General features: G+C 40.5%; 2 protein-coding genes and 5 pseudogenes across 7 annotated transcripts; 3 read left to right on the top strand and 4 right to left on the bottom strand.

Moving 5' to 3' along the window:
• Positions 1–140,293: 140,293 nt before the first annotated feature.
• On the top strand, positions 140,294–164,705 carry SH2D1A (SH2 domain containing 1A). The gene is made up of 4 exons (XM_081125351.1): positions 140,294–140,513; positions 157,542–157,605; positions 162,750–162,891; positions 164,329–164,705. Exons 1-4 carry the CDS (start codon positions 140,377–140,379, stop codon positions 164,364–164,366), a joined length of 381 nt encoding a protein of 126 aa, XP_080981477.1. The 5' UTR covers positions 140,294–140,376; the 3' UTR covers positions 164,367–164,705.
• A 7,706-nt stretch (positions 164,706–172,411) lies between these two features.
• TENM1 (teneurin transmembrane protein 1) lies at positions 172,412–883,947 on the bottom strand. The gene is made up of 35 exons (XM_081125839.1): positions 883,374–883,947; positions 866,515–866,581; positions 763,967–763,996; positions 669,907–670,194; positions 610,640–610,897; positions 608,723–608,779; positions 492,700–492,940; positions 463,003–463,241; positions 433,201–433,353; positions 417,037–417,236; positions 415,576–415,786; positions 410,042–410,143; positions 408,240–408,434; positions 405,126–405,326; positions 344,829–345,014; positions 342,996–343,019; positions 340,161–340,307; positions 328,893–329,109; positions 311,785–311,904; positions 305,739–306,000; positions 303,542–303,809; positions 287,641–287,784; positions 280,118–280,367; positions 271,976–271,996; positions 268,545–268,777; positions 238,056–238,210; positions 209,048–209,414; positions 206,834–207,344; positions 195,610–195,782; positions 194,328–194,563; positions 184,511–184,807; positions 178,584–178,971; positions 176,630–177,850; positions 175,516–175,658; positions 172,412–174,137 (listed from the first exon to the last, which is right to left on the bottom strand). The coding sequence occupies exons 4-35, from the start codon at positions 670,121–670,123 to the stop codon at positions 173,379–173,381; spliced, it is 8,196 nt and encodes a 2,731-aa protein (XP_080981965.1). The 5' UTR covers positions 670,124–670,194; positions 763,967–763,996; positions 866,515–866,581; positions 883,374–883,947; the 3' UTR covers positions 172,412–173,378.
• Positions 359,850–360,719, bottom strand: LOC308551626 (small ribosomal subunit protein uS15m pseudogene; annotated as a pseudogene). The gene has a single exon. The product of its transcript is annotated as a small ribosomal subunit protein uS15m pseudogene (transcript).
• LOC308551723 (large ribosomal subunit protein eL21 pseudogene) lies at positions 699,059–712,330 on the top strand (annotated as a pseudogene). Its single transcript has 3 exons — positions 699,059–699,343; positions 700,499–700,639; positions 711,863–712,330. The product of its transcript is annotated as a large ribosomal subunit protein eL21 pseudogene (transcript).
• Positions 775,814–776,435, bottom strand: LOC308551420 (large ribosomal subunit protein mL40 pseudogene; annotated as a pseudogene). Its single transcript has one exon. The product of its transcript is annotated as a large ribosomal subunit protein mL40 pseudogene (transcript).
• A 7,305-nt stretch (positions 883,948–891,252) lies between the features above and the next one.
• LOC308551722 (casein kinase I pseudogene) lies at positions 891,253–892,239 on the bottom strand (annotated as a pseudogene). The gene has a single exon. The product of its transcript is annotated as a casein kinase I pseudogene (transcript).
• A 109,066-nt stretch (positions 892,240–1,001,305) lies between these two features.
• LOC308551281 (ferritin heavy chain pseudogene) lies at positions 1,001,306–1,001,843 on the top strand (annotated as a pseudogene). Its single transcript has one exon. The product of its transcript is annotated as a ferritin heavy chain pseudogene (transcript).
• The last annotated feature ends 84,690 nt before the right edge of the window (positions 1,001,844–1,086,533 follow it).

The following is a 1,086,533-nucleotide window of genomic DNA, read 5'->3' as shown; positions in this document are numbered from 1 at the left end:
AGTCCCCCAGTGTAAACGTGGGTTTCTAACCATGTAGGTGGAAGACTAGTACTGAGAGAAGCAAGAAGTGCTGTGAGCTGTGTGACACCTCCAGGGTTATTATTTGCTATAGGAAATGGTGGTGACCATAGAGGAGAGAAGAAAGAGATTTCATTGTGTGAAACACGTACAAATACACAAATCATGGGATATTGAACATCTTCTTAGAGTTAATTATCCACTGTTGCTTCAATTCCTCAGAAAATATTGCATGAGCATATGTTTGTCTAAGTACTGTGGGCAGAAGTCTTCGATGTGGTCTGTGCCCTCATTTGAGTTAGGGAGATGTGTCTATGAGAAAATAAACCAACAATCAAGGGAATGTAATATTAAATATCAAGTACAGATGGTAAGGTCTACTGAAGGTCATGTTTATAATTAAAACTTTTTGCATATCTTTTCATTGAAGGTGCAGTTTGCTAATGGTGCAAATGTACGTTGGTGTTCATTTTACCTCGTATAGTATGGTGACAGTAGGGGCTATGGAAGGGCATTTGGTTGAAAGTCTAAATGCTGTGTCCTTCCGGGAAGTATTTAAAGAAATCTGTGCAATAGTCATCTAATTAAGCCCAGTGCCCCCAGGGCCTGCCCCACCCATAGGTGAGCTGAAATACACAATCTAGTTTTCCCTAATCATTTTTGAGGACATGGCCCCACAAACTCCTTTCATAAGAGTCTGCGCCTTCTGGGGTACCCTATCGGAGTGCAATTGCTCTTTGGAATGCCATATGATCAGGCATTGATACCTTAGCATAGATTGGTTTATCTTATCGTAGACACTGGTAAACTTTGATAAGAAATCAGAAAAGATCTTGAGTAGAGAATGGGCAATAGCCCCTTCGGGGACTGTGAAAGTGAGTGATGAGGTGGAGAATGAGATGGTGAGAGGCCCCTGGAAATGGCCTCACTTAGTTCAGGTTGTTGCCAAGAGTTCTGAGGGCTCCCCTAGCAACTTCAGTTCCCGGAAAGCTTCTGTAAAAATCTTAATGGCTAAGAACAGATCCTCTGTTTTGTCTTTAAACTCCTATAAAGGCTATACTCATCCTGACCATAATATTCTTATAGAATCCTGTAAACAAATATTCAGTTGACTGAAGGATCAGGATTATGGAATATACTGCAGAAAACAGTAACCTCAAGACACTCCAACTCCATCAGAAGAGTCAGAACAGCCTGTTCCTCCCACCCCTAAATAGCTCTCTGTCTGGCCTGCTGCCAAGGAATTTCCTATTACAGTCCTCGATTATAGGCCTTTTGGGTATTATTAACCAGACCTGGCATGTAGATGTCATTCAGTAGTGTTTGTTGTAAGACATGGTGCTGACATCAGGATTAGCATGAATGTCTCTCAGTTTAATGAGGTCAGTTTACCCACATAAAAGATGTTGGGCGCGGGAAAGCTGGTAAAATAGAAATCATGGTTCAGTTTCTTCTGGGACAGTGTAAACCTAGCACATTTTAAAAGACCAAGATAGAAAGTAAAAAGCAGACTGTGAGCACCGTGCCGTAGAGAGGCTTACCACTAGCACATCACACTGCTTCCCCTCTCTTCCGTGGCATCCTAGCCACTTGCTGACTGATGTCGGTCGGCTGATAGGACCAATGGTGGGGACTGGACAGCTTTGCCAAAGGGAAGTATACAAAGCTACTGCTCATCTTTCCTCAGCTGTTCCAAACAAATCATCAGAGGGTGGAAATAACTCAGTGGCTAGATTTCCTAAGTTGACTTGGTTCAAAGCAATTTATCCAGATAAGTCTTCCTTTTTTCCTCCAGCATTCTGGAAAAATGCCACCAGGAAAATGTATGCAAAGCAAATATACAAGGTTCTAAGGAAATCCCTATATATTCCACTTCTAAGAAATATATTTAAGAAAAACAAAATGAATTATGGAGTTTCATTGCTGGTTTTAACACAAATCGCTCATGTCTTCATCACCTGGCAATAGCCTCACCTTCTTTTGTTTCTATAAAATTAGACAGGAGTTGAAGATGGTGGAAAGTAGGCTGATAAGTCAAGAAGAAAAATTTTAAAGTGAAATATTGAGATTTAAAAATTGCACTGAGAACTTAGAGAAAACTTGACACAATTCAAGCCAACCTGTGTCATTTATAATACAGTTGACTCTAAGAACTGTATATGTAAAACAGATAAAAATGACTAGTCCCTGGAGAAAAGGGATTTGAATGCATAAATACTTTTCTATGTTGGCCAAGTTTTTAGTAAAATTTTGAGACTTTTTAAAGCTCACATTTGCTACTAAAATTCTTATTTTTTAGAAATGTAGTTCATGCAAATAAAGGTTCCTTTGGACCCAAATGAGCATTATTTTATGAGAGAAACGCCAATTTCAATACGATACCGTAGAGTTTAATTATTTTTTAATATTTGTCCAATCAAAGCAGCACCGTATCTGATTTCCATTATTATCATTTCAATACTGTGCTGTTACGGTATTGACATCCTGCTGCTTTTGTGGTATATCTTGTTTTATACAAGCCGTGAATTCAGGAAAATGCATGTGGAAATAGAATCTTACCCTGCAATTGTCTAATATGGTTCTACTGACAAAATCAGTAACATTTGCTCCCTCCTTTGCCCCATCCTCAGCCGTGCCCAGCGTAGTAAAGTACACAAGGCCAGTGGGATAGGGAGGGAAGGAGTGATACATTGGCTGGAGTAAACTTTTTTTCTGAGAAACTACTGAATGCAAACCACCCAGGGTAGTATAAGAACTCCTTTAACAATTAAAACATTGGCATGGTTTGGTTTAGCTTTTTCATTCAGCAGACATTCGCTGAGCATCTCTGTCCTCATGGTCTTAGGCACTGGAAATACAAATATGAATAGGATAGTCCCTGACTCAAAAGAGTTTACTCTTTTTTTAAAAAAACAAACATGTTTGTTTTGATTTCAGAGAGAGAAAGGGAAAGGGAGAGAGAGAGAGAGATAGAAACATCCATGATGAGTCATTGATCGGCTGCCTCCCGCATGCCCCCTGCTGGGGATTGAACCTGCAACCCCGGGCCTGTGCCCTGACCAGGAATCGAACCTCGATCTCCTGGATTCTAGGTCGACGCTCAACCGCTGAGCCATACCAGCCAGGCAAAAGAGTTTACTCTTTTAAAGTGCAAAGAGTGGGGTGGGAGGAGTGACAGGCAATTTCCAGGCATGGCTGAGTTTAAGAGGATTGAATAAGAATTTGCCAGGCGAACAAGGAAGAGAAGGGCTTTTAGGCAGAGGGAACAGCATGTGCACAGCCAGAAGATGTGAAATGACAAAAGGTTTGGGGCATTCCTAAGGAAATGGTAAGGGGAAGAGAGGATGCAAAGTGGCCAGAGATGATGTTGGAAAGGGACAAGAGCACAGTCACAAAGGGCTTTGTATACCACTGATCATTAGAGAGGTGTTCTCTCTTGTTGAGCAGAGATTGTACATATAGCCTGGGTGAGAGATCCCTAAACCATGTAGTTCCTTTGATTCTCATTTCATGCTTACCAAGTTCTTTTCTGGCTTGGTCTTAGAGATACCATATCAGAAAAGCAATACTAGGAGCAGTGAGACAGAAATAAAATGGTAACTGGAAAAATAGAACTGCATTTAAAATTACTAAATTAGACAGGATACAGAGTTCAGAAACAGACCCACATCTCTTTGGAAATTAATTACATGGTAAAAGCAGAATTTCAAACCAAACACTAGAAAGGAGGCACTTTTCAGGAAATGAGGTTAGAATAGTTGGTTAGCCTTTTTGGGGAAAAATAGAGCTTGATCCCTACTTCATTCCTTATACCAAATTTTTTGTATCTCTCCTGAAGGGAAGAAGATGGTAGGGTTTGTTTTTTTGTAATTTAGAAAAATAATAATTTCTAATTACACCCCTCCCCAGGGACCCTACTATAAGAGAGAGCTTCCTGCCAGTTTGATTAGCGTGCGGGGGTTCTGTACAGACTGAGCAAGCCTTGGTGCAGTGACTGAACCTAGTTTCTAGACCTTCAGAAGTGAGGACCTGACCCTGGACTGTTGTGATCCCACCCAGGCCAATAGGCCCATAAGAAAGCAGCAAAACTCATTTATCCATTCCTTTAACAGCCCTGCTGGTGTGGCTCAGCATTTGAGCGTCGACCTAGGATCCAGGGGATCACGGTTCGATTCCCAATCAGGGCACATGCCCCGGGGTTGTGGGCTCAATCCCCAGCAGGGGTGTGCAGGAGGCTGCCGATCAATGACTCTCATCACTGATGTTTCTCTCTTTCTCCCTTTCCTTTTCTCTCTTTGAAATCAATAAAAAAAGAAATATTTATTGTATCTTTAGTATGTGTTAGGCACTGTTATGGGTACTGGGGAATACCGCAGTGAACAAAACAGAACAGAGAAAAATCTCTGCCTGATGGAGATTACAATTCAGCCTGGGTTATTTCTATTTATTCATTTAATCTTTTGAGTATTCCTTCAATAAATGTATATAGGTACCAGACACTATGTCGGATCAGTCATTAAGACTAACATAATCAGAGTTAATGGTCCTAGTGATTTTTTTAAATGGAGATAAAATTCATCACTTGGACCATTTTAAAGTGCACATTTCAGTAGTTTTTACTATATCCACAATGTTGTGCAACCATTCCTATGATCCAATTCCAGAATATCTTCATCACCCCAGAAAGAAACCTCATACCCTCTAACCAGTCATTTTTCATTCCCTCTCCCCTAAGCCAGGGGCAAACACAAATCTAGTTTCTATCCCCTTGTATTTGCCCATTCTAGACATTTCATATAAATGGAATCATATATAACCTTTCGTGTCTGTTTTCAAGGTTCATCCATGTTGTGGCATGTGTCAGTACTTCATACCTTAATATGGTTGAACAATATTTCACTATATGGATGCATCACATTGTGTTTATCCATTCGCCTATCAGTGAGCATTTGGATTGTTTCTACTTTTTGGCTATTATGAATAATGCTACCATGAAGGTTTGTTACAAGTTTTTGTGTGAATATATGTTTTCACTTCTCTGGGGTATAGATCTAGGAGGTGAACTGCTGGGTCATGTGGTATCTCGATGTTTAACTCATTCAGAACCACCAAACTGGTTTCCACAGCAGCTGTACCATTTTGTATTATTAGCAATGTATGAAGGTTCCCATCTCTCTACGTCCTCACTAATACTTGTTACTTTCCGTTTTTTTTAATAACCATCCTAGTGGGCGTGAAGTGGTATTTCATTGTGGCTATATCCCTTTTAATATGCTGCAGAATCTGGTTTGCTGGTATTTTCTTCAGGATTTTTGTATCTATATTCATAAAGGATATTGGTCTATAGTTTTCCTTGTAATGTCTCTGCCGGGTTTTGATATAATGGTGATGCTAGCCTCAAAAATGAGTTAGGAAATGTTCCCTCCACTTCCATTTTTGGGAAGAGTTTGAGAAGGGTTGATGTTAATTATTTTGTAAATGGTTGCTAGAATTAACCAGTACAGACATCTGGTCCTGGGCTTTTCTTTATTAGAAGATGTTTGATTACTGATTCAGTCTCTTAACTTGTTATAGGTCTGTTCAGACTTTCTATTTCTTCTTGAGTCAGTTCTAGTGATTTTTATCTTTATTATTATTTTTAAAAATTGTGTTTTTAAAAATAAGATGAAATCTGCTTTTCATCTATGATCCTGTCTTCTCTATTTCCTGAATAATTTCAGCTAAGGTCAAACAAGGTGATGTTCTGTCTTTCTGTTTCAGCTCTCCTACTGTAAACAAACACCCTTTTTACAGTCTATTTAGTGTCATGCTTTTTGCATTTGTGTGTATTTTGTCGATTTCTCTGTTTAAAATGCAGTATTGATTTTGTTTGTTATTTCTGCTGGTTCTCGATCTTGGAGTCCTTGTATGCTTGGTCATTTTTTTCTGTGTTTTGCTCATTGTATTTAAATTTTTTTGTTAAGAATAATTTGAGCCCAGCCAGGCGGGGCTCAGCGGTTGAGCATCGACCTAGGATCCACGAGGTCATGGTTCGATTCCCGGTCAGGGCACATGCCAGATTGCGGGCTCGATCCCCAGTCGGGGGCGTGCAGGGGGCAGTCGATCAATGACTCTCATCATTGATGTTTCTCTCTCTCTCCCTCCCCGTTCCTCTCTCTGAAATCAATAAAGGTATATATATTTTTTTAAAAAAGAATAATTTGAGATCAAGGGTAAAGGTATCTTCCTCCAAAAATGATGTGTATTTGTTTACATTAGGCTTTTGGGGGCAAAAACAATATGACGCTGCCTTAAGTCTGGTTCAAGTCCTGAGGTTCTCTGAATGACCCATGGACTCAGACTTGGGCTGCAATCCCATGTAAGACTATCCCAATTCTGGTTCACCCTTTCCCTGAGGGGATAGCACTCTGGGGTCCCTCACAAACAGGGGAGGGTCTCCTGTTTCTGTGGGCTCCAGACTTTGGCTTCTGGCCTGCTGCTACTTGTTCTGTGAGTTTTCAAAGGGGAAATTCAACATTTTGAGGATTGTCAGAAACCCTCAGTGAAAGAGTCGGTTTTGTTCTTACTCACCTCTCTGGTGAATATTTTCCCTTTAATTTTGGCTTGGTAATTCTGTACTGTCCTGTCAGGTGTTTTATGCTTTTAAGATGATGATTTTTATCTTTTATTCAGCTATTCCAGTTATTTTCAGTAGGAGGGATGTACAAATAATGTAGTCTTCAAAATTAGGAAGCTAGCATTTAACTCAGCCTCATTTTATTTTCCATCTCTTCTGCTTAAGGTGGAGGCCATTCCTATGTGTTCTTTCAGGCTCAATTCCACATCTTCTGTGTGTAATTACTCAAACAGGAGAAGACATATTTCCATAAGAAGCAACAGTAGTTATAAGACAAAGGACAGTCCACCCAGGGCAGCAAAAAGAATCTAAAGAAACATAAGGTGAACTTTAGTTCAACTACACCCAACAATTTTTGCAGTGATTTATATTATCAAACAGAACTCAGTTCATCAGTCTAAAAACATCTTCATTTGTGTTGCTTCATCATTTCCTTCAAGAACAAAGCATCATGTCCTAGCCAGTGTGGCTCGGTGATTAGAGCATTGGCCCATGCACCGAAAGGTCACAGGTTTGATTCTCGGTCAAGGGCACCTACTTGGGTTGCAGGTTCGATCCTGGCCCCAGTTGGGGTGCGTGCAGGAGGCAACCAATTGGTGTGTCTCTCACACATCAATGTTTCTCTCCACCTCCCTCCCTCCCTTCCACTCTCTCTACAAATCAATGGGAAAATCCTCAGGTGAAAATTAACAACAACAACAAAGGACAAAACATCATTACTTGTTTTGCTTGTTTGGAACTGAAGGGCCCATTCAAAGGTCCTCCCCAAACTTTCCCCCAAAAGGAATAGCTTGAACTAAAGATGAATTCGCATTTCCACTTTTCAAGCTCTCTGCTTGTATATTTTAAATAACAGCTTTCCCAACTTTTACCCACCAACATTTTCAAAAAATTCCTAGGCCTCACAATTCATCCTAGGCACCTTGTTAACTTTCTATCATAACAGACAGATTCCAAGTTATCCTTCCTCCATCTTTCCCCTTCCCAACCTTGGAGAGTTTCACTGGAACAAGAGTTGATGACCCACAATGCTGCCTTTCATAAAAGCTGCCTGCTGCTAAATAGGTCTTGCCAACACATTTGCTTATTAAAAACAGGCACTTCTGTGGCAATATTTTATTTCAATGATGCTTTTTCCATTCTACCAGTACATGCCAGAAATACAATCATTTTGGTTGATGGCCCTTTGTACAGTGGAATCAAGTGTTCAGCTTTACATTTTTGGTCTTGTGTTTTGACTGGCTAAGAGCCCCAAACTGAGGTGTTTTAACACATCAAAGAGACACTGGATCTCTTATATACAAGGAAGAGGGTAATACTTGAAGGGATTCTCTTTTGGTTTTCAAATTTGAAAATCAGTGCTCTCCGTCTGGCAAGTTTTTATTTATTATTTGATAGAAATACAGGGTGTTTCCAAGATGCATCTTAAAATACTGAATTTCAGGACAATTTGTTTGAACTCAAGGAAGTCTGTATTTTGGGTGTAGGATGGGAGGGAGATGGAGTGGTAGTGTCTGTATAATAGAAAGTACACTAGAAAGAATGATGAAGGGAGGGAGGGAGACAGCTGCTTCTTAGGGAGAAGAGATAATGGATAATTTGGTTAAAGCTGGCCACCTGCCTCCTCCTATCCCCCCAAGTTTGCAGGGACAATTAGTTGAGGATATCCTAGGTTATAATACAGTAACAAACAATTCCCAATGTTAGTGCCTTAATGCTAGGAAGATTTATTTGTCCCTCATAGCCAATGTAGTTCTGAGGGACTTTGTAGCACTACTGTACCTACATGTGATAACTATACCATCCAGGCTAATGGGGGCTTCACCATTTAATTGCACATCTTAAACATATGGCGGTTTCAAACCTGACTGATGTAACATGGAAAGAAAGTTTGAGGATCTTGCACAAGCAATTAAATACTCTATTCCAGAAGAGATACATGGTACTCCAGCCCACAACCCCCTGGCCCAACTTGCCACATGGTGCTGACCAACTTCATGATGGATGGAGAAGTGTAATTTCCTATGTGCTTGGAAGGAGAGGAGAACCATACCTTAATGAGCATTAGAAATCTCTAGCCTGAGGTTCTCTCCTTGACTTGCAAGTTATTGTGTCATAAAAAAAATAAGTGAAAATGTACGGTTCTTAGCCACAGAATACAAGCTTGTCAGCTGTATGGCTGTGGCACACTGTGGAGAGGAAGGAGCTAATTTTCTTTAGAAAAACTCACTCCCACTCCTGAAAGAAGGACATGTAGAATAACACTCCATCTTTTTGGGCTTTCACAGGCCACCACGACAACATGTTGAAATGAAAAACAATTTGCCAGTTAATTTTATGTTTCAACTTGGCTAGACTATGGTACCTAAGTGTTTGGTCAAACACGAAGTCTAGATGTTGCTCTACAGTCCTTTTGCAGTTCTTGAACTGAGTCTTTTATTTCTGTGCTTTTGCAGATACTATTCATTCCATCTGGAGCACTCTCATCTGGTCAACTCCTAGCCATCTTTCAGCTTAGATGTCAGCAGAATCTCTCCCCAAGCCACCTAAGTTGTGCTGACTCCCCTCCTCTATCCTCCCACAGCACCATAAGGGCAGGGACCATGTCTGTCTTGTCCGGTGTCCAGCACACAGCTTAGAATGCATGGGTACTCATAAGCGTTTCTGAATGACTACGTAAAGGAATGAATGAGTGGCAGATATTCTGTATCTTCTGGTGTCAGGTTTCTACTGGTGCTTCAGCCTCCAATGAATTTGCAAGTTTTTCCTGGGAAGGAACCGCACCAATCTTGTTTGATTTGCCCCAGGCATACAGTGCAATCTCCCATAAGATGCGCTTAAGAACAAGCAGTCAAATTCAGGGCCTGAGGATGGGGCAATAAGGAGGTGGTGGTGCTCATGTTCCTGGTGGGTTAGTAGTATTGCCTGTGTAGTTGAAACCTTTTTTTTCCCATACTTATAATTTTTCTTAATATCATGTCTCTTTCTCTCAAGTGGAAGGTCAATTCCATGTGTACCGGTGCCAAGTTTTCTACCACTTTTGAAGGCCTCCAACTTTGCTGGCCCCTTGCTTAACACTTGATAAGCAGCAGCCTCAGAGGCTGATTGATTGAAAGTTTGTGTGCAGGGAGATTGAATGTTTTATTTAGCCCCCTTGTGAGAAGTAGCATAGTTTGACTAAGCCTTGATTGTTGATGATTTTGAAGCTCATTGACAAAGATAACCAGACTAGAAGTGTGCTCTTACCCTTGTTTTATAGAGGTTGGGGTGTCCCTTTGAGTGAGGGCATTACCACGTGCTAATATTGGGAATAAAGTCTTCCCAGGTCTTTGTTATTCATTTTAATGTGTAAACATGCCAACTACTGAGTCTCGTGGGAAAATTCCACCAGCAACTTTTTAAAAGAAAAAGGGGCACTTTACATTTGGGGGGAAGAAACTACTCTTGTCCTACCCTTGTAAGTTTCTTATTGTGCATAATTAATGTCACAGTTTTGATTTCACTGTGACTTTTAGTCTTCTCCTTGAGTTTGACTAACTATGGACTCTTTAAAACTCATCTAGAGAACCTGTGGATTAATTTATATGTTATGTCCTAGAAACATGGAGATAGGTAACATATAGTCAAAGTAAAAAGGTGTATGATGCGTTAACCTAAGGTTCAACACAATGGTTGCAGAAATCTTTAGCAAATGAGCTGTAAGTAAGCATTTAGATACATTAAAGAGACTCTAAGCTAACTCTTTTGTACATTATATGAATCATGCAATGTGAATAAGTAACCCATACTTGATCTGGTTTAATAATTTGCATTAACTTTTCATATTGAATTTTTCTAAATCTGGCACAATAATACTGAGAAATCATCTACACATGTCATATTTTTTTTTATAAACCTCAATTGCCCACTCCCCAATCCATACAGTTATAAACCAATGTTGTAGACATTAGTGCTGTTCACCAAGTTTTTCTGGTTCTCCTTGGGCATGTGAGAGCATTTCACTGCCTGGCCTCTTTGGGGTTGGGTGGAGCCATGCGACTTGTGAGTGGTTGCTATGGTACTGAATGTGTTTGTCTCCTCAGAAGTCATATGTGGAAGTTCTAATCCCCATTGTGATGATATTAGGAGGTGGGGCCTTTGGGAGGTAATTAGGTCATGAAGGTAGAGCCCTCATGAATGGGATTAGTGCCCTTGTAAGAAGATATATGAGAACATAAGAAAAAGTAAAGAATAACAGGAGAAGAAGAAAGGGGAGAGGGAAAGGGGGGAGGGGGAGGAGAGGGGGGAGGGGGGAGGAGGGGGAGGAGGGGACGAGGAAACACAAGAGAAATGTTCTCTCTCTGCCACATGAGAACACAACAAGAAGGTGGCCGTCTGCAAACCAGGAAAAGGCTCTCACCAGGAACCAAATCAGCTGGCACCTTGGATCCTGAACTTCCTGGCCTCTAGAACTGTGAGAAATAAATGTCTGTTAAGCCACAGTCTACGGTATTTTGTTTAAGCAGCCCAAGCTGACTAAGACAGTGGTAATGATATGTCACTTCTCAGCCAGAGCACTTAGTTACCAGTGGTAGACTCTCTGGAGCTCTCCTCCCATCAGGCTGGGTCCATGGGCGATCATAATGAGCAGAGACCCCTGATAACTCATGACAGATCTGAAGCATGAGTGAGAAATAAATATTTGTTATTTTAAGCCACTGAGACTTGAGGGTTGTTACCCAAGCAGATCCCAGCCTATCCTGATTGTGTGTGGCATGGGCCGGGTGTAGCATGGGTCTTGGTTCCATACCGAGGAAAAATCAGGAATGTTAATCTTAAAGTCTGTTATGCTAGAGGAACCATCTGTCCATCTGTGGTTTCCCTCTAAGGCTATTTGGTGGCTCCACCTAATAATCTACCTGGGAAAGACTGTTGCCCCTTCAGCCCTGTAACAACTGGGGTGCTGGAAGGTAATTCTCAGCTGGTACCATTCCCTTCCCGAAATCCTCCAATCCTGTCTCTTTCAGACCAAAGGCACATTGAATTACAATGCAGATTTTAGAAAACAAAAATTTGAGGTTATCAGAGTCATGATTCCCTCAGTGACTATTCTTCTACTAACAGATCCTGTACCTTTGGTCAAGGGGTGACCACTTGAGCCAAAGTGGGTTAATAAGAATCCTTTTCCATAATTTTTCATACTAACATCGGATACAAGCTATAAAGATAAGCCCAGATCTGTTTAAAGCCTCCTTCCCTGCCTCGGGTAGAAAATCGGATGGCAGGAGGCACCCAAGTGAACGTTCCAAGAGAAGCAACAATGAGAAATGGAGGACTGGGGAGCTGGAGATAGTGGCAAGAGTGTGCCAGTGCTATTTGCATCCCTTCATCCAGTCATCGCCCAGATCAGCTCCATCCCCGCCATTTATACGTTTTTTGGTTCTTGAGTCAATAAATGCAATCCCCGCTCCACTGCTTATTCAACCCAGACTAGTTCTAGGTGAGCATTTGCCATTTACAACAAAATGAGTCTTAATTAAATAAAGTGGTTTCAGCAACTCTCTTTCTTCTTATTAGTATGTCACTGTGATTTTTTTCTCAGTGTTTCCTAATTCTTTTACATCGTGACACAAATGGAAAGTGGTAACATTTGTATGGCATCTAGGGGTTAACTAGAGGGTTTTTTTTTTTTTTAATTAATTTTTTTTGTTTGTTTAAAGTGTTATAGATGTCCCTTTTCCTCCCCATGACCCGTTCCACCCCGTTCCTTCCCCCTCCCCAGTCCCTCTCCCCACCATTGTCCGTGTCCTTGGGTTGTGCATAGATGCATATAAATTCTTTGGCTACTCTCTCCCCCTCCACCCACCCGCCCTCCTCCATCCCTCTGACATTCGTCAGTCTCAACTATGCTTCCATGTCATTGAATCTATTCTGTTCATCAGTTTATTAAGTTCTTTAGATTCCACATATAAGTGAGATCATGTGATATTTTGACTCACTGACAACATTCATTTCTTTTTTGTATCATATATTTATAAGAAAAATAAATATAAAAATTTAAAGGCATTAAATATTTGTGTCAAACATAAATAAAATATTTTCAAAAAGGTTCAATGAAAAACTTGAGCTTGCTTCCTTCGATAGAACTTTTTATATCGGGTGTTGTGCTCGAAATGATTACACACTGTTTCCTATCAAGATTTTAGCGATGATTCTGAATTTGGCCGACAAAGACAATTTAAACCTTGTTTTACAATCATCCCCAAATTGACAACAGTTGAAATTATATTTAAAGTGTCTAACAGCTGTTCATTTTCTGTTGTTGATAAATACTATGATGAAATAGCTTGTGATGACACAAATGGATTGCAAAGCCAATTGACTTTCTTCATGTCAAGCACGGCACTTCAAAATAATGATGATGCTACAATTTGCAGAACACACATGCAGTCGCCATGTGGCTGACTTGGATGCAACTAAAAAGGCGCATCCAACAGATGTTAAGTATGTGACATATGTGAAGATAGGGATTTGAGTCTGGTGCCTGCAGCCCCCCAGCAGCTCCTCAAGCCCTGTGCCAGCCTCCTGCAAACCGATGTCCTGGTGGTGGGGCTCCTCCTGAGATATGCTCAACATGAGGCAGTGCAGCAGCCGGGCCAGAAGTGCCCTTAGTGCTGGTTGCCCATGAAGACCATAAGGCAAAACTCCAGATTCTGAACTGCAGGGTCTGTCTGCTGGAAAAAAGCCGTCTAGGGTGCTAGCGACTGGTAGCGAGTGGCCTGGGGGCTCTGGCTCCTCCAAGCTCTGCCTGATTGCCCCGAACACCAAGAAGATTAGTAATTCTTGCCCACTTCTAATCCACTGGCAGCACCCCAGTGTGTCAAGGCTCATCAGTTGGGAAGCTCTGCTTTTTGTATTAAATCTTTCACTAGAACCACACAGGGGGCCAGGAGGAAGTCTCACCATTTTAGGCCTTCAGAAGAGGGGAGTCCCACTTATACTCTCACTCTCTCTCAAGCTCTCTCTCTAAAATACCCCCAGTAGCCTGGCCGGCGTGGCTCAGGGGCTGGGCATCGACCTAGGATCCAGGAGATCGCGGTTCGATTCCCAGTGAGGGCACAGGCCCGGTTTCATGCTCGATCCCCAGTAAGGGGTGCGCAGGAGGCAGCCGATCAATGACAACTCTATCATCAATGTTTCTATCGTTTCTCTCTCCCTCTCCCTTCCTCTCTCTGAAATCAATTAAAAAATATATTAAAAAAAATAAAATCCCCCCCAGTATTTGTTCTGCAGCCTCTCCAGCATTCCCACCCTCTTTCTTGGGAAACGACACTCATCTCCTCAAGAGAAAAGAATTCCTGAGTGTTTTGGTTTCTCCATCTGGATACAGATAGAGACCCACAGCAACCCAGGCTCGACAAGCTTTGAGGCTGAGGCCTGTGGGTGACATGACTCAGGAGTGTTGGACTCAGCTATGGGCAGGTCATACCACCTAGAGAAGCTTCTGAGCCAGCTTGAGCCCCCCCCCCCGCCCCGACGGCACCAGGGATGGCGCTGGACGGCTGGACTCCTAGCAATGCCGTGTCATAGCAACAGCAACAACAGCTGAAGAAAACATTTCCTAGGTGGACTGAACAGGCTTCCAGCTTTCTTTCCTCAAAGCAACAGAGGCCAGTACTGACCCTTTGAAATGAGCACATACCCCTGAGATTCACGGATCTCTTGTGAGAGGGAGCACCCTGGAGAGGGAGGAAGCGTATTCTAACAATAGGCAAGTTGAGGGGCTAGGGATAATTTAATTAGAAAAGTAATAGAAATTTAATTGTTTTACTTCAAGCTAAGTAAGTGGTATTTGTTTTTACACTTTTTAATTTTATTATTTTTTTATTTTATTTTATTATTTTATTTTATTTTTTAATTTAATTTAATTTAATTTAATTTATTTTATTTTATTTTATTATTTATTTTATTTTATTTTATTATTTTATTTTATTTTATTTTAAATTTTATCTAATCCTCACTCGAGGATACTTTTTCCATTGCTTTTCAGAGAGTGTGGAAGGGAGAGAGAGAGAAACATCGATGAGAGAGAGATGCATCGATTGGTTGCCTTCCACACGCACCCTGACTGGGGCCGGGGATCTACCTGCAACCGATGTACGTGCCCTTGGCCAGAATTGAACCCGGGACCCTTCAGTCCATAGGCTAATGCTCTAACCACTGAGTCAAACTAGCTAGGGCTTTTTTTTACACTTTAAATTTGTTCTTTGCAACACATAATTGCCCTAAGTTATTATGGGCTCTTGCACAACTGTCCTTAAGAGAGAGATAGTGACAAAGTAGTGACAACGTGGGCTGGCCCTCTCTATTATAATCTTGCCTGCTGTGGACTTCAGGCCTCATTGCAAACTTCGCTTTCTTCAGGAAGCTCATCTCTGCTCCATCATCTTCTTTAATGCTGGTGCCCTTGGAGAAGTAGAACAAAACTTCTGAGATTTTCTCCTATTTGTTCGCCTGTCCAAGTTGATAGGACTTAATCTACCAGTTGACCACTCAACTTATGGAAGTGCCCCTCCGCCTGTCTGCCTGGGAACAGCAAGAAAAGAGCCAAGTCACAGGAATGTGGGAACCAGAGTCAAGGTCCTGGGAGTTGCCTTCTTTTCTTCTCCCTGGAATTATAAATATCATTTAGGTCATGAAACTGCTACCTGGCTTAGCAGCCAAGTCGCTGCCTACCCTCGGCTGGGCTGGCATGTCAGCTTGCCACTGCTGCTCCATATTTCTTCTTAACTCCCATGCTTCCTCCTCTGTGCTCCCCTAAGCCATTTAAGCACTTACCACCCTGCTTCCTTCACTGTCTTTCCCACTGTAACAAAAATTCAATGAATTCAGGGCCTATGTCTGCCTTGTACTTCCAACACTTAGCATAGGGTCTGCTTGGCACAGACTCAGCATTCAATACATATTTGTTGCATGATTGAACCGAATTCTATTTGGCTTGGTGACCTGAACAAAAATTTTCCCTTCTTTAAGCCTCCGTTTCCTGATCTGTTAAATGAAAGCTATGGGCTAGATACTCTCAAGATCCTTTTCAGTTTAGACATTTTATAGTTTACTGTCCTGAAATGTCATTCCCGCTCCCAGTAACATTCCTCACTTATGACTTCACCTTGCGCTTTGGTGATACGGAGATTGTCCAAAGTGAGATCTTGCAATATATTCTATCCATTTCAAAATTATTTTCTATAGCTGCCTCTTCTCCTTTTTATTACTCTTGTTTCAAAGAAGAAAGATGTGTCCATGTATCCAAAGCTCACTTCTCTATTCGTACTCTCTACCCCTCCCTGCTATTCTGCTCTACAATCTTACTTTCATTCATTTATTCAACAAACATTTGTTGAGCATCTACTATGTGCCAGGTGCTATGCTAGGCACTGAGGATAGAACTGTAAGCAAGTACAATCCTCACCTTCAAAGAATTTATACTCTTCATCTATCATATTTCTATAGATGCTCTCAAATCTTTATTCTTTAGCCTAGATACTTTTCCAAAGCTTTAATCTCTACTGCTCCAAGTTTCTTCTGGGTATCTCCATATGGATGTCCCCGTCAACCCTTCTTATCATATGTAATATATCCCAAACTGAACTCTTCTCCTCCAAACCATTTTCTCATTGCTAGTTTTAATTTGATTAATGTTTCTATCATGGTCTGAACTAAACAGACTTGAGGCCCCAGGGTTATAGCTGCCTTCCTTCTTTTTACTATCTGTGATAGGCTGAATAATGGCTCCCCACAAAATATCCAGGTCCTCGTCCCTGGAACCTGTGAATGTTACCTTATACGGCAAAGGGGCTGTGCAGATGTGATTACGAATCTTGAGATGGAAAGATTATCCTGATTTATGTGGGTGAGTCTGATGTAATCACAAGTGTCCTTAAAAGACAGAGGCTGCGAGAGATTTGACGCGAAAGAGAAGGCAAGTGACCATGGTGGCAGAGATAGGAGTGACACAGCCACATGCAAGGAATGCTGGCAGCCACCAAAAGCTGAAAGAAGCACAAACCAGGTTCTCCCCTGGAAACCTCCAGAAAGAACCAGCACTACCAACACATTGATTTTAGCCTGTGAGACTCATTTTGGACTCCTGGTCTCCACAACTGTAAGAGAATAAACTATCGTTTTAAGTCACTAGGTTAGTGGTTTGTTACAGTAGCCATGGGAAAGGAATACACTGTTCTACCTCAAATCAGCCGTGAAGTCCTTCTGAGTCTGTCTCTACCTGTCTTCCAAAACCACTCTCCCCTCACCGTCCCCACCACTGCTGTCCTAGTTCAGGTTTCCCTTAACTTTACCCCACGTTACTAAAATAGCTTTCTAGTCCGTCTCCCTTTCTTCAGTCTCGCCTCCTCCAATTCATCTACCAGAGTGACTGTTCTAAAAATAAAGTGTGGATTATAGCTGATATTTCAAACCTTCCACCGGTCTTAAATATTCCAGATATTTTGGCCGTAAACCTCTGCATGAACACATCCAGACGTGAGGACCTTCCTGACTTCTGATACAGTTAATGCGCTTCCGAGGCAACTCAGCTCGAGTTGTCTGCCAGGCGGATCGATTGACTTACCTCGCTGGTATGAGGCAGAGGCTGGGCTTGCAACTCACCCACCTTCCCCTGGACCTCTCTCCAGCTTCTCACACTCCTGGGACAGGTGTCTGTTTAGCAGGACACCGAAACTACCAAAATCAGGCCCAGTAAGAACTGAGATGGGTTTCGGCCTATCCTTGTGGGCTCCGGCTTGTGCTTGTGGGTTTCAGCTTGTTCTTGCTCTTCTGCGCTTTGCTTCTCTCTTGCCAACTGCCAGCTCTCCTAGTGTCTCTGATTCTTGAATGAAGCCCTGACGGCTGCCCCCCCCCCCATGTTGGGACCATTTACTAGGGGATCATCCATTCCCTTAGCTGCAGTCTCAGCTCTGTCCCAGGCTCTAAGACCTACCCTGGCCACAGGCCATAGGAAAGTCAATGGCTGTAGCCTGTTCCTCTGAGATTCTTCCTCAGGTCACTGTTGCTGCGGGGCCAGCCCCGAGCTCAGGTCCCAGTTCTGATAACTGGGCAGCCGCCTCCTCCTTCAGATCCAGAGCCCTTCAAGGTACAGTTCTGATCACTGGGGCCTGAGTGAGGGTCGCTTTTGCTTTCACCATGTTCTCAGTTGAGCCCCGCATGAGAGGGTAGAAACCAGAGAAGTTCCTGAGCAAAAAGCCATGAACCACCTCTTTAGGCTCTGTCGTTGGACTATACGACTCCCATCTTCTTCAGTCCTTATGCATTTCCACCTGAGTCTGATTCCTAGGAAAGGGAGTCGAATTGGCCTAGCCTGGGTCACTTGCCCACCTTTGCTAGTGACTGGCAGTTCAACAGGATCATGAGAAGTGAAGGGGAGGCAGATGCTGCGTGGACAAAAGTGAGGCATTCACCATGTGCCTGCCAGCTCAGCTTGTCCTCGGCACGCACCTTCAGCTCATTCTAGAAGTTCACCTCTACTCAATCAATTCTTTCTATCCCATCACAGGAGGCCTAGCAAATTCCCCATAATGGCCCTTCCCAGTGCTATTCGTGAACTGGGTTTTCCTTTGTTCTCAAGGTATGAAGTATTCTGGCTTTTGAAATAACGTTCAATAACTCAATTCCTCTTCTACACAACATTCTTTTCAACAGTTTAAAACAAGCTGCAGACTCTGCCTGACCTCTTTCCCTCCCCTCTACCCTGGAGCCATCTCTTTTTTTAGGCTAAATATACTTCTCAGGTCCCTCAGCTGTTCCTTGAGTTCCATGGTCCACTTGAGTGAGTTTTCGAGGGCAGAAACTGTATCGTTAAGGCCTGGCAGCAAAGTGTTTAGTAATTGACTCATTGACATGGTTTCTACACTGATCACTCTCCTAGCCAGTCTTCTGGGTGCAGTCAGATTGGCATTGGGTTCAATTGTGCACACAGACTGGTGCAGAAGAGAGTGGGGGTGATTCCTTCTTAGGCTGGGATGCTACGCTTGTCTAAATGCAGTCTAGTGAGCTCAGACCACATTTGGGAACATGATAGCAATAGCCCCGTGATGACTTTTGGGTTCATTTCTACCCCAAGCTTCACAAACCCCATAAAAAAGCCCAGAAGCTTATTTGACTGGTTTTTCTTTTTCTTTTTTAAAAAATGTTTTTATTGATTTTTTTTAGGGATAGGAAGAGAGAAGGAGAGATAGAAGCATCAATGATGAGAGTCATTGACCGGCTGCCTCCTGCACGCCCCCTGCTGGGGATCGAGCCCGCAACCCAGGCATGTGCCCTGACCGAGAATTGAACTGGTGACCTCCTGGCTCATAGGTTGAGACTTAACCACTGAGCCACACCAGCTGGGCCTTGACTGGGTTTTCTTGAAGCTGCTTCAGGGAGGATGCACTGGCAGCAAACCAATCGTGCCTGTGAAGAAAAATATCATAGCCCCCATTAGCATATCTGCACTGGTATGCTGCCCAGGAATGCTAATTATAGAAGAATAGGAAAAATAGCAAAAAGAAGAGATTAAAACCCCATAATTCCACCATCTAGATTCTAGAGACAACCACTGTTAACACTTTGGGTAAGTCATAGCTTCTATCATTCCAAGTTTAAATTCTGACTCTGCTAGTGTTTTTTGACTTTGGGTGAATTTTTATTTTTTATTTTTTTAAAATATATCTTTATTGACTTCAGAGAGAGGAAAGGAGAGGAAGAGAGAGAGACAGAAACATCAATGATGAGAGAGTCATTGATCGAGCTTGCAACCCGGACATGTGCCCTGACTGGGAATCGAACCCCGATCGCCTGGATCCCAGGTCGATGCTCAACTGCTGAGCCACGCCTGGCCAGACTGGGTGAGTTTTTAACTTTTCCTGGCCTCACTTTCCTCATCTGAAAATCTAAGATAAAATGCCAATCTAGCAGGACCGTTGTGAAGATCTGATGAGATAATTTATGGAAAACACCTAACCCATAATTACTCTTAAAATTGTAACTATTGCCCAGCCAGTGTGGCTCAGCGGTTGAGCACCGACCTAGGATCCAAGAGATCGAGGTTCGATTCCCGGTCAGGGCACAGGCCCGGGTTTCGGGCTTGATCCCCAGCAGGGGGCGTGCAGGAGGCAGCCGATCAATGACTCTCATCATTGATGTTTCTCTCCCTCTCTCCGTCTCCCTTCCTCTCTCTGAAATCAATAAAGATATATATATATATAGTTTTAAAAATTGTAACTATTGTTATTTGATCAGGTCATTACAATTCCAAATAACAGCCTTAACCGCTCTCCTGATCTTTCTTGTGATGTTTTTCTTCCTTCCAAAAAAAAAAAAAAAAAGAGTAGGAACATAGACGGAACAAAATTGGCCATAAGTTGATGATGATTGGGAATGGGGGTTCATTGTATTATTCTCTCTACTTCTGTATGTGTGGGGGAATTTTCCATAATTAAAAGTTATAAAAAGACAAAACACAAAAACAAAAACCAAGAAGCCCTGAATTCAGATATTGCCCCAATCTCCTGTTGCAAACTCGTTTTCTGCCGTTCAGAGAGCCGCAGGAAGGAACCTCGCAAGTTGGAGCTGAGGCCTGTAACTAAGGGTAGTCTGAGATGTAACTGTGTGGCCGTGAGCATTAGCTTTGAATTACATAGTTTGTGGATATTTAGGTGAATAAGTTACTTCTCCCCTGAAGGGCCTAAACCCCACGGCAGATGGTGAAGGTGGCACAGAGGTCCGCGTAGAGAGGCCACCGCAGCGATGACCTGCCAATGCCGCGGAGTGGCTTTGCGGCGGAGACCCCCGGTACCGCCTAGATGCTGACCTTCTGCCTCCCTTCCGTCCAGTGAGCCCCGTCCTATGAGCTCTGAGGGCCCGTTACTCACTTTTCAGGGATTTCGTGAGCCACATGATGTCACACTCATAGCCTGCAATAGGCCATGGAGGGAGACTTTATATGATGGAAATAAGTAAACATTATAAATCAGATTGGTTGTCCTGCAGAGCTGGATGTTAAACATTTACCAGCGCACCGCTGACCAGACCTTTCCAGTAAATTCCTTTTTCACTCAAGTTAGCCAGAGTGGGATTCTGCAACCCCTCCCCTCACTTCCCCAAATAAAACAATTAGTGGGAAAGTATTCCTCGAAGAGAGAGAACAGCCGGTTACTGCTGCTGCTTCTAAATGCTAAACAAGGCATGGGGCTCTTTTAAAGCCAGTGACTCCACTGATACCAATAAAGTGCTTACTTTCCTTTTTATTTTTTTAAATATGTCTTTATTGATTTCAGAGAGAGGAAGGGAGAGGGAGAGAGAAACATCAACGATGAGAGAGTCATTGATCGGCTGCCTCCCGCACGCCCCCTGCTGGGGATCGAGCCCGCAACCCGGGCCTGTGCCCTGACCGGGAATCGAACCATGACCTCCTGGTTCATAGGTGGTTGCTCAACCGCTGAGCCACACTGGCCAGGCTTACTTTCCTTTATTAACGGTCAAACAGCTTTGGGGGGACCAGTACTGGAGGACTCATAGAAAGCAAAACTGCCACAACCTCTGCCTGAGCACCTCCAGCCCAATACATTCCACTGTCTCATAACAAGACCATGGCCTTGTCTCCTTCACTTGTCACTGAGATAAAGGACTGGACGACCTGCACAGACCTCCGACACATTTCTCAGACTTTGTGATTCGCTGATTCTCACTGTCATTTCAAGTTTTCCTTCTGGTTTGGGAATTCAGTTTTCCTATGGCATCAAAAGGACCTGGGTTGCGCACTTAACTCTGTCACCAACTTACTATGTCAACTTGTCTTCAGGTTGTGACCCTTACGTTTACTCTGGGCTCTGGCATTCTCTAACCGTGCATGTTGTTCCTGCAGTAATGGGGCTCCTATGATTCCCCCATCCCAGTTTGCTTTTATGTTTTTTAAAAACTTAAACAAGTTTTTGAATTAGATGATTTTTTTCCTAGTGAGATGAACTCACTCCTGCTCTAAAGGTTCAAATAACACAGTTTCATATAGTAAAAGGGGAGAGTCTTTCATTCCTTCCCCAGTCCCCCCTTTTCTGTTCCTGGAGGTAACTATGGTTATTAGTTTCTGTGTTTCTATTTAGTTCTTTTAAAATGCATTTACACACATGCATAAATATATATACATGTATGCGGCACACACACACACACACACACACACACACACACACTCTCTTAGGTAAATGGAATCATGCTGCACATCTTGGTTTATTACTTGCTTTCATGGGCTGAATCTGAACTAGAAAAATACTGCAGATAAGGGACTCATCTCTAACTCCCCACTCCACTCTATATGGCCGCCTGCAGTTTTGCTACCTAATTTTGCTCTCCTCTCCAAGTCCCAAACTCCCTCACCCCCCAACACTATAAGATAAGAACATTAAGCCCTCCACATCTGAAATTTGGGCATAAGAAGAAGCCGATTGCCAATGATATTAGGTTGGAATTTCGGTTAGCACAGGATTTTGTGGTGCCATAATTTACTTAACTACTCCCACATTGAGCACCCCTCTTTGTCTTCAGATTTTCACTATTACAGTCTTGCAAAAAAAATCCCTGTAAATATATGTTTATGCATTTGTGTGTGTTCATAAGTTAAATTCCTTAAAGTGGAGTTAAATGAGTCAAAAGGAATGCACGCGGGAAAATTTGAGAGACACTACCAATTGCATACTAAAAGTTATTTTTACATGCTTCCAATAGTATGTGAGTGCTCATTTCCTCACACATTATTGTTGATACTACATATTCTCAGGCTTTTTAGTTTTTCGAACTGATTGACCCAGATTATGGACCATAATCTCATTTTAATCAACTTTTAGTAATAACTAGTGAGGTTGAACAACTATTCATGACAACTGATCATCTATTTTTCATCTTAAGAATTGCCTGAAACATTGGTGAAATGACAGAATAAGGAACTCCAAAAGTCCACCCCTCCACAAAAGCTATAAAGAAATTGGCAGGCCCGGCTGGCGTGGCTCAGCGGTTGAGCATCGACCCAGGATCCAGGAGATCGAGGTTCGATTCCCGGTCAGGGCACAGGCTCAGGTTGCGGGCTCGATCCCCAGCAGGGGGCGTGCAGGAGGCAGCCGATCAATGACTCTCTCATCATTGATGTTTCTGTCTCTCTCTCTCCCTCTCCATTCCTCTCTCTGAAATCAATAAAAAAATATATTTTAAAAAAAAGAAACTGGCAAAACTGTCAGAATACAATTTTCAGAACTCTGGAAACTAATCAAATGCTTATGGCAACCAAGGAAATGTTAATCAAATAACTATATCTGATTAATCAAAGAACTTATATGCTTATATGCATAACCTATGGACACACATTGGTATGGGGAAGGCCTGGGGGGGGTGGATGCAGGGTGGAGGGGATCAGTGGAAAAAATGGGACATCTGTAATACTTTCAACAATAAAGATACACTTTTTTAAAAAAAGAAAGAAGAAGAAAAAAAGAAAAATATCTGAATCTCCATAAGTGAGCTTTGTGGTATTTAAAGTCACCCTGATATCAGTCCTCACCCCCAAGCTTGGCAGTGGCCTTGAAGACAACAGCCCACATTCCCGGACAAGCACCTGAAACCAAGGGTCCTTATAACTTGGATTAAATTTAGATTTAAATCCTAGCTCTATAAATCATTTCTCTCTCTCTCTCTCTCTCTCTCTCTCTCTCTCTCTCTCTATATATATATATATATATATATATATATATATATATGCCTCAGAGACCTAGCCTTTCCCTTGGAATAAGCCGCAACCCCCAGGCAGCAGAGGACAGTAGCCCAGACCTGACTAAAGGCCACAAGGCCGGGGCCTCTGGCAGGCTAAAGATAACATCTTGACCTAAGTTATGTTTCAGCTACTGAGCAGAAAGGTGCAATGACCCTCTGGCTATTTTCCCATGAGACAGGAGAGAGGGACGGGAAGAGACCTCAGAACTGTCCTCAAGACCTGAGGAAATGATTTATTACCTTTACCTCACCTGCAACCAGTCAGCTCCCAGCACCACCCCAAACCCTTAACCCACGGTGTCCTGTGGTTTTGCCCTGCATAATCTGGAACTGACACGCCATCGGGGAGTTTGGGCTCTTGACCATTAGCTTTCCATTCTCCTGTGTGTTGCCATTCCTAATAAAATGGCCAATATTTCTCCACTGCAATTCTCGGTGTTTAGTGTTTGGCTCTGCGAGCACTGAGTGGGCAAATTCTTTCTGTTCTGTAACACACCCAGCATTGGAGGGAGTAGAACAGGCCTTATTCTCAAAGAATTGTGGTTAATTTTTTGACTTGTTTGGTATCTCCCTGGAGTATTAGTTCAAAGGGTTTGCTTTTATTTTACTTAACTCCCCCGGGGCTGAGGTGGGGCTGTTTGCTAAAAAGATTGAAAGGCAAATGTTTTAGCTGCTGCTGCCTGGAGCAAGGGATAAAGGTAGTGGCAAACAATAGAAAACGGAAAAGCTTGGGGTAAGGGTGGGGAAAGGGCTTTGAAAAGCTCCTATAAATTCCTGGAAACCTAGAAGGCCACAGATATGCCTGAGGCTGTGCAAGGTGTGGGAAAGCCCTGAGAAGGCCATAAACTCTCACCTCCAAGCTCCCTGCAAGGCTCAGGCAGAGTTGTAAACTGCCTGGCTGTTGATGGGAAACCACAGCACACAGCCCCTCGGCAAAGACTAGGAGAGCGGCTGTTGTCATTGCTGTTCTGTTATATAACAGTAAGAAGCTAGAAAAAGTCCTTAGTAAATGGAATAGGGAAACTGAGACAGATAGTTAAATAGAAGTTTGTGGCCACCTAGTAAGCCCCATCTTCCCTAAACCAAGGACACTTGCGAAGAAATGGTTTGCACTTCTCCCCAGCCTGAGGGTAAATGGCTTAAATCCCCCTAATCAGGGAGACAGATGACAGAAATCCAATTAGTGCCATTTGTGCCAACCCCACCCATGGACAGACAAATTAAGAATAAACTTCATTTTGGTACATCAGCATAAAGCTGATGAATATTCTATTGATCTGCCCCTAAGACCGCCCCTCAAAGCCCAGCCTTTAAAACCCCTGAAAATGAAGATCCCAGCACACATTCCCTTTCCCCTCTCCTTCCCCCCAGGCCGTGTCCCCTAACCTCTAAGAGAACCCATGAGACTTGCAACCAGGGGAGCAATGGGCAGCTCCAGTTTGTTCTGGGCTAACTCCCTGAGCCTGTCTCCAAGGCCCCCTTTTCCCCCTTTCCTTTGACTTCCCAGTGAGCCGAAGCGGCCCAGCCCAGGCTCTCCTGCCGCTTCTTCTATGTCCTTCCTTGTCTCACTGTCCTAAGTATATTTTTGCTGTGGCCAATAAATTCTTCTTTCTTTTTGACATGTTGTCTCTTGATTGAAATCTTTCCCTAAAGAAGACAAGAACTGAGAGGTCCCATCGTTTCACCAGTAACAGTTCCAGGCATTTAAGGAATCTCTGTTAAATCACTGGCTGACCACTAAGTGTATGGAACAAAGAATTCAGTGCCACGTGTGACAGATGCAAAAACCAACGAAATAGTAGCAAAGTGAATCCTGCAGTATATTCAAAAGATTATACAACATGACCAAGTGGGATTTATCCAAGGTATGCAAGGATAGTTTCGGCATATGAAAACTAAACAATGTAATGTACCATATTAGAGAATATTAATATTCTCTAATTAATATTCTCATTAACAAAACGAAGGATAAAACCCCACAAAATTATCTCAATTGATGCAATAAAAGCATTTGACAAAATCTAACACCCTTTCATGAGAAAAACACACAGAAAACTAGGAATAAAAAGGAACTTGCTCAATATGATAAAGGGCATCAATCAAAAAGCCACAGCTAACATCATACTCAAGGGTGAAAGACTAAAAACCCACCCCTAAGACCAGGAAGAAGCCAAGGATGTCTGCTTTCTCCACTGCTGTTCAACATTGCACTAGAAGTTCTAGCCAAGGCTATTAGGCAAGAAAAAAAACAAAAACATCCAAATTGGAAAAGAAATAACCGTCTTCATCTGTAGACACCATGATCTTATATGTGCTAACCCTAAAGAATCCACAAAAGAACTATTACAACTTATAAATTTTAACAAATTTTCAGGGTACAAGATCATCAAACAAATATTTTATTTCTATATGCTGGTAATGAACAAGCTGAAAATGAAATTAGGAAAACAATTCCATTTACAACAGCATCAGAAAGAATAACATACTTTTCAGATCACAGCCACTTGTCTACTCCACATCTCTACTGAGAATGCACATGATGAAGACCATTGTTACCTGTCCACTTTTTTTACGTTATCAAGTCGTCTGAACAAACTAAACCTCCTCTCAGCTCTTTGCATTCCATTAATAGTGAATAGCAAAGACACCCTCTCTTTAATCCCTCCTTGGAAGTAATTTTCCTGTTCTAGAGTCTATGACTTGTCCCCCATGGGGATTCTGAGTAGTCTAAACCTCTAGGACATACTTAAAAATATTACTTAGGCCCTAGCCAGTTTCTCTCAGTGGATAGAGCATCGGCCCTGGGACTGAAAGGCCCCGGGTTCGATTCTGGCCAAGGGCACTTACCTCAGTTGCAGGCTCAGTCCCACCTGAGGGAGACAACCAATCATTGTGTCTCTCACCTCTCTCCCTCTCCCTCTCTCTCTCTCCCTCTCCCTCCCCCTCCCTCCCTCCCTCCCTCCCTCTCTCTCTGAAAAGCAATGGAAAAAAATATCCTTAGGTGAGGATTAAAAAAATAATAATAATGATAAAATGAAATTGTTTTATTTTAAAAAAATCAGTAAGTTTTCTTACTAATTACTTGCCTTCTGAGTACTTTCTTACTTAGCTCTTAGAAAAATACTTGATTCCTTTCCCCTTCCTTTCCTGCATCCATTCTCCCTTCTTTTGGCAATAGCACCCCAATTTCATTTTGGGAAATTCTCTCTATTGGCTAACGTCCGGCAGGAATATTAATTAAAACACCCTGTCCCCTTCTAGTTTAGGAGCAGTGATGTGGCGCCAAGCTGAATCAGTTAGAAGTTTCCTCTTAAATTTGATCCGTGAGTGGAGTAATAAAAATATGGATAAAGTGCTAAGCAGCTCTTGCTCAGCACCTTCTGGAGTTGCCTAGTTTGGGCCCTAGTTTCTAAATAGCCGGGTTCTCCAGCCTTTCTTAAACCTGTTTGCTTCCCAGTATCCTTCAAACAAATTCCTCTTTGTCCCTAAATTAGGCAGAGTTGAATTTTGTTATTCACAACCCAAAACCCCTGACTCAGAAAGGTGATCCATTCAATCACTGGGCAAATATTTATTAAGGATTTACCATTTGTTAACTACTGTGCTAGTCACTGGGGAGGGCCCTCCAAGTGCTTAATAGGCTGATCTCTTTCTGTCAGTAAAAGAGAAAGCTGGGGGTGAACTCCACAAGCCTTCGTTATACGTGCCAGGAAGGAAAGAGACTCTAGGAAACTCTAGGAGAATAATTAACAATAAAAACATGAATATTGAGAAATAATTTTCTCCAATTGAAATAATTTAGGGCTATAATAATTCTCAACTTTGTAACGAATTTCTTTAGAGGTCATACATATTGTTAGACTGTGAAGCACGTTTGATCCCTGTTGCTAACCACTCAGGGACACATTACATAGTGTCGCATATATGAGAAGCAGCTTCATCACAAAACAATGCCCACTATTTGAGGCATCTGTGCTTGTGATGTATTAATAGCCATGGAGGAAAATATACTCATTTGGTATTTCAGGCATTTAAAAGATAAACGGGTGATTTTAAAGGAATGAGTGGTTTGGGAGAATTAAAGACTGATTCCTCTCTACTGCACCCTATGAAATATACAGTTGAAGTGTGGATATTATCTTAAAGATCTTGGAATTCTGATGCAGCTTCATTAATAATGATTTTAGCAACTTGGGAGACTTAGTGATTATCTCCGGCATGACCTTTTCATTGGAACATTTAGGCTCTCCTTTTAGGTTCCAGACATAGAACTGGTGTAGATTCTTTGGCATAATTGATTTGGAGCCCAAATTTAAAAGCACTATTTTTTCTAGCAGAAGCATCTGTACTCATAGCTCACATAGCTCCCGAAACGCAGTCAAATGTCCTTTTGAACTGTGACTTAGGCTTTAACTGCCTGTGAAAGAACATGATTCCCCTGATCTCCCGTCAAGCATTCGTCTCATTGCATCTCTATTTGCCCTTGAAAGAACCCATCTTTCCAACTGGCCATCACACGGGTGTGCCTGTCAAACTGGGTTTCCATCTGTCTAAAAATGCTCGTTTAAAAATGCACTTGGTGCCCTGGCTGGGTAACTCTGTTAGAGCTGGTTTCTTCCCTGACTCCTGCTGCTCATTAGTACCTCCACCAGAGGGCAGGCAGCAAAAGAGAAAAGCAAGGAGAGGAAAGGCTGAGGCCTTCTGCCATGAAGAAGTTACCTAAGCCCACCCCTGAACCCATTCCCAGTGGCCCTGGTGGGTCTGACTTATTTGAATGAAGGTATTATCTCAGATGGGGACACTGGGACCAAATAGCGGTTCAGTCGTTCTGGGCAGTCAAGAGCTATTTATTGAGTGTCTGCTATATGTAAGGCACTGTTCTAGACACTGAGGATACAGCAGTAAACAAGAAAGTCAAAAACATTACCTTGTGGAACTAACGATTTAGTATTATATTTTCATAATTCCCGTAAGCCTCAGTTTCCTGTCTGTAACATGGGAGCAATAATACTAGAATTTCTGTGAGCATTTAAATAAGGTGCTTAAACATCTAATAAAGTTCCTGGATTTATTATAATTTATAATTTGTACATACTTTTGCACAGTGTCTATAAAATCGTGTGTTCTAATTTACATTGTTTCATCAACACTTTCTTCTCTAAAAAGTAAATCTATTGGGGTGACATTTGTTCATAAGATCATATAGGTTTCAGGTGTACATTTCTATGATACTTGATCTGTATATTGCACTGTGTGCCCACCACCTAAAGTCAAATCATCTTCCGTTGCCATATATTTGGTCCCCTTTTTCCTTTATTACTCCCCCACCACCTTCTCTCTGGGAACCACCATGCCGTTGTTTGTGTCTATGAGTTTCAGTTTTATATCCCACATATAAGTGAAATCATATGGTTGAACAGTTTCCTATGACTATTTCTAGTCAGTATTTTAATAGTTATGTAACACTTCCTTGTATCAATGTATCATAATACTTAAACATTACTCTGTTCTATTATATACTTGGTTCATAGGAGGTTCTCAGTAAATATTTGTTCAAAGAATGCATGAATATCACAAATTTATATTCTCCGCATCTTTTCCTTTTTTAAAAAATATATCTTTATTGATTTCAGAGAGAGGAAGGGAGAGGGAGAGAGAGAGATAAACATCAATGATGAGAGAGTTATTGATCGGCTGCCTCCTGCACGCCCCCTGCTGGGGATCGAGCCCACAACCCGGGCCTGTGCCCTGACTGGGAATTGAACCTCGATCTCCTGGATCCTAGGTCGATGCTGAACCGCTGAGTCACACTTGGCCCGGCTCTGCATCTTTTCAATACTGCAAATTAAGGGGCAAAAAAATTTTCTTTCTACCCTTCTAGGTTGTTTGGCTGGTCTAATCAAATTGTCATAAGACAGGTTAACAAGGGAAAAACAAATTTAATTATGTACTGCACAAAATAAAAAGGGAGGTTCTATGGAAAGTAACCTCACAGGGTGATCTGATTATAAATTCCTAACTGGCAGGTTATGGTGGGTAGTCAAGCCAGCCCTGTCCATTGTTCTTGGGCGTCTAGGTTAACACACTTTTGAACTATCAAGTAATACCCCTCGAAGGGGGTAGTAACCCTCAAGACAGCACATAATCTTGTTAACTATCCTGTAATCCAATACCCACCTTGTTTTCTCCCATCTTCCTTACATTCCCTCCTTAACTTCAAATGCATAAAAGATGTAGCAAGAGAAAATGACCAAATTCTATTGCTCCTCAGTGGGGGGCATGTAAGAGGCAGCTGATCTATGTTTCAAGCTCATATCAGTGTTTCTCTCTCTCTCCCTTTCCTTCCTTTTTTCTCTAAAAATAAATTTTTAAAAATCTTTAAAAAAATTAAAATAAATAAAATAAAATTTATGACTACCACGCTGTGGTTTAATATGTATTCTTTAATTATTCATATTGTTTGATTTCTTATTATTTGGAAATTGTTTATTTACTTATTTATTTCTTTTTAATCTTCACCCAAGGATATTTTTCCATTGCTTTTCAGAGAGAGTGGAAGGGAGAGAGACAGATAGAGACAAAGAAACATTGATGTGAGAGAGATACATTGATTAGTTGCCTCCCGCACACGCCCCGACCAGGGCCGGGGGTGGAACCTGCAGTGGAGGTCTGTGCCCTTGGCTGGAATCAAACCCGGGACCCTTCAGTCCGAGGGACGACGCTCTGACCACTGAGACAAACAGGCCAGGGCATGGAAATTGTTTAATTTCTTATTATTTGGATATCCCTGTTGTAAAAATTATGTGTTTGAGGGGCAGGACACTTTGGAAGGAAGTCAGGGGAGGCCCTAGGATTCTAACTGAGGAGGACAAGCCCCAAAACTACCCCTTTAACCATCAGGGCATGAAGAGCAGAGAGAAGCAAAATTTATCACTCCAAAATATGCCTCTTTGGCATAAGGATTATGTTAGAATGATTATTTTTAAGAAACAGAAGACATAGGAGAAGCTCTGAAAATTGTGTAGTTACCCTTTTGTACATGTACAAGGGAAATCTCCATTTGGAGGGCGTCTCCCTGTCTGTACCAGATGCCTAAATCTCTAGAAACTTATCAATGGAGAAGGCACAGACTTAAATCTGCATAATAACCATACCATTGTTTATTGTGCTTTGACTGATAATCTCCCATAACTGATGTCCCCCACCAACATCTTTCTCTTGTCATTAGAAGAAGATGATACGTAAGGTGATGGCTCAGGCCATTTGAGGGAGTTTTTCTGGGTATCTCCCATATATAGAGGAAGTATACATGTTATTAAACTTCTGTTTCTTTTTCTCCTTTTTATTACAGGGAGGAGGACCCTCAGCCAAGAACCTATACGGGTAGAGGGAAAATTATTTTCCCTCCCCAACAAGAGAATGACATGACAAAAGGAAGAACAGTGCAGAAAATAAATTAGAGAGACATTGAAGAGGTATGTTAAAGATTTGCTAAAGACTAACAGATGACAGATAAAGACTATTACCACAAAGCAGTACCTTTTTGTTGCATCACATCAGGGTGGGTCTGTTTTGTGCAATGAGTACCTGCAGCACTGGATGCGAAATCCTAAAACTCTGTTGTCTCGGTCAGGCTCCAGAGAGCTGATGCAGCAATGGGCATAGAAATGTTGATGAATTAGTATGAATCGGTACCTGCTTGGTAATGTGATTTGCATACCTGTGGTTTGGGGTTATGCATAGCATATCTTTACCTCTTTGCTCTGAAGAATAGGACTGGTTGAGTGGTTGAAATTAAGCGATGAGCCTTTGATCTGAAATTGTTTGTTAAAATAACAATTGCATGGTTTTGAAAAATAATGTATTTTCAAATCTACTGAAAAGTCACAAGTGCAGTACAAAGAACTTCCTTGTTCCTTTTGCTTAGCTTCCTAATTAACATTTCACTGCATTTGTGTTGTCTCGCTTTCTTTCTGTTTCTTCAAATTCCAGACCTTATTAAAATTGTGCCAACTGTCTGTGGATGAAAAAAGGGCCACATACTATAAACCTCACAAACTCAGAGGCGCCCTGCATGGCGGCCTTACAAACTCAGAGACCTAAAGTAACCATATAGGATGCTCTGAACATAAAAATTCCTAACTAAAAGCAAGTCATATAAAAAAAAAATCATTGTGTGGTCCTTAGTGACTAATATCTTTCACTTAGCATAATGTTTTCAATGGTCATTTTGTAGAATGTATCAGTAATTTCTATGTGACTTTTTTGGCCTTTTCAATTTCTTGATAACACTCTTTGGAGCACAAAAGTTTTTCATTTTGATGAAGTTCAATTTATCTATTTTTTTTTTCTTTATCTAGAATAGGTAAATCCATGGAGATAGAATGTAATTTAGTGATTGCTTATGGAGGGTTTGTTGAGTGTTATAGCTGAAGAGTATTGGTTTCTATTTGGAGTGATGAAATGTTCTAAAACTGACTGTGGTGATGGTTGCAGAACTCTGAATATACTAAAAACCATTTAATTATACACTCTAAATAAGTGAATTATATGTATGTGTACAGTGCTGTTACCAAAAAAAAAAAAAAAAAGATTGAATTAATAACTTAAGAGTTTGGGAATTTGAATAGAGCCTATTACATAAAGAAATAAAGTATATATCCAAGCTCTAAACTTAATCAATAATACCTGGCTGGCATGGCTCAGCAGTTGAGCATTGACCTATGATCCAGGATATCAAAGTTTGATTCCCAATCAGGGCGCATGCCTGGGTTGCGGGCTCAATCCCCAGTGAGGGGCGTACAGGAGGCAGCTGATCAATTACTCTCTCATTGATGTTTCTCTCTCTCTCCCTCTCCCTTCTTCTCTCTGAAATCAATAAAAATACATTTTAAAAAATAATCAATAAAACCTTTAGAAATCATTAAAAAAAAAAGAGAGTCATGGCATGTAGTCATGTCCTAAGCTTGTAGCTTCCTTGAAAAAGGTCAATCTTTACTTTAAGTGATCTGTCTAATATCTTTTTGCATCTAGGATCCATCTCTGTGTTCTGTAAATGTTAACTATCATGTACCCACCAATAAAAGAAGTAGACTGTTTTACTTTTAATCCAATCTCAAAAGATTTCCCTGCTTTGTTTTCTCTCACCTCCCTAATCTATCACCCATGAATTTCATGTAACCCCCTACTTATATTCTGATGTATAAAAGAAGGTGAAAAACTGCCATTTTCTGGAACATTTTCTCAGTCTGTTGAGATTTTGCCTCCCAGCAATTGTCATCAGTTTGGCTCAAATAAACTCTTATAAGACTTTTTCTTAAGCTAGATGTTCTTTTGTCAACATGTTCCAACAGTGTTTCTTTTTCCTTTCTAGTCTAGGATTATATCCAGGAACATATGTTGCACTTATTTGTCATATCTCTTCAGGCTCTTCCAATCTGAAATAGTTCAGTAGTCCTTTCTTATTGTTGATGTCATCGATAGTTTTAGAAATGACTGGTTTTACATTTTGTAGGACAACCCACATGTTGTCTCAGGACTAGACTCAGGCCCTGTTTTTTTGTTTTAAAGAATATTTTCTTTCTTTTAAATTGATTTTTATTTATTTATTTATTTATTTATTTATTTATTTATTTATTTATTTTAGAGAGAGAGGAAGGGAGAGGGAGAAAGAGAGAGAAACATGGATATGAGTGAAACATCAATCTGCTGCCTCTTGCGCGCCCCCCACCGGGGATTGAGACTGCAACCCGGGCATGTGCCCTGACTAAGAATTGCGCTGGCGACCTTTTGGTGCACAGGACAGTGCCTAACCAACTGAGCCACACCGGATAGGTGTGACCCTGTTTTCTTAACAGGAATACTCCAGAAATGACGTTGTGCTCTTCTCAGTATATCACATCAGAGGGCACATAATGACAAGCTGTCCTGTCATTGGTAATGGTAACCTTGATCACCTGGTCATTTTGGTGTCTGCAGGTGTCTCCACCATAAAGACACAATTTTTTCCCCCTCTTTGTAATTAATCACTATGTTGTGGGGAGATATTCCCAGATTATGCCATCATCTTATTTCTCATTAATCCTCCATTTACCACCCTTAGCCTCCTAAATCAACCACTACTGTAATGGTGGCCAAATATTGATTTTTCCATTTCCATTAATCTTTTTACATTTATTAGTTGGCATTCTAATAAGGAACAGAAGGGATTCTCCCCCGTTCCAGCTGTGTATTGAACTCTTTTCAAACTTAGTGGCTTAAAACAACAATCATTTATCCAGCTCATAAATCTGTATCTGAGCAAGGTGATGCATCAACTGGGGCTGGAGGATCCCCTTTCAAAGTGGCTCACTCACATGGCTGACAAGTCGGTGCTGGCTTTTGGCTGGGACCTCAGCTGGAACTGTCAGTCAGAGCCCCTACAGGAGGCCTATTTATGTGGCTGCTTGATTTCATCCCAGCATGGTGGCTAAGGTTCAACAGCAAGCATCCCATGAAAACAAGGTGAAAGTGCATGGCCTTTTTCTGATACAACTGCAGAATTCACATGGTTTCGCTTTCATTGTACTTTGTTGGTTGAGGCAGTCACACAAATCCTCCTTATCCACCGAGGTTCAGGGGGAGGGGACTTAGCCCTTACCACTCGAGGGGAAGAGTGCTAGCATCACATTGTAAGAACAGCATGTAGGATAGATTATATTGTGGTGGGTATCTTTGCAAAATATAGTCTGTCCTATTCCCCATTTATTTATTCATTTATGCCCTGGCAGGTGTGGCTTTGTTGGTTGAAGGGTCATCCCATGCACCAAAAGGTCACGGGTTTGATTCCTGGTCAGGACACATACCCAGGTTTCGGGTTCAATCCCTGGTCGGGGTTCATTCCGGAGGCAGCCAATCAATGTTTTTCTCTCACATCGATGTTTCTTTCTCTCTCCCTCTCCCTCTCTAAAATCAATAAAAACATTTAAAATATATATATTTATTCATTTATTTGTTTATATAAGTATGAACTCATGCATTTTTATTTTATATAATTGATTGTAATACATTACTATCATTATTTATTTTGATGCTCAAATTTGTTCCAGTTTTGACCATTGAAAGCCCCTTTCATGATAGTATCTGTCCTTTTGGCATGCTCCCATTATTCTTTGGACACTTCACTTAGTAGAGCATGATATATAGAAACCATGATCTGGGCACTTGGTGTGCTCATTGCTAATGGGCTGGCATTGCTTGTAGGCCCCCTTACAAACAGAAGTTAGAAATGTATGTATGTATGTATATACATGCATACACATATATATACACACATACATCTGTAAATATATACCTACATCTCTGAGTATACATGTTTTAAAAGCATGAGTTCATACCAAAACCTCCAATTTCAACTCAGAACCATGAGGGTCAGTCTGGTCTTCCTCTATTTTATGTGTTTTGTATATTCTCCAACAGCGAGAATATTATTGTCAATATAATCCTCATTTTTTGCTCAATTAATGTAACTAGTCTTCCAGTGACACTAGCTTTTCACCCTACCACCAGCGCTCTGCATTCTCACATATCAGCAGGCACATCACCGATGCATTTCCATGTGTCATCCTAAACTGCTTTAGCACCCCATATCTTTGTACACCTCCAACGTATCTCTATGCGGCTCCCCTCCTACTCCCCCTTATCATCCCATGTCCTTGGGTGCCAGTGGGCATGCTATTGACATCTCTTCATATAGCACCTCCTGTCTCCCTCCCTAGCACTCTACATCTTCAGGCACCAGTAGGAATACCACTGATGTGTCTCCATGTGGCAGCCCTCTTCACTGCCACTGACTCCTCCAATCTTCACTTCTGCAAAATGTAAAGGGAAGGTAAGCAATTTTAACATGATTGAAACTGGCGAATACATGATCCAGGTCCAGAGTCCTCTGTGTTTGAACATCCACATTAGCTCCTTTAAAATTTTTTTAAAATGTAAACTTGATCTTTATAAAGTTCCCCTACTTGAAACCTTTGAAGGACTTTCCAGCCCTTAGGCTAAAACCCCAAAACTCTAATATGGCCTACAAGATGCTACATAATTGACACCCTTCATACTTCACCAGTATCATCTCTATTTTATTTCTCTGGGTTCGATCAATTTCCCAGAGCAGGATTTTCTAATCTCCTGCTTGGAGTGTATAAACTTAGCTATCAGTATTTTGGGAACGTAGCCAAGGAAGGGGATTGGAAGTCTCAGTGTTCCAAATGCAGACTTTAACAATCCTGGTTTTCAGCATGGCACTTAGTAGGCCCTCAGCTGTATGCAGTTTAACTGTCCCGTATTTAGCTGGGATGGAGGAAGGGATCTGAGAACTAACTGCTCTTTATAAAAATGTTCAATCAATCATCCTGATTTAAACTCTATACCACCGCCCTAGCCAGTTTTGCTCAGTGGTTAGAGTGTTGGCCCGCAGACTGAAGGGTCTTGGGCTTGATTTCAGTTAAGGGCAAGTGCCTCAGTTTCAGGTTTGATCCCAGGCCCTGGTTGGAGCATGTGTGGGAGGCAACCAACCGATGTGTTTCTCTCACATCAATGTTTCTCTCTCTCTCTCTCTCTCTACCTTCCACTCTCTCTGAAAAGCAATGGAAAAATATCCTTGAGTGAGGATTAAAAAAAAAAAAAGAATTTAAATTAAGGGCCTTGCCTATAAGAGTTATCATCAGGAATAACTTTTTATGACCTATTTATATGGCAGGGAAAACTTCTAATTATTGAACATCTGCTCTTCATGTCATCCTGTTGATGGAGGGGAGCGTGCTTCGTCTCCCCCGGTTGCTGCTGGTAGTGGAGTTCTTGCAATATCTCAAGAAAAGGAATTTTCTGAGACTCGAACTGGAAGATGCGATATGGTAGAAAGCTTTATTTCTGTGGAATTACACCCCGGGTTTTTCAAAGTTCCATTCCCTTAGCCCAGTCATAGAAATGTAGCTGGGGTTTCCGCAGAGCTAAAATCAGAGCCAGTGTTCAGTTTCCTTTCTGTGTTAGCATCAGGCTAGTGGCAGTTCATCAGTCAATTGCATGTGTGGGGTCCACATGGCCGTGGGCCATAAGGGCCAATGCAAAGGAGCCAAGAGAGCGTGCCCCAAACGACAAGAGTCTCAAGGGCCCAAGAGCACAAGAGAGAGAGCTCTTTTGTTCAGGAGATTATGTATTCCAAATCTTCAGGCACTTGCAGTGGGCAAGCCCATTTTGGCCAACCCTTTCTGTCCCCAGGTGTGACTGACAAACAAATATCTTCCCTATGTCACCCCAACTTTCCTGGGAATGTGTCTATCTTCCCTATGTGGTCCCCTACCCCAGTGTTTTGCAGGGAACATGCCCATAGTGGCCTTCCCTTTGCTTCTTTCCTGTTATTAATAACTAGTTAATTACAATGGTATCAATCATACAATGACTTTCCTCCCCTCTGAAGCCCCAATGTGCCTTACTTCCTTTTTAGCTCAGAATGCCAAATAAACCCTATTTCCCTTTCTGTTTGAAACTTTCACGTATGTGTGGTCTCTGATTCTATCGTGGATGTGGAGTTCTCATGCTTACATATAGAATTAAATTTAGACATTGCCTCTTGTTAATCTGTCTCGTGTAGATTTAATTATTAGACCAGCCAAAAGAACCTTGAGAGGAAGGTTTCTTCCTCTCCAGCAGAATCATGAAATGTTATAACTAGAAACATTCATTCATTCCAGCGGTTCCTGTTGTTTGTTTTTAATAGACTTTATTTTTTAGACACATTTTAGGTTTACAACAAAATTGAGAGGAAGGTACAGAAATCCCTGATCTATCCCCTGCCCCCACACGTGCATAGCCTCCCCCTTTATCAACATCCCCTACCAGAGTGGTACATTTGTTACAACTGATGAGCTTATATCGACACATCATCACCCAGAATCCTTGGTGTTGTACATTCTATGGATTTGGGCAAACGTCTAATGACATATATCCATCATTATAATATCACACAGAGGATTTTCGCTGTCTTAAAAACCCCCTGTGCTCCACCTATTCATCCTTATTAGCCCACAGAGGGCTAAACACACTGGGAATCACTGGAGCTTCCTCGGAGCCCCAAGGGAACTATTTGTTTGAAATGTAATAAAGGTTTCTCTACACCAAACATGGAGTAAAAGCAATGCTGGGAACCCTCCAGAGTCAGTGCGGGAGGTCTTGTCTATCTTAGTCAACCAACCAAGCAGCCCCGAGAGATTAGATTTCTACTGTGAGCTCTTCTATGCTAGAAGTTACCGAGGATACATGGGCTTTGCCCAGAAGGGGTTTATGATCAATTTGCTGAGACAAAACATCCAATCCACCAGCTTGTAACCTCTAAAGACATGGCCTTTGTGTTCCTCAGTGCTTGTGGGCCTCGGTGCACCTGGCCTCCTTCTGGATACTGTTAGTTATCTATGGTTTAGATGAAGGCTCCTTTGTTGCAGTATTTCCTCTCCGCGAAGGGGAAATTATGAGTGCTGAGTTGATGCAACCATGTAGCCCCGTTCTCCCAGGTAAAGTGACAAAGTGACTACATACGTTTTGCCTGGAGACCCCACTGCCTTCTGCAGAATTCTTTCACACCGCTAAAGGTTAAATTTTCCTATTCTCCTGGCTCTTTTGAAAATATCTACAAATGAGGAAGCTAACGATAAAACCCCTGCTGTTTGTATAGGCTTTGTAGTTGACTGTGATCTCATTTAATCTCCTATCTTGCTTTTTTTTTATTCAGCGCTTTGTACACAAATGTTATCCACTCTCTCCAGAGGCAGCCCTGTGTGATGGGATAAACAGCGTGAGATTGGAGTTCTAGCACTCACCTCTTCCACTAACTCTCAGAGCCTGGTAGTAGGCAAGTTGCTTCCCCTCCCCGGGCCTTGATTTACCGACAGGCAGAAGGAGAAAAGGGTTTGGATTCCAAAGAATCTGAGGCCACTTCCAGCTTCTAAGCGGAGTGCGGCACCCTTGTGTGGCCTCTGCGGTGGGCCCGTTGTTCCAAACCAAAGGGCAGGAGCAGGATGCCCTCTGAGAATCAGGGACAGGAGAGGAGTGGTTGGGCAGCTTAGCACATTTGTGGGTCCCTCACTCCCTGTCCTTAGATTTCCCAGGCTGTGTAAGTTCATGATCCTGGGGCACTTGGGCCCACCCACCCCCCTGCCACCCCCCTACCCCCCCACCCCTGCTATTCAGGGTTTCTTTCCCAGGGTCTGTTTTAAAGCCAGTGGGAGCTTTTCAAGCGTCTGGAATCTTCTTATTTCTTGCCCTCTTGACATCTGAGGCCTGAAAAGAACTTGGGTTGCTCGCCTCGGCAGGCTTCCGGAGGCCGCAGCCTGCAGCCTCCAGGGGCCGGGGCGCCAGAAGCGAGCGCGGGCCCGCATTGTTTGGGTCTCGGCTCAAAGGAGCTGGAGCCACAATGCACAGGAAAAAGGATGAGCTCATGACGGCTAAATGAAAAGATCCTTATCTTGGAAACAGCGGTTTCTTATGCAAAACAGGGGGCGGCGATGTGACGGTGCCCCACTGAGTACATTCAACAACAGGGATTTCAAACGAAGAGGCTGTTTTGCGTACCTACGGGGAGCAGCAATGGGCCAGATTGTTCATTAATTAAAAAGGGGGGGAAGTGGCTAAGGAACCCACGCTGGCACTTGCTGCTGAACCAAAGTAATTCATTCGTCTTCCTCGCAGTCCCAGTTGATCAGCTGGGAGACAAATGGGTTTTTTTCAACCTTAGCTACCCCTGGAGAAAGGCGGGGAGGGGAGGGGAGGGGAGGGGAGGGGAGGGGAGGGGAGGGGAGGGGAGGGGAGAGAACAAGAAAAGGGATGGGGGAGGGGTGTCACAGGTGACGAGAACAGCAGGGATCTCTCAACCATTTCTATTCGGCTTTCAAATGGATTGTACAGGGGTGGTGGGGTTTTGCTGTCTTTTTTTTTTTTTTGTCTTACCCAGGAGATTTACCTTCCTCGTTCTGTTTGATTTCATGTGTAATAAGTCCGAGCAAATCGCCCCTGATGGGGAGGAGAGGAAAGGAGAGAAATGAAGAGGGTGGGGGAGGGGGAGGCCAGGATTGTATGCCCCCCTATTTCCCCAACTCTGACATGTGGTCCGCTGAGGGGATGGACTAGAAATGTGGCTGTCCTGGAAATTCCAGAATGTAGGTCACCCACTGAATGTGTAATGCCACAAGTGGAGAGAAGAGTTGAATGTGGTTGCAGGTGGGAGGCACCAATGCCTCCCTCCTACGTATCTTTCCTACCAGCCAGACTGCTCTACCCCACATCAACTTTTGATTTAGGAATAAGATTGGTTATCATTTACCGAGCACTTTCATATACATTACTTCCTATGCTACCTACTATCACTATTATACATGCTTTCGCTTATGCTTGCTCAAGTACCCTGGCAGATAACTGGGCACTACTGCTCCTGTCTTAGAAATAAAGAAACTGAGACTCGGAGACATGAAGTGAGTGACTCAAGGTCACACAGCTTGGTGATGGGGCTCAGGACAAGCTGTCCAAATATGCCAATGGGGCCTATTGATTTTCTTTAATGAAAGTTACTTGAGAAACAGTCAGTTGGTGCAAGAAGAACCCTCTGACTCTCCTCCTCTGTCCCCCTAAAAGCAGGAAATAAATCTGTCATATGAAAGGTGCCCTCCCTGCCCGGGGAGTTAAAGGGACATTATCAGGGCCAGAGTGGGAATTCAGGACCCAGAAGTCTATACAAACAAATGTTGCTAATTCTTTTTTTTTTTTTAAAGAACTGATTTTTTTTTTTTTTAATGTCTTTATTGATTTCAGAGAGAGGAAGGGAGAGAGAAACATCAGTGATGAGAGTCATTGATCGGCTGCCTCCCGCATGCCCCCCACTGGGGATCGAGCCTGCAGCCCGGGCCTGTGCCCTGACCGGGAATCAAACGGAGATCTCTTGGATCCTAGGTCGGTGCTCAACTGCTGAGGCGCGCCAGCAGGGCCAAACGTTGTTAATTCTTTACTAATTACTCCCCTAAGCCCAAACCCTGCTTAGATTCTTCACTGAATGAGCACCAAAGACTTTCTTTGTCTTGTCCATTCTTCACAAATACATTTTTTCTTTCTCTAAAAAGTATAAATGCTGCCTGCTTTGGTCATATATTTAGGTCCCATTTCTGTGAGACCTCAGTATGTACAAATTAAATTGTTTCCATCTCCTGTTTAATCTTTCTTCTGTCAACTTAATTATTAGACCAGCCAAAAGGACCAAAGAGGGTTGGAGAGGGAAAATTTCCCCCTAACATTGGAAATAGCAAAGTTAGGATTTGAACCCACATTGGTTTTATGTCAAGAGCCCTAAACTACTGTGGAATACCAACTTTCCTGCCTTTCCCCCACCTTCTCTAAAGCGTATTTGCCCAACTGTTACCCAAATTTCCTGCCTTTCCCCCACCTTCTCCAAAGCGTATTTGCCCAACTGTTACCCAAAAGGGAAACCTCCCAAGGTTGACATTCTGGCAACTAGGGCAAGGATGCAGGTCCTTCTGTTGTCAGTTGAAATCAGGCTCTTCCATGGGATTTCGAGAAAAGCATTTCACACACAGGAGATTGCGTTGTGACAAGATGATTTATTTGTGATGCAAAATAAAAGGAGTTTCCCTCCTGGGTTCCCAAAGTCCCATCTCCATCTGTCCTGCCATGGAAAATGTCCAACGTTGTCATCATCAAGGCCCAAACAAAGGCCAGCGGCCAGAGTTTCTGTTTCATATTAAAGCTTAGTTCTTTGGAGCCTGTGCAATCTGTGGGACCCGGTTGTTGCTAGACCCGCATGGCCGCGTGCTCTGGGGCAAGAGAGCACGTGAAGGAATGGGTGAGTGCTTTACCCGGTGGGAGGTGGGGGTGGGGGTGGGAGAGAGACAGAGCTGTTTGTTCCCTTGGGGTTTTTACCAGAAGCTTTTTCAAAATAACTCATCATGTTCCCAAGCTCTCGCAGGCTTCTGATGGGTCCACCCCCAGCCAATGATCCCTTTCCCAGGTCAGGCTGACAAGCCCCTGTGGTCAAGCCCCTCCCGCTGTGCCATTTTGACTTCTATTGCACTTGCACTTACCTCTCCTGTTTGTCCTACCCCTTCCCACAGCGATCTGCGGGGAACAGACGGGTGGTTCCCTGGATGAGGGGTGTAAAGCTGTAACTTTCTGGTGAGACAAGCAGGCCTCTGCTCCCCAGCTGACCATGTTCAACAATGTCTGATTTCCTTTCCTTTATTAATTACGGTAACGCTTCCTGAGTGTGGGACACTCCCCCAACCATGCATACGTTCAGTATGGAAGACAAGCTAAACAAGACAAGCCTAATAGATCCCTTTTCTTTCCTTCCTTCCTTCCTTCCTTCCTTCCTTCCTTCCTTCCTTCCTTCCTTCCTTCCTTCCTTCCTTCCTTCCTCCCTCCCTCCCTCCCTCCCTCCCTCCCTCCCTTCCTTCTTGATTTCAGAGAGAGGAAAGGAGAGGGAGAGAGAGAGAGAAACATCAATGATGAGTCATTGATCAAGCCCACAACCCGGGCCTGTGCCCTGACTGGGAATCGAACCCCTATCGCCTGGATCCTAGGTGGACGCTCAACCGCTGAGCCACGCCCGGCCGGGCTAGATCCCTTTTCTACTACAGGCTTACTAATATGATTCATGTTTTTTAAAGCCAGGCTTATTGAGGTATAATTTTCATACAGTAAAATTCTCCTTTTTTAAAGTACAGTTCAATGTGTTTTCTAGACATGTACTATTGTGTCACCGCCAACACAATACAAATATGGAATATTTTCATTACCCCAAAAAGTTCTCTCCTGCTCCTTTGCAGTCAATCCCTTTCCCTCATACCCAAACTTTGGCATCCATGGATCTATTTTGTAGTCCTGGAGTTTTGCCTTTCCCAGAATGTTGTATAAATGGAATCATACAATAAATAGGCTTTTGGGTTTGACTTCTTTTATTTATTTGTTTTTTACTGACTTCTTTTATTTAACATAATGCTTTTGAGATTCATCTACGTTTTAGTTCATTTTTTTATTGCCGAGTAATATTCCGTTGTATTGATGTACCATAATTCTTTGTACACTCACCAGTTGATAGATATTTGGTTCATTTCCAGCTCTGAGTGATAATTAATAAAGCTGCTATGAATATTTATATACAGGTTTTTGCATAAACACATATCTTTATTTCTCTCGGGTAAATACTTAGGAATTATATTGTTGGGTCATTGGGTAAGTGTATACCTAACTTTATTTATTTTTAAAAAATCTAACATCTTTTTAAAAAGCTGCCAAACGGTTTCCAAAGTGGCTGTACCATTTTGAATTCTCACCAGCAGTGTATGAAAGTTCTAGTTGCTTTTCATTCTCACTAGCGGTTGCATAAGATTCATATTTTTAATTTTAGTGGTTCTAATAGATGTGTATTTTATCTCGTCGTAGTTTGACTTTGCATTTTCCTAATGACTAATGATGTTGAGTGTCCTTTCGTGTGCTTATTTGCCACCTGCATCTCTTCTTTGGTGAAGTGTCTATTTGAGTCTTTTGCCCATTTTAAAATGGAATTGTTTGTTTTCTTATGATTGGGTTTTGAGTTCTTTATATAGTCTGAATACATGTCCCTTGTCGCATACATGTTTTGCAAATATTTTTGTCCAGTCTGTGGTTCACCTTTCATTTTCTAAGCCTACCTTTTGAAGAGCAGAAGTTTGTAATTTTGGAGAAGCTTGATTTATTGATTTTTTTTTTCTCCTATTGTTAATTTTTCTCTGGTCATATCTAATATATCTTTGTCTATCCAGAGGTCACAAAGAGTTTTTTCTTAGGTTATATTCTTGAAGTTTTATAGTTTCAGCTTTTATATTTATGCTTATGATCTATTTTGAGTTCATTTTTGTATATTATACAAGGTAAGGGCTGAGGTTCATTTTTTTGTGTACATAGTAGTCTCTTCTTATCTGCTATTTTGCTTTTCATGATTTCAGTTACCAGCAGTCAACCATAGTCCAAAAATATTAAATGGAAAATTCCAGAAATAAATAATTCATAAGATTTAAATTGTGCACTGTCCTGAGTAGTGTGATGAAATCTTGCCCTGTCCAACTCCTTCCCACCCGGGACATGAATGGTCCTTTTGTCCAGCAGATCATGCTATAGATGCTCACTGCCCGTTAGTCACTTAGTGACCTTCTGGGTTGTCAAATCGACTGTCTTGATATTGGTATTTCAGTGCTTGTGTTCAAGTCACCCTTACTTTACTTAATAATGGCCCCAAAGCACAAGATTAGTGATGCTGGCAACTCACATATGCCAAAGAGAAGCTGTAAAGTGCTTTCTTTAAATGAAAAGGTGAAAGTTCTCAACTTAATAAGGCAAGAAACAAAACTATGCTGAGGTGCTAAGATCTATGGTAAGAATACGATTTCTATCTGTGAAATTGTGAAGAAAGAAAGAAATTCACGCTAGTTTTGATGTACCTCAAATTGCAAAAGTTATGGCCACAGTGTGTGATAAGTGTAGAAGTAAGGTGAGAAAGTCATTAAATTAGTGGGTGGAAGACATTAACAGGAAATGTATTTCGATCGACAGCAGTGCATTGTGCCAGAAATCATTGAGCCTAAACAAAGACTTCAGCAAGGGATCCCCTGAAGCGAGTGACACCAAGCAGTTTACTGCAAGCAGAGGATGATTATACAGATTCAGGAATAGGCTTGGACTGAAAATATAAAAATTAAAAAAGAGAGACTATATTTACATAAGTTTTATTGTAGTATATTGTTATAATTGTTCTATTTTATTATTAGTTATTGTTGCTAACCTCTTGCTGTGTCTAATTTATAAATTAAACTTTATCATAGGTGTACATGTATAGGAAAAAACGTATATATAGGGTTTGGTATTATCCACAGTTTCAGGCATTTACTGGGGGTCTTGGAATGTATCCTCTGCAGATAAGGGGGGACTACTATAGATATCAAATTGTCCCAGCACCATTTGTTAAAAAGACTATACTTTCTCCGCTGTATTGTCTTTGCACTTGTGTCAAAAATCAACTTACCATACATGTATGGGTTTACTTGTAGACTCTATTCTGGTCTAGCTTGATGTGGATACCATACTGTTGACAGTAGATTAATAGTAAGTCTTGAAATCAAACAGTATAAGTTCTCCAAATTTGTACTTTTAAAAAATCATTTTGGCTCTTTAATACCCTTTGCTCTTCTTAAAAATTTTAGAATCAGCTTATCAATTTTACAAAGAGGCCTGCTGGGATTCTGACTGAGATTGTGTTGACTCTATAGGCCAGTTTGGGGAGAATTGACATCTTAACCCTATTGAATCTTCTGATCCATGAACATGGTATGCTTCTCCATTTATTTAGGTCTTCTTTAATTTATTTCATCGGTGTTTCATAATTTTCAGCACATAAATCTTGCACATATTTTGTTAGATTTATTTCTAAGCATTGCATTCTTATGTTATTGTAAATTGTACTATTTGTTAAGTGTCAATTTCCAGTTAATATACAATTGGTTTTTGTGTATTAACCTTGTTTCTTATGACTTTGCTAAATTCACTTATTAGTTCTAGTAGGTTTTTGGTACACTCTGGGATTCTCTAGGTAGATGACCATAATGTTTGTGAATAAAAACAAGTTATTTCTCCCTTTTCAAACTTTGTGTCTTTCATTTCTTTTTCCTTGCTTAGCTGCTCTGGCTAGAACCTCCAGTATAATGTTAAGTAGAAGTAGCAAATGCGGTCACTCCTTTTACCATTTAGTATGATGTTAGGTGGGGGCTTTTCATAGATGCCCTTTATCAGGCTAAGGATATTCCCTTTTATTCTTAGTTTCCTGAAAATTTTTATCATGAATCAATCTGCATTTTATCAAAAGCTTTTTCTGCATGAATTGAGATCATATGGTTTTTATTTTTTATTCTCTCGATATGGTAAATTACATTGATTTATTTTCAAATCTTTAGCCAGTCTTGCATTCTTGGGATAAACCTTACTTGGTCATGAGCTATTATTCTTTTTATGTATTGTTGAATTCGACTTGCTGATATTTTGTTGAGGATTGTTTGGTCTATGTTCATGAAGGATGTTGGTTTGTAGTCTTTTTCAGGTTTGGTATCAATTAGGTTTTGATTTGGAATTATTATTATTTTTAAATGTGTTTTATTGATTTCAGAGAGAGGAAGAGAGAGAGAGAGAGAGAGAGAGAGAGAGAAACATCAGTGAGAGAGTCATTGATCGGCTGCCTCCTGCACGCCCCCTGCTGGGGATTGAGCCCGCAACTTGGGCATGTGCCCTGACCAGGAATCGAACCTCGATCTCCCAGATCATAGGTTGATGGTCAACCACTGAGCCATGCTGGCTGGGTGGAGTTATTTTTTAAGTAAAGGGGCTGAATTTAGGGCTGGTCTGAAGCAACGGTGTTAAAAGGGGGTCACGGTCCTCAGAAGTACTCACTTTGCCTTCCTCTACCCTGCTAAACCCCAGTATGTACCTTTCTTCCCATAACTGCAGATGGCGCTGGACCCTCAAATAGTCCCTGTGCTGTTCGGCACTCTGGAATTTTCTGTCTCCCTTTTCTGCTTCACTTCCAAACCAACAACAGTTCCAATGCACAATGTATGTAATAGTTACCTAACCAGATACATTAAAACTCAGGGGCCCAAGAGAGCCTGCAGTCATATCTATGCTTAGGGTCAACTTGACTGAGCTCCAGGGGTGCCTGCACACGTGGTCACCAGGGTGCAAAGAATGGCAAGGGGGGATTGCATGCAGTTTGTGAATGAGAGTACTTTCAAATTGTGACCTGTACTTAGCAAAAGTTTGAGAGTTCTCTGTATTAAGAACCCTGAGTATCTAAGAAGCATTCTGATTCAGAGTAATGATTACAGCTGTACATAAAATAGAAAGATTGGAGTCTCAGTTGCCTGCTTAATATGTAAATGTATCCAGTTATGTGTGAGTGCTTTTAATGAAGTAACTTGCACTTCTAGTCCCTACATTGAGAGTGATTGATGAAAAACACACACTCTATAAACCCATTAGAAATCAGCAGCCAGCAGGCCCTTTGAAAGGGTCCTGTGATGCTGCCTGGCCTGGGGCTAGGAGGCAGTAGTACTGGGTTTTAGCCCTGGCTTTAAAATTGATTTCTACTTCCCTGGGCAATAGGAATTAGACTTCCTTATCCCCAGTTGAGCTCAGAGAGTTGTTTGTGATGGGGTTGTGAAGTAACTGCATTTATTTACTTCGGATTGCCTCTCATTCCAACATACAGGATGGATAATAAAAACACCTCTGCCAAGCACTTGCGCTAAGTGCTTTGTTTACATTATTTCCGTCAATCATCTTGACAGATAGTAATTAATATGCCCCCATTTTATATATGGAGAAACTGAGGCTCTGAGAAAGTAAGTCACTTGCCTAACCTGACCTTGTAAGTTGATGGCCACTCCGGGATGCAAGTGCAGATCTCTATGGCTACACCACACTGTCTCTCCCACTGCAGAAGACAGTGACATCTGTCTGCCAGAATACTCTAACTTACCTGTAGCTAGATGAGCTTGAAAATACAAGGAGTGTTCTGTGTGTCTGTGATGAAAAGCTGAATCCAGACTGTGACGAGGGCTGAACATTTCTTCTGCGCCCTAACACACACACACACACACACACACACACACACACACACACACACACACACACAAACACACACACACACTGCTCTCAGCTTTTCACAGGAAGGGGGAGGATTTGAATTGTATCTCTTCTTAAGTCTGGTTTAAAAAGAGTGTAAGATGTCTACCTTCTATCTCTGTAGCAGTGAAGGGCCCCTTTCCCTCTGCAGAAGCCCTGCAGTGGCTGTAGGAATATTGCTCTACTGAGTGTCTCTAACTGGGGAAAAATTGTATATAGCATGTAAGCACCAGACACTTCTCTAACCACTTTATACATATTAACTCATGTAATTCTCACAACAGTTTTGTGAGAACCCTTATTATTCCCATTTCACAAATGAATAAACTGAGGCACAAAGAGGTTACTTAATTTGTCAAAGTCTCCCAAACAAAAAGGGGCAGAGCTGGGCCAGTGTGGCTCAGTTGGTTGAGTGTCATCCCATGCACCAAAAGGTCACCAGTTCAATTCCCAGTCAGGGCACATGCCAAGGTTGTGGGTTTGATCCCGGGTTGGGGTGGGTATGGGAGACAGCTGATTGATGTGTCTCTCTCACATCGATGTTTCTCTCTCCCTTCCCCTTCCTCTCTCTCTGAAATCAATAAAAACATTTTTTTAAAAAAAGAGGCAGAGTTGGGATTTGAACCCAGAGTGTGTTAACTCCACCCCTGTGCTGGTCCATATGGTGGCCACTAACCATACATGGCTATTTAAATTTAAATGAATTAAAATGAAATTAAATTAAAAATCCACTTTCTCAGTCATACCAGCCAATTTCATGTGCTTAATAGGCACATGTGGCTAGTGGTTACTGTACGGGATATTGCCTTTATAGAACACTTTCATCATCACGGAGTTATGCTGTATAGCACTAGGTTAGATTCTGTGCCTTCTGAAGGTTAAAAGGCATTTAGATGGTATAATCTACTCTGAGAAAAATCTGAGTACATCTCCTTACGTAGCTGGACCTTTCTCTCCAATTTTCTGTCCCAGTCCCCCCTTTTAGCTTGATTGATAAAGATAATAGCATTTTCAGCCCTTTTAAAGCCTAGCTCTAAACTCTGACCTAAGCCTCTTCTATTCACTACCCCCTGCCTCCCCACCAGCCCCACCTGACCTCAGGCCTCTACCGATGCTTTGATGTTTGAAGAGCCACAGATTCTGCTCTGGACTTTGTGTTAGGCTCCCAGACCCCTTCTGGAAACCCCACATCACGGCAGGGAAAGAAAAGATGCCAAAGGGGTATTATACGGCTGTTAGCTACTAGCTACTTCTGTCTCCAGACCTTGGCCCTTATCAAATCAGTCGGATGTGTTGCCTACAGAGAAAAAAATAAAGGAGCTTCCAAACAAGAGCCGCAGAATCGAAGTGTGCAGCAGTTTTCCTTGGCTACACTGACTTATAGGCATTGCCACAAAATTCCTGGGGCTGGGGCCAGCAGCCAAGTGATTGACCATGATTACCGAAGGAGATTTGTGTGCGTTTTCAGAGGCCTAACAAAGTAGGGTCCTCCTTACCAGTATGTGGCTATCTAGAGTGAAATTGACAAGGCCCTATGCCCCTCCACCCCTAAAATAAATCTCCCTCTGACCTTGCAGGAAGTTTGCCAAGTCCCTTCCTTTCAGAGTGAGTGTGCTGTTTACTTGGTGGCCAACGGATCACGTCAGTGTTAACGATGTTCCCCGTTCTCCCCTCCCAGGGTCTCGAGAGGAGTGCAGGGTGGGGATGTTTTGATGGGTGGAGAGTTGTTTGCTGAAAAGTTGCAAACATGCCAAACACATTGCAGTTAGTTTTCTCTTGAGCTTGTGACCCTGGCTGCAAGTTCAAATTCAGAAAGGAAGGAAGGTTTGCAAAGACTCTTCATTGGCACTATGCCTCCCATAAATAGATGTTTCTCGGGGCAGGCCAGGACCAGGATTTCGAGAATGGTAATGGCAAGCTTTCAAAAGGAGAGGGGAGGACACTGAGTAGCTGTCTGTGGGTAGGTCTTGGCGTCTGTGCTGGATACAGCAGCGCTCATCAGAATAGTAATAACAAGCCCTCATGCCTGAATGTTTATACAGCACTTTCAAGTCCTTGGTCTCTTTTACTTCCACCTGTTGTCTCCATTTTAATGGTGAGAAGATGAAGGCTCAGAGAGGCCTCAAGGTTTTGGGGGCAAGATAGTGTTTGAGTGGCATCTGATTGGAATCCCAGATATCTGACTATCCTTCTTCTTCTCAAAGCTTCTAGCAGCTCATCCTGCTCTTTGGTTAGGCCTTTGGGAGAAGGTAGAGAAGTTTGGTTGCTGTGAAAGGGAGGCACCACAGCTGGCACGATATGTTCCTTCATGGGGTTGAGGTGGTTACAAGCGCTGACCACACTAGCAGTTTCTCTGGGCTCTCTTCTGACTCACTTTTGTTCTTCAGCTTTACTGGGGCCCCACCATCAGAAAGCCCCTCCGGCTTCTTTATTTTTTTGCCACTGGCCACGATCCAGTGAGGACAGTATGAACACAGAAATCAAGGGAATGCTCTGCATTGCTGTGTCTTCTAACTTAATGAGATAATGCCCAGCATGCCTTGCTGACTGACGATGCTTATGGGGATGAAGCTATTCATTCAGGTCCATGGAGTGCTTGAAATAACAGGTTAACAAGTTTGGGCTTCATCTTGGAGCAGAGGTTAGCCATGGAAAGACAAGCAGGAAGCAGAAGCAGCTCTGCAGGGGTAAGCAAGGTGAAGGCATTACCTCAGAGATGTGATTCAGTGAAGACTTTGTGCCAATTAATTGGCATAACTGGCTCCTCACCTTCCAGCAAATGGTTACAGTAGTAGGATGGTCACATCCCCCTAGTGTGTTGCAATTGTCTGTTTACTTGTCTGCCTTCCCTGCATTTCTATAAGTTTTGAGAGCAAAGGGGCCTAGCCTTATTCCCCAGTTTCTAGCACAGGGCAAGACCTAGAGTAAATGCTTAGGAAATGTTTATTTGAATAATGGGAATTTCCCAGATACTGCTAACAAATTCCAATCAAAGACTGCTAATCCTTAGAGTCTTTCCTGCTTATATATTAGGCATGTGGGTGGAGCCACTGGGGTCCTGTTTAATGGACTGGAGCAGGCCTTGACTAACTAGAAAGTAGTTGGCTAAATGGATCCCTGATGTCTAGCATAGTAGTTTTTCCCCTTAAGGGTCTGCTAAAGAAACATTCTGACACCTGTTAAAATGGTAAAGAAGATTTTCTTCAAGACTATTGCAATAAGGGAGTGAGACTGAACTCAGCTCCTCATGCCACAAGGACAAGTAGGGATTTATAGCCAATGAGCAGAGTGAGGGGGTTGGTGAATGCAAAATTACTAAGGAGAACTTGATTAGATGTCATTATGGGCTGAATATTTGTGTACCTACTCCCCTTTCCATGTGCTGAAGCCCCAACCCCCTATGTGATGATATTTGGAAGTGGGGCCTTTGGGAGGTAATTAAGTTAAATGAGGTCATTAGGGTGGGGACCCCCATGATGGGATTAGTGTCCCTTTTAAAAGAAGAAGAGAGACCAGAGCTAGCTCTAGCTGGCTCCTCCTTCTTCCTTCCCTCTCCCTCCCTTCCCCTTCTCCCCATGTGGACACAGTGAGAAGGTGGCCTTCTGCAAGCCAAAAAGAGGGCTCTCACCAGGAACTGAATCTGCCAGCTTCTTGATCTTGGACTTCCAGCCTCCAGAACTGTGAGAAAGAAATGTTTGAGCCATCCAGTCTATGGTACTTTGTTATAGCAGCCTAAGCTGACTAAGACAGACATCAAAGGTGAGGAAATTCTTACTAAACTGACTTAACAAGATTATTGCTCAAGGCTGGGCAAGGACTTAGAAATCAAAGGTTGGGGGATGAAGAACTTGTTCAGATATCAGGGTGATCAGGTATCTCGAGTGGGAGGATTTTCCGATAAACTGACTTAGCAGGATTCTTTGACAAAGGCAGGCAAAGAACAGGGCCAAAGAGGAGGCCTAGTTAAAATGAGGGCTTAGAGGAGCCTGACCAATCTTTGCTCCAGGAGGGAGTCTTTTTCAGGCCTGCTCTGCTGGACCATAGTTTTGCTCATTATGCCGGGCGTTTGCCACACCACTGAAACCCGCATTGCCTAGGCAATTTTTGCACAGGCAGGCATACCTGGTGGGTATCCTCAGCTGGCATCACTGGTTGCCCAAAGCAGCTGTCCATTAGGATCACCTGGGAGCAGCTTTAACCCTTTGCGGTCGTTTGTCTACTCTCAGCCACCAAAGCTTTTTTTACCGTTCCGGTCGTATGTCTGCTCTCAGCCACCACAGCAAGGAACCGTACGAATCTTAACTCTATTCATTCATGTATCAGTTCATAATTTCTCTGAAATGTCTTAATTCCGACGAGTACGACACCCATGTCCAAATTTAATACGACCGCAAAGGGTTAAAAATACCTATGCATGGGCCCTATCCTGGACCTAGTAAATCTGAATTAATGAGGGAATGAGGCAGTTATATATTTAACAAGCTTTCCTGGTGATTCTCATTATCAGCTAGGTTGGGGACCCCCTGGATTACATGGGTTTACACTATGGACCAAGAGGGTGACAGAAAGGGGATGGGAGCTAGTTGTTGGGGAGGGGCTGGATAGGCAAGAAGCAGGGGAGGTTGGAGGGGGTCTGATATTTACTTTGTTCCCTTTCCCCGTAGACATGGGTTCCCTCTTCCCTTGGAAGGTGCTAGGACTTGTGTACTCAGCAAAATGGCAAACTAAGTGAATATGATTTGTAATATCTGCCACCTTCGCTTCTCAGGCCTTTTTTACCCCTTTAGGGCCTCTGATGGCCCTCGGAGCATTTGGTACTGTCAACATAAGAAACATCCAAACCTGTAAGAATTTTGAATTATTTGAGCCAAACTGACAATTGCTGGGAAGCAAAATCTCAACAGAATGAGAAAGTGTTCTAGAGAGTGGCAGTTTTGCGCCCTATTGTATTGTATACATTAGAATCAAAGGAAGAGTAAGGGGTTACCTGGAATCCACTGGTGATAGATTAGGAAGGTGAGAGAAAGCAAAGTGGGGAAATCTCTGGGATTGGATGAAAAGTAAAAGAAATAAACACATACTTCTTTTGCATAGGTGGGTGCAGGATAGTTAACAATGAATAGGATAACAGATAACAGTAACAATGAGGGGCTCTGTGGTCTCCTGCTCTGGTGGGAGATTGTTCCCAGAGGGGTCTGGAAAAAGGAAATTACCCTGACATGCCAAAGGTATGTTAATGTAGAAGCAAAAAGACAGTTTCACTTAAGGTAAGATTGACCTTTGTCAAGGAAGATTCGGGCCGAGGACGTGACTAGGATGGGCCCTCTATGACTCGCTCTTAGGAAGTTTTCATTTCAGACCATCCTGTTAGGGGCAGCAGGACCGGCACCAGGTGTTAAACTGGTGGGGTTAGACTGGACCTTGGTTCAGCAACCTTGATACTTGATTTCTGGTTAGGAAAGAATTCAGAGCCAAGACTCAAACCAATAAAGAACATTTATTTAGAAACTCACAGAGGTAGAAGATGTAATTCATAGAAAAAATGGACTTAGGAAACAAGTTACAGAGGCAAAGGAAGGGCCCTTGGAGCTTAGAAGTGAGGAAGGTCAAAGTGATGCATTTGTGGGGAGAGGGAGGGGAAAGGCTTAGGCCTGCCCCTGCGAGGCAGAGCTTGATGGGTACTCAGCCTGAAGGGTTTTAAGGGTGGAGATTTTAGGGGAGGTCCTGGGGAAGATTTCAATAGAATATTCAGCAGTTTTCCAGGTGTGTCATTCAAGGTTGTGGTCTCCACTGATTGGCTGCCACTAGAACAGGGGTGTTATTATTCAATGCAGCTGGTCCTGAGGTCAGCCTCTGCGTTGTTTGTCTGGTTTTGCTGCTTTTCTGGGCCTAGAGCTGAAACACAACTGAGGCCTAGATGTTATCTTTAGGGAGGAAAGGTCAGGGGTTCGTGATTAGCAATATGAAAGGTCTAGGGGTCCAAACCGCATGACCAGCAATATGCTAGGGGGGCAAAGGTCACCCTGGGGGTGAGGTTCCACCCTACAATTGTCCGGTGCTAGATACCTGGGACTTTCCACCCTGATGACCTTCTCTACCTGGCCCATCGTCCTTGCTTGGCTCATGTTTATCTTACTCTACCACAATCCTATGTGGTTACTTTAGGTCTCTGAGTTTGTAAGGCCACCACATAGGCCTCCCCTGAGCTTGTCAGGTTTAGTATGTGGCCACTTTTTTGTCTACAGTACCCTCATCTCTCTACTCTCCTCTTTTGGAAAGAGGCTGGTTAAGTACTGTCCACTAAGGTTTATGCTTTTAGTGAGGCAGATTGGAATTTTTAAAAAAGGAACAAATCCAGAAGTTAAAGGACTGGATGTCCCTAAGTAGAAAATTCAGACATTTGAGAGGGGGCAGCAAGGTTTTCTAGGCGTGCATGCAACCAGAGGTGGTGGGGGAAAGGTTCGTTAGTATCCCTACACATTACACAGACATAGGTGCTTTCTTTGTGCCTAAAGTCTGCTCAGATACTTTGTGCCCCAGATTCCTAGGACTTTCTGGGAGATATTAGGTACAGTTCTTTTTCCTAAAAGGACAGAAAAACGAGAGGTTGAAAGCTAAACCCTGACTCTTAGATAAGATGTAACCCTGACTGAAATAGCGCTATGTCAGTAGAACACGGTCTCATTGGCTCATTATCAGGTGAGGTCAGGACATTATTTCTGGCAGCTTCTGAAAGCCACAGCCTGTTAGAAAGAGGTCTTCTTCCTGAAGATTTAATACAGCTTGTCCTTGCTCCTTCTCAAGAGCTCAGTGCTTTCTTGCTCTCTTTTTCTCTTTTCTTAGTCTTCCTTTTATTTGTTTATTTATTTATTTATTAAAAAAAATTTTAAAACATATGTTTTTATTGATTTTTAGAGAGAAGGAAGGGAGAGGGATAGAGAGAAACATCAATGATGAGAGAGAAACATCATCAATCGGCTGCCTCCTGCACATCCCCTGCTGGGGATCAAGCTGCAACTGAGGCATGTGCCCTGACTGGGAATCGAACTGTGACCTCTTGGTTCATGGGTTGATGCTCAACCATTGAGCCACACCGGCCAGGCTCTTAGGCCTCCTCTTAAAATGTTAATTAAATTTGCTTGCTTTCCACTGACGCCCACCCCCAGCTAATTTTGGAGATCTGGAAAGGGAGCTTGATATCTATAAAAGATGTGCCTGTCTTTGCACCTGAGCTACCTTTGTATTTCATTCTGTTTTATTGCAGGAAATTGTGTCAGGGCCCTAAACACTAACATACATAACATTGATTGTATTCTGCATAACAAATTGGATTAGGATAATTACCACACAGATGTTAAAAAACCCTGAATGCAAATCAATGCAATTAGTCATGACTTATATACTAAAATTCACACATTGGAATGTCTTATTGTGATTATACTATTTTAGAACAAAGTGCTTTAACAACAACAACAAAAAAGACAAAGAAAAGAATTCTTTTACTCTGGTGCTGCACGTGCTCTGAACAAGAAATTGTTTTATGCTAATTTGGAATTTCACTACTTAGAATTCTTATTAACTAATCAGATCCTTCAATTTCTCTTGCCCCCTTTTATATAGAGAAAGCTGCTTCTTAGCAAGACAATTTCATGCGCAATTCAACTTGAATGCCACCATTATGAACAAAGGAATTTGCACACGGATGGTTTTGACAAACATGGCTTTAGAAAACCGAGCCTTGTGTGGTGGGGGGCAGAGCCCCCCACTGATGGCCAGGACCCTGAAATAAAGCAGACAGAGTGTAAACAATTGTAATGGGTCTGAGTTAGCTGGCAAATAGGCAGACCTGTCACAAAGAGCAGTAGGTTCAGAACTACTACAAAGGGTTGCGCAGCTTGTGCTTAGCTGAGTGACAAGTGGGGGCTCAACTCTAGCCCAGGATCCATGTTCCAAGTTGGGTACCCAGATGATGCAAGGAAAGGGTGCCTTTTTCTAATTCAAAAGGTACCTTACGGGTACAGGTAAGAGTTTGGTCAGATAAGAGTTTGGTCGGAGAGAGAAAACTACATATAGGTCTTATTGCCAGAAACTACAGCAGCTGGGACCCCTGGGGTCTGAACTGTGAACTCATATCCAATTCCCAAATTCTCTTCTGGTTTATCCTACAGTGCTCTCCCACCACACTCTGTGCTTGCTTAGAATTCCCTGAATTTTCAGTTTTACACTCTCAAGGATGCACTCTTTGTAATGGTCTCTGAGTTATGTCAAAGCTTTGCACACCCATCTGATCTGGAGTGTTGGGGAGGAAAAATAATTCTTCCTGTACCCTTTTAGGTTCTTGGCTGAGATCCCCCCCACCCTCAATCAAAAGACAGAGGAACAAGAGAAAAACAGAGGTTTAATGACATGAATACCTCCTGTATATATGGAGATATCTAGGAAAACTAACTCTGAAGTGGCCCAAGCCATCACAGTAAATACATATCATCTCCAGATGAGGGGGCTGTCATGGGAGGCTATCAAGGAAAACACAGTAAACAAGGGTAAGGTTGTTAGGCAGATTTAGGTTGTTGTCTTCTTCATTGGTAAGAGTCTCTAGTGATTTGGCCATCCTCCTCTTCCTGGTACAGGGAGGGAGACACCCTTACAAATGGAGATTTCCCCGATACATGTAAATGTCTCTTACAAACTTCTGCTTCGTTTTCAGCACTTTCCTTGTGTCTGCTATTTCTTAGCCAAAAAGAATCCTTATGCCAAAAACATATTTGGGGGTGGCAGTCCTGCTCCCCTTGTCTGGAGTCCCCCCACCTAGGGTTGCCAGATTTGGCAAATAATTGAATTGAATTTGAATTCCATGCATACAATGAGTGCTTTTATAAGTATAATAAAATGAATAATAAATATATCCCATGCAAGATTTTGGACCTATGCTAAAATTAGTGTTGTTTATCTGAAATTCAAATTTAACTTAGTGTTCTGTGTTTTATCTGGCAACCCCATTCCTGCCTCCACCCCAGCACAAAGCACAGAGCTTGTTGATTAAAATAGATCTAGGCCAGTGGTTATCACATTTAAGCGGGCATCAGAATCACCTGGAGGTGATAAAGATACAGACTGCTGGTCCCCACCCCCAGAGTTTCTGATTAAGCAAGTCTGGGGACCTGCCCCACAATTTGCATTTCCAACAAGTTCCCAGGTGCTGCGGCTGCTGACCTGGGGAGCACACTTTGGGAGCCACTGCTCTAGCACAACCTCAATAAATAGATCCAATGGGAGTGAAGCTCTTGTTGCCAAGTTGATAATAAACAGGCAGAAAGTTTCGCAGACCTCTTATGGCAGGATCTATGGGCTCTTTCAGGTGTGTATTCACCTATGTCGCCCTCAGCTACCTCCCTGCATAATCACATTGGACTGCTAAATTGGCTATAAGCAAAACTGGTTTGGATTTGTTGATTCCAGTCTTTTTTGTACCTCCATCAACTTAAACTCTTCTGCCTCCCTCCCTTTCTCTAGGTGCCAGTGTTTTTCCATTGCAAACCTACACATTAGGGTTCCCAGTGAAGAGGGACTTCACTTATTTCCTAAGCAGGGGAGCTTCCATTTGGAAGTTACTGGCAGTTTTTAATAAATACATTGATTCTCTTTGAGGCTTTCTTCTTTTCTTTTGAGCAAGTCACCAGAATGACCCTTTAGTTACTATAAAATATAAAGCACTACATACCCATTGACATAGGATACTGATAGTTGTCAGGAGGGAATGGGGGCAATTTGCATAAGGACTACCAGGACTTCTATTTGAGACAGATTGAGATACTGAATTTCTTTTCTTTTTTTGAAGGTATAACTAACTGGCTTTATTAAGCAATTCATGAATTAGCAGCATCCCATCTAGCAACTAGATGGGGGCTGCTGGATACTGAATTTCTGACTGAGATCTTGACCCTTTTTAGCTGAGGTGCAAAGTTATTGTGACCATGTTGGGATGGACTAGGATGGCCCAGGCCCATTCCAGGGGTTGAGAAAGGGCAACAAATCTCCTGAGCTGAAAAGCACTGTGAGAATGGAAGGAGACAGGACTAGGTGCCTGGCCTCTGCACTGGAGGTGCTATGGTGCTCAAGGGGAATGAGAGACATTTCTGCCAAGTCTTGGAAGGTGCTGATGCCAGAATCTGCCTCAACACAGCCCCTCCTGGGAGCAAGTTCAAGCCATAAGCAAAAATCCATGTATATGAAAGAGTTGGAAGAGCCCCAGTCTACTTTATCTTGAAACATTTGTCTGGGGCAAATGTCTGAGATTATGACCTTGTAGGACAGAATCCAGCCCAGCATCCAAGGCTGTATAGTGGTCTCAGGGAGTGTATCTGATACCCTGTGTTCTAAGGGATCCTAAGATAGAGGCTGAATTTCCTGTCAACATGGGCATATAAAAACTCAGTTATAATAATTAGAACATTAAAATAAATGTTAAAAATTTGTATCCTGAGTTGGTAAAGTAGGATGTATTTCTTACCTGTGCTATGTATGGATAAGAAGTACATCTTACCTCCGCCACTCCCTTCTGCTCTCATGGCAGACACTGTTATTTGATCACAGCTTTCTTTCCCATTGAGCCTGGGTGTGCCCCTTATATCCTTCTGTTATTAGTTAAGGTGTTCTTGGTTGCAAGTGACGGAAAACCTTTTAAATAAATCCTTATCTAGCACTTACTATATGTCAGGCAGGGTTCTAAAAGCTTTATAAATTTACAAATTTACACTCTTAAATCAGCCATAGAAGGTAGAGTTATTATCTCAATTTTACAAATTAAATGAAAAGGAGTTTTTTTTTTTTTTAGTATGAATTTCGGGGTGTCTCACAGAACCCAAGTTCTCAAATATAAGTTCTCTTTAGAGATAAATTGGAACCAGGGAATAAATGCTATCTCATTTTTCTCTCTACCACTTGCTTCTGCACCTTGAATCTGTTTTATTCTTTTTTACATTTGACTACCTTTCTCTTTCTAGTCTGTATGGAGGAAAATATAGTGCTGATACCACACAAGTTTTACATGTTATGGATCTGACCATCTAGAGAGAGTACCGGATCTCTCAACTCAAGAATCCCCTCAGAAAAAATTTATTAATTCAGTTTGGGTTAGGTGTCCAGCCCTGGACTCAGTCTCTTAGGGATCAACTTTTGCTAATCAAATGTAACTCATAAAAGAGGGATTTGCCAAACCATGGACAAAGGGCCACACATTGCATTGTAGGAACAGGTGGTTCCCACTGATACCATGTGGATAGAGGAAGGGAAAGGAAAAGTCCTTGAAAAGAAGTATTAGGAAGTCCATAGCTGTCCATGACAGCTTAATTCAACATTCCACCTGGCTTCTAGGAAGTGATCAGAATTGGTATGCGGTACTACTTCCCATCACTGCTCTGACCTCCTCCCTCTTCCAGTGCAGAAAATGGATGTGGTAGCTTCATTTACACTTATTGCATTGGTCAAAAGAGAGGATCCCCATATCTGTTCCAAGTTGTCTCCTGTTGTCTGCCCCTGTAGCCCTTTTCTGCTCATACCTACTGCTGCTCAACCTTGTCCTGTAGGTAAACTCAGTCAACTGAATGTACTTTCAATAAGCTTTTCCTAGTCATGGTGACAGAGCTGTTATAGACAAAGAAATTGCCCTCAAGAGGGATTGTGGCAATTGGAGGAGTGAGGCAGGATGGAGGTGTCATTAAGAAAGTTTCTCTGTCTGGCAATTTACAAAATTTTTTTAATCCTCACCCGAGGATATTTTTTCCATTGCTTTTCAGAGAGAGTGGAAGGCGGTGTGTGTGTGTGTGTGTGTGTGTGTGTGTGTGTGTGTGTGTGTGTGTGTGTGTGGAGAGAGAGAAACATCGATGTGAGAGAGACACATTGACTGGTTACCTCTGGCTTGCACACCAACCAAGGCTGGGGATCTAGCCTGCAACCAAAGTATGTGCCCTTGGTCGGAATCAAACCTGGGACACCTTCAGTCCACGGGCTGACGCTCTAACCACTGAGCCAAACTGGCCAGGGCTGTCTGGTAATTTAAGCAGGACCTTATGGGGTACTAGTTAGGCTTAGAAAAGGAATTTTGTTGGAGATACTTAGAAGTCAGTACAGTAATCTCCTGGAGATGGACTCATGCTAATCAAATCTAAATCACAAGGGATACCCCCATGGAGAACCCAAAGTCTTACTGTATATAACTCCAGGTGATGTTTCTATATTTATAGCAGTGTTTTACACAGAGAACCATTCTCTCTGACCCCTCCCTTCCCCACACAACAAAAGGTTTTCAAAACCCTCCAATTCTGGGGCAGTTCCTGGGGCAGGCGCAACAGGCTCTTGGGTTGTGTAGGCTGCAGCAATGGTTTCAATGAGCAGCTATTGAGGGGGGTGGGTGGAGAAACAATATTTAAAAAATCATTTTAAAAAAAGATTTATAAAACAATTATTTAGGATGTTTGTGATTTGCCGACCTTGCTATAGATGCCATGTTACCAATGATTTCCTGTGGTGGGGGCTTGTTAATATTTACTCTTATTTACCAACTTCTGGCCTAGGCATGACAGTGGGCAGCATCCCCCAGCCAGGCTGGGCCCAGTACCTGTGTTCTGTGTTAGAAAGGTTTTATATCTATATATCTATATGTCTATATCTATATCTATATATATCTATATATATCTGTCTACAAATACATATATATACACATAAATATATGTAATTGAGGGGCCCTGTTCCTTGCACATTTTATAGTTACCTCATTTTCCCCATGTATGTATTTGAGAAAATGCTAATATATAGAGAAAAAAATGGTTCTTAAAGCTTAAAAAAAATTACAAGGGATACAAATACAAAGTCAGAGTTTTTGATTTTTTGGTTTTCAGACAGGAGTTGGCATGTCATCCGGTCGGGCCAGACTTGAAAGGGAAGCTTAATGATAGCAGAGAGTTGTTTGGGGCACAAGGAATTTCAAGAATTAGGGGACCTTCTTGGGTTATCTTAATGGCATCGGCCATATACCTGGGGACAGATCAGAGAGCAGGGACTAAATGCTCATGTAGTTGTATGTCAGAATGAGCTTTCCTGGACAGTTGAGCAGAACATTGAGAGCTTCTTGTTCTTTGACTCACCACCTTCTAGATCTCTACACTAACCTCTCCTTTGGTTAACACATCTACCTTCAGCTTCAGTCAAATTAATGAGCAACGAGTTATCAGCAGCATTACCTCAAACCAAAGTTCTGAGAAAGGAACATTGTTCTGCCGGATGATAATTAAAGGTTGCAGCTAACAGTTTTTCCATGGTCAACACTGAGGTAAACTTAAATAGATTTCTTTTCCATTGGACTTTTCAGGGCCTTTAGTGAACCAATGTGCACTGTGAATTTCCAAAAGAAGACTGGAGACCTCAAATTTATTTGACCACTTGTATTTTTCAAAAGAAGTCATGACTGCAAGTGTATTAGTTTCCTATTGTTGCTGTAACAAATTAGCATACTTAGTGGCTTAAACCAGCACAAATATATTATCTTACAGTTCTGTAGTTCGGCAGTCTTAAATATCAAGGTGTCAGCAGGGTTGTGTTCCTTCTGGAGACTCTAGGGGAGAATCTATTTCCTTGCTTTTTCCAGCTTCTAGAGGCCACTTCATTCCTTCCCATCTTCAAAGCCAGCAGCATAGCATCTTTAAACCGCTTGCCCTCTCCTCCTCTCTACTCTGTCATTACATTTTCTTCTGACTCTGACACTTCTGCATCACTCTTATAAGAACTTCTGTGATTACATTGGACCCACCTGGATAATCCAGGGTAATCTTCTCATCTCAAGATATTTAACTTAATCTCACAGCAAAGTCCTTTTGCCATTTAACATAACACATTCATAGGTTTTGGGGATTAGAATGTGGACATCTTTGGGTGGGTGGGGGTCATTGTTTTACCTACCAACAGGGAACAATGGGAAACATTGGACTATGGTATTAAACATGCTAATATAACCCTATTTTTCTAAGATTATGTCTAGATCAAACTTCATTGGGTTTGGGAAGTTCTTGACATATCTCAGCTGTTCAGACCTTAGAATGGGCTACTACAGATCTCACAGAATACTCAGAGGGTACTTATTACCTTTAAGAGCTAATGCTCTCTACTTGTGGGGCAGTGGCAAAAGTTCCTGGAATGAAAAGGAGGAAGGGCTTGTGCACAGAAGAGGGGGACTTTCCCCAAGACTCCTTCCCAGAAACACAGCATTCTCAGAGACCAAAGTTATATAGAAGAATTCCATCGCGGTGGGTTAAAGTTACTTGTTTAAAGGAAAGAAGAGATAACCTATGATTTGAAATGGAAATTAAGGCTCCAGAATGTCTTAAATGAGAGTGTTACCACCCTGGGAAACCCCCTTTGACTTGTGAGCAAGAAAATAAGTCTGCAAGCAGGTGACCTTTTCATGCTACCTGATGTATTTGTGGCAGGTGCTGTGCTGTGTTTGAAGAAATCGACAGCTGAAATTTTTCACTTTCCTGTGGAGAGTATTTGATCTCTTCTTTCTTCCTCTAATGATATTTTACCATATTTCATGATGATGGTAATAGCTCTTGACTTTGATTTAGTTTCTGTTAAGTATGGGGTCCCCAAAGCTAATGACATCACCAGAAACCAAACTGAAGATGGAGTTATTTTAAAAAAAAAACACATTGATTTTTAGAGAGAGAGAGAGAGAGAGAGAGAAAGAGAAACATTGATTTGTTGTTCCACTTACTGATACACTCGTTGGTTAATTCTTGTTTGTGCGCTGACCGGGGGTTGAACCCCCAACCTTGATGTATCAGACAACGCTCTAACCAACTGAGCTACCCAGCCAGGGCTGAAGATGGAGTTATTGAGATTCCATTAAACACTGCTGCATTGATTAAGAATTGCAATTTCAGCTTAAGCACCAATTATACTGAAGATTTCATTACAGAGGACAAGTAGCTTAGATTGTTGAGAAAAATTTCTCATGAAGTTTTGGGTCGGCTTGTAAAAATGTATACCATAAATTCCCAGGCATCTCTTTCTCACCTTGAATGGCTGGACGAATGTCACCACCCCCACCTCCAAGAACACCTCAATAGCCTTTTCTTTATTCCCATGTTTGTCTCATCCCCACTGACACTGAGTGCCCTAACGTATTCATTTTTTTAAATATTTGGCTTCCATGACCCAGGTCTATGCTAGTTTCCTTTCTATGCCCTTGACCACACCCTTTTCTTTTGTTTCCTGGTTCTCTCTATTCTCTTCCTCATCCTAACTGTGGAATCTCCTGAAGACACAGTGGTCGATACTCTCCTCTTTTCTTTCTTTTTAAAAAATATGTCTTTATTGATTTCAGAGAGAGGAAGGGAGAGGAAGAGAGAGAGAAACATCAATGATGAGAGAGTCATTGATCGGCTGCCTCTGGCACGCCCCCGACCAGGGATCGAGCCCACAACCCGGGCCTGTGCCCTGACCAGGAATCGAACCATGATCTCCTGGATCCTAGGTCGATGCTCAACTGCTAAGCCACGCCTGCCAGGCCTCCCCTCTTTTCTTCATGTCTCTTTCATCCATCCATTAAACATTTTTTTAATGTTTAAATGTTTGTGTTTGGAGACCTTTATTGTGCTCTGGGGATACAGAAATGTATTAGACACAACCCCTGTCTTCTGAGAACTCAGTGAATGCAATATAGTGTAATATTTACTATGAAATATATGGAAGTCCATGGCAGAAGCATCTATATGAGTTTCCAATTGGGATGCTTTCAGCTGCAAGTAATAGAAAACTCAAGATGACTTAAACAATAAGGACAAATATTATTTTTTATAACAAAATATCTAAAGGTATGGAGGCTCCAGAACTGGTCAGTTCAGTAGCTCAAGGTCCTCATTAGGAACCCAGGTGTTTTCCATATTTTCATCTGCTATGTTTAGTGTATCCCTTCCAGAACTGCAAGTGGTAGCAGCAGGTCCATGTATCACATATAGAAATAATGATGTTCATCTAAAAAAAGGTGTTTCCTGCAGTGCATTTAATTTTGAATAAGAAAAACCTATCTTCCATGCCCATGCCCATTGGCTAGGATTACCTACATCAATCACTGACAAGGAGAATGAAGCTACCATGATTGGCTTAGACTAGTGGATCTCAACTTTGAGAACATTTTTAAATGTTTAAGTCCCCAGGTCACTTCCCTGTGCACCCAAGATTGAAAACCACTGGCCTAGACCATTCACTCTGATTTCCTCCTCTGGAGCAGAACTCCCAGCCTCCCTTAAGAACATGAGTGTCTGCTGTAGGACAAAATTGGGATTCTGTTAGCAAGGAAGAAATGCAGAATCACTTTTTGGTAAGCAAACCACAATATCTGCCATAGTAACTAATCAGCATTCATGATTTCAGCTAGCACTTCTGTATGGAGACTGATGTTTCTGGCTCTGACCTCATCTGAGCTCCTGACCTATTTCTTCAACTGTCTCCTGGCATTTCTACTTGGATTTTTGTCCACATTTCAATCTCAATTTGTTCCAAACCAAGTGTGTCCATTTTGCTTCTCCTCCTGATGACATTATTTCTATCGTGTGGTACCAACATTCTTAGGGTATTTCAGGCTCAAAGATTTTTTTCTTATCCTTCTTTTTCCCTATTTTTAAAGTCATCTCACCCTGTTTTTTCTCCCTGAGATATTTCAATTCTAATCCACGATATCCCCTTCTATCTTGGTTTAGGATACCCTACAGCATTTCATGCTTGCATTCTGTAACAGCTACTGAGCTGGTGTCCTAATTCCAGGCTTTCACTCTTTCAGGTCATTCTGCATATCACTGTAAACTCATTCTTGAGATACTGCCTTTATTATGTGACTCTGCACAATGCCTTTTTACGGTTACCAAGTTCCTACCTGTTTTCAATGCGCTTTAAATTTCAAGCCCTTCCCATCTTTTAAGGACTGGTTGGAGCCCTAGGTCCTCCAAGAAGCATTCTTCAGTTACTCCAATCCTCTTGAGTTCAGACAGATCTTAGCTGAACTCCTGACTCACCACTTACTGCCTCTGTTTCTTTGGCAATTTGCATAACCTGAGTTTCAGTTTCCTTATCTGTAAAATGGGGATACTACTAATTTCTACCTCAGAGAGTTATTATTAGGATTAAATGGGCTCCTTTTCTCTCTGCCTCTTTTTTGATCTCTTATATTGCTTACTCTTTACTACATAACTGAGCCTTTTATTATCTAATGCCCTGCACTCTGACCTCATTGTTTCATGGATATAAGCGTCTGTTCTCTCCAACTTGTTAGTAAAGCTCTTTTAAGGGCAGGCACTGTACAGTTGACCCTTGAATAACACGGGGGCTAGAATGCTGATCTCCACCCCCCTACACTTGAAAAATCAGAGTATAATTTAAGTTGGCCCTCAGCATATGTGGATTCCAACCATGAATCGAAAATACTGTTTTCTGACTGGTGGTTGCCAGAAGGGAGGAGGGTTGGGGGACTGGATGAAAAAGGTGAGGGAATTAAGAAGTACAAATTGGTAGTTACAGAGTAGTCACAGGGATGTAAAGTACAGCACAGGGAATATAGTCAATAATATTGTAATAACTGTGTGGTGCCAGGCGGGTACTGGAAATATCAGGGGAACACTTTGTAAAGTATATGATTGTCTAACTACTATGCTGTACACCTGAAACTAATACAAAATAATACTGAATGTAAACTGTAATTGGAAAAGAAAATTTAAAACAAAACAAAAAGAAAATGCTGTTTTCTATCTGCAGTTGTGGATCTGTGGATGTGAAACCCAGGGAAAGGGTGGGCCAACAGTATATTTATTGAAAAAAACAAACAAACGTGTAGAAGTCGACCTGCACAGTTCAAACCTGTGTTCTTCAAGCTCAGCTATGCTCACTACTTCTCTCCTGTGCCCTTCCAAATTCTCCTATTGTGTGCTGAGCCAGCACAGAAGGTTTTCCACACGTGCTTGCTAGTTTTGTAAGTTTTAAGCAGCACAAACTAAAAGTACAATAGGAACTGGGAGGAAAGAACTGTCTCGAGCTTAAGGGGATGGAACACCATGCAGAGTTACTTCCTTTTTTGTTATCCCTTTTCCAGTTAGCAGCTGCCATGCTTGGTTCCTGGCACTGCGTTTCAGGTGATCTTATTTAGATGGAAGAATCTCCATGCTAGTTTCTATTGCTTCCATTCTTGGGGCAAGGTGGAAGCCTGCGTTGCTGTAGCTCTGAGCTTGCATTCGGTGTGGCCTGTTCATCACATTGATAAAGACCAATGGTTTTGGCTTCCGGGTGGTATGATTGCATGGTGTGGTGGTATGACCTTCTCATTTGAATTTCTATTTGTCTGTTGCTTCTAAGTGTTACCAAATTTGTTACAAGGTGATACTGCAAATTATTGTAAAGAAAAGTGTGATTCTTTGTTGGAGAAAGATGTATCATGTATTTTGTACTGTGGCTTCACACGGTTTGGTTTCTTTTGTTTGCTTGGTTATCTCAATTGTGGTGTTTTCCTCTCCCAGGACCTATTTGACCTGAATCTACATAACTAGAAATTGAGTTGAGAAAGTCTTGGGCAGAGAATTAGAAGACTTGATTCTGTGTGTATCTTTTGCCAAGTTACTCCCGTTTATTGTAGCTGTTTTCTCATCTATGAAGTAAGAATGATGTGGAGAGATTAGCAGTGTGACCATGCTTAGGAATGTGAAAAGCCTTAATGAATGTCAGGATGTATTATTTTAAATAGAATTTAAACAATCTGGCTTCAAGGGAACATTCTTTAACCACTGGGAGTTGGTAAATCTCCTTTTGTGATTAAGCATTAGATTTATATAATTTTATAAAGGTATTTGATGGCTCCTCAGTGCTTCTCCTTGCAGTGTTTGTAGTTCTGCATGTGTGGTGGTGGTAGTGGACTTTAGAATCCTGTACTCCATATGATTTTACTTTGTCTGGTCGTACATATTTGGTTTATTTGGAAAGTCTCTTATTTGTACTATAAGTAAATCACTTCTCTCACTTCCCACTGTTCTTGAGTGTCTTAATAAGTCATAATTAAATTCATTTTGAAATACAATAACACTTAACATACTTTGAACACTTACCATGTATTGCAAACTGGCCTTAGTCAATTTTATTTTATCTATATTTATTTATTTGGAGATAATGGTAGCTCTCAAAGAAGTCTGAGTTTGATATGGGTGATGGTTATTTACTTTTTCACCATCTCCCTATGAGGTTATAATGAGAATAAGTCTTGGACTAAATTTTGTCATACATATTAACATTTATTAAATGAACATTCATTAATAACAGTGACAAAACAGTTCATGCAACCCGTTCTGTAAGCTTGATAGTGTCCTAGCAATCTGTCATTTAAAAGGCTTTGAGCACAATGTGCTTAGGAGGGTCACAGGAGGAAGTCACAACCACATTTTAGAAGCAGGATTTAAAAAAATTACTCTTTTGATTGAGGTAAAATTCACATTACATAAAATTAACCATTAATCATTTTAAAGTGTACAATTTGATGGCATTTAGTGCATTCACAATATTGTGTATGCATCATCACTAATTTTAGAACATCTGATCACTCCTAAAGAAAACCCTATACCTATAAAGCAGTCATTCCTCACTCACTTTCTCTCCCCTACCCCCACCATAAATATGTGTATTCTGAAAGAGCATATTTGACAGTTCATTTAAAGTCTTTGTCCAGTAAGTCCAAAGTCTGGGCTTTCTAAGGAACAGTTTCAATTAATTGAAAACTAGATATTTTGAATATTATAATGTGGTAATTCTGGAAATCAGATTCTTTACCCTACCCAGAATTTGTTGTTTTTGCCTTTTTTGGGCTTTTCTAAGCTATTTTCATAAAGTCTGTGTTCTTTTTCATATGTGTCCCCTGAAGTCTCTGTTCTGTTAGCTTAGTGGTTAACTGGTGTTTTGACAGTTATCTTAAATGCCTAGAGCCAATAAAAGAGAAAATAAAGAAGAAAGAAAAGGACTACTCTACACCTGAACGTAGTACAAAATAATATTAAATGTAAGCTACAATTGAAAAATAAAAGTGCCCATCAGTAGATGAATAGATAAAAAAGATGTGGTATATTTACACAATGGAATACTATGCAGCTGTAAAAAAGAAGGATTTCTTACCCTTCCAGATAGCATGGAGGGACCTGGAGAGTATTATGCTAAGTGAAATAAGCCAGTCAGAGAAAGACAAGTACCATATGATCTCACTTATATGTGCAATCTAATGAAAAAAATAAACTGCTGAACAAAATAGATCCAGACACATGGAAGCATGCAACAGACTGACGAATCTCGGAGGGACGGGGGGAGGAAGGAAGAGACTGACCAAATAACTTAATATGCATATATGCATAAGCCATGGACACAGTGCAGCGAAGGCCTGGGGAAGGGGCCTGAGTGAGGTAAAAGGGGTCAGTGGGGGAAATAAGGGGGACATCTGTTATACTTTCAATAGCAGAGATATATGGAAATTTTTAAAATTCTTATTCCCACATGTAGCTCCTTTCTCCAACCCTTCCTTTCCAGGATTCTTGGTCTATTAAAAGATTTTTTTAAATGACAGTTGACATTTAATATTATATTAGCTTCAGGTGTATAGCATAGTGGTTAGACATTTATATAACTTATAAAGTGGTCCCCCCAATAAGTCTAGTACCCCCGACACCATCCATAATTATTTCAATATTATTGACTATATTTCCTGTGCTATACTTTACTCTTGTTCTATTTCTTGTTCCAAGTGTTGTCCCTTTCTTCAGACTGCTTCTTCCAGTACCCATGCCTTTAAGTGTGTTTGTCCAGGAAACTGCCCTACCACTGGATACTCTCTGAGTTGGGCAAAACAAAGGGCAGTCTTTGCTTTGGTGCTTGAGGAAATGCCAGACAGGTCAAGACTCAATTTTTTGAGAATATGGTCTATATCGCTCCCTCTGGTGCCAACAGTCTGCATCAGAGGTGCAGGCTGTGGTTTGCACAGCCACTGCCAATCTGATGTGTGGGAGACGGTTGTGTGGGAGATGGTTGGTGGGGAATTTAAAATAACACTGTGCTCTGTTACCGCATTACAGCCTCTTCCTTCTTCAAGTCTTCCCCTGGTAATTGTCAGTGTTTGATTTTGTATTCAAGAGTTCTTCAAAAGTTGATTCTGACAGTTTTTGCCAGGTTATTAGTTGCTTTTAGGGAGGAGCCCTGTAGTTACCTATTAGTCTATATTCAGTGACATTCCTCCCAGAAGCAGGTTTTTGTGCCTTATAGTAGACATTAGATAATCAAGAAAGAATTTTAAATCAATAGCTGGAACAAGACAGTTAGGTATAAATTTTCAAGGGTACAGACAAGCTACAGAATTCCCTAGATTCTTATACCTTGTTCATGGATAAGTGGGAGTGTCTTTAAAATATTTTTTTAACTGATTAGAGTCCATTTTTTATATTTATCATGTAAGTTAACATTTTTCATTAATGTAACCAATTTTTCACATTTATTATGGTAATTAGCAAAGTATAGGTGGTTCTGTGTCTGATACAGGTAACAGAAGCACTTGTGGTCATCACCTCTGGATTATGGCCCTTTTTAGGCATAACTCTGGCTCCCTGCCCCTCTCTGTGCATCCGGATGTGGGCAACTGACTGACCCAAGAAGTAAAGCCGAAACCCACTGTCACATACTTAATATCACACTGTCTATATTTAAGTATTATAAAAAAAAAAGGCAAACATTTGTCAATGTAAGGAATGTCCAAACTTGTAGAGAATTTTTATAAGTTTATTTGAGTCAAACTGATGACAATTGTCGGGAAGCAAATCTCAATGAATTGAGAAAATGCTCTGGGGAATGGCAGTTCTACAGCTTATCTTGTACATTCGAATCACAGGAGGAAACTTAAGTGGGTTACATGAAATCCATTAGTGGGAGATTAAGGGGGCAGGAGGAAGTAAAGCGGGGGAATCTCTGGGATTGGATAAAATGTAAAGCAAATAAACAAATTTCTTTTACATGGGCCTGAACAGGATAGTTAATAATGAACATTTACAGCCCTGGCTGGTGTGGCTCAGTTGATTGGGTCATTGTCCTGCACACTGGGAGGTTGCAGGTTTGATCCCAGTCTGAGCGCGTACTGGAGGCAAGCAATCAATGTATCTCTCTCACATTGATGTTCCTCTCCCTCTGTCTCTCTCTCTCCCTCTCTGTCTGTCTGTCTCCCTCCCTCCTTCCCTCTATGGGATCAATAAAATAAAATAAAATAAAATAAAATAAAATAAAATAAAATAAAATAAAATAAAATAAAATAAAATAAAATAAAATAAAATAAAATAAAATAAAATAAAAAACATTAACATTTACAGCACATAGAGCTGGTACTTGGGAAATAAGATAACCATGAGGGGTTTGGTAGCTCTGTGCTCTGGTGGGAGGTTGTACCCTGAGGGGTTGGGAAAAAGGGGTCACTTGACATTCCAAGGATATGTTACCTTAGATGAACAAAAGGCAATAGACAGGCTCACTTAAGGGAAAGATTACCCTTTGTCAGGAAAACAACAGGCCTAGGACATGACTACCCACGAATTTTTATGTTTAGAGCATCCTATGTGGTTTTCAGCCTTTGTGTCTGTAATGCCGCCATGCAGGCGCCCCTTGAGCTTGTCAGGTTTAGCATGTGGCCACTTTTTTGTCTACACATTGTAACAGATATATTATGTTGTTTAATACTCAAACAATTGCACAAAGTAGTGGTATAATTTTTTTAAATATATTTTTATTGATTTCAGAGAGAGGAAGGGAAGAGAGAGAGAAACATCAGTGATGATTGATCTGCTGCCTCTTGCACGCGCCCCACTGACAATCGAGCCCACAACCTGGGCATGTGCCCTGACTGGGAATAACCGCGATCTCCTGGATCCTAGGTTGATGCTCAACAGCTGAGCCACGCCAGCCAGGCAGTAGTGGTATAATTATCTCCATGCTATAGATGAAGAAACTGAAATTTAGGGACATTATTTGTTTAGGGGTGCCCAGCTAGTAAGTAGAAGAACTTAGATTCCAACCCAGCTCTCTGAAACTCTATATTTTTTAAGCATTACTTTATGACTAGAAGCATCTATTTTATGGATGTGGGTTTTTTGTTTGTTTGTTTGTTGTTTTTGTTTGTTTGTTTTTGTTTTTGGTCACTTGAAGAATGCTTTTTAAAGACATTTTGGAACACCAAATGTTCTTAATGGTTGGAAGCTGGCCCATAGGTAGAATGTGATTGGCTGGCTTTATTATCTCTGTTTGGTCCTCTTAGAAGCTTGCTGCATAGCAAGTCTCAAGTCCAAAGAGAGATTATGGGAAATGGAAGCAGTGTTATCTGTTAAGGGAGTCTGGGAGGATCTAGTGATGGCGTTAGTACTTATGTGGTCATGGAATGGACTGGGAATTGGACTCTCCCCCTTCCTTCCTTCCTTCCTTCCTTCCTTCCTTCCTTCCTTCCTTCCTTCCTTCCTTCCTTCCTTCCAGAATTTTTAAAAATATATATCTTTTATTAACTTCAGAGAGAGGAAGGGAGCGGGAGAGCTAGAAATATCAATGATGAGAGAGTCATTGATCGGCTGCCTCCTGCACGCCCCCTGCTGGGGATCGAGCCCACAACCCAGGCATGTGCCCTCACCGGGAATAGAACTGCGATCTCCTGGATCATAAGTCTATGCTCAACCACTGAGCCACACCCGGCCAGGCTTTAAAGAATTTTTTATTGATTTTTAGAGAGAGAGGGAGAGAGAAGCATTGATGTGAGAGTGAAACATTGATTGGCTGCCTGCTGCACGCCCCCTACCAAGGAGCAAACCGAGCATGCACCCTGACTGGGAATCGAACTGGCAACCTTTTGGTGCATGGGATTATGCCCAACCAATTAAGCCACACCGGCCAGGGCGCTCTTTTCTTTCTGCCCTGCCACTATTGTACAGCAGTGCCTGCTCGGGTTGTTCCTCTTGCCTGTCACAAGGCCCTAGCAGCATACACAAGATGAGATGCACTTAAGTTTGATAGATGTGGAGAGAGACAGTCTTTTAGGAAAGACTATTAGTGATTGATGACTGGAAATAGATAAAAATATGAATTCAGTTTTACCCTTGAACTATGACAGGTATTTGTTCTCACTTTGATTTTCTGGAAAGTCTTGTTTGGAAAGCATATTCAGCCTTTTAGTAACATCTTCAAGTCAACCCCGACAGAGTTAGCTTTAAGAAGTGGCAGGAGATGTGGTCATCTACAGAATGAGATTTGAGGAAACAGCTGGCAGCGCATGACTCCCCACAAATTCTCCTGCCAGTTATCCCACCATTTCTCAATTTATTTGTGTTTTCAAAACTGTCCTAGCAAACTGCCAAATTTGGTATGGAGTCTATTAACACTTTCTCAAAGTAAACCTCCCTGAAAGTGACTTCTTTTCCTTTTCAACAACTTTTGGAGGGTAGACAACAACGTGGGGACCATCAAGCTTACACTACTTACACTGGGGAAAATGGGGATGTCAAAACTTTTCCAGATGGCTTGGAATGAATGCAGGTGTGCCTGGAATCCTGCCATTGCGCCTCATCCTGAAATGGTAGTCAGTAAATGCACTTTTGGTAAACAATTCCAGTTTTAAATGTGCCAGTGGAATATGCTAGCTAAAGAAACCCAACTATGAATCTGTTTATTCAGCAAATAAGTGTCCCTGCTTCTGAAGTTTGCATTTTTATTGAGGTTCCTTTTCCTTAGATTCTTAAAGTAGTTCGAGAATGTCATGACAAAAGATAGTAAAATAAGTAGAAACGCTTTCTTAGATGGTGTGAATAGTATGTATACATGGACAAAAGAGGAGAGAAGGGGAAAGATTTGTATTGTTGGGCTATGGTGTGGATGTGTGTGTGTGTGTGTGTGTGTGTGTGTGTGTGCGCGCGCCTGGCAGCGAGAGGTAACTAACATGCTTACTATGTGTCAGGCACTGTGCTAAGTGTTTTTCATGTATTATTTTGTTTAATTCTCATGCTAACTTTGAGATATATACTATTATTCTCTTACTGCTTAGAGGGGTCACAGTAGCGATATGATTCTAAGTAAGTGGTAGGAGAACCAGACTTAGATCTAGCTGTGTGACCTTAGGCAAGTTACTTCTCTCTGGGCTTCAGTTTCTTTGCCTGTAAAACGGAAGATTATCTTAAAAGGCCTTTTCGCTGTGATACTCTGTGATTCTATGTGTCTGAGCTTCTTCCTACTGTCCTCTAGGTTTTGTATCATAAGGCCAGAAGTCAACAATAACTGACTTTGAAGTAGGGATATTTTTAAATGTAGCTATAGTTTATAAGGATATTTTAAAAAAATATGTTTTTATTGATTTCAGAGAGAAGAAGGGAGAGGGAAAGAGATAGAAACATCAATGATGAGAGAGCCATTGATCGGCCACCTCCTGCACACCCCCCACTGGGGACCGAGCCCACAACCTGGGCATGTGCCCTGACAGGGAATCGGACTGTGATCTCCGGGATCCTAGGTCGATGCTCAACCGCTGAGCCATGCCGACCAGGCAAGATATTTTTTAATGTAGCTACATATATGAGCTAGTGTAAGAGACAGCAGGTTGCTATGGACAATACTTTTGTTTAGGTTTCTATGTTGTTATTAGTGGTGGTTTTAAGCCTTGGTTTTAAGAGAGCAATAATCAGAACATATACAATAATTATTTCTTGAGTAGATTTGGATTCTTTTAGTGTTTTTATTTATTTATTATTATCCCAAAGTATTATCCCTGTTGACTGGTATGATGTAGTTCCATCATTCAACCAGAATGCTTATTGAGCATCTGCTTTGTGTTATAATTTACAATGCTGCTCCCAGCCTTGTGAACTTGGGCAAATAGTTTTACTTCGTTGAGCCTTGTATCAGTCAGTGTTGAATCAGAGAAGTGGAACCATTTAGGGGTGATAAAAAACCCACCAAAGGGTTTATTATGGGGATTACCTTATGTCATTGCGGGAGCTGATTAAACAGTTTACATCAGGCTCTTGCTTATTCATCCGGTGCTGGGCCTGAAGTCAGCAGGACAGATAGTCATGAAAGATGAATGGGAAATGGAGGAGAGCAAGGTCAAACTAGAACTTATGAGAAACAGCTGGAACCCAAGAGGACATACTGGAATCCATATCAGTCTCTCACAGACTCCAAACCAACTTCAAAGGCTGGGGATGTCCTGCAGGACAAGGTGGTATGCTTAAGGGGCTGACCCTGCACCTGGCCCCTGAGTCAGAGAAGATGAAGAGGGAGATCCCATGGGAACTGGAGGAGGTGTGGCCTATGTGTGTTGCCTCCAAATTCAGAGAAGCTGAAGGAGGAGGTTTAGCAGTTGCTGGGGGCTCAGACACTGCCCCATGCCAAAGACAAGAGTCTGGAGAGAAGACACAACATGTCTAAGCTGCAATAGCACCTGGCACCCTGCACCCACCATCTAGGCATAAGAAGATGAAAGCTGCTACTTCACTTCCACCTCTCAGAGCTCATGCAAAATTTCCCCTGGCTCATGCTAGATCTGAACTATTTCAAATAGGGAAGAAAATTCTAGAAACACTAGTTGTAGCTTAGCTAAGTTGACAGAATACAAATCCACTACAAGTCCCTCCCTCCCTCCCTCCCTCCCTCCCTCCCTCCCTCCCTCCCTCCCTCCCTCCCTCCCTCCCTCCCTCCCTCCCTCCCTCCCTCCCTCCCTCCCTCCCTTCCTGCCTTCCTGCCTTCCTGCCTTCCTGCCTTCCTGCCTTCCTGCCTTCCTGCCTTCCTGCCTTCCCTTTGGAAGAAAATGATAAGACAAATAATCAACAGAAAAAAAATCCCTGGAAGTAAAATATAAATGGCTGCAAAATAATTGAAAACAAGCTCAATATCACTCATCATCAGAGAAATAGAAACCCAAACAATGAAATAGTAGATTTGCCTATCATTCTGGCTAAGATAAAAAAGTTTGACATATAGCATTATCACCAGGTTGTTGAGAAATAGGCATTTTCTTTTTAAAAAGTTAATTAATTTAAATTTTCTTTTTCAATTACAGTTTACGTTCAATATTATTTTGTATTACCTTCAGGTGTACTGCATAGTGGTTATACATTCATATACTTTACAAAGTGTTTCCCCCAATATTTCCAGTACCCACCTGGAACCATACATATTTACTACAATATTATTGACTGTATTTCCTGTGCTGTACTTTACATACCAATGACTATTTTGTAACTGCCAATTTGTACTCCTTAATTCCTTCACCTTTTTTACCCAGCCCCCCCAACTCCCTCCCTTCTGGCAACCACCAGTTTGTTCTCTGCATCTATGAATCTGTCTCAATTTTGTTTGTCAGTTTATTTTGTTCTTTAGCTTCCATATATAAGCAAAAATCATATTTGTCTTTCTCTGACTGACTTATTTCACTTAGCATAATACTCTCCAGGGCTATCCATGTTGTTGCAAAGGGTAAGAGTTCCTTCTTTTTTATAGCTGCATAGTATTCCATGTGGTAAATGTACCACAGGTTTTTTATCCACTCATCTACTGATGGGCACTTGGGTTGCTTCAATATCTTGGCTATTGTAAATAACACTGCAACGAACATAGGGGCGCGTATATTCTTTTGAATTAGTGTTTTGGGTTTCTTCAGATATATACCCAGAAGTAGAATCACTAGGTCATAAGGCAGTTCCATTTTTAATTTTTTGAGGAACCTCCATACTGTTTTCCACAGTGGCTGCACCAACCTGCATTCCCACCAATAGTGCACTAGGGTTCCCTTTTCTCCACACTCTCGCCGATACTTGTTGTTTGTTGATTTGTTGATGGAGCCATTCTGACAGGTATGAGGTGATATCTCATTGTGGTTTTAATTTGCATCTCTTGGATTATTATAGAAGCTGAGCATCTTTTCATAGGTCTATTGGAGAGTATTTATTCAGGTCCTCTGCCCATATTTTAAGTGGATTGTTTGTGTTTTTGGTGTTGAGTTTTATGTGTTCATTATGAATTTTGGATATTAACTCCTTATTGAATATATCATTGACAAATATGTTCTCCTATTCAGTGGGTTATCTTTTCATTTTGTTGATGGTTTCTTATGCTGTGCAAAAACTTTTTAGTTTGATGTAGTCCCATTTGTTTATTTTTTCTTTTGTTTCCCTTGTCTGAGGAGATATGTTAGAAAAAACATTGCTAAGAGAAATGTGAGAGATTTTACTGCCTATGTTTTCTTCTGGGAGTTTTATGGTTTTGAGTCTCATGTTCTTCTTTAATCCATTTTGAGTTTATTGTTATGTAAGGTGTAAGGAGGTGGTCTAGTTTCATTTTTTGCATGTATCTGTCCAATTTTCTTACCACCACTTATTGAATAGACTGTCTTTACTTCATTGTATGTTCTTGCCTCCTTTGTGAATTAATTGACCATAAAGGTGTGGGCTTATTTCTGATCTCTCTATTCTGCTCCATTGATCTATATGTCTATTTTTAGGGAGAACCATGCTGTTTATTTTTGTTTGTTTGTTTATTTGCCTTTGCCAAGATTTTATTTTGAAAGTCATTTGAAAGACACTAAGACTCAACTGATGTAGACTCCAAATTCATTCTGTCCAACCCCCACCAATGGTCTCTGTCATGCCAAAAACTTGCTTTCTTTGGTAATTACTACTTTTAGCTTCCTGGAGAAGAGGTCTTTTTCAATGAACTATCTTCATTTTTCTGTACAGTAGAGCATTGTTTCCACACAACCCAACACCTGCCCATCTGATTCTTGTACAAAAGCCTCCCCTGGAGAAACACTTTGAAAGTCCCAGCTCTGCCTGGCACTCTGAGCTCTGTGTTGGGGATCCCTATGAGGGGTTGAGACCCCACACTTCTAGGTGGAGGGAGTTTTGCAGCTGAGTTATCCCTCCAGCTTCTTAGTCACCACCTGTGGGAGCGGGCCAGCCCTTTTTGTGTCTCCTCCCTTCTTACCAGTTTCTATGTGGTTTCTTCTGTAACTCCTTGGTTATAATATTTCATTTCAGCTGACCTTCAGTTGATCATTCAGTTTGATTGCTCTATAATTTAACTGTAAATCAGGTTTGGCACCAGGAAAGGGGAGTGTAGCTTCCACCTACTCTGCAGCCATCTTGGAATCCAAAATTTCATTCATTAAGTTACAGAGTCAAAGAATGTCACAGCTGGTAAGAAATTAGGAGTTTAATCCAACAACTCATTTTGGGCAAACTTGGGCTCAGGGAGGGGCAGTTAATTTGCTGAAGTCACAACTTGTTTGACCCAGAAGCAGTTTTTTACAGGATATTTTTTAGAACCGTGTAGAACTAGTTAAATATATTACAGGCATATTGTTGAAGACTTCATCCATTCATCCATTTTATTATTCAGTGTCCTCTTTATGACATCCCCACGTGAGAAATTTAGAAACAAGTGCCAGGAAAAATTTGTTTATCCTGAGGAACTAGTATGCTTTTGTTCCTCATGGACAATACAAATCTAGTAAATGATCATGTGGGAACATGATCATTTTGCTTTGGCTGCCAGGATGTTCAGAGCCAAATTTGCAGCTCCAACTTTATTAACCATGTAAGACTTTATGGCTTGAATATCTATGTCCTACTTCCCTCTGGCTTTGTTGTTTTTCTCCACTTGGTCTAGATTTTTAGTTAATATCATTTTCATATGTAATGTATTGATTGTATTATTATAAGTTACCTCAAAACCTTTGTGATATTAGGAAGGATATAGACATATAAATAGAAGAAGCCTATATTATTTGACCTCTGTGGTACAGTAGAAAAACATTGGGTTAGAAGTAGCTTCTAGTCCAAGCTTTGTTGTTTTAATAGACTTCTTAGAACTTCAGTTGCCTTTGATCAGCTTAGATATTGCAACTCTGGCATGATTCAGAAGACAGACTTTATTAAAGAGCAGAGGTATCTGAAACCTATTAATGATTGTCCCTGACTTATAAAAGTTGTTTTGGGGAACTCTAAGAGATTCAGGGTGATTTAAAAGAAACATTTTATTCAATTCTGGATAGGAAACAAAGATTAGAGTAACTTTTAATATTATTGGGAGAAACAGTACTGAAAGTAAAATTTACTCATTTATTTGCTTTGATTTACAATTTTTTTAATTTTTAAAATTATCATACAGTAAAATTTACTTTTGGGGAAGTGCACAGTTCTATGAATTTAACCATCTTCCCAGGAAACTCCCTCATGCTAGGCTTTTATAGTCACACTCTCCTCCCACCCATATGCCTTGATTTTACTTTAAAATGTCCTCCTCAATATTTTAAGAGAATAGATTAAGAAGATTGATTTGATTGAATCATTCACTTTAGAGTTCCTACCGTATACTCATGACTGTGGTAGGTTCTGCAGGCTGTATAAGGAATATCATATGTAGACCAGGGCTTTAAGGATGTTACAGTATGGTTGGCAAGACCAGCCTAATACACCAGAAGCAATTAGAGGACCACAGGAGACACCGTATACAAGCAAGTGCTAAATTAGCACAGATCAGAGGATAAGGAAGCATCTGTCTAGGCTACACTATAGGCTTTTGCAACTGAATGACACACGATTTGTATGTGTCTCTATCTTTCGGTGTGAGGACAGATTGGAATGTATTTAGAAATGTAAAGAGTTAAATTTCACCTCCGAAAGTGATATATTAGTCGAAACAGATGAAAGGGATCACATGCTTGTGAGAATATTTTCAAAAGTCTTCAGGATCTACAATCAAGGAAGTCTACCTAAGTACAAAAAATTATTACTTTACTTTTATAAGACGTGGAGAGATATGACTGCCAAATGGCTTTGCTCTGTGTCTAGAGAAATTGAACTAAGCTGACATCCAGATATCTATTGCAGAAGCTTGACTAGAATTTTCCGTTAAGAATACAGTGCATGTAAATTCTGAACATATGGCTCCCATCAGTGATCTATGAGGAGGTGATGGAATGTAAGCTGGGGAAGACAAGAGGAAGGCCAAGTCTCCGACTCTGAAGTGAGGGGCAGCTGGACACCATATGTGTGTGTTTAGACTTGGAGCCAGCTTTATGTCGAGGGAGTAGGCAGTCACCCAAGGCTTGTGATTTGTAGAGTGTGGGGAAAGGATGTTCCTTTGCCAAATTCTTCCCCTACAGGCAGGCCCCAAGGCCTGAACTTCCCATTAGAGAAAGAAACAAAATATTGCGTGTTCTGGAGCCCCTCTTAAAAATATAGGGGGCTGGATGAGGAGGGACACCAACACATGAACCTGGAAAGACTTATCAGAGGTTTTCTGTGGGTCAGTTTATCTAATTAGCTTAGCAGAACGGGGTGGGGGCGGGGGGCGGGAGGGGAAGACGAGTGTGACCCATGGGATAAGGTAGAGCTGCTGTGTGTGTGTGTATGTGAATGTATATGTATCTGTGTGCATTCTGGGAGTCAGTGTGTTTGCAAAAAGCTGGCTCCATACATGTTAGAATGGTAGCAGTTAGTGCACATGTACATATCTCAGCTCATTGGCCGGCTGTTTGGTGACTGCAATGTTTTACTCTCCAAGGTGTCAGGCAACTCTAGTATCGGTAGGTATACAGGTTAACTGCAGAAATTTGCTAAGAATTGGTCAGGAAGATGGCCCTGTGAGGCATCTTGGCCTGAATGTCTCAAAGAGCTTTCTTAAACACCCTCCAGCCAGCCCCCACAAGAAGTGGGGGCAAAGTCAGGAGTGTGAAGCCCATGACGTAAATGGAGAGATTCTCTGTTACAGAAATGATCACTTCTCTAAAAATAACCTAGATATTTAGCTTAGAAGCTGGACAGTCTGGTGTGTGTGTGATGAGTGTTAGAAGCCCTGCCCTTCTTGAGCAAATGAAGTGCCATGGAAAGCAAAGCTTTCTGATTGTGTCCTCTGTATCTTGCACCCTAGGCCTGCTCCTGCCTGGAATCCTGAAAACTGACCTTACTACCCCCAACAAAACTTCCTCTAGGGTCCTCTTTCCAAGCTATTAAAAAATATATATATATTTATCTTTATCGTTGAACGTATTACAAATGTCCCCTCTTCCCCCCCCCAGTCACCCCTCTCCACCCCTCCCCCACCCACCCAGGCCTTCATCACACTATTGTCTGTGTCCATGGGCTATGCATATATGCATATAAGTTCCTGGGTTAATTTTCCAAGCTATTTTTATCAATCGATGCAACCTCAGTAAGCTGGGAAAAACATATAGCTCCTTTTTCTTTCGAGCTTGAGGGAAAATGTACGCCAAGAAGCTATGAAGATGGGTAGCATGTCATTAAATGTTGGACTCGAGTATTTGTAATATACAAGTAAAATCAGTCCAGAGGCTGTCAAATGCTCAGAATACAGAAGGAGCATTGGACCTACAAAGAAGGAGCTTTATGGAACTTAAAATCTAGGGCCAAACCTAATGCCATATTCATTGACAACTCTTTGACCTAAAATGGTTAATGTATCATCTCACAATCCCACCTCTCTTTGGTAATTCTACAACTGAACTGTTTGTATTCAGAAAGAAATGTACTTTTCAGATTCGTTTGAGGTAAAGAAAATCAACAAAACCCCATGTGGGTGTGGTGTTGGCTTTTCTGAGTTCAGTGTTGGATGGAAAATTCAGATTACTTCTCAGTTTGAGTCATCTGAAAAAATTGGATTTGCTCATTTGCAGGTGGAAATTTTAATGTGCCCATTAATTTCTTCAGATGATGACATTTAAGGTGAAAGTGATAATGGTGCTGGGAAGCCGTAGCTGGGGATCTTTATGGTACTGGGCAGAGAGCTATTGCAGCAGTCGTGTGAATCTGCTTTGTTAAAGGCAGAGGCCAGGGTTCCAGTATGGTTTTCCTGTAGATTGATAATTAAAATTTCTCATTACAGCTTGTGCTCATTTGATGTATGGGAGATTCAGAAATAGAATTCTTGGAACTTGAGACCTTCCTTCTGCCATATGAATGGGTGTTGGTAACTTTTGATGGGAACCGAGGGATGGGGACCCCACCAGCTTTCTCAGTAGCCTCTTCTATTTCCAGGGAAGTCAAGAAACTATTTCCGACCATGTCTCTCCTACTTGAATCTTGCCCCTGTCTCCTTGATCAGTGTTTCATTTACATTGACAATAACTTCTCAGCAATGTCCTCAACAAATCCTTCACAGACTGCTGGGCCATACTCCTCAAGTCTTCTCCAGGCTAAATAACTTTCTTTTTTAAAATATGTTTGTTGTTTTTTTTCTTCAAATTGATTTTTAGAGAGAGAAGAAGGGAGAGGGGGAGAGAGAGAGAAACGTCAGCTGCCTCCCTCACGCCGCCCACTGGGAATAGAGCCTGAAACCCTGGCACGTGCCCCGACAGGGAACTGAATCAGTGACGTCTTGGTGCACGGGACAATGCTCATCCACCTGAGCCACACCGACCAGGGCCTAAATGAGTTCCTGTAGTGACAGCATAGGCTTTTCTTAATTCACTCCAGAAGAAGTGGGTCTTTGGGCTTCCTGCTTTTGTAACAACAACAATAATAATAGTTAATCATCATCATTTTTTTAAAAAAAGAGCTAAAATTTCTTCAGTGCTTATTAATTGCCAGGCAGTGTGCTAAAGATTTTACATGTATTACTTCATTTTATCCCCCCAATAATCCAACAGGGGTAACAATTATTTCATCATTTTATTTATTTATTTATTTATTTATTTATTTATTTATATTTTTATTTATTTTTAAAAAATATATCTTTATTGATTTCCGAGAGAGGAAAGGAGAGGGAGAGAGAGAGACAGAAACATCAATGATGAGAGAGTCATTGATCAAGCCCGCAACCCGGGCCTGTGCCCTGACCGGGAATCGAACCCTGATCGCCTGGATCCTAGGTCGACGCTCAACCGCTGAGCCACGCCCGGCCGGGCTATTTCATCATTTTAAAGATTAGTAAACCAAAGCTGAGAGTTGATTTGCCCAAGTTCACACCGTTAGTTTAACCCATATCTTTCTATGATGCTCTATAGCGTCTCTAAGTATTAAGACTACTCTGGTTTTCTTATATGTTTATTTTTCAAATACATATTCGTGTATAAATGCGTCCAAACATTTCTATGTGTATGTGTATCTATGCCCTGTGTGTATATATATAAATGTATGTATATGTGTACATGTATATTTGCGTGTATATACATATATATGGTTGAGGGTAAACTTGCTAAGTGTGTGCTAGGCCACTTTCTGCCATGCTGAGGTATTAACACTTTTTAAAGCAGAGTGGCTGACCTTCATCTGTACTGAAATTATTCCCTTAGGAATATTCCATTTAGCATTTCCATTAATAAGCTGCCTTGAAGAACAAATTAGTTCTATGAAGGAGGCTACATTAAGTTTCAAAGTGCTAAAGCAAAGGAATTTTAATATTTTCACCTTTATTCCAGCCACACGTGTCGCAGTTGATAAAATTTGACAGTAGTTCTTACTCTGGGCATTGCCTCCCCGTCCTGGGGGCTGTCAGGTGGTAACTAAGAGGAACCCAGTGAATGGACCACAGGCCACTTTGCAGCGTTTTATGGTCTGGTAGGAGGAACAAGCATAAGCCTACGTTGTAGGTGGAAACACACCAGGCTGCATGTGGTATTTGTGCTCTAAGTACATTTCCAGAGTTGCTTTTGGTCCTTGGAGGGCTGAGGCATGCAGACAGCAAAGTGTACACTTTCAGGGGATATACTTATGTCTGGGAAGTCAGGGAACTGGGCTAAGTTAAGGCATTCAGCTTAGAATTTGAAGGCAAGGACCCGAGGAGGAGTGGAGGAGTTCTAAGTGGAATTCATTCATTTTGTATTGGAATTGAGCTGATGGTCCCACACTGGCACTGCTGTGTGCCGTGTTAGGCTGGGGCAGAGGGAAGAGAAGCAACTCTTGGATCCTAAGCCTGGCCTTGCCATTTTGTGGGTTTGCAACCTTGGGCAAGCTAAGTCTTCCCTCTGGGCCTCAGTTTCCTCGCCTATAAAATGGGGATGAGACTGTATATGCCTCTTAGGCTTGTTGTGCTGGTTAAACAGGTTAATAAGTGGGAGACTGCTTTGAGTCTATAGAGAGAATTAGAAATGTTAGTAATTACTAATAATTCTATTTTAGATGTGTTGTACTCTATATGAAATTTCTTTGTTTATTAGCTCTTCTTCCTCAGAAATGCCTATTACTTTCCCAACTATGTCTCACAGTATGGAATCGAAAATATTGTTTTAACACCTGATAGTAGTAAGTTTAGCCACTGATTCTATTTTGTCTTACCTACTCCCTCAGCCCACTTCTGAGCAGACTTAGGATGGCCTTCCCCTGGTTGAGGACACTGTGTGAGCTTCTCCACTCTCTTAATTAAATGCTCTCCCTACCAACCACCTACTCATTTGGCTTCCAAGTTCATGGCTTGCACTTAATCAGTAACCTAGGCCAAAGTGGTGGCTGTATGGACCCCCAGGGGGTGTGCAAGATGGTCTATTTTGGTGTGGGGAAAACATTAAAACTGATATTCACTTTTTATTGAAAAAAGGAAGAAATTAAGCCTTACCATCGTTGAATCTTTGGATTGACACTGCCCATTCACTTGGATCTCTGGGTTCGATGTGTCTCGTGTGTCATCCACGCCCTGAAGGCAGAATGAGTGTTTCACAACTCAAAGTGGTTCTCAGCAGTGGCCTCACTTGTTTTTGCTTTTAGTATATTGCAACATTCTGTGGTTTACCTGGGCAGGGAGAAGTTTATGGCTTCTATAAGCTTAAATAATAGAATCTTTTGAATTCTTAGTTAAGGAGACTGTCCATGGAAAATCTTGTCTACTGCCCAGAGGGTTCACTAATTATCTTGAGGAAAATATTTTAAGAGTTGTTGAACTTAGAGATAAATTTACACTCTTTTCTTTTAAACAAAGGCGGGTATTCCAAATTTGCTGACTTTCACTTACTAATAGTTGGCAATAAGATGATACTCAGATGATATTACTAAAAAAAAGACTTACTCTATCCTTTCAAGGTGAATGTTAACGAGTGAAAAGTAGCTGCTTAAAAGAAATGTGTTTTAAAAACAGATACTGGAAAATGTTTCTACCTTTTATGTGGTTTTGTTGCTTTGTCACCTAAGAAACACCGCTGGTATCTGCATAATTTTTTAAAATTGGAAAATATATTTCTAACCTTTTTAAAACTCTTCCAAATAAAAAATTTTAGTAAAATTTGAACCCATTTGTTCAAAATATTAAGATACCATGCCTGTTGATTAGTTTGCAGGCGTAACTGATTGACATCAGGAAATATAGAAATTAACTGGACAAATTACAACAAAACCTTTGAATAATTGGAGTATGAAATTTTAAAAATGCATTGTGATGCCCAGCCGCGCCTGGCTCAGTGGTTGAGCATCGACCTAGGATCCAGGCGATCGGGGTTCGATTCCCAGTCAGGGCACAGGCCCGGGTTGCGGGCTCGATCAATGACTCTCTCATCATTGATGTTTCTGTCTCTGTCTCTCTCCCTCTCCTTTCCTCTCTCTGAAATCAATAAAGATATATTTTAAAAAAATGCATCGTGATGATGTATTAAGCACAATGATATACTTTTCTTTTGGTAAAGCCACAATTCATTTCTACTTAAAAGTGTTCAAGAGACTTTAAAAAGGCCCAAAAGTGTCCAGGTTTAGTTGAAGATCCTTCTGAGGGGGTGTCTGTTGGTTTCTTCATTACTGAGTCATCAATTTGATCCTTGTTAATAAAATGCCCTGATAATTGTAGTTGGATCGTGGCGATTTCCTCTGACTCCCAGTATCTTTCATATATGGCCGTCAGCTTGGAAAGGTGAGAAAGGTAATACCAGAAATAATCACGAAACGCCTGCAGATTCTACTTGAATATCCTCTCTGCCTCATTCTTCAAAGCCAGGCCCAAGGATTATCAGCTTGAGTAGCAGAGATCATGATGTGTGTCACCTGCAAAGACTAGTATTAAATGCTGCTCTTTCAGAACAGAAACCAGCAAACACCCTTCAAGACGACACACCCACAATGATATACTTCTTAAGAAATATTTTTTATTGATTTTTAGAGAAAGAGGAAGGGAGAAGGGGAGAGAGAAACAGCAATGTGAGGGCAAAACATCAATTGGCTGCCTCCTGCACGCTCCTTACCTGGGATCGAGCCTGAAACCCGGGGCAATCTGGGCTTGAGCCCCGAGCAGAAATTGAACCAACGTTTTGGTGTATGGGACGATGCACAACAAACTGAGCCACACCAGCTAAGGCTACAAGGATATACTTTTGTTTGGATCTATGTATCTGGCGACCACTCTCTTTCAACCAAGATATCTGTTAAAACCTAGTATTGAAATAACCTAAATTTAGAACCAGTCTTTCAAATGGATGTATCATAAGATTTTAAAAATTAAGGAACCATGTTAAGTCATGTTGCTCTCATTTAATAGGTTATGCTGAATAATACTTTTCAGTGAAAACAAAATTTATTTTGTACCATTAATAAAAAAAAATAAAGTCTTGCCCTGGCCGGTGTGGTGCAATTAGTTCAGCATGATCCTGTGCATTCCTGGTCAGAGCATGCGCGAGAGTTGTGGGCTCAATCCCGGTAGGGGGCATGCAGGAGGAAGCCTACTGATGTTTCTCTCTGTCCTTTTCTCTCTAAAGTCAATAAAAACTTAAAAAAATAAAGTCTTATTTTAAATACTGTTGATTTTCTTTTCTTATCCTTTTGAAATTCATGTATTTTTTGTGTTTTTCATAATGTATGCAGTATATTAGTATAGTTTTAGTATGTGTATATAAATTTTTATTTACTTTAACTTGGAATATGCGCTTTTTATTATTTTTATTTTTAATTATTTTTTAAAATGTATCTTTTATTGATTTCAGAGAGAGGAAAGAAGAGGGAGAGAGAGAGATAGAAACATCAATAATGAGAGAGTCATGGATCGGCTGCCTCCTGCATGCCCCCAACTGGGGATCGAGCCCACAACCCGGGCCTATACCCTGACCGGGAATTGAACCCTGATTGCCTGGATCCTAGGTCAATGCTCAACCGCTGAGCCACACTCGGCCGGGCAGAATATGTGATTTTAAAAAATTGATTGCATTAAAATTTTGGAACTGAACCGAACCAGCTACTTGCTCCAGACATTTGTTAGTGAACATAACCTTGAATTGTCTGCTCCAGCTCTTAAAAAGAGTCTGGCTGAGAGAACTGATTTTATTTATTTATTTATTTATTTATTTATTTATTTATTTACGTATTATATTTAGCCTGGGACCAAATTGTATTTATTGAATTGATTTTTTTACACACCTTTCACAAAAGGATTTAAGTTAGTTTATAAAAGATACATACAATAATGGTAATGTACAGAAAGGTAGGATCGGGATCAGAAGGAAGTTAGCAATATACTAGCTGTAAGTTTGCATATGTTTGACACTTTGACACAATTACCATTATGTAATTACTATAGCACTGATATTTAGATAAGGCACATGCCCCCCACTTTGATGGGTGTTGCATGTTCTACCCTTGGCTCAGGTTAGAAGGGCTACATATATCTAGGAGGTCTAAAGTTGGGATGAGGTGAAGAGTAGAGCTGGAAAGCCACTAGAGAAAGAGGAATGAACTATGGTATGGAGAGATTAATATTTTGTACACTCTCCATCTCCAACTCGACCCACTATTAGTCCTCAGAAAATCATCTTAAGATAGCACTCTACAGCGCATTCTGTTCCCCTTATGAACCTGTCTCTAGATACACAAAGCACACAAGACCACAAAGAGGAATGAGAAGTGCTAAGCTGCATTATCTGGTATTGTTCCTTAATTGTTTTATGCATGTAAGCCCTGGCTAATGGGATAGTCGTTAAAAGCAAGAACATCAGACAGATCTTAATTTGAATCCTGGTTTCAATGGTTGCTTGCTGACTCTGTGATTTAACCATTTTTTGTTGTTGTTGTTGTTGTTAATTTAATTTTTTTCAATCTTAGTTTTTTTCACCCACAAAATGAAGATACTAATACCTACCTCTCAGAGTGGTTGGGAGGATTAAAGTAATATAAATTCATGGAAAGCATTTAATAAGGAATCTGGCATATAGCAGGTCACTCAGTAACAAATAGCATTATCCACTAGATTGTCACCTTCTGATGGTTGGGACCATGCTAGATGCTCTATGCTTCTTTATTAAATCCACAGTGTCTGAAACAGAGATAAGCATATACTAGGTACTCAGTTCTTACTGAACTGAATAGAATTAGTGGGAATATTGAAATTACCTAGGTTGATATAGGAATCTTCTACAACTTGACATAAGAGACTTTTGACCAATTTACTTCCCTCTCCCTGTTAAAAATAACTTACTTTAGAAAGACATTCTGAATTTTTCTTATCTTAAATCTGTTGCAATAATTCTTTTTGTATATTTATATGCTTCATACTTCTAGGAGATAAATAAAAATCTTTCCATTTCCATCATCAGTTATCACTTTTCTCTTTATCAGTGGAGTTTGACTCTGTCCTCTCCTTCAACCCTAACAGGACAACGCTAGCAATATAACTATGCTTCTCTCTGCATAAACACTATTCAAAAATGACTCCTCCCTGTCTGCCATTGAAGCCCAAACTCCTGAACCTGGCACTGAAGTTCTGGCATTTAACTTGACCTCATCTGACTTATCCAAATCTGTTTCCTACCATGCCACCTGCTCCAGCCAGATGGGTCTTACCATTGGGCCTAAGCACGATGCACAACTCAAATTCAAAGTCTTAGCTTTTTGTTTTGCTAGGTTAGGATCTCCCATTCCCAAGTGTGAGAATTTACCTAGCTACTAAATGCCCCACTGAGTTCTTCTATGACACCCACTAGCTCTAGTGTTCATTTGTATTCTTAGCTAAGTGTTATATGTGTGTATTTGTCTTCCACAAATGAGATCTGACCCACCTGAAGGCAGAGAGTTTCCCCCATAGTGATGAACTAAGATGAAAGAGCCATGAAAGTACTTTGTAAACCTAACTATAAGGGATTATCAACCTTCATTCATGCATATAACAATAATTTACTGAATACCTGTTGTGCTAGATAACTAAGATGGATCTAAGGAATGTGTATTTTTTAGGGACTCTCAAAAAATTCCTGGGGACGGGAGTTTGTTAAAAGACTAGATTTTCTGCAGTTAAGTGGGATGAATGCTCAGATTTGGTCATTAAAGTGTTGTGTGACTTCACATACCAGAGCAATCAGAGATATTTAGGTTGTAAGTGTTTTAAACTAAAGAAAAAATGAGCCCATCAAAAGGGATTTGTTAATATCCACGTTGGTCACCATTGCATCTCCGTGCCTAGAACACAGAGTTTGGCATACAGAAGGCTCTTCATGATCACTGTTGAATGAATAAAGGTGAAGCTTCTGATGACAAAGTAAGGTTCCTGGGATCGTAAGCTTGAAAGTGAGATAATGCTAAATTCACAGGGTTGCCGTTGCCCCCAAAGGGTTCTTGGAAAACACCTAGCCAAGCTCCCCAAAAGCCCCCAAGCTGTCTTTTGCTTTTGGAAACTTCCTTAAAAGCATCTTTTGACAGCACTAACACCTTTTCCTCTTATCTGAAAGCCGAAGTGACTTCATGCATTTTCCATACATAATTAAAACACTGAATCATTCTTCTTTTCTTGTCCATATCTGGCCTACATTCGCTGTGTTACATTTTATAAATACCACCGCGTGACAGCAACCTACTTTAGTCGGCCTGCAGCTCTTACTTGTGGTATTTGACACTCGACTTTTCAGTTGGCCGCCTTCTACACGTTTTGCATCTTCATAGTAAAACCACACCAGACCCCGAGAAAACAGTTGATCATCCTGTCACTCCAGAAAGCAGGCAATTTGGGAGTCATTTGAAAAGAAATATAAAGAACGCAAGCCCAAGGTGGGCTCAAGCAACTTGAGGACTAATTCCTATTGCTGCTCTTGCTACCCAGTCTAGGGAGGGAGAGGTCCCCAAATGATTTGAGAATCCCTTTTCATTCCACTCTTTAGAGCCAAATCATCTGGTTTGTGTGCCGAGTCCAAACAAGAAAAAAAAACAGTGCTGCATATTTCCCCCAAGGAACAAGCCAAGGAGAGGGAATCTGAAAGATCGCAGTAGGTTTTAGGTGAGAACTTCCAGAACATCCTTGCAAGTGAAGTCTGTACGTGATTGAAAAAAAATACTGCTCTCCAGCCATTGCCTCTGTGTTTTCTCTCTTGTATTAAATGGCAATGGAGGTCAAACGCCGTTTGCCTCTCTTCCTTTAAGACCTCATTTGGGCCCTGTTTCCTTCACTTCAGCCTTCTCAGTTGCTGTCCTTCTGCGGAAAGACTGTGAAAGCCAGCACGGGGTGCAGATTACAGGAGGCATTTACTGGGCCCTCTGGGCATCAGTCCTGTTATTAACCCTGGGGGCAAGCACCGTGGCCTGTGATTTGCCTGGATTGCTCTTCCCTTGGCTCTTGTCACATTGCAGTCCTGGTTCTTCATTCCTCAGCTTATATGTTACTTCTTCCAGGAGGCCTACCCTGCCCATCCCATCTAATGTAGCCAGCATCCCCCCGGCCTGCCCATTCTCTGTATCATATTCCTCTAATTTCTTTCATAGCAATCGACCGTCGTCTGAAATAATCTAGTGTATTTACTGGACTCTTTCCCCCCTTTTTCCCTTCTCACTAGAATGTAACCTCTCTGCAGGCAGGGACCATGCCTGTCTTGTTCAGCTGTTGTATATGCCCAATACTTAGCCTGGTGCCTTCTAGGTGATCAGGGGCTATTTGTTCAATGAATAAACGAAGAAGACAGAGGGCAATAAGGGTAATGCCACAGTGTTCCTTCTTCTTGAAATGTATAGCCACACAACAGAGACCTGCCAAGATTTGTCAAGCTCACTGACCTCTACCCACATCCGCTGATTCATGTGGGTACAAATCATATAATCAAAATAAAATAAGAAATAGACTGAACTGGCTCTTTAGTGATTCTGAAGTTGGATGTGAAATTTGAAGGGCTTTGAGAGTACAGGTTACATTTTTATTTCCTTCACAGGGTGAAAAGGATGACTTTGGCAGAGAATGGAAGACACAGGAAATTAACACTTGACCACGTTCATAATGTTGTAAAGGATCTAATTTTCTGGACTGTGCCTCATGGTAGTAGAACAATGGGTTGTTAGTTAAGGATGAAATTTATCTTGCGAAGACAGACAAAAATGTGCTTGTCAGGAGACTCACGAACCTCATCAGGAGTGGAAGGTTGCCAGATTGGACAAAAACAAACGGACAAAAACCCAGGATGCCTAGTTAAATTTGAATTTCGAATTTCAGGTAAACAATGAATCATTTCTTAATAGAAGTGTGTCCCAGGCAATGTTTGGTGTCCTGAATTTTGTCTGGCAGCCCTACAAGAGTGTTTTCATCTAGTTCTCATTACTCTGTATCATTCACAAGGATTTTATAAGCACTTTATCAGATGGCTTGCTGACTTCTAGAGAGAATGTGCCCGTGGCAACATTTCCCAAACCATGTTCCATGAAACCAAAGGGTCCCACTTGAGGTGAATATACCTTGATAAATGCTCAAATAACGTTTGAAGAGTTTGAGTTTATTGCAGAATAAACTATACCCTTTCTTAGAAAATCACAGAGCTCGTTAGGATAGTAAGGTGCCGAGAAAGACACGCACACACATGCCATCCATCCCCCAAATTTGCTTCACATTTTCTAGTGAATTATCCCTCCTTGGGACTCCCATTCTCACCCCAGGAGACCAGCCTGGCCAAATGTTTTGGTTCTATCATTGGCTGGCTTTCATCTTTCCCTTTGGGGGCAAAGAATACAGAAAGCTGAGATCTAGGCCCCGAAGAAAAATCGCATAGTCTTGCTGAGGGGCTCACTGACATCTTCAGGGAGTGAGCCAGAGCTGTTCAGGAGCCTTCTGAGGTTGGGTGATCTAGCTGACATAAGTGCCCAGCTTAGATGAAACCCCATGGTGGGACACGTTCACTGTTTTAGATATATTTTGTTATCATGGTTTTAAAAGTAGAGTAAAACAATCTTAGCGTGGACAAAACTAGTTTACCATAGGAATTAATGTTATTTGTATGTAATTTTCTAGGTGAAGTCAAGAATGCATCTTCTTTAAAGGTAAACTTAATGACCTCTGTTTCATAAATAACATCATTCCTCACTGTCTGTCCTCTGTGAGGGCTCTAGCCTCTGACATTCAATAGAGCAACAAAGAAATCAAACATGCCTACCTAATCTTTGTGAAAATATTTAATATTAGGATTTAATTTTTAATCTCCCATGGCAACACTCAAATAAATGGTATAAATTTTAACAGGACCAACCACCTGCTTCACAGTAACACTTAAGGTATGACCTAGACAGTCAAAATTTCCTCTTAATCATAAACCGATGTTGCATGCGCTGGGTGAAGGGAGGGTAGTAGATGTTGACATTTTGCATTTCCTGGGGACCCATTTTTGTAACTGTCCTTCACAGTGGGCGGAGAGGAAGCTTTGACATGCCCTGTGTTCAGTTTGGGTTTTCACATTACGCCTTGTTCTTCCTTGCCATTGAATTTCTCCCTTTTTCCATTAAATAAACAAACACCAAGAAACTCAAAACACACAAAACAACCTTTGCAAACAAGAACAAGAAAAGGCAAGAAAAAGCACAGCTTTTAAAACCATTTGAAAAGAAATGAAAGAATCGCTCAGTCTAAAAAGATGGGATTTGAGGTTTATGGAGTCCATTGTGAAATCTTTTACACAATTAGCTAAGGCCTGGGGCCCTAGCCCCAGGAGAGGGAATGGGTAAATTGAGGGATGCCAAATTAAATAAGGTGGTTTATTGTGTTGAAATGATACTAACACAATATACTGTAGATGTAGTAACTGGTTTCTCCGTGTTTCCACAGTTTAAAAAGTTAGCCTCAAAAACCTCACACCCCTAGGAAGAAAATTTCTTAGCTTTATAACATTGCACGTATAATATCTATTAAGTAAATAAATGGTTTTGTACCAAGCCATGGTTGTGAATATTTTGAGTCAGACCAGTGTCTGGCCCCTAAATAAGTGCTCAGTACATGTGTGTTGAATCCATGAATGTGTTATATACACCTTTCATAAGTTTCAAGATAGTCAGCTCATGATAGGAACCTCTGTCAACTCAGTTGATCTCTTTGATTAAATTGATAGGGTTTCTCAACCTTGGCACTACTGACATTTTGGGCCAGATAGTTCTTTATTGTGGGCTCCATCCTTTGTATTATAGAATGTTTAACAGCAATTCTGACCTCTACCCACTACATGCCAGTAGCACACCTCTGGCTGTGACAATCAGAAGTATCTCCAGACATTGCCAATTGTCCCCAGGGGAGGCAGTTTGAAATTGCCCCCACTTGAGAGCCACTGAGTTGGGAGATGGTACAGGTTCAGGTTCAAAATTCCCATAAGTTGGCTCCAATTCTTTACAGACTACAGTTCTGTCACATTTGCTTAGATAGACAGGATCCAAAGCCCTTCATGAAGGTAAGAGGAGGAAGCTCAAGAAGAGAAGCCAGACCGAATGTCCATTAGTGGATGAATGGACAGACAAAATGTGATACATCCACACAAAGGAATAGTATTCATCCTTAACAAGGGATGAGGTACCGATACATGCCACAAACATGTAGCAAACATTGTGCTAAATGAAAGAAGCCAGATACAAAGTCACGTATTATATGATTCCATTTATATGAAACATCCAGAATAGATAAATCTATAGAGACAGAAAGCAGCTTGGTGGTTGCCAGGGGCTGGGGGTGGTGAGGTGGGGAGCACTGCTTAATGGGTATGGGGTCTCCTTTGGGAGTGATGGAAATGTTTTGGAACTACATAGAGGAACTGGTTGTGCAACATTGCAAATGTACTAAATACCACTGAGTTGGTGACCTTGAAATGGTTAATTTTACATAATATGAATTTCAACTCAATAAATTTTAAAAAAGAAGAGAGGCCAAACAGAGCCCAACTAAGGGTGAAAGGAGCACACTGGGGGAAGTGGAATTGCCTAATTTTCTTGCAACAGTGTTTCACAGGGTGCTGAGGGTTCCGAGGGACTTCACTGGGGCCATGAGGCAGGGTGGAAAGCAAACGGGGCTTCAGTCTCCCATCCTTTCCTGTACTAATCAAAGTTAATTATACCTGATGCTGGAGGAATGAATGGGCCAGATCTCCCAGACGCGGGGGCGATATTTTCAGAAAATGAATTTTCTAAGACTCGCACGGGAGGATAGGATGTGAAAGATTTTTTTGGCGTAGTTACATTTCTCGGGTTCCAGAGTCCCCTGCCCCTGAGGCCAGTCCTGGGAAAGGGGCAGTTGGGGGCTCGGCAGAGCCAGAACCAAGGCCAGTGTCCAGAGCTCCCTTTCCACGTGGCGGCCGGGTGTGGCTCAGCACTCAGGCCACTTTAAGGTCCCTTAGTCCAGGTGCAGAGGCCCTCGGGGCTCTGCAGCAGGAGTCCCAAGAGGGCTGGCGTGTGAGAGAGAGCCCTTTCTTTGTTTGGAAGTTTAACTATTTAGGTTTTGAACACTCGCAGTGGCCACGCCCATCCTGGCCACTGCGCTTGCAGGCATGATTGATGGGCAAGCATCTTCCCAAGCACTCAGACCTTACTGGGCATGAATCTCTCTGGTTTTCCCTTTCCTTCTTTCCTGTTAAATAATAACCAGGTTATTACAACAGCATCAGACCTAGTGATCGTTAGAGACTTTTGGAGCTCTTACAGCTAAGCAACAGGTCTGGGAGGAGTGCTCAAAGACTGAGAAGACGTTGTTCTTGACTCACTAAATTAGCTGTGTCTGACCTGAGCAAATTCCTTAATGTTTTGCTTCCTCAGTTTCCTCATCTGTAAAATGGGGGGCTAAAGGCACAACTTCCTTCACAGGATTGTTCTAAAAATAAAATGAGATAATGTTTTCAAAGTTGCTAGCACATAGAAGATGTTCAATAAATGGTAGAAATTATTATTTCATGTCTTCACAGTTAAGATCTTCTTTTCCTCTTCAATTCTCCACCCCTTGGTTTAATTTAGGCTCTTTGCCAACGATGCCTCTCTCCTATCACTGGGTAAGTTCAAATCTATTTTCTTAGTTGTTAGGTTTATATAAAAAACTATTGTACTGGTCACTGTTGCTCAGTGGTTAAGGCATCGGCCCATGGACTGAAGGGTCACAGGTTTGATTCCTAGTCAAGGGCATGTACCTCGGTTGCAGGCTCGATCCCTGGCCCCCAGCTGGGGAGTATGCAGGAGGCAACCAATCGATGAGTCTCTCTCACATCGATGTTTCTCTCTCTCTCTCTCTCTCTCTCTCTCTCTCTCTCTCTCCCTCGCTCCCTTCCTCCCTTCCAGTCTCTCTGAAAAATCAACAGAAAAAATATCTTCGTGTGAGGATTAACAAATAAACAAAACTAAACAAAAAAACTCTTGTGCCTCTGGATATGGTGTGTAAAGAATATTCCCCTTCAAGGTCAGCTGAAGGTCGGACCTGAGTCATTACACCGTGTTGCAGTCACATGGGACTAGCTGGCACAGGGAAGTGACTAGTCAAATGAAGAAGTGATTCAGTGTCCCCAGGCCTGGGAGGCATGTTCAAAGAAATGAGTTGTTCCTCATTTAGTGAGGATTTGGAAAGGACATGGAAGCAAAGGAAAAACCAAAATAATTCAGGGTTAAAACTCAGTCCTCCCTCTCCACTCCTTTAAAGATACAATCTTGATAACTCTTCTCCTTCATGACACGTTTCTTAGAGGGACCTATGACAAATACTGCATGTTATCATTTTTATGTGGAATCTAAAAAGAAAGTCAGACTCAGAAACAGAGTAGAAAAGTGGGAGGGTGGAGGAAATAGAGAGAGGTTGGTTAAAGGATACAAACTTTCAGCTATGAGATGAATTAGGTCTGAGGATCTAATGTGAAACATGTTGACTGTAGTTAATAACACTGTATTATGTAATTAAAACTTATTAAGAGGGCAGACCTTAAATGTTTATATATATAAGTATAGATATATAGAATGATGAATGTGTTAATTAACCAAATGGGAGGAATTCTTTTGCAATGTATACATATATCAAATCATCATGATGTGTACTTTGAATACAATAGTCCCTCCTTATCTGTGGGGGATACATTCTAAGACCCCTAGTGGATGCCTAAAATCTCAGAAAATACCAAACCCTATATATACTACGTTTTTCTTATACATGCACACACTTTACAGCTTTTCTTTGGCATATCTGAATTGCCAGCATCACTACTCTTGTTCTTTGGGGCCATTATTAAGTGAAATAAGTGTTATTTGAACACAAGTGCTGGGATACCATGACAATCTATCTGATAATTGAGACAGCTACGAAATGACTAATGGGTGGGAGCACATACAGAATGAAGACTCTAGACAAAGGGATGGTTCACATCCTGCGTGGGATGGAGCGGGATTGCAAGATTTCATCACGCTACACAGAACAGTGCACAATTTAAAACTTATGCACTGTTTATTTCTGGAATTTTCCATTTAATATTTTCAGACCCCAGTTGACCACAGGTAACTGAAACTGTGGAAAGGGAAACCACGGATAAGGGGGGACTACTGTATCTTCCAATTTTCTTTGTCAATTTTTGTACCTCAAAGCTGGAAAAAAAACCCAATCTTGATAACTTTTCTCTTTTATAACACATTTCTTAATGGGGACTATGAAAATGTATGGTTGTAGAGGAACATGAAAAAATGTGCCTGTGAAGAGAAAAACATCATTGAAGGGCCTTTGAAATATAATATGTTTTGAGTGATCTCAAATTCCCATGCTGGGAATTTAGGTGGCTCTTTCAGCTCTGTGAGGAAAATAGGGCTTTGGAGTACATCTTCTCCATTAGTATTAGATCAAATTATTTCATATAAGTAAGAGAAAGAAAGGCAAATGGTGCTTTATGTTTTGGGGATGGGATTCTATCTTTTTCCTTCTGATGCCGTCTTCCTCGAGATTCAGGAGTTCGAGGGACAGGCGAAGTAGAATTTTAGATACATAGAATCACAAACAAATGCACACTTGATCCACTGCCGCCCCTCAGGCTTCCTCCTTCTTTGTTTTGCCCCAGCAGAATTGAAAAGTATTGACTTCATGTCAGATCCAGAAAGAGTTGGAGGGAGCTGTGCACTGACTAAAAAATAAAAAATAAAAAATCACCTGATGAAAATATAATTCCTTCTATGTTAGGAGATCTAAAATTGAATATAGATAAGCAGCTTTTATTGTTTGCATTGAATGTTATCTTTCATTGGTAAATAGTGTGAGCTTTGCCATTCCAGTGACAGGTGTCTGTTAGGGATGAAGTCCCAGTGATTGGTTTCATCTTCTTTAAATTCTGAGGAGGAGGCCTCAGACAGGTTTCTGGCACATTTCCTGCAGCAAACCACTGGCTCCTTTTGAAAGGACGGTTGGTTCTTTGGGCTGGTCAACCTGGGGGACTCCACCTCGCTGCAGACTGCCTGCCCCAGCCTAGTAGAGACTTCAGCCGGCCGCACAATGTGGCCACCAGAGGATCAAGAAATCAGGCCCTGGGCAAGGTACCTTGTGTTCAAACAAACAGCAGGTATTGTGAGCACAGTAGAAGCATAAGCAAGGTTCTGACAAGGTTTCTTGTCCCCGAGAGAAGAGAAGCGCCCTCTGTTTCCAACACCTTTGTGGTGTCAGAGGCCTTAACCGTCGAGGGGCAGAACCTGGAAGGGAGAAGGCCAGATCTTCCAGCTCTTATCCAGCTCAAGGAAAAGAAATAAGAATGATTGATTTTTTTAGGAAGGGAGCCAGGTGCAAAGAGGGCTCCTGGACCCCAGAAGGAGGCAAGGGGAGGGGGGAAGAAACAGATGTTTGAATAATAACAAAGGGACTCAGGAGGCTGTTATGCTGTGTCAATGATGTAATGCTCAATTGAAATGACTCCTACTAGAGATGTGCGGGCTGGCCTTTGCCCTGGGAGTGAAGACAGTTCCCATGCAGGTGCACGTACCTGAGTTCCAGACAGCAAGTCACAAATAAACTTGTGCTTGCTCCCATCTGGAAGGATCATTTTGGCCCAGTCTGGGCCTTAAGGCCTGGATACTGATTACTCTGGGGATAGGGACTGCAAAACTTTGTAATGTGATTCACGAAGAGCCAACAAACCAGGGCTGGAGAGGGGTAGTGATGGAACTTGAGCAACACGTTGCTAGTGCTCCCAGTGTTGTGCTTTCTTACACTACTTATATTGAAATCCGCCTTTCATAAGACCCCAGAACTTTTCTTATCTGTTGATGTCTCCTGGAAACCCCTGACTGTGCACAGATCCTCCCTCAGGGCTGGATTACACACTCTATTCAACCCCAACTTTATGGTGGGAACTGGCAGATAGGCCATACGGGGAAAAGAGTAGTAGAAAACCCAATCACTTCCTTGCTTTAAGCCTTCCAGTGGTTTCCTCTTTCCAATCTCTATGCTTCATTTTATGCCACTCTACCCCCCACTTATTATGCTCTTGTCTCCCTGGTTTTCTACCAGTTTCTAGAATACTCCTGGCTTTATCTCCCTGCAAGGATTCAGCCTTAGCTCTTTTCTTTGCTTGGAAAGCTCTTCCCTAAGATCCTCAATGGCTGGCTCCTACTTATTCTTCAGTTCCTAGGGCCTAGCCAGGGCCTAGTACATACAGTGGGACCTCGGTTTCCGAAAGTGATCCATTCTGGAAACCCGTTCAAGCTCTGGAACATTCGGAAACCGAGGGATCCAAAGCCGACAGCCAGGCCTTGGGATTTTACCCTCAGCGGAGGCCGCGGGGCACGTTCGACTTCCGAGGCGGGTTCGGGAACCGGAGCATTGCTGTCGGGGTTTTCGGCGCCCGGACCCCAAATGCTCGTCCACGGAAACATTCGGAAACCGAGGCGCCGCTGTACTTAGCACTAAGGAAACACAGAATGGGAACAGATTATAGTATGGTGACTGTACTTTTTATTTATTTATTTGTTTGTTTGTTTATTTATTTATTTATGTATGTATTTATGTATGTATTTATTTATTATTATTGTTATTATTTCAATCCTCACCCGAGGCTGTGTGTGTTTTTTAAAAATTTATTCTAGAGAGAGAAGGGAGAGAGAGAGAGAGAAACTTCGATGTGAGACAGACATTGATCGGCTCCCTCCTGTATGTGCCCCGACCAACTGGGGATCGAACCTGCAACCTAGGTATGTGGCCTGACCGGCAATCAAGCCCGCAGCCTTTTGGTGTAGGGGACAGCACTCCAACCAACCAAGCCACTCGGCCAGGCTGTGGCTGTGTTTATTTTGGCCTGGTGGCAGGAAGGCGCTGCAGAGGGTTGGTGGAGAGGCCAGGTTGGAGGGTGAGATGAAGATGAAGGTGGGGATGGGACACATATCGTAGCTACAGTGAAAAAATGTAGAGCGGAGTGAGCAGGGGAGGAGCAGTGGGTGACCCTTGAGTTTCATCTGTTATCCAAACAGCAGAACTAAGGCCCATGGCTTGGCTCTAGGACTGGGAATTCACTGATAGGTGTTGCTATAACCTGAACCAAGGAGGAAAACCCTTGGTCACACATTTATTGTCATACTCTAAGGAAGCCAGACAGCAGCCCCTGGGATTGCCAAGGAGAATTTCATTTATACTTTTAATTAAAGGGCTGATTAGTGAATGATCATCTCTTCTTGGCTTATCTCCATCTGAGAGAGATGTTTTTCCAAACTCGTTTTCATCCCTGGCTGGAATAGGTGTCCCTCTTCTGCATATTCTCACTACTCTGGGCTTCTTTCCATCGACACTGATGTCAGTGTATTGTGCATGGCAGATATAAGTCTGCCTTCCCCATCCGGTTATAAGCTTTGTGAAGGAAGGATTCATATCACTAGCAGGTGCCTGGCAAGGGCTAGAGGTTTGTTGTTGGATGAATGAATGAAGCATTCTCCGACCCTCAATATAAGTGCCCCTCCTCTTACCATGTTCACCCATTCATTCAACTTTTTTTTTTTTTTTAATTAATGCCTCCGTTACTCTGTTAAGCCTTCTGCTAAATGCTGGGGTTACAAAGGCAGAAAAAACACCCCCTTCTCTTCTCTCACAGAGCTCACTGTCTCGTGGAGGAGGCAGACAACCTAACAGGTTACTGCAGTGCAGTGCGGTAAGTGCTAAGACAGGGAAAGTAAAAGGTGCTCTGGGGGCACACACAGGAGACTGAAGAGCCTTCCAGGCAGAGGAAACAGACTGTGCAAAGGCCAAAGGGACAACCACGTGGAGGAATTTTTAAAAATTTCAGTTTGGCTGGAGCAGATAATGAGGCTTTAGTTTCTAGATCTACCTCCAGCCAGAAATTGTGGACTTGAAAACTACGTCTTTTAGGTCAGCCGTCACCCTGGGAAAGTGAGATAAGTCCTCTGACCACTAGGCCCACAAACCATGTCCTCAAAGAGCCCACAGATACTCAATGTGCCTCTCACCTCGCTTAATAACAACCCCCGAATTACTATAAATAAAGTGAAAAAGCAAGTATTAGAATATAGACTAGATTGAGAGAGAAATCAAGAAGAAAAAGGCAATCAGCTGAAGAGGAAAATGGGCAAAGAAAAGAGAAATCATAGAGTAGAAAACATGAATGGCCAATGAATATGAGAAAAAAGGTTTAATGTCACTAGGGATCAAGGAAAAGAAAACCACGATGAGATGTCATTTTGCACCCATTAGACTGACAAAAATTAAAAGCCTGACAGTACCAGATGTCGGCTAGAATGAGGCACAAAGAAAATTCTTTGCTGAGTAAGAGCATAAATTGTTTCTGTACACTTGAGAGAGGAATTTGACAACATCTAGTAAATGTAACAACATGCACAAAACCCAGCAATTACACTCCTGGGTATAGACCTAGATAAACTTGTGTACATATGGATAAAGATCATTCATTTTAGCATTGTTTCTAATAATGAAAAATTGGAAACATGCTAGATGTCCATTAATGAAACCCTGGATGGATAAAATAAGGCATATTCATCTGACAGACTTCTAAATAGTAGATGAAAGGAATGATCTAGATCCATTTGCAACAAAATGTTGGGCGAAAAAGGCAAGTTGCAGTATATGTACATACAGGGTGTCCCCCCAAAATGTATACACACTTTGAATAATTATTAATTCCAAAGGGTGAAATTTGAAAAGAAAGAAACATCAATTGAGCTATTAGCTATTAAAGTGTATATACATTTTTTGGGGTCACCCTGTATATGTACCCATGAAAACATACCCAAACTATACTCTGTTTGTTTTTCATGGATGCATGTAAGTGCATTGAAAGTACAAGAGACATTCAAGAAAAATGCACACTCAGTTTATTATGATGATTGCCTCTAAGGAAGGAGAAGGGTAATGGGATTGGGAGTGTGGACCCAAGATGACCTAAATTTACCTGTAAGATTTCCTTTCTTTTATACGTGAGCAGTAGTGTGCTGATAAATGTTTTACAACTGGTTCTCCAGGAATAAAAACACACACCCTGATTTACAGCCTTTGTAGATTTCTGTGGTGTTATACTCCCACCATGGCCAATTTTCAAGCTACCAAAATTTAGCAACCAGCTTTCAAAATTCCCCAAAATTTAACAAACAGCTCTCGAGAATAAGTATGATCTGGCTGAAGTGCAACATTCTGTGTGTGTGTGTGTGTGTGTATGTGTACATGTGTGCATGCAAAAACTGGAAGCATTGCCTGGCCGGCATGGCTCAGTGGTTGAGCATCGGCCTAGGATCCAGGAGATCGCAGTTCGATTCCCGGTCAGGGCACAGGCCCGGGTTGCGGGCTCGATCCCCAGTCGGGGGCGTGCAGGAGGCAGCCGATCAATGACTCTCTCATCACTGATGTTTCTATCTCTCTCTCCCTCTCCCTTCCTCTCTCTGAAATCAATAAAGATAAATTAAAAAACAAAAGAACAACAACAAAAAACCCTTGAAGCATTGACAATATTTAGCAATCCTCAGTCTGTATGATGAAAGTACATGCATGCCTGAAGTTTTATGTACATTTTAAATTTTTTGGAAAAGAAAAAGACAATTCTATAAGAATCAGAGTGGGTAAAAAAATACCTGACAGATTAAATTATAAATAAAAGCAGCGAGAGCAGGACTATGTCCTAGGGGTCCTTCTCTATAGCTTCCATTTAAATAACTTGACAATCGTTGAATGTACTGAATCGACACATAGTAAGCCGAGCATCTTCTTCTTTGCCGTTAACATTGTTTTATGAACCAGGAGGAGCCTTTAGAAATAGCAAACTTTTACAATGAAATTTAAAAAAAAAAAAAACAACTTGTAAGAAAATGCCCCAACAAACTGAGCAGAACGGTTTAAATAGTTCCCAAGTGCCTCTCACAGGGCCTGACACTTCGTTGACATGCTGTCCGTCTGACTATGTCCCACTCTGTGGATGCACCATAAAAACAATTGCTATATCATTTGGACAATATCTTTTTTAATGAGTTTCAAAGTCTTAGTGAAGCGATGATGTATTATCCTACTGTGTATATACTGTTACTGCTTTCCGTTACCACAGCGGGAAGCGGTGGAAGGAACAGAGCAGTTAAATGTAATAACAGCTGCCTCGGTTCCCCATTCAGCTGCTGCTTAGTGAGTCCCTAGAATGAATCTAGTTCCTATGGCTTTCAAACAGTTGTGAGCTTATCTGGCAGGCGCTCCACTGAAGCATACACAATGAGGAAGCTATTCTTTCCTTAGTGACTGAACCTTTCCTTTGATTTCTGGAGATCAAAATGGGAAGGAAACCAAGAGTCCAGGAAGAAATGTCTCAAAATGCCTCCTTTCTCCCTCTGCCATCAACCATTTAGAAAAGAATTTATTTTAGAAATTATATTCAGAAATTAATTCTGTCAATAAACTATATGACACCTGTATTATAAAATATATTTATACTTACAGAATTAATATTTTATAAACAAATTCTGCCTAAAATATTACAAATCATGTTTATTAAAATTGCAAAAATGTAAATAGAATAATTAGGAATAAATGTATTTATAAAATATACATTTTGCAAATAATTTATTTGTAGATTCATAGTATGTATATGAATTTTCTGTATTATTTTCTAAACAAATTTATATTTTACACATAAGCAGCACTGGAATAAATTGAATTAATAAAGGACATTTGTGCTTTGGGATTAGATATAAAGAGAATTATTACTTGTGATGACAATTGCATGTAATAAAAAGTCCTATTATATTAAGCATTTGTGTAAAATCAAATACTGTAAGTAAAGCCTGCCCACAGAGAGATGCCACACATACGTTGTATGTTCTTGAGTGTTTCTAGCCTATACAGCATGCTTTTAAAAAATATGTTGTTTAATTGATTTTAGAGAGGAAGGGAGAGTGAGAGGGAGAGAGAGAGAGATAGAAACATTGCTCAGCTGCCTCCTGCATACCCCCTACTGGGGATGGAGCCCACAACCCGGGCACGTGCCCTGACAGGGAATTGAGCCATGACCTCTTGGTTCCTGGGTCAACACTCAACCACTGAGCCACTCCAGCCTGGCTGCACTATAGCTTTTTTATCCCTTTATCTACCGATGGGCACCTGGGCAGCTTCTAAGCCTTGGCTATTGTAAATAAGGCTGCAATGCACATAGGGGCGCATATAGTCTTTTGAATTAGTGTTTCAGGTTTCTGCGGGTGTGTTCCCAGAGGTGGAATCTCTGGGCCATAAGGCAGCTCCATTTTTAATGTTTTGAGGTAACCCCATACTGCTCTCCACAGTGGCTGCACCAGTCTGCATCCCCACCAACGACACTGTTGATGTTTTTTAAATTCTCTCTTTTCTTGGCTTCTGGCACGGTGCACTATCCTTTCTTGCTCGCCCATCTCTAAATAGTGTCTCATGACAGATGATGTAGATAGAATGAAATCTGCCTGGTGTAAGACAATGTCTGGGGGCAGGGGGTAGAGAATGGCAAGTCCATGCTTCGTGTAACAGGGCAGGTGCACCAGAAAATTACTGTCACTCAAAAAATACTGGCCCCAAATTTGCAACCTCTCAAGATTTTTCTGGAGAAGCTGGATATTTTTTGAAACGTTGGTGTCCATTTACAAATATTGGCAACAAATTAGGTTCAAAAAATCGAATCCAAACCAAACGCTTCTGTGGTTCTGTCAGTTAGCGATCTGTGGGCTAGAGGGTTTTTGGATTCATAATGACACTATTTTTCCTACTGGGATTTTCTGAATCAGCTTTACCGATGTGTAATATACATACAGTACAATAAAATGAATATAGTTGAAGTGTATAGGCCAGTGAGGTGGTTTTAGTTGTTGTTTTTAACAAATGTATACACTTCTGTAACTACTTCCCCCATCAAGATGAATAACATTTCCTTGCAGCTGTCTGGTAAATCCTTCCCAATCCATAGCTGCTGTTCTGATTTATGCTACCACAGTTTAGCTTTGCCTGTCATAAAACTTCATTTAAATGGAATCAAACAGTATGTACTTTTCTGTGTCTGGCTCCTTTCACCCAACGTTGTGTTTTTTGAGATTCATTCATGTTCTTGTGCATATCAATAGTTTATTCTTTTAATTGACACGTAGTATTTAATTTTATGAATATATAGCAATTTGTCTATCCAGGTTCTTGTTGATGAATGTTTTGGGGCTGTTTCCTGTAAAAATGTTAAGGACAAGTAGAGTTTAAAAAACTATAAATGTTTAATTATAAACCTAGACATCACTGAGCAAATCCAGCTTTTGATGACAGTTAGCTTTTGTGGCAGAGTGAGTTGCCTTTTGGGTGCATTCTCTTCAGCTTGGATTTCTTTAGCTTGGATTTTCTTTAGCCGTTTTCTTTAGCTTGGATTTCTTCCAAGGATTTTCCCATCCTCATCACCTTTATCATTCATCATCTATTGTTACCATAAACAAACCAGCAGAGTGTAGTGCACACAGAGCAGATGTGCCCCTAGCAACACCCCTCCCCGTTTTAGGTACTAGCTCCTGATGGCAGTGCTCAGTACCTGCTTATAAGCTTTACAGGTCTACATGATGCAAATCATATATCCTAATTAATTCATCGTGTTTGGAAACCTTGCTAGTAGGAGAGGTGCCTGTTTGCCATTCCTGGATAGTCAGGTGAGAAACCTTGTTTCATGTACAAACAGAAGTGAGTGAATTTATTATTGCTCTTATGTTACCCGGCCTTGAATAATTAGCCGTGAAATCTTTGTGAATGTAAACCTTGAGATGAAACCGAGACTATAACATTCATGAATTCAACACACATTTAATTTTGTTTGTTCTGATAGTTTAAAAAATGAACAAGACATTAAAGATAGGGTTGAAATACCTTTTGTATCCTTCTAGTGTCCCATTTCCCTCCCCAGTGATATTCACTATCCTGAACTTGATATTTAACTTTTCCATGCACATGCACATACTTTTAATGCACGTATATCCATAAATAACACTTAGTGTTGTTTCTTTTTCTTTTAAAAACTACATAAGCATCATCATCTTGTATTCATTATTTTGCAACTTGTTTTTTTGTTTAATGTTACGTTTGTGAAATTTTCCATGTTGATACATGTAGTACTAGTTCATTCATAACTGTTCTGTACTGTTTAATTGAACGAATGCACTACAATTTATTCTTCCATTCTCTTGCTGATGGTCATTTAGGTGGCTCCTAAATTTCGTTATTATAAGAAATGCAGCAATGAACATTCTTCTACTAGTCTCCTATGTGCATATGTAAGAGATTCTTGAGGGCTTTTGCCTAGAAGTGGAATTGCTAGGTTGTAGGTTGCGCACCCTTCCCCTCCTGCTCATCAAATGCTTTAGTAGCTTATTAACAGGTATTTACCTTCAGTTTCTCCAAGAATTTATGAGCACCCGTATTAGAGTTTAGACTAAGTCAATATAGCTGGTATAAAACACACTGGCCTAAACAAGATAGAAGAATATTCCTCTCATGTAGCAGGCTTGAGTCCAGTTCAGATGGGTGGCTCTGCTCCACGAGGGATTCCAGAACCCAGGTTTCTCTGCCACCTGCTCTGACATTCCCAAGGGCAGGATCTGCAAACTATAGTTCCAGGCCAAATCCTGTCCACTGCTTTCTTTCTTCCTTTTTTTTTAAGGCCATGAGCTGAGGGTGGTTTTTATATTTTTAAATGATTGAAAACTTTGAAAAACAAAACTTTCAAAAACCAAAAATATTTTTGTGACACATGAAAATGGTCTGCAATTAAAATTTCAGTGTTCTTTTAAAAAGGTTTATTGGAACACAGCCATATCCACATGTTTCCATGTTGTTTGTGGCTGCTTTCTAGCTGCAACAGCAGAGCTGAGTAGTTGGGACAGAGGCTATGTTGCCCACAAAATTATTCAAGCTGAAATATTTATTATCTGGTCCTTAACGGAAAAGGTTTGCTGGCCCTTACCGTAGTGTGCTGTCCATGTCTACACAGTTTGAGCTGGATAATGACCATGATTTTTTCATTCCATGGGAAGAAGGAATGAGGAGTGGAGAGCAGCCAGTTTCTTTTCCAAAGGATATAGTCCACCGCTATCTCATTGGCCAGAATTGAAGGAACAGAACTTTGCCAGCCCCACCCCCCAGAAATCCTGTGTCACTCATCCCAATCCCAAGTCCCTTATTCCCGTCCTAAGAAATCTCTTGTGTTTTAAAAATAGTTTTATCACTAAAATGTACACACACTTTGATACATCTTTTAAGTTTGTTTTAATCGATAGGTTCACCCTTCATTCCTTTCTTTTCTTTGCAGTTTAACTTGAGATGGACTCAGAGAATAAAATCTGGAATTTCCCATAGTCCGGTTTTTGCTGATTTCACACTCATGGCAGAGTCCCACATCCTTCTGTGTCCTCTGTGTTTCTTGCAAATGGGCAGGTGGATCCAGAGGCTGGATCAGACTCAGGTTTGATTCCTTTGACAAAACTATAGGTCGTGTTTGGTAAGACTGCGGGCAGCAGATAGTATCTGGTCATCTCTCATTTTGTGATGTTGGCAGGTATTGATACTTCATGCTTATATCTAGTAAGCCACGTAGGCTGCAAAATGGTGATATTTAATTTTATAATTTCTTTTCAGTTCATTGGTTGGAATAGTTTTATAAAGAGCAATTCCCTCCTTCTATTGGGTTACCCAGTGGTATAGTTCCTATGATTTAAACATATTCAATGGGTTTCAAACCTTTCTAGTTTGTATCAGCTTGGCTAAACTGGAACTACATTTTCTAGAATCCCCTTCCCTCTACAGTACCGGATTAGAGTTGGCCAAAAGAGAAACTTGCGTGAGATTTGGAAACAAGAAGTGACGCAGCTGTTTCATTCTCCGGAGCTGCTGTTAGATGCAGTGAGAGCCAGACGCAGGGCCACCAGCGCGGTCCAGCTTGTCCTTGCTTCCCCCCGGGGCAGCTCTTCCTCCCCGCCGCCGGCCTTGCTGACTAAGGGCCACCCCAGGCTAGCGCTGTGCGTTGCCAGGTCAAATGCAAGACACCAGTTAAACTGAATTCAGAAAAACAATGAATACTTTTTTAGTATAAGTGTGGCCCGTATGTACATACACACACACAAACATACACACATATGGTGTGTACGTAAAATATATGTTTAAAATGTGTGCAAAACACATATATCCACACATGTTCTGCACACACATTTTAGACATACACGTATGTGTTCTCTACATATGTTTTACACACACATACATGAAATACATATCTTACACATGTATTACACACACAGCTTTCCACAGACTCATATACATATTTGTTTTACATATACAGGGTGGAGAAAAAGTAGGTTTACAGTTGTGAGTACGTGAAACAGTTTGTTCTTGTATTATTATTTACTACTTATTGTATTATTTTCCATATGAACAACTGTAAACCTACCTTTGCCCACCCTGTCTGTATGTATATAAGATACATACATACCTTACACATGCATAGTACAGACACAGCTTTCCACAGACTTCTCCATCAGCAGTCCTTTGAATTCCCACTCTGGTAGCAGGACATGCCTGGCTGTTTTGTGATTTTCCTCTGATCTTCTAGCTCTCTTTCTGATCCTTACTTTCCCAGCCTCTGTCACGATTATGTAAGGTTGTACTCCTACAACAAATCTCATTTCATAATACTCATAGTGGGCCAGCTTTTAAAGATATGATTATATATTACTTTTCAATGCCGAGTCACACAATGCTGAGCTAGGAAATACCAAGCCAGTCTGTGGGCTAAAATTACATCACATCCTCTATGGAGCCTAGTATCAAGATGAAATGCATTTTCTGTATGTGTGGCATTTTATGGTATTTTCTTACAATTCATCATTGAATAAAACCTGTACTATTTTAGTTTGCTTGATATTTTAGTTTGGGTTATGAATTTCTTGTACATTTGAAAAAGATGTCCTGGTCTTTTATATTGTTTTTCTTTAAATGATTGAAAACTTTGCAAAACAAAACTTTCAAAAACCAAAAACCAAAAAATACTTTTGTGACACGTGAAAATGATCTGCAATTAAAATTTCAGTGTTCTTTTAAAAAGGTTTATTGGAACACAGCCATATCCACATGTTTCCATATTGTTTGTGGCTGCTTTCTAGCTGCAACAGCAGAGCTGAGTAGTTGGGACAGAGGCTATGTTGCCCACAAAATTATTCAAGCTGAAAATATTCATTATCTGGTCCTTAACGGAAAAGGTTTGCTGGCCCTTACCGTAGTGTGCTGTCCATGTCTACACAGTTTGAGCTGGATAATGACCATGATTTTTTCATTCCATGGGAAGAAGGAATGAGGAGTGGAGAGCAGCCAGTTTCTTTTCCAAAGGATATAGTCCACTGCTATCTCATTGGCCAGAATTGAAGGAACAGAACTTTACCAGCCCCACCCCTCAGAAATCCTATGTCACTCATCCCAATCCCAACTCCCTTATTCCCGTCCTAAGAAACTTCTTGTGTTTTAAAAATAGTTTTATCACTATTTTCTGGATCAGGTTGTGACTAAAACTGCTAGTTGCCCGTCAATTTCCATTCCTCCCTTCTAAAATAGTAATAAGCCCCCTATTTTTAATAAAGGGCAAATAAAGATATTTCCTGGCCTTCCTTGCAGGTAGCTGTGACTATGTAACTAAGTTCTGGCCATGGAATGTGACATCGGGAATTTCTAGAATGTGTCCTTCTTATCTTTTCTTCCTTCCCCTATCCTTACCCTTTCCATCCTATTGGATGTATGCAAGTGGTGCATCAACTTGGAACTTGCATATGACATAAACACCCTGGGAAAGATGAAGCAACAAGATAAAAAAAAGAAAGCCTAGCTGCCCCTCCAGCTCTCTCCCTGATGCCAGACAATTCAGTTTCTTCCCATCTGTCCCTGACTCCTTTCCAGCTGCTATCCCAATGCTGGAGCTCAGAGTGAGTGAGTTGGAGTAAGTCCATGCGCTGGCCCCTTAAGAGGAATGCCTGGGATGCCAGCAGCCTCCGTCTCACTCACCCACAGTCAGAAGTCATGGGGACTTCTCTTCCTGGCACTGGAACCCTGGGCTGGGGGACCTGGTGTGGGGCTCTGACCCCTTGTTCTTCAGGGAGGCTTCCAAAGCTAAAATATTCCTCCCAATTTTTAACTGCCACACGTGGATGTGGGACCAGTCCATTCAGTGTCTTCTCCCCTCCTACCAGTCTCAATGTGGCTTCTTCTTTATATCCTTAGTTATAGGGCTTCTGTTGAGCTAGATTTCAAGTGGTTCTGAATGATGGTGGTTCTGTAGTTTAGTTGTAATTTTGATGTGGTTGTGGGAGAAGACAAGTACCACATTTACCTACTTCATCATCTTGACCAGAAGCACTCTATTCATTTATTTGAAAGGAAAACTTTCTGGGTAGCTGATGTGGGTTTTCCCTTTGCTGTTTTGGAAAGCTGGCCTGTTTTCCAAGTAAAGCAGGTAGTTCTCTCCTCTAATGGCTGACTGGGAATTCTAAGAGGGAAGTCTTTATGAGGTAGGGCAGGAGGGCCTCGTTGCTTGGCAAGCTTTGTTTTAGGGAAGGAAGGCTGGGAATTAGCTATCTGGCTATGAGCCCTCTAAATGCCCAGTGAGAAAGGTATTTCTCTGAGCAGCTGATAGCCAAACTAGAAGTCTTAATTTTCTCCATAGCATTCCATTTTTTCACATAAAAGCTCTCTAGTTTGGGTTTTCTTTTTTCTTTTTCTTTTTGGCAAATGCCATTAACTGGTACTCTGGACAAAGGATTTGGGGTAGAATATGGTGATGGAGACTAATGTAGTTGTTCTGTTTTACAAATCGTCAATTAATTCCTTAGTTTAAATTCCCATTTCTCACTCCTGCTCCCTTCTGTGCTTGCTGACTCAGAGCCCAGAGTATCTCCAGGATCCTGCCAGACAGGCTGGCTCCCCTCTTCTGTTACTTCTTCATAACGTATTCTAAACTGTGGCTTCATCCATCTGTTTCACCTGCCAACTTGCTCACCTCCACTTTCCTCCTCTCAGAGATGTGTTGTGATCTCTGGCGTTGGCAACCCCTCACCTTTGTCCCATTCTTTTTCTTGTTAGAGATTTATTCCTTTATGTACTGATATACTTTTATTTTAATGGACTCTAGGAGGGATTGTGTGCAGTGCTTGTACTTAGTCCAACATCTTGAACTGGAGTCAACAAATAGTTTTGAGTACCTTCCGGAGAATAAAAACGAGTGAAACTTATTTCCTGGTGTCAAGAAGCTCATAGTTGAGTAGTGGCTGCAGCCCTATGCCACAGATATGAAAAGGGTACTTCTCCTGTTTCAGTTTTGGATGAGAATTTGCTAAAGGATGACTTCTAACACATGACCTGGGCCCCATAGCCTATTCCTTACCCTAAAAGTATATAAAGAGAAGGTAGGGGATTGATTGAGAGGAAATTGGTAGAGAGGATGCTTTTGAAGAGTTGTGAGAATGCCTTGGAGATTCTTCTGGTCATGGGGGAACTGAATAGGTATTTCCCACTCACTTAAATGGCATGGGGCTACAAGAGAATCATTCCAAGGGCTTAACATGTATTCCCAGGGGATTGATATTTGCAGAGACTGGCAAGTGATCTACATCTGAAAACAAAGTCTTAAGGTGAGAGAGGCTATGGCTAAAGCAGCTTGGGACAACAGTGGAAGGAGAGAGCTGCATTTACAGGGAGCTGTATTTCCATCAACATGTGAGCAAAGCTGTCTGTTTCCCAGATGTCAGATATAGCCCCCAAAGTAGGACTTTAGAGTTGAGTCATCTTATAAGGGATCTCCCCAAAGAAGATTGCTCAGAGGTGTGAACTGACCTCAACAGAGGGATGGGTTTATAGAAACCAGGGACAGAGGAGTTGTAAGAGGCCAGCCAAAGGAGGTGTTGCCTAGGTCAAGGAAACGGCAGTTGAGAAATCTCACAGGGGAGCTCCAACTAACTCTGTAGAGAAAGTATCAGCTTTGGACATCTGCAACACTTTCCCATGCCAGGTTAAAATTAAGCCAGTAAAGGAAAGTTTGTTTGGGCCCTTCCTTCTAGTTCTTCCGCCTTTCAACACAGGCAGGGTTTGAGGCAGTGCAGTGAGTGTGGGAAGAGAGATAGAAGAAAAAATGAATGAGGGGGGAAGCTAACCACACTCCCTACCCTTCCCCCACTGTGAGTTTCCTGGCTGAGTTAGACCTGAGCTGGGGGAGGGGAGAGGATTGGAAATGGATGACAGATTGAAGCTGTGATATATTAGACTGGACTGAAGTTTTTAATGCCTAAAAAACAAAACTATTTTTAAATATCTGAGAGTGACTGAAAAAGGTATGAGCTCTGTCTGAAATTTCATGCAGGGTGGGGAAAAATGATTCCACGGAGCTTGTGGTGTAAAGCAGTGGTGTGAAAGAATTATATTACATTCTGCTTACACGCTACTTTGTGTAGCTCATTCAGTAAACTAGTTTATATAAGTGCCTATATGGCCTATATGTATAGTCAAGGTTCAGTGAGTGGTGGCACATTGGAGAAAGTAATAAACTCTTTCTAGGGAGGCCAGGCAAGGCCTGACACTTTCTCTAAGAGGAGATAGTGCTTGAGCTGGATTTTTAAAGAACAAGAAGGAATTTTCCAGTTGAGAATGGGTTAGGAGGCCATTCCAGGAAAAGGAAATAGCATCTACAAAAGTAGTTGGTATATATGGCCAGCTGCATGTGGTTTTGTGATTTCAAATCACTGTAGTGTGGGGGAGGTAGAAATTTCCTCCAACCTTCTAGGTTCTTCCCATTGGTGTAATAATTAAGTTGACATGAAACAGATCAACAAGAGAAAATAACTAAATTGAATTATATATGTATGTATGGGAACCCCAAGTACCTGAGAGAGTCGGAGACTCCACATACAAGAGAGGTTCCACGACAAAAAGGTAAAAATGGAGTATTTATGGCATCCTGAACCAAGGAATAAGGTAAGGTGCCTGGAGCTTCAGAGAAGAGGAAGGAAATTTGCAGAACGGTAAGAGCAGATACTTAGTAGTTAGAAGTTTGCCCTGCCCTATAGATAGGTCATAAAAAGTTATACCTGCTAATAACTCTTATTACCGGCAAGACTCCCAATTTAGACTCTTTTAGGTAGTTAAGGGAGAGGCAGAAGTTTCTCCTGAGCCCACAGGGTCTCAATTGTCTTCAGTTCAAAATAATCCACATGCCTAAGTAGTGCATCTTGGGGAGGCCTGTTCTGAACCCCTTCAGTAGTGTAAACTGCTGTTGGATAGGGGAGGGAGATGGGATAACATTTGGGAAACTATTTATGAAATGCCTTTTTTGTTGAAAGGGAGAGAGGGCTAGAAGAGCCAAGTATTTTAAGCATGGGAGTCACATTATCATATTTGCGTTTTAAAACATCACTCTTGTCACAGTGTGGTGGGTGTATTGGTGGAGATTGTGGAGACTATGAAGCAATGCCAGGATAAAACTGATCCCATCAAGGAGATCTCTTGATTATCTAGAAATATCCTAATAATAGATCCATCTATTTTTAAAACCATTTCATCTAAATATAGTAGGGTTCCAACCTTGGCTCTTGGCTGGGATTTGGATTTGTCTGGGCTTATGCAATGGACTGCAGGGATAAGCAGCTATAAGTTTTTTAGCATGAGGCCCTGTAAGGATTCCTAAAGAGAACTCATTCTAAGGCAGTGATTCTTAAGCTGGGGTTCATAAATAGAATTCATGGGATCTGTGACCTTGGAAGGGAAAACAGTTGCATCCTTGAAATTTAGCATTTCCCTTCAATTATGAATATAGGCAACAAAGCACAATGGTAGTAGCAATATCTGTGACTCTGTCATGGATGGAAATCAGAGATATGTTTATATCACATTGCAATTTTTTTCAGATGTCTCCAAATATTATTTACTCATGTACTACTTTGAATTGTTATGGTATTAGACTTGCTGCTACATCATTTATTTACTGTGTTAATAAAAAATATATTCATTACCATATAAAATGGGTTAAAAATAGTTTGATAGCTGTATTTCAATGTAATTGGTTTCCTTTGTAATCTGATATATTTTATTTTATGCATGTAAGAACATTATTCTGCGAAAGGGTCCATAAGACTCACCAGACTGCTAAAAAGGTGCATGGCACACAAAAAGGTGAGGAAGTCCTACTTAGGGAAAGAAGACTCACTCAAATTTGTTCCCGTCCATTTACATGTGAGACGGTACAGTAGGGGGAAAAAATAATTTTACTTCTACCCTTCTAAGTTTTTGTCTGAGACCCCTCCTCCCGCAATAAAAGATTCACAGGAGGAAAACAAACAGAAGTTTAATAACATGTATACCTCCTGTATACATGGGAGAGACCCAGGAAAACTGAGTAACTCTCTGAAATGGCCCAAGCTAACACCTTAATTAATACTTCCAGCTAAAGACAAAATAAGTTTTTTGGGGGGTAGGAGGAGGAGCCAGTTATGAGAGGTTACTAGGAAAAGCACAATAAACAAAGATAAGGTTATTATGTAGATTTAAGTCATTGCCTTCTCCATTGATAAGAGTTTCTAGATATTTGGTCATCCTCTCTTCTTAGTATAGAGAGGGAGACACCCTTACAAATGGAGAGTTCCCTTAAAAATGTAAATTTCCCTCAAAAAAGGGTAACTATAGCTCCATTTTCAGAGCTTCTCCTGTGTCTGCTATTTCTTAAAAATAACCAGCTAAAATAATCCTTATGCCAAAGCAAGTTGGGGATGGCACGTTCATGCTCCCCTTCAGTAGCTTATGATGAAAGTGATATCTGCATTCTACCAATATAAATGATGAGGCTTTATTTCACATATATCACCCAGTCTTCCTCCTTTCACTAAAACAGATAATAGGGCACAACCAACCTTCCCCACTTGTCAGCTGAGCAGCCTGCAGATATGACATCTGTAGACCCCAGTGGGTCAGCTTCGGTGAGACATCCAGTCATCGAGGAGCCTTGTGGTAGATGGCAGGAGAGGCCTAGCAGAGGAGAGTAGTGCCTATCTGATGCCATGATGCTCAGTGACGGGAAGGGACAGGGGAAGTGGAAACAGAAGTGGCAGAAACCACACAGTAGCTGATTAGACAACTGGTTGGGGTCACTTGTGCTCACAGGTGATATCCACTCCTCAGGAACCCCTAGAAACTCCCTTGAGGGCCCTTAATAGGAAAAGCTGAGGTTTGGGGTTCACTGAATGAAAGAACCAGTGCAATTTGGTGATTACTTTTAATAGGACCTCTATAGTATCCACAGGCTAGAGAGGCATGAAGAAATTTGAGTTTCAAAGCTATTTGTTGTGAGAGTGTCAGCCATCATATTGGCTTTTCTTAAAACTTCTTTTTTATAGAAAAGATAAAAAACCAAGTGAGTTCTTTTTGTGTGTGTTCAATATTCTGTTAGTTGAACATCCTCTACATGTGTTTACAGAAATATTTTATGACCTGAGCATAACTTCAGAGGCTGAGAGCATATTTCCCCCAGCATTTGCTTTAGAGCTCACCCAAGTAATCAGCTCCCAGCTTCCAGAACAAATCTTAGTTTCCTTGAACAGCAGTATCATCAGTCATTCATTGATGTATATTTGAACGGAAAAAGTGCCAGGTGTTTCAGTTTCTCCCCCAATAGGTTTACAATCAAGCTGTCAGTAGTTTGCTCTTGGTTTAGAAAGGTTGCCCCCCCCCTTGCTTTGTTTGTTTTATGTAGAGAAAAGGGATTCTGTACTCTCTTTGGTAGAGATGTGCCACTGGAAATGCTGTTACCTGGTGGCAAAAAATGCTGAATTTACCATCAGCTCAGTCCATTGAGATTTATCCACTGTAAATTGAGGATCCTTGTATTACAAACACAAGGCATATATTTTTTGCAGGGTATTCTTTAAATAAAATGATACGTGACAAGTGCTTAGAACAGTGCTTGCTGGCACAGAGGGAGTGCTTGATAAATGTTGGTTATTGTCATCATCGTCACCACCAGCATCATCACCGCACCCAGTCAGTGAAGATCTGACTAGTCCTCCCTAGGTTGCTGTCCTTCTGTACGGAGGATATGTGTGAGCAGGGAGACAGGGGAAGGGAAGAATTAAACAAAAAGTTTTCTCACTTAGCTGCACGCTTGCTTGCATGGTGATATTTCCATGGAAAAGAAGGCACACTAAAAGTTCAGCTTGGTAAGGGCTCAATTTGTTTAGGAGAACATTCCCCTAACCCTTTCCTGTGGAAAATTCGCCCCGCAAGATCCCCAAGAAAAAAGAAGTCCCTTGTCAAATAAATTCATGAAGCACTACATACTTGAGCTCTCCCCTGGAGAGTCAGAATATCCTTTAGCACATTAAGGTAGCTGAGAAGTCCCCCAGAAAAAAAAAGCTATTTAATTTTTAAGACTCAGTTGAACAGAGTTCCTTGGCCACATAATCCTTTCTTGTAATATTTATTAATGCCCCTAGGCACTAGTGTTCTACATGCAGTGAGGTGTCTTATCCGAGAGAATTATATTTTTTCCTCTTAAGAGAAAAGAGCTGCCAGTGACTCTCCATACAGGCAGTCAGAAGGGTATCCTGGAGCAGGTCTTTGAGGGGCCATCTCAGTGATACAGATGTTCACCAGACAGATGTACAGAAAGAAATCTGGAGTGACAGTGGGCTAGTCACCAGGAGAAGACCAGGGAGGGAAGAGACTTCTATGTCCAACCCCTGAGATTGGGAGTTAGAAGGATCTATCAAGGGAGAGAGAGTGGCCCTTTCCAAGGCCTAATGGCATGAAATAAAGTTACCAACAATTTAGAGAGACACCAGTCTGTGTGGCCAGATTGGCTCAGTGGTTAGGGCGCTGGCCCACAGACCGAAGTGCTGTTGGTTCAATTCTTGGTCAAGGGCATGTACCTCGGTTTCAGTTTTCCATCCCCAGCCCCAGTTGGGGCACATGTGGGAGGCAACCAATCCTCTCTCTCTCTCTCTCTCTCTCTTTCTCCCTCCCTTTCACTCTCTGAAAAGTAATGGAAAAAATATCCTCAGGTGAGGATTAAAAAAAAAGTGCTTTCCTGGTAATTTTACCATTCATTGAGATTGCTGCCTTGGCAATTTTTTCTCTTAATTTGACCAGAATTACTTAACCTTTATGAGCCCCAGTTTCTTCACCTGTCCAACAGTATAATAATTGTACATATAACTCAGGGAGCTGTTTCAAAGATTAAATGTGGTAATATCTACATTTTTTTTTTGCATAGTCATCACATAAACACTCCCTAAGTCATAGCTGTTTTTATTACTGGCAAGGCAGTGTCAAAAACATTCATTGAGCTGTGAGTCACTAAGGGCAGATGGAAAATGTGCGCTCCGCAGAGAGATGACACGTGGCAGAGTTCAGAGCAGAAGAGTCTCTGGTGAGGGTACAGTGCTGGGCATGCCCTTGGGCACAGGGAGCTGGGCATTGTGTTGCTCTGTTGGGCACAGCATCTGTCTCCCCTGAAGCATTCGTATGAGTTTGTGTTTACTAGGGTAGTGGGTAATGAGTGTGCTCGTCTGGCATAAAGCACGGTCCAATCTGGGTTCTTCTAAGCTGTAACCTCAGATTTTCAGGATGGCACCTCCGGAGAGTGGTTCACTGTCTTCCCAGCCACTGCCTCGTGAAGAGCAGGGCGATAGTGGGGTGTGGAGCCCGGGCACTGGCAGAGCTGGTGAGGAAGTCACTATCCTCTCTTCTCAGCTTTGAGGCACATCTGGAAGGAGAACTGATCTCTTCTAGCAATGGCTTTATGGGCCTGTCCTTCTCAGGTTAGGATGATTTGATTAAGTCCTGCAGGCTCTTCCTGTCCATTCCTTTCTAATAGAAAAACGCAGTTCACTGAGCAAAGCTGAAAAAAGTTATGGAACAGTCAGGAATACCTTAAGTGGCATCTCAAAAAGAGGCTGTGGGGTGGCATGGGGTTGGGCTTGTCGTTACTACCGTCACCAGAGAAAACAGAAGTTGACTTCACCTCTTCCTGTTTATTTAGTCATCAGCTATAGCCAACTGACCTTTAAGTACCCAGTGCCCTCAAAAGTCTTCTCCTTGCCATAGGATCAAAATCAGAATGGTATTCATTCTACGCTCTGGTACAAATGTATTCCTATTAATAATATAAGTGGATTTTGGAGGTAGCATTATTGGTAAGCTATTTCTAAGAACTTTTAGGGCAAAAGGGCCTGTCAAGTTCCCCCAATGCTAGTCCAGTATGTTTTTCTCAAAGGCTGTGTCCCCAGTCTTTCTGTACCAGTCAGTCTATGCTTGTCCTGAGATGACTAGCTGCTCACAAATCTGCCACCTAGCAGGTTCTTCCTCTCCTGCTTTGGCCCCCTACCTAATGCCCTACCCTTAAGACTCTCAAATCTTGGGGATTGAGAATCCATTCCAGTTTCACACCATAGCACTTGACTCATCTCTCCTTGCCCCCACCCCCCAAGCGTGGTGATCCAAGCATGTCCTGCCAGCCCATTAGTCAGCTGGAGCTCAATGTCCCAGAGGTCCTGTCTCCTTGAGTTCTCCAGGGCACCTTGGTTTGTGAGCATATGTAAGAGATTGTGCGTATGAGTGTGTTTTTGTGGCAGGAATGGGGGTGGGAAGACTTAAAATTGTGAATGGCTTCAGTGAAAATGTTTAAGAGTGATGTTACTTACAGATACTTGAGACCTAACATGGAGAGAGGAAATCCAGTTTGTCTGTATAAACTGAACTTACGAGATCTGTTTACTCTTCATGGCTGATTTGAGCATATGCGAAATGACAACTATGCATGTTGTCAATATGGGTCAGGTGAAATTGCTTGTAAGCTATATTTACAATGTGACATTATGTTCAGCTACGCTCACACTTGCGTTATCTACTATGGTTTCCTACCCATGTATTCTGCTCACATGGGGGAGAAATTAGGGAACATGTCTAGCATTTCTGAGATGAACTGCCCGGGTGCTTCCTCTCTTTTCTTTTGGCATCTGCTGGGCAGCTATATTGCAGAGGTCACTGTGGTTGCAAAGTACAAGAAAAGAAAGCATATGTAATAAAAGGTGTAATTTTCCTAAAGCAGTATAAAACTGTTCCTCAGTACTCAGCACATATAGCTTATATTTACTGTATATGCCTTTTCTCTATTCTATTTACCACCTTTGATTCCTGGGAGATTAAATCTGCACAAGCGTAGATACATACTAATATGATGAACTTTAAAATGTTATTTTCCTTCCTTTATCATCAATGATTATCATTTAAAGCTGTTATGAAAGCTTTGTGACAGAGGTTATACTAAAATTGAAAGTATACGAACTTACTGAAAATCATGTAAAAATTAGCTATGTTTCTAATGTGGTTTCTCAGAGTGATTAATTTATGCAATTGGATTTTTCTACTCTCTTGTAAACATACATTCACACTTTGCAAACTTGCACACCTGCAAAGTAAAGTGTGGTGGTATTTGTGATATTATCATTGTTTCATCAAAAGTGATAACTCAGTCAGGTTACTTTTAAAATCTCACTTTATATAAAGACCATTGTATATCACCTTCCTGTTTCAATACAGTGGAAATTGATTCCATAAAGGTCTTAAAGGTCAAAAGTACCTTAAATTTAATAATAATAATTTTAAACACCTTGGCATTTATGAAGTGTTGTTGCATTAATTTAGAAATAGTTTGAAGTTGTTATAAAGTTTAACATTGTATGAAAGCACTTCCCCAAAAGATACATGTATCAGTTTGGATATGGTAAAACTTTTTCGTTAGGGATGTGTGTGTCTTTTAAAAACTTACTTTTCTTTGTATTGAAACCATGACAAGGATACCCCCCCTAATAGGTTTCAGCCTAAATTTTAACAAGTATCATAGAAATCATGGAATAGTCTCTGTTTCTCCCTCTTTCCCTATCTGTCATTATTCCATTGTACCCTCCCTGTGGCATTCATAAACACTATCATGTTACCGGAACCATGTTAGGTGCTAGGGACCCTGAAATGAAAGGATACAATCAGTTTGCCCTCAAGAGACTGAGTGTAGTTGGTGAGAAAGAAGAATAAAAAACTAGTTACAGTATTGGTTGTGGAGTGGTCAGGGAAGTCTGCCTGGAAGAGGTGCTGGCTGAGTTGGAAAGATGACTTGGAGATGAAATTAATCTTATTTGTAATATTAATAGTTTGGGGCTATGATAGCTTTCTTTATACCAAAAATGACAGAGTAGGGAAACCCAGGGTTTTGTCCCTCCATTAAAACAACGCATGAGCTGGCAAAAATGGTCAGAATCAACTTTGCAGAACGTTGGGATCTAGTTGAAAATGTACAACCACCGGGGGAAAGCTTAATGAAGAAGCTGCCGCATTGCAGCAAGAGAGTTCTCTGGCGTTTTCAATCGTCTACCTGCCCTTCCCCACACACCGGCCTGTGCCCCTGGTGCAGGTTGCCAAGTAGCTGAGGGAGCAAGATAGATCTTATTCTCAAAGAATTGTGGTTGTGTATTTTGATCTGTCTGGTGGTTCCCTGAAGGACTGGAGCGCAAAGGCTGGCCTTTGCTTCGCCCAACTCAGAGCACTCTCAGGTTTAGGATGGCTTCCCAGGTGGCATTTGATAAAAGCAAAAGTATTGGCTAGAGCAGCCTTGGACCACAGACAACGCAAGCAAGACAAATCAAAAGGCCTGGGAAGAAACAGGCTTGGAAAGGAGGTATGTGGGGGAAGGAGGGCTTTTGAAAGCTCCCGTGTAAATCAGGGAATCAAGAAGGCCGTGTCCCAGATGGGGCACATGCTCAGAAAAGGCCTAATCTTCAGAGCAGATCCTAAGCTTTCACCTCTGGCTGACCTTCAGGCTCTGCACAAACAGAAAGTAAAGGTGAAGAGAGTGCTCCAAACAGCTTGGCGAAGCGTTGAAAGGAGTGTCCCAACACAGAGGCAGTCTTCAGAGTGAGAGAGCTTGAAAAATTCTCTTTAAAAAAATATTTTGAGGCTTCGGGTGGTTATAGGTGTATTTTTTTTTTTGAAGGGTATTTTCACTGGATATAGACTTGTAGGCTGAAAACATTTCTTCCCCCCCCCCTACAGTTTTAAAGATGTCATTGCATCGCCTTATGACAATTTCTGATAAAAAGTCAGTGAAAATTCTTATCATTATTCTAGTTGCGTTTAAGACTTTTTTTAACCTTTCATTTTCAGCAATTGCACTATGATATGCTGAGATGTGGTTGTGTGTATTCTGCTGAGATTCTTTGAGTTTTGAGATGCAGACATATTTTTCACTAAATTCTCATACTATTCAGGCACTGTTTCTTCAAATATTTTTTTATGCCCCAGATTCTCCCTCCTTTTCTTCTGGAACTCCAAAATCAAAGACTTGCAGTCCATGAACACAACATGTTCCCAGTATTAGAATCATAACTGTTTTGTTCTGGCCAGTAGGGGTGGGATCGTTAAATTTTATGAGTTTGGACAGGTCTTCTATCATATCTCTGATACTGGCTTCAGAATATAACAATTAGAAATGTTAGGGTTTTTTTAAGACTCTATAACTTTTAATCTCTTCCCCCATTTTGGGGGGAACCTTTGTAGTCTCCTAACTTTTTCCTTTATATGGACTGATGGATGTTTAGAAAAACTCACACTCAGCTGCTATGGGCAAAGCCTTGCACATATTGAATATAGATGTATTCTTAATTCACTAACTGATCGCTAAGCCTATGGAACACATACTTCTGTGGCCACTTACGATATAGAATAAAAACTTTACAAAATCATTTTTAAAAGTAACTAAAACAATAACCCCAAACAAGCAGCAGCAGCAGCAAAACAAAAATTGAGTTAATTTTTTTATACGGGGTGAAGTAATAGTCTACCTTCATTCTTTTACATGTGGATATCCAGTTATCTCAGAACCACTTGTTGAAGAAACTGTTCATTGAACAGTCTTGGCATCCTTTTTAAAAATCAGTTGACCATAGATGTATGGGTTTATTTCTGGACTCTCAATTCTATTCCATTGATCTGCATGCCTATCTTTATGCCAGTACCACTTTATTTTGACACTCTAACCTTGTAGTAAGTGTGAATCTTCCAACTTTATTCTTTTAAAATAGTGTTTTTGGCTATTAGGGTCCCTTGCAATTCCATGTTAATTTTAAGATCACTTTTTACATTTCTGCAACAAAGGGCTGGGGTTTAAGGGGGGTTGCACTGAATCTGTAGATCAGAGAATATTGCCATCTTAACAATATGACATCTTCCAGTTCATGAACAAGAGATGTCTTCCTATATACAGTCAAACCTTGATAATCGAACGTCTCCCATCTTGAACAATTTGGTTCTCGACCAAGTTGTTCATGGAAAAAAATGTCTCCTTTTTCGAACAATACTTCAGTTCTCGACCTGACAACCCTTTCATGCTGACACATCAGCATGACAGCAAGTATCTCTCAGGCCACAAACAAAAGAGAGAATGTGAGTCAGTTTACCTTGCTGTGAATATATTCATGTGTTTTCTTGTTTGTTTGTTTTTTGCTTTTGTTGCTGGTGAAATGGACTATTAGCGTAATTTTAAAACATAAAGAGGCCACCAAGTGTGCTGATGTTGCTAAGGGTATAAAGTGCTCACAAAACAAGGATCACAAGCAATTGAAGAGGTAGAAAAATTGTTGTTGATTTGGATAAACTAAAAGCAGTTAGCCTGAGGCAGTGATATGTGAAAAAGGGAAGATGGCCTGGAAGGGGTACTGAAAGTGATTTGTCTAAAGCTAGTAGGTGGTGGTTCGATGAATTTAAGACAAGAAGTGTTTGTTTATAGATTAAATAGTACATAAGACATGTACTGTATATAAGAAAGGGTCAAACAGGGAATCATTTAGGGGTCTGGAACAGATTAATTCAATTTACATTATTTCTAATGGGAAAAAACGATTCCGTTTTTGAACAAATCCCTTCTTGAACAGCCTTCAGAATGAATTAAGCTTGAGAACTGAGGTTCCACTGTATTTAGGTTTCCTTTAACTACTTTCAGCAATGTTTTGTAGTTTTCAGTATACAAGTCAACTTTGGTTAAATTTATGCCTAAGTATTTTTTCTTTTGATGCTATTGAAAATGGAATTATTTTCTTAATTTCCTGGGAATGAAATTGTTCATTGCTAGTTTACAGAAATACCACTGATTATTGCATGTCAATCCTGGAGCCTGCCACTTTGCTGAATTTATTCATTTTAGTAATTTTCTTGTGGACTCTTTGGGAGTTTCTATATAGAGGATCATGTCCTCTACAAAGAGAGATAGTTTTACTTATTGTTTTCTAATTTGGACGTCTTTTATTTCTTTTTCTTGCCTAATTGCTTTGGCTAGAAGTTCTAGGACCACGTAGAATAGCATTGGTGAAAGCAGCATTCTTGTCTGTTCTTGATCTTAGGAGGGAAACTTTGAGTCTTTCACCATTAAGTATGTTAGCTGTGAGTTTTTCATAAACGCCCTTTATCAGGTTGAGGAAGTTCCTTTCTGGGTTTTGTTTTGTTTTTTTGAGTTTTTTTTTTCTTACAAAAGTGTGTTGCATCTTTTCAAATGCTTTTTTGGTATCTGTTAGATGATCACGTGTGTTTTTTCCTTCAAGCCAGTAATATGGTGTATTACATTGATTGATTTTCACTTACTGAGCCACCTTGCTTCCTGAAATAATTCCCATTTGGTCATGTTTTATAATCCTTTTAATATGCAGCTGGATTCCATTTGCTAGTATTTGGTTGAGACGCTTTATATCTATACTTATAAGGGATGTTGGTTTATAAGTTTTCTATTCTTGTGATGTCTTTGGCTTTGGCAACAAGATAATACTAGCCTCATATAATGAGTTAGAAAGTGTTCCCTTTTATATTTTTAGAAGGGTCTAAGAAATGTTTCTGTTAATACTCTTTGAATATTTGGTAGAATTTACCAGTGAAACTGTTTGGTCTTGGGATTTTCTGTGTTGGCAAGTTTTTGATTACTGGTTCAATCTCTGTACTTCTTATAGGTTTGTTCAGATTTTATATTTCTTTTCAAATCTGTTTTGGTAGTTTGTGTGTTTTTAGGAATTTGTGTTTCCTCTAGGTATCTAATTTGTTGGCATGTAATCATATACAGTATTTTCTTATAACCTTTTTTATTTCTATAAGGTCACTAGTAAAGTCCTCCTTTCATTCCAGATTTTAGTAATTTGAAACTTTTTTTTAAAAAAAACATCTTCTTAAAAATTTGTCAATTTTATGGATCTTTCCAAAGAACTAATTTTTGGATTTATTTAGTTTTCTATATATTTTTCTCTTTCCTATTTTGCTTATCTCCATTCTAATTTTTATCATTTTTTTTTCCTTTTGCTTGCTTCTAATTCCTTAAGGTAGGTAGTTACATTATTAATGTAACAGTTACATGTTTCTTTTTTTAAATGTAGGCATTTGCAGCTGTAAATTTCCCTCTGAGCACTGCGTTCACCGAATTCTATTAGTTTTGGTATATTGTAATTTTGTTTTCATTAATCTCCACTTATTTTCTAATTTCCCATGATTTTTTTCTTTGACCCAGTGGTTATTTAGTAGTGTTGTTTAATTGTCACATATTTGTATATTTTTTCAATTTTTCCTTTTTCATTGATTTCCAATTTCATTCCATTGTGGTCAGAGGACATACTTAGTAAGACTTCAATCTTCATAAATTAACTAAGACTTCTTTGGTGGCCTAACGTACGGTCTATCCTGTAGCATCTTCAATGTGCACTTGAGAAAAATATGTAGTGTGCTGTTTGGAGGTTGACTGTTTTGTAGATGTTTGTTAGGTCTATTTGGTTTACAGTGTTTTTCAAGTCTTGTATTTCCTTATTGGTTTTCTGTCAAGTCTTTCTATCAATTATGGAAAATGGAGCATTGAAGTCTCCAAATATCACGGTAGAACTGCTTCTATCTTCTCTCGACTCTATTTTTTAGGTGCATATGTAAAGTGTATATGTATTTCTAATTGATATATCTTGATGGATTGACATTTTTAGCATTATATAATATCCTTTTTATCTCAATAATTTTTGTCTGAAAATCTACTTTGTCTGACATTCGGAGAGCTACTCCAGCTGTCAGTTGCTTACTGTTTGCGTGGAATAGCTCCGTTTCCCACAATTCTCAGCGGATGGACCAAGGAAGGTGCGTCCCAGAAGGCCTTGCGGCGTGACTCATAGCACGTCTCTGTGACGTGTTCCGCCACTGGCTGGGTCGGAGTTGGTGAGGAGCGGTGGTCAGCTTCGCGTGCTTGTGAGGAAAACGAGGGCGTGGGGTTGGAAGAGGCCGAAGAAGAGGCCAGGACTGGGCTAGGACTGGGCTAAGACTGGACTGAGACTGAACTGGGGGGCGAGGGGCGCGCGGGCCACAGCTTTTATTGGTGGCGGCGGCGGCTGCGGCTGCCGTCGCCTCAGCAACCGCTTGGCCTGTGAGGCGGTGGCGTGACTAGGCCGCAGCGCCATGGCGATGAATTTTAGTGAGTGCGCCAGCGGCTTCCGCCACAACGAGGTGATCAGCTTCATCAACAATGAAGTCCTCATGAATGGGGGTGGCCCTGATTTCTACACGACCTTCCGCTCGCAGTCCTGGAGCGAGATAGAGGACCGGCTTCGGGCGGTCCTGACAGACCCCGACATGCCGCGCACGCGCAAGAGGGCCTGCACCTGGAGCGCGCTCGCCTTGGGCGTCCGCGTAGGCGCGAGGCAGCGCGAGCAGCTGGTGGTCCAGGTCCAGCGGCTGCAGAAGAGGGTGGAGGAGCTTGAGGGAACCGCCTGGGGTCTGGCCCCCGAGCTGCAGCGGCTGCGCGAGGAGCGCGAGGAGATGGCCTTGCAGCTGCATTTCACGCAGGCCGCCCTGCAGCGGGCGCTGAGTGAGCGTGATGTGCTTCAAGGGCGGCTGCTCCTGGTTGCAGGGTCAGTCCAGGTTGCCCTGCTGACCCGTGAAACGGCGCGGGCACCTCAAACCCAGCAGCACGGGGCCACAGCATGGCCCCCGAATGAAGAGCAGCAGAGAAATGTGGGGGCCATAGGGATGCCTGGCAGTTCCTGGGCCCAGGAAACGCAGCCGCCTCTGCCAATGCCAGTGCCATACTCATTTCCATCTCACCCACCATTCTCAATGGCATCGCCATTCTTGCCGCCTCTACCACCACCAGCAGTATTCGTGGGAGCAGAAGGCGCAGCAATGCCAGCTGGGAAGCCGCCTGCGGGGATCTACACCCCTGGCCCGTGGGCTGCAGTGGGGGCCCAGGAGGAGATGGCCCCACTGTGGAGCCAGAGGAGCCGGGGCCAGGAGGAAGGTCCTGAAATTCTCCAGGATAGAGTCCCCTTAGGGGACATCGGAAGCCTTAGACAGGAACAAGATCTAGAGAGACCCCAGGGCATGTTCAACCTGAGCGACAATAAGAATCACAGCCAGGTAAACAGTGCAGTGGGGCCCCAGGGAATAGTCCCATTTAGGGATAGCTGGAGCCACAGCCAAGAACTACATCTAGAGAGGGCCCAGGGCATGGTTACCATGGGCAACAGCGAGAACAACAGCCAGGGGAAAGGCCTAGAGAGACCCCAGAATATAGTACCCCTGGGGGCCAGTGGGAGCCATGGCCAAGAAGAAAGTTCAGAAGGACCCCAGGGGATGGTTCCTCTGGAGGGGAGCAATAGCCACTGCCAGGAAGAAGATCCAGAGAGGCCCCAGGGGAATGTCTCCCTGGGGGGCAGCAGGAGCCAGAGCCAGGAAGGAAATCCAGAGAGGCCCCAGGGGAATGTCTCCCTGGAGGGTAGCAGGAGCCAGAGCCAGGAAGGAGATCCAGAGAGGCTCCAGGAGAATGCCTCCCTGGAGGGCAGTAGGAGTCAGAACCAGGAAGGAGATCCAGAGGAACCCCAGGGGACATCCCTGGAGGGCAGTAAGAACCTTGATGTGAGAGAAAATCCAAGGAAACAGCAGGTCCAGGAGCAGAATGCCTCCCAACCAAAAGTGATAAGAGCCTCACAATCCCAGCACCAAGCTGCCTCACGCTACAATCCACACAATTGGGACTGCCCATGGTGTAAAGCAATTAATTTTTCATGGCGCAAGTTCTGCTATAGATGCAGGAAATTCTGTATGGCAGTTGGGAATGGAGATCTGAACCCAGGACAAACTCATTTCAGGAGGGTAAGCAAGAATCTAAACACTCCAAAGAAAAACCAATTTCCTAAGACACCCTTCTGATAAAAAAAAAAAAAAAAGTAACTCATTTACTTCACAGAAAATTGGAAACCAAAATTATCATAGAAAAAAATTAAATAAAAGAATCCATTATCCCATTACCCAAACTAACAACTTTTTATCATGGTGGGTGCACAGACAAAACACATATGTATTTATATTCCTTTTTCTTTTATTTTAAATTAAATTTATTGGGGTAATATTGGTTAGTAATTTTTTTTTAATTAACTTGAACAAAGGGGATGTTTTTGAGTGTCTTACTCTTTAAATAAGGGATTTCTCCTAATTGCATTGAAGTTCACAGGTGGTGAATTCTGGATGGCTGATGCTGATTGGCTGACACCCTGGAGATGCTGAAATAATAAAGCCTTTTTCCTCCTTTTCCACTCCTTTCTGTTTTCTCTAACCCCCTTTCCCTGAAAATGCCATGTCTTTGGCTGGGAACAGCCATGTGTTTTTTAAGGTTATACGCTATATCGAATTTTAGGAGCATTGCTTTTCCGTGAAAATGCTATTCCTTTGTAACCTACTGCAGTGTTCATGTTTGCTTCTTGCCTTTTTTAAGTTTTACAGGTGAACGCCTGTTTTTCTGTTTCTGAGCCTCATGAATTTGCCTGTTGCTGAAGAAGCTGAACCTGTTCCATTAGAAGATTTCCAAGGAGTCTAAAGAAATCACACCATCCAAGAAGAGAAGTCAGGGGAGAAGAGATGCTTTGAGATGCTTTTGCATTCATCGGGGGGAAAGGAAGAACAAAATAATTTTATTAGAATTTAATTTCTTTGTTGAGACAAGGAATTAATTCATAAGGTTGCATTGTTAAATTCCACAGATGGCAAATTTGATGCATTTCATGAAATCTGTTAAATAAAGTTATTCTCTAATATATGTTTGGAACTAGACTTATGTGTTAAATATCTGGTGCACACGCTCTGGCCGGTGTGGCTTAGTGGTTAGAGCATTGGCCCTTACACCTAAGGGTTGTGGGTTCAATTTCCGGTCACAGGCACAAACCTGGGTTGCAGGTTTGATTCCTGGCCCAGGTCTGGGCACGTGCGGGAGGCACCTAATTGATGGATGTGTCTCTTTCACATCAATGTTTCTCTCTCTCTCTCTCCTTCTCCCTCCCGTCCTTCCACGCTCTCTAAAAGTCAATGGAAAAAATATCCTTGGGTGAGGATTAACAGAAAAAAAATCTGGTGCACACATTATAACCTTATTTAGTGAGTTTGGTTAGATTACAGGAGAGAGCATAATTTGAGATACAAAATAGATCAGAGGTGACTTCTTTGCCTTGCATGTAGTGTGACCCTTGGGTAAACCCGACTGAAATAACATCCAGATATTTTTGCAATTTTGAGAGCAACATCAAAAAGACTTTCATGAAAGGACTTGCGTAACATGACTACTCGTCTCATGGATCCCAGGTGAGACAAATGAGCAGTGGCAAATAATGGAAAAGTGGCCTTGTTATTGGTGAGGTGCTGTGTCCTCACCTGTTGCCAGCTTCTTGGGGTGCTGGAATAATTTTTGAGGCCCCCATAGGAGGATGAGGTGTTGTGGAAAGTTTTATTTCTGTAGAATTAAACCCCTGAGTTTCCAAGGTCCCATCTCCCTCCATCCCACCAAGGAAAAGCCCCGTTTTGCCTTCATCAGAGCTAAGACCAAAGCCATTGCCCAGAATTTCCACTCCATATTTGCACAGTCCAGTCCAGTCCAGTCCAGCTAGGTTAAATTAGCTTGTGTTCCCAGCTGCAGTCCATTTCATGTGGGGTATGCATGGCTATGGGCCATGTGGTTTGTAAGACCACATGGTTATGGAAAGAACAAGGGTGAGTGCAAGGAAGCAGGAACAAAACCAGAGGAACAGGAAAGAGATTTTCTGTGTCTGTGGATTGTGTATTCCCAAATTTTTGTGGGCTTGCAGTGGCTCTACCCCTCTAGCCACTGATCTTTGTTCCCAGGTTAGACTAACAGGCAAGCACCTTCCCCACATCACCACAACTTCACTGTGCATGCTCTATCATTCCCTTTGTTGGAGCCCTTCCCCCAGTGATCTGCAGGGAATGGACTGGTGATTCCCTGTGGAGCATGAAGTTGCGGCTTCCTGGTGAAGCTGCCCAGATGACCATGCTTATAATGTTTGGCTTTCTCTTTTGCTCCTTTCCTATTATTAATATTAATAACTAACTAATTACAACAGTAACAGCTTCACAAGGATGCAAGCTGGAGTTTTCTGGCACTCTGCTGATTTCCTCCCTTGAGAGGGACAGCTGTCCTGGTTGCCTGAAAGACGACTGGGTGACTGTCTTAAAGAAGGACAGTGCTCCAGGAGTGTTGGCGATACACTTGAGCCCTGAGCCTCGGCCACTTTCATCGCAAGTCCCTTTCCAGTCAAGAGTGGATGAAGAGCCAAAGGAATTCCAAGGACAGACATCGTGCTTCTCTTGGGAGGACTAACTGGATTAAACATAGACTGGACTGGGTGGGACAGGCGCTCTTCAGAATGCCCTGGGCTTCTTGTCTTCCACTTGGTATATTCTCTGTGGGCTCTCCAGAGGCAGGTGGAGCCTGGGTGTGAGAAGTCAGATCAGCCTCTTGTTTGAACAAAAGATGTCCTAGAGTTTCCCCCTTGAGGTCTCAGCTCACCAAGCTCAACCTTTGTCAGGATTTTTTTATTCTAACTAGAAATAAAGCGTGTGCACTTCCCTGTGGTGTCTTATGTAGTGTGCATCTCAGGGCAGGTTTACTCAAAGGCTGCAGCTTAAATCTGTATCTTCCCTCCATCCTGCTGAGGTGAAAAGTCAATCTCATGCACTACTGAAGGGCCCCTCCTCTTCCTGAGAGTTACTCAAGGATGGGAGGGGGAGACTGTGGGGCCTTCAATCATTTTGTGATTTTCCCTGTTACCCTCACTGTCCAAGTCCACATGGTCCCTCAAAGATGGGCATCTCTGCTGCTTCTGAGCCCATGGGGCATGAGAGGTGAGGTGGAGAGGGGGCTTCTATCTAGGCTAGGAGACCTAATGCCTGGTGTCCAGCCACCCTATGTGCACCATTTCCCTGAGGCCCGTCCCTCTCGGTAGAAATTTCCCTCCTGCATTTCTGTTTTCCAAGGCACTGTTCCCTCCCTCCTATGCACAATCCCATCAAGGAGCTCAGGATTCTGGAAAGCAGCCAGGCTTAGACAGTCTGCTAATAAGAGAAATGTTCCCTGAGGCAAATGGGGGTGACTGGCTACCTGCTGGGTACAGGGGCAGAGAGGGGGCAGAGCACAGATGTGATCCTGCCCCACCAGCTTTCTCTCTTTCCTCAGAGGCCTGATTACCTGGAGGCCTTGGTTACTTGGGAGATCACTGAGGAGGAAGGGGACCATCAGGGACAGCAAGCCAAAGCTGTTTTCTGGGTTGGGGCTGGCTTTGTGATACTCATGTGTATGTGTGTGCTGATAGCTCCCTGGAATTTTGGGAGGATGGGACACAGATGAGACTTGGGAATTTTTCAGCATTATCCATTTTGATGTACCACCAAGCCATTCTAGATCTCACCACAGTTGCTTCATTGATGGTTTCAAATGGACTCTGCTGTTCATTGGCATGCCTTTGAGTTGGCATGAAGGCAGACTCATCCTGTGCATAGCTTTTATATAGTCTAATATGATTATGGACTTTCAGGGCTGACTTTTTCCAAAGCTACCTGAATCATTGAGGCTGTCAAATCACTGCTTTCTTCTGGGCTGGGTACACACAAGAAAAGGCAGCAGGTCTGAGGCAAGAACCTGGACTTTTGGAGTTAGAGAGACCTGAGTTCAGATACTTGCTCTGCTGTTCACTAGCTGTGTGACCTTGAACAAGTTACTGAAGTTTTCTGATCCTCCCAAAAGTGTTGGCTCCTTTCTACCCTCAGGATTCTGCTCTGTGACAATGGGCTAATGGGTATAAAGGATTGTTAATATGGTAAGAACTCCATTGAGTGCTTACTATGTGCCAGGCACTCCAAGCACATTCTCCTTTTGGTGACTCTAAGGTATAGTAAGCAGCCATACTAACAGTTCTTCAAAAGTGAGCGTTACTACCCCCGGTTTACAGATGTGGTAACTCAATATCCAAATTTGGGGATTGGTGAAGCCTGGCTACAAAGTGCAATTTTACTGGTTCTAATGTCTGTGCTCTTTCTATTATACCATGTTGCCTTAACATTTTACCCTTACTGAGAAATATATTTGTGTGTTACCATAAATCATCAATGCCTAAATCCAATGAAATGACTGTAATGCAGAGACTTTGAGGCATAGTGGCAGTCTGGTGACTATGGAGCTGCTCTTATAGAATCTCTCAAGCTTTGGGATGCGTGACCACCTAGGCTAGGCTGCCAGGACTGTAAAAAAAAAAAAAAAAAAAGAAAGAAAAAAGGGGAACTTTAGGCAGTGGGAGTGACTTGTATTTGATTCAGTAGACTAGCCTTATGAAAAGTTCATAGAGCCGAGTTCAATACTATTAAGACAAAGCCCATCCCTACTGCTTAATCTAAAGTCTGTCTGAATGACTGTTTTTGTTTGAAGTGCCAGTTGTAACAGTCCAATTTATATGCATATATACTTTTCAGAGAGAAAGTAGGGGGAAAGGACACTTCAAAAGCTTCAGACTCATATTGCAAAATGGGGAATGGAATTAATGTGTTTTAAATCATGGTACTAAATCTATGACAGAGTGGCAAAGAAATGCATAATTTCCTTATCGCATGCTTGGTAAAGTCTCAACACCAAATAGTAGCAGATTCTTATTATGTGGTGCAGGCACTGTGCATAGCATTCTTGAGCGGTTTCCTCACTTCTAACACATGATAGAGTGAGTACATCCACTGGCACTAAGCCTCATCTAAGCTTAAGGATACCAAACAGCCCTGGCCTGTGACCTTATGAAGCTGCTATTGACAAGATTTTCTCGTTTACTGTGTTTGCTCTTTGACCAAACTTCGGACAGGTATTCAGGACCACAGTGCAATAGGCATCGGAAGTGCTGTGCACTGGGTATAAATACCCCCTGGGGATCTAATACAATTAATTCCTTGAGTACCACTCCCTTTTTGGTTCTCTGTTGGAAACACTCTATTCAATGGGCCTAATAATCCCTCCAGTAGGTCAGATCCTGGTACACCTAGCCCAACTTCTCTGGGGCATAAAGAAATTGTAGAAAAGCATTATATCTTCATTAGTGTCAATTTTAGAAGAAATGTCAATAAGAATCTCTAGCTTTATTATTATTATTATTATTATTATTATTATTATTATTATACAGATCAAGCAAACAGCATGCATGCAGAGAAGGCTTCCTATGTGCTGGGCACTGTGTTAGACTCTGTGGAAGTGATCATTACTGCTTTTGATGATCTCCTGTTCTATTAGAAGAAATAAGACCAATATACATCAAACACTAGTTATCAGCCTTTTCATCAATTGTCCTATCATATTTTCTGGTCTGTAGATATCAGTTTCTAAAAGATCCTGTGTATCAAACAGCATTAGTTAATAAATGATTATTTTCTCATTTAAAATTAAGAAAGCCAGTATGTCTATAAAGTCTGCTCCCACAAAATTGATATAATTTCAACTAAAAGTGGTCACTTGCCATTTAAGTTTAAGTTTTTTTGTGAGGATTCAATGACTATTATTATTACTATTATATTATTATTACATGCCACCTAATCACAGGCAAATGGACCGTTTTACTAGGCTCTTTGTAATACTGCCAATACTTCAGAATCCATCAGTGCTACCTTCTTTAACTTCTATGAGCTTTGGGAAGACAAGTTAGGAATAATTTCTGTAGAAAGCTAGGAGTGTTAATACATGCAAAGTACCAGTAAGTGTTAAAGGATTTTAGTGGAGTCCAAGTTCAGTATGTACCATTTTGGGTTGCAAAGCTTCCATAGTAGCCAGATGGTTTCACATTTTGCCCCTAGTCAATGAAAAAGTTGCTGGAAAAGTTGACTTTGTTTTTCTTTGAAATAATATGCAGTATTACAGCTTCACTTGTGACATTCTCCAGCTTTGTTTTTTATGTTTATATCTACTATTTTAGGTTTTATTCTTCATTCTGCACTACATTACAAAAATAATTGCACACAAGGCAGAAACTTGTGATTACTTTTGTGGTAGGCAGCATTAAACCATACCCCAGTGTTTATAAAATGATGACAAAGAGCTCTCTGAGGGTTTTGTCTGTAAGTAAAAGTTTTAGGATATTTAATCTCATTTATTCTTTAGCTTGACATATATTTACTTTGATCATTCAGTGAGCCATATTGGTTCCAGGAAAGAAAAGGATTGAGTGAGTATTGAAAAAATTTCATGCTTTTACCACTACAATTCCTGATATTGTCTAGATAGTTTTGAAACTTCAGAACATATATGACCTGCTTTGTAAAAGAGTCATACTATTGAGCTCCCTGTTAGTCAATGTTTCTAGCATTTTTTCATGAAGTATTTATTACTGAGAAGAAAAAGAAAAAGAATGTCAATGTTGCATCTGTAACTACAAAATGCATTTAGAAATCCACCATTAGCTGTTTTGTTTGCTGGATTATAATATTTCATTGGTACAAAGCTGCTCAGGGGAAACATTGATACAGTTCATTTCTTTCCATTACTTTGCCAAATTTCGGTGTATGCGGTATATAGATCAAAGTGGTTATCCATGGTTTAAAATAGAGGTTTCTTTAAAAATGTTCAGGCAAAAAAAATAGAGAGATGAAATAACAGTGTCTTGGACCTTAATCTTTTAGTTTAAGCTCCAGTGGTGGAACTTTATTTTTGAGCATCCAAGAAAGAGAACAGATCTTTAGAAGGAAAGCTGGAGCCTTTCTTTTTTCTACAAAGAAGTGATACTTCCTTGTTCTGGTGTCATATCCCAAGTGCCTGCACCAGGATGAAGGGAGGTAGAAGATTCCGTCACGGTCCAAAGGTGACCGGGTTGATGAGACCAAAAAGACTATGTGATGATTTATTTGTGTCAGGTGCCAAGGTGTGAGATGTGCAAAGTTGTTTCTATAAACCAAAGTGAGGCAGACCACATGATAGACACTGGGAAACGATGAACGTGAAAGAAGTCCATGTCAGAAATGATATACTCCTTGAGGCAAATAAGAAGCCACACTCTCTGCACAGAGTTCTCTCTACAAAGGGAAAGAAGAGGGGGAAAGCAAGAGAGCTAATTCGGTGCCGGTATTGTGTTACGATCTGGGTGTGCAAAGATTACGATAACAGCATCATCCCTCTTTGAGGAGTTCAAGGACTAGTGGGAAAAAGAAACTTCGAGGGTCTCTTAGATTCCAGGTGCATCACATACGTCATTTCATTTCATCTTCACAGGGAAAGATAAGTAAAAACTGGCTAAGAGTGTCCTTCATTTGGCCTAGAAAACAGAGAAAAAGGAGGATTGTATACTGTATATCCAGGTCTTCCCAGGATAGAAGATGACCATTTAAAAAAATAATCTACTCAGTGTTCCATTACTTTGGATAGAGAAGCTGATGATCCAGATTCCAGACCTATAAACCTAAGCGAATAGACCTTGACTCTATAAGAGCCTTCCAATGCGTACTAACCAACCAGGTTCACACAGTGTATCTGATCTCATAAGGCATGTAGATAGATATAGACATACTACAAGCCGGGTCATGGGAACAGTTGACACTTGAGAAGTGTGGAAAAATATTCTAGAAGTCAAAATTACAGTCTCTAGATGGGCGACTGAAGCCTGACCAATCTAGTGCAGTGACCTCAGAATTCATGTTGGGAGGCAGAAGAGGATAGTGCTGAAATGCAAAGGCTTTGAAGTCAGCAGCCTGTGTTCAAGTCCTGGGCCTGACACTGACCAGTTGTGGCACCTTGAGCAGGCCACCTCTGAGTTTTGGCTTTCCCATTGGTAAAATGGGAATCATGACAGTATACGTTTCATAGGGTTGTTGATGTAAATAAATAAATAAGAAAGATAAAATACATGCAAAGTGCTTAGCAAGAATGTCTGAAATGTAGTACGCAGTTAACAAATATTAGCTGTTATTCCCAGAATAAAACCTCAGAAGCAGGCAGAGTTTCAGCTAGAGTTAGGGAGCACCCTCTGAGTCATGAAGGAAGTAAAATTAGGACAAGTTAAAGGAACTGTACGTAGGAGACAGAAAGATAAAGAACTCGCTGTCTTGAGTAGGTTGTGTAGGTTCAGAATATAAATTGAGTTAGATGTCCTTAGAGCCCTAGAGCCCAGTCTCTGTGCCCCCAGAGCCCCATCCTTTACTCTAGCACAGCTCTTACTAAGTGAATTCTAATTGTCTGTTACTTGTCTGTCTCCTTTGCTAGACTGTGAGCTACTTGAGTGCACATATGTGCTTTCTTTCTCTCTAACCTAAGTACCTATTACAGTGTCTGTCACACAAGAGATGCTTATAAGTGTTGCTTCAAAGAGTAAACATATTTAAAATAGGCTTAAATTGACACACACGACAACCCTGTCTCTGGCTTTTCATGTACAAAAGGGTGTTAAAAAAAATAGCCTCATAGATAAACTCAAATACTATCAAAATGAGGTGCTCTTTTTTAAAAAGACATTCAATTTTTTTCTTTTCTCATTTTTGTAAAGGAAGTGAATTTTAGTGTCAAGATAATGTGTAAACTCACCACAAGTGGCAATATCAGAACACTGTCACAGGAGAATTCACACCTATATATGAGCTAGTTGAAGAACAAAGTTAGTTTTCGAAGGTTAGAGAAAAATATTCTGAAATGTCACATCCACTCTGTAAAACTGACTACCCTTGGCATCATCCTTTTAATCTACCTGGGTTTGAGAATAGCCTAGGGCATTTGAAATGTAGACAATTAGCACCTCAGACAGGGCATCCACATGCAAAATTCTGTCACCTCTCAGAGGCTCAGGAGGTGACAAGTTTAGATAAGAAGACACTTTCAACCTTGGCTGACAGTTAGTCAATGCTTTTATATTTGATTTAAATGGTGCAGTTTGCTTTCAGCTGTGAACCGCTCTTCCTCCACCTCATGGTTTTTATTTCTCAAGCCATTTAAAAACAACAGGAAAAAAATCTTTTCTCTATGGGGTGAGAATGGAGGAAACGGCTTTTGCTTCTTGTATACAAATGAGTTTAGTTCATCTCTCCTCTGTTTCTCACTAAAGTAAGCTTGATTTTCCTTTAAAACATGGAATGTTAAAGCTGGAAGTAGCCTTAGGGGTCATCTGGTTCAACTCTATTTGATGGATGGAGAAAATGAAGCTGAGAGAGAGAAAGTGATTTAGCAGCAAAACATGGAACATAGAGATTAAAGATGGCGGCAGACTGAGTGGAAGCTACACTGACACCCTCCCAGGAACAAACTGGAATTACAACTAAAACACAGAAAAACCACCCTGAATAATCAACTGCAACTGAAGACGAGCTGGAGAGCACCCTCATAACCAAGGAGGAAAAGTGGAGACCACGTAGAGACTGGTAGGAAGGGTGGAGGTGCGAGAGGGCTGGCTGGGCTCCCACAGGCAGCACCTGAAGGTCCGGAGGGAGATCTCAGCCATGGGGGGTTCCCACTGAGGACTCTGGGGCCTAAACCACAAGCTGGACTTCCCAGCCAAGAACATCAGAACTGAGAAAGGTGCCCACATAACATCTGGCTGTGAAAAGCAGCCGGGTTTCTGTCTGCCAGGGAGAGGTGGCTAGAAATGCAGGCACCTTCCTAAAGAGCCAATGCAAAAAGTTTTCTGTGCAGCCACTCACCTTGGGCTCCAGCAGAGAGAGGGAAGAGTCGGCTGGAGCTGTGTGGGGAGAGTCTGGGGTTGTGGGCTCTGGAGAGTGAGATCCGGGGATGCCCGTCTGGATTCCTGTGCGAGTCATTCCCCCAGACTGTGGAGGACTTCTTTCTCTGGCAGGGAATTTTCAGCTTTTGTCTGAGGGGGGAAGCAATTGCCCCACCCTGCTGGAAAGCCTCTTGCCCTGCCCAGAGGAGTTTCTACAACCTGAGGCTCCTTAAGAGACTGATAACAACCAGCTGCCCCACCCTGTGGAGTTTGTACAGCCTGAGGCTCATTAAGAGAATCAGATTAATCAGCCTGCAGGTAGAGGCAGACCTCATATTGCTTTGAGTCTTTGCCTGATCTGCTTATGGACCCGGGCCTTGGAAAAGCAAACTTTAGTGTACATCTTGGTTCTGTCCAAATGCACCCAGTCCCAGCAGAGGAGACCTAAAGCCGAGGGTTGTTGATGGCTCCAAACAGGGTACTCAGGGCCAGTTATAAACTGTGTCTGGCATTGGCCTGCACCAGAGATCCTCCAAAAAGACTGAAAGTCCTAGCAGATCTACCTAATATATAGAAACAAACCTAAACAGGCAGCCAAAATAGGGAGACAAAAAAACAAGGCCCAAATGAAAGAACAAGAGAAGCCTCCAGAAAAAGAGCTAAATGAGATGGAGATAAGCAATCTATCAGATATAGAGTTCAGAATACTGATTATAAGAATACAGCATAAAAAAAAAGATATGGAAACTATGAAGGAAATTAAGAATGACATAGCAGAAATAAAGGATACATTTGAAGGAATAAACAGCAGATTAGAAGAAGCTGAGGATCAGATCAACAAATTAGAAGACAGGGTAGAAAAAAATCAATCAGAGATCCAAAAAGAAAAACAATTAAAAAAACAGGAGGATAGTCTAAGGGAGCTGTGGGACATCATGAAATGTAACAATATTCGCATCATAGGAGTGCCAGAGGAGGTCAAAAGTAAGCAAGGGTTAGAGAACCTGCTTGAAGAAATAATGGCAGAAAACTTCCCTAACCTGGTCAAGGAAAAGGTCACACAAGTTGAGGAGGCACAGAGAGTCCCAAGCAAGAAGAATCCAAAGAGGCCCATGCCCACACACATCATAGTTAAAATGCCAAGAATTCAAGATAAAGAGAGAATATTAATCGCAGCAAGAGAAAAGCAATCTGTTACCTACAAAGGAGCCCCCATAAGGCTGTCAGATGACTTCTCATCAGAAACTCTACAGGCCAGAGGGAATGGCATGAAGTACTGAAGGTAATGCAAAACAAGGATCTGAAACCAAGACTACTCTATCCAGCAAGGCTATCATTCAAGATGGATGGTGAAATAAAGAGCTTCCCAGACAAAAAAAGGCTAAAGGAGTTTATTACCACCAAATCAGCACTGGAGGAAATGTTAAAGGGACTGCTGCTGTAATTAGAAGTAGAAATAGAGAGAAAGAGAAACATAGGCATAAAGAATTAAAATGGCAATAGGTATGTATCAATAATAACCTTGAATGTAAATGGATTAAATGCTCCAAGAAAAAGACATAGGGTGACTGAATGGATAAGAAAACAAGACCCAAATATATGCTGTCTTTGAGAGACCCACCTCAAAACAAAAGACTCACACAGGATGAGAGTGAAGGAATGAAAATGAAAAAAAAAGCTGGGGTATCAATACTTATATCGGATAAAATAGACTTCAAAATGAAGACCATTACGGGAAATAAGAAAGGTCACTACATAATACTAAAGGGATTGATCCAACAAGAGGATATAACCCTGATAAACATATACGCGCCCAATATAGGAGCACCTAAATTTATAAAAAACTTCTAGAGAACTTTAAGGGAGAGATCGACAGCACGACAGTCATAGTAGGGGACTTTAACACCCCACTGACTTCACTGGATAGGTCTTCCAGACAAAAAATCAACAAGGAAACAGTGACCCTAAATGACGCACTAGATCAGATGGATTTGATTGACATTTACAGAACATTCCAGCCCAAAGCTGCAGAATATACATTCTTCTCAAGTGCACATCAGTAGATGAGTGGATTAAAAAAAAAAAAAAAAAAAAAAGTGGTACATTTACACCATGGAATACTATGCAGCTATAAAAAAGAAGCATCACTTATCCTTCGGGACAGCATGGGGGGAACTGGAGAGTATTATGCTAAGTGAAATAAGCCAGTCAGAGAAAGACAAGTACCATATGATGTCACTCATATGTGGAATCTAATGAGCAAAATAAACTGATGAACAAAATAGATCCAGAGACATAGAAGCATGGAGCAGACTGAGGGATCTCAGAGGGAAGGTGGAGTGTGGGGTGGGGAGAGATTAATCAAAGAACTTCTATGTCTATAAGTATAACCCAAGGACACAGACATTGTTATGGGGAAGGCCTGGGGGTGGGGTGGATTTGAGGTGGAGGGGATCAATGGGGGAACAAAGGGAACATCTGTAATAATTTCAACAATAAATATAAATTTTAAAAAAACACATGGAATATAACTTGAGTCTCGTAATTGCTGGACTACTTACTCCTTCCAATTCATGTGCCCATTTCTAAAGTGGGCCAAAGGCATGTAGAGCCAAATGTGTGTGTGTGTGTGTGTTTTCTCTTATTTTCTTGAGAGCACTGATTTCATTCATTCATTCACTCACTCAACAAATATATTTAGCATCTACTATGCAGCAGACCCTGAGGATACAGTAGTGATGAAGGTACAAAAAATCCCGCTGTCATGGACCCTACATTCTTGTGGAGGAGTCAGACAATAAACAATCAGATAACTCTGGTTTTAAGTGGATTATACGTGTATTTGGGCCGCATTCTTCCTAACTCTCTCCTGGCGCCTGCATTGCCCCCCTCTTTCACTTTTTCCCCTTTCCTGCCTTTCGAGGATGGCGAGAGGGAAGGAAGAGGGCCCTTTCAATCCCTCTTTCTCTACACTTGAAGCTCAGCGTGAAGTTTTGAATTTGCTCAAGTCGGGTTTAGTACGGGTGCAGCACTAGAACGCAGATGTCAGTAGTTTTCATCAGCACGCAGTAGTGGGCTGGCTCAGCTGTCAGCTTGCTTGTGAGGTGACAAGGAGGTACTGGATGTGAGCGTTGTACTATTACCTTATAATTTGTCTGTTCTTTTTTGATACGATTTTACTCGGGCTGCACCCCATTGTGCCCGGCTGCTTTGACAGGTGTGCTATTTCTGCAACAGAGAACAAAACAGAACGAAAAGAAGCGTGCATGCTACGTTTTGCTGTCAGATCCAGGTTACACTGTTCCTAAGTTTGTGGATGATCTGTTCAGGGTTGTTCAGAGACAGAAAAGGTTAGGTTTTGTTTTTCCCTATGAGATACTGAATGTTCTCATGGTTGACCGCACAGGTGGGCTGCTGTCCATATGCATCGGATGAAGGGGTCTCCTTCCCTGTCTTCTGCTTTTGTGTTTCAAATTCCACCATTGTGATTGATTTCTCTGGGCTAATCATTTGCCTGCTCAAAATAGAAAGAGTTCAGGGAGGACTAACCTCTCAAGTCTGTAACATTGGTGTATACAATCACTTATCAGATCAACTTCACCCTTGACCCAGGGTATTTAAAAGGGCGAGAGGTGAAGTTGGCCCTAAACAAATGAGGTAGGAAGCTGATGAGACAATCTTGGCTCAGGTCCCCAGAGCAGCCCCAAGTATCATCTCGAATACTGTTTTGTTTATTTATTTTTATTCTTGGTGGTGCAAATGACTGTAGGAGGCTTATGTTTTTACTTTATCTACTAAAGTTGAGAGATTGTAGCATTGAGCATGCTTCAATCATGGACAGTTACTACTAGCTGTCACTGACATCTTAGAGGATTATTCTCAAGCCTAGTAGGTGTAGAGCAAATATTTCGCTTTGGTACAAGGCAGCTCTGTGCATCTGCTCCATTGGTAGGACATGTGATTATTTATTTATTTATTTATTTGAGAGAGAGGAAGGGAGAGAGAAGGAGAGAGAAACATTGACGTAAGAAAGAAACATCAATCGGCTGCCTTGAACCCGCTACTCAGGTATGCGCCCTGCCTGGGAACGAAACCCACTACCCTTGGGTGTACAGGATGATGCTCTAACCAACGGGACTACACCTGCCAGGGCAACGTGTGAGGATTTAAAAGTTGTTTTCCCTGTAGAGCTCCCAGCCTTGCTATGATCTCAAGGAACTAGGTATTGAAATTGTGGGAGAGATGCCACAGACAACATAACTTCAGCCAATTTAAAAAGTATTTTACATATTCAAAAGGAAAAATGTAGAAGACTGTTCAGCTTCAAGCATTAAACAAAGTCTTATTCTAGTGTAAAAGGAGGAAGTTTGGGGGAACTATTAGTTAACGGCAGTGCTTTATTTCAGAGAAGAAAGTTCAGGTTGAGAGGTTTTAAAAAAAACTAACGATACATAGTTTAGCATCAACTGAAGACAAACATATTTGCTGTTAACAACAGAGGATAAAAGTTACAACACAATCATCAACACTTGCAATGTGATTTGAAACAAGTTTTATGCTCCAAATGCTGAAAGGTGGGTCCTATAGATCAAAGGACACACACGTTAACATAAAGACAGAACAGCAATTAAAGGATTTATTCTCTCATCCAAGACCCATCAGATAGATACATCTGGAACATCTTTGGACATAGACTGATTTTTTTAACCTCAACCAGCACTCTGGGATCTCGGACAAAGAAGTAGAAAAAAATCCGTATTTGCTTAGGATTACGATTGCTCAAGACTGGAAGGAGTAGAAGGCCAGCGGGAGCGGGAGGGAGAGGAGGCACTTGCCTCCAGTCCCTTGTTTACTTACTTCTTCTGATTGCGTAGGGGCCTCCTGTCTACGTTCAGCAGTGATTGCACACTGACATTATGAAGAGTTCCTGTGTTTAGGTCTCAGAGCTTTTGGTCCTTTCATTCTCTCTCCGTGAGTGTCTGCCCCACATAAAGGTCATGTACAACTTGCCTCTATCATCAACCCCTTGGGGAACTAGTTAAGCTCAGTCATCCCTGGTGGCCTGTGGGCAAACTGCAGGAACAGAAGCATTACCACGCATTCGTGTGTGTGTGTGTGTGTGTGTGTGTGTGCGCGCGCGTCGGCAGACAGCCCAAATCTTGCAAGGACCTTCTTCCAATTGTCCTGTGTCGGGTGGGTGGGTGTGGGGTGGGGTAAGGATCGAACCCGGTGGCAATAACCAAGCTACTAAATTGCTGATCTGGTTTTAATTGAAGTGTGAGAAGGAGGTTTTAAGGCAAGTAGACAACATCCTGTTGTTGGGGTGCTCCTCTGTCTTTTTTGCACATCTGGCTGAACTGGGAGCCAGGTGGCTGATTCGTGACTGGCTGCAGCAGCAGCAGCAGCAGCAGCATCTCCTTTCTCTTGGTCCTCACCTCGCCCCACCCAAGGGTCCACCAGGCCATGGATGCGGTGACTGTGTATCATGGCAAAATCAGCCGGCAGACGGGGGAGAAGCTCCTGCTCGAGGCCGGTCTGGACGGCAGCTATTTGCTGAGGGACAGCGAGAGTGTCCCAGGCGCCTACTGCCTGTGTGTGCTGTGAGTATGTCGTGGCTTGCGGGGGGGGGCGGGGGGGGGACACACGGGCAGTGGGCCTGTGTGGCGGGGACAGGCAATGCGCTTCCTCAGGTCCAGCCCAGGGCCGTGGTGGACCACACTTTGGCTTAAGTCCCTCACTGCGGATTTCACTTCCTGGGCCTCCTGATCTCCGTAAAGGCCTCCCCAGGACCTTTGGGGGAGCCGTTTCGAGTGGGGAAACGCGCAGTCTGGTATTTCCCTCTGCTCAGAGAAAGAGCCAGCATCCCGATGGACGCTTTCCCTTCTGACCTCTAGTAGAGGCCGGCAAGGGGGAGCCCTGGGATGGTGGGGTGGCCAGATTTGGGGCCATCAGCTTCTCAGAGCAGGAAAAGCTTCTCTCCAACTTTCTTTAAATGCATTTGGCGGTTTCATTCCAAGAGAAGACCATTACATTCAGGGAGAGGAAGGAGACTAAGAAACGAAATGCATTCCTTTGAGAGAGCAACGGCCAAGAGGGGATGTTTGTGACTAGAACTGCCTCTCTGGATCTGCTTATTCAGCTTCTTTTAGAAGACCTGGGCCTGGGGCAGGACCCCTTCTTGATAAAAGCTAGGACAGACAATAGCTGTAAAGGACCTGGAGGGAAAGCACCCTTGCTATGAATCAGCTTTGCCCTTCACCTAGGCATGTCTCTGTCTAATGCCCCATTTTGAATGAGTTGCAACTTCGTCTTTGCTCCAGGGCTCCAGAGCCTTGCGGATCTGAGACCTAATCTTGTGCTACTCCAGTGCTAGGTTTGTCACTTCAGCAAGTTAATCTCTCAGTCCCTCAGCTCTCTTATCCATAAAATGGGTACAATAATGCTACCTACCGGAGAGAATTGTGAGAATTAAATGCCATAATGCAAGTAAAAAATTGAGCACTAGACCTGAGACATAGTCAATATTTTGTAAACGTAAGCTATTGTTACTATTATATATGTTTTTTTTACTCAATTTCTTTCAGTACCCGTGGGGCATTTCTAAGGAAGTACGTAGCTCAATTACTTTTTGTCAGCAGGATAAAAACACCCATGAAAATGCCAGCTCTGCACAGTAGGTTCTAGACAGAAACAGAATGAGGGAAAATGCTTGGTAGTAATTTCGGTACCTAATGATGCACTGCAAGGTTTTCAAGTACCTCCTGGGTCAGTGCAGAAAGATTATACCAAAGTTAGTGATAGAGGATTTTCATTGTTTGTTGGTTTGTTTATTTGTTTATTTATTGAATGGTCAAACCATGTCTGTGGCAACTCTCAGGCCACGCCAGATGCATTTATTATAAAAGCTTCAAAGGAAATACTCGGAAGCAATTCAATCTCTTGGGCTCAGACCTTTATGTTTTGCTTATATTATTGTTTTTCCCAAGCGGAAACTGGGGAAGGCCAATGAAAGACAAGTAGTATTCTTAGGCCCTGCTCTTATCAAAAGAAGATAGAAGAGTGAGTGGACCAAGAAAGGGACTTCTTTAAGAAGCTGACATAAGGAGCCTCTAACTTAGAGGTAAAAAATAAGGTACAAAGAAAGCCTGGGCAGAGGAGAGAGAGCAGGGGACAGTGTGCGGCAAGATGTGCCAAAGGTTCCAACCACACTGGCCTCTTTGTTGTTTCTTAAGCTTGCCAAGCGTGCTCCCCACCTAGGGTCTTTGCACGTATTGTTACTTCTGCCTCTTGACTACCCAATCTAAAACAAGTGCCTTCTCCTGTCCCTGTTACACTGTATCTCTTTATTTTTCTTCACGGAGCTTTAAACAACCTGGCATTTTTTGTTTACTTATTTATTGTTGGATTCTTCTGCTAAACTAGAAACTTCCATGAAGGTAGGGACATTGTCTCCTGCACAAGGAACACAACCTGGCACGTAAAAGGCATTACGAGGCACATAATAAACATGCAATATATAGTTTTGAATGAATGAATGAACTGTCAAAGCAAATACTGTTCTTTACTGCATAGAACTTCGGCGCCGTATCAGGAGGCCGGCATGTGGAGCTCTGGGGCAGTCGCTCAACTTGCTTGGGTCCTGGTTTCCATATTAGTAAACCAGGAATAGTAATGTTTTCCATGCCTTCTGCATAAGGTTGCTGTTTGTAAAACACACAAGAGACAAGGACAACTTTAGCCTTCTGTCCATGTAGGCCAGGGTCACATAAAGAATTAAGCGAGTAGGGACTTCTCAAACATTTAAATTTTCACCCCAAATGAATCTTGCATAAATACAGTTTTTATGACTTGGTTTTCCATGCAAACCTCCTTACGCAGTAGCAGAAAATAGTAGGCAAATTGGGAGTCCCCCTAGCTTCTTTTGATGGGCACCCTGGGGCCTCCAAGTCTTACAGGGTGACTGCGAGGCTGTGCTGCAGAGGGAAGACACAAGGATACATTGTCTTTTATTAGAGTTTCTCAACTTTTTTGAGCCAAGGGTCCTTTTTGCTAAGCATGAACCTTTCATCCCCCCCATTTTAGTACTATGCTGTAGTAACAAAGTTACATTTCATTTGGAAATAAACCATGTTCTCAACGCGTACGCTTATGATGTGCAGTAGAAATAGCCATGTAAATGGTGTTATATACATATGAACAAGAAAGTATAGCTAACATTCAGTGATTGTAGCGTTTGCTCAGAATAGTTTCTCATTCTGTTTACTCCCATTGTCCAAGAGGGGTTGATTGAGTTTTAGTTTCTCTATTTTTATTGTAGGAATACAACATTGCACATGCCTTCAGACTGTAAACTGTGCTTTAAAACTATGCTTGCTCCTTTCCCCAGTTCAGAACTCCCAGCCATGGCCTTTAGATATGTCCTTTCCCCCTCTTTAGTTTTGGAAAACTGAATCTCATAAAGTACTAAAGAAGTTTTCTATTTATAGGATTGCTCACCTACATTTAAAGTGAGTTGTTCTTTAACTATTTTCAATAAATAAATCTAGATTTTAGTACAGCAAGTCTATTAAAAATAGTTCCTAATATCTATTCATATTACAGAAAATTTGAAAATGGGAATGAGGGAAAAACCATCTATAGTTTTATAACCTAAAGGCAATTATTACTGGAAATTAAGTTGATTTTCTTCTACATTTTAATTTAAAATTGCTTTATAAACACAAATGTGCTCTTATAATAATTGTATTCTGATGAGTTTTCCACTTAATGTGAAAAACACACCCATTCTTATATAATGTTTTTACAAATGATTTTAAAAGATTATTTTTTTGTAAATATATCTTTATTGTTTTCAGAGAGAGGAAGGGAGAGGAGGAGAGAGAGAAACATCAATGATGAGAGAGTCATGGATCGGCTGCCTCCTGCACGCCCCCGACTGGGGTTCGAGCCTGCAACCCGGACCTGTGCTCTGACTAGGAATCGAACTGTGATCTCCTGGATCCTAGGTCAATGCTCAACTGCTGAGTCACGCCTGGGTAGGAAAACATTATTTTTAATGGCTGCATGATAGTCTAGCCAGTGACTGCACTATATTGTCTGTAATCAGTCATCTATTTTTAAACATTAGGATAATTCCATTTTTGCTATTATAAATTCCATTATGATTCTTATTTCAGTCCATAAAGTTTTCTTTGTATTTGTGAATACTTCTGTAGAATAAATTTTAAAGATGTGCAATTTCTAAGTCAGAAAACATGAACAGTTTAGGATTCTTGATGTATACACCATCACCAAATATTTTTTCCTAAATGATTCTTCCAATTCATATAGATGCTCACCAGGAATGCATGAGAGTGTCCATTTCACCACACCTTCCCTAGAAACAGAAATTCTTTTTCTAAAAAAATTCTCCTTGAAATTTGGTGTTTCATTCTTTATTTCATATTTTTTTGATTAGTAACTGAGTGTCTTTTATATGGTTGGTAAGCTACTGTAGTTTCTTGTTCATGAATTGGCTCTTTGTTTACTTGACCCATTTGACCGTTTGAATCTTACTACTTTTCTTAACACATTATGGGCTTTTATATACTTATCCTTGATCTGTTGAAAGTATCTTTTCTCAGTTTGGTGTTTGCCATTAGTTTTCCTTGACACACAAAAAAATTAACATTTTTAGTATCAAATGTGTCACTCATTTTCTTTGTGTTTGATTTCTTTCTTTGCTTCCCAGCTTACATAGTTCTTTCTCTTCCAGAGATGTCATGAAACTACACTTCAATTTTTGTTTTAAATTTGTGGTTTGGTTAGTTTATATTTAACTTTTAAATTCCTTTTAGAATTTTATTTTAATGTGGAGAAAAGATCTAATTTGATTTTGTTTTGAAAAAGCTAACAATTGTCCCAACATAATTTATAAATAGAACTTCCATTCCCCACTGATTTATTAGCCTCATTTACCACATATTAAATTCTTACATATAACAATTACTGTTTGCATCTATCTATTTGGCTCAATTGGTCTACTTATTCCTATCTTACCAGTGCTATAGCTTTGTGGGGGCAGAAAAATAAACTTTCCTTCTACGCTTGTAAGTTCTTCTGCCTGGACTATAATCAAATTAATATGAGAAAGATTAACAGAACAAAATGACCAAATTTATTATATATGTGCATATGAGCTTCCATAAGAGCATGAGACCTGAGGACATGTTGGGCAGTTGAGGCTTACATGCTCCTTCTGGAGGAAGGAGAGGAGGGCAGGGGTCTGGGACTTCAAAAGGAAAGTAGGCGATTCCCAGGTAGATGAGAAAGAGCAAACATGTGGGGAACAATTTCTTGCTGGGCCACCCAGAAATAATATGACATGGAGGGGATTCTAACAGACAGACTTGCTTGGATCCTGCCTGTTGGCTACAGTTAGTTCATATGTACTAAAGTGAATGTGCTAAGGTTCCCTTCTTCTTCTTCTTTTTTTTAATGCTCACCTGAGGATATTTTTTGCATTGCTTTTTTTCAGAGAGTGGAAGGGAGAGAGAGAGAGAGAGAGAGAGAGAGAGAGAGAAACATTGATGTGAGAGAGACATATCAATTGGTTGCCTCCTGCACTTACCCCGACCAGGGCCGGGAATCAAACCTGCAACCAAGGTACATGCCCTTGGCCAGAATTGAACCTGGGACCCTTCAGCCTGCAGGCTGATGCTCTAACCGCTGAGCTGAACTGACTATGGTTAAAGTTCCCTTCTTGAAGCAGTTTTTTCTATCTGAATACCCTTCGGCAGATAAGGGGGAGGTAAAAAGAAAACTAACCTCTTGAGTTTGTTGGGTTTTAGTTTTAGCGCATGGCAGGATGGCACTTTCTGGGGAGACTCCTTTTGGACTCCTATAGTATCATAATGTTTTGGACTCCTACAGTATCATAAAAATTATTTGCTGCTCTTACACCGGCTGGTGTTGCTCAGTGGTTAGAACACGGGCCCACACACCAAAGGGCCATGGGTTTGGCTCCTAGTCAAGAGCATGTGCCTGGGTTGCAGGCTCAACCCCCAATCCTGCGTGCAGGAGGCAACCAATTGATGTGTCTCTTTCACGTCGATGTTTCTTTCTCTCGCCCCCTCCCTCCCTCCCATCCACCCTCTCTAAAAATCAATGAAAAAAATATCCTTGGGTGAGGATCAACAACAACAAAAAATAATTATTTGCTATTCATATCTGTTGTTATTCAAGATGAAACCTAGAATAATCTTGTTAAATTAAAAAAAAAATCCCATTGCGGTTACATTAAACTCATTAATAAATTGAGGAGGAACTATCATCTTTAAAGAATTTAATCTTCCCACCCCAAAACCTGACATTTATTACTTTTTTCATTTACATCTGTCAAAAAAGGTTTGTAGCCTTCTTCCTGTAGGTCTTGCACATTTTTGTTAAGTTTATTTCTAGTTATCACGTGTATGAATGTGTGCGATTCTTTTGCTTCTATTGTAAATGGCATCTTTTCCCACTATGTTTTCTGTTGCATAGGAAAACTATTTATGTGTTTTTCTTTTATTCACCCAGTATACAAAATGCTCTGATTAATGCAGCTTTTCTTTTATTTCATTCTTTTTGGTTTTCAAGGTCAAACAAGTTTATTTTCACTAAGGTGCATATGAGCTCTCCCCTCCCCTCCCCTCCCCTCCCCTCCCCTCCCCTCCCCTCCCCTCCCCTCCCCTCCCCTCCCCTCCCCTCCCCTCCCCTCCCCTCCCCTCCCCTCCCCTCCCCTCCCCTCCCCTCCCCTCCCCTCCCTCTTCTCTCTCTTCTCTTCTCCCACTCAAGGTAGAGAGCCATTGGGAAAGTCCTAACTGCCCACTGGGATGGTCTGATAGTGATAAGGGAAAATCTAATTTAAGCTATTTAAAATACTTAGTTTGAAGAAATAGTTTATTTCCATCATCAGCATCCTTCTGTACATACCTGACTTTGTTTGCTACTTACCTGATAGAAGACTGGAAAGAAGAAACGCTGTTATATTCTTTAGCTTCAAGGACACACAATGAAGCCATTTAACATATATCGTTAGATAAAAAGATAATTATCTTCCTGCCCCTTAAGATTTAAAGGATGCCTGGGAATAATGTGCCTATCAAACAGTTTCACTGGAGAAACTGGGGGGGGGGGAGCAGTGATGAAATAAAATTCCAACGTATCAGTTGTGACAGAGAGGAACAGTGAGGCAAAGAACTCCAAAGAATGAGAAATTAAAACTTACCTTGCAGTGTTTGAATACAGCTGGGTATGTGTTTTGGTGTCACCGCCGGCATTAGTTTGTATTATCTGAGTACAATCCATTAATGGCAGAGCAAGCCTGAAGGCCAACAAGAAACGGACAATTCACAGGCCAGTAAGTCGAGGGCTGACTCTGGTTGACAATCTAAAATTGAAGATGTCATTTAGCTTAAGGAAAGGGGATGTCTGGGTTGACTTCTTTCGGGTTCTCCCCTCCTGGCCTCCTCCCTTCGCCTCCTCCTTCTCCCTCCTCCTCAGTGTATATCTCCAGCCTAAAGCTTAAGCAGACTTTCCCCCTTTCTGAGCACTGTGTTTTTGGATTCACCTAAAGACCAATTTAATTCATTCCCTCTGATATAAGAGAGAGCCCAGATGTTCCAGCCGGATTCTCTGGGTATGCATTCCAACTCTGGCCTTTAAGGAGCTCTTTTTCCTTGGGCAAGTTACTTAAACTTACTCAGTTTCTCAGGTTCCTGATCTGTGAAAAGAGGGATGGTACTTACCTTACAAGGTTGTTTACGAGGATTATTGCATGAGTTAATATCTGTAAAGTTAACATGTAGTGGATATTTGTTACTACAAATAAAAGATCTATAAATAATTGCGATACAAAGTTAGACCATCATAAGAGTACATAAATAAAATGTTATGTGGCAGTTCAAAACAAGAAGAGATTATATTTATTGTGACTCATCAAAACTGGTATTACATAGTTCTACCATCAGACTTGAAGCTGAATGACTTTTGACAGTTCTGAAAATTCAAATTCACTCTCTCTTTTTTCAAAAATCCTCAGCGAAGATATTTTTTCTATTGCTTTTTAGAGAGAGAGAGAGTGGAAGGGGGAGAGACAGAGAAAGAGAGAGAAATATCGATGTGAAGGACACATCACTTGGTTGCTTCCCACACACGCCCTGACCTGGGCCGGGGATCGAGCCTACAACCAAGGTACATGCCCTTGGGCGAAACTGAGCCCGAGACCCTTCCGTCCACGGGCTGATGCTCTAACCACTGAGCAAACCAGCTAGGGCTCGAATTCACTCTTAAAGAATGGTATTGGGCCATAAGAAATTCAGAAACTTCTTGAATCAGAGTGGAGTCTCAATAATGATGCCTATGTATAGGATACCGTTCCTTTGGATATACAAGTTCTGAAAAATTTGTTAAACAATTAGTGACATTTAATTATGTCTTGAACTTTGCACATAGCGTTAGTTTGTATAGACAAAGCATGGATATTAGCTTGCTTTATCTGCAGCGTCATGAAGAAGTCAGATATAGCTAAACTTTTTCTTTTGTGTAGCCCTTGAAGTGGTATAAACAAGGAATTGATGTGGTTTTCTCTGTTCTAAGTCAAGATCTGTCCCCTGAACTGACCCCTTGAGAAAATAAGAAATAAGTCAGGTTGCTTTCTTCTAACCAGACATGTTTTTAAGGGTTGGGGACCCCTTTTGAGGGGGGAGGGAAGGCAAATTTTAATATCAGCAGGGACTGAACCAACATATCCTTTGTAATCATTGACATGCAAAATATTACTTAAGAAAAATAAATGGCAACACAAAAAACTCTGTTTTCCACCAATTATTCCTTTTCTAGATTTTTTTTTTCATGATGAAATTTAAATTCCAAACTTAACAACAAGTCTGAAAGAAGGTTTGATGGAGGAACACGGTGAAGATTACACTACATTCTTGGTTTGTTTGTATTAATGGAGGGAGTCACAGGAAAGATAATCCTAAAAGGGATGTAAAAGCTTTTGAAAATGAATGATGTTTTTCTGATCTGTGATTTGCATAGGATAGATTTGTAAAGCTCCAAATGGTAATTTTGCTTCTTTTTTTTGTTTGTTTCTCTCCACCGAAATCTTTAGTAAAAGGCAAAAGATTTATATGATCTGAAGGAAAACCAGAGTATGCCTCTTTTTTTTAGAAAAAAATCTATCTTTATTGATTTTAGAGAGAGGAAAGGAGAGGAAGAGAGAGAGAGAGAGAAACATCAATGATGGGAGAGTCATTGATCTGCCGCCTCCTGCACGCCCCTGACTGGGGATGGAGCCCGCAACCCGGGCCTGTGCCCTGACCGGGAATCGAACCCCGATCACCTGGATCCTGGGTCGATGCTCAACTGCTGAGCCACGCCCGGCCGGGCTGCCTCTTTTTCTTTAAAAAAAGTTATGTGTTACTTATGTAACTTTATAGAGAAAATTAACACACAAAGATACATTTATATTAGTTTAAATTTACTTCCAGTTTATACACATAGGGGAACAGACAGTTTTGCACTGTTGTGATCAGATGTTGTCTCCTTGTGTCCACTCTTTTTCACGTACTATCATTTTATATCAACATAGTCCATGTGCTTAAAATTTTTTGAAAAATATAGCACTCTAATACCTTTGAATTTCGGTATAATTTTGAACCATTGTTTCTGCTACCATTTCCTTATTTTGAGCAAGGTCATTAGGTCAAAAATACATACAATTGTATAGCTCTTGTTATAATTTGGCCAATTTCTTTGCTAGAACAGTGACTTTTCAGTGCACAGGGAGAGAGTATGTGTAGTTCGAAAACACCATATTCAATATTTTAGTTGAATTTTATATCACAAAGTTAACGTCTCATCATAAAAGCTACGGAAAGCAAAACTATGAAATCTTGCTGGGGAAGAGGGAGTAAATGCCTCAGATACACTGCTCTGTGAGCTGAACCAATTGAAAAAGGCTTCAGTTTATATTGAAATAAAGTTGCATCCTTAATGCGCAGACTGAGGGCCTCTGGGGAGATGACCCAGCAGTGTCCTGGGTGAGTGAAAGAAGCCATCAGTATTCCCAATGAGGTGTGGGTATTCTCTTTGCGTGTTGGTCACTTGAATGTTCTTAGAGAAATCCTGGAAATCTTGTTGACATGCAGATTCTGATTCAGCAGGTCTGGGGTGGGGCCTGAGATTCTGCCTTCCTAACAAGCTCCCAGGTGATGCCGATGGTCTCGCCCTGGGAATGTAATTTGAATCGCGCAGTTTTAGGTCTCTTCCATCCATGACACCTGACATCAAGAGTTGACTATAGGGGATCCCTACTGGGTCAGTTACTTCAGCAACTTGAACGGGGAAGAGATAAACTGCTGGCTTATTGGAAGGGTGAAAGAATTTTGCTCATTCAAAAATTTGAGGGGTTGGGGAGTAGGAAATTGTTAATATTAGATGGGTTAATCATGAGAAGTTTTATGTGTCACTGACATCAGGTTGTTCAGAGACTGAAGGAGGTAGGGACTTTTGAAGTGGTACTCAGGTTCCTGCTGCTTAACTGAAAGTGAGATAAGATCAGATTCGTTAAGAAACAATTTTCAAAACAGACTCATTTATTTTGACTAAAGGAGGCTGAATGAGAGTAGAGAGATTCATTGTATTTTTTAGAGACCCATTGTTTTAGAAAGTGGAAAACCAGTTACTTAGAATTTTGCTTTCATTATTGCTGAGATTTTAAATAATGTCTTTCCATGTCACTTTTAATGGTACTGAATTATTGCTATGAATCGATTCCCAGAGGGAAAATAGAATTAAGGGCCTATTTCCCTGCGTCTATCTCTATTTTGCTGTGTGACTTTAAGAAAACCATTTCAAGCCTTGCGTTTGAGTTCCTTGTTGAGTGCTTACTGAAATCAGTGGGCTTTGAGGTAGATTTCAATTGCTTAAAAAAACAAAGGATTTTAACAATGTAACATTTAATATTTATTTGGCATATTATACATATGTATACAGTATATCGACCTATTTTATATACCATCTAAATATTCTGGCAAACCTTCATAACAAAAATGAAACATTTCCTAAAATCATACCAGCAATTAAATTGATCTTTTTTTGTTTTGTTTTTGGTTGTTGTTGTTTTTACAAATTGAATGAACCTGATTAGAGTGTGTGTTTTTTTGTCCTTTAAGTAATCAATGCTGATGGATATTGATTAAATATATAGTAATTTAATCCACATACTAAAAGACGTAGTTCTAAAGAGGGTTAATGGTTAATGAAGTCAGTTACTCAAGGATGATCCTCTGTGTAGAATGCTTTAGAATCATCTGTTTTTTTAAAGTTTACACAGACTTGTTTTTATCTGAATTCAGCATGTATTCTAACCAAAGGCCTATATTGACCCAAATTTGTGCCTAAGAATAATAATCAGAAGATATATTAAAATAAAACCCTGTTGATCCAGATTCAGATTCATAATTTGAAATAATTCAGCATGAAGTTTACTTTTGTATGAAGTAAAAATTTATTAGCAAATTAAGTAGCATTACTATATATACTAAAATGTAATAAATAAATATGTATCTATTATAGTGTGGGAATTAAGAACTGGCACTCTAGAGTCATATAGGCCTCATTCAAACCTTTCTTTGCTACTTGATCTCTAATGTGGCCTTGGTTACTTAACTTCTTAAAGACTCAGTTTCCTCATCTATAAAATGGATTTCACAATATAAAGCTCATAAGATTGTTGTGGGTTCCAAAAGAGTAATGCATGTACTATGGACTAAATTGTGTCCCCATCAAATCCATATTTTGAAGCCCTACCTTCCAATGTGACTATATTTGGAGATAGGGTATTTAGGAGGTAATTAAGGTTAAATGAAATCATAAGAGTGGGGCCCTGATCCAAGAGGATGGGTGGTTTTATAAGAAGAAGAAGAGAAATCTTCTCTCCAAGCATGCACACAAAGAAGAGGTCACATGAGCACACAGCAAAGTGGCTGCCTACAAGCCAAGAGAAGAAGCTTTAGAATGAAACCTATGTTGCTGGTACTTTCATCTTGGACTTCCAGCTTCCAGAACTTTGAGAAAACAATTTTTTTTTGTTTAAGCAATTTTGCTATGGCAGCCTGAGCAGACTAATGCAGGTTTTGGTACCAAGAAGTGCGGTGCTGCTGTAACAAACACCTAAAAATGTAGAAGTAGCTTTGGAATGGGGCAATTGGTAGAGGCTAGAGCAGTTTGGAGGTACATGCTAAGAAAAGCCTTTACTGCCGTGAACATCATGTTGGTAGAGCTATAAACATGAAAGGTCATTCTGGTGAGGTCTCAGATGGGAATAAGGAACATGTTATTGAAAACTGGAAGAAAGGACATCCTTGTTATAAATGGCAAAGAAGTGTTGAGGAAATGCAAGATGGTGGCGGACTGAGTGGAAGCTACACTGACACTCACCCAGGACCAAACTGGAATTACAACTAAAATGTAGAAAAACCACCTTGAATAATCAACTGCAACTGAAGATGAGCTGGGGAGCACCCGCATAACCAAGGAGGAAAAGTGGAGTCTGCAAAGAGACTGGTAGGAAGTGCAGAGGTGTGAGAGGGCTGGCTGGGCTCCCACAGGCAGCAGCTGAAGGTCCAGAGGGATATCTCAGCTGGGGGAGGGTTCCTACTGAGGATTCTGGGGCCTAAACCCCAGGCTGTGCTCCCCAACCTAGTGCACCAGAACTGAGAAAGGTGCCCACATAATGTCTGCCTGTGAAAAGCAGCAGGGTTTCTGTCTGCCAGGGAGAGGTGGCTGGAAATGCGGGCACCCTCTTAAAGGGCCAAGATACAAAATTTCATGTGCAAAATTTCTCTCACCTTGGGCTCCAACAGAGGGAAGGCAGAGTGGACTAAAACAGTGTGAGGAGAATCCAGGTGGGCTGCCTAGGGGAATAGATCTCAGAGGGTACCCGTCTGGACCCTGGTACTGAGTCATTCCCCAATATAGCAGAGGACATCTTTCTCAGGCAGACATTTACCTTCCAAGCAGCTTTTGCCTGGGGGGGAAACAATTGCCTTACCCTGGTGAAAAACCTCTGGCTCCACCCCGTGGAGTTTCTATAGCCCGAGGATCATTAAGAGACTGAATAACAGCCTCTGGGTGCTTTGAGTCTTTGCCTGATTTGCCTCTGAACCCAGGGCTAGGAAAAGCAGACCTTGGTGCACATCTTGGTCCTGTCCCAACACACCCAGCCCCAGCAGAGGAAACCAGAAGCTGTGGAGTGTGGAAAACTTCAGACAGGGTTCTCAAGGCCAGTCACAACAATGTCTAACATTGACCTGCACCCGAGACCATCCAAAAGACTGGGAGTCCTAGCAGATCTACCTAATGCATAGAAACAAATCCAAACAGGCAGCCAAAATGAGGAGACAAAAAAAACAAGCCCCAAATGAAAGAACAAGAGAAGTCTCCAGAAAAAGAGCTAAATGAAATGGAGATAAGCAATCTATCAGATATAGAGTTCAGAATACTGATCATAAAGATGCTCAACAGCATGAAAAAAGATATAGAAACTATGACGGAAATTAAGAATGACATAGTAGAAATTTAAAAAAAAATCATTGGAAGGAATGAATAGCAGATTAAGGGATGCTGAGGATCGGATCAGCGAATTAGAAGACAGGGTGGAAAAAAATCACTCAATCAGAGACCCAAAAAGAAAAAAACAATTAAAAAATAGGAGGACAATTTAAGAGAGCTGTGGGACAACATGAAATGTAACAATATTCACATCATAAGAGTGCCAGAAGAGGTCAAAAGTAAGCAAGGGTTAGAGAACCTGTTTGAAGAAATAATGGCAGAAAACTTCCCTAACCTGGTCAAGGAAAAAGTCACACAAGTTCAGGAAGCACAGAGAATCCCAAGCAAGAAGAACCCAAAGAGGCCTACAGCCAGACACATCAGAATTAAAATGCCAAAAAGCTAAAACAAAGAGAGAATCTTACAGGCAACAAGAGAAAAGCAGGCTGGTACCTACAAAGGAGCCCCCATAAGGCTGTCAGCTGATTTCTCATCAGAAACTCTACAGGCCAGAAGGGAAAGGCATGAAGTATTCAAGGTAATGCAAAACAAGGATCTGAAACCAAGACTACTCTATCCAGCAAGGCTATCATTCAAAATAGATGGTGAAATAAAGAGCTTTCCTGACAAAAAAAGGCTAAAGGACTTTATCACCACGAAACCAGCATTGCAAGAAATGTTAAAGGGACTGCTGTAATAAGAAGTTGAAATAGAGAGAATGAGAAACATAGGCATAAAGAAATAAACTGGCAATAGATAAGTACCTATCAATAACACCTTAAATATAAATGGATTAAATGCTCCAATCTAAAGACATAGGGTAGCAGAATGGATAAGAAAATAAGACCCAAATGTATGCTGTCTACAAGAGACCCACCTCAGAACAGAAGACTCACACAGGCTGGAAAAAACCCCCACAAAACTTCTGGAGGACTTTAAAGGAGACATCGACAGCAATATAGTCATAGTAGGGGACTTTAACACCCCACTGACTTCACTGGATAGCTCTTTCAGGCAAGAGATCTACAAGGAAACAGTGACTCTAAATGACACACTAGATCATAGGTATTTAATTGACATTTACAGAACATTCCACTCCAAAGCTGTAGAATATACAATCTCCTTAAGTGCACATGGGACATTCTCAAAGATAGACCACATGTTAGGACACAAAACAAGTCTCTACAAGTTCAAGAAGATTGAAATCATATCAAGCATCTTCTTGTACATTTACACCATGGAATACTATGCAGCTGCAAAAAAGAAGGATCCCTCACCCTTTGGGACAGCATGGTGGGACCTAGAGAGTGTTATGCTAAGCGAAATAAGCCAGTCAGAGAAAGACAAGTGTCACATGATCTTACTCATGTGTGGAATCTAATGAACAAAATAAACTGATGAACAAAATAGACCCAGAGGCATAGAAGCATGGAACAGATTGATGAATCTCAAAGGGAAGGTGGTTGTGGGTGGCTGGGGAGAGATTAACCTAAGAACTTATATGCATATATGCATAACCCATGGACACAGACAATAGTGAGGTGAAGGCCTGGGTGGAGGGGCATAGGGTGGAGAGAGGATCAATGGGAGAAAAGGGGGGGGGGCATTTGTAATACTTTCAATAATAAAGAGAAATTTAAAAAAAGAAAATAAATACATGGCAAAGAACTTAGCTGAACTGTGTTCTAGTCTTTTGTGGAAGGTAGAATTTGCAAATTGGGTATTTAGCAGGAGAAATTTCTAAGTGAAATGTTGAAAGAGCGCCTTGGTTCCTCCTGACTGCTTATAGTAAAATGCAAAGGGAGAGAGATGAATTCAAGAAAGAATTAATAAACCAAAAGAAATCAGAACTTAAAGATTTGGAAAATTCTTAGCTTAACCATATGGCAAAACATGAGGAAACTTCTTCTGGAGAGAACACCGAAGGTGTGGCCAGATAAGTACTCCTTAAGGAGATTACCTATGATGTTAACTAGCCAGTTCAGCCAAAGCCAGGAATAGAGTTTGGATCAAAGCCTCAGAAACACTGTCAGTTTGGAACAAAAGGAATAATAGAGGACCACAAAGCAGTTTTGCTGCAAACATGCTTTATCTTTCAAGAAAAGGGAAAAATGGCCATGAGGGGATTCAGAGATCATCAGGAATACCGCTCCCATCACAGACCCAGTGGGGGAGGGGGGGGCAAATCTGCTTCCACCTAGTTTTCAAAGGTGGGATCAGAACCCAACAGAGCTGGGTGGGTAGAGCTATCCCCCCAGAGCTGTGGGGGTGATAGTGCCACCCAGTGTGCCTGGAGGGCAGAGTATTAACCCAAACAACATTATTCTCAAGTATTAAGACCCAATAATGGAATTGGCCTTATGAGGTTTTGGACTTGCTTAGGACCTGTCACCCTTTTTTCCTTCCTCTTTCTTCCTTTTGGAATAGGGATGTCTGCCCTCTGCCTGTCCCACCATTGTATTTTGGAAACACACAACTCATCTGGTTCCACAGGTTCACAGCTGGACAGGAATTTTGCCTCAAGATGACTCATACTCAGAGTCTTACCCATATCTGATTAGATGATATTTAGATAAAACTTAGGACTTTAGACTTTAGAGTTTGATGCTGGAATGAGTTAAGACTTTGGGGGCTGTTGGGATGGAATGAATGTATTTTGCATGTGAAAAGGATGTGACTTTGGGGGCACCAGTGGTGGAATGCTATGAACTGAATCATGTCCTGCACAAATTCACATGATGAAGCCTGCCACCCAATGTGGATATATTTGGCAATAGGTCTTTAGAATGTATTTAAGGTTAAATGAGGTTATAATGGCAGGGCCCTAATCCAATAAGACTGGTGGCTTTATAAGAAGAAAAGGAAAAGAGAGAGATTGTTGTGTGCATGCACACACACAAAGAAGCGGTCACATGAGCAAACAGCAAGAAGGGGGCTGACTACAAGCCAAGAGAAGAGGCCTCAGAATGAAACCTATGTTGCTGGCACCTTGATCTTGGACTTCCAGCCTGAAGAACTGTGAGAAAAGAAATTTCTTTTGTTTAAGCTACCCAGTCTATGATATTTTGCTATGGCAGCCTGAGCAAACTAATATAGCTTATGAGACTCTTGGTATACAGTAGAAATCAAATATATAGATATATAATATGCATACATACTGAGTAATGAGGGGCAATATTTATCCCATCTGAAAGGACAAGCTGCTTTCAAATACTTGATTAGATCTTAATACTTGAGAATAATGTTGTTTGGGTTGATGTTCTGCCCTCCAGGCACACTGGGTGGCAGGATTCCTTTTAAATTCAAACTACTGTTACTGCTATTTTATATTATTTACCTGGCCAGTGTGGCTCGGTGGTTGAGTGGTGACTCATGAACCAAGAGGTCACCGGTTTGATTCCCGGTTAGGGCACATGCCTGGGTTGTGGGCTCAATTCCCAGTAGGGGGTGTGCAAGAGGCAGCCAATTGATATTTCTCTCTCATCATTGATGCTTTTCTCTCTTTCTCCCTTCCTCTCTCTCTAAAAAGTCAATAAAAACATTAAAAATTTAAGTAACATAGTAATAGTAATATAGGATTATAGTGTTATATTTATTATATTTATAATTAATATTATTACCATTATTTTAAGTGGGCCTGATAGTTCCTTATGCCAGTGAAATATTTTCACCTTAAGGCTCTCTATGTACTTAAAAGTAACAAGACTGCACTTAGTTAAATCTATTTAATAATTCATGATTTTTACCAGTTGCAACATAGGTGTCTAGTTTGTTTCTGTCTACACTTTCTCTCAACTAGACAAATCTGTAGGAGTGTGAGCTCGCGCAATTTTTTTAAAGGAAAAGATAAAGAAGGCTTACTGGAAGCTGATTAGCTGGATATAATATGCAAGCCAGTTAGATTCCCCAGGTTTTTCTTCCTATGAATTCATGGTGTCATATATGTGTGTCTCAGTATATGTGATATTTACATGTAATAGTCAAGCTCAAATTGAGAGCATCCACTGTTCTTTTGGAATTTTTCAGTAATGGAGTTTATTCTTTCACAGGTATCAAGGTTACATTTATACATACCGAGTGTCCCAGACAGAAACAGGTTCTTGGAGTGCTGAGGTATAGATCTTTTATTTATTTTTACTTTTGTGGGTATCAGGGAGGTGTTTGAAATCTAGGCTGGGATTATAAAAGAGCTGTCAAATCCTACATTCCCCAAATATTCATCAGATTCAAATCACTAAAGCAGCAAGCCAAAATTGTTCATGGATCATTAAGAAGCCTTTAGAGAATTTTGGTCCCAGTTCTGTTTAACCATCTTTGTATGGAGTGGTCTCACCTTGGGGAAAAGAATTTAAAAAAAAAGTTGAAGGGTTGTGTCAAACTTTTAGTGCCTGTGTGAAATTTTAGAAAGCATATCAAAAATGTGTTAAGTAATTAAATCAGCAATTATTTAGTGACTGGTACTAATATGAGTGTTGGTTCTATGGGGGATTATTTTCTAAAAGCTTATAATACCCTTGGGGAGATACAACATGAATTAAACAGCAATGTGAGAGCCTGGACTTTGCTGTCAGGTGGATCTGGGCTCCCAGTCGGGTCCCCCCTGCTCCCTTATAGGTCTGTGACCTTGGGCAGGTTACTTAAATTTTCTTTCAAGCAGTTTCTTCATCTGTATAATGAGCCTAAAAATAGTCCCTTATTCACAGGGCTCAGTTTAAGATTAAATGAGATAATGCATATAAAGAAAGCTCTTAACCGTAGGACCTAGAACAGAGCCCTCAAAAAGGTGACCTCACCCAAGTTGCTAACAAAACGATTGTACATAATCAAGTGCTACCTTGTTTACCATAGGAATTCAAAGAAGGGAGAGTTTTTCAAGTATTAGGGTAACCAGGGCTGCTGTATGTGTGAAGGCAGGACTCCTAGCTGAGCCAAGTGGGAAGGACATGGAGAGGAGGAATGGAGATAGAGGGGACATTGCAGTGGTTTTAAGCTATGCTCTGCAGAATCCTAATGTTCTTCTACCTGGGGGCCTTGGGGTTGCCTGGGGGTTGGTTGCAGAGGCAGAGAAAGACGTAGGCAGGTAGGCCTTTGGCTCGGCAGTTTGTCTTTAATCTGAGCAGTTCTCTTTTATTTTGCTTATTAACTAAACTAGAGCTCTGAGTAAGATTTCATTAGAAAAATGGGTTCTGACGGCTTTGAAAACACTTGAAAGTCACTGTATCATGGCAAGAACTGTCTGTAGAATGAATCTATTTCCACGCACGAGGGTAGTATGTCATATATTACCAATGCAGGGGTCTCTACAACTGAAACTTTTGACCTCAAATGCTTTCTCTGATAGCTGACTTTATTTTTTTTTAAATTTTTATTTTAAATATATCTTTATTGATTTCAGAGAGAGGAAGGGAGAGAGAGAGAGAAACATCCATAATGAGAGAGTCATTGATCGGCTGCCTCCCGTACGCCCCCTGACTGGGGATCGAGCCCGCAACCCGGGCCTGTGCCCTGACCGGCAATCGAACCCCGATCTCCGGGATCCTAGGTCGACGCTCAACCGCTGAGCCACACCGGCTGGGCTAGCTGACTCTTTAAAACAGGCTGTCTTTATAATGAGAGTATTTCATTGTTAGCTGTTTGAAAACATAAATGCTAATATCAGCCTCTATTAATAACTCAATCATTCTGTGCATTTAAGAAACTCTTAATCTTGCACTTAAAAAATGTGAACACAGTTCTAACTTTTACAAATTCCTCAGTAAACCAGGACTCACAAATTGCAGTCTACAAATGTTTTGAATTACTGAGATGAATTAGGGCAACTTTTCAAACACACTGTTGCTTTATATCAGGATAATTAATATTGCAATATTCATTAGAGGAAAAGCAGTGCCATTTCTAATCAAAGCTATTTATACTTGTTTATTTTTCAAAATTCTCTGCATCACTGTGGAGATGATTAAGTAAGACATTAAATTTCATTTATTATGAAGAATAGTCGTGCACGGTATCTACACATATACAGGGTGTCCCCCCAAAATGTATACACACTTTAACAGCTGATAGCCCAATTTTGAAAATGAAGTGTAGTATAATAAACATGGCCTTTGCCCTGGCCGGTTTGGCTCAGTGGTTAGAGCGTCAGCCTATGGACTGAAGGCTCCCAGGTTTGATTCTGGCCAAAGGCATGTATTTGGGTTGCAGGCTCAATCCCCGGCCCTGGTCAGGGCATGTTTGGGAGGCAGCAAATCGATGTGTCTGTGTATGTGTCTGTCTGTCTGTCTCTCTCTCCCTTCCACTCTCTGTAAATATCTTCAGGTGAGGATTAAAAAAATAATAAAATAAACACTGCCTTTATAATTATTCAAAGTGTGTGTATACATTTTTTGGAACACCCTATATTTGTATGTAATTTGACCTGCAATGATTAGGTTTAGCTAACCTTGTCTTCAAACTTGTTTTCTTTCATTTCAAGTATAACATCATATGCAGATTGTTACATGCTCGTGTTCATGTTGAGGAAGAGAGGACTTATTGAGCATAAATACTGTCTCATATTGTTGTCTGTTTTGACCCTGTTTATATAAAAATATTGTAATTCTCTGCACCAAGTGAGCAGAAGATTGACATGTCTTTCCCAAAGGGAGAACAGTTTTTAAAAACTCTTTGGATTTATTTTTGAAATGCACATTGCATTTTTTTCCCTGTCTGCTCAATTTGCCTTCTCTATTGTGTTCTTGCTAAGGTGAATATTAAACTAGTGTGTATTCCCCGAGCTCGTATCAGCTGACTGGAAGAAATTTCTCTAGAGCATATTGAAGACTAGCTGTGGTCCAAAACGTGTTTCCACGGATAACTTAGAGATGACAGTTCGGGAAATGTGCAAATTTGAATAGCTGGGTTCGGTGACAGGATGGGAGTGGTCAGTAGTACAATTCTTGTGGTAAACATCTTTTCAAAATTGGGTAAATGCCAGATATCTACGCTGCTTTCAGAGCAATGCTCTAGTTCCACACTGCAGGAAAAACCATGGCAGGAGCACTCCATCCTCTGTGCAAAGGTTGTGCAAGAAATCTAGATGGGTCTGAGGTTTGCTTCAAAGAGTGGAATAAAATTGAACCCTGGATCCACTGAATTGTGAAAGACAGCTATTTATGTGAATTTCTAGTTTAAGATAGACTTGCAGGTTTTATTGTTGCCTGGTGTATTAACTTCTGTCATGACTCAGGCTAAAATTTTGCTAAATTGTAAACTCAGAGAGTTCTACATAGTCACCTATCCTTTATGAATATGTGCACTGCCAGCCGTGCATTGTAATAACTGTACTAACCTCCCCCTGCTGACTTCAGTGCCTTTGGGCTTTTCTGGATATTTGATCATCAGTAGATCAGCAGAGGCTAAATAATTTTACTTATTAACCTAAGCAAAGCACTATAAATGAGGTCAACCATTTGCCAACGAAACATTCATCCCAAATTCAAATTGTTTTTATACACCCACTGCTGTTATTCCTTTCTGTTAGTGTGCATAATCAAGTGCTAACTGCATATAAGTCCCCATAAAAAAGTTGATAAATGGTTTTACAAGCCACAAGAACAGCTAAAAAGATGTGTGGTTTGAAATCTTTCCACACTGGGGGAGTATCTAGTTTCTCTTCTGGTTGGTGACTCGAACTTCACTACGATCTGTTTGGTTTGGTCCTGATCTGAAAGGTGAAAGACAAGGTCCTGGGATCTGGTGGCACTTCTGCCTCTGGCCGTCAGTGGGACCTTGGGCAAGCTGAATTATCTCTTTGTATTTTCATTTTTTAAATCTGTCAAATGAGAATAACCAAATCAGCCAATAACTGCCAATCTCTGAGGAACCAGCAGGGACAAGAGATGGGAAAGTGCTTTAAAAATGAAAAAAAAAGTGCTCTAAGGAAGATATAAGGAGGCATTTTGGGCCTATCGCCTGCCTTTGCAATGTGGAGATTCTATCCCCTGTAAGAATGACCGTGTAATTTTGGATGAGGTGGAGTTCTGGGAAGGTGTTTTTACCATAGGGATGGAGCTGAGTGCAAGTGGTGATGCTGCTGGCTGTGTGAGCCTATGAGCAGAAGCTAATTCAAAGCTCCAAAGAACTTTTCCAGTGCTTTCAATGAAAAATTACTTACCCCGATGTAGGAAATGACTGAGCGTTACTCTGGACAGTGTGCTATTTCAGCTTTTAGTCTAGTTGGCAGAAGTCTGCATGCCAGGCCTCATGTTTTCTCATTAAAAGCTAACAAACAGCTCCCACCTCAAAAATCTTCCAGATGGAATAGCTGAAAAAACAGCTTTCTAAAAAAAAAAACACCAAAAAAACCCACCCAGTCATTGTTCAATTGCTTATAGCAATACTGCTTTATTTCATGTAAAATGACAGTTTTGAGCTGATGCCTAAAGCTTGGCTCATAAGGCTTTGCAGGAAATTGTTATTGATTTCAAGCTGTGTCTCTGCAAGAGAATTGATGTCAGGAAAGGAATACATTTTAATAGTCACTTGCAAATAATGATGTCTTCAACAACAAACAAACAAAAAATAAGGGTGACCTTATATAGTCTTACGTTTTCATGTCATAGACAAAACTTTGTCACAGGGAAGTGTTGATGGAGAGAGTAATTTGGGGGAGGAAACGGAAGTTTCCCAAGGAGGCAAAAATTTAATGTGAAGGATGAGGCAGGACATACTGTGAGGTGAGCATATAAGGACCAACTAGCCATGCACTGTGTGTATCATAACAGCCCATTTTAATTTCCTCGTGGCATTTTATATTGTGGAGTGATGATGACAGGGAGGGTAAGTGGTGGCGTTTTTTTGTTTGTTTCTTGTTCTTTAGGCTTTTTATTAATGACCTGTAGGCTCTGTGTTTTTTCTGTGTTTAACTGCATCTTCTAGGTTGGTGAATTCGTTGTGGGTAATGGCCTGTGTACCCTTAGAGGTTCAGGATATATGAGGGGTAGCAGGCAGGAAGGGCAAGGCAATGAACAAGAGCTTGTACAAACTAATCCCACCCCTGGGAGAACTGAAATGACAGCTCATTAGCTCCTCTTGCAGGGAAATTCAGCCAACCAAAGGAAGCTCTTCTGGGATGTTGTTTTTCCTCCTTCCTTATGTTTTCAAATATTTGACCAAGTTACACAAATGTTACCTCTCTAAGCATCCCTCACACAGTTTGTAGGGCTTTTTGTGTCATGATGGGGTAGTTGAATAATTTGCTTGGCCTTTTTATTTTCCAGACAGCACCTGGGGTTCATAAAAGATTTTTCCGGAAAATAAAAAATCTCATTTCAGCATTCCAGAAGCCAGATCAAGGTATTATAATACCCCTGCAGTATCCAGTTGAGAAGTCCTCAGCTAGAAGTACGCAGGGTACCACAGGTATGGTTTATGCTAACTTTTCAAATTTTTATTTTAATTACAGTTGATATACAATATTATATTAGTTTCAGGTGCATGACATAGTGATCCAACATTTATTAACTTATGAAGTCTACTACCCGTGTGACACCATACATAGTTATTCCAATATCTTCGACTGTATTCTCTATGCTGTACTTTTACATCCCCGTAACTTATTTTATAACTGGAACCTTGTACTTCTTAATTCCCTTCCCCTTTTCTTCCCAGACCCCCACCCTACTGTTAACTTTTGTCAGTGAAAGGGGAGGGGACTATTCCTATGCTTTGATTTCAATATGCTGTACTATAAACTTTTATTTTTTAAAAATATGTTTTTATTGTTTCAGAGAGAGCAAGGGAGAGGGAGAGAGAGAGAAACATCAATGATGAGAGTCACTGATGGGCTGCCTCCTGCACGCCCCCTGCTGGGGATCGAGCCCGCAACCCAGGCCTGTGCCCTGACCGGGAATTGAACCCTGATCTCCTGGTTCATAGGTCCATGCTCAACCACTGAGCCACGCCAGCTGGGCTGTACTAGAAAGTTTTAATGAAACTAACACAAAATAATATTAAATGTAAACTGTAATTGAAAAATAAAAAAGAAATTTTATAGTTAAAAAAAATTGTGCAAAAATGTAAAAAATTCTGAGCCCACATTTAACCTCTCTCGTTCCATCTTGTTCTCCCCATTCTCTTTTGTCAATACATAAGTATCATTTCACTTCACTAATTCAGACACAAATAAGGTGCAAGATGGGACAACTCAGAGACTACCTGGGAATTCTTTACCTTTGCTTAGTAAACTATATTTCCCCTTCAGGGAGGGAAAAGCTGATGTTAACCTGGCTCATGTGATTCTGATTTCTGAATTTGTGGTGCCCAAATTAGTGAAATTTTATTGTAGCAAAGGAAATGAAATCAGTAGACTTTATTATCCCACAGGCGCAAATGGTTACATCTCCTGAGCAAAGCTATTTTAGTGCACGTGTCAAGCTAAAGACCAAATGCTAGCCAACGCTGGCAGCCATCAGCTATGTAATTGTTCACTCCTCCATTGAAAGGGGTTAATCATTTGTTTGGAGTAAGAAGATATGCCTGATTGAAAGAATAAATATTTATGATAAAAGAAAATTAGTTGTTACAGCCCTTTTTTTTTTTTGACAGGGACCTGGGCTCAAGCATAAACTGACAATTAGACTCAAATTCAACCAATGAATAGTTGGCTTTTATAATAGAAATGGAAATAGAACTCCAGTTTACAAATTCACTAATTGTTCTTTTCTGCTCAGCAGTCCATTCTTTATAACTCCGTTTTAAATACTAGTTCCTTGAGCTATATCATTGGGTTGTATCTCCATGAGCTTTATGCAGTCAGAAGTTTATCTTTTCTTGATTTTTGTTATTAATTTTCTTTAGGGAGAAGAGATCCTGATGTCTTCCTGAAAGCCCCATGAAGAAAAAGAAAAGGCCTTGTACTTTGTTTTCAATAATTTAAATATATGCTAAGTCTTATATATTGTAGATAATACAGTTCAGCGTGCTACAAATGCATTTCTAAAGCCATTATAGTCCTGTAATGGAAGCATCTAACATGATGTTAAAGCCGAAATGGACTCTGCAGATAACGAGGAGCTTTGAAATGGGGATTGGGAAAAAGTAATTCCACTGGTTATTTTCAGTTATTGTATTTACGTATGAGTGGGAAACAATTTAAAGCGTAATGATAGATACTTTATAAAAGATTAATGTTAATTCTTGCCAAATGTAAATAAAAACAATCCTCCGTTTTTCTCGAAAGCACCATTTCTAGTGAAATATCATTTGATAGCTACTGAGTTCTCAGTGTCTTGCTTGATTACCTGGCAGGCAGCTGGTTCGCGTCCCTCTGCTTTGTCCTGTGTGGTTCTGCATGAGGCATTCTGCTCTCTTCTAGCTCTAGCTATGGTGTTGTAGGCTCTTTGGGGATTCATGAAGCTGTCCACCGTGGGCTAAACCAAGTACTAGATAAAGAATTTCTGTTTAAGTCTGAAAGCCACCTTCTTGCCTAGTATTCTGATGTTGGAGAGTAAAACCCACAGACCAATCTGGAGTTTAAAAATTCCATCACTTAAAATATGCTCTAAATTCAGGGGTGGGGAACATCCGGCCCTCGGGCCATAATCATTTGGCCTGGCCCTGCCAAGGCAACCACAGGCAGGAACCGAAATTCAATAAACCTAGGAGTTTTTTTTCACAGCTAATTTTGAAGCTGATCATTTTGTAAGGCCCTTGAGTGATGTTATAAATATCCAAATGCCCTTGGCAGAAGAAAGGTTCGCCACCCCTGCTCTAAACGTTTATTACAGTTGATGCTACAGGATTGGAGATTGGATTGGGAATCTGATGAAGTGGACTCGACTTCTTTTCCTTTACCTCTGTCTGCCCCAGTTGTTGCTGCTCCAAGTCAAACCTCATTTTGAAGGGGAAGCTTCAGCAGCTGCGGCTCCTCGGCGGTGGCTCAGGCGGAGCAGCTTTCTGAGCAGTCTCTCAGGCAGCCCTACAGACCACTGGAGAGCTTACGGTTGCGTTAACTTTGAACAATTCCGAGTGACTGCAACCTAAGTGAGAGCCAAAGTTTTACGCAGTGATGGAGATCTGTATTTCCTTCTCACATTTTCTGTTTCCATGACTCTTGTGATTTGATTATATGTCAGGCTGCTGCTTCAGGGCTCAGAAAATGTGTTCACTCAACAAACACAATAGGCACTGGGGCAGAGAAGTCAAATTTCACCTGGTCCCTGCGCTCAGGCGCCTCACTGTCTAGTTGGACGAGAAACGGTAACAATAAAAGGCAAAAGAAAGTAACAAGAAAGTAACAAGAAAAGAACAATGAAAGGCGGTAAGTGCATGGGACAGGAGGTCACTGACGTGTTGGTACATCTGTCCTTAGAGGCAGAAGGAGTCGACACAAATGCTCTGGTCCAGAGCTTGGGGGAAAAGGCTAAGTTTCATTGTGAACTAATAAATTGGAATTCTGGGTTGTGCGTGGATGGTGGTGAGCTTGGCTAATAATTAGTGAACTGCCAGGAGACAGCCCTACTCCCCATGTGGGGGCAAGATCTGATTTCTGAGCATTTTCTGTGGATGCTATGGACGTGCAATAATGTACTGTGGGCCATTTACCATTTCTAGAAGTAAAAGCATCACTCTTAACTTGTAAAGGAATTCAGAAAGCTGACTTTCAAAATAAAACGCATATGTTTAGCTATTCTTTAACAGTTTGTAGCTTGGGTTTACATTTTAATAGGTGTAACTATTTTTACTCTAATCTGTTCATTTTGGAATAATCCTAACTATATGAATTATGTGGGCCTGTTCCTTTATCAGAGCCTTTTTTGGTAAAACTTTTTTGAATCATTAATGGTCTTTCATGTGTTAATAAAGTATTTGAAAGCTTTATTTACCTAATTTGTCTTACAATATTCCTTTAAAAAATATTCAGAGATCGGTGCTATTCATTGATTAAATAAAGCATCGATGTAGGTCATCTTACTTATCTTATTGGACAGAGTCCCTGAAAAAGGCGCTTTCCTGATTTTGCTACTGTCAGACCTTCCAGTTGATGTGCTTACCCACTGCCTTCTTTTGCAGGCCTTTTATTCATCAAGTTCTTTTTACTTTTTCTTTCCCAGCATGAGCATCCGTCCTATTTCCCGGCACATAATAGCTTGCACCTTTACAGAAAGGTCATATCCTTGCCATATCTAAAATATTGCCATGCTAACACATACCTTTAAGATGCTGAGTCAAGATAGAAAAATGCTCATATATTTCCAAGTGCACACCTCTCTTCAGAAAAAAAAAAAAAAAAAAAAGTGTGTCAGCAAGCCCACAGGGAACATGACAGTTGATCAAATACTCGTTCGTTTCCTCTGAAATTTGTTCTTAAGAGATAAGGTCAGTAGGGAGACCAGCTTAAGTAATTGTCAGTTGGGCTGTTAACAGGCAGGGAACCTTGGTGATAGCAGCACATAGGTAGAGAGAATCTACAGAGAATGCCTCTGAGTAGGTGTTCTAGTAGAAATAGAGGGCTGGATTTAAGATATTTGTGGTAGAGTGGATAGAGAATTTAAAGTGTGAGAGAAAGCTTTAAAATCTGTTAAAAATGTTTAGACATCAGCTTATGTTTTATTAGATCCACTTCATTGAGTTCAGACTCGAGAGTCTATTAATAATAAAACCCATATTTGCCCTTGAGCGTTTCAAGGTTACAAGATGCCTAATCTTCCTGTTAGTGGACTATAAATTCAACTTTGTTGGCTATGTTTGCCCTTGCAGTAAATGGATACCATTATTTCGCAGTTTGCAGCTAGGGGTGAAGTTAAACGACCCGGTTTAGACACTTTTATAATTTAGGATCATTGGCCAAACTTGTGGTAAAAGGCTGAATTTTCATCGTTAGGTCATTTGACTTTTAAGATGAATATTTTTATGTAGGAAGATATAGCAAGTGTGATCGACTGGGGAGAGCCCATCAACATAACAGATGAGACTTGAATTTTCTTTTCAGATTTACCTTAAGCCGGTCAGTCTGTTACTATCATTGCATCTGCCAGGTAGGAACAATTAAATCTTGCTTACCTTACAGGATTAGTGAGGTGCTAGAATTATTGAAATTTAAGGTAGTACTATTACTATTAAATAACATTGATATTCAAAGATCTCTCAAAGTGAGAGTGAATGGGGAAGTAATATGGAGAAACCTCTTAACGCTCTAACAATTCTCTCAGTGTAGGAGTGCCTGCCTCTTTTTGTACTCTGAGGGTGGGATGCGTATTTGGAAAAAAGAAATCTCCAGGTGATACTGATATCTACCCCCACCTGCACCCCGTGTTGCATTTTTTTTTTTAATCCTCACCTGAGGAAATTGTTTACGTTGATTTTTAGAGAGAGTGGAAGGGAGAGAAACATCAACGTGAGAGACACATCAATTGGTTGCCCCCCGCACCAGTGGGGAGCAAACGTGCAACCAAGGTCCGTGCCTTTGACCTGGAATCGAACCTGAGACCCTTCTGTCCGCAGGCTGGTGCTCTAACCACTGAACCAAACAGGCCAGGGCCCGTGTTGCATTCTGCTGATGGGTTGAGACAATCGGGCTTGTCTTTTGCTTCGCAAATCTTTTCGCTGTATCTGAGTATGTATCAGTGAATGAACGGCAGCAGGGTATTTTAGAGTGCTGTAAATTCCAGGATTCCAAGCCAGTTTCAGGAATAGGCTGTTTGGACTGTAGTGCCCCATTATTATCAAGTTGCATTTTGGAAGATCTGTCGGCCAGCTTTCCCAGAGTCACTTGAAAACGTCTTCCTGCGAAAAGTTAAGGGCCAAATGGCCACTGTAATTGCCCAGGGCCTAGGGCCTCAGAAGAGCTGTCGTTTTTGTCTTTCCTGATTGCCTCTCCCTGCCATTCATTTTTTTGCCAGTGTATTTGGGTGCCCTGCTCTCCTAACTGTCCCCCACCCCCATCTTACAATCCTTGATTCATCAACAGGAGAGAAACCTTTTTATAAGTCACAGCCTAGAGGCATTTAAACTTTCAACAGCTCCTATTCTTTTTTTTTATTAAATGGTCATTTGTGTCAGAGATTCTATTTGTATGAAAAATAAAAATGAAGAGATGCCTGCTTAGGATTAGTGCCTTTTTTATTTCTGCACCTACGTTTTCAAGATAATGCAGGTTTATTGTTCCACTTTTCATATCTTGGGTGACCGGACCGACGGGAGAAGGCCGTTTGGCGCATGAATAAAACGGGACACAGCATTCATTTGCAATTTTATTTTTTAAAAACGAAATATTCAAAGTACTTTTTTCTTTCAAATATCGACACATAATGTTGAACTTGAAATATTTACAGCATGTTGTTGTGATGCTCTTGTAGAAAAATGCATGCTTCTGGCCTGAAAACCAGAGCAAAATGCAAAAGACCATTTAACTGCAGCCAGAGAACATGAACCTGTACAGTATCCAGTCACTTTTCAGCACAGGAGTGAGAGCAGGAATACAAAATTGGAACCTATTGTTTCCTAGCAACATGGCTCAGGCCATTATAACACAATTTTCAGTATGATTAGAACCTCTAACTGCTGTTATATAGAAACTGAAAATCTTGGCATACACTGTAAACATCTTTACTTCTCATGAGAAAGTAAGCAGCTAAAAAGAATATTTTTCTGACGTAAAGGCTATACTTCTCTTTTTCACCTTTTCTCTTACTGATGCTTTTGCCAGAAGAAGAGTAAAGATTTAGACATTGTCATGATTCATACAAGTAAAATATTTTCCAAGGACACAATCTGATATACTAACATTTATTTAAGAGGTTAAAGTCCACCACTAAATCTAAGGAAAGATTTTAACTGCCAAACACATTTCCTTTGACAAATAATGTAAGATGACAACTGCCAAGACAAAATCCACAGCAAGTTTAACTCTAACTATTTTCACTTACTGTTTAGGAAGTATTTTCTTCTTACACACAGTAGTATATTTGGTCCTTAATAGCTTTCACATGAAGGACACACTGACATAACAGTCACTATTTTGTGGTTGAGTTCTTTTTTGTTGCTGTTTGTTGTTTTCTGGGTTTTTTTGTTTTGCTTTTTTGTGTTTTTTTTTTGTGATTTTTTTTTTGGTTTTGTATTTTTTTCGCAGAATAAAGAACCTTACAGAAGGCTGTGGAAGAGCAGTCTGAGATCTAGCACTAGTCAGGTCAGCTATGTGTATGTGAGTTTCTCCAAGAAAACAAGAATGTTCTGCAGCCTTCTGTTTTCCACAAGCTAGAATACACTCCAATCTCTCCAAGTTTCTTTCGGTACTTGATTACTGTACTTTTGCTTCCATTACCACTGAACGCCACTACACTTGCCCTTAGAGGAACATATCTTCATAAACGCAAAAATTTTGCCCTGACTCTCTCAGGTGGTATTACAGTGGGGCCTGGTCTGGTTAAAAATATATTTCTTTTAAAAGAAGAAGAAAAAAGTAGAAATAACATGGTAGAATGCTTGAAACTGTGCCAACAGTGATGAAAAAGAAAAATCTTATGGAAATTATAATTTAATTTTAAACCTCTCTATGTAGTTAGGACATGAATTCCAAATTATACATTGTCAAGTTTTCATACATTTGGCTATGTTGTATATATTATATTATATTATATATATAGTCTATATATTATAGATCTTCTAGATAAATTGACGGTAAAGGACACACTTACTTTATACATTATTTTGCTGGGTTAAAAAATAAAACATATGCCTATTTATATGGCGAGTGGTTTGCTAAAAATTGGGCTTCATTTCCCTTTCTTTCAGGAGTCATGCTTCTAATCAGTAATGATTAGAATGACAACTAAAAAGAAATATTTAAATGTCTGTTAAACTGTGAACTTTTCAGTTCATTTGGATCTCTAGACTGTAGTGCAAGAGTGAAAACAAACAAACAAACGAAAAGCACGAAGAAAATGGACCTAACTAGGGAAAACCACAGGGAATGCCACCACAGAGTATTCCCCATGCCCAGCCCGAGTGTTCTTCAGAGGAGAGCCCACCTTCTGTGCTCCCACTCTTTCTTACTTGCATGGGCTGTGGTTGTGCGGTGCCAGCCACTTGTCTGTTGGGTATGAGATACCCACTACTTCTCTTTAAAATGCTTTTACTTTCATCAGGAAATGCAAACGAATTGTCCTGTCATTAATTTGAACTTCAGAGCTACAAGTCACTGAAGGCATTCTTCGCATTTAGCCAAAATTGGAAGCAACGTACTCAGTATCCCCATGTTCTTATTAAGAAAATGCCAAAATGTTTCTCTTCCATGTACTACTCATTAGTGTGAACCTTTTGGGGTTTTTCTCTTTCCTCCCAAAACCATTGGAAGTGGTAAAGAGAACAAGAATAGTTCAAGGCAGTATTAAAACCACAGCTGTAAGTGATAAAAAGTGCATTTCCTGAATATAATACAAATACAACTTTAAGAAACTAAAGGCACAAACTAAATAAATATGTATTACAAACTAGAAATGCACAGTTCAAGGTAATTACTATTAAGGAAAAGCTTCAAATATTTGTTTCTAATGGATATTTAAAGCAGTTTGAAAACGATACACCACCAGTGAATCGCAAAAAAGTATAACCACTTAAAATATAAGCAAAATAGACTCTAATATCGACATCTTGAATTAACGATAAAATACATCATCACACTTATGAATGCACTCTCTATATACAGGTCACAAATTATTTTTCCATGAATTTAAAAGAACATCAGAGGTTCTAGGAACTTAAGGTCCATTTTTAGGCTGGTGTGGAGGTATTCAAATTTTCAACAAGTTTGTGAGTCATTTTAGAATCCCATCCTGAATAAATACTGTGCCATTAACACAGGCCTGATTCAGGGGAAAAAACAATAATATGATTGTAGTCTGGGTTAGTAATCTCTTAAATTGGTGTGCTTCCAATGAAAAAGAGATGAGTCCATCATGAATCCTTTCTCTCTGTCTTTCAATGCATGTGTACGAATTGGTAATGCCAACCTGAGGGTCATGAAAATGAAATGTTTGGATACACCCCCTCCTGTACTATCTGTGGGCCCTTGTCTTTCCCTCACTCTACATTGGGTAGTGAGGAGCCAGACTCTTTCAAAACCTTGGCCTGAGCCTGGATTCTGACTTTGCATCTTTTGAGAGACACTGTCGTCACAAAGCAAGGCAATGACCCTCACACTGCATTTAGGTAGCAGCTGGAAAGAATTCAAACTGTAACATCCCGTCATAAATTCTCCTTCAGACACAGTAAATGTCCAGACTTGGGAATGAAAGTGCTGAAGCTGGCTTGGGGGGATTTTCTACTTGTCATGAATTTTCCTTCATGGTAACTTCCAATTACACAGCATTTTACAAGCTGTCTCTTTGTCACTGGGCACACATCTCCCAGCTCACCAAGGGCCTTCTTTTACTACAGGATGCATAGAGATTGGGAAACCGCAGTTGATATTAACACTAATCCTGATCTTTTTCCAAATTTTAAATGATTCCAGAACAAAATCACCCTTCCTGGAAAATAGTCATTTTCCTAGGCAGGAGACATGATGAAATCAAATGAATGGGCAAACACAGAGAACTAAAATAACTAACAATAAAAATTATTTTGATAAAAAATAGCCTGCCTCTCTCTAATTAGTTGAAATGTTTTAGGTTGGAAAGGGTACGCTTAATTAAATTTCCTGGCTATGGCTGGGAGATGTTCAATATAGAATTGTACATTTGAAAGATAAATCTGAGCGGAACCAACATAGAGCAACTACTATGATGTTTAGTTCGGTCTCCCCTTTGGTACTTTCCTTTCAACCTTAGGACTCTGTCTAGTTTTTAAAGGTTTCGGCTCTTAAGAATGTCTGCAGTAGTAGTGAATGTAATTGATTGACATCCCAGGCACGTATGCGTGCTAAAGCCTCTCTTTTTTTTTTGGTACCAGAATCATACTTTGTAGTAAATCACCTTTCGTGTGCACAAAACCATTGGATTAGTGTACAAATACTGAATCGCTAATGTGAAGCTATGAGCAAAACACACCCTATATATAAACGAGAAATTCCTACCCAGGTTAAGAAAAGCTATGTCCACATGATGCCAATATAGCTGGACAATTTAGTAAAACAAAATAGAGCCAAACGGGTGGCGCGGGAGAAGTTACACGGGCCAGCTGCCTTGGTATCACGTACACACAAGGAAATAGTGACAATTCACTCCGGGTCCCACACCCACGGGGAAGCATGGTAGGGCGAATCCAGCCACCACACGCCAAAACACAGCACGACAACATCGCATTTACTTGAACAAGCAAGAAGGAATAACCAGGGAGGAAGGGCCTATGGTTCTCGCCTCCAGGAGATCGCGGCCCAGCGCATTTTACACGCCTTTTAGGAGTTTCCTGTAGCGGATCTGGGAAAGGCGAAAGGGCCGGCAGTCTTTCGCAGTGCAAGGCTCAGATACAACTGCACCACCTTTTCTGCCAACAGCTAAGCCTGAACCTTGGTGTCGCAATAGACACATAGAGAGAACCCTGGGTTCTTTCTGTCTATCTGAATGCACACATACGCGTGGCTCGACGAATTGAAAGTGGTGCTTTCTGAAAACGTTTTGCTTTGAGCTGTTTGAGTTCTACTTGTGTTTCTTTTTGAATACTGCCACACGAGAACTAAAAAAAAAAAAAAAAAAAAAAAAAATCGGAAAAAAAAAAAATCTGTCATTTCTCAAAGAGTTTAAACAAACAATATTAAAATACCATCTTCCGTCACATTGAAAGGCAGTTGGATATGTTTTTCCTCCATATTTACATATACAGAGTCCTGATCTAGAAAACCAATACAATAAACCGTTTTGTGTTTTAAAAACAGGCAGTCTTTGGTGACGCAAAGGCAGAGATTTTGTTTGTTACCTCCTGCCTATTTCGCTCTGTCTCATAAAGTGAATGTTGTTGGCACTGTCAGAAAGTTCGAGATACTGCTCAACAGACAAAACAAAATACCCATCGTAGCCTTGTACGCGCCCAGTGCCCAGCAGCTGCTGCTTCTCCCCCTCCGTCCACGCCCGGATGCCCTCTTCCCCTTCTTGCAGTCGCCTCTGCTCCTTAGTCCAGGCCTGGGCCACGGCGCGCTGCCTGGCGATCTCCAGCACGTGATTCTTCTCCTCTTCGACGGTTGTCCCATAGCGGATGTTGAAACACAGGGCCCCGTGCTGGAGCTGGATGTCCGCAAACCGTCTAGTCCTGCCATTCAGCACCGACGTCATCTGGGACACAGTGACGTTGACACCGTTCTCTAGAATCCGCCTCCCGCCAGTGTTACCGATGAGCACCAGGTCTTCCTCCAGGGACCCCAGCTTAATGAAGTAGTGAGTGTCCCTCCCGTCTATAGTAAAGTGCAGGTTTTCCAGGTAATGAGCGTTGTTGAGAATGGCAGCGAGGCGCCTGCTGTCTTCATTGGCGACTCCTATGATATCGGCTGTGACGATGCCATCCTTGATGGCGAATTTTATACCTTTTCCGAAGACAGAAGGAACAGCCGCAAACCTCGGTTGCTTCCCTCCTTCGAGGCACCGTCCGTCACTGTATCGGGGGGTCATGGGGAGCTGGTCCAAGGAAATGAAATTCCTGAGCTGTTTCTGGAGTTCACACTGGATGCCCAAGAGAGTCTGGGAAAGAAGAAAGGCACAGGGCAAATGTGGCCCAGGATTAGACACCTGCCACACGGTCGGTGACCGTGGAAAGCAAAGGCATGCACTTTTGCTGGTTTGCGATTTAGAAACAGGCCCAGTCTGGAATCTCTTCATCAGAGAGTTGGAAAGAAAAGACTAACAGGTGACAGGATTACTTGGCACACATTTCTTGGTATCTTGGTGAGTTAAACATAAGGAAATGTGTTCAAACTTGGTAGCACAGAAATTCAGAGCTAGAAAGCGCTTTAAATTAAGTGGGTCCAGCCCCCCCCCAAACAAAGACATTTCATTTTTGCCAATTTAACTAAAACCCACTCGCTGTTATGACCGTGTTTAGAGTAACGTTAGGCATGAGAAGGTAGAAAGAGATGCAGGGGGCGTCATTCTTGTTTTCAAGCAGCTATGACCTTATAAATAACAACAGCAAACCAGCAAGAAGCTTGCTGACCTTTTTATGTGGACTTAAAATAAAAACCCTTTTTATTATGGAAATTTTCAAACGTGTTGAGAAACAGAGCGATGAGAATAAGGAACCTCTAAGTACCCATTAGAAAGCTTCAGCCCTTTTCAACATTTTGCTAAACTTCTTTAGGACTTTTAATTACGAAAAACATCTACATATTATATGTATTTACAGACAGGGAAAAGCCTATAGAACCTATTTAGAATTTCCTTTCCCTTATAATTTTTTACATGTATTTCAAGCCCTCTCACCCAAATTTCAGTTTTATTTTGTTAAAGCCATTTTTTGCCAACACAGAAATCTTATCTCTGTCAATTGAAAGAGAAAGTTCCTTCTTATTTTCATTTGTACCTCATACTCCTGATGATACCATCTGCTAAAGCTTGACGGTTTTGGTATTCTTATTTTTATAGACTTTATCACTCTGATATTTATTATTTTTGCTTCATTGCTTACATATATATCTATTTCTTTATCCAATAATTCAATTCTGTTATTTCCATGTTCTTCATGCACTATGCCCTAGATTATTTTGCAGTTGGAAATCTGATGTTCTCATGTGTTTTAATGAACAATTTCCTCTATACAGAATCCATAATTGCCCTTGGTAGCCCATTTCAGAATTTCAGAAATTCAGTTACTCTTTCCCGTTGTTTGCCTATCCCAGCGGTCATCAAGTCACATGTTAGTCTTTTCTTTCCCAAAAGCTCCAATCCCTTGATCCTTTTGTGATGAAAGCTTTTTTTCTACCTCGTCCTTAATCATGGGCATTTTAGTGAATATTGAAGACAACTAAAAAATAACTAAGCAAATATACACTAACACCATTTCATGGTGTTGGATGCTCTCTTGTTTTTTCAGCTAAGTAGAGATGGTAAAACTTCTACTAACCTTTCCAGGATCCCACTCTTGAGTTTTTGTCTGAAGCTGTAGAAGCTCATAAGTTAATTCCATATTTTCTAACTCTGGTTTGGGAAATCCAGGTAGTACATTGTGTAACTGGAAACCAAATAGCTCCAACCAAGTTCCAATGTCTGTGAGACACAAAATGAAAGGGAAGACATTTTCAAGCCCTTACTTTACAACCTTTGTGGAAAGCTTTAAAGATGCTTCTCCTGCCTTCAATATGTTTAGCCAACAGGAAGTTAGGAATACAACTCCCCCTTATAGCACCTACTCCAAAATAGGCGATCCTCTCTCTACAGAGATAGGCTCATTTTACTGCACTGTAATTCTTTTTTAAAAAAATTATCTCTTGCCTGGCTGGCATGGCTCAGCGGTTGATCATTGACCTAGGATCCAGGAGATCCAGGTTTGATTCCCGGTCAGGGCACCTGACCGGGTTGCAGGCTCGATCCCTAGTCGGGGGCCTGCAGGAGGCAGCCGATCAATGATTCTCATCATTGATGTTTCTCTCTCTCTCTCCCTTCCTCTCTCTGAAATCAATAAAGATATATTTTTAAAAAGAATTATTTCTTGATTTTAAAGAGAGAGGAAGGGGGAGAGAGAGAAAGAAACATGGATTTGTTGTTCCACTTGTTTATGCATTTGTTGGTTGATTCTTGTATGTGCCCTGATTGGGGATTGGGATGATGCTCCAACCAGCTGAGCTACACAGCCAGGCTCGCCCCTCCCCCTTCTTTTTGTACTGAAATTCTTAACATAGCTGTGGTATTAAGGCCACAAAAATTGTGGTGTTAGATTTATTTGCTACAACAGATCCCGAATTTTTCTTTTATAAAATTAACAGTATAAGTTTTTAAGAGTGAAAACTATAAACAGAAAGCTTAAAAGGGAAGAAAACATATACTTGGATGCAAAAGCATCGAGTTTTATAAACAGTGTTGCTCACTCTAGAAGACTAAGGAAGAGAGTGACTGCACAATAACTTGTGGGCTAACTGGCAGGAAGAGGAAGCATATTTACAAAGGCATTGAGATTATGTGATAAACAGCACTGAGTTATCTTTTTACTTTAGTGTCAAGTTTTAACACTGTTTAAATACCTGTGGTATACTTTGCAACATCTTGAATTTTGCCAACTGGGTAGTTATTTTCAAAGGAGTAGAGGTTGAATGGCTTAGGAAGGAGGTTCAGCTGTTTCCATATGTGATGATTAGGCGTAGTCCATCTACCGGCAACAACATCATAATCCCTTTGCCCCAGGTGCACTAATTTAGTAAGGAAATCATAGAGTCCTCCGTGAAAACCAATGATGACCTGAAAGTCTGGGTAAGTGTCATGATAGATATCTCCATAGGGCGTGTACAACATCTCTTTTATCACCTGACCTCGACTGCTGAACACAGCCAGTGGAGTGCCTGTGTTATCACAGGCTACATAATATTCTTCCCCACTGCTTAGCTCCATGGCAATCAGGTGACCCTGGAGATCATAATACAGGGATGTAATCTCTGAGCTCGTGTGGTTGTACAGATGAGTAACTCTTATGGGGTTGGCAAGGTCTGCATAGAAGAACTGGAGGTGCTGCCCTAGGCTGGACTTACTGGCAACACGTCGCCCAAGCCCATCATAGTAATAGTGCACACTCCAGCCAGAAGCCCTATTGTAGGCTTTCTGCAGCAGACCATTAGAATTATATTCAAAGATGTCATTTCCCCTCTGCCTCAGAAAGCCATCTTCATCCATTTTATACTGAATTTCTCCTAGTCTGGTGATGCGATCGCGGAGGTCATATCGGAGAGGAGTCAGACGAGCACTATTCCCATGGCTTAAAAGGTTGATGTTGCCATTCAGATCATAACTATAACGCCACTGGGTTCTATCATTTACAGAAACAGTTTGAAGTTGCCCATCAGCATCATATTCGTAGAAGTATCTTGTTATATTGGCATCTACTCCTACTCTTATATCGCATATTACCATACGGCCCATATTATCATACTGAATGGTCATCCAGTAGGCGATTGCCTTTAGGATTTCATATTGCACTTCAATCACTTGTCCATTGGCACTGAAGATCTTGGTGTGCTTCATCACTGTAGTAGTTATGACCTGATTTAAGTCGTAATTAATGACACTGAATTTTCCAAACTGCTCTGTTCTACCGGAGACATCAACATATCGGTACAGGTCTATGGGCAAAGGGGTTTCATTGATCACAGCCTGCATGCTGGTGACGCGGAAGTTGTTGTAGCTGTAGTCAAACCGAGCATTCACAAGGCCTTCTTCACTGAATCGGAAAATCTGGCGTCCAATAAGAGGTCCTGGAGGAATCAACATCAACATAATGAGAACAGGGCTAGGTGCTTAATGTTGAGCAATCAGAAAGTCTAGTGTTCTTTTCTTTTGTATTAATGCTTTTCCTTTCAAAATAAAATATAAGAGATTAACCTCTGATATCTACTGTCTGGGCATACCATTTTATAGTCTATATTCTCATACGGTGGTGACCAAATTTGAAAAAAAAATTAAAAGACTGTATATTACAGTTACAGAATAATTGAATTATGGGAAGCCTAGAAGTAATAACCCATTCACTGGCTGAGATACAAACATGCTTTCTTTTTCTAATCACTGACGAAAATACTTGCAATTCATTAACTTGGGTTCCAAAGTCAGAGGGTCAGGTTTTGACAAAAATCCAGCACTCAGGGAACTGGATTGGGGCGTTTTAGAAACTCCAGGGATGAAATAAAAATAAAAAATTTTGACTTCTGAAGATAATTTGCCATCAACTGCGGCTTATAGAGGTTACACAGGGCGGGAGCTAGCTTCAGTGAGACTCGCATCTTGCAGCTGCACCTTTGGGAAGATCTAGTGGTAACTAGGACCGGGTACACAGTTAGACTAGGCGCTTAGATCTCAGCTCTCTTGAGAAGTGAGAGAGGAAAAGAGAAATACCCTGCATGTTTTTAAGGAATCAGCTTTCATGTAGCTTATAATATATTTTGAGTTCTAAAGAGAAGAAACTTTGATAAGTTACAGTTTGTAACAAACCTGTTTGCCTGTATCTGATTGTGCAAATGAAGCCATCGTGCATCAGGTGTATGGTCTTAATCACTCCAGAAGATTCTTCATATGTCAATGTGACCTGAGTGGTGTCATAGAGAATCTCAGACAGCCTTGCTTGCTTGGTGTACTTGTATAAAACTCTGCGCCCTGTCCCCAGGTGCAGGGTCTGCAGCAGTCGGCCATCTCGACTATAGTCTTGGATGAAAGACGTGCTGCTGTCCGGTGGGGTGTAGATGTTCCGGTAGTAGCCCACCGAAAGCATCGTTTGTAAGCTGTGGCGCACCATGCTGGGCATGGTGACTGAGAGCAGGCAATCCGATTGGTCATATTCAAAGATGTAGCGCCGCTGGCTGTGCAAGAGCAGCATCACCGACTGGAACGAGACAAAGGCCAGGTAGCATAATATGTACCACTGAAGTTGAGATGAAAGAAAATACATATTTAGCCATTCAACACAAATTTATCAGGCACCTACTATGTGCTAGGCACTGTGGTGGGCCCTAGTTGATACAACAATGGTCAGTAATGATGTCTATGCTCATAGAACTTATAGTTTAATACAGGAGAGAGACAAGTAGCCAAGCCATTCAATGCAGCGTGAAATGTGCAATGACAGGGGAGGTTCAGGGTGCTTTCTGAAGGCAGAGGAAGAGCAGCCAACCCAGACTTAAGAGGTCAGGGAAAGCTTCCTGGAGAAAAGGGACATCTGGGTTGAGGCCTAAAGGATGGCTAGGGGTTGGCCAGGTAAAGGCAGAGAGGCAGGCGGAGCGGGGTAGGGAGAGAGCAGTCTTGATAGGGGGACAGCATTGTGAGGGTCTGGATAGAAGAGAAAACATGGCTTTTTCAGAGAAAAGGAAGAATTTTGTGTGGCCGGAGCATGGGTATGTTGGGGTGGAGGTGGTGGTGAATGGCAAGGGATGAGGTCATTTAGATAGGCTGGCTGTAGACCATGCTGGGCTTGCTAAGCCACGCTGAGGAGTTTGGACTGAAACATGTTGGCAACAGGGAACCACTGAAAGCAAGTTGAAGGACAGGACATGTGCACAGCTGGGAGAAACAGTCAAGTTTGGATTCCCGAAAGGTTACTGTAGTTTCAATTTGGAGATGGATTGAAAGGAGGTAAATGGAGGGCAGGCTTTGCCACGTATTAAGTTATAGTCACCAAATGGTATTGACTTCATGGACTAGATGTCTTCGTGAAAAGTTGCAGTGTTGTTTTGCAATTCATGTTTTAAACTATATTAGGGGAACATGCCATTAAATGTGGACTATCCTCTCCCCAACCTGGTCTGTATTTCAGGAACAGTTATTTGTTGCGATGTATGTAATGTGTAGCATGTATTAGGTCTTTCAATGATATTGGCTTATCTTACTTTAATATTGAATCTAGATATAAAAGGAGCACTGTTTTAGGGAGGAGCCAACCCTATTTCTACTGGAAAAGCATTTAAATCTCATCTTTTAAGAAAAATAAAAATTGCTCACCCTGGGGAATTCTGACGTAACTCCCCAAGGAAGCTCTACCCCTCTCTTCTGGAGAATTCCCTTATCAAGCAAAAAGACTTAGTTCTAAGAGCTTTATTTTCTGAAGTTTCTGTTATGAAAACAATAGGTACCTTTTCATCTTCTAAATATAAATTCCATGAATATTTATGGATATGAATGACAGAAACGCACATAATGTCCATTTAAATCTTGGGAACTGAATTATTGATTTTGAATCGCATGTCAGTACTGTGAAGTCCAAGTCAGCATTTATTTGCTCATTTGCTCACCCTTTCTTTCTATTCCACCAGAGCTGCGGGTAGAAACTCTGTCACCTCATCACCTGTGGACAACCCACAGTTCCCAAAACCCTACTGAACAGAGGGCAGGAGACCTGACAGTCCTGCGTGGTCATGAGGACACAAAGGGACAACCACTTCCTTGACCAAGCAACACCTTTACGTTACCTTTATGCTGAAAGTCAGATTTCCCAGTTCATTTTCACTCTCTTCTGTCAACTGGCCAGAAACAAATAACATCTGTCACCTGTGACGCAGGCCAGGGACAATCACCATATGGCCTCCACACGTTACCTAGCACCAGCCTGCCAGGGGCCGTGCCTTTTGCAGTCACTGTGCCAGCCTTGCCAAACTGGCAGCACCTCACTGCCGTGCCCTCTCCCCTGTCTGCATCTTCCACCCCGCAGCCAGCCACCGCCTGACCCTGTTCCTAGGGACGCCAGTGCTGTGCCGCCTCCAAAACTCCCTGGCCTATTTTAAAGCTCCCTGCCAATGGCAAGAATGCGGATGACGTGATCAGAAATGTCGTGAATGTAACCGTTGTGTTGCCAGAATACCACTGAGCTCTCACTTGGCCGCTTTTTCACTTTGGGTGGGCGTTATTATCAGTTTGTTCAAAAGCAATCTTTATGGGGCCAGCCAGCGCCCAGCGTGCTGCTACAGGATAGAAGGCCATTGCTTATTAGTCCAAACAATAGAGCGGGAGACTTTTTATTTCGTAAGTTGACTGTGAGGTCCTAAAAGAGGTCATTGTAAAGAAGAAGAGGAAAAGAACAACCATGCCTCTGTACGCGTTTGAACAAGAAGAGAAATGAGATGGTAGGAATCTGAGAAGTTAAAGCATTAGAACGACCACCAGATGGCAGTGTGGCGCCACCTGAAAACTCCGGCCGCAGGCCGCATTCTGTCCCTCCAGGCTGCCTTTGAAAATTTCAGCCCCGAAGAGACAATTTTGTGTAAATGTATCAGGCTAAAGCATCTTATTAAATGATTATAAAATATATGTAAATGCATCTTAAAAATGAAGTTCTTAAGAATGATTTCAGGAAACTGAAAGATTTACATTTACTCTAATACAAAAATTTAGCTCCACGAGTCTTCAAAATATAATTAACTCAGAGGAGTCTCATAAATCAAGATAGAGAATTAATGGCCACACAGAGAAAATTTAAGAAACAATAATTGATTTTTTAATAGAGAAGAGATTATTTAAGCAACTTCAGCTATTACCCAAATAATTATTTTTCTCCTAATGGCTACAAACCATTGTACATAAAAATGATCCGTGTAACTTTCAGTTACTCCAGGGGAAGTCAAATAATTTTTACAAAATTTCTGCACATTGAGGTGAAATATCTGCTGTTGCTGTTTCATATATCAATGGTACAGGGATGGCAAGCAAATTTACAGAGGTAATACCAGAAGTATTTTGAGGTATAAAAAGAAATATACATTTTAAAGTTTGAGAATTCGTACTTTAAAATATAGTACAAGAGCCAGCCTCTTTGTCCTTGCTCTGCCCCAGATATAGTGAAAAAAACGTGCAAGCAAAGGCCATGTTCAAGAGAGGACTGAAATGAGCATAAGAAGACACAGAACCTCATCACCTCACTGAAAAAGTTACATGTAAATTGGATTTTATAAATTCAATATTCTGTCCCTTTTTTCTAGAACCACATTTTCAATGATGCTTTAATTTCCTTCCTTCCTTCCTTCCTTCCTTCCTTCCTTCCTTCCTTCCTTCCTTCCTTCCTTCCTTCCTTCCCTCCTTCCTTCCCCTCTTTCCTCTGTTAATTTACCTTCAAGTAGCAATAAGTGCTAGCATTTAAGTTTTCTACTTGAAAATAAATACTATAATGCAGTATTCAAATAGAAAGACACTAACCTTTATTGAATGATAAGATGTGCTGGGTGCTTTATATTAAATTATTTCATTTGATCACCACATCTATTCAGTGAATTAGTTATTATCACTGGTAATAACAATGTTAATAAAATCAGTGTCATGATAAATGATTTGTAGAAAGTAAGGAAATGTGTTTTGTAGGTTTTGAGCTTTGCATAATAGGATTGCTTAAGTCAGGGGCTAGCTTTTAATTAGAGGACAAATTAAATATGAAATCAGGAAAGGAAAAAATCAACTAAAAGGCAGTGATTTGGCTTGTCTCACTGGTCAGGAAACTAGTCTTTGGAAGGCCCTGGGGCTTTCTTCATACATTATTCTGCGTCAGTAAGATCTTATTTCTGTCCACTGCAGACACTGACAGTCTCACAGAGTTTGTTTTGTTTTGAAAGAATTATTGCCAACTAAGTTTCTGTAGCAAAGAGAAGTGATGGGAAGTTTGCTTCACATGATTCTTCACTCAAGGGAGTTTGATGAAATAATCAGCTAATTCAGAAAAGAGAAACAATAAAATGGCTTCAGAGGCTAATACTGCATGCAGGGCTGCGATGTAAGTTTTCAATAGGCTCTTTTGTTATTCCACAGACAGCCTAAAGGGAAAGTCTTCCGAGAGCCAGATGCAACTGTCCAGAGGAATTAGCTCAGCGGCCAGGATATGGTTGGGGTTAGGAGTTTAAACCCACGCAGGTTCCCTAAAGAGAGCTGCCTATTTCACCAGCCACACGCGGGACCCATGGAAGAAGCAGTGCAAATGCAAACCCACCTCACTCTTGGAAAAGCAAGTCAGCCTGTATTCCTAGTGATCGGTGGCATCTTTTTTATATGAAGGCCATCACGATGTGCCTTGCTTATGTAAACATACCACCAGCTATTTGGATTCCGTTAATTCTGTAAGAGGCCTAGCCCTTTGTAGACATTAGCAATATGATTTTGCCAGTCATTCCTGTCATTGCAATTCAAAAGACGAAAGTCCTCCTTTATAAGATTCAGATGTTCCCAAATCTATAATCTCTATTATAGATTTAATCAATTTCTTCAGCAGAAAAGGACATGGGTGAACAGAGCAGAGGGCTCTCTCATTTATCCCGCCTCCCAAGTGGGGTCAGCTTTATCCCCAGTGACTGACTCTGGGGAACAGTACAATCGTTTTTATAATGACATACAACCCCTGCACGCTTTTGTTTTAAACCTTGGGGGTATATAAAAAAACGTTGGCATTGTCAGGTGCAAATAGCAAAATTTTGCCCCGTGAGCTATGAACTCTTACAACTTTTCTAAGGACTTCTATGGGTTACCTCGTATGCATTACCCTTGACTGGTCAAGAGAAAGCTTTTTTCAATTTTCCCAGAAATTAATTCAGGACTGATAAATTCAGTTGAGTGGATAGATTTGGGAAACAAGAGACACTATCTTAGGGCATTAGGAATTGAGATGGCAGATAGAGATCAATTTCTGTGATTGTCCTCTGCTACTGATCTGGCCAGAAAGTATTTTGCTGTGTGAGGGCTGATGTTTGACAAATGGTTTCGGTGGCGGGATTAAAGTCCTTGTCTGTTCCTACCAAACAGAGGCCACGAGCTTCCATTACGGATGCTACTGGACACTCACTGCACACAAAGGACTATTACCAACGAGTCCCATTGCCACCATTCCCTCCGACAGATTGATTACTTGCGAAAATTAGTCTTCAAATGTACACTGCTAAAATTTCACTGACTATCCTAACACAGTTAGAATTCTTTATCCTCTGTGTAAGAGGCTCTTTTCCAGAGCTGAGATACATTAACACACACTTCTATAATTTTCTACCTATTTTCCTCAGTATGAGCTTTCATAAGAATAAAGATACCTTTTCAAGAGCATGACCAAATATGCTCAAATGAGGAGAAAGCTAAGCTATTATCCTGACTTCAATTTGAAATCCCTGGCAGAGTGTGGGGTTAGGGAAAGTTTTCAGTTGCAAAACAGCTTATTCTTATAGAAGATACATATCCTATATGTAATATATATATACACACACACATATATACACACACACATACACACACACACACATATATACATATATATAATTTTGGTGGGGTTACTTCTACAGAGCAGAACACCCAAAACACAGACTTTTCTCTTGCCAGTCCTCATCAATGTGCCAACGTGGGTAATTAGGACCACTTTCGATATTCTCAATCAGAAACTCAGAGCTAGCTTATTTTTCCTATATACTTACCTTTTCTAAGTAGGTATAGCTCCAGATTTTCCCATCAGCCCAAGTCCTTGAAATTATTTTTCCACTCTGGTCATATTCCATTTTTTCATTCCACGTCCCTCTTTGAATAAACGTCACCAGCCCCGAAGGGGAATATGTGATGTTCACTTCATTATATCTGCTTACAGGAGACCACAGAACAGGTCGTCCGGTGTGGTCATAAAGAATTCGAAGTGTGAATTTCCGATGATCGTCATAGATCTTTCCTGTGCGTGTTATGTGATCAAAATCTATGGAGAGCAGGTTTCTGTTATGGGCCTACAAAAAAGAGACAAAAAGTACATTTGAAGCTCTGCCTTGGTTCCCCCTATCTAGTGCATTCACGATCGCAAAGCTTTTTCTGATTCTCCAACAATGGAGTGTCTCTGGCCTGTGAATCCACATGACTTTCACCTTCCTCAGTTGCCACTGATCTTTACTGTACCCAGATGGTACAATCCCGGAGGAGTGGCTATGTCTTAGCTCTTGGCATGCTCTAGAACCTTGATATAAGGTGGTTGATTGTTTTTTCCCAACCCTCAAAGGTGCTAACACAATTTTCAATAATTGTGTAATCTTATTTTATGTAAGTCAGATGCCTACTAAGGAGTGCTACTTCCTTCTCCTTGTTTACTAGTGAAGTGGCTAGAGCATACAAGGGGGAATTATTTATGTGATTAGAAGTCAGAAAGAAAGAATATATTGAGCCCCATCTTAATTTATACAGACTCCCTTCTTAGGCTTCCATGTTCATCTGGGCTTAGAGTTATATTACTTCATATATATCACAGGGAAATTCAGGTTGCCTCCTAGTGATGGAACCGCACTCAGCAATATTTTCACGGAGGCCAGCAGGTAAATGTGGTAGGTGACGGTAGGTCCCCCAGTATCCGCACAGGTGGTGCCACTAAATGAAGTTAAAGCATAGAATTTAGTTCTGATGCCACATCTAGAACTAGTGTTTGGCTTTTGGTTCTGGTTCTCTGCTTGCCCGACTGCATCCTAGCACTCCTGTGTACCTCACAACCATGACGCGGTCCTAGAGAAAGCCTGATGCAGGGGATCTCAGGTGGATTCCATGAAAGACAGCACTCACCGGTGCCTGATTCCTAGGAAATTCAGCTGGGTCCACAAAAGATGACCTAACAACTAAGCGATTTAGTGAGAAAGTTGAAAAATTGGCAAGAAGGCAGCTTTTACTGGGTTTTCAAAGCAACTGGACAAATGACCTGATTTTTTCTACTCTAACTGAGCTGAAGAGGACTCTGAAAGAGGGGAGCTTTGCAGGAAGGGTAGGTGGAAAGCCAAGGGGAGGGACTTTAAAATGTATTTTATTTATTTTAGTTCAGTTCCGTTTTAGTTTTAGTGAGTTTTTTGCTTTGTTTTATTACCACTTTTTCTTTTGAAAGAGTCGGACTCACAAGAAGTTGCAAAAATGGTACAAAGTCACCATGTACCCTTTGCCCAGCTTTCAGGGAACAGGTTTCTAGTTCGGCTGGAGGGAGTCCAAGGCAAGGAACCAAGGCAAAAATAAAAAAGAAGAGACTTTTAGACGTGTCAACAGCAGTGGCCCAGAGGTCAGGAGACATTGAGTTAGCTGCTTGTCTGTGCACCAGTTGTGTCTTCTATCAGGGCCTTGGTTTCCTTATTTGTGAAATGGGAGTGACATAACCACCTCACACCACGGAGTTGTGCCAAGAATGAAATGAGATTACATAAACAGGTACCTGGTGAGGTGTAAAAATAGTATTAGTAATCATTATTTTTAGAATATAATTACTTTTCTAATTTTAATTGGACTTTTGAATGGGCCCATGTGTCAAATTCCAAGGCGATTGTAGTTTGGTGTACCAGGTTTATATCTGTAGGAACTGTCAACATGATCCCGAACACAATGTTAAATATCAGGTTAATGAGTTAGGGGGGAAAAACCAACATTAGGGTTTGACTGCATTAATCATAGTCAGACTAAACGGATTCATTAGCTATTCAACTAAACTTTTATGATCAAGGATTCCTTTAAATATCTGAAAGCCATGCACCATGTCCCCAGAAAAATGCACATAAGCACATACATGATTTGTAATAAAATCTCAAAGGTCCTCTGAAACCCAAACATGAAACCACAACGAGTCTCAAGAGTCTAATTTCAAAATCCCAGTTCAGAAAGAGTTTAAAAATTATTTTTAAATTGAGATATAATTGATATATAACATTATATTAGCTTCAGGTGTACAATATAATGATTTAATATTTGTATACATTGCAAAATGATCACAATAAGTCTGGTTAACATTTTTTTTGTGTGTGATGAGAATTTTTAAGATCTGCTCTCTTAGCAAGTTTCAAATATACAATATAGTATTGCTAACTATAGTCACCATGCTGTACATTACAACCTTGGGACTTGCATATTTTATAACCTGTAGTTTGTGCCTTTGACCCCCCCTTCACCCACTTTGCCCGCCCCTGACCCCCCTGCCTCTAGCAACTGCCAATCTGTTCTCTGTTTCTATGAGTTCAGCTTTTTGTTTTGTGTTTTTATATTCCACATAAAAGTGAGATCCAGAAAGTGTTTTTATCTTTGTGGCCTGCGTGACTGTAAAGCCAACATTCTCATTTCAGACTCTGGTCTTCCCTTGCTCAGTAATCTTGTGTAGTTTGCTTTTAAAAATAAATTCCTTAACCCCCCACCCCACCCCAGACTATAAAAGTAATACTTTTTCATAGCAGAGGAATTGGAGAATATAGAAATATACAAAGAAAATAATTACCTATAATCCCACCCTCCAATGCGAATCACTGCTAATAGTTTGCTGCATTTCATTCCATTTATCCTACTTTTTCCTTTTGCATAATCTGTGTCCATACATTTAAAGAAGACAACTAGGATTGTACTTAAAGTTTTATGTCCTACTTTTTCAGCTAATGTTTTATCTTGAGCATCCCTTGTGTTATTAAATATTCTTAAAATGTGGATTTTAATGGTTGCATAATATCTTCCTACACAATAAACATTTATTTATTCTTTCTCCTATTCTTGGAAATTAGAGTTTTTGTTTTCCATTTTCCCTTCATATCTCATACTTTGTTGAGCATTTTTGTAAATAAATATTTCCTTAGTAAACCAAAATTACTGGTGCAAATGAAAAGAACATATTAAAGACTCCTGATGCAATTTGAGATATTACTTTATAGTGCACAATAGTTGTGCAAATTTATGCCACCATTCACTAATACTGGGAGGATCCATCTCATTCCATCCTTACCAGCACCAAGTATTGTCATTGTTAGCAAACTCTTCTCAACGTGAGAGTGGGAAAGTGGTATGTTACTGTGGTTTAAATGTGCATTTATTTGATTACTAGTGATGCTGAACCCCTCTTAACGTCTACTGGCCCACATGTATGTCTTCTATGAATTGTCTGCCCATTTTTTTATTAGGGTGTGGCACTTCGCTTTTTAAAACATCTTTTGGTTTCAGTTTCTTCATCAACCAACTCGGGCTAATGATATTTGCCCTTAATTTTGAGCTTCTGCAAAAATAGAACCTCCCACATGTTCCATGCCATGAATTCTATCCAGAAGACTAGTGATTAGACACTCAAATTATTTACTTGGAAGTGCTGTTAGTCTCAGGGGTAAGTCTAATTCAGGGAAAAGAGCCACAGATTGGGAATCGTGACTCTTTAAACCATCTGTAGCCAATGCATACAGAGTCATCGGGCATAAATATTTAGTAACCCACTGTACAACCCAAAAGGTGACAGAGAAGCACATATTTTCTTTCTTTTGATATGCAGGGCTTGGAAACCTACATCAGACCAGGTGTTCTTTCTTCAACTACCTTTCCTGTGGTTTTATAGCCACATATCTCTAACTGTAATACCGTTCATTTACAATAGCTGTAAAATATCCATGTACTCCCAGAGACGGTTGTAACGGTTACAATTTATGTTATAATGATAGTTAAAGAGCCAAAGTAACAAGTGATTTCCAGTTCAACTAAATTTGTGGTTTTATTTGTCTGACAGATTAAGTTTATAACTCAAGAACACATTTCTTAATAAAGTCATTACAGCTACACAGGCAGGGATCACTGTTCAAAATCCACCGTAAAGCAGGCAGAGCAAAACTGGGCCTGATGTTCTTACTCGGCCTGTCAGGACTCCAGCAAGCAAGCTTCTCTTTCTGGAGAATGTACTCTCCTATTCAGATGTTGCTGAAACACTAGTTTCAAAGTCACTTTTGGAAGGTAATGTAAAATTCGGCTAAGACCTAAAAGGGGATGAAAGAATTGAAGATGCCACAGAATTCTCCTTCCCACCCTCTGCCCCAGTGAGCCTCTTGTGGAAACCACATGTGAGGAGGCTGGGAAGAAGGCTTTTCCAGGTGAGCTCTCCCACCCTCCATACTGAGTGCTATGTGCCTCCAGCCTCTACGGCAGGACTCAGAACTAGGCTGATTGCCTCTGACTGCTGGGGTCATGAGCAAGGTTGAGAAAACTCCACGTTCATACAAGCACTTGTTTGCCTGAAAGGCAATAATAGCCCTTGACCTAAGTGTGGACCATCCATCCTCTTTCCACTCTTACTCCAAACAGTTTACATCAATCCTTGCCCTGGAAAACCGAAGGGCAAAGAGAGGGTTGACATTTGGGAGCAGCTCCAAGCTAAAATGGGTCTCTTTGGACAGGTTGCACATTGAACAAGACCTTTGAGTGTGGCAAATAACGAGCTGTACATTGGGGTAAGAAAGCTGGACTTGATAATTTTCTTTAATAGGAGAAGTATCTATGCTTTAATATATCCTTTGGTTTCCTTTGCGTTTTTTTTCAGCTTTGCTAAGGAGAAGTAAGGAGAAGGGCTTGCTTTTGGTTCATACTTAGACCAGAGAGGAAAAAGGGAAGAGGGTGCCCTGGGGTCATGGACTGTGCTGCCAGCAGAAATCAAAGAGCCTGTGAAGTGTTGGTACCGGGTGGAGCTCCGAAGACTGTCCTTTGCTTCCCCTCTGAGCCTTTACTTGCTCTTTCCCAGGAGTTCCTGTTTTAATTGCTTAAGAGAAAGTCCTCTCAGCCCTTCCAATTTGAGACTCATTCAGTGAGTAGGATAAAGATACATCCGGTTGACCTCCAGGCAACTGCTGATATTTGTCTCTTCTTGGCCTATTCCATTGGTTTTCTTCCTGTTAATCTGGTTTTGTGTCAGTTTTATGATTAGTCCGGATGAAAGAACCTAAGAAGGGGAGCGGGAAGAATTCTCCCCCTCTCCAACACAATGCACATAAGCAAGGCCTCAGTGAACGCTGGTTGCTATAATTATGATAATGATAATAATAGTACTGATAGTAGAGATTGCACAGCCCACATCCCTCATTTTATAGATGCAAAATGGTGTAATGGGCGTACCCGTCCTTCCTCAAAAGCTTACTCATTCCTCTGAAGGGGAGCAGAATCTGCCACCCCAAATAATCTCTTTGGCACAAGGATTACTTTCGGATGATGACTGAAGAAACAGCAGACACAGGGAAACCTCTGAAAGTGGAGAAGAAGTGCCCTGGCCCAGCAAAGGCATCTTCTGAGGATGGAGGCAGATGTTGGAATCCTCTTGGCTGCCTCCCCGATTCCCCCTCCTCTGTCAGCCTGAGACCCTCTGTTTCTACTGGGCTTCTTTCCCCTTTCAGAGGTCAGGCCACATATGAACATTCACATGTTGCATTTGAAAGCCAACTTTCCCCACTCTCAGTTATCTGTGAGCAGAAAAAGGGTAAACTGTCAGGGTTTTAGATGGGCCTTTGCTCCATTTTGCTCATAAACACATAATCATCTTAGTTATTTTTATGACTTTGGTTTGAAGTGCTAAGCTTCCTGGAGATTTTATATATATCTATATACATATCTACATATCTACATATCTATCTATCATCTATCTATCTATCTATCTATCTATCTATCTATCATCTATCTATCTATCTATCTATCTATCATCTATCATCTATCTATCTATCATCTATCTATCTATCATCTATCTATCTATCTATCTATCTATCTATCTATCTATCTATCATCTATCTATCTATCTCTATCTCTTTCTCTCTCTCTATATATATATATCTATATCTATATCTATATATAAATATATATAGATATATATATATCTATATATAAATATATATAGATATATATATATATTAAGGAGACTGCAGTTCTAGAGTTTTGCTGTAACCTCACATCTCGGTCTGCAACATTCGTAAAGAGCTCCAGGATCCACTGCTGGGATAAGTCTCACGTAACAGCATTATTACCCACAGACGTGGCAAGGTGCAATCTGGATAAAGTTCCTAAACCAGTTTGCTTTTGGTGAACGTCCAATTCTTTTATGACTGCCTCTACTGTTATCTGTATTCTAATTTCCCTATTGTCCAGGGAAATGTATTTATGGGGACAGACTGATGCAGCAGATGAGGGGAAGCCTGGACTGGATGGAAAAGTACTTTGCAAGGAAGATGATTCCAACACAGCTCAGGTTGGGGAAAATGGATTTTTAAAAGAAATGAAATTTCAGGATGTTAATGTGATTTATCTCAGTGAATGAGGCTGGTGCACCGTGGCCCAGAGTAACAAATCTTTCGCCTGCTCAGGCTGAGCAGGATATCACGTTTCCCAGCAGTGTGCCTCCTTCACCTTGAAAGAGACCCTGATTTTTGTATGAAAAAAATAACCACCGATCACTGGAGAAAAGCAACTCTTGTTGCTTTATCTTCAACAGAGGCCTATCCTTTTCTGATGTTTTTCTTTCCAGCTAGAAGGTCTGCAGTGGATGTGATGGGTAGCTTTCTGGGACATTTGATGTCCAGCATCTTACCAAGTGAGCCTTTCGATGAACCTGGCATTTTGTGCGTGAATCATTAGTGGTTTATGACTTGCTGCCCCAGCGCATTTGCAAATTACAGCCACCCCTTTGTGTGGTTTTTCAAAGAGGAGCCTTATTTCCCCCAGGACAGCAGGGATTTGTATGTTGTGTGACCATCTGAATGTGGTCTTGTGGCTCAAGAGCCCTGCCACCCCGACATGCCCTCACCGTGAAACGGCAGCTCCACCGGGAGAAAGAAATGGTTCAGTCGAAGGTCTCGAGGTACCCGAGGGCATCAGAGAGACTTAGTTTTTACATGTGTGCTTACAGGGGGTCACTGCATACTTGGCCCAGAAAAAAGTTCCGTTTCATGTGTCATCACCTTGCCCCTTGAAAGCTCCCAGAAGTGAAGGGGCACCATTTCTGAAAAACTAGCCAATAGGAAAAGAGGAGTTGCCCTGTCAAAATTGCATCGACACCTACCTTTTGGGAACGTATTCATTCCACTAAATCAGATATACCTAATCTAGGGAAACTGAGGCAGCAGTAGAAATCAAAATACTTGAGGATGGAGAAAGCAGGTAAGAATGAACCGGTTAAACAGCTTCCCTCGTCCTCTTGCCTCCTTCACACTTTGTCTGCCTGGAGGCCAGCCAGTTATCCCGGCACCACCCATGCTTGCCAGTACATTCGAGTAGATTATTTGTCTTTTTTTTGTCAGCATTGAAATGAGGAGTCAGGCCCTGCCAAGGTGGCTCCACGGAGTGGGGCAATGATTTGTAGATGAATTATTTTAAGGAGCAAGGCAGCACGGCATGATGTAGTGGAAAGAGTGTTGTACTAGGCGAACACCTGCATTTTAGTGCTGGCTCTGCTCCTTAATAGCTGTTTGACTTTGGGCAAATCACTTAACCTCTCTGGGCCTTAGTCTCTGTATCTCTATAAATCGGGAATAACAACAATTGATGGTTGTGGTGGTCAAATAAAATCCTGGCTCTGAAAGCATTTTGTTAACTCTAAGGCACTAACCATAAGTAAAAGATTGCTATTGTTAGATTTCTAGGGACACGCACAGTAACACCACTTAGCCAATAAGGGGCTCCAGTCTCCAGTCCCAGGACCTCAGGAAGTACCCTAGAGGTCACATAGAGGAGAAGGCCCCGAATCTGTTGCCCTTATAAGCCATTCCATAAATCCACTCAACTCTCCCACAAGATGGGAAACGGGTCAACTATAAATAGTCTTAACTAAATAACACTTCACTCTACTCGTTAACAGCAAAGAACTCCCAAATGTTTTATGACCATTAGTTTCTCAACAGTAAGAACAATTTGGGATATGAGGTGTAAATTACGGCTTCTAGTCTTTCTCCATTATCTCTATACACGGAGGGGCAAAAACAGGGTCGGTTATCTTAGAATGTGGACAATCCCAAAGTTACACAGTACAGGATGGGTAATCCTAAAGAATGGGAAAGTCCAGTCACATAGTATATGATTTGGTTCACAATGTTTTATCGAGGCTCCAAGCTGGGGGAGGCACTAAGAGATCATTTATTCAATATAATTTTTCTATTTTGAACCCATGAGGTTGATAAGCCATATGTAGATAATTCTTTTCTCTAGTATATTTTCATTTCACAGGTGAAGAAAATAAAGGCATTTCTTAAGTCACTTCTAAAACTGGTAGCAAGGCCAGGTCATCTAACTCCTCCATCCAGGGTTCTTCCCAGGAGCTGCCATTTCTAGAACCCTGATAGAAACCCTCACTGTTACCCCACACAAAGAAGTCCGATTACTTGGACTAGCTTCACTTCTCAGGTCAGTGGCATATCTGGTAAATATTCTGCTAGAGACCGGTTGATAGAATCAAAACATACAGATTGATTTGTGCATGTAGACAACTTTAGTGGCTGTACCAAAAAAACACCAATAGAACTGATTGGAAAGAGAGCATTGTCATAGATGATTTTGTCCACATCAAACCAGGAGACTGGTTTGACTGCTCACTGGAGTGGGGTGGTTACTATTGCATTTCCACAGCCTGAAGGTTACCACAGTTTCACTTGGAGTGAATTCTGGCTGTGAGCGAAGAAAATGCAAGCAGTCCAGGTAGCCCAGGCAAGACACAGGTGCTCAAAGGAGGCCTGGCCTCAGTAGTGAGTGATGATTTCCCTCCGGCTGGCAGTTGCTTTGGGGCTGCTATTGAATGTTACTATATTTGGAAAGTTGGTCACATCATCCGAACATTGGTTAATGTTTCAGAAGGGACAGGCAGACAGTTCTGTGGTGTTTGTAGGCTTTGTGCTGTGCAGAAAGGCAGTTGAGACTGAGAGAGCTCTGGTTAGCAGTGAACTGTGCTTGGTAAGGACCCGAAAACTCCCAAATCTTTAATTAGCCCCAGGCAGTTCTCTCTCAGCCCAACCTCTGCATTAGTCCTTTATCCCTCTGGGCCTTCATACGTCTGTATTCACGGCAACGACATCATTTGCTGACTTTCTCTTTTATCCTGCCTTTGTCCAAATGCCGCCTTGTGTCTCTCATCCTTCTGTGTGTACCTGCCTGGTCTTTCCAAATAAAGTATAAACTACACAAAAATGGGAACGGGGTCAACCTGATGGGCCTGACAACCATCTCCAGGGCATGCCGTGAGGGATTCTGGAGAGCCGCCTGACGGAACACATTTCTCCACCCAGACTTTCTCGGTGCCTGAAATTGCTACTATGAGAGCACTTTAGCCGGCTAATGACAAAGAAAGCTCCTATTAGAATGTTCATTTAAGGATCCTGAAACATTATCAGCCATTAGCACCCCCTCTTGAATCAGTATATCATATAAGTTAGCCACCTAGAAAAGCTTTGGAGAAATGGGACTTCAGATGAGGGGAAGCTCTGCAGTTTTCAAGCATAAAACGACAAGTTCTCTATCTTGCATAAGGTCAAGCCTTACCCTCAGTCTCCTTTCAAAAGCCGAAACATTGCCTTTGTTTTGCTCCTTGCGCTGCCGCCACTCGATGAGGTTTGCATTGTGCTCTCCGGGCAGCGAGATGTTGCATTTGCCCAGGGTGGGGTTGACCGCCCCGGCCAGGATGTGCGGCTCTGAGCTGAGGCTGATCTCCATGCCACTGGCAAAGGTGACACGCAGGGAGCCGTCTGGACTCACCCGATATGTGCTTTGGGTATTTTCTGAAGACAGAGGAGGAAAGGAGGAAGAGGGGCAGGAAAGAAAAGAAAAGGGCAGGAAGCAGAGGAGAGACAAGTTTAGCTTTAGGAGGCAAGTGTGGGAACAGAGGAGCAGGTGGGGCGCTGTGGGCCCGACTGCCTTCTGGGCTAGACAGCCACTCTGACAGGCAGATGCGCCCTCTGTTCATTTAGGTCTTGTTATTTTCACAGCTGGGGTAGCTCGTTCCTTGGATAAAAGACGCCTGGCTAATCCTGCAGGCTGTTTTGGTTTTTCTTCTTTCTCCCTTCTAAAGATTTCCCTCACACACTCCCTTTCTGACTTGGTGGATCGGCCCCCTCAGTTTGATATGCTGGGAGCTACTATGAGAAGGGAATCAAGTTCGACTGGGGGCACCCACGCAGTTGCTGCACCTGACAAAGCAATGACACTGACAGAGGTTGCCACGGATCCTTCGGAGTGGATCTGAACACCGGGCGGTTCTGTGTCTGGCCCCACGACCTAACAGCAGAATGAGTCCTTAATGATCGGACGGAGAGAACTGGTTCATGTATCCAGTTCCCCTTCAGCCTCCAAAACATTCTTTCCAAGTCCAACGCCCTTCCTTCCCTTCTACCCCTCTCCTCTCCTGTTTTACTTCCACGCTCTCTTACTTTCCTCTCTTTAAATAGAATGAGCCCTCCATTCTCTCATTTCTCTTATATTCCTTCTTATTCCCTCACGTCAGCATGGATCTTGACTGCTAATCTCACACGGGGCGCAGGCTCCGTTTCTCCGTTATAACCCCTTCAGTGCCTGAAAGAGCTTTACGCACAGCTGGGTGAGGGTTTGGCAAGGATGGAAACTCATGACTCCCACAGAGCTGTGGCTCAAGGTCGCTGTGTGAACTTGTGCAAGGGGTGATCCTGACTGGGTTTCAGCCTCCAGAGCCGAAAAATAGGGAGAAGAGAGAAGATGCCATCTTCTCACACAGAACTGAAATCTACTTATGCTAAGGGCAGAAGTTAAGATAGGTGCTATTACGGCCAGGCAAAGTTAGAAACAGTCTTACCTTGTTTTAAAATATATATGGTAGTAGTTGCTGTCAAGTTGGTTGACATGAGGACATTTTCACGGTTGGAAGTATCCAGCTCCACTTTTGTCAGCTTCTCCAGGTCACTGTGGAAGCTGCTGACCTCTCCAGTGGGAAATGTTGCATTGGTCAGATGTCCCTCAGGGTCATACCTGAGGAATGGAACCAGTGTCAGCTTTGAAGGCTCTTGGCAGTGATAACAGGCCTTTGCAAAATGAAACTCACTTGGCAGCTAATGCAGTTTAACTCTGAGTGCTAACAAGTATTATTAACCTTGTTCAATAAGAAGGAAAAGGTCAGAGAGATGATTAATCAAACGAAGGTATTTTTTTGCAGCTTCTGAATTCTTGATGACTTCCTTGAGCTGTGCTGTTTTACAGAAAAAAATATATCTGGTAATGAATCACCAGGGTGGAAAACTGATTTATGAATCATGTCCCGCTGCGCGCAATGTTGCAGGGCAGCCTCCCTTTTGCAATTTGGGTTGATCCCATTAGATGTGATGGATGACACAACCCAGCAGAGGGTGCTGTTGGCAAAGGAAACGGAGGCACAAACGAGGGCCCAAAGGCTGAGAAGGCCAATAAACTGACTGCATTGTGATAGGAAAATTATATTTGCTGCCGTTTAAATTGCCAAATTTGAAATGAATGAATCATTCTTCCAACAAAATGAACACGCACAGAAGATAATGGAAGCATGTTCATTAGAACATTCTGGAGCCCCCTGATCTCAGTGTCACTTAATTTTTTTATCTTTTTAGAGTATAGCACATAATGCGTTGTAATTTGCTTATATGGGTAAGAGAAAAAAAATAATTACCTGGGATAATAGGCAATAACCTATATCTAGAAATATAGTCTAGTGAGTTTACTTTAAAAAAAAATCAGAATTATTGGCAATCTCACTGTCCTCCAAATGAAAACTGCTTCCCTGAAGGCTTTTGATGTGGAGCTGTTCTTTTATTGCCAATAGAACCATGAAAAATAAACACTTCATTAAAAGTAAAGGCATGCACTTGGAAACCCATTACTGTTTTCTTTTCAAGCTGCAAATTACAAAATATTTAAGCACTTTTATTTGCTTTTAAAATGTTAAACAATTATATTCTTTTTACCCAAACTGAACAGGATACAGCCTGGACACAATGGTGGAGTTTGGTTCCGCTACCTCCTCCCTCAACAATTATGCAAAAGGATAGTGATTCAGTGTTAATCCACTCAGTTTTCAAGAACTCAGCCTAGATAGTTGCTCATATTTTAAAACCAGGAGATCTCGGTTTGATTCCCAGGCAAGGCATATGCCAGGTTGCGGGCTCGATCCCCAGTGGGGGGCGTGCAGGAGGCAGCCGATCAATGACTCTCTCTCATCATTGATGTTTCTCTCTCTCTCTCTCCCTCTCTCTGAAATAAATAAAGACATATTTCAAAAACTAAAACAGTCATGTATGCAAATAAAAATTAATCAGATAAGTCATCTGACATCATAGATGTGCCAAGCCCTAGTAGTTTAATCGGATGCAACCTTTGTTTAAGTGGATTTCAGACAGAATGGTTGTTGGTGTGTTGCTACTATACAGCTAAGGCCTCATTATCAAGGAGAGGCCAAAAGGTGCTGCTTGCGCCTGGGGTTAATGGCAAAATCCTCCGGCCCGCTCAGCCTGTTTGCCCATGGCCTGCTCTGGGGCTCTGTGGTTACAAGAAGCAGGTCCCTGATGAGAAAGGGGCATGGAAGGGCTAGAACACTTAGCATAGCCAAATCTTGTCTGCCCGATCTTTCTTGTCGGAGAAGAAAATGACATCCAGCCTTGATTCTCCCAAGGTATTGAGCTGCTTTTCCCTGCAGGGAGGAGTTTCGAGGCGGCAGATAGAAGGGAGCTGCTGCAGGCCTGCCTGGCGAGGGAGACTGTGGCCCCACCGCCTGGATTATGCAGGCAGTGTCTCTTTTTCACAATCATGGCTAGCACCTCTGGTGTCCCTTTCCTGATTTCTAAGAGGTTTCCTCACCTTCTGCAAGGTCATTCTTCATCATTTCTCCAGGAAATTTAACCTAAGATGCTATGCATGCACGTTCCCACTGGGCTCTGCAGCTTGGGGCAGTTTCCTTCTTTCCCAGTCACTCAGCCCCTTATTTTAAAGCGAGATTTCATCTAAAGGCGAGGGTCGTGCTTGGGTCCACTCCTCAGGGCAAGAAGACTAAGATCAGGTGCCAACTGCACCATCCAGGAGCAGAGGTACAAGGGCCCTAAATTCCAACAAACCTTAGCAGTGGCCTGTGGATAAATCGGGTTTCCTACCCTCTGCCCCCCACACCTTTTAAACTCAGTCACAGATGCTCTTTGTCTGAGATTATACATTTTAAAGTTTATTCCCAAGAGCACAGTCGTGTTCCCACATATTCTGGTCCCATGCCCACTCCCCAAATGGACGGGAATATGTTGGGAAAGGAAAGCTAAGCACTCCTGGGTAAAACTGTAATTACTTGGATAGATCTAGCTGGGAGGCTGCCGCCTGGCCCTTTTCTGGTGAGGGAGGCAATGGTGTGAGGATCAGGTAGAATTTTTCACAGTCTTGCCCAGTCACTGGGGAGCCAGACAGTTATATTGCCTGATTTCGTTGCTGTGGCTGGATAGGCATCCTTATTTGAAAGTGCACATTTGACTTTAACTCTATCGTAAACAAAGCACTCTACCTGGAGGGCATTATGCTAACTGAAATAAGTCAGACAGAAAAAGACAAATACTGGATGATCTCACTTATATGTGGACTCTAAAACAACAACAACAAAACCCCCAAATAAAAAAATCCTGCGCACACCAAACTCAGAAAAAGAGATTAGATTTATGGTTACTAGAGGCAGGGGCTGGGGCTGGGGGAAATGGAGGAAGGTGGTCAAAAGTACAAACTTCCAGTTATAAGATAAATAAGCCCTGCTCTGGCCGGATGACTCAGTTGGTTGGAGCTTCATTCTATATACCAAAAAGGTGGCTCGTTTGATTCCCAGTCAGGGCACATACCCAGGTTGTGGGTTTGATCGCCAGTCGGGGTAAGTGTAGGAGGCAACTGATAGATATTTCTCTCTCACATTGATGCTTCTTGTCTCTCTCTCCCCCTCTTCCTCTCTCTAAAAAAATCAATAAAGACATATCCTAGGGTAAGGATTAAAAAAAAGATAAGTACATCATGGGGATGTAATACACAACATGATGACAGCAGTTGACACTGCTGTGCGGTACATATATAAAAGTTGCTAAGAGGGTAAATCCTAAAACTTCTCATCAGGAGGGGAAAAACCCCATTTTTTTCTTTTCTTACTTTTTGTATGTATGTAACATGATGAATGTTAGCTAAACTTATTGTGGTAATTGTTTCATAATAAATGTAAGTCAAGAAATGCTGTATGCCTGAAAATTATACAATACTGTATGTTATATCGCAATAAAACTGAAGGAAAATAAACAAACAAACAAACAAAAAACACCCAATGCCGTCTACTCCTCCACACATGCACCCCAATTCTGCTCATCACAGTCAAAGCAATCGCATTTGCTGGTCTCTGCAGTGCGGTGTCTCTCAGGTACTCAATCATTGGTATGACCCTCGGTCAAAACATACAGACTCACCTCTCTTCTGTGGGGTTATTTCCAAAGGAAAAGTGACAGGCAGATCCCACAACTTTGGAAGGATCGCTCAAAAGTAGATAAGAAATAACGGGAGCCTTTGATTTCCTATGGCTTGCTTGAGGTCCCCCGTCCCCCCCCCCCACTCCATCACAGGGGAATGCGTGTTTGCAGGTGGAATATCTAAGAAACAAGTTTAATCAAAGTCTCTTATGCTGTGTGTTTCCCTTTGGGGCCTGCACCCTTTGGTACACAGAGTAAGTACGAGCCAACAGGCCGCCACTGATCCCCTCAGGCCAGGAGTTGCACTTGCTTAACCAGGCCTGCAGGTTCCGGCTGGGAAACTGTGGCATCGGGCAATGACTGCGGCCTTCGTGGGGATCAGAAGTGGGTTTGGCGAGAGGAGATGCCATCAAGTCGTCCCTTCCTGTCCTGATTTTAGAGACTTCCACCGTGTGCATGCACACACACGTCCCTGCGAAGCAAAAGCACCTGTGGAGGAAACTCAGAACTCATTCTTGGCCAGGAGGGGCAGAGAGCTTAGTCAGGGAGATGACATGTATATATTATGGGAAGTGTATTCGGTCTGATATTGTCTCCTAAGGGACAGCTCCTCCTTTCCCTTGAGGACAATTTAAGCCAGGGCTCAACCATGCCGAGTAAAAACTAGAAGCACCTCCACCTTTGCTTTCAGGAAAAAAAATGGAAGATGACAGAAGAAAAAGTCATTACTTATTTTTAAAGATGGAAACAACCCTCCTTACCCTCTCATGCCAGAAACCTGAGCCACCTAATAAACATTCTTTCAGAAACACCAGGTTCCCTTTCCTCACCAGTCACTTCATTGGGCTTCCTATGATTCAGCTCCAAGTCCATAACGCCCTTCTAGCTTCATCTGTTCTGTGTTCAATAAGTATCAGTCTTGCGCCAGGTACAGGGGATACAGTGCCGAATGAAACTCAAAGAATAGTGGGGCAGCTAGTTACATACACGAATCACTCTGATGCCAGAATATTGCCATGTGCTTCTGTAAACGAGGCGCTAGGTCCAGCAGAAGAGGAGAAGGAAGAGGTATGTGAAGCCTGGAAGGGAGGCAGAGATCAAGCCCTGGCTAGGCGGAGACTGGGGAGGGAAGCAGGAGATAAGGCTGGAGATGCAGGTTGGAATGGGAGTAGCAGGCCCCCGAGGAAAGCAGGTAGTCAGCAGACAAAGGAGAGACATAGGAAAATATTTTCAGGGGCAGAACAGGGTGATTCCAGCAGTGCTTTGGTGGCAGTGAATCTTGAAAGGGGAGATACGAAGCAGGAAGCCTGTTGGGAGGCCGCAGCCGCAATCTGCGCGAGAGAAGGCGCTGGATTTCTGCCTTTATTAAATATATTGTGGTTGCCCATCGGTGGGGCTTGTTTTCCTTACTCGGCTGTAAAGGCTCAAATCTTTCGAGGGAGGGCACAGTGCCCCATTCATCTCTGCATTCTCGGGGTCTGGCACAGAGATTGGCACTATGGATACTTGTTGAATGAGCGAAATAAAAGAGGCTGCTAGTGAAAACGGAGAGGATGGGTGGGTATGAGAGCCAGTGTGGTTAGAGAACAGACAGAGCCATCTCCGGTGGTGTCGAGAGGCCGGGTTCAGCTTACACAGATGCGCTGTGCCATGCAGCTAATCTTCCCCACTGGCCTCTGAAAGCTTTTTTGGCCAGCAGCCTCTCTTCCTTCTGTTCGCTCCCTGTCTCTGTTGCAATTCTGCCCATTCTTGATCCTCACCAAGGGCATAAAGCACAAAGGCAGGTAGGTGACTGCACAAAGGTGGTGTCTGTCCCCAGAGGCTCTGTGGAGCAGTTGGCCATTCTGTGTCTGTCTCGCTTAATCGAAATCCTTTGCCCACCAAGAGGCAGGGGCCGGACCACATGGTGCGTCAGTCCCCTCCCTATGCCGAGATTCTAGAAAGCACTGGAAACATGCTGATGTGTTTGGACTGGCCATTCATTTACGTAACCAGTTCTGCATGGGGCTCACATCCTATGCCTGGGCCAGCATCTCACGCAGAGACGTGGTTTGTTTACCTGGTCTCCCACCCCTGCCCCTTTTTAATCTTCTCAGGGAGGAGAGAGAATCCCTCATTAGCCATCTTCCATAAAACTGAGCATCTGTAAAACAGCCTAGAGCGATTTAGAGGGCTTTTCCAAGTTGTCAGTGAATGGCGTTATTTTTTTTGGGGGGGGGTGCAGCGGGGGGGGGTAGATATGCTAACAAAGTTCAGAGATGGAGAGAGTAGAAGAGCAGGGATCAAGAGGTCATGCACATGCACAGCCTCCTTCGAGTGGAGGGCTCCCGCAAAGGGCAAGGGCCTGAGGAGCTGTCAGCTTAGCTGGGCCCTCAGCAGGGCCGCAACTGACACGCTTGTGGCCTTGGTCTGGGACCTTTTCAGATTCGTAGAGCAGAAGCCTTTGCCAAGGAACTGCTTGGGACACAAGCAAGGGCACCCTGGCTACTCTTGCAGCTTCGTGGGCAAAGAAGGCTTGCCTGCCATGTGAGCAGCTGGGCCCCTCCTTCCGACCTCAACCGTGGCAGGGCCATTGCGATTAGGAGCCCGCCAGCCCCTTGGACCAGAACCCCTGTCTCCTTCGGCCAATATTCCTGCCTTGACAGTCACCTCCCTATTAGCCGTTTCTCTGTGGTCAGCTTTTCCCCTGACACTCAGGACATTGAGGGGCAGCCAAGCATCAAGTACTAATACTTGGGGTGTGCAATTTTGATCCTGGTCCAAGTCAAACGGAATTATGAAAATCAATGGACTATTTAAACAACAGCACACAATACAAGCCCACATTCTACCACGGCACAAGATGCATTTTAAAACCCCATGTGGATTGAGCAGCGTTCACGGTCATCTGTGTCATTTCTCCTCTCCGTCGCTGCAGATCGTGGAAAGCTGAATGGATTACTGGTTCAGCTACCTTTCCATAGCAGCCCTCCATCCTGCCGAATTTTGCTTCTGTTCCCCTTTCTCTTTTTCTGTGTCTCATCTCAGAACAGAAATTCTATTTCCACCTTGGCAAACCATTTGTTCCCTTTGGCCACAGAAGGCAGCCTCCCTCTCACCTCAGGGAAATGCTCAAGTTCTTCTAGGAGGGCCTAGTGGCAGTGGCAAGGCCACCCTCTACTATGTCAGCATGGCTCTGACCCTGACTAGAACAGTAGGTCTTATTCTGTGTCCCCTAACTTCAGAAGGACAAGGAAACACTTGAAAGGGTGTTCACATTGGCTAACGCACTGTGGCTAAAACTGAAAGTCAGATTTTGTACAAAGCAGACCTAAGGAAGAATTAGTTACATTATGCAGGTTGAAAACTGCTCATTTCTCTACATGCAGGTAAGAAGGGGCAGAAGGTTGCCCTGGCCAGTGTGGCTCAGTTGGTTGGAGCATCATCCCATACATCGAAAGGTCAGGGGTCCGATTCCAGGTCAGGGCACATGCCCAGGTTGCTGGTTTGATCCTTACTTGGCATGCGTGCGGTTATATTTTCACTCGGATGTCTAACCAAACTGATCAGATCCAAAACCGAACTCCCGATCTCCCACCTGGTATAATGTACTCCCTGCACAGTCCTCCCTAACTTGGTAAATGAAAAGTCCAACTTTCAGTTGCTCAGGTCAAAAAACTTCAAAGTTATCTCTGACCCTTCTTTCTTCCACACCCCACATCCAATCTGTCAGTAAGTCCTGACAGATCTACAGTCAAAATATATTTAGGATTTTATGGCTTCTTACTGTCCCCACTCCCTGATCTAAGTCACCATCTTATGCCTGGATTATTGCAAACCCTCTCCACCATTAGGTTCCCCTGCTTCCAGGATCCAATCTGTTTTCAATACAGAATGATTCTTCAAAAATGTAAGTCAAATGATGTCACTCCTTTAGTCAAAACTCTCCAGTGGTTGTACCTCTTACTCAGAGCAAAAGTCAGAGTCCGTACAGAGGCCTACAAAGCTCTACATGAAGTAGCCCTGTTACTTCATGGATTTCATCTCCCCATTACTTTTACTCCCTCCACTCCAGTCATAGTGCTGCCTTACTGTTCCTTGAACACATCAGGCTTGTTCCTGCTGCAGGGCCTTTGCACCTGCTGTTTGCTCTGCCTGGAATGTTCTCTCTCTTCCTTCCCCCCCGATATTCGTATGGCTCCCTCCCTCACCTCCTACAGTTATTTATGTGTAGTAGGCCCCCCTTTTCCACAGGGGATATGTTCCAAGACCCTCAATGGATGCCTGAAACCGTGGATAGTACCAAACAGTTTTTTCCCTATATATAGTACATACTGATGATAAAGTTTAATTTATAAATCAGGCGCAGTAAGAGATTAACAACAATAGCTAATAATAAAATACAACATATAACATATACTGTAATAAAAGTTCTGTGAATGTGCACTCTCTCTGTTCATGTTTTCCAACCACAAATCAAATGCCTTTTCCATCTTAATTAAGCACTTGCCACACACTGTGGCCATAACTTTTGCAGTGTGAGGTGAGGCAGCAAAGCGAGCACATTTTTCCTTTTTCACAATTTAATGGATAGATATGTTCTTACTGTAGATCTCAGCAACCCCAGCATGTCCCCGCCCCCCCCCTTTCCTTATTAACTCAAGAACTTTCACCTTTTTACTTAAAGGAAGTAAGCACTTGACAGCTTCTCTTTGGCATATGTGAGTTGCCAGCATCACTAATCTTGTGCTTTGGGGCCACTATTAAGTAAAATAAGGGTGACTTGAACGCAAGCACTGAAATATCAGTATTGAGACAGTCGAGCTGATAACTGAGAAGGCTACTAAGTGACCAATGGCGAGGAGTGGCCATAGCATGGATCTGCTGGACAAAGGACGATTCATGTTCCAGGTGGGAAGGAGCGGGAGGGTATGAGATTTCATCATGCTACTCAGAACAGCACACAATTTAAAATCTGTGAATTATTTATGGAATTGTCCGTTTAATATTTTCAGATCATGGTTGACCAGAGGTAACCAAAACTCTGGACAGCAAAACCACGGATAAAGGGAACTAATGTATTCAAACGTTACCTTCTCAGTGAGGCCTTCCCTGACCACCCAACTTGAAATAAAAACACTTCTGCCCCATAGTCTTTCTTGTTGTTGTTTTAAATCCTCAGCTGAGGATAGTTTTTCCATTGATTATAAGAGAGTGGAAGGGGGGGAGGGAGGGGGAGAGAGAGGGAAACACTGATGTGAGGGAGACACATGGATTGGTTGCTTCCCGCATGTGCCCTGACCAGGGCTGGGGATCGAACCTGCAACCAGGTATGTGCCCTTGATGGGGAATAGAATCTGAGACCCTTTGGTGCATGGGCAGACATTCTAACCACTGAGCCACACTAGGGCTAAACTTGTATATATTTAAAGTGTATAATGTGATGATTTGATAGATAAATGAACAATTGACCTGCTTATTTTGAAAACTATTTGGGACTTAGGCAATTTCTTATTGCTTGACTGGATTCGACTATGAGCTTTCAAAATAGTCTGTCTAATTTCAGTTGCAGTGTGATTTCGCATAATTTATAAAAAAAGATATTCTTGCCCTGGCCAGTGTGGCTCAGTTGGTTGGAGTGTTATGCTGTGCACTGAAGGGGTTGCAGGTGTGATTCCCAGTCAGGGCACATGCCTAGGTTGTCGGTTAGATCCCTAGTCAGGGCGTGTATGGAAAGTAGCAGATTGCTGTTTCTCTCTCACATGGATGTTTCTCTCTCTTTCTCTCTCTCTCTCTCCTTTCCCCTCTCTAGAATCAGTAAAACATGTCTATGTATGAGGATTTTAAAAAAAATTTAAAAAGATATTCTCACTAGAAATTTTATCTTTCTTAAGATATTTAAAAATGTGAGCTCTTGAGTCAGACTGTTGGGGGTTCGAATGCTGGACATCTGTGTGAATCAGGACAAGTTAACCAATCCGTACCTCAGTTTCATCATCCATAAACCAGGCATACGAGGAGCACCTATCCCATGATGTTATTTTGGGGAATCATAAAAATAATAATGTATGTAAGCCACTTAGCCCAGTACCTGGCACATAGTAAAGCTTCAGCGAATAGTGGCTTTTATTACTGTTATTAAGATGTAAGAGAAAAATTTCAAAAAATACAGGAAGACTTGCAACAGAAACAACTGAATACTTTTTTCCAAGTGAAACTAAAATAGCTGTCCAGCTCTTTTGTATAAGTGGCAGTTCTTTGGGAAATGAGCCAAAACTTGAAGGCCAATTGTTTTGTGCCTTTCCGTAGGAGGGTTTCCTGGGACTGGGCATATTCTCTATATCCTCGCAGACTAGTCTACTCGGAACCCCTCATACTTTATATCTGCACTTCTCACATTTCTCCCTTTAATGCCATTTCAGGCCCCAACGTTCAGATTCCATGGATGTTCTTCACTCAGGAAACTGGTTAAAAATTCAGCAGTTCCTTTCATGGGAAAGACGCTTTCTGAGTGCTGGCAGACTGGCTTTCTAAATGTGTTGACTTGCAAACAAGGTTGTCCATGCTTTAAAAGGCAAGGACAATGGTCTCTATTTCCGTGTCATGACACCTCCTTGTAGCTCGCTGTCAGACACGTCCTGTGTTAATGCCTGTTAAACAAAGTTATCACAGATGCGGTCTGTGAATGCCTACATGTGCCAGATTCTTTGACTTGTGCAGGGAATGGGGGAAGCCCAACCCTGCACAGGAGTATCTGACTCCACATTTCACAGAAGTAGCCAACGAAGTGCACCCTCTCCCATTCAGCTCTTGCCCCATATTATTTCACACTTGCTTTCCAGGGTCCACTTCTTATACTCTAACTTCTCGCTTACCTCCCACAGCAACTTATACTGAGTTGGGCTGGGCTGGGCTGGGCTGGGCACACATTCATTTAACCCTTTGCGGTCGTTTGTCTGCTCTCAGCCACCAAAGCTTTTTTACCGTTCCGGTCGTATGTCTGCTCTCAGCCACCACAGCAAGGAACCGTACGAACCTTAACTCTATTCATTCATGTATCAGTTCATAATTTCTCTTGTTTATCCTTCATAATCTTGCATGTTATGTATCACTGCTCTTTCAGTGGAAATTAATTCCGACCAGTACGACACCCATGTCCAAATTTAATACGACTACAAAGGGTTATTCAGTCATTAAACCCCATAGGGATCAAGAAATACTAGTTAAACCACACCGCTTCTTTGCTGCTTTCAAACAACTTTCTAGCTTTGTTATTGAAATAAAATTTTATCTTGTTTTCCGAGCCATGCTGTAAATTTCTTGAGTGCATGGACTGCTACATCACTCCCGTCTCCTGCGCTGCCACCCTCGAGTCTCCACTCAGTCTATGTTTTTATTCTTAGGCTCTGCCAAAATGCTCTAGAGAAACGGGTCCAAACCCTAGGAATTGGGTAAAATTTTCTCCTTGACTTCTAATTTTTTTATTGTGGCTGTTGGGAGAAACTAGTATGTAACAACAGACAAGTACTAAACCCTTTTCCTACTATCATATGACTTCAAATGAAAACCTGACAAAGCCGATGTTGAGAATTAGCAACTTACTCATAAACGGTTGTCCATCCATTTTCGTTACTTTTGGTGGCCAGAAGCCCTGTGTTTCCCGGGTAGGTCATCAAGGCCAGGTTATAGCCTTGGGCTGACACTCTTTTCAGGACTCCATTGCTGCTGATGGTCAGCCAGTACACCTGCCCGCCAGGCACCACAAGCCAAAGCGGCATCCCGCCTGCATCCCTGCGAATATGCACAGAGTTGCCGTTGCTGCTGGTAATGGCACCCAAGTCACCGTCGGCATTGTAGGTGAAATTATACACATAGTCCCTTGTTATCAAGTTCAAGGTGTGCAGGTGGGTTCCGTTGACGGTGAACTGGTAGAGCTCTTGATCCGCGGGCGAAGCAATCTCATAAAGGTTCATGTCATTCAGGTGGGCTTGGTTCCTGCTGATGGTTCGAATTCGAACGTTCCCGAGGTCAGCCACATAGAGGGTGCCGTCAGGCGACACTGCTAAGGAGGAAGGGGCTTTCATCTTTGCATCTTTGGCATAGCCACCATCACCTGTGGGAGAAAGATCGCGATTTTAATAGTTGGCATCGTAAGCATTGATAAGAATAAACAGTATACAGAAATCACTGCACATCGCCCGCCGGGCATGGCTCAGGGGTTGAGCATCGGCCTAGGATCCAGGAGATCGGGGTTCGATTCCTGGTCAGGGCACAGGCCCAGGTTGTGGGCTCGATGCCCAGCAGGGGCCGTGCAGGAGGCAGCCGATTGATGATGACTCCCTCACCATTGATGTTTCTCTCTCTCCCCCTCCCTCTTCCTTCCTCTTTCTGAAATCAAGAAAGATATATAAAAAAAATTAAAAGAAAAAGAAATCCCTGTGCATCAAGAGTCATCTGAAAGGGAACAATCAGTTAGCCAGCATTCTCCGCATGTCCTCCTCGACAAATCTGACACCCATTATTCGACATTCTTGAGTCAGCACCACTGAAGATAAACAGTAAGACGCAATTATCTCAGTAACACCAATTTTGTGAAATCCTCAATCCTGCTGTTCAGTATCTACTGTATTGAAAGATACAAAGACCGGCAAATAACAACAGCCAACAAAATTTGGCTGGAAATAGTGAGACTTAATGCCTGTCAATGCTTGTAGGATCTGTCTCAGACTTTTCCAATCCTAGTGTGCCTAGAGGACCTTTCTTCAGTTAATTCCCATCGTCCCACTGTCAAAGTACACTAAGTGTGTAAGTGCAACAATGATTCAGAACATCAAATTTGATAACTGGCATAGATATTAGATTTGTCTCGAATGAAAGATATAAATTAGCACAATAACTATAAAACTAACTGTCCAGGAAAACATCGGAAATATTGATCAAAAGTCATATCGACCAAGTTGCTCACTCTAGACTTCTCTGACCCAAGTGAAAGCAGAGGTTAAAAGAGAACCATTTAGGCCTGGATGAGCAGTTTATTAGGGCTGCAAGCAGCATGGAGGGATTTGCACATCCCAGCAATAAATGTATCTAGTGACATTTTGAGGATTGTTTGTATCTGGAATATCCATTCCATGTTTTAGGGAGAAGGCTCTTTTCTTTCTGTCTTTTTTTTCTTCTATTTCAACTGAAAGTAAAGGGCACTAACGGTTATGGAGAGAGTTTTGGACTTTCTTAAAACAATGGAAGCAGCAGACAAATGTCCTGAGACCCCTCCATTGTAGTAAAGTTTTAATTACTCCCATGTGTCTGTCCCCAAAGCAGTGTGTTGCTAGTCCCTTTGGGTTTCAAATCGCACATGCTGTCAATCTGGAAAGCAGTCACTTAGGGGAAGTGATTTTTTCCTGAGCGAAATTAGTAAATGTAGGTTTTACCTAGTTTCTCTTTCTCCAAAGTATAAATACTGCTATGATCCTACATTTGTATAGTGGTCTTAACTTAGAATTATCAAAATTTGTATTATACTAGTTTATCCTCAAATCAGGAAGATGATATAATTGAGACAAATGATGCCTCTATTTAACAGATGAAGTAAGCAAGTCACAAAGAGATTCTGTGGCTTTCCTGGGGCCACTCTGTGAGTCAGTTGCAGAACAACGACCAGATACTAGGCCACCTGACCCTCAGCGCACTGCTTTCTCCACTAGCTCATATTGATGTTCACAAGCAAGACTTTGGTTTTCCCTTTGACTTTCCTGATGCATGTTTTTCTTTTGAAAACAGAGAGGGGGAGCTGGTGAATTGCTAAAACCGTCATACCTGAAAAACAGTCACAGTTGGGATCAATTTTGCAATCACAGTCAGTGGGGGCACCAGCCATGATGGAGATCTCCCCATTGGTGGTAACTTGCTGAATGCGGTTTACTTTCCTCTCGTCTGTTTCAGCTATGAAGAGCAGTCCGCTGTGGGAGACACTGATGGCCCTGGCCGACTCCAGAGTGGAGTGAATTGCCACCTTGCTGACCAAGAAATGATCGATGCCTGGCACCTGGCAGTGAATGGGGCGCCCTGCAATGATCCGCACACGCCTGCTCTCAGAAATCTGCAGCACAATGTTGTTATCCAAGACATACAATGAATTGTCCATGGGATTGACTGCAAGGTCTGTTGGCCACTCTAATCGCACCTGCAAAAAACAGAACACACACCATTAGGTTATAATATCTTTCCAGGGGCAGTTTTACTTTTTTAAAAAAACTGGCTTATTGGTTGCCCCCATCTCAAGTAGTTCAGCAACTTTGGTGTCTGCAACGTTGCGGGAGGATGGTCGATCCAATGTTCCGGTAAACATATTTATCATTTATACCATTTCCAGCATAATGTACATTTTTTTTTGCAATAATTCCAGAAGGATCCTCTAGAGCAGCGATTTTCAACCTTTTCCATCTCACGGCACACAAGAAATAATTACTAAAATTCTGTGGCACGCCAAAAAATACATTATATATTTTGCCAATCTGACAAAAAAATAGGTATAATTTTGATTGATTTACAAAAAAAAAAAGTAATTACCTACCCTTTTTGCTCCAAAGTGACTTTTTAAAAAGTCAGGTGCCTGTACTTGTGTATATAAAGATTTCTGTTCCCAAGAATTAACCAATCAGATGCAACCTTATTATGCGACGTGACCAGTAAGATGCAAGTCTATGTATATATTTATAGTCATGACGGCATTCACAGCGCACGGCTATTGGGCTGGCTGTTGTCATTTTCTTATTTGACAATCTAAGGGAAAAGAGGCCAGTGCCTCGGACTAAATAGTCAGGTATTGCATGTTTTAAAAATTCTTGAGGCACACCTGAGTGCCTGCTGCAGCACATTGGTTGAAAATTGCTGCTCTAGAGCAGTGTTTTTCAGACTGTGGTCTCTGGACCAGCAGCAACAGCATAACCTAGGAACTTGTCAGAAATGCGGATTCTCAGGCCCCAATCTATTGAATCAGAAACTCTGGGGATGGAGGCCCAGCCAGCTGCAGTTTAACAAGCTTTCCGGGTGATTCTAATGCACTCTCAAGTTTGAGGACCACTGCTTTAGGGCTTCTGTGTCACAATGATACGAAATCTCTCTCACTGTCCTCTAGATGCATGGAAGAGCAAAGTTACAGGGGCTTTTGGAAAACAGAATGCTGGTGAAACCAGATTTTACTCTAAGAGCAACCTTCTGTTAGCATAGACTTAGCATCCATCCTGCGGAATATTCAGGTACAGCACATCAGTTGGTGCTTTGGAATTTTTTTTTAAAAAAAATATATCTTTATTGATTTCAGAGAGAGGAAGGGAGAGGGAGAGAGAGATAGAAAAGCAATGATAAGAGAGTCATTGATCGGCTGCCTCCTGCATGCCCCCTACTGGGGATGGAGCCTGCAACCCGGGCCTGTGCCCTGACCGGGAATCGAACCCCGATCGCCTGGATCCTAGGTCGAAGCTCAACCGCTGAGCCACACCCGGCCGGGTGGTGCTTTGGAATCTTAAGCTGACCTGGTTCAGTACATCTCTCTTTTTCCTCAGCGAAGAAACAGGTTGATTTGTTCTTTCATTGAATGCTTGCTGAGTACCTTCTCTGTAGTAAGCTTGGTGCTAGGCTCTGGGGATCCGGAAGACTGCTCTGATATTAGTGTCCATGTCATGAAGAAGGAGGCAGCAGACAGTGTGAGAGCACTTCCCCGAGACCAGGAGCCGGGAGGCAGGGTGTTACCAGAGAAGGGGCTACCTAAGCAGGGTCTGAAGTGATCAGTGGGAGCGGGATGGGCTGAAAATGCGGGGAGAAGCAGCAGAGCTGGGGGCAATCCAGGCAGAGGGAACAGCATGGGTGAAGGCCCAGGGGTTGGAGACAGTATGGCCCATTCAGGTCACTGCAAACAATTCAGTAAGGCTAATGATACAGGCTGAATGTATGGGAGTGGCGGACAATGCAATCAGGAGGTAGACAGCGGCTAGGCGTTGTGGACTGAATTGTGACCTCCCCTTACCTTTGTATGTTGAAGACCTAACCCCTAATGTGACTGTATTTGGCAACAGGGCCTTTAAAGAGGTCATAAAAGTTAAACAAGGTCATAAGGGTGGGGCTCTAATTCAATAGGACTGGTGTCCTTATAAGAAGAGGAAGAGACACCAGGAGTGTGTGTTCACAGCGAAAACTCCCACGTGAGGGCACAGGAAGGGGGTGGTCTTCTGCAAGCCAAGAAGAGAGGTCTCAGGAGAAACCAAACCTGTTGACCCCTTGATCTTGAACTTCTAGCCTCCAGAACTGTGAGAAAATAAATTTCTTTGGTTCGAGCCACCCAGTCTGTGGTATTTTATTTCGGAAGCCCTAGCAGGCTAATACACAAGGTATTGGAGGGATATACATGCCTAGCTTTATTCTGATGGCTGAGGGAAACTGCTGAAGGGCTTTAAGTGGGGGGGTGCCATAGTCCTATTTGCGTACTAGAGGGATCACACTGGCTGCTGTTGAAACCATAATGGAGGGGGAGGAGAGATGCGAGGCAGGCCGATAGGTAGGAGGCTCCAGCAGCGGCCCAAGTGAGGGATGATAGTGGCCTGAACTGGGACGGCAACAGTGGGGATGGAAAAGTAAATGGATCTGAGACACACTAAGGAGTTAGAAACAAGGATTGGTGTGTGTGTGGGGGGGGGGGGGAAGGGGGTTCATGTCTGGTGTACCTTTTACCGTGTGGTAGGCACTGGGAACCCACAGACCAACCAAACATGGCTCCACTCTAGTTCCTTTCTGGACACAGGAGTTAGGCCAATGCCTTCCCTGACATCCTGTCAATAGCTACTATTTATCACTGGCCACTTCCCAGAGAACTGTATTACACCCCACCACTCACTTATTCTGAACTTTATTTCTCTTCTCCTAGCCTAGACAAAGCCAGAGAAACCTGTCCCTTTCCCGCCCAAGAGACTAACAGTAATGTAGCTACTCTTCGTGCTTCGAGTGAACGCCCAAGGAAAGCTTCGTTTTTCTTAATGAACCTGAATTCTGCAAACAAGATACAGGCTGTCACCGCGTTCGGAGGCGCGCTGTCTCCCTGGGTGGAAGAGGTCTTCCCCTCAGCAACGAAGCAGCTAAAGGCTGCTCTGAGATAAGGCCTTCCCTCTAATCCCGTCTCTTAACGGAGGGCAACTCCTGATGCTGTAAAGGAGACAAAGGGGGTGTCTGACCTCCTCTCCAGCGCCGCTCGGGGCTCTGTGCTCCCCGTCTCCAAGTGTCTGTCCCCGACAACCAGCAACCTCAGTCTGTCTCCAGGTCTTTGCGTGCCCTCAGCCTCCACATGGGCTGCCCTTCTCTGGTTGGCACCATATGCCTCTGGGCAGCTAGGAATTTGAATGCTAATGGAGTATAAAGCCGAGCTTGCGCCGTGCGTGTTCTACAGAGCCTTTCAGACCAAGGCCATTGGATAAACATGAAACAGCAGCTCTCAGAGCTCCCAGAGCAGCTCGCCGTGGTGTGTTCCTCGGCGCGACTGTCGGAGGCCTTTGCGTGTCAGCGCCCCGCCGCCGCGAGAGGGAGCGGCTGCTGCTGCGGGGGGCGCCCCCGCCTGGCACCTGGATATACACCCCCCCCCCCCCCCCCCCCCCCCCCCCCCCGTGCTCGTACACAAGCTGTCTGTGGAAATGAGCTGGGGCTGCCGAGGAAATGTATTTATTTCGCTACAACACTCCTGTTTGGATCGAGTCTGAAGTCAGTGACCCAGAAAAAACAAAGCCGGCAGAAATGACATTCTAATTATCCCGAGTGTGAGAGCCGAGGCCGGGGCAGAGGCCAGGGACAGCACACACCTGGCAGGAGTCACAGAAGGACGTGTTTCGGGCTCTGTTCGCTACCTACTGGCAAGGCCGCCTCTGAGATAAAGGCCGGCCCGTTGGAAGATAAGCTGTTAAATTCTCCAACTTGCCCAACGTGATTTCAGTCGATACTGTTGGTGTCATGTTTATTAGATTTAATATTACCTCAAAAACACACCAGCTATTGTGTCTGTTTGTTTTCTTTCCCATCAAATAAGTCACCCTCTGGCAGTTTCCTGTAACTAAAGTGACCTTTGTGCTTCGGAGACACTTTCTCCACCAGCTGCACGGAATCCCTGTAATTCCCACGTGAGTTGCCCGGGCAGCTTGTCTGTGAAATCCACTCAGATGAAAGATGTGTGGCTACTTAGTCGTCTAGGGCCTGCCTTTTCAGAACCTGGACCTTTTCACCTCTCTCAGGTTGTCAGTGCCTTTTATATCCTTCTCATGTTAAATGCTCCCATTTCCAGGTAAGTGTTCAAGGAACCAGTGCTTTAGATCCACCCAGTGGAAAAACTATATTTCCTACCAGGGCATTTCCTTAACACAACCTAACATGGGATGGGGTCTCTGAGCTGCTGGCCGTCAGAATTAGCATCTACTAGTTGCAGAGACCCAAGAATTTTATATGCTACCGAGGTGGGGCTGAGAGTAACCCCTAAGGGCTGCTGCCATTTATCCAAGTCATTTCTGGGGAGAAATAAACATTTCTTTTCGGGTGACAGGAGCAGAGAGAGATGTAGGCAAAACAGTTAAGCTCTGGAAACTCTGCTAGTGACCCAGCCTACGGGCAAAGCATTTGGCCTAATTTGTGGTGGTTGCCACGCCTTGTAAAAATACATTAATTTGTTTGAAATGTCAAAATGTATTTAAGCTAAACGAGCATGAAAGGTCACCAGGGTAGCCGCAGCTGGTGGGTGTGCCCGTCTCCCGATAACCTTCCCCGAGACACAACTTTGAGCGGAAAGGAGCTCTAGTTCTGGAAATCAGGCCTTGACAGCACTCTGTCTTCCTCTGCTAATCGAAAATTTGCCTTGAAGGGACTTGCCTCTCAGGTCAGCCAGTCCCGCGGTTGGTTTAAAGATCCAGCTAATTTTGACCTAAGTAGCAGTTTATAAAGCGGCAGAGTCCTAGAGGGAAAAATCCATGTGGAAAAGTGGTATCTAAATATGAGCCCTTGATTAGACTGAAGCAGAAAATCCCTCAATTATCAGCTTAATCCCATAATGTAGACACAGACCATAATTTGTACACTTGGGCTCTCTCTAACAGTCTAAAGGCTGGGTCCTTCCTTTGCTAGTGTTTAGCCCTAGGCAAATGAGGTCTCCTCTAGGAATCTGGTTCTCTCATCTGTAACAGGGAAAAGAGGCTAATGATAATCTAGCTAACTTCTGAGAGTTACTACTCTACAGTGGGTTACTCTCTAGTGGGTTAAATCAGATAGTGATATAAGGTGTTCAGCCTAGTGCCTAAGGGATGGTAAATGGTATTAACATTGATAACGGTTTCAAAGTCAGAGACCTTTAGAGCCAGAAGGAATCTAGCTCAGTTCAATAGTTTCCTTTCAGCTCTGTTTCCCAGTCGTCAGTTGTCCACATAGGTCTTTGTGAATTCTGCCTTACCTGTACACCACTTGCACTATTATTGATTTAATATTCTTCTTTAAATTGACCTACTTTTAAAATATAAATAGGCGCCGCCCCTTCCTTTGAACCGTTCCTGATCATTAACTACTATAAAATTACAGGCCCACTCATCTGAGCCTTTAATAAAAGTAACTACTGTTTATTGAGTGCTTCCTAGTGTCAGGCCCTTTACACGGATTAGCACTTAAAGCAATCACTTGAGAAAGAAACTATTAAAATCCCCACGGTCAGATATGTGCTCTTAGCCTCTACGCAATCAGATTCCTCATCTAGAAGAGTGGACACGTTTCTTCACGCTCTCCTCACCAAGTCTGGTCTCCCCTTTACTTTGTTTGAATCAACCTAAACGCTGTGCTCTCTTTGGCTGAGAAGGTCAAAGCTCATTACGAGTTGATCAATTTGTCTTTCTCATCTGTTATCTTTCAGTGTCTTGTGGGCGCCTACTTTGTTCCAGGCACTATTATAAAGGTGCACAAAACAGGTCCCTGCCCTCCATTAGTTCAGTCAAGTCAGGGAAGGAAGATACAGAAACAGGTCATTTCAAAATAATGTGGTTAAATGCATGATAGACATAGGCCCAGGGTGACGTGGGAACACAGAGGAGGCAGTTTGGAGAAATACTCCTAGAAAAGAACTGTGTAACCTCAGTCTTGAAGGATGAAGTGAAGGTATTGAGAAGTAAGGTGGAAAGAGTGATGTCAGCAGAGGGAAAAGAACAAAAGTGCAGAAGCACGAAACTCGACAGGAGGGAACCAACTATGGTCTGGGATTCCTAGAACATAAAGTAGCGTAGGTAGTAGTGGTAAATGAAGTTCAAGTGTTTGCCAGGGACAAGGTTGACATTTCTCCACTGAGGCACTATTGTCACTTGGGGCCAGACGATTCTTTGTCGTGGGGCTGTCCTGTGCACAGTAAAGTATTAGCAGTGTCCCTGGTCTTTTTTTACTGGATGCCCGTAGCACCTCTTCCCGAGTTGCGACAACCAAAAATATGTCTAGATAATGCTAAGTGTCCCCTAAGGGGCAAAACTGTCCCTTGTTGAGGACCACTAGACCAAGCCACGGAGGGCTGTGTATACTAACTTTAGACTTAGAGTGTGGGTGTTGGGGGGTGAATGAAGGTCTTTAAAGTTGGGGGCAGACGTGGTCATATTCATATTTCAGAAAGATCACTTAGGCTGCAGTTTGGGGGGCAGGCTGAGGGGAGACCAGGCTGATGATACAGGAGAACCAACTTGGAGGCCAGCCGTTCACCAGTGCCTACATCCATTAAAACAGTCTTCTGTTCAACCACCTGGCAAACATCTGAGTGCCAATCCAGATAGAAATATTCCTGCCTTCCTGGTGCTGAGAGTCTGGAAAACTGCTTCTCATACTTTATTTATTTATTTATTTATTTATTTATTTATTTACAAAGCCCTTTGAGAATCCAACGAAAGCTATGTACTTTCTCCCTAGGAAAAGGCTCAGGTGTAGTAGAAGAAAGTGGTTAGGAGCTGAGGCTCTGGAGTCAAGACTTCCTGGGTTCAAAATTCTCTGTTATTTGCTAGCTCTATGAGCTTGGAGCAAATCAGGTAACCTCTCTGAGCCTCAGTTTCCTCATCTAGAAATTGGGTATAGTAATAATATCTTCTTAAGAAAAAAATCTACATACAGCACTTAGCACAGTGCCTGGTACACAGAAAGAGCTCTGTAAAGGCAATTGTATTATTATTATTATTATTATTACTATTATTATTATTATTGACCATGCCTATATTTCTTCTGGCCCTTGTCTGGCTATTGCAACACTCTCTTGCTTGCCTAGCACCCGAACTCCTAAACACAATCATATGATTAGTCATGCTCTGTTAATGTTTCCCCTGCTTCCGTCACCAGACATTTCTGCCTGATCATTTATTTCACTCCTTGAGAATCCTTCTAAACTATGTGTCCTCCAAGAAATATTTGGCTTATATTGGGACATATAATTTCACATACATTTTCAAGCCAATTTCATGGCCAGCATTTTAGCTTATTACTTAGATCCCCCACTGTTATCAGTAACAGTGTTCTTGATACAATTCCAAATTCGAAACATGCTACTTTATTCCTTTGTTCTGCCAATGAATGTCTGCTTATCCCATTTTAGGCACTAGGCTGTGCATTAAGGAGCCAGCTCTAACCAAGACAGACTGGATCCTGCCCTTACTGAGTTTATAGTCTTTTGCTGACTTCATTTCCTTTACTTTACAGTATGTACAAGGGGTTGCTACTGACATAGATCAGTAAACTATTTCTATTCCCTTCTGTCCATTTTAAGAAATTAACTTCCATGGAGGAGCCTCAAAAACATATCATGGCTGTTACTATCATCTACAATTGCCACCAAGTGCTATTAACTTTTCTCAAAGTTCAACTGTGCTGAACAAAACCAGTTGTTTGCCAAAAGGCCCTCTCTCCCCATCCCAAACATGACACTTCGATTTTCCCTCCTTTACTACATTTCTAGCTTTACAGCTCATTTGAAAAATAATCATTTGACTTTTATCTCTGAGGCCTCTTCAGTAAGAATTTCCAGGAAGTATACGATTATTTCTTCTGTCGTTCGCCAGCCCTGGAGAAGATACAGTGACAGGCCTGAGTGCTCTCAGCCAGGTGTTCTGCCAGCACCATGTAGATCTCCCCATGCTTCTAAAAGCTGACAACTGCAGACTGTTTGCATCACTTTTTTCAAGTGGCCTTCTCATTTCTTGACACCGATACTGTCTGAGCTTTTATAAAAGGAAAAAGCCGTCTGGAGAAAGTTTGGTTTTCTGCAGCTGGAAAGCGCGATGACACCTTTGAGAGTGACGACCCTTATTGATCTTGCTTTTAAAAAGTGGAAATTATTCAAAGATGAAATACACCAGGACTACGTGGACTTGTCAACCTGCAAATTATTTCCCATTATCTCAGACCCACGCTTTTGTGTACCTCTGAATCATGGCTGGAGAGTTTGAGGAACCTCTCAACCTTTGGTCAAATGCATCAGCATGGCCCGTCTCCATGGCTGCCCAATCAGCATAACTGACACTCTAGTGGAATTATCCATTGCAAATGAAAGCCAGAACCACTCTAACCAAGAGTTGCAACTGGACTGCGCTTTAGAATCACTTTGCTGTACAGACTGTAGATTAAGTTGCATCTAGACCAGGGTTTCTAAAACATTTTGGGAGTGGAGGAAGCAAAGAGAAACTAAGAGAAACAAAGAACCACCCCAAGGTAGTCCCGGTGTATTTCATCTTCTAATAATTTCCACTTTAAAAAGCAAGATCAAGAGGGGTCATCACACTGAACGGTGTCATCATGCTTTCTAACTGCAGAAAATGAAACTTCCTCTAAATGGCTTTTATAAGTTTGAAGAAGCTCAGACAGTTTCAGGGTCAAAACAAAATGCTGAATTTGTGGTCACTAAGATGACTATAGTAGAGACTACTAGTTGCAGGCCTACCCTATCATCCGTTCACTCTTTCCTCTTTACTAGTAAATCCCCAATACTTCAACTGGGCACACTGCTGTCTAGAATAGACATTCCAGCCTTATTTGCAATTATCCGTAGCCATGTGATCAAGTTCAACACAATCACATATAAGAGGAAATGTGTAAACATCCACACTGTTATTTTTTAATTTTTTTAAAGAATAGTTTATTTATTTTTAGAGAGAGAGGAAGGGAGAAGAGAGAAATATCGATGTGAGAGAACACTGATCAGCTGCCTGCTGCGCACCCCCTACCAGGGATCGAGCCTGCAACCCGGGTGTGTGCCCTGACTGGGAATCAAACCAGCAATTTCTCGGTGCATGTGACGATGCCCAACCGAGCCACACTGGGCATGCTTTTACAAATCTTGCTTTGAAAGGCTGCTTAAGGAGAGCTGACCCAACTGGAAGGAGCCTCTTTTCGCCTTTCCTTCCATTCTGCAATGTGGATATACTGGTAAGAATTTTAAGTAGATGTCCTAGACCAAGAGGCGGCCATGAACATGGAAGTTACGTGCTAGGATGACGGGGCAGATATACAGGAGCTTGAGTCCCAGATGACCTCATGGAACTGCCATTCCAGTCCTGGACTTATAGCCTGGCTGCTATCTTATGTCACTCTTACTTTGAGGGGAGGGAGGTTTCTGTTATTCTCAGCTGAATCTAATCACAGTGAAGAAAATGTTCTGTTAGGCTTTGTTCTTGATGGGTGCTACTGACTACACTATTATTATAGTCAAACTGGTTGAACAAAATTCTAGTTTTACATCACTGCATAGATCATCGATGCTTGCAAAATTAAATTAAATTGAAATAAAAATTGAAATTAATGTCTGAGAGTGACTGACAGCTGTGGGAAAGTCCACTAGGGCAGCCCTTTGTTAAGAGGATGAGTAATTGCTTCTACTTAGTGATTAACCTTGAGCATTCTTGACTACCCAGTGCTCCATCTTTGGCTACCTGTTCAAGCTGCTCTTCTAGCTCCATGACTCATTCAGAAACAGTGCTTCTCTGTTGTACTATAAATACTTGTTTGCCTTCCTATATTCTCTATTAGGTCTGTGGGTCTTCAAGGGCAGGGATGAGGTCTCATTCATTTTTGTATTCCCAGTATATGGTGTTCCAGTTGGTAAATGTTCAATGACAGCATTAGTGCTTCATTGACTGTAACATTTTCAGTCCATGAAAGCATTTAAAAATTATAAAACAAATAGACTTTAAGAAAAGCTATTTTTCATCAACATGTTTGACTCAGTAAATCTGGGTTTCCAGAGACCCACTCAGGTTAGTGGGAGTTTCCATACTTCCTCAATTTTAAGACGTACATTTCCTACTCCCTCCATATTTTAACTTTTCTGAAGTGAGGATGTGTCTTATAACCAATGCATACATTTAATGCAGCATTTCTCCCCACCACCCAAAGTTATCAAACTATGTTCTACGATCCATAGTGTCTTAAAATTGAGGAAATACAGAATTTCTATTTTGGTCTGCAGACTTTGGGGATCCCTGAGACTCTTTCAAGAAGGTATGTGAGGTCAAAACTATTATTTATTATTTATTATTATTTATTTATTTATTTATTTTATTAATTATTATTATTATTATTATTTTTAAACCTCACCAGAGGACATGTTTTTATTGGTTTTAGAGAGAAAGGAAGGAAAAGAGACATGGAGAGAGAGAAACATTGATGTGAAAGAGAAACATCGATCGGTTCCCTCCCATATGCACCCCAACCAGGGATCAAACCTCCAACCTGGGCACGCGCCCTGACTGGGAATCGAACCCGTCACCTTTTGGTATATGGGATGACGCTCCAACCAACTGAGCTACAGCGGCCAGGGCAAAACTATTTTTTAAATAGTATTATTTTACTTTTATACTTTCTCATGAAAGTATAGTGGAGTTTTCCAGAAGGTTCCTGAGGCTAGTATATCTTTGTGTTTAAAAAAAAAAAAAAATCCACAATTTTAATTTCTAATAAGGTAAATATTGACAGATAAAACCCACATAAAGAAAAGCTCTTTGGGGTTCCCAATAATTTTTACAAGTGTAAATGGGTCCCGACACCAAAAAGCTTGAGAATGGTTTACCTAGAGGAAAGAAACAGTGAATAAAGCCATCCTGTAATATAAGAGTTTCATCTAAGCTCATTAAGAAAAAAAGCATGTATCCTTTCCAAGATGATTCCTGAGGCCATACGCTCTGTCCAAAAAGCACACTGACAGAATGGCTGAAAATCTTTATTTCCTCTAGAGACCCAAGGCCTGATGGGTGCTATAAAAGTTAGTTCTTACAGGCTCCCTTGGAGCAATCGGCACGTACACACTCTCTGCGAGTCTGCTGTGTAATTGCCACTACCTCATCTTAATAACAGGCATAATTGCTCTGAGTTTCCGTCGACCCTTCCTTGCCTCTCCGTTCCGAAGCCTCAATTTTGGAAATGGCATTTGTGCATACACGGAACGTTTAACCACTTCCAGTTTCCAATTTACAGTCAAAGTCATCTATCAGCAGGAGACGAAGGCCCAGTGTGAAAACTACAGAATGTCCTTCAGACTCCACAGTTAATTTGTTTGTAAATTTGATTGTTATTGTAAGAAGAACATATTGTACATGACGCTACTTGCAGATTTACTAGCTGTATCTCTCTGTATCTTGGATTTTATCATTAGAGACAAAGAACTTAACCCTTTCAGCACTTCCGAGGGTAGGGAAAGGGACATGAAAGCATTAGGTTTTTTTTTCTTTTGAGCCTTTATTTTATTTAATTCTACACGTATTTATTAAATACCTACTGTATATCCAGCACTGTGGGAGATACACATATAGAAGGAGAAACAACTAGGGAATAGTCCAAGGTGATGTGAAACCAAATGTGAGGCCAGGTGATGAGGCCATAAATTCTGAGAGAATTCAAAGTAAGGAGAGGGAGGATCACTGCGGGTCTTCATGCAATAAGAGGTGGGGCTCCTACCCCGCTAAGAATCAAGGATTTGAAGCCAGGAAGTAAGAAGAAGCTCCTGGAATCATTCTGCTGAGTTTCTTCCTGCTGAGAAGTTGCAGAAACTTGTCTGTTGCAGGTTGTTAATATTATAGTATTGGCTCGACAGAATAGACCAAGCTTCCAATTCCCTTTGGCACCTCAAGCAATTTACAGGCCAGAAGTATGACTGCATGGCTTTTATGAAATGGTCTGATTTCATTGATCAGCCACTCCGAGATTATGTTTTCATTTCTGTAGCTACTGCTAACCCTTCTTTCCAGTATAATATTTCAGGCAGGACCTATTACAAATTTCACCATGGAGATATTAAGATATAAATGGGCAAGGTTCTAAATGGAAAGAGCAATATCACAACTCATGATTGCTCTGCTCAAAAGTTCATTTCAAGTTAGACTAGAATTCCACAGATTGTCTCTCTTATCTTAACTCTGTAATGTTTCCAAATGATAAGGACACTAATAAGAGCAGATGGCGTAATGAACATCGAGAGGGAAGATTTAACTGGTCCTATTTTCATTAGGCCTCCAGTGCGCTTGGGGGTTCTGCCCACTGCCTCCCTGTGTGTAATACCAAATAGCATGCACTCAACAGATGGCCCAGCTCAGGCTTCATGCTTCCAGACCTCTGGAGACTGGCCACCTGACCGGTTACCGTGTGCACAGAATCATTTAAGGAAGCAGGCAGGGTATGGACTTAAGCCTGAACAAAAGCAAAAAACGGTGAGATGAATATCGAGTGCCCTGCGCTTCAACAAGAGGGGAGTCAGAGCCACTCTCACAAACACCATGAGCACCTCTACTTGAGGTCCCCCAGTGCCAGCTCCTTGTGGATAAAGCAACGATGAAATCCTCTGTGGCAAACAGTCCACTCTAATTAACGTTACATCCAAACTGTAAGCATATCGGAGTGGCTCCAGTAGCAACAATGACACGGGAATTTAACACCTCATTGCACAGTGTGCTAGTTATTAAGCTATCGTCTCACAGCTCCAAATTCACACTGTTAAAGATGTGGCTTTGCGGCGCTGGGCTTGGGACTCTGTGAACTACATTTCTCTTTTGCCAGCTGGATTTCTGATCGGTCCTGACAACATGGGAAGGAAAGGGGTTTGGGAAGGCTAGAGGTGAAAGAAGGGACTTGCTCCTTCCTGCTTGCTTTCTGTTCCCGTAGCAGCAGCCCCTCATGCCAGCCAGCTACCAGCTCCTTTCCGTACTCCGAGAATCAGTCTCATCCTGACCCCCCGAGAGGGACCCGAAGCAGCTGGCTAGCACCCTCTTCTCAGAGGAGTAGTAGGTCCCATCTCGATGGGTTAAATAAATCTTCCATCTTTCTAGGTTCTGACAATTCCAACCTCTTTTCTTTGTTTTCCCCACCCTACAGGTGGGGGCTGCTTCCTGAAGATTTTATTTCTCTTTTCTTTTCAACCTTCTAACACCCGTACAGCTCATTCCCTATATTAAATTCTCTGCTAAAATAACTAACGTGGTTTCTGTTTTCGTGACCGGATCTTGACTGAGACCCACAGCATGAACTCATAGACAAGGACAGGGAAAGAACAACACCCACTGTAGGCCAGTGGAACAGAAAGCTAGCAAAGGTGGACACGAACCAGCAAAGACTATCTCGGCCCCAGAGAACGTATCAGCCACCGGCTTCCTCTGCACATCTCCTGGCCTGTGAAGCTGCCACGTGTAGAAAATATGCATGTGAAACAGATTCCCTGTGCTTGGACTCTGTGAAGTTGGTTATGATTGGCTTTATCTACAGTTTCTCTGACTCTCTGAAACAGCCATGTTGATGTCATTATTTTCTAGAAACTTCTTATCTTGTGATTTTTTTTTTTTTTTATCTTGTGATTTTTGAGGATGATTTCATGATGGGTCATGCCATTCTCTCATATACCCTTTGGAGACAGAATTCTGTACTGAATGGTTCAGAAGGTTGGCCCAAGACATTTTCCATAAGCTTAGAATTTCCTTGTAAATAATAATACATTGGGTATTTACTACTAAATATCTTTTGTATTCCCTTATGTCTCCTTGTCAGACATTGGGATTGCTCCTTCGGAATCCCCTTTTTAAAAAATACATCTTTATTGATTTCAGAGAGAGGAAGGGAGAGGGAGAGAGAGCCGGAACACCCATGACGAGTGAGTCATTGATCGGCTGCCTCCTGCACGCCCTCGCTGGGGATCGAGCCCGCAACCCGGGCCTGTGCCTTGACCGGGAATCGAACCCCGATCGCCTGGATCCTAGGTCCATGCTCAACTGCTGAGCCACGCCCGGCCGGGCCGGAATCCTCTTCTTGATTGAAAGGTGGAAGTGTATTTTGAGGTGAACCAAATGAATACCTGCTCTCCTTATGGGTCTCAAGATAAATACCACTCAATAGGTGTAGCCTCTTGGTAAATGTTTTATATGTCCCTGGGCTCACTTTTCCAATTATACTCACTTTTACATGAAAAGATGACATTCCTGAAGACAGCCAACATAACTTTCTCTCTGAATTGTGTTTCCATTTAATAAACACGTGTTGGCATTGATTCACGGATCCCCCCACCCACAGTTAATAGAGAGCAGGGCTATGTTTAAAGGTATACTCTGAAATATAGTTAGGCCAACTGGCTTACATTGGGACTTAGCCCAGGACGTTGGCTGTATAAGCCCTGGATGGTAACCACTGAATTTACCAACCAGATATTTCAGTATCTTAGAGAGTTTCGGGTTTATTTCAGGTCATGGCGCCTGCTGAGCGAAATGTGTGGAAGAATGAGTGCTTCCAAAGTAGTTTGCAAGCTTTGCATCTTGTGACTCTCCCTGAACTTTGAAGACACTTTTCCTCTAGTGCTTAATAGTTTTAATAAGGGCTAACGTGCCATTGTCCTTTGTGTGGAAAGAGGACACTGCTGAGGGAGTTTTATTTATGTGATAAATTATGTTTTCGATATAGCATTGAGCACGGTACTTGACTTTTATTTTAAGGTCCCTGACAACTCTGGCTATTTGCTTGTGTGCAGACATTTCAGCAGCATTTGGGTATGTTGGAGTTGAAGACGTTGGCCTGCTGTTCTCTATTTCTTATATAAACAACCCGAGCTGTCACTTTGGAGGGAGCAATGCTAACATCTCTGATAATAGGTTATTACATCCCAATTGTGATTTTACCTAAGACAGGCAGGCCTGAAAACTGCACTTAAAAAAAGAGTTTAAATGAATTTGGGGAAGGGAAATGATATTTAAAGGAATTCTGTGGATCACCTTATTGCAATGCTTTTCTCAGTGTATCTTTTGTTAGTTACATTTGGGTTCTTATATATTAGAATTTTTTAAAAGATGATTGACATGCTTGAAAGGTCATTGGATAGACAAAGCAACTCATAGACTAAAACTCTTCAAAAATCCTGGGACACTGCTTTTTTTTAATGAATACATCAGCCTCATCTTTCCTTTTGATTTCCCACTTATGTGGGACCCTCTCTGTTTTGTCCTGGGAGTCACATGCTTCATATTGACCTACATAAACTCTGTCTTCTTATTTATCTACTCTCATATTTAATTTTTTGTGAAACTGACACACCTAGGATGGTTGCAGGCCACCCACTAAATAAGCTGCACCTTTACCTCTTGATTTCAAATAGACAGAGGATGATTTAAAATCTATACATCTCAAATCACAGATGTCTGAAACTCTCAATACATTCCAGCCTTAGCTCTATAGTCAGCATGACACTTCTTGAAAGTAAAAAAAAATGAAGGATTTGGGGCACCATTCAATGACTATAGTGAACATCCTTTAAGTGATTTAGATAGAGCTTTGCATCAGCATTAGGCAGATGAAACACTCTGTGAGGTTCACAGCGGGTTAAGACCAGTCTCTGGAGCACGTGTTTGTTACAGCCCATCAAACACATCTATAGGTATACGCGTGTCTCTCTTTCTGCAAAAGGCACACGTACAAAGGACAGAAGGAAAGATTACACAATTTTTATAGCAGTGCCAAATGTCTTGGTGTTTTTTATCTTGGTTCAAACACTACTACAGTTATGAGCCACATAATGACATTTCAGTCAGTGACACGAACTGCATATATGATGGTGGTCCCGTAAGATTACAATCTCACTATAATCTTCTATATCACATTTTTACTGTCTTTTTTATGTTTAGATATGTTTAGATACACAAATGCTTACCATTGTGTTGCAACTGCCTGCAGGATTCGGTACAGTAACATGCCGTACAGGTTTGTAGCCCAGGAGCAACAGGCTAGCCCACATGGCCTAGGTGCGCAGTGAGCTATACCATGTAGGTCTGTAAGTGCGCCCCATGATGCTCGCACAGCGACGAAATTGCCTGGCACTGCATTTCTCAGAATGTATCCCCATCGTTAAGCGATGCATGACTGTGCCAGTGCTGCTGCTGCTGCTGCTACTACTAATTTATTGAGCACTTATGAGCCTGGCATTTTGCTAAGTTATATATAGGTATATATTATCTTATTAATCCTCACAACTTCTCTATAGAGGAAGGTAACGTTATCATCCCATTTACAGATCAAGAATTTTTCCCAGGGTTGCACATCTGCAAGTGGTGGATCCAGGATTCAAACCCAGGTAGTCTGTGTTTCCAACCACTATACTTTACTGACTCTGACTCTCTCTCTCTCTCTTCCTCTCTCTCTCTCTCTGTATATATATTAGAGAGAGAGGAAGGGAGAGAGAGAGAGAAACGTCAATTGGTTGCCTCTTACATGCACACTGGTTGGAAATCAAACATGCATCCTAGGCATGTGTCCTGGCTGGGAATTGAACCAGCTACCCTTTGGTGCACGGGAACGATGCTCAGTCAACTGGGCCTAACTTTTTATATTGATATAACTAGGAAGGACAGTCTACCTAAAGCCTGGTTTTGTCTGTTGTACCCTATATAAAAGGAGTAGAGAAAAGCTTGGCTCTCCTTTGCACTTCCAGAAGGTGTTCTCCTACATTTGACAGCGTGAAGAGAGTAGGTTTTGATTGAATGAGCAATAAATAACATTATCTAGAAATACATTTAAATTAAAGACTGACAGTCACAGATATTACACAATCAGAATAACCACCTTGCAGACTTATTTTGTTCTTGTGTCCTCCTACTTTAGCAAGTGTGTGATGAATCAACAGAAAATATTTCCTGAAGATGCCAATTAAACATCTTACATCATCCCTTATATTGGTAAAGCAGTTCATACTTTCCCAAGTGCTTTCACATTAAAAAAAGGTGAGGACATTTAATCAACAATTGGGTCATTTATTAAATTAGACTCATAAAGAGGAATAATTAACTGGCTCTAAAATTCTAGTGTCTGTTTTCCAAGTGTAGTGCTAAATCTGAAATTACAGAGAAACCTCTTTGGGGTCAAGAAGTAGACAAAAACGATTTAACATTTTTTCTATATTGCCATATTTCAGAAAAGAACAGAATAAATGATTCAAAAATAGATGTTCTTTTTCTAAAATGTAGAAATGGTAACTAAAAGTACTGTTTCTTTAGCATTATTATATAATGTTTAGCTATAAACTTTAACAGATCACTCATTTACAGGCGCTTAGTAATGTGGAGAGCTACTAGGGACTCCTAAAGAAAACTTTTAAAAGTGGTTCTTAGTGCTGCTGTCAAATAAGAGTCTGAACAGCATCTACGACACTATAATTTGATTGCTATAGAGATCAAAGTTTGTGCCACCTTCTTTCCATATGCCACCTACCTAACCGCTGTGGCAAATGAACATGTAAAAGCCAAGGTTCCATGTAAGGCCATATGACCTCTCTCTTCACTTCTGATCAACACCAACAATTTACAGTTGCAAGTACCTTCCCAAAAAACCAAAGTTCTTTCATATTTGCTGTCTTGTTTCACTTTTTCAGTAGCCATAGGAGACAATCTGTGTTTTTATTCCACTTTTTCCTACTGAGGAAGCTGAGACACAGAGTCCCTAAGAAACTTGCCTGAGGTGGCACTGTTAATAAGCAGCAAAATATGGAACCACAGCCAGGATTGTCTATGTTCTTTCTACCGGACATGCTGCCTTGGTCAAAGGGAAATGGGTGATTAGGCATTTGTCCAGATAACTTTGGTAAAATATACCCCAGTACTCCTGAAGAAATTAATACTTGTTCCAACATGATAAGCACATCTTTTAGGAAGTGAGCTCATTTTTATTCAATAGTCATTACTTTCTAATTTAAATACTTTCTCATTTAAGGTTATTGATATATTGAGGTCTTTGAGATGAGAGTGGCTAAATTAGCAGCACTTTCCCACCATGGTTGATGTAGACTGCGCTCCCTCTTTACCTTGTAGAGACTAGCACTTCCCCACTCTCATGTCTCCATTTATGGTATGAGCCTTTGGATGAGCAGGAGGGACTGGCTGGGACTGATGTGTATTGACCCGGTGCATGTGGCTGAAATGAGTAGAGCAGAACATTCCTGATTTAGGATGCTTCTGTTTGGACTGCGGCAACAACAAATTGTGAGCAGTTAGATGTTTGCATTATTGGTGCCCAGGCATGAGAAGAGAGAAAGAAAATGGGAAAATTCATTGGAGGTTTGGTTGGTATGAGTTTATTATTATTATTGGGGAAAAAAAAAACCCACTTAACATTACATTTACCATATGGACCATTTTGAAGAATATAGTTTGGTAATGTTAAGTATATTCATATTGTTGTGCAACAGATTTCTAGACCTTCTTCATTCTGTAACACTGAAACTCTATATCCATTAAACACTAATTCCTTCTTTCCCCTCTCCTTGGGAGCCACCTTTCTATTTTCTGTTTCTATGCTTTTGACCATTTTAGGTAATTCATATGAGCGGAACCCTACAGTATCTGTCTTTTTGTGACTGGTTTACTTCACTTTGCATAATGTCCCAAGGTTAATCCATGGTGTAGGATGTGACAAGATTTCTTTCTTTTTTACGGCTGTATAATATTCCACTATATATATATATGCCAGATTTTCTTTATCCTGGTATAACTTTTAATGCCATCTCACCCATTAGTTAGTGGTCACTATAGAAGTGGTTGACTCAACTGGTTAAACTAACCACGACCAAATAGGACGAAGCAAAGGTTTGGCACAAGGACTACAAAAAACCTTGTTGGTTTCATATTACTAAGCCCTAGGCCTTGCTGATCTGCTGCTTGAGCCATTCTCCATTCCCTAATCTTCTCTTATCCCTTTGTCACCTTTCTTTTACTCGCACCTAGCTGTGCCTGCTGCCGACTGGTATTGCTGGCCCCTGATAGAAGCGTTTGCAGATATCTCAGATAACTTCCTTTCCTCTTCCCATCTTAATGTTTACCTGAAACTTACTCCTTCCTTCTACCACATAGCCCTCCATCTGAATTATCTGGAGTGTGGCACAGACCTTTTCTATGTTTTGACAGTGAGATAGGTTCTGCAGCCATTGAAGCATTGGGAGGATGTGCTGGGGGTGGAGGTGGTGAGATTTTCATCTCTGGTGGCAAGAACTTTTAAAATAAACTTACTTTTTTCCCCCCTGAGAGATCCCTTTATTCAAGCAAACTTATTATAATTCAGATTTTCTTGATTCCCCACAGAGCCTCACAAAATTCAGAAGTCTGTCCCTGCAGGGAATTTCACTTATAATGGCCTTCATTCGAAAGATCTAATTCTGTTCTCTTTCAGTGTGCACATGGGAGAGTGATGGAAGTGCACAAAGAAAGGCAAGCAACCCCTGAAGAACTGGAGTTTCAATATCATCCGTATCACTCAGGGTGATGGAGGACATTCTGCAGACATGAAGCCGTTGGCAGGCGAGAGAGGAAGAGACAATGAGAGACATTAGGCAAGAGTTTTAAGAAGGTGCCTTTTCTGTTCTCAAACTACTGTTTCTTTTCTTTTGTTTTCTCACCTAATTGCTGTAACTTCCTACGCCTGGATGTTATTATATAGATTTTTTTTTTTTTTTCAAAACAACAGAAAATGCTGAATCCACTTGATAAAGTGGAATTGACATGTAGATTTCAAAGAGGAGGCTTTGTATCTCCCCTTCTAGCCAGCTGTGCTTAGTTTATCTGAAGCAAAAAAATTTTAACGACAATAGGTAATGGCTTTTTCAGTTCTGTAGAGAACCGAAGACAACCAGGGAAGGCAGAGGTCTGTTGCTTGGGGCAGGTTAGGTATAATGCTGATGGATGAGAGAGAGGTTGTTGTTGTTTTTTTTTCAGTTTAAGAAGAATGACCACAAAGAACAAGGATTCAAAGTTACCAAAGTCTAAGGTGAGTGAAGGGACTGCAACAGAGCAGCTAACTTCTTCAAACAGGGTTCAAGTTTCCTGGACAGGGGGAATCACCTCTTAGGCAGAACTTGCAAATGGGTTTTTCGAACGCATTCTGGTGATTATTGAGAAATAGTGAGCAGTAGGAGATGTGCTACAAGATTAAAAATGGTTAAATACAGTTCTGACTTCAACAAGGATCAGAAGATGTGCCCCACAAACTGCATGGCAGGAACCTGACATTGATTTGGAAAAGCCCCTCGAGTGCGTTATTAAACTGTTGTTTTTTCGTTGTTAGATGAGGAAGTGGTGTTTATGGACACGATTACTAAAAACAAATGATGTCAAGGGATTCTTATTTCCTTTTCAACAGAATTACCAACCTAGTAAGGTTTCTCATAATACTTTTGTGGATAAGTTGGGAGACATATTGGTGAGGGTAGTGGCTTTCAAACTTGTTTTGACTGTGAACTTCAGTAAGATACATTTTACACCATTAGCCGGGATATACAATTGAAATGAAAGTTTCATGAAACAGTACTTACTTACCCTTACTACACATGATACACTCTGAATTTTTTATTTCATTTTTATAATTAAAGCTGGCCATAGGCTATTAGGTTGATTTCCTGATGCACTATGATCACAACACATAGGTGATAGTTCAAACACATGGGTTCATAATCCAACAGAGAGTCTAGTAGTGCCCTAATTTTATCTGAGTCTATCTAGCCATCAATTTTATCATAGATGAAGACATAGAAGGCATTCATCAAATCCACAGTGACACAAGGTTGGGAAGGACACTGATGATATTTTGTAATAGCAGAAGAATACAAAGATATAGGCTGAATCCAATAAGATGGAATTAAATATAGACTAATGTCAGATCCTGCACTATAATGCAAATCACCAAGTGTGCAAGTACAAGATGAGGAGGTGGGGATGAGAGACCTATGAATTTTTAGTCCTCTATAAGCACATCAAAAGTGTCCAAAAATCCAATTCAACATTAGCTGTGGTTTCTTAACCTGTGCTATTTATTTCCTTAGCATTTTGCAAAAGTACCTTGGGGTTGCTATGCGAACTACCGTTGGTGGGAGTGAGCCTGAATAAAAAGGTTCTGGGATAGTTACTTCTTGTTTGAATCTGCTGTTAGCATCAGTTTTATAAATAGGGACTTATTTTGTTTGAAGTAAACGTTCTTTGGCAAAGTCTTTTTGAAAGCCACCAGGTAAAATGAACAGAGACTAAGAATATACAAAGAGGGTTGTGATAGTTCCCATTCTACCTCTAAGTTCGTCAGAGCACATCTGGATTATTTTATGCATTTCTGGAAGCCTCATTCCCAAAGAGACACAGATGGACCGTGTTTCTAAGAGAGATAATGGGAACATGTTCAGAGAAGAGTGAAGGAACTCAAAGCCATTCCAAATGAGGTACAGTTAGGCGGATCGTGGGCGTGACTTAGGGAGCCTGAGAGAGTTGTTCACATATATCGATAAGGCTGTCATGTGGAGTAGACAGTTTGATCGAGTAGTTTGGTGAAAAAAATGTGGACTTCGGCATCGGGCCGACCAGGTGCAAATTTGGGCCCTGCCACTTACTGGTTGTGTGACCCTGATCAAGTTACTCAACTCCTCTGAACCTTGTTTGTCATATTCATTAAAAATAGGGGAACGTAATACTTACCTTGAAGAACTGTCATGAGGATGAAGTAAGACAGCATACATCTGTCTAGTGCCTGGTTCACTAATGTATTTATTTCATAGAACACAGGTTAATTTCATAACACAGGCCTGAAGAGTGGCAGTGAGGCTAGATGGTGAAGGTTAAAGGAAGGTGAAAGAGCTAAGTGGATCCTGGAAGAGCTTTACATTAGTCAGAGACACTGAAAGGCAGAATGAGCTGCTTGGGGGAGGCAGTGAGTTCCCTGTCCCAAGAGGCATTTGAGGAGAGGTTGGACTGTTAACTACATGAGAATATTCTGGAGGGAAGTCCAGCATCAAACGATTGGGTGGAGGAGTAGGGTTTCCAGTAGACTAACTACTTCAATAGATTAAATGCCTGGGGCCAAAATTTGCCCCTCCAACAACCAGTTACTGTCGTTCTTTCATAACATGGATGATGCCTCCCCCCACCTGTTAGGCCCATCTGACAAATGGGTATTTTGGGGAACCACTGGGGAGTTTACAGATGATCCAGTCAGCATTTAGGGAGGACTGGTTATGTATCAGATACTCTAGACAAACACCTCAAAGTGTGTACCTCAGGAACAGTGGGTGAGCCGGATTATCAGTCATACAAAAGTGTCCATGTTGCTTATATATCAGCTGCTGGGCTGATTTGGTGAAGCACGTTAGGCTGGCTCCAAGGGAAAATCAACTCTCAAATTTGCTATTGCACCAAGAGAGTTGGTCCAATTCCCAATTCCATTCTAGTCAGGCACGAGATGGAAGTGAGTTACCAGAGCAGGATGATTCAAAAGCAGCCCCGGAAATAAAGAGCCCAATCTCTTCATAATCAACTCATCTGCTGAAGTGGAAGGCCTGCTTGTTTATAGAGGTGCTTACAAAGGGAACTTATACTTCAGAGTTTACACCGAGAGTCCAGTTTCGCATTTCAGTAAATCTGCAAAAAGATATTGATTTTGGACAAATGGCTGATTTTATTGTCAAAGCAAATTTTGTTTCTTGAGATGATTAGATTTTATTAAACTATTTTCTAAGTGCCACTGAACACACATTCTGTGAATAAACAGAATATTCCTCAACCAAATGACATTACATTTGTCACCCACTAAATAGAATGCTACTTGGTCATCTCCAATTGGTGTTGAAAAGAGAGGAGTTGGAAAAATGCTAGTTGGGGTCAGAAAGCTTGCGCTCGAACCTTGGCTGTAGCACTTACTAACTCTATGGTCACAGTATAACACAATATCTTCCTACTAGTTTTCCCCTCTGTAGGTGGGGTAATTACACTTCTCAAGGGTGGTTGGGCTGCGGAGATAAAGTGTGAATAACATGCTTAGAATAGTCCCGGGCACATAGTAAGCTCTCAATAAGTGGCAGCAGTTATTATTAGAATTACTACAGTGCAAACATCAGGATATGTTGAAGATTAGGGCAGGCTATTGAAGACTGAGTCTTCCCGGGGCTCAGGTTTGCCTCAGAAAAGTACAGATAAAGAGAGGACTGTTGTTTGCATCACTTCCCAGCTCCCAAAGGTACTCTAGTACGGCTGGGCCTTCCCTGTTGGGGACCTTTTGGTTTTGAAATGCAGGGAAAGTATGACAGAACTGTAGGAACTACATTATATTTATGTAGAGAAACCGTCATGGAGTTGGAAGGGACCTTGAGAAAACAGCCGATCCACGTTCCTGACTCCGGAGAGGCCTGGATTTCAAGCATTCCGAGATGATTATTGCCAGGCAACATTTGCTTTCACCGTTTCAAAAGGTGGGGACGCTGTGAGCTCTTTTGATAACGTATGATTGCTGCCACGTAGCCTCAGAATCAGTAAGCTCTTCATAAGGTCTGATGCGAAGCTTCCTGCTGTAGCAGAGGCCTCTCTTTTCTCTCCTGTCTGTTCCTGTCAGCAGAATCCGGGCGCTCTCATTTAGATATCTGTCTCCGCCTTCACCCATCGGTATATTTTGATTTACTGATACATGAAACGGAGCGCAGCGTAAGCTCCGCTGGATCACAGTAAGTACTACTATAAACAACAGGGGCTTTGTTTGGGGAAGGTGTTAGGAAGCTCCCCACTCGGCTTTCTTCCCTCTAGCTGAAGGCAGCTCGTGTTCTTAAGTACAGTCGCGGGAGACGTGGTCCCCGATCTGGCACAGCTGTCGAAACAGACAAGGGAAGCTCTGGCCACAGAGGCCGAGCATCTGGGAAGGTGTGGCGCACACCGGCCCCCTCCTGGCAGACGCTCTGCCCACTCACCCGTCTGATTTCATTTAGCGTTCTCCAACTTTCGTCCACCTGCGCCGCACATGCGTACTGATTTGCTTCAATGCCCAACCCGCCCCCCCCCCCCTTCCCAGGCAAACATCTCAAAAGAGTGATTTATTTTCACTTTCTCCATTTCCTCACCTCCTACACTAGCACTGCAATCTGACTCCAATTAATTAGCACTCCACCAAAGGCACTCTTATCAGTCACGAATGCTGTCAAACTAAATGGCTTCTTAAAAAACCACCTTATTTATGTGACCTCTAAGCAGCATTTGAGATTAACCATTCCCTTCCTTTTGAAAGCCTGTTTCCCTTGGCTTTTTTGACCACATACATTCCTGATTTCCTTCCCACTTGGCAGGTCTCTTCCTCTCAGTCGCCTCTGCGGACTCCCATTCCCCAGCCTTCTCCTGAATACTGATATTCCTAGGATTTTGGTCTTAAATTTTCTCTCTTTTTTTTTTTAATGCTATGTAGCCTCCCTGGAAGATCTTATCCACTCCACTGTCTGCCATTACCAGGTGTAAACTGATAATCTCAAATCTTATTTCCATTTCAAGCCTTGAGCTTTCTAGGCCTCTATCGAATTGCCTCCCAAATATATTTACCTGGATGCACATGGGCACCTCAAACTCAACACACCCCGAACTGAATCCATTATCCAACCCTCACCCACACCTTCTTCTCCTTCTCTTGTAACCTTTTCAGGGAACGGTACCAGCAGACACATAGTTCTTTTATTATGAAATTAAGTCAGTCAACAAGTTGTTTGATTTTACCTCCAATATTTCACCAATCTGTCTAGCCTTTTTTTCTTTTTTTAAATATATTTTTATTGATTTCAGAGAGAGGAAGGGAGAGAGGGAGAGAGAGAGAGAGAGGAAGGGAGAGGGAGAGAGAGAAACATCAATGATGAGTCATTGATCGGCTGCCTCCTGCACGCCCCCTGCTGGGGATCAAGCCCCCAACCTGGGCCTGTGCCCTGACCAGGAACCGAACCGTGATCTCCTGGATCCTAGGTTGATGCTCAACCCCTGAGCCATGCCCGGCCAGGCCTGTCTAGCCTCCTCACTCCACAGTGCTGATACTTTAGGTTTGGCCGTTGTCATTGCTTCCTACGTAACCTAGGTAAAGCTGAGCAGCTTCATGGTCAGTGTCATCGCAGAGTTGTATTCCAAAGAAATATCATTTGAATATCGCTCCCCCCCAAAAACCCAAAATTAGAAAGCAATCTAATCTGTAGGGAAGGCTCTTGAAAAGGTACTAATCATTTATATATTGATATGTTTTGTCCCTGTCACACTTATATTACTTCCACTGCCTATTAAGTGATCTCCTTGCCTCTAACACTGTTTTCTTCCATTTGATTCTCTATGCTACAGCTAGAATGATCTTTGAAAAATGCATTCCCATGCTTAATATTATTTTAAAAATGCATTTCCCTGATTAATGCTATTATTGGCCTCTTACTGTCCACTGGATAGAACTGAAACTCTATCATGCTTATACGGCCCTTCACCATATGCTCCCCCTTAGCTCTGTAGCTTCATCCATCTCTCACTACTTCTCTGTATTCTTTGAACCATAGTGTCCTTCTGGTATCGGTATATATGGTAACTGTGCCTGCTGAGCACTTATATGCATTTCCAAAGAACATGTGGCCCACCTTGGGAGACTAGTTGGATACACAGTTGGGTAACAGAGAACAGATTACATATTAAACGTGGTGATACTAACTTTCAGTAAGAGAGTGACACAGGAGTGAGGACTAGAGCCATCAGGGAAGGTTCCCATGGAAGAGATGAGGTGTGAGGAGGGTGAGGAGTGGGATCTGGACCAGAAGAGGTAATTCCAGGCTGAGGGAATGGGGCCGTGAGAAGCGAGCACCTACTAAAGGTGCAGGATTATAATCTGGACGCTGAGATAGAGGTCAGTATGGACTCAATGTTCTCTGCCGGCCCAAGAGGAAAAAGTCTAGTTACTCTTTAGGGTGCTTTAAGCGCAGGACAGGAAATGATGGACAGCAGCAGAGATAGCTGCCGGATGATCTGGACATGAAGCTTACTCCTCCCACCCCCCAAATGACTGTTTTTCTAAGTCTTTTATGTAAGGAAAAGGGATGGGGGCATCATGGAAACTGAGGCTTGGAATGAAACGTCACAGGAAAAATGTGATTCTCTTTCCTGGTTACCAGGGTCCCTTTTCAATGGGCTGCACTCTATTATCTCAACCTGAAAGGGACAAGGTCGCTTTCATGGTGGCAGTTTGGCTTGCAAAGTGTCATGTGAAAAAGAACCCTTCTCATGGTGATGAGGATCATATGTTTGCTTTATTTAAGATGAAGAAGTCTCTTTTCAGCATAACTTTTCCACACAGAAACATAAGTTGTTTTGAGTTGACTGATTGCAGTTCTAGGCGTGCTATTCGAAGTTAAAAATATCCCACCAGTGAATCATATACGTGTATCTCCTCTCCTTCATTCCCCTCCTCCATATAAACACATTCACACCCTTCCTTCCTGCCATAAATGATGTTCCTTGTCCTTGCCTTCTGCTGGATTTTGCATTATAGAAAGTTAGATTGCTCTAGGACTCGATAGCCTGATCCACCCAAATCCCTCTTAAGAATGGTTCATTCATTTTGTCTGTTTTCCAGGCCTCCCAATTCCCATTTTATTTTTTTAAAAAATATTTTTATTGATTTCAGAGAGAGGAAGGGAGAGGGGGAGAGAGACAGAAACATCAATGATGAGAGAGTTATTGATCGGCTGCCTCCTGCACGCCCCCTGCTGGGGATCGAGCCCGAAGCCCGGGCCTGTGCCCTGATCAGGAATTGAACCCCGACCTCCTGGATCCTAGGTCGGTGCTCAACCGCTGAGCCACGCCCAGCCGGGCCCTATTTTATTTTTATAGTTGACTCTATTTGACTATTTTCTGAGTTTCTGAATAAGGCTGGGGCACCTAGAGAAGTAACCCCAATAGGCAAATTTCTAGTGTTTTATAGAGCTGTGGATGCCTGGCAACTGGAGAAGGGAGGGGACGTTAGAGCTGATGACTGAAGCAAGGTCTCTGGGTGGTGTGTTCACTTCCTTTTCCTAGTTATGCTAAGTTTCGGGTGGCCTGGGTGACAAAGCAACAGGACTATCCTAACCGTGGAGGCCACAGTGGGCTGCGCACCCAGCAGCAATTCTACATTCCTTGCCAACAGAACCCTGATTCTGGTTCAAGAACTCGGTAGCAATATGCTCAGGAACGGTGACCCAGTTCCAAAGGGCCTGAATCCATTTGGGAAATCTCATTTCCCCTTTGCCAGTGACTGGTGGTGGCATGGGCATGTGACTCAATTCTGGCTATTGTGACACAAGAAGAAAATCTGCCGGCATCTTTGCCTACTTCTGGTCATCTCACTGTGAGATAATGAAACCTTATTGTTTAAACCACTTTTAGATAGGTGTTTTATAATTTGTCATCAAAACCATCCTCTCTGATACACCAACCAATCTTAAAACCCTCAATTTCTATTCTAATTCATTTGAAAAGATTATCCAATAATCTACTTCATTAGAGTCACAGATTCATGGAATATTAGACTTAAAAGGCCCTCTGAGGATGTCTGGTCTATTTTGCTCATTTTATTTTATTTTATTTTTTTGTTAATCCTCACCCGAGGATATTTCTTCCATTGCTTTTCAGAGACAGAGAGAGAGGGAGGGAGGGAGGGAAAGAGAGAAAAATCAATGTGAGAGAGACACATTGTTGGTTGCCTCCTGCACACCCCAGACCAGCAGGGGGAGGGAACCCGAAACCCAGGTACATGCCCTTGACTGGGAATCGAACTCAAGACTCTTCAGTGCATGGGCAGATGCTGTGACCACTGAGCAACACGGGCCAGGGCTGTTTCCCTCATTTTAAATACCAACCTCTTGTGTCTGAAGACTGAGAAGCTCATCCTAGGGTGCTGGGTCTGTGTTGTATGCTCTATAATCTCTCTACATGTCTAATCCTGATTTTGTAGAATTGTGGTAAAATCAGAATTGTGGATTCAGACGAGAGCTACACTAGATTTTCCCATTTAGTCTCACTGGCATAAAGCTTTCCTAAATACACGTAAAATAGATCGCAGAGGGAATGATGCTGTTACTTAAGAAAACTTTCAAGTGCCCTAGAAATAGCTGTTTACAGATACATAAATAACAAGTCATGTTCATATAGTCATTTAAAAATATTTAGTCAGTACTTTCTCAAATGCGAAGTACTGTGTTATTTAAAAATAGTAAAATTATATATCTAGGAAACTAATAAATGAGATTGGCCTTATCCTCTAATTGATTCAAATTTGAGCGACTTTAATTCTTACGCCAACATTCCATCCAGCATTACTCCCATCCTAGCTTGCCATTTTCTCCCAACTGAGTTTTTCTGAGGAGGAAAAAAGTAACTTACATAAAGAGAAACTTCTGCCATCTGATGTTATAACAGATACCCCAGGCTTCCTTTCTACCTAATTTCTGTATGAGAAAATGGTTATTCATTTCCATGATGCCAAATGGAGAGAACGCTTGAAAACCAGTGGCGCCTACCTGAGTGATGTCCATTCCCGAGTCACAGCTCAGTGGCTGTGTGGAAGTCAGACCGTTTGAGCCGATTATAGTGGTGATCACAGCATTCTCATCAATTCTCCGAATCATGGTCCCATCCACAAAGTAAATGAATCCATGCCTATCAACTGTGATGCCTGTTGGGAAAGAGCAAATGAACATTAGGAGGCTAGTGGGCCACATTTGCACCAAGATCAGGAATTTGAAAGAAGCCGTAGAAATGGAAAAGCATTTTAAGGACATATGGATTCAATTTTGCTCAGCACGGCCAGGCCAGTAATGGGAGAGGTCTGTTCGAGCACACATTCGCTTCTTTGTGTATTGAGAAGAAATGATAAAATGTAACATGTAGAGATAAAGCCAGGTCTAATAATTTCCTGTCGTCTAGTTTTACATTTCCACCCCCTTGGCACTTGCTTAACAGAAAAAAGATACCCCTTTAAGATAAATGCAAAAAGACAAGGGAGGCAGTATTTATTACATTTCTTTTAGGGTGCAGATGTGTAGGCTACTTGCTTATTTTCATAGTTGAATTAGAAATAACTGACTTGGAAAGCATGAAAATTACTTTCATTAATTCACCCTCAGTTAACAAGGGGTTTGTAATAATCCTGGTAAACTGAACTGAGTTTTTTCTCTGGAGTATCTATTAAGGGGGGGGGGGGTGACCGGGGTGGAGAGCAAAATTATGGTGTCACAAAGTGAATGGTTAAGCATCTAGAAAAAATAAAAGCCAATAAAATTTTCACAGTTTTTACACACTGTGTTAACTACAGCCTGGTTTCTTGGAAAATAGAATAGCAGTTAGAAGGCTAGGGCTCTAATACTGAATACATCACTTATAACTGATGGGTGACTTTGATGGAGAAACTTGCCCCTCTAAATTTCAACCTCTTCTTTGGGAAAATATGGAGATTATCTGCCTATGATATTGTGATTTGTTATTAAAAATGTGTGTGTATAAATATATATATACACACATATATATGGTTTTCGTCCCTATTTCTAACAAAGAGCACCTAAAACTCTTGGAATTGTCTATGGTGAGAGATAAAGGTATCTTTTGTTATGTTAATGAGCTAACTTGGAACCTTACCTAAATATGGGTAGTTTGCCAGTGGAGCCAACCTTGTGATTAGAGGGTTGGAGATTGAGCTCAATCATAAGGGCCAATGATTTAATCAATTGTGTCTATGTAATGAAGCCTCCACAAAAACCCAACAGGACATGGTTCAGAGAGCTTACGTGTCGTGTGAACATGTGGCAAGTTGGGGAGAATGGCTCACTCTGAGAGGGCCTGGGAGCTCTGTGCCCTTCCCCCGTATCTTGTCTTACGCATCTCGTCCATCTGGCTGTGCCCGAGTTGTATCTTTTTATAATAAACTGATGATGTAATAAGTAAATTTTTTTTCTGAGTTCTGTGAGTCATTCTAGCCAATTAACAGAACCCAAGCTGGGGGTTGTTGGAACCTCTGCTTGATAGCCCAGCTGATCACAAGCACAGGTGACAGACACCCTGGACTTGAGATTGGCATCTGAAGTGGAAGTGGCTGTCTTGTGGGACTGAGCCCTTAACTTGCGGGATCTGACACTATCTCCAGGTAGATAGTATCGAAATTGAGTGAAATTGTAGGACACCCAGCTGGTGTCCAAGAATTGCTTGCTGGTGATATGGAAACCCACTCACCCCTACCCTGTCTGCGCTGGAAATTGGTTTTATGACACCTTTTACTGCCTTAGCCAGGTAAGGTGACCAGCTGTCCTGGTTTGCCTGAGACTGAGGCAGGGTTCAGTTTTAAAACTGGGACAGTCCTAGACAAACTGGGATGAGTTGGTTTCTCAAGCTTGGGTTGTTATAAGCCTCATATGATATAGTACATTTAAAAAGTGTCAGACACATATAAAGAACATATGGTTCAACTCCTGCTTTCCTTGGTGCTTTTAACAGTGCTCTTGAAAATAACCACATGGCATTACTTTAAAAGCAGTGTACAATTTTGGCTTTTCTCATCTCTCTTTATTCAGACCTTGTGAAACTTAGACTGTATGTTAAAAGTCAGGAACATCTGTGATAACAAGCATGTCCTTTTAGCACATACACACATGCACAATAATTTTCCTGGCAAAGAGTGAACTCATCTAAAGACAGTTTATAAACCCAACTTAATAAACTGCTTTTAGATGAGCTAATTCGTTGGCAGGAGGTTAATACTAAGACTGGCCTTTATGGCGTACTTTGATTAATTCTGATGTTCCTCATGAAGTATTAATCCTTAACATCTATAAAAGCTACAGATTCATTTTAACTTTCCCAGAAAGCCTCTAAAGTCATTTATGTTCTGGTGAGTTCTCCAAGGAAAACAGCGTGTCCAAACAAGGAGAATTCCATGCCAATAAGTCCCTTTATCATTTTTAGAGAAATAAGAACTTTGAAAGAGGTTTGTAAAGACTTTTAAGATTGGGTTAGGTCATAGAATGAGGACACATGAATATTCTTTTTATCTCCAGAATATCTGGACTGAGGAGGAACCAAGGAGGTACCTCTACTTTTTATTTTTGTTTGTGTTTTGATAAAAGCAATTTTTTGAATGCTTAGAATTTGGTTTGGCTTGTGGAAGACCTATTATCTGAGATCACCTTCTGTGACCTCTGTGTTGAACATCACTGCGTGTGAAATGTCATAAGAAGCTGCACTGAAAGATCAAGACTCCAGGCTGGAGAGAGAAAGGCTGAGAGTAGATGGGCTTGAAGTGTGTGAAATCATGAATTCTTTACCAAACACACACTGAACGTCACTGTGTCAAGTTCTGTGAGGGCCAAAAGACAAAGAATCCAAGTACATGGAAAGCAAAACTAAGAATACTTTGAAAGCGTTGCTCTAAGTGGGAGGTGGTGCACTTAGAAAATCGAATCCCCTGAAAATTGGAGCAGATTCACAAAAGGTATAGAGAAAGAAATGGATCCCCGCCAAAACTAGTATATCTGGGGAGGTCCGACATCGCTATGCTGACCCCAGGGAGGACAAGTCTGTTCCTTGATCACCACACTCATCAACCCCATCAGGGCGAAGTCTGCATTGACCCAGAGATGAAAATCCTGGAGTTCACCTGGTTTCCGCACTTTTCATTTCTGTGAACTTCTAAACACTGGGAACTCCCTCTCTTCATGTCAGCTGAATTCCACAGATGAGGTTTATCAAATACTCACTACCGGCCTCCAGGGCTTATTTGGCTCACAGTTTGTAGGATGCTCTCCTTTTATTTCTTTGTGTAGCAGTTTCTTTTACTGTGGTCCAAATTCTAAAGTAGTCCTTTTTCCTTGAGACTCTAATTAATTTTGATTGGGTTATACTTACATTGGGAGTCGAAAAGTAAAGAGCAACAAGGGCTTTCGTGGGCCTGTGTGTTAGGTACCTATTAAGGCACTGGCGTATCTTATCCCTTTGCGGTCGTTTGTCTGCTCTCAGCCACCAAAGCTTTTTTACCGTTCCGGTCGTATGTCTGCTCTCAGCCACCACAGCAAGGAACCGTACGAATCTTAACTCTATTCATTCATGTATCAGTTCATAATTTCTCTGAAATGTCTTAATTCCGACCAGTACGACACCCATGTCCAAATTTAATACGACCGCAAAGGGTTATATGTATGTATTTTCGCTTCCTTCACCAACTGGCCAGCAAGCCAGCCAAGCAACCAGCTGGCCAGCCAAGCAACACGTGAACCAACACACACACACACACACACTCACACACTCCCTAAACAACTCGTTTTATAAACCCTTCACTGGGGAGGTTTAAGGGGTATTTAATTTTCACTGAGATTAAAAGCTAAATTTAAAATACCGGGCCGGAAAAAGAATTCCTCTTGCCATTAGTTGCGGGGCGTGGTTTTGCTCCCATAAGGAGTGTTGGTAGAGTGCGGGGATGCTGATGAGGCCCATCTTCTATTACTGTCTGTGAGACTGACAAGGAGGTGGCACATGTCCAGCCTATTTTAAGCTTTATTCTTCAGAGATAGGGATGTGAGTGATTTCAGATCACATAAAGCCATCCGGGGCTGGCAAGATCTGCAGATTCAATTGACTTTTATTTGCGGGGGAAGGAGGAAGAGGAATATTGTTGTACCCAGATTTCCAAAATTCGGTACCCAAAGTTGTGGCCATAATTTGTTCCAATGGCCACATCTATTGATGTGCTTACTGACAGCATTTTCATTAGCACTTAAAACACAATTGAAGGCACAGTTTTTGGGTAAAAAAAGAAATGAAACTGGATCGAGAAAGCCACGTCCAGGGTTTAAAATTTTCACCAGTATTCCTTTTTAGAGCAAGCAAAAAATATACACAATAATATATCTATAGCTATATCTATATATATATCTGATATATATCTGATAAGGTTAGGCAGCGATGCAGGGTGGGTGGGGGTGGAGGTGGGAAGAACAACACATGACAGCTCGAGTCCCCATGCCACCACCTCCATCAGGGAAACACTGGGCTCAGGCACCCAGACAGCATGTTTAGCTTGGAGCCCATTTTTACATTTGTGATAAAATAAACAAATCCCTGGAAATTAGTGCATATAATGAAAGCAGTGACAGACCATAACTTGAAAGTGTGAATGGTGCTGTCTCCATTTATCAGCATTAAGCCCTAACAAGCTCTTTCTATGGAGGGACCTGCTCGGAAGTAAAGTGCATCTTGTAAAAAAAAATTATTCACAATGTCTTATGCAAAGTAGGGGACATTATATAATATCTGAACTGCAGGCTCTTTTCTCCGTGAAGCACAGCTCTGTATGAAACAGCTGCAAATTACAGGCCAAACTATTTGACTTCGTCCCTTGTCTTATTATCTGCCAATGAATAAATGCTATAATCCTTAAGGAGACAATCACCTGAAGCTGGGGCAGCCGGGGTGGTTACTAATAAATTTATCACCTGTTGGGGGAGAGGACGCCGCTGATCAATACTGAAGCAGCAGTGGCATCCTGATGTGGGGTCACTGGGAGTCCAGATGTGTAGGTTAATAGCCTGGAAATAGTAGCTAAAATGCCAAATTAGATAACAGCGACAATAAGAGTTTTTTGGCTGTGCAGAATGCCAATTTCAGATGTTGGCAGAAGGCATCTCTGTAATTTATAAAAATTATAGCTGCTGAGGCCACCTACATTTTTATTATTTCTATATTACAAATGAACCTTCTTTCAGAATATAAGCTTTGGGAAGTAGTCATAAAATTCTCTCCATCAATAGCCTTAGCAATCAGAAAACTGAAATAGTGTTTTACTTTTCTTTTTTGCCACAATCTGTTCTTTAATTTTATGAGACAGAGATAAATCGTTAAAATAAACTTTCAGGGAATGTCCTAGGCACAGTACGGCGCCAGCTCAATCTCTGATAACTGGGAATGCTGAACTGTATAACTGACATTAGCCGTTGATCATGAGGTGCCCATTAAATCCGAGAGAGATGAAAATATTTTGCTTTGTTTATGTGCATTTCAATTCTCTGAAAATTGGTATCATATGTGTGATCTATATGGAAATTCTCCACTAGGCAGAAAAGTCCATTCTCCAACCGATCTGACGACTGTCTACTTAATTACCCACTGGGATCAGAAGGGGCCAAGTTACTTCTGCACAATGAGCCTGTTAAGTTCTCTTGCTAGGTAGCCAGTAAATGGAGCTCGTAGAACTTGGAAGGATTACAAGTATCCGTGTGTCACTAGGGTTGCAAGGAGGCAGAGCTTAATGACCAGCCGAGATGATTTCACTGTGTGCTTAACAATGAGAACAGAATTTCTTTAATAAGAGATGAATAAACTCACTGTAACATTACACGACTAGTGAATAGTGTGAGTCATTTCATCAGCTATTGTTTAATAAAAGCGTATATTCTAAACAGTACAGGTCAATTTCCTAAGAATTTAAATACAAATTAAAAACGATTAAACATTCAAACTTATATTCTATTGACTGTAGTGTTCTTTTTTTCATGACTCAGAAGGTACTTTTTAAAAAGGGTTTCAGAGACATCATAAGGAACAATAGATTTATGGGCTAGTTAACCAAGAATTCTGATTGAGAGAAAGACAGATAAGGCCAGTTTTTCACATTTGACTTCTCTCAGCTCCTTCTGCTGTCTCAAGGCTTTAGCCTTCAGGGTAGGCAGAGTGACTGACGAACACTCCTCCTTTCACCAACCACTATTTTCCTAAAAGCTTACTGGGAAGCTGTTTTTCTCCTTCCTTATTAATTTATTCCAGATTTATTTTGCACCTATTATGTGCTAGGCACTGAAAGTAGAACAGAGTACAAAACTGACATGGCACTGCCCTGGAGGAGCTCAGAATCCGGTAGGGGTAGGAGAGATGGACAAACAACCGGGCAACTACAATGCCTTGAGATAAGCACTATTTTGGGGCAAGTCCAGGGTGTCATGGTGTAGCCTTGGGGTCTGGGCTGGGGAGAGAAGGTCACAATTGATTTCCCAGACTAAGTGACATGTAAGCAGAAATCTAAATCATGTTGAATTCCTGATGAAATCCAGGGAAGCACCACTGAACACCTATGAAGGATGACTAATATCGTTTCATAATAACCATTTTCATTTGCTGAGAATACTATATGATATTCCAGGCACTGTGCTAGATTCGTTACATCCATTTTCTCATTTAATCATTACAGTAGTGTTGTGGAGTAGGTATTATTAATGTCATTTTTTAGATGAGGAAACAGAGGCTCAGAGGTCGAATGACTAACTCCACATTACTTACCTAGAAAATGCTAGATTTAGATCATGATCGTCTGAGTTCATTGTCCATTCTCTTAATTACTATCCCATGTCGCCTAAATGGGGCTATCAGTCACTTGACGACAGGAGTGGTGTACAGACTGGTTTCAGAAGCTCCATGAAATGATCTGCAGAATGTTTTGTGTATGGGCACTGCCATGGAGAGATGGTCCACTGCATTTGTTAGTGTCAAAGTGATCCATGATAGCTTCTAACATGTTAAGAATTCTTATATTCCTGTAGATTTCTTGGACCCCTTCAGAATTATTCTTCAAAAATATTCTGTGGCTTCATCCCCACAAAGCTGGTGAGTTTTGAGAAAGGGCTCAGTTTCCATGGGATGGGGATTTTGGTAACTTGATTATTACCATATGATTTACCACATAAAAAGGAAGGCCCAGAAATAAGGGTCACAAATTCATATGTCACCAGGGGTTAGGCAGGTGACATAAATTTGTAAGTTAGACTATATAGATTCTGGGGGGAAACTAAGGTTAACGAAAGAGGTCATGTCCCATCTAAATGCATTCAATCTCTTTTTAAAAATAAAGGCATAGTACAGGCCAAATGAATTATATATTTGAACTGGATTTATTCCCGGAGTTGCCAATTAATGATGTTTACTGGAGGACAATCAGGAGGAATATATCGTCAGTGAAGAGCTTGCTGTGAGCAGAGACCCATGAACTTAGAGTAAACCTAATAACCAGTGTAGTACTGCCATTAAAAGTTATGTCTCGGTGCAGAGACATCCCATTTATCCCGTCTCCTCACATCCATAACCCCCGCCCCCCATCAACATCCCCCACCAGAGTGGTACATTTTTTAAAAAGGATGAACTTACATTGATGTATCATTATCACCCAAAGTCCATAGTTTACCTTAGAGTTCACTCTTGGTGTTGTACATTCATTTTAAACTAATGCATCATGACATATACCCACCATTAAAGTATCATACAGAGTAGTTTCGGTGTACGAAGATTCTGCTCAATTTTTCTGTGAACTTAAAACTGCTCTAAAAAAAAAATCAAATGTATTTTTAAAAAGTTATGTCTTGCTACACACACTGTGAAACCAAAGATAATTAAATCTAGTTGTGATTCTCATCACTGGAAAATGAAATACCTGGATGGCTGATGATACAATACTTGCTAAGAATGCAGCCTCTTTCGTTCCCACCAAGACTGAAGCTCAGAATTTGTGACAAGTTCATAAAATTTAGTCAAATCAGCTTGGCCTGCGTGGCTCAGGGACTGAGCATCAACCTAGGATCCAGGAGATCCCGGTTCGATTCCCGGTCAGGGCACAGGCCCGGGTTGCGGGCTCGATCCCCAGCAGGGGGCGTGCAGGAGGCAGCCGATCAATGACTCTCTCATCATTGATGTTTCTCTCTCTCTCTCCCTCTCTCTCTCTCTCTGAAATCAACAAAAATATATTTTAAAAAATTTAGTCAAATCAAACCAGAAATTTAGGTGTCCAAGCTGAACTCAACTTTGCTTTTGCTCTGCCACCCTTCCCTTCCTCATCCTTCCTTCAGAAAGCCCTCCCTCTCTAGTATGGCGGAGACAATGTTATATATTCAAGTCATTCTATTTATTTTCTTTCTGAGAATAGAGCTAGATTAAATTTCCTAGCCTTCTCTATGGTTAGATGTGGGCCGAAGTGATGTATGCTATTTCTAGGCCTGGCCCCTAATGAAACCTTCCTTGAGCTCCTCTATGGATCACCTGCTTTCCCTGGAGGTTGGCTGGCTGCAGAGCATCCAGTCGAGGACCCCAAGGCTTAATGAAATAAGGAGCCACTAGATGGAAGGAGCCAGGTTCCCTGAATCACTGCTTGGAGCAGAGATTCCTCCTACCCCACAAACAATCCATATTGGGACTGTGATGTGAGCAAGAAATAAACTACTATTCTGTTAAGCCATTGACATCATGTGTGGGTTTTTTTTTTCCATACAATTGTTAGCTTGGCCTATTACATTCACCAACTCAAACCCTATTCATCTTTCAAGGCTTCTACAAGATGTTTCTCTTCCATGAAGCCTCCCTGCAAACTCCAGTTCATTCTGCTCTCTGTTTTTTAACCTACAGAAGCTGTTTTTTGTTGTTTGTTTGTTTTTAATGTGAATTCTCCAATCATGCTCTGTCCAGGCAATAAGCTCCTTGAGGGCAAAAACTGGATTTTAGGCCTTCCTTTTATACTGCAACAAACCCAGTAGACCAGGGCACAAATGTTTAATAAACTTTGTTGAATTATAGGCTTAACCGCCACATTTATATTGAAGCACATCTAACTTAAATCAAGCAAAGCATGCTATGAGGTGAGGAGCGACAGGTGAATGTCTCTAAAAATTAGTTTAGAATGGAGGCAATGGCAATCTCTCTAAAGACCTTTAAGAGGAATACAGTCCCTTATCAATTAGTGATGATTAGAGAATGGGGGAAAAGGGAGTTAACCAAGAGCAAATAAAGTAAAAACCAGGGATCAAATTAACTGTAAATGAATTTCACCCATGTAGTCATTGCTATCATTCTTCCTGAAAGTGATTTTCTAAAGCCAGAATCATAGACAAAGATTTCCACATGACCCCTGCTTCAACATTTTAGTTTTTTCTGCATTGGACAGCCATAGTATGAGGTTTAAGTCCACAAAGCATTATGTAACGCTTGTCAGTACTAGAGGGCCCTATGTTCGATTCACCATAGAAACAAGGCAGTGGGTGAAACAATTTTGTTAGCTTAGGGGAAATACTGTACTATTGAACTACTGGTGTAGAAAGCCTTCGAGCTTTTCTGAGATGGCTTAAGTTTTCATCCAGAGAACCAAATACACGAAGCTCTATGCTGTACAACTTGCTCGGGGAGATCCTGGGCCGGGGGTGGTGTCTGAACATTTAACAGTGACACCAGACACTAAATGGTTTGAGTTGTTTTTCCTTGCTTTATAGAGGTGGGGGGGGTGTAAGAGAGACTGGGGGAAGTAGATGGTTCGAGTTCAGTTGAAATGCACATCTCTTGTTTTGCTTTTGTGCTAGAGTTCTTGCTCAAGAGATGCCTGCAGGATGAGATTTAAGGGGACTCTGTACGTATGGGCTAAGACAAATGAGGTTTACCAAATACAAGCTGAATATTTTATATTCATTCCCCTTAAACAATTCTTCAAACATCAAGCAACTACACCTGGGACACCACTAGGATACATTTTGAAGAAATGCCTCTGTCATCCTAAGGAAACCAACTGCCTCACAAGAGCCTTATGTGAACAATTAGCCGAGGAGGTCAAGTTCATTTATTGCCCATGGACCAGTGAAAAACTAATTGCACTTGCTCCACTCTAGGGAGAATGAGTCTCTGGCAAGGTGTGTGACTGACCAAGAGATTCTAATAGAAAAGCAACCTAAGTGGAATGCTTGGGCCTGAATGCTCAACAAAAGCAGGACCTGAGGGATTAAGCCTCACAGTGCTTACTATTCCCAAAGTGGCCTAACTCAAGGAGAATGAAAATTTCTGCAGGATACTTATTCAGATGTAACGCCCATTCGAAACCAACACAGAGGGCCCATTTAAAATTCTTCCGACAGCTGTACATCTTGACTAATAAAGCTAATGCTGGAAGAGAGGCTCGAAGTCAGAAGCGGTAGACAGTCATTTGCAAAAGGCAGGGCAGGGTAGCAAATACTGCATGAAAGCAATTTTTAAACCCTTTCCATGGAAATTTAAGAGATATTTAGGTGGACCAATTTGGGCTCAATCAAGAATATATGATTACAACAATCTCCTCCCCCCCAACCCTCTCTCTGTCTCTCTCTCTCACACACACACACACACACACACACACACACACACACACACACGACAGCTGAGGAAAAGAAAAAAATTAGCCAGAACAGTTGTCTGATGACACAAACAATTCCTCTGACTTTCTGTTTTCCACTCTCTGACCTGCAGGTTTGACAATCTGTGGGCACTAGAAGGTGACATTGAAAGGTACTGAAAAAAACTGGGATGCCCTGTTCAAAGGGAGCTGGTGACTTCCCTAGCCTTGTCTTGATTGAGATTGGGTTTCCAAGGCCATTCCTCCAGCTTTCTTCTCTAAATTCAATCGCCCAGACATGTTCAGGAGAGATATGAGAGAAGGAAGAAAGAGTCTGGGGTGGAAGCTGGGAGAGCCTATTGTGAGACTGACTGTGACTTTGGGAAATTTACATAATCTCCCAGTCCTCAGGTTTTTGCCTTTGTCTAGTGGCGAAAATAAAAGCTGAGCTGCCCATGTCAACGGATTACTGTAAAGACGAAATAAAAGAACATCTATTGTATCTGTGAAATCTTTCTGAAAGGTTAACCCAAGTGATGTTAATATTTATGATTTTGGTTAACTGCTAGTTTTGGGGTGTTGTGCTGCGGTTTATCTGTTACACAATTCCCTGCTTCAGCGCTGCTTGACTTAGTGACAGGAACCCTGTGTGCGATTCTGTCAGCATCTCCTCCATGTGGATGGTAGTGATGGGTCTCATAGGATCCTGTGTTGCTTCAAACAGGTCTACACACTGGGTCTGAAACACATCCCTCACTTTCCCATCACCACATCTTTGTCTGCACTATTCTCTGCCTGGAATACCCTTTCTTCTAGTATCCAAAGGGTTGCACTTGATTGTAAGACACAGTGCAAGTCTCGCCTCAATAATTACAATATACAAAGTGACTTAAAGACCTGCACATATCTTGATGGAGGTAGTTCCCTGTCAATTGTATCAAACAGCTTCATTGGTATCGTTTGATGGTAGACATTTCTGAGTCTATGAGGAGAAATGTGTCATGCCAATCCAAGTGGGTAGGAATGAGGATCACAATAGCTATAATGTGTCACTAGGTTGCACATCTAAAGCCTAGCTTGTGACTAAGAGCACAGGGTGTTTCAACTGGACTCAAGAATGAAGTTTGCATACTGAGGGGAGGCCATTTTAACAAACCCATTTCAGGACCACCCCGACCTTCCTAAGAAGGGCTGTCATTCATTCCCCACTTAACCCTGCCTCTTTGCTGTCCACCGTCCCATCTCTTCTTTGCCCTCTTCTTGGATCTATTATCCTTTTTTTGAGTTAATTTAAACGAACTTATCAGAAATAGAGGTTAGAATTCAGTTCCCAGTTTTTCTTCACCCCTGTGTCCAGTCATTTTCCAGATTTTTTCCCTTTCCTCCAATCTTCCCCCTTATGCTCATTTCTTTCTCTCTCTTTCTCCAAATCCCAATCAGCTCTCTATTCTCTGAGCCCCTGGAGTGTTTACAATTTGTGTCACACCACCTAATGCTGGAGTACAGTCTCCTCTAGGGATTCCTCTCGTCTCCCTAAGTCGATCAGATCCCATCATGGGCAAGGATCACGGTCTTTTAACTCCACTTACAATTTCCCAGTGCAGACCAGATTGGTTGCTGCTTAGAAAGTTTAACAAAAGAGTAGAGCTCAGTGAACATGGTTCTTTTCTAAAAAGATATACTGGGAGCATGAGTGGGTCTGATAGAGTAGATAAAACCAGTGGGAGTGGGTCACTGACAACCAATGTCTTCTTGATACCAGTTAAATACATTGAAAGCATTAATTAAGAAGATGGCATCTCAGGATGCTTGTTTGATAACAGGAGGTTTTTTCTGTAGCAAGGGATGTCAGCAGTGTTTGACAATAGCATTTAGCATAGTTCTTGCCATACAAGAGTGCTTTATATGATTATAGAATAAATAACTAAAGTCTATATTAGGAACAGAATGCTTGGAGCAATTAGACAAAAACTATTAATAACAGCCAGTGAGTCTGATAAAGGAGGTAAAATAAAGGGAAACTGAAGCATATTAGAATACTGTCAATTCCATTTTGCAACTGCAATGGTTTCTTATTTTAACTGTTCAAACATCTCTGGCGTTTCCAGGAACTAGGAAGGTATCAATTTAGGGCCAATTCAGAAGGCAGTGGTTTTGGTCACTTGCTAATTGACTGATTTGTTTTTAACATTCAAATAAGTTATTTGAATACAGTCCTGCTGATAAAACTAGATCACATAGACGTGGGAAATAACACAGTGCCCAGCATTAGTAAAAAGAAATAACAACAAAATGAAAGGTTTTGAGGGTGCTAAGTGCTGCTCTGTGGTTTCTCAAAAACTTCAAGTCTAACAAGCTAAAATCAGAAGATTTAAAAGTAGTTCTTCAGCCCACTCTCTCTAGAAACGCCCCCAGTTTTACCACTCTCAGAAAGGTGGGAAGGCGCCTTTTGAGGGACCCCAAATCCTAAAGCAGAACTGGGGCAGCAGCCTGCCTGTAGCTCTGATTTTAGTTTGTTTAAGAGAACACTGTGAGCTGGGCTGGCTTGGCTCAGAGGTTGAGCATCAACCTAGGATCCAGGAGATCGCGGTTCGATTCCTGGTCAGGGCACAGGCCTGGGTTGTGGGCTCGATCCCCAGCAGGGGGCGTGCAGGAGGCAGCTGATCAATGACTCTCTCATCATTGATGTTTCTAACTCTCTCCCTCTCCCTTCCTCTCTCTGAAATCAATAAAGATATATATATATATATATATATATTTTTTTTTTTTAAAAAGAACACTGTGAAAAGAGTATAGAAACCAAAGTAGGTGGTAGTCTTGGCAAAAGCCATTCTGATGGGTTTTGGCCGGGGAGGACAAAGCAGACCTATCAATCTATTACTATGTCTTCAGTTTCTTTGCCTTAGAGATGCCTTCCAAAATGAGGAAGGATTCTGGCCCTCTAAGGGAAATTATGCTGTAATCAGCTTTCTTTCCTGAGTAAATACTGGTAAAATGGGGCACTTACCCGCCTTCCTTTCTGCTCAAACCTATTACACAGTCTAACAAGCTTTGTGAATAACCAAGTGGAATAGCTAGTAAATGAAACTGGAAGGGAAAGCAGAGGAAATAACATTGGGTCTTCCTGGCTAGGCCTTGGTATTTGGGGCTTGAAGATAACTTCACATTTGAGTTATTAAGCCTTTGATTCCTCAGGGAGAAACATTAAATGGGCCAGGGCTCATTCCCAAGTAAACAGTGACTCTCTTTGGTCAACGCTAAAGCTGACTCATTACATTGAGGCTCTTCAATATCGAGGAATTTTACTGTCAGCCATTTAGGGGACTCCACATATGAACGCATACTAGAGGTCTTGGTGAACTCTGCAGGTAATGGAAGAGCCTCAAATCCAATCAGTTCAAAAAAGAATGGATTACTGTTGGCCACTGCAGGCAGCCTTAAAGACTCTACTCCAGGACCAAAGCTGGTGTGGATTGTGACATCTTGATATCTGTGCCTTAGAGGTTGTTAACTATTTTGAGTATCATCTCGGTATGAGTGAAAGCCTTATTTAAAACAAAAACAAAACAAATCACTTTTAAAAATGGAATTGTCGAGTATAAATTTGCAAGATGCTTTCCTAACCCTACGTCTGACTTATTTTTTTAAATTATGAAATATTTCAAATGGTAGACAAGTCAGAAAATAATATTATATGCTGCCATGCATCTACCACCCACACTTACCAGATATTAACATTTGCTTCACATGTCCCTTTTGAAAAAATGTTATGGATACAGGCAAAGGCCCTTGTCCTTATCCTATTCCTTTGATCCTTCCCTCCCCAGAGGTAACCATTATCTACAGCTAGTGTGAATCATTGCCATTCATGTTTTTACACATTTTCTGCACACACACACACACACACATATACAGGGTGTCCCAAAAAATGTATACACATTTTAATAGCTGATAGCTCAATTTTGAAAATGAAATGCATTTTAATAAACCTTGTCTTTATAATTATTCAAAGGGTGTGTATATATTTTTGGGGCCACAATATATATATATATATATATCCAGAAATAGTATATAGTATTTTTCTTTGTGTTTCAAAAATTTATGTAGGAAATGGATGGTGGTGATGGCTGAACAACAAATGTGAATGTACTTAATGACCTAGAATTGTACACTAAAAAATAGTTGAAATGGTAAATTTTATATTTTGTATATTTTATCACAATAAAAAATATGCTAATGATATCACACCATATATATTCTTTTGTAATTTTCTCGTTTACTCCTGCAACCTTATGCTTCATCACTATTAATGCTTTTATATGTAGATCTAGTTAATTCATTTTTACTGTTGTATAATATATCATCATTTGACTAAACCCCTATTGATGAATTATTAGTTTGGCTCCATTAAAAAAAATTTTTTTTTATGACAGAGAGAGAGAAACATCGATTTGTTGTTCCACTTATTTGTGCATTCATTGGTGGATTCTTGTATGTTCCCTTACTGGGGATTGAACCCACAACCTTGGTGTATTAGAACAATGTTGTAACTGCACCACCTGGCCAGTGCCATTTTTTTTTTTACTGTAATGACATCCTACCGCATGTCTCCTAATGCACGTGTACTTGTGACTTTCTACACATTTTCTATAGCCAAGCTCTCACTAGTATCTCTCTCCACGTATTTTAAATACATGGTTGAAACAGAATTAAATCAGGGCTGTGTATATATAACCAAAGAAGTTTGGCAGAAGAGAATTTGAATACTGTCAAAAAACCTTAAAAACAAAATGTTTGGAGATCCAAGATGGCAATGGACTGAGTGGAAGCTACACTGACACTCTCCCGGGACCAATCTGGATTTAAACTAAAACATGGAAAAACCATCCTGAAAACCAACTGAAGATGAGCTGCAGAGCACCCTCATAACCAAGGAGGAAAAGTGGAGACCCCATAGAGACTGGTAGGAAGTGCGGATGCGATAAAGGTCCGGAAGGATAGCTCAGCTGTGGGGGGTTCCCACTGAGGACTCTGGGGCCTAAACCCCAGGTGGGCTCCCCAGCCAAGAGCACCAGAACTGAGAAAGGTGCCCACATAACATCTGGCTGTGAAAGCAGCCGGCTTTCTGTCTGCCAGGGAGAAATGGCTAGAAATGCACGCACCCTCTTACAGAGTCAAAGCACAAAGTTTCCTGTGTAGCCACTCACCTTGGGCTCCAGCAGAGGGGGACTGGAGTAGACTGGAGCTGTGTGGGGAGAGTCTGGGGATGTGGGCTCTGGAGAGTGAGGTCAGGGGACACCCATCTGGATTCCTGTGCGAGTCATTTCCCCACACTGTGGAGGACTTCTTTCTCTGGCAGCGAAGTTTTGGCTTTTGCCTGAGGGGGAAAGCAATTGCCCCACCCTGCTGGAAAGCCTCTCGCCCTGCCCAGAGGAGGTTCTACAGCCTGAGGCTTGTTAAGAGACTGATAACAACCAGCAGCCAGCTCTGTGGAGCTCCTACAGCCTGAGGCTCATTAAGAGAATCAGATTAATCAGTCTGCGGGCAGAGGCAGTTCTCAGGGTGCTTTGAGTCTTTGCCTGATGTGCTTCGGGACCCCGGCCTTAGAAAAGCAGACTTTGGTGTGCATCTTGGTCCTGTCCAAATGCACTCAGGCCCAGCAGAGGAGACCTCAAGCCTAGGGTTGTTGATGGCTCCAACAGGGTACTCAGGGCCAGTCACAAACTGTGTCTGACATTGGCCTGTACCATAGACCCTCCAAAGAGACTGACAGTCCCAGGAGATCTACCTAACACTTAAAAACAAACCAAAATAGGGAGACCAAAAAACAAGCCCCATATGAAAGAACAAGAGAAGTCTCCAGAAAAAGAGTTAAATGAAATGGAGATAAGCAATCTCTCAGATATAGAGTTCAGAATACTGATTGTAAAGGTGCTCAACAGCATGAAAAAAGATATGGAAACTATGATAAAATGACCAGTCAGAAATGAAAAATGACATAGCAGAAATAAAGAATATATTGGAAGGAATAAACATCAGATTAGACGATCCTGAGGATCAGATCAGTGAATTAGAAGACAGGGTAGGGAAAAATCACTCAATCAGAGATCCAAAAACAAAAAACAATTGAAAAACAGGAGGACAGTCTAAGGGAGTTGTGGGACAGCATAAAACATAACAATATTCATATTATAGGAGTGCCAGAGGAGGTCGAAAGTAAGCAGGGGTTAGAGAACCTGTTTGATGAAATAATGGCAGAAAACTTCCCTAACCTGGTCAAGGAAAAAGTCACACAAGTTCAGGAGGCACAGAGAGTTCCAAGCAAGAAGAACCCAAAGATGCCCATGCCCAGACACATCATAATTAAAATGTCAAGAATTCAAGACAAAGAGAGAATCTTAAAGGAAGCTAGAGAAAAGCAATCTGTTACCTACAAAGGAGCCCCCATAAGGCTGTCAGGTGACTTCTCATCAGAAACTCTACAGGCCAGAAGGGAATAGCATGAAGTATTCAAGGTAATGCAAAACAAGGATCTGAAACCAAGACTACTCTATCCAGCAAGATTATCAATCAAGCTGGATGGTGAAATAAAGAGCTTCCCAGACAAAAAAATGGGTAAAAGACTTTATCACTACAAAACAAGCATTACAGGAAATGTTAAAGGGACCGCTATAATTAGAAGTAGAAATAAAGAGAATGAGAAACATAAGCATAAAGAAACAAAATGGCAGTAGATAAGTATCCTTCAATAATAACCTTAAAAGTAAATGGAATAAATGCCCCAAGAAAAAGATAGAGGGTGGCTGAATGGATAAGAAAATATGACCCAAATATATGCTGTCTACAAGAGACCCACCTCAGAACAAAAGACTCACACAGGATGAGAGTGAAAGGATGGAAAAAATTTTTCCATGCAAATGGAAATGAAAAAAAAAAAGCTGGGGTAGCAATACTCATATTGGACAAAATAGACTTTAAAATGAAGACCATAACGAAAGACAGGAAAGGTCATTACATAATACTAAAGGGATCAATCCAACAAGAGGATATAATCCTGATAAACATATATGCACCCAATATAGGAGCACCTAAATTTATACAAAAAACTTCTAGAGGACTTTAAGGGAGAGATTGACAGCAATGGAGTAAAGATGGTCTCTTCAATAAATGCTGCTGGAAAAATTGGACAGGTACATGCAAAAAAATGAAACTAAGACCACCAACTTACACCATAGACAAAAGTAAATTCAAAATGGATAAAAGACTTAAATATAAAACATGAAACCATAAAAATCCTAGAGGAAAACATAGGCAGCAAAATCTCAGACATCTCTCCGAGTAATGTTTGCTGATACATTTCCTAGGGCAAGAGAAACTAAGGAGAATATAAACAAATGGGACTGCATCAAAATAAAAAGCTTCTGCACAGCAAAAGAAACCATCAACAAAATGAAAAGGGAGCCCACTGTATGGGAGAACATATTTGCCAACGACACATAGGATATGGGTTAATATCCAAAATGTATAAGAAACTCATACAACTTAACAAAAGGAAGACAAACAATCCAATTAAAAAATGGGCAAAGGACCTATAAAGACACTTCTCCAGAGAGGACATACAAAAGGCTAAGAGACATATGAAAAAATGTTCAACGTTGCTAATCATCAGAGAGATGCAAATTAAAAACACAATGAGGTATCACTTCACACCTGTCAGAATGGCTACCACCAACAAATCAACGCACTACAAGTGCTGACGAGGGTGTGGAGAAAAGGGAACCCTAGTGCACTGCTGGTGGGAAAGCAGACTGGTGCAGCCACTATGGAAAGCAGTATGCAGTCTCCTCAAAAGATTAAAAATTGACCTGCCATTTGACCCAGGTATCCCACTTCTAGGAATATATCCTAAGGAACCCAAAACGCAAATCACAAAGAACTTATGCACCCCTATGTTCATAGCAGCACAACTTACAATATCTAAGATCTGGAAGCAGCCCAAGTGCCCATCAGTAGACGAGTGGATCAAAAAGCTGTGGCACATTTACACCATGGAATACTATGCAGCTATAAAAAAGGAGGATCTTTTATCCTTTGGCACAGCATGGAGAGAACTAGAAAGTATTATGCTAAGTGAAATAAGCCAGTCAGAGAAAGACAAATACCACATGATCTCGCTTATATGTGGAATATAATAAACTGATGAACAGAATGGATCCAGAGACATAGAAGCATGGAACAGACTGAGGGATCTCAAGAAACGTGGGAAGTGGGTGTGGAGAGATTAATCAAAGAACTTCTGTGTTTATAAGCATAACCCATGGACACAGACATTGGTATGGGGAAAGCCAGGGTGCAGGATGGATCCGGGCTGGAGGGGATCAATGGGGATAAAAAGGGGACATCTGTAATATTTTCAACAATAAAGATAGAAGAAAAAAAAGGAAAAAAAAATTTAAAAAATGTTTGGTACTAGTCTCCAAACCAATCCAGTTAATAACAGTTATTAGTTTTAAAACTTATTTACTTATGTTCATCTCATCATCACACTTTATTCAGTATTTCATCTGTGCCAGGAACTGACTTAACCCATAATGTGTCATTTCATCCTCTATGACCCTAGAAGGAAGGCAGATGCACAGTCTCCATTTTACAGATGAGAAAACAGAGGCTTGGAGATGTTAATAATAAATTTGAACTCAGTTTTATCTGCATGATTCCCAAGTCTCTAGGTTTAATTACTCTAAACACTTCCTAAGTTTTCCAAATTTCATGAGGCCCAAGTGGGAAAGACACATAATATGATTTAAGGGTAATTGAAAGCCCTGCCCATTTGCCTTAAAAATACTTTTACTACAGGAAGGTCTTTCTAGGAGGACACAACCTTTAGAGACCTTAAGAAGATATATTGCTAAACCCGACCATATAAAGTCAGGAAATGTCTATATAGTTTAAAAAAAAAAAAAAAAGAAAAAAAAAGGAAATGACAGAGTTGGAAAATATTTGCCACACATATGAGAGACAAAGGGATGGTTTTCTTAATTTACAAGACAGAAAGATCAACAGCTCTGTAGGAAAATTGGCAGAGGATATGAAAGTGAGTTTACTGAAAAAGAACTACAAATGATCACAACAGACATAATATGACACTCAACTTCATTTATAATTAAAGAAACTCAAATTAAAGCTACCAGCTACCATTTCCCACTGATCAGATGGGCATATATTAGAAGATTTAATGACACTCGGAACTTCTGAGGTAATGGTAAAATGGGCACTCATACACTATTGGTGTGAATATGTTCAATCTTTTGGGAGGACAGTTTGGTTATATCTACTACAGCTAAAAATTAACCTTATGTATATACTAACAAAAGTGATTCAAAACATACAAACTATGTGTTCAACGCAGCACCGTAGTGATAAAAGATTTAAAAACAACCCATGTCCATCAAGAAGCAAAGGGCCTAATAAATTATGGCATATCCATGTTATAACATCAGAAAGTTTCTTCAAAACAAAGTAGATATATACATGCTTTTATGGAAATATCTTCAGGATATATCATCAACTGAAAGAAGCAGGGTAAAGAGTAGTTTATATGGTATGATTCCTTTTATGTAAGGGAAAAATACATATAAAGGAATTGCAGGAAACTGGATACCTTTTAAGAGAGACTGGGGTGTGCCTGGAATTTTCTTTCTGCACCTTTCTATAAAGTTCAAGCTTTCAAACCATAGACAAATATTACAATTTATTATTATAGTAATTTTGTATTTCAATATCAACAGGGCTTATCTAGATGGTGAGGTTATTGGCCATTTTAATTTATATTCTTTATACTTCTCTTTCTTAGAAAACAATAAATGTAATGAAAGTATCTTTTACTACTGGCCTGCTGGGATGGCTTCACGGTCTTCCATTTAGATCTTTTCTTGATTTATGGTGCTGCCTCTTCAGCAGGTCTTCAGTAACATGCTCAGATGAGCGTAACCCATTGTCACCCATCTGCACTATGACACACCTTCGGGAGAGCTCTCATTTATGAAAGCAAAGACACCTGAGTCCGCAGAGATTGGCCATAGGACAGCACAGAGGGCGCATGTGTGTGTGTGTGTGTGTTTAAAAATAACGTATTTTGTCTTTTGTTGAATTATAAAAATAATAAATGCTCAGAAAATTAAAGACAAGAGCCCGGCCAGCGTGGCTCAGGAGTTAAGCGTTGACATATGAACCAGGAGGTCACGGTTTGATTCCCAGTCAGGGCACATGCCCCGGTTGCAGGCTCGATCCCCAGTGGGGGTCATGCACGAGGCAGCTGATCAATGACTCTGTCATTATTGATGTTTTTGTCTTTCACTCCTTCTCCCTTCCTCTCTCTGAAATCAATAAACAATATATACAAAAAAATTAAAGAGAAGAAAATAAAATCTCTCAAAATTCCTTATGGAGCAATTATCATTACTAATGCAGAACTTTAGATAAACTTCCTTTCCAACTTTTTCCTCTGTGTGTACACACCACCCTTACAGACGTAGCAGCATACAGTCCATACAGTTTTGTATCCTGAACCTTCCTCTGAATATTATTTTGTGAGTGTTTTCCTTATACCTGCAGAATGGTGCCAAGGTTTGAGGGTGGTAAGAGCAGTACATCCTGGGTGCAGACAGTAAGGGGAGTGCATTTTCGGTACAAATATTAAAAACAATAATAAAACTGATGAATAGCAAGCCTATGTTTACTATCGCCAATCACTGGAAATTCTAAACAATGTCAGTGATAAAATATTCCTCCCACTGTCCCATCCCCCTTTAGTATAGCACTGTATGATTAGGGAGAGGGAAGAGGAAAGGCTGGATTTCTATCTGGGAATGACAGACAGGGCTGGAGTAAGGGGCTCAGAGGTAGCCATGGGAATCCCTGAAAGAGAGAATGGAGAGGAGACATTTCAAACATCCTGAACTCGACCAACTTGCTGCTTAGGTAACTTTAGAGAATCTCTTTGATTTAAAGAAAAACAAACCTAACAGTTTTCTTACACGTTTAAGGTAACTTCAGTTGCCTTTAAAATGCTGGTCTAAATGCCCTGTGTGGAGCTCTCTATAATCCTTGGTCTGAAGTGGCCCCTAAATGCAATCAATTGATTAATGATAAAATAAAAATGGGCTCTCTGGCTCCATTTCCAGCTGTGTTTTAGCCCATGATGATGTTAAAATCATGGATTTCCAAAGACATCTGGGTTTGCTGCATGTTGTGTGAGTTTCACACTCTATATCTGCTATAGAACCAGTATTGCTGGAAGATCAATGAAGGTAAAAACATCTTTTGATGACCCCTCTGTTGTGCAGTGAATATTCTGAATTATCTGGGAAGTCAACACACTGTAGATTTCAGATTCCTTCAAGAATCAGCAAAGCATGCTAGACTCACCAGGAAATGACTTCCTCATTTCTTAGATTTTATAGTCAGCTCCAAGCATTTGGTAAACTTGAAATTACCTGGGCATCTTGTATTGATGGTGGAGCAATATGGGGCCGTGATCAAAGGTTTAGCTCTACTACACTTTCATGTTTTAGAACCTTAAAAACAAACATTTTGCATTGCAAGAAATCTCCTAATTAACTTCTGAAGAATTTGTACATTAAAACTTCTTACCCTGCTGGAGAAGACTGATAAAGCAAACGTACTACCTTCTGTTGAACAGAAACTGTATTTAGAAGGAACTTGCTATTCTCATAAAACTTTTAATAGGGAGAAGTGAATCAAATTCCTTAATTACCATTTTATGGTTGGTAAAAGGGCAAATTACATGCCATCCATTTCTAAACTTCGAAATGTCTCTGGTGCTTTTAATTAAAGCTGCCATCTAGAAACTACTAAAGCAATTTTATGCAATTAGTTATTTATAGGTTACCATAACACACCACTCAAAATATGACTGGAGTGATTTGCAGTCTGTTAGTGTGTGATCTCTGTCATTTTGGTTTGGTGGGAAAGGAGTTCTTCTTATTGTCAGCTGAGGTGATTCTTAAGCGGACAGACAAGAAAGACGTGACACTAAGGAGCTGTGCTAAGGAAGCAGTTATTTTGGCTGGTGATCTTAAATAAAAAGAGTAAGAATCATAATCCCATACTGTTTGTCTTGATATGTAGGAGTCTAAGTTTCACTCTGGAAAGCACTGCAGAGGAGCATATCACTGTTATTCCCCCATCTCTCCCCACTTTGCTGCCATTCTGTCAGATACCTAGCACCCCACCTCCTCATGCTACCTGGAGTAGCTCCCACCTTGGCTTGTCTGCTCAGGTGATCTCATCTATCCGAACACATCCAGCCTGTGCTCCATGTCCCCAAGCCCCCCGTCAAGTGTGTTAATGAGGAATTAATATGTTGCTCTCCCAGGCCATACCCTGCATTAAATACTGATGTTCACATCTGAAGAAAACCCTTCCGGAATGAATTTAATGGTGAAACGGTAGTGTGCTAAGGGAATTACTTTGGTTAGGTGGGCCTTGGGTAGGGGACTCCTCAAAACACATATGCAAGGAACCAGCACTAGAATTACTGCATCACCAGGTTGGGAAGGATGAACTAGTCAAATCACAATACCTGAATCCCACCCTACCTTGACTGTTGCTTTCTTTAGTGGCACTATTCCTCCCTAGAAATAATCAAGTCTCAGGTTGACTTACGAGGACACGGGAACTTGCCTCCTTCCAAAGTAACTTATTCCATGCATGGGTCACTATTTTAAGCAATACTATTATTAGCAACAAAACAGCAAGCCTGGGCACGGCAATAGGCACTTTACATGCATTACTCAACACTCTGCTGCACAGGCATTATTACTAGCATGCTGACTTCACAGATGTGGAAGCTAAAGCTCAGGGAAGTCAGGTGACTAACCCAAGGTCACACATTTATGGAGCGGTGGATTTGGGATTTGTATACAGTTTTGTTTGACTCCAGAACTTGGGAACTTATCTCTCATGGCCTTTGGCCTCTACAATATTATCTCTGTGTTGGCTAGAATCTCATGCATACATGACAATGAAAATAAATGCAGAAAGAAAAGTCATTTAATAATGTATCTGTAGCTTTATAAAACTTGAATGAACTTAATGCAGGTTTCTCTGTGTTAACCATGGATATTACCTAGACCAATTAGCCAAGACTAGATACAAGTATTTTTCCTTTTGTTGACAGGCACAGCTTCTGGCTTTAGGACTATAACAGAACAGACAGAAAGGTTCTCAAGTTCCAGCTGCTGACATCATATAAGGTCAAAATCTTTTGACCACCATAAGTAGATGAATTAGACCGACTGCAAATCACACGCTCATTTCTCACGCTGGTTGCATACCAGGCACTTAGTCCTATGGTGTAGCTACTGTAAACTGAGCAACCAATAACATAGTTTAGGGGGGAAAAAATCTCCAGAAGTGGAAACAGCATGGGATCGCTGAGCAATAAATAGCAAATATTTTGCCTCAATTTTAAGGTTTTCTCAAACATATTTTTCTCAAGATGCCTCTGATTCTAAGACAAGCGTGTGGGAGGAAAGTTGTTACAGGAAATGCCTTGAAGTTGAGCTGGGAATCTGGCCATGGGTGGGAGAATGTCTTTACCCCAAAACCCTACTTCACTAAGGGCCCTTCCAGACCTTTCCCATATGCCTCAGGGCCTAGCCACACTTCCTCATCTTTAGCAGAATACAACCCCTTCCTTGAGAAGACTGAGGCTGTTATAACAGAGCGATGTACCATCACCTTCTAGCCCCTTCTACCTACAAACGTATCTTGGTCCTTACATCTACATCCTTACATCCAGGATGGTCTCTTCAGTCTCCCCTCCAGTTGAAGGCCTATTCCCTTCCGGTTCCCTCCAGACCTTGCTTCATCATTTATTTTTGTCTTCTGTGCCTTTCCATTTACCTATAACCGCTGCCCCATCTCTCCTATAGAGAAAACCTCCCCCTCACTTCTTACCACTCTTTCATTTCTACCCAAGCTTCTCATTAGAGTGACGGCAGTAGCGTTTATTTTCTCACCTCTCCTTGGCTCATCAAATGACCGAAATCCGGCTTCCACCTGTACCACCACTCAAACCACCAATGGCAGAGTCACCAATGAGCTCCTCATTGCCTAATCCGATGCCTACAAATGTGTTACATTTGATACTGTTTTTGAACCTTCTTTAAACAAACTGTTACATTGGCTTCTTGGATACCAAACTCTCTTTGCTGACTCTTTTTTTGCCTGAAGATTTCTTCTCTCTTTCATGAGATACCCTCCTATTGCCTACACTTTACTCCCTATGATTTCTTTGCCCCATCCCATCCTTACTCCAGTGCATTTTCTGCCCTGCCACCAAAAAGCTATCAAAAATGCATGCACTGAGTGATCACATCACTCTGCTGCTTTGAATTCTTTGCCTATAAGATAAAACCCAAACTTCCTATTCCCGCCCCTTTTCCTATTATTTTCAAATATTTTTACTTTAACAGTACTGATTTATTTGTAGTTTACTAAATATACCATTCATTTACTCATGTTGTAGCTTGCCTGTAATTTCATTGAGGGCTGGCCCTAGTGTCAATCCAAATGGTTATGTCCCCACAATGGATCATGTACTAAAGGAATTCAGGGAGAACCTTACCTAGCTCCCCATTGCAGAGAACCAGAAGGATATTCTTGTACCTGTTTGTATACTGTACAGTCTCCCTCACAGACACCAGTGATATCAGCAAGATGTTACTGATCAGAGTTACAGCATCTTTCTGATAACCTCAAATTTAGCCTTTCAGAATAGAATGCACCTTCGATAGTTTTTTGTCTTAACTCTACACTATCCAGATTTCTTAATGCCAATAAAGGTAAAGTAACTCTAATATGATTAGGATCGTGAGTACCCTAAAAAAGCTTTTGGAAGCTGTCAAGATTTAAGGATCATTTTCCTCCTAGGGAACAGCTCAGGGGCTGTTTGCACTCGTTTGGATATTGCCTAAGACCTGCTGAGTGCTGAGGTCAGTTTGCTTAAAGATGCACATGGAAATAGAGATATAATCCTTGGTGAGGTCCAAGGGAACCAAATTAAGTCATTGATTAATTTCATCCTGTCCAGTCACTCCTTCACCCTCTGTATCTACTTAAAAAAATAAATGTATTCAGCTTGTCACAAATTTTATTTTATATCCCCACCTAGTACCATTTCACATTCTGCTTAAGTACTTGGTCATCTATTACATGACTCATTAGTTTGAGTTCTCTGTAGAATTAAAGAAAGTTGCAGTAAAAATAATAAATGGAACCTAAGTTTCAACTACATCATCCATGCATGTTTTAAAAGCATCTTTCAAAGTCAATTCAAACTCATATACAATGCCAGGAATTAGCGCACCATCAAGCTCTTTGCTAAACTTTTTTCCTTGCCCCGTTACATTGAAGTATTGATGAGTAAAATGGCAAGTGTTTCCCTTTATTGGGGCTCAAATCAAAGTGTGTAAAACTGGATCAGATAAAGATTTCTCTCCAGAAAAGTACCCAGGGGCTATCCTATATGAAATTCTGTTCAGGGACACTTCCATTTATTCCTTTAACAAAATTTGTAGCTACCAGCTGTAGTCAAGAAATTTAATAAGGTTAAGGTTTCCTGCCTCCATCCCTTAAGAAAATGTTGCTGAAGTTCGTAATTGCAGACTCTTCCAAAAAGATGTGACAAGCTTTCCTGGAGATTTATTTGAATAATTACATTTACAGGCTATGTAAATGCTATGTAGTGCACTATGGGTACACTACCAGGTTAGAAAAATCAGAGGAAGAGTTGTAATAAGAAAAGGAAACTAGACTTAAAATTCATTTATCTTGCAAATAAAAATATTTTGTTTGCATTGAATACATATTATTAGATCGAAAAGCATTTTCCAATATTTCCTACCCTCTTGGGGAAGTCAACAGAGTCCATGGATTTTAGCTGCAGGCAGTGTGGGATAGTGGTGGCCTCCCGAGCTCCCCCTCAGGCCAACTTGGTTTGAATTCTAGTGTTATCTGTACACTGTGTGACCCTGGTAAATTTCTTAACCTATTTGAGTCTCTGTTTCCTCATCTATATATGAGGATAACACTATTGACCTCGTGTATTGTAAAAATTAGAGATACTGTGTGTAAAATACCTAGCACAGTGTATGGCACACAGTAGACAGTAAGTTATAGCTATGGTTATTTTAATAAATTAAAGCTGGGAGGGAGATCATCCCAAGCCCTTCAGTTTACAACTGAGGAATTTCAGGACCCAGGGTTTAAATGACTAGCCCAATGTAACAAAACTAGTCAATGGCATCATTAAGTCTATTTTAGTGTTCAGGGAAATGAAAGCACAGTGAGGTACAGTGACTTACACAGGGTCATTCAAAGAAACACTCATTACATGGATTGAACAAGAAAGTCTAGGCTCCCTAACCCCACATTCATCACAATTTGCTGCCGTTTCTACACACACACACACACACACACACACACACACACACATCTCATGGCTTCTGACCTTTTACCTTTTGCTGACTTTTAAAATCCCATTTGATAATATATTCCAACTTCAGGACAAATGATCTCAAAAGTAAATTTTACTTCATCCTATTTTTAGAATAGATTCAGAAAATAAATTAGCTGTCCTGCAGATTAACATTTATTTGACTTACCTTGCATAATTAAGGACATGGTGGAGAGCCTGCCTGTAATTGCAATATGTTGCTTGTTAAAGTCTTAGGGCAAGCTCTCTTTCCTAACCTCAAAATGGTACTCCCTAGATGTACATTTCCATTCTCTACTGATCTACAGCTTTTCAGCTTTTCTTTATTGGCTTCTAGGTAGAGAGGAGAAAAAAATCAAACCTCTCCTTAAAGAAATCCATTATACATTTGCTGTCTCCTAAGGGGGAAGGAGGAAGGGGGAAGGAGGAAGGGGGAAAGGGGAAGGGGGAAGGGGGAAGGAACTGATGTGCATTGTAGTTGTTAAACAAAAACAAACACATTGGGCTTTCTTGAGCGATAAAGAACCTGCAGGAGAACCTCAAAGACATAATTAGCAATTAGCAAGAATCTCCTCTCAGTTTGCACACTGTGTTTTAATGACTTCTGGCATGGTTTTTCCTTCTATGAGATTCTATGAAATTGCCCTGCAGCATCCTATGTAATGAGAATCTCACTTCTGATTCAGTGTCAAGGGTGAGTGCCGTCTACATTCGGCACGGAGATAGGTGCCTTGGCTAAGCACCTACGTGTTCTGACCAGCGTTTTCAAGAGCGACTGATATCTTGACATAGGTCCTGCTTTCTGAGTGACTTTGAAGATCACTAACAGGGTTTTCAAGCACCGTTAACAGAGTTGAAGGCGTTATGGTGGACACTTCGTGTGAGTCACACATTCCCTTCCTTTAAACACCTTCGTTCACGCACTGGATCAGAGCAGATGTTGCAAACATCAGCTCAGTACATTATGTGAAAGCTGTCTTAGATGGATTAGACATTTAGCTGTTTGAAGCCTGGGCCAGATGTTCGTAGGGTCCCTGACTGCTTTGGGAGGAAATCAAGGGTACCAGATTGTTGTAAAGGCCACTCTTGGGTAGAAACATGAGTAAATCAAGCCAAAGGAAAATGCACTACTAGCTACGACAAGAAAACCTTAGTTTAATGTTAACTTTGATAGATACATAAATTTTGGCACTCTCATTACCGATGCTTCAGGAGTTCATGTAAATCTTCTTCATCAGAATTCTATTACTGCTACTTTTCAAGGGGGGAAAAAAAGCTGTAGTGAAGCAATTATTTGCTTTATTTGGAAAAGCCGATATATTCATCGTTCATGTGGCAGGTTGAATGTGGTAGGTGAGATGAGTGGTTTTCATACTAGTGGCAACTCAGGAGGATGTTTATTTCAGGTATAATACAAGCTAGATTCCTCCCTGTTTCTTCTGCGGAAAACCTTAAAATACTCATAAGAGTTTTAAGCCGGTGTGAAGGTAGGACCCAGCCTGATGTATTTCCCTGAAAGATGAGCTGATTATATGTTGCCCCTGAGTTCTGCATTCAATCTTCAAATATTTATTGTGGACCTACTCTGTGTAAGGCAGGAGAGCTGGCACCAGTGAAGAAAAAAACCCCCCCACAACGTTTCAAAACACTTGAACGTGATACTTGGGGGACCTATGTTCCCTTAGGGAACAAAGTTTATCCTCTTTAAGCACCAGTGAAATTCTTCTTAGGAATACTTAGTGTAGGTAAAAGTTACCTAACTGCTCAATTACACAAAACACATGTGTAGTGCATCCCACACTGAGCAAGATATTGCTGGGGAGGGGGGGAAGATTCAAAAGAAGTATTAGATGCAGTTTCTCATCTCCAGCAGCTTACTTCAGTAATAAAAACCCTCCCATTCATGAAAGAACTGCAAAGTAAAAGAAGGGAAAATATAATCAAGTGTTAATTGGGTAGTGTAGATACTGCTAAAGAAATTTGCATTTAATTGGCTGTGATTAGCCAGAGGGGCTTTTATGAAAGACACAGATAGAACTTGAATATGGCCTTGAAGAGAGCGAAAGCTTTAAACTTTGATTGTGATTGGAATTTAATCCCCATATGGCAAATGTCAAATGGCTAAAGAGTAACCTCTTAATATTTGAAATAATAAGTGATCATCTAACAAATTAAACACATTGACCTCACTATGTCTTTTTGGCATGGAAAGATGTTCATAATAAATTAAGTGTGAAAAGCAGATTTTAGAACAGCATTCTATAATATGATTCCATTAGTAGAGAACAAAATATATGATAGGCAAAGAAAAAAGCCTAGATAGATATACACTAAAATGTTAACAGTTGTTTTCTCTATGTGGTAGGATTAGGGGTGACTTTATTTAAAAATATTTTGCATTCTCTTTTTTTCATGTGCAACAATTGTGTTCTAATTGTGTAATAGTTAAAAAAAGACCACATTGGCTTCTTAAAACCCACTAAAATGAATACTTCATAAAAACAACTAAAATAAAATTGCACACACACACCATCTTGGAGAACGAATAGAGAAGAGTGATTAAATAATTCAGGAAATAGAGTGGATGATATATGATGACAGACTTAAAAGTTAATCCTTCAGCTTATGGAGTAAGATGGGAGTATGACCCAAGTCTATAAAATCATGGAGCTCATTGGAAGAACACAGGTTTATTCACAAATCCCAGGCAATAGAACTGAATGTTGGCCCTTAAAGACTGAGAAGCACATTTAGGACAAAGAAGAAAGGCCAAGCTCGCACAGAAGGCAAAAAGAATTGGAATTTGTTATCCTACGGCTGATATAAGTTGAAAATATAAATAGCTTCAAGAATGATTTAGATAAATTAATGGAGGAAAGGTTCATTAAAGGCTGGTTGTTAAGCAAAAGCCAGAAATGTCTAGAGTCTGCGAGATATTCAACATACTCAACATATTTAAATGTTAACAGTGGTAGAAGAAGTCTCCATTCCTGAGGCTCTCTGCCAGCTGGGAATGAACCATTTAGTTGTTGGACTGTTGGGAGTTTCCAGGAAGTAATCTTTGGAGAGAGGTTGGGGTGTCAGGGAGGCACTCAGAGGGCTCTGGACAATAATTATCAACTAGAAAAGTAGCATGTCAATATTTTAATAACAGTTATGCCTATAGTAAAGCATTTTGCCTAAAATCTAGTCCTGACTGCCTGTCTTCTGGGCTAGGCTTCAGAGATGATGTTGTCAGACGGCATGTTAAGATAGACTATAGCATGGCAACACAGTCTTAAGATTCGGAGAAGTCACATGAAATATTTAGATGACCAAATGATTTTTTTTTTTTTTTTTTACCTCGAGGGCTGTTCAGTGAAGCTTCCGATGCTCTCCCGCCATCTCCACAGTGACTCTGGTCAAAGGGAAGGCACTGATCACCGGTTCCAGCCACCACCTCAAAATTCTTGGACAGATCTTTTGTTTCCACAAGAGATTTCAACTTGTAGACTTTTCGAGTATTGGTGTCTGATAGATAAAGTGATTCAGACATAGGGTCCATAGCCAGATAGTATTTGTGAGCAGGACTTGTGCTAAGGAAGAGAAAAGTCAAGTTATTCAAAACCATTTGTTCAGTATGCACCGCTGGGGTCTGCCTTTCGTCACAAATGGAATATTCTCGTAACAGACAAAAGAATTCAAGTACCTTCCTTCTTATGTACTGAGAAGATGGATACGTCTTTGTTTTTCTAGTAATGGGTCTGGGTATAAAAAAATTCACTGTGTACTGCTAACCTGTAGTGACACTGATATTTCAGTACCATCCATTGCCCATAGAGGAAGCAGCAGGAGACAGTGTGTCCCAGGGGGTCATCTGTCCCATACATACCGTTCATACAGTTCTCTAAATACCCACCAGATAACTGTCTGGATGTCTCCGTCACCTCAAACTCAACAAATCCCAAACATTAAATTATTCTCTTTTCCTGCCTCCTCAAGTTCTTGTACTATTGACATTATCCAAGCCCCAAATCTGGAATTCTTCTGCATGAAAGCTTTATCTCTTCTCTTTCATTTATGTATGAATTCAGCCATTTATAGCACTATGGACTCATAGATATTTGTTTTATACTTCGCATTGAAATTCAATGATACTTTATTTTGTTGCTCAAATTGTTTCAGCTTTAGCCTCTGGGAGCAGAACTTCTATCGGGTTGTGTGCCCCTCTGACATACCCCCATCAATGTGGGGTGTGTTTTTATTTTTATTTTTTGAGTACATACTTACTTTCTGGAACTACGAGATGCTCCAGGCTCATCTTATATAATCCCTGCCCCACTACTTGAATGAGTCTAAGGACCCCTGGTTCCTTTTATCAGAGAATGGTATTAGAAACCGAGATCTGCATGCTGGGCTTTAAGCACTGTTATTTTCACATCTCTCTCTGCAAACACACTGTGAGCTCTTTGCAGGCAGGAACCACGTTCATCTCTCTATCCTCAGTGTCAACAGAATGTCTGACAGGGTCAATGTTCAGTAAGTGCTGAACTAAACTGAACTGAAGGACACGAAACTAAGACATGAAAGAGTTCAGGCCTTGGCTACTTGCCAAGCAAAATGGAGGGGAGAGGTCATCAGAATAATTAAGATATCCTTAAGGACTGGCCTGTTCCTGACTCTACTTGTAATTGTGTCTGCCCTCTAAGCATATTTATATACGTGAAGGATAGCAAAGGCTGGCAAATACTGATTGGAGACCGAGTTTAGTTTTAATAGGAAAAAAATCAGATCCAGTTGGAATACTTGATTTTTTTCTACTTACCTTCATCAAATAAGAGAATCCGGTAGATTCCAGGGACATCTTCAACCCTGGAACCACCATGACAGATGCTGTAAATACACTGTAAAGGGCCCCAACAGACTCCAGTATTGATTTGGCAGTCATACCAGACAAAGCATCTCTGTAGCAAAGACTGCTTAAATAGGGCTTTGAGTAAAAGTGTCTACATATTTGGTTGAATTTTCACCTTCAGAATGACATTTCTCCAGTGCCCTTATATCTTGCTAGAATAAAGAAGGGGTCACAGCCCTTCGTTGAAACAACCTTCAATACTTCGGTAGCCCGTTTATGGAAGTCTCACCTAAGCCAGGTGAATCAGGTTTTGTTTAGGACAAGTCCATGGGCTGTTTCTCCAAGAGAAATGGTATTTGTGCAAAAGCACTTTGGAATGTGTTCCATTCATTTATTATTGAACACCCCCGATGCGCCTGTGAGGGAAGTTAGAATTGGCATGCTCCTCAGATCTCAGCTGGGAAACCCAGACACACAGAGGGCTTGCCCAGGGTCACTAACAAGCCTGTGCCCGCACTACAAGTAGATTAGATCATATGTGACTGAGAGTACGAAATACCTTCAGAATATTTTTGTTCTGAAGGTGGCAAGGAGAAAACAATATCAGTGTGCTCTTGCCTTCTTCTAACTGAGCAGCATGTCCTGTTTTGCTCAGCGAGGCTGCTCTTAAACTTTGTGCACTGGCCTTTAGAAAATGGAATAGCCCAACAAACCAGATTCCAATCTGATTAATGTTATTTTCCTGACAGCCAGCAGTCAGGAAGGTCTCCTGCACCGATATGCAATTTCTTGCTATTTCATGCCATTTCCCAAGCGTACTTCAGCTCTTCTGAGATTGGTTTCTTTCTACTTTCTGAAAACATGCCATACCTGAGAAAGAAAAAAACCCTAAATTCCAATCTGTTCTAATCCCTCGTGTCTAAATGCATATTGCAGTTTGGAGTATGTGAAGATTTCTTTTATAACTTTCTTGTTAGACCTACTGTCACCTTCTGGTTAGTTTTATATTCGGGTAACACCCTTCAACTTAGCAAAAATCACTTCACTCATGCTACTTAAAAATCACCTAGATTGTAAAATGGGCAATTAATGCTTCTAATTAATACTGTGCAACACTTTACCAGTAAGCAATTTGACAACCAACCTAATTTGCTTAAGAAATTAGTTATGCCAAAGTAACAAGGCTGAGCGTGTGCACTGGCATTTAGGAAGTGGCATCTTCCCAAACCGAATCCAAATTAAAAATCCTATCGGTGCCATTGTGATGACAATTGGCATTCGGAAGCGAACAAATTCAATTTTCTCCTTGGTAATTTCAGGTAATTTAGAACGGTTTTGACAAGTGTAATGCATAAACAAATTGAACAGGAATACTCATTATGATTAATTTCAGAGCTTTGTGCCATTGTCGGTAAATGGTCAGTTTAAAGCTTTCCAATTATTTCTTTTTTGGTGGGAAGAACTAAAAACCATGAGGACACATAAAAGAAAAAAGGAAACATCTTATTCAAGCAGGTCATTGTAGTCACTGTCTCTTAATATTCTCATCGACTATGTTTCTGGATCTAGGAAGCCTGCTGCATTCTCTCTCTCTACCTGCAACCTAAAAACATTGAAGCCATTTGAACTTACGGTCTCAGCTGTGATACCACCTAAGGAAAACATGAAGAGACGTAAGGCCTTGCTTTCCCCTAAAGTACTGAACTGCCAGCTTCCATTTTTCTTGTGTTCTTTCTGGTGCATTCTGATCTTCCAGCAAATTCCCATTTAACGGAGTTCTCTTCTTTTGGAAGACACTTACCTGAGTTGTAACTTGCAAGTTCACTTTCACATTATTCTTTTGACTTTAAGAAGTAAAATTTCCCTGTTAGCACATTATTAGCAAGTGACCTCTTAAGCAAGAAGGGGCATTTGGCAGCTGCCCGTGTGATTTGCTTACCTATGTCTGGTATCTCTGTTTCTAGGGTGCACAAGGTATCCACGAGTAGCAAGTAAAAGCAAACAGAGATGCATCAGTATCATTCGAAACAAGCCAAATCTCACCAGACACACCTATTCCTAACTCAGCTTGTGGCTGTCAGAGAGACTCCACAGGGACCATTTAGTCAGATGTGCAAGCCAGAGCGGACCCAATCCCTCCTCGCTTCTCCTCTTAAGATGGTATCAAGGTGATTGAGCAGCCTGTTTGGTGGGTGGGCAAAGCTCTTGGGCAGTTTTTTCAAAAACCCCTCTCTGGACCATTTTTATCAGAATCACTCGGGCTCTTGCCATACGTGCAGTTTCCTGGGGCTCTCCCGGTCATACTGAATCAGAACCTTGAGGTGGGAGGGGAACCTGGGCATTTTATTTTTAACAAACTCAGCTAGTGACTCTGACACTGAGTAAGGTTTAAAACCCACTGGGCCGGAGTTTGAGGAAGTAGCCACTGCAAAGGGCCTGAGCATTTTACACTCTGCTTTGAAAGCCACCTTATCAAAATGCAAAATCCCCATTTTATTACCGAGTCTTGAGTGCCAACAGGTATCCCAAACCAATCCTAAGACACTTACGTGATCTCAGAGATAAGATAAGGACATCTTTTGTGCACATTAGTATATTACTCAGCAATATTAAAAAAAAACTTAACAAATTTCAAGTATAAAGGCTTTCTCTTGGACCATAACAGAATGTCCCTGGCATCAAAAGAGCTTCAATAAAACATCATGTACATCAACTGCTAGGGCTTTGTGTCTTCCAGCTATCCACACTCCAAGGGGGCAACTGCAGTGGGAGAAACAGGACTGTCAGGTCGAAAGAAGCAGGAAATGTTGGGGGACCTGATCTGTAAGCCATTAGGCGCAGGGCATGGCCTGGGGTCTTTTACTCTGGGACCTGCTATGAGGCTTCTCACACAGGAGTACAGTCTGACAAGCCTGACTTTGGGTCAAATCTGCCTAGAATTAAAAGGCTATAATCATCTGTGAAATACAGTCATGTTAATTTTTAAATCCTTTTAAACCCAGCCCTTTATGTCATTTGGGAAAAAAAATCCCATGAAGACAACAAATCTTTTTATCTAAACTAGAAAATGTTCTTATTCTTTGGAATGTCAGGAAAAGAGAAAAGACACAACATGATTTCATTTGAAGCCATCTGCTACTACTGAGTCAACGCTCTTCAGAGACAATATTCCTGGGATTTTACTGGTTAGGCCACAGGTCACGATCCACCGAGTTTTCCATTTCCCTGGCCTGCCTCAAAAGGGTAGGTACCTTGTGGGCTCACACAAGAGGTCAAAAGGTAAGAAAGGGGAGCTCTGATTAGAAAGCTGGCCTCAGGCATTTGAACCTTTTTGAGTTTCTTTGTCTCTGGACACTTGCTTGTTTTTGTGGCCTCTATATTGCAGGCTGAGTCTGCTGGAGGCTGGCTCTAATCACTGTTACATGGTTGATCCTCTTGAAGGAAGCTGAATTGTGAAAGTACTAGAAGGACCTTATTAAAATACGATTTCACCCGCAACAGATGTTCATGGTGCAGAACCATTCCGGTGGCTACACAGGGTTTTGAAATTCTTACGTGATGGCAAGGAGAAGGGAGAGTGATGGCTTGACTCTCCTGCAGCTGCTTCTGATCCTGCCAATAATGTCACTCTGAATTTGGAAAGATGTCCCATATTATGCAGAGCAGCTTCTCTCATTAACATCTCAGAGGGAGGAAGTGAAAATGACGGAATTTATTTCCAGTGTGTGACCTTGTTCTGTCTCAGAATTACTTTTAGTTAAGGATTTAGGATTGAGCCACTACCAAAGTCAGTCTGCTCTCTAGCTAGCAACTGACTGCATGCTGAGGTGCCACTGTGTGAGCTCTTCACAAGGGCCTCGGCCCATCGGTGGCAGTGCCGCCTGGCAACTGACTGACTTGGAGCTTGCCATGGGTTAGGAGGAGAAAGGAGTGGACCTGCAAATCCTTTTAGAGCAAGGAGTGCTCCTGACGGTAGGATCCTGAAGTTGATCTTTGATTTTGCTCAGGGTCTGTATGGTTAAAGGGACTATATCTTCCTTTTTTAATTAAAACATCTGATTGAGCTATAATTCACACACCATAAAATTTACCCTTCTAAAAAATACAATTCAGTAGTTTCTAGTACATTCATAGAATGGCGCAACCATTGCCATCATCCAATTCCACAATATTTTCATCCATCTCTGGAAGAAACTGTACCCATTAACTATGACTCCCCATTCCCCACCTCCCTCAGCCCCAGACAACCACTAATCTGCTTTCTGTCTCTCTGGATCTGCCCATTCTGGATAGTTCATATAAATGGAATCATAGAATACATATCCTTTTGTGTCTGGCTTCTTTCACTTAGCATGATGTTCGACCTACTCTTCTCATATTTTTGTGACACGGGGAATGGAGAAAGAGAGACTCGGAAGTTGCTGTCTAGTGACCTGACATCCTGAGGGTTTGCCTGGTCTGCTCTGTGGCAGCTGTAACACTTTACTTGCTCTTCATGCTGTTCACAGTTTCTTTCCTTAATACTTAGCCAGAAACATGTGATGTCAAAGAACGGACTTTCCTCTCTGCTCATCTTTCCACAGTATTCTTCCTCTGAAGACCAAGTTCTCACTCTTGCCGTTCACTGACTTCTCAGCACTGCCAAAGCCAGCAATGCTTATCTAAGACCCTTCTCCCCTCATGCTCCAGTTCTGTCCCTTGCCCTTATCACAACTTACCTGTCTTGTGTTTTAGGGCCCTGCTTTCAGCTAGCAGTTCCTTTGAAAAATCAATCTGACAAAGGAATCCATGCCCTGGGACTACCGAGGAGTTTAGCTTGGTGGGTCATTCTAACAGAGGTTCTCGCAGTGAGAACTCTTAGTGATGAAATGTCTCAGCTCAAACACATTTCTTAGAGTAGAAATTGGGGCACTGTGCAAGGCCAGAAGATGTTTTTGTGTAAGGTGGAGGGAACCTTTGAATGCCACTGCTAAGACATGAGATCGCACTGGGGAGGTAACCACCTAGTTCATTTACATGTCATGGTTCTCTCTTTGTAGCTCCAGTGCTGCTGACAAGAGGATGATCCTAGGTCATTTCTCAGATACTATCAGAGCTCTCGAAGTTGGGGTTCCATTTATTCCTTCAGCAGAGCGCTCCATAAGGTCTATGGCCCCTCAGCATGCTAACTGCCCCCAAGTGGGTGCTATTCCACTTCTACTTAACCCCCAGTCAACGACAGGAGTTGAGCCCTGAGAACAGTGTAGTAAATATCAACCAGTCACTGTAAAGGAAACAGTAAACTCAAGAGCAATTTTCATGTTACACTGACATTTTTCAGGACCAAGTTACTCAAGGTACCTAGAAGCATTTGCCAGGCTCTTATTTTCTTCTTTCTTTCATTTTAAAGGGAAGGACACGATAAATATCTGGAGATTAACAGCATCTTGAACAATAACAGCATGAAGTTTTTATAAAGAATAAATCATTTCTAGTCATGCTTAATAGGTTTTTTAATAGATTTTTGAAATGAGAAGATTTGGGGAGAGCAAGACGGGTATTCATATTTGAACTCTTGCAGAGTATTTGATAGATGTCTCCTATTTTTACTTATATAATTATCACTGTTAGTTGTAGAAAACCGAAAAGTGGCCTGAAGGCCATAATCAAAGGAAAAAAGAAATAAAGTCATAATCGATGAGAAATAATTGAAGGACTTGGGGATATTTAGACTGATGAAGAAGAAAGCTCAGGAACCTGTGATATCTGTTTTCACACTTGTGGAAGTTTATCAGGTAAAGAGGGACATGGCTCCTGGGCTGCTTCAGATGTTAACATTTGCCACTACTGAGTGGATGTTCCATGAAGGCAGATTTTGGTTCAGTAGAAGGAACCATTTTCTAACAGAGCACTCCAAAGATGCAATGTGCTGTCTAGAGAGGTATTTAAGTTTCTTGTTATTGAAAGAGATTGAAGTAGAGGTGATTCTGTCAGAGATGCAGCGGGCACTATGTTGCACCAGATACAACTATGGACATTTTGTAACACTAAGCTCACAAATCTGTGATGTTCCCTTTGTGTTACAGGAATGTGCATACGCGCTTGCGCTCGTGCGCACGTGTGTGTGTGTGTGTGTGTGTGTGTGTGTATAAAACCTTAACAGGAGAAGCAAATTGCTAGAGATGTCTAGACTTAAACTAGAAATGACTATTTTTAAAAAAAATCTTCAGAGAATGTATTTTTGATACTCTTTTAGGTTTAATTGCATGGTATTATAAGCTCTCCTTTTTTTATTATCTTATGTCAATGTCCGGAAGGAAGCACTAAGATGTGTACATGTGGATGAAATCTGCAGTGAACAGGCAAAGGGTACTTGTACTTAAATAACAAGAAATAATATTGTTGCTCTTGGCACATTACTACTAATGATAATGCCATAACTGACTTTCCCCTAGCTTCAACCAGGTGGAGGACCAGCTAGATGAAATAAATGATTGGCAACCAATGAAAATGAAATTATTTTTGAGATCAGATGAAAGAAACTCAATTTGGGACAGTTTAGGTCAGCAGAGCTGAGTTAGGAAAAAAAATCTATAGTCTTCCAATCTTTGAAATGTCAAGGATCATCTGGAATTGTTCAATGGGGACCACTACGGAACCGAGGATGGAAGAGAAGCTAATCTAGAAGGACATGCAGTAGGAGCAGGCCTTATGTCCTTCCAAAACGTCATCAAACTTTGGGCTGAGAACTACACATCTGTGGCTCTTAAAAAAGAGAAATGTATAAAATATGTGAGAGGATGCTAAAATATTAACTTGAAGTCAATTTTCTAGATAGGGAAGTAGAGAGCAGGGTGGTTAAGTTATATAATGAATAACCTGACAGAGAGTGAAGACAGAATGTTCTCTGTCCCTTTCTGTAATAACCTATTGACAATATTGCTCTTCTAGTCACAGTTTTAAATGCATCAAATAACATAATGACTATATTAGCTGTGTTTCTAAGGAAACAGATGAGTCAAGCAAGTAAAATGAATTATATGCACGTGAGGGGGCAATTAACTGATTTAAAAAAAAACGGGTACAGAATGAAGTTTCTATCTACATACAGAATTCAATAAACATTATGGTTCTTAAGATAGCAAAGCCTTATTTTATAACTTATTTCTCTCTAGGAAGTTTAAATCTGGAAAAGTTATAAAGCAAATGTAGAAACTCACCAATTACATGTGAAAGATGCAATGTACACAGTATAGGCTACTGATCAGGACAGATACTGCAAAAAAACTGAATCTAATAAGAACTCTATTAGTTTCTGAGTAAACATGACAGATAATGTTTGCTGACATAAAGTGGTTTGATAGTTTTGACTACAGTCACACAGTTAAGGAGTTGCCTGTCAATTAGGTCAAAATGATGATGCCTATTCAATCAGTTCATTTCTCTCATGGCCAATCACAGGAGTAATGGAGTAGAGAAGAGAGAACTATTTTTTCTCCTAGAAGGTAATGCACAGAATCTTACCTAGGGGTCTATGAAAGGGCTTCATCCATGGGGATAGGTCGCTGGGGGGGGGGGGAGAGGATGCAGGGAGAGGGAAAATATGTGACCCCCTGAAATTACATGTATAATTTTGTGTGAATCTGTTTTTTTTTATGGGGAAGGGGCCCAAACATAGTCTTCAATACAGGGTGAACAAAAGTAGGTTTACAGTTGTAAGTACACAAAACACAGAGCTTGTTCCTGTATTATTACTTACTCTGTGTTATATATTTTTCCATATGAACAACTGTAAGCCTACTTTTGCCCACCCCTGTAGATTCTCAAAGGGGTCTGAGAATTTAAAAAAAAATGTTAAGAAGAGCTGATCTAGAGGATGTTAGCTCAGAAGAGTCAGCTAGGGGGACTCACACTAAGTGTGAGCTCATGGTGTGTGCACGCCTATGTGTTTGAAGAGCTGTGACAATGAGAGAAAACAGTGTTGTGGTGTGAGACTAAATAAAGGGATTGGCCAATACTTCACACTGTCAGAAACTAATTTTTCTTTATACTGAAAAAATCACTTTGAAATTAGGGTCCAAGTTATTCTATTTTATTCTTCAAATGACTTTGTGTTGAAGGTCATAAGGTGCTCTGGACAAAAATGCAAATTTGTGAACTGTTTAGGATCCCTGACCAAGGAGAATCTCATCAATGAATGACAATTGCTCCACCTTAGGTAAATTTGCATTTAAATTACAATAAAAAGGACTAAACTTAGCGGGGCTTTCTTTATAGTAATACTTTGTTTTTATAGGTAATCCTAAGGGTTTTTTATTTGAGAAGTTGGCTATATAAGATTAGCTTTATAGGGTTCCATATATAAGCTCAGCAAGACCAGATCTCTATCTACCTGACAGCCCTTATTTGCATGACTAGAAATTTTCAGATGTTCCATCCACGTTTGGCATCACGTAGACAGAACATCCTTAGCACTTTGAAAACAATCGAGAATGTTGTATAAATCATTTCCAAATCCAGGCATACAACCATCTTGGCCTTCTTCATTGACTTTCCAGTAAGTAGTTGCCCAAAGAGATATACTGCTGGAAGTGACAAGTCCCTGTGAGGTGTGACATCCTGAGGTATGCGAACATTTGATTAGGGCAGGGTGGTATGAATTAGTACTTCTCTAGATTCTCTAGATGAGCTTTATCTTTATAAAATCTTAATTTTACAGTCTATTTTTTTTATTAGCCAAGGGATTTAACAGCTTTCTTCTCTATGACAGCGTTTGCAATTATAATTAAGGAATGTATTAAAACTGGAGTGAATTAATGTGAAAACTAGATGGGGGCATGGGACTAGAAGATTTCCCTTGCCAGGTGTGAAGGACTAACTCAGTCTGAGAAAAGGGAAGTAGATTCCAAAGCAAGCATAAGAATATTGAAAATTTCGAGGTGTGTCCATATGTAGTCAAGTTTCCATGCTTGTAAGTGTTGAATGAAAATGACCCAAGACTTTTCATGTGTCTTGACTAGCCTTGATGGCGCTCTGTATGTACAAGTCGCTCCATCAGTGTCTCTGTTCCCCCAGTTACTATTTTTCCAGTCAATGAGGTAATGTCTGAGGCAACAATTGTTTTATGCACTGCTTTATAGGATCAAAATATATTATAGCATCAAAATCTTCCGGGACCTAGAAAAACTTTAAGCCTATTGTTCTAAAGGCATTTGTCAAAGTTAAAGCTGCCACAACCAACTAGAAGGAAGGCTCTACCAATTTACCCATGGGAGAGGAAACAGGTCTGTCTATCTCTGTTGGGATGGAGGTAGGTTTTTTCCTTTTCTAGGACTCCAGAGGGTATATATTTGTGTCTTACAGCCCCAAAAGGGATAAATAAAGCTGATTAAACCATGGTTTACTTAGTTGTCATCTTTGTGTAACTTCAGAATATTAAATACCAAAAGGTATGAATTCCTTTCAAGGTGTATCAAAATACTTTGTACTCTCAAGAAGATTCCTAGAACAGGGTAAGAAAGTCTAAGGATGACTGCCCCTTTTTTTTTTTTTTTAAGATGACTGCTTTAATCATTTTTTCCCCCCAGTGGGATAGAGCTTTTTAGGGTAAAAAACTCACTCTTCTTTCTTTATTATGCCACGCAAACACAGACTTCCATTTTCTTAATATGAAGTGACCACTTCAAAAGATTGGCCCTGAAGAGCTTAGTAAGTTTGGATCTGGCAACACCTCTATGTGCTAGAATGGAATAGATACTTTCGATCAGTCTCTGTGGTGGCCAGAGGGGTTGGGTGACTTACCTGAGCACCTGGAAGTATTGAGACCCATGTCAGTGATGGCCACATTGGCACGCAACAAAAGCCACACACACAGGGATGTCAACACTTCCCGGTTCGTCAAAGCAGTGCTCAAAGTGTCCTTGGAGTCGGAGGAGCGGGCATGCTGACCTATGTCCTTCGCCCCTAATTCCTGCATCTTAGTTCAGTGCTACAACACGGGCGACTGCATGTTCTGCTCCTCCTGGCAATGCCTTGTCTCTTCGTGTTATCTCATCCTTGCTTCCCCTTTATCCGCTAAGCGTGAAGATTAGAAGAGACTTACCTTAATTCCAAAATACTAACAGAGTTTCCCGAGGGAGATATTCGCCTTACGAAATTGAAGTCGCCAACATACACACTGCCATCAGGGCCAGCAGCTAAGGCAACGGGAGCAAAGAGCTTGTTGTTGTGGGCTGGGCCATTGCAGTTGGTGCAGGCTACGCTCCGTTGGTGCCCGTTACCCATCAGGGTCGCTATGACAGGGGGCTGCTGGGAAATAAACATATTTTCTCCGTTCCCTTTATGTATGATTCCTAGATCCAAGAAAGAAAAAAAAAAGAGGGAGAATAAAACAAAAACAATTACCACGTAATCTCCTCGGCAACATTTTCATCTTTTTCTCATTGTTCAAAGCAAGAAGGAGCTTCGGCACTGGCACAAAAGAACTTGAGAATGCAACACGCCGCCCTTGGTTTTGTTTAACTGTAGAGCCACCGCAAATGGTACCATAATGCTTTGCCTCAGTTTGCGCATCTGTGAAATGGGTTAACACGCCTAGTCCCTTTAATGCTGACTCTAACTGCCTCCATAAAGAATTTGATGACCGACTTGCAGTGGTGTCCTACTCGCTGTGGGCTCTGCCAACCACCTGTGGCTTAGTTTTCAGCCCTGGCTGATTGTCTCCTGATGCCAGGCACACAGATGCCTGACTTCAAATTACCCTCACTATCAACTGGTTCCTGAAAAGGGAGTCTCAGTCAATTTTAATATTAACCTTAGCAAAACAATCAGGGAGGTAATCTACTTCTGTGAAGGGAAATCACACCACTAGAATGCACTTGAAAGATACAAGAAAGGGACTTGAATTTTCCACTCTTTTGGACCGTATCTCACTATCATCGGTGCATGGGATAGAGATACTGACCTAGGAAAATGCTGGAAGATCCTGTGCAATCTCTCTTTTGGCAATCTCATCCATCCCCACAGCTTTAACACCCATCTCTACATGCTGACATTTTCTCCTGCCCAGAGTTCTCACCTGATGTGCAATTGCCTACTACAGTGTATCATTTCACTTGGATCCCCACAGGTGCCTCAAACTCAACAAGTTTAAGACAAAGCTCATCAGTTTTTGCACCCCTTACCAAACCCTGCTCTTCCACTTGTGTTCCCTAATCATCTTGTAAGTGGTATCACCATGTGTGTGTTTACCTAAGTTGGAAATGTGGGCATCACCGTGGCTCTTGTTTTCCTCACTTTCTAATCCTAATCATTAACCTCTCCCCTTTGGGTTCATCTCTTGAAATATGTTGAACCAGTTTTGTCATCTCGATCCGTAGCACTGTGCTTTAGTTCAGTTTTCCTTCACGTCTTGGTCTCCTGGTCTCCATGTACGCCTATCTCCAAACCACCTTCTACACACCTGCCGCAGAGGTTATTTCAGCCTGTGGCTTAAAACCGTTCAATAGCTCCATATCCTCTCTAGGATCAAGGGCACATGCCTTATTATTAAGGCATGCAAAGCCCTCCGTGATTCGGCCCTTGTCAGCTTGTTCAGCCTCTCCTCTCATCGCCGTCTCATTTGTATGCTGAGTTTTAGCTACAGTGGACTCTGCAATTATTCTCACCTAGTCCCATGCCTCTCCGCTTTTGTACGTGCCATTCCCTCTATTCCAAATGCCCTCCTTGTCTTGTCTGCTTGGGCAACGCTTACCTATCCTTCAGAGCTCAGGCCGGTTCTCCCCCAGTGTCCCGTCCAGGCGGAATTAGCTGCTCCCTCCCGTGTGCGCCCACGTTTGCTTTGCACAGCTCTAGCCTTACACTTACCACACTGCAGGATTCCTTTTTCATTACTGCTCTGTCTTCCCCATGAGAGCGTGAGCTCCTTGAAGGCAGACACCCTGTCTTACTCCTTTCTGCACTTTAGTGCCAATGCCTGTGGCCAAGTCATTAGAAGTGCTCAGCAAATGCTGACAAGAGGCTTTGAGTCTCTCGTAGTCTCCTTGTCCAAATCCCAGTGATTTTACAAACCTATTAAGCCTGGGCAGATAATCCAAGGAGCAGATGCTGCTGTGCTAAATAAATTGCTCAGATAGGCTCAGAAAGAGCCAGGGCAGGTAAAGCATCCACACTGTGAGAGGCATACCAGTGGGTCAGACTGAAGTAACTGACAGCAAATGAATGAATGCACTCATCTTGTACAGTCTTATTTTTTCTCCCATGACCGCTGCTATCTATCTCCTCGGACTGCCTGTAACTCTCCCTAAACATTTCCTAAAATGTCTTCCTCAGTTTTCTTCCAACATTTGGTCCCACAGTCCTACAATGAAAACTACTGATCTCTCTGAAATAGAAACATTGTTGGTAAAAATAAGTAAGGGGTAAAACACGCACAACACCATGGCACCAAATATGTGCCTGGAAGGGGCCTTCCAGAAAACGGAAATCCCATACGTCATAGAGCCTTTGGATTTCATAGCTAAGTACCTTTACTTTCCCTCCCAAAGTGATTCCTGGCTATCTTTTTCAACATATGACCTGCAGGAGCAGTTATGAGTTTATGCCCCAACAAATTGGTCTTTTATTGCAGAACTATGAGATATCGTGAAGATCATGACTTTATTAATTTTATTGATAACTTTATTAGGCAGTAAAAAAATTTTCTCAAGATTTAGAATAGTTAATTAATTAAGATTAATAGGACTGAATCTCATTTCCCCAAAACACGTAACTGCAGTGTGATCGATACTGTAATTTAAATGAATTGGGAGGAAGTGAATGAGAACTGGAAAGACAGTTCTCATTCACTGTACAACATCAGTGAAAAGAAATCTCCTGATGATCACTAACTGGATATCCTACCAATGAGACTGTGATATGTGCTCTAGTAAGTGAAGAAACCAATCGTTTAGCGTGCCAGTATTTCAGCCATGCACTATAGGATATATCACTCAAAAATATTTCCAATTATTGCCTTGGAAATATCAGATTTGCTATTAACATCTATTTTCCCAGGTAGATCTCCTTTTTTTTTTTTTTTATATCACTGTAACGGTATAGTTAACAATTACCTTCAAAATGACATGTTATTACCAGGCTCCTGGCAATTTAAAAACGAAAGATGGCTATTTTAAAGCATTCTTCTAAGCCTGCAATTCTAAACCTCCCCTTTTCTATTAGAAAGCCCAGTACTCCATCAAAGCAGAAGAATGATTAAAGGAAATAAAACATAAGGCAATGTACTTTCTGATTACATCTCAACAATTGATGTCTTGCTTTCATGCAAGGTACTAAAGTGCCCGTGTACTGAAATTACCATTCCTGTTTAAAGCTGAAGCAATCAAAACAAAAATGGGCAAACCCCTTTTGCACTGCCCTGGAAAAATAGATCATTTTGAAGGGTGTTTTTGTTGTTTTGAGAATCTGTTTAACCTTCCATTACATAGAACCAAGGCATACCATCTAGCAACAATGATTTAACACCAATTCTTCTGCAAAAGGTTGCTTTGAAAATATTTGGTTTATGTTCCTGGAAATCTTGATCAATTACGGCTGCCTCCCTTCCAGTTTATTCTGCCATACGTGCTCGTTTTGGAAACAGAATCAAATGATCCCAGGACAACACGCATTATTCACAGGAAGGCCGACTTTCTGCTAAGGATTCGGTGTCTTGTTTGTGGTCAACAAAGAAACCCCACTGGATGGAGCCAACTGCTCATTTTCTCTCCTAAGTTTCTCTTTTCTCTGCCCCCAAAAGCAAACTCTGTTATGTAATAAGTGAAGCATACTTTTAAACACACTACTCATATCCTCTTGCTACCTTGCTCAGAACTTCTTTTGAAGCTTATGAATAAGTTTGAAATAAAAATTCCCCCTGGAAGCCAGTGGGTGGTGCTTTACACTGATTTCAAAGAAGGAACCATTTTTCAGACTTATGAACAACAAGGGACACAATACATATTTCTCTTAGGACTTGACTGAGAGGATATAAACACAAACTGGGAGATATGCCAGTGTGATCAATGGAAATTTACTTCCTCTCCCAGTAAAACCATTTGTTGACACACTGGTGGCCTATCTTGGAGGCCAAGTTAAAGAAAATCCTTCATCTATTTCAGAGAGATGACAAGACCCAATTAGCACTCTGGATTGTTCTCTGGAATAATTTTAACACTCAATTGCAGGAAACATTAGGGGATATGTTTGATGTAAAGATAGACTACAACAAATAGCTCAGCTCTGTAATAGATGGATTCATGTACACATTTTTATTTCACACAATTTTAAAGAACTGATTTATCTTAAAAGGAATGAATATGCAATCTCTGTAATCACTGAGAAGATGTATTTTGAAGGAATAATATTTAAAAACACAAGTTCCTGGTATTTATCTCAGTGAAAGTAGGAACCATCTCTTTATATATATATATATATATATATATATATATATATATATGTATCAGGCACAATATTTGGAAATAGTTCTCCACAACCAGTGGTTAATTGTCAGGTAAATATAATTGCTGCAAGTGAAATGACAAATGGTCTGAAAACACTGCCTACTAGGAACTACTCACTGCATAATGATTGAGGAGCCAAAGCAAAACTGAAGAATTGAATGGCAGCAGACATCCAATCTAATTACAGGTGTCTTTTTAACCAGTGAGAGGAAACTGGGGGAAGCTAGATTCTTGTTTCTAATCTGCTATCTGTCTCAGATCAAAAAAGCAGGGTGCCTAAAGAGTCACATTTTTTTCCAGAAAGAAGTGGAGTGAGGTAATTTGAAGAGAGGACGCTCTTGCCTTAATCAGTCAGAAAAGACTGTCTGACCTGAGGGGGAAAGAGCATTGCTTTCTAAATTGGTCTTCCCAAAGCTGCTCCCTCACTCACACTTATCATCCCTGCTTTTAAAACTGTCCTTGTGGGTGGGATTTAGACTTTGAAAACATCCCAAGGGAGGTCAGGCTGAAAGGCAATGGCAGAGCTGGCTTCAGATCTGTTCCTGGCAAGTGTGACCAGTTTTTGGTTAGAAATAAAATGTGCCTACAAATGAGATGATAAAATGAACAAATGATCCTTTAAAAAAACTCTCCAAAGTAAAGTTTCTTTCTCAGAATAAAATTCTCAGAAAGAGCCGGGTCAGTGTGGCTCAGTGGTTGAGCACTGACCTAGGATCCAGGAGGTCGCGGTTCGATTCCCGGTCAGGGCACAGGCCTGGGTTGTGGGCTCCATCCCCAGTCAGGGGCATGCAGGAGGCAGCTGATCAATGAATCTCTCATCATTGATGTTTCTCTCTCTCTCTCCCTCTCCCTTCCTCTCTCTGAAATCAATAAAATCATAAAAAAATTTAAAAATTCTCAGAAAGAGATAGGAAGCAGATTTAGTGAGGCTGGGTCGTGAGCACAGGGATCTTTTTGGGGTGATAAAAATATTCTGAAACTGGGTTGTGATGAATGTACAACTTCATGATTTACTAAAAGTCACTGGAGTGTACGCCTAAAATGGGTGAAGTTTATGGTGTCTAAATTATACTTCAATAAATCTGTTAAAAAGATTCTCAGAAGTAAATTGGTACCTGTGCCTAAAAACTAATTATTGGTGAATAAGAAGTGTGGAGAATACATTTGTGAAAATGGGAGGAGGAGCCCAAAGCCAACTTTCTGAATGGCTCCCCTCTGTTCTGAATGTCTAAGCCCGCATGAAGCAAATGGTAAGAGGACAGAGGACTGGGAGCACACAGCTGGGGGCTGGCTCCATTGAGGTCATTTCCCATTTTGTGTTTAATGTCAATGACAGGCATTTGAAGGAGACAATCCATACAAGCCAATAAAAGTGAGTGGGAAAGAAAGGGCTGCTTAAAATGTCAAACTCTTTCAAATCAAAACAAAAAAATCTAATAATTTAAGAAGTGGCATCTGCCCTTTCGTTTTTGTACTTTTAAAACTGTGATTCTCCTTTTGACAACGAAAAAGAAGTTGACATTTTATATCTGTGCCTGAGTCTTTGCTCTTACAAAAAATAAACAAATTGAAATAGAATTTAGAATCTTCCTTGAAAAGGGGGAAGGAGGTACAGCGGGAGCACACAGCAATGGACTCCTTCACCTTCAAGATCCCACATTGGGACTGTGGTGGGTGGTTTCATTCTACAGTTGGAGCGAACCTGGTTAGCTTTGCCAACCCAAATTTCCCAGCCTACGTGGTGGCTGTTTGGCTTGGCTGATCCAACTATGGTGGAAACGAAGTAAGAACATAGGTTTGATTATTAAATGAATCTCTTAGCCTCAGTCAATTCATGACCTTATAAGATAACTGGACGTTAGCCAGCTGATCCATAAAGGCAAGATGGATACAAGGATGGCCAAATGCAAGAGTGTAGCTGCCTCAATACATTTGCACCCCGATCTTGGACAAATGACCCAGAGTACATGTTCTACTGAAGGCTGCTCAGAATCTGCCCCTTTGGATGAAAAGGAATGTGATTTCCCAGTGAAAACTTACCAGCAGATGTTCAAATGAAAGCTGGCCGGAAACAACAATGACTGGTTTCCCAGTAAGATACAAATGAAGGTGGAGGAACTGGGGTGAAGCATTTATGACCAGGATAGCAAAATCAGTTTGTGTGAGAGACACCTGGGTGGAAGGGCCACCCTCGGTCCCTTCTGATTTATTTAATGTTGATATTACAAACTAGGAGAAAGTGACAGCAGGAAATATGGTTCAAAGAAGGTAAATACTGAAAATGAGAGACTGTTGTTCTCATTGCTTTTTCCTCTTTTCCTAAGTCCAGGAGTTAAGGAGCCTTAAAGCTGTGAAGTCCAGGACAGTACTGTTTCCCTCCTACCTCTTCTCTTTCTTTACCCATTGCTGTCCCTTTATTCCTAGCTTCTTACTGGATATACTGACATTTGTGTAGATAAACAGCTACAGTATAGGAGAGAGAGCACATGACTCTAGCCACGGACTGACTGCAACGTTGGGGAAAGTCACATGACCCATCTAAGTCTCAGACTCTTGACCTTTCAAATGCGGTTAATGTGACTTTGCAGGGCTGCTGTGTTCAAAATGGGACAGAGTTCACAAAAGCCTTTGAAACTATTATATATGTGACTACTTAATTCTCAGGTACACATTTTGCTTCACATGTAAACATCTCTGAAATAAGTATGCATCTTACAACCAGCATGTCATAGCAGCAGTTTCCATAAAATAATGGTGCACTTATAATTGACGGCATCTCAGATTAGATGAAATCTGCCAATTATTATTCTACTTTTCAGAAGTCGGTTACAATGTCAGATAAACTTGTTAATCACTTGGGATAGAGCAATAACGATAGTAAAACCCAGTTTCATGTAACTGTGATGAAGAGGTCTCACTGTGCTAGCAGTAATTGGAAATCAGATTATTGTATCTGAAAGGAAATAAACTAATGTGGTCCATCTCCAGGTGATGAACTTACAGGTAATTTCCCCCTTGTAATTTACCAAATTTTCTGCACTGAATATGTATTACATATGCATATGTGTGTGTGTGTGTGTATGGCATTAGGAAAACAGTATTAAGCAATATTTTAAAAGCTGCTTACCACTTTGAGGATTGAAAATATGATGCTTATTTAATGACCAGCCTCCTAGGTTAGAAGCATCCATCTCAAAACCTTGTAAGACGACTGTCCTTTTCTCCCAGAGAATAAAGTCAGGGCAGATTTCATATTCATATCCCACAGACACTGCAAACAAAGAGTTAATAACATATTAGAAAAACTGAAAAAATTTCTTTCATTTTTCCTGTTAATCACTCTGTGGATGTTGCATTTGCTACTGAATTTTGACTTGGGTTGAAATTTGACAGCAAATGCCTTTCACTTAGCACAGTGCAGCCCAGCGCCCAGCATAGCACTGGGCATCCCCAAGTGATCAGTCAGTGTGTATTGGCTAAATGAATGAGGGAGTGGATGGCTGCTGTCATTAGGCATCTGACACATGTTTACAGGCATTTAGCTTTGATAGGGGCTTTTGGGCTGGAGGTTGTGTTGTAAAACTGGAGAAATAAGCTCTCTGAAAGCTTAAGCTGTGGTGACATGATTTCTTTCTCTACCTTTGTAGAAAAGGTGCAAAGGGAGGGCTGGTTTCTTCTCTCCCTACAGTGCAAAATGCACTTAGGAAGCTGACTTTGGGGTACTGGGTCCCTTATACAACAACAGACTACACGAGACTAATAAAAATTGATTTACCCAATTTATACTCTCTCCTGTGCTAACTGGCCTCTAGTTTGTCGAGGAGTCTGAGTTTCCCTAGAGTGTTGCAAGCGCTTCCAGTGTAAACTTCACATTGTGAACATTATATTTTGATTTCTGCACATGGCTAACCAATGGGACATCACCCAGCATTTGGCTTCCAGTCTTATGAAGCACAGATGTTGTGCATTAAACTTGGAACCCTGGTATGCCACTAAAATGAGAAGTGTGGAATGTAGGAGCTTGGGTGACTACTCTACTGAAGTCTGCAGAGCTCAAGTACACCAAGTCCTAGCCATTGTCTCACTTGGTAAACCTGCTTAGCTGTTAGAACCTCAGGTTTCTGATTCTTAAATTTAAAATGCTTTTTTGTCCTCATAATGTTCAAAAACCGAGACTATTGGCTCATTACACTTCATACCCAGAAGCTTCTTTCCCCCTTTCTGGCAGCTTAAAATATCCCTAGCTGGTCGTCTGCCATTGCTTTCGAGTACCTGCTTCTACCGGACTCTCTAGATGCCCCTGGAGAATTCATTCCTTCTTTTACCGTTTGGTGATGGGAACTGGTGATAAAAATGTGTGCACAGTAGACCCACAGATGAAAAATTAAAGCGAGCCAGTTTTGGCTTTTGGCATTAGATGCAGGGAAAAGATGGTATTTTTAGTCAAACTGATGTATGTGTGCATTTGCATGTGCATGTGTGAGAGCATGCACAGATAAGCCAAAAAGTCCCTGTGATGAGGAATACAGAACTCTCATTTTGTGGATCATCTGTGGCCAATTTTATTTTTTTATTTTAATTTTTTTAAATATATCTTTATTGATTTCAGAGAGAGGAAGGGAGAAGGAGAGCGAGAGATAGAAACATGACTGATGAGAGTCATTGATCGGCTGCCTCCTGCACACTCTCTACTGGGGATCAAGCTCAAAACCTGGGCATGTGCCCTGATGGGGACTCGAACTGTGACCTCCTGGTTCATAGGTTGACGCTCAACCACTGAGCCAGGCTGGTCGGGCTGTGGCCAATTTTAAATCAGAACTGGCTTCTCTTTGTCCTTGGTTCCACCAAAGCTTCAGTAGGGATCAGGGCCATCTCCATGGGTGTGTGACCTCTGCGGTCTCACAGGGCTTCATGCTTAGAAGGGCCCCACACTTGGTTTAATTCTGTCACTGTCTTGAAATCCTTAATAATTTTTTAACAGGAGGCTCTGTGTTTTCATCTAAAACTGGGCCTGGAAAATTATGTAGCTGTTCCTCATGGCGATGCACTCCTACCCTGCCATCAGCTGGTGAGGCTCATGGAACTCACACAAACTCATTTCATGATTAGCCCCTAACGAAGCATTATTAGCAACTGAGCTCAATGGCGAGTGGGAAAGACTAATCATGAAATGGAAGTAATTTCTAAGTGGAAATTAATTTGGGATCATCTGTGTCAGTGCTGTTCTCTATTAAGGTGGATGGAAACACAGAATTTCAGTGAAGAAAAGGATCTCAAAGGTACCCTAGCTTAGGTTACACTTGTGGCACAAATCATTGCTGTCTGAAATCTCCATCTCTGGGAGTTGTGTCCTTCACTGGTGCTTGTGCGTGCGCGCGTGTGTGTGCGTGGGAGGAGAACAGAGTATGGGCTAGAATTAGTGGTTCTTATACCTTTCTGGGTCAGGGAATCTTTTATTAGGAATTTGATAAAAGCTATGGAACTTCTTCCTAGAAAAATGCTTCTGCACACAAAATTTTATATATAATTCTAGGGGGTGTTCCTGAAATGAAGATGGCAGATTAAGGACCTCTGTACTAGATCACTTTTATAATCCCCCTTTAGCACTAACTCTACGGTTCTAAAGTGCATTCTTTCAAGATTGCATTTGACTAGTGCAAGTTGGCAATCCAACCAGAAAGTCAATGACAGCACTGTATCTCATGTTGGAAAAATCAGGTGGTGAGAAAGCACACTTAGAGCCATGCTGGTGTGCACAATAACAGAGTTTCTGGTTCTCTTGACAACATTTATATGGCTTGATTAATAACTAATCACAATGGCAATAATTATAAGTTCCCTTAAAGCCATCAACTCCTTCCCTACCATTGCCAGGATCTGCCTTTTGTAAGTTGTAAGCCTGGCGAGCTCCCCTACAATCCCTTCTCCGGGAGGTGATTGTGCAGCTTTGTGAATACGTAGTATGCCCTGGTGACCTCCAATGGTGGTCTGGAGCCTGCTTTTCCCCTCTTAGTAACAGCTAAAGATCTTCCCAACTCTGTGGCAGGAAATGCTTACATAAAGTATCAATTAAACAGTCCTCCATGCAATGATAATGAGACATACTCTTTTCACCTCCTTGTATCTGCTCTCTGAATTACTCTCTAGTCCACACGAAAAAAGTGCATTGGCTGCAAACCCCACAATTACATTATTCCACCCCTCCCACGAAGTCATAGCAAATAGGAACAAGGCAGCCACTTAATAAGTTCCCTCTAATTTTTATTAGATTTACTTTCTCGTGAGAAAGCTCTATGAGCTAATAAAGTTATAATTTATACTTAAGACTTGTCCAAAATTCCAACTGACTTTAATGAGAGTGGCTGTGTGTTGGGATATTTTTGTATGTGGCTCCTTGCTCAGAGTAACAAGGCAAGGTTTCTTTCTGACAGCAGCCCACTTAAGCATAATGCTGGAACTTGCAATCGGCTTATGAGAAGGCAGACATTTCACCCTATGGAGTTGAGCTGCTTTCCAAATACAGTAGCAACCAATCCTAGACTTTCTCTCATAGAAGCAGACTGTAATGCACTGAATGCTTACTCTTTTTCACATAATTAAATATGGAGGGTAAGGGGCTACTCAAGGGATGGCACTGAAAATGCTGAGCCCTGACATTACACTCGGCCTGGCACTGTGACAGCCGAGTCTGTTAAATAAGCAGGGTGGACCACTATCATTTCCCAGGCAGCCTGTTGCCTCTCACATTTGATCACCAACACAGCAGGGTATAGGCCACAGATTCAGCCTCTGGCACTCTGAAGTGGGGACTAGGAAGAATAGTGTCATAGGAAGGAAAAAATAATTATTCATCAACATTTCAGAGGCGCTAGAGACTACAGACTAGTCTGACAGTGAGTAGAGATAGGTGGGAAAGGGGGTCGTGGACTACACTTCGCAGAGGCAGGCACAGTAGGTCCCATGCTGGTGTGTATATATGCGGAAGGCAGCTGAGAAAAAGCCATTAATAAGGCACAATACTTTCCCTGAACCATGTGACCGCTTCCCTGGTGACACCCTTTAATTTCATCTGGATTTCTGTCTTCCTGTATCCTCTCCCTCACCTCCACCCAGAGATATTAATGAAATGTTCCTTAACCAAGAGTCATTGATTGTCAACATAGGCTTGTCACTTTTGCAGAGGACTCTGTCCTCTGGTCACAGGACTGCATCTCTGACTTCACTGTTAGTCATGCAAATATGACACTGGCTTACAAAGAGAGACTGCAGCTTGCTTGCTCCCCCAAAGTCATTTGACATTGGAAAAAATAACTGACTGCTCATTGTTCTGATCATAGCAGCAGCATTTGTATGATGTGGGGACTGTAAGAAAGCTGAGGGCCACGGTGCCCCTGACACCCAATTTAGTGGCTGTGACATTCACCTATAAGGGCTAGGAGATTGACATTAAGTAGCCGGGGAAAGACGCCATGCAATGAAGCTGATGTGTGAAATATGACAAGATTAAGCAGATGATTTTCAACAGCTTCAGGCTAAGCCTTTAGAATTCATAATGGTTGCATTTATGAAGGCAATATATAATTAAAAGTAGTCTGATAGTCAGTGTGAAAAATTTACATGTTACCTTCATGAACTCAAGGAACGTCTAAAAATAATTTCATGACATTTAAATGGTAGATCAAAACCTTCTTACCCCAAAAGAATCATTAAATAGAACAATAAATATGCCCCATTCATTTAAAATACTGGATTAATGTGAAACAGCAACAACACAAAAAAAACAAGCAAAAGATCTAAAGCAAATGCAGGCCATGGAAACAATAGACCAAAACTATGTCGATAAAATGCTATCTACTGAGAACAGGTACCTGCTCCCAGAACTTCTTCTACCTTTTCTTATTCTCTAGTGATTTATCATAGGCTAGGATGACCCCAGGGGCTCCTCAGTTTGACACATTGCCCAGTGGCCTGAAATGCTTTGTTTACCATCTATTATTCCTGGCTTACCAAGAGTGTCAAAATCCGGTGATGAATTTCGATCAAGTGCCTTTTCGGCACTTGGAAATAGGCACATAGTTTTCTAATCTCTTAAAGGCGGCGAATTATAGCTATAGATTTGCTCACGTTGAACCATCTTTGTTGATCCTAAAATAAACTCTACTTGGTTATGATCTTTTGAATGAATCACTGGATTTGATGCGGTGATAGTTTACTTAGGATCTGTATCCTACCTGTTCACAAAAATAAGGTTTGAACATGATAGTGCTAAAAATGAGATAGCTGGACAAAGAGAAAGTGTAAGTAGGAAAAGTAAAGAGCATCCACGAGTGAGGTAATTACACAACACTTTTGTCAAGAGGTTCCTTTACTCTGAAATAGATTTTTTTTTTCTGGCTGCTTTGTCTGAGCCTAGCTGCAAAAAAGCGATCCTGGGCCCAGCCGGCATGGCTCAGTGGTTGAGAGTTGACCCAAGCACCAAGAGATCATGGGATCGATTCCTGGTCAGGGCACATGCCTGGGTTGTGGGCTTGATCCCCTGTGGGAGGTGTGCAGAGGGCAGCCGATCGATGATTCTCTCTCATTGATGTTTCTCTCTCTCTCTCTCATCAATTAAAAAGATAAAAACATATTTTAAAAAAGCGAGCTTGGAACCTGGATGACCCAAGTGCTACCGAAGGCAGAGTGATGCACTGGCCTGGCTCACATCCACATTTGCGAGCACCTTTGTGCACCTAGGCAACATCCTCCTCTCCCTTGGCAAGCCCACCATCCCATTACACAGCTGACCCTTCAACAACACGGTGGCTAGGGGTGACAAACCCCTGCACGGTAGAAAATCCGTGTATAACATTTGATTCCTCCAAAACTTTACTAATAGCCTACTGTTGTCCAGAAGCCTTACCAATAACATAAAGTCAATCAACATATTTTGTATGTTATGTGTATAATATACATACTGTAGTCTTACAATAAAGTAAGCTAGAGAAAAGAAAACATTATTAAGAAAATCATAAGGAAGAGAAAATACATTTACAGTATTTATTGAAAAAATACACCTATCAGTGGACCTGCACAACTGAAAACTGTGTTGTTCAAGGGCCAAATGTATAGGCAAGGGGTCAAATTTAGCTTCTGTCATTCATTTGTCTGTTCAGTCATCCAAAAAATATGCAATATTTATTGGGGATTGGGGATGAACAAGACAGAGCAACACTGCACCCCTCAGTGGAGCTCACATTCTAGTGACAGACAGAAATAAAAAACAGAATCAAATAAGACACACACACGTTGTGATAAATGTTGTGATGGGCTGTCATTCCAAAGTAACTGGCTATACTCAAAGCTGCACCTCCCTGCGACATTGTGAAAGAGAAAATAGATTTCACTAAAGGAATTCAGCCAGTCAATAAACAAATAAGGAAGCAAATAAGTCATAAAGGTGGGGGGGGTGTGTGTGTGTCAAAAAATGTTATGATGGGAAAATGCAGGGTATTAAGAGAGCGTAACAAGAGAGTTGAAGTTGGAATGGAGAGGCAAGGACAAGCCTCTTTATGCCGAAGGGGTTTATCTCATGAGGTGCAGGGAAGAGCATTCTAGGCAGAGAGAACAGTATGAGTGCAAGGCCTTGAGGCTTGGTCTCTTTGGGAGATTTAAAGGTCAGGGTGGCTAGAGAGTAGGTTTCTGTCTAGTACATCAAGAACAAATGAAGAACCCTCCCTCCTCCCCCCAGTACAAAATAAAACAAAAGATTCCTGTTCCCTGGTAGTATTTAGGCATTTTTCTTTGGGGAGGTTTTAGGAAATACATTCACATTGAAAAAGGACTGTTTATCCTTTGAACCAATGTGATTGATTAAAAGGATGCAATATTGTAATGGAAAGAAAGGGGTTGTCCTCTAATGATTCAGCAAAGCTTCAGTGAGCCACTCTATGTGCAGGGCAGGTAGGTGATCTGCTAAGCACTGCAGATACAGTGGATATTACACAGGACAGGATAATCTGTCATGTGAGAGAGGCCATACCCGGAAGGGTTAACTACCTTCTGGAACTTTCATCCATGGCCTCCTTAAAATAATATCACCTCACATTTGCATAACACCTAGCATTCAAATACATTTTTGTGTATATTACCTCATTTGATGACTCACAAAAACTCATGAGGAAGATATATTTACTACCATTTGATAGATGAGATGATAGACTCAGGGAAGTGAAGTGACTAGTCCAAGGTCATCTGGATAGTAAACGCCAGAACCCAAGCTCAAACCCAGTGGCTCTTTAGTAAATGCCTTTTCCCACTCTGCTAAATCACAGTTGTTAAGAGAAGGAGCCACAATTCTGAAATACTAAAGAGCTAACCTTTAATTTGTTCCGAATTAAAAAGAAAAGACTGGAAGCTAGGGATAGCCTTGAGGCAGAAGTACCATGTATCCTGGAACAGTGCGTGGTTATGTTGTTGTTTTGATGTCATTATGAACAGCATCTCCTTTTACTCTCAAAAGTACCTTGGTTTGAATGCTGAATCTTGAAGCGATTATTTCCATAATGCCCTGACATGAGTTGGTAGAGGGAACTGCGAGGCAAAAACAGCCATAAATGCTGACTTAGCAAATAAGTCACGTGGTTTGTTTGGTAAACCATTTAATTTTTCTGTCTCTTGAGTGCCTCATCTTACCAATAGCTTTCAGATTCTTATGTCCTAAAACCATTTCATTGTGACCCAGCATTCACACAGGGAGACACACATGGAAAGATACACACACAAACACATGTGTATAATTGAAACAAATTTTTCCAAAATAATACTCTCTTAATAGTGTTACATTCTGCTAGTTTCGTTTCTGCTCATTGTTGCCCTATTACATTCCATTTCATTACTTTTTACTTTGTTTAAAAAAATACTTGACTCACCAGATGGATTTCACAATTTACTAATGGGAGTGACCAGCAGTTTGGAATGGGCACAGGGTGCTTACCAAAGAGAGTACTTATGAGGGTCATTAAAAAAAAAAATCCTCATAGGCCCTGCCAGTGTGGCTCAGTGGTTGAGCATTGAACCCATGAACCAAGAGGTCATCGTTCAATTATCTACTGGTCAGGACACATGCCTGGGCTGTGGGCTCGATCCCCAGTAGGGGGCGTGCAGGAGGCAGCCAATTAATGACTCATCATGGATGCTTCTCTCTCTCCCTCTCCCTTTCTCTCTCTCTAAAAAATCAATAAAAACATATTTTTTTAAAAAGTCCTGGTAGGCTCTCTGCACTTTTACTTTGTGAGATGTTATCTCACATCTTCAGACATATGAAAAGGGGTAAAACCCACAACCCATATCCAATATTACACATATTTCATGTGCAAGTGTGAAAACCGAGTTGCAGTTGGCCAGCTGACACATAATGCTCCATTTTGCAGACATTTATTTAAACATTTATTAGTATTGATTTTTCTGGGTTTCTTTTCATATTTTGGGGCCAATAAACTTATTTTTCAGGTGGCAAACATTTTTGTAGGTCCTTGAAAAACTCATATCCTTGGTGCTGTGCCTACAAAGCTGAATGGATAAAACAGCCCTGCTCTCAGTTAACGACTATGAATTCATGAGTGGAGAGAAATGATGAAAGATTATTATCTCTGCTAGCTTCTTTGACAGAAAGCCACTGGGGCGTTGAATTGGGTACCCAGTAAGGGGGGTTGTTCTAAAACTTCAGTGACGAGAGGCAGCAATGAAAAGCATACAGGACTCAGGACCGGGAGACCCAAGTTTGAAGCCCCTCTCTGAACAGGACTCTAGGCAAGCCACTCCCTCTTTCTGAACCTCAGTTTCCCCCCCTGTAAAATGAAGATCATATTAATCCTGCCATGCCTACCAGGCAGGAATGTTGTAAAGATTAAAACGAGATAATGTATGTGAAAGTACTCTGCAAATTGTAAAGCTCTGCCCATTTATTATTAAAATATTCAGTGGATGCTATTTTCGTGGCTTCCCGGCCAGCTTAGGTTTTACTGAAGGGAAATTTATGAACACTAAAGCATCGTTCTCAGGGATGTTTTGTGTGCACAAAGCAACCATAGCTTAGCACCTATTACTATTAATGTTCCCCTGTTTCTCTCTAACACAATTCAGACAGACTCATATGCACCGTGAGCCTTTAGGAAGTCTAGTTCACCCCGAAACACCACTCTTTCTTGCCAAACTACTGTACTAAATAATTATGCATTTGTTGTTGCCAATAACCTTGAAGAAAAATAGGATTGTTTATAGCAGTGCTATTAAAGGCGGATGGCTGATTTCCTGAACTTCCAGGACTCCAAACCGCTGCAATTTAATTTAATTAAAATGAAGACCAGGCAGAATGCATTATTGCATATTGATAATGTACGCGGTCGCAGGTGTACATAGGGAGTTCTTTCGACAACATTCATATCAGGGATGCACATCAGAGCCCCCGAACAAGCCAGTTTGTCAAATTAAATAAGCCGTCTCTGGAATTTTAACGGCACTGTGAACTTAACAATAATGATGTTTTCACATTGTTTTGCAAGCAGCAGAGTTTGGGGAAGAAACTAAATAATACGCAATGATTTCCAGGCATCGCACCTTCCTTAGAGCTAGAAAATAAAGTACTAAGGCCAGCTCATTTCACATGCTCGCATGGAGTTTTTAGTAGGAGAGCCTTGTCTGTGTATCAGACAACAAAATCTTTAAGCCGGATGAGCTAGTGAAGGCGGTTTTTGTACTGCAACCCTGGGGGCGATTTTACTCTTCTTGTGCTTGATCAATATTGTACTTGGATTAATCAATCTTATCAGCTGCCATTGATACTTCTCCAAGGAAGTCATTCACAGAACCTCTGCTGCTAATTTATTCACTCTGGTATTAGCCCTCCAGGTGCAAAGTCTGTTTCACTGGAAATAATGGTGAGATATCCGAGGATCTCAAGTGCTCCTTTTCTCATTTTGGGCTGTCCCTCAGCAATCTATTCTTCTTTTGTGACACTCTGGCTCTTAGAGATCCTACCAATTTTCCCCACAGCTAAGCTGTGTGGGGAACAAGTCCCTCCACATTTCAAACTAAGTGGACCTTGCAACTTAGAGATCTGCCGTCACTTCTAATCCAGCTTCTTAAACTCGAACCTTCTCTTTCTCCATCACCCAGAAATGTGTGGGACAGAGGTTCATATTTAATTGGCATGGGAAGGATGAAGAGTGGGAGACTTTTCTAGACATAGTTTCAACCAGAACCCTTGCTATAACTGGGACTGTGGGGAGAGTGGTCAAGGTTTGTTTCCTATTGCTGTTGTAACAAATTACCATAAACTTAAAGGCTTCAAGTAAGACAGATTTATCATCTTATAGGTAAGGGGGTCAGAAGTCTGAAATGGGTCTCAATGAGCTAAAATCAAGGTCTCAGCAGGCTGAGTTCATTCTGGAGGCTCTAGGGAGAAACTATGTCCTTGCCTTTTCCATCTTCTAGAGGCCACCCACATTCCTAGGCTCATGGCTCCCTTCCACGATCTTCAAAGTCAGCAACGTTGTACCTTGCAGTGACTTTTTTCTATAGTTATGTTCTCCTCTAACTCTGACCTCCCCTTCTGCCTCCCTCTTCCACATTTAAGGACCCTTGTGATGACATTGGGCCTACCCGGATAAATCAGGATAATCATCTCAAGGTAAGCTGATTAGTAATCTTAATTCTCTCTCTCTTTTTTTAAATATATCTTTACTGATTTCAGAGAGAGGAAAGGAGAGGGAGAGAGAGAGATAGAAACATCAATGAGAGAGAGTCATTGATCGGCTGCCTCCCGCATGCCCCCTGCTGGGGATCGAGCCCGCAACCCGGGCCTGTGCCCTGCCCGGGAATCGAACCGCGATCTCCTGGATCCTAGGTCGATGCTCAACCCCTGAGCCACGCCCGGCTGGGCAACCCTAATTCTCTTTTGACATGTAACATAATATGCTCACAGATCTCAGCAATGGACATATCTGTGGGGTGATGGCTATTCTTCCACCTACCAAAAGGATTTCTGAATCGGAAACAAATCTGAGTGTTTTATATATAGCACAACAGTTAATATCTGCTGCAAAATCGAGTCTGTTTCTTCTCGCATCAGTTAAGTGATTATAAAATATGGCCAGAAATGCAACTAAATGTTTTCTTCCTTGTTTGTTTAGATTTGATCATATTTATTAAGGTATGAGCTAAATGGTAATATTCATGATCCCTTTGTTTCCATCCATTTATCACTTGAGCTATTTCTTGTCTGTTGCATTCTTAAGGTGCTCACAATCCACCTTCAGAGAAGTAGATTCTCCAACTTCATTCTATCACTTGTTCTAATGCTTTTCTACTGTTGAGAATATTCTTAGTCTCCATGGAGATGGACATGGAGGCTAGGTAGTAAATAAAGCCCCTTTAACCATGATTAAGTTATCAGGACATTTCCTCTTTTAGGTACCACACTTGAAACCATTTTGGCTCTTTTCCTTGGGATCCTTGCCAGTTTTCTTTCTCTACCCTAAAAAATTGTGTCCCTTAAGTGCACATAAAACACCACGAGGAACATTTTTCCCCTCTCTCTTTGGATATTTCTAAGTGGGTCAACCGACTATTGCTTTTATTACTGTTATTGGCCTTAAAAAGGAACAACATATATTTTAGCATTTTAATTAAGGCCATTTTAAAGTCAGAATGTTTGAGGAAGTTTAAGCCAGGAACATAATTGCAGAAATAGAAGGTAAACCAACACTCATAGGCAAACAATAGGAATGGAGGCTCCATCACTGGTGTGCATACTACAAAGTCTGCTTTTTTAGTTGTTTACTCAGTCATCCACGGACATATTAGAAGCTAAGTCAGCAAGAGTACTTAATTACAACAAGGAGGAACAATTTTGAATCTTTAGCATCAGAAGTATTTAAAAGGAGGAGATGTAAGACATTTTATTCATTAAGTGAGGTTGATAAAATGGCGCAGACACTGTGGAAAACAATTTGGCTGACCCTCAACAAGTCAAACATAGAATTACTGTATGAGCCAATCATTCTGCTCAGGTATACTTCCCTAAGAACTGAAAACAGCTAGTTAAACAAATACTTGTACATAAATGTTCATAGCAGCACTATTCATAATAGCCAGAAGGTGAAAACAACCTATATGTCCATCTGTTGATGAACGGACAAATAAAAACAGGTGGCACATCCATACAATGGAGTATTATTTGGTCATAAAAGGAGCAAAGTACTGACACATGCTATCACATGGACGAGATTTGGAAACATTATGCCAAGTGAAGGAAGCCATACAAAAGGCCACATATTGTATGATTCTAACTGTCTGAAATATCAAGAATAGGTAAATGCACAGAGAGAGAAAGGAGATTGGTGGTTGCCAGGGCCTCCAGGGGAGGCAGGAGTAGAGAGTGACTAGCAGTGTGTACGGGGTTACTTTGTGGGGTGGTGATGAAAATGTTCTGGAGTTAGATATTGGAGAGGGTAGTACAACCTTGTGAAAATACTAAAAACTGCTGAATTGTATACTCTAGGTGGGTGAACTTTGTGGTATGTGAATTATATCTCAATATAGCTATTATTTTAAAAAGTAAGGCTGAACTGCATTTACGTGAACCCTAGCAAAAATGACTGCTGGGCACTGTCCTGGTAAGCTCTTCACGACTGTACTGGGTAAACTGCTGAGTGTCACAACTTAAGAAAAAAATTAAAAAACAAAACAAAACAAAACAAAAAACCCTGACAACCCAGTAGGCATTCTGAGGAGGGTCCCGAGGAATTGGAGAGCAAAGCCCTGTGGAGAAAAGTTAGGGGACTGTTGGGTTATTCTCACGGAGCAAAAGCCTTTTGGAGAATATCCTGGAGCAGAGACTGTGAGCCTTGTGCACTGTGCAACAGTCCAGGCCCCGGCAGGAATCAGATTTCCTGCTCATAGGTGTTCACCGCAGAGAGCTGAATGAAGGGATTACTTACAGAGGTGCGAGCAGAGCCAAGGGAATCGGCAAGGGATGGTGACTCATCCAGGGACTCACAACACTCAGAACCCCTCTGGGGAAGGAGGGAGAGGGAATGATGACACAAGACCAGAGAGAGCATGAGGATTTGGAGGAGAAGCTACTGGACAGGAGGTGCCATCTTCTAATGTAGTTACTGCCAGGACTGCAGTGAAGCAGAGAGAGAGATAAGTACCCCCACCTCTTTCTTCTACCCTGCAGTCTCCGGATGGAGCCACCCATGGACTAGATCAAAAGGGAAGCCAGAGAGCAAAGGAGTCCAGGCCATGCAGTCCATAGAATCCAATCTCTCAGAGCACAGAGAAGGGCAGAGAAGATACTGAGACTGTGTGTGTGTGTGTGTGTGTGTGTGTGTGTGTACACAGGTGCACATGCATATGTGTTTGGCTGGGAGGGCAAATGGACAATAGCTAACACAGTGCTTACCTGTTATACCCACAGCTCCCTTCTTAGACAAGGTGAGGTAACAAAAACCCACGTGGGCTCCATGCTTTATACCTGGGACCCCAACGTGCTGGCCACAGCCAAAGTGAAAAAAACCACACCTGTGACTAACATTTGTTGTGTGCTTACCATGTGCAAAGCATTTTACATTACTCACCTCATTTAACCTGCATATCATAATGACCTAGAAATAACATTCTTTTTATGATTCCCATTTTATAGATGGAGAAACGGTGGCATGGGGAGACTAAGTAATTTACCTAATGTTGACTAGTTAGTAAGTAGATAAGGGATGATTTAAACTCAGGGAGGGGCCTGGTCAGGCGTGGCTCAGCGGCTGAGCATCGACCTAGGATTCAGGAGATTGAGGTTCGATTCCTGGTCAGGGCACATGCCCAGGTTGTGGGTTCAATCTCCAGTAGGGGGCGTGCAGGAGGCAGCCGGTCAATGACTCTCATCATTGATGTTTCTATCTCTCTCTCCCCCTCTCCCTTCCTCTCTCTGAAATCAATAAAGACATATTTAATAAATAAATAAATATATCCAGGGAGGGAGTCTGGCTCTAGAATTGTTCTCTTAACCACTACACTCACTGGAATAGGGATTCAGCAGGACTCTAGGCTGGCCAGCAACCTTGGCCTAATGGTAGAGCTGTGCCTTACAGGGGTGCTTGCTACTACTATATAGTACCTGGCTACCACAATCAGACCTGAATGCAGGAGACAGAGCAAGTGACTGGACCATGGGGTTCAAAGAGCTGAGAGAAAAGGAGGGTAGTTAATATGGCAGGAGAAGTAATGAGCTATGGGAAATAGTGGACTTTTGCTGTAGAAACAGTAGACAGGACTAGAGCTGTCCCTAGGTTGACAGAACAGATGTCAGCCTTCTCGAACTGTAATGTATCCTGAGCAAGGCTGCAGTCTTGTGAGGCCAGCCCCTGATGCTTTTTCCTGTTCTTTCTTAGTTTCCTTTGGGTCTTTACAATAATTCCCCACCAAATGAGGAAATCTGAACACAGTATACTAACACAGTCCTCGCATGCTGATACAATCCTCACATACTAATACAGTCCTCACATACTAATACAGTCCTTACATACTACTACAGTCCTTACATACTACCTCACATACTAATACAGTCCTCACATACTAATACAGCCCTCACATACTCATACAGTCCTCACATACTAATACAGTCCTTACATATTATTACAGTCCTTACATACCACCTTACATACTAATACGGTCCTCACATACTAATAGAGTCCTCACATACTAATAGAGTCCTCACATACTAATAGAGTCCTCACATACTAATACAGTCCAACACAGATGGATTAATTATTTCAATATATGAGGGTCTCTTGGGCAAAGAAGAGTCACCGGTCGTTTTGTTTTCTCTCTCTCTATTTTCCTCTGAAAGAAAGAGAGGAAATTGACACAAGGTAGTCTAAAAAATGTAGGTCAGTTACATGGGAGCTGTACCATGATAGACACTTCCAAGGGACAGTATGAAAACATCTATTCCAGAGAACTTTAAAAATAGTCTTCTCATCTATCCAGGGGTGGTTTCCATGAGATACCGCCTGAAGGCACAATGGCTCCCAGCTGCGGTTCCATAGACCTGTCAGGTCCCTTAGGAAGTTTTCACTGTTGTCTACAGAGTGAGGGAGGGAAATAAAGACATTGGTCTCTCTCTCTCCCCTACTTCTCTCTGTCTCTCTCTCTCATTTTCTCTCTCTCTCTCTGAGCATCAGTATTAGATTGCTTGCTGTCATTTCTTAAGATAGGCTATTCCTTTTGTTGGTATTCAAGTATCCCTCCTTTACAAAATTATGGTAATGATAGGTTATAGTAGATAGCAGTGTTTTTTTCTTTTTTAAAATAGCCTTACTTGCCAAAATAAAAAGCTGGCAAATCTTTCTCAGTCTCATTTTTTTTTTTTTTAATGTCATTTGAGAGAACTAAATATCTGAAAATCGTCAGCCCAGAGGACCTCTTAAGGTACCTGCTAGCTGTTAGATTGTAGGCTTTAAAGTCTTGAGATAACAGAAAATCAAAAGGACTAGGAAGGCAGGATGATTTTTTATTTAACCTACCAAAGTAACAATTTAATGGAGTCTAACCATCTTGGACATAAAACGTAATAGTGGAGATGCCCATGAGTTAAAATTATGCAGTTTCTAAGTGGAAAAGACAGTCTAAATGTCAAATTCAAAAACATGGCCTAAAGAACGCCACGCCAAAGGTCACAGTTAGAAGGCAATGTTCAGCTCTGGAGACAGTTACAACTCAGAGCATGTGAGATTCCACGGTGCGCAGCCATCCTGAAAAGAGAACTAAAACCCTCTGAAGCAAGAATGTATCAAAAGAGAACTCTAAACAGGCCCAAAGGAAGTGTTTAAATGAAAAAACAAAAACAAAAAACACACACAAAAAACAAAACCACCTTAGATCTTTTAGTTAGAAGAAAGCCCATAATTATTCCAAATACAAATTAATATATAACTAGCACTTTCTGTTTTGTGAGCATCATACTACTATTTACATAGATTTCAACATACCCAAGGCCTCTGTCAGGCCCCAAACCTTCTGTCCATAGATGTCGGTCTTGTTCCAAGCAAATGTGTAGACGAGATTAACTGCGGCAGGAAACCACTTCTGGGTGAGTCGCCCCTCCACGGCTACTGTGAGGTGTACTTTAACCATCCCCACCGGAATGGTTGAATGTGTCAGAAGGATCCGTAGCAGCGTTTTATACCCAGGGGTGCGGCTGCTCAGGTAACTCAGCCTCACGAAGCTGGAAGGAATGGGGATCTCCTCCTGTACAACCTGAAAGAAGAAAGCCCAATGGCTCTTATCAATGCTTACAGGTAGACCACAATACCACATGCTTTGTTGGCTTAGAAACAGGCAAAGGAGAGAGCTTAAAGGGAGCTAGGGATGTCAAGCCACTTGTTTTGGAATCTGTGTGAGGCTGTGTGACCACAGGTTTTGAATTCTGCACTGAATCTGTATAGGGACAAGACAGCCAGCCAACCCTGAGGACTGTCCTATTTCCCTCTGCCAGGAATGACTGTGAAAAGCACAGTTTCAGCTTTTCAACAGTGTTCCAAAAATTGCTTAGTAGGAGTAGGAGATCATACCACTGAATGTCAAGCAATTCAGTGACATGGGCTCCATTAAGTGGTCTTTTTCTTATATACACCCATATACAAAATCTTGTTCGCTGTGTTAAGTCATATATCACAAAACTATTGCTGTGATCGTTATTCAGGCTACATTCTCTATGAGGAAGGTCTCCAGAAGCAGGCCCAGCAAGCGATATTTTATGACAGAGATTATGGATTCCCTAGAATTAATCTTTACTGATGCCATCAAACTCGTCTTCTTGGGAGCTTTGGAATGACCCCGAGGCCAAATTTTTAATCAAATTTTGCTTACATATTTCTCTGTGCCTGAATGTACCAATAGCTGGGAAGTAGTTTTTCCAAGTTGGCACCTGTGACTGAAAAGCAAATAACTCCCAATAGCTCTTCTGAAAATTTCATACTAAACGTTGGTCCCAGGGTGAAAATACCGCTTGGCTTCTTTAATTAATTGCTATGACTTACTTGTTTATTAGCACAGATGGAGTTGAACAACCAAGAGTGGTCACTAAAACTAGATTTTGTGTTTTGTGACTCTCAGCTTTCAAAATACAGCCTGTCCCATTCAAGACATTTAAGGTGACGTGCAGTGAGGTTATTTCTGTGCCCACATTCATGTTAAGCTCAGAAACCTGTCCATTCTTCTTTCCAAACTAGTGCACATAGTAGAACCAATTGGTAAACACATGATATCACACACTGTCCAGCATTTCTGGTCTTTCTTTTCTTTGAGGGCGCATATCCCTTTTGTCTAGTCATTGTCCAGTGTTTTTTTGCTCTACATTAACTATTTGATACCAAAGCTGCCCCTTGGCTCTATCTTCTTAAGTAGTGGCAGACGCATAACAGAAAAAAATAGCCTGACACCACCTTAGTATTTCATTTCCCCAAGGAAACATGCAATCCTAGATCAGTTTGAAAACTTTTGTGCTGAAAAAGGAGACTCTCTCATCGTTGATGTTTCTCTCTCTCTCTCCCTCTCTTTTCCTCTCTCTGAAATCAATAAAGATATATTTTAAAAAAAAATGAATGCTCAATAAAGAAAAATTTTCAGAAGTCCTAAAATATCAAGGTTCATAAACATGTTCCTCTGATTATAAAGCTTGAACACTCAAAAGCAAAGCTTTAAACATCAAAACCCACAGCCTTGAAAACTACTCTCACTAAACACAGCCAAACAAGAAGAATTGTCAAGACTTCTAAGAACAATGACAATGGATGTAAACAACAATGAAAGCAAACTAGATTTTTTAAAGAGCTTTCATTTTATAAGCGCAAGTGGCCCCACCTTATTGATTATACGGTCACAACTGAGCAAGCTGGCTTTGTTCCTTAGAGCACGGTGCTCATTAGGTCAAGGTTTGGGGTTTAATTCTCACGACAGCTAGTTCATCTTGCCTTGTTCCATGGCTATGGAGAGCACCCTACAGGCCTGGCCAATCACTTAGCAAGTGTGTGCCAGAGAGATTACATTTGAAGGCTTCTTTTGAAGAACGAAGGGCAGCACATTATAGTACTGGCAGGAGTGCCAGGAAAAGAACTCTCGCTATTGTACATTGCTGAGCACCCCATGCTGCTACGATTTTATACATTCAAAGGCCAATCTACTCACCTGCAGCTCAGGAACAACAGTTCCCCTCTCTGGACAGGACCCTCCAAATGACGTGAGTGGTGAAGGAAGCACAATAGGGTTCGGGCTGATAAAGTTGGAGATATCGCAGGATGGTGGGTCTGATACAACTCTCCGCATAGTTACTTTCTCCACCACAATAAACTGATTCCAAGGCAACCAGAGTGTCCTCTTCTCAGACAGGAAAGGTGAGCGATCAAAGATTAAGATGACAGAGATACCACCGACGGCGACGAGGTCAAAGCTGAGAAGGAAAATTATAGGGCAGTTTTAACCAAATGAACCACCAAAATAAAGTTAAAAAATAGGTAAGTTTAGTGCAGTTTCCTTCTTTTGGGACTCAATACATCCATTCATATTCTCTATTTTATAAATTCCCTCTAACTCAGTATTCATTCCATGGATGACTTCTTTTCACTGTCTAGTAGACTTCTGAGAAAAAATTTCCTGTCACCAGTTGATACCCACCCTGAATTTGTACGCCAATTTAATACTATCTTAAACAAAACTTCTACGTGCATTTCTGCAAAGTCAAACCTGACATCACTGCTACCCTTTGTGCTACAGATAACTGAAAGATGACCATTTCACATTCAGCAGCATCTTTAATCTAATGCATTATTCATCCTCAAAAAAAATATTCAAGAAAAGTAAGGAGCCAAAAGGTTAAATATCTTGTTCAGTATCACAAACACAGTGTCAGAAACATGATGGTGTCTTTGAGATGGCATTTGGGGAAAGATGCCAGCAGAGGGAAATTGTTCAGTGAAATCTGCTTGAACAATACCCATGCCTGAACCCCCTGCATCTGGCTATCCCCTTTGGCTCCTGATTCTACTTGAACTCTAGATTCAGGACTTCTGGTTCCCACTAGAAAGCCTCTTGGTCTTCTTTTGCAGGACAGCCTGTAATGGACCCTGTCCATCTTCACTGATAACTCCTTCTGTATCTCTGACAAAGCAAGACCACCTTTCCTGCAAGCACATCTCTCACATGCCTCTTGCACTGAAGCATAACAGATTCAGGTTTCAGTTTATTCTGCCCTGGATGGTTCTACCTTAATTTTCTTTAAAGTATAATGATAATGTACTTGAAAGCATTCAAAAAGTATAAAATACTACATAAAAGTAAGATAATGATAAATTATCATTGTATCTTAGAAATGGATAAAGGGCAATCTGGTGCTCCTTAATATTCGAAGCAACTTGAATCCACATGAGATGCAAGCAATTCCCTGTATTCAAAAAGATTTTTCTGTGAAAACACTTTTTCAATGATAAGATGCCCTGATAGGCAATCAGACTTAATTATGGATAGCTCGCCACTCCCTTCCTGTGCCATTTATTGTATTTATCATAGTATTATGAATCGTGTCTCGTTGCAGAAATCTTCCAGATTTAAAGATAAATGGACAGTAACAGAGGACGGCTAATACTGTACAGTTTATTGTTGCTTTTTCAGTCAAGTGGCTGTAATATTCAGGCAGTTTTCAAAGAGAGGATCTGAAGAACTGCATTAGCTATAGAAAATAACCTAGGTTTGAACTAAAAAAAGAAAACCCAAACCGCTTCCGGTTTAAGACAGAGAGGCTGAATTCCTGATAACACAGGAGCAGTTTAAGGCAAGTAGAGTGGGGAAGATCCAACAGGACTAGTCAAGAGACCTTTCCTCTAGTTCCCAGTCTACATTCATTTTACTCTGTGCCCTTGGGCAAGTTTGTTTGCTTCACCCAAACCTTAGCTCTTGACTCCTTAAAATTGAAGTGCTTATTTATTTAAAAACAAACACAAACAACAACAAAAACCCAAAATAAACTATTCAAACAAAAACATATGTACCAGGGAATTTTATCCTCTACTTCTAAGAGGATTAGGCAGACAGGGGAGGCTTCTTGTTTTGCAGAAAGAATGTGGTTTTGGTTTCATACGCACTTGGGTTCAAATCTCAGCTCTGCCATGTTAACTTTGGGCTAGTTATTTAACATCCACGAGTGTTAGTTTCCTCATTAGTAAAATGGGCTAATACGACCTATCACTCAGCTACTATTGTAAATAAATAAATGACATAAAGACTTAAGAGTGAAGCCCTGGCTGGTGGGGCTCGGTTGGGCATCAGTCACTGAAAGTTTGTGGGTTTGATTCCCGGTCAGGGCACATGCCTGGGTTTCAGGCTTGATTCCCAGTTGGGGGCATGCAGGAGGCAGCTGATCGCATTGATGTTTCTCTCTCTCCCTCCTCTTCTCCCTTCTTCTCTCTCTCAAAATCGATAAAAAAATCTCATACAAAAGACTTAAGAGTCAAGCATATATAGGGACTTAACAAATGTTAACTTTCCTCTCAAATCAGACGTATTGATCTATTAAATTTACGGATGTTTTCTCTTGTAGTTCAAATGAACTCTAGGCCAGATTTGATTACCTCCACAAGCAGACACTGATTTTTAAGCTTTCCTGGGAACTTCCCCTAGGCTTCCTGTGATGGCTAGTTTTCTGTGCCAACTTGACTGGGCAACAGTACCCAGTTATTCAATGAAACACTAATCTAGGTGTTGCTGCAGAGGTATTTTGTAGATGTGGTTAATATCTACAATTAGCTACCTTTTAGGAAAGGAGATTACCCTTGATAATGTGGGAGGGCCTTATTCAATCAGTTAAAACTGAAGTTTGTAGCATCAATTCTTTTCAATGAGATGCCAGTCGGCCAACTTCTCCTAGTTTTTGGATTTGCCAATCCTCACAATCACATAAGCCAATTCCTTGAGACTGTCCTCTCTCTCCTCTCCCTCTCTCTTACCAGTTTTGTTTCTCTGGAGAACGCTGACTGATTTCTCATGGCGTGGAGCTGGAAGTTGGATCTGTGGCCAAACCCCCATCTGAACCATTCCAATGCCAAATAAAATGCTCTCTGAATAATCAGTTCTTTGGGATTTCCCCCATCACAAATGATCTTTATTGGAATGGATCATTAAGAAGATGCTATAAAGTCATATGAGAGAGTATAAAAGACCCCAGGGAGAAGACCTATTAGTTTGGACATAATAGGTCAGACCAGTCCTATGGGTAGATGGGAGACTACTGAAGCCCGCGCAAATGCTCACCTCTGCCTTGTGGTATCCATAAGTGAACAAACCCTTCCTTGAGGAGAAGCAGAGGGAACCCTCTCTTCGTCTTATAAAGTCTTCCCAACAAAGTTCTTGAGACCTTTAATGCTTCTCAAGAATCGCCTATTTGGCTTATTGCCGGCTAAAATATTTATAAAGAGTTTTCTTTCAACACTTTAACTGAGCACCTGCTCTCTAAGTTGAAGGTGGTAACTCATAGAAGACAAGAACCAGATTACTTGGGCTCAACTTTTTGGCTCTCTCTTTATTTGCTGTGTTAATTTGAATAAGTCTTCTCACCTGCCAAATGGGAAGGACGGTAATAATGATTCCTAGCTCATAAAGTTGCGAGGATGAAACAGAATGACATTCATGTAAATGCCTGGCAAAAGTAGATACTCATACATATTTGCTTTTCCTTTAGAATTGCCTTTCCCTCCCCATTTTCTGATACTTTGGCCCTTCCCAATCTATTCTTACTTTTAGAGGGCCATATATCTACTCCCATCCTTCCCTCTGCTTTTTATCCATCACTTTGGTTCCATGACCTAGACTTTCTCTGGTTCTCTAGGGAAAGTTGTCAATTAATTTGCGCAAATGGATGCTAATGGGGGTAATTATTTCCATATCCCACATAACATATTGGCATTTAACAGGGACTTTGAGACAGTCAATAGTGTAACCCAAAGAAGTGATCCTTCTGATGGGAGCTACAGGCACAGTGGCAGACCAGTGGGATTGAGTATTAGAGACAGGGGGTCTTTCGTATCTGATAGCACCTTGCATATCACACTCTGACCTAATAGGTATCTAAATGCTAATCTCAGTCTTTTTTGACCTAATAGGTATCTAAATGCTAATCTCAGTCTTTCTATAATCTGTTTGCCCTCAAGTCTAGCTTCCTTATGATAGGCTACTTCTGAAATGTACTTACTCGATCTGAGGTAGCAACAAGCAGAGACATATAAATGGAAACTCTCATCACACTGTCACTTTATGTCCAAGAGATGACAACGGGACAGTCTGGTTGGCATTTGGAGAACATATTTTGAATGCTGACACCCTTTCTGGAGCCTGAGGGAAGAGTTATTGCCAGAGGGGACTCTGGCTGTCATCTACAGAAACCCAGTTCTCACAGTGAGCTCAGGGAAGAGGGTCTTGGCATTCTACTTAAAACTAAAAACAGAAAAAAGGTCCCTCTTTAATGTTTCCTATAAACTGGAAACGAATTTTTAGACTTTTCAAACACTGAGTTTCTTTTACGTTCTCTTGTGAATATCAAATAATTCACTGAAAACTTTGTACACAAGCTAAAAAAACTGAGGACCCATCAGTTCTCCATGAGAAGGCAAACGTCCCTGAGGATATAGTCTTTTTAAAGAAATAATCCATTTCCCACTTTCTGGAACAAGGTACAACATGCTGGCAAGGCAGAGGCCACTTTTGTGTACCAGTTACTGGTGAGCGAACTACTGAAATTCCATCATTCAATCTAATTGGGAGAAAGGTCTATTTGAGTTACTAATAAGCTGATTATGGAATATTTGAAAGGAAGTGTAGTTTGTATTGCTCACATATACATGTATAAGCAATATAATGTGTGTGTGTATAGTGTGTGTGTGTATATATTGATGTCCCCAAAATGTATACACACGTTGAATTATAAAGGCAGTGTTTATTAAAATACATTTCATTTTCAAAATGTAATAGAATCTACAGACAAAGTGTGTACAATTTTTTAGAACACCCTGTATATATATTTTTTCAGATTACCTGCATCTAGAGTAGCTCTGCTGAGTTTGTTATAATGAATAGATGGCTAGTTAATAAGTAATATAATTTATATTAAAAAATCCATGATTTACTAAAGTCTTAAAAACAGTTTGTTTTCTTGTGTAGGTTAAAACTCTTCCTTATGTTCTTTAGCTACTTTTTATAAGCATTTTCTTGACAAGCAGTTGAAAAAATAAATTCAGCATAGCCCAAGTTGAACAATTAACAATTCTGAAGTGGTTTGGAATTGATTGTAGGTTCTTGAAATGAGATGGTTTCTCACACTGTGATAAAGCTCCAGGCCAACTGGTCTCTTTATGTGAGTATTGAAGCAGCTTGTTATGAGTATGTCATTTTAAGGGTAGCTACCTGGAGACTAGGGCACCTCAAAGCCATTATTACAACGTTCCTGAGAGTCATAAATAGATACTTTTAAGCTGGACACATGGGCCTACTGACTCAAATATTCTGAACAATGTCTGTCTAAATGACAGCAGCAAAAATGTTTTTGTGAGCAAATTCATTTCCAGGAGGAAAAGATTTTCCCTAGTGGTCGTGCATCGTGCTTCCCAGGTCTCAGAGAACCTTGAGAAGCCCTTAGAGAGCAGCCTGTGGTTGGTGTTTAAGGTTAAATCACTATGGTTCTATAGACAACAAGGGCAATTAGTTAGGTTGACAGTGCTTGTCAACCAGTTACAGCCACTAGTGAAACAGGTGATCTAGGAAGGATGCACTTTCAAAAAATGTCTTAATGTTGTTGAATTCTATACTTTTGGAGGAAACATTTTGGACATGTGCATTTCTAAAGTAGTTTGAAGCTGTCATGGAAGAACAGCCTGAGTGGTCCATGGCTCCTCTTTACTCCCTGAATCGTCTCACTGAATGTTGGCTTTATTCATGGAGTGAGATGAAGGCTAGAAAACTTTCCTTATGGTTAAGGTTTCAAGAAGACTTCAGAGTGTGAGTATAGGGTTAGAAGAGAAATTTGGTTTGACTTAGGTGGGAAATCTCAGAAATAAATATCACTAATTACTTTTTGAGATACCCCTAGAAGAAAGACGGGCTTACAAGCATTATATCCCCCAATGTCTGGTGTTACTCATGTCTAGAAGTCAGTATTTGGCCCCCACAATGATCAGAAGCAATATTGACCTACCTTCCATCTTGCCGGCTGATGGTAAACCCATAATCACTGTGGTGCAAGAAACTGACATTCACCCCTACTAGCGGGGTCCCATCTACTGCCACCACTTGGCCTCGAATCACACAAGCACGCCTGCAACACAAGATCAAAGACAAATATAAAAGCATGTTGAAACTAGAGTCTAGAATCCAAGTTGGAAAACACAGTCAAGTATAACAAAGAAAACAATTTCACCAACCAGTAGTAACTACTAATGACATGTAGGGGAGGGTGAGTGTATCTTTTTTACCCATCAAAATTGAGCTTATACTCGGTATAGTTCTGTATACAGATATTTTTAAGGTAACATTATATTATTAACACTGTCTAATGTAATTAGAAATTACTTAATACAGCTTTTGGTTATTATTTAAAATAGTATTCATTAACTTGTTTAAGCCATTCCTTATTTTAGGAGGTTTCATTGTTTCTTGATTTTTTCTGCATTGAATTTATTATTTCCTTGGGAGACAGTCTTAGTTGTGGGAGGGTATTTTTCTGTTATTAAAATTAATTATATTACTTAATACATAAATACATTGTACATATGACTAAAATCCCTGCTGACCACCCCCTTCTCAGTTCCTGCTCCTCTCCCCAGAAGTAATCAGCAGTATCATTTTGTTACGTGCATTTTCTATGCATTTACATACATAGGTGAGAACATTTTTACGGTTCTTGGCACATATTGCCAAATTGCTTTACTGGAATAACATTTTTCTGTAATAACTAAGCAGACTTAGTTGAGTGAATTTTAAGAGTTAAAGTCTACAAAAGAGACATGGTCCCTGACTTTAGTACCCTATTTCTCTTGCCTAATTGACATAAAATATTTCAGGAGGTTTTTCCTTTAAACAAATGAGTTTCATCCTTACTAAAGAATGGGATTCCATTAAACTAGGTCTTAAACCAGGACTGTCTCCCAGGGACACAGTCCACTAGACCATGTATACTTTCAGCTCTAGCCTGGCCAGAAAGTTGTAACCAATTTCAGGAGCTTGGCAGTTAGGAGGGCCCAGAGGCAAATCCCAACAAAGATTTTTTACTGCTCCACTGTTACTGGGGGATGATGGGATGGGGGAGTTTTTCACTGGAGTCCAGTCCTAGTCTTGGCAGCCCTGAGCTCTAGAATGTTCATTTTTATAGCTGGAGCTGGTAGGGTTGAGGAAGATTGGGCAAGGTCAATGGTTTTTCCTAGGGCATCAGTGTCAGGTTTTTTACCAAGTGGGATTCAGGGTATCCAGGGAAGCTACATCTTGGATTAAAAGGAGCTGTGCTGTCCTGGCCAGTGTGGCTCAGTTGGTTGGAACTTTGTTCCATATACCAGGAGATGGCGGGCTTGATTCTCAGTCAGGGATTGTGCAGGAGGCAACCAATCGATCTTTCTCTCTCACACTGATGTTTCTCTCTCTCTCTTTCTCCCTCTCCTTTCCTTCTGAGATCAATAAAAAACGGGGGGGGGGGGGGGAGGGCATGATATTTGGGCAAACACAGCTTTCCAAAGTAACCATAATTTCACCCTGGCATAAGACATTATTGGAACAGAATCAGCAATTCAAGGTCATGCATCTAAAGACTCATGGGACTAATGGCCACAAAGGTCATCTGAGTGAGAGAGGAAAAAGCTCTGAAAAAGCAAAAGACAGTTACCAGCCAGACCTTGTTTCACGTGCTATAGCTAATAAGCCTCACTACCAAATTATATTGCAATCAGAGGAATTGGATATGTTATACTAGTATGATTTATCCTTCATTACCTAAGGTCTCCCCACAACACAAACTACAAACCCTTAAGTATAACACAAAGTAAGCTAGTATAATTGTTGCTATTAGTGTTTTTGTATATTGAGCTCGCACCAACATTCCTAGTTCTGATGTAGATGAGTGGCTTTCTGTCCAATGAGCTGTCCACTTAATGAATTCTTTACATCATAGTTCTGAATGGCATGGAAATGGCACATTGGCACTTGCTTTCCCTGGTCTGATCCCCCCATATCTTTTGGGGAGATTTTGAAATATCATTTGTTTTAATAGAGAAGACAGCTGAAAGTCACTGAGTACTGGATTTTGAACTAATCCTGACAGATCTGGTCCCAGGTTCTAAGACCTGTGTAACAAGCAATGAAAATAAAAGGAAGGCTCTAGTTATAGACAGTAACATTTTGAAGGTCTTTACAAAGCAAAATTTGACAAGCTGGGTATATATTAAGTATAAACAAGCTGAGAAAATTTCCTGCAAACTATATAAGGATGGAACCAGAGGGGCTGAGAAGAGACTGTTAATTAGGCCAAACCAGTTGAAAAACAGTTAAACACTGCTTCCTGAGCCCCAAGTGCTGACGGCTTTTTGGGGGGTGTGGCGGGAGGTAATCGTGAACTTGCCAAGGCTCTACCAGTTAACAAGGTGGCCTTTGCAACAATAATATATACTAGAGGGTCCCCGATTCCCTACTGGCAAGACAATTCTACCTTTGCTCATTTTATTTGTTCACATTAATCTAGACATTGTGTCTTCCCACAGCTGTACTAGGCTCAATTATTTTTGTTTTTATTTTGTCAAGCCTAGTTGGCATTATTTGCTCATATTTTATGACAGACACAGACCTGTCTCTTCTCTTTGCTGCTCTTTTATTTTCTATACAGCTTATATTTATGAAGGACCAGGCTGGTGAGTGAAAGTCTCATAAAAGTCATCATTAGTCTGTGCATTTCTCTTGTATCCCTCTCTTCTTTCATTCAGTGTCTCATTCTGAGTAGACTTGTCTTTCAACTCTTCTGCTCTTTAATATTGCTCATATTTTATGAAGCGCACAGATGTGTGATAACAACTCATCAAAGTCATCATTATTCAAGACACTGTCTACCTGTTCTCCTCATTCATTTCGCTCTTCATCAGTCATAAATAATGTGCAGACTTGTCTTTGAACTCCCCTACTTTTTTATTCCTCATATATTACGATCCACACCAACTCACAGCATATGATAAAGCCCCATAAAAACGTATTATTCTACATTGATCAGCACGGAACTCTCTTTGTAATGCACTACATTTTAAATGTCCTAAGATTCCCTGTATCTTGCTGTATTTGCTCCCATTATTTACACACTCCACGCTGTCATTTTTCACAAGAATAACTCCTAGCTCCTTTTATTTCTGGATCACTAGTACTTACTACAATCTTTGACCAGCATCAGTCATCCTGTGCCCGTGTAAATTGTCTAAATTTCAGTATAGTATTAAACTATTCTTTTGAAATTTGCACTAATCTTGATTGGCACTGCATGTAGAAACCTGGGGGGAAATTCTTCTCAGGCAAACTGTCCATTTCAAGAAGAAAGCTCGAGTCCACTTGTTCCCCCAGGCTACTCCAGCCTCAGATGGCCTTCCAAGAACCTTCAGACATATTCTTGGCAACTATGGTGTATTGTGCTCAACTGCCATTTTGTGAACTCCCGGCCTCTGAACTCAATTTTCTTCAAAATTGTGGATGGTAGCTTTGCATTTACTTTATTTTCCCTGATTCATACAACCACTAAAATGTAGCCCCCCCCCCCCCATTTGTATCTGTTCGGATTATGCTTCTCATATTCAAGGCAGCCTGTAGAGTTCAACATTTTCCTAGGTTAGATCCTTGCTGAAGTCCTGTGGTGTGCATGGCAGGGGTCTGGCTCTGGTAGTACCACAATCCTGCTTTTTATCATTCCCACTGTGGCACCTCCTTGTCACCTCTCCCAGAGAGTCTCCAGCTTCTTCAAATTGCCATCTAAACGAAGCAGCCATTCTTGGCATGTCCTTGGTCTTGGAGGAACATCTTGAGCTCTTAAAGTTTGGTCACATCAAACTACCCTCAACATGTGTCTGAATCCTTCAAGGAGCTGTCCCCCCCCCCCCAAAACAACAACAACAACAACCCTTTTCCAATGAAATAATATACAGAACCCTACTGAACTTTTCAAAGCAGATGATAGAAGCTGCTGCCTGGGCTGCTAGGGAGTGGGCCCTGCACGTGTATACAACAGGTAAGTGCCCAGAGACTGCATTTTGTGTTCCATCTTTGCCTGGGGCTCTCCTTCTTTGATTCAGACATGGGTGAGATGTTTTGCTTTCTTGGATCTTTAAAAACCAGAACCTCTCCTTGCTGCTGTGGGTTACAGCACGAGAACTTGAACTTAAATGGACATGTCCAATGTGATTTTAAAAACATGCATGGGGGGAAATCACCCCTCACAAGTGTCTCTTTTCCTGTTCTCTGGAGAATACAGGCTGCTGCCAAGCTGTCTACTTGCTGTCATTATGCTAAAGCAGCAACCCCAAAGGAATCACTTCTCCCTTTACTTAAATGCTGAATCCTCTTGGTGTTTGGAGCTTGGTCTGGAGAACAGGGCGTCATGGGAAATGCAAGTCAGAATACACTTTACCAGGAGCCTTATTTAACTAACAAGCTGCTTGTTAGACAGTTCTGATGCAAAAGGTCTAATTCATTCTGTATTTGCTATTTTCATGGCACAGTCAGATTACCCCCAGCCTTCAATAAACTCTTGGTGCCATTCCCCTCTCCCCTTATTTGTTGTCTTTTGTCTTCCTTTGTCAAATTTCCAATATTCATTCAACACTTCAGGCAAAAACATTAACCTCAAACACAAAAGTTGGTTTGAAAAACAGGGCTGAAAACAAAATTGCTGAAAGAAGATGTAATTTACTGCATTGTGTTTCTGATTAAAATCTTTCTTAAGGAAATGAGGCCCAGGGCTGGGGAAGTTATAGCTATTTGCTTTTGTTGCTAACAGGAGCATGGGCAACTTTTGAAGGGTAACATTTAAAATCGAGGACCTGGCCAGCAGGGCTCTAGCATTAGGCGGGCAGGTGAGGTGATTTTCTCCATAGGAACAGAAACCTGCTGGAGAGGGGTGTGGTTTGATGGTTCTCCTGACATCTCCTTCTGGCTTTTTAGAGCCAAATTTGTAGATTGTGTCATTTGGACTAAAACAGTGCTGCTCTAGGGCCCTATTGGGATGCAAATACCTGGGTGGTTGGCACAAAGGGTTTAAGAAGTTCTCCTATCCCTTGCCACAAAGCAATGAATCAAGACTATTCTCTTTAGAGAGTAATTTTGGGACTGTGGTGCTGGTCCTCAGTCCTTTCAGGTCATCTTTCTCTCATATGGACCACTGGTTGTCAAACTTGACCATGCACCAGATCACCTGGAGGGCTTGATAAAACAGACTGTTGCTCCCACCCCCACCCTGAGTTTCTAAATTTGGGAACCACTGCTTTAGGGAAAGCAAGACCAGTACATCATCAGTCAATTAAACTGTATGAACTGAGGAGGGAGGCAGGGGGCATAAACCATATAAAGGTAGGCAAATCACCAACTGGTTCACAGTCTTAGCGATATGAAATCTGTGAATTAGAACTCTTTTTAACTCTTCCATACAAACCTCTGGGAAATAGTTTGCAAAACTGTAGTTTGGGGAGTCAAGTTGAAACTGTTATGACAAAGTGGCAGTTGGACAACAAGTTGAACTGTAGGGTCCCTTCACATCCAGTGATTATAAAATGGAAATATCTTTTAATCTGATTTGCCTGTCCCAAGTTAGTGTCAATTTCTTCCCCACCCCTAAGTGTCAATTTCTTCCCCACCCTTAAGTGTCAATTTCTTCCCTACCCCTAAGTGTCAATTTCTTCCCCACCGCTATTCTCATCAGACAGTGCTAGTATCTATGCTATTGCACTTGGTGTAGCCTGTCTTGGGTAAGAGTTACGGATCTGTCTGTCCTCCCTATTAGATAATCCCTCTATAGCAAGGGCTGTGTGATTTTCCTCTCTGCATCCTTCCCAGTGTCTGGTGTACACATTGTGTGCTCAAGAAAGCTTCAGAGAATTTCCACTCAAATATTTTTATATGAAGTTGTCAGATACTTGCCACCTACCCTCACGGCACTGCTTCAAGGGTTTCAGAGATTGCTTTGAGGTTCCCATGTGACAGATGCCTTACAGTTCAGTCATTAGAAGCCAGCATTCTGGATTGTGCATTATGACTTCCTCATCACGAGAGTTTTGTTTGATAATTGACTACTCCAGGGAATTAAATAATACCACTGTGACTGGGAGGAATGAATGAACAGTCCTTCTCAGATGCTTAATTTATGAACACTAACTCCATGACTCCTTTATATATCACCACATAATGACGATTTGATATTTCACAATTTATATACGTTTGAGGGTTCTAATATTCAGGTGTTTGGGGGGTTTCCACACAATGGATACTGGGTTTTTGACATACGCTATCTAAGCTAGTACAGCACCGTGAAAACATTTTATGTTATAGCATAAACCTGCTTTCATAGTCTAAAAATGTGAATGCACTGAACATTCACACGCAAACCCAATAAAATCTCCTTAGTTTTTACTTAAATAGAACAGGCTGACTTAATCCTACTCAGTTGGTCACTAGCCCAAATAAATAATACCTACCAAATGGGTAACATTAAAAGCAGCTGGGAGCATTACCCGCCACCATCCTAGCACTCTGGGGCAGGTGGTGCTATTGAAAATGCAGATAGCTTTTTAAGCAGAATTATTTTCCTCATGGCTAGTGATGTTTCAAGTAAAACAAAATGGGGGCACTCACCCCGAGGTAGGGTGGCTATTTTCCCATCTGCCCTGGTAATTGCTTGTCAAAAGTAGGCTCGCTTTGGATGCCTGAGATCCCCAAAGTAATGGGAAAAAGATCAAGTGTTTTGAAGCAATAAGAGAACTGACGATGCAGTCACATTTTCAGGACTAAGTGCCAGTTTGTTTCATTTAGACACATGCTTATTTTTGTCCAGCATTTGAATCCTGAAATAGCCGTCCTGTAAGCCCTTGCCATTCTTAGATAGCCTCAAGCTTTTGTTTTTCCGTTGTTTCTTTCTTTCCTCTTCTTCTTTCTTTCTTTTTGGTTGTTTGTTTTGTTTTTACCACATTCCTCAAATGGTTTATCTTTGTAATAGGCCTTATGGGGATTTATTAACCTCATTAACTTGTCTTGGCACTTCTCTGTGAATCTGCCCCTTGAATAATGGATAGTTATTAAATATAGGGAAAGTCTGTCTTGCTGGCTGTAGGCTGGCCATGGATACCTTGTTAGTAATCACCGTTATGACTTTTCCCAATTAATGGAATTGTTCTTGGTCTCATCTGTTCCTTATGGAAAGTGAAAATAATAGTTCTTCCATGTTTTATCCTCAATCACATCGCAAAGATGCCATAATGATAGTTACCCAATGGGAAGATTGCCTTTTGAGCTCACTTTTCAAATTATATTTGATTATGTGCCCTGAGATCTATTAAGTATATATAATATATATGTATGTATTTGTATAAACATTTATTAAGCACTAATGAATCAGGTGCTATGCCAGGCAATTTCCTTATCTTAGTTCATTTAACAGCAATATCATCCTGAGTAGGTACAGCTATTAGCCCTGTTTTAACAATGAGGAAACAGATTCAGAGAGGTTAAAGAACTGCTCAAGATCACACAGCTAAGTAAGTGGTGGAATGCTGGAGGGCTTTTGACCTGGACTCAAAGGGCCTGAGCTGTACACAGTTCTTCCTTAAGATGTGAAAAATGTGGCCACAAATGAAAAGAAAGTGCTCACCTACAAAGATGCTATCCAGAGGACATCATCTCCTGTAGACATGTACCAACTGCTGAGCACTTTCTATGTGCAGGGTGAGTAGTGGAGATGAGCTACATTTCACTCATTCTTTCTCCCCACACATGCATTAGTTCTGCCCCTCCTAGGGATGCATTTACATGACAGAACAAGCTAGAGACACTGCAAGCAAATGACATGGCTAAGGAGTAGATAATGAAGATCTGAGCCAGAGACTGAAAAAATATTAGACAATCTCTGTTCACACTGAGAAAAGCTGTAGATAGCTACTGGTATTACTAAGCAAAATTATTAAGCATCTCAGAACATCTGAGTTTCAAAAGATCACAAATAACCAATTGAAGAGCTTTTTGAAGATTTGTGCTCTAATTTCTCTTTATTCTTCTTTGCTTAAGAGCATCTGCAAAGAAGTGAAACTCACACATTCTTTCTTTTTGGTGCCTTTAGGTGTTGACTGATGACTTCAGGAGCTAGTCAGCACTATAAATCTTGGAACCTTCAGCACTTTGTAATTTTTCAAATGTGTCCTGAACACATGTTTCCTGAACTTTAGCATTAGACAAAATAGTTGTCTGAAAATCAGGAGATCCTGGCTTCACACACGTAGCCCCTTTCGCATAAAAGAGATCAAAGTGCTTTACAAGCAAGTAGCAACCACCTCCCTTCCCACTTAGGACGACAACTGCAGAAGTTGCAGTTGCTCAGGCAAAGCAACATGGGAAGACAAACAGAATCACAAGGAGTCATGGCTGAGCCAAGCCACACTTGAATTCCTTTTCCAAATGTGGGCAGGTCATGTGCAGTGCATCCCTTTAGAAAGAAAGGTGAACACGGGATAGATTTGAGGACGCTTGATGCCTTCCCCCAGTCCTTAGTTTATTCAATTTATTCAGCAATTGTTGCCATGTGTGTTGCCATGTGCCCTCGTTGTGTACCTGGTATAATGTATTCCACATTCCTGGATGAAAAATACACAAAAAACTGCCACTAGCAAATAGACTTGGAGGTCCTTAACTAACAGGAAAAAGTTAAACACAGAGCATACAGATTCACATTGGTACCTCAGCAAAATTACAAAGATCATGTTATGGACCTTCTGGGGATTACCTGTACATAGATGAAACTGGCAATTCCACGAGAGCTTGAATACTGTACTAACACTGTGTTTCCTTGTCAATATTCTACAATATAAGCTGTTCTGGCCCGTTCTTTTTCATCACTCCAAATCACTGAGTGGTTTCTATATATTTGATCTCTTTTGGGTTTGACACTAATTGATGAAGATACGCTATTTTTCTTTTTCTTTCCATGACTAAGGGTCTAGGGTTGATGCTGATTTTTTTTTTTAGAGGCTACTCAGGTTGTCTGAGGTATTCAAATTTTTTCAATGCAGTCCTGGATGACAGGCACCCCATCCATTCATCAGTAAAATCTAGTACAGTAACCAGTATGTATGATTCCTCGAAGGGTTTGTGTCACCTTCCGTTTCACACAATGCTGTGGAGTCTTAATTCACTGGGCACCGAAAAGTCACTGCCAGGCTGCACTTCGTGTGACAATCTATTGCATAAGTCCAGGTGGCAGTCATGCCAAGATCATCTAACATGTAGATGAATGCTATGAGGTGTCTGCTCTTGTGTCAGCCTCCCAGAGAGGCTTCCCAGGACCACTTTATCTAAAATGGTCCCTCTTTGTCCCTAAGTGTTCTTTATCTCCCTTGACAGTACTACCTGCCATTTGCCTTTTTCATTATCGTCAGTCTTCCTCAGCAGACTGTATGGGGAAGGCACTTTGTCGGCGGGAGCCCAGAGCCTAGGGCAGTGCCTGTCGCTGACTGAATAAATGAACCAAGTAAACACTGTGATGTTCATCAGTCTAAAGAGAGAAATGATTAATCTTCCCCAATGTGCATTATCTTGAAAGAAACTGTCGAATCTATCATTATAAATGATGCCAAAGCATCGTTAATAGGAATTTTTTCATTGTGGTAAATGGGAATTTTTTAAATGACCGTGTTCTTTTCCCTCGAATTAATCTGTTTAATAAAAAACATTTTAAATTGTAGAAAAAATTATTTATAGCCCCAAATGTCAAAGGGTGAAACATCCTTGTAAACAGTTATGCTCCTCGCTGTCTAAATAAGCTTTGTATTTATTCTCGAAAGTCATCAATAGTCTCCTGTGTCAACTTCAGCAGCTCTCCATGCTCACGTGAGTCAATTAGTCCCACCTCTGAGTTACTGCTGAGAACGTCCAGGTCAGCCTCACTGCTGTAATTGTTCAATGACTCTGTCTCATTTGCTAGAATACCTCTTGTCTTATAGCCATTTAGGTTGCCTGTCTGCCCTCATCACAGCAGCTGAACTTGAGACCCCCTTAGTTGATTAACTCTAAGCTTCCTTAGAAACCTGAATTTCTATAATCCACAGAATTTATTGCAATTTCTAATTAATTTAGTTATTTATGTATTTACTTGATGTTTTCACTTTCTCTGCCATTAGATGTAAGGGGAGTTCTGTGAATGCTCGGACTCTGTTTCTTTTGGTTACTCCCATCTGCACAGATCCTGGCACAGAATGGGTACTCAAGAACTACTGGTTGAATAAATGAGGGAATACGTATCCTCACCGCTTTATAAAAAATGAGTTGACATCAGGATGTTATATTACATTAGGGGTAGCAAAGGACTTTGGTATCTCTTCTAGAGGGAGTTCAAGTCCTCAGTTACTGTGAAAACACTAACATTTCAATAAAATACATATTTTTAAAAAACTGTAATTAGTATCTGTCTAGTATGGTTATTCTAAAGTGCTAATCTCTATACTGAAGATCAGCAGCGGGGGTCAGTGGGGGCGGGCCAAGGGGGGTAGACGGGGACATCTCTAAGAGTGTCAGCAATAAAAATAAACTTAAAAAAAAGATCAGCAGCTTCTGCAGCAAGAACCATCTTCTTGCAACCTTCCCCATAACCCCAGTCTTGATTCAATAACTCGTTTTGCTGTTCACAAGATTTAAAATAGTATAAATTCCCAGCTCAACTAAGTGCAGAAAAGCATGTTTTATTAAACAAGTTATGATAAGTAATTACGGCTGTTACCAGGTATCATGAACAATCAGGAGACTGAATCAAGATTTTATTATTGAGTGGGGTGTAATAAAGGAGGGAGAAGGTTTGGGTAAGTAAAGAGTTTGCCAAGAATTCCATGCTCAGGCGTTCGCAGTGCCTCAATTTGTTTGGGGGTGGTTGTTTTTGGTTTTCTCATGAGACAGAGTAATGACACATACCAAAGTGAGCCAGTTAACAGCAGTCTTCCCACTGACTTCCTGATACTGCTCTTTATTTTCTAATTTTTTTCTGTTCTAAATTTTGATTATCTAGCCCACTGAAGGCAAAGAGGATTATTGATGCTTATACAAAGTTATAAATGATGTCAATTATGGGCAGGCTCTGACAGTGCTGACATGCCTCATAAGTTAAAAAAAAAGAATACTTTCCTAATACTATATAATCACTTCATCTCTTAGGAATTTGTTCCTGCACTATTTGGAGAACAGTAATCTTACCTTTAGTCTGGTTGTACATTTCAAAATGGACATATTTGAGGTCCTAATAGCATCTTTGTGTTCTAGGCCACCAAAAGGATTCTTTTCTTAGCAAATATGAGAAGAGCACTTCAGTTTCACTACAACTAAGCCACTCATTCATTCACTTCTTTTTTAAAATCCTCAGTTCAAGTCCTTAGTTTTAACCTACTCCTTTTTTAACCTACTTTTTGCCAGGTACTACACTTTAGGATCTGGGGATACAGTGGTATGGTAGATTAAAGATGGCCACAAAGCCTTTAGTACTTCTGTCATCAAGAGGTGGGATTTATGGCACTTCTTTTTAATCTGGACAAGCTCTGTGACTGCTTTGACTAACAGTATATAGAGCAACTATGACTGTTAAAACTACTGGACCCAGGCCTTAAGAGACTTGCATCTTCCATTTCCTGTCTCCTGGAACACTCCCTCTTGGAGCCCCGATCCGCAGTGTAAAAGCCCTGACAAACCAAAGGCTAGCTGCCGTGCCAGTATGAAGCCCGAGTAAGGAGGCTGTGTGTAGAAAGAGAGATTGCTGGCTGCTGTCCATCTGGTCCAGCGGCCCGCTATTATGAGTTATCTCAGCCAAGAGCCCAGAAGTCATGGAGCAAAGACAAGCCATCTTGTCTAGACCCTGTCTGACTTTCTGACCCACAGAATCACAAAATATAATAATAAAAATGGTTTTATCCCATTATGTTTTAGTTTGCTACACAGCGATAGATAATCAAAACAAGGAGAGACTCAATCAGACTGGGTCCTTGTCCTCACAGAACTTGAGATTTCACAGTTAAAACAATTCAGTGCTAATATTGTACATCCAAGTGTGGTATAAGAAACTGAAACACAGCAGCTTAATAGAAACTAAGTCGAAGAAAACTATCATCTTGTTTCTCCTCTTTGCTGTGTAGCCTGTTAACACTACTGTTATGTTTAGTGCTATACTGAGTGGGGTCCCAACTCCAGAACTTTTCAACTACACGTAGGTCTTCCACCAGGAGTCGGTGGAGGAAGCTGTCATGATTGCACTCAGCAGTATTGCTGCAAATTTTCAGATCTTTAAATTCTTCTTAAAACTTATTCTAAGTCATAAACATAATTGTCGAATGTTTCTCAACATACACATCCTTCTCATAGAAAGTGAAAATTTTGTTTTTATTATGGTGGGACCTGGATTATATGAAGTCATGACTGATGGGATGGAAGATGCTATAGGTTGAAATCCACTGCCCTGGGACAGTGTATTAGTCTAAGGTGTGAGGCAGAGCGTACACTAACTTATTCACGAGGTGTGCACAGGTATTCCAGTAAACTAAGGGTGGAAATACGGTTTCATTGATGTGATTTCTAGTTCATGTTCAGTGAGAACATTTTTCTCTTTTTAAACCAACATGGAAAAACTTCAAAAATTCAGTAAAAAGTTCAGATTAGATTTTTAACGACTCTCAGGGAAATAGATCAGAAAGGAAAAAGACAAACAAACGCTAGAGTTCCTTCCCAGGAATGCTATAGAAGCTGTGTAGTCCAGAGGTTGAGAACTCAAATGCCATCAGGAGTGGCACTGATGGTAAAGGAAGTGAGCCAGGTGTTGGGGACACAGTGAATGGTGAGCTGGAGGAAAAGCACATCCCATCCGGAGGGGCAGCTGGCTCTCAGCTCCAGAGGACCTATGCCATGCCCATGGGCCCAGAGATGCCAAACTCTAAATTTTCTACAGAAGGAAGACATCCTAATTTTTCTATTAGATCTCTTAATTTCTAAATGTTGGGCCAAATGAAATACATCTGTGGGCTGATGTCAAGCAATCTCTGATGTAGACACTTGACGTGGATTGATGTGGAGATCAGCTTCTCATGGCTACAAAACACAAATGAGCATGGCCAGACCTTGCTGTCCGCGGTTGCACTAACCCTGGTAGGATTTGTTTTTGAAATGCACTTCTCCGTTAGTGATGGCAAGTGAAATGTCTGGCTTTGCAAATTACTGCTGTCATTTAGTTTAATGTACTCTTGTTTTTACATATTTATAAAACCCTTTTACATTATTAATAGTGATTAAATGCTTAGACACTGAAGATCAATAATGCTTCTGTTCACCTATTTACATTATTAAAAAGTAATAAGTCATACAGAGCACGCAGAATATGTGGTTTACTTGATAGTCATGTTTGGACGAGATTGAAAAAAAAGAAAAAAAGAAAGAAAGGCTACAGGGCAAAATGTATTTAGCAAAAAACTATAATTGAGTTGGGCTCGTTAGAGACTCTACCGTGGGCAGGGTGCATGCTCACAGTGACAATACACCATCATGGGGCAAGGAGTACACATTCCATGTGCTTCACAAGCCAACGCAGCCAATTCAGAACAAGAAAGACTAGTCTCACTTGGATGCACAAGGATGAACACTTACTTAACCTTTGTGTGTCCTTGCAACAGTTAGTTACCTGCATGCCACTGTGTTTAGCTCCAAAGCCTTTTGATGATGGCAATGCTCAGCAGCGAGTCATCTGTGTGGGTCATGTTTTGCCAGTAGGCAAATGAGCCCCTTGGCAATGTTTTCTTCATCTGCTTACCAGGCTATCTCTCAATTACATGGCAAAAGCAAAAACGCAGAGTGGGTCACCTGATTTGCATATTAAGTGGTCTAGGTCTGTTTGAGGAGAGCCACCCCGCAGTCAGGGGTGCATAAGGGCCACACATCGTTTCAAGGTCAGCTAGCCTAGCCTTCTAAGTAGCCAAGGTGGCTCAGCCTCATGGGTTAGAGTCAGCACTCAGTATCAGCCTTGGATTCAAATGTTGACTGTGACATTCATTGGTTGTAACCTGGGACAAAAGACATCATCGACATCTCAGTTCTTGTTTTCTCACCTGGAATGTGGGGATAATCATAGTGTCTACCATATAGGGTTTTTGTACAATTCAGTGAGATAACACACGTTAAAACCTTAGTATGAGGCCCAACACACAGTAAGTGCTCAATAAAAATTGACACGTAGCAAAAGGCCCATTTTACCAGTTATTCAATTGTGTTCTTCTACCAAGAGGAGGTTCATTGGCACGGGTTTGAAGTTTGTAAATAATGTCACTGAAATGTATTAGATTGAATTAGATTTTTAAACATCACTTGGTTGCTAAGTTTCTTGTGTTGACCCAGATAGCGTTTGTCTAGTATACATTAGATCCAAGTCACCAGGCTCACTTAAGGACAAGTTGAAGTTGGACAGCTGTGGTAGAACAGAAAGGTTGCAAGAGTTGTTCCAGTGCAAACTTGCTGGCTGTGTGGTATTGGGCAAGTTATTTATTCTCTCCAGACCTCAGTTCCCTCCTATGTAAAATACACCAATACAGATACCCACTTCACAGAAATATTGTGAGGTTAAAAGAAAATAAATGCATGTTTGAGTGTTCTGCAAACTATACATACTATGGAGATGTAAGAGCTTGGGGCTATGATTATGTATATATGTGATCAGAGTTAGATTTATTATTTTACCCAGAGTAACACCACATGTGTTGATCTCTTATTTATTTTTTAACCCTAACCGGAGGATATTTTTTCCATTGCCTTTCAGAGACAGTGGGAGGGAGAGAGAAAGAGAGAAAATCATTGATGTGAGAGAGACACATCGATTGGTTGCCTCCCACATGTGCCCTGACCGGGGCCGGGGATCAAGCCTAAAACTGAGGTAGGTGCCCTTAGGTGGAATCGAACTTGGGACCTTTCAGTCCGCAGGCCGGTGCTCTAACCACTGAGCCAAACCAACCAGGGATAGATGTGTTGATTTTGAGAAGAAATATACTTAGATTGCTGGCCCTCCACTATTCCCCTTGGCAGAGGCCCGCACCTTTTCTGACGGATTAGGTATGTCTGTAATAGCCGAGACCTCTGGATGGAGCAGACCTGCTGCTGTGAGTACACATGCGACTTGCAGAGCCAACGAGAGCTTGGACCATCTCACAGGAGAATGAGGAAAACCCATGGAGCCGGGAGGAGGCGGAGGGCATGAGCCACCACAAGTAACAGGTTTGCTCCCTCCGAGGGGCGGGCCAGCGCCACTGAAGCAGGAAGCCCAACGGCGGGGCTTCGAGTTTCTTCTCACTTCTCGAAGCTTCTTGCTCAGATGCCCTGCTCTGGGCCATGATGGTTTGTCTCCTGTCTCTCTCAGGTACTGACTTTCCCATTTACTTGAGCTCAGTGAGTCTTTTATACAGCTCCACGCCGTGGAGGCTGGTATTTCTTCCACTGTTTTTTCCTTTGTGGAGTGACTGCTTCCTAAGCGTGGTGAAGGCTAGAGCTGGTGACTTATACAGGAAAGTGGGAATAATTGCTGGGTTTTGTTCCCTTTGTCCCTCTGGTAAAATAAAGAAGCCTCCACCATCTAAATAACTGCTTTGACTGTAGCCCACTCCAAAGTGACCCCAGAGTTGCTGTCGAGTTGCGAGGCATGTTTCACAATGGGAATGACCGAGTCCCTTGGAAGAAGGGCGGTTTTGACTAGATGCCCTGGAAGAAAAGGCCTTTATTGTGACGCCCTGGCACGTGGGTTTGGGTTCTACCAGAGACCTCAAAGGTCAGAGCTGCACAGTAATAAAAAGAACGCGTGAGGTTCCAGTCTCAGTAACACTTCCAGCACAGCCTGGGGGAGGGGTAGAGTCTCCCACATCCGCACGCACATCTTGGTCTTCCCCTTTTCTTCTGCTTCGCTCAAAAGTGAGTTTTCAGTTTCTTGGATTGTCCCTGATACCAATCTAACCTCTTGCCTGGGTCTTTCTTGGGGACTGATTCTACCCACTGGGATGCGAGTGAGTGGGTGAGGTGTACACAGAAGCTCCAGGACCAATAGTTTCCATGTTTCTCTTTTAAGCTCCTGTTTGCAATAATCTAGAAGCTGGTGAAATATCAGCTTGCGGGATGAACAAAGGAGGGCAAATCTAAGAGCAAAAATGCGAACTTCAGTGACTTCCTTACACCTAGTGCTAATGAGTAAAATATGCCATCGCCAAAGATGAAGCAGAAGATAACAATGAGCAAAGTCACGTGACTACACTTCAAGTAAGTAAGCAATTTAAAAACCACTTTTCACCTAACGGGTTGGACTTTGGTCTCAGATCTTTAGTGACATCTCATGCCTTTCAGCTTTCATAGAAGACAGATTTTCACAAGTCCTGCATTTCACGTTAGGCAGTCCAATTCACCCAGTTCTTTCATATGGAAAAATTTACATCATGGAATAAAGCGTGAAGTTGAGCTCTTGAAATTCAAGGAGCTTTCAAGGAATCAATCCGGAAGCTAAACAATTAAATTTGCAAATTATACTTCCATCTGTTTTTGTCGTTAAAAGACCCATCTAGCCCGGCTGGGCGTGGCTCAGTGGTTGAGCATCAACGTAGGATCCAGGAGATCGCGGTTCAATTCCCGGTCAGGGCACATGCCTGGGTTTCGGGCTCTGTCCCCAGCAGGGGGCGTACAGGAGGCAGCCAATCAATGACTCTCTCATCATTGATGTTTCTATCTCTCTCTCTTCCTCTCCTTGCCTCTCTGAAATCAATAAAGATATATTTTTAAAAAAATCTATACTTCACTACAAATAATACACATCATAAGTGTGTGTGTGTGTGTGTGTGTGTGTGTGTCTTTTATGATACAGAGCCTCTAGAAAGGAGTTCTCCCCCTTAAGTAATGAGCAAGGGCTTGAGCATTCCAGGTAAGCCTAAAAAAAGATCAATGCAGACTGGGTGGAATGGAAAGTAACCTGATCTTTAGAAGATATCTTCCTTTCACACTGCAGGAAAAACATGAGCACTGTTCATTAAAGAATAAAATAAATACACATACCTGCTGTCAAATGAAATCTCTGGAGCAATGACATGAGTACTGTCCTTGCCAATGAGGAATTTGATTCGATCATAGAAGAGTCGTGAAGTGTGCTGAGAGAAGAGGGGGTGGCTTTGCTGAATGAGGTCAAGAGGGTCCGGCGAGCCCTGACAGAGAGGACTTACATAACAGTTGCTTTGTTGACAACAATCGGGGTCCACACAGTCGGTCAAACCATCTGGGAAAAAAAAGCGTTGAAATTTAGCTTCAAAAGAAGCAACATAGTTTAAAATAGGCACATGGAGAAAAATCTAGAATACAAAGATAACTGTCTATATTTGAGTTTGGAATCTATTAAGTCCACGTTCCTCATGAATTATCACTCATTCTGAGTTTATATGGCACATCAGTAAAATTCAAATTATTATGTTCATATATCTTTCTTTCCTGAATTCTCTAGCATTTGTGGGCTGTATTACATTGTTTAGCATTTGGATAGAGTATTCTGTAAGATGGCACTCTTTAGAAGTTTCCCTTTTCCTCAGCAAGACCATCATCCAAGCTAGCAACTCTCTCTTCTATTTATCCTGAATTTTTCACACCATGTACAAGTATGAGCATACAATTAACAAGTGGTTGCCAACCTGAATTTTTTTTTTAGAGAGAGAGGAAGAGAGAGGGAGAGAGCGAAACATCGATGCGAGAGACAAACATCAATCAGCTGCCTCCTACATGGCCCCTACTGGGGATCGAGCCTGCAACCTGGGCATGTGCCCTGACCGGGAATCAAACCAGTGATCTTTTGGTGCACGGGATGATGCTCCAACCAACTGAGCCACACTGGCCAGGGCAATTTATTGGTCTTTTAAAAAAATTCTCCCAATATTTTTATCAACTGGTAATTTAAAATAGAGATCGGTATTCTCACGGTGACAAAGTATCTAGAGCAGGGCAGTGATTTTCAAATGTGTAGTCAATTACCTGGGGAGTTTATTAAAGATGCATATTCTGGAGCCTCATCTACTGAATCAGAATTCCTTCAGGATTATGCATACTTAATCTGGGGGATTATGGAGCACACTAAACTTTCAGAAGCACTTTTTAAGGAACTTGTAGATGTAACTAGAACTTACTTGTTCCTAATGCAGTTATGTATTTGATGCAAATACCAGAAAACCTCAGGTATGTAATGTGATGAGTCACTCTCTTTCATTTCCTAGGCCTTCACCATCTACTCTAGATTCCTGAATCCACAGTTAACCCAAGGAAAATCACATAAAGGCTTCGCTCTGTGGTACAGGAATGATATGGGGCACAAGGGTTACAGGAGACCATGGAGACTCTAATAGGTGCAAAACACTGTATCAGGTGCTTGGGGAAGCAAAGAGTTTTATAAAACGCCTCTTTTCCTGTTTTCAGGAGCTCAGAGCTTAGTAGGAGAAACAGGTGTCTAACACAGCCGACTTATACTAGTTAAAAATGCAGCAAGTGTTGTAAGAGAGTTTACACACAAAGGGAAAGGGTTAGAGCGGTTAACAGCATTATGGACACTTCATTCCACACCCAATAAGCAAAAAAAAATATTAAAGTCCTTCCCAGGCCCTTAAAGCAGACAAGTGGCCCTAATTTAGATGTTTAACAAGGGTAAATATAGAGATGCTAATCTTCTTGGCTTGCGGTGCAATAGGGAGGCTCAGAAGAAGCAGCGGCTCCTCGGGCTGATGATGAAAGTTACTGGCACCGGTTGCACGCAGCTCTCGTGCTCGCTCTCTCCCTGACAGGGCCTCTCCCGCCGAGCTCGAGGGGGATGTACCACAGCTGGGGGCAATGAAAGCCGAGAACACCGGGAGAGTAGGCGTTTGCAACGGTAGCCTTAGGGCACCCAGCAAATATTTTTCCCCACATGAGGTCCTTTCAGATTCCCTGTACCGTAGACACTACTTTGATTTAAAATGCAGTCTGCTTCTTTCTTGCTTTCCCTGTTTGTTCAGTGTATTTCTGCCCCGATTTCCACTTGTCTGCATACATATTTCCTTTTCACTGATGACTACTGTGGATTCATTTCAATAAGCCCCCTTCTGCTCGCCTTTCTCCCCTCATTCAGCAAATAATATTAACAGGTTTCCTATAGATTTCAGATGCCACTACCACCTCTCTCGCCAATCCCTTGTTCTCAGACTCCTATTAGCACGTTACCTCTGAACTCTGCTAATTAAACATCTGGATGCATTGAAAAGCTGGCAAAAATATCAGGCTGATTCAAAGAACTCTTGGTGTTTGCAGTCGGTGCACAATATACTACACAACAAAAAACGGCCCTTCCAATGGGCAGTCACTTTTATCTTTCAATTTGTAACAAATGCCCTAGTAATAATCAGATTGGCCATTCAGAGGTTTCAACCTGTCAACCACACAATTCTAACTTATTTTGGAAAAGAAATAAGATTTGAAATAAATAGCAATGCCCCAATGATTTTCAAAACTGGATTCTAAACTAAACACAGCGCCAATTCAAAATCGGGACTCACATTCTCATCTAGTTATGTGCTATAAATTCCAAGCAAATGTTTCAGATTTAATCATTGCCTATTACACAGGGCCAACCCTCTAAGACCCCTGTTTTCTGAGAGAACAGCAAGACTTCTGTTGAATGCGGGAAGGCCACAAGCAAGCAGACCAATCATGGCATGCAATCCCCAAATAATAATTCATAGGTAAGCCCAGTACACGGGCAAAGGCCTACTTGCCAATTATCACATTGGATAACAGCCCATACAGTATGTCTAGACTGTTATAGAGAAGTGCGAATGACAGTCACACTGCATGTGTGGGTTTCTTTTTTTCTTCGGGCTATTAACGGTTCCTTTATTGTTCTGAAATGGAAGCTGTGGCACCCTCCTGACAGCTGGGCTCGGGGTGTCAGATATGGGCATATCAAATGTTCACTTATTTTTATTTTTAGGGCCTGTTCCTTTTAAAAGAATAAAAATAAAAGCTAGCAAAAAAGAGGGTGGTTAAATTGTCTTGAAGGACTAAATGTGGCATTCACTGAAGCTAGCTTTGCCAACCAGTTAGGGACCATGCCATTTGGCTCAATTGGGGCTGATGAATATCAAGGACATTGGTTTCTTCCGGATGTGACCAAGTCATTCACTATTAAATGTTCACCTGCTAGATGTATGCCCTTGCTTGAAAGGAGGCTTGGACAAAGGCATATACATGACATGTGGAAAACCCATATTTTCCTGATCCTTAAAATGAATTTTAAAAGCTACAGCTTTTCAGGGACAGCATGCACATTAACGCCTTGATAAACATGGACAGCTAGTTCATGGTATGCTCTCCAAAAGGAATTGGAAACATGTAGAAATTAGTTAATATTTGCCAGGTATGACACTAGGTACTTCCCCATGTATCATTTCAACTAATCCTTGCAAAAACCCTGGTAGGTAGACATGGCATTCTCATTTCCATTTTATAGATAAAGAAGGGGAGACTGAATGTGGTTGCACAGTTGGGAGAAATATGGGAGTCATATCACACCCAGTGTATTGACTACAAATCACATGTTCATCATCATCATCATCATCATCATCATCTAAGTACTATTACTAGTACCGAGCCAGGCTCTAAGACTTCCAATCGCCTGACTAATTAATGCAGGTATTTAGAACATATGAAATGGTTGAGATCAAAGAACCAGACTATTCTGATTCTATCTAATCTTTTTAAAAAAATGTTTTTATTGATTTCAGAGCGAGGCAGGGAGAGGGAGAGATAGAAACGTCAATTATGAGAGAGTCATTGATCGGCTGCCTCCTGCACACCCCTTGCTGGGGATCAAGCCACAACCTGGGCATGTGCCCTGACCAGGAATCAAACCTCGATCTCCTGGTTCATGGGTTGACACTCACCCACTGAGACATGCCGGCTGGGCGGATTCTATCTAATCTTGACTTTGCCACTTACAATCTATAGGATCCTGGACAAATCAGTTCAACTCTTGGATTCGCTTGTAGAGGAGTTTCCTCACCAACAAGATGGGGATAATTAAATACCTACCCTATGAGTTGTTGTAAGGATCACAGGCTATAATAATCATAAAGGCCTTAGCACAGTGTTTAGTATGTAGCTAGCACTCTTGATAAACGTTAGCTATTGTCATTCACCAAATTCTAGACTGTGCAGACTAAAAAAGAGTCTAGGCATAGTGTCCTAGGGGTAGATGCCAATGGTCTGCAGTGACAGCTTAAAATGTTCAGACTCACTTCTATTGTTTCTGTTGAAGTTGTTTTATCACTGGCCAGACGGCAATTAACTTCTGTGGAGCATATTCAATTCGCTGGAATGTGTTCATTTTGTGAACTCTGCTTGGATAGGTTGTCAGATAGGTAGGATCCTAAGTGGCTCTAAATAGACACTAATGCCACAGTGAATCATCTTTGATTAAATTTTACAAATTCTGAATTCCTTATCATTTGGACAGGGGCTGGATTGAAGCTTAACCTTTTCAGCATCTATAGAATATAGGGTCTGCCAAGCAAGTTAATAGTGAGAAAGAAATTGAAGGGCTGCTCATTCCAATGACTCAGTTAAACAAAATCGTGGGCATTTTAGAAATCCATAAACAATGGACTAATAATAAATCAGATAAATCCTTCATAAACTTTTATTAAAGCAGGCCCCCTACCAGGCATTAGCTTAATGGTTGCTGTTATATGCATTGAAGATAATGTGATTGTAATTCCGTTGGGAATAGCCTGTAATTCATTTTTCCCCCCATTTATTCAGACTGGCTTTCACCCCAGCATTTTGCTGTATTAGTAAAAAGAAAGTGGGGAGAGGCTCAAGTGCATTCAGAATTTGACCTGCTCAAAACATTGTTATTGCTATAACCACATGCAAATTACTTTTTTTGTGAGGAAAGTACATTGTTTATGTGCCACTAATATTTAGGTTTTCCCAGTCCTCACTTGTTATCAGTGGCTTCCCATATCACTCATAGTAAAAGCTCATGTCCTGACAATGACTTACTTCCTCACAGTTTGGTTCTTCACGGTCTCTCTCTTACCTCTCTGATCTTACCTCCTATTATCCTGCAGCCCCCTTCCCACTATTCCTGTGTCTGGAATGTTCTTTCCAATAGCAACATAGCTCACCGCTCACCTCCTTTAAGTCTTTACTCAAATACCACCTTTCTGGTGAGGCTTTCTCTGACCACCTTATTTAAAATTTCACCCCTCTCCTACACTCCTTATTTTCTCTCCACCCCTGCTTCCCCCTGCTTTTAAAAAACTTTCTTCATCACACTGTCTTTTATCATACTATTTTTAAAATATTGGTTTATTGCTCCCCTGGCATGGCTCAGTGGTTGAGCGTCGACCTAGCATCCAAGATATAGAGGTTCGATTCCCGGTCAGGGCACATGCCCAGGTTGCAGGCTCAATGCCCAGTAGGGGGCGTGCAGGAGGCAGCTGATCAATGACTGTCATCATTGATGTTTCTCTCTCTCTCTCCCCCTCTCTTCCTCTCTCTCTGAAATAAATAAAAATACATTTAAAAAAATTGGTTTACTGTCTGCCTCTCACAACTAAAATGTAAGCTCCATGGAAGGGTGGATTTAGTTTTTTTTATTCATTGCTATTTCCTCAATGACTAGAATAGTACCTGGCTCAAAATAAGCATTCAATACATATTTATAGCATGTCCTAAAAGTCTCTTTCTCTGACATTTGTAAATTTACCTAGAGACAAGAAACATTCAACCAATGCTTCAAAATATGTTATAGATTCTTCACTGATATCACACCTTTATTACTTTAAAGGTAGTTGTCACATGGTTATCCTGTGACTTTAAATCGCTGTGCTTCAAACATTATCTCATTTCTTTACACCATTGCCAAGTAGGCAGACATCAAGTGTTACCAGCCTTAGTTGATAGATAATGTGACAGATCCAGTCGGGGTGGTTAACTGAGTTACACAGTTTAGATTTTCCAACTTCCACTTGTATCACTTGGCAGTTTAGGCTCTTATAACTAAGTGATGGTCCTTTTATAAATGGATTGCTTGAAAACGAGGGGGGGCGGTATGGTTAGAAGACAATACTTAGAAATGTGCTTTCTGATGTTAGGCTTTCTATCCCAGCCAAATCTTAAAAGTAAATGTACAACGGGTGTCTGGTCCTTAAACAGAACAAATGTTATTAATTCACTGTTCCCTCTATTTCCCTTTCCTTTTTATTAAACACTGCAGCATGCTGGTGACATTCAAAACATGAAGCTTATTGATCCATGAGCTTATATGTGTTCATAATTCACCCATGGTGCTGATTTCCAGATCTAGAAACAGTACATCATAAACCAGGCTTGCAAATTGCTATTGTTCTTAATGAATGGTGACTTGTTACGAAGAATGATCCCTGGAACATCATTCTCTTTTAGGCAATTAACTTACTGATTTTACCAGTGAATAGGAATATGGACCACAGGAAGACTCTGTACCAGGGACGCGTGGATAACCATGTGACAACTACTTAAAAGATCAGGGGGAAAGGCTGTTTTGATTAAACACTCATATCTTTTTAAAAAAAATATATATCTTTATTGATTTCAGAGAGAGGAAGGGAGAGGGAGAGAGAGAAACATCAATGATGAGTGTCACTGATCGGCTGCCTCCTGTACGCCCCCTGCTGGGGATCGAACCCCCCAACCTGGGCCTGGGCCCTGACCGGGAATCAAATCGCGATCTCCTGGATCCTAGGTCGATGCTCAACCGCTGAGCCACATCAGCCAGGCTATTCTGTATCTTTTTAATCTCCTTGACAATCTTTGCATAGTATCACGGCCAGTTTCCTTCCTCTATGACTGGAGTGCATAAAATGTAATCTTTGTTTGATAGATGAACATCTTACGAAATTCACACTGTTCTGTATGATCTAGTCAGTGTCCACCTTTATATGCTCATCTCCCACCAGTCTCTCCCTGACTCACTGTATCCCACCCACAATGACTTGCTTTTCCCTCCTAGGGGAGACTGGTACATTTCCACCTCTGGGCACTTGTACATGCTAAATACTTGGCACAAAGTAGTAATGAATAAATAGAACACTGGGTACCCAATATGGTACGTTTGCCTGAAAGGTAAGCATTTGAGTCAAACAGTTGGATCAGCGCTGTCCAGTAGAACTTCCTTCGATGATGGGAATGCTCTAGATATGCACTAATAGAGTAGTCACTAGCCTCATGTGATCGCTGAGCACTTGAGATGTGACTAGTGCAACTGAGAAACCGAACTTTTCATCTTATTTAAGTTAAATTTAAAGTCACATGTGACTAGTGGTCACATATCAGATAGTGCACATTTTTGTATCTCCAAATAGTTAGATATCGGATGGTCTATAAACTTAGCTAAACAACATTAAGAAATTTGAAATTTTTATGAAGTCCGATTTATCATTTCTTTTCCTATTGCAGTCTCGTCCCTTGCTTTTATAGTTAAAATCCCTTCCCATCTTGAAATCTGTCACTGATATTTTCTTTTAATTGCGTTTGAGTTTTCTTTTACTTTTAACTCATTCATCAGCTGGAGTGTTTTTATTTATCTTACTTTTTGGAATATAGTATGAATTGAAAATCTAAGTTTTTTCCTTAATATTTGTCTCAGCACCATTTATTTCATAACGCTTCTTTTCCCCACTAATTTTTGATGCTGGCTTTATAGCATACTAAATTTATATTTGTGCTAGGTTGTGTTCCAGAGTTTTTATTCAGTTATATTAATTTGTCTACTCTTACATCCATACCACTTTGTTTTAATTATCATAGCTTTAAAATACTCTTTAACGTCTGATAGTTCTAGCTTGCTCTTGCTAGTCTTTGTTTTAGCTACTCTGATTCAGTTAATATAATGTCTAAACTTTTTTCCTCATGTCATTTCAGATGTGCGTGTAATGTAAGGTTATCATATCTTCCAAACCCCAAATCAGGACACATGACTGACACGTGAAAATGTGGTCACCATAATATTAAGTCACCTTTTCCAAGCACAGTGTGATGCACATGATACGTAAACGAGGTCAAGGCATTTGATAGTTTGTGATTTCTATAGTAATTCATTTTCCTATATACAATGCCTAAGATTCTTTTCCTTTTCCTGCATATTAATTTTTTAAAAATCCAAGGTTATTCGTTCTCTCTTGTTTTTACTGTTCAAGGAGCTCTTAGGTAGCTCCTAGACCAGCTGTGTCACCCACATATTCAATGCAGCCCAATTAGTTACTAAGAGTCAGAATGCATTGAATCAGAGTGTAACTAAAGTCAAAGCTGCAGGAAATAGCAGCAATACTAATGAGTTATTCAAAGCTGATTAGAATGCAAAAACCTCAGCCACTCTTTAAGTATCAGCTATAATGTGGAGTAATCAGGTAGCAGGTACTTGAAGCAATTGCTTGAAAATGTTTGGTTTGTTTTTGTTTTTTTTTTGATTGAGAAGATTTTTGAAGAATTACATTTAAAAAATCAGGACCATGTTTTTCTAAAAGGTTCAATTGGCACTTTCTGATTTAATTAAAGTGCACACATACATGCACAAACAAGTATGCAAATATTAATCATTAGTCATAGTCAGCTAAATGAATCCTGAAACTATCGAATGAAGGACACTTAATGTATTCTTTGGGATACAATTTAAATAGTATAAAAATGGAATTATTGTCCAAAATCTTAGTCATGTGGCTTTCAGAGGTTATTTAATCTACCTTCCCATCTCAAGATAGAATCAAATCTATATTTAAAATCCATACCATCTTAATCTTACTAAGGGAAGAAATATGGTAATTAAAACTCTCAAGGAGCTTCCCCTTCATACTCCCTAAAGAAATGATCATAAAAATACACTGAACCCATATGGGATGTTTGATTCCCACACAAATATACAATTTTAAAGAAATATTCGGAGGTCAATACACATTCAGCAAAATCTTCTATACCTTTTGTGCCTATCTATACCACAGATATTGAGAATTAATAATCCATTAATCTATTAATATTTAACTGATTTATTCATTAAACATTTTGGCTACCTAGAGGTGACCTTGAGGCCATAAAATGCTTGATAATTAAATATTCAATTATTTTTATCAAGCTGTACTTTATTAAGGCAGGAAATGTATTTTGGCTCAACCCTAATTGAGCCAGAAATTATAATCACAGAGAGTGTTAATGTATTTTCTGAGCAGAAACCTTTTAATCAATATATCAACTGAGAAATCTCTATTACTACCTCAAATCGTGTATGGAATGAGGCAGACCACCTAGGCTTACACCCTGGCTCTATCATTTTCTTGCTATAGATTCTTATTTCACTTCACTGTGCCTCGGTTTCCTAATTTGTAAAGCAGTGTTAATAGTAGTTCTGCCTCAGGGGGTTAAATGAAATGATTCACGAAAGGACTCAGCACAGTGCCTTGTACAGAGCAAAGCCCCAATACAAGCAAGCTAATGTCATTCGTGATTATATTGAGCATGTAACTATGGACTCTGGGTCATGCTTCCCATGCTGCAAGAAAATCATATAGGCAGAATATAATTAAGTGCTTGGCTGTATGGTACATGTGCTAAGCACCAGGGGAGACTGGGGTGGTGGATGTCTGAGGTTTCCTGAGAGATATGGCCTGAGTTGGGGCTTCAATGATGGACAGAGGATGATGGGTGTACAGGAGAGGGCCCAGCAGGTAAAGAGGCGTATAATGCAAAGGAAGTAAAGGAAGGAAAAGGTAAGTCTTGGAGGGCCATAAAAGTCAAGTAAATAATTGATTAGTGTAACATTTAATTGAAAATCTCACTCTAGCTTCTCAAATGAGAACTTCAATTTAGACAGGTAGTAATCTTGTCGGAAAATGGTCTGTTATCCTAAGCTTATAGTATCTGTATGTGTGTGGGTGGGGGTGAGGGGAGTGGTGTAGTCTGTCACCTTTTCTTTTTGTTTTCCTTTTTTAAAATTTATCTTTACTGTTGAAAGAATTACAGATGTCCCCCTTTCTTCCCATTGACCCCTTCTCCCCACCCCCCCAAGCCTTCATCACGGTTTTTCATCTTCTAAGTAGTTCACATGAATGAGCTTTTCCCAAATCGTAGAGCCAGCAATACACAGCAGAGCTCGTTTTTGAGGCCAGAAAGTCTAACTTCGAAGCCCTGTGCTCTTAACCGCAAAATTTCTTCCACATAAAATTCCTAAGGTCTTACATCACTTTAAGGTTAAACTGCTAGCCAGGACGAGAAAAGGAGGAAATGCACACTCAGTTCGGTGCTTAAATGAAGATTGCTGCCTTACTGATTTCAACCCCACGTTTGGATTTAAACGACAACGTGTATGTACAAGCGGTGCAGAAAACTGAGGAGCCAAACTGCAAAATCTACTTCACTGTAAGCAAGCGCACGGAAGTTAGGGAGGAAGCTTTCTGTTAATTTTACGTTTCCTTGAGTCGAAAGTTACTATAGGAAAGTGAGCTTTTGTTGTTTTAGGCTCATTCAGAGGTGATTTGTGCTGTTTTGAGGCCTGATTGCACAAAGTATTAGGCGATTTTGTTGGCTTGGACTAAAACACAAGTGGTTACCCTGAGGCCTTGGAGCCACATAGGGCTTATAAAACATCATGTGCAGCTCTTGAGTCACGTATAAACGTGTCTACTGTGAATCGTCTTGATGCTGTGTCTTTTGAAAGGTATAAAGTGTTACTAAAAGGTAGAGACACAAGAGAGAGCTCTACCGAACTAAGAACAAAGAAAACAGTTTCACATTCCGCACAGTGCAAGCTACACTAGCACCTGACAGTTTGGACATGGGCACACTGATTTAATTTGGTATACAGCAAATGCCATAGGTATGGGAGGCAACATGGTTGTACTAGTTAAGAAAATCGAGTCTGAAGTCATATCTCCCTGAATTGGAATCTTGGTTCTGTTACTTTCTAGCTGTGTGACCTTGGAAAAGTCACTTACCATCCCCGCTCCAAGCATTAGTTTTCCCATTTATAAATAGGGAAAATAGTACCTGTACCTCATAGTGTTGGTATGGGGATTAAAAGATATATAATGAACGCAAAGAGCTCCGAGTATTTCCTGACCACAGTAAATTTTCAATGAACTGAGATTTAAAAAACAGTATGACCTCATCGAACTCAATATTGTTTATATTAAGGATTCGTAATTTTCACTCTTGGCCAGATTGGTTGTCACTGTGCTAGAGGTTGGGCTATTCCTTTCTTATATGAACATTTTATAAATGACTCACCTCCATCATTGTCCAAGTTATCTCCACAAAGCATTTCCATGACAACATTGCAGCCTGTCCCACTCCAACCCACCTGACACACACAGTGCCAACCATTTTGATCCAGAGTACATCGTCCATTTCCAAAGCAGAGCCCCGGGCAGCCATCTGAAAAGACAGCAGAGAGTAACAATCACGGAGACATCAGAATGGCACTGGCCAACAACGCTGCATCTCCCTATAGGGAAGCGGCTAATCATCTGTGCTCCATTCAGATGCGGTGGTGAATAAATGGAATAGGAGCTCACTTGCTTACCCAAACTTCCCAGGGAACCTGCTATCCCTCACTCCGCCGTGCTTTGCCTTGGGGAGCCAATTAAGCATTATCAATGCAAGCCCCAATTCCCAACCTCTGGGTCAGACACGAGGAAAACTATGATGGGGACAAAAAATGTTTTCTGTTTCTTTTTGAAAAATGTATCTCCTCATCTCAATCCAAACTGGATGGATGATACCGTATGTAGTTATGGCCAAAACGCTGGGAAAAGGCAGCAGTTTCTAAGAAGAGAAACATCCCCTAACTACTACTAGCCTGTGTGGGTTTTTTCCTTGGGGTGCATGGCTTTAGGACTTAGGCATGTTGGTATGTAGTTCAGACCTTACCATTAAGTCTTTGCCCATATGGTGCCATAAAAAATGCTGCAGCTGCTTTACATCTAATTCAGTTTTTCTCTTCAAGATTGTGATGAATCTGAAGGCTAAAGAGTGATTTTCTTACTTAGCTGTATGTCTCTCAGGAGCTAGCACAATATTGTGCCTGTAGTGTAAGTGCTCAGCTTACTACAGGCACAAATTTAGACTGCTAAATTTAGACTTTAGGAATTCTAGAGAATAGCTGGATAAATTTAGTTAAGAGAAAATTGTTATGTTTAAATGACTTCTATCCATTGATGAACTACAAACACTGGCGATGCTCTCTAGTTAGACTTTTGATTTCTCAGGGATCCCTTACTCTTCCTACCAGTAGTTCAGAGGTAGGTTATTCCAAAGGGCAACTGTGCATGTGCCAAGTGTTCAGTGGGCAGACAAACAGAGGCAGCAATAAAGGTACAGAGCTTCTAGAAATGTTTCCAGTAGCCATACAGGACCAGACCTGGGTTTTACTGGAGACAGTCCAATCAATATTCTTTTCATTTTCTGTCTTTGTAAGAAAATTCCATAAGTATAAAGGGCAAAAGAAAATGTTTTGTTTTTAAAAAAATCTGCAGATGCAACAGTGTTCCTTCCAAATGTTTTTCCAAGCGACTATCAACAGACCAGAGGAAGGAAAAACTTTAAAATGAAGTGATAAGTGGCTGCTAGAAAATATGAAAATATTACATATATAGTTGTCCCTTGGTATCTGTGGGTAATTGGTTCCAGGATCCCAGGGGTACCAAAATCCAAGGATGTTCAAGTCCCTTATGTAAAATGGTGTTGTATTTGCATATAACCTATGCACATCTTCCCATATATTTTAAATCATCTCTACATTACTTATAATACCAAATACAATGTAAATGCCATGTAAATGTTGTTATACTATATTGTTTAGGAATCAAGTTTCAGGAATTTTTGTTTTCTAATACAGGGTGGAGCAAAAGTAGCTATACAGTTGTGAGTACACAAAACACAGAGTTTATTCTTTTATTATTATTTATCAATTATTGTATTATTTTCTGCAGGGACAACTGTAAACCTACTTTTACCCCACCCTGTATTTTCGATGTGTGGTTAGTTGAATCTGCAGATGTGGAACCCACAGATACGGAGGACCAACTGCTGTGTGTGTGTGTGTGTGTGTGTGTGTGTGTGTATACACATAGTCACCCACTGCTTAATAACAGGAATATGTTCTGAGAAATGTGCCATGAGGCAGTTTTGTTGTAGAACATCCTTGAGCATACTTACACAAGCTTAGATGGCATAGCCTACTGCTGCAGTGGTATGTGCTCTACTTTTATATGACTTGCAGGGCAAGCTTTTACACCAGCATCACCACAAACGCGTGAGTAATACTTGCGCTATCACATCATGCTGGCTATGTCGTCACTAGGCAACAGGAATGTTTCATCTCCATTATAATCTTATGGGACCACTGTTATATATGTGGTCTGTCATTGACTGAAACATCATAATGAGGCACAAGGTTCTGTGTGTGTTTGTGCGTGTGTGTGTATACATATATATTCCTCAAGAAGTGGTATAGAATGAATATATATAGGTTTAAGAAAGGAATTTATCTAGCTCCATTTTCATGGATATACAAAGAATAAGAGAATTTCGAAATAATTTTCAATGTATTCACCCTTCTGAGGCTGAGGTAATGAAAGGCACCAGGATATCCGACAGAAAAACCCTTACTATCTCTATCAAAGGCAGATCGGGGGGGGGGGTGGGATGATGGAGTGCTTCTAGGGGATCATTCCTCTCACCTGGTAAGGACACTGCACGTGGACTTAGAGCTCTATTGTTATGAGGAAGAAAAAGTTCAAGTGTCTGCCTAAGCCTACTTAATTTAATAATCATCTGTATGTGTTACACACACAGACACACACACACAACACCTCAAAGACAAGGAAAACAAGCTCTTAAAACTGCTTATCATTCCATTACACAATATGGCAAAAAATGGACGTTGTGAAAAGAAAATACTTTCTAGTCCAGCTATAATAGCATGAACCTGACAATATTATACTTAGAATTGTCAAAAGTGAAAGGAAAAAACAAAACAGAACAGCAACCCTTCCTTTCCCACATGCACATTTTCCATTTAAAATATTTTTTCTGTTATAAAACCAGTGAGAAAAATCTTACCTCGAACAGCATCTAAGTAGTGAGCTAAAAGGGGGTGGGGGGGAGAGAGAGTGATTAAATGAGTTTCTGGGAGACCAAAGCTATACAACATGTCCTAATGGTTTACCATCTGTTGCCTGGAAGGAGAACAGCAAACTGTGAACTGCTGACTGCCTGCAGCTCAGAAGTTGGTACACTGGCCTGTGTAGTTTGGGAATCATATTTTCTGTGGGAAAGATATTAATGGCTTTTCTGCAAGAAACTCTATTAGGCTTCCTAAAAAAGTGTCATATTTCATTAAAAGTATAACAACTGCATTTTTACGTTTCAGTAATAACTTTTGTAAAAGAGCACCAGCCAGAACTTCTTATTAGCAGTATCTTTAAGAGGAAGTTCTGGAGTAACCACCTTTAGTAACAATCACAATATATTTTTAAAAATATATCTTTATTGATCTCAGAGAGAGGAAGGGAGAGAAAGAGAGAGAAACATCAATGGTGAGAGTCATTGATCGGCTGCCTCCTGCACGCCCCCTGCTGGGGATCGAGCCCAAAACCTGGGCATGTGCCGTGACCGGCAATCGAACAGCGATCTCCCGGATCCTAGGTCCATGCTCAACCACTGAGCCACACCAGCCTGGCAATCATAACAATGTTCAAATCCTCTTATGTGGAGGCAATAAACTTACTGTAGTGCAGGAATGCAATTACTTAAGCTGCATCTGAGTCTCACCCCTCACCACCTTTTTAATGAATCTTAAATATTCTCCACAGTCACAGAACAGGACTTGCTGCGCCTTTACTACAGTGGTAATGCAGTTTATTAAGATTATGTTATATATATATTATCTGTATTACACATTACATTGGCAGGTTCCAACCATTATAACAAAATACCTTGCCCTAGAAATGGAAGCTGTAGTGCAATCTAGTGGGGGCGGAGCCCACAAACAACAAATTGGGTATCCAGACCCCATGCTTGCCTTTACTCTGCATGAATTTTCTGCGTGTTCATGGATTGCCACTGGAGCTCTGCTGTGACCCACTTTCCGTAGCTGAACAATGGAAATCATCTTTGTCCCTCTGTATATGCAGGAAACTTTTGTGCCAGATATGTGTCTGTGTCAAGGGCTTTGATATTTTTTCCAGGAAAAGGATGTATTTTAAAATGGAAACCTTCATTATTATTAGTGGTTTTCCTAGGGTGAAGACCATGTGACAGGTTAATTATGATTATATAAGCTTTCTCACACCCACAGGCTCTTCTCCCAGGCAACATCCTGAAAATGAGCGAAATTGGTGACAAGGGATGACAGAGGGTGGATGCCTCAGTACAACCCCCCTATGCTATCCAATAAACAATTCAAAACAGATGTTCTACTGATGGCAGGTCAGGAGTGTCTTCCTCATGTACATTAAAGACAGCACCTAATGACCCAGTGGCCCCTGCTAAAGTCGTCCTATTTAATGAAATTGCTTCTAAGTGCTTTCAACTGACACAACCTGTACTTTTCAAAAGGAAAAGTGGGCAGCAGATGTTAACCTTCACAACAAAAGCACTTCTCTTATTAACTGATGACCCTTTATTCCATTGTATCACCTTTCATTTGAGTATCTCAAAGTACTCGAAAGCAGAAAATAAAAGGAATACTGAAGTAACAAGAAAGGAAATGACACAAGAACTAAGTAAGATACTCTCAGCCTTCCAGTTAACGACACTTTCAAACTATAGCTAAACCTCCTCTTCCATGTCTCCTTCAACTTCAAATTTTATGACAAGCCTGGTGATTGACTCACTAGACTGCTTTTCTCCAATTAATTCAATTTCCTTTACTCAAAGTATGGTGGTACTTACCAATTGTGCAGTGGTCGCCCTCCCATCCGGGGCTGCACTCACACTTTCCGTCTTTGCATTGACCATGCTCAGCACAGTGAGAATGACAGGAGCGTTCTTCACATGTTGGGCCTACCCAGCCTTCTTCACACTGACAAATTCCCCTTGAGCAGACTCCATGGCTACCACACTCCATGGTACAGAGCTCTGTGGGAATTCAAAGAAGATATACTCACATATGCTACTAAAACTAAAATTTACTATGTCCAAAGACATTAGAACTACCCAAATGTCACAAAGACCTCCAGCACTTGAGTGAACGTACAAGGAATTTCATAAAAAAGATAGTTAAGTCTCTAAGTATAAAATAAACTCTAAGTCAAATTGATTTTGAGAAGTTCATAAAATGATAATGGCATTCAAGGCTTAGAAATGAAGTTAATGCCAAAAAAATGTCAAGTGGGTTTCACTAAACATTCATTAAGATTGCAAATAATGTTGCTGGGATTTTACGGCACTAGAAGCAGTCATTGGGGGGAAACACACACATGATACAGTAGTGCCCTAACTTCATTAAGGAAGAGACGTTCTAAAATTGCAAAGATAACTAATTAATTTCATCATCTACAAAAGGTAAAGCTGCCAATGGTGATAAATCAACTGTTGTCCTTGAACTTACTAACAATATTTGCATTTATTTCAAGCACTTAAAATGACTCTTAGTTGTTTAAAATACAGTCTTCTTATCTGAAAATGCCACCCAATATTTAGTTTGTATCATCAAGGTGTATAATGGCTCTGCCGAGGTTCTCTCCTCTGTCCCCTTGACTTTTTGTTGAGAAATGTTTTTGTTGATTATTTATAAAGTTATGACAGTAGAGAAGCTAACATAAAAGCTCGGCAAGCCCTTTTCTTGATTGGATACCCTTGCTGGAGGGGGAGAAAGGGGGTTAAAGCAACAGGTTTTGGGTATAATTGGCCGTATATCCTTGAAGGATGCAAAGGGAGTTCTGGAAGCCAAGTTGTCTACCTTCCATAGTCTTAAATTCTTAAACTGGTTTTATATATTAAGAGGTATTGCCATGTGATGATGTCACATTACCCTATGTTACATGTAACTAAGCTTTTTCTATGTAACAAAGGTTCCTATTCTATACATAGCAGAGTTATTTTTCAGTAGGAGAGATTATTCTTCTGGTAAAGCCAAGGTTATGGATTTCATTACTATCTAGATCAATTTGTTCACTAATTTATTCCCAAGTATTCTTTGAGAGCGAAGTTCTCATTGGAAGAATAATGGATTCCTCTACATAAAAGCCATGTACACTTAGGCGAGTTACTAATATGCTCTCTTAATCTCTGCTTGTGCAACTACACAATGAAAGTAATATTTACACCTACTAGGGCCATTAGACAGATGTGAAATATATTTGGAGGTAGATCCAACAGGATTTCCTCCTCATGACTGGATATGGGGAATGAAAGAAAGGGAAAAGTAAAAGTTTTGCCTTAAGCAAGTGGGTGGGTAATGCTGCCATTAAGAATAAGGGTGGCCTTGGCTGGTTTGGCTCAGTGGTTAGAGTGTTGGCCTGCAGACAGAAGGGTCCCAGATTCGGTTCCAGCCAAGGGCACGTACCTCGGTTGCAGGCTCTCCCCTCGGCCCTGGTTGGGGTGTGTGAGGGAGGCAACCAATCGATGTGTGTGTGTGTTTCTCTCTCTCCCTTCCACTCTCTCTGAAAAGCAATGGAAAAAAATATCCTCAGGTGAGGATTAAAAAATAAATAAATAAGGGTGGAAGATGAAACAGATTAACTCTCAGATAACATATGGATAGCCAAGTGAAGATGTCAATTAAGAAGTGGGATATCTGTAAGGATCCTGAAACACTAATCAGAAAGAATATATGCACCCCTATGTTCATAGCAGCGCAGTTTACAACAGTTAAGATCTGGAAACAGCCCAAGTGCCCATCAGTAGATGAGTGGATAAAAAGGCTGTGGGACATTCATACCGTGGAATACTACGCAGCTGTAAAGAAGGATCTCGTAACCTTTGGGACAGTATGGATGGACCTGGAGAGTATTGTGCTAAGTGAAATAAGCCAGGCAGAGAAAGACAAACATCACATGATCTCACTTTTATGTGGAATCTAAAGAACTTAATAAACTGATGAACAGAATAGATTCAATGACATGGAAGCATAGATCAGACTGAGGAATGTAAGAGGGATGGAGGAGGGTGGGTGGGTAAAGCCGGAGAGAGTAACCAAAGAATTTATATGCATATATGCACAACCCAAGGACATGGACAATGGTGGGGAGAGGGACTGGGGTGGGGGATGGGACGGGGTGGAATGGGTCATTGGGGAGAAAAAGAGACATCTGTAATATTTTAAACAACAACAACAAAATAATAAAAATAAATAAATTTTTTAAAAAAGAAGTAGGATATATGAATTTGACGGACTAAGTTGGAAATAGGAAATTGGCAATCGTTGGCATCTAGGTGATATTAAAGGCACGAGACCGGATGATACCCTAAAGAACAAACAATAGAAGAGCCTCAAAAGTGAGCTCTGAGGTTCCATGATTTAAAAATAAGGTAGCAAAGGTGGAACCATCAAAGGAGAGTGGGAGGGAGAGGGCAGTGAGTGATAGGAGGAAATCCAGGAGACCATAGTGTAACTAAAGGCAAACGGGGACACTTTTACAAGGATAAGGGAGTAGTTACCTGTATAATACTGGAAATAGTGAGTGACTTTAGGAAAAGCTATATTGATTAAGCGGTCTTTGTAAAGCAAGATTGGAAGGGGTGAATGAAAACGGTGACTGGAAACGTGGGTGCGTGATCACCAAATTGTAAGAAAAGTCCAGGTCCCGGAAAATACAAAAAAGGAGGGGTTGGCCTAATAATAAATGGTAGATCAAGTAGGTTAATCTTGAAATAGCACCTCCTTTCTATACCTTGGTTCTGAATCTCTGATTGATAATCTGGATTTGACATTTCAATTCTTGTAGTGAACTTGAGATTGTAACTATGTTCTCCTTAGTGGCTTCCCCAAGACACTGAAAGCTAAACTGAAAGGGCCTTTCTAAGATTAGAAAGTTAAATTGGTCACAGCCGATCAGGTCAGAGCAAACTGAAACAATTCGAAGCAAACATTTTGCATTATTGCTTTATACAACTAAAAATGTTAGGTCTAAAGGAGTGTATCATTTTGGTGATTTCCTATAAAGTATTAAGACTAGATGAACAGTATCAGCAAAATGGCAGACTAGACTATCCTTAATCCATCTCAATATAACCCTTAGAAAATGTTGAATATAATGCAAATGCAATAATTTTAAAAGCAGCATGTCTTAGCTTACAAGACAGAAATTCTCAAGTGCCAGAAGCAAAAAATGTTGCTAACAGCCAAAGAAGTAAACATGTCAGTTAACCCTCTGGCAGCCTTGGGGTGTTAATATAGCCAGTAATAACCAGGGACTGGGCTATTTACACCCACAAAGGGAAAAGAGATGGGGTCTTTGGACCATTTAAGATGGGAAGTTGGACTGAAACTCCTGCAGAAAGCAAGGACCCTTAAAAGGCTGAAATATTAGTGAGATGGAGACTAATAAACTATCTACTATCCCAGAGAGATAAGAAGGAAGCATTGACTAAATTAATGATGACGAAATCTTTCTAAAGCCTGCTTTATTCAGGACTAAGAGATACTTTGTCAAGTATGCGTATCAAAGTTTAAAGGGAGACTTCTGTTTCTAGTACCTGTGACCTAAGAAATTTTTACTATTCTCTTCTGATGAATGTATCTAGACAAAGTATATTTTAAAATCTGTTAGATGTTACTGCAGTTCACAAAAAAGGAAAGAATATTGGGCCAAGTTCCAGGAGGAAAAGAAAATGCAGAGAGGTGAGTCTGACATTTACGGATGCTTTTCCTCTAGCAGTGTCTGTCAATTCTGGTAGAGACAGCTGGAAGACTCAGAGACTTGGGAGAGCTTTTGTCAGTGTCATAGGTGCAGAAAAAATATTTGCCTAGATAATGGCTAAGAAATTTTCAACACTGAAAACATCAAGCCAAATATATGAAGCAGAACTGAAGGGACAAAAGAGAGAAAAGGATACATTTGCAGTCATAGAGACCTCAATGTCCTCCCCATACTGCTTTTCATTCAATGATAGAGCAAGAAGACGAATCAGAAAATATATGGATTTTGAGGAACATGATTAACAACTTTGATTTAATTGACACATAAACAGCAATTTAATAGATAACTACAAAATACACATAATTTTAAAGTGCACATAGATCATTTACAAATATTGACCATATGCTGGGCTATAAAGAAAGTGTCAACATATTTCAAAGTATTAAAATTATTTATAGCATGTTTTCTGCCCACTGTGGAATTAAACTTGAAATCAGTAACAAAAGATGACTATAAAATCCACATCAGTTTGGAAATTAAGCATTATAGTCCTGAATAAACTATAGAACAAAGAAGAAATCATCATGAAAATTAGAAGATATTTTGAAATGAATAAGAATGAAGTTGCCACGTGTCAAAATTCGTGTAATATCATTCAGTCCATGTGTATAGGAAAATTTCAAAGGTAGAAAGAAAAATCAACTGGAAAACAATGACCCAAGCATTTATTCTAAGAAAGGAGAAGAGCAAAGTAAACTCAAAGAAAAGGAAGAAAATAATAATTATGAGAGCTGAAATCAATTAAACAGGAACACACATTCAATAGGAAGCAATAACTGATTATTTGTATAGGCTAATAAAATCGATAAGCCCCTGATGGGGACTGATCAAGAAGAAAATACAGAAGACCTGAATAACCAATATCAAGGATGAAAAAGATGACATCGCTACAGTTCCTACAGACATAAAACATCATAAGAGGATATTACAAACAATTCTGTCAATACATTTGAAAATTTCAATGAAATTGACAAATTCATAGAACTTACAATAATAAACCCAAGGAAAAATAGAAACTAAATAGTTTCTAAAGAACCCTATTGCACAATAAAAATTATTCCCACAAAGAAGATCAGTCTCAGATGACTTGCCTTGTAAATATACCAATCATTTAAGGAAGAAAAACTGCCAGTCTTGAATCAACTTTTCCAGAGAACAGAAAAAGAGGAAACACTTAACAACGTGTTTAATGAGGCCAGCAAAACCTTGATATAAAATTCTGACAAGGATATTATTAAAAAAACAAAACAGGCCAATCTCACTCATGACCATGGATGCAAAAATCCTAAGCAAAATACAACAAATCTAGCATCGCATGACATAAAGTAATATACTGACCAATTTGTGTGTATTTTAGGAATGTAAAATTGTTTTAACATTTGCACATCAATCAATGTAATCATGACATATATATGGAATAAAAGAGAAAAAGCATATGATCATCTCAATAGATAAATAAGTATTTAATGAAATACTAAGCATCTATTCATGATAAAAATTTATAGCAAACTAAGACTAGAAGGTACTTTAATCTGATAAACATTAGCTATAAAGACCCACAACAAACATCATCATCATTATTATTTTTGCAAACATCATTGTTAATAGACATGTTGAAATCGTTTTCTGTTATTGAAACCGAGAAAAGATGACTAAGATAATTTCTATACAACATTCTACAGGTCCTAGCCAGTGCAATAATATAAGAAAAAGGAAAAAAATGTATAAAATTGACAAGGAATGAATAAAAACCATCATGTTCAGACAGTACGATTGAGCATGTACAAACAGCAAAAGAAAGATTATTAGAATATGTGAATTTAGCAAGATCTCTAGATATTAAGCAAATATATATTTAAAAAGTTATGGCTTCTGGTCAAGATGATGGAGTAGTTAAATGTGGTACACACATCCTCCCATGACCACATCAAAATTACAATTGAACTACAGGACAGCCATCATTCAGAACTGCCTGAAACTTAGCTGAAGGTAACTCCTAGAACTAAGACTATAAAGGAGAGAAGCCTCGTTGAGTTAGGTAGGAGGGCTGGAGATGAGGAAAGGGCAGGTCCCACACTTATTTGTGGCAGATAAAAATCTGGAGGGATATCTCAGCTGCGGAGGTTACCCCTGAAAAGCAAGGGGTCCAGGCCCCACACCAGGTTCCTCAGCCTAGGGTTCCAGTGTTAGGAAGAGATGTCCCCATAACTTCTGCCTGTGAAAACCAGCAGGGACTGTATAGCTGAGTGAATCGGAGGCTGCTGGAGTCACAGGTGTTCCCCTTAAAGGGTTTGCACAAAGGCGCCAGCACTGGGGCAGCAGCTCAAGAGGCACCAGGGACATATAGGGAGGAACTGAACTGTCTGGCTTTTGGGTAAGGGCTGGAGGGGCAGCTTCCTTCCAAATAGAAGTGCTGACAGAAGCCATTGCTTCTTTGCTGAACCTTCCCACTGCAGGCACAGGAGGGTGCCGTATCGGAGTCTTCATCAACCTGGCTAACACTGTTCTGTCTACCCTGGTGATTCCCTGAAAGCCCCACCCACCCAACTTGTGGGCCCACTCAAGTTGCTTCCAGTGGCTTTTCCATACAGCCAGTATTGGCTCATGCTTTGGACTCTCCTAAAATCTCTCAAAGGCTCACAAATCCTAAACAAGCAGCATCTGGCCTCGGCATGCCCAGTACCTCTTGCTAAGTGGCCCCAGGCCCAGCACTAGTGGCAGCCAGCCTGAGTTCACAGCTTGGCTTTTTGCTGGCACCTCCAAGCCAAGTACAAGTAGCAGCCACCTGCAGATAGCTTTGCAGCTCATGCCGGGAGGCCCCCGGCAGGACACAGGTGGCAGCAGACCGTGGCCTGCACCTCCCGAGAGTCTCCAGAGCCAGAGCACCTGGTGGAGAGTTTCAGACCACACCGGTCTACAAGAGTTACACTGAAAAACTGAACAGTTACGAGGGAAATTAGAGAAGACCTGGATCAATGGAAAGCTATACCAAGTTCATGAACTGAAAAATTCAACATTAAAGATGTCAATTGTTCTCAAATTGTTCTGCAGATCAATGCAACCTCAATCAACATCTCAGCAGGTGTCATGTGTGTATGTTTGTACATGTGTGTAAATATTGATCAGTTAAAGAAAGAAGCAGAATAAGTGGGAAGATGTACTCTAGCTAACAGCAAGGCTTACTGTGAAGCTATGTTAACTTAGACACTGGGTATTGGCACATGGGCAATAGACCAATGAGGATAAATAAGCCCCTAAACCATATAAGGATGCTTGATTTATGGAAAAGGTGGCACTGCAGGCAAGTGGCGAGTGACTGCTGTTTGAAATTAAATGGTTATGGGCAACCAAATATCCATTAGAAAAAACTTCCTCTCTACCTCACCCCCTATACCACATATACCTACAAAACTTCTAAAATGCAACAGAAGAAAACTTTTTCTGATCTTAGAGTAGGAGAACACTTCTTAAGCCATACATGAAAATGTTAACCATAAAGGCAAAAAATAATAAATTGGACTACATCATAATTAAGAGCTTCTTATCAAAAGACAAAGAAAAAACATGCTATAAGTGGTAGGATATGCTCCCAGCACATATAACTGAAAAATAGTTTGTATCCAGAATACACAAAGAACTTCCTCAGACCAAGAAGAAAAAGACACCTGACCTAACAGAAAAATGGGCAAGAGACCAGAAGAGATACTTTAAAAGCAGGATATCCAAATGCACAAAAACATAAGAAAACATGCTTAACACCATTACTTATGAGGAAGATATAAAATAAAGTAACAATAAAATACCACTCTGCACCTGCAAGAATGGCTAACATCTAAAATATTGACAGTAATAAGTTTTGGTGAACACGTGCAGTAACAGAAAATCTCATACACTATAGGTTGACTGTGTAAATCGGTACAACCACTTTTGAAAATTCTTGAGCATTTTCTGCTAAAGTTTGCTCTATGTATATACCCTGCAGCTCAGTGATTCCACTTCTCAGTATTTATTCAACAGAAGTACAAGCAAGCAAATGTTCACGTAAAGCTCTGTGTAAAAGTGTTCATAGCAGAATTAGATGCAATAGCTAAAAAATGGAAACACCTCCAATACCATCAACAGTAGAATAGATAATTAATTGTGGTAATGTTGCAAAGAAATAGCATATCACAATGTAAATTGATGGTCTATAGTAACATGCCATAATATGGAAAAATCCTTCACCCCCAAAATAATGTTGAGTGAAAGAATTCAGATGGAAAATTATACATATGGTAAGATTCCATTATTAAAATTTTCAGAAAGCAGGCAAGTATTAGAAGTTAGGATAATTACCTGGGGAGGAAAGATGGAGGAAGTAATAATTAGGGAGGGGCACAAAGGAGGATTTTGTGGGTTAGTAGCCTATATTTTGACTTCAGTGGTGGTTAACAGGTGTTTCATACTTGGATAATTCACTGAACCATGAATTCACTTATGACTTTTGTGCTTTTCTGAATATGTTGTATTTTAATAAAATGTTAAGAAATTAAACATAATGACCAAAAGAACAGAAACAGAATATATAATTTCCTAATCAGAAGAGGGGAAGAAAAATGATTGAATACAGCTCAGTAAATCAAAGAAAAAGCAGAAAGGGGAAAAAAGTCAAAGAAAACACCCCACAAATGATGATTATAAGATATAAATCCAACATGTCAGTAATCCCAGTGAATAAAAACAAATTGAATTTGCAATTTAAAAGAGAGAGACTCTGCAATGGAGTGAAAAAGAAAATCTAGATACATTCCTTTTTCTTTCTTTCTTTTAATCCTCACCTGAAGATATATTTTCCATTGCTTTTCAGAGAGTGGAAGGGGGAGAGAGAGAGAGAGGGAGAGAAATATTGATGTGAAAGAGACACATCAATTGGCTGCCATCCCCACGTGCCCCTCCAGGGCTGGGAATCAAACCTGCAACTGAGGTATGAGCCCTTGGCTGGAATTGAACCCGGGACCCTTCCGTCGGAGGGCCAATGCTCTGCCCACTGAGTCAAATCAGCCAGGGCAATCTAGTCACATTCTTTGTGTTAATGAGATTTGCTGAAACATACCGAAAAGTTAGTAGTAAAAGGAAAAGGGCATTCTAGAAAACTACTAACCCACAGGAACTTGGTGTAGCTATAACATTATCAGACAAAATAGTTTTCAAGGCATAAAGCATTATTATGGATAAAAAGTCATTATATAATGATAAGAGGAATAATTCACCAGGAAGATGTAACAGTTCAGACCCTGTAAGAAAATGGAGCTTCAATATATCTAAAGCAAAAACTGACAGACTGGTACTAAGACAAATTATAAATTTCACAGTTATAAGAAGATAAAAAAATTAGGGAGGATATAGAAAATCTGAATGGTAGAATTAACAACTTTAATATAATGGATATATAAAGAACCCCAAAGCTATGACTATACAATATATATATTTTTTTAAATTTTAATTTTTTCAATTATAGTTTACATTCAATATTATTTTGTATTAGTTTTAGGTGTACATGGAATACATATTCTTTAAAAAATTTTTTATTTTATTTATTTTTTTAAATTTTAATTTTAAAAAATTTTTATTTATTTATTTTTAAAAATATTACAAATGTCCCTTTTTCTCCCCAATGACCCATTCCACCCTGTCCCACCCCCCTCCCCAGTCCCTCTCCCCACCATTGTCCATGTCTTTGGGTTGTGCATATATGCATATACATTCTTTGGTAGAATATATATTCTTTTAAAACACACACAATACCCACAAAATTGACGAACAATAGATCACAAGGCAAGGCTCAACAAATGGCAAAGATTCTGCATCATACAGATTACGCTCTTTCAGCAAAATGCACTAAAATCAGAAATCATAAACAAAGAGCCAAAGGAAAACATGCAGAGAAGTGTTCTTAAAAATAATTCATGTGTTACAAAATCAACATCCGGAAATCAATGGCATTCTTATACACCAACAATGAACTTTCGGAAAGATAAACTAAAAAATCAATACCATTTACCACTGCAACTAAAAAAATAAGATACCAAGGAATAAACTTAACCAAGGGTGTAAAAGACCTGTACTTGGAAAACTACGTGACACTGAAAAAAGAAACAGAGGAAGATTTAAACAAGTGGAAGAATATACCATGCTCATGGATTAGAAAAATTAGTATCATTAAAATGTCCATACTACCCAAAGCAATTTATAAATTCAATGCAATTCCTATTAAAATACCAACAGCATATTTCACAGACTTAGAACAAACATTTTAAAAATTTATATAGAACCAAAAGAACCCCAAATAGCTGCAGCCATCTTGAGAAAAAAGAACAGAGTGGGAGGGATCACATTACGGGATTTCAAACTGTACTACAAAGCCATTGTAATCAAAACGGCCTGCTATTGGCACAACAACAGGCATATAGATCAATGGAACAGAACAGAGACCCAAGACATTATGGTCAGTTAATATTTGACAAAGGAGGCAAGAACATACAATGGAGTAAAGACAGTCTCTTCAATAAGTGGTGCTGGGAAAATTGGACAGGTACATGCAAAGGAATGAAACTAGAGCACCAACTTTCACCACACACAAAAATAAACTCAAAATGGATAAAAGACTTGAATGTAAGTCACGAAATCATAAAAATCCTGGAAGAAAACATAGGCAGTAAAGTGACAGACATCCCACGTAGTGGACTTTTCACTGATACATCTCCTAGGGCAAGAGAAACAAAAGAAAAAATAAACATATGGGACTACATCAAACTGAAAAGCTTCTTGCACAGCAAAAGAAAACAGCCTCAAAACACAAAGGAACCCCATGGTCTGGGAAAACATATTTGCCAAGGATGAATCTGATAAGGGGCTAATTTCCAAAGTGTACAAAGAACTCATACTACTCAGCAAGAGGAAGACAAACAACCCAATTGAGAAATGGGCAACGGACCTGAATAGACACTTCGCCAAAGAGGACATATGAATGGCCAAGAGACACATGAGAAAATGCTCAATGTTGCTAATCATCAGAGAGATGGAAATTAAAACCACAATGAGGTGTCACCTCACACCTGTCAGAATGGCTCCATCAACAAATCAACAAACAACTCCTGCTGGTGAGGGTGTGGAGAAAGGGGATCCCTAGTACACTGCTGGTGGGAATGCAGACTGGTGCAGCCACTATGGAAAACAGTACGGAGCGCCCTCAAAAAGTTAAAAATGGAGCAGTCTTTTGATCCAGTGATTCCACTCCTAGGAATGTATCCTAAGAATCCTGAAACACTAATCAGAAAGAATATATGTACCCCGATGCTCATAGCAGCGCAGTTTACAATAGCTAAGATCTGGAAACAGCCCAAGTGCCCATCAGCAGATGATGGATGAAAAGCTGTGGGACATTCACACCATGGAATACTACACAGCTGTATAAAAGAGGATCTCGTACCCTTTAGGACAGTATGGATGGACCTGGAGAATATTATGGTGAGTGAAATAAGCCAGGCAGCGAAAGACAAACATCACATGATCTCACTTATATGTGGAATCTAAAGAACTTAATAAACTGATGAACAGAATAGATTCAATGACATGGAAGCATAGATGAGACTGATGAATGTCAGAGGGAGGGAGGAGGGCGGGTGGGTGGAGGGGGAGAGAGTAACCAAAGAATTTATATGCATCTATGCACAACCCAAGGACACGGACAATGGTGGGGAGAGGGACTGGGGAGGGGGTGGGACAGGGTGGAACAGGTCATTGGGGAGAAAAAGGGACATCTGTAATATTTTAAACAAAAATAAAATTAAAAAAAAATAATTCATATGTTACATAACACTTATATTGGAAATTAGGAACTGAATAACAATGAAAATACTATTTATAAAAACTTGTGGGTACAGTCTTAAACACAGTCAGTAGAAAAGAACAAAAATTGAAATTTAATGAACAAAGTATCCAACTCAAGGAGTTAGAAAAAGACTGCATATAATTAGGAGGAAGGAAACAATAGGGTAAGAGCAGAAGTTAATGAAGTCAGAAACAGAGAAACAATAGAGAAGATCAAGACAACCAAGCTTCGTGTCTTTGACACGAATAATAAAATAGAGAAACCTCTGGCAAGGTAGAACAAGAAAAAAAGAAAGGAAACAATACAAATAAACATTAAAGATTAAAATATAAAAATAAATGAGAGTACTATGGACAACTTTATGCCAGTAAGTTTGAAACCTTAGAAAAAGTATACAGTTTTCAAGGGGGGAAAAAATGGACTTGAGAAGAAATAGCCTGAGCACACACTGAAGACATGGCATGGCCCAGATGATTTTATGGATGTATTTTGCCAAATTTCCAAGAAACAGGTAATCTTTATTTTAAGCTATAGCAGAGTTTAGGAAAAGAGAGAGGTCTTCCTGAATCATTTTATGAGACTACTATAATTTACTTCCAAAATGGGGTAAGAAAAGGAAAAGGGACTCTATTTTAGGCCAATATCATTTATAGAGATGGCTGCAAAAATCTCCAATAAATATCTGGAAATCAAATTAGCAATGTACACACACACAAATACAGAAATTACAACTATGTAGGCATGAATGCTAGGATTTTTTAACGTTGGAAAATCTATTATTGTAATTCACCATTGAATACTAATCCACTTCACTTTAATCTCATTTCATAATGGATTAAAGACTAATTATCATCTTATGTACCAAAAGAATAGTATATAAAATTTAGTTCCTATTTATGATAGAGCCTCTTAGCAAAATAGGACTAGAAGAGAACTTACTGAATATGTTAAAGGTGATTTATCAAAATCCTAAAGTAAGCATCATACTTAGTAATAATATAATAGAGACAATCCCCTTAAAGACAGAAGTACTTCAATGAACTACTGCTTCTAATACAATGTTGTACTGGAGATCTTAGCTATGGCAATAAAACAACCAAAAGCATAAAATACGTAATACCTGGTAAGAAAGAGGCAAAATAGAATATACTGGTAAACCATGAAAACTAGAAGAGAGGAGAGCAAGGTTGGTGGTTACAAGATCAACAGAAAAAAAAAAAAATCAATAGTGTGCTTATATATATATCAGGGACAGCTAAATAAGAACATGTAATTTAACCAAAATCTCATTCACAAGAATAAATCTAGCAAAAGAAGTTCAACATTCTTTCATATAAGATTTTAAAAACCTTTTTAATGGAAGAAGACCTACAAAGAATCAATGGAGAGATATACTGTGTTCATGCTCACAAGCCTCAATATCATTAGAATGTCAATTTTCCTCTACTAGTTCTGTAAATTCAATGTAGCTCTTGTCGATATCTCAGCATTTTTCATAGAGCTTGAAAACCTGATCCTAATATCCATATGGATCAGAAAAGACTAAGAATAGCCAGAAACGTTTTAAAGAAGCATATTCATTGGTGTGGGTGGGTGTGGGTGTGTGTCCTAACTTAAATGTGCAATGTTCATCAAAATGCACATATATACATGTTTTATGTTTTTGGTTGTTTTATTGCGATAGTTAAGATCTCCAATACAACATTGAATTAGAAGCAGTAGTTCATTGAAGTACTTCTGTCTTTAAGGGGATTGTCTCTATTATATTATTACTAAGTATGATGCTTACTTTAGGAAAATGAATATATAAATTTTGTTGTATTCATACGGTATAAAAAAAAAATGGATGTCAACTTGCATAAAGTAGCCACACATGCCTCAGTATGTATAAACCTTAGAAACATGATGATTAAGGAAGAAAGTAAATTATTCATATGAAATTTAAACACATGCAGAATATATTTTTACAGGTATACACTTATTTATAAAAGTCTAACAATATGTACACGAATGATTAAATTTAGGATAGTTTCTGCTGCAGGGAAGGGAGGGGAATGGGACCACAGGGACTTCATTTGTATTTGTTAATTTCTGAAGCTAGGTTGTGGGTTTCTAGTTGTTCATTATGTTATTTTATATGCCTGAAATATTTAATAATAACTTACAAGAGAAAAGAAATGAAAGAATCAGTATGAAACAACTGTCTCTAGAGACAGCTCTACTGAATAAATAAGTGGAGATATGGCTTAACCTACCTCTTGCTCTCCTCAACTCAAAGCCCTCCCCAGATACAAGCCACAACCACTCATCTGATATACAGATTCAGCACCGCAAGTATCCAGGTGGGAAGCAATATTCTCATGAGTAAGAGAACCTTTGAAGAAATAAATTACTACCCATGGAGAAGCAGATCTTACACAATAAGCATTCCTCATTGTGAAATGCATCAATTGTATCCAGTTCCAAATGGAGTGTTTGGACTGATGCTAAGATGGGTGTGGGGGAAGGACTAACAGAAAGCAGGTGCTGGCAATGGTATAATTTATAAACATGATAGAAAGGATATTTGCTCTAATATATTGGTGTCACGAATAGCTCTATTCTATGTGTAATGTTTTCTATCAGGTTGAAAATATATTAACATTACAGGCTATACAATATGACAAAAGAATTCTAAAATACAAACATTTCTCCTGTGCAAATGTATTGGAAAAGAACATGAAAAATATAGTCAGACACTTTAAAGTTCTATTGAGACATTTCATTTTTAATAAGTTTCTTTATGCGTGTCAACAGTGAACAACACTTGTATAAATTGAACTAGGATACAACTGAACACTTCTTTGTTGCATGCTGACAAAGAACAATTTGATTAAACAGTAAATCCTTCAGAGCCTCCCCGAGAGCCATTTCTCTGAGATATACTTTTTAGACAAAAGTTCCCAGTAAACTCTGTTATTCTTGGCATTTGGGCTGTGCCCAATATTCCACATTGGTAATAATGGGCACCCAAAATCTGAAATCGGGATATCGCTTAGTTTCCAAAACGTACATTTATGTAAAATTTTCAATAATGCAATATGACATTCTAAACAAGGAAAGGACATCTTCAATGTAAAAATTCATTAAAAAATTGAGAAATCATTACAGGTCCACTTGTCCGGCAGCTAGCAGAATCAGTTAAAAATCAAAGGGAAGCGGGCTGCGAGCATGAAGATAATGAACTGGCAATGAATGAACCTTAATGGAGACCTTCTGTTTGTTAGATTGTAACACACATTTTTTCAACTTTAACAAAATGTATTGATTTTCCTCCACTGTCTCTGGCCCAGCTTTGGACGAGCTTTCTGGGTTCGCCTGGCCTTGATTCTGGGCTGCTGCCTCCTTTCTGCCTCTTCAGCTTTCGAGCCTCCTGGAAAATCCTAATGCACAGAGCCTTCTGGGTCCCCCAGCAACGAAGGGCTTTTCAGCAGCGCAGGGAGGAAAAGGTGGACTCAATCCCCAGCTCCTTGTACATCTTCTCAAAGACATTGCAGTTGGTCTTAGGGACGCTTTTGAGCATCTGTATCCTCTGGTCAGTGCTCATCAGCAGACAGCGCTTGTGGGCTCTGTCTTTTCAATGTTTCTGCATGTGTTCTTCATAGCTGCAGATCTGACAGTCAAGGCAACACTTCAAGCCTCCAGGGAGCTGGTGTCCTCAAGGGTTTGCCACGACCTTGTTAGTCGACTGCTCTTGCTTGATTTTTAGCTCCCCTTTCTGGTTGGCTCTTTCCAAAGACAAGAGTCTTCTCATGACATCATCAACCTTCTCAATTCCAGGGATGTCCTGGTAATCTTTGAGCAGGGTGGAAGGGGGAGGGTCATGATCTTGGCTGGGCAGGATTGGTCTCTGGATGGCATATCTGCATTCGGCCAAGGGGATGAGACCTTGAGGAGGTGAGGGAAGGATCTGGTTGTCCGAGGGAAACCAGGCACACCCTTCGCAGGTAGCCCAAGCACTGGGGCCTGGGTCTGAATGGAACTCAGTGCCCTCAATGCCGCTCTCAGCATGGTGACTTCTATAAACACAATTTTTGTTCGGGAAACTATGAGAATTTTAAAATTGTTTTGTGTAATTAATGTGGGAAATAAGAGTAAAGAAAAAAAGTAAGTTGATTTGGCAATATGGGCAGTGTCAACTTCCCAGCACTGCTTAAGGGCTGGAAAAGTTTTTACAGTGTATACCAGACTCTTCACCAAAGTCAAGCAATGAATCAACTAAGAGTAATAAGCATTATTAAGAACAAAAGCCTGTTTGTCAGTATTGGTTTTTCATATATTTGAATCATTTTTATTTTACTACTTTAAGCTCCTTCCATTGCTCAGTGGTAGGCATTCTACTTCAGAGTGGGACTATTATAAATAACTGTTCACTGTATAGAACATATGCTCATGCAAGCATGTGTGCAAACAGGCACGTGCATACATGCACGCATATGTGCTTTTCTGTCTCTATTTCTCTGAAAAGCAGCTAGAAAAATATTAGTTAATAATGTACCTATTTTATTGCATAGAATTAACTTCAATACCACCTCCACCCAATTTTTACAAGTATCTTGCTGTGACAAAGATTTGGTTTTACTGTGGCTGTATATCACATTTTCTTTGTTTGACGTGTATTAGTGTCTTCCTCATTTTAACATAGGAAATTTATGATGTCAGGTAGCTCAGTTGGTTAGAGTGTCATCCTGATAGGCCAATGTTGTAGGTTCAATCCCTGGTCAAGGCACATACAACAAGCAACCAATGAGTGCATAAGTCAGTGGAACAACAAATTGATTCCTCTCTCTCTCTCAAATCAATAAAGTAAAATAAAATTCTTTAAAAAATGAAGACCTATCACATAAGCATAACACTTGTCCCCTCAGTGACATAAGCATAACAACTTATTCCCTCAGCCCCAGCGTTGCCATGGGCTTCAATATATTTTAGTTCTCTTAACATAATACATTGGAACAACAATTGGGTTGAAGAGATTACAAAATGTCAGCTACTTCTTTCTGTACAAATGGCAACACACAAGCAGCAGCAACAATAGCAAGAACAACATGCTCCATCCTATAAAGATCATGAGATGAGTCTCAAATTACTGATGGATAAGAGGAAAAATCTGAAGGAATCTAGTATTTGAAGATCAGGAGTTGAACTGACTTTCAGCTTAATGTTTCATGAATCATGCTTATCACATGGCCTTGGATTTTCTTTGTAAAATGGTGAACTGTTCTTTGGTGAATTTGAACAACCTGACAAGACAGAAAATACCATGTCTGGCTTACAACCTTTGAATCTGATAAAATAGTCAGCTGGCTTTTTTTTTTTTTTTCCAATATCTTGAACCTTCCCTTTTGAATAAATCCTTTTTCTTTTCTGGTCAAATAAAATATTCTCCCATAACACCAGAGGTCATATTTTGCTTATTTAGCTCGGTGATCAGAAGCTGGAAGCATTGAGGCTTAGGTGGTCCTCTACTCATTTATGGCTCCAGAATTCAAGACTGTGTCTCAAGTCTTTGATCATGAACCCAACACACTCGCCTATCCGATAGTATCCCCACTTGCCAAAGAATGCTGAAATCCAGATACTTGTCTCACAGATCCTTTTCACTTGATCCAATAGGTACCAGATTATAAGGGTAAAACCATCACCATAAGGGAGAAAATATTAACTTTGTAAACTCCTGACCTTCCATTTGTGGTAGGCCATGTGCTCTGGACTAATTGTTTAGTTGTGAGAAAGTTTATATTGGTGTATCCACAGCTTTTTACTTAGATTTTCTTATTACCATTGCTATCTATTTAGTCTGTGACCACATAAAAAGGCAAGCCTAACTGGCTCATCAAGGTATCAAACTCATGTCCTTGACCTGAAACAGTGTTCTCATTTTAAAAACTATATACAACTACTACTGGAACAATTATTACTACATTCTGGCTCAGAGGGGCTACTTAAGAGATATTTATTGGTAAGTTGGGAAGCTGTTCTTTATATACAAAAAGTTTAGCATTCTTTTTGGTATGATTTGGCATAATGTTTTACCAGGAAGAACTTTCTCTCTTTTCTCTGACTGATATTAGACTTGTTTTCCCTCCTTGAAAAAATTCTGACATTACCTCTCTTCTCCCCCAAATGAATTTCGTTAATCCCCCTGATGTACATCTAAAACTCCTGCACAGTGTTTTTCTAAGGCATTACACCTCCAAGTTTAGCACATGAAGGTCTGTGTGCCCCGAAGCACGACAAATGACGGATTAAGAGATCTTCAAAGATACATTCAAGCTCCAAAGCACATCTGATAGCATACTTCAGTGGCGAAGTCAAAGTTGTTTGTTGGAAGGACACTTCATGCAGACTGAAAAATTTATTGTGAATGAAAAGGAGCTTACAGATATGTTTCTCCCTCATTCAGCGCTCTTACTAAGGCCTCTCCAGCTTTAGAAAATGAAGTCAAATTGGAGTCTGTGTGACACACAATGCTGGCAGGCATCAGGCAGCCCTCTGCTTCTGTGGTTGGCTCCTGCATCCTTAATGCAGAAGGTGTGCTCCAGGCATTCCAGAGGCCTGGAAAGCAGCTCACAGGGAGCTGCTCGCATATCTACAAAGCTGCCATCACTGCCCAGCGGACCATGCACCTACGGTTTATTTTTGCCCCTATAAATAAATATGCCAAGGAGAAAAGAAATGTAAAGAATCCGGAGTCGACAAAATCCTCTGCATGATGAAGACAAAGGCATACACATGGCCTTACATATCATCTGCATGCACAAGTCAGTGCCATTTAATATTCAGTTTATTTAATTTATAATTTTACTCTACGGCAATCACAAAATTGTTTAAAAGGCTGTATGGGTATTAGTGTCATCTGAACTTTAAGAGACATATTTTATATGTTCCCCCAAAGCTGCCATATGCACTGTTCTGAGGACAAATAATGGAATAAAGAATTTGACTCCATGCCTATCCCTGTCCGCAGTGTCAACACTCCAGTGAGGTCGCATGGCACTGCAGGAAAGCCAGAGGTAGGCGGTGTATTAATCTAGACATATTCAGACAAAGTTGAAGTACTTGACTTACTTTCGGTTTCACAAATATCGTATTTCAACTCAGCTAGGTCACCAGCACCTTAAACTTAACATACTTATAACCTACCTTTTAGTCTCCCTATATAATCTTTTCTTTTTTACCCTGTTTCACTATTTTTGTTGCTACCACAATAACGTTCCTGGTTTCTACAGCTAGGAACCTTGGCCTTGTGTTTTCATTTCCTTTTTCCCCATATGCACCTGTATAGCCAGTTCTTTCAATTTTTCTGCTTTCAATTCCACCTCTGTCTCTCTCCCTTCCTCTCCCTCCTTCCCTCTCTGTCCCTCCCTCCATCCACCCATCCCTCCCTCTCTCACTTCTTTACTCTCTCACAGTATAGTAGTTAAGAGCCTGGACTCTGAAGCCCAGTACCCTGGGCTGGAATAGTAACTCAGCCATCGACCTTGGGCAAGTCACGAAAACTTTCTGTGCTTTGGCTTCCCATCTATAAAATGGGGTTGTTGTATGGATCAAATGAGTAACTATATGCAAAGTGCTTATAACAGTGCTAGTTACATAAAAGTGTGATATAAGTGTTAGCTGTTATGATCATCTTTCCAATATGCTTACCAAGGCCTTCATCTTCAGTCTCTCAAAAGCCTCCTTATTGCTTTTTTAAAAAAATCCTCACCAAAGGATATGTTTTCCATTGCCTTTGAGAGACAGTAGAAGGGAGAGAGAGAGAGAGGGAAAGAAACATCGATGTGAGAGAGACACATCAATTGGTTGTCTCCCGCACGTGCCCCAACCGGGGCCAGGAATAAAGCCTGCAACGAAGGTAAGTGCTCTTGGCTGGAATCGAACCCAAGACCCTCCAGTCTGCGGGCCGATGCTCTAACCACTGGGCCAAACAGGCTGAGGCTCCTTATTGCTTTCTCAAATGCTCTGTTCTCTCTTTCACCTTATAAACAACTAGGAGCTAGGATAATAGAATCTTAGGGCACGATAGAGTTTGTCTTCATCACGTGGAGGATTTTGTCAACTCTGGATTCTTTACATTTCTTTTCTCCTTGGCTTGAGAGAGCAGAAAAATTCATCTAGTTCAACGTCTCACTTTGACATACAAGCCCCCTACCTTTTTGATATTTTCCCCAGAGATTAGCTATTGCTTCACAAAACCAGTCAATTCTAATTCTATTTTTAGGTAACCATATGAGAAAGTAATTTGTTGATTTGAACTGAAATCTGCTCTGATCACACATTATGTGTAAAAATACTTCATAGTTTATTACAGTACATTATTGTCCACTCTTAGCCTGTCAAAATTCACACTTAGAAGAAAATATCCCTGAGTTCGAATAACCCACAATGTATATTTATCTTTTGGTTTACAGCATTAATACATAAACAATACTATCGTGTTTTATTGGTTCAATAATTGTGTTGTGGTTGTATTGCCAATAATAACCCTTCTTTTTTTTAAAAAAAAATATGTCCTTATTGATTTCAGAGAGAGGAAGGGTGAGGGAGAGAGAGAGATAGAAACATCCATGATGAGAGAGTCATTGATCTGCTGCCTCCTGCACGCCCCCTGCTGGGGATCGAGCCCGCAACCCGGGCCTGTGCCCTGACTGGGAATCGAACCGCGATCTCCTGGATCCTAGGGTGATGCTCAACTGCTGAGCCACACCCGGCCGGGCAACATTACACTCTTCTGACTTTAGCTTTCATTATTCCCCTATTTGCACCTTTGCTACCCTCAAATTTGACTACTAGCCCTGTCCTGGAATCAACCTTTTTTTCATGCATCTGGAACTCTATCATGCTTTCCCTTCCTTCTTCAATGCCCTTCCCACAGTCTGTCTCTATCTGTCCAAACGTTCCCTCAACTTACAGCTTGGATGACACCTTCTTCAGGCAACAGTCATGGGCCATGATGCTCCAAGGCAGGGATGACATCAGGCTCTTCTGTACGCTTACAGAGCTCTGTTTACAGGTCTCTTATGGCTGTTACTATGTATAACCTGTTACTGTAGCTTTTTCTATATGTGCATTTTTCTCCCTGTTATATTATAAGCTGATGAAGGCAGTAGTTGGGTCTCAATCATTTTTCTGTCTCTTACATTTCCTAACACATGATAAGCACTCAATAAAAACGTGAAATTATTTCACTAATTTGTTCAGTAAATATTTACTGAGTACCCCATGTAGCTCGGGGTATAAAAGGACCTTAGTACATGTTTAAGAAATAAATAACTGGTCGACATAAAAGCGTCTGACTGCAATTTTCAGTCTGGGTCTATATAGAAATATGTTGGCACCACTGAGGGAAATTGGGAGGCCCGGAAAAGGCAGTGATTGATTGGGATCAGAGCTGTGTTGGTTTTGGATGTATTGAATTTAAAATGCTGGCACAAGATGCAGAATGATAGATGTTTACGAAGCTGGCACATTGCAAGCTCCATGCAAGGTGCTGTTGTAGATACCAAAAGAAGGCAGGAAAGGGGATAGTGTTAATTCTTAGGCACTTGGCTGAGATGAACACTAAGTCAAGGGACAAGATCAAACTAGTGAAAGGGTTACCTTTTCTCATGTGTGCTTGGTAAACTCTTTTCCAAATTTTTCTGGTAGATACTAAAAAGTAAACACTTGGACTTCTATTTTCATTCTTATCTTCATTTAGCGAGGACTTCGTTCTATACAATCATTGGTTTAAAGGCCCAGAATGTGAGGATAGTTAGCTCTTGCTGAGACTTCAAAATCAGTTTTCACGAGTTACAACCTCCCAGCCACTTGCAAACTACCAATAAACACACTAGACAAAAACTCTTGCTCTTTTGGAGGAGAAAGTATTGGATTTCTTTGAGGTTTGGATTCCAGTTTTCAAGAACACCAAGAACAATCCAAAGCCAAAAGGGAGAGGCAGCTTCCTCCTACTCTATTGTCAGCCATCTCCAGAGGAAAACAATGTTCTCACACACCTTTGATTCAATCATTCCAAGAAACCAGTGTCCTTAAATCGAAAGAATATGAAATATAAATGATCAACTAGTAAGTCACAATTATGTGAAATAGTCTTTTAGAAAGTAGAAAATATCAGCTAACTTGAAAATTATAGAATGTATTCTCATATAAAAAATAAATATTTTGATCACATACATTATAAGTGAACATATTCTTTTAATCTTTTTCATTTGAACATCTAAGTCCAGGCCGATATTTACTTGGTTGGCTCTTATAAAAAAAGAACTGAAAGGCAAAACTCTTTAGTTTTTAATATATTCAACCACATTTCATTTTCCTTAATAAGCCTAAATATTAAAACAGCTTTTAAAAATGAGCATCTCAAATAAACAAATCATCTTTATCATGAAAGCTCTCTGATTTTACTTTACCTGCAGATTTAAATGATGACCCTTTTAGAGTTATCCAAACCCTGTAACTGTCAAATTCTTAACTTCCCACTTTTTAATAAAAATGATTTCCATAAAGATTAGAAATTAATCTAACCTGACTCTCAAATCTAATATATTTTAGTGCTGGAAGCTGTAAAAATTCACCTATCTAGGTTTAATAAAGAAAGTTTTTTTTTTCAATTTAAATATACATTGCATTTAATAAGCTTGCGTGATAATTTCAACAATGTTCATGGGTTCTTTAAATTACCTTCCTGCTGTGTCCAGGATACAATCCAATTTCATTTTTGAGCAACTGAGTTAAGGAAAAATTTCAAAACCACAACCTAATTTCTGAATGACAATGTAAAATTATTGGAAGTCAGCCTATCAGAATGGTTCCTATGCCTGACTTAAGAGACAAAAATAGTTTGCTTATATTTATGTAAAACTACAATATATAACTATTTGGATATATCTAAATTTTTGACTCAAATGTTTACCTTTTAGCCAAATATTTGCCATTGTGAAGATCAGCATTCCTTCCTTTTTTACTTCCTTTCAACTTTGCATCCATTCATCTACCTCACAAAACCCCTTATTTTTAGGAAATACATACTAAAGGATTTGGTGGGAAATAGGCTTGCAACTTATTCTTAAATGTTCTAGGGGAAAAATCTTTATACTGTACTTACACTTTTCTGCAAGCTTGTGATTATTTCAAAATGAAAAGATAAATGAAAGGTAAGGAGGTAGAGATGTGAAGTTGAATCAGTAACGGGAGCCAAGAGATGATTAGCAAGCTAGAAGGGAAGGTGGGATTCAAAAAGGAAACTTTTTTTCAAGTGGGAGAGACAAGATGATGTTTAAAAGCTCTTAAGAAAGATCTGGCAGAAACTTTGGAGTTACAGTGACACGTGACAGAAAGTGGGAAGAGGGGTAGGATGTAGAACACAAGTGGAGGAACTGAGCGTTGACAGGACACCTCCTCCATTGCAGCAGGAGGAAGAAAGAGAGCAAGGGTGCAGGCACCATCTGATTTTAGATTTGATGGCAGGAAATTGACAGAGTTCTCACGGGATGATTGTTTTCTCTGCGAAGCAGGAGGCAAGGTCATCCATTGAGAATGAATGGACAGTGGTGAAGTTGGGAGCTTGAGAAAAGTAGAGAAATTCTGAAAAAGTAATTGTAGAAGATGACAGAATGAGGTAACCTGAGAAATGCAGTAATAATGCTGGACAGTGTTTGAGGGCCCAGATGAGGTTGGTGACCATGAATCTGTCTTAGTACCAATCCACCCAAACTGTGATTTCCCCCCCCCCAGAAGACTTTGGTTGTTGGGTACATGCAGGGAAAAGGCTGAGTTGACATCATTCATTTGTGGAGTTTTGCCAGGGAGGCCCGATGGGGCAGGGGATTTTACGGCATTTGTAGGAGAAATTGGAATGATAGACCATTTGTATTGGAACTAGGGAGAAATATATTTTTCTGTATTTTCCCTTCAAAGAACTGGGATGTGTATATAGAAATTCTATAACCTTTTACTGATGGGGGGGAAAGCACTGAAACTATAACTTAGAAAATGTCTGAGGTGTCAACATAAATATACAGTTGAATACTCTCCAAGCTGAAAATCTTACTCTTTTCAATAAATTACAATACTGTTCTTTCGTCAGTTTATCACTTGGAATCATTAATCAGAACTTTAAAGTGCTAGAACATAATTACAGATTTCAGGTTGAGAAGGTCCAAGCTGTTAAACATCATTCGATGCTAGAGTCAAAGGACAGCTAGCTCGCAGCGCCTGAAATCTCAACAACTAGCGTATTATCCTATTACAATTCAGATACTTCCATGTCCACATGAGCAGCTCTACTTCTGTTTTATTTATTTGGGTTTTGAAGATTTAACTAGAAGTTTCTGTTACCAAAAAATATAGTTCATATACCACTGACTGGTCTAGTGAAAAGAACCCTTAGCCAGTGTGTCAGTTTCTTTCACAAATTTTAATTATAATGCTTATATTATTTTCCTCTCTAGACTTTTGGAAGAATGTGGTAATAAAGCACTAATAAAATAAATGATAAGATTACTGGAAAGCTGAAAGGAGAAACATAAGTTCAGAGTTTGAGGTACTGAGATGCTCAGGGTAAGGAAAACCTGCTTGAGGTGGCAGATGGAGGTCCTGGGCAGAATGAGGGTGCTACATGTAGAGGAGAGGAACAAGGACAGAAAAGGCCACATAGGGGAAGGCAGGGGCCTCAGAGGAGGTTATGGGTCAGTGAAGATAAACTTTGCTATTTTCATAATTTGGATGGCATCATGTCTTTGACATGGTAAAATCTAAGATGAAATAACACAACTCTGATATAGATTACATGGTTGAGCCTCCCCCCGCCCAATTCATATGTTGAAATCCTAATCCTGAATGTGATGGTATTCGGGAGCCTTTGGGAGGTGATTAGATTGTGAAAGTGGAGTCCCCATGAATTGAGATCAGTGACCTTCTCAGAAAGGCTCCAGAGAGTTCCTTCTACCTTTTTGCCATGTGAGGACAGCAAGAAGTCGGCCATCTCTGAACCAGAAAGTGGGCCCTCACCAGACACTGAATCTGCCGGTGCCTTGATCTTGGACTTCCAGCCTCCAGAACTGTGAGAAATAAATTTCTGTTGCTGGTAAGCTCCCTTTCCTGTGGGATTTTGTTATAGCAGCCCAAACAAAATAAGACAAACCCTTCCCTTGGACGTATCGCTCTAATGGGTAATAAAGATACAAGAAATGAAACTAAAGATGTTTTGCCGAGTATAGCGGTTTGAATAATATGTCCTTGTCATAACCCCTAGAACATGTGAATGTGACCTTATTTAGATAAAGGGTCTCTGCAGATGTAATTAAGTTAAGGATCTGGAGATAAGATCATACTGGATTAACCTGGTGCCCTTAAATCCAATGATAAGTGTCCTTATAAGAGACAGAAAAGGAGAGAGGCCATGTAGAGATGAAGGCATAGATTGGAGCTATGTAGTCATAAACCAAGGAATGCTGACAGCCACTAGAAGCTGGGGGAAGCAAGAAAGATTTCTCCTCTAGAGCCTCCACTGTGCTGTACACCTAAAACCAATACAAAATAATAGTGAATGTAAACTAATTGAAAAAAATAAAAAATAAAAATATGGTGTAAATATGTGGAAACACTGAAAACATAAACAATAAACCAAAGTAATCTTGATATACAGGAATAGCATGAGTTTTCACGATGGACAGACATGGCCTTGAATTCTGGATCTGCCATCTACTAGCCATGCAGCCTTGTGGAAATACTTTAATTTAACCTTAGTTTTCTAATCTGTCAAATGAGATAAGATCTCCTTAAAGGGGTTATTTTCAATAAGTGGTAAGAAAGCCTTTAGTGCACCGTTTGGCAGGTATTATTTCCCTTCCTTATCCCTTCCCTCTATGCCCTCCCTATTTCTGAAGAACACCTCTAGACTCAGGACAAATCTCATACTCACTTAGGAGCAATGGTAGGTTTCCCCCCACATAGAGCTCATAGAAAAACACCCTGAGAACAGAGCCTGAAGGAACTACTATAAAGTATGAGTGTCAGGCTCCAAATTTTCTTGGAAAAATCAATTTGAGTTCAACCCAAAAAGAAGCCTGCACTTTGGAAAATTGGCCTTTAATTTCTAGAGTATGAGTTTTCAAAGTGTTATCTGAAATTCAATAGCACTTGCACCATACTAGATGGGCTTTTTTTCAGTAAAGATAATAAAAGGGGTGAATTCTACTACTTTTGACTAGGTGGCTTTACATGTACAAGAATAGTTTTGTTTTTTTCTTAGGTCCAACAGAAAGTTTTACCTTCAAAATCACAAATAAAACAACTTTTTATTTCCTTTTGTTCTATTCTTCAAAGAACTCCGGGTGTGATCTATGGGCCCTTCTGTTATGTATGGAGTCAAGGGGCAAGAGAATTGCTGGCCAGCTTTGGGAGCAAATTCCATTTTCTAATCTCCAGTATCTTTTCCCAATATTGGAAGGACGGCTACCTAACATTTACAAATACCCTTCTGGTTTTGCTCTGCCAATTTTGTCCTTGGTAGTGTTTGCTTTTCTCGGTGGTGTCTGTATTGTCAGCCTCCGAGGACTGACGCCACATGTCCAGTAACCTAACAATGATTTTAAACCCGATTTTCTCATAATGAAACACTATTAATCTTTGGGGTATTTACTGTAATACAACACGTTGGATAATATGGAACATGATCTGCTGTTCCACTGGAATGCCAAAGCCATGCATCATTAATAAATCCACAGCTCCCATTAAGTGAGAGGCTTTTAATTAGCATACATATTTTTGTCAACATATATCAAACCAAACAGACTTTTTCCTCATCTTGTGTTACTTTTGCTGACTTGAGAGGTTGAACTATTATTGTGGTGATGTATGTTAAAGCCTGAAATGGATAAACCACTCCGAGGCATTTTCAGTATTGAAATGACAATTAGGTTTTCATCGAGCTTTCTAAGTGAAGCAATGCGATGGATGTTTATGCTCTGAAAAATAATTTCTATGACACCTTTGCACCAAGACCATAGACTGTCACCCCAGACCTGGTGTGTTTGAATTATATGGGTTTAGCTCACAGGCTACCTACTGGGGATCTAGTTGAATGTATAGATTCTTGGGCCTCATTCCAGACCTACGGAGTAAAAGTGTGAAGCTGGCACTTGGTAAGTTGCCTTCCGACAACAGCCCGGGTGATTTTCATGTGTTCACTGTGAGCCGCGGGTTCCCTGAGGATGGAGTAAGCGCTGCCCCACCCCTCTCTTCTTTCCCTGAAACCTTCGTCATCCCCTTAGTGAGAATTCCTCTCAGGGACCTCATGCCATCCTGCTGGCTGTTAAAAGATGTACAGGTGTTCCAGTGAGACTGCAAGAGTGGGAATAGGAAGGTTCTAGTCTTCATTCTGCCACTTAACTATCCATGGGACCTTTGGACAAGTTCTAATAATTCTGAGTCTTAATTTCGCCAACTGCACAGTGGTGGAAAGTAGAAAAGGGAGGGGAGGAGACAAGATTGTTGGATGAGTTCATGTCTAAGATTTCTGTCTGGATCCAACATTCTTAGATTTTATGAATGTTCCAGCTGTGAGACGAAGAGTAGCAGAGGGAAAGAGGAAAGGAAAATAAGTGGAAGTTGCTAGGTTTGCAGGCAGACCGGGGTTTAGGTCATAGCTCTGATATACTGTTTGCATCATCTTTTTAAAAAAAAAAAAAAAATCTATTGATTTCAGAGAGAGGAAGGGAGAGGGGGAGAGAGAGAGAGAGAGAGAAACATCAGTGAAAGAGTCATTGATCGGCTGCCTTCTGCACGCCCCCTGCTGGGGATTGAGCCCGCAACCCGGGCATGTGCCCTGACCGGGAATCAAACCCCGATCTCCTGGGTGAGTGTTCAACCACTGAGCCACACCGGCCGGACTATTTGCATCATCTTAAGCAAATTACATTACACTTTGGGGTTTAATTTCCAAGTTTATTAACCTTATAGAGTTGTTGTCATGATTAAAAGAGATAAAACGATATCTGTCACAGCAGCTGGCAACAGGTCCTGAATGAGTAATAGGTGTAATGAAAGAGAGAAGGGAAAGGGGAGGAGGAGATGGGCGAGGGAAGCAATAGGGAAAGGGGCAAAATGGTGGGAGCCTGTGATGGAGCAGGTACTGCTCCAGGCAGTGGAGATACAGCAGGGGACAGATAACTACTACTCTGGTGGAGCTTATATTTGGACACGGATGTGTGTGGGGAAGGGGTGTGGGTGCGGCAGACAATAAATAAATGAATACAAGATTATTTCAGGGTGTTGATAACTGCTATGATGAAAATTAAAGCAGGGTAAGGGGGATACAGAGTGATAGAGGGTGGGGGTGGCTATTTGACATAGAGCAGTCTCTCTAATAATGTATCAATTATTAATAATGTATCAATAGAACAGACACCTGGAGAGAGAGAGAGAGGGACGGGGGAGAGGGAGAGCCTTGCAGCTATGGGGGGGGGGGCAGAAAGAACAGCACACAGAAAGGTCCTGAGGTGGGACCATACCCAGAGTGCTGAGGAGTAACAAGGAGGCGAGAGTCTAGAATATGCAGCTGGAGCAGAATGAACGAAGGGAAGAGAGGGCAGGAGGAGATGGTGTGAGAGAGCTATGGGAGTGCGAAGGAACAGATTGGTAGGGCCTGGTAGGCCACAGGAGGAAGTCAGCTTTTGCTCTGGGCGAAACAGGAAGACAAAGGAAGGTTCTGAGCAGAGTAGCAGCATGATCTGACTTACAAAGGATCCCTTTCGCTGCCTCGTTGAGAGCAGATGCTAAGAGGACATGGTGGAAACAGGGACACCAGTTAGGAGGCTACTGCAATCCAGGCAAGAGATGATGGTGGCCTGCAGTGTAGGTGGTGGAAAGTGATGTGATTCTGGATGTATGTGGAGGATCAGTCGACTGGATGATGATGTGAGAGATAACGGTGACTCCAAAGTTTTGGGCCTAAGCAACTGGAAGAATGGAGTTACATTCCTGAGATGGGGAAGCAGGCATGGGGAAGATAAAACAGATGTGGGAATCATCTGGCACAGTGAGAAGAGTCTGGCAGCTAACATCTCATGGGCACTCCCTGTGCGAGGAGCCCAGGCACAGGCACTCCGGGAGTTTATTAGTCAAGTGTTCTTGTTAGAATTATAAAGGAACCAGGGAACACTGTCTTTAGTTTTAGTTGAGTGCGTGTGAAATTATCTCAGGAATAAGCTGCAGTCTTCCTCACGCATGGGAAGTCCACGTTCAGAGTTAATATACATCACTTTTCAGCTTTCCAAAACCATATTCATTATCTCTCAACTTCAGCCTTAACCAAATCAAATGAAAACTCATACAAGTTGAAGGGCTGCAACTTTGCTATTTGCTTACTCATAGTGATGCCTTACCATCGCTCCAGTAACTGCCTTAATTGCTTTCTGGAAATAATCCTACCCCATCTGGTGGGATGTTTCTGAAGCATTAAGTGCTCCAAGAAAAAGAGCTTCTGCGCTTTACAGTAAGCGCACTGCCATCAGGAGCCTCCCTGGATGTTTGTGCTTCAGTTTGTGCTGCTTCCCGGAGAGCTGAATGAACCGCTATTGTGTCATTTAAATCTAAAGGAGGCATTTGCACGCTGATGATGTTATCTCGTCTTAATTTGTGCAAACACTGATCTGCTTTGAGCAGAAAAGAAATCTCCACTCAGACAGCGAGGACTGAGCTCAGATTAATAGTCAGAGGAAAGGAGTAAAGCACCAGGAAGGGGAAACTTTTTTTTTTTTTCATTTTAGGATCCTTTATCAGATTTTCTTTCCAGATTTATTTCTGCCCCAACGAAGAATATTCTTTTTGAGCTAAATCCAATTTGTATAAAAAAAATACACACCCATATTGATTTCACTCTGGTTTAAAATGGTATTTTTGCAGTGCAAAAATCTAATCAATACAATCTTATGAGTTGGACTGGTAATAGTAAACATACTAACAGATATTTCATTTCATGGGGCCAAAGCTCTGGAAATTGATGCTACTGAAAAGGATTACTCATTCACCATTGGGTATAAGTTTGTTTACCCAACCATGATATAGGTGTAAAGCAGAAATACAATTATGCTGTGGCCAACACACAAGGGGTTTTTGAATAGTAGAACTTGCCTTTCTCATTCCCCCTTAAGGCCCATAGATCGTATAAGTTGGCAGATCAAATAAGGATATTGTGGGAAATCGTTTACTATAAATGAAAAAAAGCTTAATCTGGTAGGATAGAAAATTAGACTGACAGAGTCATTGAAGAAATAAAAGTCTCCCAAGCCAAGATCAACTTTCTAAAAATTAAGCTTTTAAAGGAGATGGATTTGCAGATCCTTGAACCAATGCTGTTAATTCTACTCTCACATGTATCTAAAGCATTGGGTTTTGAGCTAGGCATGCTACAAATGAAATTGTAAGACAGTTGTTGCCAGGGGTTCAAATGGCAGCCAACGGGCCTTTTAACATGCTTAATCAAAACAGTGGCAATACCAGCGGAACTGTATTAAATCATTTCCAGTGGACTTGGGGTGGGGAAATGAAATTCATCAGAAGATATAACCCAGAATTACCTCTATATCATGTTCATGTAACCCTTGGTTGCCCTCACTGGAGTTAAGTGTAGTGATAATCTTCAGTGCAGGAGCACATAGTGGGTTGAGACTGAGAGAAATAATTCAGTTAGAGGGCAGGAAAAAGCAACGCTATCCCTAAGGATTATGACCCTTGAATATAAGATCGATGCTTAAAGCCAAGGAAACATGAAGGTAAAAAAAAAATGTATGGCTGTGGCTATCAATATACAGTCCCCATATGAAGTGGATATTCAAAATTCAGATACAGATTTTACCCTGGAAACACCCAAGGGCAGTCTAGGCAATAAAGATAAGCACCACGTTGTGATCACTGTGGGTGATCAGAAGATAATGATAGATATTTCCTATAATCAATTTCTGTGTCAGGGCTTTCTCACAATAGCTCACAATGCTTTCTAATCCACTAGCCCAATTTAACAGAGGCATATAATCATCCCATTAGAGAAGTGAAGGATAGCTATTTTTGTTTTGATGATTGGGAAACAGAGGCCCAGAATAATTTGTGCAAAATCCTACAGCAGTTTGACTGCATTGCTTTAAGCCCTTAAGAAAGTTGACAATATATAAGCTCAAAATCTTACCTGATTCTGCCTGTAGTGCAGTAATAGGAGCCAATACTTCAGAAATGAATAGGGGAAAAGATTGGCTTCCATGACATACAAATTGATACAGTTTGGAGAGTAGGAATATGTTCTTTACTTCTGAACATATGAAATCACTATATGAGAAACATAAATTTCAAATATTAAAATTTCCCTTCCCTTGTCATCTATTGTGTAGTAATTAACAAGCTTTGTGAAGTTTATTGCCCTCTAAATTGTTTGACTATAGCCCTGGCTGGTTTGGCTCAGTGGTTAGAGCATCGGCCCATGGACTAAAGGGTCCTGGGTTTGATTCTGACCAAGGGCACATACCTCAGTTGCAGGTTTGATCCCCGGCTCCGGTTGGGGTGCACGTGGGAGGCAACCATTCAATGTGTCTCTCTCACATCAATGTTTCTCTCTCTCCCTTCCACTCTCTCTGAAAAGCAGGGGGGGAAATAAGTAAATAGTTTGATTACAACACATCTTGCATTTCTTCCTAATTGTGTATAGTCAAATCTGAGCAGGAAATACTGTACTTTGCTGGATGTTGGGTAAATGTATCAGGCAGATTTAGGTACACTAGTGGCTTGGAAGAGGGATGATATCTCCTTTACTCGTGATCTTTTCTACCAGGGAAGTGCTTACTCACTTGGGAGAAAACACTTAGGAATTTGGTCTTTCACCCTCCAGTTTCTAGAAAATTTCAGCATTATACTTTCTTGCAAACACTATAATGGATATAAATATATTTTATTTATAAGTAATTATAAACTATTATCATTAATTACTCTTTCATATCTAATAATCATTTGATTTCTTAAACATGCTTTTTAAAACAAGAGGAAACTGAGGCTCAAAGAAATGAATGACTTAACTAAAGTCACAGAGCTGGTCAGTAGCAGAGCTGGAACTAGATCAAGGGCTCCTGATATGTAGCTCTTTCTGTTATCGCAGTGGCTTTGAAAGGACATGTGTATGAGTCAGTACAGGTTAGATTAGGTAACAGCTGAGCCCCCATTTCTAGTGGTTTGAAACAACAGAAGCTTATTTCTCATTCGTGCTGCATATCAGAAGGTGATGCTCTGATCACTATTTAGAGCTCCGACATTATAACATGAGACCTTTAGGGTCCTTCAAGGCAGGATAAAAGAACATGAAGAATTGTGCAGGGGCACTTAAATAATTCCACTTAGAAATATCATACAGCCCAGGCAGTGTGGCTCAGTAGTTGAGCATCGACCTATGAACCAGGAGGTCATGGTTCGATTCTCAGTCAGGGCACATGCTTGGGTTGAGGGCTCGATCCCTAGTAGGGGATGTGCAGAAGGCAGCTGATTGATGATTTTTCCTTATCATCGATGCTTCCATCTCTTTTTCCCTCTCCCTTCCTCTCTCTGAAATAAAAAACAACAACACACAACACCATGTAAAAAGATGCTCACATTTCATAAGCCAAAGAAGTCATATGGTCACACCTAACTACAAAGGGGCCTTGTGACCCATAGGAGAAAACGGTTGGAATCTTGGTGAACATTAATGTTTACCACAATACCTTTATTCAAATGAGATTTTATTTAAAACCCATGATTATATAAAACAGATCCAAAGTAGTGAAGAGATCCAAACCTACATAATTCCCCTTTGCTCACCTTCAAGAAACTTCAGGATTTAGTGAACACAATTCAAAATCACTGCCCCAACATACATAGAAAGCAGACATACAGAGTAAGTATCTTTATATTAAAGATAAGGAGACCAATAATCTCTTTCAGGACCATGAAACAAAACAGAAGCTAGAATGGGAACAGATCACAGTGATCCATTCTTTGTCTCTTGTTCTACTCATGAGACTTTTGCTCTCCCACTGTGATACAGAAAATCCTCAAGAATATTGTGACTTTTCATGTCACAATGTATTAGGTGCACTTAATGTTACCCATAATGAATGCGAAATATCAAGTGCACAGCATGGTTTAGAAACTGTCTAAAGGAGGTATACATTTTTAGATTCATTTTAAGCTCCACAGCTGTCTCTTACCACTAAGCAACTTGCCTTGCATGCAAGAATAAATGTTTTAATATAATATGCCCATAACGTTTCATCCTTGCTGAATTTTAAAATATGATTTGTTCAGAAAACAAAAATTCTTTTATTGGATTGTGACTGGAAGGAAAATGATGGTTTTGAATGTGAGAAAGGTCTTTCCATGTCAGTAGTTTTTACGAAGAACAGTTTCAATCAAGACAGAAAAATCAAAGTGTATGTATATTTCAGGGATGCTTGTTTAGGCATAGGATAAACATGGTTAGAACACTGATGTCAAGGTGTGTGTGTATGCATTTGGAGGGGAGTATCAAAATGATCTGGGGGGAGCTTTTTCAAACTGCACACATTCTACTACACCCATTCTGATAACTACACCCATTGTGATAACTACCCCCAATCAAAAATCTATACGGCAAAAAGTCACCCTTCCTGAGAGGAGCCTGTGATAGCCCTAAAGCAGGTTAGGTAGAATAAAAAGGTTGAAATCAACTAAGTTGAAACAATATTCTGTCCTGGGAACATATGTGATGTTTTTCCTAGGAATTAAACCCAGAATTGTCTTCCTTCCAGCAATGTTGTCCATTCCCAACAGTAGTGATAAAAAGCCTGCGAACTTTTATCACCCAACAACAAATTCTCAAGAGAGAAGAGGTTTCTTACTGTTATACATTTGAAATGACAACTGATTATATAACTTATACACAGAATAAGGATATTTTTATTCAAAGCCTATACTTTCCAAGTTGGGGAGGTGGAGGGAAGAGGAAGGCCTATTAATCTGAATGTTCTTCCTTCCTTCCATTTATCCCTTCCTGCTTGTCTGTCCCCCTCCCATCCATCCATCTTAATCATCTACTCCCCTCCCTCCCTCCTTCCCTCCCTCCTTCCCTCCCTCCTTCCCTCCCTCCTTCCCTCCCTCCTTCCCTCCCTCCCTCCCTCCCTCCCTCTCTTCTTTCTCACTTTCTTCCCCTCTCTCTTTTTCTTGGCTGGTATGTCCAGGTATATCTGTATCAAGTTCCTCAGGGTGTGGAAAAGTCAGGACTGGGAGGAGAAGGGTGTCAGGAAATGGGCAGGTATCCTTGCTCTGGGCTCCACAAACATTAGTGCAAACATTACGAGAGGCCATTTCTCCCCTATTACACATGTAAAGAATGAAGTCCTCACTTAAGAGTCTCTTTTGACAGCGCAGTATGTGGAATCTCAAGGTAATCTAGAAAATTAGCTATGGTACAGATCATTGCACCCAAGAAGTTAGTATAACTACCTCCCAAGAAGCTCCATGCTATGCTTGCTGGCTCATGAAAACAATCTCCAATTCTTCTATTTCTAGGTCATGCATATAAAATAAAACTAGACTGAAACAAGACGGTTGCACATGGGATGGAATGCAAGGCAGAAGGAGTCAGAGTTTATTCAAGCCAGAAGGGAGGCTACCCCGATAGCATTATTGAAGTACTGAACAGTAACTAGAAGGCAGGACCAAGGATAGAGTCTAGGAGGAATTGAACACACTGGAGGGGATTTAGTTGAAGGTATAAAGGTAGAAAAGGTTTAAATATCATAATGAAGAAGCTGAAAGAAAAAACAAACAAAGAAGAATTGAGGTCGGAGATGGTTGAAGGCAAATGGTTTAATATCTAAATCTATAAAATATGGGCACAGAGTGGGCAATTTCTTTTGTGTGTGTCCTGGTTTGTTCGGTGCATTGGGCCAAATGCTCCTATCTAGGAAACTATGATAAAAGTATTTCCAAAAGCAAAATGGGGTCACTTTGAAAGGAAAAGGCCTTAGATAATACTGTAGCAGGATAGTAAGAAGCTAGGAAAATCCCTGGGCAGGTGGAATGGGGAAACTGAGACAAGAATATTAAACAAGGCCAAACACTCTGGGCAGCTTGCAGCCAGCTTGTGAACTGCAAGACCTTCTCTTCCCCAACCAAGGACATTTGAGAAGAAATGGCTTATACCCTCTTCCTTTACCAGAGAATACATAGCTCAAATCACCCTGGCTTGGGAAATAGAGAACAAAGATCCAATTAATGCCTTTTGTGCCAGTTAAACACAAGGACAGATGAAGTCTGGGGAACAAATAAAAACTCCATGGAAGCCAGACAGACCTAAGATAAAAGTAAAACAGTAAAACAGACCAAAGAATAATCCCAAACTCTGCTATACACTCATTTTAATGCATCAGGATATTAAAAATGCACCTGAAAAGCTAATGAATATTCCACTGAAACCCTCCTCTAAGATTTTTGCCTGCAGAAAAAAAAATGAATAAAAAGCCCTCAGGACAAAGACTCAATTCAGGCTCACTCCAGAGCATGCCCATGCCCCTTCCTGGGCATGAAATCTTTATTTTTAAGGGTCCCCATGAGACTTGCAACCAGGGACGCAGTTAGCAGCCACAGCTTGACCTGGGCTCACCCTCTGATCCTGTCCCCAAGGCTCCCTTTTTCTCTGACTTCCCAGGGAGCTCAAGCAGGCCCGCCTTGGCTCATTTCTTTCCTGTAACATTTCTAGAGAGCCAAAGCAGAGCACCGCCTAGGCTTTCCCGTTCTTTCTTCTACCTTTAGTTCCTGTTTGTTTCAGCGTCCCTAGCTTTAATAAACATATGCTCAAACCCATCTGGACTCGTTTGTGAAATCTTTCTTACATGAAGTCAAGGACCCACGCACTACAGGCTGGCCTGAGGAAAACCTGCTCTGGTAGGCCCCTGTCCAGTAACAATACCAGGCCAGTAAGTATAAACTATCTGATTCTATGCCTACAAGCCATCTTCTCCACAGCATTCTTAATTCCTGTTTCTTCCACAAAAGGAAGAAGAAAGCAATGTGTCTTGATGATAATACAAAGGTTTACACTGACCTTTTAAAGAAACTGTGTAGCTTTGGGTATAGAGGGACAAGCAAAGCAGCTGAGTAAATGTTGGCTGCAGTAGCGTTTCATGCCTAGATCAGAGAGGCATTTCTGCATGAAAAGGTCTTGGCTTCAAACTCTGAATTGAAAGGCTGTTGAAATTCAAACACACTTTAATGACACTCAAGCATGCTCTCAGTTATTAAATAGCTTGTAGAAGGAGAGCTGCACTCACTCATAAACTGGGTGGATGGGAGTAGATCACTTATCAGAGGGCCTTGGTTTCCTCATCTACCTAATGGTAATGATAGCATTTCCTCCCAGGGTTGTTGTATCAAATGTAATGATGATTGGGAAAGAGCTTAGAAAAATACAATGCCATGCAAAGGTAAGGTAGCATTATTTTTAGCCAAAACTTCTTAAAAAAAATAACTTCCAAGAAATAACATGGAAAAAAAAAATAATTCATTAATTACTTAAGTGTTTTTTCTTAGTCTTTCTTTTTACTTGGGTTTTTAGTAGTGTCATATATACATCTATCACAACCACTTTGTCTTTTTTAAAATCCTCATCTGAGGATATGTTTATTGATTTGAGAGAGAGAGGGAGAGGGAGAGGGAGAGAGAGACATCGATGTGAGAAAGAAACTGTGATCGGTTGCCTCCCATACGTGCCCTAACCGGGGATCAAACTCGCAACCTGGGTATGTACCCTGACCAGGAATCGAATTTGCAACCTTTTGGTGTATGGGATGATGCTCCAACCAACTGAGCCACACCTGCCAGGGCGTAATGACTTTTTTATATAGGTTAACTTCTTTGAAGTCTGGATCATTGTGTAGAAAAAAGGTATTTACTGAGCACCTACAAGAGCCATTGTAATAAGCATTTTTACATGTTATATCATTTAATCCTCAAGTAAGTTGGTGTTATGTTTCTTTAAGAAAGAAGACCTAGCCTGGTCGGGCATGGCTCAGCAGTTGAGTGTCGACCTGGGATCCAGGCGATCAGGGTTCGATTCCCAGTCAGGGCACATGCCCAGGTTGCGGGCTCGATCCCCAGTCAGGGGCATGCAGGAGGCAGCCGATCAATGACTCTCTCATCATTCATGTTTCTGTCTCTCTCTCTCCCTCTCCTTTCCTCTCTGTGAAATCAATAAAGATATATTTTTAAAATTTTTTTTAAAAAAAGAAAGAAGACCTAAATACTCTTTGCAGTCATTAGTTGCCAATACTCATATCTGAACCAGTCATTGGTAGATCATAAAATTAAACCGTATCAATGGAAGTTACATATTCTTTGAGCTTTGTCACCATGATTAAAGAATTAAAAAATTGTTTTTGCTGTGACTTGCAGACCTTGGACATATCTATATGTTAGCATGGCACCCTCAGCTCAGTTATTCTGTTGGCCATCTTAATGGCTGAATTGACCACATATCTATTCTGATTGATTGCACAGCAACTGGCTATTAATATGGCCAAAAGCCCCAAATCAACCACACAATGGTCAGTTCCGGGCTGTGTCTAGACTACTTATACAAAGAAGATACTGAGCATCTGCTTTCTGTGTCCAGAGGAGACAACAAAAATTAATTGCTTTCAATTAGAGCACATGAAATACTAGTAAGCTGTAAGCAAGGATGGAGGCAGCGTTCTCAATGAGTTGTCCTTGTGTCACTTGCATCACAGTGATCAGGGAGGGTTGTTAAACAGGCTGATACCTGGTCCTCATTCCAGACTGCCCACATTCGAATCTCTGTGTGAAGAGGTGGGGGTTGGCGGATGGGCAGAAATGTGCCTGTTCAATAAACACCTAAGATATTTCTTAGGCACACTCAAGTTTAAGAAATGCTGTAGACTCTGTCCCTTTGTCAAGCCTTGTTGAAACATTCAACAAGGGAGCGAGTCCTTATGCTTTGGGAGGGCACTATAATAGAAACAGAACACATGGTCTCTATGTACCAGACCACCTTGAGTGTGAGTTTGGCTTTTTCACCATTGTATCTGCATCATGTAAGCACAGTGCCCAGCCCAGAGTATTTGGTAAATATCTATAGAATGAATCAGTGGAAGATCAAAGAAGAGAAAAGAAAACTCTGAAGGAGAGAGATGCTACCATATCAAGAGTCCTCCCCTACTGTGGTTCTGGTGCTAAGAAACCATCTCACAGGAAAAAGTAGTCTTTAGAAGAGTCCTCAGAGACTCCCCAATAGAGGAAGTTTCCTTAGTCCTAGGCAATTCTTATAATTTTTAGACTTCTTTTTAGTCACGCAAAGCTTTGTGTCATTACTACTAAGGCTTTAAATTAGCTTTCCTTTTTTTAAGTAGAAATTAAAGTCCTTAGAATCTTTCCATATACCCTAAGAGTGTCACTGAATAAGTGTCACTAAATAGGAATGACAAGGGTGGCTTGAGACAAAAAAAAAAAAAAAAAATGCTAAGGGATTTCTAATCGTCCCTCCTCAATTTTCCCACCTGACTATATTGAGCAGTGCCAAGTATGAGGAAAGCGATGTATGTATAATAAAGGCAGGCTTTCCGGAGAAGGTTTCTTTTTGAGGTAAGTGGAGCTGAAGCAGAAGGGAACTGAGAATTGACTAGATATAACACAAAGAGGAAAGGGGTCAGGGAAGAGGTAATATTTCTGACCCTCCTGCCAGTAATATCAAGCAGCAAATGATCAAGGAAACATTGGCAGGCTAGCCTCTGCCTTGTAGGTTGCCTCGTTGTAACTCTAATACCTTTGACATATCCTATCTCTCAAATCAATGAATGACTGCATTAGGCCCTTCTGGTTCAGCTTGGACTGCTTCCAAAAACCTAGGGGTTTCCATATAGCTGCCCTATGATTTTTACTTTAAATTCCCCAAGGACTTGAAATAAGCTATTCTTCCTGTTATGATGATGATGATTTTATTTTTTCCCAGAAAGGAAACTAGTTCACCAGTTAGTCACCCCTCACCCCCCACCCCCGAGTTCTTTTAGAGGCCACAAGAGAAACACTGAGATTCCTGGACAAGATGACCTTCTTTATAACTTCACCAGAAAAGGCAAAAGGTATTAATGAAATGAAAGTGAGGGGTCAATGTTAAGGGAAAATAGTATCTGAACTCCATTCACAAACATACTGGTCCTTAAGAACTGCCCCTCTCCCCTCCCGGGTCATCACAGGAAAATGAAATCTTTAAGTAAAAGTATAGAACCTAAGAACCATAAAAAATCAGTAGCATGCAAACTTTACCCTGTGGAGTTGTTTCCATTCTGGGGATTTCTGAGCTTTGCCCATTCTGCCTGTCATTTTCCTGCTCATTCCGAGAGATTGGTCAGACCTTCATGCTGCTTGGGCTGAGATAAAACTCTCTGGAATATATCGGTTTACCCATCCCATCCTTACTGATTTATCAAACTCCAAACCTTTATGTGTAATCAGTTGTTTTCTAGAGTTTCTATCTTAATCCATGATGTGGCTATTCAGGCAGTGATGCCAACGTGTTTTATTTACTGAAGTTTTTTTTGTGTTTTTTTTTTAAATATGTCTTTATTGATTTCAGAGAGGAAGGGAGAGGGAAATAGAGACAGAAACATCAATGATGAGAGTCATTGATCGGCTGCCTCCTTCACACCCCCTGCTGGGGATCGAGCCTGCAACCCGGGCATGTGCCCTGACTGGGAAATGAACCAGTGACCTCCTGGATCCTAGGTCGATGCTCAACTGCTGAACCATGCCCGGCCGGGCTTTACTGAAGTTTTTAAACATATTTTCCCAAGTGGTAGGGCAAGTCCTCATTCACTACCTAGTAGGGTGTTACAGTTTTCTTCACAGCTCTGAACATTTTGTTATTTAATCTTAAGAATGTTTTTTGCTTTTGTAAGTATGATTTATTCCATTCTATTTTCTGTCTCCCCCTGTAACCCCTATTGCACCATCCTTTGTAGCTTTACCCTAAGCTTCCTAGTCTTTTTCGCTGTCAAATGTCACCAACATCTATTTTCAATTCTTGCCTGCATTTCTGTATTATGTACCTGTTTCCTGATTTTTGTCTTTAATTACATGTTATTCCAAGTAATTAAAAAATACATTCTCACTGAAAAATTTCTGACTACAAATGAAACAATAATCTTTTGACTACGGGTAAAACAATAATCCATCTTGAGTTGTCAATCATAGACCCTTCCTAACACGGTAACCACCAATAACTCTTTGATAAAAATTTCTCTCTGACATCTTTCTATGCATTAAATTAATGTATGTACATAGAGATATGTCACAGTTTTGTAGGTATACTTTAAAGTAAATGATATATATTTTTCTAGAACTGGGAAATATTTCAGAGACACACTGTTAAGTCTGTTTAGAACTAACTCCTTTTTTGCGATATAACGTACCATAGTTGGGATGTTCTATAGTTTAATCCTTCACAAATGGACATTTAGAGAGTTCTAAACTTGTCTCTGTTATAAACAACATCTCACTGTGCACATGTGTTGGCATTTCTCTAGGCTATTTCTTAGAAATGGAATTACTGGGCACGGCCAGCATTGCTCAGTGGTTGAGCATCAACCCATGAACCAGAAGGTTGCAGTTTGATTCCTGGTTAGGGCACAGGCCCGGGTTGTGGGCTCGGTCCCCAGTGGGGGGCGTGCAGGAGGCAGCCGATCAATGACTCTCTCATCATTGATGTTTCTCTCTCTCTCCCTCTCCTTTCCTTTCTCTGAAATCAATTAAAAGAGCAGATATAGAAAAAGAAATGGAATTACTAGGAAAAAGACTGCATTTTAAATTTTGATCAATACTGACAAAAGCCTATACTGATGAATATCCCCACAAGCAGAGTGAGAGCGTACTTGTTTCCCAACACTCTTGACCAATACGTTGAGGAGTGAACAAGCAGCCTCTTTTGGATTTGTGCCTCCCTGATTGCTAGTGAACTGAGCATCTTTTCCAGTCGCTTTCCTAGAGAACGTCACGGTGGGCTGGAGCAGATTTCAGAACGGCCCATTGTAAAGCGGATAAATGTTCAGAAGCCAGAGTGGCACCACATGTTCTGAGGGCACAGAACAAATGATACAATCCAAGGATGTGAGATAATTTCAAGAGTGCAGTTAAGCCTTCTGCCTTCAGGAGACTGCCAGGATCGTTCCTGAACCTTCATTGGCAGATGAAAAAGATTGCTATAAAAACCTCCTGCAAAGGAAATGCCACGGATTGCCATCATAAGCAATTCTGATTTTTAAAGTATCCCCTCCCCCAATGAAATTCTCGCATATAGCCAAGCTTGACTTTTCTTGCTGTATTTTACCTATACCTTTTTATCTATATCTATAAATATCCATATGTATCTATATAGATGTCTATCTATAAAATATATATATCTATAAATATCCATATGTGTCTATATAGATATATATCTATAAAAATACATATATCTATAAATATCCATATGTGTCTATATAGATATATATCTATAAAACATATATATATTATGGGGTTTGATAAGACTTGGTCACAATGCTGGTATTCATCTGAAAGCTTTTCAGGTACTTGAGGGCTATTACTAAGTCTCTTGTGACCTCTCTTTCATCTGAGTGAATAAAGGCCTTAACCTGTCCTGAAGAATCTTTTGCCCAGGATTTTAAACTATGTTGCTTCCTGTATTACTAAACTCTCTGAGTCTCTAATACAGAAAGAGTAAAGAAGAAAAAAGCACCATCAATCCAACAAAAAACAAAAAAACCCCACAACCAAACCCGCTGTCAATATTTTGGCATCTTCTACTCTGTACTTTTTGCATTTTGTTGATATCAGACACACATTTTTTAAAGCCTATTTGGGAATTCCTTTATCTTAACTTTCTGATATAAACTAAAAATTCTTTGTAAGTATTGTAATGGCCACGTAATATTTCAAAATGTATCCTAATTTACCTAGCCTTTCTGATACTACTGCATATTTAAGTTGTAGCTGATTTCTTTCTATTTTGGATAATTGCTGTGAATAGCCTTGCACTTTGGCCAAATTGCTATCTAGAAATACTGTTTGAATTATGTTGCTGTTTGTACATCCCATTCCTGCAATACACAGGAGTCGGTGCATAGTAGGTGCTTATTATATGCCTGTTGCCTTACACAGAGCCTGAGTAAAGTTCTTTCCAGAGCTAACATCATTCTTGTTAACAATTACTATAAGTGATTAAGGTCACAGCCAAACAAAGTGCGAAATATCACCAGCATGTCTCTGAAGAATAAAGAATAGATGGAGTTACCTAGAAGGAGGGGCAGGTCATGTCTTGTCACTCCGTTTGACAGGAAGTTGCCAGAGGCCCATGGAGATAGGCGAAGAATACAATAGAACAAAACCACAGGCGCCTGTATTAACACACACTGGGTTCAGTCCGAGTAAGAGAGAGGCCCAGATAATGTCAAAAGACACCACAGATCCCGCTCACGCAGGGGTAGCCGAAGATGAATGTTTTCAGAATGGAGATATTTCAAATTGTTAAGTCTTTGGCCCTGATACTACAAATGGAGAAACCTTTTGTGCAAGCGAGCTTACACCTGAGAATAGTCTGAATAAATGAAAGGTCCGGGCAGGCAAGAACGCCCTTAAATGTACATGTATTGCAATTTGGAATAGTTGAAAACACGCTGCTATTTAATTTTATCATCCTAACTTTTGTGTTATGGGCGGTAGGTTGGTATTATTCCCGTTTTAAATGCATGAACTAATAGCAATTAAGGAACTAGCTGCGTGTCTCAGAAAGGATTTTGAGACCATTTCTTTTCAGTATACTGCTGGGATCAGAACAAGGCCACTTCTCAGATAATTACAACTCCCTTTCCCCCCAAATCTAGTTATGTTGAAAGATTAGGCTGAAGCAAAGGAAAACATCCCATTTATAGGTCAAATATCAGCAATTCAATACAGTTCAATCTAATGTGTGGGGTGGGAAAGGGGGTGATGAATAGCCTGAGCATCTCCTGCAGTCTGGTGTCACCAGCTTCCTCCGCAAAAGGTTCACAGTGTCAAGTCTTCCACTGAGAAAAGGTTTGCAAGTCTTTGGCTGAATGAAGTTCTCACACCAGATATGCAATACAAGCAAAACAAAACAAAACAAAACAAATACTCCACGCCAGAAACCAAAACAGAGCAGCAAACCTCAGGCACAGTTCCGTATTCAAGAATATTTTAAGCAGCATATGTTTTCTTTCCATTGGCAATCCTTGCCCTTGCCAAATCAGGATGACTGACACCCTTAATTTGCAATTTCCTAAATTTCAAGAGTCGTTTTTCTTTTTGATCACTATATAATGGTTTACCTAATTATTTTTTTTCAAGTTGTAGTTTTTGATGTTTAATTTCAAAATCAATTTAAGATATCTCAAGCTCCATTAATAAACTGCAATATCGCTTTACCCATTTTCTTGTGAAGCACTTACTTTAAAAAATGCATCATTCTAATGATTTTAAATTACTCTGCAGTGCACATACCAATTTATGACCATTACAAAATTTTATCTTTTCCCCCCAAAGCACTTCAATTTTAGAGATGTTCTGTATTTGGAGATAGAATAAGAGTTAAAAGTTATTTTATTTTTTTAATGTTTTTTATTGATTTTAGAGAGAGGGAGAGAGAGAGAGAAACATCAATGAGAGAGAAACATCAATCAGTTGCCTCCTGCACGCCCCCTACTGGGGATCAAGCCCTCAACCCCGGGCATGTGCCTTGACTGGGACTATGTGCAGCCGAGTCACACTGACTAGGGCAAAAAAAAAAAAGTTATTTTAAAAGGGTGTGAATACAATTTATAGCCTTTAAAATTCTCTACCCTCTCTGCTGTAGAGTGTAACCTAAGTAAATAAAATCTTAAGTGTTCAATGGTCAAGAAAATAAGCTTAGGATGAAGATATTATTATAAAATAATTTTCTTTTTATTCAAACTAATGACAGTATTCTTTAGAAATAAACACAGACTCATAATGTGTAAGCACAGCAATGTGTGAATGTGTACAAGTATGCATGGGTGTGTATGAGTGAGCAAGCATGTGTTTGAGTGCATGCGTGTGTGTACAACAGTGTATTCACATATCCAGTATATGTGATGATGCGAGCATACCTTAATGTGTGAATGTGCTAGACTGAGTATGTGTGCAGTGTGAGCACTGTTTGTGTATGTGCATGAGTGTGTTTGAGTGTGTGCATGAGTAAGTACCTGCACATTTGTGCATTTGTGTGACTGAACATACAGAAATGTGTTTGTGTGAGTGTGCCACTATGTGACTTTCTGGCTTAAGTACATGCTTGGAGATTAAATGCTACATGCACTTTTATTTAGGCAGCCCTTAGAGCATGCTCTAGAAATAATTTATAAGCCTTAGCACAGAAGGGAGGAAATGTTCCCCACCCCCAACGGTATCTATAACACATCTATAGGATATTTGCATAAACACGCACACAATTTATACCTTGCTTGGAATTTGCAGGGGGGAAAAATAGCAATATTCAAATTTTACCCCAGGATTTTGCACCTGGTTCTATCAGTTTAATAGATGTAAATCAGCTGCTAAAGCTGGGAATTCTTCCTTCCCCTTGCTTAAAAAAAATTTTTTTTTATGTCTTTATTCTCTCAGGATTCCTCATTCACAGTGACACATGTCACTATCACAGTGATTGAGGATACTTTGGGATTACTATTTAAGAGACTAATTAACATCCATTTCCACACCCAAGACCACCCTTAATGTTGTAGAGGGCACCAGGCACATTTCTGGGCCCTGCCAATGCCTGTTCACTGATACATTTCTCTGTTATTGGTTAAAGCATGCTGCTCTAGAAGGTAGAAGACAAAGCCCTAGGGGCCTCGCTAGCAGGTAATGAGTGCCAGGTTCAGTGCCAGAACCTTTACATACAGTATCTCATTTAATCTTTACTGCAATCTTGCAAGGTGGTGTGCATTCCATTTTTCGGATGAGATGCCATGGCTCAGAGAGGTGAAGTGAGTTGCTTAAGGTCATATGGCTAATTAGAGGTGAGGCTGGCATCACATTCAGGTCCATCTAACTCTAAACTGTGTTCTTTGCACTACACTGTGCTGAGCCTTTTTGATTGAATCTGAAAGTATGACCTTTACAGAATTTATATCTTCCCTCACTGAGCACAGGGTTTATTTGGCTGCCTGCTACTCTCTGGCCCTCAATTGCCTTCTCTAATGATGCCTAAAAACTTGATTGATAGCAAGTTCATATCTACCTTAGAGGCAATGAATAAATTCATGAACCATACTTCCAATGTTAAGCCTCACTATATATTTATTTTAAAGTATACTGGCTTGGTTAAACTTGTTACTGCCTGTGGAATAGAAACTATTTACAGAATAACTACTAGGTGCCAGAGGTATTACACCCATTTTACAGAAATGGGCACCAAAGCTTCAACAAGTTAGGTAACTAGCTTAAGTCTACATAACCAGAACCAACCAACTCTACAGCCCTGCTAACAGGCCCGGCTGGATAAGCTTCTTTGTTTGACAAGGCCACTGGCTCTAATCAAGCCACATTGTCTTCATTTATCAAATGGAATAACAGTGCTCTCACTGCAGGTCTGTGGCAAGGATGAGATACAATATACATTATGCAATATACAATATAAAATATACAATATACATAAAGCACTTTGAACATAATAAACCATTACTACATCATAGCGATGATCTGAGTTATTACAGTTAAAGATGAGTATGAGCTTTGGCAGTAAATAAACTTAGCTTCAAAAGTGCTGCCTCCTACTGGCTACGTGATCCAAGGCACGCTGCTGAATTTCTCTAAGTTTTCCTTTCCTCATCTATAAAATGACGATAGCATTTTATAACACCTTTACCCAAAGTGTGTTCCAAAGAACACAGATATGAAGAAATGTTCAGCAAAGCCCGGTTGCCTGTTCAAAGATTTGTGGAAAGCTCTGCTCCACAGTTTCCTTCTTGTAGGGATTTTTAAAAATCTGGAATATGAAAATGTGGTTTGTGAATTTCCAAGTGGGAGTTAGCACATGCAGTATTTCTGCTTTTATTTTATAACCACAGAATCTTTTTTGTTTGTCTATAAAATCTTGCAGAAAATGGTTGTAAAGAAAGTACTCTGGAAATACTGACTTGTGATGAAGATTTAATGGATATTTGTAAAGTACGTACATAGTAAGAACTCAATAAGTGCAACATTATCACCATCATCATCATTACTACTGTTACCATAATCATCATTATGGTCATTAATAAGCCCTACCATGGAACAGATTATCTGGGCCACAAAAGGTATGTCTCATATAGTCCTAGAAATAGGGGAGTGCAAACTTTTCAGCTAGAGGTTTTTGTCAGCCAGATTAGGGTGAGCTAGTCCAATGACGGTAATGACATTGGGTATATTTATTTATATAAAATAGATTCCTTAGACTCACCAAAGTGTTCTTTGAGGACTAAGATTTTTCTGGAGCATCCCAGGCTAGAATTTCACAGGTAGATGCCCTGTTGTTGCATTGCCCTTTCTGATTGTTTTTAACACGTTCGTGAGCCCTTGTTTTTAACACAGCTATCTTCCCATATATGAGAGTTTTGCCCAAAACAGCAACAACTACAAAACTTGGCAGAGGTAAGGTGCACTGCTATTGAATGCCTGACTTATATAACTAGACTATCTTTCTTTGGGTCCTGATTCAATTCCCTGGCAATCTGGAAATGATTTGCCGTTGCCCTTGTATATCTCCTGTCAAGGTGCACACAGTTTGCTTAGATATATGGTCCTTTTAAAATCATCTTTAAACTTTTATCCATTCTCTGCTCCTTATGGTAGAGTTAATCACATCTTAGGAGCTGAATTCTAGGATGGTGGTGGATCCTTTTGCTTTCTACCAGAAGTCTTCAGGGACTATGTGGGTTGCTTCCCCATGAACCAATCTTTTAGAGAGATATATTTTTAGAGAGAGATGTAGTACCCACAAGGAAATTTCCTCACACATAAAAAATGTATTTATGGACCAAAGCTGCTGGTACTGAAGGGTAGGATGTGGAATAAATCTACAAGAAACTTTGTATCTAGCATGGAGGCCAACATTATAGATTTTATTTGTTATATAAGATTATTGACTAGGATTAGCTTCTCCTTTCTCACTACCATGCTTAAGAAAGATATTATGAAAAAGGGAGAAATTAATCACTTCTTCACTATTTCCACCCTTGGTATACAGTTCCAGGGCTTGTTTGCATTTATGTTTGGACTAATGATGCAAAGAGGCTGAGAGGAATGAGCCGGATTGAGGCTGTTACACTGTTGGCAATCTACTGATGCCCAAGGACTGCCTCCGCACATGTGCCTCAAGTGAGGGACATCTCCCATTATGAATGGACCAATGATGATTACAATGGATATACTCTCTGTCTCTACTCTCCTAGAATCTGGCTTGACAAGAATATTGGACAGAGAAAAACAAATAAAAACTTCTGGCCAGGTTAATGTGGTGACATTCATATCAATAAAAAGAGGCCATTGGGATATTTATCAAAGTCAAGTTCTGTTTATGAAAAGCTGATTGCTAAGTAAAAACTTAGATTTAATAACCTTGGGGGAGATCTGAATTGGCTGTCCCAGCCCACAACGTGGCCAGGCCCTGTGGAAGCTACACAGGGCAAGAGACTGAAGGTCAAGGTCAAGGCAGCGCAGATGCTGCCTGACAACTCAGTGGTCTCGAGCCTCCGCCTACATCCTACTCATTCCCCCTCGTATAGCACATGATTTTAAAAAACATTCAAGCTAAATAAAGCATCTGAGGGTGATTTTATGGCCTAAGAACCACCCAAGGACCACTCTGAATGACAAGCTGTAATCCTTGCCAATTTGTTTATTATCTTTATAGGTTTCCTAGCTGAACCCAGAGGGTTCTAACTCATTTTGTCACATAAAAACACCTCACTCCATCCAGGTTATAAACTTATTACTTTATTAGACTTTGTGTCTAAAATATATGCTGGTTTCCTTCTTGAGACATCGAAAGCCTGCCTGTTCAGGCCTATGTTCTATACAAGACATAGGTTTTCGTTAGGAATTTAATTATTCTACTATGGGCCCACATTTGTTTTCTTTATCATATTTTGCACAGCTCTTGAGTATGAACGACTTGATGCTTCCCCAGTCTTAAGAAATATAAGTATAAGCATTCTTTTTTTTGTATTTTTAAAAAATTTTTTATTCAAAATATTACAGATGTCCCTTTTTTCCTCCAATGACCTGTTCCACCCCTTCCCACCCCCCTCCCCAGTCCCTCTCCCCATCATTGTCCGTGTCCTTGGGTTGTGCATAGATGCACATAAGTTCTTTTGTTACTCTCTCCCCCTCCACCCACCCGCCCTCCTCCATCCCTCTGACATTCCTCAGTCTGATCTATGCTTCCATGTCATTGAATCTATTCTGTTCATCAGTTTATTTTGTTCATTAGATTCCACATATAAGCGAGATCATGTGATGTTTGTCTTTCTCTGCCTGGCTTATTTCGCTTAGCGTAATATTCCCCAGGTCCCTCCATACTGTCCCAAAGGGTATGAGACCCTTTTTCTTTATAGCTGCGTAGTATTCCATGGTGTGAATGTCCCACAGCTTTTTATCCACTCATCTATCAATGGGCACTTGGGCTGTTTCCAGACCTTAGCTGTTGTAAACTGTGCTGTTACGAACATAGGGGTGCATATATTCTTTCTGATTAGTGTTTCAAGATTCTTAAGATATATTCCTAGAAGTGGGATCACTGGGTCAAAAGGCAGCTCCATTTTTAATTGTTATGGTTTTATTCTCATAAATTAAAAGTAGGTTTAATAATCACTACCCTTGTTGTCTTATTATTGTTGAAAATAATTGTTGGGTCAATTTTACTAAAATTCAAACTATTTCTGGTAGACCTTCTCCACTTAAAACTGACTTGGTTAGTAACCCTATACTACAAGTTTACTTGTTCATTTACTTTCTGTCACCACAGAATTAGTTGAATTTGGAAGAAACATTTGGTTATAGTCTCCAGGCTAGATTTAATACTGCCAGATAATAGAGCAATGCTATGCAGAACAAATATAATGTGAGATTCAAATGTAAGCCACACAAGTAATTTAAATTGTTTTTAGTAGCTACATTAAAAAATTTAAAAATATAGGTGAAATTAATTTTAATAATATACTTTATTTAACATAATATATGCAAAATGTACCATTTCAACATGTGACCAATATATAAACTAATGAGATACTTTAATTTGTTTTCCACATCAATTTTTTTTTTTAAATCCTCATTTGAGGATACTTTTTCCATTGCTTTTCAGAGACAGTGGAAGGAAGGGGGAGAGAGAGAAACATCAATGTGAGAGAGACACATCGATTAGTTGCCTCCCGCATGAAGCCCTGGGATCAAGCCTGTAACCGAGGTAGGTGCCCTTGGCTGGAATCGAACCTGAGACCCTTCAGTCCATAGGCCAACACTTTAACCACTCAGCCAAAGCTGCTAGGGCTCCACACCAAAATTTGAAGAGGATCCACAGGTGAAGTGTGTCACTGGTCTCAATATACAGAAATGTTTTATTTCCATTGAGCTATGGTTTTGTCTTTATGTTGAGAACACAGGAGATCACAAAACTGGTCATGGTGCCCTGTTGTGTTGGTTGGGAGCTAGAAAACTACAGTGAAATTCAATGTTATTTAGCTGCGCACATGTCTTCCTTAAATAAAGATTACATTTCTCAGCTTCCTTTGCTTCCATGTGTGGCCAAATGACTTAGTTATTGGTCAATTAGATATAAGCAAATGTTTCCAGCAGTAGCTTCAATGAAGTCTCATTAAAAGAGAGGGGACAGGTCCTTCCCCCCACCCAATTCCTTCATCTTGCCTGGAAATAAAGACGTGGTGGCTGGAGCAGTGGCTGCCCTTCATACTATAAGAATAAGGGTATCACCTTAGGGATAGTAGAGATATGAGCTAGATGAAGTTTTCTTTCTAGGTCAACATACAAGCCTTGGACTGTGTACCCCTAGATTTCCTTTGTGACAGAGAAATTCACACTTGGATCTTATTTAAGCCACTCTTATTTTTTTCCTTGCAGAAGGGATTTCCTCTTACTGACTCTAATCTTAGCTGACACACCAGGAATATAAATTTTCATTGAATATGATTTTATAAATAAATAGCATGACTTAAAGAGAGTAAAGAGAAAGAACAACTACTTTTTAGCCAACTTTTCAGTAAAACATCTATTCTACAAACATAGGAAAAACACCAAATGGGTAAGGACAAAAGAAGGTAATGACTTTGGAGTAGAAAGAATTTCATACTCTTTTAAATTAATTCAGCTTTACAATGTCTAAAAATGAATTTCTTTAAGACAGCTACTAATTTGTCTTCTCCTTACAAAAGATGTCTTTGAAATTAGTCTTTACAATGAGAAATGAAATGTAATGACAATAATAGCTACCACTTATTATTATAATTTAATGTCTACTATGGGGGAAGCACTATGCTAGCTGTTTTACATATATTATTATCTCATTTAACCCTTACAATTACCCTACCTAGTAAGAATTATTTTCCTATTTTATAGGACAGGCTCAGAGAAACCAAGTAACTTATTCAAGGTCACACAGTAACTTAGAGGCAGAGAGGGGATTTCAGTTCATTTCTGCCTGAATTTTCCTATGTCGAATCTGACAGTTTTCATAACATTCTGTTAGTCAAGTTAGAGATGCTGAGATCCTGCCCTGTATATATGCAATGCCAATATTTTAGAGAGTCACTGGAAAGTTAACATCTGTTAAATTTGAACAAGGCTCTCTGAATGGTATATTGAACAAAAGGTCAAAACCAGAGATCATGATACTTGCTTTCCATATTAACTATGTGCCTAATAATCTGCATGATCTTACACAAGTCATTCAACCTTCTGGGCCTCAGTTTTCTCAGCTATAGAAGGAGGGGGAAGAACAAAGTGATCTGTAAGATCTATTGTAGCCACTATTCCATGGTTACACCAACAAATATGTCAAAGAAGAAATGAACAAAGGGAAGTAGGCAATAGCATTTAGAGTGTTTTGACTCTCATTGCTTGACATGCAGAATTCAATTTAAAAATTGAATGGACCTAGCAGGAAGTGTGGGAAGCTTTTTTGATTGTTGAAACTGTTTATTCTTGATTAAATCGTTAATTTTGACTGCTATGGTTTCAGAAATATGTTTTCAACAGTAAATCTCAGACACTCCTCCAATGAACATGAACTGGATCATTTTCCTGGCATGGAAGAACTCTTCTAAGTTTGCTGGATTGTATTGTGCCTACCCATACCTTAGTCAAAAAGAATTCTTGATTTAACTGGAACTTAAAATTTTTTCTCCACTTAAGAGTGAAAAAATGTTAATTACTAAAAATAAATTTAAATGTAAGTTTGGCTGAAATGCACATTCTGCAGATGTGGAAATTGAGACCCATAGTGGTTGATTTGCCCAAGATTACGCGGAGAGTCAGTTCTAGCAGGATACCAAAAGCATCTGAGGATATGGGTGACCTAGAGTTTTGGTGAAAGTTCAGAGTGGGAAACAGATTATTAGCTAAACCTTGGGCCTGCATGGGATAAGGGATCAATATTCAAAACCAATCTAGAAGAAACTGTGCCTTACAAAGACAGACTAGAAGAAAATGATCTGTTTCAGCCTTGGGTCTATGAAGATATTAAACAACAAGCCTCCTCTGAAACTTTATGGCCACTAACCAAGTTCCTTGTGGACTTGGGGCCTCAATTTATACTATTTGTATGGTCCAAAAAAGCACAACCTGAGGTTTTTAATTAAAAATTTTCCCTAATCTGTAGTGCAGATAGGCTACTGACAGAAGCAAATGTAAATGCTCCCCAGAGGAATACTTTCATATAGGAGTTAGAACTTCAACATATTTGAACTTACAATAAAAAATAACAGAAACAAGAAGAAAAGGCATCATATGTTGCAGACGACGAAAATAACAAACCACAGACCTACACCCACAAAGATTTAACATGCTAGATTTATCAGATACAACATATAAAATAAGTTTAATATGTTTAAAGAAAAGAGAGTAACAAAAAGCACAATAAGGAACAAGAAATTACCAAAAACTAATGAAGCATATTTGAAAAAACAAACAAACAACAAAATAAAATTTTAGAATTAAAAAGTAATTACTGAAATTAAAAATTGACTAGAAGGATTAAACATCATAATAAGCACAGTTGAAGAGATATTTAGTGAGTCAGAAGGCAGATTTGAGGAAATTACCTACAATATAACAGAGAAACAAAGAAATGGAAAATAGGAAAAAGAAATAAAAGACAGAGTCCACAGTGGCTCCATCAGTCTAATATAACTTCCACAAAGAGATAATAGAGAAGACCAGAAAATCATGTCAATGAGATAATGACTAAACATTTTCAATGAATTATGAAAGACACGGGTCCTTACATCAGAGAAGCTCAGCACGTTACCAACAGGACAAAAATAAAATTTATCCACACTGCTCTGTAGGACAGGACATTGGCTGTGAATTCTATTGCCAGCCTCAACTCTGACACATACACAATGAAGTAAGTTGTCCTGTGTCACACAGGAAATTAGTTCCTTCAACGATAAAATGAGGAAGCTATTACCTACCTTACTTGCACCTATGGACGTTATGATAGTAACAGAAACGTTTTGCTAGGTTACTAGGAATGTGAAAGCCTGAGTATAAACCAAATTCTTTACAGCAGATGCAAATACCCATTCAGAATTTCTATGAGCTCCAACTTAGGAGTGAACGTGTACTATCCGGGTGAAAGTGTACTATCCTTATTTTTTAACAAAAGACTAATCTCTGTCCTATCCCTCTTTGTATTCTCTCCAATGACTGAAAATATATATAAATCAAATATCTGAAACAGTTCTACAGGTATTTTGTACCATCCAAGCTCAATATGTAATCCAAATTCTAATAATGATAACAGATTATAGCCATAATGATGAAATGAAGAATATGGATATGGGAGCATTTGGAGAAAAAAATTAAAACCATCAGATAGCCCTGGCGAAGTGGCTCAGTTGGTTGGAGTGCTGTACTATAAAACAAAAGGTTGTGGGTTCAATTTCCAGTCAGGGCACATGCCTGGGTTGCAGGTTCGATCACTGATCAGGGCGCATATGGGAGGCAACCGATCAACGTATCTCTGTCACATCAATGTTTCTCTTTCTCTCTCTCTCTCTCTCTCTCTCTCTCGCTCTCTCTCCCCCCACCCCCAATAAAAATCAATGAACATATCTGGTGATGATTTAAAAAAACCCATAGGATATATGTAGGATATATTTTTTAAAATATATCTTTATTGATTTCAGAGAGAGAAAGGGAGAGGGAGAGAGCGATAGAGACATCAATGATGAGAGTCATTGATTAGCTGCCTCCTGCATGCCCCCTACTGGGGATCGAGCCCACAACCCCAGTGTGGGAATCAAACCCCGATCTCCTGGATCATAGGCTGATGCTCAACCACTGAGCCTTGCCGGCTGGGCAAATGCAAGGTATTTTTATTACAGGAATGAAAGTATCATTCAATTTACTTGGGGGAGGTATATGGTGTGCTCTTCAATATCTCCAATCACTTGATTTTGGCACACAGGATTGGGATGATTTATTCTGATCCATCTCCATGTCTTGGCTACCAATTTTGCAAAATTATAGTCTGGCTTCCTTCAACCTCTCTATTTCTCAGCCATCTCCACATACAGCCCTTCTACCTTTGCCTCCTCTGTCAGGTGACTACCATGGCAGTAAGTCACACTGTAGAAGTCAGCACCCAGGTGGCCACTTTCCCTACAGGATCTCACCTACAGGGCCAGATACATGTTTTCAATGCACTCTTTTCTGGGTCTGTTTTCATTTCATGTAGCTAAACATGGAATTGAGAAAAATATGAAACAGGAAAAAAACCTGGGATTCAGAATAAGAGGCTGAGTAAAGAAGAGTGCCTTTAACAGAGACACATAAAATTTGCCTGTTTACTTTGGGTGCTCTAATTGGTTTGTCCAAATGCATTCCTTATTGTTAACTGTACTTTAAGCGTGTAAATGATCACACATCCTCACACTCATGTTTACTTACATTTTCTTGCTAGATAAATTGCCACCTTTTAAAAATATATGTCCCTGGTTTGAAAAACAATTTTAAAGCTTTAATGTCCTGAAACAGTCAGTAGACGTAGCTCAGATTTACAGAGGAGGCAGCTGCAAATTTTCCTGTTAGTTCAAACTTGTCAAATTGTCAAAAGTTTCACTGGATTTTTGCATTGCTGCCTGCTAATGATGGCATAACAGGTGTGGGTTTTATTGTCTCAGAACAAAATGTAAAAGATGTAATATGAAAACACTTGATATTTGATGTACTTTGAATCACCTCGCTTTGCACATAATCTTAGGGCCATTAAATGAACTCTCTTCTATAAAGATAAGGGATTTTCAAATCTGAGAATATTTGGGGATTTAATATCTCCTTTCACTTGAGACAAAAAAAAAAAAAAAAAAGGCTTAGGGGATGACAAACCATCTCTGAGTAGGATGTGTTGCTAGGAAATCATGATAATAGTGTGACCTTTTTTTCTCATTTTATATCTACTTCTCAAAGATATTTCTGTGGATTCAGTCTTACACACTTAATTTGACTTGGGATTCTGCTAAGGATGCTGTGGGTTGTATTTCTAATGCCACCAATGAACTTCACTTACCGATTCAATAATCTAGAGTTAATGTTGTCAATGGCGTGCCACTATGTTTTAAGCAGGACTTTATTTTATCAAATCTGTATCATCTGAAAGCTTATCTTTTATTTTCTACTGAGTAGGAAAAAGAATGACTTTAGAATAAACCTGATCAGAAGTTGTCATACTTCCAACAGCAAATTAAAGATAAATAAGCCTACACAGAATTTAGTCATAAGCCTTTTGTCCCTGTGCGCTGAAGAGCACTGTGAAAACCTCCCAGCACGTTTCAATAACTGATTGTCTATATCTGAGCTTTTCTTTAAGTCCAGGCAATTTGTAGCACTGCAATGTGTTAACACTGTTTGCTGACTAACAGAAATACTTCAGAGAACTCTTCTGTTTCTATGAAATCCAGGCGTGTCTTCAGAATTCAATATGGAAAAGTGCCTGCCATCTTCAGTTCCTAATCTGGCTACATTCTCTCTTTTTTACTGAAGATGTTAAATTTTAGTTACTTTATACATGCGTACACTTTTATCTTCAGTGATATGATGAATACCTACATAGTTGTGTCAGTAGCAAGCGCATTATATTTTGAACAAAGCTTCTTTACCAAGTGGCATGTATGATCCTGCTGTTAGTGTAACGTCTGCAGAAAAAATACAGTGTACACACTAATCATTTCATATGGCCTAATCAATACCTGGAAATTGCAGGAGAAATGATGTATTGTATGTGATAGACATGTAGAGTCAGATAACAGTCTTTTGATTATTGGCACTTTCAATAAAGGGGAAAACTAATAATGTCTTTAAAGCATATGGTATTTGTATAATCAAGGAAAATTTCCCCAGCAACAATAATTATATGAGCCCGTTACAAGTTCCTCTCCTAATTATCTGTTTTATTAGTAGATCATATCACCTTTCATTAGGGGACGCTTAAAAACATAACGAGACATTGCTTTAATGAAGATATACACATATATGCACACACACATTTCTGTGTCTGTGTTCATGTGTATCGCTATAAAGAGTGGTATATTCTCAAACGGCATGGGCTATATATCAAAGTGTGAATGTCCTTATAACGAAAACAAAATGTATTTATAATGAATAATCTCTCACCATAAACAATATGGAGTTAAGAGGGTTTATGGACTGTATCCACAAACCATTCATAATCAGTGTCAACAGCTCAATATACAGGATTAAGAATCATAGATCTCAGTGTTGGAAGGGGCCTCAAGGGCCATCTGGCTAATCTTCTACCGTTTCAGAAATGAGCCAGCGGAGACTCAGGATAGTTAAGTGAGTTACTACTCAAGGTCACTGTGCTGTGAACACACACACACACACACACACACACACACACACACACACAGAGTCATTTCTCTAATGAACAAACAAGGTGGCCACATGTCATAGGATGGCCTGAGAACAGATATCTTTATAACAAAGCCTTATGGGCGTTTCAGGAACTAACCCTGCTTAGATGGGCTATATGCTGAGAGTACCTCATGGTTTCTGTTGTATTGCAAATACTGACTTCAGAAATACACCTAGGTCTAATGTTTCCTATCTCTCTAACTGACTAATCCATTTCTAAGAAAGAGTATAATAAGAGGGGATCACAGTAGACAAGGGCAAGTGTCCTCCTCTCTATGTGAAAGCTTCCTTTCTATGAATTTCGCTGTCAGTCATCTGACAATAACAGTAGATGTGAGAGGAAGTTTAACCAAGAAGAAAGGAGTACAAAGCTCTAAACTCTGCTTTTATGCTTCCCCTCCAAGACTATGTGACCAAGAGAAGCCAGATTTTATGAAAGAAATACAGTAGATGCATTTTACAATGCTGATATTAGAGGTCAGGGCCAATATCCTTAGTACAGGCTAAATGCATTGCTGAGATTTCAGGGCAAGGAGGTACATTTTAAGGGAGCATGATCTGACCTGTAGTATATCCAAATCTAAGCCATGTTATAACAAGCTTCTATTGTGTTCCTCTTGAGGTAGTTTTAAAGACTAATGAGTTAACCTTTGTGAAGTACCATGAGACCTTCAGATTAAGGAAGCCTGTATCAAGTATCAATTCAGTGCCGCTAACAATACTTAATGTACCTAGAAAACAGACTGAAAATCATCAGGAAACCATTCACTGCCGTCCCCTTAGTATCAGAGAAACATGGTTAACATGCTAACAGTAAGCTTCATGAGCTGAGAGGAAGAAAATGACCAATGGCAAAGAGCATATCCCCCTTTGAAATGACATGATCCATTATAAGAATCTAATGTTAACTTGCTTCCTGTACTGAGCACACTCAATTAAAAGACTGCACAGTGAGATCATCTTGATGGTTAAATATGCTCTGTGGGAACAACCTCTGAGGAGCTTAAAAATCACAAGACTATTTCTACCATGACAATGGACGTTTGGAAGGCATTTCCTCCCCTTATTTTTCAAGTTGGTAGTTTTATTAGGAAGCCTTTAGCCTAAGAGGCTGTTCAGTTTTGGGTAATACCTATGCACCCTTACACTTCTTTGAGCAAGAGATGCTTCTAGTGTTCTTTTTCTATTGGGTCCAGAACAGATGAATGTGGCTTCAGTGCAGGATCTCTGCAAAAATGTGTCATTCATGTGCTTGATATTTGATGCCCTTCATCTCCTTGAACTTTCCTGTTTCAGTAAACTAATCTGTCCACATTAGTCCCAGTTCCCTGTCTAACTCTTCCTTCTTCCTTTGGTGGGGCTCAGGGTGGAAGGGCTGAAAAGAAAGCTGGACATGAAAAAAATCATCAGGTTGAGTTTCTACTTTCAGGTTTGCAACTGGTCAGGTCTATGGCCTTGGACAGGTTATTTAAGCTCTCAGGCCCTCCGTTTCCTTGTTTCAGAAGGTTGTACATTTCTTGTTCATTGCTTACTGTCTGTCTCTCCCTGACAGACTAAGCACCACTAGTGAGGAATCTTTGTTTTCCTCACTGATGTAGCCCAAGAGCCCAGCATGGTAGGTGCTGAAGAAAATTTGTTTAACAGATGAGTATTTCATATCTCAGTTAGCGATGTTGCCATTCAGCCAGTCTAGCAATGTAGAAATCATGGAATTGGTGAATATTTCTGCCTCTACTTACACTTACATGGCAACCACCTCCTATATCCTAACCTCTCTCATGTCTGTCCATTCCTCTCCATCTGCACTTTAATTCCCTTATATTGAGTAGTCATCATTTTTTACTATATTCTTCGAACCATTTTCAGAGTGATATTTCTAAAATGCAAACATGGTCACAATGCTAACCTTCTTAAACCCCTTCAATGGCTTTCCCATTGTCCTCAGAATAAACCCCAAGCTCCTAGGAAAGGCATACAGGGCCTTTCACAATCTGTAAAGTCTTTTGTGGCCACTTCCTAGACCTTCAGATATTGTTAAATCTGCCCTGCATACTGCATCTCTCTCCCTTTTATAGCACTTAGTGAAAGATGTTCTAAATAGTTACTCACACTTGTCTCCTCAAAAATAGATTGGTTTCATCTTAAAGTATCCCATTGCCTGACATGCCGACGGAGATATAACAGGGGTTCCATAAATGTTTGGCAAATAAACAATTCAATGAGGAGGTAGACTATATTCAAAGAAACCCAAAACACTAGTGTTCATTCAAGAGTTAAGACTTCTCCAAAGTCTTGCCTGACTGTAGGGCCTCTTCTCAGAGAAATAACCTACTGCTCCCTCTTTGTGCTCTCCAGCACATGGCCCTGGACATAATCTAAAAAGATTTTTTTATCCATGGTGAATTAGATGATGGGCTCCTAGAGGACAGTATAGGATAGTGGTTAAGTGCACAGAATGGGCTAAGGTATTCTGAAGCCAGAATACCTTAGTCCAAGTTCTAACTCTGACACTTGTTGTATGGCTAACTTTGGGCAAGTGATTTAACCTCTTTGTGCTTCACTTTCCTCATCTGTAAGGTAAGTATAATTACAGTACTTATCTCTTAGGTTGCTGTGAAGATTAAATGAATACATGTACGACACTTAGCCTGATGCCTAATACATAATAACTGTTATGTAAATGTGTGCTCTAATAATAATACTAATGCTATTATTATTTTAAACATGAAGCTCTAGGCCAAACTATATCTGACCCATGGAAGGATGGAATGTGTTCAATAACATTTAGTAAATAAATTGATCATCAGATTAGAGCCATACTCTACAACCTTATAATGCCCAGTAACTTCCCTTTTGTAACCTTCTTCTAACTTGTTCAATGTGCCTCCCCCACTATACAATAAGCCCCTTTCATGCAAGGACCATGACAGTCCCATTCACCACTGTATCTCCAGCACCAAGCACAGGACTGGAGACTTTTCTGTTCAGTGGCACCAAAGGTCCCACAGAGCACCTCTGGCTCCTACTTATCACATATCATTTTACATCCTTAACATCCTTAACAAAAATAGGCAGAGGCTTCATAGGAGTTATCATTTAGTAATTCTACTCATTTAATGAGTGCATGGTCTGTTGCTAAGAAGAAAAGTTAAAGAATTACTCCTTATTTTTAGCTTAGGTGGAAAAACAAGTCCTGTACACAATTACCTACACCATGATGCCCTTTTTACTCTCTAGCACGCAAACTGTCAGGAATATAGTCAATAACATTGTGATAACTATGGATGGTGTCACATGGGTACTGGAAATATCGGGGGACCACTCTGTAAAGTATAAGATTGTCTAACCACTATGCTCTACATTGGAAACTAATACAGAACAATATTGAATATAAACTGTAATTTAAAAATTAAAACAGAAGTTCTTTGAAAAAAATTGTAGTTGGTCTTGGTGGGTAGGTTGGATTTTCATAAGTGGAAAGGTAACAGCATTCCTTGCTGAGGAAAAGGCATAGAGAACAGTGTGACGTATTGGGGGTAAAGCAAACACAGATTACTTTAGCAGAAAGAAGGATTTATGCAGAAAGCAGAAGTAGAAGACAGTCTGGAGATAGAGATTTGAAATGGTTTGTAATAAGAGGCCAGGATATTTGAAGTTTATCTATGGACAATGGAGAACTGTGGATGATGTTAGGGTGGGGAATAGGAAAATGAAATCACAGTTGTGGGAATAGAAATTGGGCAACAATATGGCAACATATAAATAAGCAGAGTTCCTGGGCTAAGTTGGGTTTTTAAGTGATGGGGCACCCAGTGGAAACATGTAGCAGATGGCTGGAAATGAAGGATTATTTGAGTTTGGGGAAATATAGATTTGAAATAATCTGTATAGATCTGATAGTGGGGGGCTTGGGAATGGAGGAAATAACTGCAGAATACAAAATGAGGACAGAGGTTCTAGCACAGACCTACGACGATGAAAACTACAATAAAAAACCCCAGCAGCATGTTGTATATAAAAACCCAGTAACATACTAGCCTAAGAAGTACTTGGAAACCCCTTACGACCCATGAAAGGCATACAGATGAGACTTTAAGGAGTACTGCCTTCAGGCAAAGACCAGTGAGGACCTCAGAGGAGGAAAGAGAGACAAGTCCAATGTACCTGTTGAGCAGTCAGATCCTGTCCATTTGGGGTCACAGCTGCACATTCCAGTGTCCAGAAGAAAAGTGCCATGTCCTGAGCACTGCTCCTGACATATAGGAAGTGGAGTTTCACAGTTGATCCCTCCCCAGCCAGTAGAACAGTGACATTCTCCTTTCACACAGATGCCGTGGCTGGAACACAGCGGGTCCAAGCAGTCCTCTGAAGGGCCAAAAAACAGGGGAGTTTTAAAATGAACATGAATGGCCACCACATGACACTGAGATACACTGATTTCCTAACAGTACGTCATTTCTGCTGCTTTCATTAGGCAATAACATGACTGAGGTCAGCACGGTGTTCAAACCAGAAAATTATTAACACTTAAGAATGTGGTGAGATATCATGAAGATTGCATCCTAAGTTTAGAAACAGGAAAGCACAGACATGTTGCGGGAAATTGTTAGTCATGTGCAGCACCCCCACAAGAATGGCTGGGTGGACCAGTGTGGGCCTTTGATAGGAATTCTTCGGCTTGGAAAGAAGCCCGAGGAGTTCTGGGGTCATTCCCTGCCTTTTCTGAGGCTGGAATCATAGCTCCCAGAAATGCCTTGTACTTAATGCGTCCAGAGGAGCTGATACATTTCAAAGTTTGAATTATTCAAGATATTGACAAAATGACCGCTGTTGCATGGAATTCACACAATGCAACCAGTCTACTGTACTCTCTCATTTATTCCTTAGAAGCACTGAAAATGCAACATGTTAAACCCAATTTCAAAAGTCCTTTCTTGTGGCTCCTCCTTCCATCAGGACTCAGTGATAGTTTCTAACGTTTAGGATATCACTGCTTCAATTCTTTTTGCCCCCGATTCTGTGAGTCTGGGAATTTTTGAACACATGTATAGTATGTGAACACACACATATATTTATATGTGTGAACTGTATTAGAAGTAGATTCCTACGCTTGCCTGGGGGAGCATTGTTTTATGCTTTTCACTGAGTGACCATGGAAAATGGGAAAGTTGATTTCCAAACTTCTAGTCTTCCCATACAAATAAGATGAGACAAAATAATTGACGACGATGCGGATGCACGCTTTGAATTGCCTTTCCAGCAATGGAAAAAAGCTGATACAATCTGCCATCATTTGCAAGGCTGGCCTAGTTTTAGGCTGTGGGGTGGCCATGGAACAGAGGGATTTTTAACAAGCATTATCATATTTCGTGTGATTGCCTTTATAATTAGCCCATGATCTCAGGATCATCAGCACAATGCTTTAATACCTGAGCTAATCAGCAATTAAATATCAGAAGGTTCGTCTAATTTTATTCATTCATTATTTTAGAAGAAGGCCATTTGATTATATTAAAATACAATAAAAATCTGAATAAATAATATTTAACTTAATATAACTCATTTTATTAAAAATGCCACCTTCAACGAATAGGTAAGATATACTTAAACCAGAGGCATAAAGTTATATGGCTGAAGGGGCCAGGCAGGTGGCAAACCGGAATGAATGAGGTGGGCTGGATGTAAGGTAACGGAGTGTGCTGGGAGCGAACTGAGAGCAGTTTGAAGGAAACTGCTGCCTCTTGGCTCCAGCCGATTGCTACCACGTAGGAATGTGAGCCCAGGGTTATCAGATTTTCGAGTTGTTCATGAGAGGCTAGAAATAGAGATTTTTATATGACACTTCTATTTCATTTTGGCAAATAAGTCACATTAAACAACAAAAACACCACCACCACCACCACCATGTGAACCAAACAAGGCCCATCCATAAGTCCAGTTGAACCTGTGGGTTCATGGTCTGTGATGTCAGACTTACAGCAGTTTTTTCTATTGTATATGAAAAGCTTAGACCACTAAATATGGCGCTCCATGCTAACTTGGCTATTTTACAATTTTTTCTATTGATGCCTGGAATGCTATGTCCTTCTTCAGCTGTTTACATAATTTAAATAAAAGGGTCTAAATTCATTAGGTTAGTTTTCATGGCAAATTGTAGATGTTGGGATGCCACCATTTTTTGGGGGGTGGGGGTGAATGTGTGTGTGCGCATAGCATCTGAATTTACAAATTCATTATCATGATTGCAGTTGGATCACCATACAAACAATTTCCAAAAGATTGCAGTTGGATCACCCTACAATTTCCAAAAGTATCTCAGGAACTTGGTGCTTTGTCTAGGTCCCATGCTATTTATTGGAACAGATACAATCTTCGCACCAAAATTCTACTACTGTTAATGGGAGGTGAAAAGCTAAACTCTTGCTTGCTCATGGAGCGGAATGAGATTAAACCCTTTAGAATGCTGTGTAATAGTCTTAATGAGCCATCTTTAAAAAGCAATTATAGTGCATTTTCAGCAGCCTCTTTCCTGAACAATAGTTGTGATGAGACCCTCTCCCATGGTAATGGTTTCATATTATTTCTGAAATCAGTCTCACTTGAGGAACGTGGCACAAAAAGGTCTGATTACTAGTAAATTTATTTTCCAATGTGTCTCTTTAAATGATAAAACTCTTGCCATTTCAAAATAGGTTTTGTGTGTGTAAAGGCTCCTTTGGGGTGAATTTGAATATAAAGGTACTGCCTTGAAACTCATTAGTGGTTAAGTCTTCTTCCTTAGGCACGGAGGTCAAGTTTAGCATGAGGTAGGTAAAAATAAATAATAGGAAACAATAATAATGTTAATTACAAATCACTCCCAAAGAAAACATTCATGAAATGGTTCCAAATGTGCATATATTATTATCTTTATTATGTGCTTTAAAGGAAGATGCAGCCTAGTGCACTCTGTAATAATGAAAGCATGCGAATTAACACCTAAAATCATCAATATGGAAATTCTCAAGTTATAAAACAGTGTTAAAATGAGGAGGGAAATGCCATTTTTCATGACTGCTCTGCAAGGGTCACAGATACAGCCTCATGTTGGTATTAGAGACTGTCAGGAGAGGCATGAGCTCCCCTGACTCCAGCTCCCTGCTCCATGCACAAAGCAGACGTGTTGAGCACTTATGGGTTGCTAAGACCACTTATATCTCTACTAGAAGCATAGAATGATGCCTTGGACAATCCAGTGGGAGAAAAGCTTGAAGTGAGAGATGGAAATGGGGCTCTGACCTTCCTCGCATATCTCTCCTTTGTAGCCTGGCACGCAGATGCAGACGCCCATGATGCAGGTGCCGTGGCCAAAGCACGTCGGGTCAATGCACTGTTCTTCTGGCACGTCGCACTCTGGCCCCTTCCAGCCGTTTCGGCAGACGCAGTGGCCTTTCTCGTACTCGCCATTCCCACCACACAGCACGGGGCACGAATCTGAAGGTCGGCAAATGAACTCAGTAATGTTCTCAGAATGCTTTTAAAATCTCCAATGAGCAATTCTCTATTGATTCTTGTATAATATATCAGGAAAAAAAATGGTACTAATTCTGTCTTAGCCTTTATTAAATAGGCATAAACAGAATTTGACTCTATGATTACAAACAGAATTTTCCTTTTCCGGGAGTGGGATAAAGGTAAATTATAAAACTATCCTGAATGGAGAAATTATTTCGAGTATTTGATTTTTAGTCCATCAGACACTTAAATAATAGTTACTATCATCATTAATATAAGGTAGGGGTTTTCTCTCTTATGGCTTTTCTTTCTCAAGAAGAAATATGCTACTTTTAGCAGGGAGAATGGAAAATTTGAAAAACTAATACATAGGGAGTTATTCATTTTACAGAATGTTATCTTTAAAAGGTTGTGCCTTTGCTTGGCTGGGAGTGGCTCAGTGGTTGAGCAGCGACCTAGGATCCAGGAGATAGTGGTTCGATTCCTGGTCAGGGCACATGCCCGGGTTGCGGGCTTGATCCCCAGTAGGGGGTATGGAGGCAGCAGATCAATGACGGTTCTCTCATCATTGATATTGATGTTTCTCTCTCTCTCTCCCTCTCCCTTCCTCTATCCGAAATCAATAAAGATATATTTAAAAAAATAAAAATTAAAAAAATAAAAGGTCATGCATTTAAAGAGGTCTATGCTGGACAGACGTCTACTCCCATAATACACTTTCAGTAGAGCAGACTTTCAGTAGAGCACTTATTCTGCTGTCACTGTTCGTCTCCCTATTGAAACTGTGGGCTCCTTGAGGGCAGGGCCTGTATCTTCTGTCTTATTTTTTTAATACCAGCACCTCCACTGCTGCCCCCACCTCCTCAAGACCTATCATGGTACTGGGAATCTAGCAAGTGCTATAGAATTCTCTATTGAATAGAATTTAACCTAAAGAAATCAAGTGGCTGAGAAACCGGAGATGATAGTATTAGCAAACTGAGAACTTTAAGAACACATAAAAAAATGGGCAGAAAACATCTCTAAAGTCATAACTGTAAGCCTATTAAACTGTGGGCAAGTCTAGGAAGCAGTAAAGTTGGCTAAGTTTAACTTCTGACATTCTAGTCTTCACTTTCTAGGCTACTTGCCCATTAGGTGATTGCCCACTCCATCCAGTTTACATGGGTGTGCATAAGCAATCATCTGCCTTGCCCAACTCTTAAAGTCCATCCATTATGAATCAGTTTATGCAGGACATCAAAGTATCATGTAGTGGTGGGGTCAGACGATCGAGGTACAAATCCCAGCTGTTAGGTAACCCTGGTTAAGTTATTTTACCTCCATGAGGTTGTTTCTTTGTCCATAAAACTGAGATAATAGCAGATCTACCTCACAGGACTGTGCTGGGAAGCAGGAATTAAATGACATAACACAGAGTGTTTACAACAGTTCCTGGCGGAATAAGTGCTCAACTTTCGGTAGTGGCAGTGGGCAGTGTTGCTGCTATTGCTGCTGCTACTATGACCACTACTGTCACTCCTCCTCTCGAGTTCTCAACTGGAGTACATTTTCCTAAGTCAATCAGAATGACAGAACAACATTACCTCTAGCACAGTCAGGCCCAAGGAATCCTGGGAAACAATGACAATGGCCAGAGATACACTCTCCATTTCCATTGCAATTAGTTGAACAGTCATCCATTATTTCTATTAAGAGAGAGAAAAAGAAAAAGAAAATGAAGAAATCTACAGCCTACAGAGTCCTTAATTTTTTTAAATTGCAAAAACTCTGGGCCCATAACATTCCTGCCCTCTGCTGTTTATGGAGCACTTACTATTTAAAACCAGATGCCAGAGATTTCTGTAAGATGTCACATGCAGTTCCAAATTATTAAAAGCACCCTAGAGCTGCTGAATTGGCTATTCAAGAGTGGAACTAAAAACCAACTTCATCTCTAAAGTGCATAAAGGGTCTAGATGAATTGTATTCTCATGAGACATTCATGAGAAAGTAAAAAATGTACTAGGATTATAGGACATTTCTTAAAAGCAAAATGGGCTTAAAAATGCAACAAGAAGACTAAACCTACTGTTTATTTTTAAAGTTTAGGTTGCAGCAAATAAAATTGTCTTCTCTAGCACCTTCAAATGTTTAATCTACTATCTCTACAGCTTAAATATAATAATCAGTATTTCATTTTCATTAATAAGTGACAATGGAAGGCTTTTAAAGTAAGTGTTCATATTAAATTCACCACCACTAAAAGCTTTGGAACCTAAGTATTTTGTTGAGAAATGCTTTCTTGACTGTAAATGCTTATCATTCCTCTGCCACTAATTTCCCTTCAATCCATTCTTAGAAAAAAATAGGTTTTAGGGGAATTGAAACGGTTTTAAAGGTGCCCATAGGTAGTTCTGGTGCCATAAAGATGTGCACTGTAAAGAACTTGAGTAAGTCTTCTGGTGTTTTGACTGAAAAGGTATAAAGTTATATGAAAGCCAGTCTGACAATGACTTTAAAAATTATGTTGCCTTAGCTGGTTTGGCTCAGTGGCTGGAGCATTGGCCCGCAGACTGAAGGGTCTCAGGTTGAATTCTGGCCAAGGGCATGTACCTCAGTTGTGGGCTCGATCCCTGGCCCTGGTTGGGGAGAATGCGGGAGGCAACCAGTCAATGTGTCTCTCTCACATCGATGTCTGTCTGTCTGTCTGTCTGTCTGTCTGTCTGTCTCTCTCTCTCTCTCCCCACCTCCCTTCCACTCTCTCTGAAAAGCAATGGAAAACATATCCTCAGGTGAGGATTTAAAAAAAAATTATAATGTTGTACATGTGAAATGTATGTAATGTTATTAATCAATGTTACCTCAATAAAAATTAATTAAAAATTTAAAAAGTGTTTCTAATTTAAAATTGTATTCATGTATATAATAGCATCAAATTCCAAGTCCATGAACTATGATGATATGTATGTTTTACTCTCGTGTATGTTTTTTAAAAATCATCTTCTCATTACTCTTTTCTGTAAGTTTTCTATACTTAGCAGTCTTGGATTCTGAGTTTTATGTTTTGGTTTATTAAACTCATACTGCTCATATGCACCAGTTTTTCCTTTTCAATCCAAATTATCTACTTCATCTAGTTCCACTTGGATAAGCTATTTCCAATTAGAAGGAGATGTTCTAGGAAGTAGCCTGGGCATCTTCCTCTGCACTACGAGAATTTATAATGAGGGTGAAGAAATAGCATTTCTTCAGTTGAGGCCTTTCGACCACCTGTGTCAGTAGGATCACTTGAGGCTCTTACAATGCAGATGCCTGGGCTTCACTCCAGCTCTACGGAATCTGTCTGTGAGGACTGTGGCCCAGTAATCTAAATACTAACAAATACAGCAGGTGATCCTGCAGGTACCCAAGTCATCAAAGCACTGAGAACCAATGCTTCAAATAAACTTCCATAGATAGAGAGCTTCTGATCTACACTTGGAGTTCTGCCCTGGAGCAGAACAAATGCAAGAGGAAGAAAATGGTATCTAGTCCAATTGGGGGATTCTTAGAAAGCTGAGAATGAATCCAGTGGCTTTGTAGACAGCCAGCCTATTATCAATGAGAGGGCATCTTTCTTCTCCACCACATGTGAATACATCGGATAGCCTTTTGTAGCTTTATGACGATCTGTTCTCTTATCCCTGTCTTAGAAAACTGAAACAGATAAGAAATTGACAATTGGCATTTCTGAACTACAACTGGGCTGGTAAGAATGTTAATATTTGACAAAGAGCTAACCATTTTTAACTCATAAAAACATTTGTTATTTTCAGAAAATTATCAATTTATAGAAAAGGTCATTATGAAAAAGCACAGTCTTTTTTTTTTTTTTTCATTCTAAGATGGAACAATTATTTCTTTATTTTCTACTTATCTAGCTTTCTTGTACTAAGTAGCAGCAGCAGTTTTTAAATCTACATTTGGGTTTCCCCTGCCCTGGATGGTTAATAGGAGGCCGTGGAGGAAGTTTTTCAAAGTAAATACAGTTGAATTTAATTTCTCACCAGTTCCTATTGACAACTTTAGGGAAGTAGTCTTGTGGGAATGTGGCTATTGTAAAAAAAAAAAAATTAATAAAGTTTGCTATCAAAATAAATAAAAATCCCTACATCTTATTGACTTATCTAAAAGCTGTCTCTGGGCCCACACTGCAGCACAGAGCTTAACACCAGCAATGCAAATGAGAAGAAAAGGCAATATAGGAGGTTTTGGAAGCTGCCATCTCTACAGGGTATAAAAGAGACATTGGGATGGTCTAGGGACTCCAGGAGGAGGACGGCTACAGCAGGATCACATAAACAGCCAGTAATGGAAAAAAAAAAAAAAAAGTATTTATCTATTTATGTTGGCCTCCAGGAAACTTTGCCTTCTATGTTTTTAATCTTACTGCAGAATCACTTCTTAAACACCAGTTCATTAGAGTAGAGAATCATCTTAAAGTTCTATGCTTATAACTCTGTTCTTACACGAGAGTCTAAAGCCCCTTCATATCTGCGTCTGCACTGAGAATGAGTTTTGCTTCTGGCAGGTTTTCTCATAAGAGAAACTGAAGGTAATGAATAATCTATGGACTGAGTATGGTCTAAAGGGCATGGTTTAGGAATCAGACATACTGGGTGTCTCAAATCTCAATGTTGCCACTTGCTCACTGTGAGAGTTTAACAAATTATGCACTGATTCCAAGCCTTTGTTCCCTTATTTGTAATATAACTGTCACTATACCTATGCTATCAGGGTTGTGATGGGAATCAAACCAGATAACTGAATGTAAAGCATCTAGTATAGTGCTCGGGGCAGAGTTGCCCTCCACAGATGATGATAATCCAGAGCAGATGGGCTGAGGTTAGCAGATACTGACAACTCTGCCCATACTACTGGAAAATTGTGTGTGTTAATATAGAGCAGGGGCTAACCTATGTTAGTCATTCAGTAAATGTTGCTTATTAATACTGTCTTGAGCCTTATTAGTAGCAGGCCAAATAGGGTTAAGATTAATCAACTGATTCTAGTGTTATGAATAGAGTGAGAATAAGCAGCATTTAGAATAGTTAAACTCACACAAACCTTTATTTAAGCAAACATTTTAGCCTCTTTTTACTGAAATTGAGATAAATTATAAAAACATTACAAATTAATGGGGAGAATTTAGAGTAAGTAACATACGCTTTTCATTTTTTTAGAAATTTACTTGGATTCTCTCTAAGTAGAATTACAGGAAAAATGTTTCTCTCCTAATTTTGAAAGACAACAGAAAAGTAAACAAACTGACTTGCATAAGGAAAAAACAAGTATGCTGTTGCATAGAAAAGTGACAACTTAGTATCTGGATAATAACACTTGTATTTCAAAGGTCAGGTTCTTTTTGGGAGGAAGTAAGGGACAGGAGAAAAAAAAACTCCAAGCATGTTTCTGGATCTACTGATTTTTTCAAAGGTTAATAGTTTGGTTAGTGTTGTAACTTAAGCTTAGAGGTAAGGATAACTGGAAGAGAGAAAAATCTCCACAGGTATTTTAGATCTTCTAATTGCTCGATTTCTTAGGAGAAACACATCCTCTCATAACTCACTGGCATTTGCCTTATTAAAATTGGGCCTTGATAGGAAAATATCGTGAAAGGTCTGCTTCCGTTGAATCTACCCTAACAAGTCTGTGCACAGCAAAAGTGCCCTGACTTAAAATAGTTTTTTTTTTTCCAATTTAAAAAACATTTTCTCTTTTGAAGATATAAAATCAGTAAAGTATTTCTCTAGGGGGAAAAATCATCAGTGCACTTTTACTACCTTTCTGACTACTTTAGAAGAAAGTTTTTGATAATCTTATGGCTGGAATACCATTCTCTACTGACTCAAGGTCTTCAGCATCAAGTAAAAATAGAACAGAATTGTTATAAAGAGCAGATGGTATATCTATTAACAGTCAATACATGTTCGTAAACATATGGTTGAACAGGTTAACTAAGAGGGTAAAGTGGCGAGAGCTGTATAGAAAACTGACAGCTGTAAAACATTTCCTTTTCTTTGAAAAGACAAGTGGTTTTAAGAACATTCACACAATAAACTACTGTGTCAATGAGTTGTTTACCCTCAGGGCTCTAAAATTGCTAAAAAGCTCAGCTTTATTCACACAAAGGGTCAAGGGGAATGAATTCACCCAAAAAATGACAAGAGTGAGATGTCTGTGAGTAACTAGGGTGAACTGTGAATAAGAGTGCTGAAGACACTGTATGAAAAAGAACATGTTTTAAAAGACCCTGAGAACACTGAAAGAGCCATTGTGATGATTTTTCAACTCAAACATTCTAAAAGAAAGGGCTCTGAACGACCCAAGTTATTCTTTCAGACTCTTCTCCGTATATTCTCGGTTGTATTTTGAAACCTTAAAGGTTGGTTCTAGAATCTGGAATTGTAAAGAAGAACTGGACTGATGCTAGGTTTTCCATTGTAAAAGGTGCTTATTTGCTTTTTTTTTTTTTTTTTTTTTTTGATTGTCTAAACAAATTTTATTGAGTTTTGCAGGTTTTAGTGCTTTATATGAACAGAATCACACACTATATATATGTTTCTGTGACTTCCCCTTTTAACTTTCTTTTTTAAACTTATCTTTATTGTTGAAAGTATTACAGATGTCCCCCTTCCTTCCCCTCATTGATCCCCTTCACCCTGCATCCACCCCCCCCAGGCCCTCTCCACACTATTATCTGTGTCCATAGGTCATGCATATGAGCTTATTTGCTTTTTGTTTTTAATAGACCATGAATTAACAGAGCTTCCCCTGCTTAGACCTTTCTTCACTGAAGTTGTTCTATGTAGACAGAGTAGTTATTTCTACTGAAAACATACAACACAGTGCATGGCAAGTATTCTAAAATAGCAGCAAATAATAGAGCTTTTAAAAAATCTTCATCAGCATTTAAACCACATTAATGACAACAATATAAGCCTTTCTCATCGTGACCTATCCTGAATAATGAGTTTCAGGCAGAATGAGCAATAAGCTTAAATAACATCTGTATTACTTTAACCATTGACTGTGTCTTTCTAGAGTTATACTGTCAATAATATAACTATCAAAATAATACCCAAGACAGCTAGCTTACCAATTGCTGTAGTTAACACAAATACTTGTTCCATCTTTTTCCCATCGTTGTAAAATGCCAGATACCAAGGCCCTTGGTCCATGTACTCTATGAAACCTGTCTCCTGCAGTGAGGTTAAGATCAGGTTCCGAGGGGAGTGGTGGGTATCATCAGAGCCCTTGGAGTCATGCTTCACCAGTTGCTTTCCATCCATTAGTTTTACGAAATCAAACTGGAACAAATACAAACACAAATATGAGCCTCTACTTTTACTTCTCGACTGACAAACATCTCTAACTACAATTGCTCTATTTCATACCCTTATGCTTTGGAGGCAGGCAAAGAGGAAGAAGAAGTTATATACTTTTAAGTAAATTTAAACCCAAAAGTATATTATTAATTCTGAAAAAAAAAAAACAAAAAACCCACCATACTTATAAATGTTATAAGCCTTTCAGTTTTGGAGTATTCAAAACAGTGATTTAAAAAGAAATAAACCAAGACATAGAAAAATATCCTGTTTGGTATTATGCTAGAGAATCTTGATATTTTACTAAAGTATCTTATAGAAGATAATTAAAACCACACATTCTCCTCAGAAATGTTACTGTGACCTTCCTTACAAATTAAAAAGTTTTATGTATTTAAAAACAGATGAATAAATAGGCAAAATCTGAGAACATTCATCATAATTTACTATTTTTGTGGTAGCATATTTAGATAGTCAAAGGACACCCTCCCTTTTATTCCTAATCAGTGGACAAGCACATGTGTCCTTGAACATTTTTTCAACAGTCACATTTGAATGGCATTCTAATCCCCTGCCTAGTCTGACCCAGAAGGTACGGTTTGGGCTGCAGTTATATCTGCTGAAAACAAAGCAAGCCCCAGATGGCTGTGATTCCTTCTGCTACTTCTTAGATGGAGCAGGGCCCCAAATGGGATCATGAAAGACAGAGATAAGGAAAAGAAAATGAGAGAAATTAGGTAGCTAAGATTTACAGAAGGGCGTTGTAAACCATAGAGGTGTTACACGTTTGAGTTATTAACAATAACATGGAAATTTTTCTACCTATAAGACAAAACCTGCCTTTTTTACTTATTTCCATTATTGATATGCATTCCTTAATTGGGACAAGGGGTCACAGATGTATGGAACCAGCAAAGGGGGTGTGGGCACCATAGTAAGTGAGATGAGGGGGTTGGAAAGGCTCATGATCATCCTGTTCCAGGAAACAGAATTCAAGTTTGAAGACTATTTTCTTCAACTCCCTTTTCTGAATCTGCTTTGATGAATATGGTTCCTGATTTCTTAATGGCATTTTTTTCCATTCGCTTCAGTGTGATTATTCTGGATATTTGCTCATTGCAAAGATGTCTGCCTTCACCTTTGACTCCCATGCATGTTGCAAGTCACAAACCCTGAACTAGTCATCCCACCACCTTTGGAAAGGGTCAAGAAGTACCTGTAATATCAAATACCTGAGTGTGTGTAGGTGGAATGTTTCTTCTGCCATAAATCCCCAGCAGAGAGTCCTTGGCTAAAGAAATATTGAATTTCAGATATATTGGATGGTGGATAGTAATCTGGAAACGCCAGAATAAGCCAGGTGGAATGGTCTGCATGACCTGGGCACCAATGTCAACTTCTCCGGTGTCTATCGCTCGTCCCTTCTGAAATACTGATTTTAAAAATAAACAAAATTAAACATAACATTAATCTTAGCTTATAACGCAACAGTTTTTAGTTTTTCAAGAACAGATACATCAAAATGACTTACTTAAGCTCTTTCTTCCTCCCCACACCACCCATCTTTCAGAGCTTAACCCAAATTAAATATTTTCCAAGGAGCCCTCCCTAACCAACCACTATATCAGTCTCTCCCTTCTATTAAACTACTATTGCATTTATTTTCATCATTTGATTCATTTTACCCATTATTTACTGAATGCTGCCTCAGAAGCTGCAAGAGATACAAAGATGAGTCAGATGCAGTTCTTGCTCTCAAGGAGCTTTGAATATAAGAGATGAAATAGGACAAGTACACAAATAACCATGTTGTAAAAGAAAGTAAATACTCTGGTTATTCAAAGGGGGGAAGGTATTTGGTTGGAGGGTACTTCTCACCCTTAGCTGTCCCTATGCTATTTATCTTCCTTTATGTTCCTCCTTAGCACTTACCATCACCTAACATATAACCTGTTTTGCTTATTTACTGTCTGTTGCCTGGTTTCTCTCAATCCAATATAAGCCCCATGAGGCTGTGGCTGTTTTGTTCATTGCTTTATGCCCAGTAACTAGGAGAACGTGGATAAATAGTATGTGATAAGTACATATTTATTCAATAACTGAATGAATCAGAAAAGGGTCTTTATGGGATGTGGTATTGAATATGGGCCTTAAAAGAGGGAAAGGATTTCAACAGAGCTGTTGGGAAAGTTGTTGCACATGGAAGGAACACCTCGAACCAAAACAAAGAGGAGAGGTTACAGTAAAGCTAAGGTGTATATATAGAAGAGCAGTTGGAGATCGGGTGGGAGGGAAAGGATGGCATCATATTCTATAAGGCTTCGAGTGTCAGTCCTAAAGGGTTTATTTAAGAAAGAATGGAAAGCCACTGAAGGTTTTTAAGAAGAGTGGAGAGGTCTGGATACATTGGAAAGGCTAACCTTAAGGCAGAAGATAAGATGATTTAAACAGGGAAACACAAGAAGGATAGAGGAATTATGGGGCAATAATTCAGGTGAAATGACATGAAGGTGTAAATTTAGGGTGGGCCCAACAGTTCATGTGTAAAAAGTACATTCTAGCCAACTGTAACATAAGTCGGACTCTATCAAACAAACATTATGCTAAGTGAAATAAGCCAGTTAGAGAAAGACAAGTGCCATACGATCTCATTCATATGTGGAATTTAATGAACAAACTAAATTAACAAGCAAAACAGACGCAGACTCATAGAGACCAGGCAGACAGCTCTGGTGGGGTGGGAGTGGTGGGGGAAGGGGGTAAGGACTGAGGAAAAAAAAAAAAAAGAGAAAGAACTCATGGACATGGATAACAGTATGGTGATTGCCGGAGGCGGGGGGGTGGGGGTGAAGGTGGAAGAGTGTATAAAGGGGATAAATGGTGATGCAAAAAATAAAATAAAGAAAAAATAAATTTAAAAAAGAGTATGCACAACAAAGGGGAAAAAAATCAATAAATTGAAAAGGCAACCTACAGAATGGGACAAAATGTTATCAAGCTATATATCTGAAAAGAGGTTAATATCCAAAATATATAAAGACTCATACAACTCAATTACAAAAAAGCAAATAATTCAAATAAAAAATGAGTAAAAGACCTGAATAGACAGTTTTCCAAAGAACACACGAATGACCAATAGGTATATGAAAAGGTGCTCAACATCACTAATCATTGCAAAAATACAAATCAAAACTACAATGAGATATCAACTCACACCTTTTAGGTTGGTTATTATCAAAAAGGCAAGAGATAATAAATGTTATTGAGGATGTAGAGGAAAGGGAAGCCTTATACTCTGTTGGTGGGAAGGTAAAATGGTAGAGTCATTTTGGAAAAAAATAATGGTTCCACAAAAAAATTAAAAATTGAACTACTGTATGATCCAGCAATCCCACTCCTGGTTATATATTGGAAGAAACAGAAATAAGGATCCCAAAGAGATATGTGCACACCCAAGTTCATTGCTGCATTATTCCCAATAGCCAAGATATAGAAATAACCTAAAAGACCTTCAATGGATGAATGGATAAAAAAATGTGATACATACACACACACACACACACACACACACACACACACGTACACAAAATAGAATAAAAGGGAAGGAAATTCTGACATTTGCAACAAAATGGATGAGCCTAGAGGGCATTGTGCTAAGTGAAATAAGCCTAAGCCTAACAAAGACCGGTATTGAATGGTATCACTTATATGTGGAATCTAAAAAAAAAACCAAAATGATTTTCATCGAAACAGAGAATAGAATGGTGGCTGCCAGGGCTGGAAGGAGGGGCAAATGGGGTGATATAGGTGAAAGGGTTCATTCCCAGTAATAAGAAGTTCTGAGAATCTAATGTACAGCATGGCAACTACAGCTTGAAAGTCAAGCTTAAACATTCTCACCATGCACAAAGGGAGTTGACTGTGTTAACCATGTGAGGTGATGGATGTATTAATTACCTTGATCTTGGTAATTATTTTACAATGTATGTGTTCCTCACATTATCATGTTGTGCGCTTTAAATATAATACAACTATAGTTGTCAGTTATTCTTCAATAAAGTGAAAAACAATCACATAGTATCTGGGAAGTGTAAGAGTGGGTGATCCTGAAGAATGGTACAAATATTAATTAATGTACTATATATTTAAAAATCTGATTGCAATTTTAAGTATAAATATCAAAAAGCAAAGCAATCATTTTCTGAACTAGCATAGAGAAAATAATACTGAGATAAAAATAGTTTAAACAAAAGCAAGAAAGGGAAGGCCCAGACTAAAATGGTTAATTAAAAAACATGAAAGTAAGAAGATAGCTTTCATATATCTATACTTACAATTAAAACAAAGAGCAAGGAACAAAACATGTGTTAAAACAAAAGAACCATCATTCAGAATCAAAAAGTAAAATCGAATTACATGTGTTTTTTTAAAACAAAAAATGTATCTAAAACAGAATTATAACAATAAAAAGTTATTTCCCCAGGAAGAAAAGGGAAGAAAAAGGAAAGAAGAAAGACAATGTAAAGGAAGATCCTATAGCAGAGCGGCGCGGCTCAAACCTGAGTGGGCATAAGAGGGGGTCTTGTTAAAATGCAAATTATGATTCAGTTGGTCTGAGATTTGATACCTCTAACAAGTTCCCACTAATGCCCATGTTGAGTGGTCCACAGCCCACAGACAAAGAGGCGAAGTTCTTCGGACACCGGGACACTAGGTGTGGGGGCTAAGGGAAGGTTGGAATTGACCCCATAATTGTGAGTTTCGGTGACTCAGTGTTGGTAGTAAAAACAAGAATGCTAGAAGGAGATGGTTTGTGTGAGAGGAGGGTCAGTTTGGATAATCAGGTCTTTGTAATTTATTGCCATCTTCTTTAGTGATTTCTGATGTGCTAATTTAATATATATTTCTGTGGCATTCTTTGTTATGTGGTGGTTGGGTTGAAAAGGGATACCGGATACAAGAGGATTGCCTTGATCTTGAGCAAAGAGGATTAGCCTCAGGAGGAAAAGTTCAATTTGGCCTCACTCCACACCGCCTTTATATTTTTCAGCCATCATCTCCTTCTCCATGCCAAACACAGTTTAAAAACACACATGGTCTCTGTCCTTTGTGTTCATTCGCTGGAAAATTAACTCCCCATTAAGAAACACACCTGCAGTGGCTTTATTCAGAGGCCAATACCTTATAGCTTTTAGCTCCCTGAAATACCTCCATTACTGCTTTTTGTGTTAAGGCCAAGAGTAATAACTATTTTAAGAATGTTCACTGTTAACTGTTAATAATACATTTCAAATGCAATTCTGAACATAATTATGTATTACAGGACACATAATTTTGTGGAATTGACATTTATAATAAAATATGCCCTTTGAGATGATGAATGACCAACTGAGGACCTTATTTTTCACTGAAAGTTACTTTTTCCCATGTCAGAAAGAACAGGTTGGTCCCCAAAGGGTTGATTACACATTAACTCTTAAAGTCCTGAAGTTGACAAATGTCTTCAATGAGCAGGCAATTAAGAGGCCGTGTTTATGTGGACATTTACTTCTGTTCTCAATTTAATGTCCAGTTTGTCCAACTGCTTTCCTCATTGGGGGCTTTTATTGCTTCATAACATGCATCATTCGGTCATGCAAACAATATTACAAATATCAAACAATTTTAAATGATTTAAATTTAGCAAACACTATTTTAAAGGTGCTGCAAACAGCCTTTAATGAATACAGACACTGTCATTTCTAAAAAATCAAGGCGAAACTGGCTGATGGACATTAACCTTTATATACGAGCCTTACCAAATGCTATACCATCTCTTCTGTCTGCACTTTATAGCACCATATATTGCATAATGAGGCTACTTAAATGTTATTCACTAAATCAAAAGAAACTTGTGAAGTTATGTTGCTGGAGTTTCCTGGTTATTAGCATTGCTAAATATCTGAAGCATAGAATCGTAAGACATTTATAAAAATAATTTTAACAGAAGATGGTCTTACCCTTTGAGAGTTTGCATCATAGCTAAGGCAAGGTAGGCGAAGAGAAATGACAACATGAATGAACATGTGGACTGTAATTTAAATACAAATAACAAAGCAAGCTAGTTGCAGTGAGTTGGTATTAGAGAAGAGGGATTCTCACAGCTTACAGATGGAAAATTTCACAGCCTCTAACCTTTTAGAGCTCAGTGCATCAGAAAGGAAAGTATCACCCTGTTAGTAGTTTAGATCACTAAATAGCCGGCCCCATTTTAAATAGCCGGCCCCATTTTATTTTCTCTCTAAATTAGTTATGAATTACAATGTAGTGATTATTAGTTTCTTTATTATTTCATTATTTTCTTAATGTAACTCAAAGTGGGAAACTAAAAAGGAAAAAGTTTCGTGCAGAAAAACAGCATGGGCAAGGCCAGTGTGGCTCAGTGGTTGAGCATCGACCCATGAACCAGGAGGTCAAGGTTAGATTCCGGTCAGGGCACATGTCCGGGTTGTGGGCTTGATCCCCAGAGGGCCTTATGAGAGGCAGCTGATCCATGATTTTCTCTCATCATTGATGTTTCTATCCCTCTCTCCCTCTCCCTTCCTCTCTCTGAAATCAATCAAGACATATTTTAAAAAGAAAAAAAAAAAAAAGAAAAACAGCATGTAATGTGATTTTAGGAAGAAATTCTGCATCAATATGGGTAAGTGGAATAATTTTGGCCAAACTTAACATTAACTTTGATTCCTCATTTGCAAATTGGCAGCAGCAAAGTTAAAATGTGTATAGCACTAAGGTACGGTTTTCGTAATATTCATGTTTTGATTTTCATTTGATCACTTGTTTTACTGAAGTATATCAGAAGGCTCAGGAACACTGTATTTCCTAGTAACTTCCTTTCACAAATCCAAGATGGACTGCAGGGAGCCACGGATTATACAATACTTTGTGGTACTGTAGTTATCACAGTCTCACCAATATCCACAAATTTAGTTTGAGCTAAGCACTCTCTTTTTTGGTTATAACACAAGCACCAGTTGCTGAGTGGGAAAAAACAACGCAGACAGGCTGTGCTGAAGGATGGCAAACTAACTGATGGGTGTTAAGTTCAAGAAGACAAGGTCAAGCCACCTGAAGGTAAACACAGAGGCGTGGAATTGATGACAGACACTGCATGCAATGGCTGTATTGGCTAAATCAAGGCTTCATTATATCTAGACGTAGACACATACCTAAAATACTAATAATATGATTATTAATAACATGGTCTTTACCAGATAGTGGGGAAATAACTACATTCTGGACATATACACTTATTTTTCCTACTTAATATAGCCAGGCATGCTGTATTCAGTGATTCTGTATACAACTCAGTGGAACGCTAGCAGAAGATACTGACACATGGTCATGAAAGAGATTTCACTGTCAGGTCCTTATATAAAAATGACTAGGGCTAAAGGCTGTGGTATTCTCCATGACAGTAATCTTAGCAGCCTTCTAAAGACATTTTCAAATTCCATGAAAATTATCTAAGCTAAGAAGATACTGCTTTAAAAATAAAGGAAATGTTGTTCAAAGAAATACACCTTAAGATCATATTTGCCCTTCATGTCACCCTATGGCACATTCCAAATCTTCAAAAGGCATAATCAAATTACTTTGGCATGGCCTTTCACCTGAATTAGTCCTAGTGTGTTTCATGATTTATGTACCATCCTCTTTGTGTTCCTTCAAATATAATAATTGTTTCCCAGTAACAAGCCTTTGTGAAATTTAGAATATCAGTGCTTGAAACAAAATGGGGAAGTGAAATCAACCTCTTCTCCCTGTGATCAAAAGCAGTGAAGAGATGAAAAAAGGACAGTGTAAACCTATCCCTTCCATTTATGTGGCCTTGTATCATTTTCCTTCTATGAACTGTTGAAGAGAAATGTGTATTCAACTCTCAATTCTTCAGGGACACATATTCCAGATTGTGTATGACACATGGCTTTTCATACCCATTATATAACCCAGGAGTAGGCGGGAGAAAGAAAAGGAAGAATAAACCTTGTGCATAATAGGCACTTGATAAATATTGTTTGTATGAATTAATAAAATAGTAAGCTTGATCATTTATTTAGTAATGTTGATAAGTTATTCTGACATTTCAGTACAAGGATACAGTGGGAGTAGAATTGAAACCATCTGCACACAAAGACCTTTGGGAATTAACTGTAAATAAAATATGTTTAGAAATAAATCCCTCTGTCTTACTGACATTGACAATAGATAGCTGATTGTGTACAAAAGTCCATTAACTAATCTTACACTTGAGAAATACATTATTGTGTAAGTGTAAAGAGTTAGGTACAGACACTGAAAGACTTCAAATTCCAGGACAGTAGCTTATTTAGTACTGTATACATCTTCTCAGTCAGAAGTGAAGTGGAACTGTTAAAATCTTACCCTTAATTATAGGACGAATTTTTAATTGCATATTGACTCTGTATATCTATTTGTTGAACATATAATTTAAAATACATAATTCTCCTGTGAGAAGGATTTCTTTAAATTTCATTGCAATAACTTCTACTTTCGTAAAAAAATTTAAAGTTTCCCAGTTCCTCTGGTGTGGTCTATTGACCATTAAGTAATACAGTATTCACAAAAATTAGTTTCCAAATTTTAGGCTCTCTTGACTTGACATATAATCTCACACAGTAAAATATAAATTATGTTTGCAGAATCTCAGTATACTGATTACCAATGGTACAGGAAGTAGCCTATCTCTTTGAATTTAATTGGTGAAACAAGAATTGATATAAAACTCAAATTTATCATCACATTGTTACATGTTCAAACATATACTCAGAGTCATGGGTCAACATGGAATAAAATACCTTCTTAAAAATAATATTGCCATTTGCAAAAATAATATTCAAAACTTAATGAATAGGAATACATGCAATGAAAAATCCAAAAATGAAATTAAAGAAAATTTTTCATTTATAATATCATCAAAAAGAATGAAAAACTTAGGGACAGAGCCCTGGCCAGGTGGCTCAGTTGGTTAGAGTGTTGTCCTGTACACCAAAAAGTGGTCGGTTCGATTCCTGGTCAGGGCACATATCTAGGTTGCAGGTTTGATCCCCAGTTGAGGTGTGCCTGGGAACCAATCGAAATTTCTCTCGTTTATTGATGTTTATTTCTCTCTTTCTCTCTCCTTACTCTCTCTCTCTCTAAAAAAAAAAAAAAAAAAAAAAAATCAATGAAAACATTTCCTTGAGTAAGAATTAAAAAGCAAAACCAAAAACCACTTAGGGACACATTTAACAAAAGAAGTTACAAGACTTACACTGAGAAATATGAAACATCATTGAAAGAAATTAAAGAAGACCTAAATAAATGGAAAGACATCCATGTTCATGGATCAACAAATTTCACTATTGTTAAGATGGCAGTATTTCCTACACTGATCTATATATTGAATATAATCCCAATCAAAATTCCAACTCTCACTTTTGCAGGAATGCACAAGTTGAGCTAAAATTTATATGGAAATGCAAGAGACCTAGAAAAACTAAAAGAATTGTAAAAAAATGCTGAAGGTCTCACACTTTCTGATTTCAAAACTTATTACAAAGCTACAGTAATTCAGACAGGTGCTACTGACGTTAGGATATATACATATATAGAGAGAGAGAGATCAGTGGAACAGAATTGAGAGTCAAGGAATAAAACATCACATTTATGATCAATTGATTTTCCTAACAAGGGCACCAAGACAATTCAATGGAGGAAAGAATAGTCTTTTCAACAAGCGGCACTGGACAACTGGATATCCACAAGCAAAAAAGTGAAATTGAATCACTCCCTCACACTATGCACAAAAATTAACTCAAAATAGACCAAATATCTAAATTTAAGGAGTAAACCTATAAAATTGTCAGGTGAAAACGTAGGCATAATCTTTGTGACACTGGATGTGGCAATAGTTTCGTAGATATGACATCAAAAGCATATATGACAAAGAAAAAAATAGATAAATATGACTTCATCAAAATTAAAAACTTTTGTGCTTGAAAGGACACCATCAAGAAAATGAGAGACCGCCTTTTTTCTCCCACACAATGGGAGAACATTTTTGTAAATCATACATCAGATAAGAGACTTGTATACTTTAAGAAGCCAAACCTATTGAAAAATGGGCAAAGAATCTGCATAGCCATTTCTCCAAAGAAGACATACAAATGGCCAACAAGTACAGAAAAATAAACTTAATATCATTAGTTGTCAAGGGCATGCAAATTAAATGCACTATGAGATACCACTTCACACCCACTAGGCTAAAATAAAAACCAAAGACAATAAGAAGTGTTGACAAGGATGTACAGAAACGGTCACCTTCATTCACTACTAGTGGGAACATAGAATGTTGCAACTTCTTTGGAAAACAGTTTGGCAGTTCTTTAAAAAATTAAACATAGAATTACCATATGACCTAGCCATTCCACACTTCAGTATATACTGAAGATAACTGAAAACAGATGTTCCAACAAAAACTTTTAAATAAGTATTCATAGCAGCATTATTCATAATACATCAAAAAAGTGAAAATTCACAAAAGATCTATCAACTGATGAATGGAGAAACAAAAGGTGGTATACCCATACAATGAAATAGGATGCAGTCATAAAAAGGAATGAAGTACTGACACATGCTACAACATGGACAAACCTTGAAAACATGCATAGTGAAAGAATCCAGACACAAATGGCTACACATTGTATGAAATATACAAATTAGCAAATATACAGAAACATAAAGGAGACTGGTGGTTGCCAGGGGCTGGGGAGAGGTGAGGATATGGAATGACTGCCAAAGACTATGAGGTTTCTTTCTGGTATGATGAAAATGTTCCAGAATTAAATAATGGTGATAGCTACACAACTCTGAATATACTAAGAATCAATGAATCATACACTTTAAATTGGTGAATTATATGGTATGTAAAATTACATCTCAACAAAGATGTTACAAAAAATATGGTTAGAAGTTATAAATTGGCATGTAGAGCCCACACACATATACACACACACACTTTCATACACTGTCACAAGAGTGCCGGTGTGTTTCCAAGTGTTTTCAGAAGGTCACTTGTTACCCAGAAGCTGAACTGTGTCCTGGCCAGTCTTTTTAGAACGTGTAATTGGTAGTACACAGCAGTGATGCTTATTTTCTATATTTTTATACAATGTTAGATATTTGTTTTATGTAAGTTATTATAATCAAATCATTCTGGACTTTGGGATGGTGGCAGGACAACTGGTCATAGATCAATAGATCATTTTACCTAGCTCCTTCTTTTGTATCTTAGAATGGGTCCCCAGAGGACAGGGCAGTCACATCTGTCTAAACTCTTGCCATTGACTTACTAGATATTTAATAAAGATAATATATTATGACCCACTTATACTGGAGTTGAGAGTAATGAAAAGGTTGTATATCATCTTGTGCCTGGGAAAGAGAGGTAGTCAGTTCTCATGGGTTGTCATATTGCTACAGCCTTTGAATTCTACCTTTTTGGAACCCAGAAAATCTTCAATAATATCAAATTAAAACTTCTCACAAACAAAATTCATTACAGACAGTAATAATAATAAGAGTAACAATAATCATAATAGATCATAGCACTTATTGAACCCTAATTGTGCCCTCTCTTGGAACCCCTACCTTCTGATTTTCAAAATATCAAAATGCCAGTTTCATACTCAGCATGCCATACAATTTAGTGTCCAAGTTTATGTCTGAGGCTCCTCCCTCCATTTCTCTCCTACCCAGGGACTCTGGTCCCTTCTTATGTCCTTTCTTACTGGCATCCTCAATGTCTCCCTTTCTATAGTTTTCTTATTCATTGTCTTCAAACAAGCACAAACCTCTCTTCTTTAAGAAAAATGGAAGGAAGGAAGGAAGGAAGGAAGGAAGGAAGGAAGGAAGGAAGGAAGGAAGGAAGGAAGGAAGGAAGGAAGGAAGGAAGGGAGGGAGGGAGGGAGGGAGGGAGGGAGGGAGGGAGGGAGGGAGGGAGGGGAAGGCCATTACCATCTGCACTTCACCCTTATACTCTATTATTCCATTCTCCTAAATATGTACTCTTTAAGGTCAGCTGGGGTGGGTTTTTCTTGTTTCCCAAGGCCCAGCTCAAACTACTTCTATGATAACAGTCATTTTTTCATCTTCTTTCCTTTAAGCCTCTTAGTCACCTAGCTATTTTATTTCTCTTTCTGTATGACAGTTACACAATATTTTGCATTGTGTGTGCACATACAGGCATGTTTCTTCCAGCTCTCCTATTTAATGGGAACTTTCTCAAGGGCAAAATCTATGTCTTCTGCTTCATTTGTTAACCTTCCAAAGTACTCAGTCCAGTAAAAATAGCTCCTTGACTAGTATAGCATTAAAAAGAATGGGCTTCTATGTTTCTGAATATTAAGATTCCCCCCCCCCCTTGATATTATTTTAATGAAGGGTCTGAGGTGAGGTGGTCAAAAATTATTTCTCTTATGATCCAAATTTTTACTTTTCTCTCTCTAAACCACTGGCTATGGGATGATGGTATCTGTGTATGGTTCTGGTCAGGATGCCTTCAGTAAGATATATAATAATGGAGACAGGAAAAGGCAACTACAATGACAAAGGGAAAATAGGAGTTACAAGGAGAGTACAGAAGGAAAACCAAAGGCTCTTAATATTAGAAAGGTGAAGGCAGAGAAAGAATGTGTGATTATTTTCTATGGGATTGTCAAAGCTGTACAAGGGGAAAATGCAGGCCTGGGCATTCAATCCTGGAACTGAAGGACTTTATTCTCAAATGTATAGTTTACATAGCGCAATCACCTTTGACTTCATGAAAAAGCTACTAAATGTTTGAAATTCCTCCAAAAGTAATCGAGGCTGAAAGATATAAATGGATACTCAACAGAACTAGACATATGAATGGCTGATAAATTTCTACAATGGCCTGGTTCTTCCAAAAAACTAAGATGTTATAAAGATGTTATGGTAAGCTCCCCCAGCTTCTGAAGGACTAATCCAGCAGGATAAATATGCCATTCTGCAGCGTGCCCCTTAGCGCCCTGTCAGATGCAGGCTACTGGGCTAGAGGGGCCACAGGACAGACACATTCCTTATGGCATCGCAGAAAAGGTGTGTATTAGTTAAAAAAATAAAAAGTAAAATGAGGATTAAAATGAAACAAGAATGAAACATTAAACATATATGACCAGGAACATTTAACATGAATTTTTTATACCGTAAATAAGTTTGCCTTTTAGCATAGTGAACCCTTTCCATAAATCTGTTTTAGAAGCAAGGTCTCCAGCATGCTTTAGAAAAGCTTTTGTTAAAACTGAAGTATATTGATAAAGTGATTTAATATAGTTGAAAACAAGCTGCAGTACTCTAGCTGGGCCCCCTGAAACCTTGTGTTAGGAAAACATCTATATAGCATTATAGGAGACATTTACTGTAATTTGCCATCAATGTTTAACAATAATAATGTTACACTCCCAACATTGTTGTCTTTGTTAGTGCTCTACTACTATTTTATTCATGTGGTTTGTTGTGCTTATATGAATTATTCCCAATTCTACCACAATGTCCTGGGCTCTAATATCCTTTAAGTAAAAGATACTGAAACTCTGGGTTGACTCGAAGGGTAGCTGAGTGCATTTTAATATCCACATCTCCTATGAGCCAATATTGGAGAACCACAGAATTAGACTGCAAGACATTGTTCTATCCAAGCTCACCATGATTAGCTGGGTGGGGCTGGTGCGGCTCTTGGTTTGTGGTGCAGTGCCATGAAACAAATGAATCTTTATCTACTGACTGGGTCTGTGAACTAAATATGAGTGAAACTAAGTAAGTTTAGAATTCAACCTCTTATTCAAGGTCCACAACTGTCATTGCATACATTGCTTGCACTGTAACTAGTTTGCAAGTTAAAAAAAAAAAAAGCCAAAAATTAAGCAACACGTGTGCACGCACCCCTCCTGTGATGAAAGGAGGTAATAAAAGGTACATTTTGTACGGTTGTTTAACTTTCAGTTCCTAAGGGTACTTGCATGTGTGTGTGCATGCATACGTGTGTGTGTGTGTGTGTGTGTGTGTTCTGCGTTAAGGAGGAGGAGGGTGCTTGCTGAACCTAGACCTTTGGTTTTGCAAATCAAAGATTTGCAAATACTCTTAGGGTAGGGATATGCATTTGGCTATATGCATTGAGATCTTTAATCAAGACAGCTGTTACTAAAACAATTGGCTTTGAGGAAAAAATGTTTTTCAAAAGAAAAGGCCCAAAGATGTGTGCTGAGCTAATAGTAAGAAGAGACTGGCTCCTAATCTAAGCTCTGCCTATAGTTAAGTCTATTATGCCAGGCAAGTCACTTAACCTTCTTATGTTTTCCTTTTCAACTGTAAAACAAGGCTAACAATTAGCTGCTACAGCATAAAACTGTTATGTGGATAAAAGCCATTAAAGTATTTTGAAATTGTAAATGCTCTCTAAGTACAGACTGTTATTGTTACATACATGTCAAAATCCAAATTTATAAGGCAGGAAACTGGGAATTAATTATTTGAATTACAACAGAATTCTCCACAAGTACTTTAAATGGCAAGTGTGGTTTACAAATTCTACAGACATGCAGTTCAAGCACTTTCCAGGAGTATACATACCCCTTTTGCAAAAATATGTCTACTTTTACTCAGAATAGCTAATTGTCCTTCCTTAACAGCAGATTTCGAATTCACTGACTCAATGCATACACTTTAGCAATGAGCTAGTCCTACTGAGTTTCACCCAGCATTTGTCAAAGCCTTAGCAACTGAGAAGAGAATGGAGAACAAAGAAATAAAAGGGGGCAGGGAGGGAAAAGTGTGGCAGGAATCTGCCCCTCCCCCCATTTCATCAAGAGAAATGTGGCTCTTATCTGTTTTATATTTGTAATTTCCCGGTAAGATGTAATTTGCAAAGTGTTTCATTGTCCCTCTATGCTGTCTCTTTTCAGCTCATGATAATCCTTATAACACAGAGGCAAATTTGGGGGTGACAAATTCTGCTCCCCTTCAGAGTGTCAGCCTGCAGACTGAAGGGTCCCAGGTTCTATTCTGGCCAGGGGCACATGCTTCAGTTGCAGGCTTGGCCCTGGTTGGGGCGCATGCAGGAGGTAGCCAGTAGATGTGTCTCTCTCACATCGATGTCTCCCTCCCTCTCTCTCTCTCTCCCTCCCTCCTTTCCTCCCTTCTACTCGCTCTGAAAAGCAATGGAAAAATATATCCTCAGGTGAGAATTAAAAAAAAAAAAAAAAGAATTATTTAGATCTGAGCTAAAATACAGAACTGAATATGCTCTAATGACAACTGTTGGGGGAGGAAGAAATTTTTCCTGACCCTTCTAGGTTCTTTTGGCTGGTCTAATAATTAAGTCTACATGAGACAAATTAACAAGAGAAAATAAAGAGATTTAATTAATTTGGTATGTATGGGAACCTACATGAGAGGTTCAGAGACAGAAGACAAAACAAGGTATATGACATTCCTTGCTAAGGGAGAGGTAGGATGCCCTGAAGCTTCAGAGGGGAGGAGGGTAATTTGCAGGATGACAAGAAGAGCAGATGTTCAGTAATTAGAAGTTTGCCCTGCCCTACAGATAGGTCATAAAAAGTTATTTCTGGTGATAACTCTTATTATGAGCAAGGCCCCAAATTTAAATTCTCTAAGGGAGAGGTAAAAGTTTCTCTTGAGGCTGCAGGGTCTCAATTGTCTTCAGCTCAAAATGATCCACATGTCCAACTGGCAGCTCTTGGGAAGGCCTGTCTGAAGCCCTTCACAACTATGTGATGACCTTCTGCTGTCTTGCACATTTAATTTTCCTCAAACAGCTAATTCATGATTTTCAGTGTGAATGGCAAGAAGCCCCCAGGCATATGATACGAAGTGGTGGTTCTTGTACTTGCAGATGATATAAAGGAATTGAATAGTAGGAGAGAAGGGAGAAAAAGTCCAAGACCAAGAGTACTGAGAACCCTTTCCTCTGCCACCTGTGACCCTTATACTACCCTCAAACCCTTTCAGCAGCAACAGTAAAATTGCTAGGAAAGGTCAGTCTGGGCTAGAAACAATATTTCTAAATAAAGCAAACTGCATCGTGAATTGAAAACTGAAACAAACCATAATGTTTTCCTAATCCCTATCATTAATTTTAACTAAGGCATAGACAAAAGCAAAGTTACTTTTTTAAAAGCAAACAAAAACAGAACAATACCCACGAATGATCACCCAAAGAAACTAAAAACACAAGTAATGAGTAGCAAACCCAAACAACTAGAAAATGAAATATTTTATTTGCAACTAGTGAACCAAAATAAAATTTTCTTACCACCCCTATAAAATTGTAAGCTTTCTGAGGGTAGGTTTTGGATCATTCATTCACTCATATGTTTATACAGGGTGTCCCCCCAAAATGTGTACACACTTTGAATAATAATAAAGGCAGTGTTATTAAAATCATGAAATTAAAATACATTTCATTTTCAGAATTGAGCTATTGGCTGTTAAACTGTGTATACATTTTCTTGGGACACCCTGTATATGATCTAAAAATATTTAGCATAGTGCTAGCTATACATTTTGTTTTCAATTTTTACTTTTTGAATTGAACGTGGCCCAAGTCCCTCTGTACTGAACCCTATTTCAAGAGAAATTATAATACAAACTTCCATCTATTTTCAATGCTTATATATTAATACTAAGATCATTCAACGTGAATAAGGTGTTGGGAGAGCTGGTACTGTGGCATTTATTGTAAATGAGTCAGGCAGTTCAAGCTTATGTGGTTTAAATTTAACAATTCAGTACTCAAAGTGCTCTTTTCTTTTCTTCAACCAGGAAGAATTCATGTCCCCTAACTAGAAAAAATTCATGTTTTCACACTTTGACATAAACATTCACCCTTATATTAAGCATAAGAGGCTTTTTCTTATTATAAACAGAAGAAATTTCCATATACCCTTTGTAAAATGTTATATATAAATGCTGGGCTTGGACACCGAGAACTTAATCAAAATCCCATGTTGCTTCAGGGTAGTTATATGTGAAATGCAATTTCCATTGTATTGAAATCTCCATCCAGTAAATATTTATCTATTTTCAAAATTGCCAACATATTTGAAAAGTTTAATTGGTTTATACTCAAGGCACTAGAGAAAGGAAAATCCGCTTTCAGAAGCCATTTACATGTATTTATTCTGTTCACGTGGAAGACTTCTTTCAAGTGATCAAGAATTTTAATGTGAAGTGAGCCTGTCCCAGATTTGGCTCTAATGACCAAATTAAAAGAGAAGTAATCAATAATCAATGCATCACTTTGATCACTGTACCTTTTTTCTCTGATTTATCGGAAACTTTTCCTCCAATTGGAGAGTAAGTGGTATCCACGGATTCGGTCCCTCTGTTCCCTTTGCTAACTCCGTTTTCATAGAGCTGTCCTTCAACCGGTTGCAACTGCCAAGTCAGGCCGAACAAATGCACTGCTGCAAGAAAACAAGCCATATGTGAATTTACTCCAGACTCGCTGCACAGGTCTCTAAACCGACTGTCCCTTTGCACCCAAAAACATTGTGATCAGTGTTCTTATAGTTAGTCCAAGCAACTTGGATTACGTAACTGCATCATACCTGTAGCCACTTTTCTAAGTAGCTGTTAAGATTTTTGAGGATTAGAACTTGGAGTACGAATTAAACAACTACAATGGGATTGGACCCCGCTACTCAGTGCAGTGACCCCTTCCTTTTACATTTCCCTTAGTGGCATGCCTCTGGTTTGCATATGGAAACTGCAGAGTGATGGTGGACAGGCTATTGCGAGAATATGGGAGACCTGCACTATGCCTCGGATTCAATTTAGTTCACCTAATACTTCCTGAGTGCCTAGAAACACAAGGTCTTATGATAGCTGCTGCAGATGTTAAAATCTAGATGCCTATTAAGGTAGGAGTTGGAAGCAATACAAGTATAAAAGAGCTATAATATAATGCGAAATAACTGACATGATACAAGTTCAAATTGCTATCAGAGGATTTAAAAATACTCAGTGTTGATCAGTGTGCAGGAAAAGGGTACTCTCATACACTCTTGATGAGAGCATTTTATTTTTTTATTTTTTGGTTAATCTCCACCCAAGGATATTTTTCCAATGTTAGAGAGAGTGGAAGGGAGAGAGGGAGGGGAGGGGAAAGAGAGAGAGAGAGAGAGGGAGAGAGAGAGGGAGAGAGAGAGAGAGGCTTCGATGTGAGAGAGACACGACTGGTTGCCTCTCACACGCACCCCAACTGGGTCCAGGGATAGAACCTGCAACCCAGATCCATGTCCTTGATCGGGAATTGAACTCACAACCCTTCAGTGTGTGGGGCCATGCTCTAACCACTGAGCAACAATGGCCAAGTCTTGATGAGAGTATTTTTTAAAAACCACCTTCTGGGAAGGCAATGTGGTACCAGTTTAAAAAAAAAATCTTAAAAACTTGGCTTACTCTTCTACCCAACAATTCAATTTCTATGAATTAACTATGAGTGTGTATCAAACTACAAAGCTATTCATTGTACTATTTAAAACTAATACCAAGTTTGATCAATCTAAATATTCATAAAAAAGAGATTAATTAAATAACTGGTGATGTTATAAATAATACAAGATTACATGGCTAGTAAATCATGTTGCAAAAGACTACATATTGGCATGGTAAATATTTATAATGCATCAAATGAAATCATCAGGCTACTAAACAGTATGAATAGTACAATCTATATCGTGTATGTGTGTGTGTGTGTGTGTGTAAATGTGTTGATGTCTGGAAGAAAGGGCTGGGAGGTTGTACTGCATCATGATAACAGCATGGAGGGCTGATGGAGGGTTTTAATTTTCTTCTTTATGATTTCTGTATTGTCTGTTTTTTTTTTTCTTCAGTGAATATGTGTGATGTTTGCCATATGGGGGAAAAGAAATTTTTGTTTTTAAAAGAAATGGATTAAAAGAACAATAGATTAAAATTGGCTGTGCCAATCAGAGATGATATAATGATGGACCTTGAAGGATGTGTAGGTGACAGCAGCGGGTGGGGCAAAGGGGCAGTTTGTACACAAAATGATTTTGTAAAGCACCACATGTCTTTGAGGCAAAGGAAGTTGCTGCGGTTTGGTCCAAGTTAGCTATGTGTAGTTGGTAGTGGAAGTTAAGGCTGGAAGGGTAGGTTAGGGCTGAATTGTGGAGGGCACTGAATGCCACACTTAGATACTAGGATTCGATTTACTAGGAAACGGGCAGGCATTGCTATTTGAACAGATGAGTGATATAATCAGTTTACGTTAGGAAGATTAATTTGATAGCAATGGGGAGCACTGATGGTTTCTAGGCAAATAAATGATATCATCAGAGCACCATTTGTAGAAAGATAAATCCCGTAGTAGTGGGGAGAAGAATGAATGGGAGGCCTAAAGATTTGATAAGAACACAAATTGGGAAGGCATTACAATAATCTAGGTGAGAAATGAGTGTCTCAAGTAGAGCAACAGCCGTGCGAATGCAAAGAAGGAGATTCCTTAAGGAGAAATTGCATGAATGTTATCTCAGCATTTGGCAACAAGCTCTGCGTCCGTGTTTGTATGTGGATGTTCCTGCATGCTCATGCTTATGTGTAGGTGTGGGAGGGGGCATAGGAAAACGTGAGGGGAAGGGAGAAATTCGAACTGGTTAAGGCTTTGAGCCTGAGTAACTGAAAGTACGGTGGAAGCATTCATAGATTTAGGATGGGGTGATGGGAGGAATACAATGAATTCATCTTTGGAGATGCTGGGTTCCAGGGATTGATGGTCAACACAGGTTTGGAGGTCTGAAGTTCTGGAGAAATATTAAGGCTAGAAGAAGACTGCAGATTCATATACACACAGAGGGAGCAGCTGAAGTTGCTGGAGTGAATGAAGTAGCTGAGGGAAGAGAGGCCTAGGAGGCAATAGTGCCTAGGATGGAAGTTGGGGAAATCTTTCTATCTGTTTTCTCATTGCAATTTTCAACATCAACCAAATCTTACCAAAAGGGGGAAAAAAAAGTGCATCTGTTCATAAGCCATCTCATATTTTTCTTTATGTGCTTAGGCAGAATGAAAGGTGCTAATTTGTATGTCTACCACTCATCTATGATACATGAATTAGCGACTGAGAACAGGAAAGCCAGCCAGAAAGCCTATTTAAAAATCATTCATCCACTTGGAGTTGGAGCTAAAGATATTTCTAATACCCACCTTCTAATTTATCTTTTAAAATTTAAGCATTTAATTGGTTTATACTCTTTTCTTTGGATGAAGGCCAGTGCTGCCTGATGAATTTCTGCTGCAATTACTGGAAACAAGTGAAACTCAAATCATAGTGGTTCTAAGTGAGGCACAGTACGGCATGCTAATAAAGCTGTGTTAGTGACATCTCAGATTATCTTGCCAAAAGATGCAAAGTATGGTTGGTTTAACATACCTGCTCCATTTAAAGCTGTTTATCAGTTTTATAGAAAATCTGGTCTATTCTGCCCCACAAATACTTTCAATACGATGTATATTAAACACGATAGTGAGAATGTGTTTGGTTCCTTTGGTTCAGTTGCTTTTGTGAATTAGATGAGCCATGAGGAACAAAAGGCACAGCAGTTCTCATTCTGAAGATCAAGGGGGCTATTTTATATACTTTACTTAAGTAAAGCCAGTTTCCTGAGGGCTCTCAAAAGTGAGACAGAAAATGCATGGCTGAGAATCACTTCAAAATAATAAGGTAAAGATTAATTTTTCACCATCAAATGAAATGAACTGCTTCCAGCCAATCAAGGCACAGAGGTACGGGCACATTGAGCAGAGCACCCTTTGAGGGTGCTGAAGCTTTGTCATTTTTCGAGTTTACTATGTCTTTTTCAGACAACAAGCTGCCTGTAATGTCTATTTGTATGCCTAAAGAAGGTTACCTTACTTGCTGCAGGCTATGGCTATGACGGCAGGCTACTGGACTTTTCTCTCCTCCTAACTGAACTTGTGACAGGAAGGAAAACGCTGCACTTCTGTGCAGGGTAAACCGAGCGAACTAAACAACTCGTGTTTGAGCCCTATAAGAAGAACATAATATTTTGCTCACACGGAGACCAATGAATAAAACTATGTTGACATATGTGACATACCGACACACCACTAGAAAGATATGGCGGGGTCCCGGAGTCGCGGGGTGGCGGGCCGTGCGGGGCCGCGGGCCGGCGTGAGGCGCTGCGGGGCGGCGGGAGGCCCGCGCGGAGGCCTCGGTGTCGTCGGCCTCGGGGCGGCCCTGCGGAGCGCGGGGCCCGAGCCACCGGCCGCCTCGGACTTTCCCGTCACGGCGCTTCGCGGGGCTCCCACCGCTGCGGGCCCGGGGTGGGCCAGCGGAGGGGCGGAGGAGGCAGAGAGAAGATGGCGCGGGTCTGGGAGACGCAGCGCGCGTCTCTGGAGGGCAGAGCGCCCTGTGGGGCCACGCGCGCGGGGGACGTGCCCGGAGCTCTGCGTGGCTGAGAGAAGTGAGCGCGGGGCGGGCGGGGAGAGCGAGGGGTGGGGGCGGGGAGGACGGGGCGCGGAGGATGAGAGCGAGGGTTGGGGGCGGGGAGGACAGGGCGCATTGGGGGCGGGGAGGATGAGAGCGAGGGTTGGGGGCGGGGAGGACGGGGCGCATTAGGGGCGGGGAGGATGAGAGCGAGGGTTGGGGGCGGGGAGGACGGGGCGCATTGGGGGCGGGGAGGATGAGAGCGAGGGTTGGGGGCGGGGAGGACGGGGCGCATTAGGGGCGGGGAGGATGAGAGGTGGGGGCGGGGAGGATGAGAGAGGTAGGGGGCGGGGAGGATGAGGAGAGCAAGGAGGCCGGATAAGAGCAAGGGGGCGGGGAGGATGAGGGGTGGGGGCAGGGAGGATGAGGAGAGCGAGGAGGCCGGGAGGATGAGAGCAAGGGGGCGGGGAGGATGAGAGCGAGGGTTGGGGGCGGGGAGGACGGGGCGCATTGGGGGCGGGGAGGATGAGAGCGAGGGTTGGGGGCAGGGAGGACGCGGCGCATTGGGGGCGGGGAGGATGAGAGAGGTGCGGGGCAGGGAGGATGAGACGTGGGGGCGGGGAGGACGAGAGAGGTAGGGGGCGGGGAGGATGAGAGAGGTGGAGGCAGGGAGGATGAGAGGTGGGGGGCAGGGAGGATGAGGAGAGCAAGGAGGCCGGATGAGAGCAAGGGGGCGGGGAGGATGAGGGGTGGGGGCAGGGAGCACAGGGCGCATTGGGGGCGGGGAGGATGAGAGAGGTAGGGGGCGGGGAGGATGAGGAGAGCGAGGAGGCCGGGAGGATGAGAGCAAGGGGGCGGGGAGGATGAGGGGTGGGGGTAGGGAGCACGGGGTGCATTGGGGCGGGGAGGATGAGAGAGGTAGGGGGCGGGGAGCACAGGGCGCATTGGGGGCGGGGTGGATGAGAGGGGTGGGGGGCAGGGAGCACGGGGCTCATTGGGGGGCGGGGAGGAGGACAGGGATGGGGGCAGGGAGCACAGAGCGCATTGGGGGCGGGGAGCACGGAGCACATTGGGGGCGGGAAGGATGAGAGGGATGGGGAAGGGACCACGGGGCGCATTGGGGGCGGGGAGGATGAGAGGGGTGGGGGGCAGGGAGCACGGGGCTCATTGGGAGCGGGGAGGATGAGAGGGGTGGGGGGCAGGGAGCATGGGGCGCATTGGGGGCAGGGAGGAGGAGAGGGATGGGGGGCAGGGAGCTCGGAGCGCATTGGGGCGGGGCGGGTGGCCGGGGGACCTGTGGGCCTTGGGGAGGACGCCCGCCTTCCCCGAGCGCAGGGAAACCTTGGGGAGTCTTGCAGCCGAGGCGAGACCTCACCTGAAGCTGCACCTGACCTGTGCTGTGAACGGGCGGGCGGGGCTCGTGAATGAGGCTGGGTCGGGACACGCGGGCCGGCGGGCCGGGCCCTGCCCTGCCTTTAGGTGACAGCTGGGTATTTCTGGCAGCCTTTCATTTTCTCAGGCTGGCATTTCTGAGGGGCATTAGGGCCATCCTGGGGATGAGCTGGGCCAGGACAGGATCTCTGTGGTTGGCACGTGTGAGGAGAACAACAACAACAACAAAAAAGATATGGTAGTAATTCCACTATGAGATGTATTTATTGATTCATTAAGTAAGTATTTTCAAAACATATCTGGGCATACTGGGAATGTTGAGAATACAAGAAAAGGTAATAAAAATACTTAACAGCCAGAACGGCAAAGGAACTGGTTGGCCAATATGGATATTGGACATAAACAACCAATATAGCCTAACAAGGACACACGCTGGTTGTGTATCAACCTTGGCTAGAGAATGAAGAAGACACAGAGTCCACAGTTTCCGGTGGATTCCTATCCAGATCCTTGCTGTGTGTTTATAGCCACACTCTTTAGGCAAGTCCCCCAAATCGAAGTATAAATATTATGACCCAACTGGCTAGAATTAAGGGTATACCAGTAATGAACAAATAGGGCTGTGTTAAATTCATATATTGATTCAACAAACAGTTTTTGAGTACCTACTTTGTACCAGATGGTCTTTTTCTCTAAGTTTACAGCAGGGAATAAATTTTTAAAAAATCTCCAGCCTTTCAGAAGTCATATGAGAGGGTGGTGGGTTAAGTAGGCAGACAACAAATATGATGTAATTAACATAACAGAGATGTACGGGAAGAAAGAAACACATACATAAAATAATGTCAGGCGGTTATAAATGCTATGAAGAAAAAATAAGAGTGGATAGGGAAGGCCTCGGGGAGGGGTTATATTTGCCTGGCCGGGCGTGGCTCAGCGGTTGAGCATCGCCCTAGGATCCAGGCGATCGGGGTTCGATTCCCGGTCAGGGCACAGGCCTGGGTTGCGGGCTCCATCCCCAGTTGGGGGACTGCAGGAGGCAGCCCATCAATGACTCTCTCATCACTGATGTTTCTCTCTCTCTCTCCCTTCCTCTCTCTGAAATCAATAAAGACATATATATATATATATATGTTTTAAAAGGAGGTAATATTTGAATCAAGATTTAAATGAGTATCTAGTTGAAGTACCTTCCTGGAGGAACAGCAGTTACTTAAAACACTGTCTTATATGGATTGTGTGAGGAACACTAAGGAGCCCAGTGCAACCGCAGCTCAGCCAAGAAGAAGAGTGTTAGGAAAACTCAGACACAGAAAGATTGGACCCAGAATCCTGTCATCTCTGTGCTTTAAGCAACTTCACAAACTGGTCACCAATAAACCACAAACAGAAAGAAAGTAATACAACTAAAATCACAAATACCAAGACATGTACCTAAAAATAAGGATGGCTGGTAATAGTGGATCTAATATAAGTGCTCCTGGCCCCAAACAAAATCAAAGGTCTTTTTCTTACAGACACACATAAAAATATACATCCTCAATGAGTAGAGATGGGCACTATCGAGATGTCTCAGGGAGGGCTGTACCGAAACTCAACGGCTGGGAAGAAGTGTATGCCTGTGTAGGTATTCCAGGAGTAGCAGCTTTCCAGCTGAAAAAGAACGGCAGCCCCTACAGCTCTCCCAACACAGGTGCCTGAGTGCCGAGCCCTGTACATTTTATAATTTTATCTTTTTTGTTTTATCCAAGTGCAAAGAGCTATGCTCTGAAATTATAAATTGATTACAAAGTTAAGGTAACAAATGGATTATCTCACTGTCCCCTTGCCAAGCTTAATCAAATACCTTGAATCTCAAGGCTGCCTGACTCCAGGGGCAGCTTTTTTTTTTTTTTTTTTTTAAATATATCTTTATTGATTTCAGAGAGAGGAAAGGAGAGGGAGAGAGAGAGAGAAACATCAATGATGAGAGAGTCGTTGATCAAGCCCGCAACCAGGCATGTGCCCTGACCGGGAATCGAACCCCGATCGCCTGGATCCCAGGTTGATGCTCAACCGCTGAGCCACGCCCGGCCGGGCCAGGGGCAGCTCTTAAATCGCACGTTTCTATAGGCTGCACCTCCAGCAGTCATTGCCCTGCGCCCACTGTTAGGATGCTGGACTTCGCTTCTCTTAAGTAGGACTGATGGTCTCTAGTCATATTCACGATTGATAATGCCTCCCCTTTCCATGCCCCTTCAAAAGGCAAACATTCACTTAACAGGGAGAGACCGTAGGAATGTTTCAGAGGTAAATATGGAAAATATGTGCTCAACGACTTAGGTCCATACTGTCCAGTGTGGTAGCCACCTGCCACGTGTGTCTATCAAGCATGTAAAATATGGCCAGAGTCGGGGACTTAGCATGAAAGAAAGAATGTAAAACATCCAATTAATCATTTTTATATGGATTATATGTTGAAACAATCATGTTTTGAATATATGTTCAATGAAGTAAAATTTCTATTTAAAGTAATTTCACTTTTCTTTTTACTTTGGTGATGTGACTAGTACAATAGTTTTAATTACGTATGTGGTTTAAACTGTATTTCTATTGGACAGTGCTGACCTCGACGATCCAGAACATTTCATGGGGATGTGATGTTCTCTTTTAGTGCCCCATCAAAGAACCTACCATGTTATTATGCAGATATTTGTTTCCATGTTGGGCTTATCATTATTAAGCACCCAAAGAGCAGGGACCATGTTTTCTTCATTTTTCTATCCCTGGTACATATAGCTCAGCGCCTGGCAGCGAGGGAATGGGAGAGCCCCGCTGATCTAATGCTCATAAGACTGTGAAGTGGTAAAGTGTGTTTGCAAAGCAATTTTGTGGTATCTAGAAAATTTAAATTTGGAAAAATCCTTGAGCAAGGGATTCTAGGAATCTGTACTAAAATTATAACACTATATGCATAAAGGGACGTGCGTGAGCAAATTCATTATAGCCTTGTTAATACAATGACTGTTAATAGAGCGAAACAAAAAAAGAACCACCAATATATCCATCTCTGGGATACTATAAAATCCTATGTGAGAATCTAAAGGACAGATGCTGAGAAACTGTCAGTTTGGAGAAAGCTAAAGAGACATGACAACTAAATGCAGTGTGGGATCCCAAAGACAATCATGGAACCGAAAAAAAGGTAATGGAAAAACTGGAGAAATCAGAATTAAAGTCTCAGCTGAGTTAACAGCATCAGACCACTGTCAATTTCTTACTTTTCATAATTGTACTCTGGTTATACAAGATGTTAACACTGGCAGAAGCTGAGTGACAGGTGTACAGGAATTCTGTGCAGCTTTGCAACTGTTCTGTAAATCTAAATTTATTTCAAAATAAAAAGCCAAAAAGGGAAAAAAAGAACTGACCCAGCGTAGTGCTGAAGCCGGCTGCACGCATCTCTCACCAATTCCACCTTCGGTGACTTTACATTGGGAGTAGAAATCTCCCGTGGTAGGTGTATTAGCACTCCAGAAATCAGCAAAAGCTGCAAATCAAGGCCTTTTTTTTTTTTTTCTTTTTTCTTTTTTTTGCCCAAGGAGCTGGCTATTAAACATTTATCAGCACACCACTGGATAACTTATCTGTACTGACAAGGAAAGAGCTCTAAGATTTGTATGAAAATCATTGTAGAACTATACATATCTGATGATCCCATTTAAGCAAAGAAAATGTGTGTTTCCATATATCCAAACCCTAGAAAGACAACTGGAAAAATTAATACCAAAACACTGGTCTTTAGAGGGGGAAGCTGGGGGCACTTCAACATTTTCACAGCATTGTTAGAATCGTTTGCAATGATAACGTATTCGTGCACTGTTATATAATAAATACTAGGTGCTCGACAAACCTCTTTTCAAGCTGAATGAAGAGATGTGTTGTTTTATTCCATCTCTTTTATTACCATTTTCGGTCTAAAGTAGAGCTTTCCAAAACATTTAAAGCAGTGGAACAATTCAGAAATTAAACATGAATAACTCCAAACACATAAAAGCAGATGAAACAGAGCTCTTCTTATCGAAAGGAACTGGGTGGTGGGGAGGGGGGGGGGGTATGTCCAAAAGCCTTGTCCAAAGGTATACTTTGAAATCTACTGGCCCCCAAAATTATCCTCAAAATATCTGAATAAGGAAAATCTGGGTATTGGGGAAAATTCTTTCCAGGCAGTTAAATTTATTGGAATATCTTTATGACGCTTGGTCAGGAGATATGAAACTGCCCGTGTTATTCTGTATCATTTGGTGTTTTGTGTTCTCTCTCTTACAGTTAATATTTGAATCCACTTAATAATAAAGTCAATAGGGCTTTGATAATAAACACACAGGTAAAGCTTGAAACTGTACACTTATAAGGCAAATACAGCTTTGTTTTCAAGGAATTCATCTTGCATCTCAAAATGCAAACATATTCTGCTAAGGATGCTATATTTATTTGTTGCAAGGATTTTTTGGTGTCATTGCCTACTTCTAATAAATAAACCTATTCAGAAAGTTGGAAATCTGTCTCGCAAATAAAGTCCTGACCATTATGGGTAGTGTCCTATGTTTCAAATCATACCAAGAAAAAAGCATGTAATAGTTTTTTTCGAGATAATTCACTTTTTTCTTTTTTTTCAGCAATTTCACCCCCACACCCCCAGTTCCCTCACATATCTTGCTTCAGTTTCCTTCAAGCTAAGGAACACAACTGCTTTTGTATTTTACTTCCAGAGCTTGTTAAAGCTGCAGATCTGCTCGTACGTTGGACGGTTCCCTTCCTGAAAAATAAACCGAGCACATTACCCAGCTGGTGACCCCTGATGACTTCAGGCTTTCACGTTACCTCCTATGGGAAGCAATCTCACCAGAGCGATACTTCAGCGGCCACCGTGTGAAGCTAGATGCTTTCACAATAAGACACATCACTGCGAACATAAGTGCTACTTGAATTAAATGCAGTGACTGCTAATGTGACAGAAACCGGGTTATCTTTCCATCGTAAAATGAATCCCATTCTCATTACATTAAACCATCAAATTGGTATATGAGTGAACTATGGCCTTTTGATAAATTACCTTCAGATCTTGGTTTTATCCCGGTAATGACCAGATTAACATGCAGGACTGAAAACCATTGGTTTCCAGAAAAGCATTTTTCAAGAACTAAATAAAGAAAGTGATGCACGTTTATTTATGGCCCCTTACTTTTGCCTCAGCAGTTTCATTCACGTTTCTTCTTTTTTTCCTAGGCTTATACATATACATTTGCTCCTAAAATATTATCTGTGCTTGCACTACACCCTGAGCATAAATTAAACATACTTAAATGATCCTTTTCAAAGCAACCTGAATGGAGTCAACACGGCCTTGAGATCCCTTTCGAACATTTTTAAAAGCCCGAAAGGCTGCTCTGTCAGGTATGGGTAGAACTTCCTTTGGGAAAAAGGATTTCACTAATTAAAAAAAAAAAAAAAAAAGCAAAAAAAGGGCATTTTAACTTGAACAGTTTTACAGAACACACTTTGCAAGTCTGCCACAGTGAAACGGTAAAATCAAATGCCGATTAAAGAGAAGATGGAGATAGTAAAACAGAGGGAACAGGACGTCTCGTTGCACGTGTTTGAAACTCCATGGCCTCTTCTAAATGAGATGAATTCTCTATTGCAGCATACTTTGTTGTTCTTGTTGCCTGAGCACGGTCCTAGTTTTATCCGAGGCTAGAAAAGATTCTATCAAGGCAATAAATCATTTTAATACCCCAGTTCTATATTATATTATCTTAAAACTTTCATTTACTATGTATTTTATATTTCCCCTTCCGAGGCTGCAGCAATATTTATAAATAACGTGTCTATTTGGGTGCCTTATCCCAGGTTTAATACATGATCTCCATTTGCAGTTGCGTAACAGGCCCATCTGTGTAGTCCTTATCAGACAGACGCAATTATTTAGTGTTTTCATCTCAAGTTACAGCACCAGTAGGCGCTCTCCATAACTCAAATCTTATTTATGTTTGTATTATTATTTGCTTTGTGGAGTCAGGAGGAATAAGCAGTATAGTGATGGGATAATTATTTTTCCCCCAAAAACCCAACTTAATGAATAATGCAGCAGAAATATCAATTTAGCCAGGGATCAGCACTTTTGAGTCTCCTTTAAAATTTTCTTTTTCTTTCCTATTTTCCTTCGTTTTCTGCTCAATGAATTCTCCCTTTTGTTGTGGTCCAAATCGCTGCCTATTGCTTTATCATTATTGATGATGGACGTCTCTTAGATTCCTAAATACTCTCTCACCCTCTTTCCTGGTGGAAGTGTTTATGACATCCAGATACTTTTTAAAAGGTCCAAATAAAACTGGTGACTGTGGAGAGCGAGAAACAGACCTACATGTAAGCTCTCGCCTCCTCTCGCCCGTCTGCCCTTTTATGCATTTAAATTTCTTAAACGGGGATGTATTCATTGATTATGTCCTTGACCCCTGGTAGCTGACACTTTGAAACTCACTTTTTGGATGTCGTCGTGGCCTTAGATTCATATGTATTCTTCTGCACACTTTTAGATTTTGAGATTTAAAAACCCCATTCCATTACCTGATTATTCAAGGTTGGCATAAAAGAATGGGGCTTATATGAGGTTGGAGAGTCAGGAGATATATTAGAGAAGGCAGAAAATGAGTGAGTGGTAGAAAACTATGGCTCAGTATGTACTTAGCCTTCTTGGCTGACTCATCAAATTTGATCACATGGGGAGATACAGAGAATGGAGTGGAGATTATATGACCCAGATTGTTCTGTGTTCTCTGAGGTGGCATCCTGACAATGATCTTCTGGAACAGTCGCCAATGTTTGGGCTTGATCCATGATCAGGATCCTCAAGCCTTCTCCTCCTTTCATGCAATAATTATTTGTTGGCCGATTACTATGTATTAGACACTGTCCTTGGTGCTGAGGATGCAACTTGAACTAGTTGACTACAAAAACCCTTGCCCTCCTGGAACTCACACTCCAGCTAAAGGGAGGCAGTTGTCATGTGAGAGTTAAGTGCAGGGATCTTGGAGACAAGGTGTCTTGCTTCTAATCTCAACTCTGCTACAGTTAGTAGCAGAGTGACCTTGGTCAAGTTCATCTCAGATTCAGTATTCTCACCATAAAACATGCGTCATATGGCACCTTCCCCATAGGCTTCTTGTGAGGACCTTGTAGATGAGTGCAAATAAGGTACCTGGAACAATGCTTGGCATATAATAAATGCTTAACAAATATTAGCCATTTTTATTAAGCCTGGTTAATTCTCCCCTTAAGCTAGCCTTTGCAAAACCATCTTGGAAGCGAAGAAAGGCAGAAAGTCATTTGCGCGTTGCATCTTCTGTTTTCCTGCCCTAGGAGAGGTTTGTGTACTCATGTTTTTCTGGAGAGAGCAATGTAGAGGGACTCAAGTGTCTGCGATAACTGCATCTGCATCTGCACACAGCTGTACAGCCCAATAAAACAGAGAACAACCAAGAAAGCTCACCTAATGTCCTAATTCCAAATCCTTGACTTAATTTAGCTCAGACATTCATTTCTCTCCTCACTCCCACCGACATCCCCCAAAGCTGCTCAATTTCTTTTTTTTAATTAAATTTTTTTTCAATTACAGTTTACATTCAGTACTATTCTGTATTAGTTTCAGGTGTACAGCATAGTGGTTAGATAATCATATACTTTACAAAGTGTTCTCCCTGATATTTCCACCTGGCACCATACATAGTTATCACAATATTATTGACTATATTCCCTGTGCTGTACTTTACATGCCCATGACTATTCTATAACTAACCAATCTGTCCTTCTCAGTCCCTTCACCTTTCTCACCCAGTCCCTCAACCCCCCTCCCTTCTCAAAGCTGCTCATTTTCTTTTCTCCATCATCATGATCACTAGGGTTTAGAAGTTCTAGATTCTGGGTTCTCTTAGTCAAAGTTTTCCAGAGGTTAGATCATCCTTAAGATTCCTGAAGTTCTTATTATGTCTTCATAGAGTGTGCTTTCTAGAAATGTTTGCAGAAAGTGATTAGAGCCTCATTCTATGAAACATAACTGAGAATTCTCCCATAGCCATATAGTATGAAATCGGTCCCAGGAAAATGTTCTGCTGAGTTACACACCACAGGTATGCATTCCTGGGTGGTGGGTCCAATGCTCTGTACAGGTAAGGAAACCTGTCTGTACCATAATAAAATCATGGTATGTTAGAGCTCAAAACGACCGCAGACTAACAGAATATACTTTGGAAAATAGGGAGGGAGTAACTTTACAGTGGAGAAACTTGGCAAATACTATCTCAGCTGAGTGGTCAAGGTCAACATCATCAGCGACAGCATGTGCATGATCCCAGGTATCCTTGATGTGATATGATGATAATGGCACCTCTGGGGTTTTCCTCCTCCAAACCCATAACCCCCGTCTAAATATTACAACAACATTGGCAAAGCTCAAGCTGAGGGACATCCTGCAAAAAACCTGACCAGCGCTAATCAAAACTGTCAGGATCATTTAGGAAACTGTCACAGACTAGAGGAGGCTAGGGAGACATGACACTCAATATAATTTCTTATCCTGGATGGGATCCTGGAACAGAAAATAGACACTGGGGGAAATTGGTGAAATCCGAATCAAGGGTCAAGTTCAGTTAATAGTAACTAGCAGTGCTGGTTTCTTAGTTGTGGCAAATGTACCATGATGATATAGGATGTTAATAATAAGAGAAACCAAATGAGGACTGTATGGGAATTCTCTGCACTTATCTTTGCAAGTTTTCTGAAATCTAAAAGTGTTCTAAAATGAAGAGCTTCTTTTAGAAAATGAAAAGGCCACAGACCAACCATTTGGCTCCATGTCCTCATTTTACAGGAGAGGAAACTAAAAGCTAGAGTGAGGAAGTGCTTTGCCCTGAGAAACACAGAGACTAGCTTGTCACTTATTCAGGACGAAGACAGGATGCGGTCTGTTTCTTCTATTCATTGACATTTAGCACTGAGGTAATTTGACTGGAATATTGGGCTAATGAGGCCAATGTTATAGGTCAAATTTTAATGCCAGCCAGTTGCTTTGGCACAAAGGAAAACTCTGCTCTTTGGCCGCAGACTGATTTCCTGGCAAGGCATTTTAGGGAATATTAAGAAAATGTTGGACCCAGCTTTAGTAATTACATGAAGTTCAGCAAACTTCCCACGGCCTACCTTTGCTCTAAAGCAAGACTTGAATCTATTTCAAAAGCAGAAAACAAGCCTTTGGACAGCAAAGTGGTCCATATTAACAGGAGAACAATCATCTTCTGTCACTGCTAAAAGCCTGAAATATCATTTTCCGGTAGAAGTGGCTTGAATTCATAGATGTACAAGAATTTTTTAGGTATGAAAGATTTTAGCATAAACTGCATATTTTCACACTGAACAGAAAAAAAATCAAAAGTTTTCAAGGGCTCAGAGAAATGAGCGCTCTCGCATGCCTCTGGTAGGAAGGTAAATTGCTGCAAAACACTGGGACAATTTGGTAAAACATATCCAAAGTGTTGGAAATGTCCTGACATATTGATGCACCAATTCTGTGTTTAGAAATTTATACTAAGAAAGGGATCTGAATAGATTTACAAACAATGATGTCCACCGCGATGTTGTGTCTAACGGCAGGATATTGTAAAGGGTTTTAATATCCGCAAATTGGGATTAAGTCAATGCCTGTCTCTATGACAGAAGACGCAGCTGCCATTAAAAATTATGTAGGGAAATATTAAATAATAGAGATGTCCACAAGCAGGTTATAAAACTGTATTTATTACGTGGGCTTATTTTCAGGTGCTGTCTGGTGTAATAAGTGAAGGCACGGGCTCTTTTGTGTGTGTGTGTGACAACTTTGTTTTTATTTTATTTGTTTCTTTTTCGGGGGCGCTTATGCATCTGGATGTGACACTGTTATGCTGGGAAGTGATTTTGAAAGATTGCAAATAATCCTAGGAGCTCAACATGGAAATATTCAGGTAGGATGTGTGATGCAACAAGGCAAGGTTTGCAATCTTGGCACAGGCTCTGTTTGAAGCATTAGACAGACCTGAGGGCCGAGGGCTCTTCCACCAGCTCCCTCTGCAGTTTGGGACAATCCTCTTAACCTCCCTGGTTTTCTTTGTCGGTTTTTAAATTTCTCTTGGTATTTAAGAAGGTTTTTTTGCTGTTGTTCTCATGATTACCTTTTGCGTATTACCTTTCATAATGCCCTTAGCCCCCCTACTCTTTGCTTGATCTATTTGGCCGGTCAGCTTGAAACAATATTCTATGAGCCTCCATGTGACAATCAGTGAGTATATTTTACTTTCCCCTTTTGTATTCTCCTCCCAGTTTTAGCTGCTTTATTCCTACTTTATCAAAAACACATAGAAGTTACAAACTATTTTTCCATCCTTGTACCCACCTTGGTTTTCATATTAAATCTACCACTAAGTAGATCTGATGTTCACCAGCAGTCCTTTGGCCAAAGTTGCTCTTATCATCTCTTAGCTGGATGAAGTTTGTTCTCTAAATCCTAAATCAGCAAAACTACAACCCCTGACCAAATCTGGCCCACTGCCTGTCTCTGTATGGCCTGCGAACAAAGAGTGGCTTTTACATTTTGAAATAGTTGAACAAAAAAATCAAATCGAATCAAAAGAAAAACAGTATTTCAGGACACGTGAAAATTTTATGAAATTCAAATTTCAGTGTCCATAAACAAAAATGTATTGGAATAGAGTAATACTCGTTTACATACTGTCTCCGGCTGCTTTTGATTATAAGTTGAACAGTTGGAACAGAGACTGTATGGCCCGCAAAGCTTAAACTATTTGCTATCTGGTCCTTAATGGAAAAAGTTTGCTGACTCCGATTCTAGCAGAGCTTGGGAGTGTAGTATTCCCTGAGTTACTACATGTTTAAAACTGTTTTTCCTATACCCTTCATAATTGAAAGACAACTTGTTTGAATAAGTTCCTTGGCTTGCCCTTCCTTTCTTGAATTATTTGAAAATGTTGCTTTACTCTTTGCTTGCTTTGTCTGCTGTCATGATGTCTGATGCCAGCCAAGCTGATTTTCTTTTCTTTGTAAATGACTTCTCCTGCTCTAAGGCCCAGGGCATTATTATTATTTTTATCATTAAAGTATAATATTTTTCCTAGGATATAACTTGGAGGTGACTATTTTGAATCAGTTTTCCAAGGTACTTCTAGATTTTTTCTTCGATACTTGCAATCAGGCCTTTTATTTCTGGAATTTTCTTTGATCAGTTTGAAATATTAGTGCTATTTCACTGTTTAGTTTTCTTTATTAGGAACTACAATTACATATAGTCTGGATTTCTTTGCTTCTATTTTATATGAACTATTTTCTCTGATCTCTTTTACCTCTTTTTTAAAAATTGATGCGAGAGAGATTTGTTGTTCCACTTATTTGTGATTCTGGTATGTGTCCTGACTGGGGATCAAACCCACAACCTTGGCGTATGGGGTCGATGCTGTAACCAACTGAGCTACCTGGCCAGGGCTCTTCTACTTCTTTCTTTATTTTAACTTCATTATCTTTGCTATTCTAGCGTCCTTAATCCTTGCATCCCATTATATTTTCAACTCTTTCCTCTCTCGGTCACCATTCAGTGAAGTCTTGATTTGAAAGATGGTTTTGTCTTTTTCTTAAATTTATTTCCTGAGTTCAGTCAAGTGTGATTTTCCATCTTCCTTTTGCACATTTTTATTGAGTTTTAAAATTCATCATTTGAATCTCTTTTCATTATCTCCAAATGTTTGTTCAAGGAAACTTAATTAAGATTGAGAGTTTCATTGCAGTTTTCTTCTGCTTTGAGGGTGGTTATTTGGAGATGTTTTCCATCAGCTGAAGTGATGGAACTCTGTGTTAACACTTTTTATGTTTATTCTGAGAGATTTTGTTTTCCTGCATCAGCAAGGAGAGCTGTATGCAGGTAAAAGTCAGAAGTTTGAGTGGCTTACCAGGTTACCAAGTTTCATAGTTGTTATTAAAGTGCAATTTTTACAATCAATGATGCCTTTTAGATAGGGGTTTGGGTATATCAGTTAATCTTATAATTCACATTTATTTCTGCAGGATCCTTTTGCTTCCTTCTTTCTCTTCACCTTCAAGTCTCCACAGGATACTCTTTCCAGGTCAACGCCCTCACACCTCAAAGGTTGTGCCTCCCCAAGACCACCAACTCTAGTTTTGTATACTTTACCATTCTTTTCCATTTCTAGTAGTCCGTGTTCTCAAGTGCCATGTCTGAGACCTGTCCTCAGTAGCTGTTTACCAATGGTGGGGCTCATTTCAATGGGAGTTTTATTTGATCAGTTCTGCCATTGCTGGACCCCAGCTCTCATATCTTTTTATCTATTTAGTCTTCTTCCAACTGTTGGCTCTGGCATGGGCTACAGAGCTAGTTCTGCTTCTTTGGGGTGTTCATTTCTCTATGGACAGATAATTCAAAGTGTGTCGAATTCTGTCTCCTAGTTATGCTATTGAAACGGGTTATATGTGGTTTCATTTGCTCTCCTTGTTGATTTAAATTTCTTTTTGCGGGGATGGTATGGAGAAATTTGGATTGGAGGGGCCAAAGTTATTTGATGGGGACTCAGAATATCTACTTTTACATTTATATAAATATATATGCAGGCACATACATCTGAACACTGTGTACTTGGTAACTATACAGGGCATTCATTTGAAATTAGTTTCTAATGATGGGTTGTGTCATAACTTTACCTGCCCAGTGTTCTTTATGTTCGATTCCATTCATCTCTGAGATAGTTGGCCATGGTTAGGGCTACCATTTGCAACTGTGAACAGGGCCAAATTTACCAAAAAGGTGATTGTGTTGTGTTTTCAGGTGTGTTTTCCAGCCCTTTACATAATTCCTCCTCCTAAACTTCTAATGATAGGAAATTCATAATGAATTCCTCATTTCTTTGGCTTAAAGTAGTGATTGTGGTGGTAAATATATTCCAACTTCTGAGTAAACCCTTTTTGCAGAACCTAGACTGAGGAGGAAAGAATGTTTTGTTGCACTTGATTACTTATATCTTCCATGGGGCTGACCTTAATGTTTGAGATTTGCCATTCTTGGCTTAGGACTCTGTCTTCAGTTAAAATGCAAATGATCTTAGAAAAATATAATACATTTTCTTTGTCACAGCCATTTTTACATTGGTGTGAATATCTTATGACATGGGTTGCAAGCTTCAGTGCCTACTCAGAAGGCAGTGAAGAAGATAGGATGGGTACCCTGGTGGGTCGGAGAGTTCATGGCCCTTTGGGAGCAGCCCCTATTTAGCTCCAGTCGCTGGTTGTCAGATTATTTTTGCCACACAAAAGATGGGCACAGGGGTACTCAATAAATGTGTGGGTGAATGGGTGAATGCAGGCCTAGGTATGCCAGATCTTTATATAGTTTCAAGAGAGACTAGAAATTCTATGTCAAACAGGGATTTTTACATGGAATCTCTAGACAAGTTTGTAAATTAGTTGACAGCATTTAGCAAATTCTATGTGTGCCAAGCAGAACAGGCCCTGGTCAGCAGATTGAAGAGAGTAGGAGGCAGGACTAGGCTCCTGATTTGGGGAACGGATCAAAAAGAGAGACCGAGGCTGTGGACTTTGGCAATGAAAACCAGAGCAGTGGGAAAAGATTAAAACAACAGAGCCCATGATCTTGGCCTCCTTAGCAGGATAGCTTCTGAGATAGTCAGTGAGTAATCTGCGTATGTTTGTTTCTTTCCCATCTACTCAAATTACAAAAAAAGACATGAACTATTCATTTCCTATGAAGGCAGTACTTTATTCATCACTTTGCCGTGTATGCTAGTAATTAATTCTGTTTGTTTGGGGCCAAAAGACGTGCCTACCACTGGCCTCCACAGACTTCTCGTTTTATTGTAAATATATTCATGTATTTAATCTTGATTGCTCATTGAATTTTTTATCTTGAAAACTGAGCTTTTTCCCCTCTCTGTTGATAGGCTTTTGCCTCTACACTTTATATATCACTGATTCAAATGAGTAGACTGGTGCCTACCAGCAAGGAGAGTTACGCCGGCTAATCTAAGGGAAGGATTTGGAAGGGGAAACCAAACTAAAAACAAAACAAAAAAAATATACATAGCAGACAGGAACAGACACCAAAGATACTAATGGTTTGTTTGGGTTTTGTTCTATCTTGGAACAGGCTGTGTTTTAGGCATGAAAAAGAAATGATCTATTTGTACCATCTGGCTTTCAAACACTCCCACAGCCTTCTATGCTGGTAAATCTTAACTAGTGCCATCTCTGCGAGATCCTATGCGCTACTTCTTGGGCATTTGCTATCATAGCCTGGAGTAGCGCTGCGCATGTGCAGAGTTTTACCACATTTTCCCACTGGCATAAAATTGTTCACCCCCCCAAAAGCCAAATCGCTCAACTAGATTCAAAAGTCATTTGACTTTGCAATTATTTATGCACTGACGAGGCTACTTTTACAGGCAAAGTAAAAAATATAAGACTTCTTGGCTCTCCGCTAGGTGGTGGGGAAACTACCAAAGTATTTGATAGGTTCAGCGGATTTGGATTCATCAGGAGGCAGCACATGGTCTTTAACAAAAACAGTCCATTTAAAAAATTTCCGCTTTCTTTTATAGCACAGTCTACTTGTTCTTAATTTCTTGACAGCTCTCTCTTTCATGCATTGCACAAACACTATTAGTTCGGTTGCTTGTTACGAGTAAAATCCAAAATCTTATGTCTCCTCTCTCTATGTAATATTATTTTCATTTAACTCCATGAGTTTATTAGTTAATTCTGCAAAGTATTTGGAGATACAGTGTGCACAAAATACACTATGTAGTGTTTGCTCTATTTAATATGTATATGTAATAAAAATTAAAGTTTAAGACCAAAGGAATCTAGGTTCTTCCTTCACTGAACAAAGGTCAAAACTGAATTAAGACCCATATCTGAAACATAAGTGACAGGCCCAGTTGAAACCTATGAATATCAAAAGGCAAGATCTGCCTCTTCTGTACCAGGCGGTAGAACAGCACGGATTGCTTGTCCAAATCACATTTGTGTTCATTTTTGGCCACAGCCACAACTAGTTTATCTGAGAGCTCAACGACCCCCTCTCATGTTCTATGTGCATATGCTGGCCTTCAGCTGTCTGAGCGGGGCACAAAGCTCATTTAATTGAAAGGAAATGAAGTGGTATCAAGAGTTCTTTATAAAGCACTGGGTGTCTTTTCTTCCAGTTAAGGATTTCCTGTTGCAGTTCCCTGGCAAGCAGACATTTGGGACCCTCGTGGTCAGCGACTCCTCTGGAAGTTCTACACTATGTTATGTAAGGTCTGCATTAAGTAGATTGGCAATGCTATGATGAGGTTGTGATCAGCAGAAGATTACAGTGGGTCATCTTGGACCCTCTTAATTTGTTCACTACTATTCCATAGAGGTCGATCGGAGCCCAGAGGAAGGAGCTCTTGAGAAACCAAACTGGGACCTGGAATTCCACATGCGTCTTTCCCATATGGGAGGATCTACTATAATGTAGTACATACTTTCATCGAAGCACTAACCATACTTTAGTGGGCTTGTGAATCTACCCAGGGATGACCACCTGGCCAAGAATCTAGCCTTCCCTGAGCAAACGACTCATCTGGAAAGACCTCCTCCTTCATGTTCCTTAACTTGGTCTAAGATATATAGGGGACTCGCACTTTTGTTCTCTCAGTTAAATCGAAAATTCTGATCTACTAGCCTCTGACCATCTCAGCCTAGCCATTCAGTTTGCTTGCAGTCATAACCACCCTACAATATCATAGGATCTCCGGACACCTGAACTCATCTTTATCTCGTTTCTCATGCCATTAGCTCCCTCCCCGTATTTTCTTTCACCAGCAACTATAACTCCCTTATTCCTTTTGTCTACGTGTTGCACTTGCCCTGCAAGCCTCCACCTTGGTGCAAACAAAAGAGTCCCTAATTCACTCAAGTGCTCTTCTTGAAACACTCTATGTATTTGGTCTCCCTATTTCAGTCGTTTACAAATATTTTCGTCTCAGAGCCTCTTTACGCTCTTAAAAATTACTGAGGATGTCAAAGAGATTTTGCTGATGTAGGTTAAATCTATCAATGTTTACTGTATTGGAAATTAATATAACTTGTACAAGTATTTATTTATTAATGTCCTGACCGAGAGTAAATCCTTACATTTTAACATAAATAACATATTTTATGATAAATAACTATATTTTACAAAGCCAAAAACGTTAGTGAGAAGAGCTGCATTGTATGTCTTTGAAGATCTCTTTACTATTTTTCTGGCTTAATCAAAAACAGCTGGACTCTCATACCTGCTTTTGCGTGCAATCTCCTGTGACATCACCTAGCATATGACCTCTGGAAAACACCCCTGTACACTCATGAAAGAATCATAGCAAAAAAGATAAATAACGTCTTTGTGGTATTATGAAAAGAGTTTTACTCCGTAGACCCTCCAACAGGTCTTAGGACCCCTGACACCCCGACTGCACACCGAGGAGCACTGTTCTGTCGCCACCGTGAATGGTTCTCCTCCAGCCTCTCTAGCCTGCTTAGCAGCTTTTTAGTCTTCAGCCTCCTTGAATACCAGTATTCTGAGAGCTCCAGCCTCCCACTATTTTTCTTTGATCTACTCCGATTTTGGTGTCCCCAAAGGTAGATGCCACCAAAGCTTCAGTACCAGACACTGGATAAGGTACTTCTTCCTTCCATACTCTGCCTTGGCTGACGACATCACCATCCACCCGGTCTCTAAGCCAGCCAACACCTATTGCCTTGTCGAATCAGTGACTAAGTCAAGTGTGTTTTATCTTCCAGATACTTCATTTTCTTCCCAATGGTATATCACTTCATTCATTAATCTATTTTAAAAATGTTTAAATTAGAGTTGACATTCGATCTTATTTTATACGCGTTTCAGGTGTTCAGCATAGTGGTTAGACGACTACATAATTTACGAAGTGATCCCCCGATATTTCCAGTACCCACCTGGCACCACCCATAGTTATGACAATATTATTGACTGTATTCCCTGTGCCGTACTTTACAGCCCATGATTACTTTTGTAACTCCTTACTCCCTTCAGCTTTTTCACCCTGTCCCCTAAACCCTCTCCATTCCATCTTCTTCGTCTGCATTCCCAGAAGTTTATGCTTTCACTATCGCTCACCGGGATTACTCTTAGAGTCTCTTAATTTGTCTTCATGACTTCGATTTTATAAGCCCCATCATCCTGCCTGCCAATGCCAACTTCCATACTGCCATTAGGGTGATTTTTCTAAATGTAAATCTGAGCAAATAATTTTCTAGCCCTAATGAAAAACCATAAAAAACTCACCATTTGCTCTTGGAATGAATGATAAGCCCCTTACCATAGCTTAAATGCCTTCCATGATCTGTTCCTGCTTACTATCTTAATTTCCTCCCATTCTCCCATATATTCCATTTTTGCTTCCTCAGGTTTTCCAATATATTTGTTTTAAACAAAACATATGCCTTTTCATCTCTCTGTAAAGGGAATTTGGGACTCTCTAAGGCCCAAATGAATGTGTCTCCACCTTGTGAAGTGTCACTTCTTAGTTTGACCGGGATGAACTCTGTTGGTGATACTGGCCCTTCCTACTCTGGCTGTTCTGTGTGAGAATTCAGTCACATTTCTGAAGTTTAAAATGGGTGAACATGCCATCTGTTTCAAAGCTATTGCTCTAATTTAGTTTATTCGTGTTCACTTGAGAGTAACTATAACTTAAAGGCTTATGCAATGTAGGTCTAAAATATTCATAAAACATATATGTAATATTTGTTTGTATCTATATATAATTTAGACCTGAAGAAACTAAGTTAAATAGGAATGAAATTTCCTTTATGCAACAGAATTCAAATTATTCCATTTGAAATCAGCGATTTCTCGAGAGGGAATTTTTTTCTGAATTTGCCAGACTGATTCTTGCTGTTCTCAAATTTCTTAAGTATGTAAAGCTCCAAAATTATTAACATGCTGTCCAGTCCTCTTTTACCGTGCCTTGCAGTTGGTCTTTATCTATTTTAAAGCCTCATTTTAACTTCCCTGCTAAAAAAGTGCTAAATGGGAAGCACATAGTAGGGCGGCTGCTTCTCCTTGAGACAAGAAAATAACCTCTTAGTATCCATTACTCATTCACAAAAGAAATTCTCGCTCTTAGTCAATGTCTTAAATCCACATGGATGCTCGAGTTCCAAGAAAAAAAAAAAAAAAAAGTACAGTATTTGCCTTTCATTAAAATGCCTTCATTTCATTTTTACCAATAGGTGCTAATTACGGTTCTGCAAATTAGTTGCGTGTGACACAGGTTCTTCCTGTCATTTTAGTATGTTTAATTTGGATTGAATTTATGCTTTTAATTATGACAGGTAAAAGTGCCACTTAACATAGCAGGGATAAAACTTATGGAAAGCATTACCCCAAAAGATGATGTCAGATGAAAATATAAATCTCTTTTAAAGAAGAGTTCTGATAAATGCATGGAGGGCAGATTTACAATTAGACTGACATTATCCCACCATTTCCCAGAATTCTGCTTAGGGAGATAGCTAGAAGGTTGGTAGGTGCATGGATAAGAGGCCAAGTCAATGCTGATGCAGAAACTGCCATCATTACCATGAATGGGTCCATCCGAGTGAACTAGAAATAGTCATAAGTATTAAACATGACACCGAAAGGACTGAAAGGGTTGGTAATGGTCCACAGGATAAAGTCAAATGCTTTTTAGCCTTTTATGCTGAGTCACTTCTTCAACGTTATAAGCTATCATGCATTTTAATGAAAATGCGTTTCTACCTAGGTAAGGCCTCCAGATAGAAACACAAAACCATCGTAGAGGTAGAGTCAAAACACCAAGGAAAAGGGAAATTCGTAAAAGAAAGACAAAGTCACAAATATTTGAGACCAGGCAGAGGGAAACAACAAACCCGTTAGAGGATTCTTGTGCAAGGCATTTCAGCTCTGGGGAAACTGTCTTAGATGACTTTGGGAAGGGGAGGAACGAAAGTAGCGCATGTTAGGATAAATTATACGCTCATTATGCTTGTCTTGGCTCAAACTAATAATCCGAATAATAATCCTATTCCACTAATAATAATCATTAATCTTTATTTAGACTGCTAGGCGATGTCCTGGGTGTTTTACATGCCTCATTTCATTTAATTAAAAAGAAAAGCCACGAGAAAGGTGTTGTGAGCATTCCCATTTTGGAGATGAGAAAACTGAGGCACAGCGGCATTAATGAAGTTGCTGGTAAGTGAAAGGGATCGTTTTGGTTAAGTATTATTTATCTACATTTAGTAAACCTAGTGTGAAGGGGCACTGTCTATTTAGGTGAAATGGCAAAAAAAAACCCACAAAAAAACAAAAAAACAAAAAACCCACAACTCCATTTCTAGTCTCTCTGTTAAAAAATCTAAATTCTTGAATTTTTCAAAATCTAAATTTGCCACATTTTGTTTTATTTCTTCCCTGAATGTGTGAGGTATTTGTACTTTCTTTGCGAGGAGTGCAAAATAAACACACTCCATTCCTCTCTTTCGCTCATTTTCAGCACTTTCTCACCCTGCCAGAATGCCAGCCCCGGAAAGGGCAATCTAGGCCACGACGGAGGAGGCAGAAGAAAGCACTAAAATCAGTGTTGCTCAGTTTTGGTGCAGAGAGCAAGGGCTAGTAGGCCCTTTGCCCTCCTGAGCAGTTTTATCCCTACATTTTTTGATTGGAGAATTGGGCTCAATATTCTCTCTCTTAATTCTGTATTAATATCCATTCTGGCCAACTTCCTACATGCGGGCTACACAGCATGTCAGGGCAGGGAGACGTATGGACTGAAGTTATTTCATCCGCAGAATCTGGACACTACCCGCGTTCCCTGAAGGTGGTAGGAATCGCTACTAATTTCGTGGCAGAAGAAAAGGAACGTCGATGTGATTTACTGACGGTACCGGGCTTGAGAGCCCGAAATCCCTACTCCCCAATTCATTCAGCGCAACAGCCCATTTGACCCCAGGCACAATGTATTCCTGTGAGTCTCTATTGCCTCTTATACAAACTGCTGAGTGTAGAGAAACTTGATCAAAACATCAAAGATTACCAGGGAAGCCGTGTGTGTGCCCTTCACAACCGCTGATGAAGTACCTTAACCTCGCCTTCTCCCGATGCCCTGCATATGGTCATCTGTCTTCCTGACTACCACTTCATATGGCTTATTTGTAAATTCAGGCAAATGTGCTTCCAACTGGCACTGATGCATCACCGATGCCAAAATATCAGAGAGGGTGAAGCATCAGGACATATTTTTTGATCCAGATGGAAAATATTACAGATTTATGGGGGAGTGATGACAATAGCCATTCTGTGACATCTTCATATAATCAGTATCTTTCCATGCCTCCCTTCACCAGATTTTATGACCTCCAAACTTATTGGGAGGAATTCTTCTCTGGCTGACCCAAAAGGTACAGTGGGGTGGGTGTGGGGAGGGGGCTGGTTGCCTGAACAACCCGGCTCTGCCTTTTCAAGGCCTGGATTGCCACCGCTTTCCGATGACCACTTACGGAGCCATAATGCACAGCGTGTCTATTGATGTCCCACGGACATCGATGTGATTTTCCCGAGTGGACGGAGGGCAGCCCAGCATACAGCCATTAGGCCCTAAAGGTTATGTATAATGGATGATAGAGGAAAATGAAATCACAGAAAGGAATTTGCACGGGAAACAGAAGCAGTAAATAGTTTCAGTGAAAGATTTTACTTGGGTTTTACAGCAGCTGCAAAGAAGGATCGAAAAGAACAACCAGGACTCTTCCAGATTCAGCAAGAGTTAAGCGCTACATGGTTTCCTATGTCCAAATAGCATCGTTTTCAAAGTTTCGACCACAGAAAGCCATTTGAAAATCATCTTGTACGTTATAATTCTTATGTGAAGTCTTTCACCTGAACGACTATTTATGGATTCTTACTTTACCCTTCTCAGGTGGTCAGCAATACGGCACACACGGGGTAGATCAAGGGTGAGAAATTCGGTGACTTATCCAAAGTCACACAATACCCAGTTCCTGGCAGAACTCGGAACAAAGCTACAGTGTTTGCCATTAACGCCTCCCCATGTTGAGCCCATTCGGCCTACTATGCTGGTATTTAGCCTGATGTTTCTGCATCTAAAATATCTCACAGTAAATGATTTCAACAGATCTCTCTCACCAATCCACAAATCTCAGTTGCATTCACCATCGCAATGGATGACCGGGGAAATCCAGCGTACTTTGTAATTTAATAAGAAAGCAATTGTCTGGTGGATTTGTTTAGAAGACTGAGAAGTAAATGAGCTGCAGAGCTTCCTGCAGTGCTGGAGGGGCCGCAAGGCTTAGCGCTCAAGAGCATGTGACTAGTCAGTCGGCTCTGGCTTAAAGCTCAGGGTCCCCACTTCTTACTGATGTGACCTCTGAATCGCAGTGTGACATCTATGTGATCTCTGACCTTTATTGTGCCTCAGTTTCCTCGTTTATAGAATATATTTAACATTGGTATCCTTAAGGATTGTTGTGAGAATTAATTGAGCTAATACAAGTAAAGTGCAAATTCGTACAATTCTGTTTTTTCAACAAATTTTTACTAACAGGGTCGCTATGTACCAGGCACTGTACTTGATGTCGAGAGACAGCCATAGACAAAATGGTTAATTCTGACAACCAGTGAATTTTCCTAGTAAATAATCATTGTAAAGATGATAATAGTAAAAACAATAATGATTTTTAACGCACTGTATAAACACAGGGTGTCCCCAAAAATGTATATACACACTTTGAATAATTATAAAGGCAGTGTTCATTAAAATGCATTTCATTTTCAAAACGGAGCTATCAGCTGTTAAAGTGGGTATACATTTTTGGGGGGACACCCTGTGTTATGTTTTCGGCACTATGCTGAGTGCTTTGGGTCTTTTTAAAAATTCTATTTGTTTAGTCTTCAAGCTATACCTCCAGTTCGTGGACAAAAATATGCCAACGTAAGTTTTTTAGGGACTGAGTTTCTGTTGATGATGACGGTTGGTCTGTCATATGACAGGGTGTGTGAGAAAAGATCCCTCAGTTGTATTGAAGCCCCTGCCTTAAGGAGGGACTTGGAAGACAGTACAGCGCCTCATAGTGACCTGCAGTGTCCACGGAATGAAGGACTTCTAATATATTCCTAGGGATAAACACATCAAGTGCTTACATTGTATCAATTTATTTAATTCCCTACAGCATGGGTACCGGTTTAGGCCCATTTTACAGGTGATGAAATTGAGGCCTTAAAAGTTTAAATAAATAATTTGCTCCAGGTAACATGCTTAATAAGTGGCAGAAGTCTGAAAAACCCATGATCATAACTATGGCACCGTATTGCCTTACTGTCATGAAAAACTTATATGCTATCGTTTACCCTACAAAAAGGCAGGGCAAAGAAATGAATAAATATATAACCTAGTTAAACAGGTTTCACAGTATATAATACAGTTTTGATGCAACAGTGGCCATTGTGATAAGTTTAAATAGAAACACAGGTTTGGACACAGTATAAAGCTATTAATAAAGAGCCTGATATTACCTGGATTCGTTTATACCAAGGGTTAAGTCTCAGATCTCAAACATGATCTCTCTATATAGTAAAAGTTAATAGAAGATAACTCATAAGATTAAGAGTTTGTCTCACAGTTGACCCAGAACATTTCTAAAGGGCCTCTAATGTATTTAAACTTTTCAAATTGCTCCTCGTATTGAATGATCCCATATTAAAACCATGTCCGTATTACAGCCCTACCTCATTCCCCACCTCCATTCCCTCAGCATTATTTCTCATTACAGGCTATTACAAACCAAATAAACACACACGTTGGATTAGCCTGACTGTCTCAGAGAAAAGACATATTTTTCATATGATAGGGTGATATCATCCACATTTAATAGAAGCATTGTTTAAATAAATTCAGATTGTACGATGAAAATAGGAAAGACCTAATCATGAGCATCGATATAGGCTATGATCCTATACTGTTGACAGTATCAGTGGCTTCTTTACAAAATATATCTGTTTATATACTGACCATCCCCTGTCCTGTGACACCTTTAAAAACTGATTATGTGAACATTTTCACTGTTCACATTTTGAATAAATCAGAATCAAACTTAGTTTACTACTTATAAGTATAGGAAAATCTAAATCCCCTTTTATCTGCCTCTCAGAATCATTTCATTGTATCTTCCTGGGTAATTCTGCTTCAATTAGGAAACCGGGTTAAACCTGAAAAGAAGTTATTAGTGACATACCTGGACAGAATTTTTTTCCTACCATGATAGTCTATTCATTCTAGGCATAGTGCTTCCACAGAATATGTTTCTTAAGTTAATTTACATTTTAGACTGCAGAACCACTGGAGCAAGGAAATTAATGTTCAGTCAAAATAAAATGCCATCCAGAAAAATCAATACCATTTGCTATCAAGTGAGGGTGACTCTAATAAGGGTGACTGAAGAACCACAATTATTTCTCTTAAAAGTAAAAAGAGTGCCTCACGACTGTTTTCTCCTTTACTTTCCCAAACACAATATACACAGTTTTGTGACCATTTACCTTGTAGAAATAAGAATACTTTTTTTTTTTTTTTTTAAGTCCTAGTGCGTAAACTCTGAATTCTTGGAAAGAAATTGTGCACTGGATTTTCTGATAGCTTCCAAATAACTACTACTTGAATGAAATTGCTACCTGAAAATTCAGTAGCACTATGATTGTTTAACTATAATTTAAGAAGCTGCCATAGATTGGTCCTTAGGACTTCTAATGAGAAAACCATGAGAAAACCATAACCACCTTTTAATTGAGGGGGAAATGGTTAACTATAGTAATTGCAATCAATAAGATTGTGTTAGTAGCCTAAATATTTCTTCTCAAAGAGCATTCTATACTCTCCTTAGAGGTATTTAAGGTTTGAAAGTGTAAAAAACAAAACAAAACAAAAAAACTTATTAGAAATCCATCTGTCATTTTTAATTCTAAGCCTTGGTTCAAATTTGTAAGAGCTGAGAGAGAACCCACCCCCCACAAGCCAAACAAGACTTTGATGAAGAAGAAAAGTGAGGCGCGGGGAAAAGGGCTTACCAATCACATAGGCGAGTAACAAGGCCAAGGTCACGGTGATGGCGGTGGCGCTCAAGGCCGTGCACTTCCAGTTGCAGCACCTGTAAGGTTTGTTGAAGGTAAAGGCGGGTCTGGAGAAGGTGCTGCGGGGAAGCGGCCTGGGAGGCGGCGAGTACACGGTGTTGGACGTCAGGGGGTAGTTCTGACTGGCTGCGCTGAAGATAGCGGAGGACCCAGATCCATGCTTGAACAGGAAATGTCTGCAAAAAGGGAACACAACCGTGGGCTTTTGCCAAGGCAGTTGCTACAAAAAAACGAAAATTTCCACCCATTTCAAACCATCAGGCTTCAACAGAGCTCAGGGGAACTGGGAGGGGCTCAATCAAATGTTCATATGCCTAAGATCTAACTGCCAATTGCCCTTGGTGTCTCCCTCTGGTTTTCTCATCTAGGCCTTTGGGAGGAAGAAAGAGGTTCTCTGTTCCCTGCCTTTCTGGCTGGTGAATTTGTCACGCTCTGAGCATTGACCTCCCGCATTCGATGTTATTTTCTATATTCTTCCCTTTCATTAACTAGGATACCCGAGGGTTGATTCCAAAACAGAAGCATCATCAGGCATTTGGTCATTTGAACGGCCTAGAAACCAATGTTTTATTTAGAGGCTAGCTTTCACAGATATATTTTTACTGAATATTTCATTATAAAAATTGTCCAACATATAGACAAGTTGAAAATGTTTTATAACGTACGAACACACCCCCACCAAGTAGATTCTACAGCTAACTTTGACTCTACTCATTTTCTCACGTATTTACCCATCTCTGCATCCCGAGTTTCATCCACAGGTCCGTCTTAGTTTCTAAGCATTTCATAATAAGTTGAGTATATCAGTACGCTTCCTTTGGCATATTTCAACCTGCTATTATTCTCTAAAGGTTAATATTTTTATAGAGTTTTAATGGAGAATTTATACATGATGAATTTGGCTTTTTCAGATTCCACATACAAGTGAGATCATGCAGTGTTTGTCTTTCTCTTTCTAACTTATCTCACTTAGCATAATGACCCCAAGGTCCATCCATGAACTTGAATAACCAGACAGCAGAATGGTTACTGGGGCTGGTGGTGGGAGAATAGGAGGAAGGTTTAAGGGTACAAACTTGCAGCTAGTGGATAAGTGAGCCTTGGACATCTAATGTACAGTCCAGTGATTATAGACAACGACACTGTATAACAAACATCACACTTGTTCAGAGACTAGATCTTAATTATTCTCATCACACACAGAAAAGAAATAATTCTATGAAATAACAGGGGTGTTAGCTAACACTACAAGGGCGACCAGGCTACAATATGTAAATGTAGCAAATCAACGTGTTGCGCACCTCAAACCTATACAATGTTGTTGTTTTTTGTTTTTGTTTTTAAATATATCTTTATTGATTCCAGAGAGAGGAAGGGAGAGGGAGAGAGATAGAAACATCAATGATGAGAGTCATTGATCGAGCCCGCAGCCCAGGCTTGTGCCCTGACCGGGAATCGAACCCTGATCGCCTGGATCCCAGGTCGACGCTCAACCGCTGGGCCACGCCTGGCCGGGCTACACAATGTTATATGTAAATACATTTCAATTAAAAATTATACACGATGAAACGCACAAATTTTAAATGTGCATTTGCTGAGATTTGGCAAATGCAATAACCTGTGCAACCCAAACCCCTGTCAAGATACAGAACATTTCCACCACCCAGGACATTTCTTCCTGCCTTTCTAAGTAAATCCCTATTCTCTCCCCCTGAGGCAGCCACTATTTTGCATTTTTTCTTCCATGCATCAGTTTGCCTGTCCTATAACTTCACATTCTGCTGTCATGTTTTAATTACTACAGGATCATTATTGACTGCTCAGGACTATTGTAACATGGAGATTTCATAAATTTCTTCACATGGAAGGAGTTGCCAAAAACAAATATGTGGAAGTATGCTTCTGGGGCCCATACGCTATACTTAGTGGGTGCTAAGTGCCAAACACTCATTATCTCAGTCTTCACTCGTATGACACGGGCTACATCGCACATTTAAGGAAATGGAGGCCTAAAGAGCTTCACTCACTTCCCTAAATACACCTAGCAAGTGAGTGGCAGAGTCAAAATAGGAACCCAGGTCATTCTGGCTCCAAAGCCCTTAATCTTAACCACTCTACGGGGCCTCCTGGGGCAGTAAAATGCACTGCTAAACAAAGCACATTGCAGGGCCACATTTTAATGTACTACAACACAAAACCCCTGCACTAAGCGGAGAGCCAACATCACCTTGCCCGTGTGACATATGCCCCAAAGCATAAATCATCAGGATTACTTAAAGACTGGTTTCTAGCCTCCATTTTTAAAGAACAAAAGCGTGTGTGTGTATGTGTGTGTGTATTTAAGGAAAAGGGAACTTTCTATATGCCAGTTAATGAAAAATATCTGCATTAGAGAATTTTGCTTTAGAATCACGAAGGTAAAAGTTAGGTAAAGGGCTGGGTTGCTGAGGGGAGCGCAGGGTCACAAGGCTTTCTGCAGAGTAATTTGCCATTACACATCAAAAGACTTCAAATATGCATACTCTTTGGCCCAATAATTAGGCCCATATGAATTTACCCTCAGGAAATGATGTGTATGACAATGCATGTAAGAAGTCACTCATTGCAGTGCCACTTATAATAGCAAAAAATAAAAACACAAATGCTCAGTAACAGGTATGTGGGTCAGGAAATTCTTTCACAAACATAGCAGAATACTATGCAAGCCTTACAAATTGTGTTGTAAAGGAATTTTTAACTAGAAGAATCGTTACAGATATTACCAAGTGGAAAAAGGTAGGCTTCAAGACAATCTGGGCAATAGGATATAATTTTTAAATTTAAAAAAGTATACACACACACACACACACACACACACACATATATATATATTCATGGCAAAATAATAATTTGTGTTCCCCTTGGATAATAAGGATATTTTTAAGGTTTTATGCTTTGAGCTTGTATTGCTTTTGTAACTAGTATCAAAAAGACTGGGGTGGGGTAAGCGAAAAAGTTGCACTGGCTAACACCCATCTTATGTATAGTTGGCTCTATTTATGTGAACACAATTTATTGAGCATCTAGGAAGTCCAGGCACCAAAGTAAGTACTTTATATGCATTATTTTATCCTCATACATCTGTGAGGTTGATAGTATTAGTCTAATCTTACAGATGATGAAATGGAGAACTAACGAGGTTTAGTAGGAGCGGTGATTGTAGTTATCATCATCATCATAAGAGGTAACATTCATTAAATGCTCATTTGTGCCAACCATTGTTCTAAATACTTCACAGAGTATTATATCATTTAATGTTCACAACAACCCTATTACTTAAGTACTGCCAGACAGATGAGAAAACCGATGCACAGAGCGGTTAAGTAACTTGTCCATGGTGCCACAGCTAGTAACTGGTGAAGCTGAGTTTCAAACCCAAGCAGTTTGGCTACAGTGAACACATTAAGATTTGAATCGGGGCCTGTAAAGGCACAGAGGAAGCATGCTTGCTATTGATTTTGGCATGTGGATAATACTGGATTGGGCCGTGCTTTTAGCCTGTTCCTTTGGGACCAATGACAAAAATGTGAGAATCAGAGTTGGAAGGAATCTCAGAAATCACCTAGTAGCCCAGCACCTCGTTTGGCAGTTAGGGAAGCTGAGGCCCAGGGAATAAAAGTGGATTAAGCACAAGTAACACAGGTAGTTTAAAGGCCCGAATGAGCCTGGGATCGGGGGCTTTCCACTGTCGCACGCTCCCTGCCGTCCACAGTCTTGGCTGGGTCAGCACCGGGCTCTAATCTCCTGGGTTAACTGAAGCAGCCTGAACAAACACAACCTGTTCCAGCAGCGCTACATGACACAGATGCACCCTTCCCCATGGCATGCTCTCATAGTAACTTTTAAAGACCATCTGAACTATTTTGGATGAATGGGGGAGCATTACAAAGAAGCTACCCTTTCATTGTTAGGAACCTGAAAGAGTCATTGCTGTTTCTAAAGGCTCTCAAATGCATCCCCAGAATGGAGCAACGTTTAGAGTAGAAATAAGAGTACATATGTTTTATTGAAAAAGTGACATAGCATTATGTTCCTTCCATCTGAATGCACTTTCTTTTTAGGCCCTGAAATAATCACCTCCGTGTCACAAGGAAGTGGATTTCTTCTTTAATGTCTGGTTAGCTCCCCCAGTCTGTGATTTCCCCTTTGGCCATGTCATTGACTAGTGAGCAAAAAGTGTAGCACTTTACAGACAGCATAGTGGAGTTGCCTCCCCATCTTCTCACCCCTGCCCTGTGGTGAGTCTGCAGGTGACAAATGTCACGTTTAAAAGATCCTATACAGCAGCACTCTGATGTGTTCCTATGGGATAAAAGAGAAACCCAGCACATGGAGCTCTTTTATTCAATGTTTGACGATACAATCTTCAATCCTTTGAATATTTAAGAAGGAAAACAATTGGATTTTTGGAGACATCGTCAGTGGCCCAATATGCTGGATATTGATTTGGTTTGGTATATCATTAAGTGGCAGAAGAAAGACAAAAAAAGGCAGCATTGTTGGCTATTATGATGGCAATTACAAGCAATAATCGATATCCCTGAGCACTGTTAATTTCATCCTGATATACACCAAAGGATTTCCAAATGCAGTTTCAGAAGTAAAATATTACAGTATAATGAATAAATTCAACAGTCACAGCAGAGAAGCATTTAAACTAATTCATATTTGAATGGAATCCAAATCACAGTCCTCCGCGAGGGGAGATAATAAAATGACTCCATATACTGAGATTCCTGTTTTCTTATTAACAAGCTCAGATTAAGATTCTATGCTGAAAGAGATCTCTGCTTTCATGTGCATCGTGAAAAACAGCGATGTAAATGCTCTGCATTGTCATAGGCTTTGCAGTCCGTTGTAGGAAAGTGAAGGTGCTGCTTGAATGTGTTTTCACAGTCCCTGAAAAAAGTAGCCGCATAAAGACAAATGCACGGTGCTAGACTTCAGCTATTTGCTCATAAAATCAGATCATCTGTCTAAGCACATTGCTTTTCCCTGGGGACCCGAGGATATACTAAAATGTTGCTATCAATTTCATACAATTGGGTTTTTTCCACAGAGCAAATGATAAAAATGCAGTTCAAGAGTTTATGTGTAAGTAGTACTCTCCTTTGCATCTGTTTTAATATTCAAGTTCAAATTTAAAAAGGAAAAGCAAGATATTGCCAAAGGAAATGGGCATATAAGAAAACTGGAAAAAAAAAAAATCTTCAAGACTGATGAGACCCAGTGGTGGTAAATGGGAATATAATAAATGCTCCTGTAAGGATTTTAAAATCATCTATAAAAAAAGGGAAAATGTACTCTCTCTTTTTAAACCCCTCACACTACATAATTCTGAGGATATCTGTTAGCACTAAATAATGTGATATAATGTGGCACTTAAAATTCTACAGGAAACAGACAGAAACCTACAGCTTTGTAACAAAAGATTCATAAATAACCAATGGATTTTTTTCTTTTACATCCTGTAAACATACTTATGAGACAAATATCTAAACCTGTATTCCTTTAGCTATAAGCTTCTGACTCATTTTTATACCTAGAGGAAGGAATTCAACTTACTTCCAGTTAGAAACTGAGGTTGTTTTTTAAAAAATAAAAAAGAAGACTGCATCGAAAAGGCCTTGAGTCAATTATTAGGCCAAATCACATTCAGATAGGAGAGTGGAATCTAGGCATTTAAATATTCATTTAAAAAAAAAATTATTAAATGAATTTTTATTGTGATAAAAACTCCACAAAAATACAATTTACCATCCTAACCATTTTGAAATGTGCAGTCCAGTAGTGTTACGTATATTTACTCTGTTGTGAAACAGATCTCCAGAGCATTCTCGTTTTGCAAATCTGAAACTCTAGACTCATTAAACAATTTCTCCTTTCCCCTCCCCACAGTTCCTGTTCACCACCAATTCTATTTTCTGCTTTTATGAATTTGACAACTTTAGATACCTCATGTAAATGGAATCATACAGTATTTGTCTGTCTTTTTGTGTCTGGTTTATTTCACTTAACGCATGTCCTAAAGGTTCATCCACATGTAGCATATGACAGGATTTCCTTCCTCTCAAGGAGGAATAATATTCCATTGTCTCTGTAACATTTCGCTGATCCATTCCTTTGTAGGGCATTAGGGCTGCTTTAACTTCTTGGCTATTGTGAATAATGCTGCTGTGAACGCGGGTGAGTAAATATCTCTTTGAGATCCTGCTTTAAATTCTTTTGGATATATATACCCAGAAGTGGGATTGCTGGGTCATACAGAAGCTCAATTCTTAATTTTTGGAGGAAACTTCGTACTGTTTTCCATAGCAGTTGCAGCATTTTACAGTCCTGCCAAAGGTGCACAAGGGTTCCGATTCCTCTATATTCTTGTTCACACTTATTTCCTATTTTTGTGATAGCAGCCATCCTAATGGGTGTGAGGTGAGCATCTTTTTATTTGCTTGATGGCTGTTTTTATATCTTCTCTGGAGAAATGTCTGTTTAGAGGTATTTATTCTTATGCCTCCAAAGACACAAGAAAATAAAACAAAATGCCATGCTAGGTCACCCCATTTTCATCTCTGACAAGACTACCCAGTGTGGTTTGTGAAAAAGCATGGTGTCTGGCCAAGATATCAACCTCATCTCTAGTCTTTCCTTAGTAGCCCATTCTTGAAACTCTCTTCTTGAATTTAAAGGTCATTATCAGCTTGGACAACTTCCTGGGGTACCAAATTGTATTTCTCTACTAAAAGCTGCATAAATATAGGATTTAATTTTATTTGTCCCAGGGTTCTTTCCTCCAAATTTTAAGCCACCCCATCCATACATCCCCGCTAATCCTTATATTCTAAGTGTTTATAAAAAGTCTATACTTGCTCACATGTTCATAAATTTTAACAGTTTTTCAAAAGATTTGCAGGATACCTTTCTAAGCCTTAATTTTTCTAGGCGTAAACTTTAGTTATATAATCTATTCTTAAATGGCAATACTCTATGGTCTACATTGGTAGTCTTGTGATTTTGCAAATGGGATAGTTATAGGAGAGTGCATTTTAAAATCATTCTGTGGCTTTTATTTCCTCTACTGTTTTTAATTTAGTTTTTATTTTATTTTTTAAATTTTTTATTGATTTTTAGAGAGAGAGGAAAGGAGAGGGGGAGAGAGAGAAACACTGATGTGAGAGGGAACATCGATTGGCTGCCTTCTACACACCCCTGCTGGGGATCGAACCCGAAACCCGGGCATGTGTCCTGCTCAGGAATCGAAACAGCAACCTTTTGGTGCACGGGATGGTGGCCAACCAGCTGAATCACACTGGCCAGGGCATCTTCTCCTCTCTTGATCAGAAATAATATCTGCCTTACCTTTTCAACTGCCTCTGGGGTATATATTCCTTGAGGGCAGGGCCCAGGTCTTAATTTCCAAGTATGTTGTCTCATACTCCACAGGTACTCAGTGACTCTATACTGATTTGTATAATGGCTTTGCTGGTTCTTCTCAGAGGCTCTTGACTGACTGTGCAGAATGAATGAGACCCGGGGACTCTAAAATAAGTGTTTCACTTGTGAGCAACTATCTCTTGGTTTATCAAATGTAAAGGGACAACTATATGCTCTCATTTTGTTTTCCAATAATTTAAAAGTAACAAAAGAGTCAAAGAAATAATTAATTTACATTTCATCTCTTCCTGTGAAGCATTTGGGTACTGAAAGAATTGCTGCTATCACTGTTAGCACTCGGCTAAAATACTTTGTTTTTCCCCTCACCCAATCCTCACAATAACCCTATAAGGTGGATGATATTACCCACATTTCACAGTTGAGGAGGCTGAGGATCAGCTATTAAAGTAAAATAAATTTCCCAAGGTCACACAAATGTTAAGGGACAGAGTGGGAAATCTCCTTCTGTTTTGTTGGTTACTAGAGCATAAGCTACATGAGAGTAGAAATGTCTGTCTTATTTACTCCTGTATCCCCAGCAACTACAATGGTGCTTAGCAAATAGCTGGTGCTTGATAAATATTTTTAAATCCATGCATGAGCTATAAAACCCCTTTACTTAGTCACTGTGCACATATAAACTCACAATATCATTGTTATCACTCATAATGTTAATCATTAAGGTAATAAAATCTTAATGTGCATGATCATCTGGCATTTTATCTTTTTAAAATGAATATATATAAGCTTAGCATTCCACTGAATATGTTTTTAAGAAAATATTTCTTTCCGCTCTTAAAATTAAAGAAATAAGGAAGTGATGTTAGGGGGGGTACAGACTTACCATAAACAGGAGCTGATTGTCATGTCTCCCTGTTTAGAATATGGGGACGACAGAACGTTGTTCATGTAACAGTATATCAGGTTTTCCTATATAAATCAAACACTTCTGTGACAGGATAGTCAAAGATAAATTGGAGCTAGGAGTGTAGGCATAGATATATAAATGCTAGAGAAAGAAAATATTCCATATTCCATAATGTTTTGACCAAGTTGCTTTAGTAGGCCCCCTAAATAAATTAAAAGAAACAATTATTTTCTACTTCATAATGATGTCCTTTCATGTCACCTCTCAGTCTCCTCCAAGTTAGATCCTTGCTCTGTAGATATAACTTTAATTTAAACCCTACACCGGTTGAAGGGTAAATATCAAATTAATATTTGCCACTAATGCAAATGTTCTTGCATTAAAAGACTCTGGCCAATATATCAAAATTATTTACTTAGATAAAGTAAGCTTATCATTTTTCATTCTTTTCATTTAATAGTAATTTAGGGCCCAAGATATGGTGTGGAACCTGTAATCTTTTCAAACTAGAAAAAATTAGGAAAGCTATGGGTAGGTGAGATTTTCAATCCTCTTGTGATTTTATACATCTTCTCCAAAAAAGAATTACGGAGTGCCAGCCCATAGTTTTCAGTAGTTCATTTCCCAACAGGGACCCTTTTAAATGGGGATAAACATATAACCTAGGCAAAATTTAAAACTAAACCAGATCCCAAATTTCCTAGGATTTAAAAACATTTCTTCATTTTCTAAAAAAACTCAATTACATTTCCCTTTGCAAAAGCTGAGAGTCCCTTCCTGATTTTACTCAACAAAGCAACCTGCTGGTTTTCCAGAACTGGTTTCACTGGTTATTTGGTTTATTTACTATTTTTTTTTCCTAGAGGGGTGGGTAATGGGCGGAGTATTAAATACCTTGATTGCTTTTTTATTCATCCTCATTTTCTACAGACATGTATTTTCCTCATTTATTTTATGAGGCAGTTGATATGGTATACTTTTCTGTATCACTTGTTTTTATTGACTTGTAATCTGTATTAGCAAGGGCATCTTACTGTAGAGAAAAGAGTGCTTCAGATTAATTACAAAGGAGTGCAATAAGGACAGAACCTAAGAGCTTCCGACTAAACTCTTCAGGTTGAAAATCTAGATTACCATGCTAATGCAACTTTTGAAAGATGATGATCCGCATTGGCCTGACGTTAGCTTTCATCTCTTTGAAAGTCTTAGGCATCCGTACATTAAAGGCAGGAATGCTTTAATGCCATAAAATAAGAAATGCCACTCAAATCACTAGTCTGACCTACCCAGCATAATGTTTCTCTAAGGGACAAACTGGCAAAGGGCAGTGCTGTCCTCTGAAATACCAGCCGCAAAGTCAGATGTGGCCTGAGGCGGACCGTGTCCACTCCTGGCCAACATGTATGTTCTCCTTCCTTCCTGAGCACACAGACCCCACTGCCGCTAGGTATGGTCACGTTGCTGAATTCTAGCTAAAGGAATATGAAGTGTGAGCCCAAGTGGGATTTGACACTTCTAGTATTCACCCCTAAAAACTTCCCACCGGTTACCCTCAACCTTTTCCCTCATTCACTGGTCAAAAGAGAGCAGACTCAAATATGGAAGGAGCTTAGGATATTCGTTCCACGGAATATTATAAAGTCAGGACAAAATATTACAAATTTTTAACATAAGCTTATTAGATGTGCTGATCTTTGTCTCCAAGCCCAATGCTGAAAAAAGCATCCCTGTCCATGACCCTACCAACTCACTCCCCAGTGCATGCAGTGACAGTTAATCAGGCTAGAATTGGACACCCAGCCTCAGGGACAACTGTATTCTCAGTCTTCTAATCACCCGCCCCCTCGGAAATTTAGACACAGAAACCCAGTCAGCTAGGGAAGCCAAGATGCATGGTCACACTGAGCCACAGCTGGAGTTGAAGCATAATAGGGGAACCGATAAAGAAATCCTATCTAGAAGGAAGACTGAGAATGGAGCATATGTGCAGAGAAAAGCAGAAATGAGATCTCATGTGGCCCCAGAAAGAAAGAAAGTGATGAAGAGAGTTCCATCTCTCATTAGGCCTCAGATTGCCCCTTCCTTCCGCTGGGAGCTTATCCTGTGTCACTTTTTATTGTATTTTTAATTTTTATTTATTTATTTTTAAATATACCTTCATTGATTTCAGAGAGAGGGAGGGAGAGAGGGAGAGAGAGAAAGATCACTGATGAGAGAGTCATTGATCGGCTGCCTCCTGCACGCCCCAGACTGGGGATGAACCCGCAACCCAGGCCTGTGCCCTGACCGGGAATCGAACCCCGATCTCCTGGATCCTAGGGCGATGCTCAACCGCTGAGCCATGCCTGGCCGGGCATCCTGTATCATTTTTTAAAACGTCCTTTTTACTTGATTTAATTTTAAAGCATTTCTTTTCCCATTAACCAGATAATTTCTAAGGCAATAAGCAATTTCCCATGTTGGAGGAAATAAACCAGAATTCATATATACAGCACAACTACAATTGTGTGCTGTCTCTCTCACACAAACCCAAAAGCAAGTACAACTCCAAATCATACTGCACAGAGATCTGATCTAGAAGATACAGAATTTTGTATTGATTGATTGATTGATTTGAAATGGGAGGGGGGAAGACAAGCATCTATTTATTTTTCCACTTATGGATGCGCTCATTGGTTGATTCTTGTATGTGCCCTGACCGGGGATTGGACTTTGCAACCTTGCGTATCAGAACGATGCTCTAACCAACTGAGCTACCTGGCCAGGGCCAGATACAGGAATCTTTTTTTTTTTTTTTTAATATATCTTTATTGATTTCAGAGAGAGGAAAGGAGAGAGAGAAACATCAATGATGAGAGAGTCATTGATCGAGCCCGAAACCCGGGCCTATGCCCTGACCGGGAATCGAACCCCGATCGCCTGGATCCCAGGTCGACGCTCAACCGCTGAGCCACGCCCGGCCGGGCCAGATACAGGAATCTTAATCGTAACTATATTTGGGTGATAGAATTTGTAGTTATTTTTCTTTGTGACTTCCTGTGTTTTCCCCCCTGTGTTTGAAATGAAAGTGTACTATTTTTATAAGGTCCTTCACGATCTAGCCTCCCCAGGCCTCTCCAGCTCACTACTGCTATTGTCCCCAAAGCCCTCTAAGCTCTGGTCATCTGATCTCGTGTGCAGTTTCCCAAATGTGCCATTTTCTCTCAGGCTTCTGTGTCCTTGAAAGCATTTTAGCAAAGAACAGTATCAGAAGAGCTGAGAAATGCCCAAGAGTAGTGTAGATCTAAAGTAAAGGCAGGAGAGAGACAATAAAGAATGAACCGAGGGCGAATGAAGAGTGTGCAAGGGAGAAGAACAGAATAAGAAAGGAGAGTTTATAGGTAGGTAGCTGGGGGGTAGACAGACACATATGCAAACGTAGAGAAGCCTTCAGTAGTTGTGTTGGGGTCGCTCTGGCCTCCCTTGCTGTAGGCTGTCTAGATCCGCTGTAAACAGTCAGCAATGATACACTATTTTTACAGCTTTTTGCATTCCCCAAAACAAGCCAAATAAGTATATGTACAAACAGGTACATACTCAGTGTGTCAAAAAGATATTCCTCCTGCTTACGACTGTTACACAGAAATGCAGGGTATAACAAGTTAATTGGGGATAAAATTATATGAGGAATTGAAGCTATATTAAAAAGAAACTAACCGACGGGGCACGGGGAGCTCAGAGATGAATGGATTTAGTTTAGTGGTTGTTTTACTCCATTCAGGAAGCTATAGCAAAATACCACAAACTGGGTGGCTTATAAACAACAGAAATATGTTTTTCATTGTTGTGGAGGCTGCAAGTCCAGGATCAGGGTGCCGCATCATTGGCTCTTCGGGGTTGCAGACTGTCACCAGCTCCCAGTGTCCTTATGCTGTGGAAGGGGCTAGGGAGAATCTGAAGTCTCCACTGGATGGGTATTGATCCCATTGATGAGGGCTCTGCCCTCAGGACCTAATCATCTTCCAAAGGCCCCACCTCATACCATCAACTTGGGCATTAGGTGATCAATATATGAATATGGGGGAGAGACAAACATTCCACCTATAGCAGTGGTTTCCAACCCAAAGTACACTATAGACTGGAGAATTACCCAAACCCTCCAACTAAGGCTCCAGAAGGAAGGAATAGAAAGAGGGGAGATGGGAGGGGAAAACAGAAACTATGAGTGTGAAGAGGGGTTGAATGAAGTGAGCAGGTAAGGAAACAACAGATTTGCCTCGCCGTTAATCTAAAGGAGTGTTACTCAGCTGGGGAGCAGCTGGTCCCCAGGGGATATCTGGCAGTGTCTGGAGACATTTTTGGTTGTCACAACTGGGGGGAGGGAGGTTGCTACTGGCACCTAGTGGGCAGAAGACAGGGATGCTGCTCAACACCCTGTGTGCACAGGACAACCCCACAGCAATGAACTGTGTAGCCTGAAATGCCACAGTGGTGAGGTTCAGAAACCTTGGTCTAAAACTATTCCTCCTATTGGAACATGCAGCTTTGAAGTCTTCAATATCCTTAGGGTAGGGAATCTGTTCCTCTTTATTTTTTCATTTTTATTCTTTTTACAGTTTATTGAATTTATTGGGGTGACATTGTTTAATAAAATTATATAGGTTTCAGGTGTACAATTCTGTAACACATCATCTGTATATTGTACTGTGTGTCTACCACCCCAACTCAAGTCTCTTTCCATCACCATTTATCCCCCCCCTTACCCTCTTCTACCGCCCCCACCCCCTTTCCCTCTGGGTAATCACCCCACTGTTGTCTGTTTCTCTGAGTCTTTCTTTTTCTTTTGCTTAATCCCTTCAACCTTCTCACCCAGCCCCTAACCGCCTTCCCTCTGACAGCTGTCAGTTTGCTCTCTGTATCCATGCCTCTGTTTCTATTTTGTTTGTTAGTTTCTTTTGTTCATTAGATTTCACATATAAGTGAGATCATATGGTCCTTGTCTTTCTCTGACTGGCTTATTTCACTTAGCATAATGTTCTCCAGGTCCAACTTTAAAGACTTCTAGAAAAAGATTGTCTAGCAAGGCACTTAAGGTCTTATCTTTCTCCCCAAGCTCACCGCAGTTCCTCCCCTGAGGCTATTTGCACTTGAGATTGGTGTATTATCCAAACAAATACCCTGAATCCTAGGGCCAGAGAACCTACACAGCTCACTCATAACTGTCTCAAACATTTACCCTTGCAGACCAAACAAGGAAATCTTCATAGGAGATGGAGAATAGAAAACATTTTCTACCTTCAATTTTTAAAATTGCTTTTCAAATTGTCCCCCTCATGAACATGTCATGAGGCATAAAACTAAAACCTGAAGTACTGATTAGAACATGCAGAATATATAATGATCCCAGCAAATGAAACATTAACTCCCCTCAGGTTAGGCCACTTAAGAAACAGTCAAATTCAGCTTTGTGCTGTGCTCTAAAGCTCAGTAACTATAATCCCACTTGAGCACATGAGAATTTGTGAAAACCAGGCCTTCCTTGCACAGAAATGCTCTTTCTCTGGTCCCCTGCTGTGTGGATTCCAGAGCTCAAAGAAAAAACTCATTGGTTCACTTTAATTATTCAGGGACAGCACAGGGAGACAAACAAAGGAAGGTCAACTTCAAGAGTATATAAGGATTTCATGCACTTCTTTGACCTTTTAAAATTACATCTATATTTGGCAAAAATAATATTAAACCTGAAATTATTTTCTTTCTGCATCATTGTCAATACTTGGAAAAAAACAACCCTTCATGGATTCACAGGTTGCAGTACAAAAATGGCTGGTTGGAACTTAAACCCAATTTAGATGGCATTTTTACCTTTGAATAAGAAACATAAAATGAGGTTACATTTATTTCATAATTAGTCAGAGAAAGACAATATGAAAGAAAATATTGAAACTACTGTAGCTTCACAATATGACCCAAAGCAAGGTAGATTTCTAACTAAGTTGTTATATCTTATATCCTGTTTCTATGAAGGGTTTTGTTCTTAAATTCATTTATTTTACAAACTTTAATGGAGCACATATTGTATATCATAGTTTAGTCTTGTACTGGCCTAAGGCTGCCTATTTAACTATACTTGCCTGCCATGATCACTAACCCTTGACGGGAAAGGATATCTGGTGTCTTCCTCATCTCCCCTTGGCTACTGGGAATTCTGAAAGAATCACCACTGCTCAACTTCAATTCATCTGACTTGTTTGGGGACCTTACCTAGAATTAGTAATCTTGCAATTAATCAGAATCCAACTAAGTGGAAAGCTCAATTGAGCAGGATACATTTTTTTAAATCCTCACTTGAGGACATGCTGAGAGAGGGAGAGAGAGAAAGAGACATGTGAGAGAGAAACATCGATTGGTTGCCTTCAGTGTGTGTCCTCTGGTGCTTGGGACAATGCTCCAACCAACCAAGCCGCTCAGGCCAGGCTGAGCAGGACACTTTCAGGGGAGGGGTAAATGACAAGAAGTCAAGCCACAGAATATCAGACACAGTAAAGCCAGAAAGGACCTCAAATATCATTTACCTCTATTCCCTCATTTGACTACTGAGAAAAATGAGGTTGAGAGGAAGAAAGAGTCATTTTCAAGGTCATACAGCTATTTAGTGGCAGAACTGGCCTTGGACTCAAGATTTCTAACTCTAAATCCAGTGCTTTGTCAACTACTCACAAGAGGCCATCCAGAATTTGCAAAGAATATCCTGGGACCACTAGACATTTGTTCACTCTACAGTATCCTTTATACCTAGATTGCTGTACAATAAAAAATCTTGTTAAAAATGACAGCCTTGACATTCGGTAGGATTTTCAATTATAAAAGATTAAATTATGATCATTTGGATTAAAATGGAAAGTAGATTCATATTTAAAAATGATTTTCAACAAGAATGGCAATTTTTAAAAAGTTCTATTTAACCTTAAGCTAACCACCAAATCCAATTAACCAGAACCCCCAGTTTTCTGGGCATTTAGGCTCATCAAGATTTTAATATAAATAGAATAAAACCTAGATTATGTCTCTAGGCAGGAAAATTTAACTGAACTATAAATATTCACCGAAAGACAAAAAGGGATGACTTGCGGTTCTTTATACGGTTCTTTATATTTCAGAGACAAGTTGTTATAGTGCAAAGAATATTGGATTGGTTGAATGAAGATATGCATTTTACCTCTAACTCTTGTTCTAACTGCTGTGTGGACACATTATTAAAATTTCGCAAGACCCAGTTTCTTTATCTTGGGCATAATTTCTATTATGTCTACCTCTCAGGTTTATTTTTTTGGTATTTTTTTAATTGACTTCAGAGACAGGAAGGGAGAGGGAAAGAGAGATAGAAACATCCATGATGAGAGAGTCATTGATCGGCTGCTTCCTGCGCGCCCCCTGCTGGTGATCGAGCCCACAACCCGGGCATGTGCCCTGACTGGGAATCGAACCGCAATCTCCTGGTTCATAGGTAGACGCTCATCCACTGCGCAATGCCAGTTGGGCTTTTTTTTTAGTTTAAAATAAGTTAAAGGACTTTGGACAATCAAAAATTATACATACACTTACATATGCACATATGCCTACATGTGCACACATACATGCATATATATACAATATATTATCTAAAATCTCAGTCTTTTGAATATGACACATGAGAAAAAGTATTTAGCTACATGTGTATCTACTGAAAATCAACCAGCCATGTTGCCATAAATTTATCTAAGTTAATGATACTATTCAGGATAGTAAATCACAAAATTCGAAAGATTAGCCTGTCATAGATAAAACAAAACAATTATTTTAGTTGAAAAGTGGGGGAAATAGGAGATTGTGAATGTTTTTTTCCAGAAGAAAATCAATTTATCTAGGAGGCCAATATTGTGCCACAAAAGGAAAGAATCAATGATATCTTTGGTTTTATGTTGTACTTGATATTTTGAGAGTTAAATTGGAAATAGTCATAAGTTAGCATTTATGTTGTCAATGAAAGCCCTGTGCCTACATGTCACTATTAAATATCTTCATTAGTAACAGGAGAGTGACTAGTGTTTTGTGCATGCCAGATGGAGACAGGAAGTCTAAATTACAATCTTGGGTTGGCCAATGATACCTGCTTGCTCTTAGGAATATGACTTATGTTGGAGATCCAACTTTAAAACTACCTCCCTCTGGTATGAGATTTGCAAAGGCAAACTTCTGGCACCTAAGAGATTTATTATTCCTCGAAGGTGGTGTCATCATCAGCTATATGCCCTTGCGAGATTTGGCAACCCAGGAAGCCTGTACCACTGTGTGGGATCATGCTGTTTTCTTTTCTTTCTTTCTTTTTTTATAATAAGTTTTAATTGATTTTTAGAGAGAGAGGAAGGGAGAAGGAGAGAAACATCGATTTGAGAGAGAAATATCAATAGATCACATCCCGCATGCGCCCTGCCCAAGGACATGGGCATGCACCCCCACTGGGAATCGAACGAGTGACCTTTTGGTGCACAAGGTGACACTCAACCAATTGAGCCACACTTGCCAGAGCAAGTTGCCTTATTCTTTACCATTAAGGAAACTTGATCTCTAAGTTGGTATGTCCCCCCCTTGTGACTACTGTGTACCTCCTCACTAAATGTAGTTACCCCCCTTTTTTCCCTCCTGCCAATTTATATGAAAGTTTGCCCTGACTGAGCTTCCTCTCAATCTGCTATTCCATTTCAAAAGAGTAGTGTCTGAAACCTTCTGTTTCCATTTTCTCACCTCTTAACAAGTCTTCAAACCCATTGCAGTGGAGCTCCAATCTCATGGCTGTACTGAAATTGGCTGCTTAGAATTCAAGTCTGTAATTGAAAGAATCAGCAGCTTCTTCTCGTCCACACCCGGTTTGACCCTCCTGAGACATCTGAAATCATGACCACTATCTCCTTGAAATTTGCTCCTCTCTAGTTCTCTATGATTACACCTCAGTCACTGATGCTGGCTGTTTCTCCTTCGTGGGCTCCTAAGATGTGTTCCCAGGTTCACTCAATAGTCTTCTTGCACTAAACTCTCTGTCTAGGTCTTTCAATATTTCCTCCATCACTCATACAAATCCAATTATTTTGTCCACCTATGAAATTCTGAATGCTCCGTGTCTACTGTGAGCTCTGGAATCAGACAGAAGTAGGTTGGAACTGGGTCCATTACATACTAAATGGTGACTTTGTTGTGTATTGTTCAACTTCTCTAAGCCTCAGTTTTAAAACCTCTAAGTTGGAATGAATGAGATCATAGCTCGGTACAGTGTCTGACACATAGTGAACACTCAATAAGTTGTAGGAGAAAAACTTTTTCTGTTTTTCTTCCTCTCATGGGACCCAGATCCATATTTTCAAATACTTATTGGATATTGGACATTTCAAACTGAGTGTTCCACATAGATGTTTTAGTATTTCCCCAAAAGTGCTCATGGTCTGCTTATACCATCTGTTGTGTCTGCTTCAGAAATCTACTCTATCTGCAGTTCCCTGTTCAGTTACTCTCTCTTTCTGCCTGTGTATCCTACAAATAGTTCATTGAACAGTATGAGCCAGACACTGAGGAATCAAAATGTATAATCCTTTACTCAAGCTGCAACAGAGAATAAAGACAAGGAGATAAAATGTTCAGAGTGCCAATATAAACTGGAATAAGGTCTTTGAAGGCTATGCACAGGGTGCTACGAGACCACATATAAGGGGGAAGCTGCTGTGGGAAAGTGAAGGCAGGTCAAGGAAGACATCGAAGAGGTATCTCTGACCCCTCTCCCCCCGCTCCCACAGCCAGACCACCGGCAATATTAATTAGCCTCAATATGATTAACACTTTAGGGTACAGGCTGTCTCCCCTGCTAGAATGTAAGCTCCATAAAAGCAGAGATTTTGTTTTGTTCTCTGTCGTATCCCAGCAACTAGAACAGTGGCTGGTACACAGTAGGCACTCAATACTGGTAGGCCAAAATTTATTTAATCTTCTCTGTGCCGGACTAATGCATCACAGCAATTATAATGAACCATTTTTCGTTTAAAATATTAGCATTACACACATTCTTATACCCTTAGATATCACACCAAAAAAAAAACAAAAAAAAACGAACAGAATGGAGAAGCAGATGTTACTGTTTATTTGCTTATCTGTTCGCCAAAGGGGGCGATTCTTTTTGAGCTTTCCTGTTCTTTAAACAGAACACTCAGTACTGCACCTTCACAATTCCTGCAGAGATATTTCAAAGACCTCAAAACATAACCTGATCATATCTTTTGCTTATAAAGCTACAAACATTTTTGTGTTGTGAAATTAATAAAGAACCAGCTGGATTTTCCCAAAGGGAGATGTTTAATAGAGTGTCTTTCACACACACACACACACACACACACACACACACACACACACCTCTGTAGAAAATAAGGAGAATTCATTGACAGGAAATACTTTTTTTGCTACTTCAAAAATATTTCATACTTTTAGTGAAATGGAACAGGCAAGTGCTTATTAACTTGCTATTGCAATGAAGTTGTTAAGAATTAGTTTCTCTCTTGATCAAAACCACATATTTCTGGTTTTAAATATTCAACCTAGGAGAGGGAAGAATATACGATGAGGGAGGGCAAAAAGATTGATATAGAGGTTCCCCTAAAATTTAATTTTTGTTTTCTATACTCATATATTTCATCGGTCTTCTCATTTTCAAACATTCTATGAAACATCTGTCTAGAGTCACATTCGGATTGCTAAATAAATCTCCATATTAAAACCAGACTCCATCACACCTATGGTGAAATGTCCTATCCTTGTAAAATGAAACACGTTATGCTTGCCTATGGTTTGTGTTTTGAAATGAAACTGGGGCTAGTCCATTCAGAAGCAGTTTAAAAAATCGTACCACCACCAAAGTGACTAGGGACTGTGTCGCAATCATCTCCAAAATACTGCCTTTCATTGCCCAAACACAATGAACTATTACAGATATATTTTTACTCTCAATATGTAAAATATATTTGTAAGGCTACAGAACTCTCCTTCATGTACATTTCACATATTCCACATCCATCACTTGGTGGAGGCTGAAAAGCCTGGTTCATTCTTGTTCATCTGTAGTAAACGGCAGTTACAGGTGGTAGATTAGTTCTACGAAGTCCTTGCCTGTCTTAAAAAGAATCTTGAAATCTGTGGCTGAAGATCGATTTTGCTAACCCCAGTGCTATTAAAGGATTAAGGCATGAGATACTGTTGAACCTAAGCGCTGAATATGTATATCCTGATCTTCTTTTTCTCCAGTCATTATTGAAGGAAAACATTATGTCTCTAAATCTATTTTCCCATTGCAAGTGTTCTAAGGGGGACTACTTATAAATGTTAGATAGATTTTAGTAGTCCTATATAATAAGGAAGTATAACCACCACTGGGGAGCTTACTTTTATGGGTTAGTATTTAAAGAGTATTAGCCATAGATAAAATCACTGCCATCACCACTTCCAAATGAGTCTTATTTTCCCAAGATGGACACTACCTCTAGGATTCTGGTAATAAGCGTTGGCCATATAAATTTCATTTCTCTTTCCATTTCTTGCCAACATGTCATCTGCCAATGGCCCTGGTTCTTCTTTCATAAAAATAACCTTGTTGACTCCACTTAATTGTCACACTGGCCTAAAGCCAACAAGGGCAGTTGGCATTATACCAAGCTACAGCCATTTGTCAGAATATGCTAAACATCCATGAACACAGTTGCTCCCCACTCTTCCATTCAGACATAACTCCTCTACACAATTCTGACTTGTCTCTGTGAGTTGAAGTGATTGTGTCAATAGCGACTCCAGTTCTCTCTAGTATTGAATATCAAAGCAAAATCTTAAAGTATGATTCATGACTAGATCATGGTTAATGTCCATCTTCATTGATAGCAGGTCAAGCCAAGTTAGTTAGGGGCTAAAGCCAACACTTGGCCAAAAATTCCGAAGGACATCAAGGAAGCTGAGTTAGGAGTTCGAATTGGGGGCCAGCAAAGAGAATACTGAAGGGAAACCAAAAATGGGTGTAACTGCACTTCAAAGTGAATTCGTAGGAAGAGGTGGAGGAGCTAAGAGAACTGTCCAGGGCTCTGCAGGGACCGGTTGCCTTTGACATCCTGATAGGAAAGAGCACTGCTCCACTCCAGCTGGTGTTATAGGCGGAGCAACCCACAGAATGGAGAGATGGACACAGAAAGGAAAGCAGTAAGTCAAGACTCTGAGAAGCTAAAATGGAGCAAACAGCTGTGCCAAGGGGATGGAGATGAAAGATGTGACACGCCCAGTCGGGCATGGCTCAGCGGTTAAGCGTCGACCTAGGATCCAGGCGATCGGGGGTTCGATTCCCGGTCAGGGCACAGGCCCGGGTTGCGGGCTGCAGCCGATCAATGACTCTCTCATCATTGATGTTTCTAGCTCTCTCTCTCCCTCTCCTTTCCTCTCTCTGAAATCAATAAAGATATATTTTTTAAAAAAAGAAAGAAAGATGTGACACAGAGGAAGAACCAAAAAAGGGGAGGAAAATGAAATGAAAGTGCAAATCATGTGTGAGGTGCAAAAAAATAAAAATAAAAATCCTTGTAACTACTTTCTGAAATGAGTCTTATTAACCCATTTTTCAGATCAGAAAACTGGGGGTCAGAAACATTCAATAATTTGTCCAGGCATGCACGACTAATAAGGAGCAGAACTGAACCTCAAACCCGCATCTACTGGTTTCTACAATCCAAACTCTAAGCCACTCTCAAGAGCTTTTCTGAGGAAGGAGCAACAGGGCAGCTTTGGGATTGGGATTTATTTCACAGGGAGGGGAAAGAGACTTTCTGGAAAATCACAGAAAAAGAGGATCTGCGGACTCTAGGATATCCAAGGATGGGTCCCTTGATAAGGAGACTGTGGCAATTTAACAGTAGGAATTTCAGAATGAAATTGAGATTTCTGGCTCTTACCTTAAAAATGATGCGCTTTTGGTTCCAGAATGCTTATCCTTATTAGCATCAGAAGTAACGTATTTGCTCATAGAATAGCCAGCCTAGTAAAAGGGTTTAAATGGAAAATGCAGAAAAGGGGGAGGAAGAACAGGAAGAATAATGCCTAATATTACTGAAATAAATAACTGGCGACTGCATGACTTTGAGTGCAATATGCTCTCCCTAGAATGTCCTTTCTCCCAATATTCGCCTCATACAGCCTCGTGATTTTAGATCAAAGTGACATTTAGGCCATTTTCACAGGGAAATTTCCACTTTCCCTCCTCCGAATCTCTCAACACTCCCTCTGCTAACACTATTCTTGTCTGGGTTAGGTCTTCTACCTCCTAACATGGAATATTCCTACCATGGAATAACTTACATTTCATAAAGCGCTTATGAAGTGGCTGAATGGGAAGACGCTGGACCTACAGCCTGGCTTCGAATCTGACCTGGGTCCACTACTTTATACCTGTAGGATTTTCCCAAGTTCCTTAAGCCTTCTGTATCGCCTGTTTCTTCACCTTTCAGTGACGATGGTGACACTAATAGTCCCTAGTACATGGAGTTATTGTAAGGATGAAAGCAGTAGATGAATCAGTGCTTAGGACAGTGTTTGGCATGCGCTGACACTATATATTTCGCTATCATTACTATTACTAGTACTAGCCCCTAAGTTTCCTGAACACAAGGATGTGGATTCCTCAGAGTAGCTGCAGTACACGTTGAAAAACCAGTAGATGCTTGCTCAGTGCCTCTCTGTGCAGGGCGCGCTCAATAATCCACAGGCTGGGAGGTGTATGTGAATATTGGATGTTATTAGAGCAGATTAAAGCTAATGCGCTCTCTGAACTCTAGTGACTCTAAATCTCAATCCTTGACAGCAGAGCAGTGCCAGGCTCTTATGTTGAAAATAATAATATTTATTGCACATTTTCTATGTGCCCAGCTCTGAGCAGACATTTTACATCTATTATCTCATTCAGTTCTCAAAACAACCCCACAAGGTAGGGTGTGTCATTTTCTTCACAAAGCAGATGGAGAAACAGAGGCCCATGGAAGTTAAATAATGTGTCCAAGTTCACAACCATATAGGTAGCTTAGTCCAAGGCTATTTAAGCATATATGTTTAACACGTCACCCAGGCTCTCCATCTCCATCTTTGGCAACGTGCTCAACTTTCCAGGTTGTGAAAGACATTCCCCTCACTCCACCCTAAAAAAGATAATCCAGACATTGGGAATGCTGAGAGAGAGGTCTTGGAGGAGGAGCTGGAAAGGCTGAACTCTGAGTAAAAAAGGGCTCAGGGCAGGACATGACCCTGAATGTACTAGGTAGTCAGGGCATTGTTTCTATGAATGACAGAAAGCAGGTAACAATCTAAAAGCTGTCCTGGATTATCACAGGGCAATCTTACAAAGCCTCACAGATCTGTGCCATCAAAACCTAGGAGAGGGAATGGTTCTAATAACTGGAATTTGCTGGTTGTTATAAATTGAATATTTGTATCTCCCCCACCCCCATTCATATGAGACCTAATTCCCAGTGAGAAAATATTTGGAGTGTAGCCTTTGGGGGGTGATTAGGTCATGAGGGTGGAGCTTTCATAATTGGGATTAGTGTCCTTATAAAGGAGACTCCTATTCAGCCACGTGAGGACACAGGGAGAAGACAGCTATCTACGAATTAGGAAGCGGGTTCTCAGACACTGAATTTGCCAGCACCTTGATCTTGGACTTCTCAGCCTCCAGAACTGTGAGAAATAAGTGTTTGTTGTTTAAACCACCCAGTAAATGGTATTTTGGTTATAAGGGCCGAAACAGACTAATACATTGGTGAAAGAGAATGTTCCATTTAAAAGCACACTAAGAGAGAAGCAAAATGATGTATGTTTTTACTTGGGGGAAATCATGAACACAAGGGTAGAGACATCTAAAATTAGATGACAATAGAACTAGAAAGGGATAAAAAGTGGAGTTGTTTCTTGTGTATTGTTATTGCTATTATTATCCTAACATCTATCAAGTGCTTACTATGTGCCTGGCTAAACTAAATACACTGCAACCATTAACTCATTTACTTCTCCCAACAGCCTTATGAGTGTTACCAGCACCCTTACATTAAAGATGAGAAAACTGAGGCATGGTGATGTCAAGTAATATGCCCAAGGTCAAACAGCTAACAGATGGTGGATCAGGAAGCCTACAAGAAGCCTTTTGGCAAGATGGAGGAAATGGATGCTCATTTCTAACACAGACCACAAAAGTGTCCTAAGAATAGTGTAGTAAACATGAGTGATTGCAACTACACAGACATCTGCTGGACATATCACTTAACTTAAGGCAAATATATGACAAGTCTCCAACCTCCCTTGTTGACGACTCCATCTCCCAGAAGGTAGAGAAAATGATAAGGAGACGTGTTTCTCTCACTGACTCAAAAAGGAGACACTGGTAAGTTGAAGGCAATAGAAACCTTTAGATAAAACAATCATCTTAGCTTAGAGCCCATAAGTACATTATAAAGCAAAAACCATAGGCTTTAGGAAAGTTCTCTAACACGAAGTAGGTATAATCCCATGTCCTGAGACACTCTAAAAAAAGAGATGAATTAAAAGTTGGGAAGGTTCGTTGCCTATTGAAACCTGTGTGCCTGTACTGGGTGCTCACCATTCAATCTAGGTTTCTAAAGACCATGTACAAACATTTACACAGTGGGATATTACTTGGCCATAAAAAAGAATTGAATCTTATCATTTGCGACAGCATGGATGAACCTAGAGGGTATTATGCTAAGTAAAATAAGTCAGTCCATCAAAGACAAATACCATATGATTTCACTTATATGTGGAATCTAAAGAGCAGTATACATGGGCAAAGAAAACAGAAAACAGACTCAGAGACACAGAGAACAGACTGGGTTGCCCGAGGGGAGGGGGGCTGGGGGACCGGGTGAAAAAGGTGAAGGGATTGAAAAGTACGAATTGGTGGTTACAGGATAGTCGTGGGGATATAAAATTCAGCATAGAGACTACAGTCAATAATATTGTGATAACTATGTATGGGGCAAGGTGAGTGCTAGAAATATCAGGGGGACCACTTTGTAAAGTATGATTGTCTAACCACTACCATGTACACCTGAAACCAATAAAAAATAATACTGAACGTAAACTGTGAAGGCTACTACCCCAGGTGAGCCTGAAGCTTGAAAAAAACTGCTACAAATGACTGAAGAGGTTTTGGTCTGTTTTTATTAAGGCATGTTTAGAGCAAGAAGAGCAAGGATGGGACAGATGTGCAACTCACGCAATGCCATTGGATGCCGGAGATCAGGGAGGCTTTCTCAGTGACCAGCTTGCTTTGTGAAAAAGAATGATCATTGACTTAAAAGGGTCAAAGTAATGATCAATAACCGTAAATTGAAGCCTAAGATAGGCAAAGTGCTCATAAGAAGGCACTCAACTGTTCTAAATGAATTAAAAGTATACCTCAGAGTGGTGATAGGTCTTGTTGATTGGATTACCTAGTCATAGTAGCTAAAGTTTCAAGACTGCGGTACAGCGAAATGCGTCAGGAGAAAGGAGACAGCAAATATTGACTTTGGTTTTCAAAAGGGACAGGAAGCCCATGGGCTCCTTAGACTAGACCGAGAAACATCACGTTGATTGAGTGTAAAATTCGAGACTAGGCTATTAAAAGGATGATTTATAAGCACTTAGGGGGAAAAGAAAAAAAAAAAAAGCAGTAACCATGAGAAGGCAGCATAAATTCTCTAAGAACAAGTCATGTAAGACAAATCTCATTTCATTTCTATTTTTGACATGGTTGGATTGGCAGATCCGTAAAAACGTATGTACGCCGTACCTGGATATCAGCAAGGCATTTGACAAGGTCTCTCATGATATGCCTGTGAACGAGCTGGAAAAATGTGGGTTGTATGTGAGTGAAAGAATGCTGCCCGATGGGAAAATGTCAACCCGCAGGAAGGCTCCAGAGCTCTGACCTTGATCTTGTCCTATGTATCATTTTTGTTAATGACTCACATAAAAATGAAGAAAGCACACCTAACACACCTACTGAAGACACAATTATGATAGCGGTACTATGCAAATACTTTGTGTGGCAGAATTAGAATTCAGTTACGTCTCCACAGGCTAACGAGGCGAAATCAAATGAGGTAAAATCAAGCCTCTAAACACATTCCCACCTGCACTCCCCCCTCATCCCAAACGCACAGTTTAAAATAGCTTCAACTATATAATTATGGATTAAATAAAATGTGGCTTAGCCTCAGAACTTGTTCAAAAGTTTTAAGAGTTCAGTTAAAAGTGTATCTAAAGTGTATTCTCGATGTGTATCAAATGGTGTGCGTGGCCACCAAAAAAAGCTGACACCGAAGTGGACAGCGTTAACAGAAATATTCAGTTAGGACAAGGGACACAACTGATTGCTGGCCATTCCTAAGTCACTTCATCTAAGTCATTCCATCTAAGGCACTTCAGATGTGCTCAAGGGGTGGCCAGAGATGACCATGCTGGTGCTTTTATTAATCCCAGGACCTTTGTGTCCCCTTAGCCTCAGCTGACAGAGGGAATAACGGACAGGGCTTGCCAAGAAACTTAAACGCAGCCTAAAAGAGATGAACTGGGCTCATCCAGCTCCCTCTCCGAGGTTTTTGAAATGAAGGGGAACAGAATTAGCCACCCCAAAATATGCCTCTGGCATATTTATTATTTGGGGCTGATTGTTTTTAAGAAACTGCAGACACGGGAGAAGCTCTGGAAACTGAGTAGGAGTTAGCCTTCGTCAGAGGCGTTTACTTTTATAAAGGAAATCTCCATTTGTAAGGGTGTCTCCCTCTCTGTACCAGGAAGAAGAGGGTGACTCAATCTCTAGAGACTCTTCTTTTAAATTGACATTTTTAGAGAGAGAGAGAGAGAGAGAGAGAGAGAGAGAGAAACATTGATGTGAGAGAGAAACATGGATCAGTTGCCTCCCGCTGGAGCCCTGACTGGACTGAACCAGAAACACAGGTATGTGCCCTGACTGGTGACCGAACCCACACCGTTTCGGTGCAGGGGGTGCCCTTAACAATGGAGAAGGAATAACAAGCTTACTCTTGTTCCCTGTGCTTTTCCTGAAAACCTCCCACAACTTGCTCCCCACCCCCAACATCTCTCTTTTGTCATTATGTAAAGATGGTATTTAAGGTGGCGGCTGGGGCCATTTCAGTTTTGCTGGATCAGCCCTGTTCAGCTTTTATGATAGGGTGGTCTCAGCTGAGAACCTATAAAAGGAAAATCATCTTCCCTTCCCTACAAAACCCAGGCCTAGCAAGAGAATCGGGCAGTTAGCAGAGGAACGTGCAGTTAGTTGAAGGGCTGGAGGGAGGGGTGCCAGGGGGTGCAGATGCAGTGGAAACCGGACGCTGTTATGACAAAGTAGAAACTATGCGGCAGACAAAAGAAATATTAAGCTCAGGATAGACTACTGGACAAAGAAAGAGACCAAGAGGGGCAAAAATGCAAAGGATTGCCGAGTCGTCTTAGTGCCAGAGACCCATAGGCCTTACCTTCCAGCGGGAATTGACCACAGTTTCCCGGGTTCCCAAAAAGCTGTTTGCAAATTTCTCCAGGCATCCTGAATGACCCCTGCTCCTTGCAACCAAAGAGCCTACTAAGAGCCCACACCGACATTCAGCCTTGGCCATGACACTTCAGCAGCAATTTGGACACACTGGAGCGTGAGACCAGCGTGCGGAGAGGCCAGGATGAAGGATCTGAAACCACTTAATGTGAGGAACAGCTGAAGGAACTGGGGAGAAACATTTAGCTCAAAGAAAGGAAGAATCAGGAATACTGAAGGGCCTTCAGGTGTGAGAGGGATTTTATCTATTCTGTGAGACCGTAGAACTAGATCTGGGAGAAATGGGGAAGGTTAAGAGGTGGGAGATTCTGGTTCAATAAGAACATTCCAGCAGCTGTTGAGATGGCATGGAATGCCTTAGGAATGAATCAGTTCCCTACTATGGGGATACTTAAGCAGAGGCTGGTGGCCACTTAGTAGGGGTAGTGATATTTCCTTTGATTTGTCTAGTGTTTTACAACATATGAAGCACTTTCTGCTACACTAGCTTGATCTTCCTAACAACCTGTTGAGACAGGCACTTTTATATTCATTTTTCCAGAGGAGGAAGCTGGGGCTCAGAGAGGTTATGTTACACAGCTCAAGAGTAGGCGTCAGGGGCACCCACAGTTACCTTTGATCGAGTGCACGTGAGAACATCTTAAAGGACACATTTGGAAAACGCTAGCTGATCAGACTGATAGGTTTTCTAGATTGTTTTTTTTTAAATTCATCTTCGTGATGCCGAAGATATTTTCAAATATACTAAAAAGGTACTCTCTGCTCAGTCTCACATGAAAACTTATGTTCTTCTCTGCGTCTTAAACGAAACTGAGAGCAATTAATACATTCCTTGCATAGATACAGAAGGTCCGTGGGTGTAGGTTGTACAAACATGCCTAGATGTACATTTCAAATAAGGATAGTTTTCTCTCTCCATTTGCCTGAGCCCATCCCCCACCCCACCCCCAGATTCCCTGATATTTGGCTTCTTGGAGGAAAGGAGTGTGTTTGCTTGTGAGGGTTACTAGTTAGCCAGATTCCCAGTGCTTCCTTAGCTCTGTCACTAAGCCTTGCAAAGGAATTAAAAGAAGAATGCCTAATCACCACTGTTAGGGAAAACTCCTTGAAGATCTACAGCGGCGCCTCGGTTTCCGAACGTCTCCGTGGACGAGCGTTTCGGGTCCGGGCGCCGAAAACCCCGACGGCAATGCTCCGGTTCCCGAACCCGCCTCGGAAGTGGAACGTGCCCCGCGGCCTCCGCTGAGGGCAAGATCCCGAGGCCTGGCTGCCAGCTGCGGATCCCTCGGTTTTCCAACGTCCCCAAGCTCCAACGGGCTTCCAGAACCGATCACATTCGGAAACCGAGGTCCCACTGTACTGTACGTGAATCGCCGCTTTGCTCACTTCACTCGCCTCCCTGCCTTCAATTAAAAAATAAAAAAGAACTCTCCACAAGCCCTATCACTAGCACGGTTCTAATTGGGTTATCTTCACCCTATGTGCTGACTGCTATATTTTCTCTTGGGAGATAGCAGAAACATCACGTTATGAAACTATGTAATCTAGTAAGTGATGGATGGCATAGAGTTTCCTGGATCTGGGCCAAAGTGCTCTCGGTTTGTTGATGGTGACATATTCTGTGATGCCATGCCTGGCATTTAACTTAATATGCTGCTTAGGGAAAAAATAACCAGCCTCATAATGTGGGTTTATTAGTCCTCTCATTTCCATTCCAATTCCCAGACAGTGCGATAGCAAAGGATCAGGATTGACACCAGAAATTGCTTATGAGGTGACATACCCACTGTTTACATACAAACGTGTTTAGAACAAGCTTTGGTGGTAGATCTAAATAGGGCACATAGAAGACTAGGGGAAGTCCTTGAATTTATAGGATAACAGAATACTGTGTTTTATTAGGTAGTGTTTTTCTCTGTGAGTAGAAAGTTGTAATTTTCGATTTAAGATAGCGACTGGAAATGATGAACAGTTTCTCAGTTAATGGCATCTAGTGCTAAAAATATATTATGATCATGGGACCTAGAGCTGTGGAGGAGTAGAATTTTAATCACATGACAAAGATTTGAGAAGTGAATCTGGAAACCTAAATACATAAAGGGACAGAAAAAACAGAGGCAAACTTCTTTGCTCAAAAGGCCAAACCTTCATTCCCCCTAAAGGCAGAATCAAGTTTTTAAAACTGCACAGGGACTTCCAATTCACGAAGACAATCCCGTCCTAAAATGTTTAAAGGCAACTTTACTCTTTCTTTCAAAGAATCCTATAATAAATAAAATGCTCACTATCGCTGGATTTTCCCGTAACACTGCAGTTTCTCAGAACAAGGGGCGATTGCCTTTTAGCAGCGTTTTTTGGGGGGTGCCTGCCTGCGGGGTACTTAGGCATGTGTGGTTTCATCTTTTCGCGTGGATCTGCTTTGGTTCGCGTTTGCTGCCGCGCCTGGATCTGGATCACGCGCGCCCGTGCGCGCATCTGGGCCTGTGCGCGCATCTGGGCCGTGCGCGCATCTGGGCCCGTGCGGGGCTCTGCAGCTCTGTGGCCCAGCGGGTGTCTCTGCAGCCGCCTGTGGCGAGATGAGTTTCCGCGCTCAGCGGAATCATCCTCTGCTAATCCTGAAGTTTAGTCGGATCAATAACCGTTCAAGTACCTGGTCTCCAATGGTATGTTGCTGTTCAAGACCCAGCTGTTGTGCAGATGAACCGAATCCTGTGTGCTGGTTGGAGGGGCCGGCGCGGCGGGGCTGGGCTGGCTGCGGGTGGTCATGGATCGCCTCTGGAGAGAGTCAGCTGCGGGGGGTGGCTTCCTGGCGCAGGTGCAGGCATGCGGGGGTGGAGGTGGCGGCGGGAGGGGTCTGAAGGTGAACTGGTTGTGCGGGCTGCTCTGCATGTCTAAAAGCGGAGAGAGAAAAAAAAACACACAAAATAGAGACTTACTCTCCCGCTTGGCAGTCAGGAAAACACAGCCTGTCGGACTTCAGATCTCAGAAGCACATAACCCGGGAGGGGCGGGGAGAGTTAAGTTCAGTCTATCCGTAAAAAATGTCACTTGGCTTTCAAAAACACGTGCGCACATGCTCATGAAATGTAAAACGTTCCCAGTTGCATTTACATGTAAATTCTTCAGGGCCGTTGCAGCTCCCAAGGAAATGAGGCCGCCTCGCACAATTTGTCATCGTTTCTGCTCCTGAACAAATAAATCATCAACAAGACGCGAAGTTACAGAACAGAAGTGAGCCGATTTCCATCAGCCGCGCAAGTCTCACTTAGGAAAAGACCCGCGAAAGGCACGGATTTATTGCAGGGGAAATCATTCAGCACTTCCAATAAAACTCTAAGGCCACCTTCTGGCTCACCTCAAAAGGGGGTGCGAGGCTGCCTGCACGGGAGCAAATCCGTACTTCAGAAAAGGGGCTCACAAGTGGGTAACTCAACTGCAGGACACGAATCTCTCGGCCAGCCCCCCCTCATCAGAGCGCTACTTGTAAAAACAGGCCAAAAGGTGTGCTCAGGTTATTATATATATCTCCGTGGTGACGCAAAGCACAGTCTGCACCCCGAGCCCCCTGCCACACCTTTCTAGGAGCTCTGCCTTATTAACAGCAGCACAGGCCGCAGGGACACAGTTGTTTTTCTGCCTATTTGCAGAGGACGCAGCCTGGGACAGCGATCCTCAGACTTCTGTTGTTGCTATTATTTGGTATTTTCCCACTGTTTTCCTGGCAGGCACCCGTAAAGACAGTGAGTTAGAATTTGGCCCATGAGAAATACCCCAATTAAACCCCTTTGAAAAGAAATCGCTACTGTAGCTGATAGCCACCTCTCTTCCACAGGAGAAACCTAATAGATGTCAAATGATTTCTTGTCACGCCAGCACGTTCTGGATAAACTTTGCCGACTGCAATGGCTTTGCCCTACCTCCCAGATGACTGAGAGTTGAAACGCAGAGAAATGCCAGAGGCTTTTGATGCCTAGCAAAGGGCTCAGCTGGTTTGTGGGAGACACACTTTGCAGTGGCTGATCACAGAGGGGGGAAAAATCACTTCTTTCAGTCCTTCCACTTTAAACTTGAATTTTGAACACATTGGCATGGTTTTCATATTTAAAAATACTAGTGCCCCAAGAGCATGACAAATTCTTCACTGTGTTTTCTAGTATAGGTGGCTCTTCCTTTAAATGAACTTGCTAGCTGAAAAATGGAGTTGTACAAAAGATAGATAGAGAAGGGAGTGGAGACGATCCACTTTATAGAAAGAATTGCCTTAGATAGTTAGCTACCCTTGTATATTTAAAAGGAACTAAAATGCTTCATGAATTCTCCAAATCACCTCCATTATTCCAGGCCCAGCCCAAATCCCATATCCACTAAAAAATCATCGCAAGGACTTAACATCTCATTAATTTTTTTAAACCCCTGGGCTTGTCCTCATAACCGTAATCAGAAGCATGCTTTCCATCCTTGGGAATCAAAGCAGCATTGAATGCTGGAACCCAAAGGGCCGTGGACATCCTCTCATTTTGCAGATGAGAAAACTGACACCCAGAGAACTGCTTGTCCAGGGATACTTGGTAAGTGAGTGGTATGGTCTAGATTAGAACTCACACGTCTTGACTCTGACCAGTGCTCTATTTACTATATATTGCAGATCTCCGTAATGATTTCTCTTTTCACCTCAAGATTCGAGACCCAGAATCCTCCACATTTTCTGGATTTTTCACTTATGACACACCACCTTGCTTTGCAGTGATTTGTTTATAAGTGTGCTTACCTCTTAGGTCATAGCTCCTTAAATTTAGGGGCAAAGGCAGTGTGGTGCAACGCTATGCAACACAGCAGAGTAGAAAGAGCACACAATTTCGGGGTGTGGCAAACTTGCTTTTGAGTTCTGCCTCTGCCATAGTGAAACTTTAACCCCTCATTTGTAAAATGGATACGATATTTCCCCCCTAACAATTGAGATTAATTAATGTAAAACGTTATTGAACATAGTATGTCAGTGGCTATTTCTTCACCGAATGTAGTAGAAGCATGACTGGAAATGACCATAAGGGTCACCTGGTTCAGCCCTCCCTCCTCCCTCCTCTATCTTATATATGAGGAACCCAAGGCTCAGAGAAATGAAGTGACTTGTTCGGTCATTCCACGTGTATGAATTTGCCTGCCTATGTCTGATGATTCCCAGCCCAGTACTCTTTCCAATACACTATTCTAGAAAATAAATGACTCTCTTCTCTGAATTTAACGTGTACCGTTCTTATAAATTTGGCTCCACAGCTTGCAATATTACAGCACCCCACTAATATCCCGTTTTTGTCTTAGGTTCCAAAATAGACTCCACGTTTCTTAGAGCAAGATCATCTACTTTCCTGTGTGCCACATAACATTGAGCCCCATGGAGGTACAGAGTAAGGTTCCTAAAAGCTTTTATTGGCAGAAGAGTGTTTGTTTCACTGCTGCGTGGGGCCTAGAGTGCCACCCTCACGGTTCCTTCGGCTTTTTCATTCTGGCGTAGCCATTGGATATCTATTTGATAGTTCACAGAGCAGTAGGCCTCTCCCTTGGAGGTTTCCGTGAAATCTATCCCAGCTCCGTGGGGAAGAACAATGAAGCCCTGGAGAGGGTGCTTAAGATCACGCCCCTCCGAGGCATGAAAGAGCAGCAGTGACACTCTACAGATTTGCCATTTAAATCCGTGCACTTAATGACACAGAGAAGAGAAGCAAAGGGGGGGAGTCCAGAGTTAGAAGAAGCAATCAATTTTAGGTCTCGGGTTCAGAACACATCCTAACGATATATATGCCTTCTATTATTCTAATCAGTCATGTTTCTTCTCTCAGTACAACCGTTCAGAAGAGAGAAAGCTTCTGTTCATTACAATTGTTCAGAACAAAAAAATCGCTCTTTATCATCTGGATTTACCACTTGCTGGATTTCCTCAAAATCTTTGCCACTCACTTATTATGATGAAAAAATAAACATAAGAATTCGACTTCAGCAAAAGGTACATTGGCATTATTATAAGATATTACGCCATTTCTGCCACAGGTAAAACTGCTTTGTAGAGTCATTTTGATTATATATATGTGTGTGTTTTGATTTGTATCTATTTTATTGTGTATTTTTGTTCCCTCATTTGAAATATGCAGAGCTTTCCCTACTTGTTAATATTGTCTTTAAAAGCTCTCACAATATTGGATTGTTGCACCGAGTGGAAAACATCCGGACCTTAAGCCCTTATGAAATGCAAATCATCTCAGCTTCAGACTTTTTTCACCTCAGGAAAAAGATGGAGAATGCACTCGTTCCCTCCCAAATGAAGTAATTTAATCCTTGGGCTCCGTGAAATGGGATTTGCCAGCATTAAACACTGATGAAAAATACATCAGGGTTCGGCGTCGGGAGCTCTAGAACACCCCTGCCAAGGGGAACTGGCAGCCACAGGCTTCGGCGCCGAGAGAGACGCAAAGGGGAAGGGGGTGCGGTGGTTCTGCAAACGTGGGTACCCAGGCCTGGTTATGAAGCTTTCTGAAAGTGAATAAAGTTTTCAGGTGGAAAGGTCCAATTCACATAATATACTTGGATAGGAGCCCGTTTCAGCTTTGAGGTCCTGAAATAACTTGGTACGAAAATCTCTCCTGGGGAGTGGAGGCCGGGGAGGCACAGATATTCCTCCAAATTGTACCTCCAAATCCAAGGCACTGCAGGTGTGGCAGAGCTGCTATGGCTAATCTCTGCTAACTGGATAGTTAGTGCTCAGTGGTCATCAGCTTAGTCTTAAGTGTATCTCGCTATGGACATATCTGTTCTCAACCTTCTAATTCTAACCAGAGGCTCGAATAATACGAATATAAGAAAATTGGTTTTCAGAAGAAATGGGTAAACAAGTATGCCTTTTCATTTTCCTGGCTAAAGTAATACTGCCTGAATGTTAACATACCAATATTACTATATCCCTAATAAAAGTAGATTCACTAGTTAAGTCAACCAGTGTATTGAGAAAGAAAGAAAGTCTATTAAGTGGCTAATGTCGAAGAGATGCTTGTGTGTATGTATGCGCACGTGTGCGAGCAAGACACAGACGACAGAGAAGAGGCAGAGGAGGGAGAAAGAGAGAAGAATTTGCAATGAAAACAGATGACTGCAGAAGAACCACAGAAGCTCTCGGGAAGGCTCACAGTAGATGCCAATGTTTTCCATTTTCCATGGTTTCAATCTGGTTCCGGAGAACTGCACCCTACCCGGCTCCTGAGCCCTGCAATCCCATGCACTGGCTCTGAGGTTGCAAAGTACATCCCTTTGAGGACTCTGAATGGCTCTCTCGCTAAGCCAGCGAGGAAGAGAATATACTCTATTAATTGTTGTCGGTTAGGCTGAGCTTCGTTACAGCCACTCGAAATAAAGGTCAACACCGAAGGCCTATACTCTTTTGACATGTTTGCGCTGAAACTCGTATTTGCACTTCAGTCTCTCCGTAAGCTGATACTTATCTTCAAAGGCTGTGCTAGGCTACACCTCCAGAAAGTCTAAACTTTCTTTTTTCTAGGTCTCATTAATCCTTTTTGTCTCGTTCTCCGGCGGGTCATACAAGCCTAAGAAGGAATCAAGGATTCACAGGACAGCCCTCCCCCAGCCCACTTCTCCCTGTCTCTGCTGCAGGGGGAATCCACCTGTGCTGTACCCTGCGCTGGCTTTTCACAGTGCAATTAGCCGATCGTAGGCATCGGGGTCAGTATCAGTGCCAATAAATGGCTGGTTTGTTAACTCAATCAACCCTCTGACATAGATTAAGACGAGCAAGCTAGGATTTCACAGCCAAGAAAAAAAAAGAGGGGACTGTGGCTAAATACTATTGTGCTTAATTTATTGAAGCAAATGTTCAAACTACCTAGTTGTCTTGGTTGTGAAAATACAGAATGGACACATCTTTGTTTATGTTTTCACAGTGGTTTGGCAATGTTAAAAAGAAGAAGAATGTATCACCTATTCATTTTTGTAAGTAGAATGGCAAAGAGCTCTACTTTACGGCTCCATTTGGAATTCTAAATGTCAAATTCTAAATATTAATGTATGGTATTAATTAACAATTAAAATTAGTGGTTGGCCAAGGCCTTTTTCACTATGGTTTCGAAGGAAACTCTATCACCCATTATGTATCATGAAACATGCAATAGATAATTGCCCTGTTTTATCTTATGCTGACAATGATGCTGTGGCTTCTATTATTAGGCAGTGAAGTATGTCAAAAAGGAAATATAAAAATGTAATGATCCTTAAAAGTTCATATTCAGTTTATACTCAAACTAAAGTAGTGTGTAGGTATTGCAATTATTTTCAATCCCCAAGTTCATTATTTATTTGCAAGTAGGTAATAGATGGTTATAAATTAATTGATAGTGAGTCATTTACTATATTAGCTAATAATAAATATTCTGGAATTTTACAAAGTTTTCATTTTCAGAGCTTCATTTTTATTAGACTATTATAAATGCTTGCCCTATATTTGTTCAAAAGCAATGGACGAAAGTCATTCTAATGCTATTTATGAAAGCGTAGCTCCATGTCTGGAGCACAAATCAAGGGAATATTATGACTGTGCCTAAAGTTCTAAGAAAAATCGTTTTCAAACTACCAGATGTTAAACAATGAGGGCAAGCTATAGAAAGAGGAATAAAAAACAAAAAGCAAACGACAAGAAAGATCCTAGAGGATAAAAGCAAAGCCTGGAGATTTAGGGAAGGCCGGGGAAGGCTTTAGCTGTTCCACCCCAACCTTTTATTGTCAAATAAAGACTGAAGAAAAAGGTACTGATTATTAACACCGCCATCTCACCATCATTGTCTGGCTTTTGGCGAGAAAGTTCCTCTGTACCCAGTAGTTCCTTCCAGTCCCAGCACAACTTTAAAATCAAAGGGGAGCCCAGCCGGTGTGGCTCAGCGGATGAGCGTCTCCCTAGGATCCAGGTGATCGGGGTTCGATTCCCGGGCAGGGCACAGGCCTGGGTTGTGGGCTCGATCCCCAGCAGGGGGCCTGCAGGAGGCAGCCGATCAGTGACTCTCATCATGGATGTTTCTCTCTCTCTCCCTCTCCTTTCCTCTCTCTGAAATCAATAAAGATATATTTAAAAAAATAAAATAAAAAAAAAAATAAATAAAATCAAAGGGGACCCATGGACACCCAGTGGAGAAGGGGAGAGGAGCTCCAGCACGTGTACTTGGGCACCGAACAGGTACCCAGCCCCGATCTGGGACAATGAAAAGAGGTGGCACTGTCACAACAGTATTAACAAGAACAATATGATTCTCAAACGTCACCCATGTGTTGGCCCACTGCTCCCGTTCAGCGGTTCTCAGATACAGGATCCAAACACACCAACGTCTGCGATCACTTGTTACTACGATAGAGGACTGACGTTCACAGATGATTTGTTTTAAAACTGGCGAATGACTGAGGTACCTCTAACAGTGCCGTTCTCACTGAGCTCTGCTCGGATGTGCTTTCCTGGATGGAAGAGACAGGGGTGGGGTTACGGCTCGTGCTGGGAATTGGGGACAATTCTGATTCTATAAACCATCTGAATATCTGATTTCCATACCCACGTGCCTGTCAAATGATTCTATGCATACCATGGGGGTGATGAAAGTTGGGTTATTTCTCCCCAAAATAAAAAGATGGGGGGTTGGGAGAAAAATCTTGGTATTCTCACAGGAGTGTTTTACACATGCACATGTTATTCAAATGTGTTGGGGCCAAAGAAATTGAGAATTGTGATCTCGATGGTTAATGGTAGAACACTACGGGCAGCCATCAGCCTTTCTGCCTGATATCCTCTGGGTCAGTGAGGGAGTCTCCTAAGGGGTATAAGCTGGGAAGTGACAGTTACATACAAATGCAAGAGTAAATTTTATTTCCCCCTTGCATTCAAGCAATGCATCTACTTGCCTTCTATCAAGACCTAGGTCTGAATCATCTTTATATCTCCCTCACGCTTACCCATAGTTTTATTCAATACAAGTTTATAATTTTGTTTATTTGCAACTTTAATTAATTTGAATAAATTCAAAAATTTAAAGTTGGAATTCATTTAAGTTTATTTTATAGAAAAGAAATAATTATAGTGAGTGTGGTGGGGGAGAGTGTTTTATGATGCTAAATATCTTATTGGATTGAATTCCTCACATTCCTACCAGCTGTTTTGGCATTGCGTGGGCACAGCCTGTATCTGAAGCTTTCTGCCTGAAATGTTCCTTGATTAATTCCCTCATTATTACAAATTTTCGTTTTCCTGTTTTTCAACATGTTATTTTAGTGAGATGTTAAATAGAGCTTTTTTTTTTTTTTTTTGGAGAGGTGCCGACATTAAGACCTATTACTAAGTCAGTCTTATAAACTTTGATTATGCTAAGCTATGCATATTTAACTCATTTTATTTTTCCTTCAAAATCTGATTCATTCCCTCAATTACATTACTGCTTATCTCCCTGGCCTCCCTCCAATTTAACTAGGTCTTTATGGTTCCCCAAACAAAATGCACCATTCCAGATGAACATCACCCAGAATACCAAAAAGTTATCTGACAAATTCTTTTGTAACGATGTCTTTTCACATGTAGCCTCAAATTACGTATGGATTGCACTTGAGACTTCATTAACTGGAAGATGGCCAATGAAGTCATGAGAAGGCAGCTCAGTTAGGAAATATACTGATATATTGATATAGGTGTGTCTGCTAGTGGATCAAGCGAAATGTCCATCAAAACAAGTAAATTAGTGGAATCTACTGATAGACTGTTAGAGCAGATTGAACAACTGGTGAATTCAAACAGGTTCCTCCTCACTCCCATCCGCTGAGATTTACTATTTGTATGCCTTAGGAAAACTAAAAAATTAGCTCATCTCAAGGGGAAGAAAGTCAGCCTGCATAAAAAGAAGAAAAAAATCGAGAGTATGTGTTGAGGAAACTATGAATGCATGAGATTGCAGTGATAAATACAAATGGTAATTCTAGAAAGTAAGAGAATATTTCAGAGGTGGTGATGATAACAATTTCCTTGAAGAAAGTCTCTTAAGCAAGTTAATTCTTAGTTAAGGGCATTTAAATAACTTTTTCCAAATGGTACTCGGGAAACATTTTATGTGCGATAGGTGAAATGCTGGGAGGGACCGGGGATTAAACACGCATTGCTTATGTGAAGCAGATTTCCAAGAGGCCTCTCGTAGTCCTTAAAATCAGTGAATGAGTGCATGGATGCTCCTTCCTACGTATTAATAGTAGGGTCTGCGCCAGACCAAACTGCAGAGTGTCATCTGGCTTCATGGATGGTTGCGATGGAAAGCTGGACTTGATCGAAGTTTCCTTTTACTTCGGTTTACTTGCCAACAGCAAGCAAGCACCGCAAAGGATGTAAATAAAATTAGGACACGAGCAGGTGTACAGGGCTCCATGTCGCCTCTTCTGCGCTTCACAAAGGCAAGCCTTGATCGGGTGGCCTTGCTAGTCCGCACAGAGTGAGATGTCTGACGGGGTGAAAGAACACAGTCCCATGAAATTGCTGTCTTTTGTACTCGCAGCCCCATTAGCATTTGGAAACAGCTTATGTAAAGCATAATTCTGTTCCTCAGGAAGTCCTATGCAGGCTTCATACCCAGCTCCCTGAGCTTCAAATTCTTGCTGTGGTGGCACTATGGCAATTTCCCTTTATCTGCATGCACAACACAGGGCCTAGGCGTTTCCCATGTATTCCCACTTAGGAGATTTCCACAGGCGAGTCTGGCTGGAGCCTACCACAGGGCCTTCTAGTGGTAATGAGAAAAGTCAGCTGCAAGTCGAGGTGTAGAAATGTGAGGGGATAAGAGGTGAAGTGTGACCCACTGCTGAAGCATGCTCTTCTTTGAGGCGGGGCTCATATCTTACTAATACGCTATTCCCGCTTGTAACACTCAAAGGAAATGATGACGGAGCCAAAGAAGAGAAGGAATTAAACCTAATTAATTAAGGAACACCTTGTATTCAGGAGGAGAAGACAAAAAGGAATGTGTCTTGGCTTCATTTGTTCGTTTTCAATACGGCGAATCGAGTATAGAAGACTTTCTCTACTACTAATCTACTTATTTAGAGGACTTCGCTGCACATAACATGTTCAGCTTAGTAAGTACAGTGTGACACTCACAAAGAACACAGTGGCTGAGTTAGAGACATTTGGATCAGATCAATTTGGCCTTCAATCACGGTTTGCTTTTGAGCGATCAAACATCTTCAAGCTTCTGTTTCCTCATCTGTAAAATGGGGACGGTGATAAGCATCTCTTAATATTTTGGTGAGAATTAAATGAGGTCATATGTATAAAAACACTTAGTAGAGAGTCTGGCACACGATAACCACTAAATAGGATTATTAAAATGAATGATCGATTATTGAACCCTCCAAAATCTATAAAATTCAGGTGCCCTCTAGTAGGTAACTTAAGAGAAAAGTCGATCTGATTCCAAGATATTCGATTATCTTAAACGTCTCCATTATCGTTAGCAAACATTTTACAATTTTCACAGGTTTCTTGTTTCCTTCCCAACAGTTCTAAGAAGCTATTATTGAAGTCATGAGTCAATCTGAGGACAGTTGACTTCTACCCTTTCCTCTTCCTCCAAGCCACACCAAACACTCCTTATTGATTAGCTCTCATATTATGCTTTCAGTCGCTTTACTTCACACAACAGACGCTGGTTCACAATTTTGAAGCGCTCCGAATGTGTTCGCTTGCATTTCCCCCTCTACGAAACGATTTGGGGGGATGCATGCATTTCTAAAGTACCTATTGCAATAACACCTCAGGACGCTGACATGAGAGCAAAGGGCGTGAAGAAAAACCATTTTCATGAATACAACATGGGTGCTTTGCATTTAGGAAGCAGCTTTCCTCTGCATCTCTCAAAGACCTTCGCAAATATTCACAGGGCCAAGCGGCAAGCCGAACCGCCTTTCGAAGAATTCCCTTGAAGGACATCAAACCCTACGACGGAAGGAGCTGGTTCAAGTGTCAGGAATAGTCAGAGAGATTTTGAAATAATATATATCAAAATACCATGGAACAAACTATGACTGCCACTTAAAAGTATGATCTTCCCCAGGTACAGCTTTCTTTGTTTAATTTTTAATGTATTGATTTTAGGGGTGGGGGGAGAGAGAAACATCGATTCGTTGTACTTGCTTATGCATTCATTGACTGATTCTTGTACATGCCCTGAGTGGGGACTTGAACCTGCAACCCTGGCGTATCGGGATGACACTCTAACCCACTGAACTACCCGGCCAGGGCCTTTTAATTATAGCTTTCATAGTAAATAAAGACACAGGAACTTTGTCAGATTGGCACCAAGACCAATATCCACATTATAAGCTGCTAATATTTGATCAGTTTTGGAACCATGTAGCAACCTGATTTAGGGAAGATGGCTTGCCACATAGTATATTCACATAACATTTATGAAAGCATTGCATATCAGTGATAGCCTATAGTTTATGGCTATATGCTAGAGCAAGGGCGTCAGACCAGGGTTGCAGGCCAAGGACTTAGCCTAGGGCCCGGTAGATGCCGCAAACTCAGTTCATGTTAGTTACCAGTATAATTATTATAATAATTGTTATCACGAATTTAGATTAAGAAAAGTTTTCTTGCAAAGAAGTCAGTGAAAACTAACATATATTCACATCTGCTGCTGCTGTTACCAGTTCTTTCTCTCTTGCCTCTTAAGATAAGTATCTGTGAGGTAAGAAGAAAGGGAAAACACATCCATTTGCTCTTTGGGAGCAGCAGCTCAGGATGGGGAGAGGCATCGCCACTCGGCTGTTAAGGCCTCTTTCAGCCTTCTCACTGATTCATTTACAGTGTCTTGTTGTTATGGAGACTGTGGCTGTGGATACATCATTAAAACACACGGTTAATTTGGGGGCTGGCCTAGCTGATTAGGGATTTTTAAAAAAATATGTTTTGGTTTTTTATTGATTTTAGAGAGAGAGGAAAGAAGAGAGAGAGAGAGAAAACACCCCTGAAGGGGGATCGAACCGCAAGCCGGGTATGTGCCCTGACTGGGGACTCGAACAGACCTTCATGTGCACAGTATGATACTTAACCGGCTGAACCACACCGGCCAGGGCTAGGGAATTCTGATAATGCAAACGACACAAATGACTTAAAAGAGTTTTCATCAATTGTATCGGTGCCCTGAAAACACAACATTATTCTACGCACACTCGCTGTGGAGATAGAGTATGTCACCGGCTTCATTTGCTGTTTCTTATTAATGTTATTAATTTTGGCCTTCTCTACTCCATTACTGTTCCTTCTTGCTTACGTGACTTCTATGCTGTAAAACTGGACTTGAAAGAAAATCTGTTGTTATTGCTAAGAATGTGGAATGTTAAAAGTCTTCTGAGGGGGATGAATAATTTCCACTTCCTTGAAGAAAATGCATTACAGTATTTTAAAGTCATATATAATGCCCATTTTAGAGATGGAGAAGATGAGGCTTAGAGAAGTCCAAGGCCTTGGGTTCTATAGCACTGACTGACTCTGGTTGCTGCCACTCAGCCATCTCTCCTGGGATTCTAAGCTAGCTACACCAACCGTGCTTCTATCACACTGGCCACTCACATTTACTGCAACCAATGAAGATAGAATCCTGTCACTAAATTACTGATTTAACAACTACTTATAATAAACAATGGGTTACTTTATTTGTAAACTCAATTAAATAAACTCATGCATACATCATTCAATGCTTCCTTTTAACGGGCAGTAACAAAAATCCTCATTTCAGTAGTACCTATATAATTTATATGACCCTTGTTAACAGTCTTTAACTTAGTTGGTATATCATTTTATCCCACGTTGATTCTGAAAATATCAGTAGAGATTGCTTAGTGGGCTTGCTTTAAAAAGACAACTCAGTGATTTATTTATGCTATTTTTCTTTTTGCACATTGAAGCGTAGCCATATTTACTAATGAAATGCTACGGCTCTAAAATATTATTTTATACGACAACTGGCATTCTGGTTACCATGTCTCTACTTATGGTGAGTACCAAATTGGGTTCAAATAAATGCTATTAAAATAAAAGGGATTTCCTTAAACTATGAATCATGTGTAGGGATTTTCCTTTTCTAATACAGGTTAGAGTTACAATGGAGAATGATGAGAATGGCACTAATCCTAGAATGAGGTTCCCCACCCTCACGACTTCATCTAAATCTAATTATCTCTCAAAGGCCCCATCTCCAAATACCTCCCGCTAAGGGTTATGGCTTCAACATATGAATCTTGAAGGGATGCAATTCATTCCATAGCATTCTGTCCCTGGCCCCTAAAATTCATGTCCTTCTCACATGCAAAATACCTTCATTCCATCCTAAGAGCCTCAAAAGTCTTTATACATTCCATCATCAACTCTAAAGTTTAAATTCTCATCTAAATGACATATAAATCAGATTTGGGTGAGACTATAGGTACAATTCATCCTGAGGCCAAAGTCCTCTCTAGCTGGGAACCCTACAATTATGTGCTTCCAAAATACAGCAGTGGGACAGGCAGAGGGTCAACATTCCCAATCTAAAGAAGAGACATCAGAAGGAAGGAAAGGGTGATGGGTCCTCAACAAGTCCAAAACCTAGCAAGGCAATTTTCATTAGATTTTAAGGGTTGAAAATAATCCTCTTTGGCTTGATGTCCCACCTCCCAGGACCACTGCAGTGGCACTGTCACTCCCATGGCTCTGCCAGGTGGTCCCACCCAGAAGGCTCCTGTCAGAGGCCATCTAGCCTGTAGAAACCAAGGAGGTGGCCCTGATGATCTCCGAACTGCCTTCAGAGTCATTTTCCCCTCTTTTTCAAGAGCAGCTGAACTGTATATCATCCTGTTCTTTCAAATTCAAGTTTGACAGCCTTCCTTCATTTCATTCCATCTCCATCCCCTTTTGGTTCAAGCTGGCAGTGTTTCTGCTTGTAGAATCCCATAAGCCCTCTATTGAATGGTTGTTAAGCCACACCTGTAGTGCTCTCTTTAGAACAAGCTTTCTGATTTTTTACAGTATGAATAGCCCGAGAATTTCCTACATCTTCAGAAGTTCAGGTTCCTTTTTGCTGAACAATTATCCTTCAGTTCATTTCTCTCCTTTTGCATTTTACTATAAGCAGCCAGGAGGAACCAAACTTCTCCTTCAATACTTTGCTTAGAAATATCCTCAGCTAAATATCTAATTTCATTACTTCCAAGTTCTACTTTCTACAAAACACTAGAGCACAGTTCAGTCAAGTTTTTACCGGATTGCTTTTCCTACGGTTTCCAAGAATATATTCTTCATTTCCATCCGAGACCTCATCTGAATTGCCCTTAACATCCATATTTCTAGCATGCACCTCAAAACTCTCCCAGCCTCTACCCATTACCCAGTTCCAGAATGTTTACCCATTACCCTGCTGTATTTGTTACAACAGCAGCACCCCATTCTCAGTACCCAAATCTGTCTTAGTTAGCTCAGGCTGCCATAACAAAATACTATAGACTGTGTAGCTTAAATAACAGAAATTTTCTCAGAGTTCTGGGGGCTAGAAGTTCAAGATCAAGGTTCCAGCATGTTTAGTTTCTGGCAGGGACTCTCTTCTTGGCTTACAGATGACTACCTTCTTGTTTTCTCACATGGCAGGGGACAGAAAAGGTGCTAGCTCTCTGGTGCCTCTTCATATAAGGGCACTAATCCCATCATAAGGGCCGTGACCTTATGACCGTTTCTAAACCTAAGTACCTCCCAAAGACACCATCTCCAAATACCATCACATTAGGGGTCAGAGCTTCAACATATGAATTTGGGGGTGTGGGGGACACAATTCAGTCTATAGTACCAACTTATTCTTCAATTGATCTGGATGATACAGGCTGGGGCAAAAGTAGGTCTACAGTTGTGAATACACAAAACGGTGTATTCTTGTATTATTATTAATTTGTGTATTATTTTCTATACAAGCAACTGTAAACCTACTTTTGCCCCACCCTGTAACTAACACTAAATAAACATTTTCTAAGACTCATGTTTTTAAAACTTGTTCATTTTCTACCATGTCTTACATTCCATATTACATCATACTTTCTAGGATGCAGATGATTTTAAAAGTTACTTCTGGCTATATTTTACATCCCACACTATATGGCATAATTTATGAGCTGACAGTCCTTTCAAAATTGTTATGCTCATTTGGAATTGCGATATCTAAAAACTGATATAATTAATCTAGAACAGATCAGGTCTCAGGCATTCTGAGTAAATGGTTTTCTACTGCATTTAATTATTCTTGGTTCTCTGACACAGAGAGAGGTATAAATATCATTCAGTTTATATACCATTCCCATTATAAGATGTGGTAAGTTATTGTGATTCTACAGTTGCTGGTACAGGTCATAAACACATTTAAATTTAAGATGAGGAACATGAAGCATGGGGAATTTGTTATTTGCCCAAGATCACATGGTCAACCAGGGGTGGCGTTTCTGATGAACATGCCTTTACCCAAGGTCAGAATCACTTTCCACCTTTACACCAAGTGGTCAGCATCATATGTCTTTCACAAAATACACTATAGGTTGGACTAACAAGAGCAAAAAGATTCATTTATCTACTTTTTATTGACTAAACTCATTCCAAAGGTTACTGACATCGATCTGCCATTCAACCCTTTCTACCTTTCCCCTAACATATGTGTTGGTGTAAAAAATTACCACAAGGAATGGTGGATGGTCATCAGAGAAGAAGGTCATAGAGCTGACATGGGGGGGGGGCGGTTAATCACTTACACATGCAACTGACTGAAAGAACAGGGAACAGTAAACAATGGCAGACTTAAAACAGAGGAAACAGACTAGTCTGTAAGGTTTCACAGAAAAGCTGAAAGATACAGAGGGAAAGGAAATGGCCCCACTGAAAGGGATCAGAGTTCATTGCTGGCTTAGTGAATGGTATCTGAGAAAGGCTACGGGACAGAAGCAAATACTAAAATAAGAAATGGAACCAAAAACAATAGACATGCTAGTGCTGATTTAATACCTTCCCTGCCTCAAACTGCTTATTTAAGCCTCTAAAAAAAAAACATTTATAGACTGTTTATTAAGTATTAGGCATGTTTTGTACCCAAGGTATAATGTGAAAGTTAATGTCATTGTTCTCAAAGGCTCACAGTTGGGTGGGCTGTAGGTCAGGGCATGGGGGGACTAGCCATGCATACAGTTAAAGCGTATCACATGAGATGAGTTTAGTCACATTTTTCAGGTGCCAGGTCCATTCATTTTAGAATTATTTTCTTATTCTTGTACATTATTTGCCATCATGAATTTATTATAATCTTTTCTACTGAACTAGCGGTATCTGGTGTCTTGTTTTCTCCCTTGTAAATATTCTTAATTCAAGATTCTAGACAGTTCAATGAAACAGGATTACATGTTAAAATTTCAGATTACATAAGAAAGCTTAATTCTGTTATCATGCAAACACACACACAACACACACACACACACACACACACTCTGAAAAGCTTAGGTTCAGTTGGAAAAAATGTTGACACATGAAGTTCTCTGTCTCCAAAGGTGCCTGTTAGCTTCCACTACTGACTGCCACCTCGTTAATCTATATATAATCACTCCACAAATGGTCTAGGTTTCATGAGAGGATGACTTTATTTCTTTTTAGAGGCATCTGTATGTGTGCTTTACAAGGTGGTCAGAGCTATGGCAGCAGTTGCATTAGGTAACAGGCACAGATATATCTCTTGGACTTGAAATTAATTTGGAATATTCTTGGATGTGGCCTTCTTTACCTGGAGGGTATAAAAAGATGCAAGAAGATCCTTTCCATCCTGAAACAGGATATCTTACCCTACCCTACCCTACCCTACCCTACCCTACCCTACCCTACCCTATCCTATCTTATCCTATCCTATCAGACCCAATCCAATCCAGTCTATCCAGACTGAGATTTTGTTGAATCCCTTTGTAACCATGTCACCATGGATCAGTTAGCTTCTATATCCTAGAGAATTGTAAGAAGAAATAAAAAGACTTCTGCTGGTGCATCTTGACTATTTAACACATAACTGCTATTTTCAGGGTTTGGTTGAACTTCAAAACAACATTTAACAACATTTATTAAGGAATGTATGTACTAAGACCTTCTGTTCCTTTATCAAAGGCAATCACATTTTCAGTGATTCACTGTTTGCTCTTCTGTCTTCTATTAAGACTCTGAGATCCTCAAAAAGACAATATTTTCCAATGACAGTACGTTTGCCTCTCTGGAGAGGAGAGCATGTCTAGGTAGAAATGGGAACTGAACACAGTCAGATGAGCCTAGGGAGGTGGCAGCAATTGGGAGTTGGCCTTTAAACTCAAGACTAGGAATTTCAATTCGAGAACCAATTCGGTGGCTCTCTGTGCTGCTGTGGTTGGGGATCATGCAGGCACTTGCTGACAGCTGTATGCAGGAAAGTGAAGGAGGGAGGCTGCGTGCAGTGTACAGTGTTGGGGTCATGCACGCATTTGCTGACAGCTGTATACAAGAAAGTGAAGGAGGGAGGCTGGGTGCAGTGTACAGTGTTGGGGTCATGCACGCACTTGCTGACAGCTGTATGCAAGTATCCACCTCCAGCGTGTTTGTGCTTTGTGCTTGTTTGTCTTTTCCCTCAACTAAACGGTGACTTCTACAGACAGGGGATTTCTTATTTTATCAGTCCACCCTCCGCCTAGCGCCATGCCTCACTAGAGAAGCCTGTCGATGGAGTGACAAACGTGCTCCAGGTTCTGAAAATAAACGAAAGCCAACGCCGGCGGAAGGCGTATTTAAAGTATTCTCTGTTTAAACGGTTCCCTAAAGGGGAAGACTGCTTACAAGCATATACAGGCGCCCGCATGATATACACTATCTATGGTATTACAGACACACAGTGGCTGTTATACTGTTAGTGTACAGTCAATATGGCACACGGATTGATTGCATGCAGACTAAATTGGAACGCTTAAAGAATACCCAGGAGGGGAAAAAGGCACGGTGTAGGCCCGGTCTGCCTTGCCATGCCGCCCTGTCCCCACCACACGGTGACGTCGCCATGCAACAGACACAGTGGCTGCTTCCCATCTCTGAACCTTTCTGTTCCTACTTGACTTTCTTCTTTGAATGGCCTTTCATGCCACATTCTGTCTGCGCCCTGCTCCTCCTCAAGGCCCAACACCAAAGTAATGGTAATGAAATACTATTCCTTCCATTAAGCCTTCCTTGTAATCTAAATAGAGGGGCAATAGGTTTCTCTTCTGGCCTCCTGCAGTACTGTGTTTCTTTTTTCGTTTCGTTTTTTAATATGTCTTTATTGATTCCAGAGACAGAAAGGGAGAGGGGGAGAGAGATAGAAACATCAATGATGAGAGTCATTGATCGGCTGCAGCCCGCAACCCGGGCCTGTGCCCTGACCGGGAATCGAACCCTGATCGCCCGGATCCTAGGTCGACGCTCAACCGCCGAGCCACACCGGCTGGGCCTATATTTCTCTTATGCTTGCACCATATCCTAAGATACATGGCTCTAGGTGGTAGCAGGAAGAGAAGCAGGTGGTCACAGAAAAAGCCAGACATGGGGCTGGTCCCTTTGTCATATGAACAACACAACCCTAGGCCGCAGAGTCACAAACGTGTGCAGCTGAGGTTTCAAGAGCTGGATTCATTTTCAATCTTTGGACACACACACACCTCCAATAAATCCTTATCACCTGAGCTAGTGTGGTTAAGTCTTTGTCTCATGCAACCAAAATGGCCTAATCCCGTGCCTTGCATTTAAATATTTGTCTTAGCTTCCCTGACAGCATGGGTTCTATGAAAAGCAGTGGCTCCTTTATGGCTCCCATCGCTCCTGGAGTGTGGCACACGGTCAGCGCTCAACAAATGCTTCTGGAAGAATGAACGGAGGAAGCCGGACAACTGATCATCGTGTCATATTGAATTTCAAGTCATTTTTAGCATGGCTAGAACTGAGCACAGGTAGTTCATAATAATATTTTACTAAACATTGCTTTTCCAAATGAATAGCTTGCTTGTCTCCCTCTTTACTGTTATAGATTTCTTCCTATTAGAGTTCTGCAAACGTCTTCATGACATATCTTTGCTGAAGGCTAACTTTAGCAGCACCACCATGTATCATAAAAGATGTGTCATATAAGCAAATCACATAATATGGAGCCAGGCATGCTTCCCATTATTTTAACAAGCATTTTCTTAATTTAAAGGGTGGTGATCTGTATCAGGTTGCCTTCTGAGAGGCCAAAAATGTAAACTGTATTTGAACTAATGTCACCGTTGTCTCTGATTCAGAATGGGAAGCACTCTGTCAGGCTCATTTTCAGATATATCTGGTGTGACTAGCTCCTCTCAAGGAAATTATTTCTCAAGGATGAATATGAAGGATTAAAAGGTTCACCAAAGTCACATAAAATATATAACAATGAAGTATAGCCTCATTTTATGGATATCCCCTCTTTATACCTACATAGTGTTTTATGGTTTGCAAAGCACTTTCAAATATATGATCTCATTTGCTCCTTACAATAGGAGTCTGTGAGACAGACAAGGAGGACACACTCCTGGCTCTGGATATCAAAACAGAGAAGTTAACTGACTTTACCAAGATCACAGAGATAGTAAGTAGTGAAGAGAAACTCGGAAAAGAAACCAAGCCTTTCAACCTCTAATCCAGTATTTTTTGGACTTCTGACCCAGTCTTCTTTTAACCATTTTACTTATAACAATGTTTTTCAAGCTTCTGGTTATGATCAATTGATGGGTTAGGAAACTGATTTTGACCAGTGTTAAAAAAAAAAAAAAAAGAAGAAGAAGAAACAGAATACATCATAGAGCACCAGCTCTATGATTTCATCCTTTTAGTAAAGTTAAGAATTTATTTAGTAAAGGTAAAAATTGTTTCATGAAATTTTTGTTTCAGTTTTGTCTATTAGGATGTAAAATATATTTCTAACTGTGGGAAGTGGTGAGAAAAATTAATTCAAAATCACTGGTCTATACTATGTGGCCTATTAAATCATTAGGATACTCAAAAGTAATTTATGATGCCAAAGTTCTACAAGTTAACATTAAGATCATTTCAAATAATAAAGAAAAATATACTTTGTGGCAACCCTTGAGTTAGGTGTTATGCAGGGTCATTTCATTTTTTGACCTCTTTTTAAGAGTTCTACTTGAACATGATGTTTAAAAATGTAGGGTTTCTATACAGGCATGATACTAGCTGCATTCCTGCTTTTATGGGGGGGCAAATGCTCATCATGCGTCATAAAGAAATCACCTTAGAAAAATCTTTACCTGACCTAAATATACTCAGGGAAACAGGAAATACTGACTGTAGGTAATATCCTAAAATTCAAGTATTTGATTTTTTTTAATAAAAACAAGGATATCTAATATCTCTGGAATTTGTTAACAATTTAATTACGTGTTATCAATGAATAATCAAAGGAATGAAATCCACAGCTATGTTCTTAATTACAATGAATATGGCATCTCTTTATTGCCTATGAGATATAGTACAAAATCCTTAGTAGGCTATACAAGCACTGAGAGCTTCAGGCCCTGTCCCTCCTTTGCTTGCATGAGGCCATGAGCTCCCCTCCTTTGCTTGCATGAGACCAGGAGCTTCCTTCCTTTCCTTGCATGCCATTGTCTCCCACCTTCGTCAACGAGGCGTTAAAGGATCGACAGGAGTCCTCGGCAAGGCCTTCATCCATTCCTCCCTCCCAGTTCTCACAGTTTTTTCCTTGGTATCAGAGGCCTCACAACATTGTTACAATTGTTTCTTCCTGTGAGTTTCCTCAGCTGGGCAGAGAGGTATTGGAGTGTGTAGTCTGCACCTTACTCAGCTTTGCATCCTTGGTGCTCAGTACAGCGCTTAGGCCATAACAGGCACCCGATTGTTGGCAAAGTATGTGAGATACATGATTTAGTTTGAATGGTTATTGGCGAACACAAGACATACAAACAGCAACGTTGACGAGGTCATAAGAATCTTTATGTATCTATTATCTGCCTATTACCCATCTATTCTTTCATGCACCGAAGCCTTCATTGTTCTTTTCTAAATGCCCGAATGGTAAAATATTTAGAGGTAGAAAATCATATTTATATCTATTATTCTGTGGTCCGTGCATTGGCAAAAGAGCTGGCCGATTTGGCGTGTACAAGCCAGCACTTAAACTGCTGACATCATTTCACATGATCATGTGCATGATATAGACCAAGGCATTCGTGTTTTCCCACAGCCTGAGATGGAGCTTTGCAGATGCAGCGTGCAGGTTAGAATTTTCTCTCCATAGTTTAGCCATCACTGTATTAAGAAGAAAAAAAAAGATAAGCAATTTTGTATGGATAGTTGGGTCATTTAATATTTTGTAATATGGTGTCATTAAAGTTTCATTTATATTCCTATAGGGTTTTCTCTTCACTGTTTCAGCTAATAGAGTTTGACGTCCCGATGTGTCTATCACTCTTCCGAGCAGATTTTCTTTTATCCTTGGGCTGCAAACACACCACTAACTTGCTCAACAGGGAAAACAGAGAAGCCGCAGCTGGAGAAGTGTGAACGCCAATGCACCCTTCAGAGCACGTGAAATTGCACTGGGATTGCCGAGGCAGGCGGTGTCTCACTGGCAGGGCCTGCGACGGAAACGCATTCGGGCACCGTCTGGCTGAGGGCTCTGCGGTGGAGTCCCCGCGGCAGAAGGCCTCAGAGAGCGCGCGGAAGGCTACGGAACCCTGCTCCCTGCGCAAGCGGCTCTGGGGGACAAGCACGTGGATTTCCCGCACGTGGATTTCCCGCACGTGGGTTTCCCGCACGTCGATTTCCCGCACGTGGATTTCCCGCACGTGGATTTCCCACACATCGATTTCCCGCACGTGGATTTCCCACACATCGATTTCCCGCACGTGGATTTCCCGCTTGTGGATTTCCCGCACATCAATTTCCCACACGTGGATTTCCCGCATGTCAATTTCCTGCATGTCGATTTCCCACATGTCGATTTCTTGCATGTCGATTTCCCGGATTTGAATTCTTCCCACGCTCCCCCCTGTGCTGCCGCTGGCGGGTCGCACGTTTAACCCTCGACCGACCGGGAGCTGAGGGTGGCCCCCAGACCTCGCTCCTCCCCGCATCCCCCCAGCGGCCCGCACTGTGTCGCCACACAGCAAGCGCGCAGCAGACGTTTACTGGAAAAGTAAACGAACGCGCTCCTGAAGCCCGGATGCGTTACCCATTTCCCCCAGGAGCCATTGGATGTTTTCTCCTGTGTCACAAAGATAAAAACCTCCCAATTTCTTTCTCTGCTATTGAAAAACACGGCAACGATGACAGAGGGGAAGTGAGGTTACTCATAACGTACAACAGGATGGTTTCTGATGCGATCTAACGCTCTGGCCTCAGTGTGAAACACCTGAGCCGAAGGCGAGAGGTTCAGGAAAATATCTGCTTTTGCATCTGCCACTGAAATCAAACTGCTTGGAAGTAGGAGACGCCCGGGCGGCCAGTGCGCCCACACGCTCAGGCCTGACCGCCCCGAGCCTCAGAGGGGGCGTCCGCTGCGGCTCGGGGGCTGCTGGGTGCAGATCCCAGCCGGCTGCCCTGGCTTCTCATTCCAACTTCAGCGGGACTCAGGAGCCACTATTGTTTCATAGTCTCAGTTATTAGCAGGTCATATTGTATATTTTTCTTACTCCTTTCTGCAAAACCTTGTTTTCGAGGTTATTAAAATGCTTTTTAAATAACTTTTTCGGAGAAGAACGGAAATTCTACCCACCTAATATTAAATAAAACCATTACTATAACACATATAAGAAAGTGCTCAGGGAAATATACTTTGTCATCCGATTCTAACCAACGAAATATTTTTAATGAGTGCGCATCTATTAAAAGAATCCTCAAGATGCTGTAATTATTATTCATTTTCTAGAATTGTTTCACCATGAAGCTTTATGCTTCTATGGGGACTTTAATGTTTATGTTTTATGACGGCTGCATTGACTATTAAAAAGCAATTTGGCTGACATTTTAGGTCTTTTGTTGCCAGTTTTAATTGGATTGTTCATCAAGCATCAACTCCCCCGTTAACTGCAAAAATTTCAGGCCAACGTCAGTTTACAGTAATGACTCTTTAATGATTTTATCCTGTCAGTATGCACGCTTCGTATGGATATATGCATGATTAGTTTCATATCAAGACCTGTAATTAAATAATTGAAGCTTAAACAGAATGGATATCAAACACAAACACATATTTAATAAAGACTCAGAAGCTTATCAAAATGCTGATTAGCAATTAAAGTCAATGTTTTGAGTTCATCTGTGTTAATACACATATTATATCTTAAGAAATATTTGTATAAAGTTTTTTTGGCCCAAAGTTAAAAGAAATCCTCTTTAGCATAGCAGTACATTTGGGTTTTTAAAACATAATTTATATTCAGTGTGCACCTTATCTGCCTGAGTAAGAAAATTCCTTTTAACTGTTATTTTATTGGGAGAAAAAATTAGGCAAAACAGAAAACCCTGGAGTGGCAATAAATATTTTTATCAATTAGACACAATTCCAGTTGTTAAGAAGTAGACATATATACCCATATATGCTGTCACCATTTGCATGTCATAGAATGCTAGAGCTGGAAGGGACCTTGGAAACCATCTATTCTAAGTTCCTTACTTTACAATACTGCAGTCCAGCTGAGTTACGTGATTTGCTTATAGTCATATAGCTAATTAGGGGCTGAGTCAAGAAAAAAATCTGGGTCCAAGATGTAAACGTATGTACTCCTGGGGAACTAGAGGGTAAAAGGGCCTTTTATGTGCTGGCAAGTTCCTTTTCTCCCTGCTTCAGTAAGTGAATATGTTTCAAAACTTAAAATCAAAACACAAAAACAAAAAAACCCCAAACCTATATATAGAGATACACACGAAGTTTCATTTTTCCTTTCTTTCTTCCTTTCTTTCTCTTTCTTTCTTTCTTTCTTTCTTTCTTTCTTTCTTTCTTTCTTTCTTCCTTCCTTCCTTCCTTCCTTCCTTCCTTCCTTCCTTCCTTCCTTCCTTCCTTCCTTCCTTCCTTCCTTCCTTCCTTCCTTCCTTCCTTCCTTCCTTCCTTCCTTCCTTCCTTCCTCTCTCTCTCTCTCTCTCTCTCTCTCTCTCTCTCTCTCTCTCTCTCTTTCTTTCTTCTTTCTTTCTTTCTTTCTTTTTCCCTCCCTCCCTCCCTCCCTCCCTCCCTCCCTCCCTCCCTCCCTCCCTCCCTCCCTCCCTCCCTCCCTTCCTTCCTTCCTTCCTTCCTTCCTTCCTTCCTTCCTTCCTTCCTTCCTTCCTTCCTTCCTTCCTTCCTCTCTCTCTCTCTCTGTCTCTTTCTCTCTCTCTCTTCCTTTAATATATCTTTATTGATTTCAGAGAGAGGAAGGGAGAGGGAGAGGAGAGATAGAAACATCAATGATGAGAGAGACACTGATCGGCTGCCTCCTGCACGCCCCCTGCTGGGCATCAAGCCTATAACCCAGGCCTGTGCCCTGACCAGGAATCGAACCCTGATCTGGATCCTAGGTCGGTGCTCAACCGCCGAGCCACACCGGCCAGGCTCCTTTTCTCTTCTTTCCCCCTCTATCCCGTTCCCCTTCCGACCCCTGTAAGGGAACCCTTTTTACTAGTTTCTTATTCATCTTTCCAGTATTCTTCATGCCCGTGTGCAACATATGAATACATATGATTTCCTCCTTTCCATATGTCAAATACAGTGCACACATACACGTTTTCACACCTCCCACTTTTTTCATTTAAAAATACATCTTGAGATTGCTCCTTCAGCACATAGAAATCTTTCTTGTTATTTTTCTGTCTTAGGTTGCACAGTATTCCCTTGCATGGACACTAGAGTTTATTCAGTGCGCTGGCAAATTATTAACAACTCATCGGAAAGGTTGTAAGGGCTACAATTCCTTTCACTCTACCTATAAGAAATACTTTATCTGCATAACAGGAATGTAGAAAATGCAGATCTTAAGAAAAAGGCTAAAATCAAGCGCAGGGCGCGTGGCACTGAAGGACACCTAGAAAAGCCATTACCTCCCCCGTGGTTTAAAACCCTGGTCCTACCGCGCGTTGCATAATTCAGATATTTTCCAGGGTTTACTCACAGGGGTCAGTGAAAATACGTTACAATGAAAATGTTTAGAACGCAGTCCCTACAAATGTTTACCTTGATGCGATGCTCAGCAAACCTGATAGATGGTACTAGTTGCCTTGTGCTCGTGGTAACCCACATACACCTTGAATTTTCAGTTTCATTTCACCCTGGAATGGAAGGCCGGCCTGCCTGCGCTGCTGTTGTGCCGTGAAAGACATGAGGGAGCCAGACCAATTAAAGGGAGGCAGAGTTCCTCTTAAACGGCGGGGCTTAGATTCCCAGCTCATGGAACATGGACTCCTGCCCGCCACATGCCAAATTCCCATTAACTTCAAAAAGGAGTTATGCAGGGAAGAAAGACGTAGGCCGAAGAGGGCAGGATAAATTAGTCCAGAGCGATCCTTAAATGTCAGCTTAAAATGCAGTGAATGCTTTAAATTATGTGTAGTCATGTTGTTTGGATTGAATGTCATCTACTCACCCCGTGTTCCCGACCACATCTTAAACTGAACGGGACAAAGAATTGCTCGCAAAAGACAAGAGACACGAACAGCTCGACTTGCAATTGTAAGTAAAAGCGGAATCCCAAGGTGGGAGTGATGAAAACGGAATGATTCCTTAAGAAAACACCTTAAGAAAAAGAAACCGTGCTTTCCCTCAGCACGTAAAATATTTACATTTCCGAAAATGGATAGAAATGCTTTTAAACTCTATTAATTCATCCTAATTCAGAGTCAAGTTTTATTCATTGTGAAGTCCAGATCATTTAAAATATGTTTGTGATATTTACTTTCAAGAGCATTGCCTCCATGTCACTACTCCTGATGTTCTGCAGAGGTCCTTGGGGTTACTGATTTAAACAAAAACAACAAAAATGTCAACTGTATTCTTATTATTGCTTTTAACGTGCTTTAAATAGTTTATGCTCTTAATTAGGTGAAACAAACTCTCTATAATCTTCATTAGCACCCTTCTCATGGGATATTTCAGGGTAAGTTTCAGCTCAGCCCCATCAATATGATAAGTTTTAAAGTTATGACACTTTGCTGTATTAAGTTAACCAAAAATCTGTCCCTTCAACGGTATATAAAAGGTGTAAACATTTTAAAAAGCCAGCCCTTAATTTAGAATAGTTAATTGGTAGATAACAATTTGAAATCTCCTTTACATGAACTCTAAGACAATATGACAACATACTATAAAGGAAATTTTTATTAAAAAGCTGATGAGCCCTGGCCAGTGTGGCTCAGTTGGTTGGGCTCATCCTCTGCACAGAGGTTGCCGGTTTGACTCCGGTCAGGGCACATCCCTGGGTTGCGAGTTCAATCCCCGGTAGGGGGTGTGCAGGAGGCAGCCGATCAATGTTATCAATGTTGCCCTCTCAGATCGATGTTTCTCTCTCTCCCTCTTCCTTCCTCTCTCTCTCAAAATTGAATAAAAAATCTTTTTTGAAAACCTGATGTTGAAAGGCTGATATATGTCATTCTCTGTTAATTACATTTTTAAAAAACTATTTTTATTTTCGAGAATTGCATGGACCTGAGTTTGCATGAACATTTGCCACTAGATGGGACCTTGCATCTGTGGTAATAACCTAGCAGCCGACTTCTTTTTATCCAGTTTTCACAGGACTCGGGAACACAAGCCTTCTTAAGAAAAGTAAAGCTTTCTAACTTACGCCACTAGCCAGCTGGGTCCAGCAGGCTTACTTCTTCACTGTTCCTTAGCAGATGATAGAAAACAGGTAACATTTAGAGCAATCTCCTTGAAGTTATGACCTATGCTAAAAAAGGAGCAGTGTGCCTTTCCAGTATGCTCTCTAATAAACATCTCTGCCTTACTTTCAGTAGTACAGTGGTAAGCTTGTTGCAAACATTTTCCAGCATCTCTCTGCCTAGCATGTCTGTCACCTCTTCTAGTAGCCCTGGGAAACCTACCTTTTCCTCTGAAGTCAGAGACATCAAGATTTTTTTCTAACACCATGATTTCTTAAACTATAAAAAGAAGATGTATTGATGGCAATCAAATGGATCAGACTGACGAATCTCAGAGGGAAGGGGTGGGTGGGGGGAGATTAACCGAAGGATTTATATGCATATATGCATAACCCATGGGCACAGACAATGGTGTGGGGAAGGCCTGGGGAGGGAGGTGGGGGGGGTGGAAGGGGTCAATGGGGAGAAAAAGGGACATCTGTAATATTTGGAACAATAAAAAAAAGAAAAAAATGTTTGCTGCTTGGAAATGAAACTACAGGGAGACAGTGTTGAGTAGGAATTAAGGATTCAGCTTCAGGAAATAATAGTAGACTTTCACACTACAAACACCTTAGAAACGCTGGAGGAAATGAGGCTTTGGATCTTCACCAGGCAGGGAGCTGCAACTGAGACCTGCCTATGTTGCCCATTTATGAACCTTCAAAATGCTACACTTCAAAAAAGGATACACTGGAAAAACATCTGCTCACTGCCACAAGGGGACAAGGAGGAGTCTTGTTTTTCTTAGACTGGGCTCTGGGTGAAAACATTCCTGAGAATTCAGAAGCATGGGTCTATATCCTGTATGGATTTAGAGTTGTTTATACTTTCTGTGGGGTCGAGCAACTGCCACTGAGACATTAGTACAGAAGTTTCTGGAAGCCCTGGCAAAGGCAGCCACAAATGAGATCACACTCAAAAGTCAGAAATTATGTGAGAAAACAGTCCACCTTAGACAAAGGAAGCAGACTCAAATTATGAGGCTAGGGTAAAGTATGTTCAAAACGGCAAAGGAAGGATTAGAAACATAAGAACAGAGCATTATTTGTGTGTGCGTGTGTGTGTGTGTGTGTGTGTGTGTATAATGCAGACTTTAAAAAGAACAAATAGACATTCTAAAGTTGAAAAATATATCAAAATGTAAAACTCAATAGAAAAGAAACACAAAGGGCAAGTTAAATAGCAAGTAAGACGCAAATAAAGCAAGAATTAGTAAACTTGTATGTATACCTGAGGAAATCACACAGAATGCAGTACAGACAGATAAAGAGATGAAAACTCTAAGAGAAAGATTAAGGGGCCTGGAAGCTAGAAGGACATGATACAATACAGATCTAATTAGACATTCTAGAAGCAGAGAATACAGAAAATGGAAAGAAACAATGATGGCTGAGAATTTCTCAAGACTGATTAAAATCAGATTCTGGGGAAATTCTCAGATTCGGGAAGCACAACCCCCAAGTGGGATAAATAGAAATAAATGCACACCTTGAGGACATCCGAGGCAGCCATGAAAATGCCCCCCTCAGATGTGCTGTGAGAGCATATTTGACCAACAGCCCCAGTTGCCTCCTTTCTGGATCCAGTACTAGGTTCATGCTGAGGCCAGACTTCCTCTAGGCTACTCCTAGCCAATGACTGATCATGTTTGGATACTGATACAGGCCATTCCTGCAGGATAGGGGAGGGGGGCTCCATTAATGGTAATTTTGGTGCTAGGAGTCTCCATCAGCGTGGACAAGACTTTCTTGGATCCTTAATATAGTCTGAAACTCTTCCTATTCAATTTTCCCTCCCCCACAGGTGTCATGTCAGGCCCTGCATCCTGTTCTGAAGATTCTCCCTGTCTTCTGCTCCTCCTCTGTCATCTTTCAAAAGCTCTTCCAAAAAATTCTTGCCCATCTCTTCCCATCTTGGCATCTGCTTCTTGAATGATGTGTATTAATTAGCACACCATCAAACGAAGAGAAAACCTTAACTAGATAGATTGCATACAATGGAACTATAATTAGACTGGCAGCACATTTCTCAATCACACCCTAGGAGTGTAAGGTAAGCACGGTTTGCTTACCCAATAGCCATGAATACCCTTTGCATTGCTAAACAACCCTTAGTTGTTCAGGTACAAAAGAAGTGCCCCACTCTGAGCTTCGTCACTGGTTTAAGCAAATCAGAGTAGTTCAATCTCCTTTTACCAGGGACTAGATTAGAGGGTGGACATGTCAACCCAGGTCTGGCTGAGTGGAAGCCTGAAAGTGGTTTCTAGGAAAGATTATCCTGGCTATTGGAGAGAGACACACAAAGAGAAATCTGTTCCTCCTTCCAGCCTCTGGACATTGTCATTGTGAGTACATGATGTTTGGAGTTATTAGCTATTTAGCAACTATAACAAAAGAGCCGAAAGAGTCAGAGAAACTGATCCAGAGCTCTGATATATGGAGGTATTAATTTAATCAACCATAACACTGCCCAGTAGACTGCTTGTTATGAGAGGAAAAGGCCTATCTTTTTTGTTAAAGCCAGTATTTTGGGATAGTGCATTACTTGCACCAAGAAGGGTCTTAACTGATAGTACAGGAAGCAATATTGTCAAAATGCTTAGATAAAACAATTGTCAATATTGAATACAGTACTCTTGTATACCTAGCAAATGTGTTAGTCAGGACTGAGGGTGAAATGAAGTCAACTTCCTACAAGAAAAGAACATTTAACACCAACAAAGAACTATGAGAGGATGCACTTCAGGAAGCATAAAATTGAATCTAGAAAGGAGTGAGATGCGCAAGGAGGAGTGTTGAGTCAAGTAAATGGTAAACACATGGGTAAATCTAAATGAGGGCCGAATATGGAAAATATTATAACACATAATTTTGGTGTGTTAAGATCAAGTGAGACTAAAACACTGGGTAATAATTACATATGAGTCAAGAGTAAGGATACAACTTAAAGCATTCTAAGATCCACCTATTTAGGAAAACAGGATAGAAATTCATTAATTTCAGACCTCAAGCCAAATAAGGCTGATAAAAATTAAAGGGATCTACTAAAATAGCAGGCTGAAATTCAATAATTACTGGCGGAGGGAGAAAAAGAATAAAATGAAATAAATCCAAGTGGGAAATGAAAAATAAAAATAAAAAATTTGCCCGGCCGGGCATGGCTCAGTGATTGAGCATCGACCTAGGATCCAGGCGTTCGATTCCTGATCAGGATACATGCCCGGGTTGCGGGCTCGATCCCCAGCAGGGGCGTGTGGGAGGCAGCCGATCAATGACTGTCTCATTGATGTTTCTCTCTCTCTCTCTCTGAAATCAATAAAGACATATTTTTAAAAAATTAGTGATTATGAAAGAATGAATTCAAAGCCCTAATCCCAGTTCTGCCAGACACTAGCTAGTACCTTTAGTAAGCTAAATAACTACTCTGTGCTTCAGTTTCTTCAGTTTACAATGAAGATAATAGTAGATTCTACATCATAGGGATTCTATAAATATAAGTGAATTAATCTACATAAAGTATTAGGAATAAGGTCTGGTACATAGTTAGTACTCAATAACTTATATTTCCACTAATCATCAGAGCGATGCAAATTAAAACCATACTGAGATATCATGCCTGTCAGAATGGCTATCATCAATAAATCAATAAACAAGTGTTTGATGAGGGTGTGGAGAAAAGGGAACCCTCGTGCACTGTTGTTGGGAATGCAGACTGGTGCAGCCACTGTGGAAAGCAGTATGGAGTTACCTCAAAAAATGAAAAATGGAACTGCCTTATGCCCCAGCAATTCCACTTCTGGGAATACATCCTAAGAAACTGGAAATACTAATTCAAAAGAATATATGCGCCCCTATGTTCATTGTAGCATTTTTTACAATAGCCAAACTATGGAAACAACCCAAGTTTTCATCAGTAGATGAATGGATAAAAAAAGCTGTGGTACATTTATACAGTGGAATACTACTTGGCCATAAAAAAGAAGGCAATCTTACCTTTTGTGACAGTATGGATGGACCTGGAGAGCATTATGCTAAGTGAAATAAGCCAGGCAGAGAAAGAAAAACACCACATGGTCTCACTCATATGTGGAATCTAATGAACAAAATAAACTAACAAACAAAATAGAAACAGACTCATAGACACAGAGAACAGAATGACAGCTGTCAGAGGAAAGAGGGTTAGGGGGCTCGGTAAAAAAGGTGAAGGGACTAAGCAAAAAAACCCAACAACAACCAGCAACTCAGACACAAGCAACCGTATGGTGATGACTAGAGTGAAAGGGGGTGGGGAGAGGAAGACGAAGGTAAAGGGGGGATAAATGGTGATGGAAAGAGACTTGATTTGGGGGAAAAATAAAATTATAATTCTGTAAAGGAAAATAATAAAATTAAATTAAAAGAGAAAAAATAAAAAACAACTTATATTCATTATTGTTACTAGTATTCACTGTTGTCAGAGTACAGGTTTAACCAACAAAACACAGATAAACACACTCATATCATGAATGGAATGGAGAAAATATGCTACTTCTTTCAAGGAGGTAACAAATTTTGCCATGAATACTGACTGAAAAACATACCAAATATATTTTTATGCACAAATTTATTAGGCTTCGAGTTTGACAGAATGTCATGAGCAAATATCCAATGCAACTTTGTTCAGCATGTCGCCAATATTTTATAACAGAAATAAAAAAAATAAAATAAAGTGGGAGAGCACATCAGAGAGTAAGAAACGTATCAGGCCCCGGCAGAAGTTAGATGGGCTGAACTCTATGTCCCACCTCCGTGAGTAAGGAGGTGGAGAGAAGGGCAGGAGCCAAGCAAGCGGCCCTTGGACACTCATCCCCTCCAGCTTCATCATCATCTTCCCTTTTTTTTTTGATGAATTTTTAAAAATATATATGTTTATTGATCTCAGAGAGAGGAAGGGAGAGGGAGAGAGAGTTGAAACATCCATGATGAGAGAGTCATTGATCGGCTGCCTCCTGCACGCCCCCTACTGGGGATGGAGCCCACAGCCCGGGCCTGTGCCCTGACCCAGAATCGAACCGCAATCTCCCGGATCCTAGGTTGGTGCTCAACCCCTGAGCCACACCGGCTGGGCTTCCCTTTTTCAATGTTCATATCTTGGGCTTCCCCTTGAAATTTTCTTTAAAGAAAGAGTTTTGTAAGTAGTCTGAGCACCATTCATCCTAATCGTGTTTTCCCCAGTCTTCCTGATGCTGAACAAATATTATCCACAACTGACTTTCTGCTTCTACCTGATTTCTGTTACAGCTTCTCCCTCTGTGGGATGGTTTGGTATCAGTGTTGGTGTTTGTTTGTTGCCATTTAGTGATCTTATGCCTGGGTGCCTGAGGACAATGACCTTTAGAGTAAAGTGGTATGGAATATTCTTACCTAGATTTATAAATTTGCTCACGCAACCATAATATTTAATATTAAAATATTTCAATATTAAGTTATAGTATAAAACTTAACAGAAATAGTTTCATATTCTATGAGTCAGCAACCTTTTTCTGTGAAGGACCAGGTAGTAAATAGGCTTTGTAGGTCACGTGGTCTCTGTCCAAGTATTCAACTCTACCACTGGAGCGCCAAAGCAACCATAGAAAATATGTGAGTCTGGCTGCATTCTTATTAAACTTCACTTACAATAATGGGCGTTGGGCCCGATCCGGCCCACGGGCCATACTTTGCTGATCCTAGTTGTACTGGCTTGGTTTTTATTACCCAGTGGGTTCATTTCACAAAATGGAGTTCACTACCAGGATTACTTAATCATTCTCTTAAACTGCAAACTACTTTTGTTCCAATGAGTGTAACTTTTGTTAAAAATTTGCTTTTGAAGACTGAAAGAGATGTTGCCTTGGTTTTTCAATATTCTAAAAGTAATTCAGTGTAAGAGTCGAGGGAATGCATTGATATTTCCAAAATAAGCCATAAGAAAGTAAAGGAGGGAGTTTCGCCTGTCAATGTGAGTGAATTATATTTAACTCAATCACATCCAGGAAGATTATTAGATATTTTACATTCAAATTTATAGATAGCATGTAATATGTTTATAATTTTGTTGACAGCTACATTTTCGCTCTTTTATATAATCACAGAGAAGCCCTTGAAATTCAAGAACTTATGTGGTTTCACTGCTTTATTTGAACCCAATTACTGAAGATTCTGTGAAAAAATTTAAGTAAAAATTATATTTTTAATTAGTTGCATTTTTAATTACCCAAGCAATTCATCTTCATTAAAAAATACGGTTACTGGCAGGGTCATCGTATAATGGTATGCAGATTGCACACTACACAAGAGTTCTTCATCTCCGGGTGTGCCATTCACATTGGGGACACTGTTCATTAAACCGGTTTTCTGGAAGATGTCTGTATAGTCTTATTTGAAACCTGCATTACAGAGTAACTTTCTGATGGATTGTAATGAAGCATCTTGAGGAAGCACTGTCATTCCTATTCGCAGTTTTAAAAAAGTCATTTGGTCTAGTAGTGGCCTTGCATTATCTAAGGAAATTAGTCCCTTCCTCTAATAATTGAAGGCGCAGGTTGTAGCTAAGCCTCCTTAGCAAGACTGCAGGAAAGATAGGAAATCATGAAAAGTTTATATTTCTCTATCCAAAGGACATCCATTTTTCATTTGTTTCTTGGTGACATGACAGGTCAGTAGGCATAGTGCACAATTTTCTCGTAGGTCTCCACTGCAGTGATTTTATGATGCTGATGATAGAATCACTATTTAGATCATATAGGGATCTACCAGAGCCTCACAGTGTTTCTTAATCATCCTGGTATTCTGTTCTTTTTTTAAAATTTTAATTTATTGATTGATTTTAAGGAGAGAGATGAAGGGAGGGAGGGAGAGAGACATCAATTTGTTGTTCCACTTATGCATTCATTGGTTGATTCTTGTATGTGCCCTGACCAGGGATTGAACCCACAACCTTGGCATATGAGGACTACACTCCAACCAACTGAGCTACCCAGCCAGGGCCCTCGCTATTGTTTTCAACATCATGTTTTAAGATTCCCAGTCTTTTAGATGTGTTCCACTGAAAGAATGGTTTCCAGATTGTGTTTCAGGAACATGTCTCGAAGACTAGGATGGGGGTTGGAGCTTTGGAGTCCTTGCTTTCAATTTCACATATTATCTACATTGAAGTTGACCATAATAACTTGGTGCACAGGGGAAAAGTTTAAAAATTACTATATGCAGGGGGCAGTTACCAACACACTCTATCCTCCAGAAAGTATGACTTTCATTGGAAGATGCAAACAACACTGGTGGCAGTAGAAGTTTCCAATCTTTAAAGACTTCATACTTGGTAATTCCCACTATATAATCTCTAATTCTTGCAAAAATCTTGCAAGAGTGTAGTTATTACTATTCCCATTTTTATGGATTGCTATAGGTGAAATGTTTGTGTCCTCACCAAATTCATATGTTAAGACTTAAACCCCAAGTGATGATATGTGGAGGTGGGGGGGCCTTTGGGAGGTAATTAGGTCATAAGAATGGAGCTCTCATGAATGGGATTAGTGCCCTGAGCAAAGGACCCCAGAGAATGACCTCATCCTGTCCATTTTAGGACACAGTGAAAAGACAGCAGTCTATGAGCCAGGAAGTGGGTCCTCCCCAGACACTGAATCTGGGGGCACCTTGATCTTAGACTTCCCAGCCTCCAAAACTGTGAGAAATAAGTTATGACCTACCTAGTCTATGGTATTGTATTATAGCAGCACAGATAAAGACATTGAGGCTCAGAAAGGCCACCCTGTTAGTAAATGGCAAACCTGGGAATTGAATATTCCCAGGCCTCAAATCTGGCCTCAAATACCCACCTTACCCAAGTTTTATTTTAATATAAGGTATTTATTATCAGGAAAAAAACAAGAAGATTTTAGATATCCCTCATTTTTAAAAAGAGTATCATAATGCCCAGTGTGGATTAAGGATCAAGTTCATGGAAAATTAAAACATAGTCTAAATTATTATACTTATTATATGCATAAATACAAATGAGGATAGATTTTTAAAATTTCAATGAAATAAATTTGCATTTTCAAACTCCTTGCCCAAGTGCTCATTTCTTAATTATTATTTCATTCTGAAATATTTCAGGTTAATATTATTACCCTTCAAAAACCAAAGTGTACTTACACACTTCAAACAGTAAATTTTGCTAAGAAAATATGGTTGTTAGCTTTTAAGAAATATAGTTCTGCTACAGTAAGAGAAATCCAAACCGTGGGTGATTCACATCACATAAAAACTTTATTTGTTGCCTCAACCTAATTTTGAATTCAAGATGGTATTTGGTGATAGTATTGTTTTAGTTAGGCGGTTCACTTTGAACAGAAATTGGGACTCTGATGGCTTCTATCGGTGATGGTTTGCAACTGTGATTTAAAGCAACCACATACACCTGCAAATGACTTTGTAGCCCTAGGGGAATGCAAAGTGAGGTCACCATCAGGAACAAGCAGAGCCTTCAACTACTGATGGAAAAATCATTATTTTACCACCTCTGTTAATTAGTTAGATGTATGAAGTGGAAAGAAGTAAACTAGACACACTAGCAAGGACTGTGAGAATGTATACAAGGGTAGAATCCAACATTTGTGAGCATCTGCAAAGGGCTTAGTACCATGGTAGGGAAGAGGGTACAGACATTAACACAACCTGGTCCCTACCTTCAGGGAACAACACACTTCCATTCCTGACTACTCTTCATTGCCTACTCTTCACCTCTGCATTAGAAAGGCCTTTCTTCCCTCGTCTTTCATCTTTGGTTTGTATGATCACCTGCACTCTTATTCCAAGACAAGCTCAAGGGCTTCCTCCTTTACAAACATTATCCTGAACCCTCCTTCCTTTGTGCCCCAACCTTTTAATTTTCTCCCACCCTTTTGACGTGGAATCACTAAGAGCAAAAGTTGCCCCTTTTCTCCTGAAGCCCTGCAAACTGAATATGAAAGACTTGATATAAACTTCAAAGAAATCAAAATAGCTCATGTTTAGACAATCTTCTTCATGCCTGTTGTGTGGCGACTCAGAAAGTTTGCCATTACAGCCAATGGCATCATCGGAGACATTCAAACTACAAATCAGGAAAATCTGTCAGGTTGCCACTGTCTGCCCTCAGTCCATCTTTGAGCCTAGCACCTTGAAATCTTCCTGACTGGAAGCTCTTAGGACTCAGACACTTGGTTTATAATTTGCTCCAACCATTAACCTTTGTTTTTGTTTTGTTCCCAAAGAAATTCCTCTTACTAAATATCTGATCACTAACACCATTTAGGTATACCTTTGGGGGCCCATCTGCAAGAGACTAGTTCAATGAGATGGAACAACTCAGCTTCTGAACTGTGAACAAGAGCAAAATATACCACCTCATTAGCATACTGACTATGTTGGTTATTTTTAAGGAACAGAAGACACAGGTGAAGCTCAGAAACCTGTTACCCTTTTGTAAGGAAAATTTATATTTATAAGGAAAATCTCTATTTGTAAGTGTGTCTCCCTTTTTTTGCCAGGAATTGAAGGATGGTTCAATATCTTCAAACTCTTATCAAATGGAGAAGGAAAGGACATAATTCTGCGTAACAAATATAGCCTTGTTTACTGTGCTTTTCCCGGTAATCTCCCATAACCGGACTCCCCCACCCTCTAACACCTTCTTTTGTCTTTGGCTAGAGATGGTATTTCAGATGATGCCATGGGCCATTTTGGGGAGTTACGCAGTTTTCCTGGGTCTCTCCCATGTATACAGGAGGTATGCATGTTATTAAACCTTTGTTTTTCTCAGATTTACAAATCTGTCTTATTACAGGGGGTCTCAGCAAAGAACCTAGAAGGATAGCGTTAAAATTATTTTCTTCCCCCCCAGAGGGACATTAAAGACTATTTTTTTCTATTAGATGACCCCAATTAAATACAACCTAACTTGGTGGAATAAAGACAAGTTTACTTTGTCATGCAACAAAGAAAAATACAAAAGCAAAAATATAGAACTAACAGTTTTGTTTGAAAGAGTCCTATATTTTACTATTAAACTATGTATTATTTATATCATATTTATTTATAAACATAATCGTGACAGCCAAAGACCAAACAGTCGGTAATGCTCATAACAGAAATAATAAGTAAAATGAATGAATCAGCTTTTAATGTGGTGAATACTAATTTGTTAATGTGCAAGTCTCTGCATTAAAGTGCTAAATTAGCCTTGGCCCTTGTGAAATTTAGGCAAGCAGGAAAGTTCAAATACATTATCATATATTAATTGCCAATAATGACTTGCATCAAAGTAACTTGTGTTATTGAAAATAAATTAACAGATACAGAATGAATCCTAATGAATGAATTTATCAATCATCCATCTTTCTGTAAATGTGAGTTTGTGTTCTGTCTTTAGTCCTATCCTATCCACATATGCCTATGCATTCTACTTATAATGATTTCTGAAAATGCAAAGGTTGGCCACCCTTTCTATCTGTCCTATCTGTGACCATCATTTAACTCAGTATTTTGTGACAGAATAAAAGCATCAAAGAAAAAATAGTCTATATATACAAAATATTTCATTAGAAAACAAATTCTTTTTTAAAAAAGTAACTTCAACCCTGGCTGGTTTTGCTCAGTGGTTAGATCATTGGCCCACAGATCAAAGTGTCTCGGGTTCAATTTCGGGTCAAGGGCATGTGCCTGGGTGGCAAGTTTGATCCCCAGACCGGGGCTGCATGCGGAAGGCAACCAATCAATGTGTCTCTCTCACATTGATGTTTCTCTCGCTCTCTCCCTCTCCCTCCCTCTCTCCCTTCCACTCTCTAAAGATCAATGGAAAAAATAAAAAATATCTTCAGGTGAGGATTAACCAAAAAAAGGAACTTCATAAGGCACTCAAACAATACCACACATAAAACAGAAATAATTCAAGTGGGGCACTGTATGATGAGACTTAATTTTCTCCCATTCTCTTAATATGCATGGACCAAAAAAAAGCTTTTTTCCCATTACTTCATCTTAAGTAATTTTTCAAATCAAACCTGTACTCACACTCATGCTGTCACTGATAATGGATCTTGTGTCAAAAAAAAAAAAAAAAGGCATAAAGGAGCCAATAATAAGTGCAATTATCAAACATCAAAAATGTAGATCAAAGTGGATTTCCCGACTCTTCCATATGCAGTCACTTCACAGCACTTCACTATTCACATCATGTGGCCCTGACAGGATGTATTAATTTTCTCCATTATGAGAGCAATGGGATTGGCGTACTTCTGTCAGAAGCTGGCAATAAGTAGAGTCATTATTTCTCAGTCTTATTTTAGTGGTTTCTGTGTGTAAGAAGGAGAAAGTGGTTGTGTGTGTGTGTGTGTGTGTGCGCGCGCGCTCGTGCTTGTAAAATATACTCCCTAGACACACCACACTGTCTCCAGAGGTGACAGAGAGCATTCAGGAAGATGTTAACCTCCCTATGAAGGATGGATCCGGGCAAGGATTTTATTTCTTTCAGGTAGGACAATATTTCCTCTCTCTGGGAAACACCTGATGGATCTTTGGGAGGACTACTGAATTATCTCAGAAGGAAAGTAGGAGTACTCCTAGAAACTTGCCAGGCTGAATCATTTCAAGAACTCAAGTAGCCCGGCCGGTGTGGCTCAGCAGTTGGGCATCGGCCTAGGATCCAGGAGATCGCGGTTCGATTCCCGGTCAGGGCACAGGCCCGGGTTTCGGCCTCGATCCCCAGCAGGGGGCGTGCGGGAGGCAGCCGGTCAATGACTCTCATCATGTTTCTCTCTCTCTCCCTCTCCCTTCCTCTCTCTGAAATCAATAAAGATATATATATATTTTAAAAAAGAACTCAAGTAATCTAATTTCCCCTTCCCCCAATCGCATACTCCCTCCTTCTCCAACATGTTTCCTCATACATTTTTTTCTTTGAAAAATGTTGCATTTTCTTTTGCAACTAAGTGCTGAATAAAATTTGTGCTAGGCATCCTGTAGGTGGATTTTCAGAGTCTTTATAGCCTGCAAACTTCCAGTAACTGCAGGCCATTTTGTTTTTACATTGTGTCTATTACTTGGTTGGTGCATTAGAAAAACATGCCAGGGCCCGGCCGGGAGTGGCTCAGAGGTTGAGCGTCGACCTAGGATCCAGGCGATCGGGGTTCGATTCCCGGTCAGGGCACAGGCCCAGGTTGCGGGCTCGATCCATGACTCTCTCATCATTGATTTTCTATCTCTCTCTCTCCCTCTCCTTCCCTCTGTCTGAAATCAATAAAGATATATTTTTTATAAAAAGAAAAAAGAAAAGCATGCCAGGGACACGGGAATTACCTCTAAAACCACCTTCAAGTGAAGTATTATTGATGATCAGAAGAGAGAAATTTTTCTGGATCTTTTTGTAAACATCTGTCTATAACTCCAAGGGACATACTTTCTCAGTAACAAACTATTTAGAGTCCTAAGTTAATGCCATTTCTCAGCTACAGGATAAGTGCAGACATTGTTCCATATTTGCTATGGAAATTGGGAACATGTTTGTTCAAAGGAGAAGGGTCCATGTGCACAGTGACAGATGGGACCTCGTCATTAGGGTTTCTTCAGACTGTTAAACAATCATTTTAAAAAAGCAAAACACTTTCAAATTAGTAAACTGGAGAAGCAATTGATTATGACAAAGTTTCAATGAGTTTCAAATATTTTAGGTTAAAATGAGCAACCATTAACGTATTTTTAACTCAATAAAAGATCCTTTTTTTGGTTGTTTTACAAATTTCAGTCTGTCAGACTTAGCTCTACACTTGGGCAGTTCTTAAATATTAGTTTGAAAATAGACTGGTTTCTAAAAATGGTCGTAAACTATATCGCTACACTAACTTAAAACTCTAGCATTAAATAAATACTATAACACATAGATTAGCCAATTAGCATACTTTCTTTTGTTTTCTGTGGGGTAAGAAACGGCTCAGAATCTGGCACAGCTGCTGAAGTCATTCACCAGAGTTGTAGCTTGACACAAGTTTCTAAAATTAAATGTGCCAAGCAAGAAAATAATTTTATAGTCTACTCCCTATGGGAGGAAATATAGATAAGAGTTTGAGATGGCAGACTTCATCAGTGTAATATGGTCACTATAACAGGGTTGCAGAATTGGGTAGTGGTTTCTATAAATACTGCTCCTGTCACTGTTCTCAAAGGGCAAAGAGCTAAGAAATAAGAGAAGAAAATAAAAAGAAAATAAAAATCACAGAATATGCAGACCGGGAACCATCAAAACAATTCTTTTCTGTGCCAGAAAACATGCGGAGCTTAACGAATAAAAAATAATGCTTATTAATATGTCAATGGCATTCATGTTAAAGACCTACTTACTAGAGACAAAAAGCCATTTCCTATCATATTTTATATTACATGCAAGCATAAATGTACAGTGTGGTGGTAAGACCAGGGGTTCTGTGAACTACCAAGGCTCAAATACCAGCACACCATGGAAGTATCTCTTGTTAACTTGAGCTCTAGGGTATTCTTTAAAGAACAAAATTGGCTACTCCCTTTCCCTGCTTAAATGCCCTTCATGGCTCCCTATTGCGTTTAGGAAGACATTCAACCCATCATCATGGCTTCCAGTCTTGTGTGAGTTGGCCGCTGCTGAGCTTCCAGTTTCTCGTTGAGCCTTTCGCCCCCAGTCGACCACATTGTTGACACACTGGTCTCCTCGCAGTCCATAAGCGGGGTCACCTTTTTCCAACCCAAGTCCTTTGCGCATGCTTCAAAGATTATCCCCACCCCCAACCCCCTTGCTTCATCACATCTTCTATATATTTTCTTCCTACTGCTTACATCTTTAACCCAACATTTTCCCTTTGTTTATTTGCTGTTCCTCTCTTTTGCCCACTGGGATATAAACTCCTTAAGCAGTACTGTTCAATGTAGTGTCTCCATCACCTTCCCATAGTAGGTGCTCAACGAACAGATATTGAATGCATGAAAAAATAGTAGGGTTCAATACTTGAATGAAAGACTGGAGAGGAATGCTTCTGATCTCCTCTAAAATGTAAAGCCATAGGTAGCTTCTCATTGCCACAGTGTAAAAGACTTAACCCCTCACCTGAAAACAGTTACCTCAACACAACATCCAAGTGGCATTTCGATCATACAAAAGCTGACCATCCTTCAAAGGAGCTAACCTTTTAGAGTTAAACATGACAGTCAGTAAGGGTAATACTACTTACTGCCTGTTTTTCTTTGTCATACAATGTGTCCCAGTTAATACCTATAATACCTGCCTCCAAAAATGTCTTTACTTTAAACCCCCTATTGAAGTTGTAGCTTCAGTCATTTCTTGCCCAGATAATTTTTTAAAAAATACACCCCAGGAAATGAAATGTCACTTTAACCTAAGGTGGTAGTTTCTGAGTACTCAGTATGTCATGGGATACTAAAATCTTTCACGGGCCAAAACTTAGAACAAAACTGAGATTAAAATGAAAGGCATAACCCATGGACACAGACAATAGTGTGGTGAAAGCCTGGGGGTGGCGGTGGGAGGACGGTGGATGTCATCTGTAATGCTTTCAACAATAAAGATACATTTTTAAAAATGAAAGGCATAAGATGGCTCTGGGTTCAAACTTATTGTGGAGATTTGTTCTAAAGATGGCCACAGAAAGCAACAGGAAAACACTAAAACGATAACTTGATTGTAGGCATTTCTTTTTAAAGATTAATAAGAGTCACTTGTTTCTATTTTCTAATAATATTCTAATGAAGTCAATTAAGTCACTCTCATCTACTCTCAAGGACTGAGATAGCCTCTCAATCAAAGTCACTTTATTAGTTTGAGTTTTGTCCCATGCCATGATATTAAAAAAAAGAATTCTTCTTCTAAGGAGTATTTAGAAAATTCAAAAAAGAGCCAACAATGTTCTGTACTTTCACCTCCAGACTTCCTATTGCAGTCTAAGGAGAATATGACAATCTTATTTGTGTTATCTGGTGGTACCATAATTGCTCTCTGTGAGAAAGTCATTTCTTACGAGGAACTCATATCCCTAACTCCTTTAAGTGCTCTGGGTATCAGATTAAATATTAATTTGAAGCACATCTGTGCTTATTCAGTTCAGCAGGTCCTGCTTATGAATGGCGGTATAACACATTTTCATTTTGCAGCACATGGCAATATGCACTGCATTGCTTTTCCACCAGGGATCACTATTTTGGAACAGATAACAGACCCTTATGACCTCTGCATTTTATTTTATGCACTTTTCTATCCAAGTCAATTTATAAAATCAGGACTTCTCAACTTTAGAGCACAGGATCATCTTTCTGTTTTCTTCTTTCAAAAACAAGTACCTTGAGTACCACTATCTTGGGACCAGAGTCAAACATTAGATTTCTAGAATACTGTGCTCTGCTGGGGAAAGCTCATTTTTATACTAAATATAGACAATACAGTTTATCAGGCAGAATAAAATTTTTATGCAACATACCAACCTATGTCTCCTGGAGTGCCAAACACCACCTTAGTTATTTAAGCAATGACTGTAAGATTTACTTGTTTCTAATTGGACATTTTATGAAAAACGTTTAACTGGATTATGAAAGATAATTATATATAACGAACATCACTTTGGTATTTAAAACAGCCATTTAATTACAATGAATATTTCTATATTTCTACTAGATTGTCTTGCACACGCATGTGATAAGAGAATAAGGGGTATCCATTAAATTTGAATCAATTTTCTAGGAGTTGAAAGAAATAGTCATTCTATATAACCCATTCCCTGACCACCGTACTATGTCCCCCACTCCCATTCCTACTCCTACTCTGAAATGCATTCGAATTTATATTTCATGTCCACAAGGAGACTGTAAACTCCTTGTGTGTTCAGGTTGTCTCTTACCCAACTTCGTAGCCCATGAAGTGACTCCAATACGGTGATGACTCCAATATTTGTTGAACTGAAATTTAGCGCTAATGTAACTGGACTGGATGGGTCTGGCTCCCCGTCTTCAGTAAGGAGACACCTAACCAGGGGTGACCTCCAGGTGATCACTCTCTGAGTGGTTTTCCATATCTCATCATTTTTAGGGTCTGCCCAAGATGATTTATAGGATTCTTTTCTCTCTGGCTTTTCAGTCACTAGGTATTCCTAGAGATTGGACAACCCAGGTATAAAATTACCTTGATAAGGCAGAGGGTTTAAAATACTACAATTCAAGAACACCCTTTCGCAGGCTCCCTAGTTACCTGATTGCAGTTTTCAGACAGGGTGGGGTGACTTATTTTTCCCTGGAAACATTATTAAAGTGTTAACGTTATAGCTGAGCCAGCTTGGTGATCATAGCACCTGATGCAGGATGAGCTTATTGACTTGTTCTTAATAAAGAGGTTCGCTTACTTGAAAAACTTAGCTACGGGGGCCCCTCGGTTTCCGAACATCTCCATGGACGAGCATTTGGGGTCACTCATGCCACCAACCCCGACGGCAATGCTCCGGTTCCCGAACCCGCCTCGGAAGCCGGAGGGCAAGACCCCGGGGCCTGGCTGCCGGCCGGGGGTCCCTCGGTTTTCCAACGTTTCAGAGCTCGAATGGGCTTCTGGAACGGATCACATTCGGAAACCGAGGTCCCACTGGATATTGGTATCTTTTTAAGTCCCTCTGTTTTAGCCCCAAGAGGCCTTATTAGTGGAAAAACAAATGATTGCGCCTCCAAGTAGGGTGAAGCAAAAAGATGCCCTTGTGGTCATGTTCCATCTATTGATAGCACAGAATTTATGTCATCAACAGATAATAGGGTTTGCTACTGTCAGTAGCAGCGAAGGATTTTGAATACTCTCAAGTGAAATAAAGAGTAGTTTTCCAAAGCCCAGAGTTAAGCAAAAATAGATTAAAAGTTTTAACTCTATCTTATAATGATACCATTGTAATTAATTATTAATAACAGGAAAGGCGCAAAGGGCAGGCCAGACATCAGAGGCATGTTCCCTGCAAAACCCTGGGGGAGGGATCCGACAAAGGGAAGGCGGATGCATGTCCAGTAAAGTTGGGGTGACATAGGGAAGGTCCTTGCCTGTCAATCACACCTAGGGACAGAGATGGTTGGCCAGCCTGGGTGTGGCCACTACAAGTGCAGGGAGATTTGGAATACATAACCCCTGAGCAAAGGAGCTTGCTCTTTTGTGTTTTCGGGACACTTGGGACTCCTAGGACTCCTGTTGCTTGGGGTGCACTCTCTTGGTTCCCTGGCAGTCACCGTGTGGCCCACGGCCATGCGGACCCCACACACAATGGACGGATGGGCCGCCACTAGCCTGATGCTGAGCTGGACCCGGCTCCACCGTGGAGAGGAAGCTCTGGGCACTGGCTCTGCTTTAGCTGCACTGAGACCCCAGCTACATGCCTATGACTGGCCAAGGGAAATGGGGCTTTGGGAACACAGGGGTGTAATTCCACGGAAATAAAGCTTTCTATTATATCAAATTCTCCCGTCTGAGTCTCAGAAAATTCCTTTTCTCAGGACATCATAAGCGCCCCACCCCCAGCAGCAACGGGGATGGGGGGACAAGGCACATCCCCCTCCATTAGCAATAAAGAATTAAGCCCAGTTTATGCTACTGAAAAAAATGTTCAACTCCACGGTCTCACTTCTCATTCGCTTTTTTCCTTCCAGGATCAAATATTTTAATCACATTAAAAGGCACTGAGTAATACAGCAAACATCAATAAGCCCTCCTTAAGAAGTTAACAAATGTAAATCGTTGATGATATTTCCTTCATATCGCTCATTAAAGAACCAAAACCTTTCAGTTCCTCTTGAAGTCCCGTTCTTCCTTCTTGTTAATCCTATTCCGCTCCCTTTCTCCCAAGGCACCTGCCACCTCGCAGCGGGGATGTGTGCTTTTTATCAGTTCTTTGGAGACCTCGAGCTCTTTGCTGCTTCCAGGCTTTCCTGCTCAGGGCCCTCTCCTGCAGGTCTGCTGCCCCCCTTCATTAGGCTATCACCCCCTCATCTTCTGTGTTGCAGCTGAAATGTTGCTTAGTCATAGATCACTTCCTAACTCTACCCAAATTGTGACTACCCCATCCCATCATGTTTTCTGTGGCACCCTCTCATTTCACACGAGTGCTCCTAACAATATTCGTGCATGTCCTTGTGAAGCCCAACTTACAGTCTAGTTGCTCCCTGCAGCAGAGGCCAAGTCTTCCTTGTTCAGAGCTAAACACTTTCCACCTCAAACAATTGCTGACACACAGTAGGAAGTTAAAAAAATATGTCTGAAGGACAAATCACTGTAACCTGATAATCTATATAACCCATAACAAAATCTCAATTTTTAGCTATATTCGTTGGCCCAACTAACATACTTTTTACTTTCCATTCTAACCACATCTGTGACAGCCTGCAAAGGAATCGCTACTTGACGCCCCGTGTAATTAAGAGTACAAGTTATATTATACGCCTTGTAGGAACCTAAAACACTAAGATGCATATATTTTAAAAATTTTTATAGGTGATATAATTGTGTTCCCATAGACTTTAATGTTTTAAAAAATCTTAATTGGCAGTAATTGCACTATTTACATGTTAATGAACAACACCTGGCCCCAGCTGGGTATAAAGAGCCTGACAATGTTTTTCTCTCACCTCCCTGGCAAAGAACTAAGCATATACAATTTTAAAAGGATCTGCTTGCCAGAAATAACGCATTCATAATTGGTAGGACAATATGAAATTAGTTTACGCGTTTCACCATTCTCAAACAAATGCAAAATATTTTTCATGTTTAAAAGCTTTATGATTCAAAGAGGACCTTATTTCCTACGCTTGGTAATTATTTGCAATCATTAAATTAGTCCCGCCAATGAATGTGCCAGAAACTGGCTAAATGGAAGCCCAAGTGGCCTCCTATAATAGGGGCCCAGTTCCTGCCTTAATCCCTTGAAAAAAACTGAGTTTCCTTTGAAATCATTCAAAATCTATAATTAAATATGCTAATGTCCTGGTTCCTCTATCCTATGATATTTTAAATCACTACAGGTTTTATTCCATTTCCCCCTACAATCCTAAAATCAATACAGATGTATTGAAAAGTGACTTCTAATAGCAGACTTTGCATGTCATAAAATGGCTCTTGCTAATTTTTTATCTCCAATCATCTTTAAGCCAATAGACATTAGCCCGAACTACAAGAGCAAAAAAGAAGTACCAGGTCTTCAAATTACATGTGTTCTTAGAATTATATTTTACCAACAGAAGATTGACACTGCAATCCTATTTTTAAACATACACAAACCAACCACCAAGTATTTCTTGAATGCCTGGTATCCTCAGCATTGTAGCAGGTGCTTTGGGGAGGGGGGTAATGGGCACACAAGGAGAAGTCTTACTTAAAGATGTTTATAATGTGGTTATTAGGGAGAAAAAAATTACGAACAACGTTATTGAAAGATAACATTGGTTTGTGTGACATAGGAGTATTTGGAGATGAGAGGAGAGAGATTGGTTCAGAGGAGAGAGTGAATTCAGGAAAGTCTAACCACATTTGTGGAAAACCCTGTGGAGTGAGGGTGGGAAGAAAACACTGTAGTGTCTTCTATGTGCTTGGAAATCTGCTAGTTCTTTTGCCTCATTCAACTTGCTCAAGGTCACATGACTATTCAGAGGTAGTAGGATCTGGGACAGGAACGTGCTCATTTGTCCCTTGGCTATGTGCTGGCCTGGAAGGATGGGGAGAGCAGGTAAGGTGAGGAACACATGAGTAATGGGAAGAGCGATTCTGAAGTGTGCTGTGCTGGCATGATTTCAACAGCAAATATGTTGAGGGGTCACAGAAAACAACATGGAAGAGATACAAAGGGAAGCGACAGCTGATAGAGGAGTCCCCCGTTATCCACGGTGTTAGTTATCCACGGTCAGCATCAGTTTGAAAGTATTAAATGGAAAATTCCAGAAAGAAGCAATCCATACATTTTAAAGTGTGCTCCATTCTCAGAAGCGTGATGAAGCAAGATGTGACCCGTCCCTTTGTCCAGCTAACTCAGGCTGTATATGCTCCCTGCCTATTGGGAACCTAGGAGCCATCGTGGTTATCAGGTCCACTGCTGTGACATCACAGTGCTTGTGTTCAAGTGACCCTTGTTTTACTTAATAAGGGCCCCAAGCCATTCATAATTTTTATTACAGTACAGTTATAATCATCCTATTTTATTATTACTGTTGTTAATCTTTTACCATGCCTAGTTTATAAGTTAAACTTTATCATAGGCCTTTATGTATAGGAAAAAACAGGATACACAGGGTTCAGTACTATCTGTGGTTTCAGGCATCCACTGGGGATCTTGGAACGTATTCCCTGTGGATAAGGGGGGACTCCTGTATTTCTTTTTTCTTTAATATTTCACAGAGAAGGAGAGGGAGAGAGAAACATCAATGATGAGAGTCATGGATCGGTTGCCTCCTGCACGCCCCCTGCTGGGGATCGAGCCCGAAACTTGGGCATGTGCCCTGCCCGGGAATCGCAGGTTGATGTTCAACCACTGAACCACCCCACCCAGGCAGAAATTCTGTATTTCTAAACTTCAAAACCTGAAAGAAGAGTTTGGACTTGATGAGGTATAAATTAAAATCAAATGAGTTACATGGTGAAATGGAACATACTAGATTTTCAGACGTTGATAGGGTAAAAAGAGGCAGAGAAGACTGCAGTCAGTATTATATAGTGGAAGTGCAATGTGATGGCGCTAAAAAAGGCAATCTGACTAAAGAAGCCAGAACATAAGCTCCTCAATGGAGCTGTCTCTAGCCCTTAGCACAGTACCTCTATATTAAGTGCTAAATAAAATCATGTTGATTAGCAGAATGAATGAATAAAGGAATGAATGATTATAGGAGATATATGTGACACCATGGACATTAGCCGGACTGAAATTTAGCTTAAATTTTTTTCTTGAAATTTTCTTGAAAATTAACTAAGAAAATGCTTTGGGATGCAAATGAAATTATTTTTACTAATAACTAATGAACATTTAAATCATTTCTTAACAGTTATTAAATAAGCTTAGTATGCAATAATGAGTAGTCAAAATAACATTTCAAAAATTAAAAGCAGCTAAAATAAGATAGTACTTAATGCATCAGGTTGACGGAATTCAAGAAGTTTGATAACACCCTGTGTTTTCAGGTGTTTGAGGAAACGGACACTCTCATACATTGCTGATAGGAATTCAAATGGCTTCAATTTCTATTGATGGCAATTTGACAATGTTTGGCAAATACTGTCAATATTTATCAAAATTAAAAATGCAGATACTTTGGAACAAAAATTCTATGTCTAGCCTGGCCGGGCGTGGCTCAGCAGTTGAGCATCGACCTAGGATCCAGGCGATCGGGGTTCGATTCCCGGTAAGGGCACATGCCCGGGTTGCGGGCTCGATCAATGACTCTTTCATCATTGATGTTTCTATCTCTCTCTCTCTCCCTCTCCTTTCCTCTCTCTGAAATCAATAAAGATATATTAAAAAAAAAAAATTCTATGTCTAGTAATTTACATATGTAAAAATCACACACATAAAATATTAACTATAGCCTGGCCGGGCATGGCTCAGCAGTTGAGCATCGACCTAGGATCCAGGTGATTGGGGTTCGATTCCTGGTCAGGGCACAGGCCCAGGTTGTGGGCTCTATCCCCAGTCGGAGGTGCGCAGGAGGCAGCCGATTAATGACTCTCTCATCATTGATGTTTTTCTCTCTCTCTCCCTCTCTTTTCCTCTCTCTGAAATCAATAAAGATGTATTTTAAAACATATATTAACTATATTATGTTTTTATAATAGCAAATGAATGATGGTAACCTAAATGAACTAACTTAAAGCAGTATTGGTAAATACATTTTAGTACATTTGTGCAACTGGAAGCTCAGTAGCTGTTTAAAATAATGATCTTTCAGATGTTCTCTTAAATGATAAAACACAAGATGTGGTACAGTGAATCTGCATATATAATTGTATATTTACATAATATTCTTGAAAAGAAACCTAAGAAACTGGTAGGAGTGATTGATTTCTGAGAAACTGGTGGGGGTGGAATGGGTGGGAGGGAGATATTTATCTTTACTGGATACGTTCTGCATTGGGTTGTATAAGAAATTGCCAATACTGAACAGTTTTTGATATACAAAAACAACAATTTCATATGGTTTTAAAAATACCATTACACACGCTTTCTCTCTCTCCTTTTCTCCCTCTCTAAAATCAATCAATCAATTAATAAAAATATATATTTTTTTAAAGTTGAAAAAAAACCCTGGCCAGGTAGCTCAGTTGGAGCACTGCTCCAATACACCAGGGTGGTGGGTTTGATCCCCTGTCAGGGCACAGGCAAGAGTTAACCAATGAATGCCTGGATGGGTGGAGCAACAAATTATTGATTTTTTTTTCTCTCTCTCTCCAATCAATCAATCAATAATTAATTTAAAAATATCATTATAATTTTTACTACATGCATGTGTAAAAAGAAGGTAAAGGGGGTCAAATACATGGCGATGGAAGGAGCCTAGGCTTTGGGTGGTGAGCACACAATGCAATATACAGACTACATATTATAGACTTGAACACTTGAAACTTACATAATGTTATTAACCAATGTTACCCTAATAAATACAATTTTTTTAAAAAAGAAGTGTTTTGGATAAAGCTGCATTGCATGCAAAAGGTTTTGTTATTTCTTACTAGAATTAGAATAATGCCATCCAATGAACTTTAGGACCTGCTAGTTGCGTAGCTAGATGGCAGGAGAATGGAATGGCCAAGAGGGAAACAGCATAGTTTTCCTTCGTGAGGTAGTTGTAAGTGAGAGGTTAAGAGTCCCAATTGCTGAAGTCAGACTGCCTAGGTCTGAATCTTGCTTATGTGGCCTTGGGCAAGCTAAATGACCTTCCTGGACCCCAGTTTCATCTTTATAATAGAGATAATAATAATGCCTAACTTATCAGCTTATGGTTGGATAAAACAATGTGCTTGGAACAATGCACCACCACCACCACCACCATTACTGTTATTATTATCATTATTATTAACATGGCTAAGTCACTTTTGCAGAGCTTCAAACTCACTTTCTTCTTTTTGTTGTCTCATTTTCCTTCCAAAAGCCCACCTCAGCTGTGCTCGCGTTGGGCCTGTTTACCCTCAGGTTATTTAAGCTCCCCTCCCTCTGCTTCGTATCCCTGTTCCTCCTTCCTAGGTCTCCACGTCAGCTGACCCTTCCCTTGTCTCTTCACCCTAGAGGGAGCAGTGGCTCCCTGCTGTTGCTTATAGTTGGGTGGCTTCAATGTCCCACATTCAGCTTTTCACTTCCTCCATGACCTGTGTGACCAAGTTCCAATATTAACCCTTTGCAGTCGTTTGTCTGCTCTCAGCCACCAAAGCTTTTTTACCGTTCCGGTCGTATGTCTGCTCTCAGCCACCACAGCAAGGAACCGTACGAATCTTAACTCTATGCATTCATGTATCAGTTCATAATTTCTCTGAAAGCTCTTAATTCTGACCAGTACGACACCCATGTCCAAATTTAATACGACCGCAAAGGGTTAAATGTCTCTGTTTTGATTTCTCTTTCCCTTTTCCTGATTAGACAGTGACTGATACAGAGGGGCCAATGCAAAGAGGAGTGACAAAGGGTGGGGAATCAGCAGGATGCGATTGGTGCTGGTGGCCAGGAATGATTCCAGCTCCTGGCCAGTCTCATTTAACTGAATCCTATGGGTAAGAGTGCTCACTGAAAGCAACCCCCAACGCTAGCATTGCAGTAACCAAGTCTTAACAGGACTTAACGTTTTCACTAAATCAAGCAAAGATCTTTTGACTTGATGGGATACATCTAATGGTTTCCATCATCGAGTGTGTTGACTATTAATTAAAACTCTAGAGTAGGCCTAACCACTACTGAAAGGGAATGCAAGCATCAGTAGTAGTGATAAATCAATTAAATATATTTATGACTGTTTCGTCATTATTTCCTAATGAGGCTATGCATGACTGTAGATGGCTGCTAGGCTACTACCTCAATACCTTTGGTCTTTCAGAGTCAGACCAGAGTATAAGAAATGCTTCTTTTGCCCAGCTGGTGTGGTTCAGTGATTGAGTGTCAACCTATGAACCTGGAGGTCGTGGTTCGAATCCTAGTCAGGGCACATGCCTGGGTTTTGGGCTCGATCCCCAGTAGGGGGCGTGCAGGACGCAGCTGATCGATGATTTTCTCTCATCATTGATGTTTCTACCTCTCTCTCTTTTTCTCCCTCTCCCTTCCTCTCTCTGAAATCAATAAAAATATATTTTAAAAAAGAAATGCTTATTTATACACCCCAAAGAGCCCACTTGCATAAAATAAAAGGTCTTTTATTGTCCATCAAATCATACGCTGTAGGCCAGTTGTAGATAAATAAATAAAACCAAACAATGTAACTTATAGTGTTCTTCAATGTTTGTAAAGACAATTTTCAGTTTGGTGGCATGAAACAATGCATTAAAGAAACTTTCCTAAAAGCAAGACACAACCGAGTTACTCTGTGAAAGCCAGGGATTTTTATTCCAACACGGATTTCATTATATGGTAAATTATAATGTTCTAATTGGGAATTTGCAAAACACCAGACAATATTAAATTTTAAATGACTATTTCCTCTGAAATAGTTCCCAGAAAAATTATGGGCAGAAGCTAAATAGATTCAATTTTTTTCTTTCCAATATGTACATAGCACTTTATAGTTTAGAGATAATTCTCAATAATAAAAAAGATTCTCTGTTAATTAAAAAAGAAGTAGTTTAGGTGAATAAAGACAATTTTATATAAACACTGTACTCGGGGAAATAAAACTGATTTAAGACATTATGAATTGTTCAAAGAAACAGAATCCTTCAATGAAACAATCTGAAGAGACTTGGCAAATAGTTATTTGGATATTAGGTAGAACAGAAACACTTGTATGAAACAAAAGGGAAGTTGAAAGGAAACAAAGGGCTGCCGCTCTAAAGCTGTCTTTGGAATATTAATTTTAAGGTGGTTGTTAAGAAACAAGACTCAGAAAGAACTTTTGACCCTTTCTCCTTATCTTGCCTAAGATTCAAAGGGGAAGACCTACTCCAGGCAGGAAATCTTTGGATGTTTGCCTTAGCAGCCTAATTTGACTTGAGCATGGTGGATGGGAGGGTATCCAGTAGGGGCATGTTCACTAGATTGCCCCCCCTCCATCTCATTGTTTTTGAGTGGTCAAGGAAGAGTTTACCTGCCATGTGTGTTCTGCTCATCCTCAGTTACCTGTAAGTTGCCAGTTTTTCACTTTTTTAAATCTTTTTTTTTAAAATATGTTTTTATTGATTTCAGAGAGAGGAAGGGAGAGGGAGAGAGAGAGAAGCATCCATAATGAGAGAGTCATTGATCGGCTGTCTCCTGCACACCCCCTGCTGGGGATCGAGCCCACAACTGGGGCATGTGTCCTGACCGGGAATCGAACTGTGACCTCCTGGTTCATGGATCAATGCTCAACCGCTGAGCCATGCCGGCTCGGTCAATTTTTCACTTTTAAAATCTAAGACCCTGTTCACCGCTTTTCTCCTTTGCCCAAAATGTGATAAATACCCTATGTTGCCTCACTGTCTTTGGAATTTTCATGCGTATGTGAATTCCCCATGTGCACCTATTGAAATGTAATTTTCTCCCCTTAATCTGTCTCTGTTAATTTTATTATTAGCCCAGCCAGAACAGCTTAGAAAGTGGGAGGAAAACTATTATTATTTTTAGCCCTCGCAAAGTAAAATAAATAATTCTCTGTACGAAAAATAGTATCTGCTTCAAATTTTAAGCAATTTTAAAGACAATTAGTTTACTTAAGGGTTAAATATATTTCAAATTAAGTAGGAGTATTTTAAAATATAAAATTGCACTAATAAAAAGGAACTGGATCTGACATGTGAAAATAAACAGAACTTGTTTTTGTTTTTGACTACTTTGGAAATTATTCTATGCATGACTATATCAAGAGGTGACTAAAAGATGAAAGTCATGCAGCTGTCATGAAGACCAAATTAGTCATCGGGCAGAAAGCGGTAATTACATCAGCATCACTGGAAAGGAGATGATAAAGTAGGTGTTGATAAAATAAACTGCAAAAATTACCTTTCTTTCAGACTAATTTTCAAAAAAACTCCATAAGAATTATGCTTAATGTATGTATGTATGCTATATGTATGTATGCATGCATGCATTTATTTGTACACAAGCCATACTTAATATATACTTACCATATTTAATGTATACACAATAGTTCATCAGAGGCTAAGGAAATATCCTTAAACACTTGTTTTTGGAAATAGAGAAGAATAACTCACAATTTGCACGTTGGTTATTTATATGTAAATGAGTGCTTATAAAGTGTTTGAAAAAACTTGGTTTTCTCTCAAGTATTGTATGCCCTTTGCCACCTTACTTCAAGTCTGAATTTGCTTAACAAATCCACAGCTTAAATAGAGCAATAGGATGTGCCCTAGCCACTGCGCTCAGAATCATAAATAATGAAGAGTTTCAGGGTTACCATACAGAATTTATAAAATGGACCATTTGCTGTAAAACTTTTTATTTTATTTTTTAAAAATATGTCTTCATTGATTTCAGAGAGAGGAAGGGAGAGGGAGAGAGAGAGAAACATCAATGATGAGAGAGTCATTGATCGGCTGCCTCCTGCACGCCCCCTGCTGGGGATTGAGCCAGAAACCCAGGCATGTGCCCTGACTGGGAATCGAACCGAGATCTCTTGGTTCATGGGTCAATGCTCAACCACTGAGCCATACCGGATGGGCCATAAAACTTTTTTTTCTATTACCTCACTTATTTTGGGTTAGCATTTTATCACTGTCATTTGTTACTAACAGAACAAAGTGACTTTTTAATCAAACATTTGTATACATTCCATACAAAATTCGCCAATTGTCAAAAAACACATCCTACTTCATGTGTTTCTAATGCAAATTATATATGTTTTTAAGTTGCTTTCAGATCTCATGAGATTCTCACAGCAGAAGGAGAAGCTATGAGAGGAACTTTACGTACATTACCTCATGCAACCTCCACAACAAACCTCATGCTTACTGGGATTCTTTCCATTTCACAGAAGAGAAAACTAAGGCTCCAAGATGTTAAGAAACTTGCTTAAATTAGACAGCAGTTAAAATGACAGGACTAGGATTCTGATGTAGTCTTTTCACACTCCAAAACCAGTGCTTTCTCTCCTGTGCTGTATTGTCTCTCCATTAAATGTGTAAGAGTCAATGAGAGAACTGGCAGAGGAAAACAGATTACAGTTGACCCTTGAAGAGCATGGGTTTGTACTGTGCAGGTCCACTTGTTCATGGATATTTTTCAAAAATTACCTGTACTATTTCCGATCAGCAGTTGGGAGTCCCCTGATGCAGAGGGCTCAATGCATGCATTGATTTATGCCACTATATATAGGAGACTTGAGCATCCTCGGGTTTTGATATCCACAGTGAGTCCTGGAACCACTTTCCCTTGGATACCAAGAGACAACTTAAGTGTTTGAGGAGTCAAAATTATAAGCAGATTTTCAACTGCCTGGGGGGGTACCCCCAAACCTCGAGTTGTTCAAGGGTCAACTCTATGTTAAAGCTTTAACACCATAACCTCACCTATATCCTCAAGAAAGAAGAAGAAAAAAACCCAACTTCTAGAGAATGCTATGAGATTATTATACATTTAATCTAATGTATTACACCTTCTCTATTTATGGTTCTGCACAAAACAACTGATGCTTGGAGTTTTTCCTGGGGCCCTAAGAAAATGTTTAATTAGCTAACCAACATCTCAAGAATGTCCTCTAAATTCTATTTACTAAGTCAGGAATATCACTGATTTTTTTTTTTGATTTTTTTTTTACAATTAAATGGGCTAAAATTAAAAATGAAATGTAATGCTCTGTTAACTAGAAAATTCAATTATTCATTATACTTCATTTCCTGAACATCTGTATTAGTGAAAGCTTTACTCTATTTAGCTTCCCTTTCTCATAGGTTTATAAGGTAAATAAATGTGATAACGCATGGAAAGAGCTTAGCACAGTGTCTGACCAATCAGTTGCTCAAATTGTTTGTTGTTACTATTGTTGATTGGCTCATGCAACTCAAGCTTACTAAGTGCCCTGTATGTTCCAGGCACAATTCTAGATGCTAGATATAGAGTGGTAAATAAAACACAATTCCCCCACTATTGAAATGTACCTTTTGGAGACATGAATGTGATGGGATTATGTGCTTGCTACTTTTATAGTTATGTTTTTTATCATTGTCATCATCATCATCTCTCAGTCAACTAACTAACCACGAAGGATACACCATCTCTGAACTTAATACCATGTTAAAGGTACTTATTACAGGACATGAACTCTTTTAGCTATTTCTTGGGGAAGTTGTCTCTCTGAATCTCTAGAGCACCCGAAAGGATAGTGAACTGGGAATGAACTGTTTTATATGTTGAATTGCTAACAGCTGTTTAAATAACAAATGTGTGTACAGCAGGATTTGGTTTGCTATTTGCTTTTATTATAACCCGATAGTGAGGTTTTGGAGCGAGTAAGCCTTGATCAACTCGCGACTTCTTCAGAGGCTACTGTTATTTATAAAAATAACCTAGGAGTTCTGCATGATCAGACTGGCTCAGGTCAGTGCACGGCAAAAAGCTGTCAGGTTGTGTAAGAATACTTGAAACATTAAAGAAGCATCCAACGATTTGCTTACGAGCAAATTCATTTATCCCAGAGTAAGGTTATTGCAAGGGTATGCACCCCAGGACAGTTTTGCACAAAATAAGATAAGGATGACGTGATCCTGGGGAGACTGTATATTTAACATAATCCAACACATTTTAAGCAATCCAACCACAAATTTAAGTGCCTGCTCTTAGATTAATCAGGCTATGAATTATTCTTATTATTGATAGCAAAATCAATAAGGGTTTGCATGAAAATAATTTCAGAAATTCACCTGAATTTCAAAACTTACAGGTGCTTCAAACAATCCCCAATTTTAAAATATTTTTATTGTACAGTCTTATGAACCAAGTCACTTAAAAAATAGGAAAGCGAAGAAAAGATGCAGGTCATCAGTGCATGTTTATAGCATCTTAAAAATCTCAAAGTGATTTACCCCCTATTTAATTCTTGTGATATTCAACCCCACGAGGTGGCAGTCCCCATTGGTTATATGAAAACAGATAGCTAGGTTTAGTGACTTGGCTAAAGTCACTGACCTGTCACTGATGTCATTGGAAGAGTGTAGACCAGAATCTGGATTGACCCTAGATCATGTGGTCTCAATGGCTCGACACCTAGAGTCTGAAGCTCTAATTCTTTCTTCATTACAGAGCGGTATAACTGAAACTTTACCAATATAGGCTCTTCTTCAGGTGACAGGCAAGAGGACATAATGCCCGAGAGAGCAGGAGAAAATGTTTCCGGACTACGTAATTTAAAGCAATTTCTTCCCCTTCTTTAATTACTGCTAACCTTAGCCCTCTCTCATGCTCAGGCACCATGCAAGTCTCAAGCTCCAGGTTTTTAAATTAATCTGAGTGATATTGGGCCATATGAATTTAAAATGTTCTAGCCCCATTCCTTTCTCATGTTTCAGTCAATGGATCTTTCTCCTCGTGTTCTGCCCTGCTTTCCCTTTTCTCACAGGCAGCCCATCATTTTTATTCCAGTTCTTCACTGTATCAGACTATTCATTTCTCTTTCTGCTTGCCTTTTACTTAGACTTTTTAGTAAGTCATTTTCATGTCTTCCCTTATACTGATTTTGTAAATTAAAGGTTTTTTTTCTATCTTACCCAAAGTCAAAGACACCCCCCCCACACACACACACACAAACACACACACACACACACACACACACACAGACCTTCATTTTTCATTCATTCCATTTGAGTTCTCTCAAATTCATCTGATGTGTACAGATACAGATGTGAAAATAGCATCCAATGTAGATCTTCTAGGGGATTTAGAGAGGACACGAGAGATCTTACTTTTTCCCAGCAATAGTCTTAAGGTCCCTGAGTTAGAAGGGTCCTTGCAAGTCACTGAAGTCAATCACTTGAAAATCTTAGGTAATCTTTGTCCATCAAATCTCATCATTACTGGGAATGTGAACGTCTCACGCTTATGTTTTCCCTCAGTGCTCGGCATCCTTTCAATATAAATAGGTAGTTTACATTATGTGTTTGGCTACATAATTCACATAATCACATAATTTCTTTGGGATCATTGTCCCTTTAACGCAACACCCTCATATTGCAGGTGGGAACCTAAGGCCTAAGAGTAAAGGAGAAACCTGCTCAGGGTCACATATCAAGGTGGTGGGTGTCCTGAAAGCCACATCCCTTGCCTTACAGCCTAGCTCTTGTCTTCTGATGAAACCTATACTTAACGTATTGCCTTGCCAGGATTGCTTCCCCTTTTGAGTATGTTTTCTCCCACTCAGTTAAAGGCAAAAATCAACCAAAGGACAAGTCCACTCTTCCGTCTTTATATAACCCTCCACAACATCTAGAACAATATTTGGGACACAGCAGTTAACTCATAAAATTTCATAAGTATGCTCTTATTTTCGTCTCCTAATTTTCAAATTTCTCAACACATTAAGATAAAACAGATTTTCCAATGACTTACTAAATACTTCCCTTATTTGTCACTTATCAGTATCTTGTACTTATCAGTTGACTGTCTCACTAGCTTCAAGACTAAATTAGCATTGCAATTAAGATTTCAGAAGACAAGTGATCACTACAGACAGGTGGCCTGTCCTTCCATTTCTGAGTAACGAATAAATCATTGTGTTAACAGGACACAAAAAAAGTTGCTTAAAATCAGGCACTTCTGCACAGCACTGAAAATCCCTAATTGGTATAATTCTCAAGCTTGGATACGCTGATGTGCCACTTCTCTAATATGACCGTGAACAACTAAAACAACTGAAAAAGTACATATTATGAAAGCTATAAACGTCCCATGACATCATGTATTAACTACTTAATTTACTACAAAATATTTCTCAAAAGGAGAACCGTTATTTAAAATTTCAAAATGGACCTGTTGGAATTTTTTTTTTCAGTAAATGATTTTTAAAGGGCAAAAGAGAAAAAAAATAGTATAGAATAAAACATTTCAACCAATCTTCCCTTGCCGCTCTATTGTGAAATGTATTAATTAGAACAGGGAATTCAGTGTAGGTAGACGCACTGGTTTTGTAATTCACTCTTTTATAACCCATTTCTTCACAGCCTGGGATACCAAGGGACAAAGATTTGAGCTTTAAGCAGTTAAGGAAGTTTACATAGTGATAGCTTGAGCTAGTCCTTAGGAATGTTTTGGTTTCCATTCCATAGTAATAGTGACAAAAATATCTTGGGCTTGCCCTGGCCAGTGTCGCTCAGTTGGCTGGGTGTCATCCTGCGCATGGAAAGGTTGCTGGTATATTCCCTGTCAGGACATGTGCCCATGTTTTGGGCTCGATCCACAGTAGGGGGCATGCAGAAGATCTTTCTCTCTCTTGCCCTCTCCCTTCCTGTCTCTCCAAAAATCAATTTAAAATATTTTTAAAAATTAATATCTTGGGCTTAAGCCACTTGTGTAGTGGAAAATTCACTGCTAAAAGGAGATGGGCCCTGGCTAGTGTGGCTCAGTTGTTGAACGTCCTCCCAAGCACTTAAGGTCACAGGTTTGATTCCCGGTCAGGGCACATGCCCGGGTTGCAGGTTTGATCCCCAGTAGGGGGTGTGTAGGAAGCAGCCGATCAATGTTTCTCTCTTATGGATGTTTCTATCTGTTTCTCTCCCTCTCCTTCCTCACTCCCTAAAATCAATAAAAACTTATTTGTTTAAAACTTAAAAGGAGATGGACTACCCATCTAAAATTACTAGGGTACCTTTACGGCATGGTGATAATAATGCATTCTGCTGGGGCAGAGACTACTAGCTATTCACCGAAATCTGTTCTCCCTTCTTCCTTAGTAACAGAGTTACCCCCTGGCCAGACAACACATTCCCCAGCCCTGTTTCAGCTAGGTGACAATACGGCCACCAATGGAAGCCTTAAGGAATCGCAAGTATATTCTCCCACTCTCCCTTTCCTACCTGCTGGAATTAGGATGTGAAAGGAGCAGTTTCGACCACCCAGATGATAACGGTGGCCTTAGGGGACGATGAAATAACATGAAGAGACAAATCTGGGTCCCCACATGACTGGGTGCAGCAGAGGTGTCTGCTCACCCACCTTGAGCTGTTACATGGGGATGCAATAATTTTCTGTACTGGGTCATTTTGTTTCAGTGACTAAGCCTTTAACCCTGATAAATGTAACTAATATTTAACATATACCAGAAACTCTTTAAAAAGCTTATGATCATGCCCAGCCAGGCGTGGCTCAGCGGTTGGGCATCGACCTAGGATCCAGGAGATTGCGGTTCGATTCCCGGTCAGGGCACAGGCCCGGGCTGCGGGCTCGATCCCCAGCAGGGGGCGCGCAGGAGGCAGCTGATCAATGACTCATCATTGATGTTTCTATCTCTCTCCCTCTCCCTCTCCCTCCTTCTCTCTGAGATCAATAAAGACATTTAAAAAAAAAAAAAAAAAAAAGCTTATGATCACTGGTGCCCATTGCAATCATCCATTTGTGCCAAAGCGCTCCCCATACTTTAGGTCATAACTGAAATGCGACTTGTCCACAAATCCTTTGGCAATTTACCTGCAAGCTTCCCCCAGCTGAACATAACCTCGCTTGTTCCTTTCTCACTGGACTACTCATTCTCTAACCTCATAAAGTAAGTTCTGTCTGCCTATGATTTCTGTCTTCTACCGCAGCACACTTCATGAGAGCCAGTTCCCACCTTACTCTCCTGGGGAACCTCTGCAATGCCAGTGCTGCACCTTTCTCAAGAAGTGCTTATGGACTGACTGAAGGCCCGAAACGTCTGTGCTTCGTGCTGTTTGTCTAGAATCTACTCTTGTAGCTGAATGAGCCTGGAGGAAGAACACATTTGTCGTCATGGGCAACAGAAGCAAAAAAAAAAAAAAAAAAGAATCTAGGTCCCAGAATTGATAACAAGTTAACCCCAGAACAACTTTTACCTATAACCCTGCTAGCTTATGTCTTTTTTTTTTTTGCTTTTATTATTATTATTACTGTTGTTGTTGAAAGTATTACAGATGTCCTCTTCCTCCCCCCACCCCCCCGTTGATCCCCTCCACCTAGCATCCAGCCCTCCCCCCCAGGTCTTATCTACACCATCGTCTGTGCCCATAGGTCATGTATATGCTGTGGGACATTCACACCACGGAATACTACGCAGCTGTAAAGAAGGATCTCGTACCCTTTGGGACAGCATGGAGGGATCTGGAGAGGATAATGTTAAATGAAATAGTTTATGTCTTATGCTGCCTTCTGTTTCCAGCATTATCCCAAAAAAGATAAAGGAAAGTAATGCACAGTAGTTAACCTTAAAGAGTTTACACTCATGACCAAGACCTAACTAGATTTTGGAAAAGTGCTTCTTGGTAACAACTTTTGGCTTCTTACAAAGGGTTAGTAGAGTCAAGTACTGAGTAAGCCGAGAATCACTTTCAATCTAAAACCTATACCGTTACATTAAGTTGTTTTTCTTTAACCTGTTTTCACATCTCACCATCATTTTTACAATATTGCAGAGACCTATGTGCTACATTTGGTACTGAAGAGCAACAGGTATTGGTAAAAATGGAAATTTAGCTGAAGTTTTCAAATAAATGATTTAGAAACAAATCAGCATGCTTGCCAATTTGCACATGAGATTTTGCAATGAAATTTATTATTTTTTTCCTACCGTTCTAAATCAATGTAAAACAGAAAGTTTGAGCAAAGTAGCTCAATAAACATGTTTTTCTTCTTTGTACTTTGAAATATCATTATTCAATAACACTTATTAATTCCTTGTGCCAGACAAAGGGGAAAATTAAAAGACAAAAGTGTGAAACAGTAAAAATTAATTTATTTTGGATGAGCCTCAAAGACTACGATGTGAACATATTATGCATATAGATTTTCTTTTTCTTCCATTCCCTAAAAATAATATTTTATATTTATAATGCAATGTAGGTTTCATACACTCATCACCCAGAGATAACCATCATAAACAATTCAGTGGACAATCTTCTGGTTGATTTAAAACATATATAATTATGTCTTCCAAGAAATTTGTGATCATCACATAGAGAATGTTTTATGACCAGCTTTTTTCCACTTAACATATCATGAAAAGTGCCTCATGTCATTAGTCTTCTATGGCATTACGGTTAATGCTGAATAATGTTCTACTTTATAGATATGTCCTCATATATTTAACCAGACCTCCAGGATAGGATATCCTTCCTCTCTTTGGATCTCTTAATTCCTTCACATTTATTTCATTTATCCCTAATTGCACAAAATATAGGGGTAAAAATAGTTATCAATTATTTAATAAGATATTTTATGAGAAATTTGTCTTTTTGTCAATTTTTTCCTTAAAATTTCTTTAAAAAGAATATTGCTGCTGCTTTAGCTCAGCTGATTCAAGGTAAATTAGACAAATGTCCTGCACATATGGTTCTCAGTACCTGTCAGCATCTCCTTTGCTTAGCCGCTGTATCCAATTTAGACTTTTTTTCATGCACTTCACTGAGGGCCACAAAAGAAACACAACATGAAGTGTGGTTAGTAGCCACACATGATGGAAGCAAGAAACAAACAGGTAAATAGGAGATGGAGTGCCACATACATGCCCACATGGGCGGCCTGCAATAAAAAGTGTGTGAGCCTAATTCCAAATAATCATATCATTTTCAAATGCGGCCTTAGAGGTATTATTATTTCCATTTTACAAATAAGAAAACTACGTTTCCAAGAAGTGAAACTGTCTAAGATCACACAGCTGGTAAGGGGCAGCACGAAATGTGAAACTCTGAGTATGTTTGGCTTCAAAGTCCATGCTCCTAACTGCGGCCCGGTTGCCCCATTCTGTCCACATAAAGCGATATAGCAGGATGAGCTCTGGAAATTAAAAACACAATCCATTTAACGTGCAATAGCACTGATGTGCAGTATTACTTTTTATCTTTTATACTCTAAGGTCAGAGTAATGCTCTTCTTAAGGCCAGAATTTTTCCAACTAGAAGATTTCAAGAAAGAAAGTAACTTCGCATCTCATCTTTGCCTTACCAAAAATAAAATTTAAGAAAGGACAGAGATTCCTTTTCATGACACACGTTACTTCCCCAGAAGTAAAAATGATGACGTGGGAAGGTGATGAGATGCAGGAAAGTAAGGAGAATATTATTGGAGCTAGTTTTACCACATTATTGTTGTTATCTTTGTAGCATATGCAGTTAGTGTCTTCACTCTCTAGTCGTGATTCCAGGTCTGGGCTGAATGAAAACATGGATCATATAACCAGGCTCGACCACAAAATCACACCAAACCAAAACCAGAACACTCCACGATGGGAAAGACTCTAATTAACCCTTTTATTCTCTCAAGCTCTTCCCAGGGAGGTGATAATGGAAGATTTGGCAAATATTATCATACTACAGAGTGATTTTGGATTGAATGAATGATATCCTGCAAGCGCAAAATGCTGAGTTCCTCTTTTGTCCATGAGTCAACTTCCTTTATCCCCTTTTAGATGGAAAAGTGGGCAGGAACTACCAATCCAACAAGATCTAAACAATTCAAGTTTACTACTTCTACACATTTTAATTTTTAAGTCAATGGGTTGTAACGTCCATGATTAAAAATAAAAGAATCAAGCATTAATTATGCAAGTTTTTTCCTTTTGAGCCTTTCTGATCCCTAATTAACCATTCCTTGCATTTCACTAATATAATATGTGTGAATGATATACTTTTTATATCATTTCAAATATGCATCAATACTTAATACAATTCTTACTGTCGGTAAAGCTTCCCCTCCCCCAAAGAAGAGCGTGTGGTGCAGGATCTGGCCTTCAGGTCTGTCAACAAGTTTGAATTATTTTTTAAATTAATCAAAGGGAGAAATAGTAATTAAAACACAAAACCACACTTTACCAACACAATTAATAAAGATTTAAAAATATTAAAACTCAGTGCTGGGGAAAGTAAGAAATGAGAGAGGTGTTCTCATACATTGTTGGTTGTAATATAACTTAGTGAAGTTTTTCTGTAAATTAATTGGAAACCATAATAGCAGAAATTTTAAATGTGTGCATTCTGTTTGATCTATTCTTTTATTGCTGGAAACCCTCCTAGGGAGATAATCTAAAGTGTAGGTGAAGCTTCATGCAAAAAGGTAGCCAATGTAGAATTATTTCAAATGTTAACTAATTGAAGGCAACCTAAGCATCCAGTATCAGGCAAATATTTAAGTAAACTATGGGAAATGATACAGCCATTAAAATAATTCCCCAAAAGCTGTGAACTGGTGTTATAACTTACACGTGCCTAGTGTTAAACAAAAGGCAAGCTGTAACATTACGTATATAATAGGATCCACATTAAATAAAAAACAAAAAAACCTGCAGAAAAATAGGCCAAAATGCTGACAGTTATTCCTTCTAGATTGTAAGAGAATAAACAGTTTCCCCCCCTTGCATTTTTATACTTTTCTGTATTTTCGAAATGTACTGCTCTGTGCTCTCTAAATTTTCTACAATAATCATCTGTCTCCTTAAAAATAAAAAATAAATTTAATTCGCCTGACATCAAGAGATTGGACTCTAAGTTTTTTGCCAGGACCAATATTTGTGAAGGTCACACATGCTGCCCACTGCCACATCCCTTGGTTCTTTCTTACACCAGCGGTGTTTCAAAAAATATAAACGCAGAGACAGCAAATGTTTCCAACAGCAAAAATGTGTCACTTCTCTTCAAATTGCAGATTCTTTATAAGGGTACAGCAAGACTAAGTGAAATAAGTCAGACAAAGACAAATACTATATGATTTCACTTACATGTGGAATCTAAAGAACAAACTCAACAAAACAGGGGGAAAAACCAGATCTAGAGAAGAGACTGGTGGTTGCCAGAGGGGTGGGGAGCTGGGGGGCTGGGTGGAAAAGGTGAAGGGACTGAGACGTACAGGTTGGAAGTTACAAAATAGCCACTGGGATGTAAATACAGCACAGGAAATACAGTCAATAATATTGTAATAACTATGGATGGGGAAAGGTGGGTACTGGAAATATCGGGGGACCACTTTGTAAAGTATATGATTGTCTAACCACTATGCTGTACACCTGAAACCGATACAAAATGAAAACAATTGTTTTCAGTTTAAACAGTGAGTTATCTTTTCCTAGGGTACCCAGGTATTTCTGCTTTTACAATAAAATCTAACGGCTAAAGGATACATTAGAGCACCATCCTTTGGAAACACATTTTTCATAATTCTCAGGCCTCCTAGAAGCAAGCATGGGATACTCCTAGGATACTTGCTATTGTATTGTTTCAGCCACAGCTAAATAAGACATAAATTTAATTCCTGGCAAGCATTTGCAATTTATGACTCCAAGAACTCCCAGAATTTGATGTACTTTCCACCTGCCCTTTTATCAACATTAAACAAGCAGGATGTTTTACTACAACTCACTTCTGACATTTATCAGTTGCTTTTATTTGTTTTTCTGCCAACCTCAGCCTTGTCAGCAGGGCTTCGGCATGTCAGCAATGGTAGTTCATGCCAATTAGGCGCTTTTTAAATAAACTGTTCTTTTTGGAACTGTACACATTTGAATACACCTAAAAAATGTAAAGAATGATTATCATAGAGGCCAAGGGGAAGGAGCCAACCCATTCTATATGCATCCATTCCTCTCCTTGTTAAACCAACCCCAACTCCCAACAGGAAGGAAGGAGGGAAGGAGAAAGGGACGGAGGGAGGGAGGGAGGGGGGAGGGGGGGGGAGGGAGGGAGGAAGGAAGCCATAGAATGTATCATGAGTATAAGTTGTTTGGTGGTTTGCAACACCACAATATATTTATGTTGTTTGGAAACAATATTGATGATTAGAGTATATTTCCAGGGTTTGAATTAATAAGCGACAGAACTCCATTTTTTTAATGAATTATTATAAAAGTGGTAGATGGGAAATTTTTGTCCTGAGGATTCTACCCACGCTCTTCCCACACACATATGCACAAATCCTCTGGGGGGAAAAAAAAAATGGCTTGAAGAAAGTCTCACCTCTCTTTTATTTAACGAGGCGGCTATGCAGCCTGCCATCCCGGGCTAACAGCCAGAAGAAGATTAGGGCAAAAATAATCACCTTTGCAACATTAAGGAAAACATGAAACTGGCACTATGATTCAGAGGCTTATTTCTTTCCCTCTAAATATGAGACCATGTTTTTGTATTTTACTTAGGAAATGGTTTTCTGCAAGATGTATCTGGGAAAAAAAAGAGTTGTTTTCTTTTCAACAAATAGCTAGAGGTGCTGAGAGATTTCCCGTTAAAACTGTGTAAGGCATTCCACTACTTAAAAGGGAATTTAGGGCTGATGAAAGATGCCAGTTTGACAGGCGTGGAAAATGAAGGAAGCATTCTTTATTCCCAGGACACATCATCTCAAAACGAGGAATCATCTCTTATGGTTAAGAGGGTCACACCGTGTTGTTTAATATTCATTGAGGGTACACGCATGCCAGATGATGGAAAGGTACACACGAGACACGGGCTGTGTCCCCTAAGACGACGTCACATTCCTCACACCGGCCTAGTCCTAGCCTCAGGGGCATGCCATGCAACACTAGTGGCCCCCCCCTTGAAAAAGGTGCACGGCAACAAAAGCCAGGGGCCAAGGCATTCAAAACGAAGGGTAGCCCGGCCGGGCGTGGCTCAGCAGCTGAGCATGGACCCAGGATCCAGGAGATCGGGGTTTGATTCCGGGTCAGGGCACATGCCCAGGTTGCGGGCTGCAGCCGATCAATGACTCGCCCATCATTGATGTTTCTCTCTCTCTCCCTCTCCTTTCCTCTCTCTGAAGTCAATAAAGATATATTTTTTAAAAAAAATTTTTGTAAAAAAAAAAAGGAAGGGTAAAAGTCACTCAGTTCGGGCATGTTGACTGTTTCCTATAAGTGTGGCCCCTCTGCAAAGCTAAGCGTTGGCACTGCTAGGGCCCAGGGCTGCACCGTAGCTGCTCCCCAGTTTACGTTGTCACCTGTGGGCAATATTCGTCACAAGCCCTAGCCACCTCTACCCCACTTCCAGTATTGTTTTTTCTTTTTTTCTTTTTTTTAACTCTCACCCGAGGGTATTTTCTCCATTGCTTTTCAGAGAGAGAGAGAGAGAGAGAGAGGGAGGGAGGGAGGGAGAGAGAGAGAGAGGGAGAGAAACATCGATCAGTTGCCTCCTGCACGCACCTGGACCAGGGCCAGGGATGGAGCCTGCAACCAAGGTACATGCCCTTGACCAGAATCGAACCCAGGACCCTTCAGTCCATGGGCTGACGCTCTAACCACTGAGCCAAACCGGCCAGGCAAGCTCTTTTTATTTCTTAAATACTCATTCCTTGTGCTGCTTCAGACAGCATATAAAACTTGGGGGAAATCATTTGGCTCCAACACCTCGAGCATAGTAAGTATCCGTGGCACCAGGTGGCCCCCATTCGGGAGTCGGTGGCCCTCATTTGGCAGGAACCGAGAGTGAGCGTGGGGAGCACGGCACTCCCCTGGCAGGGGGTTTGCACTAGCTAACCGAGCAGGGGCAAGGAGGCACTGGCCTTTGAGTATACGCGCTGTAAGGAAATTTCTGGTGACGGATATCTGGGGGCTAGAGATGGAGAACTGAGGGTAGCCTGACAATACATTTTCTCTGCCTGGCTCTGGGAGTCCCTATGCTAATGAGGCCTGCGACAGAAGCTGGAGGAGCTCTGAGCACGAAGGACTGAAAATAAGTGGTGCTGCTTCGGGGAACAGTGACAAACAATGACACAGATTAGGGGAGAGAGGCGGTTGGCCCATTTCTGCATGGAGAATAGTGTGGTGCTGGCAACGCGCTGGGGGCTGAGAAGCGGTTGGTCCATTGAAGGGGGGTAACACTGGGAGCCCCGAAGGGGAAACAGTCCACGTCGAGAGTGGGCCATTTGTTGCGGCAACGGCAATGGAAAGGCCGGGCAGAAAACCATGGGAGACTTGGCACTGAGCATGTGAGGTGCTGGCTGATCCCAGGAATAACTGGAGAGGCTCCGGTAGTGGGAAGCTGTGACCACACTAGCTGCAAGGAACACCTGCGGGTGTTTATTGGGGTGCTAGAAGGCTGAGGACTGCCATTCATGCAATCTCACTTGTTCCCAGATTGAGGAAGGCCTATGGTCCTTGAATACTGAAGAAAACATTCCAGACATTTTTCTAAACAGGCCATTGAGCCTCTCCATGACCACTCCCACCTCTTATACACACAAGGCTGGGAACAAAGTTAGGGTACTGAACTCCCAGGCCCTCTCGGGGGACCACAGGGGCATCACATTTGTGTCAAAGGCACTGGAGTTCCACGATGGCTTTGTTTCAGTTCCAAGTGTGGAGGTCCTGGGGGCAATAGGCTGTGATGATTTAGCTTGAGGCCAGTCCACAGTTGTCTGCCTTAGTGAAAGAAAATTCCTGAAGGCCTGTGTGTCCCTTGCCCTTTCTGCTTGTTTCCAGCACAACATTTTCACAACTTTACTCTCTGCCCCCTGAGTGCTCTATCTCTATAGATTGTGTCTTTAGTTTTCACAACCCACTGGCGCCTTCCTCCCTTCAATTCTTCTCAGGGCCCGGGACGGAGAGCTTCCCCAGAGAGCCTCTCTTTCCTAATGGCTCACTCCAAAGTCCTGAACAAAAACCTAGAGCATCTGGAAGTTCCAGCTGACTTAAGGCAGCTCACTGAATATCGAAGGGTCCATGTGTGTGATGAGAAATGGCACTCAATGACTCTTGAAAATGTGGAAGCTGCTTCCTCTTCATTATCATATTTTATTCATCAGGAACCAGAAGGCTGGGACTTTAACAAAGTTTGTAGCAACAAAAACGTGTTATGTAAGGAACTCCACTCACTGTTTATCCAACAGTCCAGAGGAAAACCGTTTCTAATCTACTGAGGCATGATGAAAAAGAACTTTGCAATTTTCTTTTAAAAGGTGCTATTTCAAGGATTTTAAACCTTGGAAGTCTGTTAATATAGGGGCTGCTGCTGTTTGAAAACAATGAAACGCAAAGTTGCCATGCTGCCAGCTAGTAATACATGTTAGCATCAAGCTTCAAATGGACTGGTATTTATTGCATTATTAAAATTGTGCCCTCCATGAAGTTATCTAAGCATAGCATGGGGGGAAAAGAAACATTAAAACAGGCCATGGTGTAGCAGCCGTGGATGACTTTCCACCCTCTCCAAATACATGTTTGTTTCAAAGAAATATTTCACTGACTAGCACTTTGTCACACTGCTCACTTCTCATTACCATTTCAAATGTACTTTCCGTGCTGAGGTACCTCTCTGCTGCCCCAGGGCTTTGCCAAGACACTAAAAAGTTTAGTTGCCATGCATAATATACAACACAAGTTACCAGTATGAATTTTAAACAGTGTTTTCCCTGATCACATCCCAGAGCCCCTCCAGGTCCAAGAAGTGGGGAGAGGCCTTATTTATTTATTTATTTATTCATTTATTTATTGCCCCTCCTTTTTTAAAAAAAAAATGTAACCCTTGCTATTACTCTGGACATACATTCATAATTAAAAACTTAAAATTAGAACAAAGGAAAACATATTCATCTTAAGGCGATTGTCAAAACAGAAATAAATGCCTGGATGAAGACTTTAGCAGAGGTAAAAGGAGAGAAATAAATATTATTAAGGAAGTTATAATTATAACAGAATAGATCAGTGTGTGTAATGTTTAATACAGTGTCTGTTTCTTAGACAGCAAAATATATTGGTCAGAATGATGAGGGGTTAGAGCTGGGCTCTGGCGTCAGGCTGCCATTGCCTACGTTTAGATACAGGCTCTGCAATTTACTAGCTGTGTGACCTTGGACAATCTACTTAAATTTTCTGGCTTGGCTTCCTATTTTGAAAAATGGGAATGATGAGAGTGTCTATCTTGTATGAGGATTATGAGAGTTCATATATGTAAAGCACTTAAAAAAATGTCTGGCAGATGGTAAGTATGTAATAAACACATTGTTTATTTCTGTTATTATATTGTTATTATTATTCCTCACTCTTAGCTGTAATAGGGAAAAATACTTTGGTTCCATGGGTTTTGGCCATTAAAGGAAATCTTCTTTTATGGAAAATAGTAAAAAATAAAATAGCTGAAAGAAAGTTCAATGGAAATTATACGTCCTGTACTGATAGGTGGAAATTAGCAGGAGCCAACAGCTGAAAGGTAGGTTCACACTATTGGTTACATGGGTGGGTTTGTAAGAGAGAAGGAGGAACTTCTGAACATTGGCTGGATCAGTTCAAGAGGTTTTTAATCAACATTTTACAAAAAATGTTTTTATTGATTTCAGAGAGAGGAAGGGGGAGGGAGAGAGGGAGAAACATCAATGAGAGAGGCATTGATCGGCTGTCTCTTGCACACCCCCTGCTGGGGATCGAGCTCCAACCCAATGGGGAATCGAACCGTGACCTCCTGGTTCATAGGCCAATGCTCAACTGCTGAGCCACGCTGGCTGGGCTATCAACACTTTTAAATATTAGACCTCTGAGTGGTTATCAAACAATCTCTCTAGGTCTAATGAAGCATTTTATAAGAAATCACCACCATGCTTTCCAAAACAACTCCGTCCAGGAAGATACTGAGTTGAATGAACCACAGGTAGCTTTTGTCAAGAAATGCTTATGTGCTTAGAGGTTCTTGGAGTCCTAGATTTGGCAATTGAAGAGATGGAATCTACAGTTCATTTCAGCTTTAGAATTCTGTGATTCCAACCTACAATATTTCACATATTTTTATTATGCTACTTGCGTCCTTAAGACTGTCCATTAGCTTTCAGTTAAAGCCTATGAAGAGTAACTCCTTACCTCTAGATGTCTCATCTTAACTTTTCCTTTTATCCCCAGTTCTCTACCCCACAGTCACTAGCCACTGTTCCTATTTTTAAACCATATCCCTCAAATATAAATGTACAAATAGGATAGCACATTTCTTATCGAAAAATAACCATTTATACCACTTTTCAACTTCTCACAGGCTTTGCCTGCCACTGTCAATTTTGTCTGAGGAAAAAATTTGGCAGTCTTTGTAGATTATGGTCTTTCTCTCAGCATCTACATAGAATTGGGCACCAGTCCATAAATTACACCATCCAAATAATAAAATAATATTAACCACTCATTGAGCACTCACACCAGGCACTGTGCAACATCACTGTAGGCTCAAAGAAATGAACAGCTTCCCAAAAGCCACAGAGATAGCAAATGGTATTGCTGGAATCCAACGTTATTCCTCCCAGACTCCAAAGCCCATGCTCACACCATGCTGCTTCTTCTGTCGCTTTGCTTCATCTCCCACGGCTTTGCTCCAAACCACTATTTCTCATTTGTATCAATGAAGTAACCTCTTAATTGGCTTCCTTGACTTCACATTTAACCATCCATCACTCAATCTTCATTTCAAGCTGCTGCTAGATTTAGCTCCCTGAAATGCAAATGTGATCATGTCACTTGCATGCTCCCCACGGCCTTTAGAATGGAATTCAAATTCCATAGATGACATAGAAGGCCCTTGGTAAAGTGACCCCTGCCCACCTCTCTGGCCTCACCTTCCCACAAGCACCTTTTGCTCTGGGTGAACTAAGCTAGCCTTGGCTTCTCCAGTAATTCCATGCATTTATGCCTCTGAGTTTTTGCACATGTGATTTCCGCTGCCTGAAAAGGTCAACCCCATTTTGAGACCCAGCAAACTCCTGTATGTTCTTTCTCTTCAGCATATAGGAGGAGGTGCTCAGTATACATCTTTTGACTAAAACAACATTAATACAGGCTACTTCCTTTTTTAAATTAAAGGATAGAGATGAACATGCGCAAATACAGAATCTGATTTGCTAAAATGCTATAAAAAGTGCATTTGGGGCTTATGCTTCCAGAAATTGTTTTCCCAGCCATGACCTCTCATCTGTGAAATGTTGCCCAGTGAGCAGATCATAATTATGAAATATAATGTTTGCACATTAGGCACTAGAATCTTTGCTATGTTCATTAAATATACATTAGTTGATATTTACAAATGTTTTATATGTATTACGAAATGTTAAAATACATTTCTGCTCTATGAATAAATTCATTACAACATCTGACTCAAGTTTTTATTAACCTCTTACCCTAAGTGTTAATATTTCCCATCCTATTGGGAGCAATAGGACACATTCCCCACATTAGCTTCTAAGAGGTCACTGATTTGTTTCCAGTTTGTCTGGTCACTAAGAGTTGGCAGAGTTACCTTCATAAATGATTCAAGGTAATGGGAAATATTAAAATTAAAGAAATAACAGTAAAAATGTGGCTCCACAAGTGAGAAATGATCACTGGAATATCACTTCTCAGGGGAATCATCCTACTTAGCCATTCATTAAAAGTTGCTTCAAGGGCATTCTCATAGGAAAGAAGCAGAGCTGTTGCATGCACTATTGGGATGATTTTTTGAAGGGGTAAACTTGGGTTTAAATATATATAGCGTGGAATCTGGAAAAGCTCAGGATGACTTTGCCAATAACAAGATTTTCCATAGACCTCAGGTGGCTTAGTGATACTGGTTTAAGGCATAAGCAGGTACATATATTTTAATTACATTTCCATATCATACCATTAAAACATGTTCAACATAATTTGATATTAAGAATTGTTGTCTAAAATGTTATATCACTTCTTATATCCACATCAGTACTTTCTATAAAGAGTACATATATGCATGGATGATAAATATATTTATGATTATGCAGGAAAACACATCCCCTTCCTTTTTGTTTTTTAAATTTCTCTTTATTTATTGATTTTTAATTTTATTTTTTTATAGAGAGAGGAAGGGAAATAGAAACATCTATTTTTTGTACCACTCATTTATGCATTCATGGGTTGATTCTTGTATGTGCCCTGACCGGGAATCGAACCTGCAACCTTGGTGTACTGGGAAGATGCTCTAATCAACTGAGCTACCCGGCCAGGGCAAGCCCCCCTCCTTTTTAATGTACCATCTATTTTTGTCTCTGAATCCTACACAATCCTCTTTCTGAATACTACACAAAACCCTCTTTCTAAATCTACACAACCCTCTTTCTGAATCCTACACAACCCTATTTCTGAACATCTCAGCTCCCTAAAGAATCTTACTTCAAAAACTTTCAGTCTTCTTCCTCTTTCTCTTACCTATTCCCTCCTTCTCCCACTCATCACTAGAGTCTTACCACTACCCTTTATCTTTACATAAGAATAAGTCTTTATCCTTTTGCGAAGGTAAATAATTTCCTGGTACTTTTCTACCTCTTGTATATCCAAGCTCTAGAAAATTTATAAACGTTCAAAATGCAGAACTACCACTTAAATTTTCTACACCACTTTCTTATTTGTCTATTGATCTGCCCCTCTCATAAAAGTAGACAGTTTCCTGATATCTGGATTTAGCATGAGTCGTCTTTGATGTCTTACATCCTAGAATCAGAATTAAAACAAGTTAAAACTGGAAGAGCCCTTTGTCGATAATCCAATCCTTACATGTAAAGATTATTAAATTGAGGTTCAGAAAGATGAAATGGCTTACTTAAGGAAACAAAGAGTCTCCATTCTGTCTCTTGGTTTGCTATTACTTTATCTTTGCTTTTCTCCTTCTGCTGTGGCTTTCTGAGTTTGGTTCCTTGTCACTCAAACAGTATTTGTTTTGGATCCTTGCTCCCTATCTGGATTTGGACTGTTACTCTACTGATTACAGTATGTTAATCTCTTGACTCGGGATGTCAATCACGTTGTGTTCCTGGGCTGCTCACCAGCCCCAACCTTGTACAATCTAGATTCTAGCTTGAGCCTTAGGTTTTGTCATCCATCTATGACATACAAATCTTATTTTCTCTATCATGCCATGATCAGTTAGTTCAGTGACACAGACTTCTATAAAACAGAGTTAAAAAAATTACTTGCTTCCTTTGAAGGCAATTATGTCTAAAGAGGTGAATATGGAACCATCAGCTTGGAAAACAAAGACATAAATGTTCTCTGCTTGGTGAAAATCACTGAACTGTAACATGGTTTATGTTCAAACCATATAAATGCCATCTCTAAACATATCATATTATCATCAATCAAGGAACCCTAAACAATTACATTTGAGTGAATGTGACATGGCTTCTTCCATATCTAAACTTTCTACTGGACCTATGGGATAACAAAAAAAAATTACTGAAACAAGCATGATGACAATGGAACAACATTTTAAACACAGCATTATTTTAATTATAGGTTACAAAGGCCGGGGAAAGGTAGAAAGACTTTTGTATTACTGCAAAGATGGATATTAACTGCTGCCAAGTTAGGGGTAAAAAAAACCAAAAATGTAGCCCTGACTGAGTAGCTCAGTTGGTTAGAGTGTCGTCTCAATACTTGGACAGCTTCAGAATATGTCGAAGGACCACCCAACCACCTACACAAGCGATACATTCAAGTTTTCGGATTTGATCCCAGGTCAGGGCACATACAAGAATCAACCAATGAATGCATAAATAAGTCAAATAATAAATCGATGTCTCTCTCTCTCTCTCTCAAAAATCCCCCAAAAAACAAAAATGCATTGCCAAACGTTTTTATTTTACAGATGTGTATTGAAAAAGTATGTTCGCGAGTCTTATTCACAAACAGAAAATACATTGCTCACACTTAAAGAAAATAAAATCAAACAGGATAAAACATGAGCAGAGAGACTTCAGACATATCCCCCAGGCATACTGGCTCGTCAAACTCGTGAGAAGAGCAGTTCTCTAGCTAGAGAGATTCTTCCTTCAACTGGGCAGATGGGCCTGGTAAATGCATAAGCAATTAGCTATGTGCTGAAGCAGAAAGACTGAAAGGAAAAGAGATAAATGCACTCCACATCAATACAATGCAAAAGTAATCTTATTTTGCTTTGTAATCATAGAGATCCAATGATCATTTTAGAATCTGGGCTGGATTTTGAATAAATTTGGAAGTTATATGGGAGAAAGAAAGAAAAGCAAGTGTCTTCACAACAGGTAGCTGACTCTGTCTATTAACAGGATTTGAAGTGAAGGTGTCCATCATTCATTCTCCATTTGGAAAATAAAGTTAGCTCTGGGGCAAGATGGTGGCATAGGTCACCGCAGTACCCACCACCTCCCACAACCACATCCAAATTACAACTCAACTACAGAACCACCATCATTCAGAACTGCTTGAAATCTAGAAAATGGAAGTCTTACAACTAAGGATATATAGAAGAAGCCACATCGAGAACAGGTTAGTCCCACACCCACTAGTGGCAGATAAAAATCAGGAGGGATGTCTCGGCTGCAGAGGCCCCCCCTGTGGAGCAAGGGGTCTCAGCCACACACATGAGGCCCCAGCCCAGGGTTCCAGTGCCAGGAAGAGAAGTCCCCATAACTTCTGACTGTGGGTGAGTGAGACAGAGGCTGCTGGCATCCCAGGCATTCCTCTTAAAGGGCCCATGCATGGACTTACTCAGACTCACTCCCTCTGAGCTCCAGCACTGAGGCAGCAGCTCAAAAGGCTCTAGGGACATATAGGGAGGAAATGAATAGTCTGGCATCCGGGGGAGAGCTGGAGGGGCAACTTTCTCCCAGACAGAAGTGAGGGCAGAGGCCATTGTTCCTTTCATGAGCCCTTCTCCCCGAAGAGCTGACAGGCAGGTGCTACATCTGCAACTCCATCAAACCAGCTAACACTGTTCACCCCACCCTGGCGATTCCCTTAGGCCCCGGCCCACCCAAATTGTTGGGCCACACAAGTTGTTTTCAGTGGCTTTTCCATATGAATGGCCTGTCTTGGCTCATTCTTCAGACTTTCCTGAAATATCTCAGACAAGGAGCATCTAGCCTCAGCATGCCCTGTACCTCTTGCTAAGTGGCCCCAGGCCAGGCACCAGTAGCAGCTGTCCTTGGTTTGCAACTTGGCCTCTCCTGGGCACTTTCAAGCCCAACACAAGTAGCAGCCATCTGCATATTGCTTTATAGTTCATGCCGGGAGACCCCAGGCAGAACACAGGCAATGACTGACCTTGACCTGTACCTCCCAGGAGGCTCCAGAGCCATCGAACCCACCCAAAGGACAGCTTCAGGACATTTCGAAGCACCACCCAAACACCTGTATAAGTGACACATTCAGTACACACCAGAGCCTCACTAAAGTAACCCCTGCTCCATGAGGTGGACCCTTGCATAGCTGATCCTGCACAGTGGTCACAGCCAGTCCTTACAGCTAATCAGCCAGGGCGTAAATCCCTCTCATTGACATGCCAGCAGCAATCAAAGCTCAACTACAACAAGAGGGTGTACACAGATCACAAGAGTGGGTATGACAAGCACACACCTGGAGTTCCCAGTTCAGGTAAACTGGGAGGCTGCACCACTGGACCCTCTAGGACACCTACTATATTAGGCCACTCTACAAAGCCCTGGAGGCTTAGCAGATCTACCAAATACATAGAAACAAACACAAGGTGGCTGCCAAAATGAGGAGACCAAGAAACATATCTCAAATGAAAGATCAGAACAAAACTCCAGAAAAAGAACTAAACAATGTGGAGACAAGCAATCTACTAGAGGCAGAATTCAAAACACTGGTTATAACGATGCTCAATGAACTCAGTGAGAACTCCCAGAGCATAAAAAGGGACATGAAAACCATAAAAAAGAACCAGTCAAAAATGAAGGATACACTAACTGAAATGAAGAATAATTTATAGGGAATAAACAGTAGATTAGATGAAACCAAGAATAAAATCAGCAATTTGGAATATAAGAAAGTAAAAAACACCCAATCAGAACGGCAAAAAGAAAAAAAGAATTAAAAACAATGAGGATAGTGCCAGCATCCTCTGGGACAAACTTCAAGTGTACCAACATTTGCATCATGTGGGTGCTGGAAGGAGAAGAGAGAGCAAGCAATTGAAAAGCTATGTGAAAAAATGACAGAAAACTTTCCCAACCTGGTAAAGGAAGTAAACATACAAGTCCAGGAAGCGCAGAGTATCCCAAACAAGAGGAACCCAAAGAGGCCCACACCAAGACACATCATAATTAAAATTCCAAAGGTTAAAGACAAAGAGAGAATTTTAAAAGTAGCAGGAGAAAATTAGTTACCTACAAGGGAGCTCTCATAGGACGTCAGCTGATTTCTCAACAGAAACATTTTAGGCCAGAAGGGAGTGGCAAGAAACATTCAAAGTGGTGAAAAGCAAGGACCTACAACCAAGATTACTCTACCCAGCAAAGCTATCATTTAGAATCAAAGGATATATAAAGAGCTTCACAGACAAGAAAAAGCTAGGAGTTCCTTACCACCAAACCAGTATTACATAAAATGTTAAAGGGTCTGCTTTAAGAAGAAGAAGAAAAAGATAAAAAAATGAATAATAAAATTGCAATAAATACATACCTATCGACAACTGAATCTAAAAAACAAAATCAACAAGAAGAATAGAAACAGACTCATAGATACAGAGAACATTTTGGATGTAAAGTACAGCACAGGAAATATAGTCAATAATATTCTAATAACTATGGATGGTGTCAAATGGATATGAGATGTAGCTGGATGATCACTTAGTAACTTACATAGTGTCTAAACATTGGGGTGTGTACCTGAAACTAATATAATATTGTATGTCAACTGTAATTGCAAAATAAAAATTATTTTTAAAAATAAATTTTTTAAAAAAAGATTGGAAAAGGTTGGAAAGTCACAAATAAAGTGAAAAGACAAGAGATATTTTCAATGTATATAACTGACAAAAGATCAGTATCCAGAGTATATAAAGAATTCCTACAAATCAATTAGAAAAACATAGCCCGGCCGGGTGTGGCTCAGCGTTTGAGAGTCGACCTAGGATCCAGGACATCGCGGTTCGATTCCCGGTCAGGGCACATGCCCGGGTTGTGGGCTCGATCCCCAGCAGGAGGCGTGCAGGAGGCAGCTGATCAATGACTCTCTCATCATGGATGTTTCTCTCTCTCCCTCTCCCTTCCTTTCTCTGAAATCAATAAAGATGTATTAAAAAAAAAAAGAAAAACATAAACTGTTCAAAGGAAAAATTGGCAAAGGACAAAGCAAGGCAATTCACAAATGAAGAAACTCCAATGATCAATAACTATGAAAAGATATTGAACCCCACCAGTAATAAGATTCTCTATTATCTATTACACTAGAAAACTTAGTAAGTCTAATAACACCAAATGTTGATCAGAATATAAGGAAATAGGAACAGCTATATATTTCTGATAGGAGTGAAAGCAGATTCTATTTCTTTGGAAAGTAACCTGGAATATCTACTAAATTTGAAGATGAAAACCCAATCTTTCTGGGTATTTAGCACAAAAAACTTGCATATGAATTCCATGCTATAAGCATAAGGAAGTTTATCGAAGCCTTGTTTATGGTGGTAAAAAAAAAAAAAAAAAAAATTATTTAATTTCAATTTCCATCAGCAGAGGAAACGGATAGTTAAACTTCGGTTTATTTAAGTAATGGAATATTCCACAGCAACAAATTGTCTAGATCTGTCTGTATCAACATGGACAAATCTAAAAATAATGCTGCTTGAAAAAAATTAATTTACAAAACATGTGCAATACTTACGCAAATTTTAAGGACAAAACCAGTTTTAGTAAGTTTTAGAGATGGGTACTTACTACGTATAGTAAAATTATGAAACTGTACACGAAAGGCTACAAACCAAATCCAGTTTCGGAAGAGTGGTTAACTCTGGGAAGAAAAAGAGAGGGTGGAGCTTTACACAGGTCTTTAACATTTTGTTTTTCTAAAAAGAAAGAGCTCTATGAAACAAATGTGGCAAGATGTTAATAGAGGTGTTTGTGGGCACATAAATGTTTTCTTTTCTACTCTTTTTGTGTGTTAAAACGGTTTCATACAGAAAAGCAAAGTCGGTGTTTGCGCATGTTTCTCTGTGTGTGTTCAGAAAAGACTGGGGACAGAAAATGGAGTGTCTCAGTGTACAAGGGTAATGGAGAGTGGCTGATTAGATGGAAGTGACATCATCAGCTCTGTTTATCCAATGAAAACATTTACCAGCTAGACATGAAAAGGGTACACAATTCAGAAAAGGGAAATTAATGAAACATCATCTTTACAGTGTTTTGTTTTGTTTTTCCAAGTGAAGGGCTTCATGGTCATTTTAGGCATGGACAAAAAAAATCCTTTTAAATCATCTAGCCCACGTCCTTCAGATGCAATCAGCCTCAATCCATTCTGTCAAGTGATTGGACCTTATCTCTCTGATGCATCACAAGTGAAGGAGGTCCTGCTGTTTTAGTTCTGCTTATACTAAATCTTGATGTCTTCACAGCTGAGTGACAAGAGTGGATAGAGTACAGGACTGGAGCCTTGAGAATTCAATCTGTAGCAAGACTTCTTATAAGTTAGACATGTGGCTTGACCTCTCCGGCCCTCTGTTTTTCCACCTTTCAAATGAAGATAGTAATATCGACCACCAAACACTATTTCAAAATATACTTCTTTTCCTGTATGTCTACCATTAGATTAGTGTAAGGCGCCACACAATAACCTTGTGATAATAATGTCACTGAAACTTATGGCATGAGATTCCCTTACAGGAAAAAGCCACTTCTAGCAATTCTTTCAGTACCCCCATCAACTAAACTCTCTTGGGAGAGCCTCCAGACTATCTGCTTCATTACAAATATCTCAAGAGCATAATAGGATTATAAAGCATTTATTAAATTTCCAGGTTAACCAGCACACAACGCTGGCTATTAACTATTCATTTTGCAATGAGACTTAGCAATAGCAATAGCATGGCAGGAATACAGAAAATATTCAGACATTTATGAAGACTAGCTTCTTCTTGAGTACACATCTGCAGGTCAATGAGCAAAAGATAAAGAAGAGGGGTTTAAACACCACGCCAAGTTGCCAATGGACACGGCACAACATCTCTGAAATACTGTACATTCCGAAAAGCTGTTGATCTCTTCTCCTTAGGTTAATCGGATCATGCTTAGAATATGTGCTAATCAGTAGCCAACTGCCTACTTCACCACCTCAAGTGAAGCTCCTAGGTGCTTAATACTAACGGAGTTTGCTTTTAAAAAGAGCTAAAAAATACCTGAAGATACACACACACTATAATTTTACCTAGGCATTAACACGTTATAGCAAAGTTAATATGCCATTTTATACTTATAAATTTCAGTTCAATTTGTCTAAGCAGAAAAGGAATGACATTAGATTAAGATTTGGTGTGTTTATTTCAAGGTGATTTACACAGTTTTTTGTTGATCAAAATAGGGACATAGTCACCATGGATAAAATATTTCTATGCCTAAAATTACTTCTAGAGAGTTTGTACTTGAGGACTCAGAAGAGTACAACCTTTCCATGTAACTAGATACTTTTGGTAAAATGACAAGACAACACAAAATAGTCAGATAATAGGTGTCTCTAAACATGACTCAGTTGGGTGGAGAAAGTATTTTTCCCCAGGCCTTTCTGCCTCAATGGAAAGCGCACACTTTTGTCCTTTTGGTTAAAGAAAGCAAAGGAAACAGGGGAGCACATAGATAAGCTATAGAATTTACACTAAAACTAAACCCAGCTACAATATTTGGGGAGCTTGTATTCGGCAAATGAAAGCAAGAACTCCCGCAAAGGCAAAAAGACTTGCTCGGTACGCAACATGTGTTCCCTGTTATTAGGAAAGAGTGGACAGAACTCAGCCCAGGAGTACCAATCTTGTACAATTGCTTCTGCAGCATGACCGCTAACCTGGGGCTTCTCAAAAGCTCTGCATGCCTAGCATAGGTTGTGACCCATCTTGGCTAGCAGGGGAGTAACCTGGCTGCCTCTTTCTGAGGATGACAAAAAAAAAAAAAAAAAAAAAGAATGAATTTGGAGACGATTTGATAGACAAGGAGTCAACATGCCACCTACTGGTCCCTTGACCTGTGGTCAGACCTACTATGTCTTTATCGCCTCAGATGCTCTGAAACCATGGCCCACTTGCCGAACAGGAAGGTAATGTGATGCCAGCAACATCTAGATGGAAACAGAGGCCCTGCTGGGGATTATATAAACTCCCGAAGGTCTGTAAACAAAGTCTCCAGGACATATCAGAAACCTGCTGAATAACTCTGCCTCCTATGCATAATTACTGTCAGCTGGCTTATTTGTGGTCTGTTTTCCAACAGCCAGTATATCTGTCATTGAACAGTCGGCCTATGGGAAGTCATTTTGGTTCCTTAGAAGTATTCTAAAATTTGCAGCATTTAATCTCACACTTATAGTATTATCAGAGCTGGGCGTAGACAAAAATGAAATCGGTGTTTTCCTTTACTTCCCCTTAAGTTTCCATGTCTCTTTCTGATATTTCTTCATCACCCCTTGGGATTTCCAAGTTCCCAGTCTACTGCCCAGAACTCCACAGTACCATGACCCAATGCCTCATGTATCTTCTGATGCAAAGTTTGTGTTTAATAAATATTTGGAAATCAATAAACGAATGAATGCAAATCCCAGAGACCTGAGAGAATTCCCCGGGCTTCTGCTACGTGACTGGAAAAATGGAATAAGCTCATGAGTTTGAAATAATTAAGGTCGATATGCAAACATCACCAATTCTTTACTCACAAGCAGCAGGTTCCTTTACTGATGCTCTATTTTTGAAAAGGAAACCAAGTTGGAAGTTGAAAGACAACTACGCTGTGTGTTAGTCAACTCAGGCTGTGGTAATAAGATGCCATAGACGGGGTGTCTTAAACTAGAGGAGTTTATTTTCTCACAGTTCTGCAAGTTGGAGATCTGAGATAAGGGTGTCACCATGGTTGAGTTCCGGTGAGGGCTCTCTTCGTGACTTATGGATGACCACTTTCTAGCTATGTCCTCACGTGACAGAGAGAGGGAGAATAAGTTGTCTGGTGTCTTGTCTTAGAAAGGCACTGATACCATTATGAGGGTCCCACTATCATGACCTCATCTAAACCTAAGTACCTCCAAAAGGCTCCATCCTCAAATACCATTGCACGGGGGTAAGAGCTTCAACATAGAATTTTAGGGTACACAATTCAGTCCACAGCCCACTGGTTTCATTTTCAGGCTAAATACCAAGGATTTCTACTCTGAAGGTCAGAATACAAGGAAATTATATTCCTGAAAGAAAAAAAAACACCCCATATAGTTGTTTTCCTTCAGCTCAGCCAACTACACAGAATTCCTCAACACTTTATGACTGCCAGTCATTCTCTTCAGGTTCCCCTGGATCAAATGATGCCATGGCCCGCACAGTCCTGCCTCTTCTTCCAAACCGCAGGTCCTTTCATCACGCATGAACATGCCTCTAGTAGCGGAAGCCGCAGATGCTGTCATTCAGGGGGTCAGTTTTGCCTTATGCAAGGTCAGATGCAAGCAGTAACCAGAAGCGATCATGCACTAGGTATTGCCGTTGGCACACCAGCCATAAGAGAATTAGACAGCAAACAGTGTTTCCATTACCCGCAATAAATTAAACTTGCTCCCATTACCCATTATTTCACTCTCAAAATGAGATAGTGTTTTTATCCAAGATGGGTTCTGCTGCACTCTTCTAGACCTATTCCAAGTTCATTAAGTCCCTGGGCAGCTTTGGCCAGCATTCTATTCACCTGGAGCCCCTTGTTCTTGCCGCTATTTGCGACGCCTTCAGTACCAGGGAGTCTAATGAATGTGCTGCCTGTCATTTCATTCCGAGCCTAGGAGAATATTAACCACCGACACTCTCCTGTTGCCTCTCCACTCCTCCTACCACCCTCACAGCCTCCCCCATCTCAGAAATCTTCTCCTCCCCTCCCCACTCCTCCTCCGTGGTTCTTCAGCTAATTGGAACAACGCATGAACCTCAGTGGAAGCTACCAATTTATTTTTGCCGTATTTCATAAAACCCTGCAGCGGCCTGCTGGAGGAAAATCAGATAACGGTTGGCATTTTTTTCCTTCAGCAAAAACTGGCTTTGTTTTAAAGGAGGGGCTCCAAAGTTGGGCCTGTTTGGTCTTTATAAATCCATACATGTCACGGTGCAGACCCCAGGGGGTTTGCCCACTCCTCGGCAGCGCCCCCTCGGTGCCCGCGGCTCCCGTCACGGAGGCGGCCTGCTTGCCTTCCTGGGCTTTCTGCATTTTGTGTTCTTGTTTAACTTCGCCGAGGCCCCCGTTTCCCATTCCTCTCCTCCTGGGATGCCAGAGGGATGCAAGGGACAGATGCACTCAACGATTCCTTACCGTTTGCAGCCGGGGTGGAATCGAGAGCTTGAGCAGCTTCCTGGCTTCCCGGGCCTGTCCACAGGGGAGCCACAGTAAGCACGAGTGGCTTCCTTCACCTTTCTCTCGAGGTGCAGGTCATGTAACAGGCTTTCTTTCTCCAGTTCAGTGCTCTGCGGAATCTTTACTTAGACATAGGCAAAGCCTCTCCTTTACTGCTGCACCTAGAGATTATGGCACTGGGTCTTCCAGCCAAGTAGAAAGACATTCCCGAGGATGTACAGATAGAAATACTTAGCCGTTTCTAGCACAGAAACTACTGTGAAAGTGTAGTCCAGGTTAGCATATCCAGTGTATCTAATGACTCAATTCTGTTTTGAATTGACAACCTGCCTCCAGGCAAATGGACACATCCCGACCTAACTTATTCTCGAGTTTTTATAAATGCGCGGCCTACAGCCTACAGACCTCCGTTGGATTATTAAGAGAAAGCTGCCCTCCTACAGCATTCGCTTTGGTGCTTCCAGCAGCAGGCTCTCGGCCTTGATGGACTGTGTGGTTGGATCAGGGGACAGTGGCAGAGGGAAAGGGTGATCACTCTGTACTCTGTTTTGAGTGCTTCCAGTAAAAGACTATATATGCTCCAATAGCTAGTGACAGCTAAGGCTTCTAACCACAGGCCCTTCTGCAGAACTAGTATTTCATGTTGAAAAATGATATGTCACGGACTGGGGAACTTTGGTAAACACGAATAAAAAACATGTTTATTCACCTGGTCCTTCAAAACAAACCATCTGCATATGGTGTTGGATTTTTAGCAAAGTATCTACAAGTGGTCCGGTGCAGGTAGTGTTTATTTTAATAGATTTATACTGCATTCTTTCTGCGTATCACTCCCGACATCCCACTGTTTTTAAAAATGAGGTCCGCAGACCACCTGCATCAGACTCACCAATATAGTTTGTTAAAAGTGCAGCTACATGAACCCATCCCAGGCCACATAATAACGAATCTCTCTGGGGCTGTGGTCTAGAAATCTGCATGTATCATAATCACTCCAGGAGACTAGTAGGTCCATTAGAGCTGCGGACCCATTGAATCCTTTGGGGTGCAGGGGGTTAAAAAGAAAATAAACACCTTTAATTATTCTAAAAATTAAATCTTACATTTTGTCTTATTTCAAAAAAATAAAACACAGGGACATACACTTTTTGAAAATAATGACCAGGTGAAAACATTACCGAGTGTGATTGGGTGTGAATGGGAGGGGAAGAGAAGTGTCCTAGAGAGAGTGGCATTTAGATTTAGATCTAAAGGGTGCATAGGGGTCTGGTGGGTTGGGAAGGAGATGGGTGAGTGGATGGGGGAGGAGAGAGGGAAGGACAATGCTCCAGACACAGAACAGATATACAGACTTAGAAACTTTGCACAAATAAGCACTTGGCCAAAAGGTAGCCTTCAAAGAAAATATATTTAGTTTATTCAGACCCAGAGGAGAAGATAATATGGAATTTCAGGCCTTGCAACAACTGTATAAATACTTTTTTTCCTCTTGGGTGGAATGGGGTAGTTGGAGGGAGGTTAGGAAGATATATGCCCCAAATCGTACTAGTTGTAAGCATTGCCCATGATATAGTGCAGGGAAAAAAGTAACCTTTGGTGCTTTCATCCTGCCAGGAAATTGCTGACCTGATTCTTTTGATTGGGAAGAAAAACAACATCTGTGGGTGTCAAGTGGCAGGTGGTGACCACTGTTTCTTTAAAGACAATATATGAAACACTGAAAATTTATTTTCCAATAAACTTGACTTTCTGAGCTGAACCACCAAAAAAAGGGCCATATAATAAAAGCATAAGGAACAAGGATATTTCCAATTGCCATTAAATATAATCCAAGTGAAGCGATTCACCATGGCTCAGGTGCAGGTTCCCCGTCAATACAATTTATAAGGGTCCAGCTTCCAAAGCTACAATTCCATCCGACAGTAATTTCCTTTTTTATTTTGTTTTGTTTAAAGTTGACCACCATTTTCAATCACAGTTATCAGTTCATCACTTGGATGAAGGTGACCCAGCAGTCCTTCTTTATCTAATTCCCGAGGTGGCCTTAGATTATCTTTCACAAGCAAAGTCTACAATGATAACAGGAAAAACAAATTAATGTAAAGATGAGGGTTTATCAAATGCCATCTTCTGAGGGTTGCATTTTTTTTACTGAACATGAATAAAATAATCTTTTAAAATGAGGGGTGTGGTTATAATCATCTTCTGCCCCATTGCCTGGCTAATTCAACAACCTTAATACACCTTTTATGACGAGTTTTATATAACAAAAGCAGCCATCAATATGCCAGCCAAATAAGTCATCTTAATCTTCTGAGACATATTTGTATTTTTAAAAGGAATTGAAACTAAAAATAAATAAATAAATAAAAAATAAAAGGAATTGAAATTGTCATCAAATTAATCAAAAGAAATGACATACATCTAGCATGGTATGTGTTGAAATAAATATTTTCCAGGTAAATCATGCCAATCCTAGTAATAGTATCTCTTAAATCAGTATTTCCTACTGTGTGGAACTGTTAGTGTTTTAAGAAAAAAAGAATTCTCAATACAAATACATTTGGAGAACTTTGTGTCAAACACATCAGGACAGGTTTCTTTATTATAGGCCTTCCCAGAGCCTCTAATATGCTGACGTGCACCCTGGATCACCAAGAGCTGGATATGGCAGGCAGCCCTTCCTAAACACATTGACTGTTTTTCTTTTTCAGTGCATAGTACAAAACTAGGGCTTCACTACAACATAGAGTAGGAAATTAGAATATATTTAGAGTAATCATTAATTTCTAAACTTGAGAAATAGCATACATCTTGGCGCTGGCCCGTGTGGCTCAGTTGGTTGGGCACCATCCTGTGTACTGAACGGTTGCCAGTTCAATTCCCAGTCAGAGCACAGGCCCGAGTTGCAGGCTCGATCCCTGGTGCGGGGCATGTAGGAGGCAGCCGATCAATGTTTCTCTCTCTCTCCCCCTCTCTCTTTAAAAATCGATTAAAAAAAAGAAACAGTATACATCCTGTTTAGTCATTTGTTTAAAAATTGGTTATGTAAAAAAAATCTTCAAAATGTTCAAAACATTATTCCCCAATGCTGTCCTGCATTCAGCAACTTTCAGCCTTGGCAGCGTAGTGTGTCCATAACTTCTGTATTGGACATGTAATTCAGGGTGATTAAGCCAATTGGACTAAGCCAAGATTACCACTTTACATGATCGATCCACAAATTGTAGACATAAGTCATTGAAATGTGTGTGCGCAAAACAGAAAGCGTGGAGAAAGAAGGTTTATTTGCTTGTTGCAATCCTCTTACATAATCTCTTTCAAAACAGAAGAACTAACTGGGAGTAGTTATCGGAATGTAACTGTCAGAAATGGAATACAATTGAGTATTTCTGCAGCATTCATAATTACTTTCAGAAGACTGAACAAGAAATGCAGGTCTCAAAAACCACAATGAGCCTTGAGATTCCAAGTAGGCTGTGTAATCAGCAAATTGAAAAATCTCCATGCAGCTCCAGCAATACTACCCTACAATATATCTCTTGGCATTACTATAGAGATTATCAAGGGAATTGTACTTCTTTGGGGGGGTACACATTGTGACACTTTTACATGATAGCTCTCAGCAGGCTTTTTAGTACTCTGACAGATAACCTAGTTTACAGAACGATTTTACTTGTTTTAAGAGGCCTCTAATCATGTAATCATAGGTGATTTGGAAATGGCTTTGAAGAAGGACTCTTAGAGCTGTTGAGTTAATAACATGCATTATCAACATTCTATGATATTTCTTATGCTCCCCAAATGTTCACTCTCTAAATGAGTCCATTTCATACTCTGTCCCTCCCCGTATATGTAGGTATGTGAATGTAATGTGGGCTAAATTAGAATGAGTACTCTAATTTTATATATCACAAGAGACAGCGTTCTTGGTGTAGTACAGTCTTAAAAGTCATTTTCTAAAACTACTAGTGTTCCTAAATTTTCCGTGTCCAGCCAAATGAGCACTCCCCTGCCCATGGTTTCCAGTGCTCTCCCACTCCTTTTCATCCCCATGCTCACCAACTTCTATTGCTCCCCTTGTTGAGTTGCTAAAAGTAATACACCACTGATTTTACAAAAGACTGTTCTGTGAAAAAGAATGTACATTTTCATGGACATTCGTTGGTACAACTGTAAATATATGTAGTCTTTTGGAGGACATTTTAGCAGTAAATATATGTCAGATGCCTCTCATTTATTTTCCTATCAAAATAGTACATGTGTATACCCTTTAACTCATCAATTCCACTTCTAGGGGATCTATTCCCATCTGTTTCTAAAGACTAATTCCACAGGTGCACAAACATGTATGTACATGAAATTCATTGAGGTGTTACTCATAAAAGATAAATATTGGAAACTGCCTAATTGTCCACACATATAAAGGGACATCAAGCTGCAGAGGCAGATCTGCATATACCGTCGTAGAGAGATCTCCAAGGTGCATTGTTAGGAAAGGGAAAAGGCAAGGCAGAGAATAGCACATATAGCATGATCCTTAAATACAGATTTTAAAAATATAACAGGATAGCTGCTAAATATTATCGTTGAGTACCTCTAGATAGGGGGATGGGATGGGACAGGTTGGGGGCAAAGAATACTGAACTTTTCAGATTTATACTTTTGTATGGTTTGTTTCATTTTTACGATAAGCGTATAATCGTGTGTTATTTGTATAACTAATATTTTTAAATTAAAAGGCTACTGCAGTAATTTCCAAAATATGGGTTTCAAAAGTCATACACTCAGGAAAATCAAATGAGAAATATTTGATATTACGTCTCATCAGGGAGATTAAAGTATTGTTAAGGGACACACGTATTATTTCTCATAGGTTTGGGCCAGTAAATTATCCATTATTTCTTTGAGTACTGTGGCCCACAGACTTTCCAGTGTACCTCATGATCATGCCCTTTTATAACCCACTCCCTTTGAGTGTAGGCATGGCCGGTGACTTGCTTCTAACTAATAGACTATGGCAAAGGCGATGGACTATCACTATCCTAATTACATTTATACATATAGGACTCTTTTTCTCTTCTCCCCCTCCCTCTCCCTCTGATGCTGATTTTGAAGAAGATGCCATGGCTGTGAGTGGGCCTATGGTGGTGGCCATGTGCCAAGGGCCGGAGAGTAACCTGTAGTAGTCGAGAGTGACAACCAGCAAGAAAATGGGAAACTCAGTCCTACAACTACAGGAATTGAATTCTGCCAACAACCACATGGGCTCAAACGGGGATTCTCAGGTGAGACCTCAGTCCCAACTATCATCATGATTTCAGGCTGGTGAGACCCGAGCAGAGAATCCAGCTGGCTGTGCCCATACTCCTGATCATAGTATCTGTGAGATAATAAATGTATGTTGTTTTAAGTCCTTAAGTTTGTGCTCATTTGTTATATAGCAATAAAAAACTAATACAACTGCTTTGTTCTACAATTTGACTGATACCATACCAACGAGTAGAAGACGAGAGAATACACTCAATCAGTTCTCCTGGCTACCAACTCCCTCCTGCTGAGCCTCTCACAAATGCATACACTTACACTTTATAAATCACTTTCTGTATGGTAAGCACTGCCCTATGCATTTACATCCCTGAATCTACAAAATCCTCACATTACTCCTGTGAAGTGGCCTTAGGTAGGGACGTTGCTGCGGCTTTAAGAGGTTACAAAATTGGCCCGAGGGTAGCTAAGCCGAGAACCACACTAAAAACTGCTGTTTAACAGGACATTAAAAAAAATGAAAAATCAACCAATGATCCAAAATTTAAAAACCCACTTCGCTTCCATCAAATACTTTAAAAATCAGTGATGAAAAGAAGTTGGTCGTCTGGCTATCCACCCAAAGGTAGTAGATACAATCCTACTTATTTTCCCCCAAATCTATTACATTTTCCAGCGCTCATTTGCAGTGACTTCAAAAACAATTTCAGTAAGAGCTGTTATAGTGGAATGTGACTGCAGTGTGGCTCATTACCGCACAGCTTCAGATACTGGGCCATTCACAGAATTTCCCCTCCGAGTTACACCAGATACAGTGGCTGATGACCCATGTCAGGGGTATCAGTACCAGGAGTATCAGTACCAGGGGCATCAGCACCAGGGGTATTAGTACCAGGAATATCAGCACCAGGGGTATCAGTACCAGGGGCATCAGCACCAGGGGCATCAGCACCAGGGGTATCAGTACCAGGAGTATCAGCACCAGGGGTATCAGTACCAGGGGCATCAGCACCAGGGGCATCAGTACCAGGAGTATCAGTACCAGGGGTATCAGCACCAGGGGCATCAGCACCAGGGGCATCAGCACCAGGGGCATCAGCACCAGGGGTATCAGTTCTGCTCCTCAGTACCAGGAGCCCTGTGCCTTGTAAGTTCACACGGGCCTCCACTTGCAGGAAGTGAAGCCCCGCAAAACTAAACGGCCAGAAGCGCAGAGCCGCACACTAGAATACGACACAATCCGTGTACTCATCAAAGGGCAAGCGGGGACAAACAGCATACCGACAGGACATGCGGCTGGTGAAGGGGGAGGAAGAATGGCTCGATTTTCTTTTTCCCATGGGCGGAGGCAGAAAGAGTGTCCTCATGAACAAATGAAAGTCCTGCCACGGAGCGCTTGCGCAGTGGGCCATGCCAAGAAGCAAAGGGCAAACCACTCATCTCAACAGATGCTAATTACAAAAAACAGTCTAGGAATAAGCGGGAATACTAGAATGAAAGGACAGGAGGAAATATCACTATGGGTTGTGACGACTCTTCTAGAACGTGCATCTTGATGGATTTTATAGGTTGTGATTTTCTCGCCCCGGGCATTTAGCGTTGGCATTCAAACACTAGGAGAGCCAAGTTTAATGAACTTAGGCTCGTGACTAAAGGGACAGCTAGAGAGCGGAAGGGGCGGCCAATAACACGGCCACAATTTGCTGTCCAAGCTGCAGAACCACAGGCACTGCTGCTTTTATTGCCTCTTCGTCTTATCAGCCGAAGGTGGTTATTGCATCAGAAAAATGATCTCTGGGATCCACGTTTTAGCCCATTTATGACCTTCCCTTTTCTTTCTGCTTTCCCTTCAGAGTCAGTACAAAGTATGATTGTACTGCGATCAGAGGCTGAGGTCAAAGTGAACGGAGGGACTGCTCTGAATAGCACAGCATCGGGCAAGGGGAGATCACCCGGATTCCCTGAGGACTTCAGAAAGCTTCTGGTTCCAAACTGGTCACTTGAGGTTGAGAATGGGTAGGAAAGAGGAGGTGACAGATCAAAACTTGTCTCGTATCTAAATGGCACGCACAGGCCCATGCACATACATACACAACACAAAAATAAATGCATGATATTCAGGCAACCCACAATCAAGTTCAAATACCCCTGTCCCAAAGCACATCTCACCACTCTTCCATCTGGCCTTTTGTTCCAGTCCAGTTTTCCATATTGGCTCAGAGCATAATCCTTAAGTGAAATGCTGGGTCCTTGCCTCTTGATTTACCCAAAACCCTTTCAATCTTCAAAACCCGCTTACTCTGCACCCTTGCTGACCATCCAACCTTTGCCTCATTGTTTCCATTTTTCTTTCCTTAGTCTATTTCCCTTACATGATAATCCCTGGACTGATGGAGTGATCGAAGTTTCTCTCTTGCATCGATGTTTCTTTCTCTCTCTCTCTCTCAAATCAATAAACATGTCCTCAGGTGAGAATTTTTTTAAAGGGGGGGGATCATGAATTGGTATTGGTTGCACTGAGTTTGAAGAACATGTGGGCCGTCCTATAGATGCCCAACGAAAGTTAGAAATAGCTCTTACGAAAGTGGGGACTAGAGATCTAGACTAGGAAGCCATTGGCAGTGTTTAAAATCATGAATATTTCTTTTTTTAAAAAAAAGTATAAAAAAATAAATTAAAAGGCCCAAGGTCAGATCTCTGAAGAACACTGATAACTTTAAAAGGCAGAGTGATGAAGAGACATTAGTGAAAGAGTCTGAAATTTTTGGAGAAACTAGAGAAATCATTTTTCCCAAGGGAACAATTGGAAAACAGCAATAACTTCTACTAACGTTCGAGTAGGATACAAACTAAAGTGAGGATTTAGCTAAAATGTCAGTGCTAATCGTCATGACTGTACCAGATCAGTGAAAACAGAAGTCAATTTGCAGCTCATTTATTCATTTCCTTCAATAAATACTTCTGCTTCTACTACTTGCCAGACATAGTTACAGCTGATGAGAATTCAACATAAACGTCTGCCCCATGGAGTTTATATTCTAGTGGGGAAAGCTGATAAATAACACGACAAATAAATTAAGGTACATTAGATGGCAACGAGGGCCAAAAGGAAAATTGAAGCCAAAGAGGGGGTGGGGATTACATGTGTGGGTAAAGCGTCTGAAGCTATAATTTTAGACAATGTGATTTCAGTAAAGACCTGAAATGATTAAAGGGTAATGTGTGAAGACTGAGAACTGAATCCTAAAGGGAATATTTACAAGACCCTGGAGAAGTGAACAATGCAAGTGAGAGAAAACTAAAGGCTTAGGCCTCAAACAAGGCGAAGAGTATATGGGACCAAAAGCACAAAATGAGCGTGGACACCAAAAGGGGGAAAGGCTACTTCTGACTGTGGGAAATTTGGTGAGACTAAGTATAAATACAGGTGTGTTGAAGGTGGGCGATAGGAAGTTGACAGAATTCCATCACTGATGGCCTCAGTGTTCTCTATGAGGCGGTAAGCAACATTTTCTGCTGTCTCTGAGAGTCTGGGTAAGGTTCAAAGAAAATGGTGTTAGAGCAGTAAGAACGGGGTGCTCTGAAAGGGAGCTGGCCCAGGGGGAAAATTAAAGGAGAAGGGCTGGCCTGAAAGGCTTGGCTAAGATTGGACATTACGAACTTGCAGTGACACCAATCTGTCAGGTCTATGATATTCTTTGGCAACATTTAGCATAATGGGAGGAAGAAGAAAGGTAACGCCAAGTGAAAATGATCCAAAGTTCAGGATTGGCAAGATAGCGCAACACAAGGGTGGCAGTGAGTTCATGGTATAAAAAGCATTAGTCAGCCCTGGCCGGTGTGGCTCAGTGGTTAGAGCGTCAGCCTGCACACTGAAGGGTCAGGAGTTCAATTCCCAGGCACGGACCTCGGTTGCAAGTGTGCGTGTGGGAGGCAACCAATGGGTGTGTTTCTGTCACATCGATGTTTCTCTCTCTACCCCTCCCTCCCTTCCATTCTCTCTAAAAAAAAAAAAAAAAATTAATGGAAAAATAACCCTCAGGTGAGGATTTAAAAAAAGTGTTAGGATTAGTAAGAAAGAAAGCGTGAAAAGGTCTGAATGGTAGGTAGCTGGAGAGTTGTGAGGACCTCCAGTTCTTGATGGTACCAGAGGTGATTTACTGGGAGGGAAGGAGAGGAAGGAGTGGAAGGAGTGGAAGTGACTTGCTGAAGTGGAGTGGAGCCAATGATTGTTGGCCTAAAGGTCAAGGAACTCTGAAGTTAGGCTTTCAGACGAGTTATCTGTCCTAAAACAGAGGCAGACTATTTCAGGTAGATATATTTTCTTCTATCACAAATTAGATTTATCAGCCCAAACAAAAAATGAGGAGCATAAATCTATAGTACATGTAGTTCAGGTTGCAAAAAAAATGATAAAATGCCAATTATCAAAAACTTACTGCAACAGGACAATAGAAAATATGTTTTGTAAACACTATTTGGTGAGAGAATCGCACAATCTAAAGACATACTTTGGCTAAATAGATACTCTAAACTAATGATATGCAAAGCAGTGGAAAACACATTTAAGTTTTAAGAATGACTTTCAAAGTAGTAAAATATGTTAACTCTGGGCAAGTAGGATAATCTTATTCAATTAAAGATAACACAAGTCCAGCTACACTGCATTAAACTCTGCCTGGTACGAGGATAGAAAAAGGAAAAATTGAATTGTGTTAAAAGTGATTCTTTTTGCAAATGGTCATGTAAAGAATATTTTATACTTGAAGACTGAACATTAGCCAACATCCCTCAGGGAAAAAAACCCATTAATTCAAGTCTACTTTATAGTCTTCTAACTTATATAAATTTCGTTATTGCTATTTTGAGAGGTTCTGGCTTAATTAAAGCCACAAATAAATGAAAGTGTATTTGCTATTTCACAGGTCTGTGACACTTCCATATATTTTACATTTGACAACTGGTATACAAAGTTTCCTCTGTTGACCTTTATAAGTCATAGATTTTAATTGAAGTCAGGTTATGCCTCAACTACAGAAGCATATACATTTTATCTATAATTTTTCTGTATTTTCTTACCTGATTTGGGCATTATCTGCATTTAGGAAATATATATACAGAACCATTTTCCTAGCCATTGTTGGGCATGACTTAAGTGCAGTGCTTCGTGTGAAATTCTCCACTTATGAAATAATAACTCCATACAAAAAATGACTAAAATGAAATGTTTGATGGAGCTGCTATGTTGAATCATGCTGGAAATATAGATTTTAAAAAAGATAGAGTAGCCTGGCCGGCAGTGGCTCAGCAGCTGAGCATTGACCTAGGATCCAGGAGATTGGGGTTCGATTCCCGGTCAGGGCACAGGCCCGGGCTTCAGGCTCGATCCCCAGCAGGGGGCACGCAGGAGGCAGCCGATCAATGACTCACTCTCATCATTGATGTTTCTCTCTCTCTCTCTCCCTCTCTTTTCCTCTCTCTGAAATCAATAAAGATATATTTTGGGGGGAAAAGAAAAGGGATGTGTAACAGGCTGGAGGGTTCTAATATCTTTACTTTCTTCCTTGTTAGGATTCATTTAGCCCTTCATTGTGTGTGGTTACCTCTCAATTTTAATTTTGCAATAAAAAATTAAGTTCTCCAAAAGATCAGGTTGACAGATGAAGAGGGGAAAAAAGAAGTTGAAATTTCTGCCCTTCCCTCTAATCCAGGTTGTATTATCTGTCAGTCTTACACTTTGGATTCTTAGAAACAGCAGTCACAAGTACAAGAGGGAAAAAAAGACTTTTGTTGGGAGAGTGGTGGTGGAATAAAGATAAGGAGAAAGGAAAATTTGTACATAGGATGTAGGGAGGTACTTGGGAAGGAATTTTCCCAGCTTCAGCTTATATGTGTTTGGGGAGAGGTGTGGGAATGGATCAGGAGTAAAATCAGCAATAAAGGCCTCACAGGAAGGGAATAACAGTGTTCCATTGAGGAACTATGATGGGGCATCTTATGTAAGGTGCTGGGACTTGTAGATTTAAAAAAATAGGTCGCTATTAAAATATTATCATATTGTGTCCTAGAGACACATTTTACTCACTCCCATTTCAATTACGACTGGCCATTATCCTTCCTTCTAGAACTTAAGATGTTAAAGTCAAATTTAGTAAAGCAGGTCATATGAGAAAGGAGTGAATATTCTTTCAGGTTACTCTAGTTTCCATAGGGAACATTTTGCTTATGTTTCCTTGGGACCTGTCACTCCAGAGAAGCTTTATCACTTTAAGGCATCCCTTCAAATACAGACGGGAAGGCCCATAAAGAGCTGGTCATTCTAACAACATTTAAATGGTAAATATTAGATTCCTGGTACAAAATAAATATTATGGGTGGCAACAGGGAAGTGAATTCCCAAGAGACAAGGATAATACTCACAGCACAGTTACTCTAGGTGTTCCCAACATGATAAATGATGCCAGTAATTACTCTTTTGCTTCCCAATGTTAGTAGGTTGAGAACAGAGTTGTCAACATAGGGGCTTTCTATTATCCACCAATATGTGATGGGTATCACACAATAAAAGATAAGATCATTCTTAAGCCATCACCTTGGAAAGAAAAGATCTGGATAGTGTTTTGAAACTTCAGGTGGGTTGTGAAATCAGTGCATGGGGTCAAAAAAAGCACATTTAAAACAATAGAAAAATAACCAGGTAGGGTAAGGTACAGTAGGGTAGAATAGAATAGAAGAATAGAATAGAATAGAATAGAATAGAATGGAATGGAATGGAATGGAATGGAATGGAATGGAATGGAATGGAATGGAATGGAATGGAATGGAATGGAATGGAATGGAATGGAATGGAATGGAATGGAATGGAAGGGTAGGGTAGGGTTGGGTAGGGTAGGGTAGGGTAGGGTAGGGTAGAACAGAATAGCTTAGAATATCACAATGCATTGCATGTAGTATTTTGTGAAACTTTTGTCTAATATATACACACATGACTTTACTATGTTGCAATGGGAAATATGTCTTATTTTGGATCACTGCCAACAAAGTTTGAAAGTTCCTGTTTTAGGAGCTGCCTTAACATCTCACAGAGAGTAGAAAAAAGCTTTACTCATGACCACAGATATGACAGAAGATTATTTTTATCTGAGGGAAAAACCACATTTATCTCATTCTCAGGAGAACAAATAATTCTCAACCAGGAAAAATGATATATAGATGCATATGAATCTTGAAGATGATAAAAAAAAATAAGCAAGATGGAACAATACAAACATAAAAGACAAAAAGAGAAAACTCTTGGTGAAACAGAAGGGCAAAAGGAGAAACCACCAAAATATCCAGCAACTGATGCATGGATAAACAAAATGCCTTGTAGCCATACAATGGGCCATTATTTGACAATTAAAAGGAATGAAATGGTAATGGACGTTATACCATGGACAAATCTTGAAAGCATGCTAAGTGAAAGAAGCCTAACACAATGCCACATATTGTATGATTCCATTTGTATAAAATGCCCAGAATATGCAAATGTATAGAGACAGCAAGTAGATTAGTAGTTTCTTAGGGCCGGGGTGGGTGGAGATAGCTAAAGGGTAGGGGGTCCCTTTTTTTCTCTTTATTTTTTAAAAAATATATATCTTTATTGATTTCAGAGAGAGGAAGGGAGAGGGAGAGAGAGAGAGAGAAACATCCATGATGAGAGTCATTGATCAGCTGCCTCCTGCGCGCCCCCTGCTGGGGATCGAGCCCGAAACCCGGGCCTGTGCCCTGACCGGGAATCGAACCGCAATCTCCTGGATCACAGGTCGATGCTCAACCGCTGAGCCACGCCCGGCAGGGCTAGGGGGTTTCTTTTTGAGGTGATGAAAATGTTCTAAAATTGACCGTGGTTATGGCTGCATATAACTGTGAATGTACTGAAAACCACTGAATTGTATATATGGTTTATGAACTATCGCGCAGTGAAGCTGTTTAAAAGAACAGAAGAAGAATCTTCCAAAAACAAGGGGTTCAGAAGTAATCTGAGTATTAAGCACAGATCAGGAAAAACCACCACCAAGTCAAACTGGTGGAGAGCTGTTGTTTTTGCTAGTTAGTGTTTTCAACCTTCTTTTTGTAAAACTGTACCTGAAATTTTGTTAACTGCCCCTCTCCACCTCATGTTTTGAGGTAAGGTGACCCCATTCTCAGCTCCACAGGGGAGCCTTTATAATAATCAGCAAATCTTATTCCTTTGGCCATGGCGAATGGGCAGATGAGTAACCCAAAGGGCATCAGATGCACTTGGACATTTTCTAGAGTTTCTGGGGAAAAGGAAGGTTTTCTTCCCCCACTGGTAGACTTACTGCCATCCCTACACAGCCTGACAATGTAGCTAACACCCAGAGAGTAGACCTGAGCCAACAGACAGAGACAAACTGGATACTGGCAACATAAATTGAGCCTTGATCAAGCCATTCATTAAGATAAATAGACACCTGGAGCCAAACATTCACCTTGTCCTTAGGCCAGATTGAATTGTGTAATCTCTTACTCTCAAATTAAAGGATACTGACTGATATACATACTAAAGCACATGTGTGTCCACATACACACACTTACACAAGCAAACACATACCAAGATGCTTGCTGTGAGAATGAAACTTGCTAAAAAAAACCCCACAAGAAAAAGCATAATTTTCTTGAAAAGTATATCCATCCTGCTATAGCAGCCTTCATGAACTATCGCTTTATCAACTCAGTTCAAGAGCAAAACCACCACCAACTAATAAGCACAGCAAATAGAATTCTTGCAGAAATGCATCAAAAATTAACTCAGCAAAATCTAAAGTACCACCCTCCGTTTCCAATCAGCTCGATATGGAAACAAGTGGGGAAGAGGGAAAAAGAAAAACAAAACATGGACCTAAGGGCATGGCTTATCCAATGGGTTTAGGTTAGTAACAGTTCATTAAAAATATGTATTTACAGAACAGGCAGATATGGCAGCTATTGTCTAAATTGAAGAGGCGTCAATAAGGGCCCTTTTAACTAACAAATACATTACCGAGTACACTCACTGCCTGAAATCAATGAATAACGATTTATGCTGCTTATCAACATCAGGGAAAGCACTGAGATAAGTAGTGTGGGACTGTCAAAGGAGTGCAAGGCATTCTTCTTGTTCTCAAGGAACTTACAGACTAGATGGGGAGATAGCAAAATACACGCACACACATGCACATAAAAGGAACAGTGACAGGTAGTATAGACACCAGGAGTTAAGAAAAGGTCAGTGTGGGCTGGCATGCACAGCAAGCAGACTCCTGATGACCCCATGTGTGAGATACACTTGGAAAATGGGACAGGGTATGACTAAGTAGAGAAAAGACTCGAGCCTATTCTCAGCAGAACAACCTAAGTGAAGTCAAGAAGAGACAGAACTGGCTATAACAGAATCTACACATTGGAGAAATTCAATTTCGCACATTAAGAGAAGTCAGATTATGGCCTGACTAGCATGGCTCAGTGGTTGAGCGTCGACCTAGGATCCAGGAGATCAGGGTTCGATTCCTGGTCAGGGCACAGGCCCGGGTTGAGGGCTCGATCCCCATCGGGGGTGTGCAAGAGGCAGCCAATCAATGACTCTCATCATTGATGTTTCTCTCTCTCCCCCCCTCTTCTTTCTTCTCTGAAATCAATAAAGATATAAAAATTTTTTTAAAAGAGGAGTCAGATTATGGATTGCTTAATTTTTAATTTTTATTGAAATTATTGGGGTGATATTGGTCAATACAACCATCCAGGTTTCAAGTGTATAACTCAATAAAACATCATCTGCACACTGCATCATGCGCTTATCACCCAAAGTCAAGTCTCTTTCCATCCCCGTTTGTCCCTCCATTGCCTACTTCCACCTCCTCCCACCCCCCTTTCCCTCTGGCTCTCACCATACTTACACTGCACCATAATTAATTCTTTTTTTTAATATATCTTTATTGACTTCAGAGAGAGGAAAGGAGAGGGAGAGAGAGAGAGAGAAATATCAGTGATGAGAGAGTCATTGATCGGCTGCAGCCCGCAACCCGGGCCTGTGCCCTGACTGGGAATCGAACCCTGATCGCCTGGATCCCAGGCGGACACTCAACCGCTGAGCCACGCCCGGCCGGGCACCATAATTAATTCTTCACATGTCTACTCTTCAACCCTGGCCACGGATTGCGAACATCTCAAGGTCAGGGGAAATGTCTGATCATTTCCAGGCGCCCACTATTTAGCACACCGTAAGTCCTTTACAAATACTTATCGAATAAATAAATCCTAATATTGAAACAGTCTTTAACAAATGGTAACATATGTTTTCACTTTAAATTTTAAGAAGGCATCCTTTCCACTTATATCTTTCAGACCCTTCAAATGACTTTACTCATTGAATCAACTCTGGACATAAATAAGGACCTGCAGAAGTCGTTTGATGAGCTTGCTCTGCCGGAGCTGTTCCCCTACTTGGCACTTGCCTACTAACTTGCACTTGAGTTTCTCCAAGCATGGTTTATTCAGGAATCTTAACTAATGATTGGGACCGACCACACAGTGATCCAATCGTACCCGTGGTGATTGGCTGCCTTGACAAGTGGGGGGAAATATTGATCTGATCCTGGTCAATTGGCCTAGTTGTATAGCAATAGGCTAACAACGCCACCAGAATTACTTCTCTCAGCACCATCAGATCGAAGTCAGCAAGCTGCTCGCAGAAGGCCTCTGACCACATTTGCTTTCATTCTTCCCTCCCCCCCACAATGCCCCATATCTCTTCTACATCAGTGCCTTGCTCCCAAAGGGAATTTAAAAATGTTTAATAACTTTAAAAGGTCTCACAAATTGCTATTAATGTTCCATACAATATCTGAAGTAAAGCAAATTCATACATTGTAGTTAATTATGTTTAAAGCATCAAATTGATTTTTTTTTCTTCTCGTTTTAACTCGCTGGCATATGCAGTGTGTTGCTAATTATGTAGGGAAATCTTGTCACAATGGCTTGGGCTATAGTAGATTAAGACTGCAACATTTATATTTAATAGTCCAATCATATACCCATAATGCATTTTTCTATTTTAGAAAAATGTTTTCCAGATGAACTTTATTTCCCTTTTGAACCAATAAAACGAAATTTGACTGAGTTTCTTACTAAAACCCCCGCTTTTGTAAATATGTTCACCATTTTATTTTTAAGTCTTTTGGCTCAAGGTATCTAAAAATTTAAATAATACTGCAGTCCAGATGAGCAATTAAACATATTAAGGCTACGATTTGGTATTTGGGGTACATCATGTAGGAAGACATTTAGTACCATCCGATATGTTTTTTCTCCAAAATGTGCAAAAAGTTTGAGGCTTATTTCTTTATTACTATAATAATAACTGTTGAAGTGTAATGTTAATATAATATGACTTCAAATTTTGCGAACTATGTGAGATAAATATAACCAGTAATTTAAATGTTGTTCATAATGTGCTATCTTGAGATATGACCCTGCCTGGAGCTGGTATTTGGTTCTCTTACGTCCATCTCCCTCTTGGGTTAATTAAGAATTTTTTTTATCATATCCATGTTGGAAAATGTGACATTTAACACAATTAATTTATTTAACAAAAAAAGATGAATCGCTGACCTAATTTTTCTGCCACACATTTCACATTATTTGTACTTCACATCAGTCACATCGAATAAGAGTTAGGTGATGAAACAATTAAAAATCTTAAGAAATTAGAAAGAACCCACACTAAATATTTTTTTTCCTTCAAAAACCACAATTTCCCCTTTTCATGTAAAGGGGTAACATGTTTTCAATGCACTAGAAATAAGCACACCTTAAAATAAACCCAACAAGCAAAAATCACAAGTTAAGAAAATCATTAATTTGGGGGCAGGGTAATTATTCGCATTATAAGGTGGCCAGACTTTCTAAAACATTGCTTTGTATACTGATCTCATGCAGCAGGTAAAACGGAAATGATCTGCATAAAAAGCTTCAGGAACATACTTCATGCATGTAATAAGAGACACATGAGTCTCAACAGAGCACTTTAAAATCTACATTCTTTTTGTTTTAAATGTTTTTATTGATTTCAGAGAGAAGAATGGAGAGGGAGAGAGAGAGAGAGAGAGATAGAAACACCAATGATGAGAAAGCCATTGATCGGCTGCCTCCTGCGCGCCCCCTACTGGGGACCGAGCCCGCAGCCCGGGGCCTGTGCCCTGCCCGGGAATCGAACCGCGATCTCCTGGATCCTAGGTCGATGCTCAACTGCTGAGCCACACCGGCCGGGCTAAAATCTCCAGTCTTAACCAAGCTATCAAGTACTTAGATGGACCATGCTAAGGCAGCAGTGCTATGCACTGAAGTTACAAGACTTATAAAATGTATTATTGGAAGATGATTTTCTGGAGCAAAACAAAAATTGAACTGGCATGGGGAGGGAAAGAGCCAGAACACTGAAGAACGAGCAGCCGTCTTCTCTCATTCGTATCAGGCCTGTGTAATAAATTACCCTCTTCTCTCTCACACTGTCAGGAGAAAACGATGTTTAGATTAAACCTCGCTAAAGCCTAAAAGGATAATTTGTCAGTATTTTCCAGTTTACTACCAATGCAGTATTGATTTGCTAGGGCCCTTCTTTCTATTTTATTTACACTAATTCAATCTGGAACAACTGAAACCTAACTTGTTGGAAAGCAAGATATTTCTTTATTTTAAGTCTCACAGGCCCATGGTTTAAGGTACAAGAAAATATGTCCAAATTATTCTTTCTAGTTCATGTGGGTAAAGGCCAACCTCTTCGTTGGAGGCAAACGATTATCCAAGAAAACCACTTTTCTGCTGAGATTTACCTTGGGCTAATTTCTTTAGGAAACATTATGGTCCTTAAGTGAACGTGATAGAAAATAGTTCCAAATGACTGCCCAATTTAGCAGGCTCGTGACTGTAGTTCTAGGCAGCTGCTTAGAAACAAGAAGTAAAACAGAAACATCTTGATAAGCCTTCTTGTGGCTGAAGCTAAAATGACAGTAATGGCTTGATGTACAAATGACAGAGCTGAGGGACAAAACTGCACTTGAGGAAAAAGATAAAATTACATTCCAAATCCTTGCTGCTCCCTTATACGCAAGTTATACAAATTAACAGAAGGTAAAACGAAAGCAGGCAAAAGTTAAAATAATGTATGCACATATGCTGAGGGCAAGTAAAAATATATATACCAAGTACTTAACCCATAGAGCTACTATTGTCTGTTTCCTTTCTTTCCCTTTCTCTCTTGTGGTTGCTCTGCTTTGTTCTGCTTGGTCTTGTTTTTCCTTCCTGAGGTACCTCAATGTCAGCTGTGGCATTGTTTTGACACTAGTTAAGAATGGGAGGACTGGTGAAAATGTCAAGTGTTGATGGGTCTATGACTCGTTCAAGGCTGAAATGTTAAACTTTCATTTCCTACTCTCTTTTCAACTTTAACAGACATTTTCTCAAACTCTGACATGGCTCAGAATTAGGAAAATCTCACTTGAACGTCTCCTTATGCTTTCCTCTCCTCGTTTTCCTTTAGACTTGACTGGCCTGTAGACTCACATGTCTTGACAAATTTTGATTGAACCGATTGATCGATTCTAATTTTAAGAATTAAAATAAAAATCAATTGATGAGTTATTCGATACAATACGGTTGTCTTTATAAACAGAAAGTTCAACAGTTTCCACTGGAATGACTGGGCAATTCAGTCAGACAACATATCAATGCAGGCGATGTTTTAAATAAAACAACCTATTTGACAATTTTGATTGACTTGCTTATTTTCATAAATCACTCTAAAAGATACATGTATGTGTTCATTTATTTATTTATTTATAGACCCTCAATCAATTGGTACTTGCTATTTCTTAGCCTTAAAACGAACTATGTTGACTATAAAGTTCTCCTACAATATTCATTTGACTTGTAGCCTAACTGTGATTGAGTATGGTTATGTCTACATGTATTGATTTGGCATATCAATCGTGGCTGTTTTTCCATGCACAAATTAGATTGAATATTTTACCTATAAAAGCCAGTATAGTCATTACAGACTGAAAGTAAACAAATCCAGGGAACCAGAAAATGAGTCTGACTTTTCAACTGTTAAAGTAAGAGTTTAAAAACTACCGACTCTATGCTCTGCCCATGTAGTTCAGGGGTTGAGCATCAACCTAGGATCTAGGAGATCACGGTTCGATTCCCAGTCAGGGCACAGGCCCGGGTTGTGGGCTCGATCCCCAGCAGGGGGCGTGCAGAAGGCAGCCGATCAATGACTTTCTCATTATGGATGCTTCTCTCTCTCTCTCTCTCTCCCTCTCTCCCTCTCCCCTCCTCTCTCTGAAATCAATAAAGACATATGTAAAGAAAAATAAAATAATAACTACTGACTCTATTGAGCTGATTGACCAAGTCATTCAAATACCAAACTGGTTTATACATATAGAGAAAGCCTTAAAAAATCAATTGTGCAAGAAATAATACTTCAAATCAATAAAAACAATTATTCAGTCTGTGTAAAGGCACAGCCATATATATATCTATAGATATATAGATATATATACACATTAAGAATTAGATATCTATATTGATTTACTCATTCAAAAATATTTGTTGAATAACCACTAAGTGAAAGTATTCTAGGAGATTTAACCACCTCAGGGAATGGATCTCAGCCCTTGTGGAATTTATAATTCTGATGGGGGAAAAGACAATAAAGAGTAATCATAGTATATAAGTAAATTATAAGATGATACGTGCCATGGAATAAGAGAAAAGGTACAACAGGGTAAAGGGTATTGGGAGGATGGGGTTAGGGGTGAAAGCTACAGCATTATATAGCATGGGTCTCAGTAGGCCTCGCTGAGAATGAGACATCTGAACAAGACACGAGGAGGTGTGAGAGTTAAACATGCAATGTCGGGAGGAAGGGCAAAATAGAGCCAAGTCCCTAAGGCAGAAGTGCACTGAAGTTTTTTTATTTTTTATCTTTTGAAGTTTTTTTAAGAGATTGAAAAACATGCCAGTGTGGTTGGAACAGAGATAACAAGGGGAAATGTAGAAGGAGGTGAGGACACAGAGGTATCAAATAGCTAGATCTTAGAGGGCATTTTAGACCAAAGTAAGTATTTTTACTCAGTGAAATGAGAAGCCCTTGCGGTATTCGCATCACAATAGGCTCACATTCTAAAAGGATCATTCTGGGAAGCAGGGAGACCAGTTAGAAGAAAATGTTCCAGGTGAGAGATGATGGTGGCTTGGACAAGGGTGGCAGTAGTGGAACTGGTAGTACAGCAACAGTGTTTGCTGATGAGAGCAAGAGTGCTTTCAGGGTGACTCCAAGGTTTCTGGCTTGAGCAAGTGGTAGGATTGTGTTTCCATCAACTAACATGGGCAAGTCCGCAAGTGAAGAAAGCTTGGGGTAGACCAAGAGTTTAGTTTTGGACAAGGGAAATTTAAGTTACCCATTAGACATCCAGGTGAAGTTGTCAAGTAATACGTTGAAAATGGTTGTTGGAAAAGAGGTCTTGGCTGAGATAAATTTGGGACTTATCAGTATATTAGTGTTTTAAGCCTCAAGACCATGTAAGAGGATTAAGTGAGCAAGTGTAATTGGAGAAAACTCTAGGACAAAGACACTGGGGCACTTCCACATTAAAAGGTCAGAGAGAAGAGGGAGCAACAGGGAAGAAGACAGAGAAGTAACCACTGAAATAAGAGAAGGAAGAATGTGGTAACCCTAAAGCCATGCAAAGAAAGTGTAGAGAGCTCACAAATTAGGCAGGGAATGGGATATACCCTTAGTTTTATTTTCTTTTTCTGGGTGCTTGTTCAAGACTAGTAACCTAGGATTATAAAAGAATGGAGAAGGGAAATTTTTGGATGATTTCACAAAGCTGCCAGTGTCCTCATAGTAAAAGTTATGAAATCGTTGTACAAGACTTTGCGATCTCTAGCTGCAGAAGTATTTCAACAAATATAAACATTATTAAGAAACAATGAAAATAAAAAATACATTATCCCAAAAAGCAAGTCTTACCCTTGCAAACATCAAAATAAATGAAAATTATTTAAGTAACAAATATCCAGATGATAGTGACCTTAAAATTGAAAACAAAAACTTAAAAATATGGACTTTGGTGAATAAGAAAATGCTATTTAAAATCAACAACTTAGTGTAATAGTCATCAGTTCATGAAAACACAATTATGTGTACACTGCTGAGATTGTTAAATGACAAATACATGTTTTTGGTTTCAAAGGAAAATAGCATGGTATATATGACATAGAAGGTTTGAAATTCACAGCTGTCTTTTTGTTTTACAACTGTTAATTTTAGCAGACGACTTTGAAACATAAAACTGCTGGTCCACTGGATAACAATACTTTCATGCCTTGTTCCTTCTGTAAGACAGAAACTTGATCTCCAAACACAGCTTTTTCAAGTAAACAAGACTATGTCTCTTCCACATATGGGGCTCTAAAGCCACTATGACAGTCAGAAAGAGAAAGTGACTTAACAGTAACGTAAAAAACAAAATATTACCCTGGGTCTAACAGATTTGTTTCTCACTTTATTTTTAGAAGGAGCACACACCAAAGAAGCTGTGTTAAAGAAATAAATCAAGAGCTAAACTTGGGGATTTCCATAAAGGTCCCTGGCTGGGTGGCTCAGTTGGCTGGCGTCATCCCCTGCACCAAAAGGTTGCAGGTTCGATTCCGAGTCAGGATGTCAGCATAGGTAGCTAGTTATTAATATAAGTAACTCATTTTTCAGCGGCAACAAGGGCACATACCTAGGTTGCAGGTTCAATTCCAGACGGGGTGTGTATGGGAGGCAACCGATCAATGTTTCTCTCATGTTGATGTTTCTCTCTCTCTCTCTCTCCACCATTCCTCTCTCTCTAAAATCAATAAAAAAACTTATCCTTGGGTGAAGATTAAAAAATGATAATAAAAATTAAAAATAAAATATAATCTTGTGCTCTTACTTTTTTCAGAAAAGTATTTTTTTCCCATTTCTTTTAAAACATTAGAAAGAGCTCTGTAAGCAGCAAATATTGGCAATTTTAAAAAGTGGTCTAGAAAACAAGTGTGTTGGATTCATTCCTCTGTGATATCATTTTCCTTTTATTTACATTTTAATTATGTTCAGTTAAAATTTTAATAACACATGGTACAAAATTCTAACGGTACAAAGAAACACACAGAAAAACATCTCTTCAAACCCTGTATCACAGTCATCTAGCTCCCTTCCACAAATGCAATCAGAATTATCCATTGATTATGAATACTTCCAGAGAAACTCTATGTATATACAAGCATATATATATATATATATGCTAATATATAGCTCAATTAAAATCACACATCAAGTATAGGGTACTGGACATCACGGTTGTGAAACTGCAGGTTGTGACCTATTAGAGGTTTATGAAATAAATTTACTGGATCACAATTAACATTACAAAAACATGAAACAAAATAGAACAGGCAATGTCAGAATGTGTTATTCATAGTTAGAGTATGTATTGTCTTGTGAAATTTTTGTTTCTAGTTTTTATTTTTATTTATAGATTCATTGTGAACTGGGTCCCAATGTAAAATGTATTCCTTACTCTGGATTACAGACAAAAAAGCTACTGTTGGATACAATGGCTTTTGTTTACTGATGCATGTTGAAAACTCTTGTACTTTGATACCTACAGAGTTGCCTCATTTTGATTAAGTTGATTAAAAAAATATTTCAGACAACCATAAAAGGACATAAAGAGCAATATTTTAAATACCCATGTACCAACCACCTAGTTTAAGAAATAAATATTATAAATAAATATTATAGATATAGTGTGAATAGAGTGAAAATCCTGCTGCGCGATTCTCCCTGTATCACCCCACCTCTCACCCTACCACGTGTATCTCATTCTTTGTAAGGGTGCAGAGTATTCCACTGCATGATGGGACCGTAAGCCATTCAAATAGCCTGCTAGTGATGAACACACCGGTTGACATCCCTGATTTTTTTATATTTCAAACGATGCTGCTGTGAACATCCCCATACATGTCACTGCATGCTCATTCAATAGCTGTGGGACAAATTCCGAGAAGCGAAACTACAGAGTCAAAGAAGGTGCCCCCTTTTTTGCTAGCTATTGCCAAATTTCCTTTCATAGAGACTGTATCTATTTGTACTCCTATAACCAGCATTTCACACATAATTGTCAACAAAGTAAATTGGCAATTTTTTGGTTTCCAAGGTGATAGGTGATGATAGGTGTAACAGAACTTAGAGTTCTATTATGCATTTTTCTTAGGAGTCAGGTTAACATTTTTCAGACGTTCAATAATCGTTCTCATTTCTTTTTCTATGACCTACCTCCATTTTTCCCCATTTTATTGTTGGGACTTTTTTCTTATTGACTGTAAGTACTCTTTACATAAGAGGAAATTAAGCCTCTGTTTCTGAATGCTTCAAATATTGTAGGACAGCCTTTTTGTTTGTGACTTCTATAGTTTTGTGCTATATTTAGAAAACCTTTTCCTACTTTAAGAAAAAGTTAGGAAAACATTTCTCCCATATTTCCTTCTAGGAGGTGTTTTCCCATTTAAATTTTGATTCATCAAAAATTTATTTTGGTGCAGGGAGTGAGGTAGAGAACCAAATTTTTGTTTCCCAGATGACTATGTCATTGTCTCAATAACTTTCTAAAGCAACTCGTGTTTCTCCTATTAATCTGAAATGCCATCACTATAATACACTATATTCCTATTTGTATTTGAGCCTATTTTCAGGCTTCCTCTGCCATTCTGTCACAGTTTATTCATATATTAGCACGGCACTGATTTCATTTAAATGAACTTAAATACATTTTCATATCTGCCAAACTTACTCTCACTCCATTACATTTTTTCTAAATATTTTTAGGTGTTCTTGCATGTTCGCTTTTTATCCGTTTGAACATGATAGCCAGGAAGTCAGGATTTTTACAAGTCCAATTGATATTTTATTGGAGGCATGTTAAAATAACAGACTAATTTAAGTATAATTTTATGATAGTGAGACTTATCATCTAAGAACAGGACATGGCTTTCCAATGACTTTTCTTCTATGTTTTTGTGTGTGCGCGTGTGTCTATAAGTACCTTTCTTTTTTTTGCTAGTTTCTTCCTAGGCATTTTGATTGTTGTTCCTATTACAAAATTAATAACTTATCCAAGTATATATATTTTAAATGTATCTCTGTTGTTGAAAGTATTACATATCTCCTCTTTTTCTGACCCCTTCTACCTACCCCCCCCATCCCAGGCCTTCACCACACTATTGTCTGTATATTTTCTATTTGGTTGTAGTTTGTACGTAGGGAAATTAATTTGGTGTGCCTTCCACTTTTCATACAGTGTATCTATATTTATCTATTCATATAATAATTAGGGGAACAGGATTCCTAACGTTTAACCACCTGGCACTCCTAGTATAAACCGTGCTTTATTCTTTTACTATATTGCTGGACCTTATTTGCCAATGTTTTATTTAAGAATTTTTGTATCACTACCCACACGTACAATTGGTTTGTAGATGCATTTTTGTGGATTATTTTCCTGCTTTAGATCTCACGGCTTTTCTTGCGTCCAAAAAATTAAAAAGGATTTGGAAGCTGTCACTTTTGTTATGCTCCAGAAGCATTTAAGCAGCATGAAAGTGATGTGCTCCTTAAAGGTTTCGCAGACTTTTCCTAGGAAACTGTCTAATTCTGCCACTGTTTTTTGTTTGTTTGTTTTGTTTTGTTTTGTTTTTTTGGTTTAGGCAGTTCTTTGGCAATTTTATTTCTATTATATAAATTGGAAAGTTGAGATTTTTCTCTATCTTCTGAGACCAGTTTTGATCATATATATTTTTCCTATAAAATCATCCATTCCACCCAGGTTTTCAAGTGTATCTAAAAAGAGGAGCACACAGTGGTCTCTTATGAGTCATTCAATTTCCTTTTTATCTTTATCTGTAGTTATTTTGATATGCTTACTTCCCGTCGTCTCCTCTTCTCTTGATTGTGTTATCTATTTTATTACACTGCCCCATTGGATCTTGGATTAATTTATTCTAGATATTGGATTATTAGTTCCAGATATTCTATAATATAATTTTTTTTTAAATCAATTCACAAATGAGGAAATGTCATTAGAAGAAATACGATAAAACGTTAAATTCAAGAATCAGTAAATTACATGTAATTTTAAAGTTTTTTTTACATTTAATTGAAAAATTTAGCAAAAAGATATTTAAAGTAAATTATCTAGTACCAACACCAGTGAGGGAACACTGAAATGGCTACTCTCATGCTTTACTAATGGGGGAGTGTAATCAGAAATAATCTGATGATGTCTATCTTGTGTCTTAATGTAAACATTATTGAGCCCAGTAATTTTATTTGTAGGCATCTGTTCTAAAGAAGAAATCAGAAAACGGCCAAAGCTTTGACCACAAAGATGTCGGTTGTAGCATTTTTATATTAGTGAAATATTGGAAATGTTAATAGCTAAAAATCATTAACTAATATATTTAAAATACTATTTAATTAAGATCTAGTAACATGCCTTATGTTTATTTCAAGTAAAATTTCAGGTTATATGGATCCTCAAAAAGTATGGGGAAAGAAAGGAATATTAATTCACAAGAAAATGTGAATGATATTTTATTGAGGGGGTATCTTGAGCTTTTCTTTTTCTTACTTTTCAGTAATTTCCCAATTTCTTTTATCAATGGGGGGGAGGGGGAAGGGAGGACATCTGTAACACTTTCAACAATAAAGATAAATTTTTAAAAAGTATTACTTTTATAACAAGAAAACTCACTAAAAGACAGTCAACTTGCTTCTGAAATAGTCAGTGTGATTTCCTTTTTCTCTAAAGTTATTATTCCAAATAGTAGTCACCTGGGATATATACACTAAAAGAAATCAACTGCATGCATATAAATTGTGGGCTATTCTGCATTCTCCTTCACACATGCACACAGAAGAATTAACAGCAAGCTCAGGAATATCTATCAACATTTAAAAGATGGACAGTGCCAGGAAACATGAGTGGCTTAACGCAACCTATTCCCAAACCCAGGAAAGAACAAACAAAAGCATATGTCTTCACTATGACAACTGAAGCATGATTTTCAAATTCAGATGACAGTACTGTCATTTTATTTCCAGTAAATGTAGGCTCAGCCATTTTCTGTTGCATTTTCTAAACTCTTTTTTAAAAAAATAAGTCTGTTGGTAAGTAATCTCTCTAAGTATATAAACTCGTTTAGACTATTTAATGTCTAAAGAAGTAAATGGTTAAACAATATATCAAGATCAATGATAAAGACTAACAAATAATTCTAATTTATTTTAAGGTTTATATTATTTATTCTGTATTTACCTTTTCTACATGCAAGTTTGTTTGCATACTACATGCATGCATACCATACATTTAGATTATTTATATTTAGACATTTATATTCTGATTTAAAAGTATAAACAAATTTTCAAATAGTTTCCTTTATAATTGTGGACATTATAATACTGTTAACAATTATATCTATATCTACATCTACCTATCTACCTAACATCCATCCATCCATCCATCCATCCATCCATCCATCCATCCATCCATCATCTCCATATATTTCAATAAGCCAAAAAGTATGGATGGTTGAATCTGACCACTTTAAAAAAAAAAAAAGCTCTCTATATACACATATAGACACATCCTATGAGCCTATTTCAAACGGCCTATGACAAACTAGGAAAAATGCATAATACATGACCAAGGATTTTTTACCCTTAAGACATGAAGTGTACTTGAAAATTAGTAAGAAATGTGAAAATTCAAATAGAAAAATTGATGAAGGATATCAACAGTCAATTCCGAGAAAAAGGCATGCAAATGGCCCATTAACATATAAAAAGATGCCCAAGCTCAGTCATAAATAATAAGCGAAACAGCACAAAATGATACCACATCTCAACTAGCAGATTAGGTCTTACAAACCTTTCTCAACATTACCAGTGTTGATAAAGATATGGGAAAATGGGGCATTAGTAGCAAAGCATTAGGGAGATAAATTGGTTGGTTAAGGGGGAAATTTGGTAACACCTATAAAAAATGTTAAATGTACATGTTCTTGGCCCATCAGCTCTACTTCTAAGAAATTACCCAAGTGGTGTGCAAAAAGATGTATATGCCTGGCAGGCATGGCTCAGCGATGAGTGTTGACCTAGGATCCAGGAGATCGGGGTTTGATCCCAGGTGGGGGCACAGGCCCGGGTTGCAGGTTCGATCCCCAGCAGGGGGCGTGCAGGAGGCAGCCAATCAATGACTCTCTCATCATGGATGGTTCTCTCTCTCTCCCTCTCCCTTCCTCTCTCTGAAATCAATAAAAACATAATTAAAAAAAAAAAGATGTGTACAAGAGTGTTAAGTGCTGCAGTGTTTTTAACATCAAAGTACTGGAAATGTGGATGTCCATATATAAAAAGTGAAACAAGAGAAACAGAGCACTATACAGTCACTGAAAAGAATGAGACAGAGCTATACTACAAATATGGGCAACTATCCAAGATATAATATTAATTTTAAAGGTTAATGGGCTTTCTATAGCCTGTTATCCTATTGGTACACGTAGAGAACACCTGAGGAACAGCATAGGGCGCACTGTTAATGCTGGCTGCCTCTCAGAGTGGCACCTGAAGCGTAAAGAGACAGAAGGATGTGACACTTTTAACCTATTTTGACTGTTAATTTTTAAACCACCAGCTGATGTCCCTTTCATACTAAAAATTAAAAAAAAAAAGTTAAAATTACCTACTAATAAAAAAACAACAATAGGAGCTTGTTACACCTAACTTTATAATGGTTTGAATTTCAGTATCATCAGAATTGTTTGATTGTAAGCGGATGGGTCCCAGTCACCACAGAAGTGTCTCACCCACACATAAAGTAATCCCAGTGACTTACACAGTTCTCTGATCGTGTAACGTCTCCAAAGGAGCCATTACGAAGCCAACTGCGCTGTCTTATACATGCCTGATGGGTCCCACAGAGCCATTCGGGTGTCAGTTACATGGCAGGGCCCCTGCTACAGCTATTACCAAGTCATTGCCTTGTTCCACACGCTTCCGTCGGCATCCAGATGGCTCCTGAGGAACTGTTACCGTCGCCATGGAAGTGTCCTGCACAGCTTACACTACCAGGGGAAAACAAAAGAGCAGAGGAAAGAAGTGGAAAGCAAACAAACCAATTCCTCCATTAAATACACGTGAATGGCCCCGCGTGGTCAGATAGCAGAAGGCCTAACTCCTCATTTGGGTACAGCTATTGTAAGTCATTCAAGAAGCCCAGGTGTTGGACTAGCTATGTTTTCACAACTCCTGCTGTTCCGATGAAGCGATCTGGGGGTCTAAGAGCAGCATCCGTGTGGCTGACAGTGTGGCATTTATGGGTAGCGCGTGACACATGACCAGGGCTCTGTGCTATGAAGCACACAAGCAATGGGGAGCAGTGCTAGGGGATGTGTGGGCTATGATGGGATTGTAGCAGACAATCCCTTACCTGTTAAGTTCCTGAGTAGCACAACAATCACAGAAATCAACAGGGCTTCTGAGTCATTGAAACAGCAGCTCTACCTTAGGGGTTACCCCAATGGCAACAGGAAATACACTAGTACAAGCTAAGCCTCAGCCGGGTCTGACGTGCTCCAAAGAATTTCCTCTCCCGGTTTTCTATACTTAGCAGCACAAGAGAGATGGCTGCTGAAATGATGTATTATTTTAACTCAAGACAAATGCAAGGGATTTTATAGTTTCCAATGAGGTGGAAAGTTGAACAGACTCTGCTGGGCTAGAGAGCTTCCTAGGACACCAGATGTTTCAGAAGCCACATGGCATGTCAGGCTAATCCTTGATAAGAGAGACTTCACCCTGTAGCACCTATCTCATAACATACACGTAACAAATTCCTGCTAACAAATTCTAGATAACAACCACGACTACATCTATTGACTAATATATAGCAGGCACACGGTGGAAGTATATATCCATTTTCTCATTCAGTCCTCACACATAGAAACCTGAAATAGTAAGGTCTACAACTGACAGACAAGGAAACTGAGGCCTACAGAGCTGCAGGCACCTGTCCGAGGAAACATAGTAGGTAAGTGGCAGAACCAGAGCACAAACTTGTCTATCTTATATCATAGTCCGTGTTCTTTACCGCTCACTGTGCAGGGACCTTTCCTTATGTAGATCGCATGATTATGACCATTTTTACTTCAATAAATGGTTTCACATTGCCTTGTGCTCTCATGGCAAGCTGCACAAATCTTTATCATGGCACTAACTAAATGGCATTAAAATCAGCTCTTTAGCCTCTCTACTTGACCTCTGTGGGTGCAGATGCCCACCTGACTCTGCCCTGCATTGAGAGCTGCTCCAAACCTCCAACGGGTGGCTTCCCAGAAAGTAACGTTTGCATGACTGACCTTACTCCTCGCTTACAGCCGATGAGACCAGTGGTAGACCCCTGACTCAAGATGATTGGGAAAATTATTCTGCCTCCTTGGAATTTAGACATGGCATTGAAAAATATCCACTGAATCTCAACTTCTTTCCTAAATAGAAGAGATATATGCTGGGAAACTTTATGAGGCTTTATGCCTGTCTTGGGGATGGAGATTTAGAGAAAGTCAATCTGCAGACACAGGGCTGAAGGAAATGAATTCAAAAGCAAGAGGCAAAGTCTGGGCAATTATTCTAATCTAGTCCCTTCTTGTAGTCTAGCCACACTTCTGTGGTCCTATGAAACATTCTCATGTCCTTTTAATAAAGTTGGTTTCCGTTACCTGCAGTAACGATAATAAATAAAATAAACAAACCTAACTAATAGGGCATCAACCTCCCACTGGACTGTAAATTCCTTGAGGTTGGTTACTGTGTACTGGTCATCTTTTATATATCCCCAGTCTCCAATATAGAGCCTGGTTAAGGGTAGGTACTCAATAAACACTATTTGCACAGAAACATCATTATCCAGAAGATACAGCTATAAATAATTTCTTTGCAAATTAGCCTTTATTAGTTAAAGATTACAAAGGTTTTTTCTCTAAATAGTTCCCCCCATTTAGCTTGGTAATCAGCAATTTCATTTTCACTTTTTATAATCCAACTGTTTCATTTAGGCAATATATGAAAAATGCATTGTTGGAAATTGATTATTTAAGTTTAGCTGCTGATACAGTTTTTTCCTCCAGTCCAATATATAGTCAAATGCGATTATTAAAGACTATCCTAATCACTGAGGTGGACGCTCAGGTAGGACTGTCAGATACTTCTAAGAAGCACTAAGTGGACCACCTCTCAGAGGCAGAGTTGTGGGTTAGATGACCAGAGGTTTGACCCATTGCAGCATTTCTATCTTTGGAAGATCAGAGGAGAGCTACAAAAATATATTATCTCTTGCTTTTAATTTTTCCCCTCAGAGTAATGCACATTTCTCATTTATTTAGTGCCTACTGTGCTCCAGATCCAATGACTAAGTCCTGAAGCTAAAACAGTGAATAGACCAGGCCCTATCTTCACGTAGCTTGCTGTCTAGTATTTATTAAAAACTCTTGTGAGGCCTGGTTGACATGGCTCAGAGGCTAAGCATCAACCTAGGATCCAGGAGATCGGGGTTCGATTTCCGGTGAGGGCACAGGCCCGGGTTGCGGGCTCGATCCCCAGCAGGGGGCGTGCAGGAGGCAGCCGATCAATGACTCTCATCACTGATGTTTCAACTCTCCCTCTCCCTTCCTCTCTCTGAAATCAATAAAGATATATATATATATATATTTAAACTGTCATGAGGACACAAAACACACAACTCAAGTACTAGCTTATAATTAGTAGTAACCTTGGCAGTAAGGTGAAATGAGAGGGGAAACCGGTTAAAGTAAAAAAAGCATCACGACTGATATCAAAGTTTCCTGCTCACAGGCCTCAGGATGAAGGTAGGTGCAGTGTGTCTGCACTTTTCCTAACAGGCCATTAAGCATCGACAGCAAAGGGTTTACTTAGGACAAACGGGAGGGAATGGAAACAAAGTTCCTAAGTGTTCTGATGCCCTTGTGAAAGCCAGGAAATCCAGGTGCCCTGTTCCCTGAGGCTCTCCCTTCCCTGTGCCTTTGGTGCTGGAACGAAGGGTTATTTATTTTAATTCTTCATAGGTTATAGCATGTCGCAGACTTAAATTCAATTACGGGTTACCGAAGAGAGCTTAAGTAAATGAGAAAAAGTCAGTATTTTGAAAGGCTTGACCAATTAATGAAATGAAAGAAAGAAGTCCTTCATAGCCACAGTTTGGGAAATGTAAGTAGAAAATCATAACATAATCTCCCAGACGGAGAGAACTGAAAGTGTCTTTGAAATCCTGTCTGAATCTTTCTTAGTTGAACGATTCGCCCAAATTAACAATTCTCCCACCTTCACATTTCTCCCACGGGAGCGAGGCTTACATCATCCTAAGCTGGGCCATGATATTGTGCCCACTGCCTCATCAACGATCTGAAAATCGGAATGTACAGGCAGACAGAAACTAAATAAAATGTCCTTGACACTGACTGAGGCACAGGGATGGGGTGGCGTGGAGTCTTGGCAGTGAAATGTATAAACACTGAAAATTTCAAGCTTTTTCACTCTTCTCAAAAATAGTCTATATAAGCCCAAATTAATGTGATACACATGCCGCTGGGCTCGCTTTCATGAATGGATGAGATGGATGGGAAACAAATAGCCACATTTCCACATAAACATCAAGTTCAATTAATTGCAAAGAACTTATTCCCTGCGATTAACATGCTTTCCGAAAAACCATTTACACTCTCATCCCAACTCCAAGGTCCTCTGCAGGAATCTATGAAAATGTGGAAGGCGGGTCATATCTGCTCATCACTGATTAAAAATTTATGAAATCCAAACTGCTGAAACCTTACTCTAGGTCATAAGTAAGATTCCCAGTTGTACACTCCTCTTGGAAACTTGGTAGCAGGAGTCAGAGTAAGACCTACAGGGCTGTAGCTGAGCCAGAAAAGTCGTTCAAGTTCATGTCTTCCATTCACATGTAATCCAAGGGAGAAAAAAGATGGCTATTTGGAAAACAATTGCATTTAGCTAACTGGTATCTGAATTGCTCTCTTAACTCTTCCTCCTACGCAAAATGCAGCTAACAATAGAATCGATTTCACAGAGTGGTCATGAGGATAAAACGAGATAAAAACAGTAAAAAAAGCGTTTGGCAATTGTGAAGTGCTGATCAGTAATATTAGTGAACATTCATATTGCACGGATATGTTGCAAATAGTATTCTACACCTTTATATGCATTAATTCATTCAATCATCACGAAATCCTAGGGGCAGATACTATTACCGCTATGTTACAGATGATGAAATTCAGGCACAGAAACTTCATATAACTTCCCCGAGGCCACACAGCTGGGATTTAAACCTAGGCTGCCTGGCTCCACGGTGCAAACTTTTAAACTTTTACTCACTGTGCTTGCTCTACTGTCCCTTATGAGTTGAAATCATTCTTGAAGGTACACATTGGGCCAGCAGAAGCTTGCAGGTAAGGACTAGTTTTTAGCAGACGGGATCATGGGTTTTACCCTGGCGGCCCAGGCCAATTCTGTGCCACCCTAACCAATACCAAAAATAAACCATACGGAAAATAAACCTATAAGGGAAAGAATGCGTGGCCTTTACTCCTGAGTCTTCCAACTCTGTGACAGTAGAAACGGTTACATGATCGAGGTTGATGGTTGATTAGACTGAAGGCCCAATGAAACTGAACAGCCCCAAAGATTCCTGACAGTCCCTAAAGCCATCTAAGAGAGATGGCACATTAACAAAGGACAGTGGCTCACCAGGATGAGCAGTTCTGATGGGGGGCTGGGGGAGGGTAATGCACCTTTAGATAGAGCTGATTCTGATAGATCTTCCCCTGACCCCTTTCCCCCAGCCCCCTGCCAATCTGAAACTCTGCCCTGTGGTCAGATGTGAGGATCTCCCCAAAGAGTTGATTTTTCTCAAAGTCATTTATAAATCTTGCTTTCGGTATCCCTCCGCAAAAGGGCAAAGCTCAATCAATAAGCACAATGAAGGCAAAGGGGAAAGGGCATCAATGTCCCCACACTAGCGAATGACAGTGTAAATAAATGCATGTTCGCAGCAAAGAACGAACAGCATTTCTTTCACTTGAAGGCGCTCTTTGTAATTAATGACACGGCTATAGAGAGTGCGATTGCAAAGCCGAGCCGAAGCAGCCCAAGGGAAACACCGAGGCCGTTTGGTAGGAGGCACTGTCAAGTTATGACACTAGATGGAACTATAATAAATTCATGGCTGGGGCCCTGCAACAAGTCGTAGGTAACATAGGAAGTCACGAGGCCAAACCCAGGCCCGCCTGACTGAAATTTCTGCCCCCCTGCAAAATCTATGTTTCCCTCTCCCACCTTCAATCTCGCTTGTCCTGCTCCCCAGCACCCCGTCACCTCGTCTTTGTCACCAATAAATACACACACATGAAGTTTTCCAGAAGAAAGCAAACCGGTAAGCTGCCAAGGAACGTTCATTAGCCAGGCCTGTGTGGTGTCTGTCAGAGGGACAGAGTTCAGCTTTGCGGGGTGGGTGTCAGGGATGGGGTGAGATGGAAAGAACTGGTGGTCAAACATTTGGAAACACTTGCCTTGAGTAGACCCAGCTTGAGCCTCCATGTCACAACAAACAGGAGAGAATTTGAAACCTGTAATAGCAGAAATTTTACTAATTAATCTTTGTTCAAGTCACCTGGGATTCCTCAATCTTCTACCCTTATGTCCAGTGCTATTTTTTTAATTAACAGAGTCAATGAAATATGATTCACATACCATAATGTTCACCCCTCTTCAACTGTACGATTCAGTGGTTTTTAGTATTTTCACAGAGTTGGACAACCATCATCACTATCTATTTCCAGAATAGTTTCATCACCCCCCAAAAAACCCCATACTTAGGGTCTTGCGGGAATAGGATGGTGGAGCCCCAGGGGGAAACGTCTTTCGATTTTAATGTTTCAAGCCAGCGAACTGGCCATAACTTCAGATGTCAGGAGCGAGATGAGGCAGAATGAGAAGTTTTGGGCGGTAAGGAGATCCCCCGCCACCTCATTTCACATAAATTTGGTCACTATTTTTCCTGTTTGACAGTTGAAGCCCAGAAAGTGTTAAGGGCCATTCTGGGCCTTCCTAACTTGCACCCTAATGCTCTTTCACTTGCATGGATATGCATATATACATTAATAAGTTCCCTTTGCATTTCTATACTTCACTTCCTACCCTCTTCACCCAAGTCAGCAATGCCTACATATATACATGAAAATAAATAAAGAAAATCAAGACCCAAGGACACTTGGTGATATTTCAGAGTGTACGGCTTATCATATAGGAAATGAAATTCTAACTAATGGGCAAATGGTCATTCCAAATTATATCCTGTGGCCAGTGTCCCTGAAAGAGGTCAGGATGACAGAATAGAAAAATCGGTACCTACAGGGGTGTTGGCTCCCTATCTCCCACCTGGGAAAACACGAACGAGCCATGGCCAGCCACCAAGCCTCATGGCCATGGTGATGGGGGCCTAGCCCATTACACAAACACAATGAGGAAGAGACTAGATTAATGTGTTTAATAAGCATTAACGTGCTTTTTTATGAAAGGATTCTGCTCTTTGGTAGGGACAGAGAGCAGAAATAAAACTAATCAACCTCTTCCCGACAAACCAACGAAACAAAACTTTTTCCATTTCTAAAAGTTGTAAGAAAATAATATATAATTACAACTTAATGATTCTGCCGTTATTACTCATTGTCTGGCAAATGGCTGATGTTCATTTACCTCCTTCTTGTAAAAAATGATTTCAGTCTAAGCTGATTAATTTGAATCTGCCTGTGCACTTGACAGGTTAATCTGAATCAAATAGGAAGCACGTCCAGCATATGCTTGCTATATAATTGTTCATCTCGTTGTTCATATATTGGTATCAAAGCCAACATACAGGAAATGACTGCTTTCCATAATAAACATCATTAGTACTGCATGGGAAAAGACAGATGAAAAGAAAAGGGAAGTAATAAATAAGACATGCACAATATCACTGACTGCGTGAGATTATTTCCCTTGGCGGATCACCGGAAAGAAATAGTATTTTGTCTCTCATCGTAAATAAAGAAAGAAATGTGCCTGTTTGCCAGATGCTTAGGTGTGTGCCTTGTCCACCTGACCCTGCCGGCTTGCGTGTCCCTTGTGCATATTAAAGAAAGGACAGGCCGCCCGGCCGGGCGTGGCTCAGCGATTGAGCATCGACCTAGGATCCAGGCGATCGGGGTTCGATTCCCGGTGGGGCACATGCCTGGGTTGTGGGCTCGATCAATGACTCTCTCATCATTGATGTTTCTCTCTCTCTCTCCCTCCCCTTTCCTCTCTGTGAAATCAATAAAGATATATTTTTTAAAAAAAGAAAAAAAAGAAAGGACAGGCCGACACAGGAAAAAGGAAGGCAGATGAAAGGCGAAAAAACCCTGCATTTTCTCTGGTTTTCCTTAAGACGGTATGGAAAGGCCCGTTACCGTTGTCTCCATCGGACTTCCTTTCGTGGTCAGTGTCAGTCAAGGACAAGGCGGAGTTGGCCCGGCTGGACAAGCAGGAGCTGTGCTCGGATTTCATGCCCCGAATCCACATTCGCAGGGCGTGGTCCGGGGAGGCGGCGCCCTCGGTCTCGGTGTCCCCGTCGGAGCCCACGTCGAGCGGGTAGCCGCGCCCCGCGCCGCGCAGGTCGGCCTGGTAGCCGGAGCAGAGGCTGCGGGCAGGTTCGCAGAACTCCAGCTCTGCGGAGAAAGAAAGCGGGGGGCCGGGCAGAAGTTGAGCACGGTGAGAAAGCACCTGAGAAAATTCTTTCCATCTTCACATCCCCCCCACCCCAGCCCAGCCCACCCCACCCCACCCCCACCCCGCCTTCTCTTATTGCAAGTGATTGTGCGTTTTTTGCAAAATTCGAATTCTGGCCCACTTTATTTAGGGTAGCGGGCCTTCTGTGCTTATTTTTGCACTTCTGTAGCTTAGAATTATGCTCCTGTTGATTCGTACGAGGTGCTGGAAAAAGCATGCCCAAAATAGCTTCATAGCTACAATTTTAGGTTGCACGAAATGTAATGAAATAAGTGAGTGCAGAGGAGTATACAGTGTAGAAAGCTGTCCTTTAAGAGAGATTTCTCTTCCGAGAAGAAAAAATATGATCTGTAGAGCACACTTAGGCTGAAACTATTAAAATTACCCGCTTTTCTAAGCATTTCATACACTTTAGAGTTAAGAATAAATAATTAATTGTGAAAACTCTGAAGGAAAAAAATATTAAGTATAAATATACTTTTCTAAAGTGTTTTTCCTAAAATACACCCATCTAATCTCTAAAATTGTAAGGACTTACTATCATTACTTCCCATTGTCTCCAAAGGAGTTTGAGGCCTACTGTATGCTAATTACTCTGTTTCATTCATTCTGTCAACAGACACATAAAAAGTACTCAATTGTACACCGCACCTCAGCAGCGCTTCATGGTTTGGATTTTACCCCCTTCCCCCCCACTCAATCTTAAAATCGTAAAATGTTTAAGATCTTAGAAAGCTGCCACTAATCACCTCCTTTTATGGTTGAGGAAAGTGAAATCCAGAGGGTAGATGTAGCCACGTCCATAGCCCATGCGAGACAGCAACAGAGCTCTTTTTGCTAAACACCCATCTGGGCATGGTTTCTGCCAGACACCCGTGAGCCCCATCAGCTTCCTCTCTGACTGTCAGGCATTCCATCTCACAGGCGGTTTTGCATTGAGTTATGGCTAGGTGTCAGAAAGGGGAAAAGATGCTTTAACAGCCCCTAATAAGTTAATGAAAAATGACCACATGCCAAGACATATCATCTGAAATGTCCACGTAATACTTAGAGACGGTAATCCGGGGCATGTTGTACACTGTATAGGATTTTCTCAGACTGACACCAGAGACAGGGTATGTTCGTCTGGCCAAGAAGCAGCTTAACTGAGCGCATCTAATCCTTGGCACAGATCAATAAAATGCAAACCCTAAAACGAATTTAATTCTTTGAATACAAAAAGTGCTAAAATTTAGACAGACCATATTCTAGAACAAGAAGTGCAGAATATGAACGTGTTTTTAAACAGCTATTTTTGTGCCATATAATTGCCAAACAAGGTTTTAACAAATCAAATCTTTTTTTAATTGTTGGCTCTATTACAGATGTCCTCCAATTTCTACCCCTTAATGCTTATTTAATAGCCATTAGGTGCTGGGCACTGTGCTCCGTGAAACAGAGATGGTAGGCAAATAAAACTACTATTATGTATTGGGAAAATTCAATTATAATTCTTTCAGGGTTATAACTCACTGCTGAGAATGTTATTTATATTTCTATGATGAATGTCTTTAAGAGTAATTCTACTTTTCTACAAAAACTTGTCTAGATTCAAGAGGAGTGATTTTCAAAAAAACAGGCATGAGTTCCAGTTGTCAAGCACAAAACCTTATGAAAGTGTGTTTCTCCTCGACATAAAGCTAAAAAAGGACAATTCCATTTTGCGCCCTATAAATCTTAGTGATCTGGAATATTGTGATCGGTTAATATTTGTGCCTCTGAATTTCACAATGTTTCGTCATCCAGGCCTACTGCGCAGTTGTTGCTACAGCAACTTGATAATGAACCTGTAAGCTTGAAGCTATAGGAAAGGAGTTTCACACAGGCCTGCATGCCCAGCTTCCTTCATTCCCCTAGATCAGTGGTCCCCAAACTTCAGCATGCTTCAGAATCACCTGGAAGGCTTCTTAAACACAGATTGCTGTGCACACCTTCTGTTTCAATTTCTGATTCAACAGGAGGGCCAACGATTCTACATTTCTAACAAGTTCCCAGGCAAGGCCTATGCAACCAGTCCTGGGACCACACTTTGAAAACTCCTTCCTTACAGACTTCTGAAGTCAGTCAGTGGGTGCCAGGAAAAGGGGAGAGAAAGAAAGAGAACAACTTTTGTGGGATTACCAATATTTTGCAGCAATCAGCTCTAAATCTATATGGAGACACTGGAAAGAAAGCATTTGAGCTGAATTGCTGCGAAGGGTTCCCATTTATTTTCCACGGATTCGGGGCACTAATTAGGAAATTCACTTTCAAAAGCACAGACTTGCATTTATTTTCACTCATACAATGGCATTTGAGATGTGACTTTGCAAAGATTTTAATATAAGCATCTGAGTCATAGTCCAGACGTTCATTGGAAAAAGTGAAGCAAATGAAAATACACAGCCAATTTGTCATTCCATATCACAAAATACTCGATAAGGTTAAAAAAAGTTACCAGATGCAACCTTCTTTGTTAAAGAGATTTTATTCCCTTTCAAAAAACAATCTGAGCATGGGTTTGTTCCCTTCTAAGGGAATGTAGTGTAACATAATCAAAAACTGCATAAGATATTTATTGGAACTATACTCTGATTTGAATGCAAAGGCTAAAACACAAATTCTCTAATTAAATAGTCAGATACAAGTACACATCCTTGTCAATATTTAGTCAGGAAAAAAAGAAGGAAAGAAAGAAAAGAAAAGGTTTCAGTTATTCAGGGTACGTGGTGCTCAATGAACTGCCTCACTTCCCTTTCTTGAAATCGATCTTATCATTGTAAATTATTTCCTTAAATACACAAAAGTCTTGGTGGTGTTCAAAATTCCCATAGGATGCATTTTTCTAGAAAGCACTTACAATGCACCTTAAGTGGTTGTTTTTAGCCTTATACATATAACCTTGTTACCTAAAATACTGTATATTCCCTAGAGAAGATAAAAGTTCAATTGGATTTATTATAGATCTATTCTTACCAAAAAAGCTAGCCACAGGAGAAATGTAAGTACAATCTTAAGATATCTATGATTTAAACGGATAGACTAGTCCCATGAGAAACTACACTTCAAAAATAAACAGATACAGACGTTGCCAAGTGAATGACATTATTTGACACTTCACAGACATGTATTTAATTTTTACTTTAAGGAAAACCTACCTACTTTCCAGCTTTGTAAAAGACAAAACCTGAGCAAATTAATAGAGTTGAAATCCAATTTTTAAAATGGGCGCAAGATTTGAAGAGACACTTTACAAAAAAAAGATCGACCAATAACCAATAAGCAAATGAAAAGATGCTCAATATCGCTTGTTATTAGGAAAACGCAAACTAAAACCACAATGAGACACCACTGCACACCTACCAGACTGGCTTAAAAAACTCTGACCACACCAAGTGTTGGCAGGAATATAGAACAACTATACACTCTGCTTGTAAGAAAGTAAAAAGGTACAACCACTTTGGAGAACAGTCAGCGGGGTCCCAAAAAGGTGAAGCTGTACTAAACACGGGAGCGATGCATTTATCCCAAAGAAAAGAAAACGTCTGCCTACACAGAGATCTGTACTAGGTGGTTCACAAGCTTTATTCATAATAGCAAAAAATGTAGAAACAACCTAAGTGCCTACGAATAGCTGAAAGGATATACCTGTGGGATACCCACACAATGGAATACTACTCAGCCCTAAATATGAATGACCTACTGATATACAACAAGGTGCATGGCAGTCAGAATAATTATGCTGAGTGAAAGAAGACTGACAGAATGTCTATACACTGTGTGCTTCCATTTAAATAAAATTCAAGAAAATGCAAACCAATCTATAGTGACAGAAATTAGATCGGGCGGTTGCCTGAGGAAGAGAGTGAAGGGGAAATGGAGAACAGGGGTTACAAGGAAACTTTTGGGGTGATCTAAATGGCTGTTATCTTGACTGTGGCAACAGTTTAACATGTGCATATGTGCCAAAGTTTGTCATACTATACATTTTAAGTATGTGTAGTTTACTGTACTTCAATTATACTCTATAATTTCTTTTTAGTGGACTATACACCACCAGTTAGTAAGACAGTGAGGAGACTGAGGAATCAAGCAATTTTTTTTAGGTGGAACCAAGGGTCCCCCAGCTAGCAGGAGGCCCTGTTCTTTCCCTCCCAGCAGGAGAAAGTACATATAACATGAATAAAAAAATAGTCAAAATGCTATCTTGCTTGTAACTAAGCCATGAGGCAATCAAGGCTAACGGATGCACGGTGATCCACTAGGGAACATATTCTTCCTAGGAACGTAACAGTTGAAAGCCAAATTTAAGGGGAAACTAAGGAGCTTTGAGCAGTCAAAGGAACATCCTATAGTTGGAGATCATGAGACTAAGTTGAGTGGATCTGGCACATAGGCTCAATTTAACCCTCTATTGATGCTAATAAACTAATAATTTTTCAAAAATGATAGGAAGTGCTGAATAAAATGAACTGCTGTGTTTTCTCTCAATCTACGGCTTGATCTGCAAGTGTTCAGCCTGGAGAAGCCATTTATGAAAAACTTAAAAGGGAAAGTAAGAGTCATCTATATCAGTGTTTTCCTGCAAGCGCAGTTTCTGAGTGTCTGCTAAGCTCAAGACATTAGTTTTCTTAAATTTGAATCCATCCACACCTCCTCTCAAAAGGGAGCTTTGAGGCATCACACTGCAAATAAATAATTGGAAATCAAAAACCATGCTTAATCTGAGCCATGGCCTGAGTGATTTGGGAGGTAATTTCCAAATGGATTCCATTTTGAAACCAAGGAAGAGGGAGGGGGACCCAATACAACTCTGAGCTGTAAGTGCTGTGGCTCATAAGAACCCTCATGGGTTACACGCGAAGGCAGGTGTTCTTAAGCAGCCATGTGGGTTTTAGATAAGTCAGTTAACATTTGGGGGCCTCAGGTTCCTCATTTATAATATGTTTAGGCCCAACTTGAAAGAAATATCTAGATAATTATTGGGTTCTAAAATTCTGTAATGATAACTTGAACCTGTTATGGCAAAATGTGAAAAGGTTAACATTTCCAAATGGGAAGAAAGGTTAGTGGTTTTATGAATCCAAGTGCTAGTCACACTTCTATTGTGAAGGATAATCACACATTACCTAAGTAAGATCTTGTGTCATGGGTACAAGTCTTGCTAAATTAAAGTACTGATATAACCTAGGCATATATTGTGAACTGTGAGATCAGTGATAGAGTATATAATATATATATATAAAATGTAAAAAAGCAACTGAGCAAATAGTTATTCATCAAACATAAAATTATCAGTTTATAAACATGGCTATTGCAAACAGTACTTTACAGTATAATGCATAAAAATTCACACAATTAAAAAATATTACTGACCCCACTAATATTTCATCATCGGCTCCAGGAAAAATGTAATAGATTATTGCAGTCTTAAGCAACAAACACAAAAGAAATAAAGAAATGAGCAACACCAGACAGGAGACAAATAATTTTCACTACTGGGTACCAGTTTGTATTTCTCAGTTTGGGGGCTTTGAAAAGCAAATGATATCAGATTGCCAAACAGGCAGGTTCACTTAAACACAGCTCTGCTGCACGCCCACTCAGATTCGAGTCAAGAAAACAAAACAAAATAGACTTCTTTGATTTCTCCCAGTCTTCCCGATTTAATTCCCTCTTCTTTTACTTTGTGCAAAAGCTTTATCCAGTGCACAGTGCTGAACTGGGCATTAAGCAGCGAGTTCACGGGACGATGTCGTGGCCTTTGGCAAGTTCCACGGAGAGCCTATTTAAAGGCCAAAAGGCCACCGAAGTAATAAAGGCGCCACCCAGATGTGGCCTTTATTTTTCTGCTGAGGACTCATCAGCCTTTTCTGGGGCACGGGGCTGAGAGATGGAGTGCTCCCGCATGCAAAACTGGAGCCCGTGGTTATCAGAGGACTTAAAGGAAATAACTAAGCTCCCCGCGGCCTAAGCTCCCCCTCGCAGTTCCAAATGCACCCATTATCTCGGCACTCAGGGCCTACCGATTACGCCTTATTTAATTTTTGAGATCTCGCCATCTGTCAGTACAGTGAAAAGCGTGGCAACAAACCCGGGCAGAGTTAAAGCCTGCAGGAGAAACACCCGCGCTTTGTGGCCGATATTGGCTAAACTGGAACCATCTCAGAACACAGTTAAAAGGCCATGCTCGTGTCCAAACGGATGCTCTCGGAAGTGCAATGGGTCGCAGGTCCGTAAAAAGGGCTCGAACCAGAGAGTGATGCAGAGTCACAGCCTGAAGTCAAAGGGAAGGCAGAAGAGGCAGGGGCCTTGAACAACTCAAAAGGGCCTCAAGCCCTGTGTCGAGAGAGATGGAAATATCCTGCATCAACCTAAGGAGGAAGGAAACTCATCATGGGCAAAGCAACTTCTCCTTCCTTGCACGAATGCCCACGTGAGTACAGGGCCCACTGCCACTCGCAGGACAGGACAGGACAGGACAGGACAGGACAGGACAGGGCTTAGGCTGCAGCTGATTCAGGCAGCAGTCACCCCTGCGGCGGAAAAGGTGATTCCTGCCCTTCAGCCTCCATAACGAGGGTCTGGAAAAAGAATTGGGGGGCTAGGAAAGATGGCAGGGGGTCTGGGACCTCAACAGAAACTCAGATGGCCGAGAACCTAAGCGTGTTCCCTTTTATTTCAACATTTCGAATGAGACAGAGACTTCCTGGCCTAAATGAGAAATTTTCAGGGCTACTGAGCACCGCGAATGCATGGTGCTCAATGGCCCTCAAAATTTCTCATTTGTTACCTTTGTTGGTCCAATTTTCCGGCTGTTCATAGCGCTTTGGCGCCTGAATCCTTATTGACCACTGTGGTCTTCCAGGCGCACTTCTCCATTTGCAGCATGTTCACTGAGCACGCGAAGCTGCGCGCGGGGTGTGTGTCTTGTGTGTTCATTTGAAAGTACGTTGATCTGTCACACAATCCCATAAAGAGGAGGGAGGCCAGGGAGCTCAAGGGCTGGATGAATACTATAAGCACCTGCCGGTGCTTCCAGCGCAGAGCCATCCAGGCGACCAGTGTGGCTTCTGTCACATTCTGCAGTAATCTGCAAGCACTTACTTTGTGCTGAATGAGCCAAGGTGCCCAGAGAGGCCTGTGCGCCAGTGTCCACGAACAGCTACTGACTGGCTGTCTTCTCACCATCTTTCGAAGGTGCCCTTTTCAGCTCTGCCTCCGTGTCCCTGGACATATTTTTCCAGCCACCTGGAATTCTGTGCCTCCCTGCGATTTTGCACTAATCTAATTCCTAATCCGAGGCCGGGTGGGTAAGTTCACAGAGTATGCTCCACCTTTCCACCCTCCCCTCCCGTTAACCTTCCCCCTCCCTATAGCGCTTCGAATCTTTACTGCATAATTTTATACCAGGCTGTACATATTTTTTGCAATATTTCTATTTTCTGTAATACCTCCCGAATTACACCTCCAAATCTGATAGTGTTTCCTAAACTTTGGGTAGCTCTCAAAATCCAATGAGATCATTTCTGCGAAGCGTTCTACGCTGTAGGAAGGGCTATGGAAGTATAAGGTAGTATTTCTGTCCCCTCAGGCCCTAGAATAATTCTAGACAAAGAATGATCATGAAGTCCCAAAGTTTTAAAGTCAGTAAATTAATATGAAATCACTCTCAAAAGAGTTAAATTCTTCAATCCAATTTTGACATACATGAGATGGTTTTGCTTAACATAAAACAATGCCTACCAACACAAATTGAAAGGTCGTTATTTTGGTAAATGAGCTATGCATTTCAAATAGTAGAGGCTCTACAAATTTGGCAAGGGAAAGATAGCGGCTCACTGGGGTGGATTCAGGAAAAAAATATACAATTTATAGCAATATTAGACTAATGGAAAACAAGCTCTCTACATCATCTTTGACTGAAATGGTCTCACAAAGGAAGCTTTCCTCACTATACTTTTTGGCTTAAAGAAATGGGAAATGACTCTCTGTAAAAATTCTTAAAATATACCCTAGGGTATAGAACTGGGGGGCTTTTACTAAAACCAGTCACAAAGCCTTGGTGAAAGGCACTTTCAGCTGGCTTGAGTCAAAATCTCTTTTGTCCGTCTCACTAGCCACTTTCATCCCATATACCAGGTAGAAATGAGCATCCTGGTAAGTTGGTAGTGTCCTGGAGTGAGCTGGTGGGTCGTCTCTTTTCATGAACCCAGAGGGGTTTTTTTTTTAGAGATAGAAAGAAGAAACCCTCTCAGATGAAAGTAGTTTAAAATTCACACACACACACACACACACACACACACACACACACCCCCAAACAGCTTCACATGCTTAGCGAACATAATGAAAATACAGGCTGTGGAAAGAACTCTTTGGACACTCATCCAGGACTTTTGAGTTGGAATTCTATTTATAGAAAAACATGAAATTCTGGAGAAGACTTCCACTTCCAATCAAGATGGGGTGACACCGACCAAATTGATTCTCCTGCCTGAAACAACAACGACGACAGCCACAAAACAAAATATGAGAAGCAATGCTTTTCAGATACTAGGCAATGCAGCACGGGGATCCCTGAGGTATGGGAAGCAAATGAGATGAGGCTTCTGACTGCCCCAGCTCACTGCCTGCCAAGAGTTTCCAGATCTTACCACAGGAAGGGAAACCATAGGTGGAGCTTGTCCATCTCTCTGAGTTGAGATGAACCCCAAAGGATGGGAAGGCCAAGACAGCTAGAGTTAGCAGGCCAGAGTGCCAAAGAGGAGAGAGCTGCGCAGGAAGAGAACTCCAGAGATCTGCAGAGGGTCCCCCCGGATAGTCACCAAGCTCCTGAACAGCACATGCACACGAGGACACCCCCTGTGACTGGAGACAGAACCACCTGAAAGGATTAAAGGAAACAACTGAATCCGAAACGGGGCTGCAAATAGTCCCTGTTCCCAAGAGCCGGTGTGAAAAATCTTCTAATTCATGGGCACTGAGTGGAGTACCCCTAAAGGTTTCTGTATGACTATATGTTATTGAAACTTGTTCTGGCGTGTGGTCAATACTTGGCAATAGTTTTATCCTTTCGCATCTTGCTATTAAGCTTTGTTAGGTGGGTTGAGAGCAAGATTTGCTCTAGGGCTAATTAGGGCTAATTAGAACTTCATGTCTTATAAAGTTAAACGAACACCAACCACATTATCTGACTATTGCAACTCTCGACGTTTAGCCAAGTAAAATGAAATCACAGGTCCCTACAAAGATTTGTACATGAATGTTCATAGCAGCTTTATTTGTAATAGACAAAAGTTGGAAACAACATCAATATCCATCAACAGGCGAATAAATGCAAACTCTAGTATGTCCATACAAGGGAATACTATTGAGGCGTAAAAAGGAATGAAGTTTTTATACATACAATATCATGGATAAATATCAAACTAAGTTGAGTTTTAAGAAAACAGTCAAAAAGGTCTACATACCGTATGCCTTTTCCATTTATGCACAACTCTAGAAAATATAAACTAATTTATATTGTCAGAAAGCAGATCAGTGTGTCCCTGGGAGTAGGGTAGGTGGGGAGTGGGAGAGGAAAAGGCATTGCAAAGAGGCAAAATGAAAGTTTTGGGGCTGATATATATGTTCACTATGATGATTGCGGTGATGTTTTCATGGCTATATACATTTGTCAACATTTACCAAATTGTACACTATGAATATATACAGTCGATTGTGTATTCATTGTACCTTAATAAACAAGTTTTTAGAAAATAGACAGGAAGGCTTCTGCTTGCTTACTTGAAATAAATGTCCCAGGTGAACAATGGGAACAACGAAACATTGTACCACAGTTGATAAGACTGAAAAATTAATCTGTGTTCACAAACTGCCACGAGCGAGGGAAACGACAAGACGAATTTCTCTTGACTCATGTGCCATTTTGCCTTCACTCTACTGGAATCAGAAGGGCTTCATTTCTGGAAGCCGAGATTCCTGAATGTTTCGATAGTTACAGATGGATGCAAACGTGACCAACAGATTAGGTGTGATTCTAATGTGGCAGGAAGGACGCATGGGCCAATCTGGGCTGAAGCACAAAGTACTGTGACAGATTAGGTGGACCCAATCCCAGCAACACGCATTTGCTATTCCCACCTTAACAAGCGAGCTGTCTTTGTTTTATTTCACAGCTGAAGACTTTTCTCATAATCCTGCCCCATCATCCTAGCAGAATGGATGTCATGTGTTTCAAAGGCGCCTAGATGAGAGGATACGGTTGGCTCAGTGCAAATACAGCCCTGTTGCTTAAACAACCCTCAACACCTACCTCTCAGCAATGAGAGGTTAGTGATGTTCCCTTTGTTTACCACTAATTTCTACAAGGGCTTTTTAGTAGCATAATGTATGTACAGTAAATGAAAGAAGGGATTATTAGAGAAACAGAAGCATGCCAGGCAGACACTCTAGTAATTAGGATCAGTCATGACCACTTTCTGAAGTATAGTTGATCTGAACGGGTGGAATTATTTTTGAGAGTTGTGTTTGTAGTACAGTCCTATCAGTAGAAACACTTAAAAGAAAGGCCATTCTCCATTTGCTGTGGAAATCGGTAAACTAATCTACTTCATTTACCGGGAAATTCACTTGTGAGTGACGAAGCACAGGGTTTTAGACTGACGCACGGTGCCTGGTAGTTCTGATTTCAAAGCGCACATTCTCTAGCTCTAGCACAAGTGGATGGAGGTCAAGCTACTGAGGAATATGCAGTTTTACATATTTTTTAAAAAGCACGTGAAAATGTGAATTTCGGCCCGGCCGGGCGTGGCTCAGCGGTTGAGCGTCGACCTGGGATCCAGGCGATCGGGGTTCGATTCCCGGTCAGAGCACAGGCCCGGGTTGTGGGCTCGATCAATGACTCTCTCATCATTGATGTTTCTGTCTCTCTCTCTCTCCCTCGCCTTTCCTCTCTCTGAAATCAATGAAGATATTTTTTTTTAAAAAATGTGAATTTCGTTCCTTCTATGTGCCAAGGCCCGAAACACACATTATTCTATTTAATCCTCACAGTATGCCCTGCGAGAAAGGTTATTATTATCCCTATTTTTCAAATAAAGCAACTGAGGCTCAAAGAGAGATTGGGCAAATTGTCCAAGGCCACACAGGTACCAAGCGGCAAAACTAACTGGGAACCGTCTGAATGGCCCCGTCACCTTACGCAGCACACGAAGCTGTAGGTGGCACGTTCAAGTTCAAGTTCACAGCCTGGATTCCTCCTGCCCCTCGCCTCCTAGGTTTCCCTCAGCTCTCTTGGCCTCTGTCTGGATTTTCACAGCCAGCCACCAAAACCCTTTGAGGGATATGGCAGCTGGGAGACAATGGGCACTCACCGTATCAAAAAGAGACCCTAAAACTATGCACATATTAGCTCACTGCTCTTATGGGCGTTTAATGTATTTTTGTGCCCTATTTGAAGGAACGTCGCCCTTTGTAATCATTCTTATGGATTCACCAGCGCCATGCCGCTTTGACTCACTGAAAATCACAGTGATATTTTAGAGCATATTCTCTAATTGCAGGCAACACAAACAACATCTGTGTCTACAGGCGGACAAATAAAAGAAAACGTTGGCCTCTCCTGTGTTTAGCTCCCAAGCTCACAGCAGCTGCCTTGAGGAAAGTTTGGAAATTATTTAACGACATTAACAAAGATGAGAGGAATATTATTCATTGGGAGATGCGTGTTGGGGTATTGCTTCAGCATAGTGTCACCCAGCCAGGGGACACAATCAGATCAAAATCGGGAGCATGCACTGTTCACAAGGTAGCAGGGTATCATCTCAGGCCACGTAGATGGAACCTAAACCTGCGACCTGCATTGAGGATTTTACATGGATCACAGCATTCAGGGAAAGGCTCTGGGTTGAAAATAATCTACAATTTCTGATTAAATGTTGAGGAATGTTTTTCTTTTTCTTTTTTTAATTTATCAAGGAGGTCTGAAATTAGATAAAGGCATGCTTCTCTTTAGCTATAACCAAGTGCTAACACTGCAGGCAATTTCTACAAAATGTGTTTTCCCAAACCAAGCTCCAAGGCAAATACGAAGAGCAACAATAACATTGGTGCTTTCGAATTGGAAACTTACCGGGGCTGATTCCTTCCTTATTAACACCGCCCTGAACATTTAACCCGAACGAGCAAATGAACGTTTCAGGCACTTAAGAAGCAATGGACAATCTAGATGCACGAATGCAATTGTGTTCATTTCACAGAATCTGGAAAGACGTGCAGGTCAAACAATCTATGAGGACTGCCCAAGGGCATTAATGGTATCCAAGGACATTAATAATACCCAAGACATTAATGATAACAGTCTACACAATGCCTGAGCGGTTGACTCCATTCAGTCCTCGAATCATCACCTTGGGGGGGAAAAAAACACCAAGTAAACCCAAATAGGGATTTGATGTTATGTTCACAAAACATCGGCTTGGCTGAATAGTCCCTTTTTTTTTTTTTTTTAATATCTGTCTTTATTGATTTCAGAGAGAGGAAGGGAGAGGGAGAGAGAGAGAAACATCCATAATGAGAGGGTCATTGATCGGCTGCCTCCTGCACCCCCCTGCTGGGGATCGAGCCCGCAACCCAGGCCTGTGCCCTGACCGGGAATCGAACCGCGATCTCCTGGATCCATGCTCAACCGCTGAGCCACACCGGCCAGACGGAATTTTCACTTTTGACAGTTACTTGGCTCTGTTACTGGTTCCAACGTTTGTCCAACGCATGATTCTAAGGCCGGTGTGTCCCTTTTCTCCATCCACTTGTCCTTTAGTTTGTCCCATCCCATACCTGGTGCATTTTTACGGTGTCTCATCCTTGTCTAGAACCCTTCCTCCATTTCTTTATTCTCATTTTCTTATTCAAATCCTCCTTTTTGGGGCCAATTATCTCAACTCCCAGCACTGTGCCATCAAAATGCAAGCTGGCTTTAGTATACTTGTTCTTCCCCAGCTCATGCCAAATTATATATCATTGTTAATAGAGCCCTTCCACCCTTAGTTTTCAGGCACTCAATCCCTAAGTCATTCAACAAGCACTTATAAAGCACCTACTGTGTGATATGCACTGTAGTAGGATCCAAGCAGACCAGAAGGAAGCATAAGATATATTCTCTGCCCTTGAAGGGCTGACAATCTAGTGCAGGCACAGAAATGACAGGAAAGGGAGATAAGTACCATGACAAATTTATACATACAGGGCTGTGGAGGCCGAGGCAGGACTCGTCCTGTCTGGAAGACTGAGAATGGGTTCAGAGGAGAGATGATGCTTTGAGTTTCATCTGGAAGGATGAATATGCCTCTGGCAGGTTAAAAGGTGGAAAAAGCATTTGTAGCGGAGAGAAGCACGTGTTCAACAGCAAAGATGTGTGCAAGGGAATGGTGAATTCAAAGAATAGCAAATAATTTTCTGTGTCTATACTACAGTTAGATGGATAGAGGAGCCAGTTTGCAATGTGCCTGATTGGTTTCTATTTACATCCAGTGCTGCTTACTCTTCTATATGTAAGAGTTCCAGAATCATTAATCTACAAACAAATAATTGAATTTTAAGAATTTATCAGAAATCTACAAAGCAGCCCAGAAATCTAGAGCTCTGAGTTTTAATCCAGAATATAAAGAAAGTCATTTTTTGAGCAAATATTTACTAACCGTATAGTGGGGCAGACACTGTTCCATGTACTACAGAAAAAGCAACAAACAAAACATACAAAACTGCCTGACATCATGGAGCTCATATTCTAGTTGGAATAAATTTGTAACAGCAGCGTTCAGACCAAGCTCAGTGGAGGAATCACACACATTTTCATATGTATATTAATCTGTAAATTAATGTCTGTGTATTTTATCTGGGTAGTAATTCAAGGTCCTTCCAGAGGTCTTGTTAAACACTGAGTATAGGAAAGCAATGACACATAAGAATTTAGTTTCTTGTGACAGCTGAAATCTACTATGTGGAAACAATGTCTTCTGTGGAGGACCCTGGGAAGCTATGCTGAGATACACTGCATTTGGCCCTGCTCTATGTGTTCCCATTGCTTCCCAAAAGATTTTTGACTAAAAACTTGGGAGCTTAAAATAATCTTTTTTTGTGGGAAGGGGAAGGGGGAGAGCAGACTTCAGCGATTGGGACTTGGTTGGGGGAGGAAGAGAAAAACTGAATTACTTTACAGTTTATAAAATTATAAGCATATCACTGTTCTACTCTATGATATATAATCAATAAATAAAAGTCCATTCTGGATAAGGTGCCCTATATAAATGCCAAATAATATTTGCTCTAATAATTTCAAGTCTGGGCAGGGTTATTTGAAACAGTCCATTTGTGAACAGTTTAATTTTAGCATTAGGTTAAAATTATAGAACGATAACTTTCATTCATCTAGGAAATCAGTTTGATTTCTTAATCTACATAAAATTTAAATGGGCCTTTGGAGAGGTGTGAAAAGAAAACTAACGAAAGGCCATTTCGAATTCAAATTATTCATATCTGAAAGTGAAATATGTATATATTATCTACGGGTATATTAAAAATACCACTAGATTCCAAAGCCACATTTCCATAAATAAGCCCTTTAAAATGAGAATCAATAGAATAAGTATAAAATTGGACTCATTGGTATGTGAAAGTAGGAAAACATTTATCATAATTTTTTTCTTACTACTATACTTCACTTAAAAGAGATACTGAATTTTCATAAACAGAAGTAGTACCTTATATCTACTATACACTTATATACCTTCCCAGTGTGATTTCATAAATATCTCATTCATATAAATAAAGAAAAATTCCATACCCCCTCCCAAGGCTCTTCATGAAAAAAGAAATATCTTGCTTTTCTTGGTGAGGTGACAGAAAACTACTTAGTGTTCAGACATAAATTAGTGTCGGGTGACTAGGGCCCCATTAAAGCAACTGGAAGAAATGATTTACTAAAAGCACCCCCTACTGGCTTGAAGGGTTAATGTGCCTCCTCTAAAATGAGTGACTGATTTTTACTTGTTGGCCACATAATGACAAATACATGGCACACACCATGAGCAATGGGTCTTCTTTTTATTAAGAAGGATTAGTAGGTACATATGTATGTACATATACCCATATGTGCACACATTGTGATTTTCGGCCAAAGCTTAATTTATGCTTTGTGAAACGCAAGAGACCAGCTCCACCAGAAGGTTCCCTAAAACCAGGGCCTAGCTCCAGCCAGGGACAAAGTGGAGAAATTGGTGGCCGATCTCTGCAGTAGAGGATGATGGGAAATTCCACTATACACAAAAGCGTGGACAAGCAGGCGCGTGCTCAAGACTAAGCTAGGGTTTAAGGAATGGGTAAGGCTGGAGCGAACAGAGGGAAGAGCCGAGACCCTGAGACCCAAGAGTTGGGGCTCCCGATCTCTATATCCAGCTGTTCACCTGTCATCTAGTTCAGATCTTTGAAAGGAACCTTAAATAAAGAAAAAAAAATGCCCTGAGCTGAGATGACTATCAGTGCCTCCAAAACTGTTTCTCTTCTCAGCGCAGCCTTTCGGTGAATGAAGCCACCTGTCCCCTCATTCGCACAAGCCAGAGACCCAGGAGACATCCACCCACATTCAACACAACAGCAACGCCTGCCACTTTTATCTCCTGATTACACCTTGAACTGACCCCCATTCTTTCCTTTTCTACTGTCACTAACCTCTGGCCTATAGAACTTCAATAACCCAACAGGTCTCCTTGCTTCAGCTCTTGTCACCCTCTAATCCATTCTCTGCATAGCAATAAAAGGTGCGATAAAACTAATCACATACATCATCCCCTTTCAATATTCTCCTGTCATAGTTAGGATAAATACCAAGAATCTTAATAGAGGGAAGGCCTCCCTATATGGTCTGGTCCCGGTCTACTTCTCAGGCCTCTTAAGCTCTTGCTCCAGCAACACTGTACTTCTTCCAGTTTCTCAAGTGTGCCAACCTCCTTCTGACCTCAGGACGTTTGCACATACCCTCTCCTGCTCCCTCCCCCCGCTTTGCTCCTCACTGGGTTAACTGTTCCTACCTTTCAGGCTTCGCCTCACTCCCTTGGCCCTCCAGAACAGACTGGGTCCTTCCTTCTCCACGGCACTTATGCCAATTATAATTTTAGGATTTTTAACAGCTGGCCTCTGTATCAGCAGATTTCACATCCGCAGGTTCCACCGACCGGCAATCAAAAAATATTCGAGAAAAATGTCGACGTTATCTGTATGTCTTTAGCTTTATTTTTTCATTTGAATGTCTTTCCAGTGATTCTTAGTAACATGTACTTCTTTCATTTGGATAAGGGATGTGCTATCCCGTTGCATTTTGTATGTACCAAAAATCATTTCTCAGCCTACTGCTCCCCCCTTACCGTTGCTCATGGGTGTTCAAATTTGATGTTGTCAAATCTGTACATTTTTTTTCCTTTTTGGGTTCTAGGTTTGATGCTTCACTTCGGGAGGCCTTCTATATAACGGGATTATTTTTTAAAATATCTCACCTGGATTTTTTTTTAATCCCACATCCCATTATTAATAACTTAACAGTGCTATCGACTCAGGCTTTGTCTGACTCCGTCAACAGAGATCAAGTCCTTTCCACTCACCAAGAGCGACTGCTGTTTCACTCTCTTTCTTTCTCGGTCTCATTTATTCTATAGAAGATGTTTTACCCCCCAAAATTCCTCACTATCACAATTCAAACAATAGATGTTCATAAAGACAAAACGAATTAGTAACTCCATCTCTGCCTCCTCCAATCCCATCACAAGGCAACTGATATCCCTTGGAGAGTGAGTGGAAATATAGGGCCATAAAAATATATATAGATCTATATACAATATAAAGAGACTTCCCTCTTATTTTATGAAAATGGGATATTTTATGCCTATACTAACTTGTTTAGTTTACTTAATGATATAACATGGATGGTCACCTGGGATAAGATATGCTCCAGATATGAATTCTTTTGCATTAGGGTATATAATTCTACGTATTTGTCAAATTATAAGGTCAAGCTTCTTAATTATATTATTCAAGGCCATTGTATTGTTCCTTTTGCCTACTTATTTCTCAAAGTTTGAGAGTATGCCCCACAACCATCATTACAGTTTTAGTAAATGCTTTGACATAGAATAAATATTTGTTGAATGAATGAATACATGTAGGTTCTATTTTAATGCTTTTGGCCTTAAAAGCCACTTTATCTGATCCTGGCATTCTTAATCTACCCTCTACTGAACATTTACTTACACTTTTTGTCCATTCCTCTACTTTGAAACATTTGCATCATGATGTTTAGTGTTTCTCTCTTACACGTGTATTTAGCTCAACTTTGTAAATCTGTGTGTTTTTGTCTGGGAATAACAGGTGTCCACCCATTTATATTATTGTGCCAAACACAATGTCTTAATCGTAGTGGAAGAATTTCTGTTTACGATATTGGTGGGAAGCAGGATAATGGCCCCAACTGATGTCAGTGTCCTAATCCCCAGAACGTCGCCAAGGGGAATTAAGACAGCTCACGGAATTAAGGTTGCTAATTAACTGACTGAGATGGGGAGAGGGCCTGAGCTTATCTGAGTGCACCAAATATATTCACGAGGATCCTTAAAAGTAGAGAAGTGAAGCAGAGAGGAATCCGAGGGAGAGAGATGTGGGAATAAAGGTCAGAGACATGTAATATGATTGGCTTTGAAGATGGAGGGAGAGAAGCCACGAGCCACAAAATGGGGACAGTCACTAGGCACTGAAAAGGCCGGGGAAACAGAGGCTCCCCCTAGGGGCTTCAGAAAGCAACCCAGTCTCGATTTTTAGCCCAGGGAGACTCATTTCTAACTTCTGCCTTCCAGAACCCTAAGACGATGAATTTGTGTGGTTTTCAACCACTAAGTCTGTGGTAATTCCAGCAGCAATGGAAAACTATACAATATTATAAAATGCAGATAACAGCGTGATTCTAAATTACTGGGGGCCAGTGGGGTGGGCGGGTAATGAGGAAAAGTCGATTCAAAAATTAAATAGGGACATTAATATTCTTCTGTGTTATTTATTCTTCTTTCTGTTTCCTTATTTAATTTTCAAATTGGCTCTTTCCCCCTTATCTGCTCCTTCGCAGCAATTTTCAACTTCACTGCTATCTTTATTTTATAGTATATTTCCATCTACACTAACAAAAGCTTTCGGTCGTGCTGCCCCATTCTTCAAGGACTCATTCTAACTGAAGGGTGACTGGCCTTTCAATTGACAACCAGTAGATAACAGGAGGCTTAGCCCCAGGGAGGGGGTGACAGGATGTCCGTAAAATGCAACCTTGTTTCACTTTTACCTCCTCAGTTTTATGGTCCTTCCCTTTTTTAAAAAAAAGTATGTCTTTATTGATTCAGAGAGGGGAAGGGAGAGGGAGAGAGAGAGAAACATCAATGATGAGAGTCACTGACAGGCCAGCCCCCTGCTGGGGATCCAGCCCGCAACCCGGGCCTGTGCCCTGACAGGGAATCGAACCCCGATCACCTGGATCCTAGGCCAATGCTCAACCCCTGAGCCACGTCTGGCTGGGCTGTCCTTTCCTTTAATCGCCAACCAAGTACTTACTTACTGTTCAAGGCCCTTCACCTAGGAGCACCACCCCAGGCATGGCTCTCCTGGCCATGGAAGGCACCCTGGCACGAATTTAAATTTGGCCCCAATTATTTTCTCTTCTCCCTTAACAGTCAACTGCTCTGTTTCATGATCTCCCAGGGACCTACCCTGTGCTCCATGACACTTTGGCATGCACACCAATGAAGAGTCCCATGCTCTTAATGAAGCCAAAACTCCTTCCAGGTGGGACAATGGCTTAACCTTTTCTAAGTGGTTTTACTTTGCAGAAAGGGGTAATCACTTTACTCAAAGAAATGACTCTCCAAGGCTGGGAAGCCCGGGCACTGTGGCAGGCTATACAGGGAGGCGTCTGTGGTTGGGATGAGGGGAGGGGACTCCATCCCAGACTTCCCCTTGCCCTGGATAAGTGGGATCCTACTCCTCCTGCATGAAATCAAACAAGTCAGTACAGAGCATGAAGCACCCAGCGAGCTGACTGTCCTGGCCTTACAGGCTATTGTGCCTCAGGGCAGCCCGAGGGCAACCGCACAGACAGATAATTGGGCCTGAAGCTGACAAAACAACTTGTAGCCACACCATTAAACAACTGCAACTCACTCTAGGTCTAGCAGAGATCCCACTGTTTACTGCTATAAAACAGGTGCTATAAAACATCCATATGGAGGGAGAAAATTTACCATAATGCTGCAATAAGGCACCTAATATCTAATAAAAATTTGCATCCTATAGAAATACATTTTGATAATGCTGTGCTTCAAAATAATGACCCTTTGAATGATTTTTCATGAAAGAGATCTTTTCCCACACCTCCTTCAACATTGTCACTGGATTTTCTCTTCTAACCCGTATTAGCATAATAAATTATTTGGATTTCAAAGGCTATGGTGAATTATAGGCTTAACTAAGACACGGATTTCTAAACCGGCTTGCATGCTTCCACACAGTTTATCTTTTATATGCATACTTCAGACTTTTACAGTGTTTAGCATATTTCACTTTTTTTTTCCTCAAGAAAGACTCACTGGATCATACTTTAAAATGGAAAAATGTAAGAGTTAGTGTGCAGTTTTGATCGTTTACATGGTTGCTAAAGCATAAAAAATAAGCAAAGTAAGGAACAAAGGGAAAAATCCCACTGAAATCTAGCTAAGGCTGCCCGATGAATAGTTAAGAACTAAAAGGAAGAGATATAACACTGATAACTGAATCTTCTGCATTGGATCATAACTTTGGAACTGGAAGGGGCTTTTCATTTTCTGTGGTCTAGGGAATCATGATTTTAAAGATCTGTATGGGCCTGGTAAGTAATATAAGTGAGGGCAGTGGGTCGGGTATGACCATCTGGATTAGCAGGGGCTGTGGAGAACCGGAGAGTACATTCTCTGTCTAAAAGAGGTACTACTGCCCGGCCGGTGTGGCTCAGGGGTTGAGCGTTGACTCCTGAACCAAGAGGTCACTGGTTCGATTCTGGGCCAGGGCACATGTCTGGGTTGTGGGCTTGATACCAGCAGAAGGTGTGCAGGAGGCAGCTGATCAATGTTGATGTTTCTCTCTCTCTCTCCCCCTCCCCCTCTCTCAAAACCAATCAATAATAAATACATAAATAAATAAATAAAATAAAAAAGGCACTACTGCTCAGCTTCAGCTGGTATTGACATGTAGGAATGCAGGCTCAGGGTTGACAGGGTTTCTACTATTTTAAGACAAGTTAAAAAGACATAATTTTAGATGAAATCTCTTGCTTTTAAATTCTGATAACAAATTCAATTTTAAAATGTTATTATCTACATTATAGAATTGTACACCTGAAACCTATATAATTTCATCGGCCAATGTCATCCCAATGAATTCAATAAAAATTTAAAAATAAAATAAAACCCAGACTTTGTACAAAATAAAATAAAATAAAATAAAATAATAAAATAAAATAAAATAAAATAAAATAAAATAAAATAAAATAAAATAAAATAAAATAAAATAAAATGTTACTACCTAAAACACATGTCTGAAAGACATATAGGGTGCGTGGCATGTGAGATTTAAATTTCCGATCAAGTCCAACATTTTTGTTTTGCAGAAAGAAATATGGAAACATGGACAGGCTAAGTCACATAAGTCCTAGACACATACAGTAGAAAGAACATGGGACTGGAACTCAGGCAATCTGAGTTCCAGTGCTAACTTCGTTATATACCCACTATATTGCCTTGGGCAACATTTTCTAAACTCTCTGAGCCTTAGCTTCCCTCTCCTTAAAAGATACTAATCCCTGTTGCCTAGGTTACTTATAAAGATTAAATAAAAATAATATATAGGAAGTTCCTATAGTGGATCTTGATACATAGAAAACACCACTCTCCTGTGTTCTTATCTTGCTTTTTATTTTTTTCCCAAGAGCAATTCTCTGTACCTGGAATTACATGGTGCCCTGCCTCTTACTAGAAAGAAAATTTCACGAGGGTAGGGGGTAGGTTTATTTTTTCACTGCTCTACTCCAAGCTCTAAAAGTACTGCCTGACACACAATAGGTGTTCAATAAATATATGCTAAATAGATTAATTAATGATATCAACAAATGATAAGGCCTTGACTGAACAGATGCAAGTACTTATATGTGTATGTTGCCCAAGCTCGTAAAGCCAGTTAATAATGTACTAGGAAGCTGATTCCTATCAAGTTCCTTCTTTAGGATTATTTCCATTGCACTGTCGAAGTCGGCCATAATTATGCAATGTCCAACATGTAATTCTCTTTCAGGTTTATAGAGGATGCAATGTTTGAAGGGAAAAAGCCTTTCAAAGGCAGTCTATTCCTCACATTCCTACTGAATTTGATGGTTAAAGGCACTTATATTGCTCTATTGATTCTTCTAGTCTTTTCATCCCGACAAAAAGTCTATTCACTAGCTTTATGAATCATAATAACAACAATTTTACATATGTCTAGCATATTGTACTTAAAAATACTGTCAAATGAACACTCATAACTATAAATTTCAGTTGAATCTCATATCAACCCTGTGAAGTAGATGGGGCAGGAACTATTTTCCTCATTTTACAAAGATCAAAGACATCCAGTAGCAAGCAACTTACCTAAAGTCACAGTGTGAGTAACTAAAATTCTAACAATAGACTACAGTTCTAAAGTGGTATTTTATATCCACAGGAACTATCTAAGACTTTCCTGCTATAGCCACCACTACTGTATCTTACAATCCAGATGTTCCTGCCCCTCACTCCTTACATAAAAACTCACCTGTCCTCGGACCTATTTCCAATCCCATTTACCACTTACACTTCCACTTAATATTAATTTAACAAATTTTACTGACCAAAGCCCAGCGAGTGATATAAAAATGGATAAAACAAGGATCTTCCCTCAAAAGCTTTCAGTAATGAGGGTAATATTAGTTTTTAGCCCAATTAAAATATGTGTCACAAGCCCGGCTGGTGTGCCTCAGTGGTTGAGAATGACCTAGGATCCAGGAGATTGGGGTTCGATTCCCGGTTAGGGCACAGGCCTGGGTTGCGGGTTAGGCAGCCGATCAATGACTCTCTCATCATTGATGATTCTCTCTCTCTCTCCCTCTCCCTTCCTCTCTCTGAAGTCAATAAAGATATATACTAAAAAAATATATGTGCAACATGTGAGATAGCACCTCACACGTGTTTCAATGGCTATGATCAAAAACCAGCAAATAATAAGTGTTGGCGAGAATGTGGAGAAAAGGTAACCCTTGTGCACTGTTGGTGGGATTGTAAACAGGTACAGCAGAAAACAGTATGGAGGTTCCTCAAAAAATTAAAAATAGGACTACTATATGGCCCAGCAATCCCACCTCTGGGAATATATCCAAAGGAAACAAAAACAATCATTCAAAAAGATACACGCTCCCCCCACCTCTGTTCATTGCAGCATTGCTTACAAAGGCCAAGGTATAGAAGCACCCTAGGTGTCTATCAAGAGAACAACAAATGAAGCGGTGGAGCATGTACACAGTAGAATGTTACTCGGCCATAAAAAGATTGAAATGTCACCACTTGCAACGCCATAGATGGACCTAGAATGTATTATGCTCAGTGAAAGAAGTTAGACAGAGAAAGACAAGTACCCTATGATTTCACTTAGATGTGGTATTTCAAAAACAAAACAATTGATCAAACAGAACAGAAGCAAACTTATAGATACAGACAACAAACTGATGGTTGCCAGAGGGGAGGGGGTGGGGATTAAGAAGTACAAACTGCCAATTATAAAATAAGTCATGGGGATGTAAAGTACAGCATAGGGGATAGAGTCATTAATATCGTCATAACTTCATATGGCGACAGATGGTTACTAGATGTATTGTGGTGATCACTTTTTAAGGTATATAAACGTTGAATTACTATATTGTACACCTGAAACTATTAAATATTTTATGCATTAAAGGGTTATATAATTATGATAAAGGGAATGATTCTGGTGCTAATTGAATATAGCATTTCTCAACTCTGGTTACCTATTAGAATCCTCCAGGGAGCTTTGAAAAATACCAAACCCTGAATTAATCTAGGATGGAGTCTGGGCCGTGGACGTTTTGAAAGTTCCCAGAGAGATCCTAATGCACAGTCAAAGTTGAGAACCGATGGTCTAAAAGAAAGAAATCATGCCATAGGGAAGAACTGAGGAATGCAAAGGACTAATAAGAGACTGGACCTGCTTTTCCCTTACAGTGTCATTTAATTAACCGCTCTCAGTATCAATTATCTTTAAAAGGTTTTCATTGAAAAAGTCGCTTTCCTGAGCCTTCATCTTTAATTTCTCTAAAGAAAAAGATTTCCTTCCCTTAAATCTAGCGATCAGTTTTCTTTTGATGATGATATAAATCTGACCAAGTTTACACTTACAAAGTCTGACAGGGAAATCCCCAAGTGTATGAATCAAAACTGAAGTAACTAATTGCCTCAATGTTTATTTATAAATCTGGTGAAATTCGGTTTATGTCCTGAGTTCTCTGTATTGCCCGTCTTTTATTCTAGGTTGTCTTTAGTTGGGACAGCACTTGTCTGTCCTTCTATTTTCAGCTACATCCTAGGTTTTGAGTCATCCACCTAAATTGTTTTAATTTGCTTACATTTTCCTCGTAAAACATATTGTTTCTCCTAAAAAATACTCCATGTTTTTTGTTTCACTTAGTCTATAATAGGAGTTGCCAAGGCATTCCATCAGCATTAGATGGAGAAAACTTGAGGTCACTCTAATAAAAAAAATGGTAATTGCGAAAAGAACATCTGTTAGAAACCTAATAAAAATTGAAATAAAGAGCCCAACCGGCCTGGCTCAGCAGTTGAGCGTTGACCTATGAACCAGGAGATCGCGGTTCGATTCCCGGTCAGGACGCAGGCCCAGGTTGCGGGCTCGATCCCCAGCAGGGGGCGTGCAGGAGGCAGCTGATCCATGACTCTCATCATTGACGTTTCTCTCTCTCTTCCTCTCCCTTCCTCTCTCTAAAATCAATAAAAAATATTTTTAAAAAAAATTGAGCCCAGCCAAGTGTGGCTCAGCGGTTGAGCATCGACCTAGGATCCAGGAGATCGGGGTTCAATTCCCGGTCAGGGTTGCAGGCTGCAGCCGAACAATGACTCTCTCATCATTGATGTTTCTCTCTCTCTCTCTCCCTCTCCCTTCTTCTCTCTGAAATCAATAAAGATATATTTTAAAAAATTAAAATAAAGATATTTTCTCCTCTGAAGCAAGTGAATGATCCTTCTGACAATGGAATCTAGGATTTCCTTGGGAATGGGAATGGCTTGCATGACTTCTTTAAAGGTGACATTGAAATCAAATATGTACTTGTTCTTTAGCTATGGTAATATCTGTATACCTTTCTCTCCCCTCTCTAATCTAGCCTGTATGTATATCAGTATCCTGTTCTTAGAATGCTCTCTTAATGATTATGCTATACTCCTATCTTGCAACTATCAATGATCCTCCATTTCTCAATACAATGAATCCAAAATAGTTGACCTGATTGTCAAGGTCCTTTGGTGATCATAATTTATTTTCTTTGATTGTCAAGGTCCTTTGGTGATCATGATTTATTTTCCTTGATTGTCAAGGTCCTTTGATGATCATAATTTATTTTCTATTGATCTCAAACATGTCTTCCATGCCAGTCCAGCTGGTCTCCTTGTTGCACTGTAAAAGTACCAGTGTTCTTCTTTGCCTTCCTCTGAATTATTCTCAGTGTAAATGGATTTCCTTTCTCCCTCTGCCTCTTCAAATTCTACCTATTTTTTATTTATAGGACAAGATCCAATTCCTTCATGAAGACTTTCCCAATCTATTGTTCTCATTGATCTCTTTCTCTCTTTTCTAAAATACCCCACCACATGGCATTTGATTAAGTATAGCCTTGTCACTATTTTAACTACTCTAAGTATGTCAGTTCTGTTGCTCAAACTAGAATGTCAAGTATTTGGGGGGGGGGGGTGTATGCTGCTTCTTTTATATCCCGCTTGTTTCTAGCTCGATGCTAGGCACATGGTCAAGACATAATATTTGCTGACTGCTAACTGATTGCCGGTATTGTTTAGTAGCCTCTGCCTATATACACTGTCAGTCCTGTCAACAGAGGCTGTGAAATTTCTGCCAGAGATTATGTCTGCATAAAAATAAGCCTCTGGCATAAATTGAGATAACAGCCACTAGAGAATTCACCTGCAGGAAAGGGACCTCAGGCATATTACTTGGTGCTCTAGGAGGCGCTTCTGCCAGGTTTTCTACTGTCATAATCCAGCTAAGCCATGTTCTAATGTGATGATGATGTGAGTCTCTTAAATAATTCACTGTAAATCTCTACCTCCTTACTTTTCTGACATGGCTTTGGCATTCTAATTTCCAATAGGCTATGCCTAGAATGATGGACTACAAATATGTGGGAAAATTAGACATACTCTTGAAGTCAAGAATTTAGCATTTTAAGGAAATGCTTTCTTTTCCATGAAAACCCTATTTTCAAATTTAAATGTTCTATTTTATTATGCATGAGCAAAATAAGCCCAAGGTTTCACTGAAAAATCCATTTAGAAGGTAAAGAATTTAATTCCAAGATCTAGAACTATGAATCCTTGTCTTTGAACACAGCGTCTCTTTTTTAAAATATGTTTTTACTGATTTTAGAGAGAGAGGAGGGGAGAGGGAGAGAGAGAGAGAGAAACATCCATAATGAGAGAGAGTCATTGACCGGATGCCCCTTGCACGCCCCCCACTGGGGATCGAACCTGCGACCCGGGCTTGTGCCCCGACCAGGAATCGAACCGGGGAACTCCTGGTTCATGGGTAGATTCTCAACCACTGAGCCACACCAGCTGGACCAGCCTCTCTTTTTTTGTAGTCCCTCCCTCACTTAACTTACTATTCACCTACACAGTAAACACTAATTGCCAGACCCTGCCCCATTCTCCAAATGTCTCTCTGCCTCTCTCTGTGCCTGTCCGTCTCTGTCCCTTTCCATTGCTGTCTCTGTCACGCACACGTCTCTGCACCGACAATCGCTCCCACGCACACACTTACCCCTCTCCCTAGCTGGACTGCAACCCACACACTTGACGTTACAAGAATGTACTACTTTAAAGCTTCTATTTTCTTGCTCATTTCTTCTTCCATTCATTTGACGTTGGCATGGAGTGAAAATTCAATGGATGGTTCCAGTTAGGACTATTGCCGTAACTCTCGCGCTGACATCATTCCCTCCTCTGAAGCTCTCACTGAAGAGGCCTTCCTCCTTCCAACTGGCATCGCACCTTCACTCTGTGGCCTCCTCAAGTAAACAGTTGGTGCCCATGTCGCACTTATTCACTGGATGCCTTCCGAATGCACCTAAATCTTTAATCCGTGTGCATCTTGTCTCCCTCGGGTCATCTTAAGTCCCAGGTCACTTGCCCCCCGGGGGTTAGAATGGTGTGCCTGTTGTTGTTGTTGTTTTTTGTATCTTATCAGGGGACCACTGCATGGGTCCTGCACTCTGTGGGGGCTCGGTAAATGCTGTATATTGAGAGCCAAACACATGCCTGACTGTATCCTTTTAAAGCTAACGCGAAAATGCCTACAAAGTGTCCAAGGGAGCCCAGCTGAGCGCTAGGTCAGAGTGAGCCGCGGAGCTTATTAAAAACGATCCAGGCCTGTGATACAATTTCCTCTGCACTGGATTTTTCCTTAGGCTTCGGACACGTGCTAATTCTCTCGGCTGCTTTAATCATGTAGCTATTAAACAACGTGGGGGCATCAAACAGTCCTTGGGAGTTATGAGAAGTAGCCGCTATGAATAGAAACGGGGGGGGGGGGGAGCCAAGCGTGCGGTGACTGGCAGTCCCAGCAGCACGTGTCTTGACTGGGGCCAGATCCCGAGATCTGCTGCAAATGCAAAAAACGGAGACACCCAAAGCTCTCACAGAGAGAAGGCTCCCAAACTCTGTCCGAATCAAAGAGGGCTGCCGATTTTCATGGAGGCTTTAGAAAGAAAAACGTTAAGTTTGTCCGAATGGGAAATAGGATCCATTTCAATACGTATCATCCCTTTTTCAAAACATAACCCAAAAGCAAAAAAAAAAAAAAAAAAAAATAGATTTCAACAGAATCTATGGTCCGATGAAGGAGGGTTGACAGCCAAACCTTTTTTCCAAGTAATGGGAGCCAGGAAAGAAGATGATGGGTCGTACGAGTCCACCACCTGGAAAAGGGGTTACCTGGGGAGTGACAGCTGCCGTAGGAAAAGTAGAACAAACACACCTGCTGTCAGGCACACCTGCTCTTTTCAGGGAGAGGAACCCTGAGGCTGAACCAGCAGAAAACGCCCAGGAGCAGAACAGGATGCCTCTTGTGACCCTTAAATATTGTCCCTGATTCCTCCGGAGTTATTTCCTCGGCAGGAATGGCTGCAGAGTAGCCACATAAGGTTTCATGCAGTCTTCCAGATTTTCATAGTCTCTTAGGTAGAATTTCTGATAGATAGAAGGAAATTCTTTTAAAGACCTGAACAGAGAAGGGAGGCAAACATTTTCTATGGCCTATGCTGAAGAAATAACATAAATTAGTATGTGCTGTATTAAAATATTAGATAAAGGTTTTGTATCTCAGGTGGCATGAGCCTGCTGGGACTGGTAGGGTAGTTGGGGGGGGAGAGAAGATACCAGCACCATCGCCCCCAACCCACTTGCCAAAAGTCCCTTTATCACCCCAGGAAGTGCTTGCCCTTCAAGTGTAGATGGTCACTTGTGAGCCTGGCCTAATTTCTGGTCACACAGTTACTACTTGGTCATTGATGCTTGCAAAAGTCAAATTCGGAGCTTCCACACTAACCCATAGAATATCGTGGCCCCATGAAAATAAATCAGACCAAAAGGGCAAGATAGCTCTGTAACAGATTAGCTATACTAGCTTTGGAAGTGCTCACAATGCCCTATAGGAAAGCCTGCTGCCAGCAGATAAGCCAAACTAGAGTTCGATATCGGTGGCAATATTTTGTCCTGCCTTGTAAAAAAAAAAAAGAAAAGAAAGAAAGAAAAAAAAGATGTCGTAAGGAATGGAACTAATTGAGGCAGTGGAAATAGTGAGATAGAATTTTAAATGTAACTCATGTACAGCCCAAAAATGGACTTGAAAAAGTCAATATTTCTGAGCACATACTAGGTACTCTATGTTGAGTACTGTGAAGCATTCAAGAGACCTCCCTGTCATTATAATTAGAAGTACCTGCAGTCCCCGCCCTTAAGGAATCGACCATTTCATTGGAGAGACAAGCTGTACAACCAACGCTTAAGCCAGTAAATAGTCAACCGCAAGACTGTGAATGCCAGACAGGAAAAGCCATAGGAGTTCACAGAAGGCAGCAGGCAATGTATGCAGAAGTTGGGAAGGAAGACTTTATCAAAGAGGAGAAACTTAGGCCTTGAGGGATGGATCGGATTTGTAAATGCAAGAAAGAATTCCAGAAAGAATATTTGTAACTGAAACTCAAGGGAAATATGAGATTCCAAATATGACCTTCAGCATGAGTCAACAGTTACCATGCTTACTCCTGAGTATAAGAATCGGAAGAGATATTCATATTAATATGGAAATTCAAGTCCCTAGAGATTAAAGTGAAATATATCACCACAATTCATGCAGGGTTTTTCTAAACTGGCATATAAAAAGCAAACAGAAAAATACATTTGAAATTTTTACTTTAATTAAATTTCAGGCATCTCTGCATACTTGGGCTTAAGATCACAATCAGTGTGAGAGTAAAAAAAATCCCAAGAGGGGCCTCTGAAACCGTTCCACAATAAAGTCACTATACTTGGTGAATTCACATTCAAATCAATCATAAATTCTATTTAAAAATAACCCCAGGAGTAATCTTAAAACCAAATCCTCCAACTCTATAGTTCCAACTCTTGCTTATCCATGCCTTAGTAGTAGAGAAAATTAACCTCTGGTTTTCATGGAGTCCCCTTCCCAGATTCTGGTCCTGGAGGCAGGAGGATTAACCACTTTGTATTTCACCTTTCCTTCCAGTTGCCCGCACGCTCATGAAGGTGTAATTGGCAGTGAGCAGCAAAAATGGCCAAAGGCCAGCGGACAAAGGAGAGAATAATATACTGCGTATATCATTTTGCACAAGATATTTTCCGCAGAAATATTTTCACATGTTATCTCATACTAATTTATTATAAAAAAGAATACTTGCACACGGTAAACATTCCAAAAGTATAAAAAGATAGGATGAAAAGTGACACTTCCTTCTATTCCTGCTCCTAAGTGCTGCCCCCTGGAGGTAACAATTAAGAATATTTGCGTATCTTTTATGCATATACACACATATATGTGTTTGTGTGCATGTGCATGCGTTTGTATATTTGGATCAAAGTGGAATGTATGTGCATGTGTGTATATGGGTGTAAAATACATTTTAAATAAAATATGAAAACTTTTGACATAGACTATTCTGTATATATGTCTATATCCTTTTTAATGGCTGCATAGTATTCCATTGGGAAAATAATTAATTTGCTTTTTAATCAGATTTAAGCTGATTCCTTTGGGGGGATCAGATATGCCCATAATCATGCCACAAAGAGACTGCATGGACTTGCATTACATGAGCGCGCCTGATTCTCTGTATTTCAGAGCGACAAAACTGCATTTTTACTAATATATTCAAACATTCAGATAAGCTTCTTCTCTACTGATCTGCATTAGTGAGGACCTGCGATATGGTTCTTTCCTTTGAGTTTGAAGACATTGCAATTATTGTCGTGGCAGAATTTGCCCCCTTTGCTAAAGCCCTCACTTCATTCACTGCACCTGGCACTGCAGGGAAGGGAAAATGGTCCTCCCTGCTTGTGTATTCTTTTTGCTTACAGCCTGTGTGGTTTGTGAGGAGCTGCTTTTCCTGGAGTGTACACTGGGAACGATGATAGAACAGGAAACAAATAAATGGGGCGGATAAACAGAAAGCCAGTCTGGCGAAGGCCAGGAGCGGTAGAGACAAAGGGCTAGGGGACACCCGAATTTAACTGAATTTTGAGGGGTCTGCTCTTCCATCCTTCTCCAAACTCTGATACGTTCAGGGGGAGAAAATGGAGACTTACAAATGTTTTAGGAGGAAAAGGAAACGTGACCACAATCATTCTTTTGAAAGACATATATTCATTGTCTCCCTATAATGTTAAACAGGCTGTTTAATTGCAGATACCACTTATTGAAGGACTGCCTCACATAATTCCATTGTGAATTAAGGGGGAAATAATAACTGAGCAGAATCAGGGTGCAGCCCAATCTCTCTGGGAATAAAATACTCTCTCATAATAGGTGGGCCATTCGGAGGGTGAAATTCATGCTCTGGAGCACCATTTAGGCTGCACAGTCACAGTATACTTAGTATATTTGAAAACGAAAAAGCAACAGTGGAACTGATTATTCGGACAGGTCGCTTCTCCCTGTGTCGAATTCCCCATCTGTAAAACCAGGTGACTGTACCAGATGATTTCTAACAGCTCTTTCACTTCTACGATTCTAATATCATGGACATATTTAATAGTCGTATTGTACAGTCAGAAAAATATTCTGTGGCCAGAAAAATATTAAAATGTTCCGTTGTAAACTTGTCTTAAGTGCATTATCGATACAATCATTTTCTGATAAAGATAATCTGGGATGCCTTTGGCTCTTCTGTGCCTGGCTAGATGTTACTTTTGAATTTGACTCATATCCTAACTTCCAGGAATCCTTCCCTGACCCATCGAACTCTCTATTGGAGTTAGATGCTCCTCCTACTATTCTTATCACACTGGATTTGAAATTATCCGTGTTCACTCAGTCTCCTCAGTAGGTCATAATAAGTTCTTTACAGGCAGTGACTATGACTTCGTATTCCAGTGCTTAGCACAATACCTGCCACACAGCAGAGACCCAATAAATGTTTGTCGGATCCATCACAGCATGGCTATCAAACCATCCTTGTAGGTCATCTTTAGAACTTGCTACATCATTGCCTAGCGAATGAAACTACTTATTTACATTCTTAGATACATCGTGGGTGCCTCAAAGTGAAAATGCCTGCAACAGAATGCTTGGTTTGAGGCCTGAAACCCATTCATTTCTCAGTCTTCCCCTCGTCAGTGGCTCCGGCCAGAAAGCAGACTCTTTCTTTATTCTCCCCTCTCCCTCTCCACTCAAACAGAAAGCCCTATAGTTGTACCTCCAAAATCGATCTCAACTTACTCCACTTCTGTCTAGCCCCACCTCTCGCATAGGCTGTTCTTCTTTGTATTTCCCAGTCATTATCCAAGCAACAGCCAAAGGAGTCTTTTCAATATGCAAACCCCGCTCGACCCCTGATTAAAACCCATTGATATCTTCCCATTACCCTTAAGAGCAAGACTAAAACCTTTAGTGGGGCCGACAGAGCCCTACGTCTGGTCTCTTCCGTTCTCCCCAGCTTCATCAGTGGTCTCCCTAAAGTCACTGAAACAGTTTATAGAATATTCTTTAAATGCCCCTTCCCTGAGCGCAGGAAGTAGGCCCCTACATTTATCCTGTCGTCTTCTGACACTACACCTCTGTTGGTTACCCTCACGGCACCGTCTACTGTCTGTCTGTCTGTCTCCCCTAGGAGACCATAAGCTTAAGGAAGGCAGAGTCTGTATTTGTTTCATTTACCATAACCCTCAGCTGCCTGGCACAGAATAGGTGCTCTGCCTTTCTATTTTTGAATGGAATACTAAGCATATGCATAATAGGCACTGGCTGAGATAAATAATAATGAAGCTGTGTTCAGCGCAAAACCAAAGTACAGTTAATCGGGGGAGGAGTGCACGCTTAATTAATAGATCTCTAGTGGCTAGTCATGATTCTCAAAATGCAGTGTAAGGACCTGGCACTTATCCACCACACTCCGTCCATAAATATTGACAGAAACCATTAAAAAACATTCATCTATTTACTCATTCATTCAACAAAAGATGCAGTAATATAAAATCAGTAATAACTATGATCATCTATATGGAGAAACAATGCCCTCGTAAATGGGTAGGTCCAATTAAAAATAGAACTATCAGTTTATTTTTATTTTTTGGTTAAGTTCTATTTAAGGGCCTCTAAACTCCTCCATAGACTCTATACGTGGAAGGTGGTGTCCATAGATTTTAATTTACTTCCCTTGCTCCAAGAGTGCCTACTGCAATGCTCAGCAAATAAATGATGCTCATGTCAGTGCTTCGCCTATTTTAGCAGACGTAGGCCATGAGCTTTTCCACTATGAAACCCAGTGAGATTCAAACGGAGAAATTCCCCGAGGAAGGACAGAGACAATGTAGAAAAGAAAGGAAAACCCTGATGAGAACTGGAAAGTTAGCCAACGATGATGGTCGCAGTCACCTTAGAGGTGACACTAGCACGGGGCATCGAATGCATATTCCCACTTAACTTGGGGGTGGGACTAAGCTCAGCACCCTACGGACCAAGCTTGCTCACCCCTCTAGCAGCTCACCATCCGGGATGCTGATTGCACTTCAAGGCACGTAAATGACTTGAAGGCCTATTATTCATGTCGCCTCACATAGCGACTCGATGGGCTATGTCATTGCGGCGCATTATTTGTTATCGAACTTCCTCATTTTCATTTGCTGTGCTGATTTTTATCAATACTATTACCGCTTCTTTTTATTTATAGCTACTATTAATCTTGACTGTGTATTGTTTGCATTAAAGAGTGGTCCGCAGTGTTCCTATTAAAATGATTAACTTTTTTTTCCCCGTGAAATTTAGCCAAAATATTAAAGGAAATACATTGCAATATAACTCCATATACGTTGGTACAAAGAAAAACGTAATTCAATTTCAGTGGTAAACCAGAACAACCCATTCTCCGTAATATTATAAAACGCATATACAATGTAAACCCATAAATGTTTGGACGTGGGTGCCATCTCCAAAAGATCATAGCAATGAGGTACTATTGGGCCAGAGAGAAAAAGAAAGATTTAAAAATTACCCTCTTAAAGGTAATAATATCTTTACAATTTCAACTGAAGTTCCAATTATAAGGACAAACTGATCGTTCAATCTTTTCAATGAGAAGAAACTCAGCAGTGCCCTCGCTGTTTTCCTGCCTTCGAGATGTCAAGGATCTGGCCTATGGAAACCGTGCAACTTTCAATCGGTTGTTTCAGCACCACTTAAACATGGGCTCAGAAAAGATCTTTACAGTGGGCAAGCCCCTGATCTGTGCAGATGAACTACCACAATTTTCACTTTCACAGTAACCACAGGGAATGATTTGCCTCGAGCAACTCCGTCTATTTACAAGTCAGGAGAGGACCATGGCTTAATAAATTTGAATTGGTTCTGAAGCGGGAATCGCACGGGCATGACAATAGTGAGAAATATGGTAAAATGGAAGAACTATTTTTTGAAATCTCTTTTCTTTAAGCAGAAGACTGCACACTGAGAGTCTGTAGAATTACTGAAAAGGACAGGAAGTAACATTTGTAGATTTTTGTGGTGAACACAATCTCTCCCCAGATTCTTGGCTAAAGTGTAAAATTGCAGCATTCTGCCAGGTGATCGCATATACATCAATGCTCAGATGAAGGCATTCTGTGGGAGTCGTATGCACAATAAATCACCATCTGTACTTGGCCCTTGGAGTCTATTTGAATGCCCACTCGGTCCAAGGCGGCTGGCTAGATATGTCATTGATTTTCTTCTTCAGTGCCATCCCTGGGAAAAAAGCCAATGTTTAACAATGGAAAGGATCGCCATGTAAAAAAGGGAGGGGGGGAAAGAGAGGGTATTTTGAACACACACTTAGCAAGTTCCTGGAAACTAGATATACTAACACTGCATTCATGGACCTACATTGGATATATGTAAATACATCAAAATAATTATTCATCTGAACAAGAAAGGGCATTACAACAACTTTGGCTGGGACATCCCACTCTGACAATGATATTCCACCCTTGTACCTATGGACCTTCTCATGGCCATAAAATCTACCCTTCAACCTTGACAAAGACCGACAAGGCTGATGACCTCTTTCGAGTCTCCCAGCCTATCAGTCCCACCCTAACTTCAGCTCTTTTCTCTGGCAGTCTTTAATCCAGGAGCACTCACTCCAACTAGTCTCTCAGCAACACCGCCTTTCCTTTCTCCTTCATCTTTCCACTCGACCTTCCCTGTCCATCCTGGAAGACGTTCTATGTAGGTTTCCACTGTTCCTGCATCTGGACTGATAAACCTCTTATTACTGTACTTAATATCTCTTTCCTAGGAATATCACCCTCCATCCAAATGGTTCCTACAGGAACAGCCATTTGGTTTAAGTGGACCAACCCAACAGGACATTTCTTTTTTTCTTCTTTTTTTTTTTAATATATCTATTGATTTCAGAGAGAGGAAGGGAGTAGGAGAGAGAGAGATAGAAACATCAATGATGAGAGAGTCATTGATCGGCTGCCTCCTGCACGCCCCCAACCGGGGATCCAGCCCGCAACCAGGGCATGTGTCCTGACTGGAAATTGAACCGCGATCTCCTGGATCCTAGGGTGATGCTCAACCGCTGAGCCACGCCTGACCGGGGCACCAACAGGACATTCCTTATTGTGGCCTACAAGGTCCTGTAGTGATCTGGCTCCTGCCCACTTACTTCCTTGACATCATTTCACACAACTCTACTCATTAACGTTCAACCACAGAAATTCACAGAAAGTCTTGCACGCTGTTCATTAAATATGCCAAGCTCATTCCCCGCTCAGGACTTTTCCATTTGTTCTTCCTTCTGCCTAATGATCTTCACCCAATTCTTCAAGTAGCTGCCTTCTTCTTGTGATCTCGGTGTCAACTCTTCAGATTTCCCTGACCATCCAGTCTGAAGTAGACACCACCAGTAGTTACTCTCTATTATAAACCTGTTTTACTTTCTTTAGAGAATATACCACTAGCCAGAAATATATTCTTTATTTATTACCAATCTCCCTTTAGTAGAGCGTCAGCTCCCCGAAGTAGGGACCAGATCTGTGTTTTTCACCACTATGTCACCAACACCTAGAGCAAGACCTGGCGCACTGTATGCACCCAATAAATATCTGTTGAATGATGTAATAAATTGTCACAGATGGTCAGTTCTTGTGTGAGCACCTGGCCCGAGCTTTATCAATCAAGGTATATTTCATAGACCCCACTCCTGGTCAAGGCTGATGGATCCAGGAGTAGGCAGCTGAACCAAGCAGGAATAATCAGTCCTTGCTTGCTTAGTATTTTAGGACGTGGGGCTCAGAGAACAGAATCTTGCTCTCTCAGGGGCCTAGAACTTTATGAGAAGCTCACAAGCCCTTACCAGCCATATTTCTCACTCTGCAGAGAAAGCCTTTCATATAAGAAAATGAAGCTTAAATATAAAGACCACTAGCAAGATTTAAACTATGCTGATAGTATTCGATTCACTAGCTCTAGTTGATTCTGATGTCAGTCATATCTTTGCCCTCTCTGAAGTTTGCATTCAAAACATTTTTTTCTAAAATTCCCTGAACCAATAATTTCCCCCTTTTTGCTTAAGTTGGAGTTAACTGTCTATCACTTACAACCAAGATCCAAATTTACATGTTAACCTTCCTTGCAACCCTAATACCACTTAGCGTATTTGTTCCTAGTCTGATCTATGTCTTAATTGATCACTCTGCTAATTTTCTTACTCTACTCACAGCCTTCTCTCACTGAATCTTGGCAAATGACATGTCTCCCACTTATAGAAAACAGATGTTATGAGACATCATGAACTACTTCAATTATCCCTCCTTTTCTCATGTTTCAGAGACTAAACCTTTCAACTGTATTCTGGATCTCATCCATTTAAGCTTTCTCCAGGACTTTGCTCCATCACAAATTACCTCTCTTTCCTATCACCTAAAATTTTATTTCTTCATTAGTCTTTTTCCCTCATTCAATATGCAACACGCATTCATTCATTCAGACTTGAAAGATTTATTTATTGCCACTGACAGAGGTACAGACCCGTCTACATGCTCAAGTTGTTTGTTCTTTTAAATCCATAAAACAAACAAGACAACAAAAATTCCTTCCTGGAACCTGTGTTCTCCTTCAGCTATTGCCCCTTCCCTGGACCATTCTTTCCCTTCCCAGCCAAGCATATCAAAAGAGAGTGACCAAAGAATTTATAGGCGTATATGCACAACCCAAGGACACGGACAATGGTAGGGAGAGGGACTGGGGAGGGGGGTGGGGCGGGGTGGAACGGGTCATTGGGGAGAAAAAGGGACATCTGTAAGATTTTAAACAAAAATTAAATAAATAAATAAATAAATAATAAATAAATAAATAAATAAAATAAAATAAAATTTACTCCTGTAGAACCTCAAAAAAAAAAAAAAAAAAAAAAGCCTATGCTTAATGTCCCCAATTGTTTCCTTTCCACTCATTCCTCAACCCACTGGAATCTGCCTTCTGCTTGGACTACCACATTACAAACCCTCTTGGTTAAAGTCAGCAATGAACTCCTAATTGCCAAATCTGGTAAAGATTTCAGAGTCTTTCCTAGAGCTCCTCTCTAGATGACACTGTTATCCCTTCTTTCTAGATTCTTTGTTCTTTCTTGACTTCTGTAATACTACCTTGTCTTGATTTTCCATCTAGTTCTCTAACCATTCAGCATTTTTCCTGGGCTTCTCTTCCTGCCAGTCCTTTAAATGTTAGTATGCACCATGATTCTGTCCATTCCTTCCTTTTTCCTGCGTTCTCCTCACCCTATGTGTTCTTTCTGTGTGATCACTAATATCATGTATTAGTTACACAGCAACATCTCCCAAATTCATCTGCTAGCACCACTGCTCCAAGTACATATATCTAACTTCATACTAGATATTTCTACCTGGAAAACCTTCAGTCCCTACAAAGTCATGTTTAAAAGAGAACTTGTTTTTTAATCTAAAACTCTGCCTTTCTTACTCTCCTACCTTGATTGCTAACACCCCTTTTCACTGACTTACTAGAGATGAAAATGTTCATTCCTTTTTCCCTTTCATCATCTACATCCAGCCAGCCCCTAAATCCTGCCAATTCTGAATTCTTTCCTATGTGTGTCTCCTTTCCTTCAATCAGACGGTCAATGGTGAGTTAAGCCCCTCAGCATCTCCGTCTGTAGATCACTGCAGTGTCTTTCTAACTGGTTACCTTCAATGTGCCCTTCACGCCTCCAATATGCCCACATGTTGCCAACAGAAACCACACGTTATAAAATCCTTCCCAATGTAAAGGAATTACTTAAAAGCGCACCAAAGTCCACCTTGAAGATTTTTCCTCTACTGGGCTCACTATGAATAGGTAAAAAATGTACCTTTGGATTTTTCAAAGTCATTTTGACAAAGCTGTAATTAACTAAGTAGCAGTCTATTAATGGCAACAGGAAGTCACTAAATACTTGCAATCATATTGGACAGAGGGGTAAAAGCAGAGGAGAAAAAGAGATGGCAATGTAATTTAGAGGAAAATTAAATTCTCACCTGACGTCTCGTAACCATTGGGATATTGCCAGAGTCCAATGACTTCTTCTGAGCCGCATCTGCACGCAGACCAAGCCTGCTGCTGTGTGGTTAGCATGTGTTAGAGGCCATTTCTGGACTCTTCCCGGGCAACATACAGAAATATCACCGGCTTATTGCTTTCCTTTCACATAGATGTCAGTCTTGCCCCTTTCTGAGGTCTGCTCTTCATATGAGGGATTATAAAGAATCATCTCGGAAATTAGCCGAGTATGTCTGTTTTAGGAGGCTAAGGAAGATCATACAGGCCAGCGCCCCAAAGGAAATCATCACACAGAGGTATTGTTGATTATCTTAGCAAATCTCCCTTTCCATTTTACTTTTCTTCTTTGGTTCAAAGATTCTCTCTAGAGGCAGAGGGAGGGCTGCCCATTTCAAATTATTTTTAGGACTTTGATTAACTGTGCCATAAGACCCCAGGTGACTATTAATACTCTAGTAAAGACAGTTAAAAGAAGACCTAAGGTCATTCAGCGAGTGAAGGAAGAAAAATTGAAAGCATGTGTCTTGACCCAGTGATGCGATCTTTCTGGTAGACAATATAGTCGAGGCCATCCAAAGGGGGGCGAATGGGAATAAGGGACACTCTCTGCACAAAAGGTTAGACGACAAGGCTTCTCAGCGTGGAATTCAGTATTAAAATGAAAGAACTTAACAAGTGAACTTTCAATGCAACCATTCTACCTCAATAAAGCGCAAGCCTGTTATAACACAGCCCACAATTATAAGGCTACAGATGTATTGTAGAGAAATTCCTGTGACTTCAACTATAAAGGCTCGGTAAGACAAAGCCAAAATTCAAAGGCCACCACTTATGCTTCGAAACACCAGCTTTACAAAGGAATGCTGCTGTATTTCATCTGTGCCTGTGACCAAAAGGAAATTCTTTGAATAGTCAATGCTCTACAAATGCTTGTCCAATTGAATTATCTAATTGGCTAATGTCAATTTTGTAACGTTTAAGGAGCATTTGGAATTAGACACTGATTAGCTAACAAGTTACTTCTCATCCAAAGAAAACCGCAAGCTCATGCCATAGCTTATGAGGATTTTCGCAAGAGGAGGCAGACATTCATAAGATTGCTGTTAATTATGCTTCCCCTTCCTACGAATTGTTTACGTTTATTATTTACCTATGCCTTGAATGGGACTGAAGCAAGCCTTGTGAGTCCCTTTGTCAACTGCCAGAAGTATTATTCCCCACAATTACTCAGTAAAAAGAGAATTAAGCGTTGCTTCTTTACAATCAGGAAAAAACCTGCAGCTGATAAATTGAATGCATTAAGAAATTAACATACCAGTAAATGATTGATCATTACAATTATCTAAATTTGCATTTCTAGAATTCTACTTAAAGAACTCAAAATCGCTCTTCTAAGATATTTGTGGGCCACATTCTCCAACTGGATCAAGCGTACAGGAGATATGCTACTTGTTAGTAGAAGGAGAAGGTTTAAGCATTGTTTCAAAAATGTTCACAGCTGGACTTGCATTGAGTCAATCCAATGTATTAAAATACCAACTTCAAGACTGCACCAGCTAATATTTTAATCTGTCCTGGTGTGCAAAGAACAATTCATTAAGATGTCATAAATCACAAAAGATTGCAAGTCATTCAACTATTAGGCATCTTGATTAAAAAACTGGAGGAGCGAGCAGACCATTTCAGTAAAAATTACTTGGCAATCGCAAGCATCTCTCTGCAGGTAGCCCATAAAATATTACTAAGGAATTAGTAAAATAGAGCAAAGCCACCCCAAGACACACCATTCTGAGTCAGAGCTAAATCAATCGCTGTTTGATGATAAATAATATTAATAAGCATTAATAACAATAACTAATATTCACTGAGCGCTACTTATGTGCCAGACACTATTCTAGTGCATTTACGTTAATTCCATAAATAGTTGTGAGCTGCTTAAAGTGTTCCAGGCACTGTTCTAAGTACTGGGACTAGGCAGAGAATAAAACAGGCAATAATCCCTATTCTCATAATATGTACAAATAAATATATATTACAGAATGGTAAGTATATATTACATACATGGTAATTATAAGTAAATTTATGAAGTATAAATAAAAATAAGTAATAGAGTCAGATGGCAGAGGAAGCGTAATGTCTCAGACAGTCCTGGTTTATACCTGTGGTCCTAGTGTGATTACTCCTAGTGCACACTTTTACTCTAAAAAATGTCGTACTTTAGACAGTAAGTTTTACCTAAGTCGCCTAAGTGATAAGAATTATGGAGTAAAAAAGGCAGAGGGATTGTGTGTGGGGGGAAGGATTGTAATTTTCAATAGCTTAGCCAGGGAATGGCTCACTGAAAAGATGACATTTGACTAAGAACCTGTATCAGGTGAGAGACCAAGCCTGGTAGCTATGAAAACGAGAAACATTCCAGGCAGAGACAATAGTAATTGCAAAGGCCCTGGGGCAGAACTGTGCCTGTATTGTTTGAGAAACAATGTGGTTTTAGCAGGACAAAAGGAGTTCAAAGTAGGAGATGGGGTCACAGTGTAAAGCAGGACACATTATGTAGATTCCTGTGTTCTGAATGTGATGGGAAGCCAATGCAGGCTCTGACTGGGGGGGAAGATGATTTGCCTTAGGTTTCAAAAGTATCACTCTGCTATTGTATTGAGAATACACTGCTGGAGTACAAGGGCAGAAGCAGGAAGACAGGTTTAGGAGGCTCCTGCAAAAATCAATGAGAAATGATAGTGGCCTGGACCAGGGTAGTAGCAGACAACGTGGGAAGAATTAATCAGATTTTGAATATATTTTAAAGGTAAAGATGACAAGGATTGCTGATAAAGTGGATAAGGTTATGGATTACACCAAGATTTTTGATAAGAGGACCTGGACAGAAGAGTTGCCATAATCTGCGATGGAGAAGGTTGAAAGAGGGGCCAGTTTTGGAGTGAGGATCAGGAGTTGAAAATTGTCTCAATTCGGTTTCCCAAAAAGCAGAACCTGAGACAAGGGACTATGGACGGGGGAGTGAAGTTTGGGACGTGATTCCAAAAATAGGACTGGAGGACCAGTAAAAGTTAAATAGAGAAGTAAGGAAAGTGAATCCAAGGGTGAATTTTTTTAGTTGTCACGGGTATGGGCAACTGAAGCTTAATCTTACTGGGAACCCTCTGGGGAGCTTGGAAAATGCCTGGAGGATTGTCTGCTTGAACTCAGAAGAGGGAGGCCTTCATGACTGGCTTTCCACCTCTTACAGGTCAAGAGTTGTCCCATGGTGTGCTAACTCTCTCGCACGTCCAGGTTTGCACATGCCTCAGGATGGTTGAGTGAGTTGCTACAGGCGTTCCACATAAAGGTAGAAGAAAAGGCAGAAAATAAGAGATACCTGGTGCAGCTGAGAAGAAGTGTTATGCATATGCCAATAGCTAGTAATTGCAGCAACAGCTGGAATAAAAAGGTAACATGAGAGAATGTGAGCTAGGGCACAAGAGGTGTCTGATACCGATACGTTCCATTTGATTTTCATCAGCCATCTGAGGGGAGATAAAAAATAGCCAGTTGGATATATAAATCTGAATTTGAGGAGATAGGTCAAAGGTAGAGCTGTAAATTTTTTTTCAGCATGTAAATGGTATTAACATCATGAGACAAGATCATATGACCAGGGGATGAAGTTTGTCAAAGATAAGAGAAGTCCTCAGGCTGGGTCCTCAGGCCGGGCCCTCAGGCCCTCCCATGTTTCATGGTTGGGAAGATAAGATCCAACAAAGAATCAGAGAGTGTCTCAAAAGGAATGGTCAATGGGATAGGAGGAGACGTTGAAGAACATACTATCTGGAATATGAAGTGCAGCAGAAGAAGCGATCAACGGTGTCAAAAGCTGCTAGAAGGTCAACATGACAACTAAGAATTGACCATGGAATTTAGCAAAGTGGAGGCCTTGGTGATCTTGGTTGGAGCATTTGTTAAGAACGTCAAGGCACTGTAAGGCTTAGATGTTAGAAAAAAATGTTAATCTAAATGTTGGGTTCTCTGTAGATATTAGTAGAGAATGAAATGAAGACCGTGATGCAACAATCAGACACTGAAAAATACCTGCTAATAGTTGAATATTGACAGACCACTTTAATGAAGCAGAAGGAAGGAAAAAACAGAAGTCAGATGGTATGAATTACGAAGGAAGAAAGGCTGTTCAACTGAAGGCCTTGGAATAAATTGGTTATCAATGAGTGCATTACCTCTGGCTCGGTTAATTTAGGTAGTGAGTGAATTACATTAGAAAGAATAAGGTCAAGATTTTGACCTTCACCCTAATAGCTGTCCTGATAAAGAAAAAAGCACTGCCCCACGACCATGGCATACACTTTAGTCTTGTACAGCCATCTTGGAAAAGATACTTGCCTGGTGTTAATCAAAGCGGGTTCCAACAAAGAAGTGCAGAAGGCTCAGGGTATTTCCCTACATCTAGGAAAACCATACAGATATTTCTAATAGCAGGTCAGGAGCAACATCTACCATTTAAGACCCATTTGAACGTTGAACATCAACTACTATGTCTGATGAGTATTATATATTGAGTAAGTCTCAACTTGGAAGTCTCAACTTGAAAGTCATGAAAAAGTCTCAACTGGGCCACTTACTAGATGTGTTTCTTGGGAAAATTAACCTCCCTCTCTAAGTCTCAATTTTATCACCTGTAAACTGGGGATTATAAGTGTGTCTAATTGTCACAGGGTGTTTTTAAAGGTTAAAAGAGATCGTGCTCAGCACAGTGAGTGTCTGATACGTAATAAATATTAGCTCTTATTATTCTTCAAAATGGAAAGCATAGGATGTATTTGCTGAAATCTAATTGTTTACAAGGTCCCACCCTGTTGTATTTGTTAGTCTAGAAGCATTCTTCTGCACCAGCTTTCAACCTTGTTTTAAATCTGGGAACTCACCAGAGACTGACTTCTGTTTTGTTTCAGCTGTTCAGAAGTCACCTATGAAGTTAAGCTTCTTATGTGGATAAAGTCAATGGCAATATTGATTTGGGCTTTTTATGTGCTACCAAATCTAGTTATCATAACCTTTCAAGGGAGAAAAAAAATCCCCCAGAAGATTAGAAACTCTCCCATTCTCACTCTGAGTAGACTAAATTGTAAAAATAATCCAGTGGATGCTTAGTTACAAGATAATGAAGAGAATAAACTAAAGAGCAATATTTCCATTGCTTCAAACTACAACATCAATACAATGTGCTTCCTAGATACGACCAATAAAGGACAGCGTTCAGGTTAATTTGCTCAATTTTTAACAGTTCCTGAGCATTCCCAGCATAACAGACCCATGAGGAGGTAGAGAAATTTGAATAAATATGGGTGTGCAATGATAGTAACTGAAATGAGATTGGATCATAAAACCTTTCCAATGGGTTTGTGGCACGAAGGCAACAGTAGGTGATGAAGAATCCAAAAGAATAAGTTCCCCCCTGCCGGTGTGGCTCAGCGGTTGAGCGTCGACCTAGGATCCAGGCGATCGGGGTTTGATTCCCGGTCAGGGCACAGGCCCAGGTTGTGGGCTTGATCAATGACTCTCTCATCATTGATGTTTCTGTCTCTCTCTCTCCCTCTCCTTTCCTCTCTCTGAGATCAATAAAGATATATTTAAAAAAAAAAAAAGAATAAGTTTCATCTGCTATTGAAGGGTCACTAAAACCCCACCCTTGAGGTCAATGCCATCAGCCGGCCTTACTGGGAGTACATGTTCTGATGCTGAAAACCACTTTGGACAGAGTTTTCAAAGACCTACAATATAACAAAAGCCAACCTGCTTTTGGCAGAATACAGAATAGTAAAACTCTTCTAATCCAACTGGTTAATGCGCATGACTGCTATACCGAAAATGGTGGGTGTGAGGAATTTGATTTTTATCAATACTCTTTTAGGATTTAAAACTTTTATTATCTGGCATTAATCATGTCAAATTCAGGAGAGCCATCCTTGAGAAGATTTGAACTTAAAACCATTCTCTGGTGTTATTCAGCAGATTAATTGAAGGTCTTGTACTCTGTTCGCTTTGACAGGGCTACAAAGTTTGTTAAGCCCGTTTCCACTATTGCTCATCCATATAGCTAATCATAGAGCAAGTGCATGGAAACTTACACTCTTCAATGAGATCAGCTTGGCTCTGGACATGGGAAGCTCCTTTATCCCCAAGCATCAAGTTCTCCTTCATTCATTTTCATGTTATTTCCAGTGACACCGTTTCCTAGATCCTACGGATGAGCAGGAAATCACTCTCTGAAAACGGCTGTAATTGGCATTCTGTGAGCTGAAGTCACTGTGAAAGGATTTGACAACTGGGAATAATATTTGTATCCCAGCAGTTTTCAGAATGATTTATGTATACAATCTCACTTGATCCTCAGTTGATCCCCGGTAAGGAAATAGAATCTTCGCTTTACATAAGAGGAAACAAAACCTTGCCAAAGTTATCTTATTGAAAGAAAAAATATATATATATTTTTGAGCACTTACTGTGTGATAGGATTTTAAGAGTGAAAAAGAAAGACAGTCTCTGCCCTCAGGAAGTTTACAGTTCAGTTGGAGAAACAAAAGAGTTAAGGGTCAGTTACAATTAAGGGTGATTGGTACTGTGGTGGGAATATCTCCAGAGCATTGAAGGAGCACATAGTAGGGCAGCCAGGCAGGACTGCACAGGATCAAGGCAGGCTTTCCAGAGTGGGGGGTGCCTAGATGGAGATCCACAGCTGAATAGTGCACCCCACAGAGGAGCAGGGGTTCTTTTGTTCTGTTTTTGTTTTATTGATGTTTGTTGTTTTTTAACATAAAAGTAAAGAGTTTTAGCGCTGTAGTGGGGACTGAGGTTTGTGGCACAGTGAAGCGTAGGCTCCGTCAGAGGCTGATGGAGAAACAGCGGCTTCAGAGAGTCCTGTTCGAGGCAGGTTGGAAGGTGAGAGAAATCCCTGAGAGAGTTAGAGGGGAGAGGGTGCCCAAGGCTTCATCCAATTCCATTCCATTCAACTCCATTCATTCACTCATTCATTCATTCATTCGTTCGTTCAGGAAGTATTTACTAAGCACTTACTTGGTGATGGCACTGTGCTAGGCTATTAAGTAAAAGAGCAATTTGAACTCACTGCTGCTAGTTCAGTACTCTTTCTATTATACCACCCAGAATAATTCGCCAACAAATACATCAATACAAAGATACGCAACTTTTTCATTCAATTTATTAATATCTGTTAAGTGCCTGGCACACAGTGTGCAAAATACTGCACTATATAAAAGTGCCCAGATACTGGTTAATGGTGTCTTGCTATACTCCAGGATCTTCAAGGGCAGGACAAGGGGTGAGGGGCTTGAAGTGCTACTTGTGGGATTTTGGTAAAATACATTTAGCAGTAAGCACTGGCAAACACTAGAAAATGGTAGAAATGTCTTGATGCCTTCAAAATAAATGACCAACAATACGTATTGCATGCTTCCTCTGGAAAATGGTGATTACTGGGCTGAACTCTGGGAAACTTAAGGGTATGTAGGATGAAAACTTAGAATTGCTCTACTAAGGTAGGGAGGGCAAAGTGAACACATCCTGCTACCACCAAAGCTTGGTGATGGGAGTGAATAGAATCAAATTTCATCTAATTCGCAGAGGGGTAGGTTTGGTGTGGTCCTGCCTCAAGGCATGTTCTCTGATGGTTCTAGGCAGCCTTGCAATTCAATTTTAAGTGTTTTGACCTTTGGTTTGGAACCTGAGACACTGCTAATTGTGCTCCTTTTGAAAGCTTTTTCGGAAAGTGTTATTTTAGCAAACGCTCAAGAGTTTTATCAAGAGAATGACTTATGAGGGTCTGTTCAGTCTGTTAAGATGGTAACTTTGGGTGGCACTCTTGCTGAATCCGATCACAGGTCCGACCTTCACAGTATTCATACGAAGGCACGATTCTAGTAGCAGAAGCTCCAAACTTTATGTTGGAATATAAATTTCAACCCCACAATGCCAAATCCGTGCAAACAAAGGTTGTGAATATGCATTTCAGATCATCTTACTGGTATACCATAACCGCCGTTAACAAAACTCTAAATAATAGGGAGCCTCATTGGATTGGAACAGCTCCCTTTCCGCTCACCACTGGCAGCTGGTATTGGTAAGAAGGAGCCAACTATTTAACAATATAAAGCCACCTCCAAGCTTTCAGGTTCTCTATTTCTACGCCGAGTCTGTTCTTCGATGGCTTCTATAGCTATAGTCTAATACAGTAAAAGTGGAAGTGAATGGTCGGAATAAACACCTCCTGCATAACCCATAAAGGCCTAAACCAATTCCACAGCCAAATCCAACTCTCCACACGAAGGCATGGAATGAAAGGGGGCATACATTTTAAAAAGCTTTTCGTCAATGAATTTTAGGCTAACTGTTGTTAACTGCAAAAGGGTTTGAACTTACACTTAATTGCATCATCATTTTATTTAGACTTGTTTTTTATGGTGTGGTAAAGAGTATGAACCATTCAAACGAAGCCTCATACACAAAAACTATCAAATACTTTTCTATAAAAAGTATAAAAGTTGACCCTTGAACAACGTGGGGGTTAGGTGTGCTGACCCCTTACACAGTAGCGAATCCATGTAACCAAAGAATTTATATGCCCATATGTTAACCCATGGAAACAGACAATAGTGCTGTAGGCCTGAGGGGGTGGGGGCGGGGTGGAGGGGTCAATAGGGGAAAAGGGGACATCTGTAATACTTTCAACATTAAAGATCTTTTTTTTTTTTAAATAAAGAAAATCTATAACTTTTGACTCCCCCAATAGCCTACTATTGACAGGAAGCCCTACTGAAGCCATAAACAGTCCATTAACACATATTTTATATGCTATATGTATTATATACTGTATTCTTATAATAAAGTTAGCTACAGAACAGAAAATGCTACGAAAACCAACCATAAGGAAGAGAAAATACATTTACATTATTTGCTGAAAAAAAATCCGTGTGTAAGTGGACCCACACAGTTTAAACCTGTGTTGTTAAAGGGCCAATTGTATAGCATCAAGGTGGCCAGTGTTCAAATCTGAGCCTCTTATAAATTTAATTTATGAGAAGAGAATGTTAAGTGCTATACATTCAATAAATTCATTTGTTCAATGAATATTCATTGAACACCTATTATGTGCCAAATACTGTTCCAGGCTCTGAAGTTATTTCCAAAAGCATGAAAGCTGGCACAGCCAGCTCAATTGTATTTTAAGTCAAATTGATTAGATATGTTCCATGGTCCATTGACCAGATACACCGGCCTTGCCAGTCATAGCGAGGATTGGAAAGAATATGCTGACTGATGGCCTTGGCTGTGTGTTAGTTATGATGCTTCAGAAGTCAGTTGAATTGCTATCTATGCAAGTGTCTGGGGGAAATAATTGAAAAACACATAGCTTGCCAGCCACTAACACTTGCTGAGCATGTGCGGGGCTTAGGGCATGTGGGGTGGGAACCTACAGGGGAAACAGGAGGCAGGAGCATCCCTGTATGAATTTTAGATGTTGCTCCATATAGCTTCTCTTCTGAAGTGGTTCTCCATTATTACATACAAGTATGTCTTGTTTAAGAAAATACAATCAATAGAAAAAAAATTTACAGAGCAATTCCATTAAAAATTGATCCACCTCATGTTTCTTTAAATTATATAGATAAATATACATATGTATAAATTATAAATACAAAATTATAAAATAAAAATTATATATATAAATGATGTTGGGCACAAAATATATGAAATAAATGTGTATATGTATATATATAAACATACAGTAAAATTCTGCCTTTCTTGTGACTGTCCCATTTTACAAAACCATAGATTACTTATTTTCCAATTTGCACAGGTGATCTGGGGCCATATTTACTGATTAATTTGAACCACGTTAGCATTCAGCCTGGTTGTATGTCAGTGTGATAATTTTTTTAAATTGTTCTTCAAACTCTGGACTTGAACCATTAATGAGGAGACATAATTGGACTTTAGTAGGGGAGCCTTGTAAATGTCTCAGCTGAAGACAGAGAAATGAATCTTAACTCGAACCTTTAAATTCTATAAAAGGTTTGGTCATGTCCTGATTAATTTTTCTTTTTTGCCTTTGAGCTCCTTTCTAACCGCTTTCTTACATGACATAAAAGACACTAGAGGTCATTTGCTCAAACAGTTAAAACCCAAGAGTAATAAAATTAAATACTTCATGTGTTACAGGAATGACTGGCATCAAAATAGCACTGCATATGGTTCAGTTTATACTGACAAGATGGCAGGATTCTCAGCTTTTGGTATAAAGGCTTCAAATGAGAATGTTTCCAAGGTTCCAGGGGATTCAAGATTTATCTTCTGTCACCTCTAGACCTTTGCAGAATTATAATGAGAAAGAAGAGTGCTGAAAATAAATAGATCCTATTTGTATATGGAACTAGCTCTGCATCGCAGGTGAGCAGAACAGCAGAACAGTTTCCTGACAGGACGGTTTCCTGACAGGACATGTTGGCAATAGCTCACAGTCATGCCTTTGCAGATATTTAAAACTGCTTTTGACTGCTCACATGAATAGAAAGCTACATTTTGAAAGGCCAATTCTGACTCTTGCTCAAATCTTGGTAATAAAACCGAATCAACATGTAACATGGAGGCACTCTCAGTCACCTCTATGAACTAAAACACTTCAACATGCCACAGAGAACCTGTTGAACCGAATCCATGCCCCTTCACTAGACTTCTTAGGTTTAACATCTGCTTTCTTCTCTATTTCACCAGCCTCCCTTTTTTATCCATCTGCAATAGTTGCTCCGCTTAAGCCTCGTTAGCCACTGTGTTTGTCATTCCAATCATCTGACTTAGGCCTTGCCTGGCTTTTGTGTTAACCATATAATAAATGGGCCCTAAAGAGTTAAAAGGAAAAGAATGATGCTCTTTTCCCCCTAGTCTTCCTAATCCCAGGCCCATATACCCCCTTGATCCTGCCCTGGAGCTGAAGCAATTCAAAGAGAGAAATCAAATCATGTACCCAACAGAGAAGAGCTGTTTTGTTTCCCAGGGCATAGTCATCTCTGTGAAACTTAGCCAGGAGCCAGTCTCTTCATTCCTCAAAGGAAAATACGCAACTCCACTGAGTAAAGGGTTATTTAAGAAGAGAACATCAGCCCGGCCAGCGTGGCTCAGTAGTTGAGTGTTGGTCTAGCATCCAGGAGATCGCGGTTCGATTCCCGGTCAGGGCACAGGCCCGGGTTGCGGGCTTGATCCCCAGCAGGGGGCGTGCGAGAGGCAGCCGATCCATGACTCTCTCATCAGTGGTGTCTCTCTCTCTCTCTCTCTCTCTCTCTCTCTCTCTCTCTCTCTCCCTTTTCCTTCCTCTCTCTGAAATCAATGAAGATATATCTTTTTTTAAAAGGAGAGAACACTAGAATTGTTCCCCATACTATGGTGTAGGTTTTAATCTAGATTTAGGATGAAGCATGAAAGTGCTAAACACAGTATGAAGCAAAGTGAACTCAGGGATAGACAGTAGAAATGGAATGAGTTCCAGAGGCAAGAGATAGTTTCAGACTGAGAGCAGAAGGCCATGTCGCCTAAGCAGCAGCGCAGGCAAAGAACTGAGAAAGTGACCTAGCTATTCCCGGATGAAGAATATCATCAGCAAGAAGAGAGCTGGTTCAAGGGTAAAACCACACTTTTGTAATATGTCTACAATTAGTGGCAACCAGGTATTTTTTCACAAAGTTAGTTTTAAGAATCTATTTCCTAAATTATTTCCACCAAATTTTAGTGAATCCCATCATTTGATATTGAATAGATATTTAACAAGTGACAACTTGTGACGGTCACTAACTGAAGAAGAGGAAAAGGGAAGTTTTCTAGAAATGATGACATTGAAAAGGATGCTTGGAGGTGCAACTTCTGGACGGCATCACTGAAAATACCTTCCCTCCATTTTCCCACCTATATGGCTCCCTTCCTTTCTCCAAAACTGGGTTCCTAATTTATGCTCACATCAGCATGACTTGAAAACATCATTTGTATGTAGGGGTGTGTTGTATAAATGTCTATATAAAGAAATATTGCCTCCCTTGTTAGAAACAAAATCCAGACCATCTGTGGATTTAGCACTGTGTGGAAAACCTCCTATTTGATGTGGATAGTAGTAAATCAAGGTGACATAATGCCAAGGCAAGTTGAAATTCAGGGGCTGGGTTTACTATGTGGCAGCCTCTCACCCCCAATGCCTTTTCCTTTTAGTGCTAAATCTTAGAAGACCTAAGTTTCATGGCTAAGAGGAGATGCAATCCCCTTAGTAGAGAAACTTAACCTATGGTCCATGGATGCAGAAGGACTTCAAGGACTTCTTGAATCCCTTGAAATGTATGACAAATATTGTCATATGTGCATTTTTTTTCTGAAAAGAAGATTCAGAGCTTTGATCAGATTCTCAAAGTGTTTAGTAGTGTCCCCTCCTCTGTACCCCACCGCGAAGAACCATTCCTCTCAGCATTAGGAGGCATTGAAAGATTTTCCGAAGAATGGTATGATCTGATTTGTGTTTTAGAATGATCACTGGTCAAAATAAGCAGGAGAGCCCAGAGTCCCTTTTACATTAGAAGAATAAATCTTAACACACAAAGTACACAGCCTATCTCCATTAAATCTGTGACGGAGTGGCACCCCCCAAAAGATCGAATTTCCAATTTCAGTTTGGCATTCAACTGTGATTGGAAACCACATTTTCCAAATGAGAATGAATATTTAAAGCTCGAAGCACAGCGTGGACATTATCCACTGGAGCTGCCCCTGATCATGTAGGGGAAAGAATACAGGCCTTCATCAGGGAGACACGGATTTATATTTTAGCTCTGCTATTTACTCCAGCTGTGTAACTCTACAAAACAGGGGTCATGATGATTACCTCAACACCACCGTTATGATAAGGGCTAAATAAAAACGATCCATAGCCGTCCAGCAGAGTACTTGACACATAATGGTCAATCATATTTACTGTCATTACTATTCCACCTCCATCGTCAGTCCCGCCTCACCTGCGCTCCAGATACATGTACGTGCAACTCTATCTTGGCCCGGTCCAAAACCTCTCTTACTTATCTGAGGCTCTTGACTCGATCCACACTTCCAGAAGGTAACCCTGTGTCTTCTGTATCCAAGAAAATTGAGATCAGCGAGACATGAACGCCGACGCTTGCCATTTCCTTTGGGAACTTGCCTTCTGTCTCAGGGAATGCACTGAACCCTTCAAAGCCTTTCCTTCCACCCGAGATCCTGAAACATTTCCCAGCGGAGCCTCATTCCAGTCACTACGTGCACTTGCATTCATTCTTCAAATCCTCATGACTTGATATCTTTCTCTAAGGCAGCGAATCTCCATCTTTGATGCACACTGGAATCCCCTGAGATCATCTGGAAAACGGCTGGGACCCGCCTTTGGAAATTCTGATCTATTGGCCTGAGGAGCAGTCTCGACACTGGGATTTGTAAAATGCCCAGGTAATTTTAATGTCCAGCCCAGGTGGAGAATCTCTAGTCTAAAGTCAGCAATGACCTTCTAAACTGCTTATTTTACTGCCTTTTATCAATTTTCATTCTACATGTTGATTCTGAAGCGTTTGACAATTTTTTAAAAATATATCTTTATTGATTTCAGAGAGAGGAAAGGAGAGGGAGGGAGAGAGAGATAGAAACATCAATGATGAGAGAGTCATTGATCGGCTGCCTCCTGCATGCCCCCTGCTGGGGACCGAGCCCGCAACCCGGGCATGTGCCCTGACCGGGTGTCAAACCCCAATCGCCTGGATCCTAGGTCCATGCTCAACCGCTGAGCCACACCCAGCCAGGCACATTTGACAGTTTTAGTCACTACTTCCAGCTGGAAAAGTCTCCTCCTTTGGCTTATGTGATAGCCTTTTCTTTTGATTCTTCTGTGCCATCTGGAGACCACCTCTTGTCTTCTACTTACTATTTAAAATTCCGATGTGTCTCAGGGTACTATATTTGGCTCTCTTTATTTCCAATTGTACATATTCTCGCTGGATGATCTCTTTTACTACCTGCTTCAAGCATCATCTATAGAAGAGGCCAACTACACACACACACACACACACACACACACACACACACACACACACACACACACACACCATTTTCTTGAATTCCAGATCTGAATTCAGAGCTGTGTATCTCTGCATAGTAGTTCTGGCAGTGGGCTCTAAAGGCAGACTTCCTCAGTTCCAATCCCACTCCTATTACTTAGTATCTCCGTGCCTCACTTTACTCATCTATAAAATGGGGTTAATAATAACCCCATCATAGCATTAGTAGAAAGATTAAATAACATTATCCATCTAAAGTGCCTAACTCAGTGCTTGTCCTTAATAAATATTAGGTATTTCTCTTATAACCACTATTATTGCTCCCTGAGCAGAGTACCTGATTCTGGCTTCTAGATTCCCATAGTACTTTACAAATATCACTATTATAACACCAATTATATTACACCACTGTTGCTGGTTTAAATCCACCTTCCTAACTGTACTCTGAATTCTTTGAGGGCAAACAGTGCTTCCTATTCCTCTATATATCTTTAGGTTTTAATGCAGAACTTGGCAAAGACAAGCAGGCCACAGAGGGGAAATAGATGCCATCTCTCGCCAACTCTAACTGACTGACAATGCTTGCACGGGATGCTGTGTTGATGAGAGTGAGGCTGAGTTTCACTCAACAAGAAAGAACACCATGATCTGATTAAGGATGTCTACCATGTGACAGGTGAAGGGAGCAGTAGCACAAGTGCCAAAGATATTCCATATCAGTTTTAGATGCTATATAAGTTTTTATGTACAAATGATACCAGCTGAAAGACACAAGTCAATGGGAACTGGTGCTAAATAACTTAGTTTTTTCCCTTATAGTCTAAGTTCTTTCTGGGCAGTCATTATAGATTTTTATTCTCGAGACTTGTGACAACTAGAAGTATAACATGCTCACAGCAGAAAATGCATTATAGATGATGAAATGCTGTTGAAATTTTCACTTTAAAGGCCTTGCTACATTATATTACACCTGCCATCTGTGATCTTTAGCACATAAACACAAACCTTGAGATTAAGAGTTCGTTTTTCAAGATTTTTGTAGGAACTGTTATCCAAGCTGATTAGACATAAGCAAACAATAGTTTATACTACTGCTAAATGCTTGAAATAAGAACCAAGAAATGTACTTTCCAAGTTTGGGCTTCTGTCTACTCCTTGAACCTACAAGTGATAATGCTGTTTGAGCACCGATGGGACGAAGCCTGGGACAAAGGGGGGGACATAATAGTTATGTGCGTTTATTTCAAGATGAATTTCATCCACCTAGCAAAGCATCTCAAACATAGTTGACACTAAATGAATGTTTGATGTATAAATGAGTAAATAAAAAAATGGATGGATGGATGGATGGATGGATGGATGGATGGAGGACAGATAGGCTTTCCTTCCAAGTAATTTTGGTACACACAGATTGGCAATTTTAAATTTCTTCCACCAGATGGCGATAATGTGAGATTTAGGCTTAGGTTGTAATAATGAAAAACCACCAACCAAACAAACAAAACCCATATTAGGAGAAAGAGAAGCACAAAAGAGCAGTTCAAGAAGGGAGAAATGAAATGTTTGTATCAGCTGTAGTATCCTGGGAGTCTATGATCTCGTGGGATTGTAACAGATCCTCACCATACATGCCTTTTATGCATGGGTGAGTTTTCATTCATAATTACTTTTCAGTAAAATAGCTAAGCTCAAAACTAATCTTATCAGCTGTGAAAATGATAAGGCAACTCTCATAACTAAAATTAGCCTTGGTTTATATATCCAGATATTTATATTTTCATTTGTCTTATACTGGTTTCTTAGTTTAATTAATGCCTCCCTTGGAAGTGAGGCTGCTTGGGAACAATTGCTAGCCGGTGTGCCTCCAGGAAATCCCCCCCTGCTATTAGACACCTGCCAAAAATCATGTACAATAAGCTTGCCTAAGGCTCATTCATCCTGTTAGTAAAGAATTGTGAGTAATATTAGATTAGTGCCCATCTCTTAATTTAAAAGCTTTTGAAAAATAAGAAAATCAGTATTAAAATCCAGCACTATGTGTGCACATGGGGGAGGGACGCCTCTTTCTTGGCAAATAATGATAAGAATATGAAGGTACTTTCAGGTGGAATTAAGCAAGTATTTCTTCTCATTAATATTTTCCCCAAACAAGCCCTGAATTGATGACACAGTAACTTCCCCCCAAAGTGGAGAAGAACAACCAGCCCCAGGAATATTTCCTTATAAATTATATAGGATATCATCTGCCCCTTTATAAAGATAACCAGAAAGGAAAGGCTTGCTAGACCTCCCTGTGAACCTTTGGTCACTGGAACATCAGAGGCTGGCAAGGTCGTTGGGGAAGGAAATGAAGGGAAACTAACATTTATTGAGTTCCTAAACACCTTCACACTTATGATCACAATTAAGCCTTATTACATCCTCATGATGTAGGTATGGGAGGCAGTGTAGCACAGCGAACAGTGGGAACTTTGGAGCCATGGACTTGATTTCCAATCCCAACTCTCACCACTTCTTAGCTGCAGAGACTCTGGCAAGTTCTTCCTCCCCAATGTTCAATTACATTGTCTATAACCTGGGGATGATACCCCATACCTCCTAAAGTGTTTACGAAGAACTAATATAAAGCACCTGCAGAGTCCTGGAACAGAGCAGGCACTATGCAAGATTTATTATTATTATTATTACTTTTATTTTTATTATTGTGACTATGGTATTGACAATGATGACGATGATGATGATGTCAATTTTGCAGATGAGATACAGGCCCAGAGAGCTACAGTAACTTGCTCCAGGCTGCACAGCCAGTAAGACTGAAAGGCATCTAGCACAGGGTCTGGCACTATAGTAGGTGCCCAATCAACATGTTTGCTTTCTTCCTTCCTGACTTAAAACTCATTGGTATTCTGAGTCAGGCTCACCCAGCTAGGCTGACTCAGGATGCTACCACTGACACATACTTGTGAAAATTAAGAGCATTTTCTTTTACTCATAGGTAGTAAGTATGTGGAATAAAACAGCAAAGACCTCACAAACAAGATGATCACTGGGTCAAAAGTTTTGCCTGATGTAGGATAATTCACTTCTCTCCAAAAGAGGTACATATTTCTCTCCTAGGTCTCTATAAAAATCAGCACATCACTGGCAGATCAGATTCCGAGTATCCAGACTTTGACCTCCTGGATCTTTATGCTTTAGTCTACCTGCCAGCGCACTGAAGGATGGTGCTAGCTAAAAACTTAAATAGGCTGAAAATGTGTTTATATCAGTACATGGATGATGGATTCAGATTTGTGTCCACGGCTTTTTCCTAGTCTCACTCTGCACATTCTACCTGGGTAATGTCCCCAACCCCCAGGCATCTCCTACTGTAAGACACTGATGAACTCAGGTCTACTTACATCAACAGGCCGCGTCCCTCCCGAACTCTAGCCACACACTTCCAACCGCCTGATGGGAAAACCCACCTGGATGTCACTCACGTATTTTAAACTTAACATGCCCAGAGAAAAACCCGTTCTCTTCCCTTCAAACGCCCTCCCCCATGTCCCTTGTCTTGGTAAAATGATCGCCACCCTCCCAGTTTCCCAAACTTGAAATTTCGAGTCATCCTTCACTCTATTGTCTCTTTCACCCTTGACAAGGAATCAATGACCAAGTCCTATCAATGCCGCCACACTAATATCTCTTGAATATGTTTCTCCACCTCCACTGGTATTGCCAGAGTTCAGACCCCCTTAGCCTGGGCGGATTTGGCAGCTTCACAAATTGTCTCCCTTTGTCAAATTTTCCGTGATTGCGGTCGATCTTCTACACCGCTGCTTACACATCTAAAATTCTTTTCTACACTTCTCATCCTAAACATTATAATTCATCATGAAACTATCACTTAAAAGCTTTTTTTAATGCTTAAAGGAAAAAAGAAACTCTTAAATTGGGGAAACACTAATCAGAAAGAATATATGCACCCCGATGTTCATAGTAGCACAATTTACAACAGCTAAGGTCTGGAAACAGCCCGAGTGCCCATCGGTAGATGAGTGGATAAAAAGCTGTGGGACATTCACACCATGGAATACTACGCAGCTGTAAAAAAGAAGGATCTCGTACTCTTTGGGACAGCATGGATGGACCTGGAGAATATTTCGCTAAGCGAAATAAGCCAGGTAGAGAAAGACAAACATCACATGATCCTGCTTATACGTGGAATCTAAAGAACTTAATAAACTGATGAACAGAATAGATTCAATGACATGGAAGCATGGATGAGACTGACGAATGTCAGAGGGATGGAGGAGGGCGGGTGGGTGGAGGGGGAGAGAGTAACCAAAGAATTTATATGCATATATGCACAATCCAAGGACACGGATAATGGGTGGGGAGAGGGACTGGGGAGGGGGTGGGACGAGGTGGAACAGGTCACTGGGGAGAAAAAGAGACATCTGTAATATTTTAAACAAAAATAAATTTTAAAAAAATTGGGCATGCAAGACTTTCCACCATCTGGCCCAATGTAGCTTACTCTTGCCATATTGAAATTTTCACTGTTCCAGGCCTTCCCACAGCTTTATGCTTCTGCACCGGCAAGTCTACCCTCTTGGAATGTCCTTTTCCTTCTGAGCTCTTCTTCACATTTTAAGACCTAGATCAAATACCACCTTTCTACAGACCCCAGTTCCTATGTTCTTCCATAGCACTTTACTTATGTGTAGAAGTACTTACTGCATTCAATCGCAACCGTTTGCTTGATGTCTATTTTCTTCAGCACATTATGAGTTTCAAGCAGAAACCCTCACAGTCATCTCCATGCCCTGCATCTAACTCAAGGCCTGACACACAGCAAGTGTTAAATGAAAGATAACTGAATAATAGGTTATTTGAAAGGAAGTTGGGATGGCATCATAGAAGATAAACTTCTCTCTTCCCAAAATTCACTTTGATAGCAATGCACAGAAACAAAATCTGAGGCTGGCTAGCTGCTTATACTGACTCAGTACAAAATTGCTTATATTTTTAGAACTGTCACTAGAAGTGTATTCTTACGTTTTGAAAAATTTATCTTTATTGTTAAAAGTATTACAGATGTCCCCTTTTTTCCCCATTGATCCCCTCCATCCTTCACCTGCCCCACCCTCCTCCAGGCCTTCAGCACACTATTGTCTGTGTCCATGGGCTATGCATATACGCATGTAAATTCTTAGGTTAATCTCGCCCTAACCCCCAGCCCCACCCCCTTTCCTCTGAGATCCCTCAGTCTGTTCCATGTTTCTATGTCTCTGGATCTATTTTGTTCATTGGTTTATTCTGCTCATTAGATTCCACATAAACTCAAAACACATTAGCTCAAGCACTCTATACTCCAATCCTATAACCTACAACTCACAACTGTAAGGTCATATTCCTTAAAGACAAACTTATAGGGAAATATTTTAACGGGAACCACACATTTCTTAAAGCACAATAGAGCCAAAGAAAATTCCCATAGGAAAACATTTCCCAACTGCCAGGTAGGCAGAAGAATAAAATTATTTTGTAACAAATTTACACTGTCTATAGCTGAATCGATAGGGAAGATTAAAATGAATTACTTGAAAAAACAGATATAAAACTTTTACCAATTATGTTAAGAACTAAAAATAGTTCATATAAACAACATTTAATGTATATTTAAATACTAGCATGAATGCCTTAAATCTTTAACTCAGTTTAAAGTTTCTCTAATATGAAATCCCAATACTCATTAGGACACAGTAGTTTTCATTTGTAATTACTACCTTTTACATGATCTGGGGTAGTACCTGATAATTTGCATTTCCAACGAGGTTGTGGGTGATGCTGTTGCTGCGGGCCCAGATTACACACTTTGAGAATGACAGATCTAGATGATTAAATCTCTTATTCTATTTTTTTATTTAATCCTCACCTGAGGATATTTTTTCCATTGCTTTTCAGAGAGAGAGAGAAAAACACTGATGTGAGAGAGTCACATCCATTAGTTGCTTCCTGCATGCACCCGACCAGGGCTGGGGATCAAGCCTGCAACCGAGGTATGTGCCCTTAGCTAGAATCAAATCTGGGACCCTTCAGTCTGCAGGCCAGTGCTCTAATCACTGAGCCAAACTGGCCAGGGCTCAAATCTCTTATTCTTTTTTTTTTTTTTAAATGTAACAGCCTGGCTGGGTGTGGCTCAGCAGTTGAGCGTCAACCTAGGATCCAGGAGATCGGGGTTCGATTCCCAGTCAGGGCACAGGCCCCTGTTGTGGGATTGATGCCCAGTAGGGGGCGTGCAGGAGGCATGATCAATGACTCTCATCATTGATGTTCCTCTCTCTCTCCCTCTCCCTTCCTCTCTCTGAAATCAATAAAGATATATTTTAAAAAAAGGTAACGTGTGCCAATGTCAGTATCTTTTTTCTATGTATTTAAAAGAGCATCTAATACTGCTTATCTATCCATTGAAAAGAAATAAGGAACTCATATTTCTATCTAGCTGTTTTCTATTTGCTAGAAACTTTCTGGTCAGTCCATAATGGAAGACCCAAGGCTGTCCAAAGGATCTGCTCCACAGTATGGCTGTGGCAGGAAGCGTTCTGCCAAATTCCTACTTTCCCTTCAGACTGTGCTGCCCAACATTTCAGCGCTCTGGGAACAGACTCTCTGGACACCTGTTTGGTGGTTTCCACAAATCTTTCCAAAGCTATTTTGGAAGCCAAATCTTCATTTGAGAATTTCATCCCATACAGGCAATGGCTTGAAAAGCACTTCGCTGTTAACTTTTCATCTTACTATAAATTATTTATCCTTCAGTCCATAAATGGCTATTTGTGGGATTAGACAAATTTCAAATGCTCTGATAAGAGGATTGCTGTCTCCAAATTCACGCATAATCCGTAAAAAGCACATGTGCCCTACAACCTCAGCTGGGCTGGCATCTGACGGAGATTCCCTGAGCATATGCAAGCAGCTCGGATTCTTAACCGGTTCACATCAGCAAATTCGTTTTGGAAACATAAGTCTGTGCATACAGGCAGGGCCCGGTGAGAAATCATATTGGTTACAGAAATGCAATAAAAACCTACCCTGAGTAGATTTCTCCGCGTCTTTCCTCTTCTTACTCTGGCTGTTGAAATTCCCCCTCAGCTCTTGGTTATACTCCTGCAGAGTCTCTCTGGAGTTGTATGACTGCCTCGGTTTCCTCCCGTCTTCGCTCTCGTCGGAAGAGCTGGTGTAGGCCAGGTCTATCTCATGCTTGACTTTGGGCAGAGGCTGGTAGGGTTTGCAGTCCGTTTGCTCCATGTCTGATTAAGCTAGCTCAGTTTCATGAAAGAAAGCAAACATGGAGAGGAAGTCCTTTAATGTGAGCAGGCCTGAAAGAGAGAGGGGGAAAAACACAAGCTGTCTTAGATTTGTCCTTTCGCGAGGAAATGCATCTGGCAGATTCACAATTGGTCCTGATCATACTATCAAAGGAGGCAAGCAAGAGACAAACTGGATGACATGAAGCTGCCGGAGGCAATAATAACACCGAGTTACATGCCTACATTGTCAAGCATTTAGGATTAGGCTGGAGGTTGCAGCATCAGAAAATACTCAAAGGTAAATGAGAGTCCGACTTCAAAAATATTTGTACTGGAATGCAAATAAAAGGCCAACATTGCTTTATGGTGTGTCTGTGTGTTTCAAGTCAGGGGTTTGATTAAAAAACACACCATTTGAAAGTGGCCAGGAGTACAAATATTTAACCCAGCACAGCCCACAGTTGAAATGAAAGCCTGTAAGAGAACTGCGTTCTGAAAAAAAAACACTTTCTTGCCTCTGGTTTAATATTGCATTTAAGACAGAGGCTCTGAGGAAGGGAAGGATTCTGAGTGAGAGGAGCTCATGAAATAGTGTCCTTGAGGGGCACTGAGCTCTTTGTGTTCATATTGTGGCTTTTGAGCCTCGGGCTCGGAGAGCATTTTTAATGAGTTAGGTGGCGGTAAATTCTTGCTCTTCATGGTTGCAAGAAGATGTAAACAACACTTGTGGTGGGTACCCTGGTATAGGAGCAGCAGGGTGTAAATCGGGTTTAGAAAGACAAATTTTAAACTTCAGGCTAAATCCCTGGAAGAGGCCCCATTCCCCACAGAACGCTGGGCTGGGAGCCACTGAGGTTCGGAGGACAAGTCAAGCCATTATCTGCCTGATGCAGACCTGAGAGCCTCAAGAAGATCAAGTGCCATCTGAGATGTCAAAGTCATCTGAAAAGTGTAAAGCCCTGGAAAAAATGTGCTTACTTTCCATTCTTGACATTATTCGATCATGACATTCATCCACTGCTGCGACTTTGCAACTTGGTCCCTTTATATAATGTTAAAAAAAAAATCTAGGCCCGGCCGGGCGTGGCTCAGAGGTTGAGCATTGACCTAGGATCCAGGAGATTGGGGTTCGATTCCTGGTCAGGGTACAGGCCCCGGTTGTGGGTTCGATCCCCAGCAGGGGGCGTGCAGGAGGCAGCCGGTCAGTGACTCATCAGTGATGTTTCTCCCTCTCTTTCCCTCTCTCTGAAATCAATAAAGATATATTTTAAAGAAGAACAAAACAAAAAAACACCACCACCCCCCTAGGTTGAACACCAATAACTTCATTATTTTATTTTGCAGTGAAATAAACTCCTTTCTTCTTCTTTAGCTTCTTACCAGGTGTATTTTTCAAAGAAATCTATGGACATCTAGATGGTGGCTCCCGTATTATGCGGAGTGCCTCACTTTTTGAAATTCTGACTGCATGTATAGCAAACACACACGGGCAAAAACACTCAATAAAGCTCACGGACTGACCGATATGCACTCAGTGGTACCTAATGCTTTGTAGTATGAACAAAGTTTCATAAGTCAAAGTCTCATTTCCCTAATGTAATATTAAGGTCCTTGAAGGCAGAATTTGAGTCTCATACGTTTTGATGTCCCCCATAGCACTTAGCACTACTCTAGGCACATACACAGTAGAAACTATTTAACTCCTGAATGTACAGATTCTATAAATGGTCTACAGAGAAACCTACTTTGCTTTGAAATGATATCAAAGACGAGCATACTTAGAGAGAAAGCAGGTAACTTACTGCAAATGAATAGATACTGATGACTCAACAGCAATCAAACCTCATGCTAACTCATGGCTCCACATACTGTCTAAATTCTCATTACTCCCGAATTTATAGCTCCAGCATCGGTCTCACCCGTTAGCTGCGGACTTGAACATCCAGCTCAGTATCTCCCCTTGGATATCTCGAAGGCATCTCAAACTTCTTAGGATGCTCAAAACTGAGCTCCCGATCCCCACCCGCTCCCAGACATGCTCCTCTCACAGTCTTCTCCATGTTGTGAATGGCAACTCCATTCTTCTGCTTGTTCAGGCCGCAGAACGTGCAGTCACCCTGGACTCCTGTCTTTCGCATCCCACATGCAGTCCATTAGTAGAGCCCAACGGTGTATCCAGAGTCCAATGACCCCTCTCCACCGCTCTGTTGCTACACCGGTTCAAGCCACCACCTCCCACCCGGAGTAATGCAACAGCCTGCAATCCATCCGCTGTCTATTCCATCTGTCCCTTCTAGCACATTCCCCACACTACAGCCAGGATGAAGCTTTCAAAATCTAAGTCCTGCTTCCTTCAAAACCAAAGCCAAAATCTTACAATGGCCTATCAGGCCCCTACAGGGTCCCCCTCGACCTGAGGTAGCCTGACCTAACCTCTGCAGACGCAGCCCGTGGTCATTTCCCTGCCCCCTGCCCTCCACATGCACTAGGCTTCTTGCTGTTTCGGAAAAGAACAGGCATGTTTCCACCTCAGGGCCTTTGCAACCTCCCGTTGTAAACCAGCAAAAAAATGTCACTTCTTGTCTTCCTCCCCGTCTTTCAGAGCACTTGCCACCAGACGACACCATATATTTTGATTATTTGTTTATTGCAGGCCATCTGTCTCTCCCCACTAAAATGTAAGCTGCAGGGACGGTAGGTGCCTTCCTCTGCCCTGTTCATTGCTGCAGCCCCAGAATAAGCACGGTGCTTGTGTGGCATAGAGGAGGCATTTGAATAATACTTATTGAATGAGTTGAGTACAAATTGCCAGGCACTCAGAGGAGGGGCTAAAGAGAATGTAATAAGGGAGAGGCCACATTCTCTGCCCAAGAAGCTCACAGCTCACGCAAGTGACAGATAATTCGACTGCAAGGACTCTTACAAAGAAAGACAAAGGCCTGTTGGAGCACCAGAGATGAGAGGACTGTCCTTGATTTGCCCATTGGCTCAACACTAACGACACCGCCACAACCACTGAAATTCCACTCAGCACCTACCTTATAGGACCAGTTTTAATAGCTTTGCTTTTAGGATCCCGGTGCATGCTGCTCAGAAGGTACACAGTTACGTGGGCGCCCAGAGCAGGTGTCCCTGAGTTGTGCCACCCTGGCACGCACGTTATTTCCAGCTAAAATCCATTAAGGCCCAACAAGCTCAGGAACAGTTTTTCATTTCTTCTTTCTCTTAAAGAGACTCGGATAGAAAATCCTGCTTTAGAAAGGGAGCCTGGACTTGGCCTCCAAGGCTGTCAGGCTAGAGACCCGGGGCCTGGTGTCCCATCGTTTCTGAGTTGCCATGTGCTCCCTTTCTCCTGGGATACCTGGGAGGCAGCCACCAGCTACCCATAGCAGGCTTCCAGGGATGCATGTTTGCAGCTGAGGGTTGTACTCTCGCCCTTTAAATAATAAGATTCATCTAAGTTCACTTCAGCTAACACATACATAGGGTTCTTTGTTCATGAAAAAATGAAAGTTTACCAAGTAGGAGTGGAGAGCTGTTTTTCCGCATAAGGACATCGGTAATACGAAAATACCAGCCGAGGGCCCTATACTTAAAAATTACTTGAAATGCTTTCTGTTCTAATATAGAGATAAATAGATACCATTTTATTTTCTGAAGCACACTTCCCATCTCTCACCGGCTTTTTCAATCAAACCTTTAGTTTCACTCTGACTGGGATTAACATGGTAAAGTTATAGCCAAAATAACACTCGCTCTTAAGCCTCACTTGATTATGAATTTATTTATACTTATCTAAACTGTACTCAAAACTAACCATTTAAATTTAAAAAGGAAAAACTTCTCACTTCTAATGACTAATGTTGAGTGTTGGCATCTATGATTTATCATGTTCAAATCACCCTTATTTTTTCTGTATGGAAATCTAGAAATTCTCTTTTCCTTCAGTGTGTTTATTTGCAACGAGAGAGAGGGAGATTGATTCCTACGGCCCTTTCAAACCATTCTTGAAGGTCTAAATACAGCTATTCACAGCTATACATCAGCCAGAGGATTGTAAGACCTACTGAAGGTTACTGAGTGTCCTTGGAAGCAACCTTCCTTTAAAATGCAACATTGGTATAAGCCAAGAAAAAATAATCCTTCCTTACACCCTGACCCTCAACCACAACTTCTTGCCTTAAAATTTGTGTCACTTGGACCTAGAAGACAGAGGACTCCTCCCAGGTCTCTTTAGGCACATGATATGAAGGCACAGGCAACTCTGTGTGCCTAGACCTGTGAAGGTAGGGAACTGTGATTATTTGCTGAAGTCTTCAGAGGCAGAGCTTGAAATCATTAAGAAAAATATTAATATTAATAATCTAACAAAGTTTAAGCGCACAATGATTCTGAAAAGATGCTGTTCCAAATACTCTCAGGTAAAAGGCTCATATTGTTTAATTGACTTTTTTGCATTCAGTGCCCAACCTGGCATCCTGGAGGTCCATTGACAGGCAAATGTTATTTAGATATGGTGACGATATGGTCAACTCACAGAAAAGCCATCATTTTTATTTCTCTATATTTTGATAATAATAAGCTTTTTAAAAGTTTTGTTTCATTTTTTATCTTTTTCAACTACAGTTTCTATTCAATATTATTTTGCATTAGTTTCACGTGTACAGCATGGTAGTTAGATCATCATATATTTTACAAAGTGATCTCCCCAATATTCCTAGTGACCCACCTTACACCATACATAGTTATCTCGTTTCCTATGCTGTACTTACATTCCCCTATTTTGTAACTACCAATTTGTAATTCTCAATCCCTTCGCCTTTTTCACCCAGTCCTCCAACTCCCCTCCCCTCTGGCAACCATCAGTCTGTTCTCTGTATCTATGAGTCTGTTCGTTTTGTTTACATTGTTGTTTAGCTTCCACATATAAGTGAAATCATATGGTATTTGTCTTTCTTTGACTGGCTTATTTGACTTAGTATAATGCCCTCCAGGTCCATCCATGCTGTTGCAAATGGTGTAAGATTTTATTCCTTTTTCTGGCAGAGCAATATTAGCAATGGCCCTCTCTTAATGGCCTTAGGTACATCACCTTCCCTCTTTCAGGGCCTCTAATTTCTATAAATGTAATAAAGAGATTAGATTATCTCAAAGAGATCTTCCAGCTCTAAAATCCCACAATTGTATATGAAATTGAAGTATTATTATTATTATTTAAATATATCTTTATTGATTTCAGAAAGAGGAAGGGAGAGGGAGAGAGAGAGAACCATCAATGATGAGAGTCATGGATCGGCTGCCTCCTGCACGCCCCCTGCTGGGGATCGAGCCGCAACCCGGGCCTGTGCCCCGACAGGGAATCGAACCACGATCTCCTGGATCCTAGGTCAATGCTCAACCGCTGAGCCACGTCGGCCAGGGGAAGTATTATTTTTTAATGTCTATTTGAAATAAGTAAATTAAAGGTGTCTTCTTTTAGTCTGAACTTCTTGATTATCAGTGAGGCTGAATATTTTTCCTACACCTATTTGCTAGTTCTATTTCCTTTTCTGTGAACTACATATTGATGGATTTTGTGCATTGAACTACTGGGGATCTTAGTAAGTTCTTAGTAAGTTTTAAAAAAATTAAACCACACTGGTGCAATATATAACAAACAAATCAAGCCTTTATAGTATTTGCTGAAAGTATCTATCATAGTTTGTTGTTTGCCCGTTTTATTTTGGCCCTTTTTAGATGAATGAACATTATACTAAGAGGAAAGCATGATCACTGTCTGGACATAAATCAGTTGCTTTAGAAACATATGACAAACCTGGTAAAATTGAGAATTTTTCTGAAAATAATTTGTTAGCATCTAATTACTCCACAGCTGTTGGATGGACTTCGTTTAAGTTATTCACCAAATAAATTGTAATTTGACTGAATTCTAACGTTTAAAAAAATCAATTTTTGTGTAATGAGAGCCTCAATAGTTACATAAAGCCTAAGGCACTAGTTTGACTTTGTCATGGAAATGGCCAGTTACCTTGGTCTCATGAATACAACCATAGCATTTCAGTAAATGAAAAGAGAAATATATCATCATGTTTCAGGAGAGAGGCTGAGAATTTTATGTAGTGCATATGGAACTTCTTATCTAGGAAATGATGGCTTTCCAAGAAGACTGCTATTGTGGTGCAGGAATATCCTATTATATGGAAGAGATAACACTCAGGAGTTGAAATCCCACTTACCACATTGGTTCACATGTGCTTGTTTAAGCTAATTGTTCTATTAGCATTTTTTCAATCTTGTAATGGGAGGGTGAAAGGTCCCTCCAGGAAAAATAATGCTCCAAAACGGATCTGACTCAGTTGTGAGAAGGGCTTGTAGAGGATGTCCTCCTGGTGCCCAGGCAGGTTCTTGGGCCATTTTGAAAGAGAAACATGAAAGTCACTTAATTTCACAGCCAAATAGTGATGATTAATTAATCTCATGCCTCTTTTTGTAGATGCTCTATTTTTTTCCTGGCTGCTCATGTCTTATTATTATTATTATTATTATTATTATTATTATTATTATTTTTGGATAAAATCTCCAAACATATTTTATAAATACTGATGCTGGAGCACATGAGACAAGTGGAGAGAGAGAAGAAGATGTGAACAGAAAAATTGGTGGTGTCGCCAGACTCCACAAAGAAACTCTAACCTGGAAGGTGTTTTTAAAAGAAAATTCAACAGCCAGAACTCTAGGTCAATCACTTTGGACTTTGACTCTCATTTAGTATTCTCCAGTGCTGCTTAGGGATCTGGACTCCAAAGTCCCTCATTCACCACACAAACACACACACACACACACACACAGGTTTGGACAAAGTTCTTGGGGACTGGAACTATATTTATCATAATTTTCAAGGTGTACTGAGCATTTCCTAATATCCATTAGATGAATGGCAACAGCTTAGTGCATGCCAGAATGAGGGCCCAGAATCTCTGGTTCACATTTCAAATTCATTGAGACAGGAATTTTTTTTTTTAATTGTGTCAGTACCTACAACATCCTTTCCCTTAGTAATTTGAAAATCATAGTACATCTCTGAGTTGCAGTGAATACAACCATAGCATTTCAGCAAGTGAAAAGAGAAACATATCTCCATCACACCATCCCTTCTGGAACTAAAACAACTTCCTAACGTGATGTCAAATTATCTTTCTCTTCTGACTTCTTAGTATCCTTTGTGGCGGATTACATAGATGAGCTACACAGTCACATGGGGAACAGTCTTCAAGAGAACTGAAGGTAGTTCAATGTCTAAAAAGCTCTTATTTCCCCAAGTAAACAATCATATTCAGCTCATTCTTCTTACAATGAATTCCACTGGGGTTTTGTAAATTCACAGTAATTTAAGCATCAACCTACTTACCCACAATGTAGCATCAAATTTAATATACTACCTTGAAGTTACAGGCTTTAACTATGGGATCACTTTGTTCTCGTTTGCAAGTAACAGGTATTAGCCCAGCTCGCTTTTGCCATCCATCTTCTCTTTTAGTTCAGTAAAATCTGCACTTTACCCATAACCCTCTCAAGTTTCGTGTGTAACAGCTGGGAGCGAAATCTATTTACTGCTTACTACTTGAACTTCACTTTCAATTATCTTAAATAGGAGATGGAAAGGAGCTAACCAAATTAACTTAACATATGCTACGAAGAAGGAGACCCTTCGGTGACTTCATTGTAGAGGTGGAATTGGGGGTTCTTAATTGATTGCGGAGGTTTGCACTGAGTGTTTCGCTTCTCTGGGTAAAAGTTAACTAGACGAAAGGCGGCAGGTTATATTATAAAGAGCCCTACGAGAGAATCCTAAAATGTAGGGTCTAGACCCAGCTTTATGACAAAGTAGTGTGCCACCATTTTCTTATCTATGAAGTGTGGGGGGGGATACCTAATATCATTAGCCCTATGAACCTCACATAGGGCTAGCACGTGAAAATAATATGATTGAAAGATTTTAAAAAAAACAAGTACCACAGGAAAGCCCCCAGTATAAGTTCAAGTTTTCAGCTTACTTAAATAATAATAATATTACTATTGTTAGTAATAATAATTATCAAAAACGGAAGGACTAGAAAGAAGGTTCAGGCAGTCTTTTAAGAGCATTACATCCATAATTGCATTTAATCCTCAAAGTTTTCATAATGGGATGTTTTCCTCATCTTACAAATGAAACAAAAACAAAACAAAGGCCCAGAAAAGTTAAGTGATTTCACCCAGATCACACAGCTAATGGAGCTAGCATGCAAATCCAAAAGGTCCAGCTCCAGAGCCTTTACTCGGAAGCTCTTTGCTCTACAAGGGTCACAGATTTCCTGCCATAAGATTCAGAGGGAGCAGATGGAAGCAGAGGGGGAAACTCGGGCGAGATTTTCGGTTGCAGCTTAGGAGGCCAAGTAGCCTCTGGATCCCACCCAGCATCTGGAAGGTACTTTGCTTTGCTTATGTAACAAAGGAAATAAGCTTCTTGGGCAAGGATGGCATAAGGATGCCCAGGGAAGAGGGAATTAAGGCCTGAGCGGAAAGCTCCTAAGATGCCAGGAGTGACACCAATCAAACTATAAAAACACGGCTGCCCTGCAAGGTTAGCAAGCGTCAGCCTGCAACACAATCCGCCCTGCCCGCCACAATTTACATTTACTGGCCACCGCACACGCACAAAGGTTTGAATTGACTTGGTGTCGCCGGGTCAACGTGATCAGTCTGACACGTGTCTCTGTGCCACTCCAGGCCACAAGCAGGACAGTCGCAGCACACATAGCGCTGCAATTTCCACCTTTGCGATTCCCTCTTCTAATATCGAAGTTTCCATACTCACCTCCAGGGAGTAATACGACGTGATTACAACTGGGTCGCCTCCATGGAGAAAAAGGCTGGCACAACGCAGGAGAAAGGGCACTGAACTTGGAGTCGGGACGACTGAGACAGGACCTGTCCCGTGTCACTTACTGGGTGGCATTGACTAACCCAGCTAACCTCTCTTCCTTTGCGGAGTGAAGGCCAAAAGCCCTTCTCTCTCCGAGTGCTGGCAGGTGGCTCCCATGAACTAATACACATAAAACCCCCATGTAAACCAGCAAGGATTCTACAGTTACGGTTGCACATTTGCAAATATAAATGTATCAGTTCTAGGTTATCTATTGTCTTGGAAACATACTCTTCGGGGAGTCAATGTTGCAGGTATTTTTTGTTTTACTCTTGTTGGCTTGTTGGCTGTTTCTTTATGAAACAGCTTTATCGACGGCTGATTTACGTAACACACGATCGGCCCATTTTAAATGTAACATTCAAAGATCTGGGGTACATTTATAGAGTTATGAAACCATGAGCACCATCCAGTTTTAAAACATTTCCTTCACCCTAAAAATAATTCCTACACACATTAAGCAGTCACTGCCAATTTAACCTTCCTCCGGGCCTTGGCAACTACTAATATACTTTCTGTCTCTATGGATTTGCCTCCTCTGGACAGTTTCTGCGAGTGGAATCGTACAGTATGTGGTCCTCTGCATCTGGCTTCTTTCACAACACTTTCCCAACGCCCTTGTTCATGCATGTTTCAGCATGTATCAGTATTTGCTGTCCTTTTTATTTCTGAATAGAATCCTTTTGACAGGTGGCTGTGTGAAATTGGCAAATATTTTTGTTAAGGATGTTCTGCCCTTTCTTTGTCACCTCCCCTTGTGGGATGCCTATTATTATGCATATGCTGATATTCTTTTTTTTTTTTTTAATTAATTTTATTTTTGTTTAAAATATTACTATGCTGGTATTCTTTTTTTTTTCTTTTTTAAATATATATTTATTGATTTCAGAGAAAGGAAAGGAGAGGGGGAGAGAGAGAGAGAGAAACATCAATGATGAGAGAGTCATTGATCGAGCCCACAACCCGGGCCTGTGCCCTGACCGGCAATCGAACCCTGATCGCCTGGATCCCAGGTCGACGCTCAACCGCTGAGCCACGCCCGGCTGGGCTATGCTGGTTGGTATTCTTGATGTTGCCCCGCAGGTCCCTGAGACTCTGTTCATTCTTCTTTGATTTTTTTTTTTTCTCTCTGTTCTTCAGAATGGACCATTTCTGTAGATCAGTCTTCAAGTTGCCAAACTGTTTCTGCCAACCTGAATCTGCTGCTGAGTCCCTGCAGTGAATTTTTCATTTCAATTATTGTGCTTTCCAATCACAAGAGGTTCCAACTGGTTCTTTCTATAATTTCGACTTCCTCCTTAAAAACAATTATTTTTGTTCATTTTTGTCATGCTTTCCATTAAGTCTTCATTCATGGTTTCCCTTCCTTCTTTGAACATAATAATAATAGCTGCTTTGAAGACCTGTTGGCTGATTGCCACATCAAGAGACAGAAACGGTTTATATTGACCATTTTTTAAATTTTTTTTTTTTTTTTACTGAGTTACTGAGTGTATGTCATGCTCTTTTCTTTCTTTGTATAGTTCTCTTTCTTGGTTGAAAATTGGACATTTGAATTATATATCAGGATTTTTGTTATAGTCTTTTATGCCTGGTTTCCTAAGGGTGAACTCTGTGTCCTTGTAGTTTTGTGGTCAATCAAGGATTGTACAGAGGTTGTGCTCAACCACCTCGCCCGTAAGGGCTCTGTCTTCTGCCCATCGATCTGTGTGGGAAAGGAAGCACATGGAAAGATCGTACCATTTTTAATTTTTATTTTCCACTGAGCCTTTTCACATCTCCTCTCTGTGCACTGCCTCAGGGTTGACCAGCAGCGTGCGGCTGGCTTGAGCCCTCTCAAGTCTCCACTGTCTGCTGCACATGTGCACAGCCTGAGATAGGAATGGTTTGCACAACCTCAGGTTAGCAGAACTGTTGGCCTTCCCTGCTGGTGCGACTTCACCACTGGTCACTTCTACCGACAGTGTCACTGGGCGAGGGCATCACGCACCTCTCCACATCAAGGGAACCACGCTCCACCATGCTGGTGCAGCTACAGTTCTTACATCCTGCCCCACCATGGGCATTGGCCAATCTGGGGGGGGGGGGGGCATGAGCAGCTCCAGGCCAAAACACCATAGATTCCCGCTTTTATTACCCAAAGTCCTAGAGTTTATTCAAGTATAACTGATTCTTGGATTGTTGTAGGCCTTTGGTTGATTTCCAGGGTGCCTAAAGGGTTGTTTTTGTCAATTTGTCAAGTTTTCTAGTTGACAGTTGATTTTTAATAAATGGATTTGTAGATACTCACTAGGCCACAGCTAGAAATCCTGCCCAAATCACTGCTCTTTTAATGGCAAAACTTTATAGAAATGTTATACATTAGGAATTGGTGGTTTTTTACTTAGTATTTCAAAGACAATGTAAGAAAAGCAATGTAAAAATTCTCGTTAATTTTATATTGATTATATATTGATAGGACAACATTTTCATATGTTCGGTTAAGTAAAATATATTATTAAAATTAATTTCACCTATTTATTTTTTCTTCTTTAATGTGGCTCCCAGAATTAAAATATACCTATGTGTCCTGCATTATACTTCTATGAAGCAGTAATAGTCTAGATCCAGCATCCAGTTTGTATGAAGTATTAGAACAAAGAAACGTACCAAATAATGCAATAAGGATGCAAACTGTATAGGAAAAAATTATCCAGATTCTTCAACAAATAAAATGCAAAAAGAAAAAATAGTGCGAAGGCAAATAGAGGGACTAAAAGAGGTGTAAGGGATACATCTATAAATTGTAATGTGTACACCCTTTTAGGCTTCTCATTTGAACAAAGAAATGAAAAAACTCCACACACATTTATGAGATAGTCTGGGAAATTTGGAAGTGTAGAGCATATTTGATGAAATTAAAATGTACTGTTTATTTTTGAAGGTATAATATGGTATTATAGTTAGGTTAAAGAAGAGTCTTCATATCTTATAATTAGACACTGAAGTAGTATGAATAAAATTATATGATATCTTGAACTTCAAAAAAATCTAGGGAAGTAGGGGAGGGTTTTGGGTGGGGAGGTAGATAAAGCAAAACTGCCCATGCTTTGAAAATTTATGAAGTTATATGATGGGTGAGTGTTGGTTCATTTCATCATGCTCTCTACTTTCATATGTTTAAAATTTTAGATAATAACAAGTTAAAACAAAACAGTTTTAAAGAACTGTTAATGATTTGGGAAAACACTAGAATACAATATTAAATGAAACAGCAAGACACAAAACTGAAATTAATAATGAAAAATTGGTAAAATTAGTTTCATGGGAAGAAAGGGTGATTACAAAGAACTTCAATTTTCTATTAAATTCTCTTTAATTAACTTCTATTAATTTTTAATCAGAAAAACAGTTCGCCTCATAGATAAAGGTTTATTACCAATTATTTGAACAAAATTTAAAAACTGAAAGGAACTACATCAAAATACAGGGTGGGGCAAAAGTGGGTTTACAGTTGCTCCTATAGAAAATAAAGCAATAATTCATAAATAACAATACAAGAATAAACTCTGTATTTACATACAACTGTAAGCCTACTTTTGCCCCACCCTGTACTAATGGCAATTATCCCCGTGTTTTGTGATTATGAGGTATATTTTTAGCTGTGTGTTTTATAAGTGTGATTTTGATTTCTTTTATATTTTCCCTATTCCCTACACTGAGGATGGATTACGTTTTCATCAGAAAAACAGGAATGACAACTTTTGCATGGAAAACTCCACATTTGGCCTTTGCTTTCTGCTCTTCCTTTCCACGTCCATAGAGATGTGTGGCTATTCAGCCGTTCATTACGTGGTATATATTAACAGTTCACATTTTGCCAAGCACTTGTAGACATTTTCAAGTGTTTAAATTTCACATACAGTAGTAAAGTTTATATGCTTGCACCCCTCTGACATAGCACATCGGGAGGATATTATTACCCCCACTGTCGGAAGAGAAAACAAAGCCCCAAATATTTGCAAAAACAAATCATCATAATAACAAATAATAATACAAGTAACAGATCTCAGACAAGAACCCGGGTTTCACTCCTCCTAATCCAGTGCTCCTTTCACTATACCATGTTGCCCCCCCAGAAAGAGTACCAAGCTCAGAATACAATCAATTTAGTAATAACTCAAATAACAACTACCTCAGGCCCAAATGAATGGAAGTCGTTTACATCAATGGACGGTGCTCCCCACTTTGCTTGCCCGCGACCCAGAGCCCTGTGCAGGAAAGAGGCGCTCGGATGAAAGAACGGGGAGGAAGCGGGAGAATTCCGTGACATATGGCGTGCTTGCTGATGAAACCAAAGGCATGTTGCATGCCAGCTTTTGGTCTGCAAAGTGTCGTTCATTCCACTAAGAGGCCTCCCGCATGCCAGGAAATGCGCAACCTCCGAGCCCTTTCCTTTGCAATCCGAGCCCAGGAGAGGGTGGACTTGGCATGACCTGAAGGCACACTGAACGCAATATGCCTGACCCACTTGTGGGCACCAACTCTCCACATTGCCCGTCGTGGAGAAGGGACTCGAGGCTGTCCTCCGGGTTCCCTGTCGGCTGAGAGAAACTGGACTAAGGGTTTATCATTGCAGAGACTTCAAAACAGTGGCCAGGAAAGAAAAGACAAGTGAGACCATGAAGCGGGTGAAGGATACTAAAAATGTAGGGCAAAAGGAGCTAAGTGTTTTCACGCAGAATAATACCTTTTCCTTTTTTTTTTTTGCCATGGGAGGGAGGTGGTTGTGCCCGTTAGTTTGGTACAAAAGATCTAATCATTGCAAGAAAGGCTGCCTCGACTCCAGCAGGGAAGGGAGATAGATGCTGGGGGGCAGGGGCCCACGGGCGATTTGAAAAAGACAGCTCTGTAGGTTTTTAGGAACAATAGATTTTTGCTCTGCCACAAGACCTTTGCTAACAGTGCAGTGGACCCTAATCAAGGAAAATACCTATTTAGAAAGAAGGCCTTATCTGTAAGTAGAGGGGTTCATTGGATGAGACTGGGGTCTTTACCAGAAATAGCACTGTCACCATGGTTGACTCGGTCCTCTAGCTGGTGTGGCCAGTTTTATTTTCATTTGGTAAACCTTGTCTTACCCGCAGATGATTCCTTACTAGGAAGTTGGTTTGTACAGGGGAAGAAATGAAATACTTGGAGTCCACTCTGAGGACAGACATCCGTGGGCTACAGGGCAGAGTATGTGTCCTAATGAAATACTTGGAGTCCACTCTGAGGACAGACATCCGTGGGCTACAGGGCGGAGTATGTGTCCTTGGTGACCCCTATGAGAGGGCGTTTGAGCCAGACTAGCTCTTCCATTCACTTAACTTCGTGTTCGCTCATCTACAGAACTGCAAGAACAATATCTGCCTACAAAGTTGATGTGAGAATTAACAGGAGCATTTGCTGGATGCACTTTGTAGCAGAAAAAAAAAAGTGTAAAGTATATACAGCTTCAAGGTATCGACAATGGTTAGATGGTTGATTATTAGATGGTGGCACTAAAGGCAAGTTTTTACTGTTTTCTTTTTATTGTCTAATTTTTCTTTTACAATGAACACATTCTAATGGTATCATGAGGAAAAAAATCATCACATACCATTTAAAAATAATATATGCAAAGTTCCTGTTGTGCTGTGGGGCACACAGCGAGCGCTCGCTTTCTCACTGCGTCGTGGCCATTCACTCATCAGCGTCTTATCATTCCGATTATGGGTGTGAGACTAGAGGCCTAAAGAGGTTTAGTAGCTTATTCAACCGCATGTGTCTCGGAAGCAAGTCAAATGCTTAACACGCTGCTTGACATCCACGTCTATAGATACATCTCATTTCATGAGTCATGAGTGAGTAGATTAGGTCGAGAAGGTCACCAACCCAAACTTGAGCGACACGCAATAGCCTCTCCCTGAGTCAGGCTGCTGGAAATGGAGCAACGTTTTGACAAGGGGACAGTGTGCGTAACAAGTGATGAGAAGATTTCACAGAGAGACATGAAATCACGCCAAGGAAAGGAAAGGATTTCCAGTAATAAAAAGTTAAAGATCACAGTGCTCTTGAATAATTTACCAGTTCTCATAGATTACAGTGGATGGGTACAGTTTTTCTCTAACATCGCCACAGTGTCTCTCAATCATGGAGCCAGGCATGCGTGTGTGCGCACACACACACACACACACACACACACTCACACACAGGAAATCTCTTCAGAGCCCCAGTGCCTTTTTGCTGCTTCCAAACTGGATAAAATCCTGCTGTAGCCTCTCCCCTTCATCCCTACCCCTCCACCGAAGGTTACCTGATCTATATATTCCTTTCTCTCACGTCTTTTCCAGATGTCTCCCTGTCAACAACTTATTCAAAATGATTAATGGCTAATCAGAACTAAATGAGTTATTCCTCCCAGAAGAAGTTCCTTTTCCAGAGGTCTTTTGGAAATTCAGCATCTTTGACTAAAGGCGTTACCTTCCAGTGTTGAAACCCAAGGCCCCACAGGAGACCATGAAGGAAGCTGTCCTGCGTGGAGTGGGCTTTCCTTTGACGCTCCAAAGCCAAAGTGCTCCAGCAGCCCCTGGCTTTATGGGGCTGAGTTCAAGCTGGGCCTGATTCTTCAAGCCTCAGGGCAGACACGGGCCTGGCCTCAATCCTCACAGAATGTCTTCAATGGATTTAATATTAAGTAAAGAGAATTGAGCTCATCCCTAGATAGAAACTATCTAGGGATAGTTTCCCCCTCTGCAGCCTCAGAGGGACTCACCGTCACATCACTGGTCCCTTGAACATACAAATTAGCATTGCTACATAGGGTGAGAATTTGGCACTTCTTATGAGTGAACTGTAGCGTTCATGTGCTTATATACAATTAATTCCTCTAGTAGGATTCAGTGACACAAACTAGGGCTCTTTCCCCTCTGCCAATGCTGGAGCAGGCCTGAGACGCTATTGGCTTCAAGTTACTGAAAAGGAATTGGTATTTGTAGCATTTTTCCCCCCACTGAGTCTTATTTGGTGTTTGTTTCAAATATGTACATTAAAAATGGCCACAATAACTGACTCTGACTCTTTTGTCTTCAACAAAGCCTGTGAGTTACAGTCAACACCCTGGGTTCTGGCAAACTGTCAGCAAGAAATGTCTATTGATTGGGGCTTCAGACAGCACCATAACGCACATCTCTCGTGGTGACCTGGAGAACAGCGTAAACTGGAAGTGCCTTCTGAATATTCAAAGAAAGACTATGCTCCGTTCATTAGAGTTTTACATTTAAACAGAGTTGACTGGATTCTCATTCCCTGGAAGTGGTACAAAGCAGATGATTTGATTAAATGGGGCATCTGATTCTTTAATCCTGCTGAATTTATAAAAACACTACCATCAAGGCATGGACCTCTGAATCACCCGCTAGGCCCACTATAACTTTCTTTCATGCAGTGTCACCTTAAAGCATTTACTCATGAGCAAGTGTGACTAACACATGGGTGACAACCACTATGCTTAGAGATAAGTAGTCATTTATATCTCTAAGGTATCTTGACATCAGAATACACACAGGTTGACAAATGTGGCATGAGCGGTAATCATTTACAAACTACTTGTCACAGAAAATGAACTGGGTGTGGGCTATCTTTTGGCAATGCTGTCAGTGTCTCATAGAATATGTAGCCTGGACCTCCAACTGTGTTTAATTAAGAGAATATTATAAACACTAATTAGCTGCATTTAGTTTTTCAAGCAATTTGAAGTTCATAGTTTAAAGGGAGAAAAGCTAAAAACAATAGGCACGGTCTCTGTGCAATGTAATTAATGTTTGGGGAGCAGTCACTGGAGCACAGCGTAATGAGGTTGACAAGTCAGTAGCTCTGACATTTCTATGCAACATCACAACTCAAACATCATTTTAAAAAGCCCTGAAAATTAAACGTGGCACATCAAGTAGACGGAGCTGCAATGCCAGTTGGGAGGGGGAATATGGAAGTTAAGTTTGCAGTCTAATCAACAATCAGGACATAAGTTAGAAAGAACGGTGCGCAAGCTGACACAGGGGAAACCAAAAAGAGGTGATCCCTGTTAATTTTTTACAATAATAATGCTAAAAATAATAGCTTGCCTCACAATCAGGTATATGTGAAATAAGGAGTTCTTTCGTGTTTAGTTCTTCTATTCCCTTCTCCTTGGTCCTTGGAGTCAATGAAGTATTAAGGTGTGCAATTTCTTTGCGAGAGGCGAGTCCAGTGGTATCATAGCACATACTTTGGAATTTTTTCATCAGTCTTTCTAAGCATGATGATCAGGGTGACCTTTTTCCTCTTAATTAAGAAATGAAATGGAGTTGTCACTATCATATACTACCTAAACCTTATGTTGAGGAGAAATTTGAAAGCCTTGATTCTCTCAAGCGTGGAGGCTTCTGTACTAGGATTTCCTTGCTCGTACAACATTCTCTTTGAAGGTGAAGCATTCTCCTGTGAAATACCTGAATGCCTCCCTCTGAATGCAAGCCAACGTAATGCCCAACCACTTTAGAAGCAATCATATTGTTTGCAGCTTTGAATTCTTACAGAGAATATTTAAATGACTTTTCCATGAAACAAGGACCTGCCCAATAGATGTGTCTCAGATCTCTCAGCATTGAAACTTTTTAAAAAAAATGTATCTTTATTGATTTCAGAGAGAGGAAAGGAGGGAGGGAGAGAGAGAAACATCAAAGATGAGAGAGTCACTGATCAGCTGCCTCCTGCAGGCCCCCTGACTGGGGACCGAGCCCGCAACCCGGGCATGTGCCCTGACCGGGAATCAAACCGCGATCTCCTGGATCCTAGGTCGACGCTCAACCGCTGAACCACACTGGCCGGGCAGCAATGAAACTCTTAAGCTGTTACATGCCTTCTCACTCTTCAGTGAAATTAACAGCCCCACCATGCCTTTGCCACATCCTTCCTCTAGACCTGGGTTCCTAATAAATCCATGATCTTGAAAGGTCTAAAATTTGCCTATTTTTCTGTTACACTCTGCTTTATCTGTTGCTCAAGATTTTTTTTTAGTATGCCAAATTGAGATCTCATGATAACGATACTAATCACCATCTTCAACATATAAGAAATTCCAATAGGAAGTTCATGATCACAAAATCTCTGTAGTTAACCAAGTTTTTAAAAAATCCAGTGGCTTTCCTATTAAACATATGATTCATATGTCACCTGTATGAGCCAATCCTATTTAAAAAATACAAAATATTGAGAAAAGTTATGTATATATGAAGACGTTCATCTCAGCCTTGTTTAGAGAATTCTAATACCAGAGAAGAAATCCAATGGGTCAAAGTACGTAAATAGTTCAGTTTTGGTATGGCCACTTGATTTATTATTATGCCACCATTAAAAGTAAAGGCAAACTATGTAAAGAGTTGAAAATATGTTCATGACATGTTAAGTGATGAAAAAATAAATGTACCCTATTGTTTATAACTAAATCAAAACAAATCTGTGCATATAAAACACCAAATAAAAACATCTAAAAAGGACCAGATGAAAATGCATAAAAATGACAGCAGTTAAGATGTTGAAATTATGATTGATATATATTATCCACAAGCTCTCCATTATATGCATATATCTTTTAAATGTAAAAGTTTGGCCCTGGCCAGTGTGGCTCAGTTGATTAGGCATCTTCCTGTGCACTGAAAGGTTTGATCCCCATTTGGGGCTTGTACAACCGATGTTTCTCTCACATAGGTGTTTTTCTCTCTCCCTCTGTCTCTAAAATTCAAAAAAACACAATCATATCCTCAGGTGAGGATTTAAAAAACTTACAGTTAACATCACACTTAATAGTAAAAGACTAAAACCTTTTCTCCTATGATCAGAAACAAGAATAGGATGTCTGGTTTCACCACTTCTTTTTAATATTCTACTAAAGGACCTAGACCACACAATAAGGTAATCAAGAGAAGTAAAAGGGATACAGACTTTAAAGAAGGGAGTAAAACTGCTCTTATTCGCAAATGATATAACTGTATACATAGAGAATCCTAAGGTACTGATAATGTAGCTACTAGAAACTAATAAGTGAATTTAGGAAGGTCACAGGATTCACGATCAGTATATGAAAATAAGCTGTATTTCTGCATACTAGCAACATAACTGCAATATTAAATTTAAAATGCCAATTACTATAGCATCAAGAAACATACAATATTTAAGAAAAAAATTAACAAAAATGTATAAGACCTCTATGCCTAAAGCTATGTAACACTACTGAGAGAAATTAAACAAGATCTAGATAAATGTAAAAATATACTTTGTTCATGGATATATATCAAGATGTTGATTCTCCCCAAATTACCTTCCCGATAAAAATAACAGAAGGCTTTTTTATAGAAACTGATAAGCTGATTCTAAAATTTAGGCAAAAAAAAAAAAAAAGGACTCAGAACTTTCAAAACTTATTACAAAGTGACAGTAATCAAGAAAGTGTGGTATTGGTGTAAGAAAAGATAAATTGAACAGTGGGACTAAATGGAAGCAATTTCTAAAAGTTAAGTCTTCTGCAGGGAAAAAAGTCTGAAACCCCAGATCTGATTTGAGGATATATAAAATTTATCTATCTATCTATCTATCTATCTATCTATCTATCTATCATCTATCTATTAATAATCTACATTCCCATTGTGCCTTTCACAGTTTCTGGTATATAGTTGGTGTTCATCAAGCATTTGTTGAATAAATGAGTATCATAAGCATTCACACTAGAGTAATAAGCCATTTGGCAGAGATTTAATTAATTCTCTGTGGTAAATGACATCATCTTGTTACTTGAAAATAATCTAGTTCCATTAAACTCAAAATAAGTCATTTATATATAAAAGCTGACTATGAATGACTTATAAAGGTGAAGTTACTAAAACTTTTAAAAATCCCATGTAATATACTTCTTATAGACCTCTTAAAGATACAATTAAACAAAACGTAGTATACCATGGTGAGTTAAACCGAAGCCTTCTGGATGAGAGAAAGGTATAGGCTAATATTTTTTCTCCTGAGATGCCCCACTACATGCTCCCCTTCCCAGTATTAAGAGAATTACATTCAATGTGTCATAATGTAGGTGCTGCAAACAAACATTTCATAAGAATACATTGTGGACAAATTTTATCTCCGAAACAACTTCAATTCAAACCTCAGTTAATTAATCTAATTTCACAGCACCATGCATCTCATTAGGCTTAGCCATTCGTCTTAGCCCAAAAGAGCTGGAGGTTTTGCTCTAGAGAATCGACAAAGCTAATATAAAACTAAGGAAAGACAGCTATAGATCATAATTCTGGCTTTTCACAAGTATTCATCAAAGCTGGCACAACACAGAGGTGGAGTAGGCAGCTGTCTGTCTGGTGTCAGTGCTGAGGTGTTTACATCACCACCTTCCTCTCCACTCCCACAACTGCAGATTGCATTGATACAGGCTTTCTCACCCTCAAGATTCATTCCTTGCCTTAAGGGATTATCTCCAGAATTGCTCCATTAAAATGCAAATAAGCTATGTAGGAGGGGTGACACATTAACATACTCACAGTAATTATCTGCTGCTATCATCCTATCACGATTAATTTATCAACTGTCCAGCTAAAAGAAAAGCCCTGAGGATATCAAATGGAGGAAAAATACAATTTAATGTGGGTGGAGCTAAGGACACGCTCAGGTGCCCAAGCCTAGGCCGCACACCATGGTTGGAGCATTTGACCAGCAAAGGAAAAGCATTCACTCGCTCAGCCAGTGGTCTCCCATGGACTGCCCATAACATGACAGCCACTGTGCCTGTCACTAAGGCTAGGAACAGGAATAAATTTATTTTTAACCTTCCTCACAGACACGGAAAAGAATTCAGTGCCTGGAATGAAAATGTGCCTCCCTCGTACAACTGTGTTAAGGACTGAATGTGATAATGCACCTTAAGTGCTTAATATAAGGCCTGGCCCAAAGAAAGAGCTCAACAAATGGCTGCTGCTATGATTGCTATTAAATGGATTCTGGTACCACTTCCAATGTGCATGTGTGTGTGGGGGGGGGGGGTGTCCCACAACAGCAAGCAAATCTCGGGACACCAGCAAGCAGGGATACCAGCTAGGTGTCCTACTATTCAACTCAATTCTCACTCTTTACCTGGAGACAGCACCAAATTCCACAGGCCAGGTGTGAAGTCCTATGAGGCTCCCCTGTCCCTCATATGCCAGCCTCAAGATTAGGTTGTTACCTGTGTTTCAAAGGGACTATCGGGTTCCGAGAACCCCCTCCTCAGGTTCCATTACTTTGCTATGGTGGCTCACAGAACTGAGAGAAATATTCTACTTACTAGATCACCCGTTTATTATTATAAAAGGGGAGGTGGGAGGGAGGCAAAGATCCATTTCACTCCTACGGAGGAATTTTGTGAAGGACTAGCCCTGGATAAAGAGACCTTCCCTACCCCTTCCGTGTCTTCCCTGAAATATCTGGAATATATTTTCCTCAAATCAACTATGCAGCAACCATCTTTTTTCTTCCCAAAGGAATGGCCAGTAGAGGGGTTTCAGGCTAGTCATAGTGGCAGATGACTAGGGCTGGAGGACAGCAAATCCCTCCACTGGGAAAGCTGTGTACGCTTAAGGCCAGCTCGGCTCTCTTCTTGTGGATCCACATTTTTGTGAGAGTGTGAGTGGTGTGTATGTGTGTCCGCACGAGGGGGCGGGGGGAGAAAGAGAGAGAGAGAGAGAGAGGGAGAGAGGGAGAGAGGAAGAAGGAGAGAGGGAGACAGGGAGACAGGGAGAGAGGGAGACAGGGAGACAGGGAGAGAGGGACAGAGACTTCAAATTCATGTAGCAAAATAATTCTCATGATTATTTCTATCATAATTTTCAGATTGTCAGTCAAATGATTGATGGAAAAGGGGGAATTTATTCCACTTATCATCAGGTATCCATCTCCACCCCCATCCCTGAATCTGGGATCAATCATGAACCAGACAAGTGGAATAAAACAAAAGGCTCTTAAACGAGTCAAATGTGTGGCATCAAATTAGCTTTGCTGCTGGACTTGCTCTGACCCTGGGAACTCTAGTATTGCAGCATTGCTCCTTCACAATTCAGCAAGCCCCAGCCCTGATCCTGATCCCAAGAACCTAGTCTCCGCCTCGCCTCCTTGCAACACCACTGCCTAAAACTACAGCTCCCCCAGGGTATGGGTAGGGCCTTCCTCCATCCCTTCTGGGGAATGGAAACCTGGCTCCAAACCTCAGGCCCCATCATCTCCTGGTAGCGCTAGACTGGCATTTAGTGACTATCAGATCACCTAAATATCTGCATTTAGTGACTATCAGATCACCTAAATATCTGCATTTAGTGACTATCAGATCACCTAAATATCTGCCGTCGGCCTTCTCTGATGAATGTTCAACTTGGTCCTTAGGTTTTGTATTTATTGCTCAGCTTCTCTGAGGACAGTTACCTACATGCCTAGACGTCCTCGTATTTACTCCCAACTGCCAAGACCTTCCTGGATCTTAGAAATGTGCTGCCTAGTTCCTCTCCATCTGCCTGGCTTCCAGATTTTGGCCACTGTAGTTTGGCAGAGCTAGTGGTTTTGACTCAATGCTACAGCAAAACTTTTGCTCATGACTGGTGTAAACTAAGACTTGACAAAGCCCCTTCTTTTCCCCCTCCAACCATCTCAGTCTATAGTGTTCAATACATTTAAAAAAAACACAATAATATGGCATGGGAGAGAAAGTATCTCATTAAATAAATCATGGAAATGTCAACCTACCTGTCTCAAATTGAAAGAACTTTATGAAAAATATCTTTGGCTGTAGGCTTGGCTTTCTTACATCCATTCATAACAAGCTGTAAAGAATGGAAATGAACTAGTATTTCATAAGGATAAATTATGGGTATGATTCGATTAAAATTTTTACTTTTTCCTGAGATAGTCAATTATTCACCCAATTGCCATAGTCTATATACTCAGAAGCCTCGTTTTGCATACCTATTACATAGGTCATGTTCAAACATGCTTAACCCTTGATCATCCCTGTTAATGATGAATTGAAAACAAATATTTCACCAATAGTATATCAGCCAAAACCTAGATATCCTGCGCTTTGGGAGTGCATTATTTGAGGCTTGTATCCCACTCCCACACAAACATTTACCGAGTTGTGGCTGTAGACAAAATATATACCAACCTAGGATGAGAAGAAGCTATTTCCGAAAAATTTGAATATAGCAAGGACAAAGTCAAGGAGAATTAAATACAGACAATTCACAAAGGTTGGATAAGCATATTCCCAAGAAAAATAAAATGAACAAATTTCGAAAACACTCATTAAGCAAAAAATCAAATTACAATATAATACCCATCATATAATTTTATTTTCCCATCATATAATACCCATCATATAATTTTATGCAAACACACACACACACACACACACACACACACATCTGCTGCTGGGCTGTCCCACTAGCCACACCTGAGGCTCCAAGACAGAGGCACTACCAACATCCACGACAACAGGAAGGAACAGCAGCAAAAACAGTAACTTCTACTCAGAAGAGTAAGTGCCTAGTACAGCCCTCGTTTCACGGTGATTATTCCGGTTTGCTTTGTTTAGGTTTTGCATTGGTGGGTAATCCATGCCCTCCTGATTGCCACCTCTTAGGCTGGTGGCAGGGTCTGCTATCTTTATAATTCATATAGTTATATCTATTCAAGTCTACTGCGGCAATGAATTTTACTGATCTGACTCATTTACTCGTGACACAATCAGGTTTTCATTGAAATTCACTGATTCTGTCTGGCAATTGACCAAATCAGTTGGCAGGTTTGTGTGGACACGGTGTAAGGACTGTTGTACCTGATAACTGAGGTACAGTGGTTTAATCCAGCTACGAACAGCCGAGTGGAGTAGTTTGCAATGGAGACCACATGTTCTCTCTGGTCCTTTACAGAAGAAATCTGCTGACCTCTAGGCTAGAGACCTCAGCGATTCATGGCCCTTACCTTATAGATTAGGAAACTGAAGCCCAAACAGGTTAAATGACTCAAGCTCAGTACATCTGATCAAAAATGCATAGTCTTTGTCACTCTCCTGGCCCCCTGCAAAACAATCACAGCTCTTCCATAGCCTTACTCATTTTAAGGACCGACGCCATCTCCCTAGTCACACGGGCCTGAAATCTGCGAGTCATCCCTGACAGCCGCCACTCTCCTGCACCACTCGCAGCAACCATCTCCTACAGGGTCTCCCTGCTTCTCCTCTGGCCGCATCCTGATTTTCCCTTCACACTGTAGTCAGAGTGGCCTTTTCAACATGCAAGTCTGAGCACAGCCTATCTCTGCCTAAAGCTCTTCAAAGACCCCTCAATGATCTTAGGATAAACAATGAAGTCTTTAACGTGACCCAAAAGCCCTATACTCTCCAGCCCCTGCTAACCTCTGCGGTCTCACCTTGTCCAACCTGCATTCTCACTCCCTCTGCTCTAGCTGCTCTAACTTGCTTTCAGTCCCTTAAACTTGCCAAATTCCCTCACACCACAGGGCCTTTGCACATGCTTTTCTTCTGTCTGGAAGGATCTGTCTCCCCTTTTGTCTAGCTTGTGCCCTCAGGCATTAATCAACACTTCCTCAGGGAAGCCTGTTCTGACCTTCCTGACTTATTCAAATTCCCCTATTATGTGCTCTTATATATCACTGCATCTTTCCCTCCATGTACTTATTACCACAGCCACAGGTTTACAGTTTATTTTTACCTTTTTTTTTTACATAACAGATTTGTTTTTCCCCCCAATACTTTCAAGTTATTTCTGAATCTCATTTTTCTTTAAACTGCCTAATGTTTTTATAGAAACACCACAAACAACATTCCACAGACTAAATTGTTACTTATTTGGAAGGGGAAAGAAACACAGATCACTGTTCTTCCTTTTAAAAAACATAAGCTAAAACATATACATTTTTATACTTTCAAAGCCATGTGGAATATTAAAGAAAATTTATAAAATGCTATTCTGGAAAAAGTACTTATAGAAGCTTTTTATTTTAAACTAATAAGTCGACTATTAATAGTGAAATCTGAGAATTATGCATATTCTTTAGAAAATGGAAGTTATAATCCTAAAAGTACTATAATCATCTAATAGGTGCCTCGTCTTTCAAATTCTTTAATCCTTCACCATATTAACTTTTTGACCTAGCTTTCTGCAAACATTCTTAAGTCCCTGAAAATATTTTAGTGACATCAAAACCTAATTTATTCAGGCCGCCCTCCGTTAACAACTATCTTACAGATGTAGTTGGGTTCCGAGTAGTCCATATGAGAACATATGTCTAATACGGCACTCGTAAAACAGAAATTCAGTTGAAAGTCCAATTTTATTTTCCGTATTTCAGGATTAGAAATCGAACAGCCGCTTACCAACATATTCCATGTTACATCAGGAGGGGATTTACTGATTCCATTACAGCTAAAAGGCAAATAACATTTTTTTAAAAATCAACTACTTTTATCCTTCCAGAATAATATAACTGCACTTTCAAATGAAACTCAACCCCATATCTCATTCATCATGAAATCCTCACTTTCTCAGAGTCCCTCGATGGTAGTCAATAAATACTCATCAAATAAACTATTTCAAAGTGCCAGCAGGCCAGTCAATCATTTGGTCAGCTTAGCACTGACCATGGCATTTTGGAGGGTATGTAAGTGTATAAGGTGTGGTCCTCACCCAAATATCTGGCCATTATGATCCTGATGAAGAGATCTACTGATGTGAAACATTTATCAACCAGCTTCCAGCATCTAGAACCTAGCCCCAAAGAAACTGAAGGAAACAAAGAGTAGGGGCCTGGCCGGTGTGGCTCAGTGGTTGAGCATGGACCTAGGATCCAGGAGATCGAGGTTTGATTCCCCCAGCAGGGGGCGTGCAGGAGGCAGACGATCAATGACTTTCTCATCAATGATGTTTCTATCTCTCTCTTTTCCTCTCCCTTCTTCACTCTAAAATCAATAAAGATATAGTTAAGAGAGAGAGAGAGAGAAACAAAGAAACAAAGAAACAAAGAAGCAAAGAAAAAAAACAAAGAAAGAAACAAAGAAAGAAAGAATAGAAGAAAACAATACTACAGGGGAAACTTTCAAGAAAGTGTGGGATTTCAGTGGACCTTAAAGGGTAGGTGGTTTGAAAAGCAGAGAAGATTGGAGACACCAGCTTGACTAAAGCACAAGGAGAGCTGCTGAGAAGGGAGAATGACTGATTTATTAAGTAACTACCATATCCAGGAAGCATGGAAGGGATTTTACGACAGGATAAGGCAAACTGGGGCCAGATGATGGAAGGCTTCAAACGCTAGATTAAGGAGTTTGAGTTTGAGCCAACAGCATTTACAACTGTATCCCCAAACCCCCTCCAAAGCACAGATTTAGCTGAGAGTGCCATTTGTCCATGGCCCAGAGATACCGTTAATTCCAACTCTTCAAGGTGAATGAGCTGAATAATGGAGCAGAATATGGGAAGTATAATTAATTAAAGGAAGGAGGCCTTTTCATTTTATGTTGGGACAACTGGACGCTTCAGCTAGCGAAATGAGATCCAAATGGCAGCAGATAAATTGGATCACAGGAAGAGTCCAACCCAGATTAAATAAGGACCCTCCTAAATCTCACTTTAAAACCAAATGTCAAGTATTAACAAACACAGATGTACATAATGATTTGGCTGTTTCATTGCTTTGTGTAATGAGAAATCTCCAAACAGAACATTATTCTGCAGAGACAATGGGCCGCAGTTGAATGTGCGCTAACATTACTGATGCGCTCCCATCAAGAATACTTCCATTAATTTAGGCCAAGTGACCGATAAGGGCTACGGCGACATGCTCTGTCAAATGCCAGAGTCTCACGCTCCTCGGTATATTTAGTGCCGGGTGTGAGGCAGTGGCTGCAGGCACCAAAAGGAGACACAGAGGAGACCTGAGCACAAATTGGGTTGTAATTTTCTACTTTAGAACTGATTACTCCCTTGTCCCATTTTCAACATGGATAGTAAGGTTGGCCAAGTAGAACCACCTCTGACCATTTTTTAAACCACTCTGGAAAACCTCCATCTCCTAAAACACTCTGTTTTCATCTATGTACAAGGTCAAGGCAGCGATCCCTGAGTTTGTTTATTAACCAGTATCAGTTGTCCATGTTCCTTTTAGAAGGGGGTGAGCTTTGCAATTGCTTCTTGTGTGATTCTGAATTACGGCCAATCACCTTGTGACTTCAAACTGGAGAGTTTCATTTTGGGGGGGGGGGGAAGAGAGATTTCCCACAAGTATTTCCCCTAAGTGCCTTTCAGGTTGCCGCTGGTTCTTCAGTGCAGCTCATTATGTTATTATTGTTATTTATTAATGTAATTTACATGATACTAGACACCATAAAAAAGTATAGTCTCCGACTTCAAGGAGTGTAATAGGATATAAACATTGAAACTGGCTTCCAGGGGTTTGAAGTTGGAACAGAATAAAATAGAAAGCCACTAAGAGGCTTCAAGGAATGAACTTGGAAACAGATAAAGATGATTTTAGCAGGAGTGTTCTGCGTAGTCACCTAAATATAAGGCAACTGGGGTCCAAACTATGAAATCTGATCACGGGATTTGCTTAAAGAGGGCAGACATGAACAAGGGTTTCCAAAGAACCAATGATAATAATAACAAGAGCAGCTAATGTTTGTTAAGCATTTCCAGCATGGCAGGCTCAGTGTATAACTCCTTTCCGTGTATTCTCATTTAGTGTTCATAGCATCCTATGAGATGGGCCTTATTATAACCACTTCTCTTATGGAAAAGTGAGGCACAGAGAACTTGGTGCTTAACTTTCCTGAGGTAACTTAACTTTCCTGAGGTTAAACGCCTGGTTGAGGCTATAAGACTTGGATATACCTTTAACATATGCCCCCCGAGAACACGGGAATCATGAATTTCTTTTTAACAATATAGCAAAATTCATACAAACAAATGAGTGTTGTATTATTCAAAGTAGTCACCATAGGGAGCCATACACTTATCACGCTGCTGCAAACATTTCTGTAACTCTTCTTTAGTGATTTTGTTCTAAACCTGAAACACATTTGTGGGGATTCAGAAGAAACCCCAAAAATGTGCCTCAATAGTATGTGGATTACTTTGACCTAAAGGCAACCAAGACCCTGAGGGCTGAAGAGGAACTTCTGCCCCCAACCTTAACTATCTAGATGGATTTAAATGAGGAGTGTGACCCATGATAAGAATTATCACCAGAAATGACTTTTTTAGGAAGAATTTTTAATTGCTTTTTAGAGAGAGAGGAAGAGATACGGGGTGGGGGGAGGAAGAGGGAGAGAGAGAGAAACATCGATGTGAAAGCAAAACATCTATCAGCTGCCTCCTGCACGACCTGGACCAGGGACCGAGCTCACAGCCCGGGCATGGACCCTGACCAGGCCTCCAACCAGGAGCCTTTTGGTGCACGGGGTGATGCTCAACCAACTGAGCCACACCAGCCAGGGCACCAAAAATGACTTTTTACCTATTTACATGGCAAGGCAAAGTACCAATTATGGAACACGTGCTCTCCTTGCAGGACCTGAAGCCCCAGTGTGCCTTACCTCAGCCCTGGCTCAGAGTGGCTTAGGCACCATGTGCCCTTTGTGTCTCCTAACATCTCTTGCATGTGGGGTCCCCATGCATATGTATGTATTAAATTTGGTTATTTCCTCTTGCTAATCTGTCCCATGTCTATCTGATTATCAGATTATTCCACCAAAAGAATCTTGAGAGTACAGGAAATGCTGACCCCCCCCCCATACGCACCCTTCTCTTCTTCACCAGTAGAAATCTTTGAGGTTAAATTTAAATTTTGGAAATACCTAAAAAAATAAGTCGGGATAAAGTCTGTCAAATGAAGTGCGCTATCAAGCTAGATAATTTCATTTGGGATCCAAACTATGATGTGACAGGAAGAAATGAGATGGAGACGCAAAGCGGAGGAGAGGGGAGTGCTGTGAGCGCGCAGCCACCAGCCACCGGCCACCGGCCACCAGCCACCAGGAGCCTCCTCACCAAGCCCAAGAGGGAGATGCCCCCAGGGGAGCTGCAGAAGCGGGAGGAGGAGTTGACACGGGCCCACTGTCCGCGCTCACACAGTCAGTCAAGAACAGCACCCAGGTGCTCATCAACTGTCGAGGCAACAAGCAGCTCCTGGGCCGCGGGCAGGCTTTTTTTTTGACACTACAAAAACACTTTATTTATATTTATTTATTTATTTATTTATTTATTTATTTATTTATTTATTTATTTTCTCTTTTATTTTATTTTTTTAAATTTTATTTTTGTTTGAAATATTACAGATGTCCCTTTTTCTCCCCAATGACCCATTCCACCCTGTCCCACCCCCTCCCCAGTCCCTCTCCCCACCATTGTCCGTGTCCTTGGGTTGTGCATAGATGCATATAAATTCTTTGGTTACTCTGTCCCCCTCCACCCACCCGCCCTCCTCCATCCCTCTGACATTCGTCAGTCTCATCCATGCTTCCATGTCCTTGAATCTATTCTGTTCATCAGTTTATTAAGTTCTTTAGATTCCACATATAAGTGAGATCATGTGATGTTTGTCTTTCTCTGCCTGGCTTATTTCACTCAGCATAATTTTCTCCAGGTCCCTCCATGCTGTCCCAAAGGGTACGAGATCCTTCTTCTTTACAGCTCTGTAGTATTCCATGGTGTGAATGTCCCACAGCTTTTTATCCGCTCATTTACTGATGAGCACTCGGGCTGTTTCCAGATCTTAGCTCTTGTAAACTGTGCTGCTGTGAACATAGGGGCGCATATATTCTTTCTGATCAGTGTTTCAGGATTCGTAGGATACATTCCTAGGAGTGGGGTCAGTGGGTCAAAAGGCAGCTCCATTTCTAATTTTATGAGGAGTCTCCATAGTGGCTGCCCCAGTCTGCATTCCCACCAGCAGTGTACTAGGGTCCCCTTTCCCCACCCCCTCGCCAGCACATGTCGTTTGTTGATTTGTTGATGGAGCCATTCTGGCAGGTGTGAAGTGACACCTCACTGTGGTTTTAATTTGCATCTCTGATGATTAGCCACGTTGAGCATTTTCTCATGTGTCTCTTGGCCATCCTTATGTCCTCTTTGGAGAAGTGTCTATTCAGGTCCTTTGCTCATTTCTTAATTGGGTTATTTATCTTCCTCTTGCTAAGTAGTATGAGTTCTTTGTACACTTTGGAAATTAGCCCCTTATCAGATACATCCTTGGCAAATATGTTTTCCCAGACCGTGGGGTTCCTTTGTATTTTGAGGCTGTTTTCTTAACTAAAAAGCTTCTGTACAGCAAAAGAAAAACAGCGGGCAGGCTTTTGACACGGCCTACAACACGGTGCTGGAGAATGTGAAGGAGATGTGGGCCGAGGTGCCCAAGGGCGGCAAGGAGTCCAAGCCAGTCACCAGGGGCCACCACATCTCCAAGGTGTTGGTGCGCGGGGATGCGGCCGGTGCGGCCTGCGAGCCCGCACATCCCAGAAACTAGGGCCTTGCTCCCTGCCGCCCAGACTCGCCCCCCATCCTGCAAAGACCTGCCCTTCAACGTGAGCACGATAAAATCCTGTGTGTTTTTTTCTAGTGGCAAAAAAAAAAAGGGGGGGGGGAAATGAGATGTAATTTTTCTCTGAAAGCATTCCCTCAAAATTCCCGAACAGTGGCAATATCTGTAAAATCAGTCATAAGTTCCCTGGAAGAAAACTTAACTCTATAAATTCTGCTTCTAGTATGTGCATTCATATTAAAATGTAAATGCTGTTTATATTAGAATTCAGAGGTCATCCAGTTCACATCACACATTTTATGTAAGACCATTAAAGAACAGGATTTCTACATATGAGATATCCAGGCACAGATACATTCATGAAAAGTACGATAGCTACTCAGATATGTGGAGATCAGCAAGGACTAGAGATTAGTTGAAAATGGCTTTCATAAGAAGTAGGGATGGCCTGGGCTTGGAGAATTAGTGAAATTTCAATAATCGAAGGAAAAGATCTTCCGTGTAGGGTAGAGGAATCTTACTTGATTAGCTAATAAAAGTGGACTTGAAAAAGACCCTAATCCATACGAAATAGCAGCCCTCCTAAAACCCGTTTTTAAACCAAACACCAACAAAGGCAGATGTTAATATTAGGGAACAAGGGGAGACGCACACAGATAGCACGGTGGAGCCCAATTGCGGGGGGAGGGCTCCCTCCTGAATGCCAGCTGGGGAGTCGGAACATGATCTAAAGTTAGCCTGTTATCCCTTCCACCTGCGATTTTGTAACCTCGAGAATCTGTCAAGGCCCGCTAATAAATGTCTTGCTCTACAAAGGCAATTTAAGAACAGAAAAGAAAAGTAACATGGATACTTCAAATTCTCTCTCCCTTGAGTAAAGGCCCTCCCACTGACCTTGCTTTAAAGACAGGGCAAGCTGGCAAGAACTGAAAGGGGCCATCAGCAGAGTGCAGATAAGCTTTTAGAGATGCTTTATTGTCTTTCTAAAGAATGAACAGAGTTTCTGGTGGAATTCAGTACATGCAGAGAATTCTTTTTTACCGAGTATGAGCTTTCCGGTTGTTGGATAATTATTTTCTAGACAAAATACAGCCCTAAAAACTCCTCGCTGTTTCATTAATTAAAGTAAATACTTGTTTACACTACTCTACTGCAAATCTTTAAAATGCAAGATAATAATGAATCCCATTTTGCAGTGCATTGTAAATCATATTAGTAACTTCTGGTGCTCTCCAGGTTTAATAGGTGATAGTTTATTATTCATGTTCAGCATAAACTAAGTCATTAAAATTACAAATTTACAAGTAAGCTACAAAAATTATGCTTGTCTTCAAGATTACGGTTTTAATAATTGAAAATACTATCTGACCTAGAGCAAGAAAAATGCTGGAAACTTGAAAGTTCATCGGAAATTCACAGTTGAGAAAGACAAGCCTCTGAACACTGGGGCCATCTTTTTATGTATTTCAGGAGAGAAAAACTGGTAAACAAACAAAGGGAATTTACACTGTTTTGTGGTATTTACATTTCTGGAATTCCTTTGAAAGCATATTTCCAAAGTGCAGATGTTATAAATATGAGAGGAGAGTTCGATTCTGGCATAAACAGAAGGGGTATGACTTAATGTCAAAATAATGTCTTTGGTGGTTTTTTTGCACTAAGTGATCAACTGTATGGAAAATTCTAAACCCCGTTTGAGTCGGCTTTTTCATATAAAATGAGAAATGACCTTGTACATGTTGCATTTGGTACAACCAAATGGTTTTTCGCTGCCCAGCAAGTCCGGCCATTTGAGAGGTATATTCAGAAATAAAATATTTCTCAAACTCATCTTGAGCTGCTGACTCTATGAGGTTGAGGTTCCTGTTTCTAGTTTTTGAGGCTTCTAAAAGGCTCCTAATCACAACCAAAAAGAGACTGGCTCCTCTGGAATTCAATTTACTATAGTTGAATGAGCTCTCTTCGCACCCCCTCCCACTTGTTTCAATTCAAATTAGTGTCTTGATTAAATTCCAGAGGAGACTTTGCTTACAACAAGCCTGCCAAGGGCTCGCCCAGTATCCTAAGAGTGTACTGCAGACATCCCATAAGTACATGTGTGCTTTTATTTTCTTATTTCTGTCTGTCTTCAGTTATTTTCAAATTCTGCTCTAAATTTTATAGGATCCTCAAACATACAAATTGATGGGTTGAGGGAGAGGGTCCCAGCACCAGAAATAATGTGGATTAGCTAAAACACCCTTCCTGGCCTACCTTGCAAGCTAATAGGAAGTGGGGCACACTATAGCTAATTACCTTTTATCATCTCTGGTCCCACAATGTCCTTTTCATAGGAGATGGGGCTTCCACTTGGCTGACTGTGACCAGTGAGATTCACTGAGAGAAATGATAGTCTTAGGACTACATATTTTCAAGATCTCAGTTTCCTCATCTGTCAAATGAGGAAGCTGGGACTAAATGATCTCCAAGTTCTTTTACTGGCTTTAACTGTCTGTGATTCAACTCACTTTGGTTCTGCTCCACTCTTTTAATTAATAATGTACACACATCTAGAAAATTATCTTCAACAAACAAATGATAAGCACTGGGAAAAGAGGTCCAAGAGTCTAAAGGAGGCTAGACATAGGGGAGATAAAATATATTCATACAAGGATACATAACAATATAGGGTAGGAAAAAGCTGTGGTACTAAAATGAGAGGCATGGGTGCAGAGAATGGAATCCTACACTCCGACACCCCCCCCCCCCATTCCACACTGGACTGTGAAGTAAGCAAAAATATAAACTGTCATTGTGTGTTTAGCCACTGTGACTTGAGGGCTCTTTGTTACAGCAGCATTATTTGCCCTGACACTAACTGTGTGTGTCTATATATTTATCGCTACCTCTACCTTGACTTCTACCTCTGTCTGTCTACAGAGATCACACACACACACACACACACACACACACACATACACACACACACACTTCATGTCAGAAGATGAGACTCTACACACCTCCTATCAGGAAGGTTTCTATGACCCCAGAATAACTAAATTTCTCACACTGGGGAATATAGCTGTTGGATTTTCCTCCCTCCTAGACTATATGCCCCAGGAAGGCAGGGGTTGTGTCTTTTAAATTCACCACAGCACCCTAGTGCCTGGAACACAGCAGGCATCTACTAAATATCTGCTCAGTGAATGAATGAGGGCTTAAGGTACACAGCACTTCTCACCTGGGCTCCCACAGCACCTTCCTTACACTATCATTGCATGTATCACTGTATATTGCAGTTGCTATATATTGTCTGTCTCCTTCAGAGAGCAAAGTGCTCAATAAAGATTCCTTTAATCAAGGTCTGAAGTAGGCGGGTTTCTTTTAATACCTTACGTGGAGAATACCAAAGAGTTTGGGGATTGTATCCATACAGGCCCTCAGACATATTCCTGAAGTCACTTTCTTTGCCCCTGAGTGATCGAGAGCCCTTTCCTGCTTAAGCCAAAGCTCAAGTGTCTTGGCACCCCTGAACCTCCTGAACCGTGTCCCTGTTCATCACAAACTTGCCTTTAACCTGACCTAGGCCAAAAGCCTGGTGTCCTGCCCGAATCCCAAATATCCAAAGAATGATAGTGGCCAGGGCCTGGAGGTTAGGGAAAATGGGAGAGATGTTGATCGAAGGGTACAAACTCTAGGTTCTAAGATAAATAAGTCCTGGAGATCTAATGTACAACATGGTGAAGATTGTTAACAATCCTGTATTGTGTACTTGAAATTTGCAGAGAATCTTAAGTGTTCTCACCGTACCAAAAATATGTGAGGTAGTGAATGTGTTAATTAGCTTGATTGTACCCCTTAAATATATACAGTTTTTATTTGTCGATTATAGCTCAATAAAGCTAAAAATAGCCTCAACATTTATTGCTATACATTTGACTCACACAATTAAGCCCTTTCTAAATGGATTTTAGTTATAAAACGTTTCATATAGATTTAGATGAAAATCATGCCAAAGAAAAACAACAACAGATGACTTCCATAACACTGCTCCCTCGTCTTTTCTCCTCACTAGACTCTGCTGCAGCAACTGCCAGATGAAGACCCAGAAAATGAAAATGGTCCTTCCTTTACAAACCCAAGGGATTCTATTAACTAATTAAGGGGCCCTCTGGTTTCTACAACTCACTTCTTCATAAACTGACTTAACTCTCGACTGTTCCAAGACACCTGTTAAATGGGACTGGGAATTTTTCACAGTCCTAATTGCTCAAGAATTGACTACATTAAACACAGGCAGGAAAGGAAACGCTGTGGATGGTAAGATTTATTCCAATACTGACTCCATGTACAAAGTAAGAACATGCCCTCCATTTGCCAGCAGGACAGTGCCAGTCAGACTCACACTACAGCTATCATGATAGAAGCGATCAACGAGATGGCCTCCTTCATTTAAAAAAATGTCAGAATACGGGGCTATGTTGCTTTGCATTTAGAATACATGTATATGGCCAAGTGTAAAATTAGAGAAAGTTCCCAAATTTCCAGTTCCTCATCAATATCTCCCTCTATAAAAATAATTATCCTCTAATTCAACGAGTGAATAGTGGAATGCAAAACTTCATGAGTTCCTCTAAAGAAGCTTGAATTCGGGTTTTATTTGCAAGATATAACACGTTGGCCACCTCTACCCTGAAGCCTCAAGGGGGGGAGTCTGGGCTGCTTTATAACTTTTGGAAGCCTTGGTCTGATGACTGGCTTCCTGTTGCCTTTTACCAAAACCAGGAGGGTTGTGCCCACTTCAGTGACCAGTTCCTAGTTCAATAGCAACTAAATCCCAACTCTGTGATCCAGTCACTTGCGTGCTTTTATATATGCTGCAGGCATAGAGACAGGTTGCCATCCACCATCCACAGAGAAGCAGATCCGGCTAGAGAATATCCCTGTCACAGAAACCAATATAATAAGCCACCAAAGAACTCCAACCCGAATGACATGTCTAAATATACCTGTACCATGAAAGGTTCTCACCGCATCCCATAAGCAGGACGGGACCACTGTGGCATCATTAAACTAACAGGCACCTTCTCAGCTCCTGACTCAATCTGCCCAACATGTCTAAACAGTGCTCTAAAGCTGGAGAAGCAGCCTGCGAGCCAGCCCATGCCACAGTCCCTGGGAGCTTTCTCCCATTACTAAGTTAAGAGAGAATTGACACGATGCTAACGATAGAAACTGCACATTGCAAGCCTGAATCAACACAAAAGACGAGAGCAGTGATTTTTCAAAGCCGAGCCCGCCTCACAATCCCGGGAGGGGGCCTATGCCACAGATTTGCAGCCCCCACCCCCAGAGTTTCTGCTTCAGTCTGGGAGAGGGCCTGTGGGTTTGCCTTTCAAGCAAGTTAACATGGTGAGGTTGATGCGGCTGGTTCAAAAAAAGACACTCTGAGATCACCGCACTCCGGCGTGGTTAGAATGAGGCTGAGGCTCTCAGTTCAAATCGCAGCTCGTTTCGGTCGGTTGTTTTAACGCGGAGGGAAATTCTGCTGTGACCACCCTCGCCAGACTTGACACTGCAACAAACGTCCGCCCTTGGTCACAGAGAGGACAAGAAGACGAAATAAACAGGCATCCTTCTTTGCGATCTCTACCCTGCTCTGTAAAATCATGTAAATATGTCTGAGTTAGTAACGGCAGCTTTACATAGAAAGAGCATATGATAGTTTTGAATTTTAAAAAGGTATCAAAAAACTTCAAACATAAAAATAAAACAGTCTAATAAACACCCACGCACTTATCACCTTGATTAAATAATTATTTATGTTTTGCTAAATTTGCTTAATTTCTTCTTTTAGCCAGAGTATTTTAAAGTAAATCCTAGATGCCGTGATATTCCTCCCCTTAATATTTCTGTACATAAAACAACATAAGCTTTTATACTGTAATTTTACTTTCAAATTCCTGAAAGGTATTAGCTTAGGCCCATATTTGCCAAAGTGTGATATACATAATACTCAGTCTTCAGGTTCCCTAATAGGTATTAGACTTGCCCACAGAAAGTTCTATGGTCAAATAAATTTGAGAAACCCTGGGTTAAAGAAACAGGTTTCATTATTGGAGAACTTTTTCAAAGTCTCTAAAAACTAATATACATTGAGAACCTCCAAGATGATACTATAAGTACACAATATTTCTCTCTTGTATCAAATAATTAACTTTTGATTGTTATTGTTGCTCTGTGTATGTTTTTAAGGACAATCCATAGATAACAAATTTTGATAAATGCATCACTAAGAATATGTAGGGTTTGCTTTACTTTACAGGACTGGAGAAGATTTGACTTTGGGTGGTGGACATACAGTGCAATATACAGATCTTGTAACACAGAAACCCCCACCTGAAACCTATATGATCATATTATCCAATGTCACCCCAATAAATTTAATAAGAAAAAAAGAAAAAAAGAGAAAAACTTCCAAGGAAACATGATATAATAGTCCAGTGAGAGAAACTAAAAACAGATTTCTGTCCATTTTCAAATTATTGAAATGAGACTACTCATGTCCAAGTGAATTGACTCCTTACAAGTTGAACTTATTAAAGTAGATTTTCAAATTAAATGTTTATAACTGCCTTTTAAAATAAAAACATCATATGATTATAATAATTTAAGCATGTCATTATATCCACAGTCATTTTTTAGGCTGTAATAATTTAATGGAAGTATTCTCTATGATATACACCTTGATGATTTCATTACAGTCAATTGGAAGTGATTTAGATATTCACAGAATAGTATAATAACTATATTTGCAAAAACACACTGTAAATCAAGTGAAAACTATATTTAACATGAATTATACTTTGTTGTTCCTAAAATCAATTTAAATGAAGGCCAAAGGAAGGAAACGTGAAAACGGTGAGGTGCCACGAGACCAAAGATGAGTGTGCACGAGATCAGAAGAATTCATGGGTATTAGTTGATGCCCTTTGGTGTCTAGCTTATTGATTAATATGGTATTTTAGCTCTAGGTAAATATATATATAGGATGGTTAGGTTAACAAGGTTGCCAAGCATCTGACTTACAAAAGAAAATAATTGACCAGATATTTTCAAAGTTGGGCATTGTGTAGATTGACTCCCTACTTAACGGGCAATATTTCACCTTGTCTATGAATGGTTTTATCATCAGGAAGACAGAGCCCCAAGATGCTTAATATCTATAATTCTGCTCTAGTGTTAGCTGAGGAAGCAGCTTTGGAAAAGCCCTTTATGAAATTACTTAATCATCCTACACCATCTTGTCTTCCAAAGCAGCTGGCAACCTTTTTAGATGTTTTATGATGATAAACAGAAAAGATGAAACTGATTGTCTCAAACTCAAGGTGTCCAGGCAAGTAGGGGTGAGCAATCACAAATGAGGAGTAACTACGAAATGATTGCTTCAGGTTAGCATTTTAGACTTTTTATCTAAATTTTACTGCTGTAGAAATTTTGTTTCCAGACAGACTATGCATTTTAAAGTGAGCCTGATAAATATCTTAGTATTTAATTTTAATAGTAATCAGTGCTTAATACTTTAGTAATCTGCAATAACCTTAAAATGCATAATTCATATCACAGCAACCACTACAAACCTTGTGTATTCCTTTCTGCCTTTTCTTAAGATGAAGAACTGATACTGGATGTCTAATTAATTAGTAAAATGGTGTTTCCATACCTTTCCACCAAAAAGTTTCACTAGGTAATTTGTGTTTTCCTTTATTTAGGAGGCCAGGATATGCTACCATGATAAATGATGGTCCATGCTTGAGTTATTGTTAAAGGTGGTGTTAGACCTCGGTTCAGCAACCTTGGTTCTTGAGTTCGGCTAAGAAAGAATTCAGAGTCGAGAACTCTAACACAAGAAGTTTATTTAAAAAGTCACAGAAGTAGAGGAAATGACCCAGCTGGGCTGTGTACACTCAGGAAACAAGCTACAGAGGCAGAAGAAGGGTCCTTAGAGCTTAGGAGAAAGAAAGCAAATATAATGTGCCTGAGACAAGAGGGTGAAAGAAGTGGGTGCTGAGAGAGAGATTCTGCTCACCGGGTCCTTTGCCTTAAGGGGTTTTATCTGTTTTCTAATGGCAGGAATTTTAGGCAAGGTCTCAGTGGAGGGTCTCAATAGAATATTCATCAGCTTTCTAGGTGTGTGATTTCAGGGTCTTGGTCTCTACTGATCGGGTCGGGGTTGGGGTGGAGGGTCATTAGCCATTGTAGCTGTTCCTGATGTCAGCCCTGGCCTCACTTCTGGTTTTGCTGCTTTTCTGGGCCTGGAGCTGAAACACAACTGAGGCCTAGATGTTACCTCCAGTTTGACCAAAACTCTGACTCTGTGGTCAACAGACCTGAGGCTATGTTCCTAAGATTATGTGATGCTGATCAGAAAGTCACTGTCTGAGGGCTTAATGCTTAAGGGAGTGGTCATCCAAGGGCTTCTATGGGAGTCGTATGAGGCTATTCTCAGGCCACCTTGTTCGTGCTCTAAGGGGGTCTAAACCACATGACTAGTGAGACATGCTAGGGGAGGAAAGGCCACCCTACGGTAATACATATAGAAAACTTCTCTGTGAAATTAAACTTTTCATGCATACTTCATTCTAATTCCACCGATGTGTCTACATAAGTAAGTATAATAGTTGTTTTCTCTAGTTTTGCCCATTGCTGGCACCTGGGACTTTTTGCTCTGGTGACATTCCCTACCCGGCCTATGGTTCCTGCTCTGCTCATGGCTGTCTAACTGCCTCCTCTATCAATATTATGTGATGAACTCAGCAATCAGTTTAAGTTTGGTATTTATTTTAGGTTGATTAAATCAGGGGTAAAGATTTCTGAGCCTCACTGCTCTCCAACTTGAAAAGAAATCAATAAATCCTAGTTAATCGGCAGGCAACAGCCTAACCAGATTAAGTGTGTGAACTCTGGGCTGCTACAGCAGCTCAGTAAGCTTAATCCACAAGTGAACAATACAATAGAAACCTGGCTATTCCGTATTTCTTTGCATGATGCTAAACCTATCATTTGGGTGAAAATAAAACAAATATCTATAAGAAGAGTTAATGCATATCTCTAAGCTTCTTTCCTGGGGCTATAATTGCCTAGATATTAATCTTCTCATGAAAATGTCCTCCTTTAAATCTAATTGTTTATATATCAATAGACACTTGAAGCACAGAAATGTGCAATAATGTAATTTTAAACTAATCCAATAGAAATAAAAACAAGTGATGGTTTATAATAAAGATTATATCTAATCCTCAATAGTTTAACCAGGCATCCCTTCACTCTGAATTTTAGATTCGTCATCTGCAAAATGGGAACAATATAATCGCATCCCTGTGTCGAAAAGATAAATGAGAATAAATAAGATATTACACTGCTACAGTTGTTAACAATAAAGGCATTTCAGCCTGGCTGGTGTGGCTTAACGGTTGAGCATCGACCTAGGATCCAGGAGATTGAGGTTTGGTTCCCGGTCAGGGCACAGGCCCGGGTTGCGGGTTTGATCCCCAGTCGGGGGCGTGCAGGAGGCAGCCGATCAATGACTCTCATCATTGATGTTTCTCTCTCTCTCTCCTTCTCCCTTCCTCTCTCTGAAATCAATAAAAATATATTAAAAAAAAAAAAAAAAAGGCATTTTAGATTTGTATGGAGCCTGCCATCTTTAAAGGCAGCAGTCTTCTGCTTACCTACAAAAGACCCAAGCAGCAGGTCAACTTAGGGGGGAAAGTGATAGGTAATAGAATTTTTTAAAAGGTGAGGGGGGGCAAAGTTTTGCCACCTGAAAATATGCCTTTAGGGATACTGATTTTAAGCTGGCTTTTAAGAAACAAAAGACTCTGGGAAAAGCTTTCACCTTCCCTACTTCCTGCCTAAAAGAATTCAGATAGAAAAACCCATTTCAGGAAGAGAACCTTAGCATATTCACCTTAGCAAATACAGTAAACCCTCAATTTTGTGGGCCTCGATTTGACAGATTTCAGGTTTAATGAACAAAATTTCCGGTCCCTATGTCATAATGTGAAAATTAACACTCTGTTAATTTTAAAATGCTTTTAACCAAGATTTGCTTATAATTCAATTAACAGGTTATTTTTTGTTATTAATTCACTGTTATTTTTTTAAGAAATTTTAGCAAATAGGCCATATGTTGGAAAAAAACACTGTAGTAATTTCTCCGACATAAATATTACATATCGGCAACTATATATATTTCAATCCAAGAGTCATTGCTCATAAACAATGTGAATGCGCGCATCTACTAAACCTATTCAGTATAAATTTAAAATTACTGTAATACATATAGAAAGCTTTTCTGTGAAATTAAGCTTTTTATATACATTTCATTTTAATTACACAAACGTGTCTATATAAGTAAAAACGGGTAAACTAACTAATTTGTCAACTTTTTAACATACACATTGGGAAAACCTGTTTTATTATGTAACAGACTTTCGGCTTTAACGGACATCTCCTTGCCCAAATTAGTGCATCATCTCGAGGTTTTACTGTATGAAATAAGAGTGGCAGACAGAGAGGATCCAAGCAAAGCCTGTGTGCTAGACTCTCCTCAGTGTCCCATTGCTCCTGGGTGGCCCTGCAGGGCTTTGATTACCCTGTTTGTTCTTTCTCACCAACCTGGGAACTGCCTTTTCCCTCTAAACCCCCAGGCCCCTGCTCCCCTTTTCTCCTTTGCCCAGAAAGGCGCATAACCCTAAACTGCCTAATGCGCTTCTGGTCTCATAGCTTACGGCACCCTGAATGCACATCTGCAATAAATCTTAGACATTTTCTCCGAGTCATCTGTCTCATGTTAATCTGGTTTTTAGTCCAATTAGAAGAACTCAGAAGGTGGGAGGAAAGTTACTTTTTTCAGCTCCCACAGAGGCAAACTATTTCTTAGCTTTTATTCGGACCACTGGTTTCCAACCTGAAGCTTTCTATCTCAACAACAGAATGGAAAACCTTGCTTGCTAACACACACTAAAATAACTATATAACTATTGTTTAACCTCTGTTGAAGTTACTCGTTGAGAAACACTGATTTAGCAATAAATAAAAATGAAAATTTAGCTTTTCAGCCAGAACTGCCATCTCCCACTAATTCGCTCAAATGAGCAACACAAATGAAAGAGAGGCACCCACTGTATGTTCTCTAGATCTTTTAGAAAACATGGAGTTGTCCCTTTGGCCACATACATGTGCATCTACAAGAAAGGTGACATCAAGGGAATGGGCACTGTTCAAAAAGGAATGCCCCACAAATGTTCCCATGGCAAAACTGGAAGAGTCTACAATGTCCCCCAGCATGCGGTGGGCACTGTTGTGAACAAACAAGTTAAGGGCAAGATTCTTGCCAAGAGAATTAATGTGTGTAGTGACCATATTACGCGCTTTAAGAGCCGAGATAGCGTAATGAAATGTGTGAAAGAAAATGAACAGAAAAAGAAAGAAGCCAAAGAGAAAGGTGCCTGGGTTCAACTGAAGCATCAGCCTGCTCCACCCAGGGAAGCACACTTTGTGAGAACCCATGGAAAGGAGCCTGAGCTGCTGGAACCCATTCCCCATGAATTCATGGCATGACAAGTGTAAAAAGTAAAAGACCTCTGTACTGTTTTTTAAAAAAAGGAAAAGAAAAATTTAAATGGGGAGCTTGATTCAATACTTGACGTTTCACTGATTGGTTTTGGCATCTCACGGACCACCGATTCTCAGTTGGGGACCTTGCTCTCTAGGGGTGGATTTCAAAATCTCTAGAGCCACGTCCTATGGAGTGTAACTTTAAAAAGGCATGCTCACTATCATAATATATTTCATATTGATAAGATGGAAAAGATAAAATCTTTTCGTGAAAGCATCTATAGAAAAGAACACTCTCGATGGAGTTCAGGGACATAAGTTTTTATGTTTCTTAAAAGGAAATGTGTGCTGGGATAGGTTAAACTAGAGCTTTGGGTGTTTAGCGGCAGCCCCCCAAATGCTCTGGGGAAAGGTTTCCCTTAGGCCTGAGTAACTGATCCGTGAGCAGGCCACGCAAACTGCCAGCATTAGCATGTGGCCCACAGTTAGCGCGCAGGGGATCCACCAGCACAGCAAGAGATGGTGAGCAAAGCGGTCGCCGCGACTGTCCGAGCCACGCAGCGAAGAGCAGCCCGGCCGGGGTGGCTCAGCGGTTGAGCGTCGACCTAGGATCCAGGCGATCGGGGTTCGATTCCCGGTCAGGGCACAGGCCCGGGTTGCGGGCTCCATCCCAAGTCAGGGGCGTGCAGGAGGCAGCCAATCCATGACTCTCATCATGGATGTTTCTCTCTCTCTCTCCTTCTCCTTTCCTCTCTCTGAAATCAATAAAGACATATTTAAAAAAAAAAAAAAAAAAGCAAATCAAGAGAGCCCTGGGTGTCCTGTCTGAAAGATAACCTAGGATCCCCAGAGTGAGCAAGTCATTCTCATCTGGGTCACACTTATGCTAAAAACAAATATTAATTTCCTACCTGACGTTAACGTTTAACTGGGCAGCTTATGTTTCATCTGGCAACGCTTAGTGAAAGCTTCCCTCCAGCACATCGATAAGATAACACTTCCCCAAGAATTATGCAATATATCAGAGGAGCACATATGTAATATATCAGAGCCAGCAATTCCACGTGATCATTTATTCAGAAAAATGTTCCTGCTCCCAGTGTGGCCCAATAGCCCCTTAATGAGAAAACGCTGTGCTAGCACCTTGGCCAGAGTGGCTTCGCTGGTTGGGGGTGTCCCCCCCACACACATCAAAAAGTGGCGCAGGTTCAATTGCCCGTGAGGGCACATACCCAGGTTGCAGGTTCGATCCCTGGGAGGCAACTGATTGATCGATGTTTCCCAGCCCCCTTCCTCTCTCCCCCACCCCCTAAAAAAGCTGCATTAGCTGCCACTGCTCAGGTTCAACCTCTGGTAGGAACAGCAAATAAAAACTGACCCCTTTATGGAGAAAATGTTACTAACTTTTGAGGGGAAGCAGAGTTTCCCACCTCAAAGTATGGTATATCAATTATTTTAAGGTGATTATTTTTAAGAAATGAAGGACTCAGAAAGAGCCTTTGACCTACCACTCCCCTTACCTGCCTAAAGGAAATGAGAGAGGAAATCATGAAGGGAGCTATCACCTTCGCATAATATGAACTAAGAATGGCGACAGGGGAAGCCTGCAAAGTCTGTTAGACTCCCCATTGTTTCTGGGTGGACCTGCAAGAATTTGATTGTCAAATTTTTGTTCTTTCTCACCTACCTAAGAATTGCCTCCTTTCCTTTTAAAGTCCCAGAGCCATGCCTCCCATTCCTTAGCAAAAATGCTCTATAAATCTCAACTGCCTAATATGTCATGATCTTATGACACCCCACATGGTCATTTTCTTTTGTTAATTTGTCTCATGTTAATTTTACTAGCCCAGCCACAAGAACTTGGAAGGGAAGAAAGGAAATTATTTTTATCTGCCCCACACCTTTGAAGCTGGATATATATGCTTTGATATAGTATCTATACTTTCCTCATTTTGAGAGTTCAGCCTTCTATTGGGGCATAGCTTAAAGAGCCATCCATCTACTCAACCCAAGTCACTGGAAGTTAGGATCGTGGAAACAAGGTAAATACCTTAGAGGAAACATGGTACCGCACAGGAAAGGGCAGTGAGCGGACTGGCATTCAAGGGACCAGAGCTCTCTTTCCTTTTCTGCCATGAACTTACTATGTGACCATGTAAAAGTCATTGCACCTCTTTGGGCATCAGGATCCAAAAGGGTAAAATTAAGTTTGACTGGTGATTGACTCATCAATTGTTTACTGAGCACCTTTTATACACTAGAGCCAGAGCTAAGGAGTTGAGACACTCCTATCAAGGGGCTCACGGGCCACTACGCTTCTATATTTGAATTCTACCATCTGCATTTTGAAATGATGTTTCGGGTCTTATTTAGAGAGAAAAAAGTCTCTAAAATTCACCATGTTATCTACCCAAACTTCCCCAAAGTCTTTGTAAAAGTCTGAGTAATTTAAAAATTAAAAGCATACTGTTTTCAGTGGTAAATTTCATGACTCCTTCCTCAAAGTTAATATGAACCCATCAAAAATAAACTAAGTTACAAACCTTAAAGATGATGAAACTGGGGTCTTTAAGTTTACAACCTATTCTTTAGGGTGTGTCACCAAAGGAACTGTAGAGTGTAGATAACCTTTTGAATATCGGTGGAGTAAGAATTCCTTGAGTTATAGGTCACATGTAAAGCAGCTTAAAGGACATATTGACAAACACGTCCCTACAGACTAATATGAGTGAACAGGTCTTCGCCTGTCAGTTCAGCTTGGCTGAAAACATACAATTAACAGACTGAACAAGCAATATAGATGTTTCCCATCAACCTTTGACAAATGAAAGGTAAGCAGAGCCGCGCGCCTCTCATAAATTGCTGACTTTGTTAGGCTCAGGGTGGCGTTACACTGAAAATGCTTTACAACTGTGAATGGAAAATGAAAATCCTGTCAACCGGGGCCAAATGCACTCTGCACATAAGACAACGTGCCCTACTTGACTACGGACCCCAGGCCGATGAATATGTCACCAGCCCAGGCCTGCGCAGGCGGCCGTTAGCCTGAGTGCCAGGGCAGCTCAGAAACAGAATCGGAGCGGAAAAGACACGAGGCGAACCTCTCCCGAATCGCACATCTACACTCGGATGAATGTTATGTTCAAAGAACAATCCTCCTTTTAAAAAATCAACCAATAACAAGGTTCGTATTTACACACATGGGTAATCGTGTGTGACAGCGCGTGAAATCAATCATAACCTCTTCGGATCCTAAACCGTGGTGACATTTCGGATGGCAAACTTCACGTTGATCACTGAAGCAGCACATAGGAGCGATCCTACTTAATCAGACAGAAATACGGAGTCTGCTGTTGATACTAATTAGTATTCAGGCTCGTATAATTCCAGGGATAGCTCAAGGTGGAACGGTGTAATAAAGTGAGCAATTTGGAAATCTGCAACACGAAGTGTGGCTTCAAGGCCCTAACTCCACAACTACTAGACTGTTCTATGAGGGGCCTTGAGCGATCTGCTTGAGCTCCCTGAGCCACAAGTCTTCGTTGCCATGAAATGGGGATATATCAGTACCCACACCACGTGAGGTTCAAATGCAATGATATGGGTGAAAGCATCTCTTCACTTCTGAGTGCTCTAAAATGTTAATTATAACAACGATTATGATAGTAGTAAATCCATGTGATAATCGTCCCTCACAGGCGTTTCTGAGTATTGACTGGAAGACACTGGTTGGGTTTTGATGTTGAGCAAAACCAAATAAGCTCTGGAATAAAATCTGCCTCCATACCTAAGGTTAATTTCACAGATTTGGGTATATCTTCTCCAACAACCGCCCATGAGCAACTCCTTCTCACCATTCAGGTCACAGCTCAAAAGCCACCTCCTCAGGGAGGTCCTCTTTGAACACAGTAGCTAGAGTTGTGCCTCTTATTTCAGTCTCTATAGAACTGTTTTATTACATGGAACGTGTGGCTACCTGAAATTATTTCTTAATGCAATTGTCATCTATCTCCCCCTATAAGAATTTGAGCTCCAAGGAGACAGAATTTATTGGTCGTGTCTCTGTGTTTACCTCTGCATTCCCAGTGGTTACACAAGAACTTGGCACATAAAAGAATTTCATAAATATTTACTAAATAAACAAGAGAATGGATTTGCTAACTCCACAAAGCAATAGAATTGATTTTTTTTTTTTTTTTGGATCAAGAAAGGAGGCTTCTGGTCTGTCATTTACTAGGTTCAAATTTTTCCAAGCTTGTTCCCTAGAGGTTTTTTTCCTAAACGCAATGCCCAGGTTTGTTGTTTCCTAGTCAAATGCTTCAAAATTCTAGTTAATTCTCCAGGTGAGTAATTAGGATAAAACTTAATTCTTCTGATGAATTCTAAAGAATTGATTATTTCTCCAGAGGCCATTGGCCTGCATTTAAATCACCATTTCACTTTGGACTCTGAATGATCCAATTTATAAATCCCCATGAATCAAATTAACTAGATAACTGCCAAAATGTAATCCCACTCAGAGAGTGAAATACCTGGTTTTATTGTCTACATTAGTTAAATGAACTCTATTAGTTAAACTTCACTTCCATTTGTGCTGTTTTAAGATAGCCTGTGTTGTAAGCTTTTAGCCCTAAAAAATAGATGTAATCCTAAAATTGGCTCAATTTTCCTTAGATTATTCAAAATGTGAAATGTCCTTCTTTCTCCCCTTCTGCCATCAAATTAACACTCTACACACTTACCCCACAGGAACAGAAACATCTCACCAAGGCTTTATACTACCATTGTAAAAAAGTGCCAACATTTTCTATATGATTCATTGTTAATAAAATAAAATGTAACTCTGACTTAAAGTGGTTAATGTTATATCAATTTTAAGGTAATTAAAGTTTTGCCTTAGAAAACTAGTTATGGTCTTGTAAAATTTCTTCAGCTATTTGTAAGGCTGTCTATTAAAAACCCCCTCCCAGGGGATTATACACATGAATTAAAGACAAATCATTCTTTTGCCTGGGTTTCTTACCAGGTTTTAGGTACAACTCCTATATCATTTATCTTTTTTTTCCAGTGAAGACTTTTACATTTTCATTTTTGTTCCCATTCTTTAAACATCTGGTTACAGCTATACCTGCAGTTTCCTATGAATGTGGACAATTACGGCAGGAATTATTGTTCTATTCTTGTGCATTAGCACCTGTTACCATTATAAGGCCTGCAAGCAAATAGCTCAGAAATAATAGCTACAGATTTAGAAATGAAAGCCACAACGCTTCTGTGCTTATATAGCACCGTTTCCCCCCTAGTAGGTTTCTTTATGAAAATCATTTCATCAGTCCTTTAAGTAAAGGGTTGGCAAATTTTCTGGAAGAAGCCAGATAGTAAAATTTTACACCTTGCAGGTCAGACAGAATCTGTTGTAACTGCACAGCTCTTCCCTTAGATGGCAAAAGGCAAGATCTAAGTAAATGGACACGGCTGTTTTCAATAAAGCTTGGTCTCTGGGCACAGAAATTGGAATTTCATATCATTTTCACATGTCACAAAATACTATCCTTCCTTTGGCTTTTTGTTTCAACCGTTCGGAACAGTAAAAATCATTCTTAGCTCATGAGCCGTACATAAGCAGGAGGCAGGCTGCATTTGGCTGTGGGTCACACTTTGCCAACCCCTGATCTAAGCTGTCCCATGACACTGTCCATGGCACAAGTCCCTTTTTCCCTTTTTCCTCCCATGATGAGAGATACAGCACTAAAAAGTTCAGGAAGTTGTAGCCAGTTCAAAAGGGTTTAAGGCCACTCATTCAGTCAGCAGATTAGTTCCTCAGTGTCTATTTGGCTAGAAATGAATGTTGGTCAATCCTTGTGTTAACATGTCCTCCCAAAATTCCAATATTAATTATGTGCCTCATGCCTGCTGGTCCAATCATTTTCTCCACTCAGTGGCTACAAGACCCATAGCGATTTTTCAAAGAAACTAAAACTATAGGAGAAATAAAGCCCGATCCTTACACATTTCGATCCTATTCATACTGACCTGACCTGGCGCCCGTGTGCAAAGTGAGAAGCAAAAACTAAACAAAAAGCTCCAGAAACAACAAAAAACAAGCAGAAGTGGTGTTCGGGGTTCAGTAAAATTAGGCTGCAAACAACATGGAAACTTCCAGGTTAAATGTATAATACATATAATGTAGTTTTAGGTTAATTCCTCAGAGAATTGGGTGGCATTATGATATGGGGGCCAAGTAGCAAAATTATTACTCTAAATAGTTGTTTGGTCCTTGGTTTTAGAAACTTCAATAATAGCCCAGTGCTCTAAAAGCTCCAGCCTCAAACATGATACATAATGGGCCTTTTAAAAAGCATTTCACGACTACAACATTACTTTTAAAATATCATATTTAGCACCTCAAACATCAAGGGGGCTAGTTAATTTAGAGCAAGGCCGTTCCTACTAAAACAGACCACTTATCCCTCTGAGGTATGAGTTAAAGTACAACTGATTATATATTTAAGAAACTTAGATCTACATTAAATGTGTGTATATTCTCTATGGATCCCCAAGAAATATAATTTTTTTTTCTTTTTTTTTTATCATTTCAAATGAGTTGGTTTTGGTTTTTTGTTGTTGCTGGGGTTTGGGGGGGGGGTTGTTTTTATTTTTTTATTTTTGTTTAAAATATTACAGATGCCCCCTTTTCTCCCCAGTGACCCATTCCACCCTGCCCCACCCCCCTCCCCAGTCCCTCTCCCCACCATTGTCCGTGTCCTTGGGTTGTGCATAGATGCATATAAATTCTTTGGTTACTCTCTCCCCCTCCACCCACCCGCCCTCCTCCATCCCTCTGACATTTGTCAGTCTGATCCTTGCTTCCATGTCATTGAATCTATTCTGTTCATCAGTTTATTACGTTCTTTAGATTCCACGTATAAGTGAGATCATGTGATGTTTGTCTTTCCTAAGAATCCTGAAGCACTAATTGGAAAGAACTTATGCACCCCAATGTTCATAGCAGCACAGTTCACAATAGCTAAGATCTGGAAACAGCCAAGTGCCCATCAGTAGATGAGTGGATAAAAAGCTGTGGGACATTCACCCCACGGAATACTACGCAGCTGTAAAGAAGAAGGATCTCATACCCTTTGGGACAGTATGGATGGACCTGGAGAATATTACGCTAAGCGAAATAAGCCAGGCAGAGAAAGAAAGACAAATGACTTGGTTTAATTCCAGGTGGTACAGGATTCTGTACAGAACATAGACTGAAGAACACAGTTTGACAGGATTCGGGGCTGGGTTTCCTCTGACCCCACAGCTCAGGTTGAAATGGCAGAGTGAGAAAAACTGAAGAGATGAGACACTGCGTGATGATGATGATGATGATGATGATGATGACAAAATTATTCTTAAATGTACAACAGGCTCCAAGACAACACTTCATTCTAGCTTTAGGGGGCAAGAGATGTTATGACGGGGAATCCAGATGTTGAAACAAACGGAATTAAGGCTCACCATGGCCCCAGGCACAAGGAGCAGCTCACTTTTTGCCAGCTTCCTTCATTCCACCTATGGCCAGGAGCCCTTCCCTGAGGCCTTCGCTTTTAGCCCCTCCAGTTTCTTCTGCTTCTCTCTTTTTTTAAAAAAATGTTTTTATTGATTTCAGAGAGAGGAAGGCAGAGAGAGAGAAACATCCATGATGAGAGAGTCATTGATCGGTTGCCTCCCGCACGCCCCCTGCTGGGGATCGAGCCCGCAACCCGGGCCTGTGCGCTGACCGGGAATTGAACCGCAACCTCCTGGTTCACAGGTAGACGCTCAACCGCTGAGCCACACTGGCCAGGCTGGGCGCCTTCTGCTTCTCTCTCTGCTTCTGCTTGAAAGCCTCGCTGGGGAGCAGCAGGGCAGGGTCACCCTAGGCAGGTCCCCAGGCCCTCTTCACCCACTCACGCCTCCGCACCACCCTCACCCCGTCTGTCTCCTTGACCTGCCTCCCGGGATGCTTTGGGGGCTTCTTCTTGCCCCCTTCACAGCCAGACATGGCACCTCAAGAAATACCATTTCATTTCATAACCCCTTTTCCTTCATCTTTCTTATGTTAGGTTATTATCCTTCTTAATGTAGATTTATTACAAATCACACATTCTGCATAGTGAATGTGTAGAAATAATACGCCTTAAAGGATTAAAGGAACAAAGTGGCCCACTGAGCTCTGGGCCACATCAGCCCTGAAAGCCACAAGTTTCAAGCTGTGTCATCCAGCATCTGGTTAAGTTTCAGGCGTGGACATGCACTGACGGTACATTTAGAAGACTGGCCACAGTCTCCTGACTCTTCATCAATCAGACAGGTTCAGACTCCGGAGGAAACAATGCTCCAGAAGAGGAACTCTGGCTAATGACAGATGGTGACACACGTACGGTTTTACTGAGGAGCTTACGGCTCATGTACAAGGACAGAAGATCCTAAAAAACATCCGGTGGCCGGGTCAGTGGTGTGAATAACGCGCCTGGAAGGTTTGGTATAAAGCATGTAGCTACCTCTCTCAGTCCTGGATGCATCCTTCAATGCCTCCTCCTTGAGCCAAGACCTCAACTCTTATTATCCACCCCAATATGCTCAGAATAATGCAGTTAGCGAGCTGTATTATTCTCATCTAACTGCCTTCAGTGTGCTTTACCAAATGCAGGGAGGATCTGCACATATTAGCTGTTTCTGCAGCGGGGTGGTGAGCGTTCACTAAATCTCCCGATAAGCCGGCTGCAGGGTCCTGCCAGTTCCCTGCCAATTCTCTTTGGCCTCATGACACGCTGTTACTTGAGTGAGCTCTTTATCAACAGGCAGCGTTGCCTTCAGTTTTATACCGAAACATTGATGTTTTAAAGAGCGATATGGAGACTATTCAGCATAAAGCAGAATGATTTATTTGGGAATAATGATTTCTGAAGAGTCAAAAAAAAAACCAACAAGAAAAACCACCAGAGGACAACGTTCCTGTAAGTATAGTGCCACATGACTATAAAAAGGAATTTTCTAGATTGCATGAAGAAGGTACTCAGTTCAAATGAAAGGTTAATTGAGGCCGCAAGCACATAGAGTGCTGCTGGGGGGCTGCAAAGTGAGGGTGTTGTGTCAGTTCTTCAGTTTTTCCAGGAGTAAATGCTCTCAGCACTATGAACATGACTCATCCCTCTACTAAATACATAGGAATGGGAGGTAATCCATAGAGAGAGAAAAGCAAAATGCAAAAGCTGAATTGAAAGACAGGATTCACATCTCCCCGGATTAGGAACAGGAGAAGCTGACAAGCAGCGTGAAGCCCATGGCCCGCGGGGCCCGGGGTCCAGATGCACGGAGAGCTGCCCAAGGCCACGTGCTCAGAGCAGGCTCGGCGCAGGGACAAAGGCCCTGCGGTCGGGGCTCCTGGGCGGCACTACAGGCTTATAAGAGACTCCTGACCTGGGGAGAAAGGAGAACAGGGAAGGCCCAGGCTCCCCCTCCAGCAATGAGCTAGGCACCCACCGGCTCAGAGACAGGATTAGTAAGAGGCCGAGCACCCACCATGAGCACCAAAAAGTCAACACTAACATGATCATCCTAACCCGCCAGGCACATGACAACTTTAAAAGCACTGCTAAATACCTCTCGAACTAAAGATGACAGAACAGTAAGAAATTTTAAAAGTATATTCAGAACTCAGAGAACAAAAGTACACACTGCACATTAACATTTGCGGGGTACGCCTGAAGGTATATGATGAGGGAAGCAGAGAGCACCCTGTGCCTTTATTAACTAACGAGGAAGGTCGAGAAAGAAGTGAGTCTAATATTCATTTCAAGAAGTTAAAGAAATAACCTCAGACTAAGTGAAAAAGTAAAAGGAAGGGAAAATAAAAAATAAGCAGAGAAATTATTGCAATAGGGAAAAAAGGCAGAGAAAGGAACTATAAAAGTAAAAACTGGTGAATTTTTTAAAATTATAAAATAAACAATCATTGGCATAACTGATAAAAAAAGAGAAAAGGGAAAAAACTAGGACTAAAAAGAGAAAGTAGAGCTACAATTAAAACTATAAGAACAAAAAAAATCACTATAAAAATCTTTATGCAAATAAATACTCCGAATAAAGAAGAAATAAACAATTAAAAATAAACAATAACCATTAAACAAATGTAATGTGTAGTCAAAAGTCTCTGACTTTAAGATACAACAGGTTCACACAATTTCAAATGCAAAATTTATCATACTTTCAAGGAGTTAGATAACCTCTGTCTATATAAACTGTTTCAGAGACTTTAAAAAGAGGGAAGACTATTCAGTTCATTCACTGAGGCTTGTATAACCATGACACAAAAACCTTACAGGGGCAATTTGAGAAAGGAGACTTGCAGACCAATCTTACTCATGCAAAAATCCTTAAAAAAATATTGAACCAAATCCAGGAACGTGTAAACCGATAATAAATCATGGCCAAGCTGAGTTTATTCAAGGAATGAAAGGCTGGTTTAACATTAGAAAAATTAATGTCATTAACCAAATTAACAAACTAAAGAAGCAAAAACATGTTATGTGAATAAATACAGAAATGGCAGTTAACAAAAATTAAGGTTTATGTTTAAAAGCCTTGTTATATACAGCAAATTCTGAACATAGCAGTAGTCTCTTGACTTCTTAAAGGGTATCTATTAAAAACCTGCAGTAAACATAATAATCAATGGTGTAATTTTAGAAGTGTTTCCACTAAAATCAGGACAAAAACACCTACTCTCACCACTTCTATTTAACATTTTAATGGACATCTTAAACAATGCAATAAAACGAAGAAAATAAATCAAGTATAAAAATGGAAAGGATGAGTCAAAACTGTTATTTCTAAAGATGTAACTGTCTACATAGAAAAATCCAAGAGTAAGTACAAACTATCAGAACAAGAAAGTTTAGCAAGGTTGCTAGAAACAAAATCAATATACCAAAATCAATAGCAAAACCCTCTACAAGTAATCACCAATTAGATAACTCAATAGAAAAAAAAAAGTAATATTCAATTTATAGTATTAACAAAAGCCAAAAAGAACCTAAGAATAAATCTAGCAAAAGCTATGCAAAACTTTTATGGAGTAATCTACAGAAATTATTGAAGGGTATAAAAATTATAATGAATGGAGGGATAAAACAAGTTCAGCAATAGGAGGACTATAATCATAAAGGTATGAATTACACTAAAATTAATCTATAAATGTGACGCACTGTCAATCAAAGACACAAGAAACAAACTGAAAACAAGCCACACTTGGAGACGAAAACTGCAGAGATCATAACTACAAAGATTGGTATCCAGGATTCATTTTTTTAAAAAAAACTGCAACTAAACAAAAAGTAGAAAAATGAACAAATGATACCAACAGGCAATTCTCTGACAAGGAAATCTGAATGGACGGTACACATGTGAAAAAGCTCTTTCTCACAAGCAATCCACAGTATACAAACTATGTCAGTGAGGACTTGGAACATGCACACAGACTGACAAGAATGGAACAAGCACAAATATAAATTAGGAATTTCATGCACTGGCGGTGGCAGGCCCATACCAGGCTCTTGGAGAGCAGTTTGGCAGTTCCTTGCGAAGTTGAGGATATTCATCCCCTTTGACTCAGAAATTCCACTTCTAGGTGTATATTCTGAAATGCTCCCTCACACAAACACACACGAAAGTACACATGAGAATGTTTCCTGCAGCACTATCTACAAAATTAAACCTGGGGAACAGCCTAAATGTGCACTCACAGGGTCTATTCATCTAATGGGCCAGTTATATAAATTAAGAGTATGACACAGAGCCTCACATACCAGCACAGTTAAATCACAGAAACAATGTTAAGAGACAAAAGGACACTGAAGAAGAATATGTATTTAAGGAAAACCTATTTGAATGCTGTAAGAAAATAATAATAAAGCATAAATGGGAATGATAAATAACAAACTCAGTACACTGGTTACATCAGAGAGTGAACGTTTGAGAGGAAGGGAAATGGGATGGGGTACATAACTTTCAATTTTGTCTGTAATGTTTTACCACCTGAAAACAAATCTACAGAAAATCTAGTAACATAGATTCGAGCTGAGTACAAGAGTGATGGGTATGTGAGTATTTGCTATGTGAAATCCCTGTATATTTAACATATTTCATCATTAATAGACGAATCTCAGAGGGAAGACAGGGGTGGGTGGGGAGAGATTAACCAAAGAAGTTATATGCGTATATGCATAACCCATGGACACAGACAATAGTGTGGGGAAGGCCTGGGAGGGGTGGGTGGAGGGGTCAATGGGGAAAAGAGGGGACATCTGCAATACTTTGAACAATAAAATGTAAAATAAGATATTTAGAGTAAAATAAAAACTCGTTCACCCAGACTTCCTGAAAATTTCTCTCCAGGTTACGAAGCAGTCCGGCACTGGAAACTCAGGATAAACTCATCCAGAATGAACAGTTTCGTACCCAGGCACTAGTAAAGGTTGGCATTCAGCACCTAATATGCTCACGTCACATGCAGTTGAAAATTTCCAAACATCAACTCCAAATATAAGAAATTCCATATAGTATAAAATGATTTCAATGACCGGCAAAGCTCATTTAAAGACATATTAATGCATCTTAATGCCACTCCTACCCCCCCGCACACAAAAAAACCTGTGAGGGTCAGAAGTGAAGCCAAAGAAACCTACAAATCGTGGCCTGAGCGGATTTTAAAAATTTCTTATTAATTGCTGCTAAGGTAGAGATACCTTTTAATGACATTTGGCTTTAGAAGTCAAGTATCTTACACAGGAATTACCTAAAGCTTCCCATATAGAAGAGAATGGGGGGGAGAGCGGAGGGCAGGAGGGACCATGACCCTGGTGCCCGAGACACTGGAGTGGCCCACCCGGTATCTGGAATCCATTCCCAAGATTTATAAGAGTTTCTGCTCCAAGTACTTACAGCTAACGGTAGACACGATTTCCATGCACACATCCCCAGGTTCGACTGGGTCAAGAGGTAGCTGCTGGTAGGAGATGTGAATGGGGTTTACACTCTGGCTGGGTGCCAGCTGTGTATGTGTGGGGACACCTACAGGTGCCCAGGTGCTCTAAATTTGCACCTGGCCCTCTAGGTCACTAGGAAGGTGCATTTGTCAAGGTAGGAGGAGAGAATGCATTTATTTAAAAGTGTGTCAGTTTAGCCCAGCCGGGTGTGGCTCAGTGGTTGAGCCTCGACCTGGGATCCAGGTGATTGGGGTTCGATTCCAGGTCAGGGCACAGGCCCGGGTTGCGGGCTCCATCCCCAGTCGGGGTCGTGCAGGAGGCAGCGATCAATGACTCTCTCATCATGGATGTTTCTCTCTCTCTCCTTTCCTCTCTCTGAAACCAATAAAGATATATTTTTTAAAAAAATAGCTGTCACACGCATCTCACATGGTTGTGGTGAGAATCAATTGACTTAATGGATGTGAAAGAGCTTTGCAGCCTATGGGCATTAGATAATGGCCATCACTCATGCTTTCCTGGTATAGTCCCCCATTTTATACAAGCTGGTCATGAAATATTCTGAGGTTCTACCCTGCGAATACCTTGGGCACTGCTGATCTTGCACTGATGCACATTGAGTCATGACGACACTTGGCTCCAGGCTGGTCTTCAGGCTGCCCAACACTGAACTAATAGGTAGTTTTTTTACCCTTCTTTGGGAGAGCTTGCTGGCTCCAGTCCCTTGAAGTCTTACTTTCATCCTGATCTATGTCCTATTTGATTTTCCTTAAATTTATTCATAAGCCAGTTGTTCTTATTTATCCTTAGGCTAAATCTCATCAACAGATATTGATCACTCTTTCTTGGAACCAGTCTATATTATATCAAGTCTTTCCAATATCCAGAAGGAGATACCTCATCTCTTCTCAAGTCTTGCAGCATTTTAAAGTCAAAACATCCATACAAGTAGTAGGCACGCTTTTGCCCATTTTGCAGATGGAAAGCCTGGACCCAGAGTGATATAACAACTTGTCTGAGAACACAAGGCAAAGCTTATTTGTCAACCTGGGAATGGAATTTAGGTTGGTCTGATTACAAAGTCTATGTTATTTCTCCTATGCTTAAGATAACTTAATAAATCTCAAAGGTGTATATTTACACTGTTCTGTTCCGTTTAAAATTTGGAACTCAGACAGCCAGTGCTGCAAGAAGAACCAAGAATTCCTCCTGGAGGAAACACAGGCCGAAGTTTACCACAGACCTCTTTTAGAAAGCTAAGAGCTAAACAAGTGGTGCTGCATCTCCCTGTAGTGTGCCTACGTCCTAGGCGAAAGGGTCCTTGCAGTTGACACAAAGTACAACCCAGTTCGCTAGGGTAGGGCACAGATCAGAGTTTAGGACCAAGCAGGGGGACTTTGGCCAAGGTAAATATTTGGAATAAGATTGGAGATCATAATGTAGGCCAACTTACTGGCCCAACTGAAAGAGATTTACAAAACCACAATCAGCTACCGCCTCATATCTGTTAGAACAGCCATTATAAAAAAGACAAGGGATAACAATCGTTGAAGAAGATGCAGAGGAAAAGGAACCCTGGTACACTGCTGGTGGGACTGTAAACAGACAGAGCCACCAGGGAAAGGAGTATGGAGGTTCCTCAAAAAATTAAAAACAGAACTACCATATGATCCAGCAATTTGTGTTCTGGGTATTTATTCAAAGAAAATAGAAACACTAATTCAAAGAGATATATGCACCAATAAGATCATTAGAGTATTATTTACAATAGCCAAGATATGTAAATAACTTAAGTGTCCATCAACAGATGAATGGATAAAGGTAACGTGATACACACACACACACACACACACACACACACACACAGGAATACTACTCAGCCACAGGAAAGATGAAATCTTGCCATTTCTGACAACATGGGTGGGCCTTGAGGGTATCGTGCTAAGCGAAATAAGTCAGATGTAAAAGGAAAAACAAAGTATAATTTCACTCATATGTGGAGTATTAAAGCAAACAAACAAACTAACAAAACAAAAACAAACTCACAGATACAGACAACAGACTGGTGGTTACCAGAGGGAAAGGGGGCTGGGGCAGGAGGGCAAAAATGGGTAAAGGGGGTCAAGGGTATAGTAACAATGGAAGCTACTGCGGTGAGCATGCGATAGAGTATAAACAGAGAGAGTTATAATATTGTACACCTGAAACTTAACGTTATTAACCAATGTTACCTCAATTAAGAAAATAGATTTACTTGAGGAGGCGATCTGTGTCATTTGTATTGTATAAGTGATTGAAGTTGATAAGTGACTATAGCGTATCTGTTACTTTTTAACCAAAATGTATTTCAAGGTATTTAAAATATATTTTAGTGGCATATAATGTGGTTAATCAAATAATGTTCGAAAGAGCTCACAGGCAGTATGAGGCCCTTTTATCCTCTTCAAATCACAGGATCGCAATTGGCTCAACATTATCAAACTTAAATCCTGAAATATTCCAAGAAGGTTGGCCTTTGGGAACCCATAAAGCTAAAATAGACCCTTACTTATGGGAAAAATACATTTCTCATTCGTAACTACATTGTTATCTTTGCTCCATAAATGTATTTACTCTAACTGGTCTTTTGCTGGCTTATCGAAAACACTTTGGTTGAAAAAGATGTCAAAGGAAATTTAATTATCAAGGTAAAAAGCTGTTTTTCTCTAGTTTTGAGCCACAAAAAATGACTACCTACATCATCTAGGATTTTATATTCTATACTTTCTTAGCCAATTGCTCATGAAAATGTCCAATCTTACCCTTTCTTTTCCCCGGGATGCTCTTTGAAACCATGTATGACAGATGCCAAAAGTTCACTTATCTCCACTTAATCAGTATAACAGTTGTTCTGTTTAATGTTATATGTTAGCACATATATTACACAGAGAGTAAAATCTTAGTGATGTGAGAAAATTGTGATTTTTTCCATAGGTCTAAATTTTAAAATATTTTAATTAATGCAATAGCGTCTAATTTACAAGCAATGATTCCCGATAACTGCTAAGTGTTGCAAGTGGTGGTCCCTTGGGATATTTAATGAGTAAATAAAACTAGCCTGAAACTGGTATATTGATTGCTTATATATAAATGTCTGCTCGAGTGAAAATATGTTTGGGAAATACATTCTTTTAAAAGTTTAAATAATCAGCCAAGGAATCTTATATTAGTGTATTAATTTGGATCTTTGTATAAATGAATATAAATTAATGCGTTGTTGGCATGTTACACTGCTATTTTAACTGCAGCACCCCTTTTCTGGTTACCTTAAGTGAGTAACAATTGATCTGAGAAATAAGGATACATTCCTCTTAACCTCCTTCCAACTGAAACTTTTAAATACTGACAAGTGAATAAAAGAACCTACAAGCAGAAACATGAGCTAACACAACCCCTGTTTCTGAAGCTCCTCTGTGAGCATCATCCGTTCATATTTAAGAACCTTCCAACTTAGGGCTCACGGTTTCCTCTCACTCTCCCATTCCTCCTGGAGCGGAGCAGATTGATCACTGAGTTGGTCCTTACTTGCATCATCCAGAGCTTGAAGTTTAAAGGTTTTAAAACCATGACATAAGGTCTAGAAGATAAAACTAAGCTGATTTTTTTTTTCATCATAAAAGTAACAGAATATGTTCCATTGGTATCAGAAGGATGCGGAGAAATAAAATAAAGCATTAATGGGTTTTGGTATCAAAATAATATTTAGCCCGGCCGGGCATGGCTCAGAGGTTGAGCATCGACCTAGGATCCAGGAGATCGCAGTTCGATTCCTGGTCAGGGCACAGGCCCTGGCTGCGGGCTCGATCCCCAGCAGGGGGCGTGCGGGAGGCAGCCGATCAATGACTCTCTCATCATGGATGTTTCTCTCTCTCTCCCCCTCTCCCTCTCCCTTCCTCTCTCTGAAATCAATAAAGATATATTTTTAAAAATTAAATAAAAAAATAATATTTCACCACCTAAGAGAGATGAAGAAACAATAAAAGAAAATGTGGGCAAGAAAACAACCAAAAAAAGAACAGGGATGACATGTTTTCCAATTAAATTAGGGCAATAACTTCCTAACAAGTCACCTGTCTCTAGCATGTGCCTTCGATCTTGTTATAACATTGTACAAAGGCCTTTGGGAGCAAACTGCTGATTACAGGCTCAGGTCCAGACTCTTCAGCTGGCTGGCTCCTACAAATCCAAACATTCCTTATAGTCTCCTCCAGAACAGTCTTCCAGCCCAAACAGCATGGTACTTCCAAAAATTGTCCTTATTTCACTGTGTGACTCTTACTTACAGGGGCTCCTGCTCTCCCTTTCAGTTTTGAAAGCCTACCTATCCTTTCAGGCACAGCCCAAGATAATAATTCATACAGCTTAACATGACATAGTCTCTCTCTTCCCAGAGCCCTAACGTACTAGTTTTCTGTTCTAAAGGTTCTTTTTTAAAAAATATATCTTTATTGACTTCAGAGAGAGGAAAGGAGAGGGAGGGAGAGAGAGAGAGAAACATCAATGATGAGAGTCATGGATCGGCTGCCTCCTGCACGCCCCCCGCTGGGGATCGAGCCCGCAACCCGGGCCTGTGCCCTGACCGGGAATCGAACCCCAATCTCCTGGATCCTAGGTCGATGCTCAACCATTGAGCCACACCAGCCGGGCTGTTCTAAAGATTCTTGCATGCGATGTTATTCTCTGCTGAATTATTCTCCAATGGTTGTTTCATGAATTCATTCCTTCACGAAATATTAACAGAGCTCCTATCATGTGCAAGGTCACATGTATGAGAGTAGAAAATACTGACTCTCGGCTGGGGGGACAGTCGCCCCAAATTTGAAAATGCATACGGGTGCTTTGGTTGAGAGTGACTGCGAGATGCCAGGAGCATTTAGTCAGGGACGGTGGTGATCATGCAGCAGTTCCAGGCTCTCAAGACTTGCCCCTCCCGCACCGTGAGCATGAAAAGACCCTGAGCTGAACCCGACATGACTTGTAGCCTCAATGGGCTTATTGGTTCGAGGGGAATAGGCCTGAGTGCCAGGCATAAAAGTGTTATATGCATGTAAACTACTTGGTGTCACGGCGGTGTGGGTTATTTTCTCTCAGTCCCTCGTGGTACCTAATCCTAGTCAGGATCCGTGTCAGATACTAGGTAAAAACTTACTGACTTGAGAGATATTTTGAAAAACCCTAAAATTCGATGTATATTATGCCCTCCAGGGGAGTGATATTTCTACAGATAACCATGTCACCCTCGCTGCACTTTGAAATCAATGAAGACGACAAAGATGTGACAACAGAGTCTGCTAAACCTCCTGAGGGCCAGCTGTGAGATCCTGGGAGTGGAAAAAGCAGCCTCTGACAATAAGTAGTAGGTGACAGGGAACAAGAAAGCGTTGGCAGAGCACTGGAGCCGCAATCCCTTCTCCTGAACCATGGGTTTATTATAGAGCATTGCCTTATACAGATGGGTGTTGAATACCTGCAGATGTGCTTTCTTTTTTACCCTCTTACCGACTATAACAATCATAAAGTGCATACGTTGCAGAAGAAAACTTTCCTCCGCTCATCTATGCAATAATCTTTCCTCCTTTATAACCAAAGTTTATTCATCTGCGCCTCTTGTTGGGCTGCAACAGTTAAATGAGATGACAAATGGTTTTCATTACACATGTCAACAATGAAACAATACGCATGTGCCTATCCGAGAACACGACTTTGGATGTATATTGTGCCTTTCTTGTGAAGGGAGCTCACTGCTTTGCATTTGTCCTTACAATATGAGACAGACATGGCCCTTCCATTTTATAGCTGTAGAAACCACGGTCCCTAGAGATAAAATAACTTCCTAGAAGTCAGTCTGTGTCAAGGCCCAGACTAGAAGCCAGTGCTCTTGACTCCCTAGGCAATATATTTCTCGGGAGACTTTATTTATCTGCCTTTATTGCTTCACAGATAAGAAGAATCCTCCAGGAAAAGCAACAAATCTACATACCATCCGAGATGCTAGACTTCTACAATCTGTTTGGTTTCACAGCATTTTCTGTTACACCGCTCTTAGTTAACTAGACACCAGAGGAGGCGGGAGTACAAAAATTGTCATTTGCAAAAGTTGGCTAGAATCTGCAATGATCAACAAATTCTCCCTCGGTTAAGTTGAGCTTGCTCTAAAGGAACAAGCTTGGGACCGCCTCATGCCTGCGATTCCCATGGAAAACAATGAAAACTTTGATCTAAGATCACTGGTAGGATTATAGTAGACTCCCAAACGAACACAATCCAACAGGGCTGTAGAATCTACTTTAATGGAAAAGAAATATCCTGTTATATACAATGGGAAGTTTTGGAATAAAAAGCACTAAGGAAGATTGGCCCAAGGAAAATTAAGGTTCTTACCATATCTTCCTATTAATATTCTTGATAAAACCTTAAAACTTAGCTATACAAAGGTTAACATCAGAGCTATCTTCTTAAATTAACAGAAAGCCTAAGTTAGTCAGTTAGTGGGGGAAAAAAGAAAACGTAGTTGACTGGGAAAACTGGATGCTGAACTCCTCGTATATATTTAGGTACAACCCCATAGGCTCTCAGGTCATCCTAAGGAACCAAGCAAATGTCACACTTATGACTTATCATGTCAAATGGATCAGACTTCATAAGGGCAGGGAGAATTCCTCATAGACTCAGCAGTAGGAGTAAAGAGATAGAACATGGAAGGGGGTTACTCAGTCTGACATAAGGTGAGTGAACAAAAAATGAAAGCATCTATATCAACATTTTTATTCCCCACAGAGCCAGGCACAGCGTTTGGATGCAGCAGGTAGTTAATGTTTATACAGAAGACACTTGAATAACGCCAGGGTTAGGGGCAACAACCCCACCCCAGTCAAAAGTCCTCATATAACTTTTGATTCCTCAAAACCTTAACTACTAATAGCCTACTGCTGACAGGAAGCCTTACTGGTCAATATAGTCAATTAACACATATTTTGTACGTTATATGTATCACATACAGCATTCTTATAATAAAGTAAGCTAGCAAAAAGAAAATGTTAAGAAAATCAAAAGAAAGAAGAATACATTTACAGTATTTATTGAAAAAAATCTATGTATAAGTGGCCCAGTGCCGTTCAAACCCATGTTGTTCAAGGGTCAACTGTACATACTGCTATTTAGCATCAATTTCCAGATAAACAAAATGTTCTCTAAATGCTTACTAGTAAAATAAACAAAATTTACTAGAAACGGCATACTACACTTGGGAGTATCAAAAAGTGAGCATGAATAGAAGCATAAAAGCCAGTGTTGGTCTTCGCCACCTATGTTCTAAAACATTTTTCTAGATTTCTTTGTCGCGTTGATAATAGCACCAAGAGCCCATTAAGACTCAGTGATTTTGAAGCTCTGCTATAACCACCAGTGAAATGCAACTTCCAAGCTCATTAAGCTGGTAAATATAGTCGATCCTTGGAATTTATGGATTTAACATTTGCAATTTCAACTATTCATGAAGTGACTCCGTGGGTCCATGACCTACAGTAACTTACAGTGTTGCTGACCCATGAATTTGGATCTTTGGTGCTGAGAAGCTGCGATAGTAAAGTTGATATAACTAGTGAGTAAGCTGGCCAACTGCCCAGCATCCAAAACTCCATGCCCTTCTATATGTGTTGGGCTAAAAATTAACTTTAATTCTATGTGGGAAAAAAAAAAAAAAGGCCCTGAAAAGAAAAACAAGCGCTAGTGCTAAGACTGGCAGTGAAAAGAAAGTGTTCGTTCTTAGCCAGAAAATGGCTTGTAAATGACTTTAGTCTTGTAGTTATAGAATCATTAACGATCTGAAAAGGGTCTGTTAAATTTTTCAGTTATACTTTACTGCGTTTTATGAGGGAAATTGCATGCTAGGGTGATATTTGAGGCTATGGCCTATCCCTTGTGGATGGAGGTGCGCGGTGCTCCCAGGATAGTGCTCCCAGGATGGTGCTCCATCAGAAACAAGAGCCCCCCACTCCCAATGGAGAAAGTGGTATTGAAAAGATTACAGAACTATTTTCCATATTATCTCCCAGGCTACTCTGGAGACTGGGGGCTAGTAGTGGGGTTACTAGGACAATTAAATCATTGTTAAAATTCCATGGAAACAATTAGAATGCACGATCACTCTAACAAAAACTGCGGGTCTTTATTAATTGAAATTTCACAAGCAGAGATGCCTTTCATCTTCACGAAATAAATGCAAATGTATTCTTTAAGCCTTGGTGACATTACGTAGCAGTTGGCACTTTAGTTAAAGTTTTCTTATTTCGACCTGATTAATCTTATGCTTAGTAGTGCTTTTGTTATACTCATTTGAAGGACGCATGTGTTGAAAGCCCAACCACTGTAGCTTTAAAGAGGGGGATTTTTTTTTCCACCCTAAATAAAGCATCATGATTTTGCAACATATTTGTGTTGATTTTTTCACATCTGAGACTTAAAAACACGGTTAAGCTTGAGACGCTCGTGCGTTAAGGTGCCAAAATGTAGGAAGGATTGTAAAAGGAAAACATAAAGACAAAGGCCACTCAGAGTTGCACTTTCACACGGAGTGCTGGAGAGAGGTCAGGGCACAGTACATTTGTGTTCAGGCATATTTCCAGCGCCCACCGCCACTTGGACTGTCTCGGAGACTATTCCGATGGCCAACTTAACGGACACAGGGGCATTCTACTGACAAGAGAAACAAAAGGAGAGGGAAACACTTTGGCAACCTGTGGCATACAATAATCTCAATTTCTTCTACCAAAGCAACATTGTGAAACATGGTCTTTTTTTTCCCCACCTCAGCAGGCACCAGCAGGCTCCCATTCTGTACAGAATGACTTAATTTGGATCCCAAAGCAAATGTTTCAAAAGTGGCTCATTCTGGAGCCCTGACTGCCCCCCAGGAGTTGCAGCACCCTGAGCCCTGCGCACACCCTCCTGGTGAAGCAGGGGCAGGACGCAGTCCAAGGAAAAGCTTCAGCATCACTTTGCGCGAGTTCACCGAGCCACAGGTAACAGCTCCCATTGAATGAGTGCACATTTTTGGTCAGGCTTCCTACACATTAGTTAATTTTCTAAAATTTAGCTAATGGGTATGTACTTCCCGCTGGCCTTCTTTTACAGATCGGGATATTTCCATTCGGTGAGGCCTGTTCATTCATGCAGGGATTCATTCTCTGACTAATAAGCGGACGCATTCTATGTTAATTAAAGTGCCCCGTTTGCAATGTCTAACCGCCTGGGGCCCAGCACCTGGCCTCTGCTTCTAAGGAGACTTCCTCCGGCACGAGAGCAGCTTGGGTTCTCGCTGGCGCCCCCTCTCTTCCTACAGCGACACCTGCCCACAGACCAGGCACAGAAAGCACTGGGCGCGCCACTGGGCGATCAGAAATAAAACATAAAAACCCGAAGCTGTGCCGCACCGCTGTTATGAGCGGGATGGGGAGCGACTGTCCCAAACCTGAGAGAGATCATCCTCCAGGACCAGAGCATTTCGCCTGCACGGCGCCTCCCCATGCGCACCCCTGCACCTGCCCTCCCCCAGGCCCTGCTGCTGGTCTCCAAGGCCACACCGAGCCCTTTTTTCACTCTCTGACCCTACAGTAGAGTAGATATCACCAGTCAACAAGTGTTATGCACGACTGTGCCAAAACGATCCTTTCCAGAGCGTCAACCCGCGTTTCTAGTTTCATCTCCCTGTGCCCAGCTAACCCCTCCTCTCCTTGGTCTATTTGTTCTCCAGACGCTCAGAGGCAGGTCCCGTGTTTCTCACCAGCCGTCCCTTCGCCGAGCTCTATGTCACTAATCCTCTCCACCCTTCCTCATAAACGAGCTGCTCTTGCGATGCCCTCAGGACTGTGTGCCACCCTTGCCCAGGCCTCTCCTACAAGGTGCCCTGTGCCCCACGCCCCGCTGCAGCAGAAGCAAGCGGGAGAGAGCCCGGCCTGCCGGGCGCGGGCCTGGGCGCCGCTGCATTTGCAGATGTGCTTCTGCAGGGGCCGCGATCGGCGCCCCAAAAGGCCAGACAGAGGCAGGAAAACACCAGAGCCCGTGGTGCAGACTCTCACATGCGCCCAGCCACGCTTTTCCCACATGTTCCCTTTTTCTCACACCAGCCCCGCTTGTGGCTTATTGCTCTAGGTAGCTCTTAATAACTACGTGTTCTTTAGGCTATATTGCTCCAGATGTGAGCTAGCTTTGCTCGGCTACTTACGGAGATGTTTCTATGCTCTTTGACTGCGTAGCCTTCCTTTGCTTTCCTACTTTATTCAGGATGACTCTGGAGTTGGAGAGTCCCATCCCTCCACCTGCCACTTGGAGCTCTGTGAGCTTAAGCAGGTTACTTAGCCTCTTCGTGTCTCGATCCTATTGTTTGTAAAATGCAGGCAGTAATGATGCCAAACCTCACGGATGTGCTGTAAATAGTAAATCAGTAAATATACTGAAGCACTCAGAGCAGCACCTGATTCACAGTAAGTGCTACATACATACATTTGCTTTATAAAATCACCGTACTGTTTATAACGGCCATTATAGGTGCATGGGATGCTCTACCATTTAAACTGGGACCTCTATTATAATTTTCTCTGAGGGCCACATCAAACTATATGCAATAGATATCACGGCCACATGGACATTCCCCCCTGTTTCAAATTATGGCATGCATATCTACAGTAGGCAATTCATAAGTTAAAATTTTAAGTCACTCTATAAAGTTCTCATTTTCAATTTCTTTTTCATCTCACAGAATCTCTGTAACTGACCCAGACCTCGACACCAAAAGTCAACAGTAGAAAAGGCAAAGTGAATATGACTTTAGTAGAACACCAGCCAATGGCGACTGCTAGGATCATCAGTAACAAGCTGGATTAATATTCCAGAAGACTAAGCTAAAAAAAAAAAAACACTAAAAAAAAACCACACAAACTAATGCTCAGTAAAATAAACAGACTTTTGTTACTGGGAGAAACCAATTTCTACATGTTACAGAAAGGGATAACTTACAGAATTCAAGTGACTTTGCTGAAATCATACAGTCAGCAAATAACCAAGTCAAGAAGGAGTAGAACTAAGGTCTCTTTCCCAATGAGCCAATTTATCACACCTACATCCCTAAATTCAAGTTGTGCGCCTATGAATACATTCTAATTACATTTGTTATCTTGCTCTTGACTATATACCTTTAACTGGATCTAGAACCAAACTTTTGTCAGTTATATCTTTGGTATGAATAGATATCAAATGAGTTATTTAATTCTAGCAGATTTAATTTTTCTGATGATTGGTGTTTTCAAAAGGCCAACATTTTGAGCCCAAACATGACCAAAAGCAGAATTTCAGGGACTAGTGTAGTTCAGCAGTTCAGACAGGGAGACACCTTGCAAATCTGGGGCCCCTCTAATAGTAGCACCACTCGGGGAGCCAAATGCTTTCCTAATCTATATAGCTGGTCCCTAAAACAGGAGTCAATTGTGTTCATCGACCTTTAGTGATCATCGGTATATATTCCAATTTTCCTGCTAGCAATTACATAGAGAGACCTTAAATTGAGCTTCCGATGAGTTACAAAAACAGACATAGTTGAACCAGAAACTGATAGATAAAGGGAGCACACAATGGTTCTTATGGAGGCTAAGATAACTAGATGTGGTTATTTAGTGAAAACCCAGACAATAGATTTAAACGCCTAAAAGTATAGTGATTCCAGATTAAACTGCAGTTTATATCACAAATTAAAAGATGAATCATTACTTAAATCCTAGATTCCATTTTACACATTACACAAGCCCATCTGTTTAAAAGGACATTTATGAAAACATTGAGCCTTTTCTTATTAACCTTGATCAGATTCAATATATTTCTTGTTAATTCCCATTTCATTGGTATAAAATATACTATCAGTGATTTAAAATAATTGTAACTAAATTCCTCAAGATGTGTAGCATTAAGACAAGCCAGATTGCTACAGCACTATCAAAGTTTAATTGATCTAATTTAGATCTCATCTTATCAAACTGTGCAATAGAATTCTGTCTTTTTTTGGCCAAATGATTGCAATCTTGTCACTTGTACTTATACATGTCATTAACATATCAAACCCTTATAATATCAAAGGGTTGTGGCTTTTGAAAATCTTCCCTCTCCTTCCCTGATCAACTACTGAATTATTTAGTGGTGTGTTCTGCATGCAGAACTGGATTTACCTTGAAGATTAAACCTCAGGGCACCTCACTTGCATAGTCCCTTTCTAAATATTCATTTTCATACCTAATTTTGCATTTGTGATCTTTTATCCCTTTTTTAAAGAGGGGCCCCCAAACTGTATAAACCTCAGACCCCAACAAAACTTGCGTCTTCACCTTCCAGCATGTCTTCCAGAAGAAATGTTTTGAAAGAAAAAACTGTAGAAACTTAGGACAACAAAAATCAAACCATTGGAACTTTATGTAAGTTAGGACCATAAAAATGTCACAATATGATAGTTATTCATCTGCCTCATGGTCAGCACTAAGATTACAGTTTCCACAAAATAGGAAACTGAAAAAGTCCCTCCCTTGCAAAAACCCATTCAAATGCTCAATATAGGCAACTCTCATCAGTTACAATATTTTAAAACTTCACCAGATACATGTTATGACATCAACTGTCCTCTTAATTCATATAGTCAGATTAGTAAGATTCCATTTGGATCCAGTATTTCACTGAACAATAACTGTTCTATCTGGATTCACTGATTACATCTATTTTGCCATATGCAACATCCTTTCCTCTGATGTTCAAAATCTGAGCTGAAGAAAAAAATTGATACTATTCATCATTTGGAGCTTTGCAATAAAATTTAGGCTCATGACCTCAGTAAACTGATTTTCACCAGATATTGCTATTTGTTTTCAGAAAGTAATCTTCTGGAGTTGGGAAAATCTGACCCACAATTCATTTCCCCACCTATTAAAGGCCACTTTACTTGGATATTGCTTTAATGTCAATTGGGGAGTCTTTAAAGCAATAAAAATTACTAATCATACAACACTTTTACCCAATCTTCATAGTCAGCTGACTTTTAGAGATTCTCCCAGAAACTCTGAAAGGAAGGTTTCTGTTCCAGAATCTTCCTTCCTCCTTTCCCTTGGCATTATTTCCCCCCCATGGCTGTTATTTCACTGCTTAATGCTACTGCAGAATATGCAGCATGTTGATAAGAATATTTCCATAGCCTGCCGGGCGTGGCTCAGTGGTTGAGCATCGACCTAGGATCCAGGCGATCGGGGTTCGATTCCCGGTCAGGGCACAGGCCCGGGTTGCGGGCTCGGTCCCCTAGACATGCAGGAGGCAGCCGATCAACGACTCTCATCATTGATGTTTCTCTCTCTCTCTCTCTCCCTCTCCCTTCCTCTCTCTGAAATCAATGAAGATATATTTAAAAAAATAAAATAAAAGAATCAGGATGGGCTTCTTCTAGTAACACTTTCTCCACAAAATAGCTGTGGGACCGTGACTTCATTTTAAAGTCCACGGAACCACTGAGCTTTCACAAAACTTATAATGAGCGGCGAAGGTGAGCCCTAAGGTTTCTCCCTTTCGTCTCTTTTACTCACTGAACCTTTCATATCAAGTCTCACTTAATGAAAGGATTCTAAGACAAACAGAAAAGAAACAAAGGAATCCAACTTTAATTAAAACCTGGAGATGACCTCAAAGATCTTTTCCAACTCTAACACGCTGGGTGACACGCGTTCTAAAGAAATGGAACATTTTCTCTTCTGCCTCTGAAGAATAAATGTGCTTACCTGTCTTGCACTATTGTTAGGGTTTGTTTTCTAAGGCTAGCAATGCTGGGAATTTCGGGTACCCCTGCGTGACAGAAGACAAGACACTCAAGCAGGTGGATCTTGCAGCATCCCTCAAGTGGCATCCCTGGGTGACACGAACTCAGGGGAAAACCGATTCCTTTAGCTTAGCAACGTCAAGAGCAGGCGAAGGGAGCATGTGTGAGCGCTAAAGGGGGGTCAAAGGAAAGGAAAAGCACTGAAGGGGATGTGACCACATGGGTAAATGTTAGCACAGCTCATGTAAACGTGGCCGGTCAAGTTGAATGCGTGTGCTTCAATGACTTTTAAAGATTTTATCATTCGTTGTACCGGATAATAGAGCCTCTCGTATCTGCACATAGCCCACACTTCAATTAATGGGCGCTTTCCATTCAGCAGCTTTAAGTACAGCTCCAGTGCTCTTAGAGGAAAAAAAGGACTTGAAAGCTGAGGTTGTTCATTAATTTCCCTTCATCACAGAATTAGACACAGTGGAAGTTTGAAAGCAACATCATCACTTGAAGTGGATGCCAGGAATGAACTGAGTGACTTCTAGATTTTTCTGACTCAGGTTTGGACAGAGCAGTAAAGCAGGCAACGCTGGTCTTTGGAGATCTGCTTTTCCTTCTAAGTCCTTTCCCTGACTCTGCACCTTCCCCTAGCCTGTCTTAGTAGCTAACACCAGTGGTTTTACCAGTCGAAAATTATGAATCCAGGATTCAGAAAAGTAACATCCCTTTTTTTTAAATCATCACCTGAGGATATTTTTTCCATTGCCTTCAGACGACCTTCAGACTTGCTTCTCTCACTCCGGAGCTAGGCCAAAACTCAACCTACTTCTACACGACGTGCGGGGATGGAGAGCTACCATACTGCCAAAGCTTGTAGCCATAGGAATAATCGCAAATTTGTTAAAAGATACCATAACACTAGTGGTTCCAGGTACTGACTCATTTCTGAATGGTTAGTTCCTTGATTTCTTTCTGAGATATACCTAAAACTAATGATGCTCTACCAAAAGCCCACAGCTGTGGAGTGCTCTCTAGTTTTATTGCTGGTTTGAAAGTAGACTAGATTCTGGATTAAGATCTTTTCCATTCCTATGCGTATTTGTATGTCCATGGAGAAAGCTGGAACCTCGCTGGGGTGGGCTTACCCTTCTTCACTCCTGAGCTTGGCAGCCTGTGGCTATAAGCTGATCAGTGCCAAACATCAGGGAAACTCTAAAATTATGAATTCAGGATTCAGAAAAGTAACATCCTTTTTTTAAAAATCATCACCTGAGGATATTTTTTCCATTGCCTTTCAGAGAGAGTGGGGGAGGGGGGAAGGGGAGGGAGAGAGAGAAACATTGATGTGAGAGAGACACATCGGTTGGTTGCCTCCTGCACGCACTGGGGATGGAGCCTGCACTCCAGGTACGTGCCCTTGGCCAAAATCGAACCCGGGCCCTTCAGTCCTCGGGCCCATGCTCTAACCACTGAGCAACCTGGCCAGGGCAAAAAGTCACATCCTTAATCATTATGCCAGTTACGCGTATGACCCTTTTCAACAGAAACTCTGACCATTGTTGTGACTTCAGGGCAAGCAGAAAATAGTCACTTTCCAACTGTCAAGGTGGTGAATTACCATCACCAGTCAGCTTCAGATTATTTTCTACCATCAAATCCTTCATTCATCAAGGGTTTACAGCGCATGAGTGACTCATTCAGCTTAAGCCAAAATTAATTCACCAGCTTCACCAATTAATTTCAATCAGAAGACCCCCTCCATATGCTTTGTCTACCTTTTTTTTTTTCTTTCCATTTACAAACCCTGGAAACATTTTTTTCCTCGAAGAAACATATTTTCTCTGGAAGAAGCAGAGCAACCAGTTCCTACATTCGCACTCCTGATTTGGAGGTAGCTTGGAAATCAAATACTGGAAGAGTAGTACTAAAACAGAAAAAAAAGCAAATTCTAAATATTGCCAATCTATTTCTGGCGATACACACGAAATGGGAAGGCGTTCTAGTAAGGATCCAGATCTGTTTGCTTTTTACATATGTACTGAAAGATGAAGGCAAAAACCCTCCCCTTTCAGAAGGTATTATTTTTATCTGTATGCATGCATGTAAAAGTCAAGGTTGCTCTTGCACTCACACCAACCGAAAATCTTTTTTTTTTTTTTACATCAGTCAAAAAACCTACAGCTTGAATGCCTTGGTCACCTGACAGATGAGATATATTAAAGGGCTCTCTGAAGAGCTGAAGTGCGAGCCTCCAGACTCATGCCTAATGAAGTCACTGTCCTAGATCCCTACACTTATCTCGGGCACGCAGCTGTGACATTCCTCCTTGCCCTTTTATGTAACCCCACAGCCCTTGGTTAAGGCCCAGCACCCATGAGACCAAGGTGGCGGCTCCATCTTCAAATGGGCCAGGTATCTGTTCTCTGTTCCATGGGTGCAGAAGGAGGCCTAGCCCAGTCAGCTGCTGCAGAAATGTGTGCCCACAGGTGACAAGGGAACCGGCCAGGCCTTCTGCTTTTCTAAACTCACGTGGCATGTCCTGCTCAGTGTGGATCAGTGGGGTCATTTTCATTTCACCCTGAAATCCTTCCATGGCCCCAAATGAAATTCCCTAAAAGCCAGGCAACTGAGAAGGTTAAGACCATGGAAAGCACAGCATAGCTGATCGCTCAAGTAGTCAAATGTGTGTGTGTCTGTGTGTGTGTCTGTGTGTGTGCACGTGCATGCATATGTGTGTGTTTGGGGGATGGGGCAAGAGAAATACGTTTAAATAAGTAAGGGAGGCTCATTACACCCAAGCACCATAGAGAGGGGGCATGTACATCTCTGAGAGCTGTGCGGGTCTGATTACTCCAAAAGAAGCAAGAATAATTTTTAACCTTCCCCAATGTTTCCTGTTCAGCAGACAATTATGCTATTTGCATGCTTCTGCTTCTAGAGCGCACACACTGGCTACCATAAAATGAGATCCTAAATGCTGTTTTAGAGTAAGAACCTTGCTGCTTTTAGAACCAATTTTTAGAATTATTTAAAAATAAACATTGACATATCAGAATTATTAAATATTGTGAGCATCCACCGTGCTCGGAGAATATCAAGCACTAAATGGGTGCTTAATGTTTACCTAATAAGAACAATAACAATATTGTTTCCCACTTTCAGCTCAGTTGACAAGCCACAGGCCTCTGTTATGAGTAACACATATTAGTTCGAATTTACAGCTAAGCTGTTAGAGTTCACAATAAATCATTTCTAGAGAACTCAGTTGTTTTTATTATTCTACCTTTAAAAATAAATCATCAAGAAAATTTCTCCAGGAAATATGGCATTGCCAAATATCTGGTCAGGTTAAATGAGAAAACACGAATTCTTACTTGCAATAATATACCACTCATAAGCATTTTTCAGAAATTAGAGGTAATTAAACCTGAAGGGCATTAGTATGTGCACTGTGAGCAGGAGCACAGAAAAGGACTCCTAGAAAGAATTTTTTTTTTTCTGTTCATTTTTCCTAAATCACTAATTGCCACTAAACTACACCAATATCTTCTCTCCTAAATATAGATAACCTCTCTGAAATACCTAGCATGGTACATAGTCAAGTACGGTCAGTTTCATTAATTCAAAGGTGACTTTCTAAATCCAACTCCAATTCAGAAACTTCCTTTTATGTTTTTGTTATACTTAATGAGGATTTTAAACTCCACCTTTTAATTTTTAGGTTAATTGTAACCCAGGGGACACTAGTTACCTTTTGACACTCCCCCAAATTACTTGTTAACTGGAAGACAGATACTCACACTGAAGTCAAGAGGGTCAGGAGGAAAAGCAGTAGCTTCCAGACAAGGAGGGTAGGAAAGGTTTTCTAGCAAAGTCACTTAGCAAACCCATTTAGCTAGAGGGCATTATGCCAATTTCAAAGTAAAGAAAGTTCCTGACAATTTCTGCTTTCTTTCTCAGGAGCAAAATAGACTTTATACTTTTTTGCAATCAAGATTTCCTTATTTTATTTTATTATTTATTTATTTATTAATATATCTTTATTGATTTCTGAGAGAGGAAGGGAGAGGGAGAGAGAGAGAACCATCAATGATGAGAGTCATTGATCGGCTGCCTCCTGCGCGCCCCCTGCTGGGGATCGAGCCCGCAACCCGGGCCTGTGCCCTGACAGGGAATCGAACCCCGATCGCCCGGCCAGGTTATTTTATTTTTTTAGTGGACCCAGCACCTCAGGGTAAAACAAGGCAGGTCATTCCAGAAACGGAGCAAACCAACACCCGTGATGTCCCTCCTTTGCCTTAAGGAGCACACTTAAATCACACTCAGTTATTCTCTTTTCTCCCTTCCTCTCTCTGAAACTGATTTAAAAAAAATTAAGTGGAATGCTATCCTTTTCAATTACCAAAGTAATCAGATGCAGTGCAGAAACCTAATGCACTTGGTTTTAACCAACAACACTTTATACTGGAGAGAGCCCAGCTCAAGTCACCAAAACCTTGCTTTTCTCCTATAGGAGCAAGCAAGCCCAAGTTCCACCAGGTGCCACTCAAGCAAATATCTTAAAATAAGTAACCAAAGGAAACAACTGTATTTCTCACTTCCTTTAAAGATACAACAAAGATACAATAATAATAATAATAAAGAATTATAAATAATAATAATAAAGAATTATTATTATGTGAAAATAAACATTGTTCGTTTTGCACATGAATATTCATATTGTTAGAATATTTTAAAAAATATAATTCAATGGGCAGATCCCCATTTTTCAGATGAGGAATCAAGAGACAAAGAAGTAACTTGCACAAGTTATTGCAGCTAGTAAATAAGAGATGCAGAATTGGAAGCCAGGTCATCTGGTTCCACCATCCATGCTATTAACCACTATGCTAAGCTGTCTCAAACACAAAAGTTTCTGTTGTTTAAAAAACAAGGTAAAATTTTACACCCATCACCATACATTTGACCTAGACTTTGGGTGGTGAGCATGCTATAATGTATACAGATATTGAATTATATATAACTGAAACTTATATAATGTTATTAACCAATGTTACCTCAAAAATTAATTAAATACATATAAGGTGAAATTTAAACCCCACTAAACTAGATGAGTTCTAAGGGCTTCTTTATCTTAAAAAAATTCCATGGTTCTACAATGACAGTTAAACTAGCATCAGAATTTAGTCACAGGCTGAAGGGGCGACATAAAATCAACTAAACCTCCTATACCATTTCTAGCTACAACTCTGTATAGCGAAAAAGCATTTTCACCAATTAATTTCAATCACAAGGCCCCCTCCATATGCTTTGTCTACCTTTTTTTTTTTTTTTTTTTTTCATTTATAAACCCTGGAAACATTTTTTTTCCTCGAAGAAACATATTTTTCTCTGGAAGAAGCAGAGCAACCAGTTCCTACATTTGCACTCCTGGAAATAAAATACTGGAAGAGTACAACTAAAACAGAAAAAAAGCAAATTCTAAATATTGCCAATCTATTTCTGGTAATATAAATGAAATTGAAAGGCGTTCTAGTAAGGATCCAGATGTGTTCGTTTTTTACATATGCACTGAAAGATGAAGGAAAGTACAAAAACTCTACCCTTTCGGAAGGTATTATTATCTGTAAGCATGTGTGTAAAAGTCAAGGCTGCTCCTGCACTCGCACCAACTAAAAATCCTATCAGCTTCCTCAGTATGTGCCACAATCGCTGGCACATGATAGACATGTAGCTCTTAATATACACATATGCAATGTGTTGTCCGTCTTTTTTGAATTTACTAAGAAAATAAAACTACTCATTGGGTTTTTAACTAGTAAATAAACTAAAAATGAATTCAGGCTTAATATTCAGTTAACCAAAAAATGCGATTAAATTGGCATTCCTGCTCTTCAGCCAATATTATCTCTCATTTGGAAGACACATTTAAGTCTGTGCCAGCATGTCATAAAGTCAAAAGGCTCCAGAAAGTGCAAGCAGTTAAACGAATCTGTCTATAAATCAACTAATTTGGTTGATTTTTTCCCCCAGAGACTGACTATTTCAACATTAGGTAGAGAAAGCAGGAAACCAGTAACATAAAGAACACAGAGAGAAAACCAGCAGACAGAAATTTCTGCCATAGATCAGGTTGAAATGTTTTGTTTCTTTTTTATTTATTTAATATATTTTTATTGATTTCAGAGAGAGGAAGGAAGAGGGAGAGAGAGAGAGAAACATCAATGATGAGAGTCATTGATCGGCTGCCTCCCGCACGCCCCATGCTGGGGATCAAGCCCGCAACCTGGGCCTGGGCCCTGACAGGGAATCAAACCCCGATCTCCCGGATTCTAGGTCGATGCTCAACCTCTGAGCCCCACCAGCTGGGTGAAGTGTTTTGTTTCTTTACTCAATGCTGGCTTTCCATGTTCTACAGTGAGTCTAATTCCAAGGCTTCAATTTGCCAGGAAGGATCAGAGAATAGAAAGGAGACATTTGGAGGAGGGGAGGGTAACCTTTTTCTGCGCACAGCCTTTCTTGGCAGGGCCCTTCCCAAGGGACATATGAAGGGAAAATGTCTGAGACAGAAGCTAAGTGGTAAATGAAATTATTGTGTTCAAGGCCAACATAATATGCATGCTATGCTCGACGGATACAAAATGCAGCGCCATGAAAGCATGTTTGGCGTGATCGACGAGGATGTGTAAGGCTTGGGGAAAACACAGTCATTTTCTTCTCTAATGTCCGTCACCATTCACGCTGTAAAAATCCTGTTTCTGAAAAGAAAAACTCACTCGCACCTCATGCAATCCCTATAGGCAAATTATATATCAATAATCGTGATCCCAGCTGCCATTTATCGACTGTTCAAAAAAGCCTAGTCATACCATATGCATAAATTATAAAGCTCACCCACATCCTGGGAGGGGATTAGTATTAACTCAGTCGTACAAAGAAACAGAGGCTCACAGAGTTTGGAGGACTTGCACCAGGGTTTGCAGCTAGTAAACGGTAGGGCTGGGATTCAAATTCAGATTCGCCTTTTCTTTATTTTCTTAGTGGAAGAGATTGAGAAGGCCTTTAGTATAGTGAGTCCACGCCATACAGACACTTCTTTCCCAGGACCTTTTATACTTAATGGCCCTGGTGATCAGATCTCCCCTACTCCAACCTCCATCAGGCTGTGAGGTCCTCGAGGGCAGAGGCCTCCCCTCCTCCAAATGTCTCCTTTCTATTCTCTGATCCTTCATTCCTCTATCGCCAGGAACTACTGCAGAGTCTGGCACATAGTAGGTATTCAACACATGCTCTTTGAGTTAAGAAAGGACATTTTGTCAACACAAAGTCAACACAACCATTTTAAGACACTTCTATCTGCACTTCACCCATTCAATTACAGTGACAGGCCACATGCCCAAATGGAACGAACCAGCGAGCAGGAGCACGGAAGTCTTGATTTAACAAGAACTGGGGCTGCCCGACAAAAGGCTTCATTGCAGACTCCAACCGCTATATATTTAAAATAGTTAATTAACACAGAGTTGCCTCATCGCAGTGATATAAAAAAATGTTGAAGAAAATATGCGGTGCAGTTAGAACACTGTCCTTCATTTTGAAAGTCAGGGCTCTTGTTAAAAGTCCAAATCACTGGCCACCTCCTGCCTGTCCTGTAATACTTAGAAACCAAGGCTCACTTCTTATAAACAGCTTGTATGGTTACTTCCTTTCACACCCCACACATAGTACCCCAAATCCTCTTTATAATCATAGTGAAATGTTTTTCCTAGTTTTACTGCACCTGGAAGTTGCACATGTTACAGAATTTAAAAAGCACACACAATTGTTATTGTGTGATCATTAATTTAAACTTTAAGCTTCTAGACTGGCCATCAAAGTCAATGAAAATAGAAGCTGTCCTTAAGCAGGAGTTCTTGAACATTAGGACATAATCATGATCTCATCAAGTGGCAGCTCTGGGAAATTTTTTTTTTTAATTTTTTTATTGATTTCAGAGAGAAGAAGGGAGAGGAAGAGAGAGAAACATCAATGATGAGAGAGAAGCATTGATCGGCTGCCTCCTGCACGCCCCCGACTGGGGATCGAGCCTCGATCTCCTGGTTCACGGGTCAACACTCAACCACTGAGCCACGCTGGCCAGGCAGAAAAAAAATTTTTTAAGTATCTTAATGTGAATGATGATAGAGAATGTCATAAGATGTAGATATCCTGCTTCTATGAAGAGATAAATGAATTTAACTGAAGCAATATATCTGTTTGAAAAACAGACTGTAATCAGATATATTTTTTAAGAAAATAGATTAAAAAAATAGAAAGAACCACTGCACAACAGGTTATTAAAGACCACCAAAAAAATCCAGGGGGCTCCTCCTCACCCCTGAGATTGTCATTAGGCCCCTCCCGGCTACTGTCAGAAGCAGAAGCCCAGGCTGGACTGCTAACCTGGATTGAGGCTTCTTAGTCTCTTAAGCAGAGGAACTAAAGCGAATTTTGTAAGCAGAACTCTGACATCCAAAAGCCAGCACAGCAGAATTCATCCATCCAAACGAGCCTTGGCTCCTCCATGGATTCTGCCGCCTTGCGATGCCGTAAACACGCAAACAGTGCTGTCACTACTCAAAGCACTTCAGAATTCCTCCTTCATGATTGTCTTTAGTGTTTGTTTATGAGCTGCTTTAAAAAAAAAAAAAAATTCAGCTTTACCGCTCTGCAGCTTTTGATCAAAGGGCATACCTCATAGTTTAAAAAGCTATATTCAACACACCTGCCCCCAAATCCATCTGCAAAGAAAACAAATTCTGCCATTAAGAACATTGCATGACAATTGCCAAGGTCTAAAATCCATGGCCACCGAGAAAGCCTAAGAACATGTTTAGCAATGAGAGCACTGAAATCAGTGCACAGCCCGAGATCATGATTCTTAAGGGACTCACACTCATTTATGTGCACATATTCTTTTAAGATAATATTACACTGCACATCCCCACCCACATGCCCGTTTGTATTCCCACAGAAAACGTCAAGAAAAATACATAAAGAAAACGTACTTTCTGGGACATGTGAACAAAGAGTCGGGGGGGGGATGGAGTGATGACGGTTTAAATTTACATGCCCTGTGTATAATGACATCTGCATCTTTATATATATATATATATATATATATATATATATATATATATATATATATATATATATATATATATATATTCACAGACAGGGTGGGGGAAAGTAGGCTTACAGTAGTCAGTATGCAAAATAGAGTTTATTCTTGTATTATTAGTTATTAAATACTGTATTATTTTCCATAGGAACAACTCTAAACCTCCTTTTGCCCCTCCTTGTGTATTTTGCTGTAAATATGTGTTGCTTTCATGGTTGGGGGGGAAGGAAGGGGAGAAGGAAGGGAAGAAGGGAGGGAGGGAGGGAGGGAGGGAGGGAGGGAGGGAGGGAGGGAGGGAGGGAGGGAGGGAGGGAGGGAGGGGAAAAAAGGAAAAATGAAAAAACTAAAATAGAAATAAAAAAGGAAAAATGAAAAAACTAAAATAGAAATGAGGGCGAGACGAAGGGAGGGAGGGAGGGAGGAAAAGGAAAGCGGTCCTAACAGCGAATGCACTATTGCCAGGTCTTTCTTGTTTTTTAATTGCATTTTCTACTCTAGACCATTTTATGTGTCTTTTTGTCTCCGTGTGAAGATCGCGTGTGCGGTACATGAACAAGGAGTAATAGAGTTAAATTAGCAAATAATGTGAGCATGTGGCAGCTGTTCCGCCGAGCGCAGTGAGAATGACCTGGCAAAGGGAGAAGATCTGAAATCTGCTCAGCGTTATCACGCTTTTATTGATCAGTCTGTGACCAATTAAAAAGTACACAACAAAAAAAAATACCCTCATCTAGAAGCAAACTTCAAGACGAGATTTAAGGGATATCCCATAGCCATGAGGGCAAGAATCTGTGAAGGTGAGGATTGACACCACTGGTGCTCTGAGGGTTTCTACAGGGCACACTTGGTGGCCTGATTAAAAAGAAAAAGTGACCTAGTTACCTAGCCCCGGCTGGGTGGCTCAGTTGGTGGCAGCATTGTCCTGGGCACCAAAGGCTGGTGGATTCTATCCTGGTCAGGGCACATGCCTAGGTTGTGGGCTCCATCTCCAGTCGGGACTTGTGCAAGAAACAACAGATCAGTGTTTCTCACATCCATGTTTCTCTCTCTCTCTCTCTCTCTCTCTCCCTTCCTCCCTCTAAAAAATAAAATAATAATAATAATTAATAATAATAATCAGTTACATAAAGGTGTGATTTCAGCTTGGACTATATTTTCCATTGTACATTCCAATCTATTTTATTTTTTTTTAAATATATCTTTATTGATTTCAGAGAGAGGAAGGGAGAGAGAGAAACATCAGTGATGAGAGTCATTGATCACTGCCTCCTGCACGCCCCCTGCTGGGGATGGAGCCCGCAACCCGGGCCTGTGCCCTGCCAGGGAATCGAACCCTGATTACCTGGATCCCAGGTCCATGCTCAACTGCTGAGCCATGCCCGGCCAGCCCAATCTATTTTAAAACAACACAACAACCGCTTTTCAAAAACTATCCATCCCAAAAGTACCATAAACACAAGATAAAGACAAATGAAAATGTGGGGAGTCTTAGCAGCAGACAAGAACCCAGAGACAAAGGGCTAATTTCCTTAGTGTCTGAGAGCTCTTACAAATCCATAATAAAAAGACCAATAAGCAACAGAACAGTGAACAAAGCATACTGAAAATTCACAGGAAAACAGACTTCTGACAAAAGACAAGATGTTCAACTTCAGTAACAATTAAAAACCGAAATGAGAAATTTATTTTTAACCGTCACATTGGCAAAGATGCACAAGTCTGAAAATATCTGGTGTTAATTTGGTGAAACGTGCGCTCTTAAGCACTGTCAAGGGCAGGCTCCATCTGTCCCACTCTTGTATTGGGCAGTGCAGGGATCCATAAAAAGCGTGCACACTCTTTTTGACTAGACGATTTCACGTCTAAGAATTTACCCTACAGGTGTATTTTTGCACCACCTTGGGAATAGATATGGAAGCATGTCTGTGCGGCGTTTGCACAAGCACTGGAAAGAACCAAGGCTTCTTCAGGAAGAAAATGCTTCATTGGATTCTGACGGATTCACATAAAGGAGTAACAGACAACTGTTCAAAACAATGTTAAAGGACGTCTATAATATTTTAAACAAAAATAAAATTAAAAAAAACAAAAACAAAACAAAAAAAACAATGTTAAAGGACATCTGTAATATTTTAAACAAAAATAAAATTTAAAAAAATAAAAACAAAACAAAAAAACAATGTTAAAGGTGTGTATCTGCTGCTACAGAGCCTGAAAACCTCAGAGTGAAAAATCAAGGGACAGAACAGTGTTGGGGGTAAAATAAGACCTATTAGTGATCACCGGTAGGGAGTGGGTCAGGGGGTGGGTGCAAATTGAAAGAGAATGAGAGGGAGACCAGCTTTCCAATATATACTAGTGGATGTTGGTGGAATATTCCAGATATATTTTAGATATCATACAGTTCACCTATTATACACAGCTCAATCGTTTTTAGCGTATTCACAAAGTTGTACAAGCATCACAGGTGATTTGAAAACATTTGCAGCACCACAAAAAGAAACCAGGGGTCATTCCCCATTCGCCACTCTGCCCCTCAGCCCCGGTGCCACCACTTGACTTTCTTCTCTATGGATTTACCTCTTCATGAGGCATCATATAAATGGAATCATATGTGGCCTTTTGTGGTCTTATTTCACTTAGCATTGTTTTCGATGGTCATCATTGCTGTAGCATGAACAGAGCTTCATTCACTTTTATGGCTGAATAATACTCTGTTTTGTTTATCCACTGACCAATTGATGGGCATTGGAGCCATTTCCACTTTTTTGCTATTACGAATAGTGCTGCTGTGAGCATTCACGTACATATGCATGCATTACTTTTTAATAAAAACTAGTTCAAACGTTAAAAATTAATATAGCCACCACCACAACTCTTAGTTGCTCAGAGGAAACTTCCATAAGATGCTAAAATGGTGGGAAAATATATAGGGTAGGTTTTCTATGGAGAGTTGTTGTACTTTTAGTTATTTATAAAGAGGATTTTCATTTTATTTTTTTTAGAGAGGGAGAGAGAGACAGAGGCAGAGAGACAGAGAGAGAGAAACGTCAATGTGAAAGAGAAAGATCAGTCAGTTGCGTCCCGTATGTGCCCTGACTGGGCATCGAACCCGCAACCTGGGTTTGTGCCCTGATCAGGAATTGAACCCTCAACCTTTTGGTGTACAAGATGACGCTCCAACCAACTGAGCCACACCAGCCAGGGCTCAGTTATTTATAGAATGGAAATTTGGGGGAAGTGTTCAATAGGAAAGGGGTTTAAATGGGTCATTTTCCTTTTCTGAAAACATATTGCTTAGGCCAAGTTTGTTCCAAATAAAAACATCTACTTTCATATATTATTCACGACAATGTTGAATTCTACCAAAGCTTCGGATCTAAAGTTTCACCTTCCCGATTTACATTCATGCCCCTAAAAGATAACCCACGATCTGGAGGAGCAGACCCTGAACAGTACAAAATCCTCTTGTCATACAGACTTCTGGTGGTTAATGTCATGTGTAAACTTGCCTAGACCATGGTCCTCACTTATTGGTCAAACACCAGTCTGGGTGTTGCTGTGAAAGTATTTTTCGGATGTGATTAACATTTCAATCAGCAGACTTTGACAGCAAAGCAGATTCACTTCCATAATGTGAGTAGGCCTCATCTAATCAGTTGAAGGCCTTCAGAGGAAAGACTGAGGCGCCCCAAGGGAGAGGGAATTCTGCTTCCAGACGGGTTCAGAGCCAAGCTGCAGCATTAACTCTTCCCTGGGTCTCCAGCCTGCCAATCTATCCTGCAGACTTTAGATTTGCTAGCCCAATTCCTTAAAATCAATCCCTCTCCCCTGCCCCCCACGACTGATAGATGATAGATAGATGATAGATAGATAGATAGATAGATAGATAGATAGATAGATAGATAGATAGATAGATAGATAGATAGATAAGTAGGTAGGTAAGTAGATAGATAAGTAGGTAGGTAGGTAGGTAGGTAGGTAGATAGATAGATAGATAGATAGATAGATAGATAGATAGATAGATAGATAGATAGATGATAGATAGATAGATAGATAGATAGATAGATAGATAGATAGATAGATGATAGATAGATAGATGATAGATAGATAGATGATAGATAGATATAGATAGATAGATAGATAGATAGATAGATAGATAGATAGATAGATAGATGATAGATAGATAGATAGATAGATAGATAGATAGATAGATAGATGATAGATAGATGATAGATAGATGATAGATAGATAGATGATATAGATAGATAGATGATAGATAGATAGATAGATAGATAGATAGATAGATAGATAGATAGATAGATAGATAGATAGATGATAGATGATAGATAGATGATAGATGATAGATGATAGATGATAGATGATAGATGATAGATAGATAGAGATAGATAGATGATAGATAGATAGATAGATAGATGATAGATAGATAGATAGATAGATAGATAGATAGATAGATAGAGATAGATGATAGATAGATAGATGATAGATAGATAGATAGATAGATAGATAGATAGATAGATAGATAGATAGATAGATGATAGATAGATAGATAGATAGATAGATAGATAGATAATTGATAGATGATAGATAGATAGATAGATAGATAGATAGATAGATAGATAGATAGATAGATAGATAGATAGATAGATCCCTCCCTCTTACTGGTTCTGCCTCCCTGAAGAACCTTACAAATGCAAGACTCAGTGATCATTAGTGTTAGTGTTAGAAAGTACAGATCACCTAAATCAAATCCTGACACTTTAGAGTTGGGAAAACTGAGGACCTACAGCAGAAGAGAGTAAACTAAGAACTTCCTAGGATGATAATTTATTCTGGAAGTTTTGGAAAGTTCCTGGGAATAAAGTCACAAAAAGCATCCCCATACCTGTGCAATTAGGAAAGGTGAGAGGTAAAGTAAACTGATCAAATTATCATTTAAACACATCCAATGTGTTGAAAAACATCCACTTTCCCAGTTTCCCCAAACTACTTTATAATATAATTATACGGTTCCTGGAGGCTAGTTATAATTGAATTATAGGGTGTCTTGTTCACATTCTAGCTGGTGAAAAAAAACTTGCTCAGCTCTGCTTTGCGGTTCTCTAAACACCAGCTAGAATACTCATGAGGCAGCTTATAATTCAATTATAACTCCCCTCTGGGAACCATATAATTATATATAAAAGACCTAAGCCATCATATGTTCTCCATTTATTTTTTGTTATGAAAGGATTTGTCTAAAGTCTGATATTATATTTGAATAGGTCTCAGTCAATTTGTACCTCCAGATTTAGCCAGATATTCAGATAATAGATAATAAAACTGTATTAACCTAGCTGAAAGGCACTAGGAATTGATCTGTTTATCCAAACAAAACACCGTAATATGTTATGGCCCTTTGGAGATTATATGTATGTGTGTTTGTATGTGTATACGTATATATCCATCACATACCGATCTGCGCTTGTGTTTTTAAATGAACTTGTAATGAAACAGTGCTGTAAACTACGGGTACAGTTACTATGGCTCAGATCTAAATAAAGACTTGAGTGCATTGCATCAGTTAATGGTTCAAAAGAATATATATTTTTCAGAAATAAGGTAGGGAGACAATGGATACTGATCTTAACTCAGGGAAGCTCTCTCTGCCTCTCCGACCCATTCATTCATTCATGTAACAGACAGTCACTGAACACGGCTCTATGCCAGGCATTGAGTGTCCCTCCCTACTCACAGTTCATTGGAGAACGCTCCTGAATGTGCACACATTCCTCTAGAACAAGGGTGGGGAATGCCTGGCCCCTGTAGGCCATATATGGCCCTCGAAACCATCTGGTCTGGCCCCACCAAGGCAACAGCAGGTGGGACTCGAAATGCAATAAATCTAGGAGTTTTCTTCATAGCTCATTTTTAAGTTGATCACTTTGTATGGGCCGCAAATGATGTTATAAATATCTAAATGGCCCTGGACAGAAAAAAGGTTCCCCACCCCTGCTCTAGAAGAACACAGCTGATTAGCATTCTTTAAGCAATGAATTCCAAAGTTTGTCCTTTACTCAGTCCCCCAAGGATTCACATACACCCCATATGGAACAAGTGCTTGGCTGCAGGATGTGTGAAACAGAGGAGTAGCTAGCTATAACCTAAACCGTACACGGACTTTAGAGTTTAGCTGAAGAGCTGAGCATGACTTGCAAGCAGAGGAAACCCAGAGGTTGGCAACAGGAAGCAGCAAGAGGAATTAAATGTGTGGGAGGGGAGACGAGGCATGTAAGCGGATTCTGCATACCCCACAAGTCTGCCTGTGAGGTGTCCTGGGACTGCGTCACGATGCCCCCAACAGTTCAGCCTTTCAGTGTCTGACCTCAGTTCTCAAGCAGTAGAGCAGAGGTTTAGGTCCCAGGCTATAAAATCAGAATGCAGGCCTTCCAGCTCTGAGACTTACTAACCAGGGGATCTAGGGCCCGGTCCTTAACCTCTCTACACCTTCATGTGCCTATGTGTGAGACGGAGACAGTAATCGACTCTGTCTCAGAGGGTTAGGATAAACATGAAGAGATAACACGGGAGCAGCACTTTGGCTAGGTCATGGACTAACTGGTTACGCCCTCCCCAAATCGTGGCTGTGAAATCCTAATCCCCCGCGCGCGACAGTGTTGGAGGTGGCGCCTTTGGGAGGTGATGAGGCCATTGGGATGCAGCCCTCCAGCAGGGATTAGCGTTCTTATAAAAGAGATGCCCTAAAGCTCTCTTGTGCCTTCTGCTGTGGGAGGGCAAAGCGAACAGGAATCTGCTGGGACCTGGATCTTGGGCATCCCAGCCTCCAGGACTGTGAGAAGTCAGTTAGTGTTGTTTGTAGGCAAGTCAGTCTATTGTGCTTCCTTAGAGCAGCTGGAACAGACCGACACAGTACAGTTCCTGACACACAGTAAGGACTTCACTGCTGTTAGCTTTCATAAGACTTCTGTTGTCATTGTCATCTTCATAACCCTCACCATAATTATCCTAGTCACAGTGATGGAAGATGAAGGGGAAATTTCCATAAGATGAAGATGTGGCTACAAGTCATATATTGACGTATTTTTGACAAAGTCATATGTTGTTTTAAAGGTGATATGAAAAGATGAAAATAATAGCCGGTTGCCAAAAAGAGGGTCTAACTAGCTAACACTAATACAATTTGTGAAAGACGTGGAGGCCAGAAAATTCAGGCATGGAGGCTTTTTGAGGTACATCTACTTTTTTAGGTATATCTAGGGCAAGATTAAAAACGAGTGAATCAAAACACTGCTAGATTCAGGATGATACTTGTCAAACAAATCCTGGAATAATAAGTAGATAACCCTTATTTTCCATCTGTCTTTTCTGTCAAAGAGATTTAATTTTTGATGAGAAAGAATAATAAAATGATTAGTAAGAATAAATTGAAGCCCAGGATTCACGAGGAGGTAGTGTTTAAAAACATTTATGTAGCCTGGGAGGCGTGGCTCAGGGGTTGAGCATCGACCTAGGATCCAGGAGATCGCGGTTCGATTCCCGGGCAGGGCACAGGCCCGGGTTGTGGGCTCGATCCCCAGCAGGGGGCGTGCAGGAGGCAGCTGATCAATGACTCATCATTGATGTTTCTCTCTCTCTCTCTCCCTTCCTCTCTCTGAGATCAATAAAGACTTTTTAAAAAAAAAACACAAAAGACATTTATGTCTCTTAGCTCTCAGACAAGGGTTCTGAGAGCACAGAATCAGCTCTGAGCACGGAGGCAGCGCGGACAGTGCTCAGCATGGGCTTGCTCTGAACATGCCTTGGCACATTCACTCCACTTTCCTTTCCAGCACACTGACTACACTGACAGGACAGGGAAACGGGTAGGTATAAGTCATATTCAGTAAGGCATTTTGCAATGTCTTTTGTAATATACTATCACCTAAGTTTAAACAATATATGAGATAAATGACGGTGCAGCTAAGTTGACACATAAGTGAATGAACAACCATAACGAGGTTTCTGTTGGTTAATTTGTCTCCAGTGATCTCCTTTCCCTCATCCTAGTTAACATCTTTATCCATTTCATGGGTTAAGAAACAGTGTTTAGGTGACACAGGATTAGTCTGAAGAGCTAACCTGTTGAATGATACAGTCATGACACTCCGAATCCCGCTAGCATGTAACTATGAGCCAGATATGACATGTTATCATTTCAAAGACAGAGACAGAAAATCCTGTATTTGTACTAAAAATCTCTCTACTACCAGCCCTAGCCAGTTTGGCTCAGGGGTTAGAGTGTCGGCCTGCAGACTGTAGGGTCTCAGGTTCGATTCTGGACAAAGGCACACACCTCAGTTGCAGGCTCGATCCCTGGCCCCGGTCGGGGTGCGTGTGGGAGGCAACCAATCAATCAATATCTCTCTCTCTCTCTCTCCCCCCCCCTTCTGTTCTCTCTGAAAAGCAATGGAAAAAATATCCTCGAGTGAGCATTAAAAAATAAATTAAAAATAAATTAATTAATTAATTTAAATATATATATATATATATATATATATATATATATATAAAACCTAAGTTCTAAGTACACTGTGGGAGAAATTGGCTTTAAATTAGTGTATATAGAGACTATGAAATTTTAGTTGACTGTAAGCACAGTGAGTTGGCAGGATGATGTGGTTGATGTGAGCACGGGCTGTGTGAATGGAAACGTAGGCTCTAGAAAGTAAAAGATGATATTCTTGCTCCAGCTTGGGCACCCAAACTATACCTGGAGTAGTGTATTCAATTATGGGCTCCTCATCTTAAGAATGCTGAATCACTGTACTGCACATCTGAAAAGAACAGAACCGATATAATATTGTATGCCAACTATACTTAAATCAAGAAACAATTTTAGCCCAGCCGGGTGTGGCTCAGCGGTTGAGCATCGACCTAGGATCCAGGCGATCAGGGTTCGATTCCCGGTCAGGGCACAGGCCCCGGTTGCGGGCTGCAGCAGATCGATGACACTCTCATCATTGATGTTTCTATCGCTCTCTCTCCCTCTCTCTTCCTCTCTCTGAAATCAATAAAGATATATTTAAAAAAAAATAAAAAAGAAAGAAAGAAACAATTTTAAAGGCCGTGGAGCAAACAGTGCTGAAAAGAGGATGAGTAGGACAGACGAATGGCATGAAGCTAAGTCACAGCTGCATGTGTGTAACGGCTACTTGTCAAGAAAGTGGTGGCAAAGGCTCCAACAAGCAGAATACATGACGTGTGTATAAGGATTCTTCGAAGTACATGCCTTAAATCTGACGAACCTGCAGGAAGCTGGGAGCTAGGAGTGGGAGCTGCTAGGAAGCTGGGAGGATATCGCACGGGTTAATCTTTGTCTGGGTCACCTTTTCTCTGGAACTGTCTGGTTCCACCTTCCCTAGTTCCATCTACTTCGGGCTTCTGGCCCAGAGCCTCTCCCTCCAATAAGCCTCACTGTGAGCCAGGCTACTTATGCTAATGAAGGGAAGCAGAGAATTAGTGTCAATTTTTAATGTCCTTTATTACTGTTCTCTTCAAGTTACAGTCCCCCAAAGAGTTGACTGCACAGGGGACATCTTCCAGTCCTGCAAAGATCAGGGAGCTGAGAGAAAACTGCAGAGATCAGGGAGCTCAGACAAGGCTGTCTAAGATCCGTATTAGCCCATTTTTCCTGGGCCTCAGTTTTGTCATCTGAGAAAGGGGGCAGTCAGATTAGTCTCTAAGGTAATTTTCAGATTGAAAACATGTTATAATTCGATGGCTAATGGCTTAATTTTTTTTTAATCCTTACCAGAGGATATTTATTCCATTGCTTTTTAGAGAGAGGGGAAGGGAGGGATGGAGGGGGAAGGAGAGAGACAGAGAGAGAGAAACATCGATGTGAGAGAGACACATCCATTGGTTGCCTCCCGTACACACCACGACAGGGGCTGCGGGTCAGACCTGTAACCGAGGTGCATGCCTTTGGCCAGGAATTGAACCCACAACTGACCCTCTAACCACTGAGCCACACTGGCCAGGACACTAATGGGTTAATTTAAAAATATATATTTTATGGTTTTTACATAGCCAATCACAAAGCATGAAAATAAGCCAGCGTTTGATGTTAGTGAATGAAACGGAATGAAGTCTTGCCACGCTACAGCTTCAGTTCCAGAGAACTTTTAAGTTCAGTGATTCATGCAAACAGTTTTATTTCCAATTCTGATCGCTTTAAATGTTCTCTTGGTTGGTGTTTGATTGAACGGCTTAAACGTAGGTCCAGTTTTTAAAACATTATTTCAATTTGGCGGAATTTCACACACGCCTTTAAAGAGCTGCCTCCTCACATAGCAAATCCCACATCAAGCCCAAAGGGAACTTGTGCAAGGCTTGGAAGAGAAGGGTCATAGACCACACGCGGGGAGCGGGCCTGGGAACTCGGGCTGGGAGCTTCCCACGCAGGCTTTCCTCAAGTTAGAACGGCTCCGTCTAGTTTGTGATTCAACTTACATGTCTGGCCTAAGTATGTCATTTATTCAAAAGGAGAAACATCTGGCATAAGGGAAAAGTCAGAGGCCCAAACACATAACATGTAGAAGTGTAGGATCTAAGGCAATAAGCCTTCATTTTTAGTGACTGCCAATAGAGTTTTTCTCAGAAACAGAAATGGGAGCTCAGGAAATCAATGTTTACTTCTCACCATAGCAGTACATTAGTTCAGAGAGATGCACAACAAATGTTAATAGCATATTCTTGCCCTGACACCCCCCAAAGAAAGGGTTCATTTTCCTTAGAATCCAAGGAAAGCGTTACTTTTCCTTAGAAGTCAAGGGGTCTGAGGCAGAATCCAATGTCATAAAAAATCCAGTGACATGAGTAGCATCCCAAGCGCTTGAGGCTATTTATTCCCAAAATAACACTGGTGTACAGACAGATTTCAGGTTAAGTGGGGGCCCTCTGGGTAAGGGTCGTTTCGTCAGAGACTCCAGGGAAAGAATCTGAAATGCTGCTTGCTGACAGGGAGGGGGAGATATACAGTGTATCTAACGAAAGCTTTTCCTATCGCTCCCTCTATTTTGAAAAGCATTCATCTCTGCCTGTGACTTGTGGGTTCCAGTCGAGCTATTGTATCACTCATCTGGGCTTTCAGTCACTCAAGTTCAAGAATGCTTCTTCTAAGACTATTGGTGAGGCAGGCAAATTCTGTCATGTCTGAGCTGCGTAGCAGGCCACAGGTTTCTTAATGCTGCTAAAGTTTGACACGGCTTCTGGAAGTGGTTGTTTTTGTTTTCATTGTAGTTTCAGAAGGGTGTTCTTTTTGTTAGCAAACTTTAACCTAAAGAAGCTAAGTTCAGGCTCCCATTCACCCCTCTATACTCTTCCTCCCCCATCCTTCCTTCCTTTTGGGGGGGTTGGAGAATAGAAGTTGACTTTAAAATATCCCATAATTTTTCATGAATTCCAGTGAAAGCTGATTAAGAATTGACCTGCAATGTTTTGGAAGACATATGATCAGGAGAAGAGTAAGAACTGATATTCTAGTACCATATGCTAAAATGCACATAATTTCAAGTGAAACACTCTAATTTGCATTATTGAGCAAAGAAAAGCAAACTAATAGTAAGCCACTGACTTGGAAATCATCACAATTGCTATGTGATTCAGTGAGAATTAGGAGCTGTCCCGGGGGAAGTAATCTCAAATGCAAAGAAATGGTGACAGCAGGGTGACATGAGGGCTTTGACCTAGGAGGAATGGTGCTCTCAGATGCCGGCAGGCCTCCCTCCCACCACCACCTAATTATTCCTGTTTAGTATTCTGCTCCACGATATATATGGGAAAGATCCAGAAAAACTTCATTAATGGAATGGGGAACAGACAAAAAGTATTAAGTGTCTTCACCTGGAAAGACAAAGGCTGAGAAGAAAGGTGTAAGACGGAAGTCTAACAAATGAAGTTCTGGGTTGGACAAACCACATCTCAGAAGGTAAAATTAGGTGACATCCCATGAAATCGAGAAATGAAGTTTGAGCAATGAACGAAATGAACTACCACTTTATATATCATGTATACATTATTTTTTTTCAAATACATTAAATTTAGGGAAAAGAAACATGAACAGGACACGGTATTTAACTCCATGTGTTCACATTCTAGCTGGGCAAATACACAAAACTTAAACATGTTGTAAATGATTTAAAAGAGGCGTGGGCTATGAGTATAAGAACATATAAGGAATTCGTTTTCTGAGGGAGGGAGATGGTTATGAAGTAGAGTGTAGGAAGATTTGACAAAAGAGAGGGCACTTGACTTGGGCCTTGGAAGTTCACTGGTCTCAGAAGGGAAAGGAGGCTGTTCTAGAAGAGGCCAAGGCGTGATGGAGACAAAACCTGTTAATGAAACAGGGCAAGGTCCAGGGAGGTTGCAGTTAGCTGGCATGGGGTGATCAATGAGAAATTAGGCCACAGGTAGGCAGAGCCCTAAACGAGAGTCTACTTGAAAAGATGCAGGGGAAGGAAAATTAGATCCAATAGGAGGACATGCTTACTGGTCTTTTACATGTGTAAGGGGCTATGGTGTGATGTGTTTGTATGACTCAGACCAGCAGATGGCCAAGTTTGAGCTCAGTATAAACAAGGGCTGATGGCGCAGTCACGGGAGTGACTCAGAAGTTCTCCAGATGTTCTCCTGGTCACCTATGGCAATGCTGTAGAAGGTACTCAAGTATTATGTAAATACGTTGGAGAAGAATTGGACTAGACAACCTCTCAGGTCGCTGCCAAGTGGGATTCTACTCCCTCTGCCATCAGAGAGCTCTTCAAATAGACACAAGATAGATATATCTCCTGCTCTGTTTTTCTTTACCCCAAATACTTTAACTCCCTTTACCATTTCGCATAACGGATCTTAAACTTACACAATGTTTTATGTCAATTAGGTCTCAATAAAGCTGGGTAAAAAAAAAAAATAGTAACTACACCTTTCCGGTTCACCTCGTCTGGATACCATCATATGTGGTCAGCCCATGTTCCTAACCAAATCTGACGCCAAAAACTGAGCATACAGCTTACTTCCCAAGAAAGGAACTACATCCCCATGTTAGTAATTAGGATTTTATGTACAGTAAAACCTTAATTAACTGAAGCCCAACTAATGAAACATTTTATTTCATGTTCTATACTCAACTTTTATGAGAAAAAGAAACTTGGTGACTAAGCAAGCAGATATCTTGAGTTTACCGAAATAAAAACAAACTCATCTCCCAAGAAGCGACCTGGACCGATATAAATCATCACAAGCTGCTACTTTTCCTGTACAATGAGAACTGCTTTCAAAATGATAAACGTGAGACCCTGAAAAAAATTCCAAATACTAAAATAAAACACAATTACGTTTACTAAGCTGGACTTATTAAGGTAGTAAAGTGGACTACAGTTTTATAAAATGTTTCAACTACAAAGACGGAAATAAAAGACAGTTGTGCTAATTTTTTAAATGCCTCAATTAACAACCCCTTCCTCAAGCATGTAGTTAAAAAAGATTTTTCTGTATTACAGATCCATGGCCTTCACTATTACGTGTGAAGGGAAAGGGAATATTCATTTCCACCTCCATACCTACCACTGACCTGGCGCCTAGGTGTTCAATACATATTTGTTGGGTGAATTAATAATATGCAAGTATTAGTGATTATAGTAGCCTGCCTCAGTAGCCACATTCTCTCTTTTCATCCTCAAAAAGTTGCTAGCTCTGTAGTCATACACTGTTGTCAGGTCACACAATTAAGATACACAAATATAAATATGGTGCCTATGGCATTACTGTGCATTCACCATATTAGACTATAAGACAGTAAAGCCAAAAGGGGTCTTGAAGGTCAACTAAGTTAACCATATAATTTTACACAGGTGGAAACTAAGGTGCAGAGAACTTAAGTGACTTGTGAAAGGTCATATAGCTTGTTAGTGACAGAGGCAGGACTAAAGCATTGGTTTTTCTTTCGTCCATCCTGTGATTTTTCTTCTACAACAAATTGGCCCTACATTGTTTTAAAGTAAAGTAGGAAACAGATATACATGTTTTGTGCTGAAACAAGAAGTTGCTCAGAAATGTCACGGACACAGACAATAGTGTGGTGATTCCTGTGGAGGGAGGTGGAGGAGGGTATGGGGGCGATAAATGGTGATGGACGGAGACTTGACTTGGGGTGGCAAACACGCAAAACAACATACAGATGATGTATTGTAGAACTGTGCACCTGAAACCTATATAATTTTGTTAACCAGTGTCACCCCAATAAATTCAATAAAAAACAAACAAACAAGGAACTGTCACTCCATTTCGACAACAGAATTTTCTGGCACAAAAAAGGCTGGTTTTCCTCTTTCATTGTAAAGGTATCTTGTATGTTTATTTTATATCCTTGCTACTCTAAAATCAATCTGATGATGTTTTAAGAGACAATAAAAGCCAGAATAATATGGCATAGATTTATCTATCAGTGGCAGCAATGCAGGAATTGCCATCTCCCATTATTTGTCAGTAATTTATAAGTGTACCCGTTGGGCACCAAGACATGAAGAGTTGCTCTGGGTTATCAAACTAATAACTTCTCACTTCATTTTTAAGGAACTATAATTCTTGGTAAATGAATTGCCCACACAGGGACTGTCATGAAGCAAGGTTTGGGGCACTAGTATTCAAAGGTTTGAGGGACTGTAATGACTAAAAAATCTTTACAAGTCTAGGGAAGAAATTGCAAGGCAGCATTGGTAAACCTTCCAGGTCTGATGAAATCTTCCATGCCACCTTAGTTTTATATTTCCAGTGGTTTTGAATGTTATGAGTATTATGTTCAGAATGTTATGTATGGTTTTTTATGATAAAAAGAGATGCTTTGGGTCATTTGCCTTATGATCACATTGAGAGATTATCTCTAGAAAGAAGCTTCAAAGACTTACAGTCTAGAATGACAAGCTAAAATCCAGCCTGAACAATTAAAGAAAAATTTACTCATGGCAAACAAGCCTCAGTAGGCATTCATGAGTTGCTAGTCTAGAAAAGTATCCAAATAGCCCGGCCAGCGTGGCTCAGCGGTTGAGAGTTGACCTAGGATCTGGGAGATCGGGGTTCGATTCCCGGTCAGGGCACAGGCCCGGGTTTCGGGCTCGATCCTCAGCAGAGGGCATGCAGGAGGCAGCCGATCAATGACTCTCTCATTATGAATGTTTCTCTCTCTCCCACTTTCTCTCCCTAAAATCAATAAAGACATTTTTTTTAAAGAAAGTATCCAAATATTTCAGCTCAAACCTGTGCATCACACTGAGGCACAAAGTAGAGGGCAGGAAAATTAGCATGCTGTGTGCTGTCAATCCTCTAAGCACTCAATAATCTGTGTGGACATGGAGGGAAATTTTAACAGAAAGAATCCTGATAACTTACGAAATTATTAAGAAAAACAATAAACACAAAAATAATCCCATGTCTTCAGTCTGTGAACTGTGGTATCTATCAATGATCTTCGGGGAAATGGGATACATTGATGAAATAGAGATTAAAAGCATTCTAAAACTAAATGGATAATCAACTCAAAAATAGCACATACTTACTTTGCCGTTATGGTCAATCATAAAGTGTACCTGAAAAAATAAAAATGCAATTTCAATTTACTTGATCTTTTATGTTTATATTATCAGAAACGAGAGCACAGTTTTTAAATTTACACATCAGAAAGGGCCATTTGAGGAAAAAATAGGCTTTTACAACTCTAATCCTTTATGGGCACTTTTTTTCACTTTTATAATGGTAATTAATACTCGAAAGAGGAAGTACCTGCAATATTTTTCATTCTGTATCTGGTGATTGTCAACACTGGTTTTTCTGAATCATTGTAGGTATGTGAGCAAGAAAATGAGCAGTCATCATTTTCAAAATAAATGACAGTATGGACCGTGGGCAGGAGGGACTATTGGCTGCCAAGGTTACTGTTCAGTTTATCACTTTCAAGGTCTACCTGGAGCATTTTTACTGTATTAATCAATGATCAAACACTTAATAAGTTCCTTCCGAGTCAAGGAACATCATTCACTGGGCCCATCACTGCAGAGTTGAGTTGCAACCGATTATTGCCACAACAGATTACTGAGATGCTTGACAAACTAGCTGCTAATGTTTCATTCTTACCCTGTCAGGTAAAATTTGGCAGAATGAGGATTGACATCAAAGGCATTTCTGAAAAGGTCGTGATCTTAGCACATCACTTAGATTAAGCACTGTAAGGGTTTGCTTCGAGTTGGCGAGGAAATCTGTAAAATTCTAGACAACTTCCAGAAGACACTCAGAGACGCCTCCCCCAGTGACCTCGCTGAATTTGTGGGCATGACGCTGACAGGGCTGCTTACTGGAATAACTCATAGGACTGGAAGACGGCTTAGCGGGTGCTCACATGCTTCCACGGGCAGCCAGAAGAAAGACAGCCAGCTGGATCCCCCTTTCTGCTTGTGTCTTACCTACATGTCTCCACACACTACCTTTACCTTACCTGTTGTCCTACTAATCACCCCAGGCCTGGCGCCTCAGGCTGGCCCTTCTAGCCTACTTGCTCAGACACAAGACTGATCTTATCTAAGTCACTGCTTAGGCACCTGTCACACCCCATAGTACCACGCCACACTCTGTCACATCCTATCACCTAGGCTCTTCCTCACTCAGCCTCGAAATATTCTGGATCAGCACCACCCGGGCGATAAATTTTCTCCATCACCTGGGACCTCTACCACTCAAATCTCTTTATTTCTACTTACTCACCAGTGGTATTTGTCAGCCAGGCACTTCCAGATCTTTTTCAGTGTCGGGTCTGTTTCCCACAGCTCCTTATCTATCAATAGCCCCTAGTACAGACTCACTACTCTAATCAGCTCTATAGCGACATTAACTACACTAGGACTGTTTCTCACTCCAGGCCCTCATACTAGGTCCCTATTGTTCCTACTTCCCTTCGCCATCATGACCCACACCCTACCCATCACCTATCATTAAAGGCCCCTTTCTTCACAAGGCCTTCCCTTATTGCTTCAACAATGATAGAAGCAACCATGTATTAAGTATATATTACTTGACATTTTGAGTCCATTACAGTTTTACTGAGATATAATTTACATGCCATGAAATACACTCATTTAGAATGTACAGTTCTATGATTTTTTTTTTAGCTAAGTCAAAGGGTTATGCAACCATCACCACAAACCAATTTCAGCATATTTACATCACCTCCAAAACATCCCCTGTGCTCATTTGTAATCACTCTCCGTTCCCACTCCCAGCCCCTGGTAACCACTAATCTATTATGTGTCTCTCTAGACTTGCTTTTTCAGAGCATTACATATGAATGCAATCATACAGTATGGGGTCTTTTGCTTCTAACTTCTTTGACTTATCCTTATCCTAATGTTTTTGAGATTTATCCATGGTGCACCCATGTATCAGAACTTCATTCCTTTTCAGGGCTGAATAATATTCCATTGTATGGATATGCCACATTTTACTCATCCATTCACCAGTTTATAGACATTTGGGTTGTGTCGGATTTTAGGCTATTAGGAACAACACTGTTATGAACATTCAAATATTTTTTGGACATACATTTTTCTTATGCTTGTGTATATATCTAGGAGTAGAATTATTAGATCGTATGGTAAATTTTTTCATATGGTAAATTTATGTTTAGCTTTTCTGTAGATATATATATATATATATATATGTAAATTTATATATATATAAAATCACCTTACAAATCAGCCATTTAAAGTATACAATTCATGGGATTTTAGGATACTCAGAGAGTTGTGCAACTATCACCACAATCAATTTCTGAACATTTTCACTACCCCAAAAAGAAGCCCCATACCCTTGCATCCATTGTTGATAATGTTCACAGGATCCCTAAAGTTAGGTATTACACCCCTAGTTTTACAGGTAAAGAAACAGAGGCTCGGCTAAGCCACACACCTGGTAAGTACCAGAACCTGAATCTGAAGCCAATGTGCACGACAGTATTTCCACATCACCACGCGTTACTAATCCTCAGAGTCCCTCTTCCCTGAGATCATTCCAGAATGCCCGTTTGATTTCCTACTTGCATATCTCCTTTAGCACTCACGAACTCCGTTCTCTATGCCTTACACCTCAAAAACGATACCTGTGTCTACAACTAAACCATCAGCTTACGAAGAGCAGGATGTGTGTACTATATCCTTTGACTTCTCAGTCCCAAAAAGTGCTGTGAAAAGAGCTCAGTCTTTTTTGATTAGGGAGAGGTATTCCTTATTATTAACCTAAACCTCTACTCTTATTAAAAGTCAATTTCCAGGCGTTTCCTTCAGTGTCAACATAGCACCAGCAGCTGAAGCTCCACCATATTTTCAAGTCCCGCACCCCATAACCACCTCCCTCGAACTGGAATTGCTCCAGCAGCACGTGTATAGTCTGCCCCATGGAGTCTTTTAGATCCTTCTGTTTCACCTGAACTTGAATTTATCCTCGATGTGTTCATGTAAATATGTTAGACCTTGTCTTCCTAAATTGATAAAAAGCGTCTCATGGGCAAATGCCCTGTCTTTTTGTTCTGGATCCCCTGCGTTAAGCAACAGTGATAAATAAACAGCATGTGTCTAAAAAATGCTTCTTCCAGTGTTTGAATAGCTTCCTAATGAAGGAGTCTCTCGTGATGATTTGTTTTTTCCTCCGGAGGAGTGGAGTCTGGCGCTCTCCTGTGTGCTGAGCTTGCTGCTCCTGTGCTGTGTGCCTGTGGGAAAAGTGCTGCGCGGCCTTGGCCCCCTGCCTTGCTCTCTGTGGCATGGGCGCTGTGTGAATGAGAAAATCTCACCAGTTTTTCCTACTCCTGAACCATCTTTTCAATACGCTCACTGGAAGTTCTCAGTCATACGTTCAGGAGTTTCAATATTCAATCATTTTTGCCTTGATATTAATGATGTGCTTACTGAAAACTCTTACCACCTTCCTACGCTCATTTTTATTAACCCGGGCAAGTTTTCACCTTTTTATAGCAAATTAATATGTATTATCTTTCCCTCAATTTGAGATAACTCTGTCACCCTTATCACACTCTAAAATTTCAAAAATAAACTGATGAACAAAATAGATCCCAAGGCATGGAAGCATGGGACAGACTGAGGGGTCTCAGAGGGAAGGCGGGGTGGGGGAGTGGGTGGGAAGAGATTAATCAAAGAACTTAGATGTTTATAAGCATAGCCCATGGACACAGACATTGGTATGGGGAAGGCCTGGGGGGAGTGTGGATGCAGGGTGGAGGGATCAATGGGGGAAAAAGGGGACATCTGAAAATAATAATAATAATAAAATAAAATAAAATTTCAAAAATATTTTCTCATGTCTAGAACCCTTCCCATCAAAGGACAATATGCTTTCCTGGATTCATTCCCTTCTTAGGACACATCCTATAGCAACTTTCCTCCTTCATTAAGTTTGTATTTGCATTTTCCTTTACTGCTAGTTTTTTTTTAAAAAAGTGAGACATAAATATGACTCATGAACATTAAATGCTGTCATATTTCAAAAGAAATGAAGCGTTTTCTCATTAACTGATAGAAAAACAAGCATAAAATCTGATAAGGAATAAAATAATTGGAAGGAATGTGAAGTTTTCCATAATTTTTAACCAGGGAAACTACTTAAATGACTGTTTTATTTTTAAACAGCACCTTACCTTATATATAGTCCTGAGAGTACTTAAATCAGCAGGTTAATTTCAAAATGTTATTAGATAGCATTTATACAGTTAATAATAGATCTCGTTACCATGGAACCTAAACTGAATTTTCTAGTTCTGGGAGTTGATTTTTTAGCAATTAAGCCTTTAGCTCTAATGTTTCATTAACAGATTTTTTTTTATATGAATGTAATTATTTGGATGCGGATATTGAAAACATTTCCTAGTTTGCAAATGATACTCAAATTGGAAGAAAAGCGAATGTAATCAAAGCCTTAAAGACACATATTATTCAGGTGGCTGAGTCAATAGAAGGCAAAATACATTCTTATACGAATGACTCTCGGGAGCAAGAAAGGACATTCCCAGGCCTCCCCATTGTCTGGTGTGTCCCCATCTCTCCTCTTACCTTTGGTCACCCCCCCCCCCAGCACACACTCCCCAGGAACAGTGAGCAACAGGAGGGGAGATTCCTGGAAATGCCTGGCCCCAGGCAAAGCAGAAGGGGGAGGTTTTGAGGGGTTTCGTATAATCTGCCCGCGCCGAGACTATCCATCAACCGAAGGAATCCTGTTTATGTCCGAGATACCCATTATCCCACATCTGGACTCAAAGCAGCAGCATCGATCATTCTCTTTGTTCTGGACCATTGCTTCAGAGCAGCGCTTAACTAATGAAAACGCGATCGCCGGCCCGAGTGTTGCAACAGATGGAGAAATACAATGTTTCCGTATTTGGATTCTCCCGGCTGAATGGAAACGTCAGAAAGGCACGATCGGAACCTAGACGAAGGAAAAAGCGCCACAGATCCTGGGGCCCCGATAACAAAATGCACACTCCTGGGCTGGGGACACCGGGGAAGGGGGGGGGGCTGGAGGAAGCGATCGGCTCCTGGGGGTCTGGAGGCAGGGGCCGCAGCCTGGCAGGGAAATAAAAAATAAACGGCAGGCCACCACGTCTTTCAGAAAGACACTTGAGACAGAGACTTCGAGGGTCTTTCTGTACCAACGTGGATGTGGGCTTCCAGGTATCATATGGTTAGTGAGAAGCAGAACCGCGATGTAAGCTCAGCTCAGCTGTTTTAACCAAGAAGGATGCCCCAGGGATTTTAAAACGGGGTGAAGCAGTGAATGAAGCGTTTGCCATGGGAGAGGAGCCGGCTGGAGTCCCAGGTGAGTGTCCTGGAGCTTGTTACTGAGCCTCCCTGCACCCCGGTTCTCTAATTCATAAAGTTATTGTGACAAAGAAGGAAAGGCGGGGTGTCTCACAGTAAAACAGGGCCTTGATAGATGGGGTATCATAATTAGCATTATCAGGGAGAAAATATGTGTTTTCCACTACCCCACCTCATTACCTACTGCTTATTTTTTGAAAAGATGGATCTTTATTGATTTCAGAAAGAGGAAGGGAGAGGGAGAGAGAGATGGAAACATCAGTGATGAGAGAGAAACATCAATCCACTGCCTCCTGCACGCCCCCTGCTGGGGATCAAGCCCGCAACCCGGGCCTGTGCCCTGACCGGGACTCGAACCCCGACCTCCTGGATCCTAGGTCGATGCTCAACCACTGGGCCCTGCCCAGCCGGACACCTACTGCTTACTGAAAGCAGTGTTTCCTCATTGCAGTTTCCAGGTTTATATTTTATAATGCACCTCTTGATGGTTGCATCTGCAAGCCAGATCTATAGTGATCATGGCAAACATGCAGAAATAATAGAGGCATCGAAGGAAATGAACAATTAACAGAAAATAAAAGATACCATCCCCCTACTAAAAATGTTTGTCTGCCTGGCCGGGCGTGGCTCAGCCGTTGAGCATCGACCTAGGATCCAGGCGATCGGGGTTCGATTCCTGGTCAGGGCACATGCCTGGGTTGCGGGCTCGATCAATGACTCTCTCATCATTGATGTTTCTATCTCTCTCTCTCCCTCTCCTTTCCTCTCTCTGAAATCAATAAAGATATATCTAAAAAAATAAAAATAAATAAAATAAAAATGTTTGTCATCTGGCTGGGGAGATAAAACATGAGCGTTGACATGAAATGGTTTACCATGTAACATCATTAGTAAGATTAGTCACAATATTGTGAACACTTAGTAAGTGTTCACAACTACGGCGGTCATAGTTTTGGCTGTTTTACATGTGTTAACTCATTCATTACCCACAACTCTATAAATGAATGACTATTATTATTCCCATTTTACAGATGAAGAAGCTGACACCAGGGGTTTAAGTTAGTTCTCCGCAGTCACACAGGCGGTAAGTGGCAGTGGCAGGATTCGAATCTATCTCTAAAGCCCATGCTCTTAAACGCCCCACTGTACTGCCTCTCGTATCAATCAATCAGCTACAGAAAAAGTAACTGAAGGGCTGTGGATTGAAAGCTAAATGATCTTATGAAGAGATTAAGAAGTACAAAATGGTAGTTACAGAATAGTCATGGGGATGTTAAGTACAGCATAGGGGATATCGTCAATAATACTGTAATTACTAAGTATGGTACCAGATGGGTAGTGGATTTATTATTGGGGTGATCATTTTGTAAGTTATATAAATGCCCAATCACTACGTTGTACACTTGAAACTAATATAATGTTGTACATCAACTGTAATTGAAAAATAAAAAGTTATTTTGAAAAAAAGGAAACTAAATGATCTTAACCCTGAAAGAGTGAATGATACACAAAGATAATAAATGTCTCTAAAATAATGGAATAAAAACTCAGTGTTTCATTTATTAAAAGGGTGGAACACGACGAAAAGGCCAACAAACCAGGAACGCCGCCACCATCAATTTCTGGTTTACCTGCTGAAAAGCAAGATATCTGAGGATATTCAGTAGCATCTAAATATACTGTCTATTTCAATCTCCATTTATCAGAGACCTTTCTTGAGTAAGGACTATTTCTGCAATAAAAAATGCTGGTCATATTGGAACAATATATTTGAAAGCCACATTTTTATCACAATAATCATAATGAAAATCTTTCTGTATATTACAAGTATCTCTGATAAACAATATGCAATTTATATTGAATGATTTTTCATCTTGCCCAAATTTCATTTCTAATGGTTGCTTATGTTCTGCCACAAACATTTCTCAGATAAACTTCTTTTAGTTGTGGGAACACTTCCTTGACTATATGATTTCTCCATTGTCCTATCTATTCAAACAGGCTACAATGAAATCCCATTATGTGATTTTTCATGGGATTGAGTAAAGAAAACATCATAAAGAGGAAAATAATAAAAGTAAGATATATTGCTCCATGGAGACTTTCCTCGGAAGCTCTCTTTGTAGTAGACAGCTGTGCACTCACATCTGTTTCAGGACAACATGGAGGCGGTAAGGGATCATGTACAGCATTCCTGCCTTTCTAACCCTGTCCCTCACCCCAAAATCCTCTCTTTACACTGGGTGTGGGAGAAGGAGCCACTCAAGGCTGTCATGAGAAGCAGGAGTCGGCCATGGCTAGCAGGCCTCACGCATTTGAGACGCAGGTCACCTGCTGCCCCAGCTCCTACAGTTCATGCACGCTTTCTAGACTTTTCCAGCTCAGTTTCCTAGCTCAGTGCTACTCGAACGATGGTGCACAGAGAGCGGCACCAGCATCAGCAACGTCTGGAGCTTGTTCGGAATGCAGGCTCCCCGGCCCCACCCCACACCTACTGCACCCGGGCCTGCACTGTCACAAAATCCCCTGCCGAAACCTGTCCTTATTCCTGTTTGAGAAGCACTGCCCCAGGGGTGACAGGATGCCCGCTTGCTGAACATTTCTTTTTTCTCTCTGAGATATAGGAAAAGATCTTGACCAATAAACAGTGAAAAGCGAAAGGGCAAAATTAACAATAACAACAACAAAAAGCCCCACATAAGCAGATATATTCACCAAGCATCAACAAGCTCACCTGGGAGCCTCATGGACCCCATCTAGTTCCTCAGTTTGTTGGGAGGAAACAGCAGCCTGGAGGAGACACTGGCTAGCTAAGCTGTAGAAAAGTCTCACTTTATCATCATCAGAATCAGTATGATTATAAGCTAACATTTATTTTGTGTTCACTGTATCTCAGGCACCTTGCTAGATACTTTCCATACATCATCCCTTCAATCCTCTTATCGCCCACATGAGATCAGGGCTTTGGTTTCTTGGTTCACGGGAGGGGAAACTGGGACTCAGAAAGGGGAAGACGCCTAAGTCGCACAGCTAAAAGTGGCAAACAGAAGGCCGTGTCTGTGACTTTGGAACCTGAGCTCATGACCGCTTACTGCCTTTCTGATCTTTTCTCTCCTTATGACTCCTGGCTGTCTTTTCTGGCACCACGTGAAGGCACTTCCATTCTATATGGACTCGGGGTGGGAGAGACATTTTCCCAATAGGTGCAATCATTTCCATTCAAAGTTCGTTCGGCTCTGCCTGTATGTTCTCAGAGATATCTAACCTCACTTTTTTAAAAAAATATATCTTTATTGATTTCAGAGAGAGGAAAGGAGAGGGAGAAACATCCATGATGAGTCACTAATCAGCTGCCTCCCGCATGCCCCCTGCTGGGGATCGAGCCCGCAACCCGGGCCTGTGCCCTGACCAGAAATCGAACCGCAATCTCCTGGATCCTAGGTCCATGCTCAACCGCTGAGCCACACCGGCCGGGCTCTAACCTCACTTTTGGAGGTGTCCCTGGCTTGGATGCTCTCGAGCTTCCCCATCCCCCACACATATCCTGAACACTCATTTTTTTCCGTCTTCTGGCTCAACCGAATCAGCCTGACTTAGCAACAATGAGGTTGGTTTGATTCTTTGGAAAGTTCCACATTTTAATCTACCTTTCTGGGGGCGACTTTTGTCCTGATCCTCTTATCAGCCATGTAGCTTTTCATTCTAAGCTCTGGTAAGGGCATTCTTTTTTTGATATATTATTGTTTCATTTTTCAGTTACAGTTCGCATTCAATATTATTCTGTTTTGGTTTCAGGTGTACAGCATACTGATTAGAAGATCACGCACTTTACAGAGTCGTCTCCCTGATATTTCCAGTACCCACCTGGCCCCACACACAGTTATTACAATAATATTATTGACTATGTTCCCCGTGCTATTTACATCCCTGTGACTATTCTGCAACTACCAATTTGTACTTCTTTTTTTTTTTTAATTTATCATTATTATTGAAAATATTACAGATGTCCCTTTTTTTTTTTTTTTTTAGGGCATTCTAAGCTCTACCTGGTTCTTCTCTGTATCCCCGGAGCTTAGGACAGTGTGTAACATATAACATATAATAAGCACTCAGAAATACACTAGTCCCCTTGCAAACCTCCCCCCCCCATATAACGCAGCCTCTACAAATGGCATCACTGCTTACCCAGTCACTCAGCCCAGAAACCTTCGTGACCCCCCCTTTCCCTCTAATCCATCAACAAGGTATATCAGGTTTACCTTCAAAATATCTTCTGAATCTGACCACTGCTCACCATCTCCATGCCCCCCCCCCCGTCCCTATTGCCATCAGCCAGCGCCCCCACTATGGCAACAACCTCCTAACTGGCCTCAGTGTTTTCATTCTTGCCTCCCTAGAATCTCTTTCTACCCAGCTACCAGGGTAATCTTTCTAAAACATTAATCAGATCACCTAACTCTTCTACCCAGAGGCTTCCAAAGGCTTCCCATCAAACTTAAAATAAAAACTACACTCCCACCATGGCCTTCAGGGCCCCACACAAACTGTCCCAGCCGCCCTCATATCACTAACCTCCAACGTTACTGGCTGGCTTTTTGTTCTGCTGACACTCCAAGCTTAATGCTACCCCAGGACACATTCACTTGTTAATCCATCTGTCTAGAATGCTGGCCCCACCCTCCTAAGTTTGCTATGGCTGGACGTGTATTTCATTCATGTCTCTGTTCCAGTGTCACCTCCTCAGAGAGAAGGCCCCTGCCCATCAGAGCTAAACTTATACTCCAACTGCACAACACCATCTTTTATCCCCTTGTCTTGGCTTATTTGTCTCTATAACATGTATCCCTACCTGACCCATTATATGTGCATTTGTTTACTCATTTATTGTTTGTCTTCCCATCAGAATGCAAGTTCCATAAAAGCAGGAACTTGGTAGATCTCGTTTATTGTTGTATCCCTGGTGCCCAGAACACTATCTGGTATGTGGTGAGCACACCAAAAATATTTGCTGACTGAATGAACAAGTGAGGGGTACCACCTTTGTCTTCGAAACCTGCCTCATTCTGTTCTCTTTCCAAGCCAACTGAATATGTGCATTTTCCCTCTTTCATAAAGCCCAACGTCTCTTAGGATCTCTCCACAAAGATTCAGTTTCCCATTGAACAAACGCATCTACTTCTTGGTTTATTTACAAAGCACAAATAGTCATCATACTCGAATCCCAGGAAAAGCATAATCCTCCCTTCTAGTCCTAGTTTTCTTCCTGAATTCCTAGGCTCTTGATTGTATTTTTTACCTTCGTCAGTCAAGTCTATTTAACTCCCCATCCATTGGTCCTCACTCCTCTACTACCTCTGAGGTTGAATGTGCCCCACCTGGGCTTCTGCACCCTGGTCATGACTATGGAAAAACCGAGCAGTCCAAAATCCTCCTGACAGGACCTCCTACAATAAAGAAGAGTGTGTGTGTGTGTGTGTGTGTGTGTGTGTGTGTGATCCAAGAGATTATCAAAGTTTTCAAGACCCACCCAAATCCTTGTATTTTTAAAAGATGCCAAAAACCATGGCAACCATATGCTTCTAACTTTTTGGAACAGCACTAATTTCACAGACTTTCATTTCCAATAATGGCAATTCATTAAAGGAGATATACTGTATATATCTTGTGAGGCTGTCACCATGAATTCATTCACATATTAAGGGGGGAAAATCCTTTGTCAGACCATGCATCCCTACTTAAGGCTCAGATAATAGGTCACTGTGGCCATGGTCTTATTGCCCTACTGGCCTAGACTGTGGATCTCCACAGACTACTCGAGCAGTCTCTGCCTTGTCATTTCCTCACCAATTTTCACTAGGAAGGTGGAAGTCAAGGAGGGGATTCTCACATCCATCAGTGAACCCAAAGGAGTCTACCTTTCTTCCAATATGTTCCCAGCTGTTTTCAGTCGAGTGTGAAAACAACCTAGAGGACAGGAGGACTGGAGCTCAAAAAGTTGGGAGGCATCTTTTCATATCTTTCTATCAGGCTTTGTCTCGCCTGTCCCTTCTCTCTCCCCATACTCATATCCACTCTTCTCCAGACATATTGGCCCTAGATTCCTTCACATTACTCTCCGGCTATCAGGGGCTTTAATGTGTCACACCTCAGCCAGCCAGCCAGCCATTCACCAAATCTTGACTGAGCATTACAACCTGCTGGGAACTGTGCTACTAGGTGCTGGGGATGGCGAGGTGACGAAGCACGATCTTTAAGTGCTACTTGCTTACGGAGTATTTCCTGAGAGCTACTGCCTTCCTTTATACCTTAAATACTTAGACTGACAGCTCACTTGATATTCTGTCCTGGAAGCATCAGCCATTACTACTACTACTAAAGTATCTTTTCATAAAACCATCAGTATTTCTTTTTTGTTTGTTTTTTTATGATTAAACTTACATTTATTCTCAGCATGCCTAACTCTGTGACAAACAGGCTTGAGCTCTGGTGGTTCTGGCTGTCAAGGGTGGCATGTTCAGATAGCTGCCTGCAGCTCTATCTTTTGAACTCCACCTGTGTGTACACCTTGGGGATATCACGGTACCTGCCTTCAGGGGGCTGATAGTTGGAGATCGGTGGTGTGTAATCTGGCCCTTCTCTCTCAAAGGGGAACAGACTGGGGTCCCGCTTGAGAGCCTCCATGTGCAGCTCCTTGGACGTGAGCTGTAGTTCCTGCAGAGCTTCCTGCTGGGCCTCAAGCATGCACTTGATGGCTTCCCTCTCCATCTCATGCTCTCGCTGCTTGTACAGGGCCCACTTCTTCAGAAGCAAAGCTCTCCGCTCAGCCTCCTCAAAGGAGAGCTCTACACGAGGCCGCTGTCTCACTTGATCCAAGAACCTCGCAGGTGTAATAAAATCTTCAGTGGGAATCAGCTCCTGGCTAGCCTTTTCTAGTTTTCCGATCCTCTTTTTTCAAACGGTCCTTTACAGCTTGGTCTTTTTTAGGATCTACCTTCTTCTTCTTTCGCAAACATTCCGCTCTCATGGGAACGAGTTCCGGGAAAGACAACAATAAAGCTCGCTGGCGGGTGTTTCTAATCTGCGTCTGCCAAATTCCCAGAGGCCAGCGCGGCGAACGCAGGGCGCGCGAGATCGCTCTCAGCTCGGTGGCGGCCATGGCTCCAAAGCCAGCCGACCGGCTGCTTCCGGGCGCGCACCTCGGTGGTCCGGCCGGTGGTGCCTTCCGCTCCGGTCCGGCCGTCCCGCCGATTCGCACGCTAGCGTTCCGACCTGGGGCGCGAGCTACGGAGGACTCACCGTCAGTCTTTCTTTAGAAATTCATTCCTGTCCTGCAGCCCCCAATATATACTCGTAATAACAATAAAGACCATTTTAATTGTCTCCTACATTCCAGGCAATGAACTGTTTCAGATACTTTTTATGTCTTAAACCATAACAACTCAAGCTCAGAAAGGCTCAATAATTTGCCCAAAGTCAGTAAATGGTAGCAAAGCTGGGGTCTCTCTGACCACACAGCCCAAGCTTGTAATTCTGCTTCCTGATGGATTATGTGTCCTAACCCAACGCACAGCCGTTCTGAATGGCAGGATTGTTTGAGGGACCTACATGGTACTGGGGTTTCGGAAAAGGAACCGTTGAAATATGAGTGGACAACCAACCAGTAGAGAGTCATGGCCCAGGAGTGAGAAGAGTTGCAGGAAAGTGAATGGTCAACCCTTTGATGTGCCTGCTTGTGAGCAGAAGCCAAGTTCATTACTGGGACAAACTTTCTGAGGTCTTTTCAGGGTTAGGTGACCTAAGCAAGTTGCAAATTTATGCAACATCGATGTAAATGCCTGTGCATTATTCTGTCATAAAAGATGTACCATAATGTCTCTAATGTTTCCATCTTGTTGGCATTTAAGATTTTTTCAGTGTCTCATCATTACTACTACGAATAAAAATTATTGTCCTTGCGTATATTTGTACAAATCTTGATTGGTTTCTAGATACAAGATCTCTGGGTTAAAGCTTAATAGCTTTTGAAGGATCTTTTCACATGCATGTGTTGCCATTTGCATTCCAGAAAGATTAAGCTAATTGACACTCCTCTCGAAGTCTATAAGCCTGTCTCACAGCATCTTCACAGGAACTTATTTCTAATCTCTGTAAATAAGGTCAACAAAAATCTGTTTTCATCCTATATTTGTACTTTCCAAATGTTTACTGCCCATCAACATTCTTGTTCATTCCCTAGTCACATCTTTACCATTTCCTATAGGGGTGTTCAGCCTTTTCTTATTGATTTGTAAGAGATATTTATATATTACAGATATTAGGCCTCTATATATGTGTGTGTGTGTGTGTGTAATATTTTAAGTGTATATTTTCCATGTTTATAATTTGCCTTTTCAGTCTGTTAATGATGTTTTTAAGAAAAAATATTGGTTGTTATAGATTTAAATCGATCATTATCTTCCTCTGATTTCTTCTCATCATAAAATCAGTTAAATAGTGAAGCCTCTTTGCTTCTGTTTTTAAACTTTTGGAAAATTTAACTGTTTCAAAAATTTATTTAAGCATATGGTACGAAGTGTGGCTCTAACCTGAGATTGTATGGTAAATTCCCTTGCCTTCCAAACAGCCAATTTTCCAAGAACTATTTATCAAATTATTCTTTCTCCATTGTTTGTGATGTTTCTTTTATCATAAAAAGTGATATTTTTTCAATACCATCATCTAGTTCATTTTATTCACCTCTTCACTCTTACAACCTTACCATACTAGCAATTATTATAACTGTGTGCATTTTACTATCTCTTATTGATGTTTAAAAAATATTTAATTATTAAAATCTGCTTATTCTTCCAAAATGAACTTCAGAACTATTATCTTAAAAGTAAACAGAAATCTTGTTAAATTCATTTGAAACCTATAAATTAATTTTGAATTTCCAAAACCTATGAACCTATAAATCAATTAAACTGGAAAAACTTATATATTTTAAATACTCAGATCTCCTAGCCAAAAACATGATGGATCTCTCCATCTATTCAAGTTTTACTTTGTTTCTCTAGAAAATTTGATATAGTTCTGAATAAAATACAGGACTTACGTTTTTCTTGTTTAAACTGTTCTTAGAATTTGAAAATGTTTCTTGTCAAATATTACCAGTAAATTCTTTTTTTCATATTTATAATTTGTAACTGGTTATAGCTGGTACATCGACAGAGAAGTATAGCACAACCCCTAGGGACTACATTAATAGACCATCACAAACAAAAAGACGAAACACTGCCATTTAGGAAACATATTCTCTGCTGGAAGGTGCCCGGCGTAGAATCAAAGAGTTATGATATTACATACCACCCATCAAACTCGGAAAATTTAAGGCCATGTTCTCATTCAACAGTCATCATTCTCAGATGAGAGAGAAACCATTTATCAAGACACAGGAAGAAAGGAAGTAGCTATCACACAAGTCAAAGCACTGGGACAAAAACAATGATTCTGATTAAATTTTCAAAAGAAATTTTCACAGTGTGCAATTGTGTTTGGCAAGTTTAAATCCCAAATGAAATTTTAGAGGAGATGTTACATGCCCTTGAAAAGCAGGTTTATAATGAAAATGCTGACAGACCTTAGGAGAGAAGATTACAGTATCGTGAGTACATCTAATATCACTTACATGCAAGTGACAATATCTGTACACATAAGCAGTGTGTATAAACTGATAAGGCTTTATTCTATTTATCATATTCCATGTCCACTGTCTCCCATTAAGCTACTATTAGGATATAACTTTTCAATCAACAATAAATCATATTTTCAATATTTTGTATAGAAAAGCATTCTCTTCCAACTCATTAATTTTAAATAATGCCTATGATATCTGCACACAAACCTATAATAAGCTAGTTTCACCCTTTTAAAAACAAATTATGCATACCCTTTATTATTTTTTAAACTAAAAGAAACAAAAAAGAGTTCACCCATTTCTCTGACTCCCACCCCAGCCCCTGCCTCTTGCAAACACCAATCTGTTCTCTGTATCTAAGACCTTGGGTTTTTGTTTTTTTAGGTTCCACATATAAAAGAGATCATATGGTATTTGTCTTCCTTTATCTAACTTATTTCACTTAGCATAATTACCTTAAGATCTATCCATATTGTAAGAAATGGAAAGATTTCATTCTTTTTATGGCCAAATAATATTCCATTGTGTACCTATACCACAATTTCTTTATCCGCTCATCCATCAATGGACACTGAGGTTATTTCCATGGCTTAGCTATTGTAAATAATGCTGACATGAATGTGGGGGTGCAGGTACCTTTTTACATGCATCAGCTACTTTCTTCTAAAGATGTAGGTTGATTCAGTGAATCTAAAATCCACCAAAGGCTTTGTAAATCTACAAAGACATCATCTCTCTGGTTTTATAATAAAGAAAAGAGTTAAAATTTTGGAGAACTCAATATAAAACATAAGAAGAATTGTTGTTGCTTAGAATCTAAAGTCACAGATAAGAGACTGGTAAAGGCGTGAACGTCACCCTACTTTTCTAAGCCACTAATCAGCTTTTTTCTAGTCATCTGTGATCTCCTAGCAACTTCTATGAAGACCACTGAGATTAAAGCATAGAGGTAAGTAAGCAAAATGAAAGGGAATGAAAAACAAGTACATCCCATTCTTCCAAAAAGTAAGTAAATGCTTAAAACACACATACACACACAAAACAACAACCTACATTGATGGAGTTAGGTCAAACGGACATAGGAACCAAGTGAAATATCTCCTCATGGCCAAAGTGGGAATAATTTGAGTCACAAAATAAAGTACTATCAGATTACAACCCAAAATATGAACTAAATATCCATGAGTACATACTGATACAAATCAATGATTGAATGAATGAATAAATGAATGAATGGGGAGAAGAGGTGAATGTCCTATGCAATATTCTAGATGATTTATGCTGATATTCTGCTTTAAGGAGGTGGAGTCTAGCTCCTACTCAGTCAGTGTGGCTGCACATGACCTCCTTCCAAAGAGTACAGTACAGAAGGGGGGGAGTAACTCCACAGTGGAGAAAACTAACAAACACTATCTGGGTGATCCAAGGCCAACATCAACAATGGTAAGCCGTGCTGATAATATGTGGCCTTGATATTTTGTGAAGAAAATGGCATTTTATTCACCTCTGTGGTCATCTTCCAAACACCCATAACCCCAGTCTAATCATAAGGAAAACATAAGACACATTCCAATAGGGGACCATTCTACAAAATAGCAGACCTAAACTCCTCACAATTGCCAAAGTCATCAAAAACAGAGTCCCAGAAACAGTCACAGCCAAGGGGAGCCCAGGGAGACATGACAGCTAAGTGCAATGTGGTAACCTGGATAGGATCCCGGAGCAGGAAAAGGTCATCAGGCAGAAACTAAGGACATCTGAATAAACTACGGACTTCAGTTAATCATAATGAATCAGTATCAGTTCATTAATTTTAACAAATGTACCATAATAATGAAAGATGTTGATAGTAGGAAAGCTCTAGGCAGGCGGGATATGGCCAACCTCTGTACTACTTGCTTAATTTTTCTCTAAACCTAAAATATTTCTAAAAATAATCTATTAATTTTTCAGTTTATTTTTAAAAACAGCAAAGAGGTCAGGAAAATTAGGGGAGTATAGTGAACGAAGAGGGAAAATTGACCTCTTGGGGGAAAAGAGGTATAAAGCCAACACCAGACAAGCACTTCTTAATATCAAATCCACTTTATCGAAACGTCAGTGTAAAAACCAGAGCTCATTAGAACAGAAAATGATAAATCCGAAGTCAAGCCATAGCTTCAAAACAACCTATAAACAGTAAAATCTTAATATAACAGTTCTTTCCCCATCACCAGTGATGTAAAGAGGACTCGCTGTATTCCAAAATAGCCCAAAGGCTGCTTACTTTAGTTCACTTTCCTAAATGAGATGTCAAGAAATGGATAAAGAGCTGAAGAGAGGTTTGTCCTAGAATCTGTGATATCAAGCACAGATTCCAAGCATGGGATTGTTGAACCATGGGCCACTGGAGATTGATTCAACCCTTGCGGGCCAGGGGCCTGGGGGAGAGGGGCTGAAGGTTCCAACCCTCTCATCTTGGGGTTACCTGCACTGGCAACCAGCCCCCCATCCTTAGGTGCTTTCCACAAGCCACCTCATCAACGTACCAATGACACCACCAGCACCACTCTTAGAGCTTCAGAAATTCCAAAGGTTAAGGAAGCCCTGAGCTAGGAACCCTGGATGACCAAATATATATATATTTTTCATATAAATCACAGTATCGCAGGAACCAAGAGCACCATTCTGAGAGGGCCCAGCTTATGTCTTCTCAGCCCTACGAGAGGACAAGTTCCCTATGAAAGGGTTTTGTCCCTACAAGCTACGGTCAGAGGGAGTAGAACCAAAGGCTGAGTGGAGATCGATCGGCGAGCAGGTCTGTATTATTTTTCAAGCACCTTCGTGCAAAATAGAACAGGACACCCCCTCTAGTTGCAAGAATTACAACAAGGTGCCATCTCCAAGTAGAACAACTACAAAAGGCCCACAGTGAGTAAAGTGCAGGCTATATTTCAGCCCAAGCTCATGTCCCCTCAGTAGGGCATCCTTGTGCAGAAAATTAATTGCACAAGCATCCCTGAGGCCCTGTTGAGTGCCTGATAACATCTATTGGATTTGTTCTCTGGAGCTGTCACTCCAGGGCACTTAGGCTGCTGGCTGGTGTCCTCACTTGAGTCCTTACAGGACTGGTGATCATTGAACCTCACTCTCCCTCTCATATTAAATAGGGGCATACTCCATCCAAAGCCATTTTATATTGTGAGCCATGGTACAACCCGCTGTATTTTCGTAACTTAAGCTGTTGCTAAGAAATGAAAAAATACCCAGACAAAATCTGAATCAAATTAGCCGACTTTGATGGGGGACTAACACATCCAGAACCATGTCCTAAACTCAGGTTATTTTAAAGAAGCCCATTTCTCCTTTGACAAATTCAGAAGAGTCAGATGCCCAATGGAAAAGGACTGTTGTTTTGTTTTGTTTTCCCTACGGGCTGTTTGGACCATGTGTGGCCCACGCAAGGGCAACAGACCCCACTATCCTACTTAGGATGTACATTCGAGGCCACTGTGGTAAGTGCTATGATTGAACTTTTCTGGGGTGCTATGGGGGGTTGCATGACACGGATTGCCTGGGACGGCCTGAATTCCAACTCCCCTGCCATGCGGTATCATGCTAAGTCAGATAATGTGATCCATAGTCATCTTGAATATTGAAGACCTCTGAGAAATACAACCATGTTGATTGGCAGAGCCTCGTGCAAGCAAAAGTTTAACTTATAACATTCCAACTTTTTCTGGACATTTTAAGGGTTTTGCTTATTGATGAAACTTGAGAGATGGACAATCACTCATCTGATTCTCAGAGCGGGGCGATGTGCTAAGGGCTTTATTTGAATACTCATGTAATCTTTAAAGCAGTCCTATAACGTAGGTGTCCATCATCACCCTCAACTCCATTTTACAAACGAGGAACTGAGGTTTAGGCACATTAAACAACTCAGTCGAGGTACCTCGGCTAGAAAATGAGACGGCATCGATTATGAACTCTTGTGTTTTCAGTCTCAGGACTTAAGCTCTCTACTGGTTCTGCCACACTCCTTTCTAAGTTGACCTCAACAATGAAAATTTAACGATGCCCTGATATTGAAACGGAAATTCCAAATCTCAGTAATACTATGCTAGTAATTTGCAAACAAAGCAAAAATGCTTCTCCAGGATTCAATTGGTGGAAATAAATAGCTGAGGCTAAACCTTTGCAAATATACTTTCATAAATATAAATAAACTATGTTGAAAATTGGGTGTTGGGGGCAAGTTTGGGAAATACATTCGATGGGTTTTCTCACTTTGTGCAGATTAATTAACAAAAGACCACCCCCAAACTGCAGTTATATAAAAAATAATTAATACACATCTTTTAAGCAAAACGTTTAAACAGCAATTATATTTAAATGCTGCATTTGAAAGGCTCACCTCCCACGCATTCAAAAGTATCTATTATTTTACAAACAACACTAATTAGTATATACAATTTCAAGAGACTATTCCTTCAGATAGAAAATTGCAATGCAAATATACAGAAATCACACAAATTAAATTTTTTAGGCACCAAAAGACACCACGGGTGTTATAAAACATCCCAAAAATGTGTTCTGCAAAATATAAGGCAGGATTTTAACCAACATTGCTTCTTCAAAGGACGTGGTGTCAGTTTTATGAACAGTTGATGAGCCACTATATTTAGAAAGCAAATTATTACCAGTTTTGCTTTGGAAAAAAAAAAACTAGAGAGCTAAAAATAGTAAAAGATGATTTGCCTTTTGAAGGAAGAGGTTTGCAAACCACAAAAACTGGAGGCATGGGCTATTAGAAATTCTCTTCTGAAGTATTTGTTACTAATTATGGAGATGAGCAGTTGGAACCAGAGGGTGATTGATGGTTTATGAAATGATGCTGTTGGGGAGCAGGAGGAGATAATTCCTCCATTCTACCCTTCTTTAGTTCTTCTGGCTGGACTGCTTCTAAAATAATAAAATTGACACAAGGCTAGATTAACGGGGGGGGGGGGGGATTAATGCAGGCCCACAGGAAACTCACAATATGATGCTCAGATCATAAAGTGGGGCTCAAGGAAGTGACTGGACTAGGCACTTCTTTATACTTTCTAGACAAAGAGCGGGGCTGGCGTGGCTCAGCGGCTGGGCATCGACCTAGGATCCAGGAGATCGCGGTTCAATTCCCGGTCAGGGCACAGGCCCGGGCTGTGGGTTCGATCCCCAGCAGGGGGCGCGCGGGAGGCAGCCAATCAATGACTCTCTCATCATTGATGTTTCTATCTCTCCCTCCCTCTCCCTTCCTCTCTCTGAAATCAATAAAAAAACATATTTAGAAATAAATAAATAGACAAAGATATAGTAAATTTATGAGAAATCGATGGACAAAGAAAGCCAGTGCTCATTCGAAAGGACTCTAAGCAGGTTCAGGTATTTGCTAGTGAGGAACCTTAACAAAGAGTTGGGGCTTGTGCAGTAAATTAGTAAAGGCATTACAAGGTATGTTTATACACACTTTTTGGACTCTGGATTTTATAACTCTTGTGATAAGGTTGTCTCTCAGTTTTTCAGGAGTGGGGAGGACACCTATCATGGAGATTTATTTCCTGCCAACGTGGGGACAGAAGAGAGTCAGAGAGCTCTTCCTGCTCTGGCTACTTCTCAGGCGATTTTAATTCCAATTAATCAATACGCTACCGTGCAACACCTTGAGGCAGCCGGCCTTGGGCCACGACCATACTAACCTCCCCTGGCCTGTTCATCACTCCTAATCTACCAACTGAAGAAAGATGGAGATGCCATGCTCATGACATCATGGGTCGCACAGGTCTCAGACTGCTGGTGAAAGCGCAGGGCGACACAGCTGGAATCCAGAAAGGCAAGCTGGAGAGGTGGGCTGGATCCCACGAGATTCAAGGGGAAAAAGAAGACCAACGCTTGAGTCCAAAAAGCCAAACAGGGAGTAGAGGTGGCCAAACAGCAGGTTGTGCTAGAGAGTAAGCCTCAAGGAGTCAAAGGTCAGCTTGACATGAGTTCAAAAAGTCAATTAAATTTTAAAAGTTGCTTTAACAAATATGTAGTATCTGAAAAATATATATACGGAAGCATTTTCAGTGGGATAAAATATTTAACATGTTATGTGGGAGAAAGGGGTCCAATCAGTTGGGAATTCCTGGTTAGTTTCAACAAGCCTATTTTCTGCAGGAATATTCAGAGCCTAAGTGGTAAGTCTTGCTTCTCAAACTTATTTGACCATGGGACACTTCTTTTTGTAAGGTCCCTCTTTGGGGCCGGTGTTAAAGAGAACACCCCAGAGGGTTCACTGAACAAGGGCTGTCTCAGGAGGCAATGAATGAGTTCCTTGTAAGGGAGACACTTTCTAAAAACAGAAGAAATCCAAACATCAGATGAACGTTGGCCTAAATGACCATAAGGTTTCCTCCTACCCTGGGAGTCTATGATGCTTATGAACTAGGCCTAATAAATAGCCTAATTCCCTATGACACGAGAAGCAGAGTTTCTAGTGAGGCGACTTCTCAGGACAAGAGCACAGTAGCAGAGTGATGGGAACACGGTTCCCTTCAACAAGCACAAGGGCTGTCTCTTCAACTCTTTCCATGTAGAATTTAGGCAGAAGGATTATTAAATCTTTGGTGAGAAGATATTAGAAATGGCAGTGTGCAAACGAGCCTGGTGAGACACAGAGAAGCTGTTTTGTGTGCTCAGCCACCACAGAGCAGTGCAGCCCTGCACCCCAGGGCTGTCCAACCTCCAGGCTCACCCCCCCGGCCCTCCCTATCCTCATGTTAGACGGCTGGCTGCCCATCTGGACCTACCTACTCAAGACCAGGTTTCTGCTGCTGAGTGGGAGCTGTGACCTGATGCCTAAGTTTAACAGGATGTTTTCTGCTCTTTCTTTACTCTTTTCAGGATCATGTAAACTCCCACTGCAGAGCGTTCTGCGGGCCTATCCCCCTTAGCAGTCAGGAAGATACACTTTGAATTAGACAAATGGATTCATTAACTACATTGTGTCAACTAGTTTTGACTAGATCCAACCCTTTTTTCAGTTTCCACTGGGGTGTGTGTGTGTGTGTGTGTGCACGTGTAGAAACAATTACAAAACCCCATTTCTACAAAAACCAAGCAATGTTGCGAAGCAACACTAAGCATTTTCGAAATCTCACCTAAGGTGCAAAGAGCTGTTACCAAAAATTCTAAACAACCTTCTCGCGACCCAAAAGCCCCACTGATTTTTAATTCGTTCAATTTGATTTAGTAAATGTGTTAAAATTGAGGTCGGCGACACAAACACAGTACAGCATTTATTTTCATCTTGAGGTAATGTGCCTTCCCAGAAAAAAAAAAAAGCTTAGCAATGTGAATCACATGATTGCACAGACTGGTCCAGAAAAGGCTGTCGGTGTTTTCTTAAAGGGCTACCGAACGATTTAAATTTCCAAAAGGAGTCATTCTGCAAGTGCGCTGCTCTTTTCACAATTAGTTACTAAGTACCAAAGTTGTGAAAATGCACCATACTTACCGATAAATATCGTCACCAGTTTGGCTGCATTCTGCTAAAAATCATATTGAATTTTGTTTTTTAATTGACTAACTTCAAACTGTAAACTTAAGAAATCGCTTTGCTATGTCCACGGAAGCGTTATAGGGTTTATTCAGCACAAGACTTTGAGCAGTGTCATTATACATAAATATTTGGTGGGTGGCAGAATACCTGAGTGAACGGATAAGCTTCAGTGTTGAAATTTACTTTTAAATTTTTTGTCTGCAGTGGCAGACAAAGCGATGGACTGATTGCAGCTGTACTTGGCATTTGTGTGGGAAGAACAAATAAGTGAACACTGGCTTAAACTGCAACCAAAAAATAGCCTTATTTCTTTTCAGGTCCCTAAGGCAGGTGTTGTCAAGTATAAAGGGAACACGAGGGAAACAAGGGAAGACGAGCATCTTTAACCTGGTATCTTTAAAACAGAGCATGGACAACTTTTTTTTTTAAAATTATTATTTTTTTAATCTTCACATGAGGATATTTTTTCCACTGCTTTAGAGAGAGAGTGGAAGGGGGAGAGAGAGAGAAACATCGATGGGAGAGACACACATCCATTGGTGGCCTCCCGCACATGCTCCGACTGGAGTGGGGTCGAGCCTGCAACTCAGGCACGTGCCCTTAGGCCAGAATCGAACCCGGGACCCTTCAGTCCTCAGGCCGGCCCTCTAAACACTGAGCCAAACAGGCCAGGCCAGGAAAGGGACAACTTTTGCTTAGCAAACTGAAGCCAAGACTTTGCTCTGCAGCTTTGTGGATCAGAGACTGTGATTAAACACTATCTTTTGCCCAGGAAAATAAGCTAATGAAATTTACCATCCAATTCATGTTCGGTATAACAGCAATTGCTGATTAGGGACTAAAAACTAATTGCAACTACATTTTAATTACATTTCAATGCAAGACTATAAATTAATTTATCCAGATGAAATACTGTACTATATTGGTTTACAAATGGCTAATTAACCCATCCAGAACTTAAAGGACACCCAAAGACTATTTATTCCTATTTAATATGTAAAGAAAATAATGAATCAACAACCACCAGAAAATTCTTTCAAGGACATAAACATTTATTTCAGGCCAGAACCAATATTAAAACAGACCTGACTTCAGCCTCAGCCCTTCCTAAGTCACTGCTTAGCAGGAGAAAGGTCAGTATTTAAGAAGGATACTTGTTTTATCTTTTTGAGCTGCATAAAGACCATGGGGTTTAGAAAGGAGTGGGAGAGGTTTTTGTTTTGATGGCTGTCTGTTTGTTTTTTATTGTCCATCCCATTCAATCCCATAAGCTCTGTTGGGCAGAACCCAGATGGTAGCATTAATCTACCCACGGAGTTGCCTTTAGAGAAATGCTTTTGTCAGAGTGGAAGCTCATTTAGGCTATGCACAGATTCCACAGCAATTACCCTCTTTTATATACTGAAACCTTTCTTTAAATAGCGGCATTATTTCTCTTCTATTCTTTACGCTAAAGATATGAATGCACACCTTTCAGAAAGCAGTTATCAGAGAATAAAGCTTGTAATTTGGGGCTCTAACAACAACAACAAAAAACCCTGGGATGTCATCACATCCAAGCCAGTTCTGCCCTCGCCAGAACACCCAGCGCTACACCCCAGAGACCAAGCGGCCGAAGAAAGCAGCTCCCAGTGAACCTGAATGCTATCAGTTCCGTTTGCTCTTTTTTTTTAGGATGTATTCTGTGTGTTTAGAAACCAGAAGTGACAATAGTGCCTAACCATATCAGAAACTTTTTAAAGGTTAATGAATTCTGGCATAAAATAATGTCAGAGCCATAAACAACTCATAAATACAAAATCTAGGAAAACCACAAAAACACTCATCACACTGCTGAGAACGGTAGAACCCTGGATGATAAAAACCACGATGGACTTCTAAATTATTCTTTTAATAAACTTGGTGGGGAATTATACTATATATCAATATTTATGATATCAGCTAATGATAGTTCAGGGATGCTGAATGCAAAATGCAGCCTGCCTCCGTTCGGTTGTGCTCTGCCTTGGTAATTACTTCCAGATTGAAAACGGGATCCAGTTCAACGCAGGTAACAAGGAAATCACCTTCCAGTTTGGCAAGGTAGACACCTAATTAGCAGCCCTTTTCCCCTGTGTCATAAACCCACCTCCACACTTGGGTCAGCATGTAGAATAAATTTAGAGAAACTGCAACTATGTGTTGCATCGTGTGCTATACACATGTCTGTGTAGAATTTACAGGTAGGACAATCTTATAAAGACTCTCAAAAATTAGGGGGGGGCGTATATCTATATCAAAAACCACTCAAAATGAAGCTTGCAAGGGGCCAAGGGGAAATGGGTGTAACTTCACATGGTGAGTCTGACAAGTTGAGACAACGGAGTCCAAAGAATCAGGTAGCATGTGAGGGAACTGGTGGGGTGAGGCAGAGCCACACTCCTTAATGAATGATACAAAAATAAACGGAAGGGACCTCAGCTTCTGGCTTAAAGCCATAGGAGCAAGACCAGCTGCAGTGAAGGATCGAAGCTCCAGGACCTGGTCAGAAGGCATTTCTAGTCTTACCATTTGGCAGCATTACCACTGGGTCCCCCAATGCTCCCTGCGCGGCCTGATTCATCCCGGCCTCTGAGGGCCTGGCCACACCAAACATGCATGGAACTTCCCAACGGAAATGTGCACGTTCTGGTGGGCTCAGGGCAGCTACGACTATTTTTATTTTGGTTTGTTATTGCTGTTAAAGGTCTAGCTCTTGCTCAGCCGGGACTGGCTCAGCGGTTGAGGGTCGACCTAGGATCCAGGCGATCGGGGTTCGATTCCTGGTCTGGGCACAGGCCCCGGTTTCAGGCTGCAGCCGATCAATGACTCTCTCATCATTGATGTTTCTATCTCTCTCTCTCCCTCTCCTTTCTTCTCTCTGAAATCAATAAAGATATATTTAAAAAAAAAAAAAAAGTCTAGTTCTTGGAATTATACGTTAGGAGTGAACACTTTCCTAGGCCTAGTCGATTGTGCCTTCTTCTTTCTCCGATTTTTGTAAAGTACAAACACTACTTAGGTAATGCTTTTTTTTTAATTTTTTTTTTACCAAAACGTGATAATATAAATTCAACTCTTTTCATCTTTTTTTTTTTTTTAAAAAATATATCTTTATTGATTTCAGAGACAGGAAGGGAGAGGGAAAGAGAGAGAGAGAGAAACATCAATGATGAGAGTCATTGATTGGCTGTCTCTCGCACGCCCCCTGCTGGGGATCGAGCCCGCAACCCGGGCCTGTGCCCTGACCGGAAATCGAACCGTGATCTCCTGCATCCTAGGGTGACGCTCAACCACTGAGCAACACCAGCTGGGCTCAACTCCTTTCATCTTCAAAGCACATGATTACTTTAATGTGACTCTTCAAGAAGGAAATTAAGACAAGATTGACTTATTTGTCCAAAATGGTGCTACACAGCTGATTGGTGGTGGAGTCAATATGAGAACTCCCTTGACAAGACTCTGTCACTGTGTGGCCTGAAGCAAATCCCTTAATAAAGCAAAATCTAAGTTGCCCATCTTTAACTATAGATAATGATACCTAATTTAGAGTCTTATTGTGCAAATTCGATAAGCTAATATATACCTGGCACACAGTACTCACTAAACATTATTTCTCTTCCTAAGGTCAAATATGTTTGCTAAATGCCAAGTTAAACAAATGAAACAGATCTTTTTGCTGCAGGACTCCTTGGGAGTCTTTAATATGCTATGTGATCCCCCAAGAGGCAGAGTATGTAACCTTTCTCCAAACAACCAAACAGCCCATTTTTTCCCCAAGAAGCATCTATTCATATGTCATGGAATACTAATATTCCACAGGACACACTTGGAGAACCCTGCTGCAGACCATAAGATATTTAGGAAAACATGTGAAATGAGTCATTTACATGCCATTAATAAATTACTGATTTAAAGAGCCTGATCTGAATGGCCTAGTGACCTTTTTCGAGATCACCCCAAACATCTAATATATAGAAAGTAACAATCACTTGCAAATAGTGCCCCAAGCTTGTTGAGAAAGACACTTGAGTAGGTCAGTTTTATTGCAGGTCTGTGTGAAGGCTGGACACACTGCAGAGTTATTTGTGATTCCACAGTAAAAATACAAGCAGCTTTCAAAAGGAGGAGGGTTCTTAGTGATTCTGCCTATTTCCCCCCATATGCTACATCACTTTTTTGGTGGTTTGCTACTATATGGGTCAAATCTTCAGGAGAGTAAAGAAAAAGGGAAGAACAAGGAAAGCTTTTCCCTTTTTTCCTTTTATCACTGTTAAGGAACTAAAATCCTTTGAGTCACCACGAATGAACTCTGTTCATGGTGACCATTAAAACTGTGCTCCCATGTGTGGGAGCTGTGACCCACATGCGTTATCAAGTCAACAACGGTTATTAAATGTCTGATTTTATGCTAAGTAATTCAGGTTGTAAGAAAACAGAATCCACTTAGAATCCCGTAGTGAGAGGCACGGGGAAAGTATAATATCAAACAGCACATAATGAAGAACTAGATCTTGAAGGGCGAACTGTCATTGTCCTATGAACCCTGAGAAAAAGGAAAGATCACAGGGCCTCATGGCCTGAAGTTGGCACTTGAGCTGGACCTTGAAAGACCGCAAGGGGCTGCCACAGGGCTTCTGTAAGCAAAGCCAGTTCCACGGCCCCCTAATGTGCACCAACTGTCAAGGGAGTGTTGGGGCCGCGCTTCCCCCCCTTTCAGCAACAGTGGAGGGACTGGAGAGCTTTTGCTTCTCTACCTCTCTTCCCCTCTGCAGTGGATGGATGGATCAGCTAAAGAGTCTCAAATCAGTAGCCCTTCCCTCTGGGTCACAGGGAGGATCTGACTGCTTGCTCGCCCAGTAAAGAAATGGGGGGGAAAACAACCACCACGATAACAACTTAAGGGTTAGAGCTTCATAAGAACAATTCAGCAGTAAGAGAATCTACATGGGCTCATATGGAAAGACAAGTGCTATTTTCTGCTTGAGTCTGTGACTGGTAGAGAATCACTCAACCCTATGATTGTATTATTTATACAGAACTCACTAGGGCACCATCTGGTGCTAAGCTAACTGCAAAAACAGGAAAATCAAACCCAAAGCCAATTGTCTTCATTGGAGTTTTCGCTAATGACCTGTTCTTCGCCAATATTCCAACCGATCACATTCTAGTTGAAAACAGGAAAAGACATTTAATGCTTTAAAGGGAAGTCTTAACGGGAATTTAGTTGGACATGCCCTTGAAAAGATTCTGCTCCTATCTAGATCTTCTCAGTTGAGAGGGCATTGCCCCTATTTCAGGTCTTATTACATCTTATTAAGTTGTCAGATCAAGTTCATAATGTCCCATTTCAGTACCCAGGCACCAAGAGATAACGGTGAGAGGTGATCTTCCAAGACTAAGTCCTGGAGATGGAAACTTAAGCCAAGATAGTGAGGAAAATTCTGCTGAAGTGTAAGAAACAAACTAACAAATACCCAGGATGAAAATAATTCTAATCGAAAATGATTTCTAAATCTCACATTTTGACTCTCAATAAATTATTCTCATTGAGGTAGCCAACTTGACATTGCCAATGTATTTTCCTTTGTAATCAAAAATTTTTACAACTATGATACAAAAGGTAGGTGTGTGTGTTGAATTTATACACTCTTAATTTTTTCCTAACCCAATGAAGACGATTTCCCTTTTTAGTTCTTATTGGCTTTTCCTAGATTCTCCCAGCTCTAGTAATTTTCCTTTTGACACAGATATTGTAAAATGGCATGCTAAGTTTGGTTTCAATATTATAAATTCATCATGAAAGCTATAAACACTCCCAGCACCATTTTGTTCTCAGTGGGAGCTAACACTGCAGGTTTAATGGTACCTCGGTACATAATCCGGTGCCTTGCATCCCATGCTGGCTAGTGTCTGAAGTTCTCCTTGGCCCATAGTGTGAATTTTCACATTTTGGGGGCCCTGTTTTCAATATAACCCTTTAAAGATTTTGACAATCCCAAGAAGAAGATTATCAAATAGCCCAAAACTGTGATATTAAGGGGGTCTGCTCTCCTAAACCTGAAAGCGAAATGAAGTATCATATAAAGTGGCCCCATAAAGCATCTTTCCACAACTCATTCATCTCATTTCCAGAATGAAGGAAGTCAGTCTTGCTTGCTTAATGTGAAATTAAGACTTAACTACAGTCAGAAGCTTGGTTATGATGCACATTTAAAAATACAAATAAATCACCCGGCCAGCGTGGCTCAGCGGTTGAGCATCATTTTATAATCCAGGAGATCACTGTTCAATTCCCAGTCAGGACACATGGCTGGTCTGGAGGCTCGATCTCCAGCAGGGGGCGTGCAGGAGCCGATCAATGACTCTCTCGTCATTGATGTTTCTCTCTCTCCCTCTCCCTTCCTCTCTGTGAAACCAATAGAAATATCCTTAAAATATATATTTTTAAAAAAGAACATTTTACATTATTTTTAAAATATTTTTTTGTTTAGAATGTTTAAGATGTCCCTTTTTCTCCCCAATGACCCGTTCCACCCCATCCCACCCCCCTCCCCACCATTGTCCGTGTCCTTGGGTTGTGCATATATACATGTAAGTTCTTTGGCTACTCTCTCCCCCTCCACCCACCCGCCCTCCTCCATCCCTCTGACATTCGTCAGTCTCCTCTATGCTTCCATGTCATTGAATCTATTCTGTTCATCAGTTTATTAAGTTCTTTAGATTCCATGTATAAGCGAGATCATGTGATATTTGTCTTTCTCTGCCTGGCTTATCTCATTCAGCATAATACTCTCCAGGTCCATCCATACTGTCCCAAAGGGTACGAGATCCTTCTTTACAGCTGCGTAGTATTCCATGGTGTAAATGTCCCACAGCTTTTTTGTCCCTTCATCTACTGATGGGCACTTGGGCTGTTTCCAGATCTTGGCTATTGTAAACTGTGCTGCTGTGAACATTGGGGTACATATATTCTTTCTGATCAGTGTTTCAGGATTCTTAGGATATATTCCTAGGCGTGGGGTCACTGGGTCAAAAGGCAGCTCCATTTCTAATTTTTTGAGGAACCTCCATACTGTTTTCCATAGTGGCTGCACCAGTCTGCATTCCCAACATTTTACATTATTAAACAGAGCACTTAATATCAACAAACAGATTATTCACAATTGGATGACTTAATCTAGAACTATCTCAAGGATGAAATAACTAGAAAGAAAGAAAAGAAAAGAAAAAACCTTTCTAAAAGTTTTTATTTTAGTTGTCAGAAACCCAAACACACTGTATGTTGAAGAATTAATAGCTGCTTTCTAGCAACAACTATAGACCAACCTTAAGTAATTCAATTTCTCTGTATGTAGCAATAATGAAGAAGCTCTACTATCCGTCTTCCCCATCTAATCCATAAGAAAATCCTGTTGGCTCTATTTCCAAGATATTCACCACATTTGTTCGTTTCCCCACATTTTATGTAAAGATTGATATTTTCCTGGGGCCACTTTCTATGGACCTTCGTTTCATAATCTTTGACGTAGAATGAAGCCTACCTTGTAGGGTTGGCCTGATGATTACATTAGATTGCAATATGGCAATGCTTGTGAGCGAAGTACACATAGAAGAGATTATTTTTTACAGTAAGAAGGCAGTTTGAGGCACATAGAATCTGAGAAAGGGGAACTAGAAAGTTCTGTAGGCAATATTACCCCCGCTCTGGCAGAATACAAAACATTGTCCGCACTGCACTCTGGAGACGGTCTTTGCCAGGACTCGAAGCCACCACACACAGTCTCAGTGCCTTGGACCCATGGAGAAATCCCAGATCTCTAACTCACCTTTTTCAGAATTCCTTATCAGACATCAACAGCTTCCATCGTCCTGACATCTCCCCATGAGGCACATGTTGAAATTAATGACACTGCCAGGGATCTCCCATGAACTCGCCCTGAGATGGATGCCTTCCTGAGGATAGTTCCCTGTCTGGCACCCCCACCTTAGCAGCTGCACCCAGGGAGGCTGCTGCAAGAAATTGCACTTATCTACTCCAGGGGGCTTCATGTGGCCTTTCATTTCAGGCGGTGTCATTTTAGGACCCAACCCCCAAATTCTGGGTGTGCCCCTTAGTTGAGAACAATGGGGAATTCCGACTCAGAGCCACACGGGGAGAGGTGACATTGGGGAGGGCGGTGACAGCCCAGAATGGATGGTTCTAAACCACTTAAGATCTAATCGGTTCTCTGGGACAGTGAAAACCATTTACTCTGGGACGCAGCAGGGAGTGAAGAAACAGGGAAACTAAGGCAAATGGCAGAAGCCCAAGTGGTAAACCCAACAGGGACTTCCCACTGTCCTTAGAATCAAATCCAAGCTGCGTGTCATGGCCCATGAGGCCCTGAGTGATTAAGACTCTGCCTGCTTCTCCGACCTCATGTCATGGTCTCACTCCCTCCGGGTCACTCCACTCCACCCAGACTGACCTTTCTTGTCCTTAGACCTGCCAGCTCTCGCTCAGCTGGGTGACTTTGCACCTGCTGTTCCTCCTGTCCGGGGCTCTCTTGTCCCATATTTTTGCCTGGCTGAGTCCTTCCCATCACTTGGGTTTCAGCTCAAATGGCACCTCCTCAGGGAAGCCTTCACTGAAGACAATCTTTATGTTTCCCAGCACTCACTACCACAGCCCCCTAATCCCTCGATCCCATTATCCTGTTTAACGTCTACACAGCACGAATCCCTATCTGAAATGATCAAGTTTGCTTATGTCTTTGTTTATATGTTACCTGTCTCTCCTGTTATAGAGCGCACAGAAAGGCTCCCTAACAGTTCTGCAAATCACAACAGCTCCAATGCCTGGTAAACTACTAGACCACCTGACACGGGGCAATTACTCAATACATAATTGCCACATTTGGAATGCTTTAATGAATATTTAGGGATATGCGAAATGGTAATTTGTAAAACTATTTGGAATATTAACAGAGGAAACAACCTTTATGATGACACCAAGTACCACTGAGGATGGGAAGACTGCATGCACGAGCTGTGTTATATAACTGGTAACAGAGATAGGAGGGAGGGAGGGTCAGAGAAATGCCAGCGGGTTAAAATTCTGCTCGCCACAATTCTGCAGCTACTTCAGACAGCGTGATAGCCAGAAAACTGGCCTGGGCATCAGTGCAACCACGCGCTTTACAAATGGGCCCCGCATCAGTTAATTCTCCATGTCTAAATGTCACTGGCGCAGGCTGGGTCACAGTCCTCCAGTTAGTGAATCTGAGGTTAAAGATTTGCATGGCTGGATATACTAATTCAGAGTAATCAAGTATTGATTTTGTCTTTTAGCAACAATGAAATAACAATACTCGGCTTTTATTTGGCGCCTTGTATCTTCTCAAATCCCAGGGTAATCAGTGAATAGTTCATTTGAACAGTTGCCTTGTGATGCCTGGTTAAAATGTGATTCCTAAGTTTTAAGACAAAGAAAAAACTCAGGTGTTATTTCCTATGATCAGAAATTTTCTTCAGAATAAGAGAGGTTAAATGGAAAGACTTCCAAATTCTATCAACCTCCAAGCCTCAGAATATTTACTTAATGAAACACCAAATGTACACTTTGGAACATGACTATATTTCCACCTTTAAATGAGGAAAACAGCCCAGCCCTTGGTAAGACCAGAGCAGTCCACACCTTCTCCTCGCCTCCATTGCTCCAGATGCACAGTGGCCACCCTGGCTCCTAGGTGACAGTCCAAAGCCCCTCATTAACGGTTTCTCAGAGTCTCATCCTTAACACCATCCCAAGCTCCAGGACAATTCAATATAATGAATTCACACTATGCCTAAGGCCCTCTGCTAAATGTTGGTTAGCTTGTAGCCAATCAGAGAGGTTATCTATCCTCAAATAGCTGATAATCCCATAGGTATCAGAAAAGTTGAAAAGAAAGAGGAAGGAAGGAAGGAAGGAAGGAAGGAAGGAAGGAAGGAAGGAAGGAAGGAAGGAAGGAAGGAAGGAAGGAAGGAAGGAAGGAAGGAAGGAAGGAAGGAAGGAAGGAAGGAAGGAAGGAAGGAAGGAAGGAAGGAAGGAAGGAAGGAAAGAAAGAAAGAAAGAAAGAAAGAAAGAAAGAAAGAAAGAAAGAAAGAAAGAAAGAAAGAAAGAAAGAGAAAGAAAGAAGGGGAAGGGGAAGGGAAAGGGAAAGGGAAAGGGAGAAGGAAGAAAGAAAGGAAGGAAAGGAAGGAAAGGAAGGAAGGAAGAAAGAAAGAAGGAAAGAAGGAAAGAAAGGAAACTCTACATACTAGGAAGCTTATTCTATTTAGCAAGGAGAATATTTAAAATTTTTTTCAAAGGAAGGAGCATTCCATCTTTGGCGCGCTTCGCCTTTACCTTTACACAGTCTCCCTGAGTCATTTTATCTATGATTAAACCTCCTACTGTTGCCAATATGCTGATGGTTCCAGATCTGTATGTCCAGTCCAGACCTCTCAACGTATATTTAATAACTGTCTAGTGCCTGCCTTCAGTCCACCGAAAGATCTTGAAATTTATGAAACACCCAAGTCCAAATTCATTCATACCCCACCACTCTTTTCCCTCCTCAATTCCCCATCTCTGCTAATGGATATACCACGTCCCCCAAACCAGATCTCCCAAGCTAGAAAACTTAGAGTCCCCCTCCAGGCCTCGGGCTACTTGATCCCTCAACACATCAGTGATGAAGCCACATTAACACGATTTTTCCAGCTCAGAGAACGGGCCAGAGTCTGCTCCCTCTGCCCTCCAGCCACCTCGCCACGGTCCCTACCTCAGCTCACGCGTGTTCATGGCCTCTGCACTCATACAGGCCTAGGTTCGAGTCTTGGCTCTGTCATTTCCAATTGGTGACCTTGAGCAATTCCATGGAGCTATGGTTGACAGAAATCTTTGGAAAAGGCAATGCATATACAACACTTTACAGAGCACATAGTAAGTGTTCGAGAAATTACAAATGCCATAATACAATCCACAAACCGGCTTCAGGGCCCAGGCAGAGCCGCATTTCTCAGTCTTTTCCGCCCCATCCCCACTCCGTTTCTGTGCTAAAGCCTCCTTAGACAACGTGGGATTCCCTGAGCACACACTCTTTGGCCTGTCCCCCTCTGCATCTCCTATGGCCTCTTTCTCAAATGCCCTCCCGTGTCAACACTGCTCAGCGCTCCGGTTCACCTTGGAACTGCACACGCCTAACGCACACTCAGCTGCTCTCTTCTTAGAGAATGCCTGCCGACGTACATGTCTCACGCCTCCCTCTGTTTCTACAGAATACACACGTACGCACATACGCCCGCACACATGCACACACACCTAGGAGAGCACTGTCACATCAGATTATTATTTGTTTTCATGTCTCTCTTCTCCTATTTGTGATGAACTCATTAAGAAGAAGGCCACTGCAGTCTCCCTTCCTAGGTTAACATCTTACATAGAGTTGGTGCTCCGTAATTGGTCTTTTAAAAATGTCCTGGCTAAGCCCTGGCCGGTGTGGCTCAGTGGTTGAGAGTCATCCCATGCACGGAGAAGTCACCAGTTCGATTCCCCGGGTCAGGGCACATGCCCGGGTTGGGGGCTCAGTCCCCAGTGGGGGGCGTGCAGGAGGCAGCTGATCAATGACTCTCTCATCAATGTTTCTCTCTCTCTCCCTCTCCTCTCTCTCTCAAATCAATAAACAGCAGATTTTTTTAAAAATTCCTGGCTAAGAGAATCTGGCAATACTACTATGGAAAGGTATTTTCATGGCAGGAGGAGTAATAAAGAGAAAGATAATTTTTTTTCTTGGGTCCTGCCCTGTCCAACCTGAAATTTTACCAGCACCTTCACCATCACACCGCCAGCCGGCCCCATAACACCGACCCTCCCTACCCTTAAGCAACAAGCCCACCAACCCATTGGAGGAACACTGCTGTCTACTTGTTTAGCCTGAGTGGGGTGCTCATTTAGACTGCTAGGGAAATTTGGGGTCAGATTATGGAGGAACTTGAACATTGGGCTCAGAAATTTGAATTTTACCCAGAAGATAATAGGGCAACATTGGAGATTGGTTGGCAGGGCAAAGCATGTTCCAAAAGGTGTTTTTAGGAGATTCCCATGGCTGTTGGTTTGGCCTCGGGAAGGACAGGATTTGTAGAAGTCTATTGAAGAATAAAGCTAATTCTTAGGGGGCCAGAAAAGAAGAAGAAAGGGATGGACGTTTGTGAGAACTTTCTGTGTGGCCGTCACTGCTGTAAAAGCATTTCCCATACATTATCTCATTCAAGTCTAGCAATAATCATATCCATAAAGTGCTCTCATTAACTCTGAATTGAGAAAGCAATGATTTACAGTGGTTAAGCAAACTGCCAAAAGTAAGAAGGCTGTAGTAAATGGACGAGCTGGGATCCAAACACAGGGCTGCTTGATGTCAAAGTCCCAACTGGACATTCTCAACTCACGAACCTTGGAGGCACTTGAACACAGAAAAGGCAACTTATGGAACTTTTTTTGGGGAAACATCTATCTGATAAGGGGTTAATATCCTAAATGCATAAGGAACTCATACAACTCTCAATAGGAATAGATAGAGAGATAGATAGATAGAGAGAGAGAGAGAGAGAGAGAGAGAGAGAGAGAGAGAGAGAGAGAGAGAGAGATGATAGATAGATGATAGATAGATAGATAGATAGATAGATAGATAGATAGATAGATAGATAGACAGATAGATAGAGATAAAGATAGAGACATATTCAACTAAAAGTGGGAAAAGGACCTGAATATAAACATTTCTCCAAAAATCACAAATAGACAAAAGGTATATGAAAGGTGCTCTGTGTCACTATCACTAACCATCAGGGAGATGCAAATCAAAACCACAATGAGCTGTCACCTCACACCTGTTAAGAGAAAACAAGTATTGGAGAGGATTTGCAGAAAAGGGAACCCTCGCACACTGTTGGGAATGGAAACTGGTATAACAAGTATGGAAAACAGTATGGAAGTGCCTCAAAATATTAAAAATAGAACTACCTAATGATTCTGCAATTCTACTTCTGGGTATAGAGCCAAAGGGGGAAAAAAATCAGAATCTCAAAGAGATATCTGCAGTCCCATGTCCTCTGCACCATTATCTGCTCTATTCCAAGATATGGAATGTTTGTTAATGGACAAATATGCAAAGAAAATGTCATATATGGATTTCATGCCATTTGCAACAACATGAATGAACCTGGAGGCGAAGTGAAATAAGCCAGAAAATGAAAGACAAATAACACATAATCTCACTTGTAAGGAGAATCTAAAGCACTGTAGCCGAACTCACAGAACCAGAGTAGAAGAGCAGTCATCAGGCCTTGGGGCAAGAAGGTAGAAAGTTTCAGTTATGCAAGGTGACTGAATTTTGGAGATCCAATGTGTAGCAATGTCAACATAGTCAACAACACTGCACTGTCTACTGGAAATTTGTTTAGAGGGTAGATCTTAAGTGTTCTCACCACAAAATAAAACAAAGACAGACTGTGGTATCTATGTGAGCTGATGGATGTGTTAAATAGCACGATTTGATATATACAAATATCAAAACATCATGTTGTACACCTTAAATATATATCACTTTTGTCAATTATACCTCAATAAAGGTAGCAAAAACAAATTAAAGAAAACCCATCATTCTAAGAAAGGAATCATACACAAAAGAGTAAATACTGTGTGAAATTCCACTAATATGAAATCCTACAAAAGTCCAGTTTAACCTATAGTGACAGACAGCAGATCAGTGATGCTCTGAGACTGGGAAGGGGAAAGAGGATCTGTCTTAAGGGGTGATGGGAACATCCTAAGTCTTGAGCAGTGATGAGTGATTCCATGGATACATATTAGTCAAAACTCATCGATGTATGTACTTAAAATGAGTGTATCTTACTGTATGGTAATTATACTTAAATAAAGTGGATTTCAAAAGAAACCCCCCAAAAAAATGTTTTCTAATTCCCTCAAAATTTGTTGCTCAAAATCTCCAATTTAAATTTAGGAGTAAATGAAAAAGAACACCAGGAGAGTTACTTTTAAGTGAAAGAAATTTTTGTAAGAAATATCATAATATTGGTTTAGGAATATTGGTGTTTTCTGAATGCATACTTATTTGGGATCTCACCATCAACAATTCTTGTTATTTACTGCTTTTTCAAAATTGCATGCTAATGGACCTAACACCTTCTATTCACACTTTCTTTTATACTATCCAAAGCAGAACAGAAAGAGCATCTGACCCAAGACAGTTTTTCTCATCTAAATGTCCAATGTGCTTGCTAGGGGTCCTTTGACTTTAAGGTAAGAAATGCAGAAGGCTTTCCAAGTTTGTTAATTAATAGCATCCCTAGACAAATATCTTCTTACTACTGTGCCTGATTATCAACTCTCCCGGCTTCAAGGCAACAGATGGCTTAAGTTCTCCCAGAATTAAAAAGGAAATAATCTAGAATTCCTTGTGATTCGAGGGACTAAATTTAATCAGGTTATCCTATTTTAAAAGCTAAAAATATCCTAGAAAAAAAGGAAGATGATGGAAATGGCAATGAATGGCTGCTATCTCCTAACTGTGTGAGTAGTGTGCGGTCTCTTTATAGTACCAGTTGATTACATATTGTTACCATAAAATCAGCATGTACTAAACCTAGCCAAAGCCTCCATCAGTCTTTCCTCACGCCCTTTTTTCTTATGACAGCACTCTTCCTCTCCAGGTTTAGAAAATAATATAAATTGCAGGATCCCTTGAGTACTCTTTAAAATACCTCTGATTCAAAAATAAGACTGAGTAATAAAACCCTTTCCTAAAAATTTCATCTTAAGGATCACTTGGTTCAGAGGCCTTTTCTCGATTAACCCAGACTGTATCAGTCCTATGCACTAACAGTATTTTTAAATACCTGTCTCAGCGATAGTTTATTTTATTTTTTATTGCACTCCTCACCCAAGGACATGCTTAAAGAGAGGAAGGGAGAGAGAGAGAGAAACATCGATGTGAGAGAGAAGCATCAACCGTACGTACCCTGATAGGGGATCGAACCCAAGACCCAGGTATGTGCCCTGACAGGGAATCAAACAGGCAGCCTCGGTGCACAGAACGACGCCCAACCAACTGAGCAATATTTGAAAAACTCTTCTTTACAATCAGTTGGATACCAGCATGGTATGTGGTCCCCTCTAGACTAAAAGCCATCTAAAGGCAGGAACTAAAATGTCTGCATCCATTACATTATAAAAACACATGGCTCATCGATGTTCAACAGGTGTGTAATCATACCCTTTTTAAAAGATTTTTTAAATTGAGTTTTAGAGAGAAGAAGGGAGAGGGAGAGATAAACATGGGTGTGAGAGCGAAACATTGATCGGCTGCCTCCTGCACACCTCCTCCCCGGGACCGAGTCCACAAACCGGGCATGTGCCCTGACCGGGAATGGAACTGGAGACCTTTCGGTGCAGGGGACGAAATACCTGTCAGGGCAGGGCTGTAATCATATCTTAACATCTGCCTGTTAAATGGGATAAGCCATGATCAACATGGCCTCATAAAGCATATCAGTAGCTTGTTCCACAGTGGTGTTTTCTATTAGCATTCTACTCACTTCAATCTTTGTCTATTACTCTATAACGAAGGCTGCTTGCAAAAACAGGGCCTGTTTTTATTACACAAATACCTCTCCAAATCTATCACATCTTGCCCATAAGAGCACGAGTAAATTGTATCTTTTGTAGATGTTCCAGTCTCTGCAGTGCACTTTCCAGGACATTATCTTTGAATCGGAATTAATTTTCAGTTTGAAAGCACATTTTTAATGTTCTTGATTAATAAGCAATATCTTACAGTTCCTTTATTATAGAATTTTAGACCTTTTACTTGCTCTATGACATAAAAGCAGGAAATGGAAATTAAAAAAAAAAAAATGATGCCCAACCTCTCATACCAATTGCATACGCCACTCTCCACACCACCCACACCCACACCCACCAACAAACACACACACAAACACGAAATGCTGGCCTGCAGCACAACTGCCTGTCACTTAATATTTTGGTAGAGAGAAGAGAAAACTATACAGACGTGAAAGGAAGAGGGTACCCGATAACTTGATAATGTGACAAGGTTTAGGCCACAAAATGATTCAATATCCTGATTATTTTCAATGTAAAGCGATCACCTTCACCCTGTCCTCAAGCCTCCCCCCCCCCCGGTCTAAATCCCAGAAAATATGGGATGCAAGTGGCTTGGAAACGGGGCAAAAGATGAAGTAGGGATTAGGCACCATCTGGAATCCCATCCGATATCAAACTAGGAGTCACACATGTTATCACACACTTTTTTTCACAAGAGAGTATATCGGTCATAGTGCATTTTGCTTGCTAAAAGGCCACCACTTCAAATGGCCCGATCTCTGAAAGCTACAATGGCCATACTTATTTGATCTCTAGTGAAATACAAACTTAGCATCACAACCATGACATTTGTTCTGTTTTCCAGTCCAAAATGGTTTTTTAAGTGGCCCCTTGTTTTGGGTGGGTTTCTCGATTTTGCTAACCCGTTAAGACGCTGGGGATGAGGTAGGGGAATAAGCCCTTTAAGAATTTCCACAGAGGGATGTAAATTATGGGGCAACGCTCTTTTATAATGGTGGTTTTGGGGGGCAAAAAAATCACCCCTCACCTGAAGGTTAATACAACTGCATGCATTTTAAAAATAGTTCTGCTTTTCATAACTTTTCATGCGGGGTGGAGGGAATCAATGGGGATAAAAAGGGGACATCTGTAATAGTCTCAATTAAAAATTTAAAGTAAATAAATAAATAAATAAAACCAAATAAAAGCAGTTCTGCCTTTCATAACTAGTAAACAAATACATTTTCATGAAAAAGAAAAACCAAACAATTCAAATACAGCTAAAGCAGGAAGCAAAAAGAACCATGCAGCCTGGGGGTTGGGTAGTTAGAGCAAGGCCAAGGCTCCCGAGTGCCTGCTCTGCTACACAATCCCTGGAAGAAGAAAAAGGGGGATTTTCCCACTGAACAGAATCCTTGAGATGCGCTGATGCCAATAGGCCCCCATCAGAACATCATGTCAGTGCTCTGCTCTGAGAAGAAACTAGAGAACCACAGAAGGGCGCGTGAGATGAGCAAAGGAGGGGCGCTCTCGGGAGGTCCACGTCATTCTAAGCAGTTCTGGGGACACTCCCAAAGGGATCTGATGAGCAAGTCCATTTGTGCAACAGGGTAGAAGACGCTCCTACGTCCCATTTCCAAGATGCTGAAGTCAATACTAATTTGGTAGCTCCGCACTGCCAGGTGCTGCTCCCCCATTCTTCTGCTCACTGGGTTCTGGAATCATCGCAGTGCCCCAGAGAAGGAGTATCACCCCGCTTCATAGAGAACAAAGCTCTGGGTTCCAAGAGGTTCTAGAACTCCAAGGTCACAGGGCCTTAAAGGGTTACCATAGGTGCTTAGCACTGACTCACTGGGGAAGAAATAGGAACTTATTTTGCTGTACTTTCTAGAAGAGTTACTATTTCTAATAAATGATACAGTCCTTTCTAAGTTTAACTTATCTTTTCCGCAATTCTGCCAAAAAAAAAAAAAAAGGTGTCATTTGGATTGAAAGCGGAAAACAATAAAAAGCCTTAAACGTTCATAAGTGATTAGTAAGAAAAAATAACAGGAATGCAATTATATCGCAAGATTTCTACACAAGCAGAATGCTACAATTGCTTTCCATAGTAACTGGCCTTTTGCTCCAGCAGAAATATGTCAATATTAAATCACAGTGAAATAATTGATCATATTATAACCTAAAGCCAAATGTATGTTATACAACTCAACGTATTTAATTTAAGCTCTCTTTTAAAGAGCAATTTGCACCAGAATATCTTTAAGTCCTCACACCGAGCAACAGATAATTCAAATCTGAAGCAATATCATTTCTCAGTCGTGGTGGTTGGCTTATTTTATGTACAAGGTTGTAGAAAACAAAAATTCCCAGCTTTAAAAGCCACAATTTTATGAATGTGTGGATGCAAATAACTTGACTGAACTTTATTTTATCCATTAAATAATGTAGACTGTTCCTAGATATCAATCATCACTATGATTTATAAAATAGCATTAATATAATAAACACAGTTCTGTAAATTCTGATGTCACTCAGGCATTTAATTTATCTCGGTTTCTTGGATAAAGCGATTTAATAAACGAAAGCATACTTTTACCCTGATGAGCAGTATTACACAGATTTATTCCAATGTACTTCTACTTAGCCACTATCATCAAACATATTCTTCACTTTTATTTAAAAGCTATGCAATGGCCCGGCCGGGCGTGGCTCAGCGGTTGAGCATCGACCTAGGATCCAGGAGATCAGGGTTCGATTCCTGGTCAGGGCGCAGGCCTGGGTTGCGGGCTCGATCCCCAGTAGGGGGCGTGCAGGAGGCAGCCGATCAATGACTCTCTCATCACTGATGTTTCTGTCTCTCTCTCCCTCTCCTTTCCTCTCTCTGAAATCAATAAAGATATATATAAAAAAAAAAAAGAAATAAATTATTAGCCCGGCTGGGAGTGGCTCAGCGGTTGAGTGTCGACCTGGGATCCAGGCGATCGGGGTTCGATTCCCAGTCAGGGCACAGGCCCGGGTTGCGGGCTCGATCAATGACTCTCATCATTGATGTTTCTGTCTCTCTCTCTCCCTCTCCTTTCCTCTCTCTGAGATCAATAAAGATATATTAAAAAAAAAAAATGTTTAAAAAAAAATAAAATTTGTAAAAGCTATGCAATGTAGTAGTTAGAACGAGGCAGATGTATATTTGAATATTGGCTCTGCCACTAAGTAGTTGGTGTGACATTGAAGAAGCTATTTAACATTTTTGAGGTTGGGTTTCTTCCTCCATCAAAAAGAGGAATAAAAATAATTACGGCACAGTGTTGTTGTGAAGTTACTGTTAAATAAGTTTACATATATGACAGTATTTGGCCCAGAGCAGGCACTCAGTGCATGAAAGTATATTTCCTTTCTTAAAATATTACATGACTAACTTGGAATTGGGTGGTTCCAAGTATTCAGTTAAAAGGCTCGTCTATGTGTCTTAATTTAACTACCCACATATAAGCAACCGATCCTCAATGTTGTGTAAAATCACAGTTAGTATAAAAAACACACTCCAACTACTGTTCGTCAGTTGTCACAAAATATGAGAATTTAGTGACATGCTTTTTGATAGGACTTAAAAAAAAATCAGGGTATTCTTTTAAAAATGACTATGAGTATCCATGTAGTTGAAGGATGATTACAATAAAATGAATGCTGGGTCATTAGGTTCATCTTCTTGCTTTTCCATTGTTTAAAAAGATAGATAAAATAATAATTACACAAATCATTTGGGTGCTGTGATGAGAGAATGAGATTAAGGAAGGAGCTTTATTACCAGTCCATAAATGTGTCATAAAAATACAGTCATTTTATTGCTTTTTCTATTTCAAGCAGCTGGCATATTAGTCATGTGTTTCTGCCATCCATGATATGCAAGTATGTATTTTCAGTAATTCTACCCAATTAACAAGTCGGGTAAGTAAGAGGCAGAATTTCCCAAGTCCAAACTCAAAGTTTTTAAGAGGTTAAGGCAATTTTTTAAAGCTCACTTAAATAAGTCACTTAATCCATGTATGTGTCTTTTTGTCTAACCTAAGGAAATACCGACATCTTCGAGTGGAAACAGCTTCTCAGGCTCTTTTGAGAGTTGGGGAATATTTCTGTCTCTGGTCTACCTATTAACCAGTGTCCTGGCATAAAAGTGTGACTTATTTTAAAGAACTAAGTCAAAATAGTCTTTAATTTTTATTTCATGAGGACACTTCAACCCCCTCAGGCTAAGCAGCAGTGGTAATGATGGCCTCTACAAATAGAAACAAATGTCTGAATCATTGGATCATGTCCCTGAAAAGGCTAGTCCAGATATTGTTACAAATAAATGTCAAACTGATTATTAAAGTACAGTGAATGATTGTTGAATTGCATTGACTCATATCTAGATAATTCTAAGTGAGATCGACGTATACACAACCTTAAATAAATGTGGGCCTTTGATCCGGCCAAGACATTAACATATGACCTCAGCAGGTTTGGCTAATAGATTAGTAAAGAAATAACTCTAAACAAATATCCAAAAAGCTCACATGATTGTACACCTATTTCAAATACCATGATTTTTAAAAAATTACTATTTAAAACTCTCTCTGGAAATCCAGTCCTAGAGTTAACTTTTTAATCAAAAATCCCTACAAAAATAACCTCTCTCTTGCAACATCTGACCCAGTACTTCTCTCAATCTGTCCAGTGTTCAAATTTCAAGACAACAAGGGAGTAATAGCTACAGATCTGCAATGACAGTTTGAGGTTCACCTTTCCAAGCCTGGAGATGCCAGCGTGCTTTCACACTGCCCAGCTGTCCCAGTGACCGCCACGTGTCACTTCCCCTTCACTGCGACCTTGCCGAGCCCGCCTAATGGACAGCTGCAGCCTCTTGAGTAGGCAGGTTCCTCCCACAGCACACTTAGTAACTCGGTGGTATAGAATCGATACATCATAAGAGTCGTTTGACTCACTTTGGGAGAAGGCAGTTAAACTTGACATCTGTAGTCACGATTCTTTACTTTCCAACCAACGGGAAGCTTTAAAGCATATCAAAAGATGTCATTCAAATACTCCGGCTACAAATAAACAAGCCCTATCGTGAGCATCTATGCCAGTTCCAAAGCATTGCTTTTTGTCCCATCTTAAACAAAATAAAACCAAAAATAAACTGCGTGTGCGTGTGTGTGTGTGTGTGTGTGTGTGTGTGTTTCAAACTGGCTGTTTCTAAACTTTTGCTTTAATGCACACTAAGCCTTCGGAAATAATTATTCAGAGCAAGCTAATTTATGTGTAATGTGAGTTTAGGAGATTATCACACTTATCTTACCATTTATTTGAAAATACTTTATTCCAGGAAGACTCCTTCTGTGTCACATTTAATTGCCTTTGAAGCTCCTGCCATTTGAATCTGTCTTCTGGAACATGCATTTCATCATTATTTTTTAGCCTTGTTACATCAATCACCACAACTGCTATAGAAGATTTCTGGGCTGTGAAGTGATAATTTGTTCCAGTGGTATTAATGAGGCAAGCAGTGGTCTTGAGGGAGGTGACAGCCCATTGCTTTACAGACAGCACCAGATTAAGGTGCTGGACTGTCTACGAGGTTTTAAGCATATACTCTAGAGCCTCTGGAGCGTTTTATAACTTCCCTTATCAAACTTAACATAGAAGAGCCACCTCCAACACCTTATCTACAATGAGCTAGGCATATCTAATCACCAAGGGGGAGCATTAATAGCGTTGCTTAACTTACCTTGAGTTACAGACGCATAAGAGAAACTTTGTACTGTTCCCCACTTGAAGGCTCCCTGATGCCTTATAAACTCGGAATTGGTCTGTTTCCGTTACCATGGTTGTAACGGCATATCCCTAGCCACGGAGGAGTCCAATTCCCTAAAGCGCAGCCAATGAAAACTTGTATTTCTGGGAATGAAGTCCCAGAACTAGGAATGCCGCTTTTCTGTTGTTGCGATACCGTGCCCGTGAATGCCGCCTCTAGGAAACAGTACATCTGGAAACAACAGATGGTACATGTAGAAATGGGCTGGATGGAGTATTTTAACACCCGCACATCTCCAATTCAGTTCTACAAGTCTGATTTCAATGTTTTCTCCGATTATAGAGCGTTTCAGGATTGGTAAGACAGGCCGATCCCCATTATCGTTACTATCAACAGCGCCAGATGAAAGCCTAACGGCATAATATCGCCTGTGAACCTGCATTTGACCACATGCATGTGCAAGCAACAGCCTTGACTTGGTTTTTAATAACAGACACGCCAGTCCAATGCACTTCCCTACCCCTTCACCAACAACCCCAGAGCACAGATTTATTCGAAGATGAAACCATCCCCGAATGCCACTCTCCTTAATATAGGAAGGAAACATTTCAGCTCTTTCACACTCTGTCTAAACAGTTTATCTCCCTCCACCTTCAAAAGCTACCGGGTCTATTATAGTATTGGAGAAATTTCACTTAATATGGTAAGAGAACAGCTTTGCCAGTGAAATACTTCCTCCTTGTGCTTTAAGGAGGCTGAATTAAATTGTCTCTGGGATATGTTGGCATTTTAAGAAACGTACCATCTGAATGGTAGGAAAATAACTTTTAGAAGCTTGGAATTTCAGATTCTGTAGTTGGTTGGTGCGGCTGAGCTAGAAGGAGGGTAGTGCTGTGCCATCTATGAAAAGAAAATGAACTCTCAACCCTGATAGAAGAATGGAAGACTATAGATGATCGTTGAACCCAGCAAGCCAACCTCTGCGCCCCCTTAATGCGCTGCATGGAAAGGAGGCCCAGGCCCAGGCCCAGGCCCAGGCCCAGGCCCAGAGCGCAGGCTTATTGTGATGTACGGTCAGCACTGAATTCGCTCAGATGAGAGGGAGGGGGGATCTCCTGTCCCTCCTGTCCCTCCTGTCCCTCCTGTCCCTCCTGTCCCTCCTGTCCTGGATCGCTTCAATGGGAAGCAGCGCCTGGCCCTTGCCCTTCCCAACTTGTGCTCAATGTGGACGAATTGATGCAAATTCTGGGAGGAGTTTACATGGTCTCCCTGGACAATACGATCTCCTTTGTGAAGAGGTGGCTATGAGGGGACAGACGAAAGACCCCAAACACTTTGGTACCGCGATCACGCCCTGGACACACTCAGGGCGTCGCTATCATTTATGCCAACGAGGGGACAGGCCCTGACGGTGACTGCGCTAGCACGAACAAGTGCACATGATGCTGAATGTGACGAACAGCGCCCAGCACCTCCCCAAGGAGCCTGTCCTTTCTCCTCCCTCCCTCCCTCCCTCCTGTCCTGCCTTCTTTCCTTTCTCCTTTCCTCCCTTCCTTTAGCAGCAAAACAGGTGAAAGCTAAGCAAAGTAATCTTCTCCTTAGCAGGACATCATGCTTGGCTGAAACATCTTTGAGGGGTGCTTTCGAACATCTGCAGCATTCTGCTCCCTGGCTCAGAGAAGACGGTGCAGTGGTGGAAAGCAACCCTCTGAAGGCGGCTGGGTTCAGAGCCTAAGCACTAGTTGGGCTCCTTTGAGCAAAGTGCTTACGCTCCCTTCACTGGCAGAACAGGGCCAATGATGGGAGCTGCCTCACGGGTGACCCTGAAGGTTCAGTGAGTGTGCTGGAGGCCCCAAAGCCAACCAGCACCCCCATGGCCTCGCCCCCCTCTGCCTGCCCCTCGCGGCTGTCAGCTACAGCTCCGCGATTAAGCTCTTGCTAACAAAAAGTAGCCATGTGCCACTTCCATTCGAGGCCCATAAAAACCTCCCTTCTGCAATCCTCACTCTCCCTAAACATCCACTGAGTAAATGAGAAGAGTCCTGGGGCATAAGAGGAAACCAAGGCCACAAGATGCAAAGAGCCTGGGTCTTAATGACATGGAAAAGACACCCTCTCACTGACCCTCCTGGGATTGTGGTGTGAATGCCAAATAAATATTTATTGTGGTAAGTCGCCAAGAGGGTTGACTCATACAATGAGATCATTCACTTAAACTACCTCTCACGGTACCTGGTACACCCAAAAGAGTGCTCAATAAGAGTTAGTTATAAGAAACATGATCACGGCGATGCTGCTGAGGTTTCCTAAAGATTGAATGTTGGTGTCTGCCAAAATTTCTCTGTTGAAACCCTAACCCCCAGTTTGGCTGCATTCGGAGATGGGGCCTCTAAGGAAGTAATTAAGGTGATGAGGTCATAAGAGTGGGCTCTGATCAGATGGGACTGGTGTCCTTACAAGAAGAAACATCAGAAAGTGAGCCCTCTACCCACAGGTATGAAGAAATGGTCCAGAGAGGACACAGTGACAGGGCAGCCAACTGCAAGCCAGGAAGACAGTTCTTACCAGAAACCGAACTGGCCCGAACCTTGACCTTGGACATCTAGCGTCCAGAACTGTGAGAAAATAAACTTCTCTTGTTTAAGTCACTCAGCCTCTGGGATTTCTCACGGCAGCCCGAGCATACCCAAGGGTATTGGAAAAGAATCTGTGGTAGTCTGTACTAATGAAAAGTTTAAGTACAGTCGATCTATGCTAAATATTCAACAGGAAACTTGAGATATTTTTCAAAGTTTATTGCTATCATGTACACTGGCCTTTGCCATTAGAGAAAATTCCCCATGATCCAGATCAGCAAGTCCCAGGTTTCTTACACCATCAAACCACATAACAAAGTACTTTACATTCACTTGTCGATTTTCACGTTTTCTTTGACCCTCTGAAATTTAGTTTCCAGTGGCACAGTAAGGAAACCAACGGCCTCCCCAAAGACAAGGCTATTGGCTTTTTAGCTCTCACCTTTCTTTATCCCTCTCTGGAGAAGCTGACACTGATGACCACTTTCTTGGCAAAGCATATTGGTCTACAAAGACCTTCTTTGTCCCTGCATTTCTTCTAATACGAGCACACTCCTCAACTCGATTGTATTTCATTCTAAAGAAAGAATCGCATGAGAATATCGCACATTTAAAAACAACAGCAACAAATCCCTCTACCTCTAAAGGCAAAAACCACTTGACAAATGAAATTCTTTACTAGCATCACCTAACTCCTATAGTTGAATAGAGCTCTGCCTTTCATAGAGAATTTCTCATATATCTCAATAACCCTATGAATAGAAAAGGCAGAAATTATAATCCCAAATTTATATATAAGGAAGTTGAAGCTTGAAAATATTCGCTGCTTTGCCAAAGCCATCTAGCTGGTAAGCAGCAAAGCCGAGAGAACTTTTTGTTACCGCCTCACCAACCCAAGCCTTTAAATAAACAGCCTGACTCTCTTGAGAAAGACAAATACCATATGATCTCACTAATATGTGGAATCTAATGAACAAAATAAACTGATGAACAAAATAGAAACAGGGGCATGGACACATGGACCAGACTGACGGCTGCCAGAGGGGAGACACATGGAACAGACTGACAGAGGTCAGAGGGGAGAGGGGAGAGGGGAGAGGAGAAAGAGGGGAGGGGGGAGAGGGGAGAGGAGAGAGGGGAGGGGGGAGAGGAGAGAGGGGAGGGGGAGAGGAGAGAGGGGAGGGGGGAGAGGAGAGAGGAGAAAGAGGGGAGGGGGGAGAGGGGAGAGGAGAAAGAGGGGAGGGGGGAGAGGGGAGAGGAGAGAGGGGAGGGGGGAGAGGAGAGAGGGGAGGGGGAGAGGAGAGAGGGGAGGGGGGAGAGGGGAGAGGAGAAAGAGGGGAGGGGGGAGAGGGGAGAGGAGAAAGAGGGGAGGGGGGAGAGGAGAGAGGGGAGGGGGGAGAGGAGAGAGGGGAGGGGGGAGAGGGGAGAGGGGAGAGGGGAGGGGGAACTGGATGAAAGAAGGAGAAGGGATTAGCTAGACAACATACATGCATAACCCATAGACCCAGACCACAGTGTGGTGAGGGCCAGAGGGAAGGGGGGGCTTGGTGGGGGTGGGCAAAGGGCGGGGGAGTGGGGAACATCTGTAATAGTATCAACAATAAAAGATAAAAAAGTGCCCTGGCTAGTGTGGCTCAGTCGACTGAGCAGTGTCCCATGTACCCACAGGTCGCCAGTTCGATTCCAGGTCAAGGCCACATACCCGGGTCGCAGGCTCAGTCCCCGATGGGAGTAGTGCAGGAGGCAGCTGATCAATGTTGTGCTCTCACGTCAATGTTTCTCTCTCTTCCTCTCCCTCTAAAAATCAATCAACTATTCTTTAGAATTGTTTTAAAATAAAAATGTATGAAAACTTAGCCTGAAAAAAATAACCAGTCCATCGTGACTTAGCCACAAATACGTGTGTGTGTGTGTGTGTGATCTGCAAATAGTGACAGTTTTACTTCTTCCTTTCCAATTTGGATGCTTATTTCCTTTTTTTTGTTTGTTTAATGGCTCTGGCTAAGATTTCCAATACTATATTGACTAAAAGTAAATCATGGTATATGATAATTTTAATGTATTGTTGAAATAAATAAATAAACAGTCTGACTCTTTACCATGCCACAACTAAAACTTTAAAACTATACTTGCAGAGGCACTTTGAATAGTTAAAAAATAATAATAACAGATATTCTCTAAATTCACTTATTCATTTCATCACCGTTTTAATCCTCTTTTTTCTAAAATATTACACAACTGCTCAAAACAGAAATAAAAACTGAAATCAAAGAGCAAAATACTCGTAAATTTGTAGTGTTATCAATGGCAAGTTTTATTATCTTGATTAATGATATGAAAACACTAACAAATTTGGCATAATTACCATCAAGTGTTAACCTGAAGACTAGTGCCCTTAGGTGACAGCATTCTATATTTTTATAATTCTAGAAAAATAAAATGGAAACATGAATCCTATCAAGTGTTTGCTTTGATCATACTTAATGAAAATTATTTTTCTAAAAGAATTATTTTAAATTCAACTTTTAAGTCAGGGTGAATTACATTCATTTGTTTACGGTCACTCATCCCTCCATTAGATAAACATATATTGAGCACCCATTATGTACCAGTCATTGTTCTGAGTGCTGGAAATGCAATAAAACAAAGTCCTTGCCCCAATGGAGCTCTCATTCTAAAGTAGGTAGAGCAGACGCACAATAAATAAATAAGCAAGTAAAATACAAAGTATGTCAGAATGCATTGGGTGTCGCAGAGAAAAACAAAGCAACAGCAGGGAGTTAGGGAGTGCTAGAGGAGTTAAGCCCCCACTAATAAAATAACATTTTAGCAGAGATCGGCAGGAAGTAAACTTTCAACCAGCAAAACGCATAGGACTAATTATTTTATTAATTTCGTGCATTTTGGTTAACTTACCACTGGAATTTCTTCACAATGGCGTCATGGAAAGGGACAATAATCTGTTTCACTATTATTAAATCCTAGGCTGCTGTGCTTCACACAAAGGATTTCCTTCCCCATAGGCTGTTTGAATATTTTATGGACTCACATTTTCATGCACTCTCCTTTCTCCAAGATGACAGCTTTACTGACGCACTGGCCTAAACATGCATGTGTAGACAACCCTCACGTTTACATTAAGGAGCTCCTGCCACCTAGTGAAGGAAGAGGGCCCTGCTTTAGTCAAGGGATCAGCTGCCCACCAGGTCAAAAGTCCAAATCTCAGAATGTGGGCAATTTCTACCCAGAACTCTAGAGTCCCATCTGGGCAGAAAGGGTTAAATCTCTATCAGTTGTTGTCCAATAGTTTTGCATGTTGAGCTTCAACACTCATGAAAGCGACTCAAGCTTGGAACCGGGGATTTCTCAGATGGAAGGCATCCGGCTGGTTCCCCTTGGAGAATGGGGTAGAGACTGAGAACGAACTGGTACAAATGGTGATCAGTTACTAGAGGAACAAGTAAAAAGGATCCTATTTATCCTTATTTGGATATTAGAATGAAGATCAAACCAAGAGTCACAGGGAAGATGAATTCATGAGGCTAATTTAGCTCCAACTGGCTTAAGGAAAGAGCTTTCCTGCACATCTAGGCATGTTAGAGTCATTCCTCTTCCAGGGGCTGCACGGAGTTGGGTACATTGTTCTGTTGAATATCCGTAAGTGACATCAAAGTTCAGGCAAATGATTTAAAACTGAGTTAAAGTGACCCAACATAATGCTTTCCCACAGTTTGAGTAAATTTGACACAGAAAATCCATGGCTTTGGAAGGTCAATAGATTAAATTTATTTATTTATTAATTAAATACTTAATGATCATTCCTTGTATCCCACAGATCATGGAACTGATCTGATTCAGTCATTAAGACATTTAAACATGTCGGGTTGACTGTTACCTTTCGTTGCATGTGCATGGCCTTAGAACTAGTTTTTGAACTTCTTTGAGTTAGGGGCCAGACCAATTATATGAATTTTACACAGTGGCTTCCACAAACACAGCTTAATGAAGGCCTGTTGATCAATCTCATTGATTGATCATGAGGGGGAGCAGAGTTTGCCACTCCAAAATATACCTTTGGGGAATAGTCATTATTTTAAGCTGGTTATTTTCAAGAAACAAAAGACTCAGAAAGAACCTTTCACTCTCCTCCCCTACCAGCCTAAAGAAATTCAGATGGAAAACCCTGCGTCAGGAAGGGAACCTTAGCACATTCACTTTAGCACATATGAGCTAACTGTGGCCAACAGGTGGGTTCCAAGCAAGTCTGTCTGGTAGAGTCCCCTCTGTGTCCCCTTGTTTCTGGTGGCCCAGCAAGAAATTGCTCACATGTTTGCTCTTCCTAATCTACTTATAAGTTGCCCACTTTCCCTTGAAGTCCCAGACCCCTGCCCCTCTCTCCTTACTCCAGAATGGCACATAAGCCTCAACAGCCCACCGTGTCCTCGGGTCTGATGTTCTTATGAAATCCTACACACGCATAATGAATTGGGTCATTTTCTCCTGTTCATCTGGCTCATGTTAATTTATTAGTCCAGCCAGAAGAACTTAGAAAAGCAGGAGAATTATTCCCCACCCTCCACATGGATTTTTTTCTCTACAATCTAGAGCTCTTAGAGGCTCAAAAAGAAAAAGTTCTTCTAGGGTAGGACAAAACGAATGTGGCCTCAGAGACAGCTGCTAGCTGGTAGCCTTCTAGTGACCATATCTCTTAGTATAAAGTGCCCTTCATCCTTCCTTTTCAATGTCTGCCCTTCCTTTTTGTCTTTCACTTACCCTTCCATCTTCTACTTGTGCACACTGACTGCCCGGGCTCTTCTTACCACCGCTTGGGGGCCCTATCGTGTTGTGGAAACCGCAAGAGCTTTGGTATCTGACACATTTGGGTGGTAGCAGTGCCGACTACAAACAGGTGTCCTTATTGAATACTTACTAAGTAGAGAAGAGTGTTAAGTGATCTATACACACGATGTCATTAAATATCCACATTAAGAGGTGCCATTATTGTGTCTGTTTTATAGACGGGTAGGCCAAGGCACAGAAAGCTTAAGCACCTGTCCCAAGGTGATACTGCGAGAGATTAAGGGAAGCCAGAATTCAAACTCAGCTCCTTCTGCCTCCAGAGTCCTAATTCTTAACCACAATGCTTAAACAAGTTACTTAATCTCTTTGAGTCTCGGTTTACTCGACTGTAAAACAAGAATAATAATTTATACCTACTTCATGTTATTATGAGAACCAAATATGCAAGTGGTGGGCACCTCTCTCTCCCATTTCTCCCTCTTCGTTTCTTAGGAACCCAAGAGACTATTCAATTCTTCAGGTATCATTGAGAACTTATTTCTGTCAAACACAAGCAGAACCCTAATTTTTTTTTGCACCGATTGGCCCACAGCTCTTTATAAAAGTTTCTTCAACTACCTTGCTCTGCCCCCAGGGTTCCAAGTTATACTCTCTGGCTCAGTGCTCTGTCTAATGTCAAGATCATCCTTGCCCTGGTTGGATAGCTCGGTGGGTTAGAGCATCTTCCCGATACACCAAGGTTGTGGGTTTGATCCCCGGTCATGGCACATACAAGAATCAACCAATGAATGCACAAATAAGTGAACCAACAAATCAATGTTTTTCTCTCTCTCATCAATAAATTTTTTAAATAGTAAAAGATCATCCTTAATACATAAACACTGGCATAATGCCATTAAGAGTAATTAGAAGCTTGTTAAGCATCCCTTAAGGTCCTTGCCTCCTCCGCTCTCACTCAGCCATGGGCTTCTGTTTGCCTTTATTCTAGAAAGGAATAAAGTATCTCTTTATCAAATCACAGTTCACGTTAAGCAGAAATAAGATCACTGTCCCAGTTGAAATCAATGTAGTGGCCAACGTGCCTCAAACTAAATGATGCCTAGAGGTCCAAGATAAAGTCTTGCGGCTAAAGGGGAGGACTATTTTTCCTAAAGAAAAATTAAAAATAAATAAAAATTGGGAAAAAAAATCAAAAACAGGGACCAAGTTGGTAATTATCACTGAATAGATTTACCCATCACCTGGAATAGACCACAATCTAAAATTCCTTTCTATATCTACCACCCTTAGGGTCTAAGGGATTGAAAAAAAAAACATCTATTCAGATACGATTTGGTTTCTCAGTTCTAAATGTTAAAAGCTGTTTCGATGGGAGTCAGCCTACAGTCTGCATTTCACTGCCAAGAAAAAGAGAATCCTAAGAAAAAGGTCCGGATACACTCAACCCTGAGACGTCAGATATCATCTGACCTTCAAATGGATGTTTATTCACATTAATGTGGTCTCAAAGGTAGGACGACAAGAGCCCACTGCAGGCCCCCAACCTGCATTGCAACACCCGGCATCTGTAACAGCTTGCCTCACCCGAGGAAGCAGCACACACCAATATTCCTAATCCAAACACATCCGAAAGGTTGCTGAAAACCAGGGCCAGGGAAGGCAGACAGATTCCCACCACGGCTGGGTTATTAAGCGGACCTGCCTATCTGTTTTCAATCTGTTTCTTCTGGCCTGACATGAATCCTGGCCAACTGGCTTGCATGTCGAACTCCACTCCTGCCTGTATCCCCTTGCTGCGCTTGATCCTCTGGGCACAGTTTTCCAACCTACAGAAATTAGCCAGGCTCCTATTTGTGTCCCTATCATGGCTGGACTTCTCATATCTCTTCCCAGCTCCCCTGACACTCTCAACTGTGACACAGGTCCTCCGGTGTTGCCTGACACCCTGACCTCAAGTTTGCATGATCTCACCTTCTGCGCGGTCATCCGCAAAACCTGGCACTTGCTCTTCAACTTGAACACTCGGAGGGCAGAAAACGTGTCTCTGGAACTCTCTTGGCATAGCACACATGCAGGTAAGTGCTTTTTGATTATGATAACTGAATGTGCTCAAAAGTTCGGATAATGGAAACAAATTAAGACCCTTCACAATGAAATTTATGAAGGCCTACCAGATTAATCCCACCTCAGAGTGGTAGATGAAAATGCCTTTTCACCACTAGTAGAAATGAATCACTCTCAACTAGCAGGGCAATCTCTTTAAGAACAGGTAGAAGAGGGAACTGCATGGGAGAGGAGAAGCGGGAAAGGCCCATTACAGCAAAAGCCACACAGAGACCTGCAGGATCCAGGCAAGAACCTCGCTAACACCCACTGCCTTCAACGCTCTTTATCTACATTCACTTCAGATAGTACAATTTTATTATTTTTTTGAAAGATCAGAAGAAAAAAAGGCATTGGGTGGGTATTTTATGAACCTGGTTGCACAGCACTTTTTATCATTAAAAAGTTGCTTAGTTCCCTCCTTAATACAACATTTCTCAGACCCAAAATTATATAGTGCTCGGGGTGAAAAGATTATTCCACATTTGCGATCTGTGTTTCTAGCTTCCCTGGGATGCGACCATTTCCAACACAGACTTCTCTGCATTGTTGGCTCTCAAATGTTTTGCAACAAAGATGGAAAGAAATTGGATAGAAAGTTTAAAAATTAAAGTTCTCATTACAATGGTAATTGGTTATACGCAGGCTTTTAGATTAGCTGGACAACTATTAAATGATGTGTCGTGTATTAAACCCTGGGGCTAATTATCTTTTTTCTCCTCTGACTATGGGTCACTTTTACCCACCCCGAAAATTACATAATGCATGTGTTTCTATAAGCTTAGCACTGCATTAATAAGAGTAATATGTGGAATCTAATGGACAAAATAAACTGATGAACGAAATAGATCCAGAGACATAGAAGCATGGAACAGAATGAGGGATCTCAGAGGGAAGGGGGTGGGGTGGGGAGAGATTAACCTAAGAACTTAGACTCTTATAAGCATAACCCATGGACTCAGACAATAGTGTGGGGAAGGCCCGAGGGGGCAGGGGGTGGACGGGGTCAATGGGGAGAAAAGGGGGACATCTGTAATACTTTCAACAATAAAGATACATTTTTTTTAAGAGTAAAGTTATAAAACAGAAATCAAAGAAAACTGTAGGATGAAGTTATTAACATTGTAATAGGTATTAATAAGCTTTACCTTGGTCCTTTTGAAGGATACTCAAGAGGTTGCTGATAGGCTTTTGCTCAAAAGAAAGGTATGCAATAGCACATGTATCTGATCTGTGGGAGAGTCCAGCTTTCCAGAATTCCTGTATTCTTCCCCATAAAAGCGTTTCATACAAATGTAAAACGAAATGCAATCAAATTTTTATGTCTCCATAAATCTTCTCTTATAAATCAGATTACAAATCTTAAAGAAAAGTTCTTTCTCGGGCCATGTGTCCCAATCTTTGGTTTGGAATATGTGAGAATCAAAGGGCCGGGTAAATAGGCATGAATTCTGATATTACAGCACTTTACAGGTGTGAGATAATGGGACACATGAGATTTAATTTGATTGGGGTTAGTATATATTTTTGCGCTTATTCTTTGGATCCTAGGGATGGGAAGGCAGGCTGCTAGAAAAATCTCATTTTGAGAAACATTATCCTTTAGTAACGACAGCCTCCATTCAATAGGTGAACCTAAACGCAAGATGGTAGGAACCATTTTTGGGGCCTGATGAAATAGGAAAGGCTTCTGAGGGAGGCAATCAAGTTCCATACTGAGCAGGGGGAGAGAGGCTGCCAAGATCCAGTAAGTTCAAAAACAATTCCTAGGATAATGGTTATTAATATTTCTTGAACACTTACCATGCACTGTATTATTGTGATATATGCTTTCATTTGCATAATCTCCTTGAATCCTTAAAACAGCTCTATGAGGTTGGCTCTATTATTTGTTCTACTTCACAGAAGAGGAACCTGAAGCTCAGACAGGCTAGGGAACTTGCCACAGGTCACAGAGGTGACAAGTGGAAGGATAAGGCGGGGTTCAAACCTAGGCTTATCTAATTCTAAAAGCCAAACTCAGCAATATGTCAAAAATGACTAGGAAACAATCTGTTGGGAACTAGAAATATAGCCAATCAGAAGTTGTGTTTGTTTCAGAGTCTTATTTTAAATAGGCCAGGATTCTCAAAATATTAGGATAGTATAATATAGAAAGAAAATATGGGCCTTGGAGTCAGACAGACCTGAATTCATAATTCAGTGCTTGAAAGAAAGTAGTTATATAACTGAGGGCTAGTTATCTAACTTGGCCAAGACATACTTCCCCCATTTATAAATGGAGTGGTAATGACACCCGCGCCTTGCCAGATCATTCAGAGAACTAAATGAGATAATATATGTAAAGTGCCTACCAGTTCCTGGCACCTAGTATGCACTCAACAAGTAGCCTAAGTGGTATTATTATTACGTATGGAGCCATAGTAGCCTACAAAGACCTTTCAAGTGGTGTCTGGCATGGTTCAATATGCAGGTCACACAAAATTGTGGGTTTTAAAAGTGTCATTTTGGCCACTTTAAAAAGCAATGAAAACATTTAAAAACGAGGCCCAGTAAATAATAGCTCTTTACCCAAGCGACAGCACGATACTTACTTTCTTTTTTTTTTTTTTTTAATGTGCAGACCTAAGAGTGGAAGCAGTAAAATAAATGGTGTCTTTTGCCTCCAAGTGGTCTCCGGCATAAAGTCTGAAACCGCTTAAGAGAGACACACACACTGAGTGAGCCAAAGGAACACCTTATTTCATTCCTTAAGTTCTCAGGCCCTTTTTTTTTTTTTTAAGGCTTGAAGAACCCTGATCATCAGCAAATGAAAAATGAAAGGGCTGTTTCTTCTAAGATCATGTCAGCCAGCCCCCTGGCTCCAGGCACACTTGCTTGAGAACCAGGCTGAACAGATGGCCGCTGACTCCCCAGCTTCCTCGGCGACATGTGCGTGCCTGGCAAGCTCCTCTGTCAGAGCCTCATTACACAGGACGCCAGGAGACTTACTCTGCACCTTCCATAGATTTTTTCTGACGCCACGTTTCTTTTTTAAAAAGAGATTTTCTAAGGAAAGGTCACAAAAACATAGAACTCATGATTAATAACTCAAAGAGATTTCTTTATTTCATGTTGAATAAAGGCCTTTCCTTGCCAATTTTAAATCACTTACAGTATCCTATTTTTATCTGTCTCTGTATAAAGTCCAGAAACTTAACACAGTATTTCCATCGCTCCTCCACCCATAGGTCTCTCATAAAGTCATGCGTTAACATGGAAAGTATGATGCCCCGAAACTTTGCTTAATAAACACCTTGAGGACATGTGCCTTAAGAAGGAATAATTAAATGGTACTACTGACACATTTCAGGCACAGAGCCTGGGCTCAAAAGATTTTTTTGATTTTTTTGATTTTTTATTTTTGCAGTAGCAGAGGTGGAGTTTCAGTGGATCAGGAAGTATTTTTCTCAAGGGCAGATATTTGTAAGCTACATGTTTGGGATTTGGGAATCAAGGCTAGAGGAAGCAAAGAAGGCAAAATGAGTGTGATAGAAGATGGCTCGCTTCAGCACGTAAATCTCCAATTTTCACTCTGTGTGACTAAGTTCCTTCTCCTATTACCTTGGCCTCTCACTGCGTCTCAGAATTCATTTTCACTTGTTTAAAACCCTTAAGTGTGAACATGCATCAGATGGATGCATCTCACAAACATAATCTCAAAAGACTACAAACTATGACTTTATTTATATAAAGGAAATATGGGCAAAACAAATGTATGCTGTTAGAGGACGAGATGGCACCTAACCTTGAAGGGACAGTGACTGGAAGCAGGCATGAGGTGAGCTTCCAGGGCACTGGGGATATTCAGTCTCTTGATCTGAGTGCTGGCTACATGGCTATGTTCAGTGTATGAAAACTCACCATCCTGCACACTAATATGTATATTAAATTTTGATAAAATAGCATTTTTAAAAGCTAGGTGTGGGGACTTTCCAAGAAGTGTGATTTGCCCCAATGCCTCATTCCTTTCTCTATGGATAACACTAATGCTAACCAAGTGAACACAAGAGACACAGCCAGTGTGCCAACTGATCTATCTGTTTCCTAAGGCGAATCAATGGTTTCTGTGGCTCCTTTGTAATCATGGATGATAGTGTGCTTTGGCTTTCTTCATTTTTCCATCCATCAAATACTTATTGAGCTCCTTTTAGTGCTGGGCACTGTATGATGCACCAGGAATAACAATAGTGATGGACATATATATAGTCTTTGCCTTCTCAGAGCTTTCAGTCTGATGGGGAAGATGCCCAGTGAAGCATAAAATAATTACATATAATAACCACAGGTTGTAATAAGTAAAGTGTAGGAAGAAAGAGTATAAAGTGAGAATGGGGAATGAGGAGGTCTGTTTTAGTTAGGCTGCCTGGGGGGGGCCTCCCTGAAGTGAGAAGTCATCGACCACAAAGTTTAGGGGAATCATCATATATGAAGGGCCTGAGGTAGCAGAGCCTAAGTAGCCACAGGGTGGCCAGCTCTCCCTCCACTACCATTAAATGGGCTGACACTATGGGGAAGGCAAGAGGTGGTATCGAGAAGCAAAGCATTGCCAGGAAAAACTCACCAGCATTTCACAAGCCTCAAAGTGACTGGCTGCCAGGTTTGAAGACTTGTTGAGTATGACCATCATCTTGGCTTCCTTATTGAAATGCTCAGAAGGAAAGATGGCAGAGGGGTACCAAGGAAACCTTTTTAGGCATTTTAGACAATTAAAGAGTTGCAAACTCACAACATGATTCATCAAGACCAGACTCATGCATCCTAGAATTCTCTTAACCAAGCCTTTACATATCACAACTCTTAACATCTACTCGAATCATAACTCCTAGAGCCAAAGTCTGCTATAACCTCAACAGGCTATAATACAAGGATTACTCAGCCTCACACTGCAATTGTCCATCCCCAACACACACACACGCACACGCACACACACACACAGTATGCAAGGGCTGCACTAGTTCCTAGTTTGAGGACATTCTTTGAGGTGACTTTATAATGTATTACCAGGCCTTAAACAGCAGCAGCAGCAGAGATACTTCTCTTCCAAGTACGAATGAATCCATCAGGAATGAAGCATCTCAATTCACAGAAACATTCTCCCTACTATTTGCACAAGTAAGTCAACTTCGAGCAAGGCGGACTATTCTCATGTTTCTCACCCATGTCATGGGAAAAAAAGAGGTCTAGAAAGAAGAAACTACTAAATGCATTGCAAAAGAAAGGAAGAAACACAAACATAGTAGTAAGTGAAGATGGGGTGCATTTGTGATCAAAGGCATCTCTACACAAATTTTTCAGAACTCTCATGTTTACCTTTCGTGATAGCCTTGCCTACTCCTTAGTTCTATTCTTGTAGCATAACACGGGGGAAAGGGTATGGGCATTTAAACCAGCTAGATTAGGGTTCCGAATCCAGATTCTCTCCCTCATAACTCTGCGGCTTTTGGTAAGTTTCTTTATCTGTCCAAGTCGAATTTTCATTATTTGTAAAAGAGGAATAATCTCCATCTCCCAGGGTTGTTGTGAGATTTAAATTAGAGAATGTAATTCACACGGCAGGGTGCCTGGCAGGTAGTAGATGCTCAATAAATATTACTCCCATTCTGTCAGTGTAGCAGATATGGGGTGGGGGGTGGAATATATCTTTCAAATTACATCATTTTTTATGTTGACTTAATTTTTTATTAAGAGGATAAAGATGGACTGGTTTTTAATTCTTCCTGATTCCAGTTTGTACAGGACTATTTTTAAGTGAACTGTTATAACTTTCCTAAATGGTTGACACTCTCATTTTGAAATGTAGAAAACTGGAAAAAAATTCCAAAGTCAATGATCAATGATTTTTTTTTTAACTTTTTATTATTATCCCAGTGGATTTCAATCTCATTTCTCAGAGCTCTAAGGCATCACAGAGGTTATTTAAGGGTCATGGTATGGAGTGACAAAGCAATTTCTCTAATCTGGACAACTCCATTTTCTTAATTATTTTAGATTTGGGGGTTTCACATAAGATTTTACTTATAAAGATGGTTGTACTTCTTTAAGAAAAAAAATAAAACACTGTAAAACCCTACTGCTGTACAACATGGCCACTTGTCCTTGTCATAGACAGTCATGCCTAGACTGCAATTGTACCTGAATCTGATTCGTCTACATTTCTAGTCACTACATCCTAGTACAGTTATAAACATAAAGCTTCAGGTCATCAGGTCATTCTAACATGGATCGGAACTGCCATCAGGAAATATAACTGATCTTAAGTATATCTAAAGTATAGATGTAGGCACTCATACACAGCCATGAGCCAGCTTATCCAAAAGAAATGGCAGTGGAGGTTTGGAGTCACCAGACCAGTGACTATGCGAGAGCCCTTTGGCACTAAGATGTAGGCCCCCAAACTAGCTCACCAAGAAAACATCTGTTAATGATCAGTAATACTTGACAGGATCCACACCAAGGAGAAGAAATGAGATATAAAACTATGAACAACAAAGCATCCTCGTGGGATCCATACGCATGCAAAAGCAAAAATATGTAGAAACATACTTAATAATCTCATAAAGAGACAGAATCAAACTGAGGGTTTTTCAGGCAAGAGAAGCTATCTCAGAGGGTCCTTATGGAACTGAACAAACTGCTTTTCAAGTTGCCCAGAGTGTGTATGACTATTAATAATATGATTAGTCTCAGAGTCAGAGATAAATGGGTTCCCAACAGAGCAAGAGTATATATCTCCACTATACACAGTTTTCCAATATATTTTTTACTCAGCTTCAAACTGATTCCCTCTAATTTTATTTAAAGGAAAGGTTGTTTTTCTTGAATGTATAATGATATCAGAGCATAAAAGATTTCCTGATATAGACTCAGCTGGGATTTTACTTTAATATTATTAACCTAAACGAAAACTTTCTTGAGCAAAGCTGATCTTATTTCTGTATTGTCAAGACTGACAATAACTTATATATCTTCTGCCGTGGAAACTAATGTTAGCTGCTAGGTAAAAGAATTGCAACCATTTGTAACTTTCCTTTAAAGTACCTAGCACCAAAATACAAAATACCTATATGCGAACATAGAGGTATTAGAAATTAGAAATTCTGTCGAAAAGAAATGAACTATTCTCTACACGAAACAAAGGCACGTAGTCTAGATTGTGAAACAAGAATTTTTCTAATACTGTGATGATTGATCCCATAAAGAAAAAAATTCGAACCCTGGCCAGTGTGGCTCAGTTGGTTGCACCAAAAGGTTGACGGTTCGATTTCCGGTCAGACATGGCCAGGATGCAGGCTCGATCCCCGGTAGGGGGCGTGCAGGAGCCAACCAATTGATGTTTCTCTCTCTCTCTTTCTTCCTCTCCCTTCCTCTCTCTCCTTCTAAAAAAAAGATCAATAACAATCTTAAACAAGAAAAAGAAAACAAAATTAGAAAAAAGCTACAAGTCTTATTGGATAAGAGTCTAGCATAGCATTAACTTCCTATCGGTTTATATCATCTAAAAGATCAATTTCAGGTATTGGGGAAAATAGTCAACCTAAAGGTTACTTATGCTAGACCATGAAATCAAACACCAGAATGTTTTAAAAACATCTGGGTAATTTATACATTTTTATTTTTCATAGATATTTCTAATGTGTCATTGACACAAAGTGACTTTGGGTCATAATGCAAATCCTTCTATTTAAGAAAGCCTGAAGGAACTAAATTCCTCAAGACCATGGTCCCTATTGAAGTAGAGAATGGTGTGCTACTAAATCCAAATATGCTCAAGGTCTAAGCATCACTCTGCTGATAACTTTTGATCAAATTCATTAGCACTGACAGTGCTCCCGAGTCCTTTATAAGTATAAGCTAGGAAAACTAACCTTCCAATTAATCCAAAGATGTGACTCAATTTTTACAGTGTTCCTCTCTTACACATTAGTATTCATTCTGAAAACATATACAATTTAAACACTGAATAATACAGTTACACTTGTAATCACAATTTACACCTGAAAAATAAGAAAAGAAAAAAAAGTGGTCTGAAATAAATGTCACCCCTAGCCCCTGTGCTGTCAATACTGGGCTTCTAATCCCTGTCACTTTCCAAAATGATCATGAAAACTTGAAATGGAATCATGTGCTGTCAATAGAAGAAATCACATTTGCTAACCCACTGGGAAAGTTCCGCAGGCAGTCAAGAGGGAAAGGGGTAAGGAGAGAGCAACGAAACTCTCCACAGCAATTTTGTTCAGCTACAACTCTCTCCCTTTCTCTCCACCTCAACCATCTTAATCACCTTTAGTAACTTAGCACTTTGATCAGAAAAACCCAGCCAAATCCCCCAAACCATTAACAGCACCAAAGGAGCAGATGAGCATCAGATCTGAGAAGTAAAGTGATCACTACCCATAAGGGCAAGGACTCTGTCTTATTCATAAGGCCTATCATAGACCTGGCACATAGTAGGTACTCATAAATATTTAGTGATCAAATGAATGAGTGAAAGGAAGACATGCCCAAGGCCTTCCTCTGTCCCATTTTCATTCCCCCCCTAACTAGTAATTTAATCTCTATCTCCCTCAGAAAATCTGGGCCCTAGAAGCATTTCACTGCAGCCAGACATGTGCCTCCCCTACGGAGTTCATACTGACAGGACTGACTTGCAGTAGAGCATGGAGGATTCTGTTTCTCAATTACCAGGTAACTGTATGTTTTGCATTAGTCTTCATTATTGGAAGTACGATTGTAAGTGATTGAGACATCACTACAAATACTGGAAATCATTAAAGCTGTAACCAGATCGCCTCAAAATATTTCAAATAAATCCAAGCGATTCTCCAATCTTCAAAATTTACCAACCATTAAAATGCACCTGAAGATTTTTCTTTGGCCTTAGGCTCTACAATTGCCATAGATTCTTAGTTTGCAAAATTTGCAAAATGTAGCCCTATATTTACTTAGCAAAGCTACATTATGTGCCACATTAATATTAATAAAACAAGCCATCTCATTTATCTTTATTAACAAGACTGTCACTTCATAAATTTTCAACTAACACCCAATGACTTTTTATATTTGAATGCAAAAAAGACAAATTAAAATTCTTCATCCATTTCACTTCAACGGAGGGAAATTAAGCAGAAAAGACAGTGAGAACAAATGCTCTCTTGGAGCTGAGAGTGCAAGTTTAGTTTGATCAAGGTTGGGCTCACTGGCATAGGACAAAGTTGTTTTTACGACTTGCTTTCTACTTTCTTAATCATGGAAACCATACTGAGTCAGGACACTCTGAGAGCAAAACTAGCTAAAACCCTGTCCCTTTTCAGAAGGAGCTTTTATACCCAGTGCATTACCTTTAGTTTCTTTGTTTTGTTTTTAGTTTATCGCCTTTAAATGGGCACAAAGGATGAGCAGAAATTTACCAGGTAACATATGTAAATGCTATGCAAACATAAGGTCAATATGTCAGCATACAGGTATAAAGGTCTGTTCGAGAAGATATTTTTGAGATAGAACCAAATGCGATTAGAAAGCAACTGAATAGGGGATGAGACAGAGAGAGTTAAGGGTAAACAGAGTGAAGGGCAGAGTCAACTGGCAGTTTTTTCCTATTAACAAGGAAAACCTACTCACATGTTGAGTTAATGCAACTCATATTTAGTGAGGCATAAAAAAAGTTAAAGGGTTTCTGATTAGCAAGCCAGGCCGTCCTCACCCATGGTTTTTGTGTCCAGGTACCCCATAACATGCCCTAATTGAATTTGGTTGATGTCTAACCATTTAATCAACATATTAAACTCACTCTGAATTCAAAGCCCAGCTACCAAGAATCTGACCATAGCCCTTAATAATTTCCATTAGTTCCTCTCTGTCCAATCTTTCCCTTTTCACTTAAATACAGACACATCAAATTTTTCAAGCTTATCTTGTTTTAAAAAGGCTGAAGGGAAAACTATATATAAAATATATACTATATATAAATATTAATGTGTATGACAATGTATATACGTGTACACACACACACACACACACACACACACACTCGGAGGCTCTGAGAGAGAGCACGCATTTCATTTCCAGCTTCAATTTTTCTGATCTCACTCCTATAAGCTTTCACAAGTCTAATCACAGGCACACACTTCACGGGAGTTTAAAGAGTCTTTTCATGTTTTACTCAATATTACTTTTTAAGTTATAAAAATTAGTTGAGCCATAATTGACTCTCTGTTTAAATCGGCAGGATTCTAACCTCCTAATTAGACTTTAAAATATACTTCGTCACTCACACTAAATCTATTCCTCAACCGCAATGAAACCTCCAATCACATGCCATTCTCTCAGTTCCTGGTCTATCAGCCTCGCCCTGCCTACCCTGACAGGCGACCTGACCCTCTCAGCCATCACTGGCCCCTTACCTTGTGCCCCTGACCTGTTCCCATACCTACCCCACCAATTCACAACCTAAAGACATCCCTCCTTTGTTGTGCTTTTTCTCTTTCTGCTCACAGGCTGCTGAGAGGAAGAGAAAAGCCCCATCTTCTTGCTGGTTGGTCCCACTGCAGATCTCTGACTGTTTTATACAACAGTTGGTCCTGGAAGGTTTAGCATTAAGGCTTTATCAGCCTGACTTCGCTGGGGCCAACTCGTTGTCTTGGTCACGGACGCCTTTTGCTCTTATTCTTAAGAAAAACCCAAAGTTATCAGGTCTTAACTCTTGACCTTCCTTATCTATACCTTGAAAATGTATTTGCATCTAGTCTTTCTTACTTCTTTCTTTTCTACATAGAGGAAGAAATGGCCTCCTAATCGTCCAAGAATCTTCCCTCCTCTGTGCTTCTAACCCCCCTTTCCCCTGTGGTGCTTCTTTTGAAAATCTTCTGCATCAATCACAGTTGAGCCTGGAACACAGGGGTTAGGGGTACTGAACCCCGGCAGTCAGAAATCTGCATGTAACTTGACTCCTCAAAAACGTGATTAACAGCCTACTATTGATCGGAAGCCTTGCCTATAACATAAACCATTATTCTGTATGTATCATCTACTGTATTCTTACAATAACATAAGCTAGAGAATACATTAAGAAAATCATAAGGGAGAAAAACCATATTTACAGCACTGTACATATTTATTGAAAAACAGTCGCTGTATAAATGGATGCACACAGTTCAAACCCGCGTTGTTCAAGGATCAACTGTATATTCCATCTCAAAATTCTACCTCTAACTCAGTCTATGCATCTCTAGGCCAGGCTCCCTTTCAAACTCTCTCTCTCCGCCTTGCTCATTCCCTTGTTCTCTCTAACACTCAGTCTCTTTCTCCATCTCTGTCTTCCAGTTCCCCTCGCAGCCTCCCTCCCTCTCGTCGCTCCCCTTCTCATTCCTGCTCCTTCCCACCCTCCTCCTTCGGTCCCCAGCAGCCCGGATCCGGGTTCTCCTCTAGCCCAATGACTGCGCCTCTGGCCCAACTTCTTGGTCTCATTGTCTGCTTCTTAAAGCCTGTCTTTCCTCTGGGTTTATGTCCGCTTCCCTGTTCTCTTCTCATTCTACATGATCTCACTGAGCGATTCCACTCTAGTCATGGTTTTAACGATCCCACATATACCGATGATTCTCAAATCCATGTCTCTAGCTCTGAATTCTCTCTTGAACTCCAGTTCCATAGCTCTGAAAGCTCAGTGTAATAAAGATAGGTTGTAACAAACACATCCAATATCACCCTTCCCAATCACACCAGCTCCTCCTCCTGTATTCCCTCAGGTGGGAGCTGAAGCCTTCGGGTCATTTTTCCTTATGGCTCCTCATGCCCCATGTACAATTAGTTACTAAGCTCTGTCTGTCATGCCTACAAAATATTTCTTCTTTTCACTTACACAGCCCATGTCCTAATTCAGGCACTCAACATCTCTCACCTGGACAATTGCAGTTAACTCCTACCTGGTTCCTTTATGTCCCACACCTCCCTTAATCCATCCTCAATACTGCTACTAACATTCTGTCTACAAAATGGAAACCAGATCATGCCAGGCTACTGCTGAAAACACTTTAGAGCTCTCTTTCCTACAGGATAAAGTCCAAGTTCATCAATGGCCATTCGAGGTTCTGTTTATCTTTCTAGTATTAAACATTTTAAGTTGTCTAAATGCAACTTATGCTCCAGCCCTGCTGGAACATGTGACACACATGTCAAACAACTCATGTACTTTCATGCCTTAGCTCATGCTCTTGCAGGAGCTTGGAAAGGATCCCACCCCCGCTGCCAACATAAACTCTTACTCCTTTAACTGGGAAACTCCTATCCACTTTACAAGACCAGCTCAGATGTGTTCTCCCTCTGTAGGCCACTCTGTGTCTCCCTCAACAAAATTATCTTCCTCTGCTTGCCATGGTACATTGCACAGATCTGTGTTATAGCTCTTGTTTCACTAGACCAGTTATTCGTGTCCTCTCCTCTTCCACTACATTGTTAGCTCCTGAGGGCAGGAATGTCATCTCATCCCTTGCCATCCCCTGTGCCTAGCACAGGGCATATATGGTAAATATTTAGGTCTCAATGAAGCTGTAGTAGCAAATGATTTAACAAACATATTTCATTATTAAGGAAAATAACTTCCATGCAACAATGGATACATACTAATACAGTTTAAGTGTGAGTTGAGCCTATTTAAGAGATTGCATTGTAATGCCACAGAAGCATTTTTTGTCCCCACTGGGGAAGAGGAAGTAATCTTGACCAGTGAAGACACTAAAAGTAGAAGAATACAGGATCCTTTTTCACTTCTAATGTAAGGATACCCAAATCAAAGAAAAATATAAAATTAAGTGCCTTCCATATGGGAAGCATTAAATCAGGATGGGAGTCTGCAATGAAGGGCTATAGAACACAATCCAACCACAACTTACATCTTTTAGGTGTTTCACGACCCACCTCCTTTAGGGTCCAACACAGTCAACAGTCTTATTTTTTTAGACTAAACTATTATTTCAGCAATGAACTCATTTGTAGCATGTATAGTGAGGATCACCACCAGCTAAACATTTCTATCAAGGAAGGAAGGAAGGAAGGGAGGGAGGGAGGGAGGGAGGGAGGGAGGGAGGAAGGAAGGAAGGAAGGAAGGAAGGAAGGAAGGAAGGAAGGAAGGAAGGAAGGAAGGAAGGAAGGAAGGAAGATGGGGGGAGGGAAGGGAAGGGAAGGGAAGGGAAGGGAAGGGAAGGGAAGGGAAGGGAAGGGAAGGGAAGGGAAGGGAAGGGAAGGGAAGGGAAGGGAAGGGAAGGGAAGGGAAGGGAAGGGAAGGGAAGGGAAGGGAAGGGAAGGGAAGGGAAGGGAAGGGAAGGAGGAAGGAAGATGGGGGGAGGGAAGAAGGGAGGGAAGGATTGAGGGAGGCAAGGAAAAGTCCAAAATGGCAGCCAGCTGTGAAAAGGGACTTTCCACATTTCACACACTCACACTGTGTTTACATGGAGCCAGAATGTGCACTATGAGTTATTGTTTGGTTTTCATGTTTATTTCCCCTCCTCAGCTGTTCTAAATAGATCTATATGAGTTATAAAAATTAAGACCAAGTCAAACCTCACAGAGAGCATATTGTAGTTGAAAAATACTAAAATAAACAAACCTAGTAGTTTATACTATTTTCTAGGAAATTTTCTATAGTGGTGACTGAGCTCTGCCAAGTCTACATTCCCTTCACAGGGTCTCAGTTGTGAGACAGCTGGCCTGGGTTAGAGGGCACAGACTGGCAGGAAGACAGAGTGAGAATAAGTGGCTCTTTGGGGGGAATTCTGGGGTATTGGCTTCAAAGCAACCTGTCATATACAGCTAAACATGCACGTGGCCATTAGAGCACATCTAGTGAATGCCTAACCTAAACTAAAGTCATAATCTCATTTTGCCTCTAAGCCAATCTATAGATAAAAGTTAAATAAGATAAAAGCTAACGACATATCAAAAGCCTGCTTTTTATTCATAAAAACAGGGGTAAACAAGCTGCAGAGAGCATAGCAATAGATTTTAACCAGACATAATTTCTGGGAAAATTTGAGCAAGGATAAAACTTCTGTGTGATGAAAGTCTTTCTAAGAAAAATTGCTTCTGTGAGATCGTGATTCAATGTTTGACGTTCCCTATTGTTTCCTATTAAAAGGCTTTTAGCAGTTCTCAGCAGAAAGTCAAACCAGTTCATGCACCAATATTTATTACTTAAATGGCACAGTGAGGTTTATACACTATCAAAGTTATCTTTAAATAGGAAATCTGTCTGTATAAAATTCCTGTGAGCATGGGGGGGGGGAATTCTAGTGGGTGGACAGGTCTCAAGCTTGGAGCAGCTGTTATGGTGAAAAGGTAAACTTAACAAATAAATCACCAGAACCTGATACCTTAAACAGTACTGCTGGCTAAAAATTCTTACAAGAAAAGAAATCCCCCCAAATATGAAAATAAAGTATCTTTCATCTTTCCAGCAAAGTTACAAAGCAATGAAAGTATTTATCCCAGATAGTTTAGCATTACTGCTTTAAAAATAATGGCAAGTCAGCATAACACACGGATCAGAGACCAATGCAGAAAACGACACAGATGAACTGTTTGTGGTGTATTATAGATTATTGCTTTGTAAGAGGAAATGCTTGAAAATGGGGCTTGGGTAAGGTTATTATAAATTACTTGGCTAATCATGTCACAATCAAAGAAAATAGATGAGGCTAATTTATGCTCTTCCAATACAGGAAGTACACTGAGGCTCATCAGGGTGGCACGAACTAACAATATAACTGGTAATAGTTGAAAATTGTATATATGCTTTACCTTAAAAAGGGATTGCATCTTTTTAACAAAAGGCCAAGTCCCAGATAATCTAACCCAGTAGTTCTCAACTGGGGTTCACCTTATCCCCAGCCACCCCCACCTGGGGACATTTGACAATGTCTGGAGACATTTTTCATTGTCACAACTGGTGGGGGGGTCTGCTATTGGCACTTACCAGGGAGAAACCAGGGATGCCGCTGAAGGGGAGCAGAGTTTGCCACCCCCAAAATACTTCTATGGGATATTGATTATTCTAAGCTTGTTATTTTTAAGGTCCAGAAGGTTCAGGAAGAATCTTTGACCATTCCCTTAACAGCCTAAAAAAAATCTAAGCTAGAAGGTCTCTTCAAGGAAGGAGTTATCACCATAGATAGCTACAGTGTACTATGAACTAACTAGGTTCATAGTACACTATATATATACATAAAGGGAAAAGCCACACGCTCAAAATGGCATCACTTGTGCTAAAAGCCTGTAATAACAAATGTAGATTTAATACCTGAGCTAATTGCAGTTCCTACCTCTCCCAGAAATGTACCCTTAATCAACCAGTCTGGAATTTTCTGGTGAAGCACCAGTAACGTAGTCTATTTAATGGGCCTTCTCCCTCCCCCATAGAAAGAGGCAATCTGTACGAGAAAAAACTCTTGCCACCACCCCATCCCAGAGGTCCTGGTCCTAAAATGATCCTTTCTTTTCTTTTATTAACAGCTCCCTTGTCTCACCCTTCTTCCTATAAAATCCTTCCTTTTCTATAACCCCTCCAAGCACCCTTCTAGCTGCGAGATGGGATGCTGCCTGATTCATGAATTGCTGAATAAAGCCAATTAGATTTTCAAATTTACTCAGTTGAATTTTGTTTTTTAAATACACACACACACAGACACACATACTGCTAAACATCCTACAACACACAGGACAACTCCCTCACAACAAAGGATTACCCAACCCCAAATGTCAATAGTGCCTTTGTGGGAAATCCTGGCCTAAGTGAACAAATAGTGACACTGAGATCTCACAACCTTAGCTAACATACACTGAAATTTGTCATAAAGAATATAATCTTGGACTCGGCTAGTGTTGCTCAGGGGTTGAGTGTTGACCTATTAACCAAGAGGTCACTGGATTGATTCCCAGTCAAGGCACAGGCCCAGGTTTCTGATTCAATCCCCAGCAGGAGGCGTGCAGGAGGCAGCCGATCAATGATTCTCATCACTGATGTTTCCATCTCTCTCTCTCTCCCTCTCCCTTCCTCCCTCTCTAAAATCAATAAAATCATATTTTTTTTAAAAAAAGGTATAATCTTGGGCTTCATGTCCAAGAACTAGAAAACATATGAAAAGATATTTTTACCTGTGTTTTTGCTTTTAATTTGTGGGTTTTCCTAGAAAGCATTATAATAAAGCTACTTGGTAGTCATTTTGATACTGTTATAATTAATGTAGTTATTAATAACTGGAAAGGAGCAAAAGGGGAGGCCAGCCATTACAGGCCTGTCATTTGGGCCGCTTCACCAGGCAGCTACAACTTCACACTCCCCAGGGGTGCAACAAAGGGGAGACAGATGCATGCCCAGGAAAGTGGGGGGGAGAGGGGGGCTAGCAAGGTGTTGCTATCGCACCTCGGAACTGGGGTCATTGGCCAGAATGGTCATGGTCACTGCAAGCCGGGGAAGATTTGGGATATTGAATGCCCTGAACAATAGAATTTGCTGTCTCATGTGCTTTCGGGGCCCTTGGGACTCCTGTTGCTTGGGGTGCACTCTCTTGGTTCCCTGGCAGTCACTGTGCGGCCCACGGCCATGTGGACCCCACACACGATGGACGGATGGGCCTCCACTAGCCTGATGCTGAGCTGGACCCGGCTCCACCGTGGAGAGGAAGCTCTGGGCACTGGCTCTGTTTTAGCTGCACTGAGACCCCAGCTACACGCCTATGACTGGCCAAGGGAAATGGGGCTTTGGGAACACAGGGGTGTAATTCCACGGAAATAAACTTCCTACCATATCGCATCTTCCCAGGGGGCCCTCTGGAGATGCTTCTTCCAGGGGTACCCCAGGAAGCCCACTCCCTTGGATAACAGTGTGGCAGGGCAGTGTCCCCCCCTGGGGGCAGTGAAGAGTAAGAAGTAGTGTGAATGTGCAGGGGTGTGTGTGAGTGCGTGGGGGTGGAAGAAGGCAAGACGCCACTTGACCAAGGCAGGGGAGCAGAACATGACATGTGGAAACATGCCAATTTCATACAAAGATCATTTTAGGTTGGTTATTTTAAAAAAAAAAAAAAAAACACAGCAGACACAGGAAAAGCTCTGAAAGCTGAGATGTTACCCTTTTCTAAGAGACATTTACACTCATCAGGAAAATCTCCATTTGTAAGGGATCTCCCTCTCTACACCAGGCAGAGGAGCGGACTCAGTCTCTAAAGACTGTCATCCATGGAGAAGGAAAGGACCGAAATCGAGGTAACTACCTTACCCTTGTTTACTGTGCTTTTCCTGACAGTGCCCCCATAACTGGCCAGGCCCCAACCCCAACATCATCTGGTTTTAGCTGGAGATGTTTTTTCAGGTGTTGGCCTGGGCCATTTCAGAGAGTTACTCACTTTTCCTGTCTCTCCAGTGTATACAGGAGGTACACAGCTATTAAGCTTATTTGTTTTTCTACTGTGTCCGTGTCTTTTATCACAGAGCTGTCCCAGCCACACGCTGCCAGGAGCCCACAGGACCGGCTTTGCCTGAATGGTCTGTGCTACCGAGGATACTGTGAAGACCAAGATTATTGACACCCAAAAACACCGTCGGGAGTCAAGATGTGTGACACTCTCAAGAGGCTGGTGGATGGTACTGAAGAGGGCAATCCGACAGGCCTAGTGCAAAGCACACTCGCTGGAAGAGCTGCTTGAGAAAAGGGGGCACAGGGAAGGGAGAGAGAACAGTCAAGTCAGGGATGGTGCAAAGAATGGAGGTGTGTCTTAAAATCCCAAGGAAACTATTCCTTCCTGAGCAAGGAGAGTCGCCAATGAAAGAGCAGCCCCAAGGCCATAGACCCCCAATTCCGTTTCCACACTGGAGGGACTGTCTTAGTAATTCAGCCACTGCTTAGAGAAAGGAACCTGCCAGGGGCCCGAGAAAAGCTGGAGGGAAACTTGTTTTCCCCCAAGAAAGCACTACATCAAGGAAATTTGGTGCTTAAGGAGGACTGCCACCGAGTGTTCCCTTTTGTCACAGAAAAGGCAAAACAGGTTGGGTTCTCTCTCTGAGTTTCACCTGTTGGAATGCACTTGGGAGGAGGGGATTCTATTAAAACGTAATTTCTAGAATATCACTTACCGAACTAATTATAGGCCTTTCTACACTAGTTCAGCCCTTTAAGAAAAAGGCCTTTTCCTCTTTTAGATACAAACTGAATTAATCTCCTTAGTTCACCCTACCCTCAGCACCCAACCCCCCCCAAAAAAAAGCCTAACTGGCTTAAATTCCTCAGGGGATGCTACTAAACCAGGGCTGAAAGTGATTTCTGTCTTTTCCCTTCTTCTTGATGGGTAACTGGAGAAAACTTACTCATCAGCAAAGCAGAGGGTGTTTTCATGCCAAGCATCAACATATAGTCCCATCTAACACTGTAGACCTTTGATTTTCACACAGCCCTAACTCACTGGAGTCCTCTTCCACCAGCTGTACCTACAGAAAGATGGGCTTCTCAGATTAAGCTGTTCTCTGACCCTTGCTCCTGCCCGACTTGGCTACTGTGGCGGCAGAAAGTCAAATTGGGTGTTAAATGTCAGGCACCAATTCACAGCCAGCCATTCAGGGCTACAGAAGGGACACTTATTGGAGAGGATTTGAATGCAGCGCCTTAGCAGAGGTGACTAATGCACACGCACGCCTCCCAGCAGTGACACAGAAACCTTTTGCACAGGACAGCTGTCTCCACACTTAACAGATCGCTACATGTATGTTGTATCGACTAGTGCTTCTTCCATACACTAAAAGCTGCATTTTGTTAATGTTTCAATTTTTAAAATTTTTTTATTGTTGACAGCACTCCAGATGTCCCCCATTTTCCGCTCCTTTGCCCCCCCTCCACCCAGGCCCACCCCACCCCAAGCTTCCACCACCCTGCTGTCCGTGTCCATGGCCTACGGATCTGTGCATTTCTGTTTAAAGCTGCATTTTAATCTCCCCGTCATCTCCTTAAACATTAGTATGCTTAAGACACTGTGTGATGAAACATAACACCATTTTCAAGAACAGCGGCATGGCTTTACAGCTTCATACATAACTCAACTCAATTTGCAAACATGGAATTAATAAAAAGAAAATACAATCAATTAGTTAAATGTTACCTGATTCCCTACCCAACTAGATTTACTATAGGCCAAGGTAATTATCGAGTCCCAGCTTTGCCAGCGTTTGGAGCCAATCTACACTAAAAAAGAAAGGGCATATTGGCATTACGTTAGTTAAATTTACATATTTAAATTGGAGTCATAACCCTGGGGGTTGGGATAAGATTCTAAAGTCATGGAACTATGACAAAGAGTAAGGGAAGGAAAGTCGTTTGCAAATGTTCTGTGTGGGAAAGTTTCTGAGATGCAATTAAGAGTAAGCTGGATCTCAAAGCAGGGAGCTAGAGCAAGAGCATACCCCTGAGGTGTTACTGCGCTAACAGACTTGGAAACTGTCTTGAAAATTCCACAGCGGTGTCTTGCTGTTTACTCAACAGATTTTTTGCTTTCTTCCTCTGCGTAGTTTTTTTGTAGGGAAAAAGCAGCCCCACATGATGGAGTATCCATCCACATTCCTGGAGGGAGCTAAGAGCAAGAAGGAGACCACACAGTAAGGGGAACGTGGGAAGTTAGCAGCCTATAGACTACAAACCCCTTGAGGTCAAGGCCAATGTACTTTTGTTTTTGACACCTGTGTATCTCAGGCAAGACACAGGCATCATTGACCACTAGTTAACCCTTTGCGGTCGTATTAAATTTGGACATGGGTGTCGTACTGGTCGGAAGTAAGAGCTTTCAGAGAAATTATGAACTGATACATGAATGTTGTTAAGGTTCGTATGGTTCCTTGCTGTGGTGGCTGAGAGCAGACATACGACCGGAACGGTAAAAAAGCTTTGGTGGCTGAGAGTAGACAAACGACCGCAAAGGGTTAAGAAACCCCCCCAATGAGTGCTTTTGTAAGAGCATATTCTTTGTAACCATCCTCAGCTCTCTGATGGCAGGCATGCCTCAGAGATCTTGTGGGTTAAAGCAGGTCTAATCTTTTTGCTAGTGGAGGGCCTTGCCTTCAGTTTGTAAAAAACACGACCCCAGTGAGGCACAATAAAGCAAAGAGCAATAAAAACAGGGTACACCTACTCGAAACATTTAGCAGATGTTGCCATGTGACTGCCTGAAAAACCGATTCTAAATGTTCAGCTTTCTACCAACTCTACTGCTGGTAACTTTGCATGAAACAAATATTTATGGGACTGCTATGTGCAGTCAAGGCCGGTAATTCTCAACTTTGATTGCACATTTGAATCACCTGAGGGACTTAAAAAATACTGATGCCTGGGCCCCGCTCCAGACCAATTAAATCAGACTCCATGAGAGCAAAGGCTGGGTGTCATAATTTTTTGTAATGTCCCTAGGCGATCCTAATATGCAGGTAGAGGTGAGAACTGCTGGTCTAGCTTATCTAAATTTTTACTAAATCACTGAGAAAATGGTTCCATAGTCATATGTTTAGGACATAGGCTGTTTGCATTATATTAGATGCTCTGGGGCAATTTTCTGCTTCTGTTTAACTAGCTTGTTGTAGCAATCACCCCAATATGCAATACAGCTTGAAAATATAAATGTCAGCGCCAGGTCACAGTCCAAGTACTCAGCACAAGGCTGCATGCAGATAGACGTTTATACATTACATATGCTTTTGCATCCATCGACTGATACCATGTCTTTGTTGCCGTTATAGATTTTGGAGCACTTTACACCATGCGCATGTAATAAAACTTGATGATGATTGGTTTCTCTGGGAGCAATTTTCAAGAATGGCTGACCTCCCAACAAGTCTATTTGGTGTGAACAAACTAACATGCCGTGATTTCCAAATAACTTTGCATTATGTATTCAACACGGATGGCCGTGTTTGGAATGCATTTCTAAAGTGAAAGGAGTCCAAAACCGAGATATAAAAATACTATCATATGTTATTCAGAGTTTAATTAGGGTACAATTCACAGAACAAAACCTGGAAATGCCTAAATATATTCCCCCGGAAAACTTCCCTTGAACATATATCTGAGCAATAACCTTATAAATCAGGGGGAGACTATCATTTCAACAAACTCACTAGCTGATAAAAGGTAAAAGAGAAGAATATTCAATATGCTTTAGTATTACTAAAACCCATCTTTTAAACCAAATGTATACAGTATATATCGCACCAATGTGAAGAAAATGAACTTCCTGAGGCACACATCCCTAAACCAAAAATAAAGACATGAAATTTATGGAGGGAAAGGAGTATTTTTTTTTTTTGAATGTGTTAAATATATTTTTTAAAATCATGGAACACACCAAACTGAATCAATGACGGTCCCCTCCGGTCAAGATGGTCTTTCTGGAGGTATCAAGGAGCATTTTGGAACACGGATGGTCATAGTGGTCTACGTGGTATCACCCACAAAAAATTTAGGGTTGTACCCAAGCGTAGCCCTCTAAGACATTACCAGCCATACTTCTGAAAGCAATTTGGGGGGAAGTGAGACCAGCCAGCAGCTCTTAGCACTACATGCACATTTTAATCACTCTTGGGAGTTTATAAAGTACCAATTTTGTGTTCTACTCCTAGAGACTCTAATTTAATAGATTCCCAAGAGAGAATAAGGGCCCATAATGGTATTAACAAGCAAAATCACCCACACTGATGCTCCCACTGGTGTCAAGGAACCACTGGATATTTGTGGACATGAGTACTAATAGAGGTTAGTGTTTGAGGCACCAGGCCCAACTGGAAGATATAGGCTTGAATACAGTTCCCAGTTAGGAAATGACAGTTAAATGACCTCTAAGTTCCATTTCACTTATCAAATATCAAATATGATTCTGCCTCCATGATTCTAGGATAGCTGAACGAAATCTGGTATTACGTTAACAACAAAGGAAGACAAAATGGTTGTCGAATAGGCAAGTAACAGCATCTGATCATAAATAAATATGCTTATTTAAATAAGGAGGCTTAGAGCCAGCTTACAGATATCCTAGCTGTGGGGGTGAAAAAAGACAGAAAAGGTCCATGAACACATGAAGAGGTGAGATTTTTGGGTTCCCAAAAAGGTCACAACTAACCAGCAGGAAACTGAGCTCAGTCAAAAAAGAAATTGGGTACAATGACCCACAAATGACCAGGGATGTCCACACAAAGAGCTATGGGCATATGGCTGCTAATCACAAGAAAGAAGCTGTAGACTCTCTTGGTTTGAAGCCCCTTAAGTTCTTACACTAGCCCCCTTGAAACTCTCAGACGGAATTTAGCTTTGTGGCCTGGATTTACCAGCCTCACACACCCATCTCCTGAATAAGTCTCCTTATGCCCATGATGATGCTTCTTAAAAAAATTTTACTCTTTGCCATTCTTTACAAAACTCAACTCCCAGTCCTGGGATAAATGTGCCTGCAGATATTCTGGTCTTCTAAGAATTAATGTTTTAACACTGATCAACGATTGTATCATGAATATCATCTACTGAGGTAATTAATACATCAGCCCAAATGAATTTGAAGGGTTGTATTTTTCATGGCATATTTTAGTTACAGAATTATTCCCAGATATATTTATTTATCATACTGAATTTTTCTTTATTTAATTTTATTTTATTTCTATCACCACTGAATGTTTCTTGAGTCAGTAGCTGAGATATTCTGAGAATTCAAAAACTATCAAATGTAAGTTGAAGTAAAATAAATAAGGTTATCAAATTCATTCAAATCAGAATTTATTCTGTATTTATTTGTGATCAGAATCTGTTCCTGGCCTATAAGAGCCAATTCCCTCTACTTTCTTATTAAAGTGATCCCAGATTTGTTCAGGAATCATTGCTCTTCCACTTGGTCCATATGCTTCAAAGCCACAATGAGGTGCCACTTCACATCCACGAGGATAATTTTAATAACAAAGTCAGGGAATTACAAGTATTATAGAGAATGTGGAGAAATTGTTCACACATTGTGGAAAACAAAAGTTCCACAGTCATATTTCTCTACCACATGTTCATCTCTTACTATCCCCAATGCCACTACTTTCATTTAGACCACCCACCATCTACTCTTTCCTAGGCCATGCTAACAGCCTCTTAAATGGTATTCCTGCCTCTAGTCTCTCTGGACACTGTATTACTGATATAGCTATAAATTGGAAGCTGGAAAGAAATCAGTAGTTGGCAGTGTGTGGTTGTTGGGCAAGACCTGCCACAGAGAAAGTACTTCTTTTCTCAAAGGGATTTTCTTGCCTCATATTGCCCCACTTACCCTTGGGTGGGTGCCATCAGCCAGTGAGTAATGCTTGCCACAGGTTGTCACAACCAGATAACTATGCCATCGTGATAGCTACCTAGAAAGCATCAATAGCTAACATTCAAAAGAGACTGATATAACTATTATATTTAGCTTGGCCAAGAGAAGCAAAAATAATGATATCCCAGAATAGCATTAAGGATACAGCGGTTGGTGTTCCTTTAGGAAAAATAAGCTTAAAACGACAATCAGACCTGAGAAAAAAAGTGTTTAAAAATATGCATGGCCCAGCTGGAGCAGCTCAGCGGTTGAGCATTGACCTACGATCCAGGAGATCGAGGTTCGATTCCTGGTCAGGGCACATGCCTGGGTTGTGGGCTTGATCCCTAGTAGGGGGGGGGGGGGGTGCAGGAGGCAGCTGCTCATCTCCCTCTCCCTTCCTCTCTCTGAAATCAATAAAGATATATTTTAAAAAATATATATGCATGACCTTTGCTTAATGTCTAGCCTGGTACTAACCCTTTGGTGGATGGTTTTGACAAATGAACTCCTCTTCAGAGAAGCCTGTTTCCTCAAAATAGCATATTCTTCAATATGGACAATTTTAAACATGCTATAGAAAATAAAGTGCCTTTTGGTCACTTTTTCTTCTATTCCATTCTCTGTTCTGTAAATTCTAATTTTTAAAGTTAGTAAATTCTAAACTACTACTGAAAATAATTGAATAAGCCTAGCATATGGTACTAGACTTATTGGGGTCATCGCTTCATAAGTTATATAATGTCTGATCACCACTCTGTACGCCGCAACTAATATAATATTGTATGCCAACAGTAATTAAAAAATAACAATTAAAAAAATAACACAAGGATACCATATGGGTTTTTGTCACTTCTCTGCTCAAGGATTTCTTTCGCTATGGGTGATAACTTGTCTGTTTCCTAACACCTAGTAATTCTAACATATCCCAGCGCTGCCTGCCAATATCCGCGCAGCTCTTAAAAGGCTCTATCGACACAGCACTGAAACTTCGAACTGAAAAGCCAAATTTTGAGGTAATCTACAAGCTGGTTTGCCTGTAAGCCATGAAACAACAAGCTTAAGTGATTTTTTTTTCCTGAGCATAATTAACACATAGTGTTTCTATAATAATGAGCTGATTTAGAGAGAAACAAGTGAATTCAATCAAACTAGTTGTTTTCGCAAAAGTCCCAAGTCAGTTGATTTCCAAACAACCAGCCCCTGGACTGGTTTCACTGTTTAAGTGATGCGAAGGCATCGCTCACTGCGATGCTCTTCGAAATGGTGACCCCCCCACCCTCCCAGGCCGCTTTCAATCCCCCCCATAATGTAATAGCGCCCCCCTCGGCTGAGGCTTCCCTTTCTCTGGTTTCACTTACCCGCAGTCAACCTCAGTTGGAAAAGATTGAGTTTCCCCAGCTATCGACATCTTCATGGCTTAAGGATCCAGGATTTGCAAAGCAGATGATCCCCCTGGGGACGAATGTCAGGCCAGCAGCAGCCTGAAGCTACGTCACAGTGCCTGCAACCTTCATGTCGTCCTGTGGCCATTGCATCATCTCACGTCATTGCCAGGAGGGTGCATACAGCCCAATAAAAAATTTTAGAGGCAGAGGCCACATTCAGAGAGCTTTCATTACAGTATATTGTTCTAATTGTTCGATTATACCGTTAGCTATAGATGTTCATCTCTGACTGTGCCTGATCTACAAAATAAACTTCATCATGGGTATGTATGTGTAGTTGGCCCCTGAACAAAATGTGTTTGAAATGAGCGGATCCGCTTATATGCAGGTTTTTTTCAACAAACACTGTAAGTGTATTTTCTCTTTCTTATGATTTCCTTAATAACGTTTTCTTTTCTCTAGCTTACTTTATTGTAAAAATACTTTATTGTATAACCTATATAATGTGTATTAATAGACTGTTTATGTTATCAGTAAGGCTTCCAGTCAGCAGTAAGCTATTAGTAGCTAAGTTTGGAGGGAGTCAAAAGTTATACATGGCCCTGGCCAGTGTGGCTCAGTTGGCAGGAGCATCATTCCACTCACTGAAAGGCTGTAGGATTGATTCCTGGTCAGGGCACGCACCTAGGTTGTAGGTTTGATCCCCGGTTGGGGTGCGTATGGGGAGGACACAGATCAGTGTTTCTCTCTCACATCCATGTCTCTCTCTCTGTGTCTCTCTCCCCCTCCCCCCTCTCTAAAATTAATCAGCATGTCCTCTAGTAAGGATTTTTTTTTTTAAAAAGTTACACACTGATTTTCAGCTGCGTGGGGGTCAGGGCCCCTAAACCCCCATGTTTTTCAAGGGTCAATTGTGTAGGAAAAGACATAGTATCTATACAGTTTGGTACTAGCTGCAGTTTCAGAGATCCATCGGGGATTTTTGAACATATCCCCCGTAGATAAGGGTGGACTACTGCACCACTTTATCATGTCTTAAAATCCTCAAGTAATTTTTTCCTGCCTATGAAATAAAGTCCCAGCCTTTGGTTATGTCATTCTATCCAAATAGACTATTTTCACTCCCTCCAGATTGTGGAGTCTCCTCTAGCCCCAGTGTCTCAGCTCTACAAAAGCATCCATAAATATTACAGTCTGCACTGTTTCCCTTCTCTGAATTTGTATTGCACTTAAGATCTAAAGAACATAATGTTAACACTTGGAATGTCAAAATTATTGTTTTGTGTCTGGCAGAGTACCTAACAAAGTACCTGGCCCATAGCAGACACTCCATGAACACTTGTAAGTCCCAGCGGACTCAATGGCATATAAGACACACCATAGTTACAGACGCTGTCCTGTCACTGAAGATATAGCAGAGTGGAGCCAACCTGCATGGGGCCTAAGTAAAGGAAGTTTCTGGAAAGGGAGTTATGGCTTACTTCCAACACCAACCACCAACTCCATTCGACTTCTACAAATGGTATTCATGATGGGGTATCTTATTTACGACTAGCAAACAAGCTAGATTCAGTAGGACAAGCGTTGCTAAAGCCTGCGCAAAAAGCTGTCAGTGACACAGATGACATTGAATGTCTGTTGTTACAGATTAGTTTACACTGAGAAAGCGATTCTCGTTCACATTACCCAGGCCATCAGGACAAACCTTCTATATTAATTTGCATAACCTCTAGTTAATGAAATTATACCAATTCTTAAAACCGTTATGATGGAAGGGACTCACGAGGAGAAGGCGGGCAGGATCGGGATGGGGAAGGTTTTGCATATTAAACACAAGCGAGGAAGAAGCTGGATTTTCATCATATTCTCTGGCTCTATTAACGGCCAGTACACCCACGGTTCAAAACGAAACTGTTAGGCACTGGCATAGAGAAAGGTGCACGGAGATCGGAGACATTATTTCATTTATAAGATGTCTTCTCCATAGGAAGCCTAAATTGACTTTACTACACTGCATGAGATTTAAAAAAATGGAAACAGAAGAACTTTCGCACCTGCACCATAGAGGCATCACAGTGACAGATAATGTTCCTTGACGTGGGAAGAGTCCCATGGACAGGCAGGGGGGAGGACAGCGGAGCTGCTTGTAATGACAGAGGGAAAACAGAAGCGCTACTTTTGAAAGACTGGTGGCACTGGGCCCACAATTCAGGAAGGGCACTGTGGGGAAACTCCTTCCCCTTTCTTCAACAGACAACTCCAAATTACACGGACATGTCCCTTAGCACTACTGTCACTCATAAAGCAGTCCTGTTTTTAAGCCACCTTGGTTGGCCCTAGTTACTCTCTGGGTGCTCCAAGAGCCCCAGTTCTCAGAGACAAAAATCATTATCATAAAGAATAACTAAGTGATTTGTTGCCAAGGACACTCGAGTTTTGCACATGCGATATAAGGTGAGACGGAGCGTGTTTTAAAAATGCACAGGGATGCGTAAGAGCGCTGCAAGCAGGACAAATCAACAGCTGCTCCCCGTGCACCCTACTTGTTAGGGAGGATTAATAACATACAATGCCTTCTTTTAAGAAACGTATTAGTAGGAATCTTCGGAAAACTTAGCCCTTCTCATTGACACTGTAAAACATCAGAACCTCGTTAGAAAACAACACTGAAGTTCCAGGGAAACGATGCTGATTTAAGAATGTCCGTATAGCCCATCCAGCATGGCTCAGGGTGGAGCGTCGACCTAGGATCCGGGAGATCGAGGTTCGATTCCCGGTCAGGGCACAGGCCCAGGCTGCGCGCTCCATCCCCAGCAGGGGGCGTGCGAGAGACAGCCGATCAATGACTCTCATCATTGATGTTTCTCTCTCTCTCCCTCTCCCTTCCTCTCTCTGAGATCAATAAAGACATACTAAAAACCAAAAGAAAGAATGTCCATATTCACACTAAGGAGTGCACATTATTTACAAAAGTTTTACTATATAATGAATTTAAATGGCAACCCCAACCAAGTTACCAATATTTGCTATATTATTAACTATTCTACCCACTGCACTTCATTTCCTATAAAGTACTATCCTGATTTTTTTGTCACTATAGGCTTGGAAAATAAACTAGAGAACCAAGGCCTCAAGAGGTTATACATGACTTTCTCAGCGTCACACGGCTAGTTAGTAATAAAGTCGGCAATTAAAATTCAAGGACCCACGTTACTAATCTAATGTACTTATAGTGAAAAATGAAAGGTTCATTATGTTTATGCTATAACATATTAAATATTGTGATACTAGAAAAATTTAAATTTAATCTCATAAAGACATTTTTGAAGAAAAGGGCTACCAAAAATGATTGGATGTGAGGTTTGGCATATCTTTAATGTGTCTGTGAAATGAGATACAAATAATTGAAGACAGATAAAATTGCATATCAGATAGTATCTGAACGACTTACGGAATTGTAAATTCCATTTCCCCATAATCAAATCCCCATAACTAGTTTGGTTTGAGACTGTTAGCTTCAGCCGGATATGACACTATTGTTTAATCTTTGAATTTCACCTGCAGAAAACAAACAAATGCTGCAATAGAATCCTGGGCAGGCCTTTACAATGGACTTGTGAGGTCCCTATTTGAAGCAAATGCAAATGCCCGTTCTTCTCAGGATTTAGTGCAACATGCTCTCCCACTAACAGGAGGCAGCAGCTTTAGGTGACCAAGCAGGTATAGGATGTAAAGCCTGGGTGCAGATAGTAAGGCTATAAAATGAAAAACTGACTAAATATTTGTCCTAATGTAGCTTAAATAATAGTAAGAACATAAAATCTGGGGCAAAGTCTGATGAACTGCAAACATCCCAACGTGGACTTGAACAAGCAGACAGCAGTGTCCTGAAATTTATTATCGTAACTGTCAGTTGAGCAACAGCCTATAAGAAATGATTTGGTGATTTCAGTCTCATTCCCAATGGGCAGATGTTCACATCATTACAATCACTGCGAAAAGGGTAAGCTCCTTTGCAGTCTCAGTAGAGAGATCAAGAAATTTAGGGGCATGGAGAACCTAATTGTAGGAAGTGGTCCCTTTAGGTGAGCCCAAGGGCACTTTTTAGGGACAGAGACTTCTATTTTCATAAACTCTTGAGTATAAATACTGACTCCAGACTCCATGATTTGAGGCTTAAAAATATACAAGGTATAAAAAAGGCCCAAACACAGAATAAGAGGGGGAAATCTTATATTACAAGGTAGAACTGGAAAATCAGGATAGTTCTATTTACTATATTATTTTTTCCCTCATCCTACTTTCTTACTGTTAACTCGTAAGTACTGCATAGAAAACTTTGGATTTGGAGTGATAAGACTCAGGATTTAGCGCTTGTATTCTGAGGTCCTGCTCATCTAATTCTGGACAAGGAATTCCTCTGTATAGTGTGAGTGGAGGTTTGCTCTGTGTACATAACAGGGCTATTGTTCAGATCCAATAAGGTAATAATTAGAAGAAAATTTAACTGTGTAAGTAACATGTTAAATGCACTGACTGATCTGAGAAGCTTCTTTGCTCGCCACATGCATTAACTGAATAGACTCACTATTAAGATCACCAAACCTTGGCCTTGAGCATTACAATTGTCCACCTTCCTCACAAAGTAAATAAGAAGCCAGAATAAAGCAATCACAGATCTGTGTCAGGGGACATACTATTTGTGGATTGTTACATTCAGTCAAACTCACGTTGCTTTGTTGACCTGTGTGTGTGTATTTATCTGTCTGTGTCTCTACTGTACTTACACAGCAAGATATAAAAAGCTCATGGTTGTAAGGAAACATATTTACTGTCATCTACTTCTAAATATTTCTTTTTTGGACAAATTCATCTAAAAGGTTTCTATAGACTTTGGGATGTCTTCAAGAGTAACCCAAGGCTCTTGCCATTCAGCATTTACATCAGCCTCAGAACTTAACATAGGACCTCGCACACAGTAAGTGTGCAGTAAACTTGCTGAATAAATGAGCTACCTCCATACAGGGATCACCCCTTTTCTCTGTGTTCTCTCAATCTCTGCATACTTTTCACTTAGATTTGTTGTCTGTACCACGGTACTTGTACTGTCATTACTTGTATTTAGTGTTTGCTGTATGTCACAAACACACGCTAGGGTGACACCCAGTGAGTCACGCCCTATGTAACCCCTCCCCTTGAGTGTATACAGAATCTGTCACTTGCTTCTAATCAATAGGATATAGACAAAGCAGAGATTTTTCAGGTGTAATTAGAAACCCTAACGAGTTGACTTAAGCTTGATCAGAAGAGAGGTCATCCTGGGGGGACCTGCCCTAGTCAGGAGAGCCCTTTAAAAGAAGGTATAGACCCTCTGTGAAGTTAAGAGATTTGAAGCAGCAGAGACTCTCTCCATGGCTGGCTCTGAGGAACCAAGCTGCCATGAATTCTCCAGTTATGAAGAAATTAATTCTGCCAACAAAGTAAGGGAGTGAGAAGTGGATTTTTCCCCAGTCTAGCCTCCAGATGAGAACAAATCCAGCCAACACCTTGACTACCTACCGCCTTGTGAGACTCTGAGCAGAGAAATTTTCTAGGTCATTCCCAGACTTCTGACTTGCAGAAACTGTGAGGTAATAAACTGGTGGTGTTTTAAGCCCCTCAATTTGTGATCATTTGTTACCAGCCATAAAAAAACAACATACCCGGTGTGCGTACAGGTCGGATTTCTCATCCTAGAGGATAAGCACTTTGAGGGAAGAAGACACATCTGCTTTCCCTCTTCTCTCAGTGCCTAGTGCCCAGCCAAGAACACCTCGGACATACTTGCAAGCTCAAATAAATTGTTTCTATTGTGTGTTATGTTGTACCCCCTGCTGATTGTTTTCGACTGGGGAAGTAAAACACAATATACTAACTTCTATTTTGTCACATATTTTTCAGCAGAGTGGCAAAAATTAGATGCACATGAAAAACAGTGGGAGCTGGGTACCTACTTATCAATGCACGAAGCTGAAAAATGACCACATTCCTTTTAAAGATGGCAATAATGTAGGATGAAAAAAAATAATTCAGAAATCCAATTACAATGAACTGACTAACAAACTGGCTATGGTGGCCACACATGGCTGGAATAAATCAGAATTATTTTCCTCTTTCTTAATTTGCTTCTCAGTCAGGGTATGTGCTTTTAAAGTTACTGAGATATCTATTTTACATCTGAACCTCAGATAGTTTTTAATAGATTTCATTTTATCTCAAAACTAAACACCCTGAGCCCAGGATAATTTGCTTATGCAAAACACAGTTCTTTCAGTAGCTAAGTTTCTAATCCAAACCTTAACACTCTTCTTGCCAATCAAAAATCAGTTTCTTCAACTCAGCAACATGTAGAAGCCAAGATTAAGATCTCACAGGAAAAAAACCCAAGACCTAAAAAAATCATTTCGTTACTCAGTCTTTTCTGTTTTGTTTTGTTCTCACTCTCTTTTTCTCTCTAGCTGAAACATTATTTATTCATTACTATAAGGGAAAACAGTCAGTGTGGGAAATAGCACGGAGAATCAAATCCTTCATACTGTTTTTTAATAAAAATCTAGCTATACATTCTCATTTCAGTTGCAAGAAATATCCAACTTCAAGTAGCTTAATATTACTGGACAAGATAAAAGGACATGGAGTGTTATCAATGATTTCCTGTTCATGTTGAGGTAGAAGCTACCAGGAAATTCTAATGTCTGTTATTTAAGTTAAGCGAGTTCCTTATAAAATGCAAAAAGCACTGGGAGACCATCCCACAGAGCAAGTGGCTTAGGGTTCTAAATGACTAAATTTGTCAGCTCCTTTTCTGAGAGTAGGTTTTATGTTTCTCAGGGAGTAGACACAAAGGAGGAGGGTACTGGTAAATGCCTTTGTTGCCTGAGGGAATAGGAGACATCCATGCATAAGAAAGAGGTGCACCTTCCAAACCTGCTGCAGAGGTTTCCTGTATTCAGGCCTGAAGACAATGGAGTGTCAGGCGTCTGCATTGCTGCCTGCTGCTATGAGTTGTAAGACCAGTTTCAGATGCATACTTAGGGATTTTTTTTCTATTTTCATCAGTCAGAAAATGAATTAAGACAATCTCATCATTCTTAATAAACATGCAAGTGAAAAGGTTCCCCCTAAATTACTGTCTTGGACCCATAGGGCAATTGCAAATCTCATGGCAGAAAGGAATACGTTTCAGCAAGTTCCTCTTGTCTCCCATCTCCTCCACCCCATGGCCTTCATTACTTTTAGAAGATACTCAAGATCCTCTAAGGAATTCAGGGAACTTGGAAGTTCTGTGATAAGCTAGGAAGCTGGCCTGCTGCTCCAGCCCTTTCTTCTGAAACGGTTTCCCTAAAACATCCTATAATGGAGCCATGCCAAATAGGCCCTCAGACATACCAGACTGTAGGCCTTTGAAGGGAACCAAAGTTTTGCCACCCTGAAATTGCCTTTTTGGGATGTTGACTTTAAGCTGTTTACTAAGAAACAAAAGACTCAGAGGGAGCCTTTGACCCTCCCAGCTTTCCCGCCCAAGAGGTTCTGCTGGAAAGACCTGCTTCAGGAAGGGAACCTAGGGAAGCTGCCTTAGCCTAATTTGAATTAAGCACCGTAAATAGGAAGGTTTGGGTCAGGAGGCTGTTAGCTAGATATATCCCTGTGTCCCACTGTCTCTGAGTTGCCCAGCAAGAACTTTCCTGCCGTGTGTGTTCTGTTCTGCTCTTCTCAACCCCCTGTAAATCACCCATTCTCACTTCCGAAATCTAACATCCAGCCCCCTCCCTTTCACCTTTGTCCAAAAATGTCATGTGTACCCAATGTAGCCTCACTCTTTTTGGAATTTTCATCTTATGTGAATTCCCCATGCGCAAGTATTAAAATTTTCATTTTCTCCTGTTCATCTGCCTCTGGTAATCTGATTAGCCCAGCTAGAAGAACTTAGATGGTAGGAAGAAAAGTATTATTTTAGCTCCCACGCCTTTTCTAACAGCCAAGTTCCTAGTCACTTTCTAAAGCCCCCCAAAACCTCGCCTTTCTGTAGTATATTCCCAGATACAAAATATGAGACACAGTCAGAAGCTTGCTTGTCTGTGATTCCAAATCACCTCATATATATCTGTCACTGTTCTTTTACATTATAATGTAGGATTTTTTGTTTTATGTTCACTTATACCCCAACTTCTATACCGTGAACCGCTTACGGGCAAAACTTTTGTCCTATCAATCTTTCCACACACCAATCTTCTTCCAGGCCATCATAGTGTCTATCACAGTACATGCCACGTAGTGTGTGCTCAATTTATGTTGGCTGGATTGGATTAGAAAGTTGATATTAGAAATCCAGAAAAGAAAAATACCCCAAATAGCTCTTTCTTGCCAAATAGGGACATGTTCTTCACAAATAGAATCCCCAGGTCTAAAGGCCTAGAAAAAAATCCTTTATGATTGGAATATTTATTACTTCAATTAAAGGGCTCTGGAACAATAATTTCAGAAGAGGCCACTATACCCTTTTATTTTTTTTAGAAAGTCTACATTTAATGCTCCCTTAAAAAGCCACACATCAGTACTATTATTAATATCATTTGACCAAGAAAGAAACTGAAGGTGAGAGATAGCTACCAATGAATCAGCCTTCAATGAAAAACCTCTGTTTATACTCAAAGTTCAATCCAGTGATAACTGATTTGCATCTCATCCAAATCAATAATTTCATGTACTTTATAATGTAACATTTAATGAAGGAAATAGGAATGGTATAAGACATGCTTCTTATATTCAAGACAGCTGCAAATGGTGGGGAGAGGGACTGGGGAGGGGGGTGGGACAGGGTGGAATGGGTCATTGGGGAGAAAAAGGGACATCTGTAATATTTTAAACAAAAATAAAATTTAAATTTTTTTAAAATAAATAAATAAATAAAATTTATAAAAGACTGCTGCAATATAGTTGGGGAAGTAATTTTAATGCATATAAAAGAACTAGAGGCCTGGTTGGTATGGCTCAGTTGGTTGAGCATAGTCCCATGCACCGAGAGGTCACTGGTTCGAATCCCTGTCAGGACAAATACCCAGGTTGCGGGATCGATCCGCATTAAGGGTCATGCAGGAAGCATCCAGTCAATGTTTCTCTCTCATCGATGTTTCTATCTCTGGATCCCTCTCCCTTCCTCTCTCTCGAAAATCAATGAAAACATTTTTAAGAAAGAAGGGATCAAATAAAAAAAGATTAGATGGCAAAATGTGACTATACAAGCATGCAAAATTTTGTACCCTGACTATATAAATGCTGTAGGAATTCAAAAAATGATAAAGTCAAGTTAGTCATGCAGCTTGGGATATTTCATGGGCCTTAAAGGATGGAAAGAATTTAATAATGCAAAGAATGTTGAAATAAAGGCTGTCTAAGACTTTAAAACATCTCAAAGAATTCTAGAGCATGCAAGGAAACTGAGAGATGATTTAGCCTAAACTCCTCCTTTTATATGAGAAGAAATAAACCCAGATGGAGCAACTGACTTCCCCAAGGTCCCACTGTGGATGTGTACAGTGCTAGGAGAGATTCTTCGTTATTCCTATCACTTCAAACTGCCTCCTACAACTTCACTTAAATAAATCAAAGGACTCAGATGCATACTTTCTCATTAGAAAACAAATGCCCTTTAAAACACTGTCTACACCGCTTGGCCAGTGTGGCTCAGTGGTTGAGTATCCACCCAAGAACCAAGAGGTCACAGGTTCAATTCCCGGTGAGGGCACAGGCCCGGGTTGTGGGCTCCATCCCCAATAGGGGGCGTGCAGGAGGCAGCTGATCAATGACTCTCTCATGGATGATTTTATCTCTGTATCCCTCTCCTTTCTTCTCTCTCTAAAATCAATAAAAATGTAATACTTTTAAAAAACATTGTCTACACGAATTTTAAAGGAGAAATTGGAAATGTTGACAGTATAACCATAAAAACTTGAATAAATCTATTGCATTTAAATAACAGAAAACAATTTCGGGGGGGGAGGTGTGAAGCGAGAATAACATTTCTGTTATAAAGATGTATTATGTCACCTAATAGAGAGAGAACAGGATTTCCCAAGAAATATCATTGAACTTGTTTTATGAATGAATTATAATCTAATTTTTTTTTCTCTTTTTCAAAATCAGCCGATGATTTTTTAAAAACTGTCACTGCCCAGCAGACTACACTAAGATTGACCATTTGAAAGAAAGTTTCTGCCTTTTTTACATGCTAATCCCTGACATGCAGAAGCAAGTTTATTTTATGTACTGGCGGCATCTGAGCTGCAAGAAACTGAGGCTACCGACATCTGGCTTGATAAACCACATAGCTGTAAGCAAGCTTATAAATTAAATTATTTAAGCATCCCCATTTAATTTTCACCATCTCGAAGGACAGGATGACAGACTGAACTGTGTCAAAAACAAAGAAACCAGCCTAAACTCATCTCAAACAGGAAACTTAAAGTGACTCAATAATATTCCACATTTTACAAACAGACATGAAAACACATTTCGCCCTATCAATATAATTTGTGGTGCCCAAGTAGAATCATGCCATGGCATCCCATAAGCAGCATGGTTTAGCATGGACATAAATTTTACTTAAAGGTTCAATTATTGCCTTAAATATATAACTGCATGGAAAGATCCCAGGGCTGAGTATAGTCCCCTCAGTCTAATATATTAGCGTGAATGAGGCAAGTTCGTTCTCCTGTTTTGGGACAGCGTAGCTGCCACTACCATTGACATGTATTATTAATTCATCCAACACATATTCGTCAATATCTACTAGATGCTAGGTACCGAGCTAGGGCTGGGGATCTGGCGATGAATAAAGTCTATGTATAGTTTCCATCATCATGGAGCTTATTATCTCCCCCTCAATGGATAAAATGTACTAATTAGCCTCCTAAGGCATCAGAACTCATTAATTCGGCATCAATTTAAGTCTCCTTCCTTGTGGCAGCTCACGAGAGACATATATAATTCGAACCCCGTTTATTTAGATGTATACACCTGGCTACAAAAGAGATATGCACACACGCAGAAGAAGGTAGGCCCCCAAAAATCTGGTTTCAGAAGCGACTTGTTCATTGTTGAGGGAGGTCGGAGGTAACCTGCATCTTGATCAATCACAAAACCAACATCCAGAGTCCCTGCTGGGGGCAGGCAGTATACTAAGCTTCAGCAGGGGATTACTGAGCAAAATGTGAAGCTGTCTACGCCAGAGGTAAAGCTCGTGGCGGTGGTGCAGAAACGAAGGAGGAAAGTGAGAGGCATCATGAAGCACCGACATTATATATGGAAAGCCAAGCACAAGAAGGGTGCCAAGCAAACAAGGTTTCAAGCTGGAAAGTGATGGCACCACGGGCAGACACTGAGAAGGCGGGCAGAGAACCCAACCTTGGAGAGAGGATGTGCTCACCTTTAGAAACACGACCTGTTTCGGGTGTCAGCAGGACATTCAAGTGCACATGTGGGGACAGGTTTTAAAGAATCACTTATATAAGAAACAGCCGTTAGAGTCATAAAGGTAGGTGACATCCCCAAGGAAGAAAAGGTAAAGGAAGAAAAACAAATAACAAACAGTTTAAGTACAGGAAGCAGAAAATAATCCAAGAGGAAATCTCTATTTTCTTTACTCAAGGAGGCTTCGTGGGAAATGAACGATAGACAGCAGACAGAGAGAAGACAGACATTCTTCTCAGGGTGGTGATGAGGGTTAGGCAAAGGATTAGGGGACACCTCAAAGTCAGGTTCCTCTGATTCACTTACATCTACCTACCTACCTACCTACTTACCTATCTACCTACCTACCTACTTATCTATCATCTATCTATCTATCATCTATCTACCTACCTACTTATCTATCTACTTACCTACCTACTTATCTATCTATCTATCTATCTATCTATCTATCTATCTATCTATCTATCTATCTATCTATCATCTATCTACCTACCTACTTATTTATCTACTTACCTACCTACTTATCTATCTATCTGTCTGTCTGTCTGTCTGTCTGTCTATCTATCTATCTATCATCTACCTATCTACCTACTTATCTATCTACTTACCTACCTACTTATCTATCTGTCTATCTATCTATCTATCTATCTATCTATCTATCTATCTATCTATCTATCTATCATCTACTTACCGATCTACCTACTTACCTATCTACCTACCTACCTGCTTACCTACCTATCTATCATCTATCTATCTATCTATCTATCTATCTATCTATCTATCATCTATCATCTATCTATCTATCTATCTATCTATCTATCTATCTATCTATCTATCTATCATCTATCATCTACCTACCTATCTACCTACCTACCTATCTACTTACCTATCTATCTACTTACCTACCTACTTATCTATCTACTTACCTACCTACTTATCTATCTATCTATCTATCTATCTATCTATCTATCTATCTATCTATCTATCTATCTATCTATCTATCATCTATCTATCTATCTATCTATCATCTATCTATCTATCTATCATCTATCTATCTACCTACCTACTTATCTATCTATCTATCATCTATCTATCTACCTACCTACCTACCTACCTACCTATCTACCTATCCACCTACCTATCTATCTACCTACCTACAGACCTACCTACCTACCTACCTACCTATCTATTTTGGCTACTGCAGGACTATATTTCTGAATACACCTACTGGAATCATACTTAAGAGCACTCTCTATGAGGGTGTCTGAAATTAATCTGCCATATCCACCGATCCACTCCAACATTCAGATGTCTTAACTTAGAAATTCCTAAATTTGGGTACCCAACAAGAAAAATTAGTCAGATTTTTAGAAACCAGAACCATCTTGTTAATGGATTTAGTAACAAATGGAGATAGGGAAAAATAGTAGCTGGAACCCTGTTTGAATACTGGCCATACCACTTACTAGTAAACTTAGCCAAATTACTTAACTTCTCTTGGCCTCAGTCTTCCGAACTTTAAAATTGGATGTGATAATATAATAGTACAGGCATGAGAAGGCTATTGTAGGGAATAAATGAGATAACAGGTGTAAAATAAATAGAACAGTTCTTGGCTCTTATAAAGTAATTCTTCACAACTTGCTATATCACATACACACACTTGTCAATAAACAACACATAGAAAAGTCTAGCCCGGCTGGTGTTGCTCAGTGGTTGAGCATCGACCTAGGATCCAGGAGATCGCAGTTCGATTCCCGATCAGGGCTCATGCCCCGGTTGTGGGCTCGATCCCTGGTGGGGGGCATGCAGGAGGCCGCCGATCAATGACTCTCTCTCATCATTGATGTTTCTCTCTTTCCCTCTCCTTTCCTCTCTCTGAAATCAATAGACATATTTTAAAAAAATATTCCAGGCCAATTTTATTTCCCTCCATGATAAAATGACAAGTCACAGAGATGACGGCAAAATGGAAAAGTAATCTATTTTTATTTCTATAAGAAATTTGACTTAAACTCCGTGACATTCTTAAAATCGATGAGGAAAAAAAGACTTACACTAGAGTTCAGTAACCTCATTGCACTGGAGGGCATCAGCAAGCCTGCAACGGTGCTAAGGAAGGCCAATGGCAAAACTAAGGAGAGAGCAGTGGCAAAGGGTAGCAGAAAAGATGTACAGGGGCGGGCGAAGGGGGGCTTGCTGTGCCACTGTGACATTCTTTTGAGTTAATAAAGCTATTGTAATAATCACAACCTACATGTCTTTTTCCATGCAAACAAGTGTAAACCTATTTCTCCCACCCCTGTGTAGAGGAAAATTAAGGGGAAAGAGAAAGAGAGAGGAGAGGGTTGAAATGGTGCCATGACAAGTGTGCCTGGTGAATGTCTGTGAAGCGCTCAGAACAGTGCCTGGCACACCCCCCGCTATGTGTTTGCTAAATAAAGAGCCCTGCATAGCAGGTCCTCAAATAGTGATGTTTCCTTATAGTGCTGATGAGGGAAAACACCAGGGACTCCAGGCAGAACCACCGACTGTGGAGCCTGCGTGTTCTCCCCATGGCCGTGTTGGGTTTTCTCCAGGGACTCCGGTTTCCTCCCACGTCCTAAAGATGTGTCTACGAGGTGAACTGGCACATCTACACTGTCCCCGTCCCAGTCCCAGTGAGTGTGGGTGTGAGTGCACCCTGTGATGGGAGGGCATCCTGTCCAGGGTGGGTCCCGCCTTGCACCCTGAGCTGCCAAGAGTGGGTTGGAAAAAAATGTTGTTTTCTTTTTTTAATTAATCTTAGAGAGAAGAGGGAGAAAGGGAGGAGATCAATGGGAGAGAAACATCTATCAGTTGTCTCCCACACAGGGATCCGACCAGGGATCCAGAACCCAAAACCTGGATATGCGCCCTGACCAGGAATCGAACCGACCACCCTTTGGTGTTAGGACAATGCTCCAACCAACTGAGCCACACGGGCCAGGGCTTGCTTTTCTTAATATTCCTTAAATGTATGTATAGCTCACATTCATCTCAATGTTTAATGCTAGAAATGCTCTGAGTCTTTATTTAGAAGTTTGGTTGGTTTTGTGACCAGAAATACACTGTAGGAACTTAACTCTTGTTTATATCAATTAGCCTACGGTAAAACTGGTTTTGTCATATCATTTTGCTTAAAGTCACCGTTTCCAAGGGCCTACCGATGACATTAAGTGAGGACTTATTGTACAACCTGACCCCCTGACCCTCTGTGTAGAAACTCACACGCTTGAAAGCAGAAGCCTAGAGCAAATGCTTTCTCAAGGTCCTCTGCGGCTCAGGATCCACGGCTCTATGCATGCCAACATTTTAAGAGACTTCACTAGAAGAAAATAACTGATGGTATTGTTAATGCATCAGAATTCTATTCTCTACGTCACCACTTTCCATTTTACCCAAAGGTATAACAGAGCTATTTTTTAAATGTATTAATTTTTTGTACATTTGGGTTTTTTTGTTCATTTGTGTGTGTGTTTTTAGGGGGTGGGGTGGGGTGGAAGGGGTCAACGGGGAGAAAAAGGGGCATCGGTAATAGAGCTATTTTCTTAATAGACAGCACTCATTCGGTAGATTTCTTAGAATTTGGGGGCATGATATACTTCACCTGATACTAAACATATTAACAACTAGTATTCTTGAAACAGCTCATTCATTTATAGGGTAGCCCTGTCAGTAAGCGCTACTGTAAATCACTTGGTACACCGAACTCTGTGTTCCCATCAGTAATGAAATAGGCATTTTTATTCAAATGTAGCAGGATGTTCAGCTCCCAAGATGATTAAGCGAAGATCTTTTTATTCTGCAGACAAAGCAGATACTATACTTATAGTTTAGGCTCTCAGGGACGAAACTCTTAATGGAGGCCAAGATTTCCTCAGACTTTATGGAAATAACCCTTTTAAAGGTTTCCATTTTTCGGTGGTCCCTCTCTACGGCAATTTCGATTTCTTTCTCCTGGGGTCAAAATATTCTTGACAGGCCTCCCCTCCCTTGCCGTTCTTTAATAGTACTGTGATTTCCTCACTTCTCTTTCTAGCGAATATTTCATCTGCCTGAAAGAATAATCACTGTGTGTTTACCAAATGACAAACTGACTTACAAAAATGTACTTAACCAAAAATCAGCCTTTCTTAGAATTACCAAACATTCTTCTTTGAGCTCCTCACTCCGCCTCCGGAAACTATTGTCAGCAATAAGATGAACAGTAACTTCCTGTGCTCGCTTATGATTAAAACCATAAGCTTGATGAAAATTAGTACTCATAGGTAGCACTCACATCATAGAGTATATTAGATGGACACTTAGATGAAGGCGTGCACACAGGAGCATCTTTCATTTTGTGTTCACACACAGTATACAAAATATTCCAGCATCAATCGGGGCGCTTTCGAACAAAGTATGTAAAATTAAAGAATATTAAGAAGGGCACTGACAACTCGTATTGCTTATATTAATTTTTCATGGAAGGTTTACATCATACACTATGAATTGCATCCAACCCATTTAACCAGGTGGGGATTTTGCAAATAAGGGAACAGAATCAGTTTTCTATTACAGAGTGGTAGTCAATGCCACTAAAAGTGTATCTTTTAAAAGTAAAGTTTGCAGGCAGTAGCACAGATGAGTCTGAGAGAAAATAAGCAGGGGATATGTTTTCAGAAAGCAGCCATTTAAAATCACATACGTTGAACAGTTTCATTTGACATTCGTCGGACATCTAGTGAAAGTAGAGCAATATTTGAAGGTCACTGATTCAACATCTATTCTCTAGAAAAGACCCTGACTACTTCAGATTACATTGTCCCTTTGTACTTATTTCAGAATCTTGGTCATTTTTTTCTTTACCTTTAAAAAAAAAAAGACTATATAGCGATTCTCAATACGCTTTGGAAGTGTGTTAGGATGAAGAAATAGTAATTTTAAATTTATTAAGGTGAAATGGAGAACTGGACTTTGCCTCACCCAAAAGACACTTTGCTGCATTCAGCTGTCAGGTTAGCAGTATCATGGGGCTGAAACAACATTCCTACGGAAGATCTTCTGCTCAGAAAGATTTCGCAGAAACCACAAGAACCCTTTTTTTTTTTTTTTTTTTTACAGTATGTATAGGATTTTAATGGCTTCAAATTTTTATCCATAGGTTGGTTACAGGTATGACAAATAACATTTCAGAGAAATACTATGTGTGTGTGTGTGTGTGTGTGTGTGTGTGTGTGTGTGTATGTATCTGTATACACATATTAAATCTTTGTACTTTAAGTTTAATTAAATCAACTCTGATGCCACTTCCTAAACACCCAGTATTGGACTTCTTGTTGGCAAATATGGATGCATTTCTGATTATGGCTTATATATAAATACTTCGCAAAAGGGCAAGGCTTTGTTTTCAGTTTTGTGATTGTTTGATCCTGCGTGTGTGTTTTTCTAGAGTAGAGTAATGCTTCCATTTTCCTTAACAGATCAGTGTTAAATGCTGATGGAGTCTACAAGTTGAGGCTCATCAAGCGCCTCGCCGATGGAAATGTATGAGTGGCTATCCTACCCACAAAACACAAGTATGTAATCAGTCACTAAGACTAGCAGACCTCAGAAGAGACTGCTGGCACAGCTCAGTGTCTTTTCAAGGCTGTTTATGGCAGTGACTGGCTAAAAAGGACCATCTGACCATATTCTTGGCCCTGCATTAAGATGACTGTCACAGGGCTATAAGCTAACAAGTGAGCAAACTGAGAATAGCTCTCTTTCTCTCTCTCTCCTTCTGTATCTATCCAGCTCTGTAAGGATACACCCACCATATGCCAGAAAAGATCCACTTACCTGTACAAGTGCCCCCCTGCAACAAAATCAGGTCTATCAGTTTAATTCTTCTTGCTTGGTACCCACTTGTACTGCTTCTCTGAAGTCTAACAGTCTCTGTTCGATGCCTCACATTAGCATCGCATTTATGTACTTTATCCTGTTTGAAGATCTTTTCTTTGCCTACTCTCAACCTTAGAGAGAGAGAGAGCTTGGAACACTGGGGGGAAATCTGACCGATAATGAAATAGGCCACACACACCCCTCACACACACACACAGACACACACACACAAGAAAAGAAGCCAAGAGGACAACCTACATGACACTGTCTTACTGTCCCCTACTTAACAGCATGGATACTCTGCCACACTTTGATTTCTCTTTCGGCGAGGCGGTAATGTAGAGAAAGCTGGGTCACAGGAGTGTTCAAGGGGGATTTCAAAATGAACATGTTGCGGACTCACTGACCTATACTATAAAAAGGATGACCGTCAGCTATGAGCAAATTTAACACTCGGAAATCCTTATAGGGTTGGCTGCAAATACACGGGAGGTCACCAGGTGAAAGCTCCATCTAACTATATCTGTCCCTGTATCTTGACCATTCCAATTTTACATCATGATCAGACTGAAATAAGGTGATAAACTTTTCTTAAATTAAAAACAAACAAAAAACAAAGCCTAAGGCTTTTTTTTTTTTTTTTTTTTAAAGATTCTCTCATTTAAATGTTCCACTGGCTCCTGAAACTCAACAGGTATAAAATGAAACTCATTGTCTTCCACCCCAGCCCACCTTTACTTTTACTTCCTGAACCTGAATGGCAACAAAGCAGATGAATGGGGTGGGGGTGGGGGTGGGGATGGGGTGGGGGTGGGGGTGGGGATGGGGTGGGGGTGGGGGCGGGGTACGGGTGGGAGAAACTAGCAAAAGAGTACAGGGTCAAGATATCCAGAAGAGGGCCCAGGATCTAATTCCAAGTCATGTTTAAAGATATTTAGCTGACCTTCCTTTGCTAGGGTCAGGAGAAAGATTTTTCAACTCGGTTTAGACTTGATCTCAGTGACTCTGAATGGTACCACAATCTATCCGGTCTTCCAGGCCAGAAACCTTTCCCGTACCCCCGGGGTTTCCTAAGTGTGGCCTGCCTGTGAGTTCTAGATAGTTAGCGTATCTCCAAGTGTAGTGCCTGGGCCAATAGCATAAACACCCCCTGGAAACTTGTTAGTAACGCAAATTATTGGGCCCCACCCCAGACCAACCGCAACAGAAACCCGGGAGTAGGGTCTAGCAGTTTGCAATTTAACAAGAGATTCTGATACACACTGAAGCTTGGTAACCATCTCGTTCAAATCTATGCCCTTTCGGTTACTCCCATTGCTAATTACCACCTAGGCCTCATCATCTCTCATGTGGCCTGCAGCAATCATCTCCTAACTGGTTTCCTTGCCTTCAGTCTCAAGCCCTCCAATCTTTTCTCCACACAATCACCAGAGCGAATCCTCTAGGCCAGCGATTTTCAAACTTTCCCATCTCCCCGCGCACAAAAGCTAGCTACTGAAGCTCTGCGGCACAGCAAAAGCTAGGTATGATTTTGATTGATTTACAAGCAAAATAATAAGAGTAATTACCTACCCTTTTTGCTCCAAAGTGACTTTTAAACAACCACCAGGTGCCTGTACTTGTATATATATAAGGATTTCTGGTCCCAAGAATCAGCCAATCAGATGCAACCTTATTAGGCACCGTGACCAATAAGATGCAAGTTTATTACATGACCTACATATTTACGGGCCTTCATAGCGCAGGGCTATTGCTGTGTTGGCTGCTGTTATTTTTTTATTTGACGATCTAAGGGAAAAGAGGTGAGTGCCCCCAACTAAATAGTCGGGTATTGCATGTTTTACAAATTCTCGTGGCACAACCGGTTGAAAACCGCTGCCGTATGATCACAAATGTAATTAAAGTCCTTCCCTAGTTCCCCCATGCCTATAAAAGCGGCTTTTAAACGGTGTTCTTAGGTGAATTTGTTTCAAGGGTTGCCCTCGGGACACAGGTCAGTGGAGAGTGCACCAAACTTCAAATTTCCCAAGTAGCCTTAGAAAACCACTGGCCTGCAGGAAAAAGGAGATGCTCCCTAGGACAAAGAAGCCCCTCTTCATCAGTCCCCAGCCTATCTCTCCAGCCTCATATCTTCTCATGTCTAAGAGACCAGGCTATTTGGTATTTCTGCGTCACTGCTTCATTTGCCTGGAACATCTGCCTGTCCCTACCATTTATTTGTTCATCAGATAATACCAAGTTGCTATTCCCTACCCCCCACCAGTCCACACTCACAGAATGCCTCTAGCATGCCTTCTCCATGAAGCCTTTCCAAATACTTGCTTACCCCCCACACACACACTTTTTGCCCTCATAGTGGCAATAGTAGTAGTGGGAGTGGTGGTTAATATTTATTGAGCATGTACTAGTTATATGCCAGGCACTGTGAAAGTGCCTTATGTGTCATTTGCATGCCATTCTAAAGCTCCCAAGTCTATGAGGTATGAGGTGTAATTACCATGCCCATTTTTGAGGTGAGGAGACTGAAGTTTAGAAAGATTATACTTAATCTACTTGCCCAAGAGCTGTACAGCCAGTATGTGGCAGAACTGGGTCATCTCACCTACTTAAACCTCAAAGCAAAGCATTTGGGGGGGGGGGGGCGGTTCTGCCTCTCATGACCAGTGATCCCAGTATATTTTCTGAGTAGGGGCTATTTGAGCTTATATATCCCTGGCCTACAGAGGAGGTTCTCATATGTGAATCTTTTTTTTTATTTAGAAAAATAATATGAATGCCATGAACAAATAAATTCATATACATTCCGTACCCACAACACTTGATTATTTTATGTCTCTGTATACAGATCGGTCCTCACCTCTCTGCCATGAGCTTGGGATTAGGGGCCATGTCCCTTATTGATTTTTGTTTCCCTAGCACCCAGCACCATGCCTGGCGCACTGCAGAGACTTATTAATTTGTCACAATAATAAAGAAATTAAAAATGCTTCCTCTGGAAAAGAAGCATCTGTGGAGTTGTATTTGTCACTTAGTTCAGAGCTGTACATATCTTGAAACTGAATCAAGTGCTAAAAAGGCAGGGGGAATCAATGACTCTCATCATTGATGTTTCTATATCTCTCTCTCCATCTCCTTTCCTCTCTCTGAAATCAATAAAGATATATTTAAAATAAATTTAAAATAAATAAATAAATAAACAAAAATAAAAAGGCAGGGGGGAGCCGAACATATACTATACATTTAAAATAGGTGTCAGAGGCATTTTCTTATTATTTGTAAAATGGATCATTCGTCCGTGGAATAAGGCGAAAAGGAAAGGGACCCGTTCCCCTAAAACCATACGAATCCTTACTTATGTTCATTTCAAATCAATAAAGAGAAAGTCACTGCTAAAACACTGTGATTCATTTACCACTCCTTTTTTTGGTTTGATCAGCACAGCCATCTTTACACAGCACTAGAACCATTGATATTTTATTGCATTACCACATCTCATTACTATGTAGTAAATGCTATTATTTATGGCCACTACTTAATCTGACGTGAGACAGAAAAATTATTGAAGGCTTGACACCTCAGGAATAGGCATTTTATAGGGATGAAGGACTGGCTAGGAAGAGTCAATGGTCCTTCAGCTGCCCCTCAGATCATTAACTCCAAGCGGTTATTTGCTCCCAGGCACTGTCCTGAGCCCAGGTTGTTATTGCTGTGATATGTAGATGAAGGAGAATATATTTTATATGCTTTAATATGAACTCGATGCTCATGAAGGATGCCAGATTGAAAGCATTGGAGTCTGAAGTCATCGGCTTATGCACTTGGCTGGTTCCAAGTTACTGAGAGATGCCTGACCTTGAATGACCACCTTGCGAGAGGGAGGAAACACGCAGTTTTGCTGAACTTCAGGAGCCCGGCAGGGGAGCAGCACAGCAGTACCCCGAAGTTCAGCATTTTTATCAGGTAGGAAAATGAGACCACTGACTAAACTACTCGGATCTGCTTGGCATGATGTCAGTACCGGGTGCAGGGGGAAGGGGTGCCGGTGGTAGTTGTCAGGATACACAGTTGCTTTAAGATCAAAGATAATAAATAAATGAATGAATGAATGAATGAATGAATGAATGAATGAATGATTAATTAAATAATTAAATAATTAAATAATTGAATGAATGAATGAATGAATGAATGAATAAATGCCCTTTTACCAAAGCACCAAGCCACTTACACAAGCAGCAGCCTTTTTAACAACTGGTGAGCGTGCATGACCACATAATCCTTAATTTTCTAAAAGTTAAAGGGTGAGCACAAAACAAGCTGGAGCTCTGCATCCCCAACTTTGTATCAGACGCAAAGAAACCGGGGCTGAGCGTGGAGAAGTGACCTGAGGGCCACATCACCTTCCTTAAGGCCGGGAGGGAGTACAGGGCGCCTCGGTTTCCGAACAGGATCCGCTCTGGAGCCCGTTCGAGTTGGGAGACGTTGGAAAACCCGGGGATCCGCAGGCGGCAGCCGGGCCCCGGGGCGCGTTCGATTTCCGAGGCGGGTTCGGGAACCGGAGCATCGCCGCCCGAATGCCCGTCCCCGGGGATGTTCGGGAGCCGAGGAGCCGCTGTCGCTCCTGGTTTACTGATTAACGGGCGAGGGCTTTTCTTCTATGCCGTGGGGTCCCTCTAAGGGACAAAAGGTCACAGCTCTCTGACCCTCCTAAATATCTGGAGCCAAGCATATTCCTAAGGGTGCCCTCTTTGGGCCTCTTAGGCATTTAGCTTCCACTCTGATCTATTCATCCCACATTATGTTAGGCAGAGAAATCATCTTTCACACATTTAACCTTCTTGGTATGAAAAAAATACCTTTCAAGTTAATATTACATCACCGGCAGACTCGCAATTCCCAAGTTAAGAAAGTTATTTCCACAAATGATACAATATGCAAAAACCTCCACTTCCTCGGGAAGTTTCTTTTTTAATCTGTCATTTTCTTTCCTGATCTTACATTTTTTTCCTGTAGTGATCTGAATTTCTTGGCAAGGGTGTCCCCTTAAGAGGCAGCACCTCTAGGAGAATGGCAAAGTTAAAACTGACAAATCCCATTTCAATTCCCATCACAGACTAATTTCGATGAACTGGAACCCAATCTTTCAAAAAACCTTTAATGTATTTGTACTCGTGCTGTATTTTTTGAAGGGCAGTGGGAATTCCAAGATTTTAGGGATTTCATTTTTTTTATGTAATTTTATTTTTGAACCGTACTTAGAGGATGCATCAAGTGATTCCAAGGGCTTACCAAAAACTCAGATCATCCTTTTGACTTTTTTGTAAGTTGGGATTAGAGTTCTTATTTGAATAATTAAGCGTGGCCCTGCCAGACACAGGTATCAAGGAACAGAAGGGGGCAGGGGGATCTCAATGCTTCCTATTCCCTACTTCCTAAGGACTTCACATGGACCAATATTTTTAATTAGAATGAAGATCAATGAGGGAAGTCCTTCAGGTGACTGAGGATTTCAATCACAGTTGACCTTTGAACAGGGACGGTTTCAACCGCTTGGGTCCACTTACCCGCATTTTTTATTTTTTTTCCCCAGTAAATCCAGCGGGCCCTTCATACCCCAGGATTCAGTTTTGCATCTGCAGATTCAGCCAACCACAGATGGGAAAATGATTTTCAAATTCGGAACAGCAGTTTCCCAAGCGTGGAGTCCTGGCCACTGGGTGAAAACACAGTTTTCCCTCTGGGTCAGTTGAATTCGTGGATGCGAAGGCAGGCTGTCCTCAAGTTGGGGGGGGAGTCACAATTTATATTCAGGATTTTTTTCAGGGTTTACTGAAAATGTCAGTTGCTTAAGTAGTCTCTTAATAAATTTCAAAACACCATCCAAAGTTCAAGTTGTAAAAATTCAATAATGGAAACAAGACAATAGGAAAAAATTATTCTAATTATCGTAACTTTTGCCTCGTAGGCCACACAGCTTTGGCCAGCGGCGTCCCAGAGGTAATACAGACCATTAAAATGAGACAATTTTTCCAAAATCAACCTCACTTAGTTTTGGCTCATGTTCAATGAAATGTAAACTTGAAGGAAAAAGGAATAGTATAACTAATAAAACTAATCTTCTCAGGGTCACTACTACAGGGCTCTGACTTAAGTGCTGCTCGGATTTTTGACCGCATGCAGGGGGTTCAGGGGCCAACTGTAATCTGAAAGTCTCCCCCCATCTTGCCACATTTTCTCACATATTCCGTCTAACACAGAGGGCTGAATATAGAAGCAATCACTTTCTCAATATTCCAGGTTCACTGTGTCTACACTGGCACATTTACCAAAAGAAAAGGCACTCAGTAGTTGCTCAGTAAATATTTACTGAGCATATGGGTCGATAAATGAATGCAATACAGTGACAATAAAGATATTTTACTTCAGATTTTCCTTAAAAATTAAAACATTCATTGCAGGAGGCAAATATTTGTTTTGTCAATAAAATCATCTGAGTGGAAATATTTTTGCCATTGATAAGGAGGAATGCCATGTTTATTTTGCAGTCAATGAGAACTACTAAATGGCTTTACACACATTCTCATTGGCTCCTGCTGTTCCCTTGTACCCTGCAGATATTGCTATTAGTCAAGGAGTAGCTGTATGTGGAAAGGTCACAGAATCACTCAAATACATAGCACAGCCTCCATAATTGGTTTTGCCAAGACTAACAATTATGGAGTACAGACACAAGCTTATCTATACAACGGCCAAATAGGTTTTTCAAAGTTTCAAACAATGCAATTTCATTTACATGGCACTCAATAAATATAACAAACTATAGCAGTGCAACAGTCCATTCTTTCCACATTGTACAGCTAAGGGTTCAATTCCCAAAGTAAACGTCATTGTAGAATGTACATACCTGGATAGATCCAGAAGTTGTAGGAATCAAAAAGGAGACAGCTGAATAAAGGCCACCCTTGTAATTCCTGTGAACAAATTAGGTCAAATTATCCTTCAAAAATATGTACAAGCAAGTCCAAAACAGTCCTTATACGAGGGAAAGGAAGAGACACATGTGGGGCGGGGGTGGGAGTTGTGAATACGATCAGACCTCATTTTACCATCCACAAGGGATAAAAGGGTCAGTTTTTTAAAAGGTCTGCTTGAAACTGCAAACGATTATAGTCACTATGCTGCCAATAGAGAATTTCGTAATTATAGGTGAGCGTGCCTGCAAGGCTGTGGAGTTCTCCCCCGCAAAGATTCTCCCAGCTTATTTTCGCTTAATATCCCGCTCATTTTGAGATGAAAAGCCCACAATTTCAGGACGTTTTCAGCAGTGTAAACAATTTGTAGTAGTTGTGATTCCTTAAGATAGTCCTTTACAGGTCACAGAAGTTTTCATATACGCATTTCACTTAATCCTCAAAACAACCCTGTTATAAGATTAGGAGACTGAGGCCCAGAGAGGTAAATGGTTTACACAAAGTCCCATATGTGGTTAGTGGTAGAGCCAGGATTAGAATCCATGTCGCCTTACTTGTGGTTCAGTCATGTTCTTAATATCCCACATGATTTCCTTTATTTAACAGTTATAAAATTAACTATATGTCTCCATATGCAACCCTGGGTATAACAGTTCCATTCTAGGGCAGGAACTGTTCCCTATAATGATACCCACTAATTACTCAACTTGAGAGACACACTTCTCTGATTTGTATAGTGCTATATATATAGTTTTAAATATGTGTGTGTGTGTGTACAGATATATATTGACATACAAATATGTTAACAATATATTGATAAATGAAAAAGTAATTACAGTGTGAGTATTGCTTAGAAAAAATATATATGCAAGATATACAATTTTCTTCTTTCTGTATATTTGTATTTTCTATACTGAAGATGTATTACCCATATATTTAAAAAGCTGTACATTTTAGATCCCTGTACATTTTAGAACCCATGTTAGAAAAGGCACTGTGGTAAATGAAAGTGAAAAAAAAAGGAAATCGAAAACTCACATTCCTATATTTTATGAATGGCACTTAATTAACCTCATGGCCCCAATTTATCAATCAAGTAATCCCCAAACCTATTTTTTTATAGTTGAGGCAAAATCTCAGTAGTAAAGGCAACAATTTAAAATTTCTCCACAGTCAATCAAGACACAAGGTAATCTCTAAATACAATTATTTTAAAAAGTAGGTCAATAACAGCATTGTCACCTTTGACAAAGATCACCATGGTGACCTTGTAATGATGATAGAGCATTACACTATTACTGATGATCTCCATAGCCAGTGCACTATATATAAATCACTCATAATAGACTGAAGTGTACACTTGATTAGTTGCAATCTAATTGCCAATGTGCATTTTCATCACTGCTAATGTTTCTCACAAAAGCCGTAGTTCTGCTCAAGTGTTCAAGCGGTTCGGTGATAGTGCTAAGTCAGAGCCTTTCAAGGGAAAGCATTTCAGAAAGTACTTAGGTCGAGACTACAAAAAAATACTGCTGGCTCTTCTGCCACAGATACCAAAGTCTGGAGGAATTGGCTTCATACCCATCAGTCTGATTCTGTGAGGAGGCTGGCAAAAAAAATGCTTTAAAAAATAAACTGCCCGATATGCAGCATTTTGCTTTGGTGATACACACAGAGGCCTGGGAAGCAAGAGGACTTTAAAATGGCAAAGCTCTTCTCTGCTCACCTCTCAGCGGCCTTCAGACTGAAGCCATTAAGAGGGTGTCTCCCATTTATGATTAGAGAAGGCCAGGACATAGATGGATCTATATAAGATCCCCCAGGTTACTTGCCACCACTTACCAGTTCCAAACATGAACAAATCCCTCACCTTTTACTTCCATTCGACTGGAGAATTCATTTCCGAAAGAGAAACTCTTGTTTTAAAATTACATCTTTATTGATTTCAGAGAGAGGGAGAGAGAGAAACATCAATGATGAGCCTCATTGATCGGCTGCCTCCTGCAGGCCCCCTGCTGGGGATCGAGCCCGAAATCTGGGCCTGTGCCCTGAACCGGGAATCGAACCGCAATCTCCTGGATCCTAGGTCGATGCTCAACCGCTGAGCCACACCGGCCAGGATCAGAGAAACTCTTGACTGTCTTAATACTGCATGTGGACTAGCTACCCTTTAAGGAGAAAAAGTTAGAATGTCTGACAACCATCATCGAACGCAACCGAATAACGCATACTGGAGGCAGAAAGAGCAAATGTTAGAAATGCACCTCACAGCCCGGCCGGGCGTGGCTCAGCGGTTGAGCATCGGCCTAGGATCTAGGAGATCGGGGTTCAATTCCCAGTCAGGGCACAGGCCCCGGTTGCGGGCTCGATCAATGACTCTCATCATTGATGTTTCTCTCTCTCTCTCCCTCTCCTTTCCTCTCTCTGAAATCAATAAAGATATATTTAAAAAAAAAAAAAAAAAAGAAATGCCCCTCACAGAACTGACTGTAGGTTTTGGAGATAGGCTGGAGGCTGAAGCAGAGTCCTGAACCCAAACCTGAGCAGCTCGTTAAGAGATCACCTCACCCAGACTTTCATTAGTCCTGCTGCCTCTTGCTTGGCCCTACAGAGAGAATAATATTCTACATCTTTCAGTCCTCAGCTTCCTAAAATGAAACCATCGTCTGAGCTTGGCTATGGAGATGAAATGCATAATTTGGAGGCGAGTGGAAGAAGGGCCTAAAAGCATTCAAAAGACACATACATATAGGTGAATATGTGTATATGTGTATATGGATACACATCTTTCTCAGAGGGATTTTAAAAGTATAACTTCTGTTTGATTCGAAAATGGGATGTTTTTGTGTGTTTTTCACTAATTATTCAATTATATACTAATTATAACTATAACACCTATATTAACACTATTATTTTGAAGGGACTTTGGGCTGCATATAGGTCACACTTTGTTTTACTAATGAGTATATTGCTACACATGCTTTGAAACCTCTAATGCTATTTTTCTAATGGGACATTTACTCAAAGACCTTGTAGAAAATAATTGTGTTAATAACAGAGACAGTTTCCCCATTACAATGATCAGTGCTCTCAGACAATTAATGCTGCAACACTCTGTATTGTCACTTTCTTCCTCGGGGCCTGAAGAACTTCTAGGTTCACATTATTGGCTGCAGCTTCTTTTTTCTGGCAATATGGGCCTTTCTAATGATGAGACCTGCCAAAACTTGTCAATGCTATTTTTCTTCTTTTCCATTAGAGGTGACTGTGGCTGAATAGCCAAGTAATCTATAGTCTAACTTCACTTAATTGTTTTCACTACATGACATGAAAGAATATAGTGAATAATCACTTCTGTTTTACATGAAGCAAATTGCTAGTGTTTTCCACAGCAATCTGAAGCCTTAACTTACCTAATTCTCCCTTGAACGTGTTCAAATCCTGACAGAATAAACTCAGCCCTCCTAGGTTTTCCGGTGAGTGAAGAGATTGGATTCAGGAAGATGCAAATGAAAACTACAAGGAGGTACCAGCTCACACCGGTCAGAATGGCAACTATCAATACTTCAACAAACAAGTGTGCAGGGTGTGCAGAAAGGGGAGCCCTCGTGCTCTGCTGGTGGGATGCAGACTGGTGCACGCACTGTGGAAAAGAGTATGGAGGGTCCTCAAAAATTAAAAATGGAGCTGCCTTTTGACCCAGGGATCCCACTTCTGAGAATATATATTCTAAGAATTTCAAAACACCAATCAGAAAGAATATATGCGTCCCTATGTTCATAGCAGCGTTATTTACAATAGCCAAGACCTGGAAACAGCCCAAGTGCCCATCAGTAGATGGGTGGATAAAAAAGCTGTGGGACATGTACACTGTGGAATACTACGCAGCTGTAAAAAAGGAGGGCCCCTTACCCTTTGAGACAGCATGGAGGGACCTGGAGCGTATTGTGCTAAGTGAAATAAGCCAGGCAGAGAAAAACAAGTACCATATGATCTCACTCATATGTGGAATCTAATGAACAAAATAAACTGACAAATGAAATGAAACCAGAAACATGAACACATGGAACAGACTGGCCAGTGCCCAAGGGGAGGGGGCTGGGGGGTGACTGGATAAAGAAGGTGAAGGAAATAGCTAAAGAACATATATGTATACCCCATGGATACGGACAATAATTTGGTAAAGGCTAAGGAAGGGGGAGGGTAGATTGGATCAGTGGATCTCAATTATTTGCTCTGTCTGTAGACTTCTTTAGGCAGAGAACCAGTTGGCCCCAGTTACAACTGGCAAATTCCTCTCCTTCCAGCACCATCTTTCAAGAACAATAGGTTTCTCTTAGTTAATTATTACATAAACCTCAGTTCTAAGGTGCAATATTTCTTTCTGCGGGATTTTTGTTTCCTCTTCGTTTGTTTTGCAAATGTATTTTTTTCTGTAATGAAAGTTATACAGACTTATATGAAAGGTACAAAGGGGGGGGGGAATCACCTATTTCTCACCCTACCCCTGAGATAATCATTTTAGCACTTTTGTGCATCTTTTTCCAGTCTTTTTTTCTTTCTTGCATATTGGAAATACGTAATTTTGTATCCTGCTTTGTCACTTGAGAGTATCACATAAACGTTTTCCTTTTATCATACGATAGTTGTAAACGTCATCTTTAATGGCCATAAAATATTACATTATCTAGATGTACCATAAATCACTTAGCAGTTCTCTTGTTGAGCAGTTAGGTTCCTTCATTTCGTCGTCCGTTACAAATAAAGCTTGGTGAACATCTTTGCAAATAAAGCTATTTCTGCACTTCACACTATTTCTTTAGGACAAATTCCCAGAGGTAGAATTACTAGGTCAAATGGTACGAGCATTTTTAAGGCTTTTGCTGCAAGCTGCCAAATCCATACCAACTCACACTTCATCATGTCCTTATTATTCATTCATTTATTCAACCAGCACTTATTAAACACCTACTATGTATGTGCCAGGCACTGTGCTAGGTGATACGGGTGCAGTAATAAACAAAACACACACAAAGTCCACACTCGCATGGAGCTGTAAGTTATAAATAAACAAAACTACAGTGTGATACCAGGTAGTGCTGAGTAATATGAGGAAAAATGAAAGTATATAAGGGCACAGAAAATGAAGACTCATGATAGGACTCCTTACATAGGAGAGCCAGGGAAGGCCTCTATGATGAAGGCATATTTGCTCAAAGATTTGAATGAAGTGAGAAAGGAAGCTTATAGAAAGCTTGCGGAAAATTCATTTCAGGCAGAGGAAACAGCAAGTGCAAAGACCCTGAGAGACAAAAATGCTTGGCATGTTTAAGAGACCAAATAGAAGGCAGTGTGGCTAGAATGTTATAAGCAAGGTTTGGTGGGGAGAATGGTAAGATATGAGGCCCAATAAGTAGTCAGGGACCAAATCGTGTAGGGCTGTGTAGGCCATGGCAAAGGCTTTTAAATTATTTTTTTAATTTTATTTTAAGTGTGATAAGAAGCCAGTCATTGGAGGGCAGAGAGTGGGAAAATGATGAGATCTTATTTATATTTTAAAGGATCACCCTGGCTGCTGTGGAGAAAACCATATGGGGGCAAAAATATATATATGGGCATCAAGGGGAGGCTATTTTGGTAGTCTAGGTGAGGGATGGTGGTGGTTTGGTCTAAGGTATTAATGACAAAGGAGGAGAAAATGATTCAGATAAAGCATATGGTTTGAAGGTAGAGTCAACAACATTTGTTAATTGACTGGATGATAAAATGGGAATCAAGAAAGTGTCCAACGTTTGAGACAAGCAATTGCCCTGAGCATGATCTTACAAAACAAAAAATCCCTTGTCTTTATTATTTCTCATTTGCATTTATTTTGATTATTGAAGATCACGTTTTTTTCCACACTTATTGGCCACTTTTATTTCCTCTTATGAGGCTTTTACAAAATCTTTTCCTCCCTCCGGCCGGGAGTGGCTCAGCGGTTGAGCGTCGACCTAGGATCCAGGCGATCAGGGTTCAATTCCTGGTCGGGGCACAGGCCCGGGTTGTGGGCTTGATCAATGACTCTCTCATCATTGATGTTTCTATCTCTCTCTCCCTCTCCTTTCCTCTCTCTGAAATCAATAAAGATATATTTTTTTTAAAAATTTAAAAAACAAAACAAAACAAAAAAACCAAAATCTTTTCCTCCCTTAGCTTCCATTGCATTGTTTTCTGGTTCGCCTCCCACCTCTCCGACCTTATTCTGCCTTGCTCTTTTGAAGGCCCCTCTTATTCCACCAGCCTCTTGAGTTCAGCATTTCTCAGGATCGCATCTTTGCTTCTCTTACTCTGCGTATACTCCCGAGGTGAGCTCACCTTCCTGTGGCTCCGGTTCCAACTCCCACATTGACTAATGACACACAGATCTCTACCTCCAGACCTGATCTGCAGATCTGCGATTCCATCTGTCACAAGTGCTCTCCATCTGGATGTCTGGACGGTATCTCACATTAAATAAACCCAAACCTGGCCTCCCTGTTCCCACCAAAACAGAGCTTTTTTCTTCTCTGTTCCTTATATGGCTTAATGGCAATACCTAATTCACCGAACCCAAAGCCTCCCTCATCCCTCCCTCTCCCTCACCCTCTAAAAATGGAATCAGCCTCCAAGCCCCACTGATGCTGACTGATGAGTGGCTCTCAAATGCTTCCCTTCCTTGCCATCTGTACTATCACTGCCTTTGGTTCACACCCTCATAATCGCTTACAGCCTCTCAACGTCTAATTGCTCCTACACTTACTCCACTTCAATCCACTCTTCATATAGATGTCATCTTCCTAAAACCCCAAACTGGTGACGCGCCCCCCTCCCCACTTTAAAGCCCCTCATCTAGTTCAGTAGATGCCTACAAAGCAGGACACTGCATGATTTTGGGTCAACAGTAGAAAAACCACCACTCCCCAGTACACTCTCCGCGCAGGAAAACCCTAACACATTCATTCATTTCATGACTATGTTCTAAGCACCTTCTGTGTGTCGGGCACATAGAAGTAAATAAAATAAGACTATCCCTGAACTCTGTTTCCCAGAACTGGACAGGAGATAAAATGAGGCTCTGTGACCCTGGGCCGCCTTTCTCCATCGCTAACTTAGTTTTGTGTCCCTTCCTAGTCCTTCTGCCATGTGGAGTGCGGTTGCCCACATTCTCTAACTAAACCATGCCCAGCCGTAGTTTAATCGGTCTTTAAGGGCCAATTCAAATGACGTGGCTTTTATGCAACCATACCTACCTTTGAGCTTCCAGAGGATTCTAACTGCTCCCCTTCCAGAGCATCTGTACATAAGGATACGTTTATATGTCTGCCTCTTCCACTAAATGGTTAAGTTTTATTTCTAATGTCTTTGTACCCCTGGGTGAACAGGGGAGTTTAAAAAGTTTCGGTGAATGAATGAATGAATGAATGAGTGAGTGAACAGGCTGAATGAACAGGAGAAACTCTTCTTCGTGAAGATTGTTTTATGATGCATAACCAAAAGGCTGCAATCCTGAAGTCTTTAGGGTGGGTAGAAGGCCAGTCCCTGAGACCTGGGGTCTTTGCAGAACAATCTTGAGACCTCACGGCCCCTTGCACCAGAGCTCTGTGTAAACATTGATTCTTCAGCCTCTTCAACCACAAAGCAGCCCCAAGGATTTTGCCAAATGTCTCAGACAACCTTCTCTCACTACCTCTATTGCTGTTTTACACATTTTCGTAAAAACGTGCCTCATTCCATGTTTTATAGAAATCCATTGTTAAAATGTTCTCTATTCCATGTGAAATTACCCTTAAATATATTACATATTTCCCTTGCACGGAATTCTAATTGTTTACATTAAAATTGCCTCGCTTTCACAAGTTGTCCAATGTTTCATCAAGGCAACATCTCAAACAGGGGCAAAGAACCAAACAATGAAAAAAAAATGTAGCACCCTTGTGTTAACACTTCATGGATTCACAACCAAAAACAAATGGTATCACACCTAAGTGTTGACATTTTATTAGGCTAAACATGAAAGATAAATCGCAAATGCACTAACAACATATGGATGTGTGCACAGAGGAAATCTGTAATAAACAGAAGCAACCCAGGAAATAGGTGTGTTATTTTAGCTCCTACCCAAGATCATTGAAAAAAATGTTTGAGCCCCAAACAGTATAAAGAACAATATTTCCAATTACACTTGTAATTATCTAGGATATACATCAAGGATCGGTCAGATTTAGAAAAAGACTAAAAGCCCTCGCCTTGTAGCTCAGTTGGTCAGAGCGCTGTCCCCACACACCAGGCGTGGGTTTGATCTCCGGTCAGGGCACCTACAAGAATCAACTAATAAATGCATACATAAGTGCAACAACTAATCAAATCGATGTTTCTCTCTCTCTTTCCCTTCTTCTCTGTCTAAAATCAATCAATAAATTTTTCTTCATTGTTCAAAACATGACAGATGTCCCCTATTCTTCCCATTGACCCCTCCACCCCACACCCACTCCCTGCCCCAGGCCCTCACCACACCATTGTCTGTGCCCCTGGGTTGTGCATATATGTATATAAGTTCTTTGGTTAATCTCTCCCCACCCACTCACCCCCGCCTTCCCTCTGAGGTTTGTCAATCAATAAATTCTTTTAAAAAGAAAAAGAATATAAAAATTAATCAATCCCAATACTTCAGTGATTGGCCCAGAGCTTCCTTTCTCATAAACCTATGTACTACCTCAACTCTTGGAAATAGGTGAAAGAAAGAGAAGGGAAGGAAGGAAAGGAGGGAGGAGGGGAGTGAGGAAGGAAGAAATGAGAGTTATTTTATTGGTAATTCAAGGTACAAGAATCTTCTTAAGGCTAAGCAATAGGTATCAATTAGCCAATCAACTGCATAGCTTTCTCCTTTAGAGGTCACCAGATCTCATTAGTGAAACGAATACTATCTTTCCAAAAGGAGTTTCTCATTGGACTTGCGTAGCAATTCTGTCAATGCTTCCCTACATTGCTTAAAGCACTAAACATATAATGAGTCAAAACCACAAAAACCTGTTCTTTTCAGGCACAGACTAAGCACACAGGTGATGTACTTTTTACGTTTCCGTAAATGACGCTTGCAAATCCATCTCAAAAATGTACATAGAGTTTTCAATAAATATCCCTTTAGGAAAAAATCCCATCCCCACACACATGAACACAAACATATTCTTGGACTAGTTAATAGAGCAGGAGATCACACATCAATATCACTCAAATGCTTGCAATGAAGTAGAGCAGCTTTAAAAAAAAAAGAAAATCATTAATTAAAAGGGGGGGTAACGCACAAAGTATAAATTTAAGACGTTGATCAGAAACATTTTGTTGATAGGAACTGAGTTAACTGGGAACATTTCAGGTCTAGAAGGTTTCCAGTCACTGTGGTTGTAGTGTATTTATAAACCTCTATATTTAAACGCAGGTGGTAATTAGCAAGATTGAGACACCTTTAATAAGGCATCATCATAGGTGCAAAGGATGTGTAGCATAAGATGAGTTCATTATCAATAACTTTCCTGAATTAATCATCTCTTAGGACATTTAATTTTAAATGTACCTGAAAAAACCTGGATTATTGAGATAGGCCATCTGCAGTATCTTTTTCTAATTTCTCTGAACAACTGAAGAATTTTCTTAAAATGTCTTTATACAGCTGGGGCACCGAGATTGCAATATCTAATAAACCAATTGTCCATCTAATCTGGCACCTTCTCTTTGACAGGTGCCTAAACCAGATAGAGGCATTAGAAGTAATATAAACACTTAAAATCAACCAATTATGCAAAACCATACAACTGGGAAATTTTCTCCTTGACCTCAACTAGTGATCAAATTTTCCCTGAAGTATGCAAACTGATAGCAATGTACTTCTATTTTGGCTGCTTTTAAAACCTTCATTTATCCAGGCAGCTAAAAACACTAAACTGTGATTCTAAACATTAAAATGAAAATGGATTTCCTTAGATACAACCATGTAGGGATTCTACTGAAAGTTACACACACACACACACACACACACCTGCATCAGCCTTCTGAATATTTACAATACCTCTCATCTAAATAGGAAAACAATTGAAAAGTAAATATACAGTAATTTCAAAAGGGAAGCTGAAACTATGAATCCAGAACATCATTTGAATGAACAGTCAAAATTCGCAGATCAGGTATTTGGAACCATGCAAGTGACTGAGTGTTTGTTTGTTTGTTTATTTGTTTTCATTGTACATCCAAATGCCAAGCATCTGCTGAAAGGTTAGAGGAAATTGGCATGACACAGAAGATAAGACACAGATAGATACTAGGAAATCTACATGATTGACTGAATTTTTCATGTTTTACTCAAATATTCTGGTATCACACAGATATAGCTCAAGTAATAAAAATAAGCCAATTAACAAAATATATGCAATCCAATAGCCAAAAGCTGGCTATCGATATCATCAATATTCCCTAAAATGTAAAAATAAAAATATAATTTTCCTAAACTTTTAAGTCACTGCTTCATTCTGTCTTTAATAATTCTGCCTGGGATATTTATATTTTGAAATTCTAGTCACTTTCAAACAGAAAAATACCTGGTGACATAGAATGTAGATGTAGATTTTAGATCTCCATTCTTTTTTCATTACCTAAAATCCTTTTTGGGAATCACTCTTTCTTAGCCATACTGTAGAAATTTGTTCATAACTATAAATTCACAGAAAAAAAATATTCGTTTTTCGGGACCCATAGCTGATAATACTGCAAAGGGTTTAAAATGGACTGCAGTGCAGCTCATATTGAAGTTCGTGATCCCAAAATTCCATTTTGTAAGTTTTCATCAGCCACAGAAATGTTAAGAGTGTGGCTCAGTTGGTTGGAGCTTTGTCCCCTACACCAAAAGGTGGCAGGTTCGATTCCCAGTAGGGGTGCATACTCAAGTTTGGGGTTCGATCCCTGGTCGGGGCATGTGCAGGAGGCAACCAATCCATGTTTCTTTCTCACAGCAATCTCTCTCTCTCTCTCTATTCCTCTCTCTAAAATCAAATAAATAAGTAAATAAATAAATAAATAAATAAAATTTTAAAAGGTTAGAACAGAATCTGAGAAATATTAAAAGGCAATTTCCTCACTGTCAACTATGTATGAGCTGACAACTTTAGTCAATTAAAATCAAAACAATCAGCATGCTTCATAGTGACAAGTAAGATGAGGGTCTTACAGATATTAAATAAAAGTATTCAAATCCATTTGGCCTCTGCAATAAAAAAGAGCGGCATATATAGTTTAAGAAAATTGTTTTTATATTTGAAAAGGCAAAATAACCAACCCTACCCGAAAACTCAAACATCATTTATACTTTATTGTGATCACTAACTGAACTTCTTCAGAGTCTACAGAATCATAATTTGAAAGAACATATTTTTGCGATGAAACAGCTATCATATGAAACTATTTTACAGCTGTGAATATCCTCACAGGGAAAAAAAAAAAAATATGCTCTGTAGCATATATAAATACCAATAGGAATGCACAAACCAAACCTCTATTTCTGTGATTATTTTTAAAGAACTGCTTGAGTGGGGACAAAGAGTGTTGCAGTTAAGAGTCGCAGGAAAAATGACAAAGATAGCAGCGATTTTTTGTTCTGCTTAATCATTTGTTGCTCTCAAATTCAACAGCCCTGCTCTTTACAGTTACTTCTCAGGGACCACGAGGCTGCCATGAAATGAGATTAACCATCAGGTTCCCGTCCCGAATTAGTGACCCCAGCCGCCTGTCCCGTCTAGTTTCCATGGCAGTAGAAGAATCAGTAGAAAACGAGGCGCAGCAAATTGTAAGAAGCCAACATATCAAACTCTTTAAGTTGATTTCTTTAAACTGGTGAATCAGGATGGGGCGCAGGGGGGGCAGAACTGAGGTTTCAGTTTTTAATTTCCTGGCTTGTTGGAAAGGCCAGTGCGGTTTTGTTTTTGTAATTGCTGAGGGATGCAAACAGCATCCCTTCTCCATATCACACAAGGCCGTGGGTTCAGGATGGCATTTGGTTCACTAGGTATTTTTTTTTTTTAGCAACCCAAGAGTGTCTAAGGGCCTCTGCATGTGTTTTTAAAGCGTTTCATTTCATTGTTTTCTTTCTTTTTTTGACAGAGATATTAAAATTCGTCAGCCTATGAAATGACTCCAAACCATCCAGAGACTAAGTAAAAAATTCTCTCAACCAACCAGATGTTTGTTTGCATCAACCCAAACAGCTGGATGGTTGACGGAACTTTTCACTCACGTATTTGGGTGTCACCTAGATACAGCCATAGAGACCTGCCATAAGTGCCCGGAAAAAAACCATATTAACCTTGGCATATACTTACCATAAACAGAGATATGAAGGCCCTGAGTGTGAGCTTCACAGGGGGTGATCCACTGATACGAAAAGAGATTATTTAACACGTTTTCTTGTGTCCACTTCCCAATTAATTTCTCCACTCATACAGCTAGAAGAGGATGGGGGTGGAGAACCCAGTATTTCAGACTCATTACATCACATTGCAAACATCATCCAAGAGGTAGCGGTTAGTTGGCATATATGCGTGTTTCACCATATGCTATTGTTTACCTAAAGTGGAGGCTTGGACAGGAAGTAAAATTCAGAATTTTTTTTTTTTTTTAAGTTGTAAATCATCCAAGATTATACTTCCAGGTCTACAAATGAGTCCTGGTGTTATATAATAATCTAACAGGCTTTATTTATCAGACTCTAAATTATTATTTTCAAAATATTAGGGATCCAACGTCAACTGTGAAAATATTTACTATCTCCAATTAAAACCAGTTTGCTTTGCTTATAGAAATGTTAGCGGTGCGATTGAAATAAATATTATTACATAATAATTTTCAGTTTCTGCCATCAGCATCCCGTTTCCTCAGCCCTATTTTTCATGAGTTCCAAATGTAAGCAATTTTGTTGGTCTGGCTAAACTGTACATTATATCCAGCAAACTACAAAAAGTCTATACTTTCTACAAATCGTCAGAACAGAGTCCTACCTACTGAGGAGACACCTATGGCTGGACCCTCGAGGTTGTTAGGAATAATCAGACACTGTGTGAGACCTTCTACAGCATTCACCTGCTCAGGCTAGCTGGCTCTACTTGATATTTACCTTCTCAGTGCTACAAAAGTCCATGGGCAACAGAAAGGGGTAGAAATAATCCATTAATCCAGATTTCAGAATGTTTCACCTTTTAGGGAAAGGGAAAATAACAGTAACCTCCATTTAAAATAGTGATTTAATCTCCACTTAAGAGAGATTCGGATTTAATACTCAATCTACAGATGATTTAAAGCAGTTACTGTATATGTGAACAGCTATGAAATTTGATTCCATTTTATTTTAATCAGCAGCTAGATTGCCAGCTATGGATGTCTGCTATTGATCAGAATTGCTAAAAACTGTCCCTTATGATAGTCTTCGTAATTGAATGTGCCTGCAGTTGTGCTAGTAATCCAGTTCAAACCTGTTTTCCAAATGGTAAATGATGGGAAACTTCTTTTTTGTTAAGTAGGAACAGGTTACTACTTTTGAGGGTAAATTGACAGGAATTTAAAGAAATCTATAATTTTAATAAAATTATCATGCATGTTTAATATCTGATGCATGGCATTCTCATGAGATTGCTTCTAAGTGTGTGCATGCATTTGTGTGTATATGAGAAAGAGAGAGAGAACAAATATGTGAGTACTAAGAAAATGTGTTTTCATTTTAAAAAATTAATCACCGAGTCAAGTGTTCCAAGTACTGGTCTTCTTTTGACCTCAGGTCAGTAGGTAAGTAAATAAACAAATAAATAAATCACTTCTTTGGGAAACCTCAGGGAATTTACTAACCATAATCTATACCAAGCACTTGATAAATATACTCAAAGCTGAAAATGATGGACTTTCGGAAGAAACAAGCTTCAAGCCAAAATTACATGGATTCCAATGGCTACCTCCATGACATGGAACGGAATAAAAAAAAGTGTTATATTAATTAATATTGACCCTTCTTACCACTTCCAAGTTTTTCAAGCTGTCATGGAAAATAAAGTTCCACACTAAGCCTTCTGTTTTCAGAGGCAACATATCAAAAGAATATTTGCAGTTTGACAATTTAAAGTAATATTGTACAGAATAAACTTGAATGTTTGGCTGTTCGGCGTCAGCACGAATCTTTGTATTAAGGCATCAGAAAGGTACAACGACTGTGAGGGAAAATAGGATCACGTCAGCGTTATTTACACATATGATAGCTGAATTGAAAAGCTGAGGCCTTTAGGGTATTCAGACTTCCAATTAGGCCTCTGAATGAGATGGTAGTTACACATAATGTGATTTTACTTTTTAACACACGTGTTTGAATATTTGCAGTCTCACTTAATAATCACCCAGACAGCACAGTGATTCTACAAAGCATGCTTCCCTTCAGCCCCATTGTATAGTTTGTCAAGTGACATGACTGTTTTTTAATTTATAATTGGGACCTAAACCAACGGCAAATAATTGTATGTGCCTGGCATTGTTCTAGGGACAAGACTGTAAGTTTTATTGTGCAAATGCTAACATTTCTTCTTAGAGTTGTTTTTCAGAAACACCTGTTTTTCAAAAACCATTCTGGGGACAATCTGAAAACTTTTAAATAGCATTTAGAGCATAGATTCATTTTAGAAATTCCATGAACCTTTTTTTAAAATGCATCTTGGACTTTCTTTTGTTATCATTAAAAGGTTCCAACATTACTTTGGCATACTTGAAAGCTCTTAAATACCCTTTAAAAAAAAAAACTTAGCAATAGTAAATTATTCAATACATCACCAAAACAAAGTCTTATGAACTTGAGCAAAAATGGCAAAACTGGGATTCTGCGTCTCCAGTTATTTATTTTAAGGGTCGTACTATGCCTTATGAAAATTCATTTTTCCCCACATTGCAGATATGAAGAGCAAGGGGTGGGGGTGAGCCGGCAAGCCAGTGCTTGGTAATCATGGAGCAGAATGTAAAGCTGTGGATCTCCTTTTAACAAAAATAATAATAATAATCTTTCCTTCTCAGACTGTACTCTTTCTTGGCAGCGCTGGAGTAACCTATGCTCCAAATCGAAAATCTTCGGACTAGGAAGATGAACCAGGATATTTCAGCCAAAACAGAGCAGACATTTGCAATGTCTTCCCCAAACAGGTTAAGAGTATCCACTGATTCTCACAGTCTGGTGTCCCTGGTTTGTTCATTTTCATCCTAGAACAATCACCTAAAATTCAAGGAAGCTGGCTATGACCCTTATCACAGACGCGATCAATTAAATGCTAATCTAACAGTACCTAGGAGAGTCCACTGGGGTGTTTCGTTTCCTTTGGGTTTCTAAAACCCAACGGCTACTAATTCCCCTTGTGTGGCACCAGAAACTTCTTTTTATGTTCCTTCAGGTCACCTCAAATACACCTCCGGATTAACATCCCAAGGGGGAAAGAAGAAAAAAAAAAAAACCCAAAAAACCAAACGGGAAAGTTCAGGGCGTCTCCTGCCCAATCGCTTCGTATTGGAGATGTGGAGTTTTTCGCCACATATTAGCACATGGGCCGCGGCAGTGATGCAGATCAGCTAAACCCAGCCCGGTCCCTGTCCCTCCTGTCCCCTTGGCGAAGTAGCCGTCGAGACGGTACCTGCGAGTGGAGCGAAGCGTCGGTCCCCGCAGCTGTAAACAACCGGCCGCGCTGGGTTGGCTGAAATCTTTAAATCCACCCCTGACTGCAAACGCATCCACTCCCCAAGTCACGCCGCCAGTCTCCCCTTCTCCACCCCTAGGAAAAGCACCCTGAAACTGCATGGGCGACCCGCCGGTGGTGGCGAGCGACAAAGCGAGGTCACATTTCCCCCGGCGCGCGGAGAGGGTCGCGGGCGCCCGGCAGATGTGCTGGCCGCTGCTGGATCCCCGGGAACCCCGCGTTTCAGGGGGAAATGTGAAAACGCACGAACCCGCGCAGCTGGGCACCCGGTGAAAGCCAACACCGACGGCTCCCGGGCCACCAGCTGCTGCGTAACGGCTGCCTCGATCGGCACAGATCGGGGTGTAGGCGGGAGCATCGGGTAGGGCCCCAGACGGCGCGGGGCAGGGGGTCCTGAAGTTCCCCCCCGGCACCTGGGCTCTCCGAGTGAGAATCGGACAGAAATGCAGAAGCAAACAGGTACTAAAGTGCGTCCCAGCCCCTGGGCATCTTCCGAGAGGCGACAGAAGCAGGACCCGGGTGCCCGAGCCCGGGACGGACACAACGGGTGGGAGGGATGCCCGAGGAGAGGCGCCCCCTAGTCTCTTCTGGGACCAAGGCCCCTCTCCCCCGGGTCCAGGTCCACTTGTTAGAGCGCCCGGGCTCCGCGCGAGAGCCCGGCGAGGACACCCCCCCCTTCAGGACCCGAGGAGTTGGTTGGCAAAAGTGTCGTCGGAGAAGCCCGGCGAGCCCTCGAAGGGCAGCGCCCCCAGGGCCCACTTGAACTGCGAACGAGGCCGACCTCCCACCTCCCCGGGGTGGTCCCAAGCCCCGAGCCTGGCGGAGAAAGAAGGGAGACGGAGCAGAGGCTCCGCCACCTCGGGCGGGACTCCCGGAGCGGGCACAGCTCGCGGCTCACAGCCCGGAGTCGCCGTCGGCCGCCCGCAGCCTCGGGGCGAAGTTCGCCCGGAGTCCTTTGGGTTGGGGAGGGGGGGGCAAGGGGGGCGGGGGGGGCGAGTCAGAGGGAGAAACGCACCTACCTAGTCCAGGCGCAAGTTTCGATGTCGTCCCCAGGTGCGGTCCCCCGCCCCCTTGCCAGGTGCTCAGCCCCGCCGGACGCGGTCGGCGCCCCGGACTTCAGGCTCCTCAGCCGGTTCCTGCAGGAAACGGCTGTAAATCCACATTACTGTTCGAGCTGCCGCTCGGGCCCCCGCATCGCTCTCCTCCGGCCGGGGGCAGCGGGGCTGGCAGCCGGCAGCCGCCGAGGGCAGGGACCGAACCTGGCTGCCACGGCGCCGGCGGACGCCCGCTGCCAAGAGGGTGCCTGCGCCCGGGGTCGTCCGTGTGTGCGAGAGTGTGTATACGTGTGTGCGTGTCGGTGAAAGAGAAAGTGTGCGTGTGTGTGCGAGCAGAAGGGGTGAGCTCAGCCCCCGGGGCACTCGGAGGTGAACTCCGGGCAAAGCCGGAGCCTGCGGCGCTCCGGGGTGCGGGGCGTCTGCACCGCCGATGGCTGCGTTGATGTTGCCGTGGCCGCCGCCGCCGCGCTCTAAGGCTGGTCGCGGTGGTGCAAAAAATGTTTCTCCGCTACTCGAGACCAAAAAACCTGCCCTGTCTACTGAGCATGCCCGGTTTGACAGCTCCACAGCCGAGGGTTTTTTTTTTTTTTTTCCTTTTTTTTTTTTTTTTTTTTTCCCTTTTCCCTTTTTTTTTTCCCCAAGACTCCAGGTTTTAGCCGCAGCTGAGATAGGGCGAGGGAGAAAGGAGGAGGGGGGCTGAGGGAGCAGGTAGCGGGCTGAGGAAGGGAAGTCGGAATGGGAAAAATCAGGGTGTCAGGAGGTGCGGAGGGAGGAGGAAGCCGCCGTGAGAGCCGAGGAAGGAACGCCGACCAAGGAGATTTACATTTAGTGTCACAGTGAGCACCTGGCCAGGGGACTCTCGCGACCGGCTTTTGATTGTTTTCCCCAAGGGCTAGGTGGGGTGGGGGGCTCGGAGGAGTGTTTGTCGTCCCCGAGATCAACCTGGGACAGTGTTCCCTAGTCACGCCACGCGCAAACGCGCGTGCATACACAGCACACACAAAGGAGCGCGATCGCCGCTCGATGCGCACAGCCTCGGCACCGACTTGGAAAGAATGCCAAGTCTCTCGCCGGTATAACTTTGGCGAAAAGAAGGAAAAAAAAAAAAAAAAAAAAAAAAGCGAGGGAGAGGAATTGTTGGGGTTCCTCCTTTTCCACTCTCCCCGCCTTCCACAGCCGCCGAGCCCGCGACTGCAGTGCCTAAGTGACCCGCAAGCTCTCCCGTAGGTCTGCGTGACAGCGCCGCCGGCCGCCTCCCGCCGCCGGCGCGACCCCAGCGCGCCGAGGCCGGCCACACGCAGCCCGCCGGCGGCGCGGCAAGTCAGCACTTCCAAGGTCCGTCTGGAGGGTGGCCCGCGGCTGCGGCCGCCGCCTAGCCCGGCCGCCCAGTTCCCGGGGCTCCCCCACCGGCTCCGCCCCTCCCCCAGCCGGCCAGGAGGGCTCGTACCCGGGAAAACCCGGCGCGCTGCCCCCAAAGCCCGGGATCCCTCCCTTTCCACCCTGTTCAGCTTCCTCGAAAAAGCGGAAAAGCGGAATCTGCACGCCCGCCCCTAAACTCGCTTCGGGAGCCTTAGGAGTCCCGTTGGACATGCTCGGGACTTGGGGTGCCAGGCTTGGAGGAGCTCTCCAGCCGCTAACATCTGCACGCCTGGGCCAGATGTGAGCGTGAAGCGCGAGGCGCTGGCGCCCGGTTGGAGTTTGGCTCCGGTTCCAGGAAGGGCGGCGGCGACGCCCACAGTCTCCTTCTCCTTCCCGGCTTCCCAGCGAGAGCCAGACCGTGGGAGATACCAAGTGCTGAGCCAGGGGAGCTGCACCAACTGGAGAAGCCCGGCTCCCGCGTCCGCCCAGGCCCCCTCCCCCCCCGCGCCCCGGCGCCACCCGGGCCACACGCAGGTAGGGGGCGCGCACGGCAGCCAAGAGCCCCGCGTGCGTTCCCGGGGGCGCGTGAACCTCTAGGTAAAGAAAAGAGAGCGCGAAGAGTCGCACCTCCTTGGGGAGAGAGACGTTTACTGATGGTTTTCTCGAGTGAAGAAAGCAGGGCGCGTGTGCGTGTGTATGTGTGCACGCACGTTTGTAATTTTTCTCCGCAAGAGCGGGGACGGGAAAGCGACGGGCTCCGGCCGGGCTGAGAGCCCGCTAGGGGTTGCAATTAGGCACATTGGGAGCCTTGGCTGCGGCTAATTACCGGGCAGAGCGGCTCGCGGCGCGGCGGGGGCGCGCCGAGGCTTCCAGCTGTTCCCACCCTGGGCGGTGGCGGCCGCGCGGGGCCGGCTTCCGGGCTGAATGGTCTCTGCGCTCCCGCGCCGGGGGACCCGATTTCGTTTCCGAAGGAGAGGTGGTAGAGGGTGACGCCAGGGGGAGATCTCGGAACCGTGCGTTCCCATCTTTCTGGCTTTGGGTACAGGTATTTGCAAAGAGGGAGCACTGTGAGCCCAGCACACCACCGGGGGTTGGGAAGAAACCGAGCCGAGCACTCTCCGGGGAAGAATCGGGGAATCGAGGACGTTTATTCCCCTCGTCCGCTTGCCGACACCCCCTTCAGCTCCAGGCAGGAATCGTTTTAGATCCCCGCCGCTCACCATCACCCCACCACCCACCCCACCCCACCCCACCCCACCGCACCCCACCCCACCGCACCGCAACAAAGAAACAAAAGATGACAACCCGACGCTGTAGGGGGAGAGCAACTGCTTCCAAAACCATCTCTCTCTGGGGCTGTCGAAAAAGCAATGGGGAGGGGGGTGGCTATAAAACCTGGGTCTTGTCACCAGTATGTAAACGAACCTTCCCCAAAGCCACTACCCTTATCCAAAACAAAACAAAAACGTGTCTGTTTCTTTTAATCCTAAATAAAAGATCCCTCTTTAAGAACTACCCGAACCCTGAACTGTGGAGGGAAAAGACTTTCAGGATACCTCCTCGAATCCCACAGAAGAGTTTTGAAAGGAGGAAAAGGAAACATCTGGCCAGTCACTTCGCCAGTGACTGGAGAACACTGAAGGCTAAGGAAATTCTGTAAGCAGCTCATCAACGAAATGGGAATTCAGGCAGAATGGCACGTGGACAAACCGTAACAGCCATGGAAATGAAATAGAGGATTTAAAACCATGATCATCTCACTCTCACACTCCCTCTGTTTTTGTTTTTTTTGTTTTTTTGAAGACAGAGAGGAAGGGGCAGTTGGTGCCTAGGGATTTCATGAAAGGAAACTGGGCTTGTTTCTCTCCTGGCAATTCAGCAGTGGGTTTAATCACTTTTTTTTTTTCCCCCCAAACTCTCCTCTACCGCCTCTTTATATTTTCTCTCACCTTCTTCCCTCTCATTTTCCTCACTCGTCTTCCACAACTCCTTGGAGCCCTTAATTCATTTGGTCTGCACCTGTCTCCCTTTAGTTCTTTCAAAAACATTGTTTCCCCTTTTTAATTCCAAAGTATAAAGGGCTCTGGCACTTTTCTCCTTTTCTGAAGAACTTTTCTCCTTCTCGGATTTACAGCTTTCTGGAGGTCCACAGCCTGATACTATTGGTGGGTTTCCTAAAACATTTATTCAACTTCAGAGATTCCCTAGGCACATTTAAGCAACAGGAAATTGAAGAATTCTCAACTCGTTTTGCTCATGAGACCAAGATTTCTATTTCAAAGGTGGATATCAGGAAAAAGGCACACTAAATTGCCAGTTTCAGAATGGCCAATGTAAAGGAAAATATAACCAATTATGATGGAGCATGCAATCTATAGGACAGTTGCCCAGATTATTAAAATAATTTGCTAGGAATTTTTAAAAAAAGAAATGCCTTTTTGTTAACAAAGACCACACACATAAACTCGTATACCCTTATATGTTTATCCCCAGATTAAATGCAATTACAAAAAAATCAATCCAGAAAATGATCATGAAGCATCTACTATGTTCCAGGAACTGTGCCAGCACTGGGAATACATAAAGAAATTGAGCCTTTAAAAAACTAAGAGATGTTCAAGGATTTGTGAACATTTTAATAATCAAACAAGTGCATACTGAGTGGCTGCTACCATGTACCTAGAACAATAGAGCTCCAGAAAACACTGTTTAGATGTTCTGACCTTGGTATTTTTAAACATATTCGTTTAATCCTTAGGTTGTATTCTCAGCAAAAAAATGCATTATGGACAATATCACTTATTTCTATCTTGTTTCTAAGTACTCTCATAAGTAAGAGTGTAAATACAATAATATTAGAAGACTAAAGTCAATAACATTCACATAAAGAAAATCAATGTGAACCATCTGAAATGAAGGAGTTTTGTTTGGTTGTCTGTCTAATGGGAATATGTTTTTCAAAGGCACACTTTCAAAATGTACTTGTTGTGGTAAACCATTATTTCCTATTGCAGTGACCTCCAGAGATCAGCTACCAGAAATTATGAATGGTGCTGGCACCTTACCCTTTGGCTGCAATGATTGGGGGCAGGAAAGGTAGCTTAATGATTTTCTCCCCCAACAGTTTCCATAAACAGAGCTGTAAAAATTTCGGTCACCAGCTTGCTCTGGGGAGTACCCATTTCTGGCCAGCTGTGGGCCCCTCTGGGGAAAGCAGCCACATTAGAGGAAGCTCACTTGAGCCTGGATTTGAACAGTTGGCGGACAGGATTCTGCATCCATCTGTTCAGAACAGAGTCAGACACGTTATCTTTCACACACTCAAGTAAGGCTCAGGAGAACAAGTGACAAGCCAATTAAAGTCTTCTCTCTACCCATTCTTATTTAGTATCCAAATGGATCCTGTGGATGCTTTTCTGGCTCGAGTTCCAAGGAGAAGCAAAAATACATTAAAAAAACAAAAAACTTTGGGCTTTAGCAAGTCACTTCGTATTCCACATAGCAAGCCCTGTTCAGAGAAGTGTACATTCGGACAGAGTATCCCTCATTGGAAAGGCCCCATCAATGCTGCTGCACCTTACTCTTAAAATGAAGTATCTCTAATACAGATTAATCATAACCTTCAGAAACCAAGGCTTCTCAATAGGGTGCAGTGGCAGCTCATTTGTATTTTTGCTGTATAGGTTCAAATAATTGCCTAAATTTAAAACTGTAGAAAGTTAAAAGAATGGAACCTTTGTCTTTTAATTTATATGAAATTCACTTATATTTGATATGCATACACCTAAAAAGATGGCAGTAACAATAATTTGTACCCTCAAATATAACATAGTGCCTCCCCTTGCAGATTTGAAAGCTAGCTTTATGATAGTTTGTCTTTTCATTGCAAATACTTTTTTTTTTTTTTTTAAGAATGTTACTTTTCGGCACTTTTTAACTGCCACAGTTGAAAAGGGGAAATATTTATTTCAAAATGTACCATGATTTCTGTTTGAGAGATGACATTACACTCCAGAAAAAGAATTTGAAAAGAGTGTAGAACAATTAGGATTGTTCTGTTGGCATTTAAATGCACTTGAACTTCTTTGTGACCTGATCATCATAACCTTTTAAGTGAATTATCATGATCGACTTATAGGTAACTATTAATTTGTATTGAAATAACTAAAGCATTTAATGTTTCTAAAACCCATGCTTAATAATGGCCATAAGCAGACTTTTATAATCACATACATTAGCAATTGCTATTAGATGCTAACAATTATTAGGATCGTCTATTATAAACAGATTTTAAATGTGTTTTATATGAAAATTGGGGACTAGGATGTTATCATTTTTCCATGCAACACAATAAACATGAATAATTTCTTCTCAGACTCAGGAAACAGGCTCCCCATATGTCTTCATCCTCTCATTCATATTTTCTTGAAGCAGAGACCTAGATAAAACCCACTAGGTGTCTTCTCAGTGCTAAGTACTGGGAAGAGAGTGATAAACAAAACATACCTGGTCCTGCCTTTGTGGAGATTACAATCCACTGGCAGGAGACCGATGTAACTAATCCCACAATGATATATATAGTTTTAAACTGATGAGCGCTCCGAAGGAAAAGAACACAGTATTAGCAAGGAAACAACAGGGGAGACTCCACTTAGATTGGGGTTGGAGCGGTTAGGTAGCTCCCCGGAGGCACTGGCTACTAACCTGCCAGGAGGATGAGTAGTAGTTAGCATTCTGGGCACACAGAAAAGAAGCTATGGTATTTGCGAGAGAAATAGCTTGGCAACGTCAAGTGCATCTGGAGTGTAGTGAGCATAAGTTGTGTATTTGGGGTAGCAGTGGTGGTGACATAAGATGAGGCAAGAGAGGCAGAAAGGAGCCAAGTCATATAAGGATTTAGGGGCCTTGATAAGGATTTTGGATTTTGTTCTGAGGACAATTCAATTAATTAAACACAAAAGCAGAGATGAGAATTGATGCTTTATTAAGTCAGATGTAAAAGATAACACTACAGTTCTTCTCAACAGCACTTTTTCATGAAGATCTTACTTATGTTAACATGTAATAAGTTTGTTAATGTTATTTTCAGTACATCAATACATACATATTTAATTTCTGCCAGTTTTACCTTCTGATAAATAACCATCACTAGAGATAACCCACAAAGACAATAGCACTTTGAGGTCTTCAAAAATTCTTAAGAGTATAAGGGGTCCAGAGACCAATGCCAACTATTCATTTTCTCCTTTTCTTAATACTGGTTGCAGTTTCCCTCCTATCAGTGTCCTTTACTGTTTCAAAGGCTTAAGTCCTTAGATTCACGATAAGAAATTGATTTTTACATTGCAATCCAGAATGATTACTTACAACTACTATGTGATGAATTTTGAAATTAATCCATTCTGTTCCAACTACATCAATTGCTTTCTTAAGCCAGGAACCCACACTTTTGAGAAAGTGTGGTCTCACCCCATTTGCAGGTTTAAATAATTACTTCTAGTTTATATCTTTGAGACCCTATCTCCTGTCCCAGCATTGCTCCCGGGCTCCATCTCTAACAGCTGCCCAGACATTTCTTCCCTAATACTTCCCGAATATTTCAAAATTACCTCAAACACAACCTGTTTAAAACTGAGCTGATCCCCAATATATTTTTCCGTTTGTTATTTTTCATGAACTTGTAGATGATAAAGCTCCCATTTCAAAATAAAAACAAAGTCCCAGATCATATAGATGTTTACCATTGCTACATTTATCTAAGCAACATACATACATGTTCAGTTTTAAGATGTTAACTAAATTTCTGGGACAAATATGCTTTTTTTTCAAATACCAAGAACACTATAGAGTTAATGCAGAGTTAAGGATAATCTAGTAGTCACTAAATTTTTCTTAAGTTTTCATTTTAGATGTTATTTCTAGCACAAGTAAGCAGACAGAATCTTTCATATACTAAAAACACTGGCATCTTTGGTTGCTACCATATCAGCTGGCTTGCAAACAAGCAGCCAACCATTTTAAGATGGACTTAAGTGAACAAATTACAAACTCCAGGGGTGGATAAGCCCCAAGAATGCACAATTGTGAGCATTTACAACCACAACTGTGGCAGAAGACTGTTCATGCTGCTCTTCTGAAATGGGATCTCAAAGCAATATAGTTCAAAGTACAAGACTGTAACAAAAAATTACAATATGTACCATTTCTCCACCAATTTCTGTATATCAACCATTTAGTTAACTTTTCCACTTGAAAAAATGTAATAAAAAACTGGACATGTTTCACTACCTCAGTTAATATTCACAGTTAAACTGCTACAACTTCTAGCATCACCAATGTTGCTTAGAGCCAGATTATACTGAAATTGAGTTATTTACAAGTAAACAGTTGTCTACAACCACTAACTACTGTACATATGAACTAAAATTTCTAGATTTGGGGAGAAACAAATGCTTCTCCGATCATCTGCACTGCTTCTATTCCGTCATTCATTCTTAGAAGCCTGTGGGTTTTGGGCCTGCTGACCCTGCCCACTTGAAGAGGCCGCCTGCTGGGCTGCTTTTTGCTTTAAAATTGTCCAATCAAATAGGAAATCATATTGGTGGTTCAGGCTCCTGAAAAGAGTGCGGAATAGCTGCTTCAGATACGTGTAATCCGGCGCCTCCTCAAACCGCAGCCCGCGACAATAGTTTAAATACATAGTAAATTCTGCAGGAAAGTCCTTACATAAAACTTCGACGGCAGTGGCCATCTTCTTCTCACAGATCTTTTCATATTTTTGTTTCTTTGTTGCGGCCGTTAGTCCTTGCCACGGCAGGTTGGTTCTATTAAAGTACATCAAAACATACCCTAGCGATTCCATGTCATCTCGGCGACTCTGCTCAATCCCAAGGTGGGCATTGATGCTGGCGTATCGGACAGTGCCCGTGAGGTTCTTATCTTCTCTATACGGTATGTGTTGCCTTGTCCTGTTATCTCTGTACTTTTTGGCCAAACCGAAATCAACAAGGAACAACTTACTGCAGTGACGCCCAACACCCATGACAAAGTTATCTGGTTTAATATCTCGGTGTATAAAGTTCTTTGTGTGTACATATTCAAGCCTACTTATCATCTGGTCAGCTAACATAAGTACAGTTTTCATAGTGAAGGTTCTTGAACAGAAATTGAAGAGGTCTTCCAGGCTAGGCCCAAGAAGATCCATGACTAGCACGTTATAGTCTTTTTCCTGCCCATACCAGCGTATGCGGGGGATGCCAACCCCGCCCTGAAGAATCTTATAGAGCTTGTTCTCATACATCAACTGGGGATGCCTGGCCTTCTGCGATTCTACCTTCACCGCCACTCCCTCGCCATTCGTGATGTTGACCGCCAGATACACGACCCCGAAGGAGCCAGACCCGATCTTTCTTACCAGTTTATACTTCCCTCCGACAATGAACTCAGCCTTAGAGATGTTGCTGGAAGCCATCCTGAAAGACAAAAACAAGGGCTAGAGCCAAGCCCCGGCACCTCTGAGAGGGCCTAGGCCTTTGAGGCTGTGGAGGAGGGCGGCGGGAACCCAAGCCTTACTCTTGGCGTAACGGGGCCCACGGTTCACCACGGATTACCTGATCCACGCCACTCAGTCAGGTTTCTTTGTTGCCCAGGCCGCCGTTTGTGAGGGGTTCTCACGGTTGTTAGGCGACACCACTCGTTCCTAAGCGCGCGGCTGCCTCGCTTTCGCCTCACGCAAGAAAAATGGCGCAGTGAGGAGCACGCAGCGTGATATAGCTCCCGCTTGGCTTCCAGCTTCCGGCTTCCAGCTTCCGGCTTCCGGCTTCCGGCTTCCGCCTGGAGGGATCCTGTCACTCAGCCGCCATCTTGCGTTACTGCGCCCAAGCCGCCATCTTGTTCTTCCAGCTCCAATATATTTTTAAATAGGGAAAATGGAGGATTACTAAAGTATATCATGTCATATCTATAGGAATTGACTAAAACTAAAATATTTACAAGCAGATACATTGAGAAAGGACTAGGAAAAGTAAATCCCAATATTAATAGCGATGCCGGGGGGTTTTAGTGATTTTAATTTTTTAAAATACTTTTCTCGATTTTATTTTCCATAAGTATGTAGTCATAATCAGACAGCGATTGTTAAAAATTAAAAACAGAACCAATCTTCTTCATAAGTCCTACACCTCTTCTTGCCTTTCATTTTAAAGGTAGGATTCTGTTCATATCATAATTTGCTTTTAACATTATTTTTTCCAGTAATCATCATTTAATAATGCAAAATCCTCTAGGACCACTTTGTCTTATCACCAAAGGAACTCCAGTCACAGGATGGGCATAAGCAGGAGTCACCTACCACCACAAAGGATGTTCATCCGTTTTCTAGGATACCTGACGCCATGGTTGAAGTTCTAGATGCCACGGGCTACTGCAGCTCTGTGTTGAAACTGTATGAAGTATGGGCTATCCCACAGGCCATCGAATAGAAACGGTAACAGTGGAGCAGTCTATCCTTTCATTCAAATAGTTATGAATAAAACCTAAAATTCCTTTAGTTTAGATCACTTCTGCATCTGCCCGGGATGCCCTTCCTGCTCCATTTCTAGCTCTCTCTCCATACTCATCAGATTCATATCCATTACTCCCTTTTCCAAGAAGCCCTCCCTGAACTTCCATCCTGAAATGCTCTTTCCTCTGAAATGCTAAAGTACTTTTCCTCTCTTGGCCCTTATCCCAGTCCTTTGTATTATAGTTATTTATTTAGATGCCTGTTTCTCCTATTGTACTTTTATTTCTTTGAGGGCAGGGACATGTCCTTCTGTATATCTTGGTTATACATAATAGACCGTACAGAGATAACTGGGGACAAGTTTTGCATGTAACAACTTTATTTTTAAAACAAAGGATTAAAATGGGAAGAATTCAGAGAAATGTGTTATTTGATCACATTTAATTCAAAGTATCACTTCCTACTTCATATAGGAAACTTGCTTTAAAATCTAATGCTTTGATTTAACACCATCCTTAGTTCATGCCTAAGAGGTAGTCTTGTATTTAAAAGAGATACTATGTATTTAGTAAGTTAGGCTTCTTGGATACGGTGTCAATAATCTACGGCTGCATACAAAAAATATTTTACCATTTTTCATATTATGGCGGGTAAGATGGGAATTTTTCTGCTCATCTTGTCTGGGCTCACTCAAGTAGCTACATTTAATTGGCAGGTCACCTGGGGCTGGATCCATCCCACATGACCTTACATGTCTGGTATCTCTGCTGGAGTGGCTAGAACAACTGAGTTATCTGGGCCTCTGTCTCCATGTGGTCTCTCTCCAAGAGATCTCCTATCTTCTGTATCAGTTAACTATTGTTGCATAACCAATGACCCTAGAATGTAGTGGCTTAAAACAACAGCAATTTATATCTCTCATGATTCTGTCTGTTAACTACACATTTGCTCTGCTGGTTTTTCCTTGACACATTTGTGCAGTTGCATTCAGGAGGGTTAGCTGGCCTGCAAGGTACAAAGTAGCCTCGCTCACATGTTTAGCAACAGGTGCTGAGTGTTGTCTAGATGCCTTAATTGTTCTTCTCCACATGGTCTTTCATTCTTGAATGGGCAACACCAGCTGCCTTAGATGCTGGTGTCAGAGCAGTACCCCAAGATGGTAGAAGCTACAATGCCTGGAAAGGCCTAGGCTCCAGAACATACACAGTGTTACTTCTGCTGTGCTGTATTATTCAAAGAAAATCACAGGACAAGAGAAATAGACTGGGAGCTGCAAAATATTGTGGCTGTGCTTTTTGTTGTTCTATAGGTACTATTTAAGATATGAATTATTGTAAGTTCAATGTTCTACTGGATCGTGGTATAGTTAAAATTCCAGTGTAGGCAATACTTTTTCTTTTCCCTTCTTTCTTATTCAGAAGCACTGTCACATTCTCATTTTAGTTTTCTTTTTTTTGTCTTTGTTACATACGAAATCCATGAATGCATTCTTATTGCAAAATAGTTAAGGAATATAATAATATCCGACTCTTACACAGTAAACTTATACTATGTTCCAGGCTTCATTTTAACTGCTCTACGTGCATTGCCTCATTTAACCCTCACAGCAAGTCTTTGAGGTAAGCAATATTATCACCACCACTTTGTAGATAAAGAAACTGAGGCACAGAGAGGTTAAGAAACTTGCCAAAGTCACATAGCTAGAGCCACTAAGTTTGTGACCTCAGAGACTATGCTTTTAACCATTTGCTATAGCTGTTTTTAGTCTTGCCCCTACTTTTACTCTGTCAAAAATTTGGTATGCATTTCTTTAGCCCTACTTCTACACATTTATGTATAGAAATATGCTCATACGCATTTTTCTTACCTAAATTGGATCACATTATATGCAGGATTCTGAAACTTGCTTTTTCTATTTAAAAATATAGCAAGGTGATATATCAGTACCTATAGACCTACCTGACTTTTTAAACAACTGCATAACGTACCATTTTGTGGAGATACTATAATTTTTTTCTTAACTGGTAATTTTTTAATTACAGAAATATTTAAACATCTCCAAGAGTAGAGAGAATAACTTGAGATACTATAATTTATTTAACTATTTTCTATTCATGAACACTCAAGTAGTTTCCAATTATTTCCTTTTACAGATAATGCTGCAATAAACATTCTTGAATTCATGTTTTTTTCATTATAAATTTTTGTACACTTCTATAAGAATTTCTTCAGAATAGATTCCCAGAGTTGATTTGATAGATTAACAACTGAGCTGTATGCTGCCAAATATCCCTTCAAAAGCAGGCGTATATGAAAGTGTCAGTTTTCCCTGTACTCAACAACAGTGTACATCATCAAACAATTTAAATTTGATGGGCAGAAATATCTCATTGATGTTTTAATATTTATTATTTGCCAGATTGCCAGTAAGGTAGAACTTTTTTCGTATGGTTATTATCTTTAATTTCTTTTGTGAAGTACCTATGTCAATTTCTCATTTTTCTAGTGGATTATTTTTCTTTTTCTCATGGATTTGTTGGAATTCTGATATATTTTAGCCATTACTCGTCTGTTGTATATGTTGCTGATATCTTCTCTCATTTCACTTGATGTTGCCAAATCTGTCAGTTTTTTCTTTCATGGAGTATGAGTTTTGTATTTTGCTTAGGATGACTTTACCACCCACACTTTGTGTGTGTGTGTTTTTTTAAAGAGCTGGAAGCTTTTTAAAATGTTTTTATTGATTTTAGAGACAGAGAGAGAGAAACACTGATCGGCTGCCTCCTGCAGGCCCCTCACTGGGGATGGAGCCCACAACCCTGGCATGTGCCCTGACCAGGAATCTAACCAGTGACCTCTCGGTGCATGGGACCGAAGCTCAACCAACTGAGCCACACTAGCCCGGGCCCAGCCACAATTTTTTAAACTATCCATTCTTTTCTTCTATTATTTTCAATATATTGTTTACAAAAATCATAACTCTAAAGTTTACTTTTGTTAATGGCTTCTGTTAAGTGTACCAACTATTTTTTTCTCTTCATTTGATGGGCTACTTGTCCCCAAACCTTTTCTCAGTAATCTAAAGTTTATTATAAATCAAATTAACCTTCCTTTATACATCTTTTTAAAAAATTCTCAATTCTGTTCCACTGATTTGACTGACTTTCCTGAACTAATACCATACTATATTAACACTGTTTTACATTGTTTTGACATCTCTCCAGCAAGGCATCTACCTTCCTCTCTCATTCCTCTTCATTCTTTTAAAAACTTTTTTTGTGGATAAAAAGATATATTTGTCACATTTTTCACCTATAGGAACTTTCAAGAAGATCTTTCTACTCCCCAGAATCTGTTTATAATAACCCTACTTGTCTATCAGAAATGTTGTGGAAAATTGTGAATTTATGTTATTATATGACAATTAATATTTAAGAATGCATTTCCCACAGGAAAATCATCTGCAACACAAAGGAATAACCTTCCATCAGAGAAGAGAATGCATATGAGAAATTCACAGAGAAATTATGTGGGGAGACCCCATGAGGCAGATGAAGAAGATTAAATTCTTATCTCAAATGAAGAGCCCAAAGGTAGGACACGTAAGGTAAGCTTCTTGCTCTCATTGTCTTACTCAACCTTACCTAATTGAATAAATACATATTTCAAATAAACAACCTTGGAGGGAAGTTATCCACTGGATAGTTTTCACTTTTGCTCTGAGCGGGGATTGACCAGAAGCTCCTAACTACTTGGAACTGTCCTTCCACCTGTGGGAGACTCCTTCCTTTACCAAAGGTCAGGTAAACCAAACAGTAAACAGCTCACAATTTACCCACAACCCTCTGGTCATGGCAGAATCTTCTAGAAAGATGGGGGGGGAAGCTGCTAGTTATATCATTATACAAGGTTGTTGTTTGAACCATTTACATTATGCTTCCATTTGTTATACCTGATAGTACTAGAGGCTATTGGTTAGTAAGTATTTTCAATTCATAATTTTGAACCTCAGAATCTCCTAAAACTCAGGAGTAGCCTATTTAGGTACCGTCTCTAAAACTGTCCCACAAGCAAAGCAAACATCACGAATCAGCTGTTAGTTTTCAATATGCCTGTTTTCTAAGTAATGTAAAGATGTTACACATTGTTCCTTCACAGGAAGACTGCCAAAATTATTAATATAATTTCTTTGGAGGAAAGGAGGAGAAATTGTTTCCCTGATGTCTCCGTAAAATTTAAATGAAAATGAATGAGCTTTGAGTGTTAGTATTCATGGCTGCTAGTTCTTCTCTGTTAATTTACATTTATATTCTTAATGTCTAGGTTGAGCCTAGGGAAATTGAAAACGCAATTTCATTAATTCTATAACTTCCATAGGAATCTCAATATGCACAGAAGTTCCTAGATTGCGGAGTTATTGCATGAGAATAGAGCAGCTAAGCATAATTGCTGAGTGGTTTGGATAGTTAAATATGTACTGTCAATTTTGATTTTCGAAATTCCTCTGGGCCTAAACCCAGTGTCCAAAAAGTTTTAAAAACATGAAGCTAATAGAGTAATGAATTTTAACATCTTTCAAATGGAAACATTACATTTTTGAACCATTGCCCATTGCCGATTAATTATGACTTAAACTAGATCATGTTTCACATTGCAACTGTTGCATTGACACACATGATGTTTGCGATGACTGCATAACTTCAGGTTTGCAAGTTCAGCTCACTAGAGTTAAGGTTTTTTTTTCATTTAGCTGCTCTCATTGCAAAAATAATCACTACTCCCAGTTGGCAAAGGTACTGTGACATAGGAATACATGGTCGAAACAATACTGGTTCCCCCTGCTCTCAGACAGATACCCCTTTTTTTCTTCTTTATAACCTATGTGTAGATGTACTTTAAAAATTTAAGATTTGAAGTTTATGCTTATGAAGTAAGCTTTTTAGGAAGAAAATTCTTTGGACATTCCAGAAAGTTCGAACAGAAATAACACTTTAATCTAACCCTTTTTAAATTCTTACTTTGTTTATTTTGATGAGACCACTCACTAGGTCACCCTGAATTATGTTTTACAATTACATTCACCCCAGAGAAGTTCTGCAGCTCTAAGACATCAGACTTTTGCCTCTTGTAACTCTAGACCATGAGAACTTTGACCAAAAGGCTCATTTATCTTACTGCCCTCTTTCATAATATGCAGCTAAATTTTTTTATATAAGTTTCAATAAACTTGCTACAGTAGTAAGGTAGAAAGAGGGAAAAGAGGAAAGAGGAGGAAAATACTCTACAATTAGAAGGTGGTATCAACTCCCCTGCCTCTGGTCACACTCTTGGCTACACTGGACGCTGCAGCAATGATTCATTGCGAAGGAAACACCCATCCCTAGAGGGCAGTATCATCTGGTGGGGCAGGAAAGGAGGGAAGCAAGAGGGCCTATGTGTTGGGTTTGAAAATGTTTTCCCAGGAATACAGAAAGGAACAAAAAAATTATGACTACATTTTTTCCATATAGAAAGGGTTGTCTGCTTTCTTCTTATTAGAAAAATGGAACAGGAGCCCTAATAGTTTTGTACTCTTTGTTTCTGAAGTTATTTAGAAAATATACCCTTTAACAACTTCCTTTAAATAACAAGTACTCACAAATTTATTTGATTTAAAGCATTATGGTCTTTTCTTAGTGTTTTCATTCTGTATGATATTTTAATTACAGTTGAAAGAATTACTTTGTAAGCAGACTTCAACTAGCTTTATGTTAATATATTTTAATATCACTTTTGCATTAATAATTTTGATATTTTAACAAGAAATAAATGCATGATAGGCATTCAGCTGGGAATCCAGAAACCTGATGTTTTATTGTTATAAATACTACAAATAATAAATGGTACCCTAGCTGATTTTGCTCAGTGGTTAGAGCGTCGGCCCAAGAACTGAAGGGTCCAGGGTGCGATTCCAGCCAAGGGTACGTACCTCGGTTGCAGGCTTGAATCCCGACCCCCAAGTTGGGGCGAGGTCAGGAGGCAACCAATCGATGTGTCTCTCTCCCATCGATGTTTCTCTCTGTCTCTCTCCCTTCCACTCTCTCTGAAAAGCAATGGAAAAAACATTCTCTGGTGAGGATTTTTAAAAAAAACAAACTTTGACATCTTTAGCCTCAGTCTTCAGTCCACTGAACTGGTCACACACTATCCAATGCAAACTCTAGTTAACTTTCTGAGTGGATTCTGCATGCGATTCGTGGCATGCACGTGTCTTATTAATTGAATTGAGTTGCTACTTTGCAATCGTAAATTTTTTATGATCATTGACATTTCCCGCAAAAAAGCAGAATGTTAAAATATTATACAAACATGGAAAGCTAGTCTATGTATAGACAGTATAATATGGTGGTTAATTGTGTAGGTTCTATAGCCAGACGGACCTGCCTATGGTTAAAATCTCAGCTTCATTACTTTCTCGCTCTGTGATCTCAGACTAATTATTTCATTGTTCTGTGCCTTGGTGTTCTCACCTCTATAATGGAATAATAATAGAATCTCTCAATATTTTATTATGAAGAATGAATGAGATAATACAAGTAAAGCCAAAATATTAACTCTCATTATTACTGTGATTTCATAACTGTGAGATTGAGAATATTGTAAACTATATAATAGAACAAAATATTTAATTCAATTTGCAAATAAACATAGAAATATTCTTTAATAAATACATTTTAAAATATATTAATCTGTCTTATTATATATAATTACTCATTCTGTTCTCCCTAAGAAAACAGTGACTAGGTACAGCCATAGCACATTTAATTTAGGTATAGCTAAAACTGTCCTGGAGGTAATAAAATGTAATATAAAACATCATCTGTTCTATCATGTATATAAGAAGAGTTTATTAAAACTAATGAACTGCCCTAGCCAGTTTGGCTCAGTGGTTAGAGCATCGGCCCTCGGACTGAAGGGTTCTGGGTTTGATTCTGGCCAAGGGCATGTACCTGGGTTGCAGGCTCGGTCCTCTGCCCTGGTCCAGGCGCGTGCGGGACGCAACCAATCCATGTGTCTCACATCGATGTTTCTCTCTTACTCTCTCTCCCTCCCACTCTCTCTGAGAAGCAATGGAAAAAATATCCTCAGGTGAGGATTAAAAATAGAAAATAAATAAAATAACAAAATAAACTAATGAACCGAGTTTGTGAAACCAAGTTTACATGTTAGAAAATGTATGGTTGATTTCTTAGTTAAAAAGCAGTGCCTAACAATGTTAGCATTTCCTACTAAGGAAGAAAAAACATACTTTGATTTGCTGTTAGATAACCAATTTGTGATTTCTTTGATTAACATAATCTTTTGTAACACTAAAAATAAAAATGTGTATGGTTTCTCACTCTCCTGGTATTGCCAAAGGAAATGCAGTTCGGCAAACCACAAATGAACTGTGTTAACAATTATGAACCATTTGACAGTAGAACAATGTTATTGCTGCAAAATGTAATTTGGACAAGGTATAAATTGGGTGACATCCAACCAGGTCACATTGAAGCTCTGCGATTTAGTTTAATGTTATCAGTGCTTCTTTTCTCTTACACCCAACCTTTAAAAATTAAAAAAGAAACATACGCAATGGGCTGTGTATTGATTGTTACACGTACAATCTGCAGTGAGATGATATAAAAGAAAACCAGTTTTATCATATTTTAAAAGATCTTGCCCATTATTTTTCTATCAATGAGGTATGGAAGAAATAGACCTCCTTAAAAACATTTTGTTTTTCCCTTTTCAAAGATTACACGATAAAAATGATAGATGCCCAGCCGGCGTGGCTCAGCGGTTGAGCATCGACCTAGGATCCAGGCGATCAGGGTTCGATTCCCGGGCAGGGCACAGGCCCGGGTTGTGGGCTCGATCCCCAGCAGGGGGCGTGCAGGAGGCGGCCGATCAATGACTCTCTCATCATTGATGCTTCTTTCTCTCTCCCCCTCTCCCTTCCTCTCTCTGAAATCAATAAAGATATATTTTTTAAAAATAATAATGATAAAGCTTCAAAAATGGAACACTTATCTAAACTGAAGCAGAAATCCTGTGACTTTTGAAAACCCAAGTGCAATTAAGAAACCTATGTATATATTAGAATTCTTTCCTGAGCTTGTGTACTTTTAAAATTTTATCAGCTGCTGAGATCCAGAGACCTTCTGTATTTTCTATATGCAGGGCTGACTTTTCCATTAGGCATAGTGCCTAGGGCCCGTACATTTTTAGGGGCCCACAAAAATGTTTTCATTTTAATTTCTTTTAACATCAGAAGAAAAAATGAATATGCTAATATTGCCTCTACATTAATAATAACAATGAACGTATAAAATATTCATGTTTATCTCGCTGCAGTCAAAATATAATTTTACATTTCTTTTCAGAGCAAAAGGACTTTTCAGATGTGATCAAGAATCTTGAGGTGAGACTATCCTGAATTATTTGGGTAAACCCTAAATGTAATCAGCCATATCCTTACAAGAGGAGGCAGAGGAGAATTTGATACATACACGAGAAGGCAGTGTGGCCGTGGAGGGAGAGATTGGGCTGATACAGTCACAGGCAAGGGGTACAGTAAGCCACCAGAAGCTGGAAGAAGCTAGTAATGGGTTTTCTTTTTTCTTTGTTTTTAAAAAATTTATCGTTATTGTTGGAAGTATTACAGATGTCCCCCTTTTTCTCCCAGTGACCCCCGCCCCTCCCCCGCCCCTCCGCCCAGGCCTATTGTCTGTGCCCACAGGCTATGCATATATGCATACAAAGTCTTCGCTTAATCTCTGCCCGCCCTCCCCCCTTCCCTCTGGGCCTGTGGACGGAGCACGGGGCTGCCAACACCTTAATTTAGACCCAGTGAAACTCTTTCCCCGAGTCTCCTTTCCCTAAACAGAAGAGAACAAATGCTTGTTGTTCTGAGTTATCAAGTTTGTAGTCATTTGGGACAGCAGCCATAGAAAACGAACGCAAAGGGTGTTGAACTTTCAGTTTGTTTATCCCTTAAATATATTTTTCCATTTGTACTGAAAAACAAAAACAAATGGTACGAAAGATAATGAACATTGATGAAAGAATTATCCATTTATAATACAGGGTGTCCCCCCGAAACGTGTAGACACGATGTCTGTAGATTCTATTACATTTTGAAAATGAAATGTATTTTAATAAGCACTGCTTTTATAATTATTCAAAGTGTGTATACATTTGGGGGACACCTTGTACTTAAATAAAGCAAAAATGTCCTTATGCTTGAAATTAATATGAATTATGGTTAAATGAGTAAACAGCACTTGTATTTCGTTCATGCTAATTAACCAACGATAACATTTTATCTAAAATTAACAGAAACTCAAAAACATGCTGTATATCAACATCAATTATACCTGCAACATATAGCCAAAAACACTTTTTAAAAAGACTTAAGTTGATTAACCGCGGAAACCACTCATAGTCACAAACACTCAATCTTTACCTCATTACCCCTTTCCATGCTTGAAAAAATATATTTCTTTTCATCACAAGAAGAATGGAGGGGTTACAAATTTTCTGAGCTGCTGAAGCTTGTGATTGAAATTAAGGTTTATGACACTGCTTATAGAAATAGGAAGGGCAAATGTCAGTGCACTTTCAAAAGCACAGAGCAAGGAAAGGATTGTTCAATGGGCAGAATGAAGGAGTCTCCTGCAAAGGCACCTACGAACAGTGATATGTCAGAAAAGGGGTCTTAATGCGTTGCTCAGCAGTAGCCTTGCTTTAACATTTAATATCTTTGAATTTCAATGGTTTTCAGTGAGATTGATCTATTTAAATGCTGAATATCTTGGGGAACAAAACCTGTCCTTTGGCTCATCTTTAAATAAAGAGACATGGATGCTAGAGTTCATCAAGTGGGGAGCCCTGGCCGGCTGACACTGAAAGGTGGCAGGTTCGAGTCCCAGTCAGGACACACGCCCAGGTTGTGGGTTTGATCCCCCGATTGGGATGCATATGGGAGGCGACAGATCAATGTTTCTCTTTCACATTGATGTTTCTCTCTCTCTTTCTCCGTCTTCCTTCCTCTCTCTCTCAAATCCATACAAACATGGATAAAAAAGCACTGCCCTTCTTTTTCTAGCACAATCCAGTCAATTTCCCTTTCCAAATTCACAGAACTCAATACACCACATTGATGTGAACATTCTCCAAAGTCGCTCACTCGAAGAGTAATTAATTACAGAAGGATGCTTTCAAATTCATCCTACTTCCTTGTAGGTTTTTATCATTAATCTCTTCACATGAAAACTAAGCATATTTTCAGTGTGACTTAAATCCAGGCTATACGAATACCCTCACCTGTGACATATATGTGGACAGAAATATCTATTGCTGTATGTCCCAAGTAATATCTTAGACTTCAGTATTCATCGTGTGTAATCATTCTATGACCCCGTGGGCAAAGACTGTCATTCTTGTTCACCATTGCATTGCAGTGCCTAGCACAGTGTAGGGCTTTCTAAGTGAATGAATGAAAGAAAAGGGGAGGAAAGAAGGGAGGGAGGGAGGGAAAGAAAGAACTAAATACGGAGGAAGGAAGGAAGGAAGGAAGGAAGGAAGGAAGGAAGGAAGGAAGGAAGGAAGGAAGGAAGGAAGGAAGGAAGGAAGGGAGGAAGGAAGGGAAAGGAAGAGAGAGAGAGAAGAAAGAGAGAGAAAGAAAGAGGGGGGGAGAGAGAGGAAGAATTAAATAACCACTACATCATTCCAGTAGCTGTGGATGTCGTGTGAAAGGTGTGACAGGTTAAAGAACTGGACATCAGCCTCTACACAGGTAGAGAAATTGCCTCCCCAGCCAGTGTGATTTTAGAAGGACAGTGAAAAACCCCATAGGGCCTACCTGGTTCACTTTAGGGCGAGCAATCCCACCATTAGAGAATCACTCCTTTGCGATGAATGGTTTGCATTCTCCGATGCTGTCTTTAGAAATCCAGACATCCTGGGGGGAGGATACCAATTTCCTTGACTCTTAACAAATGACAAGAATTTGTTTATAGACTCAGCATAGCTTAGGTTTAAGGACAGGACTTTGAATTTGGATCTGGGTTGGAGGCCCGTTCTTCCACGCAGAAGCTATGGAATATGGGCTGAATTGGCTTCCCTGAGCCTCAGTTACCTCCTCCGTAAAATGAAGAAGAAAGTATTTTCCCAGGATTGTGAAAATTAAATGAGATATTCTATGCAAATGTTATGCATGGAACTCGATGCTTAGTAAACCATTGTTATTATAATAGTCTCCAACAAATCGTCCCTTTGAAAACAGAGCAGGATGGGGAATTAAAGGCTGCTCTTAGGGAGGGATCCTGGGTCCTGAGAGGCCCAGGTTGGCACCGAGAGGCTGCAGGGCTGGGTTCTGGAAAGAAGAGCAGGGAGGAACCCGAAGCGAGGCCCTCCAGCCGGGCCATGTTGCTTGAAGTCGGCCTTGTCCGCTGAAGGCCATCAGTGAATGGTGATAAGAGTGTTTCTGTTTCCCCATCTGAGGCACGGGTGGTTTGGGAGAGGCTTGTTTTGTTCGGTTTATAGCCTATCCTGTCCACGTAGGCGGTATCTTTACCCAGTAAAGACAATATTATGGGAAGGGAAAAAAAAAGAGTGTGTGGCCAGGAGGCGAAGAGGTTTTGGAAGCTGTTAACAGCGTAAGGAAACGCCTTCTGGCCCAGCTGAGGGCCAAGAGTCATCCTCTGTCACCGGCATTCTCCCTCTCCCTCTCCATTTGTACTGTGTATTCCTGTCGCCTGGTTTTCTATCATGTCTACTGGATTTTGTGGTACTTTAAGATAGGGACCGTGCCTTATCCTTTACCCTCCATGCCTAGCCCACAACAGGGCAGAGAGTGTCATCGTGGGTAGCTAGTTATTGCTGTAAGGAGGACAGCTAGTTATCAATATAAGGAAGGAAGCAAAAGGGACCTAAATCTTAACAAACTGGGGAAGCTGAGCAGGTAGCAAGCAGGACAGCATTCCATCTAGTGTACTGGTAAACAGGCTCATTCACACACTCCGGGGAACTGCCCCTTGGGAGGTTTAATCCTGGGACCGAATGGGAAAATCTCCCCGGGGGTGCTAAAAGCCCAGAGCCAGAGGGAGGGGAGGAAATTCCTCTGCTAGGCACGTGGGCAACAGGAGCCAGATGATGTAATGGATCTTGGGGGCTTACGAAATGGGAGTCAGGGTGATGAAACAGAGGGGCAGGGCCTAGCCTGGGAACCATCAGAAAGGTAATCAGATCGGATAAAAGGGCGTGAAACCCCAGCAGAATTTGCTGGCAGGAGGGCCTGATCCAGGCCCGGGAAAGTGAGAAATTTGGGTTGGAGAGTTTGAATGAGTCTTTGTTCTTTTCCTGAACCGAGAAGATATGTGATTCGCAGGAGCCTTGTGGCAGTGCTTTAGAGCCTGCCCACCCTCCATGTCCCTGTGTGTGTATTAATTCCCCTTAACTCACATTGAAACTGCTCCACAGGTGTGCCTTTGAAATTCACTTCTCGCCACCTCACAAAAGAACTCATTGCTTTGACCAGCAACAATACTAGGTGGTCAATAAACACCTGATAAATTGAAGCAAACATAAAAAGTAATGTTATTCAGCAAAACTTAAAAAAGCCACACAAAGCAGCTTAAGTTCACTCCGTCTTCATGTCCCCTGATTTCAGAGGGTGGAGGGTGGATGTTATATCTGAGAATATGAAAAGAAGCCCTACCTTCATCAAGTCAGGCTCCTGTAACAAATACTACAAACATTTATTTCCTCAGTTTGGGGAGGCTGGGAAGTCCACCATCAGGGCGCCAGGACTATGGGGCTTTGGTGAGAGGTCACTTCCAGCTCGCCCAGGGCACCTCCTTGCTGCGTCCTCACACTGCAGAGATAGAGAAGTCTGGTATTTTAAGCCATTTATGGGGGCTCCATCCTCATAATCTCATCTAAACCCAACAACCTCCAAAGACCATCACGGTGGGGATTAGGGCTTCAATATATGGCCGGATGGGGCCCATTTCAGTCCATAGCAACCCCGCTGTGAGGCCATTTCATTTACCATATGGTCCCATGCCAGGAGCACCAAGGACAGCACCATAGCAAGGTGCTGGCGTCCGCATGGCCATGTGCGCTCACTGCCTGCATTTGCAAGCAGAACACAATCCTTGGTGGAGAGCCTCCTTACTGTGCTTGTTTATGAATCAAGGCCTTCGTTCGCTTAGTAGAATCTAATATTCTTAATGTGCACTTTGATTCTTTAGGCCTTTATCTTTGTTCTGAATTTCAGGGGAGTTTCCTTCTTTGGGGAGCGTCAGCTTTCCAGTGGATACCATTTCTGTTCTGCCTGGGGTATTCTGTTTCATCTTGTTCAAGTGCTGCTTTTGTTCAAATAGTCTTTTTGACTTGGAGATTTTTTTTTTTTTTTAATCAAGCGTTTTGCTCATTTTTTTTAATCCCTTGCAGGGGGTATGGATTAATTTATTCCTTTCCTGTCTCCTTTCTAGTAATTTTGAGTTCATCTTGGTCGCACGTGCTAAGTTCGTGTCTCACTGGTGCTTTTCCAAATTCTCCTTTCATGAGTCTATGGAGTGAAGGTCTTTGATAATGAGAAGGCGGCTGAACATTCACATAGCCTTGTATTTTTGAAGCAGTCACTCTTTTAGTCTATAGAGAACTGAGTGTAATGGGAACGGAGCTATTAGTAAGACCAACTATTTCAGATAATTGAGATGAGCCCAGATAATACATGCATATTATGATCAGACCTCGGTGTTTAACTCTACTGTGTTTCCATGCCAATCTGTCCCATTCTCCTAGTAGAGGGCTCGGACCTGCAAAATAACCCCTATTACTATTACCTGAAAATCTGAACTCTTTGCACTCAGATATTGGAAAAGATACATTTTTTATTAGTTATGTTAGCCCTATATTGCCTTGCTTCTGTGGTGAGTAGCAAACATTATATAAAAGACAGGTCAGAGTGGGAAACAAAATCCTGAATGAGTTTGTTTCATAGGCCCAATATCATTTAAAAATGTATTCAACAGAATGAAAATTTCAGCAACAGACCTTCGAGGAGACTTCAAGGCGTGCCACAGAGTCACAGAATATCAAAGCTGCTTTTACAGGTGAGGAAATTAAGGCACAGAGAAATAAGGTGATTGGACTCACATCAACCAGTGAATAAGTTGCCAACCTAGCATATTTTTTGTGGGCCTTCAGACTTCAAGTCCAGGGTTCCTTTGACCTTGCAGAGCGTGTGGCCTGTGCATTGACACAGGGCCCAGTGTGCAGAGACCCACACTTGGTGTGACGCTCTGCTATCATTGTCTTGAAGTTCTTCTTTTTTTTTTTTTTTAATCTTTATTGTTGGAAGTATTATAGATGTCCCCCCTTCCCCCCTTATTACGTTTTGATAAAGGAATCCCCACATTTTCATGGGTATTACAACATCAAAACTTTATTGCTTAATAAAGTGAGACATTGTGTTCATTGTTGTTTTAATTGTCAAAATTACTTACTACATTTTTTTTAAAGGATATCCAGTTTGTTGCACCCAGAAGTTGGGGTGGCATGTGCCATTTGGAAATCAGTTAGTTCCCTCTGAAATGAATTGGGGGCTTCCTTAAGGAGGGAAATAGGAAAGAGAGGGACATTTGTGGAGAGTCTTTTCCGTGCCAGGCTCTAGGCTAAGCACCTGCCCCACAAGATTTCTTTTATTCCCACAAGAACACTGGTCATAGTAGATCTCCAGCCTGCCCTAGTGAGGGGATCTTGGCCTTGCACAGAGCCCTGTTCATGTCTGTTGCCTTCTTCATGTTGGTTTCCAGGTTCCCACTCTGCTCTATTCTGAGGCAACCTTACAGGTGTCCCCTTGATGCCAGGCGGCACCCAGAGAGGCCAGGGAGACCTCTACCTGATACTGATATTGGGGGCCAGGTTCTTGTCACCGCACAAGAAAGGATTTGGGAGTGAGCCAAAGATTTTAGCAATAAAATAAAAAATTTATTTTAATAAATTTAGATTTATTAAAGTGAAAGTGCACACTCAAGAAGTGAGAGTGGCCGACCTCAGAGAATGAGACGCCCCCCCCCCGATGGGGGCTGGGTGGAAAGATTTTATTAAACGTGGGCCGGTGGGAGGGTGGTCCTCAGCTTCTGAGGCTGGTGGGGTGACTGCCCACGCCACTCATCTTTGCCCCTCCTCTCCAGATAGCAATTTCTTTCTTTCTAAAAAATAGATTTTTGACAGAGAGAAACTGATTTGTTATCCCACTCATTGATGCACTCATTGGTTGATTCTTGTATGTGCCCTGACCAGGAATTGAACCCACAACCTTGGCGTGTGGGGACGATGCTCTATCCACCTGAGCTACCCGGTCAGGGCAGCAGTTTCCTTTTTGGCCCTCCTAGAACTGTCATGGCAATCAGAGGGCAGGATGGTCTAGAAACTGCAATGCAAATTTATTATAAAGATATTACAACGGGCCTGTTGCTCACTTTTAGGTCAACACGGCTGCTGAATCTGGCTGAGGCTGGTTTTGGTGTCAACTGCAGGAAATTGGGAAGAGGGAAGCCAGGGAACAGGGGGTCAGTGAAGTCAAGCCTGAGATGTTCCAGCCAGGACAGAAAAGGGGAGGGGTAGAGCTTGAGGCCTTTGCTCCCTGTTGGACTTTCCTGCCTCACCCTCTCCAGGGGATCACTCCTCCCACCTCTGGGGACCGTCGTAGGAAGATGGCAGGCCCTAGCTTTATGCCATGACAGACCTAATAAGCCAGTATCTTTGTGTGTCCCAGGCTTGTCAGGAATTTCGCAGCAGCTCCCTCTGTTAATTCCGATGTGTCTTCCTGGTTAAGAACCATAGGTAGAGCTTAACTCTTTCATTTTGTAAATGAGGAAAAGGGCTTAAATGAATTACATGATTTACATAAGGCCAACGAGCTTGTCCGTAGAAGAGTTAGAATGTAAACGTTAATTTATTGACTGGCAATCTAGTGCCCTATCCAAAACATTGTGTTATCTTCTTGGATGTCTGGTTTGTCGTCACTTTGATAATATGTATGTCGCATGAAAAGTGTCATCCTACGTATATACAGGGGGTCCCCCCAAAATGTAGACACATGGTAACAGCTGCTGGCTCAGTTTTGAAAATGGGATGTATTTTAATAGACACCGCCTTTATCATCATTCAAAATGTGTGTATACATTTTGGGGGACACCCTACATTAGGGCAGGGCTTCTCAATCTTCAGTGTGTATAGTGATCACCTGGGAATCTTTTTAAACTATAGATTCTGATTCTGTAAGTTTGGAACAGGGTCCAAGAGTCTTCATTTTTCACCAGCTCTTAAGTTGTGCTGACTCTGCTGGCCCATAGGTTATACAGTGGCGCCTCGGTAAATTTCTGATGTGAAAGTGCGAACACGTTGCATTGTTAGTGACGATCATGATGATGATAAAATTGCCCACGGTCATTGAGAAATCTGTTAAAAATTCTATGCACGTTACATAATTTAATACTCCTAAAAATCCTATGAGGTGGCGACTGTATTGACCCTTATTTTACAGACAAGGACACGGAAGCCCAGAAAGGGTTACGGCATTTTCCCAAGGTCACACGCCAGCGACAGCTGAGACGCAGACTGTATTCGCAGAGTTCATTTTGTTCCCACAAAATGGAAAGGTGAAGGGAAGAGGCGACAAAGAAGAGAGCTAGTGTTTGCTAAGGGCCTGGTGTCCCCCATACAGCGCTGGTCCCTTTTCCACATTATCTCATTAACCCTTCAGAACTACCATGGGCACTGAGCATTACACTCTCCCAAGGATGAGAAAGTCAGCAGCCAAAGATGTGAAGTCATCCATCCATCCACCCATCCACCCACCCACCCACCCACCCATCCACCCACCCATCCACCCACCCATCCACCCATCCACCCATCCACCCATCCATCCATCCATCCATCCATCCATCCATCCACCCACCCATCCACCCATCCACCCATCCATCCATCCATCCATCCATCCATCCACCCACCCATCCATCCACCCACCCATCCATCCACCCACCCATCCATCCTCCCACCCATCCATCCATCCACCCACCCACCCGTCCATCCACCCACCCATCCATCCTCCCACCCATCCATCCATCCACCCACCCACCCATCCATTCATCCAAGAACTCACACTCACGGTTAGTAAGTGGTGCTGTTGAGAACTGAACACAAAACTCATGTTAAAGCCATTAAACGATTTTGCTTCCTGCTGGATTGGGTTGAGTGCAAGTTGGATTTATACCTGTTAGAAAGTAAATCAAGAGTCTTTAACTAAAGTAATCAAGAGTCAAAATACCTATGGTGTCTTTGGGCTTCCTTCCTGCTTCTTTGAAGAATATTATTAAGGTATTACTTCATTCTAAGAGAGTTTGCAGTGGTGCAGTAGGCATTATTGCTGCTCACCAATAGCCAGTCCTGTTCTCCTCTGAGGAATTGTAAAACTCTACATCTCAGCTCCCTCAAGCAGTGGAGTCATGCACCTCTTTGTGGTCAGGGCAGATATGGGATGTGTTACTGCTGGGCTGAAACACTTATACCATAGTGCACAATCGCAGCGCTTACTTCTTGTCTTTGACAATTGTCAAACCCTCTGTTAAAATGGTTGAGTCAGCTAGGCCGGGTGTGGCTCAGTGGTTGAGCATGGACCTAGGATCCAGGAGATCGCGGTTTGATTCCCGGGCAGGGCACAGGCCCAGGTTGCAGGCTCGATCCCCAGCAGGGGGCGTGCAGGAGGCAGCCGATCAATGACTCTCTCATTATGGATGCTTCTCTCTCTCTCTCTCTCTCTCTCTCCCTCCCTCTCCCTTCCTCTCTCTGAAATCAATAAAGATATATATTTTTTAAAAATGGTTGAGTCAAATTATTGCAGGAGCCTAGTCTAATTATTGTAGGAATCACCATGATCCAAAGGAAACCTGTCCTGGAGAGTTGCCCCAACCCACACTGGATTCTTTTTAATTGATTCAGAGAGAGAGAGAGAGACCCACCTATCCGTTATTCCACTCATACACACTGATTCCTGCATGTGCCCTGACCAGGGATGGGGACCGAACCCGCAACCTTGGCATACTGGGACGACGCTCCAAACAACTGAGCTACCTGGTCAGGGCCACACTGGGTTTTGTGAAAATGACAAACACACATTTTCTGTGATAAGCTATTAAGACATGGTTATTTGTTCCTGCAACATCGGCCTAGCCTATTCTGAGTAATATAGGTGGCATAGCCTGCTAAACGAGCGCCATCAGTATATGATCCTAATTATTGCCACATTATGACATCTAGAATTACTTCTCTTTTTAGGAATAAAAGAAAGTGCATCCAGCTATTATAAGCATGGAGGATTGCTTTTGCGTACAATGAACCTAGCTTAAGTCAGAAAACTTCCAAAATAAGAAAGCACAACAATCTTTAAGTACACATTGGTTCCCTTTCATTGCTGGATATGACAGAATACCAAAACTATCACACTCCTAATGTGATACAGTTCTAACCAATGAAAACTAAAGGAGCACATCTGGACATTTTTTTAAGTTTTTTGGTGTTTTTTTTTAAGAGAGAGAAAAAAAAAAACCCATGTGAGAGAGAAACATCGATTGGTTGCCTCCCGTATGCATCCCGCCTGGGAATTGAACCCACAACCTGGGAATGTGCCCTGACCAGGAATCGAACCGGCGACCTCTCGGTGCACTGGATGGTGTTCCACCAACTGAGCCACACGGGCCAGAGCAAACGTACTTTATTTTTGATGACACTTTTATCGAAAGGATTCCTCCTCCTCTGAATTTAGAGAGTCTACTGAATATAACTCTGATGTAGGTAATGAATCTATGTCCTCATAGGAACACCCGCCCTCCGTCGTCTCAATTATACAGTCCTGCTCATAGGAGCTAGTAAGCTGTATAGCAGTTATTGTTCACTGTTAACAGGGTTAAAGCGTGTGTGCACACCTATATGTACACATATATGCATGTATAATCATGTGTAAAATACCTAATCTATATAACTTCAATGTTTTCCCCATTACTTTAGAAATTGTGTGAAAAAAATTGTACCCAAATAATCTCATTCAGTGTGATGAAGTATGAAATGTAAATGTGTATCTATAGATGTATCTATAGAAGTGTGCACTTACGTGTGTGTGTGTGTGTGTGTGTATGTGTACATTTTTTCCTGCATTTTGAAAATTGCGTTGAAATATTGTATCCAAATTATGTAATTAACCATGGGGTGGAATGAAATGTCACTATCAGGTAATATTACAATGCTCTGACTTTTCTTAGAATTTTAGGTTGGTTCAAATTAAAGAAAACTTAGTTTAAAAAAAAAAAGATGGATCATTGCTTATATCTGCCCAGGCTTCAGTTGGGAAATGCAAAAATATTAAAATAATGCATTAAAATACTTCAGATATACTTTGGTTTTACTTTCACTGCTGAATGTGATGTGACACAAAGCCATAATGCTGCCTACGTGTCGAAGATGTTGTCAATGGAAACTTGAAGCCAACAGTGTAGATTTTCAAAAGCTAGCTCAATTTGAAAAGACAGGGAAATAACCAAGACTTGAATTTGCCTCAACACAAAAGCTTTTCTAGTATTTTCCTATAAGATTGCTTGTCACTTTGCCAGCCCAAAGAAGCCACATATACTTTGAGGGATTTGGTGCTCTGGAAAAGGCTGAACTGGATTGTGACTTAGAGAAAACAAAGAAAATACAGGCGGCATTTCTGTCAAATCCATTGACTCCATAATTGATGGGTTTTTCCTCATATTTTGAAATGGGGCATGATGAAATAGGCATCGAAAGTATTTGCCTCCAGCAAGAACTGCAACTGGACATATTTCTCAGTGTACACTGCATCTAGTATGTATGTTATATGCATACTAATGCCATGAAAGAATTCCTGTTTTGTGAGCTCCTTTTAAAAACTCAAATGTCGTTGATGTCTTAAAATGAAAGTTATTAGCCAAGCAAAAGTTCAATAGGGACAAAAATCTTGGTAGAATAGGCCCCCCCCTTATCTGTGGGGGATACATTCAAGACCCCAGTGGATGCCTGAAACCACAGGTAGCACTGAACCCTGTGTCTACTAGGTGTTTTCCTATACAGATGATAAAGTTTAACTGACAAATTAGGCACAGCAAGAGATTAACAACAATAACTAACAATAAAATAGAATCATCATAACAATACAGCGTAATAAAATTTGTGTGGATGTGGCCTTTCTGATAACTGAGCTGATAGCCGAGGTAGCTACTAAGTGACTAATGAGCGAGGAGCATATACAGTGTCAAGGAGACGAGTCACATCCCAGGAGGGAAGGAGCGGGACTGCATGGGCTTTCAACATGCTACTCGGAACAGCTTGCAATTTTTTATTTTCTTAAATTTTATTTTTAAAATATTACAGATGTCCCTTTTTCTCCACATGAATATTTTGCTGATGGATGGAGACTTGGGGCGGTGAACGCACGATAGAATGTATAGACGATCTGTTGTAGAATTGCGTACCTGAGACCTGTAAACACAATAAATGTAAAGGAAAAAAATAAAACTTAGGAATTTTTCACTTCTAATATTCTCCCTTTTGTATGTTAAGGCTGAGGTTGGCTGCAGGTGACTGAAACCACAGAAGGTGAAACCACAGGCAAGGGGGACTGCAGTGGTCTTTTATACAGTTGAAGTACCCAGGGCTTGACTGTACATCTACTGTATTCCTTAGCATCACAGACCGGGTGGCTTATAAATGACATTTATTTCTCACAGTTCCAGAGCCTGGGAAGGGCAAGACCAAGGCACCAGCAGATTCTGCTTCTGGTGAGGTTCGCCATCTGGCTGTGCCCTCACCTGGTGGAAGGGCCAAGGACGTTCTCAGAGTTTTTAAGTATTTATAAGAGCACGGATTCCATGCATGAGGGCTCTGTTCTCATGACCAGTCACCTCCCAGTGATCCCACTTCCAAACACCATCACACCAGAGATTAGACTTCAACACAGGACTTTTGGAGAGACCCAAACATTCGCTCTACAGCAAGCCCAATCTCCGTATACAGCAGGAGCAAAGCTAAATTGGCATCTTGTACATTGGCACCAGAAACCTTATCGTCTCTGTCCTTCCTTTGCTAGGCCTATGGTATTGTAGAATTTGTCAACTTCCTGAAAGCCTGGGCCTTGAATCACCCTTTTTAAAAGAGGCTTTGTGAAGAAATGAGAACAGAATTTGAAATTTTTTCTAGACAGGGTTTTGATGTTTTGTTTTTTTAAAAAATCCTAAAGTGCTTGATCAAGATACATGAAGTTAAAATCATTTCTTTATGACTTACAGAATGATGGTTTGGCTTATATGATTATTTTCTAAAATTTATCTTTATTGTTGAAAGTATTACAGATGTCCCCCCTTTTCCCCCATTGACCCCCTCCACCCCGCCCCCGCTTCCCCAGGCCTTCACCACACTATTGTGTGTGTCCATGGGTTGTGCATATAGGCATATAAGTTCTTTGATTAATCTCTCCCCACCCCTCCACCCCCACCTGCCCTCTGAGATCCCTCAGTCTGTTCCCTGCTTCTATGTAACTGGATCCATTTTGTTCATCAGTTTATTTTGTTCTTTAGATTCCACATATGAGTGAGATCGTGTGATGTTTGTCTTTCTCTGCCTGGCTTATTTCCCTCAGCATAACACTCTCCAGGCCCCTCCATGCTGTCTCAAAGGGTAAGAGATTTTTTTCTTTTTCACAGCTGCGTAGTATTCCATGGGTAAATGTCCCACAGCTTTTTTATCCGCTCACCTACTGATGGGCACTTGGGCTGTTTCCAGATCTTAGCTATGGTAAATTTGTGCTGCTCTGAATATAGGGGAACATATATTCTTTCTGATGAGTGTCACAGGATTCTTAGGATATATTCCTAGAAGTGGGACCACTGCGTTAAAAGGCAGCTCCATTTTTAATTTTTTGAGGAACCTCCACAGTGTTTTCCACAGTGGCTGCCCCAGTCGGCATCCCACCAGCAGTGCACCGGGGCTCCCTTTTGAGAAATCTTTTCATTCAAGGTCCTGCGATCACCAGTATGGTTGCCATGGAAACAATTTACAAGTTTTGTTGCTGTTGTTGTTTCAGTTTTCGCCAAGCTTTCTATTCTGGAGTAGGGGATTGGCAGCAGGCAACTCTACAAACTTTGTAAACATGGACAAACTCTTTCTGCTGGTAGAGCCTGATTGCCAAAAGTTGGTCATTCTCTGAGTTGAAATTTGCACCTACCTAAAGCCATTACCAAATTACTTTGAAGATCTTGTTCAGAAGATGTTTAAAGTGAAGCATTGTTTTATAAACACTGCCCTCGGTAAAATGGACAGTATGGACCATGGAAATTCTGACCAAAGATGGCTTTATTTGCTTGAGAACAAAGGACATGTCGGGACATGATTTCAGCTGGAAGAATCTTGCAGAATTCTGAGGCTCATTGACACAAATTGACTCTTATCTGGCAAAACTGCGTGATTCAAATTGTTATTCTATGTAATTTTGTTAGTCAAAGTTTTTAGCACTTGTGGCCATCAAAACTCATTGGGTGATTCAAATGCATGTGTTGTCACCTAAACTGCAAACTCTTATTCCCAACAAAGATATTCGCATTGAAGTGAACTTTTGAGGAAAATTATAATTTGCTTTTTGTCTTATTTTTTTAAATTTGAATATTTTCACGAGTAAGAGAGACATACTTTAAGAAATATGTTTATGTGAAAGACAGAATATAATTGTTAGCATTTTCTGGAAGAGGGCAACATTTCTATCAGGTCCTCAGAGATATCTGCAAACCCAAAGAGATTAGAAATCTCAGCGTTACAATTTCTTGTTTTAAAATATAAATTTTTATCCATTCAATAGTTCCACATCTAAAGATTTATCCTGATCCAGGCTGGTGTGGCTCAGTGGTTGAATGTTGACCCATGATCCAGGGGGTCACGGGTTGGATTCCGGGCCAGGGCACATGCCTGGGTTGTGGGTTTGATTCCCAATAGGGGGCCTGCAGGAGGCCGCTGATCGTGTTTCTCTCTCATTGATGTTTTTCTCTCTCTGGCCCTCTCCTTTCCTCTCTCTTAAATCAATAAAAACATATTTAAAAGAATAAAAAAAATAAAAATTTCTCCTGAGGAAATATTAAGAAAATTGTACAGACATTTAAGTATCAAGATGCTTATTAGAGTGTTACTTATAATAATGGGAAATGAAGAGCAATTTAAATTCTCAATGTGTCAGGCAGCCCAGAGACTCGGGAAAAGGTGTTATGGAACAGGCCCCTTTAAATGAGAGGCTCTGATTGTGCTGTGATGAGCCAATTTATTAAAGCAATTAAAGCAAGCACTTTTATTAAAGAAGCAAGGAGAGCAAATCTACACATGTGGTTTATGAAGCTAATCTGGAAAGCCAGTTGGGTGGGGGTCCGAGGCCTTCTATAGCCCCCTGTCTGTACCTTTCAGAATTCCTCTGAATATTTTGTTGCAGATCAATTCTCCAGGTCCCTTTTACTTTGCTGCGGCCTTCCCAGAACTCATGAGAAGCGCCTGGCAATTGCATCTTGCCAAGCCCCAGACTGCTGGCTTCTCTGCTTAGGGAGTAAAACTGCCCTTTTTTCCCTCCGCCCTTCCCCCTCCTTCCTGCCTTCTCTCCTTAGGGAGGCTTTTAACCATTTGCTCTCAAGTGTCCTCGGCTGGGGAAGATAATAGCTTGTTGTTTGCAGGCCAGCTGCAAATGGCCTACACTGTGTGGCCTTGTGGTAACTTTCCCGTCTCAGTTTCCCTATTCCTCCTGCCCCGGAATTTTCCTAGCCCTGTAACATCAGCGTTAGGGGAATGCTTACAAATTTATGGAATGTCCTTCTGATAAAATATTACATAGCCTTTTACTATTATATGTAACTTTTAAATAACATAAGATACTTATAGTATAATCTTAAATTAAACTGATATAAAATCATGTAATATATTACAACTATATAAAATTTATAGAACTCTTGGGAAGAGATTTGCTGAAATGTTAACAGTGATCGTCTCAAGATGGTAAGTTTGTGAAAAGACCATTTTTTTTCTGTGTACATTTTTACAGAATTTACAAAAGGAGTATACGTGACTTTAAAAATAAATGTGGAAAAGGTTAAAAAGAAAAAAACATAATCCACACGTAACGGGTTTGGCACAGCAATCTTCTTGTAACATACATGTTATTTAAAAAAATCTTCTCAATTCAAGAAATAATGTGCTATAACGAAACAGTAATCCTAAAGATAAATTTTATTCATTCTCCAGTATTAGACAGTCATGCAGACACTGCACCACCAAGCTCTTACGTTTTTCCAGGATTTGGGGGCAGACTCGTATGAAATTCTGGCTTTCGGGTGCTGTACATCAGCAATGAACACACAGCACTCACAGATTTTTGTTTGCTTGTTTTCAATGCAGGTTTAGGATATTTGGGAATTCAGACTCCTCAAATAACCTGCAGTCAGTTGCCACTGAAATATGGAAAGAAAAGTGTGGCAAGTATCTATTTTTAAATCACCGCGATTCTTCCTGGAGCATTTCCACTGAAAGCACAAAGGATATAGAAATCTAAGTTAAGCACGTTTGGGAATACAGAAGAATCTCAAGCAACACAGTCTCTCATCAGCTAGATGTGCTCAGATAGGTCGGTGGAATTTCGCCTGTGGCTATATGAGCTGTTTTGCCCCAGAGACATCAATTTCAATTCTCTCTTTGGGATTCACTGGTGTACAAAGTTCTTCAGAGGATTCTTTTTCTCACTAGAAATACTTTCTCTCCTTTACCCACCCCACCTCTATTCCTCAAAAATCTAAACCACTTACCTGGAATTTTCCTAAAACTTGATAGTGAAAAGAGTGCAAAAACTGTTATGGAAGAAATGATATCACTAAACAATGAAGACATTTATTTTGTTATATAAGCGTTTAGAGCCTGGAGATGTGTCATCTGCTATATAGGGCTCAATTTAAAGAAAAAAATAATTGATGGGGGGCACAATGATATATTAAAATTTAATAAAAGATGAAAAAAATTAAACAAATCTCATGATAGTGTTGTCAGGGATTGACTTCAGCTCTTCACTTTCGGTTTCGATGTTAAAAATAACTTTATTTTACCCTTCAAAAATCCCGAACTTGTGATTCATTTTACATGGTCACAGATGATGACTAGAATTAGCGGGGTGATCGCATTTAAGGTATAATAATGTTGAGTCACTATATTGTACGCCTGAAACTAATATGACCAATACATGATTGTATACCAACTAAAATAAAAATAAAATTTTTAAAAACCCTGATCTTGCCCTAGCCAGTCTGGCTCAGCCGTTAGAGTGTTGGCCTATGGACTGAAGTGTCCTGGGTTAGGTTCCAGCCAAGGGCACGGACCTCGGCTGCAGCCTCGATCCCCAGCCCTGGTCAGGGCACATGCAGGAGGCAACCAGTCGATGCCTCTCTCATGTTCATGTTTCTCTCTCTCCCTCCCTCTCCCCCCCCCACTCTCTCTCTCTGAAAAGCAATGGAAAAAAATATCCTCAGGTGAAGATTAAAAAAATTTTTTTAAAACCCAAAACCCCAAAACAACCCTGATCTTATCATCTTTATGGGTGACCCATAGTTATTATTAGAAACAAACAAACAAACAAAAAACTATAAAGTACATGATTTGTTTGATATTTACACGGAATTCAAAGAAGTGAGGCAGGACAGATCAGGGCCTGCTGACTGGAGTTGAACGCTGCAACAGCCGGCTGTGGCCAGCTCAGGGAAGAGCGGCCCTGTGTCTGTGGGGGGGGGGGGGTTGAGGGGGGGTAGTGGGTAAGGTTCACCAGCCTCTAAGGGAATTCAACTAGACCGTTACCGTCAAATGAAAGCCACTGTATTGTTTCTTAGAAAAGGCTCTCTCCTGCACAAAGAGCTGGGGAGACAGCTCATCGAGTAGTCTAAATACACAGTGAGATTTCCAGAAGTGGTACCTGAAATATGGAGACGAAGGAACCGAGAAGCAGGAATAGAGAGAGAACAGGGTGAAAAGTCAAGTACAATTAAGGTCACTTCATTGACCTTAAGAGTCATGCCAAGGTAAGGGATGCTGCGGAGAGGGGGAGGGCCGAGAACTGAATCCTCAGGACAGAGGTTCAAAGATAGGGCAGAGTCGTAATGGTATGCACTGAATTTTTAAAAATTTTATTTATTGATTTGAGAGAGCCCCGCCAGGTGTGGCTCAGCGGCTGAGCGTCAACCTAGGATCCAGGCGATCGGGGTTTGATTCCCGGTCAGGGCGCAGGCCCGGGTTGCGGGCTCGATCCCCAGTCGGGGGGGTGCAGGAGGCAGCCGATCAATGACTCTCATCATTGATGTTTCTATCTCTCTCTCTCCCTCTCCTTTCCTCTCTCTGAAATCAATAAAGATATATTTTTTAAAAAGACATTGATTTTTGTTGTTCCACTTATTTATGCATTTATTGGTTGCTTCTTGTATGTGCCCTGACCAGGGGTCTAACCTACAAATTGGGCGTATTGGGGCAATGCTCTAACCAGCTGAGCTACCCAGCCAGGGCTGCCCTGAATTTTGTCTCCCCGGAATTCATATATTGAAGCCCTAACCCTTACCATGACTGTATTTGGAGATAAGACTTTAAGGAAGTAATGAGGGCTTAAGGGAGGGGCCCTAATTTGATAGGACTGGTGGCCTTTTAAGAAGAGGAATTAAACACTAAAGACATCTCTGTCTCTCTCCATGCAGAGGAAAGGCCACGTGAGGACTTGATGAGATGTGGCCGCCTGTAAGCCAGGAACTCTCAGCAAGGATCAGCCCTCTGGCACCTTGATCACTGGACTTTCAGCCTCCAGGCTGTGAGAAAATATATATTTCTGCTGTTTAAGGCACCCAGTCTGTGGTATTTTGCTATGGCGGCCTTCACAGGCTGCTCCTGGAACCTGAGCGGCTGGAGAGGAGCCAGGGTGGTCATTTATTCCATGGTGAGTTCATCGGAAGGGCTGAGGTGGGGGCCCTGAAGCTCTGGCTCTTCTGGTTTGTGGGGGCTGAGGTGCCTCAAGGCCATTCGAGGTCACGTTGGCGGGTTCTGTCCTGATGGCTAGTTTCTCAGCAATAGCATTCTTCTAACTCTGGGAACTGAGCGCTTTTAAAATAAGCTTTTATTTATTGGATTTAAAGTGATTCCCTGATAGGCCTAAAGGTAGCAACAGATAAAGGGACAGGGGTTAAAGGAAAAGTGGATATATTTTTGTGGGGAGGGCACAGACATCAAGGTTGTGAAAACGGAGAAGAGAGAGTGGTGTTGGTGACGCAGCTAGAAAGTGGCACTGAGAACCTGCCTAAGGAGCTCCCGAAGAATTGGATATTATACAGAGTGACAGAGATCATTTCCTAAAGAAGAGTTGGAAAATAGTCCTACGAATGAAACTGGCACTCTGAGGAGGAGGAAAGACAATTAGTAAAGTGAAAATTTTCCTTCCCTCCGTAGATACAGAGGCACAAAGAACTCTGTTAGAACAGCAGTTACGGCAACTCTTCCCAGAACATCAGTTTTATGATTTACCAGAACCCATTGTGACCCTCAGAGAGAAGGTGAACACCTACTGTAATTTCAGGAATTGAGAGCTCAAGGCTCAGTGGTTACATACGCTATGCAGGAGAGGGATTGGGGAAAGAATAAACACGGTAAGGGGTCTGGCGACCTCACAGTCACCACCGCCATTCAAAGGCAAGGCGTGCCCTCTTTTGTATATGAAGGTGGCATCGGCGAGAAGTGTTGTTTCTCTCCTAGACGATGGCACACTCTGCTTTCAGCCCTCTACAGTCGCCTAAGTACATGCATTTGCTCGGTGACCGACCAGGGATATAGCCTGTGACAGAGGATGAGAGATCGTCTCTCTCATCACCAAACCGCTTGCAAAAGGAAGAAGTTGCCAGTTCTGCACCGTCGCTCCCTTTAGGCCGCCCAACCAGTCCAGACCCAGACACAGAAAGGCCACTGGCAAGAATAGTTAGCAGTAGAATGTGAAAATGAAACATTATCATCATAGTTCACCATCTCCGCTTTCCCTTCTCAGGCAGGAATTTCGTTTTGTGAGCACAGAAACTACATATTGAATAATTAATATATTTAACTAAAATCTCTTTCATCTGCGCAGTTCGTAATAGTCACGACTTAAATAAATGTGTGTGTTCTATTTTCCGTGCTCCTAAAAGTAAATTGCTACCTTCTGATTAATTAGAAAGAAAAGATGATATTGCTTTGTTTGCCACTTGTACTAGGGACAGTGCCAGCAGGGCATAAAACCCAAACAGGAAGAAATGGGCCATAATATATATGGTTTAAGATTGTATCGCTGTGAAATGATGTATTATTCCAGGAAAGGAGCAAGGAAACACGCAACAGACTGAGGATTCTCAGAGGAGTTTTAAAATAGTCCTACTAAATGAAATTGGCACTCTAAGGAGTGGGGGGTGGGGAGAGATTAAGCAAGTAATTTATATGCGTATATGCAGAACCCCCCCCCCACACACACACAGACAATAGTGTGGGGAAGGCCTGGGGCGGGGGCGGGAGGGGGTCAATGGGAGTAAAAAAGGGGGCATCTGCAACACTTTCAACAATAAAGATAAATTTTAAAAAAAGAAAAAAGAAATCGTTACTTTCATCTCTAGGCTTTTGTCTTGAAATAGGCCAGCTGTTTCTACAATCAACCTAAATGAGAAGATCCATAATAAAAATTATTCTAAACATAAGGATTGTTTAGGATTTAGGGCCAAGCAAATTTCAAACTTGACTTCTCAACATTGTTAGAGAATAGGAAGTGGTGTGCAAGGCAGGGTGTTTCTGACATATACGATAGTGCTCCTTTTAAGGCTAGAGGTTTAAATGGAAGTTCTTTACTCTGCACCCTGCAAACATTTTGCTATTCGTCTTGTATGAGTATATATTGCTTTTGAACTTTACTAATGTTTTACGTGTGTTAAATGCAACATGTAAAAGGATATTCTAGGGCAGAGATTTTTGTTTTACTTACTGGTGTTTCTCAAGTGCTTAGAACAGAGCCTGGCAAATAGAAACTTAATAAATATTTATTAAACAATATCAGTGTATGTTTTTTGTCCCAACTGAAGCATAAACTCTTCTGGGATAGACCCTTGTATGAAAGTAGTTTGATAGATATGCAAAGGCATTGTAAACACTATAATCATCATTATTCTATGCCTTTGTATCTCCAAAGTCAAGTACTAGTCACTGGATATATATGGACACTCAGTCAATGCTGGTTAAGATTTGGGGGTAACGTTCCTTCAGGAATCTGATCAAAGCTATACAATGGTCCCCTCCTTATCCACGGTTTCGCTTTCCCCAGTTTCAGTTACCCATGGTCAACCAGTCTAAAAATATTAAATGAAAAACCCCAGAAATAATCCATACATTTTAAATTGGGCACTATTCGGAGGAGCGTGATGAAATCTCCCGCTGACCTGCTCAGTCCAGCCAGGACACGAATCATCCGTTTGTCCGGCTTGTCCAAGTTGTGTATGCTGCTCCTCCAATTGTCACTCAGTGGCCCTCTCAGTTATCACATGCACTGTTGCGGTAGCGCAGAGCTTTCATTCAAGTAGCCCTTATTTTACTTAGTAATGGCCCCAAAGCGCAAGAGTAGTGATGCTGGCAATTCAGATATGCCACAGAGAAGCCATCGAGGGCTTCCTTTAAGTGAAAGGGTCTGTATGTATAGGAAAAAACAGTATATATAGGGTGCGCTACTATTTGAGGGTTCAGGCATCCACTAGGGGTCTTGGTCATCTGATAAGAAACAAGGCAGAATATTCCCAGAAGGCTAATTGTTTGGGCTCTGGGAAGGTGGCCAGAGAGAGTCTACATTTTCTTCCCTTTTCTCCTGAAAGACACCGTGCCTGGGGTACCTGTAAACTTTGTCTAGTGTCCTACGCTTTCAAGGGTTTATTTGACCTGTTTTATGACAGTCACCTCACCTTAAACAGGATTCTAGTTTTTCCATTCTTTGGCACCTGACATATGCTTGGAAATTGACTAAGTATATATGTGAGACATTTCAGAGTCGATAAGTACAAATAGGACTTGAAAAAACTATTGGAAAAGAATATTGTCTTACTGCTATTGCTCTGTTTCATTCTTAGCAATCTGCCAATTCTGAGCTGGCATGTTCTGCCCCTTCTGCGTGCATTCATCCTTATGGCTCTTTGATAACTACTTTTTCTTTTGAAATTCCATTGTAAAGTCTAGTGCTTTTTCCATCTGCATAGCTGATGCAATATTTCTGATTCGAAAATGTTAAACAATGGAACACGCCGTTTCAGGATGAAAATGTAGCTCCATCTTTTTAAAGGTAATAACTTATTCTTAACTTTCACTTCTCAGTTTCCAGCATTCATAGGTCTCAATGGTTTAGAGTATTGAAATAGACCACGTACAGCCACAATTTAAACAGTCAGTAAAAATAATGAATATTCATCCACCAAATACCATAATCAAAACAAAGGCTGACATCCAGTAATATAAATTAATCGCAACCTTTTCAGTTTTTTTGTTGCTCTGTCACTCATATCTCTCTACCATGTTTCAAATTCTTGTTGTCTTTAAAACAATCTACATATCCAGATGGGAGATAAAGCGTAAGATCAAAAGATCTTTCTGAATTCTGGTCCAAGCCAATCTGTGATTGTCATTATTTTATTAGGAAAATTTGAGACCGAATGCATGACTAAATGAAGCCACACTGTGATTCCTGACCTAAAAGGCATTTTCTCAATGAATTTATGAGTAATTGACATTTCTTTAGTGTTGACCCACTTTCCCTTTTGCCCCCTCTACTAATAGTCTCTTCTACCTGTACTGCACTGAATTTTCTACTTTTAAAAGTATACGAGGAGAAAGAACTTCTGTTCCATGAAGAAGAAAGGAATCTAGCTATGGATGGAACCTAAGTTTATTAAAAGAACACAACTCATATCCCAGTTAACTCTGCCAGTTTTGGAAGAGCCACAGGTAATATTTGCGAGTTGCCTGTGTATCCAGAACCCAGTGCTTAGATTAGAGGCAGAAAATTTAGCCTTTACAGTAATGGTGAAGGATATGTCAAAATGAGGAAGCTATGCTTTCGCTGAAAAACAAACTGCGCTTCGTCTTTTAAGGAAGTTATCAAGAGGGATTTGGAAGGAATCAACAAGTCTGGAAACAACTGCGTTCTCTTCCTAGCTCTGTGTGGCGTGATTCTGGATCTGTCACTCTGACTTCCCATTCCCTCTGCTGCAGAGGTATAGAGTCAAACTAGATGATGCTGAAGGTCAGTAAGCCCTAAAATTCCTTGATTTTAGGAACTAGAATTCCAGATGATTCAAGTATCGGAAAGCTTGTGAGGATTTCTAACTTGTTACATTGATTTAGACAAATTGTATTTCCACAGACTGATTTGGGCAAATTGTAAACCAAACTGTATTCATCAAAATACACCACTAATGGTATAATCTAGCATAGTTAGACTTGTGTCTATTATGCGGTTTGGGTGGGACATTATCATTGGGGAATATATTATAAACTCTCTCTCGGGCACATCTCATCTGATCCAAGTGTCAAGTAAAACTGAATTTCTGAACAAATAGTCCAGTGCTATAAAATGGATGCTGTGATAGAAGGAATTATGGGACTGATTGGATTTCCCTCTTTGCATTGGCTACTAGAAAACTAGAGCCCACCTGTAGTATGCGTGTTTATGGTACTCATTTCTGTATTAACCTCATTCCTAGGTTTCATTTCCTGCCGCTCCCCTTGATTTGGCTCATTCCTCCTCTCTGCCACATTTCATTTACACGGTCTTGTTTTATGGTTTGCATCCTTCTACGCTGCTCTAGCCTTTTAGGAACAAAGCAGGTTATAAATAAACAGCCTGTAAATGTAAACTGGGTTCGTTCTTCACTACTGCTGCTATAATAAATGCCATAACAGGTTGTTTAATGACTTACACAATATAAATTGCTTATTTTATCGTTCTGTGGGTCAGAAATCCAACACAGGTCTCAATGGGATAAACTTGAGGTATCAGAATGGGTTGCACTCCTTTCTAGACACTCAAGGCAAGAATTCATTTCCTTGCCTTTTCCACCTTGCAGAGGCTGCCTGCATTCTTTGGCTCATGGTTCCTTTTCCTGTTTTTAAAGTAAGCGACATCACTAATCCTTGGTGGTTATATTGTGTCCACCCAGATAACCCAGGATTAGCTCTCACTTCAAGGTTCTTACCCTGAATCAAATCTGCAAAGTATCTTGTGCCATGTCAGGTAGCATATATGCAGGTCCCAAGTATTAGGACATGGACATCTTTGGAGGGCATTATGCTTACTGCATTAACCCTGACTAGTTATTAAGAAAAGGAGGGGGGGAAACTGATATGAAACAATTAAATTCTCTGGAAACAGTTAAATTTTTATGCATAGTAATAGTAGTTAAATACTGAAATCTCAGCTTCCCCAGAGTGGCTCAGTTGGTTGTGGTTCTGTGCTCTGAAAGGTTAGCAGTTCAATTCCTGGAGGGCACATACCTGGCTTGGAGGTTCAATCCTAGGTTGGGCACTTACAAAAGGTAACAGATAGATGTTTCTCACATTAAATCTCCCTCTTTCTCCCTCCCTCTCCTCCCCTCCCCCATCTTTAAGCATGTCCTGTGGTGAGGATTAAATAAAAAAAAAAAAATACTGAAATCACACATGATATTTCCTATAGATCAAGAAAGTCGCTGTTAGCCTTACTTACAGTAGCTAAGATCTGGAAACAGCCCAAGTGCCCATCAGCAAGCAAGCAGATAAAAAAGCTGTGGGACATTTACCCTATGGAATACTACGCAGCTGTAAAAAAGGATCTCTTACCCTTTGGGACAGCATGGAGGGACCTAGAGAATATAACGCTAAGTGAAACAAGCCAGGCAGAGAAAGACAAGTATCACATGATCTCACTCATATGTGGAATCTAATAAACAAAATAAACTGATGAACAAAGTGGATCCAGAGACATGGAAGCATGGAACAGATTGACAAATCTCAGAGGGAAGGGGGGATGGGGGGCGGGAAGAAATTAACCAAACAATTTATATGCATATAGGCATAACCCATGGACACAGACAATAGTGTGGGGAAGGCCTAGGGTGGGGTGGGAACTGGGTAGAGGGGGACAATGGGGGAGAAAACAGGGCACATCTGTAATACTCTCAACAATAAAGATTTTTTTTTAAAATGGTGCGAAAGTTCTATCTCAGATGAATACAATTTAAGAGCCAGAGGCTAGACATGCAAACCTCTGTAAATCTTCTCCCCACTCCTTGATTCTGTGCCACTGATTTTTCTCTCTCTCAGGAATTTCTGAGGATCTCTTATTTTGTGCTACTGACACAGTGAAATAGTGTTAGAATTTTTGATTATTGATATATCCAAATGTTATCTGTTTCCATATGCTCTGCTATACACAGGATCTATGAGAATCCTGAGAGTTCACCTTACATTTTGACTTTATAAATGTTTTTATTAGCTGCACTCCCATATACCTGAAACACATTGCAACTTGGAACAGTGTTTTATATGCAACACGATTAACTTCCTCTATCACGCACACATATTTAATTTAAAAAGGATTTGAACAAATGTGTTCCCAGAACTTTCCAAGAGTGTATGAATTTCCTGTAAACCAATATCTGAAATATGAATGCAGTGAGAAATTCTTTGCCAGTAAAAGCCCTGCAAAATACAATGCAGAAGAGTATGGCCTATAACTGAAGAAAGTAGATTGCCGTGCAGATACAGTATTGTCTTAAAACAATGTTTTCAATGTGAGTATCTCAAAAAGGATACTTCATAAGCATAATGCATCCAAAATCTCAAAGATAAGCATATCTAGATACACAAAGTGCTAGCATGTAGCACTTTCCCAGAAAATGCATGCTACTGTAGGTTGTAATTTTATAGATTCTGGTTGTGAGGTTTGGGGAATATCCATGTGGGAAATAGCATGAATGAATAAAGAGAATTATAAAATGCTAAATGGCTGACTCTTTCATTGATTCATTTGAGTTACTTACCTATATAATTTCTCCATGCCTCAGTGGAAGAAAAGGTTCCATAGAATATTTTTTACCTAGTAAATAAAAAATATTAATGCATACATATCGGTGCATACTCAAAATTCTCTTTATAAGACACAAAGCTCTCAAGTATACTTTTTTCTATTGAGCACCAATGCATTAGTTAGTTTTCTACTTTTAATTTAAAATACTGTCATTTTCGCTAAAGATAATTTTTTTCAAATTTTAGTCAGATGCCCTGGTCGTGATGTGTCATGCCTAGTTCTCACAATCTTTTTATGTAGTAAATCAGACAGGGCATATTTTGCCATGGATATATTATTATAAATTGTAAAGAATAAGGATTTTTTATGTTAGAGGTTTCAAAAATGGACTTTTTTTTCTTCCCTCTTTCCCTTTCTCTCTCTCTCTTTCTCCTTCCTTCCTCCTTTTTTGATCAAAAGACTAAATTCTTTAAACATACATGAAATTCTAATTCAAAGGTTAATCCAGGCTGCACACTGAATCCTGACTCTTGCGAAAGACAGTATTATAAGCACTATCACATTTCAGGTGGGATGAGTCTGTCTTAGAAATCACCCATCTATCAATTGATAGAATTTAAAAATCTTTGAATACCAGATTAAACACTCATTCCAGATTAAAAATAACCAGATTAAACACTCATTCCAGATTAAAAATAACCAGATTAAACACTCATTCCAGATTAAAAATAACAGGATGATAAACATATTTTATTAATATTCACTTAAACGTTGATATGACCGGGCCTGTAAAGCTATAGAAGAAGAGTCATTCTTGTACGCGAGGGAGGGATAACATGGAAAATCATTTGGTTTGCTGAGGTAGAAGGAAACGAGTCAATCGAGCGCTCAGCATCAAAACTTGCGCTTTTGACGTAGACTATGTCTAGCTACACTGATGAGTGAGTGGAGGAAACAAAAGGCTACTGGTGGTGCTTCTAGGGGGCAGGATTTGTAGAGTTCTTTATTTTTCTTTTTCCTTAGCTGTTTAGAAAAATAGAAAAAGAGTAGCTATTTCAATAATAAACTAACAAGAGACCACCACCAAAATTCACTCAAAAAGCATAATACTTCCCATTTAAGACCATTAGATGACAATGCTTTAAATATAAAAGAATATAAGAAAAAAAATCAAATATAACAAGGATATCAAATAGTGATCTGGGAGGATCATCCTGTATATATATTCCCCAAAATGTACACACATGCTTGGAATAATGATAAAGGTAGTATTTATTAAAATACATTTTTTGGGACACCCCATATATGTATACACACACACACACCCCACCTAAGGGTGGTTACCCATTAACCATAAGTGCATATGTCCATTTCCCAGATCGGTATTCGGTACCCTTGTTATATCGGATCTTCTTCTCATATAATCACGTGACAGAGCAGTGGAGACCCCCCTTGCTGGGCTATTGAGCAGCCCTTGCTGGGCGGGAAAATAAGCCCATTCACTTATGCCGGGTAGCTCAGCGGTTTCTTCCTTGGGCAGCAGGGCCCACTGCAGTTTCGGGAGCATTTTTTTCCAGCTGGGCTGCAAGTTACGTCCTGTGGACCATACCCCTTCCACACCTAGAATAATGCTTCCCTTGTACCTTAAGCACTCGATCAAGCTTTTTATGTGATTTGGAGGCTAATATTCCCAGTAAGTCTCTCCTTAAGAGTAAGTTAGAGGCTCAGGGAGCCCACTAAGGTACTAACCCCTTGTAGCACTTATGCAATAAGTAACCTAAAAACATTAACGCCCCTCCTTAACCCCCTCCCTCGTTTCCCAGGGAGAGGCTAAGGCACAGGAGAGAATATGGCCAAATATATTTTATTTTATTCATTGGGTTTATAGTGCTTATTACCCTCTGGGCACACATAAATACTGTACAGAAACCTGGTTTGGATGAAGTCAGCTTTGATCAAGAAAATGTTTGCTGATAAGGTTCAGAAACTGCTTCTGCTTTCTTGTTAAGATCTGGCGCCTCTATTTTGAAACCTCCACCGCACAGTCATGAGCTAAGAGATGACAGTGACAGGAGGAGATAAGGTGCTTGTTTTTCAGCAGCTGAAGTGATTTTTTTTAAGGTCCAGTATAAGTCCTTGATTTGAATTGAATGCATTTCTCCCGATGTGCTGCTTCGCACGCTCTCAAGAGGTTTCCTGCTGGGCTGGGAAGCTTGCTCTGTGCCCGAGTAGTGGGTGTCGCTGAAAGTGCCACAGAGCAGACAGAGTCGAAAGGGTCACCTCCCAAAGTCAAAATAATGGCTTTCATTTCTACAGCGTGGTTCTGACATAGGTTCTTTTTCAAAATGCCCCCGTTTCTTCCTGGGTTCTTTTTTTCTTTTTTCTTTTTCGTCGGTAAGCTAATAATATCTTGATGAGGCCAGTATGACCTAACTTTTCAATTTCTTATTTAAAAACATCTTTAACTCTTCTCTTATCCTTCAAGTTTCCATTCCGACTCCTTATAATCTCGTGTGCTCAGTGCGGTGATGACCGTTGGGTTTCTTTTTTGTTAGCTGCCCGTTAATGGGAATCTCTGGAGCGGTTTTGCACAAGATTCTTTGTTTTATGTTTCTATGAAGTAATGTATTAGGGTCTGAACTGCTGTTTATCAGGGAAGATGATTGTCTTTTATCCATCGTATGAATGCCCCAGTGTGGAACTGCTGTGCACTTTGATTTGCAGCTTCGGTGGCTGATTTATCTGCAAGGGGGTTGGACTAAGCAAACTCTTCTGAAAATGACTTGCTCTGGTAAGGTGGCAGCCAGGGAGGGTGGAATTCAGAAAAGAACTCCAATTAAAGACATTTTTTTCTTCGCTTTTTCTTTCCTCTAACAGAGAAAAAAAATCTGTCCCATTTTTGTCACCTTGAATGGGTTTCATAAGGGAAGTATGTGGCGGTGGAGGGAAGAACACTGAGAGATACGAGACTTGGTTTCTGGGATTTGGTTCTATGTCTGTACTAGCTCCAGACAACCTTACATGCAAATGACTTAATATCTAGACCTTAACTTGCACATCTAAAAAAGGGGAAAGCTAATATTATACATTCCTATACCACACAATTCCTCTGAGTGTCCAATAAAATTTAAAAATGCATGCCAGCCCGGCTGTCATGGCTCAGAGGTTGAGCACCAACCTGGGATCCAGGAGATCGGGGTTCGATTCCCAGTCAGGGCACAGGCCCGGGTTGCGGGCTCCATCCCCAGTGGGGGGGGGTGCAGGAGGCAGCCGATCAATGACTCTCTCTAATCATTGATGTTTCCATCTCTCTCCTGCTCTCCCTTCTTCTCTCTGAAATCAATAAAGACATATTTTTTTAAAAATGCATGTGAAGCTTTTTCAAAACCGTAAGGAACCAGATGGAGGTTAGGCATATTTATTAAAAGGTTTCTTGTGTAATTGTTTTTGCATTTCCCTAATTTGAAGGAACTGCTGTTTTTCATAGCATTTCCTTTATCAGTAAAAAGTATCATGGAACTCTTCATTATAATTAAGGTTCATGAGTCTCAGTCCCACCTCTCAATTAGGTGGGAAATAAATATAATCAAAATAGCTTTAAATTTTTAATCCTTTGGTCTTTTTTAAAAAAATTATTGATTTGAGAGAGAGAGAGACAAAGGGGGAGAGAGAGAGAGATTTTTGTTGTTCCACTTATCCATGCATTCATTGGTTGACTCTTATAAAGGCTGGCATGCATTTTTAAATTTTATTGGACACTCAGAGGAATTGTGTGGTACCCTAATAGGATCAAACCCTCAACCTTAGCATATGGGGATGATGCTCTAACCAACTAAGTTACCTGGCCAGGGCTAATCCTTTGGTCTTATGCATATATAAGCTACTCGCAGCAGCTCACTCATATTGACTGTTAATGTTTAATCAAACCACTGTGCCACAGTTTATTTGTTCAGTGCAGTTAGCAGGAATCAGCTATGGAGCACCCATGATCAAGCTTCTACCAGATGTCATAGTGACCGGCGTTTTAATCAATTTCCCAAAAACCAAAAAACACCTGGTTTTCTTCAATGGCAGACTCAGGACCTAGAAAGATGAGCTTCTAGGCAGAGAGGAAAGCCAGCTCAGAATGAAACCTTTGGCCTACCATGTAGTCTAGAAAGGTGGTTTCCAAATGGAGCTGATCATTAAGATTATCTGGAAAGTTTTTTTTTTTGTTTTTTTTTTTAATATATCTTTACTAACTTCAGAGAGAGAGAGGAGAGAGAGAGAAACATCAATGATGAGAGAGTCATTGATCGGCTGCAGCCCGCAACCGGGGCCTGTGCCCTGACCAGGAATCGAACCCCGATCGCCTGGATCCTAGGTCGACGCTCATCTGCTGAGCCACGCCCGGCCGGGCTGGAAAGTTTTCAAAAATTAGATTCCCAGACCCCATCCCCAGAGAGTCTGATTCACCAGGTGTGGTGCAGTCCCTGAGAATTTGTGCTTTTAAAATCTTCCCAGGAAATTCTGAGAATTAACCAGATTTGAGGTGACTAATCTAGGCCAGCGGTTTTCAACTGGGGAGCTGCAAGAATTTTTAAAACATGCAACACCTGACTATTTAGTCAGGGGCACTGACCTCTTTTCCCTTCGACTGTCAAATAAAAATGCCAACAGGCAACACAACAGTAGCCGTCCAGTGTGAATGAATCAAAATTACACTTTTTTTCTTTTTGTCAGATGGGCAAAAATAAATATATTTTGGTGTGCCGCAGAATTTTAGTAATTAGCTCATGTGTGCCACGGGATGGAAAGGGTTGAAAATCACTGGTCTAGGTTACCACGGGAGGCGTTTGGGAGGTGTCTGTCCTCAGCACTGTGTTCCTCAGAGACAGCTGAGTCCTTGCTTTGAGTTTTCCAGTGCACCGGCACACTCCACTATGCTTCTGTACCGTGAATATAAACAGCATCTCATTGCCAGAGACTAAATCTTACCTCTAGGCCTTGGCCGTCGCAGCTCAGTGGGTCTGAGTGTTGTCCCATCCGCTGAAAGGTGGCGGGTTTGATTCCCAGTCAGGCTGTGGTTCAGTCCCAGGTCGGGGTGCACATAGATCGCTGTTTCTCTCTTGCTCCCTCCCTCTCTCTCTAAAATCAATAAAAAACATATAACATTTAAAAAAATCTTACCTCTAGGACAGTGCTGATCAAATTTTATTGTGCTTTAACATCACGTAGGGGGCTTGTTGAATATTCACGTCACATGATCCCCACTCCCCAAGATTTTGATTCAGTTAGTCTGGGAGAGGGATGCACAATTCTGCATTTTTAACAAGAACCATAGATGATTCTGCTACACACGATCTAGGGAATCACACTTTGAGATACACTGGCTGAGACAGCTTTCTGTATCAACTTAAATATGTTGTGTTTACTATATGTGGTTATATTTTCAAATTAATATTTTTAGTGAAAATATACACTCTCATGAAGATATAGGAACCTCTTTCACATTTCTTACAGTCCATGCAAATCCTTCCTTTTCAATATGGATCAGAATTGAATGGGCCTCTTTGGATTTACATAGGACAGAGTTGAGAAGCGCTGTGGGATTCTATTTTTGTCCTTAGCAGTGGATACTTCAGTCTAATTTACAAGAGCAGAAATGGACCAGTAAGGATTATATATATATGATCATTAGGCTCATTAGAACAAAGGAAAATGCTTGGGTTGTCTCTTACACATTTTATTCTGAACTAAATATAGCTCCCAGATCACCAGAATATCATCGGAAACTGGATCAACAATTCTTTTAGTTCAGTCCTTCTGCTTTGGAGCAATAATAGCTAACATAGGACACATTTTTCTACTGGTCAAGTCCATATCCTTTATGTGATTTTTGTTAATATTTTATTGCCAGGCTAAGTTGTTGGTACTACTTGGGTTCAAATGATACAGAGAATATAAAGAAGAAAATAAAAATCGCCTGAAATTCCACTCTCTAGGGAACACTATGAATATTTGGTGAACATCTCTCTCTACGTACATAAATATGCACCTGTATAAAACAGATCCATTATAACACTATATATAGAGTTTAAGTGTTAAATCATTTGCACTTTTCCATGTCATTAAATATTTGTTTTAAACATCATTTTCAGAGTTTCATTTTAATGGTAACACAGAACCATGGCATAAATGAAAGACTAAATCTAAAAGTAGGGTCGGGATATTTATTTGTGTTCGCTAGTCAATAGTTCCTACCTCATAAGGCTATTTTGAGTATTAAATGAGTTAATATATATTTGGCACAAACAACAGTGTCTGGCATATAGCAAGTGCTCAATTAATGTTAGCTATTATTATTCAAAATCATTTTTGGTCTCTTTGCATTAGCAAAATTACTAATGTGTTAGATAAGCAGATGGCATTACATTTATCCTGGTTTTTCTCATTAAAGCAGCAAAGTTGAATATTAATGAGCATAGAGAATTATGTCGTCATGCATGCTAGCCTGAGAAATATAAATTCATCTCATAAAAAGTCAAAGGATCAAAGAAGGTTTCCATGGTTAATTGCAAGCAAAGTGCCACTGGTGTCCTGACTTAAAGGACACTCAATTATGATTAGGTAATAACAAAAGAAAAAATAAATAAAAAACAATAATCAAGGTTAAAGTGAAATTATTAGCGCTTATTTCACTAGAATCTTTCCTTCATAGCCCATGGCACCAAATAAAATAAAATATACAAAGGTTTCATAATTCATGATGACATTCTCAGTGTTAAAGACATTTTAAAATAAAAAATGCATTACTGAAAGCATACTTCAAAATTATTAGATGTAATATTTTTATAGCCAAAAGCATTTAAATTTTAAGAATTGAACAACGGAAGGACTGGATATTATTTATGGATTTAGAAAGATTTAGTCACTTTCATGAGTTAAAATTCTCTCTCTCTCTTTAGAAGTGGTTTTGGTAAAAATAATCTCAAGGTTCTGACTATTTCCTATTTTAAAGAAACCGCATCAAGAGCAAAGCAAAATATTTTTCTTAATTATTGGTGAAGACTTTAGACAAGTTTATGAACACACAGTTCACTAATTTGTTATAGCCTTTCTGATAACATTTGAAAAAAATGGTCTGGAAAGGCTGAGAATAGACACTGCCTAAAATAAAACCAAGCAACTGACCTAAGTTCAGTGAAGTGCTGAGAATATATATTACCTGAAACTTTAGCCTAATGAGTTCCTTAATTAGGGAAGACATTACTTAAGGTGCTAAAAAGTCATGTGGCTGAGTACTTGAATTATTGTATGTTTACATCAATTTAACTAGAAGCTATAATTATCAATTGAGGGAAGTCCAAATTAAAAATCCACTCTGACTTCCAGCACAGCTAAAATGTTGCTGAGAAAGTATCGATGACGTGCTTTCCTTACACACTTTAGACACACTTATCCACAGACGCAGTTATTCATTTCCAAATACGAGAGTTCAAGTAAAATGAACAACACTAAAAAAGATCATTGTTTAAAAATGTAGCATTAGCCGACAAACAGCAAATAATAGTCTCTGGTTACATATATTCTTTCTTGACATATATGTTTAATTTTAAATATGTCTAATATATTTCTAAGTACCGCTGTTTGTTCAGCTCATTATTGTGAGTTACCATTAAAATAAAACTCTGTAAATGATGTTTACAAAGAATTATAAAGCACTTGGGAAAATGCAGAAGATATGCAATGTGTGAGGAAAAAAAGTGGGATACAATGGCAAATAGAGTATTCGCTTTAAATTTCTCTGCTTTCGCAATTTCCCACAATGAGCATATTTTATTTTTACAGTTAGAAAATACATTTACTTAGTGGAACCCTAGTCAGTCACCACAGTTAGGGTACAATTACAACATCCACATATTTCATTTGTCTTGTGACCCCATGAATGCACGATTTATTAGTTTAGCATTTCACGTCATGGAACCCAGCTTAGGAAATACCTTTATTATCTACACTTTTACATTGATGATGATAATCCAGGCAGAGTCCCTTTTATAGAAAACACATTTTTGGCATTTAGCATGGCAGGTTAAACAGAAGCAAGATTTCTTGCTTGTTACTGTTATGAGCTGAAATCATCCATTGCAACATGTTCTTGGCTAAATAAGTCAGCAAAACTTAGTATTATGCCCATTTTGCTGAGATCCTCATGAACCCCAGTATTTTATCACACACAGAACATCGGCCCATGACTGAGGAGACAAGGTTTGCACAGATACACCCTAACCAATCTGCTTCCCACTGACCAACGCATCTTCACTGCATTCCACTTTACGACTTTTAAAGATCCAGTTGGCCAGCTTTTTTCTTACATTATAACACCTAGTTATAATTTTTCCATACATTGCAATATCTTAGAAAAAATAGGGCTCATTTGATTTTTTTATTCCCCCTTCCAGATGAGACCTGCTTGCTTTTTATGATTCTCCCACTAGGGCGCTGCCTAAAATTTCCCTCTTATGTCTGGCAGGTAAAACAAAGGTTCAGTTTCAGAAGACACAGACCGGCTTGCTCAGTTGTGGTAATATTAATAAGAAAGTTTATCTGGGTCTTATCTTGAGAAGTCAGAAGATTTAAAAATATATATATATTTCTATTGATTTGAGAGAGAGAGAGGAAGGGAGAGGGAGAGAGAGAGAAACATCAATGATGAGAGTCATTGATCGGCTGCCTCCTGCGCGCCCCCTGCTGGGGATCGAGCCCGAAACCCGGGCCTGTGCCCTGACCGGGAATCGAACCCCGATCTCCTGGATCCTAGGTCGATGCTCAACCGCTGAGCCATGCCGGCCAGGCAGAAGTCAGAAGTCTGAATATGGATTCAGATGCCCTAAACTCCACTTTCAAGACAACATGGAGGAAACAATCAGTAGAATCAAGTAAATTGTTATGAAAATATAATAATTAGAAAAGTATTATCTGAAAACCTGTACTTGAAACATGGCTTCATAGAGAAGTTAATCTTAGGAAGATGGCATATGCTCTCTTTAATAAACCTTCAAGAACTTTAAGTGAGATCCCATGTAGGTGTGATGAATAAATTAATAAGTTATTTGTTAGACACCTACCATGTTTAATTCTCTCTTGGGACATGAGTGGGGCAAGATGAGAGTTGTGCTTGGATAGCGGCTATTCGTGCTGAAGAAATAATAGGAAGGAGAGATCAATAAAAATTGGAATAATCAGGGAAAATCACTAGTCATTTTTATGGAAAGAAATCAGTTTTATTCTTCAAACACTTGGGTCATCTATGTAGAGAAGCTTTGTTTGTATGTATTTTGCTTTTTCCTTCCACAACATGAAATTTCTTATAACAGGGCAGGAAGTTAGTACTATATTCAGAGTTCTTAAGAATTATTAAGCCTTTCTGAGACCAATCGTATTGTGGTAAATGATTTTGGCTTCCCTGTTGCAGGCATTTTCCATTTATTTGCTAACACAGAACCCTAATTTCATTCCCAACCCCAGGGAATGAATGATGATTGTTCTTAGTGACCTTTGCTTTGCTAGAGATTGACCTATGTTTAGGCATGTTACCTAATTCTGGCAAATAAATATAGAAAGCTGATGGGAATTTCTGGGGAAAATATTTCTCTTAAAAAAAAGTGGTTCCTACTGTATGCTGGGCACTATGCTAGGCACTAAAGATATTCTACAGAGAAAATTTAGTGAAAACATTTAAATGTGAAAATTATTGTAGTACATACCAACATACATAGTTACACCACACAGTCACATGCATCAGGGACAAAATAGTCTGTCATTTCAAAGCTAATTTTGTTGACTCATTTATGATTCCACAGAACCTCATTATGGGAGGCTACATGTCAGTTTCCATTTGGTCATAACAATGATTTAATAATGAGAATAACATTTTTAAATGTTAGATAATTATTGACCAATGTAAGAATAGGAGCACTACAATAATTTGTGAGCTCTCCACAAGGAGTTCATGTCTTAAATACAATTTATTTTATTTGAGAAAGAAAAATACATACACTTGTATATATTTGAGCTTCTGAGGATGTTGGTTTGCAATATGATTAAGATCTTGTAGGGACAGAAATGAAGATAAGTGAAATTTATATTATTCTAGACATTATTGTAATGCAATTAAAATATTAGGTGAAAATGAGAATAGGTGATGAAAGACTCTATGGGCAGATGTGTTTGAATCCACAGTCACCGACTGGGATGACCTAATGACATCCATCTCCCGGTATTCTCACGCTCCTGTGGCCCCTTATCACATGGTACCAGAATTGGCCTGTGTGACCAATAGAATGTGGCATAAACAGTGATTGTAAATTGCTGTGGCTTCCATCTTGGACACGCTCTCTCTCACTTGCTCTCCTTTTCTCTTTCTTGGGTCACTTATTCTTGGGAAAGCCATGTCAGACCAAGCTAAATGGGGCCCCCCATGTGCTGATGATCTGAAGCCTCTTGCTAAAACCTACAGAAGTGAGCTTGGAAATGGATTTTTTCAGCTTCCTGTCAAGTCTTCAGACACTACGGCCCTAGCTGACATCTTTACTACAACCTCATGAGAGAGCCCCTGAGCTCAAATAACCCAACTAACCTGCTCCGGGATCCCCAACTTACAGAAATTATGAGATAATAAATATTTGCTGTTTTCAAGCTCTAAGTTTCATGGTAATCTGTTATCAGTGATAGATAACTAGTTAGCATGCAGACCAAGGAAATATCATTGAATGCAAATGAATAGATTGCTATAAAGTAAGTCTTTGAGGAAAAGTGCAACCTTAAAATTCCTGCAGTTTTCTTAGTCCTAAAAAGGCTACAATTTTCTCCAGCAATGTAGTCAAAACCTACATAAGACAAAATCTCATATTAGTCAATATTTCTTAAAAGGTATATTCTAGTCATAAAGAAACATTATGAATTGCTCAATAACATGAATTCTATGTGGAGTAAAGTCTCCTTTGGTCATACAATGTCTACAATCTTAAATTTTTTTATCACTATTATTTTTAATACCAGTTAACATTTTGATGCTTACTATGAGTAGATATACTTTATAGTTTCATGCCCTTATACTTGTTGCCTATAATATATTCCCATTTAATTCTCATAATAACCCCACAAGAGAGGCACTGTTATCCCTGTTTAAGTTTAAACTACTAGCAAGTGGCAGAGCATAATATAGATTTGAATCTAAATATTTTTCCAGAGCCCAAGATTATTAAAGGGTGTATTGAAATATTTTTATATGAAGCAATCAGTGACAAAGACTCTCTTTTTACCCAAACTTTCATCATGCTCCTCCAAGCTTTTTATCATTGTTATGTCCTTATTTATACCTGAATAACTTTCCTTGATCTAAATTTTGCTCCATCTGAAATTAACATAGCTGCTCCTGCTTTCTTTTGATTAGTGTTAGCATGGTATACATTCTTCTTTCTATTTCCTTTTTTTTTTTTTTTTTGGTTAATCCTCACCCAAGGATATTTTTTCCATTAATTTTTAGAGAGAGTGGAAAAGAGGGAGGGGAAGAAAGAGAGAGAAACATCAATGTGAGAGAGACATATCAATTGGTTGTCTCCCACATGCACCCCATTGGGGCAGGGGATCACACCTGCAATCCAAGTGTGTGCCCTTGACTGGGAATCGAACCCACAACCCTTTGGTGCACAGGCCGACACTCTAACCACTGAGCAACACTAGCCAAGGCTCCTTCCATTTACTTTTAATCTACGTGTGTCTTTACATTTAAAGTTGGTTTCCTGTAGACAATATATAGTTGGGTCTTGTTTTTGATCCACTCTGAAAATCTCTGTTCTTTTAGTTGGTGTATTTAGACCATTGACATTTAAAGTGATTATTGATATAGCTGGATTTATATTTACCATATTTGTTACTGTTTTCTATTTGCTGCCCTTGCTATTTGTTCCTTTTTTGTCTTCCATACTTTTTCTGCCTTTTATGATTTTAACTGAGCATTCTGTTTGATTCCACTTTCTCTCCTTTCTTAGAATATTAATTATACTTCTTCTCTTTCTTTTTTTAGTTGTTGCCCTAGAGTTTGCAATATACCTTTACAACTAATTCAAGTTCAGTTTCAAATAACACTATACTGCTTCATGGGTAGTGTAAGTATCTTATAATAACAAACTCTTCCTAATTCCTTCTCATCCTTTTTATCATTGCTGCCATTTATTTCACTTATACATAAGCATCTGTAATTATACATATATACAAAATTATATGCATTTTTCTTTTATTATTTTGAACAAACTGTTATCTGTTAGATCAATTCAGAATAAGAAAAATGGAAGTTTTTATTTTACCTTCTCGTGTCCTTTTTCCAGCACTCTTCCTTTCTGTATGTAGATCCAAGTTTCTGACCTAGCATTTTCCTTCTTTCTGAAGAACTTCTTTGAACATTTCTTGCAAGGCAGGTTTACTGGCAACAAATTCCCTCAAATTTTGTTTGTCTGAGTAAGTCTTTATTTCTCCTTCAATTTTAAAGGATAATTTCACAGGTACAGAATTCTAAGTTGGTGGTTGTTTCTTTCAACACCTTAAATACTTTATTCCACTCTTTATTGCTTGGGTGGTGTCTGAGAAGTTGGGGATTTGCTCCAACTTCTTTTTCCTTTGGTTCTCTCAAGGTTTTTGTTGTAGCTTTTTCTGAAGTTTGAGTATGATATATCTCTATCTCTATTTCTGTATTTGTTATTGTTGTTATTTATACTGCTTAGTGTTTTCTGAACTTCCTAGATTTGTGGTTTGTCTGATGTTAATTTGAATTTCAGGAAATTCTCACTCACTATTGCTTCAATGATTGCTTCTGTTCTTTCTTTTCCTTCTGGTATTCCCATTACACATATGTTACACCTTTTGTAGTGGTCCCACAGTTTCCAGATTTCCTTGTCTATATTTTTTCAGTCTTTGCTTTTCAGTTTTGGAAGTTTCTATTATCATATTCTCAAGCTCAGAGATTCTTTCTTGAGGTGCCCAGTTTACTAATGAGCCCATCAAAGGCATCTTCATTTTTGTTATGGTGATCTTGATCTCTAGCATTGATTTTTGATTCTGTCTCGGAATTTCTATCTCTCTGCTTACATTATCTATCTGATCTTGCATGTTATCTACTTTTTGCATTAAAGCCCTTAGCATACTAATCACAATCTTTTTATAACCGTTGGTCTGATAATTCCAACATTTCTGCCATATGTGACTCTGGTTCTGATGATTGTTCAGTCTCTTCAAAGTATGCTTTTTGCCTTTTAGTATGCTTGTAATTTTTTTGTTAAAAAAGTGAACATGATATACTGAGTAAAAGGAACTGCAGTAATGTAATGGTAAGATGTTGGGGGAGATGAAGTATTCCATAATCTTGTGATTAGGTCTGAATCTTTTGGTGAGTCTGTGGGCCCTCAACTGCGAACTTCACCAGTGCTTCTCCACCACTCCCCACCCTCTCAGTACTCTCCCCTGTCCCCTGTTTAGTTGGGACAGGATGGCTGGAAAAGGCTGGGGTTGTATATTTCCCTTCCTCCACATAGAAGGCGAGAGAGGCCTGTTATTGGATACTTCTCCCCCAGATAGGTTAGGCTCTGGTAAAACAGTTTCTCCTGATAGCAGGCATTGTTAAGAGGAACAGAATGCTCTGGCATATTTTAAAATGGTTCCTTTTCCACTCATCTTGCCAGAATTATGAGGAGATTTTTCTCTGATATTTACTCTGAGGACCTGGAGACAAAACTCACAGAAGTTTGAGGGGCCCCCCTATGACTGGGTTCTTCTGGATTTTTTAATTTCTCAGGCTTGTCCACACTAAGCCTCTGGTGATTCATCAATTACAGTTTAGGTTTTCCCACCCCCAGTGATTCCCATAGAGGTTTCCGCTCATGAGTTTCTGCCCCTGTAAGTTGTGCTTCTCTGTATCCACCTGTCTGTCTCTTCAGTTTTGGGGACCTCGATTTGACCTGTGACTTCACTTCTCTGATTTTTCTAAGAAGAGTTGTTCATTTTGTTGTTGTTGTTGTTTAGCTTTTTACTTGTTGTTAGGATGGAGTGAAGACTTCTGAGCTCCTTACTTGCAGGACTGGAAACCAGTCTTTAAGACACACTTTTCATGTCTGTGTGGCATTTGCTTTTTAGAGAAAATGTGGTGTATCTCTACCCAGATTGTCTGAAACACAGTGGGTACTTCTTGTTGCAATAGTTCACTTCCATTCCAAATTAAATTTACTTCATGTGTTTCAAGAAAAAAAGCATATGACAAGGAGAACTTGAAAGAACTTATCCTTCTTGTCATCTTGACTGCCCTAGCATGGCTGAAGAGGGGGAAGGGCATATTTGTACGATTGCTGGGACTAAGCAACAATATTTTCTTTAAAAAATTAAATTTACTGGAGTGACATTGGTTAATAGGATCATATAGATTTCAAGTGTACATTTCTATGATCTATGATTTGCATTGTGTGCCCACCACCCAAAGTCAAATCATCTTCTGTCACCAAAGGCAGCAATGCTGCAGAAGGAACTTGAGATTCACCCAATAGAATTTAAATCACAATTTTTTTCTAGCAACAATAGTTTTACTGTATCAAAACTTTCTGTCATGACCTTACATTTTACTTTTCAGACTGTACAAGAAATGGCCACATGGAAAATATTTCTGTTCCTTCTATCAAATCAAAGTAGAGGACATTACCTGTCATATTCCTCCATACCTATCTCATGTTCCTCAAACATTCATGTAATAATTTATTACCAGTAACATCCATCTCTGCAAACAAATACTTTTGGTTCCTTTTACAGTAAATAAGAACTATATAACACCATAATGTTTCTCATTTTATCTTTTTTTTTCAAATTGCAGAAACTTTATCATTTCAAAGAAAAGTAGATGTTTTAGTGTTCACATATAACTATTTTTTCTTTAAAATTTTTCTCTTTTAATTAAAATATAGTTGACATACAATATTATGTTAGTTTCAGATGTACAACATAGTGAGTCAATATTTAAATTCCTTACAATGTGATCACCACAATAAGTCTAATAACCATCTGTCACCACACAAAGTTATTACAAAAATATTGACTATTTTCCCTATGCTGTACACTACCTCCCCATGACTTTTCTAAAAACTAGATATTTATACCTCCTATTCCCCTTTCCCCTTTTCACCCATCCCCACACTCCCTCCACCTCTGCCAATCATCAGTTTGTTCTCTTTACCTATGAGTCTGTTTCTGTTTTGTTTTATTTCTCTCTTTTTTTAACAAGATTCCACATATAAGTGAAATCATATAGTATTTGTCTTTTTCTGCCTGATTGACTTCACTTCACATAATACCCTCTAGGCCCATCCTTATTCTCGCATATGGCAAGATTTCTTTCTTTTTTTGGCTGAGTACCCATTTTATCTTTGAATCCAGAAAGATTAGCACTAAATTTAGCGCTCAGTTGCAACTAAATCAAGCTTAACCTTGCAGCAAAATTTAATTTTTACTAACAAATGGCATTTGATTGTCACATATACTTGAATATTTAAGTCAATTCACTAAATTTAACGGATTATAGTAGTGACTAACATTACAAAAATCAATGTAAAATAGGATAAAATATATAATACCCCTTGAAATAATTTTTAGATTTTTGAGAAAAAATAATATGAAATAAGAATGGAGATAAAATGATTTGAATTTAAAAGAACTAGAAATGGAAATATAAATGTTTCTTTTCAAATGATTTTTATATTAAAAAAATTAAATTAGGAATTTAAAGGTCTCTACTTATTTTAGAGTTATGCCAGAACAATTGGGAATGTCATCACTTTAGTAATTTTGTCTTTTTACTTGTAGGACAAATGTTTCTCAAGAAGGGTTAAGCTTGTTTGTTGGTGTGAAATTATAAATAATGAGTTTATAGTGGAAATAAAAATTTCCATTCTTTGGTGCCCTTTCTTGAAAGCTCTACAGTACCCAGTGGTGTTCTCCTCAAGGTTTATGCCATGTAGCTGTTTTATAGGGGAAAGTACTTTAAAACTATTTGCTTCTGACACAAAACTAGTACCCTTGTGCTAGTATCTTTGTATGCATTCTAATTTTCCATTTGACTGCAAACCAGTTTTATGTCATGTGAGGAACAAATTCAGGGTTATTCTTTTTAGATTTGAGACAATTACCTGTACTATTTAAGTGAAGAGTAAATTGTGAGGGTGCTCTAGAGTGGCTGTCAATATTAACTGCATTGACAGAGCAATTATTCAACTTTATATTTTGTTTGCCTTTATAGACTCAGCCACAAATCAACTGGCTCAGTTAACTTACTCTGAGGAATTCAATTCCTATAAAAAGCTAACTTTTAACATGATACAATTTAATAATAGAGTGGAAATCTTCAGAGTGGGCAAACTTTGAAAGTAAGTATAACATTAAATTTGCTACTAAGATATTTGAGGACAATGACTGTTAGACTCATTTTTAACAATTCCAATGATCCAGGCAAATTTATTTACTCCATAAACGTTCATTGAGACTTCCCATGTGCTTTTCACAGGGCTAGATCTGGGGATACAATTTAGAATGTCAAGTCTCAACCTTCAACAAATTCACGATCCAGTGGGAAAATGAGACAAAGAAAGAGAAAATGATGTGACAATATCATAAGTACTGTAAATGGTAGGGTTGTATAAAGTAGTGTTTCAAGAAAATTAATGTGGCAGCACTTTGTAAAGTGCACTTGAGTTAAGGATATCAAATTAACAATATAAAGTACTAGATACGATTCCTATTCCTATTTCTATTCTATACATAAGGAAATTTCAGCAGTTCAGAGACATTTAGTAATAGCCTGGGATCGATTGGCTTATTCATTAATGTGCTCATTCATTGACGCATTCATTCATCAGAAACTGTTCTAGGAGCCATGCATAGAGCGGTGATCAAGACAGGCTGGACCCTGCGTTAAGGATTTTATAAGAGATCCAGAAGTTCTGTGATCATTCAAAGGAAGAGATAATGTCACTGTATTTTGAAATTCTGGTAGTGGCATTGGGCGTAAATACTCAATTATACATTAAAGGGCAGAGCTGAGAGTCAAGCTGGGTTCATCCCAGTTGTCTATGAAAGGGAGCTCGCCCACACTCTGGCAGCCAGGTTATAGAGAGTGGAGAGGGGTTTTCTGATGTATCTATATCTATATATCTATATATCTACATATCTATATATCTCTATATTTATATCTATATCTAATCTATATCTACATCTATATCATCTATATCTCATCTATATCTATATATCTATATCATCTATATATCTATATTGATAGATCGATCATTCGATCTTTAAGTGTTGCTGAGTTATATTGTCTGAGTGGAAACTTAAAATACTTCAGGACTGTATAAACAGTATGATGAATAAGAGAAAAAAAGTTAATTCTAATTAAAATCCTAGGGGTGAGTATAATTACCATGTGAAGTGTCTTTATACGAAGTAACACTTTGGGGCTCACTAATTAGCAAATGAAGTGTCTTAAATAAAACCATCGCCTTAGGGTTGGCTGATTTGCACAAGAAACGTTAAAAATAATTTTTGATTGCAAAAACTGGCAGTGTTCAGATATGTGATTAGTTAGGAATAGTGCAAAGGGACCAGCCTCCTTTACATGAGTGAGATGTTGGAAATCGGCAAGCCCAGAAGTCTGTATCCTAGGCACAATGCTCCAAGTCTGAAGCTCATTGACCTTGAAACTATTCTTCATTGAAAATCCTACCACTCATATAAAAATTTTTAAAAATTTAAAAACAATAAAATCTTACCACTTGTTGCCTGGCTGGGTGTGGCTCAGTGGTTGAGCATCAACCTAGGATCCAGGAGATCGAGGTTCGATTCCCAGTCAGGGCACATGCTGGGTTGTGGGCTCGATCCCCAATGGGGGGGGTGCAGGAGGCAGCTGATCAATGACTCTCATCACTGATGTTCCTATCTCTCTCCCTCTCCCTTCCTCTCTCTGAAATCAATAAAGATATATTTAAAACCAAAAACCAAAAAATCTTACCACTTGTGGTTATAAGGCTTCCACATTCTGCCATTTAGGGTGGAAGAATGTAATTGCATTTGTTTGAGATTGAGCCTTTCATGCAAGGTGGACAGAAAAAGGGAATTCTTTTATCGATAGAAGGTTGCCAAGAAATATTCATACCTTTGGTGGAATATTTCAGAGAATTGCTTTCTCCTGCTTCTAAGCTTCAGGGTTGAAAGTAGGTAGCCTCCATTTATTTTCCAATCACTGGAGGCTGCTGCTATTTACCAGAAAAACCTGACATTCACAGAATTGCCAAAATAGCTTAGGCCTAATAAGAAGCAATTCATGATCACGATGTCGGGAGTCAATGGGAGGAAATGAATTGATGTTGTTGAGGGATGCTCAGTTGGCTTGCTGGTTTCTACAGGTTCTACCTTCTGGGATAAGTCAGAACAGAGCAACAATACATTGCCTTTGCTCCTGAATGCTTCAAAAAGATAGTGAGGGTTTGTCATGTCACTTCAACTAAGACTTATTCTTCTTTCCTACTTGGCGTATTTGGTCTTAACCTAAACATTATTCAACCCTGATTACATAATGAAATTGAATTCATATGGGCCTGTAACTTCTAATTGGTTATAGATTTTAATAAGGCATTTCACAGCATTGCAAATTTCACTTCGAGTTTTACTGATAGTTTCCAAATCTCTCTCTCCAATCGCTTGTCCTGCAATTTAACCTTTGCTTTCTACATTGCAATTCTGGAAATTGTACAACCCTAAACTTCAAGCTAATGATTAACTATTACATTGTTTAATCTACATATTTATTCTTTCACCTAGGAAGCTAGCTTCCTCCTCAGTCTCTGGGAGAAATAGCCCTTAGAGAGAGGGCTCTAGCACTTCCCTTTTCATTCTTATTATCCTAAATCTCTCAAACCTCTCAATTAGGATCACCCCACCAAGAAATAAGTCATCTCTCATTCCTTGGCTCTGAGACAAGGTAATATCCTGTTTCTCCTACCTTTCTGCAGTCTTCTCTAGCTCATATTTTTCTTCTCACTCCCTGTGAATGCTCTCTCTGGCTGTTTCTGGTCTCGTGCTATGTGACTCTGTTCAACTACTTCCTTCTCAGGATAAACTCATCACCTTTTGGAGAGTTTCATCTGAGAGGTTCATTCATAAAGTAAATAGGTAGCACATGATGACTAGTTGAATATTGGGAGGTACCTCTACCATTCTAAGTTCTTGGCTGAAATCCCCCCTGTAATAAAAGACATGCACAGGAGAAAAACAAGTTTAATAATATGTATACATGGAAGAGACCCAGGAAAACTGAATAACTTCCCTAAATCACCCAAGCCACCACCTTAAATCTCATCTCCAGTGAAAGACAAAGAAAAAATGTTGGGAAATAGGGGAGAACGTTATGGAAGTTTACCAGGAAAAGCACAGTAGGCAAGGGTAAGGTTGTTATGTAGATTGAAGTCCAGAGCCTTCTCCACTGATACGAGTTTCTAGACATTTAGTCATCCTTCCCTACCTGGTACAGAGAGGGAGATATATTTACAAGTGGAGATTCCCCTTATAAATGTAAATGCCTCTTACAAAAGGGCAACTTCTACTCACTTTTTAGAGCTTCTCCTGTGTCTGCTGTTTCTTTAAAATAACCAGCTAAAGATAATTCTTGTAACAAAGAAGCATATTTTGGGGTGGCAAATTTTGCTCCCCTTCAGAGCCATTTTGAAAGGGGAATTAGATAGAGTGCCTAGATTTCTAAACCATACAAGTAACATCAATAAAATGGAAACTGGAAATAGGAGGTATAGTAGGCAGCCAGAGGAAATGGGACTGTGTTTTGTAGATGGTGTGTGAAAGCTGCCGGAATAGAAGTGAGAACAAACCTAGTCATCTAATAGCTCCTTCCTGGAACAAGTCCTTTGTCTAAATTCTTTTAGGCAATAAAGGGTAAAGTCAAAGGTTCTTCCTGAGCCTTTTGTACCTTGATTGTTTTCAGTTTGAAATAATCTGCATATCAGAGTGATGAATCTTGGAGTGATTCATAGAACATGGCCAAGGAGAACATTGAGTTACAGTGAGAGGAAAAAGATGAACTTAGAGAAGACTACAAAAAGGTAGGATAAGTAGAATTTCATCATATATCACAGCCCCAAAATGGGAGAGAACTTCTTTCTTGGTGGGGTGATGATAACTGCCAAGTATGAAAGGTTTAGGATAATAAGGATTAAAAGAAGACTGCTAAAATATTTAAAAGAAGTTTAGGAAACCTCAAATAGAACAGACGGGCATGGAGTGAATATATGGTTATTAGATGTGACCGATGGGTCTATACTAAACCTAATGGAATGTGAGAAAAGAAAGTGAAAATATGCTATTATAGTTGAAAGGAACCCCCAAATAAAATCTGTATTAGTAAAGCTTCCAGTGGAGCGGGGCAGATTCAAGATATTAGAGAAATGATATAATGGTTTGAATGCTTTAGACTAGAGGTCAGCAAACCTTTCCTATAAAGGACCCTCTTGTCTCTGTTACAACGTTGCCATCATAGCCAAGGAAGCAGCCAAAACATAAACGATGGAGCATGGGTGGGTGTGTTCCAAGAAAACTTTACAAAATTAGATTGCAGGCCTATGGGCTGCAGTTTGCAGACACCTATAGGAAATGTTATGAAACAAAAGAAGTCCTTAGCAAGCCAAAATATCCATAATAGTCATCAACATTAAATAAATCCAGTATAGCTGAGCAATGATTCAAAGTGCTCATGAAAATTCCTTAGAATGGCAGCCTCTGAAGGCAGTTTTTTATTTCTCCCCAAAGGAAAATATTATAAGGCTGACACTGATATCTGATCTGCATGCATCTTGATCGCCATACTGGATCATCCTACACTGAAATAAAGAAGTCTTTGTGGGACATATTTTGCATAAAATTTATGCTTCCTAAATTAATAGCCTTCGTCATTTAGAATTTTAATCAATGCATGCTAATTTGCTATTCAAATCTCTTGAAAATTAGAATAAAAAAGTAAAGATAATTACTATAAATTAACAAGATACTTAAATTAATCCATTGAATGCTTCTAGATTCACGTTCAGACTTAAGTAATATTATACCCCAAAAGAAGTTTGATAGTGTTATTTTCAAAAGAGAAGTAAATGGGGGGAAAACAGAGATTATAATGGCTATGCTTTAGCTCAACTATAGAATTAACAATTTACTTTGTAATGCATTTTAACTTTGATAATCTATTAGCCATGCAAGTTTCATAAACTAGGTATTGCAAATAATGTGGTTGTAGTATCAATATCAATGTCAAGGCATAAGTAAATAAAGTTATTTAGTAGTATAGTCATAAAAAGTGATCTTTGTAAGCATTTATTTAGTTAATTATGAAAGTATACTATCATCATAACATTGGGCATACCTTCTATTTATTATTGATCACACTCTTTTGATTATTTAATCACCTGCTGGTACTTCTTATGCTTTATTTTAATTTAGAAATAGGAAAATACAGAAGCAAAATTTAACATGTATTACATTGCAAAATTTAGGCCAAGTGCTTTACATTGCAACGATACATTTAGCCTCCATACCGAATCCTCGACAAATTCGTTTATCAAATCTAGTAGTACTTTGATGGAGTCTTTAGGGTGTTCTATGTACAATATCATGTCATCTGCAAATAATGACAGTTTTACTTCTTCCTTTCCAATTTGGATACCTTTTATGTTTTCTTCCTGTCTGATGGCTATGGCGAGGACTTCCAGTACTATGTTGAATAAGAGTGGTGAAAGTGGACACCCCTGTCTTGTTCCTGTTTTTAATGGAAATGGTTTTAGTATTTGCCCATTGAGTATGATGTTGGCTGTAGGTCTGTCGTATATGGCCTTTATTGTGTTGAGGTATGTTCCCTCTATTCCCACTTTGCTGAGAGGTTTTATCAGAAATGGGTGCTGGATTTTGTCGAATGCTTTTTCTGCGTCTAGTGATATGATCATATGATTTTTGTCCTTCATTTTGTTTATGTGATGTATCACATTTATTGATTTGCGGATATTGTACCAGCCTTGCATCCCTGGAATAAATCCCACTTGGTCGTGGTGTATGATCTTTTCAATGTATTGCTGGTTCCGGTTTGCTAGTATTTTAGTGAGGATTTTAGCATCTATGTTCATCAGGGATATTGGCCTGTAATTTTCTTTCTTTGTAGCATCTTTATCTGGTTTGGGGATTAGGATGATGCTGACCTCATAAAAAGTTTGGGAGTTTCCCTTCTCTTGAATTTTCTGGAATAGTTTGAATAGGTGTTAATTCTTCTCTGAATGTTTGGTAAAACTCGCCTGTAAATCCGTCTGGTCCAGGACTTTTGTTTGCTGGGAGTTTTCTGATTATTGCTTCAATTTCATTAGTTGTTATTGGCCTATTCAGGTTTTCTGCCTCTTCTTGATTCAGCTTTGGGAGGTTGTATGCTTCTAGGAATTTATCCATTTCCCCCATGTTGTCCAATTAGTTGGCATATAGTTGCTCATAGTATTTTCTTACAATCCTTTGTATTTCTGTTGGGTCAGTTGTTATATCGCCTCTTTCATTTCTGATTTTATTTATTTGGGTCCTCTCTTTGTTTCTTAGTGAGTCTGGCTAAAGGTGCATCAATCTTATTTATCTTTTCTAAGAACCAGCTCTTGGTTTCACTGATTTTTTTTTTTTTTTTTAGTTTCTATGTCAGTAATTTCTGCTCCTATATTTATTATTTCCTTTCTTCTACTTCCTTGGGGCTTTTCTTGCTGTTCTCTTTCTAGTTCTTTTAGTTGTTGCGGTAGGTGGTTCATTAGATCTTTTTCTTGTTTCTTGAGATAGGCCTGTAATGCTGAATTTTCCTCTCAGGACTGGTTTTTCTGTGTCCCATAGATTTTGGGTTGTTGTCCATTCATTTTTGTTACTTTCCATGAAGAGTTTGATTTCTTCCTTGATCTCATTGGTAACCCACTCATTATTTAATAACATGCTATTTAGCCTCCATGTGTTTAAATATTTTTGAGTTTTTTTATAGTGGTTGATTTCTAGTTTCATGGCACTGTGATCTGAGAAGATGCTTGATATGATTTCAATCTTCTTATATTTGTAGAGACTTGCCTTGTGCCCTAACATGTGGTCTATTTTTGAGAATGTTCCATGTGCACTTGAGAAGAATGTGTATTTTGCTGCTTTGGGGTGAAATGTTCTATAAATGTCAATTAAATCCATTAGGTCTAGTGAGTCATTTAAGGTCTGTGTTTCCCTGTTGATTTTTTGTCTTGGTGATCTGTCCAATGCTGACAGTGGGGTGTTAAAGTCCCCCACTATGATTGTGTTGCTGTCAGTCTCCCCCTTAAAGTTCCCCAAGAAATTTTTTATATATTTAGGTGCGCCTATATTGGGTGCATAAATGTTTATAAGGGTTATTTCCTCTTGTTGGATTTATCCCTTTAGTATTATGTAGTGACCATCTTTGTCTCTTGTTATGGTCTTTATTTTGAAGCCTATTTTGTCAGAAATAAGAATTGCTGCTCCAACTTTCTTGTCCTTTCCATTTGCATGGAATATTTTACTCCATCCCTTCACTTTTAGCCTGTGTGAGTCTTTTGCTCTCAGGTGGGTCTCTTGTATACAGCATATATTTGGGTCCTGTTTTCTTATCCATTCAGCTACCCTATGTCTTTTGATTGGACCATTTATTCTGTTTACATTTAAGGTTACTATTGATATAAACTTATTTAATGCCATTTTCCCCCTTTATGCTGATGTACCTTTCTCTCACTATTTCTTCTTTTTCTTAGAGCAGTCCTTTTAGCATTTCTTGCAATGCTGGTTTGGTGGTACTGAACTCTTTTAGTCTTTTTTTTTTTTTTTTTTGGTCTGGGAAGCTCTTTATTTCACCTTCAATTTTAAATGATAGCCTTGCTGGATAAAGCAATCTTGGTTGCATGTTCTTGCTTTTCATTACTTTGAGAACTTCATGCCACTCCCTTCTGACCTGAAGAGTTTCTGTTGAGAAATCAGTTCGTAGCCTTCTGGGGGTTCCATTGTAGGTCACTGCTTGTCTCTCTTGCAGCCCCTAATATTTTCTCTTTGTCCTTGACATTTGCCATTCTAATTATGATGTGTCTTGGAGTGGGTCTCTTTGGGTCCCTCTTGTTTGGAACCTTCTGTGCTTCCTGAACTTGTGTGGCTTTCTCCTTCACCAAGTTAGAGAAGTTTTCTGTTATTATTTCTTCCACCAGGTTCTCTATCCCTTGCTGATTTTTCTCCCCCTTTGGCATACCTATGATGCAAATGTTGTTTTGCTTTAAGTTGTCCCAAAGCTCCCTTAGACTGTCCTCATGCTTTTTAAGTGTTTTTTCTTTTTGCTGCTCTGATTTTTTCTACCTTGTCTTCTAAGTCACTTATTCTATCCTGTGCTTCATTGAGCCTGCTTTTAATTCCTTCCAGTGCATTCTTGATATCAGATACAGCATTCTTTATTTCTGTCTGATTTTTCTTTATGTTATGTATCTTTTTTCATGTTTTCCCTAAAGTCCTCGATCTTATCCTCTATTCCCTTGTTTTTATCTATAAATTCCTTGAACATATTCATCATCAATATTCGGAATTCTGTTTCTGATAACTTGCTTAAGTCCATACATCAAACACTTTTTCTGGCGATATTTCCTTTTCTTTAATTTGGGGGTTATTTCTTTGTCTCCCCATTTTGGTAGGTCTTAGTGTTTGTATCTATATTTTAGATATATTTGCTGTCTTCCAGCCTTGTGGGGTGGGATTTTGTCTTGTGGGACCAGTGGAGCCCAGAGGTGTGTTTTCCTTATACTTCTGACCTCTTTGCTCTAGGCGTGTCCCTCTTGTGGGTGTCCCTTGTGTGGTTTCTTTATGTCCTCCTGTTGTGGCTGGGTCTAGATTGTTGTTGACCAGTCCTTGGGAGGACTCTCCTCTCAGATTGGCTGTCTCAGCCCCAACCTCGTCATGTAAGCTGTTGTACGGGTGCTGGCAAAGCAGGACAATACACAACTAAACTTCGAGGAAACAAGGGGTATCTCACAAAATATCTCGACAGTCACAATGAAAACAATCCAAGTAAAAATAGAACTGGGAGAGTGAAGGAAGAAGACACACCAAAAAAGCTTAAAAAAAGAAAGAGAGAAAGAAAAGTAACTCTTAGAGAGAGAGATTTATATTGTTGTTAATAGTGATGAAAATTTAGAAAATAATAATAAACTAAAATGTAAAAAATAGAGAAGCTACTGGGAGATAACCAAGGCAGAGAAAAGATTCTGAAAGAAGGGCCAGCAAAAAATTAAGGGAGAGAATAGGAATAGGGTAATAGTTGAAAATGAGAAAATAAAAATACAATAAAGAGAATAAGAGAAACTAACAATCGAACAAAAAGACAGGAAGACAGAAGGGAGGATAACAAAAGAATGAAAGAAAAGTAGAAAAAGAAGAAAAAAAAAAGTTATGCCAATGGATCAAGAGGAGAGAGAAAGAGAAATAACCCAGACAGGGAGGGAGTCCAGTAAGAGATTTGGGGTAAACTATAAAGGAAAGCTGTGAACTTGGTTATAATGATAAAGTCCCAGTCTTTAAGCGGGGATATCAAGAAAGTCTTGATAGTAGAAGCAAGAATAAAACAAAACAAAGCAAATAAACAAAACAAAACAGAGAAACAAAACTAAAAACAAGCTAAGCATGACAAAATTCTTTTATAAAAAAGAGGGGGGGAAAGAAAAAAAATTAATTAAAAAATGTTTTTAAAAAAAATTTTTTTTAAATCATACAATTTAAGAAAGAAGAAAAAACAAATTTTCCCCCCTTTCTCTTCTTCCTAAGGGAAAATGAGAACAAACAAACAAACAGACACACAAACCAAAAAAACCCCAAAAACAAAACAAAAAACAGAAGAAATAAAGACAGTCAATTAGGTGGGTTTCTTCTGGGCAGCTTATGTTGTCTGAGGGTCACTGTTTTGTATGCTGATTTCAGTTCTCCTGGGAGGTGCTTCTGTATCACCCAATGTGAGGAGCGTCCAGGTTTGGCTCTGCTGTCCTTAGGTAGATAGTTGATCTGAGGCTCTCCGTGGACCACCTCCTCTTGTCAGCTATTTTGCATCCTTGTAGTTGTCTGGTCTTGCTCCAGAGTCTTCTGTAGAGTCTTTAGGGTGCAGGGTGTCTAGTGTAGCCCAGGGTGTCGCTCCCCTTACTTAGAGGTGTCGCTGTCACGAGCTCACTCTGTGGGAGTTAGTCTCTGCTCCACAGCCAGCTCCTCAGTCCCTACCCTGTCCTCTGATTCTAGTCCCCCAGGCTCTGGCCTGCTGCAGCTTCAGATTGATTTCAGCCTGTTGCCTTTTGTGTATGGGCCGTTTCGGCAGCCTGGGCTCAGTGGGTTCGATTAAGAACACATTCTGGTGGGCCCTCTGCCTGCCCAGCCCCCAGCAGGGTTTTCAGCGTTTCCTCCAGGTCCCAAACAACAGTCCCTGAGAGTCTGGTTCTTGCAGAGTCCTCCTGTGAGCTGCTCTCCTTCCCCCTCAGGACTGTGCCCTGTGGGTGTCTGGGGCCTCAGTGAGCTGGATCCACCCCTTTCCTGTTGGGGGCGGGGCTCCCGGCTTTGGGAGAGGCCGGCAGGCTCCGCCCCTCCCTGCTCAGCTCTGGTTGGCTGGTCACACCAGGCCCGCCCCTCAGACCGTCTACTGTGCAGACCCCAATCCCAGCTTCCGCTGGTCTGTCCGCGCAGTGCACCCCGGGAAGGTGGGAGCCAGTTCCGCGATCAAACTCACAAACACACAAAGCGACACACAGGCAGAGTCCACCCTGCAGGGTCCCGCCTCCCTCGCTTCAAGGCCCCCAGCGGGAGGGGACCCAAAGTCAGCTCCATGCAGCTCCCCGCACCACTGATCTCAGCAAAGCTGGGGCGGCTTCATGCGCCACCACGGGGCCCCTCAGGGCTGGTCACAGATCCCGGCCTCTCCCACCGGGAGCTCAGGGCGGGAGGGCACCCTCAGGGCTGGTCACCGATCCCAGCCTCTCCCACCGGGAGCTCAGGGCGGGAGGACACCCTCAGGGCTGGACACAGATCCCAGCCTCTCCCACCGGGAGCTCAGGGCAGGAGGACACCCTCAGGGCTGGTCACCGATCCCAGCCTCTCCCACCGGGAGCTCAGGGCGGGGGTCACCCTCAGGGCTGGTCACAGATCCCAGCCTCTCCCACCGGGAGCTCAGGGCGGGAGGGCACCCTCAGGGCTGGTCATAGATCCCGGCCTCTCCCACCGGGAGCTCAGGGCAGGAGGACACCCTCAGGGCTGGTCATAGATCCCGGCCTCTCCCACCGGGAGCTCAGGGTGGGAGGGCACCCTCAGGGCTGGTCGCTGATCCCGGCCTCTCCCACCGGGAGCTCAGGGCGGGGGGGCACCCTCAGGGCTGGTCTCAGATCCCAGCCTCCCAGCACCAGGAGCTCAGGGCGGGAGGACACCCTCAGGGCTGGTCACCGATCCCAGCCTCTCCCACCGGGAGCTCAGGGCAGGAGGACACCCTCAGGGCTGGTCACCGATCCCAGCCTCTCCCACCGGGAGCTCAGGGCGGGGGTCACCCTCAGGGCTGGTCACAGATCCCAGCCTCTCCCACCGGGAGCTCAGGGCGGGAGGGCACCCTCAGGGCTGGTCATAGATCCCGGCCTCTCCCACCGGGAGCTCAGGGCAGGAGGACACCCTCAGGGCTGGTCATAGATCCCGGCCTCTCCCACCGGGAGCTCAGGGTGGGAGGGCACCCTCAGGGCTGGTCGCTGATCCCGGCCTCTCCCACCGGGAGCTCAGGGCGGGGGGGCACCCTCAGGGCTGGTCGCAGATCCCAGCCTCTCCCACCCGGAGCTCAGGGCGGGAGGGCTCCTCCCCTCCCCCACACCACGCAGACTCAGCGCTTTCTGGGGCTCAACCCAATGCCTTACAGGTAGGCAGAGGGTCCCCGTGTGCGGCTGCTCAGTCCCGACCTCTGGTCCCTTACTACTCGGGTGCCACACACTTTGGGACAGCCTTCCCTATGGTCGGCACCCTGAGCATTAGACGCCGTCCTGTCGGCCATTAGAGGCCCTGTTTCCTAGGATGGCACCGTCCCCTCCTCACGGGCACCCCGCTCTCCTAGGTCCCTCTGTCCTGTGCGCGGGGCGCTCCTTCCCCTCTCATTGCCCCGAGTGTGGGGTCCCCGCTTTTGGATGCCATCCACACTCCCAAGGAGGGGGGAGCTTTGCAGCCTCCAAGCCTCAGGCTCGGCCCAGCACAGGCTTCAGGGGGCCTCCCCCTTCCTGCGCCCCCCTCTCTTACCGGACTCCATGATGTGTCTTCAGTGCTCCCCAGGCACACTCCGTCCACTCAGGTATGTTTCTCTGGTTTTTCCAAGCTGGTTACGTAGGATTTCAGGAGGAAATCGAGTCCGTGGCTGGGAGCAGGGGCGCTCTGCTTCCCACCACAGCGCCGCCACCTTCCCTCGGATCCAAACCAACTCGTTTTGTTACAGGCGGTTAGACGGACAAGAGCAGAACAAAGGCAATAGGCCAGGTGCAGAAGGTCACCAGGGTGGAAAGCCCTGGGTGCCTAGCAAAGGACAACTGTAGGGTGGGACCTCGCCCCCAGGGTGACCTTTCCTCCCCCAGCATATAGCTGGTCATGTGGTTTGCACCCCCTGACCTTTCCTCCCTCCAGGTAACATCTAGGCCTCAGTTGTATTTCAGCTCCAGGCCCAGAAAAGCAGCAAAACCAGGTGACCCCATGGCTGACCTCAGGATCAGCTGCAGTGGATAATGACCCCTTGTTTTGGCTCTGACCAGTCAACCATTGGAGACCTAGACCCTGAAGGGACACACCTGGAAAGGTGCTGAATATTCTATTGAGATCTTCCCCTAGGACCTTCCCTAAAATCTCTACCCTTAAAACCTTTAGGATGGAGAACCCAGTTCTCTCTCCCTCCTGGGAGTACATCCATGCCCCCCCCCCCAAGAGCATTACCATTAATTTCCTCACTCCCAAGCTCCTAGGGCCCTTCTATTTCTTGTTTCCTAAGCCCACTTTCCTAAGGCCATTTCTTCTAGGAATTACTTTTTCTACCTCTGTGATTAACCAAATAAATGTCCTCTTATAGTCTGATAGTTTGTGTCTTGTCTCTGAATTCTTTCCTAGCCAGAACTCAAATACCAAGGTTGTTGAACCCAGGCCCGGTCTGACTCCACTGGTCTAACATGTGGTGCAGTTCCCGCCGCCTACAACAATTTGAAAACAAACAAACAAACAAACAACTATATAATTGCCGGGTAAAGTGAGGATATAGCCCAATCCCCCTCCCAGCCAGTCAGTGGAAAGGTGTCTGCCTGGCCAGCGGCTACAAGGAGCAGAGCAGTGCAGAGGAGACCCAAGTTCTCCCCACGTCCTTGACAGCTAACAAGCCTCACCAGGCTCTCTGTTTGGCCTTGGCCTGTTCACAGGCCTTTCCCACCATGGCTCCCTCTCCTCCTGTTTGCTAGGTAAGTCCCCAGCCTACCCTGGCCTAGGATGGAAACTCACCCCCAATGGCCGCCATCAGATCTTCCCCAGATATAAGTCATAAAGGCTATGTTCCCCCCCCTCCCCTCGTTTTCTGCATGGATTTTTCGGAATAGCAAAGAACACCATGGGGCTCCCTGGGTTGGAGCTCCTACAGTACAATAGGATAACTTTCTGAATCAAGAAAGAGGGAAGGAAGGAAGGAAGGAAGGAAGGAAGGAAGGAAGGAAGGAAGGAAGGAAGGAAGGAAGGGAGGGAGGGAGGGAGGGAGGGAGGGAGGGAGGAAGTCCACAAGGACAGGGCAGCTCTAGGAATCTCATGTATGTAAATTAGGATCTCAGTGTCATGGGTCCCCGTTTTTCCCTCTTTTTTTTTTCCTCCTGCCCCCCTCTCCCATTGGCTTCTTTGAATATTAGATTCCTCCACTCAGGCTTTTCTGTTTGGTGGAGAAAGTAGCCTCTGGCACCCTTAGAGTGATATCTGTATAGTTCTCTGATATCCTTCACAGTTACTTGACTAGAGATAAGAGACACTTCACCACCTCCATCTGAAAAATCCTGAGGAAGGGCTCTGATTGCATGCAAAGGTGACAAGCTCATCCATGGGCCACGCACTGGGGTCATATTGTTGGGTTGTTATGATGGTCTTGGCGGGGGGGGGTGTCACATGCTCACTCATTTTTATAAGAAATGAGGCTGGGCCATGGCCAGTGTGGCTCAGTGGGTTGGGCATTGTCCTGTGCACCTTAAAGTTGCTGGTTTGATTCTGTTCAGGGCACACGTCTGGGTTTCAGGCTCGATCCCAGGTAGGGGGCATGCAGGAGGCAGCCAATCGATGTTCTACTCTCACATCTATATTTCTCCCTCTCCCGTTCTCTTTAAAAATCTATAAAAATATTTTTAAAAAGGAAGAAAGAAATGAGGCTGAGAAAATATCCTGAGCAGACAAAAAGGCAATAATTACTGCAATATCATAGCTTCATTTGCTTAATGCTGTATGTATTAAAAATACTAATTTATTTGTAGAAAGGCTAAGAGTCTCTGCTTCTCTTACTCTGGTAATCCTTGCAACAAGAGTGGACTACATAATTCGCAGGGCCTAGTGCAAAATAAAAATGAGGGGTTCCTTGTTCAAAAAGCAGGAAAAAAAGCATAAAGGTATTAAAACGTAAATTTTTTCTTTAAAATATTTAATTACTTATAAAACATAATGAGGTAATAGCAACACATGATAAATGACAACCTTGCAAATTGCAAAAAATATTTTTGGTGTAATAATTTTATATAATACAGTAAATGATGATCCTTGACTTATGATGGGGCTAAGGTTATGTCCCTACTCCTCATAAATTGAAAATATCATAAGTTGAAAATGTGTTTAATATACTTAACCTACCGAACATCGCAGCTTAGCCTAGCCTACCTTAAATATTCTCAGAATACAATTATCCAAAAATACAGGCAACACAGTACACTGGAGCTATCAGTTGTTTACTCTTATAATTCTGAGACTAACTGGGAGCTGCAGCTCACTGTTGCTGCCCAGCATCATAAAAGAATATTGTACTGCATACTGCTTGCCTGAGAAAAGATCAAAATTTGAAGCATGGTTTTTCCTGAATGCCTATCACTTTCACACCATCATAAAGTTGAAAAATCCTAAATCGAACCATCGTAAGTCGAGGACTGGTTGTACATTATTAATGTGATATCTTGATTCATTGAAAGATTTTTCTCCCTCACTTTTCTGTAAATTCATTTATTAGGTCATCAAAATATATATGTTCAGCCACTTTTTCAATTGCTGTAATTGAAAGTGACATTAGTTGCTCTTGGCAAATGCAAGATTGCAAATAATTTTTGATAATTTTTTAGTTTGACAAGCATCTTTCTGCTGTTGCACCTGTTAAGAGTATTAGAGAGGCCATGACAACATTGGGATAATTTCTGATAAATTAGTTCTAAATACAGATTTTAGTACATCTAACTGACATTTTTTGCAGAATAATTTTTCTAAAAAGATTTAACTCTTTGTACAAATCAGTTTCATGTAAGTCTGAATTTATTTTTAAATGTAAATTTATATAATGACATTTTAATGTTTCCTGTGACATTTTCTGTAACTTGTTATGGTTGTAGAAACAACTGAAAGTGCTTTCATGATTTGTATCTAAGTCAAAATGCCTGCTTATGCATTCTATTGCTTTATCTTGAATTACAAGAAAAATTAATTTAAAATTTTTCTTCCTCATTAATAATTAATTCATGTGACGCTTCAAATAAAAATAGTGTTCTTTAAATTTAATTTCTTTTACCAAGCCTGGAGATATTTTCTTTGCACTGTTGCTGCAATTTTCAAATGCAGAAATTCTAAACACTTTAAAGAATATTAATAATTCCTTGATGTGTTTTATTGCAGTGTCCATGTGTATGCTTTCAGCTTGTAATAATTCACTGACAAAGTTTACTGCCTGAGCTCTTGCAGTCCCTGCTGAGAGATTTCACATTTGTACAGGTGCTGCAGGGATGAGATGCCAGGATGGACAGGTAAGCTGACTTCCCATTGCAGGTCCCAGTGTTGCCCCCATGAAGAACTCCTCCTTTTTCCCATGTCATAGCCACAGTCACCACCACTTCTATTTCTACTGCAACGGCTACCACTATAGCTATCTACTTGCCCCTAATAACTCCCTTAGGGCCCTGTGGAACCCCAGATTTGCCTAAGTTAGGGAGTGGGTCTCAGGCAGCCAAGTTCTGTGCTCAGTGAGCTCATGAGCCTGAGCTTGTCGTATGCATGCTGCCACCAAGGACATCTCCTGTGCTCATACCCACACTCCACAGTGCCTTTGGATTTGATTTACAAAACACAAGTCAAAAGGCAAAAGTATTACGAATTTCATTATGGTGACAACAGAACATTAAAGCAAGTGTGGGGGTCCCTTCTGAGATCAGGGCCTTTTTTTCTAAACAGGTCTTACGCACGTAAAGCCTGTCTTGCTTGCAAGATGTGCTCACTTTGGAAAACAAAGTCCCTGTTTATTCTCTGCACAAGCAGCTGTCAAAATTGCTTAAGAAATGTCGAAGAAAGACATGAAAAAATGCTCTATTTGGGTTTTACTTATACACACACACCACATTCCTAACACCGAAATATCATGAAACAATACTGAACCTCAGTATGTGTGATCCACGCTTCTCTGTTTCAAAACACTGGTCCTGACCCACTAAAGAAATACAATTTTCTTGAAATATGACCAACTAATCCCGATTTGCCTGAGACTTTGTTGGTTTTAGCACAGTAAGTGCTGTATCCCAGGAACCTCCTCAGTTCTGGGAAAAGCAGGGTGAGTGGTCTCTATTGTATGCCTACACCTCCCCTTCCTTGCCTTGACTTCTTTTCAAGCTATAGCTTGAAGGCTTGGCCTAAGCAGTCCATCTTCTCTGTGAAACTTTTTCTGACACTTCCAGGTAAGTGCTCCTTCCTCTCTGCTCCAAAAGAACCCTGGGTATCACTTTTACAGAATTTATCACATTGCTCCCTTGGTTGTTTTTCACATTAGACAAGAGCTCCTTATGGCAGGAAGTGAGGTTTTTATTCATCTCTGTTTTCTTTGTGCTTAACATAGTGCTTGGCACATAATGAGTAATCAGTAAAAATTTATTGAAAAGAGGAGTGAAGCCCATCTGGCATGGCTCAGAAGTTAAGCATCGACCTATGATCCAGGAGGTCATGGTTCGATTCCTGGTCAGGGCACATGCCTAGGTTTTGGGCTTGATCCCCGGTGGGGGGCGTGCAGGAGGCAGCCAATCAATGACTCTCTCATCATTGATGTTTCTCTCTCTCTCTCCCTTCCTCTCTCTGAAATCAATAAAGACATATTAAAAAAAAAAAAAGAAAGAAAGAAAGAAAGAAAAGAGGAGTGAAGCACTGCATCTAAAACTGCTCTTTATCATGAGGATTGGAAAACTGAACTAAGCACCAATGGTCAATAATCCTTCCCTTTGTTAGAAAATCAGATTGGATAGTCTCAGCTTCCTTTAGAAACACTAAACCAATCGACTCACCCTCTAAATGTTGGAGGTGAGTTCAATTAATTCTTTATTTACTAGATTCTTTATTTCACCCCAGTCCTCTTTTACTTAATGGGATATGTTTTATTTAAACTGCATATAGGAAATCCATTACAGCCAGCAAACAAAATGGCTTTTTTTTTTAAATAACAGGTTTCAGTATCACTGGACATAGTTGTAGAACTGAAATGTTGTTGGAAACACAACACTATTATCTGCATATGACACATTAAGACTTTTTTTCTAACCATATTGATGTCACTGTAAGTTGAGTTTAAAGAATAGAGATAGAAGATTAAAGTTTAGATTTAGACTCAGTGAAAGAAAAGTAAGTTTTGTTTGAAAATTACCTGTCTAATGCTGACATAAGGCTGATGGATATAATCAGTTTATTTAGTGTGATGAAAATATCTTGGTTGAAAGGCTTTGATTCTGTTGAAGAAAATGAAATAGTGAATGCCTTGGTTTACACAAAGAAACTCAGCTTTGGGTACTGAAATCTATGATTTCATAGATGATGATTTTGTTTAATGACTGACGATAAAAGTGTTATTTTAGAGTTCAACATTGTTATGATTTATGGTGTTGAAAAAAATTTAAAATATATGATATTAAGAGCTGTTTGTGTAACCTGATGCATTATGGAAATTTGCAGTGGTCAGCTTCTTTAAAATGTTTCTGATGTTATACTCTGAGACAGCTGTTACTGGACTATTGCAATGACTCCTGATGCTAACTACCTGGAGCTAGGCCAAACTTCACAGGTTAAGGGCACAATCTTCCCTAGACTGTCCTCAATTCAGACATCAGCCACCTGCTTGGGGATTCCCAGGCCATGCACACTTCTAACCAACTGGCTGTTAATTTAGGATTTTCCACTACCCTATCAGTTTCAATAATTCACTGGAATAACTCAGAAAACTCAGGAAAGTGCTATACTTGTGAGTACAGTTTTATAAGAGCTAAAAGGGTACACATCGAGACCAGCCAAAAGAAGAGATGCGTATAGCAAGACCTGAGAGGGTCCCATATGAGAAGCTTCCATTGTCCTGTCCCAGTAGAGTCAAGATGTGTCATCTTCCTGGCACATTAATGTGGAACAGTATGCACAGAGTGTGGTTAGCCAGGGCAGCTCACCTAAGCTTCAGTGTCCAGACTTTTTACTGAAATTCCATTATATAAGCATGACTGACTGAATCACCATCTTTCTCTTCTTGGTTTGGAGAGGAAGACACACTTACAAATGGAGATTTCCTTTATAAATGTACATGTCTCTGATAAAAGGGCAACTTCTACTAGGCTTGAGAGCTTCTCCTGTGTCTGCTCTTTCTTAAAAATAACCAGCCTAGCCCAGCCAGTGTGGCTCAGTGGTTGATCGTCAAACCAGCTAATCACAGGTTCAATTCCCAGTCAGGGCACATGCCCGGGTTTGGGGCTTGATCCCCAGTAGAGGGCATGCAGGAGGCAGCCCACTGATGATTCTCTCTCATCATTGATGTTTTCCTATCTCTCTGTCCCTCTCCCTTCCTCTCTCTAAAATCAATAAAATTACATATTAAAAAAAATAACCCGTTTAACATAATTCTTATGCCTGTGGATTAAAAAAGTAACCTCACAGGGTGATCTGATCATAAGTTCCTAACTGAGTAGTGTCAGGCTTGCCGAGGAGGAACACATGAGGCCAGATGAGAAAGTAAAGGCAATTTTATTAGGGCATCTGAATTCAGATGGGCTGAGCTCCAAATGGCATCAGCACAGAGTGGCTGGGGAAGAAGTCTCTTCAAAGGGTATAGGGAGGAACTTTTTGGCTCGAGAGGTTTTTCTGAACGGGAGTAGAAAGTTATTGAATGTAAGGAACAGCTTGTTGCTTGAGATCATCTAAAAGTTATTTTCCCATGTAGGGAGTGAAAGTTACCAAGTGTAACGAACAGGTTATTGTTTGAGTTCACCTGAGTTACTTTCTCATGCAGGGGAGGGGCGAGCCATCAGGAACGACAAGTTTTCGTCCAAACCTAACAAGTAGGTCCTAGGTCATCGTGGGTGGTCAAGCCCCAGGTATACAACTTCTTTATTAAAAGGATTATCTTTGCCTTAAGCATATCTTTGCCTCTGTGCATCTAGTTTAACATACCTTTGAAATGCCTCTTTTCATATCCTTCCAAGATCCTTCCTTCTCTTGACCACCTTCAAGAGAGCAAATAACTTTAACACCCTGTAATGCAAGCCCTGCCTTGATTTCTCCCGCCTTCATGTAATCTTCCTTACACCCCTTCTTAGTTTCAAATGCATAAAGGAAACTGCAAAACTGTCCTTCTTCAGAGCATTTGAGATCTTGCCCCCTGGAAGATGCCATCAGTTTGGCTCTAATAGGCTTTTATCAAAATTCTCTACAGGTTTGGATGCTTCTTAAGGTGATATGCCAAAGAGGCATATTTTGGATTGGCAAATCCTGCTCTCCTTCAATACTTTGGTTAATCTCAGAGCCTCCGAAGTTGGACTACCTAGCTTCAGATCCCTGCTCTTTCACTCATTAGCTGCATGGCATTGGGCAAGTTACTTGGCCTCTCTCAGTCTCAGTTTTTCTATTTATAGAACAGCGATAATAGTAAGATTTACCTCATAGGCTTTTAGTGAGAATCCAAATAAATAATATATGTAAGACATACAAAAATGTTGTTGCATTGCAAGAGTCATTTAATGTTACTAATTATTATTTCAATTTGAGCATAATGCATGTTTTGTATAGTAGCTCAGGACAATTGCTTCTATATAACTAAAGGGTTCCTTTGAGAACAGCTAGTCTAAAATTTATTCTCTTTATGAATGTAGGCAACAGCTCACATATAGAAGTCCAAGGGGGGCAAAAAGACTTGCCTAAGGTCACATAGTAAGTAGCATAATTGTGATTGAAATCCTCATTGCATTTTTCCAAGCCAAGTGCTCTCTATTCGCCACACTGTAATGTATCAAATCGAATGCACTTATAATTGTTACAAAGTAGTACCCCCTCAGAAATGTTGTGAAAGGTTGAAAAGGACTGACAGGCTGAACATAACTCAACCTAGAAGTGCCTTCTCTAGAAATATGCAAAGTTCCGGCCTCAGTTTCTTCAAATGTGAGTTTATGTGGATATATAAGTTCTGTTTGTGGCAGGCAGTTGGACAGACGGTTGGAGCAGAACAAGGACGATGGGCCAGGTACAGAAGGTCACCAGGGCAGAAAGCCCCAGGTGCCTAGGGTGGGACCTCGCCCCCAGGATGACCTTTCCTCCCCCAGCATGTCGCTGGCTGGTCATGCGGTTTGCACCCCCTGACCTTTCCTCCCTAGAGATTATATCTAGGCTTCAGTTGTATTTCAGCTCCTGCTCCAGATAAGCAGCAAAACCAGACAAGTGATCCCACTGATGACCTCAGGACCAGCTGCGTTGGATAATGACCCCCTGCACTGGCACTGACCAATCAATCAGTGACCACAACCCTGAGAAGACATGCCTGGAAAGCTGCTGAATATTTTATTGAGGTCTCCACCTGGGACCTCCCCTAAAATCTCCACCCTTTATAACCCTTAGGATGGAGAATCCAGTTCTCTCCCCCTCCTGGGAGCACACCTCTGCTTTCTCCTTCCCCCGCCCCCTCCCCCCAGGAACATTACCATTATCTTCCTCACTCCCAAACTCCAAGGGCCCTCCCTTCCTTTACTCCTATAACTTGTTTCTTTCTTTCTTTTTTTTTTTTTTTTAAATATGTTTTCATTGATTTCAGAGAGAGGAAGAGAGAGGGAGAGAGAGATGGAACCATCAATGATGAAAGTCATTGATCGGCTGCCTTCTGCACGCCCCCTGCTGGGGATCGAGCCGGAAACCTGGGCTTGTGCCCTGACCAGGAATCAAACCGTCGACCACTGAGCCACACCGGCCAGGCTCTAACTTGTCTCTTTAAGCCCATTTCTTCTACAAATTACTTCTCTACATCTGTAATTTTATAAATAAATGTCCTCTTATAGTCTGGGTCTTAGCTCTGAATTCTTTCCTAACCAGAACTCAAATACCCAGGTCTGGCCTGGCCGCACCACTCTAGCACCAGGTGCCCTTCCCGCTGTCTCCAACATGTTCAGATCCCGTGGTGAGTATCTGTTTCTTTACTTTATTTTGGCTATGTTCCTTTAAATTGATTCTTCTTTTCCTTGGAAGATTTTTATTTATTTTTTTGCTTTAGTTGTTGACAGGTTTATCTTCAATCCAGTACAGCTCAGTGAATCGCAAAGGAAAATAATGAGTGTGAAAATGTTGCAGGACAGCCACGTAGCCCTTCCACCTGGTTGCTTTATGCTTCCGACAGGCACCGCCCCGGAGTGAACCGTGTCACTCAGAGCCCATGATGAAAGGGCGCTAACAGTTTGCTGTAATATCCTACTTCAGCAGTTTCCAACCTTCATCTCATGGCCCACATAAACGAATTACGAAAAGTCTGCGGCACATCAAAAAACATACAGTAAAACCTCGAGATGATGCACTAATTCGGGCGAGGAGGTGTCCGTGAAAGCCCAAAGTCCATTACATGGTAAAATAGGCTTTCCCAATGTGTATGGTAAAAAATTGACATATTAGTTTACCTGTTTTTCCTTATGTAGATACGTTAGTGTAATTAAAATGAAGCATGTATGAAAAGTTTAACTTCACAGAGAAGTTTTCTATATGTATTACTGTAATTTTACGTTTCTCCTGAATAGGTCTAGTAAATGCATGCATTCACCAGTCACCCGGAGTAACCAAATGCACAAGGCTGGGGCAGGGCTTAGCGCACGTGGGAACAGGGCTGGTATGCATTAAAACTGCCGCAGAAGGTCAAGCGACAGGGCGACAGAACAAATTAGCATGCAAGATGCAGTGTGGTCACCTACAAATCATTCCCCGAACATTGTTCACTTGTAGGGACTCTTGGATTTAAGTATGTAGACTATAGTTTTAGATATGTAATATTTATTTATGTCAGCGAAATTACTAGTGTTTTTCCCCAATATATGGCCTACTCACTAAAATTTGTTTAAAATAAATGCATTAATAACAAAAAACCTGTTAATTTAATTCTAAGCAAATCTTGATGAAAAGCATTTTAAAATTAACAGGGTGTTAATTTTCACATATGACACAGGGACTGGCAATTTTGTTGGTTAAATCCAAAGCCCATTAAGTTGAAGTCTGCAAAATATAGGGTTTATTGTAATCTTTTTTTTCTGATCTGACAAAAAAAAAATAGGTATAATTTTGATTCATTCACACTGGACAGCTATTGTGTTGGCTGTTGTTTTTTTATTTGCCAATCTAAGGGAAAAGAGGTCAGTGTCCCTGAGGTAAATAGTCAGGTGTTGCATGTTTTAAAAATTCTTGAAGCTCACCTGAGTGGGCTGTGGCACACCGGTTGAGATTTGCAGTCCTAACTCAAATGCTGTTTTGAATGGTTTTCATGGGCTGTTGTGATAATGGCTGACATGATCCTGTGATGAACAAGGTGGCACCTTCAAAGTGGAGTCTGTGGAATGCAAGTCAATTTGAGATACTAGTAAGTATTCCATAAAAATAAGTTGTGTGTGTTTTTTTTATGGAAAAGTATGCTTGAACAAGTCTGATTTAAAGCTTTATAAGAAATATTTCTTGACTTCCCAGTGCCCTTCATGTGCCATGGAACACATCTTCAAGAACACTTTGGGAAACACTACATCAAGATCTTGATAGTGCGAAGGTTCTTAACTTGGAGTATGAACTTTTTAACTGAAATATTTAAGGTAAATGTAGATACACATGTAGTTGTACAATACGGATGTAATTGTACAATACTTGTATTCCAAGTACAATACTTGGAATATAGGAGAATCACTTTGTAAAGTTTATGATTGTGTAACCAGTATCTGTATACCTGAATCTAACACAAAATAATATTAAATGTAAACTGTAATCGAAAATAGTAACAAACAAACAAAATTGAAGAAAATATGAGACCCAAAGAAGTTGCCAAAACAGGTAGCTTTTATGCCTTTTAGACAAACAGTACCTTTGTAAAGAATGAACAAAACAAATAGGTTTGGGTTGGGTAGTAAATTGGTGAAGTAACAAGTTTGCTTATACAGCCTTCTTAGCTGTAAATTCCATATTTCTGGTGATAAGGATGCCTTCTGTTCTAGCACAGGATGGGTACCTTTCACATGGGAGGTTTAGTTCCTGTTTTTAGGGGGACAAAGGAGGGTCATTGTATCCTTCTTGCTCCAGCTACTTCTTAAGTAACTTTAATTCAAAATGATCAATATGGCGAAGTGGCACATTTGGGGTGGCCTATTCTGCTCTCCCCCAGGCGGTTCCTACTGCTGTCCCCAAATGCAGCCTCGTCGCCTTCCCCTGTTTACTGGCGGGAGCACAGCTCTCACCCCCAAGTTGCTCTGAACACTCCTCGGCATAGACTTCAGGCTTTCCCCGTACTTAGCCTCCCTGAACCTGGGCCCCTACAGCCCCAGATTTCTCCACCTCCACTCCCTCCTCCCCAAGAGTCCTCTGACCTTCTCTGCGTCACCCTTCCTTTTAGACTAGGAGGGCATGTTTGCGGTTGCAAGTCCCACCCCAGTCCCCCCGCCCCCCCCGTCCCCCCGCCCCCCCCGTCCCCCCGCCCCCCCCGCCCCCCCGCCCCCCCCGCCCCCCCGCCCCCCCGTCCCCCCGCCCCCCCCTTTGCCCGTGCGATCGCTATTAGTATCTCCAAGAGCTCCACAGCGGCCCCTAGTGGGCCTCTGGGCGCACTGCAGCCCCCAGCGCATCCGGTCTGTGCGCCCCTAGGGGGCGTTCGGCAAAGGAAGGTGCGTCCCAGAAGGCCTTGCGGCACGACTCATAGCACGTCTCTGTGACGTGTTCCGCACTCGCCGGGTCGGAGTTGGTGTGGAGCGGCGGTGAGCTCGTGTGTCTGTGAGGAAAACGACGGTGTGGGGTAGGAAAGAGGCCGCGGCCGAGGCCGGGACTGGGCTAGGACTGGACTGTGACTGAACTGGGGGCAGAGGGGCGCGCGGTTCGCAGCTTTTACTGTCGCCGCCGCCACTGGCGGCGGCCTAGGCCTCGGTGACCTTTTGGGCTGTGTGGGGGTGGGGCGAGTAGGCCGCAGCGCCATGGCGATGAATTTTAGTGAGTGCGCCAGCGGCTTCCGCCACAACGAGGTGATCAGCTTCATCAACAATGAAGTCCTCGTGAACGGGGGCAGCCCTGACTTCTATACAACCTTCCGCTCGCAGTCCTGGAGCGAGATAGAGGACCGGCTTCGGGCGGTCCTGACAGACCCTGACGTGCCGCGCACGCGCAAGAGGGCCTGCACCTGGAGCGCGCTCGCCTTGGGCGTGCGCCTAGGCGCGAGGCAGAGCGAGCAGCAAGTGCCCCGGGTTAGGTGGCTGCAGGAGCGGGTGGGGGAGCGAGAGGCGGCGTCCTTGGCTCTGGCTTCCCAGCTGCGGCAGCTGCTCACCGAGCGGGACGAGGCGGCCTCCAATCTCCAGTGCGTACTGAGCACTCTGCAGCACACGCGAGATGAACATGCTGTGTTGCGCCAGAGGCTGCTCCAGGTCGACCCGTTGGCTCAGGCTAACCCACTGCCTCAGTCAGCTGAGGCTGTGTGGCGAGACCAGCAGTATGGGGCCGCCCCGTGGCCCATGAATACAGAGGAGCAGGGCAAGATGGTGGCTGCAGGGGCACACAGCATGCCACAGTTGGAAACCCAGATGGCAGCTCTGGGAGTTGAGCTTTACCTGTCAGGACCCCCAAGTGTTAGGGCCCAGGCAGTGGAACCGCCTATGCCATCACCAGCACCACATCCGTTGCCATTCTATGCACCTTTCCCAAAGGGATTTCCACCTCTGCCACCACCACCAGTAGTCATGGGTGCAGAAGGAGCAGTGGCAGGAACGGTGACAGCAGAAGGCATACCCCAGATAGCTTCTCCAGGGCTTTACCCACCTGACCTCTGTGCTGCAGTGGGGGCCCAGGAGGAAATGGCCTCCCTGTCTGAACATAGGGAATACCCATTGATGCCGCAGGAGAAGCATCCCCTGGGAAACAGCCAGAGCCACAGCCAAGGAAAAGGTCCAGCAATGCCCCAGGGAAAGTACCCCTTGGGGAACAGCAAGAGTGACTGTCAAGAAAAAGGTCCAGTGGTGTCCCAGGGGAAGCCCCACCTGGGAAACAGCAAAAGTGACTACAAAGAAAAAGGTCCAGTGGTGCCCCAGGGGAAGTACACCCTGGGGAATAGCAAGAGTGACAGACAAAAAGGTCCAGTGGTGCCCCAGCGGGGGAAGTACACCCTGGGTAACAGCAAGAGCCATGGCCAAGGAAAAGGCCCAGTGATGCCCCAGGGGAACTACTCCTTGGAGAACAGCAAGAGCCACGGCCAAGGAAGAGGCCCAGTGATGCCCCAGGGGAACTACTCTTGGGAGAACAGCAAGAGCCACGGCCAAGGAAGAGGCCCAGTGATGCCCCAGGGGAATTACCCCCTGGGGGCCAGCAGTAGCCACGGCCAAGGCAAAGGGCCAGTGGTGCCCCAGGGGAACTACCCCCTCGGGCCCAGCAGTAGCCACGGCCAAGGCAAAGGGCCAGTGGTGCCCCAGGGGAACTACCCCCTCGGGCCCAGCAGGAACAACGGCCAAGGAAAAGGCCCAGTGGTGCCCCAGGGGAACTACCCCCGAGGGCCCAGCAGGAGCCACGGCCAAGGAAAAGGCCCAGTGGTGCCCCAGGGGAACAACCCCTGCCAGCCCAGCAGGAGCCACGGCCAAGGCAAAGGGCCAGTGGTGCCCCAGGGGAACTACCCCCGAGGGCCCAGCAGGAGCCACGGCCAAGGAAAAGGCCCAGTGGTGCCCCAGGGGAATTACCCCTGCCAGCCCAGCAGGAGCCACGGCCAAGGAAAAGGCCCAGTGGTGCCCCAGGGGAACTACCCCCATGGGCCCAGCAGGAGCCAGGGACAAGGAAAAGGCCCAGTGATGCCCCAGGGGAACTATCCCCTGGGGGCCAGCAGTAGCCACGGCCAAGGCAAAGGGCCAGTGGTGCCCCAGGGGAACTACCCCCTCGGGCCCAGCAGGAACAACGGCCAAGGAAAAGGCCCAGTGGTGCCCCAGGGGAACTACCCCCTGGGGACCAGCAGGAGCCACGGCCAAGGAAAAGGCCCAGTGGTGGCCCAGGGGAACTACCCCCGGGGGCCCAACAGGAGCCGAGGCCAAGGAAAAGGCCCAGTGGTGCCCCAGGGGAACTACCCTCTGGGGACCAGCAAGAGACACGGCCAAGATGAAGGTCCAGAGAGGCCCCAGGGGAACTGCCCCCTGGAGAACAGCAAGAGCCACAGCCAAGATGAGGGTCCAGTGGTGCCCCAGGGGAAGTACCCCCTGGAGAACAGCAAGGGCCACGGCCAAGATAAAGGTCCAGTGGTGCCCCAGGGGAACTACCCTCTGGAGAACAGCAAGAGCCACAGCCAAGATGAAGGTCCTGTGGTGCCCCAGGGGAACTATCCCCTGGGTGCCAGCAAGAGCCACGGCCAAAATGAAGGTCCAGTGGTGCCCCAGGGGAACTATCCCCTGGGTGCCAGCAATAGCCACGGCCAAAATGAAGGTCCTGTGGTGCCCCAGGGGAACTGTCCCCTGGGTGCCAGCAATAGCCACGGCCAAGATGAAGGTCCTGTGGTGCCCCAGGGGAACTGTCCCCTGGGTGACAGCAATAGCCACGGCCAAGATGAAGGTCCTGTGGTGCCCCAGGGGAACTGTCCCCTGGGTGCCAGCAATAGCCACGGCCAAGATGAAGGTCCTGTGGTGCCCCAGGGGAACTGTCCCCTGGGTGCCAGCAATAGCCACGGCCAAGATGAAGGTCCTGTGGTGCCCCAGGGGAACTGTCCCCTGGGTGACAGCAATAGCCACGGCCAAGATGAAGGTCCTGTGGTGCCCCAGGGGAACTGTCCCCTGGGTGACAGCAATAGCCACGGCCAAGATGAAGGTCCTGTGGTGCCCCAGGGGAACTGTCCCCTGGGTGCCAGCAATAGCCACGGCCAAGATGAAGGTCCTGTGGTGCCCCAGGGGAACTGTCCCCTGGGTGACAGCAATAGCCACGGCCAAGATGAAGGTCCTGTGGTGCCCCAGGGGAACTATCCCTTCGGTGCCAGCAATAGCCATGGCCAAGACGAAGGTCCAGTGGTGCCCCAGGGGAACTATCCCCTGGGTGCCAGCAATAGCCACGGCCAAAATGAAGGTCCAGTGGTGCCCCAGGGGAACTATCCCCTGGGTGCCAGCAATAGCCACGGCCAAAATGAAGGTCCTGTGGTGCCCCACTGGATCTATCCCTTCGGTGCCAGTAATAGCCACGGCCAAGACGAAGGTCCAGTGGTGCCCCAGGGGAACTATCTCCTGGGTGCCAGCAATAGCCACGGCCAAGATGAAGGTCCTGTGGTGCCCCAGGGGAACTATCCCCTGGGTGCCAGCAGTAGCCACGGCCAAGATGAAGGTCCTGTGGTGCCCCACTGGAACTATCCCTTCGGTGCCAGCAATAGCCATGGCCAAGACGAAGGTCCAGTGGTGCCCCAGGGGAACTATCTCCTGGGTGCCAGCAATAGCCAAGGCCAAGATGAAGGTCCAGAGGGGCCCCAGGGGATGTTTCCCCTGGGGGAGAGCAGGAGTGATATGGTGAGAAAATGCCCAGAGAAACAACAGCCTCAGAGGGAGACGGCCAAGCAACCAGAAGGGGTAAGAGTCTCAGAATCCAAGCACCAGTGGATGTCTGCCTCATGCTACAGTCCACACAATTGGGAATGCCCATGGTGTAAAACGTTTAATTTTTCATGGCGCAAGGTCTGCTATAGATGCAAGAAAGTCTCTTTGGCAGTTCAGCGTGGAGGCCTGCACCCAGGACAAACTCGTTTCAGGAAGGTAAGTACAAAAACCAATTTCCTAAGACCCTCTTCTGATAAAGTAACTTATTCACAGAAAAGTTGAAAAGCAAAATTATGATAGAAAAAATTACATAAATAACCTACTATCCCATTACCCAAATTAACCACAACAATATATAGGTATTTATATTCTTATTTTGTACACTTATTCTAACAAAGATAGAGTACTTTTGAGTATTATACTTATGTTCCCCCTCCCCATTTAGTCTTTATATAGAGGATTTCTCCTAATTGCATTGAAGTTCGCAGGTGGTGAATTCTGGATGGCTGATGCTGAGTGGTTGACACCCTGGAGATGCTGACATAATGAAGCCTTTTTCCTCCTTTTCCACTCCTTTCTGTTTTCTTTAACCCCCTTTCCCTGAAAATGCCATGTCTTTGGCTGGGAACAGCCATGTGTTTTTTTAGAGTTGTACGCTATATTGAATTTTAGGAGCACTGCTTTTCCTTGAAAATGCTATTCCTTTGTAAACTACTGCAGTGTTCATGTTTGCTTCTTGCCTTTTTTTAAGTTTTACAGGTGAACGCCTGTTTTTCTGTTTCTGAGCCTCATGGAATTTGCTTGTTGCTGAAGAAGCTAAGCCTGTCCCATTAGAAGATTTCCAAGGAGTCTAAAGAATCACACCTTTATGCTGACTGACCCACACCTCAATGAGACACCCCATTGGCTGGAGCAGAGAAGAGTGAAAGGAAGTCAGGGAAGAAGAGATGTGTTTATATGTTATTTTCTTTATGGAAACGTACATTTGTTTTAATTGTCTTTGTTTTTCAATTACAGTCTACCTTATTATTTTATATTGCTTTCACGTGTACAGCACAGTGGTTAGACAGTCATATAGTTTACAAAGTGATCCCCCTGATATTTCCAGTACCCACTTGGCACCATACATAGTTATTACAATATCGTTGATTATATTTCCTATGCTATACTTTACATCCACATGACTATTTTTTAACCACCAATCTGTACCTCTCAGTCTCTTCACCTTTTTGGGTGACTTAAAGAAGGGCAGTGTTTGGGGGAATGTTGGCTATCCATTCGAGCCCTCAGCCTTGGCCACCTCCATCTCAAGTCCCTTTCCAGTCAAGAGTGGATGAAGAGCAAACCCTCTTCGTGCTTCTCTTGGGAAGAGTAATTGGATTAAAAATAGAACTGGACTGGGACAGGTACTCTTGAAAATGCCCCTGGGTCCCTTGTCTTCCACTTGGTGTATTCTGGCTAGGCTCTCCACAACCCTGAGGGAGCTTCAGCAAGCAAGGAGTGAGTTGGCCTGGAGCCCAGGGTGTGGGAAGTTAGATTAGACTCCAGTTTGAACAAATGATGTCCTAGAGTTTCCTCCTTGAGGTCTCAGCTTACCAAGCTCAACATTTGTCAAGGTTTTTCTGATTTTGTTAATAAAGTGTGTGTTCTTACCTGCTCTGTGTTCTGTGTAGTGTGCATTTCATCAGGTTTGCTCAGAGGTAGCAGCTTAAATCTGCATCTTCCTTATGTCCCACTGAGGCAAAGGAAGGTTCAATCTCATTCACTATTGAAGAGCCCCTCCTCTTCCAGAGAATTACCAAAGAATGGGAGGGGGAGGAGCTTTTATTGGGCCTGCAATCCATTGTGATCATTCCTGGTACTCTCCCTGAGTCCACATGGTCACTTGAAGGTAGGCATGTCTACTTCTGTGGGCCAGTGGGAGTTGGAGGTGTCTACCAGTGCTGCAAGCCCTGATGCCCAGGGTCTAGCCTCCCTACATGTACCATGTACCCATTCCATGTTGGGGCCCTGCCAGGGAGTAAGGAGTGCTTAGGTAACAGCAGTTTCCTCCTTCCTTTCTCTCTGTTCCTTAAGTCACTCTTTTCATTAGCATAATTTGGTCAAGATGATTAGGATTATAGAAAACCAGGCAGCATAAACCTCCCTGAGATAAGGGCTAAAGAGCTGGATACCTTCTTGAAATGGGTATGGTGAGATGAGGGGATGGACAACAAAAATGATTGTCATACCAGAAATCTCTCTTCTCTCAGAGGTATGACTAACAGTGGGGGCCTTGGTTAACTGATAGGAATACAGGGAAATAAAAGAGGGCTTTTGGGGGAACAAACAAGTATTTTGAGGGGGCAGAGGGGAGAGACTGGTACTTTTTATAGATTGTAATGTCACCTACACATTTGGAAAGATGGGCATGTGCAGGTGTTTTTCCTGCTGAGTATAAATTTAATGGTGCAATAGAAGAAGAGTACCGGTGGTGGAGGAAGAGGGGATTGAGTCAGGCCTGGCAGCAGCAGCTGCCACTCCTCATGTAGGGTGGGCCTGGTACTGCTGCCTTGCAGACACTTACGAAGGTGGTAGTGATGGAGGAAGGATATGGGTATTGGAGCAGGAGAGTGCAGGGGGGGAGGGAAGAGGTATTTGAGATCCTTTCGGAGCCTCAGCAAGAGCAAAATTCTATGTGGAGGATCATAGCAATTTTCTCCTATACTCCACCTCCTCACCCATTCCTTCACTTTATGCCCACTGCTAGATCCTATGCAGGAGCAGTGCCTTCAAACTCCCATTTCCATTTCCACAATTAATATACCTATCCTTTAACTCCCACTTGCAAAAGCAGAACCAGAAGAAGTGGCTTGAATAAGAATACTACTGTGGGAGCCCCTGCAGCTATTTTATGGGAAAGTGTGGGGAAAAGCTCCTGCGGTAGGCAAGAGGAGGCAGCAGCCTCGGCAGAAGGGACAGGAACGATCTTCCTGAAGATCCCATAGGGATGAAAGAATTGTGCCTGGTAAAGACCAATGGTCTGGAATAGTGAAAGTGGTAAAAAAAATATATATATATATTATTTGTGGGGTAAATCCATAATTCAAATGAAGGAGATGTTTTATCCTGGGCAGCAGCTTTGTCCTCTGATGGGCCAGTCCTCTTTGATTTCAGAAATGTAAGAGAGAACCAGAGATCTGAAACAGAAGAAATCAATTTTCTGAGTATGTCTCTGGTTATACATACAACTGTAAATGTAGTTTAATTTCATTTTAGAAAAAAAATATAAAACAGAAAAAGATTTAACCCTAACCCCACAACTAGAGGTACCACTTTATATTTTTATGTATGGAATTCCATATCACTCCACCTCTTCACCCATTCCTTCACTTTATACCAGCTACTAGATCCTTTTCAGGAGCAGTGCCTTCATGCACAGAGATAGGCATGATGAATTTTTTAAAAACATCTTGTACATAATGTTTTATAGCCTTGTTTATTGTGGCAAAAAGATATAACAAATCTACCCTCAACAAAATTTTAACTATAAAATTTAACTACGTTTTTAACTATTATAAGCACAATGTTATACAGCAAGTCTCTCGAACTTTTTCATCTAGCATAATTGAAACTTTATATCTAAGCTTGCTTTATTTTTAATTAATATATATATTTTTTTCTTTCATGCTTGGGTGCCCCAGGTGCTGGGAGGTCCCTCATCCCAGACTCTTCTGTAAGGAGTCTGGCTCACCACCTATCAAGCAAACCCCAATCGTTGTCAATGCCCCCCCCCCCCCCCCCCCCCCCCCCCCCGCCCAGCATTACAGTGCAGTGGTGCCTCCTCCCAGGGACCTGTTGCCAAGTGTCTGGGACCAGGCTCCCAAACAGATGCTGTGCAGGGCAGGACGGCTGGAGATCAGTCAGCTTGGGGGAGTGAAATACGCACGCACAGGTTGCAAAGTCTATTACCTCCCAGGAGTCCAAAGGCCCAAACGCCCTGGAATAAGTGATCGGGGCCTCTGGATTGGAACCCTGGGGCCCCAATCCCATCAATGCCCAAGTCCAGTGCCGAAGCAACCCGAATACACCTTTTCATTGCACATCCTTGTGGCCACTTCTTACCCCTGAAGCACTTTCCCTCCACCCAAGTCCCTGTATCAGGAAAAGGTCTCTTGTTCTGAAAGCCAAGGGGAATGCCTGCGGGCCAGGGCCTGGCCTGGTCTGGCTGGTGGAGTGTGGGGTTCCCTAGAAAGACAAACGTAGTTGGAGCCCATAGTTGGAGCTTTGTGGCCTCCGGGGCGTGGGGATGTACATTCGGGTACAGATACAGGGGCAGGGGGAGGACGGGCGGGGATGCGCTGAGCAGCTGGGGTGGCTCAGAGGGCGGTGGAATCCGGACAGAGGTGGTTGCCATCGCTACCACTCTTCCGACCGGAAGTCAGGTCAAGATCTCGCGGGATCTCGCGAGTTCTACGGAGGCCGACAGGGGAACGACGGGGTGAGAAGCGCTCGGGTGCCCCGGCGTCCAGAGGCCCCTCGCCGCTCACTTGTCCCTCAGGAGTCCGTCTCACGCCACCTATCAAGCAAACCCCAATCCTCTTCGATGCCTGCCTCCCCCAGGCGTCGAGACTGGGCTTCTGCCCGCAGGCTGCGCAGGGGCGAACAGACGGCTGAGGCCAGAACTGGTGAGTGAACTGCGTGTGCAATATATTAATTAATTAATGCACGGACAGCACCTCCAAAAATAGTAAGTGATAAGATATTCCCCTGAGCCCTAAATACGTGAGGCTGAGGGCAAATTACATCTACAAAACCCGAGCAGTGTGTGAGGGAGCAAGCATAGAAAAACAATGGGTCGCTTGCCTGACATACCAGAAATTAGGAAAACCCTAAATTACTCTACAGACTGTGAGGCAAAAATAAACTTTTATTCTGTTTATGAAACAAAATTCTCTACAAGCCAAAAAACAAACCAGCAGACTCGACAATTCTTTCCTAGAAAACACGGTGGACCAATATGAGGTAAGCAAGTGGAACTAGAATGGGTACAGGTGATAGTGGTAAGATTGAAGGAACTGGACCCTCTGGGAACTCTCAAAACTGCAGCTTTGGGTGGTGAGCACACAGCGCAATACACAGATCTTGTAACAGAAACCTACACCTGAACCTAGATATTCAGATTAACCGTTGTTGCCCCCATAAAGTTAATTAAAACAAAACAAAACCTGTAGTCAAATCTCCCTTCCTGAACAAACCACACAGAGGAGAGTCATTCTGCTCCTTATTTTTTTCCGTTATAATAACTGTGCATTTTTCCTCAATTATTTTCTGTTACTCATTTTTAAAAGAAATTCGTTTTCCTGAACTTTTGTAACATCTCAAAGCTCAATCTATTGTTTTCATGTGGCCTTCAAAAAGCAGTTTGCTTTCTTGCAATTCTGGGGGCTGGAAGTCTAAAATCAAGGTGTTGCCCAGCTGGGCGTAGCTCAGCAGTTGAACATCGACCTAGGATCAGGAAATTTGGGTTCTCTTCCCGGTCAGGGCACAGGCCTGGGTTGCGGGCTGCAGCCGATCAATGACACTCTCATCATTGATGTTTCTCTCTCTCTCCTTCTCCCTTCCTCTCTATGAAATCAGTAAAGATATATATAAAAAAATAAATATGTAAAAAATAAAATAAAATCAAGGTGTTAGTAGAGTTGGGATGTGAGGGAAGAATGTGTTCCAGGCCGGTCCCTTTTGCTTGTAGATGGCCACCTACAAGTGCCTCTTCACATCTCTTCCCTCTCTGTGTCTCTGTCTCTGTGTCCATATTTTCCTGTTTTAAAAGGACCAATCATATTGGATTAGGACCAACCCTAAAGATGTTACCTTACCTACAGGCATACCTGGCTTTATTGTACTTTGCTTTATTGCACTTCACAGATGTCGTGCTGGTTTTTGTTGTTTTTTCCCCCCACAAATTGAAGGCAAGACCCTCCACCAGAAAAAAGATTACCACCTTCTTGATTGCAATATTTGCTTTTTTGTGGTGCCCTGGAGCTGAATCCACAATATCTCTGAGATATGCCTGTAAATGTGCAATGACCCTGTTTCTAAGTAAGGTCACATTCTGAGGTACTGAAGTTTAGGATTTCATTATGTGAATTTTTAGGGGACACAATTCAACCCATAAGACTCCTAAATATAGTTTTTTTCTGCTTAGGAATCTGAATTTAAAATAAAATTATCAAGGCTCTTGGAACTCCTTTCTAGTACAGAGAGCAAACTGTAATCAAATCCTAGCACTGGCAATTGTTAGCTGTGTGATGTTAAGCAAGTTGCTTATCCTTCCTATGCCTCAGTTTTCCCATTTATAGATTGGGAATAATACTGCCTATTGAATATGGATGTGGTAAGGATTAAATGAAGTAATATATGAAAGCACACTGCTAGTTTCAGTTTATAAAATGATTTGTGTGGGTTTTTTTCCTTTACTCAGAAGTAACAATGAAACCCAACTGATTGGTATTAATCAGGCAATCTTTCTGAATAGTTTCAAAATAAAATATATGAAAATGTACAGTTTTTAAAGATATGTTTTTATTGATTTATAGAGAGAGAAAGGGAGTGGAAGAGAGGGAGAGAAACATCAGTGATGAGAGAGTGTCATCTATCAGTTGCCTCCTGCATGCCCCATACTGGGGATCGATCTTGCAACCAGGGTATGTGCCTTCACTGGGAATCGAAGCGTGATCTCCTGGTTCATGGGTAGACCCTCAACCACTGAGCCACATCGGCTGGGCAAAATGTACAATTTTTACTTTCATACTAGTGAGAGACAAATATTCATAGTGGTTTTTAAAAAAGTGTTGGCTGATGGGAAAATCATGCTAAAGAAAGTCTTTTTTTTTTCTTTTAAAATCTTTATTGATTTCAGAGAGAGGAAGGGAGAGAGATAGAAACATCAATGATAAGAGTCATTGATTGGCTGCCTCCTGCACGCCCCCACCGGGGATCCGCCCACAACCTGGGCATGTGCCCTAACCGGGAATTGAACCACGATCTCCTGGATTCTAGGTAGATGTTCAACTGCTGAGCCACGCCAGCTGGGCAAAGTGTACAATTCTTACTTTCACACTAGTGAGAGACAAATATTCATAATGGTTTTTTAAAAAGTGTTTATTTGCCTGATGGGAAAATAGTGCTAAAAAAAAAAAAGTCTTGAGTTCTATCTTGGGCAGTTAGTTTCACTCATGATCTCCATGGTTTAACTAATTGAGTGAATCAGACAGATCAACTGATAGAGATATCACCCATTGAATATACTAAAAGCTTTGAAAAATAAGTCAACTTTTCAGTTTTTATAGTAATTTCATCTCTTGGTTTTCCTTACTTTACAAAGAAGAGAGCATCCTTAATTTCTGAAGAAGAAAAAAAATGTGACTAGAAACACATTAATTTGATTCCAGCAGCTAAAATTTCAGTTGAATACACAATTTCTTTATAATTACAAGCATTGTGATGTAGCTGGTCCACCATGCCTTTTCTTCTGACTGATCATCTTCCTGTAGTGTAATCATATTTTGAGGATCAGTCTGTAGCTAAAAGAAGAGTGATTTGTGTTGTTGATGTAATAGAATTACTGTGTGAGTGTAGCAAATTGGAGCTTTTCATTATAAGCACTATCATAATTGATCATTTTAGCTATTGGTTAGGGTAACTTATATGTAACCTGTAATTTCCACAATTTGAAGTCAATGGAATTCATTTATTTTTAATTAAATGGATGCCAAGATAAAATCTAGGGACAGTGTGCAAATAAAAACAATAATTTAGTTTTAAGTACTGCATTAGTTGCCTATTGCTGTGTAACAAATTACCCAGAATCTAACAGTTGAAAGCAACGTACATTTTTATCTCACAATTTCTGTGGGTCAGGAATCTGGATATGGTTTAGCTGGATCCTCTGCTTCAGGGTCTCTTACAAGGTTGCACTCAAGGTGTCAGTCAGGGTTAGAGGCTGATATAAAAGTGCCACTGTGGAAGGATTCACTTCTAAGCTGCCATTATTGGTTATTGGCAGATGTAGTGGGCAGAATAATGGTTCCCTAAAGAAGTCTATGTTCTAACCCCTAGAACATGTGAATATGCCATGTTACGTGGCAGAGGGGAATTAAAGTTGCAAATGAAATTAAGTTTGCTCATTAGCTGACCTTAAAATAGAGAGATCATCTTGGATTATGTGGGTGAGCCCAATGTAATCACAAGGGACATTAAATGTGGAATTGTGGGGGGGGGGCAGAAGAGGAGTCAGTGTGAGAATGATGTGATGTGAGAAAGACTCAGCTGGCCTTTGCTGGCTTTGAAGATGGAAAGGGTGGGATGTGAGCCAAGGAATGTGGGTAGCCTCTAGAAGCTGGAAAAGGCAAGGAAATGGATTCTTCTCTAGAACCTCCAGAAAGGAATGCAGCCCTGCTGATCCCTTGATTTTAGCTCAGTGAGATTCATTTCAAACTTCTGATTTTCAGAACTGTAGGATTAATGAGTGTTGTTTTAAACTGCTAAGCTTGTGATGATTTGTTACGGTAGCAGTAGGACATGAATGCAGCAGGATCCAGTTATTCCGGGTTATTGGCTTCAGTTCCTTGCTGGTGGTTGGCCACCTTATGGACCTCTCTAGCTTGCTCATCAGAGCAAACACTTAAAGAGTGAGAACGAGAGTGGGGGTTCTAGAAAGATGGAAGTCACAGTGTTTTGTTTTTCTGTTGTTGTTTTTTTAAATTGCTGCCTTTTTTTTTTTTTTTTTAATCTTTATTGATTTCAGAGAGAGGAAAGGAGAGGGAGAGAGAGAGAAATATCAATGATGAGAGAGTTACTGATCAAGCCCACAACCCGGGCATGTGCCCTGACCAGGAATCAAACCCTGATCGCCTGGATCCTAGGTCGACGCTCAACCACTGAGCAACGCCCGGCTGGGCACAGTGTTTTATAACCTAGTTACAGAGGTGACATCTCATCGCTTTTGGTGTATTCCATTTGTTAAAAGCAAGTTACTAGGTCAAGCTCACAATGGAGGAGATGGGATTACACAAGGTTGTGAATTCCAGGAGACAGGGCTCATTGGGGTCCATGTCCGGAGCTACCTACCACAAGTACTTTTACAACACTCACAGCATTTTCCTCATGCTTAAAATCATGAGAACTTCCTGCTAGCTCACTGTTCTTACTTAGTTTTCTTTCTCATCTGCTGTAATTTCTTTTAAAAGATTTAAAAATATGTATTTATGTGGATATAAAGAAATATGAAGAGAAAGTGAACAAAATATTGAATGTTGTAATCTCTGCTGGAAGGATTTTAAGATACTTTCTTTAAATGTTGCTATTTTAAAGTTTTACAATGAACATATTTTACATATATAATCAAAATTAAAATTAATTTTATAAAACTATTTGAAAAATTGAAGATAAAACTTTCCGCTTTTATGACTACCCCCCACTAATATTGATGTTTGCATTGGGTTCTTATTTTTTGTTAAGTACAAGTCATATTCTGTATTCAGTGAACCATGCAATGTTTTTCATTGCAGAGTAACTTGACCATAGGTTTCACTGGAAGAATAATTAAAGGACTTAGAATGAATTAAAAATTTGTTATGAAAATACAGAAACCTAACCTGTTATGAGATACATAGTGACAGGACTTTGAAATGATAAGCTGGTTCTTAAAAACCACACACACAGAGGCCTTACATGAGTCTAAGACCTTCAGCTATTTTTCATGGAGTTTATCATACCCCTGAATAGTTCTATATTTAGACATGTAGAAGCACAAGTCTCAAGTGAAAAAAAGCCACTTTTCCTCTGGCTTGTTATGAGTAAGATCTGTTGTGAGAATACAGAAAGTGAAGGATATGCTCTGAGGTTTCTCTGGAAAACAATGACAACTTGGCAGTGATTCAAATTGGACATTCTTTTGCCTTTGGAAGAAAAAGTGAACATATCGATTTGATTTCCTCATATTAATGAGTTACATGACCAGCTAAAACACTAGCAAAGAATAATTTGCATATAATCACACTCCATTGCTGGGAAAAATTTAGTGCTTTATAAAGCTGCTTTGAGCTAGGACAGTATGGAAAAAACATACTGTTATTTGAAAGAAAAAAAAATATCCACAACATGGCTTTTTGTCACATTCCTCACTGTAAAAATAAAGATATGGTAGCCCAGCCAGCATGGCTCAGTGGTTGAGCATCGACCTAGGATCCAGGAGATCGGGGTTCGATTCCCAGTCAGGGCACATGTCCGGGTTGCGGGCTCGATCCCTGGCAAGGGCATGCAGGAGGCAGCCAGTCATTGACTCTCTCATCATTGATGTTTCTCTCTTTCTCTCTCCCTCTCTTTTCCTCTCTTTGAAATCAATGAAGACATATTTTTAAAAAATAATAAAGATATGTATACATTACTAGATTGAAATAGCTCACCATTTCTTCTGCCTGCAGTTTGGATGTGCACATTGCATGCTTTCTGTTTGATTAAGATAATTACTGTTATGTGGGTGTGATCTCTCATATGTGTAAAATTGATGAGAGACAGATTTTTCTCTGAAGCTTGAAGTCATAGCTTCTGACCAGAAAAAGTGACCAAATAAACAGATGACTTTATCTGCTGTGGCATTTTACAAATGCACACAACATTCATTTTCTCCTGATCCCTCCTGTTTGCATTTGCAGTAATCTGTGCGATATTATGAAGTCGAAATAAAATTCATGCTGCCTGATAGTACTGTTGAGAAAATGACGGAAGGGATATTTGGAAATACGTTTATCCTCTGTGCAGGCGTGGGCAACCTGCCAAGGCCTCACCAAGGAGAAGCAGTTCCAGCCATCACAGCAGGGGTGAGTTAACTAAATGTTTGACCGAATAGAGCAGGCTAATTTTTAACTTAATAATTTTGTATGGCCCGCGAATGATGTTATAAATATCCAAGTGGCCCTTGGTGGAAAAAAGGTTCCCCACCCCTGTCTATAGCATGAGAGACAACATACGATACTATAAGACCACCTTTTATTTTTACCTTTAAAAAAATTAATTAAATGCAGACATGCGTAACATTACTAAGATAAGAGACATATGTATTTGTGGAGTATTTGTGTTCACTCCTTGTTACTATTTTTTGTTAACTTTCGATATTCATAGCTGTGGCTTTAAACTGCACAAAACACATCATTCCTGGAAATCATTATAAATATGTTCACTTGTGTAGATAAAGTTTATATTTTGATCTCCTAATATTTTAAGCATCTATGTTTTATGATGATTGCATGGTGTGATATGCTTTGATACCAAACTGTGTTATGAGATATTAAAGGATCCCTTTCTGCCTAGAGGCTATGGAGTTGCTTTCCCAGAAGCAGTGATAAACGTGGTTAGGAATGTAACAGTGATTGACCATTGATGGCATGATTAGTGGAACCAGTCGTTTTATTTGGGGTGCTTTTTAAAACTCTGTTTTGACAAGTGGCCTGCCAAAACACACAACTGACAAGAAAGAGCCTGTTCTAGGGAATTTGTAAACAAATGATAAAAATTCAGCAGTGCTTTGGTAATCCAACTTTTTGGTGATGTATATATTGTTTCTGTTGTTTTAATAATTGAGTAATCTATAGCCTATTATATTATTATGAATGTTCCTAAGGCTATTTTTCTTTACAATTAAAAAGACCAAAATTGGCAGTATTTGAACTAATTGTGCTCTTTGCCAGCTACCAAATAGAACATCTCTGCAGCCAACTCAGATTTGCTCTGCAATTGAGAATTCAGATTTTATTTATCGAAAACTAAAATAAAAAGTGAAAAAACAATCTGCTATAACTTTAGTGTTTTTTTATATGTGTGAATGCAACTACATATAGGTATTTCAAAAATATTCAGGTGAACTTTTGTCTCTTTTAATCTTTTAGGCATGAGAGAGAGATGTCAATTTCATCTAAGTACTTGATGTTTATCATGGGCTTTATTATACTTATTCCTTTAAAATCTACATTTCTAATACAAATTTCGAGTTTGCTTTATGCCAAAAAAGTGCCATACCTTTCATACCTTGTTTTAATTTATTTTGCTTTATTGTGCTTCACAGATGTTGTGTTTTTGTTTTGTTTTTACAAATTGGAAGGCAAAAGTCTTCACCAGCAAAAAGATTCCAACTCATTTCATTGTGATACTCACTTTATTGTGGTGGTCTGCAGCTGAACCCACACTATCTCCTAGGGGTTTCAGTATGTATCATGTAAAAGGTTTAATGTAAGGATTTGCAATCCTGTGGTGTTTTAATATTCTGTTTTTTATTATTATTGTTGTTTAGGAGCAGTACTAAGGCTACAAAATGAAGTATAACATATAGTATTTATTTTAAAATTATTTACTTTGGAAATTGGAAAGGACCTTAACACTCATTGGACATCAGAACATTTTGATACTTTCATCCTGTTTGCAACATTCCTCAAAGTGATCTTTTGATTTCTAAGTGAATATTTCATGCCACCCAGGAAATATAATCTCCAAAGTCAGTGGCGTTTTTCTTTATACCAAGATGAAATGTGGTAACTTTTACCCAACAGTCCCAATTTCTCCTTTGCGGAGTTTACAAAAATAATTTAGTATCCTTCTGTTGGCTTCTCTTTTTCAGATTAAACATTACTAGTTCTTTTACATATTCTTTTTTAAAAAATATATCTTTATTGATTTCAGAGAGAGGAAGGGAGAGGGGGAGAGAGAGAGATAGAAACATCAATGATGAGTCATTGATCGGCTGCCTCCTGCACTCCCCCTGCTGGGGATCGAGCCTCCAACCCCAGCATGTGCCCTGACTGGGAATTGAACCCCAATCTCCTGGATTCTAGGTCCATGCTCAACAGCCGAGCCACGCCCAGCCAGGCGCTTTTACATATTCTTCATTTAAAATGGTTTCAAGTTCTGTCATCAGTTTGACTGATTTCATGTAAATAAATTCTTAAATTATGGCTCACAGAACACAGATGAACGTCATACTCAAGTGTGGTCTGAGCAAGATTACTGACTCCCTTCTTTAAAATACTATGCTTGTATTAATATAGTCTAAGTTGTAACCACCTTTTGAAGGCTGGCTCATTTTGCATTCATTTTAAACTAAAATGTCTATGTCTTTGTCTTTTCTTTCTTTTTAAAAATATTTGTTGTTGCTAGATGAAGTCTTTCCCATGCTGTGTCTGTATAGTAGGTTTTTTTAATCCAAATCCAGGACTTTACACTTAACACTATACCAATTCATCTTGGTAGATTTCACCTGTCATTTGCCAAACCTGTGATAATTCATAGAGATCCTGATTTTTTTTCACTGAAAGCAGTTTCTCCTTTACCCAGATTTGTGACATCTACAAATTTGCTGGAGATACCACTCATATTTTCAGAGAATTCACTATTTAAATTGTTAAACAGACCAGAGAGCTTCTTTGGCATATTGTTGGAGATCTCCTTTTAGGATAACATTATTCCATTTTAGTGTGGTATTATTCTGTTAAATTGCATCCTTTGTGTTATTCAACTAGTTACATATTTCCTTAACTTTAGTATCATCTGGCCCACACTTCCCTTTCCGGTTAAAATCTGGCAAAAATCTGATATTTAGAGACCCTGTTTTGGCTTGTGTCCTTGGTCTACCAATTATTGACCCTTCCATAAGAGAAAATATATATTAAAATGAAGTTTTCTTTCCCCCAGATTTCATTGAGCTAGCAAAATTTTCTGTTGGATGCTTTATGCCCTGGTTCTGAAAGCATCAGGGTGGTGCTTCACTTGTTATTTCATAGCTTCGTGAGATCAGATCATCTGTTATTTACTGACTGCTTACTCTATTCAGAGTTCTGTGATAGGCAGTAGGAAGCCAACAGATAACTATATAATCCTTTTTACTGAAACAGTTACATTATATTTTCATGGTCACAGACTCCCCGACTCCCGTCTTAGCTAGTAACCTTATACAGTTCTGTGGCCTGATCGCAAGGGGGATTTCTGTGAGAGATTGCGAATGGCGTATTGTGAACACGTCCTAACTGGCAGGTCCAAAAACCAAATCCCAAACTCTAATGTAGTCCTTTTCAGTTTTCTCGTTAACCACAAAAGAAATGCATTTGACATGGAGGCCTACGTAGATACACATATACATACATGAGTATATGTGTGGATATGTGCATATGTATATAATCATATGTGAGTATGCATGTATGCATAGAATGCCAAAACAAATATTTCACAATATGTTTACCCTCATTGCTGGGCGTGTCCTACACTTGTTTAGTTCACACCTTCCTTCGGTGACCACTGAGTCGCTCTTCTGATCCACTGATAGTACGCGGCTGTTCTGCGGTGGACTCACTGATGCTGGCGGGGCCGCCGCACCATCCTTATTCTTGAGATGGGGAGACAGGCACTCAGAGGTAGCGGAGCTGTGTTCTCGGTCTCAGCACAGTGAGGACTGACAGCCCTCCCCGTTGCCTAAGGTAAAGCACTTAGGTGGTACGCCTTGTGCCCATCACCTCCTGGTGATCTAGGATGTGGTTCTTTAGATTAGGCCGCTCCGAGGAGAACATTTATTTGTCTAGTCTCCTTTGGGCAAGGGTAGGTGTGAGCAGAATGTTGGGGACAGTGATGCAACTGAACGTTTATAAAGGGCCTATTATGTACCAAGCACTGTTTATGGTATTTTACAAATGTCCTTAATTTGGCCTTCAGAAAGAAGTGGATCAGAGACTACAGTAATCTGCCCAAGGTCATTCATTAGATTCCTTTATCTGAGAAATCTGAATTTAGGCCCAGAGTCTTTCTGACTTCAAAGCCCATGCGCTTTCCACCATGCTGCATTAGCTTCTACTTTAAAATCTGACTTTTATGCATTTGAAGTGCATCTTTCTTCCCACCCAATTCACAAAACTCCAGTTGCCTTTCTAGCAAGATTTCTCCTTTGGGATACAGATCGTTTCATTCCAAGTCCCTTCTGTATTCCTTATTTGAGACTCAGATGTGTATAACACAGGAACTCGAGACTCTGGAGGCAGATGTCCTGGGTCTGTATCTTGGTCCTTCCACTTTGTCAGCTGTGTAAACTTGAGCAGGTTATGTTGCCTCTCAGTGCCCAAATGTCCTCATCTATAAAAAGAAGATATTAGTGGTTACCTTATAGTTTTTGTGTGAGGATTAAAATGAACGTATGAGATAAAGCGCTTAGATGGTGTGCCATGTACCCAGTGCTGTTATGCCTCATGCTCTTACCTACAGGGTTCATTCTATTTCAGAAGAATAGCTAGCTACCTCCAGGCTATGCTGTGCGAGATACTGAAAGGCCCAATTGGAAAAAAGCTCTCTCTGTAATTCACTTTCACGATGTTCCTTCCTATTTGGATCTGAAATTCTAGCCTCTTAGAGTCAGTAATGGGAAACACAATGAGAAGGAGAGGGCACTATCTGCAGAAGAACTCAGGAACTAACTCAGGTTACCAGGAAACGACTGTCTTGTTCTCTGACATTAAACCTGACTTAAATATATCTGATTAAACTGGGGACTGGTATAAGATGGAGAGTCCTAGCAGGAGGAGTTGGCCCTCAGCCTCTAGCCCTGCTTCAACCACGGGGCTATTTGCCGCCTCTGTTCCTATACTTCTACAGGCAAAATCGGCAGTGCTCCCTCCCCCCTTTGTGTGTACATCCTGGGTCACTCGCTGAGTCCTAATCAAAGTTAATGACCAAATGGTCAGTTTGACCCATATAATTGAGAGTTGACTGTATTATTCCCATTTTAAATATGAGAAAGCTCAAAAAGATTAAATCACTTGCCTTATATCAGAGTTTCACGACCTGGGCATTATTGACATTTAGGCCCAGATAATTCTGTGTTTTAGGGGGTTATCCTGTGTGTTGTAAGATGTTTAACAGCATCCTTAGGCTCTCTCCAGTAGCTGCTCATCGCAGTCGCAAGCTAAAATAACCAAAAATATCTCTAGGCGTTGCCAAATGTCTGCGCTTAGGGATGGAAGGTAGGGTATAAAATTACCTCCTGTTGAGGATCACTGCTTTAGGTCATAACCTTATAAGGTGGGGAGGTAGGATTCAAACTCAGGTCTACCTGATTCAGAATCCCATGATTTTCAACATTATATGAAACTGTCCCTATAGAATGTGATAAAAATAAGCCTTGAATGGCAAGCAGAATAAAAGGGTACATGCTATGGGAAGTCAGGTCTGGATGCCAAATTTTACCTAACTCATAATTATTGGAAAACTCATCATATATGGCTTCTTATATTAGAGCTTCACACTGCTAAGTGGACTGATGATAACAAGTGTGAGGGCTTGAGGCTTTTTCTGAAGTGAATTAAAAGAGCTTCCAGAATGGGGCCATTCTGTGTAGGAGACAGAAAAATTGCTTCAGGACACGAGGTTGTTTAACATTTGCTCCTACTACCCAAAGCATTTGAAGTAATTCTGCTGAGTTTTGACATGGACCAAAATTCCAGGATACACCCAGCCTACTTTATGTTTTACTCACCAGAGTGACAGTACTGGAGGAACTGAGCAGACATCTTTATTTTTATTTTTTTTAATTTTATTTTTTCTATCACCATTTATCCCCTCTATGCCCTCTTCTAGATAGACATCTTTAAACTTATTTGAAAATGGTAGGTATCTGAGATTCTCCATTTAATATGCTTAGTTTCCAGAGATAGTTATATTCTAAAACCCTTTCCAGCCCTTGAGAAATACTAAAAACGAAACGAAAACAAAAAGAAGGCAGATTTTGGAGCCTAGAACTCTGCATCTAGGCATCTTCCACATGATTTACTGCTCTCAGCGCAGGATACAAATAATGGCCATGCCAGCATGTGAAAGCTTAAAATACATTCTAATGAAGATCACATTGTGAGCATTGCCAAGGCAGAATAAAATGTAATCAGGATTCAAATGTGGCTAAAATAATAGCTCCTTGGATTCAAGCACACTGATTAATGCCAGAGACACTTATGAAATGCTGTTGTCTGGTCATCAGTGTGATTTTTCTTGTGGAACACTTTGTACTAAAAGCAATAAAAGAAGACTAATAAACTCAGAAGAGAATAGCTAATTCTAGCCAATTAACATGGCTCAGGTGAAGTGCTTTAGTTAGATGTGATCTATGATCCAAGATTGACATTATCAGCATAACTTATTTTGAAATATGTGTCTTCCAAGTATCTCTGAAATATGCACCTTTCACAGCAGATTCTCTTGCTTTTCTCGTGTCTGTGTGTAAATGTAAATTTTGTGCTTACTGTGTACTCAGCTTTTTTTATTTTTATTTGAGGAGCCAAAATTAGCTTTAAGGATGTCACTCATATCATTTGAAGAGGAAAATGTGCCTAAACTTAAAAGGAGCATTGAAGCAACTTGTAAGCATTCCTGACTTCAGTTTCATAACCTGAGATGGTAATGAAATAAGCACGTCTACGAAGGCCGACATGTTTAAAATACTGGGTCACAAAAGTTCGTAATAAGATCACATGGTAAATGCTGTCTATTACTATACTTTGCAACACAAAACAGTAATGAGCACAGCAAAATAAAGCCCGTTGTGTGCATCCCACATATCTCATGTGAACCCTCTCTTTCTTGTGAGGTTGTTGTTAAGGAGCAGCAGAAACTTGTTTGTACTCACAAAAACACCTATTGGAATGACCACCCATTGCTAAGGAGGAGTTGAAATTGATAAAAGTGTGCACTGTTGCTCTTTTCAAATAACACTTTCATGTAACTGATTTAGTAAGAATAAATGCTGGTCATGATGAAATTTCAGCATAGCAATGCAGCATGAACTGTACCCCTACTAACCAACTATATCCCCATTATTACCGTCGTGTAGCGCAAAGAGGAAGAGCTTGAGAACTGACAGCTAGATGCTAACCTTGGCTTTCTATCTGTTTACACTTTTGCTCTGCTTCCATCAATGTAACATAAGGTTTGATAAAGACAAAAAAGAGGAATGTAGCTAAATTCAGTAAATGGAATATTGTAGGAACAAAACAGTTGGCAGAACCTACATATAAAATTATTAATACAACCAATAGGTTTGGTTTGTTATGGTATAGTAGGAGGACTAGTAGACCAAGAACCAAGACACCTACATTCTAGTCATGGTTTTGTCACTAATTAGCCATGTGGTTGTAAAGAGTTCATTTAGTCTTTTTGTGACTCAACTTCTTCGACTTTTTTTTCTTTAAATATATCTTTGTTGATTTCAGAGAGAGGAAAGGAGAGGGAGAGAGAGATAGAAATATCAATGATGAGAGAGTCATTGATCGGCTGCCTCCTGCCCGCCCCCTGCTGGGGATCGAGCCCGCAACCTGGGCCTGTGCCCTGACCGGGAATCGAACCCCAATTGCCTGGATCCTAGGTCGATGCTCAACCGCTGAGCCACGCCTGGCCGGGTTCAACTTCTTCGACTTTAAAATGAAGCATAGAATCCAGATAATCTAGGTCCAAGTTTCCTTCTCCTCAGACAATCGTACGTTTCAGTGAATTGGGCTCGTATAGGAAGACCAGGTCTTCGCCATGCCGGTTAGGCACCATTCATTGTGAAGTTACTACTAGAGTTTAAGTTAATTCTTTAAGAATTTAGCCCAGTGGATGTGAAATATAAACTATTTTGGCATGATGCTGATTGGTAAAAAGCTAAGCATAGCATTTCTGGCAACACGATATATTGAACTAGTGTGCATATGCCCTTTTTTTAACTTGTTATATAAATGAACCAAAGATTGTATATTGGCCCCTAGGTTGTTTATTCCTACACAGCAGGCTGAGATCCCTTAGCCCAGATGCCCTCTGTCACCAAATTCAAATGTTTATAAGTCCAATTGTTTTAAACATACCCCAAATAAGCAGATAATTAGGCATTTAGAGTCTGCCTGCTTTGCATACCCTGTGGAACTGCAAGGCATCTGTTAGCCGTAGATAAGATAAACACTGGCTATAAAGTCGCCCAGTCACTGCTGCCCTTCAGAGCTCTGACCCAGAGACTCCCTTCAGCGCTGCTGAGGTACATCACCTAGACACATGAGCCCCATCTATGAGTCGCCCCCCTGGAGTTCCCTTGCCCTCATCCCCTCCTGGATGTTAGCCAGTGTACCAGCACCAAAGCCTTGGAGCAGTCCTATGCTGGGAGGAACTTCCCTGCATGCATCCAAATAAAGCTTGCATGTGCAACTGCCATATATGAGAATTATGATGAAGGGAGACATTTCTAAATAAATCATGATCCAAAGAAGAAACCATTACAGATTATTAAGTACTTATAACTGAAGAACAATGAAATCACTATAAATCAAAACTTACAGAATGCAGAAAAAAGCAGTATTTAGAAGGGCATTTATAGCCTAAAATGAAGGTATTTGAAAAGATTGAAAATTGAGGCAAGCATTCACTCTGAAAAGTTACATAAAGAACGTTACTATAAAGCCAAAATAAAATAGAAGAAAATCGTAAATAGAAAAGCAGCTATTAATTCAGAGAGAAAGAAACAATAGAGAATAAAAAATTGAAATACTACATATTTGAAATAATAAGATATAGGAACTTCTGTCTATATTGCTGAACAAATAAAAGTCCCATTAAATAGTATTAGCATGAAAAGGAGGGCATATATTGCTTTGGTAGGAACTTTTGAAGATATAACAATATTATGAATAACTCTTCAACTAAATGAGAAAACCAAGATGAAATGGGAAAATTTCCAGGTACATATATTAACAAAATTAGATCAATTTACTCAAATACTAAGAATAGTCCCTATAAACATTAAATATACAGAATGAATATTACTAATCCACTCCTTCCCCAAAGTACTAGGTCCAGAGGGTGTAAAAAGGCAAACCCTCCAGGAACCAGATAATCCATTTCTTTATTCAGATAGATCCAGAGAATAGAAAAAGAGTGTGTTTTCCCTTATTTTATGAGAATTTTATAACCCTGATATACAATATTAACAAGAATAGTAAAATAAAGTACAATAATAGGCCAATATCAGAAACATAGATACAGAAATACTGAGTAGTATATTAGTAAACATAATCCAGCAACATATTTTTAAAAAGTAACTGAAGTATGTTTTATTCCAGAATTTAAGAATGGTTTAGTATTTAAAAATTAATAAAATCAACAGAAGAGAAATAAAATAGTGTAATCTTACTAGATTCAGAAAAAGTTTTTAATAAAATTAACATGTAATCATAGCAAGCTATAAACATTTTTTACCCCATCAGTAGTATCTACCCAAAACCTGTTTAGACACCATAGTGAAATAATAGGCACATTCTTTAATGTCAGCAAACAGAGATGCCCATTCTCATATCTTCTCACCATTGCAATAGAGGTTCTACCCAGTGCAAAAAGAAAAGGGAAATAAGAACAGGAATCAGAAGGGAAGGAACAAAAATTGTCTTTATTCAAAGATGATTTAAGTATCTAAATATAAAATCTAAGCAAATATTCAGACAAGATATTAAAACTATTTAGCAATATTGCTGAACCTAATGTTAATATATACAAAAACCGTTCTGTGATTCTATTCACTGAGAGCAGCAATTAAAAATGCATTTGAAATGAAAAAGATCATATTCTCAAAAAATTCCTAAGGTAGCTAGTTAGAAGTCTAACAGACGATGTGTAATAACTGTTGCTGCTGGGTCAGTTGGATATTCATATAGAAAATAAAGTAAACTTGGTCCCTCACAACTTATGCAAACTCAGATTCCACATTTAAAAACCAAAGACAAAACTACAATATGTCTGCTGGAGAACAGAAGACTACATGAACTTCAGGCAGGAAAAGATTTATTAAAGAGGACTGAAAAGCACTAATATAAAAGAAAAACGAGACAGATATACAGTATTAATAGAGTGAATAGCCAAGACAAAGTGGGAAAAAATCATTTGTAACACACATAACTGGTAAAAGGTTCATGTCCAGAACATATAAAGAGCTTTTACAAATCAGTATGAAGAACATAGGCAACCTGTTCAATAATAGGTGGGGATTTAAACTGACACTTCACATAAGTCATTCAGATGACCAATAAAAATATGTAAATGGTGCTCTCATTCATTAGTAGTTAGGAAAATGAAAAAGGAACCATGAGATTTTACAACTAGAATGACTAAAATGAAAATGTTGGAAAATACCCAATATTGCCCCACCAGTGTGGCTTGGCGGTTGAGTATTGACCTAGGATCCAGGCGATCGGGGTTCGATTCCCGGTCAGGGCGCAGGCCCGGGTTGCGGGCTCGATCCCCAGCAGGGGGCGTGCAGGAGGCAGCCGATCAATGACTCCCATCATGGATGTTTCTCCCTCTCCCTCTCCCTTCCTCTTTCTGAAATCAATGAAGAAACATTTTTTTTAAAAAAAGTAAAAGAATGTATGTAGCTGGTGAATTTCCACGCCAAATTGTGGGAGAAGCCTGAACTTGCAGGGCTAGATTGATGCTCTTAGCACTAAAACCTCTTTTCCCTTTTGGCATATTTCCCTCTGATTTCCTCACACAATAAGGAAATGTTCCAATATCCCCAACAGCAGCTTCCAATCTAAGTATCCCATTCTCACAAATGATCAAGAGGTTCCTGGATCTGAGGTGGAATTATTAAACAGACCACTTCATTTTCTCCTGAGCCCGCGTTTCCTTTGGTTACTTCAATGTTCTTGTCCAGAGAGCAACGCAGTGCCTGCTACTCTATTCCCATAATAGAATCAATAGAGAAACCGGTATCATAAGGAAACGTTCCAAATTTTATTATGTGGTATGCAGGGTTTGTTTTGTTTTTTTTTACTTGCCAATGTTTTTAGCTTTTCTTCGGTACAAAGAACGCTTTGTGTTTTTCCCTGATGTTGGTAGGACTTTGTGACCAAGCTTACTGATGAATAGCAAAAAATCTTTTGTTGGAATAATTGAAAACAGATACTCATGTCTTCAACGAACTAAAATCCTAATTAGAGTCTTAATTCCTTGTCACATAATGAGAGAGATTTCCATTTATTAATTTTAAGGAAACATGTAATATTTACTGCAACTATATTAGGTGTTTCTCAGAAAGATCCAGAATAAAGAGCATGTACATCTTTATTTCCATATTAGGTAATATATGCATATGTATGTTTACACATACTATAGAGAGTGTTTAATTTCCTCTCCTAAAATGAGTAAGGTACTAACAGTGGATATATAATGCTCTTAGCAAATAATCACACTATTTATAATAATTTCAATAAATGTAATTTAATACCCTTTAGAGTTGACTTTGTAAAATGATGTCATATTTATTCATTACATCAATTTTGTTTCAGTTCATTTCAGAATTCAAGTTAGTTATACCTAAGATGGATAGACTTACTGTTAGCATTTTAACAATTCCTTATTTATTCAAATAAATTAATAGATTAATCCTAAATATATGCCGGTAACAGATTATCTTCATATAAGTCTCGATTTGGTTTCCTCCAGTTTTGACCAACCAGAATGTCTATTAACAAGTGTTCCCATGCTTGATAACTCGTCATGGAATTATGAGCCTGAAAAAATACAAAATATAGGCTTGCCTTTGACCTGTCAAGGAAAAAGTTACCTATGTACCTTTATTTTTAGCATCAAGAATAGTTTATCGGGCCAAAAATCTTTGCAGATTTGTGATCTGTGTATGGTATATATGGCACCATTATATTATCCAAAATGATTAATATGAATATCCTGTTCTTCAGTGATTAAAAAATAGCAGGTAATATTTGTTGTAACCATTTATTTTTTTGTCTGTTTCCCAGCAAAAATATAGAGCGGTGTTATCCATCTTTGGATTCTTAGCCCTTAAGGATAGTTTATAATGTATATTAATAGTGGTAGTAGTTAGTAGTGGCAGCAGCAGTAATGTTAACAGTTGACATTTATTGAGTGCTTACTATATGCCAGGCCCTGTTATAAGTATTTTACTGGTATTAATCTCACAGCAGACATATGGGATCTGTACAATTAGTATTCTTATTTTACAGATGAGGAAAGCCAGGCACAGAGAAATTAAATAACTCTCCTAAGGATACACAGCATTTAAATGGGAGTCAGGATTCAAACCCAGGCAGTGTGGTTCTAGAACTCATGCTCTCTCCATTTTATGATTTCTCTTAAAGAAAGTTCCCTACAGCCCTGGCCAGTGCCAGTGTGGCTCAGTTGAGTGTCACCCCATGTACCGAAAGGTCACCAGTTCCATTCCCGGTCAGGGCACATGCCCGGGTTGCGGACTTGATCCCCGATTGGGGTGCGTACGGGAGGCAGCCGATTTATGTTTCTCTCTCACATCAATGTTTTTCTCTCTGTCTGCCTCTTTTTCCTCTCTTTCTAAAATCAATAAAAACATATGTTTTTAAAAAAGAAAGTTCCCTATAATAATTATGTAAAGCTCTATTAATTTCTTCTAGTGTTACCAGAATGTAGCATATTACTTTAATCTTATTATTTGCCTTTTAAATTCATATTATTCATTCAACAATTACTGAATGCCTACTATGTTGTAGGAATTGTGCTGGCAGACACAGGACAGACATAGTCACAGCTCTCATGAAATTTAAATTCTACTTAGGGAAATAGGCATTAAATATCTCTTTCTGTCCTACAGTATTCAGTTATAAGTATAATCAGATATGACTTATTCTTAAAGCTACCCCAATCCTAAAATGTCTCTGAATCTCTCAGTCAGATGCCCTTTCTTTCTTCTGTGAACTTCTCCAGTACTCGGTAAAACTCAAATGGTAGCTAGTATGTTTTGCCTTATATTGCAGCTGCTGGGACATTTTCTCTTCATCATCTTTTAAAGGTCCAGTTCAGTGACAACCGAGATTGCTATTTACTTTCTATGACCAGTAATGCCCAATACTATACTATATGTTTTACATAGTATACAGAGTAGGTCCTCAATATTTATTTATTGCTTAGATTAAATGTAGGCAAATTAAATCTGCTTGTGTTGTTAGAAGAATGAAAATTATGATTGAGCTACATTAAAAATAAGACAATTTTTTACTTACTCTCATATCAATTGTTAATCACGTTTAATACTCAGATTGGGATCACCTCTTATACTTGCTATCTGAATTATCTGAGCTTAATAAAAGCAGAATAGGCAGTACATTAATTGATTGCCATTGGTAGCCTTTGTTCTCACCATGAAAATCATTGCCAAAGTACACAATCTCTAACAAAGAATTATACTTTTTTAAATAAAAGATGTCCATGGTCAGTTGAATCTACTCTGTTATTTCTTTCGACAAACTAAAGAAATGGGACATTTGGAAGCATCCACTCTTTTTTAAGCAAAAAGATATAAGACAAACATTTTAGTGTAATGGCAAACATTCTGGAAATTTAAATTTGATAAAAAGAGAGCTACTTTATAGCAGCACACAGCTCAGTGTGCCAGTGAAATTACATAAAAGATTTTGTGGTTTAAACCATAAAATATGTTTTAAAATTCACTATTAAAAATGTAATATTCTATGTTTTGAAAATAGGACATACAGACAAATATTGTACAGCAGAGATTGTTAATCATGGCCATACACTTTTAAATGGTGGAACACTTATCTTTCATTTGGAACACAAATTATGTTCTTTTCAATAATAGAGGCAAAATCATTCTATGAGCTAATTATAATATAAATCAAGAGGAGAAGCTGATTAGCTTTGTTAACAAAAGTTGGATATTTATTTATAAATCTGTAATGGTGTATAATTTCTGAGAAATACTGAATTCAGTTTATTTCCCATTTCTAACCAGAGGCCCAGAAAAATGGATAAAAAAACATGTCAAATTATTTCTACTACAGTAGCTGCTAAATAGTATCTTGTTTGGTTCTTGAAATTATCTCTTCTGTTTAAAATAGACACATGGCTGAATGAAAAGCATTTTATTACTCATAAAGATATCGTTACTTAAAATGACTGAATTTTGGAAAATTAAAGAAAGGAGCATGATAACAGCTACAGGAAGATTTTGGAAGGTTCTTAGGTAAAATAATAAAATTGCTGTTATTCAGCAATTCTGCTCCTGGGTATTCAAAAAAGTTGCAATTGGGATCTTAAGGGGACACTTGCAGGCTCGTGTCGATTGCATGAGCCTTCCCAATAACCAGGAGGTGGAAACCTCCGTGTCCGTCAGTGCGCGAATAACTAAAGAAAACATGGTACATATGTGCAACGAAACATTATTCAGCCTTAGAAAGGAAGGAAATCCTGCCATGTCCTACAACATCGATGAAGCTTGAGGACCTTATGCTCAGTGAAATAAGCCAGTCACAGGACAAAGATCCGTGGTTCCATTGTATGGGGTATCTTAAGTAGTTAGAGTCATCAAAGCAGAAAGTAAAACAGTGGTTGTCAGGAGGAGGAAATGGGCGGTTTCTTTTAATGGGCATAAAGTTTCAGTCATGTACAATGAAAAATTCTAGAGGTATACTGTACAACACTGTGCTTTCAGTTACTGATGCTGTATTGTACACTGAAAACTTTAAGAGGGTAGTTCTCAAAGTCATGTTTTTTGTTGTTGTTTTTTGTTGTTTTTTTAATATATCTTTATTGATTTCAGAGAGAGGAAAGGAGAGGGAGAGACAGAAACATCAATGATAAGAGAGTCATTGATCGAGCCCGCAACCCGGGCCTGTGCCCTGACTGGGAATCGAACCCCGATCGCCTGGATCCTAGGTCAACGCTCAACTGCTGAGCCACACCCGGCCGGGCAAGTCATGTTTTTTTGAACACCACCAGCACCAACAGTAATAATAAATAAATGAGGCTCACATGGATTAATTACTGAGATAGAGTATTATTTCTTCTTCCTGATGTTTCTGTCATGTAAGTGTTCTTGGGACATAAACAAGAAATGTTTAAAAAGAGCACATTTCCTGCCCTGGCCTTTTTTGCTCAGTGGTTAGAGGATTGGCCCACAGACCAAAGGGTCGCGGGTCTGAGACTGTACCTCGGTTGCAGGCTCGATCTTCGGCCCCAGTTGGGGCTTGTATGGGAGGCAACCAATCGATGTCTCCCTCTCTCTCCCTTCCACTCTCTCTGAAAAAGCAATGGAAAATATATATCCTCAGGTGAGGATTAAAGAAAAAAAGGAGCACGTTTCCTTTAAAAAAAAAAAAAAAAGTTGATTCCCCTCTCCCCTCCCCTTGACTTCTAGAACCTTTAATTTCTACAATGCAGAGAACAGAGCAGACATCAGGCTTGTCTCTTTTCTAGAGAAACAGAAATCTTTGGAATGCATACTATTTGAAATATGCTATTTAAAATTCCCACAAACGTTTTTTCAATTTTGAAAATCAAACTCACTTGATTATAGAAATGTCACACATCACCATTCAGGATTGCACACATGATAAGCTTGACATTTTAAAACAAAATTGTTTTGAATCATTTAGCAGTGAGAAAAACATATGAATAATTTCTGAGCAACTAGAATATGTATTTTAAGCTAAATTCTCTACAAACAGTGATGCATTTTCCCCCAAATTTTCTAAAATAAATGGACAGTTAGGCTAAGAGCAGCCATGGAAACTTTTACCTTCACAAATCTTTTTGTGAGAAATAAAAGCCTTAAAATTCTGTGCTTATAGTCTACTTGCCTTTTTAGCCTTAATTATAGCATTGATGTTGACACTTTATTTTCTGACAGGACACAGATTTAAATGTGTTTTTATGTTAATTCCCTTTTATAACCAGGCTCTTGAGTTATTAAGAAACAACTGTGATAACAAATGTCCTGAAACTAAGCATTGACAACACAATTTAAGGGAAATGAGAGTGGCAAACCAATACTTGCACTGTTTGGTACTGATCCTCACTTATGCAACTTTTGAGCTATGAGTGTATGCTATGCCCTTTATATTGTTCAGATATGATATCTAATAGCAATGTGTGCATGTTCTTTTGTCACTGGGAGAAATATTTTCATCTGGACGTTTGTTCATTCAGTCAGTAACACTTTACTGTAGGCCTAATGTGTACCAGGTGCAGTATTAGAGCTACAGCGACAAAAAATCAAGTCAGAGCCCTCAAGGCACTCAGTGCAGAGGCATGAGAGTTCATGTATAAGCCAACTGTTCCAAGTGAGAACTGATAATGAAATCTCCAATGGGCTCATGACACTAACATCTAAATAAGAACAGGTGAAACAGAGGAAACAATATAATTGCCATCGAGAACTGACAGGCATTTATTCATCAAAGATTTACGACGCTTAAAGTACTAGAAATGATGGATGAATATCTGAGACTTGGTCTCTGCCATTAGGGAGCATGTAATGTAGAAGGCATTGGAGAGAGGCACTCGCATAAAAAACTATAATACAAGATGGAATAAAGTAAGTTGAGATAAGTTTTATAATGGTGGTACAAAGAGCTGATGTAGAGTGCATCTTTTTGCCACAAAAAGAATGATTAATAACACGTGGAAGGGAAAAGCTTTGCGGATGGGGTGAAATTTCAGTTAAGCCATGAAGAGTGCCTTTTTGATAAAAAGAGAAGGCAGAAGTGGGCATTCTGTACTGGAATCATGACAGAAGCAATGAGGCCTAAAAAGACATGGCTTACCATGGCTAGAGTGTAGGAGGTGTGTTAGTATGCAGTCACTGATGAAGCTAGGAGGTTTATTTCAGGCCAGATGGTGACAGGTCCTCCATGTCATAGGTAGGAATTTTGAATTTCATTCTCTAGGCAAAGTGATGGTGGGTGGGTGAGACAGAAACAGAGCAGTGAAGGTTTTCGAGTAGCTTCTACAAATGCTAAGTCCTTGTTGGTCACTTCAGAGTGATAGTGCTTATGGGCTAAGATTTTTGAATGTTCTAGAACAATTTTATACAACACATGCTTCTGTGATCTCTGTACTTATATCAACATTACATACCTCTATTTTTTAAATATATATCTTTATTGATTTCAGAGAGAGGAAGGGAGAGGGAGAGAGAGACAGAAACATCAATGATGAGAGTCATTGATCAGCTGCCTCCTGCACGCCTCCCACTGGGGACCGAGCTTCCAGACTGTTTTCCAGAGTGACTGCACCTTTTTATGTGGTGCACCAAAACTGCCTCAGGATTTTAATTTTTCTACATTCTTGTCAATACTTGTTTTTTATCTGACTTTTTTATTCTAGCCATCCTAGTGTGTGTGAGGTGATGTTTTATTTTGGTTTTGATTTGCATTTCTGTGATGAATAATGATGTCATTTGTATATCTTCCTTGGAGAAATGTCTATTCAAGACCTTTCCCCATTTTTTAATTGGGTTATTTGTCTTTTATTATTGAATTATAAGTGTTATTTATATATTCAAGACACAAGCCTCATATCAGATATATGATTTGCAAAGAGTTTCTTCCATATTATGGGTTATCGTTTTACTTTCTAGATGGTACCCTTTGAAGAACAAAATTTTTAAAATTTTGATGAAACCAACTCTTTTTGTGGTTACTCATGCTTTTGGTGTCATAACTTAATCTTGATGGGTTTTAATATCCTCATCTGTAAAATTATAATTATGCTGATAGGGTTGTTAGAATGAAATTAATGTAAGCACTTAGAGCAGAGATTTTTAACCTTTGTCATCTCATGGCACACATAAACTAATTACTAAAATTCTTTGGCACGACAAAAATATATATTTTTTGCCATCCTGACAAAAAATAGGTATAATTTTGATTCGTTCACACTGGACATCTACTGTTGTGTTGGCTGTTGTCATTTTTTTATTTGACAGTCTAAGGGAAAAGAGGTCAGTGCCCCTGACTAAATACTATAACAGGTATTGCATGCACAGCCCAAGGACATGGACAATGGTGGGGAGAGCGACTGGGGAGGAGAAGGGACGGGGTGGAATGGGTCATTGGGGAGAAAAAGGGACATCTGTAATATTTTAAACAAACAAACAAAAAATTCTTGTGGTGCACAGGTTGAAAATCACTGACTTAGAATAATACTTGACATATAGTAAGCGCTCATTAAATGCCATCTGTCTCTATTAATCTATTAATGTTATTGTTAGTATTATAAAAAGCAGTTAAAACAGTGCCTGGCACATTATAGGGATTCAGTAATAATGTTAGCTCTTATTTTATAATATCTTTGTATCTGATAAATAAGAAAATATACATTGAGCAGAAAATAAACGTAAGTACTTCTGGAGGAAGGGTTTTAGGGATGAGATCTTAGGGCATTAAAGGCCCACTTTTTCAGTCTTCGCTGAGTCACTGCGGCTTCCTGCTACAGCAGTGCTTAGACGGAACCAGCACTTGTCCTCCATCCCAGCTGGCTGCCCAGATCCCGCCCTCTGCGCCCTCCTCACAGTGCCCTCCGATGCCCCAAGCCCCGCACCGCTGCTGCGGCAGCTCCCACCATGACAACCGAGTCCCCTTCGCAGGTGCGCCAGAGCTGCCACCAGGCCTCGGAAGCCGTCATCCACCGCCAGGTAAACCTGCAGCTCTAGCTTCCTACGACTACCTGTCCATGACTTACTGCTTTAAGCGTGATGATGTGGCTTTGAAGAACTTGGCCAGATGTTTTCTTTACCAATCTCATGAGGAGAGGAAACCTGCTGAGAAACCGGTGGAGCTGCAGGACCAACGAGGTGGCCAAACCCTCCTTCAGTATCTCAAGGAACCAGACCTGACGATGAACTGAATGCAGTGGAGTGTGCATTGCACTTGGAAAAAAGTGTGCATCAGTCACTACCGGAATTGCACAAACTGGCCACTGACAAAAATGACCCCCATTTGTGTGACTTCATTGAGACTCATTACCTGAATGAGCAGGTGAAATCCATGAGAGAACTGGGTGACCCCATAACCAACTTGTGCAAGATGGGGGCACCCGGATCTGGCCTGGCAGAGTATTTCCTTGACAAGCACACCCTGGGAGAGAAGAAAGAGAGCTAAGCCTTAGGCTGGCTTCCCATAGTCACGGGGGCGACGCCCGTGGTCACCAAAGCAGTACCTGCATGTTGGAGTTACCTTCATCTTTTTATAACTTTACCAAGTCATCCACTTATGTCTTTCATTTATACCATTCCTTCAAATAAAGTAATTTGGTTACCCTCCCCCAATAAAGGCCCATTTTATTTAAAAACAGATTACAAGGGTACAATTCTAAATGTTTTGTCTAAAGTTGTTTATATTAAAACAAACTGGGACAATGATTAATAGTTTTAAATTTTCCTTTAATATGGTGCCTTTTATTCTATTCTGTCTTTACTTCTGACTCGGGTGATCATCTGGGATAATTTGGATTTTATGATAATGGAGGAAATTGACAATTCACTAGTGAAATATGATGGCAATAATGGCTTTGTACTAAAGATAAATCCTTTATCTTCTCCAAAGTAATATGATGTGTCAATAAATGTAAAGTAAAAATGACATACATATTTGTTTAGCCAACAACCTTTAGGGAAGCTTGCCATGCATCATCATAAAACTATTTTAATAATTTCTACTATAGACAAAAGAAGTTTGGAAAATGTATCAACATTTCTTTCTGTTTTTCTTCAGTTTTAGTCCTAAGCATGTGTGCTCTATAGATAAACATTCATTCAAATGAAAATATAATTGTGTCAATATGAAAAAAATTTCACAACCGGGAGAAATGTGCATGGAAATTATACACACAGGAGAGAAAGATAGAAATAGGAGATCCAAAGCCAAAGAAGAAATTGGGACTCTTGTTAAAGAGAAAGCACTTGTTAACTCATTAATTGATTATGTTCATATTTATTTTTCTTTTGTCCACTCTAATTCTTGCTCATCACAGGCCTCGTTAATTGCTGTCGGTGACAGACAGTGTTTCTGACGGTTACAACTATGTAAAAATTGCATACTTGCTTTCTCAGTCTGGGCTCTTTTTCTAACCAGACTCATCAGAATGGCCTTGAGGAGACTTCCTGAGCTAAGGAGTGATTATTTTTCTCTTTTCAGTACCGAGTAAAGCTGAATTTGTGAGGCGAGAGAGGGGTCTGCTTGTTATGGGTTTTGATATCGCTGGCTAGACAGGAAAATGGCTGAGGCTGTCCTTACTCATGTGGAAATCTAATATGAAAGCATCTGATTAAGGCTCTGTTGAGAAAAGGACTCTGCTCTTGGCTATTTCACTGGGGAACTTTGAAGAGGTGATTCATTCTCTGACTCTTTTCTTCAAGCCAGAGGATCACAGGGGGAAACAAGCTTTTTTCACCTCAGTTGATAGGACATTTGTGAGTTTTCTATTTTCTTTATAAAAAAAATAAAGATAAAGGCTTTGGCTTAGTTCTTAGTGTCCCTTCTTACCATAGTGCAAATAATGTGACCGTTTAGTTATTATTTGCTTTATTTTATTTTTTCATTTTTTCATTCATTTATAGCAATGTTTTCCGCTCCTTAACTTTCATGCATTTTTGAATGGGGAAGAGGAAGTGCCAGCGTGAGGGGTATAGTGCCAGACTAGGCCCCTTCCCCTTAGGCTGTCTTTACAGTGGCACTTTTATAATATTAAAACGCATCTCTGTTCCCACTTTGAGGTGGACCTCAAGAAAGTTTCTAGCAATATCCCTAAGGTTATATTCCTGGACAAGTTTGTAAAGTTGCAGGCTAAAAGATCCCCATAAATTGACCCCAAAATAACTCAGAAGAACTGCTATCAGATTATTCTTTTTAAAACATTTATTAATTGAGATCTTTTATTTATTCATCAGTGCTACAGAGACAAGTCATCTTCTCTGCCATCAAGGGGCTTGTGCTCTAATGGAGATATTCGTATAAATAAACACAGTAGATGATTGAAGTGCTATGATAGACATATGTGTAGGTAAAGTTGGGCACAAAGAGGTGAGTGGAAAGTATCTTGATGATGTGAAAGGGGCAGGGAAGGATTTTCAAGTAACGTGCTTTCTGCTTCTTTATGGAATGCCACCTTGTTATTATCTGTATGGAAGATTTCCACTACTGCTCTTGTAGTCAACTGAGTTTTCCCTCTTTTAGGAAAATTTCCCTGGCTCCTCCTGCTCCCTCCTCTATGTTCCATGATTCCTTGTGTATACCTCCATTCAAGTAATTATCGTATTGTATTGTATTGCAGTGTTTACCCCTCCCCCATCAACCTAAACTGTAAGCTCACTGAGGGTAAGAAGGATGTTTCAGACCATGTATCACTTAATTCTGACCACTTAGAATGGGCAGTCAGTAAATATGTATTCAATAGTTTAAACAAATACTAAACATTGTTTCAGTTAAAAGGCTTATGCTAAGTTTGGCAGGTTAAAGATAGCTACTAATTATTTGACATTCCTCTTTTTTTTTTTAATCCTCACCTGAGGATATTTTTTCCATTGATTTTTTTTTTTTTTTTCGAGAGTGGAAGGGAGTGGGGAGGGAGAGAGAGAGACAGAGACAGAGACATCGATATGAGAGGTACACATTGATTGGTTGCCTCCTGCATGCACCCTGACTGGGGCCCTGATGGAACTTGCAGCCGAGGTACATGCCCTTGACCGGAATCGAACCCATGACCCTTCAGTCCTCAGGCCAACGCAATAACCACTGAGCCAAACCAGCCAGGGTGACATTCCTCTTTCTATATCTGGGCTGGTTTATGATTGTTTTGACTAACATAATATGATGGCCTAACCATTAAGAGAAACTTCCACAACTGTTTCTCAGAACTGTGAACTGTCATGTAAGAAGTCATGTATAGGTGGAAAGACCAGTGGGAGAGCCCTTGAAACTACATGAGAATAAAGAAGGTCCTGGAAAGACCAGTGGGAGAGCCCTTGAAACTACATGGGAAGAAAGAAGGTCCCAGCTATGCGCAGCCTTCTCGCCAGTCCTGCAAGGTACCAGGCACATGAGTAAAACCATCTTATACTCTCCAGATCAGTTCATATGTTGACTGAAAATTACAAACAGATCCCACTCAACAACTTGTGAGGCAGACTTGTCAAGCTAAGCCCTATCTATATTCCTGACTCCTGAAATTGTGAGGTAAATTAAAATGGTTATGTTAAATTACCGAGTTTTGGGATAGTTTGTTATTTAGAAATAGGTCCTTGAAAGACCAAGTCTCTTCAACTCTCTGTCTATATATATTTTAAATTTATCTTTATTGTTAAAAGTATTACAGATGTTCCCTTTTTTCTATATTTTTTTCAACATTTTATTTGAAAAATTTCAAACATACAGAAAAGTAGAAGGAATTATACAGTGAATACCCATATACCAACATCTAAATTTTACAATAAGAGCCCGGCTGCTGTGGCTCAGCGGTTGAGCATCGACCTATGATCCATGAGATTGCAGTTCGATCCAGGTCAGGGCACATGCCTGGGTTGTGGGCTGCAGCTGATTAATGACTCTCTCATCATTGATGTTTCTCTCTCCCTCTCCCTTCCTCGCTCTGAAATCAATAAAGACATATTTTTTTTTAAATTAATTTTACAATAAGTTTTTTGTCATATTTGCTTTATCACATATTTGTCTATCTTACCATCCCTCTACTGACACATCAAATTATAAGATGACCTTATCCTTGTCCCTGGAGTTCAGTATGTGGTTATATAATTTTTCTTTTGAGAGACAATTGACATACAATGAAATACACAGATCTTAAATGAACATTTGCTGAGTTTTAACAGTGGGTACACTTGTATAACCCTAACCTCCGTGAAGACATAGGATGTTTACATTGCCTCAGAAAATTCCTTCACGTCTCTTCCAAGTTAGTCTCTGCATCTAGCTTCCCAAGAATGCACTTGCCTGGTTTTTTTCTGTCATAAATTTAGTCTGTTCTAGAGCTTCATATAAAAGTTACTGTAGATTTTCTACTCCTTTGTGTGAGGCTTGTTTCATTCAGATTAATGTTTTTGAGATTCATCCATGTCGTATTTATCAGAGGTTTATTCGCTACTATTACGTTACCAAACACAAAGATTTCGTCTACCTAGCACTAGTGAGCCAAATATTAAACACCGAGAATTACAGTGGAGAAATTAGAGTCAATTTATTTGCAGAGTGCCAAGCAAGAACAGGAAAGTTATTGCTCAAAAAAAAAAGTTCCAATTCCTGGATCCAGGGTTCAGGTGGGTTTTGAGGGGTCAGAGGGAACAGTTATGTGGAAGTGCTGGTGGGACAAGTTTAAATTGGAGTGTTATCATTGGGAGTGGAGTTCTTGGGGTGCTGCCAGGAAATGAATTTCCTGAGGCCGCCATGAGAGGATGAGTAATTTTCCTTACATTTCCTCCTTAATTCAAAATGTCTTAAAGAAACTGTACCTAGGTCAGTTGGTTAGAGCGTCATCCCAATACTCCAAGATTTGCAGGTTCGATCCTAGTCAAGGCACATACAAGAATCAACCAATGAATGCATAAATAAGTGGAATGATAAAAATCAATGTCTGTCTGTCTGTTTCTCTCAAATCAATTTTTAAAAAATGAAGCTGCAAAACTGTCATTCTCAGGAGCATTTAAGGCCTTACTTCCTGGCATGTTGTCAGTTTAGCTCAAATAAATTTATAAAAAAATCTCTTCAGGTGTGGACATTTCCAATGTCAACAACAGATATAAAATATTAAATATATTAATATATGAAACTGTGGAGGAATTGCATCTTAAGTATACATTGTCTTTCCAATACATGAGCATAGAATATCTATTTTTAAAGATCTTTAATTTTTCTAAGCAATGAAAAATTAGTTTTCAGCATGTCTTTTGTTAAATACATTCCCAAAATGTTTTATGACACTTTGTGGATGAAATTGCATTTTTTTAAAACAAATTTGATTTTCTAAATGCTACTAGTCTGTAAAAGTGAAATTGATTTTTGTAATTTAGCCTTTTACCTGCAATCATGCTAAATTTACTTTTAGTTTTAATAATCCTTTGTGCTATGGTTGTCACATGTATTGCATCTGTGTATGTTATAAATCCCACAATACAATATTACAATTTTGCTTTAAACAGTAATTAAGAGGAAAAACAGTCTTTTACATTTACTCATATTTCCCTCTCTGGTGCTCTTTACTCCTTTCTGAATATTTAAATTTCTATCTGGTGTCATTTGCCTTCAACCTGAAGAACCTTCTTTAAAATAAATTTGTTTTCTTTTTGTTTATCTCAAAATGTCCTTATATTACCTTCTGCTTTTGATGTCTCTCATAAAAAAACAGCAATAATTTGTGTAAATGTTCCTCTCTATATAATTTACCATTTTTCTTTGGTTGTTTTCAGGACTTTCACTTTATATCTGTTTTTCTAGCAAAATGGCATGATATGCCTGGTATGGTTTTTCTTATATTAACTTGTTTGTGGTTTGCTGATAAAAAGGAGTAGAGTTTGCCACCCCAAAATATGCCTCTTTGGGATATTATTTTAAGAAACTCCAGACCTGAGAGAAGCTTTGAAAACAAAATAGAAGTTACCCTTTGGAAAGGATATTTATATTTCTAAGGGAAATCTCCATCTGTAAGGGTGTTTTCCCTCACTGGAGTAGGCCTGCTTCACTGTCAATGGAGAAGGCTTGGATTTACATCTACATAACAATCTTGCCCTGTTTACTGTGCTTTTTCTGGAAACATCAATTGTCTCCATCCCCAAGGTCTTCTTTGTCTTTAGATGAAGGTGGTATTTTAGGTGATGACTTCCACCATTTTAGAGAGTTAGTCAGTATTCTTGAGTCTTTTTCATACATGTATACATGAGGTATACATGTTATTCAACTTTAATTTGCTTTTCTCCTGCCAATCTGTCTTGCATTAATTTGATTATTAATCTAGCTGGAAGAACCTTGAAGGTAGAGGATGATTTTTTTCTCCCAACACTGAGTTTTGTGAGTCTGAATATTTATGTTTTTCACCAAATTTGAGAAAGTTTTAGTCATTTTTAAAATTATAAATGTTTTGTTTTCCCAACCCATTTTCTCTCTCTCTTCTCCTTCTGGTATTCTATTTACATACACGGTTAACCATTTCCTATTATCCCTCAGGCTATTGAGACTCTACTGAATCATTTTTCTCTCTATTCTTCAGATTAGATAGTTTCTGTTGATCTATCTTTATGTTCACTGAGGTTTTCTTCTGTCATCTCTCATTAGATAGTAAATCTATCCAAGTGGATTTCTTGATCAGAAATTGGACTTTTTTATTGTTGATGTTTCTGTTACAACAAGCAGGTAACTTTGCTGGACTCATACTCCTAACTCTGTTTTCTAGGTAGTGGCCAGGAATTGAAATCTGTTCATTCTTTTAGTCATAGCTGGGATGCTTATACTCTGTCTCACACCTCTGTTATTCAAAGGCCAGCTAGATAGACAGGATGATATTACACACAGAGTTTAGCCCCCACCTCATGACTCTTTTTTTTGAGATACTGCCTTCACTTTCCAGCTGCTGTCATTGCTCCCAAGTCTCTTAACTTGTTTCTTCAAGTCATGGTTTAGGGGTTTCTATTAAAGTTTACCTACCTCTGGTGGGACTGCAAGGGCCTTCCCTTCATGCAAAAAAACTCTAAAATGTGGAAACTCAGCTGTGCCCTTTTCTCTCTTTAAGTGTATCTTCCTGCCTCCGCTTGCCCTCTGGTGCCTTCAGGCACCCCCTCCCACCCCAAATTGTTATCTGTAGGCTGTAGGAGGGTTGATATCGTAAGGGTTAATTCTCCATTATCAGACAGGGAACATACAAACTTTGTGATTTTAGAATATGTAAATAAGATATTGAATGATACTAGATGATTCCCAATCTAACTTCTGTTAACTGTTGTATAAATATAACTTTGCTTCCGACTTAGTATAGCAGGAATTGGACATGTATACCTATATACATATATGTGTTTATTTTAATATCTCCTGATTTCTTGTGTTTACCCCTTTTTTGTTGTGTCTTTTGTAGAAAGAGAAATTAAGTATTGTATTTTAACTTGTATCTTTTTCTTTCAGTGACCTTCATGTTTTAAAATTTGGTTATATTTTTTATTATTGGACAGTTTTTCTACTAAACAAGGATGAGTTTAGATACAGAAAGTTATAATTTTGAGGTAGGCAAACGGGGGAAAATGGGGACATCTGTAATAGTGTCAACAATAAAAATAAAGCAAAAAAAGGAATTATAATTTTAAGTGCAAAAACATATGTGACCAAAGATGACATGTTCACTATAAATGACAAATTTAAATAAAAATTAACAAAATTTATGTCTTAAGAAAGTGAAATGGCAAATCCAAATGGTTTGACTTGACATTTTAAGTGTTGTCAAATCAGTTTTAAAAAACAAAGGTAATATAATTAGCATGACATTTTGCTACAGTTCACATTTGAATTCTCAATTTGTGGAATTGAGAGTATGATTCTTAAAATAACCTCAGATGCAATGTAAATTAGAAATTTCTACTACACTGTAAACAGGATATGTTGTTTACAGCTGTTTAGATCCACTAAATATCTGTAGATTTGCTTCCTCAGCTAGAGCAGGAACTTACTGGCTATAACTCCCTGCCTTGTTCAATAACTTCCAGTAATTATCAGGAAGAAAATGCAATAAATTGATGTACTAGACTGCCCCTTTGCCATAATATACAATCAGAGGCGATCAATGCTTCTTACAATAAGGAGAAGAATTACAACTGTGTTTTATTTTATAGCTTTGGTAATACAGCTTTGCAAACCACCAGAGGGAGTAGAGTTAAACTTCAGTGGTCAAATTCCATTGCGGTAGCACATAGCCTCAGGCTGACATTTTACAAAGTAACAACACAACAAGGGGTTGTGTACTTCTTAGGGACTATTTTATTTGTTCAGCCATCCAGCTAGTGGAAGACCTCCATGTATTGCTGCTCTTTTAGTTCATAGGACTGGAATTATGAGACTCTCTGAATATAATAAATAATAATCAGCTTGAACCTTTGGCCACATCATTTCAAGAAGGGAGAGATAGACATAACTGATAAGGAAGCCTCCAGTGTTGCAACAACCCACAGTGAGTCATTCATTACAAAGTTATATTTGTTATGGTTTTAAAAATATACTTTTATTGTGGTCTAAATCAAAGGGCATTTTTGAGCCCTGTCTAGTTATGCTTAAAGTATAATTACACGCTACATATCTTGGTAAGTAAATGAAAGCCTTTTCTTGGTTATTTGTTATAAATTTTACTTTGCTTGTAGCTAAGTGAAGGCCAGTCCTCTAAAGTGTTTCAAGTATAATGCACAGTGAATATAAAACAGTCCATTAATTGGGATAATAGGTCCCAGCATGTAATTGCATTTCTTAGGTACTATGGATAGCAACTGAGTGAAGTGATATTTATTCAAGGTTGTTAGTCACCCGTGGATAACTTTATTTGTCCACTGACGCTTAAATAAATGTATCATCCATCAGTAAGAATATTTATAAAGAAATTTATGACAAAAATCATTATTGCATCTCAAATTATAAAAGGAAACAGTATATAAAAGTTACTGAAGAATGCCCCAGTCGAGTCTTGCCAGTGCTTCAGGTTACTTGCTTTTATGTTGGTGGACAATAAAATAATGTAGAAACCAAAAGATAAATATGAACTTAGCATAACTTGGCTTTATATTGTTTTACCCAACGAATTATCTGTAAGACGTAGTAAATTCCATCAGCAATTTCTAGCCACATGTACTTGCACAGTTTTTCAAGAAAAAGAGTTCACCAACAATCTATCAGTGTGCTGCAAACTTTTGCAGTCTCTCAAATAGTGTGTGTGAGGTTTTATTTACAGCTGTAAATGTTTCCTTTTGTTTTCATTTAATAGGTTGTTGGCTATTTCTAAGGTGTTAAAAAGCATGCTTGATTTTAACACATGCAGCCATCTACAACTCATTCAGAAAGTCAAGAAGGTGTCCCAGAGCTCCATTAGCTCAGGATAAGATTGCCTTCTTTCCCAGAAATCTTTGGCAGGATGAGGGGAAGGCCAAGAACTTCGACTGATCCACCACCCTTCTGGACCCCTCAGTGTCCCAACTGCCCCCTGCATTTTGTATTCTAAGACTATCTGGATGAAATCCGTGATGTCCTTTGCTCTCTTCACATCGATTCCTGAAAGAAGTCTAGGGTTGCTAGAACCCTTGATCATCTTAGTCCTGACCATATCCCCATGAGGCTCTGGGGCCTGCGAGTCAAATTCTACCTTTTCTACCCCATCTCTTCCTATTTCTTTGCTTTATGCTTCTCCATGCCGTCTGCCAGCTTTTCACTTCTTAAATAATTACTTACCTGTCTATTTTCTATCATAGCAGTTGCATTAAAACTAGTTCTTGAATGGCTGACTGAATGAATCTTTCCCCTTTCTTTGGATTCAAAATAGGCATTTCTAAAATTAAAAGAAGGAAAATGCTTTGTCGAAAGAGGATTTTATGGAGCTCCAGGGGACAGTATAATACCTTCTTTTTTTTTTTTTAAATATATTATTGATTTCAGAGAGAGGAAGGGAGAGGGGGAGAGATAGAAACATCAGATGAGAGTCACTGATCGGCTGCCTCCTGCATGCCCCCTGCTGGGGATCGAGCCCACAGCCCGGGCCTGTGCCCTGACCGGGAATCGAACCGCGATCTCCTGGATCCTAGGTCGATGCTCAACCACTGAGCCCTGCCCGGCCGGACTCTAAGACCTTCTTGTGTTATTGAATAACCCACAGAGAACAGCAATATTTCTGCTACCTGAACCAGGAATTTTTGTACCCATTTATGTTCCTGACCACATCCTCCTCAGTATGAGAAGGGCTTTGTTTATGGACTTGGGAAGTCTTTGCTGCTTCTGGCTTCCTGTTGGACTATAGTACTTAGCACTGCCTGGATTTTCCTCAGCTGTGTTCATGTGTAATCCTTCATATAGGTGTAGATATGTATAATGTATCACACAAGTAAAGACTGTTTGGCTCAGGAACTTTTAAAATTCAGACTGATGGACTGTTATGGCTTGTTCATCCAGACCAACATTTTAAGTTGTCCCCATCTTGTCTGTTGTATTAAACCTTTAGAGTATTGCTAGGAAATCATAAAGATATTTGGTGAAGAGCTGAAAAGTGAGAAAAAGAATGTTGAGGGTTGTATCCATTTCATCGGCAAGTTCCTTCTTACATACACAGGAGCCAGTGTTCTAAGGCTCTTGGCATTTTCCTTTCAGCTACGAAGAAAAATGAGACGCAGATTAATCACTTTATCCTTAAAATCTTGCAGATGTGTTTTGTTTACTTACTCTTCAGGTTTTTCTAGGCGTAAACATTTTTTCTTAATGACAAAGAATGCATAAGCGTTCTACTACAACACTGGGTAGCAGGAAAAAGAAAAGATTTAAAAGGAGAAGACAAATTACTAACTTTGAAATCAGAGCTCACGGATAACCAAGCATAATATCATCATTGACTAACATTGATGGGTGTTTAATATGTTTACTATTTCTGTGCCTTTTCCATAACAAGTCAGGAAGGACAGGCATTAGGTTTCTGTGATGTCCTTTCAACCTCTTGATCAGCAGTGTCATATTTCTGGAAAATACGAGATATGCTGTCTTTTTTGATCTTAATTGGCATGGTCATTAAAATTAGAATGACTGTGTTTTCCAGGGATTCAGTCTGTATGATGTCGTTAATGCCATTTTATGACAAATAGTGGGGTACATTGATGTAAAGTGTTATGATTGAAAAGGGTAATGTATTAAAACTATAAAAGTAAGCCTGGCTGGTGTTGCTCAGTGGTTGAGTGTCAACCCATGAACCGAGAGGTCACCGGTTCCATTCCTGGTCAGAGCACATTCTGGGTTGCAGGCTCAATCCCCAGTGAGGGGCATGCAGGAAGCAGCCAAATGATGTTTCTCTCTCATTGATGTTTCTATTTCTCTATCCCTCTCCCTTCCTCTCTTTCTAAAAAAAAAATCAATAAAAAACATATTAAAACAAACAAACTCTAAAAGTAAGATGCTCTACAGGCTTCTGATTTGGTATACCTAAATAAATTTTCAGCGAGAAGACTGCATCTATTCTGTCCTCAGATTACCCTTGGGGGAAAAAACAGTCAACCAAAAATTGTTGTTAAATAATATATAGATATCTCTCATCTTAGCACAACTTCTCTGCAGAGCTTGCTTCCATGATCAAGTTTCTTTATTTTTCTTTGAAATATAAGTTGACTTAAAATCTACTTTCTTAAGAAGCACCAGTGAAGGGCTTTTAAATGAGATTTCCTTTAATAATGTATACCCCTCTTGATATCTAGGATTCAATTTAAACTTTATATCATAAACGCCTCTTCAGAGTGCTAACTATCTGCATATGGAATAGTGCCAATTATATTAACATGTACCTAATACAGACTAGAAATTCTACTTATGGATGGCTCAGATATGTATCAAAGAAGGACTAGTTGTCAGCAGCTCTAGATAGTGACTCAACTGCAGGTAATTACCCTGTTTGAAGCTCATATCCTTCCAGAGGCAGCCCATAGCCAATAACTGCTTGAGGTGAGGTATAAAGGCCCAATTATTCAGGTCCACCGTGGGACAAGTCTCTAGGGCCATAGATGCTACAGAGCTTCTGGTGGAATTGACCGAAAATTTGTAGGTCTGCATCTTAATTTGACTTCAACCTCTTCCCAATTTCGCTTCCTTTCTCTTCCTTCCAAATGTTAGAAATTGGTTGCAGAAACCTGCAAACTACATTACTTGCTTGCTTCTAAATTCTCTCCCAAATCTGACTAGGCCTCTGATATCTTCTACCTATAGGCTCTCTGGCAAAAACACAGTTTCCTCTTATCCCTTCATTACTAATACTACAAAAACAAAAGATGACTTGGCCTTCAACAATATGAACTATCATGAGAATCACATGTCAGACTTCATTATCTATTCACCATGGTGGGACTGCTTCATATTTGGTAAAACAGTATACAAGCAAAAGTAAGTCGCATCGTCTTTGATCCTTCCATCTCCTTCCCTTCCTGACCCTATCCATGTCATCACCCATCTGCTACTTTGACAAGATGATCAGAGAATGAAAATGCTGGACGCGGAAGCGCAAAGGGCCAATATCTTCAAATAAACACTGAAAAATGAATGAAAACTGTCAAAATCAACTTTTTTTTGGAACTGGTAAATAAGCAAAGGTTTACAGCAATCAGGTAATAACTGAATAAAGAAAAAGGTGACTTAAACATGGATATGGAGCTTTGTGGTGTTTTAATTAGCCTTTCAGCACTCCCCTCCCTAGCATAGCAGTTGTCTTAAAGACAGCACTCACATTCTTGGTGCAGGTTCCTGTTTTCAGAGGGAGCAGAGCAGAGCTTATTCCTAAGAACTTATATGTGTCTACTTTGACCTAACTGAAGATGTCTGACACAAGGGTTTGTTTGTTTTCCTAACTCAGAACTCCATCAGTGTGGAAAAGTCCTAAACACAGGGTGTTTGTCAAAACAAGCAAACAAACACTGTAAGGCAAGTGAACCGGGCTACTGCTGCCTAGGGCAAAATATTACAATTGGAGGAAACAACAGACAACTTGAAAGCCTGAGTAGAAACTCTGGGGAATGAGTTCTTTTGAAGATAAGACAATTGAACCCCCCTCCCCCCCAAGTAATAGGGAATCTGAAAAGCCATGTTTATGGCCAGGGTAGAACACATGCTCACAGAAGACCTGTAAAGGCCTTAAGTTTTCATCTGTGGGTGACCTTTAGCCTCAGCCCAACTAGGAAGTGAAAGCTAAGGTAGTGTTGTTAAGAGAGTGCCTAAGTATTGAGGGAGTGTCCAATACAGATGCAATTTTTCTTTTTTAAAAAATATTTTTTTAATTTTTCAATTACATTTGCTATACAATAGTGTATTAGTTTTGCGTGTGCAGTGCAATGATTTCACATTTATATAACTTATGTAGTGATCACTCTGATAAATCTGTTACCCATCCGACACCATACATAGTTACCACAATATTATTGAGTATATTTCCTATGCTGTACTTTACATCCCCATGACTATTTTGTAACTACCAGTCTGTACGTCTCAATCCCTTCACCTTTTTCAACCAGCCCTCCAAGCCCCCTCCCTTCTGGCAACCATCAATTTCTTCTCTGTATCTATGAGTCTTTTTCAATTTTAAAAAAATTTTTATTTTGTTCTTTAGATTCCACATATAAATGAAATCATATGGCATTAGTCTTTCTCTATCTGACTTATTTCACTCAGGACAATGTTCTCTAGGTCGATCCATGTTGCAGATGGCAAGATTTCATTCTTTTTATGGCTGAGTTATATTCCATTGTATATATGCACCCCTTCTTTATCCACTCACCTATTGATGGGCACTTGGTTTGCTTCTATAGCTTGGCTTTTGTAAATAATGCTGCAATGAACATATGGATGTGTATGTCCTCTGCCCAGTTTTTGATTGGATTGTTTGTTTTTGGGGTTGGAGTTGTCTGAGTTCTCTATAAATTTTGGATATTGCCTCTGCACTGGCAGAGCGATGTCGGTGGGGTTAACTGGGTGGTAGAGGCTGGGCAGGCGGGTCAAGCCTGGGAATGGGCGAAGGCCCTGCAGTCCTAGGGCCACATCTCACAGTGATGGGCCCCTCAGGCCTCCCAGCTGGCCGAAACGGCCTTTTCGGGCTACAGCGCGCTGCATCAGCACAGACTTTACTCCAGGGAAGCAGGGAGGTGGAGAGGGAGTGCCTTTTAGGATCCAGGTAGACACCTTTAAGCAGAATGAAAGTGGAGAACACACAGATCATCTGCACTCAGCTACCTGCCAAATCAAAGTTTTGAAGGCAAAAGGTGCAGACCTGAAACAGAAAACTGACTGAGAGAAGATGGAGAAGAGAACTGCTCACGAAAAGGAAAAGTTTCAGCCATCCTATGATACCGCAGCCTTCACAGAGTGTTCTCCGAGGCCAGATACCCCCACAGCCTGTGTGAATAACAGCCCTCCACAGCGCCCCTTTTACCTCCTCATCGCAGCGCACTTGCAGTGTCCCCGGCTGCAGTTCTCCCCCAAATCATCAGGGAGATGGAGCTTCACAGGCCTCCAGTGAACAACGTCAGCCTTCAGCCACGACCCAGGGAACAGCAGTGGCTGCTCAAAAACAGATTCTCTTCCTACACAAGACTGTTTTCCAATTTTTCGGGTGCCGACTTATTAAAACTGACAAAGGAAGATTTAGTCCAAATTTGTGGTGCGGCCGATGGAATTCGGCTCTATAATTCACGGACGTCAAGGTTGGTTAGGCCCCGCTTAGCCATCTGTGTCCGCCAGGAGCAGCCGGGCAGCAGGTTGCAGGCAGTGGAGCTGAGAATGGCCGCGACACCCTGCGTTTACCACGCAGTCTGCCTGGGAGAAACGGTTGCCCTAGAAGTTGTTGGAAAACTTGCATTGGTGTTCAATCTGCCTTTCTACCCAAACAGGGTGCCACTGGTATTCACATTCTTTTAAAATATATATATATTATTATTGGTTTCAGAGAGAGAGGTATGGAGAGGGAGAGAGAGCGAAACCTCAGTGATGAGAAACATCAATCAGCTGCCTCCTGCACACCCCCTGCTGGGGATCGAACCCGCAGCCGGGCATGTGCCCTGAGTGGGAATCGAACTGGTGACCTCTTGGTTCGATGCTCAACTACTGAGCCACGCCAGCCCGGCTTCAATTCTATTGTAATTATAGCACCTCTGTCCATTTAACCAGGTGTCTTGGTTTCGAATGTAGCATTTGATCCTTACTTTTGTTCAGGCAGAAGGACAAATCAGTCATTTTGAATTTAAAATCTCTCCCGGAAGATAAACTTCTTCAGTGGATAAAAGCTTTGACATTTTGTTTTATTCATAAAGGAGTTTGTCTGATACAAAGAAACACTGTGTCTCAATATTTCTGTCTTTGCTTTAAAATGTCTGTAACTCCTATAGACCTAAAGCAGGAGAGCCTTCCTTTCTGTCATTTTCCCTTCGCTTTTGTATGACCACATGTTTTCTGTACCATTCACTTGGGAAAGAAGGGAGCTTCTATTAACTGTTTTAGTTTTGCTTGTCTATTCAGCATTCCTTTTTGAGTCTCAAGATTTATGGAACAATAAATGCCACGCAATGCTGTGTGCTATTTTGAATTCCTCTTCGGGTTTTAGAAGTGGGGTAAAATAATTAAAAGCTCATCAAACTTTAAATTACACCAAGTGGTGTTGAGCATTATTCTGTCCCAGGGAAACAAGTTAAGTTATGGCACCAACAAATTTGCTACCTTTTTTTAAATCCTTACCCAAGGATATGTTTATTGATTTTAGAGAGCGGAAGGAAGAGAGAGAGAGAGAAGGAGAGAGGGAGAAACATCCATGAGAGAGAGAAACATTGTTGGTTGCTTGTCAAACGTGCCCCAGCAGGGAACCAAACCACAACCTAGATATGTGGCCGGACTGGGAATCGAACCTGCCACCTTTTGGTGTATGGGTGGATGCTCCAACCTGCTGAGCCACACTGGCGAGGGTGCTATTTTGTTTTTTAGTAAGATGTATACATTTCAGTATAAGAAATGTTTTCTGAATGTTTTGCAAAAATTTTTATTATTATTTTTTCCATCACCATTTATCCCCTCTATCCCCGCTTCCACTTCCACCCCCCCAACCCCGCCATCATCATGCTATTGTCCATGTCCCTGAGTTCTCTCTCTCTCTTTTCTTTCTTGCTCAATCCCTCCACCACCATTGCCAAGACCCACCCCCCACCAGAGTTGCCTGCCTGCTCTCTATCTATCAGTCTGTCTCTATTTTGCTTGGTAGTTCAGTTCATTAAATTCCACATATGAGTAAGGATATCAACCCCTTATCGGATGTATCATTGGGGAATATCTTCTTTCATTCGGTGGGTTGTCTTTTCATTTTGTTAATGGCTTCCTTGCTGTGCAAAACCTTTTTACTTTGATGTAGTCCCATTTTTTCTTTTTTCTTTTTTCTTTTGTTTCCCTTGCCCAACAAGATATATCAGAGAAAATATTGCTAAGAGAAATGCCTGAGATTTTACTGTCTCTGTTTTCTTCTAGGATTTTTATGGTTTTGCGTCTAACATTTAAGTCTTTTATTTTAAATTCTTACCCAAGGCTATGTTTTTATTGATTTGAGAGAGAGAGAGAGAGAGAGAGAGAGAGAGAGAGAGAGAGAGAGAATCATCTATGTGAGAGAGAAACATCAGCTGGTTGCCTCCAGTATGTGTCCCAATTAGGGTTCACCGTTGCAGCCTATGTACGTATCCTGACCTGGAATTGGATCTGCAGCCCTTTGTTGCATGGGACAATGCACCAACCAAGCGACCCAGCTGGCCAGAGCTAACATTTAAGTCTTTTATCCATTTTGAGTTTATTCTTGTGTATGGTGTAAGCAGGTGGTCTAGTTTCATTGTTTTCCCAGCACCATTTATTGATTAGACTGTATTTGTCTCATTGTATGTTCTTGCCTCCTTTGTCAATTGTAAATTGATCATAAAGGCGTGAGTTTATTTCTGGGCTCACTGTTCTGTACCATTCATCTGTATGCCTGTTCTTATCCCAGCACCATGCTGCTTTGATTACTATAGCCTTGTAGTATAGTTTGATATTAGGTAGTGTGATACCTCCTACCTCGTTCTTCTTTCTCAAGATTGCGGTGGCTTTTTGTTTTTTTGTGTGGTTTCACATAAATTTTTGGATCTTTTGTTCTACTTCTGTGAAATACATCATTGGTATTTTGATAGGAATTGTGTTGAATCTTCCTCTAATGATGCTATTTTTTTATTCATGAGCACAGTATATGCTTCCATTTATTTGTATCTTCTTCAGTTTTTTGTCAGTGTCTTCTAATTTTCCCCGTACAGATCTTTAACCTCCCTGGTTAAATTTATTCCTAGGTATTTTGTTTTTTTGAGGCAGTTGTAAATGTGATTGTCTTCTTAGTTTCCCTTTCTGATAGTTCATTATTGGTGTATAAAAGTGCAGCCAATTTCTGAATATTATTTTGTATCCTGCTACTTTACTTACTGAATTTATTTATCAGTTCTAGTAGTTTTTTGGTGGGTTCTTTAGGGTTGTCCATATACAGTATCATGTCATCTGCAAATAATGACAGTTTTACTTCTTTTCCAATTTGGTTCCCTTTTATTTCTTCTTCTTGTCTGATTGCTGTGGCTAGGACTTCCAATACTATGCTGAATAAGAGTGGGGAAAGCAGCCCAGACAGTGTGGCTCAGTGGTTGAACTAGGAGATCGGGGTTCGATTCCCGGTCAGGGCAGATGCCCGGGTTATGGGCTCAATCCCCAGTGGGGGGGTGCAGGAGGCAGCTGATCCATGATTCTCTCATCATTGATGTTTCTCTCTCTCCCTCTCCCAAAAGAGTGGTGAAAGCAGACACCCCTGTCTTGTTCCTGATCTTAAGGGAAACGCTTTTAGTTTTGCATCTTGAGTATGATGTTCGCATGGGTTTGTCATATATGATGGCCTTTACTGTGTTGAGGTACATTCTCTCTATTCCCACTTTGCTGAGAGTTGTTTTTTTTTTAAATTATATATTGGTGCTAAATTTTGTGAAATGCTTTTTCTGCATGTATTGAGATGAGCATATGGTTTTTATTATTTTGTTTATGTGGTTTATCATATTTATTGATTTGCAGATATTGTGCTCACCTTGCATCCCAGAAACAAATCCCACTTGATCATGGTGTATGATCTTTTTAATGTATTACTGAATTCAGTTTGTTAGCAGTTTTGCACAGTATTTTCGCATCTATGTTCATTAGGGAAATTGACCTATAATTTTCTTTCTTTGTAGTAACTTTATGTGGTTTTGGAATTAGGATAATGCTGACTTCATAAAATGAACTAAGGAGTCTTTTTTTTCTCGAGTTTTTGTTTTGTTTTTTAGTAGTTTTAGAAGGATACGTTTTAGTTCCTTTTTGAATGTTTGGTAAAATTCACCTGTGAAGCCATCTGGTCTAGGGCTGTTGTTTAAGACATTATTTTAAACTTCCTTGCTCTTCATAAATCTTCTTGTCATGGTTTTCTTGAATTTGGAGATTGTCAGGAATGTCAGTAATCTAGTAACATACCCTTAGTATGAAAACCTGCTAGCTTGGCAGGCACTTTTGGGTCTTGGATGCAAATAGAGTGGCTTAGACAGAAATGATACTCATCAAGTCCTTACTGGAGTCTCCTTCACTTAACCTTTCTTACTCTTTCTTACAGAAGCAGAAGACAAAATACAAATTCGCAGTATGCCAAAACATTCTGGTTACATTAGCTTTCCAGTAGTATTGACTTAGATAACAATATATGAAATAATCCTTGGAGGAAAAGTTAAATATGATTTTTGATAATTAGCCATGGCATAGTATAAAATGTATAAATTCAGAACTGTTTTAGATTTGTAACACCACATTATTATTTTGGTTGATGCCTTGCTTATTACAAAAATTATTTTTGTGTTTGTTTTAGACATTTTCAAAATATAAAATTGTAGAAAGAAGAAAATAGAAATCAGCCATAATTTCACTTTGTTTTCCTGTGTGTGTGTTTCTTTTTAAAGAATTGAGGTTGAACTCTATACACAGTTGTTGTATCTTGTTTCTGCATATGTTCATGTTTTTAAAACTTGACAGAATCAAGGATTTTGTTAACAACACTTAGACTGTTTTGTCCTTAAACTACATGGAATATGGCAAAATCAGGGGTGAGACTCATAGAGCAAGAGCACAGATCAGGAAATATGTCAGAGCTTTGAATTTAAAATTTACTTTTAGAACTTAGAAAACATTTGTTATCTGTTTTATATTTCATTGTCAGTGCTACTATAGGGTTAGAAGAATACCTAAGTGTTTATCTAGACCAGTATGTCTTAACTTTTTTTTATGAAGACCGTTGATTTTTACCTCCCCTTGCCTCCCCTTCTCTCCCCTCCTCTTCAGCTTGCAGAGCAAATGATTATAATTTGCTTCTAGGTCATACACCGGTTACAACAAATAACTTCTTAGTTACCCAAGAGTCTATGATCCATCCACAGGTTTGGAACCAAATTTCTAGGTTACACCCTTTACCAGCAAACAGAACTGATCTTCATCTGACCTAGGAAAAAAAGGAACACAGGAATGGATTGTCAGGGTCTCAGTTCTCCAGCATTGGATTTGGCTTTGAGTACTTTCTGATTAGATATGGATCATGCAAAAAACCACACACTTTATGGATAGGAAGCAATTTATAGAGTCATCTGCTTGCATATTTAGTAGAAAAACAATCGCTGGGAATTTATTGTGTACTTATTATGTGCTTAGAACAGTGCTAGATGCTCACTACGTTAGGAGAAGAAATAACCAAACCGAAGACAGCATTCTTCACTTCTTGACTTTCCTGCTCTGAACTCCTAAATCAATGAAAGTAACACCTCTCGTTTAGCACTAAGTTATATTGGTGCTTTGGGTACATTTACTTTTTCTTTTTTCAAACTTCAAAGACTGCACCAGCCCTGGGTAAAGTGAAAAGTAGAGTGAGTCTATCCCAGGTGCACACAACTGATGGAATCGCGTTCCGGGCCAGCAGGGCAGGAGTGGAATTCCCTGTAATCACAAGGGCACCCAGCCGCTGTCTGACAAGCACTAAGAAACTATTGTAGTTAAATTAGAAGTGCTTCCAGGGAGGGGATCACAGTGCTTTTCATATTTGTTTCTTGCCCCAAGGCTGGTTTTATAAGAAGGATGAAAACCTTGGCTTCCAGGGCTGGAGGTATTCACCTGCCTTAGAAGTCTGATGTTGCCACCTGAAATTCTAGCTAACGCTTGCTTGCAAAAGTTGTGCTGCAACATCCTGAAAACAGTTGTAGAAACTCATCAAACTTGCTAAAGTTTAATTTTCCTCCTATTTTAGGCTGCCAGGTTTCAAGTTGAAAGGGGAGGCCCAGCACTGAATTTCATTTTTAAAAATGCCTAACAGAATCCTAGTTTTCCGAAAGATAATCCATAAAAATATTTATTAAAATGTTAAGCAGAGGTCCTTTCACCTTCAAGGTGGTTAATTATTCCAGGTAAAATAAAAGTAATTGTAATACAGTGGTAGAGAAAAATGACAAAACAATCTTAAATTTATAAACTGAGGTAAGGGGTTAGTAGATTGGATGATCCTTTCTAACATCTATTATTGAGCTCTTCTATTTATTTCATGGTTCTATTCCTCATTTGTCTGTGAGCAAGGTAACATTAAAGCATAGCCCTGGCCAGTTTGGCTCAGTGGTTGGAGCGTCACCCGGGGACTAACGGGTCCCAGGTTCGATTCCGACCAAGGGCACGTACTCCTGTTGCAGGCTTGATCCCTGGTCCCAGTCGGGGTGTGTGTGGGAGGCGACCAATCCATGTGTCTCTCTCAAATTAGTGGGGTTTTTTCTCTCTCTTTTCCTTCCTCCCTCTCTCTCTCTCTCTCCTCCCCCCCCTTCCACTGTCTCTGAAAAGCAGCGGAAAAAAATATCCTTGGTGAGGATTACAAAAAAAAAGTATAAAGAAACGGTTTCTGCCCATGTCTGACAGATTTTTCCTTACTTGCTCTCATTCTTACAAATGCGCATTTGCCTCTGTTTAAATAAAACTCCAATTTCTATTTAAACGTGTGTTTATGCATTATCCACCTGCTATCTTGCTCTTTTAAGTCATTTACCTCCTGTCTCACAGGTTCCTTAGAAACATTTTGGGAAGTGGTATTTAAACTCCCCTACCTTGCTCTCCTTTCACTTGCTACCTTTAATTCTCACGACTCACGCTTTTAGTCTGAGATGAGGAATATCGTGTAGCCTGCATTTCTCTAATTGGACTGGTTTTTATATCATTTCCCCACATGATCCATAGTTACCCTGACACAGCTTGTATTTTTTTCTAAATGAAATTTTGTTTCTTGCCCCCTTCTGTTTTCCATGCCGGGTAGAGGACAGGCATTCCTGAAAGCACAGCTGCTTGGCATTCATCTGTGCTTATGGGTGACCCAAGGAAAGGCTGTGTTTTCATCACTTATTTACCCCTTTAGTGAGGGAGGAATTTCCGCCCTAGGATTGTGAGTCTAGCTAAACACAGGACACCTAATACTGCTCAGATGAGATCGACAGTGGTCAAACGTTACATGTGTCACAGCCCTGGGAGGAGGGCACAGCGTATCACACAGGGCCACACAGGGAGGCAGGCTTTAGAGTATTAAGAGTTGCCTCGCCCCCTGGTTCCCACAGGAGCCTGTGCTTGGCTTGTCTGAAGCATCCTGCCTGCGGGCTGGCCGGGAACTGAAAGCCACTGCTCAGGGATAAGCAGGGACTGTGCCTGGCCTCCTTGATAAGGAGGGCTCTTTGGCCAGGGGGCCTATCTGTGGGAACGTACTGGCGAGGGGAACTTGCAGTTAGACCTTTGGAAGCCCTCCCAGTTTCACCAGACGTCAAGGCAGCACATGATAGCGGGCCTTCGCTTTAAGCCTTGCACCACAGGGTATAAGCAGCCGAAGTGGGCAGTGGCAAGGGGAAGGGTAAAATAAGGACCCGCGAAAGAAAGTGTGTTGACCTGAGATTCGACCTGCTGGGTAGTTGAAGGCCTGAGAACAATACTTAGGTGGGTCATAGCTGATCTTCATTTCTCCCATCCACGCAGGAATTTGGACTGGTTGTGGAGTTGGATAGAACTGTCCTTTTTCCCCCTGGTCTAACTGTGGGGCATTAAGTTAGGTGGGCTCAGAAATATAATATGCAGTCATGAAATTACAGTTGAGAGCCCGGCACCTAGTCTAAGGAAAACATCAAATCAACTGAACTGGCATTTGATGGAATTAAGTTTTGGTACCCCAAACTTGGGTATCCTTTCTCTGGAACTTGCTCTTTCTGACAGTGTCCATGTTCTATAACCTCGGGCTTGTAGCTGCTATGATTACCCCCACTTACCCCTCATTAAATATTGCAGCTCCATCTCTTTTCTCCTGTGGGCAGTCTCTCTGGGCCTCCTGAGGTGACAATTAGCTAAATTTAGGAATCATTTTGTGCTTATGTGCTAATAAGGGAAGGCAATGGGTTCTCTTTCCCTTCCCAGGGGGCATATGTGCATTTAAATGGCGCTTTACAGAATACTTTCTCTAACTCTGCTAATCAGATGAAGAATTAGTACTACTCTATGGTTCAATACCCAGGATATGGTCTCCAGCTACTGGATTCAGACCCGAACCTATAATTGCTGTTATGACCTTGCAAAAGCTGCTTAACACTTTCTGTGCTTCAGTTTCCACATATGTAAAATGAGGGGGATAATGGCTAACACTTATCAAGCAGTTAGTACGTGCAGGTGCTGTGCATGCGTAATCTCATTTGGTCCTGACAACACGTCCATGAAGTACAGCCACACCTCCTTTTATTCCGCTTCACAGATATATATATTTTTTTTACAGATTGAAGGCAAGACCCTCCACCAGACAAAGATTACCACCTTTATTGTAACACTTGCTTTATTGTGGCGATCTGGAGCTGAATCCACAATATCTCCGAAGTATACCTGTAAGTACCGTTGTTATCCCTGTTTTCACACAGGAGAAAATTATTAGTATATCTAATCTTTAAGATCTCATAATTAGAATAATAACTAACATTTATTGAGTACTAAACTGTATGCTAAGAATTATACTAAATGCTCTATACACATCTCACTTAATCTTTACAACTGCTAAATTCATTTTCTGAATAATACAGCAAGTCAGTTCTCCTAGGCCCAATTACTTTTCTTTTTTTTTTTTTTAATATATCTTTATTGATTTCAGAGAGAGGAAAGGAGAGGGAGAGTGAGAGATAGAAACATCAATGATGAGAGTCATTGATCGGCTGCCTCCTGCACGCCCCCGACTGGGGATCGAGCCTGCAACCTGGGCATGTGCCCTGACCAGGAATCGAACCCCGATCACCTGGATCCTAGCTCGACACCCAACCGCTGAGCCACGCCCGGCCAGGCCCAATTTCCTCATTAGCAGAACAGGGGTAACAGCACTCACCTTTTTAAGGCTGAGATAGCAGTTGTACAACCTCATAAAGCTGCAGGGAAGATAAAATGAGGTAATACGGGTACAGTTTAAGCACATAGTACGTGCTCAGTGAATAGTAGCTACTATTTAATTCTTTAGTTTACTATCCCTGGGAAGGGGCTGGATGTGTCAATGGTTACTTACATCCACATTTTATACAAGACATTCTATTCTTCTACTTCCATATCTGTACAGACAAGCATTCCTCTGGCATGCTTATCAAAGAGAAGCCACAGCTCACCCAGCCAGTGTGGCTCAGTGGTTCAGCATCGACCTAGGATCCAGGAGATTGCGGTTCGATTCCCAGTCAGGGCACAGGCCCGGGTTTTGGGCTTAATCCCCAGCAGGGGGCGTGCAGGAGGCAGCTGATCAGTTACTCTCTCATCATTGATGTTTCTCTCTCTCTCTCCCTTCCCTTCCTCTCTCTGAAATCAATAATAAATAAAAAAAAGCCACAGCTCACAACTTCCACATGAACCATTTACTTGTATAGTAGCTGCTGCATTTTCACTAATGGATGCAATCATTATTTAATAGCAAATTTTACACAAAATACCTGAAAATACATCTTCTGAATGTCCCGAGAATGGGCCATGGTACTGGTAGAATGTTGATGCAAGCATTTATTGAATGTACTGTAACGTGTTACTCATGCTCAGCATGGAATTATATATGAATAATACTTGCATGTTTACTGTGTGCCAGATGCCGTAATAAGATGTTTGACATAATTAGATGTTTATGTCTCCTACTCCTCTGAGCCATCCCATGAACTAGTTATTATCACCTTCTATTTTAGAGAGGAGAAAATAGAGACTTAACTAGATTAATTAACAATGTTATAAAGCTTGTAAATGGCTAGTAATTCTATCAGCCTCAACCCGCAACCCCTAAAAAAGCCCAAGCAACTACTCTTCCCTCCATTCCAGTCTTTGCTTGATTTTGACCCACTTTCTGATATATAGTAGTATGTACCAGTATGAGCCTCTCAAAAATAAAATTATCTTTTTTTTTTACCAAAGAAATATAGTAAGACATTTTCCTCTTAGTCCCTGAGAATGTTGTCAAAATTTATTTTCAAGCCTATAAATTAAGAATCACAAAAGGTATAACAGATTTTTGTTATAATGATTTAATTTAGTATGTCTTAAAGATTATTCTGAATGGAACATTAGACCTTTTGAATAATCTTTGAAAAAACAGTTCTGTGTCCAAATATATTTGGAAAATTCTGCATACTTTATCTCCTTATTGGAGCTTCATAATATCAATTAATATTTAAAAGATGTGAGGAGTCTTGCAGTAAAGAAATCTGTTTAATTATGTGTGATTTTTTGGCTTACGTCTTTTTTATTCCTCTGTTTCTGTCTTCTTTTGTGTTAAGTATTTTCTAGCACACCATTTTAATTCCCTTTACATTGCTTTCACTATGTTTTTGAGTTATTTTCTTAGTGATTGCCATATAGATTATAATTAACATGTTAACTTAAAACAATCTATTTCATATTAATACCAACTTAATTTCAGTAGTATACAAAAACTTTTTTCCTATATAGCTTCATTTCCTACCCCCACATTTGTGCTTTTATTGTCACACAAATTACGTTTGTGTGTGTTTCCTTCCTGTCAAGCAGATTTGTAAAAAATGAAATGTCTTAATTTCTCTTTCATTAAAAAAATACTTTTGCTGGATATAGAATCCTTTGTTGACAGTCTTTTTCTCTCAGCCCTTTGAATATGTCACCCTACTGCCTTCTGGCCTCTGGTTTCTGATGAGAAATTGGTTGTCGGTCTTACTGAGGGCCCCCTGCTGTGATAAATTGGTTCTCTCTTTTTGTTTTTAAGATTTTATCTGTCTTTAGACAACTTTATTTTGGTGTGCCTTGACATAGATTTTTTTAAAAAAAAGATTGTCCTAGTTGGAATTTGTTGAGCCTCTTGGATATTAGAGTAATGTTTTTAATCAAATTTGGGAAGTTTTATGCCATTGTTTCTTCTAAAGTTTTTTCTGACTCCCATCTCTCCCCTCTTCTTCTGGGACTCTCTTCATGCATTTTTTGCTACTTTTGATGGCATCCCACAGGCCTCCTAGGCTGTGTTAATTTTTCTTCATTTCTTTTTCTTCCCCTCAGAATGAATGCTTTTAATTGGCCTGTATTCAAGTTCAATGATTCTTTTTTCTGCCTTCTCAAATCTCACATTGAGACTTCCTAGTGAATTTTTTATTTTAGTTAATTGTACTTTATAATTCAAGAATTTCTATTTGACTTTTAAATATCTATCTTTTTCTTTAAATTTTGTCATGTGAGACATCATTCTCATACTTTCCTTTAATTCTTTAGACATGGTTTCTTTGAACATATTTAAAATAGCTTATTCAGAGGCATTTGTCTACTATGCCCAATTTCAGAGCTTCCTCAGGGTTAGTTTCTATTGATTGCTTTTTCTCCTTTGAATGAGCTGTATTTTTTCTGTTTCATTGCATGGCTTATATTGTTTTGGTTGAAAACTGGACATTTAAAATAATATAATGTAGCAATTCCAGATATCAGATTCTCCACACTCCCCAGGTTTGCAATTTTTTTTTAATTTTTAAAATTTTTTAATATTTCTTTATTGATTTCAGAGAGAGGAAGGGAGAGGGGGAGTGCAAATTTGACTGCTTGCTTAGTGACGTTTCTGGAATAATTCTGTAAAGTCTGTTTTCTTTGTTGTGTATGGCCACAGAAGTCTATTCTTGGTTAGGTCAGTGGTCAACTAATAATTGGACCAAGATTTCCTTAAATGCCCGGAATCAATAAGTTTCTCAGTCTTTGACAGGGAGCTCTGTATGTTTGTTGAAGCATGCCTTCAACACTCAGCCAGACAGTTAAAAATTCTGCTTTAGTCTTTATTTCTTGCTTCTGCAGAGCCTCAAGGTCAACCAGTGGGAAGAAATAAGGGCCTCTTCAGATCTTTCTTGAGTATGTGCAAAGCTCTTGGCATACACACAGACCTACACACATGGACTTCTAGATTCCAGGAATATTTTATTGCTTGTCAAAGCTCTTATGGACATCCTATTCAAAAGCTTTTACTTTTAAGCTTTTTTGGATGATCTTGTTTGCCCCAGTTGGTAACCACTGCCCTAGGCAACCACAATTGCCTGCAATTGTTTTTTGTTCAAGGCCCCCCAAACAAAAGACTTTCACACTGGATAAACTCCTAAAATAAAGATATTCTTATAAATGTGATCTTTCAGGGAAGAGCCAACAGGTCAAATAATAATAATTCTCCATGATAGGCTTTTAGAAGGATTTCCAATTTCATATTGCTGACTCTGGTTTCTGCAGGGGTTTTGGTTTTCACTGTGATTGCGCTGTTGGTTGTCAAGAGTACTCCTGATCTGGGGGAGGGGCTCATGAGAATAGAGAAGTTTAAAACACCACAAAGTTTGCTGTTATTACTGAGATTTAGCTGTTTTCCTTGAATAGACACTACCCAGATTGCTGCAGGACATTGGTTAATTTCCAGGGTTCTGAAAAATTTGATTTCACAATTTTTTGCCAGTGTTTTCATTGTTTTTATGGAGGAGCAATTTCTTAGAGGTTTTTACTGTCATTTCTGCTGATGTCTCCTTACCACATGGTCTTGACCTCTTCGGCTTATTAGTATATCCAACTGAGCTAACCAGAAACACAGAGTGTGAGGATCTTTTATGGCCTTTTAAATTTGCCTAACATTCTTATGACATGGATATGAAATATAGAATTGTTATTGGGTTATTTCTTGACTATAGAATAAATAATCTTTTATTTATTTGAGCTTTGCTAGTGAGAACTAGCTAGTGAGACACTGAAGATTTTTCATAAATTAAAATTTAAAATGACACAATTTTCATTACCATAACCTCTTACCGTAAGGCTGGGTTTCCACAGCTAGGTACCTATATATGCAGAATTTAGATTTTTCAGGTTTATAACACGAAGTCCCAAGAACTGATTGGGAGAACATTGTGCTCTAACTACCTCAACATGACTTAATTGGAGTAGTGATAGCCATATATAATATCCACATATAGTATCTATATACTCATATATATTCTACGAATATATAAATATAGTATCCATATATAGTACCTATCACACAATTGATTTGATAAAATATGTTCTGAAAAAGAGGGAGAGGTGATCTTTTTATTACATTGTAATACAAAAGGGCTTTGGCATCCTTTCCAGACCTGTAATTCCATTACATATTTAACTATAATTTTCCAAACCTTGAGAATAAATAAATAAAATTCTATATTTGGGTGATACTGTTGGAAAAACTGAGTTTGAATGTAAAATAATACTTTTTTAAGATGGTAATAACTACTTGTGGGTGATTAGGGTGATGACTCTTTCCCATAAAGAGTAAAAACATATTATAGGTACACAGAAGTCTAAAATTTATTTAGAGAACTAGATGACACTTCATCTTATTTGATGATCACAATGAAAAAAAGTCATGGATTGTCATGAAACTGATACTTAAGCTATACGTGCAGTTTTTTAAGGCTAGAACATTACTATTTACCAAAAGTAATATCATTAAAAATGAATACAACCTTAAAAGAGAAGAGGCCATATTTCTTACCTAGCCGAAGACTTAAAGAAAAAAAAAGCTCACCATCAATATTTCTTCCTGTTGTAACACCACACATTGCAGTGTTACAAATAGGAGTAAAGTATCCTGTATTGATTGCTTTTTTTTTTTTACAAGACGGATATTCAGTGAATGATATACAGGTTGCCTGTTGTTTCCATTGTGCTCTTGAAATCAAATAAAGTGAGCATGTGAGTCATGAAAGTAAAATTTGGTCAATAAAAAATGGGCAAATGCATGATAGCTGTAAAGTGATTTGTATCTTAAAATAAGGATTTTATTGACAGTATACAGGCAACCTCGTTTTATTGCGCTTCGCTTTATTGTACCTCCCCAGTGTTGTGTGTTTTTTATAAATTGAACGCAAAACCCTTCACAAGCAAAAAGATTACAACTTGCTTTATTGCGATGCTCACTTTATTGTGGATGTCTGGAAACAAACCTGCAATATCTTCGAGGTATGTCTGTAAAGGAAAAAATTGCCATCATTTGGGAACTTTGTAGAGGAATATTCACATTTACCTAAGACAGTCAGGACCAGGCAGTATTGTGAGGACAGTCAAAGTTTTCCGTCTGTGGGCCAATCTTCTTTCTTCTCACCTTTAGTACTCTGTCCATCCCTCCAGGGTTTTCAAATTGGTTTCTTACTCTTCCTGATTGGGAAGAAAAAGCAAATAAATATTTTTAGCACTAAGGTGTTGGGAAATTACTGGCTTTCTCTTCCTAGGGCACTTGCATCTTAAGCAAATGGACATTTAAAAATGGGCATTCTGATGTCAGTAGCCAATAAGCAGAGAAAATAGAATCTGTCAGATGGTTCCCTTCTGTAACTGCTCGGATTTCAACGCATACTTTAGCACCTACTCCCCTAATTCCTAAGAATCTATAGGTTCCATCAGGAATGTTTATTTTCACCAAAGATGCGGCTCGAGGAAATCATGGAATGCATTTTCAGCTGGAATGAACAAATCTGTGGGAAGTCATTTCTGTAGTTGATAATTGTACAGTTAAACATTTGTTCTAGCTGAATGAGCAGAGGTGTTTTTTCTCCCCTAGATTTTTTTTTTTGAGAACAGATTTCAAAAACAAGTAATTGCTTGTGACATAAATCATATAATCACCCTAAACTGTAAAGAGAAAAATAATATTAGAATTGTCACTTGCTTGTCCTGGCTGGAGTGGCTCAGTTGGTTGGAGCATTATCTCGTGCACCAAAAGGTCGCAGGTTCGATTCCCAGTCAGGGCACATGCCTAGGTTGCAGGTTCGATCCCTGGTTGGGGTGCGTATGGAACACAACTGATCCATGTTTCTCTCTCTCTCCCTCTCCCTTCCTCTCTTTAAAAAGTCAATAAAAACATTTAAAATATCACTTGCTTATAGGGCTAGTGTTAAGCGTTTTCTAGTTTTAGCTTTTAGGCAAAGAAAAAAAAGATAATATTTTATGATTTTGTGTAAATGTGATGATCCCAAAACAAAATAATAAAGATGTAACTAGTATTCAAGCAATTAATATAATCTTTTACTTAGAAGTATGCTTTTTAAACTCCGGTCCCTAAACTTGAATGTTGCACAAAAAGCAGTTTTCAAAGCTTTATCAGACAGCTAATTAAAAATCTCCAAATTTATACAATTTGAAATGTCCATATTTTATTAAAATTAGTTTTGCTAAGGTGTAATTTACTTAGAGTAAGATTCTTCCTTTTTTAACATACAGTTTAATGGGTTTGAGTAATGCGTAACCATGTTTATCGCCCCTATAGCCATGATGGTCATGTAATCATTGAAATTAAGTTTTAGAATCTTCTCATCATTCTAAAAAACTCCCTTATTCCCCTCTGTAATCAGTCACCTCAGCTCCCCTGTTCCCCGGTCTGACTTCTGTCCCTACAGTTTTACCTCTTCCAAAGTGTCATATAAATGGAATGTGTAGTCTTTGTTTCTGACTTGAGTTACTTAACAAAATGCTTTTGAGGTTCATCATTGTTGCATAAATCAGTAATTTGCTTTTGTTAAGGAGTAGTATTCTATTTTATTGATATACCACAATCTTTGCATATAGTCAACAACTGAACAACATTTGGGTTATTTCCAGTTTTTAAGTGGCTATATAAATATTCAAGTATAGGCCTTTGTGTGCACATGTGCTTAAATACGGAGGGTAGGTATTGTTTAATAGTGTGGTAAGTAGGATTATGTTTTACTTTATAAGAATCCACCAAACTGTTTTCCAAAATAGCTTTACCCTGTGCATTTCCACCAGCAATATATGGAAATTTCAATTGGCCCACACTTGGTATCGTCAGGTTTTAAAAAATGCTTTAGCTATTCTAATAGGTGTGCAGTAATATTTTCTCATTGCTTCAATTTGTGTTTTCTCACTGACCAATGATGTCAACATTTTGAGCACATTTTCATATGCATTTCAGACATCTCTGTCTTTTCTTCAGTGAAGTGTCTGTTCAAATCTTTAGTCCATTTTATCCTTGGGTTTTCTGTTTTCTTATTATTGAGTTGTATGAATTCCTTATATATTTTGGATGTAAGTCCTCTATCAGAAATATATGTCCAAATATTTTCTCCTTGTATGTGGCTTGTTCTTTTATTATTTTTAAACATTATCTTTCAAGGATCAGAAGTTTAAAATTCAGAATTATTATCATTTGTGCTTTTTGTGACTTTTCTGAGAGATCTTTGCCTAACCTAAGGTCACAAAGATTTTCTCCTATGTTTTCTCTAGAAGTTTTATAGTTTTAGATCTCATATTTAGGTTTATGATCCATTTTGAGTTAAATTTAGTAGACGGTGCAAGGTAAGGCTTGAGTGTTTTGGGTTTTTTTAAAATATGGATATTCAGTTCTTTTAGCACAATTTATTGAGAAGCCTCTCCATTCTCCATTGAGTACTTTGTCAACTTTGTTGAGAAGCAGTTAAGCATACATGTATGAGTCTATTTTTGGATTCTCATTGTGTTCCATTGATTCATATGTCTGTCCTTATGCCAACACCATACTGTGTTGATTAGTCTACCTTTCTAGCAAGTTCTAAAATCTGGTGCTGCAAGCCCTCCAACTTTTTAAAAATCATTTTTTGAGGGCTATCCTAAGTTATTTTTTTTCCATATACATTTTAGAATTAGTATTTCCATTTCTACTAAAGAAAGCATGCTAGGATTTGTTGGGGATTCCATTGGATATATAGGTCATTGGGGGAAGAATTGACATCCTAAACATAATGAATTTTAAGAGTCTTTAACATGGTAGATCTCTTCAAATATATATCTTTATTACCTATGTTTCATAGTATTTAGCCTACAGCTATTTCACACATTTTGTTAGGTATATCCCTAAGGTTTTTTAAAAATGTTTTTGATGTTACTATAAATGATTCTTTTCATTTAATAAATTTGTATTGCCTATTATTTATTATTTGTATATAGAAATATGGTAAATTTTTGTACACTAACCTTGTATCTTAGTCCATTTGAGCTGCTATAACAAAAATACCATAAATTGGGTGGGTAAACAACAGGAATATATTTCTCACAGTTCTGGTTGCTGGAAGTTCAAGATCAGCATGCCAGCATGGTCGGGTTCTGGTAAAGGCACTCTTCTGTATTGCAGATTGCTGACTTGTCACTGTGGTCATAGCTAGTGGAAGTGGCTAGGGTACTCTGTGGAGTCTCTTTGATAAAAGCACTCGGGCAAGGAAAATAAAAGAAAAAAATAAACCAGCGGGACTACATCAAACTAAAGAGTTTTTGCACAGCAAGGAAACCATCAACAAAATGAAAAGACAAACCACTGAATGGGAGAACACATTCACCAATGATACATCTGATAAGGGGTTAAAAATTTTTGGATTTATAAAATCCAAAATTTATAAAGAACTCAAAAAACTCAACATTAAAAAAACCCCAAAAATCCAATTAAGAAATGGGCAAAAGACCTGAATAGACACTTCTCCAAAGAGGACATACAGATGGCCAATAGACGTATGAAAGGATGCTCAATGTCGCTAATCATCAGACAGATGCAAATTAAAACCACAATGAGGTGTCACCTCACACCTGTCAGAATGGCTCCGTCAACAAATCAACAAACAACAGGTGTTGGTGATGATGTGGAGAAAGGGGAGCCCTCGTGCACTGCTGGTGGGAATGCAGACTGGTGCAGCCACTGTGGAAAGCAGTACGGAGTTCCCTCAAAAAATTAAAAATGGAACTGCCTTATGCCCCAGTGATTCCTCTCCTGGGAATTTATCTGAAGAAACCCAAAACGCTAATTTGAAAGAAAATATGCACCCCTATGTTCATTGCAGCATTATTTACAATAGCCAAGATCTGGAAACAGCTCAAGTGTCCATTAGTAGATGAGTGGCTAAAAAAACTGGTACCTTTACACCATGGAATACTATGCAGCTGTCAAAAGGAAGAACATTTTACCCTTTGGGACAGCATGGAGGGACCTGGAGAGTATTGAGCTAAGCGAAATGAGCCAGTCAGAGAAAGACAAGGACCACACGATTTCACTCATATGTGGAATCTAATGAACAAAATGAACTACCAAGCAAAATTGAGACAAACTTTTAGATATGGAACAAGTAGACAGCTGGGGGTGGGGGTGGGGTGGAGGGATGGAGCAAAATAGGAAAATAAAAGAGATAACTCATGGACATAGAGAACAGTGTGGTGGTTGTGAAGGTGGAGGTGGAGGGGTGGAGGTGGAAGAGGGCATAGAGGGGATAAAAGGTGATGGAAAAAATTAAATTTAAAAAAAAACAAAAAAAACACAAAAAAAGATATGAATGAATATTGCCACAACTGAACATTTCAATAAATAGACTTACTTACACACTTTAATTTTACACATACAAATGCACATATGTATATGTCACGTGTATGTATAAAGGAGAACCATAAATGTGTTCTACCTTCTGAGATATTAGTGTTAAAATGCTTTTTTCTTATTTTTTTTATTGCCATTTGCAAGTTATGTCTCTGCTCTGTCCATTGAAGAGAAAAGCTAATTAGGTTTCTCCCTTTGCATTTTATTGGAACGCATCCTATAATTGCATGCACAAAGACACTAATTATATCAACTAGAATTTGTACTGATTATGTTTCCCTGTCCCTCCAAGATAAAAAAAAAAATTAAAAAATGGAGGAGTGTACATTCTTGCCTTGTTGCCAAAATTAGGAAAAAAATCATTCAGTCTTTCTCCACTGAGGATGATTTCAGCTATAAATAATATCTATACCATATGTGTGTGTATATATACACACACATATATGTATACCTATTATACCTACGTTTATACCTATATATTTCTCCCAGGAAAATTCTATTTTAGCTTCAGCAATAGTGAGGATAATTAATAATGATAAGATGACTATCCACAAAAGAAATAATAAGTATCCATTCTAGAATTCTCCTAGTCTCTGTCGGAATATAAACATTTTGTTCTGTATAAAATATTTTTAATATTATTAAAAATAAAACAAAGTTTTAAAATAATTTGAAAGTTAATTAACTATAAAATAAAAGTGCTCTCACCTACCCCACCCTCAGGTTTCACCATGCACAAAGTTCTGTTCGAACACAAACATGCTTATCCATTTACACATTGTCTATGGTTGCTTTCATCTGTAATGATAGAGTTGTGTAGTTGTGACAGATGCCATTTGGCCTCCAAATTCTAAAACACTTTTCATCTGACATTTTACAGAAAAAGGTTGCTGACTCCTTGTTGAATGTATAGTGTTTTTCCTTCTGGGCTTTTCACCATGTATAAAGCTTGCATGCATATGCACATTTTTTGTTTTCCACAAAAATAGGATGACACTACACATATTCCTCTGTAACCACTTCTTTTCACTGATAGGTTATGGTTATCTTCACCTGTCAGTTATAAATAGTCTTATCTTTGAAAATCCACTCATAGTTTAGTCTTTTTGTGAGCATTTTGTTTGCTTCAGATATTTTCATTATTATAAACAGTGCTGCACCTGTTATCCTTGTACATATGTTTGTGCGCTTGTCTGCTTATTTTCTTAGGATACATTTCCAGAAATGGGATATGTGGAGCAAAATTTATGTACACTTTACATTTTAAGTTTTGATATCTGTATTGCCTGAATGAATTTCACCATTGTTTTCCTACTGTATACTTTCATTATGTGGCTTCCTAGCGCTGTCATCATCAATCTGTAGATTACTAATTTATTATTTATTTTAAATATTGCAATTTATATTTTATTCAATGCACTTGTTAACAAAATACCAATGGTGTATTTCTCAGAACTAGAATAAATATTCCAAAAATATTTAAGACGCCAAAATAACCACAGCAGTCTTGAGAAAGAACAAAGTTAGAGGTATCATGCTACCTGATATCAAACTATACTACAAGGCCATAGTAATGAAAGCAGCATGGTACTGGCATAATGTATATAAAAATGTATATACACTTTAACAGCTGATAGCTCAATTGATGTTTCTTTCTTTTTGGATTTAACCCATTGGAATTAATAATTATTCAAAGCGTGCATACATTTTTTGGGACACCCTGTAGATCAATGGAGTAGAATAGAGAACCCAGAAATAAACCTATGCATATATGGTCAATTAATATTTGAAGAAACAGATAATCAAAAAGAGGAAAATTGGATCATACTGTCACATATTTTTAAAAAAATTTTATTGAATTTATTGGGGTGACATTGGTTAATAAAATTATTTAGGTTTCAAGTATACAATTCAACAGTACATCATCTATATATTGTATCGTGTGTTCACCACCCCAAGTCAAGTCTCCTTCCATCACCATTTATCCCCCTTTACCCTTCTCCACCTCCTCCCCCCCCCCCGACTGTCACCACACTGTTGTCATGTGCATGAGTTCTATTTTTCTTTTTTTGCTCAATCCCTCCACAATGCCTCCAGTCCCTCCCCCTCCCCACTATTTTGCTTGTTAGTTCATTTTGTTAATTAGTTTACACATATGAGTGAAATTGTATGACACTTGTCTTTTTCTCACTGGCTTATTTCACTTAGCACAAAGCTCTCCACATCCATCCATGATATTAATTGACCTTCATTTGGTTTATGTGGTGTATTGCATTTATTGATTTGTGAATATTGTACCAACCTTGCATCTGCAGAATAAATACCACATGTACAAAAAATTTTTAGTTTGCTGTAGTCCCATTTGCTTATTTTTTCTTTTATTTCCCTTGCCTGAAGAGATGTATCAGAAAAAATATTGCTATGAGAAATGTCAAATTTTTTCTGCCTATGGTTTCATCTAGGATTTTTATGGTTTCAAGTCTAACATTTAAATCTTTAATCCATTTTGAGTTCATTCTTGTATATGGTGTAAGAAGGTGATCTAGTTTTTATTTGTTTGCATTTATCTGTCCAGTTTTCCCAGCACCATTTATTGACTAGAGTATCTTTACTCCATTGTATGTTCTTGCCTCCTTTGTCAAATATTAATTAACTATAAAGACATGGATTTATCTCTGGGCTTTCTATTATTTTCCATTGATCTTTATATCTGGTTTTATGCCAGTACCATGCTGTTTTAATTCCTGTGGCCTTGTAGTATAGTTTTATATTGGGTAGAGTATAGTATAGTTTTATATCAGGTAGTGTGATTCCTGCAACTTGGTTCTTCTCTCTCAAGATTGCTGTGGCCATCCAGGGCCTTCTGTGGTTCCGTATAAATTTTTGAAATATTCGTTCTAGTTCTGTGAAATATGCCATTGGTATCTTCTTTAAAAAATGTTTTTATTGATTTTTTTTTAGAGAGAGGAAAGGAGAGGGAGAGAGAGATAGAAACATTGATGAGAGAGAAACATCGATGAGAGAGAAACATCACTCAGCTGCCTCCTGCACACTCCCTACTTGGGATAGAGCCCCACAACCCAGGAATGTGCCCTAACAGGGAATTCAAACAGTGACCTCTTCGTCCTTGGGCCGATGCTCAGTCCACTGAGGCACACCAGCTGGCTGCCATTGGTATCTTGTTATGAATTGCGTTGAGTCTATAGATAGCTTTGGGTAGTATGGACATTTTAATGATGTTAATCCTTCCTATCCATGAACAGAGTATATGCTTCCACTTATTTGTATTGTCTTCAGTTTCTTTCTTCAGTGCCTTATAATTTTCCAAGTACAGGTGTTTTACTTCCTTGGTTAAATTTATTCTTAGGTATTTTATTTTTTTGCTGTAATTGTATATGGAAAAGATCATATACCATAATAAAGTGGGATTTATTCTGCAGATACAAGAATAAATATCCACAAATCCATAAACGCAATACACCACATAAACAAAATGAAGGATAAAAACCACAGGATCATATCAATAGATGCAGAAACGGCATTTGATAAAATCCAGCATCCCTTTACGATAAAAACTCTCAGCAAAGGGGGAATACAGAGAACATACTTCAATGTAATAAAGTCCATATGTGACAAACCCACAGCCAACATCATACTGAATGGGCAAAAAGTATAAGCGTTTCCCTGAAGATAGGAACAAGGCAGAGATGTTTGCTTTCAACACTCTTATTCAACATAGTACTGGAAGTACTAGCCACAGCAATCAGACAAGAAGAAGAAATAAAGGGTATCCAAATTGGAAAGGAAAAAGTAAAATTGTCATTATTTGCACATGACATGACACTGTATATAGAGAACCCTAAAGATTCCACCAAAAAACTACTAGAACTGATAAATGAATTCAGTCAAGTAGCAGGATACAAAATAAATACCCAGAAATCAGTTACATTTTTATGCACCAATAATGAGCTATAAGAAAGGGAAACTAAGAAAACACCTCTATTTACAATAACAGTAACTGGTATTCTTATAAGAAGAGAAAATTTGGACTCTCAGAAGGGCCACCTGGGATGCACGTGTAAATGGAGAAAAGGTTATGTGAGGATACAGTGAAAAGGCAGCCATCTGCAAGCCAAGCAGAAAGGCCTCAGGAGAAACCAAAATTGCTTACATCTTGATCTTTGACTCCTCGCCTCCAGAACTGTGTGAAAAGAACTTTCAGTTGTTAATGTGACCCAGTCTGTGGTATTTTATTATCGCAGCTCTAGCAGAATAACATAGAAGCTCATGATTGATCTTTGAGAGATGGAAAAATTATCTGATCCCTATGACTACTTTGACTTTCCGCCTGGAGGCACTTTTCAGAGAATGGCACTGGGAGGTATGCCCAAGAAGAACATGTCCATCTCAATGATTCAAAGGGTCAGATATCAGAATTTGGGGAATCTAAGGTAGTTGACTTTGCAGGGCAGAATACTGAAGAGGAGGAAGCTATACAGGATAAAGAGCCTTTAAAAAATCTGCCTGGGAGTGTCTCCTTAATTTTTTTGAACAAAATATAACTTTTGTTATGAAGCACACTTATTAATTGAATGTTCCTTAAACATAATATTATATTTCTCTGTAGTTCTCTTCCTAAATTTTGTTTTCATTGTGGTAAAATATACATAGCATACTATTATTTGACCATTTGTAAGTATATAATTTGGTGGCATTAAGTATATTCACAATGCTGTGTTCCCATTACAACTATCCTCAAAACTTTTTCAATATCCAAAATAGGCTCTGTACACATCGAACAATAACTACACCCCACCCCCTTAGTCCCTACTGACCTCTATTCTGCTATCTGGCTTTGTGAATTTGCCTACTCTAGGTACCTCATATAAGTAGAATCATACAATGTTTGTCCTTCTGTTCTGACTTCTTTCACTAAACAGTGTTTTTAAGATCCATCCATGTTGCGGCATATATCAAAATTTCATTTTTTTTCAATGAATGAATAGCATTCCATTGTGTGTATATACCACATTTTCTACATCCATTTGTGTGTTGATTGTCCTTTGGATTTGTTCCACCTTTTGGCTATTATGAATAATGCTGCTATGAACATTGGCATACCCCCTGAAGATTTTTACTTAATACCAAGTTGTGCATTGTGGGGTAACCATCCATGAGGTTGGGCAAAGAACAACCATGGGGGAGCTTTATGCTGAACAATTCCCAGAGATCACCTATAGCTGTTAGATATTTATTTTATGACAGACCAGATTTGAGATAACTCATTGAACACCTGGGGAATTCAGCAAACTTTTGTAGGGCTAAAATAACCAGAAAGTAGAGACTACCCTAGACCTGTCCTAATGAATCTTAAAATCAGTTATCAAAAACAGTATATCAAGGTGATCTATAGGTAACTTAGCTGCCACCTAAAACAAAATTCAGACACTCAAAAATATAGCATTCATAATATACAGCATCCAATAAAATATTACTAGAATGCAAAGAAAATGAAAGTGGGGCACATAAGAAGAAAAGTCAGTCAATAGAAGCAGATTCAGAAAGGACTAACATGATGACATTAGCAGACAAGGACTTTAAAACATCTCTACATATGTTCAAGGGTTTAAAGGGAAGCATTAAAATAATGAAGTAAGTGGTGGAACATGTAAAAAGAATAAAATGGAACTTTTAGAGCTGAGAATACAATAACTGACAAGCAAAATTCACCTTATTGGCTTAATAGTAGATTATTTACTGCAGAAGAAAAGATCAGTGAAGTTGAATATTTAGAAATAAAAATGATCTGAACTGAAGAACAAAATAAAAAGAACTGAAAATATTAACAGAGCCTCTATGTCCTGGAGGGGCAATATTAAGAGGTTATCCTAAGTGTAATTGGAGTTACAGAAGGAGGGAGAAGCTGAAAAATAATGGCCAAAAATTTCCTAAATTTTATGGTGATTAAAAATCTACAGAGCCAGAATAATTAGATGAAATGTGCCTGTTATAAACACTTCAATTAAAAGCCAGATATTGTCGGATTAGATAAAAAAGCAAAACTCAATTATATGCTGCCTACAAAAATACCCTTTAAATACTAAGAGGCAGGCTAACATTAAAAAGAGGGGAAGAAAAACATAACATGCAAACGCGATCACCAGAAATCCTCAGAAATCTGGAGTGCGGTATTAGTATCAGACAGTAGACTTCAAGTAAAGAATAGTTTCAAAGAGACAGTTCGTAATGATCAAAGGTTCAAATCATCAGGAAGAGATAACAAGGCTAAGTAAGTAGAGCGAGAAGACTTTAAAAACACTAATAACCATGCTGACTTAATTGACATTTATAAAACACTACAGCCCAAAAACAAGATGTCCATTATATTCAAGTGCATATGGAATAGTCACCAAGATATATAATGTGGCTGGCAATTTAAAAAGTTTTAATAAATGAAGTCATACAGTCTATTTTTTTTTTCTGATCACAAAGAAAGAACATTAAAAAGTAATAACAGAAATATATTAGGGAAATCCCCAAATATTTATATATTAAAGAGTATATTTTTATATAACCCATGGTATAAAGAAGAAATTGCAGGGGAATTAGATAAAGTTTTGAGCTGAATGAAAATGAAAAGCTAACATATTTGGAATGTAGCTGAAGCACTATTTTTAGGGATAATACATCATGACTAATTGGTTTTATTCCAGGAATGTAAGCCTGCTTGATATTTTAAAATCAATTATATTTCATCATAATAACAGAATAAAAGAAAAAATATTTCTATGGATGCAAAAGTGTATTTCACAAAATTCAACACCTGTTCCTGATAAGAACTTTCAGCAAGTTAGGACTAGGCAGAAACTTCCTCTATCTGGTGTCGACCTTGTTTTAAAACTTACTCTAAAGCTATAGTTTTAAAGGTGATGATGTATAGATCATATCAATCCAGGAAACACAAAAGAGTCCAGATAGACATGTCAATAGACATGTCAAGATTGGAGAAAGGATAGTCTTTTCAATAAGTTAATGGTGCTAAGTTAACTGAATATCCATATGAAAAAAAAGGAACCTTGACTTTTACATCACACCATATACAAAACTAAGTTCAAAATGGATTTCAGGCCTAACTGAAAAAGCTAAGAATACGAATCATCTAAATGAAACTATAGAAGAAAATCTTTGTGACTTTGACATGGGCAAAAGTTTCTTAGAGGACACAAATCACTAACCACAAATTTAAAAAAAGATAAACTGGATTTCATCAAAATGAAAACTTCTGCTGTTTGAAATATAATATCAAAAAAATGAAAAGGCAGGCTCCAGACTGGGAGAAAAGATTCTCTCTATATAATTGACAAAGAACTAGTATTCATAACACAGGGGACAAGCGCTTTTACAACTAAATACTATGGGGGGGGAAAAAACTCAGTAAAATTTGGGAGAAATATTTGAATAGACACTTCAGCAAAAAAATATGAGTAACAGCTAAGAACATGAAAAGATTCTCATGATCATTAATCAGTAGGGGACTAGAAATGATGAACAGAATGTGATACCACTTCACACCCACTTAGAATGGCAGAAAGTAAGACTGACAAATGTTAGTGAGAATGTAGATGAGCCAGAAATCTCATATGTTGTTGGTTTGGAAATCAATCTGATAGTTTCTCATAAAATTAACCATATCTGTATCATATGACCAGCCATTCTGTTTGCTAGGTGTTTATTTACCCAGCAGAAGTGAAAACATGTCTACAAAATGACTTGTACTCAAATCTCAATAGCAGCTTGATTCATTATAGCCCACAACTTGAAATGACTGGAAGATCGATAAGAGGCGAATGTATGGATTGTGGTATATCTGTACATTGGAATACCACTTGTTAATAAAAGGAACAATCTTCTGATACACACACACACACACACACACACACACACACATCAAACAAACAAAAAATAAAACAAAAAAGAAACAACCATGGGTAAACCTCAGAAACATGCCGAATGAAAGAAGCCAGACAGAAAAGATTGCTCTGATTTCATTTATGTAAAATTCTGGAACAGCCAAACTAATCTTTAATGAAGAGAATTTGATCAGTGGTTGCTGAGGGCTAGTGGTTTGTGTGGGAGGAAGAAATGATTGACTGCAAGAGGGAAAGAAGGGTTTTTTTTGGGGGGGGGGGCAGCGATGCATATTATGGATAGCGGCGGTAGTTAAATAGGCGTACACATTTGTCAAAATTCATCAAACTATGCAACTAAAACGAGAGCTTTTTACTTTATGTAAGCAATATTAAAATCAAGTTGATGTAGGAAGAAGATCTAAGCAAGGGCAAGGGAGAAATCACTGCTTTGTTTTTAAGTGATGCCCGTCCTCTTGCAGTTTTGGCGATGGCCTCCTGGGGTATGGGTTCCTGCTTTTTTGCCTCAGGCGGAGCGTCATTTAAGAGGGGACAGCCACAAGGGGAAAATCTGAGGACTTTCTATTCTTACTGAGAGCATATATATGCTGTGATACATTGTATGTGTTATAGATATGTTAAAAAGGAGATAAAGATTATGTTACAGAGAAATAATCTAAGAAGACATTCCTGGCCACTCAGCACCTATCAGGGTGGCAGACACACAGAACAGTGACAACGCCAAACGCAGCAACTCGGGGAGAATGCGAGATGGCGCCGTCTCACTGGAAGGCAGTTTGGCTGCTTCCTACAAAACTAAACACACTCTCACCATATGATCCAGCAGCAACATTCCTTGGTATTCACTCAAATGTGTTGCAAACTTTTATCCACAGAAACCTCGCACATAAATATCAGCTACATTCATAATGTCCCAAACTCAGAAGCAGCCAGGGTGTCCTTCATTAGGTGAATGGATAAACTGCACTAGAACTTGAATAGCAACTGTGTCATGAGAGCCCACAACTTGAAATGACTCATTGTCTGGAGGGAAACTGTAGCGCATCCGGACAGTGGAATATTATTTAGGGCTAAATAGAAATGAGCTGTGAACCATTGAAAGACAAGGAAGAACCTTAAATGCCTAATATTATACTTGGTCCCAGACTCAGAAGAGATTTGCTATAACTTGTATCATGACTAGGCCTTTTATTCGTTCTATTTTTCCTATAATTCTTGACAGCTGTAAAACCATGTAAAAGACTACATTGGCCAAATTTTTAATTGATTTGTTAGCACTCAACCTGGAAATACTATATTTTCCCTGAGATCGTCACCTTTAAAATGATGAATACCTTTTCTCGAATTCTGTACATATGTTAGATCTTTCAAGAAAGAAATACCAGAGTCTCTTATTGCATAAGCCAAAGCTTCCTGTTTTGTACTGACTGTAAGTAAAAAAGATCTGTTCTTCCTGCTGGTGAGAAAAACTGTGCAGTGATGAAAATATTACTGTATTTCTTAATGAATTACAACTATTTTGGAATAGCACTCATCATTGTCTTTTTGCAGGGAGGTTTCTACTAGCTTCTGCATTAATGCTAATGTATTAGGCAATTGTATCAAAGCATACATTTTGAGTACATTGAAAAATGAAAAATTATTTATGATCTCATGAAAATCTAAGTTAAATGTAACGACTGCTAATGATTCTCTGGAATTAATAAATACTAGGAAACATGAGACAACGTTCTTATTCTTTGCAAAACACATTATGAATAGCTTTTAAAAATATATTAAATGCAATACAGCAAAACAGAGACATTCTGTAAAACTGAAATAAACTGTAATAATTTATTTTCTAAACAGACTTTTAAAAATTAAATCCTTATCACATAAAGCTGGGAGGAAAGGCACCATGACTTGCAAAAGAATACATTTTTAAAGAAGTACAATAATATTCTGATTTTATCTAATTTTACAACAATTTTATGGGGAGCAACTGTCAGCCATTTAATTGAAACAGAGTGATAAAAGAACTCAAGTAATTCATTTTTGTTCATTTTATTGTGACATAACTTTAGTAAAAGTATAAAAGAACAAAACCCATCTGTCAAGTGAATGTAGACAATGGTGGTATATAATTACAGGCATGCTTATGAAAGAATCCAATAAAAATTGCTACAAAGGTAAAATTTATATCAGCACTTGAAACATCCAAAATGCTATGAAAAAGTTAGTAGCAAAAAGCTTATAGGTAAAAGGAGAGAACTTTTGTTCATCAAAGGACACTATCAAGAAAGTGAAAAGACAACCTACAGAATATAAGATATTTGCTTATATATTTACACACACACAGATATGTATGTATATATGATAAGGGTCTAATATCCAGAATGTATAAAGAATACTTACAATTCAACAACAAAAAGGCAAACAACCCAATTTTTAAAATGCACAAGGGATTTAATTAGATGTTTCTCCAAAGAACATATCCAAATGGCCAACTAACGCATGTAAAGATGTTCATCGTAATTAATCATTAGGGAAATGGAAATTAAACCACTAAATACCACCTCATACCCAATAGGGTGGCGAAGATGTGGGGAAATTAGAACGCACGTACAGCATTATTGGGAATGTAAAATGTTTCAGTCACTGTGGAAAAAGTTTGACAGTTCCTCGGTAAGTTAAATATAGAACCACCAGGTTTCAGTCTTAGGTATATACTCCAGGGCATTGAAAATACATGTCCCCACAAAAATTGTACATGATGTTCCTATTACTATTATTCACAATAGCCAGAAAGTGAAAACAGTCCAAATGTCCATCAACTGATGTATAAACAAACTCGGTATATCCATACAATGAAATATTATTCAATCATAAAAAGGTATTAAATATAGTTTATGAATGAACATTGAAAACATTATGCTAAGTGAAGGAAGCCAGACCCAAAAGGTCACATTATTGTCTGACTGCATTTACATGAAACATCCAGAGTCAGCAGAGACAGAAAGTAGATTAGTGATTGGTGAAGGCTGGGAGCAGGGTGGAGCAGGGAGTGACTGCTACCGGGTACAGATTTCTTTTGGGAATGATGGAAAGGTTTTGGAAATAGAGGTGACAGTTGCACAACATTGAGAATGTACTAAATGCCACTGAATTATACATTTTAAAATGGTTCATGATCAAGTTCATGTTATGTGAATTTTGCCTCAATAAAAACAATGAAAAAAGAAAAGTTTAGAGGGAGTTCTTAAATCAGGTCGAAACATACTTGGGATTCATATTTTAGATAAAATTCAATAAGCCACACTGATTAGAAACAAGTAAAATAATGTTCTTCTGGTAGAGCTGGTTGATTAAACCAAGTAAGGTATAAGAAACTTGGTCCTGAATCTGTCACTATTGAGCTGTGTGATCTAAGACAAGTCATTTATCTTCTTTCTGCTTTTATGGTTTTACTTGTTAGCCTGAAAGAATTGTAAGGAACAAATCAGCTTTCCTTATATGAATGATTTTTGCATGTAGGGAAGGGGGGCATTGTGGGTACCACTTGAGAGAATGAATAATGTGAAGATCTTCAGAAGACAGTTCAGAAAATCGATCCCAAATGTAGAAGAGATAGAAAGCAGCCCTTTCAAGCACAGTGAGGGAAGAAGAGAGACAAAAGGACCTATTCGAATTCCTGTTTCTTTGGATAGGCGCTTGGTGTGACTGTTATTAGCTGCAAGTGGGGTTAGAGCCCCTAACTATCCAGATTATCTAAAAAAATATTTTGAGGCCTTGTTGAGCATCCTTCAGAGATTACTTCTCCTTGGTCTTCATTGTCACTGCAGAGTCTTTGGAGAGTCCCATGTTAGTAACTTTTCTCCTTTGTCATTTCAGTTGCTTGCTTTAACAAAGTTTTCTTATATTTTTTTACTTTAACTTGGTTTAGCCAGGAAGGGGAAGAATAAAATTACCCCAAAAGGATTTATTTGCTTACACCTAAACTCAGCTGTAAGTAAATCACTTATTTCCACCCAACTGCTTCCCTGTCTTTTGTGAATACTATTTGAAATTTTCTATAAATATTGTATATATACCCAGAGGCTATTTATAGTTTTGGGTGCATTTATGAATCAAAGAATAACTCACTAAACACCTCCTTCCTGCTATTTTGAATATCAGCAATCTCATTTCCTATTCTAAATTTGTGGAGTGTTGTACCGTGCTTTCAAATACCTTCTGGGCCCAAAACCAGAGGTGACTACATTTCAGTGAAGGGTGACACGGTTATCGTATATTTATTCAGGAGACGTGATCGTGTAATTGTTTTTTTTACACAGACTTCCCAATGAATAGGACATGGTGCATGGATTTCGGCTTATTATATACTTTCTGAAGTGATTTAGGATCCTTTTAGATGAAAAGTGGTGTATGGATATAATACTTTACAAGTTTTTTTTTTATTATGGTATCCTTCAAATTGCAAAACAGAGTGTTTTACAAAGATAGGCAATAAAACTGTAATCTAAATAATAAAAGCAGGAGAGGAAGATGAAGCCGAATGAGGAAAGGAAGTAGGAGAGACAGGTTTGATCTGCATTGCAAAAGAGGTGGAGCTATAGAGAGATGTGGCCATAAATGATTATTAGCTGTATTAATGATACATTAGTTCTGTTGGGTTAGGAATTTATTTTGAGACAATTTCTAGTGCCAAACATTAATATTATATTTAGGTATACTGTGTGAAAGGAGAATACACAATTTAACAACCTAAGTCGTTCCACAAGTTACCCAAACTAGTTGAAAAAAATGTTTCCCCCTTTTTTATATAACCCAGAGAAGAAGAAAAAGTCCAGTTTGCTAAGAAACTTTTAAAATCTGCTTCAAGTTGAATTGCACTTTCAAAGAAAACTAGATATGCAGGGATATTTTCAAAAGGTGTGATTAGTTTAGGCAAACTAGAAAACATGATAAATTTTATGCCAGATTCCTTTTGATTCTACAGAAAAGAAATTCGTAATGGAGCAAAGAAACCCTGGAATTGGAGCAGAATGAACAAAGGTACAAAGCAAATGCATAATGATAACTTTTTTCAGAGGTAAAAATAAAATAAACAGAAACTTTAAAACAAAACCCGCATGAAAGAAAATCATCCTCCAAGAAAATACTTTACGATTACATTTTTTTTCTCTCTCATGGAAACTATATCCATCCAATTTTCACTGGCTAAGGAAACAGTACAAACTATGAAGGTTACTGATAAATGAACATAAAATACTCAACTAACACATTTACTATTATAAATTCATCACATGTATGCTAACTGCATGAACTATTACATGAAGAAAAAAGTTAGAGTTTGCCTTTATTATTAATTTATTATTAATCTAATAGTATCTGAAAAATTTTAGAAATTATTATTAAATGCTGGTAAATTTTTGCATTGCCAATTATTTCATGATCTGGTAAAACAAGGGAATGGTGGGTGATTTATATAACCCTGTGGCAATTTACACTCCTCCTCAAAACACTGTTTTTAATCAAATACAAACTCATTCAAGTCAAAATAAAATAGAATGATTTTCTTTCATGCTGGTTTTGTTTTAAAGTGTCTGTTTACTTTATTTTTTTTGTTCTCGACCATTTACCAGGTTCAGAGCGCTTGCTTTCTCCAGGGCTCTAGGCCATTTGCACTTCTATTCAGGGCTTCATTTTCCACGCCTGTAAATGAGGTGGTCTCAGTGCTTCGGAGACTCCTTTTAGTCCCTGCTATGTTCTGAAAGAGCCCCTTGCTGGTGAGGATTTAGTCTTTTGGGAAACTGCCACAGGCCGCAGTCTTGTTCGTGATGCGCTGTGTTGTTACTGTCGGGGCGCTGTGTCCTAACCACATGTATTCTACCCGCGAATGGGCAGGGCAGAGACTTCCCGGCTGCTTCCAGCTCCCTTGTACACACAGGAAGGACCATACTGACTCTTCCTTCAGTTTGATCCAATATGTCATTTCATCTTGGAGACGCGGCCATGCCCGGTATGCATCCTGGGATGACGCTGAAGGAAGGAAAGGGGAAGATTGCGTCAGCTGGTTAACTTTCCTGTGGCGAAACGTCGAGCGTACAGCCCGCTCAAACCCTTTGGTGAGCTCCATGCAACCTGATCAGGGTTTAGAGGCGTCCTTGTACTTGGAGCAAAAGACAGAAGCTCTTTTCCTGTGTAGAAGCAGCACAAGAGAAGCAAACGTGCAATGGGGCCCGGTGGGCGCGCCTCAGAGGTTGGGCATCGACCTGTGGACCAGGCCACTGGTTCGATTCCCAGTCAGGGCACATGCCCGGGGTGTGCGCTCCATTCCCCGTAGGGGGCGTGCAGGAGGAAGTGATCGATGACCGTCTCTCATCATTGATGTTTCTCTCTCTCTCTCAAATCTATAAAAACATATATATTTTGAAAAGTGCAATGGGATGCTGCAGAGGTGACATAGTCTGAGTCACAGCTATGGCTGACATTACTGCTGCTTTCTCGGCTTTCCCAGTGCCTAAAATAATGACTTCCTGCAGATAAAAGACACACCTGGGTGTGCGCACGTGTGCCTCTGTGCATGCATACACACACGCACGCACACACACACACACACACACACACACACCCCCATACCTCTACTTTGCCCCAAGCCTTCAACCAGCTACTCATACTTTAGAACATTTGCTTTGAAACACAAGCATCTGTCTATGTCTGCTGGAACAGGTCTATTTATAATTACAAAATCCTGGCCTTTGCTGGATGAAATATTCATGTACACGCCACTGCCAAACTGCACTTATGGCATAGTAAACTGCAAACATTATCATATTAAAAGCAGTTTAGCAACATGGTCCATGCCAACTTAATGAAAATGTCATTTTAAATATTGTTTAAGAACACTAGTTTAACAACTTTTACAGCACTGGACCACCACCAGGTATTTGTTACCTACACTATATTTGGAAAAATGAGAATGAAAATGAAAAGAAGTGGTTGGAGTCAACCATGCAGTTCCCACGTAATGACGAGGCATTAATAAAGGGTCTCCCTTCATTTCTGAACAATCCTGGAATGTGGGGATGATATGATCCCTTTGAATCCGCTCCTAAGCCCTGGGCTGCTTATTGCCTGGCACATCCACACACAGTAGTGACTTGCTGTCCCGTAAACTACACACAGACAACAATGGACAATTGGCTTATTCGGGGGGGAATGTATTTACCAAAGGATTAATGCTATCATCCATATAAACTCCCTGAGTTCACTTCTATTTATTGTTCAAAGGGGTCGCATCAAAGTGTGCCTGTTTGTGTGTTGAAAGTTCAAAAATAAACTAGTTAAAACCCAGAAGAAGATGTGGAATTTTGGATTATCTAAGACAATTTTCAGCAGTAGTCTACACTCTTTTCTTAGTGCATTCTCTCTCCCTCCATTTGTTCCTTTCTTTCCTTTTACTTCCTTCCCTGGGAGGCATTCAAGACTACAGAGTACAGAAATATCTATTGGGCAGTAAGACTTTATAAAGGAACTGTAAGTTTAAGACTGCAGCTTGAGTTTTGAATGTGGACAGTATATTTTCCCATCATTTTTTTCCTTTTCTTTTCAGAACATCTTGAAAGGGATTACTTGTGATCCAAATATTATAGTTTGAAAGGTTACCTAATTGGATTGCTTTATTTATGGGAACTGTGACTAAGGAGTATTTGCTGACTTAGTTACTTCATGATGCTCTAAAATGAAAATAAAATGACTAGAAAACTTTTTTTTTTTTTTTTGGAAAAAAGGAAATTTGCCTTAAAACCCCCAAATAGAAATGTTATAATATAGAATGTAGTACCAGATGGTCTTTAATATATGGCAGATTGACATAGAAATGTTTTGAGCCAACTGCAAGTATGAGAATTATTGTGTTTCAGTATTGACTCAACAATTTAGGAGCCACTTACAGAAACTGCAAATTTTAATCAATATAGTGAAATATTCCACTATACAATTTAAATGTTATGTCTTTCAATCATAATCATGCATAACCCTGCCTCAAATCAGTAAAAGCAAGAATGGATTGACCTCTACCACTCTGGCACTAATGTAAAAAGACAATGTGATGGGAAAAGAGATGTGATGACTTCGTGAATGTAATACCACACCATTTCTTATAATAAAAAAGAAAACCCAGGAATATAGTAGGCACCTATAATTCTTACCTGATTAATTAAATAGTTATATTCTAAGTAGAGAATATTCATTTGAATGTGTTATCATGTCTTTTAAGATAGCAGTACAATTATGAGGAGTAAGGAGAGACTGGTGCAAGGTATTAGGTGTACAAGTTCCTATTTCCTGCTCTGCCACCAACTAGCTAAGTTACCTTAGTCACTTCACCTTCCTGGGCTTTGACTTCTTCATTTCAAAAAGGTGATTTGGATTTAAACATCTCTAAGGTCACTTTCAGTTCTATTACATTTATGGTTTTATTCATATCATCTTAATATTGACAATTACTGAGTATCTGAAAATGTAGCATTTAATGCATTATATACACATTTTCTTAAAAAAATTTAATATTTTTTATTGATTTAGAGAGAGGAAGGGAAGGGGAGAGAGAGAAACATCAATGATGGGAGAGTCGTTATTGATCGGTTGCCTCCTGCACGCCCCCTGCTGGGGATCCAGCCCGAAACCCTGGCCTGTGCCCTGACTGGGAATCGAACCATGACCTCCTGGTTCATAGGTTGACACTCAACCACTGAGCCATGCTAGCCGGGCTATACATTTTCAATTACTGTGAAATGATACCTGTGGACAGTAGTAAAAACTGATTTTCTATTTTTTGAAGTATTTTATAGTATTGAGGAAAATATTTTTGTTATCACTAGTTGGCATTCACATCTCAATTATAGAAAGAATATGAAAGTTTCAAAATATTATGCCAGACCCTATAATTTATTCAGAGAAAAACCCCAATAAGAAGGATAAGTTAATTTGGGATACATGTTCATGTTATCAAAAAAAGATATATTGGTTTTATATGCTGCAAAGCAAATTATCACAAAATTAATGGCTTAAAAATACACCCATTTATTATCTCATAATTTCTGGGGGTCAGAAATTCAGGCACAGCTTATATGAATCCTTAGCAAGGCTATAATCAAGGTGTCAGCCGGGGCTGGATTTTTGTCTGGAGGTTTGAGGACACGCCTGCTGCCAAGCTCTCTCGGGTTATTGGCAGAATTCATTTCCTATGGCTGGGGGACCCGGCAGCTTGCTCCTTCAAAGGCAACAAAGGCGAACAAGGCCCTAGAGCAAGTCTGCCAGCAGGACAGTTTCATATAACATAACACAGTGATGCGGAGTGACATTCTATTACCTTGGACATATTTTGTTGCTTAGAAGAAAGTCAGCAGTCCCACCTACACTCAGCGGGAGGGGATTAGACATGAACACCAGGAGGTCAGTGTTTGGAGGCTCCCTAAAAGTCCGTTTGCCACAGATCAAATATGAGCGTGTAGACTGTGCTGCGTTATGATTTCCTCTCTTCCCTCTCTCCTCCCCCTCCTCTTCCTCCTCTCTCTCATCTGTTTCTCTCGCCGAAACTAATCACTGGGACTCAACTGGGCAGATGCTCTGTGCGCACGCTAAAGGCCACCAGCTCTAGCAGTGATGCTGCACAGTCCCAAGCATGGGCACCGAACCTGAGGACAAGCAGTTGGCTTTCCTGCTTCACCAGAATACTAGCTAGTAATGAATTCTGCTTTTTCTCCTGGCTGTGGAATTGTGTGAAAAATTCCCTGATGCAAATCTGGCCCTGAACTTTCACCAACTCAGAGGTTCAAGCGAAGATTTTTGATTTCTCTTGGCAGCTAGTGTAGGATAATCCTCACTCATTCCATGGCCCAATCCTAGTATCAGGTGTTTAACAACTGGTATTTTAAAATACATTAAAGACAAACGTTTGTGAGAAATTCAGGGAATCGGGGGAGAAAACATAAGTACAAGGCAAAGCGTAATCACTAACACAACTGTCTTTCAGTACCATTCACTCTCAAGTGTTCACAGATTGAAAATCCAAGCGTCCTTCTGTTTTCTCTTATCCTTTTGACCCTTGGCTATTGAATATCATCAGTAGGTGGGCAGGAAGAGGTCAGTAAATTCAAACTCAAACCATTATTTTTGCCACTCTTACATAGAAGAAAAGTGTCTCTGGTTAAATCCTCTAGACCCCTCTAGTTAAATCTTGCATTTTTTTCCTTCTGATGAGTTCCTGTTGGTCTTTGTTTTATTTCAGACTAGTGAGTCTGTGTGCCAGTGATTTAGGTCGGGGTTATTCAGGTTATTTTTGGATTCAGTGTGAAGATTCTGATCATCTCCTGTCTCTATGTTGCTTTTCTAATTCAGCATGATTGAAAAACTTAAAAAATATATCAAGGTAGGACATTAGCTCTACTTACATGTTGTGACTTCTGTATGAAAGAATTGTTCCTATACTGACAAGACAATGGTGTAAAATGAATGAAGTCTACAGTTGTTTATGGCAAGGTGAAATCATAAAGAGCATGGACAAAAATTGCTCTGCGATGGAGGTATTACTCAACAAAACCAAATGCAGACTTTTTTGTTGTTGAGGTGGGGACTACTAATTATTCTAATACATGAAGACACATCTGCTAAGGAAGACAGTGCTGCCTAGTTCACAAGGATATTTCAAATGAAAGGAAATACCTTACTCTCCATTCCCATATTCTAAGCCCACTTAGAAATATTAAAAATGGAGTAATTAAGAGATTGTAGTTTAATCCAGCAACTTTTAAAAAATATATCTTTATTGATTTCAGAGAGGGGATGGGAAAGGGAGAGAGATAGAAACATCAATGATGAGAGTCTTTAATCAGCTGCCTCCTGCACGCCCCCTGCTGGGGATGGAGCCTGGAACCCGGGCCTGTGCCCTGACCGGGAATCAAACCGAGATCTCCTGGGTCCTAGGTTGATGCTCAACCCCTGAGCCACGCCGGCCAGGCCCAGCAACTTTTGGTAGTAGTTTACCAACTCAATGATAAGTACTACAGAAAAAAGCAATGCTTACTTGGTATACAGTGCATTTATTGAAGTGTTAGAAATGAGGCAGGTCTGTTCTTTTTATCTGCTTCCTACAGACCTTTGAACTTTCAAAGGGTATATATTATTTTATGTTAATTCACTGCCCTAAGGGATATATTTTCCAGTGATATTATGCAAGATTATGTGGTGATATTTTGTCATTCGTTAAACAGTTTTGATCACCAACTATGTATATAGATCTGGTAATAAATATTCATTATTTTGAGTATTTGTATTAACGAAATAAAGAGTTTAATAATTCCTTAGAAGTAGGGTTTTAAATAGCTTCAGTCAGGTCCTTTTTCTCCTGCCAAATCACCACATAGGAATATGCCTCTATTTTAAAAATATAAGCCAGAGGAGAAATTAGGTTTTTATGAACAGAAATATATAATCTATTTTTTAGGAACTCACCGATTCTGCTAAAATTCACAAGGACAATATTGGTAGACTGCACTACTAGACTAAGGCCAATTATCTATTTCCTTTCCCTTGCAGTTTTATTTTCCCCCAGTCGTCATTTCTTGGTCAGACAGCAATGATTATTCAGGTGTTGAAAGTAGTAAAATATTTTTTGCATGTAGTTAAGCAACTGAACAGAAAGACAGGAATAGAGAATTATATTTGTAACCCACATGTCAAGGGCAGGAAATAGTTGAATGGAAAAGCCTCAGCAAAATGGCAATTTTTTTTATTGTTGCAAGGAATCAGCTTTTAATTCTAGCTTCTTTAGTGTACAGTTTTAAGAAATGGAATAAGAGGAAAAAGTCTGAACTTTGAGTACTTTTTGAGAGACAATATCATGTCAGATATTAGGTAAGTCTTCCGTGGTTCAGCAGAGGCGTCAAATAGTGACAGATAAGAAAGCATGATATAGTCCAGAGACCAGTGAAAAGGGACTGTTTGGTATTTGTTTTTCATTGTATAATGTCTGTGCTTAAGTGAGTACTCAGCAAACTGTATTATCCCTTATCTAGTTGTGATTTTGCTCTCATATTTTTGTGTTTTTTTAATGAAGTTTTAAATTTTTTTATTGAATTTAGTGGGGTGACATTGATTAATAAAATTATATAGGTTTCAGATGCACAGCTCTGTAACACATCACCTGTATATTGTATTGTGTGTTCACCGCCCCAAGTCAAGTCTCCCACCATCAGCACTTATCCCTCTACCCTCTCCTGCTTCCCCCACCTCCCTTCCCTCTCGTAATCACCATACTATTGTTTGTGTCTAAGAGGTTTTTTTCCCCCCTTTATTCTATTTTTTTTTAAATTTTATTTTTGTTTAAAATATTACAGATGTCCCTTTTTCTCCCCAATGACCCGTTCCACCCCGTCCCCTCCCCCTCCCCAGTCCCTCTCCCCACCATTGTCCGTGTCCTTGGGTTGTGCATAGATGCATATAAATTCTTTTGTTACTCTCTCCCCCTCCACCCACCCGCTCTCCTCCGTCCCTCTGACATTCGTCAGTCTGACCCATGCTTCCATGTCATTGAATCTATTCTGTTCATCAGTTTATTAAGTTCTTTAGATTCCACGTATAAGCCAGATCATGTGATGTTTGTCTTTCCCTGCCTGGCTTATTTCACTCAGCATAATATTCTCCAGGTCCATCCATACTGTCCCAAAGGGTACGAGATCCTTCTTTACAGCTGCGTAATATTCCATGGGTTCTCCTTCCTTTATCCTTAAAGAATAATCCCTTCACTTTTTTCACCCAGCCCCCAACCCCCTTCCCCTCTGACAGCTGTCAGTCTGTTCTCTGTATCTGTGAGTCTGTTTCTATTTTGTTCATCAGTTTATTTTGTTCATTAGATTCCACATATGAGTGAGATCATGTGATGTTTGTCTTTCCCTGCCTGGTTTATTTCACTCAGCATAATACTCTCCAGGTCCATCCATACTGTCCCAAAGGGTACGAGATCCTTCTTTACAGCTGCGTAGTATTCCGTGGGGTGAATGTCCCACAGCTTTTTTATTCACTCATCTCCTGATGGGCACTTGGCTGCGTCCAAATCTTGGCTATTGTAAATAATGCTACAATGAATATAGGGGTGCATATAGTCTTTCAAATTAATGTTTCATGTATTTTTTTTTTTTCAGATATATTCCCAGAAGTGGGATCACTGGGTCTAAAGGCAGCTCCATATTTAATTTTTTGAGGACCCTCCATACTGCTTCCCACAGTGGCTGCCCCAGTCGGCATCCCCACCAGCAGTCCACCAGGGCTCCCCATTCCCCACCCCCTCGCCAGCACTGGTGGTTTGCTGATTTGTTGATGGAGCCATTCTGACGGGTGTGAGGTGACACCTCATTGGGGTTTTAATTTGCGTTTTAGTTAAAGTCCCGGTGATTGTAAGAATAACTCTTAACTGGAACTTCTTCCTATCTGGTTGAATGGCTTTTAAAAAGCTCTTTGTCAGTGAATGATTCAGGTAACAACTACTTGAAGAATATAAGTACGTGGGTGTTCTTATCTGGGAAATGATATAATTAATATTGGCTCACCTCTTTAGGTGCCTATGAACAGTGACTAATACAAATTATTGTAGGCAGATGGTAACATATAAGTGCTGCACAAATGTTTGTTCAATAGGAAGAGCAGCAATAGCAGCACTTTTCATCCTATCAAATGCCCCCACTTTAAGTAAAGTCAGCTCTCTCCAACAAGTTGCTGGGTCTGGAGGTTGGGATTTTGAGATCAAGGTGGCAGCATGGTCAGTTTCTGGTAAAGGTTCTCTTCCTGGCTGGTAAGTGGCCCCCTTCTCGCTGCATCCTCACATGGTGGGGAGACAGCGAGCAAGCTCTCTTGTATCTTCTTACTAGGATGCTAATCCCATCACGGAGGCTCCACTCTCATGATCTCATTAACCTTAATTACTCCCAAAGGCCACATCTCCAAACACTATCATATTGGGGAACTTCAACATATAAATTTTGCAGGGAGTGGGCTGAGAGATTCATTAATAGACAAATACACTGGCTTCGAATCATTACATAGGTGATATGGAAATGAACAAGTGAACTTGTTATCAAATGATTCCACTAGAAAGCTTCCCCTTTCCTTCCTTTTAGAGCAGTCTAATTCAACAGGAAAGGAACTCCCGAAAAAATTACAAACTAACACTGGTTTCATGAAGCAGTAACTTTTAAAAATGAAAAACAAAAAATGAGACATACATTGTTTTGGTAAAAAACTGAGAAACAGAACATTAACGCATTGGAATATTAAATAAAAACAACTTTTAATCCCCCATACCTTGTTCCTGTATCAACTAAAGATTCTTAAAATAATTTTAAAACATTTGGATATCCTTGGGAAATAATACTATAATACACAGCAACATTTTTATATTACGTTGCCATAGATATTAAAAGGAATAGCCCAGCTGGGTGGTTCAGTTGGCTGGAGCATCATCTCATGCACCAAAAGGTTCTGGGTTTGATTCTCGGTCAGGGCGCAGGCCTAGGTTTCAGGTTCTTTCCGTGTTGGGGCCTATATGGGAGGCAACCAATCAATGTTTCCCTTTCATCTCTCTCTCTCTCTCTCCAAAAAAAAAAGGTCAATAAATATCTGGTGAGAATTTAAAAAAAGAAAAAAAGAATAGTAAACTATATACTTTTTCATTCAAAATGTAGAAAACTGAATAGTAAAACAAAATTCACAAAATTATAATCGTTTTGTGCTGGATTTTAATACAGTTATTTTTACTACATAAATCTGAGGGTAGAAGAAATATATTTTTCTTGATTGCACAATACTCTTCATTGCAAAATACTTAGTTATGGCTCTTTAAGAACATTTCCACAATGGCCTAAACTGAGTAGAAAGCATTTCTCAGAACTTCAAGTTGAAGTGTAGGGGAGAGCAGAAGGACAGATGGCTGAGATCCAGAGTTTCGGTGACTGGCAAGATCATTCAGTCGGAAGGTTGCAGAGGTAGGAACGGGACCCAGGATTTTCTTGTCTAAAAATACCGCCGATTAGTTTATTCAAGAAGGGAGGGAATCTAATTATAGTCCAGATCATTTTATACAAGAACAACTGCAGAAGCTAACTTTTAATTCTTCAGAACTCTTATCAGGTGTGTGTACGGTCCATTGGTAAGGAGCTTTGACATCTGCCTGTTCCCGTAGGTGCCACGTCTGCCACAACCCCAGCTTCAGCGCACTTGCCGTTAGCAGCTGATTTTCCCCCCCCAGAGCCACAGATTGGGAATAGAGTTCCAACCCTTCTTTTCCAGAGTCCAAGTGATACTGCATGTCTCTTCCTTTTACTCTCCCACCAAGGTGGCTTGAGGGATAGTACTGCCAGGAAGACCCAATACAGACATGTGATTGCCCCTTTCTGCTTCAGTCAGTTTCACATTTGACAGTGTATTAACAATTTGGGGGAAAAGCTTTTTTTTATCAGCGCTCTTGAAAAAGCACACGTAGATCACGAATCCTCTGTGAACTCAGACACAGGCCCCAGTTCCAGCAGCTCGAAAGGCTCCTGGGACGTCGGGGAGGAACTGAACTGCCTGGCATCAGGGGGAGAGCTGGGGCGCAGCTTTCTCCCAGACAGAAGCCCTGGCAGAGGCCACTGTTCCTTTGCGGAGCCCTCCCCCTGCAGAGCTGGCCGGGGGGTGCCATATCTGAGTCTCCCAAGCTTCTGTCTAATTTATTGCCAAGTGCAAATTATCTCAATTTACCTGTGCTCACTGCTGCTGACATTTAACTCATTTCCATGTAAAGTGTTTTGAAAGAGCTTTGAGACATAAAGGAAGTAAATATGAAATCCAGTTCTTTTTTATTATCCGTTCCCCACTGCTCCCTCTTTCTTACTTTCTTTTTTCCTAAAAGAATTTTATTGATTTTTTTTTTTTTTTTGAGAGAGAAAGAGGAAGAGAAAGATCAGTGTGAGAGAGATACATCAATTGGATCAGCTGCCTCCAGTATGCTCCTCAACCAGGGATCAAACCTGTGACCTCCCTGTGCACAGGATGATGCTCCAACCAACTGAGCCACACCGGCCAGGGCCCTCTCTTTTGCTTTTTAATAAACAGGTATTAGTATTTCTGTGAACTCTTCAGAAGTGCTGAGGATAGAGAACTGTAAATCTCTTGGACTGTAAATTCCTCTGGCACTTGCACCTCAGTCTCACTTTCATTCTGATCTTAGATAAAACCAGAGCTTTTAATTTTAAAGCAATTATAACAGCTAGAATTTAGTTTGCATTTCTAAGGCATTTTTATCATGACTGATACAGGAATGTGCATTGTTTAGACCTTAGAAAAGAGACATCTTAACTAGGTAAAACAGCAGGGCAGAGAGGCTAAGTGATTTACAGGAGGATTCAGGGTAATTCAGTGTGTGAACTGGAGTTCCCCCAGGATTTACAATCCCTTAGCCCAAATGTCTACTTACAAGCTTCTCTTAAGTTGCCTTTCTTGGAACTCTGTAATGTCCTCTATAAATTCAGCTTCTTCTATAGAGGAGTTAGGACCCAGAGTCACCTTCTTACAAAAAAAAATAGACTGGGGAAATGCCTCCGACTGTAAAATACTAAGCTTTGGAGGAGAGGTCCACATTTTGTCTGTGTCCTTCCTGTCAAGATGATTTTCCGCTTAGTGAACTTACCTTCAGTTGCTGGCGCTGTCTCCCTTTCTGTACATGTCTCCATATTGTATGAGAACTGTTACGATTCTTTTCTTTTTCTTCTTGTTCTTCTCTTCGTTCTGTGGATTTTAGGTTGGTGATATCCTTCACAAACCATAGCAGCGGGCCCCACAATGCATTAGTGTTGCTACATGTGTCAGTAGCAAAAATACGGGCCTTTCTTCCTTTGCAAAAGTGGGGCAGACTGCTCCAGCGCTCCTTCCTTCCTGCTCTCGCTTGGGTCTTCCATTGTCTCGCATAAAAGCTGGTCCCATTCTCCTGATTATGTACACTAAAGGGACTCAGTGGTCACCTTGGCAACGTGTTTTAATGACTGACCCTTCTATAAATAATATGATGTTCCCTTCCGGAAAAAAATGCACATGTAGAAAGGGGGAAGACAGGAAGGTGCTCTCATCATGCCGCTGGATTACTGCGGCCACTGTCACTGCTTCTGATGGAAACGAGAGCAGCAGCGTCGGTGGTAGTGAGGCCCATCGATTGAGCCCATACCCCAGGCCCGTGGTCTGTTGTAACTTCACACGTTGTATTGCATTTATTTTATTTTATTTTTTATTTTATTTTATTTTTTTAAATATATCTTTATTGATTTCAGAGAGAGGAAAAGAGAGGGAGAGAAAGAGCTGGAAACATCAATGATGAGAGAGTCATTGATCGAGCCCGCAACCCGGGCCTGTGCCCTGACCGGGAATCGAACCCCGATCACCTGGATCCCAGGTCGATGCTCAACCGATGAGCCACGCCCAGCCGGGCTGTATTGCATTTTTAAAAGCTTTACAGATGCAGACTGATTGAAATGATTTGCATTGTTTTTCAAAGCAAATGTGCTTTTAATTAAAAAAAAATCAAACTTGAGGACTCCTGTTGATACCCTGTTATTTTCAACTACCGTTCTCAGTGCTCAGCCTGGCGTGGCTCTGACGAGGCTGCGTGAACGCCTGGCCTGTCGCCGCGGCCTTGCTGCCTCCCTTGAGGCCGCCGAAGGCCAGCCTGCCTCCTAAGGAGGTCTCGGCCTTTCAGTGTGTATTTGGATGGAAATAGGAAAAGTTTCTATAAAGCAAATCCTCTGATGATGATGATTTTAGTGTATTAATCAATGAGAAGGACTGTGCGAACTTTCTTTTCAGTGTTATTTATGGTGATTATTTTGTTGTTAATCCTGACCCGAGGATATTTTTTCCATTGATCCTTTTAGAGACAATAGAAGGAAGGGAGTGGGAGTGGGAGAGAGAGAAGGGGAGGGGGGGGGGGAGAGATGGATTGGTTGCCTCCTGCATGTATCCCAACTGGAGCTGCAACCCAGGTAGGTGCCCTGGACTGGAAATCGAATCTGTGACCCTTCAGTGTCAGGACTGACACTCTAACCACCGAGCCACACCAGCCAGGGTACAGTGTTGTTATTGTTATCTAATGAAAATAAGATGGAAAGGCTTCTTCTGCTTGCATGTATAAGAATCAAGGAGTAAAAGTGAACAATGTGAGAGCACCAGGGATGTTTAAAAGCGAAGCGGTAGAAGGCTGGTGTAGTATTTCATGTCTTGCCTAACTGTCACCTTGTCAGCTAAATTTACCTGTTCCATGACTGTTCATGGTTCACTTTGAATAAATACAATAGCCAAAGGGAACGAAAAAGGTCCAGCTTTCCGGTTTGTCATCTTGAAAAATGATGAGGGCAATGGAAACGGAGGGGGTGCATTTTAAGTAGCATATGTTTAGGAGAGTGATTATCTGCATGTTTTCAGGTTTGTTTACAGATGGGAGGTGTTATGCCTCTGTGATATTTAAATGCATTTTCCTTTGCTTTCTAAACTCCTAGCAATAGTTATGATTCTAGCAATAATAAAACATGTCAAATGCTTTTGAATCGATTGCCAGTCTAATGGTGATCAGAAGTAATCCCAGTGTCTAAAAAGCAAGGATGGAGTAGAAGGAAGCACCCTATTTGGTATGAACTGTGCTTTCATAGGGAAGTTTCTTTAGAATCACTAGTAAAATCATGTTAAAAGATTAAATTTTGAAAACTGGTTTCAAAATATATTAAAAGCCTCTCACACTTGAATAACCTACTTCCATATATGAGCCCACAACCATTCTTCACCAGCTAATTCAAGTTCTTTACCCACTTTTCCATGAATTCATATTCTTGATATATCTAGGACTGTGTTCCTTATTTGTTGAAGCTATGTATTGTTGCATGGCAAGTTAACCTCAAACTTGGCGGATTAAAACAACAAACAATCTCACAGTTGCTTTGAGCCAGTAATTTGGGAGAAGCTTAGCTGGAAAAGCAGGAGGCTATATTATATATGGCACAATAGGATAAGTAGAGCACTGAACTTTTAGCAATCAGTTCTGTAAATAAATGTTTAATAAAGTTAATGGTAATTATTATTTTATGACAACATACAAACATACCGTGAAGAGTTGTTTGACTTATATAACCCAGAAAAGCTGCAAAATCATATACATTTTGTCTGGAAGGGAACATGGGAATATGTAGTCCAACCTCTTTAATTTACAGATGTGAAAACTGACTGACTGATTTTCTGGGCTAAAGAGCTTTGTGGATTGTAGCAGAACATTTCGTGCACACAGAAGGTAATAAATAATTTTGAACTAGCCGATAATGCTGAATTTTCAGATTGTCATGAAGACTTAGGATAAGACCACTAATATTGACCATAGTCTTTTTTAGATGGCTGTTATTTTCTAGGTGATTAGAGGACATGATTCTTATTTAAATTATCACACGAATCATCAATTATATTATGTTTGAAAGATGACATTACTATGGTTGTTTTGCATTTAAGAATTAGTCTGCTCTTTAAAGTGTTTTCATGTATACTACCTGACTTTCTTTTCACAAAGATCTTGAGTGATAGGGGAAAGTGTAACTTATGCATTTTTTTATATTAGAAAACAGAAGCCAGTTAGGTGACCTTAGCATTTGTTTTTTCCACTAGTCCATGCTTCCCTCTTTGTCCATAATTCATACTTTATTTACTGATTTATGCCCTATCTTGTTCCAAAAGCATTTAAGATGGCTTATAAAATTAGTACAGCACAGAGGCACTGAAACAAAAAGAAAGGATTAGATCAATCAGGGCAAAATAAAAATAAATGTAGAAAAATAACACAAAGCCAGGGGTGATATAAAAACACAGAATTAGTGCTGTAATGCCGGTATGCATGCTAGAAGTAGGCCAGACACTTACTTCCGAGCTTCCTAACATTTAATACAGAGATAGACACATGATTCACAGTAAACATGAGGTAAAAATAAGCCAGTTTTATTAAAGAAATGCAATTATACCTGGTACTGAGCCGTAGGGGAAAATTTCCCAATGCACTATTATAAGGAAGATATTATATTATGTGACCAACAGTGTCCTCCACAATAGCTTTACAGTAAATACAATTAAGCATTTCGTGAGATTTTTCCTTATAAGCTCCTTCAAGATAAGACAGTGACATCAATAAAATAATTTTATATCAGTCCTACACAATATGATTTAAGTATATCACTCCGTGCTGGTTTAGCTTAATCTAAGGACAAATTTTTGGTGAATAGAGAAACGAACGGTTTGCAGAATGTTTAGGCAATCCTTTAAAAAGCCTATTTCACTTAATTTTAAAGATTCATGTTGATTTGAAATAGGTCTGGGGTATGTGATGTGAAGTGTGGTAATGGCTAAGTAGAGTCACATAAGCTTCAGATGTCAGTCGGGCATAGAAATGACTTGGCATCAAGTAAAGAAGCCCAGCGAGAGTGTAGTTAGAAAACAAAACCCTTTCATTTTCCTGGGGGCGCGCCGAGAGTTGGCAAGGTCAGTATGTTTTGCTTTGAGCCGCTTTGGTACACAGATAAGCAGGTAACCGGAGTCCCAAAGTCTGATGCCACATGCAGTAGGTCTCATCTGGAAGAAAGAAGCCTCAGTAAATCACCCATGTGACATAAAAATCAAGCAACAGAACTCTCTAATTAACCTTTGAGTACAATTTGGTTGCAAACTCTAGAGCAAGGGGTCAAAAGAGGTTAACTCACTAGATAGTTTTATTAGTTATAAGTCAGTTAAATGTTACAGATTATTTGCTAAAAATTATAAGTAAGCTTGGAATACTGGAAGGCGTTCTTCCTGGCAGTCACTAGCTAGCAGCGGCCCTTGCCTGTTAAGACTTTATTTCATAGGTTTCTGGTCTTCTCGTTCCCTTCTGACATCTCAGCTTAGCTCTTTATGGCTCATTCCGTCAATGACACTCTGTTCATATTCTTTTTAATCTAGTGTTTTTATATTTTACCATCCTGTCAAACACAACTTTGGCTCAATTTACCTATCTCCTTTTTGGAGTCTACAGAGGGATGCTGAAAATCTATTAAGGAAATAAAAAGAAACAACTGTGCAAACTGTCGTCAGTTCTAGAACATGTTTTTGGGAAGAAGTGGGATCAGGATGGGGTACGTAAGCTCTTCAGACCATTGGGAATGTTTTATTTCTTGATCTGTAAGCACCAATGTTTATAATAATTTTAATTTTTAAAATTTTTTTCATCTGAAAATGAGGCCACTAAATATGCCTTCCTCATAGGGTTGCTATAAGAATTAAGTGAGAAGAAAAACATGTACAGTATCTGACACAGTAAGCAATGGATACATGCCGGTTATTATTTTCCAATATGGATAAAGCCAATCTGAAATGATCAGCAGTTTTGTGCTAAGAGGTAAGTGGTAGAAAATCCCCATTGGATATTTCTTCTTTGGAGAATTAGCGTGGGAGAGTTTGGGCTGTAATTCAAATAAACAAATTATCTGCAGCAATCAAGTGATACTTTTATTATACTATAAAATGTTGTTACTGTTGTGTCACTGATTTATTTTGTGACTTTAGACAACTTTTATCTGCGTTGACCTCAGTCTCTTCATTTTCAAAATGATGGAGATGGACTAGAATGTAGTCACGAGATGCTTTCTGTGCTTCCTTCTGAGGCCAATATGCTGTTTCTATATTCTTTAAAATACATATTTTAGTGATAAGCGACTATAGCATTTTCTTGACTTTTCTTATACTGGTTTATTTCCTTTCAGCAATTTGTTATTTTATGACCCTTCCTCTGCACCGTTTTATCACGTTCTGTCTTTTCCTATTCTCTCTCCACCTTTGGTGTAACCATCATTTTCCATCTATCATTTCACCTGATGTTCTCGACTGTCACGTCCAGACTCACTCCTTCGAAGCTGTGCTAGTTTGTCACGGTGGCACGCATCTTAACCTACTTCTCAGGCTGTGGGAGCTCAGCCATTAGTTTTCTACGTTTTCTTGGATTTTAGCTGATAATCCAGAGGAATATCACACTCACTTGTAAGTGTCACAGAAAATAGATTTTAAGCTAAGTTACATACAGCCCTAGTCAAATAGAATCTCTATCTCCCTATATTCTTCTGTTAGATTCTGTTCATTTGTAAAATGTAGTAGTTGATTTTTCTAGAATTATTATTGAAATAAACAGGTAGATGGGGCTTTACAATTTATCTTATGATGAATACTTAAACAGTTGTCAACTCTATTCTTTTGATTGTTTCAAATCAAAATAACCTGAAATGACAACTGCAACGAAGAAATACATTAGTTTTAGAACAATCTTTTAGATTCATATTTATAAAAATTGACAAACTGTAGATTCTGTCACCAAGGTATATTAATATTAGATGGATTGATTTGATTCCTTTCCTACAATCACTGGATATGCATATGTATATTTTATTATGATCAGGGTCACTTTCCGTCAGAGTCCCCATCTCTCAATTATTTTGTATTTTATTTTCTTAGGTCTATGAATTCATTGTTTCAGTTATCATTTTGTTAAGTTGCATCTTTCACATATTAATACATCTATTAGGCCAAAAATGCAATCAGTATGGTAATCAACTAATGTTGCTTTCATGTGAGGCATTGTATTTCTAAAAGGTCCATATTAAAATGCAGATGCAGTATCTTGGAGAAATTACACTTTGGTGATGATTAGTATGGATTGGTTATTTTGATTACCTGTCAGTGATCAAATGCAACATCTGCTGAGGAAAGCAGGGCTCTGTAAGTTCTGGCTACGGAACTTCACCCAAGCATGGGAAGGAAGAACGGAAACACTGTAGGAAGGGATGCTGGCAATTGAGGAGCAATATGGGTGCACCAAGGTCCCAGAGTTAGGTAGGATTACTATATGAGCTATACTCAAAAGTTTTGCCAAAACCTTTTTCTATTCTGAATTTGCTTGTCTAAAATGAAAGTTTAGGACATTGTTTAATGCCTCTTGCCTAAGGTCATTTGAAAACCATGTCTCATCTGCTCACATTACCAAATGTGAAATGGAGCCCTAAAACTTTTAAGCTGCTGCTGAGATTGTTGCATTTCTTTTAGAACACAGGTCCGACAGCGTATAAAACCTCAGCCAAAGACAGGGAGAACTGAGAACATCATGCTCAAGATATTTTCTTTTACGGACCAGATACTTCTCGTTGACAAAAGTGAGAGGGACATTTGGCAGTAAATGTTTGCCTTATTAAAAAAAAAAGTTAATTACATCGATATTCAAACTTTTCCAAATCATGATGTTTCTCACTAAATGGTAAAAAAGGCCCTGATGAGCATAATGAGGAAATAAGGTCTGATGCCATTAGTATACTGGCATCTCTGCGAGGCAGAAGCACTTGAGCAAGTGAGTCATTTAAAATCAAAATCATCAATGCTAATTATATGCTTTATGGTTATTATGGATAGTTCTCTTTTAATTTTTTTACCTTCAAGATGAGACATGCTATCATAGTTGTCATTAACTCTTTGCTGCCTCACTGTTCTCCCTCTCTGAAAATTTAAAATAGCCATGGAAAATCAAATAATCTTATCTCATACCTTCACAAACAATAATATTGTTTATGTCCACCACTAAAATCATTTTGATGCAGAAGGGTCAAGTGTCATTACATTAAAGTAGGAAAATACACTTAGATCACATAATTTTTCGAGCAATGTGTGCATTCAAATATTGATTGCTTTAGTGCAAACTTAGTAACCTAATATTGTGGGAAGATAATGAAAGTCGAAAACCAAGAGGAACATGCATTTGTCTTACCAGAACTTAGCTCAGTCAGGGTTTCTCCATCTCAGCACTACTGATATTTTGGGCCAGATTCTTTATTGTTGGGACCTGTCTTGTGCATTGGAGGGTTTTCAGCAGAATTCATGGTCTTTACTAACTAAATGTTAGTAGCACTCTCCCAATCGTGATAAACAAAAATGTCTCCAGATATTGTCAGATATCTCCTGGGGAGCAAAATCTCCCCCAGTTGAGAACCACTGACTTAGCTGATACATTCTGAACCACCATCTTAATCCTTCCCTGTGGTGTCGTCTGCATATTATTTCTTCTGATTATTTAAAATTATATGTTTTTGTAACACTGTTTTTAAGTGGTCTTAGGCTGAATCACATGTGTCCGTTTTCTGTCTCTATAAAAATTACATCGATATTAGGTACTTAGAAGATGTATTTTCTAACCCCTTCATAATGCATAGTTCAGTGCTTTGTGTCAGATTCCGGGATCATTAAAAATGTTGATTGACGTTAATAACAACTAGTCTTGGGAAATGTAGTGTTATTTCTCTCTGCTTAGTTCAGGTTATTTTACTATTGTTTGTTTAATAAATAAGATACTTCCTGAAAATGCAGCTCAGGCTGCAGTTCTATAAAGAACTTTCAGTTTAATGTGGTCTTAAAATAGAAATATACCTTAAATTAATTTCAGTCTTTACTATGAGAAAACCCATGTCCTATTTGCATTAAAAAACATGAATAAGTGAAGTGTTTGAGATAGCCACTAATCAATTTTCAGTCATTTTCATCTTATAAAAATGAAAGGAAATTAAAAAAATCTTTCTCTATTGATATATCCTGACCTTATCATGGATTCTTTAGCCATCTGAAAAGCTTTCAGTGCGAAGGGCTTGGCTCACTGTCTGGAGAGGACAGACCTGACAAGTTAATCAAGCAGACTGATGATGCGGTGGCTACCATAAAAAAGGTCAAAATCATGTATTATTTCTTGAAATGTATCTACTGATTTGATGATAATGTCAAGTTCAAATCTTAAAAGGCCATTTAATAGAGTACAAAAAGATTTTTTTCTCGGGGCAAAGAAATGTTGACCTCATAAAGTGAAATCTGTGACCTATTTCAACTATTGACCAGAAGTACTTTTATTAATTTATTAATTCATTCACTCTTCTATCCATCTATCCATCTATCCATCAATGCATTCAACATTTATCAGACACTTAGTAGCACTAAGCTAGGCACTGAGAAAACTGCATAGGAAAATAAATCATGGTCACTGCCCTTGAGCAGCACCCTGTCTAGATCAGTATTTCCCAATACACGTTCAGAAGAACAGTGCCCCTATAAGATACTAGTTATTCTCTCCAGATTATTATTTTTACTCCTCTTCTGAATTTTCTGCAATAATTAAAAATTTCTCACCCGGCCGGGCGTGGCTCAGCGGTTGAGCAGCTACCTAGGATCCAGGCGATCGGGGTTCGATTCCCGGTCAGGGCACAGGCCCGGGTTGCGGGCTCGATCAATGACTCTCTCATCATTGATGTTTCTCTCTCTCTCTCCCTCTCCTTTCCTCTCTCTGAAATCAATAAAGTTATTTTTTTTTTAATTGTTTAAACTCTAGGTCCAGAAGGACACCTCATTAGCTGGGCCGTCATTATTGACACTACTCATGAACATGCTGAGTTGAGGCAGTAGCTCTTGTGGAGTGGAACCAAATACGTAACCTGTGGTGGACACACAAAGGTTCACCAAGCTCTCTGATTCTCTTCCTTTGCTCACATGCCTCCTTGAAGTTGGATAAAGTCATACTACCTGCTTTATCCAATGAAATGAGAGGAGAAGTGGCCTGTGCCAGTGCTGTGTAGAAGTATTTAAGGGCTGGTGTGAGAGTCCCCACGTTCTCCTTCCCCGCCACGGTAATTGTGGAAGATTGTGTTTATCGTATTGGGCTGGAGAAGGAAGACCAAAGCAGCTTGGGATGTTGAAGGACCAAATAGAGGCCAGATGCCCTGGGGAATATCCCGGACTCAGAGCTGACTTAGTGTGAAGGAGAAATGAACTTTTGATGTGTTAAGCTCCCGGGATGTTGGTACACACCCTAAACTCATTTAACCTGATTGAAACATCTTCAGACCATGTGTGCTCTGTATATGCCCCTAAGGTTCATGAGCAGTAAGGGCAAGCCATTAACTTCTATGAGTGTTAGCTTTTTTGTTTGAAAATTATAATTTCCAGTCTATGCCTTCCTCCTGAGATTTTGGGGGGTAGAGCCTATGATCACGTGCAAGGACATATATGAAAACCCTCTGTAAACTATAAGGCTATATAATATTTATTAGAATTAAAGTAGGAGTCGTGGGTTTTTTTTCACCTGCATTATTCAGTGAACAGTGTTCAGTGATGTGGCTGACTTTTTAAAAGGTAGGGTTAGAAGACAAAATGTATTTTTGAATTGGTGGCAAAGTGACAAAGTTCAAATGCACATATTGATGTATTTCAGGAGAAAAAAAATTAGTTGCTTATTTGAATAGTAGGATATACTTATCTATGATAGGAATTGGACAAGCAGTTATAGTGAAACTTATAAAGAAACAAAACCCATGGGTGACAACAATGAGAAATACTTTTTTCAATGACGACATGATATTTTTTTAAATAGCTAGAGCTAAGTGCATTTAATAACCTTCACAATGTGTTCAGCATTTATGAGATTTTTTTAATTAATTCCCATGGCAAGGATGGGAGATCCACACTTGAAGTAAATATTGAGAGCAAAGAGACCAATTTTGCCAGATATTGAAATGAAGTACAAAGAGACAGGAATTAAATGCCAGTCTGTGTTTCTCTCTATCTTCCACTAGTCTGTAGGACATTAAAGAGGTCCTAGTGAAAAAAGAAATGGCCTCTAATGATTTACTACTCATAAACCCCAGAAGTGTCACCAGGAACTTGATATGATGTATGAGCAAAGATGAACCACAAGCTCTATCCTTTGAATCTCTGCAGCTTAACATCATTCATTCAGTCTCTTTTTTTAATGTTTTTCCTTTTCATGATTATCGATTTCAGAGAGAGGGAGGAAGAGGGAGAGGGAGAGAGAGAGAGAAACATCAATGATGAGAGTCATTGATCAGCTGCCTCCCGCACGCCCCCTGCTGGGGATGGAGCCCCCAATCCGGGCCTGTGCCCTGACCGGGAATCGAACCCCGACCTCCTAGCTCATAGGTTGATGCTCAACCGCTGAGCCACGCAGGCTGGGCTTGCATTCGGCCTTTTGATGAAATCTCGTCTACTGAGGAATAGGGCTAAACATGGGATGTGCAAAATTTCAAATAATATATGTGAATACTTCCACCTCTAGGAGGTGATTACTTTCTTAACCTCTCCTAGTGTGAACCAGACATGTTGACTTGTTTCACAGAAGTAGAATATGGAAATTGGGACATACTAGCTTTACAACAGAGCAACCTGGAAAACACTACCTTCAAAAAGCGATCCATTGATATCACATGGATATCATGCACCTGTTCATACGATGTCATGAAAAGGGCACCTCACCTCTGCAGTACTCTTCCCGCAAATTCATAATCTTGGCCTAATCTGGAGAAAAGAAAACATCAGAAAACCCACATAAGGATACAGTCTACAAAATACATGACCAGTTCTCCTCAAATTATGAAGAACAGGAAGAGACTGAGAAACTGTTAAAACCAGAGCAGGCTAAGGGGACACGGACACTATATACAATGAGGTTTCCTGGGTGGGATCCTGGAACAAGAAAAGTACACAGAGGAAAAACTGGTAAGATCTGAATAAAGCCTGTAGTTTAGTCTGTCGAACAAACTCAGAGCCTGGAGGCTTTTCAAGACATAAATAATAGTGATTTATTCAAGGGCCTTAGAGTTTGCAAACTGGAAATGCAACTAGGCAAAACCCAGAAGTGTTCCAAAGAAGAAAGGAAAGTTAAAAGTTCTTAATACCAAAAATTACCAACAAAAGCTGTTCAAGCTGCGCTGCCATGTTTTATGTCAGCAGAGGTCTTTTCAGCAAATGATTACAACCTTGTATTTATTCACTATCCATCTTCTATATTATGATGCAATTGCTGTTCCAAGTTGTACATTTCAACGTTATTATTTGGAATGATCAAAGCTTATAACCTAGAGTCCTGTGGGTGTGTGATTTTCCATGTTGCTACGGGATCTTATCACAAAATACATTTTTACCACTGTCACATTTGGGTTCAGAGGCGTATGCGCATGAAGCATGCACATTAGTTTTGACATTAAAATGTGCGAGAATATTCAGCTTCGTTCCAAAACCAAAGAGTAAATATTAAAGCATGGCAACAAGAAATACAGAAAGTATTCTCTTAAACCCAGAGTTTAAGGCACACACAGCATGAATTGTTGTAATAATATTTCCTCATGATTTTATCCTAATTTGTAGTAGTTTCAAATGTCCAAAATTATAGCCTTTTGTGCAAAATACAGCGTTTTGAACACAGTACAGTATTTAAATTTTTATTCGTAAAGTAGATACATATTTAAGTACTTGAAATAAACTGAGGTTAGAACAGGGAGAAAAAGGAAAGGCTAAGAAAAGGTCAGCAGGAATGAAGCGTCAAGTTGGGAAGAGAGCGGGCAGCTCACGGGTGCGTCATGTTATTTTCCCTGAGCTTTGACAAAGGAAATAAATCAAAACTCACGTTTTAAAAAAATATATCTTTATTGATTTCAGAGAGAGGAAGGGAGAGGGGGAGAGAGAAGCATCAATGATGAGAGAGTCATGGATCGGCTGCCTCCCGCACGCCCCCTGCTGGGGACCGAGCCCGCAACCCGGGAATCGAACCCCGATCTCCTGGATCCTAGGCCGATGCTCAACTGCTGAGCCCCGCCGGCCAGGCCAAACTCCTCAGTCTTCTGGAAACAGTCCTCAGGAGCAGAGGCAGAAAACTGCAGACCATCCACCTAAGTTGCAAAGAAGGGACGTCCTCACAATGTACTCATTTAATCACATTCTTGAAGAGCCTCTTGTCTAGATCATAATCATAACAGGGGTTGTTTCGTTTTTCACCCACTTTTAAAGAGGTAGATAGAAATTCTTACAGGTACTTGGAAACATCTGGCCATGGAAAGAGACTTCCCTCCCACCCCAATCCTGTTTTAGAGAATTCCGATGACCTCCTTACCAGATCGGATAGTTATTTTGTGTCAACTTGGCTAGGGCCAGTTATTTAATCAAGCACTGATCTAGTGTAGATATTTTTTCCCTAAGATTAATTAACATCTATAACCAGTTCACTTTAAGTAAAAATTCCCTTCAATAATATGGGTGGGCCTCATCCAATCAGTATAAGGCCTTGGGAAAAACTGAGGTGGGCCAGAGAAGAAGTTCTCCCTCAAGGTTGCAAAACTAACTCCTGCCTGAGGTTCCAATCTGCTGGCCTGCCTTACAGCTTGCATACTTGCCAGCTCCCAAAAAGTGAGCCAGTTCCCTAGAAATAAATCATGTATTTGTATATATTTCTATTACTTTAGTTTCTCTGGAGAATCTTGACTGATACATCATCCTTACTCCATTTACAAATATATATATATATATTGTAGAGAGAGAGGAAAGGAGGGGGAGAGAGAGAGAGAGAGAGAAGCATTGATGCGAGAGAGAAACATTGATTGGCTGTTTTCTGTATCGTGGGATGATGTGTGCAACCCACTGAACCACACCAGCCAGAGCCAGCCTTACTCCATTTTTAAGTGGAATTAAAACTAAGTAGAAAATAATGACAATAGTGGAAGCAGTTAGTAAAATTATACATAATAATCATGTCTTTGTACTCTTTAGCCTTGTCATCAATTTGGTGAATAGCTGGTCAATGAAATTAGGACAGATATTTTCAAAAATGCATGAAGTAGAAAAGGTTTAATTTAATATTTCCTGGCTTTAATTAGAGTGATTGATAGAAGTGTTGTATAATCAGATTGAAGTGGTCAGTGTTTAGAAGTGCCTTTCCTCTGAAAGTCAAGTTCTGTGCAAATGGGAAAAATATAAATTTTCTTGAAATCCTTAAATATTTTCAAGGTACACATATTATCTATACTATACATAGCAGAATTGACAATAACATTTTCTGAAATGACGGGTATGTGGCTATGGAGAAACTAAATTTTAAATTTTATTCATTGTTGAATAATTTAAATATAAAAGACGTGACTAGTAGCTATCATATTGGACAGTGTACACTTCATTATATTTAAATAGGAACCTTAAGTGTAAGTAAAAAACGAGCATTTGTAGGGTCATAGTAAACTAATATAATCATGGTGCATTTAATCCCTTTCTTATATCATTTTAAATGTAAATGTCTATGAGTATATTCTCTGAAGATGGTATGAGGTATGTGTATCAGTTTAAAAAACATTTCATTCACAATGTATTTTGCACAGCCTTTTAAATGTACTTTTTGTGGTAAGAATTAGATTTTCTCACTTAAAAATTCCACATTGCTAGTGTCTCTTGACATTTATACGATAGTGTTATCCCTACAGAGAATTCTTTCAAGGTACATATACAAGGTTAGCATTTTTGTTGGAGTTGGCCAAAACTTTTATTTAGAGCATTTTTTTATGACAGTGTCCATGTAAAATAAATGAGTGTATCTTATGATAACATATCCATTTTTTACAAATAACTATGCATGCATAACAATTTCAGTGCTAAATATCATTATTAGTAGACAGGTTTTTTTGGAACTGTGCAGTACACCATAATACACCTTTAATTAATCTAGGAGTAAGGTGGCTTAAGCATGTTGGGATCATCCAAACTCCAAAGGCTGTTATTCTTTTACTAAGGAGAAGAATCCGCAGCCTTCAGAGAAACTTCTTACAAGGTATACTTCGGACCTTTGAGTTTAGCCATCCACTCCCTCCTTTCATATATTCTCATTTGGAAGTGAGTCTCCCAGATTAGCCATATTGCCACGCTGGGGATGTTGAACATTTATAGAGAAAAGCTCCCCCAAACTTGTCTATAAACCCACCTACAAGTTAAGTTGTTGAGGAACACCTACACAGAGACTCATCTGATCAAATGACAGAGCCACAACTAGAGGTTTGCCTTGGGCTTTGCATTCAAGAGTAAAGTACTTATTTGGAGCAAGATTTCTTTACCAAAAATTGGGACAAGTTTGAGTAAATGTGTGGCAATACCGGACGCTTGCAGAAATTCTGAGATGTACATTGGCTGCAAATACGCTTTCTCAACTTGTCTGTTAGCCCGAACCATACATTTTGAACAATCCAACGGGACCTCTTGAGATTTCCTGACGAATTCCTCAAGATTTTAAGAATTTGAGGTCATTTGCAGCTTTCTTTTGTATGTGTATAAGTCTCCCTAGAACAATTCAGTGTGTTTTCTAACTCTTGTAACTTCCCTCAGGTTAGTATCATTGAACATTGTATTTCTGTCAGTTCCCTGTATCTCTGTCCTAACTGCCTTTTATAGACTAATAATAGTTCTTTGGAAGCAAAGACTAACTGGATCCATTATTTAATAGGTAACCTGACCCCTCCATAAACTGTAGTTTATTTATTGACAAAGGAAGGCTTGCAAAGAAATGCACCATTTGATGGTAATCAGGTTTTCTTGGCTAAATGTGGAAGATTTCATTGGTATCAATTCACCATATGGGATGGGAATTAGGCTTGTCCTTATTTAGATTCAACTCCCATTGAGTTCATATAAGGTTGTCACTGAATAAAAACTGCAGAATTATCCTTTTGTGATTAATTTCTCTTTGGGGGAAAAAATCACATCATAAAGTATTTTACCCACCTTTCTACCTACCAGTCTTTCTTTCCATTTTGGGGGGCAGGACAGATTGCATTAATAATACTGTTGAGACTGAAGGAATTAGATATTTAATGCTTTTTACTTTATTTCAAATGACCCTTCAAATGTCTGCTTTGGGAATGAAACTCATCATTCTGTGAGGATAATACAGGAAACATTTTATCTCAGTTGCAAACAAAGTCCCCCCGGCACAAGATTTTTTAAATCTTTGGCATTAAACCTCCTAAAACCCATCTGTGTTGAAATTAATTTTTTGCTTTGGGGCATATTATATTTACATATTTTCTCTTTATTTCACAATATTTAATCTAGTGAGAAAATAGCTTGTTAGGCCAAGCATAGACTCCAACTCACAGGAGCACAAGGTAGGGAAATCTCTGCAATGTAGAACCACAACTGAGTGTATTATTAATAACAGTAATCATTTTATTTATTGCTTCATTTTTATTATTGATTGATTGATTTTTTAATCTTTACCAGGGGACATGCTTAGAGAAAGGAAGGGAGAGAGGGAGGGATGGAGAGAGAGATAGAGAAAGGGGGTGGGGAACATCCATGTGAGAGAGAAAAAATCCATTGATTGCCTCCTGTATGCGCCCCAACCAGGGATCAAACCCACAATCCAGCCACTCCGGCCAGGCTTTTATTTTTTAATTAATTAATTAATTATTATTATTACTTTAGTAATCATTTTTAAAACACCAAATACATGGTGATTTTCTTGTGCGTTTTTTCCCCAAGGTATTATCAGCTATATAAAATTTGTTTCAGAGGGAAGGTGAGGTGGGGGGGAGATTTATCAAAGAACTTAGGTACATATATGCATTCCTTGCAGGAAATAAATCCAGATCTCACTCTTTCAGAAATCACGAGGGTGCTATTTTAGATCCATAAGAACACAGTGAGATACTGAGAAAGAAGATACAGTATTGATGTTTTCCCTTTCAAATTGATCATCCATTTTGAGTTCATTTTATACCTAAGAAGATTATATCATTAAAATGTTTACATTGAACTCTTCCATCCAGTCTAAAATACTGCCTATAGTAGACCCACAAATACCTCAATCTCTCTGTTAAGAGAGAGAACTGTTATTGGCACAACTTGGGATGGTGGGCATTCATGAGTCATATATTCCAGTTTATATATTAATATACTAATTAATATATTCTGTATATATGGACAACCAGTCATTAAAACACAGACTGTGGTACAGTCAGTATTATGTCTGCAGCTACTCTTTTGCTGCTTCTTTAATTATCTCTTTAATCCTTACAATGATTCTACCCAATGTATAGATAACATAATGATATAGTTTCACTAAGATTTAGGTAAATTCATAGACAAGTTATTCCTGACGTAATTATTAAGGGAAGTAAGGAGTCTATAAAATATAATCCAACTTTTTCAGATTAATAGGTGGCAACTGTGAGTCTCTGTCTTTCCCAACACCTTCACTCCTGCAAATATTTTGGCTACAGTAAAGCAATTAATGAGCAAGGACTTTTTCTTGCTGGAAATTCTGGTAAGTACATATTCTTAGAAGGAGTTCCAACATGTATCCAAATTTAGATAAATGCTATATTTTGGAGGGTTGTATGACAGCAAAGTTCCATAAATTATGCATTACATTTAATAAATCTTATATAGGGGACATTTCATTAATTCTGATTTCAGAAAACATTCTCTCCGAATTTCAGATAAATCATTGTAAATTTTCCAAACTTGCTGCTTTGGAGATTGCCATGGACTGAATGTTTGTGTCCCCTCAAAAATCACGCTGAAACCCTAACCCCCAAAATGATGGTATTAGTAGGTGGGGACTTTGGGCAGTAGTTAGGCCTTGAGAATAGAGCCCTCATGAATGCAATTAGTGCCCTTATAAAAGAGACCCTAGAGGGCGCTCTCGTTCTCTCTACCATGTGAGGACACAAGGAGAATTCCCAAGTCTGCATCTGGGAAGAGGGCCCCACCAGAACCTGGCCCTGCTGGCACCGCGGTATCAGATTTTCAGCCTCCAGAACTGTGGGAAATACATTTGTATAGTTTATGAGCCACCCAGCCTATGGCACTTTGTTATAGCAGCCCGAACTGACTAAGGCAGAGATATTTTCAAATTGCAGTGATACCAGTAAACCAGTATTTTAGAAGTCACAGGATGTGAAAAGTTGCTTAAAGGAAAATTCAAAATGTCATATGTAATAAGGACAACAGTAACAATGACGTATGAAATCAGCACTGTAGGTCATATTCATCAACAGTCTTCATTTTGGTTACGGGAAGCAGTTGCCCTGAATTTGACCACTGCGCTGAAAAAGTGAAGTAGTAGAGCTCCAGTGAGCTAAACCGCGTAATCAGATTAGCTTTCAAGTGCGGATTACTGTGGAATGCTTTCAGGAACATTGAATGGGGATGCACTCGTTAAACTAAAAATGTGGAATTGATGAAATTAAAGCTCTTTGATCTTTAAAGTTTCCAAAATCTCTCAATCTTCCTGAGCAAGTGTATATGTAAAAGGAAGGAAAAAAAAAGACTGAGGAACATGCTAGCTTTTACTCAAGAATTCCTTTAAAAATACCATGCTGAAATATTTCTTGTGTTAGTAGAACTTAAATTTTAAAATGCTTTATAAAATTTGGAAAGTGTATACTATTGGTCCTGGATACAGTGCATATTGAATAAAGGCGTCGTACTATTCAAATAGGAAGAGGCCTTTGTGCTTACTCTTCTTTTTTCAAAAATATGTTTTTATTGCCCGGCCGGGCGTGGCTCAGCGGTTGAGCGTCGACCTAGGATCCAGGCGATCAGGGTTCGATTCCCGGTCAGGGCACATGCCCGGGTTGCAGGCTGCAGCCGATCAATGACTCTCTCATCATTGATGTTTCTAGCTCTCTCTCCCCCTCTCCTTTCCTCTCTCTGAAATCAATAAAGAAGATATATTTTTTTAAAAAATGTTTGTATTGATTTCAGAGAGAGGAAGGAAGAGGGAGAGAGAGAGAAACATCAGTGATGAGAGAGAACCATCTATGGGCTGCCTCCCGCATGATCCCTACTGGGCAAGTGCCCTGACCGGGAATCGAACCGTGATCTCCAGGTTCATGGGTCGATGCTCAGCCACTGAGCCACGGCGGCCGGGCTGTGCTTACTCTTGCTCTCTTGTTCTCTATTTAACCTGGGACCCAGAAAGCACACTTTTCTCCCTTGAGGCTATAATTTCTAGTGGGGATATTTCACCTGCACACTTCCCTGTATGTTAACAAGAGCCATGCGTTGTTGAGGTAATAGATGTGCATAATGAGTAGAGCGTGACCTACGCTGTCTATTTCTTCTGCTAAATGCCTATGATACTGTATCTGCCATGAATATAACAGAAAAAATATACAGCGATGTCTGGGTTGAGGCAGGCCTTTAAGTATGTACCAGGGGTTTAATTTACCTTGAACTTCCTATTTACGAAGCTATAAAAGCACCTCTTAGTGACACAGATAGCATTTAGAACAACATGTATTCGTGGCGTTATCCAGATTGTTAAAAACACACTTGGTTAAACCTGAAATACAGTACAAATTTTGAACTCCAAGTGGAGTAGAGTAGCAAAAGCGTGTGTCTTAGGAAGGAGTTTGCATCTCATATTTCTTTAAAAGTCAGAGCAGTTTGATGACTAGAGGATATTTAGCAGAGCTGGTATTTGATCACAGTTACCTCAGACCACTTCTCAGAAAAGCAAATGGCCTCAATATGTTAAAAAACGTTTCTTTTCAGAATGATTTAAATATTTAATTGCCAATTTAACTTTATGTCATGATCTCTAAAACTTTGCCATACACACTTTTCTCTTTCAGTACACAGTTTAGGGAAACATGAAGGACTAAGTGCTAAAGTTTCTCATCTGTTGTGTGTTTGTGTTAAATAGGAATTTACATGATTAACCAAGTTACCTATAATGTATAGGAGTGACACACAAATGTAATTAATATATAAATAAAAGACCCTAACCTCAGGCATATCCATAGGATAGAATTTTAAAAAAGGTTCTAACCCATTGTGGAGATGCTATTCTGATTTTGAAACTTTCTATCACCCCATAAGTCTTTGCATCACAGTGTGGTTTCATCTATCTTTCTAGATCCATCATATGCACGCTTCCTATACTTTTGCCACACTCGTCTTTTTCTGGATCTTTCTTGCTCCCTCATTTCAGAGGGCCTGGGACATCATTTATTACTTGGTTAGCTCCTAGTCACTCTTTAGATTGTGACTCAATCATTTCTCCATCGTTTAAGCCTTCCTTGAGCTTCCTGTCCAGGTCAAATCCTCATTTTCAAAGCACTTATTCACAGTTGAAAATCTTCCCAATTTTTAACTCATTATTTTCTTTACGTCTATATATTCCCTACTGTTCTCTGTATGCCATGACGGAGGGATTGTGGTGGGTTATGTGCATCATTGGATTCTCAGTCCCCCTTGCACATAGTAGGTACTTAGAATGTATTGTTGAATGAGTAAATTAATGGCATAATATTCAATTTTTTAACTCTCACAGTGTCAAACACAGTACATTATACATAGAATATATTTGATAAATGTTTGTTACATGTCCTGACGGTGTGAATAAGTACAAATAATGTAAAGTTTCTATATCTCACTTTATACCATTTATTTCTCATGTATTACTGATTTAGTTTTGAACAAAATGTGTTAATGCTAGTGTTATGAAAATACAAAGAAACACTGTGATCTAGTGTGAAAGAGATGTCTTACTAGTCCCTTTTTTGTGTATCAAGTGAGGTGCAGTTATGACTTAATTTTATGCCTTTTTATCACATCATTTTGAACCATATATATTTATTCTGCATAACCTGTCATTATTTTCATTATAGTTAAGTTATAACCCTAAGGTTTAAGGCTTTCTATTTACACCCTGTAAACATATCTCTGCCCAACCCCTTCAACCTGTATGAAAATGAGATTAACAGAATCTAGCATTTAGGGTTGTCATGGGAACTGAACAAATAGGCTCATTTGAAAGCACCTGCTGCATAATTACCTATGAGTTTCTTTTTTTTTAAAATGTATCTTTATTGTTGAAAGTATTACAGATGGCCCCCTTTTTCCCCCCGATTGATCCCTTTCACCCCAAACCCGCACCCCCAGGCCTTCTCCACACTATTGTCTGTGTCCATGGGTTATCAAAGAACTTATATGCATATATGCATAACCTATGAGTTTCTTTATCCCTCCTCCCTTTTTGGATAAATGGTATATGCCTCTGTCACATACAACTATATCTCCAAGTATATATACCTGCATATTTATATATGAACAAAATTATTGCTCTTTTGAACAAAACAGTATAATGTGGTAGTTAAGAAAACAGACTCTAGGACAAGACTCATTTGAAGCTCCATTCTATCTCCTGCTAGCACTGTGACCTTTGGCAAGTCTCTTAACTTTTCTGTCCCCTAGTTTCCTTATTTCGGAAATAAATATAATAGTAACACCTACCCCTTAGGATTTTGTGAGTATTAAATGTTATTATAACAGTACCTGGCACATGGTAACTTAAATTATAGAAGTGTTGGCCATTGTCAGTAGAATATAAACTTCATGAGGGTCAGATTCTTGTCTCTTGTCCATTGCTGTTTCCTTCAGTTCTCTAGGAATTCCTCTCCTAGGGATAGACTGTATTTTTTTCCTGATTTCTGCCATGAGTTCCAGAATTATTCAACTGCCCACTCAACGTCTCTCATTGGATATTTAGTAGACATTTCATACTTATTATGGCCAAAACATCACTCTTGATTGCCCCCAACTCATTTCTGCCTTGATAGTCCTTGTTTTAGTAAATAGAACTATGGTTCACTTAGTTGCTCAGGTCAAAAACTGGTTGTTATCCTTGATGTCTTTCTTTCCTTTATACATCATATTTATCAGCAAGTTGTGTCAGCTGTTACTTTAAATATGTTTTTGTTTTTTATTGATTTCAGAGAGAGGAAGGGAGAGAGGGAGAGAGAGAGAAACATCAGTGATAAGAGTCATTGCTGGCTGCCTCCTGCACGCCCCCTACTGGGGATCAAGCCCAAAACCCAGGCATGTGCCCAGACTGGGAATTGAACTGTGACCTCCTGGTTCATAGGTCGATACTCAACCACCGAGCAACACTGGCTAGGCATGCTACTTTAAAATATACCACAAATTCAATTCTCACTTTCACTCCTCTCATCCTAATCTCAGTCATCATGGTCTCTCTTTCTTGGACTATAGCAATATATTCTAACTTATCTTTGTGCTTCCTCTTGTGTCTTCCTAACAATCAGAGTAATCTTTTCCTTGGAGTAAAATCAGATCATATCACACCTTTGCTCAAAATCTCCAATGACCTTTAGGCACATTTAGAATAAAATCCATTCTTGTTTTCACATCTTTTATACCTCAACCTGATATGGCTCCTGGATACTATGTAATTGTGTTGGATCAACCCCATTTCATGCTCTAGGGATAGGCTGTAATTGGTACAAGTCATATATCCTATTCACAAGCTAGTGTAAATGGTGAAAGGCTATAGGTATGACAAATGGCATGCCTATCGTGGCAAATAAGTCTAAATTCTGAGATGTATGTTTGAGCTATTTGAGAAGCAGACTCTCTTTCTTGCTAATTAGGAAAGAGGTACATGTTCCTGAAGCTTCTGGCATGAAAGAAATTGCACATATTTAAAATATACAATTTAAGTAGTTTTGACACATGTATATGCATGAAACCATCACAACAATCAAGAGATAGATCCATATAAAATATTCATTACCCACAAAAGTTTCTTCATTCCCCTTGGTAATTCCTCCCTCACATTTTCTAGCATCCACTGATCTACTTTCTATCACTGTAGATTACTTTGCATTTTCTAGAAATTTAAATAAATGAACTTATGTAGTATGTACTCTTTTTATCTGGCTTTTCCCACTCGGTATAACTACTTTGAGATTCATCTATGTGAAATTTGAGAAATGATGAGAGTAGATACACATATCTTGATCCTGATATTAGAGTGAAAGCATCCATCATTTACAATTAAATATATTACATCTAAAGTTTTCATAGGCATTCTTTATCAGGATGAGGGAATTTCCTTCTATTTCTAGTTTTCTAAGAATGTATGACAGAAATGGATTTTGTCAAATCTTCTTACTGTATTTATTGAAATGGTCATATGGCTTTTCTTATATAATTTATAACATGGTATATTACATTAATTGATTTTTAAATGTTAAATCAACCTAGGATAAGCCCCATTTGATCATAATGTATCATCTTTTTTTAAATATTAAAGAAGCTTAATGAAATGCGAGAGAACACAGACAAGTAAATAAAACAATGCATGAACAAAATGAGAAATTTAATAAAGAAATAGAAGCCATAAAAACCCAAATGGCAATCTTTGAGCTGAAGAATAAAATAGAACTGAAAAATTCAGTAGAGCTTCAAAAACAGGTTCAATCATGCAGAAAAAAGAATCTGAAAACTCGAAGACAGATTATTTGAAATAAGGCTATAAGTAGATTTTATACCAGGGACCTTGCAGGTCAGGAGAGAGTAGGATGATATATTCAAAGTGCTGAAAGAAAAAACAAAACCCTAACAACCAAGAATACTTTACTTGGCAAAGTTTTCCTTCAGAAATGGAGTAGACATTCCCAAACAAAAGCTGGAGTTCTTTCCCACTAGACCTGCCTTATAAGAAATGCTAAAAGGATTTCTTCCAATTGAAATGAAAGGACAGTAAATAACATAAAAACATATGAAAGTGTAAAACTCACTGGTAAAGGTAAATATAGTCAGAATACCTTAATATTGTCATGGTGGTGCATAAATCACTTTTACCTATATTAAGGCATCACCTTGTACACCTTAAAATATCACATTGTATACCAAAATATATATAATTTAATTTGACAGTCACACCTCAATAAAGCTGGAAAAAAAGACTATTAGAGAAAACTAGTCTTCCTTTCACAAGAAGAAGAAAAAAAGAAAAGTATTGGAGGTATTATGTGTGCTTTTTACATGGATCCTAAATCTTTAATTGCCATCATAATATTCATAATTATTTATACCTATTAAAATAGCTACTCCAGATTTCATTTTTCTTATATTCCTTATGGTAGCAGAGTTGTTTTATTATGTATGAAGCAGGATTTCAGAATGAAAAATGTTTGAGATGTATAATTCCAGGTCATTATGTGGATTTCTTGTGTGTGTGTGTGTGTGTGTGTGTGTGTGTGTGTGTAATAGGTTGTATTTTAGTTTTTTTTCATAATAGCTTATGGTAAGTGTGTATGGTTAAAATATGAAATGCTTTTACAATTGTTCTCTGATCCCTCTTGCTCTAACCTCACATCACCCTTTTTTAGCCAAGTGTGGGTTATATCAGCATAAATACATTAGGAGAAAATACCATTTCTTGATGTAAAGATATATTGGCATAAAAACAGAAACATCTGGTTTAGATATTTTATATTCATATAAATGGGGGGAGGCGGGGGTTACATCTACACATCCACACAGCCACAGGTTATCACATGAACATACTTATTTGAGTAGGCATTTGGCAGCATTGCTTTAGAAAAAAGTGCTTGTGTATTTTACTGGCACATACCCAAAAAAGCACTGAAAGGGGGGGAAAAGCCAAGGGAAGGAAAACATGGATGTTCAAAGTTATTCTTGACTTTAAAAATATGATTTCCACAGGCCTAATATGAAGACAGAGACTCTAAAACAGAGGACTCATGAAGGATAAGACACTTTAAAAACATTTTGAACAGTAGAGGCAGCTAAAGAAAACTGTGTTGCTACACTGAAAAAAATCTCTCATGAGTTCAAATTATTCTTCAAAGACAAGTGTAAATATAGAAGAAAATACATACAATCAAGGACAGATATAAAATCTGTTAGAATATGGTTAGAAAGATTAAGCACAAAATATGCTGAGCCCTATTAAAATGACGAAGACAGACAAGATCTTTGGTAACTATTTTAAATGTAAGAATTAAAACCAAGACAACAGGGGACTTTTGCTAGTGATGTAATATTAACATATGACAGAAATGTAGTGATTCAAGTCTCTTTTGTGCCTAACAGTTATAAGAAAAAAATATCTTCCTATTGGAACCCGTTAAATAAATGTGGTTGGGAGGGAGATGAGGGCCAATGCATGGGAAAGAGTAGAAAGAGAGTATTCATGTTCTCTCAGTGCTTGAAACCTCCAGGCCAGATGAGTTTTATGTAAGGGAAATGGAACAAATTCCAGATGGAGGTATAGAACCTCTGTCACTAATCTTTGAGAAATCACAAGAATAGGAGAGTTATCAGAAAAATGGAGTTGTGCAAATGTTTCTCTAATTCAAAAATATTGTTTTGATTCACTTTTTTTTCCTCAGAAATGTGAGAAATGTAAATTCTTTCCATTGTAGACAAGAGGCATCTTTGCATTGATCACTTCCCAATATTTATATTAATAAACAGATAAGTTTGTGACCATTTAGCAAAAATTAGTAAACACAAAGGGTACCCTTTATTCAACAGAAATAAATATTGTTAAGCTAATTTAATTACCTTTGTTAAAAGGGTTATTAAACTGATAGACTGGTAGTTAAGGTATAACAAAAGAATAGCGTATCTAGATTTCAGCAAGAAAGTAAGAGTCTCTTATCTATCATATAGATTTCTCTTTTTTGGCATGGCCATTGCACATGTGAAACTACATTTTTATCAAATGTTTCTTTGTCTCCCCTCACTAGATTCTGAGCTCCTTGAAGGCAAAGATGGGATCTTAATTATTGGTCCTGAGCACATAGTAGATGCTCAACAATCATTTGTTGAATGAAAGTAGGAACACACTAATGCATTGGCTGAGGACCCCCATACTAAAGGAACAACATGATGGTGAGTGTCTTGGATTTTCTTTTTGTCTCATATATACCAAACTTGAAACAGAAGATGACAACCAAAGAATATGAACGAGGGTCAACAAAAGAGAGCCCCTGTCCCCTAAATTTGGTATTTATAGTGAAAGGACCAGGAAGGGGGCAGAGAATCAAGATTAAAAAAACACACAACTTTACACAGTAAGTGCTCTACTACAACCAAACACCAAAGAAAAATGGTGACCCAGTATCTGCCCACACCAGGAAAGACTTAGTGGAGAGCCTAGACTTATACTTTCACTAGGGCTCTACTCTCTTATCCCGAACTCTCCACTGCAAGAAGTAGAGTGAGGAGAAGGCCAGGTAGTGAGTGAGGACTTTGATGTGCATGGGGAAGGAAGGAGGCATGCCCTGCTCTTTACTCCCTGCCTGGTATCACTGGATCCCACTGGGTGCACGGACTTCCACCGCCACCAAGAACTAACGAGGCACCTCACTTCCTCTTCACTGAAGCCATATCATAAAAGGCCTCGAGGAGAATCCAGACTTTCACTATTACCCTGCAGTAATAATGCCACACATTCCCCCACCACTGTGGTGTCAGTGAAGGACACGCGAGGAAGCCACCTCTACCACCCGGGAAACTTGGGCTTTGACTCCGGTTTGGCAGTAAGTAGGCTACACCCTACTGTCCCTTGGCAAGTTGGTATCAGATAAAGTCAGCAAAAACAGAAGGTTTTAATAAGATACAGATTCTTATAACATCACACCCAAAATACCTAGGTTTCTTAAAAAAAAAAAAAAAAAATCACTCATCCTGCCAAGAATCAGGAATGTAGTTAATGATAAAAGACAATTCATAGATGCCAAAACCAAGATGACAGAGAAGATGAATTACCTGACAAAGGTTTTAAAGCAGCTATCATTAATATTCTTCCCTGTGCAATTACAAACTGGCTTGAAACAAATAAAAATATAAAAAGCTTCAGCAAAGAAATAGTAAGTCTTGGGAAAGAAACAGAAAATTTTAAAAAGAACCAAATGGAAATTTTATAAATGAAAAATACAAAAACTAGAATAAAAACTGAATTGACAGGCTCGAAGAAGAAAGGAGGGGCAGAAGAAAGAATCAGTGAACTTGAAAAGAGAGTGATAGAATTACCCAATCTGAAAAACAGGAGAAAACTGAATGAAAATAAATGAAGATAACCTCAGGAACCTATATGTCTATAATAAAAGATCTAACATTCATGTTATTAAAATCCCAGAAGAGAGGAGACAATGGGCAAGCCTAAGAGTACTTGAAGAAATAATGATTAATGACCATTTTAATATGCAGAAAAAGCATTTGAAAAAAATCCAGCACATGTTCATGATAAAAACATTCTATAAGCTACGAATAGAAGGTGTATTCCTCAATCTGATAAAGAACATCTACAAAACTCCCCACAGATAATGTCATACAAAATGGTGAAATGCTGAACACTTCCTTCAAAGATCAAGAATAAGAAAAGAATTCCCAATATCTCTACTTCTATTCAACATTTTCTTGGAAGTTCTTGCTTGGGAAATTAAGCAATAAATTTAAATTAAAGGCATCTATATTTGAAAAGGATCCTTTTATAATAGCATAAAAAAGACTTTAAAACTTGGAAATAAATTTAACAAAAAAGGTATAAAACATATAATCTATAAACTATAAAACATTGTTGAAAGAAATTTAAGACCAGAATAACTGGAAAGACATTCTATGCTCAGAAATTGGAAGACTTGGTATTTTTAAAATGGCAATACTTCCCCAATTGATCCACGGATTTAACACAATCTCTATCAGAATCCCACCTGGCTTTTGATATTAAAATTCATATGGGAACTCAGTGGGCCTAAAAGAACAAACAAATCTTAAGAAATAATAATAGTGTTGAACAGCTAACAGTTTTTCTAGAACTTCAGAATGAATCTTATGGGGAGGAAGCCTTAGAGGTGAGGCCTGACTCATATTTTCTTTCTTTCTTTTTTAAATATATCTTTATTGACTTCAGGGAGAGGATGAGAGAGGGAGAGGGAGAGAGAGAAACATCAGTGATGAGAGTCATTGATCGGCTGCCTCCTGCACACCCCGCACCTGGGATCGAGCCCACAACCCGGGCCTGTGCCCTGACCGAGAATCGAACTGTGACCGCCTGGTTCAGAAGTCGATGCTCACCCACTGAGCCACACCGGCCAGGTGGAGACTCATATTTTCTTAACAGCACAAGTGATCCTGATACAAATGGTTCAGAGCCCCATTTTGAGAAACATGACCTAATTTGTTATTAAATGGTAATGTGCAGAGGTCTATGTTTCTTCTGAAGTGAAAAGAATAGATTGATCAACACAAGATTAACAAAATTCTGGCCATTTTGAAATCTTCTGTTAACTAAAATAGTTTTCAAATCACTCATGAGACTATCAATCTAATCCATGAAAAATGGTATAACTTGGGGAAGAAATTTCATTAGTTTTCATTAAAGACCAGATAAGTATGCAAAACACTGTCTGCAACTTTAAATGTGTTGGGGAGGGTAAACTTTCC

Source organism: Miniopterus schreibersii (assembly GCF_964146895.1).
Source record: "Miniopterus schreibersii genome assembly, chromosome: X".
Classification (NCBI taxonomy): Eukaryota; Metazoa; Chordata; class Mammalia; order Chiroptera; family Miniopteridae; genus Miniopterus; species Miniopterus schreibersii.
Note: the sequence above shows the minus strand (reverse complement) of the source record. Positions and strands in the feature narration are given on the sequence as shown.

Coding starts and splice junctions, on each gene's coding strand:
- SH2D1A (XM_081125351.1), top strand. CDS start 140,377: ATGGATGCGGTGACTGTGTATCATGGCAAAATCAGCCGGCAGACGGGG. Junction 140,514..157,541: donor GCCTACTGCCTGTGTGTGCT/GTGAGTATGTCG, acceptor ATTCTTTCACAG/GTATCAAGGTTACATTTATA. Junction 162,892..164,328: donor AAGTACGCAGGGTACCACAG/GTATGGTTTATG, acceptor AATTTTCTTTAG/GGAGAAGAGATCCTGATGTC.
- TENM1 (XM_081125839.1), bottom strand. CDS start 670,123: ATGGAGCAAACGGACTGCAAACCCTACCAGCCTCTGCCCAAAGTCAAG. Junction 410,144..415,575: donor TGTGTTAACTACAGCAATTG/GTAAGCTAGCTG, acceptor CTCTCTTAATAG/AAATAATGGATGACTGTTCA. Junction 405,327..408,239: donor AGGAGAGATATGCGAGGAAG/GTCAGAGCCCCA, acceptor TTGGCCCTTCAG/AGGACTGCTTGGACCCGCTG.